Source organism: Zootermopsis nevadensis, unplaced genomic scaffold (assembly GCF_977971745.1).
Source record: "Zootermopsis nevadensis isolate Lab colony 2312 unplaced genomic scaffold, Znev_1.0 Znev_ptg000025l, whole genome shotgun sequence".
Lineage (NCBI taxonomy): Eukaryota > Metazoa > Arthropoda > Insecta > Blattodea > Termopsidae > Zootermopsis > Zootermopsis nevadensis.
Window position 1 is genome coordinate 12,527,138 of NW_028259157.1, and position 1,153,433 is coordinate 13,680,570.

General features: G+C 41.0%; 33 protein-coding genes and 3 long non-coding RNA genes across 133 annotated transcripts in view; 23 read left to right on the plus strand and 13 right to left on the minus strand.

Moving 5' to 3' along the window:
• Positions 1-2,797: 2,797 nt before the first annotated feature.
• On the minus strand, positions 2,798-10,634 carry LOC147872653 (uncharacterized). The gene is made up of 2 exons (XR_015537090.1): positions 10,190-10,634; positions 2,798-6,002 (listed from the first exon to the last, which is right to left on the minus strand). It is a non-coding gene; the product is annotated as an uncharacterized LOC147872653 (long non-coding RNA).
• Positions 10,635-43,190: 32,556 nt separating this feature from the next.
• On the minus strand, positions 43,191-56,038 carry LOC110833181 (hydroxymethylglutaryl-CoA synthase 1). 5 transcript variants are annotated; one of them, XM_087355940.1, is made up of 9 exons: positions 55,909-56,038; positions 50,756-50,982; positions 49,740-49,940; positions 49,248-49,373; positions 48,935-49,099; positions 47,311-47,476; positions 46,119-46,289; positions 45,658-45,890; positions 43,191-44,495 (listed from the first exon to the last, which is right to left on the minus strand). In XM_087355940.1, the coding sequence occupies exons 2-9, from the start codon at positions 50,973-50,975 to the stop codon at positions 44,380-44,382; spliced, it is 1,398 nt and encodes a 465-aa protein (XP_087212066.1). In that variant the 5' UTR covers positions 50,976-50,982; positions 55,909-56,038; the 3' UTR covers positions 43,191-44,379. The 5 variants fall into 5 exon arrangements, with proteins under 5 accessions (XP_087212066.1, XP_087212069.1, XP_087212070.1 ...); XM_087355943.1 differs by having other exon boundaries at positions 50,756-50,977; positions 55,909-56,022; XM_087355944.1 differs by having other exon boundaries at positions 50,756-50,977; positions 55,903-56,021.
• A 2,311-nt stretch (positions 56,039-58,349) lies between these two features.
• Positions 58,350-68,573, plus strand: Wsck (tyrosine-protein kinase Wsck). Of its 4 annotated transcripts, none has more exons than XM_022070900.2 (11): positions 58,350-59,743; positions 59,900-60,143; positions 60,970-61,121; positions 61,586-61,888; positions 62,382-62,605; positions 63,120-63,303; positions 63,774-63,949; positions 64,032-64,682; positions 64,770-64,881; positions 65,072-65,268; positions 65,460-68,573. In XM_022070900.2, the coding sequence occupies exons 2-11, from the start codon at positions 59,908-59,910 to the stop codon at positions 65,538-65,540; spliced, it is 2,316 nt and encodes a 771-aa protein (XP_021926592.1). In that variant the 5' UTR covers positions 58,350-59,743; positions 59,900-59,907; the 3' UTR covers positions 65,541-68,573. The 4 variants fall into 4 exon arrangements, with proteins under 4 accessions (XP_021926592.1, XP_021926590.1, XP_021926593.1 ...); XM_022070898.2 differs by having other exon boundaries at positions 58,350-59,213; XM_022070901.2 differs by having other exon boundaries at positions 58,350-58,919.
• A 970-nt stretch (positions 68,574-69,543) lies between these two features.
• Positions 69,544-87,989, plus strand: LOC110833190 (uncharacterized). 5 transcript variants are annotated; one of them, XM_087355952.1, is made up of 6 exons: positions 69,544-70,348; positions 72,126-72,286; positions 72,907-78,376; positions 86,178-86,311; positions 86,795-87,020; positions 87,834-87,989. In XM_087355952.1, the coding sequence occupies exons 1-3, from the start codon at positions 70,238-70,240 to the stop codon at positions 73,526-73,528; spliced, it is 894 nt and encodes a 297-aa protein (XP_087212078.1). In that variant the 5' UTR covers positions 69,544-70,237; the 3' UTR covers positions 73,529-78,376; positions 86,178-86,311; positions 86,795-87,020; positions 87,834-87,989. The 5 variants fall into 5 exon arrangements, with proteins under 5 accessions (XP_087212078.1, XP_021926624.1, XP_087212080.1 ...); XM_087355953.1 differs by adding an exon at positions 70,680-70,811 and having other exon boundaries at positions 69,546-70,348; positions 86,795-87,989; XM_022070932.2 differs by having other exon boundaries at positions 86,795-87,989.
• Positions 79,336-86,179, minus strand: LOC110833188 (uncharacterized). 3 transcript variants are annotated; one of them, XM_022070926.2, is made up of 4 exons: positions 86,038-86,179; positions 84,998-85,118; positions 83,752-83,870; positions 79,336-81,585 (listed from the first exon to the last, which is right to left on the minus strand). In XM_022070926.2, the coding sequence occupies exons 2-4, from the start codon at positions 85,064-85,066 to the stop codon at positions 80,703-80,705; spliced, it is 1,071 nt and encodes a 356-aa protein (XP_021926618.1). In that variant the 5' UTR covers positions 85,067-85,118; positions 86,038-86,179; the 3' UTR covers positions 79,336-80,702. The 3 variants fall into 3 exon arrangements, with proteins under 3 accessions (XP_021926618.1, XP_021926616.1, XP_021926617.1); XM_022070924.2 differs by having other exon boundaries at positions 85,842-86,179; XM_022070925.2 differs by having other exon boundaries at positions 85,723-86,179.
• A 74-nt stretch (positions 87,990-88,063) lies between the features above and the next one.
• Positions 88,064-115,934, minus strand: LOC110833192 (uncharacterized). Of its 7 annotated transcripts, none has more exons than XM_022070944.2 (3): positions 115,811-115,934; positions 90,421-90,456; positions 88,064-89,033 (listed from the first exon to the last, which is right to left on the minus strand). In XM_022070944.2, the coding sequence occupies exons 2-3, from the start codon at positions 90,454-90,456 to the stop codon at positions 88,395-88,397; spliced, it is 675 nt and encodes a 224-aa protein (XP_021926636.1). In that variant the 5' UTR covers positions 115,811-115,934; the 3' UTR covers positions 88,064-88,394. The 7 variants fall into 7 exon arrangements, with proteins under 7 accessions (XP_021926636.1, XP_021926629.1, XP_021926633.1 ...); XM_022070937.2 differs by lacking the exon at positions 115,811-115,934 and adding an exon at positions 91,483-91,905; XM_022070941.2 differs by lacking the exon at positions 115,811-115,934 and adding an exon at positions 91,483-91,905 and having other exon boundaries at positions 90,421-90,592.
• On the plus strand, positions 91,947-94,059 carry LOC110833191 (uncharacterized). Its single transcript, XM_087355957.1, has 2 exons — positions 91,947-92,403; positions 93,002-94,059. The coding sequence occupies exon 2, from the start codon at positions 93,036-93,038 to the stop codon at positions 93,846-93,848; it is 813 nt and encodes a 270-aa protein (XP_087212083.1). The 5' UTR covers positions 91,947-92,403; positions 93,002-93,035; the 3' UTR covers positions 93,849-94,059.
• Positions 95,596-112,911, plus strand: LOC110833183 (uncharacterized). Its single transcript, XM_087356084.1, has 10 exons — positions 95,596-95,672; positions 95,772-95,880; positions 97,264-97,415; positions 98,263-98,317; positions 99,668-99,738; positions 101,546-102,594; positions 109,250-109,291; positions 109,464-109,561; positions 110,744-110,883; positions 111,135-112,911. The coding sequence occupies exons 1-10, from the start codon at positions 95,611-95,613 to the stop codon at positions 112,003-112,005; spliced, it is 2,649 nt and encodes an 882-aa protein (XP_087212210.1). The 5' UTR covers positions 95,596-95,610; the 3' UTR covers positions 112,006-112,911.
• LOC110833189 (uncharacterized) lies at positions 110,903-116,711 on the minus strand. The gene is made up of 2 exons (XM_022070928.2): positions 116,574-116,711; positions 110,903-115,938 (listed from the first exon to the last, which is right to left on the minus strand). The coding sequence occupies exons 1-2, from the start codon at positions 116,630-116,632 to the stop codon at positions 115,068-115,070; spliced, it is 930 nt and encodes a 309-aa protein (XP_021926620.1). The 5' UTR covers positions 116,633-116,711; the 3' UTR covers positions 110,903-115,067.
• A 550-nt stretch (positions 116,712-117,261) lies between these two features.
• LOC110839771 (uncharacterized) lies at positions 117,262-138,527 on the plus strand. Of its 6 annotated transcripts, XM_087355949.1 has the most exons (5): positions 117,262-117,385; positions 117,559-117,681; positions 132,339-132,466; positions 133,091-133,249; positions 133,432-138,527. In XM_087355949.1, the coding sequence occupies exons 3-5, from the start codon at positions 132,353-132,355 to the stop codon at positions 134,416-134,418; spliced, it is 1,260 nt and encodes a 419-aa protein (XP_087212075.1). In that variant the 5' UTR covers positions 117,262-117,385; positions 117,559-117,681; positions 132,339-132,352; the 3' UTR covers positions 134,419-138,527. The 6 variants fall into 6 exon arrangements, with proteins under 6 accessions (XP_087212075.1, XP_087212073.1, XP_087212076.1 ...); XM_087355947.1 differs by lacking the exon at positions 117,262-117,385 and having other exon boundaries at positions 117,521-117,681; XM_087355950.1 differs by lacking the exons at positions 117,262-117,385; positions 117,559-117,681 and adding an exon at positions 129,326-129,459.
• LOC110833187 (uncharacterized) lies at positions 120,537-129,834 on the minus strand. 4 transcript variants are annotated; one of them, XM_087355936.1, is made up of 6 exons: positions 128,967-129,100; positions 128,371-128,559; positions 128,071-128,210; positions 123,554-123,708; positions 122,937-123,032; positions 120,537-122,029 (listed from the first exon to the last, which is right to left on the minus strand). In XM_087355936.1, the coding sequence occupies exons 3-6, from the start codon at positions 128,120-128,122 to the stop codon at positions 120,731-120,733; spliced, it is 1,602 nt and encodes a 533-aa protein (XP_087212062.1). In that variant the 5' UTR covers positions 128,123-128,210; positions 128,371-128,559; positions 128,967-129,100; the 3' UTR covers positions 120,537-120,730. The 4 variants fall into 4 exon arrangements, with proteins under 4 accessions (XP_087212062.1, XP_087212064.1, XP_087212063.1 ...); XM_087355938.1 differs by lacking the exons at positions 128,371-128,559; positions 128,967-129,100 and adding an exon at positions 129,718-129,834; XM_087355937.1 differs by lacking the exon at positions 128,371-128,559 and having other exon boundaries at positions 128,967-129,085.
• Positions 138,528-138,662: 135 nt separating the features above from the next.
• LOC110839772 (uncharacterized) lies at positions 138,663-142,855 on the plus strand. Of its 7 annotated transcripts, none has more exons than XM_022084268.2 (4): positions 138,663-139,340; positions 139,728-139,846; positions 140,446-140,535; positions 140,876-142,855. In XM_022084268.2, the coding sequence occupies exons 3-4, from the start codon at positions 140,503-140,505 to the stop codon at positions 142,130-142,132; spliced, it is 1,290 nt and encodes a 429-aa protein (XP_021939960.1). In that variant the 5' UTR covers positions 138,663-139,340; positions 139,728-139,846; positions 140,446-140,502; the 3' UTR covers positions 142,133-142,855. The 7 variants fall into 7 exon arrangements, with proteins under 7 accessions (XP_021939960.1, XP_021939958.1, XP_021939961.1 ...); XM_022084266.2 differs by having other exon boundaries at positions 138,663-139,277; XM_022084269.2 differs by having other exon boundaries at positions 138,663-139,277; positions 139,737-139,846.
• Positions 142,856-144,030: 1,175 nt separating this feature from the next.
• On the plus strand, positions 144,031-300,737 carry LOC110831763 (ligand of Numb protein X 2). Of its 5 annotated transcripts, XM_087355960.1 has the most exons (14): positions 144,031-144,135; positions 153,141-153,266; positions 187,365-187,724; positions 197,953-198,045; positions 201,844-201,968; positions 278,639-278,745; positions 294,953-295,075; positions 296,182-296,284; positions 296,507-296,721; positions 297,380-297,907; positions 298,312-298,434; positions 298,770-298,957; positions 299,859-300,017; positions 300,304-300,737. In XM_087355960.1, the coding sequence occupies exons 3-14, from the start codon at positions 187,399-187,401 to the stop codon at positions 300,437-300,439; spliced, it is 2,226 nt and encodes a 741-aa protein (XP_087212086.1). In that variant the 5' UTR covers positions 144,031-144,135; positions 153,141-153,266; positions 187,365-187,398; the 3' UTR covers positions 300,440-300,737. The 5 variants fall into 5 exon arrangements, with proteins under 5 accessions (XP_087212086.1, XP_087212088.1, XP_087212087.1 ...); XM_087355962.1 differs by lacking the exon at positions 153,141-153,266 and having other exon boundaries at positions 144,118-144,135; XM_087355961.1 differs by lacking the exons at positions 144,031-144,135; positions 153,141-153,266 and adding an exon at positions 156,750-156,928.
• Positions 300,738-305,266: 4,529 nt separating this feature from the next.
• On the minus strand, positions 305,267-435,128 carry LOC110831767 (uncharacterized). Of its 5 annotated transcripts, XM_087355872.1 has the most exons (7): positions 435,027-435,128; positions 433,304-433,433; positions 379,386-379,547; positions 323,324-323,524; positions 322,663-322,765; positions 311,623-311,768; positions 305,267-306,734 (listed from the first exon to the last, which is right to left on the minus strand). In XM_087355872.1, the coding sequence occupies exons 3-7, from the start codon at positions 379,471-379,473 to the stop codon at positions 306,118-306,120; spliced, it is 1,155 nt and encodes a 384-aa protein (XP_087211998.1). In that variant the 5' UTR covers positions 379,474-379,547; positions 433,304-433,433; positions 435,027-435,128; the 3' UTR covers positions 305,267-306,117. The 5 variants fall into 5 exon arrangements, with proteins under 5 accessions (XP_087211998.1, XP_087212000.1, XP_087211996.1 ...); XM_087355874.1 differs by lacking the exons at positions 433,304-433,433; positions 435,027-435,128 and adding an exon at positions 427,433-427,551; XM_087355870.1 differs by lacking the exons at positions 433,304-433,433; positions 435,027-435,128 and adding an exon at positions 423,826-424,411.
• Positions 435,129-435,187: 59 nt separating this feature from the next.
• On the plus strand, positions 435,188-436,212 carry LOC110836383 (uncharacterized). The gene is made up of 2 exons (XR_015537082.1): positions 435,188-435,329; positions 435,936-436,212. It is a non-coding gene; the product is annotated as an uncharacterized LOC110836383 (long non-coding RNA).
• A 642-nt stretch (positions 436,213-436,854) lies between these two features.
• Positions 436,855-572,131, minus strand: LOC110836381 (ribonucleoprotein PTB-binding 1). 4 transcript variants are annotated; one of them, XM_087355864.1, is made up of 10 exons: positions 572,009-572,131; positions 571,656-571,769; positions 494,392-494,422; positions 467,598-467,669; positions 446,193-446,484; positions 444,763-445,010; positions 443,838-444,020; positions 442,888-442,981; positions 440,615-441,153; positions 436,855-440,089 (listed from the first exon to the last, which is right to left on the minus strand). In XM_087355864.1, exons 4-10 carry the CDS (start codon positions 467,604-467,606, stop codon positions 438,905-438,907), a joined length of 2,550 nt encoding a protein of 849 aa, XP_087211990.1. In that variant the 5' UTR covers positions 467,607-467,669; positions 494,392-494,422; positions 571,656-571,769; positions 572,009-572,131; the 3' UTR covers positions 436,855-438,904. The 4 variants fall into 4 exon arrangements, with proteins under 4 accessions (XP_087211990.1, XP_087211988.1, XP_087211989.1 ...); XM_087355862.1 differs by lacking the exons at positions 494,392-494,422; positions 571,656-571,769; positions 572,009-572,131 and adding an exon at positions 528,119-528,521; XM_087355863.1 differs by lacking the exons at positions 467,598-467,669; positions 494,392-494,422; positions 571,656-571,769; positions 572,009-572,131 and adding an exon at positions 528,119-528,521.
• On the plus strand, positions 553,910-583,781 carry LOC110836377 (uncharacterized). 3 transcript variants are annotated; one of them, XM_087355869.1, is made up of 8 exons: positions 553,910-554,126; positions 567,711-567,874; positions 574,267-574,389; positions 574,742-574,975; positions 576,612-577,002; positions 577,721-577,968; positions 579,200-579,399; positions 583,258-583,781. In XM_087355869.1, the coding sequence occupies exons 1-8, from the start codon at positions 553,964-553,966 to the stop codon at positions 583,259-583,261; spliced, it is 1,527 nt and encodes a 508-aa protein (XP_087211995.1). In that variant the 5' UTR covers positions 553,910-553,963; the 3' UTR covers positions 583,262-583,781. The 3 variants fall into 3 exon arrangements, with proteins under 3 accessions (XP_087211995.1, XP_087211993.1, XP_087211994.1); XM_087355867.1 differs by lacking the exon at positions 583,258-583,781 and having other exon boundaries at positions 553,911-554,126; positions 579,200-579,808; XM_087355868.1 differs by lacking the exons at positions 567,711-567,874; positions 583,258-583,781 and adding an exon at positions 572,184-572,344 and having other exon boundaries at positions 553,911-554,126; positions 579,200-579,808.
• Positions 581,445-620,032, minus strand: LOC110836376 (solute carrier family 41 member 1). Of its 8 annotated transcripts, none has more exons than XR_015537076.1 (12): positions 619,893-620,022; positions 599,204-599,443; positions 590,640-590,750; positions 589,685-589,983; positions 588,813-588,992; positions 587,659-587,803; positions 586,669-586,815; positions 586,167-586,314; positions 585,088-585,293; positions 584,766-584,914; positions 583,197-583,448; positions 581,445-582,057 (listed from the first exon to the last, which is right to left on the minus strand). XR_015537076.1 is itself a non-coding variant. In XM_087355875.1 (11 exons), the coding sequence occupies exons 4-11, from the start codon at positions 589,979-589,981 to the stop codon at positions 583,272-583,274; spliced, it is 1,449 nt and encodes a 482-aa protein (XP_087212001.1). In that variant the 5' UTR covers positions 589,982-589,983; positions 590,640-590,750; positions 599,204-599,443; positions 605,355-605,485; the 3' UTR covers positions 581,445-583,271. The 8 variants fall into 8 exon arrangements, 1 of the variants encoding a protein (XP_087212001.1); XR_015537077.1 differs by lacking the exon at positions 619,893-620,022 and adding an exon at positions 605,435-605,562; XR_015537075.1 differs by lacking the exon at positions 619,893-620,022 and adding an exon at positions 605,355-605,482.
• On the plus strand, positions 612,270-624,330 carry LOC110836378 (lethal (3) malignant blood neoplasm). The gene is made up of 4 exons (XM_022077498.2): positions 612,270-612,352; positions 618,550-618,679; positions 619,347-619,478; positions 619,945-624,330. Exons 1-4 carry the CDS (start codon positions 612,335-612,337, stop codon positions 621,651-621,653), a joined length of 1,989 nt encoding a protein of 662 aa, XP_021933190.2. The 5' UTR covers positions 612,270-612,334; the 3' UTR covers positions 621,654-624,330.
• A 3,437-nt stretch (positions 624,331-627,767) lies between these two features.
• LOC110841156 (ankyrin repeat domain-containing protein 16) lies at positions 627,768-632,907 on the minus strand. Of its 3 annotated transcripts, none has more exons than XM_087355878.1 (5): positions 632,870-632,907; positions 630,171-630,295; positions 629,206-629,469; positions 628,204-628,593; positions 627,768-628,002 (listed from the first exon to the last, which is right to left on the minus strand). In XM_087355878.1, the coding sequence occupies exons 1-5, from the start codon at positions 632,890-632,892 to the stop codon at positions 627,917-627,919; spliced, it is 888 nt and encodes a 295-aa protein (XP_087212004.1). In that variant the 5' UTR covers positions 632,893-632,907; the 3' UTR covers positions 627,768-627,916. The 3 variants fall into 3 exon arrangements, with proteins under 3 accessions (XP_087212004.1, XP_087212002.1, XP_087212003.1); XM_087355876.1 differs by lacking the exon at positions 632,870-632,907 and adding an exon at positions 630,818-631,266; XM_087355877.1 differs by lacking the exon at positions 632,870-632,907 and adding an exon at positions 630,567-630,793.
• On the plus strand, positions 632,904-639,973 carry LOC110836387 (F-box/LRR-repeat protein 5). Of its 2 annotated transcripts, none has more exons than XM_022077517.2 (7): positions 632,904-633,105; positions 634,230-634,427; positions 634,766-634,912; positions 635,126-635,624; positions 636,444-636,666; positions 637,495-637,662; positions 638,388-639,973. In XM_022077517.2, exons 1-7 carry the CDS (start codon positions 633,019-633,021, stop codon positions 638,992-638,994), a joined length of 1,929 nt encoding a protein of 642 aa, XP_021933209.1. In that variant the 5' UTR covers positions 632,904-633,018; the 3' UTR covers positions 638,995-639,973. The 2 variants fall into 2 exon arrangements, with proteins under 2 accessions (XP_021933209.1, XP_021933210.1); XM_022077518.2 differs by lacking the exon at positions 632,904-633,105 and adding an exon at positions 633,265-633,357.
• Positions 639,974-641,029: 1,056 nt separating this feature from the next.
• LOC110836384 (uncharacterized) lies at positions 641,030-651,290 on the plus strand. Of its 4 annotated transcripts, none has more exons than XM_087356067.1 (7): positions 641,030-641,054; positions 644,031-644,220; positions 645,362-645,638; positions 646,148-646,270; positions 646,645-646,806; positions 646,894-647,033; positions 648,529-651,290. In XM_087356067.1, exons 2-7 carry the CDS (start codon positions 644,084-644,086, stop codon positions 649,733-649,735), a joined length of 2,046 nt encoding a protein of 681 aa, XP_087212193.1. In that variant the 5' UTR covers positions 641,030-641,054; positions 644,031-644,083; the 3' UTR covers positions 649,736-651,290. The 4 variants fall into 4 exon arrangements, with proteins under 4 accessions (XP_087212193.1, XP_087212192.1, XP_087212191.1 ...); XM_087356066.1 differs by lacking the exon at positions 641,030-641,054 and adding an exon at positions 641,180-641,279; XM_087356065.1 differs by lacking the exon at positions 641,030-641,054 and adding an exon at positions 641,235-641,530.
• Positions 651,291-651,640: 350 nt separating this feature from the next.
• On the plus strand, positions 651,641-665,284 carry Idh3g (Isocitrate dehydrogenase (NAD(+)) 3 non-catalytic subunit gamma). Of its 4 annotated transcripts, none has more exons than XM_087356070.1 (10): positions 651,641-651,775; positions 652,702-652,758; positions 654,312-654,415; positions 655,646-655,761; positions 657,084-657,274; positions 657,805-657,938; positions 658,163-658,394; positions 659,042-659,228; positions 660,413-660,494; positions 664,335-665,284. In XM_087356070.1, coding segments are annotated over exons 1-10 (1,212 nt in total). In that variant the 5' UTR covers positions 651,641-651,667; the 3' UTR covers positions 664,336-665,284. The 4 variants fall into 4 exon arrangements, with proteins under 4 accessions (XP_087212196.1, XP_087212195.1, XP_087212198.1 ...); XM_087356072.1 differs by lacking the exon at positions 651,641-651,775 and adding an exon at positions 651,929-651,947; XM_087356073.1 differs by lacking the exon at positions 651,641-651,775 and adding an exon at positions 652,292-652,356.
• Positions 665,285-665,430: 146 nt separating this feature from the next.
• LOC110840782 (tumor suppressor candidate 2) lies at positions 665,431-672,719 on the plus strand. 2 transcript variants are annotated; one of them, XM_087356075.1, is made up of 3 exons: positions 665,431-666,141; positions 669,458-669,575; positions 670,403-672,719. In XM_087356075.1, exons 1-3 carry the CDS (start codon positions 666,122-666,124, stop codon positions 670,466-670,468), a joined length of 204 nt encoding a protein of 67 aa, XP_087212201.1. In that variant the 5' UTR covers positions 665,431-666,121; the 3' UTR covers positions 670,469-672,719. The 2 variants fall into 2 exon arrangements, with proteins under 2 accessions (XP_087212201.1, XP_087212200.1); XM_087356074.1 differs by lacking the exon at positions 665,431-666,141 and adding an exon at positions 667,678-668,030.
• Positions 672,720-675,106: 2,387 nt separating this feature from the next.
• Positions 675,107-731,934, plus strand: HUWE1 (HECT, UBA and WWE domain containing E3 ubiquitin protein ligase 1). 6 transcript variants are annotated; one of them, XM_087355828.1, is made up of 63 exons: positions 675,107-675,252; positions 680,803-680,909; positions 681,750-681,968; positions 682,810-683,049; positions 683,771-683,833; positions 684,497-684,694; positions 684,777-685,048; positions 685,349-685,634; positions 686,831-686,932; positions 687,020-687,709; positions 687,796-688,065; positions 688,811-689,065; positions 690,081-690,257; positions 690,627-690,872; positions 691,985-692,182; positions 693,081-693,266; positions 694,418-694,581; positions 695,054-695,176; positions 696,310-696,538; positions 696,919-697,041; positions 698,267-698,563; positions 698,987-699,115; positions 699,201-699,389; positions 700,330-700,467; positions 700,850-701,065; positions 701,767-701,934; positions 702,411-702,628; positions 702,778-703,018; positions 704,137-704,296; positions 704,570-704,794; positions 705,030-705,217; positions 705,722-705,922; positions 706,088-706,240; positions 706,556-706,716; positions 708,008-708,249; positions 709,616-709,814; positions 710,360-710,501; positions 711,152-711,281; positions 711,718-711,957; positions 712,584-712,746; positions 712,836-712,977; positions 713,467-713,593; positions 714,068-714,211; positions 714,595-715,798; positions 716,087-716,254; positions 716,626-716,857; positions 717,372-717,552; positions 717,784-717,904; positions 718,011-718,161; positions 718,813-719,084; positions 719,225-719,852; positions 720,965-721,131; positions 721,211-721,401; positions 722,685-723,023; positions 723,271-723,413; positions 724,408-724,690; positions 725,260-725,535; positions 726,383-726,571; positions 726,899-727,086; positions 727,307-727,440; positions 728,216-728,381; positions 728,768-728,958; positions 729,660-731,934. In XM_087355828.1, exons 2-63 carry the CDS (start codon positions 680,865-680,867, stop codon positions 729,760-729,762), a joined length of 13,626 nt encoding a protein of 4,541 aa, XP_087211954.1. In that variant the 5' UTR covers positions 675,107-675,252; positions 680,803-680,864; the 3' UTR covers positions 729,763-731,934. The 6 variants fall into 6 exon arrangements, with proteins under 6 accessions (XP_087211954.1, XP_087211959.1, XP_087211958.1 ...); XM_087355833.1 differs by having other exon boundaries at positions 719,225-719,846; XM_087355832.1 differs by having other exon boundaries at positions 685,352-685,634.
• A 1,231-nt stretch (positions 731,935-733,165) lies between these two features.
• LOC110827213 (solute carrier family 41 member 1) lies at positions 733,166-752,627 on the plus strand. Of its 4 annotated transcripts, XM_087355840.1 has the most exons (10): positions 733,166-733,381; positions 734,998-735,213; positions 743,560-743,875; positions 744,198-744,377; positions 744,647-744,791; positions 745,156-745,302; positions 745,851-745,998; positions 746,622-746,830; positions 747,770-747,918; positions 748,424-752,627. In XM_087355840.1, exons 2-10 carry the CDS (start codon positions 735,200-735,202, stop codon positions 748,607-748,609), a joined length of 1,494 nt encoding a protein of 497 aa, XP_087211966.1. In that variant the 5' UTR covers positions 733,166-733,381; positions 734,998-735,199; the 3' UTR covers positions 748,610-752,627. The 4 variants fall into 4 exon arrangements, with proteins under 4 accessions (XP_087211966.1, XP_087211969.1, XP_087211970.1 ...); XM_087355843.1 differs by lacking the exons at positions 733,166-733,381; positions 734,998-735,213 and adding an exon at positions 741,402-741,555; XM_087355844.1 differs by lacking the exons at positions 733,166-733,381; positions 734,998-735,213 and adding an exon at positions 741,916-742,102.
• A 664-nt stretch (positions 752,628-753,291) lies between these two features.
• Positions 753,292-763,449, plus strand: Galphai (G protein alpha i subunit). 2 transcript variants are annotated; one of them, XM_022058679.2, is made up of 7 exons: positions 753,292-753,843; positions 755,177-755,361; positions 756,288-756,574; positions 756,897-756,991; positions 757,257-757,445; positions 757,558-757,752; positions 758,984-763,449. In XM_022058679.2, the coding sequence occupies exons 1-6, from the start codon at positions 753,723-753,725 to the stop codon at positions 757,746-757,748; spliced, it is 1,068 nt and encodes a 355-aa protein (XP_021914371.1). In that variant the 5' UTR covers positions 753,292-753,722; the 3' UTR covers positions 757,749-757,752; positions 758,984-763,449. The 2 variants fall into 2 exon arrangements, with proteins under 2 accessions (XP_021914371.1, XP_021914369.1); XM_022058677.2 differs by having other exon boundaries at positions 757,558-763,449.
• A 1,296-nt stretch (positions 763,450-764,745) lies between these two features.
• On the plus strand, positions 764,746-789,748 carry LOC110827218 (MAM and LDL-receptor class A domain-containing protein 1). Of its 6 annotated transcripts, none has more exons than XM_087355836.1 (21): positions 764,776-764,850; positions 767,520-767,608; positions 769,575-770,064; positions 770,375-770,524; positions 770,614-770,740; positions 770,917-771,070; positions 771,145-771,321; positions 771,960-772,110; positions 772,566-772,756; positions 773,652-773,736; positions 774,564-774,752; positions 775,397-775,505; positions 775,991-776,165; positions 777,048-777,135; positions 777,254-777,484; positions 778,106-778,471; positions 782,659-782,844; positions 784,094-784,346; positions 784,866-784,946; positions 787,375-787,562; positions 788,600-789,748. In XM_087355836.1, exons 2-17 carry the CDS (start codon positions 767,528-767,530, stop codon positions 782,730-782,732), a joined length of 2,838 nt encoding a protein of 945 aa, XP_087211962.1. In that variant the 5' UTR covers positions 764,776-764,850; positions 767,520-767,527; the 3' UTR covers positions 782,733-782,844; positions 784,094-784,346; positions 784,866-784,946; positions 787,375-787,562; positions 788,600-789,748. The 6 variants fall into 6 exon arrangements, with proteins under 6 accessions (XP_087211960.1, XP_087211961.1, XP_087211965.1 ...); XM_087355837.1 differs by lacking the exon at positions 764,776-764,850 and adding an exon at positions 766,051-766,160; XM_087355834.1 differs by lacking the exon at positions 767,520-767,608 and having other exon boundaries at positions 764,746-764,850.
• On the minus strand, positions 783,523-788,296 carry LOC110827219 (MAM and LDL-receptor class A domain-containing protein 1). The gene is made up of 10 exons (XM_022058676.2): positions 788,145-788,296; positions 787,667-787,835; positions 787,372-787,548; positions 786,690-786,846; positions 786,185-786,369; positions 785,733-785,817; positions 785,010-785,180; positions 784,822-784,930; positions 784,080-784,251; positions 783,523-783,714 (listed from the first exon to the last, which is right to left on the minus strand). Exons 1-10 carry the CDS (start codon positions 788,294-788,296, stop codon positions 783,523-783,525), a joined length of 1,569 nt encoding a protein of 522 aa, XP_021914368.2.
• On the minus strand, positions 788,658-791,369 carry LOC147872654 (uncharacterized). The gene is made up of 4 exons (XM_087355845.1): positions 790,431-791,369; positions 790,049-790,157; positions 789,574-789,604; positions 788,658-788,881 (listed from the first exon to the last, which is right to left on the minus strand). Coding segments are annotated over exons 1-4 (366 nt in total). The 5' UTR covers positions 790,433-791,369.
• Positions 791,370-793,721: 2,352 nt separating this feature from the next.
• Positions 793,722-821,296, plus strand: Art4 (arginine methyltransferase 4). Of its 7 annotated transcripts, none has more exons than XM_087356178.1 (12): positions 793,722-793,900; positions 795,271-795,396; positions 795,779-795,882; positions 796,075-796,290; positions 796,550-796,727; positions 798,119-798,209; positions 799,072-799,244; positions 799,855-800,077; positions 800,439-800,626; positions 816,054-816,143; positions 817,597-817,730; positions 818,964-821,296. In XM_087356178.1, the coding sequence occupies exons 1-12, from the start codon at positions 793,726-793,728 to the stop codon at positions 819,081-819,083; spliced, it is 1,818 nt and encodes a 605-aa protein (XP_087212304.1). In that variant the 5' UTR covers positions 793,722-793,725; the 3' UTR covers positions 819,084-821,296. The 7 variants fall into 7 exon arrangements, 3 of the variants coding, with proteins under 3 accessions (XP_087212304.1, XP_021914364.1, XP_021914365.1); XM_022058672.2 differs by having other exon boundaries at positions 793,723-793,900; positions 795,268-795,396; XR_015537133.1 differs by lacking the exons at positions 817,597-817,730; positions 818,964-821,296 and adding an exon at positions 810,672-810,840 and having other exon boundaries at positions 793,723-793,900; positions 795,268-795,396; positions 816,054-816,113.
• Positions 821,297-822,470: 1,174 nt separating this feature from the next.
• On the plus strand, positions 822,471-891,423 carry LOC110827217 (KICSTOR complex protein SZT2). Of its 3 annotated transcripts, none has more exons than XM_087355732.1 (59): positions 822,471-822,681; positions 824,468-824,602; positions 825,031-825,234; positions 826,280-826,357; positions 826,864-826,956; positions 827,445-827,582; positions 827,973-828,141; positions 828,297-828,517; positions 828,617-828,762; positions 828,994-829,117; positions 830,002-830,212; positions 831,318-831,564; positions 832,004-832,273; positions 832,473-832,587; positions 833,024-833,250; positions 834,130-834,345; positions 835,478-835,556; positions 835,678-835,826; positions 836,199-836,370; positions 849,890-850,035; positions 850,379-850,503; positions 850,983-851,219; positions 851,928-853,016; positions 853,220-853,398; positions 854,396-854,719; positions 855,557-855,686; positions 856,189-856,395; positions 857,332-857,611; positions 857,792-857,894; positions 858,184-858,369; positions 859,240-859,468; positions 859,648-859,909; positions 860,170-860,564; positions 860,988-861,135; positions 862,103-862,329; positions 863,044-863,305; positions 864,466-864,667; positions 865,111-865,294; positions 865,571-865,737; positions 866,788-866,910; positions 867,366-867,627; positions 868,073-868,354; positions 869,648-869,706; positions 870,414-870,574; positions 870,830-871,119; positions 872,073-872,179; positions 872,993-873,262; positions 877,888-878,143; positions 878,436-878,580; positions 879,112-879,220; positions 879,480-879,661; positions 880,198-880,408; positions 881,038-881,251; positions 881,780-881,940; positions 882,853-883,031; positions 884,417-884,779; positions 885,745-885,973; positions 886,610-886,885; positions 887,012-891,423. In XM_087355732.1, exons 1-59 carry the CDS (start codon positions 822,649-822,651, stop codon positions 887,156-887,158), a joined length of 12,135 nt encoding a protein of 4,044 aa, XP_087211858.1. In that variant the 5' UTR covers positions 822,471-822,648; the 3' UTR covers positions 887,159-891,423. The 3 variants fall into 3 exon arrangements, with proteins under 3 accessions (XP_087211858.1, XP_087211859.1, XP_087211860.1); XM_087355733.1 differs by having other exon boundaries at positions 878,439-878,580; XM_087355734.1 differs by lacking the exon at positions 884,417-884,779.
• Positions 843,912-848,104, plus strand: LOC147872655 (uncharacterized). 2 transcript variants are annotated; one of them, XR_015537058.1, is made up of 2 exons: positions 843,912-844,656; positions 845,380-848,104. It is a non-coding gene; the product is annotated as an uncharacterized LOC147872655 (long non-coding RNA). The 2 variants fall into 2 exon arrangements; XR_015537059.1 differs by having other exon boundaries at positions 843,912-844,625.
• A 2,952-nt stretch (positions 891,424-894,375) lies between the features above and the next one.
• LOC110827210 (E3 ubiquitin-protein ligase Rnf220) lies at positions 894,376-1,015,714 on the plus strand. Of its 8 annotated transcripts, XR_015537056.1 has the most exons (15): positions 894,376-894,552; positions 895,377-895,490; positions 895,711-896,248; positions 925,468-925,617; positions 989,336-989,571; positions 990,020-990,172; positions 990,271-990,397; positions 991,119-991,305; positions 991,959-992,199; positions 1,000,027-1,000,150; positions 1,007,236-1,007,369; positions 1,008,295-1,008,521; positions 1,008,756-1,008,849; positions 1,011,085-1,011,184; positions 1,014,033-1,015,714. XR_015537056.1 is itself a non-coding variant. In XM_022058660.2 (11 exons), exons 2-11 carry the CDS (start codon positions 895,377-895,379, stop codon positions 996,743-996,745), a joined length of 1,893 nt encoding a protein of 630 aa, XP_021914352.1. In that variant the 5' UTR covers positions 894,376-894,552; the 3' UTR covers positions 996,746-999,371. The 8 variants fall into 8 exon arrangements, 4 of the variants coding, with proteins under 4 accessions (XP_021914352.1, XP_021914354.1, XP_021914355.1 ...); XR_015537055.1 differs by having other exon boundaries at positions 1,007,236-1,008,521; XR_015537057.1 differs by having other exon boundaries at positions 1,007,236-1,008,521; positions 1,008,756-1,008,832.
• LOC110827209 (prolyl 3-hydroxylase 1) lies at positions 1,006,411-1,030,573 on the minus strand. 3 transcript variants are annotated; one of them, XM_022058658.2, is made up of 12 exons: positions 1,029,726-1,030,569; positions 1,019,231-1,019,374; positions 1,018,082-1,018,262; positions 1,017,083-1,017,208; positions 1,016,857-1,016,993; positions 1,016,214-1,016,330; positions 1,011,770-1,012,159; positions 1,011,584-1,011,679; positions 1,010,744-1,010,894; positions 1,009,718-1,009,832; positions 1,008,871-1,008,949; positions 1,006,411-1,008,419 (listed from the first exon to the last, which is right to left on the minus strand). In XM_022058658.2, the coding sequence occupies exons 1-12, from the start codon at positions 1,030,203-1,030,205 to the stop codon at positions 1,008,003-1,008,005; spliced, it is 2,433 nt and encodes an 810-aa protein (XP_021914350.2). In that variant the 5' UTR covers positions 1,030,206-1,030,569; the 3' UTR covers positions 1,006,411-1,008,002. The 3 variants fall into 3 exon arrangements, with proteins under 3 accessions (XP_021914350.2, XP_087211861.1, XP_021914351.2); XM_087355735.1 differs by lacking the exon at positions 1,029,726-1,030,569 and adding an exon at positions 1,019,698-1,019,816; XM_022058659.2 differs by lacking the exon at positions 1,017,083-1,017,208 and having other exon boundaries at positions 1,029,726-1,030,573.
• Positions 1,020,205-1,153,433, plus strand: part of Ephrin (ephrin) — a 516,038-nt gene continuing 382,809 nt past the window's right edge. Inside the window, exons 1-3 of one of the 3 annotated variants that reach the window (XM_087355747.1) lie at positions 1,020,205-1,020,321; positions 1,021,508-1,021,572; positions 1,052,909-1,053,037. Coding sequence is in view for 1 of the 3 variants with exons in the window: in XM_022058666.2 (XP_021914358.1) it covers positions 1,065,531-1,065,640 (110 nt within the window). In the remaining 2 variants the exon portion in view is untranslated. Of the gene's footprint in view, positions 1,020,322-1,021,507; positions 1,021,573-1,052,908; positions 1,053,038-1,065,329; positions 1,065,641-1,153,433 lie in introns of those variants that run through there. The other 2 variants (XM_087355748.1, XM_022058666.2) reach the window with 2 other exon arrangements.

Consider the following 1,153,433-nt stretch of genomic DNA (forward strand, 5'->3'; position numbering starts at 1 on the left):
AGTTTCCCATGCTTCTAGTGTTTCTGTTAAGCTTAATGTGCGTAAACAACAGCGAATGCTTGAAAGTAATAGTTCTTTCAGGACCCGAGACAATGGGGCATATATTTTGATTACTACATTTTCTTACTGGTATTCTAAGAATCACAAAACGTTCCCAAAAGTGGATCTGTTTTCGTCCGTAAGTGCAGGGAAAAGGAACACCTTTTCGAAGCATCGGGTGCTTTTTAGAATACCGTCATTGAAAGGTCAGTGATACTGAATTTGCGGTTTGGCGTCAGAAATCGATGGAAAGTCAATATTAAGAGTTTATTTAACAACATTAATTTTAATATATTAATCATTTATATTACGGTGCACTTGTACGCCAAGACAGTAATATTCGAAACTAAATATAATCCCTCTAAGAAGTTATTAACTAAGAATGTATGAAAATTGTTCATCCTAATTTTTCGTTGCAATGTCTTATTATTACTGAGGCAAGAACTGATGCATTTTAGTGGTTGTTAAAACATGTTTTCCGGCAGTAGCGATTAGTTCTCACGTATTTTCCTCTACATCTTCTGTTCTTCGTGTCCACTCGACTTCGAGAGCGAGCGAGCTGCTTGTAAAACTGTGCCCACGCGTGGAAGTATGTCGGTCATAAGTTATGGAATTTGGCCCATTTCTGCAACACCGCGAAATTTCACCAGCGCAAAAAAAGCTCAACTAAGAATACGTCTGAGCACGTTCTTGAAGGAACGATTTCTTCGACGAAACAGCTTTAGATTTCCACATTATAAATCGTATAAAATTGTGTTTTGTTTATCCCGCATAATTAACGATTTTTTTTCGGTATAAAATATTATTTTATTTTTATGAAAGTGTTCGGAAGAAAATATCCTTGCTTAGTTTCGTTATACGATCACGCAGGAAAAATAACAAGGTTATAGTAACCCGAACATCTCGTTTTGATTCCTGGGTTGAATAAATAATTCTGTCGCCGCATATAAAGAACCATTTTATAGCAACACGAGATTCTATTACGGCGTGTTTGTGTGTCAACACAGTCGCATTGGTATACGACCAGCGAATTAGCGTTGGAACTCTTACGTAAAAATTATATAAATTAAGATACTTGTTTAAAACGTCTTAGACCAAGCCTTAAAAAACGGACTGATTGAAGAGATAATATTTGTATGTGCGTAAATATTACAATTCCCCACGTTTACACGTGACAGTTGCCTAAGACTGGAGATCAAAAATGCCGTATTATTTGCACTCTGATGTGTTCGCTCTTGTTTCTCCAGTCCTGTTTTAAAATTTAGTGTCTGTATCAGTCTGACAATATGAGACGAGGGACTGACCTCAGAAAGGCTGCACTTTGATCCTTCTGATTTGATAAACCACAAGCAGATATCGAGAAGTCCAGACAAGGGGTTGATAATCTCCATATTATTCTCAACCAAACGTGCTCCGAGGTGTATGATAAGCCTTAAGAAAGTGATACTTGCTCAGTGTCTTAAGAAATTTGCCAATTTCATGACACTTAAAACTTCATTAACATTCATTAATAGGTTCATTCCATGACCTGCCTGTTTCATCTTGTGTTTGACAAGCTCCTCCCTCGTTTTCACAAATGTTCTCCTCAGCGAACATTTCAGACCTGACGCACGGATTTTCCACTTCCAACCGACTTAAGCACAGAAGGCAGTGAGCGTTGTATTATCGTTGGCCTGCCCCAGTGGTTCAGAAATTCTCTCGGTTTTCCCCAGTATTTCCATGTAAATCTCAGAACTTGAACAGAATGTGTCACACCTTACCATGATCTTCCTCTTTATTTATCGCAGATCAGGTTACCTGTCTGATTCCTAGTCTGCCCCCCCCCCCCCCCGGGCCACCATTTCGACGGACGGACGGACAGTACCTGAAAACGGGCATCTCGAAATGTGCTTCAGAAGCAATTCCCAGTAAAGAGCACGCTCCGCTCTTGGCTAGAACATGACCTCTGAACTTCTTACAGCTTCGTGACGTTGGAATCCACGCACAGGACCACGTGGCTTTACAACCTAGGACTCCAGTTCCTGCGTCTTCCGTTCTTACCACACCAACGCCTTCACTGTCATTCTGTCCTTATAAGGACGAACGGACAGAGCTTGGGAACCTTTTAACAAAACGATGCTCCTTCTACCCCAGAAATGATGTGTCTCGCGTCTCCTCTCGCCCCTCTGTCATCCCCCCCCTCTCTCGTCGTGCTTCTGTATCAAAGACCAAAGCAAAGTGAGGCATTCGCAATTTCTACATTCACACGACCTTCGGCGTGGACAGTGGAACGCTGTAATCAGGCGATGAAATTCTGTTATGACATAATCCATCTCATTGATTCGCGAGTACAGCAGAGAGCTGCTTCACTTTGGCGGCTCCGAAATGTCCATTGCTAGTTCATGCGATCATTTTAGATTTCTGAGAAGAATAAAATCATCGTTGCAAGACTCGCCTGCGTGGGAGGTCCGTGGATCGATGCCCGAAGCTATTTAACCTGTCTGGAATTTGTTTCGGCGGGAAATCAGCCGGACAGTAGGTACTAAGGTTAGACCAAGGTCAGTCATTCCCAGTAACACCAATTTATATTCTTTCATCACGCTGCGATGAATCAATGTCTCTGCCATATTCACAGCAAAAACAATACATCATTACGTCTCAAAGAATTTTGTGTCCTTTGTGGTGTTCCTGCATCGCAAAGAGTTCTGGGAACTTTTTTTTGCGTTTAAGACGTTCGTAAGGAGATCCATTTGCAAGCGCATAAAGAAAAAATATTAAATCAATTTATTTATTTATTTATTTATTTATTATACCAGTAGCTTAGGTTATTAACGTCGAATCATAAACGAATAACAAATTGTAAAAAAAATATGGAACGAAGCTCTCGTGACCTAAATATTGGTATTATACCGGCATTTGCCTGGAGGGACTGAGGAAAACCTCTAAACTTTGACGGAATAACCGGTTGTTGAGTAAAGATTTGAACACAGGACATGGCTAATGATAGGCAGTGATCTTCGTTCAAAATCGATAGGTTTCTTGTGAAGGTAACAGTTGCTCAGCTGGTCAAAAAATTTCCCTCGTACTCTCGAACCCTTAAGTTCATGACGAAGTTTATAAGAGCCCATTACTGAATTCTGTCCTGAACCAGTTCAACTCGGTCCTCACCCTCCAACTGTACTTCCTGAAGACCTGCTGTTATAAGGCATCTTCTTACATTTTCCAGAAGTTCCTACATTTATCGTTTCCCAAACAAAACTTTGTGCAATTCCTTGTGTGACCCATGCATTATGTTTGCTCCTCCAGTCTCGTCCTCACTGATTTGTCAAACTTAATATATTTTTACGGACTCCCTCCTCATGCATCTCTCTCCAGTGTCCTGTCACTTCGATGTAGGAGAAGTCCTGGAATGTTACGTGGAAGTTCTAAAGCGGCGGTGGGTTTCATCCTATGCGGGTCGATTATTTTGGATTTGTCTCTGTTCGATTGGTATAAGTTACATTGGATTAGGTTGGGTTAGGTTAGTTAAGGTTGTTTTGTTTTGCAATGGGTTAGATTATCCTGGAGAATTTCTAGCTTGTTCAATGGGTGGTCGTTGGGATGTCCTGGCGAAGTGCTCTAGAAGTCCTTTAGAGTTCCTAAAATATTTTTCTCAGACTCCCTGTGTTCTTCATTTGAGATTTTAGAAGAATTTTAGCTTCGGATGTTCCAAGATTTTTTTTGTGTTTTCTTGGGTGAATGACGAGATACCATAGGAAACACTCAACATTCCACGGCAGATTGCTTCAAAGTCCTTAGTAATTCATCATTTTACAGTCTATTTCTCAGTCCACTTTAAAAATGCCTGAATTTGGTATTCCTTCTGCAGCTGACCTTCCGGGTTACTTGGTTATTCGCCCTCGTGTGTGGATTAAGAATTGTCAGCAATTGGTGCATCGGGCGTGTTAGATCCATCCCCATGTAGGATTATGTATCTTGCCCGGAAGTCGTACGAATTGGTCTACAATCCGAAAATTTACCTACTGGCTCGAATTCTGTCAGGGCCATGGGCTGTTCTGGCACATTAATCCCGGGGTTAATCACCGCACAAGCCTCTGCCGTTTCCTCTCTAATCCTTGCCATGCTACCGCGTACTTAACAACTTCTACACTGACGATGTTGGTCTTTTAAGTTGTGACGCCGAGTAAACTGGGTGGGATTCGAGGAAGTGTTCTGTCTCCAAGTTCATTGCCGCAGTTCATACAGCGTCTTTAAATAAATTTCGAACCAACCTAGGCGCCCTACCATAACCATAGTCCCATGTGTGGTTCTGTGCGTTGACAAAGCTGAAACTCCAGTCTTCCTTTCTTTACCGATACGAAGTAAACATATTTTCGTAGTTAAAAGAAACGCAGATAACATCTTCATGTGCAGTTTCATTGAGAATCTCTGGCCGAATGGGACTTCAATTGTATTTGATCGGCAGGAGTAAATTTGACATTCGATAAACGTCGGGAAATGCGGCAATGCAGATCTTGTCGAAACGACGGCTTCGTGACTGCTCCGGCCAGTCCCCGCCTGTTCCGTTCTCCTCTGCTCGCCTTGGCAGCCAACGAGCGAGTGCTGCCCTCAAACTGACCTGCGTTACTGTCTAAAAGTGGAAACGGAAGCGATTTTTTGAAGAGGAGCTGCTGGCTGATGAGTTGGTTGAGCAATTCCAAGATCCGGGAGAATGCTGAAGGCCGTAGGTTAGGCGACAAAAGCTTTCACTGTCGATACCACTTGCAGCCGTAAGGACCGAGGATGTAATTATACGACCTGGGAATTCCCAGCACAGGAAACAGGGCTGTTCCGAGACGTTTTGACGTCAAAATGTTTCCACTCTGAATCAGCGGTTCTCAAACTGGATGCAGCGACTGATTGGAATAATAATAAAAACAAACGCGCCTTCTTCTCGTCTAGGTCATCTTAAGCTACGAGTGACTTCAGTTGAATTTCTCACATTCTGTGTTTTGGGTCTTTTAAAACGTTGACTTCGTGGGGACGATTTTTTTGCAGATGGCGTCTAGTAAGGCGCGTAAGTTGTCGTGCGTGGCGACCGCACCGCGACGTTGTTCGAGGTATGGACAGTGTCGGACATGGAACGTTTGAAAGATCAGCAACACTCGACGTTTCGTTCAAAATTCTTTGTCAAGAAGCACAAATTGTGTCGAGCTCGATAACATTTCTCCGGTCTGGATGAACTGAACCTACACTCGTTTGCGATATGGGATGCTGACCTCGGCGTAGTTGTCGATGCTCTGAATTTTGACTCCGCGCGGATATGTACGCAGATACCGAAACATCAGAGGAACATTCTGTCTCTTTAACCCTGAAGATGGCGAAACACTGGTATTTGCCAGCACATCCAACGCTGAAGACCAACATGAACATAAACCATCATCGAATTGCTTCTTAATCTTTTCTTGCCCGAAATTCGTGACGTGAACGCCTGAAAGTGATGGCAGTGTGTGCCCCGCCCGCCTTCTTATCCAAAGGAATTAAAAGATTTAGACTTGCATTTTATGTCGGCGGTCTGCCTCGCGTGTTCTTTGGTCCACTCCTGCACCGCATATAACAAAAGCTCGAACAGAACTTTATTGAAAAATTCTTTTCCATGTGATGCATACTCATTCTATGGAAATTGAATATCGGCGTCTGCCAATGAACTTCGTAAATTCTCGATTCTGAAGGGTTCAGTCGATTCTGCAACAAAATCTGGATTGCTGGATTTTTGAACCTTGTCCATCGCGTGGTGTTATAAAACACGACACTTCCAGAACTGCTTCTGTCCTCGTCTTAAGGTAAATCGAAGGGGCAGATGCTCTGTGGCGACCGCTAGAATGAGCTAATCCCAGCCACTGGGCCTGTGACTGAGATTAAGTTCGTAAATGCTGTAAATTATTGCCTGGGATCTCTGCTGAGGTCGCAAAGTCGCCAGTGGAAGCTTCGGGTACTCCGCTGTGCTGTAACAAACAAACAGATACTTCATCTGTGTGTGTGCGTCTTGGCGAAAATTTTGAACTGGAGATGAGTAAACAATTGGAAATATTAATCGAATCGCAGAACCAATTGAAATACGTACGGTTTCGGTACCGTTATTATAAAATACCAATGGAGAAGAGACATTGCTTTGTTTGCTGTCTTCTCCATCCTTCTGAAATTGGAACACAGAAAAATATTTTAGTAGTAACTTTATTTCAAAGTTATCACCTTTGATCAAGCTGCCTAATGGTGGCATCACTTTTAATACACCGTTCTGCCGAGGACGAAGATAATTCTCGGCTGAACGTTGGTGATCTCGCCTTTCAACCACCTGACACGGCTCGTGGCCAGAGAAGAATTGATTAAAGGTGACATCTGCACCGCCGCGGAAGTCTCAAACCGCTGGGTGTTCGAATGTATGAAGCCAATTCATGTATCGGATGTAAGCGATCTTATTAAAGACGTCTTGTTCTTCGTTGAAAAAAGGGAAAATATCGAGTGGCCTTAAAGCGTGGCGAGGTTTTGTGTGGTTCGTACTTCCGACACTGAGCTTGGCGAATGGGCTGCTGGTTCATGTCCTGCCCGATGTACTTCGATATTATCTCACCCTACTGCTCAGTGCGGAGAGTGATCTGTACCCCTACTGGATTCCAAGACTTCATGATTGGATCCTGTGTAATAGAAACGCTGGCAAGTTCGAATTTACAACAGAGCAGTTTTCCTAATGTCAACTAATGTGTGGGCAAAGGTTATGCTGTTCAACTATTTGACGAAGGGTGTGATTATGCTGTGTAGCTGACATCATCATCGTAACCAGAAATGATGTCTTCACATTGTTTATCAATGCGCCATGTATGTTACTATAAGCTTTTATGCTAAGCACAAAAAGGCTACTTGAATCTGCACAACCTTGCAACCCACAGATGAACAAATTATTTTTTTGACAAGAAAATCAAACGAATCGGAATTTGTTTTAAATTTATCTCAATTTTCCTGATTGGAAGTCGGTGAACACGAGACTCCTTGAAAAATGTTCATGTATAACTTGAGTTCAGAGTGCTATGACCTACGCTGAGTAAAATTGAATTTCTTCCAAGCAAAGATGTTATGAACGCGGTAATAAACCTTCGAGTTCCATATTTTATACGAAACTTTGCGACTAACTGTTCCGCGTTGTTTTTGGAACGTAATGAAGGGCTCAGTACAAAAAATGAGGTGCCGAAATTTAGTTTTGCGTTCATTTTAGTGTGGCGGAAGGTCGCGGAGACCGAAGCCATTGAACATGGCTCACGCCACGCTGTGGGTTAAAAAAGCAAGAATTTGTTGAGTTGAGGTGTGGAAGTCGACGCTGGTTGGTCTTATGGCCCTTCTGTATTGACGTAATACGACAAATTTCATTTTCCTGGGCCAGGACAGGTTAGGTTTTGCGCTTGTAAACACGGCAATGAACCTTAAGAGTTCCATAAGATTCAGGCATTCTTTTGACTAGCTCAGGGTGGGTCGACTGCTAACCTTTCAAGATGGAGTAAGTTTCGTTTTAACAGGCTAACTGTCTCGTTAAATTCTGAGCTCAGGTACCGATGAGACGCTCTTGAATGCGATGCCTGACAGTTCCGTGAAGCTGTCAGCCAGACCAGACGTCGCACGCGATGCGTCCTATTTCCTCGTGGTGTTTTCCGCAATGTGCTAACGGAAATATTCGTGGCGGAAGGGGGTCATCTTCATCGCCGTCGAATCCTCAGACATCACACTGTCATCTGTTCGATCTCCGATGCATTTAGTGTTTCCCCACTTTGCTCTCTATTCTCGGAGATTTTTCCCTTTTCTTCAGGGCTTTTCCTGCTCAGTACGCGGCGGCTTCCCAAGGTTAACCTGCACCGTGCTGCAAAATCCGGCGACCGACATACCGGGCGACCACGCCTACCACGACACGGATTATGTATGACGCGAACTTAATGTCATTATCGTAAAATCCCTATGCAGTGATGAACGTTGACTGCAGTCAGCTGTCTGGACAGTTGTATCTTATTGGTGTCATGGTTAAACCTCGAGAATTCTGGCAGCGCTTACGATGGCTGTGTGATCAAGTCCTGTCATATCGTAATTAAATCTCGGGCACTGTTTTGCACAAACACCCTCTTCTCAAATTATATTATTATTTAGTGTTCTGTCTGACGACAGGTCCATATGAACAGGATCCTTCCATCCTTTTATCGGACTGGGACCTGTTCATATACGTTCTTGGCAGATGATCCAGAAGTGGTTTGCCATTGCCTTCTTCTGTGTATGAATGAAGTAATTGTTGGGATGCCACGGAGGAAAACTCCGTGTTGCCTAGACCACGACCTTGCCCAACACAAGTTATAAATTCGGGCACCAAATATGTCATAATAATTACTTTGTACTGATTGAGGAACGAACCCACACGGAACAGAGTTTTCTTCAGAATCTAATAGTTGGCCTTTTGTGGAATCCGACAGGTCATTTTTGTGCTCGCAAGATACCGCCACCGGTCCGTGTCCTGAGATACACGAATCCAATCCACGCCCTCGAAACAAGTTTCCCTACGATCCCCATAATTTGAATAAACAACCATTACATACGCCAGCAATGGCACTTAGTGAATTATCGAATCTAGATTAGGTATTCAAAATGAAACCAGGTGGCTTTCTGGCACAGTTCACAGGCGGCCACCTAAGTTGTTATTTTGTACACACCTTTCTGAGGCAACCTGTATATCACGTGCGGAAATATTTCCGTTAAAGACAGGAGACGAAAGAATGCTTCTTACTGATGATGATGATGATGATGAGAAATTTGTGTGTCCAAGGCCCCTTTAACACGTACAATTTCAATCTGACGTCATTCTTTGAAACTTCATACGCCGTTATAATCTCATTACATCAAACCGGATAGAAGAGATACGACAATACAGGGTCAGAGAAATTAGGGTCATTTTATGGCAACGTCATAGCTGGGTGACGTCACCAGAGACACGTAAGGATTAAGTTGTTCCAAGACAAACATCGCGCTGCAGGTGTCATTTGTCAGGCGTGTGACGTAATAACTTCATTTGCCTCCGTCTCACAAAATGCAGGAGGAGTGTTTACGATGGAGTAAGGTGTAGGAAGGACTGTCGATCAATATTTGCATCCGAATGTTTGTCTTTGCAGCCACGCTGTTTTCAGTGAACTAAATCACGCAGAATACAAAATTTTGAAATTTCAAGTCATTTTCAGAGCCGTGAAACATTTTGACGGTCATTTTTTCAGAGACTGTTAACAGTTTATTGATTCGTAAATTATTTAGCTGCGTCGTACGAAAGGGTAAGCTGAAGTCATTTATTTTGATGATAGAAACCCGGCCTTTGTCCGTTAAAACTGAGGAAATGCAAGACGACGCCCACCGGGTATCAGAGCGTTGGTCCATCACATTTCGTTTGTTTTCCAAACATTGTTAATTGTTTATGATTGCGTCTTCTGCATGACTTGGTAAATTCTCAGTAATGATGTCAGGTGGCAGATTGTTCCGTCACAAGTGCTGTTACCATTAGGCAGCAGGTGATTGTAAACACATTTGTCAGTCTAGAAAATGTCCCCTGTGTTATCTCTTTTACAGATGTTATGCGATGTGAATGAAATTAACGCTTGTACAAGTGATCGTGTCCGTTTAGCTTGAGACCCAGATGGACAGGTGATGATGGTTAGAACGCTGGCCTTGTAATCCTGGGGTCCTGGGTTCGATTCCCGGTGGTGCCCAAATTTATAACTTGTGTTGGGCAGGTACAACAAATGTCTCTCCTGTTCCAAATAGCTCGACAATGTCCGACGCGTGACACTGAAATTCTGACTTTTCGATCACAGAGCAGTGAGACTCTTAACGTGATTGCGAAATTTATAATTAATGCGTGCGAACGACAATTGTTAAAAAAAAGCGAGTTATTGGGATGAAGTGGGAAGGTGGAGGCGTTTTCAGACCGCGGATTGTAGAAACTAATTTAATAAAAGTGTAACAAGATCTCCTTCACAAAGGAAGATTTATGCCACAGATAATCAGACGGTCAATTGTCAAACTAAACTGTGTTTTGTCAGTTTTTGTAGACTTCGCTCTTAAAATTATTTTAATTACACTGATTTCGTGTTGGGTTACTTGAAAGCGACATACGTACTTGCGGCTCCCAGTTTGTTGACAGTGACATCATTGACCTCTGGTTGGAAACGCAGAGTCTGCTGGCTTCCAATTATTTCGCTGCAGAGTCATCTCCCGGACAATAGGACCTCCGGCATCTCGACCACGCAAACCCCGCGGGTCTCCCAAGCCCTCTTGCGTCGTCTCTTTCACGCTGAACCCTCAGTGCGTTGCTATTTTATCGAGCGACGCAACAATCTTCTGGCACTTCCGGTTGTTACGTATGTACGCTCTCTACGCTTCCACGCAGAAAATTTAATTTATTCCAGACGTATAATTAGTTTGTAACCATTTACCTTACATCTTGGCCAAGTGGTTAGCATTCCCGCTACACATTCGACCGGCAATCCTGACCGAGGCCTTTCGTGGTTTTCGTCAGTCCCTCCAAGCAACTTCCGCTTCCTTTCACATTGTTTCCCCATTTATTAATCGTTGATCACCCTGTGTCATTCAACTTTGTGTAGTCCAGGTTACTGACAACTTCGTTAAATAAACAAAGTTTATTTATTTATTTAGTGTTCTGTCAGACGACAGGTCCATATGAACAGGATCCTTCCATCCTTTTCTCGGACTGGGACCTGTTCATATACGTTCTTGGCAGATGATCCAGAAGTGGTTTGCCATTGCCTTCTTCTGTGTGTGAATGGAGTAATTGTTGGGATGCCACGGAGGAAAACTCCGTGTTGCCTAGACCACGGCCTTGCCCAACACAAGTTATAAATTCGAACCCGAGACCCCAGGATTATAAGGCCAGCGTTCTAACCGCTAGACCACCTCATCTTATTATTATTTAGTGTTCTGTCAGACGACAGGTCCATATGAACAGGATCCTTCCATCCTTTTCTCGGACTGGGACCTGTTCATATACGTTCTTGGCAGATGATCCAGAAGTGGTTTGCCATTGCTTTCTTCTCTGTGTGAATGGAGTAATTGTTGGGATGCCACGGAGGAAAACTCCGTGTTGCCTAGACCACGGCCTTGCCCAACACAAGTTATAAATTCGGGCACCGCCGGGAATCGAACCCGAGACCCCAGGATTACAAGGCCAGCGTTCTGACCGCTAGACCACCTCATCTTATTATTATTTAGTGTTCTGTCAGACGACAGGTCCATATGAACAGGATCCTTCCATCCTTTTCTCGGACTGGGACCTGTTCATATACGTTCTTGGCAGATGATCCAGAAGTGGTTTGCCATTGCCTTCTTCTGTGTGTGAATGGAGTAATTGTTGGGATGCCACGGAGGAAAACTCCGTGTTGCCTAGACCACGGCCTTGCCCAACACAAGTTATAAATTCGAACCCGAGACCCCAGGATTATAAGGCCAGCGTTCTAACCGCTAGACCACCTCATCTTATTATTATTTAGTGTTCTGTCAGACGACAGGTCCATATGAACAGGATCCTTCCATCCTTTTCTCGGACTGGGACCTGTTCATATACGTTCTTGGCAGATGATCCAGAAGTGGTTTGCCATTGCCTTCTTCTGTGTGTGAATGGAGTAATTGTTGGGATGCCACGGAGGAAAACTCCGTGTTGCCTAGACCACGGCCTTGCCCAACACAAGTTATAAATTCGGGCACCGCCGGGAATCGAACCCGAGACCCCAGGATTACAAGACCAGCGTTCTAACCGCTAGTCCACCGTGGCTTCTAAACAAAGTTTACAAAACATAAATAGGTTGGGTTACGTAGGAGTTTTTCTGGAGTGGATCAGGAAAGGTTACAACTACGCGATCCGATCAAAGGACCTCCCAGGTGCCGGTACCAACATTACACGATTAAGCTACTGGATCGAAGCTTTGCTTTCGTGCATTTCATTTACAGACCTATTTAAATTTGATACACAATATGCGCAGGGAAGGTGGTGATGTTTTGGGTTTTGACACAATGTAGACTCGTGGGTACATGTCAACGTTTCGCAGAAACATACTGCTGCCATCTTCAGGACGTGACATCCCAGAAAGAGAGCCGTCTACGTCGCATTGAGTAGCTGAAATCTCGTCAAATCTTAATTGTATCTTGCGACAATATCTCAGATAAATGCAACTAAGAATTCACAGGTTTTTGGAAGTTTTAAAGTTGCTTGAAATCAAGACGACTCTTTCCCGGAGACTGAGAATGAGTGCCTCCCGCGGAAGGGTCTTCGTGTCGTGTTGCTTCCCGGGAGCCAAACGTTGCCTCACAGGTGTGTCACGGAGCGTAAAGCGTAAATGAGCGAGGTCATGCCCACAGACAGGCTGAAAGCAATCTGGGAAATCCAATACTCACTCACTGACAGCCACAGCCTCGCGACTGGCCGGATCTGAGTTAAATTGTCTGTCTGTCTGTCTGTCGCTCATTCAAGGGACGACCCGGAACACGTCGCTCCTCTTCTGTGCTTACAACGAATCAGAAATGCGACTTCGTGGTGTCTCCAAGTCCCGACACTGACTCCACGAAGTCTATCAGCGGACCTCGACAAAACACACGTAAACCGAACTCTCATCTTGACACCCAATTACCCAAATACTCCTTCTGATACGATACACCGACGCTTGGCGTCTCTTTCAGCGTCGTTACGCCGATGTATCGGGGAAACTTGCTGCCTCCATCCTCAGGGCTAAATATGTAGATAGCTTGAAGGTGGAGACAGCAGGTTTCTCCAAACTTTGGTGTCTACAAAAAAATTTACACGGAGTCGGAACCCAGAGGGACGCCATCGCCATGAGAACCTTAAATATCACTTCTTCGTCTCTCGTTTGCGAATTTCCTAACCACGCGTTGTTTTGTAACAAACGTTGCGTCTGCGTACTTTAGTTTATATTGCAACGACTAATAAGCGGGTTTCGGTTTATAAAATTTTCCTTTCTTTGGGTCACGAGAGTTTTTTCTCCCTCTGTTTCTCATATTTTAAGCCCAGTTTTCCAGCAAATTCTATTTAGCTCTCTGAAGAGAACCTCGAAGGCGTCCCAACTTTATACGTGGTCACGCGGTAGCCAGCCACTGGAGCTGCAATTCCTACAGCGTTACAAGTGCGTCAACAAGTTTGACGTAAGGAGTCCTGGATCGTCATGCAGTTAAATGTACGAAACGAATAATCATGTTTACTTTCTTATTCTATATTAAAATAATGTTAACTTGCAAGCTTCTGTGCATGAAACAATTTCTCTCCCCGAGGACATAATTGAGCTCTAATTCCCGGCGTCGGCCCTTGTAAATAAACACGGAATGTCGCTTCGTCCTTGTTTCAATGTGGATCCCGTTCTTGAAGATGAGATAACATCCATGTAGTGCAGGTTAATTCCCTGCTGGAAACTGATCGCGCATTATGGAAACATGTCGTATAGAAATTATTAATGAGGCTGAGTGACGTCGGACCTATTCTTATCGACGAGTGGGATGACGCCTTCTCCAAATGAGCATCACGCTGCCAGTTGTCACTGACATGCGCATCGACTTTGGCGGCTCGATACAACAGCGGATTTGATGCAGACGAAACAGGTAACATTCGGCCATTCTTTGCCTGTTCGCTCACAGACAAGACTGGGAAAGGAAACATCAGATATCTTAATAGAAGATTCCGTTCATGTTCTTAATTAATCAAGAGGTCCTGATAAATCCGAAAATCTTATTGCAAAGGGAAAAAAAAATGAAACGAAGTAACAATTTATCAATCGTTTCAAAATGAATAGAATAAATTAAATATGAAATCGAGATGCAAATAAAATCACTTCTTCTTAAATTTAGAAACCGTCTTCTCGCCTGATTTTCAGAACACGACGAGGTTTTCGCGTCGAAGACAAGTTTACATCTTGTTCTTCTTGGTTGCGATACAGAATCTCCTTCTCTGAGGGACGACATAAATTATAAATGCCCGAAAATAGAATGCCATCAAAATTTTCGGACCTGGCTTAATTAAATGCGGAATGGAGGGATTTTCATGGCGATAAGACAAATCTTCTTACCTTTTAAATCTCAGTCGTAAGTAGACTTACTATCTGCTTCAACAGACACCCGTGGGTTTCGTAGGATTCGCAGAATCGAAAGCCTTTTTTCCCCCCCAAACAATATTAACCTACTAATCTTTGTAACGGAGGTATTGTGATATCCTTGCAGAAGTACCCGAGTCTTCTAAATATTTTTCAGACGACCTTTAACAAAAGTACGAGCTGGCATTTTCTGGGAATCTTCAAAATCAGAATGACTTTCCTGCGTTAAACATCCCTCGTAATACTTCCACTTCAATTTCAATTTTCATTCTTCGATTTCAATTTTCATTCTTCGATTTCAAACTTGATTTTTAGTTGAAACATCATTGAGATTGGCCGGATATACGCCAGTGTTTGTCACGAGCAAATTAATTAAACACCTTCATTCCGAATATTATATTAACAAAAAACGTCGTGTCGTGCTTTTAAGTTTATATTTTCATCACCTTAAATACTTGGCGTATTGAAGATATCGATATGTTCATTTCAACCCTGAAGAAGGAGACAGTATATTTCTCCGAAACGCTGGTATCTACTCTGTACTCCACATATCGTCACAATGCAGAACATCGTCTGCTGCATTGTCGTGACAACGCCGTTGTTGAAATGCATTCTCAAAGTCGCGTTGTATTTTGCAATTGGTAATTATCATACCTAAACAAATGTTAGAGCTTCTAAAATAAAAATTTTTGATTACAGAAGTGGAATGTATCGTCTCATTAACAAACAATTATTCTGACGAAGATGCCAGTAGGAGGCTCATCAACAGATTTACAGAAGACTTTGTTTTGTAGAACTACACACGTAATTCAATATTTACAAATGTTTGTTTTCGTCACTACAAACCGTAATTAGACCCACATACAAAGATAAACATGAAACTGCTTTAACCAGCGAGTAAGAAATGGCGGTATATTAGTTCGCGTCTCTGACGTGATGTAACGCCAATTATCCTGATTAGCTCTCGATTGTCAATGCTTCCCTGGAAGTCGTTAGATGCAATTTAAAAAAAAAAATCTTTCCGTTATGGAATTCGAAAGTTGTTTGTTGTCGACGTGCGAAAGCCACGCCTCCACGATGACACTTTTCGCGACAAAAGCCGGCCTTTGGGCACGAGGCTTCGTGCTGCATGTGTCCGAGCCTCGATCCAATGATCCAAGTCCGAGGCCCTGCGTTGTTGTTCTTCTGGGTTGTTACGTCGTGTGGACTCTGAGGTATTAGATACCATCGCTTCGGAGAATAACACAGCCGCCTCCATCTTCAGCACAGAAGACAAATACGAGTTTACACGGCGGCACAGCCAGAACATCTTTTTCATAAAGATTCTGTGTTAGTAAATGTGAATAGCAAGTTAACCTTTTGTCTGCGAGAAATAATAACTACAGAATATTGCGCAAAATGGATCTATTTTTAAAAATTCATCAAAAAATTACCGAAAAATATTGCCATATTGAGCTAATTTATTAAAACAGTTCTGTTCGTGGTTCATTGTTTTAACCCTTTTCCTTACAATAATAGTCGTAATTAATATCGAAGCCGCCACACCCCCCTCCCGAATGGAAACAATTCAATGTCCAATCCGGTCAATTTAAACAAAACCTGCTTCTCTGACATCAGTTCTAATATTATCCTCGTATTTCTCCCTCGGTTTTTCAAGACCACCCGCATTTCTGTCAAACTCCGAATTCCATTTCACCAGTTTCGAGGCTGTTGGAACGAAAAAGTTTCATATCAGTCGTCTTTGATTTGGCTCGAAAGATGATTATGAGTTGCATGAACCACAGAGATTCTCGTTGCGTAATCAAACGTCATCATTTCAGTTTCGGGTGTTTTTCCGAGCATTTCCTTTTTGAAGCTGAACACGAAAATATTTTGGGAAATGCACAGCAATGGATTGCATGGAGATCTGTCTTTTGCCTTCTTCTGGTTTAGTAAGGTCGAAACTGTTTGGCTTCGAGCAAAGGGGTCATGGTCCGGGAACACAAAGCGGATGGAAACCTCAAGTTAGATTACACGAAGATCAGAGGTTAGCAATTAACATGTCATGCGTACATAACATCACATTTAGCTACTTGTTGTAGGCTTACTCATGGCCATGCTTAGTTGTTCTTTAACACAGCTAAGTAACGCACCGACAGTTTTATTCAGAACTGTGGCATGGCGACAATTCGAACATTAAAAATATTTCCTCATCTATGTGTAAATACAAACAGTTCAAAGGCGTACGTAAAATTATTTTACAGTGATCGGAGTTTTTGTGTCTGTTATGATCTTCTGGGTTGTGATGCCGTGGGTATCACACATAGGACACATAGGAGGAACGCGTTGCCTCTACCTTCTTCCTTCGAAATATCGGTAACTGTCTCACAGACTACATTATTACCTCTATCTTCCATCCTGAAGAAGGAGGCGATTTGTTCTTCAGAAACGTTTTCAACCACACGGCGTCACAGTCCAGAAGACCGACTTCGACGTCTTTACCGCCGTGAGAACATCGATCATCGGAACTTCACAACTCATTTCTATGACACAAATTTTAGGTCGCACCAACATTTGGAATGGGTTTTCTTCCCGAGCATCGGTAACGGGCTGACTGTCCTCTTGCGAAAAATGCAGTTATGTCTGCTTCGGCAGAGACTGTTTGTCCCCGCCCCCTCCCCCAAGCGCCTACACGGCGAATAGCGGCACAACTTTACTCTACTTTAATTCAACAAAACTCAGTAATGATTTTAATATACTGATTCGTTGAAGTTTTTATTAATAATTTCAAGTTTTAAGAACTGTTGTGTATTATCCTGCCATTCTTTAAGGGGAACTTCGATTAAATTCACTTTTTACGTCAGAGATGACACGCTGTTTCTCTGTCGCTAAGAGATCATCGTCGGTCATCCTGAGAATCGTATAAAACCCGTAAATGAACCAAATCTGTGGTCAAAATGAAGAGTTGTTGAATGCCAGGACAAGGACGCGTCGGGGAATGTGACGACGATCCCGGTGCAGAATTCAAGCCGTCAGTTTGGAAGATGGATGCATCTGTCACCCTGTGTTCAGTGTCGTGACGATCGTCCATATACTCATGTCTATTCTGGTATACGTTCGTGAGATCATGGCATCGGCCTCGTTATATTTTGAATTGACTTTGTAATGTAATGACCGACGGAAACGTAGGCGTGACAAAGGTTTAGGTCACCGCTTGCTTGGGTCTGGAGTACTGTGAACGTGTATTGCCCTCAGCCATCGTGCTTCACCGGGTCCACAGAACATATCCGTTCCGTTCGTCGGCCAATTAAATACACCGTCAAGAACCTGGACGTATTCCGGTCCATTACACGCCATTAGACCAAGTGGCATGTCCGCCTACCACGCTGGGTCCTTTGCCACCACCGATTTTCCTTCGGCTGTGAACAGAGAAGGCATCAGGAGAGGAATGGGAGCTGCGAATTTGTTGCAAAATCAGTCGCGGACAGCCGACAGGGGGCGATCCTTCACGTTGCAGATTTTGCGTAGGATAACAAATTTTGACCATAAAAATCCAGCGTATCACGAATTGTAGCACGGAGCCTGAAGATACCAGTAGTAATATGGTAGGATAATATTAAAATGGATCTTAGGGAAAACGAGTTTGGGGGATGTGGATGACTTGGGATAGGGATTGTGACCGACTGCTGTGAACACGATAATGAACCTTTTGGTTCCATGAAAGGCGGGTAATTTCTTGATTAACGGATTATATTCTTCTCAAAGACTCTGTTCCACGATGTTAGTCGTATATGTTACCCAGAGTTGATGTAAATTTCGTCAAAAGGCCAACGTAAGTCTCAGAAATGGTGTAAGGCATAATCATATCCCCCACCCACCGATCCAACCACAAATCCAGTGTTTGATGAGGGCAGAATTCCTGTTAAGATTTCATATGGTCTTAAATGTTAATTTCAGTTAAGCTGACAAACTGTTTGGATAGAGTTACCAACACATTTAATCATTTTAAAACAATTTAAGCATGTAATTTCAGCTAAAAATTGTATCGAAGAATAAATTACGTCCATTCAAACTGAAAAATGTTCCCAAAATTTAAATATCTGTAAATATTATTTAAATTTATCTCTATTATGAGTGTACTGTAATTGTCCTTTATCAATATATTTATCCAATATGTTGTGCATATTTCATATTGCCCTTATTTGTGTCAAATAGTACTTGCCCTGATAAAAAAAACAGTCTAATTCAGGGCCTAGTTTCGTAACGGGACACGTCTAAAATTCGTCTAAATAATATTTAATGATTCAGTCCTTACCGCAAATAAAACACAGCAATTCACCATTACAAAGATCAACTGGTTAACGCTGTGTAAGTAAAGAAATCTGCGAATCAAACGAGACACACAAATGTATTCAAAGTTATAAGCGGTGGTACATATAAAGTTGCACTTTGACTTTGAAGTGTTGGTCTCATTCAGAAACCCTTTACGTGTTCTCAACTGGTCTCCGTGTTTAAGGGCGGATTCTGTGAGCCATTCAGTTCCGTTTCACGGACAACCTTATACCATTTGTTGAATTCAACTCCTCTCTTGACGGTGTAGAGGTTTCTAACCGTGCAATGGTGTTGCGGGAATTTCACCATGATGTCATGCAATTCCTTGTTTCTGACATAAAGATGAAGATTAGTTTTGATATATAGTGCGTTCCAAGTTGGCCAATGGAGCAGGTGATCTGGGACTGATGACCAGGTCTGCTTTCATATGTTTCCTGAGTAATGTGGTCAATTGTCTGGCGAACAATTAACTACGACGCAGTTTCAGCACGGTGACCTCATGTTTGTTTATCCTTCAGAGGATACTGCGCACACGTTGAGATCAAAAATCACTTCAAAATGTCGCTTACTGTGTTTCTTGCTGAAAGAGATTCGTTTGTAAGGAAGCTCATCTAACAATTATTTATTTTAATCCGTCTTATCACAATATTTAAAATTTCTTATAATTAAGATAATAAAATATCATTGATGTTCCATATCGATTGATCGATTTACATTTTGGAACATTTACACAACATGTTTCAGTTTTTATAAAACCATCATCAGGTGTAAAATATCTAAGAACTTAAAACTCAAATATGATTCCATTTGGTGATGTTTTCATTACGTTTGTTTTTCCATTTTTGGGCGAAGGTGTTGTTTTTTCTTAAATTTTATTAGATGTACATATCGGTCAAAGATGTAGGAGTGATTGTTCCGATATGACCAGAAGTACTAGTGTCTTCGAATAGAAACATCACCAAATGGAATCATATTTGAGTTTTAAGTTCTTAGATATTTTACACCTGATGATGGTTTTATAAAAACTGAAACATGTTGTGTAAAAGTTCCAAAATGTAAATCGATCAATCGATATGGAACATCAATGATATTTTATTATCTTAATTATAAGAAATTTTAAATATTGTGATAAGACGGATTAAAATAAATAATTGTTATAATATTCACAATATGACGCAATTACACTATCTTATGAAGCTCATCTAAATAACATTTAATAATTCAGGCCGTACCGCAAAGAAAACAACTCTTCAGCTGGTTAATGGGGGAGTTGCTTACGGTTGCATCGCACAGTCGTCACTGACGTTGCTTATAATTCAGAAATCTCCAGAGTTAACTGGCGGAATGTAACCACGAATTTTAAATAATGAAGAATTTGGAAGTATCTGGCTGTTATCTGTGCTTGGGAATTCGTCTAGAGTGTTTCCATGATCGAGATTGTATCCCGGTACCTCCAGATTACAAGTCACGGGTATTACAGCTGTATTAACCTTTCCCGATCTGCAGTATGGGAAACGTTTTATTTTCAATTCTTCGCCCATTTGAATGTCTGAAAGTGTTTGTGATATTTTGTTTAATCTCTGTCTCTGAATGTAAAGTTTTTGCGGAAATAATTCCAAAACTTGGGTTTGAAATCTTTTGGTAAAACTGGGGTTTTGCCCAAACAGCGTTAACCGAATGATATTTGTAATGGAGACGCAATGAATTTTCTTATAGTCACGGGCTGAGTGAGTTCGTAAATGTTATTTATTCGGTCTTAGAGCAAATGACAAGTCTCTACCCTAATTTCGCATTCTACTTGCCTGTTACACACCCATTCCAATATTAATTTGGACATTCTGTCCTGAAGTAGCTTCCCCCATGTCAACATCAAAAATTTCGATCGAATTCGACAAAACTCTGCCCTGAAATTTCTCTCTTCGCCCTCATTTCTCCATTTCCGAACTCCGAGCAGGCGTCGAGTTGAGGCGGTGCTCCAGTGACCAAGAAGGGACGCTTGAATTTCTGAATCTCAGTTTAGCTCGCACCTTCTTTTTCGTAGAATTAGCGTCACTGCTATACGTGGTGGCTGGTGACTTCAGACTGATCACCAAGACCAAACATCACCATTTTTTTATGTTAGATCCTGTTCGCACAGCCTTCAGGTGCGTGCAGATATGTTGAAACACAAACGCTCCTCACCCCGAGGCATCACTTTTTATTCTTGAAGAACTGAATTTCTAAAGCTACGTTTTAATGGAATTATAATCGTCTAGGACTCACGAACAATGTGACTGCTACGTACTAGATAATAGTATTTCTACCCAGAAGTAGAACCTCGCGAGATATCCCTGAAAATGTCTAAATCTGAATCGAAGAGGAAGGCGATGTCTGATGTTTGAGGTTCTCTCGTTGACGTGAATGAGCGCGGGTCATTCCGCGTTTTCGATTTTTAGTTCCACCGAATTCTTTACCCCACTGAAGCACGAAAGAGAGAGAGAGAGAGAGAGAGAGAGAGAGAAGAAAGTGAGGGGGGGGGGGCAGCGATGGGCTCTACTGTTTTAACGGAGAGGAACATAAATTTTGATTTGCGGCTACTAAGGTCCCCAGGTGGTGCCCACTCGTCCTTCTGATAGAGGTTGAGAGATACAGGAAAGGAATTTGGAAGTAAAAAAAAGGTGGAACGGAAAAAGAAGTAGCAGAGAAGAAATGAGGCCGTACCGCAAAGGAAACAACACTTCACCAGGAGGCTACGCGCTGGAGCAGACCTGACCTCTCCCTCCAGCCTCCAATCTGTTGGGGCCGAGGGTTCTTTTGCTGGGGCATGAATTCGACCATCCTCCTCCAACAACCTCCGAGGTGAAGCGCGTGTGGAGCTGTACCTCCATTCCCCCCCGATATGTCTTTCGCCGCCTGGTGATTCGTCTCACCCCTGCTGATAAATATCCATGACTCATTTCTTATGGGGTGGACTGACGTCAGAGAGAGCTGTAAACATCTGTGATTTATTGCCCGTGCAGCCAGTGTTATTGACACGCAGAAAAACCACCCGGGCACCGTCGTCTCAGATTTGCGTTGGCCCTTCTGACCCCGGACGAGACCGCTCCTCCTTCCGCTGGAGGAAGGGATGCGAAAGGAGGTCGTCTGTCGCGTTTTCATTCATTTTTGTGACTGGCTGCGCAGTACCGACTGAGAAAGTGTGTGAAGAGTTTTAAGGTTAGCCATTTTTCTTGTGCATGCCGCCACCATCTTCAGAGTTAAGTTGACAAGACCACAATTTTCAGGTACGAGGCTGAATTTGTGTCGCTACATGGAGGGACTGAGGAATATGATGTGATACTTTGTCGTGATGCTCGATCCCCAGGCAGGAAGTTTTAGCGGGCAAGTTCAGATTCAGAAGGAAAACTTCGAAAATTTCACAGCTGCATTCTGTTCATCCTTCACGGACCCCAGTCATTCGCCATTTTAGTTACTATTTCCCTCTGGCGTCTTTTTTATGAAACAGAATAAACATTCCATTGGATGCGGAACAGATAACGCCAAGAGTCGCTTGAAATGCTTAACGCGGTGAATAACGAGTAGATTAATGAATGATGAATGGAAGAAGGAGAGAGGACGAACAGTGAAAGAGACACCGTATAACTTCAGGAAGCTTTCTCCTCTCTTCAACCTACCTTCACCAGAAGCTCACTGGATTAATATTTATAAATTCAGTTCTACCCTGGAAAAAAAGACACACACACAAAAACTCGTCTCCACTACAAAAATCATGTTTGTTGACGCTGCGTGGGGAAGTTATCGCCGTTTGCTTTGAGAATCATACGACAAACATAAGCACATGGTGTGGGAAAAATTCAGTTTTTTAAAAGAAAGTGGTGAATATTTTTTCCTCTGAGTTTTAAGGGATTAACTCTCATCACAGTTACAACGCGCATGTCTCGGCGAGAGCGAGTGTTTGTTCCCTGAGGTAACGTGAATGATCTGGAATGTGGCCCTTGTTCGCGATATGATCTACTTGCTAACACATGTGTCATTTTTTCCTCGATCCCCTGTGGAATGTTTAGACCCGGTCGGGGGGGGGGAGGGAGGGGGAGGAGGTGTGTCTGGTCCAGCTTTGTGCCGCTGCGCAGTTGTCTCCTGAGGCTGTGTTACGGAGTCGCTGAGGACGGGATGCTAACACCGTGCCAGTGTTGACACAGCATCCAACAACACACCTGTCTGTCTCAGAGGCATTTGAAACAAATCTGCATCATCATGAATATTCTTTGGTCTTTTTTTTTGGGGGGGGGGGAGGGCTTTTTATCCAGTTCACACACTGGTTTGTCGAGAAGTATTCATCCGCGTCCCACTGTTGACACATTGTCAAAGGCGTTTTTCTTTGAAGCGAATTAAATCCAATTTGCATAGGGCTGGTCACAGGCAATGCCTTTAACCCTTTGAAGCCGAAGATCGTCTGAATATTATTTATGAATTCAGTCCGTACCGCGAAGAAAACACTACACCTCACCATTACGAAAATCAGCTGGTTAACCCTTTGAAGCCGAAGCTCGTCTTCATAATATTTACGAATCCAGACCGTACCGCGAAGAAAACACTTCACTTAACCATTAGAAGTCGAATCAGGCGGTACCACATAAGATTTAACAAAAGAACATCCCGGTAAAAGCCTTAAGTTGTCTCTATAATATTTTAATTGACATCGTGGTTTTCGACACTGAGCGATGTTTGTCGTTTGCGTTTCTCTGTTTTCAGGATATTCAGTAAAATTAAGCGTGTGCGTGAGTCATATCGCCATTTGTTATTTTAAATTATACACAGAAATTCCTCTGTCTAGAATATAATTACATTCTGAAGAACGCTGCAGAAGTCAGTGTTTGCTGTTGCACTCTGGCGTCTGACAATGCTCAACGGCCGATCTGTTTGAATTTTAGTGGCATTAAAGTTTTTGAAGAAATGGAGCAAAAGAACATCTCATGATAAAATGACGTTCATAGCCGGTTTCATGTAAAAAGGTCAGTTGCTTCGCTGCGAGACAATGCGAAAACAAAAAAATGTGTCTGACGTGAATCCAGTAGATACCAAGTTGGTGGCTCAGACTGGGATCCGTCTCTCTCTCTACTGACGATCTTTGTGTCGCCTCTCATGAGGAGGTAAATATAATAATTATATAATAAGTCCGTATTATTCGCTCTGTCTGGTTGATCAGTCGGTCTGAAGCAGTCAGATGACAGATGCACTCAGTACTCACAGCTGCTTGGGCCTTTTCCAGAGACCCCGTTCGTTTTCTCTGATTATCAAACTCGTTTCTTCGGAGATTAAGACGTCGCAGAAGATGGGGACAATCTGCCTACGAGTCTACACGAAAATGCAGTCTGCAGGGTGTGTTTGTTTGCATCTTAGGAAAGAATGACAATATTTTATTTTCCGTCTATACACAAACTTAAAATAATGTTGTTTAAAATTACTTAAAATTATAACATTCTCAGTAGATACTGCATCTTGTTACATTTTTTGTATCGACGACATGTTTCAATGTGTATCACATCATCATCAGGTCTATCAATTTTAATATATTTTAAAAACTGTTGTACATTTTGCGTTGCGTATATTGGTTATTTTGATTTGTTTAATTTTTTTTATCTCTTCTTTTGTTTTTGGAGGTTGTACTTGGATGTTTTATATCTGTAAAATTAATTTTCAAATCGTGATTTTGGATATTGACATAGGAAATATAATAATTCAAAAATTAATACGTAATATAACGTAATAAAAATATGTCACATTGCGACATTTTTTAAAGTTATACTGACACTTACGTTCGTGTTTTGATATCAGACACCGATTTTTCACGTGTTACTTGCTACTTCGTTCTGGCTACTTCCATGTAAGTAGTTAACATGAGGACTAAGAAAGAATACGACATAAAATATACAGAATAATTATTCATCGCTAATTCGTAAAATACATTTTTTTCACTTAGAATATTCTATTTTCTTCGCCCATTTGTTTTATCCAACTCTACACACGGATCAGCAACAGTCGGGTAGCAGGAAGCTCTGTTTAAGATTTAATAGGGTTTTGCTTAGGTTACCTTCATGTAGGAGCCAATTGACCGGAATATACTGTATTTTCTTCTCAAATTCCGGTGTTTATATGTGTAATGTATTGATTTTTTTGTTATTTTATTAATTATTTGACAGTAGTGTAGTGCAATACGGAGTTTTCCTCCAGGGGGCTTCCCCGGTTTCTCCGTGGCATCCCAACAATTACTCCATTCACACACAGAAGAAGGCAATGGCAAACCACTTCTGGATCATCTGCCAAGAACGTATATGAACAGATCCCAGTCCGAGAAAAGGATGGAAGGATCCTGTTCATATGGACCTGTCCTCAGACAGAACACTAAATAATAATAAGATGAGGTGGTCTAGCGGTTAGAACGCTGGCCTTGTAATCCTGGGGTCTCGGGTTCGATTCCCGGCGGTGCCCAAATTTATAACTTGTGTTGGGCAAGGCCGTGGTCTAGGCAACACGGAGTTTTCCTCCGTGGCATCCCAACAATTACTCCATTCACACACAGAAGAAGGCAATGGCAAACCACTTCTGGATCATCTGCCAAGAACGTATATGAACAGGTCCCAGTCCGAGAAAAGGATGGAAGGATCGTGTTCATATGGACCTGTCGTCACACAGAACACTAAATAAAAAAAAGTGTAAGGAATGCATCTTCCGAAGGAGACTGACGGAAACTCTTAATTATGAGAGCTTGTCTCCTTCCGAAACTCAGCCCGGTTACGTCCTGAAGATGGAACAGATGCGAAACACTTCCGACGTTACGTTTGATTTCAAGGAGGGTGGGTAATTGAACCCACAGACATTCCATGCGGTCTCGGTGGAACGCAATTCACAGTTTTTACATGTTTCTTGGCGCTTTCAGAGAATACCGATGTAGGCCTATGTCAGTGGCGGAATTCCATGTGGAAACAAAAATGCGTCTTAACACGCGCAATGAACATATTGCCAGTTTAGTGATCATCTAGCCAAGACGTTAATAAAATCTGACACATTTAAGTTTCACGCAGCCGGCAACACTGAAATTCCCCATCGCTGGAAGTAAAAATACCCACACATTCCGAAGCTACTTCCAGTTATTCGGCATGACGCAGCAGCTGACCGCGCGCTGAAAGATCACGTGGCTTCGGATTTAACGCCTTTTATGAATCTCATAAGAGGCACGTAAAATTCCAGGCATGTGTCGTTTTCTTCAGGACCGCCTTGTTCCAGTGAAGGCGTGTCTTGGGTTCAGCTCCCTTTTATCAAGAACATTAGACGAAAATAAATCTGATTTTGTCTCATGTTAGGATACAATTTGCCCTTGATTGAACTGGTTTATTCCAGGATGAAATGTTAGGCTGTGGCACAATTTTTTATAAAAAAAATTAATGCCCAAAGCACGTGTATTCTACCACCCTGTTAGATAATTTTCTAACATCCAGACTTCTTCCAATTTTACATCATGATAATTTAAACACTTTATCCCCACCCATCGTTTGCATGTTTGAGAAACATGACCTTTTACTCTAATAGAATAATCAACACTGAAGAGAAAATACCTATGTTCATTTTGAACCTGTGAGAGAATTTAGAATGTTGACATAGACAGAATGTACAGGCTTAAGGAAACAGGAAATGTACACACTTCGGTAGTTGGGAAACCTCATGGACACTTAGCACTGAGAGGCCTATCGGAAAATAACATAAAAATTTATCTTCCACGCATTGGACTCATGCGTGTTTCGATTCCTCGAACCACCTTCTCAATTACCTCCTGCTGCCTGTACGAAGTCAGCCATCGCCATAAGAACCTGAAATCTCACCATGCTCAGGCCCGTTAATTTATTACGTCCTAACAAGCGTCCTTTTGGCGCGGGTCAACGTTCATTTTGTCGTTTTTTGTGTCGAAGTCTCTGCTGAGTTGTTCGCAAGTATTACCCCCCCCCCCCAAGGAAATCAGTAGTTGACTTATTTATTTAATGGCGTTATGTCATCATCAAAGTTACGTCGATCTGAATTAGAAATCGGAGGATTATGACGAAAGATTTGTACGGAAGTATTACGACATTGGTTTGACATTTCTCTGACGAACTCAGGAAAAACATGGAAGACCTCGGTCAAGACAGCGAATTCTCTGTCGGGGTTCGAAATTGGTGCCTCTAGGACGCGAAGGAGATTGACGTACGAAACGGAGGCATGCGACCTGTGCCCGCCTTGCACTAACGCTTCAGTCCGTCATCACAGCTTGTAGGTGGAGACGAAGCACGGGGTTCAAATGGCGAGCTCCTTCTAGTCCAGAAGCCAAGCTCATCACCGTGACATGTAACGGAACGCTATTAGAACAAGTTAACTATTAATGTAACTCATCAATACTTGTCAGCTATAATGGCCACTGAAATTCTCCAACGAAGAAGTGAGACGCACAGCTCCCACCTACTACAAGGATTATATTTTGCGTTCGTTGTTGTTAGGATACGAACCTTTGCACAAAGAGGAAAACACGTTTTGAACTCTTTTCGTCCTAGCTATTCGTTACACCTATGTCTATGCCCGTGAGACCTGAACACGTAGCGCGTCTCTGTCCGCCATGATTCTTATCCGATGCAGGATAATCTGTGATGAAAATAAAATAAAATAAAATATTGTACTGCTGAATCTCTACAGGTGCACAGATATTTCTTGTTAACTTTCACATTCTTCTTTATAAATGCGAGCGATGATAAATTTACACGGCGTTGCCTCGGGTTAAAAGGCCAAGAGGTTACTGATGCAACAGACATACGCAGTTCATCCAGGTAAAAGAAATCCGCATGGGAAAAAAGTCTGCTCCGTGGTGCAGCGTAGCTTGAGGCAAGCGGGTGTTGCGTTCTGCTGGAACACCCACACAAAAGCGAGATTGATGGTACAGGGAAGAGCGTCTTCGATGATAATTATGTCCTGTTCTCCTGTTCGTACGGAACTGCCACCCGACAAACTGCGTGTAGGAAGAACACAGTTTGTGGTAATCCTTACCGGGAAGTAAGTTTGAAGACTTTGAAGATTTCCGTCTTCTGGGTTGTTGCGCTGTGTAGTCTGGTCGATGTTAACCAACGTTTCGGAGGTCATACTGCCTACGTCATCACGGCGATGAATGACCCTGATGACGGAGGCAGTATGCCCTCTGAAACGTTGGTTAACATCGACCAGACTACACAGCGCAACAACTTAGAAGACAGAAATCTTCATACTCACCGCCCTGATGATGGAGGCAGTATGACCTCTGAAACGTTGGTTAACATCGACCAGACTACACAGCGCAACAACCCAGAAGACAGAAATCTTCATACTCACCGCCCTGATGATGGAGGCAGTATGACCTCTGAAACGTTGGTTAACATCGACCAGACTACACAGCGCAACAACCCAGAAGACAGAAATCTTCATACTCACCGCTGTGAAAACCTCAAATCTTACGTTTGAAGAATTTGTGCTTCGAGTGGGATAGCTCAGCGGTAACATGTCTCAGGACTGAAGAAGTACCCAGTTCGAATACCTCCCAGAGATTTTTGTGTTTTTTCGCAGAACTCCAATTCGAATGAAGGGACAGAAATTTAAATACATTATTCAAACGTATCGTGTTTCGATGTAACACCCCGAGGTCGCCAGAGCGGAAAAGCATCTGACTTGTATTTGGGAGGCAGCAGAAACTTCTCGTGTCCTCCTCTGGTGGAAAAAATAAGTCCCAGCCATTAAGGGACCAGAAAGTGTTTTCTGTGCTCACAAGAGCCCGCCACTGGTCCCTGTCCTGAACCACACCAATGCATCCACAACTTCCATCCCTGTTTTGATATTTTCATCCGAACAAACTCTGGGCAATCCACGTGGTCCTTTCCGCTCAGACTTATCAACAAAAATTCTGTTACCATTTATCGTTTCCAATATGTTCCGCTTGTCTCGTTATCCTTGATTTAATATTTTGAAGATTACAAATTATGGAACTCCTCGGACTACGCATATAAATAGGCCACGATTGTTTGACATGTGTTCACAGTCTGTAATCTAAATAAATAAATTATTATTAAATTCGTTCTTGGTAGGATTTCAGGCTTTCACGGCGGTGAATCTGATGAAGAGCAGTGTAGTCTGGCAGAAGTTTGCCAACGTTTTATCCGAGCGATGAGGCGGTCGTCGCCCTGAAGATGGAGGCAGCAAGGACCTCTGAAATGTCGGTAAACTTCTACCAGACTACGCGGCAGTGCAACCCAGAAGACAGCTATCGTCCTCAAATTAATTCTTCTGTCGGAAATCAGATGTGTTTTTCCAAGAACCGTTTTGTTGTTACAGATGTTCACGTCAGCTTTTCTTCATTTGTGGTACTATTGTGTAAAGACCGTAATCTCAAGTCCATAGTCAAAAAACAAAGTTTTAGCGAAAAAAATTGTTTTGAAGCAGAATGCAGTAAGTTTACAGGAAATAACATTTTCTGGAACAAATAAGGTTTTCGGACCCTTAAATTACTTTTCATTAACTTAAACACCGAAGCCTGAGGCGGGATTCGAGCCCACAGCTGGACGACCACCATGATAGTTCTAATGACCTCGGCCGGCCGGCTGGTCGCCACACCCTGGGGCCACAGGCGAGATGAGGTACGAATGTGTGTTACGGAATGCGTAGTTCTTAATCCACCCCCCAGCTTCAGTGCTGACTGACAGCTGTTTCGCCTTTGTACGCTCTTTAATGACGATGTATCGTCTGCCGTGGTTACACAGCTTCGATTGAAGACAAGAAAATTTCCCGTCGAGAATGACGGGAAAATCTTACTTAAAGCACAGTTTCATTGAAAAGCGTAACGAAGCAACATATTACATATCAAAAACTTCAGTCTGCTTATCTGTGTTTCACTGAGATGTTCAGTAACACCTCTGATCAAAATAATTAATATTTATGAAAATTAAAGTAAATCCATCCCACTACACGCCATGTAGGCGCTTGGGGGGGAGTGGAGGTATAGCTCCTACTCTTTCTTGACCTCGGCACTAGATGGGGGGTGAGTGGTCAGCATCACGCCCCGGCCGGCTTTACCCCCGGGAAAGGACCCCCGGTACCCGTTGGATAGGAGGCTGGGTGGGCGTTACTATGAGTTATAATTTCGCGAACACCGTTCCTAGAGCTGATGAAAATTATAAAAGCCCCCCCCCCCCCCCCCCCCCCGAGTATTTTTCTGGTGTGGACAGAATACGAACTATTCCGCCATCAGAGCGGTTTTGAATTGACTTGTATAAAAATTAATACAAAAATCCTTGATTTCGTAAGACAGACTTTGTTCGGTCGTCTAAAAAGGACTCAGATTTTCATTTAAAATCTTCCAGGCTCTGCTGGCCCATTTGTTCGAAGTGAAATTCAAAATTCCTCGTATCACTTACCAGGCCGCATAACGAGCAATAGATCTGAGATAACTGAACATCACTCATGACGACGTGCATAGCAATTTCGTACAATCACTTCCTGCACGCGATCCAACTAACGCTTTCATTTTCCAAGAAACACTTCCGAAAAGAGATAAGCCGGAGCGAAAATGAGAGCGACCTGCGATGTATCTCAAACTCAGCCACGCCTTGGCCGAGGCAATGCAGACGGGCCTCTCAGAAACACTACCCTGAGCATTTGGTTTTCATGGAAATGCAGTTTGTCTGCACGAGAGCGCCCTAAAGACAGTTCATTGGTCGCGTACTCCCATGTTTACTTCAATCTTTTCACAAAAGCAAATTACGCAACTTCTAGACAGAGCCTCAGATTGGATTAACGGAGGTTTCCTCGTCTGTCCTTGACACTGGCGATTTCCCTCTTGAAACTGCATCTCCTTGTCGTCCATCCGTGTTTACCTCAGAACACGCAGCGGCGCGTCGTCACGAGTACCAGATAATAAGGACGGACTGAATAACACCCCGGAGCGGAGTCCTCCTTGAGAAGCTAGTAGTCGGTAAGTTTGTCAAGAAATTCCGATCGCTTTACGGATTGATTTCCATGATCTATCGGTTCCTATCCTGACCCAAATGAATCTGACCCGTATCCTCCCTAAGATCCAGTTTAATATTATCCTTCCATCACGGCTAGGAATCCCAGGTGTTCTCTTAAAACTTTCTGGCGCGTGTTGCATGCTCAACCCATCTCATTCTCCTCGACTCAATCATCCTGAAAATTTTTGTTGAACGGCACGAACATTGAACCTAACCTAAATGACTGTGTTCTGGGTGGTTTCGCCGTTTCGTCTGGTAGAAGTTTACTGACGTTTCAGAGCTTTTTGCTACCAACATCATCATCATCATCATCAGGGCGATGAAAACCACCGAGAAAGCCTCAATTTCTGTTCACAAAAGTAGGCAAGAGTCGTTGAAGAAAAACGCCTATGTCTTTACACATCCTGCAGTCTACGTAATGTACGAACAAAATACACCCCCACCCTCCACCCCAGTGTCATGAACTGGATGTAATGCAGCAAATTCTTCTGTACCCAAGAGAGGTTAAACTGTGTTCAGAATTATTTCGATACATCGACCCCAGAACCTTGTACTCGATGTATTTTCAGGCCCTGAGTCACAAGGAATGTGGCTAACATAAAATACAACGCGACCTGCGTATTTTCCATTTAAAAATCCCAACCAGGGGTCACAGAATTTGTTATTCTCCCACGTTGTATGTTTTTTAAGTTCAACGCCCACTCTTACAACTACGGTTATCGTGGGCGACAAATGACTATCTGATTTCCCTGTCAAACACTAACCTAGCAACCACGTCAGTAATGGTTTGGTTCAGGCTTTAGCTGGCCACACCTATTATTGAGGGGTTTTCCGTGGTTTTGCTCAGATGTGCTACACCAGTTAATGTTTTCCTTACATTTGTCTGTCCGTTCAGCCCCACCGAGTGGGAGGGGTAGACCATTAACCCGATTAAAATAACCAGATCAAAGACGAGTGAATGAGATAAAATAAAATAAATTGCAGAACTGACTGCGTGTTTTTTTCCAGTCCTTAATACACACAAAAGAAACATTTGAAATATGTATTCTTTTGAAACCTGAGTCTCATTTGAATAATATTTAAAACATCATTTCTTTGTCTCAAATAAAACTGAACGCTTGTGCTGCATTACGCGCGGCACAGAGCCGGTCTTAAGCGTTTATGCACATCGGTTACCAACATTCACCATTGTGTACATGTTTCGTCCTGTATCAGGCCTATGTCAGTGTCGACTTCTTATACTTCTTCACATTTGTGTAAATAAATACAAAATTGATATTTTTAAAATAATATTATTACATTCCTTGGATCCACAAGTTGGTCAGGTGACTACAGGATGTAAAATAAGTAATAAAATACTGTATATACAACTGCAGTTAAAGTTATTATACACGTTTCACACAAAATAAGGATTTTACGTAAACTAATGAACTGTTTCTAAAGAGTCCACACACACATATAGCAAATAAATTATACCCCTATAATTTTGCCAGACTTCTAGATAGGACATATTTTAATTTGGAAGTAGTCTACGTAGGCGTTTAAGGCGCCGTATTTGATGGTAGACTTTTACATCCAAAGGTAATATTATTTTGTTGCTGCATCAAAATGGCATTTGCAATGTGAAGCTGCAAATATTGTACCGGAGGAAAACATCGTTAAAGATAAAATTTGCCTCTGGAGTACGAGGCGCGTCCCAAAAGTAAGTTTCCCTGGGGCCGTTTACAGAAACAAAACACAATTTCATGGAAATATTTATTGCAACAGATACAGCAAGTGTCCAGCTATTTTTCAACATATTCGCCACCGGAATTGAGACATTTGTCATACCGTGGGATCAACTTTTGAATACCTGTGTCATAGAAGTCTGCCGCCTGGGATTGGAACCACTGTGTGACAACCATCTCCGCCTCTCTGTCATTCTCAAAACGCTGACGCTGACCGGACAGGAATTTCTTGAGGTGTAGGAAAAGATGGAAATCACTGGGAGCGAGGTCCGGGCTGTAGGGTGGATGATTAAACACCTCCCATCTGAACTCCTGCAGGAGACTCGCTGTCCGTCGAGCCGTGTGCGGCCTAGCGTTATCACTGACCGCACTTCACAGTCGGCGGGAGCTGGAATAAGAACCTCCATCTTCAACAGCTGCAACGATGCTACTGTGAGAACGCGGGAAGTGCCGTTAGTGCATGCGCCATGCTACGTCATTGCTCTATCACGTACGCACAGTCGCTTCGCGCAATATAAGGTTTGCTAGCTGTGGGACGAGTGGGAAACTTACTTTTGGGACGCGCCTCGTATTTAAGCTCCACGCCACGGAGGTATAGCTCCACTCTTTCTTGAAACCGGCACTGGTCAGCTTTAGGCTCCGGCCGCTTTGGCTCCGGGGAAAGGGCCTGGAAGATGTGAAGGCCAAGAGAGAATCCGAGTTTCATTCTCTTCAGGTACCCATTCGAGAGTTCAAGATAGTGCATTACCTTTTTTACGAACGTTCAGCAGCAAATGTCATCTTCACGTCTGGTTGGCCATTGGAGCTAAACCTCACGCGGAGGTGACGAGATCGGAAACAAAGTTACTGCCATTCCAAAATAGCTCGCGACTCGTCCTCCCACGCACGACCGCTGGCTAGAATGTGGAATTGCTAACGAACTACGTCTTCCAAGGTCGCGTGGCAATGGCAGTTTCGGCAAGGACGTTCCTTTCTCGGAGAGCAGGCGATGCCGGACGCCAAATCATCACAGATTTCGAAGCGATCAATAAATATTCTGGACTTGTAGCGGCTTGCCTCACCATAAGCCCGCAGAGGAGGGCTCTCAGGCTAGTATGAACATGGCTGTCTTCTGGGTTACTGCGCGGGGTAGTCGACGTTTCAGAGGTGCTTACTGCCTCCTTCATCAAGGCGAGGGTGACCCAAATGATAGGGAATCTGTCCCCGGGGATAAATTGGCCAGAGAGTGAAGCTGTGTACGTGTTCCATAACCACTCGGTTGATGGAGAAGCACAGATGAAGTTTTTAACCTAAGCCCATTCGTTGTTTATCTTTAAATAGGTGACAGTGGATGATCTACGTTCACGGAGTTACGTCGATCCAAAAGGAAGGAGCTCACGTAACAATTTTTTTTCCTCTCTTTCTCAATGTGGGAACAGGCTACTCAAGTAACAGTGACGAGGACCGTAATTTCTGTAAGTCAATCTCTTTCAAAACTTGTGAAGTGAAAGGATTTTGCATCCATCGGCCTGTCCTGCTTTCTCTAGGCTTCCAGCCGATGAAAGGAACGTGAGGTTACACGTTCCTTTCGTCGACGACAAGCATTAAGATGGCTGTCATCAGGACCTGATAATGGAGGAAGTTAGCACCTCTGAAACGTCGGCCGTCATTACGCGGGAGAAATGGTCGAAAGATATTTATCTCTCCGCAGCTTCCACGAAAAACGCGTTGAAGTGTCCTAGGTCACTTTTTCACCCCACTTGTACTGAAAGCTGTCAATCTTGTTGGTCGCTGTGAAAGTCGAGGTTGTTGATCTCTGCACACCGATCATCAATTCGTTCAAAAGCGTCATAAAATTTTCAACTTCTCTTCTGTCTTCATTGAGGTGAGCCAACTAATCTCTAGATGGGAGAGCAGCTGTCTGAGCGGCGCCACCGTCTCTTCAAAATACATTAACTGTGACATTAAGACTTTAAAGCCTGGTGACAAATGAGCTATCTGCTTTAAAAATCAGCAAATCTGCATTTTGCATACAGAATGTGCTTAAGAGTTTCCTGTGAATCTCAGTCTGAGTTTTGTTCGCTTGCAAACCAACCAATGACCAACTGATTCTTGTAATATTGAAATGTTTTGTTTTGTTTGATGTACGTACTAGATGTTTACATGAGGAAAGGCTTATTATAAACTTGTGCTCGCAAGAGCCCGTCACCGGTCTAATCCACGCCCCCCCAAACCTATTTACCGAATACCCATTTTAATATTATCCGTACATCATTTACATGTTTATTTATTTCGGGCCTTGCAACCACAAATCTCGATTACAGAACTTCTCAATATCAGTTAAAGCAGTGGATGATTCTTATTACTGTGTTCTTCGCAGTTTTTGAAAGGCGCTCCATTGTTTAGCTTGAAGTAAACAGTGTTTTAGAAATTATGAAAGAAGTCCAATTGAAAAATTCATCATCGACTCCGTTCCACCCAGTAGAAAGCGAGACGAGGTTTTTTTTTCCATTTTTGACGACACGATCCCAGTATTATGAAACGCGCATGTCACAATCGCTTATGGCGAAGGGCGTACGTGAATTGTGTCTTTGGGACGTTGTAAAAAATGGCTGTTTTCTGGGTTGCAGGCCTTTCTGATGATGGGGCCAGAAAGGACCTCTGAAACGTCGGTAAACTCTTGCCACCTTCATGCACACCTTCAGGTCCTACGAAGTAAAGGACTGAAGGGAACCTGAACTCCGATTTCCAATAAACTGAGTGGAGGACGTGACTGTAGAATCCGAAATTGTCCTGCAGGGTCCAAAATTCCATCTCTGGTTCACAGGCTTCCCTCCTCTCACGCGATTTGCTGACATGTTTATGTATCCGAAGGTCAGACCAAAACTGTCGCCATGCCAAGTGGGGAACGCGGAACTTGACACCCACTGAGACAGATGTGATTGACAGCTGGACCGCGTCTCGGAACACTGTTCCGACAGGAATTCGTTCTGCAGAACAAAATTACGAAAGAAAAAAAGATTTTGCGTCATCGTATTTCATTCTCATTAAATATCCAATCCAAATGTCCTCTACCACTTCGCTTTGCGTATCGATTAAGTATGAACTGCAAAGTGGCACGGATCCGCCTCCGACCATGCACTTGGTGGTTCAGTGCCAGAAATCCGACTGAGACTGGAAGCCAGTAACCCTGACGGTCACGCGGACCAAGGTGGAAAACAACTGTTGAGAGAGATGTGGAATGCAAACAAAATTTCGATTGGGAAGCCAAGATAGGAACCGGTGGCGTGCTGTTGTGAACACGGCCATAAATATTCCGGTCTCGTAAATGGCTGGTAATTTTTGACTGACGTCAGAGCAGTCTTGGCTTCAGAAGACATCTGTTAATTTATTTAGATTTCTTGGTTGTCTTCAGTTTTGCGCGATTTGGAGTTGTACGAACATTGTACTTGGCGAAGCCACACCGGACGTCCTATTACCTTGCCCGCGGAGGCTGGGCAGGGTTTGTGTGCTGTCAGATCTGTCGAAAGCGACTTCTTTGCTCGAGCCGGTCCTGTCGGCATAACAGATGCAGTGGCAAATAAGTAAGAAAACCTCCCCCCTCCCCGACCTGTCTTTGAACACTCCATCGAGGTGAAAAACATCAGATCATTTGCACGGACAACGATCGAGTTGCTCTGTTCGAGACAGCGACACGACGTAGGCGAAAATGTCGATGTTCTTCTCGGCTGTGACACCGTGTGGACGTACCAGTGTTTCGCAGGAATATACCGTCTCCGTATTCAACCTGTGGGTGTACAACCCAGAAGACCACTGTCTGAATCAACTCCACCGCTTACGTGGAAATGTCATGTCATATATGAAGTTTAACCAAGGGAGAATCCACTTTTTGCCCGCGTTCTAAAAATTGTCGAAATTCCCTCCATGGGCATAAGCACGTCTTAAGAACGCCCAGTCTCGTTTGACGACGCGCTAACGCACGTTTTAACGATCGTGGAGACAGGGTGTTTGTTATAACATGACAACAACGTTTCAGGGATACCGAAACATTATAACCACGAACATTTCATCCTCTGTGAAAGCATGCTTCTCGTGAAACGCTGGTGTCTACCCACGAGTCCACTGGACTTCACAACCCAAAACATCGTTAAGTCTTTTGAGCGTTTATACTTAACGGACAGACGGTAGACAGGTATTACAATTTTCGTAACATGGCTAGACGGCGTTTTAACTCGAAACCGTTAACATTTTCAGAACTCATAAATCAATTTATATCTTAATTGCGTCATGTTTGTGTTATATTAATACATATATTTATTTTTCCAGTCTATACACAAAACTTGTTTTAAAATAATGTTGTTTAAAATTTTATAACATTTACAACATAAATTGCATTATGTTATATTTTATGGAGCTTTTCTGTGTCGTATAATATTACATCTATCACAGCGCTTTTGATTACGACGACATGTTTCGATGTTTACCACATCATCTTCAGGCTTATCAATTGATACATTTTAAAAACTATTGTACATTTTTGTGCATTGCATTTATTGATTTTTTAATTTTCAGTCTTCATCTTGATTTGGAGTATGCATTTAGATGTTCATTATCAGGTTGTATTGTGATGTGTCGGGCGTCTGATATCCAGAGACAATAAATTGCATACTCTAAATCAAGATGAAGACTGAAAATTAAAAAATCAATAAATGCAATGCACAAAAATGTACAATAGTTTTTAAAATGTATCAATTGATAAGCCTGAAGATGATGTGGTAAACATCGAAACATGTCGTCGAAATCAAAAGCGCTGTGATAGATGTAATATTATACGACACAGAAAAGCTCCATAAAATATAACATAATGCAATTTATGTTGTAAATGTTATAAAATTTTAAACAACATTATTTTAAAACAAGTTTTGTGTATAGACTGGAAAAATAAATATATGTATTCATAAATCAGTAATTAATTAAACAGCGAAAATCTTTAGGAACGTAGAAACAAACCGTCTCAAACCAAAAAGTGTCACTACGTTCTGTTTGATCGTGTATTTCGATGTCAGTTTGTTAACGACAGCTTCTGGCAGATTCCCTCGCGATCTCCTTTCCGTTAGGCAAACGGGATGCTTCTGCTGAAGAACATTTCTGACGAGGAAAAAATTATTTATCATTCCTATGTTCATTGATCGATTTATGGGCCGTCGCGGCATTAAACTCTTTCGTATGAAGCGCCAAGTTTGTTTTTCTCGTGTCTGTCCGTGCATCCTTGCAGAGGGCGGGTCGTTATAAAACCCAGAATGGATCAAAGTCGTGTTGCGACTGAACGTAGACCCAGCCAGCTGCTCTGTTCCTCCACTAAAGGCAATACATGACGTCATTTCGATTCAGAAACAGGTGATGAGGTCACGCTATACACACCTGGGTGCTGATTAGATTTGATGGGGAATCCCAGGGGAACTCTTGATCATATACTTAAGAAAGTGCTTCGTTAGTTATCACGTCCTGGTGAAATACATTAAATATGGGGTGTCCGCTACGTGAGTCATCCAGCTATCGTGCAAGATCATTGAGGAGTGATGTTGCCTTACGTCAGTGCATCATTATATTTGTTTCATATGTGTAATTATGTGAAATTGTTTCGTTCGGCGACCTGCATTCTTATTCGGGGTTTCGCTTCATCGCCGCGTCGTTGCTAATTATCTTAACAGCGACAACCTGAGTGATATTACATTCCAGAGCAAGGGCTTTCTGTAAGTGGCCTCAGTTGTGCTTTGAAGTTGATGCAGTTTTGCCTCTGCGTTGTAATTTCTCAAGGTAAGAGGAGGAAATGTCCATTGAAGTCTGGATTCACGCAGTTTTGATTCGCGTTAGGGAAGTTCTGGGTTCAAACTTCGTCCCCAAGACCGGCTGTCCTGACATGTTTTCATGATTGTCCTCAGTTCCTCCGGGCAAATGCCGTAGTAGTGTCTCAAACACAACTACGTCCACATTCTTTCAATTTATTAAAAATCCTGTCACTAGAGGCTGTAGGCCTATAATATCATCTACTGAAAGCGTCGTTAAATTAACCTGGAAATAAATTATAAACAATGAATGAGAAAAGTTAAATTTTCTGGACGCTAGAACAATAGTTTACCATGAAATAAATTGATAGTGTCTTGTCGATTCCTGTCCTCTGGCTTATGTGACGCCATGTGGTCGTTGTAGGCGGTTAGCATTATTTTTGAGGAACTGAATCGCGGAATAAAAGACGGCAATCGGAATTTTTACTGCCCTGAGAACCTCGTATTTTAGACGTTGAAACATTTCAATGGTACAGGAAGTCTCTTGGAAAGTGGCGGTCAGAAAGTTGTCCGCGCTTTTATGATAATCCAAGCTTCATACACGTGTTCATAAAACTTCATTTGGATGGTGTCCTTATCCAGCTGAATCCAGTTTTGTACGTGAGAACAACAACAACACCAAATCGCACTGAAATCCGCGTTTATAGGCGTGTGTGTGACTGGGTGGGGAATCCCCAACAGGCAATGACGGTGTGGGGAATCCCCAGTCAGCTTTGCTGAGCCAGTGCAAAATCGAATGGTAAAGGAACTGGGCGACGTCTCTGTGGCTTTAACAGTTGGATCGGCGCGCGTCGCAATTTCTAGTGGGCCACGACAGCAGGCCGAGCGACAGATGAAACGTCCACACGAACTCTGGCGCGAAGAGTTCGAGGGACCACACGCGTATTTGTCAATGGCGCAGTAATGAGTATTCCATGTTGTTAAGAGATGTATGGCCGGGCGCCGTGGATGGGACAGAATTGTCAGGGAGTGGACAGTTCCTGAATGAGCAGGAGGAATTCACTCAAGGTCATAATAATTGGTTATTTAGCGTTACTGTATCAATTGCCAGTATACTAATGCTGAGTGACATGCGATCGATGTGGACGTGTGTGCTGGGGATCGATCGGGAAGGAAGCTGAGTGATGCCTGTATGTAACATTGCTCAAAGAATCAGCAACGTTTTTTGCTCACAGGGTGTACTTATGGTTTCGCATTGTGTCACTGTAAACAGCGATTATTTTCCCAAACAGCGTTAGACAATTAACCTTTGTAATGGAGACGCGGTGTGTTTTCTTTGAGGTACGGACTGGATGTTTAAATATTTAGGTGATGATCTCTTCATGAATTCTAGCTAAAAGGGCAAATCAATTTGATTTATGTTCACTAAAATGTTTTAGTAACTGATTTTCTTCTGTTCGGAGGTATTAATTTCGTGGTCTAGCGGTTAGAACGCTGGCCTTGTAATCCTGGGGCCTCGGGTTCGATTCCCGGCGGTGCCCGAACTTATAACTTGTGTTGGGCAAGGCCGTGGTCTAGGCAACACGGAGTTTTCCTCCGTGGCATCCCAACAATTACTCCATTCACACACAGAAGAAGGCAATGGCAAACCACTTCTGGATCATCTGCCAAGAACGTATATGAACAGGTCCCAGTCCGAGAAAAGGATGGAAGGATCCTGTTCATATGGACCTGTCGTCAGACAGAACACTAAATAAAATAAATTGGCTAATGCTGTTTAAGAAAATTATAGCTGTTTATTCCGAGAATCACGTTTGCCTAATGTAAAATGGATTGACTGTTGTGAAAGGCGGGCATAAACCATCCATCCATGACCTGCGTGCTGGACAGTTGACCTCTGCGTCGGCTTGTATGCTCTCGAAACAGAAGCGCGGGCCGTTAAACTGCACTGTCCCCCGTCTAATTGGTGCAAATAGGCGTTTAAACTTGCATCTAAATTTACAACCGCGGCTCGGACGCTAAATGAAGTGGACCGACCGAGCGTAAGAGCCGTGCAAGCGAACACGTACAGATGAGTTTAATTCGGGAGTCGCCCCTTCCCCCTCAGCTGTCTTTAAGCTAAAATAAGCTGCCGGCGATGTATTTTTAGTACCACAGAATCAAAAACAGGATCCCTCATGTCTATTCTCACATTCCTTTGTCAGCTGACTGCTCCATCCAACAAATGATGCGTCACATTTTCTAATGAAAGAGTTCACACAAGTGGCCATTTGACTAATAGGTTAACAAATGTCGTTAACAAATGTAGCTGATTGTAAGGAATTGTAAAAAAAAATGTTGTAACGTTTCTAATTGCTCTCTGATTTACAGCTCTGGCCAACGTTCCGCCTTGTCTAAACAGAATATTCATCCAAAATAAACCAAGCTTAAAGTCAGGAATTCTTTAACAAGATAAGCAACTAGTGGAGTGATAAACCAAATATAATCGCGGGGTATTAACCAGAAAACTTGAATGAGTGGGAGGGAATTCCAGCTTACGTTCCTAACCTAACCTGTCAACGCGTGCTTTCGCCCCCCAGTGGACTTCAAAATATCGGTACTTGGACACTTCTCGCTGGTGCCCTAACGACAGCTCGTGTGTGTGCTCAGCTTTTGTGAATGAATGAAAGTTTTCATTAATTGACTGTGTTTATTAACCTGTCTGTTTGTTAAGAACACAGCGGAAGGAAGACGCGTCTGTGCGATTCGAATAAAAATCCTGTTAACTGCTCGTTCGTAGCTGTGTATTTTGAGGTAAATGAATCATTTGATTATATCTATGCCATTTCTATTTTAATGCAATAATAAAATGAAAAATTCGCTTATTTTAAGCTAGAAAACTATTATTAGCGCAAAGTTACCTTCAGATATTTGTAAGAACTTAATATATTTCAGCCGCGTTCTTTTGCACAGTTCTATCCAAGAACGATGTCGTTATGGCTCGCCGCGTGCGTCTTCTGCGTCTTCAACGCCGGAGCCTGCAAGTATTGTCAATGAAGATTCTTCTTGAAAATGTCGGCTGCTCCTATCCGAATCGCTGTGATGTCGAGTCTAATATCGCTCGTTAGCAACGTCAGATTAGCTGACACCTCAGGCACGTGTATGTAGCCTATTGGGATCCACTACGGAAGCTGCAAACGCCATGGAAGCTGATGTGGCCTCGGCTGTTGCTTGGAGGGTGTCTGGAAAGCACAGAAAATTCTAGTCAGGATGACCCGTAGCCGGGGACCTCCCAAATTCTAAACAGAAGTGCCAGTCACTCGGATGAGACGTCAGACGCACTTTCTCAGGCAGATACCGACGTTTCGGAGATGCCAGACCAGAGGACCGACATAAATTTAAATTATTCTCACCGACGTGAGAACCTTAACTTTTACATATTCATTCAAGTTACATTTTTTCCCAATAATGATGGAACAGGCATTACGTATTAATAAATACACCATTTTCATGAAAGCAGCGACATTTTATCTCGTAAGTGAAGGTGACGCTGGCCTTGTAATCCTGGGGTCTCGGGTTCGATTCCCGGCGGTGCCCGAATTTATAACTTGTGTTGGGCAAGGCCGTGGTCTAGGCAACACGGAGTTTTCCTCCGGGGGCTTCCCCGGTTTCTCCGTGGCATTCACACACAGAAGAAGGCAATGGCAAACCACTTCTGGATCATCTGCCAAGAACGTATATGAACAGGTCTCAGTCCAAGAAAAGGATTGAAGGATCCTGTTCATATGGACCTGTCGTCAGACAGAACACTAAATAATATAAAAATAAGTGAAGGTGAAGATTGGCTGCAAATGTCAGTAAATGAAACTTTGGCTTTTGTTGGAAGGAATGATGAAAACGAAAATAGCATAAAAATGACAGACGTTGCTTGGAATTTAAAATAAGACACCGAACATACCCCTCCTTGTTTATTTCGAATCAGCTATCAAAAAGAAAAATAATCCAAAAGTTAAATTAGACAGGAATTCAGTTTTTAATGTTCTTCTGCAAAGAATGTTTAAATTAAGGCACATTTCTTCGAAACCTTAGTAACGTGGGTTTGTTTTCTTTGAATGTTCATTCACTGCTCTAAGATAAAATTATATCTTGTCCATCATCGCAGTTACGAAGAATCATAACACCCCCCCCCCCCTCTTGTGGAAACATTCAGTAGCAAGTTTCTGCAGCGTAGTTGGTCGAAGTGTTAACTGGTTTACATATTAATTTCAACACAGAAGTAAAAACTGTATTTTCTGTGTACAGAACCTAGCTCAGGACATCGCATATATTATTGCATATTGCGAAATATAGATTCATATTCAGGTGCTCAGCATTTTGATTGTGAATCCATATCGCAGATGTTTCCGGTTTTTCTCCGTTTAGCCCCCCCCCCCCCGGAGTTTCTTAACCCTTCAGAGCCCACCGGTGCCTGTATATCTGCAACGTGCTAAAACTGCGTTGGGCCCGTAGGAACACCACGTGGTTTCTATGATACGTAATTAGGCATTCCAACAAATTAAAACCAAACTGCGTAAGTCAAGAGCCATCTTCTGAGAAACTGATTAACTTAGCTTCTCTGAACGGTTACGATGGCTCTGTCGATCAGCAGGAGAACAAAATGTTCTGCCGTGTCAGAGGAACTGCACATATTTCGGCTGGAAAGCCAGAAGGGAAGAGGTCACTCAGAAGACCTAGGGATAAATGGAAGAGAATGGATTCTACAGAATGTCATTGGAGGAAGTTATTGGATTAAACTGGCTCAGGTTAGAGACATGTGGTGAGGTTTTAAGAACACGTGGTTTTAAAATTATCAAGCACATCAAATTCCATCCCATGGAAATATGGACAAGACCACAAGCAGAAATATAATGATGCATATTCTTCTGGGTTATGTTGCCATGTTGACTGGTTAGACATAATGTCTTCATCTTCAGGGTTGAAGTGACAATGCTGGGTATCAGAGGAATTATATAGGATGGTTGGAAGCGAAATCTGAATGCATGGGCCAATCAGGACAGAGAGAGAGAGAGACAGGGGCTCTCCTTCCTGGTCCCTGATTCCCAGCATCATCACTCGAGCCCTGAAAATGGAGTGGGTACATTTCTCCAAATTGATGGTCAACATGGCTCCAAGGCACAGAAGATCAAATCTCACAATCAAAAGTGCATTTTGTTAATAGTTTTACTCAGGCAAATAAATTACAATATCTACAAATGTAATAAAAACAACATTTTGTGAATGCGGTTATAATGATACAGTCATAAAAATACGTGAGAACTAGAAAATATGCAGTGAGTTTAGAGACTTGACGTGTACCAAAACATGTTTTGAATGAACAAAATATTGAAGAAAACAATTTGTACACTTTGAATGACACACATGCAAATATATGTTACATAATATATAAAAATGGTAACTGCGTCTTGTGTCAAGGCCACATTATATCCAAAGCAAATGAAAGACAAGTTGATTCAGTGGAAACACCGTAATGCACCAAACGTGTTCATTTTTGGGTCTGAGAAACATCAGAACTTATTCTAACAAACAAAATTAAAAAAGAAACCATTCCATGCCCTTGCCATGATATAACGTGTTTCAGAAGATCAAATACGAAGATGGTAAAAATAATAATAATTATAATAAATGTATCTGTGCTTTGAAATTTGAGATTCTGAGAGTGAGGAAGATTTTGATTCTGTTCTGGTTTGTGATGTTGTAAATCATTTCCAACATTTTTGGAGACACATATCGCCTCCATCATTCAGCTTTTTGAGTTCAGATTCGTTAGGTCAGTGCTCCTATTTTCCAACTCCGGAATGCTTTAGCGTGCGAACACCTTTCGTTCCTCGTTGGGAACCATTACGCTCAATGAGAAGCGAGAATATCCCATTCCTACATCCGACCAAGTGCTTCAAAGGTTTAAGATGGAGTTGGTAAGAATTCGGACTAGCGTAATAATAAGTGCAGACGTCAACATAGTAACTGTCAGGATGCTTGACGTCACAGCTGTATGTGGCACCATATAAATGTTTGAAGATATCCGTCTTCTGGGTTATTGCGCTGTGTAGTCTGGTCGATGTTAACCAACGTTTCAGAGGTCATACTGCCTCCGTCATCAGGGCGATGAATATGCCAATAGGGTGTGAGGAGCTGGATTTATAGGCCGGCCGGCCTATAAATCCAGCTCCTCACACCCTATTGGCATATTCATCGCCCTGATGACGGAGGCAGTATGACCTCTGAAACGTTGGTTAACATCGACCAGACTACACAGCGCAATAACCCAGAAGACGGATATCTTCATACTCACCGCTGTGAGAACCTCAAGTCTTACATATAAATATTTGTTTGGTTAGAGAGGTTCTTGAGGAACGCGTTTGTACTCGCGTCGGTGCAATGCATCGGTGCTGTCCAGGTACCACGTCCCTGGGAACAGCACTTCCGGCGAAGCTAACGGCGTGTATGGTGCTGGAACAAAAAGGTCAACGATTAGATCTTGACTGTGATGGCATGCACAGTTGATTCTGGTGCTGATCTGGGGTCTACGGGGCAATCTCATTCACCCGAGGCACTCTGACTACTGCTGGGTTCATTGTGCACTACTTATCTTGTTAGCGCCCTTCAAAGAACCCTGATGCACTGATACAACAAAGTAAAACTGTCCGAGGGTCTTCGGCTGTAGTCATGCAGAGCTGAAGATCTCTAACCTGTACCTAGCGAACGTCGCGCGTTAACAAAGAATATGGCAGCGGGATTCCTTCTCCTATATTCGTTTCCTGCACTTGGAACTTTCAGAGACTCATCTCAATGTACATTGTCCAGTTAACAGCCCGACTGTTTCCGGTCTAAGGCCATTAGGTTCGAAGACCTTTATCAGAAGGCCCTCGAATGAACGGCTTCAACTGCCTCATGCCTGGTGTGACAGCCCAACGTTACTGAGGAATGGACTGCTCGATCCCTCCCTGGCCATTTCAACCGCATCCTCATTACACAGAATCCTACAGTAACCACGGATTCATCTAAAGTCATGGAAAAAATGAAAGTTGACTGGAATAATCAACAGTAATTACGATACGATTACTGAATGATATCATCGAAGGCCAGGTTGAAGGAAAGCGAGGACTGGGAAGAAGACGGATACAGCTAACCGACGACCTTAAACAAGGAAAGAAGATGACGTTCCAGGAGTTAAAACGAGAAGCTGAGAATAGGGACAACTGGAGAGCTCTTTTTGGGCAGAGCAATGGACCTGTCGTAAGACAGAACACTAAATAATAATAAGATGAGGTGGTCTAGCGGTTAGAACGCTGGCCTTGTAATCCTGGGGTCTCGGGTTCGAATTTATAACTTGTGTTGGGCAAGGCCGTGGTCTAGGCAACACGGAGTTTTCCTCCGTGGCATCCCAACAATTACTCCATTCACACACAGAAGAAGGCAATGGCAAACCACTTCTGGATCATCTGCCAAGAACGTATATGAACAGGTCCCAGTCCGAGAAAAGGATGGAAGGATCCTGTTCATATGGACCTGTCGTCAGACAGAACACTAAATAATAATAATTACGATATGTGAGAACTGTAACACATAAAAAGCTCTTATACTGCGATTAAAAATTCATACTCAACATTACCCTTGTGGTGATTCTGTTCTCGTATCTCCATGACGTACGAAAAATATTCCGGAGCAGCTTTGCGACGTTGATCCAGTAAAGGTTTGATGTGCGAGAGATTTGCAATGAGACGATGAAGAGAGGAGCCAGGGCCGATTTTTGATGAGATGCGCAGAGAGTACATGGTGGAGGAGAGTCCAGAACCGTAAGAAAACAAACCCACACGTTTGCCTGCAAGTTCTTGGATGTCTCTGCTGCAAATAAGATGATATAATTAATATAATTAATGCATTCAGAATTCAAGTCTTGCGCTCAGAGCGACTTCTGACAGCAACAACACCTCGATTCTTCCTTTAAATGATACAATCCAGTGGTGATCAGAATTTTCTGAGTTACCGACTGACCAATGTCTTCTAGAAAGATGTTCAATTACGTACGTACCAGAAAAGGATGAAATTTGGCTTACCCACCAGCACACTTACCTAATTAAAAGTGATACGAGACCTCCGTACAGACACGCCGTGTACATATTTCCCACTTGATTTGATAACAAGAGAGAAGGCTTTGTTTTTTCTTCGAAGATTCTTCTACTCTGTTCCATAAATGCATTCTCAATATCACGATTGAAGTACGTGTCTTCAAGCTTCACATTTCTAGAACGGAGAAAATTGAAGTTTCATTTCTGAATGAATTATTTGATTTCACAATTTACTCATAAAAAATTTTTGTGTTCTGTTGGGAGTAAATATTCCGTGGTATAATTCAGAGATGGTGAACCACAAGTCAGTGTGCCAGTTGGCGTTGGTTAGCACACCACTGATGGCTGAAAAACATCTGAAATCGACTTCCTTACAATTTTAGCAACATTATGAAAAGTATATTTATTTTGTACAGTCTATACACAAACGTTTGAAGTTTATTGGTGTTGTAAAAATTATATAATATTAAAACATTTTATTGTGTAAAATATTATATTAGCGCATGTTTTAATAAAAGCGCTAAAAATATAATGTAAAATCGTATTTACGATTAAGAGCGCTAATATAATATTTTACACAATAAAATGTTTTAATATTATATAATTTTTACAACACCAATAAACTTCAAACGTTTGTGTATAGACTGTACAAAATAAATATATTTAATCAAACACAAACATGACGCATATAAGATACAAATTATGAAAAGTGTTTGTTATGATATGAAATGATTTTTAGTTAGTACCTGTTTAAACAGAATCTGAAACAAATATTTTTTAAACATCTCTTTTTATTTTTTTAATGTGGTATGGAATCTGAAAATTGTTTGTAAAACTTGATATAGTTTCGTGATTAGCTTTTATGTGCCTCGGAGAAAAACAACAGATCTTACTCTTTTATTATAAAAGTGCAAGACAAAGTTTTTCGAAGGCATGTAATTACTAATTGTTTCTGCCATCTGTTTATTATGCCAGAAATGATTTAGCACATTAACATAAGTACGTTCATACATTTTGCACCAGTTATTTGATGATGGCTGACTGTAATTTTGCCTTGGTTCACAAACACAAAGAAACACCTCTTCATAGAGCAAGACCTCAAATACATCGCACGTCTCGTATTCAAAATTGACATTGGCAATGAAAATCTTTGAAGCGTTTCAACTTCTGGGTTCCTAGGGATCTGTTTTACGTACCTGAATTTCTCAAGTCCTGGGTATTTAAGAGGAAGGTCCTCTTCTGGCGTCCTCACAAAGTCATTGAGCGTAAGTCGAGCCACAGATTTCTGAACCAGTTTACAGTATGGAGAGTGGAACAACACTGCGTCCAAATACGTGAGATCAATTTGCTGATGTTCATGTCCTGGCAACAATAAAATTGACACTGATTGTTTATATTTATTTTATTTTATTTAGTGTTCTGTCTGACGACAGGTCCATATGAACAGGATCCTTCCATCCTTTTCTCGGACTGGGACCTGTTCATATACGTTCTTGGCAGATGATCCAGAAGTGGTTTGCCATTGCCTTCTTCTGTGTGTGAATGGAGTAATTGTTGGGATGCCACGGAGGAAAACTCCGTGTTGCCTAGACCACGGCCTTGCCCAACACAAGTTATAACCGGGAATCGAACCCGAGACCCCAGGATTACAAGGCCAGCGTTCTAACCGTTTTCAAAGTAATGTTGTCAGTTATTCACTTATTTATAGTACATCTGCTTTTTGTGTTTACGTAATATGAAATTATTTACTGGGCTGTTAAAGAATTATATTTTCAACCGATTAACCATTCACTGATGAATCAGAAAATTCTTTGATTGATAGAACTATAATAGATCATCTGAAATGACAAATAATTTGAATTTGATGTTGGTCTTCTCGGAGTTACGTAGATTCCGAAATTTCAGAGTCCACACAGTTTGCAGTCTCAAGTTGACGCCACTGTTTTCTAGTTATATAACACAAATACTAATTAACAAAGTCGTTTGAGAATAAAAAACAGAGATTTGTAATAAATCACAGTTTAAAATAAATGTAGCGCTCATGCACGAGATGTGAACAATATTTAAAGATAATTTTTAATTCTGGGATTTGAGAGTTAATGACGTCAGACTATGCATTGTGAAAAGTTAATCAACCAAGCAAGTGATTACTTAAAGTACCAATTGCTTGTTATGCGAGGCCTCTTTCTTTTCGTGTAATTTCTCTCCATTAAGTAGCAGAGCTTTTGATGTCTGGTCTAAATAGTCACAAGACCGAGGAACATTAACAAGGATCTCCTTACGCTGTTTCATCTGTGGTCCAGTTTTTTTTTTTTTTTACAAAAAAGTCAATAATCTTTTGTAAGCGTGTGTTGAATATTTTGTGGTTTGTTTAATAGCTGTACCAGGAGCTCAGACATTCTCGCGTTGAATTCTAGGGTGTTTAATGAATAAAAACTGGAAATAATATGGACAGACGTGATTGCTGCCTAATTTAAGACACTGTCCCAGAATTAGAACTCAAGAACTCTGGATGAAATGAAAACTTTAGTCACGAGAGTCAGTCTCTGGGGAAAAATATGAACCTGGGACCTTTTTTGTTTTCTGCTGGGACATTATGGCTCGCGCTGGCATTCCTTTAACATAAAAGACAAATTCACGTGCATCGTTACATATTACGCAAGTTAATTCATAAAATTTCATGTAAATAATATGAATAATGACTTGAGGACAGAAGTCAGATACGTGTTCAGAAAATGTTTCTCAGAAATTTGTTAGAATGCTCATACATAATTTTCCCAGCCGATCATAATAATAATCGGAAAATGATTTGGATCAAACCTTTTGCTTGCAATTTCTCGCTCTTGGAACAAAACAGCTGATAACAGCGATCCAATGCACCCAGATAACACTGTACAGAAAGTCTCCCATCAACTGTAGGATATTCTGACAAAAGATCTGGTTTGTAGAAGTCATAAGTATGTGCCATGTAAGTAGCACGGGCTCCTGAAACAAAAAGTAATTAGTTTCGCTTGACAAATATTTTTCTTTGAAATTTATACATAGGCTTTGTCCCGCCACTCTCACGCAAAATTTTTGTTGGCAAAATATAAATAAATTCATACGAATTCATGTGTGTTCATGGGGTTCATACCTCTGTCTATGACGAGGGGTGCATTGGGCCCCACTAACATTGCAACGGCCCCAGCTCCGCCTGTAGGACGCGCATTACCTTCTTTATACACTGCAATGTCGCCCGCCACCACAAGAGCGAGCCGACCTGAAAGACGTTTGCAGAACTGATACATAGATGGCACCACAGACACAGGCATTGGTTCCATTGTACATTGACATTACCGCTAAAAAGCCGATAACACATTCACATTGTTTATCTTATTTCAAAAATTACTCATAGTTGTGCATATTGGGCTTATGTAACACCAATGTTTACGATAAATCGTGTTGGTGCTCGTTATTACGATGGTTTTTAGGACAGCAAAGCAGGCGACTTGTTCTTACATCGAGATAAAACAGTTCCTTTCGGTGGCATTGTTGGGTGATTTAAAGAAAGCTTATTTTTAATATTTAAGAAACTTATTCCGTTTATTCTTTCTCGTGGATATGCACAAAATAAAACAATTATTACCGTCCCACGAACTGGATTCGACCCACGACAGCGCATTGAAGAGGGCAGCAGTGCCGCCATAGCACGCGTTGGTGGTATCTACGCCTTCAATGTCGCTGTTACCACTTCCTTCGAACAGCTGCATAAGAACAGTCTTCACGCTTTTGGATTTGTCTACGATGGTTTCGGTACCAACCTCCAGATGTCCGATACTGGCGTAGTCTGCAAAGACACACACACACACACACAGCCTTCTAAAAGAGACACGAGAAGCATTCTTGAAAAGAGTGTAAAATCGAGCTTGAATTCGGCTCACCCAAACCATTCGTAACGAAGTGGCGATTACATGCACTGTCTGCTCTCCTGCTCAAATTCAATATGAATTAATTATATTTATAACTTCATATTGTCTTGATGTGGAAAATATTGGCTTCCTCACCTTGACTTAAACTTCTGTAACAGGAGCTCCACGACGTGGCTCTTAGGAACAAACGTAGCTTGAAGCATGAAATACGCGAAATGTAAATACAAAAATGTGTTCGTAATTAATATTTGTCCCTAAGACGTATGAAGGATCTTCATGCTCTATTAAATTGTTCTTTTGGACTTTGTCTATCGTGTAGATGGCATTAAAAGCACAGCGTTTCGAAAGTTGGTTCTACTTCCGTCTTCAGGTGAAATATTCAGGTCTCAGAATCGATCGTTCGAAGAGACGACTTCTAGCCATCTACCCATAGATTTGTAGATAATATTAAAATTAAATTTCTTGAATTAATAGAGTGGAAAGTGTGGACTGGAAGCAACAGAGGACTCTTATTCAAGTGTTAATGATCCTTTCGGTTGCATTCCAAGCCTGAACTACAACTAACGAGAGGAGCCCAACAATGGGAGACTACGAATTGCCGCTTTCAAATCCGTGGCGCTAATGTCGTCTGGCCCGCAGCTGTGGCCATTGTTAGAGCTGATTTACACTGGATTAGAAGGGGATTACATTGATCGAGTTGAATCAAACAGTTTAGGAAAATATTCTTACTTACCAATATCATTTCTTTCCATCAGTTTGCTGACGACGGTAAGACACAGGGAGTTAATGTCCTCTCTGTCAGTACAGAAGCCCATCCTGGCCTGCCCAAGGCCCAGCGTGTATTTTCCGACTGAGACTCCGTCATAAACTTCCATTTCACTTTGTTCCACGTACTCTGATGGAAATATGAGCTCGATGGCCAGAATCCCGACACTTTCAGGCCACTGGTCCATGTCTGCACTGGAGGGAGAGGGAGGAAACCATATGTTACTACTGTCAATAAATATCGGTAATAATTGTGATGGATTATTGGCTTCGTCGTCATAGATTATGGATAAACCTGTGTAAAGTTTTTTTTAATTTCTCCGAAACGTCGGAAACTTCTTTTAACACAACATTACGTCAGTAAAGATCTAAAAGTGGAACATAAGCGTATCGAAGAAACAGCGCGCAACACACAGACAACATTTTCTACCAAAACGTTGGCATTTGCGTACAAATTCTCGGGACGCTTGAACTCCCAAGACCATCGGTCACTGCGCGTAATGCACCTGACATTTTGTTACTGTAACGATGGAAAGTAATTTGTAAATAAACGCCTTAGCACTGGGTGCACAGTAGATCGTCGGTGAGACTGTCAGTAACTGAGCATTGCTGATTCCTTTTATTGACCTCGACAGTCGCAAGTGTCGACCTTGACACATTCACATCGCTATTATTCTAACGATATGAACTGAGACCACTTACGAAGGAACACAGATCTCACTTCAGAGTCTGGGCCCAAGCGTACTTGTAGTCTACACCAGTGGTATTCAACCTGGGGTACGTGAAATTTAATAAAAATATTATTTTATGATAAACACTGAATAATCAGTAATGTAATTTATTTAATTTATTTTAGATGTAGATTATATACTATGTATAACTTGAATTATACACCAACAACTTTGGGGGTACAAAGTTGAAGAGAAATTATATCTGGGGGGTACGCGAACAAAAAACGTTGAATACCACGTTCTAAACGTGAATGAATCAATTTTTAAACGACAAAGTATATCCCGTTAATGAGGTAAATCCTTCGTCACTTAAAACGAGAGTGGTAAATGCAATCTGTACCGGAAAATACATGTCCTCATGGCGTTCTTTGCAGCGCGCATTTAGACGTATTAAATCAGCCTTTTTCGATTCTTCCCATTTCGGCCACCAGATCGGAGCACCTAAATGTCTTCCACATGATTTTCCTCATCCACCATTTTGTTATAACGACTCTTTGGATATTAAAAAGTACGGTTTAAGTAACTAATTCCTGCATTCGCGTAGAAAGAAAGAGGAAAACTATGAAATGTCTAAATCAGGATAACAGTATCAGGCTCATGTGTGCGCTGCATCGTTATTACACAAACAGGAAATGTAATGTCGTCACGAGCAGAGCTTTTTGTAGTTTGTTGCTCGCAGCTGACGAAAACTCAAGGCTTACCCAACATGCTTAAGTCAGCCCAGAGAAACGTAACTATCAGCTTCTACTTTGCCAATATTCATTTTATTAAAGCGTAATTTTCGTGTTTTGTATCAAATTGCGTTCAGTTTGAGCTGTAATACCTTAGCAGTCACTAGTAATAAATAATTCCATTTACGTATTTTATATTTTACTCTGTTTATGTACTCCCTCAGCCCAGGGGACGACAGCGGTCCTGATGAAGCCACTGTGTCCAAACGAAAGCCTAGACTGTATATTTCTCGAAATCAAATATGATATTTATATCCCTGCCCGAAGATGATTTCTTATTTTTAGCCAAAAACTTAAATTACAAGTTAAATTTAAGTTTCTCACGGCTACGAGTATGAAGATCGTTGATTTATGGAACGTTGTAGCATCGCGTAGTCTACTGATACTGACCGACATTTCGGAAGAGTTTCGTGGGATTACGGAGGCTGTACAGTCCTTTGAAACGTCGGTCAGTATCAGCAAACTACGCGACACAAGATCCCACAAGACAGCCATCGTCTGGTTACAAGTGTCTGAAAATTAAGTGCTGAATAGGACATTCAGACATTTGAAGGACTTGGGGGTCTCGTGAAAAGCGGAGGATTTTTTAACTGGACGAGTGACTGTTAGCTTCTAGAGAACTCTGCCCCTGGAATTGGATGCACTGGAATGTGCTTTCCAGGCATTTCCGTGCAACAGCTGCGGGAATCTTGAAAGTGCAGTGACGTCTTGTTGAGGAATTTGAGGTATAACACGGCGGTGAGCTCCAAGATGGCTGCCTTCTGGTTTGTTACGCCTTGAAGTTTGGTAGAAGTTTTCAAACGTTTCAGAGGTCCTCGCTGCCTGATGTTGGACGGAGGAACGTTCAGTAAACTTCTACCAGACTACACGGCGCTGCAACCCAGAAGGCAGCCATCTTCGAAACCTTCGTTTATTAAATGTTGGTCACAAAACGAAATCCTGCAAGTTTTGTGTTCCCTGTGCAGATTTTTAGACTGTGTGGCTGACGAGCTTAGATGCCCAGAAACTCACCTGACTTCATGGACAGAATATCTTTGTTTGGACGCTGACTTCCTGCACTTTCAAGTGCTCTGCCATGATCTATTGACGACTTAAGCTCACGACAGAAGAATGAGTTCCTCCACACGTCATTGTTATGTTAAAAGTTTTCGAAGGGTTCACAGAGACCTTGGCCTCTAGCCGACCGATTTGCATAACCGATCCGGATAGTGAGTGTGCGAATGGCTGTTCTGCTACGCATTTGGGCTGGATGAATGAACAAGTGCATGGTCGTGACCCCCTCAACAAAATCGGTCCGTCGACAGGCACGCGTCAGCTTCGTGTTGTTTGCGTCGTTTTTTTCCGACGCTGCATCAGCGTCGAAAAACGAATGAGTGGATCTTCATGAATTGGAAGCGAGGGGGGTGGGAGTGGGGGGGCTGGTAACAGGTCTTCGTGGTGGTCGGGATTCGACATCTCGGAGGTATCAGGATCTAATTTCGGTCGGGGCATGCTCCCTCCATTTTAGCCACAGAAATCCGGGAGGATTACCTCAACATACACTACGATCGTGTGGGGTCTGTGGTTCTCACGTTGTGACACCACTCACATCCTCAAATCTCAAAATGGTCGAAATTTTCCCTGATGATGGAGACACAGAGAGTCTCCGAATTGACGTGGCTGTCACCCGAGAGGATTATTCTCTCTGTTTGTCTCCGCGAGAGGTTCAAGTCATTTATTTTCATCAGCCATCATAATATATCATTATATTTTTTTAAATCACAGCGAAATGTTGGCAAACAGATGGTTGACAGACATAAAGCACTTCCTGAAACTGAAATGAAATGCAATTTTCTGATCATATTTCGGCACCGAGTGGTTATCACTCTTTCTTCGAGTACCGAGTTCAAACCTGGGCTCGGAGGCCGGATGTCCCGATTCAGATTTCTTGTTGTTTTCCTCAGTCCCTCCAGGCAGTAGCAGGGATACTACCTTAACTTCCAATTCATTCATTAATTATTTTGCCATTCGAATCTTTACATTGTGAGCTACTGGCAGAAAATTTTCAGGAGGAAGTGATGACGTTCGAGTGTCTTTAGACCTGACGTCACACGTAGGGCTACTTGCAAGAACGCAATGGATGATCTCACCGTGCGCATGCGTCATTAATAATTCCGAAAGTTCGGAATTTGTCCTTCTGTCGAGTCTCCGGGGATTTAACTTCAGCGACTTATTTAGCAAAGCGGAAAGAAGCAACATTTAAAACGTACGTCCATGTGTCTTACTGACAGTGACAGTGACATTGTGTGAATATGAAGGTAGGAATCGACGTACTTGTGGGTTGTGACGCCGTCTAGACTCTTAGGCAGACACCAAATGCCTCCAAATCCGAAACCTAGAAGCCCACAACGGCGTCATAAGCCAGAACAACAGCGGTGACATCTTCACCTCTACCACATCTTAAGATAGGCTCGGCAGATAACAAAGAGGTTCAGTTGTAGCACAGAAATGAATGCCATATTTTAAAAGTATTTTTAAAACGGTAACTTATCGATTGTCTCGCGAGGGAAAAAACAACTCTTCTTATAAGTTATGTGTTAATGTTATTGGTTATAAAGCGTTTATGTTCATAAGAATCTGTATGAATTACACTTGTAAGCAGCGATAATTTGTACAGTGGAATAATTAATAAATAAAAATGGCAGACATTTGAATTTAGACGTACATTAATAGAGGTAAGAGACCTTAAGAGAATTTAAAATGGTGTGTACACACGCATTTATCATACCTGTTTGCAACAGCATTCAGAATGCCAAAATGTCAAATGCAAAGAGCTGATGAGCTTAAATTCTGTGTACTCAGATGCTGATCAGGGGTGCCAACGTAGGTCTTACTGATGGCCTTATTTAGAGGCTTATTCCGCAATAAAAAAAGAAGATCGACTTTTTCGGGACAAGTTGTGCCTCAACTGTCTCACACCAGTAGCTCAAAATGTATACCGTCGAATTATCGGACGATAAAAAATAATTATTTGGAAAGTATTTGAAAGGAAGTGGTCGTCGCCTAATTTAAGGCACTCTCTCGGAATTCACCCGTGTCTGTAATCGGCCATCTGGCTGTTCATACAACGCACTAAACCAGAGAGTCGACGTAAACGGAATTTAAATGCTATCTCGTAACTTGAGCAGATGTTCGTTATGTAAGCGGCTAATTCACAGCTTTTATAGAAACAAAACTTCCGTCTCATTTTCCGAAACTTTGTTTTTCAGACAAATTTACCTTCATCTCAGTGCTGTGAAAATCTTACAATGTGTTTAGGTGGTATTTGAGGAGGTAATGGGGTGTTTCAAAATTCCAAATTAATAAACAATGTATTTATATATTTTTGTATGTGAAATATGTGGGGAAAGTATATATTCAAAGAAGAGCATTGTAAGAATAAACGTGTGCTTTTATCGCCCCGAGAAAGTGTCGTCGTGGTGAAAGCAGTTCCTGAGAAAAGGGCAAATGAATCTGACAGATTTATTATTGCCGACGCGAAAGGTACAGAGTCCCCTGAAATGAGCAAATTTTAATTACCGCCTCTGGTACTGCAGTCAGAGTGCGCAGGGCGGGCAGTTCCTCCAGAAGCTCTCGTTTGGGGCAGAGATTAAGTAAAAGTGAAGACTACGAACCGTTACCTGGTAGGAGTAGGAGTCGCGATGCGTCCTCCGGCTGGCGTGCTCGCCGACTACTGGCTTCTCAACCTGTCGCTCATTCCACTTCTCGCATTTGCGTGCCTGCAGAAGGCGAAAGCCGGTATGAGCTGTTATCGGAACTTCGGGTATGAAACCATCGGCAATGCGTACGGAGGGGAGGAGCTGGAGAAATGGTTGAAGTTGAGAGTTATGGCAAGTCATCATCCGCGGACAGGTACGACGCCACATGACAGAAACGAATCTCAGAGGCACAGAGGATTTTAAGGCGTCAATTTGATTTCACTAGCTCACGAGAGTACCGCCACGGTGGTCTAGCGGCCAGAACACTAGCCTTGTAATCCTGGGGTCTCGGGTTCGATTCCCGGCGGTGCCCGAATTTATAACTTGTGTTGGGCAAGGCCGTGGTCTAGGCAACACGGAGTTTTCCTCCGTGGCATCCCAACAATTACTCCATTCACACACAGAAGAAGGCAATGGCAAACCACTTCTGGATCATCTGCCAAGAACGTATATGAACAGGTCCCAGTCCGAGAAAAGGATGGAAGGATCCTGTTCATATGGACCTGTCGTCAGACAGAACACTAAATAAATAAATGATGGCCACGGTGGTCTAGCGGTTAGAACGCTGGCCTTGTAATCCTGGGGTCTCGGGTTCGATTCCCGGCGGTGCCCGAATTTATAACTTGTGTTGGGCAAGGCCGTGGTCTAGGCAACACGGAGTTTTCCTCCGTGGCATCCCAACAATTACTCCATTCACACACACAGAAGAAGGCAATGGCAAACCACTTCTGGATCATCTGCCAAGAACGTATATGAACAGGTCCCAGTCCGAGAAAAGGATGGAAGGATCCTGTTCATATGGACCTGTCGTCAGACAGAACACTAAATAAATAAATAAATAAAAAACTCACGGGAGGATTCGGTGGAGGGCTTATGGGTACACAGAAACTAACTTGGAGTTCTTCATCTTTAGCAGAACTACCAACTTTAAAAAAAAAATGATGTTCTCACGGCTGGGGAAATGACGACACTGATCTGTGTTGTGACGCTGTGTAGATTCACAAGTGAATAGGCTAGAAAGATTTCGGAGGAACCTACCGTCTCCATCTTCAACCCTGACGAAACGCTGGTATCCATTTACGAGTCTGCACGACGCCACAACTCAGAAGACAGCAGTCTCCGTGATGACCTCAAATCCTACAACGTGAAATTTAATTCACGTCTGGTTGACATTGCATCAGGTCTGAAGAACTGCCTCGGCTTCCAGGAATATTTCTATAAGATGTGGGTTTTCCGTATGGACGATGGATTAAAGCGGCCACTTTTTAAGCGGTAATCCTACGTCCAAGTGGACACCCTATGCCAGTTAGTGGGCTTGAAGTAAAGCTGTTGGACGGAATGCCTACGTGCAAGAAAAGAATAAGGTTTTGTGAGTGTTCAAATTAACTGTTTTTTTTTAACAAAATAGCGATAAACTTTTGATATATTTAAAATTTGCGCTTTGGCAAAGGCACGGACACTAGGTCAGTACCAGTGTATTCAAAAAGTGATTCGATCCAATGAACGAACGTTTTCTTCTGTTCACTTCACAGAAAGTATGTGCATTCTTCAGCAGAGAACTTTAAGTTCTTCAGAGTTACGTAACAGGATTAATCGGATAGGCCAATATTTACTCTGGAAACATAATGAGAAGTAGGTTAATTCCACAAGTTGCTTTTCTTTATGAACACACTCTTATGTTTTAGAAATTGGCATGGGACAACGTAAATGCATCAGCACATTTGGTGCCTGAACCTGTTTCTTATACCTGATTATATCCAGAAGTAACCTGAAAAGAATTTATTTCAGTTTCATCTCTTTTTCTTTGTGAAATATGAAGGAAATTGATAATTCACACTATCGTCATGGTCATATTCTCAGTTAAAAATAAATTTACTGCTTTAGATAACGCCATCCTACCACATTATAGGATTAACTGAGACAATATTTTATCAGCGCCCGCCATGTTGTAACTGTATGTGGTCTTTATGCTGCTAGATCGAAAGGGCCGTGTTTTGAAACCATTGTCGTAAAGCCAGTAACGTTTTTCAAGCTTTATTACAGCGAAAAGGCTCTAACATGTCGCAAGTCTACTTCTATTGCAACCTGCGTATATTTCAGTAATATTGTGGCGTAATGATGTTAAAAAAAACGTTAAGGAGACAACGTGCTTAATTATGGGAATACGATTAGGGCTGCTGTCAAAATAAAGATATCCGACAAGCGAGGCAAACGATAACATTTGTCAGACTCCAACAGAAAAATACATTTTATCAAAATATTTCACAACACGTACACTTGTAAAGGCTAGTAACTTACGAAACGTTAGTCAATGTTCACTGACAGGAAATTGGGTGAATATCTGTCGCTTAATGTTCTGCATATAAGAATCAGCAAATCTGTCAGCGATATTGGAATAGCCAGCTTTTGCGGAGTTGATTTGACGCAGAAAGTGATCATCTTGCACCGCACTCTTGTCGCAAGGCTGTACGCATGCAGGAAGTGAGTGACAGAAGAGCTCAAGTGATGTCACAAGGAAAGACAAGATAGGAAAACCAAGATAAAGATCTAGGATGCAGTGTCCGACAGAGGATCGTGGACAAGTGGCTGGATATAGACGGATAACAACCGGAAGTCGGAAGACGTCAGCAATAACAATAAACCGATCGGTTATACAAAAGTTGCACAACGAAAAGAGAAAAAAATGCTTCTGTCGTACTCATATAGAGATCGCAAAAAAGGGCCGAAAGATAATCGCTCGCTCACCTAAGAACAATGTCTGCACAGTTTCTTCATTGTTGTAACACTTCCGCAACAGTGGGAACCGAGTTCGTTGTTCAGTGGTACTGCCCGTGATTCGAACACAATGTTGCACAGAAATGACCTCAGACGGAAGATAGAACGAGACTGGAAAAAATGTGCTCTTTCGAGTATATGCTACTGACATTCCAAAGGTGTTTTTTGCGCCACCTCACATTGGTCATTGTTGCACTAAAGTTCGTCCATCTAGAAAATTGAAGATTGGAATAGGCCTATGTTATTTCTCTAGTTTGTAGGGCTGTGTAAACTCGTAGGTAGAAATCAGCTTTCCGGAAAAATGTACTGTAACCATATTCAACCATCCTATCATAAATTACCAATGCCAACAACACTTTCCTGGTGATACTGGAAATTGTTTAGCAGGCTTTGTCATTTGTTTATCCGTGTGTGTACTAGAACTAGAGCCTGAGTAATAATGAATTATTTAAGTATGCCAAAAATGTTTTGTGTGTTTTAATTGTAAAAACTATTTATGTTTCCGTTTTATCTTTTCCACTAGATTTAAAATCAGTTTAGTATGGAGCTTGTTTTGAATATGTGACGACTATGGTGGCGACACTGATAACGGCGTAAAGATATTTATACAATGGCGGTTCATGTCGTTTACGAATTTGGTTTTTTGTGCTTGCCTCAGAATCTGCAAAGTTGACTGTTTACATTTATTTCTCTTATGTGTTCATTTATACAGAATTTTTTGTGCTGAATAATGTTTTATATAATTTCAATTTGTTAGTGTTAAAGTGTCAACGTAGCATTGATCAGGTTCGTGTGTGTGTGTGTGTGTGTGTGAGGCGTGTCCCACGTTTGTTTGAATCCTTATACAAGACGAATCACATAAAACATTTTTGTTCTTTGAGTGCCTAAGAATATGCAGTACTTGCTGGTCTATTTTTGGCAAAATTAAACACATTTATGTATAACCATTGCATTGAACGGGGAAGAAAATAGCTTGAAACTTGTAAATATACAAAAGGATTTCTACCAAGAGGTTCAAAACCAAAGCCAAAGGCCATATGAAATATTTGATTGTGTACATGCACATAGTTTTTATATGTTAAATTTATGTTTCTCCAGGATTTTCATTTACAGTGATCATTATTATATATTGTTTCAGACAAAGGAATGGAATTATATTCCTCTTCTCAAGTTGAGATACTTTTATTTCTGACTTGGAGTGTTCTGTCCATATGCATTGGAGAAATTCAGATTAAGCATGAAGATATTGGTACTCCTTTGTCTGTAGTGGGTTGCTTTCAAAAAGATCATGATTACCGTGATCTTCCCTTCAATATCACAAATGCAGTAGTGCCTCTGTCAGCAGAGTCATGCAAAGCAGTTTGTAAGCAGAAATTTTTCAGGTAACTTTCGTATCAGTTTTTGTTTTCTGTGACAGAATGACTATTATCACCACATTTTCCATTAACTTTTTCTGCTTGATATATGATGAAGTCATGACAGTGCCTTGACAATATTTGTTTACTTCAAGGCAGTAAAGTTTTTTATTCCCTTCCCAGTACCTCTCCAGTACTGTTGTTAGTAGTCATTGTCACTTGAAACTCTCAGCAGTTTATTGCACATGGCTATCAGATACCGTTGGGTCTCTCAGACGTAGAAAGTCTGAGGGACCCAAATTTTAGGCAGACACGGTGTTTTTTTATAAGAAAACTGAACTTGTAAGTTATGAGATTTGATTTGCAGTAGACATCTATGCTAATAGAACATGAAATGCAGAAGGGTAGACCGTAATTTGTGTAATTATTCATTAATAAAAACAGTAGCAGATGTAACAAATTCTTCTGGGAACTTTTGTTTCAAATTAAATTTGTTTTAGAAACAGAAATTATCTCGGTTGATTGGTTATCAGTGCTGCTTATACATGGATGATACTAGATTCATATTTCAGTCCAGAGGCCTGTTAATCAGTGTTTTTTAATTGTTTGCTTAGTTCTTCCAGCTATGTGATGTCTTATAATAGGCCTAGACCACTTTTCATTCTTTCTGCTTCATGACTGTTATAAACTCTGCAGTTATAAGAACCCAACAGTTACGTCATTTGCAGAGAGATGTAAATGTGATGGATTTCTTATGCAGAGATTATTCTTCATTCTTACGTGTCTTGCTGCCAGCCTTAGAGTTGCCTGTTACTCTTCTATGATAAGTTATATAGGTTGATGTTGATTACAGATATGCATTCTTCAAGAATGCACAGGCTTGTTATTGTGACAGTTCGTATGGCAGATACCATCCTGCAGAATGCTTACAGTCATGCAATGCCAATGAAACAGGGTCCTGTGAAGGCAGTTTGTCTAATGCTGTGCTTGACACTGGATGGAGGGGTACGTATTATAGTTGTCTATCATCATAATCCCTTCACTGTAATGTCACACAAGACGTTTTCTTGTGGTGTGCAGGGGGATACAGTTGTGTTTTCATTATCCACGTATGTGTTCCTGATTCTGTATTTTAACCAATCTGGTATTTGTAGGGTCTAAAGTTTCATGGTGACCAAGTATAATGAATTGTTCTTGGGCTGCCGGCCATGTCAGGTGGTCTAAATTCGAGAATGCCGACGTTTCAAGAATTGTCCTCGTCTTCGTCCACGGGAAAATTAAGTACCTGACATGGCTGGTAGCCCAAGAAGAAAGAATTAATTAAATCTAGTATGTGTATTCTCAGGGTCTGCCTAGATGTATTTCTGCACTTTTTAACTCTCCTGATATATTAAAGAGCTGTTTGCCCCTAGAAAATTTTTGTAAGGCAATTCTACTTTTGACATTTTAGTTTGAATTTTATTGTACAGTTCCTGGCCCTCCTACATCACTGAAACTTTTTAATGCCACGGTCACCAGCGTGCAGGCGGTCTGGACCCCTCCAGCCGCTCTTAACGACGTGTTTACCGAGTACATTGTTGTGGCAGACTGCATAAATACCTATTCTACAATCACCCAGCTGGAACCGCGACAATGGGTGTTTCCGAATTCTACTTTAAAAGCTGGATTACCAGACCTTCATCCAGGCAGTCTGTACAATATATCCGTAGCTACTCACTCTGACCACGTAACTGGAGTGAAGGTGTCGGATACAATCTGGACGCAGATAGGAGGTGAGTATGGCAGATTATGTCAGAACTTGGTCATGTATTTTGTTCTTTTAACATCATAACAAACTCTAAGTACTTCCTATGTATCTATCTTTATTTCTTACCAGAACATTATATTTTATATAATTTATTGCTCCAGTTGATTAGGAAGTAGTGAATGTGGCATTTTTCAGATGGTTTGTAAATAAAGAATAATATAATGCTGGAATGTTATTAAATTGAGTACTATGCGTTTGCGAGTATGTCTTCGGAAACGTGTGAACATTTTTTGACTGTGGAAAGGCACTAATGAAACAGTGGCATAAGCCTTTCAAGGAAATTTCAGACTTTAAAGAGTCTAATGGAAAGTTTATTTGAAGTTATTTAATTTTTAAACAAAACTCTTTGGTTTTATTAGTTTCTGTATTGAGTCGGAGGTATTGATTTTCCTTCATATAATTGTGCTCTTATATTTTATGTTTTGATGTGATGTTGATGTCGGATTTGAACTTTCCAGAACCCGAAGAGCCAGAAGTACCTAGAATTTTAAGAAGGGACAAAGGTCAGATTTTGGTTCAGTTGTCACCAGTGATAAATGAAAATGGTCCAATTACAGCGTATCGTATAGTGGTGGTTTATGAGGCAGGACGTGAAGCATTCAGGAAAGATTTGCTGAAATCTTTTCATGAGGCTGAATTTGAAGGGTTGTCCTACTATATTGCTGCAGAATTAAAACCCCAGGTAAGATACGTCATGTACAGAGTGTTCAGTGATTTGATGTCAGAACTTCATGAAGTTACTCTTAGCTCTTTCACTGTTGAGAATTGGATCTGTGTTGTGGGTGATGGTGCCATGATGATGGAGGCAGCAGGGACTTCTGAAATGCTGGTAAACTTTACCAGACTACACGGTGCTACAACACAGAAGATAGCCATCTTTCGATCTGCGTTCTTATGACATTTGTGACTGGGAATATCTGCGGACGCTTTGTAGACGTCTTATAAGTTTTGACACCATATGATCTTGTAGGTGGTTACCCATATTTCAGAAGAATATATTGCTTCCATCTTCAGGGTGAATACTGGAATGTCGGAGTGAGTGACATTGCTCTGAAGATGAAATGTTGGTAACCGTCTTCAATATGACATGACATGACAGCTTGTAAGGCCACTAGAAATATCTTTGATAAGATCAATAATTATCATATTGAGAATCATGTAAATGTGGGTCCTGAAACTCTCTTCCTTTATTCCAGGATCTGAAAGATGAATTTGTTGTTGGTGATGGCCGCACATATGGAAATTATTATAACCCACCATTGCCACTGGACTATGATGTGCATGTTACCCTCGGAGTGGTGAGCAGTCTGAACAATGTCACTAAAGTGACATATGCTCATTTGGGCCACGTGGTCCTTAACATAGGAGATAACGTACCAGGTGAGATGCAGTCGATAAAAGGAAATGTTTAAACAACTCCAAACAAAGTGTTTTAAAGTTTATATCCTGAATTGTAATCTTGTGTAATCAACTGTAGAATGTGAATGTGTGAACCAAGAGTTTACTGTGAAATGCATTAATTTTACAGTTGACCAAGAAGTCTTCTTAAAAGCTTCAAAAATTTATAGAACATTTTTGCACATTTCCAAATAAGAGTGTGCTGTGTTCTGCCATTTTAAACTTCTGTTGTTCCATAAGATGTTACCAAATAAAAACAATGTTGGAAAAAGAAAGTGATGTATTGTGTCCACTCATTATGACGTTAGTGTGAAATGTTTTGTGTTTAAGCCTACAAATGTTAGAATTTAACACATTTGATTTGAAATTAGATAATCTTTGAGCAAGGTCTTTAATGCAAAAAGCTTGTTACAGGGTACGATGCGAATAATGCTTAATTGCTGTTCTTACAGTGGCAGATGTTGGAGGTTCTGGGTTGGTTATTGGACTGTCTGTAGCCATCGGTGTGTTTGGATTTATACTCCTGCTGTCAGTGGTTGCTTATTGTATGCTTCGCAGGCATCTGGGTAGGCGCAGGCTAAATTCTGATCACCAGGAACTCTCTCTGCAGGGACCTATGATTGAAGTAGTAAGTCAGTGGCATAAAAGAGTTGCATCCCAGTCTGACGAAATTTACTATTTGTAATTCTAATTACCATCCCTGTTTTCAGGAACCAAATGGTTATATTCATAATGGTTTCATACCTGAAGAAGAGGACGAAAGAGTGAATCACTACGAAAACTTGAAACGTCAAGTGTGGAACATACCTCGTAACTTTCTGGATGTAAAATCAGATGTATTAGGGCAGGGACAGTATGGCAATGTAATGAGAGGAACTGTTCAACAAAGAGGGTTTCCCATCCCTGTTGCCATTCACACAATTGCAGATGGGGATTTACCACCCGATAAGAAGAGATCAATGTTGCGAGACCTTGGTGTCTTGATACGGCTTGGCACGCACGAAAATATAGCAAGTCTTGTGGGAACATGTGAAAATCCAGACACGTTGTTTGTTGTGGTTGAACATCATCCTGCCAGCTTGAAAGATGTACTTGTAGAAAGTCGTTGCTTGGAACGTTCCATCGCGCCATACTCCGTCCAAGTGTCAGTATCAGATGTAGGTCGTTCCAAGCAACGAATATGCTCCCTCAGTGAGAGGCAGATTTTAGAAGCAGCTGTTGGCATTGCACGAGCAATGGACTACTTAACTTCCAAGAAAATTATCCACACGAAACTAGCGGCTAGGAATGTGTTAATGGTAGATGGTGTAGTGCCAAAAGTTACAGGCTGTGGAATTGCACGTTATAATAAGTGTCGAGAGGTGAGGCATCATACTCTTCTTGTTTATGTATTTCTTCAAGAGATTAATTAAACCACTTTTTACACATAATACTTACATTTCTTTCAGAAACCTGACTACACGAGATGGACGGCACAGGAAATATTCCGAGGCAGGCCACATGTGAACAAGAGTGATGTGTGGTCTTTTGCTTGCGTTCTGTGGGAGATTAGTGCACTTGGTGAGTTGTGAAAGAGTATAGTTGCTCACTCATCTTTTAAAATGGGCATAATGTGAATGCATTTTACTAGATTTTTGGATTTTATTGTATTTTATATGAGCGCACATTCACAGTTAGCTAAACTTGTGACTCTTTGTATTTTTGTTTGTTTGTGAGAATACAATTTGTATTTAGGAATATCTGCCTTTAGGTGGGACACCATATGCCGATGTTGCCACAAGTGATGTGGGCAGCAGAGTTATGCGAGGACATCGTCTTCCTCAGTTGCAGTGTGTTGATGATGATCTCTATCAGCTGATGCTGCAGTGTTGGCAGCTGGACCTGGATGAGAGGCCCACATTCCGAGAAATTACACACATATTAGAGAATATGTTGGATGATAGCATGGTAAGGGTCACTTGTAGGATGTTTTCCATAAAAGAGGTACAGTTATCAAATGGACAAAAAAAAATGATGTTCGATATTTGGCTTATCTTGCAAATTAATTGAGATAAATTGGCTCGGGTGTCTGAGACCAAAAGTTTGATAGTGATACGTTGCTTTGCCACAAAAATGTTCAATTAAGTTTCTGCTTTCAGATTCATTTGAACTTCGAAATGTATGCTGCTGGCTTCCATTATGAACAGTACATACCTGAATTAGAGCAGGTTCAAACTTAGATCAGCCGCTGCAGGCAGATCAAGGAGGTGAAGCATTGTTTATTTTTTTAAATATATGTGTATTTGTTTTGTATTTTTATGAAAAAAGATACTTATAGTTCAGCATTTCTGAACCTTTCTTAGTCTGCGTATCCCTTGGTCTCAGAGTGGGGCTTCATGTCCCCCTATGCAATGGAGACTTAATTTTTATCTCAAAGTAAGTATAATCATGTTTTATAAAATGACTTTCAAGGTCCTCTTGAAAATGTATGAAACGTATCATATGCTACTTGGGGTGCACATAGGCTTACATCTGGTTCAGAATTGCTGATTTTGTTGCGAGATATTAACACTGTATGCCTGTTCATGTTAACCGGGGTAAGAGGTGTAACAAGATTATGACATAAGGATATGCAAGAACTTAATTTCAGATCAAATGCACTTATTACCTGATATAGCACACAACTTAAGAACAAGATGCTGTACTTTTGTTTAGGCTGACAAGAAAAGTATTCTCATGCCATTTGAACATTCGTTGCCCAAAGTGTTTAACAGTATTAATATTAAAAATTACAAAATACTTTTGGTATGAGCTTTCCATTCCTCACGATAATTTACTATAAATTTATTAATACTCTTCAGACCTTTTGACAGTTGTCTTTATATTATTTTGTCTTCTAGTCTTATTATGAAACATGCACATTTCCCTTTCTGTATGTATACTTCTAGGTGATATTTTAAATTCTCAGCTGAAACTTAACTTGCATATCCTTGCAGTGCAGTATTCCTAGTCTTATAATTCAATATGGAGATTATGAAGTGCAGCATTTTATATGTTATATTCAAAGATGTTGAAGAAGATACATTAATATAGATTTAATCTAAACGTAGAATTTTCAAAACTCTGAAATGCTGAGTCTTTTGAAAAATGACTTAAAAGGACATTGTATTTTAACAAAGCAGAACTTTGAAGTAGAGCCTTTGATCATGTAAATTTCTTCTCTCTTAATTTTCTTGTATGTAATGTAAACTGCCTCTTACATTTGTATGATTTGGAGTTTTAACAGCAGCTAAGTATAATAAATCATTCTTTTTCACCTTTCAACCACCTGACATGGCTGGTAGCCCTAGAAGCGTTCATTATATATCTCTTACATTTCTTAAATAATATTTATATTTACGTAGGCCATTGTTCTATCTTAAACATCAAATTTTACTCCTGTGGAATCTCAGTTTTAATTTGAATGTTTGAGCAGTGTAAGGTTCAGTGAAATATGAACTAGCATTTGGCTACTTCCATCCACATATTTGGTTAATTTTTTCTGTCAGTCACTAGTCTACTGTATGGATTATACAGAATATGTGTAAGCATGTCTTATGTCACAACAAAGGAAATTATCAAAGAGTTGTGTAAAATATTTTGATGCATGGGGCCGTAATTACAGTACAGCCAAAGTAGTGATAGCTGAACGGAGTAAATGCCATAACATATTTCAAGTGTATTTAGAGGAAAGTGCCAGTTCTACTATGTCTAAATTTGGTTAATTTTAACTTCCTTAGTTGACCTGAAATTCATACATGTGCAGAACTTCCTTTTCTTAGCAGTTGCAGGACTGTGATGCACTATACATCACTTATTTATTTTTTGTATTATAATCCTGGGGTCTCGGGTTCGATTCCCGGCGGTGCCCGAATTTATAACTTGTGTTGGGCAAGGCCGTGGTCTAGGCAACACGGAGTTTTCCTCCGGGGGCTTCCCCGGTTTCTCCGTGGCATCCCAACAATTACTCCATTCACACACAGAAGAAGGCAATGGCAAACCACTTCTGGATCATCTGCCAAGAACGTATATGAACAGGTCCCAGTCCGAGAAAAGGATGGAAGGATCCTGTTCATATGGACCTGTCGTCAGACAGAACACAAATTAAATTATTACCTGTCAGTATCATTACTCTGCTCTTTAGTTACATCTAAATATGTATTTACAGTAACAATACCTGCTTGCCATTATCACAGTACATTTTCTTTTGACATCTGCCTTCTGAGGGCTTCATACTGGATATGCTCTTATCATCTTCTGATGTTTTCATATTATAAAACACCAAATATGTATGTGACGTAGAAAATTAATTAACATCAACACTTCCAGGGTTTCTAGATGCTGGAGCAGCTTTTGGTACCACAGTAGTAACATTACTCATTGTTATCTCGTAGTTAGACATTACATATGTATTGACAGATAATCTATAGCTTTATACTGAGGAATGTTTTTGTATTATACCATATTGTTCCCATATTTTTAAATATTTTTTTATAGTTGTAGGTATTTACATTTTTCTTTTATACTAAGCGTTCAAAAAGCTACTTGTGCTTTATACTGTTGGAAACTGATTCAAATCACACACAGTTTTTGATGTTTGATGCGCCATCCCCACAATTGTGTTTTGAATTCTTGGGATTAATTTTAATTTTATGAAATTGTACAAAATGGCAAAGTACTTAAGTACTTAGTACTTCATTATCTACACTTGCCTGGGAAAGAAAACTGTCAGCTTTCAGATTATCACATTTATATTGATTTGATAATTGAGTTGTTGAATTAAAATGACTGTTCTCATGCAAGGCAGGGAACCACTTTTGTGGGGGGAGGAGTTAGCCTTTATCATATAAAAATTGGGGATTTAAACCTCAGTACTTTACAATTGCCCGCCACTCTTTATGCGACCTGCAAGCCAGTATGTCATACTGAACTGGCTTACCAAACTTAATATTACAAGTATGCAAATCAACATAAAGTTTATGGCCCAAAATCTTAGATATGAAGAATGGCTGTCTACAAGACCTTACAATCCTACAATGCAGAAGGCAGCCATCTTCATAATCACTACCATAAGAACTTCATATCCCACTTGGCTATGGTTTGCATTTTATGAAACAGTTTGGTATGTGCACTGTGATTAGTGTGCCAAAGGTACTGTGATTTTGATGCAGTTGTGTAAGTTTCATTCATATCCTGCTTTGTGCTTAATATGAAAATAAAGTACTTGATTATAATTGTGTTATTTTGCTTATGTCGACCATTGGTCTTATTACCAACATTGCAATATGTTCCATACATTAAACCACAGCACCAAATCCTCAGTCCACCATTAAAGAAAACTTAATGTACACTTCAGAGGTGCTTACAGTCTCCATCATCTCCCATTAGCATGCATGTATGTATTTGAAATAATATGCCACATAAAGCTGCATATAGATAAATTAGAACAAAACACTGAAATCCATAACCACAACACATGCCAAATGTTGGGACCTCCATGTCCAGTTCTGTAGAATGAATGTTCTCAAGAAAGGTGTAGGAAATATAGGAATAAAACCATAAAATAAATTACCAAGTCAAATTAGGGAAGTGGAGAAAATGACATTTTAAAATGTACATTTTATTCAGTAGATGAATACATGTCATGTAAATCAGAAGAGTGTATTTGAGTAGGTGCATTCTATGAATTGTATTTGTATTGTGTGGTAGTATTGATATAACTTGTGAACCATGTATTTGAAAGATGTATCCTATGTCAATTGTTTTGACAAAGTAGGATGAATAAAATTGAATTGAATCGCCCATCACTCTGATGGTGGAGGCAGTAAGCACATCTGGAAAGCTGGTAAAATTCTACCACGGTGTAATGTCCCAGATGTCATCTTCAGTCACCCTCATTATTGAGGCAATAAGCACATCTTAAATGCAGGTGAATTTCTACCAGACTACAAGGCAAACAACCCAGATGACATCTTGATACAACCATGAGAATCTGAAATCTCAACTCACTATACTTTGCATAATAATGTAATGTGGAACAGTCCTGTGCAGAAATTTACCTGACATAATAAAATATTCTATTCCGAATAGGGGTTTTCATGGTATTCGCTTGTCCCTCCAGCCTAATGCTGGAATAGTACATCAGGCTATGGCCACTTCATTCCATATCCTTTCCAATTCATTATCCTGTCTTTATCACTGATGTCATAAAGACTGGGTCACTAACCATAAATGGGACTCCAGATATTATTCTACAGCCCTTTATCCTGCAGTATACCGAATTTGTTTAAAAACATGAAATTACGGGCACTGGGTTCACTGAAACGTGTGCAGCATATGTCCCGACATATTAATTCTTTCGTATGGAGTAATAGGTGAAGGCAATAACGATGCAAGTCTTCTAAACGCAATAAACGTATTCACAAAATTTGCACGTTACATATCCTTTGGATGGATATGTTAATTTTGGCAGGCAGTTCATTCTCAACTTCCGAGAAATGAAACGTTGATACAACTTTTTTCAAGCACAATCAGCAGGAATCAGTAAAGGTCAGCAACAGGAATTCAAACGTATCATATGTTGTACTGTGTACAAGAAACTGAAGCTGTACAAAAAAATCGCACGGTCACAGCACAACATGTCTGTACGATCTGTCTTGAAGACTTCCGTTATATATTAAACAAACTGAAGTGTCAGTCAGTATAAACAATCTCATATGTTTCAACAGGTTTATTTCAAAATGCGGTTCGTCTGTGCTGTACCGACTTTACGGTTACCAGTTAATCTGTTCGGCATTTGAAACAAAAAAATTTCATAATTAATTTTAGTGAATGGACATTTTTTTTATTTCATTGTAGGAAGTGTTAGTTATTGAGATTGAGTATTTGATATTAAATCATGTCACATGGTGAAAGTAGACAGAAGATCGTAAAAGACATTAAAGAAATTAAGGTAGGAGAAAATACTCTGGAGCCTGAAGTAATTTTGATGGAAAATGAAGACGTCAAGGTTAGTGGACAGGAGTTGCAATTAATTGGTAAGAACATGTTGTTACTGCTATAGATTGAGAATGTCAAAGTATTCTAACCTTTATTAGCAGAATAAATTACAGGTCGCAGATGAGGAACAATTGTCGGTGATCAACTGTTAATATTTAAGGATGATTTTCATAATCTTAATATGTAAAACTAATGTTACGTTTACAGTATCCATTTAGACTGATGTACAATACTGACATCGTTCTGTGCTGAGAATTCTTCCTTTATGTGTGCATAGGAATTTAGAGAAGAATTTCCATCAGAATATATTATAATTTTAAAGCAGATATTTATTTTGACAGATTTATTATTGAAGATTTCTGTCTTCTGGGTTGTTGCCCTGTATAGTCTGGTCGATTTTTACCAACGTTTCAGAGGTCATACTGCCTCCATCATCAGGGCGATGAATGTGACAAATCTTCATACTCACCACTGTAAGAACCTCATATCTTACAGATTTATTATTAGTATTATTTTGCCCTCTCCCCACAAAAATCTGCACCATACATCAGAGAATCTTCTTACCTTAAGAAGGAGCAGAGTAGAATAGAGTAGAGAAGAGCATATTATGAAATGTTACACAGGGCATAAGACTGGGATTAATTCTTTAGAGTGACCTGAACAATGGAAAGTGGACATCATTCTAGGAATTTGGAATAATGAGAGTCTGTAGGTCATGATGAGCATGAAAATTGGATAATTAAAGTTTGATTTAGTGGTAACGAAAGAGGTCAGATGGGATGAGGGTGGTACTGAATAAACAGACAGTTATAGATTTTGCTATGGAAAAAAGAATGGTAGTTATCATATAGGGATAGGCTGGTTTGTAAGCAAGGTAATCAGATACACATTTAAAGAGGGTGGAGTTTGTTAGTGATCTAATGCAATGTATTGTATTAAGATGTCATTGGTATGATATTACTATTCTGAATATGTATGCCCCAGCAGAGGATAAAATTGATTGTTTCAAAAAGCTTTCATGAGGAACTAGAGCATGCACTTGGTCAGTTCTCAAAGTACAGCATCAAAATTCTGTTACACAATTTTAATGCAAAGTAGGGAGAGGACATTACCTGATTGAAAATTGGAAGTATGAGTTGATATAATATTAATGATAATTTTTTCACATCAGAATATGTAATTCTTAAGAGTAAATTATTCCCAAGACAGTATTTATAAATACTGTTGAACTTTCTCTGATAGAAGACATATTGAGTTTGATAATGTCATAACAGGTAAAGGATCTACATAATTGATGTAATATCTTGTAGACAGAATAAGGAAGAACCGTCAGAGCAGTATAAGGAATCTATTATTACTCATATTTATGAGATAGGTGATAGGATTATTGTAATTATATGAAGATTTCTGTCTTCTGGGTTGTTGCGCTGTGTAATCTGGTATTCATATTCACCTAAAACCACAGTGTTACCAATTAGATAATAACATGAGGTTAAAATATGGTTCCTCCTTTGAATTGTTAAGTTGATAATTGGTGCAAAGATGATAATCAACAGTTGACAGATATATAAATATTGAAAAATTACAGCTACTACTTGAACCTAGGACTTTCTCAGTGTGAAACAGCTATGCCAACTACTGGACTGTGAGATTGGTGTGAGGTATAGACATAATATATTTTCAAAAATATAGGAAAACTTAAATCTCTACCTCATATTTTGTCCACCTTCTGAAACTTATCATCTTACTTTAAAAAGAAAAGTCATATTTAGTTATGATGTGTTTAGGTTGAACCAGATGAATACATGAGTTCCATTCACAGTCCACACTCCTTTGAAAGTGCTGCTGGTCAGGAAGGATTTGAGTTTGTTATGGTGAAAAATGAACCACAAGATGACTCATTCTGTGAACAGGATTTTAGTATACCAGATGGGCAAATTTCAACAAGGTAAATAGAGCGATGTGCCGCATAATATATGTAAATTGTGGTGACTAACTTGTGTGCTATATCTAATGTATAACCATTGTTTTATTAGTGTGTTTTTTGATGTATATGTATAACATACAGGACAAGTCATCTGTTTACTTAAACTATACTGAAATAAAGAAATTATTTATTTATTATAATAATCTTATGAGATCAGAAAAATTACATTTCACTGACCACTGTGTCTCTGATCATTTGAAGACTTCTTTAAGTAGGTCCTTAATATCTCGTAGACATGGATGTTTGGAAAAAGTGACTGACCGCATCTCAGAAACATTGTTAGTTAATGATGGGTGAAAAGGCTTCAGAATATAGGCATATGAAGCCTCCTCAGTGGATTTATTTTGTCCATTTCTCACAATTAAATTACTTTACTTAACTTAAAGCACTCACAAAAAAGAAAAAGTACAAATATTACAATTTATGTTATTGATTCTACTGGTGTGCCAAATGCAGTAGGATCCAGAAAATGAAAATGTTATGCATTGGTTGATTTAGCATGAATGGGCTAAATATTATATTTTTATTTTTTGCCACCACTTTCAGATTGCAAAAAACCTCACAATGAAACTGTATTTCAGCTATGAAGAATTGAATGATCTTCATGATGGCTCTGCTGCTGGTTGTAGTGGACTTTCACCAAAGAGAGGTACAAAGAATGTGGCCAATACTCAATATCCACCCGGTAGTAAACAGACTTTTCATGTGTGTGGGGAGTGTGGTAGAATTTTCAAGAAGCCCAGCAAATTGAAATCACATTTTCTGGTACATACTGGAGAAAAACCTTTCAAGTGTGAAGTATGCAACAGGGGATTTAAGTCCATCTACCACCTGAAGACGCACTGCAAAATTCATACTGGAGAGAAGCCGTATGTGTGCAATATATGTGGTAAAGAATTCTCACAACCGCGTCATTTAAAGACACACATGCTTATTCATACGAGTGAGAAACCATATTCTTGTAAAGTGTGTAATAAAGATTTTGCACAACTAGGAAATCTGAACAAACATTCATTGATCCACACTGGAGAAAAGCCACATGTATGTAATGTGTGTAATAAACAGTTTTCGCGACTCGATAATTTAAAAACTCATTCCCTTATTCACACTGGGGAAAAACCACATGTTTGTGAAGTTTGTGGAAAGATGTTTCAGCATGGTAGCAATTTTTTGAAACATAAACAGATCCACACAAGAGACTAATGTTAGATTTGTATTACAATTAAAATTAACATAAGAGAAATAACCTTAAAGATTACTGAAGTGATATGAGGAGTAGTGCAGTGAACTCCTTGAAACATATGGGTATAAAGACTGGCATGTGTTGAATTAATGTTGTAAATATGTAATCATGTACATTCTTGATGATGACTGTCTTCTGGGTTGTTGCACTGTGTAGTCTGGTAGGAGCTTATCAATATTTCAGAGATTATTCATAAGACAGTTATCTTCATACTCACTGTGAGAACCTCAAATCTCTTGTGGTATATTTTTATATGCTGTCTCAATGCAAGAATATGAAAGGTGTAGTTCAACATCTAGATTGATGATATACCATGTTTTCAAAATGTGTGTAGATAATTTTAAACTATATGTACACAAATTATAGGTCTGTAATTTTATTTTTAAATGTAATAAGATAATTTTAAACTATATAAAACACTTTATATATTTGTGATTATATTTTTAATGTGACATTTTAAACAACAATTTTCAGTGAGGGAATTAATTTCAATGTAATCTGATTTTATTTAGCCACTGTATAGCTTTACAGAGAAATGTGTGAATATATGACCCAGTACCATTCTGTACAGAGGAAAATATTTTGTATGTGTCAATTAATTTATTTGCAACAATTTACTAACAGTATTAATGCTATGGTGACAAATAATATAATGTACAGTCATTGTACTGTCAGAAAAATTTAAATATTTGCACAACACCGAGTGACATAACTTGTTTGTTATTATGTGAATGATATTTCACCCCAATTTTTACGTACATCATCTTTCAGTTTTATAAACACCTCGTTTTGGATCAGCATCAGATGCTGAGAAAACATGTTCCTATAAAAAGAAGATAAATTTAAAAGAAGTGCCTTTCATGAATGTCAAATTCATAAATTACAAGTAAATAAAATCCAAAATAATACGTACCATTTTTCATTTTCCTTTCTTGGCAGCATTACAATGTATAACGATGTGCATTTTCAAGGTCTCATCTCCGATTGTCACTCAATATGGCCTTGTAATCTGAGAAGGGCCTTTCAACATCACATGATGTCACCGGAGCATATTTGAAGAGGGTTAAATCATTGCTGTTTAGAGCTGGTTCATCTTCTCCCAGTGTGGCTTCATTTTCGCTTATTTTGCACATTGTCGCGTAACCTTCATTTTACACAGCACTGTATTGAGTTTCCATTTCACAGCATCACCTATTTTGCCTCTTGCTCGCCTTATCTCGCACTCTACACCCTTGAACTTTCATATAGATCTGTGCCAACTGCCTCTAGGCGAGAAATTGTAGTTGCTATACCTCCATAGTTAGATTTTATATAAGCCAGACTTCCTGACAAACTACTGGAAAATAGTTCTTTAACAGTTTTGATATAAAATGCCTCACTGCTGTCAAAACTGCTAACAATTTCTTCAATAACTGAATAATTTTTGCAGTAGTACTCAGCAGCATTGGGCCAGGTACCACATCAAGTGAGTTACATGTAAGAATTTTATACCCAAAATATAACCAAAATAAGCATTTAACTACAAATATGACCAAAACATTAAAATGACCTAGATATGCATTTATATGTGAAATAAATAGTCTAATTGTGATAAGAATAACCCAATTAGTGTTTAATTTCAGTTTAGAATTAAAATAGAAGCCTGAATAAAAATATGACATCAAACATCTGAACCCTACTCATTCTGTTCAGAACATTATGATAACCACTTCAAGAAAAAATATATATTGCCCCACCCACCATATTTTCTTTAGTAATTATGGTCTTTCCAATAACTGCACTCCCTGTAGACCCATCTTTCTTCTTTTCACATTCAAATATTATGAGTTATACCATGTGAGGATCATATAGATGTATAATATTTATATGTGTTTTCTGTAGTGATAATAGATGGAACATATTTGGTGAGTCTACAAATTTGATATTAAGTAACTCCTGTTCGCCAGTGCAGTGGCCACGCGGTCTGAGGCATGGCCCTCGTGCGCTTGACCGCTGCGACTGTGGGTTTGGGTCCCACTCAAGGCATGGATGTTTGTCCGCGTCTCCTCTTCCACATGGTGGGTAAAGACTGGCCATGGAAGGCAAGGTGAAACCACCGTGGAACTTTCGCAAGAAAACCTGAAAGGGGTCATGACGGTCAAGCTGACCATGAGACAAAAAACAACAACTCCTGTTCAATAATGATAACACTAGTTACTGTATGTGGTTGTTAACCAACATTGTCCAATTGATATTAACAAAATCTTAACCTTTCTGCATTCTGTAGGAGTGTATATAAGTCATATGTACTCATACCCAAGGAGAACCTTGTGATTCAGTTTAAAAGTTAGACCTTGTAGGTCAGGTGACTTTTGTTATATGTGCCTTCACTATCCAGTTTTATTTCAGTATGATGAAGATCATCAGTATCCTATCCACAGCCACAGTAGATGCTACTGCACAGACCCACTGAGTTTTGTGCACACTTTCACCAACTTCCTCCACCATTTTGATTTTGGGGACTACAAGTTAGGCATCTCATGGTGTATTATGTGTGAAAGTTTCCTTGTCTATAAGATGCATTTTTTGATAATACAGTAGAAATTATTGAACACAGTACTACAGGAAATGACAGAAAATCATGATTCATAATAGGGAATATGATAGAAGACTTCTGAGGTAAGGATGATTAAAAGTTGCTTTTATAAGGCAAGAAAGGAAGAGCATTTAATGATAAAATTATTCTTTACATTATATCTAATATCTGTGTTGTGTGTTAGAAGATATGTTTTTATTTGCTAATGTATATACCAGTTTGAATTACAATAGATGGACTTAGTATTATAATGAAGTTACAGTTGTGCAATGTGCTTCTGATAAGCTTAAAACCTATTTAAATATGTAAAGTCTTGAACTCTATAAATACCACAACTTGCCACTATAACCATCACATCTTTAATGCATAAGGAAGTGTCCATTCAGAATAGAACAATCAATGGACTTTCCTCGTATATGTAAGCGTGAACAGTGAATTTTTGAAGCACATGAAATATGTTTCTCTCCATGAGTTTCCATATGCTTGTTTAAATTTCCTTGATGTGAAAACTCTTTACCACACATTTCACATGAATGAGGTTTTTGGGCTGAATGAATGAACAAGTGTTTCTTGAGATTCCCTCTTAGGGTGAAACACCTGCCACACAATTCACATGAGTATGGCTTCTCTCCACTATGTGTAGTAGTATGTTTCTGCAAGTTTCCTTGTTGGCTGAATGCTTTCCCACAAATGTGACAGGAGTAAGGCTTCTGTCCAGTATGAATAATGATGTGTTTCTTTAGGTTGCCTTGCAATGAAAAGGATTTTCCACAGATACGGCATACATAAGGTTTCTCCCCTGTATGTGTCACAGCATGTTTGTTTAAATTACCTTGAAGCGTGAAACCTTTGTCACACACTGAACATAAGTACAGTTTCTGTGGTGATGTTACAGCACTGCACATTATGGCAAAATGTAAGCCATAAACCTGGAATGAAAAAATTGAAAATGTACTTTTGTTGAAGTTTACTGTTTTCTGGATTGTAGTGCTGTGTAGTCTGGTAGTTTAAGAATGTTTAAGGGGTCCTCGTTGCTTCATCATCACGGCAAAGAGTAAGCTGTAGGCAAAAGGCAAGTTGGGGCTTATCACAGCTTAGCCAGAAGGAGGGAGGGGGAAGAAGACATGAAAGAAAATGATAAGTTAAAGGAAACAGCCTTCTGTTATTGCCCTGATGATGGGGGTAGACAGTACTTCTGAAACATTAATGTCAGATAACCTACAAGGTGTAAGAGCTCAGAAGAAAACTTATAAATACTTCTTGCTACTGAATGCAAGCACATAATGAAATTTGTAAATCACTATGTTATGCTAATTTAAAGTCTGATTAATATGTAACAAAAAATAACACATAAAGCAAATAAGTGAATGCTGCTTTGAGTACCTATTCAACTGAAAATGTGATATTTTATAATGAAGTGGTCATAATGATAAGTTTCACAGTTCTCCTGAAAAAATTTAAACGAGACATAATATGAGGGAATAACTGGAAACTGATGAACACTAGCTTTTTCTATATTTTAAATGCTAATTTTATTATTGCCCTGCTAGTCACATTAATGTACTGTAAGTTACAAGAATGAATCGTGGCAGGGTAATGTCTCCTCAACATTCCCACATTATAAATTCCAAGCTAACAGATGTGCATAAAATATGGTATACTTTATATTTATTAAAATATTGCCAATTAAATTTTTTATCCTGGTCAAAGAAAGCTCCAAATTGTATACTTGTTAAATCGAACTTATGAAACTGTTCAGATCCGTTGTTCCAACAGAAATGGGTATAATGTTGGGAATACAATAAATGGGCATCAAAACTGCGTACAGAAATGTGAAATCTTAAGAGAACGTATTCCGAGCCGTCTTTCCACACTTGATAGACCTCAAAGTTGGTCACACATCATCTCCTGCACAGTTCTGTTAAACTTCAGTCACTGTCTAAAATAATAATTAACCTGATTTCACAAATAAAGAAACATGCTCGTGCAATATAGATGAAATGTCTGATTTCAAGAAGGCGTTAATAAATTTTATGAACCTTGTTTATTTCTCACGAAACGGAACGAGTTTTATTTCTAAATGTGTATTGCATTTAGGAAGCCGTGATATAAATATCCGAATGTGGCCGTGATTGTCTCCTGATGAGTGTGATATAGTAGGTTGTCTATGTTTTTCAGTACCGTTGAAAGTTGTGAGAGTTGTAGTGGTAATATGCAACACTTCTTTGTACAGGTTTGTTTGTGAGATTGTGGAATTTTAGTTTAAAAATATAATATTATCAGGCTTTTGATTCTCGGTATCTCCTCAGTTTTATTTTGTACGACTAGGTTGTTCTCCGTGTTTAGTTTTCAAGTGATACTGGGTTGGTGCAAAGCAAGTCCTCGAGATTATGCATATCAGTCAATCTGGTTACGAAATGGGAGCAGTTATGCATATAATTCGTTTATAAATGCACTATTTTAAAAATCGAGAGAAAGATGTACAAAAATTTGCTATCTAGCTCATCCGTAATTTGAATAATTTGATGTGGGGATGACTAGCATTTAATGTAAAACTTGAAAAGTGTCAAAGGGGCTGTAGCACAGTGAAGTGGAGAGACGTTTTGTAGAACTCATGCAAGTAACTAAGTTTATTGTGTGATCAGATTTGCAATATCATTGTCATTATTTTCAAGAACATGTGCGTTTTTGACCCAATTAGTGAATAGAACAATTAATTTACATTTCATTATCCTTCATAGCACACACCAAAGATGTGGAGCATGTCATAATATCCACACACACACACACTTAGTACAAATATAAACATAGTTTTTATAGATATTTATATGAATCTTCTTCTTCTATGACTCTTCGGTCCATGGCCTCCTCAATATTTACAATATTTAAGAATTTTCAATTAAAGCAAATTATACAGAGTAGGGGTGAGATAGAAGAAAATCTTCCAATGCTGGCTTTCTACTTTAAATGTTTAATGCTGTCTGGAAGAGTATTTCTTATCCTCACATAATAATGACCTTTCTGTTAGCTATTGAGGCGAATATTCAGAACATGGGGGTCATGGTCATGCTTTGTGCTAATACCATGTATGTCAGAACTTTTGAATGTTGCCCATGATGAACAACACAAAGGAGAATAAGAATTCACCTGCAAGGGGAGTATATTAAATTTCTTCAATAGTTTCCTGCAGGAGACTTTTTTAACACCTGTGTTTATTCCAATGATTACTTTTGGATGTTAAGATTTCTTTTTTGCTTTATGTTCTATTTTCTCAGAAGATAACTCCATGTTCATACATTTACTTGGTGAGTAGATCAACATACAAATATTGGTTATGTATAGATACATGATGATATATAAATAAACAAAGTAAACAAATTTTAAAGAATCTATTTTTGTGACTGGGAAGGAAGGAGGAAGATATGAAATGATAATATTAACTACATCATTATCCTAACAAAATAATACCAATACATAGCAATAAAATGTAACATTAGTAAGTTATCAATAGATGAAAAGGTTATAGCACTAATAACAGTGATAATGCGAGTGCTTATCATTGGGGGTACAGATATGTATCTTAAAGTATGATCTTCACAAGGTATAAAGTCTCAAGTACAATTTTGGGCACAGATCATATTTCACATTGTTCTGAGTAACTTAAAATATAAGGTAAAATTGAAGATTAACTCAACAGTGTTTTTAAATTTAAAAGTTTTGCAGTTGTATTACTGGAGGAGGTTTTTAGTTTATAATTAAAATATTAATACAAAGTCATGGTTCTGTATGCAGATTACATTACAATAAAAAAGTATATTATAGTATAGGTCTTCTTAAGAATTTAGAGATGCAGGGTATAGGTTTTCACAGCAAAAATAAATATAAGAATTGACAATCAAAATTGCTAAACTGCATAAATTACAATCAGTGTAAAACCAATTCTGAATAACTCAGACAGTTGGAGTATCCAAATTAAAATATTTATTTCCCTGAAAACAAAATGATAAAGAATGAGCTATATATACAACATTTAGGGGAATGTAACTTACTATAAATATTGGCATTTGCTATACTGTATTCCACAATACTGTCAATAAAAGACACTGGTTTTTATCTTGCAGCTTCTCTAAATCCAAAGATACAATATGTGTTGAAAACAGTGCAGTAATAATGTGACTGAAATATTGTAGACCTACTAATTTATGGAAAAATTTCTCTCATAAAGGTTAATTTATTGTATAAACTTGGACATATCTCTGTAGGTATAAACAAATGAACTGTGAAACTTCTTAGGATACAGAAGAATTACTTATGGATTCATTGAACAATCAGCATATATTTCTGCAATATGATAGAACCTAAGTGAATTGTACTGTGTGAAGGTTTTGTACTTCCTACTCCACCTTAAGTAAGAGCAAGGATATCATACTATAGTAGAGGATGATTTCTTTAGTGTGCTAAAAATGTACCTGTATCACTGCCAATTTCATAGGCCATCTGTTTTTGGAATTTCTCATTCGTTAACATTTTATGTCCAATCTTAATCAACAAAGACAGTGTTAAATTGCAACCCCTTTGTGTATTGTTCGTAAGTGTTTACCCAAATGACATTTCACTGTAAAAGCTCTGCCACAATGAGCACAACTATATGGTTTTTCTCCTGTGTGAATCCTGCTGTGTATCACTAGATCCCCTCGACGCATAAATGCCTTCTTACATGAGGGACATTTGTGTCTTTTTTCACCAATATGAATTGAAACATGCTTATTTAAAGCACTCTTGTCTTTAAATGCACTCACACATACATGGCACTTGAATGGTTTCTCACCAGTATGAATTCTCACATGAATTTTCAAGTCTTGTTGTGTTATGAAACATTTCTGACAGACAGTGCACCTGTAAGGACGTTCCCCAGTGTGACCTTTAAAGTGTCGTGTAAGATGGCTTTTCAACCTGAAGGACTTTTTGCATACAAGACAGTTATGTGGTTTCTCTCCAGTATGGGTTCTGAAATGGTCCACTAGTAGTTGATATGAGCGGAACAGCTTCTTACAAACAGTACACTGATGGCCATCTCCAGCATGTAACCGTATGTGTTTGGCAAGATCTTGCTTTCGTTTGAATTGTTTTTTGCACATGTGGCACTGTAGAGTTTCTTCTGTGTGAACTGATGTAATATGTCGTTTGAGATACACTTTCTTTTCAAAATGTTTTCTACACTGCACACACTGATGAGGCCGGTCCATGTCATGCTCCTTTGTGTGTCGGTTTAAAGAATCTTTATCCATGAATGTTTTGCTACAAATGAAGCAAATGTAGTGGTTGATTAAGCCATTATTGATACCTACATATTGCTCTGTATCTTCCTGAGGCATGTTACTTCTAATGTATCGTGAAGGTATTTCAAAAGATTGTGTAGAAGACCCACCTTTCTCTTGTACACTGTAATAAATAAAGTTAAAGTAAGTTCCTTTTTTTATATATTAAACATGATGCACAGGAAGTTACTGTATTGAAATCAGACATTTATGCATCCAAGAAAGTACCAATAATATGTATGCATATCCTTTTCTTAAGAACAGACATATAGTATTGATATTTTTTATAAATTAATATGGATTTTTATATTTCCAAAATCTGCATAATTACATAATTAGCATTCAACACTTGACACATTCCTTTTCACATACCATCAAATGTTTACAAATGCAAACACATACTTTCAGTACAACTGGACAATATATCAGGTCACAACTCAAGAGAAACTGGATTAGATTGCTTCGTGAATAAAAGGCATAAGTATGCTTATTATGTAGTGGTAATGTTCATGTTGAAATCTCTGAGAGGTCACTCTGCATAACTATTCTTAAAGGTTAATGTTTTACACATGTAAAGTACCTGAAGACACAAACACACTACTGAAGAAGGTAAAATACATATAGAGTGGTGTCCAGAATCTTCTGAACTCCCTTTGGCGTTACAAAAGGAATTATGGTGATTATGCATACTTCCGTGAGCAGGATGGTGCTAATCTCATCTGCTTTACTTCAGTGTGAACTTATGTGCATTAAGAGTGAGAATGTGTTGAGTGTCATTTACAAATTCTGATTTTTAATGGGCTAACAATTGTGAAAAGATCATGAGTTTGTGTCTGAATGACCTGACCTTCCTTTTAAGCAGGAAAATCCTTCATCTCCATGCCTGAAATGGCCAAGCAGGATCACTTGGATGTCATGAGCATACTGATCATATTTTCTGATACCAACAGAATTGTTCACCATGGATTTGTCCTACAGGGTTAAACTGTGAAGAAGCACCTCCTAGAAAGGTGTTCTAGTGAACCTATGGCATGTGGTGTTAACAACAATTAATGAGTTTTATGCCATATGAAAGGAGTTGCCTACCATGAAAAGACTATGTGAAGTCCTTGGGTTTTATGTGGAAAAAGACAGAAGATCCTAACTTAAAATTCTTATTGAAAAAATAACACAAGCTAGGAAGGAAAAGGATACAGTATTCAGTCAGATGTTATTATGAAAAACAGATCTTTTATGTCTGAGACATATAACCAAGAAGTCATAGAGCAATGAATCTAAAGAATGACTTCATGTTCCCATAGTTAGTCTCCCTCCTCAATCAGTGGTTATGGACATTCACCATATCACAACAAGAAAGTTGGCAGGAAGTAAAGAAGAAAAAAAGTTTTGAATAACTAGGTGCAGATCCATGGTATTCCTTTCTTTTCAAATATATTTAAGCCACAATTATATAGAACAAGTTTAACATAATGCACCAAGTGCTTTTACTTCCATCGTACCATCCAGATTTAAAGAAATGGAAATGATATGATCAATAGTAAAAGAGCTGCCCCAAGTAATGGAAATTTGTAAGGATAAAATTACTGATGTCACAAGGTGAAACTAATGAAAAGGAAATGCATGCAAACATAGTGCATATCAGATAATATGACATAGATTTCATCATTTCATTGGAGAGTGACAGCGATAGTAAAAGTGACAGTGACTCCTAACGATTTGAATACCCTGCTTTTTACTTTGGTTATCATATTTAGTTTTGTTTATTTTATATTCATAAATGGTGTTTTATAGTGTCCTGTGTGTAGTATTCCATTATAAATTTACTTAATACAGATTATCAGTTTAATATCTATAACTGTTATTAGAACAGTGATAAGAATACAGTCTTTAATAATACACAGCTTGGTCCAATAATACTAACTTAAAGGTTACCAGCTTTATTTTTTCTTTCCTTTTTTATTTATTGCTTTGTACCTACAAATTGTTGGGAGGGGTTCTGCATAGACTGCTTTGCCCTGGATCCTGCACCATCTACGTACAGTTCCGGGTATAACCGAGAGCTCAGTGAGCTCCAAGATAACCTTTTGGTTCATGCCGATTACTATAACTCTCAACTCTTAGTTTCTTACTGTAACTGGGAATCTCACTGACAGAACCTTTTACAGCCCCATATAACCTTTTAAAATTTTATTTCAGCAATTTGATTCATGATTACATCTGATTTTACCATGTTTGCATTGTACAATGTCAGTTGCATATCTACACATCCAAGTAAATGACATTTATTTACCTTCTGAATTCACCATTATTTGTTTCACCATCAGTGCTGCATTCTTTGTGTGTAGTTATAAACTCACACTTTTCTCCACTCAGAAAATGATCATCATATTCTGTATCGGTGGCATCAACCTATGGAAATCACATATTTAAATAATCAACGTAATACTTTATTTTTTATGACATTCCCAAACCAAGCTTCTGCATAGGTTTCTAAAAAGATATAATACAGTTATTAATAAATTAATCTGTTATTGAAACACGATGAACATTATGAATATAATTCATAGCAATTAGACCTGCAGGCAACTGCCCTTCAAGAGTAATGTTATTTACTATAATGACTAATACATAGCATACACTCAATCGTGAACATTCTGCAATTAGTGGAACAATTATTCTTGGATAGTGACAGACTGAGAGCTATTGTTTTTGTGGGATTGACCCCTTCATTGGGCGTGGCAGTCATGGGTGATGTTCTCCACATGTAATCATCCTTTCATTGACATCAACAGTGATACACAGTGATTATGACATTAGTAAGAGGGAAAGGAAATATTTGTAACTCTTTGATGCCAAAGCCCATGTAGATAATATATAAGAATTCAGTCTGTACCTGAAAGAAAACAATGTTTCTCCATTACAAAGACCAGTTTCCACTGCGCATGAAATTCATAAGTACAAAATGCAGAGTTACCACGAGGTCTTCAAATGTTAATAGTAACAAAAGATCTCAGAAGAACATACGAAGCCTATTTTCCCTCAAGTACTTCCAGTTGTATTAAGAGGCCAAGAGGACGTTTGGCATTTAACAAATATTCAACAATTTTTATCATAGATACTTTCAGGATCCCACACTTAATGACATTTATGTTGCTTCCACCTGCAACACTCAGTGCCATCATTATGGTACTACTGATAATAGGATATATAAAACTATGAAGGTAAAGATCCCATGAAGAGAATGACATTCATTCCAAGTATCATCAAACTCAATTATTTTATCCATATTCTCAATACCACACAATGAAGGCATTACATGACATGGAAGACAAACATCACATTTGTAATCTTGATGTTGGAGTGAAGTAACGAACATACTTCACCCTCAGGTTGGTTTGCCAGGAAACAAAACCCAGAAACCATAAGATGGTAGCTGAGTGGGAGGACCCAGAACCATTATAGTAATGTCAAAAAATGTTTCCACATAAATTGAAACACACTTTACATGCAGCAAAATGTTATTTTTAATTACATACCTGCTCTTGTTTCACTGTTAGAATGACAACAGGTTCTAGAAGATGTTCATGTTCTTCAGAATCCTCCATTATTCATACTTCAGGCATTACAGCACTTGTTTTAGTGTCAATAAATTTATTCCTGATAAAAAAGATGAATTACTTAAGAATAGAAAGCACTGATCACTTAAAATAGTGGCCCTTGAATTGCAGTACTGTAAAGGCTAACTGGGTAAATTACTTTGTTAGAGAAACTCATTCAACAATAAATACACTGAGTGACAAGAGACCAAACTGGATGTTAAGTTTATAAAGGGAATTCATTCACATTTTACAAAAAGTATGTGTATTAATATATGTCTTGAACATCATTCCATGATGATGGAGACAGACGGAGGCTCTGAAACAGACTTCTGTTCTCCGTTCACAGAGCTGGTCACCCAAGATGATTTTATCATGTGCATCAAGTCTGCTAGATCTCTCTGTTGTAACAAACCACTCTGGGGCCTTTTGGAATCATAGACAGATGATTAAATGTGAAATTAAAATCAAGAAGTTTATCAACATGGAAGGCATAACAACTAAGTTACATGCACGATCTAAATTGTATTGAAACACTATTTTCCATTCTGTACAAGGAAAAACAGGCTATGATGTAAACAAATATTCAGGAAGTATGGTAAATTATAGATTCATTACTCCAGCAAAGTCATGTTTTGTTACAAATTTAATTATACGTAATTTACCCGTTATACTCTCCAAGGAATGCTAACCGAAACATATTGTGAAGGATAAGAGGGGGAACCTATTAAAGCAGAGCGAGAAATTGACTGTAACTCAGACATAAACAATTCCATTTTATAACCTTTTTTGAGTTAACAGAATCTTTCACTTTCTGCACGACCGATTGTTCTTTAATGTACATATATATTTTATATTACACTTCACTGTAAAAATCTGTCTAAGTTTGTTTCAACTGTAATTCATTCATTAACAAATGTTTCTAACCGAACATGTATTACATGTATAGGGTCAAGTTTAAAGATCTATCAGAACATAACCTCTGCCGGCTCGAAAGTCGCGAATTTTAGCCCGTGTTCTACGATCGAAGAGGCGTAGTACAATATAGGATAGAATGGTTGCAGTGTAGTCTGGAAAGTAATAATTAATGCTGTATAATAAAACGATTTCAATGTTACAGTTGTTCCGGGTGTCTTCTGGCGAATCAGGATGCTGCACACCCCCAGATCAAAATTAATTTGGGCAAAACTGATTGTATTATGTAGAAGATTGTCTAGTTCCCACTATTCTTGTGGTGCATGGAGATTCACGTGGGTATGTCTGTTCACATTCCATTGAATGGCTTATTCAACTGCAGCGCTCCTGCGTAAGTTGGAAAGACGCGTGTTTTATGCTTTATCATATTGTGGTACTTCATGGAAAGTGATTATTTTTCACTTATGCGATAGTTGAATTTTGTAATTGTTGGTTGTTGTGTTACCGATGGTTTAGTTTATTTATTGACTGGAACCTCAGCCTGACGGTTCTTCACGTCACACAAGTCGGAGGCAAGGAAGAATTACAGTGTTATACAGAGTTGTGTGGTGGGAACTGATATTTTAATGGTTTATCCTGTATTGAAAAGGTTGCATATTCAGTGTAGTTTTTTTACTGCTGTATTAAAATGAATGATTAATTTGTCTTTCCATTTAAAACAATTAAAAAGGTGGATTCTTTAATGGATTATTTTAAGATTATAGTTTTGTTGAAGACCCTTTCTTAGCCTCTAAACTATGGACTGAATTCTCTTTACTCTAGATGAGCCAAGTTTCTGCCAGGGATTGTCCACAACTTAGAACCTAGGGTATGAAAATGTGGTTGGCTCAGGACTCTTGGACGTATTACAGTGCAGTGAAGTGATTGATGATTGTGGAGCAGTGACAAAATGATTAGCAGGAATAAATTGAACAATACAAAGAGAAACTCGCTTTAGTTTCACTTCATCCAGCACAAGTCACTTGAAGTCTCCTTTGGTTAAATCCAGGTGAGAAGATAACATCTAGTCACTTAAGCTGTGGCATGGCCTATATTAGGTGGTAAAGGGAGAGTCTCCACATATTTTCTCATGATGCTCTGAAAATATCCTTTTCCATATAACAGGCTGAACCTAATCCACGTCTTCACTTGTAAGATTTGAGGTTCTTATTGTAGAGAGGGTGATGTTCCTGTGGGCTTTGATGCTGTGTACACTTGCAGGTAGATACTGGTGTATTGGAGTAACATACTATTTCCATCTTCAGCTATAAACATGGAGACTGTGTGTTTCTATGAAATATTAGCATCTACCTATGAGTCTACACTCTGTCAAAACTTGGAACAGTACTCTTGCTACTACTCCAGTAGTTTTGAGTGTACTTTATCTGAATTATTGGTTCCTTATGTCTGTTTTATGTTTTTGCAGTTTCTTTAACAGCACTGTCAGTTGGCATTGAATGATGTGATAAATAGTGAATAGTTAACTAGGAAATATGTGAAAAGAGTGGGCATTGTCTAATTTAGGTGGTATCTTAGCATTTGCTTGCTTGGAGACTGAGCAGACTTACAAAAACTGCCATGATAGCCATTCTCTGAGCTAAGATTCGAAGCTGCAACCAATCAAATATGAAGCTGGAATGTAAACCATTTCACTGTCTGGTCCTTAAATAATTTTGCACTAAATTATTTACATTTAAACATAAATGGAATTTTGTGCTATTGTATACTTTGAAAAGAAAGTAATGCAATTTATAAATGTTAGTGCAGTTGTGTTTGCAAGCAACAATTAGATTAGCAAGTTTTTAAATCTTCTATTTTACAGTATTTAACTGATGCAGTTGTGAAGGTGTCAGAAAATATATAATGCAGGTCTGAAGATATATCTAAATAGAAGGTATATATAACACCATTTTGACTACTACAGTCATCTGTCATGTGAAATGCCTTAGTATATAATAAAGCATTTCTGAAAGTTTGATTTGATATATTTTCATAGTTATGGATCTAAAGGAATGAATTTTGAATTTTCACATACAATAAAATGAACTGAAATGACATGTGAAAATGAGATTTTAATGTGACTTTGATCGGACATACATTGTTATGAACTGATACAACAGTGGGATGCTTTTTATTTGCTTTCAGTATCAGTTGCAAAAGTGCTGTAACTGTAGTCAGTACCCACTGCACTTTCCATAAAGAGAATCACAATGACAGCAAATTAAGTGTGGTCTAGTATACCATGTAGATATTAGCTTATATCAGACATTATACACTTATAATCAGTAGAATTAACTTGAGTCATATTTATATAGCAAAATTCAACATTCTCATGAAACAAATCCAAATATAATCAGTTCATTTACTATGAAAAATTGGTGGCTTAATTACTTCGCTGCACTGGTCGTGGTTTGCAAGCATCACACTCATAAAACTTAACTCCTTTGTGCACCTGAAGGTGTCGCTTCAGGTTTCCTTTCCTTGAGAAGGCCATATTGCATACAGGACACTGGAAAGGCTTTTCTCCTGTGTGCATTGAGGCATGAGTCTTAAGGTGTGCCTTTTGTGTGAATGCTTTATTGCACACAGAGCACGTGTAACGTTTCTCTCCAGAGTGCACAACTACGTGCCTATTAAGGGAACTCATGTATCGGAATGCCTTGCCACAAGTTGTGCATTTACATGGCTTGTTGGAAACCACAGAGACATCTTGGGACTCTAGAAAATGAGGCATGTTAAATTTCTTCATGCAGTCAGAGCAATGACGTGGCACCTCTGTTGCTGGGATTCCGTGGTTTAAAAATATCTTGTCACACATGAGGCACTTGGAAAGTCGTTGCGGTGATGAAGATACAGATGCACAATTTTTCTCATCACTGTTAGAAGAGAGATGTATGCCTCGTGATGGTAACATATTGCTTGATTCTTGTATTACATGGCCTGCATTCACATCTAAAGTGTAAGTCTGGGGTGATGAAGAATCACCAGTAAGGGTCACATCTTTGTCCTTTATTAAAAACAGCTGTAAAAGCAGAAGCATCTTCAGTGGATTATTACATGTGCTTATAAGTCAGAGACCTTGTAGGTGCTCATCCATAGCATAAATCACAGCAATGAAAATCCTATTCTGTCCTGTTGAAATCTAACAATTCATATTTAAGGATTACAAGGGGAGGAAACAGAACGTTGGTAACCACCTACTAGATCCCATGATATCACAACCCAGAAGACCACAATTTTTAATTTTATCTCATTTACAAAACCTTTGGGTGCCACATAATTTTAAGAAACCAGCTTATTCCCAGAGGATTACATTTGTGTTGCTCTACATTAAACCAACGTGGCAATTCCACGATACCTGAACTATATGAACATTAATTTAATTTGATGCAGTTATTTAAAAGTATATTCTGTTCTAACTAGATGAACAAACATTAATTTCTCAAGAAGGGCTCTGCTCAGTGGAATATCTGTTGCGGACATTTAATATAATAATAAATTATTTTGCTTGTATACCTTGTGACATTTTATAATAGTATGAACTGTGTTACAATATGTGGATTGATTTGAAAACTTGATAATACCAGGTAACTGTTTAAACGTATGTGTATTTTTCTCCTTCATATGATAGCATGTGTAGTAATTACAAATAATTACTTTTTTTCTGTTGTTTATTGTTAATTATTGTACTTCATGAGGGTTCTGACCCATAATTTTAAAATGTTAATTTGGAAGCAGTAAACTGTGAAATAATGTCAGTGTTATCTCCAACATATGAAATAAAGGAGAATCTTATTTGAAATTTCCAGGGCAATACTGATGAAGTTTAACTTCACATAACTGCTATAGAGAAAATGGTGCAATATTCATAATACATTTTGGAATTCTCTTCTAATACAGTAGCATTTTATGACTGGCACAAACATTTTTATCAGGTTTTTATAACATCTATCATTGTTAAATATTTAGTCTGTATGAAGGACCACAGTATGGCAATTCTCTCGTGCTGAAATATAGCAACTTGGAAAACACTCTCTACATGATATAACCAGTCATATTTATATCTTTTGTTACATGTTTAAACTTGTTCTGTGTAAATCTTTATGGCTTTATACCATAGCTTGTGATACACTCAGAAGATATATAATTTTACCTTATGAAAGTAGATCTTTATATGATAAAAATATGCCTCTATTCACAAATTTGTAATTCTAGATATGGACTAACTGCAGTATGTAAATTATCCTGAAAACTTTGTGCATACCAAAACTATAAATTGCTAGATCATTGTTTCCAAGTTCATTCTCAGTCTCTGTTTATAACAGCTGTCACAAATTTAGATCAGATCCTGCCTCAGCAAAAATAATTGTATCATCATAGAACTGAAAATAACAAATAATTATACATACCTGTATGAATTTAATTTCTTGGAAATTAACAGCCATCTGTAAATCACAGCATCATTAGTTCATAATAATAACAAAAAACAACTGTCCCCTTCATGTACTGTCCATTCTTACTCACTCTTCTAGCAAACATCACTGTTTTCACCTTCATAGTATTATAACATGCAATTTCTTCCTGTAATAAATAATAAATATATATATGTATAATGAGACTGAACTCTTTATGGTATCTGTTGTACCACTGCAACTATATATATGACTTTATGCTATCTTTGTTTGATATTTTCTTTCCTTAACATGCTGTTGTATTGGATAGTTTGGTAGTTTCCTATATTTTTAGGTTATGAAAGTCAAACTACTTTCAAATATAAATTCAATACATTTGTATTTGCCTTTTTAAATTATTTCAGGAGATGATGCAAATATACCTATCAGAAATATTCCAAAAGTGCCATTCACTTTGAAAGCAGAGCAAAACTAATCTAACCATCAACTCAAATTTAGGTTAAATGAAGAGAGGTTGTGACAGCCTTAATATAATTATGTAAATACCAGAGTTGCATTTAGAAATCGTGTTTTGCTAGCAGTCTTACATGTTAGTACACAATTTCATACAGAAAGACATGGTACTATCCATAATGAGACCACAAACTCCATCAATTTATTATTTACAAAGCCATATTCATGCTTTCAAATCCATTTCATATTTATTTTTGTAATGAAAGCTGAATTATTGTTTGACACGACTAAGAGATACCTACAAATGTCAAAAGCCTTCGTTTTCCTGCGAGTATCAAAGCAGCAAGCTCTCGCCTAAAGACGACTGCTTGTACAATTATCCGATTCCGTGATTCCCACATGGTCAACCAATCATGTGTGGATTTTGACAGGCTGTGCCACCGGTGTGTATAGAAAACTAATGAAGTATAATGTACAATAAACATGATTGAAACGTGTTGTACGTACACGAATTTTGGACAGAAATTCGACCTCAGTTTACACCGATATTCGTCATGGCGTATATTGAGCTAATTCCTGGATCCTACAACATTTTACATTGCACACCTTCATGGTTACAAACACTGATTCAGGTCATCTGTTCATGCTTCTTTTCTAGCATCAACAATGTACCCTGAGTCATTACGCCATCCAATTCTTCTTCTGAAAATCGAACACGTTAATAGAAAATGTAGTTTCAGTCATTAAAACACACAGCATTTTAAGGTATCAAGTATCATTTAAAGTAATGAAAATTTGCCATGCGTCTATTCTTAAAACCGGCTTAACGCGTTATTGTAATACTACACTGAGGTATCGTGAGCTATAGACATGCGCCAGTCTGAGCAGTTTAGGTATCACGGATGTTTGGCATAAAAAACTATGAATAGGTCTGTGCTATTTTACTGTTCGTCTTTATTTGCAGTAATTTCTTTCGCTGTGAAAGAATAAGTATTTATGTAAGATTTGAGGTTTTCACAGCGGTGAGTATGAAGATTTCTGTCTTCAGGGTTGTTGCGCTATGTAGTCTGGTCGATGTTAACGAACGTTTCAGAGGTCATACTGCCTCCGTCATCAGGGCGATGAATATTCAATAATTAATTAGTTTGAAGCTATTGGTGGTACTAATTAAATATACCATTACTTTAACTTTGGGTCTCAATATATTGTCAGAAATCGTATGCAATGTTAATGGGTGGGTGATCAAAGTGTGGTAAGGCATCAAATAAGGCATTTCTAAGATGCATGAGTCGTTCTGAATACCGAATACCTGCTGAATGTAATTTTCAATAGTTTTTAGACAGAAGTTAAATACTTGATATCATGTACAGAGTAAAAGGTTGTGTAATTTGAGGGATACTGTACTGAATGAAGATGGATAAAAATGTATTTCTTTACTGAATTCATCACACTCTTTTATAGAAGTGACTTACAAAAATTGGAAAATGGGCAAATAATTGCAAATGATTGAACGTCTACTGGCCGAAGGTATGTGTGATAATTATAACTTACATGTTATTTACTTGCAGATGGTGGAGTCACTGACCTGTTTCTCATGATGTATGTTGTGACTGTCTTAGTGAACTAATATTATTAGTATCATTTGCAAAAAGTATGACTTTAGATTGAGAATTGATGGTGGGTGGTAAATTGTCAGTAGAAATGAGGAAAAGCAGAGGACCAAGTATTAAACTTTGACAAACTTCGTTTTATAATGCCCCAGTTTGAATATGTGCTGGTGATTTTATTTCTACCTCTTTAACAAATCTCCCTTCCACAGATCATTTGGTCTGATTTAAAAACCATCTAGTTATCTCTGATACAACCATAAGCCAGAATGTGCCCTATTATTTTGACATGCTTTATTCTTCCTCCTCAGCTTTTTATTTGTCCTGAAATCATACTGCTTTTACTTTTTTATGTACTATTCTTTTCATTTGTTGTAACCATCATTCATTATTCTGGTGTCTTCTTCCTTTGGTATGTTATCATTAAACTGTTTGTCTTTTGGTCCAAAGTAGAAAATTATGACATCAAGCTTGAGGTATTAATAGAAAAGAAATAACTGTGTTTCTTTTTTCCCCAGTTTACAAGAAGTTTCATCTGTCAGCCAGACAGATATGTTTTCCTCACCAGGCTCATCAATTAAATCACCTAATTTCCAGAGTTTTCAGTTTCAGTTATCTGGTAGATACAAATTCTCTCCGATTCTGTGTAGAACTATACCTGTCTGTCAGTCACCAGGGACAGTTGCTGTGAAAGAGAAACCATATAGCTGTGGTATATGTCACAAAATGTTTGTGCAGCTTAGTAGCTTGAAATCACATTTACTGAATCACAAAGGACAGAAGCAACATGTGTGTGCTGTGTGTGGGAAATGCTTTGCAGTGCTGGGAAATCTGAAGACACATTCATTGATTCATACTGGTGAGAAGCCACATAAATGTGGTGTGTGCAATAAAGGATTTACTGTTCGCAGCAATTTGAAAGCACATGAACTTATTCATACTGGACAAAAACCACATGTGTGTAGGGATTGTGGTAAAGCTTTCTGTGCCCTCAGTAATCTTAAGACTCATGAGCGAATACATACAGGTGAGAAACCATATGTATGCGGTACATGTGGCAAAGGATTTACTGCACACAGCAATTTAAAAACGCATGAGTACATTCATACTGGAGAAAAGCCGCATGTTTGTCACGTATGTGGCAAGGCCTTTGCAGTGTATGGAAATTTGAAGATCCATAAACACCTACATACAGATCATAAACCGTTTGAATGTGGATTTTGTGGTAAAGGATTCACCCGCCGGGATATCCTCAACCAACATGCGCTGGTGCATAATGATAAAAGGGCTGAAAGTGAAGCTTTAGCTTTAGCACTTGTCTCAACAAAGCCAGTACTTATTACTAGCAATGCTGGGCAAAGTTAATTGTAAGAAATATTTATATTACTATATATTCTGTATCATTGTTCATTTTAAGTGACATTTCAGGACATGCTAGGAAATTCTTGGAATTGTCTTCTTTATATATCTGGATAATACTTTGTAGCCACCTCAGACTTCATATCTGATGGAGATCATTCATTTGATGTATCAAAGTAAATATGTAAGTTAATTAAACATAGTTATGGTAAACAAAGACTTGAATTCTGTTAACCAAGTTATGAAAAAATGAGGTACCTGCGGCAAAGGATTTACAGCTGTATGCTGATGTGAAGGCAGGGTCTGTGGTAAGTTGGATACTGGCTAAGAAAATAAAATTTTACATATAGTGGGACAGCTTTGCTTTTTAGGTAGCAGGCACATGTCTAATCACAAGTGAAGCTCCGTGTTTATATTGATGGTCAAAAACTATAAATAATATATAGAATGATTGTATGTGGAATTTGTTACGTTTTCGATATTATTTATAATGTGTTAAAGGTAAAGTAAAGCTGTCCCTCTGCGCCATGTAGGCGCTTGGGGGGAGAGGAATTATAGCTCCTACTCATTCTTAACCTTAGCACTAGATAGGGGTGAGTGGTCATCATCACGTCCCAGCCGCGCTTTGCCCCGGGAAAGGTACCCGGTACTCAATGGATAGAAGGCTGGGTGGGTTTCACAGCCGGTCTGGACGCAGAGTCTAGAGGAAAAATCCTCTGCCCCTGTCTGGGATCGAACCCTGGTCGTCCGGTCTGTAGCCAGTCACTATACTGAGCTACGCCATTATAATGTGTCTAATTATCTAAACATAGTGCACTCTAATCTATAGAACCGTGATTGCGGTCCTGTGGTTTAAAAAACGTTTGCACAGCCCTGATGCAGAATATCCCCGTTTGAAGTGCTCGTGTTTATATTTATTTCGTTTGATTTATTGTCCCACTTTGTAACTAGGCGTTGCAGGGCCTAACGGGAACTGTATAAAAACATTACTGTTCTATTTTAAGATCCTCCGATATCCTTCATGTCTGGTGATAAACAGTAACTAAGAAGTCAAGAGACCCAACTGCACAGAGACTGCTACTGCATAGAAGATACAAATCGCCATTTTTCATGTGTACGCACTGTTCGATATGTTCAAGTGCAGTATGGAGTACCGGAACACGTTTGAGTATTTATCGATTCGGAATTTGAAAAGGATGTAAAATGTCGCGGAAACAGATTTATGTTTACTTACTTAACTAGTTTGAAAATAAATATAACTTCGCGAAAGAAGTAAACTGAAGCAACATTGCCTGACTCAAGGATCCTGCCACCACATATCTTCTAATAACGCCTGTAGGACTGGTGATTATTACAAATTTGTGGTTACAAAGTTATTGCACACGCCATATCGAGTATTCTGAACTGATTATATGTTCAAGCAGCAAGAAACACTTTTACAGTTTCAGTGAAGACTGATATTTTGAATTGTTCTTTCTTCATCTGCATCGGAATTTTAATCATCGAAAGATGTTTAATTCATATCGGTAGGTTATAACGTACATTTACGCCCATAATGTTGTATTACGTATCACCTCACCTACTAAGTGATTTAGTGATGTATGATACACTACCATGCATGGAATTTGGAGGATACATATTACGAATTTGACATGTAACTATCACTAGAAATTATGCATTGAGTTTAGAACAAAGACGTTTATTAAATTCTGTTTCCCTATTCTGTTTTAAGAATCATGTGCCCATAATATTATACCAAGGTAATCTAATGGACATACCGTCAACATACTTGCAGCAACAAAAGTCTAGAATTATTTGGTTTCTGTTTACGTAAGTTTTCACATCCCAGGATTATTTCTGAAATTTAATGTATCACATATTGTATTCTTAACATATCTTGTTTGAAATGGACCTGTCTTTTCTCTACAGAAGTTGTGTGATGCCTTATGAAGAAGAAATTATTAAGGCAGACGAGTTGGGGAAAGATGATTGTATACTGGAACCAGAAGTAATTGTGACAGTCAAAGAAGAGGTTAAAGTGAGTGGTGAACATCCTGAATTTATCCCACATGTTATATAAATAATTACTAATGAAAGCATATGAATGTTTATCATTTTTGAATTTATTTATTTTAGTTCAATTGATAGCTAGATTGATACAGTGCAGTAAATGAATCTAAAACCCAAGTATGTATGGAGATTCTAGTTCTGCTCCTCACTTTGGGAATAATATATAACCCCCCTCTGCTAAGCCACATATCCTCTCTTCTGTTGGTTGTTACTTTTCAGTAATAATTGTAAATTTAATGCAGTTGACAGAGGACAGTATATTAACATGTCAAGCAAAGCTGTTCACATATTTTGTTCATTGTTTCACGCTAGTGTGTGTCTGTGGTACAACAATGAAACTAAATTGAAAATATTGATCATCAAAAAGTTCATATCAGTATTGCAGGTATCACAGGATTTTAGTTGTACCTGGAACTACAAATTGCAAAAATATGCATATTAGTTTCACCACGTCTGTTCATCTGTCTGTCCACTGGTAACTTGAAAACTACTGAACAAATTTTCTTGAAATTTTGTACTGAGGAACACATTGCAGTTATGGGTAAAATCAGACAACAGTATTGGTCACTTTGCACGAAAACTGACTAGCATGTATGATGACTGACTTCAATCTCGTTCCCAGGGTTATTGGTCATTATATGCAGTTTCAATATCACTAGTCCCATGTTTCTCATTGGTCTTTGGTCCAAGATAATTGTTCCTGATCTCAAGGTCATGTTTTAGGTCCATGCTTATTGGCTGTAGACTGTAGGCAGTTAATTCGAGAAGATTTGTCATTGGCCATAGATGCAAATGCCATCAGTCGAAGGTCATTTGACCTGGGCCCAAATTCATCAGTCTATCATTGGTCTGAAGTCATTGGAATGAGGTACATACTCTCATTGGCCCCAGAGATGTGGTGGTCTTCCCAGGTCCTTATTCATTGTACCAAAATAAAATAAGATGAGTTTTATTTGATTTTGGAGTGTTTCTGTTCTGTTAAGCTTGAGAATAGTAAAATAATATTAATATGAGTATAAGTCTAGGTAGCATTTATATTTTTTGACCTAAGGAAGAAGTAGTTGGGGACCAGGGCATGTCGCATAAAGACGAATGTTGTAATTTTTGAATTACATATTTGCTCAAAAGACATAACATAGTTAGAAGTTTATATCTTAAACCTCACCATTATTTCTGTCTGTTATTGAAAGGACACAATACTACAAGCCACATGTTAAAATCCTAAATGACTGTAGGTTCTTTGTTGCATGTAGACAAGTAAACTCACAATCCAAACCATTCCAGAAAGCTGTTTAAAAACATTCAAGACAGTTTATGTGAAACCATAATTATATGTTGGATATTTTTACAGGATGGGGAAGACAGTGGTAATTCTGTCATTGCAGCCCAACACGACTGTGCCATATCTTCTAATGAGAACTTCGAGTTTGTGGTGGTGAAAGATGAACCACAGGATGTTTCTTGTGGGGAGGATGATGGTCTCAGCATTGAAGTAACAGAGAGGTAGGTTTAAATTTTCTTTGTACTTCATGTATGTGGATAGCCTGCTTGATGAATGTCTTCCTCATATTTGGTGATGTAAATTGTCAGAAGACTTCTCCATCCTCGTCTTATTACAGTATAAAATTTAACAGACCAAAAGGACATATAAAGTACTGAGGATAAATGAAGATATGTTTTTAGTCTCTTGGCCTCAACTTCAATTTCCATATCATGTATCCTGCTTCGTATGTGGGAGGTCCCAGGTTTAAATCTTGGCCCTGAGACCGGCTATCGTCACTGGGGTGTTCCTCATTCCTTCCAAGCAAATGCCTGGATAGTGCCCTAAATTAGGACATGACTGCTTCCATCTACATCATTTCCAATTCACTGTCTCTCATTTGACTATATAGCCAGAGCTACAGATGGATGAATAAATTTAACCATTACTGTCTGTGCATTGCAACTTACATGTACCATGCATTGAACTATCAATTTAAACTTGATCATATTTCAGATTGGTCATAGATATAAGTTCCTATTAAGGACTGAGAAGTTTGTAATTGGCTGTTTATTTAGACGTACTGAGTGAAACTGAAGTGCATGGATTAAATTACAGGTTTTGCTGATGATACATGGAAATATCTTGAGTGATATTTAGAAGATGACTGTCATCTGAGATATTGTGCTGTGTAGTCTCGTATAAATTAACTGACGTTTCAGAAGTGCATACTGCATCCATCATCACCTGCAAAATGTGGTTAACTTTTGTGTTACTACATTTTTCAGAATTCCAGAACGCTGCCATCTTCATATTCATTACCATCAGAAACTGAAATCTTACTAAGTAATGTTTAATTTATTTTTACAGGAATGCATTTGGTGTTTCAGAACATGGTTTACTGCAAGGAAAGGCAAGGAATCAGGTAAGCTGAAAGTGATCAGGAACATTTTAATAGTACATCTAGATTACACACTAATTCTTATTATTTACCCAAGTAGGAACCTAGTATTGATGTTCCAAACATGATTTCATTAAGCCGTTGTTCCACACTGAGTTCAGTTTCACTGATCTTACCAATCATGATTGCTCATCCTCAAGTGTTTATTACTAACGTAGGTATATAGTACAAGTAACGAGGTACTATATAACACATATCTGTGGGTGAGGTGTTGATCACCAAAGTCAGATGTGTTTGTTTTATCCAAAGAGAAGAGAACAGTTCAGTTGTATAAGGATATAAGGACTGTCGTTTAAGATGACATGATGGTGCTAAATGTGTTCAAGAAGCATTGCAGACACTGGAGGAAGAAGAAATTTTTATATAGTTTTATTATTTGGCATCTGTTGTCTTCTTTCATTCCTACAACTGTGAAATTCATGTGTAAGGTAGCGGGTCATCTTCAGACAAGTGAAAAGCAAATGAGGAAGGAAAAACAATGAAGAAGTGTTGCAAATTATCCTCTGAGAAGGGATAGAGGAAAGATTCAGTATACAATTGTCTCCAATGTAATGAAAGTCGTGGACTTTGCTTGGAACCATATTTTGGAAACTTTATCAGTAAGTCAAAATTTTTCATTGTAACTGAATTTTTCAGCAGTATTTTGAAGGTAATGAAGAAATAACACGATAAATGCATATTCAACAACCATTGAATACTGTCTATTGTATTAAATTATTATTCATTAACAGTGAAAGTTTAACTCTGTAGCTTTATATAATTATGTAATATTCTGATTCTTCATTAATGATGTGCATATGCATTGATTGGCATCAAATATGAACCACTATTTATCAGTGCTGATGACATTTTGGAAGGTTGCTTTGAAGAAGGATAAAATATAATGGTATTATAACTACAGTCTGATAAATTATATCTCACGTAGATCTCTAAGCTGAGGATGGTTATGCACGTTGTTAAGGTAGTAATGAATGCTTTAAGTGAAAGAGTCAATAAAATGTCAAATTGAGTTCCTGTAGAGGTGTTAGAATTTTTTTCTCTCGAATGGCTTTGTGGTTCACCAGACTCTTTTCCAGTGTGTACAATGCCTCTTTCTCTAGAGAAGTGGTGGAGCATGAAGCTGGTCTTATATCTACATGTAATGCCAAATTTAGATGTATAGACACTGTCTGAATTATGTATGTTCATAGGTATAAATACTTAATAATATACTTTCATTACATGGACTGTGTTCACCTGTGTGCAGTGCTTAGACATAATGCATAACTCTATTATTTCCTTTAAAGGAAATATAATTTACTTTGTTCATTTCAGGGAGAAGTTAAACCTGATAAAACTCAATCTATTGGCCTAGGGGTTGGAGCTGACAAAATCCATGATAGGAGGTAATTATGTTTTACATTCTTGAAGTTGGATATGTTTAAATGTCACAGTGTAAGAAACTTGTAGTGATTCATTTTGCATCCCGCAGTTACTCTGTCACACAAAGCAGTACATCCCTCTGTTGTGCCATATAGTCTTACTGATAAATTCATGAAGGGAAAGAAGTCTCATGATTGACATGTTTGTAAATTTGAGAGTTACCTTATGTAATCAAAACTGTAGAATTATTCATGAGATTATATCTGATCTTTAGTTCTCTACAGCTGATGGCATCTGGTTACCCATGTAACATGTCATTGTACAGAATGGAACAGAGAAAACAAGCTTAATGAATTCTGTTATGAATGAAATAAGGCATTTACAAAATGGTCTGATCAATGTTATTTTGAACTACATTCAGTTTCTTTAACCTTTATTATCACAACATACCCTGGGATGGAACATGGAATGTTTTGTTAAATTGCTGTTACTGCAACATTGTGACATTCTAAAAGTTTAAAGATAAATTTCTCCAGTGCTTTCCATTAAGCTTCACACCGAAAAGCTATGTGGGGGATGGAGATATGGTCCACACAGTCTTAATTTCAGTACTAGATGGAGGTTAGTGGTCAGCTTCATGTCTCAGCTACTTTAACCCAAGAAAATGATTATACTCTGTCATACCAATCTGGGCTGCTGACTCATGGCATAAACATCATATCCCTCTTAAAACATAAACATTGTTCGGGGATGAAATGAAGGGAATCAAGGAGCTGCAGCAGTGACATATACAGAGTGAGTCAAAAGTATGTTTAGAAACTTTGCGTGCGTGTTCCTGGGTCAAAATACTTGAAATGTTTATTTTTGGCTCTTATAATACATATGTAACATGACTTACAAGACACTTTAAAGGATTACTGGTTGACTCTTGAATGTTTCAGACACCTTTGTTTAGTGACGGTATGAGATGGAACCATTCCTTTCATGTTCTGCACTTCTTGAAATTAGAGTCAATGAATTTGAACCCCACAAAACAAAAATTATGTCAGATTGTGAAAAACCACAATGATTTGTTTGCCAGATTTTTATAGTCCCATGACATGTCTGGTGGGAATTATAAATATATATTTAAAAAAAAACAAGAGTAGTCATTTTTTGCTATTTTAAATATTGAAGGCATTATGGACATGTAGTATTATTAAAGCAAAGATATAAACCAGCAGTTTGAAGGTTGCTGGATCCACCAGAGAGGACTGTAAGCTTGCCCATTGTTGTTGTCAGGTATGATAATGTTTGTGGATGCAGTGTTTATGAAACAATACTGCAAATGATAGTATAGCTAACTGGCTGCATCTTTGATGCGACTTTACAGATCAGAAAAGATGGCATCATGATTTGCAGAACAGCTAGTTCTCTTGTAATGAGAATGACAACTTGCCTAGGAAAAGGTGGTGTCCACTTGAGCAACTATTGTAATAAGTTACATAAACATTATAAAACAGTTCACAGTAAAACAGGATTTGGTTGATAGGAGTTGATTCACAATGCAGTTGATGCAGTTGAGGTCCTTCTATTTTATTTTATTTTTACAGGCATTGAATGTATTCTAGAGGTTTACTTCTGTGTGGAGAAGTATATTTTTCCACCATGATTTCCCTGCAGTTGTTTTTATCTGAAGTTCTCAATAATATCAAGTGAATATATGTCTCATTTTATGTTAATGGCCAAGAATGAATATTTCAGATCATAATGGAATCAGCACTACTAATTTTACAAAAGGAACTTAATGTTATGCTTGCATTATAATGCATATTTTAAATGCTGTTCCAGTCAGCAGATTGCACCTCCTACAGTTCAGGAACCACTGGCTGGCCCTTCAACCAGTGGAGTTGAGAAGGTCATTTCACAAAATGACATCAAGCCTATTGGAATGCAAAAGTCAAGCAGTATTAGACTTCAAAGAACAATTGGCAAATTTATATGCAAACACTGTGGAAATATATTTGAGACATTTGTAGAATTTGAACTTCATGTCAAAACACACTTCAGTGAAAAACCATTTACTTGTCCATGTGGCAGAAGTTACATGCACAAAGGACATCTCAAGGAACATATGTTGACTCACACTGACCGAAAACCACACATGTGCACACAATGTGGTAAAAGTTTTGCACATAAAGGTGACCTAACTATTCACATGAGAATTCATACTGGTGAAAAACCCTATTCGTGTACAGAGTGTGGAAAAAGTTTCGTTCAAGGCGGACAGTTGAAAATGCATATGAGAACACACACAGGTGAGAAACCATATAGTTGTTCTGTTTGTGGTAAAAGTTTCGTACAAAAGCACAATATGCTAGATCATATGTTCCTACATACGGGAGAGAAACCATATAGTTGTACATTGTGTGGTAGAAGTTTTGTTCAAGGTTGTCATTTGAAAGATCATATGAAAACTCACAGTGGGGAGAAGCCTCATTCATGTAGCTTTTGTGGAAAAAGTTTCTTGCAGAATAGTGATTTAAGAGTTCATGTTAGAGGTCATACAGGTGAGAAACCATTCAGCTGTAGTCAATGTGGGAAGAATTTTGCTCGCAGTGGAGTTCTGAAGAGACATATGTTAACTCATACTGGAGAAAAACCATACAAGTGCTCTCTCTGTGGTAAACAGTACACTCAAAGTAGCAAACTTAAGCGCCACATGATGATACTACATAATAAGGAGATTGTTCCTGAGACCACAAAAGTTCTTCTTTTGCCGAATTCTTGCAACAGAGAAGAAATACACCAAGATGATAATAATGAAGAGAGCAGAGTCCCTGATAAGAGAGAGGGTATAGGTCCTGAAAAAATAACTAAGGAATGTATATTACCTCATTGATATTTCTGTATATTCAGCAACTTGAAAAGAGAAATTTAAAGTAATTGAATGTTGATGGCCCATTTCCTAGGATGTGTGCCTTGAATCTTGTTCTCATTCCATGTGACTTCTTTGTGTCAGTATTCGGTAAAGGATGAGTGTGTGTGTATACTTTTTAAACTTTTTATACTGAAATTATATTTTCATATTTGTAAATTCATTTTTTGTGCCATGTATACATTGCCTCCAAATCTGCACCTTGGGCACTATTTAAAATAATTTAGTATTTATTTTGCCATTTTTAATTCCCTATATATAATTAAATGGACTGCTGTGGACAGCTGTAGACCATTGAATTAGGACTGGAAGTTGTGTTTGTGAGATCATTACTATTGTCAGGAGTGAATCTGCTGGAGTAAGTGTTGAACTTACTGTGTGAAATGTTTGGTGAATTCACGTTATCTGTCACCAAGCACATGGGAACATTATGACAGAACTTTGAAGGGGTGTGCCAGTATGTAGTTGACCAGTGTGCTTTCAGTAGCTTAATTTATTTTCAAGATTTCAGAAAGCCACTTCCTTTACTTATACCAATATAAGAACCTCAAATTCTGCATCATTTGATTTCATTCATAGCTTATATTGAGTGAAAAGAGAAAGAAATGTGAGCAAACTATTTTTAGTGAGTAAATTTAGCTTATGACTCAAAACTAAAGAATCTAGACTGTAGAAATGTCTATTTATTTGAAATTACCATTATGCATTGTTAACATTCATTCTTTTATTACAACCCTGAAGCTTGATTTTTTAATTAAAATGTAAAGTCAAGGCATATTATTAATATTTGGTATCAAGAGGCTCCCAGAATGTAGTTTGTGAGGTAGGGTATAACTCATGTAGGCCATTGAAATAATTAGTTAATGCAGTTCCCCTAACCCAAATTATTATATGTTATGGACGCAAATGTTTCTGTTTACAACAGGGGTGGCCAACCCGCGGCCCGCCTTGAACATTTAACTTTGATTTTAAAATAATATTCTTGCGAATATATGACAGATATTGCCTGTTTTATTCATTATTATTATATTATCTATGTTTACATGTAAGAATAATAGTAAACACAATAATAATAACTCATTATGTTTCAATTTTTCACTCCAAAAAAATGTCTATAGTGTATCTAAATCTAATATGGGGATATATAATTTTATATGTGGCCCGCGGAGTTATGATGCATTTCCAAAGTGGCCCGAAAGATCATTTGGGTTGGCCACCCCTGGTTTACAATATTTCATGCCATCACATAAGAGTTAATCAAAGCCAAAATATTTCTCGTTTAGACATCTTATCTTAGATTTTTGTTTGAAGGTCTAATTTTATATAGTACTGTCTGTTAAGCTTGTAGGATAAAAAATTCTAACCTGGTAAGCAGGTAACCATGAGTATATCTAATGGCCTTGGAAAATAAGTTTTGAGTTGCATGGCTTTCTATGCATTCTTGTGACTGTGCAATGTTCAGACAAACAGATTCATTCATGGCGACATCTCCCTTTCTTCATGTGTTCACTTGAATTCATCAAATTTAGAAAATGGCTTAGAATTGTGAAATGGTGGTGGTAAACCAATTAAGAAACCAGGAGAAGGAATGAAAGTGAAATTGATATTCGAGATGGATGACGAGTGTTACTCTTGAAGTCGCTGGTGCAAACCATTTAACATCTGGTTCAGCTGCCTGCAGTATGTACCTCAGTTTATATTCCTATGAAATGTATTTTTTTTTCATCTAAACACACTACAGAGAGGAAAATGAAGAAAAAGCTTAATATTCTAAGTAAGCTTTGATAGTACACCTTACTTTTGGAGTGTGTACAGTGCAATGATATTGCAGTGCTGCTGATTCTCCTGTGTACAAAGAAAATTGCTATGGATTTCAAGTACATGTATTTCCTGTTGCACAGTCAGTAGTGAAAACAATAAACTATAGGGTACTAAAGTGAAATAATCTGTACCATGAACTATTGGTACACATAGACATGGTAGAATTAGCTGCAGAATATTGATCTTGTTTTATGTACAAGTGACTTATGCAAGTGCGTGAGTTTCACATTTTTGTTATCATAGAATATAAAGAACAATTATTTTTGAAGTATTGAGGTGATAACATAAAGTATTTCGTGTATTACTTTTCTCTGCATCACTAACAAAATTATAATACTGTTATGAAATAATTAAATTTTAGTGTACTCTTAATACGCATTGTAAAAATATTTAGGAAATCTTGTATGATAATTATCAGACAGGATTCCCTCAGTAATTGAATGTTATGGTTTTATGTAAGCTGTTATTCTTCTTTAGCATCTATTTACAAATATTTAAATGTCTTTCGTTGATCACCTGCTGTTGATAAAATTGTGTTTTAGCACCTGCATACCTTGATTGGTAACAGTTTTAACAACATTGTCCCAAGTTTGCTAAAAACAGTAAGTTAGATCCTATTGTGGGGACATCAGAATTGAGTTTGTTTAATTCCTGTTACAAATAAAAGATTAGTAATTTACATTCTGAATGTTTGAAGTTCTACAAAATACACACCACAAAACTAAATATCTTGTATATAAACAAGCATTACATGAAAGGGAGGATTTTTGGTGTTTTATATAAACTTCAGGCACAAAATTTGTAACTGATGAATTACTGGTGATATTGCTGTTTTTGTGCCCCTTTTAAATGACTATACTGTACTGACAAATTAATAACATCACAAAATTTGTAATAGAATGACTTTTATGCTGCACATATTTGGAAACTGCACTATTGTATTCTGTGTCCCTTGTATCTTATTATTCACTTTCTACCTCGCCTCTTGGGATTAACATTGTCAGTACTCTATACATGTGCACTTCTGAATTGAATATAACATGTGTGATATGCAGCGAGTGTTCCAGACATCATGGCTGCAAAGTGAACTTAGTCATTGTAAGTTGGTCCACTCTTATTTGCCTGATGTTCATGTTGCTTTAACTCCAGATACCATAATTGATGCTGTGTAATAGTAAGTAGATGTTTATCTAATTTTGATATTTTCTCTCAAAATGTTATGTGCGAGAAATGTGCTGGAACAGTGGGTGTTAATGCATGGTATGTGAAAAGTAATTGTGAAAGAAATGCAAGGTGAGTATTTGGCAGAAATTTTGGGAGGTTACAGTTTCACACAGAAAAGTGTTAGTAAAATTATAAGTAAATTAGGACAAATAAAGTCCTTACTGGATAGAACCACCACGGTGGTCTAGCGGTTAGAACGCTGGCCTTGTAATCCTGGGGTCTCGGGTTCGATTCCCGGCGGTGCCCGAATTTATAACTTGTGTTGGGCAAGGCCGTGGTCTAGGCAACACGGAGTTTTCCTCCCGGGGCTTCCCCGGTTTCTCCGTGGCATCCCAACAATTACTCCATTCACACACAGAAGAAGGCAATGGCAAACCACTTCTGGATCATCTGCCAAGAACGTATATGAACAGGTCCCAGTCCGAGAAAAGGATGGAAGGATCCTGTTCATATGGACCTGTCGTCAGACAGAACACTAATAATAATAATAAAGTGGATAGAAAACCAAATCAAATCACCAAGTGTTCACTGAACAGAAATTGGATTGAATTGCTGCTGGGTTTGAACTTACTTCTTAGAAATTGGCCAGCACAAAGATCAGGTTTTCAGATCATGAGGACAGACTGCCACAGAACTGATGAAAGTGGAACCACATAAGACAACAGCAATCCATGAATGCAACTAAACCACACCAACAAGAAGTTTTATAATTCATTACACCAGTATACTGATGGTATAATTGACTTTCTAATTACTTGTTTTCTGATGGCTTCTTTCTATATATATATATATGAAAATGTAGTCACAAAATAGTAGTGGACAGCAAAGCTCACACGATCCAAGACAAAAACATGCAAGGTTTCATCACATGATTCCAAAATTTATGTATGGTGTGGTGTATGTAAAAGTTGAATTATTTGTCCGATTCTGAGGACATAATTTAATTTTGAAATATACATGGAGCAGTTTCTCCATTTTTTGATTAGTTGACAGATGAAATCAATATTAATTCCACCAACAAGACCGCTCATCTCATTCAGCAAGGGCTTGCATGGACACCTTGATTTGGATGTGCTAAAAGCCTGAAATTTGTGTTTGGCCTTGACAGGAGCCAACACGGTGAGGATTTACTTGCAAAAAATTTATTTTGCACTTAGTAATAGTTCTTAAGTATCTGTAAAGTTATTAATTTTGTTGTCAGGTCATGTCTAGTGTCATTATCATTTGTCTCCTGTTATCTTTTTGCTGCATGCAGAGAAACATGTCAACAACAGAAACTTGTCTGCTTGTTCTCATTTTTATGTGAACCATTAAACAACACTGTCTTAAAATTATCTGAAATATAAACATAATCTTCCACCTACTATAAAAAGTTCTCATCATAATTATTTTGCTGTAATACTGTAGTTCCAAAAATCTGTAAATAGCTGTAATATATTTATATTTGTACTAGAAACAAGAATTGTATTTGTGCTATGACCTGTTCTACATCCTTGGCTTAGGCCTATGAAGGATATATGGAATGCAAATAAATTCTATTCTATTCAAAGCAAAGCATGCCCAAAGGGACTTGTTCAGGTCTCTACCAATGTGAAGTCTGATACTGCTCCGGAGATTGTGTTTGCTTGAAGAACACGTAAAGGCAGCGTTCTATCGGCTTGTCATGGATTTTACTCTATAAATTAAAATATGATCCACATTTGATATAATGTACATTTAAAAGTAATTTATGAGTTATGATATTGTGCTGATACGGTGGTATTTGTCTGCGATTACTCGTAGAGTATCCGCCTCGCTACCGTCTTAAACGGGTTCTAAAACTTTAGCTCATACGTGTTATGGAAACCGAATCCCTACCTGCCTTTGACGAAATGTTGCATGGAGCAAGCATTGTATTCAGAATACAGTGAAGTAATCTTGTTCAGATGTCCAGGTAGGAAGGTAAATGAAGATAAGGGATAGTGAATAATAATTACTTTCGTGTCAGTTGTCATTTTCCCGAGAAATTAGGACGTATGGAGAATCTACCCGACATGAATTCAAATCTTAATGCACTGAACAGCCAAGAGAGTTTTTTTTCCTCACAACCTATACTGCAAATCTAATCGTCTATGTAGCTTGGATTTTCACAGGCAACAACATGCCTTTTATTCAGTCAAGTCTGAAATCTTTTGGTAGTAATCTGTGGATAGTATCTTCACATGTCACTGACGTATCCATTCGTAACCCAAAACTGTTAAAATTGGTTGCAACTTTAAATACATAAACGTAATTGCAATAGTTTTAAATTACATTCAGCCTTTGCAGATAATATGAAAAAATATTGGAAACCAGTGAGGTAGCAGCCACATTCACTGCCTATCGAAAACATAATACATAATCTGAAAAGTAGTGTCGTCCAAGAATGGACAAACAAGTCACAGTGATCAAAGTGAGGCTGTTGGTTAAATACAGTAATTGTTGTTTAACCTTGTATTTTGACTGTTGCTCTTCTATGTATTTATATTTTATGGTCCGACTTCATAGGAGTATGATTATAATATAAGAATTAACATACTGTGATTGCTGTAAGTCTGTTTAAGTTGCCAGAATGTAGCTGAATCTTGATTTTCTCTGTAATTTAGTAGTCCAGGCAGCATGCCATTCTAGCCAATACTGTGGTATTTTTAAATTGATGTGATGATGCTGTGTTTGAACATTGCTGACTTGCCTATCCATTCCACCTGATTTTAAAAATAAATGCATTCACAGTAACAAATGTATTTATAAAATAAATGATTGGTGATGAAAGGACCAAAATTAATGTAACAGGAGAGCCACATTATGAATCTATTTAACAAGGTGTATATTTAAATTGATACAACTCTTAAGTGATTTTAATACATGTTTGGTGGTATTGCAGGTTGAGAGACCTCTACAGACAATCAGTTGGGCACATACATCAATTTAGAATGTTGGTATGGAATTTTTTAACATTTATCACTCAAGAGTAGTGGATTTAAAACCCCATACCATGGGGCAACTAGCCAGACTTTAACTTCAGGGTTTAATGTTTAGCAATATGCTACTGTGCTGCAGAGCAAACAGGACTGCTCATACAATGTGACACACAGGCAATAAAGGTTAAAGCCAAATGAGTTGAAATGTTCCCATTTAGTAGTTACCATGATCTCCACTTTCCAATGTTGGAGCCTCAGATAATATAGAATATTCTGATACAGTTGTCAGTGAAAGATCTATGTTAATATATTCTTAAGGATAATTTTTAACTTTAGATATAAACAGCAGCGTTTGTTGTCTTATTTTCATTCATAACAATCACAGTGATTTCTATGACATGATATAAGAATTATGGTATTAATGATGTAAAGACATCTGTCGTAAGGGTAGGGTTGCTTGTCAAGGGCTACACAGATTATGTGTGTGGAATGCATATAACCAGTTCCCAAAAAGCTGAGTGGATTTGGCAGATAGATCATCCAGTGCAATGAGAATGAATATCATTGAAGGAATTCTGTCTCTTTGTTTACAGGTTCACTGTTGTGACAATGGCAGATTACTCCATACATGAGCAACTGTTGGAGCCAGAAATAATTCTCACAGTGAAGCAAGAGGTTTGTAAGCTGTGATGTTGACCAATAGATACCACAAACATATAGGTTCTTTTAGGACACCAGATGTGAATTTTGGTACATTTTTAACATGTTACCATTTCTTAGTGTATACATTTAAAATTAGTTGTTATGTCCGTGTGCATGCATGTGCACATTTGCATTTTAATTTTAGAGGAAGCAAGACCTGGCAGCTTGGCACAGGCCCAGTACCTCTGCTATGCAAGGTGTGAAAAGTTAGGAACTCTCTGTTTCCTGGTCCGTACAATGCAGGTGGGTCATGACCAAAGACACAGAATTGGAGATTAGAGGTTGAGGTATGAACAGCAGACAAGTCCTTTTTTTGTAAGACAAGGGTATGTGATAATTTTCTGCATATACTTAAATATTTACATTCTGCAGACAATGAACCTCTGCGTCCAGACCGGCTCTGGGTCCCACTCACCCTCCTATTCAATGGGTACCAGGGTCTATTCCCAGGAGTAAAGCGCATCTGGGGCGTGATGCTGACCACTCACCCCATCTGGTGCTGAGGTTAAGAATGATTCAGAGTTATACTTCTCTCCCTCCAAGTGCCTACATGGCATATAATGGGAAAGGTTTACTTTTTAAAATGCATATCAGTCCACTGAACACTTATCAGTAGATAAAGTCATTCTCTTGTTCAAGGGAAAAATAACATTCATACAGCATATCCCAAAATCATATGGTTTGGAATAAGAGCAGTGTGACAGGACAGGTGACACTTATAATGTGCATGTGTATCTTGGTATCAGTGAGAATTTGCTGATACAGACATCACAACAGCCTGTGACACAGTGGTACAGCTTGTCCAAAAAGTGGAAGTATCAGGCCATAAATTGTATACAGAAAATAATTTCTCCTTCTGTTATGATAAAATTTTTATTGTGTATGAACAGGTATATTGTGCCGGTGCTATGAGTTTTTCATATCTACACACTGGGCAGTTTATGGGACAAAAGTGTTTTGTTTCTACACTGATATTTTACGAAATTACTTTTCCTGCTCTTTCACCATTGGACATGATCCTGAGTTAGTTCTGTCCACCTCTTATCTTCACAACCTTCCCCTCTAACATTTCTTCATGTATCCTAATAAATAATTCTAAGGGACATTTAAATTGTTTATAGATACTTGTTTGACATTTACTATTCTTTAAATATTTCATGTCATTATAGGTGGGTCTTTGCCTCACATTGCAGCTCTTCAGCCATTGGCATGAGACTGGTTGAATCACCTTGAACCCCCAGAAATATATCACACTTTAGTTTTGAAAGCAAAGCAGCAAGCATAAAAATATGCAAGATCAGTTATAATGGATCTCTGGTTTCAGTCATACATCTGAATATTGCGTACTATTATCAGAATTTCAGTGTGTCATGTAGCAAACAAGAAAGTCGGTCATATTGTAACAGTTTTTCCTCTCTACTTCAGGAAGAAGTGGATCATTGTTCAAGCTCTTCAAATTTTAGTACCATTCAGAATTACAAATATACGTTGATCAAGATGGATTCTTCAGATAAGCTTTCAGCAGGTGATGTCAGCTGTGCATCACATTTTGGAAACAAATTGAGGTTAATTAAAAAAACTTGATTCAGTTCTTTGCATTTTAATGTAGTAGCAGTATTGTGTATTTTCATCTTTTATAATTTATCACTCAATATATGAACTGCGTGAGGATTGGATGTTCTTTTGTTGATTAATGGTGTAGTATATGATGAATGTTGAAAGTAAGTACTTCTTTTATTCTTGCAGTTTAGTGTCTGCTCATGCACATGTTAAACGACATGGTGGCAGTTCTAGTGACTGCAGTTTTTTATTACAGCTTTTGTGAATATGTAGTAAAGCAGTCAGGTGAGAACCCTGGTACTTCACTTTCACTACAAAATCCCAAGATGTCAACTGTGGACAGCCAACCCAGCAACAGGCCACATGTGTGTGATGTGTGTGGAAAGGACTTTCTGCTGCGAAGCAATCTCAAGCAGCACATGTTGGTGCACACAGGCATTAAACCCCATGTATGTTCAGAATGTGGAAAGGGCTTCACACAACTCAGCAATCTCAAGACACACTCCATAGTGCACACAGGGGAAAAGCCACATGTATGTGGGGTGTGTGGGAAAGCATACACTTCCCTACACAATCTTAAAGCACATGAATATATACACACAGGGGCAAAAAAGAGACACATATGTGAGACTTGTGGGCAGGGATTCTACCAGCATGGAGATTTAAAAACTCACAAATTAATACACACAGGTTATAAACCTCATGTCTGTAGTGAGTGTGGAAAGGGTTTCATCAAGAGAGGTGACTTGAATATTCACATGGTAGTACATAGTAAAGAACGACCTTTTGAATGTGAAGTTTGTGGGAAGACCTTTGCTCGCAGATGGAATCTCATTAATCATGCTGTAATCCATGCAGAGAAGAAACCATATGAGTGTGGCGAGTGTGGGAAAGGGTTTAATCAACTTGCAGGCCTAAAAATACATACAATCATTCACACTGGTGAGAAACCACATGCTTGCAGAGACTGTGGCAAGAAGTTTGGTAATATAGGTGCTTTGAACAGGCATGTCATAATACATACTGGAGAGAAACCATTTTCTTGTAATCTGTGTGGGAAAACGTTTGGTTTGAAACACCAACTAACAAGACATACTGCTAAGCATATTGTTGATAAACTTGTATGAATGTCTATACCAGGACTACTCCCTATCACAAACATGATAGATTTTCCAAAATGTAGGTACCTACCTACAAGTCTACACGCCATTACAGCCAAGAAGACCAATATTGTTACCATATTTTATGGTCCAAGCTCTAAATTTTCTTGTTAAGATGTACATTTCTAGCATTCATCCTCATACATCTCATAAAAAAACTAAAAGACTTATAGTAATTCTTCCCAACCTAGGGACAATACAAAAGCAACTTTGTATTATACCCACAGTGCCAGTCAGGACTTGGTGTTGAATAAAAAATTCCATCCTTGTTGGGAACTAAACTTGAGTGATCTAATTATTATATTAACTGAGTTGTCTTGAATCATGCAATCAGTGAGTGTGGTTGACAATTCTCTGTAAGATCAGAAATCAGTCGTACTTGATGTATAATTTCTGTCAGGTGTGTTATCAACTCAGAACAAATCCAAGTGGGCTTGTCAGTATAATGATGATGCACAAAAGTTATAAATTTGTCAGATTTTTAAATTCATTAGTGTCCACCAGTGTCGTAAATTTCATTGTCATTATTATTTTGAAAATGTCTATCCATCTAATTTTAGCATTGATATCTAAAGCAACATTTTCATTAGTTTCCTATTAATCCAGTCACATATGCATTACAATTCCTCATGGAAGCTATCTTCTTCATCATTTGTTTTTCCTATTTAATACAATTTTTATTCTTAGGCCATTTAAGTTTCACTGTTATGCTAGTATCTGTGTATTAATTAGTATAACTACATGTTTAATATTCTTTGGTTGTGTAAATCACTGTTGATATTTACAGAACAGTGGAGACAGAAATGCCCTTTTTTAATGTCCTGTAAGTTTCTTTCAACATTTCTTAAAAATAAAACAGAAATACACCAAGGGCTCAAGAAGGAATTAATCTCATGGTCAGGTTCCACTTTTCTTGTAGTGAACACGTGGTTCACAGTGGTGATAAAATTAAGAGATCCTAAATGCTGTAATAATAGGATGTTAATACTTCGGATGTAACATTAACCATAATATCCTCTAATGAACTGTTGAAGGCCAGTAGCCATGACTGCAGTGCTGACTATTGTTTGTGTACAACAACACAACATTAAACATTATAAACTGATCAATAATACTGTAAAAAGTGCCATTATCCCACTTTGAAAATAATGACTCCACATATCCATTTATGAAAAACTATAATATTCAAGTAAGTCTGCCCACAGTATGACAGAAGTGCACATATTCATACATAATATCTGAGGAGCATAGTTCTAATCTGAGTATATCCTGACTGACCAGGGATCTCTACTGGGAAACTTGAGGAACTCTGCCTTGTTGACTTGTGACAGAAGCTAAGCAGTACTATACATGCAGTCGCATTTTTGCCTTCTCTGCTCCCCACCCCCAAACTTCATCCATTGTCAATACTGAATTATTCCATATCATATGCATTGTACACATTGCAACATTTATAAACTCCTGCCTTATCAATGTGGTTATGTTTTAAATTTCAACTTGTTCACAGCTTTGAACTCTGGTGTCTTACTTTCGATATAAGACCATGTTACTGATATTGACAATTATTTATTTGTGTATATATGATTGCTGGTATCAGACACCAGTTCTGAGAAGACAGTGGAAATGTTCACAGCAAAATGAGGTGTGTGGTAATGCCACTGTACTTTGAAGAATTATCCAAACTGTCCCCAGTTCATGAGGACTTGAATGCATCATAGTATCAGACCATCATCTCTTCTAAAGACCTCATGACAGTTTTCATAGAAGTAAATTGTAGTAATTCATGTCCTTTTCAGTGCATGGTAGCAAACACTTCAAGGAAAGTACTAATGGAATATAACAGAAAATTACAAATATTGTTTTAAGCAACATTTTGCTTATTTCCTTGATGAAACAAACAGTTTGGGGGCATTTTCATAATTATGGCAAAATTACCATCTCAGATTTAAGACAGCACAGTCCCTTCACTTCCGAACATGTAAGGCATCACGAAACCATCTGATAAGGAATGAAAAAGTTGATCACAACCAATAACATAAACATCATAAACAGTAACAAAATATTACACAATTTCTTCCATGTCCCCTAAATTAAACACAGTGCAATTAAATTTAGGCTATGGGGTACATAATTCAGATGGGTAATAAGAAATGTAAATATATAAAAAACAAGGTACAAAACTCCCGAGTAAGCAGAAATAAACAGCAATATTATTTAAGAAAATTAAGCTACAGTACTGCTAGCAAATGGAAGGTAGTAGTATGTCTTTTTGTAGCTTCAAGTAGCTGTTACATAAATCAACAACAGTGAAATAGCATCTCAAAAGATTCCTCATCAGTTGAGCATATTCTGTTGTAGCAGGATTAAAAAGATGTTTTATTTCAAGCCAATGTAATGTGAATAAACTAGAGATTATTAAATTTCATACTTGACAGCTTAAGGAATAATTTTCAAAGCATTTAGATTTTTGTTCAGATGGCACAATTTTTACAAACATTTCTTATAAGATCATAAAAACTTCATGATCTTACCTATCATTTCTGAAAGAATGTCAAATAAACAGATTCTTTTTGTTGATATGGATAAACATGAAAAATTAGGTGCATCAACATTTAGTATATTAAGTAAGATTTGAGGTTTTCACAACGGTGAGTATGAAGATTTCTGTCTTCTGGGTTGTTGCGCTGTGTAGTCTGGTCGATGTTAACCAACATTTCAGAGGTCATACTGCCTCCATAATTAATGTATATTACTTTATCATTAGGATCAAAGTTGACATCATGCATAGTTCAATTTTCAGGCTGCATTTGGAGACACCTTATTTTCACCTACCAATGATGTATGGTCACATGTTCATTCTGTCACTGGAAGCAAAGGTCTTTTGGCAAATATACCTAATGCCAATTTGCTATCAAACTACATTGCAAAAAGCATGAAAATGCAGAAAATTTGCAAAGCACAAAAAAGAATGGAAGAAGCATCTTACTCTGAGCAGCCAAACAGTGACACAGCCATTATATATTAAAGTTTTAAGTTAATATCTCTATTTCAGGTTCATCTGGCTTTTGTGGCATGTGAATTAGGGTGTGATGATTGAAACCTTCTAATGAAGTGAAACCTGTACCACAAACACCACATACATGAAGTTTATCTCCACTGTGCATCAATTGATGCGTTTTTAGGTTACTTAGAGCTGTGAAAGATTTTCCACAGCTCTTACACGTGTGGGGTTTTTCTCCCGTATGAGTCAATTCATGTGTTTTTAAATTTCCACGAACATTAAAACTTTTCCCGCACACGTTACATGAATACGGTTTCTCTCCTGTGTGTATAAGTTCATGTGTCTTCAGGTTTCCAACAACTGTGAAACGTTTTCCGCATACTCCACATCCGTGTGGCTTTTCACCTGTATGAATAAGTACGTGAGTTTTCAAATTACTACGCGCTGAAAAACCTTTACCACACACACCACATATGTGTGGTTTCTCCCCAGTATGTGTCATCTCATGAGTTTTTAAGTTTCCAAGAACGGTAAAGCGTTTGCCGCATACGCCACAGACGTGCGGTTTTTCTCCACTGTGTATCAATTCATGTGTCTTAAGATTACCTTGCAAAGCAAAAATTTTTCCACACACACCACAAGGATATTGCTTTTGGCCAGTGTGATTTAATAAATGTGTCTTTAGTGTACCCAAATCTTCAAATTCTCTGCCACACTCGCCACATAAGAATGGCTTCTTCTCTTGGCTTAAATACTGATGTAGATGCAAACCTGGTATGCCTGTCAAGAAAGGTGGAAGAAATCTGTTTGCAATGGTTGAGTGTAGGTCAAAAGATCTTCTAGAAGGTCCTGGTTGAGTAAACAAGTCCACATGGCCTGGTGAACACATTTCTGGAAAACTGAAAGAAAAATTTCAATATTCCTTTTATTATAAGAATTATAATTTCATTTACAGAATTGCATATTGATCCACCACACAGCACTGCATATAAACAAACTTTCAAACAGCAAAATGAATGTGTTTGTTTAGACAATGTACTGTGCAGAAAGGTAGTCTTATTACTTCATTGTTTCTTCATAATTAAATTATTTGCATGCAATAATTCAAGTACATGGCAACCTGACAATAGGATTACACCTACCAGGCAAGGAAAAAGGAAAGGGATATATTTTCCTTCAACTCACTGATGAAAATCAAGATCAAATAATTTTTAATTACATGAATTTATTTTTAGGGAAAATTAATTTTGTACAAATGCATTGAAGATAATGCTTTTAGAATGTTTTTATGTTCTGATATTAATGAATTGCTTAATTTACTTGGGATATGTGTTTTTACAGAGGATATTTAAGCCTGGTATGTCAGATTTAAATGAAGTGAGAAACAAGAAACACAGTGGGAATGGTTTTGTATAACTGAGATGTTGAACACACTAATCTCTTCCTTGCCCACATGGTATCTCCCCCTTCACCTACTAGCAATATTTGCTGTAGCACTGCTGAACAATGGACAAAAGACAAAGTGTGATAGTACCTTGTTCCTTCCAAGCTAGTTGATTTTACTGAGCATTTCTCTTCATTTGGTTCCTCCATGTAGGTGTTCAAATATTATTTCCACAACAAAGAAATTTTATTTCTATCTGTACATTGATGAACAGATTCTTAATTCAACCTGGAAGAAACATTTATCATGAAGTGCTTCTTACCTCTAATTCTGGTTTTGTACCATGTAAAGCATATATTGTGTAGAAGTTATTAAAGGAAAAATTATGCACTGATACAGTAACAGGATATATATTCACTATGTTCAGTCAGCACCTAGTAAGGCATTAATTTCTCCTAATGTAACATACAAAGGTAAAAAACTATTCAACAAACATTGTAATTTTTGTGAACATATAACAGGTTACAAGATTTTAGTTAATAGTTACAATTAGAATGTATTTATATTCCATGGATCAATAATAATATAAGCCAAGGATGTGTAACACAGGAACATATCATTTCTTACACAGGAAAAATTTTCACTGGTATTCAATGATCTCAATTATTATCCCTGCAAATATGTTATTTCTATATTATTGTCGATACTGATGAATAAATCCAGAATTTAATGTTGTATGTGATCTGAAGCAAACACTAGAATGGGCAATGTGCTGGAATTGCCAATACCTCCACTAATGCTTAATCTCTGTGAATTCTCATTGTGTTCAGGTGTACGTCGCAAGTACGTTGAAAGTCTATAGTGACCAAATCTAACCTCTTTATTAAGAAATAAACAATGAAAAGTCACACATGCGCTTATTATCAACAAAATCTAGGAGGAATGTGCCGTAGACCTCAAAGGTACATTTATAGTTCAATAACTGGTACTTACATAAGAAAAAGTAACACAATATTAGAGTCAAGCATACAAGAATTTTTTTCGTGCGGAACAAAAGTGTTATCTTGTACTTAAATATTAGAATCTGCATGGCCGTGGTAACACTAATTGTAAACTGTTCTTTACATTTTTGCAGGATGTGTTATTAAAATTCAAAGTATTTGTGGGTTTACGAACCAATCCTAAACTACGGTGTTCTTATATAGCGTATTATCAAGGAAGAATTATGAAACAATAATTTCTTTACTATTCAAATCAGGTATTATTATTACATATTACGAAGATGCCATTTCAAGAGCACTAAACTCATACCATAATTAACACTTGGTAAATACTAATTGAATGGCACCACTTTTAATATCCTAACAGTTAGACTGCAAATTAAAATTAAATATTGCCTACATCCTTCATAGTGAAATTCTAGGTTGTGGAATATGCTATTGTATATAACTATATATTTATTACGATATAGCATTGCATAAATATTTACAACATTTGACAATTTTCAATTGAAGTAAATTCTTCTGCAATGTAGGTAAGATAATCTTTCAATGTCTGACTTAAAGACTTTTTTATATCATGGTTTAAACTATTAATGCTGTCTGGAATAGCATTGAATAATTGATTGTTGCATTGTAAGCACCTTTCTGATTTCTGGTGAGGTTAGTATTCAGTTGATGGTGATCATTTTTGTGCCTTGTATTTATGCTATGTGTTTCAGAATTTGTTTGGAACTTCAACAAAAGACATTAATGTGAATAGAAATACACTCATTTTGGTAGGTTTGGAATATAAGTATCATTAAACCGAGTCAGGATTGGAGAGATGTTGTGCCTGTAGTTTAAATAATCAGGTTTTCTTTAGCCTATACAAAAGTATTAGAAAGTAATGCTTCAAACTGCAGTAAGATTCAATGTGAGAAAGTACCTAGTACAATATAATACAAATTGTAATACTTCTCACTTCTTATTGTTCATTGGAGGACACATAGTGGAGAGAAATCATATAAATGTGGAACATGTATGAAAGCATTCAGTAACAAGTATAACCTCACAGCACACCAGTCTGTCCACTCAGGAGAGAAGCCGTATATTTGTGCCAGATGTAACCGAGCTTTTACACGTAACAGTAACTTAAAGCGACATGGCCATTCTTGTGTCAAATGAAAACTTGACATTATATACTGACACTGTAATGACTGAGCAGGTTAGCACAGAAATAGCTCATCTATCCTCATTTTGGGAGATCCCATTTGAAATCTTTGCATGGCAACTGGTTTCTGACACATCAATTGATCTTTGAAAATGAAGATCTGTAACTTACTTTCCATCAGTTTGATTTTGTTTTGAACCTATACATATAATAGTTTACAAGAGTAGCATGCAGTCCTTAGAAGTACAATATTATCAGCAATTTACAGATTTATGAATAAAACAGAACATAATTCTGTATCCTAATACTTACTTTTACTTTTTATAGTCAAGCATCAAGGTGGAATAAACACATTATATTTCACTAGCTCCAGGTTAAATTTGTCAGAGTTGTTTCACTGTGATTCTTTGCTGTTTTCTTAAGAATCTTGTCATCTATGGCTATATGTATTTTGTGAATTTTGCTGTTGAAGAGCCCTCAATTCATCAATGGAAATCATTTTAATATACCTATGTAAATAACTACATGTTAGTATCCAAGCAATGGCCATGATAGTTTATGTTGCTGGCTAGCAGTTTGAGGCCTTTCTAAAAATGTGTGTTATATTGTCATAAAGGTGACCCAGATGTTCAGAAACACAGGAGCTGTTTTTATATTTAGAACACATCTTATAACATGTCTTTTTGCAATAAAGACTTCCATCTTCCTATGTTTCTGGACTCTTTGACTTGCTCTGTACAATGGATAAATGCTTTAAATGGGAGAGAAACCAGTCAAAAAAATACTAGACTGGGAAGGGTTAAGGATTGATGGATGCTGTAAGTATAATAGCAACCTTACTGGATGAAATCATACTGGCCTTCATCTGTTGCATGTCATGTACATTTCAGAATAATCAGTACAATAATTTCATCTGCATTCACATACCATACATCAATTTCATAATCATGTAGTGGGTCCTTGTATATTAGTCTCAGTTTATCTGAGCTCAAAATATATGTATGTAATACTGGGTGCGGCAGAGGAAACGCATGTTTTTTGAGTGGCTAGTACTCGGCAAGGAGGAGGGTGGGGGATTTCCGCCCCCTGCTAGTAGACAGCTTAGATGATGCAGTTTCAGCAGCCATGGCACCATGGATCCGCGAGCATGGGGTGTTTGTCGTTGAAAATTATATCAAAGGTGGTGAATCTGTAATTGTTGTTCATCTTCTGTTTCGGTGATATCCCTTTGGCCGCCTCGCTCCCCTGACCTGTCCGTATGTGACTATTTTTTGTGGGGTTACCTCAAATCAAAGGTCTACAGAAACAAACCACGCAACATCCAGGAACTGAAAGATTCCATTTGCCAGGAAATCGCTACTGTGGGAAGAACAATGCAGAATTTTGAGGAGAGGCTGCAAGAGTGCGTACAGAAGGAAGGGCGTCACTTCACGTACGTTATTTTTCGGAAGTAATTCAAAAATGTTCAACAAAAACTGCATTGTAAAACCTTTCTCTTTGTCTAATTAAAATTTTTTAACTTGAAAATCAACTGAGTTATTGTTATTTGAAAAACACGTGTTTCCTCTGCTGCACCCGGTATAATCTGACAGAAAGTGTTAAATGGACAGTTATTTGCTTTTAAATTTACCGTCTTAGGTGGAATATTTTACGTTGTATAAATCATTTTAAATGGGATATAAATACATTACTGGACTCTTATATAAAATGAGAGAATTTTTTTCCCTTCTCACATTGGCTAATTCCCAGTTGCAATGGGCTGCATAACAAAGGCTGTAAGGAAAACGTGGCCTGCAAACAGCAGGTTGCCTACCCCTGATTTAGAATAGTAAAGGCATAAATAGAACAACTTTTAAAAACCTATTAGAATTTCATAGCCAATTTTGACATCACAACTCTTTCTATCACATTCTCTCAAAACATAAACCAGGATCATAAATGCAATGACAATTCCATGGTATATAAAATAAAAATTGAATATTTTATTTTCAGTATTACTGGACAAATGTATATGTTCATATTCAAGGTCAAAATTATAGGATGGATATACCCAATATAATTTAAAGCTCTAAGTGAACAAACATGTTCATTATTAAATAATCTCAATGTCCATCAATAATGACTGGCATCCACATAATGAAACAAGGTGAACAACTTCAGTGCCTTGCAGAGTTCCGCTTCATTCTCATCCTCAATCTGTTAAGCTCCCTACGCCTTGCAGCCTGTTCTTCAGTCTCTGAAGCTCGCAATACTCTCATTCGCAATCTGCCCCTTTCCCTCCTCCGCTCGGCTTCTTCTTCTGTTTCTGTATGCCGTTTAAGTCTCATCCTTAGTTTCCCCTTTTCTCTGCGCCTTTCAGCCTGATCAAGTATTTCAGATACAGGTATTTCTCTTATTTCAGATGGAACATCTTTTATTAATAACTTGGTCTGTTCTGTAACATCACCTTGAAATGTTAAAAAATGTGAATTACATCTTTTTTCACACTGGGATAGATCATGGACACCAACTCCCATTCTGACTGAACTTTGCCCATCAAAACTCACAACAGTTTCATTTTTTGCAACAGGGCCTAAATTTTTATGTTGTTGCCGGCTATTATTAACTGCACACGTTCCTACTTCATGACTTCCCACTACAAATCCATCACACTGCATACAGTTGACTGCATCCACCATATATTCCATCTCAGATTTTTCATTACCCTTGCCTTCACTTTCAAGAGCATGGAGTTCATTCTTGTTATAAATATTGTGCTTGCAGATATTTCTGTTTAACGGAATACACTGTATGTCATAGCACAGTGACTTAACTTTATGTACTACTCCATTAACAGATTGTTCTCTTTTTAAGAAACCTTCATATGCAACCTGCTTCTCATTTTCTTGGGATCCTAGAACATCATATGATATGTTGTGCACAGGACCTTTCTCTACATGTATCCATGGAAATTTATTTCCTTCAGCACAGATATTAATGATATCAGCCCTGAGATCTGCTTTCCAAGAGTCATCAACAGTCCCTGCCATATGCATATCCTGACAATGTTCTATACTAGGCTCTATTTTTGTCTTATTATTTGGCAAGCATTCTCCATCTAGAGAAGAATCTACATGAATAGTGCTACCTCCTACAAGTCTGTGGGTTAAATGGGATTCAGAAGAACGAAGTTCTCTCATTCGGTACTTGTTACGTTCTCTGAGGCTTTGCGCTACCTGTGAATCTGAGGCACGAAGCGTTCTCATTCTGAACTTGTTACGTTCCCTAAGTCTCAGGGCAACCTCTGAATCAGAAGCTCGTAGTGCTCTCATTCTAAACCTGTTCTGTTCTCTACGTTTTTTGATCTGCTCTTCTTTCGGAGTCATGCTCTGAAAATTATCCTCTTGCTTGCACTGTATAACTTCATTTCCTTGATGTAGGATGTTTCTAGTTTCTACTGAGACCCCACATGTTTTCTGTGCAAAGAAATTCAATACAAAAACTGTTAATGTCATAGGATGTAGTCAGTGCACAAATATTATAATGTCATGCAAGTTATTTTTAAAAGAAATTAAATTATTTTGGGAAAGAATCTGCTGAAGAAATACTAGATATAACTGAACTGATTAACCATGGCTTAAATACTATGGTTATGACTTACAGGTTCATTGATCTTCCCACTCTCATCATAGCTTTGCTGCGACTGTAATGAATTCTCCTCGGGCTACCAGCTGTCAGGTGGTTTAACAGAGAAAACACCGTTTGGAGAACCATCTTTGTCCTCGTCCTCAGAGTGCTGAAATTCCTTCGTCGGTGTTTTCGCCATTAAACCACGTGACACAGCTGGTAGCCCGAGAATTCATTATAGAATAGCTTCTGATATGTACTAGTTATTGACTACTTAATGGACCTTTATGAAAGTCTGAGAGATATGATGTGTTCACAATTTTCTGAATATAAACAAGATTGAGAAGGCGAACTCTTTGGAGTACACTATAAATCCAAAGGTGTTCTTTATGTCACATCACAGGCAATGACCTCAAGCGGACAACCATGGAAATAACAAATGAGACAAAGGTATCAAAGGCGAGTGTTATCATTGTTGCAATGTGATCCAAGGTCACTATTGTAACAATGTGATGGAAGATGTGACAGACAGACATGGACAGACTCACAAGATGTTCGCTGCTGATGCTAAAGCGTAATGACTGCCTAAAAATTAAAGGGCCTTGTGTATGCTTCATATTTGTCTCAGGTCAGGGACCACTGGAGGGCTCTTGTGAACACAGTAATGAACCTATGGTTCCATAAAAGGAGGATTCATTTATTAACTGACTGACAATCAGCTTCCCAAGAAGGACTCTACTTCATGGACTTAGTTACCTCAGACTGCGCGATATTTGAGACATCACTTTCTCTTGAAGAATTCAATGTTGCTGGTGGCTCACCATTGATGAGAGGCACTTCAACAATAATGTCCTGAAATATGAATGAAGTAAAGTATCACTTTCTTTGCATATGAAAGTGCTACTCAGTAATAAATATTAATACTAATGGAATGGAATCAGTAATGGCATTAGGATACAACCTGAGAGTAGGACAGGAAGGAATGAAGGAAGGCTTAATGAGCATATTTCATAATGGGATTCAAGTCAGAGACCTTCCAAATGAAAGTTTAATGTACAAGAACATGGGGAGGAAGGAAGAATTCACGTCGGTCCCAGGATTTTAACAAAACACACTCAAGATGTAAATTAATTGCAATCTGAAGGTCTGTACTTTACAATCTCTGATGTTAACAATTCAATTAATATGAATGTAGCAATGCTACAATGAAGTGGTGCCTCATATTCATGAGGTTCCATCTCTATACTCTAACTAACAGACAGGTCAGCTTAGTACATTACTGTACATTTATAATTCCTCATTCAATCATATATCCAAATTAAAGTGTAATGACTATTGATATACAGTAATGACATCAGCCGGAGGTGACCTACCTGATGGGGATAAGCAAGTGGAACAGGTTGTAATCCTAGATGCCCTTCCTCTACTATGTTGAGCTCATGAGTAAGCATTTCACTCTTTACAGTACTAGGTGCCATTCTTTTTAATGCATTTTCTTTCCTTTCTGTCATGATCAAACCCAGTATTCCTACAAGTGAAGAAAAAGAAGAAATCTTGAAACACTGAGCTTTACTGCACAGACTTATAATCCAATAATCTCATGATGTTTGTTATAATGATGTAAGTTTATAATCAAAAAGTGAAGTGCAGTTTATTTAATTAATAAGAGCTATGGTGCCAGTCACACAAACTGTAATAACAGAAATAGCAGTAGCATTAATAATATATTTGTTTTGGAAACAACTCTATTTTACTACCGACTCTTCTTCTTCTTCTTGGTGCTACAGTTCAAAGTTGAACTACTGACTCTACCTATATTAATTATAAAAAGGTCTTACTTTCTTTAAGACACGCAGATATTAGCACTCGATTTAAACCCATTTTCTAAAGTCCATGTTAATTTTTGGGCATTAAATAGCATAGAAACAGATATTTTTGTGCTGTTCTACAGGCAACAAACATTCCTTCCCTGCACTGAATTACCAACCACACAGTTCACACATTTGGGATAACCATTCAGAACTTGAAAATGCTGCTTGTTTATGTATGAGGGAGAAAACTCACAGCAGTGAGCAGCAGCATATTTCTTTAACATCCATTTTATGTCCATTGTTTGTTGCTTGGGTGTTTCAAAGAACCCATCCAGGTTCAGAATTCTGTGTAACATTTTGTAACATGCTGTTTTTTTATGGTAAGGAGTTATCTCCCACCTACCCCTCAGCTGGAGGATGACCCCTTGTCAGGTGTCTGTGACTGCATATTCAATATATTTGCATCCACCCTCCACATGTGAAGGCCTTTTCTATCTGCACCCTGATGACATATGTCGTGGTGATGAGGGGCCACTTAACATGGGATTTCATACCATCAATACAAGTGTCAGAGGAGAAAAGAAAGACCTGTTATAGTAGCTACTTTGTTATTTAGAACCGTTTTTTTGCCTTAATTAAAAAGCAACAGAGGACCCAGAGGACGTACATTTACTTGTGTCCTTCTCATAACCTATGTACTGTCAATGAAAGATGTTACAATATTTTGATCGTTTTGAGTGTACATGGATTGAACAAATATAAACATGATGGAGAAACATAACCGTCACATTAGGAATACTATCTTGAATATGAAAGAGAGTATGTTTCAAATATCTTCATGTTCAGCGCTTAAATTAATGAAGTATTAAACCCGATTAACTACGATCAGACCGAATGACAACTACATCCACCATCATGCGCTTTTTTCTTCAGCGTCATTAATACAGAATGTGTACGAATCCATTTGCTACTGCTACTCGGCGTTATCGTTATTGCAGTATGAAACATTTGTAAACTTCATTGTTGCGTTAGTGCTTTTCGTTGTATTTTCACGTGGAATGAAAATAACCTGCTAACATAACCCATTGACGATATTTACTGAGATATCGATTGATGACATTCGACGAATAAAGCTAAAATAAATGTCATTTAAATATTACGGAAGAACATACCTTTATGTGTTTTGTGACATACTCAAGCCTCTATTTACATAAATAATTGTGCAACAATACATGCACTGTGGAACAATATTTTTGTTATCATCTACATACTGTCAATACTAGACCACTTTAATCCGTGGAGTTCCAAGTCACTGCATACTTTGTTGTCGACAGCCTCTGCTGTGTGAATTGAATTGGGTATAGGTAGAAGCGGTCGCAGCACTTGTCTATTTGTTTTATCAACCCGAGCACTCAATACTGCGGAAAATGTTGCAATGTTATAACTGTAACCCAATTGCAGGGCAAATGAAATAGTGACTATGTTTCCATTTGTATTATTTCTCAAAATACAAGTCTCTTCTCTTAAGAAAATAAGTCTGGACACTGAACTGAAATTTGAAACAGAAGTCACCTGAATACAAGTCCATCATGCTATCAGAGAGCTACACAGTCCTTGTTATCAATGTCTAAGAGTTCAAATAATTCCATCCAAATGACCTAAGTTTGACTTCCAATTCACCTCTCATATTTCATTGGGGAATTTGAAGCCATTCTTGGTTTTGCACAGAATTCTGAGATCCTACACATTTCTCAAGTCTTTCAGTGCACTTTTAAGAGCTAATTTCAGTAATCTAATAGCATGCAAAAGAAATTTGGGAAGGTAGTTAGTTGCTCAGCTAGTCAAGAAATTCACAATCTTTTATGAAACCCAAATAATCACACAAGTGGCCTCCAATTAACGCCCATCCAATTTGTGGTAGTGCAGAACATTTGTAAGATGTTAGATTTTAAACTGAGGGATTGTTATACACTGAATTCTACATTCAAGCTCGGGGACCACTGCTTGTTGGCTGTCCAAAACTGTTCATTCAGTTTATTTTCAGTTATCCTCTGTACTTGGAGTAAGTGCCAATAGACTCCATAATTCAGCTTGGCTCTCTGTACAGTAATGCTATATGGATAAGCAATGAAGCCAAAGTGATATTTTTACGTGCATAATACATTTTAACAGGATTAAATATGAAAGTATAAAATTCTGCATAATTCAAACTGAGTACTCTTTTGTTTGGATACTCTTTGGTTTTCTGATTTCAAAACAAAATTAGATTAAACTTTTAATAAAAGTTTAGGATTTTATATGTACTTAAAACTTCCAATAACAGCCACTTGAAGTCTAAGACAAAGTCTATTTATTTACATATTTCATTCCCAATCATATGTTTGTCCATTTTGACAGACAGCTTAATTTCATAGCAATATCTGAAATTACAGCCTCTACACAAATAAGTCATATATATGACAAAACTCTCTTCATTTTTTGTTCAGCACAGGATATTGAAAAAAATAGTGTGTACTAAAATACTGCAAAGTAGACATACTAGACCATGTTCCAGTACTTGCAATTAAATACTGAAACTTGATTCAAGAAACGGATAGGAAAATATACTATTTATTGTCAAATTCAAATAAATGAATCAGAGTAAAAGATCATCGTACTTAGAACAAAATTATTTTACTCAAGCTAATGACTATTATACTTTTCACACTGACTGGTAACTATCACAAGGATGGCGGTAAGTTTTTATTATATTAGTTCGCATTTTATGAATGTTTCTTCTGTATTGCGCCTTAAACAGATTCACTGCACATCTGCATACATTTGTAAGATACGAAGGCAGGAAAGGGAAAGGTCATCACTTGGTAATGTTGTTCAGAATCCCAGCCTTTGCCACTTTTTTTGCATGTACTATTGTATGTTTCATTAATTTCCAACGTTGTGCAAATCTCTTTCCACATAATTCGCATGCATGAGGCTTCTCTCCTGTGTGTACCACCATATGAACATTTAAATCACCTCTTTTAATGAACCCTTTACCACATATGCCACACACGTGAGGCTTTTGTCCTGTATGTATAAGTTTGTGAGTTTTTAGGTCCCCATGTTGGTAGAATCCCTGTCCACAAGTCTCACATATGTGTCTCTTTTTCTCCCCAGTGTGTATATATTCATGTGCTTTAAGATTGTGTAGGGAAGTGTATGCTCTCCCACACACCCCACATACATGTGGCTTTTCTCCTGTGTGCACTATGGAGTGTGTCTTGAGATTGCTGAGTTGTGTGAAGCCCTTTCCACATTCTGAACATACATGGGGTTTAATGCCTGTGTGCACCAACATGTGCTGCTTGAGATTGCTTCGCAGCAGAAAGCCCTTCCCACATACGTCACACACATGTGGCCTGTTACTGGTCTGGCTGTCCTGGGGCTGTTGAATAGCTGAAGGACCAGGTCTGGGCAATTCATTAATCTGCTTATTTTCTTCAAACCTGATAATAAGACAATTATTCCTTACCTGAAATTGTAAGACACTGCAAATTATGGCAAACTTAACTTCTAGTTGTTCTGTATGAAACACACATAATGATTGGTCAGTGAATCCAGTCTACGGGCAGTCTTATATAAAATCTCCATTTTTGGTTTAAATTCAGTATAATTCAATAATAAATTTCCATTAGTATGCTTTAGCATCTTATCAGATATACAAATTTCTCTCATTCTAAAGGACTTGTAGTATAAAGAATGCATATTATTGTCCATGTCATTTAACATGTTATCTTAAAGGGGGGCTGGGAGGAAGGGCAGTGAACATAAGCCCTGCACAGGCTGTGATCAATACTACTGTCCAAAATAATGATTTTCCATCATAGACATGGTATGAGCAATGGTCATGTAACAGTGTAGTGAACACTGTGACACAGAATGTTACTGCTTTTGTGAATTCCTACTTATTATCCAGTTGTATAAACCAAGTCATAAGTACCTGAAATCACTACTGTACAGCAAAAACACTTAAATATTATATAGTTGAGTTCAGTGACACCCCATTTTTAGGAGAATTATGGTGAGGAATACCTACTAACTTTGGCTTTCCAGGAGTTTCACGATGTTGGCTGACACTGTGACTTGCTGCATCCACTTTCATCTCACTTTTACCATGTATAAACTTGAAATGTCTGTCCCTGTTGTTGTTTGGACTGGAAGTATCTACTCCACTTTTTCCCTACACAAATTTCATAAGAAAACACATACCTTAGAAATAAGATCTTTTACATGCACTGTTGGTTTAATGCATGTGTGCATTCCTTGCTTCACATTTTCAAACACTTCAGCTTGAGAACTCACAATTTGATGCAGTATATTGTTAGAAGAATATTACTTACTAGTAATCATTTGGTGACCATACTGTTCACTACTATGTCCTTACTTTCTACAGGCCTCATGCTTCTGAGGTTCTGTGTGCACAATTTAAATATTTCAAATGTAAAGTTGAGATCATTAATTCACATGTAAATGTCACTTTAGTTACTGTGGATATTCACTTTTATGGAAGTTTCCCCATCTGTGAAAAACTGAAAACAATATTGTTATGAAACTTCAAGAATGGGGAAATTATATATAAATGTTCTATTTTAAAGTGGAAACCAAATAGAGGTTTTGCATTGTTTAGTGAAGTTGCCAGTAAAGCTATGAGGCCAGCATCTTTCTTAGCCAGTTGTGTTGCCCTTGCTACATATTGACAACAAAATAAAGCACCTAAAATTTTATTTGATTCATAGTACTTAATATGAAATTCTGAATTCATGTAATGTCTGTTCTCTTGTTGACATAATTCTTTTTCCAATACTCTTTTCTATTTCATTTGTTCTTAAGTCAGCAATATTAGAGTGAAATTATGGTGGGTAACACTTCTCTACATGTGCAGACTACAAGTAAAAAGGCTTATATATACATGGATATTCATGAATTACAAACTCACCCTTGGATAAATACAGATTCCTATAATTAACAGAGGCATTGACCTCCATCGATATTAAAATATGATAACATTTTATTTACAACTAAAATTTCGATTTATCCAGTACACTTTGGAACAAGAATATTCACTGCCTACTGTATAATTAAACACTTGTGACGGGATAGTGCTTATAAAATGTGAGGTTTATTTTTTCTCTGGGGCACTATTGTTTTCTGTAATGTACATAATTTACAACCGTATTGTGGATGGAGTAAAAACATTCATTCGCTTTAATTAAAAATTACAAACCCCTTTTTTTCTATATAAATGCAGGGAATATCCTATGGTATACGATTATTTGAAATTCGTTTCATTATAATTTTATGTTATAGAGAGGTTATGTATTGTCCTATGAACAGCCAGATTCAGAAAGTTCACACTGAAAACCTGTGGGCTTAATGACGTAGATACACGGGCTTCTAAAGTGCCCATACAAATACAGACACATGTCCAGGTAATAAGTTAATTTAGAAAACTTGCTGAATGACTGGTCCTACTTTCTCTATCACATCAGTTCTGTTAAAGAAATGTCAGTCTATCTTTTGTACTGTCAGCAAAGCATAAGAATAGACTTGGACTCCACAGTCGTTGCTTGTGGTGGTTGTAGGGAAGAAAGTGGGTTCTATATGTGTACCATTGATTTGTTTCTTACTTGAGAACATTGCATAATAAGGAATATTCACCATTAAATAATTTAATTTAGGACCTATACCTTCTCTTCCTGCAAGTGCTTCTGAGGCATGTAGCAGGACAGTTTTACTCTTTAAAACAATAGATGGCAACTACCACTTATAGGATAGCCAGCTTCACTGATTAATGTAGAGAACGAATAGTGTGACTGTCAAGAAAAATTGTTTGAAGTTGACCTGTATGTTTAAACATATCAACAGTTAGTTACTTTAGTAGTGGTAAACAAATCCAGAACAACAGGAAAATTAATATTACAGATTAGCCATTGTTAGGAAAATATTGAAGGTGATAACATTTACTATTGTCATGTACAGATAACTGGAGAGGCAGCTTATGATGGCTTTTAATTTTACATAAGATTCAGTGTAAATATTAGTTTGAACTGACAATTGAAGAACAGTGATATGATGCTATGCCATATTATCATTTTGAAAACTATATCATTGTAATTTTGGGGGGCAAAACTGACTTTGTGCATTCTAACATGTTGCTGTCGGGTATAAAATCCTTTCTGAACTCTCAACAGTAATTAGTATGACAGGTAATTGAGACAAACTTGAATCTGTGATGTACTTTAGTTACATTAGTAGTTTTTCATTAGGTCTTTTTTAGGTTAGAAAAGATTGCATTTAATTTGTATTAGAAATAATTATTGTATTTGTGCAATGATATGTTGTATGTTCTTGGCTTAGGGCTATGAAGGATCTATGGAATAGGTTTATTCTTTTAATTTCTGTGCCTATGCTCAGATGTGATCCACATTCCTAGGGTCTGGGACGGGAATGGTGGTGTGAAACCGGTATCATGAGGTTTAGGGTGCATAAAATGCAATTGAGTGTGTTGTGTAGACATGTACTTTTCGGGATGCATGAATGTTGAGCATTATCATTCCGTAAGAATATCGGAATACTCGTCTGAAAGAATTCTTTACGCCAAATAAATAGTGAAAAAAGTTGAAGGAAGCGATGATCTTAAGACGAGTCACTGCCTGTTGTATTCTCTATTGCGTTTTAAACGAGTGTAGAAGATTTTTTGAATTAAGAGTTGTATGTAAGAGTTTCTGAAAGATATTAATAGTACTAAATGTTTGAAAGATTTAAGCAGTAAGTCGAATTGACGTTGGAAATGTTGACCCCATAGCCTGCAGTGTTCAATTTTTGTTTTTTAAGTAGCTCGGGGAATTATATATCAAATTTTATTAATTTCATACAAATGTATGGCTATTTTTTGCTGATCAATGAAAGTACATGCGTCTTGTTGATCGTAACAAACCCAGAAAATAACCTCAAAAATCGTTTAAGTACAACCCTTACGTTTTCTGAAGTGAAAGCAGTTATTACAGTAAATATGAAAAGCATATTGGAGAGACTGTGCCAAAGGGCACTTTGTTTAATGCAGTGAAATACCTCGTTCAGTGTTGTCATCAACATTCAGTCTAGTGTGGAAGTATTAGACCTTTACAATTTCAGCTGAAGTTACTATTACTTCTTGTGTGTGAATATATTATTTTAAATAAGTGTTTTGATATATCTAAGTTCAACCAGTTGAATACAGATTGCACATTCCAATTGCCTGTTACAACTGCCGTTGAAAGTCATTTATGAATTGGAAGTTTGTGCAGGAAAGGATGTGGTTCCTGTTTATTTAGTGCCTTATGTGAAAACTGCGCATTTAAGATACTGTGTGGAGAAATTTGTATGCTCCATACAATGTACATCAAGTAATGTAAGTAGAATGTTTTTACAGGTACAGAGGTTAAAATACATTCCCTTTTCTTACTTTAAAGCTTAAAATAAATTAAGATTGAAATTTTAGGTAGTATTGTTAGTAGATCATATAATTAACATCTTAATTTGATAGAATATAGAAGGTAGTGGTTGTGATGTAATTTAAAGTGCTATCCTCAGATTTACCTGAACGGACTGAGCAAAATCACTGAAAGTGTTAAGCTAGCTGGTCCTTGTGCTGAGATTTTAACCTGAGACCTCCTGATCCTCAAGTGATAACCATTCAGCCATGCTATTCAGTGTTGTCACATTTTCATCTGAACAATATGCAAATTTTTATCAGTTTTGATATGGGAAATGCTTAATATAACGTACTGATAAAATATGGATTTGTGCTGTACCAGTATGAGTGTCACTAAAATTTATTATTAAAGTTTTACTACTTGTTTTAAATTGTCCTGAATGGTGTAAAACATAAGTGACAAAGGAGTTTGCTTAATCTTGAGATACACAGTTTAAATCCTTGAAGGTTAATTTGTTCGTTTCCTCAGCCCTTCTAAGGAAATTAACATCTAATACCTTACATAGGCCATGGCCATTTCCTTCCCAGTCCTTTCAATTCATAATATGTAACACTATCATTTCATTTGAGGCCAAGTGACATCTGCAGTTGTCTCAGCATAATTAAACAGCATACAAATGAGTTTAACCTGTAATGACTTGTTTCCATTTGGAACTACCTTTCCACAGAATCATACTTAAGGATTTTAGATATAGTCATCAGATATACTTTGATAAGGTTAGGAGTAACAGATTTTCACTACTGTCAAAAATGTATGGTATTTAGGAACCTGTGAGCAGTGAATTAAGAATTTATTACCAACTCATTATGGAGCTACAGTTAGTTATGTTGTAGGTTTCTGTAAGCCAATGATGTCAAATGAAGAGCATTTATCATCTGATGTGACATGTGCTGAGGACTACAGGGCAGGTGTTGTGCACGTGAACATAAAGCAAGAACCCCACGTCGAAGACGAGTATCAGGTCTGTACACTTATTACTGTGAATTGGTATCATTATACTGTGTAGTCACATTACTGGAGTGTACTGTAGTGTTTACAGATTAAAGATTATGTAATGAACTGTAATTGTATCACTATTACTACTATTACTACTGTTGTGAAGTGATGGATGTAAGAACATTGATAATTTTTTATTGTGCTTTATGTAGAAGAATCTATTTTCAAGCAGTATGACACATTCTAGGTCTGGGGCAATATAATTTCAGACCAATTCAGAAAGATGCTACCGAGGTACTATAGTTAAATGCATTAGAAATTGTTTCAGTGTCAACACTGACACAAATACTTGTGAATCATTTTTCAAGCAGATAAATTCATTAAAGATAAGCACATGAAAATGTTGTAGTTGATTTGAATACTGTACAGTTTGAAAAAAAAGAAAGCATGTTTCAGTCGCCCCCATTCTCAAATATTCTACTCTTTGTTAAACTGCTTCTGGTCATATCCTTCATAACAGATTTTATAATATAAATATATTGTGATAATGATGTTAATGTATTTTAATGAAGGACTTTTAAAATTCAGCTTTTTCTTAGAATGGAATTATGTATTACCTTACAACAACAAACATTACATACATTTACAGCACCCACAGGCAGACCCACTTGTAACACCACAGGAAGTCCACAGAGTTGCTGCATTTGATAATATTCAACAAACATGTGATAGTATTGAAAAGCACAGTGAGGTCCATGGACACCTTCTTGAACCTGAAGTGATCATAAATGTTAAACAGGAGTCTCAGGTACAATTAATTCACAAACACTTTTCAGCTTAATAATGTTCTAATCTTAGATCAATGCAATGCTCATTAGTTGTCATTATTCAGTGAACTGTGGAAAGAAAATTGAGTCACTTTTATCCATGTTTAGTATCATTGGTCATTTTCTGAATTTGCATGTGTAGTGCAGTCAGAATTTCTTTCAGCATGTGGGTTCTGATGAATCTCTTCAGAAGACATCAAGTTTAACAGGTGAAAGCAGTGGCAACACACCTAATATTGCCACTGTACAGAAGGAGACAACAACAAAGAAAAAGAAGAAATCAAAATTACCAGTGGAGAAGAACTATATATGTACTGTATGTAACAAAGCATTTGCTCTACCATACCTCTTGAGGAAACACAGTACTATACATTCAGGAGTGAAACCTTATGAATGTGCAGTGTGCAAGAAGCATTTTCTGCAAAAAGCTCATCTTGACAGACACCAAGTTGTGCACACAGGTGAGCGACACCACTGCAGTGTGTGTAGCAAGTCGTTCTCGCAGCTCAGTACCATGCATCAGCATATGAGGTTACACACTGGTGAACAAGTTCACCAGTGTCCTGACTGTCACAAATTTTTCCCTGTTAAAGCGAAACTAGACCAACATTCGATAGTACACACAGGACAGAAAATATATCAGTGCACATTGTGCAAGAAGTTGTTTAAGTATAAGGTTGCTCTTGACCGACACATAAAAATGCACAACAGAGACGGACACCTGTGCTCCATCTGTAACAAAGTATTTGCTACACAGAGTCACTTGGAACGACATGTTAGGGTACATACTGGTGAAAAACCATTCAATTGTGAAGTTTGTGGGAGAGCCTTCAGTAGTAAGTACAATTACCAACAACATCTTGTAGTTCATAGTGGTGAAAAACCATTCATTTGTAACATATGCAACAAAGCTTATACAAAACGTAGCAAATTGAAGAATCACATTCATGTTCATCATACTGAGAAAACTTATGCATGTCCATTTTGTCAGCTGAAGTTCCCTTCACAGTTATCACTTGAGCGTCATGTGTTGATTTTACATAACTTAGGAGATCCTGCTAAATTCAGGAATTTACCACCAGATGTTGATGAAGTGGGAAGCAGCAATGTGGTAAATTATTCCTCCGGAAATGTAAGAAAATCAGTATAGTTTAAGTAGAATTCTTATTAAAGCATTGCAGAAAGTTAGTAGATAACGTATATAAAATGTCTTTAATATATTTTAAATTGAAGTTGTGAATCTGAGTACAATACAACCAAATAATTTTGTGTCCACAGTCTTACTGTCAGGTGACATTGGTCTGTATATTGTTCTGGAATTTCTTTCAGTGTATAGAATCCTTCATGTTAACATCCTGATGAAAGAAAACAAACATGCTGGTGGAAACTCTTATGGGTTCCTGTAGCATCTTTAAAACGAATACGTTCTGATATTTTAAACTGTTCTATGTTTATCATCAGGAATATAACAGTTACATCTACTTTGAGTGGTTACGCATTGATTTCCATGTTTGTTCTTGTTGTAGAATATCATTCATAACCCACAACTTTGGAACAGTTCTTCATTTAAAACTTTAAACTCCCTTCATTATCTGGGGAAATTTTGACAGATCTTACATTGTGTAACCATAATTAACCCTCTGAAGCCAAAGCTCATCTAAATAATATTTAAGAATACAGTCTGTATTGCAAAAAAAACACAATACTTCACCATTACAAAGGATCAATTTGTAATTTTTTTATTGTCTATGGTCAACTTGACCATCGTGACCCTGAAAAAAATTGACAGTGGAACCACGGTTCCGGAGAATCTGACGTAAATACGTCTCTGTATTTAAATTATATTTAAGCAATAAATACAATGAAAGGAAGGTAGCTGAATGTAATGTAAGGAAATGTAATGTAATGAAATGAAATGTAATGTCAAAATTATCTAGTCTACGACGCACTTCTACAAGTGATTCACAGCTCAGCTCTTTCCGCAATAACGAAAGCGGATTGTTGACGGCAGTAATGTAACACAACAATGCCGAGTAAACAGATGATGTTTCCTAGGTAACATAACAATGCACGCAAGCTGACCATTGTTGTCAGTCCATATTTACACGTTGTTGTATGGATATTACACGTTTTCCTAGGTAACAACAATGCCGAGTAAACACGACGTTCCATAGGTAACCATTGTTGTCGATTTGTTGATACTGATCTTACACATTTTCGTTCCACGTTTTCGTTACATGTTTTCCTTTCACTTTTTTACCGAATGACCCTTCCGTATAGACGTATTTACGTCAAAAATAGTCATTGCTCTTTACTGAAATAATCGCTGTTTGCAGTGAGAATCTTACAAATACAAAATTAAGATTTACTGATTGCTGAAGCAGGTGTTATATATACTTACCTTTAGGCTTGAATAGGTTTGAGTATAACAATTTCTTATTGAAACAAAACTACAGAAAATAATATTCATATTACAAGATCCTTAAAAACCTGATGGTGCCTTTACACTATTCTGTCCCTGTATACATGGTAGTACTTTTAAAGAGAACATCTGTATGTTCATGTTTGCAAATGAGAGTGCTTAGCATTGTTAATAATAATACATGAACTCAGAACACTGTTTTTATTAGTTGATGACATATTCTATGTGCTTGTAATTAGTTATGGGCATTAAATGTTCTATGGTTGTTATTAATTGGTAGCATAACATTTCCCTTACTTGTTGAGAGAGATAATTGGTTATATTAGCATAAATATATGTTTTACTCTACAAAACCTAATGCTATTCTTGTATGAGTGCCCACAAGTGATGATAATGGATTACTGATAATAATCTTTATTGTATGGTAGTAAGGGATTTAAACCCCTGTATATAGGGCTGGCATCTGGGCTTTAACTTAAGTTTTAATGATTTAGTAGTATCTGGGTGTGATACATGGCCAGCTGAATCACATATGTAGCACAACTTATTCAGCTGTATGGTTTTCTGTTCTTCCACAATGAGGTACGTATTTGCCATGAGGCATACACTTTCAAAGAATGATAACATTGATCTTCATAATCATTAACTGTTTTACTAACAAAGATCACAGAATGCATAATTTAGAGGTCCTGTTTCTCCACAGATATGTTTCACATTCAGAATTACTTAATTCAGGTGAAACTTGGTGCAGTAGTTTTCACACTAAAAGTTGTTAACAGAAATTTTTGTGCATACCAGTCGGTCATACGCTCTATTTTATATGAATCAAATTGAGTTTTATTAATATTTAAAAAAATTACTCACGCAAAATTAAAATACACAACTACAACCTTTATTTGAAATATTTTTCAATATTGTGAACATTTAATGAAAAGAAAGAAAAACTATTTGACTGTAATTTGTTTCCTAAGCATTCTTTAGTTTTGCAACAAGAGATCTGTATCTACAATACGTGAACATGAAGGCCAATGAGGTATGTAGAATAACAGTGCATTTGGAAAATACATGTAGTACTTTTGTGGTTTATATGTTAGAACTGACTTCATAGAAGAAGTGTGGCAGTTAGTGCAAGGAACTTCAGAAATAATCTGGACACTTCCTGGTGTGTGTGCCCATATTTTATATATAATTCACAAGAATGTGTTCAAGATACTGTCATACAGTGTGATATTGTTTTGCATTTGACAGCAGTAACAACATGAAAAGACATCAACCCAGCTAGAAAGAATCTATACTCATTTCTCATGTTCTCGAGTTATTTGTAGGATTTTGTCTCTCTCTCTGTAACTGACATTAGATGTACTTAAATATTGTTTTATATGAATCAGAGTGGTTACTATTACCATACCAAAGCAAGCATATTTATGCCATACAGCCATCTTTCACAGTTTACTCTTGATCACATGTGACATAAAGATATGAGGTATGTAAGAGAATTATATTCACACTCTTCTTTTAATAGTTTTGGAATGTATAGTTGTTACTGTCAAGTATCGATTTTGACTGACATATGTTGCCAGAGTAAACATTTAGTTTTTCAACTCATTTATGAGGTATTACATTGTGACTTTGTATTACCTTGTAATGTGAGGCTGAAACTTGAATGAACGTGGAGACTATGCATAAATTCCACGTCCTGAGTGTTATAATCCATTCCGCCTTACTTTGGAAGGAATATAAAGGCATATATCAAGTTAAGATGATTGACATCTTTACTGGAATCTTGATTAAATTTTAACCACTGTTGAAAATTAACTAACTCAGGCTTTTTTGGTTATGGTGACATAAGGAGAGGACTGAATGTGGGTGTATGTTGGTAATGTTACAATTAAAAACAAAAAATGTTAATTTTCTAGCAGACTTTTTCTATTAAGGTGTAAATAAATATCCATAATAATTTATGCATGCTTCCAGAACTAACCACATTGTAATTTTGCATTCTTACAAAGCCAAAGAAAATAAGAGATTGTCTGTCAAATGGCACTGTGAAATGTGAAAAGCTGAACTTACACTTTCGACAATCTCACTTTAAGTGCTTGTTTAATGCACTCCTAATTTACTGAAGAGGCTGATATGCTGAAAGACAAAAAATACAAATGCTTTGCATGCAATCATGGATTAAAGAACAGAAGCCTGATTGTAAAAACTGGAGCACAGACATGCAGGCCGAGTCCATGTAACGCAGAGAATGCGGGTCATGATGTTGAAATTGCTTTGGGATGGTAAATATAAACATACACTTAACATCAGCATTAAAAACATGCCTTCACTGAGAGTCATTATATTTTACCAGTTGGTGAAATTAATTCTACTTGTGGCATCTATGAGTTCACTTTTGTAAAATGTTAACTTTGCACAGAGCAATGTCACAATATAATATATTTAGTTACTTGAACAGTCTGATTTTGCTATTTGATATTTTACTGATTTTTTCCCCATAGCTAGGATTTTGTTGCATTGTTGTTTGAGATGTATGTAAAATATATTTTGAGTCATATTTACTACCAATTTCCTTCATTTAAATATCCACACATAAATTATTCTTTAATAGAAGTATGACAAACTGTACAGCTTTAGTTTATACTCTTATAATTATAGACTAAATTCATAATTTAACTACAAATGCAAATAATTCATTTCCATAAGGAATGCTAAAGTGGCCTTTACAATCACTTATAAAGAAAATGGTTCTAAATGAAGTCATATGTTATATTGTATTATACATAGTATATGACCTGTATATATTTCTATTAAATACTATTTTGATGTTGTTTAAATCACTTTTTGAATCTTTGTGAATCCACACACCTTACCATTAAGCTGATCTCATGATTTATTGCACAGGAAATTACAACATGGAGATAAGTTCCAGTGTCAACTGACAAAATTTTTGGATTGTTTCACATGTCACCAGAAAAGAGAAGAATACTAAGTTATCATTAACTTGGGATCTGGAGATAATTATACAGTTTCAAGCATTTCTTAACCCACTTTCAGTAGCATTCAATTTTTCTTACATTTTCATTAAAAATGCAATTGGTTTCCATGTTTTTCACATTTTTTATAAAAATTTTAGTTTAAATTTTTTTAACCTCTCCCAATACACAGGCTATGGAGTGTATTGCAAATTCATACATGATGTATTTTAATTTTAGTAACACCAGTAGGCCCTGTTGCGTATACATCATAATCCATATTTTTTCAGGGAGTTTTAAACCTTTAAATAGGGCGGCTTCAAACGTTTCAATTGTATCACTCTATTCACTTTCTACGCCAGTTAGATCAATGCCTGTTTATGTCATGGTGTGTAAAAGATAAATTGTATGTGGTACGGACATGCAATTGTGCTCCATTGGTAATCCATTGAAAAACATTTTTGATTTTGTGGCAGAAAGCCATTTAGCATGTTTATCAGTATAAACAAAACATGTGGGCTCGGCATGTGTTCGGAGAACGCGTTATTGCCGCTCTGTGGAAATTTCGAAAATTTACGTGATAGTATCACCGTTACTTGTGCTGTGTTAGAGGTGTGTTGTTACAATTACTGTTATGTTAAATATCCATTCCATTTAGAAGTGATGCCAATTTTTGTAAGTGTACGCACATTTGTGTATGATTACATTGGTAACCATGTGTGGCTACTGGTATGCTTCTCGTATAAAAAAATTGACAGTGGAACCAGATGACGTTTCCTAGGTAACATAACAATGCACGCAAGCTAACCATTGTTGTTGGTCCATATTTACACATTGTTGATATGGATCTTAAACGTTTTCCTAGGTAACAACAATGCCGAGTAAACACGACGTTCCATATGTCTCAATAAATTAGTGAATCTGTGGAATGCAATTTTTGTTTATTGGTTTTCAAAATAAAATTTGTGGCCATGGTACTGGTCCATACCCATATAATAAAAGGGCCATTTATCATGTATGTTTTTTTATTAATTCAATAAAATATTTTCTTGTGTCATTGAGGACCCAAAGGAGGAAGGGCCTGTAGAAGAAGCAAAGATGAAGGGTCATGAGTTTGGTGATGTAACTGTCATAAGTGCTTTGTCTTGCAATACGGTGGACATGGGAAACAAAAAAACAAGGTAGGCTGTTCATCCAAGTGTCCTTCATTCCAGGAAATGCAAATGTTAGTTATAAATATTATACATATTAAAATCATGTAAACATATAAATTGTGTATTTATATAAAATGTTCAGTGCTTTCTAAAAATGAATTACACACTTTAGATGTGGAATAGAAATAAAGATAATTAATTTTACCCTGCTTCTTGCCTATAAATTATATTTATCCATCTTTACCCAAAAAGTCAAGAGCATTTCTTTCACAAAGAATTTCAGGAACAAAAGTCATTCTTTCTAATCATGACATGCGGATTTAAAACATTTGAATAGTGTATAAATACTATAATAAGTATATTAAGCAAATGAGGGGAGCTTTTGGTATTTCATATCGTAGGTCTCTTTCCATCAGAAGCGGGCTGAACGAAATGTTGTTTACGTAACTAGATAAAGAATTGGACAAATCTTTCAGAATATGCTTAGTTTTGAATGTATGTCTATGTTTTTATTGCCATTTTGTCCAAGAATTATGTACAAACTGAAATTTAAAATTTCCTACTTCTGATATGAATCATTTTGTTAATTCATATTTTTCATGCTGATAATATATCTGTATTTGCAGAATCTGTCTGTGACAGAAAAAATAAATGATCACAGAGTTTCTGAGTCTGGAAACAAAATGACTACCGACAATTTTACAGGACTTATCAATGTAAGTGTAACATATTGCACTGTTTAGTTTTTTGTGTCTATCAGTTGTACATTACAGTTTCAGTACAGTATGCTCTTGATTATCCATGATCAGATTACACAGTTTGGATATTAACTTTGGTGCTTTTAGATATGCCAGTAATCTCAAAAAAATAATAATTGCCATAGTTTCTTTCTCATATTCTTAGTAATGTGAATGTTTGAATTGCTAGTGCCTTGGACTTATGAACAAGCCAGTAATCATACTTTTGAATATTGTACTGTAGCTAACATGTAAATATAATTGTGAATTCATACTTTAATGGATGGAAAGCATTTCTCATTACATTGTGTTTCAACAGAATGCAGCAGGATTAGATCTTAATCACAGAAAACCTGTACGCATCATAGAGGATAATCCAGCTAATATGAAACCTGATATGCAAGTTCCATCAACCTCTGCTGCTCAGAACTTTTCCGCAGGGGAAACACCTGTAATTTCATCAAGTAATAAGGGTGTGTGCCAAAATATGTACCAGTGGGGACAAGTTGGTTCAGCACAACAGTTTAATGACAGTTGTCAGTATAGTTATGGAAATGCACATATAGCATTAAGCTACTGGGACAAGCAATTTGGACAGTCTGATACCAACACAGTACCACCTGCTAACTTTCAGCACTGGATCATTTCCAGTTCAAACAACAGTAATAACAACACACTCGTCTCTCCAAATATGAAGAAATCTGTTGGCAGACCAAAAGGAGGTGCTGAGAGTGTAAAGTATTATCAATGTCCACTATGTGGAAAATCTGTTCAGAGACTCAGTCTGCACATGCGAATGCACACTGGGGATCGGCCATATCAGTGTTCTCAGTGTGGTCAGCGGTTCACACAGTTAGGAAGTCTAAAGAAACACCAGACCCTTCATTCAGAAGAAAAGCCATTTCACTGTAATGTGTGTGGTAAATGTTTTAGGTGTAAATCAGACCTATCATTGCATTTAAAACTTCATACTGGCAAAAGTTTTGACTGCCCTCATTGTAGTAAATCTTTTGTAACTCAAAAAGCTATTGATAATCATGTGAGAATACATACGGGGGAGAAGCCTTATTTGTGTCATGTGTGTGGCTTGTGTTTCAATCAGGAAGGGAACCTTTCTATGCACGTGAAAGTACATACTGGAGAGAGACCATTTCAGTGTTCTGTTTGTAACAAATACTTTGCTACAAAAACTCACTTGGAAAAACATGTGCGCACTCACACTGGGGAAAAACCATACACATGTGCGACATGTTTGAAGTCCTTCAGTGATCGAGGTTATTTCATGAGACACCTTGCGGTACATACCGGAGAAAAGTCTCATGTTTGTAATGTATGTAACAAAGCATTCACACAGAGGATAAGTCTTAAACGGCATTCAAGGATACATACTGGCGAGAAACCATTTGAGTGTATTATTTGCAAGGAAGCATTTTCCCTGAAACGTGATCTCAAGAGGCATGGTGAAAAAGTTCATAATATAGACAAAGCCATAATTCCAATACAGCACCAGCTGGAACATTTTCAACTTTTTACAGGCAGTGTAACTGAACATTCTGTGAATCACCATCAGTATTAATTGCTTTAATTTTTTCACTGTGGTATATAGCATGTATTGTTTCTTAGACACTACCTTTTTAAAATATCTGAGAGGAACACGTTTATTAAATGCATGTTGACTAAACTGAGTATAAATTATGTATCACCTGCAGTATCCTACTACAGACTAAATTTATGCTGTTTTCCCTGTGACAGTACAAGTTGACTGTGCCCCCTTTTGAAGTACTACAGTAATGTTTTGACATGTACATGTCATTCTAGTATTTACCATTTTATTGTAATGGACAGGAAATAGGATCTGAATTAAGAGTGACATTTCAAGCTTATTTGTCTGTTGAAAGACACCATCTGAATTCTTTTACAGCTGTTGTTTACGAACAAATTGTAACATTGTAAAATGAATTTTAAATTACAGGCAATTATACTACTGCAGATGGAGATCAGTAAGGCCCAGTGTTCTTGCATTAGTTGTCCCTGATATTTTGCCTTTATTATGTTGTGTCAACTTGAAACATGCACCAGTTAAAATTAATGAAGTACAAATGTAATGTTAAAAGGTATGTCAATTATAGCTAATATTTTTTTTTGTGCAGAGTTAGAACTAGTACCTGAAAACATGTCATAATAATATAAGAACTGTACTGTAATTATGAAATATATTTTAAAATCTGTTTTATAAATTACACAGTTTTTGATAGATCCTTGTTACCACATTTGACAAGAATATAGTTGTAAAAAAATACTCAGTATATTGGCTTTATTTGTAGATGTAAACACACACATACAAATGAGACATATTTGCTGGGCATGTTGAAAAGACAAAGTGCTACACTGCAAGTGTGAGTTGTAATTTTTCATGTATTCTTACCATTTTGGCCACATAAATATTATCTTAAAACCTTGCATACCGCGCAGTGCTCAATATTTATCTGAAATGTAAAATAATCCATACAAACAAAATTGTTTACACTTTGTGCCAAATGCGTTTTGACCTCACGAGGTCATCATCAGTGGCAAAAACATATTAATTCATTAGTCTGTTTATTAAAATCATACAACTCATAAAACGATGGTTTGTCATAAAGCACTAAGCATAAGAAAACAGTCACATTTTATAAAACTGTACTTCATGTAGTACCACATTGAAAGTATATATAGCACAAGAGTTGGTGTATTATCTAAATCGAGTCACTCATTATTATGTCCACTGGCCGAAGTCTTTTTGAGGTTTCCGTTGTTGGTCTACGGTGAGCCGTCGGTGTGCTGGGGTTTTCACTTTGGGGAGCTCAAATTGGTTGGAGTGTAAAAGTGACTGCTCATGCTAACACAGTTTTAAGTTTTTGGAGTTCTACCTACATACTTCTCTACATTTTCATGGACTGGTATAACATGTGGGAAAGTAGCATTACCAAGTGGAGGCAGAAGATTGAACTGAACTATGCATGGTGTCTTTGACCAACAGAAATAATTTTAATTAATTCTGTATGCATAGTTACTGAATTAGGTTAAATTACATTTTTGCAACATATTTTTCATATTTATCCATGTAAGTTATGAAGAGTTTGACTTCAAAAACATATTTATTTTCGTATGTAAAGTAGTAGTTGAAATTGTCCGATCTAAATTAAAACCACAAGAGAGGCATGTTTACGCTATTGGGATATTGTCGTAGTGGAAGACCTTGATTTTTCAAACAAGGGGCTACTGCTACTTAGGGGTTAGTTCAGAAGACTTCTTTTTCTTTGGGGGGGGGGGGGGGGCTCATACCCGAAAGCATAGTTATACGACACTCCAGCCGTGAAAACCTAGGGGCAAGAATCGATGACTTATCCGATAGTTCATTCTGCTAGGTCGATGGTCGCGTAAGTTGTTTTCTTTCTCTTGCTTTTATTTTATAGTTCCAGAAATGAACAACAGAGTACGCATGTACTTGACAATCGTGCTTGAGAAACACCTGTACAATGGTGGCTATTAATTAGTGAGTGTGATAGAAAGGTGTTATTTTAGGACTGTCCGCAACAGGTAAAATATATGGACTCTTTATCAGATTCTGTGATTTAAGTGAATTGGAATAACACTGTAACTTTTATCTGGTGTGCGGTGGCGGTAGTATAATGAACGTGTTAGAACTTGCAAATACAGTGGGGACGGCTAATAGTCTATTTTGATTGTATTGTTGTTATTCATATCACACATGCTATCAAGTTTGAGTGTTATTGAATATGAAGCGGAACAAGAGACACTTTGTACACACTTTCGAAAATTTGTCACCAAAGCGAAATTTCTAAATAATTTGTTGATAGCTTGAGACAGCTAGTACTTTCCATGATTTGGTCGCTTGGTTCCTTTCTTTCCTTATTATTTACTTGCAGCGGCAGGTTGTGCCATTGATTCTGTTGTTCCCAAAAATTAAATTTATTTATTTGAAAAATGAACACTTGACTTGAAATTTTAAATGTGGTAAATCTGACTTTGATCTTAAATGGCCTCATATTTGATGGACTGTTGTTCTTCTGATGTACTAATTTCTTTCTTGGAATGATTATTGCAAGAACTTGAAAGACACAACTTCGTTTGTTTGAAAGTATTACCTTTCAGCATGACATTTCCACAATTCTGGTGCTGGGACAGCTTTTCTATCATTTCAGTGTCTCCCTTTGTGCTCTTTATAATTACCATGTTTCTTCCTTTTCTCTGTCTCCTTCTTTCCTCTGTGATATTTATTCTCCTTTGTTTCCTCTGTTTACAGTTTATATAGCAGTTTCAGTAGAAGCAGTATTTGTTGATATTTATTAATATGCTCTTAGTGCTTTGTGATCTACTTTGCTGTTTGCACAATGAAAATGCAGACTTGTAACTGACTGATGAATTTAGGATGGTTTAGTGTTTGGAGGGAGAATAAATTTATGTATGTGCCACAGGTTTTGTTGGATGAAACATCCCAAGATTATGATGAAATAACGTAGGAAGGGGATATATTTAGAATTGCCATTATGCCAAGTGGTGTGGTGTATAGAACATTATTACAAATAAATATTCTGAGTTTGCCTTGTGAGTCTAGTGTTGCTCTGGAGGATTTCAGATTATCTTAGTATGAGCAATATGATTTGTGATGTAAGAAGACAGATGTTAAGGCTGCATGTTGTAACAGAACTTCTAGCCACACTGCTGAAGAGGATGTATGAATGTAAAACAAAAACAGAGAAATTTATGTAGTGAGGAGTTTACAGATTGTAATTGACATTAGTGGAATATGTAGCATACGCTGGGGGTGGGAGGGCCAAAATAAACACAGAATTTTGGGTGGAATTCCTTATAAGGTGAGTATGTCATTTGGGGGGATTTGCATGTAGGTAAATGGGAGGACTGTATTAAAATTGAAGTTGGAAAATTGACTGTGAAGATGAGAATTGGAATCATATGACAAAGGGTAAGGTTCAGTAACAGTCTTTTGTCAGAACCTTTGTGTTCCATATAACAGGATATCTTTCCAACATAATAATTATTTTTAACAGTGTTCATCATCATAATTATTAGTAAATATGATGTTTTGGAAATTATGTCTGATGATGGAAACATTGTGTTTGAAAAATGATGGCCAGGATAGAAATTGACAGACATTTTAGAGGTGCTTGCTGTCTCCCATTAATCTCTCCTGTATAAAGCACCTCTCAACTTAGTTCAGAGTATAATATCAATTCTATTGAGAATGTTGTGGTTGGTTAGGATAGATTAATATAAGGAGCAAATAATCAGATTGCTGTATTTCAGATGAAACTGCTAGTTATAAAATATATAATTTTTAACAGTTTAGGTGGACACTCCAGAGCATGCAGTAGGCCATAAATATACTTGAAATATGTTTGGTTGCTTCATGGACTTCTATAAGTAACCTGACTATGTTCTGAGGCACTTGAAACTAAGTTTGGAGTTCTGAGCACTTGGCAGTCGGGTACTGCAATTTGAATAAGAAGCACGTCTGTTGTGGTTTGACATGGCGGTGGACAGCAAGGAAGCCCAAAGCATTTTGGTTAATTACCTCATTCTTATCATTTTATTGGGAATTTTATGGGTCTTGTATTTTGGCGTAAGTAACACAGTGTAGTAGTATAAATTCATGTGCATGTCACTCTTAATGTAACATACACTTATATTATTAACTCACACAAGTGCAAGGTGTGGTTGAAATGCACCGATGCTGAAGCTGTATACTCACTCTCATTTACGTCTCAGAAATGTAATTAGAAAATTGCATTCTTGAGATTGTAGGTTCTCATTGCAACTTGAATGAAAATGACTGTCCGCTGTGATGTGGCAGAAATTGATCATCTTAAGGTTCTGATATTAAACCTCGCTCTTAGGTGGGTAGAGGTGAATGAAGAGAAAGGTGACAATAGTTTTCATATGTTTTTTGCAGGAATTTGTGAGTATTCATTAGCTTTGCCTTAGTCATATGTTTGTGAATAATATTTTGAATGGAAGAAAAATTTGGGACCTGACTCTTACATGGGACAATATTAAAATGGATCTTAGGCTTATAGGTGAACTTTAAAGGGGTGAACTTGTTCATTTTTATGATTTTCAAATCCAGTAAGTATTCATGTAAGTGCTGATAAATTTGTCATCATGATTGTTTCAAAAGTGGTAAGGATAGTTTAATATGAAATGTGGTTGCCCTTATTGTTTCAGTCAGATGTGTATTTTTAGAGTTTTTCTTACTTCTTCTTTCATTGTTTGATGATAAGTGGTGTGTTTATACATGATATTAAATTTCTTTTAAAAGAGCAGGAAATATTTGAATGTAATAAATATTAAAGAGAATTAGACAATCTGAAGCATGTGAGATTTCAGGTTTTCACGACAATGGTGATGATGATGCTGTTATTCTGGGTTTCGGCACCATGTAGACTCGTCAGCAGTGACCCCTACGAGTCTACACGGCGCGGATACCCAGAAGGACTGTATCATTAAACTGAAGCTTATTTAACAAATAGCTCAGTCGTGGGACAGGTTATATTTGTCTCTCTAGGATCGCATTGGCCTGATGCCAACACTGTTAATACTACTAAAGGTATGTTGAAAATCGTGCATGACCTCACATGAACGCTGCTTGTATTCTTGAAGCAGCGACAGTTTATATACGAGCTTAGAAGTTCCACCAGTGCTTCATAGATGGCGGATGAGTACATATATGTTCGCAGACCTTGTTCAGTTCATTTGTCGTGTTGCTTAAACCGAATGCATTGAAACTCGAATTCCGCAATCCTTATAGCAATCGGTCCACAGGTCTGTGTACGTGTCAGCGTAACGGGGCGAACTTCTGTGGTGAGGTGCAACGTGTGGGGACGCCAGTATGTTTAGTTATTTAACGACGTTGCATCACGTTCTGATGACTAGTTGTAAATAAATTATACAGGAAGCTCACTGATCATTTTATGAAAGCAATTTTATTTACTGCCAGTAGCTCTGAGTAACATAGTCTACATCTTCAGCCCTGAAGATGTAGATTTTGTTTCTGGGAAATGTTGGCGTCTTATATAAGACTACACGGTGTCACAATCCAGACGAGAAACATCGTTAATCTCCGCCTTGAAAACCTCACAAACTACACTGACCTTTCGCTCCGTCGGAATTTCACAAATCAACATTTTTCTCCTGGGACGTGCTAGAACGCTGTGTTCAAAAATCCCCAGTTTCTTGTCCAACTGCTCGCAATAAGTTTGTTAGTATAATGATAATCCAAAGTAGGGAGTCGCGCTTATTAGATATGTCACTTAGCGTTAGACGTATCAGTTGAACCAAAAGAAATGATGTAGATCTGGTTGCCCTGACAACAAAGGTAGATTATGTGTTGTGATTATCACCAACGACAAACGCTGACATTTTCAGACTCGTTTACGTAAATGTAAAACACATTCCTTTTTTAAGCGACATTTTCCAGATGAGTCGACAAGGTACAGGCCTCGTACATGTGTGTGTTTTGTTTGGATGCGAGCCAGCGTACGGGTATTGAGGCCATGGCACTGATTGATGGATTCGTGCCTTCCATTTAGCTGTTCTCCCTATTGTAAATCGTTGCGTATTAGTGCAGAACAGATCTGGAAACAGTCTCACAAGGACAAATATTAAATACGTAACTGACTCCTTGCAGCAAAGTCGTTCTTGTGAAGCTGATAGTTGCGTAGCTAGGCAAGAGATCTCTCGACACAAATGTCATTCGCCCCTCTCTTGAGACACTTAAATCCAACTTCTTTTGTTATCACATCTACGCTTAGATCTTCCAAGTGGCATCTTTCCTTCGGATTTTCTGCAGATTTCAAATTTACTACAATTTTGAGTGCCTTTCTATGGATTTCGATGAACATGAAGTATACAGTTTGCTGAAAGTCCTCGTGAGATTTGAGATTCTCGCGACGTTCTGGGTGGTAACGCTGTGTGGACTTCCAGATAGATATCGACGTATCTGATGAACTTGCTGCCTCCATCTTCTGGGCTGAAAATCCGCCCAATTGTAAGGTCTTATGAAACATTTCAAAGCGGTTTTTTTCTGTGTGTAGTCGTTAATGCCATCCCCGCATCCGATTTTAGGATCTCGCCTTGGCGGTCCTCGACCGCTTATTGAGAGTATTCGGAGCTACACTCTGTAAGTGGAGTCCGTCTCCTCTGTCCACAGCCAGAGAACTTGGAGGGCGAATATGCTGTTTGGATGGGTGACGGTCAGGTTGTACGAATGATCTCTGCTTCTTTGAATTAAAAGCTTTCCATTTGCTGGGTCATATGTTCTGTAATTGTCACGAAAGCTCCTGGTTAAGGATTAATGATTCTTAAATAAATTAAAAATTACGATGCTGTTCTTGTGGGTTGTGGCACCGTGTAGAATCGTAGGTAAATATCGACGTTTTGGAGATATGTAGTCTCTTATTTTAGCTCTGAGTCTACACGTCGTTCTCACTACCGCGGGAACGTAAGATTTTACGTAAACTTCTGAATTGTTGGTGTATGAGGGAGAAATGGTAGAATGCGTCTGCCTCAACTACAAAAATCTATAATATATACGGCGAGGAACCTTGAGACTGCAGGTTTTGAAATTCATACCCCACATCTAGGTTGCGGGACGATCACACACGTGTGTATAGCTCGTATTTTTGCGCTGAAGAATAGCGATGGATATTTTTCAACATTTGCGAGTCGTCCTAAAATACGTGTGATCAGTACTTTCGCTGCTAAACTTCGCCGAACAATCTGTAGACGATGCAATGGCAGTGGAAGGTTCCTTTATGGCGATCTACCACATAAACAAAACGTAGAGAGATAAATAGTGCCTGGAGCAGTTTTAATGCTCGAAAACGTGCGTGCGTACGTTCTGTCAGGAAATGGAGTTATATCTGGTTTAGATTATTCGTTGGAAAAAGCTGTTCTTGAAGTTGTAAAAAGTAAGTAAAGTAAAGTTTGCCCCACTATACGCCATGTAGGCGCTTGGGGGGGGAGTGGAGGTATAGCTCCTCTCTTCCTTGACCTCGGCACTAGATGGGGGTGAGTTGTCAGCATCACACCCCGGCCGGCTTTACCCCCGGGAAAGGACCCCCGGTATCCATTGTAGAGGAGGCTGGGTGGGCCCCAGAGCCGGTCTGGACGCAGAGGCTAGAGGAAAAATCCTCTGCCCCCGTCGGGGATCGAACCCCGGCCGTCCAGCCCGTAGCTAGTCACTATACTGACTGAGCTATCCCGGCTCATGTTCTTGAAGTTGTGAACTGTAATTTTAGGTTGTACTGGTCCTCCAGTTGTCGTGTATTGGCCGATGTGTCTTCTTAAACGATGCTTCTCTGTGGCCAGGTGCTGAAACGTGGTGAAGCCCCACCTGATTGCGTGCCAGGTGATTGGGCCTGTCGCGTACCAGAAAAGTAGTGGTGATAGATGAATGCGGAACAGAAATGATAATTGGCAGGCGAATACAGAGGTACAGGAACTGGCACTAAGCTCTTCTCTGTCGTTTATTTTTTTCCAAGGAAGGAGTCTTGAGGCCACTTGGCTCGCATTACCGTCACAAACACAAATGATTACTGTTTAGTCTTCCCTTGTCGCTGTTATGTGAGAAAATTATAAGTGTCTGGGATGGTTGTGTGACGTCATATACCACTGCTAGAATTACTCACAACTCATATTTATAGGCATAGTTCGGAATTTCTTTCGCAAAAATCCATTCTATATTATTATAATCTCATCATTCGTCGTGCAACCTCGTACTTGATTAAATAAAAATAAGCTTCGAGTAAAAGCGACGATGGTATAACTTCTGTTCTAATGAACAACAAAAATGCAATACCGAGTCTAAGATTATACCCAAGGCAGAGAAAATAGGAGCATTGAAGGAACAGATGATTGTCTACATGGCATACACCCGTACCAGCTTATACAACGTCACGTAGAACCTTTTGATGGCAAGTGGTTATTCAAATTCACGTTTATGGAGATTACTCCTTGCCATACAGGATTAGGAAACTGCAGCAGACAAACAAAAAGAGACATTTCGAAGACGTACACAGTACCCAGAAACAACAAACCGCCTTGTAGGTGAATGCTGATCATTAATTGCCATCATAATACAGCCAAGCAGCTAGCCGCGATATGAACACTGTAGAGAATTCCTTGAGAATCACAAATATTTGCCACAAGAACGTAGGAAATGACCGTATATCAGGATTTTGTTTTAATATAATAATGAAATTTGGATCAGTTTCTGCCAAACTTCGGCGCAACGTCCCAGAAGACAGACGATAATGATAAGAGAGTAGACCAGCAACAACGTGGATAGATTCCCAACAGGGACAGGGATTCTTATGGTCACCGTCAGGTCGAGACTGACTCAGGAGTACAGCGGGTACCGGGGGTTGTCTTTCAAGGGGATACTTGAGGTTCACACAGCGGTGAAGGTGATGACGATGAAGAGTTCATCTAGGCTATGTCTCCATCAGTCCGGAAGCTGGATCCAGTGCGTTTCTCCAAAACGTTTGTATCTACAAGTCTATTTGACTTCACAACCCAGAATAGCAATGCCCTTGAAAAGTGGTACATTCTCTTATAAGCCGTCGCGTACCTCAACCTCAGATGTGCCATCGGATTAACCCTTTGAAGCGCGTGGCGTATTTAAATAATATTTCGAAATATAATTAGTACCTCAAAGAAAACAATGTCTCTTACAGGTTCAGTTAGTTAATGCTGTTTGGAGGAATAGTGGCTGTTCATTCTGAGAATGACGCGAAACCCTTTGGACTACGCCACGTGGACAAAACGAAGAGTTACTGATTTTCAAAAGCAGGTGGCACGTACAGTTACTGTGGGTTTTAGATGTTTTAGTGGTAGTTTGGTTTGCTGTCGATGGCGTGCATTTTATTTTTACAGATTATTTTAATTTTTGAAGGAAAAAAAGTGTTTTTTCTCATAATCCCGTAGGATGTGTACCTCCTGTGTGGGTGTGTTGCGGTATTAGCCATTTTAAACGCGCTGGAGGCTCGGTTTGGCAATATTTTATTTGTGAAGAGTCAGCGTGAAAGCAGCCAGGCGGTGTTCCTGGCTCCTGCACCTAATTTCGAAGCAGAAGGCGTGCCAAGTCCGTCTCTGACGCAGTTCAAATTCTGATGCGAAAAGAGATATACACGCACAGAAATAAAGTGATCGCGGCAAAGGAGACGAACTATTCTGCTTATATTGTGGCACTGAAACAGGAGGCCGTGACTTAGATAATGCACGGCTACGGGTATTTAGCAGCATGGAGTCTCGTAGACACCGACCGACTTTTCTGAGACTCTGCCACTGCGCTGATGGAGGTTAATACTTCCTCTGAAACGTCTGTCAGTATTTACCCGACCGCAAGGCGCAATATCCCAAAATACAGTCGTCCTCACGTCTTTCTATGTTATTCTATCGATGACTTAGTCATCGACGCTGGCAATGGCTCAGACCTTAGTAGCGTCGAATTAACCCTTTAAAGCCGAAGATCGTCTGAATATTATTTATGAATTCAGTCCGTACCGCGAAGAAAACACTACACCTCACCATTACGAAAATCAGCTGGTTAACCCTTTAAAGACGAAGATCGTCTTCATAATATTTACGAATCCAGACCGTACCGCGAAGAAAACACTATTTACGCGTGTCATTTATATACTTCGATGCGCTTTGTAGTTTTAATTATGACCGTGCAAATTACCGACCGAAGTCATTTGCATGCGAGAATTAGATTAGAGCTGAAATACCTGATTAATTCTGTTCCAAGTAATTTTAATTTACTCTGCATGAAATTTGCATGTTATTGGCGATTTGAAACAAAATTACCATGATAAATACGACTGTAAAATACAGACCGTTTCACTAAATACTATTTTGTGGTTTTGACAGAAGACGTCCATACGTTTCTGTTTCATAGTTAATTAGCATAGACGTGTGTAAATTAAAATGAGGATAACTATCTCCTTGGACCAGAATCTCTCTTGATAAGCTCATGGTGTCTGCTCTGAATATCAGGGAATTGCCATGCGTAAGTTAACAACACAGCACTAGAATTTTTATAATTTTTTGTTTCTCGGTTTTTAATCGTAGCACCTTTTGAAATATGTTAACTTATTTTTTAACTGTAGATTGTTATAATATCGAGGTATTTTGGTATATGCCAATTTAACTCTATGTTTTGCAATGTTATACTGGGCCCTATGACTGATTTTACAATTCTGTCCTTGTGTGTTCCTGTTCGTGCCGCGTGTGATTAACACTTTGAAGTCGAAGCCCATCTAAATAATATTCGGTTCTTGCCTCACAGAAAACACAACGATCAGTTGGTTAATGCCGTTTAGTTAAATAACAATTCATAATGGGAGTCATACCAAAACCTTAGATACACGCTTTGGGCAAAATGTTGAAGTACGTGGTACCGGTGCTTAAAGGTCCTACAGGAGCTGATGCGAGATACAGTTCTGAGTCGTTGAATGGCTCGCCAGTCATCATTCATTAAAGCTGTGTGCTTTTGTTGGCAGTTGTAGCAAGCCACACGACTCGACGCCGCCCGGAGGTTGGAACGATCTTCATGTCGGTCTGTCTTCATCCGTCCGTGTCCTCTGCTTACGTCTCCCTCACGAAGAATCATCACACTCTGCCGAAAGGTATCAGCAACATGAGAATGTAGCACGCATTTGTAATGTGGCAGTTCTTCCAGTTCTCGCTTCAGATTACCGCAAATCTACTGACAACGAAGTGTGCAATTTTCTAAGCCTGTAACTCATTAATTCCATCTGCATCACGTTTTCGGTGCCTAGCCCTTAAGACAGCTGCTATATTACAAGTGTGTTCAGCTTTTATAATGTTTTTTTTTTACAAATAGGTTGGAAATCGTACGCTTAGTGAGATGTGAATTGGTTGGGTTAGGTTAGGGTATACCGACGCTCATGCGCTGTAAACAGCTGCTGACTGGTAGATTTGACTGAATTTGGTTACTTTGGGTTAAGTTGGGTTAGGTTTTGTTATGTTAGTGACGCGCATGCGCGATGTTCAGCTGCTGAGTGTACCAGGAGAGCAATCAGTGGAAGTGCTTGTTCGAGGGGCCTTCGCACTTGGCCATACCAAACCGTAACCTCGCCTTGCTGCTCCATTGTCTAAATATTAGTTTTTGCCCTGACTGGCGTTCTTCCTTTCACGAAAGTCATTGTAGAAATTGTCGAGATGCAAGCTTTATCATCACAATCGATCTCAAACATACTCGTTATAGCGGGAAGATCGGAGAATTCTTGCAGAATACTTTATACTTCATTCCTGATTTATCGTGAACAGATAACTATTGCAGATTTACTTATGAAGTACTAAAAACATTTTGAAATGTGATGTGAAAGCAACATGACGATGTTTTCCGACCTTGTTTCTTCCTTTATTCTTCGATGTTGTTCTGGGTTACGACGCCGTGTAGACTCGTAGGTAGACGTCATCGTTTCGGAGATACAAATATACTCTTTATACGAAACGTTGGTATCTACCTACGAGTCCTACGCTTTACCCCAGGGGAATGAACCTCGGTAATCATAAAGAAGGTACCGATACTTAAACTTAAGAGTGCTTCTGTTAAAAGAGGATAGTAAAATGTTGTCGCAGAAAGAATAAATCACCGTATGATTGACTTGCTCTGGGCTCTTGTTATAAGACTAGAACGACAAGAGATCAAAAGAAAATAAGAGAATATAAGCCGTGGAAAAAGATGCAAGAATTACAGAATAAAGACTGTTGTCATGACGATCAAATAGAAGACAGCGGCGTATGTAGAACACAAATTTATAAGAAAGTCGACTAAAAAGTGCCGTAGTAAATCAAGAGCTTAGGAAATTAAACCGGACAATACTGGGAAATATATTTTGCTCAACAGAAGAAGGCTTGTAACTTTTTGTGAAAATTACAGTAGTGGAGATAATTCGGGGGACATTAGCTGAATGGGAGGACTCTTAATAAGGATCCGTGGGCCGAAGGAGAGATTATAAGCTTTCCAAAATTGAACAGTGATTATATGGATTCAGTTACAGATCAAAAACTCATTTCACGTTCTGAAAACAGTTTAAAACCGAAAAGGATCCAGCTTCATGTAATTGTAATACTGAATTAATAGAGTTAACTCGGTTACACTCTTATTTCTTCAATTCCCCTTTAAAATGCGGGCACAGAAGGATTTAAAAATTATAATTATCATCTTATTACCGTACATCACTGTACGTGGCGCTAGTGTAGATTTCATGTTCCAAGTTCGCCCGCCCGCCATGTTGCCGTTTGCGATTTTTCGGAATTAAGTCCGATTTAGGGTACACATCAGTGGCATAACGACCATACCAAATTTTATCCATATCCATAGGCCGGTTCTCGAGGTGAATACGCGCTCATTTCGTGTGTGTCGTTCAAAGAACCACCGTCACGGCCTCCTGTGTGGTCTGTCGGGAGGAGCGAGCCTTCTAGCGGCTAAGACCCGTCGCCTCTGAATGCTATTTTGCTATTTTGGTTGTCCATGTCCAGGGGAAGGGGGGGGGGCGGATTGTGCCGATGCTTACAAATATTTTAGTCGTCAGTGGGTGTTATGTGGGTGTGTGTGTGTGTGCTGCTATAGCAGCTGATGACGTCAAGACTATTGATGAAGAAACCAAGTTACCTCATAACGCGATTTCAAAATCGACGTAAAACTGAACTAAAAAGTACACAAAAATATAAATACAACAGTATAATATCATGCAATGAGATACGTTTCGACATTGTGTTGTATTATAATCCTCAGGGATATTATTTATTCAAAATTGCTTTTAAATGATCATTCAGGGCACTGTGAAACGCATTTATTATCAGCATTTTTTTTGGAAAATGCTTAAGGAAATTACACTCGTTTTGAAATTAACTTTCAATCCTAGAAAAGCGAAGAATCAGTTGAGATCATAACAGATGTATGTACACAGTAATCTAAATCAGCTGTTACGTAGTGATGGTCTACAGATACAGATACTGTGATTTTGTTCTTTATCTCAGTAAGTGTCATTTAGCATTTGCTTGGTTACTCAGCCGAATGAAGACGCTGGCAGAGTACGTCGAAGTTGCGAAGTAGTCGGGGCTTATCCGGACAGCGCGTGGTCCCCCTGTTAAAACACGTTTTCTCGTAACTTAGACATCAACTTTACACTGACATGATAGTTATGCTAACTTGAGCGTAACATAAGGCAAGGCCATTAAGGAACAAGTTTATTACGTTTATAATTTCTGAACTTTTGCCTTCTTTATCGTAATACCGGCGATAGTTGTGTGTGCCCACTGCGTAGAATTGCTGTTGTACTTTGAGAGATCATATCCTTTGACCGGTGTTTAAAAATTTAAAGAAAATTAAGAATTATGGAATTTTTTTTTTCCTGGAGACTGAGTCGCGCACAGACGAAAAAACATTCTAAAACAACAGACAATACATAATGTCCTACCAGAATGTTATAACTACGCTAGTGAGTGTCTCCAACAAATGTTTTTGCTACAACGCAATGCATTGTAAGGCAGCACCATGTGTTCTTAAGTGCCATTTGCTGTAATGCATACACGCCTGGAGCCATTTTCATTTATACGAAGTATATACATTTTACTCGCCCTGTAAACTTACCATCCTGTTTACAAAAAAAAAAAAATACATCAGGAACTACAAATAGAGCGGGGGGAAAAATTCGCTACGCAGTTTCACGCCCTATTTTAAACCACAGGAATTTTAAGAAAGTGCAAAAATGTTCTCATGGGTTCTTCATTATACGAAGAACAACCCTGAAGTGAGACCAAGTCACGTTGGAAGTCTGTGGTTCTCAGTACCTGTTCTTCTCATGTCTCACTTTCCATCCGATACAAAAAAAATTTTTTGACGTGGGCGTAACGTCAGATATTGGTGGAGCCTTGACTCCACCAATAAATACTGCGTTTTAATTTCTGTCTTGGAAGCGTCCCAGTATATAAATGCCTTCTCCCACCCCCACACTTCTCCAAGTTTCCTCCTCCTTCCAGGGCTTCTCCACTCGACCGCCACTATCTTGGAATATTCAATCGTCTGATAGTTCTCAGTGCACCGCATAATTGGCCTGGCTCGTGGGCCCGTGTGTCCGTGTCTCTGAGTACTGCTGCACCCAAATTGAATGATGAGAGCTGCAGGGACTGAATCCCATGCTCTTGCAGTCAACTACATAATTCTCATTGTACTTCTCGTTGTCTTGTATCTCCTGTGGTTGTCCGTGTGACACAGAGTCTTCGCCTCGGCTCTGGCTCATGGGGAAGTGGACGGATGGTAAGTTTGTTAATAACCAATAACCACTTTGCTTTTGTGTACTTGTTGGTTGAAGGTTTTGTTAACCGCGTCCACTGCACGACAGAGCTCTATGACATCTGAGGTTCTAACAGCGATGAAGGTTTCGATATTGTGTTCCTTGTAGATTGTGACGCTGTGCGAACTTATAGGTGGATGTCATTGTTTCTGAAGATGGAGACAGCGTGTTTCTTATGTTTCTCTGAGACGTTCGTGACTGCCTACAATTCCACATGGCGTCATAATCCGGAATACCAACATCGAAAAAGGTACAAAATCACAAAAATTCATTATTGAATTTAATGTGTAATTTCCCCAAAATCCGAGGTTTTACATTGAATTATCTGGAATTGAATTTAGAGACCGTGAGTCACCCATCACGTAATTAAGGAGAGATCGTTTCTTTACCTGTATTTGGCGTATGGAATTCGAAGTATCTTGAAGTTTCATATGTAAATATAAATTGTTATTTCAAGAACAGAGTACTCTTGACAACCTGTGTTAAGAGTAGTTATTTCGCTGCTCATTCTGAGTTGGTCGAGGTCAGGAGGTCAAGCTGAATTAGAATGGAACTTTTACTGTTTCTGATGAGTTGTAAGACGGGAAAGAGGGACATTGAGACGCTCTCTGTAGCTGAGGATGTTAACAGGTGTCGTGTCTAAAGACCGGCAAGGGCTTTGATCGCGTGGCTGACAGATATGCACGCTGACATCTGCGAACTTGTAACACCATTCGGTTCTGGCCCGTTTAGTGTGTCCACGAGTTTACATTTCAGAACGAACTGGAAACTTGAACACAGTGAAAATTCTACGGAGTTAAATACGTAAAGGTTTGGAACTAGAAACTTAATAATGTATTGTATTTGCGAGTGATGGTAGCAAATAGAATAATTCCGTTCATTGAAAATGATAATCGCGGATTAAATAGGGGGAATTCATACTATCATTCAGTTTGAAATCTTCTGTCCTCTCATCTGCTAGCTGTTCGTATAGAAACGTAAATGTCAAAATGTGTAAAACTATTACGTCATCTTTCGTTTTGTGTGGGTGTGAAACTTTGTCTCTCAGATTCAGGGTGTTGAGGGCACTGTTTGGAAATAAGAGGGATGAAGTGACAAGAGACCCAAAGAAAATGCTTAATATTGAGATAACATCGTAGAAATCAGTGGTATCAGAATTTATATTGAAGGAATACGTGAATTGGGTTCATGTGACCCAAGATTGGAACGGGTTGCTGGCTCTTGTGAATCAGCCGATAACTTCAACGCAAAAAGTTAGTGGGGCTCAACAAAAGTGATTAGTAAATTTGGTCACCCTGTCGTTCCCTTTTCAGCGACTTTCACGATTCTACAGGAATCTGTCTTCAGGAAGTGCCACCGCTAATCGAATACGTCGTAAATCACTGGAAATGTGATCTCGTGATGAGTCTTCAACCAGCTCCTTGGTACAACGTATTCTTAGAGTCGAGAAGTGTTAAACTCTCGGGAATTTATTTTTTTGTTGCGAATTTTTGAGCGTCCATCGACCTTAACTCCAGCCATAATTGATTACCATCGACCTTAACTCCATTCTATTTCCTCGCAGCTTAATTCTGTCTGAATCATTTTATTTGCCTCCCGTCGAAGACTCGTTCTTCCAGAAGATTTATCTTCAGTTTTTCAAGGCTAAGCCTTGCATGCATTTATCGTATATACGTGTATATCGTACCTCAAAAACATTGATTTGAGCAGTAACTGCTTAAGATACCCAGTAGCTCCCTTAAAACGATATTTTTTAAAACATCATTAATCAAATGATTTTTGTAATCGAGACGCGTTGTGTTTTCTTTGAGGTAGGGTGCATTTAGACTGTGATCTGTTTAGATGACAGTATGACCTCGCTGTACTACTAAATCTTCCGTCTGCTTCATTGCATATTCCCTGTACGCCAGAACGTGGACATAATCTAATTCTTACCCCGTGCATGATGCGAATTTGCTGCTTTAAGTGAGGTTAAAGCCTGTCAGCTTTAAACATGTGCCTTTGTGCATGCAAATACGCACGGACCTGGTATCGTTTGCCAAACAAATTTTATGCAGATGTATTCCGACATTATTGAAGTCTTCACATTTGAACGTAGGTAGTAACCTATTATGAATAAGCTACACTGTACACTTTGAACACGCCTCTTAATTTTTTCAAACTTTATATACAGTCGAGTTTCCTCATAGAATATCATAATTTTTTTTTTGTGATTCAGTCAGTTGTGCTTTCAAGATGCTGATTAATAAACAGTTAATAGTTGCGTGAGATGAGTGTGGAACTCGGACGGAGATAAGGATGAGTCGTTCGAGGACCTTCACGTTGAAAATCCCTGAATAGTTCGATCGAATTTCGCTCGTAAAGAATGCAAAATATTTCTGACACTGCTGTTACATCCTTGTGAATTTTCGCCCACGTGACAGCTGTGAAGGGTATTGGAACATTCCATTGTATTTGTTTCTTTATTCCTATTAAATTGTTTTGTAAGTGAAACAGTCATTGCACTTTGCCTGCTCATTACCGTGCATTCACGTGGGCGTTTGAATAGTGACACTGCGCCGTTCTTGATTGCCTCTGATGAGGTTATCGCGAGGTTTTGTGCTCGGCGCGGACAGCTTGATAAAAGGCGACGGCTGTCAGACGCTTCGTCCGGGATGAGTTGAGATTCATTTGATTAAATTACATCACTCTTCAGATCTGTTCGTCGTGTAGACAGGTGAGATGTCAGGTTCTCACGGAGACGAGTACAAGAAATGGCTACTTTCTGGGATGTTACGCCGTGTGGGTGGTTAGATATTGATCGACGTTTCGGAGGAACTTGTTGCCTCCATCATCAGGTCCGTAAGTAGACAGTAAGCTCTTTTGTAACGTCTGTCAATATCAACCTGACTGCAAGGTGCAAGATTCCACAACAGCGATTTTCGTACTCGAAATATAACCTATACATGTAACGTTCGAACATGGTACGGGAGAAACCAAGCTGCATGATTAAATATGATTCAGGAAGTATCTTGTGCAAAGTGAGAAAATTCTCTGCCATACAGCACGAGTGAGTGAGATTTTTTTTTTCGCATTATGTTACCGTCTTGGACAGAAATAGTTTTTTCAGTCACCGATCTTCTATAGAATGTCTTCTCTCAAAATAGTGTCTGTAATATTTAGCAGAGAGCGTTGCCACATTTGTTCGACTTGGAAGGCTCCCTCCCGCGCTTAGCGGTTTCTGGAACCGCGTGTTCTCGGCATACTTTGCTGTTGTCTGATATGTGCGCTGGCAACGAACCCGGTACCATTATTGTTTGTTATTAAATTAAAAGACATTGTATCTGGCGCAGTGTTTAAAATTTGTTCCGGCTCGTGGAACGTACAGTGTGAAATTTATCATCGCCATCATATTGACTATAAAAGTGGAGTGTAATACTCGATAAATCCAGTTCACTCACTAAGCAATTAGTGCGCTCGTACCTCCTGTCAGCTCTGTTATCGTCGAGAAATTGCTTCTCTAAGGCAAGCTCACTTTCTTTATAGAGCAGATACGATGTCATGAAAATTTAGCTGTCATTACCAGCACGCCACCTCTCGAGAAGTATTGAGTTTCTTCCAGCATTGCTGAGATTTTATAACGCTGTTTTGTTTAAATTTATGAAATTTAAATACCATTAAGTTGTTTATCACAGAAGTCGACCATGAACATGCCATACATTGTGTACCAAATATGTTTACTACGAGAATAAGTTTGTGAAACAGGAAATTTATAGAGTTACTGTCGTTTGTCTATCGGTCATAGAAAAATCCTTGAATGTTTAAAAATGACAAACGCTTGCCGAAGTCTTGGTAATCTGCATCAGATTCAGAATTAACTGATCCGGTTATCGTTCAGTAATGTAATGAGTAAAGTTTGAGTTGGTTATGGGCACAGACTTTTCGGAGGAACATACTACATCCGTCTTCGGGGCTGAAGACGTAGGTAGTATATTCCTTTAGAATTATGGTGTCTGCGTACGACTCTTGATGTTGGTGCCCGGACGACAAAACCTCATTACTCGTAATATGATTTGAAAATGAGAATGTGATGAAGAGTTTTGTACCGTCGTCCTTAATGTTGACGATCTGTAACTTGGAAACTCCGTATCGCCGGTCTTCACCACTCGGTCGATTGTGGATTGTGGCTCATAGCCGCAGCTCAGAAAGGGATTTCAGAGGCTTTAAGCGTCTTTGTCAAGTTGGCACCTCAAATATGGTTGAATATTCGAGATGTCTAGGCACCACAAAGTGCTCGCTTAATGGGGCTGGTTTGGATCCCTTGTTTTGCCTAAAGGCCTCCAACCGCATTCTGTATAACATCATGCCCTGTTTCAAGCCAGAGTTAAGGCACTTACTAATTATATGCATTAAAAAGTCAATCGTTTGTCATTTCTGTTCGCCCCCAGCAAAGGCAGGTTCAGAGATACATAAATTGTTTGACTTAAACTCAGTACTGTGTCGCAAGTGAAAGAGATGACAGTGGGTCACCTCCTTGATGATGGCAGCAATAAGTACCTCTGAAACGCTGATCAATGTTTACCAGATTACACGGCGCAACATCCCAGAAGACGGCCATTTTCGTAGTTGTCGCCGCGAGAACTTGAAATCGCAAGCCTTGGTTTCTGCCCCTCCATATTCTTGTGTCTGTGCGTCTGATTGTGAGTCACTGGAGCTGAAATTGATCCCCCTTTTTCGAAATTTCCTTCCAACGACGCTTCTATAAACACAGTAATACCACTTCCTCACAAGCGAAGTTTTGTAACTCTGGGCAAGTGCCAGGGTTTTGGACTCGACGTGAGCTGAGCCACAATATCTTCACCAGATAAACAGCATCGTTTAATGCCCTGTAATTTATGTTCTTTCTTCATCTTTTCTGTTTGCCTTATTAATTTTATATCCCATCCTTTCTTATTCTTCCTTCTTTGTGATGATCGTCTGTTAGTTGTAATGTCTGAGTTAAAGTTCGACAGGTGATTGGCGTTCTAGCAGAAAGTCTTCGCTAATTCACTGAGTTGATCCAGATGTGGCTGAGTGCTTGGGGGGGGGGGGGTTTACTTTCCTTGACCTATACTCGCAGAGGGTGGCAACCTGAGTAGAATTTCCAAATCTGTTATTCGCACGGTGACGAAGTAAAAGTAAAAGTAAAGTTTGTCCCACTATACGCCATGTAGGCGTTTGGGGTGAGTGGAGGTATAGCTCCTCTCTTCCTTGACCTCGGCACTAGATGGGGGTGAGTGGTCAGCATCACGCCCCGGCCGGCTTTACCCCCGGGAAAGGACCCCGGTACCCATTGTAGAGGAGGCTGGGTGGGCCCCAGAGCCGGTCTGGACGCAGACGCTAGAGGAAAAATCCTCTGCCCCACGGTGACGAAGTACTCTTTGCATATATTCACAAACCTGATCGTCCAAGCTTTTCTGTAAACTGTTCTGTTGAGAGAATATGAAAATTATTATTTATTGTCATCACCATGTTTTAAATTTCGTCATTTTTATATTATTACAGAAATTATGACAACTGTGGGCCTACATTGGAAATATTTTAAGACTGATGTCTGTATAACTGGATTTGTATATTCTGATGCTTTGTAGACTTGTATTTAGGTACCATCGGTTTTCGAGAAACATAATGTCTCAGGGAATCATCCCTGAAGATGAAACAGTACGAGTCTACACGGCGTTACAACCCAGAAGGATGACTTTGTTACCCTCGCCGCTGTGACAGCCTTATACCTCAGATTCTGAGTCTTATTAAGAATTGAACGTTCTGAAATGTTGGTTCTTTATTTTCCGCGATATGGTTACATAACGCATTTCTGTTTGCATGAGTCTGCTATTAGAATATCGGGTTAAAAGAATGCTGATGTAAAGTCACGAATATCAGTGGCTTTTAATAATAACAAGGATGTGGGAGGTAAGATTTCAACGTAGTTATTTTCCAAAGATTCCAAGAAACTTGGCAAGTCTTCAGATGTCTTGGTCGCCATTTCGGAATGCTTGGGGTTTCAAGTGTAGGCCGAAACGCGAGAGGACAGCGACCTCGAAGACTAAAACGTGTTAACAGACTAGAATGCTTCATGATACACCGGGCAGTGGCCACATTTTCCTCTTGATTGTGGTCGAAGATTTTAATTTTTAATTTTTTCAATATGGTACTGATTGTATTAGAATGATGATAATATAAGTAAAACTGTGTAATCTGTCGAGAGCTTAAGACATGCAGGTATTGAGTTAGTAGGATCGTATAGAAATGTATTACCCAGCGAATGTGACTTGTATAGATACAGGAAGTCGTCATTAAACAGTTTCTTTGGTTCTCCGTTGTGGCCTCAGCAGGCCTAGTCTCTTCAGTGGCCGCCCTTGGTCTCCTGTTCCACTGCCTCATTTACTCCGCGATTCTGCCTCTGTATTCTGCTAACGTGGCGTCTCCACTTGGTTCTTTATTTAAAATTTCCCAGTTATTGCTGATTCAATCTGAAATTTATTCGAGTCTTTGCAACAAATTTTGGGCCCGTCTGTTGGATTTAATCCCAGCAGCTGTTTTTCTCTCTCTGGATCTATGTTTGGCGTCTATCATCCGGACTTAATTACAGTTTAGGAGTGTTTATAGGCCTTACTAGGCAATGTACGTTATTAATCTTACGCGTATCTGAACTTGTGAGGAAACAGTAAATTGTTTTGTTGATCTGTGCACTGTAGAAACCTTAAATATTTTTGCGTGTTTGTTATCCGCTTGGCAATTGACACGAAATTAAGGAGCTATATGCATTGCGTATTATTATACCATTACGTTTAACATTTTACATTTGAACTTCGGTTTACCAGTGAAATGACGATAATATTAATAATTAACCGCGTCATGTAGAATCTGAAAATACGCAGATTTACGGAAATTCACGAAGTGGAAATTTCTTCGTGTGTATTGCGACAGACTTGGCAAACCCCATGAATAATTTATTTGACATGTGCGTCCTCCTGATACCCACGAGCTTCAAAAGAATGCGCGCATAGAAACACGTTGTAGTTTTTTTTTCTAAAATACAAAATCCTCCATAATCCATACTTTCATTAAGCTTGTAATTCATGTGGCTTCGTTGCAAACTGTAGGTCCTCTGCACTATTAATTCTGGTGTAATTACTAGACTCGCTAACAACGGCGATAGTAGTGATGATAGGAATTTCCCTTATAACCCATGGAATTTAAAATTGTGTTTTGTGGCCAGCGGCCTTCCAGGTCTATATGACATTGGATTTCGAAAGGCGATTGCCCGTCTTACATGGTTTCCTCTTGAGACCTGTGCCTCTGCTGTGTTCATGCCCCTCAGCTATTAGCTAAATGAAGATTATGAGTTACGCTTCGGCTGATTTCCAGTCGGCGGTGTTCCTGAGCTGAAGTTTCGCTCGGTTGAACGGAGTTAAGAACGAAATGAACTCGCTCATCGAGTTGGTAGCGGGCGGTCGCTCTGGTGGGCGGGCGAAGGATTTATATTAGTGGAGGGGGGGGAAGGGGTTTGTTTTAAATTAGAAATTCTTGTTTTCTTCTTGGAGGAGGTATTTTTATATGTTAAAGATTTACTGAACACTAAAAAGTGTGTAAAATATTTATGGATATTTTATAACGATTATTATAGGCTTGAAATGTTAGTATGTACAATGTCTGTTCTGAATTAAGCTGCATACGACGTTGAACGTTACGGTGTCTTATAGGAAGTTATTTGCCACTTTGACTGGTGAGAGTCTCATCTAAATTATATTTAAAACTTAAATTCTTACCTCAGAGAAAACACAACTCGCATCCATTAGTAAGAACAGTTGGTTATTTTTTTTTTTAAATAATCGCTGTTTCATACGAAACCCATGAATACACTGGGTAGAACGCAGAGTTACTGAACGTTGAAGTGGGTGGTACATGCAAGATATCACTGTCCTTTTACACGTTGGCGAATTCACTGTAGAACTGACTGTACAAGAGGAAGTGCCATTTCAGTCTTCTGTAGAAGACCTGAATATCAGAAAATGCAGTTTTCGTCTGTCCTTAAAGAATCAGACGGAAATAATACTTCGATATTTTGTAATGTGCCAAATTTCCGGGCACGAGGTAAAGTGAGTGAATTTCGACTGTGTATGCTAGTAAGCTCTGCTCGTGATTGGCGGGATAGCTCAGTCAGTATAGTGACTAGCTATGGGTTGGACGACCGGGGTTCGAACCCCTACGGGGGCAGAGGATTTTTCCTCTAGCCTCTGCGTCCAGACCGGCTCTGGGGCCCACCCAGCCTCCTCTACGATGGGTACCGGGGTCCTTTCCCGGGGGTAAAGCCGGCCGGGGCGTGATGCTGACCACTCACCCCCATCTAGTGCCGAGGTCAAGGAAGAGAGGAGCTATACCTCCACTCACCCCAAGCGACTACATGGCGTATAGTGGGACAAACTTTACTTTACTTCACGAGCGTAAACAGCTGTTACTGTCCAAGACTTTTCTTCTTTTCTCTCTCGGAAGTATACGAGGGTCTTCCTGGTCTATTTTAATGTACTCGTACTATCCAGGAGATGTGGTTCAATAAGGTAACGATGTAATGAATGATGCAGCCTGCGTTGAAGTGGAGGTGAGAGGAAAACACAAGATGGAATGCTCCCCTGAATATCTCTTGTTGTCATGACGACCGCATCCAGTGCATAAGAAACTGACGAGTACACATGTAGAAACCAGGACACTTCCTCTGTCTGTGGCATTAGCCCAGGTGAGGGCAGGAACGTACCGACTCTTATTTGTGGCTTGAGTACATGTGTTAAGGGAAATACTCTGCTCTGTATTGTCGCCGAGACAGTTTGGTCTGTTTGTGGGGTGGCAACATATTGAACTCTGACCTAGGCAGAACGCAGTGTAGTTATGAATAACTGCGAAAGCGCTTTAAAAATGGTACGAATAGCGCGATTCATGTTTCACGGTCAAAATAGACGCTTTACCGCCTTCGTATCTTATCGAAAGTTATCAAGCAAGTTGGATCAGTGGTGACGCGTGTGAAGGTATTAGGGGTTTTTCTTGTGATTTAACGTTTTCGTGGATGTACTCAGTCTGTACGAATGCCAAAGTATTGAATGAAATTAGGTCACAAATGTTCCCTTCCATGTTTGCCTATGTTACCATTTCATTAGCATCAACACCAAAGTCGTTATCTCCTTCGGCATATTTCTTCGGCGCTGAACAAGTCTTAAGTTTGATACACACCATTAAATTCCGTAAGAATAAATAATTTGAAATAGGGGGGTACTAAAATCCCTGCATAAAAACCAACTTACGTGATTCCTTAAGCTGAAATTTAACTGGTCCATGTTGCATTATTGCTCAAACTGAGGGGGAGGGGGGTGTCTGAAAAACACAGGTGGAACTCTTGCCAAAATACACAGATATGACTGCTACTTCTCACAGGAGAAATGAGGCGTTTTTAGATCGTCGCGGTGGGATGTGGAGAGAGAGAGGGCGGTAGTTGGTTAGTTGGTGTCGTTGACGACTCTGAGGTCCACCTAGTCTGTGAGAATCTCGGCCGGAAGAAGGGATCTGTTTTGAAGTGTAGAATTATTCCCGATTTACCACCCTCCCGTCCTCGTCTTTGCCTTACCTGCATCCAGCCATGGCTGCCAGTGGAGAAACTGGTAACATTATTACCACATACGTAATCCTCATAGTTCTTCTCTTTGCCTTGTGGATACTGTATGCTGGACTATTATAAAACGTGCGTATGCACATCATGGACGGTAAGTCTTTGTAATCAGAGATAGAATATGTCATTGTGATGTTTCGTAGTGGATTCAGAATACGTTAAAACCGATGAAATTAGTGTTTTTATGCTATTTAGTTCTTCTGGGCGTTGACGCCGCATAGACTCATGGGTAGATACCAGCGTTTCGGATAAACTGTCTCCATCTTCAGGGAGTAAGATTCTCCGAAATGTTAATATCTAACTACTAGTCTACACAGCGCAATAACCCAGAAGACGGATATCTTCATACTCACCGCATGTATCTCTTATCTGAGGTTTGTAGTTTGTGCAATAACTTATTGTCACTGGCTTTGATAAAGAATTCAGTTGTAGAATCTTCTGGTTTCTGGGTTGTGGCATTTCAGACTGCATCTGTATCGGCATTGTTTGTTTTCGTCTGCCAGGATTTGAAGTTAGTCGGCATCCCCTAATAATGCCCATTGAAGATTCTTTAGTGCTTGCTGTTAATCGATCTTCTGCAGCTTCTTATCGATGAGTCGATTATTTTTTCTTGTCTCACAAAATCATAGACAACTGTACTGTCAAGTACGTGGGTTATAGAATGTTTCAATTTTTGAAAGAGGAATTATTTCAAGTTAGTTAGCTTTTAAAATTGTAAGTAGAAGTATGTAAAGAAGATATCCGTCTTCTGGGTTATTGCGCTGTGTAGTCTGGTCGATGTTTACCAACGTTTCAGAGGTCATACTGCCTCCGTCATCAGGGCGATGAGTATGAAGATTTCTGTCTTCTGGGTTGTTGCGCTGTGTAGTCTGGTCGATGTTAACCAACGTTTCAGAGGTCATACTGCCTCCGTCATCAGGGCGATCGCCCTGATGACGGAGGCAGTATGACCTCTGAAACGTTGGTTAACATCGACCAGACTACACAGCGCAATAACCCAGAAGACGGATATCTTCATACTCACCGCTGTGAGAACCTCAAGTCTTACATAGAAGTATGTACTTTAATTACTTTTTGAGATTATCGAATTAGAAGCGGTTGTTAACAAGTTAATTAATAACTTAATATAAGGATTTTAGAATGGTTTGGACTGTTACAGAATACTTTCCTTGTTCGTATTGTGGGTAGTAACGCCGTGTGAACTTGGAGGTTGATACCAGCGTTTCTCTGGGACTTACTGCCCCGATGTTAAGGGTATATTCTTACAACTCCACACGTAATCTCTTCACTACTGCGCCATGAGAACGTCAAGTCATGTTAGAAAATATTGCCGAATGCGTCATCGTGAAATATCCGATACGGAGTTGACACTTTTTTTTTTGTAGTTGATCTGAGATAAGTAAGTTATGGTTATGCAGATTGGATTCAACAGGCTAAATATTACGAACTTTCTTGTTAACGATGTTGAGTATTTGGGCTTAAGATGAAGGCTTTTATTTGTGTTGGTTGACTCACCTTTGATACCTCCTGTTCGGGAGGACTTTCAGAAGGGACAGGCACTTCTGTCCTGATTCGTATATTCGACGGTACCTGGGTTCAAATCTTTACCCGGAGACCGGCTGTCCTGACTTGTTTTCGTGTCTTTCTCGATTACTCTGGGCAAATGCCAGGTTGATACCTTAAATTAGGCCACACGTTCTCTTTCGTTATCCTACCATATAGTGTCGTTAAATAACCCCCCAAAAAAACTTTAATAACATACAATATTTTTTTCTGGTTCTGAGCGTTATGGGTGGTTTGTTTTAGAGTGTTTAAGTCATGGGCTAAATTTGACTTACACTCGGCACTCAGGAAATAGGTCACGTGGTAAGTATGCATTGTGTTCCCGTCTAAACCCGGGCCCCAGCGGTTATTTTTTAACGTGTGACGGTTGATGGATGAGTCAGAGAGCCTTCTGCACAGTTTTTGGCCTCTTATGCGACTCTGCTATGTAGCGGAAGACATAGATAATAATTATGACTTATTCGTCTATAGGATTTCTTTCACCATTCAAAGGGATAACTTCTGTAGAGATATAACCCACTCACAATGAATATTCATGAGTTTATACTGTACGGTCAGTACGAAGTTGATTTAAACAGTAAAATCGCCTATGGAATCTGTCTCAGAAACGTTACACATCGAATGCTTGAACAAAAAAAAAAAATTCTCGTCTTGGACTACCTGTGATTTTGACTGATTTTAATGAAATTGCTATAGACCATGAAGATGATCTTCTGAGATGTTGCACCGTGTAGTCTGGTAGAAACTTACCGATGTTTCAGAGATGCTTACTGATTGCTTTATCAGGGCGGTGAGCGCAGAACAAAATTGTACGAATCTGCGAACGTAATCGTAGAATCGCCTCAAGATAGTGAGATTTCAGGGAAATTGCCCTGGTGATGGAGGCACTTAGCACCTCTGAAACGTCGGCAAATTTCTACGAGACATCCCACAAGACAATAATGTTGATACTTGCCGCCTTAAGAATCTGAAATCCCGTCTATTTAATATTACTTATAATGTTGAGAATTTGTTAAATTTGCATGAAACAAAGGGAAGGTCCTCCGATTTTGTCGGGATGAGCCTTGGGTTTGCTTCCTTTATTGCGGAGAGAGAGATCCTCGACCTTTTGGCATCTGGAGCCACGTTAACCCTTGCTTATCGACTCCCAGGCCGCCCTGTTGAAATGCCAGTGTATTGAAGCTTCTTCAGGTTACATGAAACATAGGACATTTGTTCGTTTGCAGAAGGAGGACTCTCGGGAGGTAGTTACTTTCATCGATCGATGGAAATGTCGAATCACATAAAAACATCTTTCTTAGGAGAATCTGGCAATTAAGATGGCGTTTATGTGGTTTTTTTGCAAGACAAAGAGGAATTGGGACGCCTTGTCATGAATGAGTTGGCATTGGACACTATAATGTCGGAAATAGTGCTTCGAAGATGAGACGCATGTCAGATATCTATAAACAGGAATCTAGATGCCAGGCACGAAAATAGTTAAACAAATAAACTCGTGGATTGCTTTGTTCTGTCTGACAGGCGCTTATTATTATTAATGCTAGAAAGGCATACGTGCAAAACAGATTTCTTATTTCAATTCTTTTAAGCGCCACATTTTTGCTGCAGAGTGGTAAGAAATTATGTTGACTCGGCTGCAAGTGGTATGTCAGGGCAGAGGGTGCCTTATACTTCCCCTTTTATTAAATAATTGTAGTGGTGATAATGGTAATGATAACATTAATACATAAACACGTGAACGAATAAACAGGGAAATGAAATAGATTGTCAAACAGTTCGCCAGTTTTTCACATTTTGAAAATACGCAACAGTTAAGAATTTCTTCATATTAATTGTTAATCATCTTTAAGTTTTAAATTAAACTGGGGCGGGGGTCAGAAGTTCTAAATATAAATGATTCTGCTTTTTACATTATTTCCTTTATGATAGTGTTAACTTACCCAGAGACATTATGGGAAATCTCGGTGTAGCTAGCTCGACTCGGAATTTGCGAAAGGGACATCCCGGATTAGAAGCCTGCAAAGCGATCCATAGCTGCGTTATCACATGCATGCACGCTGAAGGTAGAGGCAAGGCCAACGTAAGGTTGGTTCCCTGGCACTCGTGAATTCTTGCGAAACGCACGCACGTGTAAAACAAGCAGAGATGAACAGCTAGGGGTAATCATCATTATGTCTGACGTCACACGTTTCGTTTTGTGGTATTTTGTGTTGTCACGTCGCGTTGTCTGGTAGGTGATTACCAGTGATTCAGTCAACCCGAGCTTTCACCAAACCACAGTCAAAGAACTGCATTTCCCAGTCCTCAAAATGGATCCGTTCGACTTAAAACAGTGATCGTTGCTTCTAGTCCCGGGTTAAAATCTCTGACTAGGAGTTGACTATCCTGGCTGATTTTACTCGTGATTTTCTTCAGTTCCTTCAGGCAAATACTGGGATCGAATCTTGAATTAGAACACGGCTATTACATCCAATTCAGTATTCTATCATTTGACTGTCTCTGGTCTGAGCTACTGACAACGTATTTCAATAAACCATAAATAATATACTAGTAGAACGTCCTCTTCCGTAGAATTTGCTAAGGACTTTCATAATGTCTGTGAAGCGAGTCACTAAAGATGTAAGGAGACAGGCTACTTATTAATCAAAGAATTCTAATTGTGCAGATTATGAAATAGATACGGTTTAAGAAATATTATCGCAACCAATTTATTAATTTAGAGGACGTGAACCATATTCACCTGCGTGAGATCTGAAGTTGCTTTTATATTCCTCCTTCCTCTTTGGATCTACGTGCCGTGTAGATTAAGTAGGTTAATATATTTATCCTGCGTTTGAAGACCACTTTAAAGCTCTGTTTGTTATTTTAACGTCAATGTGAAGGCATAATGGTGTTTCTTGTACTGCCCAGTAAGTTATTTCGGTACATGAATAGTATGCCAACAGTCATAATCTCGTCATAAGATGTCGAGTCTGGCTTGTGGTGATGTTCAAGGAGAGTTAGCGCTTTGAAGTAGGGATGTCGGGACAGAGTAAGACGTGAATTGTATGTGCTGAAGTCTGACGCAACAAAAATAACTTCCATCTACGTCAAGTCTCCGAAAGTTAGTAATGCCACACGCGACGCGGCGTCATAGATGTTTTCTCTACAAATGCGGTTCAAACATTTCGTCTCAACAAAAATGCTACTTTATTCTGTTTTTGTGTGTCCAGTAAGTTGTAGTATTTGCCCATTTGAAGAATCGCTTTGTGGCTCGGCAGGAACAAGCAGACGCCTGTGCCATATGTTACCACACATAGCAGCTGTAAGGTACGTGTGTTAATATACACGCTGTTTGATCTGATATATTTGCATTTTCGTTCAGGTTTCTACATTCTAAAAACGCTGCATATTCTTAGTAGAATTGACGTCGAAGGATTTTATTAGAAAACGTTTCAAAGTCTTATCGTCACTAAAGGGATGATACTACAAGGTCACTGGTTTGAATACTGACTAGTACATAGCTGTTTGTATAAGTTTTCTTTGCCGTCATATTAATGGCACGGTGACAAGCGAGTGAACCGAAACACAGGAAAAACTTCTTCAAGGTCATTTATCTTCCAGAATAAAGTGCACGTTTGAACAAGATATGCTGGCGTGCTGAAATAGGACCCTTATCTTTAAGCGTGTTTTATAAAATCAGTTGCTGAAAATGGCATGGTTTACGTTGTACTCTTGAAAAAAATACACGTGCAGAAATATTGGTAAATACCTACAAATTTTCACGGCGATCATCGACGTTTAAGTAGCTATGGCTTTAATACTGAAGAGTAAATTTGCTATTTGAGAGTTGGAAATATGTTATTTGGTCTGGATTCACAAGTCGTGCTACATGTTTATATAAAGTTAGGTCGAATTAGATGTTGACGAGCACGATTCGTGAGATACAGATGCCTTGGTAATGGACATCCCTGCATTCTCGTGTTTATTGAACAAGCAAACTGCTGTCATTCGCTCGCCTGTGTGGCCTGTTTCAAGATGGTTGTTACGGATTTGGACACGTGCCATGATATAAATAAGATATAATCAACATTGAATTCAACTAAGGAGAAAATTGCATAATAAGGCGTTCGTGGCGTGTGCTGCGATCAAGTCAAGAATGATGAGATGGACGGGACATGTAGAACGTAATGGAGAGATATTAAATGCGTGTATAATTCTACTCGGCGAATCTGAAGGAAATAGACCGCTCTGAAAACATAGGAGTGGTACCTTTGTACTGATAGTTTAAATAAATAATTTAATTCATTTAGACTGGCATAAGGAGAAAAATGTGTAGAAAATTTATTGAGTTGAATTAATATCTAATATATGTATAACCACAATTAACGATAAAATAATAATAATAATTCTAACCGAGTGTTTCTTAGGTTCCTGTGGAATCATTTCAAGGTGATTGTACATTTCGCTGACTTAGTTCGAAAACTAAATTATTGGTTCAGATCGCTGTAGGCTCCGTAGATAGTGTCCACACGTTTCTGTGTTGTCGTGTATTGTCGTCTGAACAATAACGTCGTAAGGTCACTTAATTTACCGTCTCAGTATAGGATTTATAAAGCTTCTATGTTTAGGATTTGGATTAGGATACAGCGTCACGAAGTTCCAGATTGCACTGTTCGCTCCGGCTCTTTTTAAGGCTTCGACCGGGATGTTCTTTTGTTAAATCTTATTTGGTACCGCCTGATTCGACTTCTAATGGTTAAGTGAAGTGTTTTCTTCGCGGTACGGTCTGGATTCGTAAATAATATTCAGACGAGCTTCGGCTTCAAAGGGTCAACCAGCTGATTTTCGTAATGGTGAGGTGTAGTGTTTTCTTCGCGGTACGGACTGAATTCATAAATAATATTCAGACGATCTTCGGCTTCAAAGGGTTAAAGAATGTGCAATCGTGTGTACCTATTTACAGGAAAGCGTAGGAAGTTTTAGTATAAAACGTCATTAAAATACAATACAGCCTCGTGAGGAAGGACGGAATTCCGCCTTTCCATGTGAGTGGATATGCTTTGAAGTGACTCAGTATTCGTGTTCTTTCTGTGGAGAAATTATTTGCTCGTAATTTGAAGAGCTGTTCGAATATAAAGCGTTGTGTGCGTTTTGAAATGAAAGGCGGATTTAAATGGATGAATTTGTGTGATTAACATAGTTGAGCTTGCAAAATGAAGGAGGTTGAGATGCGTGGAACTTGAAGTAGGCGTGCCCTAAGGGGGGGGGGGGGAGACATTCCTCGCAAAATTTATGGAAATGCCGCCGATATAAATCACTTGAGAGTCGTAAGTGTTGATGGAAGGAATGATAAACGTTATTTAACCAAGTTGGCTGTTAGGATGTAACGTGGATCAGACTTATTCGTGGCAGGTTAGAGTGACGTGCTTTCGTAATGACGGCGAAGCTTCGGGTCTTGCGCGAAGAGCCGAATTACCTCGTAGGTTAAGTGGTGTATCATTTCAGGGGTTGCTTATTTAGTCATCATTTAGTGAAGATATGTGATTAAGTGGATAAATGTTAATCCTTTGCGTGAAATGATAAATTCGATTGTAATGAAATTCGAAAATAAGAACAGAAATTTAAATGTACTTTACAACTTTTAGTTTTATTCCTCGAGTAAGTCTACCAAATTTCGTGGAAAGTCGTTGAACTGTGCGAATATCCAACTGGTCGATCGGATAATAGACAGGGGATTCATTTGTGCATTAGCAAACATCGCCCGAATGTCAAACATAAATTCATCCACGAAGTACGTAGTTGCTTTTCGTAACACAATGTGTTTACGATTCTTTGATATTTTATATATTCCAATTTTAAGATGCAGTTACCTTTTAAAATTCAGTATCTCTGCATTTTGCCCACAGGGTGTATTTATGGTTTAGTATGTTTGTTAAAATAAGTGGCGATCCCTTCTTTAAACACCGTTGACCGGTTGGAGTTTGTAATTTAGAAGTGTCGTATTTTCTTTGAGGCACAGTCATAATGTTTAAATATTATTTAAATGAGCTTCGTTTCGTTTCGTATTGCTGCAGATGTTTGCAGGCTGTATTCCAAGTGCGTAGGAATGATTGAAGCCTTCCTCTCGTTAACTGTAATAAGACCATAGAGCCAGGTTCAACTTTTGACGTTCATGTCAGATTGATTTGCCAAGATACTTCTGAAACTAGGTTTGTGACAAACATGTGTCAGAAGCAACCAGACATGGCGGCAGACCTGTCAGAGTTCGTCTCAACGGATGGCATTCTATCCAGTCCGATGTTCCTAATTCCATCAATCTTCCTGAGCAGATAAAATAAATGTCTTTGAATGTGCCGTGGCGCACTGGTGCACCTTCACAGAACTGTATACTGCAATTTGCGAACTGGTAGTCGGGAATCAGCGAAACATAAATTATTCGGTAGTGATTTTAACTGCAGATAAAATATGGGTCATTGTCTTCTGGGTTGTTGCACGATATAGTCTGCAAGGTCGTTCAGCGCTGAGAAAAGACACGTTTCAGTAATGAGTTATACCTTCCTCCGAAATCATGGTGTCTCTTGCCTGCATATAATGACTCGACAATCGGCAGACATGCAGGAAAAATACTAATTTTGCTAAAATGTGTCGATACATTCCAATTTTGGTTAAATTCGGAGATCAAGAACGGATCCTTTGAATGAATTGATGCATTTTCTTTCCGCGCAGAAGTGACCTGCTGGAGAATCAGCAGGTACGTGGGTTAGGTTAGGGTAGGATATGATAGGATAGGCTAGGTTGGGTTCGGTGAAAAAAATTTCTCAATAATTTTGAAAAATTACAAAAAAAAAATTCATAAAACTAAAGAAATTAAAAATTTAAAATAATTTGAAATTTGGAAAAATTAAACTAAAAATATTCGACGACTTTCAAAATTACATAGTTTTTTCAGATTTTTTGAAAAAAGAACGGAAATTTTCCAGAATTAGCAAAATGTCGCAGAAAAGTTAAAGATTTTCGACAATTGGACTAGAAATTATTTTACTTCATACTGTTGTGGCCCCCTGGATCCTGTTCGTCGCCATTGCACAGTCACTTCGTTCTTGTATTCCGCTTCTAGTAATTACTTTTCGTTACACCTGTACTAAACCTACGTTTAGCGTCCATTGGGTGTTTCTAGTGAACATTTTAAAATGATGCAAATTTTCTTTCTTCTGGAATAAAGCGGCCGGAACGTGAAGCTAACCACTTACCTTTATGAGGTGCTGAAGTTAAGAACCAACTCATGTGTTTGCAAGCGGCGGTGCTTAGTTGAACATCAGGGATTCAGGGACAGCTTTGCCTTAAACTGAAGGAGATTTCAGCATGATGTTTCCATTTGTGCAGAGGAGCCAGCAATTACGCGAACTATCGTCTGGCATGATTTCCGCCGTAAAGTTTCTCGGTTTCTCCAGAGAAAAGTTTCTACACGTTCCGATTTGTGTTTTAGTGGGCTTTGCCGGTGTTAGATAAGACAAAAGTCATTCATCTGTTTGCAGTTTCTTTTAATGAACCGTGAGTTCTGGCTATATTTCAAATTGTTTATTGCGTGCCGGTGTTAGAAAGTTTCTGACACTTCGTGTTCGTGTTGGTAATCTATTTCTCTAAATATATTTTGTGTTTTTGAGGCGCCTCTATGAAAACATTTGGATATATCTACGTCTGTTCTCCAGAGAGACTTTACAGCCAGATAGGATTAATTATTCATGAAGCATGCTCCGTGCAGTTTTTTTTTTAAGTGCCCGGCATTCTGTCTACGTGTGTATCACACGAAAGTCGAGTGAAAGTTTCAGTGCGAATTTTAAATGCTGATATCCAACCAACGATTTTCTCATATATAAATTTATGAAACACGAAGTAGAGATAACTTTTGAAAAGTTATTATTGTTTTTGTTTAGCAGTAGGCCGTGTGGAGAAGAATGGAGCCTCTGATAATTTTGTTTTCTAACTTAAGTCTTTAAAACTCAGTTGCAACTGTATGCGCCATCTTCTTTAAAAATCAGTAACCTAATTCTGAAAGTTTCCGGCAAGTATATTCGTATGATTCTCAGGATAAACAGGGATTATTTCCATACACAGCAGCTTCGTGGGGGGTCGAACCATGTTATTAGTAATCAGCGAGCAGAAACTTGTGCTGTGGAGCTATTGACTGATGTTCTTTGCGCAAACTGTGTCCATCTCCAAAGAAGATTTCGGAGAACGACACAGTTTCCTAGTGTTTGAAATCCATCTAAACGTATATGAAGTTTCGTAGTATTAGAATAGGCAGTGTTCTGATGGAAACAAAGGTAAGTAGATGGCTGTCTTGTAGGTTGTTACGCCGTGTAGTCTGGTAGAAGTTCACCTACTTTTCAGATGTGCATCCTGCACAAACCACGACGCTGAAAATCATATAACAACGTCATCGTGGAAACGTTCATAATAATTTAAGCATTCCACAAACATATTGTCATATAAAGATTTTCCTGTGATGTCAAAAGTGTCTTAACATCTTTACCATGACAAATGTAATAAATTTTACGTAACAAAAATTTATACTCGAAAACATTATTTAATAAGGTCTAAAATAATTGTTTTATCAGTGAGACTTGGAAACATCGTGTCCAGTATCATAAGCTGGTCCACAGTTTGATGTCAGTTTGAAGCATGTGTGTGTGTCGGGGGGAGGGGGTTGATTCGGTGTAGTCGCGCCTAACAATTGCATATTGTTTATGCATTGATACCCTATTGGCTAGAAACTCTAATGGACAAGTTATAACATGATTATCGATGTAATAATGACGGGGAACTGCTTTGTGGAAGCGAATTAGTCCCCTAGCTGATCTACACGGTTAATGGACGATCTGACATTCATGGCGGCACAGTGACGAGGTCAAATAATTTTCATTAACTTTATAGTTAGCCAAAGAACACTTCTTGCTCATGATTCTCGAGTATGAAACTTTTTATTCTTATTAATCTTGTCTTCCTAGTTTTTGCAGTGTTTAGAATCTACAGGGGTCCGTAGACTTGGCTCGTTCAGGACCGTATTTCTTTTAGAATAGCGACTGAAATTTGTTACAAGCAGTTGTACAGCCAGGGATTAATGAATGACGCACATTCCTCTGGCATCAGCTTCGTTAAGAAAACACTTGCGTGGAGCACCACACTGAAATTCTTCTGACTGTTTTGCTTTCGTAGTAATAATAACAGTGAATAGTGCATGATAACAAAAACATGGTATTTTTTTACCGGGAACATTGAGTCCACTGTCGCAAGGAATAAAGGGATTCTGACTCCTGTGCTAATTCGCGTTCGAGCCCAAGACTCTCCCCTGTCAGATTAATCGAATCCTATGTACGTACGTTAATATAAGTTTACGAAAATAAGTTTTGTGGCAGAAAAATCATTACAGAAAGAGAGCAGCGTTTATGAGCTCTTCCCGGAGCTCCATGTTTTTTTTAGACTGTTGTCTGGAATCGTCTGGAAGCGTGGACGATTGAAGATAAGTGAAGGCGAGGGAAAATAACCGGGCAGTCGGCACGATTTCGTACCGTTCCTCGTTGGTTACTGTCAGGGAGTGACAGACAAATTATGACATCCCTACTGCACGTCAGATCATGATGGCGGACGTGGAAGGAAGCAACCCAAGTTCGGTCGTAACAAACTGCAACTGCAAACTATTTTTACCAGATATTTAAGCTTTCCATCTCCCTCGGGACCCTGTAAAGGCGAGCACCTGAAACATGGGCAACGTCTGACTGCATGAACTTCGAACATCTGGCGTCATTATGTTCCCGTATGCCTCGATGGCGTCGCTCGTACACCCACATTCCCAGCAGTAATGAAAGAGTGCATTTCCTACTGCAAAGAAAATTCATTGCGTCTCCATAGCAACGATCTGTTCGGTGTTGCTATTTAAGGAAATAATCGCTGTTTATTCGGAGAATTATACGAACCTTATAAATCTATTGTGTTGTCATGATGCGCTGTTATTGACTGTTAAAGCAGGTGGTGCATAGCACATCGCTACTTTTTTTTAATTAGTGTTCTGTCTGACGACAGGTCCATATGAACAGGATCCTTCCATCCTTTTCTCGGATTGGGACCTGTTCATATACGTTCTTGGCAGATGATCCAGAAGTGGTTTGCCATTGCCTTCTTCTGTGTGTGAATGGAGTAATTGTTGGGATGCCACGGAGGAAAACTCCGTGTTGCCTAGACCACGGCCTTGCCCAACACAAGTTATAAATCTGAGCACCACATAGACTACATAAAACAATTTTTACCAATTCTCGTCTCATTGACGCTGAATGAACTCTGCAGGTCACACAGCGCTCTATACAGAGCTCTGACCGGAATCCAAGAAACACCCATAAAATTTTGCAAAACTCAAGCCTCACACTCACCATTAGTGTTTCATCAGACACTGCATGTCTACCACAGATCAAATTAAGATGTCGTCATATGCTGGCTGGCTGTCAGTAAGAAGCTGCTGACATAACTGAGCACGTGCTTAGTCGTAACAGAACGAGGGGCAACCAACGAACCCGCGCCCCCACAAGACAGCGACGCAATTTACATCACAAAGACTTTCGTACTTCCTGGCAATTAGAATGATGCTATTGTGTGAGATCGGTTGCTACCCGCGTCATTTATCTAAGCCCGTTTCAAAGCGATAGCATTTCCATTCAGCTTTTAACAGAGGATTGTGTATGTGAGTAAACAGTGCAGCTTTTCCTATGGGGAATAATTACTTTGTCATCCCACTGTCCTGTCTTGTATAACCCATGGGACGGTTTGAATTATAAGCCCTGTGCATGCGTTGAATCATAATGGAAGTTTCTGTGGGGGTGTGACGTGTTGGCGTATGTAAGATCATTTTATTTTGTAACATTTAAATTAATCTTATCACAGCTTTGTTTTGGTACGATATATTGCCCTACTATTAAAATATTAAGCTCTTTGTAGATGAGTTATAAACATCGCCCTGATGATGGAGGCAGCAAGAACCTTCTGAAACGTCTGTAAATTTCTACAGGATTACAAGAAAAGAGAAAATTAAGAATGCAAATTCTCATATGTAAAATAGGTCTTTATGAAATATGTCGTTGCTCCCAGCAGAAACTCGTCTGGCTGAAGGAATTCTGATCTATTAAACGTAGAGTGGTGTGTGGTACACGTGTTGTGTGTGCGCGGACTGACGGTATCGGAAATGTTCGAGAAACTAATTTTACCCCTAAAACATTAACGAGGAAAAGGCCTTCAAAATTCCTCTTCCTTGATTATGTTTTGGTGTGTAGACAGCAGATGCACCAGAGGTCAATATTGTGCTCGTCTCTTAAACCGATAAATTAATCACTTCAATGCCTACGCTTCATGAATGCTGAAACCATTACCGCCTCTTGTGGCAGAACTCTGAAGCTGTAAACAAAGGGGAATGGGTGGGGAAGGAGCTGCTGGCAGCAGAAAAAGATTGGATATTTGAGTGGTGTGGGGGAATCCTGTAAAGTTTTATTTGATCTGCAGCTCAAAGGATTTCAGAGGAAGGGGAAGGAGAGGTTGAGGCAGCTCTTCCAAATTGAGGCGTTATTTGAAAACCACTTCCACCGAGAGACTCCTTTTGATAGCTTTGTTGCATTTCTTCAGCATGTGATTAACATCATTGGGTTCAGTAAGCTTGTGTCATCAGGGCGAACTGACCCTCCTGGGACGATGACTGTCTTCTGGGATGTTGTACCGTGCAATCTGGTAGAAACTGGCCGACGTTTCAGAGGTGCTTACTGCCTATGTTATCAAGACGATGATAGAGGCGGTAAACAACTCTGAAACGTCGGTCAGTTTCTACCAGACTGCACGGTCATCGTCAAACTCGCCGCCGTTGGAACGTGAGATCTTACCTCATTCATTTTGTGTGTGTGTGCAACCGAATGTTGGAATTAAGGCCGAATTGAGCCAGAATGAATCTTCGTGGAATGATTCAACAAATTATCTTCTTGGTTATAACACCAGAAAGACTAGACCGCAACCTAAATTTTTACCGCCGTAAAAGCCTCAGAGCCACGGTTGTCTAGCGGTTAGAACGCTGGCCTTGTAATCCTGGGGTCTCGGGTTCGATTCCCGGCGGTGCCCGAATTTATAACTTGTGTTGGGCAAGGCCGTGGTCTAGGCAACACGGAGTTTTCCTCCGTGGCATCCCAACAATTACTCCATTCACACACAGAAGAAGGCAATGGCAAACCACTTCTGGATCATCTGCCAAGAACGTATATGAACAGGTCCCAGTCCGAGAAAAGGGTGGAAGGATCCTGTTCATATGGACCTGTCCTCAGACAGAACACTAAATAATAATAATAATAACTGAAATTTGTCCATTGAGTGTATTTATGGCGTTCGTATGATTTTCGTAATAAACAGACATTATTTCCTTGTGCAATAATTTTTCGTCTTTGGCAATGGGGCTGAATTTTTAAGTATTATTTTTTGATAACTTTCGTGTTTCAAAGGGTTAAATTATTTTTTTTTTGCCAGTTGATAGGAAGAGTGAAGTAATTTTCGTACTAAAGGTCTATGTACTGTGGAATTTGGGTAGTCGATTAATGATTAATTCTTAGAAACCTCGACTCCCACTTTAACAAAACACACTTCTGTTTCGCACGTCAGAGAGAAACGCATTAAACGTGTCTTTAGAAGCTTGAATACGGTTCTCACATTTCCATTAAAGCACGCAGCTAAGTGCTGAATCAACACCCAAAAGCCATACCCAGGAATCCCGGGTTCCGTTTCGCATTGTGTGTATTCACCCTCATAAATGCCCTTCAGAGCTCAATAAAAGACGGCTTCGTGAGGAAATACACTCAGGGTAATGTATAAGGTGGGATTTATGTGACTATGAAAGGACTATACAGGGTGTGTGTAACACAACATTGTTCACATCTGCTCTGGTTCTGCGCAACAGGAATGCGCAGTGGCCTAGCAACGAAGGAGAATTTGACTGAGGTGTCACGGGCGAAGTTTGTAGATTCTATTGCACGTGGGTGGACCCGGTCCAGATTCTGTTTCTAAACACTAGTGTGTGACTGATGTTCGGTTGCATTTTAAATTGTACACTATCCTCTGTCTTCCAGGTGTCATGACCTGGCCCCGTATGCTTTGGGGTTGAAATTACTCCTTAGGGTTGTTTGTTATACAAGTCTTTTATCAACTCCAATATCCGATATGTCACGTTGCGATAAAGAATCGTTGATCGTTGATTTCCAGCATTAGGAACAAGTAACCCCGAGGAAAATCCTTTTTGAAACCCCTTTCTGAGCGATGTGTATGAGATTTTGATATCGTTCTTCCACGAACAACTGTGTAATTTATCGGGATACGTGGTGTCATTAAAGTACTACTGTCTCTTCTTCTCACTCCCAAAGAAATCGAAATAAAGTGCCACCTTATCATATAAAGAGTCATTTCGCCTTCCTTTGTCTATAGCAGTCTGAACGTATAATACGAACACGCCTTCAGCTAACCAGCATTGAGATACAGTTTCGCAAAAACGTCTCGTATAATAATGCCTTTACGCGAACGCATGCAAAATACCTTACGTTAGATTTCAGGTTCTCAAAGCGAGGGATATGAAGATGACTGTCGTAACAGATGTGCTGCGTGATCTGGTAGAAATTACCGAAGTTCCATAGGTGTTTGCTGTTTCCTCATGTTGGCAGCGGGGTCCTCTGAAATTTCAGTCAGTTTCTACCAGATTACCACATTTCAACAGGCAGTCAGTGCCTTAACATATACAACACAACAGCTGACACTCTCTCGATGAACTGTCCATATGAACAGGATCCTTCCATCCTTTTCTCGGACTGGGACCTGTTCATATACGTTCTTGGCAGATGATCCAGAAGTGGTTTGCCATTGCCTTCTTCTGTGTGTGAATGGAGTAATTGTTGGGATGCCACGGAGGAAAACTCCGTGTTGCCTAGACCACGGCCTTGCCCAACACAAGTTATAAATTCGGGCACCGCCGGGAATCGAACCCGAGACCCCAGGATTACAAGGCCAGCGTTCTAATCGCTAGACCACCGTAGGTTGCTGATGCTAACAGTACGGAGGAACAATGACGAGGTCGCTAGTTGCACAGCCATTCTCTTTTATTTTGATTTAACGAACATTAATTGACATAAATGTTGCATATTAAAATATTGGAGCCATTATTACAGCAGTCGTTAGTGACGAAGGCATTATGATATATTGTGATTTATTGCGATATAATAAAGCAGGTCACATCCAAAAATATACTCATTTGGACAAAGTAGCCGATATTTAATTGTGGGTTTGTGGGAAACACGCTTTGTAACAAAGGGGGACCGGTGTATGAATCATAAATTATTAATCCGATTACGCGTGTTACGTCGTGATAAATAATGGGATCATTGCTGCCAAGTTTCAGGAAGTACATTGTTTGTTTAATGGCGTCGTTTCAAAAATTAAATTTGACGGTGTCGCAATGCGCGTAACGTTGCGGCAGGGCTTATGTTGGTTTGGTAGTGACTTCTGAGGAAACTGACGTTGCTTTGCATTCATAACGACGGCTGCTGATAGTCGTGGTTCATCTCGTCACTGTTCAGGTCACTTGTCTGAAGTCAGTAATTTATGATGGCTTGTCGTGTGGAGGAAATGTATGTCTGGTGTACTGAGCCAATATTTGTTGACGCTTCTCAAATGCTTATTTTCGGAAATCGTATCGTGGTTTTCTTCGCTGTCATTTATTGTGTCTGGTACAATTATTACAACCTGACACTCACGCGGCTTCACTTTCAAAACGTGCTCTGGATTTTGTGTGTTATTTCAGTGTCTGCGTCTTAGATGTATGTGTCGTGATAAACGCCTACAGATTAAAATTAATAAAAAAATACAGACATTATTTTATTGATTCCATGAGCCCTATTTAATACTATTGTAAGTTCTCTTATAAATCCGTTAGCGTATGCGTGGACTATACGGATTATTTGTTGCGTATTTTCCGTGAAATCCAATAGCCAGTGAAGTGTGGAACGCACCACGATTTCCGTCGTGCCTCAAGTATTAATTTGAAACAGTAACAGAGAAATAGGCTGTCCTAATGCTTGGCCCCAAGCCTTTGCAGAATAAACAAAAATTGTTCTCGCAACGATGAGGGGGACTGGGCTGTGACGCTGTGTGGCCCTGAATTTTACGAACTGTTGGTTGTCAGCCTATGAGTCCACACGGCGTCGCAACCGAGAAGAACAGCTTTGCCACGAACTGTTTCTAACTGTTCTTAATAATTTTACTACATAGGATCTTCAAAACCGACAGTGACTGATTCTTCTAATATTCCTCTCTCATTGTTATTCGTATCCCGTGATTATCCACCTACACACGTAATGTTTGCCAAGGCATTTTTTGGGTGCCCGCGTTGTTACGGAAAGAGGTTATACTGAATGATGAAGGCCGTTCAACCATGAACATTATAAAATCAAAACACATCTTTCCTTACTAATGAACATCTTGACGATTGTAAGATTTGAGGTTCTCACAGCGGTGAGTATGAAGATTTCCGTCTTCTGGGTTGTTGCGCTGTGTAGTCTGGTAGATGTTTACCAACGTTTCAGAGGTCATACTGCCTCCATCACCAGGGCGATGAGTATGAAGATTTCTGTCTTCTGGGTTGTTGCGCCGTGTAGTCTGGTCGATGTTAACCAACGTTTCAGAGGTCATACTGCCTCCGTCATCAGGGCGATGAGTATGAAGATTTTTGTCTTCTGGGTTGTTGCGCCGTGTAGTCTGGTCGATGTTAACCAACGTTTCAGAGGTCATACTGCCTCCGTCATCAGGGCGCACAGCGCAACAACCCAGAAGACGGAAATCTTCATCTTGACGATTGTTTGTGAGCAGCATCATCATCCTACAATCCCAAATTTGAAAAAACTGGCCGACGAAATGCAGCGCCAAACATCACACTAACTTCCCACTTGAGTAATAATAATTGTACTTTTTGAAAGTGCGTATTTTTGATCGCGTGGTTTCTTGTATCATTAAACGTCGTGTTGTTTTGCGTATTATTTGGTGTCCATGTCTTATTTGTCCAGAGAAAAGAAAATTTAGCTTTGTTAATTGGTTGGTGCTCGCCACGATCTCATAAACTCTCAGATGTGCCCGTGGGCACAAAAGGGTTTGGGACGACTGTGCTAGAGCATCGCTCGGAAATGATATGGCTCTGTGTTCTTGTAACATTTCCACATCCGGAACGAAGCCTTCCCCGTATCTCGTCTTTCTGACTTCAGTCAGTCCTTTTAAGGGATGCTGTGGAAGTAAGTAAAAAGCATCTGCACTTTTTACTCGGCTGTGAAAGGAAGAAAGCCACCAACTAAAGCGGAAACACGTACAAACGCGTTAAAAGAAAATTGACGTGTTTTGCAAACAGATTTCGGTGTTCGAATGTTAGTGTGCTTTCAAAAAAATGTACGTATTCGCTGCGTATCGGAAGTGGACGACAGTTCGGGGCTTTCTACCGAGAATACACACAAATGTGGAATATATAGCCCACCAGAAAGGCGGAAAAGTTTTGTGATGTGTGACGAAACAGACATTTATGAAAGGGAAATTCGATACTTTTACGCACTCAACTTCCAATGTGCGTCTCAAGATGTAGACACTTCCAGCATCCATGATGTGAAGCAATCGGAGATCCCGGGTTGGAATGTTTTTGACTTTCATTTGTGGTTTTCCTCAGTACAAACAGGACCTTTATACCAGTTATAATCATTTCGTTCTCTGTCGCTTTGCAAGATACGAACGATGCAGTTGATAAAGTGTTATTAAATAAACCAAGTTATCAGTCTATTCGTCATATTTGCCCGATGTTTTATATGCAGAACTTGGAAATGTTGCTCGTCTCGTAGAAAAAGGTTTGTCCTCCGCACTCTTTCAGATGTATTTTGTATTTATTAAACGCTTTGAACCCTTTCTCAAGGCTTCTTGGAATTGTAAAACAGCCAGAATGAGATTTTTCGGCTCTATTCAAGTGGGAGCAGATCTCGCGAAAAACGTTTCCACCCTTTCAAATAGCTCGGAAGGCAGATTAGGTTACATATAATTGGATAGTACTAATGCAGTGTCGGTGAATTTAAAACGTGTCAGCTAACTATTTGTTTTGCCTTCGTGTCTTTCACGTGAGATTCCTTCCTTTCTTCCTGAAGGAGCCAATTCACTGTTGCATGCGGTTAGAATCTGAACGAGTTACATTTGCCGAAAAAAACATTTTACTGCGTGAAAGACATAGGCATTTAGAAATACAAAATCTGGTTGATACGAATCAGAAAACGGAATGCGCTGGTTGCAAGCCGTCCTTGTCTCTGGGGTTAAAAGCTTTCTGAGAACAGGAACTACCGCACATTTCACATGACGTGAAACTGCTTTGCCAGTTGGGCGCTAACATTTCCTTGGAAGTTTATCACTTTAGCCGACTCGACGCGACGCGACCTCTGCAACATCGTTAAAACACGCAGATAAATCATGCGGTCCAACAGAGTAGCTTTGACGTCTGGGACGAATGTTTAGAAAATTCAGTAAAACTTATATTCTGCTTCACTGTATGGATTCAAAAAATCGATCTGTTCTCTCGATACAAGTAGCCAATCCTTCATCACAACTTTTTTTAATTCCTGACCAAATTTCGTCAAGAAATTGACCCTCGACCTCGAGTGATTCCCTTGCTGGATTCCGAATAATGGTTGTTTAATTTTATTTGGTGTCATGGTTTCGAAAGATAGTTGATTATTGAATAATGAATAGGAAATTGTGACGGAAGCAGCCTAATTATACTTAAGTCTGCTATCCCGACATTTTCTTTGCAGGTACTGGTACATATCGAGAAAACCATAGTAAATATCCCGTCTCCTTCCGTATACGAAGTAGGCGTACTAACTGATGGCCCGCGAAGTTTGTTTGTCATGGTTCTCGTTCGTGAAAGACTAGAAATATTTGACATTCCTATAAGTTAGATAAATGAGAGAACTGCCCTCATGTGCGTATTCGTTACCCCACGAATCCTACCCTTAGTGTCCCATCTTATCCGGCAGAGTGCAAACTAAGCTTCCATCCTTGTTTCTCATCTCCGGAGCAGGGACTCGGCAGATGAACTTCCGTGTCTGTGCTCAGGTGGGTCTGTGTTATGATGCAGGCCATAATATAATCTGAAAGAGGGCATATGTAAAGACAGTGAAGCATCGCTGTATACCCTCGTACGTAGAAGCAGACCTCACAAACCCTCGTTTCTACTGAATTATTTAGTGCCTGCGATGTTCGCTGTAGAACCCAAATGGTCCTTTGTGCTTCCGCAATTTCACTTATCTTCGTTTTAAATACGCTCTGGTAGAGGATAATCCTCACACATATGTCATGTTGCGAGGACCGCTATGATCTTCATCAGCGCCGTGGTGTGTGAAGTATTTTTTTACAAAGTTCTTGTCTCACTCAAAAATTGGACGCTCTGAAGAGATTAGTGGATTTGCTAAGAAAGTTTGCGAAATCATTTTGTTTTTACACAAGTCGTGATTGTGCTACAGTAATCAAAATAATTACAGAATTTACTTAAGTTTGTTTACAACAAAGTCATCGTAAAACCTGCGTCAATCATACGCTCACTTCGTAGAAAAGCTGCTGTGAGTCTCCAGTGATTGTTTCTCCTGATACCGTTTTGTACACCGAATCAATTTCTGTGAATATCCACCTTTTGATACTCCCCTGCGTGATATTCTTACTTCGTCATCATCTTCAGTATGGAGACGTCTTTAAGATACATAATCGATTTTGAAATATTTAGAGGTATGAAATTCTCACGACGCTAAATATATCGTGTGAACTTATAGCTAGGTACCAGAGTTTTGGAGGAACATACTCCCTCCATCTTCAGGACTTCAACCCTGAAGACGGACGCTATATGTTCCTCCAGAACGTTGATATGGCGCTACAACGCAGAAGATCAACACAGAAGTGTATTATTTTCCCGATCGCTCTTCCTGAATGTCGTGGCTGCACCTTATTCATCGCCCTTCGTATCATGATATACGACTCTTTGCCTTTCTCGGTTTATAGGTCCAATGCAGGCTAACTGGTTGTTAAATAATGTTCCTGCTTTTCGTTTGCAGGTGGGATGAGGTAGGTGTGTGAGGTGATGCCACAATGGAGAAAGGCCGACATTCTGGGACTAGAAGTGGGACTGGGGGCGGCAGCGGGGGCGGCGGAGGCGGCGCTCCTGTGTGTCGAATCTGCGGCCAAGGCCATGCCGCCCACGAGCCCCACGTTTATGACTACGCTGAGGAAGTCGATGAGGATCTCACGTGTCAGATTTGTCTGCAACCTTTCGTGACACCTTTGGATATCCCTTGCGGACACACTTTCTGCGGAGCCTGTCTCAACAACTACCTCCGCGTCCAGCAGCTGTGCCCCATCGACAGGCAACCTCTGACGGCGCAGCTGTGTTCCCCGTCCAGCATCGTTCTGCGAAAGTAAGTACTTACTGCGAAGTAACAACACAGTAATTTGTTTAGCGTTTTTCTTTCTTTATTTCTGTCTGACGACAGGTCCATATGAACAGGATCCTTCCATCCTTTTCTCGGACTGGGACCTGTTCATATACGTTCTTGGCAGATGATCCAGAAGTGGTTTGCCATTGCCTTCTTCTGTGTGTGAATGGAGTAATTGTTGGGATGCCACGGAGGAAAACTCCGTGTTGCCTAGACCACGGCCTTGCCCAACACAAGTTATAAATTCGGGCACCGCCGGGAATCGAACCCGAGACCCCAGGATTACAAGGCCAGCGTTCTAACCGCTAGACCACCTCATCTTATTATTATTTAGTGTTCTGTCTGACGACAGGTCCATATGAACAGGATCCTTCCATCCTTTTCTCGGACTGGGACCTGTTCATATACGTTCTTGGCAGATGATCCAGAAGTGGTTTGCCATTGCCTTCTTCTGTGTGTGAATGGAGTAATTGTTGGGATGCCACGGAGGAAAACTCCGTGTTGCCTAGACCACGGCCTTGCCCAACACAAGTTATAAATTCGGGCACCGCCGGCAATCGAACCCGAGACCCCAGGATTACGAGGCCAGCGTTCTAACCGCTAGACCACCGTGGCTTTCAAGCGTATTTTACGACATGTTATTAAACTTTCCGGACAGAAGTCGATATGAGTCTTTAAGGCAGAGACAGTTTGTTCCTGCAAAATGTCGATACGGATATATGAGGCTACATGCTGTCAGAACCCTAAAGATGGAGACAGTATGTTTATCCGAAATGTCTGCATCCACCGACGAGTCTACAAGGCGCCATAACCCAGAAAAGACATCGGCGTCTTCTCCACCGTGAGAACATCAGTTGTCTCAGATGACCTAGACCTAGTGAAGGCGTGTCTGCAGTATTTTTGCTGCGCTATTTGTGTCGTCGTGTGTATCTTCTGTGCCAACGCGTCTCATAAATTCGCCGATGTGTATTTTCTAGTTTACATGACAGATGCGAGGGTCGTGACCTTGTGCGCCACGGGGTCGGGTCGACAGTAAGGACGACGTACGCGTGTGGGGGCACTCACCCTTTCCTGCCCGCGCCCTGCCGTTCATTCCAGCAGTTCCCGCGTCACCTCTGACTCGGGAATACCGAAATGACACGTGTAGCCCTGTGGTACAAAATTGCTGTTCACAAATGAAAAGTCAAACAGCACTCTCCTATTGTAATGAACTGCGCCGACAAATCTAATTTCTCTTGTTTTAAGTGTAAATCCGTCTCTTCCTCGCGTTATCATATTTTCAGTTCTGTTCGTTAAAGTTGGCTCTTCGATGGCCATAAAACATTTTAGCTGTTCGTACTTTCTATTTTGTTATAACACTGTTAATGTAATTAAATGATTCTGTGATTTGTTTCAAATTTGTAACTTCCACATACGATTATGGTGCGGTCCACAGCGTTTATATTTATTCGATTGCCAACTACTGTTCGCGACTGTAATCTTGAGACTTGCGGGCTGAGGAAGTGGGGTGAAGGAGGAAAGATAGCGTCTGTCTTTAACGCTTCGGACTTCCTGCATTCCTTGCAAGTCTCAAGATTACAGTAGCGAACAATAACCTTTTAGCTGTTCTTCGCGCTATGTCGTGAGCGAAAAATACTTTTGGGGCCCGTCCGTATCTGTAAGCAACTTGCATGACCGAAGGCGTCGTTGCACACCGATGGTGGGAGAGGTCCTACTGTTAGAGCACATTTTTGAGCAAACCATTGCTGAAACATTTTGACCTCGAATCACAATGCAAGACGTCATCATTACAAATATCAAACCTTTAGTGCTATTTACAGAAATAGTCGCTGATCTTAGAATCATTGACGCTCACAATTTTATTATTGATTATTAAAGCAGGTGGTACGTATAGTTACCAATACGTTTGATAGGGTTAAATATCCTTTCTTTTATTGATTTATCAATTCCTTTATCCTCTGCATCTGATGGCCTGTCGCTTAGTGACCTTGACCTTACCCCCTGCAGCCATTTAGAGTGGTTTTTACATACCATTTCGATATTGGCTGCAGAATATTTAATAGAACGCCCTTATTGACCTTATATTTCATTACTGCTGTCTCATTTTGAATATTTCATTGTCGAATTCATACAGCGCTGTAATCCCAGCTCGCCGTCTGCTTATCTGCTCGTGCTTTTGAGTACGTTATTCACTTTTTTGAAAGCGTATTTCCGATTGTGATGACGTATCTTTTCATAAAGCGATGTACGGTGGAGTTATGAGAGTTGAATATTAGCGACTCGCCGAGTCTCCAAGGAGCTCCGTCCGCGGATGCAGACGCAAAAAGGCCTTGTGCATGATGCATATGCCAGTCGCACAAAGACGATCTCGCTGAGAGGACTGAGACCGAACGCCAGTCTCTTACGGGCAAATCTGACGTGCAGACAGAGAACGTTCCTCGAGATTCTTAGCTTCTACTAACACACTTTTTCGCCTCCTGTTCTAGTTTACACAGATATATTGGGTCTGTTATAACTTCAGCTAATGAATGCGTTTGCGTAAGAAACAGGCAGTGTCGCGTGAGATCTGAGGTTATCACAGCGGTGAGAATGATGAATGTCTTCTCACTTGTAAGGGAACAAACCTCAGTTCGTTAGGAATGTAAGAAGTTTTATGATCTTTAAAAGCGAAACCCATAAACTGTCTAAGCAACAGACAAAGTTATAAACGTGAAAGCAGGTGGTGTTTATAGTTACCACGGATTTTTTTTTTTTTTTTTGTAGTGTTCTGTCTGACGACAGGTCCATATGAACAGGATCCTTCCATCCTTTTCTCGGACTGGGACCTGTTCATATACGTTCTTGGCAGATGATCCAGAAGTGGTTTGCCATTGCCTTCTTCTGTGTGTGAATGGAGTAATTGTTGGGATGCCACGGAGAAACCGGGGAAGCCCCCGGAGGAAAACTCCGTGTTGCCTAGACCACGGCCTTGCCCAACACAAGTTACCGGAATCGAACCCGAGACCCCAGGATTACAAGGCCAGCGTTCTAACCGCTAGACCACCGTTTCGGTCACTAAGGTTTATCGTCGTGTAATTAATTGTTTCGATAAAAATGTTACGATGATTACTGACACAGACCATTCTTCGATAGTAATACGTATGTTGTAACTTTTCAGTGAAAGGATCTCTGTTTAATATGCAGCGACTGATCGCCACTGAATGTAGCACACAATGGATATATAGACCTATAAATAAGATATAACTCTGTAGTACAAATTTCATGCGTTAGTTGTTAAACCAACCTCAGGGACTCTTTTGTAAATGTTTTATTTTTGTTTGTGCATCGTTCGTCATTATTTTAATATGCTGTGCATGCAACGTTATACTTAACTCTTTGAAGTATAAGATGACCTAAATAACATATAAACATCCGGACCGTTACCGTGAAGAAAGCGTTTCTCCTTGACAACGATCAAGTCCTTAATTCTGTTTACGAAAATAGCCGCTGAATATTTCGAGTAAAGGTAACGTAAAGCCATCCCGCTACATGCACTAGATGGGGGTGAGTGGTCAGCAGAACGCCCCGGCCGGCTTTACCACCGGGAAAGGACCCCGGTACCTGTTGGATAGGGTATATTTTGAGTACCGTACGAAATCTGTATATGCACTGAGTGAGCGTTAGAGATTGTTGGACCACGTGGTACACGTGGTTACAAGTAGGATTTAAAGGCTAAAGCTTCTTATAGGCTGTCTATAATTCGCGGTTCAGTAGTTGGTACTACTGCTTCCAGTTTGAGGTGGAGTGGGGGGAAGGTCCCAGCTGGGCACATCTGTCCTGTGGTGTTTTGTTATATGTATCAGCCGCTAGAGGCAAATGCCCGGATAGTACATGAAATTGGCCACTACCCCTTCCTTTCATACTTTGAGTTACCGGCAGCATCTTAAAATAATCCATAAATAAATACAATTAGAAAGATGCATGTCCCTGACAAAAGCTGTGTTAAATTATGTATGTACTGTGCCGTACTTAGATGCACGTTTTCGAAATGTTGTTTAAATTGTTCGGAATGTCTGGTTTGTTGTTTACATAAAAGTTTGAAATTCCATTGTCTGTCTGAAAATAATTCTCGTCTGGAATCCGCACAGGAGCGTTCGAACAGAATGCACATAATAAATTCGGCCACGATGAGTGTTTGCCATGTTAGAACGGAACCCTTAAAATATATACCGTTAAATCCGGTTTAAAATAGGCACCAATTAAGTGAGAATTTTTCTTGGTGCCGTGTTTTCTGTATTCATTCATATTATAGAAACGCATTTTAGTGTATTGTAAAATTAAAACAAATTTCCAAGATACAAAAGGAGACTGTTACGAAAATATAATGCTTTATTTAGACTATGAATAAGATAGTGTAGTTGCGTCATATTGTGACTTATTAAATTAAAATTAATTATTTGGTTTTTCCGTCAAATCACAATGTATTTAAAATAAGATAATGAAAATAATTAAAATATCATTCTTTGTTCCATATCGAATAATCGAATTATCGAATGTAAACATCAAAAGCATCACTTCAAACAATAAAGTTGATCCATTATATGAAAATATCTGGACACGAACACCTCCAAAAAACCACACTACGAAAAAAAAAATTGTAAAAAATTGTAATTGAGTTTTAAATTTATTAATATAATTTTACACCTGATGATGGTTTAATAAAACCGAAACATGTTGTAAATGTTCCAATTGTAAATCGATTGTTCGATATGGAACACAGAATGATATTTTAATTATTTTAATTATCTTATTTTAAATACATTGTGATTTGACCGAAAAACCAAATAATTAATTTTAATTAGACTATGAAGATGGCTGTCTTCTGGGTTGTAGCACCGCGTAGTCTGACAGAGCTTTACCGACGTTTCGGAAGTACTTGCTTCCTCCATGATCTGGCCGATGATTCCAACCTATTTACACTAGTTTTACAGCGTTATGTAAAATACTTCGGCTATTATTTTTCAATTTAGTTTCGAATTGAAGAAGATAATTATAATACGTATCGAAAGTAATCTCTGTGTAATGATTTGTAAGGTTTTGTCTCTCTGTCCGTCACTCCTTTTTAAAATCTTTCTTTATAAACGCGAGACTTTTGAGCATTAATTCAGTTCTACTACAAAACTGCCACATCAACATCCACATATGGTTCTTTGTTTCTGACTGCTGGTAGCTTAGCGTTTTGACTAAATTATTCCTCTTTTGTGAAAATATTATCGGAAGTTGCTGTCGTATTGTGAGACTTGATATATTTGTAATATCCAGGGCTGCAAGTGAAAGTTCTCGATATCTGATATCAAGGGGACTCCTGTAAACTCCATAAAGTTAGTAAAAGCTTCTCATAGAAGGACTTCCAACAGAGGGTTCAGAAGTTGAGCGCGGTTTGCCCATAAGGCGTCGTCTGACGGCCTCGTGAAGAACACAAGAGTAATTCAGCCACTTTAATGTTGGAATTGAAGGGAATGTGAATCGTGTCCACGTATATTTTCTGTGCATATTGATGCTTTGTACTAGCAGGTATATACCGAAGTTTCGTAGTGGCATACTACACCCATCTTCAGGGCTCAAATTTAGGTCTTGGTATCTGCGTACATGTTTATACAGCGTTACTGCCTATAAGACCGACATTGATGTCTTCCGTGCCGTGATAACTTCAAATCAAATATAAATCTTGGTTAAGCATGTAGATAACCATTTACTGTAGTGGTATTCAACCTGGGGTACACGTACCCCCGGGGGTACGCGAAGACATCTTATGGGGTACATGAAATTTTAAAAAAATATTGTTTTATGATAAACACTGAATAATCAGTAATGTAATTTATTTAATTTATTTTAGATGTAGATTATATACTATGTATAACTCGAATTATACACCAACAACTTTGGGGGTACAAAGTTGAAGAGAAATTATATCTGGGGGTACGCGAAGACATCTTAGGGGGTACGTGAAATTTAAAAAAAATATATATTATTTTATGATAAACACTGAATAATCAGTAATGTAATTTATCTAATTTATTTTAGATGTAGATTATATATTATGTATAACTTGAATTATACACCAACAACTTTGGGGGTACAAAGTTGAAGAGAAATTATATCTGGGGGGTACGCGAACAAAAAAGGTTGAATACCACTGATTTACTGTACAGTGTCCTTGGATAAGGGTGTGTGTGAGTCTGCATTAGTTCACGTAAATATTCCCAAAGTATACAGATACGTTGTCGCATTTTAAGTTTAGAGGTGCAACAAAAGAAATAGTTTTTCGAGTCATGCAATCAGCACCTAATTGTTATTCATATGCTACACGTGGCAGGTAGTCTTATGCTTTTGTCAATGAAAATACTGCGACACTGGAGATCCGGGGGTAGTGCCTGGCACTTCAAACGTGAAGTGCGCTTCAGGAAATAATTCTGGTGATTGTATTCCCTGCTCTTCAAGGTAAACAAAGCGCCACGTGTGTCGCAAGTATGCTAATCCACGCCGAAGAAACAGATTACACATTGTGTATGAACACGGATATCTGATATCCATAAGATAGCTGTCGAAGCTCGTAGTACGTTCATTTTAATCGATTTTCTGGGTCAGTGTTGTTTTACTAAGTCGTCAGTGCGACAGTCTCATCCTTGTTGCTTTCACCACACTAATATTTGGCGAGGAGTAAAAATTGTGGATGTCTTCATAATGCAGTTTTCTCCAGTCTCCTCGCGAGCGCAGTGCGAATTTTGACTGTTTTCACAGCATCAAAGCGTCTGAAACTGATTTCCAGGCGTCGCCTTTGTTTCCAGCGCTCTCCTTTAAGGCGGCAGAAATGGGAACGCAGACGTGACAACTACGTGAAGCTTCGTTTTCTTTCGAAATGAGGCATGTAAATTACGTTCTACTCTACGACATTTCTGAAGACTTGGAGATTCATGCAATCAATTAAGGATGTCAGATCTGAGGTTTTCGCGGCTGAGAGTCTGAAGATTCCTGTTTCAGAGGTCATCGCCCTGATGACGGAGGCAGCATGACCTCTGAAACGTTGGTGGACATCTACCAGACTACACAGTGCAACAACCCAGAAGACAGCAATCTTCAAATTAAGGATGGCGCACGCCAAAACGCTGTCTGACTTCCAAACGTTTTATTTTCAGTTTGTTTCTATTTTTTTTAGTTTCAATGCAGTGAATTCTTCATTTTTGTTGAAATCCATAAAATATGTGCTTTTTCTCAACGTGGTTCTAGTCCATCACATTCAGTCCATTTAATTTCTACAACAGCGCCGTACCGGCTCGGCAACTACTCCGACTTTAATGTGAGGCGGGTTAGTATGCGTGTAGTGTTCAGGCGCTCTGTTGTGGGGAAGCACGATAATTAGATTACATATTTAGGTCCGGACGGCTCTGGATGGGACCTGATAGAGTATTCCTGCATTTTGCTTTATTTCAATGGCAAAGTTTTCAAATTTTAACATGATGTTAATATTTTAAGTTTTTGTAGTTAAAAAATACTCCTTATTGTTAATTCTTTTCTACTAACATCTGGTAGTGATTTAAGCATTTTGTCACTACAGAACGAACCATTCTATAATATTCTAAAGCTTTTAGAACCCTCATGTTACTGCCAAATGCTTCACGAAGAGCAGCAAACGATTTCGATGGAATTTGGTGACGGCTTCCACAGATAAATTAATGGGATTTGTTTCAATTTAGGACATAATTCTGGTCGATTTAAACATCCGTCTTCATGACTGTTTATCTAGTTATGTGTTATTAAAATTATTTAATAATTAAAAAATTGTTTTTATAAAGTCCTATTTAAATTGCGTGTTCGCAGTACACTCTTGGCCACGAACATAACACATTTAATGTAGTCGCATAGACTTTTGCATGCTTGTAGCTTTACAACAGCGGATCGCAGGATGGTGAAGACAGCTCGGAACTCGCACCGTAGCAAAGTTATCTACGCTTTAGTCTTGACTTCGAGCCTCGCGATAAACGGAGTGGATTCCTTCCGCTTTCTTCAAGCATGCATTTTTATAACGGCGACTTCAATAACTTCAATCGGTGTCCCTCTTCTTTCTAAGAATCGCATTCCGTAGCAAGAACTGATTTTGGCGACACGTGGAATATAGCGCAGAACCATGATTTAGTATACCGATTCAGAAATACAGTTCGCCGGCACGTATCTCAGCGCGTAAATTTTTCATTAATAGATTGTGGCCGCAAGACACTCGAAAGGGGAGGGGGGCGATAGAGAACCAGCACGGCTTCCAAATTTGGTCCTACGAGTAAGGAATTGAGAGACGAAAAAATGAAATCGACTCTTGACGTCAGCAGAGGAAGCAAGCACTGAACCAGGTTTTGAAACAAACCATCAATCACTGTCCAGTAGATCAGATTTGTTTAGAGTGTCCTTTCAGGTGCTTGGCAAGATTAGTTCTTTGAAAATTCTCGTTTCCTGTCGTTGCATAAGGTTTAAAATGAAATACTTGTCTTTGCTATAATTATCCGGCATTCACAGTGGTTATTGACATACAGGTAGGAAGATGTGTTTCAATTATGCCTGAGGACTTGTTCAAATGTTGGTTTTTAATATGGATTCCTTAATTGTAATGTAAGATTTGAGGCTGTCGTGGCCATGTGGGTACACGTGGCGTCTTCTGGGTTGTTGTGTGCCTTGTAGTATTTTGACTGCATGCAAACGTTTCGGGCGGAAATATTGCCTTCATCGTCATGATGAAGTTGCTTTGGTATTCATCCAAAATGCTTCTGATATAGGCAGACGTGAGGTGAGACGTACATAACGAGTGTAAGAAGTCTTTGGGCAAACTGGGTCAGGCTTCGATACGTTCTTTCTATTTAGTTTTTAAGAATACCCTAATATTTACACATTTCTGAATCATAACCATGACTTACCGTTTATTAAATTTAGCTGAGTATATATTTTCTCTGCTTCTAATTCATTTTTGAAAATACTCTTGCAAAAATAAGACTATTAAGGAATTGTTCTGAACTGGGAAGCCGTGAGACTTGTACCCCGGTACGAATGTAACGTGTTTCTCCGACGCTGCACTCTGGTATTCGCCTACGAGTGTACATGGCGTCACCTCCGTGAGAACCGCGAATCTCACACATCGAGCCTGTTAGTGTCATTATATCCGTCTCTGCGATTGTAGAATCGTTTTTACGTCTGAAGACTGGCAATGCAAATGCATATTAATATTTCATTTGAGATCGCTTTGATTTTGTACTCCTACCCTGTGTATCGCTGCCATGTGACGACATTAAAGGCAGAGGACCGGAACACAGACTCCTTTGGTATCTCTTAAACAAAAGGAACAAAATTGAGCGGCGTCGTGTCATGTCCCTCCACTTTGCTTGAGGTCTCCGTGCTCGGCGGGGGGGGGGGGGGGAGGGGTGGGCAAAGTGGTAAACGAAGAGCCTCTGACGGCCCCATGGGAAATGATTAATTAATGAGACATTGTTGGTGTTGAGCAAGCGGTTTAATTAATAGAAGCTGCACACTGATCCGCGCTTTTGGTCCCTTGTAGCAACTCGGACGTGTCTCACCTCACTGAGTCGTCACTTGGCTGCATAGATTTGTGAAGAAAATTGCCACCAGTACCGTCTGTCTTCGAGCGCCTCGCAATTACGTCTGTGGAGCACGGTTGTTTTTGAGAATCTTAATAGTTGGTAACCCAGTCTACACCTCCCCGCCTGACTAGATGATAAGATAATAATGAATTGGAAAGAACGTGGAAGGGAAAGGTCATGGCCTAATTTAAGCTGCTGTTCGGGTATTTGCCCGGAAGGACTGTGGAAAACCACGGTTACGGTCTCTGGGATTAGATTTGAACTCGGAACCTCCCGAAAAGAATTAACCACTCTGACGCAACGTTTGGTGGTTTTGTCGTGAGCCTACTTTATATTACTGTTACGTTAGTTTTCAGATTGAGGTGGAGTGCCGATCGACTGAAGTTATTGCCATTATTGATGTAATATCTGAAATTGGAACGCCGGGGCGAAGCTTATCGGAACTGGATTCGAAAACCTTTCGATGTGACCGAATGAATGAGGCAGCAGGACCTAGACTCTGTTCCAAGTGCATGTTATGTTAACTGCAGTGGGACCACGTGGCTTTGTTTCTTATAATTAATTAGTTGTTTTTTTCTATTTCTGTGTTGCAGACTCTTAGAAAAACTGTCTGTCAAATGTCCAAATCGAAATTGCTGTGATAAAATTCTACCACGCGGCGATCTTCAAGATCATTTGAGTCAGAGGTAAGTTTAGTGTAATAATTATAGTTTTATTTTATGTGTTCCATAAAAAGCCACAAGTTATTTTTGTCTTGCGAGATCTGAGGTGGTGTAGGAATTTTCTTCTGGAGCTCACAAATATAAAATCTTTAAAGTAATGTGAAATGTTGTCGAAACTATTGAGTAGTTAAATTTACCGATGTCTCTAGTATCATTTGCGGTATGAACATGACTTTTATGGGATGTGCTCTGTAGTCTTATAGAAATATATCGACGTTTCAGAGGTGCATGTTCCTCCACCACTAGGACGATGATAGAGGCAGTGAGCACATTTAAAAGTCAGACCACACGGCGCCGCGTACCACATGACAGTATTCCTCACAGTTTTCGCCGTAAGAACCTGAAATCTTTTTGTATTCAGAGATTCATGTTAGTAGTACTCTTCGGAATTGTGAACCCTGAAGATGGAGGCAGTATATTTCTCCGGAACGTCTATATCTACATACAAATGTACACGGAGTTACTACACAGCGGGGAATTGTCTACATCTGTCGTCTTCAAAACAAATAACAGTGACTGGAATTTGTAGGGAGTACTGTTAAGCTTCTGGTTTTTCACAGTCTCAACGCTAATATTCACATGCCACTTCGCGAAGAATCACGCTTCAGTGCCGCATGTGACAGACAAACAGTGCTATCCAGATATCAGTTTCTATTTGCTTTCCGTTTTAGATGTGGTCCACATTTCTATCTCTTAAACGACTGTCTTTGGCACCGTTCCCTATATTTCATCGGGAAGACGACACGTACTTTTTGAAAAGTTTTTTTGTTTATGTGAGACTCGAGTAGAATTGACAAATAACGCGATTGGCGTGTTCGTTATTGGTGCGAAGAAAATGGGAACGGATATACTCGGGAATAGGCATCGGGTGCCCTCCCTCAGACGAGCAGTTACTACCAGTTTGCGTCCAATGGTCGAACTGTTGTGACTCTGTGTATCTTGAGTGTCATCTGCATTCTGCGCACGAATGCTGAAAATGTTATGTGGCCTAGCATTATCGAGCATCCTAACGCATTGAAAGCAATATCAACAACTTTAAATTGATCGTTCATAAAATGAATTACATAATTCTTAAAAGCACCGTACCGATAAAAAGGTATGAAATGTCGTGTAATTATGCTTCCTCGCGTCTAGAAATTTAATTCCTTGTAGGAATCAAATGCTGCAGTTGACGTCTGTTGGCATGTCAGTTCACTGAACGCTTAAACCGACTTCCTTATTCACAGTGCGGTTTAGTTCTGGGTGGGAGGGTTGGAACCCTGACTGAAGATCTAGGTTGCAGTAACGTATTCCCTGGTCGGGTGTCATTAAACACTCAGTAGTGTTGGTAGATGGAGCATGACGTATTTTTATTATATGCAAGTTTAACCTTTCAATAATTTTGTAATTTTGTCTCTCACGTGCAACATTAGTTTCAAATAATTTCATAAGTAACTTTAAATCTGTAACGTTGATAGCTTTGACGAACTCTTCATGATGGCCGATTGAAGGCCGACATATATTTGGTTTCGTAGATAATTTTGTGTAATAACTATATGGATTGTTCTCTTCTTGATTGCGACGTCTTGTTGGTTACTAACATTTCGGAGGCGATGATTTCTTCCGAAACGTTGGTAACAACCTACAAGACTGCACACTGTCACAATCCACTTTTTCCACCGCCGCCGAAACATCAAAACTCATGTCAGAAATGTGTGTTCATAAAATATACTTCAAGAATAAGTTGAAGATATCCGTCTTCTGGGTTATTGCGCTGTGTAGTCTGGTCGATGTTAACCAACGTTTCAGAGGTCATACTGCCTCCGTCATCAGGGCGATCCGCCCTGATGACGGAGGCAGTATGACCTCTGAAACGTTGGTTAACATCGACCAGACTACACAGCGCAACAACCCAGAAGACAGAAATCTTCATACTCATCGCCCTGATGATGGAGGCAGTATGACCTCTGAAACGTTGGTTAACATCGACCAGACTACACAGCGCAATAACCCAGAGGACGGATATCTTCATACTCACCGCTGTGAGAACCTCAAGTCTTACAAGAATAAGTTGTTTACATTTTTCGTTTTCCTTAGAACATAATGTTATGCCTGTACAACACTGTTTCACATTAAGAGATCAAAGTGTTTCGTAATGTAGTCGTAATATTTATTTTTCGATGCAGTCCTTTATATCAGGCATCAGACGAATGAGTCGCATAGTGAAGTATCTACAGAGGTTGCAGGAGACACTCAGAACTTTCGACAAGATTAAAAGCAATTAGTTTCGTAGACCGCTCAGGGGAGGGCGTGGTCTGTATATTGTGGAAATGACGTCAGTGTCTCCTTCGTATCGGATTTGGTTTTTAGTTCCATCCTCAGTTTGCTTTGAGTACTTCAGCATGAATGAGTTGCGTGTTCTTCTTCCAAGATTCCACTAACGCCACTGTATCTTTCGTCTCGTATACTAAACTTTTAAATACTTTGAAATCGAGGCGCGTTTGTTCCGTCACATTCGCGACGTTCTTCTCGCAGTCCTCTGACGGATTTTCCGCTTACGTTGTCTGGATGTCTCTTTTTCGTATCCTGTATTACCCTCTATTCGTTTTGTGTGAATGCACATGAATGAATCTGCACGCTGTCTTATTTTCATTAATGACTGATTTAATCTCCTCGCTCCGTATCTGTAACCTCTTTTTACTCCTTCCTTATCCTCTTTGCCATTTTTTTCTCGTTACATCTCTCAAACAAGACCTGTATAATGCCTCTCGCTTGGAGCTGTAATATTAATTTTAATTCATTTACATAACATATTTATCCTGTATTCTTTTACTAACAGAAGGACCATGAATCTTCCTTCTTCGTATTTAAAAAACTCCTAGCTTTCCGTGGTATCCTCCGAACCACAAAATTATCTGTGTCTAATCCCAGGGCATGTGTAAACTGTTCTGTTGTGTGACATTTGGAGTTCCGTGTACTTCTTCTGGGTAGTAACGCCGTACGGACTTGTAGGTAGACACTAACGTCTCGGAGAAACGTACTGTCTCCGTCTTCAGGGCCGCTTGCATCTGCTTATCTGCAGTTAGCATACTGCCATAGACCATTTGTGTATGACTCGATGTTTGAAGAAGCTATTTAATACCAGTGGTTTGCATAAATGTTTATATAAACCGATGTATCTTAGCTTACAGCCACTTTCATGTCTCGCCTTTCCTCAACCTATTTCTCAAATGTCCAACTTTTTCATTTGTATCATCAGTCATATACATTTACTATTGTGTATATGGCACTTGAAGGCGTACGTCTACCTAATACTAATGACGTCTTGTTCAGATCCTTTTGGAACAGCTAAGGCCAATCAGAATGCTTTGAAAGCACGTGTACTCTGGTGCAGTCTTGTACCCCTAAACCATGTGATTTTTGTAATGGATACGCGTTGTGATTTCTTTCCTTTAGGGACTGGACTTTTAAATATTATTTACATTAATATCAAAATTCCGCCTCGAGGTACTCCCCCAGCATTCAAGGACAATGTAAAATTTCAAAATTCCGGTCTAACTCAGATTCTCTCCTTGTCACACTTCTGGACGCCTTATCTTCTATTCAAACTGACTTCACCAGGACGAGCGGGCACTGCCTGGGAAACTCCATAGACGAAGATTTATCTGTGTGTTCTCCGTTAAACGAGGCATCTGTCACCGCTGTCCCCTCCCATTCACTTGAGGTTCAAAGGGTTAAGTGGTGGAAAGGAAGCGAGGTTACTCGGGTTTCATTGTTTCTCAGATGCCCTGGAGCGACTGCAGTTGCTGTGAAGCCACACCCGAACGCTCCTGCGTCTTCTCAGCGTCCCGTCAGCACGGCTCAGTCATCACCGTCGAAGCAAGGGGACGCCACTGGTCGCAGTAAAGGTAGGATCGCAGACGTTTCGGTTAATACCTTTTGCTAACCGTTAAGTGCGAACTGTGTACTTCTTGCAAGATTTCTCGAGCTTCGTCGACTGTTGCAAATACACTTTTGGCCCAGGCAGCCGAGGTACGGGGAGGCGGTCTTGCTTTATGCCTTCATTCCCTTATAAATAATAATAATGTTGATTTACTTATGTGCTTGACAACAGCCAAACAGTAACAATTGCAGCCAAGCTCAAAGAAAATATATATATATTTTTATTTAGTGTTCTGTCTGACGACAGGTCCATATGAACAGGATCCTTCCATCCTTTTCTCGGACTGGGACCTGTTCATATACGTTCTTGGCAGATGATCCAGAAGTGGTTTGCCATTGCCTTCTTCTGTGTGTGAATGGAGTAATTGTTGGGATGCCACGGAGGAAAACTCCGTGTTTCCTAGACCACGGCCTTGCCCAACACAAGTTATAAATTCGGGCACCGCCGGGAATCGAACCCGAGGCCCCCAGGATTACAAGGCCAGCGTTCTAACCGCTAGACCACCGTGGCGGTATACTTGCTATTAAAAAGAAGTTTTGTTCATCTAAAGCCTTCGTTCTTAAGGAGATTGTAGGTGTTAAGTTGGCGTTAGGAAGACATTCCATCTTTCTATGTCAGTGACGTCATTGGTAGAGCATTGCTGTTTGTTGTGTTATGACGGAACCCGTGGAACTGGAAAAGAGGAAAGCGTTAAAGTGGTTTACCTAGAAGTGAACAAACTTTCAGGCAGAGGAGGATGTGGCGGAAAATTGGATTATAACGTTTAGAATTTTTCAAAACACGGCGCGAGGAAAGTGGTGTATTGTGCTCAGAAGACCTGTGTTCACGCTCATTTATTTATTACTCTGCTCGAATAACTCGATAATGTATAGAGTGAAGCTTTCGCGGCAACTGAAGTTGATAAAAGGCTCTCGGGTTACAAGCCGCGTCACGTGTCTGAACGGTGAACACGCCATATCTTGTAGAATTTGAGGTTTTCTCATCATCGAGTCTGAGCGAGCGCACAACAAACAGTCGGATTTGTTACCCAGCAGCCCCGAGGATGAGAACAGAGATTGGTCTCGAAACGTTGCCACCTGATGCGGCTTGAAACCCGAGAGCCTTTCATCAACTCGATAATACTTCGTATAAACTCGTTCAGCCACTCGGTCAGCTGGGATGCTGTGTTACGAGTGAGGATGATCTACTGAGCTGGTGTCCGCAATGAAGCATGACGCATTATGGCAGCTGTGGGGAAATGTGGACGTGTGGCTAGATCAGGGGTGGCCAACCCAAATGATCTTTCGGGCCACTTTGGAAATGCATCATAACTCCGCGGGCCACATATAAAATTATATATCCCCATATTAGATTTAGATACACTATAGACATTTTTTTGGAGTGAAAAATTGAAACATAATGAGTTATTATTATTGTGTTTACTATTATTCTTACATGTAACATAGATAATATAATAATAATGATACTAAGCGTACATTGTAAAGAAATCTCGCGGGCCGGAAAAATGTTCAAGGCGGGCCACATGCGGCCCGCGGGCCGCGGGTTGGCCACCCCTGGGCTAGATAATATGTATCGGTACTTAGGGCAGCCAGGACACCTTGTATAGTGACCAGGCTACGGACTTCAGACCGGGATGTTGTCTCTTTTTGGTTATAAGTATTTAAGTAGTTTAATTGAAATATTGATTTCCGATTTTGTGTAACTCGGAGGTTCATTACCGCATTCATAAGAGCCCGCCACCTTCCCTTAATCGGAGCTGTTTGATTCCAGTTCACACCTCGCCGTCTTATTATTCTCCCATAAACATCTGTACATCGTATATGGATTTATGTGCACAGACACATTGAAGGTGGCTGTCTTGTGGGATGTTGCGCGTGTGTTCTCATCACAGAAGACAGATTTTCCGTTTCGTTAACGTTGCACGTGTACATTGAAGCATTTCTGTTATTTTAAATTATTAGCATGAATGTGTGGCTTCATCATACAATGTACAATTTGTAGAATAGTTCTATCGACATTTTTGAGGACTTTTAGTACAAGACGTAATCAGTGTCATCACTTTTGGTGTCAATCTATGCGTTGATGTCGGCGGGAGTTAACTGAATTGCTCGGAAATGCTCTGAAGCCGAAAAGGACACAGTTGCGCGCGGTCACATTGGACTTCGATGAAGTGCGGCCATATCTGTGTTGACCGACTTTCGTTAATTTACACTGCACGTCCCCCCCTCCCCTCTACGCGCTACTCTCCAAATATTCTGTAGCATTTTGCAGGCTGTGCACGAACCTTCTTCTCACTTCCACTACAGCGCACTTCCTCCATGACCTCTTTTACTTCTGTTTCGTGGGATATGAGAGAGAGAGAGAGAGACGAGAGGTTTTGCTAGTTGGGAAAATAAACAGCCCCCACCCCCACCCCACGGCAGGAGCACGCAAAAATGTTGCGAAATGTGTGCCCTAGACATCCAGTTAAAATAAATACGTAGATTAGATTATTTAGCGGAGTTGTGTATGAATCCAATTTGCTTTGCTCCAGTTTTGAACAGACACATACAAAACATCCCCGCGCGCGGTACATTTGTTCGAACTAATCAGGTTTCATGCCCTTTGTAACGATCTAGGCTTGTTTTACCAAGCAATTACACGGAGTATTTTTTTTGTCGAACGCACTCAGCGCAACATTTTTTTAAAAAAAACAAGGTACGTATGTAGTCCCTGCCCCTCGCCGGTCTGTTAGAATTTGTCTTTCAGAACACATTGTCTGCTGTATTAATTGCGTAGGTCTTCTTTTTCTCTTGCTAATTACATTTGCGCTATATACTGCAACAGTTCCACTGCCTTTGTGAGCTTCGGGGGAGGTTTTGTTTCACTTTGAAGGATCTCTGTTGCGGAATATAGGCCTATGTGTTATTGGCAGTGAACGCGAGCCTTTCTCTTCGTTGTTTTAGCGAACAACATGAATCCTTTGCTGTAACGCGGGCCGTGGAAATGTCTCTGGTACTTATTCCAGTTGTCAGTGTATGCAACGTTTCTCAATCGATACATAAAGGAGCATTCTTATTCAGTGAGGGCGACATTGTTCTGAAGATATCCGTCTTCTGGGTTCTTGCGCTGTGTAGTCTGGTCGATGTCTACCAACGTTTCAGAGGTCATACTGCCTCCGTCATCAGAGTATGAAGATTTCTGTCTTCTGGGTTGTTGCGCTGTGTAGTCTGGTCGATGTTAACCAACGTTTCAGAGGTCATACTGCCTCCATCATCAGGGCGATGAGTATGAAGATTTCTGTCTTCTGGGTTGTTGCGCTGTGTAGTCTGGTCGATGTTAACCAACGTTTCAGAGGTCATACTGCCTCCATCATCAGGGCGATGAGTATGAAGATTTCTGTCTTCTGGGTTGCTGCGCTGTGTAGTCTGGTCAATGTTAACAGACGTTTCGGAGGTCATACTTCCTCCATCATCAGGGCGATGAGTATGAAGATTTCTGTCTTCTGGGTTGTTGCGCTGTGTAGTCTGGTCGATGTTAACCAGACTACACAGCGCAACAACCCAGAAGACAGAAATCTTCATACTCACCGCTGTGAGAACCTCAAGTCGGACATTGTTCTGGTTTGTGACGTACCAACGTTCTTGAGGAACGTACTGCCACGATTTCTATCCTTGAATATGGTGGCTTGTATGTTACGTATTTTCCAATAAATTAAATACGTCTGTAATTTATGAGAACTACAAACCCACCTGTTTGCGAATTATCTGTTATCTGTGTTCCTTTGTGTTTCCTTATGGCTTTTAGAATAAAAGTGTGAATTTTTGGTATTCTGAGTTGCCACACAGCCTTGTGGCTGATTACCAATGTTTCGGAGGAACGAATTCGCCCAAATCTTCGAGATAGTATAAAAATCTTTGTGTTTCCAGTTGTCCTACACCCGTCCAGTACTCGATAGGCACCGCTGTCTACATATGAAAGTGTTTTCTTCTCTAGTAATTTGTTTTTTTGTTTTGTTTTGTTTTCTCATTTTGCTCTTAACTTCTCTTTGACGACGTATTTTTATTCAAGCCCACTCGACATTCTGTTATCGTTGTACAGTTTTTTTTATAGGCGAAAGTGGCAGATAAACTAACCTATACAGACGTTCGTACCCTTCACGTGTTTCGCTAAGAATCAGCGTGTAGCCTCGCAACTGCAGCTGTGACTCCAGTGTTTTATTACCGTGAAGACTCTCACTTTATCCAAAAGGCGCCTTAAACTGATGTTAAGTCGTATATAAATTGATATATGATGTGAAGCTTTCATTAAATTATCATCATCATTATTAGTGCGCATTTATTTATTTTATCCGTGAATATATGTATACATAAGATGCAACAAAATTAATTTGTAGCTTAAGTTGCGTCATGTTTGTGTTGAAATCAAATATATATTTATTATCTCAGTCTATACATTGCATCGAAGTATATAATAGTTTTAAAATGATAAAAACGACGATATAAACCTGAAGATGATGTCATAAAACATCGAAACATGTCGTGCAATTAATAATAAGCGCCATAATAAATGTAACATTATACTACGATAAAAGCGCCATAATATAATATAATATAACTTATTGTAATATTTTATACTACAGATGTTATAGTGTTATATAAAATTTTAACAACAACATTTTAAATACGTTTGTGTATAGACTGAGATAATAAATATATATTTAACAAAATTAATGTTCGGACTAAACTGAGAAGTGGCTTATGTTTGAAGCATTTCACGAAATGGAACTGGTAGCTGGCGTTATGCAGGTTTTCTGCTTCAATCGGCTGGAACCTACAAAAGTTGTGCTGACTGAGACCGTAATATAGAACTACAATTTTACCCTTGTTTTGTATTATTGTAAAACGTGGTATTTTAGGTTTACACGGCACAGAATCCGATGATGGCTGTCGTCTGGGCTGTGGCGTCGTGTAGTCTAGTAGAAGTTTGCCAACGTTTCAGAGGTCCTTGCTGCCTCCATCATAAGGAGAACAGGGTGGTGCTAAGGATGGTTTGCTTGGTGCGTTGGTCTTGGACTGTGAACCATTCCGGTAACCAGTAAAGTGGATCCATGTCTGCATCCGTTGCGTGTAGCTTGGCGAAGTTGGAATTGTCTTCCTGCCTGGGAGGAGTCCGGGGCTGTAGCTTAAGTACAGCGGTGTCCTTATTTGTTAGGACTGATGTTCTGATGAGTGGCATGTGGCTTCAGACACTTAACAAACTTGCAAACTTCGTAGTAGCAGTGGCTGCTGAGTGGGTGAAAACCTGCTTTATGTTGACTTCAACTAAAAGCATCTAACGTTCAGAGTATAAATCCGTTAACACGTGGAACAGAACGCAGAAGATTAGGAAATAGTTTTTCCCATTCGCTGTTGTTTTATTTTCGAAATGCATTTCAGAGGAACTGGCTGGCTCGGTCTTTGTATACATCTTACACTGAAAATAAAATGGCTGCTTTCTGGCTTGTCCGTTATAGTCTGATAGATCGATTTGTTGATGAAGGCAGCAGCGACCTCTCAAAATTGCGCCGTGAGAACCCGAATTCTCACTACACCGAAAGGTTTGCCCTGACATTCGGTTGATTTCGTCCAGCCTCCGAACACTGATTTCAATTACGTTCAGAAATTTGATTTCTGTAGCCGCGTTCTGGACCCCTTCTAGTATTTCTACGTTCGAATAGTCCTCTTCGTCAATGTTTCTCAGGAAATAATGTTGCAAGCTGCCGTCAGCCCCTAAATGGACTCGTTAATGTGGCGTCACTTAGCTCAGGGGTGGCCAACTTGTTAGGTGGAATATTCAAAGAAAACTCTGATCTGCAGTTTTCCGTCGTATGTTTTTGTGAACTGCGTATTCAGGTGTAACGCAGAATCATATCAATGTGAGATCTGCGTGTTTGTTACTGTTCTGTCACGTAATTGTAACAATTTCTGATGATCCTGACGTTACCTGCTCAGAGCCGCAGGTGCGGTAGTACTTAAAACATTGTCGTCACTAATTCCACTTACAGTGTAATGCCAAGCACTGAGGAAGTAGAGATTTAACTCAATCTGTGAGCTACTTTCGATTTCCCCAGGGCCGCTCCGTCGGTTTACAGAAATAACAGTCATTTTACGGTAATATGTATAACATTGTCGCCATCTTGTTAATCGAGTTAGTGGACTGTGTCGTATTTCGAGTTTCGAGAGTGGAGATTGATGATGATTGATGACCACAACATATCACTCATCGAGAGAAACTAGGACGGACGTTGGCATCCCTCCCAGTTGACATTAAGGGACCAAGGATGACTCAGTGACTGCGTGCTTGAAACTTTACCTTAATATCCGTTCTTGAATTGGTTTCGAAACTCGGCCAAACCTAGAATCGAAGTGGTGTAGATTCATGAGCCGTGTGGAGTGACCTAAGAGTTTCTGATCCAGGCGTATTGCATGTGCTACTAGTACATTACTGTGGGAATGCCATTACTTCCGCTATTAAAGGCATTAAAATGACAACATGAACGGACAGTCCTGTTAGAAGATAAAATCTGCCAGCACTCCGTTCTGTTGAGTATTCCAGTGATCGGTAACTCTCGAAGCTTCCGACTTGATTAGAATTCCATGCGGTTTTACTTACTTTGCCAACTGTCGATCTAATTCTTCTGGCTTGTGACGCCGTGTGGACTCGTAGCTAGATAATAACGTTCCCGGGAAACATACTGCCTCAATCTGCAGAACTGATCGTTCTACGAGATGTTGCAAGTGTGCACGACTTCACGACCAAAAGTAACATCGACTCCTCATCGTCGTGAGAACCTCAGATCTCACAAAATACTATCTGAAAACACGTTTCCCTCGTCCCTCTCGAGTCCTCACTACTCATATTTTCATTAAGATAATCAGAATGTTATATACAAAGTGTGAATACCATGTTAAGATATCATAAGTAAGCCTGTATTGTAATCTGCATAAAAGTTTCTTATATTTGTGTAAACATTCCGACATATATATATAGTTTCAGGCATCGATTAATCTGTTTTCAGAAGGAAAAGAAAAATATCTGTGCAGTGACGTAACTGGAAATCAGTGGTGATCTTGTGTTTCAGTACTCGCCTCTCGTAAGGCTTTACCCTAGTACTTTGTGGCAGATTAACGTCTATTTCGAGAGGGAACTATACTCAGTACTTAAAAGTTAGCCTTTGCAAATGCAACCAATTTTTTTTTTGTCTTAACAAAGAGGGATTTTTGGCTTAATTCCATCTTCCGTCTAATCGTCTTACAAGGAATAAATTTTAGAGACTTATTTTTAATTGTAAAGTTTTCCTCCGTTCAACTTAACATTTTGCGCAGTTTTGTTATGCAACTGACGAATTTCATTGAAGAGAGTCCATTTTAAGAAGCCAACAGTAAGCTCAGCTAGTCAAGCCTGTCATGCAACCCGAAAGTTTATTACCATCTTGACGGGAGCCCGCTATCTTGAGCCAAATTAACCCAATCTGCACACTGCAGCCTTATCTTCTAAAGTTTCACGAATTTTAATATTATCGTCCCATCTACTCCTAGGTCTTTCAAGTAGTCTTCCTCCAGGCTTTTCAACAAAAATGTACCCATTTCTTATCTCCTTCATGCGCACTACATGCCCCGTCCATGTTTTCATCGTTGATTTTATTTCATTGTCCTGATATTTATTGAAGAATACAAATTTATTCAGCTCCTCAGTTCTATCCAGCCTCTCATTACTTCTCCCTCTTTGGGCTAATGGTTTTTCTCAACGCCCTGCTCCCAAACACCCCTAGTCTACGTTCTTTCCTTGACGTGAGAGATCAGGTTTTGCACCCACACAAAACAACAGATAAAGTATTGTAATGTTTTAATATTATATAATTTTAACATCATTTAATTACAACGTTTGTGTATAGACTGTGAAAATAAATATATATTTAATCAACACAAACATGACGCATTTAAGCTACAAAAAGATAAAGTATTGTTTTATTTTTTATATGTGGGCTCTTGTCAACATTGCAAAATATAACTAATTTAAAGTTTGTATTTGAGGCGGTAGTAACTGGTAATTTTATGCTAGCGAAAAGAAGAAACTTCTAATTTGCATTTTTTCAAGACCTAATAGTGAAATTCTTTGTGATCTGTTGGGATTTTGATTCTGTCTGCGTTTGAAATGCGTTCCGATTTTAAACCCTGAGCTACTGCTGATTTAGTGAGCGTAAGTTGTCTAAATTTGACGCCAGTTCCGAATACATTCTCTGTGTGTTTTAATTGGCATATTCGTTTTTGTCGCGTGGGAAATAAAACAGCCACTGACACCAGTGTCCTAGGGCATGCAATGGCGGATACACGTACCCGAAATACCACATTTATATCTCTGTGGCATTACAGCTAACAAATTTAACGCACCCTGTTTACAATTTGTCTTCTATGAAGTCTGTAATGTGACTAATCGGAAAACATAATTATAATTTATATTTATGAGAAGGCTTGAAACTCACTGAAGTAGCAGGTAGTGTGAATTGCTAATTCTGCTCCGGCCATGTGCCGTCTTTCGTCAGGAATCCCACAAATTGAATAACCCTTCTCCCACTTGCTTTTTGGTTGGCCGAACAAATCATCCCTCTTTGAATACAAAAATAAAGTTACCACACATGTTGAAAGATACGTTGACCTTTCAGAGATTGGAAAAAGATGGAGATTTGTTAGGACAGACTAAGCTGCCAGTGGTAAACATGCAAGCAGAATTTAATTGGCAAGTGTACTTGGAATAAATGCACAAAAAACCAATATATTTTAATAAAATTGTGCATTGCGTTTTTAATCGATTATCCGGCTTATTCAATTTTGTAGAAACAGTTCTCATATAGCGCAACGAATGCAATCATTTTAAGTGCTTTTAAATTCGGCTTTACGTATTTAGCTTTAAAACCTACATGTAATGCATGAGTTACTAGCGGGATCGATGTTGGAATTGTATTACTCGTTAGAAACTGTGTTTATGTTTAAGTCCCTCTTAATGCATATTGCGTTTTGAAGCTGGTTAACACAGGCTGATTACAGTTGTGTGTAGCCACTGCTTAAACATCGATTAACATTGCCATGTAACTTATTACATCTGCTTCAGGAACTCTGAGCTCAAATTAAATTAGATCGTCACGTGTTAAAGAATAAGGCGAGAGTAACCCAAGATCGTTTAGAAAGACTGACTTTTATATTAACTGTGTTGAAGGTTTGTGTTCTGTCAAGAATCTAGTCGCGCATGAAAGATCACTTTCCATCAGGACCACCCAGGCGTTTCGGAGGCTGTATTGGACCCTCCACCCTCACAACCAGCAGTACCTTGAAAACTGGAGCTTTGTCTTCATTTCTCACAGATTTGTCTTCCTCAGTGGCCACAGATGTATTTGACTTAGAGTTAAATTTCATTTGTAGTCCATTACTTAATGAAACTTCTTGTGGTACTCCTGTCCGGCGTTGAAGGTAGACCCAGTGTTGGTACCGCGACGAATGTAAAATGGACCACATCGCATTGTCGTTTGGGGGAATTTGAGACTTAACAGAAAATTTAGACCAATATTAAATTGTTCCCCAGGGAAAATTATTGCACGCTGTAGGATTTTAAAATATTAACACATGTATATTAGTATTTTTATATATGTTATATTTAACGTACTGTACTGTATTTCAATAATTTTATTGGTTTAACGGTGATAATGTCAGTGGTAGTGATATAGTGTTGGCAGCGAATTTAGTTGATAATTCCCAGTGATGTTGCCGTCATGTTCAGTGAAGTTACGCAGAAGATGGCACCAGCAGGTTCGTCCGAACCTTTGGTATCCACCTTCGACCACACACGTCTTATCTAATCTGAATTATAAGTTACGTACAGGGCTGAGTATTTATAAAGCTCCATAAGGGAGGTCGTAATTCGAAGATTCCTGCACTTACTACAGCGGTGTACGGATTGTCGTCAAAGAATAAGTTTGTTTGCATTTTTCAGTTTTTCGACTTCTAAAACAAGAATTCCAACGTGTTTAAAGTATTTTGGAATACGAACATGAAGTAGACTATCGGCTCCTATATTTGAAGATCTGTATGTACTTTTATTAGCGTTAGGAAATAATATCAAATAACTCATAATCTTCCGATGGGTTCTGCATAAATTATGTAGTGATATTTTCATTACAGGTACTTTTAAAAGTAACTTGCGTGCATTTATTTCCCGATTTCCAAAATTATTTTATCGTCCTGTTTCGCGGGGTCTTGTCTCTGTGACCGTGTGATCGGTTTTTGTTCAGTTAATCCAATAGGTTAATTGTCGTTTCGACATGTAGTGAATGTGTGGTGAATTTTGCATAGAATGATGATGAGGTCATGTCAAGGGTCCATGAAACCACATCAAAGTTAATAGGTCCATACCAATTTTTTTTTCCAAGCCTGCCGTTATGTTTGATTGTGTTCCTGTGTAAAGAGACTGGGATAATATGGCCTGAAATTGTTTTATCGCTCAGTTAAAGCGTAATGCACCACATATGTCGATGTCCACAAGGGAGTTTCTTCTACAGACGCACGTGACTTCCTTAGCCAGAATTTGTAAATGCACACAATGACTTCATTGGCATCGAACAGAAATAGGTTGAGATTAAACGGAAATGATGTTTCTGTCGACCTGCCAATATTCTTATCTTATCAACAAAGAAGAACTTGTAGTATGCTTTCATGTCGTGTGGATGTATTGTTGTTTATTTAATAAAGCTGAATGCTGTGCCAACAACATCTGTTATTTAACGTCGAATGTTATGAGGTTCGAAGATATCCGTCTTCTGGGTTATTGCGCTGTGTAGTCTGGTCGATGTTTACCAACGTTTCAGAGGTCATACTGCCTCCGTCATCAGGGCGATGATCGCCCTGATGACGGAGGCAGTATGACCTCTGAAACGTTGGTAAACATCGACCAGACTACACAGCGCAAGAACCCAGAAGATAGAAATCTTCAGACTCATCGCCCTGAAGACGGAGGCAGTATGACCTCTGAAACGTTGGTATACATCGACCAGACTACACAGCGCAAGAACCCAGAAGATAGAAATCTTCAGACTCATCGCCCTGAAGACGGAGGCAGTATGACCTCTGAAACGTTGGTATACATCGACCAGACTACACAGCGCAAGAACCCAGAAGATAGAAATCTTCAGACTCATCGCCCTGATGACGGAGGCAGTATAACCTCTGAAACCTTGGTAAACATCGACCAGACTTCACAGCGCAAGAACCCAGAAGATAGAAATCTTCAGACTCATCGCCCTGAAGACGGAGGCAGTATGACCTCTGAAACGTTGGTAAACATCGACCAGACTACACAGCGCAAGAACCCAGAAGATAGAAATCTTCAGACTCATCGCCCTGAAGACGGAGGCAGTATGACCTCTGAAACGTTGGTAAACATCGACCAGACTACACAGCGCAAGAACCCAGAAGATAGAAATCTTCAGACTCATCGCCCTGAAGACGGAGGCAGTATGACCTCTGAAACGTTGGTATACATCGACCAGACTACACAGCGCAAGAACCCAGAAGATAGAAATCTTCAGACTCATCGCCCTGAAGACGGAGGCAGTATGACCTCTGAAACGTTGGTTAACATCGACCAGACTACACAGCGCAAGAACCCAGAAGATAGAAATCTTCAGACTCATCGCCCTGAAGACGGAGGCAGTATGACCTCTGAAACGTTGGTTAACATCGACCAGACTACACAGCGCAAGAACCCAGAAGATAGAAATCTTCAGACTCATCGCCCTGAAGACGGAGGCAGTATGACCTCTGAAACGTTGGTAAACATCGACCAGACTACACAGCGCAAGAACCCAGAAGATAGAAATCTTCAGACTCATCGCCCTGAAGACGGAGGCAGTATGACCTCTGAAACGTTGGTAAACATCGACCAGACTACACAGCGCAAGAACCCAGAAGATAGAAATCTTCAGACTCATCGCCCTGAAGACGGAGGCAGTATGACCTCTGAAACGTTGGTATACATCGACCAGACTACACAGCGCAAGAACCCAGAAGATAGAAATCTTCAGACTCATCGCCCTGAAGACGGAGGCAGTATGACCTCTGAAACGTTGGTTAACATCGACCAGACTACACAGCGCAAGAACCCAGAAGATAGAAATCTTCAGACTCATCGCCCTGAAGACGGAGGCAGTATGACCTCTGAAACGTTGGTATACATCGACCAGACTACACAGCGCAAGAACCCAGAAGATAGAAATCTTCAGACTCATCGCCCTGAAGACGGAGGCAGTATGACCTCTGAAACGTTGGTATACATCGACCAGACTACACAGCGCAAGAACCCAGAAGATAGAAATCTTCAGACTCATCGCCCTGAAGACGGAGGCAGTATGACCTCTGAAACGTTGGTTAACATCGATCAGACTACACAGCGCAACAACCCAGAAGATAGAAATCTTCAGACTCATCGCCCTGAAGACGGAGGCAGTATGACCTCTGAAACGTTGGTAAACATCGACCAGACTACACAGCGCAAGAACCCAGAAGATAGAAATCTTCAGACTCATCGCCCTGAAGACGGAGGCAGTATGACCTCTGAAACGTTGGTATACATCGACCAGACTACACAGCGCAAGAACCCAGAAGATAGAAATCTTCAGACTCATCGCCCTGAAGACGGAGGCAGTATGACCTCTGAAACGTTGGTATACATCGACCAGACTACACAGCGCAAGAACCCAGAAGATAGAAATCTTCAGACTCATCGCCCTGATGACGGAGGCAGTATAACCTCTGAAACCTTGGTAAACATCGACCAGACTTCACAGCGCAAGAACCCAGAAGATAGAAATCTTCAGACTCATCGCCCTGAAGACGGAGGCAGTATGACCTCTGAAACGTTGGTAAACATCGACCAGACTACACAGCGCAAGAACCCAGAAGATAGAAATCTTCAGACTCATCGCCCTGAAGACGGAGGCAGTATGACCTCTGAAACGTTGGTTAACATCGACCAGACTACACAGCGCAAGAACCCAGAAGATAGAAATCTTCAGACTCATCGCCCTGAAGACGGAGGCAGTATGACCTCTGAAACGTTGGTTAACATCGACCAGACTACACAGCGCAAGAACCCAGAAGATAGAAATCTTCAGACTCATCGCCCTGAAGACGGAGGCAGTATGACCTCTGAAACGTTGGTAAACATCGACCAGACTACACAGCGCAAGAACCCAGAAGATAGAAATCTTCAGACTCATCGCCCTGAAGACGGAGGCAGTATGACCTCTGAAACGTTGGTAAACATCGACCAGACTACACAGCGCAAGAACCCAGAAGATAGAAATCTTCAGACTCATCGCCCTGAAGACGGAGGCAGTATGACCTCTGAAACGTTGGTAAACATCGACCAGACTACACAGCGCAAGAACCCAGAAGATAGAAATCTTCAGACTCATCGCCCTGAAGACGGAGGCAGTATGACCTCTGAAACGTTGGTTAACATCGACCAGACTACACAGCGCAAGAACCCAGAAGATAGAAATCTTCAGACTCATCGCCCTGAAGACGGAGGCAGTATGACCTCTGAAACGTTGGTTAACATCGACCAGACTACACAGCGCAAGAACCCAGAAGATAGAAATCTTCAGACTCATCGCCCTGAAGACGGAGGCAGTATGACCTCTGAAACGTTGGTAAACATCGACCAGACTACACAGCGCAAGAACCCAGAAGATAGAAATCTTCAGACTCATCGCCCTGAAGACGGAGGCAGTATGACCTCTGAAACGTTGGTATACATCGACCAGACTACACAGCGCAAGAACCCAGAAGATAGAAATCTTCAGACTCATCGCCCTGAAGACGGAGGCAGTATGACCTCTGAAACGTTGGTATACATCGACCAGACTACACAGCGCAAGAACCCAGAAGATAGAAATCTTCAGACTCATCGCCCTGAAGACGGAGGCAGTATGACCTCTGAAACGTTGGTTAACATCGACCAGACTACACAGCGCAAGAACCCAGAAGATAGAAATCTTCAGACTCATCGCCCTGAAGACGGAGGCAGTATGACCTCTGAAACGTTGGTATACATCGACCAGACTACACAGCGCAAGAACCCAGAAGATAGAAATCTTCAGACTCATCGCCCTGAAGACGGAGGCAGTATGACCTCTGAAACGTTGGTATACATCGACCAGACTACACAGCGCAACAACCCAGAAGATAGAAATCTTCAGACTCATCGCCCTGAAGACGGAGGCAGTATGACCTCTGAAACGTTGGTAAACATCGACCAGACTACACAGCGCAAGAACCCAGAAGATAGAAATCTTCAGACTCATCGCCCTGAAGACGGAGGCAGTATGACCTCTGAAACGTTGGTATACATCGACCAGACTACACAGCGCAACAACCCAGAAGATAGAAATCTTCAGACTCATCGCCCTGAAGACGGAGGCAGTATGACCTCTGAAACGTTGGTTAACATCGACCAGACTACACAGCGCAAGAACCCAGAAGATAGAAATCTTCAGACTCATCGCCCTGAAGACGGAGGCAGTATGACCTCTGAAACGTTGGTATACATCGACCAGACTACACAGCGCAAGAACCCAGAAGATAGAAATCTTCAGACTCATCGCCCTGAAGACGGAGGCAGTATGACCTCTGAAACGTTGGTATACATCGACCAGACTACACAGCGCAACAACCCAGAAGATAGAAATCTTCAGACTCATCGCCCTGAAGACGGAGGCAGTATGACCTCTGAAACGTTGGTAAACATCGACCAGACTACACAGCGCAAGAACCCAGAAGATAGAAATCTTCAGACTCATCGCCCTGAAGACGGAGGCAGTATGACCTCTGAAACGTTGGTATACATCGACCAGACTACACAGCGCAAGAACCCAGAAGATAGAAATCTTCAGACTCATCGCCCTGAAGACGGAGGCAGTATGACCTCTGAAACGTTGGTATACATCGACCAGACTACACAGCGCAACAACCCAGAAGATAGAAATCTTCAGACTCATCGCCCTGAAGACGGAGGCAGTATGACCTCTGAAACGTTGGTATACATCGACCAGACTACACAGCGCAAGAACCCAGAAGATAGAAATCTTCAGACTCATCGCCCTGAAGACGGAGGCAGTATGACCTCTGAAACGTTGGTTAACATCGACCAGACTACACAGCGCAATAACCCAGAAGACGGATATCTTCATACTCACCGCTGTGAGAACCTCAAGTCTTACATCCGTTATGAGGTTCGTTTGTATTCGGTTGACCTAAAAGGGACAGGGAAGGAAATGGTCGTGATCTGTTTGCAAAGTAGTTGCTATCTCGCCGAATATGGCAGTCTTCTGGGATGAATTTCGCTGATGATGGAGACAGGAAGCTTATCTGAAACGTCGGGAAACTTCTCCCAGACTACACGGCGCAACAACCCGGAAGACAACAACTATGTTCATTCTCGCCGCCGTGAAAGCCATGAAATCCCAAACATAATTATCTGTATACGGTATAAGTTAGCTTTTCTTGTAATGTTGCTTACCCGTTGTGCATCAAGTCCTGATGGTTTTACTAGACGCAACGCTGTCCCGACTTGTATAATACAAAGTTTCGTGCTCTGTGGATGCAAGGGGAAAGTTTTTGTTTGCTGTACATATGATGTGAATATCCATTACAGTTTCAAGCTAGCTGAAATGCCGTGCGCATGATTTCACATCGCGTTTGGAGCTTATCTGTTCATTAAAGGCTTGTCTCGTTCGTTGGGTACAGAAGGGTCTGGCACAGTAGCAAAGGATGGACCGGCGTCAAATGTAGTGACGGCAGGAACAAAGCCGGAAGACGACGGCGAATTCGAGCCTTCTATTCGGTTATCTCCCAGTGACCGCGGCTTGACGGCTTCTGCCTAATTACATGGATGACACTGTAATAATGGAGTACGAAGCACGAATCATAAAAAAGAAATGTTGAAATTATGGGGCAGGAAGTAAGGGGGAATCACTAAATATGACATTTGAACACTGTTTATTTTTTTATTTAGTGTTCTGTCTGACGACAGGGCCATATGAACAGGATCCTTCCATCCTTTTCTCGGACTGGGACCTGTTCATATACGTTCTTGGCAGATGATCCAGAAGAGGTTTGCCATTGCCTTCTTCTGTGTGTGAATGGAGTAATTGTTGGGATGCCACGGAGGAAAACTCCGTGTTGCCTAGACCACGGCCTTGCCCAACACAAGTTATAAATTCGGGCACCGCCGGGAATCGAACCCGAGACCCCCAGGATTACAAGGCCAGCGTTCTAACCGCTAGACCACCTCATCTTATTATTATTTAGTGTTCTGTCTGACGACAGGTCCATATGAACAGGATCCTTCCATCCTTTTCTCGGACTGGGACCTGTTCATATACGTTCTTGGCAGATGATCCAGAAGAGGTTTGCCATTGCCTTCTTCTGTGTGTGAATGGAGTAATTGTTGGGATGCCACGGAGGAAAACTCCGTGTTTCCTAGACCACGGCCTTGCCCAACACAAGTTATAAATTCGGGCACCGCCGGGAATCGAACCCGAGACCCCCAGGATTACAAGGCCAGCGTTCTAACCGCTAGACCACCGTGGCAGTTTTGAACACTGTATGAGGTTTTTTCACCGTTCAGAAATTTAACCTATCGTTCTACGGTACATGACCTGTATTGTTGAACAGCTTCGTTAAATAACCCAGGGATCAGTAATCAGTACTTGTTCAAGTGCGTTCCTTTTTTTTTCCTTCATTCTTCCTGTGATTGAAATACAAATGAGGAGGATGCTTGTGTGTCACCCCCTCGACCCTCCCTTCTCCCGCCCCCTCAACAAAACATCCGTTTGTCCATCGATTCCGTTTTCCAATCGATTTCGAGGACCTCGAGTTTGAAATTGTTCAGTTTGTCTCTGTTGTTTCTAATCTTCTCTCTGACGTGGGAATGTGGCAGCTGGCATTGATTTCTTCGCACGTAGCCAAAAAGTTGACACTTGAACCCACACTTTACTTGTCGAAAGTTACCAAGTACTGTTGAACCTGCGAGCCTTTGCCTGGTTTGGCTACTGCATTTCATTCGTTACTCCCTGAAACCAGCGAGGAGAGAAAAAGAGGTAATTTCTCTGGCGAAAACCTTTCGCAGTGCCCCCATTAAGCACATAAATCCAAATGGTGGATGTAGAAACCCGAGGAAGTGAGGTATTAGTTTCCTTGTCCCCTTTTCATGCCCGTAACTTTCATACACGATGCCAACTCTGGTTACGTAGTCTAACGGTCTAGCCAGCACAGACGTAAAACAGTCTTTAGAACTCAATTAAATAAAATTAAAGCCTAAGACTAAATTCCATTCCAGTTTATTCGTAAGATATGTAATCAGATTAACATGACCATTTGCTAGTACGGTGCCTCTGGCAGGTAAAGTGCCATTGCATTCCAATTAGGACACCAGCTACCCGGATTGGTTTCCCCATCCAAGAACCTAAATGAGGCATTAAAACAGGTCCTGATCACTTCCTTTTCTCTCAGCTTGTTGGACGGTATATAATCTGTGAAGGCGATGGAGCGTGTGAAATAAAGTACGAACCAGCCAGTCTAGACAAGAGGGTTTAGAACATGAAGGACTAGGCAGTCAGTGCTTTGCAGGTCCCATTTCAGAGTTGAATTTTATTACTGGCGAGATAGAAAAGCAATGTTGATTCTCTCGAAATTCACTCCTCTCTGCCACGTCTTGTCCACAGTAGATTCGGTGCTTCAGAAATTCTCGAGACCCCCGTTATCGGGGTTCAGCTCTAAAGGACCTTGAAACAAGTCCGTGTTTCAAAATCTTATTAAGCGCGTTTCAACATCTCGTGTTTTTCTTGTGGATACAGCAAATAAGTCTGTCATTCAGGTTCTGTCTGAGGTAAAGATTTCTATTCTTATTTCGTAGTTCAGCCAGAAAAGCGTGATTTTCGTTATTGCATTTTTCCGAAATCCACTATAGAACCATTATCACATACCTTTCACATTGTACCTCCTTTCATTCAACACTAAGTAACGTCCGTAAGTTATATGAAGAATTTTCGTTTTTTCTCACGTGTGTTCCTTGTTTATAACCACGTGCCAATTCTTTGCGAATAAGTGCCGATAATCGCGTGTTGTTGTCAGACAGCCTTGTTTTCCGGTTCGAGCGAAATGTTGATTTGAACGGTGTATTAGAACGTCGGTGAATTATATCTCAGTCCTCTCTTTCAATATTCTGGCTTGATCCAAAACCAGAACCTGTGTTTGACATCCCGACAGTTTATGTTAACAAAATGAGGATTAAGGAATTTTATATGAAGCTTAAAGTGTCATGAGATATTATTGTCTGAGACACCGGCCATCTTTTAATCTACGCGGCCCAACAGTCCAGTACACATTAATCTCAAATTGTGCACAGAGTCCGATTTTCGTTCAGTGCCATGCGTATAACCAAATGTAGCTGCTTATATGTACATGGGCTCGGACGGCGTACGTTTTTTTAATTAATCCCCTTTCATAATTATCTGTGGAGACATTTTGCAATAAACGAGCCGGCCCATACAGACGATGTGTACCATTATGTCGTACTCTACTGTCATTAATAAGGGAACGTCCATTAGCGACTGTGAAAGCATTCGGTCCAGTGTAACCCCGTGATGAGAATTTTATACTCAGCAGGATTAATTTTATACTAATTCTCGTTGGATCCTGCCATTTTCCATTCGGAAGTTACATACGAATTTCATTACTGTTGGAATTCTTACGAATTGTCCGAAGAATACTTCTACTTCGCCATGTTATACCTACGCCAAAGCCCAGACCTGTAGGATCACCCATTTTCGGCTCTCCACGTCTCCTTAATCACATGTTTAATTTTAAACATGTTCTTAAAAAAACGTTTGTTGATTATTAAAATTCGACGTTGCGTCGTTGGTCGAATATTTCACAATACCCCTATTTCCAGTGTCCCTCTATCTCCGCGACTTCAACCCTGAACGTGGAGACAGTGTGTTTTGCGAAATGTTGGTGTCTCTACACTGCGTCGCAACATGGAACAACGTCGTCGTCCTCACCGTCTCGAGAACCTCAGATTCCTCACACAGTTTCCGTACTCGTTGTTTCTAATTTACAATCGTCTGCACTCCCCCCCCCCCCCCCCACACACACACACTAAATTACAGTGTTTGGTTGGTTTCTAGATTGAGGAAGTTCCTCCTTTTTGTGGCCTTGCTTTTACTTAAATGACGATCTGCACGTAATCATAACGTGGGGACAGCCCACTACAGGGTTCTGTAAGCAGCAGGGAACTGAATTGCTAGTTGTGAGAGATGGCGGGTCGTGAGGTCTCCCCCGACAGAGTCAACTCCGTAACATCCTTCTGCTTCGTGCGGTCAACTTCGACCACCCGCCAACTGCTTCCTCGTTTCATCTGGGATGCAATTTACGTTGATGGGAGTTCAGAGTTGGAATTAGGACACCCGCAGGCGGACCAGTCTACCACATCTTAACTTCCGCTGATCTTTGCAGATGACGGCATCATGAAGGTTCCAGTGCGTGCGTAATGACGGTCGACTCCTTTCAGTTGCTAATCCGAATTATCTGTGACATCGCAGTGCGCCTTTGCGTGATTCCCAAAGTCCTGGTTTCCAAGAAAATTTCCATTTCATCTTACAGATTTCGTGTCGCTTCAGAGTCGTCGGGTCTTTCGTGGTTCAATTTTCAGGTTCTGACGGCAGCGATTATGAAGACGACTGTCTTTTGTGATGTTTCGTGGTGTAATGTGATATAAATTGACTGAAATCTAATTACCCTGATGATGGATTCAGTAAACACCTGTGAAATATCGTTCGGTTCCTTACAGTACACGACGAAACTTCCCAGAAGACAGCCGTCTTTATCGTATCTTTCAGTCACAAGTCCATGTGATTGAAATGTCACTCTACTCCTCACAGGCAAATGCGATGAGCAGTCTCTGGTGAGCTTGTAGAATATTGTTTGGATCTATAACTTTTAATTACATGTTCCTGAACTCGTGGATGTCTGTGAATTACGTCTTCAGCGGGCGCTTTCCAGTCATCGCCTGTGATTTGTTCGTTCCTAGTCCGTGCCAGTTTCGCGCTGTCCATTCCCGCTGGTGCAAAATGATCAGATGGTTGAGATTTCCCCAGAGATGACTCGAGTTTGTTCTTTGTGCCGGAGCGCAGGGCAGACGAAAGGAAGTAGTGTCAATGTGGCAGAAGGAGTTACGATCTGAGAAGGTGGTTATGACGTCAAGACATGCCGTCCTGCGTGGTAGTGGGGCCTATCCAATATTTTTTTCTGAAACCTCGGTGATCACCTCAGTTAAGAATACAGCTCAAATCGTTTATTCTTCATAACATCATGAAACAAGTCCCAGTTTTTTGTAATCAGAGTACGCCAACTCGAGAGTGGCTAAAGGAAAAGTTCGCATGTGTATCAGCTCGCGGGATTGAGTTGATGAGGAATTCCCGCGATGCCTTGCTTAATATGGTTACAAGGTCACCATGCCCATCTGGGGATTCCTTAGCCACCCTAGAAGTCTGACGTCATTGGCAGCATTTTGAAGGGTCAGAGGTGAAATTCTTGCGATCTCGCTAGAGTTTTACGTTCTGCGTACGTTTCCATACTTTTTATTTCGAGTTTTGTTGTCCCAATGCGTGCATTTTAGCCGTCTGAGCCCTTCGTGTACGTATCCGAAGATGTGATGTTTCCGTTCCGCTCTCTTTACAATGCAATGCGGCGATCAATATGTACTGACTGCCCTTTTATGTGCAGTATTCACATAGCGTAGTACTCGATCTGAGATTTGTGATTTTTCACGGCAGAGAAGTTGCCAGTTGTGATCTTCTGGGTTGTGACGTCGTTGAGGCTTATAGGAGGTTGTTGATGTTCGTATCCACATGCATGGCCTCATAACCCGGAAGTTCACATTCGTCAATACTCAGTTTGGTTTTGCAATTCGAGTAGGATAAGATCCGGGACCCTGACTACAGATCAAATTTCAGATTTTAGGCTCAAATTTGTATGTCAGCATAACAGTGCATTTTGAAGATGGCTGTCTTCTGGGAACTTGGGCCGTGTAGTCTGGTAGACATTGCCCGACGTTTCAGAGGAGCGTGCTGCCTCAGTCATCAGGGCGATCGCCGTGAAAACCCTAAATCTGACAGTCGAGGGTGATTCGGTCGATCACAGTGTTCTTACGCAATCCGACAGTTTATCATAACACCGGAGAGCCAGACACGGCAACTCCTTGCCCTCCTATAAAGAAGGCAAGATTGCTCTTGCAAGGACGAGTGACTGGGTTTTATGAATACGTCTGTGCACCTTCGTGATTTATATATCTTGGGCAGTTACGAAAGCTGCGACGCATTAACACGCAGACATCTGTTTCGCTTCGTATTATGGAAGTACGTGCACATAGTAGGCCTCCCTTAATAGCGTCACCATGGCAACGATATTCATATTATCTGGCCAAGTCAAAAATCTCTTAACATCAAATGATCACCATACCATGATAACAGTAATAACATAGAAAGTCATAGATATTACTACGTAAGGCCCAGAATTCCTTATATGCAGTAAACAGTAAATTATTTGCACTGCGTATAATCTTAGATGAAGTTATTTAAATTATAAAGAATTCTGTGGTACGCTTTATTGATATATCTATGTCTCTGTTATAGCTTAATAAATTACTTCAGCCGGCACCCATAATGTCGTCCTTATTATTTTCTGAAGGATGAAAACACCATTACTTTGCCAGATAATAGGGATGTTAATTCCTCCTTATGAATTTCGCTTCGTCGCTGTGTGGTGTAATTGCTTAAAACGTACGTCGTAACGAACTGCGACAGCCCTCTGCATTTATGTCGAATATAATGTCTCGGAGGTGAGTAACTAACTCTCACAGATCCTTCAAAAGCACAGACTTCTAAGCTTTTCCTAACAGTTTTACATAGTGATAAGAATTATATGTTTCTGTTTCACCCATCACGGCTACAAATCCAGACAAGTCCGTTCAGTGTCCTGCACTGCTGGGTTAGCTGTAAGTTTGAAGGTACCTGGTTTCTCCTTGTGTGCCTTTAATATCCCCCATCTCCCAATAACTATTATAGAATGCACATCCAACTTCGTCCTATATAACTCTTAAGAAGCAGGAACTATGATTTCAGAGAGATTCAGGCTTATCGCAGCTATGACGTGTCTGTGGGTCATTGATTGATGATTTGTCTCCCGTGGATGTACAGAGGTTACTAATTCCAGCAACGGATTGTTTATACAACATGTGTTCTGCAATAGAAGGCACCAATTCTAACAGTTGCTGTGGCAAACATTATGAACTTTTTAAAGACGACTGTCTCGTGTAGTTTTGTAGAAAATTACCGACGTTTCAGAGGTGCGTAAGGCCTATATCCCCCAATGACATTAGTGAAGGCAGTAAGCATCTTCGAAACGTCGATAAATTTATAGGAGACTGCACGGCGTGCCATCCAAGAATACAGTTATATTCATAGTTGCCTCGGAACCTGAAATATCAGTTAAACATTGAATTACCCAACTTTTCCAATTACCGAAAAGAAAAATAGACGATGGAAAATATCCAAGAATTTTTTAATTCAAATGTCTAAATCTATTTTTATATTATGGACTGCGTGCTGTCTAATGTATTTGCTAGAATTTGTTAGAAATTTTATTTTAAATCTGTAATATGTCTGATATCCTACTCGCATCATAATATTTAACCCTTTGAAGCTTGTTTAAAGAATATTTAACATCCAGGCCTAATCACAGAAAAGAACACTGCGTCTCTATTATGAATATCAGTTGTTTTCGTACTATTTAGGAAAAGAGTTGGTGTGTACTCTGACAGTTATACGAAACTCGAAAATGTGCTGTATTATCTGGGGGTAAATGTTGAAGTGACAGTGTCGTTCTGGGTTTAGACCCCGTGGATTCAGAGATGCATGTTTCTCCTGATCGTCATTATGTACCAACGAGTCTGCACGACGTCAAAAGTCCATAATATCTTCGTCATCCTCACCGCCGTGAATATCTCAAATCTCACAAATGCACTGATACTGAATATTGAGCAAGTAGTACGTATAATTCTCATTTTGCCAATTTTCCTTTGTAGTGTCTATTGGAGCTTCTGTGTTCTTGGTAAGCTTTGTGTTTTCTCCCACTAAATTAACATCATCAGCGTAGGTCTGTCCCTGTTGTCTTTGATCTTCGTGTTAGAGCGTATTCTTCGATATGAAAACAGCCTACAGTTAGGCTTAGATATTGAAGCTGATTACTGGACGGGAGGTTTGGAGAAGTGTTCAGCGCGCCGTCCTGATGGAGTATCAATAAATAGTGGAAGCATGACAGAGTGAGGTTGCGGATAGTGTCTCTTTGTGCGCCAAATTGGGGTGAGGAGGACAGAGTTGCTGGGCGGCGCGCATGCGTCCACCACCGTCGAGGACGGGGGTGAAAATGGGATAGAGTCGGGGGGTATTCGAAAAGTCGGCAAGCAACTCGCTGGATGTAGGAGTACAGAGCAGGGTGGATCTGCACGGGGGTGTGGGGGGGGGGGGGTTGTTCAGATGGTGAAGGCAGGAGAGGGGGGGGATCTTGTGGCTGTGCTGTGTTCAGTTGGCGTGTGCTGTTCGCTGGTATCTACTGATAAGTAGCTGCGTGTCTCGGGTCAGAGTGTCGATGCTAGGGAGCGGCAGTGCGTGAAGTCAGTGAGCCACGTGGTTGTGAGGTCAGCCACTGTGGAGTTGCGGATGTTCCTGTCGGAGGCCCCTTACTGGTCGAGGGCACCGAGACAGGGCTTCTGGACCTCGCAGCGGAGACTTGCTATCAACGTCATCAGCGACGGTAAAACCAACTAGATGCTACCTGCTTAATTGTACATGCCGCCTCCATCTTCTGTGCTGACATGGCGTTGTTTGTCTCAGCATTAGAGTCTAGGACAGGGGTGGCCAACCCAAATGATCTTAGCTTAGCTTCTGTGCAGCTCTTGTCTCTGCTAAATAAATGTGGAATGAGTGAAATATACAAACATATACTTTTACGTGCTGTTTTTCGTGGGTTTGAAACTCGGTGTCTTGCGTTGAAGAAAAACGTGGATTGGCGGTCAACGTTTTAAATTCGTTTTGATTTCATCTCACCTCAGCATTCATAATCACCTTCCATTTCTGGCAGTTACCTGTGCCACCTGCAAGTATCGCAAAGTTTACGCCGATCGTGGTGGCCTCTCCCAAAGTTTAGAAGTGTCGTTGAGACGAAATACGTTGAGATTTTTCACCGTAATATTTGCATATCACAGGATGTGTTGATGACAGTCTTTACTAGCTATAAGCTACGCACGACAGAATTTGTCTGAATAATTTTGATAATCTGTTTCGACTCCGTATTAGTCAATCGCGAGTCAATTTGTGTATTGGGTGTGTAGGTTTCGGTGCGATATGACCTGTAGCCATTTTTTTCAATATAATGCAGTTTTCTGTTTTAATAACTTCATATTCTAAACATTGTAGTGGTAGTTGCACTTTAGATTTAGTAATACGAATGGTGAATCTGAAATGTTTTTATCATTCACGTAAATGTGTTTTCCCTCATTTCCTGCATTCTTTGTGCAAATAAATATAAATATTTATCAGGAAGTCCAGGATGTTTACTCTTCCGGGTTTAGTTTGTGGTATTTATTTTGTAGACTCGTCACATATTCGATTAGGTGCCTAGAATGGACAGGCTATCGGCTCATGGGTACACATTAAGCACAATCCTGGATTAAAACCGATGTTTGATTCTCGTTTTGGTATTCTTTGCCAATAACTTTTGAATAACTTTTTGCTACAAAGTCTGAGTGTACCCGTGGTTTTCCATTTGTATCTAACTCTGCCTCCCTCAGTATTAGGTTTATATGTATCCGTGGATTTTATTTATGTACACATGGAGAAAGAAATTGTATCAAGAGATGCGCATATGATGATTCAGTACTATTGCGGTATCCAGAAATAGTCTTGTTTCAACTGACTATTGCGGTGCGTCGTTAATGTGATTCGTTGTTTTATTTTATTTTTAATTTGGTTCTAGATGTGTTATTCAGTACTCGATATTTACCTGCGAGTCTACACGGCATCACAGCCCAGAACATCGTCTCTTATATTTTGTTTAATGAAAATACAAAGAACTTAAAGAGTGTTAACATCGCAGCGGTCCGCTTGAAAATTTATAATTTTACATGCTTACCAGAAAATTTGCCTCTGTGTTTCACTAGAAATTTTTTAAATTTTTCGTGTATATTTTGTTTCCAGATATTTGGACTTTGTCATATTTTCAAGGTATTTATTAACTGCATTCATATAAAGGTAATTATATGATCTAATATGAACAGAAGATCAGATTACCTGAACGAGCCGAGATATTTATCCAAGAAGAGTCTCCGAAACGTCTTCTCTTGAAACGTAGTGGCAGTTAACCAAATGTATCTTCCGTCATGCAGGAAACGATATCTACAAAACACACGCACGCAAATTGAGTTCTAGCGAAATCCTTAAAGCATTATTTTATATTTCGCAGACTTTCAGTTCTCCAAATCTTCGTCCTAATTCAGTGGTATAAAAAATGCGTGGTGTGATGGTCATAGGATTGAATTATACTTGCCGCCGTGAGAATCTGAAGTCTCACCTAGAAGGTTTACCTCAAATGTAAAGGTTCTCACAGGCACCATCTTTGAGTTTGTTCACATTTCTTACAGGAATATTTGTATCCTATCCTCACACAAAAATTCGTAGTCTCGGTGGCTAATTAATTACCGCCGCTGTCATGCCTACAGAAAAGGCGTTTACAAATTTGCGTATTCCTCTAGCATCTGTTAGACTGTCATGCGTTATTTCAGGATCCTGTATGTAGTGCCACTTGTATTTTTCCCATCTTAACAAGTTTTCATTCCTGGTTGTGTTCAGTTACAAAGTACGAGGCTGGAATATGGTCCGTTGGCGTTACGTTTGTACTAAATTTTATGAAAACTAGTTTATCATTTTAAAAGTTGAAGGCAAGGGGACGCTCAGAAAACGTCCTAATCTCGTAAGCCTTGTTTCTTCTTTAAGAGAGGAGCGTAAGTCGGTTAAAATGCGTCTTGTGTCTTGTCTTCCGTGTAGCTGCTGGTACTCACCTTGTGCCGTTTTAAAGCTGTTGTTCTTGCCTCTTTTGTTTTTTTCTTGTTGCTGGATGTGAAGAAAATAAAACTGCTCCTTTAGAAACAACTCTTTCGAAACAAATTAGACTACAATGTGGTGGCTTTGACGACACACAATTCCCCTGCTTGTCGTGTTAACGTAGACTCTGCAGATTAGAAATTCAACCCAAACTTATCGTCAGTCATTGCATATTTTTTTGTAATACTTTTATTGGTGTGTAGTAGATGGCGTATTTTCGTTGACTTTAAATTACTCGTATGCTGAGCACTGGACTAAGTGTCTCCAGGATGCGTCCAGTAGCGAACTTCAGCATTACCATTGAGCGCAAGAGAGAGTCGGTCAGTCAGTTTGTTAATTGTGTTAGCGTGTAATACGGTGTGGTAAAGGAATGAAGATGTCACCTCCATTCTCAGTGTAGAAGTGAGATAAGGAGATGCGCTCCTCCGATATGCTGGTAACCAACCACGTGCAATACGTCACAACCCACAACTTCACAATCGATATCTTCACCACCGGGAGAACCTCGCATTTTAGAATCTTTACATATTATTTCTCGAAATATCATGCAGGCAGTTTGCTAATGTTGTACTGATAACGAAGATTGAAATTTAAAGGAGAGTTTCTTAGGGGTTTTTTACTTCATTCTCATTGGACGGAATTGGTACGTGACCTGCACGTGTCTGACCCGGGACTTGGGCGAAAGTTTGCATTACACTTCACATTCAGCAAACGCCAGAACTTTCAACTGCTCCAGGTCAGTGCTTCATCGAATTGGCAGAAATTTTTAGAGGTCTAGTTTTATCAGTAGCTTTAAAAGAATCTTGCAGTAGCAGCAATAATCCTATGATTCTTATTCGCTATTAGAATACAGTCTTTTAATACTCAAGTTACTTCGCTCAGCGTTGTTAATGTCAGTCCCCGAATTTTAAAAATATAACGAGCTCCATCCCACTTGGTATCATTGTGTTACACGTCTGTAATTGACTGAATAATTAACTTTCCCGCGAATAACAGGTCTGTGTAACTCAACGTCGATAATACGAAAGCTCATCACTAGACACGTTCTTCAGTCAAGTTTACATCGCCTTATAACCTGTTGCTTATCGTACAGCCGACATGTCACTTTTAGTGTCTTCTGAGGGTACCTTTAAAAAAGAGACCACACTTGAGGCCGTCACATGTGTAGGGGAAATCGTAACATAACCTGCTTTTGACGTGACGTCAGTGTTTTATTTCTCAGTTTTCGCACAGGTACACGCAAATGTGAATTTCGCTCCAACACATTTCTTCTTGGAGATGGCTGTCTTCTGGGTTGTTGCGCCGTGTATCCTCGCATACGTTTACGGACGTTTCAGAGGTACTTGATACCTCCATCATCAGGGAACCTTTGTGATGGAACTAGTAAGAACTTCTGAAACGTCGGTGAATTTTTACGAGAACACATCCTAGAAGACAACCAGCTGTTAGTGGATTTCTTGTCATCCTCAGTCAATACCGATTACTTCCCTGGAGAGCATTAACCAGTTGATCTTTGTAATAGAAGTGCTCTTCGTTGTCTGCATTTACACGAAATTATTGCTTCGTGTAGTTTTGAAGCTCAGGGTAGGGTCCGGTGGCGGGATTTTGTGAGCACGGTGATGAACCTTCGGGTTCAACAAAGAAAGTGGGTTATTCTTTGAAAAGCCGAGTATGCAGTCGACTTTTCAACAAATACCCTGTTCCATAGAGTGAGTAGTTTTGAAGCTTGATTTCTATAAATTTTTAACTTTATAAATTTCATTAACTTTCATGACAAGAGTTTCTCTCTTTTGCCCTCGGCGATAAGGCGTCCGTTGGCCGTATTAACGTGCCATTTTTGACTGATGGAAACTCGTTTGACCAATCGTTAAATGAGAGGAAAATTTGTTTTTGTACTACCATATTAATTAATTAGTGCACTTTGGGTATTGACTACTTTTCACAAACTGCTAATTTAAATTTGTTAAGTTGTGCGTGCGGGAGTTTTGCTGTGTGTATCTGCATTTTACAGTCAGCTGCGTAGAGTACAAAACAGAGCATTTTGTACGCGTATATTTGATTGGCTTGTCTTGATGAAAGCAACATTTGCTAATGAGGGTCGCTGGTGACGTTCTCTTTTACCACAGCCTGTACCTGGGTGACGAGTTCATTCCAGAGATACTTACACGAAGATCTATCGCGAATTGAATCGTGAACTTGACGTCCTCAGTCACGTGTCCTGCAAACTGAGCCATTCGGGGTGTAACGCATTTGTTTCCATAGTACAATGTAAATGTACGAAGGCTAATATTCATCCGCGTTGTAGAATGCATTAATTATTATTAGTGTTCTGTGTGACGACAGGTCCATATGAACAGGATCCTTCCATCCTTTTCTCAGACTGGGACCTGTTCATATACGTTCTTGGCAGATGATCCAGAAGTGGTTTGCCATTGCCTTCTTCTGTGTGTGCATGGAGTAATTGTTGGGATGCCACGGAGGAAAACTCCGTGTTGCCTAGACCACGGCCTTGCCCAACACAAGTTATAAATTCGGGCACAGCCGGGAATCTAACCCGAGACCCCAGGATTACAAGGCCAGCGTTCTAACCGCTAGACCACCTCATCTTATTATTATTTAGTGTTCTGTCTGACGACAGGTCCATATGAACAGGATCCTTCCATCCTTTTCTCGGACTGGGACCTGTTCATATACGTTCTTGGCAGATGATCCAGAAGTGGTTTGCCATTGCCTTCTTCTGTGTGTGAATTTGATGCCACGGAGGTCTTCCGAGGGGCCTGTCTTCTTCGAGATTCTGAACCCTATGCGCGCTGTGTGTTAACCGGGATAAATTTCCTGTGTGTCAAGTCCAATGGTGATCGTTAAAATCCCTTCGGAGCCTTAATTTATTCCGATTAAATGTTTTTTTTTTATACTGAGCTGACAGGGGATCGCGCATTCCAACAGGGATTAATGTCGATTAGTTTTATAACGCTTTCACATTTTGTGACGTTCACTGTAGAGCCGAGTAGGAGACTGTGTTGGCTATATGACTGGAATAATTGAATTCTCCCTGTCCATTAATTGCAATAGTGCGGAGGGATTCTAATCAAGTGTCCGTAAAAATAGACGCCGTGCAGTTCATGTTCCGCCCGCGTCAGGCGACTGCGAGGAGAAGTGGCTGTGCCGTGCGGTAATCCACTTTAACGTAGAATTAAGCCCACACGGAAAGAAATTCTGATTTTAAATATCGCTTTTTGTGACAGTTTAGTCGAACGTTGTAGCGAACTTATAGTCATCTCTGGTTCGATCTCATTCGGCTACGTTGGGATGTTTGAGGCTGTCAGAAGTTTTCGCCTTACGCCTTTGTGGAGGTTGTTTGCACGTGAGGAACGTCTATCAGTATCAAGTAGACTGCTGCAGTTTGCTAATGCATTAGCTAAGCTACTGGTAACATTAACCCTTTGAAGCCGAAGCTCGTCTTCATAATATTTACGAATCCAGACCGTACCGCGAAGAAAACACTTGATTCGCAGTTTGAAGTGCATTTAACAGGACCAACTTAATATATCCGTTTCAATGGACTGAAGATTGTACTGAGGAAAGGAGAGAGCAGTGTCATCTTTCCCACTCCTCTGACGGTCTCCTCTTCTAACAAGCGACCGTCAGTAGACCCTGAGTTTGGCATGCCTGCTGAAGGATGTGTGTTTTCCTTGAGCGTTGCGACGTGATATATGATATAGTATATATGCGATGTAACTTACATTCTTCAATTCCTGCCAGGGAGTGTTGCGAGCTCTGCTGTTTCTGATAATTTGAACACTTTCGAAGGCGGTGGAGTGTTCGGTGTTTCTTCTCTGTAAAGTTTGGTTCATCATTAATTCCATCAACCGTGCTCTTAAATCTGGTCAGACGCCGCTATGAATGACTATGACGTCATGATGGCGAGGGACAAAGGTGGTCTATAAAATTTGTGCACATTCCGTGAACCTAGCTCTCAGTAATTATCTGGTGTGACCATTCATCCAGCACTCAATTGTTTCCCGATTGCACTTTGACCCAAAAATTCGACCCTGAGATTAATTAACCGCACCGACGCCTGGACGTGAGTACGCGGACAGACAGACAGACATGCATCTCAGTGAGTCGAAGTGCGTTGAAGGTTTTTTCGGAGAATTTATCAGTTCGGTTACAATTTAGCAAAATGGTGCTTGAAGTTGGCTATCTTCTGGGATGTTGCGCTGTGTAGTCTGGTAGATATTTCTACCAAGCATAAAAATTATCGATTGCCTCCGATGGAATTTTGACAGAAAATCGTTTTGGTCGTCGAAACTGTTTGTCAACAGTTTTGCGGACAGGTCTGTTGTTTGTTTGATCATACCGACTTCTGTTCTGTGCTGTACCGACAGCATTCTAACCGTATTAATTTCTTCTGTTTTATTTCTGCACTACAGCCATAGAATTCGTCTATCTCTACCGCGATTTCTATGCTTTCGTCCTATTTCAGTGGAGCTTTGCTTTTCCTTTGTAGTTTGCTCTTTGACATGCAAGTGGACATTGGAATACCGAGTAACATGAGTGGAAGTTAAAATTTTGAACTTGAAGTCGTTTCGAATATCTGACATCTGATGGTCTATTTTTTCTTATTCTCAGCATACTTGGAATAAACATCAAGTGGAGTACCCTTTGTAATCTGTCCAGTGCGTCCTCGTTTCTGGTTACGTGTTTATTCTGAGTTCACAAAAAAGAACAGTACGTTTAGAATACTTTGCCGTTTTGAAATCTGATGTTTTCAAGGCCGCGAGTATGAAGACGAGTGTCTTCTAGGGTGCTGCGCCGTATCTAACTAACTAACTAGATGGCTTACCGAACCCGAAGGTTCATCACCGAATTAACCAAAGCCCTCCACCGGACCCTGTCCTGGGCCAACAAAATCCAGTCTCCTTCAACTCCTATCTCCCATAGATCCCGCCTGACATTATCCTCCCATCTACGTCTAGGTCTCCCCAGCGGTCTCTTCCCCTCAGGCTTCCCAACCAATACCCGGTGCACACCTCTTGTCCCATCCATGCGCGCTACATGCCCCGCCAATCTCATTCTTCTCGACTTAATCACCCTGACAATATTGGGGGAGGAGTACAGATTTTTAAGCTCATCATTATGCAGTTTTCTCCAGACCCCATCGTCTTCCCTCTTATAGTCTCGTAAAATTTGACTGACGTATAGGAGATGCGTCTTGTCCTAATAATGGAGACAACACTTTTGAAACGTCTGTTATTATCCTGAGACTATACAGCTTAACATCCCAGGTGGCAGTCATCTTCAAACGCCATGGCATTTTTCTAATTCTTCATTTACGTAACAATTTTGAACTACAATAAATACTGATGATGAGATAACATCGAAACATGTCGTCAATGTAAAAATGTAACAAGATCTAGTATCTAAGGAAAAATGTTATAATTTTAAGTAATTTTAACAACATTTTTAAGTTTGTGTAAAGACGGTAAATAAATTATTGTATTAATAAACACAAACATGACGCAATTAAGATATAAAATACAATAAATACACTGCTGTAGCTCGTAACATTCGTTGAATGTAATGAATTTCTGCAGTAATCACCTGAGGGAATTATTATGGAATGAATTTTCTGAACTGTGTACTGTGGTTAATTGCGGGAGGAGGCAGTGGTATGCTTTGAGTTACGTTTCTTCTTTGAGTAGACGCTTTGGGAAGTTGTGGCTGAGAAGTGCATTATCCTCGAGGGAAAGCGTAATTTCAGGCGGCAGACAGAAATAGTTCTTTTATGGTGGGTAAAATATTGAGGGGAAACTCCTGCTTTAAGTAGTCGCCCAACTTCAATACCGAAGGCAAAGCAGCGTGTTCATCCAAGTTTCCCAATTTGTTAAACGAGAAAGTGGAAATGAATCTTCGGAGACCGTGCATTCGAAATGTGTTCGCTCTTTGAACGACAACCCCGTCCTTTCAGACACTCACTTCCGATTCCTGATTCCGCTCCGTTTCGTATTGCCACTGATCGATTACGAGATCACTCCTCTCGCCCGATCACTGTAACTCAAGTTGCGTTTTGATTTCACAAACTCAGGGCAGGCTGCTGTAAAGTTTTCATTCTTCACGTCAAACTTCTTGTGCGTTAGTAATGAGGAATTTGACTAACGTGTAGCATATTAAAGGAAATTAGTTCACATTTTGTGTCTCCATGTTGTATCGGTAGATTTCTGTCAGGGAGTGAAAAATAATTAATCTTCTTCCACTTACATTCATTATGTGTGCAGCGAGAGAAAGCTGCAATTGTACAACCTCGAAGAATTGATAATCGGCCAATAAATCATCCCTGCGTACATGTGACTCAGATAGACGTGACAGTAATGACGGAGCTTCACGGAGACTAAATAGAATGGAGTTTTCTCGGGCAATAAACGTCTTTAATAAGGAATAATTACTCGGAACGTCTAAAATATAAATATATTTCCTCCTACAGATGCAGTTGACAGTTTGCATTAATTATAAACGAGAGATTAAACAAGTCAAAAATATGTCACGTGTCGAAAAAGGATATTGAACTTTGCGAAATATATTTAAGTATCAATCAAAATATAAAGTTAGTGTCTGAAGTACGCATGTCAGCTGTTGACTGCCGCAATGTGATTTTCATAACAAGTGATTATAATATTCTGTGTCCTTTTTTTTGCGACTAGAGTTCAGTAAATCTTCGGCTTTCGGGGTTGAGGCGCGTCGACAGTTTCTCAACGTTTCGGTAAGCATTTCTGTTGCCATCTTCACGGAAACTGCCTGTTGTGATGCTACTTCTTGGGCCCACAGATTGAATGATCGCTCTGTTTTAGGAAACTTATGTATTTCAAAATCCCATATGCCTTCATATTTTCTGATGTGAGATCTGCTAAAATAATTAATTTGGGGATAATCTTAGACAGGATTGTACCAAGTTGTTATACAAAATTACAAAAGGTATAGGACCATATTGTACTGAATTGGGCCCCAAGTAGCAGCCGTGCGATTACAAGCGACGAGACCCAGAGATCAAGTTGTTGGTTCTAAACAAACACTGTTGCTTAGACAGAGAATGCACCGGGTAGCTCAGTCACGACTGTGGGCTGGACATCCGGGGTTCGATACCGGACTTTTATTCTAGCCCCTGAGACCAGATCTGCTCCTTGGCCCACCCAGCCTCCTGTCCGAAGGATACCGGGTCCATTTCCGGGGGCGGGGGGGGGGGGGTACTGACCACTCACCTTCATACGGTGCCGAGGTCAAGGACAAGTAGGAGCGGGACAGCTTTAATTTTAGTTTCAGAAAGGAGGCTTGGATCTTTCGTTTTCAAGTTTTGCTCGTCGCTTCGGATTCTTTCGTAAGTGGTGAGGCCGTTTGTGTCCCACGTCAGCTCCTGCTCTCCGTGCGCACTCTTACAAGCGCCATATTTCCCTCAAGTGGCCTAATAATATGGATATACGATTTCTGAGTGCTGGAAAATATTCTCTTTTCACGTGCATTCAGTGGATACTAGGATAAAATGCGTGTTGCAAACTCGAGGGAATTAACACTGGCTTCTGGTAAATGATTCAGACGCAGAACTTATCTGTAGATCGGTCAGAAATGCAGGTGAATCGCGTCCGATCTTGTCGCTGGAATCACGTTTTGTGTTTGGAACGTGTGATGTATCCTCCTGTGGCCGGCTCTATGATATTTTTTTTACCCAGTTCGTTGGTGAAGGATTCTGTGAAACAGGACAGTGGAGCTGTCAGCGCAGAATAACACCCTGCACTCGTATCAAATACAATAAACACATACAGATTTGCGCGTTTAATTCCATTATTTATAATGCTTTCACGTTAGATTATGGTTCTGCAAACAATATTACTTAACAACGAAGCGGTTTCCAAAACCTCTTTCCCATCGAACTGTCATAGTATTGGCCTGTGGACCCACAGATTCTCATAAGAAATTGCTTATTTGTAAAATAAATAATGAAGAATTGTCAGCGTAGTAGACGAAATGGCTGTTTGTAAGAACGCAAATGAAACCAATTATAATATTAATCTACAAATATCACTGTTACCAATCACATAGGCCTGCAGAATTTTATCTAACGTTCTTCTGAAGACCAACCCCGTTCAGTAGATAGTATCATTGGGGTTGAACAGCGTTATGGAAGGTTTGAATTATTCATGGCGGTGAGGATGATAATGTTTGGGTTCTGGCGCCTTGTAGACTAGTAGGTAGCCCGGAAGTTGGAGAAAGTATGTTTCTCTAAAAAAAAATGTTCTCTTCATACAAGTCTTAAGTCCAGAATCCAGAATATAAATATCATAAGCGTAATCGAAGTTGGCAACTGACCACTAAATCTTTTAGATTTATGTATTGTTTTGTAACCGCCACGGTGGTCTAGCGGTCAGAACGCTGGCCTTGTAATCCTGGGGTCCCGGGTTCAATTCCCGGTGGTGCTCAAATTTATAACTTGTGTTGGGCAAGGCCGTGGTCTAGGCAACACGGAGTTTTCCTCCGTGGCATCCCAACAATTACTCCATTCACACACAGAAGAAGGCAATGGCAAACCACTTCTGGATCATCTGCCAAGAACGTATATGAACAGGTCCCAGTCCGAGAAAAGGATGGAAGGATCCTGTTCATATGGACCTGTCGTCAGACAGAACACTACAAATAAAAAAATAAATTGTTTTGTAAATGGCTAGTGATTTATTACGGACTATTCACCAAGCCCGCACCTGAAATAATTATCACATCCATCAGTTCTGTTCACTTTATCTCCTCATCTCGTTTAGTGTTGAACGTCTAAGTAGAGTTAAATAATCTATAGTCAACCTAGGCGAATGTTAGTATCGACTAAATCAGGTCATACCTGCCACATTCCAATTACGTCTTCATAAGTCGTTCATAATCGTCTTGCCATCAATATCCGGTCTAGCATTGAGAAGATAATTGTATAAATGGTTTACCGAATGTTGTTTCGCGGTTCTGGAGTGCAGTCATTGCCACGTTGAGCATATACAGGCATACCTCGTTTTATTGCGCTATTGTGGCAACCCTGCGTCGAGCAAGTCTATCGGCGCCATTTTTCCAACTTCGTGTCTCTGTGTCACATTTTGGTAATTCTCGCAATGTTTTTTTTTTTAGACTTAATGCTATTGCACACTTAATAGACTACAGTATAGTGTAAACATAACTTTTATATGTACTGGGAAACCAAAAAATTCGTGTGACTCGCTATATTGCGGTGGTCTGGAACCGAGCCCGCAATATCTCCGAGGTATGCCTGTATTAAGAATACGCTGAATGATGTTTTGTATGGGTGTGAATTTTCGTCTCAAATTGCGGAGAGAAGATTTGGGGTGTTTGATAACAAGGTGCCGAGGAGGATACTTCGACTTAAATGAGAGAAATTTTTTTCAAAATTCGTTCTCGTCAAACATTATTAGGGCAGCCTAATCAAGAATCATGAGATGAGTGCGGCATGTAGCACGTATGGAATATGTAAGAAACTAATGTAATGTTAGTCGGAAAACTTAAAGGGGAGAGACTGCTTTGGAGACCTAAGCGTAGATGATAGTGGCATTAGGGGTAGAGGATGCGATTGGCCTTGAATGGATTTATCCAAGTGGCGGTCTCTTGTGAACACAATAACGAAGCTTCGAATTCAGTGAAAGACTAGAAATTTCGTAATAATTTGAGCAAGTGATTGGCCTATCTTAAATGATTCTTCTCCGTGATTTCAAACGTACAATCTGAATGTTCCCGATATTTTGAGTTTTGCTGCACTGAAGCTTTGCTTCAAATGATTTAAGTTCTTACGCAAATGAGGTGAGTTGCATGTCTACCTCTGTCAAGAGGAGGAATTACACTGTTAATTATGCCCTGCTCTTGCTCTCGAAGCATCGAGTAAATAAATCCTACTTCACGTACCATAAGTACGTTCCTTCTTAAGCGCCTGAGAAGTCCAGGGATTTACACAGAACGAATGTTTGCAGAATAGATTGTCGGTTGGTTCCATGTTTCCATGGGAAGGCTTCTGTTGGAGCTCAAATTTATTCGGATATTTCCGAAAGACTAATTTTATTAGCAACAGTGGCCTGCTACTATGACTGCGGTCATGTCGCGTAGATATGCCAGGTTTTCCTTGTACTGTGTCCAGGGACTGAGAAGGAATTCATAGGTAAACAAGTTCGCAACCAAGCGGAGCGCCGTTCGTTTTTCTGTCTGTCGGTAGTATTAATTACAAAATTTTTAGTTTAGTTTGAAATTAGAAAATGCTACAAAAATGTCTGCCCACCTCAATTTTTATATACGAGTTTAACGTCTCTGTAAATAGCTCACTCTGACAGCGACAGGATTAGAGAAAAATGATGAATCGGAAAGGATATGAAATTAAGCGGTTGTGGCCTAATTTAAGATGGCATTTGCCTGGATAGAATGAGGACAACCACGAAATACCGTAGAATGTATTTATTTAATTTCCTCATTTCATATTCAATTATATGTAGTGAATATTCACTAGATGTGATTGTGATCTGGGATGTGACGCCATTTGTAGGTGTTTACCGACGTTTGGAATGAACACACGACGTCAGTTTTTACCTCCAATGTCATAGTTAACCGAATTAATTTCGGCTAAATTGGTAGGAACTAATCAGATTAATTAAGCATTTGTTAATGTTTTCTAGTACCCAAAGTTGGTATGCAAAATTGACCGGTACGCTCTTACCTAAACCTTTATCGGAATTTTAATGAAGTCAAGTCGCGTGTCATCGCCGATCACTACGACTGAGTATTCCATTCTTGTATCTTCTGAATGGTGGAAGAAGATGAACTTTGCCTTAACTTTATTCCTCTGTATACCTGAAGTCCTCGAGCTTCCGAACTGCTACCAAAACTGCGCAGAAGGGATGTTAACGCTTCGAAACCCGAAACGCGTCCACATAATTCATTCAGCCCGTACCTCAAAGGAAACTTAACGAGATGAAATGATTAACGCTACCGAGAGATCGCTGTTGATTGTGAAAATAATTCTAAACACGCCATTACGCTCTGTGGTCAGAATATAAAGCTAAGCAGGTGGTACATTTAGTTACCACTGTGCGTTTGAGCGTGTAACTCGACGGTAGTAACACAGTATGCATTTGGAATACCAGTCGATCTCTTGGATCATTCTGCATTAGACGTGTTTCAAGAAACAATGAATTATTATTTGATGCTAAGGAAATAGCAGATGGCTTGGCGGTGTTATTGCAGAATAAAGCTTTATGAATTATGTAGTGAACAATAAGCGGGATTAAAGCTCTGTGCTCCTTATGTAAACGTAGAGCCATGGAATCATCGCTGAAGTGCCACATATTCGTGTAGGGTTGAATCGTTTTATATTCCTGTTGTGTTAGAACCCGAAACTCTAACTCGTGCCTTTGAAACCTTAAGTGACCGCTTCGCGTTCACAGACTCTTGCCGTCCGGTAATGTGAACGGTGTTCATACATCGCCTCGTTTACGCTACTCTAGGAATTTTACTATTTTCCGGATGAGCCGAAAAGCACTGCGTCCTTTATAGACGTGTCTTTTCCCTAGTTTAGTATTTCTTATTATATTTTCTGTTTTACGCATCGTAAATTATTGTACATCGAGGTTTTCAGACATTTGTTGATTCTTTTATGTTATTTAACGACGTCATTTAAACCTTAGACTGTCGAATTAAATAAGGTAGCGCATTTGAGTGGGCAGGGATTTGAGAAGAGGCTGTTTGTGTATTTATCGAAGATACATCTCCAGATTTTGTGTGAAGAGACTGAGAAGAACCAGTGAAACCCTTGGGGGTCCCAGAAGGTCTATGGCTTTACCACTACACCAATAAGCTTGTTCCATTTCTGGTAGATGGCCACACTATTGCCTAAAAATCTTATAAATGTTCTTGCCTACAGGTTTAGAGGTGTCTGAGTGGCTTGTATTATGAATTCGGCTTTCAGATTTATTGATATTGGACGAATCTTTGTTTGAGAATCTTTCGTACGGAATGTCCACAGTTCTCGAGTCACATTATCCTATCTATCTCTCTTAAATATCTAACTCCGTGGAGCAAAAGTCCTTCCTGAGAAGCTTCTGGTCCCTCATCTCGAAGATTCAGTCCCGTGTTTGTATTAGACCTTCACCGGTCCGTGCTCTGTCTTGAAAATAGTGCAGTTGGAAGTGTCGTACCACATTAGATGCACTTCTGAAATCTGGTCTCTGTCTGCTTCTGTGTCCCATTGTGTTGCGCTTGTTCGAGAGAGAAGCTGATGTTGTTCGTTTCTAGCTTTCCCGTGATTCCGGGAACCAATTTAATTGTTTAGCTCTAACCTATTACCCGGTAGGCGTATAGACTTTTTAGTTGTTTTGTTTGAATTCGTTCCTACAGCTACGTTTCACTTTGTATGTGTTTTTCGGTAAACAGGTTTAAAACTATTTGCTCGGTGTGGCATTCCATTACATTGCAAGTGGAGACTGCTAGATGACTAGAGCTTCAGTTTGTGTGCGTAGGGAAATATCTATTTTTTTTCTGAATTGTATTCGCATTGATTTCTGGCCATTACACTCAGGGAAATCAATGGATAATGAAATGGAAACATTCCTTTTCCCGCTATTTCAGCGCCTCTGACATTAAACCTGTCACTGTGATCAATTTTTGATCTTGGGTTTTGACGCTGGTGTTGGAGACATGTTTCTCTGAAACGTCGTTATTTACCGACGAGTCTACACGACGCCAAAACCCAGAATAATAGCGTAATTTTTGTTATAAGTTCACAGTTATAAGTCCCGTGCAACAGTTGTCATTTATAAGAGGCCATAGGTTTTCATATATTGCGTATAGGGCAGGTGTAACTGCTAACGTTTTGATATAATTTGGTCCAACGAATGTGGGATAAGCATTTAGTTGAAGATTTCCGTCTTCTGGGTTGTTGCGCCGTGTAGTCTGGTAGATGTCAACCAACGTTTCAGAGGTCATACTGCCTCCGTCATCAGAGTATGAAGATTTCTGTCTTCTGGGTTGTTGCGCCGTGTAGTCTGGTCGATGTTAACCAACGTTTCAGAGGTCATACTGCCTCCGTCATCAGAGTATGAAGATTTCTGTCTTCTGGGTTGTTGCGCTGTGTAGTCTGGTCGATGTTAACCAACGTTTCAGAGGTCATACTGCCTCCGTCATCAGAGTATGAAGATTTCTGTCTTCTGGGTTGTTGCGCCGTGTAGTCTGGTCGATGTTAACCAACGTTTCAGAGGTCATACTGCCTCCGTCATCAGAGTATGAAGATTTCTGTCTTCTGGGTTGTTGCGCTGTGTAGTCTGGTCGATGTTAACCAACGTTTCAGAGGTCATACTGCCTCCGTCATCAGAGTATGAAGATTTCTGTCTTCTGGGTTGTTGCGCTGTGTAGTCTGGTCGATGTTAACCAACGTTTCAGAGGTCATACTGCCTCCGTCATCAGAGTATGAAGATTTCTGTCTTCTGGGTTGTTGCGCTGTGTAGTCTGGTCGATGTTAACCAACGTTTCAGAGGTCATACTGCCTCCGTCATCAGAGTATGAAGATTTCTGTCTTCTGGGTTGTTGCGCTGTGTAGTCTGGTCGATATTAACCAACGTTTCAGAGGTCATACTGCCTCCGTCATCAGAGTATGAAGATTTCTGTCTTCTGGGTTGTTGCGCTGTGTAGTCTGGTCGATATTAACCAACGTTTCAGAGGTCATACTGCCTCCGTCATCAGAGTATGAAGATTTCTGTCTTCTGGGTTGTTGCGCTGTGTAGTCTGGTCGATGTTAACCAACGTTTCAGAGGTCATACTGCCTCCTTCATCAGGGCGATCTTCATACTCATCGCCCTGATGATGGAGGCAGTATGACCTCTGAAACGTTGGTTGACATCTACCAGACTACACGGCGCAACAACCCAGAAGACAGAAATCTTCATACTCATCGCCCTGATGATGGAGGCAGTATGACCTCTGAAACGTTGGTAAACATCTACCAGACTACACAGCGCAATAACCCAGAAGACGGATATCTTCATACTCACCGCTGTGATAACCTCAAGTCTTACAAAGCATTTAGTTTCCTGACATAGATTTTGCCGATTTAAAAAGATTTTGTCGGTAAGTTTCATGTATGTTCACTAACCAATTTGCTGTTGTAATCACATGTTGAACAATTTGTAGCTCAGCCAACTGTGTCAGCCCTTGTAAATGTGGGATTTGCGGATTTTCCAGGGGAGCTTAAAGGAGATACGGCGGTGATCTGCCCATCAAACCTTGGGGAACAAAACAGCTCCCTAAACCTACGCTAGAACTACTGTGTTCTAATAATCATCAAAATAAGTTTGTGAAGCATTAATACATATACGAACTCTTGATTTTGTTAGGATTATTTGCACTCAGTGCATGAACTGACTGCATGGTTAGAGGCCACCTGTTTCGACTCTCAGGTTAGCTAAGGAATTTGTATTACATATGAAGCACGAGGTCTAAGGAAGTGCTTGGTTCCGATTAATTGTATGTCGTGTGTGCCTACTGTAAATTGTGTTTTGTATGAACAGGCATCACATCGCACTTTATCACACTTCACACATGAACAGGGGAATGGTCACCCGAGATGCAATGCCCGGAAACTGTGGATCAGTACCTCAGGATCTTATTTCTGAGGTGACACCCATTTGGAAATGTCGTGTGAAGACAAGTCCGATTTTTAGTGGTTACGGAGCCGTGGGTTGAAATGAAAGGTGATGTGTAGGACACGTGCGTATTTTAGTCGACACGTGACGGAGTACCTGAACGAACAGTTCACCGACCGTCGGATTGGTCGTGGATGTCCTCAGAATTTTCCTTCCGGTGACCGGATTTCACTGTTCTAGATTTACCAGGGCTGCACGAAAAAAAAATGTTTATGAACGCAAAGTAAACAGTTAAGAGAAACTACGTAATTGAATTTTCAATGCTGCAAGACAGGAACAGGACGGATGTCGTCGTTAGGCAAAGATCGTATTGAATTTAAAATATCCGTCGCTCTATAACCTTTGCGAATTTGTATTTTCGTATGACAATTTTAACTGGTAAAGATGTCAGGAATAAGTTACTGAGGTAACGAAATAAAGTTGCCGGAGACTTGTACCTTGCATTCCAAACATTTCCACTCTAATATATATTTAAGCAGATTAGAAAATATTCTCTGTTGAATATAATAATTTTAGTATCGACTGGTTTTTCAACAGTAGATATGTATCTGTATTACATTTACTTCTAAACTCTGTAACACATTATCGCGTTCGGAAATCCTTTGTGCTCCAAAATGTAGTAGGTAGTTTTTCACTGTTTGCATTTAGGTATGTATGTATGTGTGAAAGGGTAATTTTTAACCAGCGAGAAGGAAGTTGTGGAACGGAAGTTTTGATTTATTGCTATGAGTTGTGTCTGTAGGGGCTCTACAAAATACAGGTTTCAGCTGTACATGCTACCCATTACGTATAAATTTCACTATTCCCTCTGCTATGGAAGTTAACATTTTGGCCGATAACAAGGGTATGGCCATTGTGTTGGCGAGGAAGACCTCCTGCTGACCCAGATGCCTTATCGTCCAGTACTCATCCGAAATCAGTTATATCCTTTCCCTTCTGGTCTGTGGACGTGAAGTTTGACTTGAGGTTCCGAATAAAATTAATTCATGATCTCTCGTTCCATTGCAGTGAGTTTTTCCTCAGTATAAAATTGAACGTGGAAGTAGCCTTGAAAAGTAGACATAGGCCAATACAGAACGGAGCTACTGAGTGGTTTGCATATATCGGCCCTAATACCGATTACCATGACTTAAGGTATTTATGGATTTCCTCTTATATTCCAGGAAAATGCTGTGTTAGTGTGTTGATAATTAATCTGACTGAGGGTCAATAAAGCGGAAACTTGAACCCAAGACATCCCGAATACAAAGCAAAAGTGGTAACTTGCCACAATTTTTTTGTGGAATTATGGAACCCGAAGATTCAATATGGTCATCACAGAAGCACGCAGTCCAACTTTCTATTGAATTAGATATCCCACTTCAAAACTTCGGAGCTCTGTTCCTTTGTCTTCCCACGTGGTGTCTTCCAGTAAGATCTACCAACATCTGTTTTGCCTTTTCCCACAGGGCTACATGTTTCGCCTTTCTCAGTGTTCATTACCCTCGAACCCTCAATTCGTCTAAGTAATGTTTAAGAATTTTGTCCGCACCGCACAGAAAACTCAACACATGCCCATTACAAAAATCAGTGTTTAATGTTTAGGAGAATAATACCTGTTCATTCTGAGGATTATACAAAACTCATAAATGCAGAATTTTGTTTGTTTAAATTGGTGGTACATATTGTTACCACTGAGCGTCTAAGGTTTAATCAAATCCCGAATTCGAGACAAAGGAAATAAAACCTCGAGGTTCCTCGTATAACTGTATATATTTTGTGTTTTGTTATGTTTAGATATCGTGTTTGAAAATAAAGTAACTTTCATGTTCATCGTGTCCTCGAACGCACATATCAAATTTATGAGGCGTCACATAAGATGTCGCCGAGATAGCGGAGGACAAACTCGCCACGTACTTCGGCACAATTGTGTATTTCTCGATATAATCGCAGTTTGGAATTCACTCTTTCGCGTTCTCCATATCCGTGTTACGTCCTGCATTCCAGCAATGTATTAATTAACAATAACACATATACAGGGTGTGCTAAAGTTTATGACCGTGGTGATAGTAACATGTTGCTGAGTCCTTCTTGTGAAGCTGATGGTCGCTCAGGGAATGATGTTGCGAAATATTTTGTATAATTTTATTCTGTTGCACGTGATCTATTGTCTAAATGTGTTTTAAACCACAGCGATTCGGAAACTGATATTTGGGCCCCTTTATGGAGCTGACGTGAACCTCGGACCTAAAGATCCCAGGCATTTAAGGTTTTGTGGCAATACTGCGCCTTATTGTGATCCAAGGCTTTTCGTCTTGCCACGGGTCGCCTGAAGACGGAAGTAGATCGAAAATCCGAAACGTTGTTCCGAACGCTCAGAAGATGTACATAATAGAACAAAATTATTGTTCAGGGAATTTAGTACGTGCATTGAGCTGTTCAGTAAGCTCGGCTTTGCTTCAGAGCTGGACTAAATGTAAATGCCTATGTTCTGATGACGCATTATCTTCCCCTCCTGTCCTCCGTTTCCGGAGGTCACTTTGTGACGTTTTCCAACAAATGTCTCCTCCATTGATTTTTTTGTTGCTTTCACGCTACAATTCGGCCTGTCACAGTCGCCATAAGAAGTACGAGGTGCGATCGGAAAGTTTCAAGACTGTGCCAATAGAGGGCGAACCGGATGTAGTACGAGCTTCTGCCGCTAGGGGGTGCGGCCTACATTCATAGTGAATCAGCGTGCCAGCCGGCATCATCGAATTAGCATTTGTTTCTTAGTTACGGGCGTTTTGGTAGTGCATTACACCGACCCTCCTGCGATTTCGAAATGGCGTGTGCATCAAATTTTGCCAAAGTCTCGCCAAAACGGCTACGGAAACCTATGAAATGCTAAAGCAAGCATTTGGGGAGTCCGCAATGGGTCGTGCACAAACTTTTGTGTGGAATTCACGTTTTAAAAATGGCCGAACCTCTGTCGATGATGACGAGCGTTCTGGACGACCATCTTCGAGCACAACGCTCGAAAATGTTACGAAGATTCGGCAGGCCATTCACGAAGATCGACGTCGTACCTTCAACGACTTGTGCGACATTGTTGGGATAGGCTATGGGACCTGTCAGCTGATTCTAAAGGAAGAACTCCACATGCGACGCATCCTGTCTGAGGACCAGAAGCAGAATCGACTTCTCGTTTGTCAGGAGCTGAAAGATCTTGCAAGAACCGACCCCAACTTCCTTTCTAAGCTCCGTGTGACTTCTTCCTCTTCCCAAAGATGAAAATTCAGCTAAAGGGAAGGAGATTTGAGACGATAGAAGAGATTCAGGCAGAATCACAGATGGTGCTTGACAGGCTGACAAAGAAAGATTTCCAGGGATGCTTCCAGGCTTGGCAGCGGCGCTGGGATCGTTGTGTTCACTCCCAGGGTAACTACTTCGAGGGTGATGGATGAATTTAATACCTGAGATAAGTGTACGGGTTTTTATACGTGCAGTCTTGAAACTTTCCGATCGCACCTCGTATCTTGTGGTTTAGTTTAAAATGTTTCTCTCTCCACCCCACAAAATCAGGTTTCAATGTGAAATACCTGCAGTTGATGGAGTGGCATTAAAATATTGGTTGTAGTTTTTACACGTGGAAATGATATGCAACACGTGATTCACATGCATTTTTCGGATCTCTGGGACTCCGCTTGTATGATTGGATTTAGCTGGCCCCGGTCGTTTATTTTCAAGTCCCTGCTAGCCTGTCCCGCATTCAGTCCTGTGTAATTTTTGTAGCTGATTGAGTGTCGCTGAATCAATCATTTCTGTCTAGCAGGATTTCTCAAGTTCTGTCTATTTCGGACGAAAGACCATTTGCAGCCACGTCCAGACCAACCTGCTCCAATTTTTGGCACTAAGATTTTGCACGAATCGTCAAGTCCTTTTAGTTTGTGACATTCCAGATGATAAGAAGCCGCTAGAGGAATTGCCGTCCTGCGGTGTTGGTGTCAAAATAGTGGTAGACGTTGAAGTGTGTGGCCCGAGGGGAACGTGGGTTCACGACCCACCAGTTACGAAACACTTGCTGATATCAGCAATATTCTCCGTTACATGAGTCGCATTCGAAGTTGAAATGCCTTGGCAAGGAGACGCGGACCATTATTCAGGAAACACTTTCGGATCGTTGAGTTTCGAAACATTCTGAGCTAGGAACTGAACTATTCTAAAGTCTGCAAAGTATTTGATGTATGGAACTGTTCCATACATTCCAAGGCAGCTTAGGAGACTGGAAGGGGTTCTGAGACATTGAAGTTTTCCTATGCGCTGTCCCTGATTCTTATTATCGTAACTTAACGTGAATAAAGTACTTGTTCCATCATGTACTTTAGTTTGTAACACTTCAGTCTTATGTTTTTGCCTTAGAGTAAGAATTAGTCGCCAGTCAACAACCAGCTTTACAACACAAGCTCTGAAATAGAAATATTCCGTCTGCATTTCATATTTTATTTAAATTCGACATTCAAACTAACGGGATCAAACTCTAAATAAAGATAGTATTAAAAAATATTAAAATTGGCCGTCAATCACAATATAAGATAATTAAAAGATTAAAATATAATTTTACGTTCCTTATCGAGTACTCGATTTACATGTGGAACATTTACGACATGTTTGGGCTATATATAGCCGTCATCAGGTGTTATATTATAAACTTTTTAACTGAATTACTGATTTTTACTGATATTTAATGATTTTTAGTTTTCATTTTTCTTATCATGTTCTCGTCCTTCATATTGTATCTTCATCCGTTGTTGTGTCACATGTCACTAATGAAGATACAATATGAAGGACGAGAGCATGATAAGAAAAATGAAAACTAAAAATCATTAAATATCAGTAAAAATCAGTAATTTAGTTAAAAAGTTTATAATATAACACCTGATGACGGCTATATATAGCCGAAACATGTCGTAAATGTTCCACATGTAAATCGAGTACTCGATAAGGAACGTAAAATGATATTTTAATCTTTTAATTGTCTTATATTGTGATTGACGGCCAATTTTAATATTTTTTAATACTATTTAAATAAATCACAATATGACGCACCTACAATATCTTCTAAATAAAGAGGAACTGTACGTGTGGGATTTTTGGTTTTTGACGGCAGCGAGGATGAGTTATGTTCTTCCGGTTCTGGCGCCTTGTAGATTTGTAGGATCGGGGGGAAACTCACTGTTACCATTTCTGAAACTTCGATATCTGCCCATAAGACCACACGTCGCCAAAACCCAAAACAACGAACATCAACAGATATTGAATAAAAATTTTCTTGGATATTATCCATCGTCTAGTAAATATAAAACGTAAAACGACGTTTCGGAGATGGGACTCTATCTCCGTCTTCAGGTTCCTACACAGTTGGGCCCACTAGATAGAGCTAATCCCTACTGCGTCTTCTTTTATACAGAGCATAAATCAGTAGGTAGACAAAATAAATGTTTCACAAATATTGTCATCTATTTTACATGTATTGGTAGTCGGAGCCAACATTTTATCTCAATATTACCTGTTATTATAAAAATATAAATTTTTAAACTTTTATATTTTAAAATAGATGGGTTCACAATGTTAATATATTTCTAAATATAAAAGTTCTATTAACAAGTTTTGCTCTGAAGAAGAACCTGATGACGGTCTTATAACGAACATAAATGTTTATTTCTGTAATTATTATGACTATGTGAGAGTATTGGAAAACTTTCTTTCGTGCGGATCATTGTTTTCCAACTATGAAATTATTACTTCAAGGATTTTAATCTCTAACGTAATATTAGGTTACTTTATGTGTAGCATTAACCTTCCTGTTCGTTTTAGAAGTTAACTACTAGCCTCCTGTTAACAATTCGTTAATTATGTGTGTAGCTAGTGTACTGTAATTCTGACTGGAACTGGATTCTGTATGGTAAAATATTTGGTAATTTCCCGCGTGTTAATAATGAAGCAGCGTTAGTTCATAAACTAGCTGTTGCACCGAGCATAAAACATGACGAACCTGGCCGCCTCTTTGCTAGTTAATATTAATGAGGTTTCTTTCTGTTGTATTATAAGGTGTCTAACAAATAGCTGCTTGCCATTTCCTGGGTATATCCTGTCTTCATCCTGTCCTCCCTTCATGTCGCTGTATCTGCCGAATTCATCACTAGACGTTCTTGGATGTACCTACTGAATGAATGTTCAACCTTTTCATATCAGGGCATTTAGAAATGCGTGCACGTTAATTAATCTTTTGGAAAGTGGTAATTTCGTTTACGAGGAAATTAAGAGAAGAATAAGTTCCTGGAATGTTTGCTACCATGTATTTCACAATCTCCGGTCTTCCATCAAAAACCTTAGTATTACAATGCACAGAACTATAACTTTATCTGTTTTTTCGTATGGGGACGAAACCTGGTCTGCCACGTTAAAGGAAGAACACAGACTGAAGGTGTTTGCTAAAAGAGTGTTGAGGAGAACATTTTAATCGTTCAAAATACGTAATGCGAGTTAACCAACATCAAAGAACCCTTTGACCTTTGAGGAATCATGTGACGGGGAAAATTGAGGAAATTTCGTAATGAGAAGATCAGTAATTTGTAATCTTCATCAAATATTATTAGAGTGATCAAATCGAGGAGGATGAAATGGCGGGCATGTAGCGCACGTGGAGATGAAAAATGCTCACAAAATTTTTGCTGGGGAAACCTGAAGGGAATATACCATTCAGAAGACTAGGTGAGTTTGTGACCACTGTAATGAAGCTCTTGGTTACACGAAACTCGGGGTAATTTTTTTGAGAATCTGAACTTACTGCTAGTATCTGAAGAAGGTCTTTACTGCGTTGAGTTAGTGATTTTCTGAACGACAGAAATACAGACGTAACAAAATATTTGTGGTCCTGCTCATCGTGCTATCTATTTGACGGCAGAACGCATCACTAAAAGCCAGGAATCGTAGCATAAAAGTAAAGGAATTGTGATGATTTCTAGGTTAATAGCATTCGAATTTTAAACCTGATTCTCACGGACTCCGGCTTCGTGTTCAGGTCGCTGTTTCGATTATTCTGCATACTCCCCGCCGTCAAAACCTCAAACCTTGACGCACATGTTTCGTATTTTGAGGTATAGGAAATTTCCAGGTGACTTGATTCAGCATTTGCTCTGCTGTTTGTACGTAAATGAGTTTAACTAGACCGACTGTTGTAATTATAGGGGCGCTGTGAGCTATAATCACGAGACAAATATCTGCACCACATAAAAGCTGTTACCTTCGCCGAGCTTTAAACGAAATGTTTCCCGAGGTTTAATGTGTGTTATTAATTGACATGGAATACAGTCGTGTAATTAAATTTCTGTATTATGGTATTATGAATGCTTTGCGTGTGTTCTTATCTTTGTTATGATTGAAACAACCCACATTTTATACTATTAATAAATAATATATTTGTTTATTTCTGGAGTATATATTGACGCTGTCGCTAATTCAGACATCATAGCCTCCAATAATAGGATGAGTAATGACCTGTTTAATTAATTTGTGCAACGAAAGTAGCATTGAAGATGATAGCTCTGGGATGTTGAGACGTTTCGGAGATGCGTACTTCTTCCATCCTCAAGGCGATAAGAAGGTCGCGTTTATACAGTTTTCTGACGTCATAAAGACGGTCACACACGCCAGCTGTTCCTGCAACTTGTCCGTCATTTTATCGATACGCACATGGAACACGTGATGGAATTTGTCACGACGTGCTGATATAGTACCTTGAGATAGTCAGCGACCGCCTCCTGTCCTGTACCTATCATGATAATCTGTTGTATATAGCGAAAGGAGATGCCCAATTCCCCTGGGATTAACAGAAGAGTTCTTGTTAGCTTGCAAGAAGCTTCTGTTTATATCCTCCTTTCCCCATGTCGATGCTGTTTAATTCCCTCAGGACTAAAGGGAACGCGATGATTTATCTGCTGTGGACTTCTGTCAGATTAAAGATGACCGTCTTCTGGGTTTTATCGCCGTGTAGCCCTGATGATGGAACCAAATACCACAAGCAACGGTAAACTTCTACCAGACTACACTGTGTTGTAACTCAGTTGATGGCTATCTCAAAACTCGTGTCTGTTAGAACCTCAAATCCTACTTGAAAAATATATATTTTGAGTTCAAATTTGTTTATGACTGGTCGACACTATTCGTGTATCTCTGGGTACACTACTTTCTCAGTACTATAAATTAACCTATCCCCAGCCTAAGAACGTAAACTAATTTGTGTAAATAAAGTCATAACTATTCATAATCTGGTATGTTGAAAATTGGCGGTTCTAGGTCTCTCAGATTCCCGGTCACTTCAATACAATCTACGTCGCTAAAATATATTTAAATGATGGTAAGGCAGTGTTAAAATGCTCCTTAATGAAGTGTAGTGATTGGACTTAGCTGGATTCATCTTGTTCTGGATATGGGCTGGTGGGCTCTTGTGAACACGGTAATGAACATTCTGGTTCCATAAGAGACGGGATATTTCTTGATTACATGGGAAACTATTAATAGTATTAAGTATTCTGTCTTTATGCTGGAATGAGATGAAATTATGAAGAAACCACATTAATTACGAGTATTTAATTAGAAGTCTAAGGATCAAGTTATGGAAGAGATCCATCCACATAGAGATATTGAATTCTGTAGCTCATTAGAAGCGAGCCGTGAACAGGCTGTCGCGTCCGAGAGGCGCCTTGCAGGCGGGCAGTTCCCAGCCTCCTCGCATTTCGAAGAGTTAATACATGGGGTCGTTGTGACCACGAGGATTTTAGCTACCGTATTTCAGGTTATGGGGGGGGGGGGGGGGTAGTTGCTGCTACCCGTCCCCTCCTTTCGCTCCCCGCAACTTGAAGCACAGCCATACAATAGGTTCAAAAGTCGTTCTCCCTCGGATAGTGGAAATATGTGGCCCGTTTACAAACTTTTAGGGTTGTTCATCTGAGATACAAATTCAGTGTGAAATCGGTAAGTCCTTTTTTTTCATCTTTCGTTACTTTAAGCGGATAAGTTTCTCTCGGCGATGAACCTGACTCTGAGAAAGTCAATTTAAAATTATATAAAGTTTCAGTAAATGTCATGAATAAACAAACTGCTACAGCCCCCGACAGTTAGCAAATCGATGCTGCTCTGGGTTATGACGCCGTGTAGACTCGGAGATAGATATCATTAACGCTTCTGAGAAACATGCTGTCTCCAACATCAGTAGCCAAATCAAGATAGTCATGATATTCAAAGTCGTGAGAATCTCGAATCTAACAAATAATCCGCTCACGCATTTAAATTCATTTTAGTATTCGACTATCATCTCGGAAACAAGTCTACATATGCATTAAATGTGCACGGTACAAATTGTTTCTTGTATTAAAGATCAGAAACACGAGTGATCCTTGATCTGAAAGCCGGAACAATGATCATAACTTAAGGTTCTTTATAGACTACAAATTGTTCTTAAATCATCGGTATTCGTGACGATTGAATGGGTTGGATCATGAAATCAACCCCAGACCAACTATTATATTCGCTCTTTTGCCCTGGAACTTTTCTGTTATATAAAGGCCAGTGGTTTTCCGGTCTGTGAGGGCGACATGTCTGGCTAATGAACAGAATAGTGCGGTCGCATAGCAACAAGTTCTGTATAATAAATATTATACTTCTCGCCACAAAACCATTCACCTTGGTTGGTTCATAATGGAGAACTGCACAGGCATTTCATGCAGAAGCAATTTCAGTGGAATTAAAGTCATTCCGTCTGAGAATGTAGAAGCAGTAGGCGAGCTTCTGACATTTGTTCATTCTGTTACAACTCTCTGCAGTTTGCTGAACCACCAGAACAATATAATTATACAGAATGTTAGGTTCACTAGACTGATTTTTTTTAAAAAAAATCAGAAATCTACTCCTCAGAGTGCAAATTACTAATGGTAGTACTACAGGGTGGGTGGAAAGTAAGTAGGCATTCCCATTTAAAAAAATACACTTAAAAATTATTTTCATTATCTTTGCATTGGAAATATAGAGGTTATAACCATTTTTCAATGCCTACTTACTTCCCAAACACCCTGTATAACTGTTTATCTCCTTGCTGTATGCAAGGGACAGGAATTCATTCCGATGGCTATTTTTATATTGTGGTTTTTTTGGGGGGGATGTCCCGCGCCGTGTACTCTTATGGTCTTATACCAACATTACGAAGGATCAATCCACCCAACTTATATCCTGAAGATGGAAGCAGGACAAACGCTGAAGTGTAACAATAAGCCCGCATGTCGAAACAGACCCCGCCTTGAAAATGTGTGATTAGACCACAAGCAATGCAGTGCTGTCAGAGAAGTAGTCGCTCTAGCACGGGGACGAGTGAATCGTAGTTGTGTCTGAAAATATGACTAGCGTACGGAACACTTTACTGGTGAGTGTGTTCGGAAATCGTGATGATTACACTGTTTTATTTATTTTTAAAACTAACTCTCGCCGTTTGCACACAATCGAATTTCTGTGCGATTATTTCACGCAGGTGGAACGGGCCATCAGTTGATCTGACTGTTCTGTTCCAGTAACGTGGTAGCGCATTAACACGTGTCGTTTTATACCATAATGTTACCTTATATGTCCACAAGTTGGGAGTGATTCTTACAATTCATTCTACTTTTCGGTTCTAATTTCAGGCTAACTCAACGTCACTTGTCTTTTTAACAATTTGTGTTGTGAATCCTAATAACTGCAGTGGTCTGTAACACGCTTTTATCTGGACCTGTTTGTTCTCCCGGATGAGTGATATATCGGATGGAAGTGTGCGGATGTGCACGGGTAATTTTAAAAAACGCTGTAGTAATCTAGCGTTATTTTGGTACAGTCTTGAGAGCATGGACTACGTGAGTGAACAGAAAAACTCCTTACGCTTACGTACAGCACTGGCTTCTTTCCATAACCACAGCGTCTTCCATTTGACCCATTGTGTTGACGCACGATTCATTGAGCGTTCGCGCACCGCAGTGGAACATTTAACGTCAAGTTATCGGTTCTTCTGTGTTACATTACGTTAAAATCCTTCCCTTTTCCAGGACAGACGACATTTGTTGATGCCAATTTCTCGGTCTTTAATAAGTTGCGGTTTGCACCGACTGACGGACGGTGAGAGTCTCTGGTTCATCACGACGCCCGTCACTCCACGGCTTTGCAATCCAGAAGACATCCATCTTCGAACTCACCGCCGCGAAAATCTCATCCTACTTAATCACGTGGTCAGTTTCGTATCGTGCCACGTCTGCACCTGAATACGTACAGAGCGCCGTTTTGTAAGTTAAGCTCCTAAGACTGATAACAGAATTAAGATCAAGACGCGACACGAAGTGCTTTGAGATAGTGTTGTTGCAGGATACACGTTATTAGTTGGCTTAGAAGACGTCGCTTTGTCTCGCTCTGTTTCTTGTCTTGCCAGAGGAAATTAGTGGAAATTGCTTGTATTGTGAGCCTTGCTGCAGTCACCAAACCCGTGACGTCACTGATCCATAAACCCGATTGCCTTGCGACGACATAATCTGAAAATTCATGGTAATGTAATACACTGATGATTGCCATTAACTTCACCGCTAATAGTGTAACCTAATACTCGTGCGTTTACCTCATGCATATAAATGGAGGGGTGATGTGTTAATTGGTATCTGTTTCGTTCCTACTGCACGAATATGAAAATCTCCACGCGAAGGTTTCGTCTGGTGTCGCAGCTGGGAAAGTGTTTTCACTTTTCATGTACTTGTATGGGGGAGGTCTAGCTCCACGCGTTCTTCACGTGTATAGTAGATTCAAGTGAGTGATTGCCTTCACGCCCCGAAGAAATAGCTCGGGTGCCCACTGGATGGGAGACTGAGTGGGCCCCGGAACCAATTTGGACCTTGTGACGAAGGGAAGATCATGTCACACCGAAAATCGAACCACGCTCCTCCAGCCCGTAGCGTTATCATTATTCTGACTGGAAGGATGCGTATTAATTACGCATTGTTTTAATTAAACGTTTGAAATGAAACGTAATTTATATATCCTGAAGATGGAGGCGATACGTTTTACCGAAACGTTAGTAAGCACGCACAAGGCGTCACAACCCAGAAGACGGCAATCGACGAAACACGTTTTCTTTTTCGATGTAGTTAATAAGTAACGAACCGTTATTTAAGTTTATTTTTTCGGTTGGTTGTAGTGATTGGTTGATGTCGTTAAAACGCAATTTTTGGCTCGATTTTGGAAGTAATTGGCAATTAAAATGTCGGTGATTATGGAAATTCGCTGAATACAGTCAGATCTCTCGCGAAGTGAACGAACACCTCGAAACACCTGAAGGGAGGAATCACAGCTACTATTCTGGTCACCTGTTGGCCACCTAGAGGGAAGAGGCACCGCCCTTAACACTATGGACATACGATTAGTCGCTTCTTGCCACTTAGGTCTGTGTTCGCTCCCAGGTCAGTCCTTTGCTTTCCCCTGCCAGCATCATTCCACCACCGCTCCGTACTAATACCGTCCGGTGGATGACCACATAGCATAGTCGTTTCGCATGAACAAGACATTTACCACTGCCTCCTGCTCGCGTTGCAGTCTTCCACACTTCTGATAAAACGAGTGCTGTGGCGTATTGAAGTTGGACGTGGTGTCTTATGGGACGGAGTTGCTGGCTAGATTGACCCATGACATGTTACAACAATAATATCGAGTAAATTAACCATATTTTGTTGTTGTTAATTTTCATAACAACGAATACTAATGTGCACTTGTAGTCACACACTTAAGCACGTGATACACACGATCATAATAAAGTCTGTAAGACTTGAGGTTCTCACAGCGGTGAGTATGAAGATATCCGTCTTCTGGGTTGTTGCGCTGTGTAGTCTGGTCGATGTTAACCAACGTTTCAGAGGTCATACTGCCTCCATCATCAGGGCGATGAGTATGAAGATTTCTGTCTTCTGGGTTATTGCGCTGTGTAGTCTGGTCGATGTTAACCAACGTTTCAGAGGTCATACTGCCTCCGTCATCAGGGCGATGAGTATGAAGATATCCGTCTTCTGGGTTATTGCGCTGTGTAGTCTGGTCGATGTTAACCAACGTTTCAGAGGTCATACTGCCTCCATCATCAGGGCGATGAGTATGAAGATATCCGTCTTCTGGGTTATTGCGCTGTGTAGTCTGGTCGATGTTAACCAACGTTTCAGAGGTCATACTGCCTCCGTCATCAGGGCGATTCTTAGTATGAAGATTTCTGTCTTCTGGGTTGTTGCGCTGTGTAGTCTGGTCGATGTTAACCAACGTTTCAGAGGTCATACTGCCTCCGTCATCAGGGCGATGAATATCCATACAACCAAACTCACCTTTCTCTCTCTACTTTCTCTCCGTCTCCCACTCTCGCCCACGTGCTACCATTGGTCCACTCCCATACCTGCTACCATTGGCTCGGGGCAGGCTACACCTTTCACTTCCCGGCCTATAAATCCAGCTCCTCACACCCTATTGGCATACTCATCGCCGTGATGACGGAGGGAGTATGACCTCTGAAACGTTGGTTAACATCGACCAGATTACACAGCGGAATAACCCAGAAGACGGATATCTTCATAATAAAGTCTGTCGGAAATACAGATAAAAGTTTCGTAACACGCGATTGACTGCTGGCTCAGTCACTTTAAACCAACGTGATCAGTGTTCTCAACCGCTCGCTTCGACCTGTTTGATTTATGATTTTAATTTTTGCTTTATTTTAAATTTTATTCTAATATTTTTTGTGATATTATTGACTGGCTTGAGCTGACGCGTCTGCTGTGTTAGAACCTTCATAGCCGAGTGTGCGGGAGTCGAGATCTTGGCGGACCACTGCTTTCAGAATCCCCTCTCCCCATATTTCGTTGGCAAAATTAAACCAGATTCTTCATATCCGTATTTTTTTACCACTCTCCAACCGGTATGAAGTATTGATTGTTACTCATGAATGACGGGTATCAGTGGACAGAACGACCTGTTCAACGAAGTCTCTTGTTTGCAATAATTTACGACATGTAGGTGGCATTTAGTAGCGTAGCTATGTAATTACATTGCATAGTTCTGAATGGGCATTCTATTAATCCGCTGCTGTAGTCCTTCCAACAACAACGCGACCATCTGTTATTAAATTCTACACTAAGAAAAATTTACAGCGGGAACAATGCCTTTAAATGGCCAAAGAATACTTCAATGTGTGTGTAGGTCGTAGACAACGTACCGGGGATGGTTTAGTCGAAATTGAGCTTCGTCCCCGAGCTGTGGGTGAACACACTGGCTGGCAGAGAGACCTTAATATATTTAAAACATCCCATTATATATCCTTTAGGTAGGATATGTAGTTAAAATGGACTTAATGCTAATCTCTTGAAGTATTATGAGATGAGGGGTGTTTTGCTGCTTGTATATACACATCTCCATAGCAACAACGTGTCGCGTCGCCTTGCCCGAGGTAGACAAAAACTTCAAGGCAGCAGTTAGTGCCGATCATATGACCATCATCACCATCTGCTTCAGACAAGATGTCATCAAGTTCTCGTTGAATACGTGGACAAGTATTCGAAAGTGTCATCCCGGGTGGGGGGCGGGCGATTGCCCTCGGCCGGCTGAGTCTCCCCCCGAACGCGGTTTCCCTCCCAGCCATCCCCGGACACAGACATGGAAGAACGTCTTCGCGTAAGGTCCCCGTTGTCTCTGTCAGATTTCAGTCAAAGTTTTGGACGTGTCAACACATTTTATTACATTTAAGTCCTCACTGTGGCGAGTATGAAGATCGCTGTATTTTGATTTGCCACGCTGTGTAGTTTGGTGTAATTTAACCGACGTTTCAGACGTACTTGTTGCTGCCATATTAAGGCCCTTAGACGTTTCTAAATGGAGAAGGCTTTCAGTGTTTTACTCGCTAACTACTTGCTTGCAGTCTGTGTGTAGGTATATAACATTTTATTTTCATTTGTTACGTAAATTTATGGATTGTAACATCGTACTTCACATTGTGACATGTGAGGTATAAATACGCGCAGTGCTCAGAACATTAATGAGTTCAGTAAGGACTTTTCGCAATTCACGTTACAGGAGGTCAGCACTGTGTTGACTGAATAAACACAGTGTCGCCTAACGAGGCCAGCACACAAGTCTCGAACCCCTCAACTCTCATAGCATAAAAAAGCTCTCCTTCACTTCTGTTACACTTTAAATAAGGACACAACGAAGATGGCTGCCTTGTGAGCTATTGCGCCATTTGTTCCGCTCGAAATTGACGGACGTTTTAGAGGAACTTACCGCCTTCATCACAAGGGCGATGTGGTAGAAACTGATCGACGTTTCAGAGGAGTTTACTGCCTCCATCGTCATGGCGATAGCATATTCATGCTCACCACCACGAGATCTTGAAATCTTATCCAGAGAGTAAGTTGTTTGTCTCCGTCAGAAATGTGGTCAATTATACGAGAACCTAATTAGAATTTTCTGCGTTTAGAAAGCGGCAGTGCCTGCTGTTTGTTCTAACCAAGTAGACCATTTCGTTTGGAGGAAAAGCGTGAGGCCTTTCCGTCATTTTGTACGTGTTGTTTACTCATGCCACGCCTCTGGTCCCCGCCAAGCAAAACATTGCCAACCCGTCGTCAGCTCACAGTAAAGGCGAACAGCTTGTATTACTTTGAAGAGTACTCTGCATGTAGGGGCCTTATGTTCCTCTGAAACGTTGATGTAAGTCCAAAATTTCGAAGTGTGTCTACCCAGTAGACCGCTGTGGTACCTGTTACTTCGTTTTGCTTTACAAATCTCAGAGTACCTGCATTGGTGAGCAAAGTGAAATGATTTTCTGGAATTAGACATTAGAAAATGTATCCCTATTTATTATATTAGCAATTTAATTAAGTACTGTTATTAACGAATTATAACGCCACGGTGGTCTAGCGGTCAGAACGCTGGCCTTGTAATCCTGGGGGTCTCGGGTTCGATTCCCGGCGGTGCCCGAATTTATAACTTGTGTTGGGCAAGGCCGTGGTCTAGGCAACACGGAGTTCCTCCGGGGGCTTCCCCGGTTTCTCCGTGGCATCCCAACAATTACTCCATTCACACGCAGAAGAAGGCAATGGCAAACCACTTCTGGATCATCTGCCAAGAACGTATATGAACAGGTCCCAGTCCGAGAAAAGGATGGAAGGATCCTGTTCATATGGACCTGTCGTCAGACAGAACACTAAATAATAATAAGATGAGGTGGTCTAGCGGTTAGAACGCTGGCCTTGTAATCCTGGGGTCTCGGGTTCGATTCCCGGCGGTGCCCGAATTTATAACTTGTGTTGGGCAAGGCCGTGGTCTAGGCAACACGGAGTTTTCCTCCGTGGCATCCCAACAATTACTCCATTCACACACAGAAGAAGGCAATGGCAAACCACTTCTGGATCATCTGCCAAGAACGTATATGAACAGGTCCCAGTCCGAGAAAAGGATGGAAGGAACCTGTTCATATGGACCTGTCGTCAGACAGAACACTACAAATAAAAATAATTAACGAATTAGATTATTATAAATTGCTGTTTAAACATGGACATAATCTCATCTGCGACGTACCTTCTCAGTTGCAGTCTTGTTAATTAAGGTAAGGTTTGTGACCACTTTATCAAAACCACGCAGTGGTGATGTCAGAAAATAAATGAGAGTTGAAGATGTGCATTCAGCACTGAGTGAAAGTTGCGTCTAGTGGTGTCGCGTCGACAGCTGGAGGCGCATTGAGACGTGCTACATCGGACGATAAAGACTGCGGACCGGCCATGTTACGTTCACCCGACCTGAACCCAAGTGACGCCGACTCTTGGGACTGTTGGAGACGCTTAGAGTACGTAAACCCCGGTGTAGGGACGGATCTCCCAAGCGCTTGGGTGACGTACGAGGTTTTAACCCACTTCATTATTTATAAGGGCGGTCGTGGACAGATAATGCGGAGTGGAAGTAACCCCTTGCGGATTATATTTATTTCCAGTGGTTGGGCTTTCAGCGTTACTATGTTTTCACTTGTTTTCTCAGTTCTCCGGCAGGTGTCAGGTGCGTGACAATTAACTGCGTCATATTTCTGAAGTTCTGTTCCCTCTGGAGTAAATTCGACCTTAGTTTTGCCCAAACAATTTCTTCGTTATTTATATTGTGGAGAACCAGGTGTAGAAAATTGGTCTTGAGAACAAGGAAAATAATAACTTGGACCGGATTCATCTATGTCACAGTTAGACCTTGTGATGATCTCTTCTGAATACGGTAATGAAATTTCGAGTTTTAAAAAATAAAATAAAAATGTTTTAATCAGCTGAGCGACTGTTAGCTTCTGAGAGACTGTACATTATACAGTTGTATATGTGTGTATCCTCAGTGGCATTTGAACAGAAGTTATGGATTTTTGGCAACATAGTCCTGGAAGTGTATGGAGGTAGTTGTTCTATTCCCACGTGGAGAAAATTGAAGTTTCTGTAGCTGCATGACAGGTGGAGCTGCGCGCAGACGGACGGGCCCCTCCGAGAGCAGGGCTTCCGTCTGTCTGACATGAAAGAAGGTTCGTGTCTTAGTTACGCTGTCTAGTCGTTTCTTTCTCGTGAGCTCCGGTTAGGAACCTGGCTTTGTGTGAACGGGCCTACTAAAAGAACTCCGGAAAATGTTCCAATGATTAAATTACGTAAATTGCATCTTTTAATTATATTTCCTTTAAAGACATTCTGAAATTAATTACGTCCATACATTTATACTGCTTTTTAGTTTATTAAGTTTGTCAGTTCTCCATACACGGTCATTGTCTCTGGTGTTGTAGACTATGCTCAGTTCTCGTTCCTTTTCAGCGTTTGAAGTTGTTCTGGGTTTTGGCGCCGTGTAGACTCGTGGGACGTTGAGAACGTTTTGGACGAACACGCTGTCTCTGTCTTCGCGTGGAAGAGGTAATGAACCTTCGTATTTCATAGAAGGTTGTGACATTCTTGACGGTCTGAGCCATTGCTGCAGGTAGCCTGTTCAGACCAAGCTGTGCCTGATTCTGGCTTCGTATTTACCGAGTTCAGTCGTCTTTTATAGCTGTCTTGTGCGCAGTAGTGTTTTCTGCAAGGCACGTATGACGTGATGTCATATTAAATACAAAATCCTCACACAAACTAGCTTGGAACTGAGGCCATCAAAGGAGTAATAACTGTAATGTAATTACTGTGGTGAGTCCGTCAGCGCTGCTGTAACGAGCCACGTACGTACGGGCGCACTCTCCCCCTTTCAAGAGAAAGATCCCATATTTTGCTGAGAATTGCGACTTTATTCCGGCACAGTGCAGGTCTCACCCAACTACATATGCTCTTAATTTCCTTCTCCTCGTTTCGTCATAGCGACTCGTCGAAACATCTGTTAAAGGCATTTATTCGAACGTTAACAACACCTTGGAGTAGGGTATTTTCCGAGAAGCTAGTTGTACCTCCACTAGTCAAATCTCCCCGCCCATAACCCAGAAGACTACAGTTCACATTTTTATCGCCGTAAAGACATAAAATCTCATTCAGATTTGTTTTAATTTTACTCGGGAGCCCAACCCCCTCGCCGTCGCTCTGTGGTGGGCTACACGTCAGCTCAGTTGTGCTACAGATGATCGAGCAGTGTAACTGGTGTTTGAGTTCTGATTTGTGAATTCATCGGAGCGCACATTCGTATCAATCATTATGCTGTGTCACATGTTCAACAGACACGGAGCGATGTTGTAATCCCCTGTGACCTGCAGGTTGCGGATGAATACATTTGTCACGCGTTATTCCCACTATATACACCACACTAAAGTATTCATCCGTGTTAATAAACAGTTATCGATAATAGTAAGACAGGTGAGATTTCAGGCAGCCACGGCGACAAGATAAAATACTTTCTCGAACGTTGTGTCATGTAGTTTATAAGAACTTCTGTCAAACTGCTCGGCCCTGCATCCCAGAATCCAGTTACCTTCAGTCGAAAGACAGTTGAAGTTTGCGTCTTAGAACAGTAGACACTTTACGTGTAGTCTGGTACAAATTGGAGATTCTTTCTGCGTGCATTATCAGACTTAAGAGGACCAAACACGCGCCTGCGGTAGCAAGTGATTGCGATACTATATTTTAATTATGCTATATTCTACAAGGAATGTTTTAACAACTTAACCATTGTTCATGAAAATTGTGATTCAATTACAACCCGTTATGTACTAGGGCCTATATAAAATTGTTTTAGCACGGTCTGAAATAACGAGTCAAGGATTTCTAGTTTCGGTAATTTTACGACATGGTAACCGCACAGACCATGTGGCGTCAGACTGTAAGTTGCATTCTGAAAGATGAGTGATGACTTGGAAGAAGGAAATGGGCATTCTACAGTCTGAGACTCGGTTCCGAAATTCTCTTGAAGGGTCTGCATAACCTCAAGTGAACTGAGCTGACCATGCAAGGTATCTAGTCGCTCGCGTTACCCCTTTGCTAACCTGCCCTGTTCATCTTATTTTTCTGTTCGGAATTGTGACAAACCTTTCAGTAGTAAAGATATCTTCCAGCGACTGAAGGAAGTTGTATTAAGGGGACTTTTATATCGAGAGAATTCCAGATATGACGAGCTTTCTGTAAGTGAATTCCACTCAATTTATCGGCTTCCAATTTTGACAGTCAGTTTAATCTCTGCTTCGTATGGCGAGGAAAGTGTGAGGTCGCAGTACCGATGTTTCCGACCTTCTCGGTATCGTGACAGTGTATTTGTGTGTGTGTGTGTATACAGAGACAGCAACAAAACTGCACGTGCCAGTGTACTGAGCGTAATCTGCACCGAACCGCACCCAGACTAATCAGCACGTGTGAACTCCTCGGCTTAGGAACATTAATGAAATCAGAATTCCCATGCACTCGCAAGGCTGCCTAATTAAATGAGTGCCAACTTCTTCCGCGGATTTCCACGAATACGTAAACACGTCTTGAGCGAATTCATGTTTGCATCGTTAATCGTGACTAAGATAATGGAATATAGTACTAATAGTGCCCTCAACTAGTCCAGACATTCTCCGTCTTTTATGGAACCGGAATATTCATTATCGTGTTAAAAGCCCCCTTGCATCTGCACCCCTATTAGGTCCAAATATTCTTTGTACCCTTAGCCGTAGAGGGTAGGATACACGCAGTACAAGAATTTACTTTCACATTTTGCCGTCGGCACCGGGACTTTATTTCCGCCGTCCTAAAAGCAGTTTCAGATCGCTGAGTAAACGAAGGTGGGTGTTTTGCAGGCTGCCAGTTTCACAGTTTGGGGGGAGCCTTCGGTATTTCATCGGCTTTTTGGTTTATAAACTGCGTTAATCTTGTTTGTTTCGTCATCTTATGGAGAGAAGCTAGTCTGTCGTTTTTCACGAAGCTTTATCAAACGGACTTCATAAAGTAAATGAGAATCACGCCGTCGCCCCCTCCAAATTCAACTCTCGCCCAAGTGAGGCGTCGGGTAGTTGCCGAACCAATCAAATGACAGAAACGTTCGGTGTCTATGAAAGCATCTGCAGGACGGAAGCGGAGGAAATAGATTTGGAAGCTGGAAAATTCGCTGTGCAGTCTGGGGAACGAGGAACACGCTTGGGAGGAAGGCGTGGCTCGAGGAAAGAGCTTCCGTGTTTCTGTCACTGCATATTTTTGGTTCCATGACGTATTCATACGCATGAGAATCGTTAGATGTGTAAAATTAAAGGTATTCTTAATTTTCCTGAAATACGATCTCGTGAACATGGACACTCCTGAATAAAATTACGTTTTTTTTCTTCTTATAATTTCATAAATTAAAGTGACAGTGTGACTCATTAGATGCTTTGATACAAAGTCGTGCTATATTTTTAAATATTTAAAACCCCAGGAAATGAAAGTATTACCTGTGTGCTTATTACATTAGAAAAGTCATGTGTTTGTTTAAACGGTAACGGTAACCCTTTGAAGTCCAGTGGTAACAGTTTGTACCATCTACTTTAACAATCAATAACTGCGTTTGTATTTATGGGTTTCGAATAATTTCCCTGGAATTATTGCATCCAGTAATCCATAATTATTAAACGTCATCGCCGTGATGATTTTGGTTTTGTGGCTCGGTCTATGATGTACCAAGCGGGATTAAAATTCTCCGTGTATCTGTGGGAGGTGGTTGTCTTCAGCTCCCACCATTATTCCCACTCGTATGCATTTATAAACCAACGCCAGTCAAGTTCATACCCTGAACGTGTCGATCTGTTCGCCAGTCATTCATCTTTGTGACTGCCTAAGCTTTGCATTGGCTATAACCATTCTCGTTCCGTCTGCAGTACACGTACGCGAAGCTCTGTCAAATTAAAGAAGAGGCTTCCTTTTAAGTGGACACCCTGGGTCCCTGATGGTGAGAGATCCTGAGACTGCATTAAACCCTTTGAAACCGAAACTTGTTGAAATTATATTTAAGAATTCAGGCTGTACCGCAGAGATTCACAACACGTCACCATGACGAGATAAATTGGTTTTAATATTGTTCAGGGAAATAATCCCTGTTTACACTGGGAATCACACGGAACGACTTAATACAAAATGCAGTGTTACTGATTCTTAAAGCAGGTGGTGCATAGTGTTAAACCAGGGCAATGCCAATACTAGGGTTGTCTGTCATCTTAACGTAAGGGACGGTCCATTTCCTCTACAGGCTTCCAGCCTGCAGGAACAAGGCCACATGCATTCGGGGAATTAGGTGACGGACTGAATCCGTACATTTGCTGTGTCTGTCTGTGCTGTTCCCCAGGTGGCCCTGCACCTTGGCGTCTCCTGCACAGGACTTCCCGTTCAGCTATTCTTATATCACAGTGCCCGCCTTATAGTTGGCGCTGATTTGTTAAATAACAATCTGCATATTATGAACGATGTATGAAGTTCTAAGAATAAGAAGGTAACCGGACGTCGTAGCAGAGTGGTTCGCACGCCGTATTCTAGAGGTCCCGGGTTGAAGTCTCGACCTGAACACGTGCTGTCCAGACTGAGGGTTTACGCGTTTTCATTCAGGCTCTCCAGGCAAATGCCAGGGAACATCGTAAATTAGGCCGTAGTCCTTACCTTCCATGTCACTGCCAATTCGTCATTCGACATTGCAGTCTTATTCTGAGCTACGGACTGCGTCGCTAAACCGTAAAAAAGTGAAACAAATTGCTGATTGACTGTGTAGTTCTCCTGAGGTTTAGCTCCGTCTAGACTCTTAGGTAGATCACTACGTTTCAGAGAAACATACTGTCCTCAGCGTCGGGGCTGAAGATGGACTCAGTGTGTTTCTCCGAAGCGTTACGATCTACCTACGAGTCTACACTACGACAAAATCCTGAAATCCTTTTTTTATTTATTATTATTATTATTTCTGGGTAGTTCTTGTGGCTTGATTTCGTTCAGGGTTTTTGAGAAATAGGTGATATCTGTTTGTACGTTCATCACACATTAATGCAGTGTCTCGTATGCTTAGAACTGCAGGCAATATTGGATTTTTGACACAGCTGTTATAAAATATGCATATTGAATAAAAATTTTCTTGGATATTATCCATCGTCTAGTAAATATAAAACGTAAAACGACGTTTCGGAGATGGGACTCTATCTCCGTCTTCAGGTTCCTACACAGTTGGGCCCACTAGATAGAGCTAATCCCATCTCCTAAACGTCGTTTTACGTTTTATATTTACTAGACGATGGATAATATCCAAGAAAATTTTTATTCAATTGACTCTTCACCATCGTCAAGAAGTTTTAGATTTAAAAATATGCATAGTTTGTCCACTGACTTGTGCAACTTATCGTTGACTGCGCCGTCCACACACAGGCATTGTTTCCACGCGCTCACTCTGCGCCATTACTCACAACTGCTACAAATGTAAGGCGTGCACTGCCTAAGGTTAGAAAGTTACAGGGCACTCTGTAGTGTCAGTTACCCGTTCTAATGCAGAAAGAAACATGCGCTTAACCCGACGGTCTGGAAAATGTCGTTACGAGATATGATCAGACTTGAAGTGTATTTTGAAGATAGGAGCACAAATAACTTTTCCAAGACTCGTCATTCTTTGTATACGAGGCACTGGCTTACATTTCTTCGCTGACAGTAAAACTTTTTACATGGTATTGCACTAAGTTCAAGCGTCTCTGTAAACCAGTTTGCCTGTCTTTCAGTCTAGCACGGAGTCCTTGTGCGCTCTTAACTTTGACTACCCTGGCAGTCCATAAAATCTCATTCAATGATATCGCATGGAAATTCTGCACATTTAAATCTCTTTGCTATTTGTCTCTTAATGACGTCACATTAAAGCTCAGGTGCTTGTATCTTATTGGAGGTCATAAGAAAGATGGACCTCGGATGACGCTGAATCCACCGGTGCTACCTCTTTCATCAGGATCCCATCGCCCTGATGATGGAGGCAACAAGGACCTCTGAAACGTTGGTAAACTTCTACCAGAATACACAGCACTAGAACCCCAGGCTACAGCAATCTCAGTGTAACATAAATCGAGTTATAATATCTACCAAATTTGGGCCAGCCCGATGGTACTAGCCCAGGAACTTATTGCAAAAGGCCTCGGCTTGATCCCTCCCATTGATACTAATATCAGAGTAGAATGTTAAAAGCATGTCGCTCTAATGATAACTAATCGCCAGAAGACATGAACGTCGTGTGTATCGAATATTATTGTCTCAAAACTAAAGCTACAGTTCCCATTACTCGGGTAAGCCTAGTGCCACACCAGAGAGCGATTAGGGGCTTCTGAAAAAAGAACTGGCGCTCTGGTTTTAGGGAGAGGTCTTATCGCTGTAGCACAGTTTGGCCGGCGTTGGCGGTGGACGGACCCACGATTACCAGAGACCATTTGCCCATAAATCTCGTCCCTCTCGACTACTCCCCTAACCGTCCGCCAGTGCATGCAAACTGGAAAGTAGCAGAGGCTGGGATATGAGACAGATCCACAGGAGGACTCTCCGTTGGGCGATTTTAACATCTTCAAGAGAGAGTTTCTTCTCTGCACAGATTCAGAATTAGAGTCACAACTATCGCGGAATGATTTACAACTGCGCTATTTACGATGCCCTGAAGATGGATGCGGCGTTTCCTTGGGAAATATTGATATCTGTGTACGAATCTACACGGCGTCACAACCCAGAGCAACATCGTTATCTTCACCGCCGTGAGAACTTAATATCTCACAGTTCATTATTATTATTATTACGCAAATGTCTTGCGTGGAGGCCGTTGTGTGCGTTAGGCGCCTAATTCACTGTTTCCTGCAAAAGAATGCCAATTACATTGTATAAATCATTTCAGCTGACAGCCAGGCCTCTATATATATATTAGTGATAGTATGACTCATTTAAACATGTCCTTCGCGTATCAATATTTCTTGACTTAAAAGGACGAATTAAGTGCGTGGGAAAGGTTTAGGGGAATTTAAGGATTCAAACCGCTCAGAAATGTGTTTTGGTGGTCATAAAATGTTGAATTTATTATTCCTTGCATTTTGTAAATATGTTACGGAATGTTATTATTGGTGTTATTATTGTGTTCACAATAATAAAGCTTTGTGTTTTATAAGAGAAGCGAAGTTTCTTGAATGTCTCAGCTACTGTTAGCTTCTGAAGGAGAACTGTGCTCCTTGGAATATGAAGTTATTACTCATAGGCCTTGCATGAAGCAGATATTTGCGAATACTTGTCTTGAGTTCTCTATGGTAACGAGTTGTTATAAGTGTCTGCATGTTGGCAAGAAGCCGAGCGTCATTCAACACATGACGAAGTCATTTGCGTGTCACCCCTATTGAAAATAGCACTCATATCAAGAGGAAGAATAATGCTAAACATGCTTGAGAGATAAACAGTGCTAACAAAGAGTTAATGAGCATTAAGGAGAGACAAGCTTCAAAGATTAAGAAATGGATGCCGTGCGCTTGACAGAACCTGCGTTAACCTGAGATGTGCGGTGAAAATGTGGGTAATGTTCTTCTGCCGTCCGGAGATGGCTGCAGTCGACAACGTACTTCACTGCAGAGAGGCTGGAGGTTGAGGTTTTCGTTGGCTCTCCGCAGGCAAATGCGGAGATAGTACCTCAAGTTACGTCACGGCCTCTTTCTTTTTGAAATTGGTATTCATTAGTCGTCCTATAATTCGACAATATTAAATTTGAACTACTGACTGCGTCCGTAAATTAACTACAAACGCAGTATATATTATTTATACTCAAAAGTATAGATTTGATTTTAAAAATGTTCGTCAGTGCCTTGTTGCTTCTGGAAGAATTGACACTGAAAAGAAGTTGAGACGAGGTGAGATTTCAGGTTCTCACTGTAACCAGAATGAAGTTGGCTATCCTCTGGGACGTTGAGTGGCTGTCATGATGGTCCCGAGGGAAGGGTGTCTCTAAGAATTAAAACATTGCGCTGGAATAAGCTATAGGCAGCTTTTGATAATAAAAGATAATTTACATTTGGTTGGTCCTGATTTCTCCTGCTAATTACGTGCGTAAACTAGTTACTGCTCTGTGATTATATCTGCAGATGCAACCGTGTTCACATGTACAATCAGCTTGATACGCTCATCGGACATCAAACGTAGGTGTGAAGCTTATATTGGCATAACATGTGCCATTGTGTTGTTGAGGTCGCAGTAGACCTTCTGACGTCAGTAACATTTGTACATGTTCAGCACACGACCACTTGCCTGCAGCAAGAGGAACTCTTGGCCCCTGTATTGTCTTTATTTCTTAGTAGAATATAACAGGATACATGATGATAGAAGGCGTATTGCCCACAGCCGACGTTAATATTAATTTCACCTTAAACTTCTGTAATGTCTATATTTATTCTTCAGTAATACTGTGTTGACCGCCACGGTGGTCTAGCGGTTAGAACGCTGGCCTTGTAATCCTGGGGTCTCGGGTTCGATTCCCGGCGGTGCCCGAATTTATAACTTGTGTTGGGCAAGGCCGTGGTCTAGGCAACACGGAGTTTTCCTCCGTGGCATCCCAACAATTACTCCATTCACACACAGAAGAAGGCAATGGCAAACCAGTTCTGGATCATCTGCCAAGAACGTATATGAACAGGTCCCAGACCGAGAAAAGGATGGAAGGATCCTGTTCATATGGACCTGTCGTCAGACAGAACACTAAATAAATAAAATACTGTGTTAATTTTCGTTTGGTTTTACGTTATAAGCTTAGAAATGTTGAAAGGATGATAAAACTAAGTATAATTCTTGCACTGTCCATTTAGAAATTCTGCGCTGTTTTCTTTATTTCTTATTATCTAGAGATTTTATACAACTGTCAGGTAGAAATGTTATGTAACAAAAGCGTGAAATTGAATGTGTCAGGATGATTACGAATTCTTAGTAATTTCGGAGAAAGTGTGTGTGTGACCTATTCGAATTTGCTAGAGCGTCATTTTTCTGGACGGGACGGGGGAAATCGCGTCTCAGGGAGAATTCTGGGAGGCGCAAACTTTCTTGAGACTTGCGGGGTGAAGGAGGAAAGCGTCTGCCTTTAACGCTTCGGACTATCTGCATTCCTTACAAGTCCCAAGATTACAGTCGCGCACTGTAGAAGGTTATAAGGGAGTTCATAGTTCCTGTGGTTAGGAATAAAATCTGCAACCTTTATATTTAATTGAATTTCACAAACCTCAGCATCAGTGCCAGGGAAACGTCTCGTAGTTTAAATAAAATATGTGTAGTAGTTAAAGCTAACGATGTTGTTCTTGGTTGCGACGCAACCCAGGAGGACAATATCGTCACTAGGAGGACATAGAATTTCACGTAGTGGACCTTTGTGCGAAGCAGAAACGTGGTTGAACAGTTTCGAAACAACATAAAAATTATGAGCTTTCTGGAGTTGAATAATTCGTGTGTTAATTTAAATAAAGATGGCGAGTTGAAAAATATACGGATTGTGTAAAATGATGCTGTGAAATGTTGAAGGTAAGGTTGTCGGTGGTGTTTAACCGAGTACTATGGCACTTAGGGGGAACTGGAATTGTAGCTGCACAAATTCTCAACCTCGGAATTAAATGGAGGTGAGTGATAAGGCGTTGACAGGAAACTTTGTACTCCCCCGAACCCAAAGTGGACGCTCCGGCGAAGAGAAACATCATACCCTGCCGGGAATCGAACCGCGATTATCCAGTATTTAGTCTAGCCGCAATATTGGCTGAGGTCTGAAATGTGTTTCTGCAAACTCAGTTCTGTTCCATTTTTTTTTGTCGTCCTTAAAACTTTGTGCAAAAAATCTGGAATGGACCGACAGTGCGGTAAGATTGACTGCAGGAGAAGATATTATCTGCACACTGTTGTGGAGTTTCTACTGAACTCACACTCGACTGAAAATTTTGGCTCTGGCTGTGACTATGCAAAAACTAAGGCCCACTGCCTCTGACCTAGGCATTAGGACGACGTCTGTGTAAAATATTGCATTTACTTCGCAGTTCTCCGGCGTCTCTGGTAAGCTACAGGATGTAGTCTACGTGGAGAGTTAAATTCTTTAAAAAAAAAAGATCTTTATGCTGTGTCTGTGAAATCCTGGTACTATAAAGTACAGACTAGAAAGACGTGCCTTGCTTTGCCTTTAGCAGCTGCAGGCTAGACGACTGGAGTTCGATTACCGGAAGGGGCACATACTTTTCTCATCACCTGGGCGTAAAATTTACCACTTACCACCATCTAATGCCCAGGAAGTGACCTTATGTCAACCTTGGTCAGTGGCTGAAACATCTATTTCCTGTTAAATTGTCTAGTGTATGATAGAATAAATTGATTTCTAATATGTATATTGATTAACACTGTTTTTTAACGTAAACGAAGCGTGCACTGTTGGCCCGTCCATGTCTCTGTCTGTCTGTCTGTCTGTCGCGTTTTTAATCACATTGATTCATCAATGACCTTGCATCGCGTTGTTGCAACTCTAACCTTGGATACCGTTGTTTGGTTTATATTCTGTTGGCTGCCCTGAAAACGTCATTGCCCAGAATGTGGCGTAAAAACACTTTTTTTTGAATTTTAGGATACTCCGAAGAGTACTGTGACTTTCCAATCTTGTTACAGCCTAAGTCTCTCAGTAACAAGTTGTTTCTAAATTTACATTTATTTAACGTTCCTACCTTAACACACCGCTGATTTTTTTTTAAAAAACATAAAATTCACGTATTTGTGAATTTATTTTCGAAGCCTCGACGCACTGAACCAAAATAAAGGAATCTCGTGTCGTATTTAGCGTACAACGGGGGTAGTGAATACTCGGTGCTGGGACACAGACAAAGTCTCGTGCTTTCAGTGCGTCACTCGATGCCCCAAGACGAACTCTGTTCCCATGTGAATGTTGTTCTACGCACTTAACAACAGACGATGAGGTTCGGTTTTCCTTGTATCAGATTTGAGTTTTTTGCCGCGAGTAATTTGTCGACTGTGGCCTTCTGGGTTGTGACGCCGTGTAGTGGTTAACATTTCCGACATCGATAACCATCTGCAGGACTACAGAGCGTCACGACGTAGAATTCCACAATTCTTCAATTCCGTTGTCCTTTTCTCAGAATCATTGACAAATGATCCATCCTCTTTAACGTAAATTTATAGTGGAATGTATTTCTTGCAGCAATCTCATGAAACTGTGCGAAGTTAAATTTGAAGAATGTATCCGGAGACATAACAAATTGAGTCAGTTTTTCTTATGTACATGTAACTTTATAGCCGAAGTATTTGTTTCCCTAAGGGTCGCCTCGTACATTGCCCGGGAATTCTCTACTAGACTATAAACAGTACGACCGGACGTAAATCCAGTGGAACGTAACGTTCAGTTAGACGTAGCCTGCCGTATGAACTAATGAACGGAAGTTACATGCAAGTTAATTCTTGCTGTTGAAAGTGATTGGAACTGAGCTGGTCCGACATTGGGCTGGAGTATTTTCTGCTACTTTTATGAATGCATTACATAACATCTTGCTTAGTCCCTTAAGTTTAATTAAATTTTTATATTTTAAATTATATTGATCCGTAAGTACGACATACAATTTCTATTCAACGCTTCAGAGCCAGTGGTAGATTTTGTACTAGGTGTAGGCAAGGTTTTTTTTTATCAATCTCACAGTAAACGAGTCATTTTTTAAACAGCGTTAACCAACTGATCTTTGTAATGGTGAAAAGTTGTGTTTTCTTTGAGGTAGGAACTGAATTCTTAAATATTACTTATATGAGCTTCGGACTTCAAGGAGTTAGCAGGTATTGAAGTATTGTTATACCAAACTACTTGTTTTATATTAAATTTGTAAATTTTATAAGCTGACTAAAATTAAGGTGAATTTTCGACGTAGCTTTATACACAAACACCTCTTATATTTACGTAATGCTGTATGGTGATATAATTCAACGATTATTTCAAGGTCGTTTATGTGCTATTTTACAATATAGTATCAGCTGCACAACTTTCTTCGGTGTAGAATAGAAAGGTAATTTCAAGGAACTATTTCAACATTCGCTCAGGTACGCTGATAAAAATCACTAAACCTTTAGTAGAAGGAGCCGGTGGCCTGGTGGAGACACATGTGGTGCTTCCGGAATGAGGTCTACGTTACTACTGAGCTAACCTGATTGGTATCATTCCAGGAATTTGGCGCCTCTCAAATCTCCCATTTATTTTGGTACGCACAACGTCTCTCCTCTGGTGCAGTGGACGGATAGTCGAAACGCTATGCAACTGTCAGCCTCTGATACATCCTATATGCACGTGAGGTTTGGAAGCAAAATCAATATTGACACGTGATGGGGCCGCTATCTTGAGCAGAGGACAGTGCAGTGCTGCCCTGTCGCTCTGCCCAAGGTACGGGAGGTCAAACATTGACAGACACCGAGTGTAATCAGACTGACCCTATCACGCCGTTGACTGACTGGCTGTCTCCTCAGAGAACTTTCGTGTGTTTCTTGCATTCCCACACGTATTTGCTCATAGGAGCGTTGACTGTTTCCTTCCAAATCCGTTCCCCACCAGCATACATGATTTCTTTCTGTTCTCATTTTACTGGGTCACATCTGCAGACGACCGTCTTCTTGGATGTTGCGCCGTGTAGTCTCGTAGAAATTAACTGACGTTTCGGATGTGTTTTCTTCTTCTATCATCAGGGCGATGATCATGGTCAAGGCGTAAGCACCTCTGAAACGTCGGAAAACTTCTACGAGACTACAATAAAGGTGCAACAACCCAGAAGACAGTGATCTTCATACTCGGCGCAGTGGAAACTTAGATCTGAAAAAAAATTTAAAACTTATAATAGGAATCATATAACGTTATATGTAGGATTCTGTGTATTTATTAATTATTATTCTGTGATTTCCCACTACGTGTCTCTGCCATATGTCATTCGACTTTGTGTAACCTCAGTAGCTGATACAGCGTCATACGGTAACGAAACTGACAAGCATTTGTAAAAAGTCAGATTAATTTCTCTTCGCGATGTATCATGTGAATTTTTAGCGCAATAAAGGCACTTGGAACGTGTGCAGTATTACGTACGTACAAAATGGCTGCTTTAATTAAGGAAAGTAACTTTTTTTTTGGTCTCCTGGGTAATTAGTGTCGCGAATGATTTTGGGTGGTTCCTATTCATATATTAGTTACATACCGTTGCATGATAGGATGATTAATGGATGAGAAGGGATGCGGATTTATGCGGTCGTGTCCTATCCCGACATTTGCCTGAATCGAGCGACAAAAACCACGCAAAACCTGTCAGGGTGGCCGGTCGCCGGGTCGATATTTGAACCCATGACCTCTCGAACACGAAGTATGAGTGCCATCTGCACGCCCCCGATGTTCGGTGGCGTTGCGTTCTGCCAACAATTAGCGTGTATCTACAGCATGTTCATTAAAGTGGTATATAATTCGAACAAACACTTGTAATTATCCTTTATTCATGTCATGCCCTGAAGTGCTTTAATTCGCTGATGCACCGAATCTGGGCCCTGTATGCTGAGGCCGATTGGCTGGCTGCGGTGAGTTGAATAATAACGAAGCTCGTAACAATTCCGAGCTGACGTTGGCTCTTGTAGGCGTGGAGCACGGCACGTTTACAAATACGACGAAAGCCTCGTCTGCGGTTAATACTTGGTGTGTCCTCGGGCTTCGAATGGGTTTGCGTCTTAGTACAGTAGCTTTCGATTCCTTGCTTTGACATTAAAAGAATTTTCACCAAGATTTTTTTCAAAAATGACAAAACCGAATTAGATTCTTTACGTGAATTTCATTTCGATTTACTGATTCAGAATTTTGATACGATTGGAATTATTCCGTGGAATGAGTTAGATCGAAGGGACAAGGGCTGTGTTGTGATCTTTTTCGCAATCCTCCTACATATTCGGTGGTCCTCGGTCGATTCCAAGCTATACTGTTTGAGAAAGTAACGTCACAACATCCACACCTAACCTAACCTAACCTAACCTAACCTTACCTTAAACTAACCTAACCTAACCTAACCTAACCTTACCTTAAACTAACCTAACCTAACCTTTGAAGCCCGAGAAAGAGAGAGTTAAGAAGAATTCAAAGGATTAGATACAAAAAGAGAATTGTTGGGGAGAAGTGAGAGACAGTATTTGTGGGGGGGGGGGGGGTTGCGCTTTATAGTTCTAAGGTTCCCAGGCAATGCCCGCTTGCCCTCCTGGTAAGTAGACTTTAGGGCTATAATTAGTGTGAGCTTGATAACGGACACGACACAACTTTGATCTGCTTGTTAGTGAATGTTGAAACTGTAATTTGGAGAGTTAATAAAGTAATTTATCATCATTTTATTATTTCAGGCTTATGCCCCACATGTTTCTGAGCATTGCAGCCTGAATACTCGGAACGAAGCATTGCCTACAAGTGTGGGAAGTTCTGTCTAAAATTAATGTTTCCAGTCTTTCTTTGGCAACAGCCTGTATTGTGAAAAATATATATTTTAGACAGGTACAAATTACGCACCATGGCAGAACACGCTTGTCATTTCTTTTTTCCGACATGCTCTCGCATCCATCACCGTTCTGCTTTCTTCAGTAGAGCGGCAAATCTGCTCTCTATATTTGAGTACTAAGCCATGAATGCTTTCAGGGAAATAGCATGAGGCTCCATTTCAAGTTCTGAAACATAAAACAAATTATAAATTAACAAAGACCATGGCGCGCTAATGGTTTTGTATTATACGCCATTTCCCTGCTTACGTCTTCAGTATCTGTGGTTTACATGACTACCATAGTATCGAATGAACGGACAGCCAGTTGGAATGTGGAAGGAGGCGGTCCTGGCCTGACGCTGTAAGGCTGGGTAAATCCACTAGAACGTGAGTCCGGACAGCAGATCCCCGGGTCCAGATATGAACCCTGGACCTCCCGTATGCGACGATAGGGAGCTGTACACTCTACCGCGATGTTGTTGAACAGACGCAGAATCTGCGTTGTGGGTGATTTCGAACCAGAGGAAACTCGCGTGTCCTGGCTTTGGATATGCCACCATACTTCGACGTTACACCTCAAGTTTGTTGTACCTTCGGTATGAAGAAAGAACTCACATTTTGTGTTGATCTTTAAAACGTAGGCCTCTGTAAAGTGAGCGTCTTACGTTTTAGATAATAAACACCAGAAAGTCAGCTTCTGTGTTTGGTATCAGCACATTAAATTTATTTTTTTGCGTGCTCTTATTAAGATGGATGTCTTCTGGGCTGTAGCGCCGTGCACAGTGGTAGAAATTCTACCCAATTACGGCCATTTTTGTACTCACCGCCGTGGGAACCCGAAATCCTTTTTAGGTACTGCAAATCGTATACTTATTCGAAGAGTCATTCATGCCCGCCGGCATGAATTCGCGCATCCGTGCTTCCTATTCACGGTTCTGAACCTTTTTGTTGTCCTCGGTTCATATTCGGATCCTGTACTAGCTCAATTTTCCTTAGTCTCTTCTGAGAAGTTTTTAAAGTTGGCTCGTATCATAGTGCTAAGAGCTTCACAATTTGCAATTCAAATATTGTCCGTTGTGGCGCTGAATTTATGGAGTTTCTTGGACCGCGGAAGAAGCTCTTCAAACCGGGAGACTATATTTTGTTTTATTGTCATTTCATGTAAAAGAACATAACTACGATTGTGCTTTAAAAAAATTATAATATCGGTAAAATATATTTTATCCGCACGCTCATTTTAAGTAAGACGATCAGTTTTATTGCCAGTCTGTAGTTTTATTTGGATATTAAGAAAATTTTGCCACGTTCTCCAGAATGAGAGTAATATTTCTCGAACTCCCAGCGACTTTCTTGTTTTTTACATGCTTTAATATAATAGTGAGATTTGTCATTCTGAAATTTTCTGTGATTGGGCGCAGCTTTCGGAGTTATGGTTACCGTTTTAAAATGTAGAGAGTTGATTAAATGTTGGTTAAACGCTGATTTTTATCAGATGGCATTTTAGTAGCTTCAGATTTGGCTTAAATTTTAAAGTAACGTTTAAAGATTTATGGGCAAGTCACTTGTTCTTCCCCCGACCCTCCCTTTGAAATCCGGGGTGCCACAGTTATAGCATAAGTATTGTTAAACAATAATTTATTATCGATCATGAATCCACTTATTAGAATGTCGAACGTGTGTTTTCTGCATGCACGTTCTCTCAAATACTTTACTTTAAAAGTAGACCTTATTACTAAAATTCGCGAACTGACATCAAGCAGATTTGTACATCAAGCGAAGGTCTGCAGCCATCTTAAGCGCCCATGCCGTGCACTGCTTGGGAGGAAGAAAATTGGGTTTGGAGATTCGTAGTAATTGTGAAACGCAGATAAACGAAAGGAAATAAGACAAGTACAAAAGAGGAGACAGACACAAAGCGAACATTTGCTGTGATAGAGCTTAGCTTGTAGTAACATTACAAGAACTGCGACTATTCTGGAGCATTCCACGTATTTACAGGAGGGTTGAAGAAGGGTGGATTGTGCGCCCGCGGATGCCAGCACCTAGCTGCAACACAGTCCACCCCGCGGAGATTAAGATGGGTTGCGTATTTTATTAATCGTTCACAGACTGACGACTTTACAACTCAGAAGACCAACATCGACATCTTTACCGCCGTGAGAATCTCAAATCTCGTATAACAACAAACTTGGTAACAGATCCTTGTACCCATCATGGATAGTTTTTTGACAGCTGGACCTGCTAACGAGGGCTAATCCCCGCCCTTGTACAACCGGAGTTCGTAGAATAGGACCATATAAGCCAATATCAGGCTTTGTTAGCGAGAGTAAACGCTTAAATTGTACAGTAAAACTTATTACAACATCCCGTAAAACCTGCATTTCTGAAGACATAACAGTTTTTTTTTTAATTTTGTGCTTGGTATTCTTTATGCACGGCTTATTTAATAAACATTAATGCTTCATTTTGCCCGTGGAGTGTATTTTAAGTTGTTTCTTATGACTCTTAATAAAGAGTTTATTTTTGTAAATAGCGTTAACGAATTCATCGTTGCAACGGTGAAGTGTTGTGTTTCCTTTGCTGCTCAAACTGAATTATCATATGTTTTTACACGTGCTTATGCCTCAGAAAGGCTTAAGGTTATGGCATGCGCTTTGGAACGATTGGTTGAGACATGCAACAATAACAAACAGCCTGTAACTCGCTTGAAATGAAGAGAGTTGAGGCACTCGCCATCTGTATCGATTCCCTCGATGGAGTGGGCACCCTCAGGCTTCTTTGCTGAGAAAGAGTCTGAAGGGGGGGGATGCTTATTGTCATGTGACGTCCGTCGAACTGTTATCCCCTCCCATTATTCTTAAAAGAAAACACTCCCTCGAAAACTCAGAAGTTTGACACCTTCGACCCCAGTGGTTTGAATGTTTCCGGCTGAGCGATATTCATATCATTTCAACTGTGTGAAACATCACAAAAGGAACAAGGAAAGAACGAAAGATGAAAGGAAATATAAATATATCTAAGAAGCAAAGTGCTTATCTTTCATTTCACGAAACACGTGACTCGAATTTATGCATAATAGGTACGCGAGTGTTGCAGGTCGTTACCACACGGCGTCACAACCCAGAACACTACAGTGCACGTCCTTAATATTCATTTTCTTCTTGTGGAGTTCTTAAAGCTCTGTCTGCAATGAAAATTATCCTGCGGTCACTGATCTGACGTTAAGGAACAGCTGCTGAGTACTAAGGTCGTTCGATGAATTTTATAGTCATAAAAGTATCGATTGTCTATGTCTAATTTTATGGGATTTGATGTTTTCACGGCAGTGAATATATCGATGTTCAAGATGTCTTCTGAGTGTTGCACCGTGCAGTTTGATAGAAGTTTGTAGGCGTTTCAGCGGTGACTGATGCCTCCATCATTTCAGTAAGCGCCTCTGAAACGCCTAAAAATTTTCCACTATACTTCACGCCACAACATTCCAACAGACAGCCATCTTTTTCTTCCTCGTCGGAGACAGAATATGAAATCCCAAGCCATTTCTTACACCAAATCATCCGAATATCTGTCTCCGCAAGACCCAGATCAATGCTTTTTGACAACATTGTTTGTGTGTGTGTGTTCTACAGGAATCACTAGGCTGCCTGTTTTGGAAGGGGAAATCAGCCACATAGAGATCCCTCGGCTCGCCACAAACCTGGGTATCACCATCGTAGGAGGAGCTGACACCGCTCTCGTAAGTATCACAGCGACTTCGTTCATACCATCTACGTGGGTTAGAGGGACAGAATAGGGGTTGTAGTATGCATCTCGCGTTGCCTGGAGGCTCTAATTAGGTGCATAGTTAACCAACCCCCAGTCCCTCACGAGAATGTGGATACTAACTCACAATGGGTAGCGTAAATTTTCAGTTTGAAACCTAAACGTATCACTGAGAGTAAGGATTTAGTATTAAGGAGCATGTTCATTGTTTCATAATGCATCCATCCAGATACTTTTTACTGACCGAATTTTTCATCTTTAGAAGTGTGAACGTGATTATGTATTGTAAAACGTGCATGAAAATCATTTTGAAAGTGAGCGATGTCCCTTACCAAAGCATCGTTAATAAATCCTCACTCTGCACCCTAGCAATCATGTATAATGTCTCATTGCATTGTCTAAATGTCATTAGTTGTCACAAAGTTGATGCATAATATACGAACCATTAATAGACTAATTAAGTTATATAACTTCGCTGGTCACTTGTTCTCGTCCTACCCCGTGAAGGAAAATAGGTTTCTGTGTTATGAACTTCCCTTATCATATCTTCTTTACACTCAAACCTTTGTCAGTTGTAGTTTATTTATGAGAAACTGTGGTTAATCTTGTTTGTAGTGCACTCCTACTTGCAGTACAATCGCTGATAATTATACATTTCTAGAACTATGGAAATGTACATGAATCGTTTTGCAATACTTGTCCATATTTTTATATAATGTTGTCGACTTGTAATCATTGTTCGTCCTGGTGGCCGCACAATTAGATTTGCGTCGATGTTTTGTCGAACAATCATTTCGCGGTTCTGAATCTCAATAGGAGAATGGATGACGCAGCTGTTTTCCTGGTTTGTAACTTCATGTAGACTCGTAGACTCTTCCTACACAACCCGGATCGTCTTCGCCGCCATGAATCCCCAAATCTCTTATGTGTTGACGTCTTGAGTTATTTTGCTTGTTTATGCTTTGTTGTGTTGTGTTATTTTTGGCAGAGGCCCCACGACAGGCTCGTCATCCGTCGAAAAAGTCGAACCGTGTGTGGCTAGGACATTCATCTCAGATTCCATTCTGAGACGGAATAGTCGAAAAGATATTATCCTTCGTAGAGCAGAGGTAATGAGTTTTGCAGTTTCATTCCTCTGGCTCAGAATTAGAAACAGCTGGTGTTACGTATATTTTTATACAAAATACTGTGGAATACAACCACAAATAACTTAAAGGTTTGCAAATATGAGGCCTACACCTGAACTTCAGACATAAAAGCATGTTTATAAAATACGTTTATAAAATAGTTTTATTCGTGCGTTTATTTTAAAGCATTTCCCTCATGAAGCTATTATGAACATGGAATATTACTAAAAGTTGTAGCAACGACTTGTATTTTAATGTCTCTGTATTTCCATGATTTAATATTCATCCACCTGTTACGTTACAATAATATGTACGGAGATACAAACCCAAAATGTAAATTAAAGTACACGTCTCATCAAAACTCTGTAATAAAAATGCAACAAAAACAAGTATACCACACGTTGCAGCCCACTCGTTAGCACGCCTGCTTCGTATTCGGTAAGTTCTGGGTTCGAGTATCTATCTCGAAACGAGATTTCCGTGATTTTTCTCAGCTTCACCATGCATTTGACGGGATACCGCCGTAAATTAATGTCATGGTCACTTTTTATTTAAGCGTTTCATTTAATTGTTCATTAATCTTCTTAAAAATTGACGATTTGCATTCTGAGCTGATCGCGTAAGCGTATCCTCGTTAAGTACTTGCATAATTAAGTCTTGTTACGTAATTTATTGCTCAGTAAAAGTAAAGTTTGTCCCACTATACGCCATGTAGGCGCTTGGGGGGAGTGGAGGTATAGCTCCTCTCTTCCTTGACCTCGGCACTAGATGGGGGTGAGTGGTCAGCATCACGCTCCGGCCGGCTTTACCCCCGGGAAAGGACCCCGGTACCCATTGTAGAGGAGGCTGGGTGGGCCCCAGAGCCGGTCTGGAAACAGAGGCTAGAGGAAAAGTCCTCTGCCCCCGTCGGGGATCGAACCCCGGTCGTCCTAGTCACTATACTGACTGAGCTATCCCGGCTCATAATTTATTACTCAGTGTGTGCTTGAATTTACTCGGCAATTTACGAAGTTTATTCAAGAATAGTTTGTATTCAGGGAGAATGTGTAAATTTTAGCTCATCCGTCATGTTATACTGTCCCGCACACACGAATTATTGTTGGTGCATCATTAGCATATGAAAAACCGAAGTGGACAACGGGAAACTGCAACGACTTGGAATATAAATTAGATTGCAGCCTATTTCATGGTTACAGTATCACGTCGCGTTTCATAATTCTGACTAATACCTTTTTGGAAACAAATTCATGCCACTTATTATATTAGAATTGAGATTTTCGTGTTTGTGAAAATGTAGACTGTGGATTTCCAGGTTGTGGTTACCAGTGTTCATACAAAGTTCTGGTAAAATTACGCTGCGACGCAGTCCTGAAGAGCATAGTTTATTTTTTTATTGTATGTACTTGTAGGTAGATACAGATATTTTGGACGAAGACACAACCTTTAACTCTGACGGTGTAGGCAGTGTGTTCTTCCGAAACGCTGATATTTACCAACAAGTCCACAAGGTGTTATATAACTCAGAAGACTGGCATCGAAATCTAGATTGATTGTTTCAAGATCACAGTACTTTCTCCATGTTACGTGTATGACAAGTAAGGAGAAATCATATATTTACTGTATATTACGTTTCGTTGATTTTCATTTTCTACTGACGTGGAATTTACATGAAAGAAACAAATTACATAAATAATATATAAAATGAGATGGTAAAGTTGCGTCATATTGTGATATAATAAATATATATATTGTTTAAATGATGATCTAATGTAAATCGAATATTTCGATAAAGAACATCATTTAATATTTTAAATGTTAATTATTGTAATATTTTAATATTTAATAAGAATTTATTGTGATTAGACGGACAAGATTTAAACAATATATATAAATATAGAAAATATTCATTTCGTAATCTAACCCCCAGTCGTCCAGCCCGTAATTAGTCACGACACTGACTGAGTAATCCCGTCTCATTTGTTAAAAAAATTCTAATCTCGTTTAAGGGATCCTGTAACCCGTAACTCCTTAGTACGCCTTGGTCCCTAACATTAATGCTGTATGAAATGAAATTCTGTGACTTGATTCATTCTCACTTAAAAATAATAGGTTTTCTTCTTTAAAGATGGTTGACTATAATCGATTGCCGATAAATCGATTTATTGATGATTAACATTCTGGGAAATATTCCTGACGTACGTGGTATACAAACTTATGTCAGACAATGGGGAATCCCTGCTATCTGAAGTTAGCCGTAGCTGAAGGAGGTCATTTGAAGAGGTTGCCGTTCTTCAAGTGACGTAAGCCCTTCCCGTATTCCTTGAAGAAAAGAACCAGCCAGCTGTGATTTCTTCCAACTTCGAATTTAGTTTCGTGTACCAGTTTCCATTAAGATGAAGATGAGCCTCTCGAAGCAGGCATTTCAGTCCTCTTAAGTTGTATGCGCCGAGATATATTGATTACTGCCTTGTGAAAGAGGGCCAGAACCTCTTTGGAAAAAAGAACGGCCAAGTTCATTTTTCATCCGCTAGCGTAGAAGGGCAGTATGCACGGTGGTAGCTATATGTACCACTTGCTTAGACATTCGTTAAATCTGCGATTTTGCGCACGGTTTACATGTATCTGTTTGTAACGATTCTCTTAATAAACAGTGATTAGTTCCGTAAACATTATTAATTGATTGATATTTGTAATGGCGAAGTGTTGCGTTTTCTTTCTGGTACGGACTGAATTCTTGAATATTTTTTTTAGACGAGCTTCAACTTCAAAAGCTTGAATGGTCTAAATCAGTGGTATTCAACCTGGGGTACGCGAAGACATCTTAGGGGGTACGTGAAATTTTAAAAAAAAATATGATAAACACTGAATAATCAGTAATGTAATTTATTTAATTTGTTTTTGATGTAGATTATATACTATGTATAACTTGAATTATACACCAACAACTTTGGGGGTACAAAGTTGAAGAGAAATTATATCTGGGGGTACGCGAAGACATCTTAGAGGGTACGTGAAATTTTAAAAAAATATATTTTATGATAAACACTGAATAATCAGTGATGTAATTTATTTAATTTATTTTAGATGTAGATTATATACTACGTATAACTTGAATTATACACCAACAACTTTGGGGGTACAAAGTTGAAGAGAAATTATATCTGGGGGTACGCGAACAAAAGAGGTTGAATACCACCGGTCTAAATAGTTCAATCACTGTCCCAATTCGGCAAATGATACGATTTGAAATCCATATATATCATTCTTGTTAGAATCACGAACAAGGTGATATTGTGGGGAACTTATTGAAATGTGGTCACTAGACAGTGTTCTGACTTTAAACGTGTGAGAAGAGGATTGTTAACAAAAGTAAATTTCCGCATGAAATGAGGAGAGGAATGCGTTTGTGGTTATTTCTGTTTCATTTCGGTGACGTCACGTTCCCATAAGCGCTAAAACTTTAACCCGTACACGCGTTTGATTCCTGCTAATTGTTTTATGTAAACCACGAAGAATGTGGTTAAGTTATAACTTAACCAGTTATCACTCCTTTCATTTTCTGTTCTCTGGATTTTTCGGTCGAACTTTCACTCAGCAAGGAAAACTGTTTCTGTACGTCTGCGGGAACCCCCCCCCCCCCCCCCCCGCCGTTTACAAAAATCAGATTAAAATAAACCAGGGCGGCTTTCTCCGAGCAACTTTACATTCAGTGTTACATAACTTTATGTACTGATGTCTGGCTATATAAGTACTGCAAATTCTGAAGAATTAAGAACTCTGTCTGTCTGTCTGTCTGTCTGTGTACATATTTAAAAAGTACGTTTTTGAAAGAGAATCTTAAAAGGAAATTCGCTATAAATTTGATCGTACTAAACGAAACGGAGAGCGAAGAAATTAAGAGGCCACGGTCGGATCTGCGAGGAGGTAGAGTCATGTCACTCCGATGAAACAATGAGTTGTATTTAACGAAGTCGCAGTTTGTAACTGAATGTTTCAGACAGAAATAAAAAGCCCTAAGCACTGCAGTCAGAATCATTAAAAGAATAACAAAAGAATTAATTAGAAAGGAAACTTATTGGGTTCTTCCTACTTAATTTACAATGCACATGACCTATAAATAAGACACTGCTCATTTCCTTATGCACACGTAACTTTGTAAGACTTACAACCCAAAAAAGAAACCGTGATATAAAATGAAATTGCACTGCGCCCCCTCTCGAAGACACAGCTGCCGTGTCATAAACGTGATGTTGGTTCTAGAAGGAACTTAACTGTGCAGTAGACGAGCTCCGCTATAATAAACTCTGCGCTCAAGTTGAGTTGTATTTAGTAAATTTCTGCTCAATACTTACTTTGTGTTTTACTTGCAATCTTCGGGAGATTTTACTCCAGCGGGTTCAGTTGTAAAATTATGCGGATTCTTTGTGCCCAGATATTGGTTTCTGCCCAGAATGTACTGACGTATGTTATTTTTGACGTGACAGCCTTGCAGTTCCATGTGGCACTCGACGGAATTTCTTAATTAACGTGAAACACTGCCCCGTGGCTCAAGCTGTGTTTCATACCAGACATTTTCATAATGAATAGTATTAATCCTGGCTTTGTTGTTGCCGTCATCTTTGTCATTTTATGTTCAGCTTTAACCCGCACGCCCATTCAGTACTGTTATAAGCGACATTGCTTACGTCTGTGATCCATTGCTTTATGTACGCGCAGTGATTTCGCATTCCAGTGACTTAGAAACAAGCAGCTTTGTCATCACAACAGTCAAAGAGCAGAAATATTTAAGACGCTTTTCAATACCTTACACAATGCGGGACATATTACAAGTGCTATACGTAACTGCATGGAGCAGAGTCTTTGACAACTGGTAGTATGCTCAGCTAATCGAAGGAATACCCTATTTTATGGAACCCGAAGGTCCGGTCTCTACCTGAGCCAGATAATCTACTCCAAATCCTCCCAATGTAACTCCACAAGATAAATTTCAATATTATCTTCAACAGTCTTGCCAAAGCCCGGTGTAGTACCTTAACATGAGCTACGGCAGTCTCCTTCCCAGTCCTTGACATTCATCTTCACTTCAAACAGCATCGTTAAATAACTTAAACATCAACATTGTCTGTGACGTGGGGATGATTCGTGGTCGTTGAATCGTGCGGGATATGTGAGGATCCGGTCGTGGCCTATTTTAAACTCGCGCCTTCTTTGCACAGTTGAATTTATAAAAGGAAGTTTCATTCGAAATGTTCCTCGCCGGTACAGTGGCTTTGCCCCACTCACGGTAGGATCATGTTGAATGCAGTGCTCGAATTCTGTCGGATGAAACGCTGCATTGTGGGAAGTTGCTTCTAGAAATGTTGTTGGTAGGGGAATGCGCCTTCCAGGTCAGTCAACACGGTTTGCATCAGTGGACTGCGGCTTCCGGAATGTGCCGTTGAACCAATTTCAACGGTGCGCCTATTGCTTGCCCTTTGCCCTCTGTCCTCGTGGCACCTTGTTTGCTCGGTTCAAAGAACGTGAACGGGTTTTAATTAAGTTTGTTATTGCATTGATTTTGTTTATTGCTATGCTATTTTGAGCTGCTGTTGTTAACTGCGAAGGCCTTTAAGGATCGGATGAAGGGTAAAGGATTAGCCAGGAAACTCTTGCTGCCTGTTTCAAGGGCTGGGTAAACGTCAGTCAGTACGTGTGACACCTTCATTAAAATTCAATGCTAGTGCCTCACGGACACACATTAACGCATTTTATTACCGATGCATAATTTATCCGTTTTGGACATTGTGGATTCTCTGTCGATGTCGATGTTCTGGATTGTAGGTACGTGCCAGCATGTTTGAGGAGCACACCGCCTCCAGAACTCGCATAGTGAATCTCTGTGTGGATTATTGAAGGGTGGATGACGTCTAGATACTAAATGACTCATAGAAAATGTAATTCCAGATTCATCATTCACGAATTCTCATGTATTTCACCCAGAAGTCCTGAGAGCGTTGTTTAACAGACCACAAATAAATAGAAACAAGTTAGGTTGCGTGATACGCTGAGGTGTTGTCGGCGTGCTGAAGTACGAGGTACAGACCTCCTCTGTTGCACATGGAGATGCCTCATTTATCCACGACGTGCAAAGCCGTGGTGAAAACGTGTCCGGTTATGGATACGAAACTCGAACCAGCGTCAGATATCGAACGCAGTAATCGCTATCGAATCCTGTGAAGCTTCTTGTGGCTCCCCGGGAGTGAAAGAGCACTTGTCATGCTGCACGTGTGTGCAGGCGCATTATGTTGGTAATGGGATGGACATTATTTGAATGTCATGGCCTGTCATGCGACAGCTTACCACGAATGAAAGTGCCGTGCAGGTCCATTGCAGCGGGAATTAACTGCAACGGAACCAATCGGTTTTAGAAGCTGGAGGTAGTTGATGAAATTCCCTGCATTCTGAAATGCTCTCCTGTCGATAAAGACAAAATAAATGCTTTTATTTGCAAGTGAACTGAACGTATGTTTAACAGTGTTGTTCTGAGTTGTGACGCCATGTATACTAGTAGGTGGGCATCAATGTTTCGGAGAAAAATCCTGTCCAAAACGACGTCACAACCCAAAACATGATCGTCGTCAGTTTCAGTTAACAGGAACTTAATACGATTTGGGGGGAATACCGAACTTGATGGTCGAGTTGTTGGCTCTCTTAAGTCATTTTTTAAGTCCAGAGTTCAAACATTGGTCCGGTTTCCTTTAGCTTCTCCAGGAAAGCGCCACATAATTTCTAACCCATTGTGCATAAATATCCTATAAATCGGCCTTATCTGAAACATCGTTAAATAACAGAAACCAGGTGTTAAGATGGCATAAGTATTACATTGTGCAGTTTTATGATAGACCGATTCTGGGTGTGTCTGACATGTTCCTGCAAAAAGGATTAAATTGTCTTCGTCTTATGATGAAGTGATTAATATCCTGATGTGTGTTCAAAGTCTGAAACAGCTAAGAGTATTAAAACTTTTTAATTTCGCATGGTATCGTTAATTTTTAAATTTAAGAGCGCGGTATTATACTGTCGAGGGCAGAATATTTTCTTGGATTACAGACATAACAGTTGCGCTCAATTTACAAGGGAACGAGGTGACATTCAATTTATTTTTAGAATACTTCAAGTTGAGACGTGATTGGCATTTGTAATCTGTCTCCGGTTTAGTATCGGCTGAGTGGATAAGGAATGAAAAGTTTGTCGTTGATACTAGATTACTCTTGTACGTGGAATATACTTATGAAATGTGTTTTTTTAAATACTCCGCCTAAACTGAAATGACATAAAGTTCTCTCTTTTTAACAAGAAGTGTCGTATTGTATACAATAAATAGAATTGATTACAATGTAATGCAAATGTATTCTATCGTAATGCGAATTCTTCATCTCCAGAAGGATACTACTCGCGTGTCCTTTACCATGATGGCGGACTTGCTGTTCATTCGGTGTTTGAAAATAAACACATTATAGACGTCGTAGCGTCGTGCCTCGTTGGTTGTAATAGGCCAACTACCAAAAGTGCCAGTGACTTCTCAGTCATCGTCGTCGAACTAGAGGAAACTTCGTTGAAACATGTTACAGGCTATTGTTTTTTGGAAACTCCGTCATTATACAGCGCTCCAGAGATGGACCTACGGTCTCTTCACCGAGATTAGACAGTGAAAAGTAGGTTATCATCACGTTACCCCTTGTTATGCGGGTTGCATAGGATCTTTAATCCTTGGATCGCGTGACCGACGCGTGCTTAATTACAGGATTGTTCACACCGACAGTCTCGTTTCCGTAAATGGATTGCAGTGCCATTCGCCTTGTTAACGTGTTTTTACGTTGGTACTGTCGAAGGCAGGAATGGTTCTCCTGTTACCGCTTTTCCACACTGACTTCGAATCGAGTGCCGCGGTTTTATTCAGTACACGCGTAGCAGTGCATTTAATTAAAGTCTGCTCGGTTTCATAACATACTCTGTCCAAAACGGTAGTAACCTCTCTTCATTTGACACCTCCCGGTAGGCTACTCCATCATTCCACGCCTGACACGAGTCTCATTTTGTCTTTTTTTAAAACCTTTTCAGACGCCAGCTTTAACCTCTTTTAACAATCACCGATTCTGTATTTTCCCCACAGATCACGTTTATGCGTTTCGTATGATTTTTCAGAGTAAACAGCCATCATTTGCTTTCACGGCATTAACCAGTTGATCTTTGTAATGGTGAAGTGCTGTGTTTTCTTTGAGGTGAGAACTGAATTTTTTATATATTATTCAGATAAGTTTAGGCGTCAGGAAGTAATCGTTGTTTATCTTACAAAATATGTCATATTCAGATTTACTGACCTTCGTAAACTTCCACCAGACCAGACGGCGCTGCGACGCACAAGATGGCAACCATCTCCATGCAGGAGGCGTATGGGAAATAAGAAATGCGCAAGAAAGTTGTTGAACCATCTGTGAGGTTATATTGCTTACGTGTAGATATTCGTATGCAATGAAAGTAAACAGAATTCTGTCTAGCCAGACGCGTGTGAATACTCGCCCTTGGCTTTAGAAAACGTGATTCGTTCCATAGACATTTCTGCAAGCTGACGTAGGCCCGTCTCATCCCCTTGCAGCACAACCAGAGTCGGTGGATCGTCTCTTAAGAGACGCAGACTTCAGACGTTGAGACAGTTAAGTTAATCACGTTTCATCAGCTGCACTTGGATATTAACAAGAGTTAGCCCGTCGCCATGGAAACGGAGACCGGAGGAACGCCTCGTGAACGATATTGCTTCTGACAGAGATAATTTCGTAAGTCTTACTAATTTATGTAATTAGTGTGGCGCGGAGTATAGGAGAACTGTTTTCGGAGGTCGTGCAGTTCAGCCATGTGGTCGTGGCACGGACTGTCCACAAAGGAGTCTCGGTTTGCCAGTGTCAGGTCACTCGAAGTGGGAGAGATGACAGACGACGATGGGTTAACATAAGATTCCTTCTATTTCTCGACTAGTTATTTTGTGATTTCTCACGTAATGCAAACAGTGTCGCCGATTGAGTAGGATTTTATGCTCTGACGGCGGCAAGTATGGGTTCCAGCGTAGTGTAGTCTTTGTTCCAGAGGTACTTGCTGCCTCCATCGTCAAGCGTTGACGGGGGTAATTAACATCCCTGGAATGTCGGTCATTGTTTTAAACTCCTGTGTATTTCAACTTCTCGTGTCACATGTTTGAGTCCTTCATGCGTCTGGGTCATGTGTAGCTCTCCTTCTGGCATCAAGTTGACATCCCAGACTTCATAACTCATCCTTTCACCCGAGATTTGTAGCGTGGGGTTCTCTATTTTTCGCCAGTCAACGCTCTCGTCTTATCGCTGCTAAGTAACCTTAACGGACACTGCGCTGTGCCGTTCCTCAGCGCTTCTCACCGCAGAAACCCGGATGAAATCTCAGGAAGTTTTAGTTTGTACTGCGTAGCTAAATGGTTTGCACATTCATCTCGTGCTTGAGGTTGGGTCGATAAATTCCATCAGAATGTCGTACTTACTCTTGTACTGTGTAAGTCCGCCTCTCTTCCCACACAAGGAATGCGATGTTTGAGGTAGTAGGCAGGTTAGAGCGATGGAACCTCCTGAGGCTAAAGGCCGTTTTTGGCCGATGAACAAAGGATTCGCTCAGTTAAAATAGTCTGTAGAAACCCACAAGATAACAACCTAACCTAGCACAGTGTTCCGCTGTATTTTTTATATATGCAGATGTCACCCCCCTCTCCAGAGAAATTTTTTGAAATAAATATTGTTATTAAGCCATTTTAGAATAAAATTGTATATTTGATGTGTTATAATATAGCTGAATTTATGTATTATGCCAATAAAACTTGAAATAATATATTTTCTAAATACGTTTTTTTAGGATTAAACGCTTGTATACGATATATTTATTTTATACTAACTATTTGATTACGACTTTATTTCCAGTAGCCGGATAAGTTCTTGTGCTTATCTAGAGATTTGAAATAACGTGGATTTGTAGAGTAATGTCTAGGCACAGCCTTTATTAAGCATTGCCGTACGTGCAAACTCTGACGAAACATCCGCCACATTTCATCTTCCACGTAATTTCCTTCTTCTTAATTATCCACTTTTAAGAAAAATTCTTGTAAATTTATTCGCATCTCGTGTTTCTTTTATTTTTTAATTTTATTTTCCCCACAGCTTGAAATGAAGATAGAAATTAGCGCTGTGTTTAATGTCGCCCGAAGAGCAATCTTGCACATATTAAATCGAGCTGGAGACCGGAAAACAATGGGATGTAATTAAGCTTGGTTGATTTTCAGCTAGACGTATCAAGCGCCAGATCGTAGATGTGTGAGGAACTTGTATCAGTCTTACTCTGCTTACCCAGAACCTTAAGGGAATAAGAATGTCATTTTCATGCTTCCAGTTCATGGAGCCTTTTTTTGTCTAATTGTAGAACGGGTCATAACCTAACCTTTTGATAGATAATATCTCCATATTACTAGATCTCAAATACTTTTACGAAAGGAATCTTGGATCTTTACACGACAGAGTAAAAATTTTCAAGATAATTATACTTTATTTTTAATACCACGTTCTTAATTGTCATAGATGTACGGCACTGTGTGAGATCTAGGGTTTCCACGACGACGAGGATAACGGTACTACTCTTCTGGGTTTCGGCGCTGTGTAGACTCGTCGGTGGATACCAGCACTTCGGATAAACATACTGTCTCCATCTTCATAGCTGAATGGCGCCGAAACCCAGAAGAACAGTACCGTCATATACAGCAACGTTTATTTATATTCATTTATTTGTAATGTTTCATTTTTGGATATTTTATGGGCGTAGTAATAGTATAAGTTCTCCGGTATTCCTAATTTGTACTATCCTTTAATGACATGTAAATTTTTGTTTATGAAACGCGTAGAGCTTAAACCGACATGAAACAACTCAGATATATTCGAACAAGGTGGATTCATGGCGAATGGTTTTAATGCTCTCACCAACAGATTGGTCTGACAAGGTCGTCCTACTGTGTTACCCTCTCCGACAGAGAGGTGGTCGCTTTAATTAACACTAGCGATGTGTGTTGTCGTGTGGTGTGTATGAGTTACTGGCGATGCACCTGTTCATGTCACGAGGAACTAGCATGAGTGTGGAAGATTGCTCTGACTTCGGTTAAAGTTCCGCACACAACATCAACCGGAGTTTCACGTCTCTGAAGCACCAGCTGCTTCAACCGAGTCCTTTTCCTGCTTAGAGTCGAGGTTCATCGTGAATGTGGCTGTCTCCTAGGTTATTGCACCGCGTAGTCTGGTGGAAGTTTACCGACGTATTAGATGTGCTTGGGGGCACAACAACCCAGAAGCAGCTAGTCATATTAAGACTCACCGTCGTGAAAATCCTTCTAGATTCGTGAAGGACTATTGTGATAAAAGTATTTAACTATCGTATTCCAGAAAAGCAGACGATATCCTGAATGACTGAACGACTATCAGCTTCAAGTTTAAGAATCTGCTGCTTTGCAGTTAATTATCCAGAATACGTAGCAGCACCAAAGTACGTAAGAGATGTACGTATATAGAACTTTACCAGAATGAAGACACAGAATTGTTCTTTTTCTTCTTGAAACTGTAATTTGCAGTCAGTTCTTGTGGTGTTCAAGATAAGGTCGTTCCCTAACTCACTGACAACTTCTCTACGCAGTCTACAGTCCATGTTACAAACGAGTCTCTGCCGGCCGAGTCATGGCGCTGTATTATTATCTATGGTGTGGAGATGTGCCAGATTCTACGTAAGAATACTTCGAGTGATATTTCAGGTTGTCATGACGTTGAATGCGTGGATTGTGGTCGTCTGGGTCGTGACGTCGTGTAGTCTTGTAAATGATTACCAAGGAACATATCGCCTCCATATTGACTGCACGGGAGATGGATGCCTTCACCCAGAAGACAACAATCCATCCAGGACACAGTACTTAAGAAGCTTTTCATCCATCGCTTTAGTAGGCCTGTGGTGATAGTCGTGTGTCGACTTTGAACCCATTCATCAATCAGTGGATGACTTCGCTTTTCCTCACATTTTCTAAATAAATAGAAGCTCAGGATTTAAACATGAATTTGGTATTTTTATACTACACAGCATTCTCACTGCTGATTTTATTAAATGATAATAAATGTATCTTTCTCTCACACAAGATTCTCTGTATTTTCTGCAAAATGAGGCACCACTGAGCCCGTCCTACACAACGCAATCAGTTCCACAGCAGTTTACGTACAATCTGCCTTTCCCATCAGGTTCCATAATGGCAGCTTCGGCTATACGGAATAATAAGATGTTGAGACGGAGGTTATTATCCATACCCTTTACATAAAAGGGAGTTTAGGCCGAGGATTTCGAAGTAAACCCACAGTAACGGATTTTCCACTGTAGCTTCTCTGCCCTGGAGGAACGTTGTCGTAGGTTTATAATCCTCTCCAAAATGTTTCCGTGTCTGTCTTCGCCTACCTCGGCAGAATTTTATTGATAGATTATTTCTTGTGTTTTTATTTGTGTTTTCGCATAACCCCTGGGACTTATTACTTGCCTTTTATTTACTTACAACAAAAATAAATTATTTCATTTTGACTTTCCTTTTTTGGGGGGGGGGGGGGAAAGAACGTGTATCTGAAATTACGAAATCCCCGCCAAATCGTTGCCTTGACAACTCTGCCTTGAGCGCGGGGCTTGTACGTATTGAGATACGAGACCACTACCCTTCACTTTTATTTCCAGAACTTGTTCTTTTATTACCACTTTTAGTATCGCGTTATACTAGTGTTTATGTTTTTAAGCAATTAAAATATTCTTGACTAAAATCGTTGCTCTCTTCTTGGTTTGCTTTTCATTACAAATTCGCCTAAGGAACAAGTTCTAAACAGTAACCCATTCTTTACCCCTTCCTTGTCTTCTTCTCTCTGTAAGCTATGAAATATTCAGCGTTTTCTTTTGTTCCTTTCGCTTCGGGGTCGTAAAAATTAAGATCTTTTATGGTCTTTATACTTCATTGGGGGCTATGAACTCTGAACATCCATAGCTGTAAGGCCATTATATCCCTGATAGTCACTTTCTTGGCAGGTCTTGATTATAATTGAAATTATGTACTATAAAATTGAATACAATTAAGTTCCTTCTATTTTAAAGTACTATCTCGGGAATTACCTTCACCGACTGAAGATGACCACGAAATAATAATATTCGTTATAGCAAATATTCCAGTGGTGATCGAACCGGGTGCTTCCGGAACACGAGTAAGAGTGCACACCGATTTCTGTGTCCTCGTGCTAGCTTTGCAGTTGTATTCTGTTCCCAAAGTTTAATCCCAAATCTTCAAATACGAGCCACGAGATCATGAAGTTGTGCAGAGACTGCGGCCGCGGTTTGAAGTCCCCGGTGACACTGCGAGCTGTACCGTGCTCTGTAACCACTGCGGCAATCCCACAGGACATTTCACGTCCACAACATCACCCGGTACTTTGAGCCGTGGAACATTTCACTACAAACCTCTGCCGTTGCCAGACCACGTTTTTTTCTCTTAAAGTTTCTAAATTGTCTCTCCTTTTTTTTTTTAAAAGTATTTCTAGATTGTGACGCCGTTTGGACTTGTAGGTAGATATCAATGATTCGGATGAACGTACGTGCCTCCATCAGCCATGAAGCCGGAGGCAGAATGTTCCGCCGAAACGTTGGCAGTAACTACGTACGGGTCTACGAGGCGTCACAACCGAGAACAACGTCATTCTCACCACCGTAGAAACTCCAAATCCAAATATAAATCGTATAAATAAAGAACTAAAACATCAGAACTGTTTAAGAAATAAAGAAAAGCGAAAGGAGATTTACATTGATAAACGTAGGAAAACTTATTCAACAAGAACAGAACGGGAAAAAAAAGATTTGCAAGGGTGGAGTTGGACGTAGAAAGTTGACTGACCAAGAACAGTTGACCTCTGAACAGCGACGTAAAGAATTAAAATATCAGATTAGAGAAAGCGCTCCGAAAGGAGCGCGTTGCTCTATTATAACTAAAAGAGATCGCTCAGTTAGTCAAGAAATTCCTCGCCTTTTGTGGAAAATTCCAAGGTTCATTACTATATTTGCAAGGTTTTAATATTCTCCTCCCATCTACGTCTACATCTTCGGAGCGGTCTTTTCCTTTCAGACTTTGCAATCAAAATTTTGTTCGCATTTCTCATCTCTTTCATACGCGCTACATGCCCCACCCACCGCATTGTTTGGTCTATAACTGTCATACTAATTGATGCAATGACGCTTATTGGTTAGTCCTTCCACTATCTCCTTAGTTCCTTAAGCTTTAACATTCTAAATAAATTTTATAATAATTTACGTTAATGCAGACATATTGCAGTTCCATGTTGTTAAAGAATACTCAAGCGACACTATTTTCGTTTGTATTTATTTTTCGTACTTCCGACGAGCCACTCCAACGCGGCATCAATATAATTAATGAAGTGCTTTCTCAAGTCTTATAAAATTAAGTACTTTAAAACGAGAAACTGGTTATGATGAAGACAATTAAGGCGTTCTGGACTGATGGATGAGGGCTAATGTAGAAGCAGCTGAATTTGTAAGGGCCTCCTTTTTAAAAGCCGTCTCTCTACACTTAAAAGAAATGTGAAGAAAGTTTTGACAGCTTTTGATAATGTTTTGGTGTAATTATTAAGGTTGCTGCCCACCTACAAGTCCACATCACGTTTGTCTTCAACCCTGTAAATGAAGGCATTATGTTCCTCTGAAATGTTAGCACCCATCTACAGGTCGACACGGTATCAAAACATGGAACGCCGCCACGGATACAAAGCGTACAAGCAGCGATTGGGAGTTGAAATTCGAATTTGGGATTTCCCATATAAGAGACAGGAGCGCTAATCACTGCTATTACAAGAGAAAACCCTGTCTTTGTCATTAATATTTCATGCAAATGTTAGCATTAAGTTTGCGTTCTTGCATGCTTAGTTTTGTGTTTGTGTGTTTCAGCGTTGTGTTGTTGTGCAAGAAGTGTTTCCAGAGGGTTTGGTATCCCAAGACGGTCGCCTTAAGCCTGGGGACCAGCTCATAGAGATCAATGGCATTGACATGACAAATGCTTCACATCATCAGGTTAGTATAAATTCGCTCTTGAGACCAGGAGGCTTCGTGCCTCTTCTTATAACGGCATTCACTGTCGACGTCTGAAAATTAATTTATTTCCGTGCATAATACCAATTTATGAATACGTAACAAACCTTTGTATAATCAAGAATTGCTGCTCTGAGTGGGGGGAGGGTTAAATAACAAACTTTGCGTAGAAAATTATCATGTCTTTTGGTGTTTGGAAACAGAAATAAGTAATCGAGTCAGTGAAAAGGTTTTAAATGTGCAGTTTTCGTGGGCATTCTGGATGGTGGACTGAATATTCAGTTCTGACGACGAAAACAGGGCCAGTGGACTTAATTCTTCGGTTTGTCCCTTGGGTTCTATAAGAACAGAGCTCCTGACTAAACAAATCAGTGAACGCCATCTGTCACTGAGGTTACTTCTGCAAAATTGTTGTCAGTTGTCGAAACAACAACGTTAAGAAACTGACTTGAAATTTCCTCTCTGAAATAAAAATCCCTGTCGGTGCTGTTCTGGAATTAATCAAGCAAATTGTTGCTTACTGTCAACCTGTGATACTCCGGTATCGGCATTTTTCACGTCGTGATGTCTGGTGTTTCCATGGCATTGTTTAACAGTGACGATTCCATTTGTATGGATCAATGCACTGCAGTGTAGCGTTTATATTCATGGAATTCTTTAGTGAGACCTTGGCTCAGAGGCTTCTTGTCTCAGCTGAGATATTTTATGGTGTCAAATAGTGTATGTCCGTGCCAGTCCCAAGTGACTGTACCTTAAGCAAGGTACAGTCACTTTTTCCGCACCCTTTCCTGTTAATTTTCTGTAAACTATGCAGCCTCTGTCTTCAGGATATTTAGTTGAACTGTCTTTCATAAGAACACATCTACAACCCAAAAGACTCAGCAGATTGTATTATTTTGAATTTATTTTATAAAATTAACAAGAAAATAAAGAAAGAAATATTTTTCTGTAATGTTAACTGTCTTTCATTAATAGGGCTATTTTTTGTTTTTCTATTTGTCCATAAAATTTTTGCAATAAAAAAGAGCTCTGAGCTGTTTTCAGTAGGCAATTTATATTGTGTCTTCATTTAATATTATAATTTTCAGGCATGCCAAGCCTTAAGAAAAATGAGCCCAGTTTTACGTCTTGGAGTGTATCGAGAAAGGATAGAAGCATACAGCGCTCGCATATTAGCACACTACATAGAAGGTAACTAATTTCATGTAACACTTTATGTAGTCTTATAGTCCTTTAAATATTTCATGTACTGGGTCTTAATTATAATTGAATATTTAATAAATTAATAATCAGTATACAATATCTTAGGTAAATAATGTTCACTGATGAATCAAGAGTGTTGTAACAGCGCATTATATTTCATTCATGAGTGAAAAGTTTGAAATAGTAAACAGTATTTCTCATGTCACACAGAGATCCACACAGTGACCTTGGAGCGACAGAGCAACCAGCAGCTTGGTGTCCGTTTGAGTGGCTGGTGGATGGAGCAAGGCATCTTCATCCTGGAGATCATCCCAGGAAGTCCTGCTGCAAAAAGTGGTCATCTAGAACCCTATGACCGCATCCTGTCCGTTAATGGGGAGGATGTGGCGTGCTGCAGGTTGGATCACGCTTCAAGGCTCATTCAGGTGCGCTGCGTGTAATAAGTGCACTCGATAGTAATCCCTATGCTATGGCAGTATACTGTCTTTATTGTTATTTTCAAGGACACTGGCATTTTAATAAGGATCATATTTTGCTATTGGATATTGCTTGTACTCATATTGTTCTTCTGTGGCTTTTTATTGTACAATTGACTGTGGTTTTGCTTCATTTTGTTTCTTTTATTGATTATTATTTCCTGATCTGTTATGTCATTTATATTTATTATATATTTATTTTATTATTTAGTGTTCTGTCTGACGACAGGTCCATATGAACAGGATCCTTCCATCCTTTTCTCGGACTGGGACCTGTTCATATACGTTCTTGGCAGATGATCCAGGAGTGGTTTGCCATTGCCTTCTTCTGTGTGTGAATGGAGTAATTGTTGGGATGCCACGGAGAAACCGGGGAAGCCCCCGGAGGAAAACTCCGTGTGGCCTAGACCACGGCCTTGCCCAACACAAGTTATAAATTCGGGCAACTTCCTATCATTGCATTTTACACTAAATAATTCCTCAACCTAAGAGAGTAACTCAAAATAGCGTATGAATTAAAAGATCCATATTTAATCATACAGTTTTATACTATTGGGAGGAAGCCACATTGATCATTAATATCTTTCTTCCACTTCTGTTTGTTTAGAGCAACGAGAAAGTGACGTTAGTGGTGGCTCGGAAGAAGCTGAACCGTAATGCGCAAAGCAGAGATGGTCAGCCGCTTCCAGTATGTCATGGAAGAACCAAATCAGCCCCAGAGGCTCTTGGAACTAATATGCAACCATCAGCAGCACCTGTTGGTGCAAGTATGCAGACACAACAGCCAGAATCCATCAGTAATGCCAACACTGATCCAGACCTGCACTCACCACTGTTACAGTCACAGACCTGGCAGGCAAAGTTGCAGCAGATATCTCCAGATAGGAACTTGAACAATATCGTAAAAGCTCTATGCCACGAGCGAAGCCACAGCCATTCATGTGACGCACTGCAAAATGTGGAAGGAAAACCATGTCAGCAATTGTCATCACCACCTTGTGCAAGGCATGTGCCCTCTTCTATCATAAGAAGGTCGTCTAAGGAAGTGACTGTCGATGATCTGGCTATCAACATCAAACGGAACCTGCAGATAGAGGGTATCCAGTTGCTTCAGAAATGTGTAACAATTAATAAGGTACGAAAGTGAGTTCTCTCTCTTTGTTTCTGTTGGTGATAAATTGAATTCATACTTTGACGCAGCACAGTACGGAACGCTACAATTATTATTTTCTCCTGGATTTTGCGTAGGATACAGATTTTTGCATTCAGTATTCTCGGTGAAACGACAGTGATAAATGTGTGAAAAATTTGTAGCACCGTTTCTGCCGTTGTTCAATAATGTCGGTCTTCTGGGTGCTAATGCTCCGTGGACTTACAGGTAGATAATGATGTTTCAGAGACGGTATGTTCCCGTGAAATAATTTTATCTACCTACAAATCCATACAGCGTCAATAACCAGAAGTTCATAATCAACATCTTCACTTGGTTCTAAATTTGTGATATTAGAGAATGCTTTAATTAGAATTAAATGTCTGTAGGAGCCTAATGAAAGTCTGGGCATGCGAATCGGAGGTGGACTGGGCAGTAACGAAGGGGACATTCCCATCTACATTGCAAACATTCATCCACAAGGCTGTGTCGGAAAGACGCAACAAATATGGGTAAGTAATCAACGCATCTGTTCTGTTCTTTGTTCGGCAGGAACCTGCCAATATTGTTTATCGGAAAACTGACAGCCCACGCGAAAGTCTGGGTTTTGGCTCTTTGTAGACTTGTCAGATGTAGATGGAGACAATTATGTTTCTCTGAAATATCAGCATCTGCTTATGAGTCTAAATGATGCCAGAAGAGGAACAGTATTAGGAATCAGAAATTTCATTGAAAATTATTACATTTTATCAGTTTATTTAGTCATATTCATTTAACAGGTGAGAAACAGAACGTCTTCAAATTGTTTATAGAAGAGTCACTAAGAATGTTGAACGTGTGATTGCAGAAAGGTGATATTTTGCTGAATGTGAATGGAACCAGCCTGATGGGCCTAACACACACGCAGGCTGTTGCGACACTTAAAGCTACTGTCGAGAATACGCAGGTTTCACTGGGTGTTCTGGAGGGGCCAGAGACATCTCTTGGATCTCTCAACTTCATCCCTTCATGGTTATACTGGCAGAAACTACCAAGGTAAAAAGCATTTCTGTACTTCAGTGAGATGAGGTAACATGCGTTTACCTGCCAGTAATGTCTGATTTTAGGGTCCTTTTTTAGTATTATCCTCCAACCCAAGTAGTCCTGTTCTTTCAGACTTTCCAACCAGAATGCAGTGTTCATTTCTCATGTCCTACATGCATGCTTCATGCCCTGAGCATCTCATGCTCCCTTATTTGATCACCATATTAATTACATAACGTAATTCGTAAGTGTGTTTATGATCTGCTTCCACACGAAATGTTAATATGTTACATTCACTACTCAAAAAGAAACAACAACTATAAATGAGGACCTTCCTCCTCTTCCTGTCCCTCACCTCCCAAAGAAGAATTTTGAAATAGTTGTTATGAACGTAGAATTTTTTATAGCGTACTCCATTTAAAAGAGTCATACATAGAACAGGTTTTGTGAGGAACTGGAATGTAGGATTATATTTCTGGAACCGACTAGAGATCAACTTGTTGGTCCAACTTTCTGTGAGACATGATATTATTATTCCTAATAATGTTTAACGAAGTCTGAAACTTATTTCAGTCTTGTAATGGGCAGAGCATTGCAGATCGTGATGTCAGCACAGTGACTGTCTTAATAATCCAGTGACGTTATAGCCCAGAAGAAAAATTTCAGCGAAAGAAGCTGTCCTTTGTCAATATGCATTTTTGTAGTTAACGGCATGTACATTTAAAATTATAATACCCCCACATGATTAAAGACAAAGACAAGGGCCTGTCATAAACAGTATGTACGCATGTAACAGTTGCTTCAGAATTCTCTTTCAGGAAGTGTTGATTCCCAAACGGTGGCCCTCGTTCTCTTTTCAGCAGCATTACGCTTCCCCTTGTTCAGTGATCATATTAAACTTATCGTCCTACAGGTGCCTTCAGTTTCCCAAGACTGTGATCTTACATCGGAGTCCTGGGGCAAGTCTTGGCTTCAGCATCGTAGGTGGGGAGGATCCTGTCCGAGGACCAGAAGCTATTCACATCCTGTTTGTTGTGCAAGACTCACCAGCAGCTAAGCATGGAAAACTCAGGTATGGCCATGAGCATATTGACTGGTTAGGAAAAGTAACCAGTAGTTTTATATGGGTAATCCCATGCTAAATCAGACGAAACTGAATGAAGTTTGAACACCATCATTACTCTCATTAGTCGTATTGATAATTGTGTGTTGCTGTATTATTTAACATTTTGAAATTAACGAAGCGCGGGTCAGATGGAAGCATTGGACCCTGAAACCATAATTTGAGACATGTATTCTCTGGGACTAATAATCAACTGTTGTGGATGTCATTATTGATTATATTTATTTTGTGGCAGGTGTGGCGACAGATTATTGGCAGTGGATGGGCACAGTCTAGAAAATGTGAAGCATTCAGTGGCAGTAGCAATGTTGAAACAGACAGGGAGCAAAGTGACGTTAGAAGTGGTGTCATGGCTTGGGACAGAGCTGTAAACATGCGTGAGTTCATGAAACAACAAAGTTGTTGATCCTCACACTCCGAGGCAGAGGAACATTTTTTCATATCACAGTGAATTAAGGAATTAAACAAAAAGAAGGAAACATTGCGAACATTTTTTATCGTCTTCAAGAAAATAAATTTAAAGTTTTTTGCCGATGAAATTCCTCTGAGGAAAACTCCTGTGCCAATCTCCATTGTGGCAGCTTGTATGAAGTGCCATTATCTGTAAGATTATGCCTTGGTGGCCATATTGTTCTCCATGATATTCTTCAAATAAAAAGTTTGAGTGTACGTTTCGTGATATTTTTCTTCGTGCTTCTGCCGAGGCGTGTTACAGTCTCGCTACCGCTCTTCAGTGCTGTCGTCGGCATCTCTTCCAATAGTCATTTTGTACAAATCGGTATCCTGTTCATCCGTCCTTTCAACACAAATGTTCCATTGTGTTTCATATTTTTTGATAGATTCAATAGCAGAGGTATTAAAATAATCATTCGTTGTTTTTATGGTCCCAAATTAAACAGCTTGCAGCTCATCAGATATAACTCAGTTCTGATGTTAATATTTTTTAATCTGTTTCTCAAAGATCTGTGCCTTATTTTCATGTACCTAAATTTTATCTTTGATATTACTTATCAACACAAACTGTATAATCCATAATCGTTAGACTCCGTACTACTTGTTTACATTTTCTAAAACCGGAACTCAATCTGAAATAATTTACTTGTGTCAGAATCAGTTTCACTGTTTGTAATTGTAGTGAAAATTTAATTTTTAGTCTTTACATCTGTGATCAACATGAATTATCCAAGGAAACTTACAGTTTCCCAAAATGCAGTTTGGGAATCGCTGTTTCTTCACCTTTATCATATAAGAACGGGGCATTTAATCCCATATACTGCGGGATGCTGGCTCGACTTTAAGTCCAGACTCAACGGTTACCTGTGTGCTACTTCGATGCATGTCCGACTGGATCTCACGTAAGTTGCGATGTGTAACTAATAAAGTTTAATATTAGCCGCAGTAGGAAACAGCTTTCACGTAGTGTGGTTTTCTTACATGATAACTTTATTTTTTATTACAGTTACATAAAGTATAATGAATTTGTAGTGAGATTGAGTTTCTTTAAAGAAATATCTGAAGACCATGTACGTTCTCTCTCCCACCATCAGTCGCTTGCATTTTATCTTTCAGAGGCACAAAATCTACGAATGTTTCTGTGAAATGAGTACAGATTCAAAATTGATGAGTGGAACAGTAAGTATTTGATATGCTTTGTAGTTGAGTGAAGAGGAAGTTACTTGCAGATACCAAATCCTTTTTACTGTTATTGCTATATGAGTCCGTTCTATCATCACAATAAATAAGTAAGTATAAAAAAAACTAGAATGTGCATATCTCGGAAGCAAGATTGGTATTCCTGGTTTGTAGTTACGAACTTGCAGGTATGCTATATCACCTGTTGCATAGTGTGACTGACACAAACCATGAACCCTGTTGTGCTGTGCGCCAACTTGAATGCATAAGTATTGAATTACTTACAAGTTGCTATGACAACTATTAACGTAAGGATCACTGGCCTTAATCTGCTTTGGCTTATGCAGAGTCCGCCTGGCTATGTGTTGCAATATCATACGACTAAAGTGTCAGGTGGGAGCCTTTAATATGGGGGGGATTAAATCACTGTTTTCTGTTTTGTAGAGATAATACAAGTTGGGGATATCCACTCTTGTATCTCTAATAACTTTGAAGTTCATGTTGAAAAATCTGGTACAATTAACTGTATGTAATTCACATGGTTAAAATGAAATTTATGTTTGGTTTTGAATAAATATGACACTTAAATTTGGGGAGCAGATCGGCCAACTAACTACCCAGTGAACTGTCTGGAACTTGTGACATAGTAAATTATTTTCTGGCCTTCTTATTATATATATATATATATATATATGTCTTTCCAGCATTATTTTAGAAAAAAGGCCAAAAGTCATCATTTGGCATAAAAGAAAATTGATGCGGAGATAGGATGGGGTTTGTTAGGCCTATATCCTCGAATTCATTCCACCATTAATCTTCATAACAAATTTAAATCTCTAAAAAATTCATGGTGTGTGATAACACCGTAATTGTAACAGAAATAAATGTTCCTAATGTCTTTGATAAAATAAAACAAAAATCTTTATTCTATCCAAGACATCAGCAACAAAAGATGTCAATATTAAGCTGTAATGAATGTCCTAGTTATTGATAACATTTTGAGGCTACATACATTGTTTATGTAGAATGTATACACTTTATTAATTTTGCCAACCTGGAACGTCTACATTCAAATTGTAGTTGTTCTGTGAGAAGTTGTGAGTGTGATTGGGAAGGGATTTTATGTGGAATAGTACTCAACTATTTTACCGACTTCTCTGCTACTCTGTTGGTCATGTTCATAGATGGCAGTACGGACGGATTTGATGTAACGCAACGTCATAAGTTCAGCATTATTTACATCTTTGCGTTTGTGTGACCACGTGAGGTATCGTGGACGTTTCTGTTTAGGAAACCTTCCTAAATATGTTTATAAAGTGAAGCAACTTTTGAATATGAAGTGTTCTTATGACGTTGTTGCTCCGAAATGTAGTGGGAATCTCGTGAGGAGTTCACTTTTTTACAACTACACATAAGGCATTCATTTGAGGTAAGTGTGACAGTGTTTAATCATTACTTTCTTGAACAATGAACAGAATATTTTCTATTATGGTTAATATCAGGAATAAAGTTTAGCACGGAAACTTCCTGAAACTTTAGTGCTCGCACAAACACATATGAGTCAACGTGGGGACATGACAAAATTCCGTCCTGGTGCAGAAGTAAATTATATCGGAAGACATACCTCAAACGCAGTTTAAAAACAAGATTGAAGTTAATGTAATCTAACTCAACTAACTTAACCTATAGGTCTATTCAAATCTCCGGCCGTCATATTACACCAGCTCCGCGCGCCCCGTTGAACAACGGCGAGTAACTGAACTTGCGTGATGAAAGGCTGCTCAGCAGAAAAACGGCGTAACGGACAAAGTAAGTTCTATTCGAAATAAATATTCTGTGGATCGTGCTTAATTAAATTTTCGTGTTTTATCGTATTAAGATTGTTGTTAACCTTAATTATATGGCATTATCAATCGTTTTATAATATTTGTGTTTCGGTATACAACGAACAACATGTACAGTTATCGGAATCTAAAATTGTGGTTATCTTTAGTGACATACATACGAAGGAAAATTATACCTGACATGCTGGATAAACAGATCACACACTTTTTGTCAGCAAAAGCGCTGGTAAGTTCACAGATCACTATTTTAACAAGGAATTATAATATAAAATGTCCTGGCTTTGTGTTTGCCCAGTAAAATGTGCATCATTTTGTTTTCCCTGAGCTATAGCTTAGGACGAAATGCTTATTTTTATTCTTATTTGTAAATGTTATTTATATGTTATGAATGTAGAGTGAAAACATTCTGTAGATTCGTACAAGGTCCATAGATCCAGGTTTGGCAGTAAGAGTAAACTGCTTGAAGAAGTTCAAACTCTCGTGTACCTGTGATATTAACCAAGTCCAGGTCATAGGTCACTATTGTTTTGATATCATATTAGGCTTGTGACATATGATAAAAAAGAAGCTTCAGAATACTTTGAAGCATTTTTCTAAATTAGCCCATATTGATTTGCATTATGGTCTTATATTTTTCTAATGTATACTGAAATAATATGAATGGGAAAGTTCACTCTGTGTCAGACAGGAGACGTGTTGTCATCTCTCCCTATTATTTAATTACTTCACTGTTGAACATATATCAGAATATTTACAGGAGACTGCCTGAGTTTGGATGCCCATCATATACTGTAATAATTTTGTAAATATTAGTTGTTGGCGTTAGGATTGTTATAAGAGCAGTCCTGCCCATGGACCATTCATGACTTTATCCCATCATATTTAGAGGATGAATCATCCCATTAGCGTGCCAGTATGTTTCGCAGCGATTGTGTTTCCTCTCTCCCATTGCATGTTTGAATGTATTTTAGGTTTAAGTGACCATTATGCAGAACTGTATGTTGGTGGGTCTTGAAGAAATTGTGTACGAGGGTGTGGACTGCATTCATACATGCTTTCTGAGTAGGGTCCATTGGTGGACATTTGTGAAAATGGGAAATGTAACTTGAGGTTCCATAAAAATCTGAGAATTTCTTTACTTACTGAACGTGCATTGTGTTGTTTGTCAGATCGTTTTGGAATATGATTTTCACTTTCATGAAATCAGTACACAGAAAATGTTTCACAGTAATAGTCGGTGCGTCAGAACTTGTTCGAAAACTGACGTAATCCCTCTTCCAATCATTCGCTTTCATCCGCGCCGTAAAATTCACAGTGTACAAGAATTCCAGTCTTGATATTTATGTTTCTTTAAGTGCAGTTTTGGCAAAGCACAGATTGCATACTACAAGGGGATTCCATCGATGGACAGAAGTTCGCATGGCAGTTCTTTATTCCAACAAAGTAATTCTTCCGCTGCCCTCGCCCAGAAACTTATGACGTTGCTGACGTATAACATAAGTTTGATGATGCAGTAACTACCAACAAACCAATACAAGATTTTGGTTGTTTTTTAAAAATCAATCATTTCATTATGATTGCCAGCGTACATGCCATAGTCAAATAATTTATCTTACCTGATTCTGCCGCAGGTGGAAAAATGAACTGTCGGCTGGAAAGGGAAAAACGCAAGTAGTCATTTATGAAGTTTGCTGTCGGTAGGTAAATTATGTTGGCCCCAGCTGATATCAGTCTCCGTACATTTTATTGTAATTCAGTTGCTGCACAATAAACACGTCACATTTGAATAAGCTGTCCAGTGTTAAAACACAAACATAAGTTAAATGTACAAAGACTTCAGGTTGAATATTCTTCTTTTGTAAATGAAACAACAGCACGACCTTCAGTTTACCTCGTGCTCTGTGGAACGGTAACAAACATGGATTTTGGGATATGGAGTGGTGGAAGCTACAGACACTTTCGATTTTACACATGTTTTAAAGAATCCAAAATATGCATCTAATTTCATGGATATAGCATATATTGAATGGTGGAAGTTGCCGACGTTTCGGAGGGATCAGCTTATCATTTTGATACGGTGATAAATCAGGTGACTCTACAGTGAATATGGAGAGCCCTGGAAGCCATAATTCTAATCAAATGATATTTATTCAATTTCCACGCCTTATAAATATTTTCTTATTGTTATTAATCTGTGGCGTTGACATGTAAATCAGGTATTTTTTGGTGACGTTAATACGACTCGCTGGAAGTTGTTTGTTTCGTGGGAATGATTTGGAATGTTAACAAGGAAGGGAGATGTTAACATAAAAGCCCTCTCATCAGCGATGAAAGCTGAGTGAAGAACACTGCAGCGGGAAAAAAGCGTCCCGAAATTTCAATTACCTCAACACACGGTGATGGAGTCACTATTTCCCAGATGCTAATTCCCCGAAGCATTCAGCGAGGCCAAACTTTGGCAGAATAAATTTGCATGTTTCTTGCAACACAGACACAGCGTAACGTAACCGAGACCACAATAATATTCCCCTGCGTGGAAGTTATAAAACATTTGTGACCGGTTCCCAAAGCGGTTACACGATTTCAATTATTTCGTCTTCAGGCGAATGACGTCTGACCCCGCGTGCATTCGTGTGCCTAGAATTGCCTCGTATAGTCAGTTCTATCGGAGACTGTAGGCCGTCGTCAGATCGCAGCCACATTCGTAGACACTGGGTCCCTTTCTCGGCGAAATAACCTCTCACGTATTTCCTCAGGTTTGGTGATCCCATAAGCAATAAGAGGGGAAGAATGCAAGAGATTGAGAAGAACTTGAACCACACGAGGAAGAAGTCCAGCTTTCCTTCCCGGCATATTTCTTCTATGTTGCCAGCATCTTGTGCCTGCTCGTGAGGCTCAGCGGAGTTGAGTTTCGACGAGCAAATGACGACGGCCAGAACGGACGGGAGGCGACCCAGGAAAGGAAGAACACAGCTGAAGAACAGGAGGACTTGTCCGCGTCGTCCGGTCGGGATGATTCTAGACGGAAACGGGTACTCGTCCTCCTCGTGGTAGGAGTGTTTCTGAAGAAATACCAGCACGTGGCTAGATACCGTGACCAGCAGCGGCAGGAAGTAGTACAGCGGCAAGGACACGCTGATGTACGTCGTCACGTACCGCGACCCCGGGTCTAGGATGCACAGCCCACTCTCTGCAATGCAACCACACACGTCTATCAGATGTCAGAAGATTTTAAACACCGAACATTTTATTTCTGTAATAATAGAAGAAACTGGCTATACTTTTTTGTAGGTGCGGTGGGTTGAGACAGTCTCTGGAACTGAGGCCGATAACGGGGTCCACTCTCCCCTCATACACGATTGGGCGGCGGTGGTATAATACTGACGGGAAAACCAAAGGACTCGGACAGAAACTTGTTCCTGTGCCACTGTGTCAACCACAAATCCCGCATTGACTGCCCTAGACTCGAACCCCGGCCTCACTTTTCATATTTAAAATTCTGGATGTGATTTTCACAGGTGACCCCAGAGATAGCTCGGTGTTTTCGGAGTAACACCGTTCGCTGCTTTTAAGTTTTGTTAACTTCTGTGGTCTAGCGGTTAGAACGTTGGCCTTGTAATCCTGGGGTCTCGGGTTCGATTCCCGGCGGTGCCCGAATTTATAACTTGTGTTGGGCAAGGCCGTGGTCTAGGCAACACGGAGTTTTCCTCCGTGGCATCCCAACAATTACTCCATTCACACACAGAAGAAGGCAATGGCAAACCACTTCTGGATCATCTGCCAAGAACGTATATGAACAGGTCCCAGTCCGAGAAAAGGATGGAAGGATCCTGTTCATATGGACCTGTCGTCGGACAGAACACTTAAAAAAAAAAAAACTTCTGCCATACTTGGTGTGGTGTCAACAAACATCCGTTCTTCCTTAAGTCAATGAGATGAGGCTTAATCCTTTAGAAATAATAGGTAGCCTAAATGAAGTTCTTTCGACATATGTTTTAAGTTTGAAAATTCCATTAAATTTATGTTAAGTGTAATTCAAATCACTGACTGCTTAATGGAGGATTAAATATTTACGAAAATTAGTAATGCATGGTTAACACTTTCCCGCGTAAATAATTCTTCACAGAAGTTTGTGAAATGGCTATACAAGCGAAAACTTCTGTGTTGATTTGATCTGGATGTTCAAACATGTAAATCGATTGCCCACGTTTGGTCCACCGGTTTTCCATTCATTCATATCATAAGCGCTGGACGATCATGACTCTAAACAGCCTGTGTTCCATTCAGGATGAAATTACTTCATTAAGCATTAACAAATTATTCATTACAATCAATACGAAACTCCATTACTGATTCTGTTGACGGAGCATCGAACCAGAGACTTGACACGATAGCATTACGATAACTAATTCAGTCATTGCTTGGAGCAGAGTCCTTGCCCGACATTTTTATGGAACCCGAAGGATCATTACCGTGTCCCTTGCCAGATTAATCTAGCCCGCCCCACTTTCCTAACATCGATCTCTTAATAATATTCTTGCATACAAATTTCTAGTTTTTACGGTTGGGAGTTGTTGGTCCCCTGTCCAACAGCAAACTGGAGGGCCATCCCTTGTCGGCTGTTCGCTACTGCTTATGCGATATATTCGCAGCTAGCCGCCTTATCTAGAGGCCTTCTTTTCCATCCCTCATTCAGTATCGCATGACTGAATACAGAGTCACAAAATCATTTTCATTTCTCTTGGCTTCCATAAACTGAGGAATTATTTTTATACGTCGGAACATAGTCATAAGTTGGAGGCTCGCCACACCCATTTTGCCTCACAAAACAGCTTACACGTTAATGTACTTGCTAGTCTTCAGCAAGTTCACTAGGCTTGGCGCAGTTTCCTTAAAATCTCTATCTTAAATTGTTACTTGCAGTGTATTCTTCCATGTAGCCGCGCCAGTACGCCTTCTGTAATCTCAAGTATTTAAATATTTGCTTCTGCGCGTTTAATTATTTATTTTCTTGTTTAAATCTTCATCTTAGTTGCAAGCTAAATAGTTGAAGGTGGAAAGTTGCTCTGTGATTGATTTATTACTTAATATTATCTTTTATTGAATTGGGTATTTTCCTCGAACAACCATAACTTTCGTTTTTATAGCAGACATTTTAAAAGTGTAAATATTGCTTAATTTGCGTAATTCATAAATGTTTTTTTTTGCAAGTTATCTTTGTTTTATTTGGGTGTCACAATACCGTCAGCAAATATTTGCATATTAACTGCAGAATTATGTGTTAATTTAATACGTGAAATTAATTTATTTTTAGTTCTCTCAAAGTATCGTCCATGCACATGAATGTTAAGTAGCATTGGGCTCGGGCTCCAACAACCTCTCACCCGTTGATTAATAACGATTTATTATAAAAGTCAACCTTATCCTAATTCTATTTTTAATTAAGTCCAAATATTGTTTTCGATAACGTTTATTAAATGTGTAGGGTAGCCTCTTTCCTCCAAAATCTTCCAAAAGTTCTATTCTACAATTTCCGCTATCATTAGGAAACTTTTAAAAGCACTTATTTTATGAGGAACGGAAACTTTTAAATAACAGGAATGGGAAACAGAGTAAGGGATGAAAATCCCAAAGACAATTTCCCCCCCTCCTCCCCTTGAGTTCGTGCGGGGTCGTGTGAGCTTTTGATCACCGCAAATTATGACGCGCGTGTCAACTGTTCCGTTTTAGGGCGATGCTATAATGCACGCGCAGCCGAGAATGTCCGAGATGTTACGTACCATAAAGTTCAAGACCGACGCAGTAATAAAAAATAAAGAAACAAAACACGAGGAAGGAAACGTGCGATGTGTTTCGGGGCGTTGCATAGCAGTTTGCCTGTGGATTAGAGTAAAACTTCAAAAAGAATACATCAAGAGTTAGTTGGTTGCCTCTGGGGCGCACATGCTCTGCCGACTTCCTGAAGTATCGGCGAGGCAAGCTGTCAGATCAGGAGCAGAAGGAGATACTCGCTAAAGGTTGCGTCCGAAAGCGAACGAAAGATTGTGTAATATTGAAGCATTCATGTCCTATAATACGCTTGCTCAGTATATGAAAGCATTTTGAAGAGCTTTTAATCTATTCGAAGGAAGACCGGACATGGATGGAGGCAAGCTGTGTGCTATAAAGATAGTCGATGTCGTCTGAAATCTCCACTTAGATTTTTGTGAATATTTCCATATAAAATAGGCTTCAAACGTGATGACGACGACATGAAGGGCAAACGAGGGGCCCTCGCCACCGTGCTTTTCCTTGGAACAGTATTCCACTGGTGTTGGGGCGGATGTTCGATGATATTCAGGAGAAGAGAAGTTGATCAGGAAGTATGACTGTCATCATGACGTCATTGCCTCGATGTAATCGCGAGGTGTCGCCATCAGAAAAGAAAATTCTACAAAATTCTGTGTGCGATACATCTTCATTCACAGAAAAGGAAAATTGTCAAGGCTTAATACCGCAAAATAAACTTTCATGAAGATGTGCTTCTAATCTTAGGTACGAGACGTAGACTTGTGGACAGTCTGAGTCATTCTGAATATATCACAATGTTGACATTTCCGTGTGTAGTCCTTCATATTAAAATGCCAGCGATGTTGCTCACGTAGCCTTTAATATGTTTTGTTCTGTCAACTGTCAGCACGGCCTGAAGACGGTGCTTCGGAAGTTTCATAACCTAACCTGTTAGAGTGGAATCAGGAAGACGTCAAGATCAGATTAAACTGGATGAATGCTGAAGATTCTTATTTGTTACGCCGATCAGTTTTCTGCTTTATTAAAAAATTCTGGCCGGAATTTTATAATCCCCAGTTTTTGGATGCAGTAATAACAGGCGGATTCTTAAATATTTAAAATTCAGCAATAATTATAAGTCCTTTAACTAAAACGAACTCTGCTTTTTGCACACAGTGTAGGTGTCTTTATTAGTTTCACGTGGTAAACACTGATTCTTTCCTTAAACAACATTAACAGATCGATCTGTGTAATGGAGAATGTTGTGTTTTCTTTGAGGTCGGAACTCGGTGTTTAAATTTTATTCGAGCTTCGGCTTCATATGGTTAAGATAAAATACGTATCTTATTTTATTATTTGAACGAAGTAAAAGGCAGGCTTCTCTGTTTACCATCTTAACGGATTTATCTTTCTAAGTTTGTTATTTGCAAAACTGAGTGCTACAAGGTGATACGAGGCTTACTCACTCATTCCGATTCAGTTATTACGGCGCGACGTGAACTTCGTAGAACGGCGCAAAGCCAATAAAGATTCGCGTTTCTCGGAATGGAAGAGCGCGGAAAGACCGAACAGGTTTGGAGCTTTTTTTTTTAATGTATTTGCCGATATCGGGCGGATGCTGTTATAAAAGCAGGAGGCCTGAAACAAAAAGCTTGCGTAGTCTCGGTACACAATTTTACGTGATAAAGGATAATTAAATTTTATTTTACAGAAGTTGTTTCCGTGTTGTGCAGAGCGAGAAGCCTTCCGAATTGGGCGATGACAGCGTTTCCTCCCAATTCCTAATATCTTTCTTTGGCAGACTTCGACTTCGTCTCAATATTTCGTCCACACTTAGTGGGTTTTATTGAACTTAAAACTATGTACATTAAGAGTAATGTAGATGTATGTTTTACTGTTATATTATTGATGTAACGCCGTGTAGAGTTATTAGTTGATACCAAGCATTCTGAGGAACATAATGCCTCTGTCATCTGTTAAGATATGGAATAAATAGCTGAGGACAGCTTACAAGGTGTCCGATTGGTGTTTGCATGTGACGAAATGTCACACATGTTCTCGGTCTTATGGGTTAATGGAACTCCGGGTTGTATAAATGTTAGGAAATTTCTTCATTAGCTGATCGATTTATTATTTTGTCATGGACTAGTCTTAGTAAGACAGCGTATCGAGTAAGAAATTGTTCACCCTTCGTAATATTTTCGAGTTCTTTTATGACGGGTGGTTCAGCAAAAAGGTTGAACGCCCACAGAACAGGATCCACACGCGATGCAACACATTTAGCAGAATTGCTGTTTATCGGCACTCACCTGAGGAGAAGGTGTACTGGGCCCACCCGTAGACAGGTCCCGTGGCGTCTGTAATGAGCAGGAACATGACTCCTCCCTGGATGACGTTAGTGTTGAGCCACGAGAATGTGAGGTCGTGTTCCTCGGGCATCATGCACTGCAGGAACCTAGGCAGACAACGTGTTGCTTCAGTGGAGCTGCATTCAGGGATCGCAGACTCTGGCTAGACAATTATTTCGTGCCAACTGTACGAACACAGCAGCCCTGAGAGAGCATCCCTGTGTTCTCTCTTAACATGTTTCTAAAAAAAAAATACTTCATATCATTAAATGTGGTATGAATAGTTGGTAAACCCGAAGGTCGCTTTGGAGACCTAGGCGAAGATGTGACCGTAACCTTAAAATGGATCATGGCGGAAGAGATTATCGGGATGTTCGTCTGGGTTGTCCACCATTTGAACGTGTCCCGCCCACCTCATGTTTCCTGATTTGATCGAACTTTTAATATTTGGCGAAGAGTGCAACTCATTTCATTGCGTAGTGTTTTTCTGTCACCTTGTCCAGATATTCTCGTCTCTGTTCTTAAACGCCCTGAACTTGAGAGACCAGGTCTCGACTGTGTAAAATCATTAATTTTTGGTTCTAGATAGCAGGCGGGAGGATAAGGTATTTGGAACTGCACGACTGCAAATATTCCCCCGAATTTATCAACACACTCTTGCAGAGCCGAAACCACTGCTTCGTACAGCGACCTAACCGAACCAGAAGACTGATTTTCTTAACGTGTAGAGCACTTACCCAGCGTCGCCTAATCTGCTGACAACTGTGGACTTTATTGTCGTAATTTCACCGTTCCAGCGGCAGGACATTGTGGTCTGTCATCATGCGATTAAAATGAAATTGAATGCGTGGCCTTGGTTACCATGGCGACAACCCGTAAACAGCGCCACTGCCATTTGCTGAATTCTCATCAGATCGGTTACCATGACGATAGTGGACTCGTACATCATTAGCGTATTGTTACACTGGTTCTATATGCGGAGGATAATGCAGAAATAATATGTGAAAAGACTTCCTTAAGAATATTATTATATAATCACCTCTGCACGTTGTGTTTACGTAAACGAAGCCCCCAGAATGAAGAAGTCTCATTCAGCCCACCCACGTAATGCTCACGATGCTGTGTGGAATTTTCCTACAGTAATAAGGGCTTTAAACGACAGGAATCTTTCAACTGGCCGATTCCTTCCATATGAAGGCGATGCTGTGAAAAACTTTGGTATAAATAAAAAGAAAAAGTCATTTTACATTCACGCCAACTACGTCGTTCCGAGTTGACAGACGTTTCTGTCAGCACTTCGCCGCTGATGGACAGTGAAGGCAAGGGGTTGGTACTTTGCTGCTGTAGAGACTTCCAGCCGTACTCATTTTGTGTCTCAATGCCCATTTATAACCTGCCAATGAAATGCAGTTTATTTAGTTCATGAAATTGCGTGGTTGGTCATTAGGTCGAGTGCTACTGGAATCGGAAATTTTTGTGGCTCCAGTGGTCTATTAGGTATCGGTGTCATACGTTGAACCTAAAAGAAAATGGTCTCTCGGCGGCCATATTGCTTTACACTGCACAGATTATTAATAAAATTTGCACATATTTCGAGTACTTATTACCTCGTTATTTCATAGCCCCACATTAAATTGCATTAATGTTGCTCCGTAGCCACGGTGGTCTAGCGGTTAGAACGCTGGCCTTGTAATCCTGGGGTCTAGGGTTCGATTCCCGGCGGTGCCCGAATTTATAACTTGTGTTGGGCAAGGCCGTGGTCTAGGCAACACGGAGTTTTCCTCCGTGGCATCCCAACAATTACTCCATTCACACACAGAAGAAGGCAATGGCAAACCACTTCTGGATCATCTGCCAAGAACGTATATGAACAGGTCCCAGTCCGAGAAAAGGATGGAAGGATCCTGTTCATATGGATCTGTCCTCAGACAGAACACTAAATAAATAATAATAATAATGTTGCTCCCTGTCACACGTTCGTCTATCCACAAATGTTGATTAGCGTGGGAAACTAATAATTACGAGGCGATATTTTAGGTTCTCACGGTCACGGGTATGTAGATGTCTGTTTTCTGGGATGTTGCGCCGCGTAGTCTGGCAGAAATTAACCGAAGTTTGAGAGGGTGTTATTGAATTCATCATCATGACAATTGCCCTGAGGATGGAGACAATAATCACCTTTGAAATTTCTTCATTTTTTATCAGACATAGGTTTTTTCATTCATTATGCATAGTTCTTGACGCATATTATCGTCATACGTGAAAGATTATTTTTTGGGGGGGCAAAAATAGATACCTACAGACATTCAACTGGTTCCCAGTTTAATGTTATTTTAAATGAAAAGCAAAATGTCCGCGAACCCACCGGTTGAAACAAAACAGATAATGGACTGGTCTTACATCGAGACCAGCTGAAGAGCTACGTGTTGACGAGGCTGTAGGCGTAATATTTATCTTTGAAACGTGGATATTTGCTGGTTGTAGCGTGGGCGAGAGGTTAGTGCGCGATTTCATTGTACCGATGCCAACGTACATTGCGTTTTGATATCTGCAGGTAGACTACACGTACAACGGCGCAGATCGCAATAGAAACTGTTCTTTGAAGTTGATGCTCAGGTGTCCTGCGACACAGTTAACGAATGACATGTTGATGCATCTTAGAGATCCTGTAGACACGTGAAACCTCGCTGTTCTGAAGGCGCGTTGTTGTACTGAGCAAGTGTTCTATGGCGTCGACCGGGATTTATAATCATTAACCAAGCCAATGGATTACTTCAGATATGCATGTTTCCAGGTTGACGTCAAGGTTTAAAAATACTTCTAAGGGGTCCATTCTGCTGTATCGAGTATCACAATTTATATATAACCTAAGTGCATGCATAATTTATACATCATTATTACTTATTTATGTATTTATTCATGCCATTCATTTTTCGGAAAACCGCGATATTTAAAGGCAATACAGTAACTAAGGATCAAGCTAGTATGTTTTTTTTTCCCGCGAGCTTGTAACAAATTACTCTTCCTTATCCCATGCTGAAATGTTTAAATTTGTAGAAGGTTTAAGTATTCTAATAACTATCCTTGTTTAAATCTTACACATAAAAATTATTATTCTGACAAATGACACTTGAAGAGTTAGTATCCGATTGCATTCAGCTGTAGATAATCTCAAATTACTTCCTGAAAATAAGTACACCATATATATAAGTCGTTATACTTGAACACGAAGGCACCACGCCGTTGGGGCATATCATCGCAGAAACTGACGCCCGTGTGGCACTGTTTAGACTACGTGCCCAACACGGGTGCCGGAGAAGTTGCCGAAGAGACACGGCGATGTGCGTTTCCTAAGAACCTCTCAGCAGACTGTAACAGGCAGGCCGTGTAATTCTCAATTGCAGAAGCCTCCTCTTATCCCTTAAGAAATTCAGAAATGTTCGTTTTCTCAACTAATTATCTGCGGTAGCGAATTTAATTAAATACTTAATATCCAGAAAGATACGTCATTTTTACGCAAATGGCTGCCATAGAATCTCTGGCGCTGCGATTTCATTCGGAGACGGTCGAATTCCGTATTTTCTCATGATGCTCTCAATGCAGGCTTCCGGATGTTATTGAAGCAGCTTATTTTCAGGGAGCAATGGCTCTGTATTTATGTATTTTACGGTTCTAACAGCTTTGTAATATTTTAAATACATTATCCACTTATCAAATGTGAACATCAATTTCATTGCGTTAATATTTCTTACACAGTTGTACAAAACCATTCTTTGATCTCGACGAAGTATGTGCTGTTAGGTTAGGTTTATTTAGTAGGAAATATTATTCAGATTTTGCAACCCGCCGTGTTGTTTGTCTGACGAGAAAAGTGGGTGGAATGGAGTAAACTCGCAACAATTTTTGTATTATTTTTATCAATGACCGCTGTTTTTCAATGCGTCCTGCGTCTTTGCCCCTGATACAAACAAACAGTTGGAGCAAATAATGTAAATGGGTCGGCATCTAACAGGTCTGAATGCAGTTAATTTATCTCACACTTTACTGCTATTTTATTTATTTAGTGTTCTGTCTGAGGACAGGTCCATATGAACAGGATCCTTCCATCCTTTTCTCGGACTGGGACCTGTTCATATACGTTCTTGGCAGATGATCCAGAAGTGGTTTGCCATTGCCTTCTTCTGTGTGTGAATGGAGTAATTGTTGGGATGCCACGGAGGAAAACTCCGTGTTGCCTAGACCACGGCCTTGCCCAACACAAGTTATAAATTCGGGCACCGCCGGGAATCGAACCCGAGACCCCAGGATTACAAGGCCAGCGTTCTAACCGCTAGACCACCTCATCTTATTATTATTTAGTGTTCTGTCTGACGACAGGTCCATATGAACAGGATCCTTCCATCCTTTTCTCGGACTGGGACCTGTTCATATACGTTCTTGGCAGATGATCCAGAAGTGGTTTGCCATTGCCTTCTTCTGTGTGTGAATGGGATGCCACGGAGAAACCGGGGAAGCCCCCGGAGGAAAACGCCGTGTTGCCTAGACCACGGCCTTGCCCAACACAAGTTATAAATTCTGGCACCGCCGGGAATCGAACCCGAGACCCCAGGATTACAAGGCCAGCGTTCTAACCGCTAGACATTCGACACAACGCCAGGTATTTTGTTACTAAATATGAGTAAAAGTAAAATTTTATTACCTTATTATGACATAAGGTAGCATTGTAAATGCCTTGTGTTAATATCTTCCTTGTGCCCTGTGGTTCGTGTAAAATGAAACGGTTTCGTGGAAACTGTAGTACTAGCCTAAAAGTATAATTATACAGTCGCAATTAAAAGACTAATAAGGACGAGTTGCCTTGAGCAACTGCCCCCCCCCCCCACAACGGGTCAATGGCCCAGTCCTTGTAGTGGAAACGAGTGTATGACACGCGGAATTAATGTGAAAAATCCTCGTTTTTTTGTATATATTTTACCTTGCCTTTTGAAGTTTGCGTTACTGTCAAATTTATAATCACTACCAAATCATGAGCCGAATATACTGACTAGTGCTCATGAATATTCTGTAGTGTCCCCAAACAGTTATTACAAGGCCATGCCACTGTTCCACTAATGAAGTATAAAATCAATAGTTCGCATTGTGTCATTACAACCTGAGTATGAATGAGGTTAATTAGCGAATCGCCGGTCAGGTTCTGGATTGATTCGTTTCATTACGCATTATCAAAGAAGCCGAAACGAAATTTGCAAAAATAACGATGACAGGAAGAGAGGGTTTCGCGATTTACCACTTAAATTATTAGACGAGCCAATAAGTGAGAACAAAAATAAATCATCTATATTAATTACGTAATATTGAAAACGGGTCACAGTTGAATTAAAGTGATTTTAAGGTTACTAAGCGCGGGTAACATTATGAATGGTACGGGATGTCGCTAACCAGTCGAGGTCTACAGCTCATGTAAACAAAAACAGAGTGAAGTATTGGGCTTGAAGCTGCTGTTTGTTTTGCGACCGGGAACAACAGAGAATGGTCTTCTATGACCAGACGTGACGAAACTTCAAGCATAAGCAGTCAAGGGATAAAACGTCACCTGGTGGACGAAGGAGAAATTGTCTTTACTCATGGACCGCGCTGAGCCATTTCGAAGGGGCCTCAAACAAAAATAAAATAAAAGAAACCGACTCTTCTAAACATACAACACAACTCAGTCGCCGAATTTATAACTTGTGTTGGGCAAGGCCGTGGTCTAGGCAACACGGAGTTTTCGTCCGTGGCATCCCAACAATTACTCCATTCACACACAGAAGAAGGCAATGGCAAACCACTTCTGGATCATCTGCCAAGAACGTATATGAACAGGTCCCAGTCCGAGAAAAGGATGGAAGGATTCTGTTCATATGGACCTGTCGGCAGACAGAACACTAAATAAAATAAAATAAATGACAGTTAACGTAACCAGGTGCTAAATTATAATTTACAGACAATGGAACGTCGAAGCATTGAATGGAACCCGTCGAGGAATAAAGAACGACCTCAGTACAGTTTCATTATAAATGTGCTTAACAAATCTGTAGCGAATGCACTCGACTTTTGAGCACCCTGTAGAATGGTGATACGAAGCAGTAAACACGCTCACCAGTTGCTCTTAACATCCTGCACAACTCCAGTATTCAATCTACCTTTTTTATATTTGTTTCGCAATTACATTTTATCGATATCCTCTGCGTGTGGGAAAGCAAACCACACAAAGGGCCGTATTAGTGGGCCCAATATGTCAATATTTCCGACGGCAGCAGTACCCCCCCCCCCAACAATAACGTAGCTGAAGATTATTCTCAGTATCTGGCAGATAACAGTTCAAAACCCGGAATTTTGAGTTCTGTCTTGACATATGTCGTTTTAGTTTACAAGCGTCGCACGCCATCAGAAATCATGACTTTGCCTATTCGACTCTACATAAATTCATACATAATTCTAATGAAATACCTCCCTTGTGTGTACTTTAATGAAACACGAAGGATATGAAAGGGTACGGTTATAGCTTAATTCAAGACAATACCCCCGTATTTATCTTGATCGAACAAGAAAAACCACGAAAAACTCATTCAGGATACCCGGTCTCCGAGGCAAGATTTGAACCCGAGACCTCCCGAATACGAGCCAGGGGTCGCGACGTGCAGTAGCTCGCTTGTAAAAAATGGTTACTGTAGAATGAGACTCAGTAGTAATCGCGTAAAATCAGAACATCGGAGTTAAGTCTGATACAGCCGTACTGGGCCTATGTACACATGTAGAGATCATGTCTCACTAAGCAGTAGCCCTCCGCCCCCACCAAATCAAATCTCTTTCACAAAAACACCCCAAATTCTGTATTAAATGTCATTGCACATACGCGGCACAGAATTTCCATTTGCGTCTCTTTCATTTACAGAACCAGTGATGGTGATTTTCGACGTCTTGATTCCAACTTTACTTATTTGGTTGCTTAAGCGGAAAGTACGGATTCCTTCCAGTTCATATCGCTGGTGCACCATACGATCCACTCCCAACACCCGCTGATAATAAGCTTACTTTAAGCGATAACTCTTCGGGTTTCCGCTCAGTAAGTGCATTCTGTTCTAGCTGAGCTCTGTCCTTGGATAATACCTTGAAATTTCTTGCTAATTTTTTTAAGCTTCAACTTACGTGATAGTCACGTTAGACATTTTCGACTGATACAGCATCATTTCCCACCCATGCCATGGTCTCCGCTACAGTCAGGTCTCTTTTTTTAAGCGGACCTCAAGTCGACACTCAGTCCATGTGCCTGGTCTAACTAAACGATCCAGTCCGTACCGCGAAGAAAACGTGATCAGTCGGTTAACGCTGTGAGAATCTTACGAAACTTACGAGTACATTTTGTGGGTAAGATTCAGAGACGTTATTAAATATGAATTCATGTGATATGTGTAATTGTGTCTTATTTAAGAAGTAAATTGATTGTCGGGACATATTTATGATATTGTGATGGGTTGTATTCAGTCACTACAGGGGTGGTACCAGTTCTCAGTCTTTCGAGCTTTGGTTAGTTCAGACGCCTGTCTCTGCGAACAGCCAAACTGCGTCCCGGTAGGGTGTGCGGTAAGAGATATAGTGAACTTCGGAGCGCTTCTAAACGGACTTTAGTGAGGCGTTTATTCCAGTTCTCGATACTTATGCCAAGAAACAAATCCTTCTATGCACCACGCGTCTTATCCTGAACGAAGCTGATTTGTTTGTGACTGTTCCGGAGGGTCTAAGCCTACAGCGCAGCCTGATGGATACAAGTGAATGGTGGATCGTGTCTGCATGGGCGGTGGGGGGAGGAGGTGGAAAGGACTGAAGGTCCGGGTTTCGCGAGTAAATCTGACGCACTGCAAACGGGGCATCTGCTCTGTTCAAAACTCGAATGATCCGCGGACTAACTTGACCGAGGTTTATCGCGGTTTTCCTCAGGCGAATGTCGTGATAGCTTTCCCCCCCCCCACCCTTTTGAATTGATCGCAATACAAACTTCGCAGCACGTTGGCCTATATTCTGAGTTACTATGGAAACCGCCTATGAAAACGATGGTCTTTTTCCTTTGTTCTTCAGCCGTTGAATTTGGGTGAGGAGTTTTCTCTGGGACTACTTTCAACGCATTCTCACAATTCCGCCCATATATTTCAGACAGCGTATTTCCTTCCTGTATTTCGTGGGTTTTCTTGTTTATTCCCGTAAGTGCTACTGGATGACGTTTGGAATGTATTAAAATCCTCTGTATCTGTGTTTCTCTGTTTGCCTGTTAGCTCATCCATCCATCTGATATCAAAATATTGCCTCGTTCTGTTTTGATAAACCCATAATCCATGTGGTTCTTTGTCTTCAGTAGTTTTTTCTTCGCGTGGGTTTCCTATTGTTTGAACTTCGTAACTCCATCTCCTTCCTTCCTCCGCTGTTTCTTTACACACTTCCAAAACAAATTTTTGCTGGTAGCTGCAAGGTCTACGAATCAGTAAATAAGGATATTTTGTTTCATAGGAAGAACTTCGCGGCTGAGCACGTAGCAGTCCTCGAGTTCGATGCTCGGCCCATATATATCGGCTGTTGCGAGGTGTTCAGTTTTCCTCATGCTTGCAGGTAGATGGCATTTTACTGCATGAAATTTGCCACTACCACTTCCTTCCACGTTCTACTCAAGTCATAATTCGCAATCATAGACCTTCTGAGGCTTTAAGCCTACGCAGATTATCCCGTCACCAGATCCAGGGCAGTGACGATAGACCTCGCCCTAACACAGCGTTGTGTAAATACAGTGGAACATTGCCTTCCGTGATATTGACCAAGCGGAGTCGACATTCATAGTAGTTTCTTTTGCTCAGGCACTCGGACGCCCCTCTGACGTAGGCGTCGCTGAACGAGAATCTGACGAATAATTGAAAAATTATAAATGACTTAATTCGTTGTGCCTCTTAAAGCTCAGCCACTTCTAAGATACTTTATACTTTGTTTATTGTTAATCATTTTTGTACAGTCGTAAGTCGATTGCCTACACAAGCAGGTAGGCCCTGTAAGGTCCTTGACCTTGAAAACCGCAGTCGCCAAGGAAACACGCAAGTGCTTCATTAAATGTTCGTTTGTTCTTTTATGCCGGTCACTGAACCTAATTAAAAAGGACTTCAAGACAAGTTTCATCCTTCATTAATTGGTTTGCAGTTGTTCAGATACAAAACTCAGATACTATTAATTTGTTCGGTGTGAGAAAGTTGTGTGCACCCGCGTGTATATATATATATATATATATGGATCAAATTGTGTGCTGGTGTATCAAAATTTCCGTACTGTTGAAATGTTCGTCTTTTTCGTGCTTCAATATGAATTGCACATTTCAGTGCAAGTCTGGAACTCCGTTAATGCGTTCGTCTCACCGAAGTTTCCTTCGAGGAGAACCATAACGAGCTCGTTATAAGAATCCCTCGGGGTTGCCTTTGTAAAAGTGGGAAGGAAACGTGACATCCAATAGGAGAAGTGGCCTGTGCTCTGAGATGGTAACAGCACGTTAATGTCAGTGATCTTGCCTACATTTTAAGAAACCATTCAGTAAGAGGCGACTTTTCAGTATAGAAGGTAGTTCTTATAGCCCCAGTTTCTTTACAGAATACAGAATTTATACACAGTATAATTATTTTGGTTACACTTCGCACATGACTTCAATAAATGGCGTATTTTATTTTCAAAAAAAAAATTTCTACATTTATTGAAATTATTAATGTTACATGTTGTCATTATGTAGGCGTGATGGTAGCCGAAGCTCATCTGAATAATAATTAAGAATCGGTCCGTACCGCAAAGAAAACAAAGATCAGCTACTTAAAGCTGTTTAGGGAAATGATCGCTGTTTATTTTGATAATCTTAAGAAACCCACAAATACACTATGTTGGCAAAATGTAGGGTTACTTATTGTTAGCTAGATACCGGTACTACAATTTTCGACAAACGTTTCCTTCTAGTAATATAAAAATATTGTTTGTTGCGATGATAAAGGAGGGGTCATTAGACATCACAGTATTGTACAAAATTAAGGAGACAAAATGAGGATCTTAAATATAATATGCAGAAACCCCTCGACACATTATATCGAACTGCTGATTTTAACAAGGAAGCGAACAGCACAAATGGGTTGCTGTAGTTCACGGTTCCTTTGAAACTTGTAATTGCATGAAACACGACAAAGAATCTGTTCTGTTTTACTCTTTTTCCCTTGGTCTTTAACATTTCTCTCTCCAGATGAATTTAACAGACACGTGTGTGATACGGAAATAAACACTGAAAGCTGACAAATTTCATTTTAAACAGATGTCAGGGAATTATATTAACTAACACGTGGACTGAGTGGTGCGCATTAAAGTCTGATTCCAAACGTTCGACAGTTATCAGGGCAGACCCGCGTCAGTACAGTGCGACTCAAAGTTTTAATCATCTTTTCCCCATTACCATCCATTCTACTAAACCATGTTTCGGTCTCCTCGATGGTTTCACTGTAAGAGGTTTTAAATCTGAAACTTTGCAGTCAAATCTTATTTCAAGATGGCTGTCTTCTAAGTTGTTGCGCCGTGTACTCTGGTAGAAATATACCGATCAATAGCCCTGATGATGGGGGCAGCAAGGATCTTTGAAACGTCGGTAGATTTCAACCCAGAACACAGCCATCCATGGCTTTCTTTTGTGTTAAAACCAAAGTATGTCGAGCTTTTAGCACTGGTTGGAAGCAAGAGACCTCTTTTCTGCCAAAGTCTTACTTTATACAGATGATCTACTTAAAGGCAACGCTGACTACTTCACTTCACACGAACCCGTTCACACACAAACCGACGGAACCAACAGTAATATTGAATTTTTCCGGCCGTACGGTCGTCTGATATTTTTCGCTTCATCAACACGTGGCACACGTACCCTTCCTGCCATGGTTTATGCTTCAGTGAAATTAGAAGGGTCCATACCTTTCGATGCTGATTAGTGTGAGGTAGCACAGAACGAGAGGTGACAAGAAGCTGACGAGAAGACCTTGCAACTGGCAGAAACCCGGAACCACTATCATCGGACCTGAAACACAACGAAACATGTTTCACGTTTACCAAACTGGTATTTGTCACGTTCGAGTTGGTAGGAACTGAAGCCTCACGCTTCTCCTGCTAGACATGCAGATATCTATCACACGGCGATGATAGATCGACGACCTTAAGATTTTTGAGCTGCAACATGGCATCAGTCTTGAGAAGCTCTGAGCTCATGTTCTTTGCTCTACCTGTCTGGAGTACGCCCGAACAGCAAATCATTTATTGGGACCTTCAGCTAGGAATCTGTTCACTGGTATCAGTGTTCTATAAATAATTGTAAAATAATCAGCAACACCTATTAGTAAAAAGATTTCTGTCTTCAGGATTGTTGTGCCGTGCAGTCTAATAGAAATTTATTTATATCAAACTGCATGATTCTAAACCCAGAGGACAGCCATCTTCTTACTCGCCGCCGTCCGCACATGAAATCTCAACCAGTAGCAAATTTGCACTTCAACTTGTTACGTCATTAATAAATTATTCGGTTACTGACAAGTTGTTTAATAATGCCACAGTTTCGATGGAAGAGTCCAGCAGTACAAACCTAGGTGACAGATATAGCCAGCTTGACTGTTGCATGCAGAGTTGAGGACCGATGCATTTCTGGCGGTGGAGATCACCATCTGCGGACAACCCTTATCGATCTTGAGGCACTTTGGAGATAGGTGAGTCCTTTTGACTGATTTTTTACAAGATGGCCGTGGTATTCCGTCGTCTATTACACCGACCCAGAATTGACCAGTTTCTGAAAATAATAAAAATGAGCGTAAGGGAATATGTGTTCTTACCATAATCAAATTAAAAAAACATTCTAAATAAATAAATAATCATGGCTCTTTAATTAATTTCAATACCCCTTTATTTCATTCTAAACTTAATATTCTAGGTTGTTCAGACATCTACTAATTTGTCAGTGTCTGCGGGTTATTCAATAATAGGATCATTATTGCTTTCAGGTACGAAGGAAAGTCGCAAAAACCACCCATCAAGTTTTAATTTTGGGGAGAAAAAAAAATGTGAAATTTTTCAATTTTTTTTTGATTTTGTGCGCTTTTTGGATAATTTCCAGTAATTTTTGGTTTTTTGAAAATTTTGAATGCGGTCTCTGCCTGACTCGTCTCTGTATGACAAGGTTCTGACGTGCCGTGTCTGAGAAGCACAGGTGAGGCGGACCAAACGTAAGGCAGAGACCGAGACCTACACGGGCCAGTAGGTGCAGACACCGAGGCAGGCAGCAACCGGGTCAGACAGAGGGCGAGTCCGGCAGAGGCATTCACCGAGTTTGGCACGTATCTCTTGGTGAGAGTTTAGAAAATTTTCAAAATTTTCGAAAAATCAAAAAATGCTGGAAATTGTCTGAAAAGCACACAAAACCAAATTTTTTTGAAAATTTTGAAAAAAAATTGAATGTGAAATTATTCAATTTTTTGGGTTTGTGCGCTTTTAGGACGATTTCCCAGGTTTTTTGCTTTTTCGAAAATTTTCGAAAAAATTGAAATTTTTCAAAAAATGTCGAAATTTTAAAAAAGTTAAAAATGGTTGCAAATGGCGTTTTTTGATTTTTTTGAAATTACGACATTTTTTGAAATTTGTCGTTTTTGACGATTTTTTGACGTATTTTGATTTTTTAAAATGTCGAAATTTGTAGTTTTGGACGATTTCCGACGTTTTTTGATTTTTTTAAAATTTCGACATTTTTTGAAATTTCTCAAAGGGGTACCCCTTTGAGAAATTTCAAAAAATGTCGAAATTTGTTGTTTTGGACGATTTCCGACGTTTTTTTGATTTTTTAAAATTTCGACATTTTTTGAAATTTGTCGTTTTGGACGATTTCCAACGTATTTTGATTTTTTTAAAATTTCGACATTTTTTGAAATTTCTCAAAGGGGTACCCCTTTGAGAAATTTCAAAAAATGTCGATATTTGTCGTTTTGGACGATTTTTTGACGTTTTTTGATTTTTTAAAATGTCGAAATTTGTCGTCTTGGACGATTTCCGACGATTTTTGATTTTTTAAAAATTTCGACATTTTTTGAAATTTCTCAAAGGGTTACCCCTTTGAGAAATTTCAAAAATGTCGAAATTTGTCGTTTTGGACGATTTCCGACGTTTTTTTGATTTTTTTAAAATTTCGGCATTTTTTGAAATTTATCAAAGGGTTACCCCTTTGAGAAATTTCAAAAAATGTTGAAATTTGTCGTTTTGGACGATTTTTTGACGTTTTTTGATTTTTTAAAATGTCGAAATTTGTCGTTTTGGACGATTTCCGACGTTTTTTGATTTTCTTAAAATTTCGACATTTTTTCAAATTTCTCAAAGGGGTACCCCTTTGAGAAATTTCAAAAAATGTCGAAATTTGTTGTTTTGGACGATTTCCGACGTTTTTTTCATTTTTTTGAAATTTCGACATTTTTTGAAATTTCTCAAAGGGTTACCCCTTTGAGAAATTTCAAAAAATGTCGAAATTTGTCGTTTTGGACGATTTCCGACGTTTTTGGATTTTTTTAAAATTTCGACATTTTTTGAAATTTCTCAAAGGGGTACCCCTTTGAAAAATTTAAAAAAATGTCGAAATTTGTCGTTTTGGACTATTTCCGACGTTTTTGGATTTTTTTTAAAATTTCGACATTTTTTGAAATTTCTCAAAGGGGTACCCCTTCGAGAAATTTCAAAAAATGTCGAAATTTGTCGTTTTGGACGATTTCCGAGGTTTTTTTGATTTTTTAAAATTTCGACATTTTTTGAAATTTCTCAAAGGGTTACCCCTTTGAGAAATTTCAAACAATGTCAAAATTTGTCGTTTTGGACGATTTTTTCACGTTTCTTGATTTTTAAAATGTCGAAATTTGTCGTTTTGGACGATTTCCGACGTTTTTTGATTTTTTTAAAATTTCGAAATTTTTTGAAATTTCTCAAAGGGGTACCCCTTTGAGAAATTTCAAAAAATGTCGAAATCTGACGTTTTGGACGATTTCCGACGTTTTTTTGATTTTTTTAAAATTTCGACATTTTTTCAAATTTCTCAAAGGGTTACCCCTTTGAGAAATTTCCAGAAATGTCGAAATTTGTCGTTTTGGACGATTTCCGACGTTTTTTTGATTTTTTAAAAATTTCGACATTTTTTGAAATTTCTCAAAGGGTTACCCCTTTGAGAAATTTTAAAAATGTCGAAATTTGTCGTTTTGGACGATTTCCGAGGTTTTTTTGATTTTTTTAAAATTTCGGCATTTTTTTAAATTTCTCAAAGGGTTACCCCTTTGAGAAATTTCAAAAAATGTCGAAATTTGTCGTTTTGGACGTTTTTTTGACGTTTTTTGATTTTTTAAAATGTCGAAATTTGTCGTTTTGGACGATTTCCGACGTTTTTTGATTTTTTTAAAATTTCGACATTTTTTGAAATTTCTCAAAGGGGTACCCCTTTGAGAAATTTCAAAAAATGTCGAAATTTGTCGTTTTGGACGATTTCCGACGTTTTTTTGATTTTTTAAAAATTTCGACATTTCTTGAAATTTCTCAAAGGGTTACCCCTTTGAGAAATTTTAAAAATGTCGAAATTTGTCGTTTTGGACGATTTCCGACGTTTTTTTTGATTTTTTTAAAATTTCGGCATTTTTTGAAATTTGTCGTTTTGGACGATTTCCGACGTTTTTTCATTTTTTTTAAAATTTCGACATTTTTTGAAATTTTTCAAAGGGGTACCCCTTTGAGAAATTTCAAAAAATGTCGAAATTTGTCGTTTTGGTCGATATCCGAAGTTTTTTGATTTTTTTAAAAATTCGACATTTTTTGAAATTTCTCAAAGGGTTACCCCTTTGAGAAATTTCAAAAAATGTCGAAATTTGTCGTTTTGGACGATTTTTTGACGTTTTTTGATTTTTTAAAATGTCGAAATTTGGGGTTTTGGATGATTTCCGACGTTTTTGAATTTTTTTAAAATTTCGACATTTTTTGAAATTTCTCAAAGGGGTACCCCTTTGAGAAATTTCCAGAAATGTCGATATTTGTCGTTTTGGACGATTTCCGACGTTTTTTTGATTTTTTAAAAATTTCGACATTTTTTGAAATTTCTCAAAGGGTTACCCCTTTGAGAAATTTTAAAAATGTCGAAATTTGTCGTTTTGGACGATTTCCGACGTTTTTTTGATATTTTTAAAATTTCGGCATTTTTTGAAATTTCTCAAAGGGTTACCCCTTTGAGAAATTTCAAAAAATGTCGAAATTTGTCGTTTTGGACGTTTTTTTGACGTTTTTTGATTTTTTAAAATGTCGAAATTTGTCGTTTTGGACGATTTCCGACGTTTTTTGATTTTTTTAAAATTTCGACATTTTTTCAAATTTCTCAAAGAGTTACGCCTTTGAGAAATTTCCAGAAATGTCGAAATTTGTCGTTTTGGACGATTTCCGACGTTTTTTTGATTTTTTAAAAATTTCGACATTTTTTGAAATTTCTCAAAGGGTTACTCCTTTGAGAAATTTTAAAAATGTCGAAATTTGGGGTTTTGGACGATTTCCGACGTTTTTGGATTTTTTTAAAATTTCGACATTTTTTGAAATTTCTCAAAGGGGTACCCCTTTGAGAAATTTCAAAAAATGTCGAAATTTGTCGTTTTGGACGATTTCCGACGTTTTTTGATTTTTTTAAAATTTCGAAATTTTTTGAAATTTTTCAAAGGGGTACCCCTTTGAGAAATTTCAAAAAATGTCGAAATTTGTCGTTTTGGTCGATATCCGAAGTTTTTTAGATTTTTTTAAAAATTCGACATTTTTTGAAATTTCCCTTTGAGAAATTTCAAAAAATTTCGAATTTTTAAAAAAATCAAAAAACGTCGGAAATCGTCCAAAACGACAAATTTCGACATTTTAAAAAATCAAAAAACGTGAAAAAATCGTCCAAAACGACAAATTTTGACATTTTTTGAAATTTCTCAAAGGGGTAACCCTTTGAGAAATTTCAAAAAATGTCGAAATTTTAAAAAAATCAAAAAAACCTCGGAAATCGTCCAAAACGACAAATTTCGACATTTTTTGAAATTTCTCGAAGGGGTACCCCTTTGAGAAATTTCAAAAAATGTCGAAATTTTAAAAAAATCCAAAAACGTCGGAAATAGTCCAAAACGACAAATTTCGACATTTTTTGAAATTTCTCAAAGGGGTACCCCTTTGAGAAATTTCAAAAAAATGTCGAAATTTTAAAAAATCAAAAAAACGTCGGAAATCGTCCAAAACGACAAATTTCGACATTTTAAAAAACCAAAAAACGTCAAAAAAACGTCAAAAACGACAAATTTCGACATTTTTTGAAATTTCTCAAAGGGGTAACCCTTTGAGAAATTCCAAAAAATGCCGAAATTTTAAAAAAATCAAAAAAACGTCGGAAATCGTCCAAAACGACAAATTTCGACATTTTTAAAATTTCTCAAAGGGGTAACCCTTTGAGAAATTTCAAAAAATGTCGAAATTTTAAAAAATCGAAAAAACGTCGGAAATCGTCCAAAACGACAAATTTCGACATTTTTTGAAATTTCTCAAAGGGGTACCTATTTGAGAAATTTCAAAAAAATTCGAAATTTTAAAAAAATCAAAAAACGTCGGAAATCGTCCAAAACGACAAATTTCGACATTTTAAAAAATAAAAAAACGTCCAAAACGACAAATTTCGACATTTTTTGAAATTTCTCAAAGGGGTAACCCTTTGAGAAATTTCAAAAAATGCCGAAATTTTAAAAAAATCAAAAAAACGTCGGAAATCGTCCAAAACGACAAATTTCGACATTTTTAAAATTTCTCAAAGGGGTAACCCTTTGAGAAATTTCAAAAAATGTCGAAATTTTTAAAAAATCAAAAAAACGTCGAAAATCGTCCAAAACGTCAAATTTCGACATTTCTAGAAATTTCTCAAAGGGGTAACCCTTTGAGAAATTTGAAAAAATGTCGAAATTTTAAAAAAATCAAAAAACGTCGGAAATCGTCCAATACGACAAATTTCGACATTTTAAAAAATCAAAAAACGTCAAAAAAACGTCCAAAACGACAAATTTCGACATTTTTTTAAAATTTCTCAAAGGGGTAACCCTTTGAGAAATTTCAAAAAATGCCGAAATTTTAAAAATATCAAAAAAACGTCGGAAATCGTCCAAAACGACAAATTTCGACATTTTTAAAATTTCTCAAAGGGGTAACCCTTTGAGAAATTTCAAAAAATGTCGAAATTTTTAAAAAATCAAAAAAACGTCGGAAATCGTCCAAAACGACAAATATCGACATTTCTGGAAATTTCTCAAAGGGGTAACCCTTTGAGAAATTTCAAAAAATGTCGAAATTTTAAAAAATCCAAAAACGTCGGAAATAGTCCAAAACGACAAATTTCGACATTTTTTGAAATTTCTCAAAGGGGTACCCCTTTGAGAAGTTTCAAAAAATGTCGAAATTTTAAAAAAATTCAAAAACGTCGGAAATCGTCCAAAACCCCAAATTTCGACATTTTAAAAAATCAAAAAACGTCAAAAAATCGTCCAAAACGACAAATTTCGACATTTTTTGAAATTTCTCAAAGGGGTAACCCTTTGAGAAATTTCAAAAAATGTCGAATTTTTAAAAAAATCAAAAAACTTCGGATATCGACCAAAACGACAAATTTCGACATTTTTTGAAATTTCTCAAAGGGGTAACCCTTTGAGAAATTTCAAAAAATGCCGAAATTTTAAAAAAATCAAAAAAACGTCGGAAATCGTCCAAAACGACAAATTTCGACATTTTTAAAATTTCTCAAAGGGGTAACCCTTTGAGAAATTTCAAAAAATGTCGAAATTTTTAAAAAATCAAAAAAACGTCGGAAATCGTCCAAAACGACAAATTTCGACATTTCTGGAAATTTCTCAAAGGGGTAACCCTTTGAGAAATTTCAAAAAATGTCGAAATTTTAAAAAAAATCCAAAAACGGCGGAAATAGTCCAAAACGACAAATTTCGACATTTTTTGAAATTTCTCAAAGGGGTACCCCTTTGAGAAATTCCAAAAATGTCGAAATTTTAAAAAAATTCAAAAACGTCGGAAATCGTCCAAAACCCCAAATTTCGACATTTTAAAAAATCAAAAAACGTCAAAAAATCGTCCAAAACGACAAATTTCGACATTTTTTGAAATTTCTCAAAGGGGTAACCCTTTGAGAAATTTCAAAAAATGTCGAATTTTTAAAAAAATCAAAAAACGTCGGAAATCGTCCAAAACGACAAATTTCGACATTTTAAAAAATCAAAAAACGTCAAAAAAACGTCCAAAACGACAAATTTCGACATTTTTGAAATTTCTCAAAGGGGTAACCCTTTGAGAAATTTCAAAAAATGCTGAAATTTTAAAAAAATCAAAAAAACGTCGGAAATCGTCCAAAACGACAAATTTCGACATTTTTAAAATTTCTCAAAGGGGTAACCCTTTGAGAAATTTCAAAAAATGTCGAAATTTTTAAAAAATCAAAAAAACGTCGGAAATCGTCCAAAACGACAAATTTCGACATTTCTGGAAATTTCTCAAAGGGGTAACCCTTTGAGAAATTTCAAGAAATGTCGAAATTTTTAAAAAATCAAAAAAACGTCGGAAATCGTCCAAAACGACAAATTTCGACATTTTTTGAAATTTCTCAAAGGGGTACCCCTTTGAGAAATTTCAAAAAATGTCGAAATTTTAAAAAAAATCAAAAAACATCGGAAATCGTCCAAGACGACAAATTTCGACATTTTAAAAAATCAAAAAACGTCAAAAAAACGTCCAAAACGACAAATTTCGACATTTTTTTGAAATTTCTCAAAGGGGTAACCCTTTGAGAAATTTCAAAAAATGCCGAAATTTTAAAAAAATCAAAAAAACGTCGGAAATCGTCCAAAACGACAAATTTCGACATTTTTAAAATTTCTCAAAGGGGTAACCCTTTGAGAAATTTCAAAAAATGTCGAAATTTTTAAAAAATCAAAAAAACGTCGGAAATCGTCCAAAACGTCAAATTTCGACATTTCTGGAAATTTCTCAAAGGGGTAACCCTTTGAGAAATTTGAAAAAATGTCGAAATTTTAAAAAAATCAAAAAACGTCGGAAATCGTCCAAAACGACAAATTTCGACATTTTAAAAAATCAAAAAACGTCAAAAAAACGTCCAAAACGACAAATTTCGACATTTTTTGAAACTTCTCAAAGGGGTAACCCTTTGAGAAATTTCAAAAAATGCCGAAATTTTAAAAATATCAAAAAAACGTCGGAAATCGTCCAAAACGACAAATTTCGACATTTTTAAAATTTCTCAAAGGGGTAACCCTTTGAGAAATTTCAAAAAATGTCGAAATTTTTAAAAAATCAAAAAAACGTCGGAAATCGTCCAAAACGACAAATATCGACATTTCTGGAAATTTCTCAAAGGGGTAACCCTTTGAGAAATTTCAAAAAATGTCGAAATTTTAAAAAAATCCAAAAACGTCGGAAATAGTCCAAAACGACAAATTTCGACATTTTTTGAAATTTCTCAAAGGGGTACACCTTTGAGAAATTTCAAAAAATGTCGAAATTTTAAAAAAATTCAAAAACGTCGGAAATCGTCCAAAACCCCAAATTTCGACATTTTAAAAAATCAAAAAACGTCAAAAAATCTTCCAAAACGACAAATTTCGACATTTTTTGAAATTTCTCAAAGGGGTAACCCTTTGAGAAATTTCAAAAAATGTCGAATTTTTAAAAAAATCAAAAAACTTCGGATATCGACCAAAACGACAAATTTCGACATTTTTTGAAATTTCTCAAAGGGTACCCCTTTGAAAAATTTCAAAAAATGTCGAAATTTTAAAAAAAATCAAAAAACGTCGGAAATCGTCCAAAACGACAAATTTCGACATTTTTTGAAATTTCTCGAAGGGGTACCCCTTTGAGAAATTTCAAAAAATGTCGAAATTTTAAAAAAATCCAAAAACGTCGGAAATAGTCCAAAACGACAAATTTCGACATTTTTTGAAATTTCTCAAAGGGGTAACCCTTTGAGAAATTTCAAGAAATGTCGAAATTTTTAAAAAATCAAAAAAACGTCGGAAATCGTCCAAAACGACAAATTTCGACATTTTTTGAAATTTCTCAAAGGGGTACCCCTTTGAGAAATTTCAAAAAATGTCGAAATTTTAAAAAAATCCAAAAACGTCGGAAATCGTCCAAAACCCCAAATTTCGACATTTTAAAAAATCAAAAAACGTCAAAAAATCGTCCAAAACGACAAATTTCGACATTTTTTGAAATTTCTCAAAGGGGTACCCCTTTGAGAAATTTCAAAAAATGTCGAAATTTTAAAAAAATCCAAAAACGTCGGAAATCGTCCAAAACCCCAAATTTCGACATTTTAAAAAATCAAAAAACGTCAAAAAATCGTCCAAAACGACAAATTTCGACATTTTTTGAAATTTCTCAAAGGGGTAACCCTTTGAGAAATTTCAAAAAATGTCGAATTTTTAAAAAAATCAAAAAACTTCGGATATCGACCAAAACGACAAATTTCGACATTTTTTGAAATTTCTCAAAGGGGCACCCCTTTGAGAAATTTCAAAAAATGTCGAAATTTTAAAAAATCAAGAAACGTCGGAAATCGTCCAAAACGACAAATTTCGACATTTGAAAAAATCAAAAAACGTCAAAAAATCGTCAAAAACGACAAATTTCGACATTTCTGGAAATTTCTCAAAGGGGTAACCCTTTGAGAAATTTGAAAAAATGTCGAAATTTTAAAAAAATCAAAAAAACTTCGGAAATCGTCCAAAACGGCAAATTTCGACATTTTTTGAAATTTCTCAAAGGGGTACCCCTTTGAGAAATTTCAAAAAATGTCGAAGGGGTACCCCTTTGAGAAATTTCAAAAAATGTCGAAATTTGTCGTTTTGGACGATTTTTTGACGTTTTTTGATTTTTTCAAATGTCGAAATTTGTCGTTTTGGACGATTTCCGACGTTTTTTGATTTTTTTTAAAATTTCGACATTTTTTGAAATTTTTCAAAGGGGTACCCCTTTGAGAAATTTCCAAAAATGTCGAAATTTGTCGTTTTGGTCGATATCCGAAGTTTTTTGATTTTTTTAAAAATTCGACATTTTTTGAAATTTCTCAAAGGGTTACCCCTTTGAGAAATTTCAAAAAATGACGAAATTTGTCGTTTTGGACGATTTTTTGACGTTTTTTGATTTTTTAAAATGTCGAAATTTGGGGTTTTGGACGATTTCCGACGTTTTTGGATTTTTTTAAAATTTCGACATTTTTTGAAATTTCTCAAAGGGGTACCCCTTTGAGAAATTTCAAAAAATGTCGAAATTTGTCGTTTTGGACGATTTTTTTGACGTTTTTTGATTTTTTAAAATGTCGAAATTTGGGGTTTTGGACGATTTCCGACGTTTTTGGATTTTTTTAAAATTTCGACATTTTTTGAAATTTCTCAAAGGGGTAACCCTTTGAGAAATTTCAAAAAATGTCGAAATTTTAAAAAATCAAAAAAACGTCGGAAATCGTCCAAAACGACAAATTTCGACATTTTTTGAAATTTCTCAAAGGGGTACCCCTTTGAGAAATTTCAAAAAATGTCGAAATTTTAAAAAAATCAAAAAACGTTGGAAATCGTCCAAAACGACAAATTTCGACATTTTTTGAAATTTCTCAAAGGGGCACCCCTTTGAGAAATTTCAAAAAATGTCGAAATTTTAAAAAATCAAAAAACGTCGGAAATAGTCCAAAACGACAAATTTCGACATTTTTTGAAATTTCTCAAAGGGGTAACCCTTTGAGAAATTTCAAAAAATGTCGAAATTTTAAAAAATCAAAAAACGTCGGAAATCGTCCAAAACGACAAATTTCGACATTTTAAAAAATCAAAAAACGTCAAAAAAACGTCCAAAACGACAAATTTCGACATTTTTTGAAATTTCTCAAAGGGGTAACCCTTTGAGAAATTTCAAAAAATGCCGAAATTTTAAAAAAATCAAAGAAACGTCGGAAATCGTCCAAAACGACAAATTTCGACATTTTTTGAAATTTCTCAAAGGGGTACCCCTTTGAGAAATTTCAAAAAATGTCGAAATTTTAAAAAATCAAAAAACGTCGGAAATAGTCGAAAACGACAAATTTCGACATTTTTTGAAATTTCTCAAAGGGGTAACCCTTTGAGAAATTTCAAAAATGTCGAAATTTTAAAAAAATCAAAAAACGTCGGAAATCGTCCAAAACGACAAATTTCGACATTTTAAAAAATCAAAAAACGTCAAAAAACGTCCAAAACGACAAATTTCAAAAAATGCCGAAATTTTAAAAAAATCAAAAAAACGTCGGAAATCGTCCAAAACGACAAATTTCGACATTTTAAAAAATGAAAAAACGTCAAAAAAACGTCCAAAACGACAAATTTCGACATTTCTGGAAATTTCTCAAAGGGGTAACCCTTTGAGAAATTTGAAAAAATGTCGAAATTTTAAAAAAATCAAAAAACGTCGGAAATCGTCCAAAACGATAAATTTCGACATTTTAAAAAATCAAAAAACGTCAAAAAAAGTCCAAAACGACAAATTTCGACATTTTTTGAAATTTCTCAAAGGGGTAACCCTTTGAGAAATTTCAAAAAATGCCGAAATTTTAAAAAAATCAAAAAAACGTCGGAAATCGTCCAAAACGACAAATTTCGACATTTTTAAAATTTCTCAAAGGGGTAACCCTTTGAGAAATTTCAAAAAATGTCGAAATTTTTAAAAAATCAAAAAAACGTCGGAAATCGTCCAAAACGACAAATTTCGACATTTCTGGAAATTTCTCAAAGGGGTAACCCTTTGAGAAATTTCAAAAAATGTCGAAATTTTAAAAAAATCCAAAAACGGCGGAAATAGTCCAAAACGACAAATTTCGACATTTTTTGAAATTTCTCAAAAGGGTACCCCTTTGAGAAATTTCAAAAAATGTCGAAATTTTAAAAAAATTCAAAAACGTCGGAAATCGTCCAAAACCCCAAATTTCGACATTTTAAAAAATCAAAAAACGTCAAAAAATCGTCCAAAACGACAAATATCGACATTTTTTGAAATTTCTCAAAGGGGTAACCCTTTGAGAAATTTCAAAAAATGTCGAATTTTTAAAAAAATCAAAAAACGTCGGAAATCGTCCAAAACGACAAATTTCGACATTTTAAAAAATCAAAAAACGTCCAAAACGACAAATTTCGACATTTTTTGAAATTTCTCAAAGGGGTAACCCTTTGAGAAATTTCAAAAAATGCTGAAATTTTAAAAAAATCAAAAAAACGTCGGAAATCGTCCAAAACGACAAATTTCGACATTTTTAAAATTTCTCAAAGGGGTAACCCTTTGAGAAATTTCAAAAAATGTCGAAATTTTTAAAAAATCAAAAAAACGTCGGAAATCGTCCAAAACGACAAACTTCGACATTTCTGGAAATTTCTCAAAGGGGTAACCCTTTGAGAAATTTCAAGAAATGTCGAAATTTTTAAAAAATCAAAAAAACGTCGGAAATCGTCCAAAACGACAAATTTCGACATTTTTTGAAATTTCTCAAAGGGGTACCCCTTTGAGAAATTTCAAAAAATGTCGAAATTTGTCGTTTTGGACGTTTTTTTGACGTTTTTTGATTTTTTAAAATGTCGAAATTTGTCGTTTTGGACGATTTCCAACGTTTTTTGATTTTTTTAAAATTTCGACATTTTTTGAAATTTCTCAAAGGGGTACCCCTTTGAGAAATTTCAAAAAATGTCGAAATTTGTCGTTTTGGACGATTTCCGACGTTTTTTTTATTTTTTTAAAATTTCGACATTTTTTGAAATTTCTCAAAGGGTTACCCCTTTGAGAAATTTCAAAAAATGTCGAAATTTGTCGTTTTGGACGATTTTTTGACGTTTTTTGATTTTTTAAAATGTCGAAATTTGGGGTTTTGGACGATTTCCGACGTTTTTGGATTTTTTTAAAATTTCGACATTTTTTGAAATTTCTCAAAGGGGTACCCCTTTGAGAAATTTCAAAAAATGTCGAAATTTGTCGTTTTGGACGATTTTCGACGTTTTTTTGATTTTTTTAAAATTTCGACATTTTTTGAAATTTCTCAAAGGGTTACCCCTTTGAGAAATTTCCAGAAATGTCGAAATTTGTCGTTTTGGACGATTTCCGACGTTTTTTTGATTTTTTAAAAATTTCGACATTTTTTGAAATTTCTCAAAGGGTTACCCCTTTGAGAAATTTTAAAAATGTCGAAATTTGTCGTTTTGGACGATTTCCGACGTTTTTTTGATTTTTTTAAAATTTCGGCATTTTTTGAAATTTCTCAAAGGGTTACCCCTTTGAGAAATTTCAAAAAATGTCGAAATTTGTCGTTTTGGACGTTTTTTTGACGTTTTTTGATTTTTTAAAATGTCGAAATTTGTCGTTTTGGACGATTTCCGACGTTTTTTGATTTTTTAAAAATTTCGACATTTTTTCAAATTTCTCAAAGGGTTACCCCTTTGAGAAATTTCCAGAAATGTCGAAATTTGTCGTTTAGGACGATTTCCGACGTTTTTTTGATTTTTTAAAATTTCGGCATTTTTTGAAATTTCTCAAAGGGTTACCCCTTTGAGAAATTTCAAAGAATGTCGAAATTTGTCGTTTTGGACGTTTTTTTGACGTTTTTTGATTTTTTAAAATGTCGAAATTTGTCGTTTTGGACGATTTCCGACGTTTTTTGATTTTTTTAAAATTTCGAAATTTTTTGAAATTTCTCAAAGGGGTACCCCTTTGAGAAATTTTAAAAATGTCGAAATTTGTCGTTTTGGACGATTTCCGACGTTTTTTTGATTTTTTTAAAATTTCGGCATTTTTTGAAATTTCTCAAAGGGTTACCCCTTTTAGAAATTTCAAAAAATGTCGAAATTTGTCGTTTTGGACGTTTTTTTGACGTTTTTTGATTTTTTAAAATGTCGAAATTTGTCGTTTTGGACGATTTCCGAAGTTTTTTATTTTTTTTAAAATTTCGACATTTTTTGAAATTTCTCAAAGGGTTACCCCTTTGAGAAATTTCAAAAAATGTCGAAATTTGTCGTTTTGGACTATTTCCGACGTTTTTTGATTTTTTAAAATTTCGACATTTTTTGAAATTTCTCAAAGGGGTACCCCTTTGAGAAATTTCAAAAAATGTCGAAATTTGTCGTTTTGGACTATTTCCGACGTTTTTTGATTTTTTAAAATTTCGACATTTTTTGAAATTTCTCAAAGGGGTACCCCTTTGAGAAATTTCAAAAAATGTCGAAATTTGTCGTTTTGGACGATTTCCGACGTTTTTTTGATTTTTTTAAAATTTCGACATTTTTTGAAATTTCTCAAAGGGTTACCCCTTTGAGAAATTTCAAAAAATGTCGAAATTTGTCGTTTTGGACGATTTTTTGACGTTTTTTGATTTTTTAAAATGTCGAAATTTGGGGTTTTGGACGATTTCCGACGCTTTTGGATTTTTTTAAAATTTCGACATTTTTTGAAATTTCTCAAAGGGGTACCCCTTTGAGAAATTTCAAAAAATGTCGAAATTTGTCGTTTTGGACTATTTCCGACGTTTTTTGATTTTTTAAAATTTCGACATTTTTTGAAATTTCTCAAAGGGGTACCCCTTTGAGAAATTTCAAAAAATGTCGAAATTTGTCGTTTTGGACGATTTCCGACGTTTTTTTGATTTTTTTAAAATTTCGACATTTTTTGAAATTTCTCAAAGGGTTACCCCTTTGAGAAATTTCCAGAAATGTCGAAATTTGTCGTTTTGGACGATTTCCGACGTTTTTTTGATTTTTTAAAAATTTCGACATTTTTTGAAATTTCTCAAAGGGTTACCCCTTTGAGAAATTTTACAAATGTCGAAATTTGTCGTTTTGGACTATTTCCGACGTTTTTTTGATTTTTTTAAAATTTCGGCATTTTTTGAAATTTCTCAAAGGGTTACCCCTTTGAGAAATTTCAAAAAATGTCGAAATTTGTCGTTTTGGACGATTTCCAACGTTTTTTGATTTTTTTAAAATGTCGAAATTTGTCGTTTTGGACGATTTCCGACGTTTTTTTGATTTTTTAAAATTTCGACATTTTTTTAAATTTCTCAAAGGGGTACCCCTTTGAGAAATTTCAAAAAATGTCGAAATTTGTCGTTTTGGACGATTTCCAACGTTTTTTGATTTTTTTAAAATTTCGACATTTTTTGAAATTTCTCAAAGGGGTACCCCTTTGAGAAATTTCAAAAAATGTCGAAATTTGTCGTTTTGGACTATTTCCGACGTTTTTTGATTTTTTAAAATTTCGACATTTTTTGAAATTTCTCAAAGGGGTACCCCTTTGAGAAATTTCAAAAAATGTCGAAATTTGTCGTTTTGGACGATTTCCGACGTTTTTTTGATTTTTTTAAAATTTCGACATTTTTTGAAATTTCTCAAAGGGTTACCCCTTTGAGAAATTTCCAGAAATGTCGAAATTTGTCGTTTTGGACGATTTCCGACGTTTTTTTGATTTTTTAAAAATTTCGACATTTTTTGAAATTTCTCAAAGGGTTACCCCTTTGAGAAATTTTAAAAATGTCGAAATTTGTCGTTTTGGACTATTTCCGACGTTTTTTTGATTTTTTAAAATTTCGGCATTTTTTGAAATTTCTCAAAGGGTTACCCCTTTGAGAAATTTCAAAAAATGTCGAAATTTGTCGTTTTGGACGATTTCCAACGTTTTTTGATTTTTTTAAAATGTCGAAATTTGTCGTTTTGGACGATTTCCGACGTTTTTTTGATTTTTTTAAAATTTCGACATTTTTTTAAATTTCTCAAAGGGTTACCCCTTTGAGAAATTTCCAGAAATGTCGAAATTTGTCGTTTTGGACGATTTCCGACGTTTTTTTGATTTTTTAAAAATTTCGACATTTTTAAAATTTCTCAAAGGGTTACCCCTTTGAGAAATTTTAAAAATGTCGAAATTTGTCGTTTTGGACGATTTCCGACGTTTTTTTTTAAAATTTCGGCATTTTTTGAAATTTCTCAAAGGGTTACCCCTTTGAGAAATTTCAAAAAATGTCGAAATTTGTCGTTTTGGACGTTTTTTTGACGTTTTTTGATTTTTTAAAATGTCGAAATTTGTCGTTTTGGACGATTTCCGACGTTTTTTGATTTTTTTAAAATTTCGACATTTTTTGAAATTTCTCAAAGGGTTACCCCTTTGAGAAATTTCAAAAAATGTCGAAATTTGTCGTTTTGGACTATTTCCGACGTTTTTTGATTTTTTAAAATTTCGACATTTTTTGAAATTTCTCAAAGGGGTACCCCTTTGAGAAATTTCAAAAAATGTCGAAATTTGTCGTTTTGGACGATTTCCAACGTTTTTTGATTTTTTTAAAATTTCGACATTTTTTGAAATTTCTCAAAGGGGTACCCCTTTGAGAAATTTCAAAAAATGTCGAAATTTGTCGTTTTGGACGATTTCCGACGTTTTTTTGATTTTTTTAAAATTTCGACATTTTTTGAAATTTCTCAAAGGGTTACCCCTTTGAGAAATTTCAAAAAATGTCGAAATTTGTCGTTTTGGACGATTTTTTGACGTTTTTTGATTTTTTAAAATGTCGAAATTTGGGGTTTTGGACGATTTCCGACGTTTTTGGATTTTTTTAAAATTTCGACATTTTTTGAAATTTCTCAAAGGGGTACCCCTTTGAGAAATTTCAAAAAATGTCGAAATTTGTCGTTTTGGACTATTTCCGACGTTTTTTGATTTTTTAAAATTTCGACATTTTTTGAAATTTCTCAAAGGGGTACCCGTTTGAGAAATTTCAAAAAATGTCGAAATTTGTCGTTTTGGACGATTTCCAACGTTTTTTGATTTTTTTAAAATTTCGACATTTTTTGAAATTTCTCAAAGGGGTACCCCTTTGAGAAATTTCAAAAAATGTCGAAATTTGTCGTTTTGGACGATTTCCGACGTTTTTTTGATTTTTTTAAAATTTCGACATTTTTTGAAATTTCTCAAAGGGTTACCCCTTTGAGAAATTTCCAGAAATGTCGAAATTTGTCGTTTTGGACGATTTCCGACGTTTTTTTGATTTTTTAAAAATTTCGACATTTTTTGAAATTTCTCAAAGGGTTACCCCTTTGAGAAATTTTAAAAATGTCGAAATTTGTCGTTTTGGACGATTTCCGACTTTTTTTTTATTTTTTAAAAATTTCGGCATTTTTTGAAATTTCTCAAAGGGTTACCCCTTTGAGAAATTTCAAAAAATGTCGAAATTTGTCGTTTTGGACGTTTTTTTGACGTTTTTTGATTTTTTAAAATGTCGAAATTTGTCGTCTTGGACGATTTCCGACGTTTTTTGATTTTTTTAAAATTTCGACATTTTTTGAAATTACTCAAAGGGTTACCCCTTTGAGAAATTTCCAGAAATGTCGAAATTTGTCGTTTTGGACGATTTCCGACGTTTTTTTGATTTTTTTAAAATTTCGGCATTTTTTGAAATTTCTCAAAGGGTTACCCCTTTGAGAAATTTCAAAAAATGTCGAAATTTGTCGTTTTGGACGTTTTTTTGATTTTTTAAAATGTCGAAATTTGTCGTTTTGGACGATTTCCGACGTTTTTTATTTTTTTTAAAATTTCGACATTTTTTGAAATTTCTCAAAGGGTTACCCCTTTGAGAAATTTCAAAAAATGTCGAAATTTGTCGTTTTTTACTATTTCCGACGTTTTTTGATTTTTTAAAATTTCGACATTTTTTGAAATTTCTCAAAGGGGTACCCCTTTGAGAAATTTCAAAAAATGTCGAAATTTGTCGTTTTGGACGATTTCCAACGTTTTTTGATTTTTTTAAAATTTCGAAATTTTTTGAAATTTCTCAAAGGGGTACCCCTTTGAGAAATTTCAAAAAATGTCGAAATTTGTCGTTTTGGACGATTTCCGACGTTTTTTTGATTTTTTTAAAATTTCGACATTTTTTGAAATTTCTCAAAGGGTTACCCCTTAGAGAAATTTCAAAAAATGTCGAAATTTGTCGTTTTGGACGATTTTTTGACGTTTTTTGATTTTTTAAAATGTCGAAATTTGGGGTTTTGGACGATTTCCGACGTTTTTGGATTTTTTTAAAATTTCGACATTTTTTTAAATTTCTCAAAGGGGTACCCCTTTGAGAAATTTCAAAAAATGTCGAAATTTGTCGTTTTGGACGATTTTCGACGTTTTTTTGATTTTTTTAAAATTTCGACATTTTTTGAAATTTCTCAAAGGGTTACCCCTTTGAGAAATTTCCAGAAATGTCGAAATTTGTCGTTTTGGACGATTTCCGACGTTTTTTTGATTTTTTAAAAATTTCGACATTTTTTGAAATTTCTCAAAGGGTTACCCCTTTGAGAAATTTTAAAAATGTCGAAATTTGTCGTTTTGGACGATTTCCGACGTTTTTTTGATTTTTTTAAAATTTCGGCATTTTTTGAAATTTCTCAAAGGGTTACCCCTTTGAGAAATTTCAAAAAATGTCGAAATTTGTCGTTTTGGACGTTTTTTTGACGTTTTTTGATTTTTTAAAATGTCGAAATTTGTCGTTTTGGACGATTTCCGACGTTTTTTGATTTTTTAAAAATTTCGACATTTTTTCAAATTTCTCAAAGGGTTACCCCTTTGAGAAATTTCCAGAAATGTCGAAATTTGTCGTTTAGGACGATTTCCGACGTTTTTTTGATTTTTTAAAATTTCGGCATTTTTTGAAATTTCTCAAAGGGTTACCCCTTTGAGAAATTTCAAAGAATGTCGAAATTTGTCGTTTTGGACGTTTTTTTGACGTTTTTTGATTTTTTAAAATGTCGAAATTTGTCGTTTTGGACGATTTCCGACGTTTTTTGATTTTTTTAAAATTTCGAAATTTTTTGAAATTTCTCAAAGGGGTACCCCTTTGAGAAATTTTAAAAATGTCGAAATTTGTCGTTTTGGACGATTTCCGACGTTTTTTTGATTTTTTTAAAATTTCGGCATTTTTTGAAATTTCTCAAAGGGTTACCCCTTTTAGAAATTTCAAAAAATGTCGAAATTTGTCGTTTTGGACGTTTTTTTGACGTTTTTTGATTTTTTAAAATGTCGAAATTTGTCGTTTTGGACGATTTCCGAAGTTTTTTATTTTTTTTAAAATTTCGACATTTTTTGAAATTTCTCAAAGGGTTACCCCTTTGAGAAATTTCAAAAAATGTCGAAATTTGTCGTTTTGGACTATTTCCGACGTTTTTTGATTTTTTAAAATTTCGACATTTCTTGAAATTTCTCAAAGGGGTACCCCTTTGAGAAATTTCAAAAAATGTCGAAATTTGTCGTTTTGGACTATTTCCGACGTTTTTTGATTTTTTAAAATTTCGACATTTTTTGAAATTTCTCAAAGGGGTACCCCTTTGAGAAATTTCAAAAAATGTCGAAATTTGTCGTTTTGGACGATTTCCGACGTTTTTTTGATTTTTTTAAAATTTCGACATTTTTTGAAATTTCTCAAAGGGTTACCCCTTTGAGAAATTTCAAAAAATGTCGAAATTTGTCGTTTTGGACGATTTTTTGACGTTTTTTGATTTTTTAAAATGTCGAAATTTGGGGTTTTGGACGATTTCCGACGCTTTTGGATTTTTTTAAAATTTCGACATTTTTTGAAATTTCTCAAAGGGGTACCCCTTTGAGAAATTTCAAAAAATGTCGAAATTTGTCGTTTTGGACTATTTCCGACGTTTTTTGATTTTTTAAAATTTCGACATTTTTTGAAATTTCTCAAAGGGGTACCCCTTTGAGAAATTTCAAAAAATGTCGAAATTTGTCGTTTTGGACGATTTCCGACGTTTTTTTGATTTTTTTAAAATTTCGACATTTTTTGAAATTTCTCAAAGGGTTACCCCTTTGAGAAATTTCCAGAAATGTCGAAATTTGTCGTTTTGGACGATTTCCGACGTTTTTTTGATTTTTTAAAAATTTCGACATTTTTTGAAATTTCTCAAAGGGTTACCCCTTTGAGAAATTTTACAAATGTCGAAATTTGTCGTTTTGGACTATTTCCGACGTTTTTTTGATTTTTTTAAAATTTCGGCATTTTTTGAAATTTCTCAAAGGGTTACCCCTTTGAGAAATTTCAAAAAATGTAGAAATTTGTCGTTTTGGACGATTTCCAACGTTTTTTGATTTTTTTAAAATGTCGAAATTTGTCGTTTTGGACGATTTCCGACGTTTTTTTGATTTTTTAAAATTTCGACATTTTTTTAAATTTCTCAAAGGGGTACCCCTTTGAGAAATTTCAAAAAATGTCGAAATTTGTCGTTTTGGACGATTTCCAACGTTTTTTGATTTTTTTAAAATTTCGACATTTTTTGAAATTTCTCAAAGGGGTACCCCTTTGAGAAATTTCAAAAAATGTCGAAATTTGTCGTTTTGGACTATTTCCGACGTTTTTTGATTTTTTAAAATTTCGACATTTTTTGAAATTTCTCAAAGGGGTACCCCTTTGAGAAATTTCAAAAAATGTCGAAATTTGTCGTTTTGGACGATTTCCGACGTTTTTTTGATTTTTTTAAAATTTCGACATTTTTTGAAATTTCTCAAAGGGTTACCCCTTTGAGAAATTTCCAGAAATGTCGAAATTTGTCGTTTTGGACGATTTCCGACGTTTTTTTGATTTTTTAAAAATTTCGACATTTTTTGAAATTTCTCAAAGGGTTACCCCTTTGAGAAATTTTAAAAATGTCGAAATTTGTCGTTTTGGACTATTTCCGACGTTTTTTTGATTTTTTAAAATTTCGGCATTTTTTGAAATTTCTCAAAGGGTTACCCCTTTGAGAAATTTCAAAAAATGTCGAAATTTGTCGTTTTGGACGATTTCCAACGTTTTTTGATTTTTTTAAAATGTCGAAATTTGTCGTTTTGGACGATTTCCGACGTTTTTTTGATTTTTTTAAAATTTCGACATTTTTTTAAATTTCTCAAAGGGTTACCCCTTTGAGAAATTTCCAGAAATGTCGAAATTTGTCGTTTTGGACGATTTCCGACGTTTTTTTGATTTTTTAAAAATTTCGACATTTTTAAAATTTCTCAAAGGGTTACCCCTTTGAGAAATTTTAAAAATGTCGAAATTTGTCGTTTTGGACGATTTCCGACGTTTTTTTTTAAAATTTCGGCATTTTTTGAAATTTCTCAAAGGGTTACCCCTTTGAGAAATTTCAAAAAATGTCGAAATTTGTCGTTTTGGACGTTTTTTTGACGTTTTTTGATTTTTTAAAATGTCGAAATTTGTCGTTTTGGACGATTTCCGACGTTTTTTGATTTTTTTAAAATTTCGACATTTTTTGAAATTTCTCAAAGGGTTACCCCTTTGAGAAATTTCAAAAAATGTCGAAATTTGTCGTTTTGGACTATTTCCGACGTTTTTTGATTTTTTAAAATTTCGACATTTTTTGAAATTTCTCAAAGGGGTACCCCTTTGAGAAATTTCAAAAAATGTCGAAATTTGTCGTTTTGGACGATTTCCAACGTTTTTTGATTTTTTTAAAATTTCGACATTTTTTGAAATTTCTCAAAGGGGTACCCCTTTGAGAAATTTCAAAAAATGTCGAAATTTGTCGTTTTGGACGATTTCCGACGTTTTTTTGATTTTTTTAAAATTTCGACATTTTTTGAAATTTCTCAAAGGGTTACCCCTTTGAGAAATTTCAAAAAATGTCGAAATTTGTCGTTTTGGACGATTTTTTGACGTTTTTTGATTTTTTAAAATGTCGAAATTTGGGGTTTTGGACGATTTCCGACGTTTTTGGATTTTTTTAAAATTTCGACATTTTTTGAAATTTCTCAAAGGGGTACCCCTTTGAGAAATTTCAAAAAATGTCGAAATTTGTCGTTTTGGACTATTTCCGACGTTTTTTGATTTTTTAAAATTTCGACATTTTTTGAAATTTCTCAAAGGGGTACCCGTTTGAGAAATTTCAAAAAATGTCGAAATTTGTCGTTTTGGACGATTTCCAACGTTTTTTGATTTTTTTAAAATTTCGACATTTTTTGAAATTTCTCAAAGGGGTACCCCTTTGAGAAATTTCAAAAAATGTCGAAATTTGTCGTTTTGGACGATTTCCGACGTTTTTTTGATTTTTTTAAAATTTCGACATTTTTTGAAATTTCTCAAAGGGTTACCCCTTTGAGAAATTTCCAGAAATGTCGAAATTTGTCGTTTTGGACGATTTCCGACGTTTTTTTGATTTTTTAAAAATTTCGACATTTTTTGAAATTTCTCAAAGGGTTACCCCTTTGAGAAATTTTAAAAATGTCGAAATTTGTCGTTTTGGACGATTTCCGACTTTTTTTTTATTTTTTAAAAATTTCGGCATTTTTTGAAATTTCTCAAAGGGTTACCCCTTTGAGAAATTTCAAAAAATGTCGAAATTTGTCGTTTTGGACGTTTTTTTGACGTTTTTTGATTTTTTAAAATGTCGAAATTTGTCGTCTTGGACGATTTCCGACGTTTTTTGATTTTTTTAAAATTTCGACATTTTTTGAAATTACTCAAAGGGTTACCCCTTTGAGAAATTTCCAGAAATGTCGAAATTTGTCGTTTTGGACGATTTCCGACGTTTTTTTGATTTTTTTAAAATTTCGGCATTTTTTGAAATTTCTCAAAGGGTTACCCCTTTGAGAAATTTCAAAAAATGTCGAAATTTGTCGTTTTGGACGTTTTTTTGATTTTTTAAAATGTCGAAATTTGTCGTTTTGGACGATTTCCGACGTTTTTTATTTTTTTTAAAATTTCGACATTTTTTGAAATTTCTCAAAGGGTTACCCCTTTGAGAAATTTCAAAAAATGTCGAAATTTGTCGTTTTTTACTATTTCCGACGTTTTTTGATTTTTTAAAATTTCGACATTTTTTGAAATTTCTCAAAGGGGTACCCCTTTGAGAAATTTCAAAAAATGTCGAAATTTGTCGTTTTGGACGATTTCCAACGTTTTTTGATTTTTTTAAAATTTCGAAATTTTTTGAAATTTCTCAAAGGGGTACCCCTTTGAGAAATTTCAAAAAATGTCGAAATTTGTCGTTTTGGACGATTTCCGACGTTTTTTTGATTTTTTTAAAATTTCGACATTTTTTGAAATTTCTCAAAGGGTTACCCCTTAGAGAAATTTCAAAAAATGTCGAAATTTGTCGTTTTGGACGATTTTTTGACGTTTTTTGATTTTTTAAAATGTCGAAATTTGGGGTTTTGGACGATTTCCGACGTTTTTGGATTTTTTTAAAATTTCGACATTTTTTTAAATTTCTCAAAGGGGTACCCCTTTGAGAAATTTCAAAAAATGTCGAAATTTGTCGTTTTGGACTATTTCCGACGTTTTTTGATTTTTTAAAATTTCGACATTTTTTGAAATTTCTCAAAGGGGTACCCCTTTGAGAAATTTCAAAAAATGTCGAAATTTGTCGTTTTGGACGATTTCCAACGTTTTTTGATTTTTTTAAAATGTCGAAATTTGTCGTTTTGGACGATTTCCGACGTTTTTTTGATTTTTTTAAAATTTCGACATTTTTTGAAATTTCTCAAAGGGTTACCCCTTTGAGAAATTTCCAGAAATGTCGAAATTTGTCGTTTTGGACGATTTCCGACGTTTTTTTTGATTTTTTAAAAATTTCGACATTTTTAAAATTTCTCAAAGGGTTACCCCTTTGAGAAATTTTAAAAATGTCGAAATTTGTCGTTTTGGACGATTTCCGACGTTTTTTTGATTTTTTTAAAATTTCGGCATTTTTTGAAATTTCTCAAAGGGTTACCCCTTTGAGAAATTTCAAAAAATGTCGAAATTTGTCGTTTTGGACGTTTTTTTGACGTTTTATGATTTTTTAAAATGTCGAAATTTGTCGTTTTGGACGATTTCCGACGTTTTTGATTTTTTTAAAATTTCGGCATTTTTTGAAATTTCTCAAAGGGGTACCCCTTTGAGAAATTTCAAAAAATGTCGAAATTTGTCGTTTTGGACGATTTCCAACATTTTTTGATTTTTTTAAAATTTCGACATTTTTGAAATTTCTCAAAGGGGTACCCCTTTGAGAAATTTCAAAAAATGTCGAAATTTGTCGTTTTGGACGATTTCCGACGTTTTTTTGATTTTTTTAAAATTTCGACATTTTTTGAAATTTCTCAAAGGGTTACCCCCTTTGAGAAATTTCCAGAAATGTCGAAATTTGTCGTTTTGGACGATTTCCGACGTTTTTTTGATTTTTTAAAAATTTCGACATTTTTTGAAATTTCTCAAAGGGTTACCCCTTTGAGAAATTTTAAAAATGTCGAAATTTGTCGTTTTGGACGATTTCCGACGTTTTTTTGATTTTTTTAAAATTTCGGCATTTTTTGAAATTTCTCAAAGGGTTACCCCTTTGAGAAATTTCAAAAAATGTCGAAATTTGTCGTTTTGGACGTTTTTTGACGTTTTTTGATTTTTTAAAATGTCGAAATTTGTCGTCTTGGACGATTCCGACGTTTTTTGATTTTTTTAAAATTTCGACATTTTTTGAAATTTCTCAAAGGGTTACCCCTTTGAGAAATTTCCAGAAATGTCGAAATTTGTCGTTTTGGACGATTTCCGACGTTTTTTTGATTTTTTTAAAATTTCGGCATTTTTTGAAATTTCTCAAAGGGTTACCCCTTTGAGAAATTTCAAAAAATGTCGAAATTTGCCGTTTTGGACGTTTTTTTGATTTTTTAAAATGTCGAAATTTGTCGTTTTGGACGATTTCCGACGTTTTTTATTTTTTTAAAATTTCGACATTTTTTGAAATTTCTCAAAGGGTTACGCCTTTGAGAAATTTCAAAAAATGTCGAAATTTGTCGTTTTTTACTATTTCCGACGTTTTTTGATTTTTTAAAATTTCGACATTTTTTGAAATTTCTCAAAGGGGTACCCCTTTGAGAAATTTCAAAAAATGTCGAAATTTGTCGTTTTGGACGATTTCCAACGTTTTTTGATTTTTTTAAAATTTCGACATTTTTTGAAATTTCTCAAAGGGGTACCCCTTTGAGAAATTTCAAAAAATGTCGAAATTTGTCGTTTTGGACGATTTCCGACGTTTTTTTGATTTTTTTAAAATTTCGACATTTTTTGAAATTTCTCAAAGGGTTACCCCTTTGAGAAATTTCAAAAAATGTCGAAATTTGTCGTTTTGGACGATTTTTTGACGTTTTTTGATTTTTTAAAATGTCGAAATTTGGGGTTTTGGACGATTTCCGACGTTTTTGGATTTTTTTAAAATTTCGACATTTTTTTAAATTTCTCAAAGGGGTACCCCTTTGAGAAATTTCAAAAAATGTCGAAATTTGTCGTTTTGGACTATTTCCGACGTTTTTTGATTTTTTAAAATTTCGACATTTTTTGAAATTTCTCAAAGGGGTACCCCTTTGAGAAATTTCAAAAAATGTCGAAATTTGTCGTTTTGGACGATTTCCAACGTTTTTTGATTTTTTTAAAATGTCGAAATTTGTCGTTTTGGACGATTTCCGACGTTTTTTTGATTTTTTTAAAATTTCGACATTTTTTGAAATTTCTCAAAGGGTTACCCCTTTGAGAAATTTCCAGAAATGTCGAAATTTGTCGTTTTGGACGATTTCCGACGTTTTTTTTGATTTTTTAATAATTTCGACATTTTTAAAATTTCTCAAAGGGTTACCCCTTTGAGAAATTTTAAAAATGTCGAAATTTGTCGTTTTGGACGATTTCCGACGTTTTTTTGATTTTTTTAAAATTTCGGCATTTTTTGAAATTTCTCAAAGGGTTACCCCTTTGAGAAATTTCAAAAAATGTCGAAATTTGTCGTTTTGGACGTTTTTTTGACGTTTTATGATTTTTTAAAATGTCGAAATTTGTCGTTTTGGACGATTTCCGACGTTTTTGATTTTTTTAAAATTTCGACATTTTTTGAAATTTCTCAAAGGGGTACCCCTTTGAGATATTTCAAAAAATGTCGAAATTTGTCGTTTTGGACGATTTCCAACATTTTTTGATTTTTTTAAAATTTCGACATTTTTTGAAATTTCTCAAAGGGGTACCCCTTTGAGAAATTTCAAAAAATGTCGAAATTTGTCGTTTTGGACGATTTCCGACGTTTTTTTTGATTTTTTTAAAATTTCGACATTTTTTGAAATTTCTCAAAGGGTTACCCCTTTGAGAAATTTCAAAAAATGTCGAAATTTGTCGTTTTGGACGATTTTTTGACGTTTTTTGATTTTTTAAAATGTCGAAATTTGGGGTTTTTAGACGATTTCCGACGTTTTTGGTTTTTTTTAAAATTTCGACATTTTTTGAAATTTCTCAAAGGGGTACCCCTTTGAGAAATTTCAAAAAATGTCGAAATTTGTCGTTTTGGACTATTTCCGACGTTTTTTGATTTTTTAAAATTTCGACATTTTTTGAAATTTCTCAAAGGGGTACCCCTTTGAGAAATTTCAAAAAATGTCGAAATTTGTCGTTTTGGACGATTTCCAACGTTTTTTGATTTTTTTAAAATTTCGACATTTTTTGAAATTTCTCAAAGGGGTACCCCTTTGAGAAATTTCAAAAAATGTCGAAATTTGTCGTTTTGGACGATTTCCGACGTTTTTTTGATTTTTTTAAAATTTCGACATTTTTTGAAATTTCTCAAAGGGTTACCCCCTTTGAGAAATTTCCAGAAATGTCGAAATTTGTCGTTTTGGACGATTTCCGACGTTTTTTTGATTTTTTAAAAATTTCGACATTTTTTGAAATTTCTCAAAGGGTTACCCCTTTGAGAAATTTTAAAAATGTCGAAATTTGTCGTTTTGGACGATTTCCGACGTTTTTTTGATTTTTTTAAAATTTCGGCATTTTTTGAAATTTCTCAAAGGGTTACCCCTTTGAGAAATTTCAAAAAATGTCGAAATTTGTCGTTTTGGACGTTTTTTGACGTTTTTTGATTTTTTAAAATGTCGAAATTTGTCGTCTTGGACGATTCCGACGTTTTTTGATTTTTTTAAAATTTCGACATTTTTTGAAATTTCTCAAAGGGTTACCCCTTTGAGAAATTTCCAGAAATGTCGAAATTTGTCGTTTTAGACGATTTCCGACGTTTTTTTGATTTTTTTAAAATTTCGGCATTTTTTGAAATTTCTCAAAGGGTTACCCCTTTGAGAAATTTCAAAAAATGTCGAAATTTGTCGTTTTGGACGTTTTTTTGACGTTTTTTGATTTTTTAAAATGTCGAAATTTGTCGTTTTGGACGATTTCCGACGTTTTTTGATTTTTTTAAAATTTCGACATTTTTTCAAATTTCTCAAAGGGTTACCCCTTTGAGAAATTTCCAGAAATGTCGAAATTTGTCGTTTTGGACGATTTCCGACGTTTTTTTGATTTTTTAAAAATTTCGACATTTTTTGAAATTTCTCAAAGGGAAAATTTTAAAAATGTCGAAATTTGTCGTTTTGGACGATTTCCGACGTTTTTTTGATTTTTTTAAAATTTCGGCATTTTTTGAAATTTCTCAAAGGGTTACCCCTTTGAGAAATTTCAAAAAATGTCGAAATTTGTCGTTTTGGACGATTTCCGACGTTTTTTTTGATTTTTTTAAAATTTCGACATTTTTTGAAATTTCTCAAAGGGTTACCCCTTTGAGAAATTTCAAAAAATGTCGAAATTTGTCGTTTTGGACGATTTTTTGACGTTTTTTGATTTTTTAAAATGTCGAAATTTGGGGTTTTTAGACGATTTCCGACGTTTTTGGATTTTTTTAAAATTTCGACATTTTTTGAAATTTCTCAAAGGGGTACCCCTTTGAGAAATTTCAAAAAATGTCGAAATTTGTCGTTTTGGACTATTTCCGACGTTTTTTGATTTTTTAAAATTTCGACATTTTTTGAAATTTCTCAAAGGGGTACCCCTTTGAGAAATTTCAAAAAATGTCGAAATTTGTCGTTTTGGACGATTTCCAACGTTTTTTGATTTTTTTAAAATTTCGACATTTTTTGAAATTTCTCAAAGGGGTACCCCTTTGAGAAATTTCAAAAAATGTCGAAATTTGTCGTTTTGGACGATTTCCGACGTTTTTTTGATTTTTTTAAAATTTCGACATTTTTTGAAATTTCTCAAAGGGTTACCCCCTTTGAGAAATTTCCAGAAATGTCGAAATTTGTCGTTTTGGACGATTTCCGACGTTTTTTTGATTTTTTAAAAATTTCGACATTTTTTGAAATTTCTCAAAGGGTTACCCCTTTGAGAAATTTTAAAAATGTCGAAATTTGTCGTTTTGGACGATTTCCGACGTTTTTTTGATTTTTTTAAAATTTCGGCATTTTTTGAAATTTCTCAAAGGGTTACCCCTTTGAGAAATTTCAAAAAATGTCGAAATTTGTCGTTTTGGACGTTTTTTGACGTTTTTTGATTTTTTAAAATGTCGAAATTTGTCGTCTTGGACGATTCCGACGTTTTTTGATTTTTTTAAAATTTCGACATTTTTTGAAATTTCTCAAAGGGTTACCCCTTTGAGAAATTTCCAGAAATGTCGAAATTTGTCGTTTTGGACGATTTCCGACGTTTTTTTGATTTTTTTAAAATTTCGGCATTTTTTGAAATTTCTCAAAGGGTTACCCCTTTGAGAAATTTCAAAAAATGTCGAAATTTGTCGTTTTGGACGTTTTTTTGACGTTTTTTGATTTTTTAAAATGTCGAAATTTGTCGTTTTGGACGATTTCCGACGTTTTTTGATTTTTTTAAAATTTCGACATTTTTTCAAATTTCTCAAAGGGTTACCCCTTTGAGAAATTTCCAGAAATGTCGAAATTTGTCGTTTTGGACGATTTCCGACGTTTTTTTGATTTTTTAAAAATTTCGACATTTTTTGAAATTTCTCAAAGGGTTACCCCTTTGAGAAATTTTAAAAATGTCGAAATTTGTCGTTTTGGACGATTTCCGACGTTTTTTTGATTTTTTTAAAATTTCGGCATTTTTTGAAATTTCTCAAAGGGTTACCCCTTTGAGAAATTTCAAAAAATGTCGAAATTTGTCGTTTTGGACGTTTTTTTGACGTTTTTTGATTTTTTAAAATGTCGAAATTTGTCGTTTTGGACGATTTCCGACGTTTTTGATTTTTTTAAAATTTCGAAATTTTTTGAAATTTCTCAAAGGGGTACCCCTTTGAGAAATTTTAAAAATGTCGAAATTTGTCGTTTTGGACGATTTCCGACGTTTTTTTGATTTTTTTAAAATTTCGGCATTTTTTGAAATTTCTCAAAGGGGTACCCCTTTGAGAAATTTCAAAAAATGTCGAAATTTGTCGTTTTGGACTATTTCCGACGTTTTTTGATTTTTTAAAATTTCGACATTTTTTGAAATTTCTCAAAGGGGTACCCCTTTGAGAAATTTCAAAAAATGTCGAAATTTGTCGTTTTGGACGATTTCCAACGTTTTTTGATTTTTTTAAAATTTCGACATTTTTTGAAATTTCTCAAAGGGGTACCCTTTGAGAAATTTCAAAAAATGTCGAAATCTGTCGTTTTGAACGATTTCCGACGTTTTTTTGATTTTTTTAAAATTTCGACATTTTTTGAAATTTCTCAAAGGGTTACCCCTTTGAGAAATTTCCAGAAATGTCGAAATTTGTCGTTTTGGACGATTTCCGACGTTTTTTTGATTTTTTAAAAATTTCGACATTTTTTGAAATTTCTCAAAGGGTTACCCCTTTGAGAAATTTTAAAAATGTCGAAATTTGTCGTTTTGGACGATTTCCGACGTTTTTTTGATTTTTTTAAAATTTCGGCATTTTTTGAAATTTCTCAAAGGGTTACCCCTTTGAGAAATTTCAAAAAATGTCGAAATTTGTCGTTTTGGACGTTTTTTTGACGTTTTTTGATTTTTTAAAATGTCGAAATTTGTCGTCTTGGACGATTTCCGACGTTTTTTGATTTTTTTAAAATTTCGACATTTTTTGAAATTTCTCAAAGGGTTACCCCTTTGAGAAATTTCCAGAAATGTCGAAATTTGTCGTTTTGGACGATTTCCGACGTTTTTTTTATTTTTTTAAAATTTCGGCATTTTTTGAAATTTCTCAAAGGGTTACCCCTTTGAGAAATTTCAAAAAATGTCGAAATTTGTCGTTTTGGACGATTTCCGACGTTTTTTGATTTTTTTAAAATTTCGACATTTTTTCAAATTTCTCAAAGGGTTACCCCTTTGAGAAATTTCCAGAAATGTCGAAATTTGTCGTTTTGGACGATTTCCGACGTTTTTTTGATTTTTTAAAAATTTCGACATTTTTTGAAATTTCTCAAAGGGTTACCCCTTTGAGAAATTTTAAAAATGTCGAAATTTGTCGTTTTGGACGATTTCCGACGTTTTTTTGATTTTTTTAAAATTTCGGCATTTTTTGAAATTTCTCAAAGGGTTACCCCTTTGAGAAATTTCAAAAAATGTCGAAATTTGTCGTTTTGGACGTTTTTTTGACGTTTTTTGATTTTTTAAAATGTCGAAATTTGTCGTTTTGGACGATTTCCGACGTTTTTTGATTTTTTTAAAATTTCGAAATTTTTTGAAATTTCTCAAAGGGGTACCCCTTTGAGAAATTTTAAAAATGTCGAAATTTGTCGTTTTGGACGATTTCCGACGTTTTTTTGATTTTTTTAAAATTTCGGCATTTTTTGAAATTTCTCAAAGGGGTACCCCTTTGAGAAATTTCAAAAAATGTCGAAATTTGTCGTTTTGGACTATTTCCGACGTTTTTTGATTTTTTAAAATTTCGACATTTTTTGAAATTTCTCAAAGGGGTACCCCTTTGAGAAATTTCAAAAAATGTCGAAATTTGTCGTTTTGGACGATTTCCAACGTTTTTTGATTTTTTTAAAATTTCGAAATTTTTTGAAATTTCTCAAAGGGGTACCCTTTGAGAAATTTCAAAAAATGTCGAAATTTGTCGTTTTGGACGATTTCCGACGTTTTTTTGATTTTTTTAAATTTTCGACATTTTTTGAAATTTCTCAAAGGGTTACCCCTTTGAGAAATTTCCAGAAATGTCGAAATTTGTCGTTTTGGACGATTTCCGACGTTTTTTTGGTTTTTTAAAAATTTCGACATTTTTTGAAATTTCTCAAAGGGTTACCCCTTTGAGAAATTTTAAAAATGTCGAAATTTGTCGTTTTGGACGATTTCCGACGTTTTTTTGATTTTTTTAAAATTTCGGCATTTTTTGAAATTTCTCAAAGGGTTACCCCTTTGAGAAATTTCAAAAAATGTCGAAATTTGTCGTTTTGGACGTTTTTTTGACGTTTTTTGATTTTTTAAAATGTCGAAATTTGTCGTCTTGGACGATTTCCGACGTTTTTTGATTTTTTTAAAATTTCGACATTTTTTGAAATTTCTCAAAGGGTTACCCCTTTGAGAAATTTCCAGAAATGTCGAAATTTGTCGCTTTGGACGATTTCCGACGTTTTTTTGATTTTTTTAAAATTTCGGCATTTTTTGAAATTTCTCAAAGGGTTACCCCTTTGAGAAATTTCAAAAAATGTCGAAATTTGTCGTTTTGGACGTTTTTTTGACGTTTTTTGATTTTTTAAAATGTCGAAATTTGTCGTTTTGGACGATTTCCGACGTTTTTTGATTTTTTTAAAATTTCGACATCTTTGAGAAATTTCCAGAAATGTCGAAATTTGTCGTTTTGGACGATTTCCGACGTTTTTTTGATTTTTTAAAAATTTCGACATTTTTTGAAATTTCTCAAAGGGTTACCCCTTTGAGAAATTTTAAAAATGTCGAAATTTGTCGTTTTGGACGATTTCCGACGTTTTTTTGATTTTTTTAAAATTTCGGCATTTTTTGAAATTTCTCAAAGGGTTACCCCTTTGAGAAATTTCAAAAAATGTCGAAATTTGTCGTTTTGGACGTTTTTTTGACGTTTTTTGATTTTTTAAAATGTCGAAATTTGTCGTTTTGGACGATTTCCGACGTTTTTTGATTTTTTTAAAATTTCGAAATTTTTTGAAATTTCTCAAAGGGGTACCCCTTTGAGAAATTTCAAAAAATGTCGAAATTTGTCGTTTTGGACGATTTCCGACGTTTTTTTGATTTTTTAAAAATTTCGACATTTTTTGAAATTTCTCAAAGGGTTACCCCTTTGAGAAATTTTAAAAATGTCGAAATTTGTCGTTTTGGACGATTTCCGACGTTTTTTTGATTTTTTTTAAATTTCGGCATTTTTTGAAATTTCTCAAAGGGTTACCCCTTTGAGAAATTTCAAAAAATGTCGAAATTTGTTGTTTTGGACGATTTCCGACGTTTTTTTGATTTTTTTAAAATTTCTGCATTTTTTGAAATTTCTCAAAGGGTTACCCCTTTGAGAAATTTCAAAAAATGTCGAAATTTGTCGTTTTGGACGACTTTTTGACGTTTTTTGATTTTTTAAAATGTCGAAATTTGTCGTTTTGGACGATTTCCGACGTTTTTTGATTTCTTTAAAATTACGACATTTTTTGAAATTTCTCAAAGGGTTACCCCTTTGAGAAATTTGAAAAAATGTCGAAATTTGTCGTTTTGGACGATTTTTTGACGTTTTTTGATTTTTTAGAATGTCGAAATTTGGGGTTTTGGACGATTTCCGACGTTTTTGGATTTTTTTAAAATTTCGACATTTTTTGAAATTTCTCAAAGGGGTACCCCTTCGAGAAATTTCAAAAAATGTCGAAATTTGTCGTTTTGGACTATTTCCGACGTTTTTTGATTTTTTAAAATTTCGACATTTTTTGAAATTTGTCGTTTTGGACGATTTCCAACGTTTTTTGATTTTTTAAAATTTCGACATTTTTTGAAATTTCTCAAAGGGGTACCCCTTTGAGAAATTTCAAAAAATGTCGAAATTTGTCGTTTTGGACGATTTCCGACGTTTTTTTGATTTTTTTAAAATTTCGACATTTTTTGAAATTTGTCGTTTTGGACGATTTCCGACGTTTTATTGATTTTTTAAAAATTTCGACATTTTTTGAAATTTCTCAAAGGGTTACCCCTTTGAGAAATTTTAAAAATGTCGAAATTTGTCGTTTTGAACGATTTCCGACGTTTTTTTCATTTTTTAAAATTTCGGCATTTTTTGAAATTTCTGAAAGGGTTACCCCTTTGAGAAATTTCAAAAAATGTCGAAATTTGTCGTTTTGGACGATTTCCGACGTTTTTTTGATTTTTTAAAATTTCGACATTTTTTCAAATTTCTCAAAGGTTTACCCCTTTGAGAAATTTCCAGAAATGTCGAAATTTGTCGTTTTGGACGATTTCCGACGTTTTTTTGATTTTTTAAAAATGTCGACATTTTTTGAAATTTCTCAAAGGGTTACCCCTTTGAGAAATTTTAAAAATGTCGAAATTTGTCGTTTTGGACGATTTCCGAAGTTTTTTGGATTTTTTTAAAATTTCGGCATTTTTTGAAATTTCTCAAAGGGTTACCCCTTTGAGAAATTTCAAAAAATGTCTAAATTTGTCGTTTTGGACGTTTTTTGACGTTTTTTGATTTTTTAAAATGTCGAAATTTGTCGTTTTGGACGATTTCCGACGTTTTTTGATTTTTTTAAAATTTCGACATTTTTTGAAATTTCTCAAAGGGGTACCCCTTTGAGAAATTTCAAAAAATGTCGAAATTTGTCGTTTTGGACGATTTCCGACGTTTTTTTGATTTTTTAAAAATTTCGACATTTCTTGAAATTTCTCAAAGGGTTACCCCTTTGAGAAATTTTAAAAATGTCGAAATTTGTCGTTTTGGACGATTACCGACGTTTTTTTGATTTTTTTAAAATTTCGGCATTTTTTGAAATTTCTCAAAGGGTTACCCCTTTGAGAAATTTCAAAAAATGTCGAAATTTGTCGTTTTGGACGACTTTTTGACGTTTTTTGATTTTTTAAAATGTCGAAATTTGTCGTTTTGGACGATTTCCGACGTTTTTTGATTTTTTTAAAATTTCGACATTTTTTGAAATTTCTCAAAGGGTTACCCCTTTGAGAAATTTCAAAAAATGTCGAAATTTGTCGTTTTGGACGATTTTTTGACGTTTTTTGATTTTTTAAAATGTCGAAATTTGTCGTTTTGGTCGATTTCCGACGTTTTTTGATTTTTTAAAATTTCGACATTTTTTGAAATTTCTCAAAGGGGCACCCCTTTGAGAAATTTCAAAAAATGTCGAAATTTGTCGTTTTGGACGATTTCCGACGTTTTTTGATTTTTTTAAAATTTCGACATTTTTTGAAATTTTTCAAAGGGGTACCCCTTTGAGAAATTTCAAAAAATGTCGAAATTTGTCGTTTTGGTCGATATCCGAAGTTTTTTGATTTTTTTAAAAATTCGACATTTTTTGAAATTTCTCAAAGGGTTACCCCTTTGAGAAATTTCAAAAAATGTCGAAATTTGTCGTTTTGGACGATTTTTTGACGTTTTTTGATTTTTTAAAATGTCGAAATTTGGGGTTTTGGACGATTTCCGACGTTTTTGGATTTTTTTAAAATTTCGACATTTTTTGAAATTTCTCAAAGGGGTACCCCTTCGAGAAATTTCAAAAAATGTCGAAATTTGTCGTTTTGGACGATTTCCGAGGTTTTTTTGATTTTTTTAAAATTTCGACATTTTTTGAAATTTCTCAAAGGGTTACCCCTTTGAGAAATTTCAAAAAATGTCAAAATTTGTCGTTTTGGACGATTTTTTCACGTTTTTTGATTTTTTAAAATGTCGAAATTTGTCGTTTTGGACGATTTCCGACATTTTTTGATTTTTTTAAAATTTCGAAATTTTTTGAAATTTCTCAAAGGGGTACCCCTTTGAGAAATTTCAAAAAATGTCGAAATTTGTCGTTTTGGACGATTTCCGACGTTTTTTTGATTTTTTTAAAATTTCGACATTTTTTCAAATTTCTCAAAGGGGTACCCCTTTGAGAAATTTCAAAAATGTCGAAATTTGTCGTTTTGGACGATTTCCGACGTTTTTTTGATTTTTTAAAAATTTCGACATTTTTTGAAATTTCTCAAAGGGTTACCCCTTTGAGAAATTTTAAAATTGTCGAAATTTGTCGTTTTGGACGATTTCCGACGTTTTTTTGTTTTTTTAAAAATTTCGACATTTCTTGAAATTTCTCAAAGGGTTACCCCTTTGAGAAATTTTAAAAATGTCGAAATTTGTCGTTTTGGATGATTTCCGACGTTGTTTTGATTTTTTTAAAATTTCGGCATTTTTTGAAATTTCTCAAAGGGTTACCCCTTTGAGAAATTTCAAAAAATGTCGAAATTTGTTGTTTTGGACGATTTCCGACGTTTTTTTGATTTTTTTTAAAATTTCGACATTTTTTGAAATTTCTCAAAGGGTTACCCCTTTGAGAAATTTTAAAAATGTCGAAATTTGTCGTTTTGGACGATTTCCGACGTTTTTTGATTTTTTTAAAATTTCGGCATTTTTTGAAATTTCTCAAAGGGTTACCCCTTTGAGAAACTTCAAAAAATGTCGAAATTTGTCGTTTTGGACGACTTTTTGACGTTTTTTGATTTCTTAAAATGTCGAAATTTGTCGTTTTGGACGATTTCCGACGTTTTTTGATTTTTTAAAATTTCAAAAAATGTCGAAATTTGTCGTTTTGGACGATTTCCGACGTTTTTTTGATTTTTTTAAAATTTCGACATTTTTTCAAATTTCTCAAAGGGTTACCCCTTTGAGAAATTTCCAGAAATGTCGAAATTTGTCGTTTTGGACGATTTCCGACGTTTTTTTGATTTTTTAAAAATTTCGACATTTTTTGAAATTTCTCAAAGGGTTACCCCTTTGAGAAATTTTAAAAATGTCGAAATTTGTCGTTTTGGACGATTTCCGACGTTTTTTTGATTTTTTTAAAATTTCGGCATTTTTTGAAATTTGTCGTTTTGGACGTTTTTTGATTTTTTAAAATGTCGAAATTTGTCGTTTTGGACGATTTCCGACGTTTTTTGATTTTTTTAAAATTTCGACATTTTTTGAAATTTCTCAAAGGGGTACCCCTTTGAGAAATTTCAAAAAATGTCGAAATTTGTCGTTTTGGACGATTTCGGACGTTTTTTTGATTATTTAAAAATTTCGACATTTTTTGAAATTTCTCAAAGGGTTACCCCTTTGAGAAATTTTAAAAATGTCGAAATTTGTCGTTTTGGACGATTTCCGACGTTTTTTGATTTTTTAAAAATTTCGACATTTCTTGAAATTTCTCAAAGGGTTACCTCTTTGAGAAATTTTAAAAATGTCGATATTTGTCGTTTTGGACGATTTCCGACGTTTTTTTGATTTTTTTAAAATTTCGGCATTTTTTGAAATTTGTTGTTTTGGACGATTTCCGACGTTTTTTTGATTTTTTTAAAATTTCGACATTTTTTGAAATTTCTCAAAGGGTTACCCCTTTGAGAAATTTTAAAAATGTCGAAATTTGTCGTTTTGGACGATTTCCGACGTTTTTTTGATTTTTTTAAAATTTCGGCATTTTTTGAAATTTCTCAAAGGGTTACCCCTTTGAGAAATTTCAAAAAATGTCGAAATTTGTCGTTTTGGACGACTTTTTGACGTTTTTTGATTTTTTAAAATGTCGAAATTTGTCGTTTTGGACGATTTCCGACGTTTTTTGATTTTTTTAAAATTACGACATTTTTTGAAATTTCTCAAAGGGTTACCCCTTTGAGAAATTTCAAAAAATGTCGAAATGTTAAAAAAAATTAAAAATGGTTGCAAATGGCGTGAAACGCGAAGAAAACCAACAATTTTCGAAATTTTCGACAAAATTTTTGAATTCAGAATTTTTCAAAAAAATTTGGTTTTGTGCGCGTTTTGGACGATTTCCGACGTTTTTTGATTTTTTTAAAATTTCGACATTCTTTGAAAATTTTCAAAAAATGTCGAAATTTTAAAAAATTAAAAATGGCTGCAAATGGCGTGAAAATTTTTGGTTTTGTGCGCGTTTTGGACCTTTTCCTACGTTTTTCGATTTTTCGAAAATTTTTATATTTTTGTCAAAAGCTTCTCCACAATATCCAGGCCAGGACCGGTCTTTGCACGACCCGGTCACTGCCGATCCCTTTCTCTGTCGGACGCGGTGTCTAATGGACTCGCTCTCTGCAAGATACGTTCTCTGTATCACCCGACATATGGCAGGCCGTCTGTGCAAAGACCTGGTTCAACAGAGACCGGGTGAGGCACAGCCCGAAACAAGCAGAGAGAGTGAGGCGAAGACGTGGTGAGTCACAGAAAATGGGAAGCAGAGACCGGTGAGGCACAGGACGAGTGACGCAGAGACCTTGTTAACCAGAGACGGAGTCAAGCACAGACCTGGTGAATCACACATGCGATCTGTGCCTGACTCGTCTCTGCACGGAGCGGTCTCTGTATGACAAGGCTCTGACGTGCCGTCTCTGAAAAGCCCTGGTGCGGCAACACGTAAGGCAGAGACCCTGGCCGGTAGAACCACTCGAACCCTTGGTGTTATTTCAGGTCTATTAACTAATCATTGCGCACGTGTGACGCTGCTGAACTGCGTCACATTTTCTGTACAAGGAAAAAGCATAGAATGAATTTCTCAGAAATGAACTGAGTAAGTTCGATATCTTTGTTTGTTGTTCTGCCTTGCGTTCTATGAAGTTATGGACACTTTCAGCGCCGATTTTCTTCTCCAAAGTACGAGCGACGTAAGTAGGAGTGATATGAGAATAATTCGATGGAATTGCCGATTGTGGTCTTTTGAGTTGTGACGCCGTGTTAGCTCGTAGGCGGTTAACAACGTCGGAACACATATTCAACGAAATGAAACCTCAAATATCAAATCTGATGGAAACTTCCCTGAAATCAATTTATTTGCAGTCTGGACAACAAGGCACTCCCACAGGCACATACCGACACTTCTATGTTACGCTTGTTATTAAGAATATTCATACCCTATTCATTTGCATATAGGGACTGTGAGAAAATCTACGGAGCAGGAATTAGGCAGGTGAACTACCTGTAGCCGCAATGATGTTACTAAAATTAATCTTATAATGTGACTGGATTAATCGGTCTCAGAACATGAACCAGCGGCTGGCTAGTCTGAACGCATTCTATAAAAGCCGGAGAGCTTCTCCACTATTTCAACGACTATTTTTTCACATGGACGTACCTCATTTCAATAAAATTTAAATCAAAGTAGAGGAGAAAAACTCAATTTCGAAGCAGATAACACACAGATCCTTAAAAATTACAGATTACAACCTTCGTAATTGTACCGAATGGCTTCAACAAATACAAGGTCCTGTGAATATCAGCTAATGTACATAAGACAGCGAAACTTCGTCTACAACGGAAACATGTCTTTATGGAAAGTTTCATCGATCTGAAGTTCTCATGGCGGTCAAGGTATAGAAGTTCTTCCGGGTTGTGACGCCGTTGAGACTTGCAGGAACATACTAACGTTTCGGAAGACAAAAGTTGCTTCCACCTTTATTCCTAGAGATGCAGCATGTTTCTCCAAAAAAGTTACACACACCTAGAAGTCTCCAAGGCGCAACAGTTCAAACCTGCCTTTAAGTTCACAATTTTGCCTGTAGCCAACATGGTACGGCATTCATTTTACTCTCAAAATAAAGCGAAGACAATCTCCTTAGGTCATTAAAATACATTACGTATGTCACGGTAAGTGGCGAGTTATTACGGATATGAGAACCGTGATTTTAAATATTTATTTAGACAATCTTTTGCCCTTTAAAGGATTAAACCAGAATATATTCACAAAGGGAGTTTATAGACCCAGAATCACTCCAATAACCAAAGCTATCGGTCTATCTCTACATATAGTGTGTTGGAATGCCTGTGAAGGCATTGGTTACACACGTCCGCAAGTGATGTCCTCGGAAACGGAGATGCCGTAGATAATTACTCACAGGCTTCATAATCCACAGTGATTATGCCTGCGCAGTATAAATCTGATAATATACATTCATAATCCTAATACAATGAGACACTAAACTTCATAGAGCACCAGACTATTTTAATAACTAATTAACTCTCTGGTAAAAGAACGCCAAGCATTACTGGTACTGTCAAAGCCCACATTTGTATATCGTACAGGACCAGTTAATTTCAGATCAGATCCTAACCACCCGTTTCTCTTGCACTGTTTTGCTATGTCGGGCCTTCAGTAACATAAGTGAGAGGTTATTATGACGTTTCATCTACAAGATTTCTGTACGCATTTCTTGTTTCTCCGGTCTGAGCTATTTATCCGTAACATCATAACCTCGTCGACATAAATTACAGAGTACTGAGTGCGTTGTAAATTGTCCTTCGTTATTCAGACTGATTGTAAAATATATTTACAACTTTAAAATATTTCATGAAAAAGAAAGTCACGCTGAAGGAAATGCAGGCCACAACCTGAAGTTTGAGGTAACAAACTTTTCATTCAACAGGGTGGTTTTACATGTCTATATCTCTAAGACCCGTTTTAATATTATCCAACCAGGCATTCCGATTGGTAGGTTTGTGCCATACTTTACACTAGACTCATGCACGAATTTCTCTTCTCCCCCATCCGTCCTACATGCCACCGGATCTCACGGTTTGATGTCAAAATATGCATTTGTTAAATGTTATTACGTACAACAAGACTGACTAACACCTCCGCAAATTACGAGGCGTATCTACGGAAAGCACCTATCAATAAGGTTTTACCTGGCAAGTTCTTGAGTTAGTGTGTTCGACTTTTCAGAACTTTGACCTTTCTAAATATAAAGGTGGAATACACGAGGTTTCATGCTGACTAAGACAGTCCCAATGTTTAATTATTTTCGTGGCCAGACACGAGGAGCGTAGTCGTTACTTCCGAATGAAAGCTACCTCCTTCGGTTCTATATGGCAGAATTGTAACAATCTTTACAAGCCGGAAGGGTCGTCGATGTCAACTCAGAATTACGCACCGCTATCACCAGATAAATAAATCTTGATGGCCCGGCCACAGCCAATTTCTGTCAGATTTATATTAGCATCAAACTTACATCCACGTCTTAGTCTCCCAATTTGTTTCTTTCCAACTCCCGAGGACAGATCTTAAAACGCCACACATTTACTCCTCATCTAAGTCGAAGTTTGAGGACGAGCCCTCGACAGCTGTCACCGGATGCATCCTCAGGATATTTCCAGTTAACCTCCACATCTTGAGCTGTCCGTTCCACGCACAACACAAGTACTTTCGACGCCGACAAGGCAAGGGGACCACTTAACACTGAATATGACTGAACTAGACTTCGTACATCTGGCGCCAACATTTCAGTTGCGCTGCACGGTAACAGTTTTAACCCACACAGATTTCGTATGCACTATGTACTGCGTAATTAACACATGAGTGGGTAAATACCGGTGCCAATGTTTCTGAGGAACTTTCCGATTCCATCTTCACTTATGCCCTGAAGACAGACGCTATATATCCCTCCGAAACGTTGGTTACCACTTATGAAGTTCCATGCAGTGGTAATCATGACATTTCCTTTTATAATAAACAGCACAAGCAGTTGATGCAACGGTTGTTAAATAACTTCAGTCGGACTCTGAAAATTAAATGGTATCTATTTCGAATTTTTGTACTAACCCGCCGCCCACAGTCTATTTACGTATCTAATGAACTAAATGAGATGTCAGGTTCTTAAGCTGCGAGTATGATGATGGCTGTTTTCTGGGCTATTGCGCCGCGTAGTCTACACGGCGCAACAACCTAGAAGACAGCCATCTTCCTAATGAACTCCGAGTCCTTCAAAAAGCCAGGAGGTCATGAGGACCGCACGATACACCGTAGGCTACTGGTCGACTGATAATTGACATCGGAAGTAACAGGAGGAGAAAACCTTCTCAGTGCCACTGGGACTGAACCCGAGGCTCCAAATTGCAAGAACTTGCCACCGACAATTAAGATGAACGTACTTTTACTGCTCAAATTCATAATAGTTTCTATTACGCTGAGCCAAACAACTGGCAATAAAATGCGCTCACACAGCATCCTGCGAATTATCACTACTACGTTGTTAAAATTCCTATAAATCGATAGGAACGTTGTGTTAATAACACGATGGTGAGTTCAGGCAAGCGTAGAATGTGCTACGTCACGGAGTGAACAATGTAATGTAATATACCGATAACATCAATATGTAATCGAGTTACTTTCGACGGACAATTACGAGTTGGTTTTGTGAGTGGATGTGGTAATCATGACACCCGAACAAACGACTGATGTTTAGCAACTTATAAAAAAAATGTGACTTTGCGGCCAGTAATTTTATATTCCATCAATTACATCCGGGTTAACCATTTAAAGGCGAAGGCCATCTCAATTTTTTCGTCTCCGGTAATTATCGCACGGAAAACACACTACAGACATCAATTTGCTAACAAAGTTTGGGGAAACAATCGCTGTTCACACTGAGAATCACACGCTCAATAACTGGCAATCATTAGATTTAATTCACTTTGCCTCCAATTCACAAATGAAACTTTTATATAAAAACTTATTACGTCATTTGTTTGGCAGAATTAAGTGATAGGAATTCAGCTCTCCCTGGGACAGAATACTGATGACATGAATTTAAAAGATGAACCAAGATGGGGCTGCTTTATAATGCACGACTTTCATACAAAGTTTCACGAAAGTCTGTCAGTTACAGCCTATTATATAGACAGCAATTGAATCAGGGAACATAAACGGATATTGAAAATTGGCTTCACAAGAAGAAACAGTTTGTACGAAACCCTAAAAATTGATCTCAACAGGTTCTTTCTTGCAATATTCAATTACAGTTTCACACGTACTTCTACGACAATAAAAAAACAAAAGGAATATAAATATCCAAGAATTCCGAGAGTCAAAATATTACTCAATGGTAGCACGAAAGTTTCTCTTGCTGCATTTAATCACCAGTTTCTTGTACGTGTCACAATCACCGCAAGACATCAGAACCTAGTTGGATTTCAGGTACTCAAGGCAGCGAGTTTGAAGATGACAGCCTTCTGGGATATCGCTGACAGTTCAGAGGTGCTTACACCGCCACCCTGACGATGGAGTCAGTACGAACCCCTGAAATATCCTTCAACTCTACGACGCAACATCCCTGAAGGCTGTCATCTTGAACATCCATTACACTAATTTCTATTATGTTGGGCATTCTGTTGTCTGAGATCCGACTTGTGCATAAACCTTCAACTTTCCCGAATTTCGCTCACCTCCCGTCTTCGGACGAATGATAGCGAATGACACTGACAAGCAATTGAATATTTTCATGTTTTAACTGCGGTTAGCGCATTAGCGAACTGTTGAAAAAACATGACTGATCCCGGTTGCAATGAAACATGAGACGGTGAAGATGTTAATCGATGTTGTTCATCAGGGTTGTACCGCCATACATACGGGCACGTAGGCCACATATTAGACTTTCGGAGAAACATATTGTTTCCATCATCAGGGTGTACGATGGAGACAGTATGTTTCTCAGAAAAGTTGGCGCTTACATACAAACTCAGACAGCGTTTCAACTGAGATCAACATTAACACTATTTATTCAAAATGGGCTGATTTGTATCGATGTTCACTGAAGTCAGGATTATGATGTTCAGAGTCAGTACCGGTATTGTCCGACGGCCACAGAAGCCTCCTTGTCTATTTATTTATTTAGTGTTCTGTCTGACGACAGGTCCATATGAACAGGATCCTTCCATCCTTTTCTCGGACTGGGACCTGTTCATATACGTTCTTGGCAGATGATCCAGAAGTGGTTTGCCATTGCCTTCTTCTGTGTGTGAATGGAGTAATTTTTGGGATGCCACGGAGGAAAACTCCGTGTTGCCTAGACCACGGACTTGCCCAACACAAGTTGTAAATTCGGGCACCGCCGGGAATCGAACCCGAGGCCAGCGTTCTAACCGCTAGACCACCGTGGCTCTCCTCCTTGTCTATGCGCATAAAAGCGCGCACATTTTAATGTTCGCCTGTCCATGTGTGTGAATGTGAACGCAATAAGCACGCAGATTCTGTCACCAAGCGCAACACATCTCAAAATAATATACGCTAGTGACCAATTCCGCACATTCTTTAGCAGTTAACCACGAGTCCGTTATTGACAAGTCTTCCTCATTTTTTTTAAATTCATAAATGTGTGTGTTTGCGCGCGTGCGTGCGTGCGTGCGTTATCTAGCTTCTCTAGTGCAATACAGTGCAAGGGCCTCCAGCAATTGATTTGAAAGTAATTAAAGACAGAATTGAATTATTGTGTAAACTGAAACAAGTAAACAAGTAATGTTAAAACTCGACATGTTAAAACGGGGTTCAAAATACAATCACGTATTCCAGTTTTTTTTTATTCAAATAGGACTGAGGACGCCGAAACGTACATTTCAACACACTGAAAATCTCGACTGTGACCCAGTGTACTCAGGCCCACGGCTCTCGATATTTCCCACGGAGTTAAAAGAACATGACAGAAAAATCTTATCTTGTGAGTTTAATTAGGCCTGTGTGTAGGCTCAGGTTTCTTCGTTGGCAATGCAAGTTGATTGTTACTGTCATACCAACATTTCAGACATCAGGTTCATACATCGTTAAATGGGCTGACAAAACAATTCTCGTAGTTCAATGAGGTCGGAATCGCTATCGATTCATATACCTTAGCGATTAATCGATAATCTAATAACTCAGGACTTATGATTTAGAATCCAATTATTATGCCATTCCTTGCATGAGATTTTGGGTTCTTAAGGCGGTGGAGAAGTCCACAGTGGTCTTCCGCGCCGTGACGCCAAACTTCGAGTTCATCATTACACTTGTACGTGACACAACACTGTTTTAAAACAGGCCATTAATGTTTCTTCTGCGCTTAAATGTTATCCTTCTAAAGATATTCGCTTTCTGGGTTACTACGCCGTCTACATTTGCAGGTAGGTATATTTATTAAAGTTTCGGAAAAATATATTACATCCATCTAAAGGGTAGAACAGAATAACCTAGAAGACTATCGAAATTTACACGGAGGTTAAAATCTCCCATCACCCATCATCATCCCCCCCCCCTCTTTTTCACTCTCATTCTGAACAGCGAGTTTTTCATGCATTCATCCCGCGTGTCCTTCTTGGCGATGATTTGTCATGAGTTTCACAGCGATCCACTGACGATTTCGTGTTGGCGCGCGGTTACACTGAGGCATTAAAATATAAGACCATTTCAGGGACCGTAATATGGACGGGGAAAGTCATATCTGCCTGCCTTTTATGTTCTTGCAGTAGATACCCTACGAAGCCCAGTAAACCGTGACTTAGAGCAGAATGTAACTTCGTAACTAAGAGATGAGGTAAAGGAGAATATGTGTGAAAGAAAAGTCTGGCAACGCAGAGATCTTTTTTAATATATATATATATATATATATATATATATATATATGATAAAAACAACGCTCCAACATTCCCGATAAAATTATAAGACGAAGGAAAGTTTCACCAAAATTTCCAATCAAAGTAAAGGTGTGCTGTTCCGACAAGCGGAAATATTGAGTATTGCTTAATCTCTAGGATTCTAGAAATTCGAATTCTGAAAACATCACACCCACCTACTGGCGGTGAGAGACGGTCCTAGGTCTTCCGTTTGAATGATCATCGACGAATCGTTTTATCCGACTGATATTCTAACAACTGGGAAGAACAGGGAACTTGTGGACAGGCATAAATTGCAGAGAAATCGTCCATGTGAACGTACACTCAGATTAATAAAATCTTCTTGGTCAATCAGCCGCGTTAGCTGCTTACCGTAGTAAACTCTGTTCCCGAAACGTCGGTTTACTACGGTAACCAGCTAACGCGGCTGATTTCCCCAGAAGATTTTATTGATTGTACTCGCCGCGAAAGTCTCAAATCCTATACAAACAAATTCTTGCCAAAGGAATCACTAAACGAATAAATGTAAAGAATTATATTAAAACAGTTCGAGGGCAGTAATACATTTATCACATCTGAGGATCAGGTCCAGCCTATCTGATAATACACAGCCGTAGCTCGTCTCCTATTTAAAAAATCAAGTTTGCATCTGAAAGAGAACATAACTGCTCTCCATTTTAAGGATCAGTTGGTCAATCCTGTTTATGGAAATAAAAACTATTTGTGTTGTGAATCAGACGTAATTGCACTGTTCGAACAGAGCGCCGAGTTATTGATCACTAAGGCAGGCCACCACTGGGCTTAATGTGTTACTTTAAGAGCTCAAATTTGAGTATTTCCGGCTACGTAAAGAAAGCGTCCCTCTTAAGTTTCAGTTCTTTATACGGCCATACAGGCTCCACCTAGACCTCTCCTAAGTGTCGATCCAACTTACAACTTAGGGTTATGTCAATTTGTTTCATGCGTACTCATGATTACTGTTATGTTCCCTATTCAGGGCAATATTTAACAATTCGTTTCCTACGACAAGAACAGATGCCGTACTACCATCACAAAGCTCACTATTTCAAGTATCTTTACGAAATGTTTCCCTGTTTATTCTAAGAACCACGTGAAACCCATGACTGTACCGTGCGTGTCGTTAAACTAGCTGGTACATGTAACGATGCCGACTTTCTGGGTTGTGATGTCGTCTAGACTCGTAGGTACATACCGAAGTTTCGGAGAAATATTGTCTCCAACTCAGGGCTGACGATGGAGACAACATTTTTATCTACCTGCGAGTCTACACGGCGTCACAACCCAGAATAACATCATCTCCAATCTCACACAGCGGGTTGAGATTCACAGCAATACACGACTCGAAATCAAATTTGTTGTATTTTGTCAATCACTTACGAATGCCTGCTCAAATATTAGGATTTAACTGCATCCTCATAAATGTGCCTAAGATTCAAGGGGAAATCTGAATTTCAGCATATCCGAAAACTTACAAAAAAGACCAGAAAAACCTGAAGCCTGTTGTGTACAGTCTCCGTGACGACTTCGCAATTGGGCGTGTCCGAAATAAACAGAATCTAATAACAGAAGACACTCGTCTTTTGAATCAGAAGAGAGGTTCAATGATTCTGACTCAAGAGACATAAGTTCATGAGAAGGATGAGAGAGTCTGCCTCGGCTTATATAACACTTTATTTATATAACATTCGAAGGCACATACGGTCCGACGACAGAAGGAGCTTGGCACAGTTTCTAGAACCGTGAGTTTATTAGATTTCGAGAAGCACATCGCGTAATTACGTTCGAAGATGACAAACCCTCCCCATGCGTGGTCGGTGTGTGAACATCTGAACTTCGAGCGCTGCTTCATTCCGTCGTCAGACGTTCAGAGAGTAACAGTGAGCCTAGTGACAGAGCTAGTCCTGTCCAAGCCCTGTGCACGATGAAACAAGTTTGTAATCCGCCTTTCCCCATGGCATTTCGCACACAAATAACATATATTCCACAGTGGCATTGTGCCCTTAGAAACTGGGACCATGGGTTCGAATCCCACTCAAGACAGATGTTTGTCCGCGTCTTTCTGTGTTGTGCTGTCGTGCGACGGGCAGAACACTCGTCCAAGGAATCCTACCGATTGTCTAACAGATTAAATGAATACCTCTTTAAAAGAGGCCCCATACTTCCTGTACGAAAGTGTCATGAATTTGTGCGGCAGTCTCTTTCAAAGTCGGAAACCGAAAGCTGGAAATAACGAAACGTTAATCAGGGGATACGCCAAGTAATTTCAGAATGATTTTAACTACTAAGGACGTACTAATCTCCGTTTAAACCCCTACCGAAACACCTCACGCCACCGAGTTGGCTTTCAAGGAGACGAGAGCATATTGAAACATGAACAATGAGTTTGCGAATGAGGGCGGAGTGTGACGCTGTGTTTCATTTCTCAACATCTGTCGCCTAAAAGCGTTCACAAGGCTGCATCGCACATATTGACTAAACAGTGATAAAATTCTGGACAAAATGTGCGTGGGCCTAACAGGCGTACTACTGAATTATCCGGTTTTGGACTAAATATTTACAATAGACAAATCTAATAAAATAAACGGATACAAATTAAATTAATTAAACGACATCCTGAAAACAGCTTCCTTCCTTTATGAGTAGATTCTGGGTCCAGAGGAATATTCACGCGGAAATTTACAAAAGTATGCAGCAAGACAGAGAATTTGTATGTTCCCGAAACAACGGCTGTACAGCAAATCCAGCTTCGAATTGAGACCAAGAATTGACTCCTTATCTAGTCTATAAACCTCAATAATTTTCCAAAAGTGACAACAAATGATAAATCTACATATTTAAAACCTATTTCCTGAAAATCGATTTTAAAACCATCTTTAAATGTAACACAATTGCAGCGAAATTATGTGTACGTTTTAATTATCTAGTGCGTCTTAATGATTACCACAATCTCATCCATTGCACGTAATTCTGTAGTTAGTTTCAGTTCGCTTTCATTGTGAAGATGGCTGTCTTCTTGGTTTATGGCGCCGTGTAGACTACATTTCCATTGCGGGTTCTAATAACATGCTGACATTAACATAAATATACTACAAAAAAATTGTATTACTTTGTCTAGAAACCACTCGCGACGTTCTAAAAACCAACAAAGACATTTTCAGATGTCTTGAGCGAAGGAGTAAACATCATTGCAGCATCTCTGTGAGACGAAGAAAATGTCAGAAATGAACTTATTTTTATAGACAATGAAGCAAACTATTTTCCCAGTGTCTACTACTCTGTCACAAACAAGCTCACAACCTACAGATTTCTTGAGACGAGCACGCAGTGTTTCCGTGCGTGTGTAACCTCTTCATCTGATTTATTCACACGTAAAGCAGACGTAATTACCCGCAAAATTGCCGTCAAACAAACCAGGGAATTCTCCCAGTGCACAACCATTTAGAGACCCGTAGTAACTGCATGTACCATCTATTATAAGAATAAATAGCATATTTCTGTATTCTGTTCACAGAGCTTACTCACGCATTGCTTTTTTATGATTCTCAGAATATACAGCGATTACTCCCATAAACCTCCCAGCACCACGAACCTGTCGTAGAAACTTATTTTAACGGCAGCATTTTGTTATAACCTGAAGTATTAATGGCGTTGTGTCTCCCCAGGAATAATATCTAAAACCGTGAATATTAAAATACAATTTTGCCTGTTAAAGGGAACATAACACTGGGAACACATAGGCCCAGGTGAGAGTATACTATTAAAATGAATCTTAAGAAAAGTGCGTTTTCGAGCATGGACTCGAGTAATCTGGATCAGGATAGCGATCGGAGGATGGCTCCTTCGGCTTAAACAAAAATCGGGGGATTTATTTTCTAACCGAGCGTACAATCAGCTTACAGACTTCGTTCTTTCCTACGCGTGTGAACCCAGGCCACTCACATTAAGGGAAATAAACAGAGATACAGGGCGATAGACCGATAGGAGAGTGCAGGAAATGCGTGATGAAGAGTTCCATAATATTTACTATTCTCCGAATATTATTAGGATGATCAAATCAAGGTGAACAGGATTGGAGAATGATGTAACACAAATTGCGAGATGAGACATGCATATAAAATTTTGGCTAGAAGGCCGAAGGGGAAAGACCTCTCGCTAGGCTTCGGTGTAGATAAGAAGACAATAAAAACACGGATCATACTGAATTAGGGTTGGAGGGGGGTGTGGCAGGTGGCGGGCGCTCTTTTAAAATCGGGATGTTTCTTCCCTAGTCGAGCGCACTAGCTGTCAGGTCAGCAAGAAGGACTCTCGAGGAATACGCACTCAAGTCCATGTTCCTACAGATCTCGGCCTCTCAAAGCGATGATCATATTAAGAAAAACAAATTATTCGTATATAATTATTGTACCTGCTTGAAGAGTAGTGCCAGAAGGTAATACTGAAAAGTGGCTAGTAGATACAAAGCATTATATTCTAGAAATGAGGTTATATAATTACAAAATTGCCTCGTACCAAAGTGTTGCTTTCATGTGGAGTGCACTGAATTACACTGCCAATACTGTACAGCCTCAGGAAATGGATTAGGGTTAACACGCGCGCCGCAGGACATCCGGTGCATTTCCAGTTCCAATTTTAATTAATCGTTTCTATCATTTCGTTAGCATGAAGGGCCAGGCCTCGGGCTTTTTTTTAAATTTAAGTAATATGGAAACGCGTAATTTATGTGAACAGATTCACGAGATATTTAGGTGTTAAAAGTGTCATCAGGATTAAAGCACTTGTGACATTTCAGGTTCTCGTGATGGCGAGTATTAAGATGGCTGTCCTCTGGGTTGTTGCTCCGTGTAGTCTGGTAGAAGTTTACCGACGTTTCAGAGGTCCTTGCTGTCTCTATCATAGGGCTTACTCATCGCTCTAATGATGGAGGCAGCATGGGTCTCTGAAACGTCGGTAAAGTTCTACCAGTAACACGGCGCAACAACCCAGAGGACAGCCATCTTCAGTTCTTACATTAATCTTCGTAACATATACAGCCAAAATGCGTTGTTAAATAACCCGAGTATAAATCATAATTTTATGTCAGTAAGAACACTTAGGATGGAGGGAAAATATGGATTCACGAGCTGGACTTGAACCACTAGTCACTAGTTGTACATCAAGGTTCAAAAGATCAGAGAAGTTCAGTAACCGCTTCAGTCTGCTTTATTATATTTTGTCATCACCAACAAAGTGATGACAGAAAGCAAAGAATGTACAGTTTATTGAGAGCAAAATAATACGCTTTTCATTTAACTATGTCCATGCACAATAATCAACAACACAAGCCTAAATACGTAACTGAACACCGCAACAAAAACTACATTTCAGTATTTGGCTATGCAAATTAAATACGGTAGAGCCACAAATTTATCCATTAACATCAACACACATTTTCATTCCAACTAATTTTGTATAAATAACGCATTGTTCCCACCTCGTAACAATTTCGGGAAGTAACTGGGGTTGAGCAACTTCACTCCCGTATTTACGTAGTTGAATCAACAAAATGTCTACCTATACTCTGGTAGATAGCCACGGTGGTCTAGCGGTTAGAACGCTGGCCTTGTAATCCTGGGGTCTCGGGTTCGATTCCCGGCGGTGCCCGAATTTATAACTTGTGTTGGGCAAGGCCGTGGTCTAGGCAACACGGAGTTTTCCTCCGTGGCATCCCAACAATTACTCCATTCACACACAGAAGAAGGCAATGGCAAACCACTTCTGGATCATCTGCCAAGAACGTATATGAACAGGTCCCAGTCCGAGAAAAGGATGGAAGGATCCTGTTCATATGGACCTGTCCTCAGACAGAACACTAAATAAATAATAATACTCTGGTGCAACTCTTGATAAGTAATAAACTATCAGTTCTTTACAAACGCATTTATCAGCAGGATAGTTATTAAACCGCAAGAAACAGATTTTATGCATCAAATCTTATGAATAAAAGAGTAGAAATTCGGAAAGTTCTCCTGAATCGGTTGCATTTATTTTTACAAAAATTCATACAAATAAGGAATGACAGGATTCAAAATGAATTGGAAGGGGAGGTGTATCCCTACATTTTCTTGGAATGACTGAGAAAACCCAAGAACAGCGATCTCTTGGCCGAGAATCAAACTGGAGACGTCACAAGTATGAAGTCGAAATGTTTCGTCTCTAATGAATGTAAGTAGCTGTACGTTCTGTCTGATGCTATTATGATAAAAGCTTCTCAGACGACCTTTTGTTCTCTACTCCCGACACAGACTAATCTTTCGGGCACCAAAATGGGGCGAGATTATGTTCGGGACGTCTTAGCGTCCCTGTGCTTTTCAATTTAAGTAATTACTTATACTGTGAAAGGGAACATTTCAGAAATATTTGCATCACAGACAATGAGCAAATCACATCAGAATTAGCACAAAAACCAACAACAACAAAAAAACCTGATCGGGGCGAAGTTATCTGGATCATAACTCGGCCGAGTCTTTCAAGCTCACTGGAAAATTCAGGGACAGGAACGACAGACGCCAGTCTTTACGAAAGTACTTAGACGCAAGTGAACAACTCTACTTACTTAAATTTCGAACAGAAGACGATCTGACTGCATTATTTCTTGTTTATATTGGAGCTCCGAGACTAAGGAAACTGAAGTATACGTGGCCATTTTTAGTGGGAGAATAATCACGAACACGGAAAGTGAAAATGTCTTAAGCTCTCAGAAAACAAAATGACAGTTCTCCGCAGAATTCCATTTAACTGCTCATAAGCAATGGGCTGTCTAAACAATGCGATCGGCCACAGCCGAAAAGATGCTAGTATATTTCAGACACAATATCAATACGGAAGTAAAGGAACGGTATTAATAAAGAACGTACACAATGGACACGAGAAACACACATTTTATGACACCCATGAGGCGAAAAAGTAAAATTTAAGCAACATTACTCCCCATAACACTAACTTACCTTTCTACTTCAAAAGCACGTGGATTTTGGTTATAAAGACATCGATATGACATAGGTTTATAAGCATGAAGCAAGGAAGGAGCAGTGTTGACCCAAAAGGTAATTTCTAGTCTATAACTTTCTTTCGAGAGCCTATCCCATTTCTACCTAATAATGCTGGACGCAAGAAATCATTTTAAAAAAAAGTCCCAAGGGTCCATTTAAACGCCTGCTTAGCGTTCGGGATGGACCGCACTCAAGTCTCTACCTCGAGATGACTACGCTGACAGACTGTCGTGAATATGGCCGTCTTCTGGGATGTTGCACCGACGTTTCAGAGGCCCTTGGTGCCTCCATTACCTCTACGATGATCATGGAACCAGTAAGCACCCACGAAACGTCTCCCAGACTACACGACGCAACATCCCAGAAGACATGTTCATACTCGCCGTCGTGAGGACCTGAAATCTTACTGGGATGCTCCGTCTTTTCAGTAGTTCCTGCAGGGAATTTTAAGGTTTCACCAAACGTAATACAAAATAAATCAGTCTTTGTGAATTGCAGGTACTGTTATCACAACGAGTCCATGCCAGAGGCATGATGTTAAATCGTTTTACAGTTTCTTTGTAACAATACAAACAGGTAATTTAAGCGAGTATAAAGAACGAGAAAACATGTAGAAGCCGTTGCTTTGTGGTGATCAAAGTACATTGAATATCGTCGAAAATCTATTACGAACTTTGTCCTATACTTGTAAAACAAATCTTAAAGTATGACAGCAAGTTTTATCAACGACGACACTGCGTTTACCTTAAAAGTGAAAAGTTAATTTGCGTCTCTATGGACTTCTTCTCCGTAATACGAGGTGCGATCGAAAGGTTTCCAGACTGCACGTATAAAAACCCGTACACTTATCTCAGGTATTAAATTCATCCATCACCCTCGAAGTAGTTCCCCTGGGAGTGAACACAACGATCCCAGCGCCGCTGCCAAGCCTGGAAGCATCCCTGGAAATCTTTCTTTGTCAGCCTGTCAAGCACCATCTGCGATTCTGCCTGAATCTCTTCTATCGTCTCAAATCTCCTTCCCTTTAGCTGAATTTTCATCTTTGGGAAGAGGAAGAAGTCACATGGAGCTTCGAAAGGAAGTTGGGGTCGGTTCTTGCAAGATCTTTGAGCTCCTGACAAACGAGAAGTCGATTCTGCTTCTGGTCCTCAGACAGGATGCGTCGCATGTGGAGTTCTTCCTTTAGAATCAGCTGACAGGTCCCATAGCCTATCCCAACAATGTCGCACAAGTCGTTGATGGTACGACGTCGATCTTCGTGAATGGCCTGCCGAATCTTCGGAACATTTTCGGGGGTTGTGCTCGAAGATGGTCGTCCAGAACGCTCGTCATCATCGACAGAGGTTCGGCCATTTTTAAAACGTGAATGCCACACAAAAGTTTGTGCACGACCCATTGCGGACTCCCCAAATGCTTGCTTTAGCATTTCATAGGCTTCCGTAGCCGTTTTGGCGAGTCTTTGGCAAAATTTGATGCACACGCCATTCCGAAATCGCAGGAGGGTCGGTGTAATGCACTACCAAAACGCCCGTAACTAAGAAACAAATGCTAATTCGATGATGCCGGCTGGCACACTGATTCACTATGAATGTAGGCCGCACCCCCAAAAGGCAGAAGCTCGTAACTACATCCGGTTCGCCCTGTATTGACACAGTCTTGAAACTTTCCGATCGCACCTCGTATATCTTTACCTCCTAGTCTTGTAAAATGAACATGGGACTGCTACGGAGAGGTGCCCGTACGCAGTCAAATAACACTTTTGAAAGTGGCTGGAAATAAGAGAGGCCTTTGTCGCACTACAGTCCCCTTCGAATCGAAAATCCCCGCGCTCTGTGACCTGCAGTCAGCAAAAAGCATGTCAATTGATGCAGAAAACCGTTCCATTCGGAGATACTGGATGAATGTGTGATATTGCAACAGGAAAGTAACCACAGAATCAACATAAAGAACTGGTATCCGTCGTATTAAATCCAGAGAGCATTCAAAGAGAATTACTGAAGTGGGGTCTCATGTAAGGGACCTCGTTGGAATCAGATTTTCTTTTGAACCGATTTATATTTGTGGTTACTGGTACTTCTACATCTACGGAAATTCGGGTTAAAGTATTTTGGAAAGACCTTTTGGTACAAGTTTCGCTTCAGACTTACTGTACACAGAGCAATTAACCCCATTTCAATAAAATGTATTTATTCTTCTATTAACTTTTTCCTATCGTGTCTTCCGAGTACGAAGTTTTTCGTGTTTTCGTAATTAGAAACCAGAAAAAGCCAGATTGATTAATTATGTACTTAACATGGCTATATACAAAAGTAATACGTAAGAATTTTCTGAATTCAATGTGTGCGAATGGATTGCCAGTTACCAAGAGCGCAACTTCAAGTTGAAATATTGAAATATCGAAATAATGGTAATATTTTAGTAATTCGTTTTCAAATATTTTCTACGTAGCTTCAAATTACATTTAGTGTGTAGGTTACACAATGCATGTCATGTAATTGGCGCCCTACATTTTTTTACCTCGTTCCGCTTGATTTCTGCTTTTGTACGATAGCATTCACTTGCAAGTGAACAATGCACACAGAAAATCAAATAGAGCTTACAATTTCTTCTGAAAGCAGAGAAAACCCCTTGAATTCAGTACAAAAAGTTGATTAATTCTTCCTCGGTATGTGTCTACACACATATTACGTTCTATATCCCGTAATGAACTCAAACACACAACGTTCTCCTTGAGGAGGTGATACTTATTCGAAAGGTGACTGAATATGTTAACACACTCCTACGTCGAACTCTGAAGTCTCATGAACTTTTTTAACAGCTCCTGTGATATCACCTGACTCAGGGCAGCGTTCAGAAGCGACCTGCTACTGCCTTAAGCTAGATAAATTCACTGGAGCTGTGTGTTGTCATGCAACGTTAATTGCTTAAGCCCGTCATTAATTCTTGGTTGAGGAAAGTGAACCAAACCATTACGGCAGCAGCATGTGATATGTCCAGTAGTGGACTCTGTTTTGGAGTGATAAGCTTTCAAATTATTATAGTTTATTCACAGGGCCGTCATTATGAGGAACGACGTTATTCTCATCAACCATTGCTCTGTATCCCTGCTTACGGCACGTGCAGAAACCACAGAAGTTTGTACGTCTGTCCTTAAGTCCACAGTTCCGTAACCATCTCCGTTCACTCACAATTTAAATTACTCAAATCGGAGCGAAAATGCATCGCAAATCTTCACACTAATTCACATTTGGCGATAAACACGACCATCACGCAGACACGGAGGTATCGATATTCGCGGAACAGAGCAAAAGACTGTCAGCTCGTCCATGGCCTGCTATACGCCGTCAGACAACACGGAATAAACAGTCTTAACACATCGAAGCAAAACAATGGAAGAAAAAAAAGCGTAATTTCGCAATTTTCATAAAACTGTTCGAGGAACTGTTATTTTTATTGACATCACGGGAAAGTTAGCTGTCGAATGATTGGTCGAACACCCCTGAAGTGTCCTTGGTTCTCTCCAAATTCCAATAACCTCAATACAATTATCCAGAACACTACTTCAAACAACCCTGAACCGTGTTATATCGTAGTCAGGAAATACTTTACGCAAGGCAGGAACCATCAGAGACCATGTTTATTACACGAAAAACACTGAAGTATTTCCTAAAACACGTAAGAGCTACGAGACTTTGAGGCAGAAAGCAACGTCTCGCAGACAAATATTACCTCCATATTCAGCCTATTACTTAATCATCCAAGATATTCTGTGTGCATGTATTAAACACATTCTAATAAATGCATAAACCAACTTTGAATACTTTCGTTTCAATTCATTTTCACTCGAAGTGTTTCATAATCTATCATCAAGCATGTCCTTAATTTAGACATCGCGCCCACCCTGGATAACAGATCGCCCAACAAACGTCTACATAAAATACTTATCATTCTTAAGATCCTCGTATTTCGATTGAAACATTTTTTCATTCGTATTACATAATCAGTTTCTTACATCCCTCACAGGTTCCTTTATGAACCACCTGCCTTAATCTTCAACAACGCAACATTTAAGACTCTAAATTAATTTATGGGTTTATATGATTCTCAGAAAATTAATTAAGAAACGTGATTTCTTGTTACACCGGTAGAAAACGCCTCGCATTTTCTTAAAGGCAGTAACAGGACTTTTAATATTAGTAATATGATTTAAGACATAAAATTAATTAAAATTCAAATCCAGACCACCGAATTCGAAGAATTCATTTCTTTACAATTTACGTATAATTCTTAACATAATATATATTCATAATTCGTCTCAGGAATGTGCGCGTTACAGTCAGCTGCAGACATAACGAGCATGTCAACATCAGCGAGAACATTCAGTTATAAAACAAGGACAATAAAGACTTAATAACATTCTCAGCTCGAGATGGCAGAGCAGACGTACGTCTCGTCTCGTACGCGAAGTTACGACATCGGTATCATTTATCTTTATGTTCGTAACATTGATACAACGATAAAGGACAGACTTAATACATTTTTTAGGTCGACCCTTACTGGGCGGAAACTCAGCGCGATCAATGTTTGCTGTGGCCCCTTACGATTGTGTTCCGAAAAAAACTCACGAGATACACAAAATGAAACGAGACAAATTTCACTGCGAACAGCCCGGAATTTTTCTTGGCAGCGTAACCAGCAGAGATGCTTGATAACGTGGAAGATTCCTCAGTGGCCAAACGTAATAATACATTTTTCAACATTAAATTTTCCCCATTTATAATTTTATTTTCTGTTCCTTCACTCTTACCTTCTTCGTAAACGCGAGCTGAACTTTCTCGAATCGATTCCTGCCTCTACAAGTACCAGACGCGTAGTTTCCTAAATTCTCCGGAGGTCCAGTTCACAACACGTTCTCACGTGCAGTCAAGAGCTGTTTTCAATATCGTTTTCCTGCCACTTTGTGCAACAACTAATGATCAGTATTACAGTAACTTGCTTCTCAATTATGCGCACGCAACAGTACACTAGAAATTTCCAGAGAGAATCATCTTGGGGCTGTCACCTTTAACGATTGCCAACATTCGAACGGAATATTAGGATAAGGGCAGGCAAATTAACATTCAGCAGCACTCACCTAGGTTCGGCACTTGATATGGGAATCTCCCTAGGGGGATGCCAGCCAGCGTGCCGCCCTGCGTCTTGCAGGCGAGAGACGCGTCCATCCAGGTGAAGTTCGTAGCAACATTCTGGCTGTAGCACTGTCCCCTCACACCAGAAACTTCAGGGGGGCACCAATCTGCAACATCAGAGTCGTCCTTTAATTTCATTAGTTCAGACTTTCTTACAGACTTCCCTCAAGTGATATTTTAAGTTTTCACGGCCTGTGAGTCCCGAGATGGCTGTCTTCTGGGTCGTTGCGTCCTGTAGTCTGGCAGAAGTTTTACAGGAACTTACTGCCTCCATCATCAGAGACATGACTCGTCGCCCTGATTATAGAAGCAGCAAGCGACGATGATGGAGGATGCAAGGACTTCTAAAACGTCTGTAAACTTCTACCAGACTACAGGACGCAACGACCCAGAAGACACCAATTTCCAGACTTCATACAGGCTAAAAGCCAGTCAGAAAAGCGAGTACAATGAACACGTGTTTTTTTTTTTTTTTAGGGTAAAGCTGCACGCGTCTCTCGTATCAAACCCTATCTAACATTCAATTTCCTGTAGCTTGAAATTAGTTTTCATGAACACGTTTAGAGATTTATCCTGTGTAACGCCACAGAAGCGAGGTTATGCTTCTGTGTAACAACCCGTCTATCAAAACAGAGTCTTCCTGCTGCAATATCGAAGTAATCTGCTGTTCCGTGCGACTGTCATTCTAATGCCACGAACCGTGGTCAAATGTTGTAACATCTAATAGGAAATAATATGATTGGACAAGTAATAATTCGGGACAATTTAATAATCGCATTGACCTGTTGTTCTATATGAGTATATAACTTTCACTGTGAGGGAAGAGTACACATGAACTTTTGTTGAGAGTTTAGAGGAGATCCTCCTCCAAAACTGAGAGCACTTTGAAGCGCGAATGGATTAGAGAGAAAATGAAGTGGTGAGCAGTGCAGAGTCCTACGAAGTAAGTGGTATTATTTAAAGACTACTTATCTCTGCAAAACTGTTCATTTCCCGGATACAAATCAGAGTGGAAAGATGCACTCCAACTTAAAACATAATTTTTTTTCAAAAGCTTTATTCTCTCAACTCCATATAACAATGACTTTCTTCGTTTATAAATTCTATTTTTATTTTGTATTTTCAGTTCGATTTTCAAAAAGATAATATTAGAATAAACTGAATTAATGTTAAGCACAAAAGGGATTCATTTTCGTTAACATCTGCGGGTAATAAGTGCTTCTACGTTCGTGATGACGGTATATGATGAAGAGAACACATTACTAAGCTCATCATAATGCAGTTTTCCGCAGTAAATTTATAAGAGAAGGCGTAATGGATGGGATGATTACTACAGCTGAATATCTGTTACATGACAGTCACATTACTGGGCTAACGCCGAGCGAAAGAGAATCCATAGCAGGCAAGTTTTTGTAAACAACGAGCTTTAAACAAAAACAGGTAAGTAAGAACAAAATACGGGCTTTGTTCGTGCAGTGCTACCAACCCCGCACTCTGAATGACGGGCAGACTGAAAATGTTACAGTGGGGTCATTAACATACTTGAAAACGAACAGCTGTCGTCCACAATAGAGGACAGGGTGCATTTGGAATGTGAGGCAGAAATACTGAACCGAGCTTCATCCAAACAGCATTTTAAATTCAATTTTTACTCAAAGAAAATGCATCACAAAGATCAATTGGTTAACGCTGTTTAGGAAAATTGTCGCTGTTTATTCTGAGAGTCACACGGAACCCATAAATGCCCTCTGTGGATAAAAATCAAAGTTATTTCATTTTGAAGATGTCCGTCTTCTGAGTTATTGCGCTGTGTAGTCTGGTCGATGTTAACCAACGTTTCAGAGGTCATATTGCCTCCGTCATCAGGGCGATATCGCCCTGATGACGGAGGCAGTATGACCTCTGAAACGTTGGTTAACATCGACCAGACTACACAGCGCAATAACCCAGAAGACGGACATCTTCATACTCACCGCTGTGAGAACCTCAAGTCTTACTTATTTAATTTTTGTAGCATGTAATAATTATAAAAGGATTCACGACGACGTGCATTAAAAAATTAGCTGATATAACTTAATTAAAGATCAAGTTTCGTCGAACAGAACATGGGCTACCTTTACGCCATTCCAGTCACCTATTTCCAAGAACTACACGATGTTTACCCACCACCGGGAATATGATCCTAGAATTTAATATCCTGGGCATTCCTATTGTGATGTAAGAATTCTTTCCACTCGAGCACCGCTGCCTTGAAGAACACAAAAGAATAGCCTGTCCACTTCTTCGTACTGGAAGGAATTCCAAATACGTTTATATTACTGAAATCAGTAGGTACTTGTTTCCGAACGGGTGGAGACAGGAACTAATATGGCGAGTTTTAATCTAGTGAGACAAACAAACAAACAACCGCAAGTCCGACCAAAGAAACCAGCAGACACTGGAATTGCGTTGAGCTACAAAGAAGCTTCTGGTAAACTAAATTACTTTAAATATGGCTGTTATCAGCGCTGTTGAACTGAGCGGTCTGGCAGAATAATACTAGCGTTTCAAACGTGCTTACTGCCTCCATCATCAGGGTGACGAACAGCATATGGGGCAGGAGGCACCTCTGAAACGTTGGTAAACTTCCACCAGACTACACAGTGCAACATCTCAGGAGACAGAACCTGAAATCTCATTTAATAATTTTAAGTGCCCAACCTGGAATCCCTTTAAAGCATCTCATGCTTAGCAAGTAGATTACTGCTTACCTGAAGAGTGCGCAGTCAGTAATAATTTATTTAACACTTTATTAGATAATAAATGAATATGTGAGTTTGGAATCGATTCATACGATTTAACTGTTTGAAGATGGCTGTCTTCTGGGTTGTACAAGTTTAGCAACGCTTCACAGGTCCCTGCTTCCACCACTATCAGGGTGATTATGGTGGCAGCAACCGAAAAGAGAGCCATCTCTGCGTTCACCTCAAATCCGACTTAACCGATTGTCTCGATTCTCGCGATACCTAAACGTCGATATTTCATGACATGTAACTTACATTCGACGGGATAGAAACAAAGTTTCAACTCGAAATTGTTGAAGAACTGAGCGCATGCTAGGCATATACATTTTTAAAATATACCAGCTCCAGCGACAGAATTATAAATTTCCACTATCTCTGCACAGTGTGTTTTAGAGGATGTCTGAAAGCAGACACGGCTTGACCACCTGAGCGAGCTTCTCCTGAGAAATTACTCGGAAGATAAATGGCTCGGAAAATGTTAAAGGGGAACTTCCTAAGCCGCAAAGTTCAAACTTTTCAGGTAACTGAGTTTCTTTGATGTAGTTTATTTCTATTATAATTCTGAATCGTGAAATGTTAGATGATTATCATTTGTAGTATAAACTCAAAAAACTTTTCCTGTCAACTACAAAGCAGTTGTCAATGAACCTGAGAATTGTATTACCATTAATATTATTATTACAGACAACAAATTTCCTTTAAAGGGCACATCTAAACTGTGAACATTCGCTCTTATAGAACTTCATTCCGTAACAATTATTTGATGACTATTACGGACTGATTGCGCTACGAATGATAATGATTTACAATTTCCCGAGCCAGAGTCTTCTAGGTTGTAGCGCCGCGGGAACCTCAAATCCTACTCAATTCTTTGATGAAAATACTTTAGAGACGTTCCCGATCACATGAATGCGGCCAAAACTCTGGATGCATTTCTCGTATATCCCTTTATTTTATATTTTAAATTATTATATGGCATGAAGCGAACGGTGCCCAAAGGTCATGTGGTGTTATAATCTCGCAATTTGCATATTAGCGAGTAACGGAAATACACCGATGACGGATGCAGTAAGCACATCAGAAGCGTAGGCCAATTTCTACGAGACTAATCGGCGCAACATCCCATAAGACAGCTCATCTTCGTGCTGAAGTTGTCTGCTAGCAACCTCAGATGCGGCGAGTGAGCGGGTTTGGCCGGGCTTTGTTTTATTTTCCTCCCCAAAACATCACATGCATTCAACTTCTCTTTCAGTTCAACGCGTTTCCGTGCGCCTCAGCACACCCTCGATACTTCAACTCGTTTATTTAGTTAGGCCTCGCGAAAGCACGTGAAAGCACACGGATGACGTAACAAAAGTTAATTCTTCCGAACAGCACGAACACACAAACCAACTACAAATGTGTCCTCTTGTTCTCGTAATTGGAGCCTGCGTCGTGTATTGTATTGAATCTCATCTGAGACCTCCTCACAGTGTGGCCAGGCCCATGTTTCGTGCTACGGAGGACTTGAGAGCTCTCGCATTTGCGTCTGAACTAACTCCGCGGAGAAGAGCCCTTCCTGATAAGCTGATACTGGCTCATCTAGTCAAAGCCCCAGACGTTTTCAACATTTCAAGGTCTCTATTCCGAAAGAAAAATATTATTATGCCATTTTCTGTATTGGTTCGTGTATTTCATCACGGTATATTCAGGATAATGTGCCCGCGTTCCATAAATGCACTACGCGCCTTGATTTCACTGCGTAAAATCCGGCCTTGTATGCCCAATTTAAAAGAACAAAATAGAAAAGTACAAAACCGTGCGATCTTAATTGAAACTTTCCGAATATAGTTGCATATACATTTTTTTTAATATAATCTCAGGTCATTCCCTTTGAGTCTTGTGTTAACTGGCTGAAGCCGGATTTAGATTAATCGAAGCTGGTATTCCATGTTCCCTGGAAAATGAATTCGATTTAATCCGTACTACAAACGACGAATTCAAGGAGGACAGTAGCCAGCGTGAAGCGAGGATTTCAGAACCGGACAAGAATGCTAAATGGGATTTTACTGTACCCATGAATATCTGTCGTTATGAACAAGATTGAAAACGTGTAGTCTTTGGAGTACATTAACATTCCCTCATCGTTGTACTGTCATCCGAGACCACTGTTAAACAATAAAGCGTTGTAACGATGTCCTTACGTCTTTGTAGCACTAATGTGATTGCTGCAAATTAATGTGTCCGAACCACGGCTACTATATTACCTCCTAGGAAGATATGGACTGGCTTCTGGCTCACGTCGACAAACGAGACGCTCGTGAAAGTGATTACGAAGGCAAAGTCACTTAAGTGTGTGCTTCAGTAACTCCGAAAGAAACAATTCACTTTCTTCTTGCATAGACGACTCCATCTTATACAATCTTCCTTTCTTAAGGAAACAAAGTAGACTTGAGAGCTCAGCATGCTGTCTGTGTGTCCTCCATTAATTTCTGAACGCATGACCCCATTATAAAGAACTTTTTGAGAACGTTATGGCATTAGGGGTCACCAAACTCTCGTTCCTTTCTGATTTCCTACAATCGGCATTAACATCATAGCGCACACACTAACAAATTTAACGTAGACAAACGCTTTGCTTCACTAAGGTCTTCTCAGAAAGAAAATAATAAAAATGACGGACTATTCTAAAATCAATTCAAGCAATTAGGCTAATTAGTGGCACTGAGATAAAAGTAAATTTGGTTAGCTTCAACAAAATTCACACAGAGTTGTGTGAAGTAAGAGGACACGACGTGCATACCGATGCTTCGTTGTCGTGGTCACAAGACCCTGCCACCAAATCCTTCCTTGGGCCACGTGAATCTGATTTGCAGTAGCCTACGATATTTCCTTAAGATCCGTCCCATCTAGTTATCACGAATGGTCTGCACTCTTCAGGGTTCCCGACCGAAATTTTCTACGCCCCAGTCATCTTACCAACGAGCGTTACCCGACCCACCCACGCAATCCCCCATTTCATCATCTTAATAACAAAGTATGGAGTTCCCCATCGTCCGGTCAGGCCCAAATAGTCTCTTCAGCATCCTAAATCTGCGTTCTTCCTTCCACACGACAGACCAGTCTTAAAGCACCTGTTAAAATCATAGTTCTGCGTATTTTAATCTTCGATTTCCAACCTCAGTAACTCCAAAACTGTCTATTCGTCATCAAAATGGCAAAGGCGGACCACGAGTTGATTACCGTTGATTCATGCAGCATAGTCGAGCAGTGCCCAGCGTAAACAGAAGCTCCACTCAAATCAAAGCTCGGCTGTGTTCCGATAAGCGGGTTTGGACGAGAAATCATATCATGTCCGTCCAGTGCTTTGTGCGAGGATTATAGAACGCCGATCCAACATATGCTTCTACACTGCAGAAATTGAATGAGCTGAAGAGGCGGGCGATGCTGTAGGAAACTGAAAGCTTTCTACTGTTTCCTCTTCTTGTATCATCCCCTTCGCTAACAATTTCATCAATAAGATTATCGTGTATTCCACCTTGAAGAAGGCGGCAGTATCTCCGAAACGCCGGCCATACACCCCATTACCTAACATCATCACTGAACAATGGCGAAAGAATTCTTTCAGACTTAAACACTTCGACTTCGTAAATCCTAATGAATCAAATGGCCTTCACCTTCGCAACTCTGAATATGGAAATGCGGCGAGATTCAAGTGTCATTTAATTTGCGCTGTTAGTGGGCAGCAGACAAGGGATTTGTGTGACGTTTATACCGATAAACCTCTGAACGTTTTCGGCTTCAAATAGAAGATTAATTCGATACGACCAAGCCGTGTAGTCCGTATGCGGCAGAGGGGTTGGTTGGGAGATGAAAGGGAAATTGAATTTAAACAGGTGTGTCTTCGTGCGATCACATTTTCAGTTTCATTCGGTACAGAAGGTAAAGAGCCTGAGAAAGTGGTTCAGTAAAGTCGAAACAACAAGTAACACACTTATCTCCACATCCACCGCCGTGAGAACCTAAAATCTCACATTCTCGGCGTCTATTTGCTCATTAAATCTCAGAATCGTCATCTTCTCGCACGCGTTCTTTTTAAATCATTTCCCTGTACGTAATCCGTCCTCATTTTATTTTCAACCAAATTTTCCACTGTTTCCTAATTTTCTTTTGCACATCCTGTACTAATATTCGCAAAAGAAATCCAATTTATAGGTATCTGAGCATTTTCAAGTCTTGGTTTGACAAAGTTCCTCTCATTCACACAAACTCACTTTGGTGTACGGACATTTCGGGTTCTCAAGGCGGCGAATATGAAGATTGCTGTCTTCTGTTGTTGCGCCGTGTAGTCTGGTAGAAGTTTACCGACGTTTCAGAACAGGCTTTGATATACCCTGTGATCAATTCATACATCATTTTCTCAAAACTCAGTGTACGGAATGTGATAATATTCCGCCACTACACGTAACTTTAGTACCTTCATTTCAATTGAGACGTGTCTGATAAATATACCAGTTTTAAAAATGACTGGAAAACAATTAAATCTTTACGTATTGCTGAATCAGATCTGGGGATGTGAATCAGCAGCTTCTATTAACTCGTAAGACCACGAAAGTAACACATTCTTCGAAGTAACTTCAAAATACTGGTACGTTATAACGACACAGACATTTGGGACTGAAATTGAAGCTAGGCGATGCAACGGGCTGAGCACATTTCCGTGACTCAATTAGACGTAATTTTATGCTGACTAAAACAAAAACTGAATTGTGGCAGGTCACAGCAGAACGCGTCTCCTCTCAGACGAGTGTGATATTTCAGTGCCTCGAAAGTGACGTGTATACAGCGAAGCTCACTGCGGGGAGTAAGCAACATACTAAATATTAAGGACGCTATTAACTTCCACCGAAGAAAGTAGGTCAGCTTCAGAATATGTAAGAAACAGAAGATGTTACGAGAACAAGTGCATGCACATAATCAACACACAGCATCACTTTAACATCTGTAGGAATGCAGACCTATACATGAACGTGAATGAACTTCCTACTTTTAAGCGTCATAGAACATGAATTATCTCCTCCCATTTGCTACAAATGCGGCCATAAAGTTTCTATGACAAAGTTATTCTACAGTTTTATAACGATCTTTTAAGACGCACTTAATTTACAGTAAACAAGCTCTTTCATTTACCTCTATTTAAATTAGTTGGATTATATTTATTTCGGTGGACTGAGGTTTCTCAAGGCGGTGATGGTTTTGACGTCATGTAGACTCGTCAATATGCACCACTTTCTTATGGACTAACGGGTAGTAGGGCTACGAATTAAGGCAGTTTATTAAAAAGTGCAAGAACTGATTATTTTTCAGATCGTCCAATAATTTAATTTAACTTAACAAAATCATTCTTCTGTTGTTGCCAAACGCATGCACCCTTTCAAATTTTCGTGCACAAGATGTGCTTTTGAAGTCCTTTATTAAACCGGGCAGTTTCTCACAGCGACAAAACAGCCAAATTCTGACATAATCATCACAGCACGTTTTCCGATATCGGGTAAATGTTTATCGCCACAAACAGTGGCACAGCATTGCAGAAATACAACCGCGGATCGCATACGGCCCTCAGGTCATGAGTTGAGAACCACTGCGAAGTCTTGCGAAACTCGTGTCTTCTCTGCTCGTCATTCCCAACGCTGTCGGAACGTTAATGAAACCAATGACCCTTGTTCATGACGTCTGTTCAGAATTTCCAATCGAAAGGAGACAGAGGTATTGCCATTATGCGTTAGAGCCACGAGTGTCTGCGGTACGCCGTTTCCTTCAAGTTCTTTAAATCCAGAAGACTGACATTTCAAATTACTGAATCGGAAATGACAGGCCGGAGAGAACTACGTTCTTCGTGATACTTCAGGGTTCGTGAACTATGAGTCACACGCTCTAAAATCACTTAACAACCACCAGCAAAATTCAAGTGAACGATGACCACGAATATGGTTCTGATCTGAGCATCACTTCATGAGGAAAACCTGAAGACATGGATTTGAGTATAAACGGCTTCGCGCTCTTGCCGTCTTTAACCCCACTGATCAAGATAAACGAGTTATTTTTCCTAGTTTTTAATTGTTTGGAAAAATTTACACAGCATCTAAACAGAAGATGTTAAAAATATCCACCATCTTTCGGAAGAGAGACATAGAGCCTTTTTCACCCTTTGAAAAGTGTTTCTGGGTCAGTGTTGGCAACACTGTGTTTAGTATTTTTTTTACAGCTCCCCCACGCTTCGTGGGTTATTCTAGTACACCGTCAAGCAAGAACACACATGCATGTGAATACATCACGTTTATTACGTCTGTAACGGCGCAGCTTTTGCGTGGGTTGACTTAATTAACACTATTTTCATTTTTGTTCCATACTAAGGGACCGTGGTCTAGGCAACACGGAGTTTTCCTCCGTGGCATCCCAACAATTACTCCATTCACACACAGAAGAAGGCAATGGCAAACCACTTCTGGATCATCTGCCAAGAACGTATATGAACAGGTCTAAGTCCGAGAAAAGGATGGAAGGATCCTGTTCATATGGACCTGTCGTCAGACAGAACACTAAATAATAATAAGATGAGGTGGTCTACCGGTTAGAACGCTGGCCTTGTAATCCTGGGGTCTCGGGTTCGATTCCCGGCGGTGCCCGAATTTATAACTTGTGTTGGGCAAGGCCGTGGTCTAGGCAACACGGAGTTTTCCTCCGTGGCATCCCAACAATTACTCCATTCACACACAGAAGAAGGCAATGGCAAACCACTTCTGGATCATCTGCCAAGAACGTATATGAACAGGTCCCAGTCCGAGAAAAGGATGGAAGGATCCTGTTCATATGGACCTGTCGTCAGACAGAACACTAAATAATAATAAGATGAGGTGGTCTAGCGGTTAGAACGCTGGCCTTGTAATCCTGGGGTCTCGGGTTCGATTCCCGGCGGTGCCCGAATTTATAACTTGTGTTGGGCAAGGCCGTGGTCTAGGCAACACGGAGTTTTCCTCCGTGGCATCCCAACAATTACTCCATTCACACACAGAAGAAGGCAATGGCAAACCATTTCTGGATCATCTGCCAAGAACGTATATGAACAGGTCCCAGTCCGAGAAAAGGATGGAAGGATCCTGTTCATATGGACCTGTCGTCAGACAGAACACTAAATAAAATAAAATACTAAGGGACTGTTTATGGGTTGCGTTTCAAATGGTACACCCTGTATATACCACGCAAAAAAAAGAGAGTGAGAGGCAGAGAATCTGAGGACAATCCGCTCATTTCATGTCAGTAAAAACAAACACTTGAAAACGAGGGTCCACTATATTTGGAAGTACATTATTCGCCTCAGGGAAATAGCTCTGTGAATTCTAAGGCTCGATCAGGGCAGTGTAATTTGAGTCCACTACTCTGGTCACAAATTGTGACATTACCTACAACACTCATGCAACAACGTCGAGACCGGAGAGTCATAGAAATACAAGCACATGTCGATTTCTCTTCCCTCAGAGGTAATTCTTTTTTAAGAAATGCTCACTCTGTCGACAATTCTTCCTATCGCGTCCAGGTACTTAATTAATGGCGAGGGGACGAAGGCAATTTCGCCCTTAGCATCGCAGTTGGTCACGTGACATTCTCACACTCCTGGCACGGAGAATGAAAAATGGACAAAAATATTTCTCTTTTTGTGATCAAAGGCAAAATGGTTGCAAATCTATCGCTGTGTTCGGAATGGAATTATCATGAAAATGACAGCGACAGTCCAGCTAAATACAAAGTAAATGAATTACTATAAAATACTCGTGAGTTACAATAGACATTTGAATAATATGAATATGGTAAACTGAATAGTTATATAAACTGGTTTTGATGCTGTTAATCAGTCCATACATATTTAATGACTCTGTTTGAAGTGCGTACATTATGCAGATTAAAATAAGATGACAGGGTGTTCATATTTTATGAGTATAAAAGTGAAGGCTTAATTTTTGAAGTATACTGACATTTCAAATAAGTCCTTCACGCTATATCACATACGCCATTTTGGAATTATCTGATCCGAGGTGTTGTTGCGCAAAAATGTGCTACAACAATGACCTCAGGTCACCGTTGCCCTAATGCGATCGAGAAAATTTGCGCGCAATGCGTTCGAAAGATAAATCTCAGTTCCTACGCATCCTTTTAAGGGTCTGAGTAACTGAACATCAACACGTGTTCTCCCTTCCAACCTCTTCTGCAGTCTGCCAATACTGGGGCACGCTTTCATTGAACATAAACTCACTTCCGTGTTTCTTTCTCGCAGGCATGTCTATGGTAATGCTTACACATCGTTGAATGAGCAATAAACTTATTTTTGTTCAAATGGAATTCATTCATTATAAATCATAATAGTGTGATAAATATACATACTGCAGTTTCAAAGTACACAAACACGAAATTCACCAGCAAAAAATTGCAATGAATACGGCGTGAACTATCAGAGTACCGGACTTCGGTGACAATTTAAACTGCTCGTTGCGGGAATCAAACTTCGTTTCGGTCGACTTTCAATCCCCGCCATGAAAATCTGTTGTAAATATTTCACATTGAATCAAATTGATGCTCAATGCAGCTCAGACTGCCATGTGTAATCAGCTTTGGTGAACTCAGAGCAAAGGAAGAACTGACAGATGTTCTACGTACAGCAATGCGTACGCCACACATAATTTACTCTGTAATGCTATCAGAATTGCGTATGCAGAGATAAACCCATAATCTGTTCGGGGGTGTAAGTAATGTGCTTATATAGGCCCACAGTGTTTACAGCTTCACATATTGATTACAACGCAACGTATTATGATCGCAACGCAGTTATCCCAAAATGTTTCATTCTGCCCATACAAAACTTGTCAGGACATTACGATGGGCTCTTCACCAAGACTTCACTTGGCCTCCTACTACTTCGTGAGATTCGTTCTCACCGCGTCAGATGTCGATAGTGATCTCCTGGGTTGTTACACTATAACGTCTTATATGCAGTTCCTACCGCAACGTCCCCAACTTCAAATGTCTGTACCCAATTACAACACGGGACGGCGACATAACTCAGAAGACCACCGTCGACTTGGATTTTCTCCTCATTCAGTCTAAAATCCACTGACAATCCATATTCGGATCAAACCACATGCCCTTTTCGTTCCTCTGTGTACATTTTGCTTTCATCCTTTCTCTGAAGTTTCCCGGCCTCAGAGTCGTCATGGGAATTAGGGAACATTGAAGTACGCATTACATACTTTCTTCTCCTAAAGTGGCGACTCCACCCAAAATACAAAACAGGAGGCACATCCCTGAGATCTGGTAAAAACCATCATCATCCACTGCTCCGGGGTTTAGTCATTAGACATGAAAATCTCCGGCCCTAAGGTCGTATCGTCGATTCACAATCCAGTCATCAGTGTCGCCGTGGCAACCTCAATTCTCTCGCAAGCTGACGACAGTCAGTAAATTTTATACTAAAATGTTGTGCTCAAAAGGTTTGCCATCATTCACTGCATCTATGTCTGAGGATATAGCATCAATATTATAATATACTGGGGGAGCTTCATTAAGACAGCTGCATGGATGAAAGCAGGAAGGGATCGTGTTGAAGCGGATATCTGACAGCAACACAAAACAAATTGAAGGGAAGTCCCTTCTTATATACAACTAATTCGTGTATTATTTAACAGTGGCATACCAACTGCACCGGTTAAAGGACTTCGAATTAAGGAGCTGTGTCCTTTGAAAGGCAGTATTTCCGAATTAGTTTGAAGGGGTCGGTAGAAAAGAAAACCACGAAGATATTTCTCAGATAACTACTTCCAACAAATTGACACATACGCAAAGATAGATCAAGCGGACATCAGATTTTCTATCTTTCTATAGCCTATACAAAAGATCTTATGTTTTCACATCCCTTGAAAAGTTTGGACTGACCGCATCACTTATCAACTACAACCGACTTCACGTAGCAGACAGAGCCTTTCTCGAGCATTTAATAGTTCCCTCGGCGAGTCAAGAAATTGCAGTGCCCTAAGGAACCCGGAATTAAGTCGTTTCAAGGAATCCGTCGGAGGTCCCGTGTAACATTTCGGGGTACCCTTCACATCTGGAGGCCTTCTCCCTCATCCGCAACACGGAAACGAGCCATGCTGTGGTGACAAGAGACCCATTTCACACAAACTGTACGTATTGAGGAAAACAGTGCACGAATAACAAGTTACTTAGTTTGAGATAGTTTATAAATCGGTTTCATGTGGACGACAGACTGTGGATCTGTGATGTTCGCTACAGCAATCACATACTTTGGCGGATTCCGCTTTGATTCGCATTTTATCGGGTAATACGGCCGGTTAACGAATGGAACCGTCCATACCACATTCAGGATCGAAGTTTCAAAAAAACGTGTAATTATAACTCGACGCCCATACGCTTTCATAAAATTCCACGTTGTAACGGACATGAATTTAGCAATGTACGTAAAATTCAATTAACTAATTAATTTACCAGTTTTACCCCTTTTTTTTGCAAGTCACTGTGAATTTCACGCAACTTTCTTGCGTGCGAGAACGCTGAGTATAAACGGAATTGCTATGAGTGCAGATACAAGAGAGCGAAAAGCGACTGCTTCAAGTACGAGAAATGACGATAAGAGAAAGTCGTTGAAACACTCCGTCCTCTGCTTTCGAAGTTTCCAGCATCTTAACAGCTCGAACTTCACGAAGTGAGCACAGAGTGAACAGGGATTTATAAACGGGTGTGGGCAGATACGCGAACACCAAGTCAGCTCGGCCACTGTTTCTTCGTCACATGCCATCAAAGCGACGATGCTGATTGGTATTTCACAAGTCCGAATTCTTTACTTCAGTATCACACAAAACAGAGCAGTGTTGGTATCTGCATACTATAATCTGCATTGCTTTATAACCCAAGAGACCTATATCGACATCTACAGACGGTGCTTATAATTCACCGACAAGCCCAATCAGAATATTAATATCTTAATGAAGATGCCATACTTCATCACAAGGAATGTTTACGAAAAATAATCCCCTGGAAAAACCCAAACTGAGGCAATTTCAGTTAAACTTTCATACTTCAGAGGTTTGAAAGAGTATATATGGTATATGGTTCATATATGGTATGGAAGGAACTCCATTTATTCCAATTAAACACTGAAGATGGAGACGCTGTGTTCTACCTACAAATCCCACACGACGTTACAACTCAGACGATCAACCTCGACGTCCATTAATTACAATCCGCCAAATATTCCCTCTCCCACTCCTTGCCCTCTCACTGCATCTCAGATTCCCTTCATCCATCTAACTCTTGGTCTTCCTCTCCGGAGTCGTCCCTAGAAGGGTGAGGAGGAAGGGATAAAGCAGTAGCCTGCACGCGGTCCCCTCCTTAAGATTCGTTCGAGCAAAACAATAAACAATATCAATCCACTGCCGCCACAAATTTATTCCGCGTGCATTCTACAGCGTCAGCCCATCGTAGAAGTACAAGGACAGGTGAAATTTCAGGATGTCACGGCGGTGAGAAAGCCTTGACTGTCTTCCAGAATGTTGATCCGCGTGGTCTCGTACAAATTAACCAACGTTCCAGGGGAGATTACTGTAACAAGGACATCTGATTCGTCGGTAAACTTCTCCATATTCTTTTATGCACTGCTGTTAAAATAAATATTTGTAACGAATTCTGTCAATAATTTCCCGCTAGTTCCAGTATTGAAACGAAGTAATGTTTAGGCCCACATGGCTTCTAGTCAGAGAGACGACATTAATATTCACGACCCACGTAAAACACAAATGCGATTTCCTCGGAAGCGTATGCAACGTCTAGAGAGGACGCAAACACCGGTCCTCGTGTCTGCTAATTCCCGTCAAAGGAGGTCAGTCACGTGTCATTGCAGTGGACGACTCGTTATGTAACTTCAGTCGCTTATTACCCCGATGAGTTGTCGAAACAACACTCCATCTGCTTCCAAACATCAAACATCTGAAACCCCATAAATGCGTTGCGAATAACATGTACGTGCTCAATTTGTTTGCGTCCTCAAGGATTTACTTCTACGAAAACTGTGCCCGAAGCAGCCAGCTTGGCATATTCAGGCGAGGAAAGCAACTGGACTGAGGTCTGGTAAATACTGCACGATGCACGTTCAGAAATCTTTATTTATACTTCGTTTACTTAACAACACTTGATTGCTGAAAATACTCCTAGCGTCGAATTATATGACGATTAATGAATAAAAAAGTATATGAAACGAAGGTATTAAATATCTGCAAGTTCCCGAACGCTCGCTGCCTTCCACGCCCCTTCTAATTCACTATTCATTAAAAATCCCATAATTTGATGCGATATAGTACAGTCTGAGCTACTAATAGAAAGGTTAATAAAAAGTTTTCATGAGTGAAGTGAAATTTGTTATTGCGTGTGTGTGACTCGGTGCGCGCTCAAATGCCTGAGAATTCTCAAAATTGTTTGAAATATCGGTGAAAAAATCTAGGGGAAGGGGGTACGAAACGGATACAAGAAATAAGGGAATGGATTTGGGGATGAAAACGGAAAATAAATCAATCCGCGTTGATCTTCGAACAGCGTTCTCCATCCGTACGAAATATTATGAATAATTAAGTCTATTTCGTATTATATCACTTGTTTCGGAAAATTACACCGATACGAAGAACGAGCCAAACTACGAGAGGAAACTTCGTGAAATTCTACCACCTAATTAGGATTCGGTCGTTGCTTGAAGCTTGTTTCCACATAATTCTCTGAGTGGGGTGTGGGGGGGGGGAGGAGTCCCTCAGCTACGTGTAGAAAAAATAGAGGCACACTGAAAACGCGGTCTATTACGTTTAACGTTGCCAAGACAGCCACGAGGACGTAAGACGACGAATATGGCGCGGCTGGTGTCAGATCAGCGGCAGTGGACAGCCAGGACGTGAATCCCGGCATCGTCCCTTACAAGACGGTATCGAGGACATCACGGCAGATTTACTGCACAGTAAAAACTTGTTCCTATCTGCTTTGACAAACGCGCGTTCCTCGTTTAGATACGCCCACGTATATCTCTTCTGTTTGTACAGCATCGTCAGCATGATTCCCTCGACACACTGTAGGTCCTTGCTATTGCAAACAATTCACAATCAGCTTAAGAACAATGATTGCCTGGAGTATAGTGTGCCTCGATCTAGTGAGTACTTTAGTATTGTTACCTGAGCAAAGTAATTGTAATCGTTGAGGTATAGAACGTCGGCATTTTCTCTGTTAAGCAAGCCCCATATTTTTTTTCTCAGCCAATAATGAAGATAGAAAAGTGTACTTTTACATGCTTGAGATTTGATGTTTCCCGCGTTCGTGTACGGAGTTTCAAATGATTCCAACCGATAGCGGAGCTGTAGTGAACTGTTAAAATGGCGTCTGTGAACGACTCTCGTTACAAGCAACGAGCTGTAATTGAATTCCTTGTTGCTGAAAAAGAAACGGTGGTGAACATTCATAAACGTTTGTGTGCTGTGTATGGAAGCTGTGCAGTCGATAGGAGCACCGTTGGTCGCTGGGCTAAGAGAGTTAAAGCTTCAGGAAGTGAAGAAACCGAGCTCCGTGATCTGCCGCGCTCTGGGCGTCCTGCCACAGCCACCACTCCAGACATGTTGATCCGCGCGGATGCCATTATTCGTGAGGATCGGCGCATCACAACTCGACAATTGGCCCAACAGCTTTCAGTCAGCAATGGAAGTGTGATTGCAATTATCCAGGCTCTCGCATATTCGAAGGTGTGCGCAAGATGGGTTCCACGAAGTCTCACAGCAGACCACAGGATTCAAAGGAAAACGATTTCTTCTGAATTGTTGGAGCGTTTTGATGCTGAGGGAGAGGTCTTTCTGTCCCGGATCATTACAGGTGACGAAACCTGGATACACCACTTTGAGCCAGAGACAAAAAGGCAGTCAATGGAGTGGAATCATCCTCAATCACCGAGAAAGAAGAAATTCAAGACAACTCCCTCCGCCGGAAAAGTCATGATGACTGTCTTTTGGGACAGTGATGGGGTCATTCTTGTGGATGTGATGCCAAGAGGTGCGACCATCAATTCAGACGCGTACATCAGGACCCTGAAAACCCTCAAGAAGCGTTTTCGACGAGTTCGGCCTCACAAGCATCCAGCAGAAATTTTGCTCCTGCACGACAATGCACGCCCTCACACAAGTCTGAGAACCCGGGAAGAAATCACCAAATTGGGTTGGACGGTGCTACCCCATCCACCCTACAGTCCAGATCTGGCACCCTCCGACTTCCATCTCTTTGGGCCACTTAAAGATGCTATCCGCGGAACAAGATTTGAAGATGACGAGAGCGTGATTCAAGCAGTGAGGACATGGCTACGTGCACAGGACAAGAGCTGGTACCGGCAAGGCATGCATGCACTTGTTCCACGCTGGCGTAAAACCGTACAAGTTGATGGGGACTATGTGGAAAAATAGTATGTGTAAAGGAAACATTGATTTATATTGTCACTAAATTTGAGCCATCTTGAATAAATATGTTCTGAGGAAAAAAATGTGGGGCATTACTTAATGAGCGACCCTCGTAGTATTTGTGTACGATCAATGACCTGTACACCAGCCCACCTGCCACCCCAATACCTAAAGGGGCATAGACCTAACATTCGTATTATAACCCAACTAGAAACTCTGCAAAACGTAAAAAATGCATCAAAGTAATTAAAACTTGAATTTAAATGAAAAATTATTTTTTTTTGAAGCCAAACGTTTTAATTAAATTCTATTCTGTATACACGCGTGATAAGTTTGAAAACAATGCCCTAGAGGCTGTGGGCCTAGAAACCAAATTCAGTAAAATGGACCTACCAAATCACCGAAAACCATACAATTAGATAAATTATTTTATCCCCGGAGAGCACCTTGTACTCCATGCGTGACGACCAATCATACAGCACCCATGCTTGTACGTACGTTACACGTGACACATCCCGCTTAAAATTCCTTCTACGTTTTAATGAATGAAATCTGCGGTTCTCACGGAAATGAAAATGTCAATGTTGGTCTTGTGGGTTGTGATGCAGATACATACAAAGATTTATGAGGAGCATACTGCCTCCATCTTCCGGGGTGAAGTAGATGTCAGCAGATAAGTGATTCCATTTATTTTCGTAAGTGGAATTTTGAAAAAGTGCGTGTCGAAAGCAAATATGGAAGTTATTTTGTGATAAACAATCTCAACTGATTTGAACTACAGTTACGTTAAACAGAATACGAAATTTAAAAATTCGCTGTGATTAATATTACCGTAGTTCGTTGTGTGAACAGAGCTTTTATTGGCCATAATCGATTCTTTTTTCCCCCACGACAGTCCACACATTTCAAACCACGCTCCCTCCCTTTTCCACGTTTTCTATCATCCCTTGTTGATAAGTGCCCTTATATTCCATACGGCACCTTCAAATCATGTTTCGATTGTAACAGCTGTTGCATTTCAGGTAATAGAATGATGGTTACGTGTTCGACGTTTCCTCGCCGTGCCGTTCAGCCACGTAACCGAAACACCACACACCGGTTACTAAAAGGGCGGGATCATATTGTTAGAAACGCGTGTTATAGCTGCTGGTCCTGAGGTGCAAATACGCGACTCGAAAGTCTTTTGTGGCGCTGAAAGTCATTAGAATAAAATGAATTTTCCATCGGCTTAAAAAGTAGTGATACAAAGTCGACACAATAAGGAAAAAGAAGGAAAAAGTAATACGCACTAAAAATAATAACACTAATTAAAACGAACACACAAAAATAAAGGAAAACAATTAAGTAAAACGTGATAAATAAAACGAAAATGGCAGAAATGCGGCTAAAATACTTTATGCAGACCGAAAAAATGGAAATCATCTTTTACAAGAGTTCTGTCAAACTCACACAGAGCCTATACGATACAGAACACGAAATTACGTATTAGAAACGAATTATATTTCTTTTAAAATCCGTCTGATTTTTTATGTAAAGCAACTAACTTTTCCCCAGGAGTAAGACACGAAGGAAAACTCACACATTCAGAATAATTTCGTACTTTTAATTACATCACATTTCCGAAAAATTATTAGTATTTCTCAGCTGGTCTGTTGAGGCATTTTGCAGTGGCTGTGGTTCCTACGACGCGCATCGTCTTCAGAAGAACAAAAGTGCCGCTCAATTTGTAGGTTACTATAACGACGATGTATCAACTATAAAGATTACGTAGCACCGAATGAGATAGGATGATTCTGTGTAGTGGACTATCTAAAAAAAGGTTATATGTAGTAGTAGTCAATTTTAAGACACTACAATAAAATTCATTCGGAGGGACTGAGAAAACCCACATAAATCTGTGTAAGAAACGGAGGTAACCCAACTGACATTCAAGTTGCGTACTTCGTAAGTACAGCCAGTACTGAAAGTTCCGGGTAACGTAAATGTCTGGTGATAAAGTTGTTGGTTTCAATAAGATACTCGAAATATGTTAACTCTTGGTTAATTACATTTCTGTACAGGCACGTACACTGTCAAAAGCACAACACAGTTATCGAAATAACACATTTACTACGGGATTCGAGAATCGGGAATTGGTTCACACAACCTGCCAGTCGATTAATTAAGCCTACACACGAATTTCTAATCGCAATTTTCTTTTTTCATCTCCGAGGTATCGGTCGACACCCTTTTAATTGCCATAATTAGTATCAGCGAGTTAGAATTTCCGTATTCCGTGTTACAACGCAGCTTACAGCTTTAACTGAAAGGTATGAGACAGGATATTGGATAATTGGTTGACACTGGATAAATTCGAGCTTCACATAGGCGATTCTGTGCGCAGTTATTAAGGTTCAAAACACAAGAGCATTCGAATCACAATGGCCGCTCAGTCCAAGGCGCATGCCTCCAGTAAAGGGGTTAAAAATACGTGATACACTACATAACCTTCTTCTCGTTAAAAGTGCAGATTTTAATTCATTTCTACAAACACCGTTTTGATGTAGCGACAAGAATTCGACATCCGCCCATACAGAAGATTATGATACACGTATTTCATTCGGATTATCTGTGGGGGAAATCCTCAGGAAAAATCCCCGTGCCTCAGTCCAATATGAAAAGGGGCCACTGGTTAAACAACACTTTTCCTTTTGGTCCACTGAAAACGTGGAATGGGGATTTTTGCTACTCGCCACGAGACAAACAACGGCCTCTGTTATTGGAAACGGCGCTGAAGAGAAGCCTCGTGAACTCAAGTACAGTTTGTCTCAGTCGACTGCAGAAAGTTTGTACAGAGGAAACCTCGTCTGAAGTTTACTGTCACGTCGTGCTTTTTAACGTCTTTTAAAGCTTGTGTCGTTCACGAATAGAGAACAATCAACACCAACTCATATCCTGGTTGTGTTGTTCTGGGTTGTAACACTCGGCGTCACAACCCAGAAGAATAACACAGCATCCTTCATCTCAGTGAGAACATCAAGTATCTCCTGACACCAACGATTCCAAACGCGCCGATGACTGTGGCCGACGGACTCCCGTACAGTAGATACGACGTATATCAAATGAATGTCACGGATTCTATGAGGCAAGAAAAGGGGCGTAGGCCCCGCAGTCTGGTAAAGGAGAAATATATCGTTCCAATAAAATTTCAAGGAATTTATCATTTAATGCAACATTAGGACAATTGCTCGTCAATTATGCAATGGGGGGAAAGAGAGAGAGAGAGAGAGAGATCTTGACGACTCATTAGCCTAATCTAAATGTTTTATCAAATTTACTGAGGAATTTACAACCACATAATTTAATTTCAATCTCCTGACGTGCTTTGTTCCTTTGAGAGCCTTAAAAGAAGGCACGTAATATGCGAACGCGGAAAGGCGTCTTCGGTCACTTAAACCCGTAAGCATACGGCGGAGGTCGTGGAGACTGGAGAAGAATGCGTTGGGGGGAGCAATCGATAGAGCAACATGGCAGAAATTCTCTGAATTTCTGGGCAGAATGGTGATTCAGTCAAAGAGCCAAGGTACAAACAAACACGCAGACATTGTTCTACTGTCGGAATTAAGCGGAAACTATGATACAGATTTTCCGGAAGAATTTCTAACTAAATATATCAAACAACTACTTTGTCCTCATCACCCATTTGCGTTCCACACGAGTCCAACGTCTACAACAACAAAATTAACCAGCTTGCTCTGAAACTGACAACAGAACTTAATGTCACAAGCATAGCATTTTACTCTGTTCTCCTTTTTTAGCGAGAAGAATATTTTGACCTAACAGAGAGAAAGCAATTCTTCACCACCCAAGTATCTTATAAGACATTAACGAAACTTCTCGTCACACAGCCTCAATTACTACACCAGTTTCATTATTCTTGCAACTAGCATTAGTTATGTATTAGACCGAGTACGTAAATAGACGAAGAAAAATAAATAAGATATACGTAAAGTTGTACAGTCATTACGGACGTAAATTGTAGGATAATATTAAAACAGATTTTAAGGAAACATATATGGAAATTAGCTTTGTAGAACTCAGAAGTGTGTTCAGATGCGACTTGTTTACTGTCGTTAATAAATATTCATGTTGCAATATAATCAAGTTTTGGCACTTAACTTCGTTCGACAGATTAGCCCAACTATACGTTTATGTCAAAATAAATTATTCCTCCAAGTAGAACACGCATGGCATATTATCCAGAGCTGCAACACAACTCTATTCATAGAAATCTAATTTTATCGCCGGTTGTCTTCTCACTTGTGCAAAGATACCGACGTTTCTCGAGGAACACACTCAGTACTGAAGGAGGGGTAATGCGTTCAATCGAAACGTCCGTACCTTGTCACAACCCTGAGGAACAACATCGATATCTTCACCGCCGTGAGATCCTTAAAGACCGTAACTCAAAGGGCAAATACGTTCGACCCGCCAAGTTCTTGAAGGTACGTACTTAATTACACCAGAACACCAGTCACTCACCGTACGGTTTTGTCAATACTGACGCGCACTGCCTGATAACAAATCACATATACAAGGTGATTCAAACGTTTAGGGCCAAACTGAAGGAGCGTATACTTCGGAGGACATGGATTCCTATTTTAAAGTTGTTCTCTCTGAGTTCCTTATGAATCACCCTGTATAATGCAGCAGAACTGCTAAATATATACAAATATCTTGTTCAACGTCGTTATTTTGAATTTTGCTACGACCATTAGATCACATATAATATTTTAAACTTTTTTGCATACAGTCGTTTTACTGTTGAACCACGATTATATAAAATTATTTAATATGTTTTTGTGTACTAAGAATATTGATTGTTATTTCTGTAGTCTCATATCAGGAAACTTAGTGCCTCAACCGCTAGCAGTTCCTAGTATCATATCTTCAACTAGCTGTCCTGATTCATTACATCTCAACTAGCAGATTTCCCGTCAACAATTACGGGAAACTCTAAATCAATAAAAACACAGTTATAAATATTATTACATGGGCCCCAAAATCCCTTAACAGCATTACCGGTCAACGGTTATTAAAACACATTCATAAATATTTTCGCGCAAGGCCTACAATCCCTCAACAGGCAATGATTATCAATGAACAAACAAACAAACAAACAAAGCCACCAACACTTGCTTATGCAAACAGACAGACGTTTCTCCGTTCATGCAGTCGTCTCTTAACTAAATCATAGAAGGAAGGTCCTCGAATATTTCGCAGACTTTGCACCTAAAAGGTCTCAATTTTAAAGCTTGCCTTCCTCTACAGTTTTAATGCCCTAAGCCACGTCTCACCACCAAATGTTACCACTGATTTCACAGAAAACAAACGACTACATTTTAAATGAAAACCAACTTAATATGAAAAGGAATGACAGCGCTACCTAAACATGCTTAACAGCCTTTTTTTTACTATGTTTAACTTAATTAATTTCGCAAATGTAATTAAAGGCGTGCCTGGGTATTAAGATTCATTAGTATCGGAAAGTCGCGCGGGGCAATGAACGCAAAAAGCTAAAATAAGAATACAAGAACTCTTTATTCATTAGACACATAAAGGCAGAAACATCAAGAGTGGAATTACTCATTACAAATATTAAATCCGACAATTTACGATGCTTTAACATCATCACGGTTTTGACGTTCTTTAAACCAGTACAAACTGAATCTTCTCGCTTTAACTAAGCCGTTGGTTAGGTTAGGTTAGGTTAGGTTATGTTAGGTTGGGTTAGGTTAGGTTGGGTTAGGTTAGGTTGGGTTAGGTTAGGTTGGGTTAGGTTAGGTAAGGTTGGGTTAGGTTAGGTAAGGTTGGGTTAGGTTAGGTTAGGTTGGGTTAGATTAGGTTAGGTTGTGTTAGGTTAGGTTAGGTTGGGTTAGGTTGGGTTAGGTTAGGTTAGATTAGCTTGTTAACACATAGTACTTATTTATACTTTATTTAACGAAGCCTTTTCAGTATCTCAGACTATACAACGTCGAATGAGAAAATGATAGTGAATAATGAACTGAAAATGATGTGGAAGGAAGCTGTCGTTGCCTAAATTAAGGTACCATACCGGCATTTTCCTGGAGGGACTGAGCAAATACCAAGAAAACTCCAGTCGGGATAGCCGGTCTCCAGGCCGAGATTTGAACCTAGGACCCCCCGTATACGAAACAGAAGTGTAATTTTGTTTGTGGTTTCTGAGGACCAGATCGCCTCCATCTCGAAGGTACCTTGCATGTGTGGCAACGCGTGTCTGCAAATTCTGCACATCAGCGACTTTCAGTGGTAAGCAGGAACAACATAGACCGACTGTGTTTCGTTTTTTCTTTCACTGGCTTCCTATCGTGACAGCTCTGTTTCTGTCCCCCTTCTTAAGTGCGATAATGACAAAATTATCACAAACACTCACAAAGCGATGGTGGAATTTAAAACAACAGAAATGGAACACTGAGCTTTTGAGTTTTTGCATCGGCTACTTTGAACTGAAGGTAGATACACGATTTATTTCATTACTTTGAAACGAAACGAATGTTTGACTGGAGATCGTGTTCCCATAAGCGATGAAACTCTTAACCCAGCGCGGCAAACGAATAAAATTAGTACAACGCCGTTAATGTACCAAGTTATGGGCCGGACCGAAATCCTGCAGCAGCGCCGTGTAATCTGGTAGAAATTTACCAACTTTTCAGAGGTATTTGCTGCCTCCATCATCAGGACCAGACTACACGGCGCTGTCATCGGAGACAGAAGTTTTTATAACGAACGTTAGCTTGTTGTAAAATACAAGAACGTCGAGAAATCAACAAGCAGACAGACTACCGCATTTGAATCGATAAACAGCAGGAAGAATTTAATAAGGCACTGAGAAATTGAATCAGTTGCACCTTCCTATCACAAAGCGTGCGATATGGACTGCCGTGGCAACGAACTCGGTAACCCACGGTAAAAAGAAAGCTCTTTACCACGTAAATCGAGGCACGGAGATAAAATTACCCAGTCAAGGACATCTCTAATATTTTAGAAATAACTGACTTTAAATCCGTCCTTGTAAATTCACTACCACAAGACATGCAAAGGGACACACTGCAAACATACTATAAAACAGAAACAAAACATTTAATAATTACGTGTTAAGCGTTTTAACAAAATATGGCTTAACCTCCCTCAAGCCAAGTTTTTTAAATAATTTTGACGGTCAAGCTAGAACACTGCTACCTCGAGGTGCTTGAAGTTCACTAATATGAAATGTGGGACAAAGAGACAGTTAATTTGGCGGCGTTCTCCCAATTGCCTTGGGGCACAGCCCATAGGCTAAGCGCAGATGAAGTAATGTTAGAATAAAATAAATCTTCATGAAAACTCAAAGTGAGTACTGTTTCACTCTTCCCACGACACGTAGTAACCAAATGTGCAAATTCCTACAGTGAAACTAACCGCACGTCGAAATTTTCTGCGTGTTTATAAACATCGTACCAATTCCTGCGCAACGCGACAACCACTAGTCTTCATCGTGCTACGTCCAGTATTAAAAAAAAATATTACGTAAACAAATTTTAATTATATTCTCTACGGAATATTCTTGTTTAAACATAAACATTACGTCCCTGGACCACTTCTACCTGTTGCTTCGTTTGTGGGATGAAACTTCGTCTCTCACGTTAAGGGAATTGTTTGTTAACTAGCAAGTAGATGTGTTGTAACGCTGAGTAGACTTGTAGATGGAAAGCATCCTCCGAAACGCTGGTATCTACCTACAAGTCCATACGGCATTATAACCCGGAGATCAACACTGACATCTCTATTGCCGTGAAAGCCTCAGATCTCACATATTGAGGATGTTTGAATACAGGGTGTTCAGGAGAACGAGGTATGAAGTGTTGGGAGGGTGGAGGACAAAGCTGAAACTGATCTTGAGGAATCTGCGTGGGAGTGCGTCAGGGCAGTGACCGGAGGGGGGCCCTTGCGAACCCCACAACGAACCTTCGTGCCCCGAAAAAGGCAGGGAATCTGCTGACTATCTGAGCGTAATGTTAGTTTTTCAAGAAGCGCTTGGCTCCATGGACTCAGTGAAGCGGTAATTAAGAATAACAGCGCCAGTGAGTATGGAAAGCTCCGTGGCTGTGACAGTAGTTTTCTCAAGGATAAGCTGACTGCAGCTGCACTGACGCCCACCCGTCCTCAGAATGTTAGCAATTAATCCGTCTCGGCTCTGACAGGTTTCCGTATTTGGCTTTCAAAGAAACAGTATCCGACACAGGAGAAATTAATAATTAAACGGCTAATCTGATTTCAAACTTTGAAAACAGATTTTCAGCAGAAACTTTCAAAACTAATCTCACGAGAATTGCACAGATTGGATTGCTGTAAATGGAATAATGCATTAAACGATTCACTTGCGTGTGTTCCGAGAAACCCCCACCCACGTAAGCTCCTTGGGCTTAATGAAACTTGCAGAAGAGTTTTCAAAGTGTCGCCACACTTTTAAGGTACTAAGTGTGTTACAATGTAACTACGAAGAGATTGGTCAAAGAAATCCAATGTTCTTTTGGGGCCCTAATGTTCTTAACGAATAAGCCCGGCCTCTGAACTATCCTCATTCACTTCAATTCACGTAGCCTCGTCACATATAATTTATTTCGGTATAATTATCGTAAAGATGTCCTCGCACAGATGTCTCAAGAGTTTAATTACGTTGCATCTAATAAGAAGTAATGTACAATTCTGTACTGCAGACTTCCTGAAAAACAGTCAAGAAACTAACGCATTCTTAAGTGAACTACATCGTGTCATTTCTTGACAAAACCATTAGTAATGAAAGCTTGTCTCCGATTCTTAACCCTTTAAACGCGAAGCTCGGCAAATCGTATTTAAGAATCCAGTCCGTACCGCGAAGAAAACACAACACTTCACCATTACAAAGATCGACTGGTTAACGCTGTTTAAGAAAATTCAAGTTATTAATTATTTAAATGTAGTTACCACTGGGCTATAAATGTTTAATAGTCATCCATGTTTTCACGAACGAAATGAACAGGTTCCTGACTTAATAAAGAACTAACCGACGCAGACGAATGGAAGTATGGCTCCACGCGAACCCAGAAGGAAGCTTTAAAATGCGAAGGAGGTTATTTATTCAGGCCTGCCGCACTAACACGTCGTATAACGCAAGGTTACGAAAACAGGAGCCTGTGCTGGGACGCAGTGTAATCTTGTAAGTGGAAATCAATGTCTCGGAAGAAGAACATTGCTCCTTCATAATGGAAGCGATCATAATCGTCATTATCACCTCAAATCTGAGATTTAAAGATGCTGGCTGCAACGGATCTGCAAGCTCTGTAGACAATGAACACCACTACCCACTTGAGTCTTAATTATTAGTTACTTTACTTTTAAAACTGGTCTTATCTGTAATTCACTTTAGTTCATTCCACGATTAATGACAATGGACGTCGCTTCTAGATTAATTAGCATTACCAAAATCTTGTTAAAGTTTGAGAGAGAGCTTAAGACGAATAAATGTTCCTCTCCTCGTAGTAATAAGCGCTGTCCAAACTGAAGAGCTTGTCAGGTTTATGGTTGCAATAATTCATGTTCGTGTAACATGTTTCAAATAGCAAAGTTTAAATGTGCTGCTAAGTACCACCCCTTCCCTTCGCCAGCTGAATGGATTCGAATGAAGACGCAGTTGTTATCAGGGGAAAAATAAATAAACGATGTCATTTAATCAAACACGAAACGACTAATGGTTTGAACCTTTATAATGAATAATGCTGAAGGAAACCCCTCTTTTTTAACATCAGCTGTTTTCTCATCCTTATCCCTTGTAGTATGCATGGATAATGGATTAACATTTGACATTCCTCAGAGTCACAGCAGCGTGAGAAGTGTTTGCTGATTAGATTATGTTCCTTTCAAAGACGCCTTGCCGTCAGAAGCTTTCGGACTTAAGTTCGAAGTGTTGAGGACTGCCCCACACCCAAGTCGGAAATCGATCAGCAAACGTGAACAGATCGAGACCACATTTCATTCTGTAATCTGTTATTCTTCATCAGAAAGAATTTACTCGGCCGATTTACCTAGACTCGCGCATTCTGAACCATAAAGTTGGTCTCTTTTATACCACCGTGTCACACCAGATATTCAGCTACATTCTATACTACAATGCTTGAAAAGTAACGGATGAATATGGCTGTCTTCTGGGTCCCTGTAGCAAAGACCTCTGAAACGTCGGTAAACTTCTAGCAGACATGGCGCAACAAGCCATTTTCGGGCTCATCGCCATGAAAACCTCAAATCCTACAAAATACGAATATTTCATCAGTCAAACATCTACAGAGACAAAGGTCAGGGTGATTATGTAAGATCTGAGGTACTCGGTGAAGATGAATATCACGACAGACAGTACGTGTGTATTTCCGAAAAATTTGAATCTATCGACGAGTTTAAACGTCGTCACAACCCAGAGCAAAATATCGGATGAGTACGAATGGTGATATTAGGAATGACACCGGAAGAAGTAGCAACATCACCACACTTGCAAAAGTGTGAGGAGAACACGCGAGAAATCTCAGTGAGAACAGGCGATCTGCAGAGTGCACAATGTAACCAAGCTAATCTCTACAACACAGCGTTAGAAAACACGAAAAAAAATATATCGTCCTGTAAACTTCATAAGGAAACCGTTTTTTTTGCCAAATTGTAGCCTCCTTTTGACTCTAACGCACCGCAGGGCACGTAGTCCTCTAAACTCGCCGTGAGAACCTGAAATCTCACAAAATTATCGAAAACTTCTAATCCGAACTTCCAACACAGAGTAACTTAACTAAAAGTAACTTAAATATTTCCACACTGTAACATCTGTTCCTCTGGTGTCAGTGTTGAAAAAAAAACCACATAAATATGCACTGTCAGCAAACTGTGACGCTGCTGGAAGAGAGACTTTATCTCCTGATGTACGCCACAAAATACTGAAATATACTTGAGCTTAAACGAGAGCATTTAGCTGCGAACTGAACTTCCTCTGGTGTCGTCAGCAGAAGAATATATTTCACTCTGCATTCAAAAAACTACTCAGAGTAAAGGGTTTCTTTAGCTGAAGAAGTAAAGTCACTTCCTTCTGAATATATAAGAACCAACTGACGTACAGGTAAACGCAGTCAGTGCGTGTAAAACAAACGAACGTATGGTTTTTACGCATAAGACTTAAGTGGAGAGTAAGTCGTTTTTCTTCAGTTATACATCTTTCAACCTGCAAGTTTAATTCAATGGAGTTGGTTTTAAAGTCCACATTAGTCAGAGGTTTTAAATAGACTTCCCACTTAGCTCACTAAATATTCCTCTGGAATAAAAATTTTTAGTAAGTATAAAATGCACATGTTACAAAACTCGCTGATTGCGAGGAAGTCGTTAGTATAATAACACTACTTCTCATTAAGTTATCGTCATCTAAATCGATGTTTAAGCTTTTATATGTCATGAGCATTTCCTCGAACTGACGAAGATTTGGAAACAACGTAACGAACTGCTTGTGATCCGTCAATAAGTCATTTAATTCAGGGTCACGGATATAATTAGAAAAATCAAAGAGTGTGCTGTGCTTTCTCCTTGCTTTCCTCCACACAGAATACGAAATTGCTCTCACTGTCGGGTGATTGCTGACTGGCGCCACAACTCTCAACGGAGACGCGTCCTTTAACGAAATCCCCTTGTCTTCATACTACCCGCTGCACATTCTTCAAGGGCGACACTCTCCGAATAGAACTGACGGCTCACCAAATTCTTCATGGGTGTTCTAATAATTCCACATTGAAATTAAGCGTGTTTTGGCTCATTAGCTTTCTTTACAAACCTCTCCTCTTCTTAGTCAACATTAGAAAATTGATGATAGTTGATGCGAGTCAGAGGTCAAGGTATAGTCTTTTATAAGAAACGTGTATGAGAGAGTCTATAAATCTTCGTCGAAAAGCTTCAGTTACTACGCGTGCAAATCTGTCTATAAAACATCTTAAAATTAATAAACGAAAGAAATTAATTGAAATCATTCATGATGTTTCGCTGTCAGGAATAAAATAATGTTTCCAGTTAAACAGCTGTAGTCCTACTGTTTTACGGCGCCGCCCAAGAGATTAACTCTACATTGTCACCAGTTCTCATTCTGTTTCCCGGCAACCCCCCCACCCCTCTCTACGCACCAGAAGTCGCCAAAAAACATCATGACTTGTCTTAAACGTATTTTCTAAACATCTCTAATTCGACACGAAAAGTAAAACTGACATAAGAGACGACATGATGATTTTCTACAGCAACATCTCACTTATAAGAGAAGGAAAATAATTAATGTTAAGATTCATAGCCTCTTTAGTACACTTAAGTCGACAAATCGAAACGCAAAGTCAGGCGACTATCTTTTGTTAACTCTAGCCTGGAAGACAACGCGCAGCAAACAATTTCGCATTTGAATTTTAACATAGATGGAAAGATCTCAGGGAAAATGCAGAATGAGGTGAGTGTGAGCTCCGACAATCACAAGCAGAGACACGCGGAATTTTTTGACGCATAAATTCGCTCAGTGGCGGATACGAGAGCGACTGCCACACAGGCACTGGAGCCTGTCAAAATCACGCCACAAACGAAACCAAACGCACGCGTTTTGCAAACTGCAGCTGAGTGACTGAGAGTCACAGACGCCTGGCCGGTTTAGTTATTAACGCTGCAGCGAGCAGACATTCACCTCCTTCCAGGACGTCGCTCGCAGGCGGCGCCCCTGACAGCAAGAGTGCGTAGCTGCCTGCTTCGATGTCACACTCGGCGTCCCAAGTGCTTTCTTAAACGTCTACAGTTTACGATCAGTAAGCAGAATCTACCAGACTCAATTCCAGTAATGTCACTGACAACATAAACAAATAATGAATATGCTACACATATAAATTCCAACCTGAGAGTTACATACACGAAGGAGGGACGCAAGGAACTTGACAAACTCTACTCGCGTATTAGTAATTATTGATTTATCAGTAAGATATTTTACACAGTATGATAATATTTTAATATTTTCCGTCAAATCACAATTTTAATAAGATAATAATATAATATAATATTAAAATTGTGATTTGACGGAAAATATTAAAATATTAACCTAATTCACAATATGACGCAAATATACTACCTTACAGTAAGATATTTTTCCGATAAAAGAAAACTGTATTCTTCACAAGGTACGGTGGTGAGGACGAAGATGGCTGTCTTCTGGGTTGTAGCGCCTTGTAGTCTGGTCTTTGCTGAAGAGTCGTCGCCCTGATGATGGACCTTTGTTTTGTTGTCACCGCTCGTAGGATATTCAAAAGTACGATCCACATAAAATTTCATGAAAATCCGTCCAATGCTCGAGTCGAATCAACTGGACAGAAGGACGGACAAGACCAGCCCATAATTCGTTCTACGCTGTGCACTTCGTGAAAATAACACGCAATAACTAGCACTCTCCAGGGTCACCTGGAAGTTTTTCAAAACCTGATAGTTCCGGTAGTGCGTTCCCACTATCATCAGAGAGGAAACATACATCGCAGGTAAGCTCCAACTACAGTAATTGGTGGTTACGATATGAACATGAAGTCTCTGGTCTGCCACACAAGCAGGCAGGTTTATGAACACTGCACCACAGAGCTGTGTACACACAGTGAATTTAAATCCGCAAATTATTCATCTGATTGTAATCGGAACAATTGAACAGAATTATTAGCTGCTACCCCATACATATATGCACGGCAAATATTTCATATCAATGTAAAGCAAGTATGCTTTGTGTTGGCAGCACTGATATCGGATATTAATTTAGTAACGAATGTTTAACTAACGGGGCATCATATTTTAATCATTACGTTTAAACTTAAACTGAATTTCTAGGGATATGGGGTCCCAGGAGAGTGGGTGCTTGTCCGCTATTAGCATTCCACGGACTTAATTATAGCTATATAACTCCGAGAATATAAACGTGTACCACAATAAGAACAGACCACAAATGCAAATATGCAGAAAACAAAGTCGCTTTACGTTAGCCACAATGCACTGGCACTAACTTTAGAGTATCAGTACTTGAGTTTGAAATGACAATTATAAATTAGTTTATCGGCTAATAAAACAATAGCCTTATCTTGTTTCTTCTTCCTAAACTGAGGGGCGGCTACCGGAAGACATAGACTACATTTCAAATACATCGTACGTCAGCGGGATTTCAGTTGGCGAGTGAAAAGTTGGCTGTTATCTGCGATGTTACAAATTGTAGTCTGGTAGAAACAGATCCTGTGAAACGTCAGTCAATATCTACCAGAAAACATCCGTCTACGTTATACATCGTTGTTTTCCTCATTTCATCCCGGAAATAAGCTGACAAGTTTCCCCGCCACGTGCTTCCCACCTTCCAATTTACCACGTCAGACGAACAGCTGATACAATGACTCAGAACAGTACCATTTTAGTGTGATCGTACAGCGCGCATCACGAACTAGTGTACTCCTTTACCTTTTCTTTAACAGAATGCTCTGGTGGATCACTTCTTGGAAGGCCCTGACACCGCCTCAACTTCTCCCAGCATCTTCATGGGGTTGTGCTAAGGCACTCGAGAAACTCCAACTTCTTGACTTGTGAATGGGAGTAACGCATCGACATGAGGGAGAACACAAGACACGTGACCAATACCTTTATTAACAATCCGTTTCCATCTGCTGTAAACGAACACCAAGATAACGAAAAGAAATTGAGATGATGACTAACGAGTGCCCAAATTCCGTTACGTCGAAATCGAATACGCTTTCAAATCCTTGTTTGTTTTTGTTTACATTTCCCTTTAAACTAAAAAGTCAGTCCATGCACATACGATGTGGTAGGCCCCGAGGATAATTAAATCCATGAAGAGCTAAGAGCGGCTGTGATGGCAGGATGCCTGGTTTCATTGTGTTGGCTCGAAGGATGCGTGGACAGAATTGGTCCTAGGATGTCCTAAAATGTTCAGGCAAGAAATGCAACGCTCAGGGATAACGGGGTTCCGCTAATCATAGTAGAGTACACCCCCCCCAAAAAAAAAAGCCAAATAAAATTGTGAAAATTATTTCTTCACGAATACTCGTTTTAAGTTTTAAAATGAAAGAACATGATTATTTTGAAAAGACTCTCCCTGTACTGTCACCGAAGAACAAAGCGTGCTGCATTTTAATTCAAATTCTAGAACGTGTATTTCTGAAACACGTAACGCACCAAAAACATTTAGAAAACCAATTCGACTAAAGTGAATGGAAGGATACTATTAAAATGAATATCACAAACACAGATTGTGAGATGTGAAACGGTCCGACGCCAGACCTTGCATTTTGCGCTGACAAGCGAACATCTACGTACCGCCTACTTCGGAATTACCCTACGCTTGAGGATTGTAAAAGTGCAAGCTAGATAAATGCTGGAGTTTTAAATCTGTCCAGCTGCTTAATGTAGCTGATATTTCATGCACCCTAAGTAATTAGGAAACTTGGAGCTGCAAGCTGTTCTAGCCATTAAGCTACGGCAGTTATATAAAATGTTCCGTAATCTAACACCAGCGTCGCTTAACTGAATAATTACCATATCAACGTATATACGTGCTATTCTGCGGTGGGGAACGTTTTGTTCATGCATCAGGTTCTGAAGCTCGAATTTCTGCTCACTTTTACCCGTCTGACAGCTGTAAAGTGAAACCTACATTCACGTCGGTCTACAGGAGAATTCTGGGAAGATTTCTGTCTTTATATCCGTTCGTTCCCTTTATGGTGTCATAGAACAACAGTCACAGGGAGTGATGGATATTTGAGATGCCAGTGGCGAATACCTGACATTAAAACGGATGTTAAGGAAATGGGTGTTCGTGTCTCAGGACAAGAGCAGTGGTGAGATTTTGCGGTCAGCGCGATGCTGACTTAGCAATTAATTTAACAACCGGGGGGGGAGGGTCCTTTACTTAAAAGCTAGGAAGCTAAGATTCGTTTTAATTTTCAATTAATTTAAAGGCAAGAATTACAGTCAAGGTAAAATCAGAAAATAAAATATCAATAATTTTCAAAAAAGGTAAATAAAAACATGGCCGTAGCAACAATTAATCAGACCCATAAAAGGCGCATGATTTTTTTCGAACGCGTGAACGCAAGAATCTGGTAAGCAAAACTCAATGAACTAGAAGTTATATCAGAGTTACTTAAAAGTTAGTGCCTTTCCTACACGTGCTTCGCTGTGCTTTATACACCCTGAAGTTCAGTTAACTCTATTTCTGATCTACAGGACGGACATATCAGCCTACCTTCAGAAATCAGGGTCCTAACGAGACGCTTCAACTGACTTCATGCTGGTTCATCTGCGGGGCGTGACCGGAATCCTGACTGGGTGGGCGAGCCACGGTATTGTTACCAATGTAACGGGAAATCGATACTGGCAACTTTCGGGACAAAATCGCGTGTGTCCAGAAACAAAAACAAAAGACTTCCATCGTCAGAGTTGGGAAATTCACTCAGTAATAAACTCCGCACTGGTAATGGAACTTCAGTGAATATATTTTAAGTCATTCGAAACAGTGGAAAATCATAATTACTTGCCAGCAAGCAAACCAATAATTACGGTACCTCAAATAATGAAACAGTTTTAATAAAATAAGTGGTCGGAACGCGATTCTCCGAAACGTTCGTACCCACCCACACGGCCCAGAACCCAGAAGAACAAAGTGAACATGGGATAATATTATTCACTAGTTTATAAATTTAAGCGCTTGGTTTCTCGGAGAGAGGATGAAGCACATGGCAGCTAAACATACTCTATTCGTATTACACTCCACTTAGAATGTTGGAACAAAAAAATCCGTAATGTAAAAAGGACACACGTATTACGAATGGATAAAAAAACTGACGCACGAACAGCTTCTCTTGTTTAGAATTGTACAGAATCAGGCCAATTTCGAGACGTGACAGGAAACGTAAGAAATTTAATATCGGCTGTTACCCAGTAAATCCGTTTAAGTATATCTGCCCCATATACTTCAGGGATCTACCGTTCGCCCCTCATACTCTGATTATTCACACAAAGAGTGAGATGAAGCGGGCGTTGAACATTACATGGATCCAAGACCAACATATTTTCGCAGGGAGTAGTTTGGTCAATTATAAGCGGGCAGCTGGTGTCAGAGAAATTTGTCCTTCTTTTATATATCTGTAGGCTACTCACACACGAATGGTACAATCAAGTCTTATACCCTGTATTAAGGGATGTCCTGTAGTTGGTAGATTTTGGTACCCAAGGTTATGACGCCGTGTGGACCTGTCGGTACATACAAACGTTTCGGATAAACCACTGCCTCCATCTAACGGGCTGAAATTCTGAAGATTGAGGCATTAAACACCTCCGAAACACGACTTTTATAATCCAGGAGGCGAACACCGATTCGAAAACCTTCCCAATGCGATTTGAAAGATCTGAGTCGCTCAGTTTGATGGAGATGTTACACCTAGGCGTGATTTTCGGTCTACAATTTTACACAAAACCTGCTCGAAATAAGTTACGGACTCATTGCCTACTGCAGGACACGTTATCAAAATGAGGCTTCAGAACAGAAGAGAAATATAAAAGGCGTTTTAAGGTTTCGTTTTGCACAAAAAAAAAACAACATAATTACTCGTTTCATGTTAACTGCATCCAAAGCGCCTTGGCGCTGAAGGGTCGTGTTTACCCGCCTGTCTCAAAGTACAAGCGGCACCCTCCTTGAATGTATTTTAATTAAACTGTATGTCGAAAGATATTAATACATATTCATAGGCGTATTATGGTGCCATCAACTCGTATATTTTATAGTGAAGGATGTTCTACAATTAGCTTGTACATCTAATTTTACCTTCCGAATGTTCAAGCTTTGCTTGTCTTTACAAAACATCACATGGGTGTAATTTATGTTACAAGACATGGTATTTGCTAATATTCGAGGTATATGCAAACCAAGAATAATAACTTATATGTGTGTGTTGCTACGAGACGTGGAAGAAGATAGAGCAGAACGTACAGACGTCATGTATCATTCACAAAACATCAGTGTTTTAAATTTGTAAGTTGACTAAAATATGCAGTCACAAGCAATCAAAAACAAAAGAAACCCAGCTACCAATGTTGCCAACTGAGTAGCAATGGGATACAAAGCAGACAGGAACTTGTGAACTCGCCCATCATATTTTTATATCTCCAGCCATTTTCCCTTTTTTATTCCTTTCCTTTCTCCTTTTCGTAGAACCTTCCTACTTCCTCCCACACGCCTTTCTAATCCCTTTCAAATTAGAATAACAATTACAAACGGCGTATCACACAGTCACGACCTCCGAACTGTGTCTGGAGAATACACGGCCTCCTAAAGCGGGGAATGTCCTCGGGGATAAAGCGGCCGGTACGCGAAGCTACGTCCGAGGTTAAGAATGAGTGGAGTTACACCTCCACTTGCCCATACGTCAACATGGCTTGCTGCTTAGTTAAGCATCAAAGACAGTTTTACCGTAACTCTTATCAGTCGTATTAAGTACGTCGACGTTTCCGCCACGAACACTGGAGTAGCACATTTTAAACAGAACATTTCGCCACCTAGCTTCAATGGCGAGAACGCTTATTTCTCTGTGAGCGCAACCAACCATTAAACTCGACTCTATACAACCAGATTCCCTGGAAACACACGTAAAATTTTAAACGCTGAAACTGGGTTTCTCTTCATTTTCTAAGGTACGGGGGCAGTCGCTAATGGCAATGTCATAAACACACGTGGGATAAACAGCTTCACGGGTATTCTGCCGACAACTTTACCGCACCTAAGCCCTGACACTGCACAGAACTCGCAACCTGTTTGACTAATTGCCACAGTTGTGGTGCAGTGTAGGCTACTAAGCCGCGCCAGATGCAAACGCTCAGAACGTACGTAGGATCTGATGTATTCACGGCGGTGGGTCTCCCTGCCGCCTCCATCATCAGAGCTATGATGAAGGCAGCAAGAAACTCTGAGACGTCTGTAAACTTCTACCAATCTACACGACGCAATAACCCAGAAGACAGCCATCTTCGTTCAGAACGTAGTTCCACACTTGTATATCCAAAACATCGCGCGTTTGTGAGTGCTAGTATACTGAAACATTATCGTTGTATGACTGACAACACCGCTGAGGTCTAGTCATACTGTACTCAAGGTCAGAGAGTGACATGCTGCGAGTGCGGTTCACCTGTATTCCATCTGTGGCGTAAAGATGGCTGTTGCGTCGCATAAAATGTAGAAAATGAAAGCAGGACACCAAAATATTACGTACTTTCCAATCATTCTTCTATCTGAAGGAACACGGAGGCCTTTGTGTGGGCGTTGCTTTATTACTCGCCTTCACAAAGCTGCAGTTTTAACCGTTTAAATATCGCATTCATGACGAAAGCCAACGCAGTGATCTCAACGCTAGAATACGAGGTGCGATCGGAAGGTTTCCAGACTGCGCGTATAAAAACCCGTACACTTATCTCAGGTATTAAATTCATCCATCACCCTCGAAGTAGATCCCCTGGGAGTGAACACAACGATCCCAGCGCCGCTGCCAAGCCTGGAAGCATCCCTGGAAATCTTTCTTTGTCAGCCTGTCAAGCACCATCTGCGATTCTGCCTGAATCTCTTGCCAAAGACTCGCCAAAACGGCTACGGAAACCTATGAAATGCTAAAGCAAGCATTTGGGGAGTCCGCAATGGGTCGTGCACAAACTTTTGTGTGGCATTCACGTTTTAAAAATGGCCGAACCTCTGTCGATGATGACGAGCGTTCTGGACGACCATCTTCGAGCACAACGCCCGAAAATGTTACGAAGATTCGGCAGGCCATTCACGAAGATCGACGTCGTACCATCAACGACTTGTGCGACATTGTTGGGATAGGCTATGGGACCTGTCAGCTGATTCTAAAGGAAGAACTCCACATGCGACGCAGAAGCAGAATCGACTTCTCGTTTGTCAGGAGCTCAAAGATCTTGCAAGAACCGACCCCAACCTCCTTTCTAAGCTCCGTGTGACTTCTTCCTCTTCCCAAAGATGAAAATTCAGCTAAAGGGAAGGAGATTTGAGACGATAGAAGAGATTCAGGCAGAATCGCAGATGGTGCTTGACAGGCTGACAAAGAAAGATTTCCAGGGATGCTTCCAGGCTTGGCAGCGGCGCTGGGATCGTTGTGTTCACTCCCAGGGGAACTACTTCGAGGGTGATAGATGAATTTAATACCTGAGATAAGTGTACGGGTTTTTATACGCGCAGTCTGGAAACCTTTCGATCGCACCTCGTATATGAAATCGGAGTCGCGTACTTCGTAAAATACGTGAAATTCCAGTTTCTTTTTGGAATTCATACTGTTGTGTGCCTGCCCATCGCTTTGGTAATCAACTCATACAAATGTTGTTCATAGGATCGCCACACACAACTGTAAAGGTCCAGTTATTTGTAACCCTGTTTGCCTTTGACGGGTGTAATATACCACATGGAAATACGGCAGCCACTTCATATCATACTACACTCACAGATTCCATAAATACAGAGAATGTGAATGTTTGGAGAGAAATCGATATGAAAGCGTAAAAATATTTCAATATCAATTATACCGCTGGCATATCGTCTCCATAAGAGTTTCTTTCAAATATGATTCAAAAAAGTAAACGTTGGAATGCGTGACTCATATTTTCCTTCCAGTACAGTACGTACATATAAACTAAGGGCTTAGCACAGTGGCAAAGCACATGACTCGCATTAGGGAGGTACGCGGTTAAAAACCCGACCGCAGACCACGATGTTTTCCGCGGTCTTCCTTAGCCAATACTCCAATCCGTTTACCTAATAATCCTACTCTGACGACAGAAGCTTCATTCCCATGCGTCCATGCAGCACAGCCGAATAAAAAGGCTATGTGTTCAAAACGAACATATGGCAATTTCCCATAAATGTTTCCACCTATAAAAATAGGATTACCGAATTTATAAATTACATATCGAACGGATTACAAACTTAACAATACATGTAAATGTTTGTGTACAGCTGGCTACCATATTCGTAACGATTCAGAAGGCAGACACTGCGTAAATGTAAACGCATATAAATATATCTAACTTCTAGGGAGCTACAGGTTTTCGCAGTAATCACACGTATCTTCGTTTGTCAGTGCACACGTTGATAATGATTCAATACACAGTCATTTTACTAAAGGGGACATAATCCCGGTATTTCTACCCTTCATGACATTCCTACTGTTTAACCAGTTTCATCATATATCCCGCCAACCTGACCTTATAACTAGAACGCGTAATAATGAATTGTGTAACAAAAAATGTTAGCAATTTAGAACAGTGTGAATGAAAGATATATATATATATATATATATATATATATATATATATATATATAGACACATTTCCTTCCTTAACTCCGAATAACGTGATATTTACAGTTTACAAGCGGAATATATTATACATCGGTAAGTAATTTCGTGAGTCAAACGATGAGAGTTTGGGGTTACAGTATGGGTTGACGAGATGAGGAAATAACTGTTGATCCAGTAAACTGAGACTTCAGGAGTTAATTAACAAAAAATGGGTGGAGCCGGTCCCCCCCACGAAGGACAGCGCTAACTTCAAACTGACAACTATTATAAACGTCTCCATCTGCTAAATGGATATTCAGAGTTGTCTGGTGATTGAACGATCACTGGATTAAGTGGTTCAGTCGCAGAATGTGTAGTTTAAGGGTACCGTAGCGTTATAAATACATAAAATAGGCTTAAATAGCCCTGATGATGGAGTCAGTGAGCTACTCTGAAAGGACGGTCAATGCGTGTCAGACTACAAGGAACAACATTACATAAGATAGCCTTCTTAATATCTGCAGGACTTTAATAAGTGCTAGCTTAATTATGCCAAACATAAACCTCAAGTTTTGAAAATGAATCCATTACAACTTGGGTACGTGACCTTATCTTCAAGACAATAAGAAAGTATATCGCTGTCTTGTGAAAAGTTCCCTGGCCCATGTTCGCATAAATGGAATCTCAACTCTTAGTCTCGTCGAGACGCGTCGGTTTGCCAGCGTAATGTCTAGATACTTCCTAGGCTCATGTTCGCTACTGATGGCATCTTGAGTTGGCGTCACGACGCTTGGATTTGATCTGCGTGTGTCCTGTCATGTAGCGGCTCGAGTCTCCTCTTGGCTTTATTTGATACTGAAGTCGGTAAATTTGATAGAACTTTGGGTATTTTTATGTTTTCCGGACAGGATACGCCTCCCACTAGTTCTTATTATATTCTAACAATTATTTATTTTAATCCGTCTGATCACAATATTTAAAATTTCTTATAATTAAGATAATAAAATATCATTGATGTTCCATATCGATTGATCGATTTACATTTTGGAACATCCTTTACACAACATGTTTCAGTTTTATAAAACCATCATCAGGTGTTACAGACCGATATGTACATCTGATAAAATTTAAGAAAAGACAACACCTCGCCCAAAATTGAAAAACAAATGGCATGAAACATCACCAAAATGGAATCATATTTGAGTTTTAAGTTCATAAATCTTTTACACCTGATGATGGTTTTATAAAACTGAAACATGTTGTGTAAAGGATGTTCCAAAATGTAAATCGATCAATCGATATGGAACATCAATGATATTTTATTATCTTAATTATAAGAAATTTTAAATATTGTGATCAGACGGATTAAAATAAATAATTGTTAGAATATTCACAATATGACGCAATTACACTATTTTATTATATTATCAAATTGTATTTGCCCTTCTCTGCGGAAACGCGGTCCATTTTATTGTGTGCGTAACAGAAATATTAGGGATTACGCCGATTCATTTCAAATGGAGCCCAAGACTTCCTAGAAACGCGTCAACTGAAAATTGTGCAAATATTGAGTGTGTAGACCTGTTCAGGGAAATTTGTGTGTGTGTGTGGATGAACTGCAGTACTGTCAAAAAATAACACTGTAGGCTAATAATAATAATAATAATAATAAAACCGTGTACACCGTGCGGCGTATTCATATATACGAAACCCATGCATACAAAGAGAAACTGTTTACACTTTAAAAAGACACTTAGTGCCAAACGCAAATTAATTCATATTAAATCACACAATTCTTAAGACGATGGTTTGTTATAAATCATAAAAGGTCGCACTTTATAAAACCATATTTTATGTAGTACCACACTGGACGTTTAATTTCACAAGAATTGGTGTATTATCTAAATTGAATTACTTAGCTATATGTCCACTGATGATGATCTCTTGAGGTCGAAACGCGTGAACCGGCAATAGGTCTGATGCCATTAAAATGATCCGTCTGTAGCGTGAAGAGGGGGTGGCGGTTTCTGTGTCGGAGTGTTCGATTATCGATAATTCTCATTCTCTCAGTACTGCCATATTCGACGAGGAAGCCTGGTTTGCGTCGACACTTTCGCACCGCATCACCACGTTAACAGGTGTCAGGAAAAGACACTACTTCAAAACAGGGGCGAGTACAAGACAACGCCGAACAATGAACGTGCGAATTCTCCTCCGTCCGGGATCGAGAATTTGGCCGCGGTTTTTACAGATCACTTATGTGCATTAACAGGAACCTTTCGGCGGTCAAGCACCCTTAACCCTCGCAACTGTGGCAATCTGCGACTCTGTTGGTAACAACCTACAAGCCCGAAAGGCGTCACAAACCAGAAGAACATCGTCGTACACACTGCCGTGAGAACCTCCAATACCACCCAGAGAGAAAGTGTACAGTCCGTGAGATCAAACTATATTCGGAAGAAGTGCCCTGGAGCTTGAAGAGGCTTTCATGTCGCATTGCGTTCTCCACCGAAGGACTGAGGATTTTTCATACTAAATTTTAAAGCAATTACGATCAAATATTAAAGCAAAAATCAATTGTCACAAATGCAAAAAGAAATTCCTTTAACAAAATATGTAAATAATATACGAGTGCACTGTTTTCTGTTTTAACACCGAGACACGTAAATCATTTCACCCAGATCTAGTAAAGAAATTAAAAATATTTTGTCTTGTAAAACGTATGAAATTATAAATAAAATAAAACTATTATGCTACACAAATTAACCATATAAGCGCATTATCTAATACAAAATGTTTTACACAATGGACCATTCTTCACAACTGTTTCTTTTTAACTGTAAGAAGCTTATATCTGCTCTTTCGAATTTTGCATTAAATTTTTTTTATATATTTTCAGTAGGGCTCCCGAACAAAGCACTAACATTCTGAATCAACGAATGGACAGGATAGTAAGATCTACACGAAATATATTCCCAAGCATTGGATCACAGCAACACAGAGTCCGGACAGATACACCCACACCTTTCATATGTACGCACGATGTACAGAATTCAATCGCTTCCTATATAACTCGAAATGGAATTAAAGAGATTTTAAACTACATTAAATCTGGAACAATAGTCGCTAATTACGATAGCTTTTGGCTCTTGCCAAATGAAAATCCCTGATCCTTCTTGACTTTGTACAGTCTATTCAGTTCGCTCAGCTGTACGTGCATTTTAACCTTCACGTTTTGACAACATGACTTCTAGCGACCTCTGCGATCAAGAGAACTGCGTTATTACTTAAATCGCGTAACACAGTTGTAGCGATTATACTCCAGACTTGTGTCCAGGAGGTACCCGGTTCGAATATTGATAGAGTTGACCATAATCCTAAACTTTTGAATCGTTGGTTAGGCTCAAAGTTCTCAAGGCACTGAAGTTGGCGGTGTTGTACATCTGGGTTGTGACGCCGTGTAGACTCGTAGGTAGGCTGAAGATGGAGAATGCATGTTTCTCAGAAAAACCTGGCATCAACCTACATCCCTGCACGACATTACAACCCAGAAGGAGCATGAAGAGACAGATTCTTCGCGGCCGTCCGACGCCATGTACACCCTGACGTCTGCATTTAAGCAACGGTGACAATGGAAAATTATGACAGGTGGACAGATCATCCCCTAACGGGCTGTCGGAGATATCTCAGCGATGGCTCCATCGGCATTGGAGAAGTTCGCCGCTCAACCCACGGATAAATCCAAAATACTTTGTGCGTAAACGGCTGTGATTTGCGAAATTATTATTAGTTTAGGAAAAGCGAGCGAACTGTTAACTTGGGGGGTGCCGGACAGCTGCCAACTCCCGTTAACAGAGCCAGGGTAAATTATCAAAGTTTGAATAGTTACAACCACCCACCCCCACGCATCTGTCAGTTACCGAATAATCTATCATCAGTTCTTACTCTTCTGACGTTGTGTTGACTAGTTCATCACGCGGAGAGAAATGCAGGTAGAGTTCGGGACGGATACATCACAGCATATTCAGAAGCTGTTCAACGACTTACGAGATTTATCCACGGGCAGAGAATTTCAATTGGACAAGGTCGTGTATTTGTGATGTTCTAATTCCTTAACCATTTAACGGTTAGTATACGTACCACTTGTTATAACAGATTAACCAAACTCCACTCTAATGGGAGAACCCTCAGACACGAAAGTGGAATGGCATCCATTGCAATGTTATTTGTTAAAGGCTGCATTTGAGACGTTGTCGATATCACACTTGTCAATCCTAAACCTTTTTTAACCGGCTACAGAGAGACAAGCTGAACCCAGTCCCACAATCTGTGAGCAAAGCCACCGAACATCATTCTCATCTGTCGTCTGCCACAACTTTAAAGAACCGTGGCTCACGCATAGACTAGCGCGCGCTCCTGTAACACCGAGGAATTCGCACATGTGGCCACAAGGCCTCGTCGTCAGTACGCATCTTCACAAAACCTCTTATCTGCTATCACATTATTTCAATACCTCTGTCTTGTCTCCAAATTCCCATTTTTAATCATTTAAAGTCTAATGGCAAGAATATATACCATCTGCTTTAACATTCAACAACTCTGTAGTGTAGCTGTGATTCTCGGAATAATCAACGATTATTTCCCCAGAAACCATTGGCCAAATTACCTCATTACATTTTCATAGTCTCATTATATACTATTTAGGTGAGCTTCAGGCTTCAAAGAGTTAAGTCGCGTACCCACCAAAAGTAATTAATTAATTGAATTAAGCATTTTACCAGCGAAACCTACCGAGTTTCTTCCTCTACTTTTCTCAACACACAGAAAGATACTTAATTTCCATCAGCCCAGGAATACTCGATGATATAAATGCGACTGACACACAACACACACTCCGTTCCGTAAGACAGGCTATACTTTCGTAATTACCAAGTATGAGGATAAAATCTATTTGGGTCGTTAGAACTCGACTCCATCTGATCACGACAAATAAGGATCAACAAAGGCAGATGAGAAAAGAAATCGGCTCGTAAGAAGTGTCAAAGTTAAGGCAGTGGTTATCGACTCATACAACCTAAAGTTACACACCTAAAAGTTATATTTGTTTAAATCTTGTCAGTCTAATCACAATAAAATTCCTATTAAATATTAAAATATTACTATAATTAACATTTAATATATTTTAAATATTTAAATGTTAATTATAGTAATATTTTAATATTTAATAGGAATTTTATTGTGATTAGACTGACAAGATTTAAACAAATATATATTTATCACAATATGACGCAACTTTATCATCTCATTAGAAGTTAATAAAGCTTGAACATCGTCTAATTGCACACTCTTACCTTACGTCTGACACAGTGACGAGAAACTATCCTTTTCAACATAGCTTACATATTTAGAGAAAGTGTAATTACGTACAATAACACGCTGGGACTCTTGCAGCAAACAAAACACCTAGATTCATGTTCTGTCGCAGAATTAAAAAGGAATTTAAAGCTTTATATCCGTTGATTCTATAAATGACCTTCCAACTCAAGTTTCTTACAGGCGTACGTAAGCCAAACGTGAATTAAGACATAGAAATTCGAGGCACTCAGCAACAAGCTACATCGAGTTGAGTCCGTGTCCCCCACAAAACAAATGACTTACCAAATGCAAGCACGGGCAACTGAGAGGCGCCTGTCAGGACAGCAAGCAGGAATGCAGTTATCGTTGCTGCGCTAAGAAGCCGGTCCAGGACGGGTGGAGGGGCCCTTGAGAACCCGGGGACTGGAAAGGAGTTTTGTATCTGGTGCAGTGGCCACAGGCCTGTCATCACGACCAAGTTAGCTACTAGGCCGAGGAGAATGAGAAAAATCACAATTCCGAGTCGCAACAGATGCTCCATTGTTTTATCATGCCACCAGCATCTACTTTCTCGTTGAAAGAACAGTTAATGTGTGTTGCCGGGTGTATCCCTACGTTGACCGGTCATCAGAGACGAAGCAGAGTGATTCTGAACTCTTTGACATGATTACAAAGGAAAGTCTTGGTGTAATAAATTATCTCTTGGTGAGACGCGAATGAAAGAGAGGATTAAACCACGACGATCTGTAGTGGGGGCGAATTTACTCGGTCAGAGCCGCCAAAGTTCCGCTGCGCGTAATCTCGGAAGTTTTCGTCCGCGAGCTGGGAGTGGAGAGTGCACACCGGCGACGTCGAGCGGTTCAGAGCAACTGCTAGCCCACACTTGAGTTCTCGCCGCTACCGTCCTTGTCTCCGCTTGATCGACGCCTGCGCCGGTCGCTTCACCTCTCCCCCTCGTACACAGTTAAGTAAACACAAGGACGCTCCTAAGAAACAAATTCATACACACTGAAGCTCGTCCCGTTCTCCTGATAAACATTGCCGACGATAGGATGACCAAACCACGCAACAAGGACTAGCGATGAGACATCTGAGTGGGGATTAAGTCCTCAGCCTCACGCACTTCGGTAGAGAATATTGAGTTGCAACGCCGTGGTGAAATCTTCAGGCCTAAAGGTGTTTCTACGAATCGCTTGCGTCTACGCACGAGTCTACACGGCGTCACAACCCATTAGAACGACGTCGTTATATCAAATAATTCAAAATTAATGTTCAACTCATACGTATAAGCGAAGGCCTGCATCGTTTAATGCTATTTTCAGACAGCATATAAAATGCTTGTGAATATATTTCATTTCTGCGTGAGGGTAATACAGCAGCACTGTGATGCGGTCCGATACCCTGACGTCATAAAGGCGGTGTCTTTGCGCTGAAGCATGGGAGTTCTGAATGGGAATTCAAAACTGCACGTAATAAGTTTTGACTAAATAATATAATATCCTTACTAATTATCAGGACCACTTATCCTAAGTCTCACTCGACAAACAAAAAAAGAAATTTTGTATCCCACAGATTTATAAAGTATTTCTTCGTTGTGACTGTACACGGTTCAACACTTTCGTTACCAATTTATTCTGAAATAGATATACTAGCCTGTGGAAATGATTTACAACACATGATACAAGCACTTTTGAGAAAGGGGCATTCTTCGACCACCGCGTGTGAGTAGTTAACAGTCCTGCATCGTATTCGGAAGGTCCCGGTTCAAACCTCGGTCAGAGGTCGACCCATGCGTCAAACAATGTCTTCTAGCCAGCTCAGAAATCACGTAGGATCAGATTCACTGACGACTAATTCATTCATGTTTAAATGCTTACGTCAGCAGGCGGGATCACCGTGTGACGCAGCGCTGCCTCCCCTCCCCTCGTGCGCTCCATTCACTACTCGCATGTGGACCTTCTGCACAAATTTCAGTGTACACGGAAAGCGCTTCATTAACAAAATCAACGGTGGACCTGATAAACCCATCACAATTAACCAACATTGGTTTTAAGTACCGGTGAGTATATCTTGCTTTGTCGTGGCTTAAGTCTGTTGGTCTTTAAATGATACGATATTTTTCAAAACAGCAATATCCATTCGTTTTCAAATTTGGATCTGAAAAAAATTAATGCTGTTTAATTATGACTTATTTAACGACGCAGACAATAGCCAAAACTTTAATCTATGACGAGATCTGAACTTGTGACCTCCCGAATAGGAAGGAGCGTCGCGGAAGTGGTTTGATGCTCTTACTAGTTCAAAACAGTAAAATTAGATGCAGACATTAAAATACTAATGACACAAAAACTAATCAATCACACATAATACGCCGCTGTAATTGTTATTAGAGCATTTATCAATTAGTAATAAATACGTGAATTTTAGCAGTAAAATGCCACATCAACACGTGCGGCTTTATGTGTGTTTTTATTGTTCCAAATCTTCAGCACCGTTTATATAAAGCCCTTCCGAATCACCCACTGTCGCAATTATGAGGTCCCTGACATTCGTCAAACATTATTCGATAAAAGTCGATTTAACATCATAAAGCACTTCGCGGCTCAATAATCCGAGGCAATTGTTTCTTGTGTTTTCTTGGCGTAATGCCCCGAGTTCAAATTTATATTTCTTATAACTGGAAAATAACTGCATATGTATGCCAACCGTACTGACAAAACTATCCCATCGAGTTGTTGAAATTGATCTGATTTCACTGACGAAATTGTTTCACAATGAAATCATCTCTTTGTCTAACGTCGACGTTTGTTTATATCGGAACACGAAGGTTGATAAAACTATTTACGTATTAAAATTCTTCGTCTGAATATACTTCACAAAAAGTGTATAACTTCTTAAAGAGATCTTAATTAATTTTATTAGTTTCCTTTTGGGGGATGGGGGAGATTCGTGGAAAAGAAATTAGTATTTCGTAAGCACAGATAAAATAAACTTTGCGAACAGTAAACAATTTCCAGTTATACGGTTCTGTGTACAGACACGGGAACTGGGGATAAGACGACGGGTCTTAGGTTTAATTTCTCTTAACTTAACTTTAAAGAAGTTATCAGTAGCTAAATTACGTCAATCCGCATTTGTGCTCTGTGTTACCACAACATACTCAGTACACCAGACAATTCAATATAATACAACATCAAATTCCAAATATATTCACGTGCAACCATCGCCAGCTCTAAAATTCTACTGATATACACAATTGAACTTACGAATTATAAATTCCACATTTCAGGATCTTGAGCGATGACTACAAGGTTGACAGTTTACTGGGTTGCAACGCCGTGTGGCCTGGTAGATATTTCCCGATTTCGATTCTCGATATAAACCTGGGGACTTCCTCTCCGCCAAGAACTATCCGGAACATCACTCAGCACAGCTTAAACTCCTCTCCCCTGATCTTAAAACTTTTCATTCCGCGCAGTGCATTTATACATAAAACCACGCATACAAACAAAACTGTTCACACTTTGAAAACACACTTAGTGCCGAACCTCGGCTCCTGCTCTGTCGTTATATATGAATCTTTCTTCTTTCTACACGCAAGTGTCGAGGTATTCATGCATTTGTTTAATCTGTTCAGACGCGGACATACATCCATGCCTTGAGTGGGATTCGAACCCACGGTCCCAGTGTCAAAGCGCACAAGGGCCACTTTGAACGGCTAAATAAACTCAAGAATCATAAATAAATTTACGATCACTCAAATTTAATACGACCTTTAAGAACGGCGCGTTTCTTTCTTGTGAATAACGAAGACAAGCCTTGGATTGTCTCACAGGTCTGTCTCCTTCACGACGAATAAACGGCAAACATCAAACCCAGTAGTTCAAATGTCGACAAAGGGAGTACTTACGTGCACAACTTTAAAGTTTAATGTTGTTACCGCTCGTTTCTCACTTCTGAGTCTCAGTTTTTCTTATACCCTTGTCCCTTTGTTTGAATGCAACCCGGTTGCAGTCTATCTCACTGTAGTCGACTGTGTACGAGTCAGACTTCGATGTCGACGCGGATCCTGGGTTCTTGGTGAACGTAACGATCCCATGTCAAGCTTATACGTTACGTACAGTCTGTTAAATGAGAGGCGGGCTGACAGGAAACGGTCGTCTAACGCGACCCACGTATCACTTCTATTACCACCCACCCGTTGAATTAGGCGGCTACATTATTACCACCGTCAAATTCAATTAATTTGTCCATGTTCGTACGTGCTTTAACCACGCGAATGTGTTTGTGGAAGTAAGGGGTACATAACTGTTTGACGGCATTATGCTGGCAGATACCCCGATAAATAAGCATAACAAACAGTAATTATATCCTTAAATAGCATTAACCACTTTAAGTTTACAAAGGAGACGCGGCCGTGGCTTATTCCAACACACTGACAAAGTAGTCACTTGCGCGGGCTTGGGAAAAATAACAAAACTCCTGAAAAAGTCGTCAGTAGCTCTGCCCTGATTTCGAAACGGTCGTATCCCGTGATAAGTTTCCTTGTCATGATGATAGGGAAATGGTGAATGTATCGTTAGATGAAGCTCGGTAAAAAGATCACAAGTCAACACAAATCACGTCGGCCGTGCATCGTAGAGCTCAGTGCTAACAAGCAAATGAAACACGAGGCCGTCATTAAGTTTGTTACAAGTCTCACAAGCTTAAATGGGTCGTTGCAACTTTCGTCTAGACAACCGTTCAACATACGACATTCTTAAGAGATGAGTCAACATCCACACAAAATAAACAGATTAGAATACACCAGGCTGTGCAAGCAGTGGGTTCGAGCACTCTGCCTCCTCCTGCTGGGTGTTTTCTGGCATCTAAGGCCAGGAAATTAGAAGTGATAGAGTAATGTGTCTATCAACACTCGACGCCGAAACTCTCGTCACACCCAATTTCATCACTTCGATCTCTGTTCAAAATACATGCAGATCAGAAAGTTCCTCGCCGTCGTGAGAACTTCCGATCTCATACACATATGTTGACGTGGTGGTAACTTTCTAGGCTTAAATTCGCAAGGTAGCAGTTCAAATCCCTATACGGTCACAACAGCTGTCATCACCATAGTTCCTCTTGATTTTCCTCAGTCCCTCAAGTCTAAATCTGATAAACAAGTCATGACCACCTCACTCCAAATCCTCAGCTCCTACCAATCATTATCGCCCTTCCATCTAATTCGACGCTAACCTCTACAGTTGAAAAAGGGTGCGAAATCGATAATAGGTTCGGTAATTTTCTTTAATCAAATAATCATATGAAGGAAGAGATGTGATGTATCCCACTGCGTTTAAGCTGAGGTACGTCCTATAGCATGGACGTGCTGTTAAACTGCTCCTATGTACTCACAATACGCTTTAGCAAACAATGGACTGCAATTGTAACTACTAGCACAAAGCCGAGCTCTTCTGGAGCGAGAAACTTTGGTGAAAAATAGGACGTGGCAGTGTTTTTTTTTTTTCCTGGGACCTACATTCTTTTGAATGAGCATGCAATCGGTCTGAACAGAACAGAAGAGAACTTGAGAACTTCGTCGCAGCGATGATTCTCATTATCAAAAAGGAGTTTTAATAGAAACAGACGCACTGACACACACACACACGTCACGCTTCGATCATTAAACATATCGAAAACCCGTAATTCTCCTTCTCAATGAACCTTGCTGCTAAATATGGCGTAATTTGCAACAGACGGATAATTAGTTACATCAGCCGTCTCCTGACTCGAACACCGCGCCCTTTGCATCAAAAGCAGAATTCACGTCGTGTTTCAATTTCACACATCACCACCGTAACCAGAGATGTTTACAGATGGGGAGGAAATTACACAAGGAGGCAAGCTTACAAAAGAACCCTTGGAAACTTAGCTCTGAACAAGGATCACCTGTCACACAGGTTTCCTGACGAAATTCCTCAACATCGTACATTTCCGAATTGTTTAACATTACTCACATGGAGGATTATCTTACATCCCCCCGGGCACATTTTACTTTACAATTTTGAATTATCATAATCGGAATGAAATCTACAGCCGTTCAGGCTACAGACGGTGTTAGCAGAGGGTGGAGACAGAGGGATACAGGCGACCTTGACGCTTGAAACACTGGAGTGTTGTGCATTCGAAGACCCTCACTGTCTCCCGAGTAAAAGCTTAATTCTCAATCAAGAAGCTACTTTTCTTCCCAACGAAAATAGGATTCCAGATCATCACTCACTTAACACTTGTCTCTTAAGACATTTTACGTCAAGTATCAGACACAGAAATCGTGGAGCTAAACTGTACGCGTGATGCGACTGAAAGTGGCGAATCCCGAGACACGGAACACGACGGCCTTAACACAGAAAAGATGTCACAGTTTTCACTGTTACATAAATCTATTCGGAGGCAAAGATGAAGATCTGGTTCTTCCGTGCATCAGTTTCTCCCAGCTTAACTAAAAAGCAATTACTTTAGCAAGAACAATAGCCAATATTTCCGACTGACGCACGTTCTCAAAACGAACAAAATGTAATTCCTGCCTCGAAGCTATAAATTACGGACTTCAAATATTCGCATTATATTTCACCAATACTCTGTAATATTTCCGACGTAGGCCTCGCATTCAGTAGCTCATAATGTTCATGCATGCACATAATAATTAAATCGAATTGAACTCATTAGTAAAATTGTTGGCAACACGGAAGCACCGGACACAAAGCAAACACCAAATAGTGGAACAGGTGACAAGAAAAATAGCGCTGGCCCCTTGTAAAAAAAAAATATAATGTATTTTTCGACCAATGAACGCGTTTGTCGCTGAACAGTGGATATACAGAGCTCTGCCCTCGCCCAAAGACCATTCACACGGAAGGAAAAGTTTGTTCACAATTCACAAGCGGATGAAGTCATTAAATTACATTTCAAATTTCTGTGCAAATTAAGCATCTGTACTAAATACAATATTTACATCACGACATTCAACGCCCGTGGCACTGACACTTCTTTAATAGCTCGTCGAAGGTCAAGACAAAAGGGGGAGAACACAGAAGGCTCCGAGCCAGAAGTTCTCAACTCGCGGCCCGCACATGTGACACTCTGTACCGAGCATCAGAGAGCATGACTTGTCAGTCAAATATCGCTGTAAGCAACTGTTCGGCTTAAATTAAGAACGTAAAATGAAAACTTGGAGGGACTCATGGTAATGGCAGCAAACGCAGAACCCGATACTGAAAACTGTTCGAGAGAGAGCAGTCAGATACCTCACTGAAGTCTCATTTCATTAAAAGAGATTACTGAGTTGTAAACCTGTTTTCAGTGGTTTAGTAGCATTTTTAATAAGAAAGGGTGAAAGCGACTCCAGGCTCAATTTCACGTCACAAGAATTTTAAAATTCTTTATTAAAAAAATGCATCAGAAGTACGCGTAAAATTAAAGCCTGTGTTTTGAAATAGGAACTAATTTCAGCTGATAAATTTTTGTAATCCTGGGGTCTCGGGTTCGATTCCCGGCGGTGCCCGAATTTATAACTTGTGTTGGGCAAGGCCGTGGTCTAGGCAACACGGAGTTTTCCTCCGTGGCATCCCAACAATTATTCCATTCACACACAGAAGAAGGCAATGGCAAACCACTTCTGGATCATCTGCCAAGAACGTATATGAACAGGTCCCAGTCCGAGAAAAGGATGGAAGGATCATGTTCATATGGACCCGTCGTCAGACAGAACACTAAATAAAAAAAACACAATTTGATCGAAATTTTTTAAATGAGAGCAGAGTCTGGTGAAATCTGATTACGACACGGTAACTTTTCCACAAGCGTATGAACTGTTGTGTAAGGATACGCCGTATTCCTTCGATACTAACATTTTTCTACTCGTCTGCATCTAACAAAAAAATCGCATTTTTCAAAATCAATTTAAAAATGTGTTTAACACACCGATTTAAGTATTTATCAGAAGACTCGACACTCACAGCGGACTGCTGGTGTCAGGTACGTCTCAGAGAACGCGGTGCCTTGACAAAAACAGGGGTCTTCGCCACAACACATGGGGTCTCTCTGATCTAAGCTAAGCAAATGACGAGAGCGCACTGGTGAATCATGAACGAATGCAAGCGACTGGTATTCATATTAAACATTGCCAACAGAATCCACTTCTTTCACATTTACGATTAAAATGAATCGTAATATTCTTCGATGTAGGGAGCTTGCATGCTCCGACCAACACGCATCCCACCCACCAACTGATTCGTCTAAAAGCACGAGGCATCAGACAAAGGAATCTGCTCTATTGTTTAATTTTTTCTACTGAAGACGAATCTAAAAATAAATGATTCCAAAGAATCAGTAACATCAGAGCTCGTGTTCTTCATTTCCGAGAATCATCACTGTTTTCTGCCTGACAAAGGCAAATTAAAAACGGTCGGTACAGAGAAAAAAGGAATTGTCTTCAAATGGCGCCTCATAGTTTCGTGAGTGTTTGAGAGCACGTGCTCACAGCATCAGCTTGAACGAGAAATGATTACAACGAAAATTGGAGAACTGGAGCCAAACATGTAGCACGACTGGGGTACACCAGAAGACAGAGGCGCAGAGAGAGAAAATATTAAAATGTATACCAGAAGAGAACTTTCCTGAAGATGGCCGTGTTCTGGGTTGTTGCGCCATGTAGTCTGGTCATCAGTAAACTTCTACCAGACTTTGCGGCACAAGGACCCAGAAGACGACCATCTGAAAACCCCAGATCCCACATACAAAATTCCCTCATCACGCATCGAACATCATCTTTTAATAAACGCTGAAATTAAGGCGTCATATGATGTGGAAACACGCATATCCCTTAAAATGAGTAATTCCAAGAATGAATACTGTAACGACATGCGGTCAAAGGGACGATAAACCCAATTTTGTGGTCGACACTCACGAGATATGGCGGTGACCTATCAGCGAGAGCTTCCAAAGCTGTGCAGTTGCTCTGAAATGTCTCACAGATAGTGTTTCTCGTTAGAACAGCACACACACATCTGCGCTTCAAAAAAGCTCAACGGCATCCCTTTCAGTGCGGAACCAACGAACAGATAAACAAAATCTCCAACTCAAAATGTGGTTTGTCTACAATCCACAAGAATCTAAATCATATTTCCAAAGCTTCATCTACAGAGATGTTCTTTATTCAAATTTAAAATAATAAATCTTTAACTGTCACTAATTCAGACTGAAATATAATTTTTAAATGTATCTTGAAACTGTATTACATTTTCTAACATTTATTGTAAAATTTTAAATTCATGCAATCGCGCACGTGCCTCTTCACATTTATTTTGTTCACAACAGATATCGTAAAACGTGAGCAAACAAACAAACGACACTGTTTTAAACAAAATTCTACTTGGCCAACAAATTTGGCTCCAATAAGTACGGGCGACATCACATAAAAATACTGCAAATTCCCTTCCCGCTGCATTTGCAGATCCCAGATAAAAAGATTCTTTGACGTTAAAAACAGCAAAATATTTTTCGTGAAGATAATTTAGTAATGACAAGCAAATTGAAGCGAGATTCTGAAAAGCCATTAACGTCACAGATAAAAAAAGGCTCAGTGTTAATTTTTCTTTACTTTCATCTTACAGAAACTGGTAACACTGATTTCTTCAAAAGAAGTGTCGCCTTCTTCTCATTTTATCATCAATAAAAGTCCTGCATGATCTGAAGCGTGACCGTCTGCCGCGGCTTGTGACCCGAGAATGCTATCTGCCCTTACCTTGACCTCCTACTCCACTTCCTTCCCACGACGGACATCTCGTCAGCTTAAAGCACTGCGACGGATGGGAGCGGCTGAATCGCGGAGTCGCTGGGCTCTGGGACCCTCAAGCACGATGGGATCAGAATGTCTGGGAAGTGAAAATGAACTTTGTGACAGAGGTGTATTATGACAATAACAAACTTCTTAGACATTATCCATTATCATACTTTTTATCTGAAACTGGTATTTCAGAGGCTGGAATGTTTCACTGTCCTCAAGCAAAACCTACTCAATCAGGCCCAATCAATGGAGCTAGTTCCAAGGTCCAAGAAGCACGTCAGTGTACATAATGACTGTTACGGCTGTTTCTCGGCCAAAAGATTTGTTTGTTGGAAGATGATCTTGATTTCGATCATAATGGATGAATGCGACCTCATGTTCCAATGCCCGATGCAGGCTTGGAGGCAACACGAGCCTTGATAGATTTGAATGAAGCTGTTTTGGACGGCCAAACATGGAACCACAGTTCAGGCGATTGCTGGCCAACTTAACGTGCATCATGCTGGACTGTAAATACAAGCCCTCTCCAATAAAACAAATCTGTTAACCATAAGGTACAACATGTTTCATCCAGCTGCAGAAATAGTCCTTCTGATTTCCACTACGAAAAGGCTGGCAGGAAAAGGCAAGCCTCCAGAGCATACAAAATCAAACTTCAGTACAAATGTATCACTTCTGTTAAAAAATGTAAAATAATAAACAGTGCTAATCCTTGGACTGAAGCTGGAACAGACTCACAGCCTAATCTTGAATGGCAAGATAAGAAATCGCAGGGTTTATAATTGCCATGTAGAAATCATGAATGGTACCTGTAACACTGTCAGACAACTTGTATATAACATCAGCAGTTTCTATAACTTGATCATATCACTTTCACAAACCTGGACAAATGCAATGGATGACCTGACTTCCTTCTCCAGAAATTGTGGTAAGCAGAACAGCTGTAATTGTTAGGCTGACAGTACACCCACACAACAAGTCTCATGACTATAGTCTCAATATTTATTAAAATCTACTACATGTTTCGACCTTGGTCATCTTCAGGTAGTTAGTTCTCTTAAATTTGTTGAAACTAATAGATACACATAATAAATTGTATAGATATATGAGTCAGATAACATTAACATCGATCCTTATCATTACTTTACAAGTATTCATAACAGAAAACATTATTATTACCTGGAAGCATAAGACCTTTGACCCACAACAGATACATTGTTTTCAGATTTGAAAACACGTACTAAAATAGAAGGGTAAAAATAATAAGTTATTATGGTTATTTCATACAATTCAGATTAATATATTAGAATTTTCAAGTTGTCTATGAATTAGAAGACCTTCTGGGTTATTAAGTATATATACATCTTTATTACATTCCATGGATCCATGAGTTAGTCAGATGACAATAGGATGTAGTCACAATAATACAATACATGTTATACAAATACAAGTCATCCTTGGAGGAAGAATTAAAGTTTCTTGTAGTACCCTTATTGATGTTTGCTGTGAAATTTTTGGACAGTTAGTCAGTTATACAGAACATCGTTCATTACAGGTAAAAATTTTGCGATTTGAAAATAACACAGACTTTCAATACGAAATTCAGAAATTCCACAATACTCGTCTTAACACCTTAAGCTATATAACTTTCTTCAATTATTAAAATATCTAACATACATACCTTTGAGGTTAGCTTAATGACTTGTTTGAATTGCCAGTGCTACACGTCATGAAAATCAAAGATGCAACACACACACAGTTAATACCAACATACACTGTATTTCCTGATGCATCACCAAAGGACATCTAAGATAACAGATAAAGCAAGGTTGGAAAGATGCAATTCGTAACGGAATACACAGAATTTGGACGTGCGTTCTTTTCATTGTGAATGCTACTAGCTGAAATGGAAAAATAGTAGTAAACTACATATACAACGCAAGACATGTATTTCGTGTCGCTGGTTCTAGCCAGAACGTCAACAGTGAGTGAGGTTATAGCTCCTACTGTTTCTTTACCTGGGCACTAGATGGGGGTGTTCTCATTGCACTCACCCGACACAATTTACAAAACGAATTCCACAAAATCAGTCATGTCATTCTTCGCGTATAAGCCCACAAAAGTCTACTGGAAACAGCCTTCATCGACGGTGGCGTCGTTATGAATCATCAGACGGTCATAAGTGATGACGTCTGCGATATCTCAGCTCAACATTTTGAGCATGTCGAGTTTCGTACTAACTGTCGGTAATTAAAACGTATAATTATGGACTAGGATCTAATGACAAAAAAATCCTAACTTTTTTACGTGAAAATCTGCTTATCTGTATTACATCAGCCACAGTACCGGAGAGTCGACACATTTTACTTTGAACAAAGTGGAATTTCCATCACAATACAAGGCTTCCCTGCACATACCACATCCTACTCCCTAGATCTTTAGGAAGGGTTAACCTATTTAACTAGGAAGACCCTGGTCTTTTAGTCACCTGATCAGGGCCTGTCTAAACTTTGGTAGTACCCGAGTTGCCATTAGCCCCTAGTATTACATAGGCTCTTCCTGGTTTTAAGCTTCCTTCTGGCACTTCCAGACACTTGGTCCTTGCCAGATGAGCGTCTTCCCTTGGAACAGTTGTCTTCTCAGCATCCCACAATTGGCTGATAATACCAAGTCCCCAAGGAAGAATGCCAGAACTGCTGGCTCCCTGCTGAGAGGAATCAACTTTCAAATAGAAGCTCCATGTTAGACAGCTCTTTCATCAGCGTCCATAAAAGACACACTTAACTTGACAAGGTTTGTATGTCATGAAATGAAATTCATCATGGATAAACTTCTAATGTCCTTACAGAATAAATGAATTCATGTGATATCTGTTGATCAATTCCAGACAACTGAAACTGTGTACTAGACTACATTAAAACTAATTAATTTTACTCAATAACATTTGGAACTTGGATACTAAATTCATCCCAATGACAGATCCACAACATTCACATAATACGTACCTGCAGTCAGAAGACTTAACGCAGCCTCAATTAAAGTTTAATTTTGCCATTAATTTGAAATTATAAGAAGGAAACATTGAAGCACATCTAAAAGTAAGGTCTTCACTATCAGACTTTCATATTTTATACTTAAAAATTCAATAAATATTCCATGGTTTGTACTACATTACAAAGACACTTTGTGGTGCAAAGAAAAAATTATACTGGAACAGTGATTATAATAAAACATCTAAAATGCTTACAGTAGTATATGTTATGGACTTAAGTTAATCAGTGATGAAAGAAAATTTTCAGATTTTCAAAAACTATTACTAAACCTATTCACTGAAGAAACACAGAATGTGTTATTTCATCTATTGGCAATAGAGATAAAAGGAAATATTTTTAACTTAAACATATGGACTTAAAAGGTAAAGATCACTCTGTACGTTCATCACTGACGGCTTGGAGAGAAGAGCAAGTGGAATGTGGACACTGTGTGTTACATCTACAAAAACAGTGAAATGAAGTGTCATGTTTTATTGAGATTCAGCAGCGTGAAGTGACAGAAAGTGACAGGTGGAATAAGAACATCAGATACGATAATTCACAAAACACATAAGTACAATATTGAATACTGTATCCAACAAAATCATGTCTTTCCTTTACTTATAAAAAGGTTTTAATTATACTAGGTTAGTTGCATGGGCAGGCCCATAATACACCCACACATGAAACAATAAACCTTCGCTTACATCAGAAAATGGACAATGTCCAACAAAACTAATCTACGCCTGCTACTGTCCTAAGCAATAACTCAGCAACTTCTTTCTAATAGAAGAATAACATTGAAGAAATGTAAATTAATACACAATCATTTCAACCACATTATAAGTACCACGAAACATTAGTGTAAATTTCCATAATAAAAACTACAGAAGTGTTACAAAGTTTTGCAAATCTTTGCAAGTGAAGAATAAAGCAGGTACAAACAAAATCATTCAGTGTTGTTCAGCGACAAATAAGTTATACCTTACGACAACCCAAAATTTCTACTTATAACAGGTATCGTAAAGGATGAAAAATACTCGAAAGCTCATCAGCAGGTCCTCTCTCTCCTAGGCTTAAGATCTTACACAAAATATCACGGGCAGAATTCATCATGGTGTACAGACACAAAGCAAAATGGAATTTATGCATATTCCATATTAAAAATTTAATTTAATTTTTGTATAAAACTAAACTTCAGTCACTCACTTGGATCCCATGAAAACATTCAAAGCTAAATTAATCAGAATACAATAATCACAAATTCCCCATGTACATATATAGATACACAATTACATTCTGAAGTAATGAGATGATATGGTATGAAATAAGAATGAAATGCAAATCATGTAAATGACACATCATATGAAAAAAGAAATACATCTGCTGGTGACATATCAACTGTTGTAAGACTTGAGGTTCTCACAGCGGTGAGTATGAAGATGTCCGTCTTCTGGGTTATTGCGCTGTGTAGTCTGGTCGATGTTAACCAACGTTTCAGAGGTCATACTGCCTCCGTCATCACTTCCCGGCCTATAAATCCAGCTCCTCACACCCTATTGGCATATTCATCGCCCTGATGACGGAGGCAGTATGACCTCTGAAACGTTGGTTAACATCGACCAGACTACACAGCGCAATAACCCAGAAGACGGACATCTTCATATCAACTGTTCATGAAGACTTACACTAAGACCACGTTGCGTCCTGTTACAGACTGAACAAGTGTGAAAGTAAAATGCATAAAATGTCTGTATTTCAAGAAGTAACATCAGCGATTAAAAGAAGAGAGAGAGAGAGAAAAGAACAAAAAAGAAAGAGTAACATTTGTCTCAAGGTGAAGACTGTGATGTGAAGACAGTCGAACAAGATTGTTTATCTGTTGTGCTTTGTTATGTAAAAAGTACGATGGGATCGTTCGACACAATATTAGTGTCAAAATATCAAAGCATGTGGTAGCACTACAAGACATGACAGGTGTTCAAGAAGTCCCCAGATCACACAAATACACATGAACTAACCTAAAAGAAAGTGATGTGAGGACATTCCTAAATTACAGCCACACCACTATTTGGAACAAAATACACTTCCTAACAAAAATATCGCTTTTATTTTAAACATTTCATCTTCTTTTATATAACTGTTAGTCTTCAACAGTGATGAGACTTACTCTAAAATAAATAACAAAATATACCACATCACAAATGAAGGCACTTTCATTTTTAGCTGCACTACATTCAAGTTCATAAATTCACATTTTGAATTATTGGAATGAATGTTGCATGAATCAATGGGTGAAAGGTGAGGAGGGGGGCAATGAGCATGTATGATTTCTCTTTTCTGTTCCTGAACTTACTCACTCACTATATTCAATATGTTGTTGAGTGACTCAGTTCTACTGCTGTTGCGATTACATGCTATTAAATAAAAGAAACACCAATACAGAGCCAAGACCTAGAAGTCAGGCTTAAAAACTGTGCAAACACTTATACATGGCAGAATAAAATAGAGTCCAGTCAGTTCTCTTTTAATTCTTCTTCTTCCGTTTGAAGTACGAATCTGCGTAATGGCCTCCTAGCCCCTGGGAATGCTGGCCGATATAATTACCCTCGGGACTGGGTTCAGGTGACGGTAACAAGCGATTGTATTTCCTTTTCTGTCCTATTGGTGTTATGAGCCCTGCAGCAGTTGGTCCAGGAGGTGAGGCAATGAGGATGGGGCTTCCAGGATGTGACCATAAACTGGGCACCAGACTTGGACCAGAATATGTTCCGAACTGTGTAGTAGTGCCACCAGGAATTGTTGGTGAAGTAAGAAAGGTACCGGGAGCCCAACCATTTTGGAATGGTGATGGCCGGATCTGTCCTGCCTTCACATCGAGGAACCCCAGTGGCTTTGGTTGGGGAACTGCCATTGGTACCGGACTTCCCAGAATGGGACGGCCCGCAGGCACTGCGGTGCTGAGAATGGGACGTCCGCCAGCTACCGGGCTGCCTAGAATTGGCCGTGCTGCAGCCATGGTAACTATCGACTGCGGGCCAGTAGTAGTTGAAGGAGCCACAGACATTGCCCAAGGTTGCTCTGCTTGAGGCTGAGGAGGTTGAAGTGCCTGCAGCATCTGACCTGGTTGACCAATGAAAGTAAACCCAGGAGGATTGCTTAAAACTTGGCGTTGAACAGGTATCCCAGCTGAAGCTGTTCCATTGGTCTGAATGGCACTTGACAAGGACCCTAAGATCTGGTCCAAGTTTTGGGGATTGCTAAGAAAGGTACTGATCGTCTGCTGCAAGTCTCCAGCAAAAATGTCTGTGAAAAGCATACCACCACCTTGTTTGAGTGTGTGAGAATGAGGTGGCAGCTTCTTTGCAGCAGACACAACTTGCTGCTGGAAATGGGCGTTGCTGGGCTTGTCTGTGTGGAGCGGAGTCTTGTGTCCTGCCAGACCATGATCATAGAAACCATTTTTCACAACTAGGTTTGGGTCTAACTGTGGCAAATTCAGGTTCTGTTGCTGGTTCTGGATCTGACCAAGAATTCCATTCCAAAAATTTGTAGGATCCTGAATGGGAACCTGAGCAGAGAGGGGAGACATGCCCAAAATACCAGCATTTGTCGCATCTTCCAACGCTGGGCTGGGGAATGGCGGACGGGGAGCCACTTCGCCCGGAGGTGGACTCATACTGACTGTTGATGGGTTGGGCAACAATGGCACCTGCGAAGATAAAAACCCACCAACTCACTCAAAAGAAATACATGGCTATGGTGCGCGCACACAGTAATATCTCGTAAATTTTAGGACATGCTGCTGTCTTCAGTTATTTGGCAAAACTAATGACACATTTTATTCCTTGTATTTTCTGGTTGTAATGTAAATGAAACAAAATCAACTACTCATGACAGCACAAAGGTAAGGTGGGCACTGTACTACAGAAAGTGTTTGAAAATGTTACAAATTTTGAATCATGCAATGAAGAGTAACTGTGATAAATTAGATCATATTCATATTCCGTGTACCAAACTTGGTCAACTTAGTTAGGTATTTAAAATCAAAAAAGCTTCATTTTCTAGGGTCCATAACATGGCAAAAAGCCTTGGAATCAAAATGTTGATGAAATTTATAGTTCTATTACACTTAATATCCTCAATTACAAAGTAATTACAGTTCATGATACATACAAATCACAGGAATATAACTAAATACACATAGTATTAAGATACCTTAAAGATTACAACTTACTTTTTGTGGTGGATTAGGCTTCATAAAGCCATTTTTCATTCCACTACCATGCAAGGCTTTTCTGGTGTCTGGAACACTGCCATGGTTTTGAGGAAACTGGTAATGTGAGGCAGCAGGAGAAGTCATGCTAGCTGCTTGCATGGCAAGTAGACTGGGGTTTGGTGCTGAAGCAGTGGGTCCATGACCTGGACCTGGGCATTGTCCTGGAACACCCTGGTGCTGCCTGATGAGGTTCTGTAAGGTTGCTAACATCTGTGGGTTTCCAAGAAGTGACGGGTGATTGCTTCCCATCTGCGCCTGCATCTGAGCCGCTAGCAATATCACCAACGCCGCTTGGGCATTGTCTGCAGCTGGCGCTGGCGGAGTTGACGAAGTGCCAGAGGCGGGAACCATGCCGGCGGGGGCCCCTGGCATGTTACTGCCAGCAGCTTTACTCTTAACTGGTGGAACGCCATTAGCATTGCCCTTTTTGCCATTCTCACTGCCAGTTTGCAGTGCCTGAATTTGTGTCCAGATTATATTTTGCAGGCTCTGGGCAACTGGAAAAAAGTAATTAAAACTCACATTAAGTAACTGCTCCCCAACTCCCGACCATATTTTCCCTTTTGTTAAATGTGGAGACAGCTACTGGATCTCCTCACAACCAAAGTTAAATTTTGCACAAATATTCTAATTTTCCCCAGGACTGAAAGAGAAGCAGTGAAATACAACACATTTACACAAACAACACAATTTTTAAAGTGATTTACTGAATACTCTTATGAGAATTAACATTCAAGGTCAAGAGGCCTTTGCAAGGCCCTACATTCTGCTGTTACAGTTTCATCTACGTAACCTGGAACAGCACCAACATGCATGTTATCATATGAGACCTATGCAAGTGCAGTTGAAGGTGTGTGAGTAAAAATATTTATTTTAATTATTTTGCTATTGACAGTAATGAGAAAGAGTGCTACGATGGAAATATTTTCTATAGAACAGACTGTTGAAAGAGTTAAAGAAACTTACAAGAAAACAAGCAATTAATTGCTCTTGTGTACAGTTCTGTGCAAGGATTTATTTTATAAGTGGCATCATCATACTGCTTTAAGTGCCAACATTTTTACAATATTAAAAGTATTATTACATTTCAGTAGTGAATAATATGCGCAAAATTTGATTTTCAATAGAGGTGAAGGGTTACATCACCACTGTATAAACATTTATTGTAAATGTTAATATTAAATTACTCTGACCAAAGTATTTATGTTATTGTACCTTCAGCATATACTGGACACTTTTATAATCATTAGTTACAATAAAATTTAATTTTAATATGCCGAGACCCATACTTATAAAGCTTGCACATTGCCTGTGGCTTGGCCATGTTTCACAAAGTCAAAAACTTTGCAAAAACCATAATTCTGAGCCTAAGTCATATAAACACAAGTAACATACACCAAAATTGTTCAGCAGCGTCTAGGGAGCGAACTAACAGTGGGAGACACTTAAGCATTACTAACAAATATAAATACAGCTTCCAGTAAATTTGACGATGCAATTATATTTTGCTTTGCCAGTATCTTAAATTACGAAGAAAATATTTAACTTGACATTTACTTTGTTACCTTCTGTACAGTAAAATATATAGCACAAAGGAAGTACGGGAAAGAGCACAACACAAAGCATAACACACATTTTATTCCAGTGCAAAGAATAGTACAGTACAGCTTTAATGGAGGTGAAAGTTCAGTACTTTGAACATAAAGAACGTGCTCAAACTCCTTAATTTATATTCCACTGCTTATTTAGTCATCTACTTTTTCTGGCCCTGATTTGAATTTTTTCCTCATAATCACACAGTACGGGTATTATTATGTGTAAAATACCCTGGATAAATGTCAGGTTCTCTAATAGTTTACAGATAGAAAGTACAAATAAAAATTGAATAATCTATAAATTTGAGCGCACAGTCTGAAACTTCCAATGTAACTTTTCTTCAGCGAAATGTCTGCGGTCACAAACTTATGATGTGACATGGGGTTCGGCATTTGTCCTTGCATTTCATGCCACATTCATGAGACTGGTCTCACAATACAGCACCAATGAAGAACAGTTTAGGGAACGTAATACAAAGAAGTTTACAGAAATGTCAGTATTTGTAGGCATGTTCAAATTTTTGTCTCTCGGGCAAACATGGCCAGACTGCACAGCTAATCTAGTGATTTCCGACCAGACATAAGAGTGCCACTAAGGTGGGAAACACAGAAGAGAATGTGTGAACTAAAACTTACACACAGGATTCTGCTTAGCAAGGTTCTGCAGTTGCTGGAACACAGCAGGGGCTGGTGGGTCTGGCAGTAACCCCGTTGCCTTCCCCTTGTTACCCTGCGAAGTACATCACATCCATTTCCATAGCGGAACTGATCACTGATTATAAATTCACTCAGAAATGCAATGTGCTCGAGCTGGCCACCCAAGACAGCGTTACAGATGGGAGCAATTTACCGTAAATGTAGTCCTTGCAGGCAAAAGTGTCAGTTGCGCCAAACCCAAATACATTTACACATTGTAGATTTGAGGTGTGAAACAGGAAAGCTATACAGAATATCGACCTTTATCGTATGGGAACAGGAGACTTAAATCCTTGTATCATGGGACTCTGACAAGATTTAACTTCAGGGTTAATGGTTTAGCAGTCTGTCACTGCATCACACAGGCAGCTGGAACGAGCACGGGCCGCGACGACATCGACGTCCAGACGATAAAGGTCAATCACAGGCTTCAAGATTATTAACAACTGCCTAAAATGTGTATTTCAGAGTTAGTTAGACAGCAAATCCAGAAGAACAACAGAACTTCATACAAGAACACAAAAGAAACAAATGCAAATACATTTTTGTTTAAAACTGGCAATGAACGAAGCTTGCGGTGAAAAGTCATGCACTGCAAGAAGTGTTGGTTTGGAAGCCCCAAGACAACATAAAGAAATGCAGACCTAGAAGGACATGTAGAAGCAGAGGATGAAGAATGTGAAACTATGAAAAAGAAGAAGAGGAGAGGAATGAGAAGAAAAAAGCAGCTGCAAGTAATCATAAATACATGTGAAGGCCCTCACAGCAGATAGGATAAGACAGAAAGTGGGGTTTCATTCAAGCACTGAGCCCCTTCAAGAAGTAATAAAAAATACAGGAATTTATTGCAAATTACATCGGACTGGGTCATGATGAAATGCGTAACTTACTGAATCATTCAGGAGTTTGAGGTACAAGTTGATGGCCCGGACACCTGGGATATAATAGCAGATACGAATGCTTTGGCCATGAAGGGAGAAGCCGTTAAGTGTCGTCTGTGCATTTTCTGCATCTTCACTTGTACTGTACTCAACAAGACCCCAGTCTTGTGGACAGCCATTTTTCAGAGCAATCTATTTAAAACACACAAAGTAATGTCAAATTATCAATAATACAAAATAATTACGGCTGTAAAATGATCAATATTTCGAACAACTGATAGATTGCAATTAATATATGTACTTATGTATTAACTGGTAATTAAAAACTTACAGTAATTAATATATTATCAAACTAACAGCGACAATATTTAACAAGGAGCACACAGCCTGTATTTGTAGTCTTGTTGCTAAAATTAAGAGGCATATCTGCGTGCTCTATGCCAAAGGCATCATTTACACGCAAAACTGAATTTAAACAGTAATCGGACTTTGCTACTCAAACTACGATCAAATGAGAAACCACTTACTTTCCAAAAACATTCATAAGAAAAAAATTAAAGCCATTAACACCTGTGAAGTACAGAGAAGACGCTGGGCGAGGCCCTGAGATGATCTGGATATTGTGGCACAGAGAAAATTCCTGCCCTGCCAAGAATCAAAACCTGGCCAAAGCCTGGTCACTGCACTGACTAGTTTACGCACTAGACACAAAATTTCTCACTAAGGCAGCTTCTCTAATGTAAAAATTTAACAATCAAAAGCACAATAACACGTGATGAACGTAATTTATTACATGAAAGTTACTTAAAGAGAAACTATTTTCATGTAAAATTATATGCTGACCCCTCGACAAACATTACCTCAATTCATCTGAATTGGTTACCGCTCTTCAATCTTACAGCTACCCCAAACACCCGAAGCGGCGCACACGTACCTGACAATAAGGTGGGTTCACAACAGACCCAAACACTTTCCTGAATTCACCCATGTCTCGGAAATCTTTTGGTAGCTTATCTACATAGAGGCACTTGGAATGGAGGGAGTCAAATGTGATGTGACTCGAGTCCAACCAATCACAGCACAAAATCCAATTTTCCACTTGCTTCCCGTCTAACATGTTCTTCGCCTGCAGAGCTGCCTCTTTTGTCGTGTACTCCACAAAACCGTAGCCTTTGCTGTCACCTGAACATGAAGACACATCTCCGTTACTTCGATGCACGTCAGCGAACTACGACTGCGAGCTCAGTCCACCCATTGCGCACACTGGATTAGTACGGGGGATGCGTGGAGAGAGAATGGAAGCACGCACAAAGAGGGAAGATCACTGGTATATGAACTGAAGTGTACTCAAGGATGGTGGAAAATGGGGATCTGGAACAGGGGATGTGTCCTATGCGCTGGAGCCACATACTTAGACGTGAGGAAACCACAAACTGGAGGGAGGAGCCAACAGATAAAAAGATTCACGAGCAATGAGCCCAAAATAGGAATTAGAATGGTAACAAGAATTAACTGCAAAATTTTGTGTGATTGGGTGACACAGAGAAATGGAAAAGGTCACTGATGAAATGAGGGTAGTAGCATAACCCAAAAGCAGAGAATGTAAAAATGTTATAACAAATGTAAATATTTTTAGAACTGGGCATAAGAGCAAATCACGTCCAACTTCATAAACTGAACGCAACAGACAAATAAATGTCAAAGTCTTCATTGACGAACAATTCCAACTGTTTCAGCCCCTTTGTCACTTGACAGCCATGAATAATCTCAACTACTTTGCGTGAAATCCTAAGTATCCACGACATATTTAATGGTCGCTTACATAGAAAAGAAAATTAAGTAAATTTGCAACGGCGAAACAGGCACAGACGAAATTTCATATTTTGGCTTGTTACTAGATTCCTATATGAAAATGATACCCTTGCAATACATTGGCCAATTACTCCTCCCACTTTACATGAAAACCAAAATCAGAATTTATGAGTATTTTCTTTAACCATCTTCAGCGCACAACTTGTGGATGCAGAGAACGGTGGTGAGTCTGAAGATGGCTGCCTTCTGGGTTGTTGCGCCGTGTAGTCTGGCATGAGTTTACCGACGTTTCAGAGTTCACTGTTAACTCCATCATTACGGCGATGAGACCTAACCAGACTACACGGCGCCACAACCCAGGAGACAGGGATCTCCAGCCAATCTGTCAATAACGAGGCTTAAGAAAGAGTTTGCATGGACCAGCCCGTCCCACAACAGGGTGGTTTAGGCAGATGTCTGCTTCGCAAGCATTCTGATGGCATCTTTACATTTCTCCAATGAAGACATACGATCCTTGACTGGATGAAAGCAAACTCTTAGACGTCCGATTACCTGTCTTCTCACTAATCATGAGGAAACTCCGATAGATGTCGCCGTATGTTCTGACAAGAGCAGTGAACTGAGTCTCTGTGTATGTGAGAGGCAGGCGTGCAACGCAGAGCATCATCTCCGTGGGGGTTGGAGAAACGGGCACCCGCTGGCCGCGAAGATGAAACGCTCGGTCGCGGTCCCATTCTTCCAGCATCTCCGGGTCCTCCAACACGGCACGGGCCATTCCTGAGCCAGTGCCACACTGCAACTGCACCGACTGCACTGGAAAGTCTGACAGGAGCTCACGGATCTCCTGCAACAAGACGTACAAATTCAATTCTGCGTTCTGTAAAAACTGGAAACACCAAATACCATATTCAAGGACGGCCGTCTTCATACTCAGCGCCGTGAGATCATGAAATGTCATTTGAAGTTCCTAAACAGTGGCACGTGAGCTGAGTTCTCGTATTACTTAATAACTTGTTAAAATATATGGCACAATTCTGGGCGGCTGCCAATGTGACCACAGATCTTCGGGATAACGAACAAGACATGAAGATGACAGGCCAACAGCACGACGTCCATGAACAGCGTAAAGAAACACAGAGACTCTGACGTTGAAAGAAATGAGAAAACAATGAGGGGGGGAACTACATGTACAAATTACATTTCTTTATGCCCGGAGTCCCGGGTATTGAAACAGCGGCCAGATCTATTTATTATTTATCAACTGTGGCTATCTGCCAGCTCCGAGCTTGAAAACACCGCAGGTAATGTCATTCGTTCGTTTGCTGTGCACGACGTGAAGCAGATAAGAACTCCATTTTCCACTTGAGATATAAGTGAACGGTGAAAGCTCTACTGTCAAGAAAGAAGCCGTCAGCGGGCGGTTTTTCATCTCCGAACGCGAGCGTTTGTTAACCACCAGTAACCCCCAACGCAGTGGCAATACGAAACCACCCACATCATGTAGAACTGTGCTCTGTGGGTAACGGTTATCGTGCACTCTAGGTGGGGGAGGAGATTCGGGTTCATGTTCGGGCGCGACCTGAACCAGACGTTGCAAAAATGCGTCTTCCTGTCTGTCCGTCCGCGTACAACAACTCCAGAATAAACCAATAGGGTTTAGTGAGGGTAACTTCCACCAGAGTTCGTACACGTCACTTTAACGTTATCTCCAGCATCAGGCAATGAATCTTCTCGCCCGGAAGATTATCGCACCGGATATCCGACCACGAAGGACCTCCCCTACCGGCTACAAAGTAGCTATCGGAATACTTAATTCAAAGCTCCGCCGAGTGATCTGATCACAAGTTTTCTCACACATTTTACGAGGTGTCTAGCGGTTAGAACGCTGGCCTTGTAATCCTGGGGTCTCGGGTTCGATTCCCGGCGGTGCCCGAATTTGTAACTTGTGTTGGGCAAGGCCGTGGTCTAGGCAACACGGAGTTTTCCTCCGTGGCATCCCAACAATTACTCCATTCACACACAGAAGAAGGCAATGGCAAACCACTTCTGGATCATCTGCCAAGAACGTATATGAACAGGTCCCAGTCCGAAAAAAGGATGGAAGGATCCTGTTCATATGGACCTGTCCTCAGACAACAACACTAAATAATAATAACTGATGCGATATCGCCAAGTCCTTGGATCGAATCTCGGGGGCTTGTATCAAAAATAGACCTAATCATTCAAGAACTTGAATTCAAGGATTACACACCCTATAAAATCACGTAAACCCTCAGCGAGAAAAGCCAAACCCCGGCCATTGGAGTCGGGTACCTCCGGTAGACGAGCCAGATACAATACGGCTGTGCCAATCCGCTCGATGGAAAATGTGGGCAGTTCCACAATTACGCCGCTGTAGTAATAACAACCGGTAGACAACGTCAATTTCACTGAGACAAAGGAGAAAATATGAGGCAGGTCTGTAATTTTTCAACAGAAACTGTGCAACTGTCTGCCAGAAGTTTGTTAAAGTTATTATCTCTCTTTGACAGCAAGACATTGAAAGAATAAACACCCCAAAGACCGGTACCGAACCGAAAAGACAGACCATCTGGCAAGTGCAAGGAGTTCTCGACTACATTAAATCCCACGACACATAATAACAGCTTCCACTTTTGCGTATGACAGGGAGACGTCTCTCCGCACGTACGAGCCTGCAACATGAATCAAGAGTTTATGGAGCAGCCAATATACGCGGAGCATCATTATCTTTTGAAGGGTGCTCTCAAGTTAAAACGGAGCCCTTGCTACAGTTATTAGGCGCACATACGCAGTGCCAAGGAAAAATTTGTCAAAATTAGATAAATGCGTCACGAAATCCTCCTTACAGGAGGATAATGAAATGCCCGAGTTCTGTACATTATCGCACAGACGTCAGAAGCCGCCTCTGAGAAATGTCAGATGACTTAAGGCTTCGACCGGGATGTTAAATCTTATGTGGTACCGCCTGATTCGACTTCTAATGGTTAAGTGAAGTGTTTTCTTCGCGGTACGGTCTGGATTCGTAAATATTACGAAGACGAGCTTCGGCTTCAAAGGGTTAACCAGCTGATTTTCGTAATGGTGAGGTGTAGTGTTTTCTTCGCGGTACGGACTGAATTCATAAATAATATTCAGACGATCTTCGGCTTCAAAGGGTTAATTCTCTTTTCCTTTCGCAACACAGAGGCACCATGCTTTATGCGCAAAACGAAGACGACCTTTCCGGCACGCTGTGTAGACTCGCAGGCACACACCGAAGTTTCGAAAAAGTGCTGACGATGGAAACAGAATGGGCAACATCTTCATGCTCACAACCACGAAACCCTTAAAATCTCACAGTGCGTCGCTCCCTGAACAGACCAGACACTCGTTGAGCCGATCCAATTAACAGGTCAACAACTACTCCAATGAGATCCAGTTTAATATTATCGCCAGCCTTATATCAGATTCTCGTGTGGTAATTTCCCATCACGACCGCGATGGACCATTTCAGTGTAGGTGAGCAGAATAAATTTCTCCTTCGGCCCGCGTTGTATCATTACTCTTGGGTACAAGTATTCTTCTAGGCGATTGTCCTCCCAAACTTTGAATTCCAGCTCCCTCTCTCTCTCAGAGCGATACATCCACATTATAAATGAACAAAATCTCCGAGAGCTGTCGCCGTGCTTTGTCAAGCTGGAGTGGATGTGGGTAATGATCCACGCTTCTGCGCGACAACTAATGTTAGCACTTCTTCGAGTGCGGCAAACCCCCTAAAGAAATTTCATGAAGACGTATTTCCTCCGAGGCCATTAACAGTCGTTAATTACGCGGAAAATATTAACTGCCAAAGCAACGAGCATCTCTCTCTCTCTCGGTAGCCCGCTCACGTGTCTCAATAAATACAAAAATTGCTTGTGGAATTTTCGTTTTACAAATCTGTACTGACATCAGCAACTCAAACTGCAGAATGTAAATACTGGAAACGAAGTAAACAGCCATGTCGATTGTGATTTTGCAGTTAGTACCAACGTTTCGGAGGAATGTATTGTCTGCATCTTCAGGGCGAAGACAGAAAACATTACTATACTTTGGTAGGACATTATCCGTTTCCTGATATTTTAAATTTAAAATGTTCCCAGTGATGAAGACTACCTGTATCTAACGAGTCGTGCAGAGCAGGTACATCCTTACACAGACAAAGCCAGTCCCCAAAACGCAGTACATTTTTGAACTGTAATTCTTCAATTTGTAAATAAGAGACAACTGATAACGAAGTAGAACAGTGCCGTGTACCTTCGTAAAAAAAATATTGATGTTAATACGGAGGCGGCGTTTTCCTCCGAAACGTCGGTGTCTACCTACGAGCGTCACAATCCAGAAGACCAACATCGTCATATTCACCGCCGTGAAAACCTCAAAGTAGGTTAGGCAGCGAAGATATTTGCCCCGGCCTCTGGACAAGGCACGTTAACTAAGGTCTCCTGTTATGGACCGGTGGCGGGCTCCTGTAAAGACGGCAATGAACCTTCTAGGCATTTATTGGCAACTTGAGCAACTAATAGCTTCTCTAGAACGACTTTGCTCAATGGAATCACTTACGATCATGATTATCCTTTGATTTGTAATAGCAGCCTCGCTGTTGCTACAATTTAGCTACCTTTAGATGCGAGACGTACTTTTAGTTTGTTACAAACAGACAGACAGACAGACGGGCGAAAAAGCACGCTAGCGTTCTTTCACAGCGTCAAATTCTCCTACCGACAATGAGGTGACCCATAATCGCTGCCAGTTCCATACTATCGCCCGTATGCGCACGGATACTTGTCCGAAACACGCGTGGAATGTTAACTGATGCATTCTGAAGCTCTTTACTCGTCATCCCAGTCTGCATAGTAACAACGGCACTGCACCTTAGTGGCTCGTTCAGTTTCCTGCTTCATAATTGGAATTCTGCCGCCGCCCCCCCCCCCCAACTCTCAGGGTACATCAAGGGAATTGCGGAACAATTACTTAAAATAGGCCACGGCTGCTTCCTCACAAACCATTCAAAATTATCTTCCAGTTCAGTCATGAGGTTGCCGAAGATGTCAATGTTGCAGACTTGTTGACTTGCAGACAGATACCGACGTTTCGGAGTAATAAACTGCGTCCATCTTCGGCCCTGAAGACGGCAGATGTATTTTCTGACAAAGCTAAAAAAATTAATTTACCACTGTCATTAAGTAAGCACCGCGAACACGTATAGCGGACGGACGGACGTACTGGTAAAACTGAGCGCATTATTATTCTCACGAGCAGTCGGCATCATGCTCTCGCCGTCTTATCCCATGGATACGAGGCTGGGTGGGTCCCAGAAATGATCCCCGGATGTCGATTGCGTAGCTCGTGAACTATCGCACAGCAGATGGTTCACCTCATAAGTTGGAAAACACGAGTCCTCGTTCATCAGAACAGAAGCGAACGGTGGCACATACAAGTTCGATTAAAATTAGAATATGACAGCGTCCAGAAATATCAACGAGGCTCCTTCATATCCTCACTCAGACCCACATTCGCTTTGACACGCTCAATGATACTGGAGTTTCCTTATGAATTACGACACCCACTTGACAGGTTACAGACAAGGCAGAGAGAGTACCATGACGTTGTTCAGTTGCACGTGTAAGCTGCCACGTTGACGCTTGCCATCTAATTCGTTACGAACAATAATTGCATTAAACCGCACATGTAATCGCCATTAATGCACTGGATGCTACTATTATACCACTGACGTATCACTTCGTTCGCATTTTAAATTAGAGCTGAGGGTGCAATAGTTTCAGTAGCACAGGTAACTTCAAACTGGGACGTGGAAGGAAACGCCTGTTGGAAAGGCTGGATCAGTCGTGGAAAAACAACACAGGAACACATCGGTAAACATGTGTTCCTTGTACTCACGCAAATCGTCATCAAAGCGCACAGAAAGTTCGAGAAATATTCAGGTTTCCATGTTCAACACAGCCATAAACTTCGTTCGAAAATTAAGACAAATAATGTGAAGTTCCTAAGTAACTAACTAACCAACCACCTTAGTGATGACCACTCTGACAACATCATATCTCACAAACTAACGAACTGCATAAACGGTAGAAAGATTTTAACACCGATAACACCAAATATTGCAACTGGATTCAAACTTGAAACAGTTCAATCTACATAACACAATCTACCCCTTCGAGATAAATTTTAATACTTCCCCCCCTCTTCTTCAACAGGTGTAATTTATTCGTCACGCGTTTTTTTTGCGATTTTTAATGTTTCATAGGTCCAAAATCCATGTCCAGGCTGTGGGAAATGGGAAGCAGTTTCTGCAGACTGAACGTGTCGGCAAGGAAACCGACCACAGGACGCGACCATTTCAATGAAAGCGGACAACCGGAAGCTCTGCAAGTCTGCACCACGAAAATGCGCAAGCAAGCACCAACTTAAAATGGACAATCAACAATAAGCGAGCCATTCGCATACCATTTGTTTGGTTGTTTTACTACGCACTGCAGATATAATGCAGCTCAGAGATATGGAAGGATACTTATTAACGAAGAATCGGCTTATAAGAAGTAGCCGTATTAACAAGGGCCGAGGAAACACGGGAAGGGTTGGAAGAGATCGCGTTATCGCAGGATAAGGTAACATGGCAGGCTATGATTTAAGTGTTGTTACGTCACAACCCAGATGTTGACCACAGTCTACAGCCTAGACGGCCGGGATTTGATTCCCGACAGAATCTGTCCTTGCCACCACATTCAGAAAGTGTCTATGGTCTGAGTCCTGGGTAACAGACCGGAGCCTAGAGCCAAACACCAACCTCCAATGGCAGAGGCGTAGAGCGTTGTCTCCGTGTCTGATATAAATTCTCACGGCGTGTTGCTTAGGCACACCGACTTCAGCTCTACGTGTACAAATATATGACTGAAATGAACTGGCTAGTAACGGGGTAACACACGATCCGCCACTGGCACCAAGATGGCCGGAACCCAGCAGCCTGGAGCCAGCTGTGATTGAACAGGAATGCCTGCCTGCCTGTGGCAATGCCCACGCCAGACAGCCGCGTTCAGTTACTTGTCTGTTCCATGCCCAGGCACTGGTACAAACACGACAGGGAGCGAGAAACTGCAACACGTCCTCCTTTTTTCACATTTAACGTTGCGTCATTTTGTTTCGAGACGCCGTTGACAAGTTCAACGGACACATTTGGCAGGGAAACTCATCGTTTATATTAACATTATACCCAGGTTCAAACGCGCTACTTGGTTGTACGTACACTTCTTACTGACACTTCTATTACGACACGAGGACACATTAATAAACAAAGGCCCTCAAGTTACAAATACTGCCACATCGTCTGCTCTCTTCCAAAGCCAAGAATCTTATGATGAACGTAAGACAGGCGAGCACAGCCGTCCGAAAGTCAGGACGTCGCCAGCATTCTCCAGGTCATAAGCCTGCTTCATTAGGGTGCAATTGATGAATCGGCCCCGCAGGCATCAATACGCCACGTGACGTCACTTTCCTGCAATTCGCGTCGTTTTAAACCACGTCTCCCGCTTCGTTTCCAGAACAGGACAGCTCAATCCGTAACAGGTATCAGACATGTTTCTGTACAGTGTGTGGACGCCTACGACTATGAGAAACTTAATTTCTGAAGATGGAGGCGGTATGTTTCTTGGAAACGTTGGCTGGCTTCTACCTGCGAGTCTACACGGCGTAGGAACCGACAACACCACGACCGTCGTCCTAAAATCTCGTACTTATTCTTTGTTATTCGGGTAAAGAAGGGTGTAGCCAGGAAGCGACACCCGCCATTTTGGGCTGCAACACAGGACGTGACGAAGACTCTTGTCCAGAAGATGTATTCTAGGACAAAGGTGTAAAACGTTTTTCCGCTCTGCCTTCAAATCTCACTTTACAAATACGACGTTTCGCACGTCTCATGTGATTTACGTGCTCAAGCTTTACTCTCACATAAAAAAAATGGATTCAGAAGTAGCTGTAATGCGATTCAAAGCACTTGGAGCGACAGAGCCATTGCTTTTGAATTTCATTCGATGTACCGACTGACAGCTGCTGTTCCTCCTGCCAAGCCGAACGTCGCCCTTCCTGTGAGGAGAATGATATAAAAATAACCACACACCCCAGACAGGGGTTCGTTCAAACTGTACACAAACGCTGAAAATCGGTTCAGTTTGTTTACAACACCAATCAGAGCGACCTCACGGTCCCACAAAGATCTCTTTGTCACGATTTGCATCCGTCTTCTTTCTAACGACCTTCGCACAAACGCATTCACTTTGTTATTTTAAATATTTGTGTTTCGAAAGAGCTGGAGACATTTCGGCAGTCGTCTTAATTCCTTCTTATATATTATTGCAGAAACATAAGAAGACGTATTATTTAAAATTAAAACTCAAGACGTTCCGACAGACAGCTAATGCTACAAAATGGATTTGAAGCCAAGGCAATTAGCCACTGTGTTGCGCAAGTTTTGAAAAAAGCCGAATTTGATAATTTATAGCGACACAGATGTTCTCATCCACTTTCTGTACGCGAGACGCCTCTCAGACACTACTCCATAAAGTTACACTCCCTCCGAAACTATAAATATAGCAAGATACGAGTATGAAATGCGTACCGTTGAGCAGGGCGACGACTGGACTGGGAGGGTGGACGGTTCACACTGTCACCAGGTCACTGGATAACTTTACTTAACTCCGCCAAACCACATGTTACAACGGCTCTCCGGGAGGCAAAGCGGCTGCAGCCGGAACATCGACGTTCCGTCCACGTAATGTCTAGTTCAACTGTGCGCCTGTCCATTTCCTAGTCACTTAAAAGCAATGTTAAACTGTCGATCGTTGTCGCCTGGGTTGTGACGTCTTGAGGGTGGTTACGAACGTTTAGGAAGAACGTGCCTCCTCCCATTTTCAAAAGTCCAATCGATATATTCACCGTCGAATCTCAAACCTCGGAAATATTTAATCAATTACGTACGAATAAAGTTCACACTTTTCCTGACATCAAGGACATGACGAGCAAATCCTGTATCGCATTCCCAATCAGAAATAAAAACAAATGCATTTACATCTCAGAAGCATTCAGAAAAATTAATGAAATTTTAATATTTAATGTGGAAACAGAGGCAACTCAAATGTGCGATAAGACGAAAATTAGGCTGTGTACACATCCCTGGCATCTCATTTCATCTTATTGTACAGCGCCTCACAAATTCTTTCTCGAAGTTTTTCTTCTATTTTCCCCTCCAGCAAACATCTCAGAACCACCTTCCTTGTTGGAAGAATGGGATACGCGGACAAGAGAGACGGTACTGGAATGCAGGGAGATTAAAAGCTGGAAGTATGTGGGGAAAAGGGAAGTAGATATTTAATATAGAAAGTAACACTGGAAAAGAATCTGGGATAACTCAGTGTAGTTGCTAGTATAGGAACTGGGTTAGATTCCCGAAAGGTATGATTACTTTCTTGGCCACTACGCCCAGAGAGGGTCTGGGTACCACAAAGTCTTGTATCCAATGGGTACTGGGGAGTGTGAAGAATCTAGTTTCGAGGATAAGAAAGCGTGGAGCTATTCCTCCACTTCCACATGTCCGCCGCGGTGCTCAGTTAAGCATCAGGACAACTTGCCAACGCCAATGGAAACTGTGGCATACAGGAAGGCCGGAGGGCAACGTAATACGCCGTCGAACGAATGTGCGCCTCATTCAGATGAGCACACCTTCTGAGGGCTGCTGAAAGCATCTTAAAAGAACGAGTTAAGGCGTGGTAGATGTTGTCCGTCTTCTTGTTATTTACGTGTTCAGATGCCACTGGCATAATCCTGAATAGGCCACGACAGTTTCATTTTTAAGCCTTCAAATTCATAAATAAATTCCACGTTGGTAACCTGTAACTACTGAGTGTTAGCCATAAAAATTGGCAAGATTTCAGATTCTCCCCATGAAAATTTGTATCTTCTGGGATGACGCGCTGTGTAGTCGGAAGACAGTGACTCGTGTTTCAGAAGTGGAGTCATCGTCCCCTGAATTGTCGGTCAATTTCTACCGCGCGACACGTTGCAACATCCCAGAAGGCAGCCATCTTCATTTACCACTTGCTCGTACCACGAAGTAATGCTTCAGTGACGCTTGTTGCATGTCGGACTCTGCAGCTTACTGAGCTCATTGGAAAGGGTTTCGGGTTGCTGGAGGATCCTCGAGACCTGCAGTCACTGCGACAGAAGATAATACGGGAAACGCTCACTTGAGCACGGCGGACGGACAATCCAGCTACTCTTGAAAGAGGAATGGTGTTCGTTTTAAAGACACGTTAAAGCACAGCAGCAGAACGTAAGCCACTCATCCCACAGAGCAAACTTAAAACGGAAGTACCAACATGTATAAAGTTATCGAACGTCTTAACCCTTTGAAGCCGAAGATCGTCTAAATATTATTTATGAATTCAGTCCGTACCGCGAAGAAAACACTACACCTCACCATTACGAAAATCAGCTGGTTAACCCCTTTGAAGCCGAAGCTCGTCTTCATAGTATTTACGAATCCAGACCGTACCGCGAAGAAAACACTTCACTTAACCATTAGAAGTCGAATCAGGCGGTACCACATAAGATTTAACAAAAGATAGGATCAATGTTGTTGTTTTTTTTGTTTTTTTTAAGATTTTAATCATTACGTTTTTAGGCATCAGACGGGAAGATAAAAAGGCGCTGACCTGCGCAGTTGCAATCGTTCACCGAATTCAATCTGCCCTTAATTCTTTTTTTGTGTGAGCGCAATTTTGATATTCGTAAATATTCGACGATTTGTTAGTTCTCCCTATATTATGTAATATTAGTTTGTCCTGTCGCCTAGTGACGAGAAGCAGACTGTTACATTTCATCAATCGGAACGCCGCGGAGAAAATTATGACATGAAAGCGATAATATGCACTGAAAGGGGGGTTGAATAAAATCAAGACGACGGAAGATTCCATCAGTAACGGATGTTTCAGAGTTGGGCCATATTTTATCCCTCCAAGAGATTGGATAAAACCTCGTAAGGATATTTATAGTTTCCTTTCACGTATCTTAATCCCGTTCCTGAAGCACGGATTGGGTAGGGAATAAGTCACCGCCAGTCCACGGAATTAAACCCGCTTCATACGAAGGAATGTTTCATTACATTTGCAGTCCTAAGCAAACCAGCACACAATACATGACATAATAACGTATGGAAGAAGGTGGAGCTTTGCGAGCGGCGTGAATTGTAAAATCCCTACGGAAATCTGATGCAATATGAAACTAACAAAGACGAATCGCCCTAATTTACATACTTCCCCGAAAAATGCATAGTACGAGACGAGAACTGTAAGATAAGGTTCTGAAGACTGAACAATTTTTGGGTTCTGGGCTTCTGGGTCGTGACGTCTTGTACGTAGTCGCCGACTCGTAACAACTCACTGCTTCCACGTTTACTTCTAGGACAAAGAAATTTCTTCGGAAAGACTTCTCGGAGTCACGACCAAGAATATGGCAAACCACAATGGGAACTATTAACCGTTGAGTGGGACGGTGAGGATGACAGATGTTCTACTGGGTAGTAACGCCCTGTGGACCTGTGGGTATCAACGTCCTGAAGATGGACACGGACTTTTTCTCGGAAACGTTAACATCAACTACAAGTCTACACGGCGTTATAACCCTGAAACCAAAAACAGACGCTTCGTTAGCTTATCGGCATTACCAAAGACTGGACACAAGTCTGGTTCAAAAAGCAACAGATTTGTATGTAAGCCTGCTCTTCGCTGAAATTACCGGAGCCCCGAAGTTAAAACCTAAGTGCAGTAGTAGATCAAATCAAGTGTCTGCGAATCACCTCCAAACCCCACGGCACGAGAGTCTCTGCTGAAAAGCGATTCTAAATCGACTTTCCAACGTGTGCCGACCCGTAGTAATTGAATATTACACTTTCGTTCAGCGCGTAAAGTCACTTTGTGCTTTGCTGTAAGGACGTTCAGAGGATTCCGACTGCTACAGGAGGGAATGAAGACTTACATATGATAAATTTAACATTTTTCACTTTGACAACAGTCGAATGAAATTGCTCGGCGCTTCGTTGCATTTTTTATGTGACATCAGTCCGCAGTATAGTATCAAACAGTGCCACAACACTTTAGAATATTGCCACTGGCGTGATGTACGAGACTCTCGCGGTCATGAAGGTGACATAACATTGGTATCTACCTTCGAGTCCACACGGCGCCATGGCCCAGAATAGCAGCATCATTACTGAAATTGGTGCACTGTAAAGCATACTCCCATGGAGTGTTTTAAGACTGCACCACAAAATTTGTTTGGAAGGACTAAGGAAAACCACGTGTCTCATAACGTAGCAAAGCACTAAGATGGAGGATCGATATTAACTACCGCTAAGTAATTACATTAAAATATTATAAACTGTACAAATGACAGAATTTTATTCGGGAAGTCTGAAGATATTAACAAATGGAGCTCTAAGACACAGCATACGATTATCTGGACTGGATTCACCAGATTCGGGACGGAAACCACTGGTGCCATCTTGTGAAGTTGGTAATGAATCTCCTTAACGCCGGTATCTACCTACAGGTCCAAACGGTGTTGATACACAAGAAGACCAACATGGACAATTCAACGTGTTTCCCCGCAACGTCGGTGATTTAAGTGTGCGCACCTTAACAACTCCGAAGAACAGCACTGCCACCATCAGAACCCCAAATCCCACAATCTGGGGATTTTAATTTATAAAACGGAAACCTAATTGGACGTCGCAAGATAAAATCCAGTTGCGCGTTCACTGTACCGGGGCAGGCGGGGTAAGGTGTGACGGAGTTGAATAGTAGCGGAACAGAATGATAAAGGACGTCCCTTTGAACGAGAGACGCCACAGCCGAGCGAGCGAGCGAGCGAGCACCTGGCCTGCCAGACGAGAGCCCTCCTGAAAGCAAGAAGCAATGCATCGAGCTGTTCAGCTAAGGCATTCGACTTGAATGAGTTATGCTCGAGCGTCTCTCCTCTGTCCGCTATGTTTATTGCTAATAGCGGAGTATCATAAATTACTTGAGTGACTGGGATCAATGTTACTATGGCGACCACTCCCGTAAGAAACACTGTCGTCTCTCGTGTTTAACATGAAGTGGGCAATGATGACAGCTTCTTCGGTTCACGTCAATTTCGTTCATGATTTCTTCAGCAGGAAAGTACTTGAAGACCTCAAACGCAATTACGTATTCAGCTGGAGTTCAACAGACGTCAACTGCAGTCTAGGAGACGCAACACTTAATTACCCTCTGTGGGGGGAGATGCTGTTACTGAATGCTAACCTCAGGGGGTTCAACTTCTTACCACGCAAGTAAACAAATTTCACGAGAGACTGTGTTACACATCTGAATGTTCTATTATCTGTATTACCGCGAAATGACAAAATTTTGGCGACACCTCTTTCTAAACGCTCCAGCATTTGACAAAAAAAAAAGTTTGCGTGTCACAAAATGTTATTTGCGTTGCTGAAGTAAAGTTTTAACAGTTTTGTTCAACGCTGAGTCCATTTCTAAATTGATTGTTCGTACACGCGTGCTGTGCACTGAGTTCGTTTTGTAGACTGGCGTTTCAAAATTTACAATAATTAAAACCATTAATTACAGAATCACCTATTTGAACAGGTGTTGGATACGTTCGCTTCACATAAAATACATAAAACGGGCAGGGGTGCCTCATTCAGTAGAATTCCTAAGCTACGAACTAGACCCAGGTTCGAATCCGGCGCACATTTCTCCCTTCGCCACTGCGGCCCGGCCACCCTCGTTTCCAATGGTACAGGGACGCTAAACAGATCTTGCGTATCCTCTTGATGCCGAGGTTAAGTATTCATTGGGACTTCGTCCTTAATTATTCTTTCCTTTTCGACTTATAATGGAGCCAGAGAATAAGAATCAGTCTTTAGAGAAAATTGTTGGGCGAATTTTTGTATTAACTTGACAAGACAGGTTGATACGGCGCCGTGAAATAACCAACAGCAGTTGAAAGGGGCCGATAAGCTTCTTGAGCAACAGCGACACGTGTCAGGTCGAACTCCTTAGGGCCAAATGGCCTTCCCTTCAGAGTGCGGACAACTCCCAGTTGGTAATCCCGAGAGTGACAGGGCGTGGCTGTTAGCACAGCACATATATGAGTGGGTGGCTGGAACAAACCGCCTTAAATATATTTGGAGATGAGAGAGATGCGTGAATCAAAATAAACCCTAAAATAATAACCACGAAGCATCTCCGAGGTAGAGACTTCAATCTGATTCCGCAAGGTAGGCCAGCGGGTTCAAGGAATGCGAACGATTTAACCCTTTGAAGGCGAACCAATGAGAAGAGAAGGGGTAGTACGAGGGAGGGGAGAGCAGACTCAATTTTTCGGCTACAAAGGCTTCGAGGCAGTGCCTTCTCCCTTTCTGGTAAAGGTACGTCGAAGATAAAGTTTCTCATATTATTTAAAAACTCAGCTCTTACAGCAAATACAACACCAAAAGATTAAGTGATCAATATTGGTGATAAAAATAATCGTTGAAAACTCTCGTACAGAGTTGATTGTGAAGGCGGGTGGGTTTTTTAATGAATGCCCCCCCCCAATAAAAAGGGAACTGAGGTTAATTCCTCAGTACAGACAGACGAATGTATGTAGAGTTAACATCAAAAAATTAACATAGATCATTTAACTCAAATTTAAGTCAAGATTGAATAAGCCTGTTGTTTTGTATGGGCGTAAACTTCGCCCCTCACGTTAATGAAGAACAGGCCGAGGTTGTTTGAGAACAGAGTGTGTGTTGAGGGTAGTATCTGAGCCTGAAACAAGATGGAGAAAACTTCACGATAAAGAGCTTCATAATTTTCACTTTTCACCAAACATTATTACCATCATCAAATGAAGGAGGATGAGATGGGTGTGGCATGTAGCAGGCACAGGAGAGAAAAGCAATGCCTACATTTTGGTGAGGAAACCGAAAGGGGGGGGGGCAGAGATCAAGCTCCATGGAGCCGGTCATTTCCCAACGCCAGTGCTGTTGTCATATTTTGCCTGCCCTGCAAATAAGCCTGAAAAACGACTGTCAGATTAGTCAAACCCCGTCTCTGCAGAACGCCTGCCAAACTGAAGACAAACTTGAGTACAGAGGGCGGGTGACTGTCTGTACCGTCACTTAGATACACATTTTGGCAAAGGACGATCGAAATACAGGCCACGGGCGTATTTCCAACCAGGTAGTGAGTGCAGTTTATCGCCAGCTACAAATCCGATGTCGGGCACTCGCTATTCTGGGGTCCTGAAGCCAAGGAGTCGCACATGAAGTGGCTAGCTCAGCGTCAGCTCCGAGATATGCAACCTAACATACAACGTCGCCCCAAACACACGCGAGGCTTTTCAATAAAAGCTCGAACAGACCACAGGCTATATCGATCATGTGTCAACTCCGCTCAAACCAAAAAATTAATATAAACGAGATTATGGTGGCGCCTGTGGTGGGGTCTGGCGGAGTCTACGTTTTGCGGCAACCTGGAGCCTGGAGTCGGATGGTCGGCTATGTTCTGGTGAGCCTTCGGTCACCGTGAACTCTTCCCCACATGTAAATTACTTTAAAAAAAAAAGACAATTTATTTTGTACTTTCAAGCGATTTGCAAAGATAATGCTACAATGAACCGTGTTACTTTTCAATACAAAAAATGTACATTACCATCAACTTTAATGAGCCACAATACACTAATTAAAGTAATAACGTGCGTAAGCGGGAAACCGACACAAAACAGGAACGAGAAATTGCGCTCTAAACCAGTCAAGAACTGAAATTTCAGTCGCCTGTGATAACGCAGCTCGCTTAACACAGGCGTGAGTTTTTAATGTATCACAAAGATGGGAAAAGAATGACGACACTCGATATTAATAGACGGTCATTACTTACACTTCACTTTACTTCACACATCGAAGCAGACTCCCCATGGAAAACACTGCTAACAGTACATGCAGACAACGTTAAAATCCCGAGGAAAAATCTCGCAGATAATTACATGAGACTTCAGGATCTCACGATGGTAAAGATGTCGATGGGTTTTTTCCTTTGGTTTTCGAAGGTACGTACCGCCTCCATCATCAAGAATGAAGCAGGGTTTGTAATCACCAACAAAACTATATGCCACCACATCCCAGAAGACAGGAATCTGTTCTTTTAATTTATGAAGCAGACGGCAGAATTTCCCGTCAAGACAGAAACCGGCCACATAACATTTTTATTTTCCTACGCACGTTAATAAAATACTAGCCTGCCTCAGGCTGCGCGTTACAAAAACTGGAACTCGGTTTATTATTTTAGAGTATAACAGACAAATGTAGACAAGTTTTATTCAGCTTGCATTCAATTATGATTCACTACATGGACACAAATTTCGTGTAAATTGTCTTAATTGTGGTAGGAATTAAGGATACTGAAGACGTGTACCTTCACGCTTTATACCACTCTTAATACACGTTTGCGCGTTTGTAAATTATGAAAAACATAAAATTTGCATGTAAAGATTCTATGATCCGCCAGTTACAGATAAAATGTGACGTTCAGTCGCCATGTTGTTTTTCCCCAAGTACCTAAATATTGTGTAAGACTTGAGGTTCTCACAGCGGTGAGTATGAAGATATCCGTCTTCTGGGTTATTGCGCTGTGTAGTCTGGTCGATGTTAACCAACGTTTCAGAGGTCATACTGCCTCCGTCATCAGGGCGATCATCGCCCTGATGACGGAGGCAGTATGACCTCTGAAACGTTGGTTAACATCGACCAGACTACACAGCGCAATAACCCAGAAGACAGAAATCTACCTAAATATTACTTCAGTGAATGTTCTATATTATTTATGAAACTATTGCAATACAATAAATATCAAGACCCTGCTTAGAAATAACACTAGTATAGTCTGCACCTCACAAACTTGCAAGCCCGTCAAGATGGGGCTAGATTACACAACAAGCGATCGATTATAAACACATTGGCGTCCGTAACCAAGCGAACGGACAGATACGACGCTCGTTAAAATGTTTTCGGCTGGAGACGCGTATGCTCACTCAAAACGCAATACAAACTGACAGCAACCAGAGGAGGGTGAACATCGCTTTAGAAAAGTCATTCCTGCCTTCAAATTAAAGCAATTTATACGAAAAGCTACTTAATTTCTTTCTCTATCCCGTTTAATAATTCTTCTTCTTATTTTCCTCATCGCGCTAAGAATAAAGAGCCCTTCCGGTTTCAGCACAGTAACAAATGAATATCTGAAAATATGAATTCGTACCAGCCGAATCTCACAAATCAAACAAATTATAACAGTCATGAAAATACACGCAAAAACAAGAAAGAAATTGCCACGGACATCCCTGTTTAAGCGTTGTGCCCTTTCAATTTGAGTTCTTCGCAAAGGCATCCCACTGTCACTGCATAAACACCCGTTGATTACTTAATTAAAGTGTGAGTAAGACGACGTTACCAGCTCTGGTTGTAATATTAATAATGCATCATACTATTTCGGAATTTTACCCTCTCCACGTCAGGATTTCAAGAAATATTAACCTTCATTCCCTGTACACACATACGAGAGAGGCGGATAACTAGTTTCCGGAATTCGTATGTGTAGTAACTTGGTAGGATCTGAGGTTCTCAAGGCGGTGTGTCAGAAGATGGTTAAAGTCTGGGTTGTGGCGCCGTGAGGTCTGGTAGCCATGATGGTGGACGGGAGGTTTCTTAAGTTGGATGCGACGTACATCTCTCAAGCGCACCGCTGTGCCATGTACATCTACATACTCGTATGTCTGCCAGTTTACGGGACAGAGTGTAGCACAGACGTCTCGAGCAATAAACATGAACTGTAGGTATCGTAAGCATACATAAATAAGACCTCTTATAGAGATGAGTCTACATCTTAAGTCCATAAGAAATCCAACGCCAATAGGACCAGAAACTTGTCGGTAGTTCGGAGTTACACAGGAATCACCAAGGAAGAATTCGACTGCATGGAGAACGGGAACTTCTACCCCAAAACAAAGATCCTGAAACCCTAAAAATAGGCACAACATCGGCGGCCGTGTTCTACCCCACAACACGGCCCTCCAGCCGTGACGATAAAATGCAAGCTGGAGTAGCCCGCAAGTCAGTAAGTCACCAGAGACATCTCTTTCTGTAACCCGACGTACCCATATTTTTCCAGTCAAAATAAACGCTGAAACATATCGCATAAACTGTGTAATACCTATTTATAATTTCCGTCGACGTTACAGGCAGTGGATGAGAGATGTAATATGCAAATTAATCTCTCGAGAGTTTGGTGACTCGCTTTGAATACAAGTTAATAAGTAGACGTCAACATAACGTTTATTTCAAGGTCTATTTAATCTCGAACAAACATTCAGACTCGTAGACGGAAGTGTATTTTGTGCTGCATTTGCACCACGAAGCCCACAGACCACAGTTCAAAGAGATTTAATTAAAACCTCTGTAATCATTACCCAGACAATCGCTTCGTTTATGCAAACTGCCCTCATTTGTTAACCTATTTCAATTGTTTTACTAGGAAAACAAAGAATGAGACGCCATAATGTCAGTGTGCCCCACAAAATACCTTTGTATCACACGGCCAACACTCGTTTAACTACGTACGAAAGCAAAGCCATTCGAGGAAGCCAAACAGTACTCAGTCGACAATAAACAGTCGTTTCGTGGCGTCATATGAAATTCAGACGCCGGAATATAATGTCAGCGCCGCTTGGTAGGCAGAACGGTGCACCTATGAACCACGAGGAACAATATATTCGCCGAATATAAAAACAATTGGCGACAACTTCATCTATCGAAACAGAAGATCGCTGTGATGTATAATCAACCCTTAAAAGCCTAGGGGTAACTTTATGTACCACCTACTTCTATAATCAACAACTCTTTATTTTTGTAATTTACATGGTTTCGTATGATTCTCGGTGCAAACAGAAATGATTTCCTTTAACAGTATTAACCAGATGATCTTTGTAATGGTGAAGTGTTGTACCCCCGGGGGTACGCGAAGACATCTTAGGGGGTACGTGATATTTAAAATATATATATTATTTTATGATAAACACTGAATAATCAGTAATGTAATTTATTTAATTTATTTTAGATGTAGATTATATACTACGTATAACTTGAATTATACACCAACAACTTTGGGGGTACAAAGTTGAAGAGAAATTATATCTGGGGGTACGCGAACAAAAAAGGTTGAATACCACTGATCTAATAGGCAATTTGAAGCTGGGTGCCGTGTTCAAAAGAGTCCACCACTCGTCCGTATTCTGAGTCATAATTAATCTAATCCACAACCCACAACATCCATTTTCATTACCCCTCCCTTCGACACTGATGTCTCCCGTGTAGTCTCCTCACTTCAAATAATCCATGGAAAATTCTGTAAGTATTTCGCATCCAGGAGAATGTAAAAAGGCGTAGTGAATTATTTCAGATAATGTCTGGAAATAATTATTGCTGGATTCAAATCGAGTCCCTGCAGCACGTAAAATCAGGCGAATTCTATCACATAGATATCAAATTTGAATTCAGAAAACTGAAAAAGATAGTGGCATTTTATACACCAGTAATCTACCTTGTCTTTCAGAATAACGATTACTTTTAATTTTTTTTTAAAAAATGGGGGGGGGGGGCCTCGCTCCAGCCGCAATGTGTTGCAGGCCGACAGAACTCGGATCTACTCGATTTGTACGCAGCAGGCTTTAATTGCACCTCGCCGTCATGGAGAATTAAGGAATCCCCAGTTGGTTAATTTTAAAGGCCAGAACACTGGGTTCGTCCCTGGATAACAGAAGGGGTGCGGCAGTGTTCGTTTTCGAACTTACCGCGAATAACGTTAATTTACAAATATCCTATTTACATTTAAATTCGGGATATACAAATGCACGCACCATACACACATTCTTGATTAGAACTATCGGTACTCAAAATTAACGTAATCGTGGATCACAGCTACATAACAGAATACAGACCAACCAATAACATTCACACATACTTAAACACACGGGAAAGTAAAGAATTTATAGCTACTGTGAGAGAATGTACATTAAAACGACGTCTCCTCATTAGAAAATCCATTTAAATTATGGATTTTTTAATTCTAAGACACGTTTCCAGGAAACGAAAAGCAATTTGAATGCATCGCATTGGAAATCGCTGTTCTTACACAGATTATATAATGCGTCCTGGGAACTGCTGCTCTACGTATGGAGGAGAGCCTGAACACGTGGACCGCTTTAAGACACGTGCTGATGAGACTTAAATCTGGACTGACTGGGCAAGACACATGGCATACGAACACTGACTTACAGGTCTACTGATAGCTTACTAACAAACAAGCTCTAAGACACGATCCTTCATCAGCTAATAGCAGTATCCTCAGGAAGCCAAGAAATTTTCCAGCCAGCCTTTTGTGGAACCCGAAAGTTCATCACCGTGTTCACAAGAGCCAACCACCTGTCCTTATCCCGAGCCAGAAGAATTCAATCCACATGCTCCAACGCAGTGGCCCATTTGAACATCCCCTCCCACCAATCTATAATAGGCCTAATAAAATAAATTTATAGTAACGAGATTTTAAAATAATTATTTTTTCGCTAATTACCCTCCACCTGTCACCTCTCTTTATTCCTAACATTTCATCTATGCTTCGAACGTTCATGTCACCCTCCCCACGACACGTTCAAACACATTTCTCCTACCAGCCCACAACGCGAACTGGTTAATGCTATTTCGGGAAATAAACTTAAGTCTTCTTTTAGGGGGAGGGGACAGGATTTAATTTTTAAAAACCAATTGAACGAGCTTCGACTCTTAATGTTATTCATAGTGAGAAATACGGTTCTACACTAATTTGTGGCTTGTATTTATTCACGTGGACACCCGGTGTAGCAGTGTCGACCTCCCTGGTCCACGGCTTCTCCGCTCACTGAAATCGCTAGGACAACTGAAAGAGAGGACGATGTGATGAAGTGACCATTCATGTCAACGGCACAGCTGAACGGTGGTTCTGCGCGTTAATACAGGGATGTGAAGTGGGTCCCTTGTCATCACGGCCGGTGGGGGAGAAGGCGTCCAGACACAGAGGGTCGCTGCAGCGGTAGCGGACAACGGAAAAGGGGTGATCCTCCACCTCGGGGACCGAGCGAGCTACTATCAATCCCACAGCTTAAAAACACTAAAAAGTTTCAAAATGTGCTGAGCGACTATCAGCATCTCAAGTGTTTTTGGTCCCTACAGTGAGTTAGTGCATTAATACGTTTTTATTAATTTATTTCGGAAGGTCACACGTGTCAACGAGAAGAAAAAACTGACCGCCTTGTTCTTCTGGGTTGTGACGCCTTGTAGTCTCGAAGATGGGTACCAGCGTTTCGAAGAAACATCTTCAGGGCGGAAAAACTTAAAGTATGTTTCTCCGAAACGTTGGTAGCTACTTCCGAGTCTACACGGCGTCGCACCCCAGAACATCCACGCCGTCCTGTCATCTTCAGAACTCACAACAAATGCAATATTAATATAATGCTGACATATATAAATTAATTCGCACGCATTTACAATACGGACCGAGAGTTAAAACAGCAGCACGCGATATTCAGCCAATTTCGTACAGTCTGGTAGCCCGCAGTGCTTTGATAAAAAAAAAACAGAACATCCATCCGTCTTAAGATAGGGTTAAAAATAAATCCACTGCCAGCTACTACGTGTCAGTAGAAATTAGTTTCTTAATACAAGATAAACATGAGCTCATTCATCAGAATAAAACCATTTTGGAATTACTGAGTATTTTGGTAAAAGCTCTTACTGATCAATCGTACCATTCCCATACGCTGATCTGCCCGTCGCTCAATTACGGTCGACGTGGATCCGCAGGAAGTGTTGCCACTTACCTGAAACAAAGGGAACATACACATTACAAAATATGTTATTGAAAATAATAATAATTGCCACTAAGGTTATTTGAAAGATGCTGTAACAAGACCAGATAAAACTGTTCAAATTACGTAACTGTACAGACAGAGACTGTAAAACTCTGTCAACATACTGCTGATTACACGGCGACTTAACCTTGCAGACAGACGCTGTATCTTCCCCCACGGTGCAACAACACTAGGAACATTGAAAACCCGATTCATTTTTGTCGGCCTACCGTGCACAAGCCGGATAACACACATTTTACGAGAAACTGTACACACCGCATGTACAAAAAATTATTTTGATGTTTTCAGTAAACTTTTTTTTTAAAAAAAAATGTCTTCGATCGTAACTCATTAGCCGCAACGCAACTTCCAGGAGTTTTGTTTAACAACGCTTACTGAACTATGTTATACAAACTGTGGAGGGCTACTGTCATTTTTTTTTATTTGTAGTGTTCTCTGTGACGACAGGTCCATATGAACAGGATCCTTCCATCCTTTTCTCGGACTGGGACCTGTTCATATACGTTCTTGGCAGATGATCCAGAAGTGGTTTGCCATTGCCTTCTTCTGTGTGTGAATGGAGTAATTGTTGGGATGCCACGGAGGAAAACTCCGTGTTGCCTAGACCACGGCCTTGCCCAACACAAGTTATAAATTCGGGCACCGCCGGGAATCGAACCCGACACCCCAGGATTACAAGGCCAGCCTTATAGTAAATATGAAGGACTTGTGGGATGTTACGGCACGTTGTCTGGTAGAAACTGACCAACGTTACACCCTCGAGCGCCTTGCAAACGTCGTCGAATTTCTAGCAGACTACACGACGAAAGACGAAATCTGACCGATTTTGCGCTGGGACTGATAAGTTCCTACATCCGCGGTCCCACGGGTCGGTCAGTCAATCTGTGGTCTGTGTCAGGCCGACTGATGTCGTGCACTCACCGCAAAGCCAATTAATTCTGTTTTGGTTGTAATGAAGCAACTGCACAAAGCACAGCTTTCATGTGGCGTCTTTGCCGTATATATCAAAGCAGCAAAACGGCTCGTAATTACTTAACTAAGCGCCCCATGACCTTGAAAAGGCACTACTTGCACGTGACAGCCACTATTTGACGATGCTTTATCAACTTCACGGGGAATTCTGTATTGATCAGAGTGGTCTGTTCTGTAATGTGGCATTGGAGAGGAACAGAAGAAAACCAGTCCCACTTTACATTCGGCTGATCTCTAGTCCTGAGTTCTGCGCGGTAGTTAGGAAACAAAATGGCTTCCCATGCGACATATTCATGACTACAAGAATAAAAACTGTCATTTGCCTTGAGATTTGCATTTGTAGGATAAGTCGAGCGGAAAAACAACATCGCTGACGTGTCTGAATTCGACAGCTACCTCTCAGACTTGCACTGAGGCTAGCTCAACGAGGGGTCGGAAACCTCTTCCTATCGTCCTACCCGAACACTGAAGCAAAACCCGGTTTCGAAAATGTATTTTGATAATTTTATAATTCAGACGACGGACAACGTCCAAAACAAAGAGTATTACGTTTATAAACTCTTATATTATTATGTAGCAAATGTCATTATCGTGACTGAACGAGAAGTTTCTAAAATTATGAAAGAGATAAAAGTTCGTGCCGAGATAAATCACGAACACATCTACAACGGAACGAGCATTTACAATATTTCTGGTCCTGTGTCCAAGGCACAGGTAAATGACAGGGCGATGAATCCACAGAAAACAGAATGGAGAGCTGCCAACATTCCACGAAATAATCGCGTCGGCGTGGAGAAAGGTAGACGATTTACTGAATGCGAGAGAAAACAAGTATTCAATTAAAGCCAGTCACACCGGCAAGGTGTGAAATGAACACAAATCATTCAGCACTTCAAGAGCAGTCTAATGGTAAGATACTTAGCATCTCGCGTAAAAAAAAAATCGTCCAAGCGAAATATGAGGCTGCGGTGTTCCAATTCTGCGCTCAAAGACACTGACCGACGTCCTATACTGAATCACATTAATACGATTCTCAAATGCATACACTGAAACCAGCGCCTTGAAGCCGTAGCTCGACTAAACGATTTTCAAGAATTTAGTCCGTACCTCGAAGAAAACACGATCCGTTTTCGTTACGAAGATTAGTTGATTAATGTTGTTTAAGAAAAGAATCGCTGTTTATTCTAGAAATCATACGAAAACACACAAACTCGCCCTGTGGGCAAAATGTTAAGTTTAATTGTTAAAGCAGGAGGTAAATATATACTTAAAACTGATCTTCAAAGGGTTAATTAATGTTGTGACTCGCGCAGGACATAACTTTTATTGCTAAAGGCACACTTTCAGAATTCGCTAATCGGCGCGATTTCTCATTCAGACACCGAAGGTGTTCAGAGGACATTTCCGGGCGGAAGCCCCCCCCCCCCTCCACACACACGCGCATTTCAGGATCTTGTTCGGGGGACATGGAACCCCGACACCATATCCTGGCCGACGTTAAGCAGAGACCACGAGTTAAGGGCACAGCCAATAAGAAATCGCGTTTCGAAACAGAAATCTTCAATCTTATCGCCATATTCTTCAAAGCAAACTGAAGGTTTCAAAAAGCCTGTACCTTGAACAGTTTCACTCGGAATCAGAAAATTTTCTTCCGCACAGAACAAAGGACGTTGCATCTGCCACATGTCCTGATTTGTGGTCTCCACAGCTGAAAGGCCAAATACTTCCTTAACACACCATGCTCTCACCGCAAAGTGACTTGCGTGGACAACGCACAAAGTCCTCCGTCGCCACGAAACTCGGTCTGCTACATTTATTCGAGTGACTAAAACAGCTGGTGGCAACGAAACATTTTTACCGCTCAAGCGTACAGTATGCCTACCTGTTGGACCCTTCTAAATTTAAATAGAACCGCTGGTCATTTCAAATCAAAATACACTACAATTAATCACGGATTAATGAGCAAAAAATACTGTTACTTGGATTTCAAACTGTTCACGTACTTCTGAAGTAGCCTGTATACGAAACCGATTCGTTCCAACATTTCCCGCAGCTGTTCACATGTATCCAATCCTGGCATTTTAACGGTTACTACGTACGAAATTATATAAATATATTTTGAAGTCTGTGTGAGTAACGCAGCTTATGCACTGCACGTTTTTACCCATAAGCATCCAATACAGAAGACACCGTTCATTCTTTGCTCAAACCCGTCTGACATACGTAATCGTAACAAAGATATTGATCACAATCCCTGAATACTTACTAAAACGAACACACCCGAGTGTTCGTTGAATGAAGATTTGGGTCTTGGTGTTCTGGGTTGTGACGCGGTATAGACTCGCAGGTATATACCAACGTTTCGGAGAAACATACCGTCTCCATCTTCAGAGCTAAAGCTGGACACAGTGTTTCACCGAAACGCCTGTGTCTACCTAAAAGTCCACATGACGTCACAACCAGAAAAAAACATGGTCATATTAAATGCCGTGAGAATCTCATCTCTTTTATTCCTAATATGAGCTTCGGAGACGTTGTAATAAGAGGGATCGAGGAAATTAATAAGGAAGAAAGGAGGAAGGATAATGTAGGAAAGGGGCGAAGGAACGTAATAAAGAGAGTGAGGATTAATAGAACGACAACGGATACACCTGGAGTTCCGGAAGTTAGCCACACATCGAGCCACTTCATCAAACTCATGACCAGTGTTAACGCAACGTCGGCATGATCAAGACCACTACAACAAAATATTAACAAGAAAACTACAGCGTCGTGACCGAGGACTCAGAATACGTTCATTCTGAAAATGACGGCATTATTATCAACGACTTAAAGTTATTTCGTATTTGTTTCCCTAAACGTGGTTGGAGTGTCTGCTCGCACGAGGCGGCAAACGGCGCGATGCTTGAAGGAGGATCTTGGGGCCTGAACCCCCCTTAACTGCCCAGTCCGTAAAGACACGATGGATTTTTATTTTTTCGCTGAACTAAAACCTGATGTGAACTAACTTATTTACCCAAATGATATTTTAACATCTGTTTGTTCGTATGGAAATTAAACAAGCGTTAACCCTTTGAAGGCGAAGATCGTCTGAATATTATTTATGAATTCAGTCCGTACCGCGAAGAAAACACTTCACCTCACCATTACGAAAATCAGCTGGTTAACCCTTTGAAGCCGAAGCTCGTCTGAATATTATTTACGAATCCAGACCGTACCGCGAAGAAAACACTTCACTTAACCATTAGAAGTCGAATCAGGCGGTACCACATAAGATTTAACAAAAGAACATCCCGGTCAAAGCCTTAAATAAAGTCCCTCGTACTATTTTGTTGGGAAAGCTTAATAATTTATAACGATCTTGTCTTTAATTTAAATGGTTTCAAAGTTTCTTATCAACGATGTTATCTTCTCTCATTCGCATCTAAGGAAAGTTCCCTTCTGCCTTTCCCGTGTACCACAAGGCTTCTGTGTTAAAATGCAACATTTTAAATTTACCAGCAGAGTGTAATAAACTGCCCTCATTTATAACATGGCACTCAGCAAATTTATAAGAAAGAGTGACCGTCCTGATCACCACAAAGGCCTGGACAGTTAATAATGCACCAACAGACAACAAATCCTTTTAATTAAATTTACTTACAGCGGATGAATCGGTGAATCCGTGGCGAATAAAACACCCCATAACAGAGCACCGACAGGTAATCTGAACAAGCCCCCACCTCACGAAACCAAATAAACCCTGCGTTAACGGGCTGTTTACAAAGTCTATTTTAACCCCGAACAATTTCAACTTTATTGGTTAGCTCAACGGACAACAGCGCGGACGGATCTGATTAAAATTCGCATGTTCCGATAAAGACGTGCCTCGGCATCGGTCCAAAACAAAACTGTGGGTAAAATCTACCCTGAGGTTTGTCGCCTGTGCGTCCTTCGCCGCAGGGTTTTTTTTTCGGAATAAATTTCAACAAATCGTGAAGCTAAAACATACGACACGCGGAGTTCACACCTCAAAGAACACAACCCGTCTCAATTACAGATAAAAATTGGTTCATGCTGTTTGGGGAAGTAATCGCTGTTTACTCTAAGAGCCATACGACGCCCACATGTACAGTGTGTCCAATAAGCAGCTTTACTGAATGTTAGAACAGGCGACACGAACGATGTCGACGTCTGATACAGACCAAAATTGTTACAGCAAACAACCGCAATAGAAATTTATGAACTTCAACGTTAATAAAGACTAACGACAACTTATTTTAGACCACAGAGCCATCAAATACTACGTTGTGGCCCGGTCCCGTGTTCAAACCTAGGCCAGGAGACGGGACATCTCGATTGAGAATTGTCGTGGACCTCCTCAGGCCTAACTGATGACAGGATGCTGGGACAGTACCTTTCCTCGGGCCATGGTAGCTTCCTCCTGCAACCCTTCCACTTTATTATCAGCAATATCTTATTATCCGGCACTAGTCTGACTTGGTGATAGCGTCTAAAATTTAAAATTCTACGTTATCAGGACTTTTTCCAACGTCTGTTCTTTTAGAATCACGACGTTTCGGAGGCTGATTCTGATACCGAACAATTTTAAATGTAAACTACCATCGTCAAAACCCTTTAGAATTTAATTAGTGATAGACTAGAAATAAATTTTAAATAAGACGGGGGTCGCAGTAACTTTTACTATAAAACAACCTAGAAATATTTTTAAGAATGTTCAAAAGACGAGTATGTGATTCAAAACGCGTGTTTTAAAGTATCACTGAGCTGAGCTATTAAAACAAAATTACTGAAATTAGACAATGTAAAAATGCAACACGACGATCTGAATTTTTTATAGCCCTTTGTAAATAATGAAACTTGCCTTCCGGGCATGAGGAGCACGGATTATATAATTTGTTTTCCATCTATTCACAAGGCCAACTAAATGTGCAACAGTGAAACATCTCCCTACTTCAGAAAATGCAAAAAAAAAAAAAAAAATTTTGGCTGAATGTGAAGTTTTTCTTCTCCATACTAAGATCTGCCGATTGAACACAACCACAAAGACTTGACACGCGACAAAGAGTTCAAAAAGTAACAGCCGGAGAAATGATCTAGTGAAGCACAAATCCGTATTCAAGAAGCTTCCTCGCAAGTGAAATGAGTGTCCTTTGTGCCGCTCTCGAAACAAGCGCACACAAGCCGTGAACTGAAGAACTGTTTGCGCCACTGAGAGGACCGAGGGCGACTGGCGTCACCTCTTAGTGGTTCGCGTGGCTGCAGACAGCGGGTGAAGGCGTTCGCTGTCTGTACCACAGCAAATGTCGGCCGTATAGACTCGGAGATAGTTACCAACGTTTTGGAGGAACTGTCTCCAACTTAATTCCTGAAGACAGAGGCAGTAGAGTGATCTACGAGATCCCTGGTTTCTTCTGTGCCCCTCACCAGCCAATCGTAATTTTCACAGTTTAAGCGTAATTACATCTGGCGTGAGTTAACGGAACGTCGGGTCCAGTGCACTGCCTCTCGCAGTCTGAGGGTCAGTCACCGTGCCGTAAGACGGAAACGACTGCACAGAATAAGACCGGTTCTTTGAATGACATCAACACAAAGGGCACGTGTTCTACCCTAATTACGATGCACTCCACAGCTTCGGACAATTTTACCGAAAAGTTTATAAATTCTTCAGCCATAGTATCGAATCAGCACTCCACCTGCAGATGGAGATTCCGGGTTCAAATCTCAGCGCAGACTGGCCACGCACATTTTTCGTGAAGAGCCAGCCGGACAACATGAAAAAGTGGCTCTAAAATGAAGATGACCGCTGGGTTGTTGCGTCGAGTAATTCGGCAGACGTTTACCGACGCTCCATATGTTCTCGCCCTCAGACATCGCCGTGATGATGGAGGCAGAAAGACCTCGGAATCGTCTGTAAAATTCTACCAGACTATGAGAAACAGCCCAGCCCAGAAGAGCGTGACTTTCATAATCGCAGCAGCGAAAGCCTGAAATCTCTCAAAGGCTTTACTCTTTTCACCTAAATAACAAAATTTCGATGTAGCCCACCGTTCGATAACGTAGGCTCTGATTTCGACAGCTTAAAAACAAGGAACATGTAACAAGTTTAAAGAAAGAAAAATACATAACACTGGTCGTTGTATGAGCTTGAAGGTGGGAGGACAGCTATGGGCAACGGAAGGCCAGTGGCCCAACAGAGAACACAAAAAGACAAGACGGAAGGAACGTCGACCGGCCACTGAACTCTGCTCGCTCCCCTCTCCACACGAACTCACGCAGCCATCTTCCGCTGGGCGGTGTCCTGGTGTACCATTAGAACACAGTTCACATCGACGTATCAACTGAAAGAATGTATTGCATCACTATCTTCTGTCACCTCCTGTCTCACCTGCACGTTTAGAGGCACGTTTATGGATTTCAGCCCACTCAAAAACGTTTGGTTCGACGTGAGCAGTACTTAAAAAAATAATGTAATTTCGTATCCGCAAAGTTGTCCCTGGCGGCGTGATTAAGCATCACGCACGGGGTAGTGAAGACAAAGCTCCTCTGACTCTAACGTGGTTAGAGTCACGGTCCAGTCGTTTTAACTCCAAGAAGGGAACCTCGTTATCAAATGCATACGAGCCTGGATGGGCCCCGATGATAGAGGCAGGACGTTCCTCCCGGAAAGTCGGTGGTAGCCACAGGCATCTCAACCCAGAGGATTGCAATGGGCGGCGACAAGACCGTGTGCTCGGGACGTCCCCAGATCGAGTCCCAGGAGAGTGAATACCTCAATTTCCCCAGCTGATTTCCGGGATAATACAGCAATCCCTCGTAACAGCAAATTTCCAGTGTTCGCAGTTTCTGCGTCCATACACGAGATCCACTCTTTTGGAGGCTGGACTCACGACACCCGAAACCACATTCACGTTCATTCGGTTTATTACACTATTAGCAACTCTTGCTCTGAGAAGTTGTGTTAAAATATGACATTTAACCTCAGCCTGATGACTGGTGTATGACAACTCCTTAAACAAACTGATTCAGACTTCTGTATCAACCAAAATTCTGAAGTAACTCACACAGTTAAAAGCAGAAGTCATAGATAAAATTTATTACAGAAACTGAAGTTGTGAAAGCAAATAGAAGGTTACTCTGTTGTATAGTGCAGTGATGTCATCTTGTGAGTTTACACTAATGCTCTTTGTTTGTGAGGTATTATCCATACTTGTGTAACAAAGGTGACTTTTCAAATGAATTGCAGAACTCAACTCGTCAGTACGCGTCGCACTCACAATCAGCAAAATTCTTTCTTATTTAACGTGTCTCCGAGCTGCACGGCTGGATGCACTTGGCTACATTCCAACGCAGTCCCGCGTAACAAAACGAGAAGTCTTGAGTGAAAGCATGCCCAAACACTGTCTCTCCTCTGACTCTCTCATAACTATCGAACCACACACCCTTGAACTTCGAAGCCAACAGAGAACGCTCCTCTCTCCGGGTTCAGTGACTTTTCTTGTTAGTATTTACGTTCCACTGCTTCGGGGCACGGAACTTAAAACTACTGCATCAGACGGACAACTAGCAATCCTTACGTCACTGCATTATGCAAAGGCAAGCCTCAACACAGCAACCGGTTCGTGTGTCCGTGATTTACAACCGCGAGTCCGTTAAAATTCCGACTTGAATTCTCCTCTAGCGTGGCGTCTCCTCGCACAATGGACCCAAATACGCTGGCCCGAAGTTACATCCTGGGGTTGGAAAAATAATAAATGAACACTCAGAGCTCAGTGAAAAATCATCACTACCAGTTAGCCTACAGACAAAGGACGGCTGTCTCCTGGGTTGTTGCGCCGTGCAGTCTGGTAGAAGTTTACCGACGTTTCAGAGGTCCATCATCAGGGCGATGATGGCGGCTGCAAGGACCTCTAAAACGTCTGTAAACTTCTACCAGACTGCACGGCGCAACAACAAAGGAGACAGCAATCTTCAGACCCACCGCCGTGAAAACCTCAAATCGCACATGGCCTAAAGATACATCACACAATAATTTTCCTTTTTCCCTCTTCCATTTTCAGATTTGTACAATATTAAAAATAATACAAAACCCGCTACATTACGTGCACTGGCGGATGTTTTAAACAGTTTTGTATGTTAAGGGATTCGGGGATTCCCTGTTATGAGAATCCAGGTTGACGGACAGTCCCCTGATGTTAGAGACCGAAATACGCCGATCGTTTATAAAATCATGACGCCTCGTCATGCAACAGAACATGAGGTTGTGTCTGGCGGCGACTCCAGGTGCAAGTGCCCACTCGGTGGGAAATCCGCATGCCCCCTTTATGATACGATGACCGTGAAGTGATGACAGCCGACAGATGGGACTACAGATTAAGGTGGGATCCGGCATTCGTAAAGCCTACAAAGGAGATTGAAGAGAAATCATCCGCACTGGATCCGGCCAGTCTCAATCCGCATCCCTTGATCACCAGAAGCCCGCTAAATCATGCTCATGCATACTTACCAAGCAAGGGCTGGGCCATTTTACAATGCCCGGAAAGAATCCTTAGGACTACATCAGAGGCAAGTACTGATGGAAGCTCGCGGACAAAAACAATGAGGGCCGAGGCGACGACGTGCTCCTTACTAACTCCTGCGTCGCTTTTGGGAGGTTCGGAATCCTTAGTTTCCGTGGTTTTCCTGAGCGTTTATTAGCAAATGCTGGCACAGCAACTTAAAAGACTTTCCAAACTCGTAACTAGTAATAATCCTGTAACTACACGCCATAAAATGTCTGCAGTTGAGGAAACATCCTCAAATAAACAAAGAAACTCACAGGTGAAGAGTTCTCTTCCTTAACCCTTTGAAGCCGAAGATCGTCTGAATATTATTTATGAATTCAGTCCGTACCGCGAAGAAAACACTTCACCTCACCATTACGAAAATCAGCTGGTTAACCCTTTGAAGCCGAAGCTCGTCTTCATAATATTTACGAATCCAGACCGTACCGCGAAGAAAACACTTCACTTAACCATTAGAAGTCGAATCAGGCGGTACCACATAAGATTTAACAAAAGAACATCCCGGTCGAAGCCTTAAACATTTACTGGATACAGAAAACATTATGGAGATTTTAAATGTATCATCCACACGAGAAAATAAAACACTGGGCAGGTGGGAAACATAGATTATTTCAAAATTCTGTTGATAAACCCCAATGAAAGAGACGGCTTGTGATAACATAGACGGAGTGGAGAACATTAAAATGGATCGCAGATAAATCGATGTAAAGTTCTGGACTGGACTAGACTGTACAGAAAATGCTCGCAACAGGGCCCACAGCGTGTTTCTGCAATGACAATGATGAATATCAGGGTTCTGTAGGGGCAACAAATACATCTGTCTGCTAAGTAAATATCGATCGATGAAGGAAAACTGTATCGGCGTTTGTGGGAACATTTCTGCTGGAACGGGAACTTTTAAAATACAGACTCAAAGCTTATTTTACGAACAAAACATTCTACACAGAACTTACAAGCGTTCCAGTTCATGACCGCTTAGTGACAACTGTTTAACAATTACAGTGTGTAGAATTTGAAGTCTTCGCGGCAGTGAGTCCGAAGGTAGAATCTACCAGACTACACGGCGCAACAACCCAGAAGACAGCCGTCTTCTAATTAGAGGATGCGTGGTTTTAGGGGTGTGGCCATCTTACTGTCGTCCATTACACCGTACTTGAATAAAACGTTAACAGAATACTTTTCGAAAGTATGTAACCGCAGAAAGCTTGAAAGAACCATTTCACAACGTCGCTCCAGTCACAAAAACCCACATGACGTCAGTGCTGGGATTGTTACTGACGGTAAGCATGATTTACAAGCGTCAGGTGGCCTGAAATTTCATAAAATATTGAACTGCTACAAAGATTACACGGTGATTCACAAGTTCTTTTTTCATTGTGCGGATGCATTTTAAATGTCCTACTTATGTTAACCCTCGGGCAATATAATCGGGAACACGCTTGGCGTGTCTGCACGAGTCAGGCGGTTCAAATCTTCCTGACTGAACTGTTCTGAGGCCTTCCACACGTTCCCTGGCTAATACTTGGGGAGTATCTTGAAAAGTAAAGTCAGTCATTCTCCAGTTGCTGACATGGAACCAAAACAATTTCGTGCTGTTTAAATATTTACCACCATACGAAACTTGAAGAGAGCGAAAGTGTGCGTCTATCTCAATGGTTCTGTAGACTGTCATATCGGCTTTGTAAATAAAAGTGGGAAAGTGGATAACCCTACAAGGGCGATATGTTCGCATCATTTCGTACGATTCTTGGTTCATTTAACTACACACCTTTAATTTCATAATTTATGTTGAGATGTTTCGTGGACTAGAAAATAAGAGGGCATTTCACAGTATTTTCCTACAGGATCTTGAAAAAAACAACATAAAATACCCCACGACAGTCGATTTCCAGGACGAGATTTGAATCGAAAGTTTCCTGGATATGAAACTCGACCACGACGTCCACTCTCGTTGCAGACGTGTAACTTTAAAATGGCTGTCGTCAGGGACGTTTCGCCGTGCAGTCTGAGCAGTGATGACGGACGCAGTAAGCATATCTGAAACGTCGGTGTATTTCTACCAAACTACACGGCGCATCAACCCAGAAGGCAGCCATCCTCTAGCACAGTGGTATTCAACCTGGGGTACGCGAAGACATCTTAGGGGGTACATGAAATTTAAAAAAAATATTGTTTAATGATAAACACTGAATAATCAGTAATGTAATGTATTTAATTTGTTTTTGATGTAGATTATATACTATGTATAACTTGAATTATACACCAACAACTTTCGGGGTACAAAGTTTAAGAGAAATTATATCTGGGGGTATGCGAACAAAAAAGGTTGAATACCACTGCTCTAGCAGTTTGGACGCTAGACCAGAGGTTCTCAAAGTGGGGGGGGGGGCCCCCCCCGCGAATATGAAAAACTTTTTTTAACGAAATATGGAGAAACATTTTTAATATCATTCGCTTGGTTGAGGCATTTCAGCAGTGGCAGCCATCAAGACAAAGTATCGTTCTACGATGAACCTCGAAAAACGACCTCAGAGCGGCCATTTCAAAATTCCAACCTCGGTATGATAAGTTATGTTCACAGACGCAACCACATCCATCCCACTAATCCAGGTATGAAGCGTATATTTTATTACAGTTTTTTAAATTAAATGCATTGAATAATATATACTAAATTATAAAAAAATGTATACGCATAGCTAAAGTTTATGTCAAATCTGTTTGCTTGCATTTGTTCTGGAAATTTATGAAATGTTTTAAGGGGGGCGCAAGGTATAAAAGTTTGGGAACCTCTGCGCTAGACGAAAGACTGAAATAGATTACATGCAGATTATATTTCTTCTGCAAGTTTTCCTTTTCTCCTGTTAAAAGAACTTATTTCACAGCGCAGAACTATTGCAGTATCCAATCCTGTGACTTATATAGCGCCGGATTGGTGACAAATGTCATCCAAGCCCGAGGCTGAAACAGCAATCCTAGGTCCATTAAGTGCAGTGCTCGCTCCAACTGCACAATTTCCGTAGATACAATTCTTTATCCACCAGTTCAGACCCTCGCTCTGTCTACACCGCCTATTACACACCTGCGAGCTAGAGAAAATGAACTGTGCAGTGTCTTGCAGTTAAATCACGCCGAACAGGACTCATCTCTTTTAACAATAAACTATTCTGTAAGGTTCTTAGTTCCTACACGAAATGAATTTTATTTAAAGTTACCGATATTCTGTGCGCTGACATGGCGTAGACTTGCACGTGGTTTCAAACGTTCCTAAGAAAGAAGAATTTGATGTTTACAAGACGGTGAGTCTGGGTTGCAGCGACGCATAGCCTAGTAGTAGTTTACCAACGTTTCAGAGGTCCCTGCTGCCTTCATGATGGAGATAGAGAAGACAAATATCTTCGTGCCAGGGAAAAGTCCTTTCTCCGAAAAAGTAAAAATAAAGTTTCTGCCTGCTTAATCGCAGAAAATAGTTATGAGACTTCCTACAGGCTCTATGAAGTAGGCCTATAAGAGTGTCACGAAACGTGAGTGGTCAGAAATTGTAATTTGTAGGCGATGTAAAAGTGATTGTACTTTGGGGGGGGGGGGGGGAGAGAGTTTCGAATGGTTGCCCTACTGGCTGGACGACCGGGGTTCGATTCCCGACGGGGGCAGAGGATTTTTCTTCTAGCCTCTGGGCCCCACCCAGCCTCCTCTACAATGGGTACCGGGGTCCTTTCCCGGGGGTAAAGCCGGCCGGGGCGTGATGCTGACCACTCACCCCCATCTAGTGCCGAGGTCAAGGAAGAGAGGAGCTATACCTCCACTCCCCCCCAAGCGCCTACATGACGTATAGTGGGACAAACTTTACGTTACTTTGCCCTTAAAGCATTGCTGTTAAAGCGGGAGTGAGGGGAGGATAAGTTCAGTAAATATGGTCTTCTACCATCGACACGAAAGACATACTCCGCAATTTTCCTTCGTTCGTGGTAGATAAAAGACTTGCATGACTTATTCCGTCAGTAAGTGCTCTCTTAATCACACGAACAAACTCAAAACTGTTGAAGCAAAGTCTCGTACAGTTTCAATTAAGTACAGAGAAGTCTGTTGAAGCGGTACCAAACACAAATATCGAGAGCCTTACAAGCAAACCTAACTCGATGTTTGTCGCGGTTTTCCTTAGTCTCTCCAAGAAATGGCCTCCTACAAAATAAGCGCAATATTGTCCACATTCACTCCTAATTTGGCGCTGTAAATGCTAATGGGTTGAAACAGCGTCGTTGCATAGCTGATTAATAAGCAGTGAGCACTGTGTAATGCTACTGCAACTAGAAACACACAACCACCACTGAAATCAAAAGGTCAATGACGACAGTACCAGTAACCCTTTCAGTAAAGAACACTTAAAGCAGCTGTGAGGTTATCACGCTGGTTTTATCGATTACATTCTGCGTTAACGACGGCCCTAATCATGCACAGTTTAATTAAAATGTAGTAAAAGTGAAATTGATGTTAACCAAGAGACAGCTGTGTTAATAAACAATTCCTGTCGCGCGAATAATCAGATAGAGTCCCCCTGAAAAGTGCAAGCAGGCTGCGTGTTCTAACACAGATAGTGAGATGCACCGAGATAACATTTGTATCTGTGGGAACTTCGTTTGACTTTTGAGCACACGAGTAGATTTTCAAGTGCCAGCGCTACACGAGAAATGAGCGCCAAAGACGTTGAAGAAATAGTTTAAAAGCGAACCACTGACGCCGTCTAGAAATTTGAAACTGTATGTACCAATTGCCCTAACATCCAGTTAACTATGCTTTTAGCTTAGTGTTTTTTTTGTTTTGTTTCGTATGATTCTCATAATAAAGACATTAATAATAAAACTAAAACAAAGAGGCTTGCAAACTGCAATTTGGGTGCCAATTTAGCATTTTCCATACGACTGAAAACAACCCCGCAAACCTTTATTGCACTGGCTGGTCGCAGGACCTTCCAGCCAGAAACCCAACATTTAAATACGAGCCCTGAGGGGAGTCCCCATCTGTGCTGTTCCTTCATGTCAGTCCGCATATACATGGCTTGACATCCAACACCATCTTATACATAAAAACCCAGTTCTTACCGCAAAGAAAACACGTGTTTCGATTAAAATAAGAAATTAATAAATGCAGTTTAGGGCAATAACCGCTATTTATTTATTATGAGATCGTACAAAACATAATAAATTAGGTGGTGCATATTATTAACATTGTGTTTTATAGGTTTAAAATTAGTCGGAAGTTCTTTGCGAAACTTCGTGTTATGTCCCCACAGATCTGGAATTAAACAAGCCCATATGAAACTACAAAATCAATTACCCATCCTCTGGGAATTAAAACCCTGGACAGCGTAGCTCGGGTTGTCAGCGGCCGTGTGAAATGTGTTGCACCACTGCACGCCGGGTTCTGTAGTCGATGACCGGTGCATTTAGATGAGTAGGAACACCTGCGGCTTCGCAAAAGGTCGCCACAACTCAACATCCGAACACACAATTCAGCTCTGAAGCATGAAGTAACGGCAAACACGTCTCCCTCACTTGTTCGTGGCAGATGTCAGTCCGATGTCCGGTCAGAACAAGGACGCGTGTCCACCAGGTACTGTTGCGAAGAACAAATGAAGGAGGATGGCGTGGGCGGCGCACGAAGTGACGGATGAGAAATACGTACATTTACGATGGAAAACGTTTGTCTCGAAGACAACCACTCTTTTCCAACGAAGGTGACAGATACAAAATCGCACTAATATAAACTGAGTTATGACTTCACACACATTTATTGCTCTGACACGACTTTAAAATTTCATATCATAACGCGATACGTGACACATAACTTACTAATGATACACGTTGCATCAAGCAGTTCACCGGCTCGCATCGCTCCGAAATACAAAACGCACGTGACCCCTAGCCGACAATAAACGCTTTAATTCCCTCCGAACGTCTTTATATCGACCGGGGGCATCCCGCGTCTGCACAGCATCACAAAAGTGTTCCGTACTCATCACCACACTAATTAAATTCGTAGTTCAGAAGATACGAGGTTCTCACCGCGATGGAAATGAGTGTTCTTCCGGGTTGTGGCGCCATGTAGACTCGCCGTCTTGGACAGAGATCTTCAGGCTAGTCCACACGACGTCACAACCCAGAATAATGATATCGTAGTAATTCAAAAGGCCGGAATACGATTCTCGGGAATGGGATACAATATCCTGAAGTTTCCTTCAGTTTATCCAACAAATATCAGGATAAATGCAAAGAGAAAAAAGCCAGACAGCTTCCTTTCGTACCATCTCCAACCCATTATTCAAAATTATAATATTTGATACTACACACAGTTTCAGGAATTGAAAGAGCATAATCGAATCTTCAAGAAAATTAAGTAGAGTGGAACGTGTTTCTTTCGAAAGGAAGCAATATGGCTACGAAGCGAAAATCACAAGTAATTCTGTCGATATAAATGGAATCCTATCTTTACTAGAAGGGTCCTGTCCGGTCTGTTTTCAATGCGAGGCCTGAGACACGAAGTAAGTAGCTTTTCATAAGGCAATGACCCTGTCCGATGTTAGTCCGACCAGAGAACGACTGCAAAAAGGGACTAAACTCCATTACGTAATCTCTCGTATCCGATTTCATCAATGGAAATGCCGTTCGAACCCGGGACCTCCCAAATACGAATGAGTGGAAAACCACTCGTCCACGCCATGTTTGATATTGGCAAGAAAGATATAAAGATTATTATTCGACGACGCAAACTTTAACAACGTCACGTAACAGACGGCAGTGCTGTCATGAACAGGCCTAGTGATTTCTTTGCCTGGACTGACCAACAAAAATAATAAGACAATGAATTCTTCTCGGGCTGCCAGCCGTGTAGGCGGTTTAATGACGAAAACACCAACGTTTCGAGAAGCACATTCGTCCTCGTCCTCAGGGACAACTTCAGTACCCTGAGGACAAAAATGATTCTCGAAACGTTGGTGGTTTCTCCATTAAACCACCTACATGGCTGGTAGCCCGAGAAGAATTCATTACACTTAGTCGTCGTGGAAAATTCAGATCATACAAAACTAATAAAACTTTGGGGCCACCGAGCCTGTCAGGCAGTAATCGAACCACGGTTCCTCCAAAGACGAAGCGCAAACTCCCGAAGAAAATCCCAGGTGAAGGCTAACCTCAAAGTTGCGTGTTCATTTCGAAACATACTAATATTTATGAGATGGTAAAGTTGCGTCATATTGTGATATAATAAATATATATTAAATCTTGTCCGTCTAATCACAATAAATTCTTATTAAATATTAAAATATTACAATAATTAACATTTTAAAATATTTAAAATATATCAAATGATGTTCTTTATCGAAATATTCGATTTACATTAGACCATCATTTTTCACGACATGTTTCAGTTCCTAAACGAACTATCTTCAGGTGTATATAATTATATAAAGATTCAAATCAATAATAACTTAAATACAATTTCTATATATTATTTTAGCGTAGATTTTTATCAGATGTTTATCAGATATCAAACGATGTTATTTTGCAATTTTATTCCATTTTAATAACATACTCGATGTTGTTCTGTACATGTACATCATGCTCAATATGACTTTAGTGTATAATATATATATACTAATATATAAAATATATATATATATATATACTAATATTTGTTGGATGGTTAAAGAACAAATGGGAAATGACGTGAATGACATGATAACACAAATCTTCAAAAGGCAGGGTAAACTGTAATGCGGTGGTGATTCTTATATTTGGATAACATAGCACATTTTGTAATATGGGATGGCATTAATTATTTTGCCTGTGGAAGGTCACACTAGATGATAAACATCTGTTTCATCCTGTATACAGAATCTTTGTTAAACTGAAACAAATTAACTGACACAGACCCACATACATGCAAAGCGGTAATATTTATGTTCTATCTATAGGATTGCGCATACTGCTGGGAAAAGAAACCACGCCATCTGCATGTTAACAGATTCACTAAGCAGATAGAGCGAAAACGCACGCCTCGTTCACCTGGCACTACAAGGGGAAAAAAGTCTGACATAACATATAGTACATAAATCAATTACGTTTGCAGTATCGAGATTTTAATTACGCAGCTCTAGGCTCTAATTTTGCGCGCACAAACCAAAAGCCAGGCTTTTGCATGACGGGAAAGTTCGGCCTACTCACTCAGTGGCTACCGGAGGCTCACTCCTCAGGAGTACAGCGGAAGAAGCTAGAAGCTGCCCATTCACCGAGCCAGGTGCAAAGGTTAAGAATGAACGGAGCCATGTCTCCACACACTACGTGCGTGGAGCCAACAACTCCTCAGAAGTCCCACTGAACGGGAACAAGTCCGCTGTTGATGCACTCAAAAAAGTGCAATGGTGTGTTATTTTTAGTCTGACCGATCGCTACTCCAAGAAACGCTGAGGCCAAGAGATGAGGAGATACGCTTTTCATCAAAACAAAACAAGAAAAAACTACCCAGCCTCTTTCTTAATGTCCGGTTGTTGGCTTCAACCCAAAAATTGTATGAGGTTATAAACGTCAGAATAAATAAATGCAGAAAATACGATTCTCTGTTCTTCCTGAAAGCACGCTGAGCGGCGACAGGCCGTAGACCGGTTATTACTACGGGCCCCAGGCGTCTTTGAAGCCGTGCTGCATTTAAACGAGGGAAACAGACGAACCTTTGCGTTTCGAGGTTCCCAGGCGGTGCCTACTCGTCTTCTCGTAAAAGTACACTGAACAGAGGGTAATGCGTCCTAAAATGGAGAAGTCAGAGGGGTGGAGCGATGAGAGAAGTTTTACAGGGCCATACAAATTTTGATATTAACCTTGGAAGGGAAACATTCAACGCTGTCATGGGGAGCTACTTCAGGACGAAATTTTGATAATATTGGGAGGGCTGAATGCAAAACGGAATGTGTGTACCAACACAGCATTTGATCTACGACCGGGGAAAACCACGGAAAACCTTGACAGCGCTGGCCTTCAGGATTTCTACCCAGCAGTCCGGCACATGTGCGAGCCCCAACGTAGTCCCCACCAATGATGATGCTTTATTTTGAGACCGGTGATGTATCTAGAAAGCAGTTAAAATTCAGTTCTGGCGTCAAGGAATATACTCCACCATTACGAACATAAGTTGTTTGATGTTGTTTAAAAAAATAATCACTGTTTATTCTGAGAGTTATACGAAGCCCCTAAATACAAAGTGAGGGCAATGTGCAGCGTCACTGATGTCAAAGTGGGTATACTTGTAGGCCCAGCCACCACCGGGCTTCGGAAGGCTAGAAGCGGTAGATTGGTAAGACTCAGTGTATTCCTAAAGACTGCACGGAGTAGTAGCTAGTTTATTGTTTTAGAGCTACGCTGTACTTGAAAATGGGAAATGTTTCACGACTTCCTAAACATTTAACCATGTTTATAAATGGAATATAACAACAAATTATTCACTGGATGTTCAGGAAACTGCGAATACCAACAGAAATTAAAACACAAATATTTGGCTTCGTTGATTACTACCGATATTGCGGATTCTCGTACGACCATTTCAACAATCCCGTTTCAATATTCCACATCTCTGGAGTGATGTGAAACAATACAGTCCTATTACAACGTTAACATAACACGTTTACACTTAATGCGGTGGGCTATAAACACCGCCATTGTCAATACGTTATCACGAGCAACCAGCAACCGCTAAAACAATACGTTTTAATTCACATCCAATGTCACAAGAGCACGTTCGTAGCATCGAAACACGAGAATGTGGTAACGATCCTGAATTTCAATTCAAGCTATGCCGAACCCTTGCGTCTGCAGACTCGTGGACTTTGAAGTGCCCCAAACTGTGTTCAACGTGGCCCTGAAGTTCAGCAAATTTCATTAGTTACCAGCCTAATACCAACATTGTACAGTGCAATAAGGCTAAGTATATTAGCGAAGTTCCAGGGCGAGTTGCTCTGATGATGGAGGCAGCAGGTACCTCCGAAACGTCGGTAAACTTCTACCAGTAGCACGGCGCAACAACCCAGAAGTCAGTCATCTTCTTCTCGCATTCCATAGACTATTTAAACACAACAGTTGTTTATTTTACATCGATGTATCAGCTGCGTCTACTAAGATATTGTAGAGTTACTTTAGATAATTTATAGAAAGGGGTGAGGAAGCTGCTGTAGACTATTTTAAATACATTACACCAGGATTTTATAAGAAGAAACATAAAAATGCCTCGGTCTCTCGCATCAACCGCAACGTCGAGGAAGATCCTGATAACGAAAGGATCATCTAACGTCCATATGAAATAGGAAATATTTTTCTATCACCGAGTGCACGGACCTCAGCTTCCGCTGAGGAACACCGGATGCGGAATATTGCATTTCAGCATCCGGTTTACTATAAACTGACAGAACATGTTTGCATTCTCTCTGGAAATCTCGTGTTTAACATTTAGGGTTGTGGTGTAATCTTGGAGATGGTAACCGACGTTTCCTGTTGGCCGGCTCCAAATGGCCAGTAGACCTTGCTTGTGTCATCCCACTTTTCATTTCTACCCACCGAAACGTCGGAAATCACCCACAACATTATACGGTGTTACAGCAAAGAAGGCCACAACGCTCGTTTTGAATCTGTTGGACGAGGAAGGGCTTAGATCTTCTATGAAGCAATGCGAAAGTCCCGCAGCGAAACGCAAAATACGTAATTGAAAAAGCATTACACAGTGCGCCAACTTCAATTTCGTCTTCTTGCGTTTACGTTCAACTTCAGAAGTAGCCAACGCTGTTTCTTAAAGACACGATATTTAGTTAACTTACTGCGTCTGAGAATTTCAGAAGAATGTTAAAAGAAAACTTTTCTCTGTAAGATTTGAGGTCTTCACGGCGGTGATGATGGTCGACTCCTCCGAAACACTGATATCTACCAACAAGTCCACACGGCGTTAAAACCCGGAACAACATCACCAGTGGGTAACTGTGATTGGCTGCAGATGTCATCGGTTAACAGATGTAACAGACTCCAATTTTCATGGAAATAATGACGCGGAAAACCGAATTCATATAGTCTGAAATATCTAGTTAGACGGAAATTTATTACAGGCGAAAACACAGCTACATGAGCCTAAATACAGGTTTAATCCTAGCAAAACCACTTCAATGGACTTCAATATAAAAGTCCAATTTAATTTGTTTGTTTACATTTGACACTTAAACATCAAATTCATACTGACGCATATGGGACGCGGTTTAGAACATCAAAACAACAAACTAACACCATAAAGCCATGCATATGCAAAATAAATATTATTTTACATTCATTTGCAACCGAAAGCAACTTTCCTCGTCCATAAATTCCCGTATTAAGCACGATCTGTGCATTGAAACACGTGATTCACTGCATGTGTGTGTGTGTGTGTGTGGGGTGGGGGCTTCATTTACTCCGAGACCATCCCAGCACCGGTCAGAGATGAAGCCCCAACCTTAGGATGATAAGTGCCACTGCATATCTCGTGGGGTGATAACAGATGGCAAACGCAAGAACTCCGAAAAAACCAGCTCCAGTGCCACTTCGTCCCTGAAGTCACCCGCGACTGAACCCGAATTTCTGGAGTTGAATAAACAATTATTATTTATTTCCGTAAAGAGCATTACGGAGATGCGTTGAGATTACTTTGAGGCAAGAACAGAATGTTAAATAATATTTAAAGGAGCTTGGGGCTTCAAAGGAATACTATCATGAGTTAACAGGCAGTGTTCTGTCAATGCCTGCGGTAGCATCGCATCTTTGCGTGTTTTGATTACAGACACTTCCCTTCTGACTGTCAATTGACCGCGAGAATCCATTTCCCATTCTGACCGCACAAGAAACTAATCCACAGTGTTCTGCCGCCTAAAAACGGATTTTATCAGCCACGATAGAAAAGGAAATGAGCGAAATCGATTAAAAAAATCGATACTAAACATCTAGCAAGGCAGACGAAACCGCCGGAAACAAATGAAAACAAAAGCAGCTCAGTTCCTGGCGACTAAGAAGACGCAAAACCGAATTCATTGCACATGAGAATTTCTCAGCCTTTGTTCTGAGGTTTCTTAAACTGCTAGAGTAACCTCGAAGATTTTATTCAGACGATTAATGAAACAGCAACTAGCAAATTCGCGATACAGACGGCTTACTGTAGGAAAAAGGCGCAGGTCAGCCTATACAGGAGAAATCTCAACATGCAGTTCTGATTGAGATACTTACTAAAATATCCCCATCGGAAGGAAAGTTACAAAAGATTTACCTTCATGCTGTGAAACTTGGAAACTTACTGGCTCCATCCACTGTCTTGGACGTCTTGACCCTTTTGCGGTACAGTGGTAACTATATGTACCACGTGCTTTAGCATTTGGTAATTCTGAATTTTACCTGCAGATGTTATTTAAGAGTTCCGTGTGATTTCTGAAAATAAACAGCGATTTATTTAACCTAAACAGCATTAAGAAGACGATGTTTTTAATGGAGAAGTGGCATGTCTTCTTTGCGGTACGAACTGTTTCCTTAACCCTTTGAAGCCGAAGATCGTCTGAATATTATTTATGAATTCAGTCCGTACCGCGAAGAAAACACTACACCTCACCATTACGAAAATCAGCTGGTTAACCCTTTGAAGACGAAGCTCGTCTTCATAATATTTACGAATCCAGACCGTACCGCGAAGAAAACACTTCACTTAACCACTAGAAGTCGAATCAGGCGGTACCACATAAGATTTAACATCCCGGTCAAAGCCTTAAACAATATTTGCTCTAACGGGTTCAAACGCGACGTTTCAGAATTGTTCCAACATCTGTTTCCAGGCACGGAGGAATTTAATCCGAAGTGTCCATTTGAATGAGCAAATCCGAATCGCTGGGCCACACGGCCCCATCGAACATAATCTGTCGCTGTTCTCGAATCCGTTGTGTAGACGCGGGAGCCATACAAGTTTCGTTTTATTTCCGCGTTAAAAAAAAGTAACGCGTACAGTACGCGTTCCCCGCTACGATTCAAAGAAAGCAATCAAGGTACATAGTTCTGGCACACCTCCGCCTCTCGATTCACAATCGATTCTATCGCATCGTAACGGTTACTTCGCATTCTGCAAGTAAGAAACTTGAATACCAAACTCCACTGCTACCAGCATCTTTACAACAAACCTGCCAAAGACAGTGCAAAGCCTGGACGCAGCCATTTCCCTCTAATTAAATACATCGATCAGGTTTGCACAGCGGTTTAGAGTCTGTTTCGTCTTCGGAGATCCACAACGCAAATGCAGCTCGGAGATAGATTAGGTATCCTCGATTCGATAGGATCCTTCGAATAAAATGGCATTAAGGCTTTGACCGGGATGTTCTTTTGTTAAATCTTATGTGGTACCGCCTGATTCGACTTCTAATGGTTAAGTGAAGTGTTTTCTTCGCGGTACGGTCTGGATTCGTAAATAATATTCAGACGAGCTTCGGCTTCAAAGGGTTAACCAGCTGATTTTCGTAATGGTGAGGTGTAGTGTTTTCTTCGCGGTACGGTCTGGATTCGTAAATAATATTCAGACGATCTTCGGCTTCAAAGGGTTAACAGGAATTTGAAATAGACCAACGAAAACTTAACAGAACTCGTCAGACCTCTTCTATTACGAAATTCAGCAACACGTAAATTGCTGGACAGTACCTACGTCTGAAGACATCACAAGAAATGCTACGCATACAACTGCCAATTCAATGTTAATAATCATCTTAACATGAGACGTCACGTAACCAACGCAGCTGAAAAATTGTTCGGACGAGATAGCGCCGTGAGAACCTCGAAATCTCACTTAACCTAACCAAATCGACCTTCCACTGTTTCAGTGCCAACCTCTGCAGACTAATTTTTGCTCACGCTTTCCTCGATCCGCCCGCAAAACTTTTAAGTCGTCGGCGTACGTGCCGACAACACCAATCACCGTCTGTGGTACAGACACCAGAATCCTGCTGCTTCGAAAAATAATCGCCTGTGACGAGAATCGCACGAAACCTGCTAATAAACTGTGTGGGGAAAAATTCAAGAGTTTGCTGATTGTTAGAATATATGGTACACATAATTACCACCGGGCTTTAAAGGGGGTTAACAGCGGGACACTGATATTGAAAATACAAACGAAATCAGAACATCTGTTATCAAGCTCAGATTATTTCTACTGTCCTCTTATCACTGTATGCAAATATACGGTTTGGTGACTCTTCTGACGCTTGTAATCTGTGAGATTACCGACTGTAGGTTAACCGTACTGTATGTGCGCAATTACCCCTAGGCCACGTGCACGCCTCGGCTCGTCTAATTCGATACTGTGGCGCGTCGACTGACGAGCAGTGAATTCAATTACAGTCCGCGTTGCAAATCCTCCAGCCGAGTTTCTTCGACAGTTCATCGCGCAACATACGGTAGCAGCCACGGATTCAGCCATCCGCTGGACAGGCACCCGATGGAAAAGTTTTCCACAATTCTGTAGCGCCGTGCGATCTGTTAAAAGTAAACGTTTCGAAGGCTCTTAGTACCTTCTTCATCAGGGCGATCCAACTCCCCAGAAGACGGCCAACTACGCGTTAATGTTTGTTTGTCGATTTATATAATAATACTGTGTCAAATGCTTCGGTTATTTAGTGTCGAATTAGACATGGCAGAATGCTTCTGATGACAATAAGGTAACAGAAAAAATTGCTGAGACATATTTGACGAAAGCCGACAATAAAATGTCATTCTTCCGTAAAAGCCACTAGTTTTCACACACGTCATACCATCAGCGCTACTCCACGACACTAAAAATGAATTAGAAACAAATGAGGGAAGCCCCGCGCTGTTTATATCTCCACCTCCTACAGTGCTGCCAACATTTTACCTTCGGACATATTACTTGCTGATATCGATACGTGTGAATAACGAACCGGATCACACAGACTGTTTTCATGTACCAATTCAAACACTATTAGCACTCCCCACCTTTTACGACCACTTCCTGTTACTACGCCAACACGCCATAAACTCGCCCTGCACTACGATACGCTTTTATTACTTCGACGACACGAGGCACGACAAAGTTTTATTCTACGCCGTGACGTAGCGGCGCCAGTTGGCAGACGCCATCTTAGCTGGGCAAAGTCTTCCAAATTTCCGAAATATCGGGGTGTAAGAAAACCCAGGGTACCCGATACGTCGAACGGTGTTCCGTACCAAATGTCGTTCTTGAGCGCAAGCTCGATATTGAGGCCAATAAGAACACGGGAGGTAGCGGGTAAGATTGTGTTTTAATGTTTCCTATTTTAACATAGCATATGGCAAGACGTGGTGCCACGGTGGTCTAGCGGTTAGAACGCTGGCCTTGTAATCCTGGGGTCTCGGGTTCGATTCCCGGCGGTGCCCGAATTTATAACTTGTGTTGGGCAAGGCCGTGGTCTAGGCAACACGGAGTTTTCCTCCGTGGCATCCCAACAATTACTCCATTCACACACAGAAGAAGGCAATGGCAAACCACTTCTGGATCATCTGCCAAGAACGTATATGAACAGGTCCCAGTCCGAGAAAAGGATGGAAGGATCCTGTTCATATGGACCTGTCGTCAGACAGAACACTAAATAAATAAATGGCAAGACACCATGACTCTCACAACAGCATGGGAGCAAACGAAACTTCGATCTGCTACTCTCGACAATTAATTCATCTATTAATCTTATTTAACGCCTGCGAAAGTAGTCATAAGGAAGAGCTAAAGATAGTGAGAACAAGAGACACACGGAGCACTCGCCCTTACAGGTGAGCGACAGGGCGCGGTGACTTCGCTGACTCGTGTTACTTCCGACAGACACCTGCAGTAAGCAACCTTCACTGATAGTAACACAGCTTCGCGGTTAATGTAGCAGGGCTTAGTTTTCCATTAGCTGAATCTTCGGAAACAGGAAAGGAATACGGCGAAAAGGAGGAAGGGTGCATAGACCTAACGAAAAAAGGTGCTGAGACACGGAAAGTAATCATTCCCGTTGAATGTCAACGGGCTTTTACACCAATTGCTGCGTATTTATTCATACACTTTCCAACATTCGCCTGAAGCGAATGCTTGTCACAGTGCGCCTTTTGCGTGTTAGCAGACGGACTAATATATTTCCCTGCTTTTCAGAGACAGAGGGACTCAGACGGAAGAATTTAAACGGGCGGCATTGCCATGGAAGTTGCTCATGCTCAACGGAGAATGAGCGAGAAAAGATAAATAATCAGCGTGGGATAATCAGTAACCGGGAACTAAGTAACTCTCTCAAATCGACATTCCAACTGTATTAATTCCTTCCGGAGACGAGCTTCCTGGCTTTATAAAATTTAATCAAGGCGTGTATTGCCTTACAAAACGGATTCCTTATATACAGCACGGAAGCGGATTTCAGCCGAAATGTTTCTCCTGCTAACAGCATCTTTGAAGCATCAAAACGACCAAGCCCATGCACTAAAGAACAAAGGAGTGTCTTGTGAAATATAATATATAAGACTATTACACACAAAGCGCGGAGAAGGTGTTTGCATTTATAACAAGCTGACATTTGTTTTTCATAAGATCTAGTATAGAAAAATCTTTAATCGTCTTGCATTTGAACGAAGTCTGCCACACAATTTCGTCATTTTTCATGAAGAAACAGCTGGTTTCTTCATCCCAAATCTACAACGCGTAATAATCTTGCAGGGTCTCCTTTTAATATGAATATAGCTTTGGAGTTTGGAAAGCTATTGAACTCCCTATACAATTAGGCTGTGATCTGGGTTTAGTTCCCGAAACGACATGCGGAAAACTCGTCTTTTAGTCATGGAATAAAGTAACATGTACGTCGTGTCTGAATCAGAATGGCCCAAGGCTGCGCGTAAAGACACCTTTGTACATGAACAAGGCCATCTCCTTCCTAAATTAAGAGCAAGACAAGGGCAGTCCGTATTATCCTCGGGAAGAAAATGTTAAATTACATGCTGACGCGAAACATGGAAAAATTATGTCAAATATTCTAAAGTTGACGTAAAACAGCCAACTGAACCCTAACAAATACATTACTACTTGAAAATTCTACTTACAAAGTGAAGTGTTGTTGAGCTGCAAGCTTACCTGAAACAGAACAAGCAACATGATTCAGTCAACGCAAATAAGCAAAGGATTTTGTATAATTACGTTTACCCTGCACTTAAAACAAAAATAAATCAGCGGTGTTTCTCTGAAAGATGAAAGTCTTTCATCCGTGCAATGCATCAAACTAATGTCCAGTCCCAAAGATGGAGGCAGTATGTCCCTCCGAAACGCTGAAGTCTACGTGCAAGTCGACACGGCGTCACGACCCAGAACAATAGCACCGACGTCTTCAGCACCTGCAATTCGTGTTTCTGGAGAAGGCATCAGCTTCTACCGGACAACCTTGGGTGTCACTTTCACCCGCCAGCGCCGAGATCAACACCCATGTCCTTTACCTTCGCTGAAATGCTTCGGCTTACGTAATGTCATTATGCACACACCAAGATCAAGGTGAGGCGAAAGCTGCAGTTCGCTGACTTCCACCTGCTTCCAGTAGCTCCAGAACAAAGGCTACGATGATTTACTCTGTGAAGAACGGCAGACAACTTCGCGTGAAGCCTTTAAGCAATTTAAAATATTTTTGAAAAGAGTCCTTTTAGTTTGCATATCAGATGTATCTGCACCTCAATTATCTCTGGAATTTGTCTTGCTCTCGGACAACGCTAGGTTGGATCTCTTTTGGGGTTTGAAACCCACTTATAAGCACAGGACAGATTTTAGTGAAGTCCCGGCTCTTCCAAGCGAATGCTGCGATAGTACATCGCAACAGACCTCTATTGAAGATGGATGTTTTCTGGGTTGTTTACCGACGTTTCAGAGATCCTTGCTGCCTCAATCATCGGCAGGCCGCTATCGCTTCGTGCCTAGCAGCCCTACAGAGTCATCCCTCTGCCTTACAGGTGGCTGTCACGAGGACAGCTGGGCCGTGTTGTCAGCTGACTGCATGCAAACGTTTCGGAGTAAAAATTACCTTCAACTTCAGGCCTCCATCTTCATCCCTGAAGACAGAGGTGTATGTTCCTCCGAAACGTTAACAAATGTGTTTTTTTTAGCCACATCACGAAAAACAACGTCAGCATCAAAGTTAACGATGGTATTCACAGTCCCTTTCGACGATGAGGTCAAAGGTCTCTGTTGCAACTATCTGACGGAAGACGCTACAGATAGACAAAACCGGACGGACGAGTCCCGACGCTACAGCGGAAACAACTACAAATTACGGGGAAACTAAGACTGATGCTTTGCGTTCTGTTTCATAGACGCCTACAGTCACTTCGGCACGAAATTCCGGTACAATTTTAATGAAATTCGTACAAACAATAAACATTCCGAAAATATATTTTCGTTTCCAAAAACCTTCACGGACTTGCACTTCTCTGTTCACTAAGCCGCCTCTCCAGTTGATATAACGTCGTTAAACGATCTTCTAGCTACCCATCATCATTATCCTCACTTCCAGCAGGTGTCTCGTTCGAGACACCCATACTAAAAGTTCGTGGGGTCAACGTCTTCTCGTGTCCGGTAAAGCGAATGAGCCAGTGAGCACATGCATTAAGTGTCCAACGTTCCTTGGCATGATCGGCGACCCACATGGTTCCACGAAGCTCATGGCCCCGTGGCATGAATTGCACTTTTAAACCGCGTTACAACAATTTTCAATATCATGACCATAATCTCCAAACTTTCCCATTCCTCAGCCACGGTTTCGTCTTTCACCCTTAACACATCTATTATCTGACAAATGGGACTCACTATTTTCAGTGTCTGATACTGCAGTATTTCAACAGTTCCACAAAGGATAACCTATAGACATCTTACACATGTATCACGCATGAGTGGTTTAAGAAATGCTAAAACGGTAATGATCGGAAGAATAGATATAAATAAGCGTGGACGGGAAGATAATATTAAAATATATCTCAAGGAAATAGGGTAGAGAGAAGACAGAGAAATGTTTGACTATATGAGTGACTATCAGCGTCTCCGGACGGGCTATGCTCCACAGAGTTAGTATACTGTAAGCGACGATCACTATGGGAAAAATCATCAATCATTCTTCATTAAGCTTTCTTATGGTTTCACAAACGTATTCGTCACATAGTTTGCCATGGGCGTCCCACGGGCCATTCTTCACATACAACTCTCATTCCAATGTCTTATATATATCCGTGCGCATCGGCATTTCTGAAATGTACTACACTGCCAATGTGGTTTCGCCCCTTTCAACCTGCTGACCGTTTCGTGAAGACATATTCTGTTGATAAATACCAAAAGGTGAGTTAATAAATCACCAGAGTACTGAGGCGAAACAATTTTCAGTGCCATGTATCCAAGCGAATTCCCAAACAGCAAACGATCACGTCGCACTCAGTATCATATACGAACTATAAGGTTAACAAATGTCCACCATGCAGAAGCGAGAAGCAAAAGTGTGTGAATCCATCGTCATCCTACGACTTCTTAACTTAACATTACTTCCTGTACTCGACGTGAATCTTCTTGCCCGTAAAATCTCTGCCCTTGCTGAGCTCCAAGGCGAATTTCATCCCAAAATTCTCCCCACTGAATCGTGTCCCAGTCTCTTTAAATTCAGCACACATTCCTGCAAATTATTCTCCAAAGATCTATTACGACTCCTGATAATATACTTGTTATCGCTGACTCATCTGTCAATAATATCGATCACCTTTGCATCCTTAAAATGTCGGGTTTTCTTTTTCTCAAATCCGCCTGAGCACAGGCTGACCAGTTCTCGTGGTTTTATTTTACTACAACATGCTTATGCTAGGATACAGCCTTCAAAACGGCCACAATATATTCCCATCGTCTTCGAATCCAGGATCAATTTTAATATTATCTTCTCAAGTAAACATGGTTCTTTTTCTAATTAAATTCTCAAGGCAAAATTTAACTGCGAGTCCCGATCTCTGGTCATCTCCTCCTGCAGTCGGTCGTGCAACTGACAAGATGAGCTAGTTAACCCCGAAGTCGTAGATCTCACACCCCACACGCTACGGTGAAGCTGAGAGACGTGAATAATTGGGCGACCAACCCGTCCGGTCCCTCACAGTCACGACGGTAGGGCGTTGGCCTCTGACCCTGAGTCAGAGAGAGTCCTGCCCCATCACTCGCTATTCCCAGCAACGGACATCTCGCCCTGCTTATGAGGAAAATCCTTTTGCGAATGCTGCGGTTGGTTCCTTCGTCTTCCTGGGTAAATTTCTCCCTGGCGATTACTTTGTGCGCTGTGAATTAGTGTTCGACAACCTTGTTTCAAGCATTTCCAAATTTTAATTTCTGCCTACTCGCTAATGAGCGAACTCTGAAGTTGGAGGTGACGCATTACACCGAAACGCGGGTAACCACCTACAAAACCAATACAGACGACCATAAATCACATTTTCAACGCAGTGAAACCTTCAAATGTCACAGTTCCAACACCGGTCTGCCGGGGGGGGGGGGGGGGGGGGGGGGGCTGAGAAGAATACCCTGTCAGGATATCCGGTGTATGGAACAAGATTCGAACACGTCACCCCCTGAATACAAATCGGAGGCCACGATGTCTGGCTTGCACGTGACGCGGAAGATGTGCACGTTCGGCCGGCGCCATAACAGAATATTCCTCTCATTTGCATCAGAATGCGTCGTTATGAAGACTTCCTTTCTCTTCGACACCCGAACCGGTTTTAAAGCAAACAATAACATAACGGAAAACAGTATAACCATTCTAATTCCTGCGTTCTGTCTGTTGTCCAACTATTCGGCTGTATGCCTACATATGCAACGGTGTCCCTCCCTGCCCACCCCACAAATCCACCTGCCATGTATGTATTTATCTATGTGTGAGCGCGCGTCAGTCTGTCAACCGGCGATACCGTCTTCCTATTCACGTTTCTCTACTAAATCAAACTACCACTCTCTTTATCTACCAGTCCTCCCATTAGCTAAATGCACACTAATGTACCATGCCATCCCCCTGGTCACAATACCGAAGAGCACTCTGTCCACAACAAACCCCATACCGCAGCCAGCACCACAATTTCTTATACTATCGCAGACATTTCGAAAAGTGTCCGAACCTGTACACCCCGCTCTGAATGCGACAGAATCAACATCGGTATGTTAGGATTCGCACTTTATTTCAAAACATATGTAACACACATTAAACCGTTTAAATTATAAATAATTAAAATATAATGCCTTATGTGGGTGCAAATATTTTCTAGTGGTTGGCTCTTTTTTGAGATTGTAATGAAATAACTTTACTTAGTTACTTAGTAGAGCCACGGTGGTCTAGCGGTTAGAACGCTGGCCTTGTAATCCTGGGGTCTCGGGTTCGATTCCCGGCGGCGCCCGAATTTATAACTTGTGTTGGGTAAGGCCGTGGTCTAGGCAACACGGAGTTTTCCTCCGGGGGCTTCCCCGGTTTCTCCGTGGCATCCCATTCACACACAGAAGAAGGCAATGGCAAACCACTTCTGGATCATCTGCCAAGAACGTATATGAACAGGTCCCAGTCCGAGAAAAGGACGGAAGGATCCTGTTCATATGTACCTGTCGTCAGACAGAACACTAAATAATAATAATAATAGTTACTTAGTAAATTAACAAGCACCCGACTGGATACAGCTCAAAAATTCGTGGGCCTGTACCCACACTTTTATGGCGTGGTGTTTACGCAATTCCATAATTTCGCGTAATGAAGGCATAAATATTCATTCAGACACCGCGGCTGGCTTCGTTCGTCCTGAAACAAAAGCTCTTACGAGATGTGTTTCGTATGTTAATGTACAAAAGTGACTCACTGGCCGTTTCTACCGCTGAGCTACCCTTTCGGGTTAGTTCTGAGCACGACGGGATTACAAACACACGACGCGCCCACGCCGTACAGAGGCTACACCTCTGACTTTGTGCATTGGAATTCGAGGAACGCAGAACAAGCTCTCAACCTCAACGAGAAAAACACGTTTCATTTTTTCCTAAATGGCCCACGTAACACGCACAAAACGCACAGAATATCAAATTTTTCATGCAATATGTCTATCAATTTTAGTAAAATCCCGCATTGTGACGTCTCATGAAAATTTGGTCACCGGTTCTCGAGTTCGTCCACACGCTCAGACGAGGCAAAGTATTTCTGCGACACTTTTACAGGATGTCTTAAGACGCGATCATTAGCCGGTTCACGCCCAAACAATTCACTTTCTTAACAACCGGTTCAATACACTCTGAGACTCGGGCATGCAGACGCAGAAACACGCCGTTTTACCGGCACTCAACATCTACTACAAACGACAGCTTATTACTTCGAGGAAGTTGTTACTGATCCAACACAACACAAATGAATGGATTTGACTTCCTGTAGACGATAGTTTTCTGACTAGATGTCTTCATCACTTCCACATCCATTTTAATGCCGGCGTCTGTTGTTTATACAAGCACTGACAATAAAGAGCCCTCTAGAGTGGCAGGTTAATATACTCACTCGTCGTAACTCTCTGGCAATCACCCCTAGCATCCATTTTAATTACGTCACATCTCCTGTGCAAACGCCATGTTACGAGCCTCTCTTGCTGCATTCGACGAGCGTTTTCGGATAGAAATCTGAGAACACTCTGTTTCAAACAGCTGATGGCTTCGGGTGGCTTGCCACGAAGTGTGTGTCCACAGACCAGGATGCCGACTGATGCCAATTAGGGTTTGTCGGTTTTTAAAAACCGGGTTTTTTTTGGATAAATTTGTAAAATTCGAAAACCGGTTTTATATACTAGAATTAATAAGTAAACATTAATTAATTAATTAATAAAGTTAACATTTTGACTTGGAATCAATCAAATCCGAAGACAATGAAGGCCGAATTTTCAGTATTTGAGGCAAAAAATAAAAGAACAAAGAATTTAAATTTATTATTTGATGCCCTGAAAACGATAAAACCAAGTTCAGTAGCCAGTGAGAGAGTATTTTCTATTTCAGGCATTTTTGTATCTAGAATAAGAACAAGTTTAAATAATCGTTCAGCGGACATTTAATGTTTTTTGAAAACATATTTCCTGAAGAAAAATACTAAATGAAATAAAAATTTATAATTTATATTTTGTACGGATCTTAGTTATTTTAGTTTTTTATTTGGTTTTGTATGTAGTATATTTTATTTTTGTTCTATTTTTGTAGTTCCATAAATATTATGTAAACTGAAATTTTTTAAAATAAGTATAAATATTTTTTACTATTTTAATTATTTTTTTGTAAAAATTCGAAAACCGGTTCAACCTTTTTTATTTTTATTTTTTTATATATACTAGAATTCGAAAACCGGTTTTTTCAAAAGTCGGTTTTTGTATAAACCCTAATGCCAATCAAATGGACCGAAAGTCGCAGTCGAGACATTAGGACTCCGCTGAGATGCTGCAATACGCGTATAGGTTAAAGTTCAGTGACGCGCACACACGCTGTCCACAAATCAGAAGAAGATTTTAAAACAACAACTTATGTATGACTCCCGTGACCACACGCGAAAAAACTTTGATGTTGTGTGACTGTTTTGTAGTACATAAGCTTTTCACATGTGCTATAAATAAATAATTACGCGCCTTTCAAATCGTCAGTGAGCGCACAGAACCTGTCAGGTTATTTGTCAGATCTCGTACACACACAAAACTGCACTCACTAGGTTTCAAGCCCTTACAATAGTCCTCGTTCAATCGCTCCCGTATTAAATTCAAGCAATCTAAATGCATTTGACGCAGGAATCTCCAAACCCAAAATGAATTCGTACAACAGCAAGGAACAAGTACTCAGACAGCTTTCCATTAGTTCGTGTTCTCCCTTTGTTTGCGCGTTAAATAGAACCACTAAATTGCAAGTAATTTCATACTAGTGTTCGCTATTACTCCGGACGGGGTTGTTTTCCGGTCTTAGACGTCTCTCGCTGTGCAGAATCGCATCTATCAGACAGTCCACAATAACAAACTTCTCGGACATTATCCAGCGTCCTGATATGAATTAAAAACGACGTTTCGAGGACTGGAATCTGTCTGCGTCCTCAGGTAAAATCTACTTTGTTTTGCCCAATCGATACACCTAGTCCACGTCTCCGGACGTTTGACCTGACACATATTTCAGTCTCCGAAACGTCGGTTTTAATTAAAATGACGATCGATTATATTCAAGAGCTTCGTTATTGTAATGAAAGACAACGTCGTAACCTTCATAAGAAACAATAATCAAAGGAACGTATCTCACACACGTATCAGTGCTTACTAAGCGCATTTAGCAAAACATCTACGTTCCATAACAAGTATTAGCACCGCCAAGTCTGCAGAAACGTCGATCATGACGAATTCATTTTATAGAAACAAGACTCCGCGAATTCCTGCTGAAATATGAGAAACAACTCTGAAAGGATAGAGCTGATATCCCAGCCAATTTACAGGAATGCGAAGCAGCTGTACCAATGCCTCGAACACCACGTCCAGAACACTAAACCACTGCAAGGGCGTGTTCCAATAATTACTGATGCAACCCCGTTTCATGAGATCTGAAGTTCTCACGGAGACGAGTATGAAGATAGCTAGATGCCTTCTGGGTTGTAATCTCATAGACTTTTAGCGACGTTTCCGAGGTTCTTGCTGCCTGCGATAGTACACGGCGCAACAACCCAGAAGACAGTCATGTTCAGTTTCGTTCACAATAAAATGCCAGGTTTGAGGGGGGTAATATAACCCACATTATGCACGTTCCTAACTTGGCATATCACTTTAAAATATGGCCAACATGTTCTCTGGGCTTCTACAAAGACGTGCAGAACATTAACATAGACGATGCAAATGAATACAACCCGCCCCTGCAAAGAAAACGAGCATATCCATTTACAGAGAATGTATTATCCTTGGAAAAATGAGGATATGTAGATGGGTGACATTCAGCATCATATTTCCCATCCACTTTGACAATAGCATCGCGGCGCTCCACAAACAGCGACGCAGAAATGACACATTTAATGCAAAATATCTCATGTCGTCAAGCGTTCTTTACCAACTAAATACGCGGCACATTAATCTTCTGCGTGATTTTCAGGAAACGATGCATAATTATGCACAGCAAAGATTCAAGACCAAAAATAAGTCAGAAGACGTCACAACGAATCTGTCCCTTCGATTCCCGTTACGATTATAGGCTGGAGGCTCTGAGGCGGAGCAAATGAACTACTGGATTTACAGATACAGTTACTATGGCGACTAGAACGTTGGTACGCCTGTAACAGACTTCACGGGGCTAGAACCCTGAAGACAGCCGTTTTCGTGCTCACAGTAGTCACAACCTTAAATCCTACTTAGTCTTCCGGGGCGTTGCGTCGACTTGTCTCGTAAAAGAGGACCGAAGTTTCGGAGGTGTTTGATGCCTCCATTATCAGGGAGAGCCCTGCGCGGCCCCCCGCAGAGGAAAAGAGTGCTTTCGGTTTCTCAATCGTAATGTTGACCGCGTGCTACATGCATAGAAAATCACACTTCCTGATTAGATCGCCTTACCAACAGCTTGTTGATCAGTTCAAGTAACGGAGCTTTCGTTTACAAATCCGCTTGTTATTCCGTCTCCGTTACGTCAATGCCGTCTCCGTTACGTCGATGCCGTTCTTCAGGTAGGATTTGAGGCTCTCACATTACTTCCACGCCCTGAGACTTCAAAGGGCAGCGGGAGCCGATAAACCACGTACCTTAACAACTGGTAACTGTACTTGGCCACATTTGTGGGTTTACTGTGAATCTCGGCGATAATAAACAGCCATTACTTCCCTAAACAACATTAATCTACAGAGGTTTCTAACGGAGACGTGTTGTGCTTTCTTCGCGGTACGGACTTAATGTTTAAATATTACTACGACCAGCTTCTGCTGAAGTTTAAGTGGCCGAGAAACCGTTAAGGTCTGCGAGCCGTGGCGGTGCAATATATGGAGTGAGCGTACGTGACGAGCGTAGGTAAGCGGGCAAATATTTCTTACTCGACGAAAAGTGTCTTCTGAGGGCAGGCGATTCACAATAAATGCGCGGCCATCACCTCAGCCTGCCGACCCTTCCATTACTTTCCATTACCGCGATAATGGAAGGCTTTTCCTCTCGGTGAACAGAGATTAACCGCTAACCGCACTCCTCCTCTGTTTTCGGGTGATCTCCAGTTACATTTCCGGTCGGACGACCTCTGAGGATTTACTCGGTTACCCTCAGTCTCTCCAGACACGTTTTTTGGGAGGTTCTTCGTTAAAATATCGGCACTGTCGTCCTCTTCACACGTGTACCGGTTTGGTGCCTTCAAACAGGCCACGAGTGCCTTGCGTGGTCACCAACCTTGGTATTCTACCTGTTTCATGACGCTATATGCACCATGAAGTTAAAACAGCAACACAAGAATGGCATATATTCAACGTTGCATACATCTGACTCAGAACAGAGACAAGTGGTGGGTTTCTGTGAACAGGATTCTGCTCAATGAAGTTACATAGTCGGGCGCTGTGCGCATCAGCGAGTGCAATTAGCGGATAAATCCGTCACAGGTGCCAAAACGCGACACGCCAAGATGACTACTTTGAGTTCTCCTTACATTCGCCGTACCACAAAATTTAGAAAGGACAATTAATAAGGCAATGATGAAACAAACTTTGACGCGAACTGGAAAAAGTGCCAATGAGTGGTGTGGAAATGGATTAATTCATACGCCCATGAAGTGTAGCAACGCATCTGAGGTCACAAATGGTTACTTTACGCTGAAGCACCTACTCTACAATTTTTTTTGTAATCCACTGAATCGCCAATGACTCCGTTGCTTCTGTTCCGGAGTCACGGGTTTCAGTTCCTTAAACCCCAACAGTTTTTTGCGGGTGAAACATTTGGTCCCTCACATTACGTAAAGGACGCAAGTTAGGCGTCTTTGAAAATATGATGCTGAGGACAGTATCTGGACCTTAGAGGGGCGAAGTGACGGGGGGGGGGGGGGGGGGGAGAGGAAATCCACATTTCGCGAAGTGTACAAATTACGAGCTCCTAGCCACGCATTTCCCGCCACTTCGTCCCTCTCCAAAACGCACTGTTCCCGATCTGTGTTGTTCCCTTAACCTCAGAGACGTACTAAAGAATCTAAACCTACGCAACAACTCATAAAGTGTTTTGAAGGCACTGACGATCTCTTAACTTTTTCACATCACTAACTCGTCGCGGGTCAGAGCAAGTTCTGGTGAAACCGAAATAAAGAATCCTTTTATTACTTTACGTCCAATGCGTCGTGTCATCTCCGGTGAAGCAATTCAAAACCAACCGCAATTACTTTGCGAACTTTTAGAGATTCAGCGACACCCTCGCGTTTATCACACAAGAGCGGAGCGAATTCACATGAAGTCGGGGGAGACGAACATCGGGTGCGTAAAAGTGTTCCGTCAGCTGTCCACAACAAAATGAAAACTTTAAAGATTCAGATTCGCTGTCTGTGTACGGTAGAATTGCGTTCTTCATAAACTAGCGAACTTTTCAGGTCGCGTCATGTGGGGTCTCAAAGACGTCATTTCCCTTAAATCCTTCATGATGAGAATTTCTGCAGACTAGAGGAGCCACCTGCCCTATCACGTCAACGGCCAGCGGAGACTGGGGGGTGATAAAAGGGTGAAGTGACGGGAGGGTACAGAAAATTGCATCGGCGCCCTCACGACCGGGTGGACCCGAAACTTCAGAGAGCGGCAGCCTGTTGTTTACAAAGACGAGGCATTTGGACCCATGCATGAAGACATCGTGTCCCACAAACATTCCTCTCATCACTCACACTCGTCTCCAGGTTCGCAAGATTTCGCTGAGCAGCATTTTGCGACGCTGTGAGCATTCGGGTTCCATGTAAAAGCTGTCCCACTATACACCACGTACGTGCTTGCGGGGAGAGATAGTACAGATCCTACTCAATCTTAATCTCGGCACTACATGGGGTGAGTGGTTAGCGTCAGGCCCCGACCGACCTTTACCCACCGGAAAGGACTGGATAGGAGGCTGAGTGGGGTCTCAGAGCCGGTCTTGAAGCAGAGACCCCGTCGGGGTTCAAACCCCGGAACGTAAATAAATTCACTGGACAGCATTGTAACTATCAGCTTATCAATAATGACTCTGCCCCACCAGTCTGTTTTTAGAATTCGCAAAATGTTCATAATCGTGAAGCGTGTTTCATAAAAGGTAGGAAATTTTGACTAGATATGCGACTATCAGCTCCTCAAGGAAGACTTCTCGATGCTTCTCTCTATTCTTATTTATTCTCTTCCATGTTTCGTTTGTCCGTTCTTACTACCCGTCCATCTACGTGTACTCGTACCAACTACTGAACTCCATTTATTCGGAACATGTGACTTAAACAATAACGTCTTGGCTGATGGCAACGACAAAATTTTGTAAGGTTCAAAAACAAATTTGTTTCAAGTAAATTAATTTATGATGCCCGTTGGCCAATTAGCAAGCCACAATATATCTCAGGGCTCACACCTGAAAATGTATAGTCACGTGACAGGCCACAGACACTGTACAATGTTTCTCAGCGTTTCTGGTAAACGGAAAATTACCTCACGCATTTTCATTTCAAGACAGACTTTGTCGTGCTTTTACTCGAGTCTGCAATTAAGAAGAAAGGTGGAAAAAAAACTTAATCTTGTAGCAATATAAGATCATAAAAACAAAAGAGTAGACCGTATTCAACTCGAGGACCACTTCGCCCAAACCAGAAGCTCCATAAACACCGAGTTACAACGCGTCCGACCTACTGTGCAGTGGAATCAGTCATTATTCCCTCGCCAATACCAGCACCAAAAGCACCCCATAAAGTTATTAAGTTACAGCACAACGCTATCAGTCTTCACAGTTTTCCACTGGGAAACGAACCTCTACATCGAGGCACGCCTGTAACGCCACCACACACACAGCAAGACGCTCCGCTTAAAAAAGGAGAGAGAATCCTGATGTTCGCAGTCTCAGTACAGTCCTACGATGCTGTGGTGATGATGATGGTGGAGGCAGTAAGCACCACCTGTAAAGCGTCGGAAAACTCCTGCCAATCAACGCGGCTCAACAACCCAGAAAACAGTCATCTTCTAACAACAAATGCGTCGATATATTTTAGCAGAATTCCCAAGTGAAAAATTTCATAGAACACCGTTCAGCTGTTCTCGACTTCTTACTTGCAAACAGACGGTCAGACAGGCGCCATTTCGCAAACTTTTCCTTTATAACGAGATTAAAAATGACAAGTGACAAATTAGCGATGTTTAACGAGGTCGCGTTCATTAAAAATCTGAAGAAGATAAACTAAAGCTGACTGTACATGTGGAATAAAGCTTATGAAAGCGTCCATCTGTGACGAGCGGAATGGCGTAACTAATGACCAACACCCAAGGCAGACGTCACATAATGTCTACATGGCATCCCTTCGACGGGAAAGCGACGACGGTGTAATTCCTATTATAATTTCCCTATGATGAGTCATGGACCGTAAAAACTGCCAACATTTTATACGATACTGCATGCGAAATCGATAGGTCCCACTTCATGAAAAAGTGGGATAAATGGGAGTCCATAAAAAGCACATTTTCTTATTTCCAGCGAGTACTGTACCGCGTTCCTTCCTCGAGATCAAACATGAGGTTCACTGAAATATATGTCCATAAAGTATCAATGCTTTATATATGATTGTACTGACGTTTAAAAACACCTAGTTGCAGACTTTTAGACTCGTGAGCAACTTACACGAACATAAGATCCACAAGATAGTGTAGTTGCGTCATATTGTGATTTATTTATTTATTATTTTATTTATTTATTTAGTGTTCTGTCTGACGACAGGTCCATATGAACAGGATCCTTCCATCCTTTTCTCGGACTGGGACCTGTTCATATACGTTCTTGGCAGACGATCCAGAAGTGGTTTGCCATTGCCTTCTTCTGTGTGTGAATGGGATGCCACGGAGGAAAACCCCGTGTTGCCTAGACCACGGCCTTGCCCAACACAAGTTATAAATTCGGGCACCGCCGGGAATCGAACCCGAGACCCCAGGATTACAAGGCCAGCGTTCTAACCGCTAGACCACCTCATCTTATTATTATTTAGTGTTCTGTCTGACGACAGGTCCATATGAACAGGATCCTTCCATCCTTTTCTCGGACTGGGACCTGTTCATATACGTTCTTGGCAGATGATCCAGAAGTGGTTTGCCATTGCCTTCTTCTGTGTGTGAATGGAGTAATTGTTGGGAAGCCACGGAGGAAAACTCCGTGTTGCCTAGACCACGGCCTTGCCCAACACAAGTTAAAATTAAAATTAAATTATTTGGTTATTCCGTCAAATCACAATGTATTTAAAATAAGATAATTAAAATAATTAAAATATCATTCTGTGTTCCATATTCAGTAATAAACCTTCATCGGATACGGTAATACTTCTGGATCACCTCCAGACACAACTGTGTTGTCTACTATTTCATCTCTGACCGATGTAAACATCAAAAGCATCACTTCAAACAATAAAGTTGATCCATTATATGAAAATATCTGGACACGACCTCCAAAAAACTACACTACGAAAAATTGTACAAAATTGTAATAGAGTTTTAAATTTAATATAATTTAACACCTGATGATGGTTTAATAAAACCGAAACATGTTGTAACTGTTCCAATTGTAAATCGATTATTCGATATGGAACACAGAATGATATTTTAATTATTTTAATTATCTTATTTTAAATACATTGTGATTTGACGGAATAACCAAATAACTTAATTTTAATAAGATCCAAAATTATGCATGTTATATGTAAATTGTTCGTAGGAACTTAAACTTAGCCAAAAGCCAAGAGATTCGGAAAGAGTGGCATCGAATGCTAAAAATATCATCTGCTTACCGAGTATTAATAACATCTATGCATTCGTTCAGACGTAATGAGAAAAGAAATAGAATAAAGCATATCTCTGTAAGAGAAATTTTTCTTTAGAAAATCAACCCTAAAACCCACGAAAACAACTCCGACTTGCAATGATATTCAAGGCTCTTTCAACATACTTTCCTCATTTAATAAAAAGTATAAGAATCACGGCTACTTTATTTTGATGGTTGTCTACCTGGTAATAACTTTTGATCAAAATGGCTGCTTAACATTAAACTTTTAATGAATATCATGCCAATAGAGTCCATTGAAACTTTGCACTTAACATGGCGGCATAGCGAACGTCAGACCAGCGCCGCCTACCGTAAAGCTTAAAAGTAAATACAATCTGTAAAGGGCTGTCTTTGAGTACTCCATCTTTGGGGGGGGGGGGGTGTCTTTAACAGTAGAGTGTCAGCGTATTACCAGATGTCAAAGCCTTTCGGTTAAAGTGGATCGCTAAGAAGCTGAATTTAAGTGTGCGATTTGAGGTTCTCACGGCGCTGAAGATGGCGATGTAGTTTTTCTGGGTTGCCACACCGTGCATTTCGAAGAAGCATATTATATCTTAGGCCCTGGAGACTGATAATGTTTCTCCGAAATGCAGGTCCACACCTACGAGTGTGCACGACGTCAGTACCCAGAACAAGAACTTAATAAATTTAAGTGATTCAGGACAGCGTTAAGTAAGTGATAGATTCTTCTGAACACAGTAAAACAGGCATTTGGGTTCCATAAAAGTGGATACTTTAGTAATTATCACATAGACTATAGGTTTCTCGATGTACTACACCACGAAATTAGTGTTTGCACAATGTAAAGTAAAGTAAAGTTTGTCCCACTATACGCCATGTAGGCGTTTGGGGTGAGAGGAGGTATAGCTCCTCTCTTCCTTGACCTCGGCACTAGATGGGGGTGAGTGGTCAGCATCACGCCCCGGCCGGCTTTACCCCCGGGAAAGGACCCCGGTACCCATTGTAGAGGAGGCTGGGTGGGCCCCAGAGCCGGTCTGGACGCAGAGGCTAGAGGAAAAATCCTGCCCCCATCGGGGATCGAACCCCGGTCGTCCAGCCCGTAGCTAGTCACTATACTGACTGAGCTATCCCGGCTCTACAATGTAAAACATGTAACATGGAGGTTGCGCGAAACCTGAATTTAGTTTTCACTTAGACGGCTGAAAGCAGGAACGTGAATTTTCCGCTGAGATTCTGTATAAAACATTTATGTCAACTACAAACATGACGACAATTCAAAATTGATAATTTATCTTACAAATTTAATTACGAATTTGTGGTTTTTTCTGGCCTAAATACTTTCACAGGCTTATGCAAAAAAAAGGTATAATGCAAGCCATGGAGAGTTCTTTGAGGAAATTATTATTCTGACATTCGACGTAACTTATTACCAATCTTCTACGGCCCACGTGATGTTTATACGTGGACGGACGGAGACACAACGCATGTTGTAATTCTAAGAGTAGGTAACGAAATACAGAAATTTCTTTCAAACATTCCCAAGGGAGATAGCAGGAAATTTGATATCGATCTGGCACACCGATGAGCCATTCGGTTGTAAGATGTACAGCTGCACAGGAAGGCCTCGAAACGTGTAATTACGCCCTTCACCCCCAAGACAGAACCCTCCTTTCAGCGCGGCAGTGTTCCCTGGTTACAGTCTGCTCTCCTTACGGAGAAACGAGCGAAGAATCACGGCCGTGGACTCGGACCTGAAGGTGGAGGCGTTATGTTTGTACGAAACGTCTGTGTCTACCTACAATTCGACAAGGAGATGCAACTAAGAGAGAGAAAAAAATATTTATACTAGAAACTGAAAGTTTTAATTCTCTTCAGGTTACAGATGTAGGTTATATGAAACACTATGTTTGATGAAGCAGTGTTCACAATCCTAAGAACAGAGCGACTAGCGAGTGAAAATAAGGGAATTCAAAACAGAAAAGAATCGACGTAGTCATAAAAGAACATTCGAAGCTGTTCTGATTCTTCTCACAGTGGAAACAAATCTCTCCCACATCAGGTCTACAGAAATTAACTTTTACTTTTTTCACGAACAATCAAAAGCCAACACGCAATACAACGGGCTACGGAGCACAGAAAACACAATTCAGCTCCCCCAAATTCATCCCTCTTCCCCCATATTTAATTAAGTAGGATTCTGTATGAATCCGCGGATCAATTTCATTATACTTCACTGGATGCAATTTTAATTTAACTATGGGCTACATCTGACGGTTGTAAATATTTTCACAACGAACGTAAATACAAAAGGAAAGCAGAGAATACAATATCGAAGCATTGCTTCCTCGAACAGAAAGACGCCAAAATGTTGTAACAGATAAAGTTTAGAGACGCTGTGGCAGAGAGCCATAAAAAAACGCCTCACGACAAGAAATTCTCAATCTGCATAATTCCTTTTAAAATTGGTCAGCAACAAATACCTCGTTATGCACAGCCAGACACAGAGAAGCAATTGTCACTGCGTTCACGGAGAGGAACTTGCATTATGATTTCATAAAATACATTGATGAAGATTCTCGGGGTGAAGACGGTTGTCTGGTGCACCGTTAACTTTTATCATATTATTTAGGGCAGCAAACAAATCAGAAGGCAGCCATACTCGAGGCAGTGAGAACCTCAAATTTAACATGATTCTCGAGGTATTTACGATGTTAAATCTACATAGCTAAGGGAACATCAAAGATTATAAGGTCACATCACCCACAGTAAATGGGTAAGAATTTCGAAAGCCATTAATCTGCCCAAGAGGCAGGGACCTGTGAAACGTTGGTAAACTTCTACCAGACTACACGGCGCTACGACCCAGAAGACATCTTCACATTCACAGTTGTCAGTGTGTAAGTTCGCTGTTAAGTAAGTGCACGGTCGGAATTTTCATCCGGCCGCAACTGGAGGCTGTCAAGGTATCTCAAGTGATTGAATGAGTGGTTGGCCCGCAGTGGTCACCGAATGCCAATACGTAGACATCGCTGCAACTCCAGAATGTGGTTCGGGATATTCTGTTTGTGAGACACATTAGTAGAATTTGGTCAGTCAATAAAGAGATGAACTGCATACTAGACGGTCGGAGTTCGATTTCCGATATACGCGCTCGCCATCACACACCCAGAACGGAACTGGGGCTGGATCCCCTGGGAGTAAAGGCGTACAGGCGGTGGAGCTTGAAACTGACTGACCGCCTCCATGTAGAGGGAGGTTAAGAATGAACGAGAGTTCATCCAAAAGCCACCTCCCCTCCCGTTCCCTTTCGTGGCTTTGTGTAATAACACACCAAATTCATACGAGCAGGCCATGCGATGGTATTCGGCAGACGCCGATGGTTGTTTCGCCACAGATCACACTTTCATTATGCCTGATGTGAGTCCCTCAAAGCACGCCTCTATCTCTGGAACACGCATGTATCAGGGCTTGTTGTAATGGTGAAACAGAATCATTACATGCGTAATAACGACTTATGAATCACTGCCACGTTCCACGCGTCCCCACACCCCGTGCAGTACAGAATATGAGAATTCACTCAAAAATACCAGCGAAATAGAATTAACATCTCCTGGGATGTAGAGTCGTGTAGTGTGACTGGTTTTCAGAGGAATTCAAACTAGTGTTTCCATCACTAAGGTCGAAGTTGGAGGCAGCTAAGTCCTCTGAAACATCAGTCGATTACCTACAAGACTAAACAGATACCATTCGAGGCAACTCCAGTTAATTGTAAGTCCACTGCAACGTATGTCAGGGGGCGTATAATGACACCAAATCATTACTATTTATAAGTATGGTCAATATAATAATGCATTAGTTTTTCCCTATTTGGACACAGTTACCCAACTGCAGTAACTAATCGACGAAACATTCTTTGCGAATTTCATTTTTATCGTCCGCCGATCACATGGCCAAAGCCTTTTCAATGGCCGCTTAAGCAGTTAACTTCCGTTTAAACGTAATGCGTGAAATACTGACGAGACATAAAACTGGTTACAGCAGCACGCGCAAACTGAGGTTTCCAGACACATAATTTTAATAAGCCGATACAAATTTACGCAACGTGTGAATATCCGACAGTTACAATTCAGCCAAAACTCTACTGCGTAAGCGACTAACAATTTATATCCGATAATTTCAATGCTGTGTGAATTTTAATGATACAACTTTTAATGAGTGATTTTGTATATTTCAGAACAAAATGCTCCTGAAACGATTTAAAACACCTGCTGCGTTAGATTCCTGCCAACCATGCATGGATCCCCGGTCCCTAAGGACCCTATACACCCCACTGACGTCATAAAGGTCTCTTATCAAATGTTATTACGCTCGTCGCCGCACAATTATATTTTGTTCTTATTGCAAGTATATTAAGGGTAAGAATCAAAACATCTACGATTTCATTTCTGCACCAATTAACAATATCGGAGTTTAATTTCGTGCTCTCGTGCTAATCTAAATGTCAATCTCTCCGTCGCAGAACCCACCTGCCTATATTATGTCAGAAAAAAGCACGTTACTTCTCGCGGGAACACAGGTAGTATTAAACGCTCGAATTCCCACTAAATGCGAATAATCGGATATCTAGGAACAATGAACACGACGTTTCAGGAGTTGGCTCTAACCCCCCCTGGCACTCATTATACTGATATCGGTGGCAAGTGTTGTGATCGAACCAGGGACGTTCTGAGTACTACGAATCCCATTTTTCCGCCAGGTTCTTATCAATAAACTAGGAAAATAAAAGAATACAGGATTGTGATGGCCACTAAGGCATAACGTTCATACTAATTTTGGTGAAAATCGGGATCCACTGTTTCAAATGTTCAAAGTTGGAGACAGAGAGACAGAGAGAGAGAGAGAGAGAGAGAGAGAGAGAGCATGGTATACATACTATATTTCCTAAACAAAGGAAAGTGTGATAAATAATGATTCAGCTACAGTTCTGTACGTACAGAATCCCGTGTACCGAAGGCCAAGAAACAATACAATCACGTAACCTCCTCTTCACCAAAGTTCAACTACTGTTAAGTATCGATAATTTACAGCCTAGTAAGTCGTCGTGACGAAATGACGCCACGGCGAGCATCGTATTTACAATTCAAATGCCCCCTTGATTCAGTAGGGCCACATGACGAGGCGAGCGGCCACAGACGACCTGAGAACATGGCACAGAGAAAACGGCTCTAATCGAGTTTCTACCGTTTGAGACTTGAGGTTCTCAGAGCGGCGAAGATGATGTTCTGTACGTACAGTATATTCAGAATTAAAAACATGTCCTCCATGATTTGACCCTCGCGCATGTTGTGATGTTTCAAAATTGCAACCTGGCAACGCTGGAATATCTCACAACAGACATTCCGAAGCTCCAGCTGGCTGCATTGTCCTGTCTGCCATCCAGCACTACAGGTAGTCGAAACGAAACACTTCATTCAATGTCTCCGGTGGGTGCAAGAATGGCCGACTGTGTTGTGAGAAATAGAAATTAGTGCAAGGATGAACCTAACGAAACGTCGCTCTGGGGCACTGCTCAACTGTTCTCACTCGAATATACTTCTAGTTCGATAACTGAAGACCCATGAAATGATGGAAAGGCACACTGAAGATGGTTGTTGCACCGTTGTCTGGTAGAATCTTATCGACGTTTCAGAGGTCCTTGCTGCCTCCAAGGGCAGGGTGATCATTGCCCTGATGACCCAGCAGACAACCATCTTCATTTTGCTGCCGCGAGAACCAGAAATATTTCGCTCACATTATTCGTCGTAAGCCAATTACGCCTGCATTTTGTATCACAGCCATACAAAAAACTTAAAACAAATGGGCATTTTAGAAACGAATAGTATGTTGGACGACATGTGATGAGGTACAGAGAAGTTATTAAAACGGCTATTCTGAAAATTCAACTACCATTAGAGCATGACAGAAGGTTTTCCTGAGTTGGTTACGGAATCCTGAGGTACACTACCGTGCTTACAGGAGTCTCTCCTGTGCCATACCAGCCCAATTCACACAATGTATACCAATTTCCCTAATATCAATTTTAATATTATTCTCCAATCTACACAGTGGTCTTCCGTCCGGTCTCTTCCTTTCAGGGTTTTCAGACAAAATTATAAACGCACTTCTATACGCCTCCACGCCCTTCTCACGTTCCTTGAACTGACCATCCTAATAATATCTGGTAAAAAGGATGGAGCTCCTCATTACGCAGTTGTCTCCACCCAGTTACCACCCCACCCCTCCTAGCTCCAACAAACAATACCTCCGGTACATGACAGAACAGGGCTGAACAAGTTCTCACTCGTGTAACCACGCACTGAACTGTCGCTAAAATGTGTATAAACGCATCTGAATTCAATACGCATCGGCGCACGAGATGAGAAACAGTGTTAGCCAGACGACGGCAATGCGCCTTGAACCGTGATCCTACGGAGGCACCAAACTATCACCCACAAACGATCATATCCGTTCCTTAATTCAATTACTGCCGGTGATATTACAGAAATAAGCTGAACTTCGGTTTGAACAGCACACTACCGCGGGTATCCGCATATAAACGCGAATATTGCAAGAGGACAAGTTTCTGGCGTCCAGAAATCAGGGCCATCGGACGTCTTGTGAGGCAAAACATCGGAAAACAAAATGTAAGTTTGAATAAGGCGTATTCTCGGGAAAATTGTCACCACTGGTGACAAAAGGATCTCGGGCGTACGTCAGTACTGAAATGCCGTCACATGCCACGCACTAACGACACGCAACCTCAAAAGGTTTTGTCCCTTGAAATAAAAACAAAGAAAGTTTGGACTAGTTTATATTTAAGTTCAGATTGTGATATTTGCTACATGCAAATCAAAGGCTTGGGGGGGGTGTCCCCCCCCCCCCTGCTAGTGATGTGGACGAGACACGCAACAGAACATTACGGAGACTCACTCACAGCTTTTGATCCAGGCCACCAGCAATACAATGGGATCGGCCCAGAGCTAGGGAGTCCACCTACGACCTCATTCTTTCAGAACCAAGTCGTAAAACGGATTCCGTTCAAAAATACACAACTTCTAGAACAAATTTCGGACGAAGATACGAGACTTCATTTCTTGGTAATAATCAACAGACCTGTGGACGGATTCTTCATGCCCTTACTTCGTACATAAGAACTGCTGTTTTCACGTAAATCACGGGATAAATACCCACCCATCCATGTATACGCCATCTAATATGCAAAACAGTGAAAGAGTTACTCGACTATTAAAGAGGCTCCCTGTTGCGTCGCATGAACTTCGGGGATAATCACGAAGGTCCTCCTACAAGTCCACATGGCGTTGACCCTAGAAGACCGACATCAACATCTTCAGCGTCGCAGAGAACCCGAAATGTAATCATAAAAACTTAATCTTTTTACACCGTTTTTTCGACATATCGATTTCGAATCTATGCCCGAAAATCGAGTAGCCGAGATGATTTAATAGACACATCTCCTCACTCCCTTCAATCAAATGTGATAAGTCGTGTTTCAGAAACCAAGAATGTTATGTGAATTTTGAGGTTTTCAGGGCGTTGATAAAGATGAAGTTCTTCTGGGTTTGGGCGCCGGTTAGACTCGGCACGTCATCTTCCGAGAGATTACAGACTCTTCAATCTTCAGTGACACTTGCCTGTATCATTTCATGCACGGGGTGGACGCTAAAAACAATAACTATTTCCATAATCACCTTCAAGATGTGTGAGTCTTACGAGACTTAACACGTACAGTGTGTGAGTCGGCGACTAACAAATTCGGAGCGGTTCATTTCCCCCGTCACGGTCCCACGGCGAAGCGTGACGAAGATTGTGGTAGCCTGTGATGCCAGACAACCGATTCTGCCACACTCCTTTGTTCCTTTGACAGCAGGAGTCTTGAACTCATCTGCCCTCTACATGGCAACGTTTTGTATAACCAACTCACTCTGCAAGGCCCATTTAGTACCGGGAGGAGATCTGTGGATTCAAATACTCCTTACACTGCTGCGACAACGTGCAAGCCGTGTTTGCAACAGACAGCCACCAGTCCATATCGCGCAAGGTCAATTTGAACTTGGTGGAACCTTCTTTCGCGAACACGCGGTGCGACCTGGCGCAACAGCGACAACCCACAGCTAAGATCACCGGCTCAGTCAGTAATAAGCAACCTCTGACACACGCTCTGCCTATGACGAAGAATAGACACAAATCTGGACCAGCAGTCTCGAGAAACACAACAGAAAGAAACATCGTCAGAGAGGTGGAATGGATACGAAGCTCAGTCACTAAATTGCGAATTCCATCTCAGTTTGAGGCCACGGAGAGGTCATGTCAAGATAAACACGATAGGAGTCTGAGTGTAGTCACCCTTTGTCATGCGTAGTCACTATGTAACGCTTCGACACGCTCACGTTAAGGTACGTATGTTTCGGTTAATTTAGGCTACTTCTCAATAAGTTAGAGTAAGTTAGTAAAGGTTAAGTTAGGTTAGTTGGGGGTTAAAGTTTCAAATGACCCTAAAGACACAGTCAACAATTTTCTCCGAAACGTCGGTACCTACCTTCCGAGTCTCATGGTTATCACAACCTAGGAGAATGGTATCGACATCTTCACCACTGCGACAACCTCAAATCTCAAACAACGCCCAATTGCTTTCTTTGATAATTTATATTTCTCTGTGATTTTGAAGTTTCTTTGATGCAGACGTAAAACAAATTATTTTATTTTTCCGGCCTGCCCCTGACTACTCTCGTTGGGTCATTTCGCAGTCTGGATGAATGCATCAGTACAACATTGACAACGCTGATAAGGAACAGGCTACAAGAGTGTTCGTCCAATGCAGACAACGCAACCGTGAAGCAACCATATCTCATTTGCATAATCTTCTGCCACCGCACTTACCAGTCTGACAAGCGGTCATTTCTTCTGTCGAAAGGCCACGTGTGAGACACAAACTGGTATAAGTGTTCATGTGTGAAACCTACGTGGAATATTCCTCTGCGAGAGGAGGAAACAGCACCACATATTTTCACCAAATGCCGCCCTCTCAAGCTTAATACGAAAGTTCAAAATTCTTAACCAAATGCGGTAATGCCCTGTTCACCTCTGCATCCTCTATACCTTATCCACTTCCGAAAGCCACATCAATTCCTTAGCCTTCCTCTTCCGGAATGACTAGCGGACACCGCCTGGGATCCTCCGTAGCAAAAGAATCTGTTTCTCATTGTCTCTCGAGATCATGAACATTCGACTTCGAAAGTTCCATCCAGACGGGGTCGGTACTGGTAAAACGAGACGAAAAAGCTGGCTGCTCACGGAATCGGTTGATATCATTCAATGAACTCCTGGGAAATCTCCCAGACGCCCTACATCGAAGACCGGAGCTTCTGCAGTGTCAGGAACTCGTGCAACTGAAGCCATTTCAAAGACAACAGCAGAACACGAACTGCAGCAGTGAAGTTTTATAACTGGATCCTTCAGCAGTCCGGTCATAATGAAATCCACCTCTCCTCCTCCCGCCCGCCAGGACGAGGTTTTGGTTTCATTTACACAGGAAGGTAAGTTCACACGAACAGCAGAACGGTGCAGTGCGAGGTCAGGCAGGAATCGGACCTCCTCTTCCAAGGACACGAGCTTGAAACATACGTGGAACTGAAGCCCGCTCTTCGAGCTGGAAGACAACGCCGGTTATTATATTTTCTTGCGATCAGCCTTGGCTCAAACACTCTTCCGATAACAGGCCCTGAATTACACTACATTTTCAATTTAAAATGCATGTTAAATAAGCTGTCCGCGTCCTACTGTTTTATACTCCAATCAAGTAGGTCTGTTTACGCGCAAATTTCTACACTTTCGCGCGAGGATACACAGATGGAAAGATTTAAAAATAGAGAACATATAAATCTGGCGTTGCCATAATAATGGAGTTGTTTGGTTTCAGAATGCGACACCAGGTCCATTTGTTTACAGTCGGGTAACGACCACTGTAGACCTCATAATTTTATCTGTTAACAAAATTCAATTCTGATACATGCAGTTTATTCTGATTACCAATTGCATTCTTCAGGGTAGACTTATACGAAACTACCCCTCTGTAAGACAGAAGATGGTAGAAAGCTGCTTATTTGCGGGCGGAACTCTTAATAAAAGTACAGGAATTACTAAGAAGAACACAGTTTTTTTTAAAAGCGACTCATTGAAGTTTAAACAGGCTATTGTATGAAGCAAAGAAAATGTTTCTCTATTCTCCAGACGAGTGGCAGAGATATAAAATTGTTTGCATTTCTGAAAAGAAAGTAAGATACTTTCACAAACAGCAGTTATTATGTAAAAACATAATTGTCAAAAATTCTTGTTACAAACAACGCTTTGAATTCTAACTTTCGAAGAAATAAACTACATAAAAAAAGTGTTCCGTCCCAAGACACTGAGAAAAACATTGATACTAAAACGAAGAACAGGTCATTCCCAGTTCACTTGCAACAACCCTTCAAAAACTCCGACTACATTTTCAAGCAGTGCGAAATACGAACCTTGCTTGCGAATCCACTGTCCTCACGATCTGTTTAAGTTTATCGTAAGGAACGGGCTGGGGGGGGGGGGGGGGGCATGAATATTAAGAGCAAGGCTGTGCGATAAATATGTTGTTCTTCTGGGTTGTGACGCCGTGTAGACTTGCAGGTAGATAGCAACGTTTCGTAGGAGTACACTGTCTTCAGACCTAAAGAAACGCTGGCATCTACCTACGAGTCTACACGGCGTCACAGCCTCAAATCTCACAGCCTTATGAATAAGAAATCGAACAAGGCTAGCGATCACGAAACCTTTTGATTGACAGAGATTATGTAACAACGTTGATTCGGATGCTGTAAGTTACACCTATTGAAATGCAGAGTTGAAGGTCGGGGAGTAGTTAAGGATTTAGAAGGAGCGGTTCTTGTCTATTTGAAGGAAGGAACCAGCATTATTAAACGCGCGGACGGAGGGAGAACCAATGACGTCAACCGGAGTTCTCACATTGCGGAGAAACACAAAAACTGAATCAATCTTAAGGATTTCCTTCTTTTTTATTCATATTAGGCGTTTTAATAATGAAGTCAGAGATCAAGTGGAGATAATCCTGCAAGATTAACACCGGAGGATGTTTTCTCTGTTCGCTCCTCCGAGCGACGTCTCACGATATCCGGCTGAGCAGACGCCAGGATCGATCTATCAATCAGTACCGGGAATCGAACCCCGACTATTCGTGATCAAGAACTATGACTATTCTCCTAAACTACCAAACATTTGAGATGGCTTCCCCTTTAACGGCGCTGAGATAGCGTTTATAAGACAAATCATATTGCAAACCAGCCACACAAGAATGTATTTTAACCGGAAATAACGTTAACACATTGCCGGCTACGCTCGGCATGGCCATATGAGATTCATGGCTGCCTGGATGTGCTCCGACGCTGCGCAGACAGAAGATATTCTAAATAGTATTTTTAAATTCAGTTCCTACATGAAGGTAAATTAACGCGTATCGATTAAATAATCTCTCTATAATCTAATGCTCATATTAAACCCATAAATATGCAGAATTGTTGAATATTAAGGAAGGTGGTATATACCGTAATCAATGAGAACTGAAAAGTCAATGGGCAATTAACACCATCCGCGTCCACTAAATTGTGGGAGTCATGACACCGAAGCAACCTTACGGCTTGCCCCAGGTGAACGCTTAATGACTTTCATAGGTTGCTTAAAACATAAACAAGTTATTCGCATAAATAATTTGTTTCTATACAGCAAACCAGGCTAAATAAATCATTCGTGAGTCATGACTATCTTACAAGGTTCTTCGACACACGTGTCAATAAGACAAAGAAATTGTCATTATCAACATCACATAACCCTCTCAGCGCTCATTATACAACTTTTACGAAGAACGCATTACCACACGTGAAAAACAACATTTTTGGAACAACAGGAAATGTTAAAACTGCGGTGAGTACGATGAAGACGGTCTTCTGCGATGTCGCGCCTTAATTTATTTTATATAAAAGTTGGTCCTTTCGTAAGGATATCCTCCCTTCCCAAACCAAATTCTGACCAAAAGCCACACTGCATTGCCATTCAAAGTGCAATCATTCTAAATAAACCCATTTTAATGCTTAATAGATTTAATATGGGTCAAAGGTGACGTGTGCAAAACACGGCAAGCCACACCCTCACGACCTCTCACTTCTAGTTCCACAAAATTTAAAATCGTAGAAACACTTCAAAGAACATTCCGAAAAGCTAAGATCGAATTTCGTATTCAAGGGAATTAAGAACAAACAATGTTTCAATGCAACTTAGCAATGATGTCGGATAGATTAATGGAGGGTTGAAAGAGCATCCTTTAAAATGGCCGAGTATCTTCTGTAAAACTGACAGCAGCCCTAATATTATTATTATTATTATTTAGTGTTCTGTCTGACGACAGGTCCATATGAACAGGATCCTTCCATCCTTTTCTCGGACTGGGACCTGTTCATATACGTTCTTGGCAGATGATCCAGAAGTGGTTTGCCATTGCCTTCTTCTGTGTGTGAATGGAGTAATTGTTGGGATGCCACGGAGGAAAACTCCGTGTTGCCTAGACCACGGCCTTGCCCAACACAAGTTATAAATTCGGGCACCGCCGGGAATCGAACCCGAGACCCCAGGATTACAAGGCCAGCGTTCTAACCGCTGGACCACCTCATCTTATTATTATTTACTGTTCTGTCTGACGACAGGTCCATATGAACAGGATCCTTCCATCCTTTTCTCGGACTGGAACCTGTTCATATACGTTCTTGGCAGATGATCCAGAAGTGGTTTGCCATTGCCTTCTTCTGTGTGTGAATGGAGTAATTGTTGGGATGCCACGGAGGAAATCTCCGTGTTGCCTAGACCACGGCCTTGCCCAACACAAGTTATAAATTCGGGCACCGCCGGGAATCGAACTCGAGACCCCAGGATTACAAGGCCAGCGTTCTAACAGCTAGACCACCTCATCTTATTATTATTTAGTGTTCTGTCTGACGACAGGTCCATATGAACAGGATCCTTCCATCCTTTTCTCGGACTGGGACCTGTTCATATACGTTCTTGGCAGATGATCCAGAAGTGGTTTGCCATTGCCTTCTTCTGTGTGTGAATGGAGTAATTGTTGGGATGCCACGGAGGAAAACTCCGTGTTGCCTAGACCAAGGCCTTGCCCAACACAAGTTATAAATTCGAACCCGAGACCCCAGGATTACAAGGCCAGCGTTCTAACCGCTAGACCACCGTGGCTATAATCCTCATGTACAGTACAATATTTACGATACGATTTCGAAAAGGTTGTAAAAACTATGATTTCAGGTTCTCACGGCGTCAATTATAAAGACGTCTGTCTTCTGGGTTGTTGCGTCACGTAGTCTGGTGCGACGTTTCGGAGGTGCTTGCCCATATAATGAAGGCAGCAAACACCACTGAAACGTCGGTGGGAAATAGGATGGGAGGGTGTGGACGTGATTCATGTGACCTTGAAGCTTTAAACACAAACGATAACTATATGAATCTAATAATTCGATTTTTTATTATTCGATAATAATAATAATAATAATAATAATAAATAACTGCTGCACTACGTACCTCAGGGGCAAGGTTTGTTTCAGGCACAAATAAGTAAATCCCGTATAAAGTGGCAAATAGATTTAAAACATTCTCTGCATTTTTCCCCCACGAATCAGACAATTCTCAGAATGAAGAGCGATCACTCCCTAAACAGCGTGAACTAGTCGATCTCTTGTAAGTGGAAAGCGTAGTGTTTCCTTTGAGGTACGGAACGAACACTTAAATATTTATACGAGCTTCGGCTTCAAAGAGCTAAGAGATCACTGGCGGGCTCTTATAAACATGGTACTGCGACTTCAAATTTCATTAAAGGCGGATAATTCCTTGATAAGATGAGCCACACAAAGTTCCCTGGTCCCTCACGGCAGTACACCATTACCACACGCATCTGGGCTGCCCTGCCCCTCTCCTTTGTCACGAGCCGATCCCTGTCTTATTGTGTCGAAATCCCTTTTTACCACGATCCAAACCAATTAATCACGTTCGTTACTCTGAAGCTCGGCGATACAAGGCACGGGGTTAGCTTCGCCTCCGTTAACACAGCCCTCGCGGAACACTGCCAGGCAAACCACGCACCCCTTTCTTTGCCTACAATATGGAACAACACCACCGTACAGTCCGGAAACATCTTGGACTCGGGGCCTGTGGGCTACGATAATCGACAATTTCACTCATGACTTTTCGTTGGTCTTTCTCAGTCACAGAAACATTCCGAAATCACTGTCTGTCCTCAGTAAGTGCAGGTCGGACATTCTGTAGGAATTCACAATTCTGCCTCGGTCTTCTGAACCCGAACAGCAAACGTCTGTGTCTACCTACGAGTCTACAAGGCGTCACAACCCAGAACATCGACAGCTCCTGGCGCCGCAGATCCTCAGGATACAAACATTAACTCCAGTCGTGAGATTTCAGATGCTCATGGAGAGTATAAAGATGACAGAATTCTGGGATGCTGTAATTATCGCCCTAATGATGCCGGCAGTAAGCACCTCTGAAACGTCAGAAAACGTCTATCCCATAAGGCTGTCACTTTTCTTATTCTGCGACAACTGGACATGTAGACATGCGGCTCTTTGGTAATCTGAAGTTGGGTTTTCCGTTTGTGTGGCCTGTGGAGACGGGGGCTGGTTGTGTCACTGTAATGAACTGAAAGCAGGCCGTCGGTGTACACCCCTGGAGGGGAGGAGGAAGGGAGCAGAGAGGGGGAAATGAAAAAAAAAAACAGCAGTCACAACACCCGTTTGAGGGTTGAGGGACCTCTGGAATAAGGGGAAGATAAGGCTAGAGCAGAGTCTGTTTCTTTGAAATACGGAACCCTCTACGAAGCCAAGCTTCTCTCTCCACTCATGCATCTACCCATCTACCAATCCTCTGTATCCTACAGACAGATGCTACTCTTGTGTTCGGTTGAAAACCTACAGCAAAGTTTGTAAGGTAAACATCTGTCTGATGTATCTACTTTTCAGGATGGTTTAAGACAAGGACATGTTCGGAAAATTTTGCTTTAAAATACGTCATTACGAAGGTCCAAAGGAAAGAAAGAGAGGTCGGACCTGAACCGCACACATCAGCTTCTCGTCTGCTCATGTATTCGATGTTGTATAGAAAAGCACAGAAGCTCTATTAGGCGCTAGTAAGACGGCTTGATCGAGAAAATAAACACTCGGGAAGAAAGTACAGGTCCTCTTCACCAAATGCAGGACAAAATTACAACATCAAGATTACGAATGCTTAGAAAATGTGACAACGTCAAGATATTTGAATGACAGAAACAAATTAAAAGCACATTAAGCTGGGGACAGTTCAGAAATTCGTACATTAAAGTACAAGAGACTATCCTTCAGAAGGTTCGAGAAGAAAAACGATGCCCTCAGAAAAAAATATACTACGGCGATTAAGTCAAGGGGAGAGAGAATCAGCCCAGCATCAGGTGCAACTGCGATGACGGCAATAAACCTTCGAGTTTGGGAAAATGTGGGCAATTACATAAGCAACAATCAGCTGCTCAAAAAGGAATGTTCCCTACGCTGAAACACAAAATTAAAACTTGGTTCTTGACTCACACTGCCTCCGAAATCAAAAAATTGCAAGTTCTAATATGGCTACATTCTTTGTGACGCATCAGGCATGCAGAGTTGTACGCGAAGCCCACACTCGATTCTCATTCAACGAGAAACGTATTTTTTTTTTCTTTTTGAACGGCAATCGCCTGACCCTGAGCCCATCAGCCTTCAACTGATTTGTCTATTGGCACACATCAAAGTCTTCACGAACTGCGATATATCACCGTGGCTTTTATTCGTGTTATTGGGACAGCCGACTACTGGTTACACAGCACGAACAAACGAGTGTTTATTTTCGCTGTCATTATGTCTTCCGCCAACCTTCAGACTACTAAACCAAACCATATTTAAACTTCGCGAAGAATATCAATCCACAAAAACTACCTGTTTAGGAAGAACATACTGTCTCCATCTTCAGCCACAGACTCTACACGGCGCCAAAAACTGATATCAACATTACAATGTTTACAAAGGCCTGCAACGGACTTCGTAGATGAGTTACGGGCACACATTGACACCCTAAAATGCACTCAACTGCAGTTCTTGGACCGAGAACTTATCAAAGAGTAATACTGAACTATATTAAATTAATAATCTATTATCACCTAAGATGGTGTCAGTCATAAACTGCATGAAATGTCAGAAATAAGAAACGAGAGCACAAAACTGGCCTGCACCTGACATATTCTCAAAAGTGTCCCCCGAAACTTAATTTGCTAAGCTTACTGAACAAAAAAACAGCTGTCACCGGGAACAAAATCTCTTAGTTCAATAGTTCCAGTTATGGGAACCTCTCAGGAATCACAAACTATTAAAATTAGTCAATTCGCAAGGGAACACTAGACTAAATTACTCACGTTCAATGAAAGCCCTTACATGCAGCGTGAACCGAAACGTCCATTAACCGTAACTAAGCCATGAATAAATCGCGGCGCACAAACTGGCAACATAGTTACTGCTTGGTTTTAGTAAAGTTTCCGGTTCAACATTTTTAATACGCATCACGGTTTTGATTTACGAAACACGTGCGTCTGTCTACATAAAGGGAGTCTGCCTGTGAGAGATACAAAAGCTCCTTCATCGAAACTTCTTCAGCTCACAAAGCCGATCGTGTACGTCTGTGTATTTTACAGCCACCCCCTTTTTGACAGAAGACACGGGAACAGACGCGTATGTGGAAATTTATGTTATGCGTCTGGAGACACTAAGACTTTCTTAACCCACACAATACGAACAGTTGCTTCTGGTAAAACTCAAGAAATAAGTTCTGAAATATTGACCAGTATTAAAATGAACGCGCACAGCATAAATCATATAAATAATCATAAAACGCGCAACCTAAATGAAGGAAAGAATCTAACAGAGGAAGGCGAGAAGGAGATATTTCAGGTTCTCACGGCGACTATGTAGATGGCAGTCTTGTGGGTTGCTGTCTGGTAGACGTTTACCGACGTTTAGAGGTGCTTGCTACCTCCAACAACTTCTACCAGACCACACGACGCACAAACCAGAAGACAGCCATCTTTGTAATATTTTCTCTTCAAAGAACAAGAATGAGACGCGCAGCGGGGCCTTTGGTTGAATAACCCGGAGGGAGAAACGAAGGGTAACACTAGACCGGATTTACGAAAACCGGTTGTGGCCGAACGGGGTGCGAGGGAGGAGCCAAAAATACGGACGCAGCCTCGTAACTCCAGTCCACAACTTCCCACCATATCAGTGACATTTCGTGTTAAACACGACTGACAATTTCTCCGCATTTAGAATATCTTATGCTACCCAATATTATTCGTGCCTCGGACACAAACATGACACACTGCCATACTGCACTTTGGAAGAAAGGTTCTACAAACACACAAGACAGACAATCCATTTAGCAGGCTCCGGTCAATAATTCGCATCGACTCCGGGGTAGGTTTCCCTCTCAAACAACTTTACTCCGGTATTAACGCAAGTGCGGCTGTGAGGGATAGTGTAATGATACCTAATTAGAGGCACAATTTCATTACAAGACTGCACTTCATTTTCGTATCAGACGCGCTGACAGCTTTCCACTTATGTTCATTTTCCTTACCTCACAACCGACGCTCAGACAGAACGACACACGATCTCAAAATGCCTCATTCAACAACGAATATTTCTCTTCATGCGCTGATTTCTTAGATCAAAACGCAGGGCTGAAGTGAAAAAATGAATAGTTCAAACAAGTTGAGACTGTCGCCAATGTCTGAAGAGAGGGCGAGGCTTTCTTTCGAGCCCGCTGGCAACAAACTACAACACTGCACGGCGTCACAGCCCAGAAGTTCGCGATCGACACCCTAACCGCCTTGAGAACCTCCTCAGATCTCCACAGTCACAAGAAATTCACGAGGTAACATCTGATCACCTCCAACTGTTCACTTGAAGTCGCCAACAACCCCTGAACTGTAGAGCTCATTTGAACAGGAAAAACGATAAATAAATAGGCCACGATATTTTAGCCACTGAGAATAAAACTGTTTTACGCTGGACAACAGACACAACATCCATTTGGACTAGCCCGTCGTCCACAGATAACATCCACGAGCGAAACCCGCTAACTTTTCTTTTGAAAAACTGTACCACCCTGTAGAGATATAAACAGTTACTAATCTCACCAATGACTGAGTTTATTGAAGAAAATGAGTTTACAACTGGAAATAAAAATCACTTTTTAAAGAACTGCATCAAAGTTGTAATAAACTGTTCTCGTGTATAACTTTGTAGCCCGCGAGCCAATAAGAAGTGGTAATTGCGGCCCCAAGTTTGCAAGAGGTTTAGAAAACCTGGCCTAAACTCTATGCAGCCAAAATTTCGTAATAGATTTAAAGCATTTATTTTGGAGTTACTTTAATTTATTGATATGGGTACTCTAAATAGACTAGATTAGATTAGTACGCAGCCAAGTACGGTGCTCTACCAGTATTACCAGCAGGGGACTGACTGACGAAAACCAATCTACTGAGAAACAGTCAAACGCGGGACACCCGGGTCCGGTTGCAGAGGCGACGTGGTGCTTACCTATCGTGAAAGACGACTACACTTCATCAAAGTAAAAGTTTGTGTCGACTGTCCCAGCGTATATTTAAAACTAACGCGAACTGAAAAATATTCATGTAGTTCACAACTCCGTCAAAATCCAATTAAGCAATTGTCGTGATGACGGGAGTTTTGAAACACGACAACGTTACGAAAATTTGGTATCAAACAAATATTCAAAGTCTTTCACGATATACTTTACACACAAACCAATGGCCCATGCGCGCATGCGTAGAAATGGGAGTGGTTTTAATTACATAAGAACATACCCGGCTCCTCTGAAATGGAGTCGCAAACAGTTATTGCATCTCGCTCGTACAAAGAACGACATTCATTTGACTTTGTCACTAGACCATTGTATTTCAGGCCTCGCCGTCCAAACAATGCGATGTTCTTAACATTACAAAATGTATTAGACGAAGCTGGTACATAAACCAAACTGAAACAGTGATGCCACATCATTTTTACTAGGCCTCGAATTGCGCGTACATTCCCGGTCTAGGCATTGTTACGTGAATTATAAACGACGCTAACTGCGAACTCTAAATTTACACCAGGCTTTTTCTTAATTTAACGCCGAATGTCACGGACTATGAAAAATCCTTGTTTCCAGTTCAACTTGTTAACAAAGCAAAGTGCTGTATCGAGTTACACAAGTCTGTTAACCCCTAGCCACGTGTACCAACATATGAGTCATTAACCGTCGTCATTATCCTGGTAATCATTCTGTCAGGGTAAACCGCAATACGAAATGGTTCAATGTCAAGTTCGTGAATGGTTTCCCGTCCAACAAAATTCAAAATATCAACGTCCCGTGCACTCTCACATTGTAGCCACGCCTGTGAGCATTCGAAACGAAGGTCAACGTACGAACTCGTTGCAGGAAACCTGAGTTGATTCGTAACGTAGGACTGCCCTCAAGGTCACTTACAACAGCGAAAAGAGACATAAATTGCACGCGTTTTCATGGCCGACTTCAAACTTTCATTCGTCCACACATGATCAGGCCGTTAACACTTCCAGCAACAAATATGAACACTTACCTCTTCCGTTACGTCACGCGGCAAGTGTTTGATTTGAAGTTGCCGGCCACTGTGGAATTTTCGCTTCAATTCGTTCACCTTTTTCTTCGCAACTTCTTCTGGATCGTCATCCCAAAAACTGCCGGTTGATGCTGTGGCCAATACCTCTGCTGTCCAGAATTTACCTTGCTTCAGTAAGCTGGCATTGAAACAATCCAATGCTTGAGATGCTGAAGCAAACGTTTCGGTTGATCCCGCGGCCATTTTGAATTTTGAAAAGCCCGCTGGTATTTTCTAACAGCGCCTTATACAAGACTCACTTTCTAGAAAAACAAAAGAGGATGTATTACTGAAGACCCGTGCCGCTCCGAAGCAAAGTCTACCTACACGAACGAAGCGAGGCTATACACTGAGGATTCAGAGCGAGGGACGCGGGAAATGGCATGGCACGCCGGGTTGTGGCATGGCTACGGGTGGAGGGGGAAGGGGTGTCGAGCTGGAGGCAACCGAGGGCGATACGAGTACAGAGGAAATGCTGGCACAGCGCACAAACACACGACAGTTCCGAATTGTAACGAAAATACACGAATGCTCACGCGTGCGTACCCGAAGAGTACTTTCCTGTAAAATTAACACTTGCTTCAACAATTACAATGTTGCAGCATCGGCATTGCTGGGTTGAAAATCTTGGCAATGAAACTGTTCTGAATTGTGGCGCGCTATAGACTCTGAAGATGGAGACAAAATGTTCCTACGAAACTTGGGAGATGTGGGAAACGTAAGACGAAACCAGCGTGTCACGTGATCCCTTTAAAACAGTAACGCGAGTGACGAGGCATCACTTTAATGAAAACAAAGTTTTCAATAACTACAGAGGAGTGTCATGTCGACTGATAAACTGGGACGATGAACAGCTGTTAATAGGCAGTATGGGGGGGGACCCGCAGTTTAAACCAATTAATTTATCTGAAGAAACAGAAGAAAACTGTGTAAGAGCAACCATCATTACAACCTCAGCATAGTCAGAGGAGTTGCAACATCGTGTATCATTCACTCCTGGAGTAACGGGACCTGATACTGTGTTGTTGTCACTCTCACACACTTAAGGAGGGCGTTCATAGCAAACGGCTCGACATCTTAAGGTGGCTGTACCGTAAAAGAGAATAAAATCAGGACAATAACATGAGAAAAACCTCCATTGCTGGTGACGACAGTACCAATGACCACATGTTTATTCATTTGTAATGCCCTAGGAATTTTATGATTAGCGACTCTGTGGTAATAACTCCTCAGAGGAAACTGGAATATGAAATGATCGATCGAGTTTCCCGTGTCCTTGGACGTGCCAGAGACTTCTTAAGTTTCCTCCGTCACCGGTGTACAAAGGTTCAAACAAATTGTTCTTCCAAATATTGGTGTTTTGGCCATTAGTAAATGCACGAGTTCAAGCGAACTGTGTACGTGCTATCAACTTTCTGATGCCTTCAAGGCCGTGGAAACGAAGTGCATTCTTGCGCTACGCATACGGATCGAATTTTCAGAAGCGTTTTTATCTTAATGCAATGGTATTAGCTTAATTAAGATTATAGATTCACACCTGCACACAGCTACAAACACTGTGTGCCGTTCAAAACAACCTCAGAGGTTGTAGACGAGGCTGTTCTGGACTGTAACGTTTGGATGGAACATGCTGTCTCTACGTTCAGAGCTCAAGTCCTGAATTTACAGGCTGAGTTTTCAACTGGTCTTGAGTCTTCCGTCACCAAAACACTGTAATAGAGTAGCTTACTGTCAGGTGCAGTTTGTTTGGCTAAGCCAAGCCCGTACTCGATATCAGCACGTGATAGACTCCAGTCTCCATGTGCAGTATCAACAATTTTATCCACAGAATTCAGATAATATATTCTCCCCTTTCCATGCGCTTCTATTGGAGGCCATTATTAAAAATTAAAGATTAAAAATATAGGACCTATTCCAAATACATGTGATAGAAAGATGGATGTGAAAGGCATTTTCAATGTTATGAATAAAAATCATAACAAGTGTCTGCAATTCTGTAAGATGGCAGTACGTGAACATTCGACGATGTTACTGATCTGGGTTCTGACGCCGTGTAGACTCGCAGGTAGACACTAGCATTTCGGATAAACATGCCGTCTCTATCTTCAGGGCCGACGTCTACATTTTTTAAACGTTCGTAGGATCCAATTTTTAAATTAACAGCAAAGGAGACCGCTTCATGTGTAGCCTTGAAAAGAAAAGTTTGCTCACGAGACACATTTCATGGGAAAACGCAGGGTTACTGGTTATTAAACCAGATGATGCGTACAGTTACCACCAGGCTTTGAAGGATTAACCAGTTTTAAGAAAAGAAGAACGGGGCCATTCATTTTCAACTGCAATCCAACGCATGTTCGTACGATTCAACACTTAAAAACTCGCGCAGAATGTTTAAAAGCCAGCAAACCCTCGCTACAGAGGCATGTACCAGTAATTGGAATATTGGTATCGCAATACGAGGTACCAGGAAATGCTTGGACAATTATTGTAACACGCACGGATCACAGACCAACTGGTAATGGCGGCCTGTTTGTGAAAATTGGTATGGAATCATGAGGAAATTGCTTGTAAATCGATTACAGGGATCAAAATGAGGGGAAATTTAACACTAACGCCAGCGTGGAACGCTTTAATTAGTGCTTAATATGCAAACGTACTAGTCTGCATTGCGATTCGAAACGCAGAGGTTTCCGAAACAAGACACAAACTTCTTTCGCAAATGGCACGAAATTCAAAGTTGTTTGCAAGGAAAGTTAACAGAGGCGTCAGAGAGGCGATCTCAAAGCTTTGTGACGTCACTAAATGTCCCACTGTATGAATATATTCAACTGGAAATCAAGACAAATTTTTGTAATTTATCAGCGAAAGAAACTTCACGAAAAAGATATGACTGCTCTGATGAGTGCACTCCTAGACAAAACGACTACATACTTTTCGTTGACTCAGATTTTTAAGATACGGCCTACAAAACCGCTTAGGGTAATAAAACATTTGTTACCGGAGCAAACGTCATTAAATCAGCAAGATCTGTAAATGTTATTCAGAATTTATTAGAGCAGACGCTCAGACACAGTGACAGCCATTAATTTCATAGGTTGTTCCTTCTTTCGGGAACCAGACCAAAACATCCCGAACAGAAATAAATTTCATTCCCGGTTTATTCTGCAACCATTCTAACAGTCTGCGTTATGTATCGTTTAATGATGCAATGACTACTGAATAATTAATTGAAGAGAATGCGGACGGAAGCAACCGCCGGACTAATCCGGTGTTCCCCCATTAAACGTCGTCTCTCTCTCACCACTGTCTCCCGCTTTCTCGTCGTCTTCGTCTTCTAACGGTTAATGGAACTGCATCTAAAACGGACACCGGTTACGGTTGATAATCAGCTGGGACGCCACTGAAAGGCGCACCAGATGAGCCAGCAAGCGACTCGGAGAGGGGAATAATAATATGCACTTAGAAGTCTGTAGAAATAATCTGTGCTGATGGTATCAAAATGGCGATAAAGTTTTCTGAATCGAGTAGTGACCGGAAATGACACCTGGATCCATCTCTGCGAATAAGATTTTTTTAAAATAAGGAGGCAATGCATTGGGAAAAAACATACTCCCTCTTCCCCAAAAATTTTCATGTTAAACATTCAGCAGTTAACTGTTTCGTGTGACTGCACCGGTCCTACAATGGTTTAATTTCAAGACAGAAGAACAATATTTAGCAGTGTTCGACACAACGAAGACTGAAGCCTGAAATTCGGTCGAAACGCAGGGAACAGTTCCGCCATTGTCCCACGAAAATCTGAGTTCGCTGTAGTGGGGTGTAATTTTGACAGTTGCACTGAGACTGTGAAACATGGAACACGGGTACCAACCCAGCATATACTCTAGGACTGGGGAAAACCACGGAAAATCTGTACCTTACGAATGCATTCTACACAACATTTACAAATTCAGTTCTTATCTCATATAAAACATCGCGTCTCCTTACCACGCCAATTGTTAATGCTGTTTAGGAAAATAACCGCTGATTATTCCGATAATTACACGGACCCATAAACAAGCTACATTCTGTGAGAAAAATTCAGAGTTACTGATTGCCAAAGTAGGCGGTACATATAATTACCATTTACATTCAAGGAACTATTAAAGTTCAAATTTTAATCAGGTCCTACTGATACGCGCTACGGCAATGCCGTGCTACGTCGGCAACTTCTCCGACAACTTCGTAAAGCGGGCCAGCATATGCAGACACTTAAGGCGTTTGTATGAAAAACCGAAGTCGCCATATTCTGATACTCAATACTCTCACACACTGCGAGGACCGCAAACGGCGTTGTTTGCAAAAATTGTCAAAACAGGTATCTCTACAGTCACGTGAACAGCCCTTTACAAGGGCGGGATGATGCTACAGTGAACAGGGCCGCGAAACTCGTTACCATTTTGTTCAATTTCCGATACAATAAAATGTTATTGGATCATAAATAATATATCTATTTTTAGCATTCAACTTAAAAATTTGACTTTGCATTTACTCAGCTGTCACCGACAAGTTGTTGGCCCAAGCCATTCAGCTGTACGCAGACCCCATAAATAAAGGTGCAAGGCTCGTGACGTCATTACGAGTAATAGCAACCGTAGCCACCTCAAGCCAATCCTTGCGCGCCCTCGAAATCGAATTCCAAACAGCCATCTTATTAATGCCCTCCGATTTACAATTTCGTCTACAAAGTAGGCTCTGTCCATCACTTTTCCAAACCAGCGTTATAACATCGTCTCCATGTTTCCCCTGGCCAGAGCTGTCAGTCCAGGTGAGTGAAGATGCGTGATTTAACCTCCTGATGTATTTTTCTCCGTCACTCCTCGAAGCATCTGCTTTAAGCACAACATTATCTCAGATCGTCCTTTAGAACGCTTTCAACCTCTGTTTTTGTCTTCAGAAATATCATGTTTCTCAAACGTTGGCGTACAACTCAGGAGGTCGAATTGCAATGAAGTCTTCTAGGGCCAGTGAGAGTGGATTTAGTATCCAAAGTGTCGGAGACTGTCTCTGCAATCAATCACGAAGACGACTTCCTTGTATTCAGTCGCCGTGGAATCTACACCTCTACACGAAGGTTAGGTTATTAAATACAATGACTCGAGTGGACGAAGCCGTCCAATAATCTCAAATAAATAAGAACATTTATTTCCTAAGCTTATCCGCCTCCATCGTCATCATTCTCGGAGATGGTTTACGAAACGTCGGACAACTGTCCACACCTGACGCGGCTTATTGCCCGAGAAAATTTTATCGAGCGATTATTTTCTTAAGTTGCATTAACCAATTAATCTTTGTAGTTGAGATAAGTATGTTTAATCTTACCAAGAACTGGCTGTTTAAATATTATTTAGATAAGATTCGGGCTTCAAAGGGATAACACTGGTGACGTAGAGAGCCAACACACAACAGTGCGTGTTGTGTGAACGTCTGTTTCATTCTTACCTCCATTCGATTCATTCCTAGATTAGACCACTGTCTTGTACGTCGACAGCCGATGATTTATTTTGCATGTTACCGCACATATACGTCCTCTCCAGGTTAATTCATTTACAAATTATCTTCGGTTCCCATTCGGTGTGCGAACATGCTTTTTTTTTTCTTCAGTAATCAGGCACCTCACGAAGTAGCCAAGGTATTAGATGGACGTAATCCTTTGCTGTGATAGTCATCGTAACTTGAGTTAGTCTGCAAATAATACGAACGCCCGACAGTTACTTTCGGTCATAAACGCTGAGCAAGCGCCTGAGAAATATTACACCCGCCACACGGGCTTCCGTGTTGCATAATTAAAGGCAATTGATGCCCATCTGAAACTGTGAACAATGCTACAAATAGACTCCACTGGTCTGGTGGGTCCTCGGTGAATCCAAAGGCTACGTAAATTGTTTGAAGGACGCCGTTGAACAGACGCAGTTAAGAAGGATAATAAAAGAAAAGAAACAAGGAGAAAATTATAGGGAAGAAGTGAAATACGTTTTATTTCTAGAGTCAGCGAAGCCGAAACTCGTCGGAATAATATTTAAAGTTCCAGTCCTAACTCGAATAAAAATGCAACGCTTCAGCATTTCAAGATCATTCGGTTAATGACGTTTAAGGAAATAATCGCTGCTTGTTGTAAAAAAAAAATCACATGCAAATCACAAACACTCTGTTGGCAAAATTCGCCACAAGCGGAACGTTACCACAATTGACGGATCAATTGCATACCGACAGACTAAGATATTAAATTTCATATTATATTCATATCTTCACAGAAAATAGCAATCTTTTTCCTTCCATTGTGTAAATGCAATCGCCTCCAACGAAACATCATTCTTCTGCCGTTATAATTTTAGACTTTACAGTACGCGGCAAGGCAAAACGTCTACAACCGATTGCTTTAGTCCTCACTACACGAATGACATGTTTGTCCTTAATTGTGTAGTTTTCCTTTCATGTCTGAGCGAAATAAACAATTTGTTTTGTAAAACCTGACACACAATGCAGGCTTTATTCACGTACTCAACACCAATTAAACATACAGACCTGGTTCGTTCATTCCTTCGCGCGACCAATTTAAATAACACAATTTATTTATTTTTTAATAAAATGAGATCATCCAAGCCGAATTCAGACACATGAGGATACGTGGGTTATAGCTCCATGTAGTGTGGTAGTCGTTTACCAAGTGATAAGTGACTCACCCGCCGCCCTGATGATGGAGTTAGCAAGGACCTCTGAAACGTTTTTAAACTTCAGCCAGACTACGGGGCGCTACAACCCAGAAGATAGCAACTTTCGGACTCACCTCCGTAAAAACCTTAAATCCTACTAACATGTCATAATGTGTGAGAGCTGAGATTTTCACTACGGTGAAGATGTGGGTTGTGTTGTTCTGGGTTGCGACGCAGTGTAGTTTTGTAGTTATCAACATTTAGGAGGAAGAAGGCAGGAGTGGCGTTGTATTCACCAATGAAACTACAAGCTGTCGAAGACAAGTCCTCAGTCTTAGCATTTTCTAACGTTCGTTAGTGGCCTGCTCTTTCTTACTCGGAAGACAGTGATTCAAACTTCGACCAAGACACGTTATCTTGTGCGAAACAGTAAATTTATAACTTACTCTAAGCAGAGACAAAGTCTGTTAAAGCGTACACTTTTGCGTCCTATCAGATCCTACCGATTTCAGAATTTTATAAATTTTGTTTTCGACTGAAATTTGATATATGTGCTGCCCTGTCATTGGGGTAAAGGCTCCTCAGAAGACTGTCAGAGTGAAACGACTTCCAAGTACAGCTACACAGACAAGCAGCTAGCATGATACCTCCTACACCACTCAATTTATCGAGTCCCGAACCTCTATAAAGTTAATTGCTCTCCATCAATTACGCGCCGATAATGTTCACAGTTCGGATAACGCATGTCACAGCAGCTGCATTGTTCCTGAACCAACATTCAATGGAAGACAGAGACCGGCATTACAATTTTTGCGTCGTCGCAACGCACGTCGACACGAGTAACTAACAGACCTGTCATTCAAACACGCATCCTTAGGGTGAGGAAATATTGTATTACTGTGTCTTTGTTTAGACAGAATTGACAGAATTCCTGTAAACCCGTGGATACTTGAGCGCATCGAAATGACACACAGGCCTATACGTTCTTATAAAACAAGGAAAGAAATTCGCTAAAACACGAATTATTTCTTAAAAATGACTGTTTTCTGGATGTGGCGCCGTTTAGCATGGTAGACGAAATGCTAACTTCTGTGTCAATTTGATCACCAAATTTTTGTTCTTCATTAACAGTTCTTCTTAGTCACATCTTACATAATCAAAATACGCGTATTGAGTTCAGCCTAAGACTTGTTTCAGGGTTTAAAGAGGAATTCGGAAACCACTGCTCGTGACTACTGGCCCGTCTCGAGTGAAATGAAAGTGTAGGCTAGCTAAGCGTCTCCACGTTCATTCAATAGAGAACGAAGGCTTATGCTCTACAAAGAACTGAACTTGGTTATTTATCTGGACGACTCACGTCGGTTCGGGGTCTAGAACAATTTCTCTTAATCTTTCTTGGTCGTGATTAATGGAATATAATTTAGTTTGCAGGGTAATGGAGCTCTAGATTTAACTGTAATCTACTAAACTTCAACTCGTCTACAATTACAGAACTTAATGTTCCTGACTCGATCTCTTCACGGTCGTTTAAGTAAATATCTCCTTACAATATTTAAACACTCAGTACATACCTTAAACGAAACAAAGGTCATCTCCATTATAAACAACAGATTAAAGTTGTTTACACTGAGAATGATACGATGTCTATAAATACGCTTTGGGTAAAATGCAGAGACATTTAATGTTAAAGCAACTGGTATATATAATTACCATTGGGCTTTAAAATGTGTGTGTAAATGTAATAAGCAGAGATATGGCGATCTGCGATAATAGGCCTGCATACGTCTGTAAGCAATGGCATGCATGTATTTATTTAAATTAAATATAATTAGCTTGAGGTTAGCACTAGTAATTAAAACAAACCTAGATTATAAAGGAACAAAAGAGACAAAGTGGCGATGTTCTCTAATTTCCAACGCCGCCGTCTGTTCTGGGGCGTTGAAATGAATAGTCGCATTGCCGTCTTCCATTTTAGCAAAAATTCCATTACGTATTATTAGAAGAGAATATTGATTTTTTTTTCAAGTGATTCTAAACGAATATTTGTTTGTAGGACGTGCAGTTAGCGCTGCGTAGCGTAAATATTCTCAAACATTTTACACCCCACATTCACTCGGTACTGAATAAAATATCAACGAGCTTACAAAAAGTGCATATTAAGCGTTCAACGTTCGGGACTCTGACAAGAGGCGTCCTCTCGGTGTATGTAAAAGCCCCGAACACGACGTTTATTTCATATTCTTACGTTTCTTCCTTCCAATAATTCATTCATCCTGAAAATTGAAAACTAATTTCGAGGCAGAGCAGTACCTCTCGGCTCTCATAATTATGCAGCACTGAATTGTAACGCAATCAGGAAGCACTCTCGCTCCATCACAAGATTTAATTAAAGCAACTAGGAAGGAAGTCGGAGTCACAGGAGCAACTACCCTCAAAACACGCGCTTCGTTTTAACTCGACTCCTACATGAAGACACACGCTGAAACGGATCAGGACGTTGAATGCGAGCTAAGTTCCATCCAGGGATTCGCCTTGCAGTCACTGAGGACAACCACGACATATAGGAGAGCCGGCAATCTTAGAAATTCGAGTTACATGCGATGTGGCGGTGCCACCTCAGCAACGGGAACATTTTCCTGCGGGCGAACTCCAAGTAAGCACCTTCAAGTATCCTTGTTTCCTTCGCGGCTATGAAAAACCAATTAGCTTGATATAACGACGTTAAATAAGATACGGACCAAGTTTTGGCCTCGTGTGACCTTTTACATTCAGACCTAGTTTACTAGAAGTAAAACACGTTGCCTGGTGTGCGTGGATTATAAATATCTCCATCCAGCACTGAGAGGCTAGCAACGAAGTGGCAGACGGCTGTTCAGATAATGAAATCAAACAGCCATTACCAGGAGGTAGAGGAAAGCGTCATTAATCTTCCAGCGCTTGGACAAAATTTTCGAAGCTGGAGCTGTAAATGTAGGATTCCGGGGGAATAAGGTAACACAAAAATTACTCCTCCCACGCCGGGGACAAGTCGACATAGCCGCTAAATTCGCCTTTTATTTATTTATTTTGGGATGAATAACCGTCGATTTTTATTACTTCTGATAGTTCGAACTTAAAGAGCTTTTCCGAGTTGGCTGAATTTGTTGGCACAGGAAACCGACTTCTGTTGTTGGCTTCGGAATAATCTATGGGTGTGCCCGAGACATCCTCCCGCACTCTACAAGAAAACTAGGGTAACCAAACCATGCCACACTTTACCGCACGCGATGAGGTTTTACGTTCAAAGCCAAAAACGATTTCTCCTGAAACATTAATTTATTTTCCTGCAACGGGAAATTGGAAAAATGCGTGTTAAGGAACTTGGGGTGACATAAGAATACACGTGAGATTTGTAATGAAATGGTAATGCAGTGGTTCAGAAGATGTTAATATGGTATGGTTTCTTGGCGACGGTCATAAAATTTCGGCTCAGTTAAGACTCTGCGCCTTCCAGATCACCAGTTGACAGAAATGACGCATACAGAATTTTGGCAAGAAAATCTTTTAAAACAGCAACTCTTAAGGCAAAAAGGTGAATCCTAGGAAAATAATCCGTAAAGATGGGATTGAACTGGCTCAGAGTCGCGTGCCGAGGCACTGACATTAACGGTGGTAAACCATCGAGTTACATCTATTGGATGTTAGCAATGTAACAGAAGAGAAGCTACATGAATCTGCCAGTTACAAGCGTCTCAATAATTGTTATCAGGTGTTGAACGTTAAACAATAATCGGCATTTAGGTATAATTCACTTCACTGGTCCTTCTGAACTGTTTAGATGCCAACGTACTACACACATTGTGAAGAAGTCCATGTTCTTGGATGTTGCGCCGTGTAGACTGCAGATATTACCGACGTTTTAGAAGTACTTTCTGCCTCCAAGAGATGGTTAGGGCAAGCACCTCTGAAACGTCCGTAAACGTCTACCAGGCTACACGGCTTAACATCCCAGAAGCCACCCAGCTTCATAAACGCCACCGTGAGAAACTAAAATCTCATGTACCATATTGCGGTCAAAATTCAAGACTGGTTTTCGAATCTGTTTCAGTGTTCTAAACACAAAAGACAAGAGATACAAAGTAAGCAAATCTGTAGGAGCCAACCTTATTCAATAATTCAATATTCTTCATTCTGTTAGAGAGGGGGGAGGAGGGGGGGGGGATACTCTTGTGCGTGCGTGCGTGCGTCTGTAAGCTGTGATGATTCCGCATATCAACCGGAATGTAGAAATTGAAAGCCATTTCTTATAACAGCCCACAATATTCGGCGAAATATTCTACTCCTATAATTTCCTTATAAATATTTGTGCCTCTGTGTAAAAGGCGCACGCAGCCAGAAGATCGTAAAGTTTGCCATTTCGCCTGCTATAAACCGACGTCTAGCCCCACATTTAGTTCGAAGCGTAAGTTCGTCCTTGAAAATGCAGATACAACACGCCTCTCTCTCTCTCTCTCTCTCTCTCTCTCTCTCTTCACTAGCATAAATTCCCGCACATCACAGATATGAAGGAAGATTGCCACTTATACATTTAAATGTCACGTTATTTAACGACGCTGCATTGCATGCAAAGGTTATGGCATGCAATGAGAAATGACATATTTGAAGGTCAAAAAAAGTATTTCAGTATTTTGGAATGTTAATTCCGACGTTTCTTTGCCTTCAATAAATTAGTGAAAGAATTGAAAGGAAACACATTCCTAGGTCGATAATTAAACCACGGACCTGTGGGACAACATTCCAGAATCCTAAAACTCTTTCGAGTCACAATGATACATTCAGCATAAATTCATCACATTCGCGATTCACTTGTGCATGTAACCTGGTTCGCACCTTCACAGAGGCTTGTCGTGGATTTGTTCAGTCTGTCAGGCAAATCTCGACACGAAAACAGATGAAGAAATAAGCAAATGGATCCATTATGCTGGCAAAGGTGCAGTTTGTGACATGAATTTCTTCATAAATATTTATGGGGAGACATGCTAAATACGACAGTTTTTTGGATAACCAATTCCAGACTAATGCCATTACATTTGCATAAGCCAGGGGTTGCGTGACGCAGAGGAGTGAGGATGTCTGAAAACTGAGTGGCTGAGGCACGTCCATTTTGTCGTTAGTCTATTTTTATCTTTGCACAAGAACTTAGCCGTGTCACTTCGCATGTCCTAAAGAAAGGCATTATATTTCGCCGATAACAGCACGGCCCTGCCCTAGTGGAACATTGCCTCATGCCTCATGCCTTCTGACAGACTTGAAAGCAGTGGCGGGATGTAGGCTAATATTTGCCTCCATACAAATTGCAGGGCTCTTTCTGAACAGCTGATATTCTGTACCGCCGAGTAGAAAATAGCACAGGAGTAATAGATATGAAGATTTTTGGATGGAATTGCTAGAAGCGTTGTCTAAGTTAGCAAGAAGTCTGGCATCTGTGTGGAACAAACGAGGGCAAATCTTTCAGGCCCAAACCTTATAAAAATATAATATTATATAAAAATACTATAAAAATACACACTCCATCATTTATTACGAATAATATGGTGGAAATAAGCAGATACAGTGACAACTTTTACTGCCATCTTCTAAATAGTCTTAAATTACAAAGTTTTGAAAATCATTGCTTGACCTGAAGAAAACGGGTTTATGAAAACATTTTTCCTCAATGAAATTTCTATCGCGAAATGAGTACAGTGCTTGTGGAATTGCAATTGCAATATCTTTCTTTTACAAACGTCGCTGTCATTTGTATAGCCAACAAGACAGGTGTGCAGGGAACACCTGAAGCAGGTTACACCCGATCTGTGTCAAGCAAGCTTCTGATTCATTCAATACCTCAGACCATTTTGCACAGGATCTCATTGGTTACATTTTGCCCCAGTCAATTACGAAAAAATGTTCGAGTGACAGATACGATATTAAAGAGAGCGCTATTCCGAGTTAAAACATCAGCTCCTTTACTGCTTAGTTATTCATGTAAAACTTGAATAAAATTAATAATGAAACAATTTTGTGGCTTGTTTAAGTATTCTACTTACATATTCAGTTAAGTATATTAATTTCAGTATAGAAACGTTAACACCAATAATTCTAATAGAGCTTAAGGGCGTTTCTTTTCCTCCCCTGAAAGGAAATGAAACCGGTCGCTCATTTAACCATCGGGATTACGACAAACATCAAAGCTTTCTTTTAACTGCACATTACAAAGTTGCGTTAAGACGAATTTACACTCATTTTAAACCTTTTAAACAGAAGAAGAAGAAGAAGAAATAGACTAGACGGAGCAGCGAAACACTCCGGCTATGAAGGTTCCCAGGCAGTGCCCGCCCGTCCTACTAATAACATCATACTGACGAGAATATAAGGTTTTCGGAAGTACAGCAGACTGAGAAAAGTTGAAAACCACGTACATGTTATTTAAGAACCCAGTCCCCACCTAACGATGACAAAAAACGTCACCAGTACAAAGATAAATTAGTCGATATCGTTTAGGGAAATAATCGGTTTATTATCAGAATTATACTAAACCCATAAACACACTCTGTGGGCAAAATGTAGTTACTGAATTTTACAGCAGATGGTACTTATAGTTGTTCTTAGTGTTAACTACATTCTACTCGACACGTTGTGATAATGTCCGTAATCTTTAACACCGAAACATTTTCTTCAGCGACCAATATTGTCCTCTTCCAACTTAAAAATCCTATGCGAAATTACATATAAAAATTATTTAGGTACGAAGCACAAAATGTGAGGCCTGTGGCGGTTCAGAAGATGGAATACGAGGTAAGTATGCTAACCACTCAATCGCGAACACGTATTTCTAGCGTACTTCACAGTTTCTGTGGTGTCTGTCCGTAGGTGACGATATTTCAGTGTTCCTTTATCGCAAACACTGAAGGGTCTATCTGTTGCTACGGAAAGACTTCTCTATTCACCTGCTGTACCCAACAGACTTGAATTGCACTCAGATTCCTCCTCTAGAGGCATCTCGCGACATCCTCCAACCATCACGTCAAGTGCCTACCTATCACCGAGACACGGACTCAGCTCGTACATTTAGTAGTGAATTTGCTTGTATTTTCAACGTGATTAGTTGGCCTTGTGTCTCTGACAGTCTGTTAATGTTGCTACATGTTGGGCGAATAATAGCTTTGCAATTGGCTCAACTACAAGAGACAATGTTCCCAACCTTGAATTCAACAAATAATCAACTTTATAACCAACTACCTCCATTAATCACAGCCTTACTTCAAAAGCTAACAAATAGTACGCTCAGTCACTCAAGAAATGAACACCGTTTTCTCACTGCATAACACGGAAACAGCAATAGATTTATGCAACCCATGTTTGTCTTCCGTCATAAACAGGTCGTTCATTAATGCTCTAACACGCCGTTCGTGGAATTCGGTTCATAACAGTCTGTATTTCGATCGCCAATGTATAACAAAGATTAACCTGAAATATGCAAAACTTCATATTGCATTTTAAATTTCTGGGTCATACACAAATTGGTCGTCAATGTGAATCAGAATGCCACTCGGTGTAATGAAACATAAATTATAGCAATGATGACAATTTATCCTTTAGCATTTAACCAGACTTATGCAGCATGTGAAATCCAAGCTTAGAAGGTCTAGTCAAGAAATTCTTCGCCCGAACGTTCACCAACAAAATCACCAGTCGCTGTCCTCAGTCAGATTAATCCAGTCAACAAGATTAAAATATCACAGTGAGGACGTCTAGGACTTCAGTATTTAATTTCATTAACATTTTTTGTCCATGCTAACATGGATCAATCTGAATTTCATACAAATTCTATCGTTATAAGTATTTTTTTTGCTACGAGAATTCCATTCGTTTGATCACGGGCTCGAAGTGGTCGTCGGACCGGCGGCTTGGAACCTCTATTGCGCACAAGCAACCGTGCGTCTGTCTGCCTTCCAGTTAACAACGAATTCTATAAATGCAGAACAGTGTGCAAGCGCTCTAGGTAATTGAATCTTCTCGGTCGCTCTTAATGCAGCCTAGCTCCTCAACGTACGGTAGAAGTGACCATAAAACGTAGCCAGGCGCTCGTCCTAATCGGAATGCCTTTCGTTATCCTCCTTTCTGATTCAATCCGAGTATCGAGTGATTTAACTCCAAAACGAGGTTCGGATGAGCTACTGCAAACAGAGCAGAGTACACAGTATTTTTTTCTTTTGTTAATTTATTTAACGGCACGAAATTTGCAAAATATCAAAATGACTGCAAATTTATATTTTATGTCCTCACGGCGGTGAATATGATGACATTGCTCTTCATAATATCAAAACACGTTAATTTATAATGTGTTATATTTTGCAACTCATTACAGAGTAATGAGGAAAGTCGACCACAAACATTAACCATCTAACATCTGAGGTTATGAGATGGCAGTGAAGTTTTCCTAGCCAAAATTTTATAAGCATCTCCCATGTCTCCAATTTTCTTTCACTTGGTCAATCGAAAAATATCTGAGAACAGTAAAAACTGCGGAGCTCCCAATTACGTAGTGTACTCCAGCCTCGCCACTTCCTCCCTTCTTAGGTCCCGACGCGCCCCTCAGAACATCAAACACCCTCAATATATTTTCTTCTGTTCTTGTCTCAATGCAAGAGATCAAATTTTTTTGTTTGTATAATCTCTGCGCCTTTAAACAGGTCCATCTGTTGGGACCTCTGGTAAGATGGCAACATCCTCAGACTCGTTCAGGTTTTGTCGTCAATTGCTGGCCACGAATTCCCGTGAGCGATTTCAGTTCACCACGGGTTCACATATTGATGTTCTACCTGGATTGACGTCTGACAGACTCATCCCATAAAATCTTGAATCGTGGGAAAACAGAAACGCCTGCACGTATCACTCCCGCTTTAAATAAATGACGAAGCAGACGCCTAACTGACAGGCGGAGCTCTCCGCAACAGAGGTGAGGTTATCCACAAATACCTACAAAAAATAGTCATCCCTAAACGTGAACAGATTAATACAAAAACTGTGATATTTGAGGTTATAACGACGGTGAAATATCGATGTTAACACTGTGTGGACTAGTAGATAGATGTCATCGATTCAGAGCAATATACTCCCTGAATATGAGGCGGCATGTTCCTCCGAAACGTCAGCATCTACTTACAAGTCCACACAGCGTTATAACCCAGGAGACCAATATCGATAGAATTCTCTGTACCTCGCACTTCGCCCTACTGAAACGGACTGTACTCATTTAGTCGTCGTATCTGAAGGACATGATAAACAGCAGGAAGAAATCACCAATTGTGAGCAAATTAACTAAACATCAAAGCGTCTGACCCGGACGCCCGTCCCTTTGATTCTTGCTAACCCCGAATATGGCCAGGTTAAGCGAATAACCGACTAAGGCCCGAAAGGATCGCTCCGGTGCCTGGACACACGACGAGCTCCAACGTCAACGTCGCCGTTGTCTGTGCTGACATTAATATCAAGCAAACGGACGACGAAAAATCCAGGAAGCCTCGCGGAAGAGGTTGGCAAAGCGGCGAGCCTCACAAAAGATGGCCGTCTTCTGGGTTACTTCGCCGTGGAAAATGGTAAAAGTTAACCGACGTTTCAAAGGTCCCTGCTGCCTTCATCAACAGGGCGACGAGTGAACACCAACATCGACGTCTTCACCATCGTGAAAACGGCCGCGAGAACCTCAAATCCAGACGCACGGGTGCTCATTTGCGTCAAAGAAGCATTTTGCTCTTACTAATTTTCAAACAATCATCATGTCGCACCCGCAACTCAAGTCCTAGATACGCCACTGATCGCCACAGTTCTACTACCACCACCGCTGCACGGCAACATCAGAGCACTTCTTTGCATGGAACCGAGTATATTGCTCGTGTTATAAATGGACAGTGGTGCTGGAAAATAAACACCGCCTTTTATTAGAGCATTCGTCTGCCTCGAGGAAGTCAAGAGGAGCAAGTCGCTTCCGCTCCATGTGCCAGCAAAGCTGATGAAGAAGCCAGCAGCTCATAACTACAAAATACTCCTCGGCGTAATTTTAAAACACCACCGTAAGCATCCTCCATCATTTTGCGACCCTCAGTTTATCCAGCTGAGGACAGATTAAACGAAATATAAACTAACTACCACTTACATTAGCGCAGGTTTGGAAACTGACCACAAAAATACCTAAAACTGCGCTTTAATAAAATAGTTGCACGGTTTTTCTCTTCGGAATTTCCACTAAAAATGCAGGTAAAATCATATTTGAGAAACTTGAGGGGAACACGACTCGAAAGCCATAAGAATGGATGAGGGTTAATGCTTAAATGGATCTTAAGGCACTGAGGCCGGTGGCAGGACATTGCGAACGCCGTAATCAATCTAGGGTTCCATAAGACATCACTCTATGAGCAACTATCAGTTTCTCAAGTTAGCACAGTCAGCTATAGTTGGTAGGAGAGACTCAAGAAAACCAAGAAACACTTCGACAGGGACACGAGAGGATTCAAATGTGTGCATTTGTACTATGTGCTGAGAAAATATGATATATCTTGAAGATTTCCGTCTTCTGGGTTGTTGCGCTGTGTAGTCTGGTCGATGTTTACCAACGTTTCAGAGGTCATACTGCCTCCATCATCAGGGCGATGAGTATGAAGATTTCCGTCTTCTGGGTTGTTGCGCTGTGTAGTCTGGTCGATGTTTACCAACGTTTCAGAGGTCATACTGCCTCCATCATCAGGGCGATGAGTATGAAGATTTCTGTCTTCTGGGTTGTTGCGCTGTGTAGTCTGGTCGATGTTTACCAACGTTTCAGAGGTCATACTGCCTCCATCATCAGGGCGATGAGTATGAAGATTTCTGTCTTCTGGGTTGTTGCGCTGTGTAGTCTGGTCGATGTTTACCAACGTTTCAGAGGTCATACTGCCTCCGTCATCAGGGCGATGAGTATGAAGATTTCTGTCTTCTGGGTTGTTGCGCTGTGTAGTCTGGTCGATGTTAACCAACGTTTCAGAGGTCATACTGCCTCCGTCATCAGGGCGATGAGTATGAAGATTTCTGTCTTCTGGGTTGTTGCGCTGTGTAGTCTGGTCGATGTTTAACAACGTTTCGGAGGTCATACTGCCTCCGTCATCAGAGTATGAAGATTTCTATCTTCTGGGATGTTGCGCTGTGTAGTCTGGTCGATGTTAACCAACGTTTCAGAGGTCATACTGCCTCCATCATCAGGGCGATGAGTATGAAGATTTCTGTCTTCTGGGTTGTTGCGCTGTGAAGTCCGGTCGATGTTTAACAACGTTTCGGAGGTCATACTGCCTCCGTCATCAGAGTATGAAGATTTCCGTCTTCTGGGTTGTTGCGCTGTGTAGTCTGGTCGATGTTAACCAACGTTTCGGAGGTCATACTGCCTCCGTCATCAGGGCGATGAATACTCACCGCTGTGAGAACCTCAAGTCTTACATGATATATCTTCTTTCCCAAGAATCGTAACTCTACGAGACTTTGGACTTGTTCCAGTTTCCTCCACTTTTGGTCTCAGTTGTGCACTTCCTTTCCGGACGAGGAAGACAAGAGATTCATCGTCGAACGTTCACAGGAAACGACGTTCTGTCTACTGGTTCATTCAAACGCTTCGTTATTAATAACTAGCATTTTTCATGTTGTACGTGCACCTTATCACATGTTCGTTAGGAAAACGAAAGTCTGGAATTTTTTGTTCTCACGGCGTGAAGATTTCGACGTTGTTGGTCCGGGAATTAAGGACGTGTAGACTTGCATATAGACAGAAACGCTTCGGGGAACATGCTGCCTCCATTTTCAACTCTGTGCAAGTCCACATAGTGTTACTGTCCGAGAATCAAATCAGTTTCCACATTACATTGAAAGACCAAATTATAAGAAATGCAATTGGCATATATCCTACCGCTCAGTAATACTGTTTACAGACAACGAGTGCTTCAAGACTCATATCCGTTCATACTGCGTGTCCAAGCACTGAGACGACTGTGTAAATGAATAGACTGAGTACCGAATCATCTCCGTGGAAATCGATAACAAGAAGTCTCTGAGAGGCTGTATAATGGGCAATTACTGGGATAAATTAATTTCCATGTAAGGTCCTCATGACTTGGCATCAAAGCAAATTTCCACCACTGCACAGCTAATGGGAAAGTTACCCGGTGCGCCAGTTCAGCGAGGTTTTTATGACGAGTGGCAATGAAGAAGCTGTAACAAACCTTCAAAAGCTCAAAACAACATACGAAGTCTTTCGAGTCCACGGAAAACCAATTAAAGTAAGAAATTACATAAGTCTCAATTTTTTACGTGACCAGAAAGTTCATTCCCAACACAATCACATATGAGGCAGTTAAGTCCGATTCCTATAACATACTTTAAAACGATTCATTGGATAAGTTGCTCAATAACTTTCTCAGTACATTATTCCACCTGTCTTGGGTTTAAAGTATTTTAAATACCATCTAAAATTTCTTCTTTCACAAAAAATCAATCTCACAGCCATTTATTTTAAATTCGTACACTATTTTTGTAACGAAAAGAAATGTGAAAAATCTTCTAACTGCGTCACAGATGTATTTTTTGTTCTCGTAATACTAAGAACCTTGTCTTACCGCAGTTACTTCATACAAGCCACTCGCAGTGGCTGCGCTAAGACGTAGATTCAAATCCCACTCGAGGCATGGACGTGTGTCGGCATCTCTCCGAGTAAAGTCGAAAGTTAACGTTAAACAATCCATTAATTCTATCGTCGAAATGTGCAGTGCATCTACGATTCCAAATTTAATTGGTGTAGTTTGAGGTATTTACTTTTCAGTCTGCAGTAAGCGTATGAAAACATCAATTTATATTGGACAATCCACTCGGAATGGTTTAGACTAATTTAACGATTAGGCATTAATCAACAGAGCCGCAGTAATTATCCTTGTTATGGGTCAGAAAATGATTGACAAATTGATCGGATGAATAGAGGAGTAAACTGGAAGACTCGGTGATGATTCTACATTCTGCCCACACAGTGTATCAATGGGTTTCGTGTGATTCTCACAATAAACAACTGTGTTCTCCCCCAAATAGCATAAACGCACTACCTTCAGTGCCAAGAATTAACTCGTTCAAATTCTGTAAAGGTCTGATTTTAGACATTGGTATGACACAGAACAATTAACGATATAATACCTTTCGGATTATCAGATCAAAAATAGCATAAAACGGGCAGGGAATGTAGAATGCATGGGGACGGTGAGAAAAGCGTTTTAATTTTTGATTAGGATGACTGAATGGAAGAATTACTCGGAAGGCCTGCCATAATACTAAAATTAATGTTAGGGAAATAAGGTTTTGGAAGGTCTGAAAAGGATTAAACTGGCTCAAGATACGGACAGACAGCAGGCTCTTACGAACACGGTAATAAAACTTCGGATTCCATAAAAGATGGGAATTTAGTCGATTAGGTTCCCGACTATAAGCCTCTGAAGGACTGTGCTTCATGGGGTTATTTAGTAAGGTATTTATTTATATATTTAGTGTTCTGTCTGACGACAGGTCCATATGAACAGGATCCTTCATACGTTCTTGGCAGATGATCCAGAAGTGGTTTGCCATTGCCTTCTTCTGTGTGTGAATGGAGTAATTGTTGGGATGCCACGGAGGAAAACTCCGTGTTGCCTAGACCACGGCCTTGCCCAACACAAGTTATAAATTCGGGCACCGCCGGGAATCGAACCCGAGACCACAGGAAAACTACGTATTCAAATTCTTAAGCTGTATTGTGTTCCGCGCCAGTTTCATTTATAATGCTTCTTCCTGTATTACTTAGTTGAGACTTTAGCTAAAACGTCGAAGGTAATCGTTGTTTCCGATGCAGCATAATGAACACGAACTCCGGACTGCGTGTAACTTTGCTTCCAAGAAGATGCTATCGCATTTTGCATGCGGTTTCCAGGTTCTTTATTGCTTGAACCTCGGGTTCAAAAGTTATCTTCAGTCTGTTGGAAATGGAATTGGTTTGACGTTGCATTAGCCGGCGTGATTTAATTATGCGCTATTGAACTTCAAACAGCAAAGCCTGACATGCCCTCGTCTGGTAATGGACACCATGACCGCAGGTCACAAACGTAGCAAGGATGACATTACAGACAGAGATAACAAGATGGTAAGAATTTGACTCTAAAAGGTGCAAGTATCTAGCGTAAACACTCTGAAACAAAATCACATCAGATTTCCTCTAAATCGGCCAATCCTAAAGAAAATGTACATGACAAATTGTTTTTCATTCGTATCTGCATTTTGTTTTTGTTGAACTTTATATTTGGTTGGCTATGAAAGTAAAGTTTCGTATCTCCGTCGATATAAATGATAACCACACTTTAAAACCGCGTTTCAGATCAGACACTTCACACAACATTCAATACATAATAGACAAGGCGTCAGGAGCGACATTTGAAGTTTCGTGAAAAAAAATGTTTCAATTACGGAGATCATAACACGCCAGAAGAGACTGGAATGTGATTATGAAAGATCACTAGCCGAAGCTCGTGTAACTAGCAACTGAGAAGGAAAAGAATAATACTTCTCGTGAGACGTTCACAACCAATAACAACCTCGTCAGATTGTTAATGTAGGTGGTACACATCCTTACCACTGGGCTTTAAACCGTGGTCAAAGCCAACTGAACAATCCTCTGGTGAGAGGGGGGGGATTAGGAGGGGGTGTTCCGGGTGCAGTGTTCGAACCGAATACTAACGGATGGAAGTCAGAAGCCTTATCGCATGTGCAAAGGGCGACTGATTATGGAGTTACAGGCCTAAACGCCCTAATGACGTCATATCAACTGAGGTGTTATGTGGAGGGCGAAAACTGCAGACGAGTTAGAGAAAGACGCTGAGCAGGTAGAGAGTTCAAGTCTCAAATCGATGCTGACGGGTGGCGAAAGCTGAATTCAGTGCGTGATTACTGAATAACAAGTCAATTGCACATACGCATGCGCCATGGCCCGCTTGAAAAAGTCTACAACTCTCTGGAACTCAGTCTTGGAATCTACTTCCTGCGTGTAGATCTTTAGCTCAAAGGCGTCTGACATGCTGTAAACTCACTGCCTTGGAAAGACGTCGCCGACAAGCTTCCCGCGAATTCCTTAGTCACTTCACAAAATCGGAGAATTAAGCTGCCCACTGTCTGATGTACACGGCATACCCAACTTTTCAGGAGTTGGTTGTACTCCCAATGTCATGAAAATTGTTCTCATTACACTGACTAATTTTGCCCAAATGCTTTCTTGTCAAACTAAATCAATCTGGTTTTCTCATCAACGAAAACTCAAATGTCATGCACATACAGAAGTCATAGATTCACGTTTCGCTCTTTAGCAGCGACGAACCACGGGAACAAGGCATTTGAGCAAGAACAAACCACGGTACATTTTAAAGTTAACACACTGCACCCACAAAAGAGTTTTAAGATACAATGATAAGGTCACTTGAATGTCAGCAGTTCACATCGCTTTCGGTCCCGTTATTAAACCAGGGTTTACTGTCCATAAACTGTCTGATGAAGCAATGATTCTTCAGGGCGCCTGGCACTTTTATGGTGGCAACCTGCTGGGAAGTTACGTCAGAAAAGTTGCCTAACTGCCAGGTAAGTCACACTATTACTGCTGCCAACACCAGCAGCTAGCGACTGGCAACGGCAGAGACACGCAGTATTAGCAGTCAAGCAAAAACTTCTTGGAATAAATGAAAACTACACAGAAGGCAAACAGCATTTCACATGTAAAGAGGTTTGTTCAAATTTAATGCTGCTCAAATAATACTTTGTAGGATTTGAGGTTTTCATGGAGGTGAGTATGAAAATGGCCGTCTTCTGGGTTGTTGCGCCGTGTTTCAGAGGTATTTGCTGCTTCCATCATCAGGGCGATCCAGAAGGCAACCATCCTCAACTACTATGTTTATATTGAGGCAATTTATGTAAGCGTGATGAGCTATATAAAATGCACTGAAATCGACCGTAAATAAGATAATCGTGCTCTATTTTAGCGCATTCTCCTGGCACTTTTCTGAAGCAGATGAGACTCTTAGAGACCAAAGATCGAAGCGGGTGTCAATCGAATAAAAATTTCAATGACTGTCTTTCCCCATCTTTGACTATTAAATAAGGGCAATAAGTTGAGGTCGAAAACATGACAAGCCCAGTGCACGCACGCAGCTAGCACTGAAGCATCTGGCGAAATTTCACTGCATCTGCGGGACTATCAGGTTTCCGGTACGACCGGTGGCTGTCGACGATATTCGGGTTCCCGCGCCCTCGACTGCTTCTTGAAAGACGGCTCAGTGTATTTCCCTTTCATGCAGGGAGGCTTATTAAGTCAGTCAAGGTTGCTATGAGGGTTGCGTGCAAGGAACACCCGACGACGCGGACCCTACGTGACGTTTCGCACGCCAAGCCGTCCCTCGCGCAAACTTCACCTGCCAGATCGTTTCGATCATGGGGAAGCCACGACATACTGCAATGCCTCCACCCACGTCCTTCCGAACAGTTCATTTAACACGGTGTACTGCACCGTTTCACGATAGAGTGAGTCAAACACCGCGTGCTCATCCCGCGCCTTTTATGGGACCACAACGTTCATCACCGTGTTCGCAAAAGCCCCCCCCCCGGTCCCTGCCTGGCCAAAATTCAACAAACTCGCACCCCCACCTTTCAAATGGACTCTTGTTTTCAGGTTTTCCGATAAAAATTGTTATCGTATTTCTTGTTGTCCCCATGCGTGCTACAAGCCCCACTCATCTCTTTTTCCTTGATGTGATCAGCCTAATAATATTTGACAAACAGCAGAAATGATAAAGCTCCTTTTCATGAAGACCAAGTTTTGTACCAATACAAAAGAAAGGTTAAATTATAGTTCTGATTTACAATTAAGATTTGTACTTCTGTACGTTTTAATTACTCTGTTTCTTGGCTGGAGAGAGGAAGATAAATAATTTTGAACGGCACGGTAGCAAATACTTCCCGAATTATATCTCTTATTTTTTTCGTGAATGCAATTTGCAAACACAAAATGGCATTATTTTATTGGAATTTGGCATAGCTGTAAATCAAAACTTAATTATGTATTGTGTTCCGTATCTCATATTACGTCACCCTTCATAGCGCCACAAGCAGCGTACAGCACCTGACGACCCGTGGGATGTTTCCAATATGACAGAGGTCTGTGACCCATCTCACGTTCGCGGGTCTGTAAGTCATTCCCAAATTAACTCGTGGTGGTTCGGATAACTTGGCGCTGGGAACACAACATCGGTGTGTGTACCAGTTAAATATATAGCCCGAGGCCGCCCAGTCCACGAGAGTGTCCGTGGGGTAAGACAGGCCATGTCGAATCATCGCCAAGGAGAGTATCCTAGCAATTTCCTCTGTCTGAGTACGAGACAATTGCTTTCTGCGTTCTAAAGTTCTCAGCCGACGACGATTAAGATGGCAAACTGAGTGACGTTTCAGGGGACCAGAGACTCATAACCCTGATGATGCAGGACGTGCCCTCCTCTGAAACGTCGGATAATGTCTACTAGACTGAATGTTTCCATTTTGCAAAAACAGACAATCCTGATAACAAAAAACTACATCAACACAAAATCCCGTAACTCGGAAAGCGTCGCGAATCTGAGAAAGAAAATCTGTTGCATTGTCTGCTCCAAATGATCTGCCCAGCAACCTCCATAAATACTGTACTAGAGCTTTGAATCAATCTGTTTATACAGACCAGTGCGTGTAAAGTTTATTTTCCGAAAGGTACAGTATGGTGTACGAACTGAACGAAATCCTGGGGTCTCGGGTTCGATTCCCGGCGGTGCCCGAATTTATAACTTGTGTTGGGCAAGGCCGTGGTCTAGGCAACACCGAGTTTTCCTCCGTGGCATCCCAACAATTACTCCATTCACACACAGAAGAAGGCAATGGCAAACCACTTCTGGATCATCTGCCAAGAACGTATATGAACAGGTCCCAGTCCGAGAAAAGGATGGAAGGATCCTGTTCATATGGACCTGTCGTCAGACAGAACATTAAAAAAAAGTCTAATCTGCGTACGCATTCTTCGTTCACTACCCAGTTTCAGTTGTACCTGTCTTCCACCTCCTCTCTTCTATCTCTCCTTTTTCTTTCTTTCTTTCTGTGTATCACTTCTCTCTCCCACTTTGTGCCTTTACTCATAAAACGGCGAGCAGCCAACCCCGTTCAGGCCCGTAAGCAATATGACACAACGAAAACGTCTGCGCGTTTCATACGAATTTCACGACATGAACATAAAATGCGAAAGATAGTAGGGCTGTCCGTCCACAAGTTTAATCTCCAAAATTACTGAAAGAAACTATATTAAACTTGGCATCTGTCACAAAATGCATCCCTATATAATTTTGGTTCGCATCTCTTAAAAACGGAACTATTATTTTGGAAAACGTTTATTGTTAATGGTGCAAAACGCAGGCTTAGATCTCAGTCTGGTTTAAAAATGTTAATAAAACATTTTCGATAGAGAATATTTAACGAAACACAAGGAAACAACTTCTGATTATGTGCAGTGTGACATGTGTAGTACAATTAGCTTTCCAACAAGACACTTTATCCGAAATCAAGCCCAATCAAGATCGGTAAAATAAGAAAATACACGTATGAGAAGGACCAGCATGCGTATTTTTTTTTGGATATTCTCTTTTATTACGTAATATTTGCTAAAATTATATAACGGGCAGCCCCATAATTTGCACCGTTCACCAGGGACGACAAAATCAAGATATGGTATGGACGAGGCATGTAGTTCACACGGGAATGACGCAGCGTAGCTTGATACCAACGTTTCGGAGGAACACACTGTCTCCATCTTCAGTCCTGAGACAACCGAAAACAACAACATCGTCGCAGGAAGTTTGGCGTGCCCTGGGTGCGTGACCGCTGTTCTAACCGCACGCTTCCATTAGCGAAAATGCTTGTCGACTAAGAATAACCGTTCCGGCCCTACGCGGCATCGCCCCGATCGGCTCATAGTCACAAGCCTGCATCTGCAGCCTTAACATCGTGGAAAATGCCTCTCCGCCATCAACCTCCGACGCTGCGAAGAGCTACGATGACAGTCATAGCGAACCACTTCGAACGCCTGTGCTATGACTGCCCGTCCAGGCAGCAAATGATATCGATGGTCGACTCGGAAGACTATCTTCAGTTCGAGGGCCCGTTTGTCCACATGCGTAAGTACAGTTTCCTGCTCCGCTGAGACTTTTACGCATACGAAACACACAATTTCGTATCAAGTATTTATTTGCCTGTGTTTTGCTGTGAATTCAATCAGAACCTTCAATCTGACCTTCGTCCACAATTTTAAAAAAATGTTAAGCTTAGTAATGACTTTGCTATCAGTCACGTGGCTCCAGTTCAATTTTACGTGTGAAGGACAAATTGGGATTGGATCAGGTTTTTTTATCCAATCACTTCGGTTTTCCACTGTTAATCAATAATACTGTGACGCTGAACAGCCATTTGTCAACGCTCGTTAGGCGCGCGAGACGTGACCAGTCAGGACTTTATCTCAACTTTAGCCCTTAACTGGAAATGCACGTCAGGAGGCAAAATAAAGACCTTACTCAGATGTCTTAATTTTAAACAGACTTCAGCACTCACAAAAGACAAGGCAGAAAGGACAGATGTACAAAAGGACGATAGTCACAATGTCTTTTGAAACAGTACGGAATATAGGATACGATAGGGCAAAAGCCCTTGAAATCCAGGAAATCATTTTCAGACACTAAACACCATGGCAGCAGAGGCGTCATAATCATGACTGAACACAGCCCACCAAAACACACGAAAGAAAAATTAAAAGACCAGAAAATGCATAAACATTTTTTTCGCATTTACAGACCGAATTTTGATTTTTTTATTTTAGTGTTCTGTCTGACGACAGGTCCATATGAACAGGATCCTTCCATCCTTTTCTCGGACTGGGACCTGTTCATATACGTTCTTGGCAGATGATCCAGAAGTGGTTTGCCATTGCCTTCTTCTGTGTGTGAATGGAGTAATTGTTGGGATGCCACGGAGGAAAACTCCGTGTTGCCTAGACCACGGCCTTGCCCAACACAAGTTATAAATTCGGGCACCGCCGGGAATGGAACCCGAGACCCCAGGATTACAAGGCCAGCGTTCTAACCGCTAGACCACCTCATCTTATTATTTATTTAGTGTTCTGTCTGACGACAGGTCCATATGAACAGGATCCTTCCACCCTTTTCTCGGACTGGGACCTGTTCATATACGTTCTTGGCAGATGATCCAGAAGTGGTTTGCCATTGCCTTCTTCTGTGTGTGAATGGGATGCCACGGAGAAACCGGGGAAGCCCCCGGAGGAAAACTCCGTGCACTTGCATGGAAGTACAAATGCATTCAGAAGCCCGAATCAGACACCAGTCTAGAGAAGAAACTTATAGAAAGACTTCAATAAAATTGTAACAGGTGATAATGAAAAGTTCATAACGTACCACAGCAGTGTGGGGTATAAATCTGAAAAGCTGTTGGTGGAACCACTGGATCAGAAAGCCCTTGCTCAAAAAGCCAACAGTACGCTCAGCTAGTCAGAGGTCCCCGACTTTCATGGAAAAAGGAGGTGGTTGCTATAAGCCTGCCACAGAATGTTGTAAATTAACTCTTAAAGCTAATGTTGCAAAATGTGTCCAGACCGGTCTTCGAACATCCTGTAGCATTTCACATTTCTACTTGCGAAAATATGAGAGACAGAATTTTACTGTTTTCCGTCCTCGTTAAGAGTCTTGCCCATGTCGTGACGTGGAAATTATAAAATTGCCTTCGATACCATTCAAATTATGGCACCCTTTCTAACGACACGAACAAAATGGCTTTAAATTGAAGCCCCAATCTCGCTTCGGGGGTCAGTCGCAACAGAGAACATGAAGCCGCCTGTAACTGCCCAAGCGGCACTTTCGTCTTCGCTAAATATTTTAAGCCGATTTCATTACGAACTTGTACATTAAACTTTCACCCAAAACTTTTCCTCCGCAGGAAAATGTGCTGACACGAAAAGATCAATGTTAAAAAATATAACCACAAACAAACATCAATAACACGAGGTACTTGACTTGACGCAAACCCAAACAAAAGTTCTATTGCGGTGGTTTTCAACCAGTGTGCCGCGAATTCAGTCCAGATGACACGCGATACTATTAATTTAATCTTGTACTCAGCCGCTAAGATTTCTTGCTGCAGATCTAGAGGCGACCGAAACTTAATCACAACATTGATTTAACGAACAGACTTATCAAATGCACTTTGCCCACAATTTTGAACGTCTATTCCAGATATGTCGAATTACGGGTCTACTGGTATATTGCGCCTTATGGGAAATCACCGTCTAATGAACACATCAACATGTGCGTGATTCCTTTTCTCTTCGAGGCCACTTTGAAGGGACGTTTCAACAACCATGAGAAACAAATTTTTAAAAAAATGTCACTTTGCTCTTGAGATGATGTTACATAGGATTTGTCGTTGTTTATTCGGGTGCTGTGCGGCAGTGAATCTATTTCAGGGATTATTTATCACAAATGAAAAAAATCTATTGTGATTACGAATAATGAATCGTGGTCAGAAGTGGCCGTGGCCTATAATAATGTCCCGTCTCACCACTTGAGTGAACGTGCTGAAGAAAACAAAGGAGTCGTTGCCCACTCACGACCACTTCCTGGACGCGGGTCACCATGTGTGATTCCTTTACGTCAGCCGAGAGACAAGACGAGACCACGCAGGCCGAGTCTCAAATTTCCTTCGTTTCGTAAAATCCGTTCATGTCTACCGCCCATTTCCCCTGATTCTTTCCTTTACTGCATGCCGTTAGATGATAAACTTGTCGATGTTCATTACAACCCTGTTATTCCCATGCAAGAGATTTCAATAACCGTTTTAATTTGATCCGTAATCATCTCCATCGCAGTCAATTCACGATTACCTGAAACAGTCATTAACTGGTTTATGTCCGTTTCGGTGAATCGACATTGTTCTCTATCAAATGAGCCCTGGGTTCAATGCATGTGTCATGTCGTCCAGACCCGGTGATGTCAAACCCATCATCGTCATTTGGCAGTGGTCCCCATACCGGGCGTCTCACAACGTGGAATAAAGTTAAGTCCCTGGAGAGCAGCCCCAGTGGTACCAAACCAGCATTTTATATGAATTCAGTTATTCACTCAACTCGGTTCGAGGGTCTCTTTCGTGTTACGTGAACGTGAAGGCTTTGCTTAAACGGGCTTATCCCACTACCAGGAAATCCCCGGGCAGACATCAGAGTAAGTGGCTGAACGATCTGGTTCGATTCTCGGCTGAGGAACGCATTTTTCTGTCACCACGTGAAATCGACCTTGGCATCCATCCAGCTTCCTACCCAGTGGCTGCTGATGGTCAAGGGGCTTCAGATTGAGGCTGTCCGTCTACTACCGAGGTTAAACACGCACTCAAGTTCCTCGTAGCTTTAATGCTGTACTGCGCTATTCGAATTACTCAGAGAAACCCACTTTCGACTTCTTTGCCTATATGCATGTTTGAAAGCGCTCACAGAGGCCGTGAAGATACGGTATAATAACGACATATGTCAAAATGTTCGATGAGAGTTCACTGACTGGCTATTATGAACACATTACTCCCTACCTTTGGGATCCATAAAGAGCTTGCAGATTCTGAACCATAAAGTAACAGCGATGTTTTGACGACCAAATGCAATAGTTTGGATAAGCAAAATATAGACGACCTAAGCTCGGATTAAAGAAGACAAGTGTTCGCGTAGTAAAAGCGGCCGGTCAGTCAGCACTGTGCCATGACGACCTTCGAGTTTGTGAAGTTTTATTGCTACACGAAGATGGCACACAACAGAAAGTTGTCCGGTCGTGCAGTCTGACAGTCGTATCATACAGCCTATCAGTCAGTGTCCGATGATAATCCGTCATACTCCTGTCACGTCCAGTGTGCCACAGCTTCGGCCTCATATCCTGCAGTCTCGACTGCGCTGTGTTCATTGACCCACTTACAGTTACCGCACACTCTTAAGGCGAATTCCTGGGTGCTATGGCCACGACCACTTCCACTTACGATCCATTATACGTCACGTAACATCAGTCTACTCCGGGGGGAAACTACGAAAGAATAATTATTTTTTTAGTACTGCCATCTATTATTTAAAATTAAACTGTTCTTTTGGTTTCTAGCCCGAAGATACATGTCAGTATGTGCCAATGTTTCGGAGGAACATACTGTCCCCAAGCAGAATTTGATGTTTTCACGGCGGTGAGTCCGAAGATGTCTTCTGGGTTGAAGCGCCGTGTAGTATGATACGAGTTTACCAACGAAGAATCTCATCGCCCTGATGATGGGGGAAGAAAAGTCCTCCGAAACGCTGGCATATGCCGATGAGTCTATTTGGCGCCAAAACCCATATCATCATCAGACTCACCGCCGTGAGAACCTCAGACCGAACTTATCAGATTCAGGCGCATGGACGATCAGAATATTTTGTTCTTAAATATACTCGCGATTGTCGTAATTTGCACTACAGCTGCTCCATACATCACATTACTAAAAGTTATCCATGGAATTTAACCGAGCACTACGCCGTGTACACGTGTGGCTGAGTGGATTTACAGCTCCGAACCTGGGCACCAGACGAAGTTAATTAAATACCACGATGCATTTGTTCATACAGTTCCGGCAGTAATTTTTAGCAGATTCAGTTGTAACCATTAGAAATGTATTATGGGACGCTGCTTTGCGTCTGAACGTATTCATTTATTACTCCAGTTTGTTATTCAGTCCACATGACGATCAATCGGACGGGAATACAGAACCCCAGTTTTCATTCTGCGAGTCAATTTTTAATTAATTTTAAACTTGTCATCCAACACTGAAGGTGTAGTTGTATTTATAAACATCGATTTAATCTGCGCAGAATACAACCACATGTCTAGTACACCATTATGCTATGTTATTAACAAGCTTTCCATAACAGAAAACACGCACCATTATGCCACTTAATAAAACAATAGCACGACACTAATTAATTTCTGGTAAATTCTGCTTGTGTTAGCTTCCAATGAATTACGAGCACGGGTACAGAGAATTTTACTTCCAATCAGAAGCACAGGTCGTCGCCCACTTCAAGGCACTGTGATAGGCGGTCTTCAAATTGATAACATAAGAACCAGACGTAATTAAAGCGTTAGAAAATATTCAAAATTAATTACGTAGGGTAGTTAGTAACCTGAAAGCCCACGCAGAAGACCGAAAACCGACATTATCACTGCCGTAGAAAACCTCGTATCTCGTGTATAAGATAGTTGTGACTGTCGCATATTTTGTCAGTCTCAGAAACCCAGGTAATTTCTTTACTTACGACTGTGGAACTCTGTGACAACGTAGCCAAAATAGTTCAACACACCTAATATCAGAGCCCGCCTCTCAGACATGCCACGAGCTACATCAGTCCAGGTCGCATCTCCATAACCTATTTTCCAAGATCGATATTAAATTGTAATGCAAGTAAAATGCACGAAGTTAGACTGTTCATGAAACACGCTGTTTATTCAGTTGTAATTCCCTAAGGTCTCCTCAGCCAAAACCCAGTTATCTCTTGACTGCACGTCAGGCGCACTGGGAATGTAATAAAGTCTCGTTGGAACTGAATTGGCCTCAGAACACAGGCGAGGCTGTAATGATGCTGTGTGATTCGGCGTTGATAATTTAATTTTGCTGAAAATAGGAAAAGTCGACAAAAGTATCAGTTACTTTTCAGTTTGGATCGCACATCTCGGAAATAATTCTGAAATGTAATTACTTTTAACATTGGCACGAAGTAAGTATCAGGCCGTCATGACAAAGTTGTTACTTCGCTCATAATGGGAGAGACAAAGAGGCAGAATGACAAAGCTACGACAGGAGAAACATTTAATGTGGCACATATTTGCAACTGCTCTCTTCTATTTCATTGCAGTTTCGAAGCGAATTAATCTTGTTGCAAAAATAACACTGAAGCCAGTTACTAATTATAATTATAATTATAGCATAATTCGTCTTCCTTGTGCTTTCTTGAGGAATACAAAGCCCCATAACATTTAGTAAAACGTGTAAATTATTAAGTTCCTCATTATAAGCTTTATCCAGTCTCCTGTCACTGCACCCCCACTGAGGTCCAAATATTCTCTTAAGCACTCTGCTGTCAGAAACCCTGATTTAGTGTTGTTCCCCTAATGTGAAAAACCAGGTTCCACACCCAGGTACAATTACAGTTTTGCGCATTTTAACCTTCGCGTTTCTAAACAACAGAGAGCAAGGCGGATAATTCTGAACTGCATGGTGACAAGAACTCACCTAATTTAATTTCTTCGCGAAATCTAATTTGATTACGACCCGAATGACAGGCCCCTTTATAGCTCGGCACATTTGGTAACTTTAGGGTTGCAGGGTTTCATATTAATTAAGAGAAGTTCCAGGCTAGTTAACTGACTATTAGCTTCTGAAGAAGCACTCTGTCCCACGCACTTGGCAGCTCAACAAAGTACCCTTTACGGTTCCACTACTCAACCGAGCGACCAAACCACCGTCCGGACCCCCATTCTCAGTTGAATCGTTCCATTTTTTAACTGTTAACTTGTTTTTACAAGAGACGACCTTCAGTTACCTCAATCTCGATATTTTTAAACGTGTAGGAAGTGTCAGATCACGAACAGACAAACAAAACCATCATTTGTCCACGCACCGAAAGAAGCTGCTACGCGGCCTCGGTTCCCTGAGCTGCGGGTTCGAACTCCGCCCAGGTCTAACCCACAGGAAATTATCACTCAGTCTGCCCCCCTAACCCCCGAACTCAGAAAATTATTACTATGGACTGCGGTCTTCTGGACTATGACGTCGTGTAGTCTTGTACGCGGTTGTCAATTTTTCGGAGGAACTTACCGCCTCCATCTGAAGTCCAGATTCTGATGGCTCTAAATACTGATTGGAAATCCAGAAGCAGGGAACTTCCCGAAGTGTCGAACTGCCAAAGAAGTGCTTCCTAATTATTTGCCGATATTCCTAAATCACAGAAGGCAGATGCTTACTGTGAGGTTTCGTGATGGACGTTTTGAAAACGCTGTTTCCGTCTCCAGGGGAAAACGGTATCAAAATAAAGGGTCGACGTTTCAGTAGCGACAGTTCCGTTTCATTCGTCGAGTGACAGCCTAAATAACTCAAAACATTACTCCTTACTGTCCGATTGAATGGACTGTAATCATTCATACGCTAGTTTGTAACTTCATAATTCCGTACGGGCCCACAGTACCGTAGATAAAGCATGCCCTCAAACTGAATTCAGTTCCTGCATCAGAAATCACATTTAATTATAACCGCAAAATCTACACAACAAAGCAGCAAAACCAATAACTTAAGGTTTTCAGAAACGAGGCACTTCAGGCGAAACACAATCCATTCCTACAAAGACAACAAAAGAAAATACGTAACACGAACTCAATGTGCATAAAATCAATTGCTGATGAAGACCGTACGTTCCATAAACAAATCCTCAAGCGCAGACTGCGAGCCAAACGCGACGTGACGTAGCGATATTTCGGAGGAACACACAACCTTCATCTTCAGCACTTCAGCCCTGAAGACGGAGGCAGTATATTCCTCCGAAACGTTGGTATTTACCTACTAGCGCATACGGTGTTACAAAGCAAAAGACAAACAATGACACGGGGATACATAATTTTTCATAGGCAACTATGATTTCGTGTAAGTACATATAAGTACAAGGTAACATAAATTAAAGTTACGCCAAATATTAACTTGCTTCTGAATTGTTTCGTTGATACCAAAATAACATTTTTAACCCAAAGACGAAAAGAATGTATTTTGAAAGTAAGTACACTTCATGGAAGTTGCTGGGAAACGTCGGACAGAACGAGGAAAATCACGCACTCCGCACCCGTGGAGATTATTATTTATTTAGTGTTGTGTCTGACGACAGGTCCATATGAACAGGATCCTTCCATCCTTTTCTCGGACTGGGACCTGTTCATATACGTTCTTGGCAGATGATCCAGAAGTGGTTTGCCATTGCCTTCTTCTGTGTGTGAATGGAGTAATTGTTGGGATGCCACGGAGGAAAACTCCGTGTTGCCTAGACCACGGCCTTGCCCAACACAAGTTATAAATTCGGGCACCGCCGGGAATCGAACCCGAGACCCCCAGGATTACAAGGCCAGCGTTCTAACCGCTAGACCACCTCATCTTATTATTATTTAGTGTTCTGTCTGACGACGGGTCCATATGAACAGGATCCTTCCATCCTTTTCTCGGACTGAAACCTGTTCATATACGTTCTTGGCAGATGATCCAGAAGTGGTTTGCCATTGCCTTCTTCTGTGAAAAGTGGAAAGTGGAAAGCAGAGACGTGTTTTAACACTTCAATAAGCCATGTTGCGTGCTGAACTTCAGTGTTAATTTGTTTATGATTGGTTTGTCCACCACTGAAGACTCTTTACGACGCACGGACCTCGAATTACACTAGGCTGTACCGGACTGATGACAAGCCATACATCACTGTCAACGTGATCTCTGATCGACGGAGTAATGGAACTTGCAGAACCAGGGCAGACGATGTCGCTCCACGAGATGATTTTGTGTCACATGGAGAAAGAAAGAATGATATTGATAGGCCTACACCAGAACCAATAACAATCTGGTATTCAAGACGATGCTATCTGATGCGCTTTGCATGAATTACATGTTAGCCGAGGGCAGTTTAACGACGCTGTCCGCAGCTCAGAGCACAGTGAATGAAGAATGTATTGAAGACGATTTGGGAGGGAGCGGTCGTAGATTAAAGCATGGTATTACTCCGTCATTAGCTTGTAGGGACTGATTAAAATCATGAAAACCTCTGACATCGTCATCCTCGCCGCCGTGGGAACATGAAATGCCTTTCAAAAGTTTCATTTAGGTATTAATTGAAAAGTAGAACAGTCCCGAGCGCCCGGTCGATGAAAGGCGAATAGGAATCCGATCCACATCCCCAACGCCTATTCCCCTGAGCTGCATTATAACATCATCCCACCTACGATTCGGTCTTCTGAGTGACCTCATCAGAATTTCCAACAAAAATATTTTACGCATCTCTCAATTACCCCATGCGCGCTACATGCTGCGCTCATCTCGTGCTACTTAATTTCATCGCCCTAATAATATTTGGTAAAGAGTACAAAGGAAGGAGTTCAATTATTGCACATAATTTGGAGAAAAAACTTGTAATGAGTAGCTTCGGTAATATATTGTTTTTATAGTTTCAAGAAAATCTCGCCATAAATTTCTTCAGCGTAATGGTTACTATCAAATTATTTTTTTGTTTTATTTTTACAAAGCAAATTCGTTTTCTTCTAGTGGCTGGCGGTAGAACTCACAAACTGAGAACCCGAGTTACTTACAGAGCTCGAGAAGTTTAAAAGCACAAAACTTCGGAATAAAGGGAAATGATAAAAAGGAAGACGGAAACCGTGTAAAGTCAAAGAGCATTCACTCTACTTAAAGAAGTAACTAGTTAAAACTTCTGTCACATTCCAACTCCCAAAGCTCGGCGAAGTTACGCTTTTAATATCGAAAGCTACTCTGAAGTATGGAACGCGATTTCACAAAACAAAGGCAGGAACGTCTTAAGACTGGAAGAACGCAAACACAAGTTCACGGCAGTCGGTGACCCTCAAATGATTTCTTCACGGGTCTGCATCTGGCATTAATCTTGCAGTTCATCCATTACAAATGCATGTCCGTTCAAGGCCGATCCAATCAGTGGGAGTCACAAATTTTACCAACAGCGAAACTGCTCAAGACTATAGACACTGAAATACAAAGGAATACGAATATTTCGACCGCATTTGTACCCTTGTCCACTTTGAAATTTTCACCAGGTGGTCGACCGTTCTCGATGACAGGACTTTTCAGCAAACGGTAGGTGCTGATCTTCTGGGTTGTGCGCCGTGTATATTTAAATAGTTACTGACGTTTCGACGCAAAATGCTACGTCCATCTTCAGGTCTTTATCCGAAACGTTGGTATCTGCCTATAAGTCCACACGACGTTACACCCCAAAAGACCAGCACTGGTATCTTCATAGCGGCGAATGCCTCAAATCTCAGATATCGTTTTTAACGAAAGTCGACAATGCAGCAAAACGAGGCGTCGAGTATTAGTGGTCTCAAGGCGCTGAGAATCGAAAGCTTGGAGCGCAGTCACAAGCAACAGCGAGTAGATTAATGTGTTTCAGGCCTCCATCTTAGTTCCCCTTTGATTACCCGGTAATGTGCTTAGCCCGCGTCTTCACGCACTGCCGCACTCGCTCGTCAAATTGGATCATCTCCGCCCCTTGCCGCCGTGTAAAACAAGCGAACAACGACCTTATCAACCGCTTGTTTCCTACACCATTTATGAACTGAGAAATACGGATCAGCTCCTGCAACGGGAAAGTATTCCAAGTTTGACTCCCGTAAGAGTCCGTATCGTCCTACATCTTCAAGCGAATTCTGGAATACTTTAAAATAAGCCGCGTCCACTTCCCAGCCCTTTCTGTCCCACCTCATTCAATAGAAAATAAACATGTAGCTGATAAAGTGTCGTTACATGACCCAAAAATCAACCAGCCGTGAAGATGGAGACAATAAGTTTTCCGAAACACTGGCATCTACCGATGAGTCTAAACGACGTCCGCCAAGTAGCTTCTGCAGTTGAGACAGCGATATTGCATAACCTCTTAATACACCCATTACTACGCTTATCCGGAGTAAGGGAACAAAAACTGCTAGCAAATTTGCAAAGTTTCATTCTGTACTTCTGCCTTGCGATTACACTCTCAAAGATTAAAAATTAGTTCTCACATTAATACTTCGTCCTGTATTATGACACGAGTAGTTCTCAATATATCGCAATACGTGTCACTTTGGGGCGAATAAGATTTGCCGCGTGTTTCGAAGTCTACGTCGACAAAGTCTTCCAGCAACAAGTGAAATCTTATCGCAAAATTTGCTTTCAGTCACTGCGAGAGAGTGGATCACGTCTCCCCACCGAACAAACTAATGAACCACATCGCGCGCACTTCGCATTAATCCTCATCACGACAAACTCACCCCACCGTCGAGTCTGTCACATCCGACTCGAAAACATCGCGAAATGACTTCACTGTGTTACTCAAACACCAGACACCGACGACTTGGCGTCCAACACAGAATCTGCAGTCGTCAGACGGTAATTACAGTCAGAGATCTGTGTCGTTAATAAAAAAACTTTCTGAGAACAGCCAAGCGCCGGTCAGAGACGAAGCCCCGAACTTAGTACAGAGAGTGTGAGACCCTGATGCTTGTTCAGGGTATCCTGGGACGATGATAGACGAGCATAGATAAAACAACTCTTAAACCTGAGATGTTCACGGCGGTGAAAATGTACACTATGATCTGCGTTGGACGCCTAAGATCGTCTGAATAATATTTAAATACAAAGAAAGCAAGAATGATCGCTGTTTATTCTGAGAGTCATATTAAACTCAAAAATACGACGTGTGGACAAAATGTTACTGAATACTGAAGCAGATGGTACACATATTTACCATTGTACTTCAAAGGATTAACCACCTACAATGCTACATAGCAATCAACTGGACACTCAGATGCTTTTGTATAGCAAATATGCACGAAATAAACACTACAAGATCGTGGTTAAACAAATGAATTTGCATGGTTTTCCTACCACTGAATCATAAAATGTTCTAGAGTAACATTTACATCGTACAGTAATGAATATTAACATTTGGCTTACTTTATGTTGGAAGCAGGAACAATCAACATTTATGGCATGGAATATTCTGTGTAGCTCCGCTAATCATAATTCCCAATTCCGCAGCCCTAAATTAATATATCCCATTAGTTGGCTACCTCCCGCCCCACACCGCTCCCAAGTGGACAGGATAAGAATTCCTTGGACATGATTTCCAGAACAGCAATCTGGGAAAATTTGTGAAAATTTGGTCCGAGATGAAAATTAAAATCTCTGAAGATGGTTCATTGAAAACCGAAACATGTCGTGAAAAATATGATGCTCTAATTGTAAATCGAACATTTCGATAGAAAGAGCATCATTTTAATATATTTTAAATACTAAATGTTAATTGTAATAATAATATTTTAATATTTAATAAAATATTTTATTGTGATTAGACGGTTAAAATTAAACAAAAACTCTTCAAGAAAATAAAATACAACTTCAACAACAGATGGAAATAAATATTCGCAGAAATTGACAGCCTTCGACATTGCTTCGTAAAAATATGGCGTTTCAACAGGTTTGCATGTTTTTATCCGAAGCAGCGTTTTGACTGCCAAAAAATTAGCTACAGACCATAGTGGATCGATAAACGACAGGAAGATACAGAGGACGTACAACAACAGATAGAAAATCATAAGGCACCTACACGAGTCCGTTTTAATCCCTAAATACCAGGAATCAACTGCAGATTTGCATCGAAAACGCCAATTTGTACTTGGAACAGTCATAAAAATTGCAAGCCAACAATTCCATGGCGTTAGCATTCCCTAGGGTCTACAACTGCGCATAGACGTCACGTGCAGCGTAATCACCTTTCACCGTGGATAAAACGCGTTTCATTAAACTGAATAATGCAGAGATTTACGAGAAGTTAACCCACTACATGCGTCAGAATTGGCGATTAGTGAACTTACTGCGGTGTCATCTGTTATATGCGTAGAGGTTGCCCTCGTAAACACGGAGCCCGAATTATACGAATTATTATGCACATTCATCAATTAGAAACATTTTCTTTAAAATACATAAAACATTTTTCATAAATTCCTGGAGGATTATCTCTACATGTGACAGCGTATTAGAGTCCCTAATTAAAGTAACAGAAAAACTTTGAAAACATTTTGTAAAGGAGAAATCGATTATCAATCACTTCAATCGCTAAAATCGGCCACAGTAAATAAATTTTCAAGATAAACAAAAGTATCAACGCAATGAAAAGTTTTTTTCACTAAAGATAATGGCTTTGGTATGGGTTTAGAGACGCGACATTTAAAGGGGAAAAGAACGTCCTCGATGGAGGCGGCACGTTCCTCCGAAACGTCTTATTTTTATTTAGTGTTCTGTGTGACGACAGGTCCATATGAACAGGATCCTTCCATCCTTTTCTCTTCTCGGACTGGGACCTGTTCATATACGTTCTTGGCAGATGATCCAGAAGTGGTTTGCCATTGCCTTCTTCTGTGTGTGAATGGAGTAATTGTTGGGATGCCACGGAGGAAAACTCAGTGTTGCCTAGACCACGGCCTTGCCCAACACAAGCTATAAATTCGGGCACCGCCGGGAATCGAACCCGAGACCCCAGGCTTACAAGGCCAGCGTTCTAACCGCTAGACCACCGTGGCTACGTCTATGACCACTAAACACTTCGTGGCATCACAACCCAAAAGACCACAATCCACAATCGCACCACCGTTTCAGCCTCAAATCTCAGAATGTGAGAGCAACGTGATACCTCGAAAAAGTGCGTCGTTGTTCGAGATCTTGTAAACTGTGAAACCACAATCGAAGACTCGAATGTTCAAGCTCCGAAATACGGCATATGTTTCAGGGAAAAGAAAAACGAGTACAGTACGTTCGGACGTCTCGTGGTTCTCTTAGAAAGTGTTAATGCCGCCACCAGGTGGTGCACTGTGTGTGTGTGTGTGTGTCTCTTATAGCAAACTCCGTGCTGGAGGAAATGCTGGAAGTGATCAGCGAGTACCGCGCCCTCCACCGGAAGCACCTCCATGTACTCTTGCAAAAGCAGATCCAGAACCTCAACCTCTCATTCGGAATGGGAGACTCTTATCATGGATTTGAATTTATGAAGCAACGTTGCAAGGTAACGGACATTAAACCAGCGATCACGTATCGGATTGCGAGAAAGTTCATTCCAAATTTTAAATTTTAAACCCAGGTAAATTACAAAACTATTACGGTATTATGTTGGTGTGCTATGCAAATGATGTACATCCGAGACACGAATTAATTTCGAGACGTATTGCATAAAATTGTGTGTCAAAACAGCAACATACACCACGGTTTCCTGTATGCTTCAAAACTATTCAGTGCTCCTTAAAAACAAGCTAAAGCTGATTGGTTGTTCTTAGCTTGAAGGCCTCGTTTCACGTGTAAAGAAACTTTAGAGACATATATGAGATTGGGATGTACCGCCTCAATCTTCTACACCCATTATGGGGGTAATACGTTAATCCGAAACGTTGATAAGCACACACGAGGCTACCGGGCGTCGCAGAAAGTCAAGAACTGTTTATAAAATTGGTCTAGACTTTTAACAGAAAACACTTGTGATGTTAAAATTAAACCAGAGCTCGGGGGTAAAAAAGTTTGTGTAATGCACTCAACTGACTCAGGGTAACTGGTTATTTTGGTGTTAGAAACCTTAGGATTCCACAACAGTGAAATTCTTATTCAGTACAACTAAGACTGGAGTCTACAACATGGCGGAGATATTACTGAGGCCAACAAATGACTCTTGGTAGCAGAAAGTCACAGTCCTGTACATACACATTTCAGTCTTCCTGTCCTTCTGACAGCATCGACAAAATCCTCTATTCAGATTCTACTTTATCACCATTCTGTACGACACAGCCTAGCGAATGGACCGCCTTTCATTAAGGAAAGTAACACATTAGTCACACTAACAAATACTAACATACAAGCCATTCGTCAGACACTGGAGAGAAAACTGAAATACATTGGGACAGAACATCAGCTATTTACGGATTTAAATAAAGCCTAGGGTTCAGTCAGGAGGGAATTCAATTCGGAATATTCATGGTCTACTTAGACTAATTAAGCTGTATTTAAAAGAAGCCTATAGTGAACACGGCGCAGGTAAACAATCTGTCTGAAGCAGTTCCTCTTTAGAATGTTCTAAAACCGTTGCTTTTCAACTTTAGAATACGCCATATTCCCACAAATATTAATGTCATTAACCTTAAAAAAAGGGCGAAGGCATAAGATTTGTTCAATAAAAATTTACTAGCTCAATAATACCATTAAATGATACGCACTGCGCCAACATAATACCAGAACTTTCATAGTTTCTGAAACGAAGATTGACTTTCTTGTAGTTTTGTACGTGATAATTCATAATCAGTATGATTTACTGAATGCCGCCCAGCACTACTAACCGGTTGTATTCAAAACTCTTATTATCCGCATCAGTTTACTTGGCGTCTGCGCAGTAGAAATTTTGGCTCTGATCGTAACGGCTTGGTTTACGCAACGGGACGGCAAAGAAGGTTCTCGCCTATCACACGACGTTATGAGCGGTGCGGTGTTCGTTCCATTGTTACAAGGCTCATACGTCATGGCACTGAGCAAAGCGCATCATCATTCTTTCCCCCTTCCTTCTCGGACGCCAAGATAAATTGTGTGCATTGTACCTGCTACACAAACTGAAAACATCACCGTCTCTCTGTTATGAAATGTTTATATAACTATTGTTTCTTTAATAGACGACTCTTAGGATTTAACTTGTGGTGTTTGCTAGTAAACAAGCTCGTAATTACAAATGTATGAGAAACCCAAACAATGAAAATTTCGATACTGTAATCTCAAGTACGAAATTTCTGTACATCCTACTGACAGAATGATTTTCTACGTATTTTTAACAGAAACCTCATAATAATTTCAACCTCAAGCAAAGAACTCTTTGTAGCTTAAAGCTTATAGGCTCACACATGTATTTCCAGACAGCTTTTTTTTTTTTAATTTTCACACCAAATACTGACTTTTCCCAACGGCGAAGATAAAATAAGTTTCTACTAAACCTCCAAGAGGCACGTTCGGTAAATCTTTGCACATATGGTAATAAACTTAATAATACTATCCAAAAATATTGATATACACATTAATTAACGACTGTCTTTTAAAATCAAATAATAAGAGGATGCAATTATATCTGACGAATCTAAATGGGCGAAGCAGTAAACTGTCGTTCCACAGACAGTCATGAGGAAGTACTGATGTCCCTGTGCCTTCCTCTGCTGAGGGGGGGAAATCGGAACAACTTCCGCCATGCCATCAGGTTTATAAAATATGCAGGCCTTGCCGCTTTTTCAGCCACAACTTAGGCTACTAACGCATTTAATGCAATTCCCGTTAACCACTGCCTGTATTAACGCACTTGATTGCAAGTTCTGAATCATGTTCAAGGAAAGGAAGAACCTATAAAAAGCCAGAGCCATCTTAAGCAAAAACTTTAGTATCTGCTCTCTATTTCCTGTGTAAAGCATAGTAACGGATTTTCAGGTTAAGTCGCTTAAAAAATAATAGCTTTTCGGATTGCGTAATTCATTTTCGCTGCAAACAGAATTCGCCAATACATTTGCACTGTTACCAACCCTGCCAATCGCCGCCTTTGCACTCTGCTCTGTGTCGCCATAACAACTCACGCCTCCAACAGCTACTACGTTCAGTCATCCCATGTTTTACTTCTGTGCGTTAGCAGGTAAGTAGAGACGCCGAGACAATTTTACTCCCAGGATCCAATGAAATAATCACACAGGAGTCAGACATTTTATTTTCAGTGCATTTCGTGCAAGCGTACACAACATTCTTCTGGCAAAGGTCCACTGAAAATCTATTTCCGGGAAACTTCTGCCTACTCAACCGATTTCGACGACTAAAACGCCATACAAAAAACTTCTGGCCCCTTGATTTATGCGCAGTAAGAGTAAAAATATGCTAAATCATAAAAAACACGACGTTTCATAAACTCCGTCTTCGACGAAGTCAGACTTACTGTTCTTAAGCAACAGAATGAACGTTCACAGCCACACGACATTTAAAAGTATCTGCATGATAATGCTTATGGTTTAGAAATAGCACCTTTTGAGACGAAGTTCTCACGGCGAAGACTTCAGGGTGTCTTCTCGGTCATGTGGACTTACAGGTAGATACCAACTTTTCAATTAAGCACACAGTCTCCAACTTCAGGGCTTAAGGTGGAGACGGTACGTTCCTCCAAGAAGCTGGAATCCACCTACAAGCTAAACACGGCGCCACAATCTAGTAGACAACCATAAACATGTTTCGTATTTGCTTCGTAAAAATCACTTGCATTACACATCAAGTATTTTCTGAGGGATAGGTCGGGAATTCTTGTCTGTGTCGCCCTGTGGCACTGCAGCCTCATATAAATGGTTTGATTTGACTGTCACACAAAGTCACCTACCACCCGGCCGGCCCTGATTTCCCCAGAGATCACTTGTCTTTCGACTCGACCCCTCGACCCGCTGTGGCTTCGTAGGCCAGCACACAACAGAGCACTGGTCACTCACTACTTCCTTTTCATTTCAGCCATTTCTTGAAGCTTACGGGACTTCGTCTCAAACACTCTTTAACCACGACATTTCAAAATAAAAGCGCACTTTTCCCCCTTCCCTCTGGTTCTCTCATTTCAAGACCTGAATACCAACTGCGACCCATTTCTATGCATATTTGCTACTAGCAGGGGCTGTGGAGTCGGCGACTTAGGCTCTCCGTATTTGCAAAGAACACGACTACATCCAATGGAAAGAACGTTCCTGCAGAAACACATTCTTATAACCACCATTGAAGAACAAGTATGTTAAAAATATGTTTTAACTCACGGTATCTGAAGACAGAGCAGCATCACGGCAGAGTTATCTTCCTCCTCCTAGCAGATCGCCTGACTCACATTATCAAAGCCTCGTCCCCATTCAGCGTTCACTTACCGCCGATGTCTGAAAGTTCGAACAACGTGCTGAAGTCTCCAGTAAAACTATTAGCTACAACATCAAGGAAACTTGGCTTAACGTAATGGATGTCATCTGGGATGTTGCGCCGTGTGGTCCGGTAGAAGTTTACAGACTTTTCAGTGGTGCTTACTGCGTCCATCTCAGGGGGCGAACGCCCAGACATGGCGCAATATCCCAGAAGACAGCCATCTTCATACTCGCCGCTGTGAAAACCTGAGTCTCACCTAGCTTCTAAATTATTTGAGAAGTTTTGTTTTGAACAAACAGGTGACCTGCTGACATCATGACTCGCAGACGTTAGCTATGACCTCTGGGCCGTTTTCGAACATGGCCCATGTGCCGAATCCTGTCTGTCTGGAGTTTGCTTGTCTTTTTTTCCGTGATGGGGCCGTGCCACAGCTTCGCAGCTTCTGGAGGACATGTTGGAGGAAGTGAAACACGTGACACACCTACGTCGCCATCACCTGCACATCCTTCTCACCCCTCTCCTCACAAACTGGTCCTCGCACGGCATTGGAGATCTCCTCACCGCCTTCAGACTCTTAGCTGCGCGCTGCAAGGTAAATATATGCATACTGTACATAACTGGTGCTACTTTCTGATTGCTTTCAACTTCTAAAGCTTTCCGAATATACAGCGGCTCTAACCCATTCGCTTAGAGTGTTTTATTTTATAAGCAATGCTGTTTACAAGAACGAGGGCATTTTGAAACACAACCGTTGATTTTAACCTTACTTAGCAGCACGCCCGCTAACCATCAAAATCAGTGAATTTATTTACGTGCCATCAACAGGCCCAACATCTGGATTTGCATATAGATTAAGACTCGAGATTACAGATCCCTAAAGTCACTGTGGCAAAATCCAGAAAATCGTATTAGTTCAGAGGAGGGTTTGCTGTGGTAATCGCTGGAAATTTGCATCGATTTCCAACTTCCCCCACACCTGTAACCAACTGTACCACATCAATAAAGTACTTTAAAGTGCACGAGTTTATGCCCACAAGAATGCAAATTTCTTTCTCCCAAGAGACGGAGAAATGGCCTAAAACTTGTAATTTAGCAGAAGATTAGGAAGAAAGATTCGCGAATTTATTTCGGAACGGAAAAAAACCCTCTAGTTGTCAAAAATGTTTCTGAAAAACTGCAGGACAAGACGACCTTCAGTGCCTGAACTTCATCTTGGCCCAACTCCTTCAGAATCTCAAAAGGATGCTGATACTTCCACACAGCCCGTATATTGTGTGTTTACATTTCAAATTTGACTGGCAGTCGACAGAAGCCACTTGTATATTCCTGTGGAAATTGACTGACATGACATGAAGACACTGGGTGCGAAACAGCACGCCCTCTCATGACATCACATTCATTACATTACGAGTAAACAAACATACACAGTCAAACTGTAGAACCAACAACAGATATTCTGAAAGTGGAACAAATATAAAACGGTATTAACCAATCGATCGTTGTAATGAAGAAGCCTTATGTTTACTTCGCGGTACGGACTGAATTTGTATTAGACAGACTTCGGTTTTCAGGACAGCGCATGCATTTAGGAAGTCTCATTCTGAGATCAAGGGCAGTGTTGTTCCTTCACTTCAGTCGCCTGCAACCTGACATTCTCTCCAGTTAGACTCCAGAGTCTTATCCAATGGAGATTCCAGGCTTCGTTATGTTGTCTGTTAGCGACAGCTATTCATTTTCTGGCAATTAAACTTGGAAATGAACACGTCAGCAACAAACTACGTGATTTCGTTTGCCCCTTCCGCCCCGTAATTTTAGCTGCGTTTCCTTTCGGGGTCACAGAAAAGGGTATTTGTAATTGCAATCGCAGTTGGAGGCCGACACATGAAACACACTCCGCCACTGATCCGAGGGATAAATCCGTACGCTACGATGCGTAATGAAACAGCGTACCGGTAATGGCAAGGCACTCACTCGGCGGAGCAGCAGCCACTCTCTGGTGGCCTGCGCCCCATGGATACAGAAAATGAAGATAAAAAAATGTTACGTAAAATAATGGGCGAAACGATGACTGTGTTCTGGGATGTTGGGCCGCGTGTACCCTGGTAGAAATTGACCGATGTTTCGGAGGCGCTTACTGTCTCCATCATCAGGGCAATGAGTAAGCCGAGGGCGAAAATGTTTGGTTAGGCATGGGAAAGTGGGGGGGGGGGGTACACAGCCCAGCCAAAGAGACGGGAGACACAGAGAGAGAGAGAGAGACAGAACCTTACAGCAGGCAGGGGATACAATGTGGAATGAGGACAAAACAACATTATGTAATAAATAAAATAAATAGAGATATATCAGGAGAGTCCGGATACAGGTCCAACCAAAAACAAGGATTACAGAGAACGAACGAAATGAGGGCGCTGTGGAGAAACTGAGGTAGTTTTAAAGAAAATGTCCAGTTATCGTAATAATTCTGATTTCGACTGAGAAGATGTAGACACCAATTTTCTTTTCTTTTCTTTTCAGAGCCTCAAACAGTTGAATATCTCGTACCTGAGGCACATGAACCCCAGTGTCCTGATGGGACTCGTGCCTTGCTTCTCGAACTTGGTGAGCCTCAACCTCAGGATGACACTCACCGTAGACCAGGTACATTAGATCAAACACAATGTTAGAAATCGCCCGATGAACATGTGACTTACAACTGAATGCTCCAATTTACTCGCAGGGGGGGTTCACAAATAAATGTCACCAAACGCAGAAACTCTTGAGTTGTTTCTATTACTGGCAATGGGAGCATTCCTCTTGCTAAAGCAGGAAAAATAACTTGTTTTATAGTGGGGTGTACAAGGCACTATTTAAGCCAGTTCCGTCTCAATTCCCGATGTTATCGCATCAAGAGCTAACCTCGCTTAAATCTGACCCACCGACAAGTTCCCGTGCTAATGGCAGGCGGAGGAACGCTCAGAATGAGGCAGAAGATATGCTTCACGTGTTACAGCTGCTACGTCAGATAGGACGGGCGTGTCCTGACCTCCGCGAGCTTAATCTTGCCTCCACCCCGATCACGGACAGAGGACTGGTGCAACTGTGCGTCGCCGACGACGGCCATCGCCTGTGCCAGAACCTTCTTCGACTCTTCGTCGCAGACACTGCAGTATCGACTGGCGGCGCGACAGTGGTCCTCCAGTCCCTGCCCAACCTCCGAGAATTCGATTACGATCAGATATTCGACGTAAGTCAAGCGTGCTTAAGTGCACGCCATAAACACGGATGGATGACGGTGTTCTTCTGCGTTGTGACGTCGTGTACACTCTTAGGCGGCTACCACGATATCTTTAAGGCTGAAGATGGAGACAGCATGTTTCTCCGAAACGCAGGAATCCACGTAAGAGTCTACACGGCTTCACAACCCAGAACAACACCACCACCAGTACATACTACTTCACAGCGTAGTGTTTTAGTACCTACTTCTAATTTGCTAAGCTGGAGATTCTCAGTTCGAATAGTAACTGGGAGACCGAAGGTCAAAGATTTTTCGTAATTTTCTTACTTCAACCCGGCAGATTCAGGATAAACCTTAAAACATACCGCGACATGAACCTGCCATATTATCAACTCAAAATTCATAAACCTTTCCACCTCTGGCTTGACGCTTCATATAAATCTTCGTTTTTTTTTTTAAAAAATAAAATAAAAGTTTTTTCCATACATATTACAAGAGAGTCGTAAAACATCTCTCAGACTTTCGCGTGTACGCCGAAACTCTACCCAACATGACCAGCGACCTCGTACACTGGGACATAAATCGAATTTTAAACCAATCAGAAGTGATCTGTTGTGCATCGACCGACAGAACTGGACTATTCAAGGAATAATAATCAAATTTCAACACGCTGTTATATCTGTCTGTTGGAGCTCTCTAGGTCGCTTCATCTCACTCGCTGAATCAATGTACTCTGCCCTCTACAAAACTCCTGTCACACTTGAATTTATCGGGTCCGAATTGCTCTACTGTGGTTGAAGCTTCAATCTAATTGCAATACAACCGGTTCAACTGTAGGGTCCTGGCAAGAACAGAGTATTCAGGAGTGTCACAGGAAGTCAACCCCCCCCCTAAAGGAAGTGCTATCAAGTCACAAATCCACCGCCATTCACTGCTGGATTTACGTTCTTCGTTTTCCCCGATAATACCAAACGCGTCGTAGAATTTATTTCTTTAAGCTCATGACGAACGCTCTGGCTTAGGGCTGACTGGATTTTCTACCAAGGCACTTTGTTGAAATAATCAGATGATTTACCGCAAACTTTTATTCTCGATTCAACACGCAAAGCATTATATTTCAGACGCCGATTAGTTTCTGAGCGCCAATCCCGCCTAATTCATATTCCTGACTATGTCAATTAGCGTAAAGTCAGATATGGTAAAACGATTATAAAATACGTATCGGTCGTGACCAGCCAGGAAGGGCTCCAGAAAACCTTGAACGTTTGTTGGAATATCCGGTTCCCCCGAGCGAGTAACGAACACCGCACCTCCGAAACACGACCAAGGCGGGTTACCGCTGAGTCGGCGTCTGTTCCGAGGAACTGAGGGATTGCAGATCTCAAAAACGATTCCCAGTGGACTTTTGTGTCGAAAATGTTCTCTGGCAAATTTAGGTAGTAACTTTCAGTAATCAGCTACTTGCCGCATCTCAGCCATGGCAACAAGGGACCCATTAGCATCGGCTGTTACTAAAGGCAATACATAACTCATCATTCTTCTGCACTCACATCACAATAATATTAGATAAACCCTGGAGGACGGCAGCACTGAACGGGTCTCTATCTGCTACATGATCTGTGAATAAATGATGATTCTTGTGCAGGTTCTGGAGTTGGTGGAAAACTGGGATCAGGGGCTGGAATCACGGCTGCTGATGGGAGCAGGAGTTCGACTGAGCGCCGAGCCAACGTTGCCCCCTTCACATATCCGCCTCACAACGCTCATCTCAGTAGCCGAGCACGTCTGCGTCCAAGGCCTCGAAGCTGCTGCTCGTCTGTGCCCTGAAACTCGCTCTGTTACACTGTCCAACGCTTGGCTCCCCAGTGAGGCCCTCTACAAATTAATGGTGATGGAACACCTCACGTCAATCTCTCTAACAAACTCCGAAGGACTCACTTTAGACTTCCATGAAGGTGTTTTGCCTCTGCTGGCTGTATGCGGACACAGACTTCAAAATCTTATCCTTACCAATTTTACATCTGTTGACATTACAGGTGAGCTGCAAACAATGTCAAATTATATGTGAATTTGAGGTCCTCACAGTCTCCATAAACCATCAACTACTCAAAACTATCCAAAAGTCTGCATGCACTTCTTGCCCGCCCTCTCAGAGTGGTACGTCCAGCCCGCCGACACCTCAATCAGTGGACTATTGCAAAATTCTTCCCGCCTAAAGAAACAACTTTGGTCTTGATACGATTCATGGAACGCGCTTTTTCTCCTGAGCTGCAGAAACCACACTGAAAGGAAACACGCCCATAATCTTTTTTTTTCAGTTCTGACAGATCTAAAAATTTATACGATTTCCAGAAACTGTAAAATGTGGAAGAACTGGACAACCCGAAAAATTCTCAACTAACTCTCTCATCCAGAAACCTGAGCACTCCCAGAAAATACAGAGTTTTGCCACACAAACCTAAACATTCTTTACTTCAGCCATGGGCACGTTCAAAAGCAAACTAAATATAGAGACTTAGATAATAATGTACTGGTTGATCAGGCCTAATGCACTTCTCAGAGGCAGTGACAGATGAATATGGAGCACTGTTAAACGACTGTAGAAAAATGCCGAAGTAACCAGCGGTACTGCAGTCTGTCACAATTCCACGTTAAATACCTGAAATAAATCTCAACTGACACAGAGAGGAATCTGATCAGTGGCACTGCTGCCTATTTTAACAGAATCTAATAATAATGAGATTTACCTTCTAGGCATAGGAAGAGCGTGTCCGGACCTGCAGAACCTAGCCGTCTCAAGCATAGCCCAATATGAACCCGTATGCCAACTGTCTAGCGACTGGTTCAAACAGCTCCGTGCTGTTGAAATATGGTCAGATCCTCAAGCTGATCTTAATCCCAACATGATCCGGCAACTTCTACTTTTCAGCAAAAACATGACAAATATGCTGTTCAAAGGATGCGAGGTACTATCGGACAAACTGATGGCAGAAATATGGGAGGTACGTATTAATGTCCTTCTACCACAGCACGCTTGACGTAAAAAACAACTTAAGACATACATAAAAATCCTCATTAAGCCTACAGACCAAAGTTTTATAAGAATTATTTAAATTTCTGTAAAGACAATTCAAAATTCTGAAGTTGGCCATCTTCTGGGTTGTTGCGCCGTGTAGTCTGGTAGAAGTTTAAAAGGTCCTTGCTGTCTCTATCATCAGGGCGCCCTGTTAATGGAGGCAGCAAGGACCTTTTAAACGTCTATAAACTTCTACCAGACTACACGGCGCAACAACCCAGAAGACGGCCAACTTCAGACTCACCGCTGTGAGAAACTAAAATCCTACATAATTCAAAATTCATCTTCATTCATCCGGTGCAGTGTTGTTCAAAGCTGGAATTTAGAGAATGTGAATTGTTGTGCTAAATGTATCTGCACACAAAGAATGAAGTACTCATGAATACTGCACATTAATTTGTGAACTTGGCTGTACAAATCCACACAAGGAACAGGTGCAAAAAGTGAGTTCAGCTGCCAATGCATCTGAACAGATCATCTCTTGCCGCAAATCAGCAGACCTTCTTTGCCAATTCTAGCGAAAAACACTAAAAATCATTGCAGCACTAGTTATTTATATTTCTCTCCCATCTTCAGGTCTCCTTTCTAAAACTGCTTTGTTACAAAACTTCGCTTGTCTTGCACAGATTAACACATAATAGTTCAGTGTCCCGTGTTAATTTAGATAATACGTCGATTACGGCAATTTATGTTTCAAAAGAGACGCAGCCATCAACATGTCTATTTTTACTTGCAATACATGCAGAAGGAGTCCAAAATATGTTACATATTATATAATAAGAAAATGTTCAATACTTGAATACTTCAATATTTGAAACTGTCCAGACCCACTAAATTTTTACGATAATAGCGTCTCAACCTTGCAAGGCCTGTGGCAACATTCACTATTTATCAGTGCGCAGGTTTATTAAACGAGGTAAACTAATTGAAACTTCATGTCAGTTCATTAAATATGCTACTATCGATTATGACTGGAGTAGAACAGTTAAGAGTTTCGGATGAAATCCCTGGAAGTTGAAAGCTAAAACTTTCTCTAAGGTAGTAGAAACAAGAAATGGGATGTGAAACTGGAAATAGGAAGATCTAGTACGAAGACAGGGTTTGAGCGAATCTGCTCAGTGGCATAATGAAGTTACATATGCATATTTTGATTTTAGGTGAATCCTATGCCCAAGCTCTCCCATTTGACACTGGACAACTGCCACACAATCACAGGACAGAGCCTGCAACATGTGCTTGATGCTGATAACGAGCTGGCTGTATTGAGAGTCTGGAGTTGTCTTAACATCACCAAACTTCTCCACATCGAGTTGGTACATCGCATTAAGAATGAGAACCTGGATGTGTATTTTGAATGGTACGAATACAATGAATAGAATTATGTTGATGTTGGCATTCTGAGCAGTAATGCAATGTGGATTTATATGCAGATACCAATGTTTCAACCCTTAAAGATGGAGACAGTATGTTCCTCAAAAAGGTCGATCTGCGTACAGATGCACGTGGTATTACTGCCTGGAAAACAAAGACTAATATCTTCGCCAGTATGAGAACCTCAAATTTAATTTCTTATTTATATTCAGAGAATTTTGACTGAACTGGAATTGTGTTCTCATTTTGTGCAACAAAGCATCAGATGTACAATTTAATAGTGTTTTTAATAGTGTAATAAGACTGATTTTACAGCTTACGCACAGCCTGTATTCCAAAATGAAGTCGCACTTTTGTACAAATGTGTAAAATACGACTGCAAAGCAAGTTATTAACTCAAGGAGTTTTGTTAAGAATACCTAAAGCCTACATTCCTGCCGCACAGATTCCCAGTCCTACACGGCGAACTCGGAGAAACGATCCAATGCGCGTTCTATCTACGCCAGTGCAAAGCGTACAAATTAATATACTGTGGCAAGCAGGACAGAGGACTACACAGCCCAAGCTCTAGCTTAAAGCAGGGCACCCAATTCCTATAAAATTCAGATCCAGTAACGGAGGCCTTGGTAACAAAGTCCAAAATGAAACAGAAACATAGAACTCCAGCTCAAAATCCAAGAACTGCATGGCCTATTCAGAATATTAAGGAAAATGATCCAGGCAAAAGAAAGATCTAAGCAAATCCAGTCCTCAAGGCCCCCAATGATATTAGCACCACCAGTGCAAGGCTCTTCAGTCCAGAGCTACTACAGCCTAGTGGATTTATTACCACATTAAGAACGTGTACCAACGTCAAACTGAACAGAATAAAACCACAGATAGACCTCACGTGTCATAAGTGTCCAGTTAGACACTTTTAGACAATCGTACAGTTGATGGCCATCTTCTGGGTTGCAGCAGTGCTGTGCAATCTGTGGAATACTGTAACCTCCACCCCACAGACCAACCACTGACAAACATTTCTTACGTTTGTCACGAAGGGAGTTCCATTAGAATTATCCAATCATTGACGAGAAATCACGGTGACAATTTCTCTAGCTCAAAGGTTGATGGGAAATGATTGGGACAGACGCAATAACAAGTTACGAAGGACGTGAAAGCAATCCTGGCCAAATTTCATGGCATCCTACTACCCCAGAATTTGACAGGAACAACTGAGCAAAACCACGAAAGCCCGGAGAAATAACCATTCATCTACGCCGTTCCCCGTAATGTTATTCTTTAAACCCATTACAATGCTGTATATTTTGAATAGCAAAATGTTTTAAGCTAAGAGTCATCTACAAATTGGTTCTAGTGTATAATGTTTCTATGCAGCTAACGAATCCCTCTGCTTTATATCTTACTAACTGTCCCACTCGCTTCAACAGCAAACTAGCAGTAATTAAAAAGTATTATTATTGTTATTATGAACAAACTACTTACTCATTTTAATACTACAGTCAGAAACTATTATAAATGTTTAGAATTAATTCAAATATTCAAGCAAATTTTTTTTAAATATGTCACCCATTGCAAAGGCCATCTTAACCCTGTGTCCCGGTTTACAATGCACAGAGATGATTTTTAAGACTTCAGAAAGGTCAATGAATCAGCATCAAGAAGCAAAATTTGCCCCTTTACTGTGCCTCAACATCAATGAGAGAGAATGTTACAATGGGATTACTGCAGTAGCCAAGATGTCCTCTTAAGCAAGGCTACATGTTACCAAATCTCATTTCCATAAATCTTATATTCTTATCTTCAAAGCATACCTTACTGTGTTTCCTCATGTCGGTACTGGCAACAATGCACATTTTCCACGCGAGGCAGGAAGGAACCACAAGGTTGGGAAGGAATGAATTCAACACTGGTTTCATTGGGTCGGTGATTTTCCTCCTCTGATTCCGATTACCTAATCGGGAAGGAAATCAACCAGGATTAATTTATTCTACAGCTGAGATGTGTTCTAATAATCTAAAGTGCTATAAATTTGGTTGTATGTATTTATTTTCACTTCGCTATATGGCATAAACACCTGGCATGCGTAAAATATCACTCACTTGGCTGACAGACGTATGATTTTCTTCTCTGTACCATTTTAATGGCATGCTGAATGTATATGAATAACACGCTCAATACAAAGTTTAACACAATAAAATTCAATGAATCACAGTAGAAATTTGCACCACTGGGGTAAAATACAGAGAAGATACTGGTGCCTGGTGCAGAAGCTATACTTAAGACACAGAGAAACATGTGTTAAACACATCTGGATGCAGTCGTTACTTTATTGTAGGCACCTTATCTGGTGAAGATAAAATTCAACTCTTTTTACAAATCATGCACACAAATTAAAGTTAATATTCAACACCATTGTACATTTTATACTTATTTTTAACTTTTCTGACATCATTTTTACTATCAGACAGAAAAATCTCTTTCAGTTTTCCTTTTTTTCAATCAATAAATTCAATTTTCATAACAAGGAAGTTTAGAATCCCACGTTTTCAGAAAATCACACTGTTGCAAGCTGGAGCCCTTGGGGGTGATACTGTCTGCCTTGTTCTCTGTTTATAAAAGTGGCAAATGTATGAAACAGCTTCTGCAAAATTAAATAATGCAAGCACTGTTATATGCAGTCTTAAAATACAAACATTTATTGTACTGAAAAACTTAAGAGCAATACTAAGAAGAAATATACTGCAAAATTGTTCAACAAAAATGTTTTACGTATTTTGCAGGGTGTTAAGCACCGCCGTAACACCCAAATTTTGTGTATTAAGCAGAGTACAAGCAAAATATAATGAAGTCTTTCATGTTTTGTCATAGTCTGCCTGAAAGAGTACAAGGTGGAGACAAAACTGGTTTCAAAATTCTGAGTGGGAAGGAGCAGAACAATACTACAAATGACGTTCATAAATTTAAAAATGCTTGTGCCTGGAAGCATTCATCCACCTATAAACAGAACAAGTGTTAATTCAGCCAGTGACAGCACATAACAGTATTTAAATAAACGTTTGTTTATTATCGATGTTTTTATTTTTTAATTATACGCCACCAGCGGCAATAAAAGCTAAACATTATCCTGGCTGTTATTTACAGAGTGCACAGGCCACTTGAATCCTAAAAATTATCTAGAGCTTGACCTGAAAGGCTGATAATCGTGATGAAAACCATTTCAACACGATCTGCTTCAATAACTCCAGCACAAGGGAGTGCTCATGTTTCTGTAGTACTCAAAACTTTTCTCCAGCTATAAAAAGAACGATGCAGACACTTGTCTTTATTCGACAAGGTTTATGCCATATTATCACTGAGCTGAGCGTAACTTGTTTACTGTGCACTGAACCAATGCCATTACTTAACGTTATGAAGGATCGTACTCCACTTGCAGGTGCTAGAGGAGAGAGGACAGAGTAATGGGTGAAAACTGTGTACTTGGGGAAGACGAGATGATGATGATAAAGTTATAAGTAAGAAATATTAAAACTCATGATACAGACAAAATGGCAACAGAAATCAGACCTCCAATGGCAAGAGTAATAACAATAGTTATTAAACAATTGGTGGCAATTATAAAAACATTCATTAATGTTGTCAATATTAAAATAAGGGACTTGCCCCTTACCACAGAGAGAATACCGTCATCCAAGTACACTTTCTTCTCAAAATCGTTGGCATACCTTTCATATCTTAAACATGGAAAAGCAATATCTTAAACCACACTCTGCCTCATCCTACCTTGCCGGATGGAGACCGCAGGCTGTAAAATATCAGCATTTGGATTTTGTCTTCACTTCAGGTAGTTCCTGATGTCTAACCACTGTATGGAAGGTGAAGAGTGTCAAGGATAATGAATGCTAATGCTAGCAGACTGGACCCCAGCACGTCGCCGAGGGACGTGAGAAACGGGATGGCCGAGTTGTCTGGGTCCACCCGCCATTTCCACATCAGGTGAATGAGGAGATGGGCAATGTACAGGAGAATCATCACCTACGAACAGACACACATCACATGAACACAGACACTCAACTGACATGTCTGATCTCTGACAAATAATAAGGAAGTCAATCATCATTTTTGTGTCTATTTATAGATCATCATAGAAGTGAGAAGTTTACATAATGATCTCACTTGGAGACTATTCAAGAAACAGTAAACATGTTTTTGTGAATTTATATATGTCAAACTGTTATTCTGAAGTCAGGATCAAAAAATATTTTAAATATGGGAGGGGAGAGCTTTGTCCTGTATTAACATGGGCAGATATACATCAGATTTGTGCGACACAGTTTTATTTAACAGTAAAGACGACTTAACACAGTATTTTTGTGTGTGTGGAGACGCTGTCTTTCGTAATGATGTCCACCATCTGATAATAACTACAATCCAGACAAGTGGTGATTACAACTGGCAGCTATGAGACTACAATGCCACTGGGAATGCAATGTGGGTGCACAAAGTACTGCTGTTTCCTTTGCCGGGAAAAACACCGTCATATGATATTGTCATATACACACCACAGGCAGGCTTAAGTTCGAATACAAAAAAGTTACTGGTCAACCTCTTGTTAATTCAAAAATACAAAACTCTACTTACTGTCTCACCTGAAATTTGACTTGATGAAAAACATTTTTTAAGGGCACAGAAATGATTTTCAGTACATGAAAGAAAACTCCCTTGCATCACTGAAGCAAATAATAGAAGGGGTCATTTTTTGGTACTTAAATCAAGGAGATCCTTTAAATACATTTCTTCTAAATAATTCAGAAACGACAGCAAGATCATTATGAACCTCGCTTGATAAGCAGTGTTCCTCTTCACTGCTGACTGTCCACAGGGTAAAATAAAATGTGATAGAAAATATTCAAAACAACCATCAGTCATTCAAGTATCCTGAACAGTTGAGTTTCAAGAGGTATGCAAAGAAGTGGGACGTAACATGTCTTGCACACATACTTAAACATTGCATTCTTGGGGAGGCGCATCACAAATAAGGGGAAAGTGATGCCATGAAGACAGTACTAGGGCATATAGAACGTAAATACACTTCCGGACAATTGCTGGAAACTTACAGAAATGCCAACAGCATCACAATGGTGCATATAAAATATTTATGTAAAACAGATTTCATGTTTTGCTTTCCCGTATTTTGTGAAAAAATACAGCTGCAAATTTCTCAACACCATAGGTAGTAGAAAATTCGACACTCCACTTATTAACTCACCATTAAAATCAATTAAATAAACCAAACAAAATAGGGGAAGCCAAATCACAGTTTAAAAGTGTAATTATTAATTATGCACTCACCTGCAACAAACTGACTGTTAGATAAGATAAGGCGAATGCAGCAGTCACAGTCGACCGTCCCCAGTGGATATAGTCAGCAACAAAGAGGAACAGAAGTTGTCCGACAAGGTTCATAGTGATCAGAATTCTTGCAGTTCCTGCATGTGGCACTGCAACAGAGAACATGAACTCTAATACTGCGTCTGGCCTCGTATCATTTCACGAAATTTCTGCGATGGTTACTACCACCAGTTTATGATCTGATGAGGGGACCTACAGCCACCCAGAAGCCTGAGATTCCTCTGTGAGTATAATCTTTGGGCCTCGCTCGCAGTGCACTTACATCCTTTAAACAGAGCTGCCCACGGCGTAGCGCACAGCCTGGAGTGGGGTGGAATGATGCCTCGTAAAGAGGACTGGTGTAACATGGTGGAGATGCGACTGGCCTGGACGGACACCAAGTTCCCTCCGATCCCGTTGATAATTGGTTGGAACACGACAAATGAACTGTACAAGTCAACTACAGAGTCTAGCACCAGACCACCCAGTCTGCAACAAAACAAAGTCAGTAAGCACTGACATTACTGTCAACAACATTTATTGAGTGCACTGGAAATAAATACACTCTTGTTGAAGGAGTTTAACTTTATCATACGTGCATCAGGACTTACGCATGGTCCAGCTGACCATAAATCACAGTAACTTACAGCTAAAACATCCCTGGCGGAGTTACATTTATTTTTCCCTAAAGAAAAGAAGGGAAGGGAATGGAATAGGTCACTGTTAACTGATACAGATTGCCTAAGCTTAAGCAATGTTTTAGAAATCACTTTGATATCTGGAGAGCGATGAAAGAAACAAAACCTTTTTGATTTTATGTGACTTCGAATCTGCCCGTTATACTCTTTTCTAAATAAACACATGAAACCAGGGATGTCAGTGAAGTAACACTCAAACATAAGATTTGTTTCAGTTTATAACACAAAATCTGATTATAGTAACAAATTCATAGTTATTTGTGTACAAGTCATAACACTGAAATTCCAGCCACGTGCTGTAACATTTGTATAAAAACAGATCAATTCTGAGTAGTAGACACCAAAGACTGCCACGGTGGTCTAGCGGTTAGAACGCTGGCCTTGTAATCCTGGGGTCTCGGGTTCGATTCCCGGCGGTGCCCGAATTTATAACTTGTGTTGGGCAAGGCCGTGGTCTAGGCAACACGGAGTTTTCCTCCGTGGCATCCCAACAATTACTCCATTCACACACAGAAGAAGGCAATGGCAAACCACTTCTGGATCATCTGCCAAGAACGTATATGAACAGGTCCCAGTCCGAGAAAAGGATGGAAGGATCCTGTTCATATGGACCTGTCCTCAGACAGAACACTAAATAAATAAAATAGACACCAAAGCAACTTACCCACTTATGAACAATGCAGACAGGACAGGAACCCACCCTGATGTTAGAACTGGTCGCGTGTACTCATTGTGCAGAACCACGTAAATCCAAAATGGCAAAAATAGAAGGTAGACCACGATTACTATTAGCAAGATCCAGTACGAAGTATCTGCAAGACAATTTAGTTACTCACTAACTTGCACAGCGTAAAGCAAAACAGACTCATGCACTTTTCAAGACTCTTGTCTAGGAGACGGACTTTGAGATTTCTCTCGATCCTTCCGCAACCCAGAGTCTGGGATAAGACTTTAGAGTGTCCTTACAAATTTTCAACCAATTTTTCAACGTGTCCTTCGTAATTTGACACTATAATAACTAATGCAACTGGCACAGCTCTTACTCAGAGCATGGTTGCCATGTTTTCTGTATGCTAATTTCTATTCATTTACAACAAACAAAATGAAGAACCACAAGAATGGCTCGAGATTACACCAGAATGAAGCAAAGCTAATATTCGACTCACCGTGAACAGTGAAGAAAGCTGCGGCAATGTAAGCAAGCAGATTGATAGAAACTACATCACCGATGCTGGCAGCGAGAGGAGTCGCCAAGTTATCAGGGTTCATGCGAAAACGGTGCGATGCCACAATCACACCGATCATCACCAAGTCTGGGTAAATGCAAGTGTGAGATGCAAATGTTAACCAGAAACATAGAAAACAGGCATTTAATAATATAACGCAAACTTCTGACGTTACTCGGTGCTGAATAGATATGTCACACGAATAAAAATTTCCTTGGATATTATCCATCGTCTAGTAAATATAAAACGTAAAACGACGTTTCGGAGGTAATCCCTATCTCCGGAGATAGGGATTAGCTCTATCTAGTGGGCCCAACAGTGTAGGAACCTGAAGACGGAGATAAAGTCCCATCTCCGAAACATCGTTTTATGTTTTATATTTACTAGACGATGGATAATATCCAAGGAAATTTTTATTCAAATGACTCTTCACCATCGTCAAGAAGTTGTAGATTTGATAGATATGTCACAGTTTCATTAACTCGTGCCTTATTTTAAAGTAGTTGTAAAATGAAGGAACTGAGGAAGCTCTGAAATTCTAAAACAGGATAGGCGAGCCGATTTGTAATTTTAAAGTAACAGAAAATGTAAGTTCTGCAGAAAAACAAATCAACAGATTCGCGTATTTGTTTTAAGGTGCGTTATATATGAACTGAACATACTGTGGGCAAAGTTTATAACTTGCCATACTTCAATATTATAATTTAACAATCATCACAGTTAATATTAGACACACCAAAGCACTGCAGCACGAAATGAACTGAGCATTCTAGTTTGATCTTTAAACATCACGAACATGATTTCTTTCGTAGGACATAGCTCCCTCCACAATTAACCTTTTCATGTTTCTAACAAACGTAAACATTTGTGCTAACCTTTCAGCGATAAAGATGGAAAACGAACTAAAGTGATTTTAAGAGAATAACATACCAAGCACGAAACAGGAACTAGTCGCAGTAGTAATACTGGCAGCACTGAGAAGCAAAGCATGGTTCAGGTTGAACCAGCCTTCTATAATGGCATTCATGGAAACTGCGAACAGTGATACCAGAAGTGCAGCCACAATGGCTTGAATCTAAGACAAAAAATTAAAACTTGAATTCAAAATCTACAGTACGTCAACTTCTTCAGTCACCGTCACAAATAACTCACTATGTGCATTACAGGATTTCAGTGCAGTTTTCATCCAATTACACTGACACACACAATTTATTTTCCCCCACGTACGAAACACGATCCAAGTCTTTTATTGCCGATAACAAATTTTAAAAAAATAATTTTACGAACACCCGCAGATTTTTAAAAATTAAAAATTGTCAATCTTAATATGGCTGGCTTCTGGGTTGTTGTATCGAGTAGTTTGGTACACCGCGAAAACCCAGAAAACAGCCACCTTCAGATTCACCACCATGAAAACCTCAGATCCTGTCAATCTTATTTTAATTTTATTTAAACTCAATTATATTGATAAATGAAACATAGAACTTTGAAGTTTTATATGTTCTATCTGCAAGTCAGAGCTTGTTCCTGCTGCGAAAGAATACAAATACTTTCATCTCTCATTACCGGCTCAGACAGCATTCGGAGATGTCTTCAGCAATTTCTTGAGAAACGATAAAGCTGACAACTACCAGAAAATCGTGGAAAGATTCCGCCAGTCACATGAAGCAATGGGGTGCAACATGTCACTGAAGATTCGCTCACATCTGGATTTCTTCCCGCAAAATCTTGGTGCAGTTAGTGACAAACATGGAGAGAATTTTCACCAAGACATTGCCGTCATAATAAAACAGTACCGAGGGAAGCGGAGCATTGACACGCCGACAAATTTCTGCCGGACTTTTTCCAGCTTCAAAATTTTAAAAATAAGTACATAATTGGATTCACACATGAATAAAAATTGTTTTTTAATTAAGAATATCTTTTTAATCAAGGATGATAGAAATATTCTGAAGAAATATAAATACAATTGAGGACGGTGTGTCATACATAGGGGAAAATAAAATAAACTGTATATCAGCGTTATTGACGGACTGTAATTCCCAAGTTACTTAACATAACGTGAGTGACATGCCACCCGTTACCTGCACCACCGCAACATTGCCAACAATCATCTTCCACATTTCGCCCCAAGAATCCATTTTGCCCATATTGGCTTGGGTCGAGAGGCGTGATGCGAGGCACATGTCCAAGTTCCCTTTCAACCCTAGCAGTGGCGGCACCAGTATGAGCAGAGCAGAGACATCCTTGAACACAGCCCACTCCTGAAACCCAACAGCACTAAATCTTCTTTTGATGGAGAAATGTTTATCAGCGCGGAGACATTTAACACGCATGGTCCATGCTCACGGGTACAAATTTGGAATTTTGATCTTCTGGGCTCTGACAAGATGCAGTCTTGCAGGTAATGACATTTCAGAGGAAAATATCGCAGCAGTAAAGACGAAGGTGACGAGTGTCATAACCCATTACCAAAGACCATGATTTTACTAAACTGTCTGATGATGGGTGATCATTTCATAGGCTGTTATCATTAATGCATAAACTCCAAAGAATAATTAACATTGGATGAGACAAGAGGATGTGGGAAGTGACAGTGGCCTATTTCAAGACACTCTTCCAGAATTCGCCCAGAGATTAAGAGTACCCCCCCGGGGGGGGGGGGAGATTAGAACCGGCGTTAACATGTCTGGAAAAAATTCAACTTCCACCTCGATGCATACAAGTGTGACAAGACAAGTCTGTGGCCGATCTTAAGCCCAAATCTAAAGCAGATCTGATCAGGCCGGATACCCATCTGAGCGACGGTACTACTTCGTACTACTCTTTGCTGTTTCACGAAGCTTTCTAATGCGAAACTCCGATACCACAATCAACGCAGGCGTACGCGACATTTTTATACACGCAGCCCAAACTATTTCCCGTCGGTATGCGGTTCCAAGTAGCCTGTACTTGCCTGAACGTAACCCAGGGTGAGTCCGGCGCCTATCGTGCCGACGCCGGCCAGGAAGAACGGCACAGCCACCTGGAGCGTCGTACTCCACCAGCGTTCGGGCGTCACGGCACCGTTCTCCAGCGAGGTAAGGGTCGCTATGCTGGCGAGGCTGTGTAGGGAACCTGCCCCGGCACTCGACGGCGTCAGTCCACCGCACTCTTCATCCCGGCTCGCGTCCTGCGGCATTATGATAGCGGCACTCGCCACGGAGATCGTAGACATCACCCCCTCTTTCACCGAGCCCGGAGAACCGTCCATGTCTGTGGGCATCAGTAAGGACGGATACACTAAGGAAAACGCGGTAGCTACCGGACGGCATGGCCCGACAACTGGGCCGATTCTGAACTTTAGTCTACACGACTTCTGTAATATCTTCGAGGCACGAGGTTGTGCAAGGCTACAGATATGAACGGTAGCTGTCGAGGACAGCTGACACAGGGTGGTCCTGTAGCTTCAGAATTGCCTCAGACCTACACGAAACCTCGAAATTGGATTCCTTGGACTGTGTAACTTGGAATGTCGGGAGTCTCTACAGGCAATGCCATTAATTCACATATATGTTCATGTCTCGCTACAAACAAACAGAGAAAAAAAATAATACGCTTTAAGGGAACCAACGAGTCTTTCAAAAAAAAAGTTACAAATAAAAACTGCAAGACCAAAGAAAATCGAAGGAAATATAATTCAAGGGCTACCTCTCGAAACTGATTCAGAACACGTTGTCCCCTACCCCCACCACAGAACGTAAAGACAGATTACACAATCATCATCATCATCATCACTACAAAACCCATAAAATTAGACGTTGGAAACCCCGAAGGAAAGAGACCTTTTGGATAACCCAGGATTATGAACTGGACTCATTTGGCAAAGGGTAGGGACCAGTGGGGAACTGTCAGCTTATCAGGGGGCTCACCTCGTTTTCTGGCAGACCAGCTTGATGTGTGAATCCGCCTGACAGCTCAAGACGAGGGCAGAAGAGGGACCTCTACACCCGCGACTCGTCCACAGCACCGGTCCTTTCCTTCTGCGGGCACAAACACAACTTTATTCTACGACTCTCTGCCATACGCAGAGATCAGTCACGGACTGACGACAAACAACACAATTAGGCCTATTATGGTGAGGGCGGGAATAAGTCGCGTGTATTTCCAGCAAGAACCGGACGAGTTTAGGAGGGCGAACTTTTCAGAGCGTGTGCTACGTTCTTAAGCAAGGACCTGCCACCTACTGAGGCTATTAGCATCATAGTTATTGGTGATAAAGTATTACCTCCATCCAGTGCCGACATTAAGAATGCGTGGAGTTATACGTCCAATTCTCCACGCGTTTTCATGGCAAGGTGTGTAAATAAGCACCAGGGGAAACTTTCATCTCCGTCTGAGTAACAGTAAAAGTTGTCGGACTAATTTAACTCTTACTGTACATGAAAATGAAACAAAATTGTTCAATCCCCTGCCCACCGGCTGTATTACCAGAACATGACACAGATAGCAATCTCACAAACATCTGCGGCTTCTTTTCCAGGCAAAGCGTAGACTGAATTACGTATCTACACATCTTTACCACTCATGAACAACGCAGTGATGTTTGTACTTGCACGTAAACGTCAGGATTGATAGGAAATATCGCACGAAAAGAAAGTATCCTTCCGACTGTGAAAGATAGAACACCAAGTTCTGCACGATTATCCGAACGATAATCGACAACGCAAACACATTAAAATATCACTCACTTCCTTACAGTTATGTCCATGTGCCCGTCTTGCTTACAAATGTTGCGCCAGTTTTTCACTTGCGTCATGAATTAATTTCAATTTTCAATGGTTTCTTGGACCGGGAGAGTAATCAGTGTAAAGTAGCATGGTACAACGCCAGAGGCCAGAGTCCGACACGCGTCACTTACTAACTCGTGCGCATAATTAACGCGCAAGGCCTTCGAAATTCCTCACAGGCAAAGTCAAGACGAAGCCGACGACACAGACGTGAGTCAGATCCGTCGCTCGCACGGGCGTCTTCTCACTCGACAAGAAACTTACGCCTTTTCAAAAGAGCCACGTTCAGACAACACACTCAGTCTTGGTGCCCTTGTCAGAGCGACTCAATTAACCCTCTTTCTCCGCCTCAGAATCACGTGGTTCATCAATCTCCGGACAGCGAGATAACATCTTGACCGCCGAGGCTGAGCAACGTCTCAGGGTTCTCTCTCGAAAGACCTCGGGGTGTCCGCCGATACCTCTGCACCTCGTTATAGGGCCACAACCATTCCCGTCCAAAGGTTCTGTAGAGTCGTCAATTGAGTTTCCTCCGCCGTATTCTCCTTGTCACCGGAGGACTTCTCCGCTTTGGAACCGCCGTATGACTCACCAGGCTGCAGGTTGCTGTAAAGGTGGGTGCAGAGGGAGAATACCACGGACGCAGGGCGGAGCGCCTCGCCCTACCAACGAACTCTGAGGACGTGACGTCTTTATCCCGTCGTATTTTTGGCTGGCTTCATGAAGTCGATGGGACTTTGAGCCGGTTCTTGTGGTCCACATCGACAAACAAATGCTCAAGCACACGACCACTAACCAGACAAACGCGGGGCTTCCCAAGACTGCGTGACCACGAAGAACCATCTTCATGCTGAACTGAGCACGTCCCAATATTTAGTGCAGGCAACTGCAGAAAATTGCCATACAACTGAAACCTGTAATGACGGGCAATTACGATTCGTTAGTCGTAACAGGCCTCATGCTACAAAGGATACATTTCCACACACTTAAATTGCTGCACCAAGTGCTAAGGCTATTCGGCCTGCTGCAGTATGCCCAAGGAGATGGCAATTCTTTGTTACAGAGGCCAGAAAAAACATTTCCCACTGAAAACGGCCACTCTGAATAACACAGGTGACGCAGAAGACGACTGTAAAGAACGTCAGAAGTCTATAACAGTCTGAGATTATTATTATTATTCCATCTATTCACCACTTTATAGGGGATTTTAATACGTGTTACATGTATTATATAGTTTTATTGTAAGGGATGACTACATATTTTACGACGGCGTCTTTCGAATTACGTATGAAGATCCTAAAATCGCGGTTTTCTGAAGTTCCCTGATGTCGTGTTCGCCCCGGAATGTTGGCCAAATATTTCCTGAGCGACCTGGAGACAGTTGTTGTTGCTCCTATAATTATTGGGATTACTTCTGCTTTCAATTTCCACATCCTCTGTATTTCTATGAGAAGGTCCTTCTATTTCAAGATCTTCTCTGCTTCATTCTTAATAACGTTCCTGTCAGTTGGTATTGCTATATCATTAAGTGACGAGTTCCATTTTTGTTTCGGATTATATCTGGTTTGTTATTTTGAATGTTTCTATCTGTTTTGACTTGTTGGTTCCACAAAATAGTTATTTGGCCATCCTGACTTGTCTCCACTGTCTTCGGGATGCTTCTTTTCTAGCTTTACCCCAGCGTTCCTGCATATGTTAAAATCCAAATAAGTACAGACACGATCATGTCGTTGTATATATTATTATTATCTGAATCAGCTTCCAGGGTCAATATGTCATTTGTTTAGAACTCAGAAGTGCTTCCTCATAAACCTAGGGCTTTTGGTCATGCAAACTCGTTTTGTAGTTACCTGACCAACAGACAATGTCAGGTACTTTCATCGCCTGGCGAGGCACCACAAACCATAAAACCACAACAGGTAGGTGTGTGTGAGAGTGACGGCCTCTTCAGCTGAGAATTGAAATTCAGAAATTCGAAAAATTAAATTAAAACAGGGGTAAGTTTAACGACGAACTTCGAGTTCTCAGCCCTCATTCTTTACATTTAACAATAATCACGTTTTTAGCAAACGCCTATTAAAAGAAATTACACTCTGATCTGAACTTTTATCATGGCTGTCTGTCTGAAACACGCTAAGCTCGTCAAAGAGGAACCAAATCAGTGGTCGCCTTGTACTCTACATTCATCGTCCCGATAAACGTCTTATATCCTGCACTACTTCGATCTGATTACCTTTATTTCAGCCCAATTCCTCGATATGCACTTTCAAACGCTGTTTAACAAAGTTCAAGGTTCTAATGAGCTCGACAGTTCAACAAAACCTGCCACTATCTCAAGTTTAAGCCCGTTCTTCCACCTACCTTTACGTCAATGTTTCATATATTTCAACATTTTGCGCACGTATTATTATGTTTGCTCTGAGGGTTCATTATATTAATTTCATAAATTATTAACTGGCATTTGCATTTCGCCTGTCTCGGGCAATTTGTCATGCAGCTCCATTGATCTGCCTCGCAGTAATTCTCATCACGCGGCTCACACCGTCCGACGATAACGCATCTCCATCTCCGCGATAAGTCACAGTCTTCAAAACAGATGACTCAAAGATATGCGACTTTCACGTCCGAAAGAACTCATCCTAAGAGCCTTCCACTTCTAGTGCGATGATATTTTGGGTTCAACTACTAATTTATTGCGCGAAACCGCACACATCACAAAGAAAACACATAAGTTCTAATACATACGAGTACGGAAGAACGCAGAGAAAACTACATGTTCGTGCCTCGTCAAAATCTTTAAAGAGATAGCAAAAATTGTTTTAACAATGCAGGATTTTAGGTTTTTCATGACGGCGAGTCTGAAGATGGCTGTCTTTTCGGTTGTTGGTAAACGTTTACCGACGTTTCGGAGGTCCTTGCTGCCTCCATCATCAGGGCGATAAGTCGGTTCGCTCCCACCAGACTACACGTTGCAACAACCCAGAAGACAGGCATATTCCTTTTAACAGTGGTTAAGTATTTGAGAATAAGTTTAACAAATAAAAAGCACAGCCGAGAGGAAATTAAGATTAAACTAATTTCGGTGAATGCTTCCTACTGTCAGGTTTAGAATCTTTTGTTTTCCAGCCAGCTATCTGAAAAAGTACAGATTTAAGTATACAAAACTACAACTTTTCGCGATGTTAACTTGGTCTCTCTCGTCGAAGGAAGAACGCCGATTAGGTGTGTTTGAAAACAGGATGCTGAGCAGAGTATCTGGACCACAGATCGACGAAGCGACAGACGTGTACTTCCCTAATCCGAGTCACAAGCAGATCAGCGGAATTAATATTTTTATTGGTCCAGTCGAGAATGTGAATCAGACGGTAATAACGTCATGTTCAGTTACAAACATTAATAATAAAGAAAATAAGCCCCATTTGACTTCAATTTTTACCCACACCAATTAACCAGTAAGTCGTACCTTTATAAATATTTACGAATGTCTGTACATTTAAATTTTTGTAAGAAACAGCGATCTGCCACGGTGGTCTAGCGGTTAGAACGCTGGCCTTGTAATCCTGGAGTCTCGGGTTCGAATTTATAACTTGTGTTGGGCAAGGCCGTGGTCTAGGCAACACGGAGTTTTCCTCCGTGGCATCCCAACAATTACTCCACTCACACACAGAAGAAGGCAATGGCAAACCACTTCTGGATCATCTGCCAAGAACGTATATGAACAGGTCCCAGTCCGAGAAAAGGATGGAAGGATCCTGTTCATATGGACCTGTCGTCAGACAGAACACTAAATAATATAATAATAAAGAAACAACGGAACAAGATGAAACCTCAGACGAAAATTCTGCGAAATATAAAGCATTTAAATAAGAAGAATATTTTACGTCTATGGAAATACACATGTAACAGTTGCCGATCTTGTAAGTTGATGGCGTGGTGGAGCGGCGAGTGGCGAAGGATGCAGCCTCTCTCTCTCTCTCTCTCTCTCTCTCTCTCTCTCTCTCGAGTTACTCACGACGAAGTTATACATGAAAATGCCATGTGACGGCCCAAAGCGGCAAAACTCGAAATAACCTACAACTGACAAGGAAACCGAAGACTGAAATCACACCGAAGAGAACTGCCAGTGAACCGAGTTCAAATGTCGGTCCAGATACCGGCTATCCTCACGTTCTTCCTCAGTCCCGGCATAGAAATACCACAACAGCTGCCTTTTACATCCTTTCCCATTAATTAGGCATTAGTCAACCAGTCTTCGACATAATCTCTTTGGTGCTCGCTTACAAAAACTCACGCCGAAAACAATTTGCATTTGCTTAGGCTCTTATTAGCAAGAACTGAAGATGTGGACTCGGTAACTAAAAGCGTCGTTAAATAAACAGGAAATAAGTACTGAACATCAACACTTTCAAAAATTAACAAGTTGATGATGAAGTGAGACGCAGGCACCAGCAGAGGCCAAGACATCGCATTGCTCTGACAAAAATGGGCGCTTTTCAGACGCCGAAGGACGATAAGGCTGCAGGCGCGAGAAATATTTCGAAACAAATGTTTTATAGATAAACGGTGCTGACAAGATAGCAGGTCTATTTTAAAGTAGGCCAACCAGCCCACCTCCGCGACCTTCCACGTCTCATTCGGCCCCGCTGAGCCCATATTCTACACGCGGCACTGACGGACGTCTTTGAAAAGTCTCAAGTCAGTCCCCGCACCCGACGGCTGACCTTTCCTAAGACAGCAACGCTGTCTTTAATATTATCCTCCTATCCAGGCCTAGGCATCACACGTGACTTACTCCCTTGAGGCTTCACGCATTTCACATTTTCCCAGGGCGTACTTCGTGAACCACGGAAGCTGTCCTTCTTGCGACAATTCAAGAGTTAATGCCAGTGGACCAATCGGCGTTCTCAAACACATGGACAGTAAATTGTACAGCGCAAATTGTTACGTACGAAGTAGAAATTGCTGTTATCATGGCGACGAGTACGAAGATGACTTGTCTTCTGGGTTGAAGCAGTCTTGTAGACGTTTGTCGACGTTCCAGATGTAGGGCCCCCTGACGATGGAGGCAGCAAGTACAACCCTAAAGACGTATTCTTGCACTCTTTGAAAGAAAACCGTCCATACGCAGTACGGGACCAGAGTTAAAAGGCAAACACTTTCGCGGGCCATCTCGGCTGTTAGTTGGTCAGGACGGACCCCATAAGCGCGAACTGTTTTGTGTCGCGCCTGGTACCAGTCACTTCCGCGGTGTTTGTCTAGTGACGGTGAGTGAATGATAAATTCTTTCGAAACATTAATTTCCACTTGTTGCTACACACGCGTTTTGTATTTTGCGCTAGGGATCGAGCGGGTTAGCATGGCTAAACACGACCTTGAGCAGACAACCAATGAGCAGTAGGTGAAACAGCGACGTTGAATAACCTACCAGCCAACTTGACATCGCTATTTTGTGGCTTCACTCAGTACATCTCCTTTGATCCGTCGTTCAGTCTGGTTTGCTTATTGAAAGACGCTTTCTCAGCGGAATGGGCTAACGGAGTCGAATCCGGCAACACTTCGTCACACGATACACCGTCGTTAAATAAAGTAAGTAAAAGGCACGGAATCTTTGCAACTTTATAATACATGACATACGAGATGTCTCATAAGTATGCTTACGAAGACTGGAATCACAAGAGTCCTACACGAGACAATGGAACGGAGGAGAAATTTCGCAGAGAAAATGCTGGAAACATTGGTGACCAGAGCTGCAATGCATTTGGCATTGAAGCGACAGTGAACGCTGGTCGATCTCTGGCGAGCAGACCTTGCGTACTGGTCCGGTAAACAAGCAAATATTTATTTTGTTTCACTGCCGAGTCACGACGACAATTCAATCACTTGCGTGTATTCAGACTGCCGTCTGATCTTTTCTCATTAAGCGGGGAAGTTGTAATTAGTGGACGGAACTGAAGTCGTCGCCCGCGACTGAGCGCACGAACTGCGGGCGTCTGTGTAAAAAAAAAAACCCCAGCTGCTCACGACGCCACGAAAAACACACAGACGACGTGAAGCACCATAATTTTGGAACCGAGAACCCAATGAAGCCCCTGTGGGACCCTGTTCAAAATGGAGTCAAGGTCATACAGATCTGTATATACATATTAGAGGCAGATTGTGGTAATCTCAGTGTTGTTTGAGAGTCTCGAAATGCAGATTCCACAGGTGACATAACACTGTAAGGTTGAGAAACATCACGCAACATTTAAATAAAAATGCGCATGCAGAATACCTGTCGGCCGTGGTACTCGCAGGTACAAAACCCTAGTTCGCCCTGTCTCACACACTTTCTAGTGTGGTGTGTTCTTGCCAACTTTCAAACACGAGAAATTGAGCACGATATCGCCAAGTCCCTCAAGTTGGCAAGACCGATTTCAGATCCAGATTATCAGAGCTTAATTCAAGCGACGACTGGAGCGAGCTGCAAGTTGCTAAAAGCCCGTTCTGGGTTAAATGACGGCAGAGGCCTCTTGGAAGACGCCTTACTGACTCAGGAACCAGAATTTCATTTCGAGTCGAAGACAGTCTGAAGAGCGGACCTCCTAAGATTCACCTGGACGGATCGCTACCGGGAGTCGACGGAGAGACATTCATGACTGCAATATAACTTATCACAAACTGTTTCGATGCTCGTTCTGATGTTAAAGGTCGCACACATTCTCTCAGCATCAACATTACCAGAAGGTAAACGGTCGATCTCACCACCACGAACACACCCTCAGCCAGATGTTTGTGTTGACGAATCTCAAGCTTCGGTTTCAACTTCGTGATCCCCGTCGGGTTTCCGACGTGTGCGTTCGAGCCTAGCACCAATTTAAACAAAATTATTCATCTTCAGTGAGCTCTCGGTGTTTCGTTTCGGGCTTTTGCCCAGTAAGAACCCCGTCTTAATTTTATGAACAACTCTGCAAATAGTTCTTCCGTGTGAAAACGAAACTTCTCGAACTCTAGACCAGAATCTTCTCTTCTTCTTCTTCTTCTTCTCGGAAAACAAGTTTTCGCGCCACTTTTGATCATAAACACTCGCTGTTCCAGTGCGGTATTTCTGTGCGCACTGACGTCTCTTCACGGTTGCGCTGACTAAAAATCACTGTACCTTCAATTACAGACGAAATAAGGACATGCTGATTCTCTGTTCCGAATAATTGTTCTTAGCATCCACAGCAAAACGTTATTTAACCCTTTGAAGCCGAAGCTCGTCTTCATAATATTTACGAATCCAGACCGTACCGCGAAGAAAACACTTCACCTCACCATTACGAAAATCAGCTGGTTAACCCTTTGAAGCCGAAGCTCGTCTTCATAATATTTACGAATCCAGACCGTACCGCGAAGAAAACACTTCACCTCACCATTACGAAAATCAGCTGGTTAACCCTTTGAAGCCGAAGCTCGTCTTCATAATATTTACGAATCCAGACCGTACCGCGAAGAAAACACTTCACTTAACCATTAGAAGTCGAATCAGGCGGTACCACATAAGATTTAACAAAAGAACATCCCGGTCAAAGCCTTAATTTCTGAAACGGGTTTGGGATCCAGTTGACCGCACGGAAACTAAGCTATATTTAAGTAATTAAAAACTGTTCCAACATTCGAATGAGCAATGTGCCACGCGTAGAGATGTTTAATGCCAGGGCACTGTTACGGTAATAGTAGTTACTAACCTCAGCTGATAGAGACGAATGCACATGAACTTGAGAGATGGGTCCAGCAGGAGAGTGAGCACGTCGCTGAGAATCGGCCGGTGTCTCAGCTGCCACTGTCGGCTGATGGTAGGCGCTTCGAGGGAAACGAGCGATTGCGGGAGGGGACGACCCTGTGTAGCAGTTAGCACTGCTTGTTTATCCTGAACAAGGTGTTCTGCGGGTTTCCTCAGTCTCTCCAGGCAATGCTGAAATGGCGCCCTAGAACATTCACACAGTTCCCAGTCACAACGACGCGCCCTGGACTGAGAAACTCGGCGGTGGCCAAATGTTTAGACTGATAGAACTCGTCTAAATGTTTCCAACGAAGAAGCGTCATTAAACTGGTGCGTGTTCCTGGACAACTTTCCTTCGTCTACGTTTAAAAAATACGTTTCGGAAGCTGGCTTCGCTTTTGACAGCGTGAATGACGAATATTTATTGAAAAAGTAAATGATTGGTTGGTTGGGTTTTCTTGGAATACGCACCAGCTGTCATAGTTGTTTTGAATCCATTGAGATTATTACGTACGGCCGCTCGAGGTCTGCGTTACATTATCGGCGTTTGCGCAGTCGTCGAAATGAGATGAGAGAAGATGCCTGTGGCCTATTCGGCGGCAACGTAAGATTGAATTGCAGGAAAATGGACGTACTATTTATTAGATAAGGACACGGATAGATTCTATGAATTATGCAGGCCTAATTCAATTTCGCAAGAAAAATATTTGAGTTCTTGACGAACCCGTAAGTACTTGTCGTCCGAATAGCGAAAAGACAAGCAATGCCACGGTGGTTCTGATAGTAATATCCGGAAGTAAGGCCACTTGGGCATTCAAGGCCAAGTGGGAACATACATTTTCACAAAGAAACGTAAACCTGTCTAATGACCGATGCCAACAACTGATTTCATTACGAAGCTTTTGAAACTCAAGCGAAGACTTGTCAGACCGAGGCGAATTTCTTCCAGAAACTTCTATATCCTGTAGATTATATCAGCGATACAGCCTGCAGATTTACAACGGCGGAGACAGAGCATTCAACGACGCTGAATTGGCTACAAAAGTTTTACTGCACAGGTGGGATGTGGAGTATCCAATTCTTGCTGTAAGGTAAACGCCAAGCCGTTGTTCCTGGTGTGCTCTCAGAGTTAGGAAATGCGTGGCAACATATCAGAAGCTCTAATCTCTAATCAAATTCCATTCCCTCCGACTCCTTAGAGCTTCCTCACGGCGTAATCTAAAGTAAAGTTGAGACGCAATGACAAATGTTTACATATTCGGACCTTACTACAGGTTTCTTTGAAAAACGTTCCAACAGCCAAAAATAATCGAGTGATAACGTCGTGTGTAAGAATAATCCGACCGGGATCAGGCTTTCCTCGCGTCTGTAAACAGCTGAAGTACCGTCTCACAGCAGCTGGAGACTGCACAATATCTGATCGTTGACCGAAATCTACTTTGACGATACCCAATAAATATCATACACGAATGTACTTAACCTTAATACGATAACATGTACCTGATAAAAATTATATTCTCTGATAATCACTGCAGTCACCTTTATCTACCTTCTTGCAGACAGGCACAACGCTGCCGCGGCAACTCTTCCTTAATCCAAGAAAGACAACTGCATCTCCTCCTCGGGCTTGGAATTCGATCTGTGCGCGGAGATTTGTTCCCAACCAGCTTTTCAAAAGCGACCTCCGCGCTTAGACGACGACGACAGAGCCCATGTATTTAAGTCGTCCGCTCAGCGCTGTTGACCTCATGGCTTCCGAAGAGGTGGTAACTAAATACGTCAGGGGAGTAGAACTTGGAACCTCGTACTAAGGGAATAACACGGACTGTGTGTTTAAGAACAAGGTGCTGAGAAGAATGTCGATACATAAGACGGAGGCTGAGGAAAACTGCTTAATGAAAAGCAAATTAATAACTTGTGCTCTTCGACAAGCATTATTAGGATGATCACATAAAGAGCGCTGGACTCTGGTTGGAAATTCAGAAGGGAAGAGACCGCTTGAAGATTCAGGCGTCGTTGGGAGAACAATTTGACGAAAATGGGTTTCAGGGAACACGGCGGGAGGGTGCGGAATGGATTCATCTGGCTCAAAATAAGAAATGGTGGCGAGCACTTGTGAACACTCTTGGAACTTCTGGTTCCATACAAGGCGGAAAATTTCGTTATCAGCTGAACGACTATCAGCTTACCACGAAGGATTTTGCTCCATTGGTATTGGTTTCTATTTCACAACTTCCAGGCGGCACGCTCCAGGCCTGAACATTGCGTTCACTTACGAGGTGCGATCGGAAATTTTCCAGACTGCGCGTATAAAAACCCGTACACTTATCTCAGGTATTAAATTCATCCATCAGAATCGCAGATGGTGCTTGACAGGCTGACAAAGAAAGATTTCCAGGGATGCTTCCAGGCTTAGCAGCGGCGCTGGGATCGTTGTGTTCACTCCCAGGGGAACTACTTCGAGGGTGATGGATGAATTTAATACCTGAGATAAGTGTACGGGTTTTTATACGCGCAGTCTGGAAACCTTCCGATCGCACCTCGTATATGTACAGAAAATATTTCATTACACCTGAAAGTAGTAAGAGTTTCGCTTGTGGGTTTGTCCTGTGCAAACAAACGGCGGTGGCAGGAACCGTCAAATTAGCGGCCAATGCCATTCGGCTGAATACGACACAAAACGAAACATTATCAGGCAAAACGCGACTCATCCACTGAGCCGCTAACCCTCAAGCGTCACGTGTTCAGACTTTCCCGTAATCTCTCCGAATATCTCAAGACTGTACGACTGACCTTTCGTTCCAGGACACGGTAAGTTTACAACAATTATGTCATGGTTTTGCGAAAAATGAAGTCAGGAAGAAATTTTTTTCCAATTTACAGCACAAAAATTGTGTTTTGCTGTCATTTATATAACTTAAAACGTCTGTATTTACTGATTAAGCTTGTACGTTCGATTCGCACATCTGGCGCTGACATATCATTGAAACATCTGACAAAACACACTACAAGCAGGTAAACATGTTTCTTGCTTGAAGATGACTTCTCATTGGCTCAATAACAGCACGTCGTACACTGGGTCTAAAATTGGCGATCCAGTTCGGTCAAACTCTAAATTTCTTCGACATCCGTTGACTGAGGCAGATATTATTAAACGTGACGCTTGCATCCGGAGCAAATGAAAGAGACACTGAAATGATTTAATCGGAGTTTGAATCACGGGGGTTGATTCAGTGTTGTGCGTGGGGGTGCGGGGGCATCGATCCTCCCGAGAACAGAGGACATTTTGCGCCTCAACGCTTCGACCTCGCCGCAGTGGGTTCGCCGCCATTCGTTCCACAAAACTCACTGTCGTCCATTCATACTGCGCCGTGTAACCTTGGAATTTGATCAGAGTCGTTAAATAACCAAACCATTAATTACGGAGTGCGCCGTGGCAACGACACAGCACCGACCTGCAAGCGGATGTTGAAACAGTGCAATTCTTTAATGCTTGAGGACGTCTCTAACGACGAAGACTGCGATGTCGTTCAACTCTGTTGTTATGCCGTGTGGATGCATTTGTGGGTAGATACCGACGTTTCGGCAAAACACGATACCTCCATCTTAGTCTTAACCTAAAAGAAATCTCATATTTGAAATGTATGTTTTTGTTAAATAATTCTAGATTCCTCTCTTCGGTTTTGTTTCAGGAACAAACACAAATTGTCATTCTTCCGTGTTGCAACTGTGCTCTGAATCCCGTTTCCGGTAACCTTCTAATAAAAAGCAAAAAGTAATCGTATTATCTCAATAAAATTTACATTTAAATTTTTTTTCAGCACACAATGTATAACTTTCATCAGACTGTCAGGGAAACGCATGTAGAAAAACGCATCGTGAGTTTTGAAAATTGTAGAACTTCCGAAGTGCTGTGACATTGTTCGACGAACCGCCTTAATCGTTTGTCCTGGGAAATTAAGTATTGCATAAAAACGTCAGTTACACGCGTGTCAATGCAGACGCGTCGTGCTAAATGGAATCAAAACTGAACTGGTTCAATTCATCGTCCGATCACTACTTTTAAATATTATCTATCTTGTCTTCCACACTGCAAGGGCCTCTAAACCCACTACCAACTTCTAGATAACGATTTTCCTCACTTCCGATACAACAGGCCACGACCACTTTTCCCACATGCCACACATTTTGTAATTCAAAGCCATCCTCATGACCTATTTCTACGACAACTACAAAGCGTCCTAGAAAATAGTCAACTAAAAATACACGGGTGTCCTTCACAAAAACTACCTGCGATGTTAGACCTTCTGACGAGGAGTGGTCATGGAAACGCGGTTTGGGGTGACACAAAAGCGTCGTTAACAGCAAACAGCCTGCGCTGGAGAATAATCTTTCCTGTTGGAGCGTGTTGGATAGTCTGCAAATGTCTGAGACTCGGTTGAAGGATGACAGCAGGGACAGAGCCATTAATCCACTGCACACTTTGATGAAGTTCCCGGGCGTCCTGGGAAGCATTTGCGCCCTCAGTTCAATAACGCTGGAGTAATCGACCATCTCAAAGCCGAGACATTTACCTTACAACGACATTATCGCGGAATAACCTTCCCGACCGCCTGCAAATGAAGGCAGAATTTCGAGCACGGTTTCCTGAATAAGAGGCTCCATAAGGGTCTTGTGTAATGTTATCACTGACAGAAATGTATGAAAACATTCGTTTTACTTGTGTGCAAAAACGTCAAGGCCTGAAATCGTTCACACACATGCTTTCTCATGTAAAGTTAATAATACAAGCTTACGTTCTACGATCGTATTCACGTTTTACACGAGCGGGGCCTCAGAGAGTTGCGTATTTTTTTTCAACCTCGGAATATGGACAGTCGCCCTGCGCCCGGAGTCTCTTGCAATGACGTGACGTTGATATCGAAGTATGTCGCCGCTGAAGCGGAGGGAACGTTGGTCCTACGCACTCCTGATATCGGAAACATGGCACGTGCAGAGATCGCCGGTATGAAGTTCAGCGCGAATGAAAAAAGGCCTTCTGACGAAGCAGTCACAAAGCAGTCCTCTTACTTTCCGCCGATATAAGATTACTTTTAATGCAACTAATCCCAGAACTGAGCGCTATCTTCTCTCGGTACAGCAGTGCGGGGTTGGCGGAGGACGGGGCTAATAAATCATCACTTTGGCATTTAAGCCCCGTTTGAAAAGATACCGCACAGTGTACTCTCTATGAAAGGGCATTCCAACAACTGCGCGTCCGAAGATAAACATTTTGGAAATGCTTCTAAAGGTATTGTTCGTATGAATATAATTTATTTCCGCTCTTGCATATAGAATGTCCCGAGTTGACGTGAGTCTTGCAAAATTTGTAGTAACTTTCAAAATACTGCATAAACACTTCAAATTTTACGACCTTCATTCAGGCTTGTGAGCTAAATACGTTAAAATATCCACAATGCGGTAACTGATAAAGTTGAAGGCAACTGTCGCTCCATAAAAATATCAAAATAAAGTTACCGGGAACCGGCAGGTGTCAGACGTGTTCAAGTTTATCAGCGAACGCACTGTACTCTGGAGTTTAAAGGCAGATCCCCTTATCGTATTATTATTGATGCACGTAAAAAGTAATAAAATGTTTGTTGGCCTAAAGACTGAAATAAATGTTATCTGTAAGACGAAGAATATCAACAAGTCGTCTTTTTCATTCCTGAAACTTTAATGGAATAGTTTATCGTAAATTACTGTTAATTTCTTTCTAAACAAATTCATAATCCAAACTAATTTCGTGCCTATTTTCCGTTCGGCTACTTCAGATGGTGTTCGCTCTCATGTAGTCAGGCACTGTGAAAGAAAATCAAATCACACTGCACATCTCCTTGATGAATACAGAAGGGACTGCAAAACGTGCTAACAGAATCAAAAGTTTAAGATCAGAGAAAATTAATTTTAACCAGGAAGAACCGCATCCTGTCTGTCCGGTGGTTCACGGAGCAGAGTTACAGATATTTCTGCTGAATGAAAATATGTTCGAGCAACTACCCTACCTGCCAAGAGAACAGCGTGTCTGCGTGTTGTGTGTGTATATAAAAACACTAATAAAACAGCAAAGTACGTACGTATCTTAGCCAGTCTACCGTCGTCCAGTGCCACATTCTACAGCAACGGCAACCGTTGCGACAACGAGGAGATGTCCTACCTGACTGAAGGCGAGCCTCAACCGAGCAACAGCACCGACGTACATCTGCCTCTCTCTACGTCAGCCCGACGAACTCCAAACACGTAACCGAAACACGCCGCCGTGCGTAGTTTGAATCTCACGTAGGCTGTGCGACGGAGTCGAGGGCATTCTGGGTGGCTCTTCTAATTGCGTTAACCCCGCCTATTCCAGGTGCCTCACCAGCCCTATTGTCCTTACGTCTGACGGAGAAATCTTTCACGAAATACCGCGGAGCATAAAGAACGTTTTCGGTTCACTGCACGTTCTTGGGCAATCCGCGTAAAATGAAAGCACTGGTTCTTATCCTGTCTGCTTGTATGTTTCAACTCGAGGACCGCTGGACCGACCGTAAAACCTCGGACTGACCACAGACCATTAGACCGATAGTCACGCTTAGACACACTTTTCAAATCGTCGTCGTATTTTAACACTTAAGATGACCTCTCATCACGCCTTTATAGCAGGTCACGCCTAGTCACGCTTTGGAAATCTTCGTCACGTTTCGACACATATGGTGATCCCTTGTCACGAGGTGTAAAGCAGGTTACGCTTTGTGATGCTTGGGCACGCGTGGTTACTGATTCACGCTTACGTTATATTACGTAAGGCTCGGTTAATTTTGGCTACTTTGCAATAAGTTAGATGAAGTTACGAGAGGTTAGTTTAGGATAGGTTAGGTTTGGTTAGGTTACTTTGTTGTATTAAGTAACGTTTTGAAAATATTCGTCACCTTTCGGCACTTATGACCAAATCTCGTCACGCCTTTGCAGTATATCACGCTTTTAAAATCTTGGTGATGTTTTAACACTTAAGGTGTCCTCTGTTCGCGCTAACGCCTAATTACGCTTTGTCACTAATATTTATAATTGAAGATAATGGAGTGTACAGCAACAGCAGTTGTGATGAATCGAGTGATGTGTCAGAAAGCGATGGTGTGTGAGGAGTGGAAGAGGACCGAAGAGTTGTGAAGAAGATAAAATCAACTGTTTCTGCAGTGTTCATTTTCTAGTGATGTGTAGTGTAGTGAAATCGACTTTCCTGTGTTACATACCGCGGTGATATTTTATTTGGAGTGTACTGTACGCGGCCTGCTGCCATCCCTTCCAGCAAACTTCTGGTAAGTGACTCGCTCCGAGGTTCCAATTCACAAAGTTCAGCGGCCAAAAACGCTGGAACGCGGTATACGTATGTATGTATGGTGGACACATTCGTAATCGGGTCAATGCTCGATGGAGCGCAGGATAAACAGAGATAAGCTTTAACGGGCCACGCGATCGGAACGTGACCGATCACACTCGCAGGATGCCGCGAGATAGGCCGATCCATAGATCATAGATCGGGCGGGGGAATGGTTCAAAAGCCGACGTTTTGATGTGCAAAGTGTCAGTCCCTTCGACACAAAATCCTTACCGAACCAACTGGAAACATGTGTCATCCCGGCAGCCATTTCGGGCGGGATTTGAATCGTTAAAGTCGAGAGAGATTATGGCAGGGCTGTGGAGTCGGTAAAAATGTACCGACTCCGACCTCGACATAAAATCTTAAGAAGAACACTTTCGCTACCGTGTGGGCCGCTGGTGGCGGGAGATTCAACGACGCGTTGAGCCACATGGAGTGGGATGCCTTGTAACTTTGGCTCCAGTACCTTAAGAACACAAACTGTCTACAAATCAACAGATTTCTGCAATAACCATTAGACATATATTTAAATACTGGGAACGACCCGTTCTTCAAGTGCCTGAGCACTGCGGGTCCCAACTTTTCGCTGGCTTGATCTACAGACATTCGGTAGGACTCCTTGGACGAGGGATCGGCCCGTCGCAAGGCCTCTACCTGTACACAGAAAAACGCGGACAGACATCCATGGCTTGAGTGGGATTCGAACCCACGGTCCCTCCAACCAAGCGGCACAAGGCCCACGCCTCACACCGCGCGCGGCCACTGCGGACCCCGTATATCTAAATATAGGTTATAAGTCTAAAAAAGTAGCCTGATGATTAACGTGGTGGTGATGAAATCGCTTGTGGTACTAATTACCATTTTAGTAGGTTTACCATTATTAATACATATTGAGCTTTCATGAAGGCGTCGGAGTCGGAAATTTTAGTACCGACTCCACAGCAGGCGGACAAACTGCTGAGTAAACGTTTGGACGTTCTGTTATCGGAGGGGCCATGTCTGCCTTAAGCCTGCAGGAGATTATGAAACGAGCGCCCATTTCTTGCACCAGAATGCAGGTCAAGACCGTAAGACCGCATGAAGACACAGCAAGTCTTCGAGCACGTGTTTGGGCGGTCGCTGCTTAAGAAAATGAATGAATGACTTGGCCTTAAACACCTTTTGTTTCGTCCACACAATTCAGCAAAAACACTCATTCTGACGAAGCGATAACAAATTATACATGTCTTTCGTAAACATGCGCAAGGGATGGCACATGCAAACACGTCGTTTTCTTTGTTTTAAAGACTGACAATAAATAAATGCCTCGATGTCAACAAAATTATCTGTAAAACTCGAAAGCTAAGGGACTTTTTCCTGATATCTACACTTTCAGCCTTGTAATTTGTGTTGGTTAACAGCGTTTGTTAACGATCCGAAACAGGAAACTACAGACAAAAAACTTGGTCTGACGAAGTACGTCTCTCCGGTTGCGTGGCTGAGATAACAGAACGCTAAATATTAAAAAGAGTTACAGATCGGCGAATACAGACTGTTTATTCTAAGGATTACGGCACCTGCAGCTTTTAAGGGACGCCTGACGTCTGAGACTATAATTATATTGCAGAATATATAACGCACTATAAGGAACAGACAACCTGCTGTTTCAATAATAAATTTTTCACTCCCGAAAATATTCCTTTTTTCCTTCTAATCGTTCCTTATTACTCGTATAACCCTTTGCTAGTATTAAAGTCTGACCTGCGACACACATGGAACAAGTTCATGGTGGATGCAACATATCAATTCCTACGATGATTCTCTTAATAACTGCCCACGTGTCAGTGGCGACTGGGACTATAAGACTTGACAGCATCAGCAGAGACATCTTCGGTAACTACAAATTCATTTCCTGAGCAACAGCTTTTTCGGGAACGGACGATGTTTCATAGCCACTCTTCACCTCCGTGAAGGCCTGAAGGTGACGCAGCGGTCGCCAATCCACGTGTTCTTCGGTACCAACACGAATTATATACCAGCGAGCAGACGCAAACTTCTCAAGCCCGCTGGCTGGACAAGAACGTACACTCACGCGCCATCTATGTTCTAACAAGAAATACAAATCGACGAGAACGTAGTTTAGTCGGTACGAAGGTTAACTACTACTCAAAACACAGAGACAAGCAGCGCCGAGGAACTTATTCCAGTGTCAAACAAAAATAAATTTCCACCTTATTCTTGCATTTTAATATTATGATAGTTCTTCTGAAATCAGAATTGGTCGCGTTTCTTTTCCGACGGAACACCGCCACCACCCCTTCTCGGACGTCTTTCTGCGGGAGGAAAATAAATAGGAGAAGTTTTGCAAAATTCGACCAAAAGCCGGGGACAGCCTGAATGCAGGCACGCAGTGAATGCTAAAGGACGTGAAAGCCGTGGCCTACTGGAAAGTGACTATCCAAGTATCAAACTGGTTGAGTATACAGCAAACAAAACTAAGATTAAGTTCCGTTACTCCTCGACGTCTGAATGCAGAGGCTGGCGGAATTGAGTTTCCGCGCTAATGCCAACGACTCAGAGTCGTCGCCCGCGCAAACTTCAAGTGGTTTCACGTTACACGGAATAGCAGCCACGGTGTAACGAGAGATTCCTCGCGGTTTCCGCAAACACTCAACACGTGACCATGGCACGAACGCCCTCAGTAAGCTGACCCTTCTTCGTATTTTGCTCTCCACGCCGTGTTGTGTTTATCATTGACACTCAATGACAGCAATTTCTTACGCAGAAGAACGATATTTACACTTAATGTAATTCCATAAGTGCGCAATATTTGTACAGCACTGACAACACATTCAGTTACTCGCGAGCCAGATCAAATCTCTGAAATCTTCCACTCTGACTCCGAGTTTAATATTATCTTTCGATCGCACCATTCCTGTTCACCCTCGATTCAATTAGCAGTCCTTCGAAAACTTGGGAGAGGACCTCGTTACGTGACGTCGCCTCCACGCATTTGTGTTACCTTTCCGTCGACAGTTATTTCATCCTCGTCCCTAACAGCAGACGCCGAGCCTCGGTGCTATAAAAGACATTGGTATAATACAAACTTCTTCGCGGGAATAAAGCGATGGACTGGGAAGGAAGAGGAATGACCAGCGTTTCCACGGACGTAACACAGGAATTTCAGTCAAGAGAATCGAACTCGGCATGTTCCGAATACGCATCGGTTGCACCGGAGACACTGAAGAGACCTGAGGCCGAACTTCAACGCGAAGTTCCAATTTAATAATTAACAGCCGTGTCGTTCATGCAGACGGCAGGTACATTCTGTGCCTCAGGAGAAACAATAGACCACTGACTTGTATCTGTCTACTAAAGAACAAATTAAGAACAGCAATCAATGTTTCCAATGTAAATTTTACCCCACAACGACGGCATGAATAGTTTATTTCCCTGAAATCCGCTGAATTCTCATTCACTGTATAATAATTACTGTTCGAGAAATCCGAACCCCCTCTGCCGTGTTAGGGCAAACTGACAAGTCAAAAGTTTCTCAACTGGACAATCTGCGAGACCTTCTGATCGTCTTCGTTTCAGAGGCCACTCGCAAAACCATGTACGGCGCGCGGCCAGCGATCTGTGGACGACTGCATTCTCCAGTCGCACGATTTCCGCGGGCGACTGAGCCTTCACACACTAGCGGCAGACAAACTAACTAACTAACTAACTAGATGGCTTACCGAACCCGAAGGTTCATCACCGAATTAACCAAAGCCCTCCACCGGACCCTGTCCTGGGCCAACAAAATCCAGTTTCCTTCAACTCCTATCTCCCATAGATCCCGCCTGAGATTATCCTCCCATCTACGTCTAGGTCTCCCCAGCGGTCTCTTCCCCTCAGGCTCTCCAACCAGTACCCGGTGCACACCTCTTGTCCCATCCATGCGCGCTACATGTCCCGCCCATCTAACTCTTCTCGACTTAATCACCCTCACAATACTGGGGGAGCAGTACAGATTTTTAAGCTCGTCATTGTGCAGTTTTCTCCACGCCCCATCGTCTTCCCTCTTAGGCCCAAATATCCTCCTCAACACCCGATTCTCAAACACCTGCAATCTGTGTTCCTCCCTCTGAGTGAGAGACCATGTTTCGCACCCATACAAAACAACAGGCAAGATTATTGTTTTGTATACTTTAATTTTCAGGTTCTTAGAAATCAGACGGGAAGACAAAATATTTTGGACTGAGAAGTAGCAAGCAAGCGGCAGACAAAACAAATGAAAAATAATTGTTGCGTATCCAGGGGAGGACATGAACGCTCCGCCTCTGTAAATTTCTGCAGTTGCCACTAACATCCAAAATTTTGCAATACAACAAACTCTACTGGGGGTAATTACAGTGTCATCTTTCACAGTTTCCAGTCATTTGACCAAGAAACGCAATGCCTAATCGCCGGAGACGAAGCGTAGTGTTTCGCCACATCGGCGTACCAGATGACTGGCACGACCACGAGTCACGGTCCTGCCGACTGGCGTCGAAAGGCCAAGAGTCACTGCTCACGAGGCATCGCGTTCAATTTCGCCACGAGAGGGCTCCTTCCTTACGTTTTGAAAGTGGCTACAATAATTTATCCACCGCAATGTAATTATAAGCAGTCACACCAGAACGTGTTACCACATATCGCTTCGCCTTTCTCGCAACAGCGTACAAAATGTGAAAACACCAAGAAAATCACGCTAAACATCATAAACAATTCTTCCCAATAACTTCGTGACTTGGAGGACCAGTACGAACAACCTCATGATTGGGCAAGCACCACGGCCTTCATTCGATTTCCATTATTAAATACAGCGAATTAACAAGCAAATAGCACTGATATTTAATACGAGCGAATCGCTGAAACATACGTTTGTCTTTAGAATAATCTTTGTCTGGTTAGGTTAGGTTACTCTAAAACGTTCCGACATACCATTCATGCATTCACGTACATTTACATACAGACCGACCACTTGCACTGATCTGCTGTTTAAACAGAAACTGCATCGCAGTCTATCCTCTCGATCCATTCAAAAATAGATCATTATGTTTCGGGAGCTGAATCTGCTCCCGTCTTCAGGCAAAAAGGTACCTATTAAGTTGGGTCTAAACTGGTCTAATAAGAACGTTATTGAAGGTCCTTCGTGCTGTTTAACAGAACCATTTAACGTGTTTCTATATCAACGACTGTGACTTTATAGTGATCAGAAAACACGTCACACCCAAAGTAGCCCCAATGAAAATTACACATCTGTTCTCGAATCTGATTACCCGGTACAATTTTTTTAAGTGACTGGATTCTCTCCCACGAACACATGTTTCGGTTTTTGATGTTCTTGCGGGTTGTAACGCCGTGTGGAGTTGTAGGTACACACCAACCTTCCGGAGGAACAGACTGCCTCCTCCTTCAGGGCTGACGCACAAGTGCACACGCGTCACAACCCGGATGACCACCAGCGACATCTTGACCGCCCATCAGGCTCAAGTCCTACTATAAGTTTATATAAATTGACACAAATTTATCGTCACTGACCGTCGGCCACTTCGGAAAACAGTGGCAACGAGCACTGCTCATTTCGCAGACGAGTGAACGTGTAGCTGGTGGGGGGATGTTTAAAAGATGAGCACGTGCACGTCTCTGGCAGTTAGTGAGCGTGTGTGTGTGCAGTTGCTATCAGCGGTCACCATGGGCTGGCTGACACAGGTCAGTAAAACCGTTCTCGACTCTCTCCGTTCATTCGTCATTGAGACACGGTTTCGCGTTAAGCGAAGTAGCGTGGACAGGCAATTAGTCGCTTACTGATCCCCAGGAGTTTCGTAATTTCACGGAAACCCCTTCGACATGCAGGAGGTCGTAATGTGCACAATAACTTAAAGAATCCTGACATTTAACTTCAGTGGTCAGAAGCAGAGGTGAGTCTTCCCTAAGAATTAAGAGTTTCAGAGAGAAATTATTCGGAGCTGACAAATCAAACGGGCGGTCATTTTTGCTGAGATGAAATTCGAGTCGGTCGTACGGTCACAAGAAAGACAAACCCCGTAGGCCGGAGCCTCCCAAAGTGTGGTACGCGTAGCGAAAAAGTTCCAAGACCCAAGCGACAACAAAGATATTTCCAGAAGTGTTGACCCAGAGCATCCCGTCAGACTCCAACAAAGAAAACTGAACAAATTCCGTAATACTTTTAAGATTCATAAGCTCCTGTTCATTTTTTAGCTTACCTCATGTGCCTTTTTCTTTAGTTCAGATTAAGCTTGATCACAACGTGATTCGATCGCACGCAGCTCAGCTGATTCTGACTTAATGGGGAGCGAAGGACGCCGCCGATAGGACCGAAATCCCAAACGGTACAAAGAGATGGTTACTAAGTTTTGCAAAACATTGTTACGTATGTTTAAAGGTACTCCGACCACGTATCCAGGAGATTGGAGCACATTTTGTAAAACCACTTCGCTGAGATGTACTTAAATGTGAAGCCCTTGATTTAAAGCGACAAATGTCCGACCAGTTTGTGAAGGTTATCGTAATTTGCTTCTTTCGGACATTCAATTACCAAGCTTTAATAAATGCAAGCAGCCTCCCTCTTTTAAATATTTCTGCTAAGAACAAGATAAAAGGCTCTCGGCGTATAATAAAAGCGACGAATAGGTACACTTTCAGCCCGAGAGACTCGCGTGTAGTTGTAATTTCTTGCACACACAAAAAAAATGGCGACACACTAGGTCCGTCCGCACATGTTAATTTCGAATTTCTCAACAAGTCGCAAACATGCTTGCGGTCTGCACCGTAAGACGCTGGTCGAACGCCATTCCCGTTCGAATTGGAAAAAGGGCCTGCTATTCAAACAGGAGCCACGGTGGTCTAGCGGTTAGAACGCTGGCCTTGTAATCCTGGGGTCTCGGGTTCGATTCCCGGCGGTGCCCGAATTTATAACTTGTGTTGGGCAAGGCCGGGGTCTAGGCAACACAGAGTTTTCCTCCGTGGCATCCCAACAATTACTCCATTCACACACAGAAGAAGGCAATGGCAAACCACTTCTGGATCATCTGCCAACAACGTATATGAACAGGTCCCAGTCCGAGAGAAGGATGGAAGGATCCTGTTCATATGGACCTGTCGTCGGACAGAACACTAAATAAAAAAAATAAATTCAAACAGAGCTGTTGAAGGGAAAGGACAAGGCTCGTCTTACGAAACTTTTATGCCTGGTATGAAAGAGGCCTACAGATCGGCCACGATTTGAAGCAAAAATGCAGGGAAGATTAATTTTCATAAGTTTGCGCACGTGCTGGCTTTGTAACAACACATGAGCTAAGTGAACATTCAGATATTACGGCTTGATGCTCCTCCCGGCTTTATCGGAAAAAGGGACTTGTGCATCGAGAGAGAGAGAGAGTTACACCGTTCTGACACTTTGTCTCGGGTACAGTCGCGATACATTTGCACTGCAGAACAACGCATGCAGCGATAATGACCTCATATGCCGACATTCGTTTTGAAAATTCGACGAGTGGGCCAAAAATAAGTCGTGAATGATCTCCAAAATCAGCAGAGAAGATGTAGCCGCGATATCAATGAGACGACCGGTTTGCAATGCCCGGGTATATTCGTGTTAAAGCAGGCAGAACGTCTTCCACATTACTGCAGCTCGTGGACGTCTTCATAAATCCGACGGGCGAAGTTTCTCAAGACTCCGACAGCGCCACAACCAAGAGATTAACGACTGCGATAACCTCTCTGGATACTTGTGCACGTGTCGGTGGGGTCAGCATGAGAGCAGAAGCCGCTTCGGAAACGCATAGTCGCCTGTACGTCCTGACTAACATTACAGTAGACGAAATCGCGAAAATTCTCGTGTTTTTGGGCCTAAAGTTGTCACTTTCCTGCTTACTTGTGAACTCTCAGTTCCGAATAACTTAAATCGATTAAAGTTTCACAGCAGCCGAACAAGTCCGTTCATCGACGGGTCGTAATCGTCTTGGTTGCGACGCCAAGCATTCTTGTAGGAATCCGTCTACGCTTCGGAGGGTTCTACTCCGAAGATGGGGGCGATACCTTCTTCTGTGACAACTACCAAAAGATTAAACAACCCACAAGGCAGCAGTACACAGTTTCACCGCACACACGCACACTGAGTACGCATGTAGGACAGATTAATAGCGGATAAAAGTCAAAGGAGCGACCTTTCTCTTCGCATTCATAAGAATCTTGTTTACATAACACGTGATGGATAATAAGGGGCGATATAAGGACTTTTATTCAATCGTCATAATGTTCTAGCCCGAAGGTTCAAAACCGGAGCCTCGACTGGTGAAAGGCATCGCGGGGGCGGGTCCCTTGTCAACGACTTTGATTCAGAGTCAGGAGTTCTCAACCCGCGGCCCGTCTATATACGTTCCCCACATTAGCCAGGAGGTAGAAGGAAACGTCCCTTCATCCCACTTGGGTTCCAACGTCTACTCGTCGCGAAGTAAGCTGCTGTCTTCTGGTATTAACCTGTGTCCCTTTACCTAACAAATCATGAACGATTTCATCAACGTGGAGGCGGAAGTGATACTCGAAGGCCGACTACAGGTCTTCAATTACCTTCCTCGACCTTGATTGCTTCTTTCATTCCTTCACGATCACAAGCGATATTCTTTTGTTTCTTGTTCAAAAGATTCTCAAGCAACTGAACACAATGCGGGCGTTACGAAATCTGTTGGTTGACAGGAGACGTTTCGTGTTCAAAAAGTTTTAATCGTTCGCGGTTACTGGGCGACAAACCGCGTGAGTATGGAGTTACATACAACCCAACATTTCGGAGACTGTATGTCTCCACTGTCAGGTTAGACCCAAACTCATACGGCTAATCGTCCGTAAAGACTTCGCTTATTTACAAAACTTGCCTCCAGATAGTCATTTTCAGCAAAATACTTCGTTACTGCGTCTGTAAGTATGCTAAGTTGCAGAGCCCAGTCTATTTGAATGCGGTTTATACGCGACGTATCGACGTATGGTCCCGTGTTCTTACGGCGTGACATAAGATCGCTGAGTCCACTGAAATCTCTGCCTCGCCTGCAGTTTGAAGTAAAGTTTTTCAAATATTAAAGTAAAAAAGCTAAACGAGATGACAATGGACATCAGGAAGGAAGGAAGGAAGGAAGGAAGTACTTAATCTAAAAACAATAACGAACTAAATCGGAGGTCTACGTTGGTTCAATAAAAGTTAAAATAAACACAAAAATGACGTTCCAAAGCAACAGATGTTAAATCCGTACGACTGTAAGATGGCTTTTACGGCTTATCTTACGAACACTGAAGGTGTTAAGATCTTACTGACAACAAGGAAGTGATAGTAATGAATTATTTAAGTCTGTTTAATCTCTCTTAAAACAAATGTTAAAGTACCAAATTACAAGACAAACAGAACTTCGTGCGTTAATACCTAAGCTTAGCCTGTTCCTCAATAATAATAATAATAATTGTAACGGCGTTAATTTGAAAGAGAAATCTGCCCGCGACATACAAAGAAACGCCTATGACAAAAGAGAAGTTTCAACCTTGTCTCGGAGACGCTTAAAATGGCGTGTTGGTCACAGTACGCCCTTAGTTCGACGTAAGATGCCCACTGTCCAAATTACATAATTCAGCTTTCGAATGCGTCTGAACTTTAAACGCACAGGTCTGACTGCGATTCAGTCTTCCGGTGCGGACTCTTCGCGTTAGGATGGTAAGACACGTTCGCGGCCAGACAGGTCGAGCAAAGCGGAATCTGAATGTTCGATTCAGTAGGCCAACAGGTTTACGTGTACACAAGAGACTGCAAAGAATATTTGTAACCTTCATTACCAAACAGCCTTCTTGATTTATGTGCCTAGTCGTGGGTTACAAGGTGGACTGCATTTTCCAAGTGAATGCCACGTTGAAGGTCGGCAACTCTTTAATTACTCCATTGGGCACAAATACAGCGCCACCCTGCATCATCCCCTGCTTTCATTTGCGAGTTAAATGAGGCAAGTCCTAGTGGGAGATTAGGCAAAAACTTCTTTGATGATTTTCAACTGAAGATACTGAGTAAAACCACGAAATACTCCGATCAAAATACTAATCGGGTACCTCCCGAATACCTCGCGCCTTACAGCTTCTGCAAACCCGCACTGACTACTTCAATGGAAAAAAAAAAACTTCTCACGTGCCTGTAAGAAGGGCTTAAGTCAACACAAACTGCGTTGGGCTTGGAACATTCACTCAGTCGATGTTGTTCTTCTGCGTTGTGACGTTAAACAGCAGCCGACCGACGTTTCGGAGAAACGTGCAGTACACCCACCGAAAGAGACTTTCCAGACATGAAGTTGGGATGCGAAAATCCTCTGCTTCGACGTTTCGTCAAAGGAAATTGTTTCTGTATAATTTTGTATGAGGAGAAATTTTCAAACTTCCTGGATGCTTGACAAGTGTAATTTTACTGCAGTTCGGTTGGACGAGATGGGCTGGGTCCTTGGCTCCACAAAGAGGAGTTCGTGAACTTTTGGCACAGAACAATAACGTAATGATCAACCTAGTATTTAAAACTTCGTCATTTAGAACCTTACAGGGCCAAACGTTAAACGCATCGCCCTCCACATCCGTGTCAGAGTGACCGGCAGTCCTTGCTACACCCATCGCCAGATGACACCATAATTCATGGTGCACAGAAGGTCGCCTCTGTGTGGACTCAGCTGGCAGCGGTTCGCTGCGTCGATCATAAAAGAGGGTCCTGTGGCAGGCTTTGGTAACACGACAGAACTGTATCGACCGTGGGGATGGACGAGCCAGTTCCTGGCGACAGTTTCGTTAAACAAGCCACACACAAATTTTTGAACAAATTAGTAAATGTAACCATAATACACTAATTTGCAAATATCGTGTTTTCAATTTAAAAACGACGATCAGCAACAACCTTAAACATTTCTTGCGAAATACAGAATCAGCAGACACAAACCTGCCATGTCCGAAGTGTGCGCACACCCATGCAAAGTGAGGGTCCGGTCGGACCGCGCGGCAATCGAATATACCTTGCGACGATTTTCAAAACACACGTCGATGCGTGGGCGGCAACACCCCCCCAAAAAGTGAAACGACAATAAACTGGTTCCTCGTACGTACAGACAACGCGACATAGAAACATTTCCCAACACCAGCTTCATACAAATGACTCGGAGAGTCTGCCGGCGAGCGACACAATTTCAAACTGCGAATGGCTGGGGTATTTATTACTCGTTGAGTAAGAGTGACATATTGGTCAGGCAACAGCAGGCATATCACGTTTAGCCCACAAACGTTTTGTTGGCATAACTTACGTCATCTGTTGCGCAAGTGACCTCTCATTTCTAGCACATCATCTGTTAAAACCCCGCGTGGCATTACCGGCAGGTGTCAGGGCTTGATAGTCGGTCCTACAACCAGGAAGCCCCTGACACCCACGGGTTCGAGGGACAACGTGGTCCTGTGAGAACTGCAACTCACCCTTTCTGCTTTCTTCACGAGACTGTACATTGAAGTGAGCTGCCTTTGAACCACGGTGCATGCTATTTTAATCTCGGCTTCACTACTTTCCACTCGAAACCTTTGTTTTGTTCACAGTAATATGCGTGCAAGGACAATGATTCTATTGACTACGGCAGAATAAAGTACAGTTTTCACGAGTTTTCAAGCGCAGACTCTTCTAACGTCGAGAAAACATCAACCCGTCGTTAGAACACCTGCCGATACCCTACGTTATGTTCTGTCGACGTTGTCCTCTGGGTAATAACGACGTGTGGACGTGTAGATAGCGGCGTTCGAGGTATCATACGTTCACCACATTCAGGGCTGAAGAGAGATGTCAATCCATTCAGCCGTTTCCACCAGCCTTGCAGTAACCATCATGTTCTGTCCTTCAGGTGGTTCTACTGATGATCGGCGTAGCAGCAGTCAACGGCCAGAAGGGCAGTGACGGGTTCACGGACGACGAACGACCTTACGAGTTCGGATTCAACATAGAGGGATATCAACACCGCCACGAGAAGAAAGGTTTTATTTATTTATTTATTATTAACTGCAAATGGGTTTATAACCGGTACGCCGCCCCAGGTTTGTCGCAAGTCTGTAACAGTCTCAGCGAAACGACCTTCCACCTACCTCACTCTGACGTTCAAACACGTACATTACCTCCCTGACTAACCGCAATTGACGACGTCATTTCACTTCGTGTTTCATGAAATTTACACCAAATCGAAAACTAATGTTTGTAGGTCCTCATGAGGCCTACAAGATACTTTCTATGGGATAAGCTAACATCTGAGATTAACGTAGAGAAGGGCGTCATACTGGACCAATACAGACCAGAATTAAATTATCCGACTACTTCCAGTGCGCGTCTGTCACTGAAATCCACCGAGTGGGTTCGGAGATGAAACACGATATTCCGCTGCAGTTTGTGCGAGGAGCGCGCAGTCAAACGAGAGAATTCATCCACTAAAGACACGAAGTCTCCTCCAGAAGACAGGCAGCAATGCTTACCACAACATTCACGAGCTACAATCATCTGTCAGTGGAGATAATTCTGATGACATACAGAAAATCCAAACCAACTGTTTGACGTAACACACGAAAAATATGCAAAAACAATAAAATGTACATCTGTAAGCTGTCTTCTTGTTAAGTAATGCACATAACAGCCTTTTGTTGTTACTTGCAGATAAGAATGGCATTATTATGGGGGAGTTCGGCTTCATCACAGCAGATGGCATCTACCACGTGACTGTGTACGCTACAGATGAAAATGGTGACTTCAGGATCCTGAAGATGAAAAACATCAAAGTCGGGTTCCGTAAGTTCATAGTGCTTAAGGAGGGCGAGAGAAGGCGTGAGCCTAGCAAATCCATCAGACGAGTTTGAACTAACTAACGCCTTGCGGTGGCTGCTGATTCACTGCAGCCATACGTAACCTGATAAGCACATGAATTCATTTTACAGCAACGTAATTATGTGTAGACCCACGCCTGCGCATCGGGGAGATGAGAAATTCACATAAATGCTGCATGAAACATCCTAAATTCCTCGCCTTTTACACAACCCGAAGGTTCGTTACACTGCTCACGACAAAAAATGCCAGTATTTTTCGAGAGCACCGTGTTATTTTGCTACGTGATCCAACTTCGTGATCATCCCAGCAAAATTAACGCTTTAAACATATTTGAAAATCGACCTGCTGCCTGCACATTCGTGATGCCATGAACCTTACCTTCGTCAACTCTCTGGCAGAACTGAACATCTGTATCTGATTCTTTCCACAGCTCCGGGAAGCGCAGTGAATTCCACGACTCCTAAAGCAGCATCCCCGATACCACAGCCCACTCCAAAGCCAGTAAGTGGACCTGGAGCGATCAGCCACAGCCCTGAAACTGAAGCAAAACATTTTACCAACACCCCCAAACCTACGAGTGGGGCCGCGACTACCATCAGCACGACACTTCCAACCACCACGAAGGCCAAATTCAACGATGGGTGCGGTTCTTGCAAAGTCCCTGTACCGACCACGAAAGCACCGATCCCACCTGCGTCAGGTCAACTGCGACCCCATCCACCAGCAAAAGGAATTTTGGGCACAACGGGTGCATTTGGATCGCCTTCCCCACCCGGAAGTGGCCAGCCTCCAGCAGCTGGAATCTTTGCCACGCCACGTCCTTCTTCTGGAGGAGCACCTTTATTTGGAGGCACACAGCCTCCAGCAGGTGGAATCTTTGCCACGCCACGTCCTTCTTCTGGAGGAGCACCTTTATCTGGAGGCACACAGCCTCCAGCAGGTGGAATCTTTGCCACGCCACGTCCTTCTTCAGGAGGAGCACCTTTATTTGGAGGCACACAGCCTCCAGCAGCTGGAATCTTTGCCACGCCACGTCCTTCTTCTGGAGGAGCACCTTTATTTGGAGGCACACAGCCTCCAGCAGGTGGAATCTTTGCCACGCCACGTCCTTCTTCTGGAGGAGCACCTTTATCTGGAGGCACACAGCCTCCAGCAGGTGGAATCTTTGCCACGCCACGTCCTTCTTCTGGAGGAGCACCTTTATTCGGAGGCACACAGCCTCCAGCAGCTGGAATCTTTGCCACGCCACGCCCTGTTTCTGGAGGAGCACCTTTATTTGGAGGCACACAGCCTCCAGCAGGTGGAATCTTTGCCACGCCACGTCCTTCTTCTGGAGGAGCACCTTTATCTGGAGGCACACTGCCTCCAGCAGGTGGAATCTTTGCCACGCCACGTCCTTCTTCTGGAGGAGCACCTTTATCTGGAGGCACACAGCCTCCAGCAGCTGGAATCTTTGCCACGCCACGCCCTGTTTCTGGAGGAGCACCTTTATCTGGAGGCACACAGCCTCCAGCAGGTGGAATCTTTGCGACGCCACGTCCTTCTGCTGGAGGAGCACCTTTATCTGGAGGCACACAGCCTCCAGCAGGTGGAATCTTTGTCACACCAACTCCTCCTTTTAGAGGCGAACCCTCACCTGGAGGAACATCACCTCCACCTCGTCCTCTTTTTGGTTCTACTGGAGGAATACATTCTCCACCTGCAGGCCAACAATCTCTCACAGGTGGCACACAGACTCCACCTGGAGGTAACACCGAAAAACTTGCTCCAATAGGAGTTAATTTCGGTGGAACGCCTCCTGCAAGCAGCGAAGTTCCACTGGGAGTCGAGAGACCCGGTCTACCGAATGGAATCACAGAAGATGATGTCATGAAGCTGCTGTACAGGTTCAACTACACTGTGGGTTTCCATGGGCACAACGAAGATGGGTACAGGAACGGAGACAAAGTTGGAGGATACTTCGTTAATGGAAGAAACGGAATTAGTACACAGGTGAAATATGTCGCAAATGAGTTTGGGTACCAACCAAATGTGACGTTCATACCTCTCGGGCCAGACTCGCCTGATACACCCAAAGAGGACAGCGAGAAGAACTATGGGCTGAAGGGATATGCTTTCGAATGGTTCTACAGAAGATGAGACCACGATCTACAAAGTGGGTTCCCCATAATTTCTACGTGTTCATTTACGGTACAATAAACAGTGCATCCCCTGAGATTATTCATGTTTACAAGAATAGAAATTATAAATAAAATATTTCATTAAGCTAAAATACATGCCATGGTATTAGCGAAATCCTGAAAACATCACATCGTATGAAGCTTGGCAGCCGCTCGATTTGTTCCAACTACAAAATGAAGCATGGCACAGATAATTCTTACACTACAAGTACGTCCTTTGTAACTGTCAATAATATGACCTCAACTTAAACCACGTCCACTGACAGCCAAGTTATAGAATGATATTTCATGAAACGGGCGTAGGAAGGACACAAAGTCCTCGGCAGTGTATCTACTCCTGATGATGGAGGAGTATGGACAATTTGTGGGATTATGACAGGCAAGGGAAACAGCTGCTCAGAGAAAGCCTTGCCTACACCTTCAGTCCACTGCAAAGAGGAATAAGACTTATCTTGATCTGGCAAAAACGCCTGTGACTCTATCCACGACTGTTCCAGTTACCTCCTACCATAATATGTCTTACGTCAGTTGGCTCTTTTAATAACGCGTGTCAGTAGCTCCTAAGTTACAATGACATTATACAAAGTGGGTACTAACTTCAAATAACCGTTCCTTCCTAATATATTGTCTAAATGCTCGTCAATTAGAAGCTCCAGATCAAATTCGAACTCTTAACGCCATACGCACATTCACGGCCTGTATTAATTTAACTGCGTTAGAATTTTCATTAAAGCATCTTTATGTAGGAAGTAAAACAAACACAGTGTGCCTGAGTAAGTTCTGTGTGGAACTGGAAAATCATGGCAATTATGCACCGTGGAGTACAGGAGGCAGTCGAGGCTATGTCAAACAACTCTTCTGGAAATCGCCTGGAGTGACAAAGGAAAACCTCGTGCAGGAAAACCTATGCCATGCCAAAGACTCAAATACAAAGTGCTAGTCTGCCCATAATCTTCTATTATAAAAACTGTACAAGTTGAAGAACTGCACATAACAGCTCCATAGTTTGAAAAAGTTTAGTAGCAAAATATCTACAGAAATTACTTTGGCATCAACAGAGTAAGGGAAAGAATCAGAGTTATTGTGTACGATATTAAGAAGCTTATTTATTGAACTATTTAACGACTCTTTTAAAAACTCAGGTGTTACATGGTCCAGAATCAGATAAGATGATTCAGAGGAATGTTGATGGAAGAAGTAATGATCCATTTTACTGCATTATCCCAGAACTTGACTAGTAGGGCTGAGGAAGACCACGAAAGGCTTATGCAGGGTAGTCAGTGTGTCCCAGTTAAGTTTTGGACAGAGCTCCACTCAAAAATGAAATAAGCCCTACTGCACAGCCTCCTTTTGACCTCCATTCTAGCATCGCTGCCCATTCCTTGGTTTCCTAGCAAGCCTGTCTTCTGAACTGACAAGTTTCGATGTTGCATTTCAAACTCATGCCACTATTCTAGCACCAAGAAAAAACTTCAACAGTGTGACAACAGAACTACGAATAAATCTGATCAACTTTCCAAAGTCTATAAATAAAAATACTGCCAAGAAAATGGCATAAAATTATGCATACTAAGAACTTTACTTATACCTTAAGTTCCTTGAGTACAACACAATCAGTATACGTAACAATCACACTAGTAAGCAATTTGATTTGCTTCTCAAGTTACACCAATATAAATCATTTCAAGAAAATGACAATAAGACAAGCTACATCTCCAATTTCTGGAATAAGAAGATTTCAAAAGAATTATGATGAAAGTAAGAAGACACTCTTCATTAATCCCTCAGTAACAGCACCATTTTAAATGTGGCAAGAGGTGCACGTAGGATAAATACAAAAGTGAGGCGCAGACACAATTAGAGAAATTAATAACAGGAAAAAGTTTCCAGCACATGCTGTGCTCCACAGATAAATTTAAAGATACATATCATACTAAAATGCATGGAAGTATACATTAGAAGTAGAATAATGGCAGGCACCAAAGAGAGAGCCTCATGTAGAAAATTGTTAAAGGAATATAATATTCTTCCACTAGCAGAAAATTCTTGCTCTTGTTATCATCATTTGTAGTGGACAACATACAAAAATTTAAAATTTTCAAACAAACTCAGATATCCACAATATGAGTACAAGATACAGAAACAACCTTCATGTGCCAAACACAAACCACAGTAAATATCAAAAAGAAGTTTACTATATTGGAATTAAGCTATTGAATAAACTCCCCCCCCCCCCTCCCCCTGTCTAAGAATTCTGAATGATACAAATAAATTTAAGCCATCACTAAAAGAGTATCTCCTATCTCACTCCTGGTCCATACCAGACCCCAACCAAAATACATGCAAGTAATAGTGGGTATGATTTATTTTGTGATTACTTTTGCAGTAATATTGTAGTTGGCAGTAAATAAATGTCATAACTATGTAGTTCATATCGGTATTAGAAACAAGTCCTATGACATGTTCTACGTCCTTGGCTCAGGCCTAAGAGAGAGCTATGGGATGTGAATAAACTCTAATTTATACTATTATTGATTATATCTTTAGTTTTGATATATATATATATGTGTGCAGCAGCTCACTCACCTTCTGTCTTGACACAAAACAGAGAGAATAATAAATTTGCTTGCTATTACTGTTTCTGTTTATTTATCATACATGGTTGAAAAACTATAAACTCAATATTTTCTTAATCATACAAAAATCAATTAAAACGAGCTGTAACTACAGATAAATACTTACAGAATAATTTATCATATCTGACAGAACTACTGCCAAACAATGGCCATGTAGTAACACAATGTTCTTAACTAAAGGAAGATAAATTGAAAAAAAAACTTACTGAATGACTGACTGACTACTTTTAGCTCACTCCTTCTTGAGAAGCTAACAGCTGCTTAGTTAGTCAAGACATTCATCACATTTCATGGAACCCATAAGTTCATAAACAAAAGCCTGCCACTGGTTGCTATCTCCATTCCACCTGATTTACTTAGGGTGCATTTTAATATTCGCCCCAATCTATGCCTATCCCTTTACCGTGAGGCACCAAATTTCAGTTTACTTCATTCTGGTGACGAGACAAACATATACCTGTTTGTTTCTGCATTTACTTCTAGACCAGTTTTTTGTAGTAGCAACCAACAGAGCTTGTATGTTCCTGTAACATATTTCTCCCCAGTAAATTAATAGCACCATTACACACCAAAAGCTGATGTATCAAATTATAATATAAATAAATTTAAAACAACCTAATAGTAGGCCTACCTTTTGCTGATGGCGTTGAGGGTATTCCATCATAATTTATAACTCCACAGGTTCCATGCCAACAATCACTGTCCACCAGAAAGACCTTCATTCCAACACTTAGCAAATGAAAGTTGCTCACATCATTCCACGTAGAATTTACTTCACTTCTGGCAATTAATTTTCAATTCACACGAATTAAAAACAAAACATATATCAAACCTATCACATTACTTTCTGCACCATAACCATACAGTTTATGCTTCTCTGTTATTATGGGTAATATTGATATCTGAGCGCCAAGAATCATGTTGCGTCGTCCTGCCAGGTATGCAACAAAATTCTTCGATTGGATTTTACACAGTTTTGTATATCATAATGTTCGAGAAACATCACAGTAAACGTAGACTATTTCAATCTCGACTTCAACAAGAAACGGTAGCAATCTTTACAGAGCTTCTGCAACATGTTCTTCTCGTGCTACAGACCTTTTTACGAGTTTCGAAATATAGGCCTATCAGAAGTTTAGAATTATTAATGTACGCCTGATACCACCCTATACGACCGACTAGATGATTCTTCTGTTACTTTACAACGCTATATAACTACGAAAAGCCCAGTGGAAACGGTAACGTTGTAGAGTGAATAATTGTGGCCTAATCCAAGATGCTAACCCAGCAACTGATGGTTAGTTTCTTGAACAATTTTTAAAAGTGCTGTATCACCTAAAGGCGTTAGATTTTATCTACTCTGGTTACGAAAGGCGTGTCGTTATGTTTGTAGAAGACGTGGATAATGTTGAGTTTATACCTGGCCATTCTACTCGCTCACAATTAGGAACCTATTATGATCTGTCAATTTCTTTTGGCGGTAGGCCTAATTGAATTTTGCACATGTGATAGAGTTTTTAAGTAGCCCAATAATTAGTCAACCTTCAAGTACAAGTTACCTTAGAGCTCAGGTAACCTGCTACACCAGATCTCTGCTTATTTCATATCCAAAAGAAAAAACAAGCCGCTTCGGAAAGAAAACACGATCTTCATGCGTACGCACATTTGTGGTTGTCCATGAGTTCTTGTCTTCTTTGTTACTTTTGAACTAAGTGACCAGATTTCATAAAGCAGGCAGGTAACAACATGTCATATGAGTCTCTAATTATAGGAAAAATTAAGCTTTATAACATAATGCAGTAGTAATTTTAACAAGAAAATACAAAATTAATTTATTAAAATTTGTTCATAAATATAAATATGTATAAAAAGAATATATCTAGGCAGCAGGAAAGTATAAGCCATACAGGGAACAGCTCCTTACATTATGCATCTTAGTGGGCTGTTACTTCCACCTGTAAAAAGTATAAAAAAGTGGTGTCCCATTCAAAAGGTTCTGCTGCTGGGATGGGGGAACAGCACTGCAGAGGAGGTGTGTCACAATACAGCTCACATGGCAACAGAAAAGACCAAGACATTGGAAATGCCTTGAAGCCTGTCATGTGAAAATGTAATGTTGAATGTAACATGCAATAATCCAATCTTTTTTTTCCCCCTTTTCTGAATTTAGTATTCCTAAACTAATTCTTTTATATTTTCTTGATATACTTTCATTTTACAGCAATTTCAGTATAAAATTGCATGTTTTGGTTTTAATATTTAAATGTATTCCTACTCTGTCTATATGCATAAAAGAAGGCTTCTATTAAACATCCTATGTCATCATTTAGAGCAAATGATATAAAAGCACTTCCTGTTCATAGTGCTAATTTTTCTTACCAGTCTTCCTCTTTTTAGTATCCCTACCCACAGATCCATCTGTCACTTCAGTTTTGAGGTTGGCTCTACCACAAATACTCTCTTCATTCCTGATTTGTTCTTTTCTTAATTCTGAGATGGTAAGTGATGTGAAATGGCATTCAGGTACTAGTCAGTAGGTCTTGGCTGCATAGCCCTAAGACCCATGATCTCTGTCTTCTCACTTTATCATAAACTGGGAGTCTGGATGGAGGCTGCTGAGATGGTGGACACAACTGTTCAGTTCACGTGGCCCATGCATTTTAGAGCACAGAGTGCAGCTGTGCCCTTACTGCAGTTTGCCATGAAATGAAAGAGAGGTGAGCCCATACCTACCCCATATATCTGTTGATGTGAGCACCAGGTAAAAGAAACTTATGTCCTTGTTGAAATGTCAGACTAGTAGAGTAATGTATCCTTGAGGATAACTCGGGTAAAACATCAAATAAGATTTTCATGTCCCCTAGACTACTGAATGCCAGTGTTAGGATGATCTGTATGAAATCTCTGGAATCTTTTGACATGGTGTGGAGTGTTCCCAATCACTGGTGAAAGACGTTTGGTGAGGTGCTTGGCCAGTCAACAAGAGGGTGGGCCCCGAACATACGTCCATCTTTGCATTCTGGGTAACCACATAATATCAGGAGCAGGGGGCAATTACCACACCTGCAAAGCCGCTCTTTCTACGAGCTGTACAGCATGATGTCAACCTTTGGTGTGATGTCCAGTTGATGGGGCTTGTAGGGTATTCTTACAACTGTACCGCTGCTCTTATTTGCTCTTATGCTCACAAGTCAGCAGTGTGCAATATCTACAAGTTGAATGTGATGACATCTCAATCATCAGACAAAAACCCCTGAAGTTTCTTCTGTGACAGTCTCATGGAAAAAACATGTGTATCAGCCCCCCTGCTAGCTAAAGTGCCGTGCAGTTTGTGGATGATGTTACCCTATTGAAAGTGTGACAGAAACCTCATTAGTGACTGGAAGTGTGTCAAGCCACACATGTCAATCGCAATGATAATCTCTAAACTGCAGTAATTATAGAGAGACTTTAATTTATTTTCATTATCTCAGCACAGTATAATTCATATCAATAATATGCAGTGACATTTTGAATGTGTGAAGTAGTATGAAACATTACAAGATCCCCTGTATATTATTTCTTAGAAACGGCATAGCAGAACAAATTACGCCTCATTCTTATGCAGTTCGCTCTTACGAAGAAGAATCAGGATGTCCTGCCTTTTAGGTCCAGGACACAACACCTCTTGGGCTGAAAAAGAAGGCAAATATCTATTTTTGCTGTCTTGTTTTCAATACTACTACACCTCCAAAGATAAGTGATTTATAATTGATCAGAATATTTTTTTAACAAATCTGAACCATTTCATCACACCATATTAAATGAAGGCTTGAAGCAAACAACTTTGTACGTACTGCACAATGTGAACAGAAAACTTTCAAATGTACGTACCTTGACGTCCATGAGTATCCTTCAGCGTGGGATCTGAACCATTCAGTAACAGCATCCTTACTGCATCAAGTTGTCCTGAACTGGCCGCACAATGAAGTGGCGTGAATTTTGATTTCTTAGTTGCCAAATTTACATCCATGTTTAGGTCTTCAATGAGCAGTTGCATCACCTTACAACTTCCAGCCTGAGCTGCGACATGCAGACATGTCAGTCCCATGTTATCAGATTCACTGACAGAAGCACCACTCTTCAACAGCAGCATTACAACAGCATCATGGTTTCCTCGACAAGAATCGATCAGAGGAGTGACTCCACACCAGTCACAAACTGACACAACAGAGCTGTTGTACTTGAGCAGAAGACTGACAATACTACAGTGACCATGAAGTGCTGAAACGAGATACATATCTGTACATTTTTCTCCCATTTGACTATGAGAATTTGTACATCCTCTTCAGATGCAAAATATGAACCAAATTAATTTTAATCTTAAAAAAAAAATCCGAGGCTTAACAGCTCCAGAGAGCCAAAGCCGACTAGCTTGACTGCTGGCCTCATGTTCACATGCCTAAGCAGAGGTGAACGATGATCCAACGAGATACAGGGTGACGTGCGGCCAGCACGACGAACCCCCAGCCATTGCTAGCTTTCCTGACCGGATTACGTTACTTATTGTAGCTCCCCAATTTCCTCACGATGCTGGGTTGGCACCGGTCCCATACACTGGTCGAAAGCTCATGAGAAAATTTCTTCTCCCCCCGAGACTCGAACCAGCGCGCATTCTGTATCGCCGGTCCGAAGCATGATGCCTCAGACAGCTTGGGACAATTTTAATCTTAAGGAAATAATAATTATGGACATGGGATGTTGGTTGGTACCAAGGCCCACAAAAAACCCAGTAACTGGTCCAATGCTTATTAGCAATAACACGCATGTGCACTGTAAACAACACTTTCATTATAAAACTGAAGAAATGGGTAAAATGAACTGTGCAGCACTTACATGCAGTGTGAATGGGATATCGACCATTGTTGGAGCGCATGTTGGCCATGTTTGGAAAACGTTCAAGCAAGAGTGTTACAATACCACAGTGGCCAATTTTACAAGCAATATGGAGTGCAGTCCAACCATCCTTATTCATAATATATGGGTTTGCTTCATGATTAAGTAATACATGAACAGTCTTCAGTGCAATGGACCCTAATTTGGTGCTAGCAAGCATCAAAGGCGTCCAGTCACTTCTCTTCATCTGATTTATATCTGCTCCTAGCAATACAGAATATGAAAATACAATTATCAGAAAGTCTAGTATCAAATCTTGAATGTACATCCATGTGTTAATCCTAAGAATATTAACCATAAATGAACACAGGTAGTAAGTATTTTTAAACTCATTCTCAGACATTTAATAAATTCTTCAATAATTGTCACTGATAACCTTAGTTTAATATGAACAACTAATCAGTATGCTAGTCAGGCACACTCTGAGAGCTGTTACTGTAAATTTAAGCCTCTGCCGGACTACACGGCGCAGCAACCTGGAAGACAGCCATCATCAAAACCTCAAACTCAAAAAGCTCATGTTCTGCTAAGTTTCACACATGTTTTAGTAAAAAATCACATAGTACAGCAGTTCCCAAACTTTATTTATTCACAGGCTATTTAATGATGTTGACTCAACTGCAGATGTTATAGAGTATGCAATAATATGAGAAAACAAATTATTAGAAGCAGTGAAGTGCAAATGATAAGACATGTAATGGTCATGATCCATGTTATGGATTCTTCCTCAAAGGACTAGGTAAAACCACAACCAGAACATGACCCTTGTTGACATGTTACCACTCAACTAACCAGCTCACTCTTACTGTAATATATATGAATAAAATTTAGAATTAAGATAAAGTCACTCACTGCTGGAAAGAACAACTGAGACTTGAGGTTTGTGTTCTGAAAGTCAGACCTACCATGCTGTAACAGGTATTGTACTGTTCCATGAAAGCAGTTCTGTGCTGCTTCATGAAGGGCCGTCTTCCCAAGGTTATTGCACACATTTATGAAACACTGTCCTTCACATCTCTCAATCAAGTACCTGAAAAACACAGCATAGAACATTATGGTAAAAGTATAAATATCCTAAGGGTTTCATGTAATTCATAGTCAATTATAAAGTATGATTTCTCATATTAAATTGATTATCACAACAGCTTTCCAAGCTGAATGGCTTACTGTCACATATAAACTTATTCCACACTTATCCAATGAAGTTAGGAAAAGCTAAACCTAAGTCTGAATCTCAGTTTGGCTACTTAAATATTTCTCTCTCGAAGATGTCATTATGAATATTTTCAGAAAGTCTGTACCTCCAGTACTTCACCTGTAAAATACCGTCACAAAACTCTAATAATGCCATCTGACTAACTTATGGATCCATGGAATGTAATAAAGATGTATGTATTTCACAGTTACTTCTATTCACTGAAAACATTCTTAAATGGCTTTGTATCATCAGATATTGGATATTACAACAACAAAAGCGTAGTATAATGGAACAGTAATTTATTTTAAACCTAAATTCGTCAATAACTGTACATTTACAAAACAAGAATTTCACCTCACAATTTCTAGGTTACCATGGCGAGCTGCGACATGAAGTGGTGTATCTCCCAGTTTCGATGTACAGTCTATCCAATGGTTCTCTTTAATCAAATCATTGTGTATCGCATTCCGCAGCCCGATCACGTCTCCATTCAGACTATATGCAAATATTTTATCGGCAAGACATTTATTTTCTGGCATTACAAAACTCGTGTACACTAACTGAACTAACCTCAACGCCTATCGTATTTATCTAACGGTTCGTACCACAAATATAAATAATGCAAAACCCGTTAGCTATCTACATTATACTACTCTACCATCTGTCATAGATATAAATTTGACGTCGACGAAGATTGAGCGGTAGTTCAATTGGCTAAAGAAACATACAAGAATTTACCGATTTGTCCTGAAAGGGACAGAGATGGTCCCTGAAGCGTCGGTTTCGTCTTTCAATGATTTGACGCGGCTGATCGCCCGAGATTTCGTTGAATATACAAGATTGTTCCACCTACCACAGCTGATTCTGGACTTTTCTCAAAACACGTTAGAAATCATTATTAATTTTCTTTGTGAACCCACAACAGAATCTATTTGTGGCAACATTAATATCAATTATCTTGCTGGAAATTACCACAAACAATGTCTAAACTCTCTATCAGCATCTTTCAATCTCCCATCAACAGTTCATTTCCCCATATGAATTCAAAATTACTCCAGTATCGCCACTGAAAATTTTTTTGTAGACAGTTCCAGAAAAGAACATATTTCTATTAAATTCACAATGCATTTCTGTTATAAAAATAATATAGAATTTATCTCCAATTATCATAACTACAGGTAATGAATCAGGCTCATAAATGATGAGACTTAAAGAATTTATAATAAAATAATTATAAAATGCATGTTAGTAGAATATCTTGTAATATTTCTAAAGCATTTGCTTTTGTTAATCATGAATTATTACAGATGTAAACATGATCTCTATGTGCCAAATGCTAACCTTACTAAATATGAAAAAGGAGTGTACTATATAGGTATCAAGTTATTTAATAATCTTCCACCAACAATTAAAAGTCTAAATTATGATATAAAGGTATTCAAACCTGCATTGAAAGATCACCTCTTCACTCACTCTTTCTATTCTGTAGATGATTTCATCTCTGCTGAAAATTTTTAAACTTTATGTATACCTATAATCTCTATATATACTAAGTTTTGTATTTCTATTTAAAATTCTGAGGTTTATGTATAGTAATCTGTAAAATTATTTTTCATTCGTGTATTGCAGAATCTGAAGTTTATGTACATTGATATGTGAAATACGTTCTTGTACTTGTGTCAAAAGTTATGAAGTTCTTAAGTTTATGTATAATGTACAAAATGACATGTTCTACATCCTGTGGTTTAGTCCTAAGATGGATCTATGGAATTTAAATAAACTCTACTCTACTGTAAATTACTGCCATAACTATGTAATTTATATTTATATTAGAAACAAGTATTGTATTTGTGCTGACATGTTCTACATCCTTTGCTAGGCTCAACAAGCTAGACCAGTGGTCAGGTTTGTGAATGTCAGAAAGACACTAGTATTTATAACATCATCCCCATTATAGATGTGTACCTAGGTGAGATATAATGTTGACTTCTGGTTGGGCAATAATATGCTGTGTATAGCATGTATACATATGCAAATAGAAACCATACAATATTTTGGACAGCAAGCAGTTACAAGATGACTTCCAGTCTTTGTATCAAAGACCAGCTTGCTATATGATATAAACACACATCCAAGTCAATTCTTTCTTATGGAGATTGTAATGTGAATTGGGACCATGTGTGACTGAAGGGTACATTATGTTTGATTCATGATGGGTCCTTGTCTTCATGAAATAGCATAACAACAGGATATCTCTACATTCATGTTTTTATATAGTTGTAATATACCATTATTTGATGTATTAATGTTGGCTATTGTCCATTTATTAAAAAACTTGTTACTCGAATTCAAAGCGTGTAGGTGTCACTAGAAGTCGTGATCATCAGAGAGTAACACCTAACTTACGTTTTGGATATTATTTTTCTCATAGCGTTTCTTCTCTGATACGCCTACCTGAGACACCTATATGCTTTGAATCTCTCGAACTATTGAAAACAAATACAAATCGACAACCGAAACATAAGTAATGGTTTGAAGTTCTGGACCCTGTAAAAATGGCGAAAGTGATCCCAGAGGAAGTAAATGTCTTTTACATACCACATTTACGTATGAAACAACTTGTTAAACGGTATTCAGAAGAGGTAAATTTTGGCAGGATGTCTTCTCTAACTGTTTCTCTTGTAAAGTCATGGCATTTCCTCTGAAACAAATAGGAATACGATATATATACTGAAGTCATTGGAGTGTCTCAGAATTTACAAGTATTTTCTTTACATGCTTATATTAATGTACAATACAATTTTAAGTACGTCTGCTGCGACGTCGTGCTGTGGAGTACAATTTAATGTTCATTATTACCGTCTTTACACAGCAAACTATGTCGTCATGCCGTGGTATGTGATTCAATACGTTTTCTGGTTCATAGTCCCATCTTCAGGTCTTCGTTTATTCACGTTCACATAACACTATGTTGAGTACCTTGGACAGAGTTTAGTCTAAAAAAAATTGTTATTGATTATAGTAATATAAAAAAACTATAATTGCAGTGTTTCATTATTTCAAAATGATAAATATTAAGACTATGTACGGTAATAAAATTATTCCTATTGGGTGTTTATAACTAAAAGTAGTTGTGTATGGCCACAGCAAAAGTCTATATGAAGATAAGAACAATTCAGAGCCATTACAATTACCAGTACACAGTACACAGTTAGGAATTAAAATGCACCATAAACTGTTTTGTTATACCACAGTCAGCATTTCCCTGGAGTAACTGAGGAAAACCACAAAGAACCTCAGTCAGGATAGCCAGTATCCAGACCCAAAATTTAAGCCTGTACCTGCAAAATATGAATTACTAATTACTTGGCTGTGTCATTTGGTAATACTTTATCTTCCTTCTTCTCTGAAATGATAACATATGTACTGAAAGCATTTGAACATATATCCACATGAATAATTTAATGGATGAACTTACTGGATATTTGCAAAATGTTTATGTAATGGAATAGTTTATCTTGATGTCCTTTTAGTCACATCATTGAAGTCAGGTTTGGCTAGGCATGAAGCACATGTGAAGAAACTTATAAGAACATGCACAGTTGTGGTGGGAAATCCTCATGATAAGACCAGATTACAGATGTGAGGATGATATTGACATTTATTTTAGGACTGTATAATGTTTTGTGGATTGAAGTGTGTAGGCCAAGCTTCCAGTACTTTAGTGACTACAAATAAAATGGAAATAAACATATTGTTATTTCAGATACAAAGGACTGATTTCACAAGCAGTGTAGCCCTCCAGTCATTACTTCGACACCTACACGATACATTTGTTGAGGTTAAGTGTCATGAAGATATTGAAGACAACATCATACTGGAAAAACTACAAAAACGGCTGAAGTCACATCGCGTGGATAATGTGACTGTTTGTGATTGTCATTCAAACAGCCAAATTGGTCAGGTAAGTTGAACTGTTCTGATGTGTGTGTGTGTGTGTGTGCCCTTTCAGAAGATGATTCATGTGTTTATATCATTACATGTCATTAAATGTCTGCCATGGTGATGTAATACTTGTACTTGTGTCTGCACAGATCAAAAATGAAGTTTTACTATTAATGAACTTGGTATAAAGAAGTCAGAGGTTTAGTTACCAAATGTGATAGTTTTATTACTTGAATCTGTAAACAGTATCTGTATTAAGACATGAAACTTTAACATTTATGTACATTTGGCCATGTAAGTATTTTCATTATCATGTTTCTCACCGGCTATATTGACTCTGGTTATGTCATCACTTAGATGATGGCTCTGATTGATGATGGAATAGCTGTGAGAAGCAGGTCTTCAGAGGATTCCATGGCTTTCGGTATGAGATTACAGCAGGCGCTAAATGACTTCACTTCTACCTTTTTGCCACATATGGAACAAGAAGAGGAGATTTTTCAGGTAGTTCAACTCATATAAATGATGCTGTTGTAATTCTGATTCCTTTATCACAAAAATTCTTTATTTCTAGCGAGAGCTACTCAGAGATTACCATTTCATTCAGTGCTTTCATTATCCTTAAAGCAAAGCATAGTACTTTTACTGCTGTCCTTTAAATCATATAGGAAGACCTTGTACAGCGGAGTTTGTTGCATATTTATTTCTTTGTTGCAGCCTCTCTTGGTAAAACACTTTGAATACAGTGAACTGCAGAGTATTCAGCAGCTTGTGATAGTGAAGCATTGTGCACTTACTAATAATGTAATCTATGAGACATTACATACAGGCTTGTATTCAGAAGATGATGAGCTGTGGGTGATGGAAAAGCAGTCAGGAGACGGTAAAAGAATGGCGTATTATGAGTGCATCAGGAATGAATTGAACAGTGCAGTAAGCCAGCATGCTGTTTTTGAACACTTGCAGTCTTTTATGGGTAATAGCATTTACACAGGACATGGCAGTCCAGATGAAGAGACTGCTAGTGTAGTGATGACCCAGGACTGCACAGGGGGGCCCACATTCATGGACATACCTGACCTAGCAGTAACAAAAATTTTCTCATACCTGGACCCTCCTGATCTTGGACGTTGCGCTCAGGTGTGCTGGGAATGGAACAATCTAGTATACCAGCCTTGCCTGTGGAGGAGGGTGTGCCCCACTCAGTGGGCTGTGGGTGAGTCTTGTAGCATCAAACCCTGCATCTGCTTACTTCATGGTGAAAACTTATGGCTGACAAGAAACCATCCCTCATCTACTGATCCTTACATGTGACCACTTTGTGAAATACTTCCTTAAAAATTCTGCAATTATTTCTTGTTTCCTTGTCTGAACTGCATATGAAGCCTCTTCATGAAACTACACTGTCAACTCGATATGAGCTGAATAACTGTAACTTTAATTGTGTAGCATTCTTCATTCCTTGCATAATTTATCCTGGGTACAGAAATAAAAGCTGGTCACAGTGGCTGTATGGTCTGAGGCATGGGCCTTGTGCCTTTGGACACTGGAACTGTGGGAGGTAACCATCTAAAAGTGTTCCAGTCTGGAAGACCACAGTCAGCACCTTCAGTGCTGTGAGAACCTCAGATCTCTGATAAGGATATGTTCATGTCTTATCATTAAGATACACATAATTAATAAATCTGTTAAATACTTTAATTTTTTACAGATTTATTAATTGCATTTATGAAAAGATTAAAAGCAGATTAAATTTTAGATATGCAAGTAGATAATATTAATAATACTTGGATATAACAGAATAGTTAAGTCTCCGTGACAAAAGGTCTCTAAATTATAAACATTTCAATGTTTATGAGCCTTCCATATAACGGAATACTGTCACCTTGAGTGTTCTTGTTGGGTTTCATCTGCAACAAATACTGTTTGTGTTGGCCTACTACAACTTGTGCAAGTGTGAACATGATTATTATGATAGTTTCTGACAGGGTTTCCAAATCCGCCTGAATGATCTGAGTTGGTGTCATATCTACAGGTCTGTGGCGGTATGAGAAGAACTGGAATGCTGAGCAACACAGGATTTCAGTACTACATGGTCGCAGACAAAATGACTATTCAGTGCAAGGAATTATCCTGCATGATTTGCCATATTTTGGTTTGGGAATTGTAGAGCCAGACGATTCAGTGTTGTTAGATATTCCACATGCATATACAGACCTGGTTAATAGGTTCCAGTCTGAATTCAGGATAATTTCTGGGTGCGTGAGTAACTCTTGTAGTTGTTTTTCCATAGGTGTGATATAAAACAATTGCTTCTAATCCATTATTAATATTTGAAAAATTAAGGTTAGGTTTATAGAATATGAGAGAAGAGAATGGCAACTGCATTAAATCTGTATTTAGCCTTTGGCTTGACAGAAATTAGCAATGAAAAGACTTTCTTTTGTATGTCTGTATCATACTACTAGCATGATAACTGATGAGTTAGATTGTAGTTTATTAACTTGATGTATGCACAGTTTTGTGAGGTGAGAACAACACTAGTGCCTGTTATAGGATCCTGAAATTATGTTTGGTAATAGATTATTTAACTTTAAATTTGGCATTGATATTTAATGGACCATCTGAGCTAGTAATATGAAGTTTTGCATGAATGTAGATTATTTCAAATTATGTATGAGATTTTGTCTATAAATGAAGCACAACAATGCTGCTAAACTCTGAGGTTATGTTAGAGAATTTCAGGTGGGTAGAATTTGTACTTAAGTAATAAGTTCACCCCACCCCCCAAAAGGAACAATAACACTCAGATTGCAAGCAATAAGGAAATTCTGACCCAAGCAGAATTCAGTCTTGTGTCCCTTTATGTATAATCCCAGCACAATGAACCATGAACTTAATTGTACTTAAATATTTATTATATGATAACAGGGTATTTAAACCCCTGTACTGCGGAGTTGCCAGTCTGGGGTTAATGATTTAGAGGTATGCTCATGTTATGAAAATTTTAATGAACATTATTGTTGTAACTTTTATTTTATTCATTATTTTCTGTTTGTTTGTTTTTTGTTGTTTTTTCTTTCCAGGTTATTGAGGTTTGTCCTTTGGCGTGTGGGGTCAGGTGTCAAAGAGCTCAACCTTGGTGCATCTTGTGTTTTAAACGATATGATTCTGAATCTGTTTATGCTCCAGTGTCCGAATATTGTTTGTCTGGATGTTAGCTACACAGCACTCTCCTTCAAGGCATTCCATGGGTAAGAATTGTAAAGTACTAGGCTTTAACATATTTGAATGCATGAAAAATGCTCTGAAATTATTCTTTCACTACACATATATTTTCTAGTGTGTGTAAACAATGGAGTTTCCTTTATTAATGCAGTATGTGGAATCCATTACAGATGAACTCTCTTCAGTAAGTGTTGTACCCTAAAAATACGCACAAATAATATTGCTCTTATAACCTGTCTGTAAACTTTATGGTCTTTTCCCCAAATAATTCTGTCCTGAGCTCTAAGTCATTTGTATTTTAGAATGAGGTAAGTATTTCTCTGGAGTTATGTATATCAAATATGGTTCCTATATGTATTGTTAATAATATTAATTTATCACTAATTTTAATTGGCCATTCTTCTTATTTCTTGAAGGCCAATGTAATATTTAGATGTCTTCTGTTCATTTAGTATTTATTATCAAATGCAAATTCATGTATAAGAAATTGGAACCTCTGTGTTAAAGAGCTCTTTTATTGATGGCCATAATCAAGGCCTCCATGCAGGTCCGAGGTATCACAGAATTATTGTTAACCTCTTTAATTAGGGTACTGCCGTTAGACTTGGGCCTTTTAGTCACCCAGGTCTGGGCTGTCCTAGACTTAGGTTACTACCAAACCAGTTCAGTAGTGATGTAGATGGTTTTTCATTTTCTGTTTGGTTCACTATTCTCATTGGTTTATGATTTGATGCCGTGTTGTTTTTCGTAGCCTGAAGGGGAATGGTAGCTGCAGGCTCCTGACCACAGTAAGCTTCTCAGGATGTGAGAATTTGGAAGACTCAGCAATCATATCCCTAACAAAATGCTGGGAAAATGAGCCAGAGGAATTTAATGATGAATTAATAGACAGAGACATGCAAAGAAACTTGTCTTCTGTTTTAGTCTTGTCAACACTCTTGACTGAGAAGGAACTTTTGAAGTCACTAATTGGCATTTCTGATAGAAGAATGCAGTCAGGCACTGGAAGAGATGATGAAATGCTTGTGTCTATACCGTACATTGAGTGCAGAAAAAAGGCCAGGGTGTCAGGGCTGCATTCCTTGATTCTTTCAGGCTGCCACAAGCTTACTGATAAGAGTCTCGAAGAATTAATTAAATCAAGTACGTTCACACAAAAGCTCAGATTACTGGACATGAGCGGCTGTTTCCGATTCACAGCACGCATGCTAAATAACCTAGTAAATAAATGTCCTATCCTCAGCCCCGAATATCTCTTTTATTGTGACCATATAACAGGTGGTCCCTACAGCAATGAAGCAAATGGTTGCAACAATCTTCAGAGTGCAAAACGAGCATGCTGCATACCACCTGAGTGAGTGGTTACCAATATGGCAGAGGAACCTTCCAGATCCATCTTTAGGGTTTATGTTACTGGGAATTACAGTATTAATCCAATGAAGTATTTAAACTGTTACACTGAAAACACACTGCAGTTAATCCAGAATAAAATTAAAAATAAATATATATTATTCTTCTAAATTTGCTTCCAATAAAGGAAACTGCTGCTGCTAAAATAATGCTATAATGATGATAATGATATAAAAACAGTAACAAAAGTAATGTGATTTAAAAGAGCATAACTGAAGGTAAAATTATGAAACGGGGATTTATGTTGTGTCCCCAAAATCCTTTCGGGTTACTTGAATTTGAAAATCGCTGTGTAAAACTGAATACTGAATCAAACTTATTGTGGGAAACAATATGGCTGTGACATTTGAGTGTGAAAGAGAAGTGGGAGATATTCTTATGTAACATGCATTTGAATATATAGCTTAGTTTAAAAAATTTAAAGATAAGGAAAGAACATTTTATTTTAGGTAGCTGATATGTGCTTTATATGAATAAAATGACTAGGATGGTCAGTTTAAAGTTGCTACTATGAAATAAAGAGAATATATTTAAAGGAGCTACAATTACAGAGATTCATTTATTAAAATTTGTATTCTGTTGGCTAAGTGGAATATATTGTTTTAATGTGAGACTGCAACTGCTTGTGGTGTAAGACTGATTTAATGCTCATTATCTTATGCATTTGTGGAGACAAAATGTTCAACAGTCAAAGTAAAATTCCTTGTAAAGGGAAGTAGATGATACATTCTGAGAAATTTAAGTTTTGTGTGTACAAATTACACGTTTCATTCTTAAATTTTTGAGAGCTGAAGTAAAAGTAAGATGTAATTTAATCTTAACCATGTTCAAACAGACAAGATTTTTAAAAAGTTGTGCAGTTCCCTTGAATGTTCTCTGTTAAAAAATGGGAGTTTTAATTTTAATAATAAAATCTTTAGAAAGTTATGTTTCAACAATTTCACCCATCCAACAGCTTCAGTGCTTACATGAGGGCATGGTGTCAAAACATTGTGTCTACTACTACTACTATCCTACTGTCCTTGTCACATGAATTACCAAGAACATAGAATTGCTATAGGATTGTGCTGTTTTATTCATTCCTTTTGAGATGTGATCACAGGTGCTGTTCTCTTATAACAGAAGACACTGAAATTAAAATTTAATATACTCATGGTGGGTCTTCATGAGTGAGGTCTGTATAGTTCTTGAGTCACTCATTCATTAATTAAGTTCTAAAGGATTCTGACAATGGTGAATCACACCTAAAATTATTTTCTATCTGGACTGTTCAGTCATCTTTGTTTAAAGGAAGAACCACAACATTTTGGAAACTGGCTCTGTTTCTGTCTTCAGGTGAATGGAAGATACCTACTCAGTTGGGTCCATCACAAAGGGCTAATATTTATCACTGACCAGTGATAGGAGTTAAGATCTTTCTTTTAAACAAAGATGATGAAAAAAGTTCAGATAGCAAATAATTTTAAGTATGTATTAATTAATGTCAGATTAGTACAGTTTCTGACAACTGAGGACAAGCATTTCCACATGCACGAGGATTAGTGGTTTGAGTCAGTGTACTTATTGGTGGTATATGTGTTATTGCTGCTGCCATGACTTGACACATAATAGTAGAAAATGTGAATATGATTAGTGAGTAATAGATTGGAGAGGAGATGATACTCACTCCTCCAAACATTAGAATTTTTTCTACAGGTTTTAGCTCCAGCATAGAGGTGTTTATCTTTTTATTTATGAAATAATTAGTTCTCTGAAACCTTTAAGAGAACCTCATGACCATAAGTAACTAGCAGGTATGTGTGAAGGTATTTTTCATTGCATTATAAAAGTGGAAGAATTTCAGTCACAAATAACAATCACATTTTGTCAGTTGGTGTATTTAAATTTATCAAATATGTTGGAAAATGAGTTCAGTAAGGAAGATGGCTTATAGGTGGAGATACAAGAATGAGCCGCGCGCGGCTTGCTCATCACCCTGATGACTGAGGCGGCAGAGGCCACTGAGAAGGTAAAATTCTATTAAATTAGAGGTTAGGTTCCAGTTGTGGATCTGTATTGTTTTTAGAGTTAAGTACCGAGAATTCGAAGCGGATAGATGTCTCTGTAGGGTGTAAGGTATAGGGAGTATGAGAGAAATATTACTACTTGTAGACTCCTTACGATTTCCTACGGTCTGTGATTAAAATGAAGTGGCACGTTCATTTATCCGTGACATGTTGGCTGGAAGCATAAGGTTGCATAACGATTAGTGTAGTTGGTTTATGTAAACACTATTTATTTGTCAAGTTCTTAACATTTTGCGCGTCTTTAATTCCACACAGGCTTTTCGGCAGCTTTGTTTTTCTAAAACGTATATTCTGAGTTTGTTCACTCCGTTATAGCTTAAGATTTACAGAATTTTTGTAATATACCTAGCGCATAACCTCTAAATTTTAATATCACAGTGGATAATTTACATTTCTTTAGCTGTGTATAGGAATTCGGGTAAACTTTCTTTTTAATTACTCATTTTAATATACTTTAATGCATGTTGAAGAACTATGAATTAGAGTAAAGATTGTGATATTTTCACATACCCATATATTCTATTGTAATTGGTGTATTGCAGTGTTTTTAGGGGTCTCCAAAAATTAGTATTCTACATCATTTCACTATAACGTTCTGTAGATGCTTCATTGGTCTAAGCCAAGGCTGTAGCATAGATACAAGATTTGTTTCTGGTACAGTTATAAATTACACAGTAACAGTAATTTACAGTCAATAAAGAATAATCACCATTGCGTACATGTATTCATAATAACAGAATATTGAGTTAAATTCTGTGGAATGGAAGGAGTGAGATAGAAGATCCTCTTTTAGTGCTAGCTGAAACTTGTTTTTATTGTGATTCATACTTTTTGTAGTGGGGGAGATGATTATTGAATAGCTTAATTTTAAGAACTTCATTTTGATATTTAATGAGTTATTGTTTGGCACATGAAGGTTAAATCTTTGTTTTGTACTTATATTGTGGATGTCTGAGTTTGTTTGTAATTGTTGTGTGTTGTCCACTACAAATGATAATGAGAGGAAGAACATGCTGGCTAGTGGAAGAATATTATTTTTTTTAAATAATTTCCTACGTGAGGTTCTCCGTAGGTTAACGCAATTTTTGTTGGTAGTAAACAATTTCATGAAATTTGTTTTTGTACAAATTTAATGAGAGTTTATTGTCTAGAATACATTTATTCAAACTAGCAAAGACATAATTTATGCAAATTTGGAAACAGTAAATTTCTGAATGTGAAGTAATAGAATAGAATTTATTTATTTATTTACATTCCACAGATCTTTCATAGGCCTAAGCGAAGGATGTAGAACAGGTCATAGCACAAATGCATTACTTGTTTCTAGTACAAATATAAATACATAGTTATAACAGCTATTTAGAGATTTTTGGAACTACAGTATTACAGCAAAATAATTATTGTGAGAAACTATCACCATTGTTACTTACATGTATTTATAAATTCTTCTACTGAGTAGAAGGAGTGAGATAGGAGATACTCTTTTAATGTTGGCTTAAACCTTTTTATATTGTGGTTTGAAGTTTTGATAGTAGGTATAAGATTATTGAATAACTTAATTCCAGTATAGTAAACTCCTTTTTGATAATATTATTATCATCTGCAAAAGTATGGGCTTGGATTGAAAGGTAATAGTTGGCAGTAAATCATTGATATGTATTAGGATATACACTGTGATAAGTTGCTCATGTTAAGTGTCTCAAAATATTCATATTCTTGAGCAGTTGTGAATTATCAACTACATCATTGCATAATTTTCACTTTATCTCTGTATAATAGATCACACAGTGTATGATGCTATAAATATTTAAGTATGCTTTTGAAGTGTCACTTAATGATGAATATAAGACATTTTAATTCTTTATAAAGGAAGTAGAAGAGTAGAATAGAAATAAAAGGTATAGGCATGTCACTTGTTTATTGCTAATGTATGAAATATGTACTTGACTCCCCATTATTTTATTTCATAGAAGGGTAATAGCAAAAGTTATGAATTGATTCAGGTAAGGTAAGTCAAGTGAAGGTGATAGTAAACTGTGTGCAGTATTGTGTACTGTTTACTATATGTACAGTGAAATATCTCCAAGATTTATCTTTGCTTCTGTTTGTGTATGGTTTTATAGCCAGTAGTGATACCAAGTAATGGATAAAATATATTATTTAATAATGCAACTTGAATTCTCATTGGATTGGTGACATGTTATGTTATTTTGTACTGTAAGAGACTTGGAAATATTTCAGAACTGTAGAGAGAAAATGAGAGGTGATGAATGCTGAGCAGGGAAAGATATGGAAATGGGTGATCATGTTTGCATTTAAGGTGGAATTATGGAACATTTATGCTGCTTCGATATGATTTTCTATGTCATTAATATGGTCTTCATGTTTGAGGGATTTGTGAATTAAGGAAGTGTTTATGTGAAACAATGGTAGTTCAAGGTGGGTTGGTGGGGGTGGTGGTGGTGGTAATGATCTTGGGTATGCAGTAACCAGATGATAATAAACATTAAATTTGAGTTTTCAGCTTTGCTGATAAGTCAGCATTACTAACGCCAACATGAAATTATTTGCCTACAGACATTTTTATTCTATAATTGAAAATAATATAGACACAGATGAGAAGTCAAGGCTATTGTACATGTAGTGAAAAACTTTCAGCAGCCCAGTACTACACTGCAGCAGCTCTCACAAAGTACATAATTCTAATCTCTGTAAAGAATATGGCTGTCCTGACTATGGGCTTCCTAATAGTTCACCTAATACCAGGACAGTATCTTAAAACACCTCAATCATACTACTGTTGCAATATACGTCAGATACAAGTACATTAAGCAACACAGTTACAGTTCTTAGGCACTGATGAAGTTAGGCTGTCGTGATGTTCATGGACTGTGAGATGTGTCTGTTTGTACACATAGGTTTAAGAGTGGAATACAGATACACTGAGCAAGGGCAGTTTGGAGCTGACAACATGATTGACATTGCTCATGAAGATGATGTCCCAAGGTTTATGTTGGAGGCTGTGCCAAATCTCCCATTGCTACCAGATGATGTTCTCCTCTACATCATGAAATATTTGGGACCAGTTGAACTTCATAACTTGGGCAAGTATGTAAGCTTCTGCATTATAGATGAAAGAAATCCAGATTGTTTGATGCATTAAGAATGTTTTGGAGCAATCTATGTTTTATTGTGTCCTTCTGCTTTATGTAACAGGGTTCAGACTGCCTTTGTGATTTTTATCAAGCTTGATGTGGTGGACCTATACTAAATTTTGCCAAGCCATTTTTTTAAAACTGTTTTAAAGACTTAGTTGTGATTTGAGTCAATAATTTTTTAAAAAAACTTCATATGTAACACATAATACATGGTCAGTGTTACTGTGTATAATTCTTATTCATTTTCAGTACCGCTTTACTGAAGAGCATAATTGAACCTTTAGACATGTCTTCAATCTTTGATGTACTTCAGTAAATATTTATGACATCCGTATTCTACAAGTACTGTAATGCGTAGTTTCATTTATTTGTGGTTCATTTGAAGACTCACTTTACTTCAGAATTGAAATACATTTTGTATGTATCTTACCTGACAGAAAAGGTATGGCACAACACTGCAATACCTGAAGAAAACAATCTGAGGAAATGTTCTTGTTTGCTCACAGAGAAAGTTATTGTTTTCTGTGACAGCGCCTGCCTCCACATTAAAAACGTAACTGGTGCAATTGCACTGGAATGTCTTTACCTATCTTCCATTTGGAACAGACCTTGCATGTTGATAATTATGTGGAGAAATAGAGATTTTTGACTATTATTTTATGTTCTGTTGAACATCTTATTTTGAAGTCATCCCCAGATGTTACTAATGAAACAAACCTTGAACAATGTAGCTGATTTAAAAAAAGTTGCTGTTAATAGTAAAAGTTATGATATTGCAACACTCAGCTGTTTAGATTGCAAAAGTGTAATTGGAATATTACAACATATGTCAAAGATTAATGGTTTTGTTTCATTACGTATCCACAGAACTGGGAGAAGAAAAGTACTGAAGGAAAGTTGTTGAATTCAAATAGATAAATATTCATTAATACACTTCTTACATCATAAACAGTTTTAGGAATCCAGTAGAGGGTAAACACATGTAACTTGTTAACAGTCATTCCGTTTATAGTAAGAAGTTGTTTTGAAATCCAGATTTCTTTTTTTGTATTAAATGTGAGCCTAATGCCACGATCTTATTCACTGTACAGGGTAACAGATCGTTTGGGGCACCTTACAGCTGATAAGAACTTGTGGAAGATGGTTGACTTCAGACCTCACAAACTCACGAGCAGTGAACTGTTGAAATACGTGAATTATTTTAAGAAGTCTACAAAGTACCTAGCAATGAGAGGATTTAGATCTGAAGCCCCAGACCCTCAGTGGATGGAAGAGGTTCTTACACCAGAATTGATGAAAGAGATTTGTACAAGGTGCCCTGAGTTGGAGACATTGATACTACATGAACATTTTGGAGTAGCATTTAAGGTTGGTTTCTTCTGTAAACATGAGAATGGAGTACATAATTACAGTATAACTGAATGTGACATACTTCTTCTTGTAGTCCATCTGTCTTGTCTTCTTGGCCAGAATACTGGAATTCTGCACCTGTATCTGATGACCCAGGTTGATGGTATGTTCTGCCACCGCAGATTTCTTGGAATGGCACAGACGGATGTGTCAGTGATGCTGTTTAACCTTTGTCTCAATAATGTCACCACTTACGAAAGGTGCTGCATAAAAATGATTATTACAGGTGCATATTACAAGTAGCCAGTTTTGTACATCGCACAATATTCTTTTGAACATCAGCTCCACTGAGACATATTGACAGTAGAGATTCAACTTATAGTTAAGAATTACAATATTACAAAAGTAATTTTTAAGTTTAGTTTTTCTGTTTAGTGTGTAACTGTATGACACGGTGGCCATTTTGGTAATTGTATCCACATTCATTATAACATGTTTACTTAAGAAAGCACTTATATCTTTTACAGTTGGGACTCGAACTGTTCCCAGAGACCATTCGTTATTTGTCTATGAGAGATTGTGTGATAACGGATGTGAATCTTCATCAGTCATATTTCCATAAGATGCACATGACTTTGCCTTATATAAAGGTAATTAATATACTTGAGCAATTAACCTTTGTTTGTAATGTTCCTAACATAAAATGAAATAAATCCCATGATTAGGAATCTGTTCAGAGGGTTTTGTGAAGGATAGTATTCACTGAACATATCCAAGTTCCTCCAGACTTTCATGCATGAAAAGATATGCGGAATATTCAAAATATTTGTGAGCAATAAAATATATGTAAAAGTGTCGTAATAGATCATTACAGGAATTCTGTTTAAAATACAGATGATTTATTTAATTAAAGTTGACACTTATGTAATTTCTAAAATCCATCTAAACAAGGCTCTTAGAAGTTGGCAATGGGGATAGCCCTATGAATGTATGATATTATAATGAAAATGGCTGTGTATTGCAGGTCCTGATATTGAGTAACTGCCTTTGGGTTTCACCTCATGATTTCATGGCCATTAGTAAGTGTTACCATTTGGAAGAGTTGCGATTGGATGGCTGCCCACAACTGGGAGAATGTGTGCAATACACAAGCCTTGCTGCAAGATTTGGTTTCCATTCCTTGAAGGTATGATGTAACATCTGTTCTTTCAGTAGATATGTGAGGTATGACCAGAACAATTGTGGACTTATACAATTTTTGTTCTGTCTATAGATTTTAGATTTGCGAAATACAAGAATGGGCGACAGTGATGTGGGCTGCTTCAACCGGTCCTGCAATCTGACTCATCTCTATCTACAGTGCCCATCATCTGATGTTGATAACTTGTGTTGTCATCCAGCATGTTTGCCAGAGTATGTTTCTGATCATGTAATTAATGTTTTACTATTTTACCAACTTAACTTCTCCTTAAGTGTGAAACTTGGTCTTTCACGTTGAGGGAATAACACATACAGATAGATAGGTAGTTTCTGTTACTCCTAAGTGGGGCATAGGGCCTCCTTTCAGAGGTTTCATAGTCTTTAAAGCATGCATTTAAGAGTAGTGAGTGACTAGTCCACTGACTCTTCACAAATTCTACTCACTCCTGATTTGACTGCCAGAGCCATCTAGCAGTGAAGCAGTGAATCAGGAGAGACTTGGGTGAGAAATGGCCGCTGAATTTTGCTTACGAAACATCTTGTATCATGCTCGCAAGGTTCTTTTACATGCCGTAAATCTACGACATGGAGCCGCCGGCTTTACTTCCCGACCGAAGGAAGTTGTGCTATGGATTTTTATCATCCTTAAAAATCCATCGACCTCAGCCGGGATTGAACCCGCGAACCTTGGGTCCAGTGGCGAGCACGCTAGCCACTAGTCCACCGAGGGCGACAGTAACACATATAGCTAATAGTAAAACATTCACTTCATTATAGGATTTGAGGTGCTCACAGTGGTGAGTATGAAGATAGCTGTCTTCTTTTTTGTCACTAATGGTGACATGTTTTGGTACAAAAGTATCATCAGGCCAACTTAGGAACATAAATTGCCAAAATACCACATACGAGTCTACAGAAGACAAACTTCATATAAATTTTGCAGTGAAAATATTCTGTAAGAATCCACTAAAGAAATTATTAAAAATAATTTTTAACAGTATGGATTGTTAAAATACAGTAATGTATACAAATTTGTTAATAAATTGCACAATTTTGTGTAACAGGTCTATTTTCAATACAAGTAGAGGCTTCAAACCTAATTTTAAGAAAGGTGGCCTGATTATATTTTTATATTGAAACATGTCACCATTAATGAAGTGAATGTTTTATGGTTTTACTGTTGGTTATGTCTGATATTGTTCATAGAACACACCTGGAATGCGTTCTTCTAAGATCGCAGAATTAAGTCAAAGAATAAAGCTTTACTATAAATTTTACAGTTTTGAAACTCTATGTGGTCCTGTACTCATTAGTATAGAATTGACTGAATTAAAACACACACAGTTTAGCAGTCCGTACAGCAAAGATGTGGTTGCTTGTTTAGAGACAGAGCATCATGTATCAAGCACAAGTATTACTGTTTTATGTATGATCAGTGAGCCGTCTAGAGTTTTCAGCTGATCCCTTTGTGGTTATCTGAATACAGAAACTGCATTGTACACTTTTTTGACTTTGTCTGTTACTTTTTCATTACATAAAAGGAGCCTCCTTAATCCAAAGAAGAAAGAAAAAAGTTTTGCTTTTGTTATGCAAGTTAACTGGCATGGTTTCATTTCTTTAGAATGTTCACTTTCTCTACCCCATACATTCTGTAAGATGATTCTCATGTTGAAGTCATGCTGAAATATGCAAATGATGTCTATTACAGTATATTCCTGGACTCCAGTGATGATGATGAAACTTCTCCATTCATGACAAAGAATCGTCTTCCTGTTTGTGTATCACAGTCACTGCCAGCTCTTCCAGCCAGGCATTTAAAGAAATCACATCAGTTTGGTTCTACATCCTTGTTTGAACTCAGAACTGACCCATACAGAGCTGCTCCATCTACTTCACATCCAGAGGGAGATGAGAATGGAGATCCTAACTTGCCACAGGCTTCAACATCATACACTGTTTCATACCCAAGAACACCATTTTTAACTTCAAGAAAACTAGAGTCATGTAAGAAACATTCATCAGGTGATTCAGATTCAAGTAGTGATGAAAATGTGTATTCATCAGTCTCTTGTCCTGTATCAGGCAATGAATTACATGAACAGACATGGACATTTGAAGAAGGCACACTTTTACCAACCAATCAAGTCTCATGTACTGGAACTAGTGTATCTGAGGCTGGCAGCAGGGGCAGGAAACGTCGACACTCTTCTGGTGACCACAATTCAGTTCCTAATGAACCATGTGCATCTACACATTCATTTGTTACATCTGAATCAGATAATTCTTTGAAAGTGAGGAACTTTGTGTCTGTTAGTTCAAACACTTGCTCTATGACTGACAAAAGTAGTAAACTGCAAGGAGATTCATTGTGTCAAAAATTGAAAACAATTTCTGGTTCTTCATCAGCTAATTTGAAAGTAAATTGTTTTCAGGAGAGTGACGTTTCCAAAGAAAATGACACTGAGCGTGGAAGAAGTTCAAAAGCTGATCTTTCTGTCTATGCACCATTTTATATGAAACCTAGCTGGTGTAAGCTTCATAGGGTGCCTCGATGTAACAAGTACATGGGTCTACGTCTGTTTCATCACCCTCACCTCGAACCGTCTAATAACTCAACGATTTCAGACATGTGCATCATGTCGTTTGTCTTGAAAGACGGTGAAACAGATGGAGCAGGGTATGTAAGGATCATATCACCACAAGTGGCAAGTACCAAACCTCCAGAACTCCACACACTGGTTGTAAAGAATTACAAAATGATTACTGATGCAAGTCTGACATACTTGCTGAAGCTAAAAAGCTTACGTTACTTGGACATATCAGGGACATCAGTAACTGAGGTTGGTGTTTTGCAGTTCAGGTTGAAACGACCTGATGTTGAGGTAATATCAGATTACAGAGGCCTCCCTATTTAACCAAGTTTAGTGTATTTGGATGGAAAACCTATTTAAGCCTAATTTCTGCGTTTCAAGATCCATTTACTTTATTTCATGTTGTCAATAGTGTTCAAATCACCCCTCATCTGCTCTCCCGAACAACATTAAATAGGGATTATGCTGTTATGTTTGTACTGTTGGCTCGTGGAAGAAGTGCTTCATTTATGTACCTTGCTGAGACACAATTAAACAGTTTTTTTATTCAAAATCATCCACATCAAAATAATAATAATAATAATGTAGTCAACTTCAGTTAGAATATGATATCTTACTTGTCCCATGTTGCAGCTAAAATTTTGCATTCCTGAAGGAAGCTGTAAATGAGTGTGTCTGTTGATTGATCCAGTTATGATACTTCACATTTCTTTAAATTATCATATATGATATGATGTATGAGACTGGTTTGCTTTCAGGATAGATCAGTGAGAAATTCTGAGTGGAAACGTCTATGTGATGCTCCATTCCATCATGTAGTGCAAAGATTATGTTTTGCTATAGTACCACCGTCCCTTAGGCACAAGGCACCGATCAGAACTCAGTATTTTGATTGCTGTTCAAGTCTGTGTGCAAACCAAATATTTTTCACCCCAGTAGTCAGTCATTGTGTAAATATTTAATAAAGTCATGGCTGACATGGCATTATTACTACTAAATTACTTTCTGACACAGTCTTCTGTATAAGGAATGCATCTCAGTAGTTAACATGAATAAACTTTCTTGGTAACCCAGTAGTAATTCCCACTAATATATTTCTTGGTCATTATTTATTCAATAAGTTGTTGTATAGGTACAGCCATAAATGTAATGTATTGTGCAAGAAATTAAATATTTTTGCTTTATTATTATATATTGTAGTTATGTATATAAAATAATGTATGTTGAAGTGAAGAAATTTGCATTCATAAAAAAATTCTGTTTTATTTTAATAGCAACAAATGTCCACAACACATTGTAATATAAAATTTGGAAATTGTGATGCACGTATTAGGAGGTTGCTAGATACTGATAGCATATTAAAATACATCTTAGAAAAATAGGTAGTGTATGAACTTCCTTAAGTCACAGTCTATGCAGTAATAGTCATGAACCATCAGGTTCTACTAGCAGAGATTTACTTCATTGTGAAGTACAATTTTGAGGTTCTCACAGCATTAAGAATGAAGTTGGCTGTTTTATGGGTTGTAGTGCTGTGTAGTTTACAGATGTTTCAGAGGTATGTGCTGCCTCCAACATCATGGTTGTGCCCTGATGACAAAGGCAGTATGACCTCTGAAAAGGTGAAAATCTACCAGACTACATGGCGCAATAACCCAGAAGACAGCAATCTTCAGACTCACCGCTGTGAAATCCTCAAATCCTATACAGTATGTATACCCCTTTGGTTACTCAATCAAATAACAGAAGATGGTGGCTGCCTTCTGGGTTGTGCTGTGTAATCTTGCATAGACCTGAAGACAACAATCATACTTGCCAGACAGGAACTTCATATGACATCATACAATGGAAATAATTGGAATAAACTGATTTAAAAGTATGAATTTGGGTTTTCATGGTGGTAAGTCTGAAGGTAGCTGCCTTCTGTGTTGTTGCATCCTGTAGTCTGGTGGAAGTTTACCAATGTTTCAGAGATCTTTGCTACCACTATCCTCAGGGAGATACAACCCAGAAGAGAGCCATATTCAATTTAAAAGCATATTTTCATGAGGGATGTGGTTGACCTAATGGCAAAGCATTTGGAACTTAGTTTGGATATAATAATGCAATTTTTATTTTTGCATGTTATCAGTTTAAAGTCGATTTCAGTTAGTAAGAAAGATGTACATACTATGAAATTGCCAATATCCCTGTTAATCTTTCTATATGTTGGTAATTCGTAGCTATTTATGATCCGTGCCCTCAGTGATCTAGTCCATGTTAGTATCTATGGTTGCAGTCATGGCAGCCGGAAGGTGTTCTAATGTACAGCCCCTTATAAAGTTTTCAAAATTTTTGTCAGAGTTTGGCATAATTTCCCGCAAGGTATGTAAATTAATTGCAACAATATTTTTAGTGCATCTCAGTAAGTATGCACGTTTGCTGCATTTTACCAACCACAGAGAAAATGCCAATTTCAATTGATAATGGCGTCGGTTTGTAGTATTCGTATCGTAGTAAAATTTTATTGCATGATAACCCAATAATCAGTGACAAAGTAAGTGTTTTGTGATTCGTTATTATTTTACATGAAGGGAGTGTACAACGTAACTTTTCTTAAGAAGGTTTAAGTCAGACTTCTTGTTAATGCTTTACTGTTAAGTTAAAATAACGTCTAGGTTTGTGGGAAGACTTATTCCAAAAGAATACAGAATTTTTACCGACGAAGAGAAAATGTTTGTGGGAGGTTTTATTCATTACTTACAATTATTGATGAATGTTATTAAATTCAATAACACGATATTTAAATTATATTTCCCGAACATATTCTCCATATATACTGTAGTGATCGCTAATCTCTTTTTTTTCCGGGAAGGATTAAAATTCCCGGGAGTTTAGCTTCGGCTGCCTTACTGCTGTATGGGCTCCCCCTCGTGAGCTCCAGGTTCTCCCTTTGTCTTTGGACAGTAAGTGTAATTCAGTGTACCCTACTGAAAGAGTATTCCTATTCCTTCACTTTTGTGAGAGAGTATATAATGTCAGCAACACAATGAATATATTGTACATAAACCATTTTCAGCTTGCTATGTTATGAGGAGTCACATCACTCCAAACTTTTACCAGTATTAGGTTGGACATTGTCTGCTGTGCAGTCTGTGATATTTATGTGATATACACAGCTTCTTAGGGTTGGCTGTACTCTTTTCTGTGTCAAGTAGTGGACAGCGGACAGTATCAAACGTACTGGTATTCAATTAATGTCACTGTCATTTATAAAAATACAAGACTAATAATTACTCTTTTATTTCTAGGCAGCAACACTGTCTGATTTTGATATCCAACATAAAACTCCGGTGGGGAGACGTGTAGTGAGTATGAGTGAGTTTGAAGAGTGAGAAATATGTGTCGGTGATGGTCATATACATATATATTTTTTATTCTTCTTTTTCCAAGTTTTGACATTGTAGTAAAATTGTGTGTGACAAATAAAATATGCAAACAATTCCAATGCATAGTAATGTTTGAGTATGAACACACCTTCTGCCCCTGAGTAAACCATGTTTGCTCGTACACAGCTTTTGCAGCACTGTTGTGAACAGCAGCCTAGCAACAAGGTTGACCTATATATGAGTGACATGGGAAAGGTTGGGAGAGTGGGTGTTGGGTTATATTTTTAAATGGTAACATTCTGTGTGTGTAGTATTACTATAGCAGTCACCAAATTGCATGTGTCAAGGCCTTGGAAGTACTGTGCTGCTCTAAGTCAACAGCATGGCATTGCTAGCTTTGCTGCAGCACGAATTTTGAGCTGTCTTCACTCGCCTGGGCTCTGCTGTTCATTTTGCAACAGCGTACCTGTGACCTTCTAATATGCTATTTGGTGATGGTTGCTGTAGTGATAGAAAGTTGTCTGTCGATTTTGAGTTGCAGTGTTTACCATTCTGCATGTCCTTGCATGTTTAACCTGCAAATTATGCTCGTATATGAATTAGGTTTGCAGAATCACTGCCAGTGTTAACACGAGTTGCAGTAGAATTTTGTAACTTGAATTCTAAATGGAAATTGTTACTTTTAATTTCAAAAATGATAATTGAAGAGTTGATTTTTATTCTGATTCTGAAGTAGAGTGTATCTTGAGTGTGTCTGATATGGAATGTGCATATGACTTATCTGAATACAGTAATGACATTGCAACAAATATAGCATGGCATTATAGAAAGTGCAAAAACAGGGATCCAGTAGGTGAGATTTCAGGTTCTGACAGCAGCAAGTATGAAGATGTCTGTCTTCTGTGATGTTGCACCATGAAGTCTGGTAGAAATTTATGGATATTTGAAAGGCACTTGCCATTTCTGTCATCAGGCTCTGATAGTGGAGACAGCAAATAATCTCAAACATCAATAAACTTCTACCAGACTACAGAGCTCAGCGTCTGAGAATACGACTGCAGATTTCAAATGGAAAAAGACACCAGCTAACAAGAAGAGTGGGGGCATTGTACATGGGTTTTTCATTAGCTGTTTCTGTATCTACATGACCAAGAAATAAGTTTTTGATGACACTGAAATAATTTGAAGTTGGTACCAAAAAATTTGAATGAAGTGGATGTGTTGATAATATCAAAATCACAGGCATGAGTTTTCTGATTCTCAGCACTGTAGCCAAACCATTGCTTATAAGGGTAACACAATATAATGAGCCAACCATTATGTAACGTGCATGACTTACTGTGTTTGTTCTGAGTCTTATTCCTGAGCAGAAGACTACATAATCCATTCTATGTAAATCACACTTTTTCATTTATTCCTTGTTATTGTGGTATCTCAGCACAAATAAGGTGGTTAGTAACATTTTTTTGTCTTTAGAAGACAGCAGTTGATATTACATGTCTGTTGATTGCAAGTCGTGTGTGTTCATGTAGGCCGCGATTCCAAAAGCACAGTATGGCGGTCGACATACCGTCACCATGCTGCCTGGAAGTGGTATTGGCCCGGAACTTATGAACTACGTCAAGGAGGTGTTCAGGTACGGGATTGAGCAGAAATCTTACATAACATCAGAAAATTCTTGGACTGATTTCTAGTAGAGTCTACCCTGAAGATGGGTGTAGTAAGTTTCTCAAGAAGATTGTAATGCAGCTGTAGTACAAGGGCATGTTTACTAGCAAGTGGCACCTCGTGGACTCGGATCATGCATGGGCAGTACCTGGTTAAAATCAGACGTTGAAGCACACCATTGCAAATGCTGGAATACTGGAACAGACCTTAAAATGGGTCGTGATGTTTTGTTCATAATCATATTGCTACACAGTCTTAGCATATGATACAGCATTGAATTGAACAACTTTTCCCTTGATACTGCAGTCATTATAGCCACGGTGGTCTAGCGATTAGAACGCTGGCCTTGTAATCCTGGGGTCTCGGGTTCGATTCCCGGCGGTGCCCGAATTTATAATTTGTGTTGGGCAAGGCCGTGGTCTAGGCAACACGGAGTTTTCCTCCGGGGGCTTCCCCGGTTTCTCCGTGGCATCCCAACAATTACTCCATTCACACACAGAAGAAGGCAATGGCAAACCACTTCTGGATCATCTGCCAAGAATGTATATGAACAGGTCCCAGTCCGAGAAAAGGATGGAAGGATCCTGTTCATATGGACCTGTCGTCAGACAGAACACTAAATAATAAATAATAATAACTGCAGTCATTGTAATGATCACATTGCCAGTCATATATTAATCATTACTTGAGTGTCTCCTGTCATTTAAGCTACAAACAGCCAGACTAGTGTAATCCAGATACTGTTCTGATAGATATATATATATATATTACTTGATACATTTTCATGAGAATTATTATTTAGCTATTGCAAGAATAACAGAAAAGAAAGATGAGGAGGATCCTGAGTTTGAACTCGAGACCCTGTGCTGCAGTCAGTCCTTAACCTGTGTGTGTGTCAAGACTTTATTGTTTCAGTTCTAAAAATGTGCTGAAAATAAAAGCGAATAAGTTGACTGTGTTCATGGACTGTTGATCCCATGATTTTGCATCTTAACAGTAAATTCGTGGAACAGATATTGTTTTTGATAGCCTTCGAGTTTAATAGTGTACATCTCCATTCTGTTACTCACTGCGACACAATATGTTAGGCATTGCCAAAGTCTAGTTTTTATAAAGTTCTGCTTCATCTGGCCTCACACTGATAATTTCCGGTTATCTGTCATGTAGCTTGTTGTAGCTCGGTTTTGTTGCTTGGTAGATATGCTGGTGTTCCAGTTGACTTTGAAGTAGTTCAGATGGATCCTAAAAGTGAAAGCAATGAAGATCTGGAATATGCAATCACATCAATCAGGAGGAATGGAGTTGCTATTAAAGGTAACCTGAAACAAGCCATTTGCAGGCTATCCTGTAATGTCCTTCAGGTAGAATGCAGAGGTGGTACCTCGGGTAGCCATCCCACATCCCTACTAATGTATTGTTCACTTTAACTGTGTTGTATCTTGTGTGAATTGTATAAAATGGATATGGTGCTAGAAGAAGCTGGTACAGTATCATAAAGTAATCAACTAACTTGTTTATTTACATTTAGCTTGTTCTGATCATTTCCAAGTGAATGCCAAAACGTCGTAAGTTAAACTTTGCTTTTCACTCCAAACTTTCCATTTTATCCATGAGCCTGAGAAAATGTACTCTCTTCACAAAACTTAAAATGAGTTGTGCTTAATATTACAGTAATTAAACCACACTAATTTGGACTAACAAGGTAAGGTGGAGTCTGAATTAGTGAAAAGCCTGAAATATAGAACAATTATATATAAATATTTTCAAGCAATAGTTTATAAAAACAAGAAAATTTGTTTACAATCCAGAACATTAGTTAACTTAGATAATAGAAAATACATAATTTCTGTTGGATGTGTACTTTATTAAAGCAGATAATTTTGTTTCATTCATAAAAATAGATACTGTGTATTTATCTAATCTGATATGAAGTGGGAAATTCTTCTTTAGGAATGATCTCTGAAACAAAGTAGGTACTTAAAAAATTTAGGGTCTGAACTAATGGGGTTTACTGCACTGCCATCAGAGGAAAGAGAAGGTCTTAGAAAGTAATTTTAGTTAGGTGTTGGTGGCCATTTTTAAGAAGTGTGGCACAATGTTTGTCTTATTTAGTTCTATTAATAGAAATGTGTTACATACTTTACGGAAAATAAGTTACATATATTTTATTTAATGAAGTACGGTTATGTGCGTAAGAGATTCAGTTTTGGCTATCATGCAAAATAGTCTAATGTGTCTAGGATGGATCAGTATCAGATACCATGAAAATTTGTTCATCCCCAATGCACTGTCTTTATTTCTACAGAGTAACCTTTGTTTGAATTTTAAATCTGCATAAAATACAATGTTCATTAATGCTTTCATTAATTTGCACAGTATAAAATTACTGCACGTCCTTCACACGTCTGTGGGATAAGACTATAAATGGAGCATACTCGCATGTACGTTTGTTGCTGGCTACGAAATCTGAATAGAGACATAGAAAAATGTAAATAGATGTTTCTGCTGCACCCCAGTATTTTTGGTTTCCATGTCAGTATGGACAGTTTTACAGTGGTAATGTACAACATGGTTTTGTATGTCACATGATTTTTGCTAAACGTTAGAAAGTTCCATGACCTATTCTTTCTTGGCAGGGAACATAGAGACAGGAAGCATGAGTCGAGGGGTGTTTTCGAGAAATGTCGCACTACGTAATGAGTTAGATCTGTACATGAATGTCCTTCACTGCAAGTCATACCCTGGTGTGGCTGCCAGGCATAAGGGCATTGACATCATCATTGCGCGACAGAATACTGAGGGCGAGTACGCCATGTTGGAGCACGAAGTGAGTGCTCTGTTTTCATCATTGTAGAAAGTAGGCTACATGATTTATACCTTCTTATTTCCATCAAGATTTGAATATTTGAGATATTGCATGATTAATATAATTTTGAGTTAAAGAAGGAAGTTTTGGTTTTAAGTAAGTGAAACAAACAAATTATAATTTAAGTTTTTTTTAAAAAAAAGGAACATTCAGTTTTGTGAAACACAATTTCCTATCAACCTGGATATATAATTAAGTTTGTTTCAATAAATTTTGCATGGGATAGGGCTGAGTAGGATACAAAGGAGTGTAAGGTTATCAAACTGGATATAAAGATTTAGGTGATAGTTTACTAGATAGCCCGGCCATTTCTCTTTCTCATGTGCCTCTCTCTTCACTGCACACATATGCCATCTTCCAATGTGTATTACTGTAAGATGGCTTAATTCTTTATAGATGCATTTGTTTCCTGTCTTAAAAACTGAAACAGTGTTAGTATTTGTTGTTAGAAGATTACGTTCTAGTAATCTGTTGTTTATCATACATTTCAGAGTGTCAGTGGTGTTGTGGAAAGCATGAAGGTTGTCACATCGGAAAACTCTGAACGTGTTGCTCGTTATGCTTTTGAGTATGCTAAGAAGAATGGCCGTAAGAAGGTGACAACTATCCACAAGGCAAACATTATGTAAGATTCTTAGATTATCAGTTCTGTGATCTTCCATATAACATGATTTTTTCTTTAGCACTAAGTAGAAACCAGTCATGGAGTAGCAGAATAACGAGTCAAATCTCGGTGTGTAAAGACTTCATTGATGGCAGAAAATGAGGATTTTCATTTCTGAAATTTGTACTATTCCCCCCCCCTATTACTGCAGTTTCAAAATTTTCGAAGTTTGTGTTTAATTTCAGGAAGCTCTCTGATGGTCTGTTTCTTGAGACATCCCGCAAGATAGCAAGTGAATACCCAGATATTGAACACAATGACATGATCATTGACAACTGCTGCATGCAGCTGGTCTCGAAGCCACATCAGTTTGATGTAATGCTCATGACAAACCTGTATGGCACAATTGTGTCTAATGTGGTGTGTGGTCTTGTGGGTGGTGCAGGACTTCTCTCTGGCAAGAATTACGGCGATCATGTGAGTTGAAAATGAAATGTTGACTTGCCAAGAACAATACTTGTATCAGCCAGTTTTTATAAGATTGCCGAAGACTGAATCCAAGATGATCCAAGGAAAAGTGCATGTCAGTCTGGGACTGTAACCAAAACATGATAGGAGTTTATCTGAAAGATCAGCTTCCTCATATATTGCTCTTTGAAAGAAAGATAATGACCAAGTGGTACATCAGACTGTTTCAGAGATTCAAAACGCCACAATTCTAAATTCTGTGATAATCTTGCTGGTCAAATTTACCAGGCATCAAAATTGACCACTTTGAAATACAGGGTGGTTGTAGTGCAGGCTCCTTATTATTCATTAGTTATTTTGAGGGCAGTTGTGCCCTTCTAAGTAAAATGATGCAATTGAAATTTCAAATTGAAATCCCCAGCAGAAAATCCTTCTACAGCACAGTATAGACTGGGAACTTTATTGCCCTGCTTTGAAGGGTTAAAGGCATTATTTTTGGTGGAAATTATGCAACAATAGCATTTAATCTTTCAGTGTTCAGTTTGTATTGGTTCCATTTGTTTCCGCATTAAGTTTCCTCTATTTAAGGTTTTTCTCAATGTAAAATTAAAAATTTGGTGTTTCCCAGAGGTACAACAGTTTGTTTGTTTCTACAGTATGCCATCTTTGAGCCAGGGACACGCAACACTGGAACAGCCATTGCAGGAAAAAACATTGCGAACCCTATTGCCATGCTGAATGCATCAGCTGACATGTTGGAACACCTTGGGCACCACTACCATGCAAACATGATTCATAAAGCAGTTGACAGGACTGTCAATGAGGATCATATTCACACGCCAGGTATGGAATGTACACTTGCAAAATTAATTTGGAAGTATGAATCATGCTTGCTAAAGATATGCAGACATAACTAACAAATTAATGCTAATAAAGTTGTCAGACCAAATGCATTGAACTTGGTTACATAACCAGGAGAATACACTAGGAAATATGGATTCATGTTTTACAGAACTAAGAAAGTTCATTATTATAATGGACAATCCTGAAGGGAAATGTGCTAATGAGATGTAAATAAAATTATGTTAATTGGGAAAAATGGCATTATGTCTGCTGTCACACGTGCAGATCGAGACTCCAGTGTCGTGATCCCACACACAGTCATGTAACAATTGTAAAAACATATCACTGTAACATTTGTCAACTAACGTTGCATTATGTGGAAGTAAAACGAGTGGTTCTGCCTGAAGTGTACACATTCTTGGCAGTCATGTGGTAGTGAAACTATAGTTGTAGCTCATAGTACAGCTCGGAGGATGACGTATTTGAGGATATGCAGTAGATCAGTATTGATTATGATGCAAGGGCAGCCCATTCTATTTCAGTTATAATTTAAATTAGCTTGAGGAAGAACAAGTGCAGTTCCACCAACCTCTGCACTATAATGATGGTGTAAGTGCCAAGATGAAATACACCATGAGGCAGAGAAAATTCTGTTTCAAAACCTTCATTAGCCTCTGGGTCTTGTTGGGTTAGAACACATCATCATTTCTATCACGGGTAGTTGCACTGTCACTACTTCCGAATTCAAACTTAGCAAAGTTTCTTTCTGTGGATCTTCAAAGTTCAGTACAACCATCAGTTTGTGTCATATCACTTTAAAGATAGTTACACATAAAATGTTCTTATAAGATTGTGTTTGGCTATTGGTTTAACTAGCAGCCACCTGGTCAGTGTAACATTTTGCTTGGATATTTGACAGCAGTGCCTCAGTATCAGTACCTAAGCCAGGGATATCATAGTGCACATAGGTTATTACATAGATTGTGTAAAAAAAACAGAACTCATGCGTCACTGTCCTCGGCAGCATACTGTTACTGAAGACATGTAGTGTTGTAGAATGTGGCTAAATGAGATGTGCTGGCACTGGAAGTGTCAATAGATGTATTACGTACCTCAGTTATGGAATTTGTCACGTTTCTAGTAGAGTATCATACACATCAAAAATTTATTAATCGTGTTAACAGATTTGGGAGGCCAAGCAACAAGCATTGATGTGGTGCAGAATATCATCAAATACCTTCAAGAGACTACAAAAACTTCCAACTGGTAATTCAACAGCACTTTGCTAGAACACATGTTAATTTCGTTGCTTTGCTTTTTCATGTTGAGAAGATTTATCTCATGTTATTGAATCATCTTGTGTTTCAAATTAAGTTGTTGATATTGATTAGTATGCATGTGTAAATAAGGTTACCAAGTTATATAAATGAATTATAGTTACTACTTCTCAGAATGAAAGTAAACATCCTGTGCAAAAATTATGTTATTTGATAGCATTGTCTGCTTGTATGCTGTCTACAATTGGTTGTAGGTTTATTTTGTGTTTACCTGTGTTTTAAGTCCCGCGCCGTAGCCGCGCGGTCTGAGGCATCATGCTTCGGACCGGCGATACGGAATGCGAGCTGGTTCGAGTCTCGGGGGAGAAGAAATTTTCTCATGAGCTTTCGACCGGTGTATGGGACCGGTGCCAACCCAGCATCGTGAGGAAATTGGGGAGCTACAATGAGTAGCGTAATCCGGTCAGGAAAGCTAGCAGTGGCTGGGGGTTTGTCATGCTGACCACACATCACCCTATATCTGGTTGGATGATCGTTCACCTCTGCTTAGGCATGTGAACGTGAGGCCAGCAGTCAAAGTCGGCTTTGGCTCTCTGGAGCTGTTATGCCACGGATTTAATTTTAATTAATTTTTTACCTGTGTTTAAGGGTAGGTATTTTTCCAACTTTAGTACCTGAGGATCATCTTAAATTATTACTGATAAAATGCTTCCATTAGGGTTAACATTTTTATATCACCAGTCAAGTTTTGCAAGCAGTGTATTTTTCCATTTAGTGTAGTAATTAATTACATCAGCTGAAGCATAGGCGAGAGTGAACATGTAGGATTTGAGGTTTTGAGTCTGAAGATGGCCGTCTTCTGGGTTGTTGCACCATGTAGTCTGGTAGAAGTTTACCAACGTTTCAGAGGTGCTTGCCGCCTCCATCATCGCTCTGAGTGAACATTCTTACGGAGAAATGCATATTCTGTGTGAGGAGGTAGTGAGGGAATTAAATTAAGTCCCCAACACATCTTTTACATTCTCAGGAAAGGGGAGTGTGAACATATGTTTTAGCATGCTGCTGAAGTCATATGTAAATTATTCTGTTGTGCGAAGACATATTACTAAGGCACATAACACAGGATTCTTAATTTGACAAAGTCATTTTTTCTCTTCTCGTGTTAGAACTCCTGATTTTAGAGGGTTATCTTAGTCTCAAGCTGGGAGAGATTTGTCAGGAAGCAGTCATAGCCACTTGACCACCCCCACCCCCTCCCCGGTGACATTTTGAAGAATGGTTGATGAATGTTCCATGAATGAACTTCTGTAAATGTGAACCAAGTGATTTTGGATAGGAAGTCAGTCATTTATATTACTGCCGAGTTTAATCTACTCTAGGACATCACATTGAATGGGATAACCTTCATATATTATGTTAAAATTAGTTTTACATTATTATAGATATGATTAGTACTTTCTCACCTGATGATGTGTTTCATTTATATAATTTTGGTAACCTTGTTTGTATTGAGACCTGGCATGTACAAATTGAAGTTGCTTTTATGCATGTTCTTAATTATTCCTATCACAGCTATATTGTTACTTTGTGTTAGTCTGTAATATTAGTATTATTTTGCAATGTTGTTAACTACAATGAACTGATAATTGGAATGAGCATATTTGCTACAAATGCAGAGTCCAAATGTCTAGTTAACAGGCTACAGACTGGACATCTGGGATTTGATTGTTTGCAGCAGTGTTCATTCTGGAGTGTGTACAGCCTGAGTCATTTCCCTAGTGATGTATTCACTCAGAGCCTAATAACTCCTCGATCTGTTGCCAGAGAAACACATGAAAGTACTTTGTAGCTAGAGCAGTATTATTGTGTTTATGTATGTATTATTAGTGGGTCAGAAACTTCATTGTGATTGTTTTAGATTTTATTATAAGAATACTGTGTTGGACATTGTTCTGAAAAAGAACTCCGAAGATGTTGTAGATATGCTTTCCATCAGATGCTGTCATCCATGTTTACAGAAGGTAAAACGTAATGACAGCCTTCTAAGGTATTGCACTATGTAGTCCTGTAGACATTTCAGAGTTGTCTATTGCTTCAGTCATCAGAGTAATTGCTCTGATAATGAAAATAGTACACACGTCTGAAACATTAATTAAATCATAAAGACTACATGGCATGATATCTCAGAAGGCTGTCACCTCCATACACACTGCCATGAGAACCTTCAATCTCACAATAATTACACAGTTCAATTATATGTATTCAAAGCTTCATTGACACTTACAAGCTTTTAGATATAAGATAAAGGTTTTGTGCTGTTTTGGCTTTCAATAAAAAGTTTGTAGTTTTAAGTGATGCATCCTGTTGCATGTTGATTGTTAGTTTGACAGTCCATATACGCAACAATTTGTTATAGCCTCGATATTTGTTAAGACCGCTACATGTTTTGGCCTTAATTGTTCATGTTCAAGTGGTTCTCTTTAAGTGCTCAGAACCAGTTGATATGACTGATAAATTCTGTGCACATTTGAAGTGGGTAACGTTCACAATTATAATTATTTGTTCAAAATAATTGTAAAGAAGTTGTACTGATCCAGTTATATGTAATGTAATTAGAACAACGATTTGTATGAAGCCACATCTGATATGGAGACCTGTTTCAGAACCTTCCACCAAGCACTGTAATATATGGTATTTTTTGGATATCGATTTGATTTCATTGTGTGTGTTCAGTTTATGTTATTGCAGAAGTTGTCTAACTTTCATGCGATATGTAATTTTACATGACCTAACCGGCATTGTGTGAGGTTTGTACTGTGTTGGCATGGTTTTGCTTCTTCAATACAAATAAGGCAATATGGTGAGTGCAGAAAACAGACCGTTTAATATTATAACTCATTCATTTATGTATAATAGTTTAGGCATGTTTTGGAATGACATTTATGGTTGTTTCATGTACTCATAGTGATGTTTCATCAAGTGCAAGAATTTCTTAAAATTGAACATCTCAGTGTGATGATTATTAAAGAGAAGGATTATGGGGAAGTACCATCCCATCATTAACGTAGAAGAATTCAGGAAAGCAGCAGAAACATCTGTTGACACAACCAGTGCACTGACCAGCATTTGCGCTTGGTACTTTCTATGTACATGTCAGTTTTAATGCCGCTTAAGCTAATGCTACTTACCATTGCCTTGCTGCTCACTTGTATGTATGAACAAAATTATTGTTAGCATTATTCATTACTGAAATCAAAGTTTCAGTATACAATTTGTTATTAAAGTATAATCAAGGAGGATTATCTGATGAGGAAGGAGAAAAAGTAAACATGAAATACTGTTGATCAGAATATTTCTACAGCAAGGATATAAAATTATCATAAACTTCAGTTAGTTAATAATGAATGAACAAGAATGCAGGTTTGTGGTGTTACTGTTAAATATCTGGCCTGAAGAATTACCTACATTTCCAAAATTCATGTTATTTGGATTTTTGACTTCATTCCTCAGAATTCACTGGAATATCATTCCACATCATTATGTAGGAAATTGTTCCTTCACTGAACCTTGAGATATTTTAACCTTTTGTTATAGACAGTATGGTATTTCACATGACCCTTTCTTAAAATCACCGAATGGTTGAGCCTTGTTATGTGAAATGTTCATTTTACTCAAAGAGTTTCAGTTCAACAGTACTTTTTGTGTTCTTATTAAAACTTAGAACTTTGGAATTTCAAAAATTGCAAGACATTCATATAATATATTTAGAAATTAATTTTTTTTCTAGCTTTTGCTGCCCCCTTTCTTACGCTGTTTCTTCTCTTTTCAGATTTACAACATTATGTATTATCTGTTCAAAAGCTGCTGTGGTCTCACAGCCCCATGTAGACATATGAACTGTACTATAGTAGTGCTGGTGGTGGTGGTTCTATTTCTTTCCTCTTAGGAGATAAAGCCGAGTTTTTGCCAATCACATATATACAACAGTAACTGTTTACAATATACCAGCTTTTCATGCTTTGTTCACGTCATGTACTTTTGTATGTTATGCGGAAAAAGAGTTGCATGACTGCATGAATTTGTAATTTTCTTCAGATGGGTTCTGAAATATAATTTTCAATATCCTGTTGTATTATAAAATAGCCATGTGTTTTTGTAGGTTAGTATGGGACTGTAAGCTTGGTACATAATAACATACATGTATTTTTACTGTTACTATTATTGTTGTTACAATGTAACCTTTAGAATGGCATTTCCAGTCATCTGTGCATGAAGAGATAACTTCATAATAATCATGGAGTGCCAAGACAGTGAAATTCGACAGTTGGAATAACAGGAAAGCGAATTTTCTCCTCCACTGATAGTAATTTTCTTTACTTTTTCCTGGCCTTTCGGTTTGCATGTAAGTGGTCTTCCGGGACGCATTGGTATCTACAGTTCCATGTGGCATCACACCCCAGAAGACCAGCACTGGGAAAACCTGTTTTGGCACATCCAGTGCTTTAGTTGTCTATGAAGCTGCTATGATGTTCTGAAAGTGCATAATGTTTTGGATATATATTGTATTTAATGGTAATGGTTTATAATTTCACACATAAGAAAACCATTTGTGAAATGAGCTGTAATTTATGTATTTGCAAGATTGTTACAGAAAGCAAATGTTTATGTGGTGGAGAGAGGATGATGTCATGGAATGTTTAAAAAAAAAGATAAAATATTCCATCTGTGAGTGCTACTGTTTACACTGTCCCTGTAGTAAACGCAGATATCATAACATTATGGATTGTGTGTCATATCCCCGTGTTGTCTTTTTTCTCCATATGAGGCCAGATTACTATCTTTAGCCTCCCTGCTGTTTTTTAGGCATGTTTCCAACCCAGCTGACTTATTACAATTGCTCAGTCAAACTGTTTGGTCATCCATTTGTTTGTCCATGTATATGGAATAACAATGGATAAACCAATTTTTATTAAATTTTATAATGAGAAATTGTCCAGGCAAATCGATATTCTTGTAGAACATCCAGGTTTAATGACTAATTTACATACAAGCATTTGATCTCGATATAATTTTGTGATGCTAGGTCATTCATTTTGCATTAAACCAAACGCTTCAATTTTGGCAGAAGACTGCAATAAAGAACGAAAGAAAATCATTATTTAGTGAGTCCTTGATAATGATTCTTTTTTTTGTGTGTGTAATGTTATAAATCTGAAGATAGGTTTGCACATATGCAATCAGTCGTATAGTTCTATCATTTCTCGGTATGTTGGCAACCCTGTGAGCTTATATTAAAGTTGTTCCATATGTCTGTCCATCAGTACACAAGAAGCAACTCAGTTTTGATCAGCTTCAGTATGGAAGAACTTTAGAAAAAATCATTGAACCATTTTAATTTAAAATGGACAGTTTTAACAACAACTTTACATTAGATTCATAAATAGTTTTTGAGCTTGTCTGCCTAATGCACTTACTGAGTGTACGCTATATAATTTTACAATATTGTTTGGTTTTATACAGAGAGTAGGATATTTATGAGTAGTTTCATAGGGGAAATTAAGTATTTTGGAAATAAAATGAATACAGTTTTTAGGCCAGTACCTCAACATTTCCCAGATGCTGTCTAGTACATTTCTGTAAGTCATTTACTATTCCATTAGATTAAGATGAAAGGTTTAAAGAATGGTGACGTGAAAGCTTATATGCATATACTCATCAATGGACCTTGATATTCGTTTTCTAATTCTTTATTTGTTGTATTACACAAGATTCATTGGATTAATGTATCGGCTAAGTGTTAGGACACAGACTGAGCTCTGGCCAGTGGATACACACCACATCATTTCAAATTCTTCATGATGTTTAGTTTTCTGTTGCAACAGTTGAAATGTTGCACAAATGTGGATGGGAACCCCATGAAGAGCATAAGGATTATAGAAGAAGAAAATTTTAGGTCATGTAAGGTACCCAAAGTGAATGTAGGTAATTTTTTGAGTGCCATGTTTTTATGACTATTTTTCTGTAGGCCTGGCTCCAGGCTTTGACAACAGTCTTGGAGGTAAGGACATTCTGCTGTGAGATGATGCTAAAGAACAAGAAGGTAAAGAATAATGCAATTGTGAAGTCTGGAATTTGTAAGTGCAATCATTTTACTTTTTTCCAAAGGTCCCATGCCATTTCCTGATAGTTGAGATGCTGGTTGCATATTCTTTGATGAAAAAGTTAGTAGGTAGAGAAAGGACAAACAATTTATATTAAGTGTGAGTTTTTACTTGATAGTGTTTATTAGGCTCTAAAGGGGTGGACTTTGTGTAATATATATTTGGGCAGGGGGCTCACACACAAATTGCATCTGCATTTTGCCTGTGGGTTTTATATCATTCTCAGAATAAAAAGCAGTTATTTTACTTAGCATTGGTCAAATGCTGTGATTTTGTAGTAGGAATTGAACCTCTGAATGTTTAGTTGAATTTCAGTTTCAAAGGGTTAATTTAAGTATGTTATATTCATGAAAGTGCTGTTGTCCACACTTGATGCTCTGGTTTGACTGCAAATAGTTCTGAGGACTGCTGAAAAATGTGTGAAATTTTTTTCTTCTGCCATTCAAGGTTAGGCAAGAAACATGTCCAACATTTTTGAGGACAACCATTATTAGGCAACGTACAGTTACAAGATAGAATGTGTTGAAAGAGTTTTATCTTCTATTGCTTTGTATGGGTATGATGCATGTTATCTCAAATGATGGGAGGAACGATGAAGGAATAAGCCTATGTACATGGCACTGAGAGAAATATATGGTCCTGAGGAATTAAGTTACAGGAAGCTGCAGAAAACTGCATTATGAAAAGCCTAATAATTTGTACAACTTCGACCATCTGTGTTTCAACTCCCAAAGGAAATACGTACTATTAAAAATTGCCATATCATATGCAAATGTCACATTTGATGACCTTTGCTTTTGCACTTTGCTTCATAGTGCAATCATTGAGATGTAAGAAATGGAAGGTATTTTAAACGTACGAGTTTTAAGTATTAGGAATTATATTATGCTATAATTATGTCAGCTACAGTTATTTAGGGTGTAGTTAAACTACGTACAGTTATTGTTAAAATTCTGTAATAGTTCGCAATTTATTTATAGATAAAATATTACGCGATTGGTATTGTTTTTGTTTCAGGAGATAACTTGTAACCTCTTTGGCATGTATTTCAACAACCAGCTGTTTTAGTAGTTGGTGGTTCCGGTACGACGGTGGTTGGATTAATTGTGATTTTACCAAGTTATGAAGCCGGACTCAGTTTTTCCGGGATAGAGGATTAAAATGTACTTCACATATGGCGTTTTAAACTTCGTAAAAATGTAGCTGGTTTATTATTTATTAACATTTAACGAGAGCCCAATGGGAAACAACGGTTCGAAATTCGTTAAAAAAATCGTGTCCCCTTTCAGCAACACAAATAGTAGCGACGATACTCGGAGTATTGTGAAATCAAATAGCCCAATCATTGTAATTTCAAGAAAAGGGTTAGTTTATTTGAGATATTGTTAAATGAATTTTAATTAAGGTTTTACTATGTTTAATACTTAATGTGGTAAATTGCTGTTTGTATGACTTCCTGAACACATTTTCTGTTGTATTTTACAAACTGTACTTTCTTATTTGTGATCACAGTGACAGTCTTTCTGGTCTCTTTACAATAGACTTGCCTGTAGAAGTAGAACTAAAGTATCATCATCACATTACTGGGCTTACTTTTGTTTTCCCCATTCTGTTTGGTAGTAATGACACCTGACTGCGACTTGGATGCAAAGCCACATCTATTTAAATGGGTTATGTGATTGGGAAGCTGATATTGGTGATCCTTTGTGGAACTCGAAGTATAGCTGGTCAGTGGTTTAAAGTGTACCATCATGGCAGTAGAAATAAAATCACCATATTCAAATAACAGCACCAATTCAAATTGGGGCATTATAAAACATGGAGTTGCTCAAGGTTCAATACATGGTCCTCTACTTTTCCTCATCTATATCAATGATTCTGCCAACCAAGTCTAAACCCTTGCTGCTTGCAGATGATGCTAATATTATTATTATTTCACATCCAGAAATTGATGGTTTTCTAATTTGAATGACTTGTGTATTTGCTAGCTTGAATAAACTAACTAAAGCCAATAAAAACCCACATTGAGTTTTGATATAACAAATTTTACGAAACTTTGAGCTACCAACAAAAATTGTGTTAATCCAAAGTATACAGTATAAGGATAAAATAATAGCAACTAAATTATTTAGACTACAAAGTGACTATATCTTAAAATGGAAAACACATATTCAATACATTATCTCTAAATTAAGCTCAGCATGCTTTGCTATGACAATTGACACATCACTCATGAAAACAAACTTTTAAAGTCAGTCAGATTTGCTTACTTCCATTTGATCATGTCATATGGAATTATTTTCTGGGGAAACTCAGCAGATAGCAAACAAGTATTTCACATTCAAGAGAAAATCATTATAATAATGGCACACACTAAAAGGAGAGCCTCGTGTGGGGAATTGTTTAAGAAATGTAATATTGTTCTACTAGGCTTTGAATTCTTGAACTCATTATCATAATTTGTGATGGACAACATAGAAACATTTCAAACAAAGTAAAATATCCATAATACAAGTTCGCGATACTGATATAACCTTCATAAGTTTCATTGAACATTTGCTTATTTATTTAGTATGCTCAGCTTTTTCTTCTATCCTTTGTAGCTATTGGCCAAAGAAAAGGAAATGTATTGTGTTGCATACTATGATACTGGTTTTGAACTAGTTGTATAATACCATTGGATTGTTCAGTACTTCTACTGCGATATGATTCTGGCCAGCAAGCAGAATGCATAAGTGGACTAAATTTCAAATTAGAAGGATTAGAAGTGATTGTGTTGCATTTTTTTTAGATCAATGTTCTTTGATGAAGATGGAGACTTGGCACATGAATTTTATATTGAAGTACCACCAACAAGAAAAGGATGCAAAGCAACAATGAAGAAAGTTCTCCATAATCTTATTCCACAGGTAAGAAGAATGTCGAATGCTCAGTTAACACTTGTCAGGTCCTGAAATGTTCTATAGTCTTTAAAGAACACGCAGTATCTTTGTTAAAGTGTCGATGTAGTAGAAACGAAAATAGCATGGCGTCCACATCACATCTGTATGCTGTCAGTGCTTCCAGTATTCATGAAGTGCAAGTTTAAAATTTATATATACTGGGTCTACAATTTATGAGGCTGCGGTCGTGCTTGCATTGCGTGGTCGGCTGGCGCTCTGTTGATGTGGGCGGGAGTTGCGCGCGTTCTTCCGGTGGGTGACCGGCGAATCAGTTTCAGTGCCGCTAGTAACAGCAAACTATGAATATTTCTTGTCACTAATACATGTTATTACATTAATTGTTCTTACCTTAAATTACAAAAGATGTTCAAGGTGACTTTCTTGTGCCTCATAAATTGTAGACCCGGTATGTATGTGTATATATATATATATATATATATATATATATATATATATGCAGTATGCATTTTGGTAACTGCTCTGTATCCAGTACATACGGTGTGCAGATTTGACCTATTTATGTAAGTCTTCCAGATGCAAAATTCATTTTATCTCCACTTTCTTCCATCCCTCCAAAAATGGGAAAGTCATCTAACTTAACTCCAGGGACCCACAAATTCATCGCTGGTTTCTTAGATGCTTCTCATTTTGACCCTGCCTGTCACTTTGGAGGTCATTAGTTGAACCCTAGTGACCATGAGCAGATTACTGCAATTTATTCAAGGTATGGGATTGGTGCAGGGGCAGTTGGATGCCAGTCCTTTTATATTTTATATTATTTTATGTTCTTTCAGGGAGAAGTTGCCCATCAGTACCCTCGCTTGCATGTAGACTTCCCCATCATTCTTCATCATGTCTGAGGTTTGGATTCGATCGCCTGTGACGTGTGCTGTAATGTCTGGAGCATATCACCCTTGCTGTACATTGCAAATATACATAGAACTGCAGGACCTCACATTACAACCATTTGTTTGAAGCATAGATCTTTATATTTGGCTTTACTTACACTGTATATTCATCCACTGCTTACGAAACACGTGTCGTGAAGTGTTCTGTTAAATATGAGAGTGTTAATGTATGGAATTACCTATTTAAATATAACAGTAGGAGGTAATATGATGATGGAATAGTGTTTACTTTTATTGGAGTTTAACATTTGTTAAATATGTCTATATGTTAATAATTGTGGCTCATTTTCAACATATTATAGTATCACACTTTTTGTTGTTATGAAAGAAAAGCACACAGTGGAATATAAATTTGTGCTGGCTTGACTTTCACAAACATTTAAGTAAATACAGTTCAGATGACTCAATGAGATTAAATTTCAGATTTGAACATTAAACTGATATAATACTGTATTAAAGATGTTTTTGAATAATGTGGAGATACAATGAGCAACACGATTAAAAGCAGGAAAAAAAAGTTTAATTTATTATACAAAGGCTGTTCAGTAACATAAAGAAGTGTGTTACACTTGTATTTATTGTAGTGGCATGTCCAACAGAAGAGCTGATGGCATATTTTTCCACTTAAGCAACAGAGCAATGAGTCAGTATTTTTCATTGATACACATCCTAATTGATTCCCATGAAGAAGAAATCAGCTGAGTGCTTGTTCATAGCAAAAGTGATCCTTCTCCAGGGTAATGCCCATCCCAATACATCCTGTGTTCCAGTGAATCCTCTGAAGCAGTTTTGCCGGTAATGTTTGAGCCCTGTCTCCTGTCCGTGGGAATGAAACAGTTAATGTATCACTGGGACAACTGTCTCGGTGGAAAATGGACTGTGTCTTTTACTGCCTGTTCTGGATATGTCAGAGTAATAAATCTGAGTGTATCACACCCACCCCAAGATGTTATTTTGTAATATACGTTATGATTCCATGTATGTTTTAGTGTGCACCACTAGTTGTTATTGCAACACTTATTGTAATCAAACCTCGTTACAGTTAGGATACTGTAATATGGAAAACAAAATTCTTTTTGGGCCTGCAAAATTAGTTATCTGCTTTAAGTAAGAAGAAGGAATATTGGAGGATGTGTAATTCTTCTTGGCACTACAGTTCAATGTTGAACACTGGCCTCTTCAATCTTTTGCCTCCATTCCGAGGCTTAACTTGAAGTTTTGGCCGGTCCCAATTTGAAAGCGTCAGGAACTTGCTTGTTTGCCCTTGCAAGACTTAGCTGTAAAAACGTTGCCTGGGAGTCATGACTTGGACATGCATGCATTGGACTTGGTAGGAATGAATGGCATTTCCAGAGTTTTTAATGATACATATCTGCCAGCAGGATATGTACTGTCGAGACCACATGGAGGACACGTAATTACAACAACAAAATTAGAGTAAGATATATTTTTCTATTATATTTGTGTCATTTTGTCAGGGAGTGTTATTCAAACTGGAATGCTGTTGGTATCAGAGAACACTAGGCAACATTTTGAGTCATTTCATTCTGAAGCTATCAAGATATTGGCACGTTAGACAATTTTCTGAACTTCGAGGAATATCATCAGAATGGTAAATTTAACAGGAGTTGTGAATTTTATTTAAATAATACAGTTTTCTATTAGGTAATCCTGATGTGGGAGTCAGTGGCTTCATACATTTCCCATTTGATGCAAATTTAAATAACATGCCAATAAAAATTATGAATGGTACAATGGGGAAAACACACAGCTTTTATGCTGTAAGTTGTGTAGTAATTTGTATTAAAAGATACAAAAATAAGTTTGCCTGTTTGTAACTCTGGGCTGATGCTTCTAACCCACCAAGTCCCTTGTTAAATGGTATCTAACATAGTCCTGTGCAAGATATGAACTCAGAACTACACAGATTTTTGTAATTGACTTGTAGGCACTGTTTATGATTTCAGATACACTACTTATTTTTTCTGAATAATTGTACAAAAGTCCATTTGATGTCTGTTTATGCAGTTCTATACTACAACACCCAAAAGACCAGTAAAGTGCTTGATAAACATAATAATTAATTCTTGTGATAAACCCATGTTTGTTCATTAGAAGGGATTTGCTGTTAAATCCGAGGCTAGTGCTACACAGGCTATGTAAGAGACCTCTGTGTCAAGAATAATAGAATATTTTTCATGGTTGTGCTGTCTTTTAATTTGTGAATTTAATAGGATATAAAACCAGTACCTAAGCGCTGGCCAAATCTTGACATAGTGACTCAGCCAGAAACTGCCTTGTCAGTAGTTGGTTTACTGGAAGGGAAGTGGTTAATTCTGTGGCATCCAAAGTAGTCTGCTGAGGTAGTGTTTACTTACTGTTTTCTGCCTAGCTAACTACTGGTCTAGATAAATTCAGAATTGTTCAGTCCCTTTTATATGAAAGTTCTGTCTCAAAGTGAATTCATATCATTCAGTAAGAATTTAGGTAATATCAAAACCAAATGTTTTTGCTTTATATTTGGTAATATTCCCCATGACTAACTCTTACATGCTTTGTGATTGTGGAAGGTTAGATTTCTTGTGGTAATGAAAGTCTAGAGAATAATTCTGGATGCTGTCATAGTATTGTCTGCAGGAACTGAGGAAAATATTGCTATTTGGCTTTACTGTGTTAAAAGCTGTTAGAATTCAATGCTTCTTCCACTTGATGATTGAGAGTAAGTATGCTTCCCAATTTCAATTGCCACTGTGCTTCCTCAAACCACTACATTTTGTTAAGTGGCTCTTCCCCCATGTCCTCAGGTGAACCTACAAAGTTGGGCCCAGTAGAAGGAGCCCATCTTGATCTGGGCTGTTTTTTCTGGGTTGTTGCGCTGTGAAGTCTGGCAGAAGTATACCTACATTTCTGAGGTACTTGCTACTCTGGTGACAGAGGTAGCAACTGGTAAAACGTTAGCAGACTATATGGCCCTACAACCCAGAACACAGCCATCTTCAACTGAAGTTTTTGAATTAGACTAAATATCATCAGACTTTTTAGATTCTTGTTGCAGAAATATACAGTTCTTTAAAGAATCAAGGACTAGGCCATAAAAGTACTGAAGATGATTTCTAGGATGTTGCGCCATGCAGTATACAGGTAGGACTCAGTTTAAGCCGGAGTTAGGTTTGTGAGATTTCCGACGTAAAATGAAGCGGCGTAAATTGAAGCAAAAATATAATGGGAACATATGTAAATACATTTGGCCCCGTTCCAAGATTTTCAGTAATCAACACAAAATACATGAAAAATTTTGACGTAAATACGTCTATACGGAAGGGTCATTCGGCAAAATATCACAAGTACTTATCTTATATAAGAATTATTACATTACAGAGACGTATTTACGTCAGATTCAACGAAACTTTTTTATTTTATGAAATTTATGTATTGAAAATTGTATAATGTTTAAGAAGAAGAAGAAATCTACTGCTTTAAAAACGACAGAATAGATGTCTGTTTGGTTTTCTTCTTTTCTGATAATAAGTTATTGTATAGCTGTAGAACTGTAACAATTCCTCTCTTAACGGTTAAGCTCCGCTCCCAGTTGGGGTCGTTGTTACATAAGATCTCACATCCCTTATTAATAAGACCAATAGTCTCTTGCATTGATTTCACTGTTAGTGTCCTAATCGGCACTGCAGAGTCAGCTTCTCTTTCCTCTGTGTCTTTGGACAGTTGTTCAGCTAGCTATGTCACCAACTTCTACATCATCAAGTCCTATTTCCTTTGCTATCTCTGTCACATTGTCTGTTATTGACGCAAGAGTAGTGTCGTGCTCTTGCGAATCCGAAACGCAGTCAGGACAAAGCTTACGCCAGACGCCATTCATACATGATTTTGACACTTCACTCCATGTCGCTGAAATGTTGGAGATCCCTTTCATGATGTCGTATTACTTCCAGTAATGTCTCAACGTTACATTATCGGACACTTGAATAGCCTCAGAAATTCCTTTGAGTGTTGTCCGTAAGTAATAAGCCTTGAAGGTGAATATTGCTCCTTGATCCATGGGTTGTAAAAGTGAGGTTATGTTTGGTGGAAGGAAGACAATCTTGACCTCTAGGCCTTTGGTATTCAAATCACTCAAATCTGGAGGGTGGCCAGGGGCATTGTCCAGCAGCAGCAAAACCTTGTGAGGAAATCTATTTTTCGTACAGAACTCATCACCCCCTCCAATCGTGATCTATGAGAGGCGCAAAAGTGAAGCGGCGTAATTCGAGTCCTGCCTGTACTATAATTTTAATATGCTGTATTTTCTCTCTTGTTATCAATAGCTGTTGACCTACCGACCTTTTAGAGGTGCTACCTGCCTTGGTTATATTTGGTGAGCTATGAAGCGAATTGCCGATTTAGAATAATGTATTGAAGAAAAGTATAATCGAACCCGATCAACTGCGAAAATAAGTACTATAACGAATTATAATATTCCATATATATTTCTGTAATTACATTTGTTTTTCGAGAATTTGATAGTGCCATCTAATGCCTACTATAATAACTATCCTTTTCGATGCTTTGTGGTCTCTGTGGCTTAGCCACTCTAAAAGTGCACTAAGGTTGTCTAAGCTCCGAAACGCTATAAATTCCATGACTTTGTCGGTAGGAGAAGTGTGAGGTAGATGTACAGTTTGCTCGTGGATAAAGCTTTAAAAAAATGTTACGGATATTTGAAGAAACTTAACGCATAGCAGGTAACAGTTGTATGATAGAATAACAAAGATTTTACGTATTTGATCTAACTACGTCTTAAAGTTTACCGTTAACAGTAAGGCTTATGACTTCTGGCGCTGACTTGTCCTGTGCCTTTTGTTTGAGTTTCAGGCAATATGGCGCCTGACCGTTTCGTTGTGGTAAGAATTTTTAAATTGGTTCTAGTGTGACTTCCGTAAAAAAGTCGCGAGTTGTTTCACTATAATACACTGTTTTGGAGTAACGCTTTCCATTTTTAAATCAGGTTCAATGAAATATGTTCCAACGTTCAGGTGGGTGATAATGTAAAATCATCGTATAGGAGTCGTCCACTATAATTTTTGTCTGCGTGTAATTCCGAGACGTTCTTCACGTGTAATATTGATTAAAGCTGCATTTTTGAGGGTGTGGAGTGCAGAGGTTTCGTATCAAATGTTTCAAGTCAGTTGGAATTCAGATTTAGTCTTTGTGACACGACAGGCGACAGTGTTTTGACTCTTACAAATTGAGACCTTTGTCGGGAATTGAACCCACAAGTGCTGACTTCTCAGTGGTCATCAGCTGTTTTTCATAGTTAGCACGTTTGCATACTCAAATGTGCAGGAATTTGCTCAGAAAAAGTATAGGAAACATGAAGTTTGATATGCTTCTGAAGTGTGGGTAGAAATTGAATAGAATAGAATCTGTTTACATTTCATTGATCCTTCTTAGGCCCAAGCCAATGATGTAGAACAGGTCATAGCACAAATACAATGCTTGTTTCTTATACAAATGTGAAGTACATAGTAATGACATTAATTTCCAACCAATCTTTGGTCCAGGTAAAATCTTCAGTGGAATAGGAATGAGACATGAGATACTATTTTGGTGTTAGCTAAAACTTCTCCTCATCGTGATTCAGAATTTTAATAGTGGGGAAGATTACTGACTAGCTTATTTCCAATATAGTAAACTCCTTTTCAATATTTACTGAGTTTCGTGTTTCGCTTATAAAGGTTATATCTGTATCTTGTACCGGGTCTACAATTTATGCTGTAACGGCCTTGCTTGCATTGCGTGCTCGGCCGAGTGCACTGTTGGTGTGGGATAGAGATAGCGTGTTCTTCCCGTGAGTCACAGGCGAATCAGTTTCAGTGCCGCTAGTAACAGCGAACTACGAATATTTCTCGTCACTAACACATGTTATTACATTAATTTTCTTACCTTAAATCACAAAAGATGTTCAAAGTGACTTCCTTGTGCTTGCAGGCAAGCTTCACATCTCGTTAACATGTTTCGAAATACTTGACGAAGCTCTTCTTGGGAAATTGCCGAAATGAATTGTGGTTTCCTGTTCTTCTTTTTATCCAAAACTGATCCCGTACTACAAAATTTTTTTATTAATCTCTCTATCGTGGGCCTGCTAGGAACACTTTCACCGGGAAAATGTCTGCGATATTTACGGCGGCATCTTCCGTAGGATGAATATTTGGCATATGTTTCGACTAAGAACACACGTTGCTTAATACTGTACACCATATTATCAACGTCAATCCGCGACGAGAGACGCAATGAAACTGATTCGCCTGTGACTCACGGGAATAACACGCTATCTCTATCCCACACCAACAGTGCACTCGGCCGAGCACGCAATGCAAGCAAGGCCGTTACAGCATAAATTGTAGACCCGGTACTTGTATTATGGATATCTTACTTTGTTTGAAATGTTTCTATGTTGTCCATCACAAATTATGATAATGAGTTCAAGAATTCAATGCCTAGTAGAACAATATTACATTTCTTAAACAATTCCCCACACGAGGCTCTCCTTTTAGTGTGTGCCATTATTATAATGATTTTCTCTTGAATGAGAAATACTTGTTTGCTATCTGCTGAGTTTTCCCAGAAAATAATTCCATATGACATGATCAAATGGAAGTAAGCAAATCTGACTGACTTTAAAAGTTTGTTTTCATGAGTGATGTGTCAATTGTCATAGCAAAGCATGCTGAGCTTAATTTAGAGATAATGTATTGAATATGTGTTTTCCATTTTAAGATATAGTCACTTTGTAGTCTAAATAATTTAGTTGCTATTATTTTATCCTTATACTGTATACTTTGGATTAACACAATTTTTGTTGGTAGCTCAAAGTTTCGTAAAATTTGTTATATCAAAACTCAATGTGGGTTTTTATTGGCTTTAGTTAGTTTATTCAAGCTAGCAAATACACAAGTCATTCAAATTAGAAAACCATCAATTTCTGGATGAGAAATAATAATATTAGCATCATCTGCAAGCAGCAAGAGTTTAGACTTGGTTGGCAGAATCATTGATATAGATGAGGAAAAGTAGAGGACCATGTATTGAACCTTGAGCAACTCCATGTTTTATAATGCCCCAATTTGAATAGGTGCTGTTATTTGAATATGTTTTTTTTATTTCTTCTTATTGCCTTCTGTTATGAAGGTATGATTTACATACCACTGAGAAAATCTTTTATCAGTTATGAGAATTTCAGAAATCCAAATAGTTGACTTGTGGAGACATTGTTTTAGTTTAAGAGGTCACATACTCTCTTGTACATGACTTCCTCTGATATTTTTGAGAAAGCTGTTAGTAATGAAATTGGTAAGTACAATTTTTCAGTTCTATTATGTGGAAGTTTAACTTTTGACTGTTTAAATCATTCTGTAAAAAAATTCTTTTCATATACAATAAGGATTAAAGAATACAGCATATTTATGTCATTATGACTACTGAAGTTTGTACATAATTTAAGTGATTATAGGATGAATATGTAGAAACTGAAGCTTCAGTTGAAAGTGAACTGAAATAATTACATGAGCTTGTTGGATTTTGCAGGCTGAAGTAGGATGAACATGTCACAGTGCTCAAGCTAATTGTTCTTCTTATTTTTTTTATGATTCTCATTCATATTCTGATTGTTACAATAACAATATCAATTACAATAAAAATAATATCAATAATGATGAGCATAATGATAGGAATCTACTATAAAAATTTGTGATTCCTCGTTGTCGTCAAAAATGACGTCATCAACAATGTCAACGGATATTTGCTTACTCTGCATTGTTGTGTTCCACAACAATGCCTAGTACAACACAACAATGCCGAGTAAACAAGTAACGCTTCACAACAAAGGAATCAAAAACTATCAAGCCAGTCGCATTATCACTGCTCCAGATGCAGCATATCGCATTCTTGAATATTGACTTACAGTTGGCCTAAAAAATCAGAAAAGTGAAAGAAGACATTATCAAGTATTTGAAGTACCAACTCTAACAACTCCAACAAGGTAAACTGATACTCATTCGATATATTACGATTACGAAAACAATTATGAAAACTGACTTTATGATCGATTTTAAGACGAAGATTTGCAAGTGAGGGGTTCGTTGCGTTTTAAACACTTGACCCCCGAGGAACTCCGAAAGGAGCGCTCTGCTCTAGGAAGAATAAAAGCAGGAAGAAGAATAAGAGGAATAATAATATATGTATTAATACAAATGGGAAAGCATTAAAAATAATGCAGGATTAACAATAACAATGAGAGTGCCATTACAAATAAAAACATTGGGAAGAACAATGTCTTTCTTGCCTACTGATGTTGGAAAACAGGGCAGACACATGGTGCTCCTTGCTCACCCTACAGCATGAAGAAAAATTAAAGAGAGCATGGAAAGCTTATTAGGCATTGATTCAAATACATTTTAGGAATGAACACCGATCCGAACTGTTTGATTAGCTTCTTGAGGCTTATATGGAATTGGCATGTAATGCTGATTCCATGTCAATTCGTATGAGGTCTGTGGTTGAAATACAAAGATTTGGGATGTCTTGTTTAAAAAACATCCCTTATGGGGTAACATGGAAAGTGATATTTTTTTATAAGTCATTAGTATGTTTCTGATGTATTTGGTTTTGGAAATAAAGTCATTTGTCTGTAGTCAGGTTTTAACACAAAACATTTGAATCAGAATGGCACAGACAAATGAAAGAAGTACCTGCTTCCCTTGCGTTTCTAACCTTGATAATGTGAATGATAATAAATACTGATGGTTGCTTTTTGCTTGTTAACATATAGCTACTGGACTGTGTGCTTTTCTGATGCTCAACAGATATTCTTTTTCACATTCCGCGATCTGCATATTTCAGTATACATTTGCAGTTCCTCTTGGCTTGAGCTCCACGCAGAAGCTTTGAATCTTATATAGTTTCAGTATATAACAAGTGTACAATTTTAATGAGTAGGTCTATTTGTGCAAATACAACACACACATTATAAAAATATATTTAGACATTGCTGTACTCAATCTTTCAAACTTGATCTTCCCGTTAACATCAGTCCCACACCATACTGACTTGTTTATGAGGTAACGTGCGCAAGCAACCGAACTATAGCTTTCAGCTCCATTCTGATGTCAGAGGGTTTGAAAAGTCATTAACATTTATTCGTGTTTTTCTTCAAATTAGGCAGACATATCGGTGTCTTTGTGTAATAGACGTCTGTATATGTAATTGTAATTAATGGAAGGTAGAGGAAAGCTATTTATGGATAAATACAAGGTGGCTGTGAATGACTGGAATTTTGATGCCAACTGTACACGTGCATCACTTCCAGTTTGGGTTAGACGCTTGATTTTTATTGTACAGAGTGTACAAAGATAGGAAATAAAACTCTTGTAGGCTGCATTGAACTTTGGCACAAAGAAAAATAAATTGTTCAGAATGTATTGTAAATGAATTATATCATTCTTTCTATTAATGAATTCAGAATGAGGGCGTTAAAACTTGGAATGCCTAGTTGAAAAAGGTTGCTAAGAGAGTATGTTCTCACGTTTGTGGGGTTGAACAAAGGTGATCAGTGAACCTGTCAGACCACCATTTGTTGTGTGGTGGTATATATTAATAAAATATTGCTACATACTTTTTCACATATGTTGGGTTCTTGCATTTGCTGATGACAGTGCAGTAACTTTCCCTCCTCATTGATCAGTGCATGTCAGTTATTACTCTGGATTGGAGAAAAGCCAGGTGTTACTTCCAAATTAAGGTACCTTGATGTCTTCTTATTCGTGTTACGTAATTTGTACTGATGTGAACATTCAAAAATTTTATGTTTGTAAGAAAAATAGAAGGGCCACGGTGGTCTAGCGGTTAGAACGCTGGCCTTGTAATCCTGGGGTCTCGGGTTCGATTCCCGGCGGTGCCCGAATTTATAACTTGTGTTGGGCAAGGCCGTGGTCTAGGCAACACGGAGGTTTCCTCCGTGGCATCCCAACAATTACTCCATTCACACACAGAAGAAGGCAATGGCAAACCACTTCTGGATCATCTGCCAAGAACGTATATGAACAGGTCCCAGTCCGAGAAAAGGATGGAAGGATCCTGTTCATATGGACCTGTCGTCAGACAGAACACTAAATAAAATATAAGAAAAATAGGCTGATATTAATGTTAATGGTGGGGTGAATGTTGTGCATTGTGCAAGGAGCCAAATGCCACTTTACCTGATCAAATGCAGTCCTATATACATTTTTTTCTTACAGACAATTCAGACACCGAAGAAGTGAAGTAAGGCTGTTGTGAATTGCATGATTATTCCTGCACAATGAAGATTGACAGGAGCCGTTTAAAGAAGAGCACTTCTGAAGTGGTAAGTTTTCTTACATTATGATTGTGGTAGACTCCAAAAACCATTCAGTATTGTTCTCCAAAAGTACTGGATATAACACATTCGTGCCTGTCAAACCCTCGTGTTCTTTTGTATGCACACCCATGTATAATGTTATTAAGGAGGAAGATTATTACTGCATACTGCAGTTTGTAGTTGAGATTTCGTGTTTGGGAGACCCTGATTTGTGGTCTACAGTGTAGTGATTTCTATTAGTCTCATTATGCAGAGAGTGTACCTTAAAGTAACCCACAAGTACTTCAGCTTAATCTCCACTCTGTGATTTATAATCGTCAAGATGCTGTCAGACATATGCAGTTGTTAAATTATTTAAATTATTATTTAAGAATTATCAGCAAGATTATGGTAAGTCTGCATATACATGCATGTTTAATTTATAATTACAGATGTTGCATCAAAGTCTGTGTCTTGGTGTTGAAGAAAGTTATATAACGTAATTAATTTGTCAGTTCACTAATATTAAGTTGATATATGCACTGCGTTGTGTAATGATACATGAATGGATCATGGTGTGTAGTTGTAGTTGATAACCTTGTATTATATACCCGAAGCATCTGAGATTATTTTTGTTTTATGAAGGAACTGAAATATTTGGTTGGATGTTACCCTTCATTAAACTTTGCTTCACTGGTTATGTGCTATATTTAGGTTTGATTCTTTGTGGGTTAGTATACGAGTTTAATCAGTTACATGGAGAATACGCTGTTTCCAAATCTCCACCAGGTAGTGTGCAGCCGTAGAAAAAATGTTTTATCTTTCGCCGGAAAAATAATTGAACAAAACTTACATATTCATTTTCAGCCAGTGGAGTGCCAAGTGCTTATAGATAAACTTAGATCCTGCTCTCATAAAGAACTTTTAGAAGTATTAAAGGTAATAGACACATGGACGTTTGGAAAGTGTGAGCTTTACCACTGGATTGATATTCTGGATATGAGCGATGCTATTCTGGAAGAGGCTGCCACCCGGGTCGAGCCCTCCAGTTGGACTCTTGCTTGTGATCTACCTCAGAATAGTGAGGTAAGTACAAATAATGTTTATCTGTAAGGTCAACCTTCCTTGGCTGGTGAGATTTTAGGTTGTTGTGGCAATGGGTATGAACATGGCTTTCTTCTGGGATGTTGGTTAATAATGATCGATGTACAGTGAGAGGAGCTCAGTGCTTCTATAATAAGGGGGATATCACCCTGATCAGTTAGTGTTTACTGGACTAGTGGTCTAGCGGTTAGAACGCTGGCCTTGTAATCCTGGGGTCTCGGGTTCGATTCCCGGCGGTGCCCGAATTTATAACTTGTGTTGGGCAAGGCCGTGGTCTAGGCAACACGGAGTTTTCCTCCGTGGCATCCCAACAATTACTCCATTCACACACAGAAGAAGGCAATGGCAAACCACTTCTGGATCATCTGCCAAGAACGTATATGAACAGGTCCCAGTCCGAGAAAAGGATGGAAGGATCCTGTTCATATGGACCTGTCGTCAGACAGAACACTGAAGAAGAAGACAGCGCTGCATCCTCTAAGACAAACATCTTCTGCCTCAGCTGCTTCTGCAACTTATACTCCCAATTATTTTTCAGCCTGGAAAAGCAGGATTTGCAAATTTAATTTATTTTGAAATTCTAGTATCTTGAGATATCATATAAACCAGTAATTTGATACATGAAAATGTTAGCTACTTTTCATGTCCTGTTTTAATGTCATCATGGAGGGGGATACAACACACTAGACAAACATCAAAATTTTCATCACTGTAATTCTCATTTTATATAATTGAAAATCTTGTTTTACTACTCTGTGGAATTTTAAATGTTTTCTGCATTCATCTGAGTGTTTTGAGAACAACTTTGTATTTGTGTTTTCAGGATAAGGAACTGTTGCTTTGGGTTCTCCATTTTACAACGCTTTTGATAGAGCATTCATTCTCTAGACATTTGTACAACTCTATGGAGCACCTGATCACACTGCTGTCATCTTGTGACATGAATGTAGTGCTGGGTGTTCTGAACTTGCTGTACATGTTCAGCAAGCGGAGCAACTTTATAACAAGGCTCAACAATGACAAAAGACAGGCCTTGCTAAGTAGACTGACACATCTGGCAGAGGTAAGATTCTGCCCCATTTCTTATACTACAAAATTAATACTGTGTACTTTTGGCTGTACATCCTTATTGGTAGCATTTTACATAAAAATATGCTGTAGAAGAAAAACCCTCTCTCCTCATTAGGGATCGAATCCCGGTTGTCCAGTCCACAGCCAGTCACTATACTGACTGAGCTATCCCAGCTGTTTCTTGTACATAGCCGAGCCAACTCTTTTCAGCCATCCATTTTCTTTACATGGTGAAGTCTTTGTTGCTCTGAATTCTTTTAACAAATTTTGGATTCCGTCTTTAAAAATTCAATTTTCGTCTCCGATTGTTTCCCCCCCAAAACTAAAAAATGTCATATCCATTGTTTGAATTTTTTTTCTTTGTAAGAGTTTATGTTTTTGCATTAAATATTAGAATTTGTTTAAAATATACCAACAACATATTGGTATTATATACAATTTGCTATGACTAAATCTCTACCCTCTTAATTGCTGATCTGATTTAATTATATTTGAAAATTTCTGCACTTAAATGATAATTGGCATTCCTTTTCCGTAGGAAAATGTATAACTGGTTCTTCAGTGCTGCCACCCTTGACCTGTACCCCCACTAAATCTGAGATATATGTGCCAATTCTTTTGCTAGCTGTCACACTGGTGACAGGAACTTTCTTTATAAAGTGTTAAAATGAGTATCGGCTTATGATCTGGACATATTTATTTTTCCATTCTAGAGTTGGGGCGGCAAGGAAAATGGATTTGGTTTAGCAGACTGCTGCAAGGACGTGTCTGTTGCGGTGAGTTTAAGAAGCAGTGAATGGTCTTATGTTTCTTAATATCAATGTTGCTTGCTGCATGGTTATTAATTTCAGTGGTGTATGTTCACAATTAGTGAAATGTGCATTTCATAAGAAATAATATTCTTGAAGCATAGAATTTTTTTATTGTCTGTGGTTAAGAACAAAAAAAGAAAGAAAGGTGTGACCTATACACCATGTAGGCACTTGGGGGGAGCGGAGGTATAGCTGCTCCTCTTCCTTAACCTCAGCACTAGAAGGGGTAAGTGGCCAGTGTCTTGCCTCATCCACGCTTTACCCCCAGGAAAGGAACCTGGTACCCATTTGATAGGAGGCTAATTTAAGGTACTGTCCTCACATTTGTCTGGAGGGACTAAGGAGAATTAGAAAAAAATTCAGTCAGGATAGCTGGTCTCTAGGCCGAGATTTGAACCTGAAACTTTCTGAATATGAAACAGGAATGTTAATCACTCAACTACGATGTTAAAATTATGGATTTGTACCTGTAGTAAATGGGGTATCATCGCCAATGAAATGTTCAAAATCGCAATGATCACATTTGGAAAACCGTATGTGTTCAATCTCGTTTCGTACCGAATTGTTTTGGCCTTTGTTAGGTAGAACGGTTTTGTGAAACAGTAATTTTTCTATTTGTGTTTGTAGCATTTTCCACCAAGTTCAACTACATTGCATTTTGAGTATTACTCAGAAGTACCAGAAAGTATGTCAGTTTCTGGTAAAGGAAAGTACTCGAATCTGATAACTAGCATCCACATAGAGAATGTGGACAAGATGAACAAAACCCCTGCAGCTATCATGAATGAACTACTTGAGCAGTACAATGTTCCTGCTGACAAACAGGTAAGGTGCACTTCTGCTATATGTATTCATAACATTATTATTCTTTATATCACATTGAATATTGTTACCATATTTGTTTCAGATGCAACTTTTTACACACATACGATTGGCTCACTGTTTCTCAAACCGTCGACTTCGCCTTCTGTGTGTTCAGGCAAGGCTTCAAGCCTTGTCTGTGCTCGTGTATTCAAATGCTCTGGCAGAGAATGCCCATGCACTTCTCTATTCAGGCATTCTGGAGGAATTGGTAGAACTGTTGGAAATGCCCATTCCTAATCTAGTGGAAATTCGAGCAGCTGCTCTACGTACTCTGACGTCAATAATTCATCTAGACCGGAATCCACACTTACCTAAGTATGTGTATCAGTGTAGTGGTTCTCATAATTTTTTGCTGAAATCCTAAATTGATCAGCAGTGGTACATCTAAGAGATACAGGTTTAATTTTTGGACACACTTCAACAAGGAAATAGAATAAAAATGTTTTCATTGTGACCGTATTGAGTATCCCACCTCCCCTGATTTGGGTCATGAAACAGTTTTAGTTTTCATGTAGAAACAGGATGATGCATACATGAATTATTAAATCGTACGACTAACTATGTGACTGCGTTTTAAGCATTTTAGTAATACATGTTTTTTTAATGCTTTTGAAGCAGGAAGCCTGGTTCAAGACTGAACATGATAATTGATGTAACAGGAGCTGGATCATACCATGGTTTCCTTCCTGCGTTAGTCCGCACTTGTATCATGACATTGACGTCTTCATACTCGGACACATGCAGCGTTCAGTTTCCCTTACCCCTTGCTACTGCCCTATTCAGTTTCCTTTATCATCTGGCCAGTTATGAAGCTGGTGGGGAAGCGCTTGTCAGCTGTGGTATGATGGAGAGTCTGCTACGAGTTATCAACTGGCCTGGGACAGAGCTGGAACACATCACAGTGAGTACTGACAGTTTATTTTCCTAGGAGCATATCTGTTCGCTGTGGAATATGTGGAAATAACATGGAGGTTGTATATGAGTGAAACTAGCAAATTACATAAAGTAGACCTGCATTGTTTATGCACTGCAGTTGTGCTAAAAAATTAAATCCGTGGCGTAACAGCTCCAGAGAGCCAAAGCCGACTAGCTGGCCTCACGTTCACATGCCTAAGCAGAGGTGAACGATCATCCAACCAGATATAGGGTGACGTGTGGTCAGCATGACGAACCTCCAGCCATTGCTAGCCTTCTTGACCGGATTACGCTACCCATTGTAGCTCCCCAATTTCCTCACGATGCTGGGTTGGCACCGGTCCCATACACTGGTCGAAAATCTCATGAGAAAATTTCTTCTCGCCCGAGACTCGAACCAGCACGCATTCCGTATCCGCGGTTCGAAGCATGATGCCTCAGACTGTGCGTCATGTCGTACGTCCTCTGCTGTTTAGCTGTCTCTCTTGCATAGGCACAGAGTGATACACAGTAACCTGTCTGTTTCAGTAGCTATGTAGGTATGATGCTATACCGATATACTTTTCATAATTTTGTTGCCTTGTGGTCAGTAACTCTGGTAGCTTCCAGTCAGGAATGCTGTCATTATCCCAGTGAACACCAAGATTGTGGTTTTATATATAATTTTTTTAATTTCTGATTGCGAAGTTCCGGTCATGTTCAAAGTCTCTGTGCCTAATAAAAAACAGAAACTAAAGTGAAACATTGCTCGACATGCAGTTTTTGGCAAAATAGAGTTTGAACGAGTTAATAATGTACTGGCTGAGCTACCCTGTTTGCTATCCAAAGTGCGGTATTTCACATAAATGTTTGTGGGTATGAAGTACAGTCATGGATTGAGAGACTACCTGTTCCCCAGAATCTGCTACCCAAGTCCTTGCATTTTATAACCTGCTGACCCATATTAAGATAAAGTTGCATTTTTATGCAGGTTGGATTCCAACATCCCATTGAGTAAACTGCAAACCCATAGTACTGCTGTTGGTTGAATCCTCACCGTCTAGTTATGTATCTGTTAAATTACATATTAGTAATCACTGTACATTACTGATACGGGTTACTGGATGTGTGACGATTGGATATAATTTGTTTCCCACTTCAACAATTTTATTTTTTGTTTACCACCTTTATGTAATGTTGCAGTTTGTGACGCGAGCTGTGAGAGTAATTGATCTCATAACAAATATTGACATGCAAGCATTCCAAATGCATGGTGGATTGACAAGTTTTATCAGTCGTCTGGAGGTGAGTTTGAAGTATGAAGTACTTCTCTTTTATGTTATTGTTTATATGATCTGTATTATTAGAGAGTAACATGTTAATATTGTGCAGGTTGAAGTGACCGTATGCCGGAAGGAACAGCCATTTGAGATAACATTCTCAAATTCTCATCCAGAAATCCAGGATCCTCATGGACAAGGTTTTGTGGCACAGGGTCTGAGCTCATCCAACAGTTCGCATAATATGGTCGTGCCTTCGGAGGAAAATGTACCAAGTGGTAGTGAACAGAGTACAGATAGTCTAAATTCAGGCACAGTGATGTCACCAATGGAAGTGATACTTACCCCTTCCCAAGAATCATCTAATTGTCGCTTAACAAGTACTCCGATGCAAGTGCCTCGGGCTTCAACATCATTCACCTATGTGTCCAATGAGAGTGCTTTGACATCACAGGTGGCAAATTGTTTGAAGTCCAGTGGTTCCCTGCCTGATTACAGTGCTGCCAGGACAGGAAAGACATGTCTGCCACAAAGGGCAGCTTTGCTCAAGTCAATGTTGAACTTCTTAAAAAAAGCCATTCAGGATCCGGCATTTTCAGACAGCATTCGTCATGTGATGGAAGGTTCACTTCCATCCTCTCTGAAACACATTATTAGTAATGCTGAATACTATGGACCTTCTTTGTTCCTGCTTGCCACAGATGTGGTAACTGTGTATGTATTCCAAGAGCCGTCCTTACTTTCTTCACTACAGGATAGTGGCCTCACTGATGTGGTCCTACAGGCTCTTCTTGTGAAGGATGTAAGTAAAGTTCATGTATGTAAGATAGTTTTTTGAGAATACTGTTTCTTTTGCGGGAAATATTCACAGAGTTGCTTTATCATCAGGTACCAGCAACACGAGAAGTATTGGGATCGCTGCCAAATGTGTTCAGTGCCCTTTGCCTGAATGCACGTGGTCTTGACTCTTTCGTGCAGTGTAGTCCATTTAACAGACTGTTCAAAGTCCTCCTGTCACCCGTGTACCTGGCTGCGATGAGGCGTCGGCGAAGCTCTGACCCGATGGGTGACACGGCTTCTAACCTTGGCAATGCAATGGATGAATTGATGAGACATCAGCCAAGCCTGAAAGTGGATGCAATGTATGCAATAATAAAGGTGTGTATTGTGAATGCCCTACTTGTTATTAATCATTTTCCACCATTAATTGTGGACCCACACCATACAGTGCATAATTATTTCCTGTAAGTACCATTGAGTAACGGATTAATCCCAGCTTATTAGCAACAGAAACTCATAAGATATCCGTCTTCTGGGTTATTGCGCTGTGTAGTCTGGTCGATGTTAACCAACGTTTCAGAGGTCATACTGCCTCTGTCATCAGGGCGATCGCCCTGATGACGGAGGCAGTATGACCTCTGAAACGTTGGTTAACATCGACCAGACTACACAGCGCAATAACCCAGAAGACGGATATCTTGATTTATGTTGTTGCAGCTGTACCACATAATTTATGAAGACTTGAACCTGAAAGTTGTTGCATTTTGACAAGGTCTTGAAGCTGAAACATTTGTGCTGACGACATCTTGCCATGTCTAAGGTTCTGTATGCATTAAAGTTTGTGAATTTTTTTTTAATAAATTTAGATTCTGTGTAATGTTTAAACGGGGAAATACTTCATGCAGCATCCAGTACTGTGTTGAAGTAGGCCAGAAGTGCTTCATCACCATTCCTTTCCAGCTCAGTGACAGTCATCTTGTTTTTTGCCAGTTGTGCAGAGCACACACACAAAATACAACCTGTTTTTACTGCATTGGATCCAAACGTGCCCCTTGTGGTCTGTATCTACAATTTTGAAGTCTGCGTACAACTGCTATGTTGAAAGGTAATTTTTTTATTTCAGTTGCTGGAAGAATTGTGTGTTCTTGGCCGTGACCCAAAGTATATTTGTTGGAGAGCACAAAATAAGATGGATGTAACTCCTGCCCCTGCTCCACGCCCTAGTGGAAACAATGAAGGCGGCAGCAGTGATGAAGAAGACGAGGATGAGGAAGAAGCTTCTACTTCTTCACACCCGCAGCGGGAGGATGCTGCTTCAGATTCGTCTGCTTTGCATGAGAAGACACCCATTGCTCTGATAGACTATATTTTGAATGTGGTAAGTTTCCTATTTTGTATGGGTGCATGTGCTGTTCTGAACAAATATACTTGGGTTAATTTGCAAGTTCGTGGCATAAAATTTGGTATTTCTAATTCTCTTGTTTTGACACATTTTCATTAATTTAAAAACTTCTGGTACCGTAAAAATTTAGTTCTGTTATTTGCACAAATCGCATGATAAGAATGCAATATTGGCTGGTCGTGTTTGCCCAGCTGACTGAGTTTTGTTGGCTCAGGCTAGGTTGGGTTATGCTAGTACAGGTTAGGTGAGATAGTATTTGTTAATGTTAATTTGGGTTCAGTTACGTTGTCAGGTTACTTTATGTTATTTTGTGACAGGTTTGGGTGTTTTAGTTTCAGGTAAGAAATGTTAGGTTAAGATAAATGGTGATTTGAAATTTGAATCTTGGAATTTTAAATATGGAAATTGTGAATTTTATTTTAGGAATTTGAAATTGCAAAAACCTTTGAGACCTTTAAAATGTTGAAAAATTTCAAATTGTGAAAGGCTGTGGAGTTTTAAATGTTAGTTTGTTTGGAATTTTGTGTATTTTTTATTCTTGCATTTTGAAATGTTTCCCCTCCCCTCTTGTGGGTTTTACTTCCACACCTACAAATCTCTTCTCTGCTGCTCTGCAGAGGCTATTTCTACTGTTAATTTTTATTAAAATGCTTTAACATTGGTATAAGAATTACAATAATTCCAATAAATTTTAATCCTCTTCTTAGTGTTTAATGCATTTGTGTTGTTACTACACAACATATAAAGTAGTGTGTTAACAGTATTGTGCTTGTACTGAATGCAAACTGCAGAAGGTTAAATGACACGTACTGGCGCATGTATTTCTATTGAATTCTTACAGTGGATTAGATGTTTTTGTGGATAATTTTTATACCCATACTATTGTTTAAACCGTAAAAAGTGAAATGGGTTATAGTATGATAAATTTTCTGAGAATAAATTATGTTATTCTTTAATGAATGAAAACCATGAAATGTTTTCTTCCTTTCAGATGAAATTTGTGGATGCAATCCTGAGTAATAATTCAACAGATGACCATTGTCGGGAATTTGTTGCTCAAAATGGACTGGTTCCACTGTTGTCTATTCTTGGACTACCAAATCTGCCTGTTGATTATCCTGTCGCAACTGCTGCGCAAGCTGTTGCATCTGTTTGCAAGTCAATTCTGGTGAGATGAGGCTTAGTGCTGATATGCAAATTCACGGATACGTAAATGTGGTATTTCTTTTGTTTACTGGAAAATAGTGTTACAGTGACATTAAATGAACTAAATGAGAACAGGTTGTTGACCTGTTGTGTCTACTGTAATAGCACAAGTAATTTTATGGTGCTAACAAATTGTAAGGTGCGTATTGGCGCTGTCTTATCTTTGGTTTACTTGTGCTAACGACGTTGATACCCTGAGGTATCTCATAGTTACAACTAAGGAGGATATTGATCTCTGAAATTGTAATATTAGATATTTTATAATTTAAAGTTATCTCTGTTGCCTTTCCACTGAAGAAGAAGCTGATTTGTTCTGTGCTGTGCGTTTCAGAACCTTGCACACGAGCCTCGGGTATTGAGGGAAGGACTTCATCAACTGAGCAAAGTACTTGAGCAGCTACAGCCTCTTCACAGCCCTGTAAAGGCTCCTGGCAGCTCAGTCTTGTTACATGAACTAGCATCTGCTCCTAATCTTGATTCAGCATTCACATCGGCTGCTGCTACTCCCCTCCTCCATGCAATGGGTGCAGCTCATGGCTACGTTATTATGTTCGTCCATGTATGTCGTACAGGGCAGGTTAGTTCGCCTTTGTTGAAGTGAAATTATTATACCAGTATTAATGAAGGTAAAATAAAGTTCTTTCCATCATACTTAAAATTCAAAAGTGTTTCCATTCCATGGTTTTATGTGAACAGATGTAATCTTGTCTACACAGATCTAGGACTTGACTTTAGAAGAAGGAAAGGTAAGCAAAGTTGCAATTATAAACCACATGAAATTTAAATGAATTTTTCCTCGTGTACCAGTCAGATTTTAAAGACTTCATTGTGCCACTTATGATGCTCACGCTGCACATACTTTCACTATTCGTTTGCTGGTCTAGCAAAAGTGCAGTTTTGAGTATAGTATTTTCGTGATGTCTGTGGGTGACCACTGTTAAAATGAGAGAGAAAACAGGCTTAAGAAGAGAGACCTCAAACTTCCTGGTATTATTCATCAGAATAGGATTGTTTTATGTGACAAACAGATTTATCATACAGGAATATGGGGTTTAAATCTCCATTCTGCAAGCTGGACTTCAACTTTGGGGTTAATGGTGTGGTGACAAGCTAGTGCAAAGCGTGCCCAACCGAACTGCGCATAAGCCGTATGGCATGGCCAATAAATGGAACTGCTCATGTTCATTAGCCTGAGGATAATGTTTTCAGAATGCAGTGTACATTTCTCTAATTTCTTAGATGATCAAGTCAGAGTATTGGTTTGTGTTATAGTAAATTATGCAGGGAAACTTGTGTGCACATTGCACGAAAGAGGTACTGTTGAGTGATCTGAAGCTTTCATGGCTGCCATCTTCACCATGATCCTCAGGTCACTGAATTTCATTACCTTGAGGGTGGAGATTGTTCTCGAAACATTGGTGTTTTCTCCATTAAACCACCTGACACGGCTGGTAGCCCAAGAACGATTTATTGTAGGTACTGTTTAGGCTTTGTACAAAATTATAATTATGTGAGAATAAAATGCGTTAAATTTATTTGCAATTCTTTATCCAAAAATCTGCCATATCAAGGATTTTTTTTTGAATTTGGGTAGATATTACCTTAAGCTGCAAAGTGGCTGGATGTTATTAAATGTGTTATCCTATGATGCTTGTTTAAAGAGTGAAATACTTTGGGGGTTAATTTCAGAGTGATATTCGCTCACTGTCCATAACACACTGGGGCTCAGAGTTGGGGCTCAGTGTGCTTAATGGTTTGGCTGAGTTGTATACATCATTAGTCTGGGAGAGCACCCTCCTGCTGGCGCTCTGCAGTGATGATATCATTCCTCCGGGCTGCAAGTTTGGCAGAGAGGATATGGAAAAACTCTTCCCATCAGAAATTAGGGTGAGATTTTTATCTGTAGGAGGTTCTTTATGCTTTTTATTTTGAACCTCATTTGAAGAGAATAATGATGTAATGTAATTTAGTGGTAATAAAATTGTGTGGTCTTCGAGAAAATTTTGCCTGGGCCCTGAAGGGATTGTTTCCAAAATATTGAAGATAAATGTTAAATACAGGTAAACCTTGATTTACACCGGGGATGCATTCCTGGATGAACCGGCGTAAATGGAATCGGCGTAAATTGAAACTCTTTTTATAATGTAAATCAATGGGAAGTCAATGACATGCATTCCCGGCACCCAAACGTTGATGACTTAAGTTCCTCAAAAATTGACTTCGCCTTATCCGTGGTAGCAATTTCAGTCAAGGAAATGTTTTTTCGATTCATGTCATCCACCAACAGCAACAGTAATTTATTCATTCTTTCTAAAAGTTTACTTCTGCTATAACTCACTTGTGTTGCACTTACTCTCGTAGCCTGTTGCATTGACTGTTTTATTTTATACGAATTTTTCATTGTGGTAGTCACAGTGGAAGGAGGCAACTTCATACTTCTGCACACATTACGACGGGTATCACCACCTTCTATTCTATGAATTGCGTCCAACTTCTAACGCAATAGACCTACGCAACTTTTTAGCAACACATTCACTTCTCTTACCAGACATGGTGGCTCTTCTACAATTTATAAATATAAAACAGTTGCTACTTCAGAATAGTGGTCGAACAACACAAACAGCATATTCAATGTAATAGTAAAATATTTTTTTTCTCTTTTTGACTCGCTGGTTTCCAAAGCGGCGTTATTCTGAATCGGCGCAAATCGAAGTTTCTGTACCATGTTAGTTGTTTCCAGTACGATTGTTTCCTTCACTAAGTTTAATGAACTTCTGTGATACAGGGAGACTCACATCCATCATACAGTGCCATGGATGCCTCAAGTTCAGAGACCGCAATGGAGGTGGACTCTGAGGCCAGTAATCGCACTCTTCCTACAGCTTTGCAGTTGAAGTATATCAAGCCTTTATTGGGAGCCTCGTCAAGGCTGGGACGGGCCTTGGCAGAATTATTTGGGTTGCTAGTTAAGGTGAGATAACATGCAGTGTCCTCATCTGCCACCTCCAGTCCTGGTATTTGTCCTAGTTAGACTGTTTACGGGTGTTAAAAACAGAATCTCCATCTGTTCTAAGTTAATATTTAGTTTTTAATATATTCTTTTATGTTTATCTTTTAAGTGACATGCATATGAGAAACTTCACCTGTTGCTTTAAGCATTATACCTATCATATAAAATATGTTGTGGATAAAATATATAATTATTATTTAATTTCAGCTTATAATCTTCTGTTATCAGGCCTTAAAATCATATTCATTTGATAATACAGGTCTGCATTGCTAGAAATTGTCTGTAGCCAGGGAGTAATGATTGTTCGAAAATTTTGCTTAATGATGTATATGATTTTGGCATACTTTATAGTTTTTATATTGGCACCTTTTTCTTCCTTACAACGTAGATTTTGTTATAGGTACTGAAAGTATAAACTCATTTCACTCTTTTGTTATTAATGGTAAGGTTCTAGGAACTGGATCATGGTGGTACTGAATTTTTTTTTGTGGCACATTTTATTTTCTGCGTTCTAGACTTTTTTATGATCCATGTTTGAAAAGTTGTGAAGTCTGTAAACTGCACTTCCAGTTCTGCTGTTTATATCACAGAAAAGTGTGTAATATGCATACCTTTTTTTACTTGAATATAAGACAACCTTTTAAAATTTTTAGAAAAACATTTATTTGGAATGTTGTGAGGAGAATTGTTGAAATTGTAAACCAAATATTGTAATGTTTGATCTTGATTCTGAGTGACTTCGTTTGTAATGACACGTATCAGTGGTAATATGCCTTTGAGATTTGTATATATACAGGTGATTTATTATTTTGTATTTTGTTCATAATTAATTGCTTAGTTAAGGAACAAATTATATGATGGAAGCTGAATAATGTGGTTTAACCCTTTGAGAAGTGACATTTAAATGACTAGGAACTGGTCAAGTGAATTCTTTTCCTGTCATAATAAAATCCAGTTAAGTAATTTCACTTTTGGAAATATAACAAAGAGAGGTACAGACTGAGAACTCTGTGTAAAGTAAGTGAAGCTGTCCCACTGTATGCCATGTGCATTGATGCATGTCTGCTTTTCGTACTGAAATGTGTTTCTGGTATGGGCGGCTTTGCTTGTAGCTTTGTGTTGGGTCACCAATCCGAGCACGAAGAGGTCAGCAAGTACCGAATCCTCCAGCCCTTCCAACACCAGCGGCACGGGCAGTAGCCACTGCTCTGAACGTCTTGTTAGCTAATGGCCTTAACTGGACCAGGCTGCCCCACACAACAATTCCAAAGTTCAAGTAAGTGTGTCCTGGATGTACATGGAAGTTACTCTTAAGTTATCACACTTGGAAATTTGATTGCATGTATTAAGGAAGCTGTGCTATTAAATATTGTATGAGTATGTGTTCTGAAAATGTGGGATGGCAATTGGAATAATCCTACATTTCTTTTGACTGTGAATTGGCAAGTTTGTTACGAAGTTTGAGTAATGCAGGTGAATGCGCTGCGTCATACACATTCCACAGCGGGCCACATGAACTCCATATTGGCACCAGGAGATTTGTAGTTGCAAAAAGTAGGATAAAGAAAATTATGATTTCCATCTCTCGTAGCGTACCAAACACTTACAGATAATCTTAAAAATTAGTCTGCAGTGCAGTGAAGTAGATGGACATGCAACCAGATATTTTGGTATGTTTGAGTGGTTGAGATGGATTGTGTGATTTGGCGGAATATTTCCTTTACATCGGCTACCTTTGTTTATCACAGGTTAACATTCCTGATTTGCTCTGTTGGATTTACATCTCCCATGCTGTTTGATGAGAAGAAGTATCCATATCATTTAATGTTGCAGAAGTTTGTTCATTTAAGAGGTCAGCATGCCTTTTTTGAGTAAGTATTATGAAGTGGTTGGGTAGTATGATTGTTTTTGTTGTTCGCTCTGCTCTGTTTTGTTGGGTATTCTTTGAAGTACACAATAACTTATGTAATAAATTATTCCCACAAAATAAAATATCACTAGTACCGGTAACCGTAAAGACAGTTTAAATTTCCGATAAGAAAATGTACAAGCCCAGCATCCTAACTTATAAGCTGTGTTGCGTTTTATTGGTGGATTGTAAGTATCTTTCCCAAACATAACGTAAATATAAGTTTAAGGTTTAAATGCGTCATGTTTGTGTTTTATAATTAAAATATATAATAAAATTCAGGTCAATACACAAACTTTATTTAGATGTTAAAATTTAAAATTTGCGCCATTCATCGCTACAACGATGTTACAATAGAGCGCTTTCTTCACTTCGCATCGAAACATGTAGTGAAGAAAGCGCTCTATTGTAACATCGTTGTAGCGATGAATGGCGCAAATTTTAAATTTTAACATCTAAATAAAGTTTGTGTATTGACCTGAATTTTATTATATATTTTAAATATTTTAATAACTTAAATAGTATTTTTAGAATTTTAAGTGTGGGCATTAATGTAATGTTAATTAAATAAATGGTGTGGGCATCGAAGTGACCTTTGCACTACAACCACTAGCTGATCTTTTGTGCTTCCCCGTTCTTCTGATCTGCCAGTAACCCTGCCTGCAACAGACCACAGTATCCTACTTCATGAGATCTCATGATAATTGCCCGGCTTTAGGAAATGCCTTAACAAATGGTGAAATAATGAAAAGTTCTAATATCCGCGGTAAGAAAGAAGGCTTGTTGAATTCTGCCTGCTGTTCCATGTTTTTTAAGCTTTTAAACAGGAATGTATGCAGACAAGAATGTGTTAAAATTACGAGACATAACATCAATGTACCGCCATCCTTTTTCCTAAAAAAATATTACATTGGAAGATGAATGTATTTGAAACAGTATTGTCAGGGAAACATTTGGTTCTGAGAGGTATAAAGAAAGAGCCATTCAGAATAATGCATTGCAAGGAATGTCATGATTTATCATTGAGGTTAGGATGTGCTTGGTTTGGGGAGATGAAGAATTTTGGTGAAAAACCCTTGGTTTCTTTGATACCAGTACATTCCATTGGGCTCTGTCAAATGGTTTGACCCTGAATGTTGAGGAGGGTCTTGAACATCCAGACTTGATTGATGGTACTGGTGAATTCCTTGATGCTTGGTTGATGCTCCTTGAAAAGATGGTCAATCCAAAGGCGATCCTTGACTCACCGCACACTATCACAATGAAGCATGGTGCGATCAACAAGCCTTTCGATCCACTGAAGTACCTCATGACAATTCATAAAGTAAGTACATTATACATTTATTATTTTTTATTTAGTGTTCTGTCTGACGACAGGTCCATATGAACAGGATCCTTCCATCCTTTTCTCGGACTGGGACCTGTTCATATACGTTCTTGGCAGATGATCAGAAGTGGTTTGCCATTGCCTTCTTCTGTGTGTGAGTGGAGTAATTGTTGGGATGGCACGGAGAAACCGGGGAGGCCCCCGGAGGAAAACTCCACGGCCTTACCCAACACATTATCACTCCCAGTTAATGTAGGAATTTCATAGACTTACATTTATAAGTTGCCATTTTTGTGTTTAAGTCATGATTCCTTTGTAAATAGTATGGAGAAAAAAGAACACCAAACAAAGAACTGGAAAATTATGTTCATTTTCAGCTTGCCTTTGATGCAGTGATGTTGATATGGGGCAGGAAGCCATTGAAATCATATGGAGCACGTATGTCAGAGTCAATGCTGGCCATCTTGCGGCACATTCTTCGTGGGGAGAAAGTCATAGCTGTGAGTGAATATCTTTTGTTCTACATGTGCTTGAGGTAATGACGTGGGCCATGTTTCTCTTGTGCTTTCTATGAGCAAATCCAGATGTTCACAGTATAGAGACCATGGACCAGATATCCACTGACATATGGTGTAGTCAGTGTCAGATTATTTTAAATTGCAAAACTTTACTTAGGCGTAGAATTCCGATTGAGAAGGATTGTCAAATATAACATTTTGTTGTTATGAATTTTCTCCTATATTTGTGTGTTGATGGGACCATTACTTTGTATTTAATTTTTTGCTACATACAGTGGACATATTACCTCTCTTGGAGTAGGAGTGACATTTTAAGATACAGTGGTGTTCAATGAAATGACAGCTTCCGAGTCTAAAGAGAACAAAAGATGACTCTTACATGAGATGCCAGGTGCTTAAAGAGCACCATTATTGCTGTTGTATCAGATTTGAGGTTTTTACTGCATTATTAGTTCAGATTGTTGTCCTGTGGGTTGTTATACTGTGCAGTCCTGTAGGCAGATACCAGAATTTTGTAGGAAGGTGGAGACAGCTTGTCCTTCAGACTGTTGGTGTCTGTCTACGATATTACGCAGTGTAACTGCGCATAAGACCATAGACTGAATTATTTTAATCTTGAAGATTGCTCTCTTCTGGATTGTTGTACCCTGTGGTCTGGTTGATGTCCACTATCATCAGGGTGCCCTGATGACGGAGGCAGCATGGACCTATGAAACGTTAGTAGACATCAACCAGACTACAAGGCAAAACATCCAGAAGACAGCAAGAAATCTTCAGACTCACCGCTATGAAAACCTCAAATCCTGCATATTTTATTCTTCAGTGTGTTGAACATGATTAGTTTTTTATTCAGAAGTAGAGAGATGATGTTGTGATTAAAGGTATGTTATCAGTGCAGCAGAAAATAATAACTGTTTGTTATCACTAATGCAACTTGTATTGCAGTATTAATTTAACTTCACTTTTATATTTTGATATGGTTATATGGTATATTTGTAATTATAAATGCTTGGTTGTAGTTTTTGTTTGCAGATGTTTTTGTTTTTTAATATTATTTAGTGCTGCTGATGCAACTTTTTTTTTATTTACCCCTGTTCACAATATTCTGTTCTTTCCCTCTCGCTATGCATATTTTAACTTTGTCATTGGTAATAAGTTTTGTGACTTAAATCACATGCAGAATTTTTGCAAGATTATCGATTTACAGGAACGACTTGGCAAAGAGAAAGAGATTGCTCTTATGGTTCATGGAGGAGCGGAAGGCAGCAGCAACAGTTCCAATAACAGCAGCTCATGCGCTGGCCCTACCACCGTCACACCTGCCCAGCGTCGGCCACGCAGTGACAGTTCTGAACCCGATGTGAATGGGGAGTGGCTCCTGCAGCTCATGGACATGGGTTTCAGTAGAGAGCACTGTGTGGAGGCTCTGCTCCATACACCTAATGTTGAGCAAGCCACTGACTATTTGTTGAGCAATCCATCACCTTTTGTTTGTACAACACAGGTACTTGTGACACCATGTTTGTTTTAGTTGTATCACAATAGTTATGGCCCTGTGGGATCAATCGTTACCTTCAGAATTATGTTTTATGGGTTTATTTGCTTATTGTGAAATTTTAAAATTTCAGGTTTACTGTTTTCATAGAGATAACACCTGATTGCATAGTCATTTGGTTTTATCAGTGGTGCTCAGACGGAAAGAGTAAAGTGAGATTTCAGGTTGTCATGATGATCGGTATTTCCACGGCTGTCTTCTGGGTTGTTGCACCGTGTGGTCTCATAGATATTAACCAACATTTCAAAGGAACTTGCTTCTTCATGTCATTGATGACAGAGACAATAAACTCTTTAGAAACATACATAGGGCATAGATAAAAGCAGTTTGTGTACAGTGATATCAAAATCTCTGTACTCCACTCATTTGCAGACTGTGTCCATGGAACTTGACTTAACTGAGGAGGACCAAATGCTACGAGCCATAGCTATGTCTTTGGGAGAGAAAATAATGGCTGACTGTGACCGCAAGGATGCCACAAAGCACAAGCAAGTGAAAGAGGTGTGTTCTGCGGTGTTGTGTTTCAGCATTGTCCGTCATATATATGTGTGAAAATTTTAACATTGTCTGTAACTCTCTGCCTTAGGAATTTGAAACACAGGTTCTCAGCAAGGAGGCCATTGACAAATTCACCATGACTGCTTTAGCAGCTTGCCTAAACCTTATTGACACCCTGCCGGACACAGTGTATCGAGTGTGTGACCTGCTCATCGCTATCACAAAACGCAACGGCGAGGTGTGGCGTGATGAAATGTTGGATACCCTAGTAGCAGATGTAAGTTGCTTTTCATTTAATGTAGGATATTATCGAATCAAAATTGGACTTTAGTTTTTTTGCTTTAATTGCATGCAGTTTTGGAGAGAGTGAATTTGAATGTTAGCACGAGTAATGTTGAGACGATATCAGGGTACAGGATTTAATTCAATTTCTGATGGAAATTCATTACTGCGCCTGTGTTTTGAAATACTGTTCGAGTTTTGTTGATGTATTGTTAGTTTTTCTACCGTCTTCCACACCAGAGGTGCACCCCTTGTTGGCTGCCTGCAACTGTGTATTGAGTCTGCTTGCACTATCTGGAGTCCATCTCTATCCACAACATAACATATTTGGGGTTGAGAGTAACAAATGTAAATTACTTTTACATTTAAGTTAAAAGTAGATCAGACTTAGTGATTACCTGCTGCCGTTCAGCTTGGATTCTTGCCTCTTCCCATCCGCTAAAAATGTGAAGATTGAAATATAAAAAACTGTTATTTTACATGGTGGTTTGTATGGTCTTGAAACTTCATTTCTTACAGTAAAGGAAGAAAGTTTAGGGGTGTCTGGGGAGCTGAGGAGAATATTTGAACTTAAGAGGTCAGAAGTAACAGGAGGCTAGGGAAAATTTCATATCAAGGAAGTTCTTAATTTGCCAGATGTTACGAAGATCAGATCGAGGCAAATGAGATGGGCAGGCAGCGCAAATTAGGAAATGAGAAATACATACTAGGTATCTGCAGGGTCTTTAGTTACTGAACAATATTAACTAATGTGTGGATCAAGATGATATGTGGAAACTGATTGTCTGTCAGGTTATGTCGAACATTTGGCAAATAGGAAAGAATGAACAAGTTGATGACTGGTCTAGGTTTTAAAATTGTCAACTAATGTTTAGGCATTACAGTAATTATTGAAAGTTCTTTATTTAATTATCAGTGTATATAATATATTTCAGATTTCTGACAAAGCCAAATACCTGTTGGAAATTATGCGGACAGGAGAGAGCCCCAGCCAGATCGTGTCTGAGTTGATGAATTCAAATGCTGCTCTGAAAATTACAGGGCGAATTCATCTGTTCACTTTGCTGTTTGAGGTAGGGAAGAAGCACTTTGCTCCTGGTTCAGGGTTCTCTATGAATGCATCATACCTGACCATTTACATTTGTATATTATGATTGTAGAAACTTTCGAGACAAGGTTACTTCAATGTGATTCATGAGTTTGTACAATTTGTGTATTATTCTTTGAGTACCATTGGTATTCTTCTTTTCCACATGCTTTCTTTGCACGTTGTGCGTGAGATGAATACATACATGAAAGTGATTTACTGACCCTTACTGTGGATAAGTTTTCATCTACCAAATTTTGAGCCACATTTTCTGTCAACTGATTTTTTCTGTTGTTGAAATAATTTTCAGAATGCTTTGCCATATGCGTGCTGTACTTTGTAAATATGGACTTTTGTTCTGGACCCAGGGTCCTGTCTTTCAGGAGATGCGTGTGCCTTGTGCTCAAGTCGTGCAAAGGTCCCATATTCTGCCGTCACTTGTCCAGCTCTTGGTACAGGGCCAGGAAGCCCTCACAGCTTGTGGTGAGGTTGTGACACCCAAGTGGCTTGCACCCCTCTTGCTACTCATCGACTTGCTTGAGAAAGTGGCGATGTGCACGCAAAGGCGAGACAGAATGTACAAGGTGAGTGTTTTAAAATTACTTACATAAGAGTGTTTATTCTACCAGAAAGTCCCTAGAATTGGACATATCTTTCTCTTAACCTTTTGTGGGACACTGGCATATTGACATTTTAACATACTTAAAAATATGGCAACTTTAGCAGATTACCCGAGTCTCATTGGGTATTGTTCGGAGAAGAGAAAGCCATTGTATATTGAAGAATGGGCTACTGATTCCAGTGATGGTATAGTTTCAAGCCAGCCACACTAATAAATGTGAAGAGAGGAGGAAGGATTAGCTGGAACATGGCACAACATCTCTATGTTTCAGTAATGCCAGAAGCAAATAGGAGTTTTAAATTGTATTTCTCTTTGATACCACAGAACTTGGCAGATATATTTCAGTTGCAGCAACTTTTGCTTGCTTTGTGTTAGGTTGTGAAAACTCCTGTTCTTTCCTTGTAATTGTCATCGGAGAATTAAACAGTTTTGTTCCTATTATTTATATATTGCCAGTAGTAAGATTAATCCTAGAAGTCTGTGATCATGATTAATATTTTAGTAAAGTGAAACTTTTAATGTACTTATAAAAGAAATTAAATTCATTATTTCTTATTCGTGTATATTCTTCCAGTAATAATACCATTAAATACTCTTTATGTAAAATAATTTATATTTTACTTTAAATAAGCTGGATTAGTAATTAATAATATCGATTCACAGGTTACAAATCGCATCTGGAGGTGGTTTGATTTGACATCTGGCAAGTGGACCACTTACTCATCTAGCAACAACAAGCTAATCAATGATGCGTACTGGAATGGTGACAGCATGGTGCGGGTCACCTGTGGCCGCAGGAGATACATGATTCAATTTGGAGCCATGAGCCAGGTATCGGTGATTTCTCTGAGTGATGCACAAGTTTCATGCATTTAAACACCCTGGTTTAATATATAAGTATCGCTGTGCTTACATTTTGAATCTGCACCTGTAACTGTTTCATGTGAATTGGTGAGGTCACAGCAGAGCTTGCTTTATTGAATATTGGGTGCTTGGATCTTTCAAAAATGCAACTTTTCTTAATGTAATTTTTGTGAAGAAATGGAATCACATGCCAGTCATGCAAAATGACTTGGTAGTCATGAATGATTTTGGTACTGATAGAGTTTACATTAAAACTACCAGCTTGTTGCGTAAATGCTTTCTAACTTTTTTTGGAAATACTTTTCTGTAAAACTATTGTAGCTGGGGTATGCTGAGAGGTTGTCTCCAAATTTTGTGGAGTGTTGGGCTTATTTTATGAAAGGAAGTTGAAAAAATTTACTGGGTTAGGTGACATGCAGTCAGTCTCAATGTCTTACTTGTAGGTGAATGAGGAGACTGCAAACCGCCGACCTGTTACAATGTCGTTACTAGAACGAGAGAGAGCAGAAGGTAGGGATCATGCCCCTAAAGATAAGAACTATGAAAAGGAAAAGGTTGAGAAGATGGAAGTTGAAGATCCAAGTGGGTCAGAAGAAAGAGAGAGAAAGAGGAATGTTGTAGTTCAAGGACTGGAAAGGTGTGACACATCAGTTATTGTCAGGTAAGTGCTTAATTTGGCTCTTCTCTGAGTGACACCGTACAATAAGACTTTTATGATTTAAAATTGTTGTTCTAATGAATACGTTCGTGTTTAAGATTAAGTGTACTGCAGCTTGTTTTAAGTTGCTTTCTCTTCCCCCACTCCCTCAGAGCTTGTGTGGGACTGTTGGCCATTCCTGTGGATCGAGACACACTTCATGCAGTAATGAGGGTTTGTCTTCGGTTGACGCGCAACTTTGAAAATGCAATGATATTTGGTGGATTGGGTGGTGTGCGGCTGCTTCTGAACTTGACTCAGGCCTCGTCATTCACCGGGTTCCTCAGTCTCTCCACACTGTTGATTCGTCATGTAATGGAAGAGCCACGCACTCTGCGTCATGCGATGGAGAAGGTTAGTTTCTTTGTATTGTGTGTAATGTAAGACTTGTTTTAAGTGGGTATGAGGAATTGGGGTGGTGCTTGATTTATGGATGCAGTGTGTACCATGGTTGCAAATCGTACGTCAGGAGCAAAAATTGTTTCTCAGTTTTCATTCTTTTTCACATCAAGTTGACTGGCAAAGTCAATATGAAAATGACCCATTAGTAGCTATGCATTTTAATGTGTATTGTTCATGTAAACCAGAATCACTGTATATACTGTATCTTGTCGGATCTTAACAGATTTGTAAGATTGTCTGAACACCGTGATTAATGTAGCTGCAGAGTAAGTATGACCTAAAAATGTGCTGAATGAGAGTTTTCTTCCAGCGCATGTCATAATAAGTGATTTGTAACTAGCCATCGCTTCTGACATCAGCTTTACTTGCCCTTTTTGCTTCCAAAACTGTTCATAGTGAGTGGTCCTCAAGTATACTGTTCACCTGTCCTCTAAGCCTGTCTAGGAATAGAAAATGTGCATTCCAGAATCTTACTGTTGAGTAACTCCAAATCTTATGCAGTGAGAAATGTTTATCACACTGTGTCCTCTTCCACAACACAGAAATCAGTTTTCATTTTCTTTCACCGAGCTACATTTTGTTTGGAAGATTTACATATTTTGAACTGATACTGCTGTTTGGCATGGTGCCAGTAACTGAAATGTGAATGATACAAAAGTAGTACTCGTGTCTTCTTCTATGGAATGTGTGACAAACTGTGATTTGGGATAGTTCCAAACTACAGTATTGTCATGATGTGAAATGTGAAAACATAACCGTCATCTTCCGTTAATCTGTGTGTTTAAATGATCTGCTCAGGCTGGTAGCTGAACCCAAAGTGCTCATCATTAGTGTGGATGCTCATTGCACCATTAGCCTCATGCAATCTTTTCCCGAGAGTGTGATTTACGTCAAAGATGTACTTGCAGATTATGTATTCGAAACGTTTTGGAGAAACAAGTACACATGAGAAAGGGCATTTCTCCAAATTTTATAAGTTATCATTATATGAAAATTAAACTTTACATTCTTGGAAATGAGACTAGCTATCTGTGGCTGGTACTTACTATATCTTACATCCATGTTCTTAGGTGCTGAGGACAAGAACACTGCCCAACATTCCCCCTCCTTACAAGGAACTTCTGTACTTGCTTCGAAACTCTCCTCCTATTGTCACCAGAGATCCTGAGACTTTCCTGGAGGTGGCTCGCTCTGTTCTTCGTGTAGACCTGAACATTCTTTCAAAAAGAAGTAAGTTTTGTAGGATGAGTGAATATTTATAGTCTGTAAGTATCTCTTCAGCATCACTGTATGACTTTTCTCAAGTTGAAATGTTTTGTAACGTCCTGATGATGGAGGCAGTATGACCTCTGAAACGTTGGTGGACATCTACCAGACTACACGGCGCAACAACCCAGAAGACAGCAATCTTTCACTGCTGTGAAAACCTCAAATCCTACGTACTGTGAATGCTCCAAGTGATACCACAATTTGGTACTTACACTAGTGTCTTTTATTTGCTAGACGAGGAAGAGGACACTCGGCTACTATTGAAGACGCTTCCAACAAAGCACACACCGGCGCTGCCTATGCAGGAGGAGGTGTCCACTACTGTAGTTTATGACTTACTGAATTGTCTGATTAGACCAACACCTAGTGAGGATTCATCTGTAGCTTCCTCTGTTGGTCTGAATACTGTGTTGCCAGGACCCTCAACAGATTCAGGGAGTGACTTATCAGGCAGAACAAGTAAGGGGTTCTTCACCTGTTGAAGGTCAATTAAGACCGGAAAGTCTACTAATAACAGAACATAGATTTATGTAATTGTCTTTTAAGTGATTACAGGTGTTCAATACAACACCATTATTTTGAAAATGTAAAACATATTTTCCAATCAGTGTGATATAAAATGTATCATAAATTGTATGTGTCTGTGTACACGTGAGTGTAATGATATCAGGGACCCTAAATTTTGTGTTTTCAGGTCTGGTGGTTGGTAGCACTGCATCTGGTTCAGCATCGTGCTCTAGCATGGCCATCAGTGACAGTAGTTCCCTTCAGCTTGTAGGGCATGCCCAGAGAGCTTCAACTGCTGTGCAGCAAAGCTTGCGGCAGGAACTGCTTCGCAATTCCAGTTCCAGTGACCTTCTGCATCATGAAGTGGATGACAGGGTAAATATAACAAAAAGGCAACCAGTTGTACTGTTGCTGTAGTACTTCCCCAGCTGATCCTCACATAATTCAGGGCTTTGAATAGATCATAATTTTCTTGTTGTAATGTTATAGTAGTTGCCTGGGCCCATGATTGTTATAAATAACATCGTCAGTCATTCATGGACCACACGTGAGCCAGTTTTCTCCAGCTGCAAATAGTATCATTGATTGTCGCTACACTTTATCCTTGATAGCCTCCCTCTTGTGTTCTGTGGGGGTCCTTGAATGAAACACTTGACATGTTATGTTTCTGCCCAATAGTGCAATTTCATATTTGAGGGTTTTCGATTCATGGTGTCCATTTCAGACCCTCCTTTTGTCATTCAACTTGCAGTTTTATTGTTCTGTTGTACTTTTTGAAATGACAGTAATTACTTTTACCCTAAGATGTCGTTGCCATTTTGAGAATGACGAGTTTATTTTAATCGCATTTGAGGTACTATGTTCTGTTTTTGTTTTCAGACACAGGAGCTGGATATGAAGAAAGTAAAGGAGGATTTGGTGACTTACGCAAAAGTGAACGAGGAAGAGAAGAAAAGACCTTTACTACCAAAGAGTGCAATACTTAAGATTCTTGCAGAAGCCGTAAGATCGTACTCTGGTTGTGCGAAACTCATAACTGATCATTCGTACTGTGCAGGTCAAAGTGAGATGGTAACTGAGGTAAGGTGCAACTTGAGATGATTTGCACTTAGCTGAATGCATTTGGATGATGTTTATTTGTTACTTACTGAAGTTTATAAAATCTCACGTGTGGCAGTTTCATCCTGAAATTTGGACTTTGTTCTAACTTCGTTCAAGTGATAACAAAGGTGGTTTCTATTACAGGATTGCTCTGCACTTGCTTTCATGTTGGATAAACTGTTGCCAGTGAATGACAACCCTGCGGATCGGGAGTGTTCATCGATGGCGAGAATGCTTATTGCAGCTTTGGCCTCGTGCAATCATTCCCCAGATGCCCAGACTGTCCTAGTTACAGAGGTGATGATTAGTTTGACTAGGCATCATAATTTAATATCAGTCTGCATTTACTGTATGGAATATTTCAGTTTAGTCTTTCTTAGGTTGCCCCTTCCATTTCTTGAAAATTTGTTGATATTCGTAGATGTGTGGGACTGAACTGTTGCATGCAGTTTGCTTTCCAGAACTGTTCTTAACAGCTTGCCGTTGCATATAGGTGACACACAAATTTTTTGGTAGAAATTTTGTACTTCCACTTTCTTTAAAAATATCCACTATATTTGTATCAGCTTGTTCATTGTCTTTCATATCCAAATTGTTTTGACTGGTTTGCAGGTTAAGGGTGCGTTGCTTCGGACATTAGCGCTCCCTGAGTCAGCTGACAAACATACTCAGATTCAGCTGTTAGCAGGTCTTATCTCAACAATGATAGATAACTGCCCATCAACACCTAACAACACCCCTCTTAGTGCATCTTTGAAGCTTCATCAGTACAGGTAAGCTATAAATAGATGTAGTTGATTTATTTTAAAAAATAAAATGGGTACCTAAATTCTGCAGTACCGCCTGTTGCTTTAAAAATTCTTATTACATGTCTATGAACACTTTTGTTTAAAATGGTCCCTGCACAGTTTATGTCAAATTTATTGAAAGTATTTAAATTGTAATGTTTTAATTAATATGTTTTAGAATATGATGCAAAACCGTAGTTGTGTCATCAGCTAACAGGCAGTGGCAGAGGTAATGCCTATGAAAAACATTTTTCCTTGCTTAGATTTGCAAGTATGCAAGTATAGCCTGAACCATCCTGCCATATTTACCAGTAGGAAGTTGCTCATTAAATCTTAGTCCACATTCACATTTACACCGAAAATTTTCAGTAATGTTCAGTACAGCAGTATAAAACCTCATTCATTTGAACTGCTTAGGGCTAAATATAAAACGTTCAAATTACATTTTTGCAGTGAAATTTCCTGCTGGATATTTGGTTGAAGTAACGGGGTAACAATGCAATCAAAACACTGATTTTTTTTGGTACAATCTGTGAAGCCAACTTTTATTAAAAGAACTTAAATTTAATATCCTCTTCTTTTCTTTATTTCCTATCGCTCTTTTCCAGAGCATAGGGCCTCTTTTTCGGAGGTTTCCTGGTCTTTGATATGTGATTTTGTAAGTATGAGTGACCAGCCCACTGACTGTGGACATTTCTACTCAATCCTGATTTTGACTACCAGAGCCATCTAATAGTGAATCAGGAGAGATTTGGTTGAAAAATGTCCGCAGAATTTTGCTTACAAAACATCACGTATCATGCTCATAAGGTTCTTTTACATGCCGTAAATCTACTTCATGGGACCGCCAGCTTCACTTCCCCTCTGAAGGAAGTTGTGCTACGGACTTTTATCACCCTAAAAAATCCATCTTCCTTCGTCGGGTTTGAACCCGCGAACCTTGGGGTCCAGTGGCAAGCACGCTAACCACTAGTCCACCAAGGGCAACAACATTTAATATAATGAAAACAAATAATAATATGCATGAACAACAGATAACACATTCAGAACTTATCACTGTTAGACCTCTTTCTGAAAACATGAGCCAGATTATGTTTTCTTCAAAGAGTTCATGTATAACTTTAACATTTATTGCTTTCACAATTTTGTCATTGACATCAGTGGAAGAGCTTTTTAATGAGTAGGGCGTCATGGAAGTGACTGCTGTTTCTGCTCATTTACCATGTGCTTGCAGTAAGGGAAATGAAGACTGTATTATATTACTGAATTATTGCAGTAGTCACATGAACAACATAGTGCGGATCATGCTCAGGAGAGGGATCCTCACTGACTTGGCACGAGTTTCACACTATTTAGACCTGTCAAGTCCGAACATGCCAGCATCTGTCAACGCCGCTTTGAAGCCGCTGGAGACATTATCTCGAATAGTGAACCAGCCAAGTACGACGAGTAACAACAAGGTCGGCAAACAGAAAGCTCAAGGAAGTGTATCCGAGGAACCAGCTGGTGATCATACAGGTCTAGTATATGAAATCATAATTCTTCCTTGCATCTGTTTCGACAGTTTTATATCAATGTTGATAGTTCATTGTATTTAAATGCTGTGTTTATTCATTAGAGATGCAAGGGCTTACGTAGAAATTCTTGTCACTTTGACATGTTCTGCCACCGTCACCTCCACCACCACCAGCCATCCAATAACTAATTCCAGGTGCCTGCCTGAGAATTTGCTTGAAATAGAGGGTGGAAAATGGAATGGGAAATGAGTAAAGTGTAGCAGTGCCTTTGCAAGATGGTTTCACGGTACATTTTATTTTCAAGAATTTTTATTAAAGATAACCTACATGAACAGTAGTTAAATGCCTCCCTATAGATATAGGAGCCTTTGTACCCACTGTGATGCCATCTGTTGTACGTGAAGTGTGAAGGTATGTTTTGTCTGTGTACTGTCATTTTACTGTTCGTGTAGGTCTGTGTATGAAAGATGCTACATAAATGAAGAGCTAACTTTTGTAATGGCTGGAATGAGACTAAGACAGACAAAGCATGCCCAGCTTTTCTCCTTCCCATGTGACACTGTTTATCACTGTGCACACTGTGTATGTGCAGTTCCAAACGTCTGTCACTACCATGATTTCATCTTCCATGCTGCGTTGCTCTAATTTCATGTGTTACCAAAATAATTGTCTGTTGTTTTCTTCTGCCTAAAGAAATTTTCAAACAGACATTTAACATAGAAATTAGTATAGAAGGATTACAGTAATGATAAATTAGGTATTATGCAATGTATATATAGAGTAGAACTTAGTATTTATGTATCCCTGTAATTTCAGCTTTTTTCAGTCCCATTAATTTTCCTACCATTTCAGTGGTTTTTGTTGCTTCAAAATATGTCACATTTTATTGAATATTTTTGTAACTGGTTGGTTGCCATGAATATTTATGCTTTGTAAGTGATCTTACATCCATGTTTGCAGCACTATCCTTGCTGGCTTCTGATAACATACTTTATGATGTAGCCAGTCGCAAAATGAAATGTAAACCACCTGTAATTATGTAGATGTGAAAACCAATTGGTATAAGTGTTTGACTTTTGTACATCGACTGATATAAAAACAAACAATACTAGAAGAAGAAAGATACGTATTTGATCTGTCAGATTGCCCAACAGAAAATGGTTCAAACTAGGAAGTAGCCGTCTGATCAAATTTGTGAGGGAAAGGATCAGATTGCAGATACAAATTTATTTCACTTCAAAATGAATAGAATGTAAATTCAGTTCCAGCCCTCTTGTTTTCACGGTTTTTCAAATAACAGATTTTATTTGGACAGCGTTACTGCTTGTCAAATTATTGTAGGCCTGTATTATGTTATGTGTGTGCAGGTCGGGATATACTGACGGGCACGACTACGTCAGAAGCCACTCATGCACAAGGGGAGGAGACAGTGGAAGATGCAGAAAACACAGAGCATGACATATCAGCTGCAGCTGAGAGCCTGGAACCAACATCTGATTGTCAGGTTCAGGAGGGAGCTGATGATGTAGCTGGTTTGGAAGACATTATGCAGCAGTTACTGGACCGGTATGCCTTCCACTCTTCACTTTTACTCATTTAAATCTTCAGTGTATAAACAACCTCTACAACTTGTAACTTTAAAATATGCTTTGTACATGAATTTCATTGCTAATGATGGAACGAGTTCTCTGATTTTATATTACAAATTATGTAGCTCCTCATGCGCTTTTCACCAGCCTCTTGTTATTCGTGTTCAGCTCTGTTTCATCTTCAAAAGCAATTTGCATCACTTCTTAATTTTATTATCTTTCCATTTTCACTAGAAAGTTTAATGCACATGCATTATTCTGTATTTGTGGACATTTTTAAGTTGATATGTGGCAAAAACACACTGATTTTAAAAAAAAAATCCTCTTTAGCGTCATTTACCCAAGATGTGAATTTAGTCTTGACACTTTTTTTGTCAGACTTGGTAAGAACTGATGGCCTCAGTTAAGTCTTAGATAGGTTAAGTACTTTTACTTGTAAAGAGGGGATTTGGAATATATGTTCGCTTGAATAAACAAACATTAATAAATTAAATAAACTTACTCAGATTGATTCTATTGCAGGGAAGGTGGCTCCAGTGACGACAATATATTGGATTCTACTTTCAATTTGGAGCGTGAGGGTCCACCTGCTCAAGTTGAAAATGAATGTCCTGTAAGAAGTCAGAGCAACCCGGCATTTGAGCATGAGGAGGATGACACGCAGGTACTGCTGCAAGTTAATGTGAACCTCCTTTTGAGGGAAAGTATGTTTCTTGAATGCCAGTTTCATTTCAGATTTACTGTAGAATGATAAAAACATTGAGTGCTTTGTGTGTATGTTTTCAAGTTTATTTACTGCAGTCAATGAAAACATTTGTAACTAGTGAAATTTCCTAGCAAGCATACAAGATTATACTAAAAAAAATTTTTATTTTGTGTTAATGGGAAACCTCATTTTATATGACATTAAAACGATTTGACTTTCACAGTCTTACCTTTTAAGAGTTCATATATAAATGCATCCCTTCTGAAACTCAGGATGATTATTATTAAAATTAAAATGTATTTTTAATGTATCGTAGACATAACTTGGCACAAGGTATTTTGCAGTGCCAGTGTTTATGACCCTTACTGCAGAGGCCTTACATTAGACCCTATCGTGGTTACATCAGTGTTATATAAGACCTATTTTACTATTATCTTCTCAGTGCATGGGTCTCCTTGATGATATTTCAGCCGATATTCTGTATGCAGTTCTTTGTTACTCTTGTCCTGCTCGTCCCATCCTAAAACACTCGGTTGAAGATTGCGAACAGTTTTAATTATAGCTTATTCGCATCGTGAGCAGAAAGAGCATTACTTTACTCATTTCAGGATGCAGATGGTGCTGAAAGCAGCGAGTCAGATTCTGACACAAATCCGTCTGAAGAAATACCAAACGTGGAGGATGATGATGATGACGACGACGATGACGATGATGACGAAGATGACGACGACGATGATGGTACGCTTTGGATTTAATTCTTGATTGTTTTCTTACACTAAAGTAAGTGAGCTGAAGTAGGGAGTTACTTAATCTGCATACAAGTTGCTGTGAAATTAATTAAACATACTGAGATACTCCACTTTGCTAGGAATTGAAATTTACACCAAATTAAGATAAAAATTGCTGTGAATATTTAAAAAAATTGCAGGTTACTTCAAAGTATGACAGTGCTATTAGGACATGAATTGTTGGTTGTGAAGTAAAAATGCTTTTGGGTTAATCAGTCTTGACCTTTATAATGCTGCTGTTATTTATTTTAATAAAGTCTTCAGTAATATGGCATAATTTCTGTTAATGGCATTTTGTTGTTTGTTGATGTCTGTAAAAGTTGTTTGATGTACTGTAGTTATTTCCAGGTGAACTTGGCATTGAAATAATATTTACGTGTTTGCAGGTGACAATGAGGATGACGAGGAAGGGGGTTCAGGATATGATGAGGATGGGCTTGAATTCTTTGAATCAGATGAGGGATTGTTTCGTATTCCTGGTTTGGACAGAAACGAAGATATTCTAATGATTCAGTATTCTGATCCTGATCCGTCTGGATCTGGGCCTCTTGTTCCGTGGAACACCAATACATTCCCACTGCCATTTGGAATTTTTGAGGAGCCTATGAATGGAAATGAAAACACAGGTAGGGTTCCCTTGCTTGATAGATGTAATGTGGTTTTAATTATTACATTGATTGCTGGATAACATTTTCTTTTCTTAATAATGATCGTGCTTGGTAGGTTATATTGTGGACATGGTGTATGAGTGATCTACAAGAATCCTTGAGTAAATTTATGTCTGGTGTGTTTTGCGTTTTGCAACTGTTGCTTTGAAATTTGTGTATGGGGTCATTATTATTTGTTCTCTGGGGATATTTTTGGGTGATTTTCGTAGAACATAATGACAATGTTTTAGAATTTTATGATTGCTCATTTGTATATGTGGAACAAGACAATTGTTAATTTGACTGTAAGTGCATTGAATTTTGCATGAACACTTGTGTAGTTTGACATAAGTCACGGATGCAGGACATGTTACGAAATTCCTTCAGATAGCACCCGTCATAAATTGCATTCAGTAGATCCCCTCCTTATATGGTAATTGTGTTTCTGGCTAACCAATTTATCCTTGTCTTATTGTGATAATATGCTATATAGCATTTTTTCTCAAGAATGTATTTATTAAACTTTTGGCGATCTTGCATAATTGGGACTATTTTGTATCATTTATATTCTTCATTGGGTTAGTGGTTTTATGGTATATTTTCAGCTTTGCATCCGATCACTCCAAGTCATCCGTTATTGATGGCACGTCACAATCTAGAAGTAGGAAGTATCACAAGTTCACGGGCCCAGCGTGCCAATCGGCAGCGGCGATACCACTTTTTCCAACCGAGCCCTCAGAACCCAAACCCACCTGTGATACTTCAGAGGTATATTATGATGCTGTTTGGTTTGGAAGTTAATGCTTATAATGGTTTTATCTGCGGCAGAACAGTGAATTTACCTTGTTCTTATGCAGGCTGTTGGGGCCAGCGGCTCATGACCTCCCTGCTTCAGCAAGCCAGGCACTTGCTTCAACCTTCCGTGATACGAGGGTGGTAGTCATGGATAATGGATTGGGGATCTTAACCAACTCAGAAGAAGAACAAATAGATTTTGTGGTATGCTCTGTTTTGCAAACCCATCTATAAGTTTTTCTCTATTGAACCAACAAATTGAACACTGTGTAGAGAAGGTGTATGAATATCATGCACTCCTGATTGAACTTTTTGGCAAGGAAAGGAAGCAGTGTTTCTTAGTGTTAAAGATCCAATTACATAATATGTAATTAATTGACCCATAACAAATTTCAGCTCATTTAATTATTTATATAATTTACATAATCCAGACAGCAATATATACAGGAGAGGAACTCCAAAGTTGGCAGATAATAATTTTTGTCTTTCACTTTAATTGTTTTCATAAGAATTATGATAAATAAATCCTGTAGCTTTGTGTATGTTTATGTATTAAAAAATAGCCTGTGTTTTGTTCCATTGTTTTCTGACAGGTTTGGAGGACTGTTTTAAATTGCTGTTTTCTTAATGCACATTTGCATAAGTGGTAAATTTTACACTTGTTCTATTTTTTAATTTATTTGTTTTGTTTAGGACCAGTCCGGTTATCTGTTTGGCCCGAGCTTGGCTGCCACATTAAACAACATACCCACTGCCCTGCACTGGTGGACAGAGGAGTGCAAGCTTTTGGATGGGGATTCTAGCGCTGATTGTGTGACCGGTGCGTGTTGCGTGTGCCTCGTCACGACAAGTTTGTCATCATGCTCCACTTGAAGCATATGCACAACTAAATCATTGGCTTTCTTGAAATTGCTAATAGCACTGTACAGATTGATCATTTGTGGTGATATCAGGAATTTAATGTGTGAACAAAATGATGCTGTGAAACAAAAACCAGAAATATGGGTGTTGGTGATGGTATTCTGGGTTATTGCACTATGTGGCATTTTGACTGGATACCAACTTTTTGCCTCTGTATTGTTTCATTATGTGGGTGATATATATATTTTTTATATAAAGTCAGGGACGCACCACACATTTATAAAAATATGCCATAATGATGGCTGCTTGGTGATAAGCTGATTTTTAGTTATAGTAAAAGGTTATTTGAAGGAAAAAGTCTTGCAATAAAAATGTATATAGAAAATAGTCACAAATCAGGAATGGATAATTGTTATCATTTTCATGTTTCCAGGTGTGGTGCATGAGTTGGTGGCCCATCTAGAAAAGTTGCGTGATGAGGAGCTTGCTGAAAGGAGAGAGAAGCGTAAGAAACAGCAAGAAGAGGAAGAGACTAAGAAAAAGAAAACAGAAGAAGGTGGAAGGAATGAAAGTGGGGGTATGTATGTCCATTTCATTGGATATTAAAAAAACAATTATTCTGTGCTGTAACAAAATTTATAAGTGATTAACCGGAATCTGCCTATTCAAGCCGTTAATTTGGTTTTATTGTACTGCAGTATAAGGTATCTGTTATGCCCTCTCATTACATGTCCCATTTTTGATGTGCTTGTTCTGCCGTCAAAGTACATGTTTCACAATGAAAATGTATTGAATTTCTTGTGCCTTTTAATAGCTTGAGGCACAAAGTTTGTGATAATTTGTAATTATTTGTAACTGAAAATCTTTGTTGTAATTGACTATTTATGTGCTTTCATTTGATTGATAGTTCTCCCCTGTATGGGATCCAAGTAAGGGTAATGTTTTCTTTTGTTTCTGAAGAAGTTGCGATGGAGGTCGCCTTTGGCAACGATCAAGCCGCGCAGTTGGGCGTCGTGGACAGTCACACAAGTTGTTCAGGCACTGGTATTGCTGCAGCTGCGGCAGATCTTGCTTCAGCTACGGGGAACTTAGCCGAATCCATCGTGGACTCTGTTCTGCGGCCTGCCATGAGCCTTAGTGGCATTTCTCCTGCCACAGCATCATCATCTGTCACCATTGAAGGTGATGCTCAACAGAATCTGAGTCAGCAGCATACAAGTGAAGACCAAGAGATGGAGCATGGGCCCGTAGAGGTTCGAGCTGGTGTTAGTGAAGCCCCAGACTTTTCAGAACTTACTACAGGACTCCTGAGTTCTCTATCAGAAATTCTTCCATCTGTCACAGCAACACAGATGGCACTGAGTGGTATAAGTCAAGAGACTGAATCTGAATCTTGCCCTGAGGCATCGTACGAGTCTTCCTATCCAAACAGTGCTAGCAGCCTTGACTCAACTCAGCTAGGCTCAATGCTGGCACAGAGCTGCAACACTGTAACACCTGCTCCTATCTCCTCGTATAGTAGGGATGCTGGGGAGGATGGTGATGAAGCAAGGAGCCCCCCACAAGGGACTGTGTCTGTTCATAGTGGACGTGCAGAGGCAGATTATGACTCGGATAACTCAAATCTGAATTCTGTTTCTGGACCTCCACCGTTGATTCCACTTGAAGAGGTTGTCAACATGGAAATAACTGAGGCTGCAGATGAGGAGGAGGAGGATGATGATGATGAAGAGGAGGAGGAAGAAGATGACGAGGTGCCAGTTGCCTATCCGCATCAGAGTGCCTCTCACACGCTTCTTGAAAGCATTCGTAGGGCGGGACGTGCCCCACGAAATCTTCAGGAAGCTGTGGACATGGTTTCTTTTGAATCCACTGACAGGCTGCTGAATGAAATGGAAGACGCAGAAGCAGACATATCAAGACTGGAAATGGTCAGAGAGTTGGAAGACATCCAGAGTGCAGTCTCTAATGGAGTTCACAATCCAGTGAATGGATCAGAGTCATTGGACCTTGAAGCAGCTGCATCCTGGCTGAGGTCTCATGTTGAAGCACGGGTGTCCCAGCAGCAGAGAGAAGGTGACATACCAGAGCAGTCTTCCTGTCTCCCATCCCAGCCACAGTATGACTCCGGGAGCCACGGAATTGTACCGGAATTTGAAAACAGGTACATTTTCCCTTTTGAATGTAAATGTTTGTGTAGTGTGATCAGATGTCGTAATTTCTATGTTTCAAAAAGTGTCCACATTTTGTAGATTGTTCTTTAATGGATTGTGATACCATGTCATGTAATCATGTAGGTAGAATGAACTGCCTGCATCTTCAGGATTGAACTCTTAAGATGTAGAGGTGGTGTGTTCCTGAAAAACATTGATAGCAACCATATAATCCAGAACATCTTTGTTACCAGGAGAACCTCAGACCTCAGATTTCTTTACTTTAATCACAATTTCAGTGTGAACACCAGAGGCAGTGAAACACCTCCATTACCTGGGAGCAGTAGTGGAGAGCCAGTATCTGCAAACAGTGATTTGGTTCCAGAGATTCCAGAGGGCGTTGATCCCTCATTCCTTGCTGCTTTGCCAGATGAAATGCGGGAGGAAGTGATCGCAGAGCAGCTGAGGTACAGAACCCTCTGTGCTATGGAATTTCCATTTAAGGGTTTAAGTCATGATTTTCTGGACCATTTGAAGATTGTAGTTTGAATAACTTACTCAGTCCGCTAGACTTTGATCTGTTCCCAAAATTGAAGGAATCCATTGAGGACATGTCTGCTTGTGACACAAACTATCAAAGTATGCAAGATTTATGAATGGAATTCAGTTACAATACAGAGTAGTGATTGCATTGTTGGCCTTCAATTATTTTTTTAAGAAATTAGTTTTTCTGGAATAAAAATTAAAGTTTTTAACTGTTCATTTATTATATGTGTGTGTATATATATAAGTGGAGTTATGATTAAGCTGTTACTGGATGAATTGTTTTCTTTTTTAGGCTGCAACGTTTGCGACAGAGAGCACAGCAGCAGTCAACTGAAGCTGCTCCCCCAAGTGTGACAGAAGTGAACCCTGAGTTCTTGGCTGCTTTGCCACCAGCAATCCAGGAAGAAGTGTTGGCCCAGCAGCGACTAGAGCAGCAAAGGCAAGCTGCCGCTGCGGCGAATCCAAATGATCCGGTAGATGCAGCAGCATTTTTCCATAACCTTCAGCCTTCATTGAGGCAGGCAGTAAGTGAGCAGATATTAGGTCTTAACAGATGATTTTCCACTGTATGTGATTGACAGCATGGTGCGGTCTTCTTATTGGCCTTTGTATTTTTAGTTGCTTAAGTTGGTGTCATCTGTGACTTTTTAACTTCCAACTTTTACACATGAAGAGTTCCTGCCACTGTTTGTACATAAGTGCAAACTTTTTCTCTTATCAGAACTTTGGTATACAAAAGACAAAGATTCCCTGCATGCAGTTAAGTGACTATACTTCGGAAAGATGAAAGATTTGAAATATCGAATTAAAAACATCTTTCTTAAAAAATTACAAAAATATTTACATGATTCTCTGAGATAAAGAAGTGGAAAATATGTTGATGGGGGAGAGTTGGAGATTAATTAATTAATTTCAACACTGCGGGGAAGGATGAGCAGAGCCAATCAGACTGCTCAGCATCTTTCACCATATCGTAGGTTATAATTGAGAATTTGTCCTAATGGATAGTACATGGGAGTTGGTCTTTTCCCTCTTTAGATCCTGACTGACATGGAGGATTCGCAGATATCTGTTCTTCCACCTGACCTAGCTCAAGAGGCGCAGAATCTCCGCCGTGAGTGGGAGACTCGTAACCGACAGTTGATGCAAGAACGCTTATTTGGTCATGTCAGCCACAGTAGCAGTGCTTTGTCGTCAATCCTTCGAAGCTCGGGCACTGGTAAGACGCAGTTATAATAGGTTGTACAGTTTGTCATCTGAGACTCTTTATGATGTTCACTCTAGCAGTAATGAAGTCTATTTTGGAATGCGTTCTGCAGAAGCTTCTGAAGTTGCATATGGGTCTTTGGAAGTGAGGAAACATCACTGACTGATGTGCCCTGGTTACAGATGTTACCAAAATATATGTGAAGGTTGGTCTTCATTTACTATATACCACTCTGGGTTGCAGGTCGTGTTGGCACAACAAGATATGCCATTCACACTGTACCACAGCGAGCCCAATGGGGGGCGTGGAACTCGCGTCAAGAGGCCCATCCAGGCCTTAGTGCACTCTCATCAGGAAATTTGAGGTAAGGAAAGATTGTGGTGGTTTCATGTGTGTGTTTTCAGCCTTCGTCTCACTGACAAATCAAACGCCTCAAACAAATAACAATACAACACACTGTTTTTCCGTAGGTTGCGAGGCAGGCAACTCTTGGATTATGAAGCAATGTCATGTCTCTTGGTTCTGCTGTTTGTGGATGAGCCAAAACTCAATACAGGGCGACTCCATCGAGTGTTACGCAATTTGTGTTACCATGCTGCCACAAGGGAGTGGGTCATAAAGGTAATTTATAATTATGTGTAAAAACATATTGTGTAATATATTATTCTTTCCATACTAATTCCTCACAAATAAAACCATGTTTAAAATGCTTCTGGTTTCTTTATGCACAATTATTTTCCACTGAAGGTGGTTTCAATTTTGCAAATGGATGTAGGCATTAAATAATTTTTACTTTGATGATTGACTCTCGGGTTACGAGGCACGTCTGGGGCTAAAATTGTTGTATGTAGCTTGTACACATGGTGCAATCTATATACCTCTAATTCACTCATCCCTTTCATTGTCCTATGAGTTTCGTAAATCCAGCTACATATAAGCTCTTGTTCATGCTAAATGTTTTGTGACCTACCTGGCAGACTTGTTTCTGAACAAAGGGTGCTCATGAATGATTATTTTCATATACATCCATGAAATATCTCAATTTGGTTGCATGCATTCATGTGTCGTCGAGTGTTTTTGGCAGGATTTTGAAGACCAAACTTCTAATGTGGAGAAAACCCCAGGAAACACTATTGTATGTTCCTCAGAAATGTTGGCAGCACACCAGATTCCACACATTGCCAGCACCTAAGATCAGAACAGAGGTCTTACTGGTTAAATGTGTGGCATGATTCTCAATGTAGCAAAAATAAAATATATATTGTGTTATAGGCTTTGTTGTCTATTATGGAGAAGTGCAATGACTGCAGAATTACTGAGAGCTTGGTCCTGCCCAAGCCGAGACGGATGTCAACCCGATCACAGCCTCACCCTGAAACGGCTGTTCGGAATACGCAGCCCTCATGGCTGAACATAAGCCTTGATGCTGCACTTGGCTGCAGGGCCAGTGTGTTTACTATTGTGAAGCAGCCTGGAAAACGTGGCAAGAGCCAAGATGCAGCGAATGTTACAATTCACCCACAGGCAGCTCCCATCGTGTTCAGGTATGCTATTTACTTATCACCTTTGCCAAGTGTTTTATGGTAGAAATATTATTAGTAGCTTTTTCATTATCATAAAGTAGTAAGACTTGTCAAAATTATGAAATTATTGTTTTATTGATTTTCATATATTTAATTTTCAGGCATACTCTCGAAGTGTTAATATCTTTAGCGAAGAGCTTTCCAGGTTATTTCTTGCCTCTGAAAAGTAAAGATGAGTGCAAATACAAAGATACTTCACCACCGAGAGAAGTGAGGTTAAAGTTGTCTCCAGGATCATCAGGTAGTGGGGTGTCTAGAGCTAGTCGTACAGATGGGACCAGTTTTTGGGACATGTTGCTCAAGTTGGACTCTGTTACTTCTACAAAGAAGGGGAAGAGTGTGGCTCGTGCACACAGTGCTTCGGCTCTGTCATCAGAGTCTGATGGACAAGCTCCAACATTTGAGACCTCAGCATTTGGACAACTTTTGGCGATGCTAGCATCTCCTGTTGTGAAGCGCAGCTGCCTCTTGACAGACAAGTTACTTCGATTGCTATCCCTCATCTCTATCGGACTGCCTGAAGTTAACCCGTACGTTCGAAGACGCGACGGAAGTAATGCGAAGAAACCTGAGGAAAAGAATGAAAGTGTACCAGTTTCTGAACAACACCTAAAACTTGCCATAGATGTCCTCACTTCAAAGAGCTGTTCAGAAGAGGGTCTGGAGGATGCAACGGCACTCCTCCTCAACATGGCCAATTGTCCTGACCCTACAAAGGACACGGTAAATGTAAATGTTTCAGTTGATATTGCTGTTGTATTTACGTTAAGAGAAGAACGTAATTGACAGTTTAGGGTTCTCAGGAAATTATTTAGAAGTGACAATAGGCTAGAGAAGGTTGCATGGTTAAGAGTTTCTTAATTTGAACTATATACCAAATATGAAGGTGGTAGAATGTTGGGGTGGGTAGAGACAATGGTCGCCCTAGGTGGACTCGTGGTTAGCGTGCTTGCCACTGGTCCCAAGGTTCACGGGTTCAATCCCGGCCGAGGTCGATGGATTTTTAAGGGTGATAAAAATCTGTAGCTTGTGTGTATATGAAGATAGACTTTGACTTTTTTACTGATGGAATATAATGGTTACAGTAGAGATAAATGCAACTTTACTAACTAAAATGTGTAATAGGTTTGGCTTGTGACTTTGAATCATATTATCACTTAGTTTTACTTGATTTCTGTCTTCTGGGTTGTTGCGCTGTGTAGTCTGGGTGATGTTAACCAATGTTTCAGAGGTCATACTGCCTCTGTCTTCAGGGCGAAGTGTCTTACAGAAACAGCTCATTGCATTGAAAAGATGTGTGTTATTTAGATTAGCAATAGGGAATTCATGATATTTTTGGTCTTTTATTGACGGTATTTCAGCAGTTGCCTTCCTGTAATAAAGAATTTATTTTTCAGTAAGTGATAACCACAAGATAATGTTTCTTCGTCGCTAGTTACCATAAGCTTCAGCTGCTCAAATGCTGATAGTATTGTTTTGCTTTAGAAATCTTGGGTTCACGGGCAAAGTGTCTGAAAACACAGGAACTTGAGACTGTAAAAGACAAGAAGGTGTTATATTTATAGTAATGGTTGCTTACTGCTGTTGCTAAATTGGTGTTGTCAGCATAAGTGTCAGAAACCAGGTTGTCCTTGTAGTCATCAAAACTGAAATTTCACAATTTTAAAGTTTTTCATCTTTAGATCTGCAGAAATTATGGGACTTATTTTGTGCACATAGTTCCAGTTCAAAAATTTTATTCTGAAGGTACTGATCACCATGTTAGATTTTTAGTGCTTATCAATTAATTTAAGGAGTGTTAACTTGAAGAGAATACTAACATTCCGAATTTGTATCAACAGATTTTGCTTCTGTTATTGAATGGAGCAATGGAACTTGCAAACATGGTGAATGACCACATTGCTGCACTTTTGCAAGAACTGAAATTAATGAATAGGCATCTAAGGAAAGATGACTGTGATGAGACATACATGATGGATCGCCCTCCTAAGGGAGTGGTACATGACAGGTAAGCACATGCTTCCCTTATTCCTGAATGTGCTTGTGGCACACGCTGCTTCTAATTGTCATGTTGCATGTGGTTCCAGGTTCACAAAGGACAGTGTCATTGTGACAGCACCTTCCAAAGTTAAGTCTGGATGTGACCTGCAGTTGCCATCCATGGCCACACTCACAAGCAAGACCTCGAGTCAGGCTTTCTTCCTGAGAATTCTGAAAGTAATTGTTCAGATTCGAGAATCAGTGCGACTTGCACACAGAAGAAACAGGGAGAATAGTGGTAAGTGTCCTTTTGATTTTAAGCTGGAACTCAAATACCAAAATGTTTGATGAAGTCTAATTTGTTGTTTTATTTACTAAATTTTCCTTGCCATTTCAGCTACACTGCATTCTGTTTATCCATTTATATATTTTTAAGCCATTTAGATTCATGGCTAGTTGCCCTGCTTTAGTAAAAGAGTAAAGCATTCCTGTTAGGTTGCTTGAGGGGTGAGGGGGTATAGCTCCTCATTCTTGACCTCAGGACTAGATGGGGGTGAGTGGTCAGCATGATGCCCCAGCTGTGCCTTACCCCCAGGAGAGGACCCCAGTACCCATTGGGTAGGAGGCTCGGTGGGCTTCAGAGCCGGTCTGAACGCAGAGGCTAGAGGAAAAATCCTTTGCCCCAGTTGGGGATCGAACCCCAGTTGTACAGCCCGTAGCTAGTTACTATAACTTACCATTTTCTTAGTAAGATTTGAATTTTTCATGGCAGTGAGTATGAAGATGACTGTCTTCTGGGTTGTAACAACATGTGGTTTGGCAGAAGTTTACCAGTGTTTTAGAGGTGCTTACAGCCTCTATCATGATGATGGAGGCAACAGGGACCTCTGAAATGTTCGTAAACTTCTACCAGACTACACAGGGCTACAAGACAGAAGACAGCCATCTTCTTATCAGTTTCATATTTTACAAAACCATTGGTTATTTTGAGTTAAAATTTCTTACTTGTTACATTTAATTACTTTCGTGGTGAAATTTCTCCGAATGGAGTGATTATTGGTTCTATATCTACTTCTGAAGCAGCATGTTTACACGTGGCCGAACAGTTTCTTTGATAAAAAGTAAAATGATTTATGATTTTCCGCGTGTGGTAATAACATTGATAAATTCCTTTTTTGATTCATAAAATCATATTGTTAATTCTGTAATCTATGACTCTTCTTCACAAGAGTGTTGGAACAATTTGCCATCAGTATTTTGAACAGGTCATATGGATATTAAATATAGATTATTATAAGACTGTGTGTTTGTGGTTTATGGAAGTCATGACAAAGTGAACTAAAATTCTGGCTGTAGAGCTGTTTCTTTATGATTAGAGTTTGACCTTTATCCATGATGAGCATTACCTGGTTAGACTGCCGTGGGGTGGCTTCAGCATTGCTGTGTGCTTTGAACAAGTCTGCAGCTGATGTATATTTCTCCAAGGAGTTTGTGCTGAAAGACAAAAGGGACTTGTAGTGAACTTTAAGCAGTTTAATCTCCCTTTGTGTAACATTAACTTGTTGCATCGTCCACCTGCAGAGTCACTTGACTACTTCCAACAAGGCGACAGCTCGGCCGATGAGGGAGGCGCAGCCACTGAAGAGGCGATGCCGGGTTCAGCCTCAGCCATGGATACTAGCAGTCCTAGCACAGTCACAAACCACATCCAACATGCCTCATCTAATCCAGAAAACCTACCTGTTGAACCTTCGGCATCAAGTCAGGCTGCGGTTCAAAGACAGGATTTTCAGGCACAAGATCTTGAGCCTGATCGTGCAGTAACCATGGGAGGTGTCTTGGCACCTGGGACCGTTTCTGCAGTGCCCCCAACCTTAGCTGCCTCGTCAGCTAGCACACTTGATGTCAACCCTGACACTGGTGAGAAAATAAGAAGTGTTTTGTATGTTTTATTGTTATTAATGTGCTTGCACAATATGGCAAGGTTTCTAAACATAACTGCTGACAAGATATTGTCATGCATATGCATGCAACCACATAATGTAAGGCAGTGTGATTAGGTTTTTATGTGTAACTATTTATTTTGATAACTGAATTTTATGATTGTTTCTTCACCTTCAGAAATATTTGCTAGAAGTGTGGTATATTAATGGTACATTGTCATTAGACACTCGTCAGCAGAAAGAAGAAGAGGTGGTGTTGCCGACACTCAGTGAGCAGCTGACCCTCGACAGACTGTGGGACACCTTAAGTTCTTGCTTACTAGAGCTTGCAGACACTCCAGACCACCATGCTGTCCTTGTGCTGCAGGTGTGTGATTAAGAACATGCTCAGGCTGAAAATTTACTGTTCAATTTCAAGTCTTTCCATCTGCTGGTTGAACACGTAAAGATTAAAGAATATGACTTCATAATTTTACTTGGTATTTTCTACGGGTGTGAAACTTTGTTTCTTACGCTTGGAAGAGAATATTGATTAGCAGAATATTTGAAGCTGAGAGGGAGGAAGTGACAGGAGGCTGGAGGAAATTTCAAAATTTCATAATGATGAGCTTCATACGTCGTTTTCTTCGCTATAACGATGATGAAATTAAGGAGGATGAGGTGGATGGGCATGCAGTACACATAGGATGAATGAGAAATACATACAAAATTTTGTTCAGAAAGCCTTAAAGAAAGAGACCAGTTTGGTAGGAAAATGTTAAAATTGACTTTAAATGGTTATCATCTTCATTTATCTGGCTCACAATAAGGTCCAGTGGGAGGCTGTTGTGAACTCTGATATGAAACTTCAGGTTACTTAAATGGCAGAGAATTTCTTGACTGGTTAAATAGTTATCAGCTTCTGAAGAAGGACTCTGCTGTATGAATTTTGTTATTTTGGTAAACCTGTTAATTTCATTGGAAGTCAGATAATTTAAAATCATAACTACTGAAAATGGCTATGAAATCTGTCTTGAGTATTAAAGGTACTTATTTCATATTTTTATTGTTTTCAAAACTTAATCACAGTCACCGTATTGTGAACATTTAGACACTCCTACTCATTTCTGTTTAACATAAAAATATACAAAATCTGTTATGGCCCATTTAAGCTGGATCATTACATTGGCTGACAGCGCAGAGAGATTAGTATTACAGCATTCTGTACCCATGTGGATCTATTCCATCCGTAATGTACAGTGTACATTTCTGCATAGGTGAAATGTTCTAGCCATAGCAGTGAAGAGGTTAAGCTCTCGGTAGCTCTCACTGCCGTTGTCTTCGGCAAATGATCGCAGGAGCAGTGTGTTTGTCATTTACAGCCAGCTGTAGAATCATTCTTCCTAGTTCATGCAACAGCTGCTGAAGAACATCGATTAGCAGCGTATGATGGACGTGATGGTCGGAGTGTACGTGAGCAGCGCACACGTGAAAATCCTGCCCCACCAGAGGTGGCAGTCATCCAGCCAGATGTGGCACCTGTGTCTGACTCAGATGGGAACTCCACTACACAACCCTCCCCTGTATACCTCAACTTTAACTGGGAAGTCACACCGTCTCCTGTGACACTTCCTCATGATCAACAGAAGTTCCTCAAGTTTGCAGGTCGGTTCAGTTATAAAAATAACTTCCTGTGTTTACCATGTATTTATGTCACTTCTTTTGAAAAACAATTTATGTAGCAGTATCTTTTCATTTGCATTTGTTTAGGAGCATTTTTATCCTCTTTCCTTTCTGAAAGAATAAGCATAGACTATGAAATCACACATGTGCATGTGGATGCATGAACAGGTTGTCACAAAATGCCATTGGAGGCCATCACAGCCTCTTACTACTGTTTATGAACTCGTAAACTGGAGTTACCATTTGATGTGATGTGGTAACAGGTCTTCAGAAAGAATATACAGGTAGTATTTTTGTAGAGTGTGAGAACTGAATTTATCATTCATTTCTAGAAATGCGACGTGTTCTCACGTCAACCCTGAAGCCTGAAGTGTCATGTCCCTCCAAAATGTTGATACACGAGCAGAACACTTCACAGCACATGAACCAAGAAAATCTCTGTCTGAATAGATTAATGGTGTTTGAGATTAGGTTGCTGAGAAGAATATTTGGATCTAGGACACTTGTAAAAATTTCATAATGATTCAATTAATGCTAAGCATTCTTTGTAGAGACTCATCGGACAGTATTGAATCAGATTCTTCGCCAGTCTACAACACATCTAGCTGATGGTCCGTTTGCTGTTCTGGTTGACCACACTAGAGTGTTAGACTTTGATGTAAAGCGGCGATACTTCAGATCAGAATTGGAGAGAATGGATGAAGGTATCAGACGCGAAGAATTGGCAGTCCATGTCCGTAGAAGTCACGTATTTGAAGACTCGTTCCGGGAACTTCACAGGCGAAGTGCTGATGAATGGAAGAATAGGTTTTACATTGTGTTTGAAGGTACTGAATGCACTTTATATGTTGTTCCAAACTAAAAACGTATTATGAAGTAGCCGCAGTTTTCTCAACTTTCTTGTGTGTTTAAACCCTTGTAGTTGCAGCTAATCTAAATATTTAAAAATCATATTTTTACTAAAAGGAAGCGCAATCTGTCTCGATTACACAGATCAAATTGGTTAATGGTGTTAAAGGAAATAATCACTATTTAGTCAGAGAATTATATGAAGACCATAAGTACACTGGGAGAAATGTAAAGTTACTGATTTTTGAAGCAGGTAGTGCATGCGATCAGTACTGTGTTCTTAACAGTTGAAGTAATATTCAAGACCTGCAAGTAGAAAAATTGTTATAATTCAGAGTTATTTCATGTACATAGAGGTTGCATGATTTGCAGATAAGTGAAGTATGGCGTCTTGTAAATACTATGTACATTCTTTCCTGGAACATGCCTGAATTATGTAAATCAGCTAGCGTTTGATGTCTAGATAACCCACCCGGAATGTGATGTTGAAAGGGAGTTTGTTCATGCCGCTGTGTGTGCATTTTTATCCCAAAGCACTTTGAATTAAGGATTTACTATGGTATCAGTATTTGAAAGTGAATAGCAATTTTTATAAGAATTTTCTGTGCTAAAATAAAATTGCTCCTGTTTGTTTAATTCTCATTAAGTTGCTGTAGGAAGATGCTAATGGTAGTTGCTGAATACTGAATGGCACTTCAGTGACCTCTCACATGCTCTGTTTTCCAAAAAGCCATATTAATGTCTTTCCCAGATGCACTATTTTCATGAGATTGTAACAAGGCATACAAATTATGCGAGCATATTTTCACTGTATTCATTCCACAGGTGAAGAGGGCCAAGATGCAGGTGGTCTGCTACGGGAGTGGTATGTGATAATATCACGAGAAATATTCAACCCGATGTACGCTCTGTTCACGACGTCGCCCGGAGATCGTGTGACGTATATGATTAACTCCTCATCACACTGCAACCCAAATCACCTGTGCTATTTCAAGTTTGTTGGCAGAGTCATTGGTTAGTATTATTTGTTGCCATGTCAAACTTCGGTGGGTCAATTGTGATAAATGGATAGTCACGAAGTTTTCATGTGCTGCCTTGTTCATTTGTCGTACTGTTTCGTCCTAGGTAAATCTGTGCTAGTAGGGTTGCATCCCATTGAGCATTCTCTGGTGAACAGCACTAGCGTAACTCTTTTAAGTGTTCAGTGCGGCACATTCTGTAGTGTAAAGAATCTAGTGTGTAGATTTTATAGAGAGAAAATTACATAATTTTATTTATTGAACCAGAGTAATAGAAACTTCAAAATGTGTGAGGTTCTCTTTTCTTTTCTCTTCACCCCAGCAAAGGCAATTTATGACAACAAGCTTCTTGAGTGCTACTTCACACGGTCATTCTACAAGCACATCTTGGGAATCCTTGTCAAGTACACTGACATGGAAAGTGAGGACTACAGCTTCTATCAGGGTCTTGTGTACCTGATGGAGCATTATGTGAGCGACTTGGGATACGACCTTACGTTCAGTGCAGAAGTGAGTGGTTCATTATTTTGTATGCTGTGTTCATAAGTTCTGAACTGTTGTGAACATGTTAACGACTCTCTTTATATAAAAAATGGGGAATTTCTTACCTGGCTGTAGGATTGCTAGCTTCTCAGGGAGAACTGTGCTCAACGGAGTTAATTAGTACGTTAGTTCTTTTCTTTTTAAAATCGTTGTGACATCATAATCTTGTGTATCTTCTAAAATACAGGTTCAGGAATTCGGGGTAACAGAAGTCCGTGATCTGATTCCAAATGGGCGCAACATTCAAGTATGTGAGCAGAATAAGATGGACTACATCCGTTTGGTGTGCCAGATGAAGATGACTGGAGCCATTCGTAAACAGTGAGTCTCTTGTAACTAAACACGTATACAAGTTTCATATGTTTACTTGTAAGTGACGTTTGTAGCTTGGTTCTTGGTTTCCTTATTGTGTGATATAGTCTTTGCACAGTCATCTTGCCCCTCCAACAAGTGTTGGACCAGTTGACAGATTTTTATGAAACTTGGTGCTGACATTGCGACACTACATTTGCAAGTGATTCTTGTTTCAAAGCCGCGTCCTAGATTTCACTATCCTCGCTGTGCTAGGTGACCTCTATAATTCATGTAGCTCCTCGTTATGTAATCTTCTAAAATCCCTACTTATTTCATCCTTCCTAGGTCCAGATATCTTCCTGAGTGCATTGTTTTCAAAAACACTTTAGTGTTTTGGATAGCAAACATGATGGTAATGGTTTCTGAACTGAATTTCAACAAGCGCGTCCTGAATGTAATTTAATCACGGGCCTCATTTTTCTTTGTTATTATTATTTCCAGATACTTATATTTTAAAACATCTCCAAATGATGCGTTACTTATAATTATGTTCTGCCCTTGTTGATTTTGTATCACGCCCATGTATTTACTTTCGTCTGCATTTACTTCTGGGCCCGTCTCTTTGCTAGCCTGTAGGAGAGTTTCTGCATTCTTGGTTATGCTACCCACACCATCCCCCAGCAAATTAACATCAACAGCATAAGCAAGCACTTGGTGCAGACCATTCAATTCGAGCCCTTCCTGATGCTGTGTGTTTAATAGACGGGATTGGTAATGATTAAAGATATCTCGTGGTTTACAGGATCAACGCCTTTTTGGAAGGCTTCTATGACATCATCCCAAAGCGGCTCATATCGATCTTCAATGAGCAGGAGTTGGAATTGTTGATCTCAGGGTTGCCCAATGTGGATATTGAAGATTTGAAGGCTAACACAGAGTACCACAAATATCAACCCACATCCCTCCAGGTGAGAGAGAGAGAGAGAGAGAGAGAGCATGCACGCAGATTGAAGAGAATAGAGACATTGTCACATAACATTCCCTCTGAAAGCTCCTCCTGTTCACTTTTCCTTCTGGTGTGTTGAATGTCGCAGTGCAGTGATTAGGACTCCTGCCTTTTATTCAGGAGGTACTGTTCCAGCTAAATGATGGAAAAAATCCTTAAAATCCCATCTGCTTCTGCGCAGTTTCCCTCGTTTATTACAGGCACCTTAATTTTAAGAACGAATAATTTTGAAAAAACAAGACTGTGTTTTATGCATGAGTAAGGACAATAATTTTATTATGGTTTTACATTTTCTCTTGTTTATTCCTCCTTTGGATTTTATGTAATCTTGTCAAATGTGTTTTACAGATTCAGTGGTTCTGGCGAGCGCTGCGCTCGTTTGACCAGGCTGCCCGTGCCAAGTTCCTGCAGTTCGTGACTGGAACTTCTAAAGTGCCACTCCAAGGTTTTGCAGCCCTGGAGGGCATGAATGGGGTTCAAAAATTTCAAATCCACCGTGATGATCGTTCAACAGATCGTTTGCCTTCTGCGCACACATGGTATGTGTCTGTCGTCTGTCTGAACCCTTGACCCGATTGTAGTTTCTACTCCAAACATTGACACTTATTTTCATAGCTCAAGACCGAATAAGTGTAATTTAATCATTAATAATTCAATTTAATTTTATAATGTGATGATGGTTTCAAACGTAGTAGAATCAATAATACTCGCAGTGTTTTGTTTGTAAAGACTTGGAGCAGTGGCAAACAGAAAGTGAAACTTTGTCGTCGTCGTCACTGTCACTACTAATATCATCCCCAATATTGTGAGGGTGATTAAGTCAAGAAGAAGGATTATCAGGATTGTACAAACTTGTTAGAATGTATGAACTGAACTGAACTGCTTTCAATAGAAAATAATACTTGTTCTTTTAAATTATTTTTGCATATCTGCACGCATAATCACCATCACTTCGAATTTTATATCGAAGACAGGACATGCAGAAGGACATTACTGTTTACCGTTACACTGATTTCCCATTATGCCATAATTTGCCTTTCTTGTTCAGTTGATCTGCCGCAGTTCTCCCAGACTTAACACTGTCACTGTTTCACAAACGCACAATTGTTTATATAATGAAAACATGTAAATATTTGTTAGTGGCTTGTGCGTTTTTTCATGTGCTCTTCATTGTACATCATAATTGTTTCTTACAATTTGGTAGATACGTGTTACGGCATTTGTTCATCTCTGATTGCAGTTTCAATCAACTAGATCTTCCTGTGTATGAGACGTACGACAAGTTGCGCACTTACCTCCTCAAGGCCATCCATGAGTGCTCTGAAGGATTTGGATTTGCCTGAAGAAAAAGACAACTTTGAATTAATTTGGAGACTGAGTAACTGTAGTGGATTGAGTCACGAAGCTTGTTTAATTCTTACATATTGTTCTAGATAGGATATTTATATATTTCATGTAAGTACCAATAGCCTAGTTCTGTTTTGCAGGTTTGCATGTTCTTTTAACTTTTCATTTCTCCTCCCCGTTGTTGTAATATACTGATTTATGGTCCAATCCATGGAGAAGAAATGATCTACATCCAGCAGAACATGTTGAATTTAATAAAGTATAATTCAACGTTTAAAATGTTTAAGAATCGGCTTTAATATTTGAAATATAATATACTGTAATGCTACATCAAAGTTATTGAGCAGAATGTAATATTCATAATTGAAATAAAAATTACAGAAACAATCAGAATTTTATTAACATAATGAATAATGCTTGTGCTTTCACAGTGTAAAATGCATCTTTTCTAAATGATGATGATGATGATGATAATGGTGAGTCATCTGTAAAAAGTAGTATTTTGGACTTTGTCCATGATCTGTATTTCAATAAATGTTCAAGGTGCAAAGAACAGACATCTTTGTTAGCTTTGATGTAGTCAGCCTGTTTTATCACTGTCCCCATAAATGAGCTTTGCAAGTCATTTCGAACAAACTTGGTGATGATAATACTCTTCCTGAGCAGTCGTCCCTGCAAATTGAAGAAATGGAGCTGTTTGAGGTCTGTAGGAACCACGTACTTCCAGGTGGAAGATAAATTCTGTCAATGAAAGAGCCAAATGGCAATGGGAATTTCTGCTTCTTCAGATATTGGTAACATCTTTCTGGAACATTTTGAACAAATAGCCCTGGACTCAGTGTCCCACAAACTTGCCTTGTCACAGATACTTGAATGACACATTTGTCGGGTGGCCACGTGGTATGGAGAAACTAAAAGAATTTCTTTCTCATATGAACAGCGTTAGATCTGAAGTTTTCTGTCTTCTGGGTTGTTGCGCTGTGTAGTCTGGTCGATGTTAACCAACGTTTCAGAGGTCATGCTGCCTCTGTCATCAGCGCCCTGATGACAGAGGCAGTATGACCTCTGAAACGTTGGTTAACATCGACCAGACTACACAGCGCAACAACCCAGAAGACAGAAATCTTCATACTCATCTACCATACAGTTCACCTTGGAAATATAAACTGAAAACTTACTTCCATTCCTTGATGTTCTGATGTAGAGAAATGGAACAGCCGCGCTAACTCAAGTTTACAGGAAACCCATACACACACACTGGCCGTTATCTTCATTTCAGTTCGAACTATCCTCCTCACTTCAAGAGAGGAGTGATGCATAGATAGCATCATCAAGAGAGCAATGACCATGTGCACAGAATGGCAAGAGTATACCAAAGAAGTGGCACTTAATCGACTCCATTTTTAAAAAAAATCTGACGAGAAACAGCTGAGACATGCCTGAGCAGTGCAGTAATCCCATATATCAAAGGCATTGCAGAGAAATTTAGACTTATTGGAGAGTAGGTTATCTAAGCATTCCTGTGATGGGCATCACATACAGTGGAAGGAGGCCAAGGCCATACAAATGGAAATTAAAACGCATGCAGAAAGTATAAGGAAGTGGCTGACACGCAGCATTTAGCCAATTAGTCAGCCGAGCTCAGAAATATCAATTCTAAAGGGTTTCGATGATGGTGGATTACACTTAAAATTCTTCATTGTCAGGACTTTTTCCATCGTCTATTCTTTAAAACCCACGATGTGGATTCCACTGATTTGTGAGGAAGTCGGCAGGCTACAAAGCAGCTCATTGTAAAATCCTGGTCTTTTTAGTAAAGTTTTATGTTGTGGATTGGTACTGGCCACATCAAATTTTATAGATTTTTCTTATTCTTATCAGTCTGTCATCACATGTCTCTGTTTGTTGTTGTAATTGTTTTCTTATGTTGTATTTGTATTCTGTATAACCAACAGCAGAATTTAGTTTTCATTTTCACTTATATTTACAATTGTGTAATTATTTTGGCTGTAATACTTTAGTAGACTATGTAATTTATATTTATATTAGAAATGAGTATTGTATTTATGCTGTGACATATTTTATATTCTGAATTTAGTTAGGCCTATGCAGGATCTATGGAATGTAAATAAATTATATTCTATTCTATTAAAGGTTTTACAGCGCTATTCTGTTGATGGATACAACAAGAATAAACACCTCCACCCTATAAATAACCTCTATCATGACATATCTGCGAGACACACTATGCAACGAACTTTCAATTTCTCAGTAATTAATAACCTACATGCAACATACTGCATACTTATAGTAATGAGGTCTGATAAAATCTTTCAGACCACTGTACAGCTCGCAGGTACAAGAATAAACACCTCGGCCAAATGAACTTGAAAACAGCCAGCGGCGATTTAAAGTAAGTGTGGTGCGACATCACTGGCGATCTTATCATTGGGCCATACTTTATTGAAGGATTAACAGGATGCAGGTATGCAGTTCTTCCATCAGAGACACTGCATGACCTCCTGAAATATTAACCATTGCAAACTTGTCTGGCACTGTGGTTCCAACGTGATGGTCGCCCCACACATTTTGCACATGTAGCTGAAAGAATGCTTCATGGACAGTTTCCTGTTGATGGATCAGGCATGTCAGACCTGTGGGTGGGCACCACATTCACCGAATTGACCCTGATATTTTTCATTCTTTGGAGAACAATAAAGGATAAAGTTTTGTCAACCACAGCAGGAAAAAAGGGACAATGTATTATTGTAGCATTTGCTTCTGTATCATTTCAAAATTTGCTGTCTGTGAATTTCTACTCAATTTAGTGTGTCCAGAAGTGTATCTGTGCAAGTGGTTACCATTGTGAACAGTTATTACAGTAACTTTTGTATGAACATTACAATTATCAGTGTAAATATGCGTTGTTGCATTTGTCTCTCATACTTGGAGTGGTGACAATGTGGTATTGGTTCATTAAAAATGAATGCATTGTGTGAATTGGAATCTAACTGTAATCCTAGCTTAAAGAATAAAAAGGGTTCCAGTGAGAAAAAGAAAGTAACCTTGATAACTTATTAATAATATCCCATAATATTTTATCACTCATTGTATTAGATACTGTGTAAATTTTATTTGAAAAAAAATTAATATATAATATATTTTTAATGAGAAAATTGTGTTAGGCCACAGAGTTAGGTGGGATACACTGTATAGCAGAACATATCAGAAATACTGTATATTATGTTATTCTCTAACTTTGTTCTGAACATTACTAAAGTGGTGAACATTTATGGATGTCATTACAAATAAGGAAGTTCTGTTTTGTGGAATGGCAACACTGATTGGTTGCATTCTGTATTTGTTTTGTTCTTACATCAAGTGTGTTGCTGATAGTTTATGGAGGGAAATGTTCTGCATGCTTTACTCAGTAAAGGAAGTTTACGTTGTTGTTCCAATAATTAATCATCATTTTGTTGTCTTTAATTTCTTAAACATGTAGTTTATTGCATTTTGTGCTGGATGAGGAATAACGTTTATAACAGGAAGTGCAATTGTGCAGGACATCATCGTCTTTATCGTAGTTGACTGGTTAACGAAACATCGGTTTTTGAGGTATGTCCCTTTGTATTCTTTATAGATATTTACGCAAATGTTTTTATAAACCTGAGGATATTCCGAAACTAAGCAATAATGTGTCTGTAGTTAGCATATAGATAATGCCGTAGCATAGGCCATTCACAGTGCAATGTGGAGGATTTATGGCAGTTTGGTTGGCTCCAGGTCCCACAGTTCTGCACTGGCAGTGTTCGGCTTTGGGACTGATTAAAATTATAGCAATTATTAAAAGCATTTATGGCCTATATTTTTTTTGCACTAGGAAAGCTATTTGTAGTCAAGCTCGTGTTTTGCTCATTGCATTACGTTGCAGTATTGTTTGCTTCGGGATGTACGCTAAACAATTGCCGACGTTCAAATGAACATACTACAATCTCCGAGGTTCTGGGGGGGGGGGGGGGTTAGCATCGTGTAGGTTGGTAGAACTGGATCCACTGATCATGACCGCTGACTTGTAGGGACTGCCCAGTATGCGGACCACTCAATGAGGTAAGGAAGGAAGGAGTTTCCGTCGGTCAGTGCGACAGGTTAGGTTAAGTTAGGTTAGGTCAGGTTTGGTTAAGTTTGTTTAGTGGATTTTGTTAGGTTACGTAACGTTTCGCAAATTTTTGTGACGTTTTGACACTTATGCCCACAATTCGTCAAGCCGTTACACGCTTGGTCACGCTTTGTAAATATTCGTCACGTTTCGACACATGTTGATCCCTTGTCACGATTTCAATGCTGGTCACGCTTTGTCACTGTTCGGCACGCGTGGACACTTCGGCACGCTTACGTTGCTGTGGCTTTCAGTGAAGGATGAGAGCACTGCCCCAGACCACTCTGCGTACAATTTGTTTTCCAGCTGTGGTCCATTTTACACGTTTGTTCTAGTGGTGTCTGTGTGAAAGAGAATTACTTGCAAAAAGGGCATTAAGGTATTGAACGCAGTAAATGTTTTAAATTAAGATGAAACCTTCCGCACTTTGCTAAGGTTGAAATCTGAAACAATTATTGCTGTACATCATGTGAGTATAGGCTACAATTCAGAAGTGTTTTATATGAATTACAGAGTGGGGATGTGTGACAGCAAGGTGTGGGCGTGCTGTAGATCCATGCCAGATGATGTGTAGGACAAAGAATGAAGCTGTACCAGTAAATCCAGTTGATTAATATTCAGAGTGTGTTTCGGTACCAGGAGTGTGGGCATTCCAAAGGCAATAAATAAATCATTCTTGACATTATGAACTATCCAGTTCCTTTTTTTTCATATTTATAATAATGATTTAGTATATGACTGAATCTCTTATAAGTCATTATACTATTTTAATGCCGGATGCTGACACAAATGAAACAATTGAAGGAGGCATCATGGTAGCCCAAAATTACCTTGTGTTGCATTTTTATTTCGCCTGGCAGACTGACGCACGGGAATTTCGTCCTTCTTCTGTAGCGTATAAATAGATGGCATTTCATTTCGTAAAACGTTCTTGACGTACAGGGAACTTTGTCAAGATCTCCACGAATAGGCGCCCGATTGAAATTTCAACACTTGCACGATCGTCAGAGTTGAAAAGGAAGGGTCGAGCGTAGTTGTCACAGAGTGTATTCGTGTTCCGTGCCATATTGTTCAGGGATCGCGCCGCTGTCTGTGTTCTGACTGCTGCTGCATTGAAGTGAGGGCGACCCCGCAACTTTCCTGCGCGTCGGCTCCAACCTCATCCATCTTCATGAGCTGATAACTGCCGCTCGCTCGCAGAATGATCGTAGCAGCGCCATGACAGTACGGCCGTTCTGTTCTGCAATGGAGACGTCCCGGTGGCCCAGGATAAGCAGATGACGAGTCAACGGTAAGGCAACGGCTGTTTCTCTGTCTGATTAGACCGTAGCCAGCCAGCTCTGTGTATCCGTTCCGGTAACTTAGCGGCACCGGAAAATTCCGTCATGTCATAACTTGAGTCTGTTGCGTTGAAGAAAACGCGTGAACAATTAATATGAAATCCGATGCTTACGTAAGAATTACCGAAATTTTAGTAGCGTTTAGAGGGAAATTGTAATACGTGTTGTGACGTCAACAGAATTCCGGGTATGCTGACGTAATACGTAGGAATATCGAGCGGTTTCAGGAGGGAACGGATCGAAGGAAATGAAAACAATTTTCGTCTCGTAGGCAATTTGACGGATTGCTGGTGGCATGATCGCGATATCATGTTTTCGCTAAGAGTTGTTAGCAGGTACGAAGCGGTCATGGAAACTGAACGCTTAGTAAATGCGAAGGTAAGTGCTGAACATATTCCTTGTTCCTACAGTAGTTTGGCCGCTTGTAATCGACTTCCTTCCTATCAAATCTTACGGTAATCTGCTTGTCAGTCTGAATGTTGCATCCCGACTCCTGTCACACACAAATCATTGACGCTGATAAGCGCTGGCCACGTTTCATTCCGCACAGCGGCCTGGTGTTGCGAGCCAAGAAGGAAGATGTTCGGGAACAAGGTAATAAGGAGGTTAGTTGTGCGTGGTCCATAAAGTGAACTTAATGGCTTAATGATATCTGTGCAGCGTTCCGGAATTGGTTTGATCCATCGTCGCCAGATTGGTTCGTATCAGATGATAAAGAACTGTATAAGATGTGAACAAGATTCGAATGGTTTCTCTCGGGAGTACGTCGACATTCTAGTTGCATAAAACAACGCCACAGAACAGTATAAAGTTTTTACAAAAGTAAAAAGTTACACGGTTCCGGAGAATTTGACGTAAATACGTCTCTGTATTTAAATTATATTTACGTCTTGTTACGAAAGCGGATTGTTGACGGCAGTAATGTAACACAACAATGCCGAGTAAACATGACGATTCCTAGGTAACATAACAATGCACGCAAGCTGACCATTGTTGTCGGTCCATATTTACACATTGTTGATAGGGATCTTACACATTTTTCGTAACAGTTTTTTGCGGAATAACACTGACCCTTCCATATAGACGTATTTACGTAAAAAATTGGCAGGTTATTACCTTTACAGGACCCATGAAATTTCTTTCGCGAGTCGATAAATGACGCAGATATCTGTAATTTTTTTTCTGGAGAAAGCGGAATTTGTTGGGAACAAAATGTAAACAGTGGTCTTGAATTCGTAACAGAGGGCAGAACTTTTGAGATATTTGTAGTGATTTGTTATAATGACGGCTTTTGTACTCGTAGCCTAAATCATTGGACGTGTTTCACAAACTCTCCGTGTCCGGGGGTCTTTGTTGTCGCATTTGTTACGACAACTGCTGCATATTGAAATACGTATCCGCCTCTCAGCTTTCTTTATGCATGGATAAAAATTGGCCAGCCAGCACACGAGAGACATAACAGCACCATCTGCTTCTCGGTGGAATATTATTGGATAATGGTAGTGGTTTCTGACGTCACAGTTTCTGTAGTTGAGTCTGCTGGCGCATTCATTACTTTGACGCAGCGCGAAGTGGCAGCACAGTAGAATTCATTTCCTCCAGGTACGGTTGATTGCGGACATGACCAATTAGAAGCTGTCTTGTGAGGGCGCGAGGTCACTGCCAATTTAGTAAACTGTGGATAGCCTCGCTCATTTCCGCTCCAGTGAGGACGATTTCTTGCTCGGATACTTCGACGTGATGGGCACTCAAATGTATTCAGTATTTCTAGTGGGGGTCACTCAACCTGAGTAAATCGAATGAACGACCGCTCGAAAATGAATTTGATGGCAATGACAGTAATTAGTGCGAAGCACGACTCTTCAAAATTGAATTCTTCCTCCGTCGCCCTATATTATTCAATTTGCCGAACGAAATCACGCGAGTTGTGACCTTCGTATGACCTTGAACCACGTCACTGATTCTGTGCTCTACTTCACATGGCGTTGTGTCTTGCGACTTGAGACCGATCAATTTTATCATCATCGGTCTTCCACGTGAACTACTCTCTTTGGGGTCTTACAACCAAAATGTTGTACAAGTCGTCCGCGTTGGCTCTAAAGCTGCATCCCGTACGACCAAAGCTCCGTTAAAATGTTCGGTCTTAATGACGCAGTTTTAGAGGCAAATTAGCTGATTAATTAGTAAGATTAATTTTTGTTGTTAAAATATGATTTTGGAGGTGGACTGTTCTCGACATGCAAGTAAAAGCTTTCGGACAATAAAAGATTGTTGGACTCGCCCTTGAGCTGAACCACGCGAGATTTACTGGACAGAAAGTGCGTTCGTCACCCTAATGACGTACGAACGGCAGGATTGTTGGAGCTTCTGATGGTGGGCGGTTTCTTCAAGGAAATGGGATTGTATATAATAGAGTCATTTGCAAACTCGCGTAGTTTCTTCAAGGGAATGGGATTGTACATAATAGAGTCATTTGCAAACTTGCGTAGTTTCTTCAAGGGAATGGGATTGTACATAATAGAGTCATTTGCAAACTTACGTAGTTTCTTCAAGGGAATGGGATTGTACATAATAGAGTCATTTGCAAACTTACGTAGTTTCTTCAAGGGAATGGGATTGTACATAATAGAGTCATTTGCAAACTTACGTAGTTTCTTCAAGGGAATGGGATTGTACATAATAGAGTCATTTGCAAACTTACGTAGTTTCTTCAAGGGAATGGGATTGTACATAATAGAGTCATTTGCAAACTTACGTAGTTTCTTCAAGGGAATGGGATTGTACATAATAGAGTCATTTGCAAACTTACGTAGTTTCTTCAAGGGAATGGGATTGTACATAATAGAGTCATTTGCAAACTTACGTAGTTTCTTCAAGGGAATGGGATTGTACATAATAGAGTCATTTGCAAACTTGCGTAGTTTCTTCAAGGGAATGGGATTGTACATAATAGAGTCATTTGCAAACTTGCGTAGTTTCTTCAAGGGAATGGGATTGTACATAATAGAGTCATTTGCAAACTTACGTAGTTTCTTCAAGGGAATGGGATTGTATATAATAGAGTCATTTGCAAACTTGCGTAGTTTCTTCAAGGGAATGGGATTGTATATAATAGAGTCATTTGCAAACTTGCGTAGTTTCTTCAAGGGAATGGGATTGTATATAATAGAGTCATTTGCAAACTTGCGTAGTTTCTTCAAGGGAATGGGATTGTATATAATAGAGTCATTTGCAAACTTGCGTAGTTTCTTCAAGGGAATGGGATTGTACATAATAGAGTCATTTGCAAACTTACGTAGTTTCTTCAAGGGAATGGGATTGTATATAATAGAGTCATTTGCAAACTTGCGTAGTTTCTTCAAGGGAATGGGATTGTATATAATAGAGTCATTTGCAAACTTGCGTAGTTTCTTCAAGGGAATGGGATTGTATATAATAGAGTCATTTGCAAACTTGCGTAGTTTCTTCAAGGGAATGGGATTGTATATAATAGAGTCATTTGCAAACTTACGTAGTTTCTTCAAGGGAATGGGATTGTATATAATAGAGTCATTTGCAAACTTGCGTAGTTTCTTCAAGGGAATGGGATTGTATATAATAGAGTCATTTGCAAACTTGCGTAGTTTCTTCAAGGGAATGGGATTGTACATAATAGAGTCATTTGCAAACTTACGTAGTTTCTTCAAGGGAATGGGATTGTACATAATAGAGTCATTTGCAAACTTGCGTAGTTTCTTCAAGGGAATGGGATTGTACATAATAGAGTCATTTGCAAACTTGCGTAGTTTCTTCAAGGGAATGGGATTGTACATAATAGAGTCATTTGCAAACTTACGTAGTTTCTTCAAGGGAATGGGATTGTATATAATAGAGTCATTTGCAAACTTGCGTAGTTTCTTCAAGGGAATGGGATTGTATATAATAGAGTCATTTGCAAACTTGCGTAGTTTCTTCAAGGGAATGGGATTGTATATAATAGAGTCATTTGCAAACTTGCGTAGTTTCTTCAAGGGAATGGGATTGTATATAATAGAGTCATTTGCAAACTTGCGTAGTTTCTTCAAGGGAATGGGATTGTACATAATAGAGTCATTTGCAAACTTACGTAGTTTCTTCAAGGGAATGGGATTGTATATAATAGAGTCATTTGCAAACTTGCGTAGTTTCTTCAAGGGAATGGGATTGTATATAATAGAGTCATTTGCAAACTTGCGTAGTTTCTTCAAGGGAATGGGATTGTATATAATAGAGTCATTTGCAAACTTGCGTAGTTTCTTCAAGGGAATGGGATTGTATATAATAGAGTCATTTGCAAACTTACGTAGTTTCTTCAAGGGAATGGGATTGTATATAATAGAGTCATTTGCAAACTTGCGTAGTTTCTTCAAGGGAATGGGATTGTATATAATAGAGTCATTTGCAAACTTGCGTAGTTTCTTCAAGGGAATGGGATTGTATATAATAGAGTCATTTGCAAACTTGCGTAGTTTCTTCAAGGGAATGGGATTGTATATAATAGAGTCATTTGCAAACTTGCGTAGTTTCTTCAAGGGAATGGGATTGTATATAATAGAGTCATTTGCAAACTTACGTAGTTTCTTCAAGGGAATGGGATTGTACATAATAGAGTCATTTGCAAACTTACGTAGTTTCTTCAAGGGAATGGGATTGTATATAATAGAGTCATTTGCAAACTTGCGTAGTTTCTTCAAGGGAATGGGATTGTATATAATAGAGTCATTTGCAAACTTGCGTAGTTTCTTCAAGGGAATGGGATTGTACATAATAGAGTCATTTGCAAACTTACGTAGTTTCTTCAAGGGAATGGGATTGTATATAATAGAGTCATTTGCAAACTTGCGTAGTTTCTTCAAGGGAATGGGATTGTATATAATAGAGTCATTTGCAAACTTGCGTAGTTTCTTCAAGGGAATGGGATTGTATATAATAGAGTCATTTGCAAACTTGCGTAGTTTCTTCAAGGGAATGGGATTGTACATAATAGAGTCATTTGCAAACTTGCGTAGTTCTGAAGAAACGTAAATTTTTGGGCATAGGCGCCATTTCTCGGCCAGGTTTTGCTCGAAGTAAGCTGTTCTGAAATGTTTCCAAGGTCCTTTTAATCACTGATAAACTCCGTACAGACCGTGATTTTGATTGTCAGTTAACCACTGGCACTTCAGTCTTTATCATAACACCTTATACAGGCAGTGATTGATAACACGACTTAGGCCGTGAAACAAAGAAAAATAGTGACGTCACTCAGTTAAGGAATTCGTGAGATTCGTCACCGTCGTAACAAAATCGTGACCCAGTTCAGTCTAGTTAATCTGTTCCTTTGCAAGTATCTGTTCTATTTTTATCAAACGCCGTAGTCTTTGAGAGCGTGGACGATTCTTAAGGACCTACTGTTGTTGGAAGGAAAGAGTTGCCTGCGTAGAAAGGAATTAAATATGCACTTGAAGATGGCTATCTTCTGGGTTGTAGCTCCGTGCAGTCTGGTAAACCTTTACGCCATCGAGAAGGCCTAAGGAATCAGAGGAATTGTAACCGAATGTGACACATCAGCTTCTGATCTACGTTGGTAGATTTGTTAATTTACTGGGAAAAACAGCTGTATTAAAACCTAGCAGGGAGGTTGGTTCAAATGGGAACCGGAGAATATTTGGCTAGAATGGAGAACACGATCATAATATTAGAAACCATTCGGTAAAGTCAGTATATTTTTATACGGCATTAACAAGAAATTTAATAAATTAGATTTGGGGAATGCTCGCTATCCAGAGGATATTTAGAGCGGGGGGAAGTGGGATGGTTTCAACTGGCTCTGTATAGGACCCAAAGCGGATTGTTTTAACGCGGTAATTATCCGGTCACATTGAAGGCGGAGAATTTATGGCGTACCTGAGCAGGTAAAAGTTTCTGAAGAACACTTGGCGATGGAACTGGTTTTCTAGGCTACATTGTACTTAAAGAAACAAGCATCTTATTTTTTTTTTATTTTACTATAAAAATTTGTGATTCCTCGTTGTCATCAATAAATTACGTCATCAACAATGTCAACTTATGTTTGTTTATACTCGGCATTGTTGTGGAACACAACAATGCCGAGTACAACACAACAATGCCGAGAAAACAAATAACGCTTAGTACCAAGCCAGTCGCATTATCAATGCTCTACAAGCAGCACGTCGCATTCTTGAATATTGACTGACAGTTGGCCTAAAACACCAGGAAAGTGAAAGAAGACGTTATCAAGTATTTGAGGTACCAACTGCAACAACTTCAACAAGGTAAAGTGATACCCATTCGAAATATTACGATTACGAAAGTATTATGAAAACTGACTTTTGATCGATATTAAGACGAAGATTTGCTAGGGTGGGGCTGGACGTAATAAGTTGACTGAACAAGAACTGTTGGCCTCTAAACAGCGACGTAAAGAACTACAACATCAGACCTACTTAACAAATAAAGAAAAGCGAAGGGGGAATTACTTGCAAGGTTGGGGTTGGACGTAGAAAGTTGACTAACCAAGAACTGTTGGCCTCTGTTCAGCGACGTAAAGAAGTAAAATATCAGATTACAAGAAGCGCTCCGAAAGGATTAGTCGTCGTTTTCGTCAAAAAATGACGTCATCAACACTATCACCTTATATTTGTTTATACACGGAATTGTTGTGGAACAACAATGCCGTGTACACAACAATGCAGAGTAAAGAAATAACGCTTAGTACCAAGCCAGTCGCATTATCACTGCTCTATATCGTCTCCGAACAGCGGCATTAGACTATTTAAGAAATGAAGAAAAGTGAAAGAAGACGTTACCAACACCAAAAAGGTAATCTGATAATAATAATGTTATTCATCCAAGTCATACTGTTCTTCAAGGGTTAAAACACTTGAATAAGACACTAAATTAACACCCCGAAGGGGGTTAGTTTAGTGTCTTACTCAAGATTTTAAAACGCAACCAACCCCCCGAATGGGGAGTTAGTCAAGTGTTTTAAACCCCCATTTGTGAGTGAGGGTTAATTTAGTTTCTTACTCAAGGGTTGAAACACTTGAATGAGACATAAACTAACCCTTCCGAAGGGGGGTTAGTTTAGTGTCTTACTCAAGAATTTAAAACACGCAACCAACCCCCCCGAATGGGGAGTTAGTCAAGTGTTTTAAACCCCCATTCGGGGGTGAGGGTTAGTTTAGTTTCTTACTCAAGGGTTGAAACACTTGAATGAGACATAAACTAACCCTTCCGAAGGGGGGTTAGTTTAGTCTCTTACTCAAGAATTTAAAACGCAACCAACCCCCCTGGAGGGAGGTTCGTCAAGTATTTTAACCACCATTTGGGGGGGGGGGAGTTAGTTTAGTTTCTTACTCAAGTGATAAAACACTTGAATGAGACACTTAGCTAACCCCCCGAAGGGCAGTTAGTTTAGCATGTTACTTAAGATTTCAAAACGCAACCAACCCCCTATTGTTTTAACCGTCAATTCGAGGCGGTTAGTTTAGTTTCTTACACAAGGTTGGTTGCGTGTTACAAACTTGACCAACCCCCCCGTAGGAGCTCCGAAAGGAGCGCCCTGCTCTAGTATATTTTAAAATTCTCGCCGTTTCTGCCGTGTTCGATTAGTCGGGAATTGATTGCGTGGGTTCATCGATTATCTCGACTATCGATGTGTTGCGTAAACAATCGAAATATCTCGCGGCTGCATTGCTACAGCAGCTGACGGCGTGGTGTGAAATGTGATCGACAGAAGGAATAGCGTGCCGTAGGCAACGCTACAAATTAGTGGTGTGATTAGTCTTTTAAGCATTTATGTTGTACATTTGCCGAAAACACTGTGATTCATTGTTCTGCTGCCAAGTATTTTATTGGGGTGGTAGTTCTTATGTAACTGTTTCGCAACTTGTGGTTCGTGGTCTGAAGAGGGGAAATACATTTTATCGTCACTGTTTTATAATTCTGTTATAACATTGCTTCGCAGTTTGTGATTTAGCAAGTGAAATACATTTTATTAGCAGCGTATTCTCAGATTATTAGGCTTCTGGTCTGTTAAATTGGGTGGGGGAATTGTAGTTTATGTACTATTATTCAGATAGTTCGTGTTGGTATATGTACCCCTAGGTTATAAATTAAATCCATGTGTGTAAACCTTCATGTGCTTTATTGTATATAGGGTTTAAATCCAATTTAGTCCCATTTTTGTGGTGTGCTTTATACAATAACCATTAGTTGATGGATGGAATACTGCTCTTGATATAGTAATTTTACTTCAGTTATGTGCTTTTGTTCAGGGTGTGCGCTGGCAGTGGGAATGTGTTGCCGCTACCCGCTCCCACTCTGAAGTGCCACCACTACACACACCTCAGCATGTTGACACTCGAAGATGGAGCTGGGGCAATGCTGCCGCAAGGAGGGGCAGAGCTCACGCTGGCAGAGGATGTAGAGAAAGGTCACCTTCCAGACGTAGTAGTTGAGACCAAAATACTGGCTTCTGCTGGTAGGCTCCACTCTGAGACTTACTTATCAATAGCAATCCAGGTCTTCATCCCCTTCCTAATTGCTGGCTTTGGTATGGTGGGAGCCGGACTAGTACTAGATGTAGTTCAGGTGAGTGTCACCAGTAATGCACATTAAATTGGAAGGTGTTCGACATTGGAACATACTACCTGCCTGTTTTACATCTGTGTGTGAAGGCACATTTATCAGTGAATGAGCAGTTTCTTATTAAAATCTTTTTAGCTTCAGTGCCTATCGATAGTGTTAGATCAGCTGCCGAAATTGGTCCTCCAACATTTCGAGAGAGATCACAATGATATGGCTGTCCCTTGATTTCATAAATGACAATGTGAGAACACAGTGTGTGTGGAAATAAGGACGTTTGAGTATGAAAATTCTCAAAATTGCTCTGTTGTCTTTTCTGCATTTCCAGCACTGGATAGTGTTTGAGCAGATTACAGAGATAGTGATTTTGGTTCCCGCTCTCCTTGGACTAAAGGGAAATCTTGAAATGACCCTCGCATCCCGCCTGTCGACTCAAGCCAACCTTGGACACATGGACACTCCAAAACAGCAGTGGAGCATGATTGTGGGAAATCTTACTTTAATACAGGTAACTTCTGATTTTGTCATAATTATTATTAACTGCCAGAGCCGCTGAACGAAAGCTCTTTACTTTTAAGACGAATATATTGTCTCGGTGCTGAACTATAACTTGAGCTGCTGCGAAACACAGTTTTCCTTAAACAACATAAGGTACAGTGCAGCAGATGAAAATGCTGAAGCTAATGGCACCGTTCAAGAAGGGAAAGGGTCAAGGTAAGGTCGATGCACGAGAATAATGGTTGCGCTACATGTTCGGCTCATTACTTGTTTTTTCAGTGCCAAGCTATTGTTGTGGGGTTCCTTGGCTCACTTGTGGCGATTGTGATGGGAGGAATTAAGACCAATAAGTTTGAGCTGGACCATGCTTTCCTGCTGTGTGCGAGCAGTCTCGTCACTGCCTCCCTTGCAAGCTTTGTTCTTGGTAAGCAAAATAAAGTCGATGGCTTTTGTAGAAAATCTCTAACAAATGTGTTACAGTATATATTACATTGTGTCAGTCCATGTAAAAATTAGCTCTGGTTATAATTTGTTAAATATATTCTAAATTTAAGAAATACTTGGGCGCACGTGTGAGAAAAAGATATTAACGAGCCAGTGTTTGTTGAGGTAAAGCTATACGACTTAATACTTGCAATGAAAGTGGTTTTAGAATTGAGAAGACATCACTTCATCCTTCAAAGCATTATGATAGTTCACGATAAGCCACCTATATTTTATTTTGAAGTGACTGAGCAAATTTATTCTTCTCATGCCGTGACTGGTGCCAAGATGATATCTTATTGCAGGTCTCATTACTGCGGCGGTGATCGTGTTCTCCCGGCACTGTAGCATCAACCCAGACAATGTGGCGACACCAATTGCCGCTAGTCTGGGAGACATTACTTCCCTTGCTCTCCTCTCCTGGATTTCTACGGTACTTTACGATGCCATTGGTAAATCAGCAGCAATAATAGTCGATTTACGGCGCGAAAGTTAATTCGCTGACTAATGATTGTAATGTTATCGTCTTACTTGTCCCGTAATATAATTGCAGTATTATATGCAAAAATTTCTTTTGAGACTGAGTGTTAAACAAGAAATATTTTCTATGTAGAACGTAATGACACCGTTACGGAGAATTTTCAGTGCAGTGAAAATTTCTTCTTCCAGTACTAGAAATTAATTAATATATCTGAGCCCTCTTATTTTTAACCTGAGTACATGTTACCATCACGTACCAGATTAGTAAATGTTCGGGTGTTCCATGGCATTTATTTAAATGCCTATTTTGGCAACAGTGTTGTATGCTCGTCATTTATCATACAGTTTTGTAACCGTCGTGGATTGCTCTTTGCAATTAGTCGTGAGAAAGTGGGGATTGTTTATTTTGACCACAAAGCTGTTCTGTTGAATTATAACATTGAAGGGGTTCATTTTTATCTGTAGTATCTTTGGGAAATTTTAAATGTGGTATGAACGCTGTCGCTGTTGGCCATCACAGGAAAGCAAGATTGGCTTGCTCCGCTGATCATCTCTGGTTACATCCTTGTAACTCCGCTGTGGGTGTGGATCGCTAAGAAGAACAAGCATACTCACGAGGTGCTGTACACTGGCTGGACACCTGTCATGGCTGCAATGTTAATCAGCAGGTGAATATCAGATTTACTTTTGTAAAACTGCGGCGTAAACGAGAGACGTGAGAAATGTTTCAGGTAATTTAAAAAAAAGAAAAGGCTTCTTTAATCAAGACAGAAAATTGCAAGCGAAGGTAGTGAATGCAGTGACTTCATGTACTAAATGACCAATGGCTGTAAAACCCTTGGGAGGGGTCAGAATGTTCTTGTAGCTTCGTTGGTATCTCTTTTAAGTAAGTGATGGTGTTGCTAAGGTAAGCCGAGTTGCCAGACTATGTTGACGTTTGATCTTATGGTGGTTTTACTGTGCACTGCAAAATGATGCTGTTACTCAATAGGCACTGTTCATTTTCCCGCTGCGAATAAGTTTGTCAGTCTTCTACATCACTGGGCCACCGATGCTAAGTTCAGGCAGCGGAAGGTGGAGTGGCTCAACTCCTGGTTCTCATATTTTCCAGGCTTTTACATCTGTTGGTGTGTATTTTCAGTATTTATTCTTCTTTTTTTATATAGATAAATAATTTGTTTTATTCCAGATGATCAGAATAATGTAACATGACGGTAGCTTTACACAGTGATCTTTATACCGTCAGAAATTATTTTTATTATTTGGCTAGTTTATGTGATGCCTTTTACAGTGTGGGAGGTTTGATCCTTGACTTCATGGTCGTCCGGTTTGAAGGAATTGCAGTGTTCCAGCCTGTGATAAATGGTGTTGGGGGTAATCTGGTAGCAGTCCAAGCCAGTCGCATATCCACAGCTTTGCACCGCGACGCCCAACTTGGCACATTAGCCGACGAGGACGCCGTTATCTTCATCACTCCAGCAGCAGGTTTCTTTGGGAAAGGTAGGCGACGCACGTTATCGGTACAGGGACCGGTTATTTTGATTGACTGCTTTAGAAATTTCTATTATGTGCTGTGCTTCTTAGATCTTAAGAATAAATTATTGCTTTTACTTGAATATAAGGAAACATAAAATCTTAAGGTAACAACTTCTCACCATAAAAGTAAGCATGTTATGAAATATTACGTAGGACCTTGGCTTGGAGCCTGTGGAATATGTTCTTTGAAAATAGTATGAAAAGAATCAGCATAATGTAAGTTAGATTTAGTGGGATAAAAGCAGCGCTGAACCAGCATACATTATATATTTTCAAGTCTCTTAGTGATACGCTGTCTGCTGTATGTAATTCTAAGATGTTGCCTGTTTGATGATGCTGGTCTGAGTATGTGTGCTGAAAATAAAAGTTTTTTGTGGGAAAATATAGCATGTATTTGGTCAGTTGAACATGTCGATAGAAAATTTCGGTACAAAAGTATGTAGAGAAGATATTTTCAGGTCAACATTTCGGATTGAGAATTCGAGTAATGACATTGGGGTTATAGTAGCAAACTTTGGCATAACGTTCTCAAATACACTTGGATGCTTTATCCCCAATACTTTTTAAATTTTCTCTTGAACATCCTATCAGGAAGGAAAGAGAGAACTAGGAAGGGCTCGAATTGAATGGTCTGCACCAAGTGCTTGCTTATGCTGTTGATGTTAATTTGCTGGGGGATGGTGTGGGTAGCATAACCAAGAATGCAGAAACTCTCCTACAGGCTAGCAAAGAGACGGGCCCAGAAGTAAATGCAGACGAAAGTAAATACATGGGTGTGATACAAAATCAACGAGGGCAGAACATAATTATAAGTAACGCATCATTTGGAGATGTTTTAAAATATAAGTATCTGGGAACAATAATAACAGAAATGTTGAAGAGACGTCACTGCACGTGTTTCAGGTGTCCATTCTCGAACATCGCGCGTTCTCATGCTCATGGTGATTCCAGGCCATATTATCTTCATTTATACGATCAGGTGTATGAAATCTGGGAACACATCCTTAACACCACTGTTCGTGATGGTGTATCTTGTTGCTGCTGTAGTTCAGGTATCATACTGTGTTTTTGAACTTATTGTCGTTTGAAGCATGTTCCATATGCTCAGTGTTGAAGGAGTTGGCTCTGCTCCTATGTTCAGGGAACTGTTTATCATCGTGCTGATAAATTTATTATTTTTTATGTTATTGGTGATGGTTTGGGATTGAACCTGGGACTTTTTAATTACTATGCTAGTGTGGTAACTATGTCGATTAGATGTACCTTAGGCAATCTATAATATCTAACATAATGAGTCCAGAATTTCCATAAACTTTTATAGAGGTCAGTAGAGTAAGGTGTTGTTGAACAATATCCGATTGTATAATTAGGAGCTTCATATGATATTGATAGTGACTATTACATCAGGATGGATGGGATGAGCAGGATGTGTGCTATGAAGGGAGAAACTGTTCTGGTTGGGGAAACCTCAAGTGAAGTATGAAGACAGGAAAATTTGAGGATTGTATTAAAATGGATAGTAGATGAATAAGTTGTGTTGTCGGATTTCTCTTTCAGGTGGCCACTCTGCTGTACATTGCATACATGATGATACATTGGATGTGGAAACACAAGATTGATCCGGACAACTCTGCGATCCCGTACCTAACGTCCCTTGGAGACTTGCTGGGAATCAGCTTATTGGCCATTGCATTTCATTTTCTGTATTTAGTTGGAGACAGAGATGCAGATGTGGGTGACTAAACTACGTCATTGAGTTGTCTTACCAAATGTATGTAGTGTCAGCCTCAATGAACACGATATTTACTCTTAGAACAATTGTGTTCATACGTAAACCATTAAGGAACGTTAAAAATAATTATAAGGTGGCTTAAGAGCACCTCCATTCAGTCTCTTTGCAGTTTTGGTTAAGGCAGTTTGTCAGAGTTTTAATACTTATTAAAAAAATTTAAATCTGTCTCTCATTTTAATTCTGCCGGCTTACACTCAGTAGAGAGCGTTTGTGCGACACAGTCTGCAGAACAGTATAGCACGCGAATAGCTCCATAAGACTGCAGATGCAGCGCATGGTGCATAAGTCTTCCAGTTGGACATGTTACTAGTGCATCGGTAAGTACAATGTTGGGAAGCCGTAGGCTTATACAGTAGGTATACGAATTGCCATAGTCTTTCACTGTTAGATTTTACTTTTGGGTGTTTATTTTCTTGTTTTTGAGGTTACATTTGTGAGCAAGGTGCAATGCAAGTGGTAGACCCAACATCATAACTGTGTGTACAAAAACCATCCTGAAATTTTAGTTCAAGAAGAATTGCTATGATTTCTTTCTTTATGTAGTGAACCCTGCTGATACTGAAATAATTTACTGTTAAATGCCAAGTCTATAATTTTTATGTACTTTTTCCTTCTGGGTTTGATATTAATGCAGGAAATGCTATTACATCAGACCGTCAAGTAAGTTCTCTAAAACACCAATCTGCATCTAAACATCTGTCCGTACTCTGATCTCCGATCACATTCAGTTTTAATTCTTAAAATAATCAACATATGCTGTGATGATCTTGTTCTTCTGTGATGTGGTTCTGTCTGGGTTTATATGTAGATACCAGCGTTATCTACCAGAAATCCACACAGCATCCCAACACAGAGGAACATCGTCATTATCTCTACTGCAGTCAGAACCTCAAATATGTGATGTAACACAAGATAGTTGAAAGACGCTCAACTTTTTTTCTAATATTAGTAAAAACTTACATCAGATAGTTAATGTCTGAACTTTGCAGTGACGTATTCCTAGAGTTTCATACCTGCGACTGATCCTTTCATTTCGGACAGTGCAGCTGTTCTTTTGCATTAGAGTTGCCTTATCGACTACATTTCTGCTTCCATCGCACTGCTGAGAAGGCTTCAGAATTTTGTACAATATTATCTAGTGTTATTATTTCATAAATATTTCCTGCACATGATACTACAAACTGTGACGCCTGATAACTTCAGATTACGGCTTTCTCACGTGGGTAGATGTTACCTCCTGTACTTGAAGACGCTCTTCAATAAATTTTTCATCAGAACACAATTTCAGAATTTTTATCATGAATTCACAAATGATACAGCTTGCATTCACTGCAAACTTTTAAACTGTTTGCAGTTTTCATTAATAATGTTTTTCCATCAGTTCAAACACTGTACCTTCTATTGACAGCCTATGCAATTTGTCATGCTTGTAATAGTCTTCATGTAGTAATTTAACCCAAGAACAAAATAAGACAATCAGGATTACTAAGCTTTTGGACTTTGTTCATCGTATGGTATTTTAAAAATCACACAAGTTAGGGGGAGAATTTTGAAAAGATATTGTATATGAACTGTGGTTATTTATAAAGAAGGAAGAATTACTGTGTGCAAGCCTGCCTTACCGTCAGTGTTCCCACACTACACTTCGTAACGCTCCTCAGTTCAGGCCAGAAGATGGAAGTAATATGTTCCTCTACATTGTTTGCATATAACCAAAATACTACGTGGGTAACTACCCAGAAGAACATGTTTATTTTATTATGTAGCTTAGATTGTAATTTTAACCTGGAGTACAATTCTTGTGCTTTTTTATTTTGACGAACAGTTCATTTGGATGTCAAGACCCACGCCATTTTGAAAGAATGCCGGACAGAGAGAAACATAAATGACGATACTTGCTCACTTTGAAGTGGATGTTTATTTTATTGGTTAGACATATTTGTATTTGTGTTATTTATTGTAAATTTTCTGAAATGTCACTGAATATTACTTGCTTGTGGCTTCCATTAGACACTCTGATCTTAATGAACTCGGAGTGGATCTAGTCAGAATATTTGGGTCTCTCGTCCGCTGCAGCTAATTACCCTATATTGTTAAAGGCCATTTGTCTTAGTGCCTTGGAATTCGGTGCTCTATGAGTTATGTGACTTGTACAAATGGAAATCATATAGTATGTTGATAAAACAATTCTAAATTTATTCAGGAATAAAGAGATGGCTGAAAATGGAAGGAGAAACTTGCTTGTTTGTAATTTATCACGAATAAACGATCATGTTGTCATCTGCATACAATATTAATTCATGTTTGATATAATTTATACTGGAAGTGAAATCTGCATGGATATTGTGTTTGATAGTGGCAAAATATGTAATAAAATTCACGCAGCTCATGAACTGGTGTGAACTGCACGAGTCTGCGTCATGTGTAAACACAGCAGATCTTCAACTTCCAAATCATGTCAGTATTTCACTACTGTTCCAGGAATAAAATATAATAATGTTAAGATTATTAAGTTGCATTCCACATTACTTTTTCCTCCATAATCAGAAACGTTTTACATGTTTATTCCTAATTATATTATAGTGTCAGTTAATTCCTGTTTCTGTGTACAGTCTGTCAGAACATTATAGTGTTTATTATTAGCCTAGTTATGTAACTTTAATTTATGGAGAAAACATTCTAGTAAATTGTTTTGGAAGTATTATTAGGAATGCAAATTGATAATGGAAAAATTGATTTTATTTTAAATACTTCTCATTTTACTGTGGCAAGTCTTGTGTGTTTTTATTTTTAGTAACTTTGAAAACATGGTACAGGAATGTAATATGGGATGCATTATGTTTAGGTAGTTCTTACATACCAGAAATCTTAATTTTCTATCATGAATAAAGTCTTTCTTCAGAATATCAGATGGATTGAAATTCTGTACTTGTCATGTGTTCACTGAATGATGTTTTCTTCAGTAGTGTCAAATTAATGTATTTGGTTTTAAAGCTTCAAACGTTCAAAAACGTTTGAACTTCAATTACCCCTGAGTTTTTAGTTTCTCTGTACAAAGAACTGGCTTTCAAGGTATGGTTTTTATGTCTTTTGTACCACAAATGCTTTCATTCTTAAAATTTTCGCTTGCCACAATTGGTTGGTACAATGTATGTAGTGGATGTACCAAGTTTCTGTGACATACTTCTTATATGTACAATGCCATAAAGGTTTGGCAAATTCTTGAATGTTCCTAACTTTGTCTTCAGATGTATTTTATATGTAAATGATTATTATTTATAATTATTATTGTTAATTTTTTGGGGTGCCATGGATGTACCACTTAGCTTCTGAATCAGTGTGCCATGATGTGAACAGGTATGTCATGTGTTTGTGTTTGACACGCTAATTTATTTCTTTCGCAAAATATTTGTAGTGTCATGTTTTGTTCGAATATTTTGTGGGGCGCCTATCTTTCAGGGTATAAATAGTCTCTGAAGTTTTTCAGATCTGCTAAGTGAGAGATTTCACACATTCCAGTTACCCTGCTTTAGAAATATAATGTGCCATTTAAAACATTGTAAAATGAGTGCCAACTTTATGAGAAACTGATAAATTACCATTTTCTTATATGACAAGGTTTCTTAAAGACGCCTCAACTGTAATATGATGTTTTTGTTAAATATTTTTTGTTTATTCTCTGCTACCATCTATTTAGAAACAGGATGTTCAGACAGTTTTTATATTGAACTGTACAACACTTTTTTTTGTAATTCTTTCATGACTGTAGTTGTACACAAATGTGAATGGTAACGTGTGTATTGTACAAACTGCATTTCATGTACCTTTTGTTTTGAAATGAAATTGATTACCTTATGTTTGATGTATGTAACTTGTTTTTAAAAGAAAACCTGTTACAAACATGTGCCAAATGGAGGTCAGATTGAAATTGTGTTATAAAACTGAAATAAAATTTATGAAGACAGCTAATTCTGGTTTTACACTGTAGGTACCTCCTTCAGTCACTGCAATGAATACTGGATTAATATTCCTAAATAGACCACCACCATTGCTTCCAATTACTGCTCATATCATTTGGTACTGTCTAAGTTAAAACTGTTGTTACTTAAGTTGGTTCAAAATTATGTAAGTTAAAAAAATTTTGTACCACCGATATGGCTGCACCCTCCAGGACATCAATAGAGATACCATGGTTACATCTGAAAACAAAAATATTTTGAAGCAAATTAGGAGAACTACATCCAGGATACAACACTGCATCTCCAGGTGTTACATACAGATGCAATTATGAATATGGAAGTGATGCAGTCATCCGAAACTTGGTAACGACGTACACCATGCGATCTCAACCCAGCTCACCATCCAGTGTATATATCGGAGAACAGAGTGTATACATTCAAGCTCTATGATCTTAAAAAGTTAAACAAAAGAATATAAAGCGGATGCATTAATCATATTGAAGTATTTATTTATATAAGAACCATTAATAATTGCTTTTATAATCGTATGCATTTTCTCTATGTGAAAAAGCACGTTATCGACTCCTCAAACAGTAAGAAATTAAGAGAATTTATTTATGCCAATGTTGGTCATAGTAATCAAATATGGCCAACGTATGTAGGAATTTAGAGGTCATTAGTGAGCTTATGGGTAACATGTAACTGCTCAAGTTTAGGCAAAAACTATTATAATATTCAATACCACTTAATATAATAACTGGTAGTATTAAACTTGCCTGTTCCTTTATTTGATAGTTTAGAAATTGTAATATTTTTTTTTATTAATATTTGTCATACTAGTTTGGTAAACATGTTGTGACGAAACTGAACGTGCGTCTGATGTGTTTGCTAAACGAAAAGAAATTATTTATACATGACAAGATATTGAAAGAACGTTCGTATTACAGAGTAGTCGATGAAGACATTAAGGATTGTTTTAAAAATAAGTATATGCACTGTGAGTTGAACAAATAGCCATTTTTAAAGTAAAATATCCGGTGCGTACTCTTTCTTTGCTGATTGAAAACCGGGTGGAGTCTATCAATCTACAAGTGCGAACTTCGAAATGGGGTGTGCTGTCAGTACAGCTGTAGAGAAGGAAGCTGCCGAAAGGTCTAAGAAGATAGATAAAGATCTGCGAGCAGATGGAGAAAGAGCTGCAAGAGAAGTTAAACTTTTGTTACTAGGTAATTATCAAGTGAGAATGTTAAATCATGGCCATGACACGTTATCTTTTATGATACAGAGCAACATCTATAGTATCTGCAGAAAAGTAGGTGTATATTACTTAGCACTTTAAAATATAAAACATTTTTTTAGTCATAGAGGAAAGACTACCAAAGTTATGCAATACTTACAGTTCCAGATGCAGTGCTACCTCTGCAGTTGATACAGAATTATAAAAAGTTGCCAGATATCTGTGGGTTATTTCTCATAGAATTTTTTTCTTGGTATTTTAATAAAAACATACGCAATTAAAAAAATAAGAGGCAGAGGATTTCTCCTCTAGCCTTTGCATCCAGACTGGCTCTGGGTCCCATGGGCACTGGGGTCCTTTCCTGGGGGTAAAGTGTGGCTGGGGCGTGATGCTGACCACTCGCCCCCATCTAGTGCTGAGTTCAAGAATGAGTAGGAGTTATATCTTCTCTTTCCTCAAGTCACCTACATGATGTGTGGTGGGAGTGCTTTACTCATACATTGTATAGTGAAATTTTATTGATTTTGTATTAAATGAAAATTTTGAAATGAGTTCATGTTGTGTCAGGTATGAAGTTGCCATGAGGTGGTATACATCTTTCTCTAGTTATATATATTTTAGGGTGACATTTGTTTTAACTTGTAATGAATGACAGTCTCTGCTACTGCACATCCTATACTCATTCACCTTATGTGTTTCAGATTATGGTTATTCAGTTGCGTAATATAATTTTGTAGAATATTGTCATTGAACAGTAGTTTTTACATTCAGATACACTTGTTGTGTCATGCCATATTAAAAATATTGGGTGACAGTGGGGTATATACACTGTCCTGTGTACTGGCTTTGGGAGGGACTGCATCTCTGTCTTATTCAGTCAGTTCTGAAATATAATTTGTCACAAACCAGTTTTCATGTTGTATTATCAGCAGCTGATCATAGGGTGGGGATCATTTTCATCTGAACATGAATTTGCTTACTCATTGTACTCTTATCAATAAAGTAAAAAAATTGTGTTTTATGTTGTATTTCAACATAAATACAGGTTGAATTCTCCAACACATGATTGAAAAGTTCTATTAATCTGTTATAAAATGCAAATGATGCTAGAGGACTAGGTTAAAAATTGTAGTATTTGAGGTTATCATGGCAGCAGTTATGATGATGGCTGTCTTCTGGGTTGTAACACCGTGTAGTCTGGTAGAAGTTTACTGACTTTTCAGAGGGTTAGGAATAAAAATAAATAGCCATGTTGCTGAATACAGAGAACTTGGCACATTATCAAACAAGTGTTTGATAATTGCTTTCCTTTATTCTAACAGGAGCTGGAGAATCTGGAAAGAGTACAATAGTGAAGCAGATGAAAATCATTCATGAGACTGGTTACTCCAAAGAAGAATGTGAGCAGTACCGGCCAGTGGTCTACAGTAACACTATTCAGAGTCTCATGGCCATCATCAGGGCAATGGGGCAGTTGAGGATTGATTTTGCTGAACCCGGCAGAGCAGTAAGTTATCTTGCTGCCAGGACCTTTTTGAAATCCTTATTTAGATTGAGAGGTGGAGGGGGGAACCTGGTGGCCTTGGGATGAGACACAAGACACTCATTCAGAGGGTCCTGGGTTTGATCTGCAGTTTTGTGTGTGTATATTTTTCTGCTCATAAATTGAAGCCTTTAAATTTGAGAATGTGTATAAGAATACCAGCCTCTGCATGTGAAGCTGTGGGTTTCAATTCACAACCATCATTCTCATCATCACTCAGTCATTGGGAGAAGTGGAATCCGCCCTATAGGTGATCTCACCTCATTGTCATCACCGTTATCTTCACCATCTTCAGGAATTATACTTATTAGTCTGTTCTGATGCCAACAACAGTCTCCTGGAACTGGTCTCTCCTGCTTTTGCTTTCAACTCCGATTACACGTACGTCCATAAATTGTAGTTTCTTAGTAAATTATTCTAAACATTTGTTGTCTTCAAATGTATTGTACATAGAAAACAAATCCCGTGTCGTGTGGTACTTTGGGGAAATGTGACATGCTCCAGAAGTGTATTTTGGTTTATTTAATGGGTAGAAGAAATAGAATCTGTTATTTACGGATGGTGCACATAATGTTGGAATATGCCTGTGTAGATTGTACTGAACATTTAAACGTTGTAAAACTCCCATTTATAACATTTTTCTGGTTATAGTTTTGTTTTTCATGGTCTCATGTGGTATTTATTTAACAAAGTACAATAAAGTAATGTCTACTATTGTTTAGCTGTGTCAAGTGGATGTCAAGGTCAGATCTTGAAACGCTGTTTGCTCGTAGCTGGAGCAGAAAACATTGTCTGCTGCATGCAGAGTGGTTTCATGGATACTCAACTTTCCGCATTTTAAATGAGAACATAGCTTAATTTTAATTTGTTCATTCTTGGATTTGTGCTAGGACCATGCCCGCCAATTCTTCACATTAGCGAGTGCAGCGGAGGAAGGAGAGCTAACTCCTGAGTTGGTGATGTTAATGAAAAGGCTGTGGCAAGATGCTGGAGTGCAGCTGTGTTTTGCTCGTTCCAGAGAGTATCAGTTGAATGATTCAGCTGCATATTACCTGAATGCACTGGACAGAATCTCCCTACCTAGCTATGTTCCCACACAACAGGATGTTCTCAGAACAAGAGTGAAGACCACAGGCATAGTTGAGACCCACTTCAGCTTTAAGGGGTTACACTTCAAGTAAGTGTCTTGAATGTGCATTTACCATGTTGCTTCGGTACTTTTCTTTTCCATTCTTGCCCACTTTTCTAAAAGCTGTGCATCTGTGCGACATGCTTTTGTGGATGATTATGTGCGTGTGGGCCTCTTCAGTTTTATTGGCATGTTTTTGAGTACTGGGTATTGCACAGCTGTTTGTCTGCCGCGAAAGAGTTGGATTACTTATGAACGTTAATTTTAGTGCAGAGAGCATCAGAATCATTCATATATGACTTGGAAATTCTAACTGGGGAAGAAGGTCTCTATTTGACTTCAATTGGTCCATTAAATGTCTTTGTAACAGGATGTTTGATGTTGGAGGTCAGAGGTCAGAAAGGAAGAAATGGATTCACTGTTTTGAAGGTGTGACAGCAATCATATTCTGTGTGGCACTGTCAGGTGAGTTTTCGTTTTGCGCACTGTTGTGCCGTATTTATGAGGTGCCTGTAACGTGGGCTGAGGGAAACTACCGCAGCCACAAGCCAGTGAAATGTATACATCAGCTTCACGTAACTGGCAGTGGCAATTATTTGTGAGTAACTTTATCAAATCGCTGTTATTGATATATCACGTAGCTCTATTGCGCAGTATAATCTGAGTATAGACAACCAATTTTCGCATCCAATCAAAAGTTATCGCGCTACTTAACAATGTTTCTCCGCAGGTTACGACTTAGTTTTAGCTGAAGACGAGGAAATGAATCGGATGATTGAATCTATGAAGCTGTTTGATTCTATCTGTAACAGCAAGTGGTTTGTTGAAACATCAATAATCCTGTTTCTGAATAAAAAGGATCTTTTTGAGGAGAAAATAGCAAAGAGTCCTTTGACTATTTGCTTTCCGGAATATACAGGTAAAGCAGACCTAAGACTCGTGCCGAGAATTATACGAGTGTTTAAAACTTTTTTTACTCTTGAAAGTAAGGCTACAGTAAATTTTAATGAAAGCAAAATGTGTTTTTTAAGGTTCAAATACGTATGAAGAAGCTGCAGCGTACATCCAGTTGAAATTTGAGAATCTCAACAAACGGAAAGATCAGAAAGAGATCTACACTCACTTCACGTGTGCTACGGACACCAACAACATCCAGTTTGTCTTTGATGCTGTCACAGATGTCATCATCAAGAACAACCTCAAGGACTGCGGTCTGTTCTGATGAAGTATGTGTGCATGTCGCTGATTCTGATGAGTATATCGCAAAAAAAACATTTCCTGGCAATGAGGTTTCGTCTCACTTTTTTGGAAGCGCTGTGCCTGCTCTATCTTTATGGTGTATTTACAACTTTGCTGCGATGCGAAATCTGATGTGGCTGAAAACATCGTTGCTTTCAAATATCAAGCTTTACTGGTGCGACCTTTCTGTATTGTGCAGAACTTGGGGTCAGTGCCTTGACGAGGAAAGAGGAGTCATACCCCAAATTTGAGGGAGTGTTGGCAAGGCACGTCCTTCCTTCCTTTGCAGAATAGCATTTTAGGCGGCGTCTTCTTTTTATTATTATTATTTTTTAAAATTTTAATTTTATTTATTTATTTTATTACTCTTTGTGTATTGTGATGGCATTCCAGTGAAAAATGTCTTGCTATGGTCTAATCTTGAATTGTGATGATATTCATTGTTTTGTTTGCATCTGTGACGCTTTATATTGATGGAGTATTAAATATTTAATTTGCAACAGCTCCGTAAGTGGATATGACGGTCTTTTTGCCTTCTAAATTCTTGGAATGTAATTAAGATGTGATGAGACATCAGTTTGCTTGTAGACTGAATGCACATGTTTTCATAGTAAAGTTGCTTGTAAGTTGTCAGTAGTGTTGACCCTCTGTACTCATCAGAGTCACTGCGCAGCGACAGAAGGGAGCAAACACGACAGAATGGCACTCATCGTAATACCTACCGCACACATTTGGGAATAATATATATTTTGTACAACTATGTTTTCTATTATGAATAATTTATACTAATGCTTGTAGAGAACCATCCTGAATTGCCTATACCATTTGGTAAGTTTAATGTATATTGTTTTATATTAGCAGAAAATATTATATTACTTAGGTTAACATATTTTGACCTATCGGACCAAGAATTCACAAGACATATCCATGACAGTGGAGACTATAAATAGTTTTAACTTCTTTTCCATCTCACGGTTAACTGTTTCTTTATATGAGACCTTTACATTTTTTGCAAAGAAATTTGACTAAATTAATTTTTATAAAACATAAATTGTGCATTCTACTTTTGAGATCTGTGACAAAAATTCACTTTATATGTAAAGTGAACGTATTTTCTTCTGCAGAATGCTTAAAAGATGAATAAGGGTAATTCTCGTACTCACTTAAAATTTACTTAATATTTCAGTTACAGTGAAATCCTTATTTCATGTTTTGTAGGGAAGAACAGATGTGAAACTCCAGTGCTGAAATGGTTGTACTGCAAGAACTGAATAAGGTTAGTCCTGCGCATGTTGAGAGAATTAAATGTTCGCTTCTAAACTAAAAGAGTCTCTTTAACTTTGACTCACGTGAAGAACAGTTGAAGCTGTTGGTTAAGGTGATATGGTAGGAAACATGAAAGTGTTGTACTAGTGCGACTGAAATTTTGCCTTGAGAGCAGTGAGATATTGTTCATGATAACACAGACAATGTGATATTTTTGTAACCATGAACCTCTTAAATTAAGTGTGTTACATTATGGATTGGCGCGCACAACCATTTCCTGCACCAATTCTGTAACCTTAGATGTCATTTTACAGTGCGGAGAAATAATGAACGTTACTTCAGCAAATCATAGATAACTTCTAAACTATGTAATGTAGTTTAATGAGAATTTCAGCACCTGACTGAAATGCCTCGGAACGTGCATGGTCACAATTCTGTCTTTTGTATTATTCATTCAGTTCTCTGCTTACCTTTTTTATGCTGCTGGAAGGAGCGTTCTTTGTATAGAGTGAAGTCACAGCTCTTGCATTTGGAAGATTTGTGAACGTAATAATTGCTTTTATAAATCTGTTAATATTATTCTTTTTTTTTTTTTTTTACAACTTCAAAGTTTAATGGAAATGTAGGCTATTATAAGAATGGGTAAAACAGGAGAAAATTTGTCTGACATCTTGACATGTCAAACTTGTAGTGTTGCATTGTTTTGTAGTAGGACTGGCGCAGTTTCTGCTACTGGGCTTGTATTTGTTCCATCTTGCTTTGCATCACAAAGTCTCATTTATTGGAGTTTGCAGTGCTGCCACTGCAAGTATTACATATAGAAAGGTGCCAAACGAAAGACCATTTTACTCTTCAAAATAAATTTTCAGTAGTGAATTTTTTTTTGAGCTTGAAACATGAACATTGACGGACACTGCATCACTCTTTTTGTGATGGTAAACAGATCTTGAGATTTCGCATGTAGCAGGACCAACAAGCCCTCATTGTAAAGGTCTGTCATACTGCAAACTGTTATACAAGGCCATGGGCGTGGACAGATCCATGGAGTTATCATAAAAAGCGGTGGAAAAATAATAAAAAATGAATATTGGGATTTTTACAGAAATTAACACAGCATCTGAACTGAAATTCATGAGAACAGTGGAGTATACTTGGATGGACTGTAAACGAAACTAAGAATAGAATGTATGTAAAAATTATATGCATTTGGAACAAAATTTTGAAATATAAAACTAGTTGGATTCAAGAAGTTCACAGAATGGAAACTTTAAAAAAACTCAAACCACATGGATTAAGAAATTGAGGGCAGCCTTTAAAGAGACTTTTGGACAAATGAGCCTGAAATGTTCCAAGAAGTGGCCTAACACTTTGACTGCTAGATGGTGGTGGTGGTAACGATAACTGAATATGACAAGGCAAAGAAAGTGGGGCCTACTCCAAATTTGATGTAATATGTGTCTTAATGCCCAGGTAACACCAATCACAGTTTTAATATAGCCTGCCTGAATTAATTATTAATAATTCATTTCTTACGTATTTTGTATGTCTGTAATGCGAGTAACTAATCGGTACTTAATTTTGGAACTTTAGAATATATATTATGAGTCTCTGTGACATATGGTCACTTTGAAATAGATTCATCCAGTTCCCAAATAAAAAAAAGTATTATCCTCTGATGTGTGGGGAACTTGTGGTCTCTGGGTAAGACAATGGACTCTTATTCAGAGGGTCCTGGCATCAACACCTGGTCATATCTGTGTGCAGATTCGTCTACTCACACTTCTGTTAGTGATAAAACAGGGATGTGAAATATATCTGGCCCCCACAACAATTCAGAGCCCATATTAGACTATAGCCCCTCTGACAGTGATCGTCCTCATGAACACCGTCATTAGGAGTAATGGGATCTGCCCTACAGGTATTTCCACCTCAGAAATGGATTCTAGATGTATCTGAGGTTGACAGAGGCCAGAAAATGTATAACAGACCATCCCCCGAGGCATTACAAACCTACCCATCTTCTGATCTTAGTCAAGTTGGCAGTAAAATGGTGAAAGAACGGTGTGCTATTGTCAGAAGAAATCATGTGAACTTACGCTGCTCTTTGTCACTACTCTGTTTCTAGAAAGATGACTGAATGTATTAACATTTATGTTTTTTTAAGTAGGCCCAGTGTTAGAAATAAAGTGTTTCTGCTTTTAGAATGTATACAGTTGGCAGCGTGGTCCATAATTTTGATAACACAACTGCCTGTATTATATTTTTTTAAGCATGTTTATGTTTTCAAAATTATGCTGTCTTTACAGTGCTGTAATATGGAATCATGTTACTTACTCCTGCCACATATATATATTTTTTTTTTCAAGTGGGGGGAAATCGTGCTAAAATAAACATGAGAATACTGAATATATTTCTTTGGATATTTGGATGAACTATGTAGAGGTACGACTGGAAATTGTTTCCATCACTTGAAAAAGAGTAAATTCTTCTGAGACCTTGTTCATGTATGTCAAATACATACTCCATACAAGTGTAGCACAGAAACTTCATTGCTCCCTTTTAAATTATTCACTGCATACAAAGTATGTTTACTTTCACTGCTGCTGTATAAGTGAAAGGTGAACTTATCCATAGCAGTCATCTGTGTATACATTTAGCATTATAATCTGGAAACATTCCAGAGATTTTTTTAAAATGAATAGCTATTTTATTGGAATACTTTAAACTTTGTATTAAATATAGGTTAAGGAGCATTCATAAATTGCCCAGTGTGTATTATTTGTGATGCCATGATGCGCATGTGCTGACATTAACTAATCAGAAACCTCTTGGCTCGAATCCATGTATTCTTCTCACTGCTGGCATTAGATTGGCACATTTTTGCATTTAACAGTGAATCTCTTGGATATTACATGACATTCCAGGCAAGATGTGCATTGAAAATTACTTGTCTGTCCTTATTACATTGGGTTTAATTTCTGAGGAGACATTCTCACATGTTTTCAGACATTTAACATTCTCATATGCAGGTTCTTTTGAATAACTGTGAGTTACGTGTCTTAAAATGTGGATTGTTAAAGGGAATTTCATATTTGTTACATTGATTCATGTTTGCTGCACAATGTATTGGGATAGGAAATTTAAATTTGGTTTACTAGAACTTGGGTGTCAATATATTCCCGTTGATTCCTGTCATAACAAAGGTCATTCTGAACTATTTTTGATATATCTGTTTTTCATGTTTTGTATAACTGAACTGCTTCCATCCAAATTGGTCCAAATGATGGTCTTCCATTTTTTAGTGCAGGAGGCCATAACAAGCAACGTGTTAGGTCGCCTTATTTTTCACATTCTGAATTTCTGTTTCCTTTACGTTATCTTTTGTTGTACTTGCACAAGAATAACATGTTTTGTCAATCTGTCTGTTCCCTAATATTAAACGTAGCTTGTAATATAACCATGTAAAATATTTGTGTAGAAGAAGTTGACAACATGTCATGTTTTAATCACAAACTGACTATTTTCAGCTTCGTGCAGGTGTTAACGTGTTTAACGAAGGCCAATGTTTCCTGGGATGAACATTATTTTCTATTAAAAGATTTTAATTTGTGAGAATTTGCACAAATAAAATTGCTCAATTAATGAAGAAATTTGTGTTACAACTGCATTTAAAGTTATGCTGGAGGAAACTGGAGCACAGAAGGCTAAGTTAATAAGGATCTTGAACATGAGATGCTTCTTTCTATAAGGATGCTTACTTCTGATTAAGAACAGGCAGTAAGTCATATCTGATGAAGTTAAGATCTTTAATAACCATCTTTAACTCAAGTTATGTTCCTTTACATTTGGCAATCAGTAACTTCCTTCGTTGTCCAGCAATTGATCCATTACGTGTGCAGGTCAGCGAGTCGCTGTATTTCCAGACAGATGTATCCGAATGTTGTCAACTTTTTTAATTTGAGGTCTTGCAATCTTAATACAGTTTGGCCGTAGGCATTTATAGGCATAAAAGTGAAAGAAACTGGAGTTTTAATATGCCCAGGAAATTCTGACTGACACATATGCACATGGTGTGCTTTTGATAAGTATATGCTTGCGACAGTTTTATGTCTCATGATGCAAACATTCAGGGCATATTTGCTTGAAACGTGTTGCTCTGACATTGTAGTGCCATATCTTCCATCTTGAGCTTTAAGTTATATTTCCAAGGAGTTGCCACTTTGTGAAGTTGGTTGCTCTCTTATCTACAGTGTAATTCTATCTTGTCTAATGAGCTTATGAAAGCTTTTGCTACTATTATACAGTGCGTTCAGATCGTACATGTCGCAATATGTGGTTACATCTTGAGCAGCCTACAGTATAAAATTATCTGTGTTATATAAGATTAGTTAATTTTTGTGAATACAATTTTAAGTAAACATGTGGTTTCCATATTTATTGCATTCTCAAGTCCTTACACCTTGTCCATTTCATCACTAGGCAGATCATACAGAAAGGAGACCAGTTACGTGAAATCTGTTTAATAAAACTGGAAACTGTGACTTGTATGAAATGATTGTTGTGCAGCTGTTTCAGGTGAATGACCTTGAGTTTGAAACCGAGGCATTCTTATAACACTTATCCAGTTTTATGATACAGATTTCATGGAATTGGTTTAGGCTCCAAATGGATGAGAGTGGCAGTTCATTTCTTGTCTCGTTTTTGGGTGATGGCACCATGCGGACGTCCTGTCTCCATCTCTGATGTCAAGTAACAACTAACTGGTACTGGGCACATTGCGGCACATGTAACCATGGTATCTAGCCTCATGACTCCGACCAGATTGTGATGAATTCTCAGATGACCTACATTTAGTGAAGAAAGTAATGTTAGCAGTGTCAGTGGTTTGTGTTAAGTACCCAGAATCCTGTGGTGAATTATAACCTCACATTGTTTAACCCTTCAAAGTTGAAGCATGCCCTAATAATATTTGCTTCCTACCCAAAATGAAACATTGCAGTTTGTTCTGAGAATAATATGAAACTCATGAATATTCTCTGTAGGCAAAATGCTGAGTTATTAATTATTGTAAACGGTTATGACTAGTAAGTGTTTAGTATGCTCCTGTGAGGCAGTGACAAATTGAGCCAAATAAGTTTTTATTAGTGTAGCCATTTGGATGGGCTACGTATTTCCAGCAGTTACAGGAAAGAAAATAAATTTGAAATTGGAGAAAAAATTATCGAGTGAAAACTGAATGACTATAAATCGATTTCGGATTAATCGAAATATATCACAATAGTACATCGATCGTTGAATCGAGCGGTCTGTGTGAACAGTTCATTGTAACAGAAAGGTTGCTTTCCAGCTTCTGAGACAAGAAGGAAACGCTACATTCCTGGTGATATTAGGAACTCAAGTGCTCAACAAAGAAAAATAACATTTTTATTTTTTCGGTAAGTGTATATTGTGATTTCATAAGTGATGTAAATATTGTAATTTGCCAAATTTGGTGACAGTATTATAAAACGCCATGTATGCAATTCTGCCAATATGCCAAAGTTCAAAAATGAGGGTATAGAAGGAAGCAAGTATGGTATTTTCTATGGTATCCTTCCGCCAAACTTCAAAATAGCCGAACCTCCCAAATTATCTTAAGATCTCAATCGATTTCAGATAATCTCCGCACAGGACATACTGTAATTCAGAAACAGAAATAACAAACGATAAAAGTATGAGTCGATTTGTGAATGAGTTCTGTGATTGGAGTGGCGCGCTTGTTGCTAGAGGTCAGTAGCTCCTGGCACCAGCCAACGTGCAGCAGCTCGTACGTCGTCAAAGTAAGTAAGAGTGGTTAATAAGAGATTAGAAAAGTGCTGTTCAGTCGGTATCGAAATACACGTTTTAATTTACTTCTTCCGGAGGATTTTCTTAAACAGTGTTTGGAGAGCCTGAGTGGAAGAGACCGCTGGGGAAACCTAGACGTAGATGGGAGGATAATATCAGGCGGGATCTATGGGAGATAGGAGTTGAAGGAGACTGGATTTTGTTGGCCCAGGACAGGGTCCGGTGGAGGGCTTTGGTTAATACGGTGATGAACCTTCGGCTTCGGTAAGCCATCTAGTTAGTTAGTGTCTTACACACAATAGCCATATTTATTTAGAGGTGACATTATCTTAAATTAATATCGATATCGTCTGTTTCGACCGTTCGAGGTTGAACCTTTTCGACTGTGTTCTGTCTGTTTCTACGATCTAGTTCCAACGGGAATCAATTTTAAAATTCGGCTCCGTCCCACGTTCCGAGACAACACGCTAGCTTCCTTTTAAAACAAATCAAACAGACTTATTTCTTATTTCAAATTATATGGTATCAGTCTATTCACTGTCGTTAACTGGCTGATAATCTACATTTGATATAATAGTTGTTTGAAAAAACAGTGGAATGTTTTTGAATGCAGTGGTTGATTTCTGGAAGAAATTGTGGTCTCAGCTTGAAGTACTACGTCGTGAGTCAAGAAATATTATGCACGGACACGTAAAGGTCGGTTTTATCCAGTTTTGGTGTGGGTGCGACAGTTAATGCCGCGTTTGGAACGTAACACTTTTATGTGGGAACATGAGAAATTTTAATAACTGTTCATATTGTGTCGATATATCCTGTCTGGAAAGCTCTTACACACGTATCGCGGGTTTACACACGCACATCAAATTGTTTTGTTTCCGTTTCCTGGCCAACGGCGTGAGGTTTATTAAACACGACAACTGAATTCGCAAGAGAATGAATTGTTGTGCGGTGATTCTCACTACAGCCACAAGATAGTACAGTGTTATACGCCTTAACCATTAATTAAACATATTTGTTTAAATCTTGTCAGTCACAATCACAATAAAATTCCTATTAAATATATAAAATATTTAAAATTTAAAAATTAAATATTTTATAATATTTTAATATTTAATAGGAATTTTATTGTGATTGTGACTGACAAGATTTAAACAAATATATATTTATCACAATATGACGCAACTTTATCATCTCATTAATTAAACTATTACAAATATGAATTTATAGTATTGCTTTATTGTTGGTGCGACACAGTTCGATTTCACCCGTAATCTCTTATGTTGAAGAGTTATCTAGACAACCGGTAAGTTTCAGCAGAAATTAAGCCATCGTGAGGTCTGTAACTTCAGACCGAAACACAGAAAAAAAACTCCGAAACGTCTTTCTAAGTCTTAAGACGGATTTGCGCCCAAGATACCATTAACAGAGCTTCCAGTCACCGTCTTTTGCTGAGCCCGAAGGTTCATTATCTACAATAGCCTGCGAGATCGAAATATTTCGTTAAATATATTTTAAAACAATAAAAATTGTAGTTAAAATTAGGCCCGTGTTCAAAGTAAGTAATTTAGCTGGCGCCATTTTGTTTTGACCTAAACAGTACGTCATGTGTAAACAGTAATTGCGTAAGCAATTAACGCGAATCGTTCGTGGTTCACCTGTGACTGTTTTTAACTGCCGAATTGGGACGTAGAGACGTCGTTTCACGTCGCTTGATCAGTTCATCTACAGACGATGCGTTATTGTCGAGGCCACAGAGTCACAATGTTATTGATCAGTCAGGTGTGTTGCGGGTGGACGACCCTTCACAAACCGACGGGCCTCCTTCGGTAAGACTGACTTTCTGGCGTCAGGTGCAGTATATTTCGTCCTGACTGTACACAACTCTGACCCAATTTTACCCATTGTTTTCTACGAACGTGGAAGGCAAAGGGGTGAAGTTTTTTTATAAATAATTGGATGGGCTGAGCGTGTAGCACTCACGGCGAAAGAAAAATGTACAGAATTTTATTCGGAATATGTGAAGAAAAGATATTATTAAAAGTGACCTCAGTAAATATACCGAGGTGGACTGGAATCAGCTGGCTGAAAAGTTTTATAAGAATTTTCCCAAGTAGGATTCGAGGTTTTCACGGGGGCGAGTACGAAGATGGCTGTCTTCTGTGTCGTGGCATCGTGTAGTCTGGTAGAAGTTAACCAATGTTTTAAAAGTCCTTGCTGTCTCCAACTTCAGGGCTATGAGTGAAGGTTGGTAAACTTCTACCGCGGCGGTACAACCCGGAAGATAGGGATCAAGGACTTTCGTGGCTCGAGTAGAAACTATCAGATTTTTAAGGAGGTCTTTCCGTGGAGTGCAGTGTCAATAAAACCGGCTGACGCACTGACACAGCAATTGACGAACAATTAGTTCACGTTCGTACCGGGGGAGACAGGCCATGCGAGTTATCGAACTGTGTTCGAGGGGAGAACCACCCACCGCCTGTTTCATCGCTGGTGCTGCTTTGTGGGTCGAGTAGAAACCTGCGTTGACCGACACATGTGACGGAGAACCGATTGTGGTGACTGCAAGCGAGCTACAGGGCGACACTGCAAGCTCTCCAGCCGATACAGCGCCGTTGAATAAACAACTCTGCATCCATCGTGAATGTCTTGTAACGTTTTCTAGGGGCACCAATGGGCGGGATCCTGGTGCTGCTGGGAGCTCTGCTGTGGACACGGGGCGCCTCGCCCGCGGGGGCTCAGCTGTCTCGAATCGTAAGTAGCCAAGGTACACCGATACTGGCCCTTGGGTGAAAGCGTCGTGTCGATTTGTATAGATACACAAACATGTCAGAGGAGCACTACTTCAGGACTGAAGGTGGAGGCAGTGTGTTCCTCACAAACGTTGGTGTCTACCTGCGTATCCTCACGGCTGTAAGCCTGTTACGCAAAGGGGCCTGGATCGGTGTTTCACAAGAAAGTTATTCTTGGTTCTCGGAAAGCTAAGTAGATTTTGAGTTTCGCGGAGCGACGAAAATGAAGACAGCGGTGGCATTTGTTATCGGGGAGTTTCTCGTCGTGAATATCTTTCTCCGGCTTTCTAAATATTCGGAATTCGACTGAATGACACAGACTACGCGTATTTTTACATTAGCCTACAGCTGGGAGCAAAATGGGTTTTGGTCAACAGATAAAAACAATGCGATGTGGTAGAATTAATTAATGCAGCACGCATCAGTAACTTATTTTATACAGATCGAGGTCGGTTGATGGTATCGGCGTACGAGGTCCTTCGGGACAAAGTTATTTCCATACAGACTCACGAACGAATGAACTTATTACCATAAAACCTAATGCCGCTTATCTAGTAGCATCTTGCCAGTGCTGCCAACTTTGTGCAGCATGCTACTGTCACTTAACCTACGGCAACAATGGCAACGATTGTGGGCGGAACGATATTATGAAAGGTAATTGTTGCTGCTGCTGTCATTTGTGTACTTTTCTTAGTTTCGCGCTTGTAATTGCTTTTTGCTGACTAGTGGACCTGGGCCTCGCTAATTGTACGCGGTATTCGTATGTTACGCGTATAAATCTTCAGTTGCAGCTGCGTTTATTGTGAGTGGCTTTCGCAAGTGAATGCACGTGGTTACATTTATCTGTACACGTTCTGTGCCTTTATTGGTGTCCTAGAGACGAATCCAGTTGAGATAAAGATGATTGGTGCCACTCGTTTTGAATTTATTCCGCTAAACGGCTGTTAATTCTTCATTATTTCGTTGCACTGTTTTGAATATTGAGTCTTTTTGGTATTGAGATGTCAATTATGTGTGCAGCTGTCCATGGTTCTGTCGGTTATCATATCCTTGCTCGCTGATACTATTTCAGGGACATGTTGGCTGCACTGTTTGTTGTAGTTCTTCTTCTTATTAATATTACACATGAGTAGGCCAGTCTTTACAGTGACTGGCTGTGGGCTGGATCCCGGGTTTCATTACCGGCAGGTGTTTTGTCTTCGCTACTGAGAGGAAGTCCATGTTGGTTCTGGGACCCACCTAACCTAATCTATCCAGTGTGCACGGAATTCTGGTAGCCAGGAAGTACAGCAACCCAAGCTTGAAGCTAATCACTGACCTTCGTCATGAGTACTAAAACAAATGAAACCGCACAATCACGCCAGTCTGCGACCGTTGTGTGATGATATGCGCTGTTTAAAGACAAATTTGAAGTCAGTATTTTTAAAAATCCGACCTTTTGTTGCAAATTTAACCCCACGACAGGCGCAGTGCTAGGGGCATACGTGATATGAACGTCTCTTAGTCAGAATAAGTTAGCTGACGAAATGTGTGGTCGAATATTTGTCCGACTAATCGATCACGCGACAAAATTGGAGCACTGCATTGGTATTGATAACAAGGCCATCCAGCGCTGGTGACCCCATTGCACATCCCGGAACACACCTCTTGTATCTCACTTCCGAACCTGAGCCTACACGCCGAAAACCCGGCTAACGCTTTTGAAAACACGCCTCGGGATTTGGTTAACAATTTTGAAAAATCCGCTAGGTCTAGTAATACTCGAATGTTTAGGATTTGTCTGTGCTTTGCGTATTCAGAATCGTCTGAAACAAAGAGATGATAACATTATCGGGCGTCCTTTTGGCATGATTCAAGTTCCCACATGTTCGGAACTACACGTTCAGTGGTGCTATGATTATAGTGACCCTCTGTCCGATGACTTTCAGGCGGTGCAGGCCCCACTCGTGAAGTACAACTTCATCCTCGAGCGCCAAGAGGGGATCGCCCCATCCAGCGGAACAGAGGCGACACTCACCACCCTCCAGATCGTCGACTACGAGGAAGAGGACGATGAACGCGAAGAACCTGATGACAGGAGGAATGATGATAGAGGAGGAACTACTGATGGTAACCCAGGGGAAGAGGACACTGCCCAACTACCCCATACAGAACCTGCCACCACCACTTCCACACTCTCAACAACTACCCCTTCAACCACCACGCCTTCGACTACCACGCCCTCGACTACCACGCCCTCGACCACTACGCCTTCGACTACCACGCCCTCGACCACTACTCCCTCGACTACCACGCCCTCGACCACTACGCCTTCGACCACCACGCCCTCGACTACCACACCCAAGCCTCGTTCTACCACACAGATACCCAAGATAACGACAGTGATTCCAAGGGATTCAGGCTCAGAAGAAGTGGGCAGTACGTAATTTTATTGTGAATGTTATCTTCTAACTTTCCAATTTTTATTCTCAAGTCTGGCCTCTTAACATGTGAGAATACGCAGACATGGGTACATACTCAGTCGTCATGCGCTAGGAACCTGTAAAGGCAGTTGGTAATTTTTTTCGACACTTGCCCCTGACAGCCTCATATTGATCTAGGGCGAGTCCAATGTTTAAGATCCAGGAGATCTTCCCTGGTTTTAAAGGTCGTTGGAACGTGAAACTGAAAACTCATTTTTAATAGACCCCAAGATTCACTGCCGCCATGCCCCATGCATTATTTCCAGCGCCTTGCACTTTCGGGACGTACCCAAACATGAACACCTGCGGATGGACGAACAGCGAAGACGCAGCCCTGGTCTGGCAGACAGGAAGTGGACAGACAAGCAACTGGCTGGGTGGCCCCACCAACGACTTCAGCTCTGATGACTCGAGCGGTGAGCGACCCCAAGTCAGGGCTAGTCTGCTGCAAACTGTCGGTTGACTGTATTGCCGATCGGATTATTGTCACACGAACATGTTCCAGGAGGCTACATTTTTGTGGAGACGTCAGAGGTGACGCTGCCTGGGGAGAGAAACTTGCATCCAGGGGCCATTCTGCAGAGCGTTCCCCTTCGTGGCACTGGTCCAGAGGGATCCTGCGTAACATTTGCGTGAGTTACAGCATAAGCCAGATAAATATGCCACGATCTGTGTGTGGGCTTTGAGATTCAAGAGGCAGGATGCAGGGAAATGAAACAAACGGGGGTGGACATGACTACTGCATTTGCCAGCCACATAGTTAGTCTGTCTCTAGTCTCCAGGTTTTCTTTGTTCAATGCGCTTACAGGTACGTGATGGATGGGCTGAGCTCCGCAGAGCTGCGTGCCCTTCTCAAATCGGAGGCTTCGAGTGGCCACACTGTCGTGTGGCAGGCGGAGTATCACACGCAGGGGGTGTGGGTTGCCACACAGTTCCTTTACACATGTGAGGTGCCTCACAAGGCAAGTTCGTTTCGTACAACTCTTAAGAAGGTGAAAGACAAGATCATCGTGGTGATTGCACGTATCTGTTTCAGATCATGTTTGAGGGCATTCCAGTGGACGTGAGTGACCCCTCTCGTCTGTACCGAGGGTTCATTGCCGTCGACAACATCCAACAGAGCCCTGGAAGCTACTGCAGAGGTTTCTGCACATTTTCTGCAGGGTTCTGTGACTGGGGTAATGGGCAGGGAGATGACTTTGACTGGGCTCTCGTAAGTGAATTGGTTGCTGCGTGTTTAGAAAGTCTGAGTCTCGGCCTTACTGCGCCCCAGTGAGCCCCTGCAGGTCCCAATCCCGTGTCTTTCTTCAGCCAGGTTTAAGCACCTCGGATACCATATTGGAAAATAGGCTTGCTCCTCACGCACTTTCCATCTTAGCTTCAGAATTCTGTCATTTCACTTGATGTTACAATGTCTTCGCAGTTGATGCAGCATTAGCAAATACGCTACTAACCAGGTGAGGTGAGGGAATCAGTCACTTGTTATTCTGTCAATTAAGTTTAAGTTTTATGTACACTCATCAAAATGAGAAGCTAATGGTTGCCTAGCTCATCAGTGTATGGAACCCAAAGGTTCCTCGCTATATTCACCGGAGCCTGCCGCTGGATTACCTGGTCTATACTCTGACTCCCTATTCTTATCAGATCAATTTTAATACATTTTTCCCATCTATGCCTTGGTCTCCCAAGTGGTCTCTTTCATTCTAATTTTCTGACTTCAAATGAAATGCATTTCTTATTTTCGTACGCTGTTTGGTGAAATTCAGAATTGCAGTTACTCTGCTCCTCACTGGTCTGTTGAAAAGAGACATTTCAGAGCTTTGTCATGCGTCCGCATCGCTGGTGTTGCAGAGTCGTGGAAGTCGAAACCCGATGACTGGTCCAGCCTCAGACAGTTCTCTGCACAAAAGTGGCGGAGGGGGCTACGCCTTTATCGACTCCAGCTTTCCCAGAAGGCCGGGAGACATTGCACTTCTGAGCAGCCCAGTGTTCTCCCCAACGGGTAAGACAAGGGAGACTGAGAACGCTGCAGAGGAGAATAGTTGGTAGGATTTGAGGTTCTGAAGGTGGGGATGGATCATTTGGAATACAGTGTATTTGGGTTTGATTGTGAATAATCTAATGTATTATATCATAACATTTGGTATAACTGGGAAGATAATATTAAAATGGGTGTAAATTCATTTGGAGGATGCTTTTTTTAAGCTAGGGTGTGGTGGAAGTATTTGTATGAACATGGCAATGAACAACTGAGTTCCATAGAAGACAACTTTTAGCTTCCCAAGAAGAACTCTGCCCCGTGGAGTTTAGCTTGGAATGTTGGAAAGGTACAGTAGGTTGCACAGATTTTTGGGGGTTCTGATTAACCACCAAACACAATTTATTTTCTAAAAAAACTTCTAAATCTCTCACAGATTGTGTGAGAGGTGGAGAAATGACAGGTTCTGATGGTTCTAGGGCTGAATGCACCACGGTGTATGAGGTTCTGGTTCCACATGTTTGGACCAGTGGTTGGGACCCTGCGTGTCCTGCTGATGGCCCACAATTTAAATGCTCCATCCCTGCGCGAGGCCTGGAGCCTGTCTGGTAGCGCAGGCAATGCCTGGTTCATGGCCCAGCTCACTATTTCATCAGTATATGACTTCCAGGTGAGGCATTATTCATCACTCTGACAGTACTCGACAAATTAACTAAAGGTATGAACATTTGACGGCAGAGTTTGATTGCTGATCTGTATGTAACGAGAAACTGATGGTCAGATTGCTCAAAATTCTGAGCATTTGTGCATGCCTGAAGCAAGTTTGTACACAGTGAGCAGCAAGCAGTCTCCAGCAGAGAAAACATGCTGCATGTGGGGATGTTCTTTCTAAACACATCTTGAACCGTTAAGACATATATCAAAAATTAAATTCACAGCCAAACCTCTTCAGGATCACACGTCTCACGAGCTGTTGTGTGATTTTCTCTCTAACAGGCTGCATAATCATCAGTTACAGTACTGACATAGGATTCTCTCACCAAGAATCACACCCGACGCTCTTTCCTCCCTCCCACCTCATCTTCCTGGATTTTGCTGTAGACGTGCGAGTATTGTCGTAATAGTTGGCCGTAAAGTTGAAGATCCACAGATAGTTTCTAAGTTTATGTAATGATGATGCATCAGTTTCAGAGGATATGTAGCACTGAATGACATCATCTCAGTCCTTTCCTTCGCTTGTTTAATGATGCAATGGATGAATTGTGAGTTCAAAATACTGTTGATCATTGTTTGCCCGTACGGCAGGTAATTTATCCGTAAGTGGAGATTGAAGTGGTAAAGCCAACATTGCTGTGTTTATTACAAACTCTCGTGTATCAGTTCAAAACCCATATTTATTGATGCCCCTTTAGTTTTATCATTTTTAACTTGCATTCCAGTACAGGTTAATTATGAAAAATAATTTCTTAAGAAAACTCAAATTTCTGTTGTTGTGTAAGTGTAAAAGGAAAACAAAATCAACAGCTGTCTGTCAGCCAATATCCTTGTGTTCCTCTTTAATGCAGGTTGTTCTAGAAGCTTCTGTAGGCAACATGGGCATGAGTGACATTGCAGTGGATGACGTGACATTCGCACAGGGTCCTTGTCCAGGTATGTTAATTGTCAGATATCTAAATTCTTCAGTCCGTTTCAAGCCTAAGCCTCCTCAAATCAAAGCTGTCTGTTTAGACAGAACAGTCGACCTTATTAAATGGTGAATCAATTCAGCACATAAAATCAAAATACATGTCCAAAGTGGCATTTGAAACAAATTTCCCAAATACAGATTATGCATTAGTAAGCAATTTATAAATTTATAATACAAAGCAGAATTTTAGATTTAAATCAGAAACTTTGGCCTGCATGCTTTATTTAATGTGCGTTGAGAGAGAAAAAGTTTAAATTAATAAAATTTTAACGGTGCTAGGTAGACTAAAGGAAATTCAGAACAGTAGCGCATTGGCCATGAGGAAAAAGCCGTGTTCCTAGCAAAGACCTAAACCATTAAGCATTATTTATCATGTGCCTGTTCACTCACTGAAAAACATGAAATTGGATAACTTTGCGAAGGCTTCACAATGACATGCGAACAGCAGACACATATTTAAAAAATATATATGTTTTTTTTTTGTATTGCGTTAATGATGTCAGGTTACCCCACACACTCGCGCACAGACACACACAGTTTGAAACATTTACTTATATTAGAAAGGCAATTACATTACGCTGATTCTCCTATAAATTTATCCTTTACATTGGCTTTAATAAATGATACAGTATCTCCAAATCTTTCAGCATGTACATTAAAAATCTAATTTATAGTTTCTTTGCCCATGCGATGTAAGTCAACTTAGTAGACCAATAACATTCATAAAAGTGTTCAAAGCACCAGAAGTTTCAAACTCACTCTTCTAAACCATGAGTGTCATTTGTTTCAGTTGCCCCACAGGTAGCAGCACCTACAGCTGGGGACTGCACATTTGAAGTCGATGAGTGTGGCTGGGTTAACAGTCAGGTGGTGAAGGGCCTTGACAAAATACATTGGCAGAGAACACCCATTAGAACACAGAACACTCGCTTCCAGCGTAGGCCCTCTGGGAGTATCCAAACTGGCGGCAATCAAAATGGTAACATAAAACTGTAGTTCTGCACCCAGCGACTTTTGAATCAGTGCAGGAAAAATGTTCGTACTTTGGGGGTTATTTCAGTTACATGGGCTTGCTGCGTTCGATGAATCAATTGGGAAGACGGTGGAATATCTTATTTACGGGAGTGGGATTCTAGGATTTTAACTTTGTAGACAATAAACCTTGGCACCTGTTGTGATTCAGCATATTGCAGGCAACGTGCAAACCCAAAAGAGATTTGATGCTGCAGTGTAACAGATGGAACCTGGTCCAGGGATGATGGGGTACACAGGTCATATAGCACTCATAGGAAAGATGATAAATGGATACAAAATATTAATTCCAAAACCTAAAGGTAAGAGACCACTTGGGATTAGATGGAAGGACAGTCTTAAAGTCACGGTCTATGAGAATGTTGAGACTAGTATCACTCTGTTTCCATGCACAGGGCAAGTGTTCTTCGTACTCTGTAGGTGAATGCCAACGTAGTAGACGACACCATGAAACAGGCAACACTTATTCACGCTCATTTGATGCTTAACAATTCCTGCTAAATAACCAGTTTTGGTTATGTCTGTACAATATATACATCCAGCATCACAAACTTACAGTTTTGTGTAAGGGTTCAAACTTGTGTCTTGCAGAATACTACCTGAATCTTGGAAAGAAGTTGTTGCAGCCAACTGGGAGTGCCGCTCGGCTGATATCTCTGGAATTCCCAGGATCTGAGGAGCCACAGTGTCTCTGTTTTTGGTGAGCACAGGCCTATATAGTTTCATTTATAATATGTCAACTAATTTTTAATACATTTTCCATACAGTAAATATGGGTGGTTCTCTATATTACAAAAGTGAATTGGAATAAACCACAACTTTGATAAATTTTTCCACCCCTTCTTAGGGTTTGGCACAATAGGATCATTGTGTAGTGACAAGAATTTGAAATTACTCGCACTATTATTTGAGCATTAGTCTGTGTGGGTATAACAATTTCTCAGTGATCTGTGAAAACCGTGTAAAAAATAAGATGTTGTCATGTGGTACAGACAGATGTTAGCTACTAATCAGCATGAGTTTCATGTATTTCTTCAGCCTCTTCTAAACTCACAAGTCACAGTTCTCTTTTGATACTATCTGAATTCTCACTCGCTCTCTCGTTACTTAATGTTAATTCAGATTACGAGGCCAGGGTGCATGGAATTTGTGCGATCTTAAATGGAATGATGTGGCATTCTGCAGGTACTTCATGCATGAGCCCTTCATAGACTTAGGCGGACCGAGCCTTGGAGTTCTTCGCATCCTGTTGCTGGTTGGAAAGGGCCACACGTCTGTACCCATCTGGCAGCTCACAAATAACCAGGGCCCTACTTGGAACTATGGCCAGGTTCCTATCAAAGAAAACAGTAGCTACAAGGTGAGAGAGATTACAGGTTACAGACCCATGGTTGGAATCGGCTCACCACAGCCACAAAATAAATAAATGAGTAAACAAATAAAGAGGCAGGCCCCAGAGTCAGTCTGGGATTTGTGTGATGAGAAGAATGATGCCCCCGCTAGAAATTTAACCTTGGTTGTCTGGCCTGTAGCATAATCACTAAGCTTAGTGTGCTACACCAACATAATTAACCGTCTGGTAATGGACGTATATCTGCATTTTTTGTTGTGCTGTTCTGTGTAGACAAACATTAGTGATTGGCCGATCCCTCCATGTAAGGAGACCCACGAAATGTTACACTAATTCTGAACTGGAACAGGCCACAAGGCACAATCTATAAAATGTTGAAGATGAAGTAAATAACTCTGTTAGTGGACCACAGAGGTATGGCATGACACTAGCTGTCACCTCGCAACATAGCCTGAGTTACCTGAGCTACGTCTTCGTGTTACATGTCCAGACAATTGTAGCATGCAACTCTAGATATTCTGGGTGGCCTGTGCAAAATGACAACTTCCTCATTATGAGCTGTCCAAAACATTGAATTTCTCTCTTTATATTTTGGAAAACTGATGGTATAACAACATTTTCCGACGAGAATAATGATCATTTCTGGAGTGTTTCTCTCCTAGTATCATCTTGAAACTCATTTCCCTGTGGTATTGCTTGACACTGATAACTTTTAGAATTATACATTGTATAAAATTGTGATATCATAACTTTTTTACACATGCCTGCTAATATATTTACTGTTATTTCAGTAACTCACTAAATTAGTTAGTGGAAAATAAATAAGCAGGGTATAAAACAAAAATTAAGAAGTGAACATTTGCAGTAATTATGCATGTCTCTTGATTTCAGGTGGTATTTGAGGGGATGTGGGGCCCAAACAGAGCCAATGGTGCCATTTCTATTGATGATATTTCCTTTCATGAGGGACACTGCAACAGTAAGTGTTATTTTTGTTGGAAGAGGTTGCTTTTGAGTCTAATCATGGACATATTAACATAACATTGAAATAATTGTCATGGAAACAGTTTTGATAATATACATTGTGTTCTGTTTAGTGAGACCCCACCATGCAACAGTACGCCCAGAGGACTGCTCCTTTGAGCGTGGAATCTGTGGCTGGCGCAATGCGACACTGTCAGACTCTGGCGAGCAACTCATGTCGTGGCAGGTCGCCTTCGACATGCACCGCCCAGCAGAGCTCCCCGATAAAACTTTTGGTACATCAGGTGAGGTTACTGGTGCGGAGGTAGGTCCTCTCTGCGTGCCACAGCCTTGCCTCAGAGCTGGTGGGTCTTTAGTTCTAAGAAGTTTGGACGAATACTATTTAGCAAAGAGGCAACCACGAGTTTTAAAAGTACAAGCTTATGTATTTCCTTAAGGTCCTTCAGAATTTCACTCTAGAAAGAAATATAATTTTCCTCCTTTCATGCCCTTGTGAGGATGGCTGTCAGGATCCTCTAGAACATGTCCCTGGACTGTATAATCCAGCAGGGACTGGGTAGAGAATAAAATTATTAAATGTTACTACTGACTGCCCCTGTACTTGGGAACATTATCTTGGACAAACATGCAGTGTGTGGTTTGTGATGCTGTTTTGGTGAAAGTTACTGATGACATGTACATGTGTTTGATGATTGTTAACTTTGACGTAACCAGATGTGCAAAACATATGTTCATTACATGAAGTGATAGCCTGCAGTTTATAAAAATGTATGTGATTTGTACGAAACATTGGCAGGCCATCAGTTGAGGTCGACAGGTCCAACACATTGCAGCCACTTTGTGGCTTCCTTCTGATTACCATTTATTCTTACTCTGAAGTTATTATATTTTTTTTTTTAGAAAATTAATGGCTTTTTTACTAATCTGCTAGTTTATTTTTCATCAAATGAATTTTTGGTGTGCAGAGGGCTACATCTTCTTTGACATCTTCACAACCAACCAGCAGCAGAGAGAAGTCAGGATGTTGTCCCCGGTCATGGATGGCGAGGGCTATGACGATTTGTGCTTCACTTTTTGGTATGCTGCCTTTGGGGCCGGTGACACCACACGGCTTCACGTGTTCAAGGCGGACCCTGGCAGTTCGGCAGGCCAGATGGTAACCTTATTGTGGAAGATGACAGCAGATGGGTATGATTCATCACATCCAACCTGGACACCTGCCCAGTTTACTGTAGATGCAAGATCACCATTTGTAATCATGTTGAAAGGTCGGGCAAGCAATGGAGGATTTGCTGTTGATGATATTAAGACATTCCCTGGGACTTGTAAAAGTAAGTAGTCTGAGTGAAAGGTGATGACTTGGTCCATTTAACTGCGTTGTCATGGATATGATATAAAAAAAACCTCTTAATGATTCACACTGGTTGAAATTCAAATTGATATTGATCCATATTTATGATATCAATAAAAGAAGCAGCGTACAAGAGACTGAAATAACTTAATGGATTTGTGGGTAGACACAACTGAGGGACTGTACGATAGACTGTATATAAATACTAGGATGGAGGAGCAGGTTACCTGAAAGTTAATTTGTAGATCAAGATGGGGATATGAGGATAATATTAAAGTGGATCTTAAGAACAAAGACTTGGTTGAAGTGGTTCAGGTAAGGTTTGATAAGAGAGTGTTACTGGTACAAAACCATCCAGTTACACCACCAGGTGGTTACTAGTCACATTGAGTTGGCTGTCTGCAACTTTTACCCAATATTCATGATTTGTGGTATAAATTCTGACCCTTGGACAGGTATTGTGTTCAGAACATCTAGCTCGGATCTCTGGTGAAACCAATTACTTTGGAGAGTTGCGGCGTGATTCAGTACAGCGAGTATGCAGTAAGCCACTACTGCTTCATCCTCTCAATATATCCATGTCTAAGTTATTAAATAGTGTCATTTATTATCAGATTAAGTTGTAGACCTGTGACTGTCTTTGTGTTTGTCAAATCGCAGATTCAGAACTACGTATTAATAGCCATGATTTTTCTTTTAGCTCGACCTGCACAAGCTGAACCTGTGGAATAAAACTGGACTGAAGATGAATTTGCTATTTATGCATTTCTTAATTTATTCCTCGATGTATTGTAAACAAATCTGTGCAGCGTTAACGTAAGCCTATATATATATATATTTTTTTTTTTTTTTGCAGAATGCCAACTCATGAGTAGGCCAATATCTCAATAACCCTTTATTATTCTTAAAATTTAAGTCTTCCCTTGTTGCCCTAAAATACAGTTTTGACTCCTTAAATACTACAAGAGAAATTTATTGTACTTAACAAAGAAACACACACAGCCTTATATGTTTCATAAATATTTACCTGAATTATCAAAAGCACAGTAACTTTACAGCCCACTGTAATCTAAATGTTGTGTGCATGAAATTTCTGGTTGAATGAACTGGATATTGGGAGTTATGTTATAGTACCTGTAATATTCATCATAAAATAAATTCAGAGGAATGGAGCGTGTCAACCATAAAACCATCTTGCATTACAGGACTTTTATATTATAAAAGGTAAAACGAAATGATGATGCTTTCTTTATTTTGATTAAGTCAAATCACTTCAATTGATTAAATTGATACAAATCCTTCCAAACTATTTATGTTGCACTGGACGATACAGAGGTTTGAAGTTGTGTACATCTACTCTTTGACTTATGAAATAGCTGAGGTAATGCCTTCTTTGTTGATAATAATTTTCACTGAACATTCTTGTTTCACTGTTAGAATTTAATACATCTTACATCAGTGAGACTCTAATAAGTAGTAGCATAATGTCTCTAGTCATTTATACCATTTTTATCTGGAACAGTTTAATGTTTGGTATGAATTTAAGTATAATTACATATAGTGACATAATTGGTGATTACACAGTGGGTTCTTAACACAAGCATTACACACTATTATGAGTACAACTGATTATTTACTGAATTAATTCCTGATTCTCCACATATCACAGTCCCAATTATCTGTATGTGGTGCTTTCTTCTGCACTGTTCTTAGCCCTGGTTCTACCTTTTCACACTCCTTGGTCATTCTGTGTCACTTCAATTAAAAACTTGGGTGGCTGTTTGCCTGAACCCATAATTTATAGTACTTGCAAGTCCTCTAGATGTCTATGGTTGTTTCCATAAACCTCTCAAATGTTTGATCAACTTCAGGAGTTATAGTGAGGCATCAAAGAGTAGCACTGTTTCTCACTGCAGAAAGCTAAGATCCTTTGAGACTGCAGCATTCTGGTGCCAGTGTAGGGTGGTGGCCAGGTACTTCACCTCAGCTCATAAGTCCACTACAGTGTGTGTGTGTGTGTGTATATATGCTGATTTTCTTGGATTAAGTCCTCAGACATGTTGGAATTCAGAATTTATTCTGATACTGTGGTAGAATATGGTAAATGTAATTGAATATGTTTTGGAAGAGAGTTTGCTTGTGACAGGGAGGACAAGAGAAGGGAGTTGGATGGTCCTTGGCAACATGTGGGCTCAAAGGTAGATACCAACATTTCAGAGAAAAATGTATGTACCTGCAAGTCCACATTGTGCCACAACCCAGAAAAACAGCACTGATGTCTTCACCACTGAAAACCCCAAATCTCCCTTTTACCCTCTTTTCTGAAAACATTGCACAAGATCCTGTGGGATAACCCTTAGTAGTATAGCCAGGAAGTGGGTGATGTGGTACGTTATCTGTTGCAAAATATAAGGCTTTTAGTTTTATGTGCATTTTGTGAGTCCACCCACTGTTGGTCACACGAATCTCAATCAAAATTAAAGGAAGCAATGTTAATAGCAGCTTTGAAGCTATATTGGAAGCCAATGGCCTCTTTCATCATCTTTCACATTCCTAAAAGGATTCAATCACTCCTGTGGTGAACAGAAGGAAATTTCTCTTCTGTGAGTTTCTAGATATTGTTCATTAGGAGGTAATTTAATTTTCAAGCATTTCTAACAATACAGCCATTCATTTGACATTCATTTAGTATATTGGTTCAGCAAAAGACACTGTTAGCGTGTCAGATCAAGAAGAAAGAGATGAGTAGGTATGCATTATGGTTTATCCATACGCTGCCAGTTATGGCTCAGCTACATGACTTAGTCTTGTTACTGCAACTCTTGGCTTTTCACAGCAGCATTTCCAGGTCGAGCTGAAAGGGAACACAGGGTTGTTAATTACAACTACGAATTAGAAGTTGCATCAGCATTACACCTGAAGAGTGAACTCACTTGAACAGGAGCCTGGAGAGAACATGAGGTCATCCACTGCGAAGCCGCCGTTCGTAGCCTGACCTTCCAGCAGGAGGCGGAAGTCAGTCTGAGAATCCACTGCTACCTGCGCTGGAAACCAAGTTGGACGGCTGGTGTCCATAAGTTTAGCATCCAGGACCCATACCTGCTTGTAACAGTTTTCGCAGAAATATAATTGTGTGACATCATTGTCGGTTACACTCTGTGTTAACCAGAGGTGAAGTCGTATCTTTTATGGTGGAATTTGGTGGAAACATGGAAAAAACTGTGTATAAACATAAAATAAAGGAACTTTGTTGATGAATGAAAGGCCCAGTACAGACCTACAAGTAGGCTAGTTTTGGGTGCAGAAAACACTTGTAGACTGGATGCTTCAGACATGCTGACTGACTGTTTCCAAGAGAACTGCGACAGAGAAAATTAAAACGGGGACAGAAACCTTGCCTTTAGACATCATTCATCATCATCATCCTACCACATCTAATTCAACACCACAGATAAGCACATAACCTTTCTACGTGGTCATAGGGAGTAAACATGACAGCGTATCAGTGAAACTGTTCTGGTTCACTTAATTTCAGCTAAAGTGGACACAGGATTGTAGAACAGCAGAATACAAACAAGAGTTGGAAATGGGTGCCATTGCAAACAGTAAAGTCATGTTGACGCCTCTAAGGAATACCATTATTCAAGAGCTAGGAGACCAGAAATTCATAGAATGCAGATTTCTCAAGAAGTGCTCTGCTTCATGGAGTTAGTTAATTGAAGAAGGAAAAGAAAAGTAAGATTATAATTTTTGTGCCTTTTCTTGTGGAGGTGCCTCGCCATTGTCACTGGAGCTGTTCTCCTGTCGTATGACTCTCAGCTCAGCAGACTCGCCTGCTCCAAACACAGCAAACCAGAATGTGAAGCAGAGGGTCTGCTCCTCCATGGCAGTGATCATGGGGGAGATGAGGCGTACCAGATTACTGCCCACATTCTGGTTGAACAGGTCGAAGTAAATGTATCCCTCTGCCAAAATAGATAAATTATATTTATAGGCAACTATCAAACATAGTACAATAAGTAAGAGTTCAGACTTCGTTATCTGTGACAGTATGCGTATTTGTCGCCATGTGGCAACACTGAACAGCAGCTACTGGAATTGGTATAAGTAAGAATTACACATTAAAAGTATTGAATTGGTTTAAGTCCTGTGCCCTCTTCACTACAGCTATTACCTGGAGCTCCAAATGTCTTGTCAGGAAGGTTGGCAGGTCTCCTGGAGACAGTGGCCATGCGCCATGACACGCTCGACTTCTCTTGCGTTGTGTCGTTGTACCAGTCGCACGTGTCTCTCTCAAACCGACACTGCCCTACCCGAACATACGCTCCTGATGGCATGGCTGGAATGTTAGAGGTATGCTGTATCACAAGGTGGTTTTATATTATTGTAAAATAATATTTTATTATAACTTACTCTTACAGAGTTCAGAATACATATACAATATATAAAATGTATAAAATATGACAGCAGTTAAAAGACCATGTATGTCCTGTTCAGACCCTTGACAGTGACAATTTGTGATATATCAATCACTTCCACCACCAATCATTCCATATCTGAATTTCGCTGCTATTTAAGTACCTATTTATATTTAATTTCATAACTAGACCTGACTAAATTCAGTAGCTGCAGTAAGCAGCTAAGAAACTGGTAATTAGACCCAGAGGTGATTTGAATCACTCCCTGGTGACTGATAAATTGATAGACAATGAAATGGAAGGCATTCTTGTCTCACCTAAGTTCATTGCTTAATTAAGCCCCATACTTAACTCACAGTATGGTGAAGTGACCAATGGGAAGTCAGAAGTGCGAGTGTAGTAAGCAGGTCGATCACTATAAAAAAATCTGAAATCTTGGGTTAATGTAGCTTATATAACCAACTAATTGTTAGACCAGAGTCTTTCTTGAGATAACTGTGTGCTTGGATTGTATATTTGTGCGGTTTAATAGTGACAACACTCTTGCAAATCAAAATATTTAAAATTCAGGTTCTGAAATTTTCTGTGCACTTGTTATAAACAGTTTTGGGGCTCAGATTTGTGTCTGTAGGATGAAGCGGGGGTTAGCATTGACAATAATTTGGGTTCTGTTATCAGAAAGTGACTGAGTTAGCAAATCAAGAACAAACTTACTAGAACAAGCTCCTCCGAAGAAAGTTATGTCATCAAAGCCAATAAAGCCATTAGCTCTGCTGGAACCCCAGGTTCCTTCGAATACAATTTGCTGAAATCACAAAACACACAGATTTAAGTTTTAAAGACTTAACCTTTGTGGCAAGAATATATAAAAAAAAATTTAATTGAAAACTGCCTATGGAACATTGTCCTGCTTCAGAGATTAATAGTTACTCAGCTATTTTCTCACCTGAAATAAAAAGTGTTTAAATTTTGTAAAATAATTTCTTGTTTGATTTTAAAAAGACTTTTAAGACTATTTTTTTTATTTGTACATGAACATGTAAATAGAAACACATAGTAGGGGACCCAGTGTTACCAACCTTTTTACTGTTGGGAGGAATAATTCTTTATCAAAGCTGTTTTAATATTTTTGTTTCTCACTTTGTTAACACTGAATTTAAAGCACCATACCATATGCTCTGTAGTTTCAGGAATCATAGCTTGTGCATATCTCCACTCTGGCCCCTGGTGGTTATACAGCCTCCATATTGGGGTCATTACAGATTTTGCATTCTTCGTGTACACCGTGAGGGATCCAAGGCTGGGACCAGTGTTATCAATGAATGGCTCATTCAGCACAAACCTGTGAAGCGTTTGGTTACATATCAGCCAAAATTATCACACCATGAAGGCATAAAAGCAAAGCTCTGCACAATTTAACTTCAGTACTTGATAGAGGTAAGTAGTGGTCAGTTTTCCTTGCCCATTTTTCCCCCTAACAATACATACTGGGTAGGAGGCTGTGTGGACCCCAGAAGTTGGACATCGTGGGCAAGAAATTGATTCCAGTGGTTTTACTGGGAGTTAAAATCTGAACTTCCTGACTAGAGACATTGACTGAACTACAATATGTTATGGGCTACATAATGAACTTAAAATTTCAGTTTATTGTGAATTATGATATTTAATTTGATCTCTCATTATATAATTTATTTATGAAACAGAACCTTACACCTGTCTTTTGTCATTAAATGTGAAGATTCTTAAAGAACAAAAATTGTAATTGGTGGGGTTCGGTGAATGTGTCAATGTGGCTTGTGTGTAGCGCAGTCTCAGACATGTTCTAGGTCTTCATAGGTCTACAACAGAAATTCTAAGATACCTCACCCAATTCAGATAGCTTTACACACAAAGAGATTAATGTGGTTTATACCAAAATGACATGCATCGTGGCATTGTAGTCTGTTTCATTTCCAGAGATGCGAACCAAGCCCGGCTTCCTGGTCGCTGGACGTTATTCCTTGCCAAGGCCATGAGGAATCCTGAAAAATAAAAAAGGTATAGCAAAACCAACTGAAGTCTGAGCACTGTAAACAAATGTGGCTAATGCAGGCTGCTTACCTTTCTCAGATCCAAGCGTATGATCATATGTAGAGGTCCGGGTAGCCTGCCCAGACACACGGTCCCAGTCGATGTCATCCACTCGATCTCTTACCCCAACATTAGCCCATCCACACTCATCCACTTCAAATGTGCAGTCCCCTGATATTGGTGCTGCAATCTGAGGGGCAGCTGCAAATTTATCATTCGCTGTATTTTTCTTCTGATGACCACATTATCAACAAGTGTTAAGGTGAGGAACTGAGCGAGAGTATTTTCAACACTGCAGCTTCAAAGGACACTGTCTCACAACCACAAGGCATTCTTTTCTCAGAACTTAATAGGTCTACATTGTTTTGTACAGATGCAAAGATAGATCTGTCAATACCTTGGATGAAAAGAGATTAAGCGCATTTAGGAACTGGATATTTTAGTCAATAGATGGGCCTGTGGAAAATTATAATATTAAATTCTGACTTTTATTTTGTAGACTAATATACGGATGGAAAGATAATATCAAATAGGTACTCTAGGTTAAAACAGAACCTATTTTATAACAATGATGAATTTAAGATTAAGGTTTGAGGTCCTCATGGCAGTGAAGATTAAATTGTTATTCTTCTGTTAAAGAAGAAATGTAAAATAATATTTTCTTACCCTGGCATCACACTGCTTAGGGATTAATAGTAATATTGTGCAGTCTCTGTAGCACTGAGCATCAACCGAAGGAAGACATATACTCACTTGGACAGCTTCCTTGAGTGAATGATAGATCATCAAGGGCAATGTCTCCTAGGTTGTTCTTTCCAACTTTGCCAGATATGATGATCTGAAACACAGATGGATATTATTGTGTCTTACGTATGAGGGAAGAGGTATTTGTTAAAATATCCCATTAAAATAACATTGAATATAATAAAGTTCTATTAGGTAATTTATTGTTATTTAAATTATTGATATATTATTACCTCTGGCAGGTCTATTAGCCTATACATGTATTATTTTTTAGACTGTAAATGAATTATGTTTAGCACATAACATAAAAGTGACATCATCATTAAAATATGTTGTCATTGTGGTACAATATTACATTTCCACATGATCTAACATCTATATAAGGATTTGCCACTGAATGTAGACTCCGTTGTAAGAACTCGGAACTAGGAGACTAGCTTTCATCAGACTTCAGTACTAACCATGAATGGGTTAGGGGAAGAGATGGGGAGTTCTGCCTGATACCATGCATTGCCTGCCTCTCCAGATAGGCTCCAGACCTCCCATTCCTTGGCCTCTGCGGTGTCACTCAGGAGAATACTCAGGGCTCCAATCCCATTTCCGTACATGTGCGTCCAGAACCTGAGACACAGGGGGCTGTCTGGACCTGAAAGGAGCATCCATCAGTGGACCTCATACATATTTATTGTAGATACAATTGTCTGTTTAAAAAGTTTATGCAATCATGGCTTTCAAACTGTAGCATATTATGATTCTCCTCAGTCCCTCTATGTATAACCTTAAGACAGACTACCATCTTTTGTAACTCTCCATTCATGATTGCATTACCATATGCCATTTCATGTGCTTCGCTGCTTACATTTAACAATTAAATTAAATCATAGACCTCCATCGGCCAGTAAGAACATGTTTCCAAAATTGAATGTTCTTTCCTGAAAGAAGAAGTGATTTCCAGAGTTTCAGCACCTGTGGCTTCAAATTCCATACTGGACAGTCTTGCAAAGTCGCCTGGACGTCGGGGGTACGACGAATCTATGTATGCATATCCTCCTTCCATCCCTCCATGCATAAAACTAGTGCGGTCTGTTGAAGGTCCAGTGGATGGATTATGACTGCCACGCCCCTATGAACAATAACTCGGGTTTTACAATTCCTTCAATTCCAATGCTGTTATTGCGATATGGTTGCGGACCTTAGTGACCACTGTAATAAATCTTCACCTTTTATGATAGGAATTCTTGGGTAAGTAATTACCTATTAATTTTTAAAGGAAATCCCTGTTAAATGTATTCATTATAGACCAAATAAGATGTGCGTTACATGGATCCTCATTAATTAGGATCTGAAACCCCAGTGTACAAACACGAGCAATATGCTAGCCATACTTAATGAGTTACATACAACATAAATGCTTAAGATACATTTCCTACGAACAGTGAAGGAGCAAAGACAATAAAAAAAAGAATACTCGAGATAAATTATAAATTTAATTTTGATATAAGCGTAAATAGGTTCCTATAACTGTTCCACAGCAAGTGAGATTTGTGTTCTGGGTTTTGTGCCATGTAGACTTGCAGGTAGATACATGCTGTTTTGTGTTGTAACTACACAACGCATTTCTATAACTTGTTTCTGAACTTCATCTTACCAGGAACCAGTCAAAGTCGTCGTCCTCATCATTGGTCCAGCCGCAGAATCCTCCTTCAAAAGTGCAGTGGCCTCTGCATCCCATCCCTGTTTTGAGGGCCACGTTGTCAACCGCCACAAAGCCGCGGTACCTGCGGTACGCATCTGAAGACTCCTTTGCCACTCCCTCGAAAACAATCTATCCACAACCAGGTCAGAACAGGAAAAAAATGAATATTTTTACAAATATTAGTTCTGGAAAGAAAATATTTGAATGAGCACGAAACAAAAGGGAAATTGAATGTGAACAGACTCGCCTGGTGGTTAGTGTTGAATGTGTAAAGGACCTCTGCCTCAAGCCACTTCTGATTAGTTGGGTCCTTGGTACTCCATAGGACCCTGTCAAAGCCACCTTGAAGACCCTCCTCATTGAACGGATGGAGTAAAACACGCATTCCTGCCGCGCTCAGACCATCAACGTAGTAACTGGGGATTTAACGAAACAACCTTGCTATCACATGCAATACCGGCTGGTCAGCGCTCTGAAGAATCACTTCCTTCCCTCTTTGACTTCTGTGCAGATTTATTTTTACTACAGAATTCATAGTTTATATAAGTGTTTGTATTTTTGTGTCATCATTCAGTAGTACCTTCGCATCTATGGTTTTAAGCCTATAGATAATGCTAGCAACATAAATCATGTTGTGTGTTTAGGTTATGTATAATATATTAGGAGCTTTACTAATAGTGCATATATATGCTACTTAGTGATCTCATTCATTATTGAATCAGCACCTGAAAGATAAGCACTTGCCCTCAGGGCCAGTGGTGTCCATGACAGTGCTGTCGAGGAAAGCATTCTGAGTGACTCTCATGTCTGGCGTTGCCCCCAGCAGAGAAGTCTCGAAGAACGCATAACCACCTAGAAATTGTAAAATGTTTATCATGTCTTATTTATGGTTGAAGCTCCCAGTCGTTACGTATGTGATAGTAGATTGTGGTTATAAGATTTTCTAAATCCATGGTCGCTTATAAATATTTTGCATATCGGATATAAACCACAATGTGTGTACCAGTCCTCTTCCTTTACTTCAAAAAATCCGGGTACATCACAAGTAGAATATCATCGATATTTGAATAAAGACTTAAAAGAAAATAATGAAATTCACTTTTGTGGTAAACAAGTCATAAGAAGTCACATTTCTGAAAAAATAAGATATACACAAATTCTGTATTGAAATTATTTCCAGGTAAGACAAGTGAAGACAGATGCTACAGCCAGTGGAGTGCACGCGGAATTCTGTTAGCTCATCGGCTGACAGAAGTCTGGATCGCTCGCTTGTCAGGGCACACGCGTGGTGGATGGTGAACAATACCTTTGAGAGCGTCGTCACCTGCACCAGCATCCCTGCTGGGACCTCCCAACCAGTTTGATAAGGACCCTGAGCCGGTCTGCCATTGCAGCGTCGATCCGTTGCGATTCGTCCAGTCGCAGATGCTCAGATCATCGTCAGAGCCGAAGTCGCAGATCTCTGAAAGAGAAGTCTAATTTGTTCGCAGGCAGGCAGATGTGGCTTTTGTTCTTCAGCAGATAATAGACCAAGTCAATGTATGAGAGCTCTATTTGGAAAGCTAATAGTCGCTCAACTAGTCAATACATGAGCCCCGTCTTTACGGAACTGAAATTTTGTTATTGTGTTCGCAAGAACTGACTTATGTGAGATATGAGATCCTAACACCAGTAAAGATGGCGTTCTTACAGTCCGCAATCCCATGCGGACTTTTAGGTAGATGCCATTGTTTCTGAGGAACGCACTACCTGGTTCATCCATGATCAAATGAAGGAGGATAAGATTCGCGGTTCATGTAGCATGCGTAGAGGTGGGAAGTGCGTACAGAGTTGTGGTTGGAAAGTCAGAAGAGTTGAGGTTTAGATGGGAGGATGATATTAAAATCAGTGTTAAGGGAATAAGGATGGGACTGGATTCATCTTCCGCAGCTTTCGTTAACATAGTATTTCTGCGATGGTTCATGTCGTCGACATCGGCGAAGCATAAAATCTGTCGTCTTTGGTAATAAATTTTGTGAAATATTTCAAAAGGTCATTCAACCTGTATTTAGAATTTCCGCTCCATCCTGTTGCCACAGAGGCGTCCGGAGACGTGACTCACAATGCCGAATACGATTATTCTGATTCGAATTAAAACAGTGCAGGACAACTTACCTCCAGACGTCCCTTGCCTCCGGACTCGATCCTGCGAAAAAAACAAAACAAATGTAAACCGGAACAATTTTAAAACTTCAGTCACGGAAATGGGCAGTATATATAGTATATATGCAGCAACAACATGCTTTGTTTCTGGCGATAAATAAACCTCTAAGTTAACTAGCTTCTTCCATGTTATTGTTTTAATGTGATTTCCTTTTAATTGTTGTTCTTTAGTCGTCTCCTTTCAAACTTGAATATGTTACAATTGGCGCAGTTTTTGTAATAAAAATGATAAAGCCACTAGACTTGGAATAATGAAAGAAAACCGACATACTGTCCGGATTCAAGCAAAATTTTCACAATTAACATGGCATTGTAATGTGGAAACCGTAATCGAAGGAGGTTGAAGTCGTGTTTTGTTGGACACAAATTTTTTTTAAAGAGTTTTCTTTGTAGGCACATATTCATTCGCCTCCGCATTCATACCAACCAAAGCGTTCGCGTGACGCGAAGCAGTGGACATTGGAGAAGCACCAGACGATGAAGAAAGAAGACAGAACACGATCAGCGTCACGTTCCGTCCGGCAGGCCCCATTTTCCTGCAAAGAATACATTTCCTGGAGATGGTTGGCTTCTGGGATGTAGTATTTGACCGACGTTCCATCGCCCTGATGGAACGTCGATAAACTTCTAGCGGACAAGTCACAACGACTCAGAAGGCAAAACACGTTCGTACTCGCCACAGGGAGGACGTCAGGTCTCACTTAGTGATTAATAGATTTTAGACGAAGTTGGTGCCAACGTAAATTGCATGTATTTTCATATTTTTAATAGCCATTAACAATGCGGAACTGGCGCGCATGCGTACATACATGCGAAGGAATTTCTGCTGTTTTAGTTATCGTACATATTTTTATGGCGAAGACGTATTGGAAGTTGCTTCCTCCTCGCCTCCCCCCACACCACTTCCTCCCATTCCTGAGCGCAATCACAAAAAAAAAAAAAAAAAAACAAGTGACGATGCATAAACAAAGAAACTGTCTGCAGTAAAACTATTGATCCTACAGCTTGAACTGCTTGACTCCGCTCTATTGACGTAAATTGACCCACGGCAATGGGAATGACCCCTGTGGGTCACGCGTTACCGGGACAGGAAGCACATTCTTGCAGCGGTTCCGAAGGATCGTGTGAAATGAATGCATGTCAGTATTAAAATCTGCCCACACTCCGTCTCGTCTGTTGGCAGCAAATGATGAATCACTGTAATAAGACGCTTGTAATTGAAGAACTATTGAAACTTCTATGTGACGTAATTCTTCAGAAACCTGAACTGCACCCACGCTAACGGCGAGTTCTTATCAAATTTGAAATTTAACATCCGGGCTGTCAAGATACGGCTCTCTGTTGCTAGGAATCTTTTTGCTCGTTATAGTTTCTCTGAGTTCTGAGCTTCATCCTGTCACTGGTACTCGTAATAAAATCCGACACGGCCATTATTAGGGCTGTCGGCCGGTGTATTTTTCTGTGCTGTGCGAGTCAGGTTGAAGTTCCTCCTGCTTCGTATTTGGGAGTAGTTCCTGGGTTCAAATCTCTGTACGGAGATCGCCTATCCTGCCTGAGGGTTTTCGTGTGGTTTTCCTCAGCCGTTCAGAAGAGTGTCTTAAATTGCGTCACGTTAGCTTCCACCCTGATCTTCTACAACTCTTTGTTCACGAATCATGCTGTACAGACAGTTGAATGCACCACAAATAAATACAATGTTCAAACTTTTGTCATGAAGTCATCGTTTTATCTCCCTTTCATAACTTCCGCGCTCGGAGAGGGTAAACGTACCGTGTCCCGGTCAGGCCGGCGATGTGTGACTGAGCTCGGTTACCGTGAATTTGTAGATCCGGACACAGATCTGCTGATATAATACCGCAGCGTTTGGCGTTCGGCTGCCTCGAAATTTATTTACACTAACATTTGTTTCAATCGATTACCTTTCGTTTATAAAACACGAAACGATATGGAAGTTTGGATCTTTCGAAGTCACAGATTGCAATTAGTACGCTAAATCATGTCGTAGCCCATTTCTAGGTAGTTACGGTCATTGATTGTCGCGGACAAACACTAAGCAACGCTGTGACCCATTCCTGTCCTTCGTGCAGAGGGATGCAACTCTAACCAAACCGAAGATAAATTTGAAATGGTTTAGAGGAATTACTGACGTCGGAACAATTAAACTCATAGTTATATGCTGTTCGATGCACAAAAGTTATACGGAGCGGTGTGGCAGTCGACGTAGATCGGCCTGCATGGTGCACCTCGTCCGCGGAGCGCGAGACGCGAAATAGCGGTGCTCTGATTTCTTGAACAATCGACGTTGTTTCTCCTAGGACTACATTTGTCCGAATGGGAAGATCACATAGCAGTGATAAAGAAAGAGGTTGTGAGGAAATGGACTGGATAAATCTCGTTCAGGGTAGGGTCTAGTGGCGCATTCTTGTGAGCACGGGGCGATCCATAAAAACAGTAACGAACCGAGTGGCCGTTAAGCTTCTCAAGGAGACCTGTGCTATAATGTTGCTATTACAAGATGCAGTAAACCCATATACAAGTAACACAACAAATGAAACAAAATATTTTTGGTATAAACACGCACGCAGAACATGCAAGATTCTGAAGTCGGCCCCAAAAGGTGAAGAAATACTCTATTTCATATGTTACATTCAATTATAACTGCAGCTGAGTAACAATTTTTCGTCTTTTAGCAAGGAGTTAAATTCGATAGTCCAGTTTTGTGCAAACCTTTTTCACCTCCCTGATTTGTCAAAGACACACGACTGTATGCCACAATATTTAGCACAAGGAAACACATAACACATTCAACAATACGATAGATAATGAACCAGTGCGTGTTAAGAATTCTAATTACGAAAGATGAGATACTACCTTTATCTAACTATAAAGTGCGAATATGCAATATAAAAATGTGCAAACACTGATTTAGGTTGTACATGTTCAAATATAAACTGCACTAAAATGTGAATTTGTTGTATGAGCACGGCAGCGCGGAACTTACTTGTGCCAGGAGGTACCCTGTTCCTTCCGATAAGCCTGAGGGGGAAAATACCACTGCCCAGTGAACCGTACGTAGGTTAGGTGTTTGTTGTTTGTATCCTGGTCGGCATGACAACAGAAGAGAGGCCACCTACTGTGTGCGTCGACACGCCCCAGCCACAAACTGCAGCGTGATGCTCGCTCTGACCTGTTTGCAGGGCAATCTTCATCCGCGCGAAGACAGCCACACTTGCTGAAGGTAGGGGGGCCAACATTTTTTTTATGAAATTTGGCTTTAATTACAAAATAGAGTCCTCGGCTCCCTTGACCCCCAACCAACCGTGGTAATTTTTAGGATACGCAAGGGACTGAAGTACCGGAAGTAGTTTTATGTTGGTAATATGAAACAAGTCTTCCCACCAAAACAGAAAGAAATGGTATTTGATAATAATTAATGGATAACCAATGGCTTAAACATATTTTGTAAACATAAACGAAGTCTTTCTTTATTTCTTTCCAATACGCCATGTGCCAAAAGCTAACCTCAGCAAATATCAGAAAGAAGTTTGTAGGATTTGAGGTTTTCACAGAGGTGATGACGGAGGCAGCATGACCTCTGAAACGTTGGTGGAAAACTACCAGATTACGCGGCGCAATAACCCAGAAGACAGCAACCTTCAGAAAGAAGTTTACTACAAAGAAATTAAATTATTAAAAATATTCCTATAGTAATTTTTTTAAATATTGGCAAAAGTATCTCTGATCACACTCGTTGGTTTTCTGTCGTAATACCGTGTGGCAAGTACCAACGTTTCGGAGGCATACACTACTTCCATCTCCAGAATTGTTTTTCGTCATGGAATGACAAGTGTAAGATGGAACAGAACTCGTAACGCCATGTTAGCGACAAATGAAATTTTTATCTGTGCAGCTGTACAGCAATTTGTACTCGCCGCTATGGCGTCATGTGTCCCAAATAATAATAATAGCAACGCGCTTGTAGTAGTCATGCCCGACGTAAAGATGTCGGCAGTGGCGTTTTCAAGTATCGTTGCCAAGTTGTTTATAGCCTTTGGTAATGCCACAGTAGACCAAATGTCAACATCAATAATGAATTTATTATAAATGTCCTCTGTGGAACTGATACTCTTCGATTTAGCGTTTAAAATGGCGACAGTGTTTCGCATTGTAACCGTTTCATATGCTGAAAGATCGGGTGATATACGACCTAAGTTTGATTTTCCAGTAAATCTTGTGGTGGATTATGATCCACAAGGTATAAGTGTCAAATTGAAACAAGGTAAACACTTCTTACAAGTGTATCGTTAGAGTTATGTAGCTTTGTGTTTTAGCTGAGTCTCGTTTTGCTATCGGTATTGAATGACGTTTTATGAAAAACGAATAGGGATTAATGATTTGTATAAAATATAAATTATGCACTTCTTATTAGTAGGTATTTGTAGTAAGTTTTGTTGGTTGATTTGTGCTTGCTTGTACTTTGGCTTTCATAGAACTCTTTCGGTGTGACTATAGAGCCTTTGTTTGCCGTAAACACACGTTTCGTCCCATTGCTTTATGTTTCAAGTAAATTAACTTCTAGAAAACTGTCGCGTATTTTACCCAGCATTTAGCTCGTAATATTATGTGCGGTTAAATGTATATTTAAACATTGCGTTTTTTGAGTTCGTGTGTTAAGAGTAAAGTCAAGGTTTTCATAATTTTTATTAGTCGATAGTTTTATACACCGTATATATTACGTAAAATTAAAACAATTCAGACTTGTGGTATGTATGACAAAATTACAATGTGTTTGCCCCTAACCTCACAGGGATTAAAATATAACCAATATTGGACCGAAAATAAAATAAGCATGTAATTAAATTTACAAAAATACGGTAACAGTTAAGAAAATCGTATACAATGATTTATTTGGGTTTTTTAATAACACAACCACAGAGGAGTAGCAGAGTTTGTTTGGGTTTGTTTGTTTTTGTGTCCACTTCAAAGAATTTGTTTGAGAGCAGTTTGTAGGACAGTGCTCTTTCATGACAGTTTTACAAAAACTCATCAGTGTACTAACCATCCTCAGTCACTTTGAGTGGAATTTCAGGAAACTGATCAGCTGCTTTACTACAGATTCACGTTCAGGGTTAAAGTGATGTACCCCTGTCAAACCTCCCTCTGCAAATCACTGTTAAGAAGCTTTAAATATCTTATCTCCATAAAGTAGCTTGGCCTTTCAGAATTACCTCATTTACAGGCACTTCTTCACTAGGTTTTTGTAGGTGCCACTTATACAAGACGTTCTCTGTTCTGCATCTCTGTTTTCATAAGGTCTAGCTTTCTTTCTCTTCAGTCCTACTTTGTTTTCTACAGAATTTACAAATGAATGTAATTTTTCTTCTTTCATCCAACTGTGTATTTTTCCTTTTGTGATTCAGTACTGATGACATAAACTGGCTTTTTATTTTCTGTTTTAACTCTATAAATGCATGTTGCATGTTGTGTTAAGTAAAATATTTGAGAAAGTTAGTCTCCTCATGATGTTCCTTTTTTTATGATGATCAAGTGAACTGTGTAGATGAAGTTTTGATGTTTCCTACTGGCTGTCTCTCTACCTTAAGAACTCTGGCTTATTCCACCATAAATGCTGTGTACTGGTTTCAGAAGGGAGTGAAGATGAACTAGTAGAATTTCCAATATACCGCTCAACAGAATGTGCCCGTGTTGGCTCACAAATATATGTTATCACCGTAGAAACAGAGACGTTGTTTTTGAAATTCAAAGATGAACAAGGTTAGTATTACTCTGCACTGAAAAACTGCCTAGCAATCATGATGAGAGTCGTGACACACGTACCTGAGGCTCACTTTACATGCCAGTCTCTTTCTAGAGTCTTGTCCAATTTAAGCATATTGATGCTAATAAGCAGTTTGTGTGTATGCACCTCAGGTTTGTGACATGGCTTCATATTGAATGCTATGATTTTATTTGAATTTGTCTGTTTAGAAATTAATTCATGACAACACTGCATATGTGACTTTGGTTCTTGCAGAATAAGAAGCATACTAAACATTAGACTGTGATGTTTGGTTTGTGTCTACTGCATAATACATTGAGCACATTCTGTTTGTAAAATATTTTGTGATTTTTTTTTTAAACTCTTTCTCTGTTTCAGATTCAAGAAACTTTCACACAGCTGTAACCAAAGTAAAGTCAGGTAAAGGTACATCAGTATTCACGGAACGTACTGATGACTCTTCGGCCATGCAGTATTTCCAGGTATTGTACATTATTGAAATCAATTCAGCTTGCAGCCATAGTTTATATGCATTTTAACTAATATATGAGTTAAACAGTTTAATTAATGTCAGTCTGCTTTTATTTTTCTCAGTACTGCGATATTTCATGAAGTGTGACACAATTTTTCTCCTGTATTGTCATATCTCCAAATTGATTTTGTTTTGTTTCCAGTTCTACGGCTACCTATCTCAGCAACAAAATATGATGCAGGATTATATTCGGACCAGCACGTACCAAAGGGCCATCCTTGCTAACTTGCCGGACTTTAAGGATAAGGTTGTGCTGGACGTGGGTGCAGGATCAGGAATCTTGTCTTTCTTTGCTATTCAGGCCGGTGCACGAAAAGTGTACGCTGTTGAAGCTAGTACAATGGCGCAACATGCTGAGGTGAGCTTGCATTGCGTTGTGGCATGACATTCACTTAATTTATCTGTACATTTATGTTCATTTTTAGAAAAGGAAATTCAGTCCATGATTACATCCTTTCTAGTTCATTATTCACTATCATCACTGAACAGAAATATTTTGGTTCTTTATAATAGCCCATGGGGTAGTTGGGTAACTTTCCTGCAAGAAAAATCTTGTGCAGTGGAAAATTCTTGAACTTCGTTTTGAAAATGTTGACTTTGTATTTGTGTGTTTACAGACGCTGGTCAATGCTAATAACTTAAAAGGAAAGATAGTAGTAATTCCAGGGAAAATAGAAGAAATAACATTACCAGAGTTGGTAGATGTCGTAATCTCGGAACCGATGGGCTATATGTTGTACAATGAACGGATGCTCGAAACCTACCTCCATGCCAAGAAGTGGCTTTTACCAAATGGTATGAATCATTGAGTAAAGTATTTTTTTACAAGGTCAGCGTAACCTTGTATTAGTCAAGTTGGCCTACGTAGCAGAAACAAGAAATTATTTTGTATGTGTCTGTGTGGCTTTGTTATTGACATATTTGATGTGAGTCGGAGTGAAGCTGAATTTGCAATCAGGACATTGTAGTTGTAAAATTTGATTTCTTAGAATCGAGATGCTTTTTCTTTCCTTTGCTGGTTAAACGTTGAATGAATGTCTTATTCAGTTTCTGATAGATGTGTCATGGTAGATGAACTGCTCTTCTTCTTCTTCTTCTCTGAGCTGTTGATGAATGCGCTGATTATAATGAAAGAGTTACATATTTTCTGTCAGAAATGCAGTTGAATCAGGGCAATGGACGTGAAGATGAGGTACCTGAATATATAGGAACTTCTTTCCTGGTATTATTTGCACTGTGGGGTTCATGACTGAGTGGTTGAGATTAGCTCATTCTAACGGGCCCCACAGAGTAGGTGCCCTTCCCCATCACCACACCTCAAGATGAGTACAGATCGAGTTCTCGAAACATGCAATTGTGATATTTTGAGTGAGGTAAATGCTTTTGGTTCTGTTGATAGTGTGGCAGTTAGGAAATGGAAGAAGAGACATTGGGTGCTGCAAGGGCAAAGACCCCTAGATTGGGAAAACAGTGGGATTGGCAACAGAAAAATGTTGACAATCTTACATGCCTACTAAAATTCACTTTAAAAAAGGTGGTCTCTTATTACATGTCAGAAGTTCTCAGACTATATTTTTCTGCTTTAATTATAGATGCGGTAGTTACCGAAGCAAATTTGTATGCTACAAAATTTTGATATACACAGGAATTAAGTAAAATGATGACCCTGTGTTCTCAACAGGAAAGACGGCAGATGACTTTCATTAACTTAATGTGGTTTTTGCTATCCAGATGCTATGGGGGAATACATCAAATGCCTGATACTACACCAAAGACAATTTCTAACCCCAAAAAAGTAAGATATATAAATAATTATACCACACTAAATTTCAGAGTCATCCTAGCATTGCCTGAAAACTTCAGATTCTAAAATGCATAAAATGAATATTTTTATGTGATAGTACTTTTCCAGGTATTTTTAAATACCGCTAGTGGTTTAAATATTGGCTTGAAGGGTTAGTCAGATCTCTGGTTCCATAAGACAGGGGTAGAAAGTTTCCAGAGTCTTTTTCTCTTCCTTTGAACAGGTTTTGTTTGAACTTTCAGATATAATTTTAATCCATATTAAGAGAACGAAGAAAACTGGAACATGTCAGTTCCGTGCCGCGTTGGCTGGGTACAAGAAAAAGAAAATTATCAGTGTGAAGAAATTTAATTTCTTTTCTTACTGTTTCTCTGTTGTCTAGGTCGAATGTTCCCAACACGCGGCGATCTCCACATAGCTCCGTTTACGGATGATAGTCTGTACATGGAGCAATTCAATAAGGCAAACTTCTGGTAAGTTTGTCATATTTGTTCGCATGTAAAACATTGAGCCCAGATACAAACTAATACTTTAGTGAGCCTACTGTAAGTGCTGTTTATACATCTGCAATGTCACGACCATTGGCATGTTTTGCAGCAGCAAATCATCAACACCGTTCACGATGCCGCTGGATATTTTGAGAGGTGAGAAAGATCTCAGAGTTTGGAAATGTTTTTATATGATTAACAGAATAATAAATGTATGTCGTCCCATTCATCTGTCTGTCCAGCAATCCACACACCCACATTACATTGCATGTCCAGCTGTGAATTGTAAGTGCAGTGGGATGTTGCATTTTATGTTTATTTATTTAGGGTTTCTATTGTTCAAGTATGATTTTTTTATCTTTCTTTGTTGTTACAATTTTTAGTGTATGGGTCAAATTGTAGGATATTCAGTGAGTAATGAACTGGAAAGTGAGCCAGCGTAACTCAGTCAGTATAGTGACTGGCTACGGACTGGGCAACCGGGGTTCGATCCCCGACGGAGGCAGAGGATTTTTCCTCTAGCCTCTGTGTTCAGACCGGCTCTGGGGCCCACCCAGCATCCTATCCAATGGGTACCGGGGTTCTTTCCCGGGGGTAAAGCAAGGCCGGGGCGTGACGCTGACCACTTAACCCCATCTAGTGCTCAAATCCTTTGTCTCCCAGAGAAACTAGAAATAATATGGATTATTGTCTAACAGTCATTGAGTTAGGACACACGTTGACCCATTCTGGCATCATAATATGTGAATTGTTGTTACGGATAAATATGTTATTCTTGTGGTATCATATTATTTTCCTTTTAGTACTTTACTTTCCCAACTCCAGTTGAGTGTTCCATATGCTGCAGGTACCAGCAGTGCTTTCATGGTGTTGATCTCAGTAGTCTGCGCCAGGCAGCTATGAAAGAATATTTTCGACAGCCAATTGTTGACACTTTTGACATGAGAGTGTGTATGTCAAAATCAGTGCGGCATGTAGTTGATTTTCAAGAGGCAGAAGAGTCAGATCTGCATCGAATTGGTGAGTAGAATTTGTACACTTTGTTTCCTGTTTCAAGCAGTGCCATAAATGATAAGGTACGGGGCATTGTCTGCAGATAGGGCAGTTTCTATTTGGATTCTTAGTGTGCAGAGTGAAAAATCTGCTTTGTTGAGAGATGTTTATTTTATTTTGAGATGTGATCAGCCCTGTACCCACTGCTTTGTGGCCACTTGTTCTTTGATGATTGCTATACTCAAACTTGTTCTATTAAATATGATAAAACTATTCAATTCAAAAGTTTTACGTATCCAAAACTGCCTACAGGTGTATGAAGCACTTAATTTGTTCATTGTTTTGATGATTGTAGCACATGGTTTCTTACCTTGCGGGAAGGAGGTGTTAGAAAAACATTCAGACCCAAAGTCATGAACACATTTATACATTTATTGAAACAAATGTACATGAAAGAATGCAGTTACTGTCTCTAGTACTTGGACGTGTCCTGACATTTTTCAACAAAATCTCCAGTTTGATCCAGACATGTCTGCCAGCATTGCATGAGCTTACAGATTCTGCTTAAGTAGAAATCCATTCTAGCACCTCACAGCCAGGTGTGATGAAAGGTCGAACATTTGTGATTGTTTTACAGAAGTGCCACTGGATTTCCATCTCTTAGAATCTGGCACAGTGCATGGCCTTGCTTTCTGGTTTGATGTTGCTTTCATCGGATCAGTGCAAACAATATGGCTGTCTACGGCACCGACAGAACCACTGACACATTGGTACCAGGTCCGATGCCTCCTAGAAACGCCCATCTTTGTGAAAGCCGGCCAGCTTTTGACTGGTCGTGCGTTGCTTATTGCAAATCAGAGGTAGGTACATTCCACAGAAACAGTGCTGTTTGAGCAGTCTCGTTTGCTCTCAACCAAAAGCTGAAGTTGTACTCAGAAATTGTTCACACAATGCATTTGGACTTATAGCTCGAAATAGAAGTTTCGTGAATGAAAGAAATGGCATATGTCTTGGAACACAGGTGTGCAAACTGTGACCCTTAATTGAATTGTCCTACATACAGGAATTTTATGAGTTCGGTTCCTAAATCATAGGCAAGGTGTAACAGAACTGTGCTTATGCTTGCGTAAATAGCCTTAATATTTATTGCCAGTCCCTGGTAGTAAATTGGCTTGTAATTACAGGAGAAATTTCAAGTAATGATGTTTGCGTTGTTCTCAGGCAAAGTTACGATGTGACAATAGAGCTCTGTGTGGAAGGCACAGGCACACGTTCAGCCAACACACTGGATCTGAAAAATCCTTACTTCCGGTACACAGGCCAAGCTGCCCAGCCTCCACCTGGAGTGAACCATTCATCACCCAGCGAGACATACTGGGGACAGCTTGATGCTCAAGGGGCACGGCAGGGTGAGTGTGTTGACTTCACAGTATTTTATGCAAGATATTACTGATGGCTTGTTATGCATTAAGTCATTAGCAGATGCTGTAAATGCCAGAAGCATAATCATAATTCCCTAACCTCAACATTCTTCATCCCAGGTACCTCTCTGGACTTTATATTTCTGTTCGAGACTCCCCATGCCTTATGCATTTGTTATGAACCACTACCGTTAACCTGCAGTCTGTTTCTAGTCAGTATAAAAGTTTGGGGCTGAGAAATTTTAAATATGTATGTGAATTATTTTAAATTATCCAGTTGCTTGAAGTAATTAGTATTGAATCGTGGTTTCCAGCGGAGCTTCTATCAGATACGCATATTTTAAGAAGTGAAATAAGGATCTGCATGACTGCGTATGCAGTTCACTTTCAAACTATTTTTTACAGGACATGATGTATAGCAAAATGAGAATAAAAACTGCCATTCTGTCCATCACACGACTGGCACTGACCTATTATAGCACTTGGCCACTCGTTAAAACAGGAGTAAGCCAGAGAAGAACATGCTTGAATTGTTACTATGGCAGGTGCAGTGGGTACTGCTGCGTTATATATTGTATGCATGATGGTTTGGTTTCTAAGGCTGACTATCCTCATCAAGATTTATTACACTTGCTAAGGTTGCTGTAGGAAAAAGCTGGGTTATCATCTTATCTGAACTACGTCACAGACTGTGTTTGTTCTTCCACTTTGATTCATATATATTTCTAAAGCAGTAGATTAGTGATGTTGATGAGGAACTAAGGTATTGGAGAGGTAATAAATGTATAAATGTAAATATTGTGTTGGGAGAAGTGCCTGTGATGATGACTGTGGAACTAGTTGGAGTTTAGCTGCTTATGAGCTCACAAATATTCTTAATATAAATGTAATAATGGAGAAAGCTTTGCAGGTTATTATAATTTGGTAATTATAACATACCGTGTTCTCATAGTACACATGACTTTCTTCTGTGTGGAGGAGGCCCACAATAAGGCATTACTTATATCTTGACTGACTTCTTCTCTTGTCATTGGTTTTTGATATTAGGTGTTTACCAGTATTGTCCAATGGGGAGCATTGTCCTCCTCCCTAGTTTGTAATTCACTGGTCTCTAGGTTACAGCATCATTCAGCATCAGCAAGTAATTTGGGATAAGGTCTGTACTGCAGATTAGTCAAAATCTATTTATGTAGTGGAACATGTTTCTGTACGCTGTGGCTCCAGCATTATCTTGTTTAGCTCACTGTTTGTATGAATCACTGTTGTTTAAATTAAGAGATGTGTTATTTATACACATGTAAGTCTGGTAAGTTAAAAAGGGGCATAGTTTATAGTACTGAAAGAAACACTGACACGCTGACAAACCTGATAACTTTGCTAGCACTGTGTAAAATGGAATGTTGCTTTCAATGATTTGCAGTTTTAAACCAGCTTTGAACAGCTGTACTCACTGTAAGCTAGCATACTTTTAAATGTGCAACGTGTGTTGTGTGAAACTGTTGGTTTGCCACACATTTATCCTTCTGTCTTCCATCATTCTACATCGCTTGTCATTATGACAGTTTACAGTGTCTTTTTTCATATGTTACTTGTAAGTCTTTCAGCCCACGCTGTGGTAAGAGTTGTTTGTGTAAGTGACGAGTCGAGTCTGATAGTGACAAATACCAGAAACACTGAATAGGTGTTACGTACAGATTGCCCGTCATATTTAATATTTTCAGGAACCAGTAACCTCCAGTTTGTTCAGTATGTTGAACAGACGTTGTGGTGTTTATTTTGAACCTTTGCAAACTTTGGTGATGTCCGCCATTCTGTATTTTCTACATATTTGGGTGTGCTTGAAGTAGGTAAAGTGGTGTGGTATTTGAGACTGAGCGGCACTTTCGTGATGTGTTTTTATGTTTAATGTAAACATTTAATGTAGTATACATGACAGCTATATATGAAAGCTAATGGACTTTGTATAACTCTTGCATGTTGTGTAATGTTTTTCTTTTGATCCACCCATGATTTTACCATAGTTAATGGGTAAATTCGTCATTGTTTGAGTAGTATAGCTTTATTAACCAGTTCTTGTATTTCAACTAACATGTCTGGTACTGTTGGGTCTCTCTATAAATAGAGACTTTTTTTATTTCTAGATATTGTGACCAATTTAAAATGGAAATGATGATAGTGGAAGATTATGTACCAGTTTGTAGGTAAATATACTTGATGTTTGTGAGGCAGCATTTTAGTAATATCCAGCGAAAGAGATGGCTGAATAAGCAGCATGTTGCTGTTGCACTACGATAATAACATGGCTTTCAGATTTTATTGCTGTCCATATTGTATTAGATGCCACTTTCTGGAATCATAATTATTTTATTAAACATGAACAGATCCCAACAGTAGGATGCAACAAACAGGGTTGTTATATACCCGTAGAATTATTTAAGTTTTTGTGTGAAAGGGTGTGTGATATATGTATATAAGAAGTTTCAGCAAGAACTCTTTGTGATAGAAATAGGCTGAGGTGTTGAGTGCAGTGATCTGTGAAAGTGTAGCGTGGATGTCAGCAATAACTGAAATGGTGCCTCTCAAGTACACCCTTATTTAGTACTCACGTGAATCCAGCTTGGGGAAACTGGTATGTACTTGGGAATTTGAATGCTGCTGATCCAGTTGTTATTGTGTTGATGTTACTGTAAGGTATTGTTTTATAATATGAGCATAAGAAAGGGGTGGTTATATCTGAAACATTGATGAAAAGAATATAATGTACTGTAAACACATTGTTTTAAATGTTGGCTTATGGATAATGCACCTTGAAACAAAAATACCTCTCTGTGTTTTAAGTTACACCTGATTTGTTCCATGGTTTAATTAGCAGCAAGTTGAAGATTGCAGTGAAAGTAATATGTTATTTATTAGCAGTCCTTTCAGAGTGATTGCCGTTGCATGGTACATTTTTTGAGTGCAATTGTTTGAAGTGCAGGTTCTTCCCACAGACACAAAATAAAACCTATTTGTAGTGAATGTGTTGGTAGCCATGCACATGCAATAGAGCTGAGTTCTGCAGCTAGCTTTAAATTAAAGTTGTGGCTAAAATTTGTCACCAGTATAACTTCGAGATGAGCGATCCAGCCATTTGTTAATAGCTACTAATAGTACTGTTCGGTCAAACAGGGGAGTGGGCTGCTCCATTAAATTCCCTCCTACTGCCTACCCTTTGTGAGGCTTCCAGAACTCACCCTGGCAGTTGCATTGTTTTCCAAACTGTTGGTTGACACTCGATGTTTGATGTCGCTCACACCAAAATACCTAAGTTTTACGTTTATCTCCAATTGTATAAACCCGAGGACAAGAATTACTTGTAGGTAACAGTGTTTTCAAGCAGTGACTGTAATCATTAGTTCTAGGAACTTCAAATTTGCAAGAAATAAGATAGGAGATGAAAGAACTGAGGGCAAAAGAGAATGCCTCCCATTCTCTGTTTGTAAATCTAATATTTATGGCAGGTACCTGTATTTCAAATAACTCCAGTAAATAATCGTTTGAAACTTATTTACTTGCTAGTGAAATGTAACAGTGAAAAACAGTGACTCCAATAGCAAACCTCCATGAGGCAGTTAAGTTGAGAGCTCCCATGATCAAAATAAGACTGGTGGGAAATGTAACTGTAACCCAGATCATGAATGGCTTTGTCACATTTAAGTTGAGAGTTTCTATGATGTAACGCCAGCAGGTAACTGGTTATAGTAGCTGTTTCCAAATGCCTTTGTGACAATGTGCATTAGAAGGCGGAGCATCAGTTTGTAGTGTAGGTGGCAGGCAGGCTGTGGTCACCAGACAAACTTAGTTGGTCGTACAGTACATGCATTATTGTGACAGTCATATCAGGCTCAGTTAGTGGCATGAGCAGGTCATTTAAACTCATGCTTTGTTAGAAGAGTTATATTTGTTTCTTCTTTGACATGACATCACCAGAGTCTGGAAATGTATCAGTCTGTCATACAGACCGCAGCAGAAGCCATAAAGACGTTGCACCTGCTATATTATTTTCATCATTGCAGAGAGAATAATGATAAATCAACAACATTATAACTCCAGAATCTTGCTGTGTGGTTAATATTGCCTACTGCCACTGCTAGTCGTGTGACAGTAGACCACTCACTATGCTGGATGGACATTGTCCCTTGTCTGAGGTATATTTTGTATACATGATGTTTTGACAGTTGGCTCTGTTCATGTATTCAGGTGATTGGTTGTCATTATACTGACATTTCTTTTTTCTTCTGTATTGTCAGTGACCGGTTGAAATCGGACCTGGGACCCTTAGATTATCAGGCTAGAATGCTGACCCCTAGACCATTGTGGTGGTCTTGCAGCTTGGAGAATCACTACAAATTGTCTTGTATAGTAATTAGTTCAGCTGTCATCTTCAAAGATCATTTCTTAACACTATGATGGTGATGTGAACGGTGTGTCTTCAAGAAGTATTATTGAAACAGGAATGACTTCATCACCCATGAAACTGTGATCGAAAGATAGCGGGCAATCTGTTCATCAGTGAAAGGGATGATTATTTGTTTGGTGGTAATGATATTAGTTATGACAGTGGTATTATTTATACTCTCCTACACACTCTGTTGCTTGTGTATGTGTACTTCTTTTTTCAGTAAACTTGTGCTGTATTTCCCCTTCCCACAATTTTATTAGTCGATATTGTATAAAGTACTTTTAATCTTTCTTTTTCAGTAAACATGTTTTACGAGCGATGGTGAATTTTATTTTTCATTTTTGCTTTAAATGTTATCAGTCTTACTTACATGTGTCTTTATCTTCTTCATGTGTCAGTATGTCTGTGGATGGGCACATAGCATGCATGGAGTATAAGAAGTGGTACAAAATTATGGTTGGAAAGCCAGTAGAGATCACTTGGAAGACCTAGATGTGAATGGGAGGATTATGTTAAGTAGGATTTGAGGTTTTCATGGCGGTGAGTCTGAAGGTGGCTGCCTTCTGGGTTGTTGTGCCATCTACTCATCGCCCTGATAATGGAGGCAGCAACGACCTCTGAAATGTTGGTAAACTTCTACCAGGTTACATGGCCCAACAACCCAGAAGACAGCCATCTTCAAGATTATATTAAAATTATTCTTAAGAAAATAGGGTTGGAGGGAGTGGACTGGGGGTAGGGACTGCTGGTGGACTGTTTTGAATGCAGTAATAGTCCTTTGGGTTCCATAAAATTTGGAGAAGGATTTGAGGTTGTGGTGGTTAGTACAAAGATGGCTGTCTTCTGGATTGTAGCACCATGCAATTTGGTAAGTTACCAGACTACACGGAAGACAGCCATCTTTGGAGAATAGTTTGGTTAGCTGAGCAACTGTTTATCTTCTCAGGAGGGACTCCACAACATGGAGTTAGTCTATATCTGACTAGGTAGTGATAAATATTAGCAGTGTTTTAAACAAAGTGTAACTAATGAAACATGCTATACAGTCTTTTCTCCTTAGATTCATTGGAGGATTATATTACATTCAACTTTCCCTAAGACTTTTGTTCCAGTTAATTCAGGATGCCCCATTTAAAAGAACCCTAACTAGTACACATAAGCCAATTTACATGCAAAACAATGAAATCAATGGCAATATTGAATTCTTTCAGCCGTACCTGTTGTAGCAGCGAATGCACTGCTTGAAATCACTGCAGCCATTTTGTCAGTTGATAAGCACTTGTCGCAGACAGATGTTTCCTGTTTCTTGAAATTTTATTACCAGTCGGTGTGCTGTTATATTATTCAGTAATTCCTTGTCAGGATACACATTGCGAAATGCTTCATGAACAGCAGCAGATGATAACAATACAAAGTAATTTTTGAGATTAAATATACATTCTGCTTGTGACTACACCATGTTCACACCTGCACAGCTGGCATTAGCAGCTGCCTTCTTGAGTGACGTGGGGAGGTTGTGAGAGTCAATTATGTGCAGGTGTACCTGCTTCTGATTTCATTTTTGTGCCGTAGTATATGAGTATTTTTGGGTTGTATTTTACGTTGTATACTCTTTGTAAGTATGAAACCATGTGAGAGGCAGCATTTTATCATATCTCCAAGTGGAGGTACGGGATCTAATAAGTATTGTTCATGGGGAGGTAAATTTTTAGGAGTTCTAGAATTAAAAGCACGTTTATAAATACATATAATGTTTAATATGTAACAAAGCTTGACAGGATTGTGCGTGTACTAACAAGATTTGTAGCAAACTTGAATGAATTTGAACTACAAATGTTCGTGGGCAAGCAGCAGAAGAGAAATTAGGAGCTTGTGGTGGGGTTGGCTGATCACATCGCTGGATGGCACTGCAAGGTAATTGCATATATTGTTCACAGACTATTGTGATTTGGTGAATCGGTGTGGCTGTATGAACAGATAATATTGTATGTTTGGAAATTGCATTTTAGGGCTCATGAGAGGGTTAATTGTTCCTGTTTGCTTTAGTATTGTGTTTTCTTGAAATTTGTGTAATTGATAATTGCAAATTCAAGTGGCCATCTTAGTGATTGAAAGTTTACAGCTTCATGCATTTTGAATTACCATAAAGGATTTTTAATCTAACGCCTGTAGCTCAGTGTGGAATATTTTTTGGTGATGGGGAGTCTCATGCATTTTTGTGTGTAAGATGGCCTTGTTTCTGAATGTAAAATATTTTGCATGTTATTAAACAGGAATTTAATTTTTGCATTTAACACAACAAGGTTTTATAATGGGGAATGTTATTAAGAACTCCCGAATTTTATAGATCTATGCACCTTAAAATGTGTAATGTTCAGTTCTTCTGTATTTCTTTACATAAGTAACTTTACTTATGTGATAAATGTAGTCTTCTATGTATTGGAGCCTTTGTGCTTAGTTGTGTCTGGGAACTTTTCTTTCAGTTTGCATGTGTCATTCTTCTTTGTGTAAGTTCCTTCTAATTGTTACTGGATTGTGAAAGTTTGTGCTGTTTATAAATCCTTCATTCTGACTACTCTGATATGTTTGTTTCTTCTGTTCTTACTCTTGATTATCATTAGTTTTTAAACTATAATCGTTTGTCCAACACCAATATTGGTCTTAAAGCAGGGGTAGTGGTAAATTGAAAGTGGTTTTGTTTATTGGATGTATATAACTCGGAATAATTTCAACACAGCGCCAATTGATGTATGATTTGAAGTTTTTGCAGCGACTAAACTCAATTAAATCTTAGGAAATGAGCTGCGTCACTCATCAGGGTTCTGATGTCATCATGACACTGTGATATGAGAACCCTGATGGTGGGGACGGAGCTGATTCCCGAAATGTTGGTCGCTTCTTGTGACCACTTGACACGGCTGATTGCACGAGAAGATTTTATTGACCAGTCGATGCGTTTACTCCATAAAGAGACAAGTAATTGGTAATGTTTTGCTTACTTGAATGGGGTTATTGTTCTTTGCAGACGTGTCTTTTCCCCCCCCTCTAACACTTTACACTGCCCTTTTCCCTGTGTCAGTCATTGTTGGTGACTTATTGTGATTGCACATGCAGTATGTACCTGTATGTGTGTAGTACTTTCTTACTGTGGCCAGCCTGGTGATTGCGTTCAAAGTAAGTACATTTGCATACTGTATGTAAGTTACTCAAAATGTACAGAAAATGGTTTTATTGTGGAAGATTCTGCTACGTTGTGAAACGGCAGAAAACGGGTGGATCTGCAACTGTTTTACCAGAATTCTTGGAATATAACCTGTTACTGTACGCAGCTTCTCCTTGTTTCCACATTCAAATCACTGTCCCTTCCAGCAGCAGGTTTGTTCACTGTAACCGCCTGGATTTGGAATGGTGCCATCTACACCACTGACCATAAGTAACAATCTTTATCTTTTCCAAGTCACTATAGTTGGTTCCTTAACCTGAGTATGTTCTTTTTATTAATACAGAATTGTTGGTTTACAGTATATGTACAATAAAGCTGAATATTGTTTGTATTTCCGTTGAAAACAAAATGGCATTGCCCTGTATTAGACATCATTTAACAGTACATTTTTATTGTCACAGACATTGACATACAGTGTCTAGTAGGGGTGGTATTTTACCAGGGGATTCACTTTGAAAGTATATAAGGAATTTCTGTTCTGAGGCTTTTGAGGGTGCAGTGTGAGGGTAGAGGGGCAATATATCAGGGATTGACTATTCCTAATTCTTGTCAGTATATATTCATCATCCTTAAACCTAGTAGCAGAAGTGAGGGGCAGATTAGTTTGGCAACAGGGCATGCATCTTTGTGATCTGTTAGTTACTGTTTGTAAAAGAAGCATGGTGATATGAATACATTTAAGGCTTATTCTGAAAATTAAACAGAAAATAGCTGGCATGCTTTGTGTAATGAAGATCTTCAAGTATGATATATTTCAATCAGTAGGATGCTAATTGGCCTTGGTGTATATTAATTCTGATTAGTGACTTCATATAGTACAATGCAGCATGTTGTAACTGAAATATCTCTTCTACTTATCGGAGTTCTAATTTGCTGTTAGATGTGAGTCCACCTATTTTTAAGATTGCAAAAGTGTTTGAATGTATAGGAGCAGGAAAAACAAACATACATTACATAATGTATCTTTGTCCTGGGTTACAACAGTGCATAGTCACTGAAGAACATTTTTTTCTGTTACAAATTCTGCCAATTAATGTTTGCTTTGGTACAAATGAGTTTAATTAATTCACTATGTAAATGTGACTTTGAATATAGATTCACATTATAAGGCTCTTTCTTCATAAAACATTCCTGGTCATATATGATTAGCAGATATATAAATACTGACAACTTGTTCATTTTCCTCATTCAGTTAATGTCATGTATACATTTTGTTTAACAGTTGTTGAACAATAGGAAGAACTGCCCATTATTCAGTCTTGTATATTTTTATTTAGTCTGATTTATTTTGTCCCATTCCCTTCCCCTCCCTTCAAACTTTATGGCCAAAATTTTGTATGCACTGCATACCCTACCCATCTCACCCTCCTTGACGTGATCATCCTAAATAATATTTGGTGGAAATTTCATATTATGGAGCTCCTCATTATGCACTTTGCTCCAGCCTCCTGTCATTGGTCTAAAACATTTTGTAACATGATAGTTTTTACAATGGGGAGTTGTTAACATCCCGCTCAACTCCCAAGCTGGGGGACCATTCCATGCTGGATGGTCACGAATAGTTATTCAGTAAGACTTGCAGGTACCCTTCTTATCTGGAGGTCATCTACAATCTGAAAGTGTTCCAGTCCCATAGTGTGCATGGGACCCACTTAACATTGCTGCTACTACTAACATTATGTAAAATGTAATATAATACAAGTACATTTTGATACTTGGTTGTAACTGACAAAAATCTTTGCATTTTAACGTACTGGTAAGGTGTCATACTTAATAGAAGATAGAGTGGTAAGATTTTCAGTTGTGTTGGAGCCAGATGATGGGATTCAGTCGCTGTGTAACTTATTGATCGTATGGCTGTTATATGCTAGACTGATTAACATGCGTGTGGAAGGATATTAATAAAATGAATGCTGGAGTAGGTTTTGAAGATGTGAACTGGCTCATGATAGGGTTCAGGTGGACTTTTTTGATGAATGTGTCAAATCTTTTGTAACAGCATGGACTCTCTTGATTGGTTGAATAAGTCTTGTATGTCAGTGGAGGATTGTGTACCATGAAGTTACATTATGGTACATCAGATGTTTGGTCCACGTTTTTCCAAGTTCACTCAGTTCAGGGAATCATTTCCTTGATTTCTTAGCTATGTTCTTCTGCACATGGGGCTGGCCCCTGGCAGAACTTGCAAACTGGGGATATAGGGATTAGGATAATAAGCTGACCATTTGTGCCATAATTTGAACATATGTGTGGAAATACAGCACGTCCCAGTAAGCTTTTGAACTGTATCGCATTATGATAGACTTTCTGTTTCTCTATGTATATTATCTTGTGATCTCGATTCATAATATGTTCCTCTGTTGTTGCAGGCTTGTCAGGCAAACACAGACACAAGAAGAAAGGCAGTCATGTGGAGGTGCATGAACTTCCAGGTTACAGTTTAAGATGCAGTCCTTCATCCTCTGCCACATGAAGCTTCAAATCAGCTTGGAGATATAACTGCAGTACCAGCAGGAGAAATGTCACAGGCCATCTGGGGTCAGAGGAAGATGTTTATTATTAGAGATCTTGGTCTAGATCAGTTTGCCATGACAAGCTTTCAGGCATGCCATGAATTTTTATGAGATCCACACATTATAGTTGGAAAGGCAATATCTTAACTTTTTGTAATTAGAATTTGTAATACACACTCCTCAGACATTGGTTCATCATCAATAGTTTTATCCAGCAGATGTAATGTTTTGTTTTTCTATGCCTACATTCTTATAGGCAAGTATTTATATGTAAATACATCTTTTTGGCCATATATATAGTTTTGTACTCCCCTTTTGTGTGGCGAAACTTTGTGGTGTGCCATTAAGCATATTTGGGAAATTAGGGTTTGCTGAAGATGAGGAAAGTTTGTGGAACACTGATCTAGATTATACACCTCTCAGTATGGAATGCTCTCCGAACTCTTACACTGTGCTGGAATAGGGGATTTATCCCCAGTAATGCAGAATTGGCAGCCATACTTTAACTCAGGTGATGTAACTAGGTATGATAGTGTTCTGTCCGAATTTGGTATAGATTCTGTCATGTAGCAAAGTGGTTCAAATAGTATTTATCTCCAGACTCCTGAAATGTTAGATGTGAAAGGAAATTATAGCTTGATTTTTCATAAATTTGCATGATTTATAAAAATTTGCTTTGTACAAATTTAACCATCAAATTACAACTAAGAAACAAAGAAGTGCCCCTGAAGATGACCCTGTGGAGGTTAATACATATCAGGCTATTGACGAACGTAACACTGCTAGTCATGATTGCATTGTCACGTTTGAATAATGGTTGCAGCTTGTTGGCTACAGCTTCATCACTTGACAGAATGTTCAGTATGAATTGTAGTCCTGACTGTACAGACCTACAATCGCCATGGACAGTTGTGTTGTGGAAGGAGCTTTACGTGGAAGTCATGTACATCAAAGAAAGGAAACTCTAGGAAGAAGTCAGACCTCACAAATGTATAGGATGTGTATCTGAAAGGTACATTGTGTCACGTCCTTGAGACCATGATCAATATTTTCAGTGTGTGTGGTTTCATTTCATGCATATGGCATGATGTGTGTTGCATGATACTCGTTACATTGCCACCGGGTTAAGTGAATGGTATAATGAATCTTCAGGAGACAAGATCATTGCATCAGCATCTTTCAGATGTATGAATTGATGTGAGCTCTGAAGATCCACTAGTATATCTGCACAATGGGAGAATATAAATAAAAACTCCTGTTGATGGAGTTCAAGCCTTGCAGCTTCGACTGTGCCTCATTGCCCTTTGCAAGGGTTTACTGTTGAACTATACAGGCCATTTCATGACAGCAAATTAATTTTCCCTGTGTCAATGCTGGTCTTCTGGGTTGTAATGCCATGTGGACTTGTAGATGGCTATCAGCATTTCAGAGGAACATAGTGCTTCCATTTTATGGCTGATAAAGGAGATTAAGTTAGTATGTACCTACAATTCTGCATGGTGTTACAACTGAAAAGATGTGTCAACATCCTCGCCACTGTGAGAACCTAAATATCATAAATGTTCCTCATTTCTCATCTTGTGTGAGGGCCTGTACAGTTAACAGATGAATATCATATTTACTTCATTATAACTCACATTGACATATGCAAGACATGTATAGAACAAAACACATACCATGCAGTTGGGGTTGAAGGCTTTTAAATTGCTTTATTATGTTGATTTGTCAAGGAATCAGATGTCCCTTCAGTCATACAAATGCTTGATGACAGGAATAGAAGGAAGATGGCATGAGAGAGCAAACAATTTGCTTGCCACATATTTTTAATGACATAGGTTGAAGATACCTATTAAGGAGTCAAAGCAGTTTGTGAGAAGATTGCATTTACTGGGAAGTGTATGGTGTTTGGCTGTGCAAACTTGTAGATTGGTGGGTGCCAAATGACACAGAAAAAGCCAACAAGTGAGCATTTGCATTAACATGGAGTTCTGCATAGGTAGTTCATAATTACATGACTTTATTACTTGTTCTCCCTGATTTTAATTTGTCTTTCTTATCAATTTTATTTTATTGTTCTGGTATTTTGCATTACATTGCAAGAAAAAAATTGTAGAAAGACGTAACTGCTAAAAGAAAGTGCATTTGTTTCATTCTAATGTGACAATAAGACATAACTACATAATTTACAAGGATTTTTGCGTCTTTTCACAAATATCATTGACCAGAATTTTTACTGGAAGACAGTGAAGGTGTTGATTGTGGTCATTTGGGTCATGACAGCATTTAATCTTGTAGGTAGTTACAAGTGAGGAATGTATTGCATCCATCTTCAGGGTACAAATACACTTACCACCAGAAGACCACAGTTGGCATTTTTCTGGATGTTTGCCACAACATGCAATGTTTTGTTGTTTGGCAGCAGCATATTTGTACTTGCCAATGTACACTAAACATTGACACAAATTTTAGTATTCGTTTTACTTTAAATTTTATGTGTGTTTTGTACTCACTGTGATAGAATAGGTGATTCCACATCTATAATAACTGGCTGTGAATGACATGATTGCTTACATTTGACTTGTATGGTTTATGCAGTAGGTTAAAGGTCAGTTTGTGATATTCAACATGTCTGATTATGTAAGACTAGGTTTCCATGGTGATGTGACTGTCAGTGATATTCTGGGTTATTGCGCTGTGTCGTATTTTGGTTGCGCTAATGTTTAGCGGATTCCACTGCCTCCATTATCAGGTTTAAAGTGGAGGATCACTAATGGTTTAATTTTTGTTATGTGCAACTTTAACACAATTTTTTTCTTCTGTTGAGGCACAATAATATTTAATTTACAAGAAGGTGAGCTGTGGCTCATGCCCCCTACTGTTTGAGCTACGGGTCAGTTTGCTCTCTCCAGTTTGAATTTGTGTGATGAGTAGAACATCTGTAAACATTATTGAATAAATGCCAGCAGTTATCCAGGCATTATGTCTGCACTGATTTGATCAACCTAATACTGTCTAGTGAGTATTGCAAATTATGGATCCATTATGTTTTAATCTTTAAATTTGTAGGTAACAGACGGGAAGACAAAATATTCTCAGTTAAATGTTAACGAGAACTTTCTTCATTGAATCTGTTTTCTAATGCAATTTGATTTGTTACTGTTCCTAAATATTTGAACTGTTTATCATGTTTTAAAAATGTGTTCACCATGTTTGTGTTATAATTCTGGGGACGAGACATGCAGATACGCTTCGTTTCCTCTGCTTTGCTTCTGTATCGGCTTCATTTCTGGAGCTTGATAAAACTTCTGTGCTTTCATTTATAGGTCTTTGGGTTGGTTGACAGCAGCATAAGGCAGTATTTTGTGTGTCCCTTTCAGTTACATACCTTGCTGATATTCGTGGACCTTTCTGATGGCACGTTTTAAAACAGGTTTGAAGGAAAATTCTTCTCAGAACTCCTGGCATGTTTCCAAATCATTATAAGTAGCAATGAGAGGCCACACAGAGGAGCATGATTCTAGTCACCAATTGGATGCCATACTTCTGGACCACGCTGGGATTCAAACACTGCTCAGGGTCATTGTTGTATGTCTTACTTTTTCTGTGTGTAGCTGGTGGTCTTGCGTTGGACCAGAGCCTGTGTTATGTCTTATATGTAGAATGGAGCAGAAATCTCTACGCTGTGTACTAGATTGGAAGAGGTTTAATGGAAAGAACAGTAAAGTGAGTTATTTTATGATGAAGTTTGTTGTGCTGAGTGAAGATAGCAATTCAGATTGCTGTGTCATGTTGCTTCTACTTTTTTCTTTCAGAAGTTAGAAAGTATTTTATCATAAAATAAATGTTGTAATTATACAATAACCTTTATCTGGTAGCTCATACATTTCTATATTACTGACAGCTCAAATATATTTACCTGTACTCTTCTTCTTCATTGTCACTGATTCCTGTTCCATTAAACTACCCCCACAAATGTGTTTTGTCTACAGATACGTCATCTGGATACATTTTATAAGTAACTAAATGTAGTAGTGTATTAGTCATAACTCTTTCTGCATCCATGTCTGGACCAACTGTCGTGACAGCTTATTTGATATTTTCCATAATCCTTGAGAACACTACAATGTCTTTAAGTTATCAGTTGTGGTCTTCTGGGTTGTGTGACACTGTGTGATGTAGTAGGTAGATTGTGTGAATCTCAGATCAGAATCAGAATCAGTGATTGCTTACACATTCCTCTGAATTCTTAATTTACAATCATCGTACCATTTGGCATTGTTATATTAGTTAATTACAGTGTATTTGTTTGGAAAAGCATTTTTAAGTACACCAACAAAGTATATGTGTATTTATTTCTTAAAGTAAGTCATTTGTATGAGGCAAATTTTTATATTTTTATATTTTATTTTTGAGAATTAATTTCTTAGACTATTACCTACATATAAATATTCCCCAAGCCTAAATTAAAAAGTTTCTGCAATTTCTTTTTTAGTATATAATTAGTTTTGTAACAGAATGGTGTGTATTAAGAGTGCCTTAGCTTCTCTGTGCCTTAAGGTTATATCAGTGCCTGCAAGTGTTTCCGTTTATGGTTGTCTTTCCAAAATTTAGTACAGCATGTGAAATTTGAGGTAATATTTTATGCTGTTGTAATGTCCGCATATTATAGTCATGTTTTGCTTTTGTGTTTTTAGGTTAGAAATCTTTACAGGTTTCGGTATTTGTTATATGTCTTGTTCTTCCATTTCAGAAAATAACTGCTATAAGCTGCAACAGCTATTTCACATTGGTAGATTATGATTCTCCTGAATTCAGCCAAAGAAACTGCAATGTAAATAATGTTATGTTCAGATGTATTAAAACGCTTAAGACCCAGGAAATAAGTTGTTAACTATACTGTATTATGTGTAACTTGAATATGACCAGTAATCACATTTTGATTTGGTGATATTTAATGTACATTGGTTGCCATGTAACATTTCAGATTGTTCTATGTAAGTTAAATGAAAGACTGTGTTAATACATACAAATTTCCACTGTAAATAGCAAATTATTTGCAGAATAAAAGGACTTGAAATTGGAAATATTAATTTTTATTTCTACATAACTTCCCTTATGTGTGAACCAAACATGTGAAAATTGTATTTCTGTATTCAGGAGAATTGCTCCATTCAGAGGAAGTTGAGAATCATACTTTCCAGCACTTGTTTTACAGAACACGGCACTTTGTTGTTACAGCCGTCAGCATGGTGAATGGAATATCTGTCAATGGCCTAGGGGAAGTGGCTATGGATGCTTCACAGACAGCTTCAAACCTCATTGGACTGGGTAAGCAACTCATTCTTTGAAGGAACACGCCATTTTAAATATTTTATGCACTTATGGTGACAGTATAAATTCTCATATGTTGTATACATATTATTATCATAACATGCTTTTTGTGTGTTCTCTTGAAATTTGTTATTCCATGTCAGAAATATCATGGATGAGCAATACAGCTGAATTCTTGAAGGATGCTTGATTTTGAGGAGCAATTATCTCATGATTTTGTATGAGAATCTTTTCTGCAATAGCATTAGACACATCTGTCTCATTATATAAAGGTAACTAATTAATCTTCTGAAAATGTGGCAGAGTTAAAATATTGAGGGACCATAAATCAAAACTGGATTTACAAGGAAATTTAAGAGAGGCTAAATTTGGGAATGCTTGCTACCTTGCAGTCTTTGTAACTGCTATGTAAAAATGTAAAGATTAAAATATACGAAACTATAATTTTACCTCTTGTTTAGCATGGGTATGAAACTGGTCTGTCAGATTAAGGGAAGAACACTGGTTGAGGATGATTCAGAACAGTGTTTGACAGAATATTTGGACCAAGGAGAGAAAATTGCTCAATTATTTGTAGTCTTTGCCAAATTATTAGGATGATAAAATTAAGGACAATGAGATGGGTAGGGAATGTAGCACATATGAGGGAGATGTGAAATGTATGCAGAATGTTGGTTGGAAACCTGAAAGTAAGAAACCACTCAGAAGATCCAGGCAAAAATGGGTTTGTTATCAGAACACAGATGCACAGTTACAACATTGTGAACTGTTGTCATTGGGCCACATTGTTACCTTTGTTATTTCTTTTTGAGTAAAAGGGATTCAGGTCTGCAATTATTTTAGCCACAGTTGTCGGTGAAGTTACCTGCGTTGTGGCATGAAGAACACGTTCGGAATTTTATTGTACTTCAAAGAGTACATCTTTCCAATCTTGTTTGAGTGACTGGAAAGTAATGTGTGCCAGAAGTTAATTGGTCTTCAAACTCAGAAGCTAATACTGAATTTGGAACCTCACTTTGCAGATTGTCCAGTGTATTTTATAAATGCATAGTCTTTGTTTTATAAGCTTATATTGTAACGTTCCGTCTGTTAACATTTATAAATAATGAATGTCAGATCTTTTTGAATAACTAAAATGAGACATTTAATTCTGAAAAAAATTAAATTTTATCGGAGTGGTCTGAATGTGCAGTAGACTTATGTTGTTCATGTTTTATACAGAAACAGTTAGAAATCATGTCAGCACCGGCTGTACAGAATCAACAATAATTTTGAAACATATTTTTAATTACATTATGCAGTTTTTGGAATTTTAAAGTCATTTAAGTGTGTTGTCTTGATTTCTGGGTAGCACACAGTACAATTGATTACTTTTTGTGCGTGGGGGCAGCATGGTTTTTGGAAAGGTTTGGTGGTGAATCACCCATAGCTTGTTATCATGATGAAACAGGAAATCAGCCCAACATCCACCCTGGCTCCATCACGAGCACGGGACGCCAGAGAGTGGGTCCTGGTACGGCGACATCGACACAGGCAGCCCAGTTGATAGGAGGGGGAATCTCACCAACGCTGTTTACCTCGCCTGTAAGTATGTGAACATTGAATGAGGGAAGAATGAAATATAAATATATGTGGGTTATACCAACATGCATTGAGGTCAAACACAGCACATGCTTGGTATATAGATCTGGACACCCTGTTCTTTTTCACCCTCGCCTAAATCCGTGCTCAGTGGTTTGGTTGGTCAGTGCTGGTTGATGTCTGATCCCTCCACAATGCCCTGTTCATTTTAAGGTTAAAGCTTCAATAAATCTTTACCTTGCTTTCAAGCCATGCAGGTTATACTGCTGATCACTTTTACAGTCCATTTGTTTTGGATTGGATTACTGCTATGACCATTTCTGAAGACCAGAAAATATACTGTGGAACCTTTGTATAATGCAGGTGTTGGTGGAATAGTTACAGTACCTATGGTGTATCCAAATCTAGTGTTAGTGGGTGCATTATATTGAGGTTTCACTGTATTTTGCCCAGGATGTTTCTGTTTTTATTCTAGTTCATCAAAAAAAACACAGGTTTAATTATTTTAGTCTTTGAGGCAAGTGAAGTAATTTCATATTTTGTAAATTTTTTCTAGTCATATATAAAAACTATTTCAGTGTTGGCTAGTTCTTGACAGTTTACCATGAGAAGCCTGTGTGACCAAAAAAATTACACTTCAAAACTTTTTAAGAGGATTGCTAGACAAAAAACACTGATATGGTATTTACAAAAGTTGTAGACATTTTGTAATATTGCAACATCACAGTTATTAATGTGTTTAGTATAGTAAAGTTTACAGGGAAAGGTTGGGAACTTGTGATCTAAGAATGCAGACTTTATGGTGGTGTGTGCCATCAAATACCATGTTCTCTTGCACAGGCATAAATCAAAACAACGAATTAGATTGCAACAAAACACTACGTTGTTTTAGAGTGATGTGTCTTGTCCCTGGCTTGTAATAAATCAGTAGGATTCTGTCCAGATATCTTTTTGGACAGCATAACAGAAAGGCTCAAAGTACATTTGTAACTTAGAAACTGAAAGGCAGAAAACTGTCCCATTTTTGTCTACAACATTTTTTCACACAGACTGAAACCCAGCAGCTTTCAACAAATAAAAAATCAGTACATTTAGGAACATACTGATTAATTAATTAGTAATATTTCATCCATGCTTCCATTTTTTTTATTTCTTCGTGTTGGGGCATTATGATGTTTTTGGTTGAATGTACATTGATTACAGTTTGTTTAAAATGCTCTAATTGTTGTTTTCCAGCAGACCCATCAGCTTGTTTTGGGGAACACTTCTCATTACCCAGTGAACAACAGCTTGATGATTGGGGATTACGTGACCCCGGGCAGTGCTATGCTAGGTGCGCAGACCTACCGACAGTGAATTGTGTTCAGACGTTGCACATGAGGCACAGCAACAGTGGCAGCAGCTTCCTTCATTCGCTCCATTTATAAACCATGTCGCAAACTTACTGGATCATCCAAGTGGAACTAGGCTTGTCGGCCATATTGACATGATAAGACTGAGTAGTTAACTAGTTTGTATTCTTGATGGTTTGTGTGTACATGCATGAATGAGCATGTGTGCGTGCTATGCGTGCATGAGTGACATCTGTTGAGAGAACATTGATAGGAAAACTTGAGTTGAGCTATGAAGATTTGTGAGGTTAAGTGTTTACCAAGAACCATTGTAATAAGCATGTCCTGCCATTTGTCTCAGCTCTCCCAAACATAATTCTTCCCCATACTTCTCATGTCGATGCTTCTGAGTTTCAAGTAACAAGGTAGGTTTACTAAGGTGCAACAAGTAATTTATTTGTCAGTATTGATCTTGTGCGTGTTTATATTTTGATCTAAATTTGATTAAAATTTGGTGTATTTTGCTTGCCTGACCTACCTTCTGGAACATGTTGGTTAGTATGAAATTATAATTGCATTCAGTATGTTTTACAATTTTCTGTGGTGATTAGATTCAAGACAGATTCACAAACCTGGAATGTGAATAATGTCTTACCATTTTTTATAAGGGAAAGTTCTTTCCAAGAAGTGGTAACAATAATGGATGAGATGTGTCCTTTTTATCAGAGCTGAGTGAATGTGTCCTGTTTTATTTTCCAAAACTACGATTGTGGTTGCTTAACTTTAAAAGTCTTTGTTATTTTTATTTTCTGATTTGATTTGTAAACAGGTTAAGTTTTGATATTTATGTAAGAAAATTCCTGTTTTGGATACACTGCTTAACTTCCATTGTACATGTGATTTGTTGGGAAAGCTCTTCGACCCAAAGCATTCATGGCAGAGACAGTGAATGTTACACAGCAGCAGTTGGACAGCTTCAGGTCTCTCCTGTTCACATTTTCTTAAAAAAAAATGCAATTTGTTCTACTAATTATATCCAACCAACTTTACATCCATGGGACAGTCTTGTTGCAAATGGATTTAATGTCAGTGTTATAAAAAGATGGAGACGCATCTAGTTTTGAGGTTAGAGTATGAAATATTGTGACTTGATGGGACGTGTACATGTGGCAGTGATCAATAGATCACACGCTCCCTCCTGTACCTCCTGCTAATGGGGAGAGAGAGAGATAGGTGACTAGGTGTTTTGTGCTGTAGTGTATTAAATGTGCAGTGAATTTTGCACAGGCAAATGGTAAAGTACCTCATTTAAAGAAACTTGCCAGAAAGTTTTATCGTGTGTCTTATAATTTTAATTTAACCTGACTTGGCAGTTTTACATTACTTAATGTTGGTTTTCAGTTATGTTTAGATTATAATTTGGTTTCATTTTTCTCTGTATAGAGTTATATTTTGGGCCTATTATTGATGACAAAGTTTTTGGCACTTTGAATTTTATTTCATAATAGAGTTTTAACGTCCAAACAGTGATCTGAATGTTGACCATAAAGTGGTGTGGTGTATGTGTACTATTGCGTATTAAGTCAGGCATGTGCGCACATCAGTGGCACTCCTTATCTTATGTAAGGAATTTATTTTTATAACATCAGCACCTTCATTTGACCAGTAAAATGGTTCTGAACTCTGGACATGAAGTTGGAACTCCGCAACAGTTTTGGTTCCGTGTTACTCATTTATAAAGACTGCTTACACCTTTTATTTTGAAAGGGAAGACATTTTAATGCCCATATAAGTGCAGTTTGTTGTGTCTATTGAGATGGAACAGTTAGACAATAAGATTGACATTTCTGTACTTCACGTGTTCTGTGTGAGTTTGTTCAATTCAGTGAATGCTTAAAAGTACTACAGCTCTCTTACTGAAGTGTAGTTTCCTTCCTGTTGGTGCTGCTTCTCACAGCCTATCTTTATCATTGTCTTGTTTTGTACATCAGTGTGAATGGTAAAGGAAAAGTGAATTGCATATATCTGGTATATTTCCATTGACACCTACCATCTAGACAATATCCTGCATTGGAGTATTTGAATTTTGCTCTTTACAATGTGGGGCTGATTAAAATGAATTACTCATTAGTGCAATTACTGTTATCTGTGGCTCTAAATCTGTAATGATGTGTGGTGCTCGCATAGAACATTACTGGACCATTGTCTTTGTAATTAATGAGTTTTATGTGGCATATATTTGTACATGCTTTTTTTTTGGATGTGCAAGTTGCTGTATGAATTTGAGTATGTGAACACAAGTACTTCAGTATGAAGATGGCTGTCTTCTGGGTTGTAGTGCCATGTCCTTTAGAAATTTACAATCGTTCCAGAGGTCCTAGCTACAACCCAGAAGGTAGCCATCTTTGTACTCACCACCATGAGAACCTCAGATTCTACAAATTACTTTGAAGTGAATGTTCTTGACTCTGTAAAAGAGTGTCTTAGATTATGCCTTGAGGAAACACTGAAGATGGTGTGTGATTGTTAATCTTCTTCTGAAACCAGTGCCCAATATCCCAGTATCCTCTGCCTTCCATATAATGTAGAACATACTTGAAGGACTGGAAGGAGTTTTAATGTGTAAAATATCTGTGGCAGCAAGCTTCGTGAAATTGTAACGACTTAGAAACAGGGAAAGTGCTTTCTGGGTTTGTTTGCAGCTAAACATCACAATGATCATTGCCCTGTCTGTACATAACAGCTTGAGAACAACTGAATTGATTCTCATGATATTTAATATGGGAGACTTCGCTAAAATTTGTAAGCACATTCTGGTGATGGTTGAAATCAAACAGTAACAGCCTCCCTGCATGAGATTGAGGGGGGAGGGGGGGTCCTAAGTGAGGACTTCCCTGGGAAGCTGTGATATGGCAGCACTCTACCAGACACTGGTCACACAAAGGTCAATGAACTGCAGACAACTCTGACATTGCTGGTGCTGTTCATTAAGGTAAACTTCTGGTAAATGCACCAGAATTTGTATACTCTTCACACTTCTTTTTCTTTTGCAGTTTTAAGGTAAGTGACTGCAGTTCAGTTCCTACTGCCTGCATGCTGGGGATGGATAATGAACTGAAACTGTATTTTTTTTCTTATTATAATTGCGTAAATCCAAGAACTATAGGCTAAATATATATTGTCACAAGTAATGACAGCCTAAATTCAAATGACATATTAAATACATTTGAGAACACACTAGAAATCGATGGCTCCATGATATTTTCAATAATATTAGTATGTCAGACAGTGTTAATATGTAGTTACGTTTGCCTTTAAATCTCGTTTAAAGTGCGCGCAGATATTAATTTTAAGAAAACGTCATACGCACTTTAGTTCAATTTTTGTCAACTTTGGCGACACCTTACATTCTCCCACCACCGATCCGTGGTCGTATTTCAATATGGTAGTGCGTAATTTCTAGTGCGACGAAGGGAACAAAACGTTGGTTTTTGAAATGGGTATCAGATTCTGTAATGTACAGAAGTGACCGCAGAAAGATGAGCACACGTTCAAATCATTTATTATAACGTGTCATGTATTGAAACATTATGGCGGTAAATGAAACGGAGGCAGCTGAGAATGTACGTTTTTTATGTACTGAGAACACGTGAAGGGGTGTTTACCTTTAGCATACAAGTTGAATGACACATTTTAGTCCTGTGTTCCTTTTATTGGCATGGCAATCTCTGTAATTACGTGGCCAGATGCACTAGAAGAAGTGATATGATTATTTAAACCGTAAGATTTTTCAGGTTAAGAGGTTAAAGTGGTATCAGCAGCCCATCAACAAGTTACATAAATTGCATTAAAATTTGAAAAATAAATTTGTATTTATTTATATTTTATTAAAGACGCTGTAAGTAGCTCAGACTGTACGGTAGAATGATAGTATGATTAATACATTTTAAAGGATATTTAAGGAAGTGGTTATTGCTTAATTTGAGGTGCTGCCTTACAGGGTTTTTTTTGAGGGACAGAGGAAAACCACGAAATATCCGAGTATTGCTGGTCTATGTGTTGGGATTTGAACCTAGGATCTTCCTGATATGAAGTGTAAATGTTAACCAATAGGCTGTGATGTTTGGTACGCACATTTTTGTGGTGGCGTCTTCTCAATAGATATAGATACATACTAGAGATTATAATAATTAGGATGTAGAACAAGTTACAACTGAAGTAATACATGGCTTGCAGTGTTTAATGTGCTGTTGGAAAATAATTGTTAAAAGTATTAACAATTTAAATAAATATCTCCTGTCACTGTTTTTAATGTTTAGTACTTGCCTCAAATACTTTCTGAGTTAACTCTAGTGACACTGTTGTCAGATTCATTGTAGTCTCACTCTTCACCAAAGTGCTGGTCATCAGACTTTGCCTTCATACCCTGACCTCTTAGTGTTTCTGATTCAGTTGCCAGTTCTACGTATAGATGTAGTGGCTACAGACTTAGTGCTATAATCTGAAATTGCCAAATTCTTATTGGAGGGCTTTGAGGAAAGAGCATTCAGTGAAGCAACATACAAGCCTTGCTGCTGCTTCCAGTATGTTGATGACACATTTTTGATCTGGCCCCATCCAGCAGAGAAACTTGGCATCTTCATGGACTATCCTAACAGCACTCAAAGCAATGTCCAACCCAGCATGGAGACAGAAAGATGGTTGAAGATTTCCGTCTTCTGGGTCGTTGCACTGTGTAGTCTGGTCGACAACAACCCAGAAGACGGAAATCTTCATACTCACCGCTGTGAAAACCTCAAATCTTACACAGAAAGATGGTTATTCCCTCTTCTGGATAATGATATCATCAGGGGAACTATCAACCCCCTGAGTCAGATTTTCAAGGTGGCTGCTCACACAAACTATTTTAATGCTGTGTCATACCACCATTCTGCCAGCAGTTGTTGTGTTTCATCAACCTTAACAACGGATCCAGGTCTGTCTATGATCAGGGGAGCTGTCATGCTCAATTGATTTTCTGCAGTGTACCTTCAGACAAAATTACTACATGGACCATCTTGGCCTTTGTTGATATCACCTAAAATTGCATAAGTGGGGTGCTATTACAAAAGCACATCAAGGCTGTAGGCATCCAGCTAAGGAAAATCTCCTCTGGCTTGTCAGGGATGACCTAGCTCTGGAAACATCACTTATTCTCTGCAGATTTGTGAAGGAATACAGTCACCATGTCCAGCCAGATAAGTTAGCCGTGGCAGAACATACCATCAGCATCAACCTTTTAACCTCTTGTCAATCATATTTCATTTTATTTCAAAAAACTAATTGGTGTCATTAATATATCTGATATGCATGTATTGATATATAATTTCCTCTTAATAATGTTGCTGTGTCTCCTTTTTATTGTTAAAGAGCATGGAGATCCTTGAAGCAAGGTTTATACATTTGCTTATGAAAAAGGAATATCGCATATCGCGTAGCATTCGCATGCAGTGGTTCCTGGAACATCTGAACAAAACGATTACTGTCCCACACTTAGTGGATCTGGTAAGATGTTCAGCATTTAGTATAGTGATTTCTTTAGCTAGGTATCCTATGACATATATTTAAGAATTTTGGTGAACTTGCATTTAATTTTATTTTTTGGGGCTGTTTGCTAAGATGGCTGCTCCTGTGTCTAGCATAGTAAAATAGAGTGGTTTAAACTATGTTTAATGTCATTTTTATAGCATTAGAATATAGTGCGGTTAAGTGACGTACCATTTATGGTAGTCACTCCAGGGAAATGCTGAAGTATTGTGTTAAAATATATTGCTTCAGCATCCCTCCACATATTCCATTGCACTATAATTGCCATAAGAACTGTTGTATTTTCAAAACACTGGAAGATTTGTATATGGAAGATGTTTTGATGTTTATAATCAGATTTTCTTTCTCTGTGGTGGTAGTCCTGCATGTTTGTTTTCTCTCCACAGAGTGCAGCAAGTGGAACACAGGATGAATTGGAGCCTGAATTGAAAGTACTTTCTGTGATTCCTCATGAACAGCCACCAGAATGGAAACCCGAATCTAGTCACATGTACAAATATCTTGTCACCGCTCATTCCACTATAATCTTCTTGACACACAATTATTGCATTGTCTATTGTCTGGACATGAGTCCTTCCCTGTCAGCTGTGGTAAGTGCTGTCAAATGTAAATTTATGTTACAGCGTCTTATGCTGTTATAGCCGTAGGTCACGAAGTTCATTTTTCATTGTATGTCTGATCTTTGTAAGAGGTTTTCATACTTCTCTAGTAATGATGTCAAAGCATGGGGTCTTATGGCAGAATTGTCCATACCTGACAGTAAATTCATGTAACTATTTGAATTTTGTTTCTGTGAAGTTAAAATGTCAGCATATTGGATATATTGGGAGATAACATTATATAATATACCCATAGTGCATCTTCCTATGGAACTGAAACAAATTTTTCATTGAGAGTGGGCGTACTGAACATTTTTCTTGTTGTCGTGTTGCACAGAATGGCGGTAGTAATTTTTTTTTCTCTTTTTTTATTTTCCCATATAACATTATTTACATATGAATTTTATACATTCAAATAACAATAAATTGGCAAGCATGGATTAAATGGGATCCTTAAAATCTCGGTACAAATGAAGACTGGTAGTTACAGGATTCCCCTTTTAAAATGTACATACAATTTTTTTTACCGTCTGACACACGCTGCTGATGAGAAATAGTAGTACTGTTAGTATCAGTAAAAAAAATTAAAATTTTGAGATGACCTGCAGTCCAATTTTTAGTGTCTTACACAAATATTTCTTGTTGTGATGAAATCAGTTCACTTTAGATAATTGGGCAGGCAAATTTTTTGGACTGCAATATTTGCAAGAAGTTCATATTAAAATAATTCTGTGATTATCTTGATACATACTTGTGACGCAAGGTATATGGGACGTACGTTTCTTCAAAACTTTACCAACCGTGTGTGAAAGTATATGTCATCATAACCTCAAACCTCACAAAATAATTCCATCTGGCAGAAGTTGATATTCTTTATTTTGTGTACAAAACAGTCCTTTGATCTTTGAGAGATGCTGTTTAAACCTCAGTTGCATTTGTATGCTTAATATTTAAAAGTCTGATTATCAGGGGCTCTGAAGGTTAAACATATCCTTTGGATGCTGTTATTTGTCTGGTTTCATGTTCTTTGTTGTAGGATATACAGCATGGACAAGTAATGATTGATGGTATTTTTGCATCTTTAAAAAGAAGTCTTGATGGACTGACAAAACCAGTAAGTTTGTACACATTTAAATTATTGACTAAATAATATTTTTGTGCTGGAACCAACCAAATGTTTGTGTGGCTGTCTTGTGGTTTTTATGTTAGATACAAAAGTTTTTATATTTTGAGTGTTTTGTGGGAGAAATAGAAAATTTCTTCTCAGTGCAGTGGTTATGACCTTTTTATTTATGGAGACATACATTACATTACTATGTGCTAAAAATAAACACACCCTAGCCTAGAATGTGAATTGCATTTTTTACAAATTTTTCACATTATCAATATATTTTTATTGTATTGTAATGCATAGAAAGTATGCAGATAAAAGTATATATATAATTATACGTACACATTCCACATTTTATGTATTGAACTAAATGTTGCCCACATACAGACCAAATTTGCCAAAGTTGCTCACACAACAAAAAAGGTTGGGCAGGCCTGGGTTAGAACAACAGTTAGTCTGCTCTGTATTATCCTTAATGATTTTGACTTACGTAAAGAATTTTGTTTCAGTTTATTATCCCGGGTTCAAACTTTGTTTTTGAACCAGAGATCTGTGTCACTGTGATCGCTCATACACCATTCTTCACAACTCCTGCACAGCAGGTATTTTTCATATATTTATTTCACTGAGGAGATGCAGTTATTGAGTACTTAATCTCCATTTAACAGTCTTATTAAATTAATTAGACCAAAAATAATACATTTTATTAAGAGCCACGGTGGTCTAGCGGTTAGAACGCTGGCCTTGTAATCCTGGGGTCTCGGGTTCGATTCCTGGCGGTGCCCGAATTTATAACTTGTGTTGGGCAAGGCCGTGGTCTGGGCAACACGGAGTTTTCCTCCGTGGCATCCCAACAATTACTCCATTCACACACAGAAGAAGGCAATGGCAAACCACTTCTGGATCATCTGCCAAGAACGTATATGAACAGGTCCCAGTCCGAGAAAAGGATGGAAGGATCCTGTTCATATGGACCTGTCGTCAGACAGAACACTAAATAAATAAATAATAAATACAGCCATACCGATGTGTGAGCACAAATAAGTATATTGGTGATACCGATTAAATATCTGTAGCTGTGTCCTTCTAGGTTTTGGTACAAGGATGGCACGTCACACAAGATAATTTGGGCACTTTCCTCAAATCGGTTCACCAGCAGTTGGAGAGACTTGAGAACACCGTGGCTAATGTTGCCGGCATTGCGTATGATCAGCTGGAAGCTCTCAGGGTAAGTGAATTGACGTAGAGACACAACTCTGTCTGTTGGGATGATTAAAACCTTTGACAGTGATATTTGAGGTTCTGATGGTGGTCAGTATGAAGATGGCTATCTTCTCGATTGTGCCATGGAGTCTTGTAGAAGTCTACTGATGTTAATGAAGAAAGATAAGGGAGCAACTGAAAACCATTTACTACGTGGTGGTTTTGTCAGTTGTAATAAGCATTCTTCTTTATATTTTTGTTGGTCTGATTTCTGTTGAATTCAGGTGGGATGGTGTATTTCATTCAGGTCGGTGTGCCTGGCTGATTGTGGGTAATGATAATAGTAGAATGTATCACTGATCGGAAACATGGGTATTATGTTGAATCTTTATAGCTACGTGAGTGTTAATTTCAGGCCGAATCTGAAAAGTTAGTGGGTGGACTCTTTGAGGAAAGCAGCGATGGAGAGATGGTACCACCCCCAGCAGCTCGAGTACCGATGGTGGCGCCCGATGCTGGATTTGTGAACATGCTCAGATATGGCATGCTGGCCCTGCGTCTCTTACCTGAGAGCAGCTGTAAAAGTGAGTGCTGTGTTATTGTACCCATGTCTGCACACTTGGTTTTACAATTTTATATATTTCTGATGATAAAATGTTAGTTCTCTCTTGTAAGCCTTGGTTCTTGTGCATCTTCTTGCTGTGTTTTATTAATGTTTTGTCACTTTGTTTCTTTGCAGGTATGATAGTTGTGACAGATGGGGTCGTAGCCAGCCCAGACGTAAATGTGCTCGATTCAGTATTGGCACAACTTCGTAGTGGTACGGTGTCCTGTTCCTTTCTTCATGTGGGCTCACCCTTCCATCCACACTGTTGTTCTGGTCTTGTTCCTTATGTGGATCTTATGCAGTTTGTGGCAGATGCAACTTGTGGAGCTTATCTCAATATGATTCCAGAAGTTGTAAGTACTTGGAGCACTGACATTATATGATGTGAGTTCTGTAGATTCCAAAATTAATATTTAATTTTATTGTAATTAATGTTTTGGTAACATTTGCAGGACTCTGATTCAAAAGGGACCATGAATGTTTATCATGATAAATTTCTGATGTGGAGGTTCCAGAAAGTTAACTGCGGATCTATGTCATTGATGTCGAATTGTTCCCCTACTCTGTCATCACAACAAGCAGGCGAGTGGCGTGTAAGGTAAGATGGCTGTCCGGCTGTATTAAATATAAAAGTAATAAGGTTTTTGAAGATAATTTATAAAGTACAAATTTTAGCATGGAATGCAACATTTTATTTCATGGTTGTCCTGATTAATAGAGAGGGCAAATAGGATGAAGTAAAGATAAATGTTTAAGACTAGTTAAGTGACCATCTAAACATACATAAAGTTGAGGAAATGTAGATTAATTTATTTATTTTTTCTGTCAGCAATGCCTGTTTCTACGGGAGTCGTGAACCTCTTCTACTTAGAAAGAAACAAGAAAAAGATAACTTGGCAACAACATTGCTCAGTGTTCTGTGTTGCCGATTACGAGAAGGATATACTATCAAGGTACTGGATGGCAGCATTCACTTATCACCTCTGGCCTCAATCGCTCTTACATAATCTCTGTAGTTGATACAGTGCCATTACATTTCATACAGATGAAGTAAAATAAAAAGGCATCAGCATAAAAAAGAAAATTCTGTACTGTATGATAAAATGGTCAAGACTTGACATTTTTATGGTTATGAATAGGGTTCGGATGTTCACGACCTAAAAAACCGAGAAATATGCATGCAAATATGCCCCAAAAAATAGCTAAATATGACCCCAAAAAAAGGCAAAATATGACCTAATTTGTTACGAAAAAATTTGCTAAAATTAAAAAAAAAGCATTTTGTATTTTAATCATGTTATTTATTTATATATGCATGTACAACTATTACATTACTTGATTTTCTAGCAATCTTAATCAAAACCTCAGTTGCTCTAAGTTGTAAATACCTCGTTTTGGATCAGAATCAGATGTTGAGAATACGTGCTGCTATAAAAAGAAAATAAATTTAAAAGAGACTTTTATGCATATCAAATTCATTAATTACATATATAAAAAAAAAATCAAAATATTACATACATTTCTTCATTTTTCTTTCTTGGCAGCATTAAAACACACGAGTAACTTATTTGATCACAAAACAGATAGGTTATCTTTTCATATTAATTTCTTGCATAAATCAGATACAACAAATTCTCAAATAGTAATTAAGCTGTTTGTGGTTGGAAATGGGTGAAAGTAAAGCTCTAGGAAAAATGTAAACTGTGAAACTGTAAGTGTGGGTTCTGCAATATTTGTTTGTATAGATCCACAGATCATATTTCTCAAAATTATGATCAGTGCGGAGTAAAATATTTCAGTATTCTCTTTCTCTTTAGTGAAAAGCCTCTTATTTCAGAATATTAATGTTCGCGAAAACCATGTGGAGGTGAGCCTTGTGTTGCCCTGGAAGAACCACATCTATATTGAATATACAGTCAGCTGTCAGTGGCCACCGTCATCATCTGATAGTGTGCGTCCCAGTTCCAGCCCACTGTCTGCGCCTGGTGGCTCTAGTCCATGGGTGTATTCTGGGTGTGGTGTCGTACACTATTCCATTTCCATTGATGGTGAGTTCACTTCTGGCTTTATTAACAAATACAGTAATACACTGAAACATTAACCTTTGCTTTAGCATCTATAATTTAAATTTTTGTGGTACGTTATTGGCCATAGGATAGTAAATGTTTTTTGTGAATACAGTACAGCCTTGATATCAGTTTTTATAACTTTCTTACACATTTTCATAAATACACTGACTGTTAGAATACGTAACTCAGATGTCGCAGCGCTCATATGAGATTCGTTGGTTTAATTTTGTGTCACATCTGTACTTAAACAGGCACATTAATAACTGTAATGCCACATTTTTTAAATTTAAAATATTGTTAGACTGTAATTTTGGAAATACAAGTAAGCACTGAGTGTTTAATGTATTTTATTGAAGGAAACTTATCTTTGTGTTAGTACATTGAATAATTTGTATTGCTGCTATGCATGAAACACCAAATTGGACTCTGGGTATGGCCTGTGTGGATTAAATTAAACATTTGGACTGCTTTGTAACATTCAAGCTAAGAAGTTGGTACTGAAATATAAGGGACAGTTCTGACTGCCATTTTGCACAATGTTCCAAATTTTAATGCTGATAAAAACACGCATAATCTCGATTGATGCCAGCCAATTAAGGACGCCACTTGAAGACTAGAATTTAATTTTTTTGGATTGTATATCAGTGAATATTCATTTGAAAATGTTTCAGACCCAATCTGTGGAATGTGTGAGATAAAGGTTTTATTATGCAAAAGATTTTTCTGCAGTGAAATTGCTTTTGTGAGGCTTAGTTTTGAAAAATAAGTTAAAAAGTTTGAAGTTCAAAACTATATTAAAGGCAATGTTTGCTTTGGTTCCTCTGTTTGAGTGTTACAGAATCCCAAACTAAACTGAGTTATTGAATAATTTCATCATTGTAATATTTTCCACTTACAGTCGATTTATGTCCGTGACCTTGTGGAAATGTTATTAATGAAATTCATTCATTGTAAAGCTGTTAATTGTAATTGAGTTACAGATGTAGGATTTTATACTGTGTGCTGTAAATTTAAATAATTTCCAAATTAAGTGCATAGTATTTGTTTGTGAATTATTCAGTTAGTAAACATTACTTTTTTTCAGCGCCATATGAATTTCTTCATGACATCACATGCCCGTTGAAGAAGCAATTTAAGTCTCAGTACCGACAGGCTGTGGTGTCTCGCTTCTGGACCACTCTGAAAAATCTGAGTAGATCAGATCAGTTGCTAGTGCATCTGAATTCTTTTCCTAGCAACCCTGCGACGTACACCATTCCTGAGAGCATACGTAGTGGGATGCCAGTATTCTACCTGCTTGCAAACTCCTCGATTCCAGTACTGTCTGCAAGGTAATAAGTAAGCTGTTCTTTTATCTCTTGCAGACGAAATCAGACAGTATGGTGTTTTGGCTGTATTCATTTTTGTTATATTTCCCTCTGGACATTGCAGTTCAGAAGGATAGCTGCTGTGTATATCCTTGAGCGTGATGATTGGTTACAGATAGGGGTGTGATGCTCTTTCGAGTAGGGAAAACAATCGAGCTTGCTTCGTGAAAATAGTGAGAGAGCACTTATGCAACATTGGCAGATTTATGTTTAAGGGATTATGGAAAGTAAAAGGACAGTGCAGAATAAAAATTAAAAACTGAAATTGTCATTATGCCACTTCAGCAGCCTGGCTTTTTAAGTGTCTTCATTAGAAGAAATAAGTTTTTACATATTATCCTTTCTTTGATGGAATAACATAATGAGAATGACTCCAGTAATTGTTAATATTGTTTTGTTTTAGTGATATGACTTGCCCACAGTTTGCCCAGTTTTGGAAGTCCATATGTCTCTTGGAACCTTCTGTGTGGAAAAAGTGGCTTCATACGCATCGTATAGGACTCGTCCTCCAGCATGACCGGCCTCTACCCCGATACTTACACTTGGCTTATTCTAGTGGCCGTTTTCAAGTCGTGCAGTGTCGCCAGGCAGCTGCAGCGCTGTATTCTTTACTGAAAGACTGGAGTACCTTCGTACTCATAGAGAATCACTCATATGTAAAACTGATTTATAGGTACATGGTGAAATATTTTTTTTAATCATAATAATTCTTGTTGAGTGACTTGCATTTTACATTAACTTTACTTTTATCTGTCACTTTCAATATGACATGATACTTCAAACTGCAATACAATAATAAATTGATAAATGACTAAAATTTCTCTGCTTTATTGTTTGTGGATCTCTACAGAAATATATTGTTTTGTTTTCAGGGATGCTGAGAAACCTCCAACTTCCTTCTACATTATTCGAGTTACATCGAAACTTCCCTGTGTTGTCATACATGTTGCTTTCCTAAATGGTACTCCAGGATATCTGCGTTATAAGGTGATTCATCAGTCTAAACTACGCTTTTGAAAACCAAAAGCTTCTGAAACATACTACCAACTTCTTAGCATTTTCAGATAGGACATGAAGATGGCATGACAATTTTTTTTTCTTTTTGCATTGATTTTTATTTTGAAACAGTTTCAGTACAACTTTTCACTGGAGGTTCAGTGCAATGTACAAGGAACAAAAATTCATACTAGAAATTTCATGTCTAAAACTTGGCATATTTTAATTAGTGCATGATCTTTTGGTTTTAGATTCATTATTGAAACTCATTATCATTGCAAGCTATCACAATTTGTATTCATACGAGCATCAGAGCAGTGCATATATTTTTATATATGTGTGCGCGCGCACACTGCAGTATGTGTTCATCCAGTAATTGTAATTGCATAAATTGTGTTGGTGATTTTTTTCCATTCCTTGTTGCCAGACAGTTCAGCAGCTGAAGGACCGTATCGCCCAATTGACTTTCCCACAGCGACCATCAGTAAAGGAACCAACCGTGAGGAAAGTTACACGGTCCGCAGCCGCTTATGCATCGGCACGCCAGTTACAAGAACAGGCACAGCAGCCGTCTCCAACACAACAGCGACCAAGAAAGTGGTCAGACGTCAGTTGTGTTCTTCTTCAGAAGCCCGTAGAGAAGATTCTCATTAGGTATTTATTTTATAGAACATTAGCAAAAACATATCCACGTGGCCTATTGTTAAGAAAACTGAGGATAGTCACATATTTCCAAGTTTTAATCAATTATAGACAGATTCTTTAGACATTTAACATATATAGGGAAGTAATAAATGCATATAAAATTTTGGTTAAAAATTGTGTGGGATAATGGCACTTAGAGACCAGGTCATAGATGGGAGGATAATATTAAAATTGATCTTTAAGAAATATGGTGAGAATGAGTAGGCTGGATACAAAAATTTTTTTCAGAAACCCGGCATCATAAAGTTGTGAAAATTTTAGCTGTTGAAGACAAGTATGTGTGAGCTGAAACATCGTGCTTGTCGCCTGAGCAGAAAACATGTTTCTTGAGGCCTTAAATCCTACTACAGGTGTGCACTGTTCATCACACCACTGGCTTTTGGTACTTGGCATCAGAACATCAACTCTGAAGTTGCTCAGGAATAGAAGTTCTGGTAAGGGTTTTTGGGCTCACGTTCTTGTACATCAGACTGAAAGGATATTCAGGATCTTTTATGGTATCATGCCACTTTCTTGGAGGGACTGAGGAATACCAAGAAAGAACGTGAACTCTGGATCTATGAAACAAATTATACTTTGTTAGTCATGAATTGAGAGATTTATCAGTAACTAACTATAACTCCATGGAGTAAGGCCATTCTAGAGAAGCTAAAGAAGGGCTTTTAAGAATTCCAAAGGTTAATTGCCATGTTCACAATAGCCTGCCACCGATCCATATCCTTAGCCAGTTTAATCCAGTCCACACACACTCCTATCCTTTTTTTCTGGAGATCTACTTTAATATTAACTTCCAATCTGTGCAGTAAAGCAGTGGTTTGTGCGTTTCAGGTATGAGCGGATGCCATCTGATTTTGGGACTGTTATATTTCCGGATGGGACAATGCCGTTAGCACCTGCAAGTCAAACCAAGTCACGAACTGCAGGCGGAGGTCTCCTTACGACATTGTCACGTTACTTGCATCACCGGCGCTGGGTTTGGGCAGCTCAGAGTGGAGCCGACGCAGAAGAAGAAGCTATTGCTCGTGTGCTAGCCACAATCACAAAGTGAGTTCAATGAGAAGAAGCATGCAGTGCGGTGTTTACTTAAAAATAAACTCCTGGGGTCTATATCCGTTACAGATAGATATAATTGAAGCATCCAGATGATTTTGTTTAAAATGTGGTTTTTGACCATTGAACCAAAGATGCTACAGTTTACATATAATTTATATTTAGCATATATAGGACTGGAGAATAAGATCGAATCGAGAATTGAAAGAGATCCTCAGTAGAGGAGACATTGTGAGATGTGTGAAGTCTCGGAAGCTGGCTTGGCTAGGCCACGTGGAGCGGATGGATGGGGAAAGGTTGCCGAGGAAGTTGCTTCATGGGAGAATGGAGGGAAGGAGGAGACGTGGAAGGCCAAGGAAGAGATGGATGCAGGACTTGGAGGAGTAACTGAGGACCATGCGGGTTGGAAGGTGGTGGGAGAAGCTGTGGAGTAGGGAAGAATGGGTGCTCATTGTGAGGGAGGCCAAAGCCCACCCCAGGCTGTAGTGCCGAGGAAGGAAGGAGAAGAAGAAGATATATAGGACAGTAGTATTCTTCCTACATAATATAAATGGGGAATATTTCATGACTTTGGGCATAGTTGTTGTATTTAGTAGAATTGCTACATATGTTATCCCTTCCATTGTCCTGCTGATGTCGAGTGCCAGCGATGTGTAAAGAATACCTTTGGAATTTTAGTATAGGGTATACCTTAACAAAAAAGCCACGGTGGTCTAGCGGTTAGGACACTGGCCTTGTAATCCTGGGGTCTCGGGTTCGATTCCCGGCGGTGCCCGAATTTATAACTTGTGTTGGGCAAGGCCGTGGTCTAGGCAACACGGAGTTTTCCTCCGTGGCATCCCAACAATTACTCCATTCACACACAGAAGAAGGCAATGGCAAACCACTTCTGGATCATCTGCCAAGAACGTATATGAACAGGTCCCAGTCTGAGAAAAGGATGGAAGGATCCTGTTCATATGGACCTGTCCTCAGACAGAACACTAAATAAATAATAATAATACCTTAACAGTCTCGCTAGTTATATCAGACTAGTGATGCTATATAAATGTTTTGTAGAACTGAAATTATGTTCTGCAATTTATGGGTTGAGTTGACCCAGTATTTGCTTTATTCCCTGTTTCAGAATGCGTCTCCAAGAGGGATTTAGCTTTGCTCATTCTACTGCTGGAATCATCAACATGGTTTTAGAAGTGCAGATGAAGGTATGTGCGCGCGCTACTGTGTTCCATTATTTTGTGTAAAACGTGTATAAAGAGGCATCTATATTTCAAACTGTGGCGTAGCTATATGAGTCTTGATATGATGGTGTTGTGTTCCTCTCAGGGTGAGGCATGCTGTGGAGCCAGTCATTTGGAGGACATTGGGAATGGAAACCGCAATGAAGACGAGAAGTGGAAGGACAGTCTGCGGCCGTGTGTCATACAGTATGTGATGTTTCCACCTCACACCACTTCCAGTAACAGCAAGGAAAGGTTGGTACAATAATTCATACCATGTTCATTGCCAGATTATTCTGCCTTTCGTTGATTACGCAGTATAGCCATCTTGTTAATTTTAAGATGAAAGTCTGATGTTTTTGTTTCTGTCTTTGTATTTATTTCCTTTAATGTAACTGCTAATAGAATTTCTGCTTTGGGTAGCTTCTATGTGTAATTGTTTTGAGCGGGGCATGGCTGTTCTGACAGGTGTTTTGTAGTTTTTCTCAGTCATTTCAAGCAGATGCTGGAACTATGAATTTTTTTTTGTATTTTATGGGTCTTTGTTTTAGGGAGGTTGAGGGAGATAACAACAACACATAAAGAAGCAAGGCATTGAAATTACCAACATTGTGGCCATTGTTTCAGTGGCTCAGAGGATGATGGAACAGATGAAGTGGAAGTTCTGGAAGCAGAAAGTGATGGGGAGTTACAGATTATAACGGAATGTTGGATAGAACCACAGCATGGTCTGGTGGTGAACTGCCCGCCAGAGAGGGACTACATGGAGCACCTGCCATACCACAAGCTAGCTGATGTGGTAAGTAGAACTCGCAGTATCTTTATTTTATCGAAGGAATATTTGACGCAGTCCTCATAGGTCACCAGATATTACATATTTTGATTTATTTTTTGGAGGGTACGTAAAAGATGTCATATACTGAACACAGGTGAGTGATGTGCATTGGAAAACAGTCACTGCTTGTGAATCCATCACATCAGGGATGCTACAAGGCACGTGGCAAGAGCTGGAGTTTCGGCTTGTCGCCTGTGCCGCGAGGTTCGGTGAAAGACGGTAGAAGTTGATGAGATCTGCATCTGTGAATGAAAACTCCATGCTTCTGTCTCTGTTATATGAGATTATGCGTTCATAGTAGTGGAGATGTCCGTATTGGTCTTCTGGGTTTTAACACCATGTCAGGTTGATTATACAGGCAGTAAACACAATCTAAATTTGAACCGTGTCCTGTATTTAAAAAGGCTGTCACATTTTGTAAAAAGAACACAGTAATAGTTCTAGATTTGATTCATAGATGTCAATATGACATTGTAATTTTGGATTGTGGTATGTCTTCTTCAACGGATCACTTAAGATCTGATTTTTTCATTACTTTCATGAAGCATGTTAATGCCTGCATGAACTTTTATAAGTAGAGTGTTGGGGGGGGGGGGGGGTCAAGTCTCTCTTGGTTGAGGTCTTTTATGGTATCCTCAGTCTCTCCAGGTGGGCAATGCCTTCAAGTAAGATATACAGGCATACCTCGGAGATATTGCGGGTTTGGTTCCAGACCACCGCAATAAAGCGAGTCACACAAATTTTTTGGTTTCCCAGTGCATGTAAAAGTTATGTTTACACTATACTGTAGTCTATTAAGTGTGCAATAGCATTAAGTCTCAAAAAACATTGCGAGAATTACCAAAATGTGACGCAGAGACACGAAGTGAGCGCATGCTGTTGGAAAAATGGCGTCGATAGACTTGCTCGACGCAGGGTTGCCACAAACCTTCGGTTTATAAAAAAGCGCAATAAAACGAGGTATGCCTGTAACTGATTCCCCTGTTGTTGCATAATCATTCTCTGATCTCACTGGATGTTAAGTAACTTCTGTATTCAATACAGCATTTTTAAATCTATTAACTGTGTCTTTGTGACTTTCCTTAATCTTTGAATTAATTGTTAAGGTTGTTGATAATTTCTTAAAATTAGCCATGACTCATTTCTCCATTTACTTTTCTTGATAGTACGCCATATCAGCCACTTTTTACATTAGCCATTTAATGAGATGGAATCAGGCAGAGAACCATATAGGAACTGAAAAAACAAGATAGCGTGCGTGAGATAAGAGATATGTGTGTCATAGATAACAGTCCCTGTTGTTTTAAACTTGACTAATGTGAGATCTCTGTAGTGTCTTCTGCTTCCCTAGTGTGCTTAAGTATCTCAGCATTTATTTTATGACTTACAGAAATAATGTTTGCTCTTAGGGTTAAAAGCTTGATAAGCACAGGTCTTTAGCAGTTCGTCTCTGGATGAATGAAGTATGAACCTGTTTGCAGTCACATCGACATTAGTGACATGAGAAACGTTCTGGAAAATATTCCTTGGCAGTTAAGAAAAGTACAGCCCAGCTGCACTTGTACCCAGGATTTCGTTAGACATACCATTGCAGACTCTGGCTTGTGTATTTCAGAATTTGCACTTCAGGGCTTCTGTTAGACTTGGTTTGTTATTGTGGGTATCATGTTGTTCAACGTTAGGCTGAGTTCGACAGTTTCAAAATTATGAAATTAAAATTGCAGTTTACCCAGTGATTTGTCTTAGTACCTCGCATTGTTAAATCAGGCCTCGTGGGTATTATATATCGAAATGATTAATTTCTGTCGGTATAGTTATTAATTTTCTTTGTCTCATTAGGAAGCCAGCATCTTTATTTTCCTCAGTCCCTTTCAAATGCTTGGGCAAATCCCTGCAACCATCTTCTCGTCTCATTCATAATAAGTCCTTTCTCAGTTGATGTATAAAGTGTGCGTTTGATGTAGCAGTGTTAAATAGTCCAGCAGTGTCACCTGTGACTTGTAGTTGCTAGGTTTCTAGTCACATTCTGACTGTGTGTGTGTGTGTATTCCCCCAGTCCCTGCCAGACTAGCAGTTCCTTCACACATTTCATGACTAAATAGTTTTTGTTTACTGTTTCACCTTCTCTTGCATTTCTCTACACTGCCATCACGTAACTTACATAGTAACCAGTCTGTTCAGTAAAACTGTCACATTCACATATTTGTTACATAAAAGAAGTTTTATGCTTCAGATATGTGGAAAGAAGAATATTTTCAGTTCTTTTCACATCTGAAAGAATTGCCTGTGAATGTCTGTTCAGCTGTAAAGTTATTTTTCAGTAGATGAGCTTATTTATTCACCGTTTATAAATGCAGTAACAAAAGCAATCCGCCAACTACATCGCCCGCAACAGCATAAATTTTCCAATTTTATTTTTTGATATTCACCTGGTAGTGAGTCATGTTCATATAGCCATCTGATAGCTGGTGGTCTGTGTATCTAAACTGTGTCACATGTTTGGGATGTGATTGCCACACCTGTGGCATGTTTAGTGTGTACCAATATTTAAGTTTACCATTGGGTATTGATCAGAATTGGATAAAGGAAAGAAAAAAATATTGGGTGCTTTGTATTTCTAAGACAGAGGTTCGGTGGTCTCTCTGTCTATGCGTGTTTCCCTCTGCATGTTACGTGTGACAGAAATAAACTCTTGCAATTCATTAAACATTCCTTTTTTGTGAGATTCAGTACAAAGCAATTAATATTGAAAATTAAAGAGGTAATCTTGAGGTGATTCCAGGCATTGTTAACTCTCAGATAACCAAAAATTATTTTGTTACGCGGGTCCCGCGCCGTAGCCGCGTGGTCTGAGGCATCATGTTTCGGACCGGCGATACAGAATGCGCGCTGGTTCGAGTCTCGGGGAAAGAAATTTCTCATGAGATTTTTGACCGGTGTATGGGACCGGTGCCAACCCAGCATCATGAGGAAATTGGGGAGCTACAATGGGTAGCGTAATCCGGTCAAGAAGGCTAGCAATGGCTGGGGGTTTGTCGTGCTAACCACACGTCACCCTATATCTGGTTGGATGATCGTTTACCTCTGCTTAGGCATGTGAACGTGAGGCCAGCAGTCAAGTTAGTCGGCTTTGGCTCTCTGGAGCTGTTACGCCACGGATTTAATTTAATTAATTTTGTTACATGGAATATGAAAATAGGGCTTTACTTAGAAGTTTAACGGTGTTTCGGAGGTCCTTGCTGCCTTGATGATTGAGGCAACAAGGAACACTGAAACACTGGCAAACTTCTACGAGACTTCATGGTGCTACAACTCAGAAGACAGTCATTTTTGTCAGAACCTCGGCACCTACTATCCCCCATGCAATGTTTGTTTTCCTCTGGAAGGATCATGTGATGTAGAATTACATGAGCACTCTTCAACAAAATCAGCAGAACTTATTCAGACAGGAATATTCTGAGATTCATAAATTTATTAATTTTATTTTAAATGAGCAGGAATTTCCAGAGCAGTTGAAGGAATCTACTATTGTACCTGTTGATGTTGGTCTTCTGGGTAGAATCACTGTGTGAACTTGTAGGCAGATACCAGTGTTTTGGAGGGAAGTACTGCCTCCATCTTCAAGCTTGAAGATTTCTGAAATGTAGGCATAGATTGGAGGGTAATGTTAAATTAGATTTAAAATAAATGGGGTGTGAAAATTTGGACTGGATTCAACTGCTCAGGGTAAGGTCCAGTGTTAGTCTTACGTGAATGTAGTAATAAACCTTCAAGTTACACGAAGCAGAGAATTTACTAACAAACTTTTTCAAGTATGGCTCGGCACAGTGGAGTTGGTTAAGTTAATAACTTTTTTTTAAAAAAAAAGCCCGTGATGAATGAGAAATGTTAAATTTAGGCAAAAATGTTATCATGTATTGCGTCCTCCTTCATATTTTGGAGATTATAGGTTCAAATCTCAAGCCAGAGACTGGCTGTAGTGTGATTTTCCTCAGTCCCTCTGGGCAAATGCCAAAGAAGTACCTCAAATTAGGCCATGACTGCTTCCTCTCATTTCACATCCAATTTGTTAGTCATGAGTCGTCTTACCATTCAATGCTATGTATTCTGAGCTATTCACAGTGTCATTAAGTAAACCTAAAATGATTAAGGGCTTAAATTTTGAGAACTTTCGTACGCACACTTTTTTTATCATATCAGAGCTTACCTTACCTGTTACTGTTTACATTGAATGCTCTTGTCTCTTGTTCTGTGATAAGATATTGCAGAAATATTTGAATCTCTTGATTCTGTGTAAACATTACAGAATACTTGCATTTGATATTTGTTTTATAATGATAGCTTATCTTAAGACCATAGCTGCTTTAAGAACTAGACATATCTGTCTAAATTGTTTATCTTTATCGAGTATTTTCCATCAGGTTTGAAAGGCTGGATAGCAATGTGCCAATACCATGATGTTACAGAATACAATGTCATTTGAAGATCAAGTGTGATTTGCAAAAAAATTGCAAGTTATTTCTGAAATGTGACTACGTCAGATTCCTCTTGTAGTTTCTGTGATGGAAGAGGGTGTTTTAATTAACTGCATTCAGTTGAACACGATCATTTGCGGCAGACTGATGGCTTTTTGTCGAAATGAGTGAAAAGTAGGCTTATAGAGGAATTCAAGCATTCCATATTATTTACGTTCATGGTTTTAACCAGTCTCTTCAAAAGTGAATAGTTCCTTATCACAGGTTGCAATCATTATTATTATTTTGTATAGTTGGGATGTTTGTTTTAATAAGCTGCTAAATATTTATGGAATCATTGAATTTAAAAAGATCAGAACACATGCTGCTCTGCCACTGACCTAGTCTTGGTTTAAAATTTCATTGAAATTGTTGTTTAAATGCCTTACAGAAACATTATTCTTCAGTCAGCTCCTCTCTGCTGTTGGTTCTTTCATTGGTGGTGCTTTCCCTAGTAGTACGATTAAAATCTGTCACCTGTAACAGGCATTTCACCTGAAGGTCACTTCCATGTGTTTCTGCACGTGGAAGTGACCTTGAAAGCACTGAGAATCGACAGGCAGCAGACATGAACCTGCCATTGTATCCACACTGGGTAAACCTCAGTAATGATGAAGATGACTGTCTTCTGGGTTGTTGCGCCACTTAGTCTGGTAGAAGTTTGCTGATGAGTCGATGAGTCAGCAGGGACCTCTGAAACGTCGGTAAACTTCTACCAGACTACGTGGCACAACTCAGAATGATGTCATCACCCAACTAGACACACCTCCCACACAAAGACCATTGACCCCAGACAACTCTGACATCACTGACACAGTTCACAATCCCAAAGTCATTTGGTGATCAGTGACCTTGCACCCAGGCCTTGCCTCTTCTAAGCAGTTCATATGAGACTGAAAAGAATTGTATGTTGTGGTTCTCCTCAGTGCCTCCTATATGCAGAGACTGTAACAAAGCGTACGTTGTACAGAGTAGGAGATGCGGTTAATGCGACCCTCTGTATCGGTAGTTGAAAAAAGTACAGGAGCGTTCTCATTGTATTTGAAATGGAATTTGTGAATAGGTTTTGTGTAAAAGTACGTGCTAATTCTTGTGTGCTGTGAGGGGCTGGGCTGCATAAACTTGTGTGGCACGGGATTGGTGGTGTTGACACATCCAGTTGATAACACTGGGCAAACAGGAAACATCAGTACTGTACTCAAGGTCAATAAACTGGTGGCACACTTTACGTGTCTTTCATGACGTTATAAGAAATTCAGCAATGAGAGGATTTAATCACTTTAAAATACAGTGGATTCCAGTTAATTGGGACACATCGGGACTAGAACGCTTTGGTCCAGTTAACCGGCTGCCCCAAATATGTGAAGTTCCACGTAAAGAGTTAAAAAGGTTTGTTCTTTAATATTTGTCCTAAATAAATGGCAGCCCCGATCGACCGACGGCCCAATTAACCGGAATCTACCGTACTTTGAAAGTTATTTGCACTTATGTTCTGTTGCGTACTGTAAGAATGTCTTTCCGCAAAGTACCAAAGTTTGATCTTCTGTGTTTCAGCGTGATTTCTGAAAATACTTTGATGTGGTTCTTGATGTCTTCTTAACCTTACTGCATTGTTCATTTTGAGCATAAAAAATTATGTGTTGTGAGATTTGGATTTTCACAGTGGTTGGGATCATGTGTTGTTTGTCAGAGTTTTGGCACCATGTACTCTTATTGATTGGTGTTTCGGAGAAATGTACTGTCTCCGTCTTCAGGGCAGAAGATGAAGATTGGGTCTTCACAAAAATGTTGGCATCTACCTGTTCGTATACACCGTACCAAAGCCCAGAAGGAGAACATCATCAAAATTATATGTTTTTTGGGTTAAAAAAGCCTCCCCATTTCTGCCATCTTTTTTTTTGTAATGTGGTAGCTTTAATTAATGTTTGTTTGACTGATATTAGGATTTGAATATTGACAAGTTATTGGTTTTCTTCTATAATTTATTGACTTAAAAATAATAATTGGGAAAACCATTTAGTAGCATTCATAAACTGAGGTCTGAGGTTTCCATGGTGATGAGGATGAAGATGGTCATGTGGGTTTTGACTCTTTATAAGTGTGGGTAGATACTGGTGTTTGGGATAAACATTCTGTCTCCATCTTCAGGGCACAGATAAATTTTCAAGAAAGACCAGATAACAATTACAAGTGTAAAATGGCATCTGAAGTGGGTGGATGCTGGCACGTCTCAGCAGGGTCGTCGTTATTGTGTGGTCAGTCCGCTGTGCCACCAACAGCAAGCCTCTTGATTTACAGAGGAACATCGAAGTAATTGTAGTCCCTGGGCTGTGACACTAGGTGATCACCGGCGTTTGAGAGGAATGTGTTGTCTCCATCATCAGGGTACCTCTCAGGACCTTCAGCACTGCAAGGTGCCACAGTCCAATAGACCTCAGTCCATATTTTTCATGCCATGAAACCCTCAGGTCTCGTATATTGTGTTGTTTTGGAAGGATTTGGCTGTGTTACCTCAAGCGCTGTTGACATTTAGTGGTGCGGTTTTTAAGGTTCTAAATAGACTCAAGGAATCGATGTATCATTTTTTTTACTGCAGCGTAACTAATCAGTAGAAGAAATAAAAATTGGCCATATCTTGTTAAGTGATGGTAAAGCAGATTAATTTATTATTCTTTAAATATTTTAAAAAAAAACTTATGGCTTAAGAAGTCACTTGGGTCAGTGAATGGTTCAGTTGAATTTCGATTTGTATTAATTACTTCAGTGCCTGCAGATTAAACTGTTCCAATATTTGCATTTTGTGCGTGTTGATAGCACGGACTGTGGAAATAATTTCAGATACGCGTTTTGGAACGAAGAAAGGTCGCTTTTGCATCAAACGTTACTAATGTCGTTTACAAATTAGATAAGTTTCTGGAGTACTGCGAACTTAACATTTTCGTCCGCACCTTTTGAACGTCGTTTCGGAGTGACATTTTCGTTCTCGGGGTCCGTGAAGACCGTGGGAAGACATCGGCGTTTCGGAGGAAGTCTGTGGACACAGTACGTTTCTCCGAAACATCGGCATCTCGTTTAAAATATGTTAAAATGGCGTGGAAAGCCTCTGACAATTTGTGTACTCCGAAATGGATCGGCGGAGGTTTGACGGAAGAGCGAGAGGTTTCGAACGCTCCTGCCAAAGAACCACTTCGTGTTTTTTTTTTGGTAGGAAATCCGAATATTCTCGTCTGCGCGTGAGATATTTAAGTTATAGCGGAGTCCCAAGACGAAATGAGCCCACAAAGTTCAACTGATACACCTGTCATTTCGTTTGCTTTGGAAGAAGTAGATCACTCGTAGTTTACCTCTGGTCCGATGCCTATTATTGGCTAATTGTGGGGAGACGTTTACGTAACCGACAGATAGTCGACGACACGCCAATCAGTTGGCTTTTCGACGAGACTGGCTATTGGATGCTGTTATCGCATGCTCTTTGGACAGGCGCGTGATGAAAAATTAAGGGTTGGGCCCGTATAAATCACCTGCGTGATCGGCGATGTGTGAGTAAAGGAACATGTTGACGTCGCTTGAACGGAGTTCACAGTTTTCCAAAAGAAGCTATAGACTGGAAAGGAGTCGCCGTGGTATTTTACGTCGTGGACGCAGAAATAATTGCAATAACAGTCTGACGGCCGCGTAGCTCTGTTCAAGTGGATCGATTGTCAGGTGCGCTGGACTTCTGCAGTAATGACTACCAGTTAAGTTTCTTTCTTTCTCATTTTCGTTACAACCTAACCTAACTTTAATATCAGCCAAACACTTCCATCACTCGTCACTGTCACAATCTTGCAGTTCATATTCATGTCTGAACCATCATCCATTCATGTTTGTTGGCACCATTCTTCATTGGTCTTTCTGTTCGAACTACTCGCCATGCTATTTGTCCTGCAAGAAAACCAGCGTTATTGTTTTGTTTGACACGTGACCTCTTATTCACCACTCAATTGTTCTCTGCAACTGCCACTTCTGTTGGCATCCCTGCCTCAGCTGTGTTCTGGGTTTTGACGCCGTGTAGACTCGTGGGTAGATACCGAAGGTTCTGGAGTGATGTAGACTGTGCGTTTCTCTGAAACGTTCGTATCTTCTTACGAGTCTACACGGCGTCAAAACCCAGAAGATCGTTATCTTCACCGCTGTAGATCTCTCATCTGAGTTTGCGCACTGTTACTTCTTCCAACAACTGAAACTTATCATTATTGCTCTTATCATGATCTGAAGTGTTTTCATTTTAATTTTTGCCTTTGCAGAAGTGTTTACATATAATTTCTTCTGTCGTCTGCCTTCATAATTTTTCATGCATGTGGACTCCGTACAAATCATTTCCATCAGCTATGCGCTGACTCACAGTCGGCGCAGATCTCGTCTTTGCCTTTCTTTGTTGTTGTTGTTGTTGTTGAAAGTATTTTGTGGACATTTGCAGATTAACATGGGATTTTAATACACATTATCGGGTGGCTGTAAGTTGGAAGTGGGGATCTCGGCACAGAATTGCGTAGAATAAAGATGCAACTTTCAAGCAGTGCCAGATCTATCTCTTCCAGCTCATTGCCACCTCGAACTTCTCGTCACTTCCGTCTGCACTGCGCGTCCGGATCGGTGGTACTCTTGCTCGCTGCAACACATGGTCTGGGTGCGTTCTAGAATGTTAGGTGAGACATAAACCATCGGAAATTTAATCAAGTGTCAACTTAAGAAGTATTCTTGTGTAATACAAATGTCTCTTTTAAGGGACTGCATCATTTTGACAGTATTTGCTCACGAATAGACCAAAGGTACAGCGAAATGTTCGCTTAGAATATTAACAGCGTTATTGATTATATTTCATGTGGTTATCTGAATGCTGTGGTTTTATCAGTGCCAGATTATAGGGTGCCTTTTATTTGTGTTTCCTCCAGTTGATAAAGTTGCTTGGGCTCGTGCCATATGGTGGCCTCACTCATACTGATTCTCAATTATTCCTGAAATTGAGAAGCGAAATTTAAACTGTGTAGAAAAATCAGAAGAGATATATTTTTTTATAAGACATTAAATCGTCGGTAATTTCATAAGAAACTGTTTTGTGTTAAATTTTAGGAATTTCTAGAAGTAATCAGTCGGCTTGATGTATTTATTTGCTATTTTTATCATGTGTTGAGCCGTGATTGTAGTTTCATTTTATAAATTTATTTAAATGTTACGTAATGAATATCTGTATTCAGATACGAAGTGGTTAATGGACTAAGTGGAGAAGTGGTCTCTTCACTTTGATTTGAAGTGAGATTCAACTCCTCCAACTTATTTCAGCCACTGAATACATCCGTCCTCAAGGAATTGTTCACCAATAATTGTGAAAGTCTGCTGTGTGTGTTGTTTGTACGGGGATACTGACTAACAGTTTTCTTAGGATGTAGTGCGTATGCAGAAATCAATGTTTCTCACGACCTACTCTTCAGCTTGGCAAGCAGGTCTGCTCAGACCGCTGGTTGGACGTTCGGATCACCAGATTAAGAACTCGCAGGCGTTTCCTCGAAATTTACAGTCAATCAGCTTGCAAGAAACGGACATTATGGTGAGTTTTGACGTGGTTTCGCTGTTCAGAAAAATCTCGGAGGATACACTGCAGCTGCCGTCACGATATCCTCACAAAAAAAAAAAAACTGTTGATCTCGCAAGACACATTTTCACGTCCAGTTGCTTCCTCTTCGATGGTTCCTTTTACGACCAAGAAGACGGGGTCGCCGTGGGATCTCCGCTAGCTCCCGCCGTTGCCAACCTCTTCTGCATGGAGCGTTTTGAATTCTAGCTCTCCTGAGATCGGATGGGTCACTGGGAAGACATCAGGACTGTTAATGTTTGGCGAAGGAGTATACGTCGGCCAGACTTGGAGGGAGGTTCGTCGAGGTTAGATTCGGAGAGCATGCGAGACATAGACTGCGGTTGCTGAGCACGGCATAAACGCGGGGCATCGCATTGACTTCAGCAGCCCCGTCGTGTTAGACAAAGCAGCATTTTCATTGTAAGCACCGCCTCGTGAAGGAAGCAACTGAACTCCTGGGAACTTCAACAGAGCCACGCCCGGCCCAATGTAACGAACATGTTTTCCAGTCATTCTGCGCGCCAACGCCTATTGGCGAACGTGCAGCTTTGCCCACCCTTTCTGGGGTCAAATCCAACAAACCGAAATCCTTTTCACAAAGGACAAGTTTGCCTGACGGGATAACCTCCCATCAGCATCAACAGACCCCGGTTTGAATAGTCGAGGCTTCCGCCACGACAAACCTCCCGTTTTCATCATTTCCAGTCATTGTATTCTGGGTTGTGATGACTTGCAGTGTTGTAAGTGGTTACCAGCATTTCAGAGGAACATGTACACTGAAGATGGAGGCAACATATTCCTCCAAAATATTGGTAACCACTACAAGGCCGTATGGTGTCCCAACCCAGAAGTCCACAATTCAAATCTAGAATTATATTCACAAATAAATTATGAACAAAAAATTAAATTTGGAGAATGTTCTCCTTTTGGGAGTAATCCAGAAATATTTGTGTGTAGACTCCTACCCCAGAAGAGAGAGGGCGAAGAATGCACAAAAGCCATGTGCTTCCACCGTTGCTTATAATTGGAAAATGAATATGTCTTCTAATCACTTTGTAGCAGAAGAGAAGAAGACTGTTTTTGGTTGGAACAGAGTACAGAAAATAGTGGAGTACCTGTCAGTTGATGTTAAAATAACTTTGCAGTAGGTGACATGTTTCTCTGACTGCTGTTTCGTTTATAATTCCTGTATTTTAATAAATGAAAAAACTGAATGTCTAAGGGTTCTATTAAACTTATGTACTGATTATCCCAGTTTCTGTGGGACCATTAATACCTGTTTTTGTGTATTATGTGTTGTAATTATTATGTATTAAAATTCCAAAAACTTTCTCACACTTGTTTCTCTGTCATTCAGATGGCTCTGCTTCAGGTATGAACGTTGAATTGGTCAGAATGCGTAGTGTAAACATTTACGTGTTATCTTTCGACACCAAAGATTAATTTAAAATATATTCACGTGTTAGGTAGAGATGTATCGTGTATCGATTTTGTGAATGTGACAGACCAGAAAGAAAAGTTGGTTGTACTCTACGCATTAATAAATAAAAAGGCCTTTAAACAATTGTCATCCGTCGCATGTGTTCACTCCTCGTCTTACACGTAATATCCTGTCATTACTTATCACCACTCCTACCTGGATGAAAAGGCACAGAAGTATATAACTTCATGTAATTCTCTTCAAGTGTAATTGTCATCCGCCCAGGCGAATCATAGTCATGCCAAATACTGATATTTCATTATTTTAGTGCAGCTTATTTTTAAAACATTAACAAGTGATTTTATATTTCTCTAATCTGACAGGCAACACAATAAACATAATACAAAAGAACAACAGATATACACCTCAAAAATTTGCAGTCAATCTCTGTAGTTAATCACGGTACTGCGGAAAATGATAAAAGCTGGTGTATGTTTGAAATTTGGAATTGACTTTTTCCTCACCCCTTTTTCTTACTTCTATCCTGCAGATGGAGGTGATATGTTCCTATGAAATGTTGGTAACCATATACAAGCCACAACACTACAGTCAACGTGTTAATACTCTCATCGTGCAGCAAACTATTTTTAGACGTGTATATGGTCTCGTTCCCTATCTGGTTTCATATTTGTAGCTGCAATGATTTGTTGGCTATCATAATTTTGGAAACTTGATGCGTGCATTTGCCATAATGCCATTTATGGTTTTGGGTGCAGATACTCTGAAGAAATATGCACATTTTTGAAAGTTATATTGCCATATAAAATATCACACACTTTCACTGAAGGATTTTGGTCTTAGTGCTATCTCAAAGGTGTTTTAGTGTTCTTGAAGACTTTAATGCACATTGAATTGTAGTTACGAATAGTGGTTTAGACTTTGTTAGGGGGGGACAGCATGACAGCTTGTGATTTTTTTTATATATCTCCCTTACATTATGTGACATTGATGTATCAACAGCTTTATTTATGTGCTGTTGAGTAAAATATTTGAGGGCAGAGGTGAATGTTTAGTTGGAAAGTAAGAGAAGAATTAGTGGCATTTTTCAGGCATGATGCCACAAATTATTAACGTACAACAGTTGATCACCATCCGACATTTTGAACCCGAGAACAATGAGATCTCTGGGGACGGTGCGTTTATGTACTAACCTAAGTGTAAGTTTAAATGGAGGTAATGCAACACTGACATAAAGAGGCTGGGTCAATTAAAATCATACTCTACATGAGTTAGAATTCGTAAGTATTAAATGGAGTTGCCACTGTACCATATAAAATGACGCAGAGATTGTGGCATGGTGTCACAGTATTCAGCAGAGCAGTGCAGATCTTGTATTTCACATTTTTGGAAGCATCTTTGGTTTTCCTCAGCCCTACGTACAAATCGTATAGATGCCAATTATGGTATCTTGGAACCTTTACCCTTTCATAGACGATATTCTTCATTATCCTACTGAACTCATGTGATGCTTCATAATCCGAGCAGTTGATATGGCACTGTGAGTGGCAGAAGATTCAGTAGAGTGTCTCTCGTTTTAGGACCATGAATGTAGTTCATGATGTGATGGTATTGATGATTGATGTACGTATGAGAATTCTTGACTTAAATTTTGTAAGTGGTAACAGATGTCATTGATTTGATTAATTTGTCCCTTCTGAGCCATGGGTCCAGGTCACAAGAATCCCATGAAAAACATGAAATTGCTGAATATTTATGCATTCATTTAAGTTAAGTATTCTCAGTGCCTCAGCCAGTATAATACAATTTATTCAAATTAATAGTATATTTAAATGTGATGTATTTCTTTGTTGTGAATATTTACTTGAATCTTCAAAAATTATACGTACTAATGAGGCCTCTTTCTTTGCTTTGCAGATTTGCCGAGTTGATGCTGAATGTATTTCATCTCTTCTTACTTTTCAACATCTTAGCCTGATGTGTCGCAATGCCAGAGTCCGATCCCCAATTGGAATTTCACCTCTGAATGGGGTAGCAAGAAGTTCTCCACTTGATCCAATTGGGTAATTTGAATTGGATACAAAAAGCCTGTTACTTTGTTTTTTCTTTAAGACTGCAGGGCAGTTCTGATGTGTTTGTCACAACATGCAGCTAGTGGGGACAGAGACACAACCAAATCGGGTTGAGTGATGGAGTAGTGTGTGGCACTGTCTTGAAGCTGACGGCTCACTCTGTCTGCTTCACAGATCTTGAACACACACGAATTCTAGCACCATGCCCCTGTCCACGTTCACAGACATACAGAGGCCTTGCACCTGATTATTCTTGATTATTGTGCATGTTACGGTACTGATATAACTTTTGCTCTTGTATTTATTTATTTATTTTCATTTTTTGTAAATATAGGTACAGCCCAAATGTGGTCACCTTGGCAGAACAAAGGATTCACTATATACCATTCGCCTTCAATCTTATGAATATTCTTCCAAAATGCCAACAAGCTGAACTGCTGTTCTCTATGTTTATTCAAGGTAATTTTATGTGTTATTACTCTGAACCGTATATTAACATTAGGAAATAATGAACTCCATTAAGCAGAGTCCTTCTTGAGAAGCTGATTGATGCTCACCTAGTCCAGAAATCCCCACCTTTTATTCACCCTGAAAGCAACAGCCCGCCACTGATCCCTATCCTGAGCTAGATGAATTGAATCTATACCCTCCAACCATGTTTTTGTAAGATCCATTTTAATATTATTTTCCTGTCAGCACCTAGATCTGTATCTATTTCTCATCTCCGCATGCATGCTGCATGCATTAACCTTCTCATCATCTTTGATTTAATCATCCTTATAATATTTGGTAAAGAGGACAAATTATGGAGCTCCTCTTGCAATTGCCTCACCTAATCCCCTTTATGATCAAATATTATTCTGAGCTCCCCATTCTCGTATACTTTTAATGTTTGCTCTTCCCTTCCCTTAGCAAATCCCTTTTTTCTGTGTTTACAGATTTTAGTTTCATTGGCAGCTCAGACTCGCTTGCGGCAACAGCAGATGCTCCCAACAAGCTACTCAGTGAACTGCTCTTTGAGCAGCTAAAGCAGATTCATGACAAGGAGCTGCATCTGACGCTGGATGATTCTGTGTGGTTTCTGCAGCTGCTACAGACAAGACAGCGCGATGGGGCTGCTTACTCGCTTCCTATCCCCCTACCTCAGTCTCGTCATCCAGCGAGGAAGATTGAAGGTTAGTGCTCTTTATGTATCTTAACGTTATATTTAGTTACTCTCATGTGAGAGCATGTATCAATGAAGCGAATAAATATGAACCATATTGCAGGTGTGAAATTTTTGTTTTTATGGTGGTAATCGTGAGTACTGAGTAACAAATTGTTTCTACTTACCTGATTCTTTCAGTATAGGTTACTGCTCAAACTCTGCTGACAGGAAGTGTTGAGTATCTGTTACCATCTTTGAGTGTGTTTCTCTTAAATGAGCTATGAGACGTGTTCCATGATAGCCCGAGTTGACAGTCACTTAACGCTACAGCCATATTATCACATGAAAGGCTCCTAAGTGATAGACATTTGTGAGAGGAAAAAATTGAGAATAGATTGTTTCTACATTCTGTCCATGTTGAGAGTGTTAATGCAGTGAACTTTGTTTGTTGTTTAGAGAACTAGGAACTGTGTCACATTGTTCTTTTATTACGGTATAATCTACAATACCATGGAAATGCATTTTAAAAAGATGCTGTACTTTTATAGTTCTCTATATCTCTGGAGCCTGTAATTTGTAACCTGTAAAGCTTCAGGACAAAATGCTACCTGATGTGTTATTAAAATATGTAACCAAGTACATTCCAGATTATACACTCCTGAGATCATAAAATATAGAACTATAAAAATACAGAATCTTTCAGAAGGCAAATCTTTGTGTAACTTGTTTGTTGCAGATACAGATCACCAGAATCATTCCTGTGGAAACAGTGTAGCCTCAGAGGCCACAGTGTGTGACAAAATTGGTAAGGTTCCGTTGCTGGTACCCAAGTGGCGATGTTTCCTGAAAGGCGTCAGCTCAACTCACATTGTTTTGACCTTTGTGCCTGCCAGCTACAGTGACCTCAAACTGCTCATGTTGCCTGAACAGTCACTGGATGAAGCACATTCGAATGCTTTGAAGCTGATAGTGTTGCCTCCAGGGCAGAATGGAACAGAAGTAATGAGTGCTGCTAAGACTGATGTGTGGGCTGACACCAGTTCTGTTTTGCCAATAAAGAATACTCCGATTCTTCCCTCAGTAGATCACAATACTTCATTTCTCTCTCGAAGCTCTTCATGTGACACTTCATACATCTTTAGCAAACTTCCATTTGCCAATCATCTTAGGTCTGATTCGTGCTCCCCTCTCTCATTTGATCAGCCTGAGGTTACAAACAATCCTCCATTTCGAATGAGGGCCAGTTCCTGGGACACTGTCACAAAACATGCTCGTGAAAGCTGGGATCGCATCCGCACAGGATCCATAGACTCAAAAATTAAAATGAAGCAGCCTTTCATTGGACCATCTCTGAGGTTACGTGATGTAGCGACAGACGTGGAAGAAAACAAGAGCTGTCATGGAAAATGCCCTTTCTCTTTGTCACAAAATGTTACCTCTGCTCCTCCTAATCCATCTCCGGATTTGAACTCGGAGCATGGACTCTTACACGTTCCAAAATATGGTGCCATTACACTGCCAGTATATGTGTATGACTGTCCCTTGGCCAAGTTGATGGATGTTCTGGTGTACAGAGACACAGATGCTGAATGTGATAATAAAGTTAGCCAAGACATATACCAAGATAGAACTTTCAAAGTGCCTGTTGTTACAAATCCTATGCAAAACCAGACTCGAGGTGATGTTGAATTGAGAACAGGTGCAGGGACAGTTGATGGGGGAGAAACAGAATCGCATCGAATAGCGATGGATGAAGTGGTAACTCACGCAGCTGCAAAGCATACGAGTCCTGAGCCAAAGTCAGAAGATTCTGATGGAGTACCAGGTGAGTAGCTCAAGTGTTTCTTCTGATTTTACCTTTGTAAAATCATTACAGTCATGAAACTTCATTTGAGAGTCAAAAGAATGTTAAATCTGTTGGTACCTGTAATTAGCACTAGGTTTTAAGGAGTTTTTAATGACTGTTTCATGTATTTCATTCGCGTTGTTCCCTCCATGCCGGGAGTCTCAAATCTTGATTTGTTTTAGATATTCCAAGTCTCAGTCAGCACTGCAGGGTCATTAGCCTTGCATATTACAAGGTTTTTGTTTCTTCCCTCTTCAAGTCACTTCATTTGAATAACACAGTCCATGCTCTGGATGTCCAGGCGGCTGTGGGTGAGTGTGAAGAAGCTCTCATAGAGATTGACATCACCAATTTCATACAGGTGAACTTTGTCATTAGTTGTAAGCTTTATTATGAGTGTTTGAATTATCTAAAATCTCATCTTCTTATTTTTTGGAAATAGTAATGTTATTGTAATATATATTCAGTGAATATAGTTTAAATTTGTCCCAAATTCCTAGCAGAGCATGATACTACAACTGCTTCTACTCTTCATAAATCTGCGAGCGGTTCTAAGTAATATCACCATATTCAGATTGTGTGAAAAACCTGCGACTAATGTCAGCTAGATGTTTTATGTTTTCATGCTTAATAAAATATATAAATATTTAAAATAACCGTCAATCACAATAAAATTTAAAGATTAAAAGATTTAAAATATATATAAAATATCTAAAATATATAATATATATAATATATAAAATATATATATATATATTTTAATCTTTAAATTTTATTGTGATTGACGGTTATTTTAAATATTTATATATTTTAATACTATTCACAATATGACGCATCTACAATACCTTATGCTTAATAAAGTACATTATTTCTTGTAGGATTTCTTCATTCTAATTGAAAAAAGGCTAATTATATTATCTGGTGTAATTTCCTTACAGTGTTTATTAAATATTTTGTCTTTTGTAATTTGTTAATATCAATGAAGTATTCATTTCTGATGTTCAACCCTTTTGCTGTTATCTAAAATGGTCATATGGCTTTGTATTGGTCTGTATTCAACCACTTGTCAGAACTTGGTTGTCTGTGCAGTATTTTGTTTGTAAGATTAATAATTTAGGTAGAACACTAAGTTTTAACTTAATTATTCATTTGTTTATTTTGGCAGTTTATATTGAAGAAAAAAAATATTACGTTGGTGTGTATGCATGTTTATACTTTGTAACACGTGGCACGCATTCTTCAGTGGAACCTTTTGGTCCTTTACAAAAGGGTTTACTTCCAGTAATACAAATGCAAGTTTTGTTGATATTCATAATGGTAGTGTGGAAGCCTTCAGAAAATGTTTGTGTTTGGCGCAGACTGTCTGTGGACACCTGAAGGATTTTTGTATGAAGGCAAGAGTGGACGGAATGAAGCACAAGAGCAATGACAACAGTCCGCAGCATGAACTGAAGCCTGCACACGTAAGTGGAGAGTCGGGACAGAATGCTGCGGCAGAGGCAGATGTGGAACCCAAGTTTCCTCTGCTGTTACTGCAGACTCATGCTCCATGCCAGCAACTTGAACTCCTGCACAAACAGATCAAGGCCAAATTTATGCAGATCCTCACCGTCATGTTCAGGCCGGTTCCTTGTCACCCAGAGTTCTACTTCTGTACTTCAAATTGTGAAAAGAATCAGTTGGTAAGTTATTTTTATTGCTAGTTGTTCTTTATCAACTCTTCACCATTAAAAGGACAACAGGTAAATGTTGTTTAAGGAAATATCCTTGTTCAAGTTGAGAATCATTTAAAACCCATGTATGCAAAATTAAAAATTACTTATTGTTAAAGCAAGCGGTACATCTCTAAAGGGTTATTTTTTACCCATTTCAGATTCATTTAAATGTTGTTTGCCCTCACTTTTAAGTGATTACAAAGTTGATGAAAATTTCTTACCTGTTAAAAAAGTATGAATTTTAAAACTAAGCCATCAGCCAACATAGAACGTCTTAGGTAATGATCACCAGCCTGTTTTCTTGTCATTTACTGTAAAAATTATTTCAGATATAAGAATTGTATATTACACATCTATATCCCAAACTGTCTTCAAAAATATTAAATAGTAATGTTTAAATTTGATGTACTTTAACTTAAAAGAAAGTAAATACAGCTAATAAAAGTCTACATTTCTCCTGGTATTAGAACTAGTGTTAATGTATGTTAATGGTCCAGTACGATGCTGACATCACTGGTGTAAACCGCTATCATCAGGCAGGTAAATCAGCGGTGAAAAATGCATAATTCAATTTTGTTTAATAAAAAGTTTGCATTTTTTTCAAGCACTGCAAACAAATGATGATTTACTGTATTGTATTTATTATTTACTGGTACAAATAATATCTAGAAGAAAGTGTAGAAGCTGATGACGTAAACAAATGCCCTGTATTTTGCTTTCTGTCATCACATGTTCAAAGTTTTTATGTTTGCGTGTGTTTGGTAAATAGGTGGTTTTTATTGTATGAAAAAGTTATTGTTACAGGGAGATCAGGTTGAACTGAATGAAGATGATGGTCAAGCTCAGAAACCATCAGAATTAGATTACGAACTGGACAATGTGACTTTCCATTCGGAAATTGCGGAGTTCAGATCAGAACATGGTAGTGTCATAGGTAAGTAACTGACAATCTGGAGTTGGAACTGAAGGTTCTGCAGTTTACACGTATTTCGGTTGGATATATGCGGAAGGCGGGACTGTTACGTCTCTGGTGTATCGGCTTATAACATGCAGTGCGCATAACCGACAAAAGCCAATTTCAGCCGATCTCGTGTGTATGGTTTGTTGTCTCTGGAATAAAATTCTTTGAGCAAATCAAAAATGTATGTAATTAAAAACAATGAACCACTTTGTAGAAATAAGGATTAAAACATCCCTTAAAACTAAAACAGGATTATTTGTTGCTGCTAATGAGCACTAAAAGTGGTGTTATATATTTTTTTTACTGTTGTTGTTATTATTATTATTATGCAGTCAGTAAATAGTTATGTCTCACAGTTACTTCTGTGTGAGATTGGATGTCAGTCACAAGGTTAGAAGGAGGTGTCATGAGGAACAGAATCATGTGCTGTTTTGCACACAGTGATTGTTGTTGTTGTTGTTTCTGGGAATTGCAGGAATGTGGGGAGGCCAGGGCAGACTAGTGACCCCAGACGATGCCCGCACGTCACTGCTGTCTAACATGGACTCGGACAGTGTGAGTGACTTGCATGATGAAGAAACCTCAGAAGAAGTTTCACCTCTTTTCCTTCATCTGACATGTTCAGTTCGTTCAAAGGGGACGCTCAGTCGTTGTTCAGTTCATGTATTACCAACTTGTCTTGGTTAGTATAAGTAGATCTTATGATCAGAAGTAAAAAATAATTGCTTCCTATTAGCAGTTTATAAATGCTATTATTTAGTATTAGCACCCCCTTGATGCATTTGTGGTTGATAATACAGTAGACTGCAGATTGACTTCTGTTTCTTTCATCATGTTTACTTGGTTACTCCCATTTCAGTACTAGTTTTTATGCTGCTGCTAAAGTTCTTTTGTGTAATATTTAGTCTGTTGAATGCTATTTATTGTCAGAAGGCATCTGTTCAAAATAATTAATATTGACATTAAAATATATAATAGAATTCAGGTCAATACACAAACTTTATTTACAGATGTTAAAATTTAAAATTTAAAATTTGCGCCATTCATCGCTACAACGATGTTACAATACAGCGCTTTCATTCACTACATGTTTCGATGCGAAGCATCATCTTCAGGTGTTATCCTTTAACCTTAAACTTAATATTGACATATATATTGAAGTTTTTGTTTATAAACTGCACTATCCACATGCACAGGTATTGGAAAATGTTGATTGTGACACTGCTCGGTCTTGTAGGTGGTCACAGGTGGCCCTCCAAAACTTTATGATGGAATGTTGGTAACCACCTATAAGACACAGTGCCACAACCCAGAAGACATTAGTTGACATCTTAACTACAGTGACAACCACAAATCTTAGATGATCTTTGAAAAATGTTTTGGTATACATCCTGCCAGTAATGACATCAGTACATTATTTGATTCTTTGATACGCTAGTTAATTACAGAATTATAATTTTTGAGCAGGTTTCACTCTATTAAAATTTAAATTTCTGTGATAATTTTTTTGCTGTGTCCATATTCTTTCTCTTTTAGCGGTGTGGCTCATGTATTTATTTTTCATACGGAGTAATAAAAAAATGGCAGTTACAGTATATTGCTACTGTTTTCTTACCAGGTGAACTGGTTCAGTCCCGGGATTCGGATGAGACCGAGCTAGACCTGAAAGAACTGAGAGTGGCCCTTGACATTGTGTGCCTCACACTTCCAGTTGAAATGGAAACAGAAGTTGTGGATGAAGATAACTTAAAGCATCTCAGCAAAGCCTCTCCTGTTTTCCCCCCATCTCTGCCTCGTGGGGAGGAATGTGATGGGCTTGAAACAGATGAATGTGAAGCACCAAATTGTCTGGGTGGCAGTGTTAGTTCAGGAGACTGTTCAGCGTCCCCTGATCCACAGTAAGTTCTGTCATGCAACCTGTAATAACATGAAGATGTATATGTGTTTTGATGAAATGTGAAAGGCAATGAATTTTGGTTATTCATGTAGCTTTACTGAGCCATTACCCTGACTTACTGAGATTTTACCTTTCCATGAGTGTAGAAACATTGAAACTTAAAAAAGAATGATTTACAAAGACTTCCAGGTGAACGAGAAGGGGCTTCTCACCTTAACATGCTCCACCAATTGAAACATCTGCCTGAATATCAACTTAAAGCTGTTATAGCCTCAGTGGAAAAGGTGAGGCTTGTTATTATTCTCTCTCTCTCTCTCTCTGAAATTACTTATAGTTTGTAGTATTGATCTTTGATCTTTGGTAGTAAAGATCTTAGAGAATTGTTTTGTGAATTTTTCATCACATATATCTTTTTGAAAGATTTATTCTTTCATGTTTCACGTCATTCATTGAACGATTAGCACAGAAACATGTTGTGATGGTAATTTCATTATTCAAGAGAGTTTTCAGGTATTAAACTTTGTTTTAGCATATTATAAGTTATAATGAAAGAAAGAAATTTCATTTTTATAGATTGAGTGGTTGATGCGTGATGAGATTGCTGCCTTCCTGCTAGACACATTTCCTTTGGACAAGAATACGTTGGCCTTTGTTGCTAACCATGTTGCTAGTTCACCAGATCAGCCAAGTTGTTTAATGGAACGTGTTCCATTGTATTTTGTTTTTGAACCAGAACAGAGCCTTGAACGCTTCCTGCAGGTTAGAATCAACTACTTGTATGTTATGAATTTTGAGTGTCCTGCGCTGCTGTGTAAATGAAGGCTGTACATAAATTGGTGTGCAAGTTCTCCACGGGGTTAATTATTAGGAAACGCAGAATGATGTGTGTCATATCATACCTTTTAGAAATTGTTTGCTTTCAAATATGATAAGAACGCAAAGATATGACTATACAGGGATAATATAAATCCACCGTGCAGGAGAAAATAGTGAAGCGTGTTAATGTTGAAATTACAGCACTGCAAGTTATCATTCAAACATTTACAGAAGATGCTGAAAGCAAGCATTATTCATTTTGACGCTGGTGGCACTTTATTGCAAGAAATATCTACTATACACATTGCAATGTGCGTGCATCAACCATTGTAATTATAGTGTGTGGTTTTGCCGTGAAATCCTTAAGAGTCTTGGGAAGGCACTGCATTCACATTCAAATTATGGTAGTTGTGAAGGTCTAATAGATTGTAATCAGGAGCGGTTAAATGTCACATCCCATACCTAGTCCGCCTTTCTGAGACTACTGTGTCCAACTACTGAAAGGTAATGAGGGGGTTCTGACTTTGTCATTCACAGAATTGAATAGATATATGAGGATAAGCTGAGAGCAGCGCTTTTGTACAGGAATGAGTTTATTATTTTCCTGTGAATTTGGCTGCGGATAATTATGCGGGTCAGCCGTAATGGCCTTGCAACTTCAGGTTCTTGTCCTGCAGAGTTAAATGTGATGGTTCAAATATTTGTAATATGGCACCACTGAGGTTTGTTTAAACTTTTGTAGACCTTACCTTTACATTTTTGTACTATCTCTGAACATTGAATGTTGAGTAAACATTGGCGTTTGATATGTAGGATTTCCAGAACTTAAGCTTGAATGGATACCATTTGTGTGAAGAAGATCAGCTGTACTACCTTGTTCGCGACAAGCGTTCAACTTCAGAAGCTATCACTGGAGTGGTGGCCTGCAAGAGAAGTGGCTCTATGTTGCTTCCTGCAGCAGGCATAAAGCTACATCAAGGACACGTGGCACAGCATACAAAATTATGGACTGATATTGGATGCCCGCCAACAGCTGGTTCAAGTGAGTCCATGCAGTAATCTGTATTAAACATTGCCACATTAAATTCAGGATGTTCTTTACTTTAGTGCGCAATTTATGATACTGACATCTCATTGACCAGTGCACTGAAATCACATTAATAAGTAGCAGTCTTGATTTATAGCCATATAAATAATTTAGCCTGTGTATTGCTGTTGTAGGTGATGAGAATGTTCTTGTCAGTGACAACTTTCTTCAGACTTTAGAATCAAATGTCCCAGCATCAGGTTGTAGCAGGGAACGAGATGACAGTGACACCGATGAAGAATCAAGGCCACAGGCCCAACCGAGGCCTCGACCAAAGTCTAAACAGTTGGGTGCTACTGGTGTGAAGCCAGAGAGTACTGAAGGAGACTGGCAGGCGTTACAGGTTCACGCTTCCCCGGTTCCTTGTGTGACTTCACAGTTGGGAAATAATATAAGGTAACATCATCTGACTGAGCTGTGTAATTCTTTTTAAATTAATATTTACCTGTTACTGTTTGATTCAAATGTTAAATTAAGATTTTAAGCCTGTCACAGTGACAGTGGAGTCTAAGGCAGACTTTTTGGATGAATTTTGATGTGGCTGTGTGACAGCTGGGTCCCACAGTTATGGAACAACCCATCGGTCCGTAGCTCTCTGCTTTCGTGTCTTTTCGAACCTGATGAAAGGAATGAATGATTCTGTTTTTGTTTGTCAGGAATACATCAGACAGTGATGAAAAGCCTGGGCCAGATCAGAGACCATTTGAGGCTGTCAACCAAACAGATGGCCCTAGTCCACATGATGATCAAAGCCTTCATAAGATCTCTGTTCTGCCTGACGGCCCTCACGAAAATGAAGTTCTTAGTCCTGGGGACAGTGTTGTTGGAATGATGAAACTTGTCCAGAGCTGTGGTTTTTGTGATACATCTTCAAGAAATGGTGATGTAGGAGGAGAAGGTGACAAGATTGCGACACGAGAGGTGTCTCCAACTCGGTGGTGCGCAGTAACGGCCTGGCAGAGGAGACAGCAACAGCAGCAGCAGCAGGGAACTCCAGGCCACAGGAGTGAGGTGTCGAGCATCGTGGAGAGTGCCGTGGACACCGAGGATGGTGAGTTATGCAGCGTGATTACACATTTATATGACATTTGATAGTTCTGAATTTAATTGTAGTTAACATCAATGGATCTTGAGAGAAATTTAATGTACACATGTTTTTATAGGTATATTGGTGAATACAGTCAGTTATGTGTTAGTTTTGAACTTCATGATTGGAACACACATGAACTTTAGATATTTACCATTGTTTCAGAGGAACTTACTGTCTCCACATTTATAACTCCAAAAGAATTAAGGAACAGAGGGTTTATGTGCAGTGTAATTTTGTTACATGAAGATGGGCCTGACAGTTTCCTTCCCTTTTCCCTCTCTCACATGACTGATTTCCTATGTATTTTAGAGCAAATTATTTGCTGCATGCTACTGTTTGTGCAGTTTCTTTCTCTCCATATGAATAAGAATATTCTTTTGACAGGATATGAAGGATATGCTGGTGATAGTAGTGATTCAGCTGATGAATGTGATTGGCTACAGGACCTAGACATGCGGCGACCATCTTTACCAAAGTTCTGGCTGATCATGAAGGTGAACCAAGGTGCAGTGACAACGTACTTCCACTGCAGGTGCGATGATGTATAGTTGTAACTCTGTTGAACTCTTCACTATGCTTATGGATAATCAGTTTTATCCTTGCTGATGTCAGGCAGATTATTTTTTTTGCACTTTGCAGTTATATTGAATGAAGGATACGTACTCGGTATTTTTCTAGTCCTACTAACATTACAGTGAAGTCGGTTTTGCAGCAGCGCACCAGGTAATACACCACCTTAAATCTGAAGTGCCACTGAATCATGTAGCAGCGTTGAGAATCCTGAAGTTCTTTTATTGTTGGTTTGCTGTCCTGCAAGCAAATGCTTTTGTAATATCGTCCTATGTGAAAAGAGACAGTGACTTGTTATTTTGAAAATCCCTCTCCACTTATGTGTGTAGGTTGGGAATCCATCTCACATAATGTGTCAAGGTTTGACATCACTTGTTAGTGACCCATCAACACCAGAGGATTGAAGTCAGTTTAAATAACATGAGGACAAAAGTGATAAGCTTTAAATTAAAACAAATGCATGCTTACACTGTAGGATCTGTCAGAAATATTAATCAGATTTTGTAAATAGTCAGTGTAACATCTGCAAATATGAGGATGTGATTTACATTTCCTAAGCAGTTCATCTTGAGATGGTAATTCTCATGAAACTCAAAACAGGGTTCATTCCCATCCCCATTAACACATACTGAATGTCATACACTGTCTCCTGTAACAAGGGCTGTATTGAAGGTCTTGGTTTGAACTCGCATTGTCTGAATTTTTATTTTATATATTTCAAAATGTTGTTTGTGACTTTGCTACACTCAGCAGCCCAAATCCACTCTTTTCCTCTTTAAGATCATAGACAATGCACGGTGCTCACACGTGCAAAGAAAATTTTAGTGTCATCTATTGATTATAGAAATTACTATATCTCAGCTACAGTTGGTAAAACAATGTACTGTGGGCTACAGAGGTATTGCAAGAGATGGTGTGTATTACTGTAGGTGCTCTGGAGGGGAAGAGCAGTCTCCATACAGAAATGTTCAGCGTAACACAGTGGCTAGCATCAAGCGACTGTGCAAGGTGGTTAACCAGACAATGCTGCTGCAGAAATTGCATGACACCAGGATTTGTGATCAGTTGCTTGAACAAGACACTACTGAGGGCAGCTGGAAGCCCGGACAGGGTTCTGGGTCTGATGCTGTACTATCGCGTGCCAAGTCCGTGGAAGGTATGTCTGCATGGAAAATGTGGGTCTTCATTCTTTCTCCATTTTTCACTCCTAGATGCAGCAGCTTATGAAAGGAAGCATATTTGATGATCCCATTTATTGTATACAGCACGATTTGTGTAAAGATTTCGAAGATGTACTGCACAGCATATCACTTCATGCTGACCGAAAGACTCAAAATGTGCTTTCAGTATCTTGAGTTTCACATTGAGCATACCACATAATTTCTGTTGTACAGTGTAAATGTGATTAATTGCAGTAATAAAATCTTCACTGGTGCTTTATGTTTTGAGGTGACTTACAGTGAGCTATACTGTACCTTTAGTATTACATATTATTAGTAATAGTATAAGCAACAAATTATATTACAGACACACGAACAAGGAATGTCACACGTGTCTGTCTGATATCAGTTCATAAGCTCGGAATTAATATAATATTTCATCTGAACAAACAGTCATCATTTATAACAAGAATTCACAAAGTGTATTACAGTTTTGTTTAAGGTTAAGATATTATTTACCCTCTAATCTCTATATTCCACTCGTAATTGTTGTTTGAGACAGGAAATAATTAATTAATTCCTAAAAATCAGAGGTGTGTATAAATTTAAATGCAAATAGCAGTACATTTTGCAGTTTCAGACAGATCACACGCAATAGGACCCTGAATTAAGAATATTACTGTGTTTTCATGTTTGTACATGATTTGCAGAAAGTCAGCGGCCAGATACTCGAAATGAAGCGCAAGGGAGCTGCCCGGATCCAAGTCTGAAGTTCGCTCCGGGCTGGTTCTCCTGCAGTGTGGTGTGGGAGGCACATTTCACCTTGCACCCGCGTCTGAAAACGGGGCCAAGCAAACCTGGCTTTTCGCGTGGCATACAGGCCTTGCATGCTGTTCTAAACCGTTTCTCTGTTAACAACCGTAAAAATATGTTTGTATATCAGGACAATTCTGGAAAAGTTTTCTACCTCAGGTGAGTTATTTTCAAATTTTTGAATAAGGTTCTTTAGGAGTAAGAATTTTTAATCTTGTGTTGGTGTTAACAGTGAAGGGACAGAATTATTATCTCATGACTTACAAATTCCTTTAAAAAATTGACATGTTAATGAAAATTTAAAATCTTTGACAGCAAAGTGCGTTATTTTTATATTTTAGAAAATATTAAGAACTTTTGAGTTTTCATTTTGCTACTTATTACCATATAAAATCTGTACACCATGGACTCAAAATTGCTTTTTTAAGTACTCTGTATGACTGTTGTTATACGCAGACCAAAATTTATTTGGAATATCTTTGTATATAATTTAATAATGAAGTCATGGATACATTCTGAAATAAATTTTCAGCTCAACTTTGCACCTTATAAGTAATCTGGTGCTTAGAATACAATATCAGTTTTACCACCTTATATGCATTATTATGTTGATGTGTATAAATATATTCTACAGTCAGAGTTTTGTCCTGTACGTTATGTAGTTCAAGCACCAGTCATTGGCTTTACTTAATCTGAAACTCACATAATGGGTTATAATCTGCACCTCAGTTTCAAAAATAAACTGTGGACTTAGCAGATAATCCATTAATATGCCTCCTCTGAGTAAGGTGCATATCACCACATGTTGTTTGTTGAGATGTGGTATAGGTAGAATTCTACCATCTGCTCTGCATATGTGCACATGAATGGCAGTAGTCTGATTCTTTTTAGGGGAACTATCCATTGTTTTTTTCACATATCAAAACCACAGTTTTGAAAATGTGTTTTATTTTTTGGGCTGCTTTCTAGAGTAAGTCACAGCCCTGGACTGAGGGGCCAAACATAATGTAGATTTATTCTTATCCAGTCACCTGAAGTCAGAAGTAGAACCCATTTTGAAACTTTGTTGCTTTTTATGCATGATAAATTAAAAATTAAAAATAGTCATGCATACTGTGTCACATATTGTCAGAATAATTTAAACTTTGCAAACATAAGTTTGTTCCCTCAGCTTCAAATTAATGAGGTTTTACTGTATGTGCTATATGAACTCTGGTGTATACATTTGGCGAAATATTAGGCATTGACCACCATCAGTGCTGGTATAGTAGTGTGTGATGATGCATCATTTGATACAGCAGCCTTCTCGTTGTTTACAGGCTGCATGAAAATGTTCGCAGTCACAGCAAGTCCACCCCTCCAGGAGGTATTGGCCGCTCTGACACAGAGGATAATCTGCCTGCCCCAGTGTCTCGAAGCTCTTCCATTGCCTCCCTGAATGCACGTAAACAAGTAGGTAGTGCAGCGGGAATTCCAGTAACAAGTGAAGGTGTTCCTGAAGAAGGTGTAAGTCAGGCACAGGTAATAACTTTAGTTATGTGATGAAACAGCAGATTTATACAAACCCATTTCTGTTTGTGAAATCTTTTGTCTATCCAGGTTCAACTGTGCATGAATGGTTTTAGCCATTATAAATGTCACCGGATTTGTTACTACATTTTACTGTAAAAAAGTAGTCCTTATTTGTTTCTATGCATATAACTGAGCTAAATTGTAATGAGTTAATTATAAACTGGTTGCAGGCTTCTGGTACACATTAACATATATTCAGTGCGTACTGAGCTGAATGCTGTTAGGGTGATATGCTTAACTGAAGTGAAAAACAAGTTCCATGACCAATACCCTATCTGACTTTCAGCTAGGTTCTGCAAATTATTGTTTTATGAATTACCATTTCACTGTATTCCATCAAAATTAGTTCAGAAAGAAAGTGGTTATTTGATGGTGATATTGATGTTTAACAGGGAGGTGGACGGTCACGTGTTCAGTCCTTTGGCGAGAAGGAGCTTTACGTGCAGACTTCATCAACAGGCCTGAGCTCTAGTGACGGTATCGCTACAACCCCAACACCTTGCGTTACTCCACAGCCGATGTTGCCTCGTTCTGAAGACGCCGTTGTCCTGAAGGTGCATGGTATTTCAGAAGCAGGTAGAGTATTCATGGCAAATGTAAAGCACCCGAAGTGTACAGTATGAAACACATGGTCAGTGTTGCTGCTGCTACCATCACTTTTATAGGAGGTTTAATGAGGGGCTGGCTATTCGGACTCCTGTATGTTGTGGTTATCCTCAGTCCGAGCCAGAAAATGTCATGGTAATCTCTTAAAATGGGTCATATCTACTGCCTCATCGCTTGCAACTTACCAGTCACAGTTATTTTTATCTCCCATATGACTGGTGATTACTTTGCTTAATTGTTTCATAGGTCCTGAGATTAAGGAAGAGCTAGTACAAGTTCTTCAAAACAGACTGGATGATGCAGTTTTGGAGGTTTTGTCTGTTATGCTGGCAAGGAATCCTATGTGCAAGCTTACACCTGATGATGTCCATTTCATACAAAAACCTTTAAAGGCTCCTGAATCTGTGATTCAAGTAGGTATATGGGCTCAAAAACTTCACCTCTCTAATATAAAAGATCACATATGATCAACTCTCACCAATCTGAGTTTGTTCATTTTGTTCATGGGAACATGGAGCTACTGCTGTGCAAAAAACATATACTGATTGTAATTATAGTTCACCCTCAGTGGACTAGTGGTTAGCGTGCTCGCCACTAGACCCAAGGTTCGCGGGTTCAAACCCGGCCGAGGTCAATAGATTTTAAAAGGTGATAGAAATCCGTAGCACAACTTCCTTCGGAGGGGAAGTAAAACCGACGGTCCCATGTCGTATATTTGCGGCATGTAAAAGCACCTTAAGAGCATGAACGAGATGTTTCGTAAGCAAAATTTAGCAGCCATTTCAGACCCAAGTCTCTCCTGATTTTCTACTAGATGGATCTAGCAGACAAATCAGGATTGAGTAGAAATTGTGCGGAGGCAGTGGGCTTGTCACTCACTATTCACAAACGCACACTACAAAGACAAGGAAACCTCCCACATGGAAGGAGGCCAAGGCCTGAACTTGGGCTGTAGCGCCGTTGGATGGGTGAATTGTAATTATAAACTGTATTTAGCTGCTGTCTGTACCTGTAGCTGGTCAATTGTGATAAAACAGTCATACACCGAGCATGAAAATAATGAGTTTCAGTCTTATAAAACACTTTTAATTTGTCCAACTGACTTGTTACAGATGTGGCAATTCATTTCACTTCATGAAATTTACTTTACAAAAATTAAACTAAACAAATATAAACTAGAGATCCCATGATGGGCATTTGTGATCAGTTTAACGCGTATCTAATTTTTGAAGAGCGTGAAGCATTGATCATTCTTGTTCAAGTTTCATGATTTCCAACACTGTAAGGATTATTGAATGGTACTTAATTTTTATCAGTGTTTTCTTAATCAGTCCAAATTAGAATGGAACTACATGCATAGTTTGTTTGCCTGAACTCTTTGCACACGTAACTGTGATATTTTACAATCCTTGGATATATTTCTGTGATGTGTTTGATGCTCGCAATATGTGCTTCTGTTGCAGTTCTCAGTCCAGTCCCACGCTCTTCCCCATCTTCAGGCTCTCGCATTTTATTTACGTCAGAACCTGTTGCAGTTTCTGTACATTCCAAAATACACTGATTCACGGCCAGAGTGCCATTTCCAGGTGAATATTTGGTTTTTGTATGCGTAATTGCTTTAAGCTGGTTATGTTGGTAGGCTTGAAGGTGAACTTCTCTTCAGTGGCATGTAGGATGTGATCTCTGACACATGCTACATTTATGAATTCTGTATAAGGTGAGCATTACAAGTTATATTGTATTCAATTTAACATTTGCTCCGGCCCAAACACTTACAGAGCTGAGAGGGTGCCACAGCTGCAGCAACTCCATAGCTTGGTCTGCACATTCCTGTTCTGACCAATCCCCAGCGACATGAGGTTTGACTGCCACATCCCACGCTGCTTGTTTGAATCCTCTTTCTTATCCCCAAAAGAGCCATTTCATTTCTCTCCCTCCCACTCTTCCTTTCTGTCTGTGATGTTAATGTGTTATTTCCTAGGTTACTAATTTCATGTATTACATTGGAATTTTTTCTAAACTATGATTGATTATAATTCAGGATTATTCAGAGCCAGAAACATCTGCAAAGCGTGTCACGGAGGGAGATCTGTTCCTGTACAACCAGAGCCCTGTATCAGGCAGCAAAGGCATAGCTTGCATTGCTGTGGCAGTTGTGGATGGTGAGGGAAATGTGGCACAGCACCAGCACTACCCTAAACCTCGTTCTTCCGCCAGCCTCGAACCACCGAACTGCAGTGAATTTCTGTCACTGATCCTGACTGAAATGTATGAACGTGGGATAAGCCACAACTGTACTCCAGGTGTGCACCTGTTGGTAACACTCAAATAGGAGTTGTCATGCTTGAAAATCATGTGGCTTCAAAAATTAGGAAATTTCTTTTGATGAAATGTACTTTTCTTTTGTAGAGAAATGTAATAAAAGTAAAGTAAAGCTCTCCCACTATACACCATTCAGGCACTTGGGGGGAGAGAAGGTATAGCTCCTACTCATTCTTAACCTCAGCACTAGATGGGTGTGAGTGGTCAGCATCTCGCTCCAGCCGCGCTTTACCCCTGGGGAAGGACCCCAGTACCCATTGGATAGGAGGCTGGGTGGGCCTCGGATCCGGTCTGGGCGCAGAGTAATGGTGTTTCTAAAATTTGCATCAGTTTGGATGAAAGCTTTTTGTTAATGTTTGATCATATCCAACAGAAAGTGGAATCTAAGAGCTTTAACAACAGTATTTAAATATCTCCTGTTGCTAGGACCAGTAGCTCTGCTTGAGTTCCGAATCTGGAAACAGGGCAAAGTGAACAATGAATCACTAACACAGAAGTTACAAGCCTCAATTCGACATGCCACGTGGGATCTGCTCATGGAATTTCGCCTACTGACTGCTCCATTAGGGGTATCATGTACTTCTGGAGGACTTACATCACCGTCTGTTGCCCTCTCCCCGTCTGTGTCTGTTTACGCATCTCCGCCATCCACATCTGCAACCACATGTCAGCCTGTGGCCAGCCCAGAGCTGTCTACGCCTAGCAAAGGTTAGAATTTAGTTGTCTGCTTGTTGTCAATTATCTTTAATTTGAAATGTAGCTTGACATATTTTGACGACCATTTCTATGTTTTAGGTATGATATTGGAGATGGAATGATGAGCTTCTCGCTGTATAGGGGCTAGCAGGAAGTGTAAATTAATATCTCAATTGATTTTTGTACAAGGTTTACTCTATAACTTGTTCAGTTTTGAGATTAGATTGTAGTAGCTGATGGGATGTTAAAATATTCCTAGATTATTGTTGTCCTGCACTTAAGGATTGTAGGGGTTCCTCATAGAGTAGGACCAGTGAACTCCAGCGGCTTTTGAAGAGGTTGATTTCTTGTATTATTGTGGAATGAAGTCTGTGTTGCTACAGAATAACTGATGCTGGTTTTGTAAAGAGGACAACTGGGCAAGTACTCAGAAGCAAAGGAACAACAGATTATTTTGAATACATTTTATCATGTTAAAAGTAAAAATTCTGAGTGTAAGTTGGGTTAAAATAACAAAAAACAGTAGAGAAGTGGCAGAACTTCGCAGGTGTAAAGGATGTGGGCTATCATTTATTAGTAGATGCTTGTACTGAAAACAAAATTCGTATTTCTGTTTAAAAATAACAGTGGTGATTCCCACAGTAAAATGGATGGCAACTGCAGTGAAAAGTAGTCTGTTGAGCAATTTCTCAATAACCTCCCACTTGAATTGGTTTACGGTGTGAATAATTCATCTTAACGAAGGGAAACTTGGCTTCCTAAGTTGTTTCTTCAGACTACAGGCCTTGTCATGTATCTCTGTATTACCACAGCTATGCATACTCCTCGTTTTGTTCCCATCTTGGTCTCAGTCCCCATCTTTTGTGTAGATCCTTCTTTGTGATTCCCTTATCATTCATTCTTAAAACATTCTTGTACAGTCATGTTCTGTTATTTGTTAATTTGCTTTTGAAGTTGTTTATCTATAAATTTTCCCTAATTTTCTTTTTTTCGAATTCTGTTGCTTTTGGCGTTTCCTTCTATACTTCTTCAAAAGCTCATTTCACCTTCTCTGAATCTACTAGTACCTTCTTCCATGTCCAAGTTTCTGCTTTGTATTTTACAATGTTTATGTATGAAAATGAATAAACACTACTATAGATTTACTAAATTTTTTCAGGAAGTTGAGTTGTTTTCTTACAGCGACTTTTTAAGCTCTGATATTTATCTTGTTTCCAACACATCACGGAGACAATTAGCGTCTTTACTGAGTGTGACCACAGTGAAGTTCAATTACGCTTGAGATCTTATTGGCTTTGATTGCAGCTAAGAAGACGGTGGGACCAGGTGACTCGAACAGCATTCTTGAAAGGAATGATGGTCAGGTTGGTTGAATATTTTGTAATTTTAATTACTGTTATGTATGCTTTAAACCAGAAGTGTAGCAAAACATGTCTTCATTTTGTCATGTTTGTAATGTCCCTGGCAGTGGTCTGTGATGGCCATTCCTGGCCTTTGCTAGCCCTAGGCAGTCATAAAGCCGTGTTACATCCTAATGAGAATTGGCAGAGGGGATTAAACATATTACAACAGTGTCTAAAGCCCGAACATATTCTCAGTGATTCAGATATGTTTCTAACCGTAAATCTTGCTTTCCTTTACCTGTCATACAAATTACGATCATACATTTTAAGTAATGACAACCTCACATTGATTGAAGTCATTTGCATGTCATTGAATTATTTTGTTTCAAGTTTCATTGTTCTGTGTTGGTAATCCTAAGTACAAAATTTGGTTCAGTTCTTGGGATATTATTTAATGAGACTATTATGTGCATAACTCATTTAGCATATAATGAGCTTATGTTGTCAGCTTGAAACAATGGATGAGAAAGCAGTAGTGTTGTCCTGACAATAGCCTTGGAATGACAGAAAAATTATAAAATGCACTGTCTGCCCCAGGGAAGACTCAAAAATTGGGCACATCTTTAACACAACTAAGGCTTGTAAATTCTGAACCTGCTTGCTCAGTCTGATCGCAACGGAACTGAATGTTGTGGAAGATATAAATGTTGGACACTGCTCTTGTGCAGACTGGCTCCTGTACAAAAGGGAGCAAGCTGGATCCACTGGAGAGCGGGGCGGCTGGTGTCTTGCACGAGATGTACCGTGCCACTATGATGCCATGGTTTGAATTCGGTATTGAGCTGGGGGTTCCAGCTGTCCGCAAACATTCCGTTACTCTTACAGTGCGGTGAGTGTGTTAAGTGATGATGTGTAAGATTGGGCATGAAATGTTAATGGATTTTTTGTAATTTAGATGTATTGATTAGACTGCTTTTTATGATTAAGTGTTGTATCTCCAAAATTATTATTATTACTTTGGTTCTTTTTAAATTGATATTTCACTTTGCTTCAGGCAGTAGGTAAAGGTCATTACATAAACCTAGAACAAATTAAAAACAACAGATTTTTGCTACAAAATTAATGGTTACGGTATTAATTTCAGGCATTCTCTGGCTGTGATGGTACGAGAAATGCAGAACCTGGTGAATTTGAATGCTAGTGATACAACCCCATTAGTATTCTGGGGGCATCCATTTTCAGAGGAAGGAGGAGATATGGCATATATTCCAGGTCCTTTCATGGGGCCACATTTTAATGCTGGCACCTGCCACACAATTGGGATGAGGAGAGAAAGTTCAACATGTCTGCTCCTAGGAAGAAATTTGATACAGTGGAAGGCATGTGTGGCAGAAGATGCTGTGTTTGATCCAGATGTTCTTGATCCAAGAAATGGTATCTCTTCATACTCATTTTATGATAGTTGTTGAATGAGGATCATTGTATTTCTATCTGTATAATCCTTAGAAATACATTTGCTGATTTATTTCTTTGAGCATGATCAGGCCTTCTCAACAAATAATCTACTCTTACAGTTTCAGTGTGCCATTTAACCACTAAAGTGGCATATTTCCAGGCCATTATCTCTCCTGCACTGGGTTTTAGAAGTCCAATGAAATTTAAATTTGTTATGGTAGCTGTTTAATTTTAGACTTTGTACATTCCTCTTTAAAATTTATTGTTTTAGCCATTTTTTATTTTAAAATTATGAAATGAAAAAATGTAAAACAATTATCAGATTTTAGTTCATGTAAAGTCATCACAGACATTTCTGACTCGTGTGCTCGTACTGCGTATTATGTACTTCCGATCAGGGCCTGGCATTTTAAACAAAACACAGTGGCAAGTTTCAAAGCATCAGACTTATTAGGAAACATAGTGAGCACAGGAACTTGTAGAAGGTTATGTGTAGTGCAGTAATAGTGCCATACACCAGCAGGAAACTTCGATGTACTTGAATATATTGACTCTACACATGACACAGATTGAATGACTTTCAGTGCAGTTAAAGTGTATTTATAGAGAATGAGTTGTAACAGAAAATTTGCCATGAAAGAGTATAAAGGCACGTGTAAGATGGAATAGGATTGAAGTTCTTACTTACAAATAGTCTTAGTTATAACAGAATATGATCTGTAGGATTTGAGGTTTTCATGGCGGCGAGTCCGAAGATTTCTGTCTTCTGGGTTGTTACTTCTACCAGACTACATGGCACAACAACCCAAAAGAGAGGTCTTTAGAATATGATCTGTTGTGTGTGAATGAAAATCCTTGTATCCGCCTTGTAAGGGTGGTACTTGTTCATTTTTTGTAATCTGTACATTTTTAATAAACGTGCATGTTCACAGCACAAGAAGCATTCCAGAAGTTTTCACCTTTGTTGCTACCATCAGAACAGCCACCTTGCTTTGTGCCTCGTCAACGTCTCCTACTAGCAACTCTCACCAGTCAGAAAGTACGTCTAGTTTAAGCGTCACGTAATTTATTCAGATATGACTCCGTTGTCGTTAAAATGCTTTCCTGTGTGTTTAAAGAGGACAACTGTGTGGTGGAGATTTGCCCCCATGCGTCATAGGCGCAAGGGCAGTACAGCTTCACCTAAAAATCTTGCTTTTGGGCTCTAAACTCCAGCACCATTTGACTTAAAGAAGATGGCCACAGGAATAGTGTGAGACTGGCAATAGTTGGTTTGACAGAAATGAATGGACTAATTGTTACATCATAAATAATCAGACTTGTGAAATTCATTTAATTTTGCCTGTGGTTCTACACCTGAAATTGTAAGAAATAAATTTAATCTTGTGTGTGTGTGTACACACAACAGAGGGAAGTAACTGATGTAAGCAGTTCCTTGATTACAGAATTGTATGATTAGAATACTGTGAATCAGATAGACAAGCAAGTTTATTCCATTCAGAATGCAGATTATATATCTTTAAAAAAAATAGTTGTCACAATTGATTATCAGTCAAATCCTTTTTTCATTTAATTTGTTAATTTTCATGGTTTTTCATCATAAATATTTTAAATTTAGAATCTTTTTTGTTGTTTATGCAACATGCTCTGAGTAGCTTGGCCAATAAGGGATCAAATGATGGGATAGTTAATGAACAAGGAATTGGTCATGGTCTCTGGGCTGAGATTTTAATCAGAAACCTCCTAAAGTGTAATTGCAGCTATACTCCAATAGTAATAGTGAAGCCATAATGACAGTATTCTTTGTAATCCCTTCTAATTTGTTCATGTGTGTGCTGGGTTTGTATTTCAGGTTGTTATATATACATACAACTGGTCAAAAGAACGAGTGGAGAACCTTCATCAGCAAGCAACACAGCTAGGATACTGGCTCAGTGCACGGTCGAGCCTCGTCACAAGTATTGTCACCCAGAAGACGGGGCTGTTCCACAACCAGGAGCTGATTCGCAAACAACGTACAAGTAGTACCAGAGTCAACACCACCACCACCACCACCACCACCTCAGTTGTTGATAACGGTGCTCTTACACAGACTGCAGTGGCAAAATCTGTGGGACGCAAGGTACTATAGCAGTTATCATTGTATGTTAAGAAGAGACTTATAGGCATTGCACTTGGTATGTTTTGGGTTTCTTAACTTGAAACTTAGGGCTCACATGATAATGTGTTATACCACTGTTAAAGCACCTGGGGCCTCAGCATTTATTTTATCAAAATAACGCATCATTTTTAGTATCGGGTGTAGTGACGTGAACAAGCAAAAGTGGTGTTCTAAACTGTGTGAAAGAAACATGATGAAAACTGAAATATTGGTAGAAGAAACTTGTATCATGCCCAAGGAAGTGGAGGCATATTTTATAAAACTTATTTATGTTTTCTGTTAATCACGCTACACAGGAAAACTGAAGTACAGGAATACTTTAATATATTTATTTGCAAAACTCAAGTGTCCAGAAATGTAGGGTTATTTTTTTATGTCTCGCTGTCGGTGTTGTTATTTATCAACACCCACAAACATTTGCTTCGCTCCCACTTGATGTAGTTGAAGTACTGTGCTTGCATTCTCTGGTGCCAGACAGTTTTTACATTGTACGATATTTACGCAAATACTGTGCTCCTTCATATTAAGACATGCACCCCAGTTTTATTATGTTTTGTTAAAGAAAGTGAAAATTAAATGTAAAAATTCCTTTTTTTATATTTGAATCAAACTAATGCTAAAATATAAACATTTAAGTTACATTAATGTGATGTTCCAACTTTAGAAAACTGCGTAAGTATGCAGTGTGGCTGATAAAACTGCAAAGGCGTGAAATATTAAAAACTCTACTTAACTGTTGCTTTGATGTCGTCACCAGTGTCCCAAGCTAAATCATCCGTACATTTGTCTGAAATGTTGGAAAGTGCACAGTATTTAAAATATATAACGACATGACAATTGGTATCCAAGATCCAGCTTGCATGAACATTGCTATTACATTTTGTATATTCACGCACTTGTCACTTTTTGTCTCAGTATCAAAACTTTGTATATGGCGTGTACCAGTTTCTTGGTGCAGAAGTATTGGTAAAAATATGCGCATGGTATTTTGATAAGTATGGTCGGACCATGTAAACATGTAACTTCTTATTATACTTGCAATTGCTATGTGCTGTAATGATAATTTTAACCATATTAAGATAAATTTAATTATTATTCCTAAATGTGAACTGAAGTTACATTCTCTCTCTCATAGATGACTTACTTTAGAATGCTTAAAATTTCGGTTTCAGGACACGTCGGTCATTTTTACTTTTTCGTATATAAAAATAATTGCAAATGTGAGAAATATCAGTATCAGTGTTTTAATTTTAAGTTTTGATCTTGCGACTGGGCTTAATAGAAAGATCTGTGGAACTACCATTTGTATGTACGCTGCTCCAACACCTGATATTCATATAATTTCCACACAGGTCCCCTGTGCAGTAAACGTTCATGTTGGGTGCTTATTGAAAGGTGAAATGGAAAATGCTTAAGGTCACCGATACCCTTCGCTGAATATTAGTTATTTGTTAAGAATATTGTCTGAGGAAACTGCATGTGTATAAGTTTGTGCAGTTTTTGTTTTGCTTTATTTATTGCTCTGTTTCATTATGAAAGAACAAATATTTCAGTTCTTTGCTTTGGAATCGTAGTTTCACGCGTTTAAAAAGGAATAGTTTTTTTTTAAATGTCCATTTATCTCTATAAATTCCTCTGGGCACAGTTCTTGTCTCATGTTGCTTTCCTTGTCATCCAAAAATAATTTAAGAAAATGTAGTAAACGCATTTCTTCCCATAAAAATTGCATAGCAGATACTTTTTTAACAACATCAGTATGAGAAGTGTTTGAAGGAAAATACTTCAGAGGCCTCTAGATTCTGAAACTGTCGGCTTTCATATTGGTGTATATGTGTAAGGGAACTATTGACTGGTTTAAAAAAATGTTATGCCGCGCTTTCTCAATGGAATACCAAAAATGCAACTTACAGCTTGATGTCACTACCACTTGTGGGAGATTTGAGGTTTTTGTGATGGTTAAAATGTGGGTTGTTGTATTTTAGGTTGTGACACTGTGTTTTGTAGTTTTATAGTTGTCTGCCCTGAAGTTGGAGGCAGTATGTTACGTTAAAACATCAGTAACTGATAACAGGACTACACAGCATAACCCTGAATGCCACAATCTACACTGTCTTTGAAGTTGCAATTACAAATAAGTAATTAGTATTTGCTGCTGCAAGAATTGTTAAATCCTCTTATAGAATTTTCTTGTAAATCCTAATTCAAACATATGTAAGCATCGTACCTGTTATTTCTGTAATCCTCCCCTTGTAAGGAGACTCATGTTGGAGTCGTGTATGCTAGTCTGATTTCATAAAAATCATATACCAAAGTCAGATGCAGTCTAGACAGTTTTCCTTCACTGCACTGTATGTGGAATTTAATCAAGAAATATGTAATTTTGTTATAAGAAATCTTTTCTCAAGTATGTCTCAATACTTTTTCATATGTGTATTACCAATTTGTTCTCTAATTTAATTGTACTGATAAAGTTTAAAAGTAATAGTAATATAACACAGCTTGGGTGAAATCTGAAATATGTTATTTCCAGAGTCTTATGGCTAAATCATTTTAGGCATTTGTTTTATCATCATCACGGGTTCTACAGCCTATTACAGGCCTTGACCGCCCCAACATTGCACTTCCATTGGTCCTTATGTATGGCTCTCCTTTTCCATCCCTGGACTCCGAGAGCTTGAAGATCTTGTTAGGCATTTGTTTCTCTCTTTTTAAGTCGTTCCAGGAAAACTGATAAATTGTGTTTTCTGAGTTCATATTCCAAGACAGTTTTCATTTGCTTACGATCCTTGAAATTTTCTGACATTTGTTATATTCTGTTCTTATGTGAAGTTCTTCGATGTAGATTTGTGTCTTCATCATGTTCCACATGCGAGGTGGCTCCCAGAAGTGAAGAGAATGCTTTTGTAATGATGTCACTGACATTTTCCAGCTAGTACTTTGCCTCATGTGTATCATTCTGTGCTTTGTCAGTCACATAATGAAGATGTATACATGTTTTACAGTTTTTTAAATGACCAAAGAGTTTGGTAAAACATGTCGTAAGCAGCTTGTGGATACAGACACCATATATAAAGAAGGCCAGACAGGCTGAGTCAAATTTCAAGAGAATATTTCTATTATTCTGTTCAATTACAGTAGAGTTGTGCATCACAAATTTGTCCTCACACATCAGACTGTCAATTAACAGTATTACACGTTCTATGGAAAAATCTCTTCATTTCCACATATTTTCTGCGTCACATATTCCAATCTTTGTCTCCCCCTACAATTTTTCCCTTCAACTTCTCACATATAAAATTAAAGCATGTTTGTTTATGAAACTTGTATTTTTAAAAAATGCATTCATTATTTGCTTTGTTTTTTCTGAAGTCTGATTTTCCAAAGTGCAGTTTGCATTTGCTGACAGTTTCTGTTACATCACAGTATTCAGTATGTGAATGGTCGTTGATACTACTAAGGTATACTGTGTTATTTTCCTGGGAAAAGTTGCTGGTAAGTTTAAAGTCACATATATAGAATTGTTTCCATCAGTGATTGCCCTTTCTTTCTACCTAGTTGGTACGCAACCATTTTCATAGTGCAGAAAGTGACCACCCAATACTGCTTTGTTGCCTTACATTCATATTTTGATGTCTCGTGATATAATTGGTTTGGTGGGTTAGTTAGTGTAAGTAACGTTGTATACCTGAATGTGTAGAGGTAATGAAAGTTTTACCAAATATGTTTAAGGTGGTGTCGGTTTAAATCCAAATGTGCAAAGGGCATTAATCACTGGAACTACAAAATCATAAAATGGACCTTTTAAACAATTTCATTACTTCAGTAGAATTATAATAATAATAATAATAATCAATTGCATAACAGCCCTCTGAGAGCCAAAGCCGACTAGCTGGCTGCTGGCCTCACGTTCACATGCCTAAGCAGAGGTGAACGATCATCCAACCAGATATAGGGTGACGTGTGGTCAGCACGACGAACCCCCAGCCATTGCTAGTTTTCATGACCGGATTACGCTACCCATTGTAGATCCCCAATTTCCTCATGATGTTGGATTGGCACCGGTCCCATACACCGGTCAAAAATCTCATGAGAAATTTCTTTCCCCGAGACTCAAACCAGCGTGCATTCCATATCACCGGTCCGAAGCATGATGCATCAGGCCGCGCAGCTACGGCGCAGGATTCTGTAGAATTAGTGAAGTGAATAATGTACACTTTCACTAGTATAGTATAAATGTGCTTTTATCAACTGAGTTTTAATGGTAACCATTCACAGAGGAAATTCCAGATGATTTTGACTGGTATTGTGTGTGTCTGTACTGACTAAAATCCTTTGATATTATTCCTCCTTTAGGTTTACCACACAATGAGGACTCTCTTTGCCTTCTGCAATTTGTGTAGCTGTTATTAAATTCTTTACGAGAGACTTGTAAACCCAAACTTGATTTCTGCAGTCCCTCTTACTATAAGTCAAAATCGGTACCAACACATAGTAATTTGTAAGACTGCAGATAGTAACACACTCTTATTAGCAGATATTTATTATATCAGAATATTACAAATTTCTGTGCATGGGATTCTGTTCAGGTTTCAAATCCATACTTGACCAATCTTGGCGATGTAGAACAGCTTGTTAAGTTCCCCATTGGTGTTGGTGCTGCTCATAAAGATTCAACAAGTCGGAGAGTTGGTTTCTCAACGACCTTGGGTTCTGCAATGGCATGGTGCGATGCTTTCCGTGATAGCAAGCCCAGGCGACCCGTTTCTAAGACTCCGACCAATACTGATCCTGTTGTTTGTCATGTCCAGCAGATGTTGGAAACACGACAGTTTGATAAGAAAGGTATTCGTCATCAGTGTTCACTACTTGTGGCAAAGTTTAAATCTTTGTTGTTATTTGATTTTTAGTTTGATCGGAAGTATGCAGTAAATTAGCGTATGATTATTTGCATTTCTTTTCCAGCTGCAATGTTCCCATTTGTATTAATTTTATATAATAATTGCTTGTTAATACTGAAAATGTATATACTAGTATTGATACCATTAAATGGTGTGTGGATTTTAAATTCTGTTTAGTGTCAAGGACAGTCTTAAAATGTATTTTGGGTGTAATGCTGTTCTGTCCTTTTAATTAGCAGAGGAGCAGAAGAAGTTGTATGTGATGTGGCAGACACGAGGCGCTACTCCCAACATCCCACTGGCCGAAGATATAATCCACCTGTTCAAACAGAATTCTCGGGTTATTCATTATTGTCTAACACCGCTCCTCTTTCTACCTAGGTAACTTAGCTCAGACTATATTAGTAATAGTTTATTAGCTTGGTGTTTTTATACTTATTGTAAACAGCCATTCGGGTCTTGATGATTGACATAATTTAAAATCTTGACCTATTTATTTGTATTGCAATGACGAGCAAAAACTAGTCTGACTTCCCTGAATATAAATGAGTTCTTCAAATATAAAATATTGAGAGTTGTACTTGTACTAAGTTTTAGACCAATTTTGGAATCATGTAGTGGAATCTCCTACTGTTCAGTGAAATTACCTCTCTGTGTTACTGAAATTGACTCTTGTCAGAGAAGAGGAGTCGGTAAGGGTTGATTTCACCATTATGAACAGATTGACGGATCCAGTTTCGTAACTGTGTCGTAGCTGGATCAGAAGGCTTCAGTTACTGCACCGCTGTTGTGTTCAGCAGTTTCAGACATTCTTCTTATCGAGCTCTTACTGTTGTTGCAATTTATTGTTTTTGTGTTTTGATGTTATTAACGTTCCATTAAGAATGCAATTTATGATGGAAAATTGTTCAGGTGGCGAGTACAATCTGCGGCAACACGAGATCATGCACTCAGCAGTATGACTTCAGCACCAGCACAGGCAGCTGCTCCCAGTCCAGCTTCAAAGGCTCAGCACTCCCATGTAAGATTAACGTGTCAAACGTTGCACATTTCTAGAAGCTCTGTTACCCTGTATAATTCCAGGAGCCCATGTTAAGTGCTTGGTGTAATGACCAGTTTGTGGACTGGATGGCCATGGTTTGATTTCTAAAGGACAAAACATTTTGATCACGCAGCCTCTCAGTGGGTACCTGGGGATCTTAAGGCAGCCAGAATGTGATAATTTTTTTTTTCCCCTTAAGAAAGTAGGCCAAAAAGCTTGTCATAATTCTGGATTTCAGCACTCTCACCATTCCGTGCCACGATCAGTGCATGCTGGCACACCATCACCTACACTGCACAGACAGTCTGATGACAAATGGCACAGTGACCTTTGTGCCAACTTTGTGCAAGAATACAAGCAGTATCTTCAGACGCTGGGTTTCATCCCGATCCAGACTGAGCCAGCATCACCAAGAAAAGGGTTGGTCCAGACTGGTTGTTCTTTTATCAGTATGTGATCATTGTGCCATAAGTAAATCTTGTCTTTCATATAATTTTACAGATTAGCGGGCATTTAATTTGTTGACTAAATTGAATTGGGTGGGTAAAATATAAGTCAACAGATGTGTATGCTTAGTATGTCAGTTCTCATTGGTAGGGATACATTGAACACAAAGTTTTCAGATTGAAAACAGTTAAACTTTGCTGTATATTTTGCTTCAGATCTGAAACTTTAAGTGTTTTGTAATGAAGTGGGACAAATACAGTATGCCCTTAACCTCGTCACTAATCACTGCAGTGTTCAGAATTAGGAGGTCATATTTATATACTCGTGTGACGCTATTTTGTAGCACATAATGCGGTGTGTCTTAACACAAGCAACAGTGTGTTGCACCATAACGTCTGAGAAACGCAGTATTATGCTGCAGATACTTGCACTGAAATGTGTTATAAGAATAAGTTGTGTAAGGAAGCTCCTGACCAATGGAAGGTTAACACGTGGTTTACGTGATGCAGGTTGAAGGGAGGTGCTAACAACTTGAAGGCTTCTGGGAGGGATGGAGAAGACAGAAGAAAGGAGAACAATGTGTGCTACCTTCAGAAGTCTCTGCTTGGAGGCATTCTTCTCCTTGAGATCTTACTTTGTGAACCTTTCTTCCATGCAAAACTCCATGCATTAGAATGCTCAAGGCTCCAGTCAAAATCATCCAGTGGCCTTATCTCCCAGGTATGAGAAATGGCATTGCCATCTTGTAAATTCTCTTTATAATCATATTGGTCCATGAACTGTTGCTGTGAAGATTGCTGTCTTCTGGATTGTTGCGCCATGTAGTCTGGTAGATGTTCACCAATGTTTCAGAGGTCACGCTGCCTCCGACATTAGGGTGATGATGGGCCAGCATGACGTCTGAAACGCTGGTGGATATCTACCAGATTACACGGCGCAACAACCCAGAAGACAGCAATTTTCAGACTCAACGCCGTGAAACCTCAAATCGTACATGTTGCTGTGAAATCTGTTATTCATGTTTTGAAGCATCATATAACCTAAAATTTGCATCTTACAAAAATTTATTAGTTGTCTTTTCTTATTTTTAGCATCTGAAAACCCAAGTGTTGTCTTGTATTTGCATAATAATAAATCCCTGCACTTGTAAATGTTTTTGTGTTACTGGCAGTATTCTGCCCACAGCATTTGGAACCAAATAGTGCAGTTGTGAAAGCTGCTTCAATGTGTACTGTATGTATTTAAATAAGACGTGCAGATGCCGAACTTATAACTGAAACTCCATTTTGAACTTTGAAACAACGGAATGAACTCATACTATATAGATTGTGACTTTCCTGTGTTTGCAGTTTACATTGAGTTTCCTGGATGAATGTGACAAGATTAAAATCCTCATGCATCTGCACTCCTTCACGTATGATTATCACCTCCGCAGTATCTACAGTTACGTGTCCAGACACCAGGCTGTGCTGAAGCAAGGCTATCACATCACTCATTTCCTTGATGACTTTATGAAATATTACTCAAAGGCACCAAACTTTGCCAGAAACCTTGTTCATGCAGGTAATATTTTTAATAGTTATGTTCAAGCCGTGTTTTAAAGTTTCGGTGTTGGTCTTCGGCATTGTGATGCCATCTGGGCATGCAGGGAGATACCAGCATTTCGGTGGAACATATTACCTCGCTGTCGAAGAAGACAAATTGAATGAGTCTTATCAGCAGAACTGCGTACAGTATAGCTGTCTTAACTCTGAGTCAAACAGCCAACTAGAAATTTTCTTATTTGCTCACATTCTCCAGTTTCTGTTGTTAATCTCAAAGCTGATGCAGGGGCTGAGATGCCACACACGTGAAGATTCTACACCATTTTAAGATATGTACTGCCATCTTTGCCGTGCAATTCTCTCCCAGTGTTTATGTATTATTCAGTGATAGAACACGCTCTGGCGTGTGAAGTCCACTGTCAGTCCCTGGTGTTCTTTTGTTCAGACTCTTAGGTCCTTGATTGATTCGTTGTAAGAAGTAATAATACATGCTGGCGAGAATTTTACAAACTGTGTAACTGGATGTGTGCTGATGATTTGTTTATAGATGTTTTGACGGTGCATAATGTGACGACGCCTGCCCGCCAGCTGTTCAGCTATCTGCTTAGCAATGAAAAGGCCTATAACATGGAGGTCTTTTGCATGGTTCCTGTCCGTGTTGCAACATTGCATGATTCCGACTGTGGAGAACATGATTCTGATTCTAATGCAAGTGTTAAATGCTTTCATGTATTTTGTATTTATTTTCAACCTCAAATCTGACATCATGTATATTAATTCTGAGTTTGGAAGAACTGGAGGGTAAGTTTTTGTTGCTTATTTTGAAGTATTATCAGGACATTTACCTACATAGAGGAAACCACAAGGGCGATCAGTTGAGGTGGACATTTTGCCAACTAGTATTTGAACCAGTTGCATGTCATACGTGAATCAGGAGTCCTACCCCATTTTCCAACATCATGACACCTGGTAAACTTTTATAATAAAACATGATGTGCGAAAGAAATACCATTTAGTAAATGATCACTTCACAAATAGTTTAATTTATAAATCTAAGACTGCGTAGTTGTTAACATGCTTGCCTTGCTTTTGTAGATGCAGTTTTAATACTGGACATAAAACTAACTAACCTAACAGGATTTTGCAGACAGAAGTCACAGTAATATTTTAAAACAGTCCAGTTCACTGTGTATGGTGAATATTTCGAAAGTTATGAATACATATAATGCAGAACAGACGACTAGATGCCATAATATTCACGGTATTATTTTCTCCAAGCAATGCATATCATTAATTTTTTTAAGTTATGTGGATGATGGAAACTTAAAAATCAACATAGTTCACTAAGTAGTGTTGCACGTCGTGTGCCAGCAAAGAAATCTCAGGTTATCGCTGTTTCGTGTTCTGTTTAAAATTTTGCTGATACGTTTGTAACAGTTTCTCTTGAATAACTGTTTAACATTTAGCAAATTTTAATTTTTAAAAATGACTTGTAAAAGCGTATGATCAGCCTTGTATATAACAACTTACTCTGTATCTTATAAAGTTGATTCCACAGTATCAGAGAAGATATATCCAGCAGTCTAATGAAGAAACTTTTGCCACTTTTCACTTTTTTAGGACAATGAGTATGTACTTGTGCAGCTAGAGAGCACACGACATGTCACTTACAGAGATGTACATGACATGAAGCATACAGACGACTTTGACGCAACTCTGATTGTAGCGCACGATCGAGATGATGAGTCAGAGCAGGGCAACCTTCATATCAAGTATTACATCATACTGACAAGCAGGAGGTGAGCAATGCACACTCTGCTCATTTTTCCAGGTTTGATCCCCCCCGCCCCCCCTTCAATTTACAGTGTGAAGCTGTTCCCTACTAATTTTGACCTGTTTGGTGCATATTCTACGTACCCTATATAATAGTACACTGCATTGATCACTTATTTTGTAGTGGTATGCGTAACAGTAACTTCAAGACCTGTGAGCTGCATCATTTCAAAGCCTGAAATAATTTTCTTTTTTGTTCTGCATGTAAGTATTTCTTTCCGTTGGATGGTTTTAGGGTTTGGATTTTGGTTTACGTAGTGCAGTCGTATCTTCCCATAGCCCTGCTACGCTGTGTATTTCACTTTTGCTGATGTTGCTTCCCCGTGTTTGCTGCGATGAAAAAAAATATAGGTCCTTCATCACTTATACACTTTTAACATTCTAGAACTTCTCTGATAATAGCTGTTGCCGAAGTCGCTATTGTATATGACCCTAAATATCTTTTGCATAATAGAAGGAGTATATATATATATATATGATTATGAGGATTGGTGTAATCTTAAAATATAAAATTGTCATCTCTGTAATGACTTACAGTTGTAAAAAATCTATGGAATGGGACTCATTACTCGTTAAAATTCAAGTTACACTTTCACTTCAAACATGCATTTTATATTCAGCTGTTCACAATTTTAACCTCTTATTTGACTGGAATTTAGAGTTTTCCAGGGCATAAATTATGAATAGTGGGAACAATTGCATAAGACCGTCTTCTTTTCTGCGATACTGTGATTGATTATATGAGATAGGTAGCAGAGTCTTGCATAATGAGGTTTGCGGTATTGCCCTCAACGGACATAGTGTTACTCGTCTGATACTTGGTGCATGGCACATACAGTTTACTTGTTGGTGTAAAAATTTAAATAAACTAGCATAAAATGCAAAGAAAATGTGGACAGATATTTATCAGTACTATTATTGATTTTAATTTGCAGATTTCTCAGTGATACATATAAGACGAGCAGCTCACGTAAAATAAAACTGGATTACAGAAGTTGTGATACAGTTTTAGTTCTTTAAATTCTGCACACGTGAAAGTAAGAATCTGACATCCTCTGGCTTTTGTACAGCTGCTCTTAACCAAGCACAGAACACCACTACTTCACGGCTTAAGCAAGCAAATGCTGTATTCACAAAGGTGGCCGTCTTCTGAATTTTAGCACCACGTAGTTTGATAGAAATTTGCCAGCGTCCTTGCTGCCTCCATTATCAGAAACATTGGTAGACTTCTACGAGACCACTTGGTGCTAAAATTCAGGAGACGGCTGTCTTCGTACTCACTGACATGAGAGCCTCAAATCCCAGAAAAGCTTCATTCACTTTGACTGAGTGTTTATCTTGCCCTCTGTAGAGAACTTTACCCCAAACTTGAGATGGAGCCCAAGCTAGGGAAATTCTGCACTGTGTCAACGAGTTCTGTAACAACGCCACTGCAACTGGGGCATGCGGGATGCACTGGGGAGCTAGATAATGCTGGTGTTGGGTCAGGAACCAGAGAGTGGTGCAGTAGCCAGGTTGCAGATAGTGACAAGGATTCACTTCACACCGCGACCAGCGTCGAGCCCGTATCTGAGGCCGTGTCAGAACCGGATTGTGAGTCCAGTCATGAGGCTGATCATGACACAAACTCCAGCTCAGAAAGTGTAGACAGCTCAGACCCTAACCCCGAAAGGTTGGCATCGGTGCCTACACCTACACACCACATCGAAATCAGGTACCAGCTCATGTTGAAGAATTCAAAGATGATTGCAAACATCTTAGATATATTTATGCAGTTAAAAGAAGATTTTTGGCTGTATCATAAATGAGCATAGAAGGGAAAGTCAAGTATAAGTGTGTGTGTGTGTGTGTTTTTTTTAAGGCCATGTTTATGTTGCTTTTTCTTTGAAAGTACAGTGCTTGTATGTGATAGAGTACAAACTTTTGACATATATGATGAGTGCTGAAGAGTTGAGTCTCCTTACTTCTTTGTTTTGGATAAGTTGATTTCTTTTCTGAGTATTCACTGGTTACACAGAACGCTACAAGTAGACTTCTTGATCCTGTACACATTTTCACATAGGCTTGGCTGTTCTTCCAGTCCCCCCGCTACTTCTCCACAGCGTATATTCTAAACTAAAGTTTGCTTAGTTGTGTGTTGCTTTCTTCAGCATGCGTGATTGCTGATAGTATTATCACTTCTTTCTGTTCGTAGCCACTAGTAATCACATTCATTACAATGTCTTCCAGTTATGATCATATTTAAGACGTAATTCATAGTAAAATTCTGTTCTCAGGAAGAGAAATGGAAGCCATTGAGGTAAGTATAGGAAAATATAAATATGCACTGTGTTTATTTTTGGTCATATTTTGTAAAATTAACTTTGAACCTTTTCAACAATGTTGAATGCTTTCATTGCTATTAAAAGTTTATGCATTTAAGAAACAGTGGTGTGTATTAACACACATGGAATGTATCATCAAGTGTCACTTATTATATTAAAAAAAACTCTTTGAAGATGACTTGTCTTCTAGGACGTAGCACCATGTGGTCTGATAGATATTGACTGACATTTTGGAGGAGCTTACTGCCTTCATCATGAGGGTGATAAATAAGTCATGCAAGGAAAGGTTATTTCTACATCTACCACATCTTAATGAGCTTGTGAAGTATACTTGAATGTGTGGTTTTCCTTGCAGGCAAGAAGCTGTTAATTACCTGGGGTACTACTCGTCTCATGAGCAGCTCATGCAGCAGTTGATTCTGGAACAAGCAGACAGTGCAGTGCAGAGGATATATTCAATGGTGTCCCAGGGAATGGTGCATTGTCGCACACACCTGCTGTGGAACAAGCTGCAGTGCTCTGCTGCTCGTGACTCGGAGCGTCGTCGAGACAGAGAGCGGGACGAGGCGCCGCCCAGAGATCTGGTACATTTAACGTCTGTGTCTTTTACAACAGTTTCTTCTGATTTAGTCAGTTGTCTGCTGCAGAAATTAAGGAAATAGATTTTCTTTAAACTTAATTTTACTTCTGGGATGAACTTTTGCAGTATATTTAAGACTTGAGGCTTTCACGGTGACTAAATGCAATAAAATTTTCTTGGGCGATAAGCCACATTAAAATGGAATCATAGTCTAACACCGTTACAAAGGACGAAGTTAAGTGACATGGAGACAGGTGAAAAAAGGTGGAGGAGTACCGTCATTCAAGATGACGGCAGTTGATCGACCAGACCTAGACACATCAAGTTCCAGGTACTGCATGTCCGTACAAATGGTACGAAGATGGGTGCATTGCGTTCCATATTTGTCAAAGGCCATACGTGAAAGGGCACCATTTTTTTGTAGATATAAAGAGCAAACTGCAGTCACTCATCACATTCCTTGATGATGGAGGCAGAGAGTGTCTTTGAAACATTGGACTAAAATTCCATTTTGACATGGCTTGTTGCTTGAGAAGATTTTATTGCATGTTGCAGTAGACCTTTCTATACAAGCAGGTTTTCGGTCAAGCGTTTAACGTATATTGCACGTGCTTCATGTCGTGCTGGTTTGTTTTATTAGTTGACAGGACATGGATTGACATACAGTGAGTTTTGCGAGCTGCGAAATCTTGCTGTTGTGGAGCCGTTGAGTCAGTTGGATCCACGCCTTTCGCCACTGCTCTGTCAGCCCCTTTCCTGGTATCAAGGATTGGCCAAAGTGCTGACAACAAAATACATGGATCAGTGCCGAATGTTCGTAGCTCCAGATGGCAACATTCAACACATCGTTTTTCTGCACTCTCGCTACGTAGAAGCCTTCATGATGCTGTCTGTCGACTTGCACACGTCACGTGGGGTGAGTTATTCCATCCACATGTTCAAATGAATCTCATTTCATTGGGAAAGTGTAATGCGTTCTCTTGCCGAAAGGAACGGGCGTGATGGCACAGTCTTGCAGTAATTTGGTTTGTATTGTTTGCAGGACCTTGCTGTCGTGTATAAGAAAGCTGTGCCGAACAGAGAATGTGACACTTCAGATTGCCTTGAATTTTGTTTAGCAGAAATTCAGGCTCTGGTGGAAAAGTTTGTCAATGCCTGTTGTTTCCACTTGTGGGTCGGCCTACTGTAATGCAACAGTGCAGCAAACATTTTTTAAACAGAATTTACTAGAAGGACCAGGAGCTCGGATGAAGAGAATGATTTTTTTTCAAATGCCGGTAATGACGTAGGTGTATTCTTTGGGGTGACCGTTTATTCATTCCAGAGTAGTTTTCACAATTATGTGACGTAATATTGTATTTATCCATATAGTGCGTGCACGGAGCTGTTGGAAATTCATTTGCAGTCTGTGAGACACTGAAGATTTTAAAAGAAGGAAAACAAATGGGGAATTGTACCGTGACCAAAAAGCGTGAAAAGAATGGTCTGTCTGCGCAAAGTAGTGGTTATCAGCAGGCCTTTTGTGGGCGAAATAACAGTTTTATTAATATTTAAATAAGAGGCGGCACTTTAGCATCAAGCAGAAAGCACCAGGCGAAGGCGCGAGAAACTCTGAAAGAGATTTTATCTCTCAAGGATCCTGGGTTCATTTCAGAAGTTCCTTAAATTAAATTAAATTATTTTATGTGTAAAACAGAGAACACGAGGTTCCAAAATGCGTACAAAGAATAAAATGTTAACATTTCTAACGTAGTTACTGGTATGAGAAAATCGCTCTTACATCTGTTCACACATCAGAAATGGCATTAGACGCGGTAATGAATGAGAAATGTAAGAAAATATTTACGATCTGAAAGGATGGCTCCTGGGGACCACCCACTGAGCCCCGCAGGAAAAATAAAGCAACAGAAATTGCAACTACTGGGTGAACGGAGCAGGCGCACCTGGGGCTGGATACCAGTGATCATGTTATTAGAGATTGTAAACGGTTTAGGTGAGTGTGCTGAAGATTTACTTTGGTACATGACTGCAGCCTCAGTGGGAATGAAGCATAATAGTAATTATTTCTAATTTTATTTCATGCTCTTTTCGTTTTGTCAGCGATTGTGTGTACGTTCGTACATTCGTAGAGTGGGACTGTTCACCCTGATCTAATTTATCATCAGTTTTGCTCGATTTCAACTTTTATCATTTGATAGCAGGGAATTTAAACCTTTGTACTGCAGGGCCGCTGTTTGGGGTTAGTGGTTTAGCAGAATGCTAGTGCGATCTGCAGCCTGTGAGACGGCACGGATAGTGAAGGTCGATATTAATTTAATTCAGTTCAGGGATTTGTATGTTCTGTTTCCAGTTTTTCTTGGCAGAATATAAATTTGGGGTGCGCAGATTTTTTGCAGACTCGTGGTGTATGGATAAATATGGTATTGGCAAACAGTGTTCCATGTTGTCACCGTGATTTGATGATATATTTCGCATAACGTATTTCTTAATTCTTTAGTAGTTCACAACTATGTTTTTAAATATTAGAAGTGGAATAGAATGTTTCAGGATTTTTTAATACTTGGAGAATGAAAAGGAGTTTCGGACGTTGTGAGGTCATTTTCTTGATAGAGCCGTGAGGCTCTCAGTTGGATGTGTTACATACTTTGTAAATAGATATTGATGTATGTGAGATGTTGCTGCCATTATTTTAGTACGTAGTGGCGATGTTCATATGTTTTTAAGGAAATTAATTACACTCCTGTGATAAATTCAATGCAGCGGTTCCCTCACATTTTTGTTCACTGGAAGTCGAAGAAAAGATTCATGTCTGTGTATATGATTGTACTGTATTTATTTACTATATCCAGAGTCAGCAGACGGAATTTGTTGTTGATGTACCTAATTAATTAAGTGTACATATGTAAAATATATGCGACATACAATAGCACCTTCGGCATCAACGTTCCACGGTCGCGAAGATAAATTTGTCTTCTGAGTGAAAAATTTCGCTGTGTGATGAAGTAATTGGTGAGTTGTTTGAGCTGCGTTTTAACCTTGGCTCCATGAACTACCTGTGATGTAATGAATTGAACTGAGATGCCCGTGGTAGGATACTGTGCTGAAATACTAATAACAGGAAACCAAGGTAGGGTCGGTACCTTGCCAGTTTCTTTTGGATAATCTGAAATATTGAAATGTAAAGGGGCAATGTTCCAAGACCCTCGTTGCATTTAAGAATGACAACTGAAACTAAATGCATGCGCAACAGTTTCCTTAAAAGAGAAATGTAGCGTACTTGTGGTTATTTGGGGAGGGGGTCCTGTTTTTCTTTAATTGAATGTTGCGCGTAGCGTTAGTAGTTGGACTGTCATGTTACTTAAGTTATTTCTGTGTCAGTGCAGTATATGAAGAAGATTTGTTGTCATCCAGTGTGGATCGTAGTCCTGTGGATTGTGACACCAACATTTCAGAGGGACATTGGTGACCTCCTGTGGGGCTGAGCCGTGTCACAGCCCAGAAGACTGCGATCCCAATTTTGACCGCCACGAGTACCTCAGATCTCACTACACTTGAATCAGAACTGAACTAGGGAAAATTCAGTGAATTTTTGTTGCAGTGAACGAAGGAATGCTAATCAGACTGCCGTAATTATGCCATTCTAACCTTAATGACGGTGAAAAATTGTTTCACTCTGAGGAAATGTCGTGTGAAGGAGGAATGTTTTTCAAGAATGTGGCTCACTAATTGTAAGCATAAGCTCACGAGAATCTGCCATTCAGTCAGAAAGAACGCTGTTCTTGCTTTACATATTTCGTCTTAAAGAGGGTTCATCTGAATTTGACCGTCGGAGAAATCCATCCACAGAACGCTGCTTCTGAATCACTGCTGCAGAATAATGACTGATGGTGGTTCTGCATTTATTATATTTAAAAGAGAGTCAGAGATAAAAATTTGGTGGGATTTTATATTTTCCCTGGTTCATTTCCTTACCATTATTCTCAAATAAACTCTATTTGATATATCTTTTTATCTTCATATAAATATATGTAATCTATCACATGGTTTACTTTCTCTTCAGAATTTTGGGTATTTTGTGTATTTTGTTCTAGACTTGTTAATATAAATGTACATGTGTACTATATAATTTAGTTTGTAGCTGTTACGTGTCTGTAGAAATGATGTGCTTAAGTAATTGGTTAAAAATTGTAATTTTATTAAAATGTGTACAGAGCATCAGCAGCCTTTATGAGTGAGCCAGTCGCGACGAAAGCACGAAGAAAATGTGCACAAGACACTGCGCGGAGGAGCAGGACTGAATGAGGTGAGATTGCTTTTATTTCGCGTGTTCGTCGGCTCTGATGATTTTTCCGCGCGGACGGTCCCCAGATGCAAAAGCATTCAAAAAACATTGTGGACTTGCAGTCATGCAGACACGTGAATTTCTGGAAGCTTCTAGTACCTTCATATTTTGAGAGTCTTCTTCTGTACAATTGAAATCAACTAAATTTGAAGATATAACAACTCCTCGTTACTTGGCTACAGACGTTAAAACTAGAGGATAGAAATATTGTAGAGGTTTCTTAAATAATTGAATAACCATTTTCTGCTAATGCTCAATCATGTACTAGATTAAAATCGTGAGTTTCTTTTTGTTTCAAATTAAATGGACGAGGCATTTCTACATGTACCTGCAGTGATTTTTTTAAAATCTTGAAGTTACGTGTCGCTCGTCAGTTTCACCTCTAGCTCTAGGGCCACTGTGTACATTACCGCAAAGTTTTATCCCAGAATTTTAAGTGTCAGAGGTATTTATGTATTTTTTAAATGCCAAATATTTTATTTTAGAATACTAACTATGTTTAATGTACAGTAACCTATCTTATATTTTATCGTCCTGTCACGGAGTTATTCGGGAGCACGTAACAGATTGGATTTACTACGATCGGCACGCTTTCTATCAAATATAATTTAGATGAACGTGAAGATTGTCAAATGAACCAAAACCGTAGGAGACATTTGAAATATGAGGCGGTTTCTAGGATAACTATGAATTTCGTATTTTATCAGTGATTTAACCTAGTTATTGGATAACTGCAAAAGCGTGCTGGCCCGATGACCTATTATCTTGCATGTGTCCTCTGCCAACTGTTTCTCCTGTTTTTGAACAGATTAAACAGTCGTCAGGTTCATTTAAATTGTATTTGACAGGCGCCTGAAGATGACCACATGATCTTCAACATGTTATTGCATGTCATGTTGAAGATAATGTTCTAACTGTGTGTTAATAATAAATCCGCTTTCCTGTGCGGCAGAAGTGTTCCTATATTAACCCGCTGCAATTTAACTGAGCAACACTTCAAGTTGTGTATTTTGCTTTGTTTTCATTTGGGCTGTGTTTCAATCAGAATATTTGGTTAATTAATGCTACGAATTAATATTACCTTGTAATTAAACAATATTTCAAAACATAAACATTTCTTTCTTGTATGCCTAATAAATATGTGTGCGCCTATTGTTTTCCTTAAGACGCTAAAAGACAACTCTGTAGTGTTTCTGACAGGCTTAATCCTTTAAAACTGAGTGGTAATTGTATTTACCACCTGTAACAACATTCAACATGCATTTTGCCCATACAGTACTCGAACAGCGAGTGTTCCCCTAAGTAAGTACCCTTAACGAATGCATGTTTGTAATGGAGACGTTTGCTTTGAGGTTAGAATCGAATTTTAAACATTATTTAGACGAGCATTCGGCTTGAAAGGGTTCTTGATGCATTTTGGCCTAATTGTAGATCTGTGTACTCAAAGCTTTCATTTCAATGGCAACGACTCTGACCATCTGAGTAGAGTATTCTTCTGCTCCAGTTTCGTGGTCAACTGGTTACTGGATGGTTTTGACGCAAAGAACGTCCATGGCTGTCTGGGTTTTGCTAGGTGGTAGCTAACTCTCATGGTTTTACCAAGGGCGTACAGAATCCCAAGGATCAACATTCAGGGGTCTCTCCCCAAGCCTTTTCTGGCCTGCCTTACTTTGGGGATGGAAACCCCTGGGCCACATCGGGTTAGATAGTAATTCTTCCGATGGGCTACACCCCTGTTCACGCGAAGAACGTCAGTGTACCTTTGTGACCTTGTTAATTTAGAGATACGTTGATATTTTCGCGGTAAAGCAGGTGTCTTTTAACAATCGATTGGAGGGAAATGTGCGGTTGCTCCGTTCGGAACATCTGTGTTTTGTGGAAATATTCTACTGGAATTCTGACTTCCATCGACCAGACACTTACAGATCCGTAACCCACAATACTGTGGTTTGCTTGCCTTAAAAATCTCTCCCCAGCACTGCAATGAGTTATGTGAACTTAAGCCGACTGCTGCTTGTGGGAGATTTGGTTGTTGCTACGGGCTTAACGCCTTCGCCGATTGTCACCGGACGAGGTAGCAAGGCTGTGTAGTCGTTGGCCAATCCCCAAGTTTTACACAATCCATACTAAATCCTCCCCAAGTACCCAACTCTGATCTGATTTGAATAGTGAGCATAGGCATTGCTCGGTCTACTTAATTAAGCTTGTTTGTTGCTCTGAATACGTTAGCGTTTGCAGTTGATCTTTTCGCTGCCGATAAAGTATTAAATGTAGCACACTCCAGGCTTACTTCAGTAGTAAATGTTCAGTACACCTATGTGGGCCATGGTCTAGATTATAGTGACTTTGTTGTAAGCCCATCGTGTGATTCAGCTTCAAGAATATGGGGGAAAAATTATAAGGAGCGAATCTTTCCAAACGGAATTATGGCGCATGGCGTTACGAAGAATAATGATGTAATCTTTATTAACTGCGGTTGGAGGTGGTTAACAATGACATTTGCGAAAGTGGTCCAGTACGTTTGATCAAGAACTGTACTTCAGAAACGTAATGTAAACCGTACATACCGCTCGTATATGGGAAGTTTTGGATGAGATTTTCGTTTTTCACGTCGACACAGATTACTGTCTTTTGGGTTGGTAGTCACTTCAAGCGCTGATAGTCATCTGTCAGACAGGACGGTGCTGCAACCTACAAAAACAGAATCTAGTCTTATACGTCTCGCTGCTGTACTTCGATTCCTCAGCGCTCAAGATTATGGATGACGATGTGAATTAGTAGCGTAGAAACTGACGTTTCGAAGTAATATTCCTGTCTCAATCGTCTCTGCTCGTGATGGAGGATAATGTTTATTCGGAATGTTGGTATATACCACACTGCGACTCAGCCCAGAACAAATTATGATATCGAAACTAAAAGTAACATGAGCGTGTTTTATTATTACTGTTAATGGAGCTAATGCCAGGCGTAATAGCTCGCTCGTAGTAACAGAATCGAATGTGTTTGCAAAAACGAGATGAAGAATATTCTTTAATTTCCGTCCTAGTATCGTCTCATTAAATGAGTCTTCTTGCACGAGATCAACGCTTGTACAACAATGGAACTGCATTTGTTATCTTTGCTTTATTCGGTGTCTGTGGTGCACTTCCTGTTATAACGGAACAATAGGAACGGAAATTAAATACACAGGAGAATGTTTATAATTGTGCCGGGCTTCTTAAAAGCGAGTTTAAGTTTCTGCATCTGCGTGATCTTAATTCATTGAACTTTTGTTTGTCAGCATTTAAGCTGCAAACTGATGATCAAAGTTATGTTTCAGCTTCTAAGTAGTTGTGGTTAACTTTGTAATCGTACCTACTACACACAGTGACGAGTGAAAGCTGATACTTGCAATTGTTTATACGCCTAGTTCCGTTGGCTCAGCTTATTTAGGTTAGGTTAACCTAGAATGTTTGCATTCAGCATTTCACGTACCATTAAATGTTACCCAGTTTTGTAATCGTTAATTAACGGAATAAACAAAGAAATAATTAATGGAAATCGTAATTAAATCGGACACATTGTCCTTGCAGAATTCTCTCGCGATCGTGCAAATGACCTGAATGTCGTCTAGTCTTGTAAGTGGTTATAAGTTTCGGCGGAACGTCGGCAACCATCTACAAAACTACACGACCTGGCGTCGTAATCTGGAAGACCTCAAATGTAATGTGTTATTAACATACTGTTTCTTTGAACAAGAATGTGTGTGTGTTTCGGCAAATCTGTATATATTAAGTTAATACAACATTAGTTACATTGAAGCCGACATTACAACGTATTTTCTTATACACCAACTTAAAAACGTGTGTGGTTTAGCGAGGTCGTTGCTAGGAATAATTTTTACAACGGCACAGCCAGAAAATTTGCTTACAAACTTGTTTTAAGCCGTTTAAGAATATTTTTGCGGATCGTTCGAGAGTTGTGGGTCTTTGTATTAAAATCTATTGAAAAATAATTTTAAATGTTGGTATTAGTATTAAATGTATTTTCAATTTTGATTTTTTCAGAAATCTAGCGGGGGGGATCAGATGCCTGGTTACCCTCTTCTTCTGGCGTCCGTATGTATCAGAATAATCAATATTAAGTTCATCGGTCCCGCTACCATCACGCAGCTCTCCATATTCGTTTTCTCCCGCCGTACGAAATGCGATCGTGTTTTGTCGATTTCCCAACATGCACCTCGGGACAACATGAGTGTGTAGGTAAGTGTTTATGGAGCTCAGTTGGCGCTTGGTGGATTCGGGAGCAGCAATTGGAAGCTACTCGGTCCAACCAACGTGCACTTTAGAAAGTTTAAACACATTTTATAATATTAATACATTATTCATCACATGGTACTGTCAGTTTGAGTCGATTCAAGGTAAACAAAAATCAGAAGTCAATGTAGGGTTATGATGCAACTTGATATTCAAGTGTTTCATAAATGTATTTAAGTGCAGGTGAAAATTAAAGATGTGCTAATGGTTAATGAGAGATAATGTTGGGATGTCAACACAAGTTGCCGTCGTGTGTGATGCGGGAGTGCTTTCTGTGTTACGATGTGCTTAACATGTTTGTGATTACAACATTTGTTGTAGTTTTATGGCGTCTTGTATTCAAGCCCGTCGCATTTGTTTATATTTCTCTGATAATTTCTGTAGGTTACGAAGATAACTGACGTCCTGTTCAATGTACGAGACAATTGCCTTCGATTCAAGGCTCATGCTATTATAATATGTGAAGTTAGTGAATTTTGTGCTGTTTTTCTGAGCACAAGCATGGCACTGTAACATGGTGTCAAAATGCTTATGAGGATTTGTAATAGTTGCCTGTTGTTAAGAAAGCATTTTTTTAAATTTAGATAATTTAAAAGTTTTAATCAAAAAAAAAAACAACTGGTAAATAGTGGCTATTTTGTTTTGTTTTTTTGTAAGTGTGGTTTAGTCATGGTACATTTGCTTACATTTTCAAGTTCTTACTAGATTGATTATGTTAGTAATTTAAAGAATTCATAGATGAATTTTTAGTGTCTTTAATCTTCTTACAGATGGAAAATTCTGCATATGTTCCTAACCCTCTACCACCCCCAGCTTTGGTAGTGTTTTCTCAAGCAGGAGGGCTGCCTGAGGCCCTTAGAATGCAGAGGCCCTTCAATCCACAGGTATGTATGCCATTAATCTTACAATGAAAATAAAGCAGGAAAATAAATTTATTAAATGTGCCTCATAAAAACCTGTAGATGTGATGTACCAGAAGATTCAACCTCATGCAGGCCAGTAGTTATTTTGATATTTAAGATTTCTGAAGTTGAATGTCCTGAAGGTTAACTTATCCTGTTCCAAGTGCATTTGTCAATGTTCTTCTGCTTATTTTTCACCCAGGCACCAGAAGCTAAGGATTTGCACGTGCCGTTCACCGCTGCTGGGTTTGGCCTCCGGCACATGGAAAGCTATCCCGGCCTGCCGGCCCACCTGCTGCACCATCTCCAGCCTCAGTTCTTGCACCCGGCTCTTGACCCGCGAGTCCCTTTCGGATCTGGCGCTTTCAGACCTCTCGGTACACCCGCAGCTCCCGAGGTCAAAGGTTTCCCTTCTGCTTTTGCCCCACCTTCCAAGTGTCTGAAGATCGAGACAGGCAGCAGCAATCACCACGAAGCGTCGACCCCCACGAACCACCTGTCCACCCTCTTCTCTCCCGGCATCGCCGCCGAAGAGCGAGGGTATCTGAACGGCCAGACCCAACAGCAGAGAGCCGATTCAAGTTCTCCTGCCAGCGCGTCCGTCTCGCCTCCTCTTCTGGCTCCTGTGGTGAAGGAAGAGAGTTCAGACGCCCCCATGTCTGAAGACCGCGAGGGCACGGCCACCCCGGGCTCAGAGGGCACCGAGCGCTCGACTCCCGAGGAGGGACGAGGATTTAGACGTGAGTGTCGCAGTTTATCTTTTCTTGTTGTGGCCTTTCAGTTGGGACACTTGCAACACGATGCAGGTGTCAATGCCCCCTTGTTGAATTAAATTTGGAGAATTTGGCACCTCCCGGCACAAACAGGAGTCAGGCGCAGACATTACAGTTTCAGTCGGTAGCAATGTCCGCTCCTCAAGTTGAATTCAGTAAATAGCGATTTTGAAATGTTGTGGCAGCGTTGGCTTCACAAAGAGTCTTTGAGTCTCTTCCGTGGAGCGGAATCGTTTCTCAGCCAGAAGCTGATCTGCGGAGTGTCGAGAGCGGGGCGAATTACTGCGCAGGATTTTTATTCCTCTCTGCTCTCACATGCTTTTGAATTTTCAGTGTTTATTTTATTTGTTTTCTTGGAGTCTCTTCCCCATTGGTTTCTGTGTCCACCTGTCAGTTCCAGTGAAACGGAGTTTGATTTGCTTTGACCTCAACATAATCTTTATTCAGAGCAGTGGAGTTCACTGCAATCGCGACGCCTCGAAAGAGTCTGTGCCAGAAATTGTCTTATGGGGGCAAATACAAGAGAAAATGAAGCGAATTCGCTTTGATGCTGTTGATCAAAACTCGTGGTTTTTGTGCCCTTGTTGCTGTAATGCATCTGGCTTATGTTATCAGGGCATGAGATTGTTCACTGAGTACGAAGGAGCATGAATTCCAGAAAAAATGTACAACCTTGAACGAACATCGTACACCGCACTGATCAACACTTTCAAGGAAGGAGAAACATTTGTTTTGTTGAGTTGCGATGTCATTTTCGGATTGAAGGCGGCGTCAGATGCATCCAAGGTCATTTCGTGTAGTGAGACGGGAGTGTCTGAAGAAGGACGGGGCAATCGGAGTCTCCGTAGCTTCAGGTCCTTTGTTTTGCGATGCGTTTGCTCAATGGCGGGGAAGTGGGACTCCCTCGTGCGAGCTACGGTCGGTGTTGCCGCCGAGCGAGAGTGGACCGCTGGCCCAGGACGTGCTGCCGTGGTCGCTCGGAAGAATTCACATCTTTTTCCATATTTGTGTTTTGTTTCACTGCGCTATATCAACTGCGCGCCGACAAATGAAATGACTTGTTTTGTTATGTGCCCTGATCCTGAGTTTTCGTGTTCAAGTCTTCACATTATTCCCGCGTGCTGTTCGGGCTTCAACGCCGATAAATATGGCCGTGTGGCCTCCGACGTAGGAACGTGTTTCCGTGATGTTTTGTAGTCGTTGGGCGTAGGCTTGTGCAACAATTGAGGTTCGGTGTTGGAATATTATCATCTAAACGTACTCGATTATTAATTGCGGTAATGGCATTGTTGTTGTTAGAATGTTCGATCGGTGTTCACGTATAACACAATTTCGAATTTGTATTTGCGTTTTAAAGTCTAAAATATTTCCTGTAAATAACAATGGTTCTTAATTCGTGATGAACTGCAAACTGTTGTTGTTGCGAGACGATTTTATCCCCAGTGCTCGTACCGTCCCGAGTCCACTCGAACACTTGGGTCACGCGTTCGAGTCCTTTGTTGATAGCGGCCGACGGTGCTGACATTTAGGGCATCCGTGCGGCGGAAAAGGAAAGTAAATCGAGATTCTTGATTTAATGACCCGGTGATTGTATTTCGCGTGGAATAGTTTGGTTTTAGACGTTGACAGAGTCTGGAGGTTTTTTTAAAACTACGTCCAGTTATTTTTGTTGGTGGTTTAAGAAGAATTCTCTCGTATTGATGGAAAGACGGCGACTCCAGTGGAGAGCCTAGGAGTGACCGTGTTTGAAGAGTGGAACGTACCACGGCTTTGTTAAGTCGTCCCTCAGGGCTTTGGTTTCCGGTCCCATCTGAAAGCAGTGGCGTGTGTTGTCACGAGCGTTTATCTACGTTCGTCCGAGCGTAGGAACGCGGTGGTTTGTTCGTCGTAGTTATTTGCCGCTGAGGTTTTATTTTCGTACGACGAGCCCTCTCTTGAGAGGTGCGGAGACGGGCTGTCGACGTCCCAGTGGCACGCCACTGCGCCTCGTGTGCCAGCTGCGAGTCGTCTCCGAGGCAGCGCGCCCTCTCCGTCGGCCGACCGGCCGAGTCCGAAACCGGCGCCACAGGAATTCGGTAACAGAAACAATTAAAGTCTGTAAGAATAGGCGTCGAACAACCAAAACATATGGCACATTTTGGCTGAGAGGCCACACTGACAGTTTGGCTATTTTTAGGGCCGCGGTGAGATGTTTCGTATATTTAGATTTCTTCGCGAGATTCATGAGATCACTTGACGATTCTGAGACGGAATGAAAATCCATTTCCAAACCCCGGGTACGCACCAAGATGAAGTACGATGGACCTTTCTCAGATACGTAATTCCTTTTAAGGCTTTGACCGGGATGTTCTTTTGTTAAATCTTATGTGGTACCGCCTGATTCGACTTCTAATGGTTAAGTGAAGTGTTTTCTTCGCGGTACGGTCTGGATTCGTAAATATTATGAAGACGAGCTTCGGCTTCAAAGGGTTAACCAGCTGATTTTCGTAATGGTGAGGTGTAGTGTTTTCTTCGCGGTACGGTCTGGATTCGTAAATAATATTCAGACGATCTTCGGCTTCAAAGGGTTAATATGTCGCGTTTTACGGCGCGTTTGTGATCGGTAATTCCGCGTCTGGCTATTTCCTTCCCGGATCTGTAGGTTTTCCGTGCCGATGTTGAAACAGATCACTTAGACTTGTTTCGTTTGCTCAGTTTCGGATGTTTTCCAGGTTGCCGCAGGTTAGGCGTATTCACGCTTTCCCTCAGGCGAGGGTTTTAAGAAAACTACGATGTGGCTTCCGACCGCGCCCTTCGCATTTTGTACCAAATATCCCGCCCTTAATAGACAGACATTGTGAATTTAAACTCTAATCCGTCGAAGGCGGTTCCGCCAACGTGCAACATTCCGCTTGAAAATTGTGCATTAACATCGATAAAGTGGGCCGAACATGTAGCGTGCATACTTTTAGCGGGGAAACCTCGAGGGGAAAGTTGGGAGAATTACATTAAAGTGACGCTGGGATTGGATTGAGCTGGCCAGGGATATAATTGAGAGGCGGGCTATTCTGAAGACCCATAATAGCTAGCTGAACCACGTTTCAAGAGTTGATGACTTGTTACTGTTTGTTGATTTTTATGTCTTGTGCGTTCCCCCTGGGCTGATACATCGATTGTTTCATAATTGCGTCTTCTCGACTCCTTCCTGATTCCTCTTGTCTGAAATTACATAAGATTTGCGAAAGTCGGACAAAGCGCGGTATTTGTTAAGTTAAATTTTTGAGTTAGAAGCTGTGGGCTGGATCGGCCACGGCCACAGCCCTGCTTCGTGCATTCGAATAAAATAATCACACATCCGGCCGATGGCTCAATACTTCGACGCCCGTCTGTGTGTTTCGCCTCCGAAAGTGTTTGACGGACGGCCAAGAAAACTGAACCTGGGCGCGGCACATTTCCCACGAAAAGTTCTTTGGGGCATCAGACGAACATAAACGATTCGTATTTAATTTTGGAAATGTTTAAATTTTGTGCTAACGAAATGTAGGAAGCAGCTGATAGTCGCCCAACTTGTTGTTGTCCGATAACCCACATGAAGGCCAAACCCGAAGAGAGTGTCGACGTACGCCATATTCCTAACTTTTCATTGCTTACTCGGAATAAAAGAGAAAATATCCTAAGCCTAGTTAATTTTATCTTATCATCTGTCTAGAAATCTTGCAGCACGTTGATTACGAGAAAGCTGGGTTGTAGCGCCCTTTAGGCTGGCAGAAGTGTGCCGACGTTTCGGAGACCCTATCCCCGTTATCAGAAACGTCGATAAACTTCTACCAGCCTAAAGGGCGCCTTAATCCAGACCGCGAGAACTTAAAATTCTACTGAAGCCGAATTATTTCTTGCGAAGTTTCGATATTTATGGCAGCGACTCATCTGTGCGAAGAATCTTGCGTCTTCATGAGTTTCCTCAGAATCAGCTGTTCATTTGTTTAGTACAGTCATTAACAGTGAGACGTCTTTAGTAAACAACTTCGTCTTTGCCGCGAAGAAGTGTTTCCTAATTTTCATAAATTTGCGTAAGTCGGACGAAACGGAATCATCAGTCAGTGAAGAGATGATGGATGATGGACCCGCGATGTTCATGGAGCGGGCTGTCCGCGCCCATTGGTTACATACGCCGACTAATCCGAAATGTTTTCATCGGCTGCAGTGTTTAATGCAGTCTTAAGATTGGTAAAAACCTCGATTTTAAATGTCGAGAACCATTTGATCCTAAAACATGTGTTCCGAAATGCCTTCGTCAGCTGATGGTTCATTGTCCGCCCATCAGATTCAGTCCGGTGCCTCGGAGCGGTAGTTTCAGTTTGAATGTAGGGCGCTTATGAACGTTTTATTCAACTTTTTGGTTGTATAAAAAGTGTGTGTGTGTGGGGGGGGGGGGGGGCAATTAGGCTGCGTACATTTTAATGCCTCAGGTTAACTGCACCCGTGACATGCGTTATGAACAAACAACTGTCTCTCCTTAGGCTCGTGAGAAAACACATTCAATGATCGATCTTCCTATTCTGATACGACTTCACGTCGAAGTTACTTCGGGACGCGAATTGAACGGTGGACTTTTTGAGTATTGACTCTGGGTCTGTGTTTTCGAACTTCAGAAGGACCTTCCTGGGTCCTGTGTACGAAACATCGACACAGGTCAACATTTTAATTAATTTTTTTACGAAATTTAATTTTTGTAATTTTAATTTCGGGTCCTGTTTTAAATACGAAATCGTGATGGATATCTTGCGTTAGTGTTGCATATTGGTGGGATTTAATTACAGCTTTAAATACGACAAAAATTCTTTCTATTGCTTGCTGGAGATGTTACCACAGCAAGTAGAATGTTACTGCGATTGTGTGTCATGTCCGCGTAATGTATCTGATTAACACTGCGTTCGGTGGACGTTACGCGCATTCGTGAAATTTTATGACAAATTGCTTGTGGTCTCTGCATGTGTGCCCCGCCCAGTCTCTTAGTTTTCTTCCCGCAACACCCAGAATTTTGTAGGACAGTGAAACGAATTATCTGCACTCCAAAATCGTGAGGTCAGAATGCAAACGTCTTAGAACAACAGTCTTCGATGTCGGCGCCTGTGTCCGCAGACGACGTGAAACGAGTCTGGACGCTCAGACTTGGCTTCCGTTTTCCGGAGGGGCTTGAACTACCAGATTTGTCTTCAGCTAATAGTTTCTATTGAGGTTTAGAATGTTTAACTGATGGTTTACCTCTGTGCTAATGAGCGTTTGGGCCTTGAAGCGAAGTGGGTGTTGGTTGTTTGAGACGTCTGCGGATCGGTTGCGCGCTTACGTAGAATCAAAGTTTATTTCGAGCCAAGCGCCCGCCATGTGCTGAAGATGATGATAAGGTTGGTACAGGCTTTGTTTCAAAACGTCTGCTACGTACCTGCCACTCGGCACGCAGCTGGAGCGGTCGGTCGGTCGGTATCCTGGCGACGGGAACACGTTCTGTAGCTGATCAGATTTCCGTTCTCGTTTGCTGTGCAGGTAGCCGATCGTAGAACAAGTGGTAGTGGGGGAGGGGTCGTCGAGAATTCGCAGACAATTTCCTTGATTTATCGACACGGCGTAATCTCGTTTTAAAGGTATAAATCAGTGTCAGGCTGGATGTGCCAACATTTGTTTTCCGCTGGTAGGCGGCGATCCGCAGAATCTTTCTGGAATACTTTGTCAAAATAGCTGGGAGTCGCGACAGGTTTTACTTCGCCATGTGTTTCGTTGATTGATAACGAGTAGCGTTTGATGGATAGAATTTTTAGACAAGAGGTTAATAGAAAGGTTAACTGATCAATGCCGATCATATCTGCAGTGCTGCCAGCTGGCGGACGGCAAGCCGGCTCACAAAGACGCTCGCTCACGAGGACCTCTGAACTGTGCTAAGGATACTGTCAACGACTGGCGTGCCCTGTGATTGCTACCCGCTTAAAACAGAGCTTCCTTTCCGAATCTTTGCAAGAAAATGTCCAGTCTGCCTTGAATCGTCTTGCCTCGCTATTCACCGGTCGATGTTAAATATTGAAGTTAAGTAACTGACGTCTATTCCTTGGCTCATTTCGGTGTAAGGTCTGAACAAAGGAGCCCAGAGTCCGGTCATTTTAAGTGTTTGTCGCGTAATGAAGATGTCTTTTGCTTCTCCCTAAATTTTTACATTTTAGTCTTGGGAAGAAACGCTTCTGTTGTCTTGTAAGGGGAAAGTCTGGTTCTTGAAATGCGTGAAGCCCCCCCCCCCCACCAGACACCTGCACGAAAGTGAAATACGACTGTGTTGTGCTTTATAACAGAACGGAGCGAGACGCTTTACGACCAAGCAGTCACACTGTCTGTCGTAAGAATAATTTTGGATTGCCCAAGCATTTGAAAGCGTCGTTAAACAACGCAGGGTCAGACGCGGTTGCACAGGCATTCGTGTTGGATTTGAGGTTTGCCCATCGCCTTGATGATGGAGGCAGCAAGGACCTCTGAAACCTATCGCAGTCTCCACCGCGCTAGAACGCAGCCACCGAAGGCGTCTTTCTCCGTTCACCGCCACGCTCGGGTTTGCCCTGGGACGCCGATGTCCGTCAGCTTGATACTACTCGGTGTGTTTTGTTGCGATTTATTCCACAGTCAGCTGATTCGGGCTTCGAATCAACCCGTGCAGTTTGTGTAGGCAAGGCAATTGCTTGTAGCGAGGGTTATGTAAAGACGCGGCTTTCGGAATCTCGTCCTCCTCCCTCTTAGTAGCCGCAGATTCGCTCCGACCGTAAGCAAGCTTTGGGCGGGAGGCAGCATCGCACAACACAGAGCTACACACGCACTCAGTTGTTGCGGTCACCGGCTAATTAATCCTTGTACGGAGCGCAGTTAACCGCAAAACGCTTTGTGCAATTACGTTGTATACGGCGGGTGGAACTGGTTGGATTTTTAAAGACTTGACTTCGCTGGCTTTTCCTCCCTTAATTTCTACACAGGCTTCTTCTCTCCCCCCCCTCCCTCCCCGTACCCCTCACCCTTTAATATAGGCTTCCTGCCAGTGCGCTACACACACACACACACACACAGTTTCCAGCCGTTGGTGTACAAATTTCGGGAAACCGACGTTTCAGATTTACCTGTCGATAGATTCCTCAGCCTCGCAAGTTAAATTCTTGGTAGCGCCACAAAGCAGGCCGTTTGTAACCATTCTGTAGGTCCGTAACGGATTGGTTTGGGTCAGCACAGTTAAGACATGCTTCGTAATTAAACACTGGGGACATGCGATCGCTTTACCGCAAGAAAAGAGACGCCGATGCCCACTGCGTGTTGTGGTCTGTTGTCCTGCCTAGAATTTGCATCCAGGGACTGGAGGTCTCCCCGGGCGGACGGAAGCCTTGCACCCTGGACTCGTTTCTCTGTGCCAATCGCTGCCCGCCCACCGTCTCTAATTAGATCTTAAAATTGCCATATCTTTTTTTTAATCCAGTTATTGACGGGTGCAGATCGACTTTTCGTTTTAATTGAGGTTCCAAATAACACAAAAACAAATCTTCTAACTCTTATGCGTTGAGCCATTTTTAAATTTAATTATGCAATTTATAAGCAGTATTATAGATTCAGTAAAACCAGGCTATGAGTGGCTTTGCAATGAAGGGCTGAGAAATGAATCCGATGTTGTCCTTAAATGGACGCCCTTAGGAAGTGCCGATACGTGGGGTGATGACTTGTCTAGCGGCGAGGCTGTCAGGTCTTATTCTTAGGTCGTTCCTGCGACGTGTTTCGGTCTAAAACCGAATCGTGGTACGTTCCCCATAAACACGAAGCAGGATTGCGTACGATACCAGGCGAATTTATCGCATCATGGCATCCACGTTTGTCTTTCTGAACTGGTAGGCCTGCCTATGTGCAAAGACACCCCTGAAACGGTTTAAAAGAACATACATATATTTTTTACGGGTAAGAGAGTAACCTTGGTTCACAGTTTGTATTGCAGACTTCAGGAGATCGTAATTAATTAACTTGCAGCTGGGTCAGTGACTTAACTTTTAAGTGCGTGGTACACTTTGACGTCGGAGGGGCTTAGGATCGTCTCAGAACCGTCGTTGGTGTCCCAGTCTTGGACATTTTTCTGGACGGTAGATGTTCGCGGAAAGACTTAATCGCAGTCCACTCTGAGAACCGTACAAAACCCACAAAATGCAGGTGGTGCTCATAATTACCACCGAGTTTTGTAGGGTGTTACTAGATGAATTTTCTTGAGGCCCGCGTTAAAGTATTGCAGGTCCATTACGTAATAATTTACAGAGCGAAATTGCTGTTCAGTTCAATGGAAATTATGCACTTGTTGTATAAAGCGGAAACCTCAGACTTGTGTCTGGTATTGATTGTGTTTTTGCAATTACGAAATACATTTTATTGTTCCCGTGGATAAGAAGGGCCAATTTGTGGTTGGCATTTGTGGAATGCGCTGCGGTGTGAGTGACGTGCTGTGGTTCACAGGGGAGGCGTTGGGTTAAAAAATGAGGTTGTGGGCGCCAGGTGCCCCGGTGACGTTTGACAAACAAGGGGGAGGTGTCACAGCAGCAAACTAGTGTTGGGATTGGAACAACAAGCTCCAAGCAGGGGGTCGAGGGTTGAAGGGAGGATGGCGACAAAATCCACAAAGCCTGCTGGAATCTGCCGCGTGTCATTTAGAGACAGCGTTCAAATTTGACATGATACTTTAAAATGCTGTGATATATTTCAGTTGAAATTATTTAAATATTGGGTGTGTGAGTGGCGCGAAGCAACTCCCTCGCCGCCGCCCGTCAGGCGGTTATCTTCTCAACCCGGAGCCTGCTCCGGTGGGAAGAAAGACGCATCTCCTGTATTGCACAGTCACGAATACAAGTTTCTGTTCTGACGTCTAGGTTGAATTGCAATCTTACCCACGGGCCTGTCACTGAATATCCCAGCGAATGCGAAGGGCGAAGCATTTTCCTTCTTTCTAGCTTTGGTCTCATGTTTACACATTTCTGATAAATATCTCTTGAAGATCGTTCCAGATTCTTAGTTAACTTGGACTTAACATTAAGTGATTGGATGTAGTCGTAAGAACTCCACGGAGAGAAACGTTCCTCGAGAACCTAGTAGTCGCTCAGCTGGTCAAATTCTCAGCCTTTTATGGAATTCAGAGGTTTCCGTGTCTACAAGAGTCCGGCATTGATCCCAATTCTGAGCCAGGTGAATCCGGTCCACATTTTTGTCAGATCCGATTTCTGGAGATCAGTTATGCGCCAGTCTGCGCTTAAGTCTTCCAAGTGGCGTACTTCTCTCATTTGCAACCTGGCCTACACGCCCCGCCTCGCCTCCGCAGTCCTTGATTCGAGCACCCTGGTGCTCGGCGAATGTTCGTGCATCTTTCCTTTGTACATCAAATTATTCGTAGTCTTGTTATAATTTCTCCAAATGGGCTCATTTAGTACATTATTAGTAATTGGTTCGCATGATCCCTTATTAAGCATTTTATCAGTTTGTGTCTACACTAAAAGTATTATTGTAATTTAAAATTGAATCTAATCAAAGTTAATTAAAAATATCGTGCTTTCGCCGTTGGTCGTTGTGAATCCATACTTCAAATTCTGCGTTTGTTTATTATTTTTAACCAATTTGTGACGTTGCTGCGTTGTTATGTTGCTAAAATGCCTCGCATTGTGTGTGTCTGTATCTGCCACCGCCCAAGTTCGGAATGTCTCATTCAGATACGAACGTCTTTTTTAATAATATCTGACTATTGGCTTACCAGAAAATTCTGGCATGATGGAACGATAGAACTTCCACGCGTAAGTTTAATATAATTGCATTCCTTTCCAGGTCAAATATTATTGCGGTCAAAGTCTAAATATTTAATATTAATTACGAACGGGCATGATTTTGTGCGTGTTTGTTCAGGAAGGTGATGTTATGATGTTGGCTGCACTGCTTTAGCTGCGACGATGAGGGTCTGACGAAGTGTGGATTTTTATTTAAGGAGACTCGACTAAACGTTACAAAAAGAATATAATTTATCTCTTTCTAAACATTGTGATGGTAAACAATTTACATCGTGTCACGAGTTTACTCGAAAGTTACACGTCGGTTTAAACATTCTGTGCCCGCTGTGAGATATACAGATTTTCACTTGTCTTAAATTTTGTTTAATTGCGGGAATAAATTTTCAGGAGTGTTGATCGAATGGACTCCTTACGTAGAGGATACGGGCCATCGATGACTGTTTTCAGTTTTACAAATTAAAAATTACCTTCAACCAGGGAACTGGGCTTGGGTATTCGAAGATTGAATTTTATTAATTTATTTATTTTTAATTCGCTGTTTACTGCATGTAAAGTTCGTCCAAGCAAATCAAAACACGTATAAAAAGAATTCTGAGCTTGTAATTTTATAAAGGTTTCGTCAGATTTTGCCGTGTTCTTTCAAATTCTGTTGCGCACATGAACTTAAAACGTAACTTGGTTGTCATTTCTTTTGTAGGAGTTTGTGTGTGTCGGAAATTATTCCATGTCGACCGTGTAGGGCCTCGCTCTATTGACCTTAACATTTAAATGCCGTATCCAATGGCAACATATTAAGTTAGACCACTGCGTAAACTTACAGAGTGGCCAATCGGACGTAAATTCAGATACTTTTAACTAAGGGAGCGCATACGGGTCGGTCAGTGCACGGTGAAAGATGGCGAAGCGAGTTTCCGCTTCGTTTGCATTCGTGAAAAAGATAAATAGCAGGCGCCCCTTTTTCGACAGAATTCAAACGTTTAATTTTGAGAAATCTTATCAGTAATTAATGTAATATATTTTGACTAGGGTTTAAAAACCACATGTAAATTCTGGCCCGCTTAGCTGCGTGCAGCTTGTTCTATATTGGCCGTAATCCGCACCGCCACGTCGCGGGAAGGACCCCCCCCCCCCCCCCCCCTCCCCATCAGAAGCTTCCGCAAAGAGCCGCGCTCGTTCAGATTCGAATTGTAAAATCGCGACTGTAAGTGGGCGAACGTTTTAGGAATCGTGCCTTGCATACTCCAGGCTCCGGGCATTCAATTTAACGAGCGGCAGGATAGATTTAATTTGATTTACTTTAGTTTCCCGTTAACCATAACTTTCGCAACCCTCGAGTCTTCCGCCCGTCCCTCGTCACTGCACCCCTCGCTCGCACTCATGTCCGTTTCGTGTCCCAATTACGAACCCGACGTAAGTCACCGCCCGGTGCCGAGCGAAGAAAGCGGAATTAATGTTTTACGACGATCTTTTCTGCAGCGGACGCGGCAAATATTTCTATTCGTTGGGCTTTAAATTTACATAACGGGGAAAAAAAAATTATAAATTTGGCCGCTAAACAGACAAAAGTTACAGTGGAATGAACACGCATCGCCTTTATTAAGTCATTTAACATGAGCAGTTGTGTACGATTCACAAAGAACAGTAGGTAATCGGGTGGTGTAATATTTAGCATATTCATGTGGTGTGCGTTTGTACAGTGTGAAATGAATAAATATATTGTGCTGGGAGAAATAAAAAAAGACTTGTCATGCATTCATGATTTGTGGTTTATAAAACATGTGCAACTAACTGATACATTTCACGGCTTGGATTGGCTCTCCGATGTCCCGCCAGAACTCGACCCATTTAACGTCTCGCATGCCCACACAAACAAATGGACTGTGCAGCATCGATAATCATTTTCAAGTTTCATATTCTTCTTAGTGGGTTTCTGGAACGTGTGAGCTTTATTATAGTCCCGCGGGTTATGAATCTCGCAAATACGAAACAGTTCCCGATCTCCATACATTTCCCCAGTACTAAGTGAAATGAAGATTTGCCAATTTATGTGTTTGCACAGCGGGGCGAGGTTTTTTTTTATTTTATTTTCCCCAGTGGCACTGCTTATTTCCATAGTTGTTCCTCTGACATATATCAACTGTGTTTTCGGACGAATGGAGTGGCCTCTCCCCCCCCCCCCCCCCCCCCCCCCGCTCACCGGAACCGAATGTGTCGTAAGTGATCTATTTTCACAACATGAACTGATTTTACGAATCGGAAATCGCATAAACGAAGGTCTGCTAATTTTTTTTTTATTCGCCCGCTGTCCACGAAAGTTTAATCTACGGATAAGTGCAGTTGCTGTGGGGCAGACGCGTTTATATATTACCGTCGCTCTGCCACTTTGTCCATTTGCTGATTTGTCCCCCCCCCCCCGGCGTTATTACACCAGTTCAGACGCCGTGTAGACTCCTAGGTAGCGATACCGACGTTTCGGAGAAACGTCTCCATTTTCACCTCCGTCGTAGCATCCTGACACATCCAAATCTGTTTTAGTAACCTCGTCTCACGTTTTCGACTGCCCTATAACGCTCAGTTTCCGTGACACACAATGTCTAGAGCAGGCTGCCTAAGGTCATTGTACGCCTCACAGCCTCATTTGATCTTAAGCGGATAGATTGCAGCTTCTAACTCATGCGTATTTTATTATTAATGAAGACGTGCGCTGTCCCAGTGGAGCCGTTTGTGTTCCAAGAAAATGTTGAATATTCTTGTACGATTTAATGCGTGAACGCGGTTTCCATGGCATTCTGTGCTCGTGTATCACGCGTCAGTAGCTTTAAAATTCCCTTTTGTATTTGTGGCCACTTCGTCGATTAGGTGCGTGTGAGGGCATGACATTTTAGACCAAGAGACTGAAGGCAGCTGCTCCAATTCTCAAGAAATAAAGAATTATTTCGCTTTTGTCGGTACGGGCGTCTGTTTCTGTTGTTTCACGCCTCGCGCTTGGAGCCCAAGTTGGTCTGAATAAAATCTTAGAAACAGCGCGTCTCCACTACAAAAGGGGAGTCGCTAAGCGGCGTTTAGAAATTCTGGTTTTGCCTAAAAAGAACATCTTATTACAGTTCTAAGCGTTTTGTTCGTAGGTTTGAATCGAACCCGAAAATTTCCTCCGAGATCAGCGTGCAGCGATACAAACGTAAAGACCGCGATGGTATTCATAGACACCACTGACTTCTAAATGATCGAGTTTCATGCTAATGTTTACCTCTTTGCTCCTTTGCGTGACAGAGACACATTGGCATTTGAGGTTCTCACGGCTGTGAGGACGACGTCCTACTGGCGTGTGATGCCGTGTAGATTTGTAGGTGGATACCGACGTTTCGGAGAAACATGCTGTGTCCATCTCTAGCCCTGTAGATGAGACAGTGTTTATTTTTTCTGAAAGATTGGTACCTACCTGCCTACGAGTGTACAAGACCCGGAACAACATCGCCATTTGAGATCCCTTCATGTGCTGATTATACGAAGTTCGAAAATCCAGGTCATTTATGTTATTTTTTTAAAGAACTTTGCCATTTGTGACATTTTATTTTTATTGGTAACTATGAATCACATCTCAGATTTTATGTAGTATGTTAACCTAGTTGTAGCCTGTTGTTTTAACAGGGTGGAAAATTTCCTTGGTCGTAAGAGAACACTGTTTTATCTACAAGAATTGTCTTCCCAATTCTGGTGAATACGAGGTGGAGCGAGTGTTGTGTGTAATATCCACTCCGTTATACGCGGAGCCGTGAAATGCTAGCCCATAACATGAAAACGCGTCCTCGCGCTGGTCCCTCGTCTTGTGTGTGAATAAGTCAGCAGGCCTCCTCGTGTGTCTGGCTCTATAATCCTTGATTCATTGCTGTTGCATGCCCGCGGTCGTCGGTGTACGGGCATAATTTCAATAATGCTCTTCTTTGAACCTCTGGCGCGCAATATGGCGTGGCACAAATCTTCGAGGTACGTTCTCTGAATGCCGACGCCGGTGCTAACTGCCAGGCCTTCGTCCCACCTGCTGTGTCGCCTGAATCTTTGCATATTGCTCTCAGAGCGTGTTTATTATGCGGTTTTCGTTCGCTTCTCGGAATGGAGAACAAACATCTTCCTAAAGATAATCAAAGTACGTTTGTCGTGCGTTTCTGGGCGGGGAGAGCGTCTTGAGATTTGACGTCGTTCTCCCTGCGGTGAGGTAGTTCTTGTGGGTCGTGGACGTGGGCACCTGATCTTCCCATGGCTAAGTCCGATCTCGGCCTTCTCTTTACTAGGGGTGTGGCAGCGATCACGTCGACGGGGGTAATTGGGCAGGGGACCCTTGCTCATCCGAGGAGGCTGGCTCGACGACCCGCGTCTATCCACAGGGTATGATCGCCTTTCTGCTGGGACCTATTACCCCAGTCCCATCGTAACACTTCATAAGGGGAGTGGGGGTGGAAGCTGGTCTGGTTTGCGGGACAGCGAAGTGATAACAGTGAAGTTATAATAAACGCTAGCCCTTGGCTCGAGTCACTTTCCACGATCTTCAGCATGGTTCGGAAACTTACCTGCTCGTGTCTTCACATACTCGAAGTAACTTGTATTTCGAAGTTGCTGTTACATCTGGAAGTTCCACAAGATTACGATCTGGGAGTTACATGTGGAACACTTTTTTATTTTTTTGGTTAATGATGACGGCGAAAGGAGGGAGACCCCAGTTCAGCAACCGGGTCTCGAACCGCAGTCTCTCCAGCCTTGATGATTTTTAGTTCGGGTCAGGAGAGTAGAGCCACTGGGAATCTTGGAAGAGTTCTGTAGCACGACAGAGTGAGACTCGTCGCTTCGCTGCTCTCTTGCCTCGTGTTGCAAAGAACTGTCATTAATGATATAATGTTAGGACTGACTAATTAATTGTTCTTTGTGCGACTGATTGACATGTGTCCACATCCGTAAAAACTCGGCGCTCTGTGTTTGTATGCATGGGATACATGTATGGTATGGGTGTATCGTGTTCGCATTGCGTGAACTTACAGTCCTATGGTTTCACGTTTTTTACTCCCGCGAGCCCGCTTTGACATGAGGCAGCCGAGCTGTCACCGGCCATGTATATGGCCAATTCGTGGTTGTAACCAGAATGGAAATTGAAATGTCATAGTGTCATTTTCAGGAATATAGCGAGTAGTCCTAGTTAGCGCCATTTTGCGGTGCAAGTCACTAAATGTCATGATGCTGGCCGGGCAGGGAGAGAGAGGGGGGCTTGGCAAAGCGTAGCATGCATGCCCCATGCTTGTCCATGCTTGTGACGTATAAAAACAGACTGACCCGTCACAGAAATCTAAAAGCCGGCTACCGCCTGCTAGCCATTCCACACTGGAATATTAAACACGTACCACAATAGAAATTAGCTGGGTAATGCTATAATGGTTAGCGAGGGATTTGTGTGATGTAGGTTTTGGGGAGGGGACGGACGGGTTTCGTCCCCCGTGTTAACACATGTTACAATTCTAAGCAGAGCCTGATTGCCTGGTTTCGACTTATGAATGAGACGCCCCGCGCGGAGAGGATTATTTCTTGGCTTGTGTCGTGTAACCGACGCTTGCGATAGTTTTCATAGTTTGTCGCTGACTGCAGCCCAAATGCGCTGTTAATTATGTGAAAGAGACGCTTCTGTGTGCGTTGTTCCAATTGCTTGCAAGTGATGGACCGAAGGTTTCCCAGGAAAAGCATTTAAGGCAGTAGAAAGGATGATAATATTAAACGGATTAGAATTAGGGTGCGGGGCGACGGTTGGATTCATCTGGCTCAGGGCAGAGACCCTAGGCTATTGTTAACCTTTTGGTTTCATGACAAGTTGAGCGACCACTAGCTTGTGACAACCATTCTGATCGACGGAGTTCGTTAAAGCGTTTGAGAATAGGCGGACAGCCGACAAGGGGTGGGTTTCGTTGCTGGTCGTCAGACCTGGGACTAGAGATAATTGACTGTAGGCCTCTGGACGCCTCTTCGTGAACTTGGTCGAAGCAGATTTTGTTGTGACGGCCGTGCGGTTTCATTTCGCTGGTTTGTTGGGTGTGCGAGTGGCGGAACGTGAACTTGTTAAAGGGACCCTCAGATTCGTGGTTTAAACTGTCGCACTCCGAAAAGTGCGTGTATCCGGCTGACCCACTGATCCTCCTCCACACATGTGCAGAGTTTCAGCGGTCCCCCTCCCAGTTCCGGGTGTATGTTCCGTGGGTGGGGTGACATGGGTGTTAGTTTGCGGAACAATGATGCGATGCAGTGTTATCTCTGGCATTAAAGCGGTTCAGTTTCTTATGTTTGGGGATCTGACGGCAGGGGGCAGGCCGTGTCTGCCTGCTATGTTCGTAGAGGGACAGATGCGTTAACAGGGATTTGCATCTTTGGCCAAAACGAAATTTTGCCCCCCCCCCCCCCCCCCCGTAAACGATTAAAAATGCGTTTTGAAACACAGACGTTTTGATCGTGAGGTGTCGTGAGTGAGGAGTGCTGTGTATCGCCGGGGGCTACGCCCTAACAGTTCAGGAAACCGGGGGGGAAAAAAGAACTTTTTCGGGGTGTTTCTACAAATCATTACAATTGATTTTCGATAAACATTATAGACGTATGATTTCACACGTTACACATGGACTTAAGGCTGAAATTACAGGCAATGTGAAATGTAGGCTGTAATTTTTTAACTTAACTCGCGGCCGGAGTGGCGAAGTCGCTGAGGCCCGCACGTAGAATTAACTGTTGGCGTGTTGTCTCGACGACGCAGATGATTGGCTGACTGACGGACTGGCGTTTGTGGAAAGGAAAGGAGAAATGTTAACAGGATGAGGACGGCCGTCGTCGGGTAACTCTTCTGCAGGCCTTCCAGCACCAAGTTTCATCGATTTGAAGCTCTGAGGAGCTTCGCAGTAAATTTCGCACGAATGTGGAGGCTTTAGTTTAGTTAGAATACCAAAATATTCTACAAGTCTCATCCATCCTATTGTGTTTGTTTGTGCAGGTAATTTAGAGGGAATTTCGCATTTCCGATGGCTACTGGAACTCATAAAATCTAAATTTTCTTACTTTTGACAGGAATGCTGACTTGTAATTTAAGGCGCTGAGATCTGTTTTCGGTTTCACGGCTAATTAAAATGCACGTTTTACTTGGCAGCGATTATTTCGCGTGGAATGTGCTGAATCCTGGGCAACTATAATGAGGCTAATTAGACAGTTGAAAGCGGGACTTAATTTTTCATACAGAGAATCTGTACGTGGAACAGCCAATGCTCTCATTGCATGTTAACGTCCTCCTACGCTGTCGAGTCGTCGGTCTGCGATCCTAGACGGTTTCCCAGAGCTGGTCAGTTACAACAACAACAAAAAAATGTTCGTATCACAAAATAATGCGATCTGTATTACGGCAAGTCACATAGAGGGAGAGGGGATCGGTCGCTCTTTTCGCGTGTCACACCGAACCTCTTCGCCACAGACTCAGAATTGCTATTCCCCGGGGTTAAAACGCCCTGGTGTTTTGTGTTCCTGTTAGGGCGATAATTGTGAGCGCTGCGGGGTCGATCCGAGACTCGTGTGGTTGGTTGCTGGACGATTATTCTCTTGTGTTTGTGTTTGTCATGCGAGAGGAGTGGCTGGCGGATTGCTACAAGTTTCGTGCGGATTCGGGCGTCGCATTGCCTGTCATTTGGATAGAAGAAACAAACATTTGCAAAAAAGTTTGCCATTTGCTGGCGGGTGTGACCCTCTTAAAGGATCGAATGGGCCAATTCTTACGGAAATTCGGTCAAAGCGTGTCGTAAAATTCACGGCGTTCATACGAGGATCACCCTCCTTTTGCATAGCAATAGCGTCTCCATATTCTGTAGAGCTGATGTGTCGTAAAAATGGGGAGACCAGAATTGTGGATGCAGTCTGGGGGGGGGGGGTGGACTGACGGCTGTCGTGGACATGTCCCTCGGAGCTTGCTCTCCCTCGCCTGCCGTCTCTGTGCACTTAGGAACGTATCAAACGTCGCTGAAAATGACCTTTCAGTGTCATGTCAGGTTTATGGGAAAATCGGAATGTACTTTCCTTTGTTTTATTATATTTCAGACAATTCCTTGATGGCACTTTAAAATATTACGTTCTTTTGTTTCATTCTGCTTAGGCAAAGCTGAGTGTGCCCCACGGCGTGCGCTAACGCCCGCTGTTTATAATCGTGTGTGTATGTAATGTCTGTCCGCGAATGACATTGCAATCCGACATTTTTTTTTGTAACGCTGTGTGGGCAGATACCAGCGTTTCGGAAAAACATGCTTCCTCCATCTTCGGGGTTGAATTCGGAGGGAGGCGGTTATATTATTATTATTATTTATTATTGACTGCAAATGGGTTTATACCCGGTGGCAGTGTCCTACAATAACATACAAAACAATGAGACAGAACAGAACAATGAGATACATCAACACAATGAGACAGAACAAAACAATAAACAAAAGGACACAACAAAAACAATAAGACACAATAAACAATGAGATACATCAACACAGAGACAGAACAAAACAATAAACAAAAGGACACAACAAAAACAATATGACACCCAAACAATGGGATACATCAACACAATGAGACACAACAAAACAATAAACAAAGGACACAACAAAAACAATAAGACACAATAAACAATGAGATACATCAACACAGAGACAGAACAAAACAATAAACAAAAGGACACAACAAAAACAATATGACACACAAACAATGGGATACATCAACACAATGAGACACAACAAAACAATAAACAAAGGACACAACAAAAACCATAAGACACAACATACAATGAGATACATCAACACAGAGACAGAACAAAACAATAAAAAAGGACACAACAAAAACAACACATCCCACTCAAAATCAACCAACTCATAAATTACAAAACCATCCAACCTCAAGTACTTAACTTAAAAAAAAGAACTTAATACCACCTAGACATAAGACAATAACTGTAATGTATTACAAACGTCATGAACTGATGCACTCACACAACAATACAATGAGACACAACAATACAACATACCACACTCAAAATAAAACATCTGACACAATAAAAAAACACACATCCACTAATTAATCACAATACTTAAGAGTGGAATATAAAGTCCGCTCTCAGTACATGAAAATTTTATCCCAAAGAACTACAGCCCTTCATCACTTGGAGACTAAGACACTTCACTTCACTTATCACCATTTATTCCCAACTTAATAACCCTTAGCTTGTAACTACTTTTCTGACCCTCTTTCTAAAGGTGCCTAATTTACAGGGGAAAGACTCTAGCACGCCTGGAGGTAATTGGTTCCAGCTTCTTATGGTCCTATTTACAAAGGAATATTTGCCTACAAGGAATATTTTCTCCGAAAGGTCGGTACCTGTAAACCTGCAGGTCCACACGGCGTCACAACCCAGAAGAACATCGTCATCTTCACCGCATGTCTCAGATACTATAATCCTGTTCGCAGAAAACGTGTGTTTATGTCGCGCTGTCCCGTGCTACGCCCACCCGCGTTTCTCGCGTTTATTAAATGTTGTGTAGCGCCGGAACTGGGATGTCTCAGTCCGCCCGCACGTTGGACGACAAGGGTTCCATACCCGGCTCGGCAGAGACTTTGGGGCCCGCCCGGCCCCGTGTACGACGGCCACTGGGGCCTCTTTTATCGAAGTGTGGCTAATGCCTCCACTCCCCCCCCCGCCCACACTTCGTGGAGTATTGCTTAATTAAGCGTTGCATCTCCTGACAGTGCGGTAGGAGTCTCTTAAACGGAATGACTATGATGAATGTTAGGCGTTTTCCTCATTATACGTATTTAAATCCTTCACGGGAGTCGATCAACGAAGAGGAAATCGTCGATGTCTTCGCGTGGCGGTCATCCCGTGCTGGCTTGTTCCCCCCCGCACGTCTTAATGACCTGATTATGGCTTACGCGTGTTTTTTGCAAGTCGGATTCTCCCCCGAATATTTCTACTTCGTTTTAATTTGATTCTGTTGGAAAGTTTTGCCACGTTGATTTCCAGGAGTTTTTACGCGAATTTGTGAAGTGTGGTCTCGGCGTAAAATGTTTCTTAATTGTGCCGAGCGGTTTCGCCGTGAGGTTTGGCGAGCGCAGACTTGGTAGCAGATCTGGGTGGGGTGGGGGAGGTTTTTCGGTTGGGGTTGACGCATTTGTAACGTGCGAGACTGAAAATGTGAATTGTTCCGAGAATGTCTTTCGGCCCTCTCGAGCTGTCGTCTCGATTACTTTTGCTTGGAATCCAAGCAGCGTGCAAGGTACTGACTGAGTGTGACAGCTGAGTAGAGAAGTCGCACATTCGAACTTCCGACGTGTCAGGAACCCGAAACCTTCACAGTTTGCGACGGTTTGCACTTGGTCTCTCGACACCCGAAGAGGTGAACCGCGGCGTTACTTAACAGCTAACGTCGTGACAACAGAATCGCCTCGGATGTCGAAGTCCCGCCTCTGCAAGTTGAAGCGTGAATCTGGTTGGAATGTCGTTTTTACTTGCAGCGTTGAATTTTAGGTTTTGTTTATTAACACACAAACACACACTTCGCCGCCCACTGGCCACATCCAGAAGGTTCCATAATTAATCACCAGACGGCGCTTTGCTAATTTTGAGCCGATGCTGGTGACTTATGGCAACGGGAACGAAGATTTGAGCTCATTTTATGCGAGAGTGTGAGTTAAAGAATGACGGACTCCGTGGAACATGGCCGTTCTTCAGAAGATAAACATCTTTATGCCCTTCTTGCGCCGATCTCATCATTATCGTGATATTCGGCGAATGAAAACGAACTACGTTATTTTCGACTTTTCAGTGTGGGCTCGGCGGAGACAGGACTGACAACGCCGAGACGTTCACATTAACAATTCAGATTCACACTGATTTCGCAGAAAGGGTAGAGAAAGGGACGCTGAAGGGTGAGTGATGGCACAACTTCGTGCGAACTGATCTCGCGGTTTTGAGTGCGCGGTTGAACAGCGACCCCCCCCCCCCCCATCCCTTTATCTCTCCGTTATGTGCGGCCACTGCAGTTTGTTAATTGTGATCCGGCGACTGAGGAATGTCCTTTGATGTCGTCTTCCAAGTTCCTGTTCACCGCCGTTTTGTCGTCGCCTCTCTGTATCGTCTCTCAGGTGCTGGTGAAGGCAGCTTAACCCGTTCCTCCTCGATCGCCCCCGCTCTGTAGCCTTGGGCTGTTCTCTCGTAACATTGATACTCTGCGCCTTGCTCGCGCTCCTGTTGGCCCACGACGAAATGTTTGTCCGTCACCCTGACTTTTTCCCAGGGTACGTCCACGTTGTGAGTTTAATTTCCTCCAAAGAATGAGCATCAAAACATTTCCTCCGCAACTCTAAAATAATATTACTCGCGGAATTTCTAAATGATGTCTATATGACTTAGGTCTTTAAAGGGTTAAACCAGCGGCTGTGAGTACGAAGATGGCGGCTTGCCTTCTGGGTTGTAGCGCCGTGCGTGTAGTGTGGTAGAAGTTTAACGACGCTTCAGAGGTCGTTGCTGCCTCCATCATCAGGGAGATGGGTAAACTTTTACCAGACTACTCGCACGGCGCTACGGTCCAGACGACAGCCGTCTTCGTGGTTATGTTTCACTCCAGAAGACTCGCTTGCCCGTGAACTGCCCCATCATCACCTGTTCGCTGTTCGATTGCACCGCCCCCAGGAACCGCGAGCCGAAGTTGAAAGGAATCTGTTGCGTACGAGTCGTGTCTTTCCTCCGTTGCATTTACGATCGGGAACTCTTATTATTGTATCGTTTTGAGGTGATATTGCTTCGCCATTTTGTCCCATAAATCTGCCGCCCATAAAAATGTACCATTACTTGAGAACAAATGGGGGAAGTGGAGGCTGTGGCGACCGAAATCCAAAGGCCTTAATCCGGCTCGTAATAACATTGCTCTTATCACGCCGTCCGTCATGACTTGTTGGGGGGGGGGAGGGGGGGAGACCAAGAAGAGGGGCCGAGGCAAAGCGATCCGCGGGCTGACTCTGCGATCATGAATTATGCAGTAGACGAATGTCCACAGTTTACAGAACGAGGATAACAGAAGCTGTGGAAAGAGACACCTGCTGGTGGCGATGTTTGTTGTGCGATCCGCGGCTCTCCAGTACCGGGACATCCGGGGTCCGCCATGGACCTCAAAAAGCTGCTCTCAACTCCTTTGACCGGGGGAGGGGGGGGGGCGGCTCTGCGCCTTTGACATGAAATCGTTTGTGAAACCAGCCCATAGGCTCTTACAGGCTCGCACGTTGTATTTTATTTCCGAGAATTCGAAGAGTCTTTACGGATGGCTTAATGCACATTGCATTTTCTGTTTTTGATTTTGGTTTCAAATGCTTAGATTACGCCCCCAGGCCTGTGACATCGGATTGTAGGATAATAAATAATTTGTTACAATAATGTTGTATCCTATTTTAAGGCAGGCTGCCGTCTCGGTACTTCCGTGGAGTGACTGAGTGAACCCACGGAGAGCTTCAGCCAGGATAGACTGTATCCAGTGGGACTTCCGGAACAGGAAGCAGGAGCCCGTTGCTTTCTCTCGTGTCGTGTCAGAAGCCATTAGCGTGCCGCACAGTGCCCCGTGAATGAGCTTCTCCTTTTGAGGAAGGACAAAAAGAATTTATTTGGTTTGAGGGTCAATTTTGATGCACGCTGGGCAGATCATGGGACAGAAAAAAATGATCCTCCGACCGCGGCACGTTCTTGTTTCTCGTCTTGCCTGTGCACTTTGATCCGTTGGACAAATCGTTTATAGCAATTCGTCCGTGCCATAAATTGTTGTCGAGAAATTGATCGTAATGACTCCATTGAACGGTGGAAGGTTAGGTTAGGTAGCAGGATACAGGATCGTATGACATCGGACTGTAAAGCAGTCTGCAAGTTGAAAGAATTGTCTTCTGCGGGAACGGAATGTTTGTTTGCTATGGACTTTTTCCAGCGTTGTATTGTGTGTAAATGTACGTGTCGTTAAATATCGAGGCGAAATGGTCTGCTCTAGCGGTGTATCAGCTCTGGTGATCTTGTTCGAGCCCATTTGCATAATATATGTATTTAAATTGCCGAGGGAACAGCGGTTCTCGTGTCTCTGCTTTGTATGGGAGCCTCGCGGACGTCCTGCCCCGTAACGGGAGGTTCGCCTTCGCCTTCGCCTTAGAACTTGCGTTCTTGTAATTACGAAGATTGCGTCTAGCTTTGATTTTTCGATTGCCTCCTGAATGCGTGAGCCTCTGTATTAATGTCGCATGAACAAACTTTATTACTGCATTTCGATTGAGGTTGTACCCGCCCGCATAAACAATACCTGAAGGCTGAATAACGTTACGAGTCCATAAAATTCCGTGTTGGTTTGCGTCAGATAAGTGTATTTGCATTTGCTGGACAACGTTCAGTAATATTCTTCTCTTGAAAGGGGGTGATGTTTAAACATGGCGTTTCTTTTATCTTGTTAACTGCGGGATCTTACACAAGTTCCGCGTTCACGTTTCATACGCAATCCAGGCGGTTCAGAGAGTCAAATGAATGCCGGTAATTATCCGCAAACGGTTGACTACAGTCACAAAGTTTCGTGTCTTTCACTGTAGTTTGCCTGTTCTCGCCGATAATAAAAGAAGAAGTTTTTTCCTGAACTGTCACAGCAGTTGTTTGCAGATGCGTCCTAGTGCGCTCTTAACATTCAGCTCGTGTTTAATGCGACTGACTGCCTTCCACGTCTGTCATTGGGCGTACCGGATTTTTTCATCTCAGCTTCTCACTGCGGTCGAGACGACGATGCTGCTCCTTCGGGTTGCGACGCCGTGTAGACTCGAAGGTGGATGCCAGACGTCGGAATCTACTTACCACGAGTCTGCACGGAGCTACAACCTAGACGACAGCCACCTTCGTACTCACCTCCGTGAGAACTCCAAATCCTACATACATGTAATGAATGTGTTTGAGATATCACAAAGTTTATTTCAGAGAACGTTTTACTCTGGTGTGTAACCTCAAATTATTCATTGTGGTTGAAACCATGTTGAAAGGATTAACCCCTACTTGTTGTGTCTGCGGGTGAGACGTTAGCTCTTTTAAGTAGCCGTCCTGCGTGGGGCTGGTAAAATATTTTAATAAGGATCTTGTTATTTTTCGAACGTGTGTGCAAGATTTTTAAAGCAGTTGGCGCTGTGGTAGGGGTAGCAGCGGGGTGACGTGGTGGTGATTCCACCAAGCGCTACTCGTCACCCTCTTCCACGTCAGTCTCTTTCAATTGGCCCTGTAATATATTTTTTTTGTTCCCACTGATCGTAGCACGGCCCTTTGTCCTTGTTAATTAATTGCGTCTCTGCTTTAAGAGGCAGCTCGACCGAGGGGTGAGGTGGGGGCGTCGCTGGGGCTACATACGATCTCCCTAGTTTAAGAATTCTGTGCGGGGTCGGTCTTATCGCCGTGGCGCCGTAGTAAAAGAAAATTATCGCGGATTCCTTTAAGCCGTTGGATATAATGAGCTTTGGCGCGTCTTCTCAAGTTTTCAATCGAGAGGACCAGGCGTGGGAGGGGGGGGGGGCTCTGTGTTACTTTCACGTGTATTTGCGACGTCGGCCCGTTACTGCTTCTGGTAAGAGGAATTTTCTGATTTTTCCTTTTCTTCTTGGGACATGTGTCGTTAGTTCTACGAACAGCTGTCGTCTGGGTTGTGGCGCCGTGTAGTCTGGTAGAAGTTTACCGACGTTTCAGAGGTGCTTGGTATCTCCTTCATCAGGGCGAGGTAATTTATTTGTGTTTTGATTTCTTAAGTAGGCGACTGGTCTTAGGGCAGTTGGATTCGTGTTGATTCGCGTTGTCGTGGCGCGACCCGTGCCCCAGTTCCTCGCACTTCCCGTTAAACCGGTTTAAGATTTTAAACATGCAGAGACGAAAGCGATTTGAAACCCCACCCCCAACTCTTCATCTTAATTAAATGCGACAAATTGTTTTTCCTTCCCCCTGTGTATTAGGCAGTGCGCACACATTGTTTTACACACACAGAGTTAACGACGGAGCCTTGGCTCTAATAAATGATGCGCCATTTGTTATTGCTAATAACAATTAGCAGCGCGAACAATAAGCAACTCCTTTTGTCTCTCTTGCCCTGAGCCTAAATGCCAGAATGCCGGTCTACGCAAATGTTCCCGTGAAGAGGCATTCGGCGTTACGGTTGTGTCAGGTGAATACCGCTCTCCGCTTTGCTCAACTTCCAGTGCTGTTAAATGGAAGAGAGTCGGGGCGGAGGGGCGTTTGGACATTACTGGTCCGGAGACTCCGGCAGTAGCAAAAGGGATGATGAAACGACTATGCTGTTCGTAGACCTGAGGAGATTAAATTAACACTTTAACTAACGTCTTTTAGTTTTAACATGAAAACTAACACCTGGAAGTAGTTGTAAGGCGCCTCCTTGGTGGCAATTTTTCTTACGTTTTGCCCCGTAAACACATCATCAGTTTAGTCAGACACGAGAGAGACGGGGTTGGTAATTTTCGTTTAATTACAATTGTTTTGAACGCGTATCTTCGCGTTCATTTGTAGGAATTTGTTATTCTAGTGTGTGCAGGGAGCCTGGTACTAAAACTGTACCGAAATACTAAGTGGTAGCTGCTGTATTCGTAAAGTGCGCGGACAGATGCTGCGATAGTACCTTAAAATAGGCCACGATCTCCTTCCTCCACGTCCTTTGTAGTTCATTAATAATCCTGCTATTCCATTATGCATTTATCCGAAAACATTGTCATTAAATTACCCGGTAATCTCTGATTGCCTTTTTGTGCAGTACTTAAGCGCGCTGTCAGTAGCTCAGACTGCGCAGCGTGGAATGATCGTATTTTTCTTTTATAAATTGCAAAGAATATGGAAGGAGGAGGTCCCGGTCTGATGTAAGAGTCTGCATCCCAGCATTCGCCTTGAGGGACTGGCAAAAACTATGAACCACTTCCGTCAGGAATAGCTGGTATCTGGGGCGAGGTTTGAATCCAGGATCTCCCGATTACGTTACAGGAATGCTAAAGCGCAGTTCTTGGTTGCCACTGTCTGGCCCTGTTAGGTGCCAGTGCAGTTAATCTGCGCGAGCTTTTATTTTGTTGTGACGTGCCGGAAGATAAACCCGCTCCGGAGTACTGGAAGAACAAAGAATAGTTTAAGACGTACGCAAGTTCTAATTACGTCTGTTGTGTTCGTCCTTGAGAACCTCAGTGCTACTCTCGTTCTTCGCTTTTTCAAGTGGGATCGACCTGCCGTGGTGCTGGCCTCCACTTCTGTCGATCGTAAACCGCATTTACGATTTTGGAACTAGTCAAATTTAATTTCTGGTCAGTTGAAAGCAGCTACTTGGAGATTCTTGTCTGTTTTCAGTTTGTGTCTCTCTTGAAATGCGTTCGGAGGTCCGGAGAGACAGACGAAGAACTAACGTTTGTTGTGAACACGGGAGGGAAACTGCGTCCGGTCGACCTCTGATAATGCAACAGAGAGCGAAACGTTTGATCTCATGTACAGTGATTAGAGGTTTCTCCGCATTTTTCCCAGGGTGCTGTCGGTTTGAAGGTGGCTCCTGCTTCGGAGGTACCTGTCGCCTCTGTGTACAGGGTAGACGACCCTAACAATTCCACCACCTCTTAGATACGGTGTCGCAACCCAGTAGACAGAATATCAGTTTTTACTGCGTTGGTAGGGCGTTCTTTGGGGATTTTGCAGATCCAGCACTGCTCGCTACGCTTTGTACCACGAAGCTGGTTGATTGGCTCTGTGTCCGGTTGGTTGGCCTTTCCCAAGACAAGGTGTTGTTAGCCTTCTAAGCCTCTATCTAGCCTGCACTTAAACCCTTGATCAGACCGACTTTTATTACACACACTCTGTCCTGCCGCATGGTTGTCGCTTGTACTCTTGGCCTGAATGGCTCTATAAAAGGTTATGAAGATGCAGACTTTCTTGAGGCAGGGGTGGGGTGGGGGGGGGGGTGAAGGCAAAAGAATCATCCTAGGAGGAGAATGCTACATACAGTCGGGTTAAAAACTTGTTGTCTCTTGGTAGTGCCTCTGGCAGGTTGAGGTCCCTTAACACCGCTGGGAATTTACATCGTCTGTGCTGTGTTGTGTAGCAGGAGGGCCTTTGAGAATGTCTTGTTTCAGGCAGTGTTGCCGCTGTGATATTCGCTGTCCGTAATCAGCTTTCATATTGAATGAAGACTCTTAATACTGTCTTTACACGTTCATAATCGTACGAGCCTTACTATGTGTTCGGACGTTTCTGGAGAACATTTCCACCAAGTTCTCTTCGTATAATTTCTGTCCACGTGATGGCGTACAGCGTCTTGCGGGCGATGTGTTCAGTTTTGTGCTTGCTGTATATGCCGGTAGAGAGTTCGCCTCGCAACGCGTTTCCTTTCTCTTCGTCACTACGTCTATTCCAGCGGCCAGGACGTGAGGCTGACCAACCACTCTCACCCCAGCCCGCCCGTTGCAAGATAAGACGCGGTGTGCTTTAATTACCAAGGACGCATTTATTTATTCAGAACGTCTATTCAGCACACTTGGGCGATGTTCTGAAAACCGGGTAACTCGGCCCCTCGATCCACATGTGGCCTAGGCCTGCCCTTGTGACACACATTTGAAATCCGTGGATCGGCATTGCCTATTGCGGGATGTGGCAACGTCGAGGATTGACCTGACGTCAGACCGGACAGCAGAGGATAAGGGATCCTTTCTTGACAAGAAAGCTAGTCAATAAAATCATTAAGGCGATGGTGGAGGGTCCTTCCGCTTATGAAAGAGCTGTTTTCTGTGTTCATGTATGACTTGGCATACCCAGGTGTCGTGCCTGTCTTTCAGCAGACGGAGATTAAGGTTGGGGACTTATGAGGGGAGGGGCAGGTCTTTAGAAAACAACTTTCAATGGAGTGGGAACGCCAACTAACTGGACTCCACCCGCAGCCACACAGAGGCCCCCTGCACGGTCTTTATAGCTTCTGAAATCGCCACCCTTCTTTGGAGAGAGAAGTCGGTGGCGGCTTAAATCTTTTCCTCTGTGGCGATGAAGGACGAAACTTGCAGGTGTCTCAATTACAGTCGAACTTACCGCCTGCCCCTGTCTTCGGTGACACAGAATAAGCCCACAGCACTGTTAGGAGCCGAAGATAGGCGCAATGCATCAGTTAAGTGGGATTACTGGTACATGGACGACTGTTGTAAGAGGGCTATCCGGTCTGAGGTATTTTGTGATTTTCCTCAGTCCCCCGCGAACAGTACCGCGACGATGTGTGGATAGGCGGTGCAGTTTCTCGTGGAATGTTCCTCGAGAGGCATTGTCTTTTCCGTTGCATTTGCAATTGCTACTGGGTTTTAAGGGGTTGAACAGTTTTAGTCATGGATTGATTCCTGTACAATAATTTGTGTTGCTGTTTGCAGTAACGCTGTACGAGCTGAGAATTTTTTTTTTTTTAAAAAAAAGGATTTCATTTGTTCTGGTCGTCTCACGCGGATGACTGATGATGACTTTGAACGTGCGGTGTCTGCCCGCACAGTCTCGTTGTTTAGATCGCAACTTGGCGACATTGCCGGTCATTCATTGTCTTTCACGTTGTTTTAAGTGCTGCAACGTGAAGATCACAGAGTTTCCTCGAGTTCTAGACTGCGTCCTTTACCGCAGTTTGCCATTAAATCCTCCAGGTCACCCGGCAAGCACTTGACTGAGTTCTGCCCCTCGGTCCGGTCTGCTTCACTGCGCCAACTACACAAAGGAAGTCGTCGTTCAGTCGTTGTGTCGTGTAACCTGACGGACTGCAATTCACAGATACTCGGATCGATGTGAAGGAGGGATTCTGCTGTAACTTTCCTTTATTGATTGTCAGTGCCTGCATTATGCAGTGCATCGTGGCAGTCAAATAGTAGCCTGCATTGCCCACTTGATGTTGATGTCTTTTGTAGGGGTTGGGAACCCCGAACCCCTCTTCCTCCTCATGAGTGGTTGTCTGGAAGTGAGGGTGGGACTGTTGCACCCTTCCCTCGTCCTCTCCTGTGTTTCGGCGATGAAATAAGATGATGTAGCTTACAAGCAAGTCCTTGTGCTGGCGTCTGTAGGCAGCGAACACTGCGATGCTTGTTCAGTCCACACAGATCAGTGCGTCGCGATAAGACGAGCTTCAGCGAGCCGCGTTGAGGAAAAATGTAGTTAGATTATTTTATAAGAGTTGTGAGGAGGAAGAAGGCTTTCAGCTGCGTAGTGTTGAACAAGAGGTAGAAGAAGTGTTTCTTGTTCTTTCGCTCTCTCTCTCTCTCTCTCCGTCCCTCTCTTTCTCACTCTAGTAGCAGTTTGTTTTCTTTTAGTCGGGCCACTTTTCGGTCCCGGTGCTGGTCGCTGTGGTTCCGAAGCTCTTGGCCTTGGTTTCGGGCTTGGCCTTGGTTTCGGGCCGGCGTACCGCTTCGCTGCTGCCAACCCTGGGCTCTCCAAGGGCCGTTGCCTCCTATTCGAACAAGGTAGGCCCACAAACCTAACTCTTTCTGTTCTGCACAGCTTCCGTGTCAGTCACATTCTGTTCTCTCTCATTAACCTGATTTCTTTTCTTTTCACTCTACATCTTGTTGGCTGTTTGGGTAAATTTCGAATTCTTACTCTCTCTCTCTCTGTGCACGTTTATTTATTAAGTATTGATGTTAATAACTTACCATTGATCTAATAGATTATCTTCTGAGTCGCTTGTCTACGAACTGTCTATTTTATTAACCTTTCGCGCTTTTTAATCGGCCTGTGTGATCACGTGTACAGTACATTCAAGATTAAAGTAAGCTTAAGTTTAAGTTACCCGGTCGCAGTCCGCCGAGTCGGTTTGCCTCTGACGGCAAAGCAAACGAGTTCGTTTTCGTCTTCTGGAGAAAACATTGATCCGATAAATATGGTTACGTGGCGGGCGGGGGGCGGCGTATTTGTGTAAGCTCTGTGCTTAATCCGTCCTCCCCGTCCCCAGGCTTGTGAGTACCCTCCTCCCGGCCCTCCCGACCTCAGTTGGCTTTGGCAGGCAGTTGTCGCGGATTACGGTGCGAACAGGAAGAATTGCAATGAGCTTGATCTGCATACTATAACGAGACTGGCGGACATCTGCTGCACAGACTCTGCTCAGTAGCCTCACTGGACTTTTGCACGAACGCACGTACATACACACTCTCTAAACGTATGGAGAGTGTTAGCTGAGAGATCTGTAAGAGGAGGTGGCCGTGTGGGGAGCGTGGTGAAGGAGATGGACCATGTGCCCCAGTAACACGCAACTGCAGAAGTGTTGGGCGTTGTGACAGAATCTCTCTTCGTGTGCTTAAGTGGGTCTGCTGCATTATGCAAGGGGAATCGGAAATCGAGCCGTCACACCGCATGTTTTAGCTTCGGTTGGATAATATCGTGCCGATTCGGACAGGCGAGAGGAGGGCCTAATTACACGAGTCCTCATGAGGACAAACTTCGTTCTGCAGTCGTGCTTGGCTAGTCGCCTACAACGCGCTGCTATTTATACGTGGAAGCTACTCAAGACGTCCGCTGTATTTTGTTTTACTCGAAGGTTCATCACAAGAGCCTGAGCCAGATTAGTCCACTCTCCGCACCCATATTAATCTCGTCACAGTTTTTTTGCGTGGAAGCTTCTCGGCTGTAACGGAGTATCGTCTCGCCTTCTGCGGGTCCAGTATATGCAGGCGCACGAAGCAGTCAGCCTTGTCTGTGACTGCTGATTCGGTTGAAGTTGACGCTGGCTTCTCATCCGTCACATAGCGCTCTACATGCCTCGCCCATCTCATCGTCTGCTTGATTTAATCACGTTGATAACTTTCGGCGTAGAGTACGAAACATATTTAGATTCTCTGGTAGAAAATGTTGTCGGAACGAAGTTTGGACGCAGCTTGCAGGTGAAATTCTCGGCTTTGGCGACAGGCCTCGTGGCCGTGGTCCGCCTCATGTTTTTCGCGTGTGTTCTCAGGGGCTTCGTTTTATTTTATATTTCTCGTCAGGGCAGGGGCAGTTCCCGAAACGGAGCGTTGCCGCCCCGCACTCGTCTTCATTTGTACGTTTCATTGGGGGTGTTTGGGAACAAGTAGCTTCTGCACATTCAGCCGAGCGTCGTTCATATCCTCCCAGCATCGTGCGTGCTGTCAGCCTAGATGGGCCAGATTGACAAAAAAATGTAATACATTTTCACAGGGGGTGGGGATCGCTGGGGGTGCTTGCCGTATTGAAGAGCTTGGCTTTATCAGTGTTGAGTCGTTATTACGAAGTTTTCTGTGTAACAAACGGAGAAGAGGTAGCCCCTTTTATCTGAAACTAACATAATTAAAGAACAAGCACTGTAATTTCACTTAATTAAATTCCCTTCTTTCGGGGACGATATGAACTTTTTTCCACCCAATGAACATTAAAACTCGGCGTTTAATTTCATCAGGATCTAAGAGAGATTTGACCATAAAAAGAAGGGGAGAACAGAGGGCGAGAGGAAAAAACGTACAGGAAAGACGAGGAGGCAGAAGTGAGGGAAGAGCATAGAAAAAGAAGTAAGGAGGAAATAAGGCATTGAGAAAACTTCTCGGCGTGAGAAAGTGGCAAAGCGCTGGCTGAATTCGTGAAGCATGTCGAAGAGCATCTTTCGTCTGCCGGGCTGGCTGGCTTACTTTCCTCCGGTCGGCCGTCTTCGTTCCCGGAATCCGCGGGGGCAGACGCTCCTTCCGACCCGCTTTATTTACATTTGCCCAGTTCGTCACCCTGAGGTCAATTGGTCACTGGTGGTGCTGGTAGTCTACCTTCATTTTGGCCCGACTCGCTGAATATTAAGTCAACGCGCGGAATTGGCGCGTAGTAAATTGAAAAATAGAGTCCCCGAAGGAACGGTTGACTAGAAGAAAAAAACATGCGATTTTTGGCGTGAAAAATTTTGGTCTTCAAAATCTACTTGTGACGTTTGCTTCATTCATAATCACGTTGGGTTCACAGACATATAAAACGTTCCCTCATCACTTACACCTCCGAAGATTAGTTTCTGAGACTTTGCAGAGCAGTTTTTTCCCCTCCAAGTTCTTGTGTGTGCGGGGTTGGGGGGAGGGTGGCCATGTAGAACCACAATTTTACGGTGGAAGACGCAAACAAACAGCCGTGCCATACGCGGGTCTTCAAACCGCGACCGTCCATTCTTACTTCAACGGTCAGCGGATCTCGGAAGGCCGTTGTAACATTCGTCGGCCTGATGCAAAGTGCGCGCTTGAGATGTCTGGATCCTCGTAGCGTGTTTAATTTGAGAACCCCGTCCGCCTGCCTGTCAGCACTTGTCAGCAATAAGAAGTAGTCTCCGAGCGAGCATCCGAAACGCTTGGCGTGTGGAGTTATTTGATTAGGTAGGAGGATTAGGCCTACCTGATTACTGACAGCATCAAGAATGAATGACGACTCTCGTACAAAGTTCCAGGCACTTTTTGTCGTGTCTCCGAGACCAATCTCTTAACAGTTGAGCTCAGAAGTCATTCGCTGTTACAGAAACGCTATAACACTAAAGCTCTTGCTTCTCACCACGGAGGGTTGTGTTCGATTCCTGGGGAGTCTAAGCAGTACTTGTGGTGGAACTTGTGCTGTTTTTCCTCCGGGTTGGATGCTTCGATTTTCCTCTGTCATCGCTGCACCACTAAACCCATATTTATGTATCACCACAGGCAAAATACCTTACCCCTCGTATCTCACCCGAAAATTGTCATACAACTTTCATAGCTAGGCCTGTAGTAAGGTAATGTTTCTGCATAGATCGTGTGATTTCATGATCGTTTATGTTTTATTTATTTAATGTCATTCTGCGTCAGACTTTATTAGTGCGAATGGCGGTCATCACGTGATTCAAGATTCTGTACCGGTGTGAGCCTGGAAGGAGTGAGTGAAACCAGGAAGAACCTCGGGATAGGCAATGTCTCCGTGCGGGTGTTTGAACGTTAATACCTTCCGAATACAAACCACGTGTGACGACGCTTGTTTCGTCCTTGAAATTCTTGCTTTAGGCTTTGTGAACTTCTCGGTCAGAACTTCCTGCCGCAGATGAATTTGTCGGCCCCTGAACTTTCTTGCTGTACGTGCACGCACATACTAGTTTGAGTCTCCTCGTTCTCGCAGTCGCTAATCTGACATAACGACGCCGTGCCCCCATGATGCGGGTCCTTCCTATCTCCACATCTCCGTCTCTTTCGTAATTTACTGATATCAGTGCCGGGAGGAAGGCCCGATGCCAGACGGCAGATCGTGAACACGGCCCCGCTTTAGGCATAACCTGGTCTGGAGCTGTTTCTGAGTTCATTCGACTTTTCTTGCCTGCGTTTCCAACGAAAATTTGCAAGCATGGTCATGCCTGTTCGTCTATCCGCATGTAACAAATCGAGAACGGATTTTCATGAAATTTGCTTTTGGGAAGCTTTGCTAGAGTTTGTCGTGTAACTCCCATTTTGGTTAAAATCGGCCATCACCAGCTTCCACTTCGCACGATGCTCGGGGAAGTGGCTGGCGGAGGATTCCTCAGGTTGCACCGCCTCTTCACTTGCTGTCAGGAGTGTTCGGTATTGCATTTGTAAGCTGTGAGCTCGCTGTCAGACGGCGCTTTCTCAGCGTGGAGTCCCCGGTTAATCCAGGGTGATCTATGCGTTAAAAGTGACACTGGACCGGGTTTTCCCTCACGTGCGTCTGTTATACCTTAATTCAGTCCACAGAGCACCGCTGGCCTCTGTCCTCAGTCCGATGAATCCAGTCCTCGCCTTCCAGCCTGAAGTATCTTGGACCAGTTTTAATATTATCCTCCCAGTTACGCCACGCAGTTCGCATGTCTTCCACACGCACTGTATGCCCTGCCGACCTCACGACGTCCTTGATTTGATCATCCTAAAGTATTTGGTGATTATGGAACGCCTCGTCGTGAAGTCTTTTCCGTATTCCGTGTTGGTCTGCTACCTGTAGGATCCACACTTAAACCGAGTTGAATACCCAGCAGATGCGCACGCAATGCGTTCCTGTTTGATGCGTAGGCCTGCGTTTTGTCGTGTCGTTTGTAGTAGTTTGAATCGTGGCGTAAACTAACTTATCTGCTTGGATCGTGGTCTTGTAGGTGGTTCCAGCGTTTCGGAGCAAGGTATCGCTTCCATTTTCAGGGTTTGAATAATTCTCTTCGAAAGCTTGGTAGTCACTCACCTACAACCGAGAATACGCGGAACAAATTGTTATGTTTCTTGTCACTGTTGTTGCGTGGCGCCACGATCTCTTACTAAGAAAAGTTATTTCCAAATTTGCAGATGGGCCCGCCGCCCTCGGCCCCGGGCCCTGCCCCGGGCGCGGTCACTTCTCAGCCTCACCAGGGGCCGCGAAGACGTGGGCGTGGCAGTGTCCCGCGCAAGCCGGGATAAGCCTGAGCCTGGGCCTGGGACTGGGACTGGGACTGGCAGCCTCCGCCGGGCCGTTCCCCATTTTCCCGCACTCCCGTCTCGCCACATGTTAGTGTCTCTAGATTCCGCCGCTGTCTCCCGTCTTGTACGCGTCCCTTGCCCTGAATATTGTTTCCTAGGAGCGGGAATAGCTCAGTCGGCGTAGTGACTAGGCTGTTGCGACCGGGGTTCGATTCCCCCCAAGAGCAGATGTTTCCTGTTCGCCAGCGCCGTCTGCGATCCCGCTGTCCGGTCCTCCTCCGCCCTTCCCGCCGAGGCGTGTGGCTGGCAACTCACAAAGAATGCGTGGAGTGTGCCTCCAGTGCTCTATCGTCCTCTTTCCTTCGCTTGTTCCCACGTGAAATACCTCACCCCAGAGGACAGCGTGCAGCCTTGGTGTTCACTTTGTTCGTACAATACTAATTTATTTTTAAGCCTCTCAAATGAACTTGCATAGTAATGTTGTTGAGTAATAAAGCTTTGTGAGCTTTGAACAAGTAGCTACAAGTTGCTGGCAGACGTAATCTTAATTTGATGCCTGAATTGTTCTGTGTGGCGTAAGCGAGGCGTCCAGCGTCAGCTGCAGTGTTTTTGTGGTCGGCCAAGTGGCGCGACCATCAGCTTCGCTGGCAACTGATCAGCCAGACTGTTTGAACTTCATTGACAGTATTTTGAATAATCGTATGACGTTGATGAGATAATTTAGAGGTCTGGATTTCCAGGAATACTTTGACTGATAGCGTCACAATAGATATGATGACGTGGGACAGTACTGAGGAAAATATGATGCCATAATGGCAGGGGCTGTGGATCACAGAATCGTGGAAGGACACGTTTTTAGAAGGGCAGCCAGGCCCAGTGATTATTTATTAAGGCGTTTTAAGTAGCTTCACACACCGTGGTTCTCTCGTACCCATCAGCGCGGGGTGTAATGTTGTTCTTCACGGGCCGAGACTTTGTGTAAGTAACATTGAAGGACACGACCACAGACGCGGTATGATTTGAGGGTCGAACCCATAGTCGGTCGCTATACTGACTGAGCTGCCCCGGCCCACACATTTTGCTTTGAATTACTGTTTAAAATTCTGTGACCTGTCCAGTTATTATTCCAACAGAAATTAAAAATCGCTTTGTCGCCTTCGATTAAAGGAGGAAGCAGTTTCTTAAATCTTGCAGTAGACTTTAAGATTTTCTGCCGACGCCTCGACGTTTTCGAATGCCTTGCTCTCAGATACACCGTTGTGGGGGGGGGGGGGGGGGTTCATACCGCGTGTCACAGCAGTGAATCAGACGAGGGCAGCTAGGTGGTTGGCCGCTGTTGCTACCAGATTCAGGCGCTTTGCACTTGTTGCGATGATGCACGATAAATGCCGTTACGTGCAAGGGAAACCACATTTACATCTGGAACAAGTGGAAATTGATCTTCCACGCTGTCTCTTATTTGCGTCATGATTTGCACAGCTATTTTATTTTCCCCCCTCTCTCCTCGTGCTCTGTCGTGTGATATTCCATTTTCGCTGTCTCCTCAGATCTGCACTTTATTCTGCTCTCCCTCCAGCTCCATCTTTTTCGTGTTCAAGGCCACAAAAATGAAAGAAACTGAGCCCACAGCTCGCGGTTATATTAGGCCAGCCGTGAGTTATCACTGCAATCCCGACCCCCCCCCCCCCCCGGCCCTCCTCCCCTTCCCGTGGTTTCAAATCCCAGTCCCGCAGGAATTTCGATGATAAATACCTCGCCGCCGCAATATCCCTTTCTTTCCGTACACGGAAATAAAAGGCCTTTACAAATGTTATCACTGCCATGTATTTACGAGTCCCCGCCATCTTTTCCAGCATCACACTCATTCTTCTAATATTCCATAAATTTATGTGCTGCAAATATTAGGTCGAGTTTTGCGGGGGATGTGGCCGTGTGGCGGGGGTTTGGGGGGCTGCGCGGAGAGCAGTCAGTGTATGGCGGTTAGGTTAGGTTGCTTGGTTGTCTGCGTGTTATTAAAATCTTGCCGTGATGGATGGAGCCTCCCCTCCCCTCCCCTCCCCCGCTCTAGCCCATTGTGCTCGCTATTGATACACTGATATTACCGGGCGATGATGGAGTGGAGATGACCACTGATGTCACCGCGACGTCTTCATGAAATATGAGTTTACGTTTCTGAGGGCGACGTCCAAAAGATACGCGTAGGCGGAGATGCATCGAGGACTTTGATTATCAGCTGAAGATCGAGCGGCGTACTTGTCAGCCCGAACTGATAACCGAACGTCGCCCTTGATTTATTTATATTTCGTAAGCTTCCAGTCCACCGCCCCCTTCCCCCACGATCCTATTGTTTCTTTTTTAATTTAATTGTGCAGAACTTCACAAATGTCAACGAGGGGGGGGGGGCGAGCGAACGACGAGGCCGAGTACTTCGTCGCACTCCTGCGCGGAATGGCCCGTTGGGGGTACCGGGTTCAAGTCTTGGTATCCATTCGACGGTTTTCCCTGCCACTCCTCTCTCCCTCCAGGCAAGTTCCGTGAAAATGGGTCCACCTTAAATTTGGCCACGATCGCTAACTTAAGTATCAGTTGTAATTCATTAATCACACCGTTTTCCGACGTGTAATCTGAGCTGCTGTTGCTAATAATTGGGAAGCAAAGCGGCCGTGGCTGATTTTAAGCTACTTCCCAATACGACGGATGCGCTGACCGAGATCTGAACCCAATTGGCCAACGCAGTTGCATTGTTCTGTGGGCCTAGCACCAGAGTCTATCCTTGATCCGATCCTGAGCCGGTTTAATCAGTTCCGACTCCACGGTATCAGCCAAACTAATTGACGTGTCCCGCGCCACACACTGAGAACTGGGGCCCTTTCGCGGGGAGTAAGGCGGCCGGGGCGTGAAACTGGCCACTCGCCTCCACCTAGTGTCGAAGTAAAGAATGCATGGAGCTGTACCTCCACTTTCCAATACGTCTTCATGGTACGATTCTTGAGTTCACTTCACACTGTTCAGGATTAATGTTTGATTTCCGCACTGCGCGACTTCTGGACCAGGATTTGCCGCACCGGCACGACCTTGAACGCCGTGCACTAGAACTTAACTTCCGTTCTTTTCTCGTTTATGTAACCGATTTCTGTAAGACTTTTTTTTGTCCCGAGGTCTAATTCTGCGTCTCTTTATTTCTTTATTCCGTCGTGGTTTCCAGGTCAACATTTTGTGTGCCTTTCTTCTTTCTCGAACTGCAGTGCATGTCCCACCCACAGCCCTCTGCGAATGCCCCTGGTTTGTGACAAATGCCACACGGAAGACGGCGATGCCCTAAGAACCTGTTGCGTGTTTCCCTGCGTCCTGGTGTGGGTGTGACGCCTGGCTTTATCTCGGCGGCGTCCTGTGGCGGCGCGAGCTTGTTGTACCGTCATCTCGTGTGCCTTGCCGTAATGTCGTCGGGCGTGTAGGTGACGGATTTCGATTTTCCCCCCGCCCCTCCCATCACGTGCGACCAACTAATAGAGAGATGATAGATTACCAATTACGGAAAACGCTTATATTAGATACCGTAATTATAAAACTGCGTTCTAATCGGATTAGTGGGTGGTGTGGCTAGTCAGTCAGCCAGGCACATGACCGTCTGATGGCAGCAACAGCCCGCGCTGTGCCTGAGATGGGTGGAAGGAAGGAAACTGTTGCTTTCAGTGCGAATTAACCCAGAAGATAACTGCAGTGTTTGCCGAAACGTCGATAAACTGTAATTCTGTTCCCAAAGTCGAAGCTGTACTTTAAATTCGGACGAACATCGGAAGATTGTCGGTTGTCCCTCTGGGGATGAGGCGGTCCTGAGTCAACGTCGCTCGCTGTGCCTGTGTCTGGAACCGGGGCCACAAAGCAGGGCTGTAGCTTATGCGGCTTCATGGTACGACGGGGATAGCCTTACGGGTGAAATGAGAAGGGTTTGGAAGAGTAAGAGTGGATGCCCCGGATGTGGTCGGACGGTGAGCTTGGTCACAGCCATGGACCGTCGTGTTCCGGAACAACGCGGCCGTGGGAGGGGGGGTGGGTCTGAGAACAGGATGTTTGAGGCGGGAGGCTGGAGAGAATTCCTTCCATACGATCAACGAAGATCACACGAAGGTATATGAGAGGAGCGGGGCGTAGAGAAATGCAAGCGAGAATCCTACACGAAGACCTTGACGGAATTATCGCAGTTGTCTAGAAGGCTGTTATATAATTGGAACTGCGAAACTGCTCTGTGTCTCGACCCGTCAGTTGCTCATGAAGGTCTCTCGCGTACGAAGGACTGAAGGGTCGAGGAATCTTTTCGTGTGATATGACACGTTCACCGCCAGACCTTGAAGGTGGGATGCCCTCCGTGTGTCTCAGCTTCCCCGACGACGACGACTCGGTTAGGTGGATAAGGTAACCGAAACCTCGGTAGCTTTAAACCCGCGGTGCTGGCGGCTTTGGGGGTTAGGTCATGAGGTCAGTGAGGTGTGACCGCAGTGTCCGGTCTTGTTAGTGCTCTCGGCTGGTTGCGGTCAGCTCGGCTCGGCACGGCAGAGCACAGTGGTCCCAGCTGCAGGTAAATAATCCCTGCAACAACGCTTCTCTCGCGTGATGCTTTGAAGGGTGGTGGTAACTATGCCTACCAAGTACATTACAGTCAGTAACAGACTGTTCGTCTACAAGCTGCAGTGGTAGTTGTAGCAGGAAAAACATGTTACGTAGTTAAAAACTTTTCCCGTTCGCGTTTTACGTTATTAATGATGGTCTCCCTTCCGGGAGACGGAAGGGCTCAAGAAGCCCGGCTGACCTTCGCGGCGACAGCAACGAACTGCAGGCGCACCTTCTGCTGTGCGCCTGTTTCTTATTACTCGGCCCATCGCTCGTGATGTCCCAAACTTCTGGTTCTCTTAGGACAAAGATAGCAAGAAAGTAATATAAGACATTTCTTTTATTATAGTCGGTTCTTTAAGTAGCTTTCTCTTCTTTGAAACCATGGTCATTACTCACACCAGTGTGAAGCTGAAGTTGGTCTTTCTCCGCTAGGGGTGGGCGTCCGGCTGGCTTTGATTCTCGTGTGTGTGCGTTTCCTTTTTCATTAGTCTCACAAGCGATCGCTTGCTGATGGACACAACTGCAGTTTCATTCGCTACTGTACATCGATTGTAGAGGAAACGCAAGGATTGCTTTAAATAATATACGTATGTATAACCTGAATTAGGAGGCGTCTTCCGCACCGCTTGCAACCTGAAGATGGAAGCGGCGTGTTTATCAGAAACATCAACCACCTGCAAGGCCGCGCGGCGTCACGATCCGGGCAGAAGACCGCTGTCCGCTGGTCCAGTCCTTTCTCCGTCGCTGGTTCCTCGGTTTTTCCAAACGTACTTCTTGTTTCTGCGGCTCGTGCCCCGTGCCCCGTGCCCCCTGTTGATTTAATGGGACCTTTTTAACCCCCCCCTCCCCCACCAGGCACCTTGCTCCTCCCCCGTCCCCACACTCTCGCTCATTAACATTTTGTCGTCAACAGTCATTCTCCGACGATGTTCTGCGTCTCGTAGGTAGACGCCAAGGTTTCGGAGAGACACGCCGTCTACATCGTCAGTCATACCCGGCGCCAAAACCCAGAACAGCATCATCATCGTCCGCGTCCTAAAACTACGTGCCAAAGTACGAACACCCTTTTTAGTTTTAATCTGTGTAGTAACACTGTTTACGATACATTACGAAATGCTTATTGTGTCATTTCGCTGTCTGCGCTTAACCCCACATCCCATCCTCAACAAATCCCATTTTGTGTCCCGCGTACGGCGGAGTAGCTGCGTGTTGGGCAGAATACCGCGTCGTTTGCGGACGGATCTGTGCCGCGGGGGATATGGAGCGGTCGGAGTTGAGTCAGAGTGAAGACGTTTTGGAATTGGTCTCGAATCTTTGCTGGAGCCCGGAAGGCACTCTGTACACGGGATGGGCGGCAGGGGCACTGACCTTAATCTTCGCCACCGCCGAGACCAGGCCGGTTCTCCCCCGCCTCCTGTCCGATATGTGACTGGGGTTTATTACACGGGATTATTAAACGGCCGGAGCTTGAAGCTGATCATTCAGCTCCAACTAAAACCGAGATTAAGACTGCATGGAGCTTTAATCCAACTCCCCGCATACGTCTTCATGTCCTGGTGTATAATTAGCACGGGCCGAACTTTACGTGAAGGTGTGTACTGACTGACGCACTATGTGTTTGTCTGTGTTGTGGTGTAATTATGAAGTATTTTGTGTGACCGTGCCAGCCCCATATTCGGGACGGACCTGGTTCGTATCTTGACCGGGGCGTTGAATATTTAGACGTGTGTAATTTCTCGCTCTTCCAGGAAATTACGGCGTGCCTAATTAACTAATTAACACAGAAGCTGGTAGTACGCTTGGGCGATCAAGGAATTCTCCGCCATTTTAAAAACCTTCAGGTTTGTTGCCGTATTGACAAGAGTATACGCCGGCGGGCCGTATCATCAGGCATTTGAATCTAACCCACACCTTCGAGCCCTCTTTCCTTAAGATTTACACTAACATCATCCGTTTATCCCCCCCCCCCCCAATTTACCGTAAATAATGTTCCTTGTCCCCCACAGCAACGCCTTTTTTCGAGTGCCTAGGTTGAGGATGCGTGGAGCTTTGCCTCCGTTCATGGCGGGGTATTGCGAACTTCGCAGAGGGACGCGTCCTTACTTCTCCCCGAAGACGCGTGCCACTCCGCCAGCGTGTTCTTGGCTGCCATACATCGGAGATGTCAATCCCGCTAATGATGCCTGCGCTACGCGGCGGCCACTGCAAATTACCCTGCTAGCTGCTGCTGCTGCTGCTGCTGGAGGGTGGTGGAGCCAGATGCTTCGGATGAGAGTTAGTTTTCCCCTGTTGTAATATTCGTAATGATAGCTGGGCCGCCCGCCCGCCCGCAGTCGTGCCTAGCTTGTGGCCCCAGTATTCACACATGGGGTGGATGGATGGCAATTGGAACTTGAACATCCGACATCCACGCCGTTTGCCTGCCTGCCTGCCTATCCACTGCCGATTTCTATCTCTGGTTTCCATCCCACTCTTCATCTTTCCTGCGTCTATTGTCTTTACTACAAGCGATATGATACAGTGAATGGTTCATACTCTTCGCCCCTCTGACATAAAGGACTTCCTCCATGGTCAGCATTCCTCTTAATCTTTTCCCAATTTAGCTTGAATTGTATCGTTCGGTACCTGAACTGTGGTATATAATGCGAGATCTGAGGTTTTTCACGGCGGCGAGGAAGACGATGTTCGTCCGGGTCTTTGCCCCGTATATACTCGTAAGTAGAGACCAACGTTTAGGCAAAACATACTGTCCCCAGCCCTGAAGATGGAGACAGTATGCCCGAAATGTTGCCTGCAGTATTGGCGAGTGATGAGATTTCGTCTTCTTAAGAAATGTTCTTCGTCAGATTGAACGTGACCGGTACATCGCTTTTGTTTTGTCGTGGAACGCGGCTTACTTGTTGGGGGCATTTCAACAACCGCGGATCATTGGGGGGGGGGCTAGATCCTTGTCGCCTTGTAAGTGGTAATCAATCGATGTGTGTGGCCAGGTGGGCGTCCCGACGGTCGTAACATAGAGGAGCCTAGTCCGTGCTTTGGGGGCTGCTTCTCTCCCCCCCTCTTCCAAGACCAGCCAAGTGCTGGTCAGAGATGAAGGCCCTAACTTACGATCGGTGGTGTGATGATGTGATACTTGGTCAGGGCTGTCGCACACCTCCTGGGGCGGCGGTGATAGATGAGCGTGGAGGAGTAATAGTGAAATGATGATTAGCGGCGTGTGGGGGGTGCAGAAGAAACCTGCACTCCACTACAAGCCTCGATTGAAGTCAACCGGCTTGAATTCGATCGAGTCTCCGCTTTGAAAAGCCAGTGCTGGTTGCCCGAGGGCAGGCAGCGAGTACGTGGTAAACGTTAGGTCTGTCATTGCAGGACATAAACATGTAGGATTTGAGGTTCTCACGGCTGTCCTCTGGGTTTTGTAGCGCCTTGAGTGTAGTCTGGTAGGAGTTTACCAACGTTTCACAGGTCCTTGCTGCCTCCATCATCAGGGCGATGAACAAACTTCTACCAGGCGCTACAACCCAGACGATCCAACCAATCTTGGATTTGTTTGCTCTAAGGCTACGCGACATCGAATTTTCGTACATTCTTCGAATATTTGTTACAAAGACATCTTCACCGCTTCGTTATGTCTTGATTTCGGTTTATCCCGTGACTGTTTCTGATCTGCTCGTCTCAGTTGCTTGTGCTGAAGCGGTGGATCGTGTCTCTTCCAGTTAAGTGTGACAAGTGTTCCCCATACTTCGTAAGGGCTGTGGAATGATGGAAGGAAGAAAGGGTTTTGTAAGGGGGTGATTTAGTTAGTTAGTGTTGCTAGCTTAGTAGTTATAGCTGGAGGGGGTGGGTTTCCAGACAAGTGTTTCTTGGTTGCGGCAGCTGGAAGGAAAGTGCGAGGGGTGGGGGGGGGGGGGGAGATGCTGACAGCATCTTGAACTGAAAGCAGGAGAAGGAGAATAGGTCAGACTAAAGTTGGCGATCAAACTTCTTGTCAAGTGTTTTCCCTGCAGGGTAACATGTTTTGCAATGTTTGTGGCTCGTCTACTGCGTATCGTCACTGGGGTTAAATGTTGAACTTAGAACTTTATTGGAATTTTAAAGGAAATCGTGTGGAAAGCTGCGTCTTTCGGAATGTGGTCCAGTGAACCTCCGGCTTCTTAACTGGCTGAGCGACTGTCAGGTTGTCAAGACGGACTGTGATCCGTGTAGAGTCCCCCCTCCTCCTCCTCCTCCTCCTCTGAGGAGGAGGCTGGAAGGAGTTGAGGTGTCCGTGTTTTATGAATTGCGAAATGAGATTTAATTAATGCCTTTGCCATAGGGCGCATCTTTCTGTTCGGGGAACGAGGGTTCGTAAGGAGTTGAGTGTTAATGGCGGTGCGGCCAGTTGTAATTAAAGCTTTATTGCAGACTGAGAGGAAACGTGTACTGGTTTTTGTTTGGGCTGTAAGCCAAAGTCCTCCTCGCATCTAATGACCGCCATCAGTCTTATTTCTTAACCACGTCACACGCCGGACATGTGACACGACAGGAAATTCCTGTTTCCAGTCTGAAACTGGGCTTGGGGGCGCAGTGACGTGTTCTCTTTGTGTTAAAACTCGCGTTCATACAGAATTCCATAGAATATGAGGTTGGGGTGCCCGGTCTTGTGAAACGCATGCTAGCTGTTTTTATTTAGAGCGATAAAAAGAGAACTTTGGGGTTGGGGGGGGGGGGTTGTTGAAACCGCTTTATCAGCTCGAAGGTCATGAAGATCGAACAGAGATGGGAGAATGATATTGTATCGTTGATTTATTTAACGATGTATTTCAGTTACTTGTAATGCCAGCAGGATTAACGAATAATTGATTGGTTGAGACCTTATCGAGTTTGAATTCTGACCGGATACGTCTGTCTCAGGTTACAGAACCATACTTGCATGAAGCTGAATCCTGACACATTGCAAGAGGATCGGCTGGTTGCAAAGCTTCGCTTTATGCGTGTAGAATGTAGTTCCGTCGTATCATCTGGCCAATGTGTGGCGAGCAGAACGCGTACGCTAGGAATGTCGAGTTCTTGCTGGAATGGGTTCCACTGACGCCGTTCTTCTGAGGCTAAAGTGGGTCCACGTAGGAGAACTCAGTGTCGGAGCATTGCTGACTGCTTCCTGGCGACACACGTCACTTCGACATCGCTTTACTTTCCCACGTATGTTAATTGTGAATGCATTTCCTTTGCCTCTGTAACTCCACGCATCTCTTGAGTACACAATGTCTGACAAATGTTGACCCCGATCAAGACGAAGCTCCTGTTAACGATACTTGAACATTCAGTCCGTACCGCGAAGAAAACACATCACTTCACCATTGAAAAGACCAGCTGGTTGATCCTGTTGACGGAAGTAATCATTCTAAACCCATAAATACGCTCTGTGTGCAGAACGAAGAATTGCAAATTGTTAAAGCAAGAGGGGCATATAGTTACCGCTGTGTTTTAAAGGGTTAATCGATACATTTGTGCGTTCGGTTTAGTCCACTGTTCATCATACCACCCCCATCCCCCTTTTAATTTGTTGTTCGTCTGATGTGGCATTTTGTAACTTGGTGTTGCGTAAGAGACCGTGAAAATTGCGATCAGTGTTCTCGGCACACCGGATCTTTTACGTCGCTAGCTAACACGTTCACGTCTTTCTTGCTGCTCGTCTCGAAGAATGCCGTTGGCTCACCACCGTATTAATTAGACGCGAGTCTTTTGAAGGTGCCGTTTTAATTTGTAAGGCTCCACGTCGTCGTCCCCGGAAAATGTAGGGCTGCAAGATGGGACATGCGGAATTATTCTTTTATGAGAGTATTTTTGAATTATCTTTACCGTGGAAAAATGTATTTTCAGTTTTTTTCTCTGAGAATGTAAGAACGGAGACCAAATTATGTGTTGCGTTGTGGCTGCAGAGTTATCGATCATTATAATTGTGATGCGTTTCACCAATGTTCAAGGCGTAGTCAGACATTGCAGTTAGCAGCTTCTCGTCAAACGATTCGATACCCTGCAGATAGCCCAGCCGTGTTCTAATCCCTCCCGGACACTGTCCACGCAGACAGATCTTCTGGCGTTGTGCTCAGCTGTCCTAAGCGGAGACCGGCGTGGCGTGACAACACACGCGTGCTACATGCTCTCCTCATCTCAAGGCCCGGATGCCTCATGTTTTACCGGTTCAAGTTTACGGATTGCGTTTCAAGTGGTGTCACTCTTTGAGGTCTTACAAATCTTCCCTCGGGCTTGTTCAACAGCCACAGCGAGGAGTCCCGGCTGGCTGCACGAGGCGAATGCATTCATACATACGCTGCTGTTTCAGTCAGAGGGCACTTGTGGCGTCTGCTCTGAAAGCGTTCCTTCGTTTTACTTGCATTTCTGGACTGTATCTGTATTACATCTTGTAATTCGAAATGGTACTCAGTAGATCAGGTCGTACAGCGAATATGAACTGCAAAAGATAAGGGTGTACATTTACCGAGAGGGATTGAGGAAAACCTGGACATTTGACTCTCCGGCTGAGATTCGGACAGCCCCCGCCTCAGAAGGAGTGCGAACCTTGCGGTATTTTCTGTCTTCAGTTACTAGGGTCTGCAGATATCATTAATATGAGCGTGCACGTTATGTAGATTAATCTATAGATTGCAAAATAATAATGAGTAGCGAGAGGTTGAACGTTTGGGCTGGATTGCTAGTGTGCGTGTCCTCTTTGTTAACTGGCTAACCAGGTCAGCACTAATATTATCCGATTTGTGCTGTTATTTATTCGTTTACTTGAATCAAACGGTGTTGTTAATTATGTTTCAGTGACGTTTCACAAGTTTGCTCTTATGAGCCCGCAGCGCGCTCTGACCCACTCCATTTGTGACTGAACCATAATTTGTTACTTTAGTGAAGCATTAGTAAAAATGAGCCCATAATTGAATGAGCCTACTGGACATTAGTTACAACGGATGGAGCGCGGTGAATTGAACACAGATGGCTTTGCTTTTTGAGCACGTGATTGTTATTGCAACGTTCATTTAGCGTGAAATTGTAATTGTCGTCTCCAGTTCGATGAACTTACGAACTTACGTGGTCGAAATGACATCTGCCGTTTATTTATTTCGTATTTTGTTTAACTGTTTCAGTAGGTCTATATCGTGAATAATGTTTTTTTCAAAGAAACTGGTTGATGGTTTTACTCTTGTGGAAACCACTTAAAATGCAATTGTAATAAGACCTCGAGGTTTTACTCTGGCGCTTACACCACACCCCTTATAGACCATAGGATACAGCGTGATTTTCTCGTTTATGAAGCCAAGACGGACATCCGAGCTTAATATTAAAATGAGCAACTGAAACAGATTTACCCGCCTTCTGCCTCGGCAGTTAATGAGAGGTCATTTTTCTGCACGTCTGAGCAGGGCTACCACTTTACAGCTGCGTTTCTATTCAGTGAAGCGTGTGTCGGAGTGTAGGAATAGTTCCACGTATTCTTAACCTCGTCACTAGGTGGGGGGTGAGTGGTCACTTTCCCGCCCCGACCGCCGGTACGCTGACCGTGGCCTAGCCTGTAAGCGTGACTATGCTGTATTGCCCATTAAATATTTACGAGTATCAGAATGAGTGATAAACAAGTTTTTTTTTTCAGGCGATGATTAAGCCTCCTTCAGAATTTAATAAGCGCGACAGACATCCATCATTTATGCACCGAATTCTTACTTGGCTTGTATCTTCTTGAGCGCTGAGTTCGTTAGCATACTGCTCCAAGGGCATCATCATCGGTTATGAAAATTCATCGCTCCTCCGTCAAACGGAACTTATCGTGCTGATTAATTCATGCAGTGCAAACGGAAGATGGCACTGACTGTGAGGGAGGGAGGGCCGAAGTAAGTCCAAGCGAGCGATCGTGGACGTCTCTGTACGTCGAGCGAAGAGGCAGGAGGAAGATGAACACGACAGCCCCTTTGAGCATTTTCTTTTGACAAGAAGAGAGGAAGGAAGGAAAAGAACCTCTACTCATCCTCCTCCTCCTCTCCTCCGGCTTGTAATCCACTCAGTTTTGCATATGCCACTTGAGCCCCTGAAAGTCAAACATTTGGTTGGCGTTTAAACAGAGCTGAGGATCAAACGTCAATCTATTCAACTTCTTATGAATACGTTTAAGATCTTTCGTTACTGTGTGCTTTTTTAAGCGGAAAAAGAACTTTTTTTTTCAATTGCAGAAGAGAAGAGGGAATTAAGGGAAGCATGATAGCAGAGGAGAAAGGGAATCTTTGTGTGTGTGTGTGTATATATATACCTTGGCACAGGATATTAGAAAATATATATATATATATTCCTTCCTTTCCGAAAGCGGGGGCCCTTTTTATTTGGCGAGTTTTCCGCATGATAAACCCCGTTGACTCGGTATCCGACAAGACCTACCAGACGAAGTAAGAACAAGGAACGTCTGTAGGCAGCGAAAGGTTGGGAGATCTACGGTTTGTTGCTGCAAACGTCGCTTTTCCCTTCATTTGCATCGACGAACAGTGCCGGAGCAGCAGAGTGTGAAAATATTGTCTGGATGTGTCTATTGATCCCCGATGCGTGTAAGACAACCCGTTCCTCCCCACTTCGCCGTGTTTTGCAAGTCATATTTTTGTCTCCTGGAAGGATGACTTTATCTTAATAGATTTATGGAGCAGAGAAGAGTTCGGTGTATGAAATGCTAAGTTGGCTAAGCCTGGCACAAATCAGATCTAGAATCTTAATTTTTCGTGCCTAGCGAACGGCACCGCGAATATTTTTGACTCTTTTGGTTCAACGTTTGTTTGTTTGTTTGTTAGCTGTCATTTGAGTTCAGGGTCTTTTGGACTGGGCGTAGACTGAAGGAGGATGCTATTGGAGCAGATACTGAGGAATTAGTGCTTGAGGGATGAGGGAGAGGACTGATTGAGGGCGGTGGCGGGCTCTTGTGAACGTGGTAATGGAAGCTTCGGGTTGCACATCCACGGTGCATTTGAGTACCTGGCGAGCGGCTGCCGCGTGGAGTTGGGCTGTTAACGACGTTGCTTCAGGTGCAGAGGATGAGGTGCGAAGTTGGCCAGAACGTATAGGCAACAAGCGGTCGCCCGAGGACACTGACAACGAGTATAATAACTACGAGAACCCGGCCTAATAAAAGCGTGCAGCGTTGCCACTTGTCAGGGCGGCTGGTTGCGACGTCGTGAAATTGTGTCTGCAGTGACGTCATGTTTACTGGGACGCCTTCGATGGTTTCAGATGAGTTTCTTGATTTAAGTTTGTAATTATGGACGGGAGTAAGTGCATTGTCCTGTGCCGTGCATGAGGTTACTTGCACCCTGACAGTAGTTTGGTGTAGGCGATCCGAAAGACGGATGAAAGGGCAAGCGAATGCGCGAGGACCCTAGAGATGTTCAAGACAGTAGTTCCCTCTTAATGGCTCAGATTCACTTGCAGTTCCTTAGAGAACAAAGCCAGCTCTTGCGATGAGCGTACGCGACTTAATCGCCCCGTTTGGTAGACCCCATCAATCCGCTTAATTAGGAGCTATTGAATTCCTCGCTGAACGTAGGTGCGGGCATTGGCCCTGACGAGCCGCTGGGCGGACTCTGCCTGCAACTCGACGTTGTTTCCAGCCTGTCTGTTTTCCGCTCAATTACTCCAGCAGTTCTACTGACTAGCGAGGAATTAGCTTGTTAGACCGTGAGAGGTGACCATCGAGCATAAAACGCATAATCTATGAGAAGATTCAGAGTTAAGTACCACGACAGACATAGTTAAGATGCAGAATGGGAGGAAATTCCGACGAGGCAACGCGGAATGTTAATGGTTGTTTATGTATGTTCCTTTTGTGAGGCTGGTTACTACTGCTAGAAAATATTGCTTGCCTCGGAAGTGGTCGAGGAAGACATCAGCTGACACGCGGCCTGAAATAAGGCGCTTTTGTGATGGCAGTGGATGGAGCAACAGATCGGCGAAGTTCCTGCACTGTGGACGCGACAGACTGTAGGCTACTTCAAGCGCGCAGCAAGCCCTTGGCATCACGACACATGCAAGTGCCGTGTTTAACGACGCACGCCCCGTAATCCACCACTGCATGCAGATTCCCAGTGCAGTCGTAATTCTTCAGACAGATCAGATATTACTAGACATAAATTCGCTGACTGACAATCGAGAGACACCCGTTCGAATAGTAGCCCGCGTGGGCTGCCCTGGACGATGGGCCGTTACGCCGTGTGGCCTGGAACATCGCCCTGATTATGGAGGCAGCAGGCACCTGTTCACCGTCGGTAAGCGCATGCTAGACTTCGCGGCGCTACAGCCCAAGAAGACAGCTCTTTTCACAGACAAAAATGTATTCATGCATTCATTTCCGCTTTGGAAACAAAGTTTACGCCGTTGTCTGCTTAGTTTGAAGGGGGTTTCCGTATCGGCGGTGTATAATTGCTTAGGACAGAGATGGCAAACGTAGCGGGCGGACGGGTTCATGAATGTAGCAACCCATGGCATTGCGGTAACTCGCGAAAGATAGCAGGTAGGAAAACAGTCCCCAAAACGACATAAATTTGTCATTTTCCTCCTCGCCTCTTCTGGTGCCCATTAGGATTAGCAGAATTTGTGAGGACGCAGGAATTTGAATCGCGTTCCTTCCAAGGGACGGTCGTTTCTGCCCCCCCCCCCAATTCCTGATTCTGTTCACAGTTTCAGAACAATTGGCCACAATGAAGCAATCCGCGCGCTAGCCCCCACCCGCACCTTGGTTGGCTAAACTCTGTTGTAACAGTTCCCATTCGCGCTGCCATGCAGGCTGACTGCCCTTTTGACCCCCGTCTAAACAGGGCTGAAAAGCTGCCCCTCCGGACGAGGACAGCAGCAGAGCCAAGTTCCCCTCTTGCTCCTAACGTGCGCCGAACTGAGTTACCGTGAAGGAATTTCCTGATAAAGTGAGAATTCTTTGAAGATGAAGAAGTTTTCTTACTTACGTGGAAAAAATTTCAATCTTGGCGTGAAGTCGAGCTTGAAAATTGAAATATGTACTTGATCCTTTGATATCATTTAGCTTGTCATCTGCCACGAAATCATTTAATTTCGTGTAAAGTGAGGGTGGAAAAGCAGTAGGTTGCGGAATCCTCCGCGTGACGATGTGGCAGCACGCGTGACGCCGTGCGTCCTTTATCGTGTCCCGTGGAATCATAGCTTACGGGGGGGGGGGGGGGGGGGTCGCTACTTGCTTGAGCTCTGGGAAAAAAAATGTAATAACACAGAAATTTAATTTGGCAAATAAAAACGCGGCCAGGACCCACATAGCTGCCCCCTCTCACACCTCCGCTGTCTTCACCCTACTTTTTTTTATTACAACAAGCTTGTGACATCGACCAAATCCTCACCAAGTCGGATTGTTCGCGTCAGCTTCGCTGTGGAATAAAATGCGTTGTAGTATGAATATAAGAACCTTTTGGGAAGGGGGGGGGGGATATTCGCGCCTCTGGAGTCGGGGAAATGGCTATGATAACCGGATTTGGGCTTTCATTTTTCTGGCAGGCTGCTCTGATCATCGCCCGCCAGTCCCTTGCTTTCCTCGGGATCCGCGCTGATGCCAGTTAGCCTCGCAAAGCGAGCAATATTGAACACACCCAGAGATCGCGCTTCCTGCAAAGAAAGCAGCCACCGAGGAAATTTGAATGTCAGTCCGGATAAAGCGCCTTCTCCTCGTAGACACTGTTGCTTAACTCAGTTTGCGAGGGGCGAGAAGAGAGACGCGTTTCTTTTGAAGCCTTATCCCCTTCGTCGAGGCTGAAACTGATCAAGATTAAACGGATTTAAGTTCAGAAGTGACGAACCAGTGGAACTTTGCCGTAGAAATGCAATATCAATTTTTTGAGGGCTGGGGTGCATGGCCGTTCTGTGTTCCTAGGGCAACAGGCAGCGGCTTCCTTCATGCCGAACGTTGCGGCCGAGTATTCGGGAGGTTCTGGGTCCTGAGCCCTGCTGTCGTAAATGCAATTGTTTCGTGATTTTCCTCAGTCCTTCCAGGAAAATACCGGAATAATCTAGTACATGCCTTAAACTAGACAACTATTCGCTAGTTTTTCTGTCATTCGATGGTGTATAATCTGAACTGCTGATAGCGTCATTGAATAAATGATGTATCGATATTAGACGTTGGTCTGTAGGCCAACGAAGACACTAATTGCACAGGCTTCTTTTCTCTCCGTCTCAACCCTTTAAAACTCAGTGGTAACTATACATACCACCTGCAACAAGGATAACAGCTGTCAGGATTGTGTTGCAAGTGTTTCTGTCATCTCTCTGTTAAAATAATGTGGATCTTACACACGGGATCAGATCATGACCACAGAGGAGTGGAGCTACACATTTGAGCGACAAGTTCTAAGAAAAACAAACGTCCTGTTCGAATCATGACGTCATCGCGTTTGTTATGTCAGGCATTTGTGTGCATGTGAGTGAGTGTTGTTGTTTGTTCAAAAAATGGCACTTACTCATGAATTGTTTTGTTTTCAGGTGAGTACTTGCTGGTTACACTTTCTGCGCTTACTTTGGCGATGTTGTTATGGATGCTCCTCTCTGGTACGCCGGCAGATTCATCTGTAAGTTATTTTAGAGTATTCTAACCACGAGACAAGGATTCATGGCGCATGCGTCGAGCCAGAACAATTTCTCAGAACCCAATGCTCCAGGGTGACGTCTACTTTTCAACTGATTTCGCCCTCAGACGTGTTTTTTGGTCTTGATTCGTTCCACGATCCAGCCCATCGCGACCTGTTCTTGGTGATGTCGGACTCCAAGTTGCATCTTTATTCAATTCTCGTCTACGACTAACTCCATGACAAGCTTGTAGTCGCTGATGTAGTCAAGAAATTCCCCGCCACTCGTGCAAACCGAGGGTTCATTACCGCGTTCCCTATGCTGAGCCAGATGAATCCAGTCCTCACCTTAATACACTCTCCATTAAGATGCGTGTTAATATTATTTGGCATTATCAGTGTCCAGTGGAGTCCGCCCTTGTCCTCAAGGCGCGTTAACTTTTCCGTATCTGGGCTGAGCACCGAAGTTCGTTCATCCGTACTTCCTTCATTCTGGTTATTTTCTATCTTTTTAACTGTTTTCGATCTCAGGACGCTGAGTTTTTCCGTGCTTTTGTACATTCCGACCGTCTTTAACTGTAAATTGTCGGGACGGGGCCGGCTGTCTCTTGTTCCGTTTGAAGTAGCCGTCTACTTCGCTCCGCGATCGGTGGTCGTATGACCGTAAATCCGGTTACGTTCTCATCGCTGGGCGGAAATTTGCGCTACTGTACAAGAAACATATTAAAGTGTGTATCTCCGACAGACAGACAGACAGACAGACAGACAGCCTGTCTGCCCCCCCCTTATTTCGGACACTCCGGCGAGAGAGAGGACGTGCGTCAGATCGTGTCGTGCCATGCCAAGTGTGATACTGCTGCAACCCGCAAAGCTCTGTAAATGCGGATCATGGATCGTGAATAGTGCTGCTGGCCGTGTGGGCTTGAGCGTGGGGTGACGGCGGTGGACTGGACGTCTTCAGTAATCCGACTGCAATGGGCAAGCGTCTTCATACCCGCACGAGAAGCTCCCTCGTCTGCGAGTGTGACGAGGAAGGAATCGAAAAAAAGAGAGCATTTTGTATTCGTCGTGCGGTCTCCGTGTGAAGGGATCAGCCACGCCGTATCAATATGACAAACTGCCCGCCGTAATCCCCGACGATAGTAAGTATCAGGGACACGAGCGGGGGTAAGCGGGGTGCTGTAATTGGTTCAGCTGGTGTCGACACGTTCAACTCATCAATAGCTCATCAGAGTGCGCGGCCAACCTGCCCTCAACCCCAACCCCCCCCCCCCCCCAACCACACAGCCCATCGAAACCCACCCCCTCTGGTTCAACCCCCGGGATGCTAAATCCCCGACTCGGATTTGCTAGCAGGAAAGTCTGCAGTGAGGGTCGAAGCCACCCACAAGATTTGTAAACTTCGGCTTGTTATTGGCGTTCTGAAACAAAAGGTGGGACTGGTCAGAGTCGGATATTTACAAGTCCCCCCCTTCCCCCAACATAAGTTGTGGTCTTCGGAACTTTAGCAAATGATGCGGAATTTATTTCTATGTTTCCCCGGGTTTTTCTCTCTTTTTACGAAAAGTAGTTCCTTGCAGGCCGCAAATACGTCATCTTGTGAGATTTCTGGTTTTCACGGCGCCGTGTGCTTTGGTATGTCGTCGCCCGGGTGATGGAGACAGTAATTACCTCCGAAACGTCGATAATTTTTTAGGCAGGTTACAGTACGGCACAACATCACAGAAGATGGTTATCTAGAACACGTCTTGTTTTATGGCTACATTTCCTCCCGAATTGGCAAGTTAGGAGAAGTTCGGCATTGCCCGTAGCGTTGAGTAGTCTGTAGCGTACGAATAAATTTTAATCGACGTTTTGCTCTGATCGATTCTGTAATCCGACAGACACGTGGATCGGCTGAGAAAAGGAAAGCATCGCTGCTTGAGGAACGGCCTACGCCCCCACGGACAAAGCGAACTTAACAAATCGTACCCTCACCGGTTAGCTCGGCGGTCAGATTAGATACCAGGCCGTTGCCACCACGGACGTTTATCTCCGGACGGACAGATGACGATGAACAGCGACCGAAGTTCGGGCACCTCGACACTTCCAGCTGTTTGTTTGTTGTTTGGTGAAAAGAAGGAGGTATTTATTTTCCTTCTTCGCTGTAACAGATTAACTTTCAGCTGAATGTATTATTCTGGACGTTTGTTATAGAACAGATATGTAGCATGTCCCAGAAATATGAAGTCATAATACGAAATATTAACCTTGTGTGTACACGTATTTTAGGACACCTAAATGTTTTGTTACAAAACTCAACTTTGTAGTAAACGTGTAATGTATAATTATTTTTATTTTATCAAATCTTTTGAAATTGTGTTAGCTCTGTCAGGTCTCAAGTATCTGGTGGCGTTTTCACACCTCGGATTTCATTCGAGTTAGATATTTGTGATGTAAATCCTCAGGGGCACGAATTGCGTAATTTCATTTTTGGTTCTTGGAGCACGCGCGGCATGTTACGTGCGGGTTGCCGACTTACAGGAGGGCTCGTCGTTAGTCGGTCTCGTTCGTCAGCGGTCGCCGTTTCAAAATCGACTCGCTCTTGTGAATAATCCCGAGCAGATGAGAGGAACGATGACTGTTGGAAGCTTGAATTCGCAGTTTGTACTTCGGTGCAATTTGCCGTCTCAGACGCCGCTTAAATGAATGCAGTTGGGGCTGCGCAGCGTACGTAGAGCGGATCGGGAAACCAAAAAGTTTCTTTCCTCAGAATGTTCGAAATCCCTCATAGCAGACGGAGAATATGTGGCGATGAAGAGGGCTCTAGGCGAGGCGAAAGACCCAACGGCGGGATTTTGTGTTGGATGTAATGAACTTTCATGTCTCCTCAGAAAATGAGGAATGTCTTGAACTGACGGACTGCTGCAAGAACTGTGGGGCGTTCAGTGGCGACAGCTGCCTTTGCGAGGTGCTTGAAAGGGCGACAGTGATGTGTTTCTTATCGCTCGTTCAAACACAGCAGCGAATCGCAGATTAGCTTCTGTAGTCAATCTTGTACGCGATATTCACTGTCCGCGAGGGACAAGTTGGCTGCAGCGTGCGAGCAGAGATAAGCAGAGTCTGCAGCTGTGCCTGAAGGCTGCTTGCTACCTGCCGGTCGCCATATGTGCGCACAGGTCATGTTGGGCGATCGTAATTAGTAACACTTCGTCCGGGTAGGCTATCAGATTCTAGTTAAGCAGATAAAGCAGTTTGTTCACAGATACAGTGCTGCATATATCGTATGTCCCTGTCGCCGCGTGTATAACCTCTTGTGGCCTACTGGTAACTGTGTGTACCACCTGCTTTAACGTTTATTTTCTCAGAATAAACACACAGCTTTTGCTAAACGTCGTTAAAAAAGATCGATGTGTTTTCGTGGAGGTACGGAAGTATTAATTATTATGAGTTATTTTCCTGATGTTCACAAAATGAGCAAATGTCTGTCCGCGTATTTCAGTTTGACACCAGTGGGATGGAATTTTATGAGAGTATTATGCCATTCGAGCGAAACCCAAACTCGTAATTTATAAATTTGTGCGGTTGGTTACAGTAACACGCTGAACGCACGAACTTCCGAGGTGGGAGAGACACTAGCGCCACATAATATACTGTTGCGTGGTAACGGAACTGTTTAAAGTATTCAGCTCCTGTTGAGACGTTCTCTGTGCCGTGTAAAACAGCAGGGCGACCTGCCAGATCTTTCCAGCATCCGCCTTCGGCTTTGTTTGTTTGTCCGGCATAGAACACGCTTGAGGCCGAAACTTTCCTTCCGCCGCATTTGTAAGAAAGTTGTGGAGACACATTGTAGCGCTCAGTGGAAGGAGACCCGACACATTTCGAAATGCCTTAGTGCTTGAAAGCAGTTTACTTTCAAATGTAAAAACAATTAAATATTTGTGTAACCATCAGGTTCATTAACGCTTGTACGCGAAACGTTGTGAAACACTTATGCTTTGAATCCTCAGCAATGAAAAAGTGTTCTTTGCTGGTGTTTCCTCAGTATCATCTTTGTCGTTATTCTAATATCGAAAATCCGACAAAGACATAATTGGAGCTGCCGTTCAGGCGGTCGAACACTGAACGTCGTGAGATGGACACGTGTGGGCCACACAGAGGCAAAATTATTGGAGAGCAATCACTGGGAAGACTTAGTCTTTAAAGCTGCCGTTGCTAACCTGTGAAATGGCACAGGTGCGTCTGTTGTCCTGATTTACGTCCAGATTTGGCGCAATAAAACAATTTGCGTCATACTGCCCTGGGTCGTAGCTTAATTCGTGCAGTTGGTATGTCGTCGTGGCGAGGGGAAGCAAACCCACGGCTCCGTAAGGCTCACATGTTTACTTTGTGCTTTTATATATATATTTTTTTTTGTATAAGCAGAGTTAATTGGAAAATTATAGAACCTTAAAAAGTCATTACGCTTGGAGAACAACATTTATGAGTTATTTTTTACACAAACAGTCAGCAGCACTCGAGGGGCGTTTATATTTGCTACCCTGCAACAGGGAAAAAAAATACAAAAAGAGAACTGGGAGATTAACTTTGAACAGAGCAGAATGCAACGCGAGAGAGTGGGGCGCGGCCCCGAGCAGAACATGGCTCGCGGTGTCCATGCGAAGGACACATACATACAGAACAATGCACAGTTCACTGCTGGTGATAATGATGATGATGATTCATCCGGGCCGCGGCTTTAACTGTCCATATGTGCCTGCAGTCGTCAATTAGGGGCGCAGTACACTGAAAGTCAAACAGAACTCGAGGTAATTCACACGTCGCTCTCAATAAGCGCAGAAGAAGGAGATAAATTATAGAATGAGAAGCTCCATAATTGGTGCTGGGACAAGACATGACAGAAATCTGTGACATTTGCAACTTAAGATTATAGAGAAGCTGTGACTGTAGTTGGATTCGATCCCAGGGCGCTGACCCGTAAATTCAATCGCATTTTATTGGTGCATGGAAACTTATAAATGAAAGTCACAAGATACCCCACCAGAGACTGACGCCTGTGCGATCGAGTTCTGTCGGGATTTTCGTGTTTCAGCGACTGGGTCAGTCAGTTTCTGCGTTCGGTTTGGTGCGTAAGCTGCGTGAGTGGGTCACTGGGGCCGGAACGTCGAGTGTTCCCCTCATCATCACAGGAGCGATCTCAAGGGACGCCATTAAAAGTAAATGCGAGTATTGTGAACTTCGTACTAGAACTGTATGCCATCTGCAAGGCGGATTTTTAACGTCCGAAATTTATGGCTCACGACGATGGGCGCCTTCCTGTTTTTTCACAAGGCACGCGTTTGGGACGATGGTCGGTCGATGCTGCTTGTTCGTGAATTGTGCATAAGACACGAAATAAACCAGTGACAGTACCGCTACATAAGAATTGCCACAGAGGGAGTGACTGACAAAAATAGTGGAGATTATCATTGTCTGTTTGGAGATTTCGTGGTTCTGACTCAGCTGCAGTTCTGTACTGCGACGTTCTTCCCAGAAATATGAGGTTTTGTACTCGGGGTCTGCACAGATTTACGTATTCATCCCCTTAAGTGGCTTAAATGAAGTCAAAACAAATACACTTTTATGTATACTCGCGGAAGAACGTTGTCATGACAACTGTTGTGGACGGTTCCCTTTTAGATTCTGAGCACGGGGTCCCGTGATTGCGTTTCGACCCTCCGTGCGCCTCGGTTGCTGTAAGGCGTCCCGACGCTGCTGCGGCGCGAAGCGTTCGTGTCTGCCCGTGGCGTCGCCCGCCGTCGGGTCCCCGCAGCGTGGTGGTCCACTGCAACAGGTGCAGGGAGTTGCATCACCCGCGGGCGACACCTCATTTCCACGGGAGATTTAGTCGTTCTGGGCTCGAAAATGTTTTTTTCCGTCTGTGCTACACCCAGTCTGGTTTCCTCATTTTCCTAAGGAAACGCATGCTCGTGGTGTTGTCTCCGCTTATAAGCTACGGACCAGTCGTCGGATTTTCTTGAAAACTCGTGTAACCATTTTGTTACTAGAAGCCTCCCCGCGTTCCTGATCGATTCTTAAGTTCCCGCCCAAATTGTGAGTTCTGGCGCCGTGTGGACTGGTCTGTAGATGCCAACGTTTCGGATAGATGTAAGCCTCCATCTTCAGGGCTTCTGCGAAACTTCATCATACGATGACAGTTAATGGAGTATCCTGAACGTTGGTGTGGTGGCGGGTTTCGGAACGTGCAATTTTTAGTAGAAGGTAAGACAACAGCATGGCTCTCGATTTGATGAGGACTGCAGTCGGAGCTAACTCTTCTCGGTGTTTAACAAGACTGAATCCTGTCGGATGGATACATTCTAGGAAAGAGAATACCGAATATTCCGACATTGACAGGTCGCTCGTCACCTTATGTTGCAAGCTCCCTTTAGTACAGGTTTCATATATTAATTCAGCTTATAATGCTTCGTGAAAAATGCGGAACAGACGGACGTTTCCGTGTGAGTTGTTTTGGATCAAGGAAGTGCGGGGCCGTAGCTACGGCTGGCTCATCGCAGGACCACGGAACGCCGTGAAATGATACATAAAACGGCAAGGCCTGCGTCATCCGGATTGTTATGGCTGGACGGACGTTTTTGCTCTGCGCCCATCCTTCACGGAGCGGTTAAAAAATGTGCGGGCGGGGGTGGAGAGGCGTAAACACATTTCGTGTGGTGCAATGATCTGCACTCCATTGCCCCTCGAAGCGACGCCAAAATCCACGCTGGCGGAAACAATTCTTGAATGTGAAAAGTTGTGAAACGCTTACCATGCCACGATGCTCGCATGACAGTGGATCCCCATTTGTTCTTCGTGTGTGCTTGCGTGTGAAGGGGGAGGGCCTGTGCGTTTTTCTTTTCCTCGCAACTTGCCCGTGCCTTCAGGCTCTGAACATACGCACAAGAAAGTGGACGGACGTCCGCCCGTGGCACCGGCGTTGTCATCAGACTTCCTTCTGCCGAGACTGTTTTAACCGTTTGAGACGCGGTGGTAACTGCTTTAACAGTCACGTAACTCGGCGGGTTTTTACCCACGCGGTGAATTCGTTTTTGCTGGGACTTTTGTGAACTCGGTGGTGGGATAATATTAAATAGATGTCAGTGAAACTGCTTCTGAGCATGTGGAATAGAACGAGGTGTCATTGGTGTTGAACGCTGTAAGGTTCTGTTTCCACGTACCCTACTGAAGTCTCTTCTCCCGCTCTGCGTACCCCCCCCCCCATCCCTGTCTTCCCCTTTATTCTTTACCCTGATGATAGAGGTAGCAGGATCGTCTGAAACGTCGGCCGATACCTACCGGAGTGTACCGCGTTACATCAGGAAAAAAACAGTTATTCGAAGAACCAAATAAAAGTCACAAACAAGGTGGTACGTATAGTTACCATTACCTTCCAGTGGGCGTGGAGTCCGCCGCATTTCCGTTGCCAAAAGTGTGTCATTTCGGTGTTGCGTGAATCGTTAATGTTTGGGTTAGAGCATCAGACACGCGGTTCTCACTAATTAAAATCGCCTGAGTGCGACGCGGCACGTCCAGGTTGACAGTGGCAACAGTTCACCGTAAAAGCAGGTATAAAATTCGAAACAGTCTTCACACGTAACGAGATTTAACGGGTTAAGTTCCGGATCAAGATTCAGCTCACCGCAATTATTTATTTCTCGAACGCCGAGCGGAATAAAGGACCTTCTGTTCACCCCCGATCACGAATTGCCGTGAAATGTTGGGTCGCCTGCAATTCTTGTCGTAATCTCATACGCGATGGGCCTTCCAGGGTTTAAACTTAACCCCTCGCCGTGCAGTTTTTCTGCCTGTGTTCCCATCGTCAGGCAAGGCCCGAGAGGTGTTTTGCGGTGGTTCCGTGCGATCGTCCACACGAGTTCTCCCTCGTTCATCCGGCCTGTCCTTTTTTCTTATTTCCATTAGCTCGGCTCTTTTCTGCGTCGTGTTTGGTTCCCCCTTGAAGCCGGCCACCGTGCAGGGGCGCAAGGGGCCTGTCAGCCGGACGAACTATTTCTTTCTCCTAGACAGGCCCAAATCTCAGTATCGAATCGTTTCAGAAGCTGTCACTCACATGTCGAGCCCGTACCCAGCCGGAACGAACGTCTGAAAAAGCTCCATTGCGACTCCCCTTGCCTCTTATTTCGTTCTCCACCATTCGGTATCAAACATTTTTATTTTCCCCCCCTGCAAATGATATGGTTGCTGTTTTCTGCCCACCTTCTGTCACTCAGAAGTGGCGAGTGAAGTCAAGTCCATCATTAATCATGATACTTCTACCATTAGTAGAGGGACGAAACCACACGCTGGCACCTGGTAAACGGCCGAATCCGACTAATTGAGATTTCGGCAGTGTTCACAGCTCCCCCCTTCGTTTCCTTACGACCAAAATTGATCTTGAAGCGGTTTCGTCGATCCCCGTGCAAGTGGCCATGTTTCAAGATCGCTCCTTGCGCGCTTCTGTCTCTGATCGCCAGTTTTGAGGAAGGCGTCTGTAGCTGGTTGAGCACGTTCGGGCGTCGCTTTGGCGATGGTTCACATTTTGGCGCGTGTTTTCTCGTGGAATGCCAGCCCCTGTGTCTGACCAGTCCACCCCTCGTCGTAATCGTTGCTGTGGGCCAGTAGGCTCTCTGGACGCGTCGACTTCTAAAATGCAGTGATCCGACGTACAGAATTCTTAGGTGATCTAGGGGGCGGGGTTTCTTTTCCGATAAAACATCTTCAGGTTACACAACAAATTAAATAGAAGACGTTAGTCTGAAGACCTGAGGGGAACCGACCGCTTCAAAGATCTTGGGGCATAGAATATGAGAGTATGGATTGAATTCAGCTGGCTCATGACAGGGACCGATGGCTCTTTCTTAAGAATACGATGGTATTCCATAAAAGGGGCTGAATTTCTGAACCAGATCAACGACTGTTAGCTTATCAGGAAGGAATCTGGCCCGTGGATATTGTAAGCCTGAATTATTTAAGCACTTTCTATGTTAAATGAACATTTGTGCGAATTCTGTACCACAATGCAGCGCCCTCGGTTGTGCCTCTGTAAACCCCCGCAAACTGTGGTCACGTGGTGTAGTTGGACGTTTGAGAAAACGTAAAAGTGGGGGTTGTCCTCGCAAATTTCCATGGAAATTAACGAGTATTTCTTTTAAAAGGGTATGAAGTGTGTCGTTTTTGGCATGTCTCATCTAATATTTACAAATACGATAATCCGTTTGCTCAGTAAATGACATGTGAAGTTGATGGATTGTGTTTGTCCGTATTTCCCCACACGGCATTGTATGTTCGTTCTGTTTCATTGCACGCGAGAACTGAGTCGCTTGTTTAACGACTTCAGGAGCGAACGACCTAATTGACTTTGGCTCTGACGGATTTTTAGACAATGAGAGAATGCTCTTAGCGTCTCATATAAATACCGCCTTTTTAAAGAAGCCCCTCTGAACTAGGTTAGTGCGTAACGAGCTGCTCTTACTTGACGGAACGAGTAGTGGCAGTGACGATCTTGTATCTTTCCCGAAACGCCAGTGTCTGCTTGTGAGTCAGCACGGCGCCAGAACCACGGCAGATAATCATCATTTTAAAGGATGTGACCTATAGTTTGCGATCAAGAATAGCTAATTCTGACGAGTAAAATTAGAAAACATTTACAACAATTTTAAACATTCGGGGTCTGTCCTTTTAGAATGCTGAAATTCACCGCGCGAAGTTCTAAAAATTAAACGTTTCTTTGACATCTGATTTTGTGCGTTTTCCCGTGAATTCGTACTGGCAGACAGATGGACCCGCAGTTATTGATGGTCTTTCGTTTGCAAGGGATTAAAAGCCCCCCCCCCCACCTCCACCCCTCGCCACAGGCTACCCGAGTAGTAACTAAATCCAGTTAACCTAGTTAGTGCCGAGCTGCGGTCAATTTATTGTACGGAAGCATCGGCACTGTCCCGAGCCGGCAGAGTGTCGCAACCCGCAAACAAGCTGCTCCGAACGCATCACGTAACAAGCAGACCTCGGAATAAAGGACGGATTATTGAAATCCTGAGAGGACCATAAGCGTAGCGCGTAGTGCCCTCGCTGATTTTCTGTTTTAGGAGCGTAATTGCACCCGCGAGCAAGTTCTGTCGTGTGCATTTATGCGTACGCGACTTGTTACGAGCCACAGCGTTACCTGTAGCCTGCAGATTGAGATAAATGATGGAAGTCGCGTACTATGGCGGCGCGTAGTAGCGGAGTGGATGGCGAGGTAGGGTTTGTAGAAATGGGGTAAGCTACGTGGAGACGCGGGCGTATGGGGGAATGGAGATGTAACATTATTAACTCACCACTAAGTGGAGGTGGTTGATCTGCTTCGCGTCCTGGCCGTCTTACCCCCGTACGCGCGAACGTCGGCGCCCTTTGCCTGAGGGGCCCACACAGTCTCCTACGCAATGCGTGCCGGGCGTTCTTTCCCGGGGTTAAAGCCGGTGTAGTGTCGAGGTGAAGAACGCGTGGAGTCACACCTCCACTTCTCTCCGCGTCTTGAGTGTGCGACTGCATCCATTCTAGAAGTCGGTGATGATATCAGATCATTAGCTGAAGTGATGTGCCGTGTTTTAAGGACGCCGCGCGCTCAGTGACGGCGCTCGGCACCTCCGTTCGTACGCACGGGTCTGCATCCCCGGTGGATTCCTTGCTGGCCTCCCCGTCAGAGCCCGTGTCTCGGGCTAAGCTTCTTAAACCCTCGCCTGATTTACAGTCTGGCTACAGGGCAATTAACAAGTTCTGCCCGGTTTATGCTCGTAATCCTATGAATGATGCTAGAGATGAGTTTATGGGGGGTAATATGATTTTCCGCTAGGCTCCTTCGCTCTGTGTATTTGATTTCCTCAGGCGGAGCGCTCGCTTCTTCTCCCCGTTTCCTGCTGACAGGTTGCTCGCTGCACGTATAAAGCCAGGTGCTGACAGGATATTTATGTATCAGGGCATATTTCTACCCGGGCATGATCCATTTGAGCCTGAAATGTATTGCTGTTTGTCATTTTAATGGCTCGCCTTACCGCGCGGGGGGCTGCGGGGTGGGGGGGACTTGCCCCAGAAGAGAAAACCTCTTGAAACGAAGGAGCCGGTCGGGAGAAAACTTCAAGAGTGAATGAGAGAATGGAAAACCTTTCTTTAAACAAGGATTCTGTGTAAAGCATTTGCTGGCTGGGGAGGCGGCTGTTAAAAATTCCGAAAGATTTGTCTGTGAATTCGAAACGCGGATGGAACGCTTGTGGAACAGACCGCGAGTCTTCCGTAGAACGTGTGCAATTATTTTGCGGAGGCTGTAACAGCTACTACGCTCGCCAGAGTCAGAGACACCCGTCCAGTTTATGCTAATGTGATGGCCGTTGACCACAAAACGCGGCAGGTTTGCAGCGGGTATAAACGAGGTTCGAAGTAGACTAGTTGACGGGAGGCTTAGTTGTCACTAAAGCAATCAATGCCGGTAATTATGAATAACGATCACAGGGTGTCATGTTCCCGCCAGCGCGGGCAGGGTGACCACTCGCTGTTAGCAAAGTGGCGGGGTCAGTCCACCAGGCCTCTTCGTTACATGGGGATAGGTGTCGTTGGGGAGTGGAGGTATAACTCCATATATTCTTACTTTCGGCATTAGTGTTACCGCGCGGTCAGCTTCACGCTCCGGCCGCTGTACGTTTCGGAAAGGAGAGAAGTCGGGACCGTTCTCCGCCGGCAATCGAACCCCGGTCATTCAGCCCGTCAGCCAGTCAGTGCACTGACCGAGGTGTGACGGCTGCACGGCTACGGTTGATGGTTGATGCGAAGTGCACCGGGTCTCTGCTTCTGAGATAGTCATAGTTCCCACAGAGAATGTGTGACGGCGATTATACACGTAGCCTTCCCCTCCGAATTGGTCGTATTTCATGCTGTGCAGACGAGTCAAACATTGACTGATGCGGTAGTGCGTGGATGAACGAGCCGATGCGGACTCAGAACACGATATTACAGTGTTCTGCTATTTTATTACTTCAGTCAGTTTGAGTCGTAAATGCCACGTGTTCGTTCCAAGGGTACTCATAAACGTCAGTGCGTACTGAACGCTTCACGCACTGATCTGAAACACGCGTTGCGCTGTTGTTCACTTCGTTGTTAAGCTTCGTTTACGCGGAACGCGTATAATGGAAATTTTGTCTTTCCTTCTGTCTGTCGGGATTTATCCAAGCAGAACTTCGCACCTCTGAAACGTCGGTCAACTTATACGAGATGAAAATTCGCTGTTGAGAGCCTAGAATCCCGTTACATGAAGATGTCGTCGTCGGCAGTGCATTTGGACGTTTCAGCTGCTCACGTGATCCAGTCCGATGTGAATCAGGCGAAGACTATTAATATGACAACCAGTAGCGCCTTATTTTATGCTAACCCGCGTGTGGTGCTTTCGTAATGTAGTAATTAAGGCCAGGATTGAGTAATGAGTACTCGGACGCTGGTTGTGTGTCCGAGGTGTAAGTGAGATAAATAGTTGTGTTGGGACTCTTGTAGCGTGTAACAAATGTGAAACCCGTTTGAAAGTTGTATTAGGTTTCTTTTTATTGTGGTTTGTTGATACATTAACAAATCATGTAGCCATTTAATAGCCCATCGGAATGTCGGAATATTTTATAGCAAACAAGATTTCTAACCATTTCCAGTTTCTTTGAAACTTGGTGCACAATAACGTTAAAATATATTCTTGAATCTCGCCATGCTATTTGCATGTGGTTTGAAGATGGCTGTCTTCTGGGTTGTTGCGCCGTGTAGTTTAACGACGTTCTCCGCGATGTCTTCTCGAACCGGTTGTCGAAAACAGTTCGGAAATCTGGCAGAAAATTATGCAGAAAGACGGAGCCTCGTTGTGGGCTGACACGTGCGTGGTAGGAATAAGAACGCTGTCAGTTGCTCAGACATCGAATAATGAATTGGTAAGGGGGAGCTGTGGAGATCTATTTAAAACTACTATCCCAACATTCTCCTTGAGGGGGCTGACGTCAGACCGCGAAAGTCGGTCTCAGGGACCGAGATTTAAACCCGGAACCTACCGAATACGAAGTACTAATGCCATCTACCCGACCTCGTGTCAGGCATTGAAGTAAGCATTTCCATGTGTTGGGTTTGGTGTGGGCTGGCCACTGTAATTATAAGTCGCAGCAGTTTTGAGATGAGCTCTGCGCAAATGATGGCAGTTTAATTGCAAACATGTATGCACCCTCTCCCCTTCGCCGTTTTACCGCTGCTAAGCCTCGCAATCAACTGGAATAAAAATGAATCAGCGAAACAGGCCGGGCCTAAAAGCTCGTAGGCACGGGATTTTGGACGACCTAATTGACGCCGAAAGCGCGGAATTGGTTATGGACGTCGCGGGCCGACAGTTAAAGCGTAATCTCTGAATTACGTTCGCCCGTGCGAGCAAGTCCCAGGTGGCTGGCAGTCCTTGCAGTTTAAGCGCGCTATTACAATTTCTCACAAGTGTGTACACTTTTCTTAACTAACGGCAGAGCCGTCCGTGCTCTTCTGTTAAAGTGTATTATGATTATTCGCCATCTGTGTTAATTCCGTAATCTGTACTTTACGCCAGAGTGTACAGCACTCCCAAGAGTCCTCGAACTTCAGTCTTGACTGAAATTGAAACTCTGAACTGAAGTTTTATACAACAAATTGACATCGATGTCTAACCTTGGCGCCGAATGCACATCTTCATCTGTTTTCTGACGGATGACGACTCCAGTGCCATCTGGAGGGGATGCCCGTTGTTTTGTCAGAGCCGTTTCGAACCCGGCACTCGAAGAACATTTCTGATGTTCTAACCGTGACGCTCAGACGTCGTCAGTTGGCTGATCTGTGGATCTGTTGAAGACTACGTGTTGTCGCTCGTTGGGATCATTGCTCACTGTCGTGACTGGCGAAGACCGGGCTGCGGGAAAGGGTCTCTCGTGGCGCGGTGCTTAATTAAGCACCAGGTACGATTTTAATTCGACCTTTGGGAACGTCCGGTCAGGTTCTGCGTCATTCATTTTGCATCAGCTGCTGCAGCTTTGATGACTGTTAACTCGCAATTACTCGCGTCATCAGCTGACTTTCCGAAGTGAATTTCCAAACCCGAAACACACGTGTTTGTGGCCTCCGACGTGGGATTTAGTTGTCTGCTTAGTTTCACTGCTGACTTCTTGCGCTCACAAAGCGGCGTGTTCGTGCCGAACGTCGGTAACCTAACCCGCAAGATTCTACGGCGTCGCCACAGCAGTACCACCCGAAATTAACGTAAGCTCCAAGTAGCTAGTTCCACCAGTTGCTTTGTCTAAAACCGTGTGTTTGTTTGTTTGTTTGTTTGTTTGTTCAACCCTCGCTGCTAGTGGCTGGGTTCCTATACGCGCTCTAATTTGTTACAATAACACGCTTCCTTTACGGAAATGCTGACAAAGACGTTTCTTCTTTTTAAGTCGGATTCTTCACGCCCTGGTGATGCGCATTCTTGGAGCGCTTGAGCACTTCGCTGCAGTAAACGAGCGGTCTTTTGTTCCGCCTGACGTCGAGGGCTAATTCGAACGTTCAACAACAGCCCGAGCAAGCCGTGGGGAGGGGAGGGGGGGGGCTCGTTTTACACTCTTAAATTAAGCAATTAATTAGAAAGCTACGAGGAGGCCGGCTATCTTGTAATGCTCCCTGGACGGAGCTAATTACACTCGGAAAGTGACAAGTGTCTCTGGCCGGACCGCTCGCTCGCTCGCTCGTGCGCCCGTGAGATCGACTCGGGTTCTCTCTTCTCGATGAGCAGTAAAAATGCAACGCTATAATAGCTGGATAATAACATGCGTATAACGAACCTTTTATGGGGACTTAAATTGCTTTGCAGTGGGAGAAGGTGGGCGGTGGCTCCCGCCTCTCGCGTTTGGGGCGCTCTTGTCATACAAGGACGTTAAAGCGAATCTGCAAATTGAAATGGGCTGTTTGGAACAGCGTGACACCAAATGGTTTTATAGTCGTGATTTCAACCAACATTCCACTGGTGACCAGTGGCGGCTCGCCAGAAATGTTTGCAGAAATCTTAACGTACTTAGGGATGCTACAGTTTTAAATTCATGACTGTGCTTGGATTGAATGTGTACAGGGTGACTGACAACGCAAGTACAGTGCCTGACGAGGTTGTTGGGGAGAGATCATTTGAATAACTTTTCAGATTCGCCACCATTTCCGACTTTCCGAATGTCTTCCTGGATGTCGTGTTTGCCGATTTTTACGAAGTGGAAACAATTTTATCATGTCACTTCATTTCGTTGTTAGCAGCAGAAGGAAGCTATAATAAAATCTTGCTCGTTGTAGCATTTTTCACGCGCCACTTCGGAGCACTTTTTGTGTGTGTGTGTGTGTGTGTAAATTTACTGTTCGTGTGATGGGGAGTTGTCAGAATTGTTACTGGTGCATCTGTCCAAGTCTGCGGCCTGTCCCTTCCACGAACTATCCACGCGAAGCCCCCGTCAAACGATCGCAAAATGCAAAGCGACATCTTCCTAAAAACGTCGTCACTCGGAAACAGTGGATAATATGATAAGAAATACGCTATTCGCACTTTCTGCTCCAAATGATCTGTCCGACAACATCCTTACGTGTTGTATCAGAGCTTCGAGTCAGTCTCTAGACGGACGTGTTTCTAATTAAATATATCCCGATGCCCGAAAAATCTAGAAAGAAGGCGCTTTCAGTTTCAGCCTTGTCGTTATGCTATCCCGCCAATTAAGTGCCCCGGTCTGAGGTGAATTCGCCGGAGCAGCGGTGTTTAGGGAAAGGGCCGTCGCCCTTCGGACCCTGCCTACCTGCCCCACGAGGAAGATGTCAGATCGGCGGACAGAAGCTAACGTTCACCCACTCAGTTAAGTATGCATGCAACACCGTTTGTAGGAGGAAGTCCATTACGTGCCACTCTTCGTCTTGAACTGAAACTTCGCTTCAATTTTAAACGCGTTTTGATAAAAATGTTTAGAGAAATATGTTCGTTGTTACGCGTTATTAAAATTGTACCAGTTCTTAGTTGTAATGCCAGTAACATCTCTGGTGATTGCAGCAGCCCGTTTGAAGGCCCCACCCAGTCTCCTCTTCTGTGGGTACTGGGGTTCGTTTCTCTGGGATATACGAGGGACAATCCTAAAAAAATTCCCCAGGCCCCAGGTGACCGGTTGAGGAACCTTTCGGTTTGTGGAAGTACGAAGAACACTTTGCTGGTGCAGACGTTCTTAATCGAGCCAGAAGTTGCGGTCGCTGTTTGTTGATGGGCTGTGCATTGTGCGTTTGAAGATCTGGATGGACAGGCGTCGGTTTCAGAATGCCAGCAATGACATGAGTATTGTTTTAAAACAATAGCTGAATGTACTGTGTGTTCGGAAACAGCTTCTGTTCACGTATATAAACTTGTTGTGAGTGGAGAAACTTCAGAGTGAATTTAATGTCAGCTTAGCGATTTTTTTCGTAATATGTAGCCTCCGTTGTCGGAGGAAAACCCTCGCCTAGCGTCGCACACGAATTGAAAGTGTTGGTACCAAATACCTTACGGTCCTTGTCAACGTTGCGCGCGTGTTTGTGTAGTAGACGAGACGACGGTGTTGAACGGGTTGAGGTCCAGACATCTAATCCGCATAGCAGATGGACAATATCTGGCATGTTTCCCCATCGCGATACGGGCATCATTGCAGTGTGTCTTGAGTTGCAAACCGAAGAATTTGGATTGTCCCTGAGCACGCTAATCCTCGAAGGTGGCTGGCAGTCCTCTGGAACGTTGCGCCGTGTAGTCTGATAGAAGTATACCGACGTTTCAGAGGCGTTTAGAAGCCCCGTAACCAGGACGATAACGTCTGCCAGACTACACGTTGCAACCTGAAATCTTCCCACGTGAATACTCGGCTGCTCAAACGATTTCCCATGGTTATGGACCCCGATGGTTCACCGCCGTCATCAGAGAAGCTGTCCAGTGGACCTTATCCTGAACAAGGCCATGTTGTAAAGTAGAACGCTTTTAAGTTACGTTCCTGCAGGGACATGGCGGACGGTGGAGCTGCAGCCATATTTGGTAGCCTGTCGACTGTCACGTGCGATTGATGGCTGCTCCGTGAAGTAACAAGTATTTAAGCTGTTAGCATCTGAAATACGGATTATAGTTCCTTATATGACAAGATCATCATTCAGTGCTAACCTGCGAGTGTACGTAAAATGTCCTGTGGGCAGGTCTGCATATTGCAGGATGTGAATCGAATGTTAAGTAATTGATTCCTTTAGGACCAGATGCGTACGCCGATTAACCATTAAACAAACGAAGCTGATAAAATATAACTGGGAATTTTGGGGATTTGGCTCAGTAAAGTCGCAACATATTTTATGGTAAATACTGTAAGTTAGTGCCGTGTGATGCCGATAAAATGATGGACTCCGCGTCTATCGGCGGTGTCTTAGAGCGTCTTATGACTCACTACAAGTAGACAGACAGACGGATAGTCAGTGTACGTAATGCAGTAGCAAATGACTTGGACAGATAGGCATTTTGAAGACTTTAACATTCTCGAATACCCTAGTAGGAACGGAGAACTGTTACGCGAAGTTAGACCAACAAATTCTAACCCTGTTTTCTGGATTTGTTCTCCAGCGTAGATAATTTCCACGTTTTTGTTTTGGTGCTGCGAGGCTTGTATCTTTCTTCAGAGGGCATTTTCTCAATGAGGATTTTTTCTTTTTGTCTAGGTTTCCTTTATTTTTTTTTTTAAATTTAATGTTCACCAGTTCTTGCCTGTCTAATGGATCATCATCAAGGCAGTGCAGTGGCGTGGTCCCCCTTATCGACGTTTCGTTGGTGATGCTGGTCTGGGCGGACGGGTGCGTGTCTAGATATTACCTTTGGCATTTACCATAATTTTCAGATCCCCCCCCCCCTCCGCCGATTCTGGGGCGGGGGGGGGGTTCTTGAAACAAGCGCAGTGTAACGGCAGATTAACACGTTATTTGAAAAAGGGAGAGAGGAAGGAATTTCGCTGGGTTCGCATTGCGCGGAGCCGATGAACCGTTCACGAGAATTCGGCCCTGTCTGCTCTACTAGAAAAGTCGTGATCACTGACTTGTACAATCCGCTCTGGAACTCTGCAGTAATCCGTCGCTTTCATTTGCCTAGAGCGCGCGTGATTTTTGATGCCGCGAGAGGGAGACGCAAATGATTGTGCCATTACAGGCTAATTTCTGCCCCGCAATCTGTTGCTGTGGCCACGTGCCTTGCCTGCCTATTGCGCCATTAAGCCGCGTAATGAATTGTTTCGGAGGCGACACCGCATCCGCGTTGTTTTAACTACGCGATTGCTGTGCCGTGAAACAGAACCGACTTCGCGTTATTTATTGCGAGTGTCAGCGAAGCATCTGCAAACTAGAAGTGGACTCCTCTGCAGTTTGGAAAGCACTTTCGTTGCGTAGGATTTCAGGCTCTCTTCTGGGCTGCAGCGCCGCGTAAAATGGAAGAAGTTTACCGCGTTTCGGAAGACCACACTGACTCCATTATCAGGACGAGACATCTTCATTGCTCACTCCCAACAGAGGCTTTCGTCCACGTTCCACGACTCTGTCACCGCGGCTGAATCCTTTCCGAATATATTACTGAATTGACAGCCGATAATGGGCTACTCATTGCGCCCCAGAAATTGAAGTCAAGGTAAGGTGTCACTGGTCTGTCTGTGTCCAAACGCGTTTGCAGTCGAATAGCAGTAGAATCAACGAACCTGACAGGATATTCTTCGTTCCTCACGAGGTGACATCCGTACAGCAGTTGACTCCAGGTCCGTCTAGACCCTCACGAGTGGGAAACTACATTTATGAAAAGGCGTGTCTTCCGAAACCTTTCGTAGGAACTGCCATTCGGAACAACTCATAAAACCGTCTCAACATTAAAACGAAAGGAATATCGAGAGTTAACGAGTAGCGCAGTGCAGGCTCTTACTTGCGTCAACGTTCTCTCGCTTTACATTCGACGAAATGACGCAGTATTGTGCGTAAACAAATGACGCAAACACAGGAAGAGTTCGGTTGTCCGCGGTAACCACAGGTTGTGGCTGGATTTAAAGACCGTTCGGGAGGTTTTCGATAAACTCACAATTCTGAGGAACTCTTGCGTTTTGCACTTAACTGTTTCATTTGATTAACTTCGATATTGGATAATTTTTGCCGAACGCTACGGAACTATTTTAATTGCGATCGGAGAGTTTTGACGACCGTTTAGTGATCAGATATGACGTGTTGACCGAAATTAAAAGCGACGCCAAAAGTGTGTCATTTAGTGCAGAGTACGTCACTGGATGATGGCCGCCACATCACCGTTGGAGTGCAGACGGTGGTAAATCTGTTCATGTGGAAAAGTTGACATCTGTATGAACAGCAATCTGGGACAGGGGACTGGAGCTGTTTGCGTTTGGTCTCATAACACCGATAAACTGCTCCTCCCCCCGCTCTCCGCCTCTGCTCCCTTGTCCGGACAGTTCGGTAACACAGATGTCAGTAGCAGGGCGGGGGGTGGGGGGAGTCCTTGCTTTCCATCAATTAGTCGTCCCTGAGTCGGTTTGAGAAACCGGGGTCGGGTGTGGGCAAAGCCTCCCTTCAATCGCCTTGTGTACAACTTCAGGCCGACCTATTCAATCTGCACTAATGTACTGACTCCGGGCCTTCTGTTCGGGGGCATCTTAGCGGAAGAACGAGTACCGCCGAACCGAGTTCGCAGCGACCTTCCCTGCCCCTGCAGCCAGCCAAATGCGCAGTTGACGTTGCTGCTCGTCGTATTACCTTTCAGGTTCGAATGGCTGGAAAGAGGTGTTGGGGATTTGCAAGCCGTACCGCCGGGGACTGACTGCAACTGCATTCATGTGTCGTTATAATGACGATTCAGCAGCAGTCACTAGGGAGTGTGACAAAACACAGTCTGTTGGCTCAGGTCGAGCTGAGGAAGAATCTTTCTCCCTTCCACGTATTCACTTCCAGGCTGACTGTGCCCTGGATTCCTTACCTCATAAAAAGCTGCAGGTTCTAACCTAGCAAAGTGGTTCTGTTTTACGATCTCCGCGGCGGACCGGCCGAGTTGAGTCTCCAGCCGCTGTGGTGCTCTTAGGAAAGATGTCCTCGTTGTCCAAGAATCTTGTAAAGTAGGATACAGTAGGACGCTATGACGATGGTCTTCCAGCATTCCGCTTGTTGTGCTGCTTCCCGGAGCAGCTCCGTACCGCCTCCGGCAGGCGATGTGATACGGCTGTCGAGAGGAGTGTCTGGCTGTAAACGGAATGCAAGGCATGCTGCTGGTTCTCTGGCATTTAGCTTCGCTCGATTGTACTTCGACGTCATCTTTCACATGGAGATTGCTTGCAACACGCTTTCAGTTTAAACAACTCCTCTTCTTCGTTTAGCTTTCTCTCTCTCTCTGTCTGTCTGTCTTTTGTATAAGCTACAATGCAAAGACACGGCCCATCTGTCATCCTGTAGAACAGTCGTACTATTATAGAAGATTCTTGAAGCAGCGGCTTGGCTTGTCCTGTTGACTAGTCAGGTTGTGAAACATAAAATTGCTGTAGACTGGGCCGGCGAAACACGACTTCGAGCTAAGAAAGACATCTTCGCTTCCTACAAGCAGAACATACAATTTATTCAGCCATTTGCCGAGTTAAGAATGCCAGTACTTAACAGAGCGAAAATATTTTTATCCTACGTGCTGTATTCAGCAGTTGATCTCCGTCGTTACTTATTTCTGGACGCCGGGCGAACGAGCTCTGACTTCCGGAACGAGCGTTTCTTCAAAGAACGATCAAACGGACGGCTCTTGATGTCCGAATATTCAAGGACTGTCTGTCGGGCTGCGTGCTGCTCGTTAATTGGTGGGAGTTAACCATCGCCGGACGCGTAGAGAAATTTAATTTTAAATGGGTGTAAACGTGTCATTTGAAAACCCGAATCTCGAAGACTGTTTGACGGAGTTCTTTGTGAAGCAAAACGGAAACGGATGTGCGGACTTGCCGCTGCTAGAAACATACCACGGAGTACAGTGATAGCAAACAAGTTAGGAAACGTGCGCACAACATAACGGTCCCAACGCGTTCGCTCTTTTATTGCCTCTGTAGAGTCAAGGCCGCGGTTTCTGGATGTTGACTAGTGTGACGGACAAGGGCGTCCGATACAAGACTTTGATGCAATTCGTCCACCTCTTTTGCTTAATTCCCTCGGAAATGGCAAAAGTTGTCACGCGTGGTGTTTGATCTGTCCCCCAGATTTTTTTTTCATACATTTTTAGAGGAGTTTCGTCTCTTCCGCTGCTATTATATCTGCGGTGCAGCTGTTCGGTATTTCGTGTAGGAGGACTCTTTGTTCCAAAGTCCAGTCTGTCCGTCCGTCCACGTGCTTCATCGAAACGCCCGCGAGCACCAACACCAGGTCTCTTTCCATTAGTCCGTTATACGACGTTTCGAAAGTGGCTATACTACAAACTGTGTATCACCACGTAATCTGGTGCAAAAGACAGTTGTCCACATGTCCTCGCCGTGGTGATTCGGGTTCCCTAGTCCTTCGTCAGTGATCGAGTCATGTCGCTTGCACGATGAAGTCATTGCTGTCTGTTGACACGAAAGTCGGTCGGCTGACCAGCTAGGCGGGGGGTTCACAGAGCCCTCCGTACAGTTGTAACGCCGACCTGATTTTGAGTTTCGTGTTCCGGGCGTCCAGGCGCGCGAGTGGTATTGGAGACGACTCTGTTTCTGTAGTGGTACAGTCAGCGGTGCTTGTGGTGGTGAACTTGACTGGAAACGAGTCGCCCAGTCCCTGGCTGTAGCAAAGAGAGATGGACGGAACTGCTGGCTAATTGCGTTAATTAATGTTGGCAGTCGGCATCATGCTTCCTGCCGCCTCGCCGATTCTTGTAACTCCAGCGCCGCTCTCTCTCTCTCTCTGTGTGCGTTTGGTGCGGGGGTGGGGTGGATGCACCGCTGTTATAGTAATTATTATAGTGTTATGGTATGTATGGTGGAAACAAAATGTAGGCTGGGCGGAGATATAGGTCGTTTTCACTAAAAATAACTCTTTGATGTCGGTTGTAGTGTGGGACTAATAATATACAGACTGATTTTTATTAAATTGTTTACTTACCCCTTTTTAAAATGGTGCATTCGGAATTACATTGCATGCTACACATATTTCGCATTCCGGTTATGCAAAAACAGCTAGTGGTTGATCCGGGGAAAAAAAGAAAAATGTATGTGGGATTTATGTCCGAGTACTGCAGGGACGGAAATCGAGCTTAGTAGTGGATAATGCAATGTAATTTGTTAGGAGCAACTGCATCGCTTCAGTCCTTAACATCCTACAGACAGTAATAACATCAGGGAAGACGTACGAACGAAAGCGACCGATACTGGCACGTGGAAATAATTCAGGTCTTAGATAAATAAACACCGGTTTTTGAAACGTAAAACGAGAATGTGGCGACCGTGCGGAAATGTTCGTTTAATATTTCATTTCGACAGCAGAGATTAATAAACGTTTGGACACAGGAATGCGTTATGAACATCAGAACGTGTTTACAGTTTAAATCAGTGATAATTTCGACGGTACGCCTTGTGCGTTGTGCCCGTAACTCTTTGTTTCGTGAATAATTTGAACTCTTTTGGCTCCCGTGACGTAGCAACAAGCAGTGTAACCATTTTCGGGCCTGTCGCTTACCCTATGTAAAGGCAATCTTCCGGTCGTGTCGATGGCTTTGTCGTCTCCGCCCACTTCTTTTCGACTGTGCGTGTGTGGAAGTTCAAAGTTCTCTCGCATTTACAGCGCATTCATTGTCTTGCCTTCTGGATCGGTAGAATCTTTGCCACAAAGGTTTCCGTTTCGAGAATCTGGGGCGATGCTGATCAGTGCCTTGCCGTCTGAATACGTGGAAGAACGAGCAAAGTTTGGGGTCGTGTTGAACTGGGGCACCAGAAATCGGCAACTGGGATACGTGTTGCAGCCGAATCAGTCAGTAGTAAAGTTGCAAAAAGCCTTCGATTGTGTTTGTCACAAAGTTTCCCTTGGTTCGTTCACCCACCCGCATTCTGAGCGTATTGTTTATACGGTACGTACTGGGGGCAGGCAGTCGCATTGGCTGGAGCTGGATCCAGACTGCTGGAAGATTCGTGGAAACAGACTGGAGTCAGCATCTCTGTGACGGGATTTTTTTTTTCGTTTTCAGAATAAGACGGACAGATGGCTCAGGTCCTGTTTCGTTATTGAATGTTACAACTATTTAACGTGCCGAGCGACTGGAGTTTTCGATTCCTCCCACAGTAAGAATTTTCGTTTCTTTCCTGGAGGCATTTATATCCAAGTTTTCTTTTTATCCAACATTAATTAGTTAAGGATAGAAAGTAGACTTCATTGATAACATAACCTAAGCTGCGTAGTTCTGTTTCTGTGACCCCATTGGAATTAGGTATTGCAATTTGATGCTGAAATAGGCTAAATTATCCACGAAATTTTCTTTGTGAACCACGAATGCAAACATGGCTACTGTGCTCAATTTTGTGGCTGTGTCGGATAAATTTAACGTAGACAGGATTTCTGCTTGAGGGAAAGGATCATCCCAGACATTATGATGATTAAACTTGCCTGTGTTTCGACTGGGATTCGATCACGTGACCATCCACGTGCGAGCCCACCTTGGTAACCGATGAGCCAAATTATATTTTACTATCGGGTTAGTGAATTTTAAACACCGGTACTTAAATGTGTTTGTTGTGTATGCGTGTCTGTGCCAACCTATTAACTGTTTAATCAGTGATTCATTAGCCATTAAGTGCTTAAATTGGCCAGATCGGTTAACAGGTGCACTGTTTCATCGGCGCTTTGGAGCCGGAGCTCGTTTGAATGACATTTAAGGATAAAGTCCGTACCGCGAAGAAAACACAGCATTTCTCGATGACAAGTGGTTAACGCTGTTTAAGTAAATAATCGCTGTTTACGGCGAGAATAACAAAACGTAATGCACCGTTACTGGATGTAAAGGAGGGTGGTACATATAGTTACCACTGGGCTTCGAAGGGTTAAATAAGCCCTTAATAACACAGTTATTAATGAATACAGGAACATCAATTTCAGTATCTCATCCGTAAAGAAATGTGTAGCTACATCGCGGTCAGTCGGTTGATCCACCGGGCCTAGTCCGTTATCTCTGTCCGATTGGTCTGGCTGGATCCCGTCCCGCAATTAACAGTGGTTTATAGGGGTTGACAAGGTGGATGACTGTTCATCCCCTCAACCCCCACCCCGGCTGCACCGACACAGATTAGCATCGCGTTTGCTCTCCCCCGCCCCTCGTGATCCCCACCGCAGTGCGATGTCTGAATTTCTGAAAGTTCTGTGAGCGATATAATACGTTCATGGCCTGAAACGCACAGACTTCGTATATCGCCATGCGTAGTTTAAGCCTCTCTTGATTGTTGTTCAGGCAATTGGAACAGAACCCTTGCAGTTCGCCGTAAAGAATACGGGTAGGTCTCGCTTTACGACGCTTCAGCTAACGACCCTGAGGAGGTGGAACGTAACCCCGGCGTAAATCGGGGCCTACGTGTACTTCATTTGGAAAGGCTTCAGTAGGCCCGACCTGTTTGCACCTGAACTCAGCGGAACTTCCTTTGGTTAAAGTCGAAGTTTAGAAGCAATGATTGTGGTGAGAATTTAGATTTCACTTTTTTTAATCTTTATAATTCCATACGACCGTGCCACGGTGGTCTAGCGGTTAGAACGCTGGCCTTGTAATCATGGGGTCTCGTGTTCGATTCCCGGCGGTGCCCGAATTTATAACTTGTGTTGGGCAAGGCCGTGGTCTAGGCAACACGGAGTTTTCCTCCGTGGCATGCCAACAATTACTCCATTCACACACAGAAGAAGGCAATGGCAAACCACTTCTGGATCATCTGCCAAGAACGTATATGAACAGGTCCCAGTCCGAGAAAAGGATGGAAGGATCCTGTTCATATGGACCTGTCGTCAGACAGAACACTAAATAATAATAATAAGATGAGGTGGTCTACCGGTTAGAACGCTGGCCTTGTAATCCTGGTGTCTCGGGTTCGAATTTATAACTTGTGTTGGGCAAGGCCGTGGTCTAGGCAACACGGAGTTTTCCTCCGTGGCATCCCAACAATTACTCCATTCACACACAGAAGAAGGCAATGGCAAACCACTTCTGGATCATCTGCCAAGAACGTATATGAACAGGTCCCAGTCCGAGAAAAGGATGGAAGGATCCTGTTCATATGGACCTGTCGTCAGACAGAACACTAAATAAATAAAATAGATAAATATATTTGAACGTATATCGTAGCTGTGAGTGAAGACAAATGTTTAGCGTCAGTTCTCGGCCATTGTCACACTTCTGCCTGGAAATGTCGTCGCATTTTTCCACCCCACGAGATTCGTTTTTATCTGCACGGAAGATGGAGAACGCATGTCTGCGTGGATTAGCCGAAGGGCGCGCAATTGAGAAGTGATCCTACATGAAACATGGCGGTTCTTTTAGTGCAGACAATTTGTTGAGGGAAACAGCACAAATTTTTTATTGTATTACCCACTCCAGCCTTTTTTAAACACGTGCATGAGAGGGAGTGAACAAATGGCGCTGCTCCGCGACGAGGCACGTGTTTGTTCGGGCGAAGACGTTTCGGAGATCAGTGGAGTTTGGAAGTGATAGGACTGCGCAGTTTTAATTATATCCTAATATGTTCTCGTGTTAAAAGAAGAACCCTGCCCTCCTCTTAAACACCGAGATGCTGAGGCGCCACGCATTAAGTCCGGCCTTGTCCGTTACCGACAAGCGTTCAGTTTATTTCCTGAGTTATCACGGCACTTTGTGAAGGAGGTAACTGGTGACGATTTATGTGGTGTTTGAAGAATGAACACGAAATGCGAAGCGTTGACGGCTACGCCGGTGACGAAAATGTTATTGGGTTACGATGTGCTCTGTGTTTGGTAGACGACGCTTCTGCCCTGTCGTACCGCCTGAAAAATCGGCCACGACCGCGTCACAACCACCCGGCCGTTCCTAAACCCTATAGCTGATTCCACTCAACACCCGTGTTTAGAAAGCGACGTTGTCCAGGGTGAATCAGCGGGAAGCGGGAAGCAGGTAGCAGGTCCAGTGCCGTGTGAAAATGATCCCGTCATGATGCCCCCAGGAATTTGTGACGCAGTGATAAACCGTAGTTTTGACTCCAAAATCCAGCTCCAACTGTTTTAATCGGGTTACGAAATGTCAGTTTCAATGAGGCTGTTATCGCAAAGCCATTCGGCCAGTGAATTTGTCAATGGACTGTACCGCGACATGCATGTAGTAGCCATGCAGAGTTATTTTTTTAGTCGCCGAGTTCCATTACAACAACTGGACCTGCCCTCGGTGCTTCGCGTGGATCATCATTTATAATCGTCGGACCAGAACACTGAAATTTGTACTTGTCATAGTAGGTACATACACCCAGGGAAACATATCCGTTTGCTCGTCTTTCCCCCCCCCTCATATTACTGGCGTGCTTTTCTGTTTGATTTTTGGGAATGAAACATGTTTGGTGGGGGAGGGGGAGGGGGGGCAGATGAAACTCTTTCACCAGCTGTTGGAATAAACTGCGCCTCTCGTTCACTGTCGCGGCTTCAGGACTAGGGCCTCCTCGGTGCTCCAAGGCTGAGTCTCCGGGCCGATAAAGACAAAGGATTGTTCGGGTGACCGGGTTATGCGTCGTTAATGGAATCGCAGTCATTTCTGTGCCAGACAGTGATGAGCCATGTCACTGCCTTTACCATTTACTTCTAGGTCTCCAATTGACAGACGTTTCCCACGTAAATACACGTGCGTTTCCTGATTCTCTCTCACGTGTCGTTCATCTGCTCAGCAGAAACACGAAGTTGTCAAACTCTCGTTTGTCCCCGTCTGTGTGATTTCCACTTCCGTTTTAATTAATCTCTCGTAGCTGTCGGACGTGTCCAGTCTTCCTAATTTTTTTTTTCTTGGAGTGAGAGGACAGGTTCCTCGGTCACATAAAAAGATTACCACCGTTGCAGTCGTATGTGTAGAATGCCCGTGTTTTTATGAGATAATTTTGTTGTGCTGGGCAGACATTTTCTGTATAAAGGTTGTTGATTTCTTTCTTCCCAGCTTGAACTACGTCGCTTATGAAGTTCTCCGTTGAAGCAGAAATGTGGGGTCTTGTTTGATGTCCAAGACGGGGAAAGTCCCCGCTTAATAGCTTCGGGCTAGCCGACCGCCACTTTGTGTGGTGAGAGCAGGAGGTAGATACGTGAACGAACAGATTAGGGTGGACCGACCGCAGAAGGCGACTGATGGAGACGTAGCCGCTGCTCTGATCCCGCGGTGTCTGCGTCGCGGACGAACACAATCCTAACAAGATCTTTGTTTTGTTATGCAGATCGATTTTACAGGTTTCGAGCGCGTCTGAAGAAGGACGTGGTACGTACTGCGGTAGCTGCTGCCCTCGCGTGCCTTTGTGTGTCCGTCCGTTGCAACAACTGGACTGTTATCTCCATAAAAATTAAGCATACCGTTGAATCACTGGTCCTTTCATCTGGCGCGTAACTAATTACATTATTAATTCATGAATGCTGTTGCATATTGGTATGTCCGCCATTCCCCATGCAGACCTGCGGCATGTTTCTCTCGTCATAACGAGCACAGACAGACTCGCGTCTTGCTATAGTTTGCACTGAAGGAGCGCGCACCATACTCGTTCATCCGTAGGTGTGGACGGTTTTACGAGCACCAGCCCGAGCGTCGCGATAAACTTGAGCCCTGGGCCCAAGGCGCTCTCGTGGACGTCACTAGATGTGTCGAGTGTTCCTCCTGCCGTCCCCTAGGCTAACGTTATTTTATTTAAAGGATGCATTAGGCTATATTTTAATTTATTTTCGAGTTGGTGTAAATCTATTTTATTCAGTTCTCGGTTTGTAATGTCTCTTGACAGAGGATTTCACTGTATGTGTAGTATTTAGCCTGCAGGTCGGATCGCGTTGTTACGAAACTAACATTTTGAAACTTTGAAGACACATTGCTGCGAGGATCAGTTGCGTTGCACGAAGCATTCGCCAATCCCAGGCATGTAAGGGAGCTTTTCCTGCATCCAAAATGTTTCCTGAATTTTACAGCAGATCGAGAAACTCTATAATTGTACGTCATTTATTGCGTGTTGCTGTTCTGTGTGTGGGAGTGATCGGTCCTAGTAAGTTCTTGACTGCGGTTCGTTGGCTGTCTGACACAGTGTTTCGTAATGGGCAGACCTGTCGGACATTCAGAGAACATTACACACAATTCGTACGTCAGTCAGTGTGAGTTCTCGTGCTTTGCTACTAACAATGTGATGAAATACGATGATAGGCTCAATTAGCGGGTGCTGCTGTACGCGTTCCGAGCATTCGTCCCGCCGAGAGAAGAAACTGGGTCTCGGGAAACAAACACCGCTTGCTTTATGCGTTGTGAATAAGCCTGCCATCTGAACTGGTTGTATCAGTGCGTCGGTAGTTAACAGATTCAGCACCATCGCCGCAAATGCGAACCGAGGGGGTTTGAATCTCAGTCGAGTTGTCCTTCCCGAGGATTGTCGTTGGTCTTGAACTCTTCCTCGGTGTACGTCGTTATATTGGCGACTCTTTCGAATCGATCACTCACTTCCCTCCTCCTGTTTGATGGCATTCGAAGCCACGTAACCCCAGCAGTCAATATAGCGTCGTGAAATGACGACAACGTAGAATATCCAGAGGAGGAACATCCGGTCGCTTTGTGTTGTCTGTTCTCCCTTGCTTCGCCTGTGTTACTTCCATCTGCCGGCGGCTCGTGGACAAGGCTGTGAGTGAGTGGCGTAATCGCGAGTTGTCGAAGGTGTCGCCACATACGGTTTGTGAGAGCGTGTAATCTGAATTCCATTACACCTTGCGCCTTGTTCACTGCAGGCAGCTTTTTGCTGGGAAAGATTTGACGAGTCTCGCCGTAACGGGAGGTTAATGTGTTGGGCTTGACCTGGCTCGGAGCTGTAAGAACGCCTTTATGGGGTGGATTAACACTCATACCTCGCATCATCATCAGGCAGTTTAGCTTAAGTGTACCGTGCTTCGTGATCTGTGTTCGAGCCTCAGGGAGGCGGCACCCAGAGTCGTGGTTCGCACCCCTGCTTCATATTCGGGAGGTCCCGTGTTCACGACCCGACCCGGGAAACGACTATCCCGTCAGATGTTTTCCGTGGGTTTTTTTCAGTCCCTCCAGAGGCATGATGGATCTGTCCACAGAGTTGCCAATTCATTCTCCATTAATCCTGCGGTCATTGGACGCTGTGAGGTCTGAGCTGGTGATGAAGTCGTGAAGTAGGCCACGAATAAGCTGTGTGTTTTCCAGTCGTCAGTTCGCTTCGTAGCCCACGCAGAGAGCAGAGCAACAGCTCCTTTCTTACTGCTGATATGTGTTTCGTCCGAATATCGCGTTTGCTGCTCTCTGCTGTGGGCTGGTATGGGTTTCGATTTTCATTCGCCGGCCGTGAATCACGAGAGGAATGCTGAAATTACATAGCTGTGCCCACCAGGACAATAAAATCCCGCGGGGCGAAAAGTCATAATGAATGAGCACCTCTATCAGTGCTACAAAGGGCCGAGCGCTTCGCCTGGTCTGTCTGTACGTAGCACCACTGTCATGTTTTGTCGGGCGAAACAAAACGGTGCGCCAGGACCAAACCACACAAAGCGACTGATATTAATCCTTATACTGTTCCATTGCTGTTGGTTCCACACGTTCACATTAGGCCTCACAGTCCACTGACCGTCAAATCGGCAACAACCCGAGCCCCGCCTGCAAACAAATACGTTCGTTATCAAGGGAACAGAGCGGCAGAGAGCGCGGAAAATGAATGGCGCGTTTTCGTAGCAGAAAGGACTTCTTAATGTAAATGTATAATTTCAAGAAACATTTCTTGGTGAAATGTACGTTGTCCGTTTACCGGGAATAAGCGTAAATAATGTGGGATTTGAGGCTTTCGTGGCGGTGAGAATGTTGATGTTCTGGGTATTTGGTGCCGTGCAGACACGTCGGCAGGAGCCATTGGTTTCAGAGCTGAACCTGGAGGCAGAATGCTTCTCCGACGAGTTTACACGGCGCCAAGACCCGGAGTTAAAAGTATCGTCAGTTACTACAAATCATTTTTAAGTGCGGCTTAGCAACTGGAATTGTTGCTCGATACATAAATATATGGGCAGTTATTTGTCTCCTTGCAGCTTCAACTGACCTTGCCCTGTTTCGTGAGTGGTTTTGGTACATCGTTGCACCGGCTTTTTTAGATTTCAAAGAATTTGGAAATCTGTAACGGAATTTTTAGCTCTATACCTCGGTCCCCCCCCCTCCCACCAAAATTGTATTCTCTCTTTTTTTTTGTGGTGAATGGTGTTAATTTTATGGGATTGCACGCACTCGTCGCGTGTGTGCAAGGGATTCCTTTCACTATTCAAAATTTACGACCATCTAGATTGCCGAGAGGTTTTCAGCCACGTTGTGGAGACAAATAAGTTTCATTGCTACAGTGAGTGGGTTGCCTCTCCTGTAAGAGTGGCCGATTTTACTGTACTCGTATTACCTCGACATTATTTAATACTTTCAGCCCCGCCCTAAGCCTCGGCATATCACACACATTTGCCGCCATTTGATAATTCGGAATGCGTTTGGCAGGTACAGGAAAGGCACTTATATAATTCCAAAATGTATAGTTTATTATTCGCTAAGCATCCTATCAATGGATGCTGTGTAATCTGGGGCTATTGAAGGCGTCTATGAAATGAGAACAGCTAAATAGACCGAGGTGCCTCAGCATTTTGGAAATGAAGGAACCCCAAAGGTGAATTAAGGCTTCGACCGGGATGTTCTTTTGTTAAATCTTATGTGGTACCGCCTGATTCGACTTCTAATGGTTAAGTGAAGTGTTTTCTTCGCGGTACGGTCTGGATTCGTAAATATTATGAAGACGAGCTTCGGTTTCAAAGGGTTAACCAGCTGATTTTCGTAATGGTGAGGTGTAGTGTTTTCTTCGCGGTACGGTCTGGATTCGTAAATATTATGAAGACGAGCTTCGGCTTCAAAGGGTTAACCAGCTGATTTTCGTAATGGTGAGGTGTAGTGTTTTCTTCGCGGTACGGACTGAATTCATAAATAATATTCAGACGATCTTCGGCTTCAAAGGGTTAAAGCACTAGGATGTGTTCACACCGAAAGCCGCGATTCCCTCGTCCTCTCTCGCCGTGTGCCGGAGGAAGATGGTTAGACCATCTGAAATATGAGATGTGTTATTTCATCACGTGAACTGAGTAAGGGAGCGGCTATTACCATAAATATGTCGACATTAAGAATTTGTTTATAAATCTCCGTGGCGTGAACACGGCTCGTTTCAAGTGCAGCGGCGGGTTTCTTGGATTCTGGGCGTGGTAGCAAGGACTCGTTCACAACTCGCAGTTTCTGGCCTAATAATCGCTGACGGAAACGTCAGGTCGATGTCTTTCGTTCTGTGTCTGCTCTTGAAGATTTTGCGAAGTCTGCAGGTCCGTGTTTAGCTGACGGAAACGCCAGGATTGTGTGTTGTAACATTTGTGAGATCCGAAGTTCTGATGGCTGTGAGGACGCAGTGGGTATATTTCGTTTTGTAGAAACATTCTGTCTCCATCTTCAGCCCTGATGATAGAGACGGTGTCTTCCTCCGAAACGCTGGAATCCACATACGAGTCTACACGTTTGTTCATCCTCAGATTTTACTTATTTTGTTTCCTTGTGATTTTCTTTAGATAATTTTCTGATGTCTGCGAAGTTCCTCTGCAAATTAGACGATGGGACCTCCGATTAGGAGTCGCACGGGGGAGGAGGGTTGCGGTGTTATGATTTGGCATTTGTTGGATGGCTGACTCGTCAACTGAGATGGGGAAATGAAATGCGGTTCTTTATGATGTGGTAGTCAATGCAATGATAAGAGGCGTTTTTGTTTACTTGTACTTTATTAAACGACGCTTTTTCAGTTGCTCAAGTCTATTTAGCGCCGAGCCTTTCTGTCGGGTGCGACATATTCATTTTTTAGTTCAGATGTTTGTAATCGTTGCAGTAATATGGGCCCGTGTGTGACCATTCGCGCTCTTCTGTTCTGTAATTCCCTGTAAGTATAAGTAGGTTGAGTTATCGGGACTTGTTTTTGGATTTTGTCCGTGAGCTGGCATAAATCTTATTTATAACAAGCACTTCATATGCTCAAAAATTCATCCAGTTGTTTCATAGTCATTTCCCGAGCATTTGTAAATTGCGATGTTAATTATGATATTGTTTTAAATTGAATGGAGGAGAGGAACAAGCTTTGGAGAGATAAAAGTTGTTGTTTTTTTCATTTCTTTTCCTTCCAGTTGCATGTGGCGAACGTGTGGAACAGAGACTGGTTTTGTAAGTCCTTTTAATTTCAGAAAACAGCTTCATCGCGAAGTCTTTGTCTCTCTTGCCGTGTTATGGATAGGCAGTGTGACGTGTTAATTCTGGTGCTCAGCCAGCGGGCTGCTATTAAGCGGGGACGGCCCGTCGCGCTTACAAGTGCCGTATGAGGCTCGAGGTTAGTGCGTGACGTCAGATGGTCACTGACTGAGTGACGGACGACCTTACCTTGTAGAATGAACATCGCCTGGCGTCGTGGAACAACACAGAATTCTCGCCCGGATCGTGACGTCTAATGTGCAGGGTCGTCTGGGGACAGGGGATGTCATCCACTGGGGGTTTTTCCCCGGTTGCAAATACTAGCGTCGCATATTTCTGATGCGATTATGTGAGGTGCTGAGATGCGCGGTGCATGCAGCACGCATTGTGGCACCGAGGCGTGCTTTTGGTTGGACCGTTGGCAAGGCTGAAAGGACGACCACTCGGAAGACCTAGGCATAAATGGAAGGCTTGGACCGGGTTAATCTGGCTCAGGGTAGGGCCCCTGTGAACACGGTAATGAACTGTCGACGAAAGACTGAGAATTTCTTGACTAGCTGAGCGTATTTTCATCTTGTCACGGGCTCTACTTCATAGAGATAGTTTAGTTGGTTTGTTAGTTCGTGGCCACAGTTATTGACCTCTGTGATGAAGAACTATTTTCTTTTTTTCAAAGTCCACCGGCCTTCTTCCTCCAGACGAGCAACATAGAAACTTTTCTAATTGAATTTGAATACATGCTGCTTCGAAGCGCAGGTGGTCGGTTTGTAGTTTCTTTCAGTCTCTTCCTGCGGAATATTGGTGGGTTTCCAAAACCGTTCATAACCTGCGAAGCCCCGCCGTTTTCACGCGTGAGCGGAGGAAACCCTCATAAAGACATTCCACGCGAGTCTCTTGCCTCGTCTCGCCCCGAAATTGCCGTCGGTCGGCGTCCGCGAGGTGTTGGGGAGCCAGCCGGCAGTTCGGCCGCTGACTCACCGGCACGGAATAACGCACGACGACGGAACCAGTCCTCTGCCTGCCTGCCCGCCCGCCGGCCGGCCGACGTTCCTCGGCGCGCGTCTGCGTGTTTGTAGCTGGGAACAGGAGACAGTCATCACCCTGCAGCCTTTGTGTTTCTGATCCGACGTTCATTATCGCCTGATGGGATTCACAGACGTGATCGGAGTTCAGCATCTGCGTGTCTGTGGTTGTCCAACATTTCCGGACACAATTATAATCTGGGGCATGTTCAAACGTAGATGCAGCCCTGAAATTTCGATGTCGTCCTCGTGTGTTATGACGTCGTGTAGACTGGTGAGAAACATACTGTCTTCAGGGCCGAATATTAGTCTATGTGCTAGTCTGCACGGCGTCGCAGCGGACAAGAATAACGTAACAATTTTACTTCTAGCCTTTAGCCGCCCATTTCCTTTCGGCACGTTCAGTTACAAAGTGGGCGTGGGTTCGTTGTCAACTTTCTTGATTCTAGAAGAATTTCATGGTGCATTCAGTTATTAACTCCATTTTAATAACCAAAATTATCACCCTTGTGAAGATGGCTTTCTGAACGCAGTTAGCGGTGCCCTTCCAAGTCTGTAGACGATGCAACATCGGGTGAGGAAGACTGTGACATTTTAATTTGGAAATTGTGTGGAAGGAAGCGGTTTTGGCATGTTTTCAGGGACTGTTCAGGCACTTGCTTGCCGGGATAGGGGGCGAAAACTTCGAATACCAAAGGTGGCTTGCTGGTCTGGGCTCTGACACTCGGACCTTCCCGAATGTGAGGTGGACTCTGCCCACTTGCGGCGATGGACCTTCGGATTCCACTTAAACGTGTCTGTTTTAAGTGCCTGCAGCTTAGCCGTGCCACTGAATTTGCCTGTCTGCAGTGTATGTTCATCAAACTGGCCCCACTACCTGCAAATGTTCGCGGACTTCCGAGGCACTAGTCGCTGTGTCAGTTCTGAGGTGTGAAGCCGGGATGCTGTAATCTTCTGGGCTTGGCAGTGGTCGTATCTTAATTTCTGTACAATTCCCTGATTACACGGCCGAGCCAACGCTAGTCGGCCAAGTATGCTACGTTCCAGCCAAGCTTCGAACTACGTGACATTCCAAAAGCTACTCAAACCGCGATCGTAATTCTTGGGTCGGCACTACATGTAACAAAATGCGACTGCGATCAAGGCAGTAGTTTACAGGGAGAATGCGAGATGCCTGTCCTCGCTCACTGGTGGATTATTTTTCGTTCCTTCAAGTGAAATCTTGGCATTCAGTGTTTCAAAGCTTCGGTTGTTTTCAGTCAGTTCGTATGAACAAGCGCATGAGTTATGTCCCTGCAGTGTAAGTACCTGGCAACCACTTAAAACAACCGACCTGTCCATGCGTCCTCGAGAAGATCTTGCAGCTGGCGACAGTTATACACAAACCGCCTCTTTCGTACACTCGCACTAAACAGAGGTTATGTTGCAGCATTCTGAGTACATGAGCTGTAGATTTTCTCACTCTCGTGAGTTCCCATTACTGACCGCGTGTGTGTATTTCGATAAGTCTGGCATTGGCAAGGGTCGAAGGTACTTCACCTTGGTTTGCGCACTATAGCCTAGGAAGAAAAAATATTGTTTTTGGTCGGAGTTCGTACGCCGTGGAGACGCAGCTCCTTCGCTGGTTGGAGGTCGGTGGTCAGCGTCACCTCCCGGCCGCTTTACCCCGGTTAAGGGTCCCCCCCCCAGTGCCCATCACATACGCTGGGTGGACTCGGAGGCTAAGAGACGAGTCTTACGCCTGTGATGGGAGTCGAACCCGGTCGTGCAGTCTGTAGCCGGGCACTATTACACCTGGTTTCGTATTTTGCGACACAGGAGTAACATCTGGCGACCTCCTGATATTACAAGTTCATTCTCTGTTCGCCCCGGTAAGGGCCTGCTGCCTCGGTGTGTTGCTGGACCCATAGTCAGGACGGGTCGTCGTTTGCATACCATAATCCGCGTTCTTAGCGGCGGCATTTGGCCGGACAAGAGCGTGGAAGAGGGATTTTTTGCGTTTCATTTCTCGCTATTTGAAACGCAGAAGAGATCTTTTTGTCACGTTTCTTGGAATTAACATGAAAATCCAGACCTCGGGGATGATGAATCTGACTGCGGACAAAGGACTGTAATGACTGGATTTATCTGTGGTGCACTTTGTTAGACAACACGAAATAAATATGGGCAGGTGAACATTTTGCTCGCTGGCAGATTTTCTGTGTTTATTGCCGTGCTGTGTTGCAGCAGAACGGGAACCAGATAATAAAATAAATTTGTTGCGCATTGACAAGCCATAAACTAACACTGCTTCGGCTGTTTCCCAGAACAACATTTCAATTCAGCACCAGAACTGCCATTTGTTCTGTCTGTGCGTTCCCTGCAGAAAATACCGCCTCGTGTCCGAGGTGCGCGCACTGCGAACATCGGTTGCGCAAATGGCACTTTTGTATTAAAATTGAACACGAGTTACCTTCGGTAATGTAACGCTTACGTTTAGGTTGCAAGTCTGTGGTGTCTAATTGAAAACGGAAAGGTGATTACGAACCATGTTAGATGACGTATCCGCGGACGCCCTGAAGATGCGCGTAGTATCCATGCAAAACCTGGAAGGACAGAGGAAAACCACGACAGATCTCATTGAAGAGATGCCGGTTTCCCTACTTGTTTTGAAACTTGGAACCGGTTAGCAGGAGTTTCTAACCGCAGTTTCGCCATGTTTGCCGCTGTCAGGCCTTTGAAAAAAAAACCCTGGTAATTATATGTGTCACCTCCTCTGACATTCGGCAACTCTGCGTTTCGCCCACAGATGAAATTTATGAGTTTCACGCGGTCCTCACAATGGCACAGCCACTGTTTCCGTAAGCTCCATTAACCGATAACGAAATCTCGTTTTTCTCAATTTATTAAAAGTTATTTAGACTGGCTGTGTGGTCAGAGGGCTGATCCTTTAAAGTGTATCTGCTGCCTGGTTTTTCAGTGTTAACCAAGTGATATTTGTAATGGTAATGTGTTGTGTTTTCTTTGCGGTGTGAACCGAATGAATATGTATTAGACGACCTTCGGGCTTCCATTCCGTTGAATGTTTAAATTCGTTACAGTCGCGTCGCCGAAGTCGAACACCGAGAGTGACGGGCGCGTGGAGACAGACCATGGCCGTTCAGGCGACTTTTTGTTATCGAAGGGGGTGATTTGATATTCTGTATGACACGGCGTATCACTGCTGCTATTACGAGAGGTTCTTAGGCTGACACCTTGAATGTTGATTACATGTTTCTTTATGAGAATCAGAGAATCAAGACCCTGGTTGCCCGCAAATCCTCGTTTATGGCCCTCTCGAGGGGATTGCATGCTCGGAAAGGGGGTGATGGTGGATCAGCTGACGGCGGTTAATTTTTCAATTCCTTTCATGAATAGTAAGTGATGTGTAGAAAGATGCTGGCTTCTCGGAAGATTCGACGTGTAATCCCCTCGCTGATAGGCCCATCCGCGCGCGTCGGTCGCTTGTTCTCATGAGCTTTACTGCTAGTCATTCTATTACGCGAAATGGCCCTTCTGATAACAAGCGAGAAACAAAAGGATGCGGGATGGGGTGAAGGGGGGGGTGTGTGCGATTTTCATAATTCTCGCCGCAGTATGGAAGACCTGTCACCGCGCACTATCGCCACAAAATTGGAAAACTATCGTTGCGAAGAAAAAGAGCGCTGTTGCTGCTGTACCCTCGGTTGGACGAGCTTCGTTTTAAATGGAGATTTCTGAGGCGATTGCCGAGGGCTTCGCGAGAAACAGGGACGCGATAGGAGGCTGGATTTATGGCAGGCTGCTCGTTGGTTCACTTTGCAGTGTAGACCCGATGCCATTTGTCAGCGGAACTGGGTGACAGCTCAGCGCTGGGTTTGTTTTTACGTGTCGCTCGCCGCCCGATGTGGCCCGTCCCTACCTCGAGCCAGGAGGACTCTGCGATGTGCAAGATTCTGTGCTTTGCTCCTTCGTAATGATTGATGATCGGATTCAATTGGACATTACAGTCCAAATATTGCAGAGTTGTTGGGTTTCTTATTGTTGGTGTGGTATTATATTATTCAGCGTATCGTCCTCGTACGAGTACTTATGTAGGTTTTTCCGCTGTAGTGGCAGGCCTGCCTAACAATCTACAGTAACTTCACTGTTCTGTAGAACTTCGCATGACTGGAGTACTCACGTTAAGTTGTTGCCACATTTTGAAGTCTCAGAGAAGAAACCTGCAGAGAGCTATTGGAAACCTAACCTAACTTCATAGGTCGATTAAGGGACGTAACTTCTTCCTGCGTGTTTTTCTCAAGATCCTTTCGAGTTCGCTTTGATGCAAGATATAATGGACCACAGATGCTGCTTGCGTGATTTGAGGTTGTTCTGCGTCGAGAATGTGGACCGTGGTACGTTGTGTCCTAACGCCATGTAGTTTGTAGGCGGCTACCCGCCTTTCGGAGGATCGTATCGTCTCCGTCTTCACGGTAGACCACAGAAATCTATTCCGTTGATGTTACATCATTTTGGCAGACTCGGAAACTTAATTCGTTCTTACTGTTATTGTCGTTAAATTGTGTGATCTTAATGCATAAGGGGCAGAAGCTGTGCACCCCACTTTGAACACGTGTGGCTGGCAATAATATGGCAATCTGCGTTCGGTCCACGGGGCCCGCAAAACCCCCCCCCCCCAATTCCCCCTCAAGATCATCTCTACCGTTCTGCCTCCTGCTTGCAAACTGCCACCGTTTACCTACTTAATCGTTCATTCTTAATGACGGAACAATCTGTTGAAGCGTTCCTTTGATGGAAGTAGCTTCAGACTCAAATTTTCTAACCCTGCAACTCTTAAGATATCTCCAGTTTTGAGCGCTGGCCATCGTGTCAGTGAAATGAAAGGGAGGATGGAGCAAATGGTATTCGATTCTACTGCTCTCTGACGGTGAGTCCGTTCATTTAGGTTATTTTACAGCGAGGGCAAATATGGACGCCACCGCTGTGAACACTCACTGACAATGAGTGGTAGGGCCTTGTGGATGTCTGTCCGTGTTCCGTCTTGATTCGGATGGAAAATTTGAATTCTTGCTCGGGCAGTGCACGTGTTATTAGTGTTTTCGAACGAAGGTGCAGACGGGCCTTACGATGTGCCAGCCCCCCCCCCCCCCCCCCCCCCGACCTAACGTGTGTGAATGTGTGAATCGAACGTGGAAAACTGAGAAGTGAACAAGGCTCGAACCCGGTTGCATTGCCAAGACGAAGAGTGAAGTGCATTATTAAGAAAGTCGAACGTCGTTGACAGTTCGTCAAATTTGCAATAAAACTTGTGTCGTTTATATTCATAGCCCCTTGTGGACAGTGTGCCTGTCCTCTGTAGGATTTGCTGAAAGGAAGCGCGCTCCCCCCCTCCGCCCCCGGGGCCTGTGTTCGTCAGATTTCGGCCGAATAAGTTTCGTCGGAAACTTTACTCCAGAAGTACAGCGGTTTGAGGTGAGCAGTCTTGGGTGGAGCTCTGTGTTCGAGTTCCCAGCATCAAACAGACGGGACTCCTGTACTCGTGGCGGTGCCCCCCCCCCCCGCCCTAGACAGAATGGAATAAATTGGGCAGCAACAAACAGCAGGGCTCCTACAGATGTGTCGGCCTGCAGTAGCCGCGCCCGGTGGTTTCTTTTTTTCCCCTTCTCAGCTAATAAATTTGGTGCCGTCTGAAGCCTAATAGACGGAAAATGGAAATGAGCTCGTCTCTGTTCCGCCTTTAAAAGAATTTAATATGACCAATGCTTCGCGGTATTGATTGAAAACAAAGCCGATGTTGTTAGGCTGCTGTTGAAACACTGCAGATGCTTGCACCGGGGTAAATATGAACACGTGAATGTGGGAAACAGGATTTACGTATAAAACATTTGTAACCCATTCGAGTTCTTTGCATGAAAAGAAACCTGAAGATGGCTTTTCTGTTGACTCGAAACACGTACTTTCATCGTATTGTTTGACAGTAAAAAAGCTTAATTTGTCTGTTTGTGTGGACTGTCACTGCGTAATACTTTTGTAATAACGTGATTTATATACGTGCGTTTGTGTCGCTCTGATGTATATATATAGGACGTTTGTCTTAAAATTACCTCATCATTGCTAAATAGTTTACTGACCACATAATTCATCGCTGCCCGATTATTAACGCAGTAGCTAACTACTTTCTCAGGAGCCTGTTGTCAAGAAACTGTCAGTAGCCACTTCGGTCTTTATGGTTCAGACACGGGCCTGCTGTAGTCGTGCGTCGATGATTTATCTTCTCTGAAAGTTGTCTACATCCCGTGATAACAGTAATAAAATTAACAAATGATTTGCGTCTCGCGGACGAGGCTTTGCCGTGCTGCCATAACAGTTATTGGTTAGGTTGGCAGATCCAAATGCTCAGCGCAGTAAATTAGTCGCTGTCTAGTCACTGTTTAAGCGCCATGATTTTTTTTTTTTAAAAAAAGATGACTGTTGCTTGAGATTTTGATCCTGCACATTTCTACGTTTCCCCGGCTTTTTCGTCCGACATTCGCGACGGCCGGAGGTTTGTGACCTCTCCCGAGGCAGTACAACAAAACTGAATGATCCATTTTTTCCACGCTGGACTGGTTCTTGCACACGCCACGTTAGATTGCTTGTTGGTTCTGGGCTTTGTTTCTTTCTGGATTTCGGTTTTAAAGTCTCGGTGAGGTTGAAGAAGCTGTTAGGTCAAATAAACACGAGGGCCCTCAAGGCACGAAGTGAGAGGAGAGAGTAGTTCGCGCAAGGCAGCTGGGAGCCAGGTTACTCCTGCGACCGAACACGTTTGTTTATTTGGCGGAGACAAAGCGAGCATTTCCGGAAATCATTTGAGCATCCCCCCCCCCCTCCTCCTCGCTGTACACTGAGCCAGGAGCGTGAAGTGTCCCATTTGGCGGTCCAGCCGGACCGGAGCCGCTGCGCTGAAGTCGCTGTAGCAATAACAACACAACGACTTAACTGCAGTCCCAGAAGGCAGGCAGCTCGCCATAAAACACGAGGAAAAGCCCGCCATGTTCCCCGTATCCCGAGTGTCATTCCAAGTTGATTAACTGTCAACATTACCGAGAGAAGCGCTGTTTGCTTACACAACCGGAGATTTATTTAGGCGTTCGGATACTTAAAATTACTGGGAATTAAAATAAACCATGCATCAGGGACTCAATTTACATGTATACAGAAAGGAGGTGCACTTCTAGCGAAGTCTGTCGCCGATGTGAGTAACGCAAAGAATGTGTCTGCGCTTTGCCGTAGCACGAGACAGTGAATCCGCGTTTGGAATAAGATAACGTTCTTTGTGTCCATGCACCGGATAATTGCTCGCTTCCTGCTCAAAGGCACGTGTCCCAGTCCTTCGTACATTGAGACTATGACCATCCGTAGTCTGTGTAGCATTTACACTAGGACTTGTGTGATTATGGCACGTTTTCGGCTCATTTGTGAAGATGTTTCGAATTCCTTGAGTGGTCAGTTTTTAAACTCCAGACCCGTTGACTTCCAATCTCGGTCGGTAACCATATCATATGAAGGGCGTTTCTTATCGTCTTACATCACTCCTTCCAGGCAAGTGCATCTGTAGTGTTAGCTTAGACGATGACGTATCTGCCGGACTTATATTCAGGCGGTATCCTGTTTGACCCTCGGTTGGTACACAGACTGTCCTCAGTCCCCCTAAGCGAATGCCAGGGCGTTGTCTTCAGTCATTCCCAATTTATAGTATGCAGCTGTCATCTCTGAGTAAGTTGGGAGCCGTCGACAACCATCCACCTCTTCAATTGATACAGGGGGCTCTCGCCCCGGGGGTAAGGCGGCCGGGGAGTGAAGGTAACCACTCGCCTCCATCTTCTGCAGATGTGGAGGAGTACAGTACATACAGAACCAGTCCGCATTGTGCTTAATAAAATACAGGGGCATCTGCCCCCGTAAACCTTTGACATAAACTCTGCAGTGGGAGTACACACAGAGCTCCGTCACGAGACGGGAACCAGCGAACTCTAATTCTGACTGGAGCTCGCTTTTGTAATTTCCAGGGAAGAAGAAGTTCCAGTCGGACCCGTCCTGCTGTCCCGTGTGTGGAGTGACGATGAGGCCTGGTGAACTGGAGACACATTTTGTCCAGGAAGTAGAGAGGCTGTACAAGCTGAGTTCCAGCAGTCGGGTCCGCAGATTGTCCCTGGAGAATTCGCGACCGCCACTGCCATCCGGCCCCACCACCTCCTCGGGCCCCAGGCGGGAGGGCGACGGGACTCCGGAGGGTCGATGGGATGTGAGTACCTCGGACGGCGTTTTAGGACAAGTTGCCGTACTTGGGCAGGCCCGCTCTGCTGAACGTCACAGCTTCCGGTTTCGGCCTAGCGACCGGCTGTCCTGACCGAAGGTTTTGGTGTGTCGTTCACTTCCTCCACGACCACTTCCTTCCACATAAATATTTACAAGGATTGTGTCATGAGGCACTTTGTAGTCTGACTTATCGACAGCGTCATTACATAAACACACAAACAAGTAGATCTGCGTCCCTTTTCCAAGGGCCGCTTCAGCAACTGGGTCATTGTCTCTGAGTTAAGCGAATTCGACGTCTAGATTCGTCGGCATTTGTTTAGGTCATCGGCGATAAAGAGAAAGCCTCTTCCCAGCTGGTGAGATGGGCCTGCCCTGAGCTACGCCCCGGATGCAAATAGCTCGAAGCAAACGCGATTTGTTTCTGTTTCCCGCAGACTTACCAAAGGGTCAAAGCGAACCGGCAGGGACGACTGCGAATCAAGAACAGGAAACGGAAAGCGGACGAAGCGACTTGTCCGGTCTGCAACGAGCGGGTCCAGGGGAGCGCAGAAGAGTTGAATAGCCACGTCGAGATGTGCTTGAGGAAGGTAAGCAAGCCGACCTGACCTGCTGGCAGAATGCAGACGCGACGCGTTCGGCATTGGGCGTGGGTACCAAGCATTGGCTCTGTGTCTGTGTGTTCCAGCACGGGGCGACGGTCGACGAGGACGAGAACGTGGACGTCGAAGGCGACAGCGAAATGTACGAGGAATACGAATGGGCGGGGCAGCGGCGGATTCGAGCCACCACGTTGCTCGTCGGCGGATTCGCAGGTGAGTGTCTGGGTCCCGCGGACAACAAAGCTCTCCGTGCCTTTCCTCAGCATACCCCGCGAGAAATGTAATAAGCCTACCGCTGCTTCGTGCTCAGGCGGTCCCTGGTTCAAATCTCTGATGGGGGACCGCCTATTCGGACTGAGGTTTCTCAGTGTCAGCGTAATATCTTAAATTAGGTCATGACCGCTTCTTTCCAATCCATGATTGATTGACAATCCTGTCATTTGACGTTGTATAGTTGTGTTTCAAAGTGTTTTTGGCGCGTCGAAGTTGGCGTTGGTTATAAGTTGTTGGGCCTCGCCCCTCCGTAATTTTTCTCTTATAATGCGTTTGAAGAAAACCATGACGACGGAATGTCAGGTAATTCCGACTCCACTTTGTTCTTCCGTGTTTCTTAAGCGCGTTCCCAACCTAATGAAATATCTTCGTCTCATAATAAGACCTTTATCTCATTCTTTGCACTAGGAAAACGTGAAGTTGTGTTATGGAAGTTATAAACTCGAGGATTTGAATACGATCGCATACTTTCTGGTTACGCACGTGAAAATGTTTTCAGCCCTAGGCTTCAGAAGAATAGTGTGCCTCGGGCGTTTTAGAGGAATTAGGAATGTTGTGGGCGCGTAATAAGTGAGAGGCCGCTGTGTTTCCCCCCCACGTGTCTGTTACGTGTTTTAATGGACCAGACACCTGAAGGCGACTTTTTAATTCTGACTCGCAGCTGCGGGAATGTCAACATCGAGCAGTCGTCGGAGTCCGATCGACGAGGAAGCGGACCTCGTGGTGGACGGCGATGATTCTGCGACGTACGGACCGCCACAGTACTCGGAAGCTGACGTCGTAATCACTAGTGCAGATGGGCCAAGAGAAGAGATGGAGAGAGAGGCCCTGCGTGAAGCGATCATAAGGTTAGGTTAGGTTTCGTGTTACTCCTCAAGGCAAATTCCAGTCTTGCTTAAGGACTTACAGCTTTGTGGGCGCATTCACCCGACACACACATCCTGCAGGATTATCTGAAAGGATTCTAGTCAATTGCAGTTCCATTAATTCTCTATTTATGTCCTTAGTAATCTGAAGTTATCTTTTCTGCTTTTCGGCAAGCCCATAACAGAGGGGAGGAGAGGATTTGTTTTATTTCGTATTTAATGCAATGGAAAGGTGAGGCGACATGAGCATTCCAAATTCCGTTGTTTCCCTACGAAGTATGACTGGCGATAATGTAATCCTGAATTAGTAATTTATTTATTTATTGGTGTCAGACGAGAGTTAAAACGAAAGCCTTGCGTTCGAAACTGGTCTGGGTCTGCATTTATTCCTCCTTCAGAGCATAGCAGGAAGATAAACCTGATGTTAGAGCCAGCATTGACCTCTGAAACGTCGATAAACTTCTACTAGGCTACACCCAAGGCGCTGCAACCCAGAAGACATCCGTCATCAGACTCACCCCATGTTCTTGTGTTCATATTCGAAGCCTCCTCCGGGTGTCGTGCTTCGCCCCGGTTTCTCGTCTTCTTGTAGTTGTTGTTCTTCTTCCCCATTTGTTTTCGTGTTGTGGTTGCAGTCCGGAGGGCGGTAAATCGGCGTCGCAGGGCAAAGGCAGCGGGTCAGAGGTCGAGGTCAAGGAGGAGCCGATGTGCAGTGGCCAGCAGCACGCCGATGTGACGGAGGCGTCGTCGGACGACGCTGGAAACGACTCTCAGACGCGCAACCAAGTGCTGGAAGCGTTGAAGATGAGGATCCGCGAGTTGGAAACGCAAACCCGAGCCATTGGGGACGAGAAGTTCAAGTGTCTGATCTGCATGGTGAGTACCCGCCCTCGTTTGAAGTGTCGTAGGTTGCTAGCCGCGTGCATGCTATTTCAACGTCTCCTACTTATAATTGGCGTAGGCGTGTACGAGAGAGCTCAGATAATTGACTGGCTTTAGTCACTTAATAATTTCTTGTTCGATTGACAGGTGAGGGAGTGAGACATCGGCCAATTATCTTGAGAGCGCAGTAACCACTTTGCTATAAACAATTTTCTTCCTTGTGGAATTAATTAAATATTATTACGGTTTTAACAAGTCTGGTTTCTTATATTATAGAATTAAAAATGTCAGCAGTAAAGAGTGGCCTTTTGCCTTGTCTCCTGGACGGGCTTTGTGCTCGTCGTTTCGTCTTCCGATGTCAAGATGTGCGAGGCAGAGACGCAGGTTCACTGGAAGTGTTCATTTAAAGAATTGCCTAGGGTTACATGTCCCCCGCAGATGGGCCTCGTATGTCGTTCGGCAAACTCTAATAACTGCATGTCACGTGACATCGATTTTCGTTACAGTTTTAACATCAAATGTTTGTAATCCTATAATTTATCACGCGATACGTCGTGGTTTTATAATCGTGAGTGATGCTGTTTGCTCAGGTACACATTTTGAAACAGTTGTTTGATGAGAACTGTACTTTTTATGTAACTATTATATTCACCTCTGAATATAATGGACCATTTGTGTCTCCAGTCCCGTCACGTTGCCTCGTAAATCACAGTTCCCTAATGTAAATGAGCCCCCACCCACCCCCGAAAGAAAGCAAAACAATGGGCCGTGGACGATCATGAACACAAAACATGAGGACCGCCGTAGGCCTTCCGAAGTAATCGGGGATTATGCATTCGAGACATGTTGTTTCGTCGACTTGGAGACATACAGGACGCTAAAGAAAAAGTTGCTTCTCCTTTCCTTTGGTCATCATTTAGGCTTCAGTTCACGTTGTCAGTACGCACACAATGGACGATGTTGCAAAGTGTGAAATAGATTCGTCGCAAAATATTGCCCGCTCCCCATGTAGAAGGTAAATCAGCTGATTTTGTTTTTGTGTGTGCTCTGGCTCCCATTTGGACGTGTGTGTCTGTTGTCGTGTGTGCAGGAGCGCTACAAGAAGCCGGTGATCTCCGTCTGCTGCTGGCATGTCCACTGCGAGGAGTGCTGGTTGCATACGCTGGTATGGTAATTAATGTTTACGCAATTAACTTGCTGTGTCAGATACGAGTAGATCTCACGCCTAAGCTGAGTGACGTTTTGGGTGGCGGCGAGCGACGACGAACTTGTCTAGCGAACATGCGTTTCAGGCTTGAAGGCGATCCGCGCGTTCCTCTCGTTTCGTGAAACGTCCTCGAGGGCCTTGAGGACTGGACGAAAGCAAACTCATTCATCAGATGATTGAGCTGGCTACCGCGTTCTTTTAATCGAGCTCCGGGATGGAAGGCCCTGTCTTCGTCCCTGATACCCGTTGTTTCCCTGTTCTTCATGCCGGCCCTGAAGAGCCCCGTTACCATTTATCGTTGTTGCGTTTTTATCTTGGCCTCTTTCTTAGAATTTTAAAACGTCAGCGTCAGTGCTTGGTCGCTTTGCCATTAAATACCACTCGCATGACGTGGAATTAATCAGAGATAAATTATGCAGTCGCCAACATAACTTTTCGAGTGACAACGAGGTACTGCGTTCTGGACCAAGTTGAGAAAATGTATCATCGAAGCTCAGTCTCATTTGTGTTTGTGATTTCGTTAACGAGAGCCCCCCCCCCCCCCCCCCGAGCTGTCTCGGACATGATTACTTCCTCCGGAACATGTGTCGGTTACTTAGCAGCTGTGCCGTTGTTTTATCGCCCCACACAAAACGCTTTGGTTGCTCGTACGTAAGTGATCCTGGCGTGGATATTTGTACTTTTCTGCGCAGGATTATCGAACGAGTTTGATTAGGATTGTCAGCCAAGTAGGGAGAGAGACCTGAGACAGAATGATTTACATGTTTATTTTAAGACTGGAGCGCATATGTCATATTGAGCGGGGATTACGCCCCGGCCATAAAATTCATTCGCAAGGCTCGACCGTCGTTCATAAGCCAACAAATGCGGGGCCATTTGACCACATCGTATTTATTGAACACTTATATCTGTTGCAATTACAGGAAAAATATAATTGCGTAATCCGAATTGTCATGAAAATAAATTACGGCGGCCAACACAAGCGAATTGCGATAATTGCTGTTAAAGCCCTCGCGAAGAGGACGTGATCTGTTATTTGTAAGGAAAGTAAACAAAGGCAAAATTAAATTGATAGAACAGCAGAAGGGCGTGCAATCAGCGCGGATCATATCTGAAATCGCCGCGATTTCGCACCAGAGTGGTTCAGATGTGTTTTGTTTTGTATGAATTATGCGTCCCAGCAGTTCGGAGCAACGAGTAACAGCCTCGAGGAAGGAAAGAAATGCATTTGCTCGCAGTTATGAACCATTTCGGTGGACCGCTGTTATCAAATGCACGTTGGCCTCTTCAAATTACGTTAAAGGCAGACCCCGTCCCGAAACGTCGTGTTTTAGGATCAGTTAATGCCCGTTGTTTTAAAACCAACTATGATTAACGTTTGTCAAAGACACTCAGTAATCAATTTGAATAATTCTGGTTCATCTAAGGATTTGAGGTTCTCACGGCGGTAAGTATGAAGATTGCCGTCTTCTGGGTCGTAGCTCCGTTCAGTCTGAAAGAATAAGTGTGCCGACGTTTCAGAGGCCCTCTGCCTCCATCATCAGGGCGAGTGTTTTAAATGGTTTTTATTCGGACCACCGCGTAGCGCCGTTTTTCGTCCGATGTGGTCCACGTATAATCACGATTGAGAGAGCAACTGGTAATATGTAGTAAGAAATGTCGTGAAACATCGAGCATGGGACATGTGACGTGAAATGTGGGCACAGAATTGGTAAACAGTGTTCCCAAAATGTGTTTCTTCGCGTTGAAGAGGCGATGGGTACTTTACTCCTGGAGGAAGTTGTCATGCGATGCAGCGGAAATCGAGTAGAAGCCACAGGGAAAATGTAAACGTCACAGTGAACAGAGCTTGTGGCAGGTGTCGCCTCCGTTTTCCAGCTCAGAACACTGTAAATAACACAAATTGTGAGATTTGAGGTTTTCTCCGGCGGTGAAGATGACGAGGTTCTGGGTTTCTGTACGTTTCGCTGAAACCCTGGTTTCTACAGACGATTGTACATGGCGCCCAAAAAGAGGGAACAGTAGGCTCACTTCGCACTGCCAGTGGTAGAAGTTCCCTTCGTTTACACGGGAACTACGATAGTCACCTGTTTTTGCTGGAACTAATTGGGAGTTTAGTGGAGGACTGTGCCATAACTCAGCGCCAGGTTACACTCACACAGAACGTGCATGGTGAATGTAACGCCCGGTTATCCTGAGAGCGACTTCGTGTTCTTAAAAAGATGTAGGAGCTTCCAACCGATTCCGCATACGACCCAGTGCATTTTGCACGCACACAAAGCGTATTGGCACTTGCTATGACGCGGGCCCCTCGTAGATCTGAAGCAAGTTCAAGCAACGGACCGCCGGACATTGTCGTTTTGACCATCGCCGCGGATGGACGGAAACAGCAGAGGGCTCGAGTTCAAGGTCGTTCTGCGACATGTTCGCTGGACAAGGAACACGCCCCTTCCACCGTCACCACCCAAAACGATAATTATTGCTTATTCTTATATGTTATGCCTAACTTAATGAAACTTAAACCCTTTGACAAAAATATTATCTAAAAACCCAGTTCTTACCGCAAAGAAAACAGAACGTCTCCTTTAGAAAGGTTAGGTTAGGTTAGGTTAATGCTGTTTTGAGAAATAACGCTTTGAATTCTGAGAATCATGTGAGTACAGTCTGAGGGGGAAGTGAATGTTGAAGCAGGTGGTACATATGCATGAGAATCTTTGTTTTGTGTCCTTTAAGTGCGGAACGTTCTGAAACTGTGAGGTCTCATTCACTAAAGTGATTGCTATTTCACGAAAAGGAATATCCATCTTGTGATATCTGCCCCTGCACAAGTGACAACTGCTCTGAGGTTTGCCTCATTTTATTGTGTTCACTTACTCAAAAACGTAGAGACGTACAACATTTCAAGACCTGGCCCTGTAAATGTTCCCGATTTTATTTTTTTTTTATTTTTCGAATTTTGTAATCGTGTGAATCCTATTGATTTAAATTGCTCACAAATTTTCCGTCTCTGTAATAAGTGCTTATTTTATGATCCCGGAAATCGTGAGAGCAGTTGCTAATGTTAAATCGGGCGTCCCGCTGCTCAGTTTTAGTCTAAAATCCCTGGCTCCTTCTTGTCTTGGTAACACGGGGCAGTCGCTTGTTTCGTCGGGAGTAATTCGCCTTTCTAATCGGCGTCTGGGCCTTAAGAACATGCAGAGAGGACCAGCGGCTGTGTAGCGGTGATGCATACCACCGACAAACTTCCGGTTCTGTTTGCAGGGAGCAAAGAAGCTCTGTCCACAGTGCAACATGATAACATCCCCTTCCGATCTGCGGAGGATTTTTATGTGACGCCAAGAAGAAATGGGTTGACCAGTCGAAGTACCTCATCGCTGCCTGCTGTAACACGCGACCCTGACTTGGCCCCCCCTCTAAGTGTCAGTGCAGTTGACGTGAGTCGGACAAGCGCGTTGTCAGCTGACGGTGTCACCACGGAGTAGTTGTATCTCAGTTACTTTGTTCAGATGTTTTAATTTTAAGGCTCGGACAGCGCGGCCGCTCCCTCGCGGAAACAGTGACGACGAGCGAGCGAGCGAGCGAGCTTTTGTGATATCTGAAGACCTGGTCCCATTTTCCATTCGAACTAATCATTCACGTTCTCAGAAATATCAGCGATGGATTAATGTGCTCCTGGAACACGAGTGGAGTGACTTATGGTTGAACCGCGCGTTTGTGAGTGTTCCCCCAGCGACAGCGCGTACTTACAATTGCACTGAAACGTATAATCATGACGTAACATCACGATACATTTGCGCTGATGAAGGACCTCTAGTCATGACGCTCAGTGGATGATGGTGTCTCCTCCTCCCGGATTTTGTCTGTGTAAATCCACTGTTTGCATTTCGATTCGCGTAAGTCGCGTGGTTTCTGTGTCAAAATATGCGGAATCTGTGAAGTGACTCTTAAAACGGCTTCAAGGAACGTGAACTCGTGGCACGTCTTCGCTACGGACGTCTCTGTGTCGTATTTTTGTTAAAGATGAAGGAGACTGCTCTGTTCCGTGTGGGACGCATGTTTGTAGATCACGCACTCTAAATTAATGACAGCAATTAGGCACAGTAATAACGAGCCGACAACTTTCTGGCATCTTAACAGAGTTCTCGACGCTGATACTTGTTTCGCAACAAAGTTTCTGGACGTGCAGGTTATCTTGGAAGCCAAATGAGGGACGAGAGGCGAGGGAGGTCAGAACAGACGACGGTTTCTGTGCGAGCCTTGTAGCAAATATTTGGTCCGCTCCCGTCCTTCGAGCATCTGCTGTGGTCTTGCTTGCCGTGGCGCACGTCCTCCGCGGCCAACACAAAGTCATTCACAGTTCGTAAGGACAGGGAGAGCGAGAGAGAGGTCGTTCGTGTGAACTTTATACCCAACCGATGTTTCCTTAAAGTCAACGAACAGACCGAGTGAGCAGCTAGGAAGGCGAATCTCAAGACAACTTGCCCGTTTTGATCTTGAATCTGGGATCGGACTACTTTTTGTATCAACGTAACAAATCTCACACATATCCCTTCACGAGAATACGAGAGTCTGTCGCAGGGCCTGATTTAAGGGGGTCCAGGTAGTCATTGCCAGAACCATGTTACGTGATACTTATATGAAATTGTTTGTTTGTTTGTAAGTAATTTCAATTTTACCTGAATGTGTTGTTGCTCATAGGGGCGCCCCCCACGACTAAATCCGGCCGTCGTCTGTTGCCTGTCACTTCCCTTCCCAGATTTTTTTTTTGTTATTTTCCGCTTAAATTGTCTTAAGAGGTTAAGTTGCGGCAGTAGGGTCTGCATGACGTCACTGGTGAACGAACTCCGTGTCCAGCAGTCTTCATTTCAGCGTCGGGGTCCACGGAATTCGCCAGAATTCCTCGGAAGTATCCTTCTTGCGAATCTGTCACGTCGGGGAAGAGGCGGGTGACGCTGTGTGTCGTGGTCTTGTGGGGTTTGACGCCGTGTACAGTCGTAAGGAGGAGGTACCAGCGTTTCGGAGAAACATTCTGCCTCCATCTTCAGCACTGGATATCTGGCCGAGGAGTCTAAACGGCGTCACAACCCAGAAGACCATCGTTGGCCTCGCTGCCGAGAGGAATTAGACGTCGTGTTTATTTCATCTTAAGTTTGCCTTTGTGCCAGAGGAGCGCAGTAGTTTTTATGCTCTTTTCTTTTCAAACAGCTCGGCACGTGCCCAATAGTTCGTATCGGTACGAAGGCCTTCAGAGTAACTACGTGTTTCGTTGTTTTTAAGCCTTACTGTCCTTGTGTTCTCTGCAGTATTTTGGTTCCCCGTCAAAATGACTGTCCTTAATTCGGTACGCGTTGTGAGTTGATCTCTCTACTGTGCCCACTTAAGTATGTTCCATTTAAGACGGATCGTCGTCACGTTCCTGGTGCTAAGTCATGCAGACGGTTCTACTTGCCCTCCCTTTGTCAGCTCTTTTCCTTGACGTGATTTCAAGATGCCTTAATATACATTTGACTTATAATTGATTGACAGCCATTGACTGAAGAGTTTTGATCATACCGAGGACATTATTACCAAAATCTAATTAAATTTGCCTTAAAGTCTATGTGGAAACGCGAATGAAATAAGCTTGAGATATATTTGCCACTGTAAAACTTAACTCGCACTATTTGTTCGGCCCTTATTTTCCTTCACAGTCTGTCCAAACATTTTGGAGAACGTGTTATCCTAATGTAAAGAGTACTGTGAACATTTTGTCCGAGGTAAGAGTTCTTATTATTGTATATAAGTCTTTAGAAGAATGTTTTGTTTGTAAGTAAATGTTTTGCAAATGGAGTACGACGTTTCGTTCCAGGGCCAGTTTTCAAGTTCTCTCGGCTTGCCATGTAACTGTGTATTTTGAAACTTCACTCTAGCGCAGTGTTTTCGTTCCTGTACTCGAAATAAAGGCCGCTAAAACACCTAAGTATTTGTTGTTAGTGTTTCTTTGTTTAACTCCGTCCCTCACACTTTTACGAACCCAATTTCAGCTTCAGCGTTAATCCAGCAAACCTGAAGTGGAGATTATTTTCATATTTCTTACAGGTAAACAATACACCCGCCGATTGCCAAAATTAGGAACGATACAAGAGCTGATGAGGTGAATTGGATAAGAGTTCTAATGCTGAATGATAGTTCTGCTGGCATCGCTCGCACGTCTTTTGTGTGAAAGAATTGCGCGTCTCTACGTGGCAATGGTTTTAAAAATTGCCGAACAAACGACAGGCGACGGTGTTCTGTTTTCTTGGCAACGTTTGATTTTCTTCAGTCACCTACACGGGTACGTGAGTAGTTTGGTAGATACTTACCGACGTTTCAGAGGAGTTTACTGCCTACTTCGTAAGGGCACAGAATACTGATGATTGAGGCAGCAATCACCCCCAGAAACGTCGGTAAAGTCTGCCAGATTACACGACCCAATAGACAGCCGTGTTTGTATGAATCACGTTTTCAAGTTACCGTCTGCTCGGATTTATCAGCGACCACGAAGTGGACATTAAAATGCCTTCGACATTGCTACGTACTTATGCTCTTTTTCTGTGTTACATGTTTAAATCTAATGAAATTGCGTTTCATTTCAGAAATGAATTCGAAACAGTGGGAGTGCGATCCTGAAGAAACTGATGTTTCCTGGTTGTTTCGAAAGTTCCCAGCCCCCTTCCTAACCCCACACCTGGCCAGCCACAGGAGTGCGTCAGACAACAGGTACGCCATTTGTCGTGGTATCCTCTCTCGCCTCGCATCGCATGGCGTAAAAGTGGATGCGTCCTTTAGATTGTGACGTCCATGTTGTTCTGAGTTGTTGCGCCGTGTGGATACCAGCGTTTCGTAGGAACACCCTGCCTCCATTTTCAGGGCCCTTCGCCACGGCTCAGGCAGGTAACAAGTCTTCGGATATCAAGAGACAAATTAGCCAGTCTCTTAAGGCGCATTCTTGTTCTAATGGAGCATGAGGCAAGAAAACCTGCTTTTGTGTCGCCCTGTCCGATCAAACCTTCAGATATGAAGTCGAGATCTCATCTCGTTTGAAGCATTATTTAGTGGCAGACTTGTTATATTTTGTGGAGAATTCTTGGCCGTGACGTGGAACTTAATAATATGAAGTCAACACTGTCTGAGGCGAAAAATAAGAAGACGAAGAAGTCGCTCTGAATAAGTTGTCTCAACCCCGTCACTTGACTGCCTTGTACGAGTAGGCATCCACCGCGCGCGAGGCCTCCGCCCCGCAGTGGTCGTCGTTCAGCCCGTCACTTATCGGCGCGCGTACGCGAGTTGTCCTTCGGCTGACCGCGGTGTTGTGTTGTCAGTCAGTAATTCGAGCAGGCGCCCGCTACCGGCCCCAGCATCCGCGTCTTCGTTGGTTCAATCCATGCGAATTGCGGCAATATTTCAGTGTTTGTAACACTGCAGTTCTCCTACTCCATCAAACATAGGCCTAATTCTGCGCTATCTTTCTGGGACAAATAAAAGAGCGCAGTTGATACGACGTCGTCATCTAACCTGGAAGCCCACTGAGCAAGCGCAGTGGATGGCCGGGCTGGGGGCACTTACCTCCAGGGGCGTTGCAAGACAGAGCAGACGTTTCTTTAAGTTATGTGTCGGTCCTCCTGGCTGTAACTTGTCTTCCCGTGAGGTCCTTTTGAACCGCTGAAACGTTAATGGTTCTGTGTTTTCGTATCGGCAGACGTTAGCCCCGACAGAACTCTGCTTGCGTCTTTAAAATTTGTCTGCGTGCCTTTGTGTTTTAATAAATACTTATTCCGGAAATTTGTATCTGGATCACGAAAGGGGACCCAAAATGAGGCTACGTTTATGTGTGCGTTTTTGTGGATTCGGTCGACTGTCAGACAGATGCTTTGTTTTGCTACGCGTTCCATTTCTCTGTCTTGACATGCGGATGACGTAAGAGCCGCTGTCCTCCGCCCATTGTCTGCCGCGACAAATGGACACTGTGCTTGTGGATTCCTCGGCCTTGTCGGAAGATCGGGTCCAGGAACCGACAGGAAGCAGTTTGAGGATTGCCGATGCCGCTTGGACGCAAGAATGCCGTGCTTCTGAGCAGCTCGCCAGGATTTTCGGGATAGAGAAGGCCGCCCGAACAGTGGGGTGGCGAGTTCGAACCCCGTTCGAGGCACCGACATCAGCGCTTTCCTGTGTTACGCACTGCGTCGTTGATTTCACCTTTTTCGAGGAGTTCTGCCGTCTGTTTCAAGACGATTTAAGCGAACCTCTGCAGAGGTTGAGTCTTGAGTCGTAGTGCAGTTTCTAGTAGGAAAAGTTCGACTTCGTCAGGGCGAGATGTGACGCCGACCAGCGTTTCGGAGGAACACGTCGCTTTCATTTCCGGGGTAAAAGATAGGGACTGTGTGTTTCTTCGAAACTTTGGTAACGTGGCTGCCTGTTGCAGACGATACGGGGATAGAGAGAGAGTCAACGCCGACGATGCAGAAACGAAATTGAAACGTTTAAATGAGAGAATTAGAGGATGAGTACGACGACGCTTAGGTTGCCCCGTCTACATCGACTCTCGGCACGACTTCGCGCGGGTCACCCGAGAGCCCTTCGCTGTTTATAACTCGTGTCGCGATGAAATTGGGAAGATCGTAGCTTTGAAAATGTCGTTTGCACTAAATGGTTCCAGTTTTACGAGACGAATCTCGTAATGCCGCTGTGTTCGTTGGAGGGTTGAAGTGTTGCGATGCATCACCATTACCAACAAACAGAAGCTTCTCCTGAAGTGGGGGGTGGGGGGGACGATGGTGTTGAAGGATGTTCGAACACGGAACGGGGGAGAGTAGCAGGGGACGATGGGAAGGGTGGTGCGGGGTTGATGTAATAGCAGAGACTTTGTCAACCCCCCTCAGCCGCAAACCTAGTTTGATCCCGTCCAAATACGCGCCTTTTTATCTTCTCCGCAAATGAAAGGAACAGAAACAGGCCATTTCCTCGGCTTTGTTGTTCCGGGAAGTCATCAGCGGCAAATAGGAAGCTGGGCACTCACTCAATGAAGCGGTCCACATATGGACAGGACGCCGTGGCGTGCAGTCTCTTGTGTCGTACGAATTACGGCTCGTGAGGGCCGGGCGTTACATTGCAGTCCCGGGTTCAGACGATCCGTTTTAGTATTATCCGCATTTCCTCAGCACCGTTGCAAAACAACGCGTACGATCGAAGCTTTCGCGTTCGCCTGCCTGTTTTATTTTAATCGCGCGGGTAGAAAGAAGGTTTTTCAGTTGCGTTGACCTGCTCGTAATTTCTCGGTGAACGTAATTGTCTGTTTTTGTCGTAGTTCGCGACATTTTTATTGGGTTTGCCTTTTTTGTGGGCTTAAATCAAATGGCGAAGTTACTCCTGCTCATAAAGCACAAGGCTGTGGAGATTTGGGTGGGGGGGGGGGGGGGTTGAGGCACACTCATTTTTAATCTCACAGGGTGGTGAGGTTCACGTCCCGGCCGCTTCATCCCCGTGAAAATGGCCCCGGTACGCATCAGATAGGAGGCTGCGTGGAGTCTGGGCTCCAGCAGGTGATCGAAGCTCGTCAAGCTATCTGTGCCCTCTTTTAATTGTCTCATATTCCAGCGTTTATTATCATCAGGAGCAGTGAATTTGACGTATTTACGCTTCTAGAACTCCAACATTTATGACCAATTCCTATTAAGTATGAGCGATGGAGCTGGCAGGATGTTGCCTCGAGCACCGCTGTTTTGTCCATGTCTCGGTGCGAGCGTCGGGGGCGGGTGGGGGGCGGCAGATAAGGAACCAAGGCATTTCAACCTCAAGTCTCTCTGGTTGTAAAGATCGTGTTTTAAAAGCGCGGCGCCGGTCATTTCCCGTTCGCGGGAACGGGGCTGTTCGGCTCGGAGATAACGACGCCGTACCTTTTTGTGCAATTAAAACTTTAATTGGGTGTAACCGTGCGCTTTGCGCCGTGTGGCTAGGCCACCCCGAGCGCCTTATCTCCAGAGAAAATTCTATTATAATAAATTAGCAATAATGGGACTCGCGATGTCTTGTTCTGCCAGGAGAGCCCCGCACGACAATTATTAAAACTCGGGGGGAGAGAGGTTATAATCTTTCCATTCTACCTTGCTCCCTCCTCGGCGGAGCGTTGATTACCGCGGGTCGTATAATATTGCGCGGAGCGGCGTAAAAGGATCCATTTTATATGAAAGAAAGCGTTTGCCTCTTTAACGAAGAAGCCAGCCTTCTTATTGTGCAAAAGAAAAACGAGCTCTGAAGAGTCTGTATCGCCGAGGGGGTACGGATGTTACCGAGAAGGGCACTTGTGCTGAAGACGCTCCAATTAAAGCCCACTCAGGGTAAATCAATACCCTGCCACACACTCGACCTGGGCCGATCTGGGAGGGGTTGCAAGCGCCAAGACGTAACCCTTTCCCCGCCCCCACGTGCCGCGTCTTACGGTGGTGCCGGCCCCCAAACGCCTCCTCTGCCCCCCCGCGAGGCGAGAGGTTTGCATCGAGCATGTGTGACCAGCCCGGGCCAGCCTCCTTGTGGGTGAACCTCCGCTACCGTCAGCCAACCCTGAGCGGCCAAACCACGCCCGCGAGCTCCCGGGCTCTCGCGTGTCTCCAAGAAAAATACATTATTCTTCCCGGCGCTTATGCGCTCTCCGCCCACCGGGACGTGTGTTCTTGCAATTACTGCCCGTGTTATGGCCGCATTTTCGTTTCTGTCTCGCCCACGCCCGCCATCAGTCACAGCGTGGACGAGGAATGTCCCCTTCGCCCGTCTTTTTAAGTCCCGTGCAGAAACGCAGACGATTTACGTACATGAGCGTCGCCCCAGTGAAATCTCACGTGGCACTGTAAGCCAGCTTCGGGTGATTTAGTACCGCAGTCATAAATTCTTCGTTTTTACACGTAAACTGCGCGTTCAGACACAATACGAGTGGTTATAGATGGATCTGATTCGACTCCTGAGGAAAACGCCGGAAATGATGTGGTCGAAACGTCTTTGGGGATCGCACAGAAACGCGCCTTTTTCAAGATGAGGTCCATTGCTTGATGCGATTTCACGTCAGCGGCGCTGCATTCACGAATTCGAGGAATGCAGCTCAGACCAAGGGCCTAGCAATTATTTCGATCGTAAGACCCGCGTAATTTTCTAGGCCCATCCATTTTTCGCCCCGATAAGCGGCCTGTTCGCGAGTTAACGCTGGACGTGTGTGGCCGAGACACGCTCTCTGTTTCGACTTTTCATTTTTGCATTCAACGCTACTTGCAGTGACGTCGATTGTCAGTTTCTGCGTTGTGTCGGGAACGATTTTGAGCGACCTGAAGGCGCTGACGATGGAAGCAGTAATCGTCTCCGAAGCGTCGTTCGGTTTCTGCCAGACTACACGTTCACTCTCGCCGGTGGCGATAGACTTACCCCCTACTTCCGTTGCAGTCGTTCACGCGGGTTTCTAATAAGCACGGTTGATATTAATTTCTGGGTGGGGTGGCAGCTTCATGAATTAAATTCGCCGACTAAAAATGTCGGGCAAAGACTTTTGAAACCGTTGTCATGTTATAAATGAGAAGTGGAGGGTGGCGAGGCTCTCCCACGCGTCTCCGAAGGGCTCTGAAAACTGGAAGAGGGCTTTAATAACGGCACAATAAGACTTCAGATTGACAGCTGTCTCGCTGTGGAGACGAGGTCTTGACTGATTAAGTACGAACACGTGTACGGATCCAGGTCCTAACAGAAACGGCTGTGATGATGTTAAAAAGGTGCTTTTTATGACGAAATTATGTCAAGAAGATGATTTCTGTGTTACCAACAGTTAGGGGGCCTCAGAGGCTGGAGAGAAACATTTTATAACTTCAAGAATTCTGTTTAAATGTCTATATAATTGACTGTTGTGACTGAGTCCTCAGTCATTCCATGTGTACACAGGAATGTAGTCTTAAAGCAGGCCGCAGCCACTTCTGAAAACGTATTCGGTGACCGGGGGTTTTCGTGGTTTTACTCAGTCCTTCCAGGAAATTTCTGGGATAGTACATTAAAGTAGGCCACTACCGCTTCCCTCCACATCCTTTCCAATTCAGTATCCTCCTCTCATTCGACGCTACATAGTAAATATTAGGGCGCTTCTCTCTGTGTGTTGGTCCTTCCTTCCTTCCCTTGTAACCACGAGAGCAGTTATCTCCGTCTGCACAACATTCCACTGCCGTCAAACCTGTTAAATTGCGTGAACGTTCGGCGGGAGTTGCGAATGAATTGTGCTCACACGCTCAGCGCATTGCCATCGGCAGTCCTCTGAACGTGACTGCAGCGTTTGTTGTTTGATCAGCTGTCAACGAGATGTACTTCCTTTTCCTGGTCACGTGTGCACAGATTGCGGAATATGCAGCAAAGTGTATCTTCTCTGACTTTCTAGCGCCAGAAGTTTCGTTCCTTCAGTGATCGGATCAGTCTTGTTCTCTGCCAGGTAGAAACTCACAAGTCGTTGTCGTGTTATTATATGTGTTAATTGTTCTGATATTTAGTCCATCCGCTGCAAATGGCATAAACCCAAATTTTGTGTCTTACTAGAAACTTTTCAGATGTTGGTATTGCAAACTGGTGTTGTGGAGAACCTGCTTGTTATGGTCGTTTGGCGGCACAGATTGGCGGAGAATAATACACAGCCGGCTCTATTCGGGTACGTATTTGTACGTTCTTCCAGTTTCAAGTAACTGTTTACAAAGGCAGCTTATTATAATTTTCTTCCAGACTGCTTAAAGCTTCATTTAAGTCACGAGTGTATGTGTTTTGATCATGTTCTATATAGAACTTTGGGGTAGAGATAAAATATACACTAGGTTTTAAATATCAAATGTGAACTTTTCTGATTCAATATCACAGTTTGCCTACAAAGGTGGGATATTCTGACTGGGATCTAGGGTCTGGGACCATGTTCTTGTCAAACACCCCCAACTTTGATGATCTGTATTTGCCCACTTTCAATAAAGAGAACATGACAAGGTTGAATTTTTATTCACAGTAACAATGAGTATACACAGACATCTGTAATTAAGGCAGTCTGTATGTTGGGTGGTTGAAGCCGGCTATAAGCCAGAGCAAATACAATCTCTTTTAACCTCTCCATATCTCTGAGCACCAGCTATGTTCCTGATTATTTTGTTAATGAAAATGTGTCCAGTACCTTGGTTTATGTGACTTCTAATTTAACCAATTGCCAATTTTGAGACCAGGACTTTGGTAGTTTAGCTTCCGGTGGAGATTGAGCACAAGAACACACGTCCATGTAGTGAAATAACAGTAAACACAGAAGGTGATACGTTGAGATCCAACACAAGTAAAATATTTCCTGTAGCTGCCGCTAATTAAAGTGACTAGGAAGATGTTTTCATTATAATATTTACACAGTATCAAACCTCATAATGAAGTCTACCACCTCACAGTCACGCTCGATCAAAAAGAAAGCAACAGACGACAGTAAGTTACATATATTTAACGTCATGAGGAGTTTAAATTCTGAAAGTTGGGCAAATGTTTATGAGGTATTGATTGATGTCTTATGCAAGTCTACTGGAAAGAAAGTTTGTGTCCTTTTACACTTTCATCAGACTTTCACACCGGCCTGCGAGCTTGCAATAATATAGTGCCTCTGCTTTTTTACGTATTAGTTCTGATAAAATTTTGTGTTATAGAACGCCAATACGTTCCTTTACATAAAGACCAAATTCCATACAACAGATCAAAGGGCACTTCGGCATGCGAGTGTGAGAGTCTGAGAATGCGTGTGTACAAGCGTAATGTTTATATACCCTGAGTGTTTGCAGGCGCACAGTCTTCAACCAGTGGGATAAATACTGTGGCAGAATGAGGAACCGCGCATACAGCAAGCGTACGTGAGGCCTCGTGGTGCGCACGTGGGGAAAATGAAATGCAGGACTGTAAGGACTGGTGTAAAAAAGTAAGTATAAGAACAAAATAAATAACACAGCGAAGTACGCTGCATATCCATGAATCTGATTTGAAAAACTAAACATCCGCTGGCCTAGGACGTAGCTGCGTCTTAACCCGTTGCCGTGATTAACACAGTCAAACAAAATTGTGCATCCTCTACTAAAATTTAGAAGATTTAAACCAACATTTCTTGGGGCTGCTGGCCAGACTTTTACTGTGGGGCATCGATTCTACTTGATGCCCATCGCCGGTCGTTGTAAACATAATTTGGAGATTCATTTATCCCAAAAAATCTTCCCCTCCTCCCAGTTTTATAATTTATCTGATGATATCCTTGCTGTGGGTTAGATTTTAGATGTTTCAAGCTGTGCACCAATTAAATACAATGTTTCCTGGTTATATCATACTTTTTGAAAATTACACTACGTCTTATTACGTTAAGCATTGACGCAGGTTTCGATGTGTCGTGTCGTATCGCATCAGACGATGATGTTAATGAGATGCTGATCATTTTTCCCTGTTTTCTGTAATACTGGATGAAATATCTGTTTCCTTTTATCAGTGTATTAGGTACAATTTCCTGTTTTGGTCACAATGTGTGTAGCGTAATGGTTTACATAACCTAATAATCCTCACACACCTAATTTTCATGTGGCATATATAGATCGCACATATTTTCATTCTTGTGCCTTTCAATTTGAATTTTATGAGACTTCCTGCTTGCAAGTGTCTCACCAAACTTCTGTTGAGGACTTGAATTCTCCTTAGCGTGTCTGTCCTTGCGTTGTAGCAGCTCTTCGGTTCTAGAAGTACCGGATCCCGCGGGTACGTGTTTCTCGAGTTCATGAAGTAGCTGATCTGTGATGCTGCCCCCCCGTCGTACCTCGAGCAATACTTGCTTCGCTAAGACTCGTTCTATCTCTTCATAAAAGGGACTGAAAGTAAACCAGAGCCCCAGGGCACAGCGACGGCCTCTCAGCACGCCGCGTACCCCGTGCAAGTTCTCGCTCCCGGCCGAAAAGCCGACCAGTCTGCCGCAGCGTGGCTTCACCAGACTCTGCAAAGTAAGAGCACGTCTGTCCATCACCGCTCGTCTGGATTCTTAAAGCGTCCGAATGATGTGGGGCTGAAAACCTCGCAACGCTCGTCGAAAAGTGAAGTAAGTGCCAAGATATTTTCAGTTCAAAAAGGATTAATGGCCTCCTACGTGCTTGTGCTGCCCTTGTTACGTCTAGGGGCCATAAACTGTGAAATGTATTAAAAGTTAACATGTACTTCTCTACTCAGAATTCTGAGGGCATCGGTCGAGCACAACAGAACCTCTGTTATGAAGCCTGGATTAGGCAGAAAGATTGTGGTTCTCTGTACATATAATCCTTTTTTTTTCTTTCAGGAAACTGAACAAAAATGGCTGGAAAGTGTCGCGTGATAAAGACGTAGTGTCGGCGAGCATGCAGTGGAAGCTGGCAAGTAAGATGAGAATCTGTGTGAGTTATCATTTTACATACCTGAACATTTTTTGCAGTTAAGTCTGTGACGAATATGAATTCTCCTCCCTCAAAATCCTCGTTCAAATACAGAATGGCGCTGCAAGTACACGAAAGTACAATTTGTATTAGTTCTCCAGACAGTGATACACCCTCGCTCATGTTTTGCTAAATCAGCGTCGCTGACGAGTAGCTGCCTTACATTTTGATCACAGCACAGATTAAAGAGTTCTTTTTTAAAATAATAATAATGACATCTCGGGACAGGCTCTGGTCTTACTTTTCAGTTTGGTTACCCCCATAATTTGACATACATGCGCTTAATTTGGCATCATTAAATAACCAATCAGTTTGTGATCTATATTTGTGTGTCACCTCATTCTGTGATCACCACTGACGACACAAATTTTAGAATTCTTAAATAACAGCAAAATACCTGTGCGTATAATTTACTTTCTTTATTTCTGTGGAATTTCTCAAAAACGAAATCCACGTCTGTACGTTAGTGAAAGAATTAATGTAATTTTTTTTTTCATTTGGTCAATATTTGGTGTGGTAATTATGAACAATATTTGAAATCAAATGCCAGGATTCATAAAAGTGTCTCTTTGTACAAACGCTGTTACGCAGCAACGTTTTTACATCAGTAATATCAAGTAATTTTGCTAGCAACATTCTCGAGTAAAGAAAACTTTGACGACCGATCCCGGTGTGGTGACGGTACCAAAATTCATGGCTGTTACGAAGTTCTGGTGATCTGTATCTGATGGAGGATTTAGGAATTGATTCAGCTTGCAATGTTATTTCTATTTGGTTTTGTGCAAGGGTCGCAATAACATGTTATCAGGAATCTACATGTGAAATGTACCTGAAGTCTCTCCATGTGTATGCAGGCGGAACCTTGAGACATTCTCCACTCTCGAGAAGCTTGCAGTTGTCAGCGTGCACGGCGTGACTCATATCAGATCTGTTTCTCAGAGATTCTAGTCGTGCCAAAACAGAAGGGAAGAACATGTTAGGCGACAGTTTGTAACCATGTCACTGACAATGGACGGAAGTTTCCACCTTTCAAAGTTTGATGCATTTTTAAAATCTACATATTCTGGGGGTGATCTTTTGGGTTGTTTGGTCTTGTAGCTGGTTACCAACATTTTTTTTAATAATTATTGTTTGCTACACCAGAAGTTCAGTTCACATCGGCCAACTTTTCTACACCTGTGCTTTGACGAAGTAATTATGAGTTGATAAGGATGTGAAAGGAAGTGGTAATGGCCTATTTTATGTCGTCGTTTGCCCGGAGGGACTGGGGAAAGCGATGAGAAACATCGTCGGTCTCTTGGCTGAGATTTAAGCCAAAGTTCTCCCAAGTAAAGTGTGCACACAGAATCTGCAGGGGTGAACCGTCATCACTTCAGTGGGTGGGGAAGCATAAAGTTCGTCACTCTCCGCGTGCATTCTGAAACCATTTTCCTAGGCTTAACAAACATGAGGAACAGTCACGTGAGCTAATATCATTGTAATGAGACAGAGCAGACGCTGCTAGAGGCCTCGTCTCTTCCTTTCGGCTCTCTCTCGTTTTGACGACTGCCACCCGCACAAATTCTGTGATCACTGCAAAGCAGCAGGAACGCCAAGTACTTCGCTAAAACATTCAGTACTTGGGATTCTTGATTCAGCAGTGTGACACGTAGTCTCTGACATTCTGATGCAGTCACTCCTGACACATTTTCATAGAAATGGGGAGATATTACGGAGATCGTTTGAAACGGCGGACTCTTAGTGGTTCCTCTCATGCCCTTACAACATTCAAGTGTGTTACGACATGAGATATCAAACCAAAATCCAGTTTGCTACAAATATTTTTCAGGAGCATCTCGATTCCTCTGTTACGTACCATTCAGTGCTGTTCTGCATACAAGATGTGTGTATGTGAAGTACAGCTCAGATTTTAGGTTGAAATATCTCTCTAAATAGTCTCGGCCCATTTCGCTTAAGTTTAGGTACAAGTCCAATATGTCCGCTTCTATCAAACCTAAATAAACAAGCTGAAAACATAGTTACAATAATTAGTCTTTTATGTTAAGGTCATACCAGTTTTGTCTTTGTTTTAAATAACACTTGGCTGAATATAGCAGTGCTGACGCTCGGAATGTGTTGCGCTCATTTTAGCACGATCATTGAATCTTAAATGCAAAGAAGAAAGAGTTGAATTTAATACACATCCCTTATTTACAGTTGCTGTCCCTTATAATCTACTAACCCCCAACTTAACAGAATAAGTATCAAAGCAAACTGCACGTGGGAGGAGTCGGACAAAGCTTCAAAGACGTTACAGGCAAGTCATGTTTTGAACAATAAAATCTTTTATATAACAGAACCTGGTTAAACGGACATTTTCTTTCAGTGAAAAATTGCAAGGCCGTCGTTTCCCGTTTGTGATGCTGACACACAGACGTTGAAAAACCATTTTATTTACGCAAAGTATAGTGTGAGGCACTTGTTCCTTCTTCACGACTAGTGCGGACATGTATGTGGCAGCGATCCTTTCTAAAGTCGGCTTGAGAGGTTTCTTAACATGGAATAAATAAGAGTTTGGCAAAGGGGAAGTTAGACTGACCCCTGGAGACGCTGTGTTGCCATTTATTTGCAAATTGCAGGATGTGGCATGAACAAAAACAGATTGTGTTATCAGGAAATTTCAAGTATTTGGTATCCGACACTGGTTCATTCTTACCAAAGCAGTTCTTCCTAACGAAACTCCTTCAAACCTCTCAAAATTTGTATGTGGCGACTTGTTGCCGCTGTATCCATCACCTTGCACGGCCGCCACCTGAAATGCGTTAGATCACGTTGTTCATGAAAGTGTACCGTGCGCACAAGTCTCATATGAAATTCGTAACAGACCACAAGAAAGTATTACCTGTGCCAGCTCCATCATTTTATTGCATTCACTTTCGTTAGCAAATCCTTCAGCCACAAATCTGTATTTTCCTCGGAGTTCCCTTTCCCCCATCACGGCTCGTACGTTCCTGACCGCGGCGTTCCGCAGCTGTCCCACGGCCCGCTCTTTCCGCCTCCTCATCTCGCCCCGCGCCAGTTCTTCGTCCGAAGTTCTAACACTGCTCTTATGCTCAAGTTTTTCTTTGATCATGTTCCCTCTATATTTTCTAATATATTCTTCCGTGTTAGGTTTAATATTAACTTCATATTTGGGCCACTCAAACTTGATAATAGGTGGTGGGAAAAGTTTTAATTTTGAAATAGCAGCCATAATAATACTGTCCTTCGCTCTGGATACGCAGGATTTATTCTGAAATTAGAGAAATACTCTCTGAATCATACCCACCTCTCAGGTATGCGCATTGCTGTTTCCAAAAACTGAATTTGGGCAATATATTTTAGTAATAAGTGGAGGAAAAAGTTGTCCCTGTGCCCGGGTACAGCCCCATGAAGATGTGGGACAGCAGGAAGAAGGCTCAGTAACCGCTATCAAGCCCTTGTTTTCCTCATTCGTAACACCTAGCTGGTTTTGTGCTGTGTGTTTGATGGCCCTTTCTTTGTCGATTATTATTTATATTTCTGTTCTTTGTCTGATGTTCCAAAATTTTGCGTGTTCCATAAAAGCCATCGACATTAAATTATAAACTTTGCCTGTGGCGTCTTTCAGGTATGAAATGAACACTTGCACTTGATAAGTAGCAGTTTCATTCAGAACTCGTGGTAAGTGCAAGGAAGTTCTGTATCATAATTTTTGATTCCTCTGGCTCCGGATAGGGACTGGTGGGAGGTTCTTGCGCATGTGGTAATGGAGGCAGGGAATTTCTTGACTAGTGAAGCATGCTATTAGCTTCTCATCTCCTGTACGTGGTGTTGGTTATGTGCGGGATACATGACATTTGAGAATTACAATCGGGATCAGCCTAAATTCATTGTCTTGTTTCCTGGTATTTTGAATAAAAGTTGCATCTTATACTGAGTTACATAAGTTATTTATTCTCAATTTCTGGTTCAAAATACATATCACATTTTTTCTGTTGCTTAAGAGGTACACCCACGTTACTAGAAAACTTACTTTGATAATTATTTTATTTTCATAGTTTCTGTATCTTTGTTTCGCTTTATCACTGTGAGACAGGCAAATATGAAAAGGTCTTTTATTTTATAATATGCAAATTTCAGTGGTACACCGACATTGCAGTGTGGAATATTATTTCAGTCTGATATGAACTCGACTCTAAAGAAAAGTTTTCGCCTAAATTCAAGAATAAAATTGTGTGGGTGTTACAGATTTCTGGGTCTTTTAGGGCAGTTATCAAGTTTTTAGTGAAATGGGAGCAGGATGTTCGTGATATTCCGTGATCCGTGCATTACGATGAGCTACAAACAGCTGTTGCTGTCGTACAGTGACAAAACAAATTGTTCCCCAACATTCGGATAGTAATTTCCAAACTGTGCTCTTTGGAACCTTGAATTTCTGTGGATACATTTATTAAGTTTTATCGTGTTCATTCTCCAAAACAGGGATAGCCCATTCCAAATACAATATTATGTACATGGAGAATGTAATGAGAAAGTATTGTTTTCTACATTTCATCTTGTTAGTATTGACGTGTCGTTAGACCAAGCCAAGAAATGTTAACTGGAGGAAGCATGGAAGTTTTATTATGCCAGTTTTGCTCATGGCACAGGTAAAGAGATTTTAACAAACAAAAAAAAAAAAAAACAAGTGTGAAACTAAATACAGGCATACTTCTGTGGTGTAAATAAACAAGTTAAATGTGTAAAGGCTGTGCCAAGGCCATGTGGTGACAGAAGAAATATTCTCACAATCGTGGGCAGGGCGTCATCCTTCATCCTCCGTGTTCTGTCAGAATACGTTTATTTATATCTGACAATTTGGGATCAGACAGTACGACTCACTGTAAGACCAGTATAAAGCGGGCAAAGCAGATTCACAGCATCTATATTCCTAAGGCATTATGTAGTTAAGAGTACACTTTAAAATGTTTCTCAATACTTAACCAAATATAATGGCATAACTAAATGTGTTTTCTGATTCAGTGTCATTATTAGCGTTGAATTCACATTTAGAATATACTTTTTGTGATTTTTGTATTCTTGATATATGAATACTAATTTTCTTAGCTGAAGTACAATTTTGAAAAGTTTATTGTTTCTTGCAGCACCACACGTCAGGCCGAGCTTGGACAACTTCCCAAAAAGAGTGACAAGCCTACATTTTCCTGAGTATGGTGAACCTGAATAGTCAGGAAGACTCATCCTGCAATCAAACAGGGAAATCTACATCAGTCAAAAAACTGGGAGCACCATGTTCCCATTTCCTTTATGTTTAAATTATAATAATTACTGCAGTTGCAGACGGTACTCAGAAATATTTTGAAACCATATAATATTGTATCATTATACCTATCATCACCAAATTGCAAGCTTCAAGGACATGAAGGCCTCCAGCTCTGAGTTAGCGGTACAACTTTGCTACACTACCTGTAGAACCGCTGGGCCGTGAAGTCTTATTTATTAATTTTAACAAGTTCGCAGTATCTTGTTTCGTACGTTAAACTGGTGTGTGCGATGTGGAACATCGCCCTGAAACATCCTCTGCCGTTACAGCTGGACAGATTTAGAGAATCTGCCATTAGAAGTCGGAATAAGAGGATTTTTTTAAAACATTTCAGTAACATAAATGTCCACGTTAAACAGCTAAAAGAGAAAAAAGAAGGTTTCAAATGAACTAATACTTGGTTGTATTATGTGATGTGATCCCAGTTGTTGGTGCAATATCACCAAGCACTGAAACTAAGATTGATTGCCGTGCGGTTTTTGAAAACACAGTTTGAAACTTCACCTGCATTTCGTAAGTGAGGATGCACAGAACATAAATTGTAGCAGGGTATATTTTTACCTCTGTGGTAAAGAGCCATTTTTCTCAGAAGGAATTATGAGATAATGAAGTACGCAGTGAGAAGAACAGTTCGCCTGAGCCGCACTGTTCACATCGCAAAGTTGCGCGATTTTTCTGTGACCTTGAAGCTTGTATTGTGGTGACACTGGGTGTAGCAAACTGATGGGAAGAAACAGAAGTGGACTTCTAGACAGCCATTTTACATTTGCTTATCTTCTTCATCAGGAGGACGCGCGATACTCGTGCGACACGAGAACATTTTGAAGCAGCGAAGCAATTAAACTCCAAAGAAAAAGTGGCAGCAATGAACTTGTGCGTCGTTAAAGTTATTAAAACCGCACTGGGGTTAGGGCAACTACGGAAAATCCACCTCTGTTACCTCCTGTGCTCATGTCAGGTCAGAATTGCGTAGTTCACGGAAATTTGTGCCGAGTCTACTATTAAATGTAAGAAAAAGTGAAACGTGGGAACAGGGTTAATCAGGTTAGACGATGCTGTTATTAGTTTAAAGTTTTCTTATTGTGTTGAAACAGATATATATTTTTGGGAGGACTGAAAGGTATACTCAGTGCTGGATACACTATACTTCGGCCAAACATTTGTGTAATTTAGTAACTTCAACGAGGCGGCCCTTATTCAACATTAAATACTCTGGCCCTGAAAACTTTACACCGAAGTACCACGCCATTTCATTTGTGTATTTTGAGAATTATGTAGACTTACATTACCACTAAAGAGGATAAAGGAGCCAGTGACTAATATAGTCTGCGCATATGATAAGTACGACATGGTAAACAAAAACAAAAAAACATATGAAGAAAGCAGTTGCTATAGAATTCATTTCAAACACAGAATTTCTATGTAGAAAAATAAATTGATCACAAAAGTTGCACGTTAAAACACATTAAAAGAGAAAGTAACTCTCAGAATTAAATATCAGCATATGGAAGAGAATGTTAACTCGACTACATTTAAAATATGGGATCAGTCATTACTAATTGCCTTTTATCAGAAATCACAACTCCCAAGCATCATCAAATCCATCGCACTACTGCCGGCCCTTCCAAAAAATGACCATCACTCGTCTCAAAGACGGCAACTGCAGTGTTTGCCAAAATGTTGGACAATTCTGAAAGTTACACATATCATAGCTGGCTACATTCCGTATTATGTATGGAATTACGCACTAGAAAATACAATAACGGCCAATGAGAACTCTTAGTAATCACGTTGATGCAAGAGCTTCAAACCTCTGTTATGTATTATTTAATTTTATTACTTTTTCTGCGTTTACTGTGATGTTATACAGTTTCTGAAAAGAAAATGCTGTCGTTAGAAATTAATTCCAGTCCATACTGAATCATAGAACTTTTCCAATGGACCCACAGTGAGAACTGGTCGTATAACTAAACAAATCATTGAGATAAACAAAAATCTTTACCTCTGTTGCATTGCCATCAGTTCTATTTTCACTGCCATCTTGGAAAACAAATTCTGTTTCGATGAAATCGAGGAGCTTGACTTCATATTCCTGCCTTTTCACATACCTGATCGCCTCCTGAAGAAGAAATATTGGTTTCTGTAGAGAAGTGCAAAAGTACTTGAAACATTCTCATAAAATTATACCAAAAACAACAGCGAATTCAACTGAGATCAGGTCAACACGTGTTTCTGTTGGAAGTCTGCGTGACTAAATATATTCGACATCCACGTGAATGTCTGCGGCGGAAGAAACAAATTCAAGATTAAAACTTTGGGAAAAAGTGTTTTCTGCTTCACCAATTAAAGAACAAAACATTGTTTGCAGGACATACTTCTGTTAAAAGATGTTTTTGTGTTCTTTATAGCACATGTATTAATCTGCCATTTTCTGTTGCATGTGTGTTTCAGGCAATAGAATTTTTTATTTCTAATTCTTAATGGCCCATTTTTTGGTGGTTCAGGAAGGTAAGCCCCGATTATAACGCCGCACTTCTGGGAAACAGCGAGTCGCTTTATGAACCGTCTCCAAGAAAACAACAACTTGTAAGCATGGGGACTGCCTCGACCTAATTCTGATGTTCACGCGCGCGCCTCGATATTACCTCTCTCGGCGCGAAGAAATCCTTTTCAACCTGTGGCAGTTTCGTGTAGTACTGCTTGTTATTCAGCATGGTTTCATCGGCAGGGTAGAAGATCAGGTAACTTGCAACAGCTTCACATGCTTTTTTCACATTTCCAACTTTGAAAACAGAGAATTGAATAAGATTAAATAAATTTAACAAACATACAATCTAATTTAACAGTTCTTAGTATAGCCACAAACCTAACCTTTGTAATATGCGAACTGCAGAAAGTGATAGTGGCTTGCTAGGAGGTCTTCGTGCTTTTCTCCATTTAGAGAATTCAACTTGTCAGGACATCTTCGCTTGCACTTGAGGCTGTAGGTAAAATGATCTGCAAGGACGTACATTAAATATGTGAGAAGAATGTTGTGTATTAATACTTTCTCTCTCATAGTTCATTTACACGTTTTGTGAAAAATTCCCTTTGTTAAGAAAGTTTGCCACTGTGATAACCAGGCCTGCCACTGGCCCTTATACTGAGCCAGTTCAATCCATTACAACCTAATTCTCTTAATACTCAGTGCAAACTCTCACAATTCTTCCGTGGGGCTTTCAACTATTAAATGATAATTTATATCACAGGTACTGCATATTCTACCGTGTCAGTCATCTGTTTATTTAATCTCCTTAACATTACCAGATAAATAATGAAAACTATGAAGCTCCTAAGTGCAAAAATTTCTCCACTTCCACATCAGTTTGTATTTTCCTTGGTATTCCTGAGAAGCTGCGCTAGTGTCATGGTAATTTGGCATGATTCAGATTTTGAGCTAGTATGTTCTTAACACAGCTTGACCTGTTACTTTGTTTTCTGATTTAATGAGTTGGAAGTGATACAGAAGGAAGTGGTCGTAGCCTGATTTAAGGTTATGTATGTCCTGTCATCTGCCTGGAAGAAGGAAGTGGTCGTAGCTTGATTTAAGGTTATGTATGTCCTGTCATCTGCCTGGAAGAAGGAAATGGTCGTAGCCTGATTTAAGGTTATGTATGTCCTGTCATCTGCCTGGAAGAAGGAAGTGGTCATAGCCTGATTTAAGGTTATGTCCTGTCATCTGCCTGGAAGAAGGAAGTGGTCATAGCCTGATTTAAGGTTATGTATGTCCTGTCATCTGCCTGGAAGAAATAAGGAATATCAAAATAACCCTCAGTCAGGATGTTTGGCCTGTAAGCCAAGATTTTAACTTGCAGTATATGTTTTTCTTACTAGCAATAGATGAAACAAAATCTGGGAACCACCCTTGATCAAATGGTCCCTCACAGTAGGCTCTGCATTCCTCTTCCCCTCTGAGATAATCCTGAAGAGATTCCTCAATGTAGTTAATAACAGACTTGTAATCTTCATGCTGATAAGCTTCTGAACCATGGATGTACAGGGAAACATAATTCTGTGAACATGATGCATATATTTTTAAAGGCTTAACAATAAACCAATTGGTACACCCATTTAAATTTCAACGGCAGAATTGTCTGTGCATACACTTCATGGCTGTCTTATGTTAAACTGTACCACTGTTTGTCTACCTTAATTATAAATAAGTTATTTGTATAACTGAACTTTGTTCATAACAATGCTAACTGGACTCAGTGTCACAATGAAATGTGTACACTGATAAATACATTAATGTGTTACGATATTTAAGCATAACAGAAACTGGATTGTGGTGATGATATTGCATGGTCTTGTAGGATCATAACCACAAAGACTACATCACGTTCTAAGGCAGATCACCACTGTGGAGACCTAAAACATGATAAGAGAAATTTCTTTTGCAATTCAGATGGTGAAAAAATCTTTGCAAATTATACAGAAGGGCATGTTCAACTAATCAGTGGGTTGGTCACTCACTATTTCACGCGCGACCAAGACCAAGAAACCTTCGAAAAGGAGGTGGCGAAAACCTGCAACAGGGTTGTAGTGCCGAGAAACGACGACAACATGTTTGACTAAATATGATAGTTTTAAAATTAGCATTGCATTTCTCATAAGAACATGAAATTGGGTCCTTCATAAAATAAGTCAAAACTCTCTGAATTTGAGCCAATATATATATTGTATACATTAGGACACAATGTTGCATGTGAGATGACATTTCATGTTCTTATAGTGAAAAAGTTGATCTTCTAGGTTGTTCCGTTGTGCGGACTTGTAGGTAAATACCAACATTTCAGAGAAACTTAACCGTGAAGATGGAGACAATCTGTTTCTCCGAAATGTTGGTGTCTACCCACAATTCCATGAGATATTACCACTGAGAAGACTGACATACACGGGCACTGTCTTGTCTCTTGTTTCACATATTTTGTAGATCCATATTATGATTTAATAATACGTAACACTGACATGAGTCCTTACCTTGGCTTCAAAATTAACCACTTGATTTATATCCACCTCTGGCAGATTGGAATAGAATTTCAGATTTTCCTGCATAACCACACTCTCTGGGTTGGTCACAAGGTAGGTAAAAACAGCAGATGCTGCTTTCTGTAGCAAATTTTTCTGAAATGAAGTGGAAGTAACTGAATTATGTCTGTCAGTTTATATAATTGTGATTTCAAGGCAGTTGTTCTACAAGTCAAGCAATACTTGGTAATAAGTCATACGATGATTATTGTGGTGTTGCTGGTGTCTCGCAGTTTGGTTAAGGAGGACGAAGGCGGATGTGGGAGAATGTATGCCAGGGATGCTTTCCTGATTCCCTTGACTATGAACCCCAGTGGTTCAATTTCCTTTAGGTCCCTCACAAATACGGCCAACTTTGCACTTTCGAGGCATTCCCTGCCCGCCCATAATTTATGTATATCAGTTTCGTACTTCATTACCTTGAAGATGGAAGCACCAAGGTCATCCGAATCGTCGGTAAATTTATAAAGTTTTGTCTCAAGAGGATGTTATACTGACACGTGTAGTTTTGCTAACCTAGTTTTCAGCATAAGAATTTCATTACAAACCCAGAAACGAAACTAGTATGGAAATTTGAAAGTCAGAGAAAACATGGTCCGGCAACTTTCGAGTCTCGCAACAGGTCCTAGGCAAAACGAAACTAAGAATTAGTTTTTATATTAATAAAGGAAAATGCTGTAAAACAAACAAATGACAAAATAATAAAAGTCCCAAACATTTATTGCTAACATAAAAAATATCTACATTGCAATGGGTGTATTTTTTCACGCTACCACTAGCGCCATATCGATAGTTTCGGTTTGCAGAATTAGAGAACGGCTGTGTGGTGGACGTGACTTTGCTACGCGTGGGTTCATTTTTGTGTTTGCTTAGTGAATTTTTGTTAATTAATTAATTAATGTTCTTTGTTATACTGTGTGGTAAACTACTGTAGTGATCTATTGTAACGAAATTCATTAAATCATTTTATAAGTGATACGTATTGAATGTGAATGACAAGGTGTGAGTGGCACGTGTCGCAACATAAACATGCCGAGATTCAAGTAAGCCACAACTTCATCTTCTGATGTGCATCTAATATTAAGTTGTTTGGTACTGTTAATATTCAATTAAATTTTTTAACTTTGTAGGATTTGAGGTTTTCACGGCGGTGAATCTGTAGTTGGCTGTCTTCTGTTATAACTTTGCAACTATTGGGTATTTTTATCTTAGTTTTGAGGTCTTTGCATGAGTATTGCCAAATATTGAATTTATCTCGATTATTTAAAAGGATATGTTACATATGGACCTATGCGAACTTTTATGTGTATTTATGTAGGTAGTTTGACAGATTTTGTTGAAACTCAATGCATGCTTACGGAATGTATTTTACAGGGATATTACCAACCACGAATTTCACTGTAATTAGTTTTAAGTCCCATATAATTCAATGTAGTCTGTGGTTGCGTCCTGGCAAGTTTTAACCTCTGATAGGTTGGCTTTACTGATAAGTGACGTTCAGAAATCTCGTCCCAGGTTGAAGTGACCGACACAAAGAGGGAGGGTGGCGCAGATATTACACACACAAGCTTCAAGCTTGATGCAACAGAAATTGTCATACACGTATTCTCTGAAGATGATTGGCTCGTGAGGGTACGTGGCAGTAGATGCTATGAAGCGTCCAAAGACTCGGCCGCCATTGTTAGCGTCGGAAACTTTAATAGAGGAAGTCATGTTACTAGTGTGCAATTTGTCGAAGTATATCCACATACTGTGCTTTAACAGTTTTCACAAACTTTGTGGTTCAGGTGACAGATATCTGCGCCTTGAGACTGTTTTGGTATTATCGGTGTGTGCTTCAACGTGGACCTTTGCAGTATTTTATACCAGAAGTTCCCAAAGTGTGGGGCGCGCGAGTGGTTTTCTGAGGGAGGGAGGGGGGGCCTTGTTGTTTGTATGAAAAACTTTTTTTAACGAAATGTGGAGAAACATTTTTAACATCCTTTGCTTGGTTGAGGCAGTTTAGTAGTCTTACTCATAGCTAGATTTTATGTCAAATCTGTTAGCTTGCACTTGTTCTGGAAGGGGGGGGGGGGGCAAGGTATTAAAGTTTGGGAACCTGTTTTATACCAAACCATTTGTAGTTGAGAGTGGATCTGAAGAAAGTCACAAAGAAACCAAATAATTGTACCGAGCAAGAAAGTGTTAGTGCTGTCTTAGCCTAAAACATTCTTTATCGTGTTCATACAGGAACGTACTACGTTGGATATCGATAAACACTGACGTGCACACCAAAGATTTCCATCGAAAAATTGGTAAGTACAGATTATTATTATTATTATTCCATCTATTCGCCATTTTACAGGGTGTTTACTTCTGTGTACCCGAGACAAACCTTGCCCCTGAGGTACATAATGCATTTAACAGATTCCGCGTGAGGCATTATTATATATTTTATATGAGCGTGTTTCGAATGACGTACGATGTTCCTAGAATGGCGGTTTTCTAAAGTGCCCTGATGTCGTTTTCGCCCGGGATGTTGGCCAAATTTTATTATTTCGCACAAGATGGCAGTGTTTTTTTTAATAGAAATTTATACGAAATGTTTTGTCTTAATTTCAATACTGTACTTCCACATTCGTTGCTGTAAGAAAAGTCGAAGGTGCGTCACGTGATGATAGTAATTAGCGGTCCCATTGGGGGGGAAAAGCAAAGTGAAACCCGCTATTAGTGAAGTAGATGGAACTGAAAACGGACGAGGTATTAAATGTAACTACGCAGGTGAGGATCCAGACTTTAATGCGTAACTGAGCAACAAATTTGAGGCTTTGACTGTTCTCTCAATCCTGGGGGATGAATACATGGTTACAAAAGCAATACCTGAAAGACATTAACATCAATGCAAATAAGCAAAATAACCCCATTACTGCCACTGACAATGTTACACGGCGCTACAACCCAGAAGATGGGGGTGGTCGAGGGGTTTCGTCGCGGTAAACTAGAATGAGAGAGAAACTTTGCTATCGAAATAAGTGCTGTTGAAACACAGCAAATAAAATGGAATCAGGTAATGGAAATTGTAAATGTGGTATTCGGACAACTTTGTTATGCAAACAGAATTAAACTTTGCACTCCTGCCCCGTACGATGTTGGCTTATGGAATTGAAGAGTTTACGCTACGCGGACAGGGAAAATGGATGAATTGTTGGGAAACAGTCAAGACGAATGTAATTCATTTCATCGTGGAACACGGTTTAAGGCAGCCATTTATGTGGTAGTGTTTACTTTGTAGGAAGACTGCCGTCTCCATCATCGGGGCATCTTTCCGCGAGGGGGGGGGGGGGGTAAAACTGTTTCCTGCTCGTTCACCCAAGGTACGAGGTTAGGTTCCGCGTGCTGTAACGAAGTCTTTCACCTGCCCTCAGAAATTCAGCTGTCGTCTGTCTTACGCCAGCGAAGGGAGAGACGGACATTTTGTAATCGTCGCACCCAACTGAGTTCTTCTACATTAAGTTTAATGTTCAATTTCCTTAAAAGCCTACAACGGGAATTTTCCGAGAGGAGGCGAAGCTAAATGTGAGAGGTTCTGCGAGGGAACTGAGGAAAAACTCGGCTTATACTTCCCCTCACTGTCCGAGGTTTGTTTTCTTTTGCATCAGTAACCAGGACGCTGTCCTTTATCTGCCGGCCGGCAGTTCGCATTACGTCATCATATGATGCCATGAATCACGCCATTTCGTTCGCTTCAGCGGAATAAAGACAGAGACGTTTCGAGTTGTGGTCTTCTTGGCGGAAGTGTGCTGTGGCGCGTAACAAGGGGAACACACTTCCCGCATTGCAACTGTGAAGCTTATTCTAAGATGGGATGTTGGATGTTTGAGGGGCGGGGAGGAGGCACGAAGCAAGGACTTGGAAGTCTGCAAATGAAACGTGAGGATTTAGAGGTTCTTAGGGTCGAAAGTGGCTCAGGATCGGGTCAGATTGACAAATGATATTCCATTTCTAAGAATTCGAAACATTTTTACGATGCATGTCAGACATTTCGCAAATTCTTTTGTAGATTTGTTTTGAACACGTTATTTACTTGGTATGGGTTTTAATTATAGGTCTAACTGAATCACGTTACTTATCGAACGTAGAATCATTACGCACTCAGAGTACGTTCCTGTCGTAATGGAAATTAAACGAGTTCCACTGTACACAATACGAGTTTGAAATAACGGCCACGATAATCGACCGTGCCTTTCGTGAATTAATGATGTATGAAAATATTATATTTGGCTGCGGACTGAAGGGGAGGCGCGGTACGAAACCGAACCTGTTTGTCCGTTTGTTTCGTTCGCGGGATTTCTCTTCCTGGCATGAAAATTAAATTCTGAAACTGCAAACGGAAATTAACAGATCTCCCCTCATCCGTCAGGACTCTTTCCATTCACTGTGTCCTATTGTAACGCTGCGGGCTTCTGAGGTCCGGGTGGAACACGTGACTCGTTTAATTACGTACTGTTATCATACTGCAGGACGTGTTAAGTGGGTCACTTGCCTCAGGTTGCGGATGGATGGAACAGACGGCTGAGGATACGTAGAAGAAACAGTCACAGACCGCACGTGACGGGAGGTCCTCCAGCTTGGGGTTTGGGGCTAACATCTACCCACATCAAGACCTTTGGACGACGTGATAGACGACATAACAGACAGACAGACATGGACGGGCCCACAGAGCGTTAAGGACAAGGAATAGATAACAGAAACACGGAAAAAGTGTTCGTGAAACGTAAGCCATTGTCGTAGTTTGCTTGCGTATGCTCCAGAGTCGAGGTGGATGGACTCAGAATGGCAAACAGTTCGACAATTATCGAGATCACACAGACTCAGCGTCATCTGTGGTTGATTTTAAAACAGACCGCGGGTGTTTGAAAAAAGGCTTACTGTCCTTCTTAATGTGTGCGAAGGTGTGCTTGTTGCGTTGTTTGAGGCGCAGAGGAAAAATTAGTTCATGGCTCCCTTAACGGGAAAATGTGCTGCGGTCTCGGTATGAGAGGAAAACGTTGATCCGTCCCTGCGGTGAGGTGACGTCGTCTATGTTCGGAGGATCGCAAGACGACGGCCAATGCGAGCGAGCGCCTTTAAATGCGTCAGATGTGATGACATGACCCCGGACGCTCCGTCATCGTGTCAGTATTTCGGACGAAATATAGCAGTCATCTGGCGTGAGAAGCTATAGCTTTCGCTAAATACGACGCAAATTAAATACGTCCGCTAAATATCTGCTCTTCGTGTCTGCATGTCAGTCAAACAGTGAAGGAGATAACACACACACACAGAAAAAATAGGGCAGATTTTATTCCAAAGCCCATCGGTGACTTTCAAATTCATTTGGATGAACACAGCGTGCCCACGCCAAGCTGGCCCATTTCCTGTAGACTCAGAGATCAGTTTAATATTGTCTGTTGTACATCAGAGATGATACATTAACGCGTTAGCGAATCTCAGGCGGGATGTTACACTCATAAGCAGTTACGGGGGGGGGGGGGGGGACACCGCACAGACACGCGTATACCGGAAGCGCCCGGAAGACGAATAACCCCAAGTCCTGACGTTCCACGCGTTGCCAGTGAGACGGGTTATGTTAAACTTATGAAATTCTAACATACGAAAGTAATTCCCGCTAAACCATTAACATTATCGCAGCACATGCCTGGATGAAATCTATTTTCTACAAGCAAATGTCAGAGGGGGCGGAGTTTTGAACGGCTGCAGCAAGGCATGCGTTCCTGCAAGACGTCAGCTATCTGATCCTAAAAAAAATATAATTTAGGTCTAAACGTTCTGTAAGCACGCATATACGGATATGGAGGTGCGAAATTCGTGCTGATGTAGTCGGCCCGCTGGCTTACCAGCAGCGTTATGTGGCACCAGACCACGAGAGAGACGGCGTTAATCTTCTCTCTCTGCTGCACGCTGTAATTATATTACACATGTAGTTAAGATTATCATGAAATATGTTCTCTGCTGCAGTAAATAAATGGTTCGCTTACACCTTGAGAGTCGACAATGAAGATCGATTTCTTTGTAGACTACATGTTTTAGTTGGTTTTAGGATTTTTCTTCGTCTATAAACACGCGCTCACTTAAGAACCTGAAAACACGCCAAGTTTGTCACAGCGGCATCTCATTCACCAGTCATCATGAATCGAAAGGCATTCACGGGGACGGTGAGGTTGGGATTTCATGTCTTGCTGTGAATATTGTTGCACCGTTTGGTGACTGTCTTGATGCAGTGTCAGCAAACATATGGGACCTGCCTAGTTGCAGATTACGTCGATACTTGAGGTGTTCTGCCCCTGTGATCAGGCAAGCAACACGCCATGAAGACGTATGAAGCAGTGGAGGTTGCAGTTCCTCGCATTAACGTCGGCATCTGACCTTTAAGCTCCAGCCCCTTTGTCCCGGTATCCATGAGCCAAGAGCAGAGTGGAAAAAGATGATCTGACAGTCACACCCCGGTGATTGTGTCTCGGCGAATTTAAAATGATGTTTGTAACAAAAAAAAAATACCACGACTACTCGCTTGTCCTTTCCAAATCGACCTTCGTAGATGCCAGACCAATCGACGTTACATGACCAATACGTTTGTCGAGTCGTCACTGGCATTACTTTGGGTGTAACACCTGGGTGTTCTCTCAGACGTGGCCTCCCGCGAGTGAGACACTGACACGCCATGTTTTGGATAGGAAATTCATCGCAGTCCACGGCTGTGTATTAAATATGCGAATAACGTTCAATATCAAAATATTCTGTGTGGGTCTGGACTTTTTCATGCTTCGTACGTATTCTGCTTGGGCAACAATTCCAAGCCGCTCGCTCACTCGCTCGCTGCTAGCTTCAGTGGTCTTCAGGGCGCCCCAGACACTTCGCTCCCGCGGTTCATTCACATCTCTTCGACGTCCTTGACTTCGCAACGTTTGGTTTTGTTGGTCCACGCCGTGTTCTTTGACAGCGGTGAGCAGTTCTTCTTGCCAGCTACAGGCCACGCAGCAGACGTCTGTCGCCCTTGAAGCAGAGCGATCATCCCCCCCCCCCCCTCTAACCCTCATCGCTCTCATTCATAGTAACCTAGATTCGCAATCACTGTGCGTGTCTGAACTCAAGCCTCATTTGTCTGCTGCAAATGTTAATCGCCATTAGTCAGCAGGTGACCACGTGACTAGAGCAAAGGCATCCGACCGTCTCTGGTGTTGTCTTGTTGGTGGTTACCACCGTTACGGAGGAACTTTACGCGTACATCTTCAGGGTTGAACCCCTCTCTTCAAAAATGAACACTGCAGTGAGTCGAAAGAAAGGAAAATCACGCAAATGGTTAATTGGACGTGATATTAACAGGACATAACGAACAGAACACAAGACCACTTTAAACTAAAAGCAGGATTTTAGGTTTTTCTGCGGTGACTCCGACACGTGCTGTGAGTTCAGTCGGCCCAGAACGTGGTCTGTCGCCCGTGTAACACCAGACGTTCCCCAGAAGCTCCGAGAGTCGATTGAGGACTAAGAATTGTTTTAAAATCTTCTGGTGGACCGAGAGCTTGGGGAGGGGGGGGGGCGCTGACGTCTCACGTCTATAAACAACATAAGAGACCATAAAGATAAAAAAAGAGAATGACCCGCGGTTGTTGTTCTGTTTTAACTGCTCGTAAACGAACTGCGCGTTTATCAGCAAGACCTTGGCACAACACTGAGTCGAACGAACGCCTTGCAGTAGGCTTCTCCCCCCTCTGCTTTTCCGATGACTCCGGTGGATAATTGAAGTGTCAGAACATAACAACAGTAATATCTTAATATTCCGGAAACTTTGATTGTCAGGATACGCGGGATGGCATAACTTTCAATGACGTCAGTGCACTAGATTAAAGCAGAGGGTTTGGATGCTCCAGACTGGGACACATCATGAGCAAGAAGAACTCTCTCTCCAAACACACGCATTGAAGCGCAACATTTATTTCGTTTTTTACGTCAGCACGCTGTGAGTAGCTCCGACGGTACAGGAAGGTTCATGAGTAATGAATGAACTGTAAGGACTTAGTTTAAGATGCCTTATCTAGTGACGAAAGCTACGAAACTCATCCGTCACGGCCGTCGGTCTCCGAGTCGAGATTTGACCCTCGACCTTCCTAATAAGAAGCGGGGTGCGAACCACTCGGCGCGAGTCCGTCGGAAGTCTGCCATTACGGAGCGTTAATTTGTGAGGAACACATCGAGACGTAGAAATACGTTGGGAGGGTGAGGATTGGATTTATCTAGCGCAGGAGAAGGACCGGTGGCGGGATTTTGTGAACACGGTAATGAAACCATAAAAGGCGGGGTATTTCTTGACTACATGAGCGACGGTCGGCGTCTCAAGGATGACTGCTCCATGGGGCAGCCGATGCACTGAGTTCTAAATTACGTTTTCCCGCTTTATATGCCTTCAGTAAGTTCATCTTCTCTGTCGGCCTCAGCGCACTGACACCGCCACGTGGATATTTTTACACGTGATAGGAGCGGGACTTGGGATGCCACCCACACGCAGATTTTACAGTGCAAAGAGCAGAGAATGTTGCGATAAACAGACCACGGTGGCGCAACATCTGGATTTCCGGTTTGCACCCACACGTGCGTCCCGTGTTTTCTGGCCAGCTGCGCCAACGCCAACCAACCCGGTTTGAGCCATCTGAAGCCAAACTCCTTCGAAACAACAGTATTTAAGAATTCAGTCCGTACCGCAACTCTTCGCCATTACAGAGATCAACTGGTTAACGCTGTTTCAAGGAAATAATCGCTGTTTACAGCGAGAATCGTGCGAAACCCGTGTTTAAAAATGACTGTTGGAGCACTGGGCACTGAACGCTTAAGGCAGCCCCAACGCTGGGAATGTCGTTTGTCCTATCTTGGTTCTGTACGCAGCTGTCATTGAACATTGCGTACTTCTGAGCTGGGAACGAAAGTAGCTCTTGCCTTCGGATACTCGTAGTTCTGAAACTTTCGAAACTTGCAAATTCATGATTATGTTAAAGTAATATGAACAGCCTATATCAGGTCAGTGAGAACCCAGTGGTAACCGTATGTACCACCTGCTTCAACAGTGGGGAACTCTTCATTTTGCATTTAGGGCTTCATACAATCCTCACTGTAAACAGCGACCGTTTCCTTAAACCGCGTTAACGAGTTGATCTTTGCTATGGTGAAGAGTTGTGTTTTCTTCGCGGTACGGACTGAATTCTTAATTATTATTATTGTTTAGACTAACTTCGGCTTCAGAATGTGATCTGATTTATTGTGGATTATTAAGCGGGAAGAATCTCGGCATTCCAACTGTTTATTTCAGTAACCGTCTCTAAGGTGTACGTAATTGGATTCGTGTTCATTTATTCTTGGTTCCTTTGCTACTTTCAAATGCTCGGTCCGGCGATGGGATGGAACCTAACCTAACCCCACGATTAAGAAGCAGGAGTGAGATGTTCGGTTTGTAGATGTTTCCGTAATGTGTTTTTAAATAACAAGAGAAAGAGAAGTTCAATCCTTCCCTACCAAAATTGTGCAAGTTGACGAAAACTTGTTTTAACGCGTTTTTAGTGAACAGACTTTGAACTATGGACCACACCGTTGATGAGGTCTGGTTGTCAGAAACCCGGGAAGTCGTCACAGCTGTCAGCATCAGGTTCTAACCCCCATCTCTGACACCTGAGAGGTGCACGTACAATTATGAAACGATCTCAAAAGAAAACTTTGGAACTCGCAGACAGACAGCCTACCTAAAATGCGTATGAGATTTTAATTCTTGGTGTAAACAGAAAAGTTTCACAAACAAGAAAAAAGACAGAGCCGTACAATTCCATTTCCTGACATCTCGAGTTTTCGATTCCAAGTCGAAGATAAAATCTTCCCATTACAAACCGGTCATGTCGCATTCAGAATCCAGTATAATGAAAAAGACAACGGGAAATGAGTTTGGATGGGAGGTGGAGGGGTATTCTATTTCGCTAGCCTACTTCGTAAACTGCCTCTGACTACCGTCGCAAATTTGTGAGCTGACTGCCCGTGGCCGATAATCGTGTACATGAACAGCTTTAAAAGCATGGCATTCGGCTGAGGTCCTCGCTGCATTAGAAGAGAATCGATCAACCGCACGCAGGACAGCAACGCTAATTAACCCTCTGAAGGCGAAATTAATATATTTAAGAATTCGGTCCGTACCGCAAAGAAAACATATCACTTCACCGTTACAGAGATCAAATGGTTCACGACGTTTAAGGAAATAATCGCTGTTTATTAAGAGAATCATACGGGCAGGTCGCCAGAGATCGTCTTTTCTCGAACCCCACCAATTTAGAGATTCCGAGCGTACGACATTTTCGGCCGAACACAGCCACAGTGAAATTACAAACTGAATGAAGTCTGGTTCAATACTTTGAGAAGGCTTTTTTTTACTCACCTGGTAATAACATAGCTGCAGATACTCGTACGGCTTCAAGACTTCGAATTCTTTTTGAACGTCTTTCGGTAATCCGTTCAGTCCGCCTTTGGGATTATGTCTGCCGCACTTCAATAAACACAACGTTTGCCTGACCGTCTTCTCAAAAAACTGAAGATCGTCGATGTTTTTCTGGGCGATGAGTGTCCGCGATTCATCTCCCTCTTCGTGACACTTGATTCTGCAGTTCACGGTCGCCTGTTTCAGCGTGCGGTAGACTGACAACGCACGTTCAAAATTGTCAATACAATCTTGCCACCTTTCCTCCAAATATGCTTCGACGCCATCACGGTACAGTGCGTCACAAGGCCTGTCTGTTCCTGAAACTACCGTTTCAGACGAAACACGTCTCTGTACCAACACGCACACGCATAGAATCACGTACACACGCATCTTCTCCGACCGCACGCATGCTCTCGGCTCTACTGACGCTGTAACCATGGTTGCTAGTGATTAGTTCCCTGGTCTAACAGCTGGGGGCGTCAGAGGCTGTTGGCGGCCGCTTTTACAGTCCTCAGACTCCGCAGATGACCTCGCTGGTCTGCGTTGTTGTCGCTTCTCTGTTCTTCGCTGCTTTTGTTAACGTGAAACGGAAGTATAAGGAAACGTCGCGCACAATGTTTGTTGTTGTTGCGCGGCCCTGTCTGGAGTCAAGAGCAAACGTTTTCAAAATTCCAAGTGAAATACTCAGTGAGATCGGTGTGTTGTTTCCCAGCACTATACATTTGCTCCCCGCGCTCTGCAAAGGAGAGTTTAAACACTTCTGACTCCACCATCCATCGCCCCAACTCGCCTGCCTTCCAAGAATGATGCTGATGTCACAGTTCTGTTGATTTCATCGTAGAACTGGATCCACCGATTATGGCCGCTGACCTTGTAGGAAGTGCCCAGTATGCGGACCGCTCAGTGTAGGAAGGAAGGAGTTTCCGTCTGTCAGTGCAGAAGTGTAGAAGCCTGATAATTGTCGTCTTGTGACTGAGCTGTGTTAACAAGATGCCACCTGTTCGATGCAATCTCCTTTCTGGTCGTTGATAACGCCTCTTATCAAAACACTCAGACAGACAAACCACCGACGTCTTACTCAAAGAAGGACGAAATGAGAGCCTGGCTTTTGGAAATAAACATCCCGTTTTGTGACGTGTTGAAAGATCAATTGTACGATTTAATCAAATTAAATTAGTCAAAGAACAAATATCATGTGATTGATCAGATTTTAGCAGACAAAGAACGTACTGTGCTGAGACTTCCGCCGTACCATCCCGATTTAAAGCCCATTGAACTTATTTGGGCAGATTTAAAACAATGGGTTGCAAGCAAGGACACAACATTTAAAATTAAGGACGTCGAGCGTCTGTGTATCCAGAGATTCGAAGAAATTGGACAAGAGGAATGGGAGAATGCATGCAGCAAGAAGGCGTAATCGAAGACGCTATTGAACGCATTATAATTGCAGATAATGGAGTGGACAGCAGCAGCGGAAGCGGTGAATAATACGACAGGTTAGGTTAGGGGCAGGTTTAGTTAAGTTTGTTTAGTGGATTTTGTTTGGTTACGTAACGTTTTGAAAATCTTTGTGACTTTGGACACTTATGGCCACAATTCGTTACGCCGTTGCAGTACGTCACATCTAGTCACGCTTTGTCACGCTTAGATACAGATTTGAAAATCATCTTCGTATTTACCACTTATGTTGACCTCTCGTCTCGCCTTTATAGCAGGTCACGCCTAGTCGCGCGTTATCTCTCTTGACCATGTTAATGCGTAGGTAGACCAGCGTTTCGGATACACAAGCTGTTTCCTTTTTCAGTATGGAAGACTGTAATCGACATCTTCACCGCCGTGGGAATCTCATGTCTCGGGTGATGATGATGAATTATTTTTCTACATGAAGTCTTCTGCGTATTAGAACATTTTTATCTGCACTTGGCACTGAATTAGATCGTGGCGTAATTTCCTGTGTCCCCTGCAATGTACTGTTCAGTTATTGTGGAGGAAGTTGCACGTTGTAGTTGTAAGGGGAAGAGGAGGTGACGAGCAGCTTCATAATAAGGACACTTCACGAAATATTGTGATGATCAAATCAAGTGGTTGAAAACATGGGTGGGACACGGAGCTCGCATCTGTGAAAAGAAAAATGCACACCGAATTTTGATTCAGAAGCCTCAAGGGAAGAGATCACTAAACATGCATTTTATGAAAGTTGGTGTTAATGGTGTTGATGATTCACCATCTGCAGGCTGATCAACGTTCACTTGTCGATAGTGGACAGATTGTGTTGTTCCGTGTTGCAGTTATTCTACTTAGTTGTAAGGACCGAGTACAGGTTTGGGCGGGGTCCGGCCATATTTGTACAGCCGCATTGCTGACGTCACAAAGTGGGGCCGAAGGAAGACCGGACTGAGACACTTTCTTCAATGTCTGGAGTGATGTGCTAACATGGCGTAGTCTGTACTAACAAACAGATGTTTACGTCCAGTGAACTGTGTGAGACTTCTTCATTGACGCTACCTGAAAAAAACTGTTGTTCTGACAGAGGCTTTTCATGTGTTTTAAGGGGTTAATAAATAATTAAGCATTCTTGCTGTTGTTTCACAGTCATGACGTCTTTAAGAATCAAGTTTCTGGTGTTTGGAAACATACCATAATTCTTGTAAAAGCAAGGACAGAATATCTGCTTGATCACACAAAGTTTCTTTAGAGCACTGCTCGACTGTATTGGACTTTTCTTTAACGAATCAGTAATTAAATGCTCAACGAGTTCATGACAGTGTAACTTTGTTAGTTGTTACATTTCTTTAATGAGTTGTTTCAGACTCGTTGAATGAAATCCTCCTTCCTCGTTCCATCGCCTGCGAAATAGACCGTTTTATCACAGGAGGTGTCTGGAGCTCATTTATTTTAACTTTTTTCGAAATGTCTTGTCCACATTTAAACTTAATTATCAATTACGGGATTCATTTGCTAGAACGCCCATCTGGACTTTCTTCAAGTTTTGCGCCCTTATTTACAGAAAGACTGGAAAGACAGTTTAATTTACATTTTACTGGAGTTGTAAATTCACTTAAGTTTTTTGTAAGATTGAAAGAAATTCGTTTGCTGCATCACAGATAGGCCTTCGGCTTGTCAGCCCATATTACAAGGGCTCCTGAAACACGTGATGCACGTAATATGAGACGAAAGTGGGCAGAAAACGTCCCGTTTCTAGACCATCACCTGCCCTCGGAATTTTCATTCCAGAGGATACTTCGCCGCGTTGCTCAGTCAGTGAGTCACTTTTGCAGAACATCTGAGCGACATTATTCGGCGGTATAACATGGCGAACCATAATTGATATCTAGCAAATTAATACAGCTAGAATTTGTGTTCGGAAGGTTAAAAAATTCTGCCAACTTCGGTCACTTTGGGGAGTTTTATGGGTTTTTTTAATGTCTTCATGCGTCGATCCCTTTAACCCAAAGAGAGCCCCCAGTACCACTGGATATGATAACCGGGGGGGGGGGGGGGGGGCAAAGAGACAAATCCCTGCCGGGAATCAAACCGCGCTCATCCAGCTCCCAGCCTCTGTCCCCACACTTACCGAGAGGCACCAGCTGTTCCGCTGTGTCTGTAGTGAAGCTGTAAAGAGATAATTTTGTTTTGTGACGTAAGCCACTTTTACTCCGGTGATGTCGTTACCAAGCCGACAGAGCGAGTGATCGCTTGCAGGCTGTAATATACAGAGTGATGGAAAAGTCACGTAACCCATTCCTGCCACAAGTTCTATTTGTCAAAAAGTAAATTACTTCGAAATCAGAAAGCAAGAAATAATTTTCTATTAAGTGCTGGAAATCTCCCCGTGTCTGATGCGACCCGGTGAAGACTTTCTCGTTCGGAACACACATCTCGAATTGTATTGGGGTGTAACCACGAATAAATATTTTGATATGGGTTGCTTGAATTTTCGATCGTCCTATATCTGCTTACATTCGAGTCGCTCATTTCAATGCAGTTCTCGAGAAATCCCATAAAACAATTAACTGGAATCACGAGGAGCGTGGAACGAAACCAAAAATCGATTCAAGACGGTGCCTACATACTAGTATCATCACCACCGCTGTTGTGAGACTAACCCAGGCAGCATTTTATAAGCTTCACGTGACCGTCGAATTCCATGCTTCCATGTTGGAACAGAAAATGACACGTGACGAAATTGCTTCTAATTTTATACGGCGCCGAGTAATTGGGTTAGCTCTACCTGCGTTTAACTCGTGTTAATTTTGATACGACCGTCCAAAACCCACAGAAGATGCAGCGACGTCGACAACTTCGAATTTAATTCGTTTACCGACCGGACGTCTGACTTCTGTTAATGTGGTCTGCGAGCCTCATATACGTTCAGGCAGGGTCTGTATTTCAATGTAGTTATAGGTCGCGGAATATTATCGGGGATGACCATACAAAGAAGGATGAGATCTGTGGGTCACGTAGCCTGCATTCGAGAAATGCATACAAAGTTCTGGCCAAGAACTCGAAAGGAAAATGTTGTACGTGATTTTGAAAGAAACAGGCTTAGATTGTTTTCGGCTGGAATCTTCAGTTGCCTCAGGAACCAGTGGCGGGCTCTGTGGAGTCGACCATGAGCCTTCGGATTACATGGAATTTTTCGAGTAGCTGAATCGGAAAATTTTGTCGTGTTCTCGTAGCTGGGACAATTGACACGTTAAAGAGAAGCCCAGGACTCTGAAGGGAGAGCAATTGTGCCCTGTACCTGTGTGCTCCGTGTTGCGGGTCTGCAGGCGTGCTTTCTGGTGGGGTGGGACGGCTCGCGGAGTCGTGGAAAATGGTTTGAGAAAATGAGACTTGTAAGAAACCTTAGATGTGCTGGGAAGAGGTGTGCCTGCCGTTGCCATGGCGATGACAATCCATTGGTAAAAAGGAGTGGAGGTAGCAGGTGGGATGAGGAATGGAGTAGACAAGGAAAGTAAATCATTGAGAAAATGGGGAAACACGAACTCCAGCACAAATCTCAGCTTCGTCTTCCCTCCACTTTCTGTTCGATTTTTATTTGTTTTCTCTCCATCAGCTGTAGTGGTACCACAAGCACCTCGTTCTAATCTCTTGCCTCTTCCTGGAACCACTTCATGGCTGAAGCACCCGGCGTTAGACTTCGGTCCGTTGTAGCCAGCAGCCATTATATTGCGCTGATTGAAACCCGAGGCCTCTGACTTTCACTCAAGTCTGTCTGTCGGTAGTAACGACGCCTTTCCTTGGTTTCGTTGTCAGGGACAAAGCTCGATAAGAGCTGCTTCTCCTTTGTTTGTGTGGCCTTCGACACTGTTCACGTTATTTTCATTTACATCCATCAACCCCGCAATTCTCGCAACAGACACGATGCTTGAAATCTTCGCAGTCTGCTTCATTAAGATTCATTTAGCGGACGATCCCTTTCCGTGAGGTTTTTCAGTCAAACGCTGTTGTCCAGTTGCCAGTGAGTTCTTCGTCCTTTCAGAAGTAATAAGGGCGGTATCGCACTAGGATGCCAACGGGAGGCCATGGCGCAGCTGCCAGCATCTCGGCCAAACTTAATGCATTAATTTAGTAGTCATATACCGCTTCCAACTTGGCATCGCTGCCAACCAAGATGCCAAGTTCAAATGCTACTGGCATCGCTGCCACGGCCAAGGCCAAATCAACATCACATGACAGTCTGGCCAGTCCATTGACGTCTGTGCGTGAATGTGCTTGTGTGTATTTCTGTTTCTTCCAAACATGGATAATTTCGACACCGAAACATTGATAATTGAAATTCAGTCCCGACTATGGGATTCATCTGCTATTGAATACGCAAACCGGGACTTGAAAAAAAGAAACTGGGTAGAACTTGTGGAAATATTTGGAGGAGGAGATTTATTTACAGTAGAAAAGAAAGAATTAGCTAAGAAGTGTTTCTATGGCTTTATTTGTGGGGCCGCTTTCCAATATGGCAACTTGATTTATAAGTTTTTTGTTTAGCAATCTATATATCTATCTACATATCACAAATAATGTGAATTAAGAAGAAACCTGCTTTTATAACGTTTTATTAAATAAAGTTTGTTCATGTAATATTACATGTGATTTGCAAGAACGGAAATATTTCAAATTCAGTAATGGTATGGACGTGCAAAGTGTGTGTATGGAAAATTTTTCTTACTTATTTCTTTGTTACAGAATTGAAATTCACTCCAGGTATGTAGTTTTGATAAAGGTAAATCTCATTTTCTCAAAAGTGATAAAAGTGGACATTTCTCCTTGCTAATAGCCCTTCATTTCGTGATATCATAATGTTGATCCATCTGTTCGCTCGACTGGCGTCGAAAGCTGGCAGCTGGACGCCATGGCATCGCTGTTGGTTTCGCTGCCATGGCATCCTAGTGCGATACCGCCCTAAGAGTTTCAGCTGTGATGTGGTCGTGTCTGCATCCCGTGCTCTGTAGGCGGCAGTTACCGTTCCTCTGAGGGCCAATGCCGAGATGGTAACCGTTCGGACACTTGAACAGAATGGCGACTCGGCAACCAGCGTTCTGGAGACGTCGTAACTCATGAAGCAGGAAGAAGCTTCCGTGCCTCGCTATGGCAACGCAGATACATCTATTTCAAAAGTTATGACTTTATGAGGTGTTAAAGTCTTGTGTGTTTCGTGGCAGTGAACTATCTTGAACGCCGCTGTTTTATGGGCTTATTGCTTGTGGCTGAATTGCATAACATTTTTAGTGCTTCGTGGAATTTTGGATCGACTGATATTCTGGCAGAGTCTAATAATATCAACTGTTCAAAACAACAACAACTGCCCTTTGTGAGGTTAGTTACAGCCAGATGCTTCGGGCATTCAACGAAAAAATTCAGCCTGGTTTTTTTTCAATACCGTGATAACAATTTGAAATCTCTAACTGCAGCACGCAAATTCGCTCTTCACTAAAAGATAGATTATTTAACCAAATAATCTTGCGTTTGTAAGAAAATTTTGCCCAAAATTCGTACTTTTATGTCGCTTGAGACACTTCAGGTCAAGTACGACCTCCTACGCCCCCCCCCCCGCGCTTTATTTCAATTCCGTTTGAATACCATCGGAGGGGTGGGGGAAACAATAGAAACAACAAATGCGAGAGGAAATTTGACATTGGGACCAGTTGACGTCCCGATGTTTGGATTCCTCGGAACTTAACGTGCTTTGTTTAAACAACGACATTGATAGGTTGTTCATTACCGACGTTTCGGTTGGCAGTGTTGTCATTTAACAAAAGTAGAAATTTTATAGCCGGTGCGAAATCGGTTGTGGGGTCACGTGAGGTGTTGTCCATTTATGGAACTGGATTCGAATCCGGGCGTGAACGAAAACTCTGGTCGGAACAAAGACACTTATCAACCGTGAAAGTTGAGCGGATGGGATGTTGATTGGGATGAGGCGACGGCAGCTCCTCCGGTGTCCGCCTGAGAGAGAAAAATACACGGAACACATCGGCGGGGGTGGCTTGTACTCTAGCACTGGGATTCAAATATGAGATGAGATCGAGTGTGATGTCTCGCAGAAAAGATGAGCATCGCGACGCCCCCACCGTCTCCGAGGACTTCCCTCTTTAAGGGTGATGTTAACACCCGAGGCGGGATGGATGGATCGGGTTCAGAATTATCTCCTTCCCGACAGAAAGGGAAAAGCTCCGTTGTCATCTGACGAGCAGGTACGGAGCATTTCCGCTCCGGCTGCGACACGCCAGCGTATTTATTCATTTCATTTGTCTCGAGGTGTCTTTCTTAATGGGTAAAATCGGCCATGTTGGCAATGCGACGTGGCGTCTCGTTATCTGGAGTACGCCCTCTCGTATCTCGGTAGAGCTCCGAAAATTGTGACAGTTTCTTCTTCGTCATTTTTAGTATTCTTGCAGGCGAATGTGTAGGCAATTATTCCGTCGTCCCTCCCACTTTTTCTGTTTCATAGATCATTACCTTCTCAGATAATTATAAAGCAATTAACCTCTATAGTCATTAAACACTATTGAATAAGTGTAATCTGTCTGTATAACAAAACAGGATTTGATTGGTTGCCGCTGTAATGACGTTAAGGTATTCTGGGCCTTGTGTGATTGTGCCACGACTGTCTGTCTTCTACTGTAGATTTCCACGTAATTATTGAGAGGTAATTTAGGCCTATACGTGACACGGATCTGTCCAGAGAATTCTGGTGTGTTACTTTTTATCTGCTATGACCACCATCTCTTCTCTTCACCATTCATTATCATTTTGAAATTCTCCTTTGACTTCACTTACCTTCATCAACAGATGCAGCGTCTTTAAACAAATCGAAGCTAAGAATTATGCCCAGCTACCATTCCTGTTAATAAGAAATTGTGTTTTTCTTTTTGAAACAGCCTGTGGGGGATACGAAACTGAATCTGCGTGTATCGATTTTCTTATTTTAAGACACGACGTCCGGGATTTGGGGGATTGCTTATTTATGTCTGTCCCATTACACGGAGGAGCTGCCCTGCACCGGGGACGAAATGAGAAATTGTCCTGCAAAGTCGAGGCTTGAACGCGTTCTGTACAGTGCACGAAGGGGCGCCAGGTAAAGAGAGATTAATTCGTCTTGTTGAGGTGGAAGTGCTGTTAATTGACTTAATCAACATCGGCGATGTACAAAGTGCTAATGAAAGATTTCTTTCATTAACAAGAATCAGAAGAACGAGTGAGATTTGCTCCTGTGACCGGACGTTCAGAATTTTCCGCTGGATTCACGTTTGTATTGGGATTTAATATTGCTAAAAGTTTTCTCTCTGATATATCAGGTTCTCAAGGCGAACGTGTCTTCTGGGATGTTGCAGCGTGTGATCTGGTGGCAGTTACCGGTATTTCTTAGCTGCTTGCTGCGCTGAGCACCTCGGAAACGTCAGTAAACTGCTACCAGGCTGCACGGCACACAATCCCAGAAGACATTTATTTTCAAAAGTGTAGTTCTTACCTCCAACAAAAGACAACAATTCCCCATTACAAATATGATGTAGTTGATGCTGTTTAAGGAGATAAACCACTGTTTGCTGAGAGGAACATACGAAACCCGCAAATACACTTTGTGGGAGAAATAAGGAGTGGGAGGAAGATGGTACATATAGTTACCACTGGGCACTGAAGATATACAACGGCGGCGTTGATGAACAAATTGTCTTGTGTTCATTTGCTGTAATCGGAGGCGCGTATCAAACATGGCGAAAGTGCGCTGTGTGTGCATCGAACGGTAGGCAGCTAAGTGGCGGGCCGAACATACTTTTCCCCCAATCGATTCCCATTCACTGCTTCTGTTCCCTTGGGAGTTTTCCATTTACTGTCGCCAGCTGCCGCCATGATAGTTCCCTTTCATAGGTCTCTGCCCCCTCCCTCCCACCCTCCCTGCACGTATGCTCCCCGCAAGATCAGCACACACACACACACACACACCAGCCATTTTCCCTAAGAACGTCCAAACAAATTCACTCTTTCCCTTGGTTTTCGCAGTTGAAAGGTAAAAGACATTACGTGGCTTGGGGCGATCAGTGACGGCTTGTCATATTTGTACCTTTTCGTTTGGGTGGCAGGCCTGTGTATTGCTTGTACCTGTCACTTTATCATTCCACACGGCACAAAATTCGATCGCGCTCAAAGTATTCTATTAATTTTGCTATTGAAATTTCGGTTCCTCTTATGTAATAACAGCATTGCCCGTTGAAGACAAATTTTTTTTTAAAAAAATAGTCAAATTCGAATAATTTCTTTGTATGGTTGGTAACACCGCCGACCGCGGCTCGAAGTCGGACAGATCCTTGCTACGCCAAAGACGGAACGTGTGTTCAAAACTTCCTCAACGTTTGTCCTTCAGTGTACGTGCCAACCTGCATTGCCCTCGGTGTTAAAAAGTCTCGTCCGACCCGCCAGCCTCAAAACCAGAAGATCGTTACGTCACCGATTTCGTCATAATTTTCGACCTTTCAAGTGCAGATCCTGGTTGCCCAATTAACTGGTAATGAATTTTGGTGGTACACAGCGCAGACCTGGCCATTCACTTGTGTGTGAATGATGTGTTCTGTGCGTCGAGTGCGACCGTCGCGTACTGCAGAACCGGCAGTGCAGAAATTTTGCAGTTCTGCCGCAAGGATTAAAGTAGACCAAAAGCAACAGACGTTTCGGCAACATTTCGCCCACACAGAAGTTGGATTCTATCTACGGTCATGCCCTCGTATCCTGCGGGATGCGGATATTAATGGAGTTCCTGCAAGTGGACCACGAATCTGTACGTGCCACAGTTTACTGTAAGCCCGTGGAGAAGCTGGTGGTTGCACATTTTGTCGAGAAATACCCCTGCTTTAACGGAAGAGCTCGTCAGCACTCTGCCCAGACCCAAGCTGTAGGAACACCCCTTATCACCCGTCCGCGACTGCTTGTTCAGCATATTCGCACCTGCCCTCCGTATCTGGAGACCGTCTCCTTTATCCCCAGACCGAGGAAGCGCCGCCCGTGGTGACAGGTGACTCGCTGTGATTTTCATTTCTCGTTTCGTTCCTCGTGCGATAATAGAATTTATATAATCCGCCTTGACGTCACTGTGCGTTCAAAAACCAATTACCTGATCTTCTGTCTCCCTCCCTCCCTCTCTCTTACCAAAAGACTTGTTTCGCTTCGTTGTCAGTCAGTTCCAGAACAACGTAATATTTTCAAAGCTCCTGCATGTCTCTGTAATGAAATGTTCTAAATTGTAATTGGATTTTTGCTGATTAAAATTGTAAGGAATGTGTCGAAATAACTACTTCGAGGAATTTCAAGTGAAATGTAGAAACTGGAAAAAACATAATTTAAAGATTCTTCAAATTTCACTTAACTGATTCTCCACTGGGATTTCAGATTCTTACGGCGAGGAGTCCGAAGATGGCTGTCTTATGTCTCTTTGCGCCATATAGTTTGGTAGACGTTTACCGACGTTTCAGAGGTGCTTGCGTTATCCTGATCTACAGGATAATGAATCAATTTGTTGCATTGATTAACTGCGACTTGCAGCAACGCAGGATTGGTTTTTTGCGCTGTACAATCGTGTGGGTGAATACCGACGTTCCTGGAGGAACGTGTCGTCTTCATCTTCGGGATACTAAAATGTCACCAACAACATGGGTTAAAATTAAAGACTGTGTAATATAGTACTACAGTATTAATTCCTCACTTAACAGTCGAGAAATCGTTTAAAGCTTCTAAGGGACTAAATTGTTTTATTTCCTGACGGGTAAGGCGTTGCAAGCGTCGCGGCGTGACCGCGAAACGTCGTTCTTCAGCTGTTTTCCTGTTCCCTTTTCGGGGGCTGGGCAGCGTCGCTGACTCTCAGTCAATTGTCTCGACTGTTTTCGAAATTTTCCTCAGCGCCATTAATTAATTTGTAATATAGTTACTTAAAATGACAACTTATGTAGTTGAGTGAGCGTCGTTTAATGAGTAATTAACGTAGCCTGAGTCAAACAAAAAAATGTTGCTGGGTGTCGCAGTCATTGAAAAACCACAGTCGAACTTTCAAAAAAGCAGAATGGGTTTCTGCGTTATGAAAAATGTTTGCTTTCTGATGTACGGCACATAGCGCTGGCTGTGTATAAAGTTGACTATAAACATGGTAACAGTGGGTGATTAATTACCACAAAACTTCGTCATCCCCCTCACCCCTCCAGCGGTCCTTTGCCGGTTTGGCATCCAGCGCCACTGTAGAGAGCTGAAGCCAGTAAAAAGTCCGCCAGATCTGAGGGTTACTGCGGGGGGGGGGGGGGGGGGGGTGCCGCCTTGCAATCATTTCAGGGGTTGACCGCCCCTTAAGACTTTGATCGATATAATGACACCCGGGGGTGGCTGTGCTACTTGCTCTGACGTCATTTGCAGGCCGCTCACCATTCATTTCCGAGCATTATCATTCACATGTTTCCATATTTTCCAAAGTGACGGTGCAAATTAAACGACATTCATTACAGAGAAGTGTCACTGGTACAAGAGAGTGTTACACACCGCTCAGTTGCTTCGTTGTTAGTCTGTCCGTCCTTGCGTTTTCAATTAACGGCGCACGGCTTTGTGCTCACCGAACCTCCCGTTTTGATAGGAGTTCTCCTCAGACGCAGGAGCACGACTCACGTCCGGCCCGAGCACGTCTTTACCTGCGATGCTACGTCGACGAATTGCATTTCCGAAAGCATTCGTGTCCCGTATAGCAAATGGAAGCCATTTCTGCATTAAAAAGGGAAACATTCATTGGGCAAACGAATATTTCTCCAGCCAGCATCCGGTCGTTATAAGTGGTTACCAACGGTCTAGAGGGACGTACTGCTTCCATCTTCGGGTTGCAAATCAGAAGACCAGATTCCATATAGAGACCTCCGTGACCTCATAAGGCGAAGAGGGAGGAGGGAGTGGGGTGTGGGGAGGTCGAGGAGGTACAGGCTATAGATCGCCTACTTCTTGCAAGCAAGGTTATTGTCTTCGCGAATGAATTGTCTTCAGGCGGAGGAACTTGGAAGAAGGACCATCCAACCGATCAGCTTTTAGAGGAGTTATTATTTCGGTTTTCCTCAGTTACTGCATCGTGTCGACCTCCAAAGCTGCTGCCTGATTCTTTCTGACTCATCATTGGCAGACTCCGTCACCATCGTCACTTTGAGTGGCTTTTGGTTTAGTGTGGATGACTGCTCTCGAAACCTTTTCTCCGTCTCTTAGACGTCTTTTTATCTGAGATTTCAACATTTCCTTTTCATTCTCTTCCTTTGGTCCTGCAGTTCCCAGTCATCTTCAGAATAAAGTCGGTTTTCTTGGTTATTCCTGTAGCCCTTTGTGAAGCCTGCTGTCCGTTTCGTTAGAAGCGTTCCAGCTGACGTTAATCTTTTGCCTCTGCTCTGACGAAAGGAGCTGAAAGTTACGCGTGTCTCGTAGTCTCTGTCTTCTGTACATTCAGATTCAACGCCGCCCACTTCTTGAGTTGCCCGTCTTTGCAATAACATCTGGATTGATACTAAGTCTGTTGAAGGGTCCTAATATGCGTCCCTTCATCTTATCTTCCGCTTAAATAACCGAAAATCAATTCCTCTGCTCTTTCATTCCTTTAAGGACACTTAACTTGTGTTTTAATCCGCGTATAAACTGGGCTTAATGTGGCGAAGAGTCACTAGAATGTCCAGAACTGGTTTTTGATAGCTACGCTGACAAATATAATTGACCGAAAACGTATAATTTTTTACCAGCTGAATCTTATCTTAGCCATCCTATACTTAAATCACCTTTATTCCTGTCATCCGAAACGTTTCGAGGGTAATAGCTTTTGACACGTGACGACGTCTCTTGCAAAACACACGCCTGCAATAATCTATGAAGGAAACATGAAACAGTAGCAAGACGATTAGCGGAATATGATTTGGTTTTAGTGGGTTTCGCAACTTCTTCTGCGGAAATGGGAATGCTGATCGACATTTAGGGAAGAAATATTCCGTATTAAAGGGATAGAGACCTGCAGCCGACGGCTAACTAGGACAAGACTCAGGGGAACTCGGGATGCGTTAAGTTATTGTCATGATTGTTTGTGTCGCAACTGAGGATGGAAGTGGAGCGTCTGAGTGTTGTTGGACTCAGACTCGGACGCTCAGACCCTAGAAGCAGATGGGAGAGATGGAGCTTGCAGAAATGTAACGTGAAGGTGTGGGTTGAGTTCATCTGGTACAGCATGAAGTCCAACCGCGGGCGTCTGAAGAGCAGAGACCTTGTTTTCGTGCCGAGGCAGTCTGCATCTTCCCGCAGAATCTCTCATCAAACAGACAATAACTGATGCTCCCCTTCTCAAGATATCCGCTGTAAGCGTTAGCAAATAGAGGCTTCTTTATCGTCACATTTTATTAATATTTCGTCTGAAGCATCTTCGGCAATGAACCGCGTTATTAGTTGAGCAGTCGCACTGATTGAAATTTGTCCTTCACTTCTGCATTTAAGAGTTTGCGTCTCTCAGAAGAAGTTCAGGTGACGCGTGCAACTTCCAACACCCGCTTCACATCATTTTCTGTCATATCTAAGCTCACTGATATCACGCGTGTGAAGTCACGTGACAGGACATTAAGTAGTGTCTCTAGCGTGTCCTAACCTGGGAACGAATCAGGCTACTTTAGGTTTAAGACTTGTGTCCAGGAGGCTCACGGATGAAACCTCAGCTCGGCTGCCGGCTGTCCTGAGGATTTTAAAGTTCTTTTTCAGTCTCTTCCGGTTAGTAACACGCGAGTAGGCAGACCCGCCTCATTTCTGCCAAAATGCAATACTTCCTCTAAAAAACGCGGATTGAAAAGTCAGACTAGTGTAAATTTCCCCAGTGTGCAAGGACGTCAGTGATTAAGACGTGCAAACACGTGACAGCTGTTATATGGCCTTCGTGCGGTAGAAACTTCGTGTGTGTGTGTGTTCTTTGCCATAAACTGATGCATTACCCTCTTATAGTCAAGTTCGATGTTCCGTGACCAGACAGAAGTTTTAAGAGATATCAGCACGTAAGAAATGACACAGAATTGCGTGTCTCGGTTAGAATTGGGGGGGGGGGGGGAGTGCCTTCGCCTCATCAGGTTTGAGCATCATCGTTCTTCATGGCCGGAGAAGGCAGGAAAAGAGAGAAAAAAGCGGAAGGCAGTGTAGGCGGGGGTCGTTGATAGGTTTTTATGTTTGGGATAGCTAAATAAAAAGGAGGCTGTGATATGGGTCTAATCCATCACACGCTGTTGGCAGGATATCATCAATATCATCATCACCACACCCTTCGCCCTATCTTTCCTCCCGTCGTCAGCTTTCCGTGGACCCAGAGCGCCTTGACGTTCGAAATCTGTGCTCACAAATTTTGCTCAGTGTGCTTCGTTTGAGTGCCAGTTGCAGCAATTCCTTTGTTTGTTTGTTTGTTTGTTTGTAGATAAATGAACGATGCTTTCGGTAGTTAGAGGGTGACTAATGTGAATTGGGAAGGACATGGAAGGAAGCTGCTGTAGCCTAATTTAAGACACTGTCTGGCCCTTTGTCTGGAGGGACTGAGGAAAATCCAGAATAATCTGACGAAGAAGTGAGATGAAGCAAATGATAAATTGTGATCAAATACGCAGGTCTCACCGCTCTTCGTATCGTGCGATGCTACACGTCCTTAGTTTGGTTCCTTAATGCATTTATTCGACTTTCTAATTTTTGCAATTTCATTTGTAGATTCCGTCTGTGTCCTAGGATAAGGAATCCGAAACACATCCTGGATCTTGTTCATTTCTTCCTGCCATAATTCAGTATAATTGCCATACATTCCCATGTAGACGTATTTAGTTAATACATACTTTATACTCTGATTTAACTGCACGTAGTGGCGTACCGTACGGTCGTCTGTAACTGGTTTCCGTCATTAAAGTATTGGTGAAATGCCTCTTTTCCAAACGCGTGCTTCATGTCCACCCAACCTCATTCTTCATTAATGACCATAGCAGCTCTGGTAGAAGGCTACATAGAGTGAATCTCGAGACCGTTTCCCAGTTAAATGTTTTTTCCTGTGTTCCTGTCGCTCAAGTCGAAATTCTTGGTTCTGATACACGTCTGCGCGTGCGCATTAGAATCTGTCCACTGACGTGAACATTTATTCGGAGAACATCTGACATTTCACTTACGAATTGCTTCATTGTCCTGTAGGGCTTCGTGCGTCTTAATTCCGCAAAAACTGCAGATCTTGAAGACGTATTTGTCTGTCTGAGACAACCGTCAGCTTTGTCATACGATTGTAAACCCTAAAGCTTGAAGCCAAAGCGTTATTTCATGTTACGAAACTGAGCCGACATCAAATGAATACAATGGACCCTAAGCTAGACATTAGGTTATAGGAGTCAGGACATGAGATTGCATTTCGCATGAAAATATTTCAGAAAGTTTTCTTTCTGCGTATCCAACATGATGACAGAGTCCTTCTACATTGTCTCGTCTCCCAGGCAGGCAGAGAACGTGAACTGAAATCTCACTGATACGAAATGCGGGCGGGGTTGGTACTGCATGTGTGTTGGCAGAACTGTGTCTGGCGGGAAACCTTCTGTGCCTGCCAGTTTTATAGCCGAGCGTCGTCCTGCTGGAATGTTCCAGGTATGCGGTAACACTGCTTTGTCCTAATGACACACGTGTCATTTTACGACTCACATTAATGTCCAGCGGTACGAACCGATAGCATAAATCATAAACACATGCTTTCTAAGTCTGTATTATTATACGGACATTAGATCATGTGTCGTAAACATAAAACCAATGTTGGGTGTATTGATAAATGAAGGTGCGTGTCTGACGTGCTGGCCAAAATTTATGGGAAAAATAGTATAAAATATTTTAGATATTTATTTAAGTCACCTCACGAATTCAGACTTACGTAATGTGACCAGCGCCACCCATCAGACTTGATTACATTTGTGAAATTTGTTCTTAAGGCGAATTAAACGTGAAAACATTTTCACGACGGTTGAAGCTTGACTTCTGCCAGACGGAGGCTTCGCCATTAACCTCCATAGCCTCGTGTAAATTTCTTGTTATCAGTGTCGCCGCCGTCAGAACTGCAATTTTTTTTCCCCCATCTCACGAACGGCGCACGCGCAGGTACGCAGTCAAGTGTGCTCTGTGATCCCAGAGACTAAATCTGTGCGATTTATAAACAAAGATCTGTTTCGTCTTCTTGTGTTCTTCACGGCGCCTTCAGTAATGTCGCCTTGAAAATGGCATCGATCTTGTCTTTATCTCAGTGTGTGAAGTTCCTCTGCTAGAGCATTTGACGCTGCTTAACTTTGTGCTTAAAAAGATTTGTTGTGTTGCTTAGTGCCTACAGCACATCATTTGAGAGAAGACTTCTCAGTCTTGTACTTTACGTGTTGCGAGTGTGGTCTACGCAGTGTACGCTGGTACCGCCGTAAGTTGTAGGCAACTTATCTTACTTTCCTGCTGCACAACTAATCTATACGTGAGTTGCAGGCGTTGCTCCTCTCATATGGACCATAATACTTGGTGCTAGGGGTGTGAAAGGAAGCCCATCACACGATTAGGCAGCTGTACGTCCAACGGAAGGTCACATAATGCTGCCTAATCGTACAGAATCATCATTTATGTGATGAGTATCAGTGTCTGTGGAACTTAGTGGATAAGTAGTTTTAAAATGAAGAGAAATTACTTTCTTTTGTCACAGTTTCATTTCACTGCTGTCTTAGAAAACCAAGATAAAAACGGCGTCAACATTTTTCACCTGGTTCAGTTCGTACGTCAGGAATTTTCGTATAAATTTAAGACGAGATTAAAACGGATTAGGAACGGATGCAAACCAGCGAAATCTGACATCTGAATTATTTCCTCACGAAGTCGCCGATCAACGGACGAGTTCCAGTTGTGACCGTGTGACGCCACTGATTCGTACTTCCGGTTCGTTCGTGTTACTAAACTGAGATCATTGCAAAAGTCAGGCGCCAGATGCCCGAATGCAGAGCAGGAAGCCGCGCGTCTTGGAGTAACACGTGTTCATTTATCTGGGTTTGTAGAACGGAATTCTTGAACCTGTCGCCTCTGTTTTCAGGGTATCGGCCTGTATATCGGCTAACCTGACTGGCGGATTGGTAACATACATTAGTCCCTTATTCTTTCCAGATCATTAATCGTCGTGCGATCCGATGCTAATAGTCTGAGCGATTGACAGCGTCTTTAAATGAACCTCGAGGACGGTAAATCCATCTTGAAGGTATTAAATAATTGTATGGTGAGCGTAATTTTTCAATTGAGCTCATCAGCATCGTTCTTTTCGTCTGTCATGTTTCGCTTACGCTGTACTTGGATGGAGGAGGAAATGAAAATTAGGATGTTCTGATGGCTCTGTGGCAGCGGCAGTTCGCCGACTCGCCCGTGTTTCTGCCTGCGACCGCAATAATTCAAACCCTTGGACCGACAGGGCGCAGTCGGTTAACCCCAAACTTTCTGGATCTGACAAACGATCAATAACAGTTGCTGTTTTTTGGGGGGGGTCTGTCTCTGTGAGTGTGTGTGTGTGAATTTTTTTTTTATATTTCACCTAACCCTCAAATTGATACTCCCCTCCGACCCTTTATTCTATTTAAATTAGGTATTGAGTAAAAAAAACCCTTCCCGGTCGTAAATTAGCGGTACAGATGCTTTGAAACGCTGCTTGATAATTACACGCATTCGTACGTCCAAATCCCCACAGAACACAAATTCGTGCAGAGCTGTAGTTCACATCCGAGTGTTCGTCTTTGAAATGTGAATCAACGGGCTATGACGATGTCAAATCTAAATAGCATCTCAAATAATACATAATTTTATAGCATCAAATGAAAGCTTTTATCTTTCCAGGTCACTACTGGTTCGATTTCCCTTTATTTGTGTGTGCGGTTCCGGTAAACACTCGCCGGAGGAAAGCACTTTTTGAATCTTTGAGAGTCGTGTTCTGATGACGTAAAGTGGAGGGAAGTGGCAGTATTTGTGGGTGTCTGTCTGTTCTACATGACAACAGGAAATTTCCCTGTGTTCGTGGTGTAAACACAGGAAGTATGAAACTGTTCTGATCAGATTATGTTCTTAAGAGAAGGCTAGCGAAATGTTATTCAGACTGATAATCCATTCACGGCAGATCTTCAATCCACCCGTGAGATTTGAGGTTCTCAAGACGGCGAATATGCCGATGTTTCTATTCCGGGTACTGATACTGTGTGGACTTGAAGGTAGATAGCATTGTTTCGTAAGGACATATTGTTTCCATCTTCAGGGCTGATATCCCAGCAAAGGTTACAAAATCTTGTTTATTAAACACCCTGCTTCAAGGATTGGAAATGCCGAGTTGTTCCCTCTTGTGTCTGCTGAGTTTACTAAGTAATTTTCCTACGGACTGTTCTTATCGAGACTCGATGTGGGGTGGATGAGCAATGCGGTCTTCAGACTGCCCGTAGAGTCAGCAATTCCCTTCCAGTTTGCACGTTCGCCCTCGTACGTTCGCGGACAAACGTCTAAGAAAATCTGACGTCTTTTCCAAATGACCAAATTTGAACAAGATTACGGTCCGTGATAGTCAGCGTCGCCGAGGTCGATTTCTGTCTTTCAAGCCGTTTGCTGATGTAATGACTTGATATCGGCTGGAGGGGGGAACCCGAGTAGAAGTCTCCGCTTATCCAACCGTGTAGATGTTTCAGCCATTCACACGGAGATCTGGCGTGTCACACGTTCCTAATTTCCCGATAGCAGATCCGCAAAGCGAACCGAGAAGAGGGAAAATGTTTCGAAGCGGCTGTCCTTGAAATTGACTCTTTGTCAGTGGCTGGAACGTGGAAGATCTCGAGTCCTTTCGAAGTATCGGTCGCAGAGACCGCTTCATCTTTTCGTCTGCGTATCTGATTTGTACTCTACCGACTGTTGACGTTATGTTGCACTGTTTCGTGCTGTTGTTCATGTGTTAGTAATGATAAGGTACAGGGTGTTTAAAAAGTTGTATAAATTTTAATAACTATTTCAGATAGTGAAGAAGGCTTATGTATTGCAGAAATGCGAAATAAATAGTACCAGGTGGAATGTATGCCGTGATAAATATAACAATATAATTACGTGCATTAGCTCTTGAAAGAAGATTAGTCAATTTTTTTTAAATTGGTGACGCGTTGTGTTTTCTTCGAGGTAGGAACTGAGTTCGTAAATGATAATTATGTTCGTGAACAATGCACCTCTTCCGGTCCATTTTCACTTCTTTGCGCTTCAAAGGGTCGTTTCCTGTGAGTCAAAGACTTCTGCAGCGTCCGTGGTGCCCTGTGCATTCTTCGTGATTCACTGTCACGGGGGCTAGTCTGTTTAACTGAACGGCGGGGGGGGGGGGCATTTGGCAGTGTTCCGAAAGCTCTTACCGTTGGGTAGTGGCCAGACTATTTCGTGCGGGTTTACGCGTTCGACTAGCAGGGCGAGTTGGCCCAACACTGTGCGGGGTGTGACCCCCCCCCAGTGGCGGTACACACATTGCCCAAGACCCTTTTAGTGTTATACTCTAGTCCAGATGACGGGGCGGATTTTGTCTGATTTTTCTCTTCAGCACGCTCAATTTTATTGTAATCTGAAGAAGCTTCAGAGTGACCTTCAAGATGATTCATCACCCTGATGATGGAGGCAGTAAATATATCTGAAACGTCTGTCAGTATATACCACACAATATGGTGCAACATCCCAGGAAGGAGCTTTTTGTGAATGATACGGATTTGGGCTGTACTTTTTTGTTTTCTTTCATTCCTCCGCACGTTCTGAAACGCACTCCTTGCCACTTGGGATACTTGCTACATTGACTGATCTCTGCACCGTCCTCCTGCCCTGTCTTTCTCTGCCATTCTTGGTTGCTGCTAATTAAGGGTTTTAATTAACTCAACAATTTCATCGGCAGCTCGCGGAGTAGAACTTATTCAGACTCTTCGTCCGTCCCTGTCTTCCAGAACATTCTTGAGTGATGTTTTGTGCGCGCGCCAGCCACCAAGGAGGACCCCAACACTTGACCATTTCGTGTTTCTGATTCCTGAGCCTAAACGCGTAGACATGAAACCTATTTTATATGATTTCGTGTTTTCGAAAACTGTCTGATTGTTCTGAACCGAATGACAATGATTTTACCAACGCAACGAAGGTCTGTCGGTTTAATTTTCGAGTATTTTATTTGTGTATCATTTTGCAATTTCTTTAATAACGATTTTATCCAGTGTTGAAGTTTGGAAATAGACGACTAAATAAGGAACGTTCAAAACGGCAGTTCTGAAAGTTCGGTGCTTAGTAATAACTGCACGTACAAGCGCCACTCGAGGGCTCCCGTATCCCGCGCGTCTGGACGTAGAGGCTCCCAGACGTGCGCCTGCTTTAAAGCACTGAGTCCATTATTATCGTTGCTTCCAGCCCCGTGGAGATGTACAATGCCCGAACAGGCGAGACGTAGCAGTTTAATGGAGGACGACTTAATTTAATTAAATCATCTCATCCATGAAAGAATCCATCTTTTCCATACAGTGATTTATAGATTTAACAAGTTTCTTTGTCTTTCCAAACACTTTTGTGAGCTGTTTTGTTTTATTCTTTTGTAGGAATTTGCAATTAATTTGTTTGGAGCGAATTAGAATGGAGGTCGCGAGTTGAAAATAATCTTCATTTCTTTTTGAGGATCAATTTACTGCTTATAAAATGTTTTCTTCTGAAACTGAAATGGGATTTAGATTGAGAGAAACCAAGTAATGTGAACGACGTTCAACTTTCTTAGCCAACTGAATCTGAAAGGCTAGGTCTTAAGTTTCGAAAATGAAAATGCTAACCCCCACCCCCCCCCCTTTTTAAGTCTCCTGCATTCAATACAATTTTGACATAAGTGATTGGGATTCTGTTTAATGACGCTGTATTGAATCGTCAAATTTGTTGCGAACAGGGATGAATGAGGAAGGAGACGGTCATGCTTTTCTAAAGTTATGTTTCAGTACTGTGTTAACACAGCGTAGGAAACAGCTGAAGTAGGATTTGAGGTTTTAACGAAGGTGAGTCTGAAGCTGGCTGTCTTCTGGGTTTTAGCGCCGTGTAGACTGGTAGAAGTTTACCGACGTTTCAGAGATCCTTGCTGCCTCCATCATCAGAACGCCTTCCCAGCGAAGATTCGAATCGGACACTTTTTGTATAAAAGGTAAGCGTGTTAGCGGTTAGAAAAAAGCCGATTCGCCGCGGAGTAGGTGAGCGACTGTCAGATCCTCAAGAAGGTCTCTACCGCACTTGGTCAATGTCGTACTTCGCTTATCTTTATTAAAGTGAGTTATAAATAGATAAGAGAATTGGGTTTGAGATTACGTTATGTTTTTGGAAATCTTTGTGTTTCCATTTTGCGCAGATGTTTCGTGTGCGGGGTTTGGGAGGTGTGGGATGGGCCGTGTGTGACGTGGGACGTCCAGGTCCAAGGATAAAATGGGATACCTAAGACGACTTGTCGGATCAGAAGTGCAGAAATGGAGTTGGGATTGACTGCGGTACTACGATAAAACAGTACGATGATAGGGCGTGGAGGGAGGGGTGAGGCATGAAAGTCGGTCTTTCGGTCACGTTGAAACTGGCTGTTATTTTAAAAGCTGCGGAAATTCCGTTCCGTGTCCGTTCGCTTCGGCTCCGGTAGCTCGGTCCATTCTCTCGAATGCCAGAAGAGAGGTAGAGGGACAGACGGACAAACATAAGCACGAACTACACGAGGGATTTACGAGTGCTGCTTCGCAGACGGTGATTTGTGTGGGAGGGGAAGGAAGGATGCCTTCGCAGTGCGACGGGATCTGCCGGTTTTCCACTCGTAATTCAAAGCCTGGTTTCTTAGCCTACCATACGCGACATCTACAGACGGAAACAGGTGTTTTAGCCAGTCTGTAATTAAGACATTTTAAAACAATCGTGCATCTTACAGATCAATATTCTAAAAGCGTGTTTGAACAGTTTGGACTGAAGGCTCACTGCAGAAACACGAATGCCAATCATTAATTTCTTTTCGAATGTATTTTGCAGTTCTCTTCCTGGGAGTTACAGGAACGAAAATACGTTTTCTTATGCACTTTAAAACATAGTTCCTGGGACTTCGTTCAGCCTCGAACGCTAATTTGTTACGTGACAGTCTTTCCCCTCGTTACGACGTCGCTTGGATTTGCATGACAGTGTTTCGCTTTAGCGTACGATGCCGACTGAGAACATATGATCCGCTTTAGTTATTCAGTTGTTATTGTAATTATCCTGACTCGCAGCAACGTGCTGATAGTTATCGCCTTGTCAATCTTGCTCTGCTAACGTTCTGCGCGATTTACAGTGTTAAGATAAACACGTGTTAGAAGGATTACGTGTAGCGACGCTAAGACCTTGTTCAATGTTTCTGAAGCTGGTGGTCGGTCGGTGGGGTGCATATAAATGTCTCACTGAGATATTTTGGCGTGTGCTCCGGGGTGCAGTTGAGCAGGGGTACGGCCCCCGAATTTTTCACAGCAGACTCCTTCGTGGTAAAGGCGATTTCATTTATTTCTGTCGTCGACGGCAAAATATCTCAGGTTCTCTCCCTTCTGTTCTCCGAAGTTCTTAATCACGTGTTTGTCATGCAGGTAGCTGTGTGGCCGACGGCTCTACTGTACCGGCCTAGTGGCTGGGCACTGTTGCTTCATGTTCGAGGCGTCGCAGGTTCAAATCTCGGCCTCGACACCGGATGTCCCGAGGTTTCATGGCGAATACTGGTGAGTTTGGCCACGACGGCTTCCTTCCTCGCCCGTTCTCGTTCATTAATCATCTTATCATTCCACGCCATGCATGCAGCAAGCACCTCTGAAACGTCAGTAAACTTCTACCAGACTAGATGGCGCAGGATCCCAGAAGACAATCATCTTAATTCTTCTTAGCTTTGTTGTTTGTTCAATCTGTCAGCGATGTTGATGCTGTGTTTCGTGGCAGGAGCTTTCGTTCTGCGAATTTTATTAACCACTGCCGACGTGCGCGCTTTTTGAAAGCACCCCTCAAATATTCGCGTTGTATGGCCGATGTCAACATGTCTGACAGAATCCCACTCAATAACACGAAGCTGGAAGATTGATTGCCTGCAATTTAGAAAGGCATGAATTACCCGGCGTTCCATAGATTGAAGCATAATAAGAGGCGATGCCAGGCCGCGTGTTGTTATCCGAGCGCTGGAATCCGAAAGCGCTGAAATGCGGAAACTCGCGGGCCTACCGTCAATAATTCTGCCTGCTTGCCTGGTAGGTGAAAGAACGTGTTCCTCGTGGCTTCGTTTGCTTACGTTTGTGGAGAATAAAATAACAAGATTTATCACGTCAGCAATAATAATATTAATTTACAATTTTGGTGGTAAAAATAAGTGGGCGAGAACTTTTTTCTTCGTATGGAACACAGTGACACGCTAGGGGAGTAGGCGTGGGGGACAGTTGTGGCCCGCAGGAACAAAGACAATTTGAATAATTCGAGTCGTGTTCAGAGAACAAACGAAAGCTTTTGACCGCTCTGTAGGCTGGACGTAGACTCGTGGCAGCGTGATTTAGGTTTGTAAGGCAAAACTGTCTTGCACTCATCAACATTGAGGCCTGCTGGGGAGCTGGTGACATTGATGACAGAAATGATACTAATAGTAATTTTGTTGATAATTGGCATTTGTGATAGCTTCTGGACAACACTACATAATCGGGAGGTCCATAATGTTTACTTTTCACCAAATATTATTAATAATATCAAATCAAGGACGCTGTGAAGGGCGGGGGATTTGGGTACAAAGTTTTCTTCGAAAAACATGAATTCAAGGTTTCACATGTGAGGTTTATATTACAAGGGATCTTCATAAAGTAGGCTTGGAGATTTTGGCCAGATTCGTCTGGCCCAGGATCGAGACTGGTGAAAACGGTGATGAACCTTTGGGTTCGTAAGATGTGAGGATTTTTCTGACTAGCCGAGCCTTCTGGTAGCGTCGCCAGAGGGACTTCTGGGCACTTATTAATGCTGCTGCTGATAATAATATGAATAAAACTGAACTTCCTTCAGCCCCAGACCACCCAAGTGCCGGTCAGAGATGCTGCCCCTAGCCTACGATCGAGGGTGTGATAATGTGATACTTGGCCAGGGCCATCACACACCCCCTGGGGCGGTGATGGATGAGCGTGGTGGATTTTCGCGGCGTGAAGCCATTGCCTAGCCGCCTGAGCTAACAATAATAATAATAATAATAATATAGTTCTCCCGTATCATAAAGACGTGTTACTTAATTTCAAATACTAGTCTTATTTAAAATTATTTGTTGTCAGGACTTTTTCCATCGTCTGTTTTTAAAATTTACGACGTTTCGGAGGCTGGTTCTGTCTCCGTCTTCATCTGAGAGGTACCTAGAGAGGTGAATTTTAAAAACAGACGATGGAAAAAGTCCTGAAAACGAATAATTTTAAGTGTGAACTACCGTCGTCAAAACCCTTTAGAATTGAATTAGTCTTATTGAGCCTGCGACTGAAATGTCGCGGTCGGTGTTACGTTGGATCCAGACACGTCTAGATTTGCTCACCCAAGTTGAGGCCTCCTGATTACGCGTCTGTCTCGGACGTCTTTCATTAATTCTGTACTTCCACCTTGAAGTCTTCATCACTCGTGGTTCAGTGGAAGAGAGACAGAGGCATACAAGAACACGTCTGGTTTCGGGGAAGAGTTATTGATTTCAGGGCAATCAGCCCCAGCTGACGAAGGCGTCATTTAAAAAGCGGTATTTTCCTTTCTGAGTAAACTGAAGGGCTGCCAGCGTCGATTCATTATTTTTCCGAACAAACAACTTCCGACGTACTGAAATTCGAGCGTTTCTGCGGGAGATTTCTCGTGACCGCACTCAAACGCCACAAACAGAAAGGCCTACTGACCCTACTTCGCTGGTACGCGTCGGTCCTGCTTGATGCGAGGCGCAGTGAGTGGAGATCTTGACGTTTTGAAGCCTATGAATAATATTTAATGATTCAGTCCGTACCGCGAAGAAAACACCACACTTCACCATTACAAAGATCAATTGAGAAACGCTGTTTAATAAAATAATCGCTGTTTACAGCGAGATTCGTGCGAAACACATAATTACATTTTGTGGGCTAAATTTAGAGTTGCGTAGCGTTGGACTGCAGAACGAAGCTAAGCTCTTGGTCGCTTGGGATATTCGAAGTCATTCGCTGCTGGTCACTGTTTCATTCAGCTCCCTCTTCTAAAGGACCGAATCGATGACGGCCATCTTTATACTAACAGCCGTGTGACCTAAAATCTCACTGATGGATGCATTGAATCTCGGCACTGCGCTGTCTTAGTGTAGGATATTTCAGTCCTCTTAAGAGCAAGGAGGCGCTGAGGGAGGAATCTGTCAGAACGCGTCGCCGTGCATCACGGCACAGCCCGAGAGTGACGAAGCAGGCAGGCAGACGACCTGTCGCTCAGTGTTACATAAAGCAGCTTTAAGGAACGACAGGAACCACCAAGCATTTGACACTTCCCTACAACGCTGGTTCATTCCGTCTCAATGCAAGTACAAGAGATGAGGGCGTCTTCAGATATTTTATGTTGCACACAAAAAGGAACGCCAGAAATCGAACATGGGTTCCGGGTTTATGGTCTAAACACTTCCCAGAAGGGTTATGAAAACTCTGCCCGTGTTTCTAGTTCGTTGCCACACGCTGTGTCTCAAAATTAAAAGCGGACGCTACTTTGTGGCGTGTATACCCCACTGGAGTAATGCATATTTACCATTTTTTTTGCTATTTTGTCTAACTTATCGCCCTGATGATGGAGGCAGTAAAAATCTGTGAAACGTCAATGAACATTTATCAGACTGCACGGCACAAGGCGTGGAGAAAGCCGTCTTCTACCTCATTGTCCTTGATTTGTATTTGTTACTGGCGAATCTGATCGAGCTACGGAGAATAACGCAGTTGGTTCTGAACTGGTGGCAGGAAGTTCCATATCCCAGAAGGGCCCGAACACCGGCTGTCAAGCCTGCAGTCAGTCTCTTTACCGACGTAGCTGTCTGCAATTTTACTTTGCTTTGGCGGTCAAAAACAGTTCTTTGCCCGGAGCTGGTGGCTCGAGAGATTCGTCTGAAAGGAGTCTCGTGTAGAACCTTCCCCGTCTCACGCCGTGGCGCATTCCTTTCTTTAAGTCGTCATGCGCACAAAACTTTGCGAGATTTGAGAACTTTATAAGGAGATCTGAGGAGAAGCGAATGAACAATGGCTTAGAGATCGCTGGCTTGTAGGAGCAGGAGCACAATAGGGATGGAGACCAGGACACGGGAAACCAATTAGACGCAAGAAATGACCGAATCCAGTTGGCCTCAATTAGCAGCCAAGTCTGTAGACACAGCCTACGAGAACACACCAATTAATTACCATGACTCAGCTCGAGCGCTTTTACTAACTTTGTTAGCCACGAAACGAGCATCGCTGCCTTTCAGCGTGTAAATCTATACGCAGAGGCTACGCACACGCACGTCCGAACGTCACACTCTTCCACAATGGGAACAGTTCGCTTGCTTGGTAACAGGCCTGTTGTGTTCACGAAGAGGCTGTTTAGTTCCGAGGGACTGAGGAAGAGCAGATACTGGTCCCCTTTAAGAATCATTGCGATTGTGCCACTTCATCCTGGTCTATGTGACAGTCTCCTGTTTTGGGAAATGTCCGGAGATCAGTTATGTTCAGGCATCTTGTGGTTTCCCTCCCCCACTCAAATGCCTTAAATTAGGCCACGACCGCTTCCTTACACGACCCTTCCAGTTCATTTTTAACTTACTATCCGATCACCGTAGCAATTGGAAACGTCGTTCATTGACCGAGAACAAAATAAGCCGTGAGACACGTGACGCTCTGAAGAATCGAAGGTTGATATAACCTTTTTGGAGAAACGTGCTGTCTCCATCTTCAGGGCGTCTCCGAACCTTACATTTTACACGGCGTCACAACCCAGAAGAAGCTCATATTTCAGGTGTGACGAAATATGCACACAACGTAATATTTTGTGGAGTGTTCGTCGTGTAAACTGGAAATCCCCGAGTGTGGAATTTTCCACCCATCCACTCACTTGAAAGCGCTGGAAGGCACTCATGTCTTAAAGTAAAGCATCTTGGCAAAAGTCCCCAGTAGGGCATGCGAAATTTAATGAAAATCCGTTCACTCCTTTTTGAGTTGTTTCATATGTGAGCTATAGACAGATGGAAATTCTCCGAATGCGCCTATAAAGGTGATAGACTATTTCATGTAAAACAAATTGCAGAAGCCGCTGCGGGGGATTATGAGATTTCCATTAAACATTCTCAAGCCAGGAATCGGCTGATCGCGTGATGAGTCATTTCGAGGCACTGCTGGTCTAAGAACAAGAAGCAGCCCGAATGGCGAGAGGCCCCGCCCTGATCTGCATGATGTACCTACTACAACCGAGCTCTACCTTAACAAGAGGGGAAATAAATTCATTATTTCGGCTTGTTCCCGCATTCACTGTCATTATTATTAGTGAGTGAGTGAGTGAGTGGATGGGTCCTTTGTCAAGGTATGACGTGTTTTCTGGCTGCGGTTCGAGACGACGGTCTCCAAATAAAGACGGCAGCAGCAGTCCGTGATGGGCGACAAGCGGTGCACCCCACTTTTGGAGTCGATTGGGTGACTGACTGCTAGCAAGTTACGAAACGTCGTCTTGGACGGAATCACGCAGTTTTGAATCGTGTATCTTCTCGTCTCGAGCCGTACAAAGTCGAGACCAATTGTGGCCGTGCGAAGGCAGTTCAGACATCACGTCTCTTTGTCACTGAAACTCATGATGAAATTATTATCTTGTAGTCTTTAGTGCTTTGAAAGGAAACATGACTTATTTTTTTTGCAGAGAAGATTTACAATTATTCCTCGAGTTTAAGTTTTTACATACGCGGCATGCTGTTAGGAGGAGCCCCTGCTTCTCACGAACACGTCGAAACTACTCACAGAAAGGATACAGGTCCTTTCTGTGCGTAGTTTTACGGAGTTTTGTTTCCTTTATTTTCCCATCCGATCAGGTCTCTTGTCCGGCCTGCATCCAATCAATCTTCCCCCTCCCACCCCCTTCCCCGTGTTATAAAAGCAGAACAGAAAAGCTAGTCCTGAGTCGAGAACTCGCTCTAGAAAACAATAATTGCGTATCTGAGAGAATGAGAGGATCTTGTAAACATCTTTCTATCGCCCGTTGCGCACTTGACATTGTTTGCTTCCTTGCTAACAAAGAAGTAGAAAAAGGGTAGAAAACAAAAGTAGATTTCTCTCTTCTCTGTTTTCAGTATTTCTTATTTTCTTAAAGCATTTCTTATTAAGAATCGCTTGTTTTAAGCTGTGATACACGATCGGGGGTACTTTGACATTCTTCGGTTTAGTAATTACATGTGGGGGGATTCCAGCTGCAAATAACACACTGGATAAAGCAAAATTGTTTCCCAGGTTGGCATTTTAGGAATACAGAAATCCGAATGTCTGCCGATACAATACGTGGAACTTTATATAATCAGAGTGTAATCCCTTTTCCAGCTGATAGATAAGTTCAATGTGAAAGCTTGAGTTTATTATTTATTGCGGGTACGTGTCTTAGAATAATTGCAGAAAGTGGGGGAAACGTTTCTATTTACCCACAAGTCCACGCGGCGTTACAACACAGAAGAACAAGAGCTTCATATTCACAGCAGCGAGAACTTCTGATCGCTTATCATTATCAAAAATTACTTGGAGCTTAAGACCTAGGTTTGATAGTAATGTTAAAATTTGTGTGGCAGGAATATGTTCTGGGGATGAAAAGTTGATTGTCTTGGGTCCGGCAGTGGTGGCGACACCAAGCATTTTGATCGGAAAAGCAACGGACAATTTCAAATAGCTCAGACTGCTCAAGGAATTACGTGAAGCTTGGAGATGTTATTGCCATAGGTCACTTGCACTCACAATAATTAGGCTATCTGAAGATTAGGACCAGAAAATTATTCAGAGAACTCCCTGGATGAGGGCGGACCATTTACTAGAAAGTCCAACCCACGTGCCCAGCTTTATTCAAGTCGGCGTCCTAGGCGTATGCTTGGCTGAGTTTGTATGCGGTGGAGACGCAGGAGCGACTGATGTTCTGACTCCTTACAAATCCCTTCCTGGTTTACAAATGCAGGCCACTCACTGTCTTTGAAACTCCGTTCGTCTTTCACAAGGTTCTGGCAGTTGGAAGTTGCACGGATCTTCTTCGTGGTCTTAGAGAGGCGCTCGCTACTTGCGCGGGGCAGAGTTGGGAGCGACACTGAAGTTCAATTTGAGACCCCGTTCATAGTTGGCTGGCTTCCGCGGTTTTCGTGGCAGCTTCAAGTGTTCCCGAAGTGCTCCGCAAACACAGATATGGGTCACGAATATGAAGGGGAGGGGACGTCTGGAATACCGTCCGCTGTTCCGGCTTTATATTTTATAGATATTTCCACTTTCGGTTTACCAATAATATTTTTCTTCGAAGCAGGACAAAGCCCCAACCGGAGTGATTGATTTTTGTTACGTGCCTGTCAGGCCGCGTTTGCCCGTTTTCTCGAGGAGATGCCGGACTTGGGCGATGTACCGAATAATGCCCCCCGAACGACATTCAACAGCTGCGTGTGACGTCCCCATGTATCAGCAAAACCCTAATGACAACGACACGTTTCTACTTGTCTGAGTTGTTCTCAGGATATTTCAACTTAAGGCAGAATGCCTCTCGAAGCAAAGCGGTTGTGGTCACGAGCCGAATTCTCCATTTATGCGGACACACCCCACGCATTCTTCGCTTACTCGTAACGTAACTCAGAGACTCACTACGATCCTGAGACTTTCCTGTTGTCGGCAACATGACCGTCTTCTGGTACGTTGCGCTGTTCAGTTCGGTAGATACTGACCGACATTTCGGAGGAGCTTATCTCCCTGACGATGGAGGCAGGAAGTTCGCTATGCGCACCAGGCCTCCTGAACCCAGCATCAGTTAACGAGGTTGCAGTTACCTGACTACCCCTTCATTCATGTCTTAGCTTCCAACATGTCTGCGCACCTGCAGCGCCTTGATTTGGCTCGCGATTTTGTGTGTCCGATATTAAAAATAATGACTGCTTAAAGTTCGGTCGTGGTAGTTTCTGGGCAACGGGCTGCTTAGATGAAGAATGCCTGGAGCTACTTCTCCATCTCCCCCCCCACCCCCCCCCCCCCTACGTGTTTCATGGCGTGGTGCTTAATTAAGCACCGAGATAAGTTCAGCTTGTACGTCCTCATGTTATTTCTGTAAACTTTGATGAGTAATTTTACGGTATCCAATGTTCAAATCGTAATTTGCTTGCGTCGTGTAATGGACTATTAGCCCAGATACACGTGGAGAGGCTGCGAGGACAGGAGCCCATTAGCTGTATCGTTGGTTGCAGACAACAGGCGTAATTCTTCTCTTCCAGCGAACAGACAGGTAGCAGGGTGCTTCGTTTAACTGAAGCGAAACGACCGAGGAGTTCACTTTAGGTGCCGTCTTCCTCGTCTCTGCCTCCCCCCCCCTAACCCCCTGCCTCTCTCCCGAAGCACCGCCTTGTTGTTGTGGTAATTCTATTAAAGAAGCCCATTTCCGGGCGATCCATCAACGTGGCCAACAGCGGCACTACCAGAGGTTTGTGACGTTGCAGCGAAATCACCAACTGTCTCTTGAAAGAACCCGGTTTGTCTAACTATTAATAGGAAACGCATTTCTTATCTCAAAGATTTGAGTGTCCTTAATTACCATAGGGCGTTTATTCCTGGTTTGCAAGAATCACATGAAACTAGTGCGAACGTAAACTTAGATGGTATACATAGTTACCACTCGCCTAGAGGAATGTCGGGTGTAATGGAAATTGCTGAAGAGTGCAGAACACGTTTATTGACGCGAGATTTTAAAATTACCTCGGATGTTTCTTATGTCTCTTACTAACCAGTAAACTGCGAGTGGGGGGGGGGGGCCCTTGAGAAGCTGATGGTCGATTAGCTAGTCAAGAGGCGACAAATGCAGCGACTTTGTGTGATATTTTGTTGAACTAATGTTCCCGAAAATCTGAACTGAAGAATGTGCAGACTGTGACGTACAAGTCATTTGCCGTTTTGCATCGAACTGAAAACAACAACAGCCACAGATTTCCGTAGGTCGTCGTGTCTTTACGATTACGAGAATGATTTTATGACGCACTGTCATTAAGCCATTTGCAGATTCGTGGCTTAATGCGTAACCGAGGGTTGAGGATCTGATTTACAGCGACAGAAAACAAACTGCCCATTCCGTTTTGTGACTCCTGAATGAAATAGTTGAGCCGCGGCCCCTGATGAGACGCCTCGTTGCTCGAAACGGATGACGAAATTTCGACAAATTTTGTGCCGGAACTGAGGCGCCCATCACACTGCTTGAGATCTGGCAGGTCTAACGCGATGCGTGGACGATCCGCTCACACGTCCGGTGAATGAGTAGGTCGGACAGCGGGTTGGAAGGAACTGGCGTGAACAGAGATGGCCAGGGAACTGAACCAGGTCGGAGAAGACGCGAGAAAGATTCAGATTGTTGTTGAGTCTTGCGGGAGATGTGATGCAGAAATTCATTGAGTGCCTGAGAAGGTTTGGTTTTTGCACTGATTCAAATCAACTTATTACTGGTTTAATTTTTGTAAAATCAAAGGCACTAGGAAAGCATCCAAAGCCGTCGTTAGCCATTGATGTGAACTGACCCCCACGGTGTCATAACCTAGAAAACCACAGTCAGCGTTTTCTCCTCTGAGTAGTTCTTTAACTTAAAACGTGTTTTTATTTATTTTTAAATCCCTTTTTCTGGCACAAATAAAAACACGTAAGCTGCTTTTACGCCACAAAACTTCATTTGAAATTTAACCTAAATTGCGTAAAACCGCATTGAAAATTAATTAAAACGACACATATGATATTCTGTATATTTACACATCCCCAGGACACTGAAACGTCAAGACGCACCTGATTTCGCTGCGTGTTGTATGCAGCTGTGTCCAGTCCGTCCGTCCGTCCGTCCGTCCGTCAGTTGGTATAAACATTTAGTCCTGACTGCTGTCAACGTGACCGAATCGCCGTGTGTTCATTACGGGGGACACAGTTTTGAGTGCTCCAAAAATACATTTATGTGAGTCATATGAATGTGAAAGCCACTGGGTCTGACGTGCACATACGTGGCAACTGTTTTATTTTGTATCGATTTCCGCGAGTTTAAACTACGTCCTGTGTTTGGAGCTGAAGCTGGTTTAAACGTGAGCAGTTGGCGCTGTGGGTTGGGGGGGGGGTGAGATGAGGCTGTCGTACGTAATTTTAAAAGTACTTTACTGAATATACACTGTGAAATAAATGAAAGTATACACTGAAAGAATTAGTACAATCGTTCACGTCAGAATATCTGTCACTTTGCCATCTTAAAAGTTGAGGATCGCTGTCTTCTGGGTTGTTGCGCCGTGTAGTCTGGTAGAAATACACCGACGTTTCAGAGGTCATCAGGACGACGAGTGCTCCTACTAGAACACACGGCGCTACAAACCAGAAGGCAGCCATCTTTGTATTCTCCGCTGTGAGGACATCAGATCCTGCTTCGAAACCCAAACGTTTGCTTTTATGTGTGTAATTTGCTTCAGGATTGAGTCGTGAGGTCATTGTTTGTTGGGCTTCCAACTCTGAAGACTTCTCGCACGGCCCAAGGACGTCACGCCGCTCGAATCGATTGTAACTCCGCAACAGAAAGGAGTCTGCTGACAGGATTAACATATTTGAACGCGAATGTCTGTTTAAACATCTCTTGGAGCTTCAGAAAGTTTCAAGTGCTTCTTCCACACTAGCGAACTCACAGGCTTTTGTTCTGAAAGATATTTTGTACGTGTCTCTGTTGTTATTCTGGGCAATTTTGCCGCTTGGAGTTGTAGGTACATAAACGCGGCCCCCGTCCCTTCGGGGCTGTCTGCATCTTCAGCCCTTGAAGATGGACCAAGTATGTATTCCGAAACGTCCGTATCTACACGCGAGTCTACACGGCGTCAAAGCCCAGTAGAACAATATCGTAATCCTCACCACCGTGAGGTACTTCAAACCTGAAATATAAAATATAAATTCCTTAAAGAAATGGACCTTTGAATTCCTGGAACTCCTGGAAATTTCTTGCATAGCTGGCTGAGCTACGATCAGCGTTCCCAGTCTTTCATGTCCATCAGATCTGTGCTGAGAGAGTTCAGTTTTTAAGTTTTGCGAGTGTAACAAGTAACTGAAGTGGCAGGTCCTGTGACGTCACCAGCTGCGCCATTGATCTGAGGCGCTCATCTTTAAGCTGTTCGGGTCTACTGAAACCCCCTGACGGACCTAGATGAGGTCGTTCCATGTGAATTATTGAGGAATTCTTACACCTGCTACGGCAACGCGTACGTACCTCTGTCCACATTTAAATGATTTTCAACTGAGGCCTTCGGACAAGATCGAGTGCAACGGACAGACGGACGCGTGGAGGCTGTCAGCAGCGTCGAGCGGTAGGATGACCACTGAGTAGTGAATTTTAAAATACATGGAAAGAATCAGTCGTGGCCAACTTCAAGGTATTATCCAGTTATTTACATATTCCGGGACTGACGAAAGCCACAAGAATCCTCTCCGGACCCGAGATTAATATTTACGAATCCAAGTGATGGATGGAACCCTGGACTATACATATATTGCTCTTAATTACCGCGCAATGCATTTTAACACAGTTTCTTAATTTTCCTAAGAATCATTTGAATTATTATCTCTCTCCCCATCTGCTATGCCACCATTTTTTTTCCTGTGTATAATTAAACCGCTTTTGTATCGGCGTGTTTTAATAATCAGACACGAAGTCCCTTTTCAGTGCACGTGCTGTTCGGGTCAGGCACAGAGGATGTATTTTGAACCGCCCGAATGGAATGCTTCCAATATGTTCCAAGCAATTAGGCACAGTAATCTGTTTCCGCAATATTTCGCAGTTTGCCGATAAACATAAACTGCGTTTGTATAGAGCATTACGCAAAATATCTCTCGTATTGGAGCTAATGAGTGTAATTAAAATGAAAACTACACCAAATATTGATAAAGGGTTAGGCTGCACGATCAATTGCATTTGCGTTGTCCCGAAATTCTCCTGTCAGCTGACATCGGCTGCTCCATGTTAATCAGGTTAACGTACTGTGCCTGACTTATTCTGGTGGTGCTCAGTTCAAATTCTGGGCAGATACCAGCTGTCTTAAGACATTCCTAGGTTTATTAGGTCCTTCAGGCCGAGTAACGAGACAGAAATTATATTTGTCTTTTATTTTTTTCGTAATAAAACTTAATTTCCCACGGTGGTCTAGCGGTCAGAACGCTGGCCTTGTAATCCTGGGGTCTCGGGTTCGATTCCCGGCGGTGCCCGAATTTATAACTTGTGTTGGGCAAGGCCGTGGTCTAGGCAACACGGAGTTTTCCTCCGTGGCATCCCAACAATTACTCCACTCACACACAGAAGAAGGCAATGGCAAACCACTTCTGGATCATCTGCCAAGAACGTATATGAACAGGTCCCAGTCCGAGAAAAGGATGGAAGGATCCTGTTCATATGGACCTGTCGTCAGACAGAACACTAATAATAATAATAAATAATAATAAAACTTAATATATACGCGACTGTTTATAACTACACCAGTTGACACGACTTTGAAAAGTGACAGATTAAGGCTAGAAGAGCTGCAGTCTGTTCTAAGTGAACGCAATGTTAATTTGAATCTAATTTTTTTGCGGGATTAGCATCCGGAGTGCAGTCTGTCATAACACACGTCGAACCATCTGTTTTGTATGAACGCCTTCGCTCGGCATGCGGAGGTTGGTTAGATGGGGCACCTCGTTCTTTGCCCTCCGTCCCGTGGCGCTACTGGAGGGGCTGCCAGCACGCAGGCTCGGGTGAGATCGCTCGTCAACAGTCGCCACGAGTCGGCTGCGTGGCGTGCAGTGTGTACTATTCCCCCACTGACGCTCCCACTGAACGCATTCGCTGGGGTCATTGCAGTCGACATAAGTCCAGAAATCCGAGGTTTATACCCTTGGAACGCGACGCAGCATTGCGAAACGCTTCTGTTCTTCTGAGTGTCAAGTGTCAAGGATCTTCCAGTGTTACCGAGAATCGGTGGTGCGCTAGGGAGTTTTATCTTGTTCGTGAAATATGCCTTGGTTCGTTCTGTTTCTGCTATTACTCGCTGTGATGGAGGCCTTTCCGAGGGAAGCTACGTGCATGAGACTGCCTGATATATTTTGGAACTCCACCAATCCAATGTAAGTACCTCGTGGGTCGGTGGCCAGTGTTTAGACGTAAGATCTGTGTGTGTGTGTCTGGCTGCAGCGGTTAAGCACGGCAACATCGGAGACTTTTCTTAAACGTGAGCCATCCTGACTGGCAACCAAGACCCAGGTGAAAATCCAATATGGCTACTGCTACCGGTCATTTGCCAGAGGCTGTACAAAACTTGCTGTGTGTGGAAACTGGTTTCTAGTGCCGTGAAGTACGAAGCCATGGTTAGGGGTACGGGGGGTGTGGGTGTGTGTCGCTCGTTGCCCTGCTCGGCCGTTGTCAGATCACGTGCTGTACAATGGGGTATGGAACGGACTGGAAACTTTAATCGCGTATTTGGAAGTAGCTGGCCGTCTTCCTTCGTACAGATTCAGATTCCACAGTTGTGATCGTACTCGTCGAAAGTTGGAAGCAATCGACGTTGCAATATAGGAGGAACCCCGCGTTTCGCCCAAGTTACGAGACAGGTGTCGCCATTTCAGTCGTGAATGTAGGAGTGAAACACGCCATAGAGGAATGACATCTTCGTAACAAGTTCACAAACGCTGTGTGGTGTGTTTCAGAGACGTAAAACTTCAATTACTCCGAGTCATTGCACAAGAACGAGATGTTGAAACGCCGGTTTGAATTATTGGATTACAATTATAGGCTGTGTCCAGTTGAACGCGGCTGTTTCTGAAGTAATACTTCATGATTCTCTGTGTATTTTACTGAAAGTTACATAACTTTGCGTAACGTTGAGTATTCTGTGAGCCATTGGTATCGATTTACTCCGTAGAGAGAAGCTTTTGAGAATCTGTTAGTCGCTCACCTAGTGAAGTGTTTACACGAACCTTGTCAGTGGTATCGATTGTAGTCGTGAAACAATTATATTAGCATATTTTTATGTCGATGAACACGTTACGTGTCTTATATGTTTGTTGGGCTGGCTAATTGATTTCAAAACTGGTTTAACGTTGCGTATTTTGAGACCGTGTGATTTGACGTTCCATCCAATGAACTCCTTAAGACCCACTAGTAACGAAATATACCACCAGCTTTGAAAATCAGTGATGCAGTGATTTGTATTCATTGGTTTTCTTTGATTCTCGCAGAAAGCAGGGATTTTGTTTTATAAAAAAGCATTAACCAATTGATCTCTCTGATGTTAAAGTGTTGTGTTTTCTTTGCGGTACCGACTGAATTCCGAAATATAAATAAATATATATATATGTAAATGTGCCTCAGAGCAATCGCCCTGACGGTCGAGACGGTAAGTGCGTCTGAAGCGTCAAGTCAGTTTCTGCCACACTGCGGCGTAGTTTCTCGGATGATAGCGTCGGGACGGATCTGTCTGCGTCGTTGGAAGATCGTGTTTCGCTTTAAAACCTGCCCTCGCTTAAGAGAACTCGCACTACAAATGTTACAGATCGGACGAGTTTGTTGCAGATTGTGTGGGGATGTGACACAGCTACTCGAATTGTTAGTCCGCTGACCGTGTCCTATCGTGGCAAGCACGTGGATGGGTTGGGGTGGGGGGGAGGGAGAGAGATCTGTGATCATGACGTCATTGATTCGTTCGTCCAATCTGAGTGTCACCCGCTGTAGGATTTTTGATCATTTGAAGGAAAATAACTGAGACGAGGGGCCCACTTGCTTCCTTGTTTATCTGAATGGGCCCATCTGGGGACTGACGTGGGTGTGGGAGGGGGGGGCAGGTGTAAGTGTCGTCTTGGAGGGGCAGCGGAGTTTCGATTTTGCCTTCGGTTCAGTTTCTGGGATGCAGTGGTAATGGTTTCCGTGAGGAGTCGAGCGCCAGGAAGAAGGGGCCCGCGAAGTAAGAGCAAGACGGGGGGGGGGGGGGGGGTGCAGCGCCGGTCAACCGGAACAGAGTCGAGCTAATGAACCAAATAATCAAGCGACTAATCAAGTGACCACCGAATAACCCGTGCACAGTCGATCCGCTCGATGAAGCCGAACGGAAGGACGGCGGAGGACCGACGCCTAAAACAATTGGACGCCGCTGCGTTTCTTGTCTGCTGGCGTCCGGTCCTTTTCCCTGAAATAGCCTCTCGCCGCGCCATCGTTCAGATAAATGCGCGTCGGTGAACACAATCGCATCATCAGAAGACACCTCCGAAACGTCGGTAAACTTCTACCAGACTACACGGCGCTAAAACCCAGAAGATAGAATTCTTCGCACCCGCCGCCGTGAGAACCCGAAATCTCGCGGTCGAATTCCTCTGTATCGAGTGTTTTATCAATTTATGAAAACAGCGGAGTCTGTTTCTGATACGGGCCTTTGACAAATGACGTCGCGCTCCGCTCTGCAGCGCTATCTGCTGCCTTTGAAGCCATCAGCAAGTGCGTGATTCGTAATACGTGGCCCGGATTGTTTCAGATAGCATCAGCTGTTGTAACTCAACCTCAACAGGAGAAAAGTATTCTTTGAAATTTTAATGGCATTTGTAATAATTCATATGTCAGCAGCCTTCTTTAAGCTCATTAAATATTCAGCACGAAATACAACGAATCACAGAAGAAGGAGAAGAAGGAGAAGACTGAGGTGCATTAGCAAAAGAAAGTTTGGTTTTTGCGGTCGTCAAAATGTGAATTCTGGTCTTCTGGCTTAAGACGTTGGCAACCGCCTACTGGTGGTTAGCAACATTTCGATGGAACATACCTCCTCCATCTTCAGGGTATGGGTGTTGCTCTCAAAAGGCGTTTCTTTTTATCGCAATCATTTTTAATATACGTGAACGAATAAATATGAGGAAACAGAAAGATTCAGGCTGACTGGATCATACCACACCATTACCTGAAATACACAAGGTCTAATGAATTAATTGATCCGGTGTAATTGTGTGGCGCTGGTGTTTCCAGTCTTGTGTACTCGTGCGAAATATTGAGTTAAATTACGAACCTTGATACCAAGCCACGTGGATTCTGAGAATGTTAACAAGTTTCGTATGAACAACTGCGTTGAATTTTGAAAGGGCATTAGGCTATTATGAGATGGTAATGAAAATTCAAACACGCGATTTGATGATGCCTTTGGAATGATGACTGGAACTTGGTGATTGCGGTCGTGATACGTAGGGGCTGTGTTCGAGGTGTGAAAGTCTGCAGAAGACAATTAATTAGGCCTACGCGTGAGAAACAGAATTCATTTAAAAGAATGTGCTTTTTCCAACTCGTGTCTCATGCTTACTATCAATTAACTATTCTTCGACGTACGTCGTAGTTCGTGCTTGTGTAGTTGATAAAATGTTGCAGGTCTTTGAACGAACAAGTTCGGCTCCCGAAGGAGTGCCGAATTTTCCTGGCCACAAGCCCTCATAAATTATGTGTTTCGTTTGCACCGCGTAATCTGAAAGTAAGATGGCTACAGGGGCTGTTCGCTGTGTAAAACGAGCAGGGACTTGGAGTGGCTTACAAGAAGATCACGTGGTGACTGTCTGGTACAAAGAGGTTTTCATATGGAAATGTCTACCATTTGGGGATCGGCCGGAATGGGGGTAACTCCGCTTCCTGCGGGAGGGGGTGGGTTTTGGCTTGTTGGGGTTCATTTGGAAACTAGATTGTTGCATTCGTCTGTTTAAAGCGACTGTGGGTAGTCACGTGATGTGCGAGTTCTTTTGACCATTTTGGGGAGCATTTCGTTCAAGTTCATAACCAATAATTAATTAGCTCTCTTCTGTCAGTCTGTCTGTCCTTCATTACTTAAATTTTAGAGCTCGAATTTAGTGCGATATCCACATTTACAATCGTTGCTGAAATTACTAGTAAGAAACTAAACTGATCTAAGCAAGTGCCCAACTCGGTGAGCAGAATCCTTCTTGAATAGCTAGACAGGAATCACGAGAGAAAAATATTTCTCATCACTCGGTCGGCTAAACGTTGTCCATCGCCTGTTTCCCTGGACCCGACTGCTGCCTTATTCCTTCAGTCACCGCCTCCTGCCTGATTTATCGCCCATAATACTTTATGAAGATGGCAACTGCAGTTTTTGCCGAAACGCTGGAAAACTTTCGACCAAGGCCGATTTTATGCGTTACTCTACAGGAGAGATTGTTTTAGACACTCCCTCCATGCTTCAGGTCGTCCAGCGAAAATTCTACATGCCCATCCCATCCTGCCTCCTTGAACGACGCGCAGTTGTGCATGAAGGCCTCTGGAGAGAAGAATTATCGAACGCTCGTGTTCCGAGTCTCTGTAAATGCAGGCGACTTTTCGACAAATCGATGTGCACAATTTGCCGTGTTCGTTTTATGATATTTTAAATGTTAACCGCCGATTTGATTATTGCTATTTAGTTGGATTTTTCGCTCCTTACATTTCCGCTGTATCGTGCGCACGTAATTAACGTTCTGTTATCAGATTTATCTGTTTTTTTACTGCGTAACTTTTATCTGCTCGTATATTGAATTCTCTTTCTCTCGTGCTTAATTGCTTACATTTGCTGTCATTTCGTGGAAATGTTTCATTTCATCGGCTTGTTTTAACTTCGGCTGTGCTGTGTTTAACTGACTCCTGACTTGGGGTGAGCACCCCCTATTCTGCATCATGACAACGGTACATCGATTGGCTGGCAGGGTGGAGGCGATCAGGGAGTTGGGGTGTGTGTGTGTGTGTTGAAGCCTCTTCATGATGCATCATGGCCGACTCGTCATATGTTTATGCTGGTGCATGACCGCAGACACTCTCTACTCCACTCGCTCTGCGTAGGGCCACTGTTCTGCTGGTTCGCTATCGGCGCTGGCACTTGGGCAAACTAGATGCAGGTTCTCTGGGTTGGGGAGGGACACGCGGTCGTCATGAGTTACCTTCTCCTCGTGGTCCCTGGCTTGTGTGACAGACAGACGGACATTCTTGTAATGCTCACCGGATTTGCAGGTTTTGTAGAAATGGTTTGGTGGTGGCTTCATACCGCACTTGCAGGGGTGTGACGGCGTCCGACAGACACTTGTCGAGGTCGTAGGGTTGCTGGTAAACGGAAGGTGTGTTGTCGGAACTTGACGTCGAGCCGAATGCACAAGAACAAGTTTGCAGACTCACATCCGACGTAAATTTTCTTGCTTTTAGGTTACGTAGCATTGGGAGTAAAATTGTATAATGAGTTTGAAGGGATTGTGACCTATTTTAAGGTGCAAGCCATATTTTTTAAACATAAAAAAAGCCAATAGAACCAGTAACTACCAGTCAGTATAACCTTTTTCGGACAGGAGATCCCGAGTGGGGTGGGGCCGGACGTGGTGCGTCGTTCGTTGACTGCTTTGATTGCACAAATGAAACGAGCCGAGCCTGATTTATCCCTAAATCCTTTTGGTTGAGCGTGCAGGATAAACAAGTCGTAGATAACAGACATACGGTCACGAAACGAAGAAAAAAGGGAGATCTTTGTCAACATTGCTGAGACGATGCACCTTATGGCAGAACAGTGGAATAATCTTTAAAAATAACACTTTGAAGCGTAAGTCAAAGTTTGTTTCTGTATGGCGCTTGGACACTTCACACATGATCCCACAGTCTTTGTGTTTTGTTCAGAAACACAAGAGGACGGCTCTTCAAAGGCCATCTGCCGTTGAATCTTTCACTATTACAGTGTTAATTTGTTTCGTGACTGGTGTAAAACATCGCGCGCTTGTTACACAAAGCATGTAACATAGCTAATAAATTATGGGAAATGTTAATTTTCGAAAACATAACAGACTGTTTTGGTAAATGCTAGACTTTATGAAGATTCCGTCGTCATAGGGTTACAAGTAGCTGTCACTGGACGACAAATTTTGGAAGTACCCCCCGAAAACAAGTTCTTCTTCTGTTAGGGTATGGGCGCATTTTCATAGTCACACAGCGTTCTAGAGTTTTAGTAACAGCGCAGGTTCACAGATTTTAATCTGACCTGGCTTTATTCTTCCATTAATTTTGTCGTGAACCTCTATATTTATTTGTTATTCTTGGTCCTTCTGGCGCAATTTCAGATGATTTACTGTTGCTGTGACAATAATTCGTGCCATCTCCCATCACCATTTCGGAAAACAGGGGTGTTTGTTGTTCATCAAGAAGATCCTAGGTTAATCTGTCGAAACGTAACCTGCATTTCATGTACCCGTTCCCATTTGTCTTCATTCGACAAGTCACTGAATCTGGTGCTTTGAAATATGTACAAACGCAACGTGACGTAATGTGAATTTGAATTTCAGTACACGAGCAAGCGAAGTGAACAAGTGTTAGCATTTGGCGTGGCGCACTCTAAGGTTACAAAGGTTCATAGTTGATTAAAACGCCTACGTCCATCGCCTTCATTGATAGCCGACTTGAACTCGTGAAAGAACAATCTAGAAGCAAAATTGAAATGCAGGCCTGTCATAAATTGCTGATAGGCAATTGTTTCGCCGTCCTCACTCGGTTCTCAAGGCCTCGTTTCAGCACCACTCGTGTGGCATGGACAGGCAGGGTCGTTCCAGTGCCCAGTGCCGCTTGCATCTTCGCTGCTATGCTCGAGATTAATCGAGTTCTAAGAGGAAGGGTCCAGTTCTTGCCTCGCAGACGCCGTTTTAAGGCTACGTCAGCGTGCGTTTGTGGGCTGACACGCGCGTGGCTAACGCGATGCAATTTTTTGTTTCACACGAACCATTTCTGCATTGATTTGCACCTGAGGGAGTGGGTCAGAGTGCCTCGCATTTTTCTACAGACTTCGTTGCTTGAGATTTAATAGTGGAGACGGTAGTTCGTGGTGATTTCCTTTTCAGCCACTTTTATGGGTGTGGTCTTTATCTGCAGAATTGCCTTTCGTTGTGTCACTGACACCAGGGTTGTTGTTCAGTACGGCCTTATGTCCCTGGGGACTAGCTGGCGTGAAATGTCAATGGAACGCGTCTATTCCCCAAGCTCCGGCCCTTTGGAAAAGTCTTGTCGACTCTGCAACCCTCACTTTTGCTTCGTCCTTCTGCAAATTCCTCCTCCCTGCCCCTCACCGCTTATTAGCAGGTTTCGTCCCGAACTGGTTTTGTTTACAGGGCTGCTTGTGATATTCTGTTACTCTTATAGAGCAAATCACATTCGACAGAGTCTTGAAAATGCTGGTAATAATCAAATTCAGTGCGTGAAGTTGCGTTTTGACGATGGCAGTGACAGGAAGAATCCTCCGGTGCGTGGTCATTATGGTGACGTATTTTAAAAGCACGTGATCTTCAGGGCCCTTGATAGGAGTCGAACCCGCATACCCAACGTTTCATTGTCTGTTAACTGCCCCGCCAGCATCCGCAATTGATCTGCTTCGAAGTCCTTTTGATCTGCAGTGCCAGGAACAGAACTGTCGCTTCACCATCTCCCCTCGGTCGTCGTAACGAACACAGGACACGACCTTTGAGCACTCGGGTGGAAAACTGCGTTCAGAGTGCCGACTCGATTTGTGGACGTTACTACGTACTTTTTTTTGAGTGACATCCGTAATTTCTTTTAATTAAAGGATTTTTGACGTGCGTTTTGCAGGCTGTAATTATGTTTTGTCCTGTGTCCCGCGTTGGGCGCGCGGTCTGGTTTCATGTAACGGGGTTGTGCGGAGTTCTCGTCCGGCGCGAAGGGGCTCGTTTTTGGTTTGGCCCATTCCAAGCAACACAGCGGTAGGCACTGCGTTCACGTAGGGGGACGGAGCGGAGGGGTCGCGAAGTTACAAACTACGAGTGGTTTGACGACGTTGTTCTTGGTTACGGCACAGTGCGGACGCCAGTGTTTCTGAGAAATTAATTCTCTCCAGTTTGTGGGCCCGAGCGCGCCATGACTCAGGACTAGACCGCGGTCTTCACCATCACGACGCGCCGTGAGAACCTCAGGAATCACCTTCAGAGTTGTCCGTTCTGGCCTCTTCAGAAGATTCCGCCCAGTGTCGATGGATTTCCACATTCAGTGACGATACGGAATCGGTGTAGATCTTAAATGCTTAGCCGTTTATTTTTATTTATATTTTTCAAGAGGTAGTTCGGTACATCGATATTAGTTAATAATGTCGATTCTGCATTTGCGTCAACAGCCGATGCTAGATTATTGGCAGTAATTACGTTCAGGAATGGTGTTAATCGTACCAAAAGAATATTAAGTAGTATTTTGTATGAATGTCCAAAATATACATTCTTCAGAAGATTAATAAGTGATTATTAATATTAAAAAAAATTGTGTGTTAGGTAAATTTGTACCAGTTTATATTTTTTCAGCTAATCCGACTGGTTCTTATGCCTTTTATAAACAAATAAAAAACGGAGAATCGCAAATATTCACGATTCCTTTCAGGCTACGTATATTAATGAATTTCGCTTTAGAATTTGATGGCGAATAGGCGACTCTGAGTAACAAAGAATTCTGACAGCGTTCAGTTCCATTTGTTTGTCCTCTCCGCGTGTCTCGTTTCTCTTTCAGCCGAGTGAGTAGTAAAACATGATTTATCAAGCCGTTCGTGGAAACATAGGCCTAGTCCGTCGATCTTAGTGTTTTAAGAACGCTGCATCAACTACAGAGGCTGCATAACGTTGAATCAGAATCATAAACTGAGGGCGGTTTATAATTAGAACGTTTCAGGACGCTTAGAAAAATCATCGAGGGGTATTTTAAAGAAGCCGGTCTGCGGATGTTACCCGCTTGTTAATCACGCGAAATGCCTCCACTGAGTGTAGTGTTTCGGCCTACTAGTCTGTTTGAGGCGCGGTTTTGACGTCCCGAGATAAATGGAGTCGAGAAATGAACCCATAGTACCCGGAGTCGGTCGTCTTACGCACGTTCTTCACGTCAGAATGCGTCGTGTGACCTGCGTCGTGTCAAAGTTCACTGTGTGACCGAATGTGGAATAAAATCGGTTCGAACATAAAGCAGCCGGATGTAGTTCAGAAGTTGCGTGAGCGTTGCCTAGCGCTTTGCTCTTGAGAGTAATGTTATGAGTTTGTCAACGATTCTGTACCCAGCTTTACTCCGCTCGTAAGTTGTCTTTCTAGAAATGTAAATACTGGGGATCTCTCTCCACACATTGACACTTACTCAAGGGAACGGAACAAGGCTGGGAAATATTGCCAGCCTCTTCAAAGTATTTGGACATGGAGGGCCTACGTCGTCTAATCCTTAATTCATTAGCATAATATACGCGCTAGCTGGTACTCATAACGCATATTCGCTACTCGACTCTGAATATCAGTAACCGTCCTATTTACAACACATGTACGTTAAAGAACCACTACGAAGTTTACATAGGTATGTTGACAGTATGTCCTGTGGGTCACACGACCTTTTGTGTGATGCATCTGGCGGCTTCGACCACAAGCAGCAGTAGTTACCACATAACTTTGGCGAGTCCACCCCCCCCCCCCCCCCCGGGCTTCCTATTTCTCCTGTATGCTGGTATAATGACGAGCCTTTCTCAACTGGGAATTATGCTAACCATCTATCAGCTGCTTTAACAATCAATACTCCTTTATAGGGGGCCGTATTTATGGGCTTGGCGTGATCCTCAGTGTAAACCCAGGTTATTTCCTTAAACAGCGTTAACCGGTTGGCCTTTGTAATGGGGAAGGGCTGTGTTTACTTCGCGGTACGGACTGGATTTTAAAACCAGTATCTCGTCGAGCTTTGCCGCCAGGTCTCAGAGCAACTTCTGAGACGGGACCAAAATTCCGCGTTTTTACCAAATCCGACCCTCATCGCTTCGCTTTCACTTCAGCCTAACTTTACCAGAAGGACGAGCGGGCACTGCTTGGGAACCTGCATATCAGAAAAAAAATTCCTCTTTAAATGTAGCCTCTCTCACGAGTTCTCTCCCCCCACCTTTTATTTTCTCTGTAAGAGTTAAACAGATGTGGCAACACTTGAAATTTTCATGATTCCACACCGGTATCCAGCTCAAGCCAAGCTGTGACCTCGGGTGACACGGTCTTTATGACAAATTTAAGGAAAATTGTGTTTCGTTCGGACGTTAAGCAGGGAAACACACACACACGGAGTTCATAAAAGTTTGACCCTTATCGGGAAATCGTTAAATATGAGTCAGAATGTCTTCTTTTTTTCGACTCTTTTACTCTGATCATCATTCAGTTGCAGAGCTAATGGCGTAATAAATTGGAGGCCGAACCACGCAGATCCAGTGCCATATGTTCCTGTTTTTAGAATTCTGAATCGCAGATGAATGTTAACGCGTGCATCCAAGTAGTTTTATGCAAAAGTTTCACGGCTTACGATCACGTTACATTACTGGGTGCATCCATTAGCCTATGTACGATAGTTGTGCCGTAGTAATGCACTTATAAAGTGGAGGACACTTTCCGCAGCACGAAAATGCCCTCTAGACCCCACCCGTAGGGTACACGGAAAGGGCGGCGTACTGACCACCCACAGACATCCTCTGTCACGTGACTTCGCCGAAGGACAATGCGTCGTTCTTCTGCGAGAAGAAACAGAAGTTCCTTGTCAGCTGCATCGGAGGTGCTACATCGCGTTTGCGAACCTGACAAAAGAGCGGACGAACTGAATGGTAGAAATCAAAATGATGCAAAAGTGTATTTCTTTTCTACTCTACATAGTTAACTTCATTAGTTGTAAGCATTTGTAAGTCCCCCCCCCAACCCCTTATTCTGCGTGCGAACGTCGTTAAAGCGAGAGGGGGGGATGGAATATTCGTTCGTTTTGGTCGGAAAGAGCAAAACGGAGGTCCAAGGTTTAGGTGGAAGGAGGATAATATTAAAATGTATATTATCCGAGGAATTTGTTGAGCGGCTGTTAGCTTCTGAAGCAGGTCTTTCCTTCGTCGTGTCGTCACTTTTCCTCTCTTGAACGACATTTAGAGCGTGACGTACGTGACCTCAGTGTGTTCGTTATACGTCATCCGAAATCACAGTCGGGTTAGCTCTGCTTTCGACTTTTCCTACTACGGCGCTGTTAAAACTGTCACGTGACTGTACTTGTAGGGACGAGTGATTATTGACGAGTGTGTGTTCCACTGGAAATGCCCGAAATCCGTTTGAACTGGTCTGTCCCAGGCAAAACCAAAACCCCAAGTGCAGCCTAACTCAATGAAACTCGTAAAAGCGACAGAACTTCATAGTTTTGTCTAAAACAAGCTGATCTAGGCGGATATCGGAAATTCCTGGTGACGTATTCACTGAGCTAGCGGTTAGTAACCTGCAGGGACAAAGCAGAAGTCTTCGTGGCTGAAGTGAGTTTTTAAGCCAGTTGTGACGGCAGAGCCAAAAGCGAGCTGTAACGGGTAATTTTGAATGATTATCTAAGTTCAATCGACTTGCTTTGTGGGCTGTGGATTGCACGGCAGGGGCCACGATCTTTAAATTTAATATTTTTTCATTGCGAGATTTCATGTGTTAGAACTCGGTAACACGAGGACATTTCTGATTCAGTACGGTAGTTCACAGAACATGTGTTGCGTGCTTTTAACAATCTGCAGAAAATCAAAAATATTCTACCCATAACACAATATAATTTGCATTTCGGAGTATAAAATATGTTTATCCCACTAGACCTTTGGTGTCGGGTGGGATAGGTTGATAGAATGAATCCTAGCCGAATATAAATGTTCTGACAGATAACAACAACGTTTGCTCTGACATTTTAAAATCCAGCCACTTTAGTACAATTTTGGTAATTTGGACCAGTAAAAATCTCCTCTGTATTCAAGTAATAACCGTCAGCGGATGATTTGCGTGACAGAGAAATCAGTTGTCCTCTTAAGGAAAACGTACGTTCGAACTGAAAGTTTTAGAAGGCACTGTACTTAGATGGCCAGGATAATTACGTAAGATGAATTCATCTTCATAATTTATACGCTAGTAATGTTCTCACTCACTCAGTCGATATGACTTCGTCAAAACACCTGTGTTCGTTGTAACGGAGATGGAGTGGAACTGATCTCATTTTACGTCCTTGCACTGTAAAGCGAAGTTACGCTGCATTTTGGAAGACCATCGGTCCACCAAGGAACAGACGAAAATTAAAACCTCGAAAGTTTGTATTTTAGCTCCCAGTATATTTAATTATGTTAATCGCGCGCTTTTAAAAGTATTCGATATTGAAGGTTAAATTTTATAATGAACTGTAAGAAAAAAACAAAACAATGTATGATATTAAAATGACGTCCAGAAGTACTCTGTTGTTCTATGATGAAGCGTCATTGCTAAGTGTCCAGAAACACAGCCTGTTCCAACGTAAAGTAACCGGTGTCAAATAGTCGCGTGACAGCTTTTTTTCGAGGCTCGTATTCTTATGGACGCAGCGTTCGAAGATCGTTGAGGGAGTGTGTGTCGTGTGTCCAGGACCGCATACCTCAGTTCCTTTCAGCGTCTCGTCCGCCTCGCATAAAAAAATAAAAGGCATAATTCTCGTGTTCCTTTTGTCCACACGTATCGAGGTATTTGGTACAACGTAAGGGCACAAGAAGTGATTGATTGATTGATTGATTGATTGATTGATTGATTGAGAACGACCATCGTACACAGCGGCAATTGAGACGTAACCAGATGTCTCGTGGCTGGCAGAAGCTTTATTATTATTATTATTATTAATTATCATCATCCCATCTATTCACCACTTTATGGGGTATGTACTTCCATGTACCCGAGACAGACCTTGTCCCTGAGGTACATAGGGGCAGCAGCTATTTCCGGGATACATTTTGTTTTTAATATGTATTACATGTATCATATAATTTTATTTTACGACAGCGTCTTTCGAATGATGTATGAAGTTCCCAAAATGGCAGTTTTCTGAAGTTCCCTGACGTCGTGTTCGCCCGGAATGTTGGCCAAATATTTCCTGAGCGACCTGGAGACAGTTGTTGTTGCTCCTATAACGATTGGAATTATTTTTGCTTGAATATTATAATTATTATTATTATTATTCTGAACCGTTTCTGTCCTTGTTTCAAAAGGTCGCCTAATGAGACGTACGTATCATTGCATAGTAATTTAGTGACCACTGATTGTAGGGAGGTAGAATTGCCCTTGTGCCTAAATAAGCATTACGCACGCCGTGAAGTCACGTGGGAGTGGATGAACAGCTCCAGGCATTTTTCCCGTAGTGTCGTTCTGCGATAATTTTCAAAGTAATGATTGGAAACGAGGCTCGAATGCTACGAGGTTTTCGAAACTTAATACTTTAGTTCGAATTTGGTTAATGGGGTGAAAAGTTGTGCCGTCAGCCCTTCCTCACTACGTTCCAGCCAGGAACACATGTCTGTCGACTCCATTTCGACGTGCGTTGCCCAGAGTTTTTACACCTGCCCACTGCAGTCTTTGGAGTTTCATTCTCAAAGTTTTTCAATTATTACTTCTGGTTTGAGATCGATATTCCTGTCTATCCATTGAGATTTTGCTGAATCACAGCCTCCGTTCGGTTGCCAGGACTACAGCAGCCCGCTCCCTCCCTCCCTCCGATCCCCACACATGGCAACTTCTTCTGCAGGAACATTGCCTCGAAACCAAAGTCGCCCTCCATGCCCGTAGATCTTGGGGTCTTCTGGCCCCAACCTTAGACGCGTGGCCGCCGTGGCGGTTGTCAAAACCCAGTCACATATTTGTGATAGTATCGTGTCTTGTGCGACTGCGCAGTTGCGTTCACTTTGGATTTTTTTAATACTTCCATTTACATTCTGCGAGTTAAAGTATCTTCACTTCCGATCTCTCCTCTAATTGTCTCCTGTCGTGAGATCTCGGTGTCGACGTCTGTGCTAGCAGGACGTGACAGTCAGTGGCTTCCGTTCTCTGACCGTCTGCGCTTATGGCCGTCGCCCAGCTGAGCTCCTACAAGTTGCAGGGGTGCAGTGCTGTCGAGGCCGACAACATTTCTTTGTGAATTTGCTGCGTAATATTCTGCTGCTGTGTGTTTAGAATCTGACATAGCCCAAATGCGCTGAAGTCTGTTGAGACAGATCGAGGGCGTTTGCAGACGGCGACGATGAAGACTGGAGAACTGCCTGGCGTTGTGCCCGGATTTGGCCGACTCGAATGTTCAATTAGAACCAGGCAATGCAAGGCGGGTGGGCGGGCATGGATAAAACATACGGCCTCGTTCCGAATACCAGAGCCCCTAAATAACGACGTTTTGGCTTAATTAGAATTTTAAATGACGTCTGTGCAGGGTGGAATGAGTTAAGGCACACGGGGTCAGCACGACGACTTCCCTCGTAATGAATGAATCGGGCTCGATCCGCGCGCCCCACGTTGCGTTTTAAGATAGATCCTTGCGGGGTGGCTGTGGTTTGAAAACTCGCGATGTCACACGCAGTCTCTTACGAACTGAGATAAGTGACGTAGTTATTTGAGGTCTCCATGGTGATTGTGTGAGAGCAGATTCTGCCCTTGTTGTGCCGTTGTACAGTATTCTGGCAAACTATTTCCCAGCGTTTCGGTGGAATATCCTGTCTCTATCTTCAGGGCCAAACCATACACAGGGCAACAATCTAGAATACCACAGTTTTAAGTATCTGACTCCATGGAGTACAGCCTTTCTTATGAAACCAACAGCCGCTTTTTATGGAACTCGATGTCTCGTTACTTTATTCACAGAAGCCCCACCCGCACCCCGCGGTCAGTGGTCCCTGTCTTGAGCGAGACGAATCCTGTTTACACCTTTGAAGTTTTGAACTGAAGGAAAGTTGATTCTGTTCAACTCCACACAATATTTTAATTGTGGAGATTAAATTTGTTCGGTTTATGTGCAGTGAACTGTATGGGACTGGGAAGGGAATGATATTTGCCTGTTTTTAAATGTCGCCACAGTTTCATGGAGAGACTGAGGAGAATCCCGTCAGGATTTGCTGGTACCTTGAGCGAGACATGTCTTGAACACGTGTTTGAAGTCTCCTTTATTCGTGGTGTATCGCATTTTTTCACATTGGTACATCAGCTGATTTCTTCAGAACTATTCGCAAATGGCTTAGAGCCATCGGGCAGGCTTCTTTACTGTTTATTCACTTTGTATTTTCCTTCTATGTTTATCTTAGTTTTCGTTGCATTGGGTTTAGACGAGACTGTGACATGGCCCCTTCTTGAACGTGGAGCTGCGCCCGCGGTCCGCCTTCTATTTCGACTTTAAGCTAAGAACGTACGAGCGACATTTCTGCAATGCACATGGGGACCGTTAGCCAATTATTAGCCAATTATTCTCTCTGGGAACTAATTTAGAGCTGCAAATCTAACAGTCCTTTGAAGTTCCTCCTCTCTTCCCAAAGTTCATGGCAGGGTGACAGTCCCCGCTCGCCCCCGCCCCCCACAATTCCTGCGGTTCTCTCGTTCTTCTCGTTCGTCCGCCCTGTACTCATTTCTCTTCCTTGCCATTCGCCCATTCATTGCAATCGGCGCCCTCTCCCATTTCACTGAAGCTCAATTCATTATTTCCCGCTTTGTTTTGAAGATGCAGAACCACGGTAAGAACTTCTCGCCACAAATTGGGGGGGGGGGCGCTAAGGTTTGAACCCCCCTCACTCACCAACCCCTTCCACTCCTTTGTTGAAACACGGGGCCGGCCGTTACCTGTTCGTGGAGCGACTATCTAAACACGAACGTGCTACAGGTTTCTTGAAGAAAAGAGTGTGAAATTTGGTACCACTGAGAGCAAAACTTGAAGGCTCTTACTAGACGAACGAATAATAGAGAAAAAATGCACGAAATAAGGATTCGTGGTTTGTCAGAATTTCCGTAGCAAGGTATTAAAGGACACGCCGTAACCCGGAGATGTGAACCTGGAAACACGCACAGAATTTTAGCGAAGATACTTATTGAAAACCGGATATCGGAAAACCAAAAATAAGGTTAACTTTCTTACTGCGGGATCAGGTTTGTTTTTGGTAGGATCTGAGGTTCTCACGGCGGTGAGTACGGAGTTGAATGTCTTTTGGGTTTCAGAGGTCCTTGTTGACTCCATCGTCAGGGCTTCATCAATCATCGCTACCAGTCCACGTTCTGAGCGGGGCGAATTTCAATTAAGAAACATGTGATAGTTTAGGTCTGTGCAACTGAATATCATGAAAGTAAACTTTTTGTGTAATTAATTACACAGTTTGGTCATTTATAATTGAAGCACAGAGCGAGACGCATTGTTATAATAAATCTTGTCCAAAGTTCTCAACCGCCCTGGAGATGTTTTTCAGATCAATTGCACCCCCGGGCGCAAATGCAGTAGAGATTGTGGTGAGGGGCTTTCGAAGGGGGGGGGGGGTGCTTTCACGGATCAGCAGAGTTAATTTTCTGAATAGTCGTTGTTCCTCATCTCGCGACCTCGCGTGAACCCTGATTTGAGGTCGTCGAAAGTGGTTGCGTGTCTACCCGGATGCAGACTTTGTCGCCGGACCAGTTGTGTGCCGAAGTCAGAAATCCGGAGGCTTCATCGGCGGTTTTGTCGTGGGTTATAAAATTTGAGGCCTGTGATTCACACTAAGACATGATACACAAATGCATGTTTGATTTGACTGGATTTCTGTCAGTTTGGACTGCGTTTGTCTTAGCATTTCGTTCTTCCTGGCAAATGGTGTCTTAGGGAGTCGTATTGCCGCCGTCGTCTTATGCCTCCAGCGAGAGTTCCATGCGACTTTCGTAAAGAAGTGGAAGGAAACGGCATTGAAGCACTTCGCACCTTCATGATGTACTAAATTCTTAACTTTTTGGCAAAAGAAAATCAGTCGCTAAACTTGCAAGATATTGTGGAAGGTTGAAGGAAAAACAGTGTGAGAGATGACTTTGTATTTTATCCGGGAGAAGGAATGGGTTTTGTTTATAATGCTGTCAGAATTCTAAGCTTCTCGGAGGTGAAGGATATTATCTTTTTGTGTGATGAATAAATTGTTATACTATGTCTTATGCGTTCTGTCGAGACGCGTGTTTCGGGCCGTTTGACATTAAGATATTTATGGCCGTGTGTCGACACAAAACCATTCAGAAGCATTGTGATGCTGCCGAGCGTTGCAGAATATTGGCTGTCAGCGCCCAGGACTTTCGCTCGATTCCCGTAAGCTTCATTCTGTCTGACTGTCTGTCTTCTGGGATATATCACCGTGTAATCTGGTGAATGGTGGAGTGAGACCAGAAAGCGAGCAGAGTACGGAGTGGTTTATTTTTTAATTGGAAGAGTTGTCTGCTGTATTAAAGTCATTAAGAAGGATCTGCCACGAACATCTTTTATTCTTGAGGGGCTCTGAAGTAACGATTTAGCTAGGAGTGTGTCTCAAGTAACCTGTTAACTCCTTTGCTTAGGGTCTTCGAAGTAATTTCTGAGTTTAGGGTCGTACCACGGTAACTTCAGAGGGCCTGTCGTGTAATCCCTTCGTTAGGATACTAGAAGATTACATAATGAGAAGCTCCATAATTCGTAATCTTTACGAGATGTTTGGGTGATCAAATTAAAGGGGATGAGGTGGGTACAGCGTGTAGCACGTATGGGGGAACGAAGAAATGCGTAAACAATTTTGGTTGGAAAACCTGAATAGAAAAGATCGCTCGGAAGACGTGTGCGTAAATGGGAGGATGATATTAAAATGGGTTTTAAAACAGAATGTAGACGGGATTCATGTGTCTGAGGATAGGGACCGGTGGCGGGCTCTTGGGAACACTGTAATGGACCTCCCGGTTCCATAAAAGGCGTTGAATTTCTGGAGTAGCTGAGCGCGCTGTCAGCCTCTCAAGAAAGACTCTTGGAGCGAATTGGACAGAGAGATCACAGTTGCAGTCAGATACCCAAGATATGTTTCCTCCATATTTGTTTAACCCCTTGAAGCACGAAAAGTGAGAGATAGGAAGGCAGAGGAAGATGGAATTAGAGTGGGCGGCGACAGCGAGAAGCTTCAGACAGACACACGACATTTCGATTTTCTGATTGATGTGTGTTGAAATGATTTGGAAGATAGATTTAAGTGGCTAATTTTGATGAATTTAAATCGGGAGGCCTGCATGACAAGCTTGCAGTAGCAACTTGTAACTTGTGGCGATGATCATCAAAGTACAGTTTAAAAATTCAGTTTGTGCCTCAGAGAAGACGCAACGCGTTTTCATGACACGTCTGGGAGCCACCAAAACCCATCGTAAGCATAAGCAGCTTACGCTGACTGGGGCTCTGTGGCCAAGACGCAGTTCTCCTGAACGGCCAGGCAGGCAATGGCTTATGCAGGCTGTGGTTTTAACTCTGCTCTAATATGGTCGCTGCTTTATGTTCTCTGTCTGTGCTTGCTTCATTCCGCAGTTTATTCTATAAATCCTCGGGTACTAAAAGTGCAGCTTCCCAGTTCGGTGGGGTGGGGTGGGGGGGGGGGCGCAATTAATGTTCGTTCGAACGCAAAGTACGGAACTGTTTGTAGGCGCTCCATATGATCTTTGTTTTTGTGTCAGTAACGAGCAACTCGCCAGCTAATGAAATGTAGTGGAGAGTCTGCAGCCAGAGAAAGAAACACACAACACGAGATGAGATTCGAGGAATTGACGCTGGTGAAATTATAGATTGTGGTATTTCGGTTTGTGGAACGCCAGCCGCTGTTGCATCCATCTTAACGTATATAGCAATATAGCAGTATACTTTTTTTTACAAAACCGTCACATAACGACGCATCACATCGATAATCTAAAACTAGAAACCTGAATATCAGCCGTGCCTTGTAGTCTCCCTGATGATGGAGGCAGTAACCACCTGTGAAACGTCATGCCATCTTCATACCCGCCGCTGTGAGAACGTGAAGTCTCACTGATTTCGGATGCCGTTTCAGCCCTGAGCTCAGCGAACGTGCAGTTCCCGATGCTGAAACATCTTAAACAGGACACAAGAACAAATACAATTTGTGTTGGACAACAAAAGGATAACCGCGGATGCTGGGAATTGTGGTTGGCGACGGATTTCTGTTCTTTATGCCTACAGGATTGTCTGTCTGTCTGTATTCGTGCAAGGGAGGAGTTTGACTGCGTAGTTATTGATTTACCTGCTGCTACAGAGGTTCTGCCCGTCGAATGTGTACATAATTTTTATCTTTGGTTACCAATTTCCCTTTATGGTCGACACCTGCCATTATGATCGTAACACGCCGGGTATATTGACGTGAAATTATTGGTAGGAGGAAGTGCGCTTTCTGATGCTAAAACATTTGTTTTGACATCGAAGTGTAAATGGTCGTGACGCACGAGGACCACGCCCTGCCTGACATTGGTATCCGACAACCCTTCTTTCTGCTTCGTGAACATCCGACAAGTTGCAACTGCCTTGGGCCTCCACAGAACAGCTCTGATCACTACAGAGCTTGATCACAAGTCGAAACGTCGCTTCGGTTACGTTGTTTATTTTGCGACGCTGTTCCTACTGCGTAATGTCTAATGAGGTAACGACAGTTGTGTACTGCCCACGTTTTAATCTAGAGGAATTGGCGAAAACAACGAAGAACCTGATGACAATCCATGGGTGGACAGTCGTCGTCATACAGCGACTGCTAGATACGCCCGTGTGGTTTTGTGACCGCCAGCATCATGTCCTACCAAGTTTCTTAAAAATCGGCTAGATGTGAGAACCAACACGAAGCTCAGAAGCTCGAATGCTTTGCCTTGCCTTGGAAGGCTGCCTTTTTCACCCAGTAGCCAACGTAAAACATTGATTATCCAATTACGCACGTGATAGGTTTATTCGAGTTTCGAACAAAAGTTACGATCATATGACACCTGCTAAAATCTACTTCGTTTCCTTATCTTCTTCTTTAATCCTTACTTATGGTTCATTCAACGACGCTGTCAGTAGCGTCGAATGATGGGATGACTAATGAATAATGACTTAGAAAGAAAGGGGTAATTTGAATAGCCTGCTGTCCTGGAATTTGCCTGGAGGGTCTGAGAAGAACCATGAGACACCTTAGACACGAAGCAGCGACGACGTTTGTTCGTCTTGGATCGAAGGGTGGAACAAGCGAGCAGCTTTGTGCGCGTTTTGTTACTGCGTCAGTCCATGTTTGATCTTAGCGTGTCAGTAAGTCGTGTTTCATGTCATGCACTCTTCTCCTGCCCCATTTTCTAGAAGATAGTATCTTTTTTGGGGGAAGGGGTGGTTGGGGTTTGCAGCCAATGGAGACTTGGAGAGGCCGTGAAATTTCCAGTTCAGGTTTGAACCGCTGTCGTATATACGTAATTACTTACGAGAATGTATGATAAATGTTGATACATTGAACTGCAACGCTAAATTTCTTGAAACTTCTCTCTTTCTCTTATCTTCAACAGCTCTGAATGCATTTACTGTGTTGATTTTAAATTTATTATTTCATAAAAAAATACAGCTCATTAGTTGTGGGCAAGACGAGACACAAACTAGACTTGATTTTAGATTCTCACGGCTCCGAGGCTGAAAGCGGCTGTCTTCAGGAGCCTTGCAATTCCACAGACGATTCAGAGGTACTTGCTGTCTCCATCAGTAGATCGGTGATGATGGAGAGAGCAAGGACCTCTGAAACGTCGATAACTTGTAAAAGACTACACGTCTCAGACGGCCATCTCCATAATTGGCGTTTCTGAAACTTCTCTCCAGCTCCTTCCGTGCTAACGATTTGTACTTGGCTCACCTTAATGTTATTGGATTTGGATCTGCTAATAGCAGGATATTGAAGTCTGTTCTGTTTGTTTCAGGTAAGTGCCCCCGTGTGCAGTTTATTTTGAATTCAATAAGGGGTAAGTGATTACACGCCGCATGCAATGCTTTCGTCACGAATCAGTCCCCTCGCTTTTGTGGTTGGACGGGAGGACTATTTAAGTGATTTCGCTGTTGTCTGATTAAGCGGCGGCTGTGACGCAGAAACGTTGCCATCGCCGGAGGATTGCTGCGGGCGCCATCTTGTCGCGTTTAGTTGGATATTTGAAGTGCTGTCCTGAGAGCGAACACCGTTTTTGTGTGGGCCCGCAACTTTGGTTTGGTGTCTCTTGAGAACAGCTTGTTTACTGACTGCACCGAGACTGAGAAATGAATGTTTGGTTTGCTGACGGTCTGCTAGGTTCGTTGGTTTAGGAGCTGTGGGTTCAGACGCAGGAAATCCGTTAACTATTTGAGGATGAGCGTAGTCGAGGGGCGGGGGCGAGTGTTTGCGGGTAGCCGTTGTGGTTGTCAAACGGGAAGACAAGGAAGAACGGGCTTTGGGGTGTAGGTCAGGCGACGAGCGCTGTCAATCACCTGCTCGCCCCCAGTTACATTCTGTTGATGCTGTGGGCAGGGGCTGAGAAACAAGACGCAGATGAATTGTTTTGATGGCAGTCCGGTGGTATCCCCCTGGCACGTCCCCCGCTTGTGCTCCTGAGGAGTGTACTAAGTGCAGTACGCAACTTACCCTCCGATGTCTAAAACGTAAATGTACGTTTGTGGTCTATTTAACGACGCTGCCAACGGCTCTAACTGTGCAGCGTCTAATGACAGGACGACCAGGGAACAATGAGTTGGAAATGATGCGAAGTGAAGCGATCGTGGCCTGATTTATGATATCATCTTAGCTTCTTCCTGGAGGGACAGAGGAAAAACACGAAACGATAGTTGTCATAGCCGGTCTCCGGGCTGAGATTTGGAACCAGAAATCCTCCTTGGACCCCAGTCGTGAAGAACTTGGTTTCTGCGTCTTGGAAACCGAGCACGACAGAACAGCAGCACCGAGAATTTCCTCGCAGGAGACAAATGGCGAGTGGCGGAAGACTGGAGCCTCGGCCTCTTTAACAGGCCCAGATGTCACCCGGGTGAACATGGATCAGCGGTGGAATAAATCTGACAGGGACAAGCCGAAGCATATCTCACGCGGACTGCCCTGGGATCGAACTCGGGGCTTCCGTGGTGACAGCTTTGGGGGTTAGCGCGAGAGATCGGGAGACGACGCGCTATTAAAATGCAAACATTTCTTGAGCAGGTCTGTGTCGTCTGCCACGCCTCTCCTGCGTGGAATTTGCTAACCATATCTTGTTGTTATGTCCTCATTCCTGCGTGGAGGGGTTGGTAGGACTGCCTGAGCTTAAGAAGAAGGAAAGAGGCTTCTAGTGCCATGAAATGAGGCGGAAACGCAGCGCGGAGAGGAGAGAGACGTTACAACGATCCTCGTGTTGCGTGGACGGATGAGACGGGGGAAGGACGGCCATCATCAGGCACTGGCGCCCCCAGTCGTCACGTCGCAGCGGATGGGCTGTCTGTCTGTCTGTCTTGGAGCCGGGCTGGCCGAATCATTTGTTAGCCGTTAACACTGGCGATGACTACACCCTCCCGCTACGGAGTGCCTGTTTTTACCGCTGAAGCTCTGGCTGATGAGGGCATGATGGACCGCGGCGAAACACACAGCCTGATGATGTATGGTCATGAGTTCCATTCTGTATTACAGCAACAACCATTAAAAAAAACAGCGAGCATTCTAGTAGATGGCGTTGTCGCTTCTTCAGATCTTGAACCGTAATTGATTTCGTCACGTAAACATCGAAATGACGTCGCTGTGCTGAAGTACGATCACCGACTGCAATAAGAAATGCTCAGCGCCGGGTACTCACTCAGTCAGTGACAGACTCACTTGTAAATGGCGTATCGTTCGTGTGGAAATGCCGAAATCCGGGGCTCGTGTTTCTGCAGCTTCGGAGGTAGAAATAAGACCGACCGAAACGACTAGTTCTGACGCTTCTGGAACAGTTCCTGAGCTGCTTCATTATTAAACACGAAGCACAAATGTTCCGTTTTGCCGCTCAGGATGGAAATCGCATTTCAGAAACGAGTTTCTTAATCTAACGACTGTTTTATTTATTTAGAACGTTTGCTTTTTGAAGTCGGTGACTTTAAATATGAAGCAGACTTATTCAACATAAAGAATACATTCCTAAAATTAAGTACGAATTATTATTTTTGAGGCAGCAGTTACGTACAGTCATGGACACGGTGACAATATTTGAGGTTCTGTGAGGTAAATATTGCTCAGTAGGAATCTTTACGTATGTAGTAAGTTGTTTCCAAAATGGGTGGGTGACGTTCTGTAACAATCGTACGTTTAGGAGCTATAGAAGAAATTCTAGCTGCGGTAACATTCCGTCATTCTGCCATCGGTTCACGAGGTCAAAACACTGACCCGCCAGTTAAATTTCCTATCATTTTTTGCTATGAACGTAAATTATATTACCCGAGTTGTCATGAACATGTAAGGATTCATATGACCGGAAGCCTTTTCAGTAGTGGTCTTCATTTGTCGCACACCGTCTTTCCTGAAATACATGAGCTGCTGACATCAGTGTTTTTGAGCTGTGAGTTTGCGCCCAAACACACTTTTGACAGCTTTTCTCCCACACCGTACGTTAAACTAAGCAAGTCTGAGTAACCGCTCTACATTTCGGAGAACTGTCGTAGGCCATAAGTAACTGAAAAAGTATCTGTCGGCGTTTAGATTCTGAGGATGCGATGAGCATCGTTTGTTACTAACAGATCGACAGAGGATTCTGTTAATGTGATTTCCAGCATAACACAGATTTGTTGCGTCGTGTAATGAGAGCCAGTTCATTCGGGCACACACACTCAGTGTCGTATGTTATAGCGTGTCGTTAAGAGGCCAGTGTCAGTGGAAGGGCTGTAGGCGTGCTTCGAATGTTCGCGGAACTCACCCTGCCCTGCGGGGAGTCCCACGCCAACTCGTCGGACGCGCTGTGAATGTTGGACATGAGATGAAATCCGAATTACGCGCGCGTACCAAACTACTCCACCTCTGGTGTTCACGTAAAATTTTATCGCTGGAATAAAGATTTTGTGACCCTCAGTCAGTGCTTGTTTCATTGGCTGAGCTCAGTTTATTCGAAATAATTCATTGCCTTGTGGAGTGCCATCAGGTGGGGTACGCCGGTAGTAAAAACAGCCTCGAAACTGGCAAAGACGGACGGAAGTCGCGTAGAGACGAGAGTGTAAGGACAAAATCAGGTTTCCGGTCTCGACTGAGAACACGTGAAGAAATGTTTCCTCCGAATCCTGATTAGACCCCTTCACGAAGTTCGGCATCATTGAGAAAGTTATGTGAGTTGCGTAATATGTAATCCACAATGTATACTTATTTGAAACAGGCGTGCACACACTCAGACATCTACACGTGCGTAATATTCACACGCTCGTGTAGGCCCATACGTGAGTGCGTACGCAGATCGAAAAAAATCGGCATTTTTTTTTAAGTATGTCCTGTTAAACTCTTGTACATTTTCTTTCCAAAGCTCTCAACGTTTTGTAAGTACGAGTCTTCAAGATTTTAGTGCGGCGTAAAATATTGTGACAAGACGTGTGGACTTTTTTCAGGACGCCAATAATATTGGCCACAAAACGCGCCGGTTTCCGTAAATAAATCGGACAGCATTGAAGAGCCTCGCGTGGGTGCAAGTTCCGTCAGTCTGCGCTACAAATTGTCGGATAGATGCGATCGCCCTTTCGTGCTAAGGTCGCCGTCGTTACTGATAAATAATAGCGGCCGTTGTGGGCAGGAGTGAATCGGCGATTATCTTCCATATTTCAGTCAGCATGTCCGTAAAGGCCATCATTACTGGGTACTTAAAGTTACGTCCTATTAGACCTGACAGGTTAGCTGAACGTACTTTTCTTGTCTGTGAACAGTAATTACGATATTTCTTGTTTACATTTGGTTTGTGATCCATTATCAGAATTGAAACTCCGCCTTTTCACGAAGTCTGCGCATTTCCACGACGCCTGAATTTACTTTAGTTGGTTAAGTGTACTTTCATGTGATAATAAATGCTTCCAGCGAAGGAACTAGGGACTTCGGCCGGTCTTAACTCTCGCGTCTGTCTTAAGAGACCACAAGGGGGAACGCAGATGTGAACTTGACGGGAGACGAAGGGAACTTGTTGCCACGATTTTCACGCGTGAGTGACGCTTGCAGTTTCTGAAACCGCCGCTAAGACGCAGTGAAGTTCCCTTCGGCGAAGTCGCGGAATCGCTGTCGTCCGTCTCTCTTCATTTCTGGTAGACCGATTCTTCCTATTCTTAAACGTGCGGTAGAAGTAAGGCGAAGGAAAAGAAAGGAGGCGAAGAAAATGAGACACTTAAGTTGAAAGCCCCCCCCCCCCCCTCCACTTGAATAGCGCTCATAAAAGGGATTCCTCCATTAGAAGAACAGTGTCGACTCCTCGACAAAGCATACAAGACACGGATATAGAACGTTCAGCAAAGTTTGTCCTCGTGTTGTTCTCGCCTTCCCGGAGTCTGGAGAAATATTGGTTTTTCCTGATCGTCGGAAAGCGATTTACGGACTCAGATCGTTTTTGCTTCGTAATACGTGTTCATATATTGTAGATGTCTGTCAGTTGTACTCGGCGATAAATTCATGAAGTTTCTTTCGCAGAGTTGATAAGCGTCTAACATACGACCGAAGTTCTAGGGCTGTAACTCAGGTTGTGAGAACAGCGACAAATTTTCAAGTTGTGTTAGTTTCTGAATTCGGGGCTCAAGGTTTCCTTTTGTGACTTCGAGTTTCGTTTAAGAACATTATTTTTTTTTGGTTTTTGTTGGTAAGCTAAACAATTCCGACTGATGGAAATGTTGGTTCCCCGCCGTCAGTTCTTAGCTATATTTTATTCACTCCCGCAGGCTACATTTGAAAATTGGTAAAGTCTTCAGCCAAAAGTATAATACCTTCCCCGCTCAAAAACCATGAATATAAAACTACATTTCTTTGATACGTCATGTTTTAAGAACCAATCTGAAAACGTGTTTCTTCTTGTTCGTATTTTCAAAGATCTTCGGCACATTTGCCCCATTAATAATATATCCTAAATCGTTCTCTTGTTTTACAATCCTCTCGTCGGAGTGGCGAGAGGTGGAAGGGGGGGGGTTTCAGGTTCCAGCCCCTACTATGAAGAAACGCTTTTGTTTTGCGTGGTTATGGCACGTGGGTCCTGGACGCTTCAGTTCTGTGACGTCAAGAATACGATGTGTCCTCATCAGAGTTCAGCTTTTCAACGGGGATATTTCGCGAGGAATCTAGTCAAAACCACACAAAGACCGAATGTGTTCACGAAATATCTCGTCCAGATACACGAAGAAGGTGGGGGCGTCTAGAATGTCTTCGGAAACCGTTAAAGCACCTTTATGGTGTTCAATGACGTATTCTTGCACTTATGATTTGACAAGGAATTTTTTCGGGTTGAATTTTGTAGTCCCGATTTGAAATGACTGTTGGCTTGGAGCGTAACACGGGACTGCACTTCTGTGTGGCGGTGTTCGCCAATAGGAGGAGGACGTGTTGACACTTGTCAAATGGTTGTCACAAGGACAAAGAGAAATACGCAATTAAATATGAAAATGGAAACGTTCGTTATTTCATATTAAGCTTGTCGTCGTTGTCAACCCAATAATTACATTTAAATCAAACCGAGCGCCAAGGGATGGTTAACTCCATATTTTTGCTAGCATGTCAACGCAATATTGAAAATGCCTGCGGTCAGCCCGCCACATGAACGCGTCTGGAAAGCCAGCGTCGGTCGAGTTCCACACAGCACTCTCTTTGTGATGAACTGTTCTCTGAAATTGCGTTTTTATACACAATTTCACTCTTAAATACTCGTCTAGGTTTGACCCTTTCCCACCCCTCTTGTGTATGTTGTGTGCTGTTCAACCAGCGTGGGTTTTCGAATTGCCTGGACCCACTTTTCCCTCCACCGCTGCTCATTCTGTGACCCTGAGCTGTTCTGCAGCCAAGTGAGCACTGGTCAGCTGAAGGTCACACCCTCTTTCACGTAACCATAAAACAGAGTACTTTATAACATCCCATGGGCAAGGAGGACCCAGTGAACGTCGCTTAGGCGTGGTGGCCTACCCCCGTCGGAAATCGAACCTCCGTCATCCGGCCCTGTCGACTCATTCCTCGTCGGTATTTTTCAAGAATTTTGTGCTCGACTGTCAGTCAACGTAGCTGCGGTTTCCTTGTAGTTCTCTCACCCGATGCAACGAGCAAGCGACTTCGTCGGCGCACGCGCGCGAAGCGTTACACAAGACCCGGTTTGGTAATACCTTGAAATAGGACACGACCGCTTCCTTCCTCATCCTTCCCATCCCTTCATTCAGCGACCATCCTTTCATTCGACGATGTATCGTCGTCAAATAGACCACGAATTCTCCTGCTGTGCAGACCGGCTGGTTCTGCAGATTAGCAGGTGACACTGGCCGCTGTTCCTCGACGTAATTGCGTCCGATTATGTCCCAGTGAATGACCAAATGAGAAACGAGCGTAGATGCGTCGCGTGGTCCCTTGGCGTGGCCGGGGGAGGGGGTGGGTTGGTCGGCCTGCCTCGCTGAGATGCATGGTCGCGGAGCATGCGAGAACACCACCTCAGCGGGAGAACGCTGATTACAATGCAGATAATAAGCCGAGTGCAGTCCTCGCAGCGATGCTATAAGTCCATGCAGAGCTGCAGGCAAGGTGGAATTGCTGATAGAGGAAAGCGCCCCCTGAAAGGGCTCTAGAAAAGCTGCCATGTAATCGCGAAGGCATTAACATCTCTAAGTGAGGGGAACAAGCGGTGCGCTCAGGAACAGTAGGAGTTGCGAGGTGGCGCTGCTTTGCAGGGGACCGAACCCGTAGGCCGAAGGGATGATTTGTGAAATCAGCCCCCTTTTCCTGGTTCTTCCAAGCGTCTGTAAATGCGTGAAGGGAGACATGCACGTTAGGCCACCCTTCTCGCATTTTATCAGCAAAAAAAAAAAAAAATGTTTTTTTATATCGTAGAATCGTCAACGTAGTTTTGGCTGATGCTCTGATGTTTCGTTGAGCAGTGTTGGGTCATTCCATGCATTACGACAGTCATAATAGGTCGTCGTAAACTCCTGCTTTAGTTTATGTCATGACGTTCAAACGCGAACGCTTGAATGATTTTGGCGTTTCAAAGCGGGCGTTAAGTGGAGTTCTGTATGGCCTTTGCTTGGGACGGGGTTGGGAAGGAGTAGACTAAAGTCCTTTCGTTCTCTTCTTTGTGCCATTCTCGTTAGACACGCAACGAATTCTTTTATCTCTTGTTTTATTCCTCTCTTCCTTTTGAGTGCGGAGGCTAAGATTTGGATACGTGTTCTCTGAACAACAGAGCCCATACAAAGCTCGTAGCTGTTCTTTATGAAAGTCTCCAAGACTCAGTAATATCTTGGATTTACTCAGCTTCTGTTGATAAAACGTCCGCTTTCTGAATTGTCAACACAATGACGTGAAGAATGATAATTTGTGTTCTGTGCTTGCCTGCGATGGCTTCAGAACAAGCGGTTTTATGCAGACTCGACAACTCACGAGTTGAAGATTGTTATCATGCATTAGCTTACGCGGGCCTAATATTCTTCTGGTTTTCAAAGTCACGTGTGAACACGAAAATCTCACAGAGGACGTCGTATTAACCTTTGTGCAGGTATAACGGCGTTCATTTGATTTTTTTAAGTGTTAAGTTTTGCGACTTCGTTGGAAGGGAGCTCCGTATTACGAAGCAGGCGTGCTAATCACTCGCATGAACGTCGTTTCTACCACAAGACATTTAGTAAGAAGTATCACAAATGCACATTTGTCCTGACCCCAGGTTCATATTGCGTGGTTGCAGGCGTTCTTTGTTCACTGACCCAATTAAAGGACCATTAATGTAATGTAATGTAATAACTTCTGTAACATAGAATTGCAATGAACCAGTTATGTATTAAGAAGAAGGAGAAACGAAATTACGGTTTCTCATGTTGCCTTTTTGCGCGTGTTCAGATTTGCTTATGTAATCGGTGCCGTGCATGCATGTTGGACACCCCTGTTATAAAACATTTATGTGCCGTGTTGACACCTCTGTTTTATACGTAGACTGCCCATTCCAGTACATCATGAAACACGCTGTTTCGTGGTTTACATTTTCGGTCATGAGTTTGACTTTGAGTCTGCGTTTGTAGGAAGCTGCCCTTCGGAACCCCAGCACAGCAGCGAGAAGGTTTTTTTTACTGCGATACGGAAGGACACTGAATAATTCATATAAGTCGCAGAAAAAGGAAAATACTCTGTTGTTCAAAGTAATAAGAATTGGGAATTTGCTCAAGTAACTTACGTTCCCTTAGAATTATAAGGCCAAATGTAAATCTAGCGAGATTTCAGGTTCTCATGGCGACGAGTACGAAGACTGCCGTCTTCTGGGTGGTTAAGCCGTGTAGTCTGGTAGAAGTTTACCGACGTCTACAGCCCAGATGACAGCCATTTCCATAGTGGAAATATTTCTCGTGCTAATTTGACAATGTCCACCTGTTTCAGCCTGTCACTCACTCACTCACTCACTCAGAAGTTACGAGACCATGCCATGTGCTTCTTTAAATTGTTTCCTACTCACTGCTTTTCAAAATAATACGTTGTCACGCGATGAGGAACTGCCCAGTGATTGATCGCTACATTATATATATATATATATATATATATATATATATATATATATATATATATGCGTGCGGTACTTCGTTACGGAGATTGTAATTAGCTCACCGAAATATGTGGAATTATGCGATTCTCGACAAAGCATATCGCCAGTCTGTCAGGAACGTAATTTTCCCGTCAGTTGCAATGCGCGCAAATAGAGACCTCCCGGCCGATACTGTTTGTTGTCAAAGCTTCAGGTCTGATCACTGGGTGCAGAGCGCGGGCCGACACGTTTCACGTATCCGGCGAGAAAATACGGTATTTTGCCCTCTTCAAAATGAATTAAAATAAAATGTGTTCTGCTGATGGGAGAATGAGGCAGGCTCAAAGAAAATGGACCTCCAGGATCGTCGAGCATAGAGTTCCACGACTTGAAGTGCCATATTCCGTCTCATGATTAAGGACGGAGCAGCCAATGGGATTCATTTGCACAGCGAAATGAAAGGGGGCTGTCTGTCTGTTCTGCACGTGCTAATTACAAGTGCACTGACTGTTCCATCGAGCCAGTGTGATGATCACTCTGCATCATGCCCACGTGACGTCACGCCAGTGCAAAAGAAACGCTGGCTTTAGCCTCCGCATTCGTTCTCCGTCTCTGTCGCAGCTTCGAATAGATTGGGATTTCAGCTCGTCTTATTTGACGTATTTTTATTTCTTATAAAATTCGTGTCTCCCCTCGTGCAAAAGCGCAATTCTGACAATTCTTAATAAAAGCGGTGTAATTAATCTTTGGGCAGTTGACCACGTGTTTTTTTTTATTAATTGAAGTCGAGGCGTCGTCTCTAGGCAACTGGTAAGAGGACGAAAGTCTGTTCACCAGAGTCTTAGAATGAAGCACGCTTGTGTGTAAATATTAATAAATTATGCATGTCGTCCACAAAACAATAAATGCTATCATTACAGTGTACTGGCACAGTGCCCGCAGTGTTACCGACTGTAAAATCGGTCACGATTTCCCTCCCTGAGGCCTGTCACAGGCCTTGTGACCCGTCGTTAAATATCACAGAATGGATATGTAATCTCGAAACCCAGCGTTTACAGTAATTGGAACTCAGTCCCCTTTTTTTTTCGGGATTTTCGCTCTTGTTCCTGCAACGAAGCCTTCTTGGGCGATCAGACGTGTGATCCTAGCCCTGATGATGGCGTCAGAAACAGTCTCCGAAGTGTTGGATCACAGTTGTTGCAGTCGTAACGTCGTTGTTTCTGAAAGCGCGGACAGTGGCAAAGTGGAACGAAGGGCGAGTCCCTTTTCCTGTCGTAATGTGTAACAATTTTGTCTTCATTTTGTCGCGTTGTCTCACGACACGGCTCAGTAAGTCACAGCAATTTGCGGAACTGCGGTCGGCTTTTGTCTTCGCGTGACAGACAGTTCGCCCGGAGCAACGTCGTCTTAGGGCCAGGACGCATGTCCTCGCCCCCCCCCCCCCCGGGCCCCTGGTAGATAGACTCCAGCAGCTTCCAAGTTCTAATCAAGAAGTGAGCAGCATTTTAACAAATAGGGTTCTGTTTCGGCGGGAAATCGTCTTAGAATCCTTTCTTCTGTCCTTAATAGACTAACGCATAAAAATGTTTTACACGAGTGTAACATCTCCTCGTCTTCCGTCAAGACACGATGAACTGTTGACAGGTTTTTTATTTATTTAGTGTTCTGTCTGACGACAGGTCCATATGAACAGGATCCTTCCATCCTTTTCTCGGACTGGGACCTGTTCATATACGTTCTTGGCAGATGATCCAGAAGTGGTTTGCCATTGCCTTCTTCTGTGTGTGTGAATGGAGTAATTGTTGGGATGCCACGGAGGAAAACTCCGTGTTGCCTAGACCACGGCCTTGCCCAACACAAGTTATAAATTCGGGCACCGCCGGCGAGTCTGTGTGACTCAGTTACAAAAACTTTTGTTCCTAAATTGTATCGAAGGCAGTGGCTCGTAAGTTGTGATGGAAACTGCACGCGGTTTCTAACTGAAACGAAACTTTACGTCAGATCCACTGCATCGAAGTGCGTCCATGTCAACTGTCATTCCCTAGTACAAAATCTGAATGTTTTCAGTGTTTACTCCGCCACTTTTTCTGTTGGTAAAAAATAAATAACAAGAGCAGGAACGTTCTTCGTCTGTTTTAAAAAGTAGGGGCGGAGGTGGACGTGATGGGACTTGTGATTGTAGTGGCAGATAGTGCCAAGATAAATGGGACTTGCTGCGTGGAAACTGCAAGCAGATTTAAGCAACGAAACAGGAACACGACGTCTCCTCTGCCAGCACCGCCATGTTCCTTTTATCATCCTTGTTTAGCCAACCTTATTGGTGGTCCCTGTATCACAGACATAACTCATAACTAACAGTCCGGTCTTTTACGTGACTCTTTGCGAGAATTCTCTCTCTCTACCCCCCCCCCCCCCCCATATTTAATTTCACGGAGCAAGAAACTTCGACAAGTATTCGTTTTAAGAGGCTTATAATATTTGGACGAATTTGTTTTCGGTCACTGGAAGTTTCTGGCACCGTGTTGTGACATTATGAGTTTTCAGGTTCTCACTACATGGAATGTTCGTCCGTGTAGTCCGGGATTGGTTTTCAGGCGTTTCAGAGTTGATTGCTGCTTCCATTATCAGGGCGACGAGAGACTGTGTGTGTGATTTTTCCTAGCTTTTTTTTTTTTTTTTTGGAAGAAATTACGTTTGTAAAGTCACTATATTATTCACGCGTAAGTGTCCTACAAATTTGTTAATCATTTGACTGTTCTTTACGGAACGTGGTATTGTAACTCGCCTCACCCTCCCACATTTAATTTTCTGTAATAAATAATATAAATATGGCGGATGTACAAACTAATGAGGTGGTGTCAAAACTTGATATAACAAATGCTCGAAAGACTGGTTTAAGTAAACAAAAACTAAAGAGAAACCGTGAAGCTCTACAGCCGAACTCGAGCCAACTTGACAAAAAAAAAAAAAAAAGTATCTGAATAATTTCTGCGGATACATACGCAGGTCCTTTTATAACTTGTGAAATTTGGCTTTCAACAAACTTTTACTTAGAAGTGGGGGAACCAAAATTTGTTTCTTCGCTTTGCCCTTGCGCTTAGCAAAATGCAGCCTCCAGCTGGAAAGAAAACGCAGACAGGTAACAAGAATATGGAGTTGCGGTAGTTCTACCGCTGGTGCGCTCTAGCCCTTAAAGGAGCATCACTTAGTAGTCGGGGCACCCGGGGACCAAAGCGGCCCGCTCTCGTAGCGCCGTGAAACTTCGCTCTCTCCTTATTGGATAACAGAACGAGTCCTCGGCATCAGCTGCTGCCCCCGACTGCGGCAATCACAGGAGATGGGGAAGTGGCTGTTGATATTCCAGCCACAGTCGGCCGGGTCTCCTTCCAGGGCAGATTCCACAAGAACCAGTGTTGTGTGGGGCTTATGTCAAGGCACCGTGGGGCCCTCGGGGAAAGCCTCGGACGCCCCCTCAGACGTGGCGCGCGTTTTACAAGTGTAACGATGTAGGAGCAGCTGCTCGAGTGAACGTGTTAGTAAGTAATTGACTGGCTGACGAATTAGCAACAGGTCTGGGTGTAAATCAGTGGGATATTTTCAGGGAAACGCGCCGACCTTTAAATTAAGGGCGTCCTTCAGTCCGCACCAAAACTTCCCGCTTTCAGTTATTTCTGAGTCTCAGCCGAGAGAAAAAACTTTTGTCTGTTCCCACAAACTTCAGCCCTGAGGATGCACAATTTGACAAGTTTCTTTAATCCTGTTTTGTTGACAGCTTATCTGTTGTAGGTTTGTAGGATCTGAGGTTTTCACGGCGGTGAGTCTGAAAATGGCTGTCTTCTGGGTTGTTACGATGCCCTCTGAAACGTCTGTAAACTTCTACCGGACTACACGGCGCAACAACCCAGAAGGCAGTCATCTTCTGGGTGGAGGTTTGTCTTTTCTTATAACAGCTTACTGGTGTGTGTTGAGGTTGAAATATGGGTTAAGCCACGAACTTCCTTCCTTCCTTTCGAACAGGGGTTACGTACAATTTCCTTCCTGGAAACATTCTCGCTTGTAATCTCAAAGGAGCACTAGCGAAATTTTAACTGTTGGTTGGAGAGTCCCTCGCCTCTCTCTCGCCTTCGATATTAATGTGGTTAGTTAGTTTTGCTGCCGCGTTATGTGTGTAACTTATGCTAGTGTACCTGTAATCACCGGCGTGTGTGATCATTCACCAAAGCAGACCCGGAAATGCGTGAAATGTTTGCCACCGAATGTGTTCCACTGTGCTAAATCCATAAGTGCGGCTGAACACTTCGTGATACGGACATCCTACCTGTACATCAATTAAGAAGGAAAATGTTCTAAGGCAGATTAAACTGAAGTTGATTACGCTCGTTTCACTGGGTTAAGCTATAATACTGTGGAAGTATACATATACAGCTAATGATTCTGCGATCAATTTATTTGGAGGTTGAAGGTACGTACAAAATATTTACAACTAACTCATAACTTTACTTTCCTGTAGACTTTCAGCTTCTAATTTCAACGATAACAGGATTTTTATTTGGTTCTGTAGTTCGTATATAGTTCAGATTTCCCGCGTTATAAAACGACATTTTATAAATGTCGTTGTCCCGCGTTCTACTTGTGGTTTCCGCCATTAGAATTCCAATTTTCATTGGTAATCTTTTGATATGGTCTAGTGTAATGCCATGCTGTGACTTCAATACACTCAGGGTTACCATGTTGATGAATTCTTGAATAACGTTGTTTTGTCAAAATCCTTAATCACATGGCTGTAAAAGGCGAGTGGTTTTTGTCATATTTTCAAGGTAAGGTTAGTTAATCCATTGGATCGTGTGAAACGGCATGTCGCTCTGCGACTGTAAGGACGCGCCCTTGTCGACTTGCATGTGTGTGTGTGTGTGTGGGCAGATCGTTTGTTTCGCCATTTATTTCAGTTGGCCCGTTTCTGTCAGGGAAAGTTAGACAGATGCACCCAAGGGTCACACTCACTCCCCCTTCCCCCCCAATACTATATCAACTTAAAGGAGAGGGCCCATCGGAGGGGGCCCGTGGACCACTGCATCACTTCTTTCTACGTCTCACCGAAAGTCCATAGGAATCCCACAGTGCAGCGCAAATGTCAAGTCCAGTCCTTGTAGTTCATTCACATGCCCTAACGAAAATATCTGGCAAATAATATTAAGACGCGTGTTTCATACCTCCAAGAAAACACACTACAGCACCGGTAGAATCGTAAGAAAATATGCAATTTTTATTCGGAGAGCCAATCAAAACCTATAATTCGACTTTGCGAGCGGCGTTGTGAACGTTAAAGCGTGTGGCATACGTAGTTACCAGGGATCTGTAAACGGCTAAATATTATACGTGTCGCTATTGAGAAGCTGACGGTTGTCGAGCTAGGCAAGAAAGGCTCTGCCGTGTAGGAAACCCGACGTTCGACGTGAATCCACTCCACAGTGTCACAAACTCTTTCCTTAAAATGCACGTTAATATCTACGCCCCAGACCTTTCCGAATAAAATTTCTCAAAGACACTTATGAAATGTTCTTTTCTCGACGTAACACCGGGTTTCAAACCACTCGCAGTACATTCGAATGCGTCTCTTTACTTTTGGTACAGTTGGAGGACTGCAATGGAAATCCAGCATACAGCACAAAGGAGTGAGCTATTCGCTTTGTTCAGTGCGTAACAACGGACGAACTGTACGCAGATTTGCTCTGAGACCCTGCCAATTGTTCGCTCCAAGACATTACAGAAGAAAAAAATAAGCACGCTTTCTGTTCCCCGATTATGAACCTGCGTTTGACGTCAGACGAAAGCTCAGAAGTGTGAGAAATCTTAAAATGTAAACAACTGAAGGTCTTCTTCACGTACTGAGCCTTGATACCAGTTTAAATTTGCATTAAGATACTAAGTGCAACTGCGTGGACGGGGGATCCGCCCACACAGACTTGCTTCAATGCCCAGAGCGAGGCTAGAACCCGCGATGCGACATCGGCTCCTTCAGATTCCTTTGTCACAAGTTCAGCCTTAGTACTGACCGGGAATCGAATCTGGAGTGCTGGGGTTCGCGGGCCGTTGGTTTCACATCCCTGCTCTATCCAACCAGTCAGCTGATGAGAATCGAAACGATTACTGTAGTAAGCGACCTTCTCCCGTGGGACATCAAATATTGAAACAGTGGCGGATTTTGTTTCCATTGTGTTAGTGCCTCAGTAATTATGTATACAATTCGTTACAGTGTCTATTCATAATAGAGACTGCTTTATGAAAACATTGGATGCTGGAGAGATTTCAGCAACTCGGTGGATTATTTATGAATTATTCGGGAGTGTTTGCCGCGCGACCCGCCCGACTCTGGCTCGCGTAAGCCCTTCGGCTTTGCTATTTGACGAACGACAGATTCGTGGCTGAATTTGCCGATCGACTGCAGACAGAAGGCTGTAAAAATTGCGACTGGCCTAATTTTTAAGCCTTCGTCATGCTGAGTTCTCACGAAGCTAAATGCGGCTTTGATCTTGAAGTTTCCATGACAGTTCGTTTCTCCTGCCGCTGAAAACCCTCTCATATTCAGTTCTTATAAATTCAGACGACGTGCGTCTTTAATTTCTTTGGCACTTGAAAAGAAATCAACTGAAGAAAAGGGGTCTTTTTTTTAGTTTATAATTTGGTTAAGAGGATATGAAATTTTCCATGTTCTATGCCAGATACGTGGTCCTTAGTAACTGGTTGTCCGCACACAAAAAATCGTTCTGTTTACTCCTAGTAGGGGAAAAAAATTCTCCTTCAGCTGAATCAGCGCGTGACGGGAACGTGGACAGGAACTTGTTTGATGGAGCACGTCTCCTGCAGTCAGTTTCGAAATCACTGACGCAGTCAGCAGTGTACCCCCCCCCCCCCTCTGCAACAGTTCCTTTAGGACAGGACATTTCAATTAAATGGATTTATTTACAGAAACATTATTACAGCTTTTCTGTCGAAATGATCCCTAGTTATAAAAGTAAAACGCATTAATATATTGCTTATTGCATTGCATCCATTTTATAATTGTACGGGCCTATATAGTCGTTAATGCTGGTTACGGAACTGAAGAGGAACCAGGCAGATGGCGAACTGAAGCACGGTGTTTTTTTTTAAGTGTTCCATGCTGGAAGGATGCTGTGTTTTGGCAACGGACGTTGTCGTAAAAGTTTCTTCTCGCTGATGTTTATGGGTGGTAATTATTTGGGTTAACGAGACGGAACGCGGTGCTAAGCGGTTCTGTTTGGTCACCCCTTCACTGCGCCTCTCTGCCGGAGTGCCTTGTCCGCCATTTCCAGTTCCCCTGTCATTCCGTCTGTGTGGCATCTTTCTGGCGCTTATCCAAAATAACATTGCGTGACCAGGATTGGTCCATTCGATTTCGACCAAACGCTTCTGGTGAAATGGCAGTCCATGTTGCCTGTGAGCAGCAGAGAGCAAACGGAATTTCTGTGAAGACCAACAGAATCATATCGCATTCCCGGGCGCACGGGAGACAAGCCGCAGAACACAACATAGAGTTCGGCCCTATTTTTATCTTCCTTCCCCATGGGTAGAATCTGGCTTTGTGGTTGTTGTCTGCACCGCTGGCTAATTTGTGCACAATGTACGCAAAGATTGAAATTAGGCCAAGTGCTTGAAGGCTTTAGCGCAAGAAATTGACCATGTGGACTGTATCAATTGCTAAGTCGCTGAATGTCCGAAACCATCAAACTCAGTGCGATACTATTAAAATGTAAAGATAGTCGTAGTCAGAATATATCTAATTATTTCCCAGAGAACTGTAAGTCGACCACGGCGTACATTGAATACTGCCTGATACTTACGTAGAACGTTAAAATCCATCAGTTCTAAAATTCGTTATAGGCTGCTGGCTTGAGATGAAATGTTGATGCAGGCCTCTACCACTTCCTTAAAGTCGTTTCCTGACCATCGTACATGACTTCACGCCCGTCTGCTGCTGGATGATCCATAAGACAAATTATTCTCATCTTTTTGCGCGTTGTCAGTGGTTGGGTGGTAGATGTCTCCAGTGTCTTAAAGTAAATGTTAAGCCTTCCAAAGAGCATTATCGACTGGCTTTGTTGTTGTCAACAAAAGTTGCTTCCACGATAATGGAAAAGCGAAATGTAAGAATGATGCTGAAATCTGAGAACCCATGACACGTGACATCTTACTGTGACAGACTTCAGCGTCGTCCGGATACGTGGGCCAACAACGTTTTATTCTGAGTATCGAAAACCAGAACTCGTGCGTCAGCTGAAATGGAAACGTTTTTCCAAAGGCGAAGTGTATTTACTACATTCAGTGGGAGGCGGTATCGTTCCCGAAACGTCTGTGTCACAGTAGTTTATTCGTTATACTCATATTAATTTCGACATTGCCCACGATCTGAGGTGTATTTGATAGACACGTTTCGGATGTTAGCTCAACTTCCGTCTTCAGGCGATTGGTTATCGTTAAACTCCCAGATAGAATCCAGAATCTGTCAGATTAGTAGGTCTGCTGGACCACAGAGGTCATACTAGCGTAGTCTAGCAGTTAAAAGATCCCAGGCATTTGTCACTAATGCTAAAATAATAAGAAAGCTAATGACGTATCCACTGAGAACGTAATCTTCTGGGTTGCTGCACCGTGTGTGATTCCGGTTTTTGTAAATTTACGAAAGAACACGCTGCCTTCATGTCCAGTGTTGAACCACGTTTCTTCACAAGGCGCGGACGGCCACATTACAACCCGTGTCTTCCACATTTGTTGGTTCGGCGTGCGTGCGTGCGTGCTTACGGAAGTTGGCTTTGCCTGCTACGCGCGAAACCTCTGAGCGCTTTCATATTCTGCTCAGGTTCCGGGAGGAGTTCAAGGATGCTGTGGGATGTTTTGATGCAGTGTCATCCCTGCCTGACGAAACGAAACCCGCTGGTATGGCGGGCGGGGGAGAAAGCACGGAGCGCTGGCAAGGGGGAGAACAAACACGCGTTGCGTGCGATATATTGATTTTCGATCATCCTGCAAATGGATTCGATTTTCTTTTCTTGCCCTCTTCGTTTGCAGTCCATCTTGTGCTTTGTGGAGGTTTCTTGTATGCTTACAAGTTTACACGGCATTTAGACCTGAAGATGGAGTCAGTTTGTTCCGCCGAAGCGATGGTATGAACCTGCAAGTCACATCGCGGAAGTCCAAGGGCAGAGTAATTCAATGTCTTTGTGATCGTTTCGTTAATCAGTGATTCTGTCGGGCTACTCAACTTTGCTGTTAAGGGATTTTGAGCCCCATGTCTTCTGTATGTGTATTGGTCGGCGGTCAGTAGGTCGGAGGATAATTTTAAAGTGGATCTTCAGAAAATCATGGATTCATGCGTCTAAGGATAGGGGTTAGTGCCGAAATTTTTTATTTGTTGTGATTGTTTGTGGAAGCGTTTTCTCGAAGAATTTGTCCGTTTGTGTCTTGGTTTGCGTGCTCGAGTAACGTCTGTTCAAGTCTCGCAGTTGTATTTATATTGATGATATGACAGTCGTCATTCATTCTTCATATAATGTGAAGATCTGCTGCGATTGATTGATGTATATTTGATGACGTCGGGCTCCACCCTGGTTCTATTCTCCCTTATCATGACGCGCCCACCCCTCACCTCCCCCTCCCACCCCCGCCGTCCTAAGAACACTCGATTTTCGTTTTCTTTTTGCGGACACGTGACATCGTGAAAAGGAAAATGTCAGAACCGTGTTCATCGATTTGATCTGCTCCGCTACGAATTTTGTGGGCACAGTTTTCCATAAATAGGTCGGCTGTTCGTACCAGCACGTGTAATGGCGTGTGCTTCGCCGCGGCTTTATCTCCCCGTCGTATGTGAATGTTGCAGAAAGTTTCAGACGCTGCCAGCATCTTATTGTTTCTCAGTAACGACACCAGGGCCCGCGTAAGCCGAAGATTTTATACGCGGGGGGGTGGGGGGTGGATTGTTCGAGGAACATGGGTTGCTAGAGTCTGAAAACGAACCCCCAAGGAAGAGGGAAATCAAGTACACGATGAAGGATATTTTGTGCGTGCGTGAAGACACTTAGTACTTTATACACTTCTGTGAGGTTTTATAGGACGAGAAGTTGTAAAGAAATTTGGTAGCTTACGTGATTGATAACGAGAGAAGATGAAAGTTAGTTTAATCCTTCGAAGCCCCGAAGCTGGTGTTAATAATTCAGAGAAAACATGGCGCGTCTCGTTGGCAACGATCAGTTGGTCAGACAATTCGGATGACCAACTTCGTGCATCAGTTGCAACTTTGGTACAGGCGTGTTTGAAATAGAGTACCGGAGGAAAGAAATGGAGACGTGGAAGGCGAGGATGTCATCAGGAACTGATGTCCTTCAGCCGGGTGGTGTCTCATTTCCGGAATTTCACCCACGAATACCGACCGCAAGGGGAGAACACACACTGGCCACTCTGCCTTGGCCGACGGACCCTCCGCTGCTGCCCGGAAATTAACGACAGTTGCTTAGAAATGGCTTGGGATGGGGCCCAGGGAGGCGGGCCGAGGCGATTGGCTCTTGACTCTTCCCCGTCCAAGTGTCAGCCATGGCGCACAGCCTGTCGTTCCGAAGTTCAATTTCCTTTTGCTCTAATTGTTTACTGTTTCTGTAATATTTTCCCTTGCAACATGAGACAAGACGGAGCGTTTGTTGTAGCCCGTGTGCGAGATGCATCCAGGTAGAGTCTCGCGCGAGGCAACATCAGTGCATCTCTCGGAAGCATTTCCGTTTCGGACCGCCCGCTTCGCCGCACCGAAGTGAGTTTGCGTCACTCCACTGCTGCTGTTACCCTTGTTCGCCTCTCATTTGTCTTGGTCACGTGGTTGGATCTGTCGCCTCCTACGTGGGGATACCAGGATTCGATCCTCGCTCCACGGACCAGCTATCCTGATTGAAGTTTTTCGTGGGATTACTCAGTATTCCTAAGAAAATGCTGGAGTGGTGAATTTAATTATGCCATTCCCTGCGAACACATTTGTTACCACTCACCAGCAAATCAGCATCTCCTTTAACCTGCGTAATTGAGAGCACGTCCTTAAAATACCAGCTAACTAAAGGTTAGGATTGTTTATATGTGTGTGTGTTGGGGGGGATGCAGAGTTACTGGATGTTAAGTGAGTGGTACGTATAGTTACCACTGGGCTTTAGAGGGTTGAGCAGGATTTGCGGAAAATTCACATAAAATTGTCAAATTGTGGTAGTTGTTACTTTCACAAATCGACTTTTTACGTTATCGATATACGCTAAATAACTTGTTTCTTCTTTTCAGGTAAGTTGCTCTTGGTCAGATGTTCTGATTGCGGACAGTGGATTCTTAACAGATAAGTTAAACCTGTCGTGTTATTTGATGCTCTAAGTTTCTGTGACTTTGAATGTATTCAATAGTGACCTTCGGGGTCTTCAAGGACAACTTTAATGAGCCATAATTTAGATTTTTTGTCCGTGAGCAGTTCTGTCAGAATTGAGAACGCTTGTTGCCTGAGTCCAGTTAAATATTTGCGTTTAATGAAGAGTACCGTAAGATCCAGGAATCCGTTCACCGATCCGAATTTCAGATTTATTTTCGCCGAATAACGATGCAAAAGACGCGAATCTCTGTCGACCGAACCTAATTTTAAACCCATCATTAGCGAATACTTTTGTAAGAATCAGGAGTTTCTGTTGACCGACCATCTGGCCCTGTTAATACGGCTCAGGACACACATCATCAAAAGGCGTTTTTTTTTTCGCATTTTCCTCGCTCGAGAGATGAGATTCCGATTGTACTATCGATGTATTTTATCGCGAATCAAACAGAAGGAAACTGGCATGGCCGCGGCGGGGAGTCCGATTTGCATTTTCTGGTGGATGTGCCCGGTTCGAATTCCGTTCTGCCTTTTCGCCTGACAATTGCCGTCATTTCTCTCGGCCCCTCCACCCAGCGGCTGAAAGGCGAGATTCTTATAACCACTTTACTTTTCGTGATGGTGCTGCCCTCTCATTCGACGCTAGGTGACCGTGGCGGTGAAATTGAGAACTAACCGACATGAAATGTCTCGTGTCTCGATACGACACTTTGTATACACAGTTTCAGGGTTCGACGGGAAACATAAATACAGGCGAAGCGACAGCGCTTCGAAAGCTGAACAGTAGCAACGGCAGTGTTTGTTTGGAGAGACGTCGTCAGCTGTCATGTAGACACAGTCTGCCATCTTGCAACTCCTTATCGAGACATTTGACCGGGTGAGGGGGGAGGGTAGAGCTTCCTTCGAACGTCAAGATTCTTGTGATGTTTTGCTTCTGTGTGCTTTTATTGAGAAGTAAACCCGTACCTGGTGTTCGTCTCGACTGGAACTCTGTGTTCTGTTCCAAGCAAATGTCAACAAAACTTCTGAAGAGTATATTTCAAAGCTCTGAGTTTTGTAGCCGTAGTTTAACGTGGACTCAGTTCCATTCCACCCAGCAGCAGAGGAAACATTGGTGTTGTTTTTAACTCACGTTTTCCCTGTCTGTGCTGCGGCCAGTTGGACAAATGCGATGAACGAGGTCGCTCATTTGACAGGTCTGATTGAATGTAATATCACTGCGGTGAATATGGACATATCAGAAACCTACCACTTTGCAGTAAAAACTCTGACACATGATTTTTCCCGTGTACTAATGCGCCACATCGACTATAAATGCTGGATTGCGTCATAGCTCCTACGCCACGTGTGTGTGGTTTTTCACTTAAGGGACACCGACTTGTTCGGGATCTATGCCGATGTGTGTGTAGTACTTTTGTTGATAGTGCTGTGCCTCTGTGTTTCGGCGCCGTGTTGACTCTTCGGTAGATGATGACGTTTCGGAGAAACATGCTGTCTCCATCTTCAGTATGCTTATCTGAATCGTTCGCATCTACCGACGAGTCTGCGTGGCGCCGAAACACATCATCATCACCTTGAAGACCTCAAATCTCAAACAGTCTTTGTTCCGCTATCGTCGGTACAGTACAGAAACGTCGTGGCCCACTGGCCAGTAGTCCTGCCTCGTATTCGGCAGACCCTGGTTTTAAATCTGAGCGCGCTGCTGGACACCCCTACGTTAGGCCCATAATCTTTTGAGACGAATGCTGAGATAGCTGCGTTTGCGTCTTTCCAGATGTTTAATTACTCATCTTCGAGACTCATTCGACGCTGTGTTATTAAATAACACACGAATGAACCCACATATCTCAAAGGTTCGCTGTCTGTGTCCCGAGTGTGCGCTGTTCTGAGCGACGACCTCTTGTCAATTCTGTTGCTCGTATGGCAAGCTTTATTGATCACTGTTCTGTGTGTGGCTTCTCATTCAGTATTAATAAATATCGAAAGTTGAAAGTCGTGCACAAGGAACTTGCTGTGTTCTTAGTTCTCACGCAACGAAGTTCTTTAATAATGCACTTCCATAACTTCTAATTGGCTTCGTTTAATTGCTGTCTACGTAACCATGGCAACAGTTCAGGGTTGTGTTCTCATTGTCTTCATCTTGTAAGGGGCCTCGATCGATGCTTGTAACACCGTGGGGTTTGATAAGGCGGATTTACGTTGCAGTAATTTAGTCGACAACTGGGATAATTCGATTCAGAGCACTTGGACTATTTTATGTCTGTGTCAGGTTGTGGCAGGTTTTGGGGTCTGCGGATGGCTGTGTCTGGATTAAGTAGTGTTTGCAAATGTTCCCATAAACACCTCTGAAGGGAAACGTGGCCTGTCCCCGCATTATGTACGACGTTTGTGCTGTCAGTTTCTTCACTTTCATCTGGCATGTTGCTCCTTGAACGATTATCGGTGTTACAGAGGTACTTACTGCCTCCGTCATCAGGGCGATTAGAGGGGCCATAATCTACGAGACTTTACGGCGAGAACCAAAAATCCCATATAGTGTTAACATAACTTTGCACAAATTGCAAATAATCCTGCTCATTAGTCAGGAGCCGCGTAAGGAAAAATCTACTCTTTTTGTGTTAAGACCTTTCATCTGACCAGAAGAACTTCCCACAGAAATTGCAGACAGCGGATGGACTGGCAGTGGTTACGATGATTATTGTTAAATCGATGCATCAGGTGCCAGGTTTAACAGCAGGCTGGCCCATTCCAGACCTGTGCAGTTTGAGGAAATCGAGTGATGGGCTGCGATGAGAGACGTGTCAGGGCCTCGAACTCTGAACCGGGCGAGTCGGGACTGCACGCTCCGCGCTTTGGCGTCGGCACTCAAATTGATTCCTGCAAACGTTTGGGGTACGAAGACTGGATAAAAGAGAGTCAGTCTGCAGAAGGGCCGTCAAAGGTCCCCGTATTGGCAGAGCCAGCGTAATTGTCCTCAGTTACTGTTTCGTGGTGTAATCGATACATCGATGCATGCTAACGCCGTTGTCGGCCGCGTTCACAAAGGCGGGCGAGGACTTGCTGCTTTCATCTTTGCTCGGGGATGGAGATCTCGTGGAAGGACGAAGGACTGCGATGTGCCTGTAAAATGGAAATGCTTCGATCCGCCCACTTGAACAGTTCTCTCGTAGTATTTTATATTCGTTGACAGAGTAGGCAGAACGGAGTTCGTATTCGGCTTTGCAGTGCTGCATCTCTAGGATTCCTGAAACATGTGCCAGATGGAGTGGCCGGCAGGAGTACATGACAGGATAATATTAAAATGGGCATGGTATGAGGATCCAGGCTGTAGTCGTCTGTCTGAAGGCCCATGTTGACACGGTAATGGAGCTTTGTTTCCCATAGAAGATTAACTAGCTGAGCTGTCACTAGTTTATGAACTTGAAAGTATATAAAAATACTAATTTAAGACTTTAACCCGGAAGGACAGAGAATAACCACGAAAAGTCTCAGGGCCTAGTTTCTAAATTTGGAGCATGTCGACGAGGGAATAAATTCTACCAAACTGCGTTCCAGCGTTCAGCTGGACTCAGCGATTTCACCCGCTGATTTTCTTGTGTGTATATTCGGTAGAACTTTGTATAATATCCGGAAATTCAGTCCTAAACTTGACATCAGTTTTGTGATAAGCTGCGTGTTATGTTGCCGGTTAGGCGACACTTGTTACTAGCTGCAAAGCGACTGTCATCCGACTGTGTAACCGCGTGTCAGCAACAGAAACAGATTGGCGACAGACGAACACAACCGTGTTAACAGCTGCGGAGTCAGTGCCAGGGCGCACCGCGTGTCTTACGTGACGCGACCGTGTAAGTCAGCTGATTTATGGTACGCACGCCTCGTTTGTTTTGTTTTATGTCGCACGGCAATCACCACCGCGCAGAAAAATGCTTCATCAGAGTGAAAATCGGGTTATTCGTATTTTGCCGTTTTAAGATGTGAAGGAAAATGTTTTGTTTTTTGTGTAGTGACTCTCGTAAAATGTCATGATATTTTCAGCAGACATGCAAAATTCTCTCTAGCGTCTAGACATTCAAGGCAAGTCGTAATGCGCCACACAGAGAGCTTACAACTTGCGAAGACGACGATATTGGTGCGTCTGATTCCGACGCGGAGGCTTCCTGTTCGTGGCTGTCTTATGGGTAGAAGTTTACATACGTTTCAGAGGTTCCTGCTGCCTCCATCATCAGGGCTCGCCTAGAAGACAGCAATCATCTTAAAGCTGAAACACGTTTCACATAAAATTCTCTAACGCAGTTCCGTTATTTCTTGCGTAATATTAACATTTTTTTGTGCGTTGGTTCGTTTGTAAGAAAATACCAAAATTTACCCAAATGCCTCAGATCGAATTGGCTACTAATCATACAGACATCGATGCCATTAAGTATTAACCATTGCCGTGATGTTGAACTTGTTCAAAATCTAAAGCTAAAACGATTCGGCACTACAAATACGCGTCGTATGGATTAATGCACTACGTACAAATTCTTTATCATAATAATCCATCCACTTTGGCAGCATTTTGGAATAAGTTAATAAAGTTTCAACCGGTTGTTGTTGTTGTTGTTAAGCTGACGCTAAATTCATGTTCCAGCTGTGCGTTTCAAATAGAAGCAAACGTGCCAGTTCACATTGACGCGTATTTTTATTTATTTAGTGTTCTGTCTGAGGACAGGTCCATATGAACAGGATCCTTCGATCCTTTTCTCGGACTGGGACCTGTTCATATACGTTCTTGGCAGATGATCCAGAAGTGGTTTGCCATTGCCTTCTTCTGTGTGTGAATGGAGTAATTGTTGGGATGCCACGGAGGAAAACTCCGTGTTGCCTAGACCACGGCCTTGCCCAACACAAGTTATAAATTCGGGCACCGCCGGGAATCGAACCCGAGACCCCAGGATTACAAGGCCAGCGTTCTAACCGCTAGACCACCTCATCTTATTATTATTTAGTGTTCTGTCTGACGACAGGTCCATATGAACAGGATCCTTCCATCCTTTTCTCGGACTGGGACCTGTTCATATACGTTCTTGGCAGATGATCCAGAAGTGGTTTGCCATTGCCTTCTTCTGTGTGTGAATGGAGTAATTGTTGGGATGCCACGGAGGAAAACTCCGTGTTGCTTAGACCACGGCCTTGCCCAACACAAGTTATAAATTCGGGAATCGAATTCGAGACCCCAGGATTACAAGGCCAGCGTTCTAACCGCTAGACCACCTCATCTTATTATTATTTAGTGTTCTGTGTGACGACAGGTCCATATGAACAGGATCCTTCCATTCTTTTCTCGGACTGGGACCTGTTCATATACGTTCTTGGCAGATGATCCAGAAGTGGTTTGCCATTGCCTTCTTCTGTGTGTGTGAATGGAGTAATTGTTGGGATGCCACGGAGGAAAACTCCGTGTTGCCTAGACCACGGTCTTGCCCAAAACAAGTTATAAATTCGGGCACATAAACATAAAACCCGCTCTCGTTTCTAGCATGATTTTAAATGTCAGGAAATTAATCGTTTGAGCGTGCATTTCTCGTAGCTCTGAAAACAATGGAATCAAGCCTTGACCTATGTGTGGCGCGGTGGAAATGACCTACTGGTCTCACGTCGTGGGTCATTGCGATGAAATGTCAGCTGGCAGTTTCAGAACGCGTAAGGCGCTTAACCAAAAGGAATGGAATTTCAAAGGTTACAAGAACGTGTCGCTGGTGTTTGCAAGAACACTGCGTCCACCGTCACGCTGAAGAAATGCGGATTGCACATCGAGAAATCCTGGGCTGCGTGGTTTTATTCTGAAGAAGCAAACGGAATCTTTCTCTGGCTGATACGACGTCCGTGTCTGTCTATATTCTTGTATCTCGTCGACCTGGTGACCTGACCGTTCGCTCTCTGCGGTCAAATGCGATCTCTGTTTTGGTGTGGCGTCTCTCGACCGTTGTCTCGTGGCGGCAGACAGGCTCGAAATTCTCGTTCTTTCTGAGGTTATAATTCGCGAAGTCGCTTCTCAGCAGTGCCGAGATCTGGCTGAGTGCGAGTGAGCCTCTTCGTTTTCTCCGTGACGATGTATCGGCCTATTTTCGTTCTTTGTTTCCGCGACGGCCGAACGGGGCCGTTCCGCTTCTGATTGTATTCTCGGGTTTCCGAGTTATTTCGACCGGAACATCGATTAGCCTCACGTTTCATGGTCGTTTTCAATCCCCTCCGGGGAAATTCCGGAAATAACCTTGAAATAGACCACATCCACTTCCTTCCGAATCTATTGGATCTGTCCATGGACAGGCAAGGTTTGTGGCCTGTCTGTATAATGGCGGTATTCTTTTATGAATAAAAATAAATTAAAAGTAATTTAATTGTTCGTGGACTAATTATGTTTATTAATGCAGTGTTCTGTTGCTGAAATGTCTGCCCTTCCGTCAAAAAAGGTGATCGGTAGTTCCTGGTTTATCATTACATGTGTTGCAATTATCAGACTGTTACTGGATCCTTAATTATGCGTTCAGTTTAATTGCGGACTCCGTTTGCTTCTCCTGTTTCATCCAAACTGCCCGTTTCCAGCCTCACATTTCAACCCCGGAGACCGCGAAGTTGGTTGCCGTGCTCCCTTGTTGTTATCTGCAACCACGGAGGATGTCGGACGAACATTTCTTGTCTCCATGCACAGTGCTTCCTCCGACGCTAGTCTCCTGGGTTTGTGACTTCTGCCTCCATCTTCAGGACATACGTAGAGCACTTCCGGTGATGCCAGGGTCGTACGCCTTCAATAACTTCGATGAAACGTAGTTTTGCCGTTGATCGCAGTGGGACAGACGTCGTCATATTTGTCCCCTCGAACCTCGCAGGGTCACGCACGGCAATTTGCAGGTCGAGTGATGTGTCCACTCTACCTGGTGCATGTTTCGCCGGTGTCTGAGCGTGCCCTATCGTCTAATCTTTGAACTACCTTTTTCATAGGTTTCACTGACCGGATTTTTCCATTGTTTTCGTGAGGGAGCGGCGAAAATTTACTGTACCGTAAATGTGGTTTAATCTGTTATCGTTTCGCCTAATTCGACGATATTATGTCACAAGCGGTGTTCGTCACGATAAAACCCGTGAGTGGCAGGCAGACCGCCTTGCTTCAGAATTGGCGTGTATGTCATGCTAGACTGCCGAATCACACAGGATTTCTTCCATATAATTTATATTATTATTCTTCGTTAGTGGAAGATTTCAGTTCTCGTGCATGGAGGAAATTCGGAGATGAAGCCGTTTTTGTTCATAAAAAGCGCACTGATTCGTGTGTGTAGTCGCTGTACGACGTTTCCAGGCTTATTTACAAACAATATACACTGCGTCTTTCTCATTGGGGTGTTTCGTTCTCTTTGGGCACGTATCAGAACTCCGTTTTCTACTGCGACGTATCGAAATTCGCAAAACTCGGCGCCCAGCGACGTTCAGACATTTATCCGGACGTTATTTTTAATAATACGAGGATACGCCCGGAGCTGCCGCCTGTTTGCTCGTGGATTCCGACGAAAGGCGTCGAAGGCCGTGCAAGCTTAATCCACTCAATATCCATTAACCAATCATCAGACCAGTCGATGTGAACAGGCGTTTTTTACGAGATACTTTCGCCGTGTGAAAGTAAGGTTCGTACATTTCACGGGAGACGACGGGCTGTGATATTCGCTATAAGTTTTCGCCCGCCCACGTGTCGCTCCCACTATCAGCTGACCGGAACGCCTCGCACCCACAAAACGAAGGAACTAATTAAAAGCTGCGATGCAGTGGCTTCTTGTCTGGAGGCCCTGGTTTCGAAACTGTCTGGACCTTCGTATGCAACTGCCTGAAAACGAGGCCTTCAAAGCATCTGGGTGCTTGCATTGCATTTTCTGCCTGGTAAAGGGAAAGGTACGATAAGTTGTGAGGTTTGATAACGGAAGTGATGCGGGGTGCAGCTTCCCGGGAGCTGTGGCGTGTTCGCGCGTTTCGCCTCAGCAGGACGAGCTCAACTCTCAGGGAGGGATGAAGGAAACGCACAGAGCTCATTTAAACGCGTGTTATCTGCTACTTCACGGGCGTTAAGCTTCATCCCCTGTTCTGACATCGCTCGGTTCCACCACAAACTCATATTTCAGATTAAACCCATAAGTGCAGGCCTATGAGGCGAGAAGCCAACTGAATGGTCTCAAAGTTATGTGTAAACAGTGATTGCTTTTTGTTTTTATTCATAAAGCGACTTCCTTTGATGTTGCTGGTTCAAACCCAGTGCTCCGGATTGAAGCAGTCGTTTTTACGCGTGTTATTTAAAGATGGGTGTTTTCGTGTTATTTGTGTTGTTACCCTGTAAATATTTGACTTTCTGAAGGGTTTAATAACGGAGTAATGCGCTCGTCCTTCAACAGCCTTTGTTTTGTTGCATCAACTGGCAATGATTGAAGTCGTTTTCTGTTCCATCACGTGGCCTGATAATATCTCGTGATACGCGGCTCGAGCCATTTCTTATGCTGATGAACAGGGTTTTGGAAGACGCTAACCGCTCCCGGTTTCTTCCCGTCTGGAGCTAATAAATAACATATCCCGTCAAGTTTCAGCTTGCGAATGTCTTAAACTCAGCATCTGGAAACGTTATTTCCCGAAAAGTTTCGCTTTTGTTTCAATCACACGCCTGTGTTTATTCGTCGTTTTATCTGTTGCAAAATCTTGTTTAAACGCTAAGTGGGACTTCAAACTTTATATTGTGGCTCCCGATAAGTTGTGATGGCATTCTTGCTTATCATTATTAATTTATTCCTTAACAAATAATCGTGAGATGTAATTATCATCTTCACAGTCTGACTCGTGTGAACTGTTGTTCCAACTTACACTTGAAATTCCCTGTCGGCCTTATTTATTTATCTATCTCAAAAGTGAGTCCCATTGTGTTCTGTGCACTCACCTGCTTCAAGCGTCACGCCCCTGGCGTGCATTCTAGTCACCACCGCTGTTTTGCATATCTCCGTGACGTTGATGTTCATTTGTTTCTGTTCCTGGGAAGCTTGTTGTACAACACGCAGTACTCTCTCTCTCTCTCTCTCCACCATGGGGCCGAGTCCTTCCTGAGAAGCCAACAGTCGCTCAGACACTCAAGTTCCCCGTCTTTTATGGAACCAGAATGTTCGTCGCCGTCCTCACAAAAGCCCGCCACACTGGTCCCTGTCCTGAGCCAGATGAATCCAGTTCCCCATCCTCTTTCTCTAACATCGATCTTGCACTGCACATAGCGAAGTCAGAAATTATTTTTCCGTGCATTTTATCAAATGTGAGACCAAGTTTTAGAATGACGAGCAGTTTGAATAAATAATTGAATTTCAGCCTGGTGTAATGTAGGGGCAAAATTGTGCAGATGCCAGTTAAAATGTTGATTGACTTGTCCGGCAATTTTTGGTTTAGAATCGTAATACCAAATTTAGCCGAAATCTGTGTAGTAGTCTCGGAGGTAAAACATGCGAACGGGCGGAGAGAGAAATGTAGAAGCAGGTAGGATTCGTGACAGACTTGAACCCCGTTATTATGCGCTCATTTAACGCACTTCGTGTAAACAACGCATAATAAAGTTTGTAATGTTATTAAATGTTAAAAAAAAAATCCATGAAATATTTAGGTAGTAGGCGTGTGTTCCGTGTTGCGTGTTCTTCGTCCGCCAGTGCTGGTGCACTCGCCAAGTGGGTGGGCACAATTGTGGTTGGATAGTGCAGGAACAGTTTCACTTAAAACTTACTTAGTGTTTCTTGTTGAGATAATGTGAACATAAACTTGGTGCGTGGTTTTTGTAAATCCTTCTGTATTATAAGCCAGGTGGCTGTGGAGGTCACGCGACCCGAACGTAGCCCTTGGCTCTTGCTGGGATGTCTTCCTGAAGGGCACGAGTGTTATTAAAAGCGACGCGAATTCTAATTTTGACAAACATAAATTTACAGGTCGAATGTACTTCACAAACCAACGAAATAAACCACCTCTGACTTTACCAGGCCACTAAAGAGAATTGCATTTTGAGCTGTTCTAAAAAAAAGACATATAAAATATTTTTGGCCCCTTCAGCAACGGATTTGAGTTTTTCATTCTGTTTATTTGGTATTTAATTAGTATCTTCTCGGAGCAACTGAGGATTCCTGGATCTACCGAACGGGAGGCTGCGTCCTCATTGCAAAGTTTAGTTTCGGTTAATCGAGTAAAGGAACTGTCTGTTTCTAGCACTTCGTGCCTAGGTACGCCCTGATCACACAAGACTGATGACAGCGGAAATGTTTTTCGTGGTGAGGGGCGCCGTGGTGGCAACTGTCGGATCGTAAAGGAAACAAAGGGATGACGGAACTGAAATATTTTACGCCTAACTTGGTTTATAGAGCGATTCGGAAGACACTGGGAAGATCAGGTTGATAGAGTGGCTTGGAACGAACTGTGTTGCCTCGTTGCGGGCAAGGTACGACGCGCCCTCTCTTAGGGCCGTCGAACCTTTGTGTTCTGGCGTTTATGGAAGTAGTTCATAGGTTGTGATTGTGGGTTGAAGTAATCTCATGTCTGCCGTAATTCAATTTGAAACGATAGTCAATAAAATAAGAGTGCTGGCTGTTCTTACCCGAGTGTTTTGTTCCGAAAATTTCGAGGTAATTTAAAGGTTCCCATATCCTGTAAATAAACGAACTGAACATTTACATTCTGGCGTAATCGTTTGTGCTGAAACCGCGTTCGAATTACACCACACAATTTTGTGTAATTACGTTGAGAGCGCCGCTCCACATCTCACATTTCACAGGCCGAACACTTGACCTCACTTGATTTGACGATACATTCCCTGGCATTCTGGTAATGCAGACTGGAGTGTGGAGCGCTACGCGACAAGGCACACAGCTTCAAAGAACTTGAGAGAAGTTGTTGGCTTCAATATCACTTTCCTTTGACATCCTTGTCAAAGAGCTCCACAAAGGCATCTGTTGTTTCAGTAGTTTAGTAAACTGGTATGATTTCGCAGCAAAGAACGTAAAACGCCGGCAGATAAGCGTTCGAGCTTGACCATCGAGTATTAAAGCTGGACGTTCGCAACGGGCCCGAGGCAAATTACCGAGCGTTACATGTGCGTCGCCGGCTAGACCAGAGAGCAGTGTTAGCGTGTTCCGCGTTTGAATGTGGAATAGAGTTTGTTTTCGAAATTTCTTATTCCAGCGTTGTCTGTCTGGCAGAAAAAGTGATCGGAAGTGTTTGAAAATTTACTGTGAAGGGCAGCACAGATAAAATAGGAGCGCGAAATGAAGCTCCACGGAAGAGATTACGCACTTCACGAAGTTACGGAAGTTTCCTTTGTTGCCCGTGGAAGAAACAGTTAATGCACACAGATATTTTGTATCGAAATTCCTAGCGATAGACCGGAGACAAGAAATCGAATTACCGTTGAGGTCCCCTGACGGACGAGTGTAAAATGTGAAGCTTCTCATGATGTGGTCTACTCAGTTCTGTCGTTGCTCCATCGCTCTTAAATCCACACGCTTTCTGCTTCATTTTGATATTAATCTTCCTGAACGCAAGGTCACAGCGACAGTGAAGACAGAAATTGAGCACCCGTAAAAGACAACGGGTAATTGTAGCTTTGCATGCCTCGAAAGACGAGATGCGATATTGCAGACTGAATGACGGGTCGTTATATGAACCGCAGGTACTAAAAATTAATAATGCTGGTGGTGTACGGTGTTTGAACTCTTAACAGTTGAGTGTGTCGGGTGTTATCTTCGATGCGTTGTCAGTGACGTATTCATATTCAGTTCGCTTCGCCACTGTCGCCTGATCTAACTCAGCTGCAGCCACCCACACCCGCTCACCCGCGAGAGCTCGACGCTTGCGTGCAACGACCGAGTTTTCACTTAACAGTCACGCACTCCCGGGGAAATAATAGTTCGGTGTCACGACGTGAATCCCTTATTGTGGCTCCCTCCCCTGTCCGCCTGGCCAGACGCCCGGCTGGCTCATTCCATCATACTGTCTGTCTTCCTGGAGGCGTCGTCGTCCTTCGATGTCTGTCTTGTACGAGGTCACCACCGCATTCAAGTAGCATGTCTCGTGTGCATCTCCACGCGAGCTCCCACCCTGAAGATGGAGGCAAGAAGTAATTTCGAAACGTTCGCACTACGCGGTTTCATGACAATTTTCTGCATTTAAACCCTGAAGTCTCATGCGATGATGAAGGCGAGTTTCGAGCTGATATTTCTGTTGCAGTGATACCAGCGAGCCGAAGTTTTTAATTTAGTTGGCACTTAGGGGGCACAGTGGGGGTGGGGGGGGTTCCACGCATGCGCAGTGCCACCGGACTTATCTGCCTTTTCCAAACGGAAATTGAGTTGCTGGAGGTTATCTGTACTTCATGGTTGATTTAGTCTGTTTATTTCTGAAAAGTTGCGATTCGAGCGCGCAGCAGAGGTGGGGGGGGGGGGGGGGGGGTTAACCGACGACTGAACACGTGGAAGAGTCGCAGGAGCGGCGACTAGTGCGTCGTGCTGTTTGTCAGTCGTATTTCTGCGGGCTCTCAGATTCCGCGACATCTGCGGATGAAGCCCTGTTCAGTCAGCGGTTCGCCGCCCAACACCTCCTAACTCCTTCACGTGACACGACGTTCATTCTACAAATTCATTGTTTCGGACTTCGTCACGAAGCGACTCTTTAACTGCGTGAATTATTTTCGCAAATGGGCGTGAGATAAAAAATTATTAAATTCTGGTGTTCTGTATTGAGGCACCACGAGACTGCAGCATCTCGGAAGAACCTTCTGCGTCAGTCTTCGGGGTAAAGGTTAATTAATGGAGCTGGGGTGTGGTTGTAGGAGAAATGTGAAACGGATTTGTACTTGTTCACATTTTCGAAACGAGTTCTTTCTTTCTGCTGTAAGATTCACTTCGACCGGGGGCAGAGAAGCTGACGTCATATTTACACAAAAATTCTTGGTAGTAATTTGCTTGTATCGCGTGTCCAGCGCACTGGCAACTATCAGCATCAGCAGTTCTGAAACTGCTGCTGTATTTTTCTGTCGTCAGTGTTCAGTGCGTTTCATAATGCAGAGGCTGTAATTCAGAACAACTCGATGGATGGATACGCTAGAGCAGTCCTTCGGCAGACGGACTGGAGGCTGCTGTTACACTTTGACGTGAGTGGCCCTCGAGAATTGTGTGGGTTTAATATACAGGCAGTTCCTAAATTATCTTCCCCGTTGACGAATTATTGTTCCTTCGTAATTATGATTTGTTGTAGCAGGTGTTAAACCTTGCCGATACTCAACCACGTCCGATCACGTTTGTGACAATGAGCAGTTTTACGTGCTTGTTAGTTTTCGCCATGGTTTTCCAGAGCCTTTCTAAATTAATACCAAGATAGTGCCTTAAAATAGGCCACGGACGCTTCACGCAAGATACCTCCAGGTTTATTACGCCTACTCTTGAATTCTGTTATATCTTATTAGGCCGAGTGTAACCTCGGAAGTTGATACGACCTCTGGAAACAGCCGCCAGTTTAGTGGCTCTGGTGCAGAGAATCTGTAGGCCAAACAGACGAAGAGGCCCCTTCGAGAGGGACCTGTACAGTTGTTATTTGGATCCAACTCCAATTTCCTGGTAAATCTCTTTCCATTGTATGATCTCACTGATCTACTTCCTGTCTGCGCTCACTCCATCAGCTTTAGCTCGTGAGTGTACGCTTCAGAAAATGTATGATTGTAATGCCTTGATATAGGCTGTTCAGTGTTTTGTTCGCCATCCAGAATGATACGATTTGTAGAGTATAAGAGCAGTCTAATTTCCATGAAATTTTGAACAAATTACAATGCTCGCTAATGATCTGTGTCGTTTCACAAAGGACAGAACGTGGGGAAAAGGTAAAGTGGTCGTAATGAGTGAACCATTCACAATAGCAGAATAAAGAGAAATTTCTTCTCCGATCTGCTTCAAATTAATTTCAGATTTAATACAATTAGTTAGTTCTTAGAACCTCGGTCCACTGCGGAGTTCAAATCGATTGTGTTTTGTTCAGTTGACCGAATGCTTGGTAATTAGTGGTATTTTCGCTTTATTCTTCAGATTACGAGGAGCGTTTCCCTGCGACTTCGAAGTTTCACGGCGTAAGAGCTCGCAGGAAAACAGAAATCATGCAGTTTCGTTAAGCGATCGACGGATTTCTTTTAAAAAATGATTCGCAGGAACAGGGCAGTTAATCGTGAGGTCTCTTCAATGTCTATGCATCTATGCGCGCTCTGGTTTGGTCTGTGTCCCCGCTAGCTCGCCCGCGGCTAGAATCGGTTGTCAGCGCCAGGTGATTGAACATTGGCCGGAAATTACTCACCTGATTTACTTTAAAGGCTATTAAACTGTCACTGTCTCATCCAAAGCAGAAAGAGACTCAGGTTAATGGACGATGGACAGCGATTTTTAAGTCACATAAGTTCTTAAGCGAGTTCTGGGTTTGGATATTGTCATTAATTGTTTTCGTATGTTTTCTAAGGGGAAATTCTGAGTCGTTACCTTAATCTTAGCCTTTTTAAGCGGAACCAAGCTCTATACAGAGTAATTCAAGAAAAGCTTTTATCAAAAGGAAACCTGCCTGTCAGTGTTAGGACTTCGAACCTTGGACGTTTCTCGTCATGTGGCATATTTACTGTAACATTTCAGGTACTCTGAAGTAGTCGTGGACACTTTGTCTAAGGAGACATTCTGAATTTTCTAATAAGACGTTTTTACCCTTATTTATAGTTCCTTTATAAAAGCTTGGTAATATATATACACACACACACACTGTAATAACGTTGACTACAATTAACTTGGCTTCTGATTATTTCGGAGAAATAAACTGGAGAATCCAGGTGATATTTAGTGTTCGTGAAACAAATTCACCAAAGATTTCAATTAATAGGACCTTTATTTTTTGTTTTTTTTTTGGATCGAGAATATTTACACACGAAAATCGAAGTGTTCGTTCCAGATACGTGGGACAAACTACTGCTTCGACAACAAACGTAACTTGTTTTGAAGAGAAAAACGGAGTGGGGAAAAGAATGCTGCGAAAGGCGAATCCACTCGAGTCTCCACGACTTTTAATTAGTACGACAGTTCTTTCGTGACGACACCTAGAGTAACGAGAAATCCTTACGACTTCCTGTATAAATCGCACAGCTGAACCGCGACCCCCTACAGCGTAGGCGCACGGGGTCTTTCTCTGGAGAAGAATTCGTGTGATTTATTATTCCAGCACTTTTTCCTTATTCCCGAAGAACTGAACGTCCAGAGTTTATTTAATTCTGGAGCGTGCTGTGTCGTTAATGGAATGAATTAGTACCAAGGCATTAAAAAGGAGAGAAGAAGGCTTGGCCGAATGGGAAACACGGAAAGACGAGAAAGGAAGTTACTCAGAAATACATTTTGAAAGTGTTTTCAAAATAATCCCCCGCTTTCTTTCTTGCTTTCGTAACAAACACACAGACTGCTCACTGGCCGTTCTTTGTTCTTCACAGAAACAAGTGACCCGTGTAGGGCCCGACCTAACGGGCTCGCAGAACGCAAAGTGAGCTCGTGATGGATCAACGAGTAGTGTCACTTGTTTGAAGGCACCAATTATGATTATGGAAAGACTAGCCCCTTGACAGATGAAGGAATTTAATTTTGTTCGATGCCGTTCTGCATTTGCACGAAGGAGTGCGAAACGAAGGCGTGAATAATCTTCGTTGCCGTGTGTTGTTTTCTCAGACACTCCCGTAGAACCTGTACCTGTTCTTCCAAGGAATTTGTTCTGAAACAGTTGACGGTGGCGTGAACGATTACGGACACCCAGCGCCTTCCCCAGAAATGTGCATCACATGCCGAGGAGCGCGCCGTTTTTATTTTCAGTGTTCACAAAGTTTATAACTCGCAGGTACTTGGAGCCAAATACAGCGTTTAACGAAGCTGGAGAACCGAATACATTTAAAATCCTTGGTCAGCGAGGGACTGCATTTGTTTTCGGTCTACGAAGCCGATGAGCGGTAACAGAATTGACGACATTGCTAATCCTTTAAAGCCCGGCATTAACTTAATGCAACTCTGCATTTTGCGCGCAGGATATATTTGTGCGTTTTGCCTAATGCTGAGGGATTCTTTCCTTACAAAGCATTAAAGCGTTGACCAGTTGGTCTTTGTCCTGGAGACGCCTTAGGTTTAAATGTTATTTAGACGAACTTGGGGCTTCAGAGTGGTAATGGAAGTATTTTCAGTGCGTTAGGTCCATGTTAATAGGCCGAATATTTAGCAGAGGAATGTATTACATATCTGCAATGATGAACAGAATGCGTGGCATGCATTTCGTGGCTGGTATGCCCGTTTGATCAGTCTGCGTCTTTTTCGAACTTCCCAGCACTGCACTTGGGTTTCACGGAAATGCGCGCAGACATATCTCGACTGAAATATATTCAACAATTTAGAACAGCCTTTAGTATGTTTAGACGTTATGACCCCGTGTTCACTAGCCGCTAATTTGTCAGCGCCATTTCTGGAAATGCTGGAAACGGAGAGCTTAAGAAACTAGTGGCTCTTGTAATGTGTCTCCGTCAGTGAGCGTTGCCGTCGGTGTCTCTCGTTTCGCGTGCGCGTCTCTGCGGTAGCTCAGCGTCTGATTGCATTACGCCGCGGCGTCCTTCAGAAGCTCACGAAACAAGATTTGTGGCCTCGTACAAGTGACCCGGGTTTCGTTCTGCGGAAATTTAATTTCTGATCCAGCAGCTGTGACGTGCCCAAATCAACTGCGCGCGCTTTGTTCTGGAGTCGTATGGCGACTGTTTGCCTCGGCGTTATCGGTAGTCGCAGTGACTGGCTGCGGTCCGGACGACGGTTGTTCGATTCCCGGGAAGGGCTTACGACGTCCAGCGGGTACAGCTCCGGACTCACCGAGGTTAATAATGTCCGGAGCTGTACCTCCACTCCCCCATACATCTTCGTGTAAGTCAGAGGCTCCCTCAAGCTCTTATTTAAAAATAGTGCGTGGGTCGATTATACAATGTCTTAGATATCGCAAAGTTAAAAGTTTTTCTGATTGGTTGGACATTCGCGTATTTGTCGACGCTGTATCAGTTGCTGCCGTATGACGTGTTTTTGGATTTATTGAACGGTAAAAGTGGAGGAAAATGGTCGTGGCCTACTTTAAAATGCTGTTCTGACATTCGTCTTGAAAAAACTGTGGACAACCGCGAGGCATCTCGGTAGGGATACAAACCAGGCCTCTTGGATGCTGGCCAGATGCGTTGCTACTGGAGCAGGCAGCAGGTGTGTGATTAAGATGTTGATGTTGTGGTGGCTGAAGGTAAACATCGCCAGACGTATTTCTGTGCGATCGAGGCAGAAATCTAGTGTCGGGTGTTTTTTTAGAGTATTCGGGGAAACAATAAAATTCACAAAGTTTGTAGACACCTGAGCGAGGAGGTAGTGAAAGGAATTGAATGTGTATAAAAGTGGATTGTTCAGCATTTAAAATTGTGTGACTTTAATGTTAGCTTCGTTAAGGTACATTTACCTCGAATAATCTGACGTAAAAGTAGTTTGTTGTTATTCGAATGGTGAAAAATACAGAACAAACATTGAAGCTGTAACGCGGGCGTCGATTCGTTAGTAACGAGCGTGTCACTAACTGCTCTGTGACAGGGCGTGGAAATTCGATAATAATCCTCATTACTTGTCAAATGGGATATTGAACTTCGGCGATGGACTATTTATCCGATTATTCTGTTTTACTCCGAGGGGCAAACGGTTCAGTATATGTGCAAACATGGATGACTAATACAATAATTATCTAACCAAACTAATCAAGCTGAACAAATACCTGATCTTTTGTTGGTCGCATAAAGCAGATGAAATCGGTTCCCGCGTGCCAGCTGTGGGAACTTGCGGACACACACACACACAGAGTATTAACTGCGCTATTTTCAGCCCCAAATGGTGCACGGTCCATTATTTTATCTGTCTGTCCGTCTGTTCACTCACTGCACGCGACTTCGCGTCTTAAGTCCGGATTTATTTCCTTCTGTGAGGTCAGCACGTCGTGACATTCATGTATTAGCGCATTGAAGAGTTACATCGATTGATACAAAAACACTAAGAATTTGTGGTGTATACGTGGGTATTTCGAGGTCTCAAAGGGTTTAATGAGGCCCATAGAATAAATTGAAGTCATGCGAGATAACAGCGTACGCCTGTAAGTGCCGGAGGTACAATTTTTGTCAAGGGATGTCGAGAGAAGTTAGAACGGCCCTTCGAATGCTCCAACCTGAACGGAAGTTAAATGTCTGCACAAAACGTGGTGCGTATAGTTACCACTGGGCTGAAATGTCCTCCATTGTGCTCTGTACAACGAGTTGTGTACATAATCAATTTGCTCACAGCACCTGCATTTCCCTGCCTGTGACTCTGTCCGCTGATAACTGCGTATGTCAGTTGCATAAACACAGGAGCAAGGCTTTTTTGTCGAGCTGTCGCCGGTGCAACAGGCGTCCTTCCAGAGGGTGAGGTCTAGCCACTGCATCTTCATTGGTATGCACCACCGACCGATCCCAGTCCGCCGTGTGCAGTGATGTGAGCGCTCTGTCAGCCGTCAGCCGTCAGCTTCGTTTCTGGGCCTGCATTGTGAGTGCTGAACCTGGCCAAGTGTTTTAATGGGGACCTAAGTATACAGCTTTGCCGCCAGTCTGAGACTGGCTTTAGTTTAAATGCGAACTTTCTAAACGTAATGGCACATGTATCTTCAGCGGGTGATAGATTTTTTGCGTACCAGAAGTTTCTTTATATTTTATTAGCCTTGATTTATCGATGATTTCAGGATATAATTAGTTGGAAATGTTGAAGAAAGTTTTTAATGTTCTGTCGACTGATACGCGACAAAGCAAGGGAAGTCTTAGGCGATGTTTATCGTATTTGACACTGGAAAGTAACCGCACGCGGACTGTACGAATTATTTTGAAACAAACGACGACCACTGGCATCGTTGAACCTCAGAAGGTGGCATTTGAAATGGTGGGGGGGTGGGAGTGGTTACGGACGCATCAGATGTTTGTTGTCCGTCGAAGAATGGCGACTGAACAAACTCCTGAGGTCGTCGAAACAAAAGAGTTATGTTTCCTTCCTTTGTTTTTCATGCTGGCAGATTCTGTAATGCTGAATTCTGCTGTGGCGCCGGGTCGTCTTCAAAAGTCGACTTGCAACTTCATTGCTGGGTTGAATGTCTTGGGCAGCGTGACGCAACCCGCCACACGTTTCGGTGCTCGTCAGCATGTTTGACATAACCACCCCCCACCCTCGCCGTATTATTGATCTCGAAGTCTGTTCTGTAGATATTCATGACCTCACCCCCTTCTACCCCTGTTTGCATTTCTATGAGCCTGAAGGGCACAGAAGGGCCACGCTTGTGGCTGTCTGCCACATCGACCGCGCGGGACCGCTGACAGCGAGTAGGAAGTCTGCTCCCACAATCTCGACTTTTCAGTAGCGAAGGACCGGCTTAAAGATGGGAGGAAGTCAGACCTGCATGTTTGGTTTTAAAATGCGCGCAATAACATTTTTATAGATTTCAAGAAGTTTACTTTTAAGGCGCGGGAACGTGACGATCAGCTGTGTTTGCAGACTGACGACGACGAGTGGGAAGGGAACTGCATAGGAGCACGACACGAGGCTCTGCTTGTCGTGTGATAAGGATCGCCACAACGGGTTTCCGTGTAAATTGAAAAGTGTCGGAGTGTTTTCTTATTTTTAGTCGAGCCAGACACGCCACTGTGACTGAATTATACATTATGGGCCGCGCGCACACACACACAGAGTGCGACGACTGCGACCGCCGAGGCGACTGGAGCTTTGCCGCCTATTCTTTCAATTTCGTGATTCATCTAATTCAATTTGGTCGCCCCTCCACGCCCCACCCCCACCTCTTTTGCCCATTAAAAGTTTGCTTTTGCACTGTCGTGCTACTGTGCCTGGAAGTGGCGTTATGTTTCCGATTATGAACTCTCAGCATTTTCGTGTATTCTTTAACCTCGTACGTCGGGGGCAGGTCAGTCGGTATAATGAGTAGATCACGACCTGGACGACCGGGGTTCGATTCACGGCGGGGTAGAGCTTTTGTCTTCTCTACAACGTACGGAACTACTCTGGGACTCACTCAGCCTCCGACCAGTGCCTCCATATACTGTCAAGAGTGAGTCTGTGGAGCTGTGCCTCCACTCCACCATACGTCTTCGATGTCTGGAGTTTACCTTCTACGTGCTTTGTGCAGATCATGTGGTAGATGTTTGTCGTTTTGATTTATTTCCTGGTCGAAACATAATGCTTCAGAAAGTGAACACCACCTGTCTTCATGGAGTACTTAATAGCAGCTCTGTGAGCAAAATTAACTTAAAAATTGTTATAGTTCTTTTGTTACCCGTTGAAGAACCGTAAACAATAATTGCATTGTAATTATATGCTGCTGTTAATAACCACGCGATCTAATTGGAACAAGTTAGGAAACGCACGGAAACGCATGCAAAGTGTCCGTTGTTTCTTTGCACGTGTCAACATATTTGAACAAAATTCACCAGTGTAAGAGTTTTACGAAAATCCGTTCAGCTGTTCTCGAATTGTTATATGCGTACGGCTAATAGGCCAATTTTAACAAGTTTTAAATGAAAAATCATGATATAAATTTAGCTTGTAGCGGGCGTATGTTCGCTTTCGAAGATGCAGATCGCTTCGGGCTGTAAGAACGCCTTTGGGTGTCCAGTCTCGGCCTCACCTCAGTTTTACGCAGCAAATCCGCCTCCCCTCACTATTCCTACATGAATGATGCAGGCCCGTGAGGGTTTCTACCAACGCATTAAAAGTGTAATTACAATATTAGTAATACACATCCACTTTGCGTGAGTAGCGACAATTTCAGTCGTGTGTGTGTTCATTCCTCCACCTTGTCGTATATGACAGCAACACCGGCGTTGAACTTGCCGTGAAATTATAGCGGCAATTCATTATTAGCCGCACGTTCATTTTAAGCGTATTTCATATTCATAAGACCAAAAGCCTTCCAGGGGATTACGGCCCCTTCATTCTCTTTGCTGTCCGTCTTCTGCGCCGTATAAAAACGTAAACATCGCGTTTCGAAAGGATTTGGGGTTTTGCGTTGGGGCAGCTTTCAGTGTCTCAGACCACAAAGCGTCGTGTGAGAGGTCGAAGGGATGTGAAAGAAGGCGGTCGTGGCCTAATTTAAGGTGCTATCCCAGCATTTACCTATAAGGACTGAGGTAAATAAGGAAGCACCTCACCGACTGAGCCATCGTTGCTCGCGCGCGGGATCTATTGAAGGTCCAGGGAAGAATAATGTGTCGGGATCTAACCCGGTACCGGCTAAGGTGTCCACTCAGCGCGAAGTTCAGTGTGCCCATTTTCTGTTGGTAAGGGGGGGTCGTCATCTGAATGCGAGTGCCGGCAGACGGAATGCGCCCTCCTGTCTCTCGCTTGGTTGTCTGACAGGCCAGAGCGTGCAAGGCGGAGAAGTCTCGTATAACCCTGTTCGCCCCCGCCACTAAGCTCCCCCCCTCTGTTTTAACAAAGTCGTCTAGTTGGAAAGTGAATTGCTCCATTTTGTTCCCACTCCACCCAATCTCTCCAGCATCCCACCTGACTCCAGCGTGGAACGAAGAAATTATGTACTGTCGCTTAGAAAGATGCGAGCTTCTAGTGGATGCTGGGTACAGCTGGAGTCTTATAATCGCTACAGAGATGAGCTGAGCTGAGCTCCCTTGAAACAGATACAAGTGTGGGCAAAATATCTTGGAATAGCTGCTGTTTCAACAAGTAGCAGGTATCCCTGCCTTCGAATGAGCCCTTGTGGAGGCCAGTTCATTGAGGAAAGAAATCAAATCTAAGATCAAAAATTCTGAATTGTGGTCTAAAAAATCGTGTTTCATGATTTCGTTCGCTTTCCCGTATGCAACAATCCATGCACTTGATTTAATGCAGTTTTTAGCATTTTGTGTGTTCGTCCGAGCCACGTGCCCCAGCCCTCCCTGGCAACAGTTGCGTCTTCTCGAAAATCTGTGTACGACCGGACGAAGACATTCAGTCACCTCCATACTAGCCGCCGTGAGAACCTGATAGTGCACAGCTTATATTTTGCTTCAAGCTGAGAATGCACTCGGTAATATCAATATAAAGGCAATATCGGCATCCAGAAGATTTATCATATGTAATGTATCTTCCTAAAGGATCCTCCGTGCATATGGCTTGTAGTCGGGCTGGTATGTTTGTGTGTTTGTTTGTTTGTTTGTTACCAATAAACAATTATTGAGAGAGGCTGATGATTGCCTTGTTTGGTGTTTGCTGACCGACGTACCTCGGGGTGGGGGGTGGGGGCTTGAACACCGACTCCTGACTCCTCTGTGTGGTCAGAGCCGTGATTACTTGGCCGCAGTCCCCAGCGACTGGCTGTGCCTCTCTTAATTATGACTACTTTGACGGGACAAGTCGATAGCTTACCTGTAATTATGTAGGGCATCGTTAGAGCTAATTCTCGCCGTTCCGTGCGCAATTGTAGTGGCTAATCCGTGCTCAGTACAGAGCTACCGACTTACTGACTGCAGACTCGCGGCTTAGAAATTCTGCAAAAGTTTGTCTGTCCGTCTCACACTCTTCAATTTCGTAAACCAAGGGCGTAAAGTTTAGCTGGAGCATCAGAGAAAGTCGCCTTACGACCAAGTATATTACAGGATCTGTTGGTTGCAAACAATGCAAGGACGTGGGGAGACGACCCCGATTGAAGATCAGGTTCGCGTTTAGAATTGAATTCGTCGGAGTACCTGAAAGGAACACAAAAAGGGGCCTGATGTTCTCCGAAATGTCGGTACAAATAATAATCTTGAGTAGTACGGAAAGCTGCGACGATAATATTAAAATAGATCTTAGAGTGGCAGATCTAGAAGATGAAGTGGCGTGATGTTATCCATTACGTTTAGATGGACCTAGTGGACCGAAGACAGAATTATTCTGTGACGTAGAAGCTGCCTTCGTGCCATGTGACCTTTTCAGTTGCTCCATCGTCTCCGAATAAGCTGAGAAGCTGCTGACAGAGTGACTGTCTCATGCCTTTAGTACAACGATTAAGACAATTGAAGGATACGTCGAAGGCGATGTGTGAGGTTTAGACCAGCATCGCCGTCAGTGCTCGTCCCCGAGTAAGATACTGCACTTGAAATATTGTAACGTCCAATCTGGAACGAGAATTTGTCGAGTCAGTGTAACAGGAGAGAGAAGTAGCTGATTGCTTGTCATTTGAAGATAAAACTGGTCTTTTGTGTGGCTGGTCGTAAAACTGCGAGTAGTCCTACCGAGAAGTTATGAAAAAAATGCGTCTCTTTATTATTATTATTATTCTTTCTGAAAGAGAAAAGTTTACGAGGGGGCGAATCAAAACGGCGAAATCAAGAAGAATGTTAGTGGGCAGTGAGAGATTGCTGAAATCTGAACTTCCAGGTCAACGGAAATGCTTGAATAACTGTTTCTGCTTCTTTCCATCATTTGCGCCTTCATCTCTTCTCATAAAGCAGGTGGAAGTGACGACTTTGTACCTTCTTGCAACGATCTTAATATTTGCCCTTTTCTCGCTGTTGTTCTTTGACATAAATGCAGAAGTTCATATTAAAATTCAGAACGGGGACTTTTGAGGGAACAGGCGACTTTGGGGGGGGCGGGGGCTGTGTTTAATGGGCCCATTTTGAGAATCGGTTCGGCGGACTTCCGTGAACGATGTGACGACGTATCGCAGGGTTGCGTAGAAGCGGGAGTTCGCTCGACCGGTCGAGTGCAGTGCGTACAAACAAACAAATTGAGACTGCCATTCGCTCCTTTATGATTTTCAATTATTATGCGAGAGTTACACACACACACACACACACATAAATAGACCGAAACGGAAATTAATTCCACCCCACAATCTCTGAAGCGGCGTGTAAAATATATGGGATGGGCGCCTGGATATTTTCAGTCGTGCTTAGGCACTCCAGTAGGACGTCGATCCACTCCCGCTTTAACACCTCTTCTCCTCCTGCGGGCATTTTTAACCTGTCGTTGATAAACCAGGCAAGTAAAATGCCCTTCATTTCTTTTGTGCGCTCCTTAAGAAACGGTTTCCTCATATTCTTTCGTTTTCTCTTTTCCCAGCAGAAGGGAGCGAAAGGCTCATTTAATACGTCGAGACCTCTTTATTATGTAAAAGTGAGTTATTTGTACAAAGTGCATCTTCGACCGTCAGAATGTATTCAGAAATTTTCCGTTTTGGGACTTGGCGTTGTCCTTGGAAGATCCTCCGAAGTCGGAGACCGCGTGCTTCTCCGAAACGTCAGCAACGTCGCCGAGAGGACCTCAGATCTCGCACGGTTCATCGTCATCACAAAGTCCGCTGTTAAACAGCCCTCATTCGACTTTCGTTCCTGACACTTGTTTCAGTATTTTCCTTCCTCTTATGCGCGTGGTTTCCCTTGAGATCTTGCGGCCAAAGTTTCGTCGTATTCGCCATTTATCGCGTTGCGTGTACCCACACTTTGTATGTGAGTGCCCTCTCACTGTTGGCCTATTGCGTTATTTAATTAGAGCCCTGAATCAATTCTTTTACGCGGTTCACTTGTTTTAATGCATAATGTCTTTAATTTCATGTTAAGTTGCTTCTCCTCGCTAGACCTTCTGACCTCGCCCGTTTTTGTGAGTAGTGTACATCACGTGTGAATCATGATCAGAACTAAAGTATCTCATAATTAACAGACAATTTAATTCGTCTCTTACAGTAGCTAAGGAACATGTGTTTTCCCTACATTACAAAATTTTTCTTTCCTTGGAGCTCAGAATAGCGTTTTCATTATTTAGACGAGTTTTATCTTTGTAAGGTTAGTGCAAAAGTGAACTAGCTTATCGCGCCCAAGTTCCGCTGCCCGGCCAGCGCGTGCAGATCCTGCGTGTTCTGCCGTGTAGACTAATTTCGGCTTATATGAGCTGGGCGTGATTAAAAGATGCGTTGAATGAAGACTTCTGAATTATTCATGGTTGCATTTTCCTCTGTACGCTGTTAAAAAGTAATGCGAAGGTTAGGTTTGAGGGAACAATTTGCTACTGCTGATGCTCCGCTGTGTTAATTAGTGCTTTTTAGAGTCGCGTCTGATTTTCTAAACGTAAAAAATATGAATATGAGGAATGAGGGTGAGCAGTAAGCTGCCTCGCGCGTTTAAATAAGCACCAAGCCGTGAAGACGTATGGCGGAGTGGAGGAGCATAGCCCACGCATTCTTAACCTATGATGAAGGTGACCGGCCACTTTCGTGCTCCGGCGGCTTTAACCTCAGGTAAATAACCCCGGTATCAACTGGTAAAGATCCTTATTTCTCCATGTAGCAGTTTCATTCGTGAGAAGTTAGTAGTGTCGTAGGTTGTTGAGAGATTTCCGACGTCTCATTACCGTGTTCACAAGACCACGCCACCAGTTCAATCCAGTCCACACCCGTTCTCTTTGAGGTCCGGTTGGCTTTGTTTTATTAATCGCGTTATTTGTACTCTGTAAATGCGGTACCTTTTAACCGTAGGTCAGGTTTTACGTTCCGAGATACCACCGATTGTCCCCTTAAACCGCGCTCAAGCATCAGTGGAAACTGCCGAGGGCAGTCCTCTGAGACACCCTGGCAGTTTATTAAAGACGCTTCTACGACGCTGTTGTAAGCAGGGCCACGTAATGACCTCTACAATTGCGGCCTGCGCCAAACAGATTCGTATAGAACTCATTTAAGAAACTAGAAATCTGGTCTCTTCCTTTTGAATTCATAATTTCATTGATCGTAAATAACCCAGAACCTTTTCAGCCAATTTGAAGTGTAAGCAGAGTTAACACAAGGAGTAAGAACCATGTACATAGACCACTTGCTAGCCATTCAGGTCTCCAGGAAGACGCTGACTGTGTCGGCATCAAAATCTTCAACATTTCACCATCTAGTGTAAAAAGTATTTTGGGAAAAAAGGAGGCTTTTAAAGTCGCTCACAAAAGATACCTGAACACACACAAGTTTTATTCTCCTGATGAATTTCTGAATTTTAAAGAGGACTTGTGATCCTTTCGGGGGTTATTGAACTTCCATAGTCTGCAGCGTTGCAGTGGATTTAGCGTAACATTTTAATTTTCCCTTTGCTAAACCCTTTTCGTTGTGAAACTTAATTAATATTTTAAATTGTACTCATCTGAATGTTCTCTGCGTAATGGCTTAATCCTCCACACATCCTACAGCCAGTCAGACTAACTTTTTTATCCGTGGAATGTGTGTGTATGTTTGCATGAAATTCATTCAATAGTGAAATCTCTCGCGCTGTATTTGCATCAGCGATCCTTCAGTGTCGGGTTCGTTTTCCTGCTGTGGCTCGTCACACTCGTTCCAGCAAACGTTTATCAGCAGGACGCGCCGTAGTCCCTGATTTTCAGTACTTCATTAAGCTCATCACAGCGATAATTACTGCCATGCGCTGGCGACGTTCACTTTGTGATATCACACGGCTTCTTATCATTGAGAGGAACACGAATCTACAAAAAATATTCTGGCCGGGGGGGGGGGGGGGGTCCAGAATCCAGCAATACAACACACGTATTTCCAGATGTGGGCACTTTTAATAGTGTGGCGTCTGAAGTTTTCGCTGCGGTAGAGTTGCGGATTGTGATCTGTTGCGCTGAAGGTGGAGGTGGCACGTTCTGCCGCAACGTCGGTAATCACACATCGTCACAGCCCAGAAGATCGCAGTCCGCATTTCTACATCGGGCTGCTAAGTCTCCAAAACTGGAAGCAATTAATCCAGAGTCGTGTGGCTGAAACGGAATATCTGTTCCTCTTTGTGTAGACTGTCACGCCCTGAAAATTCTTCGCTATTTAAAGGCGAAGTGAACGGGTAATCGCACGCACTCTCCAATTCCTCACCCACAGAATTCTGCTTGAGGCAACGAAAGGTAAATGAATGGTTTTAGTGGCAGATTCTGCTCTGATGCTAACACGGGACACCGTTTGTAGCAAGTGAAGGTTGACCGAGATGTTTGATACGACGTCCAATTTTAAACGAATTAGTTAATTAATACCACGTAACTATCAGGTGGAGTACATAGGTAAATGAAAAATTAATGGCTTCTTGCCGTTCTGCACGTAATGTTCACTCACCCGCTTGTGACGTCACTGGCTGACACGTGGAGTTGCATTTCATTGGATGTTCTTCGCTCTAAATGTTCACTTACTTTCCTGAGTGCCGGTTTTTTCAACCCGGATGTTACGCTGCATCAACTGAAGAATAATACGCAGCGCCTAATGAATGGCTAGAGGTGCTTTGGGAAGTGGCCTGGGTAGAAAAGTACAGAAATCCCTCACAGAGGATAGCCAGTACTCTGTCAGGCATTGAAGTTGGGATCTTCCGGACAAGCAGACGCTCGAGCTCGTCACGTCATTGCATGAACCTGAGTCACAGACCTGGACGTAGAAGTATCGGCGAGAATTCAATTACTGTTTTGAGATGTTTTTGTAGAAAAAAAATTATCTCGAAAATCTTAATATGATTTTTTCTTTTTTCCGCGCGGTGACAGATGTCTGGCGTCTAAAGAGTGGAAGTTGTCGGTGGACCTGGGTTTTGTGTTCTGTGCCAGTTTAAAACAGACAGGCAAGAAATGTGCCTTGGAAATAAGAGCCCTGCTTGTCGCTTGCTGAAATACGCGCAATCTTTTTTCATTTCCTGAGCTCTATTCATAACAGGCTCATGAATGCGCGCACCGTCAGCTCCTTTCAAACTCACACAGGCTCGAAGGCGGGAGCTGCCTGACGTAGCCGTCAAAGGAAGGCAGGCAGGCAGGCGAGTTCGCATTGATGAAACACTGGGACGGCAGTATCAAACGCTGCTCTGCTCATTCGTTTAACGACATTTTATTCAGTTGCACCTGATGTAACGTCGAATGAGAAGTCAATGTTAAGAGGTCGTGGCGTACGAGCATTATGCCGAAGAGCAGGTCTTAATCAGGGCGGACTGAGGCGGAAATGTTCTCTCTGCTTCGCTTGCGGGTCCAGGACGATACAGATCTGTGATTTTAACGTTGTCGGACATTTTATTACTGGCATTCAAAGACGTCACGTCATCGCAGTTGTGAGTTCCTGCCGCCACGCGCGCAACCATCCTCTGGTTCAACCATAATCACCGTCGTGGTAACGTCGGCCACTGTACCACAACCACATGCCCCGCCATCGAAACCGCCTACACTTTAACCACACACACAAACACAACCATCACTGCCACTATAACAAACAGTATTACCAACACTGCTGCCACCACCTCGGACACCTTGCAGCCTCCATCATGACCGCACGTACCACCGCCGATTTGGAGGCGCTGTTTCCCTCTACAACGAACAAGAAACTCGAGTGTACGTGCGTCTGAAGGTGGTTTTGAATCAGTTTGCTGAAGGGGGTGCTTTCCAAGTATTATTTATTCACCCTCGTGCAAGTAACAGTGATATAAAACCTTGAACTGACGTCTTCAGCGTAGGCCTTGCAACGCGTACTGACCGGCTTTGCACCCGCAAGAAGGCGAAGTTATAAGCACCACGCCCGAGGGGGGAACGGCGACGTACTTTTGAGCATTCGTAACCTCTGGAAAATATACAACACTAACGGGAACTATATGTTCAGGCTACGTCTCAGAAAGTGATGATCACTTCGTTAAAAAAAAAATCGCATTTAAGGCTGAAATATTTCGCGATTGAGCTGCAGGTCATTTGAATTACATCGGCGCATATTTTACCCATTAAAATGCAAATGGTGAAGTGCTGTGTTTTCTTTGCGGTACAGACTTGAGTTATTTAATATTACTTAGACGAGCTTTGGCTTCAGAGGGTTCAGGACAGTAACGCGGAGTGACTTACAAGTTTGTGGAATCTGACGAGAAATTCAGGCTCAGGTTACGCTGAACGCCGAAGTCTGTCAAGGTTTAAGTTTCTCGCTCTCAGGCCAGAGACCAGGAGCTGACATGCGTGTCCTGGGCTACTGGATGTAAGCTGACACTGCATCAATGGCAGCGCACGAACTGCGCCCTCGAGGTGAAGTGTCCGAAGAGGCAGTTTTAAAGGTACGTCGCTTTGGACTGTAAGTCGGTCAAGCCTTTGTAAACTTGTCTTGGGGACAGGTCGAAAGTGGGAGCAGTTCACACATTGTGAGCAACCTTCCTCCTTCTCAAACCTGAAGGAGTGTGTCGCCATGACAGTTGAATTATAACAATACACAGTAATAAGTACAGTTTTTTTGACGTAAATACGTCTATATTTTAGGGTCAGTGTTATTCGGCAAAAATGTGTTACGAAAAAGTGTAACTTCATTGTTATGTTACTTAGGAAACCTCATCTGTTTACTCAGCATTGTTGTTACCTAGGAAACAATATATGAACTTCCTTTCCGTATAGACGTATTTACGTCAAATTCTCCGGAACCGTGGTTCCACTATCACTTTTTCCAAATGTCAGTGTTGAGTGTTGCGGTCCGGAATAGTACGGCGAGGAATTAAGAATGTTTAACGTCCTATTTTACTGCAGTGAGTGGGGTATGAAACGAGTTATTGATTCTGTATTGCCAGTGGAATGAGTTCGCAGAGCAGCCATGTTGATGTGTCCGAGCTGATCCTATTATTGGCATTTGATAAGCTCGCTCGTATGTTATAGGCAGACCAGAACTATCTAAACTTTGCATCTCTGTTCCTGTAGTCCAGCAGGCCCAGTGTTATAAATCTATATGAGCCGTGTGCACGTTGAACATTGTATGGGCTTTATATGTATCGTATCAAATTTGTACGCGTCATGGAACATTTTCAGTGGTGCTGTTGGGTGTTTATTTACCGAGTCCCTGCGTCGGCTGTTGGCAGTGGATGCCCTCGGACACCGTCTCTTAATTTCGAGTCATTGCAAGTTCGTAGCGGGCGAATCGCAGTGTCGAGATCGCGGCCCTGCCATGCGTGCGTGCAGTCGGCGTGGCCTTCGACCACCGAATGGACCGCAGGCACAAGCAGATTCGACGCTGACGGATTTCGCCTGTTCAAAATCACTGTGTGTGGCCAGGAGCTTATCAGAATCTGCAGTGCTTTCGCGGTTTTCAAATTTCTATCTGTGAGCTATTTGTGGCGCTTAAATATGGACAATATGAAGTCTTTGGAGCCACTGAACGTAAAATATTGATCGGAGGGGGCGGGGGGGGGATGAAAAATTTCAGCTGCGGATTAAACGGTTATAGAAATGACAACAGCGCATTCATGATTATGCGGTTCCGTCAATTTGTGGAAGGGGCACGGGCACTGGAATGACCGACGTTGACCTTTTAAAGCTTAGTGGTAACTATATTTACCATATGCTTCAAGGGTCAGCAACGCTGCACTTTTTATTTATGGGTTCCGCACGATTTTCAGTGTAAATAATTTAATGTTATGGTTAGAATGTATGAGCCGGGATAACTCAGTCAGTATAGTGACTAGCTACGGGTTGGACGACCGGGGTTCGATCCCCGACAGGGGCAGAGGATTTTCCTCTAGTCTCTGCGTCCAGACCGGCTCTGGGGCCAACCCAGCCTCCTCTACAATGGGTACCGGGGTCCTTTCCCGGGGGTAAAGCCGGCCGGGGCGTAATGCTGACCACTCACCCCCATCTAGTGCCGAGGTCAAGGAAGAGAGGAGCTATATCACCTCTCACCCCAAACGCCTACATGGCGTATAGTGGGACAAACTTTACTTTTTTATGGTTAGAATGTGCGATTGGGAGGACATTATTTTTGAATTAAGACTTTTGGAGTTTTGGTATCACTGTTTCTTGGGTTTGCTTTAGAACTGCACAATCGCAGACGTTTCAAATCCCTACAAATAAGACTTGTATAAAACTGGATAAGGAAAATGTTTAATCTGTTCATGTTCCGGAACAGCGCAGAACATCAAATATCTAGCATATGAAATTTCTCTCACGAATGTGAAAGCTCTTGTTTTCGTAGCGTTTCGAGCTTTATTGAACTTGCTGAATGAAATGTTTTGCTTGCGATATTGCATCTCAATGTATTTGCTGTAATTCTCGGAATAATAAACAAAACGCGTGAGTATTCTCAGTGAAATCGTGCTGTTAGACGGCGTATAGCTAATATCATCATGTCCCTCTCTCTCTCTGTCACTGTTTACGTAGTTACTGCGATCGTAAATGTTTCACGTGTTTCATTTACCATTCCCATTAAATTTGTCAGCTCGTGTTTCCACCTCGCCGTAACATAGGTCATGTCGCCGTCAATGCAACGAGGAACCTGAAGCCACGGCGACTTTCGGTCTTACCGAAACGAAATCTCGGTCGGGTTTCAGCTGTCCGGACTGAGAGTCTTCGTACTTCTCTCTTATTTCTTTCTTTCAGTTTCTAAGGAGAATGTTGCGATAGTAACTTTGAATAGGCCATTACAGTTTCCTTTCCCATCCCTTCCAGACCACTGAACTAAATCATCGTGCGATGTGATTGGCATTAAATGTGCCCTCTGAACATCCACCTTTCAGGCGATACACGATCGTTCATATTCCTTTAACACGTACTAAGTGACCCAATCGATATACCAGAGGCCATCTTGAGAAGCCAATAGTCTCTCCGAAAGCCAAGAAATTCTCCGCCCTTTTGAAACCCGAAGGTTCATTACCGTGTTAACAAAAGCCCGTCGCCGTTTCCTGTTCTGAGACAAATTACTACAATGCACACACGTCCACCGAATTTTACGATATTCAGTTTGAGCACTATCCTCCATCTGTGCCTAGGTCTTCCAGATTGTCTCTTTCTTTCCTGTTTTCCGACCAAAACTCATGCGTTTTCTCTCTCACCCCCCCCCCCCCCCCCCGCTTCCGAATGCGTCGCTCGTACCAACCTTGGCCTCTCAATCCTAGTAACGGCTTCGTTTGTACAAATTATGTCTTCATTATTCAGGTTTCTGAGCTTCGTGTCTCGTCCACGTGGTCTCCCCGGCGCTTTGTTTCCGAACTAACTCGTGTTTTTAACTGGCTTCAGGCTCCAAGGCTGCCCTGTCCAAGTCTTCTCAGTTACAAACTGAATGCACGAATTTTCTCGTTTGTGCTGGCAGCACGCTTATTTAATTCCACTTTCGATTTATATTTCTCTCGAAAACTAACAGAGCCTTATAGAATTGCGTTTTAAACCCATAAAAATTCAGAATTATATTTCAATATTATTTTCATTTCATAGTAAAGAGAAAACATGAGAGATTCAGTAAGCTGGAGGAGTGTTCCGTCCACTGTCCGACCGACTGCAAGGATGGCGACTCGGCTGATGGTTAGATTGCCTTCACACGGCGCGAGCCAAGACGTGGATACGCAGAAGGGAACCTAGATTACACTCACTGCTTGGAAAGTTGACCTGATTTTTGGATTGTGGTCCTCTAACCTGATTTCGTAGGGGATGCGCTCCTCCGAAACGTCGCTAACCTAACCCACTAAGTCTGCACGGCGCCAGACGCCAGAAGGCCTCGATCGGCGACACTGCTGCTGTTTCGCAACTGTCGCTCGAAGACCAGCAAATTCATTCGCTCTCCGCGTCTGATGATTGAATGATCATTGGATTTCCGTTGCAAAATGGCGAAACCGTTTCTCTTGTTGGGAAGTTGAGCAACTCAATTTTCTGTGTTCTGCATACAGCGGCTTAATGCTGCCAGTGAATGACGCCGTGGCCCTGTTGCTTGGGGGAGGGGAGTCGAGACACGGATACTGTTGAATTGTTTCCCTCTGAGCTGGGACGGGAACTCGTTGTGGGATCGCTGAAGCAGAATGTAGGTAAAGGCTTTGTGCCCCGCGTTGGTCGTCGAGTTTATTTGAACTTTTAATAAAACGCGATTGGTGTGTGTGGAGTGTTTTATGCTCTAAGGCACTGTCGTTATGTGCTTTGCATAATTATGTCATCACATCATCCTTATTAAAATATTTTGGACAAAAAAAAGCCAGGAAAGCATTAACACGTGACATTGAGTTAGGAATTTGAAACGCAATGCTTGGTTATTAATTACGAAAATAGATTTGTCAGATCAGTGGAACTTCAGTGACAGAGTATCAGGGGTAGAAATATGAAATGGGCGTTCTAATAAACTTGGTGGCTTTTTGGTCGGTGGGGGTGTGAGGATGCTTGCAGAATTCCGACTAAAACGCGAACATTTCCTTCACGTATCCATGATCATCCATGCAGCAATATAACATCCCTGGAGATCGTTATTCCAGGGTGATGAACACACTTCTTTCGTTTTTATCCGCAAATCTTTGGAGCGTTACAAATCCGTTTATTCCTCTCTCAGTTGTAAACAAATTACCATCGAAGTGAGGGTAACCACAGCCATTGGCAACACTGACGTCGTGTTCTGTCGCCTTGACGGTTGCCATCACAACCATTGTCTGCAATTCGACATTGCCTTCACTTCCAGGAACTGATTTAAGCGACGTCCATGTTTAGAAATCGAGACGTCTGTTTTTGTGAACTTACTTCAAGAAGATTCCTGCACCCGCCTTTAAATCGCCCTCAAGAGATTTTTATTCAGCCTGTGTCCTGGGGTCTAAGGTTCAGGAACCGGCGACTGGAACCTGCCGATGTTTTTCTTCTGGGTTTTGAAGCCGTGTGGATTCCGTTTTCAAGAAACATGCCGCCTCCATCTTCGGGTCACTTCAGTCGAAACGTTGGTATCTGCCGACAAGACATAGGCGTTACAACCCGTGAGGACCTCAACTCAGTCGGAAGCTGACAACATTTTAATTGAAAATGAAATGTGATGTTATGGTTGCGCTGAGAGTTTAGGCGTGGTCTTCTGTAATCCTGTACATGGTTGCCAACGTTTGAAGCAACACAGTGCGTGTAATCCCGAATGTAGAGGCCAGACAACACGTGCGAGAATGTTGAGGACCAAAATCTGGAAACGTTTATTCCACTCATTACGAGAGTTGAGTTTAAATATCAAATTTTTTTATTCCTTAGTCCGATTAATCCAGTCAACACGCTCGAACTCATTTTAATATTATCCTTCCTTATACGCTTCGGTGTTCTGAGTGGCCCATTCCGTCCAGAGTTTTTGACCGAAACAGTCCACGTATTTTTTATTGTCTTGTTATTATTATTGCTGTTTTTTGTTCATAATGCTTGATTTTTGGTGCTGACTGTGCAGGTGGCCCCTGTAGCTGTTGAAAAAAAATCGAATTGTTAAACCTATCTACTTTCACATTTATGGCTGTTTCTGTCTGACACGATGTTTGTTATGTATGAGTTTATGTTACCATAAAACGTGATTTAATTATTATGTGTTTGTTAAAATGGCCCATTTCCTCCTCACATTGCAATTACGTGTAAAATGATTACTTTAAAGCAGAATAATGCAATGAGGCGCCGAACTGGCAGCTCCTCCGTCAGCTGCAAAGCCGAGCTGTAAACAGTGAGCGCGGCGCATTGGAGGCAAGCGACGTTTCAAATTAATGTAGCGATCATTAGCTTATCTCGTGCAGTGTAACTGAATCTAAGCGTCGCGAAATGCTATTAGTGTGTTGGCAAACTGGCTGTGTAAATACGGCGCTCGTTTGGTGACACTGGGACAAGTTTGCTTGCAGCTGGAATGTAAATCTTGTGCTGGAGCAGATGATTACTCGGAAATATTCCGACAACAACTGTGTGCATGCCAGTGGAGTGACGCAAATCAACCCAGAAAGATTCTGGTGGTTGCAAGGGTGCAAGAAGGATTCTACGGTCCAGTAGAAGACGCTGTTTCATCTTGGTACTCTTCGACAGGTGCTTTGCTTATGTGGCACTGGATGAAATGTGCTTCGCGTTCATCTGGGAGGAAGCACGTTTGCCCGACTGCCTCAGTCTTTGTCCTCTGAGTAATTGCACACGGCCGAGTGCTGATGGATGAGGTTGCACGGAGGAACTATTCTGTTACCGCAAGTTTTCGGCTCTGTGTGTAAGCGCATGAATATCAGTGCAAACAGCGATAATTTCCTCAAACATCATTAACCAGCTGATCTTTGTATTGATGAAATATCACGTTTCCTTTGAGGTACGGACTGAATCAAATATTAAGTCAATCTTGCTTCTGCTTCAGAGCTTATATTTCTGCCAGAGTTTGAGGATTCTGAAAATGTAATGACGACTGACATTATCGATCTGCTGCCACTTTGCATTAGTCATTTCCCGTCATAAATGCGACCTGTCATTACCGTAATGTGTGAGCGCCTTCGCAGTGCCCCTCATGTTTAAAGGCGACTCCAGTCCCCGTGTTTGTAACCGAACATCGATTCTCGCGCGCCCTTGCAGCCCCCGTTTCTCAAGTGCCTTGCATGTTACACGGTCGTAAGAAACGCTGTGAGGGGTTCGTGGGGGCAGTGACCACGGGTTTGGTCCTGACAGACGCTCAGTCACACCCGCCGTCGTATATAAGAGAGGGTTGTTTTCTCTGGGGGAGGAGCAGAGGTTGAGCCCCGTGGTGGTCGGTCGTGGATCGCCCACACTCTGGTGTCGCCGGTTCGAACCGACACCTTGGAATTTTCCGGTGTGACCTGACCGCTAAAATCAGACGGTCGACGTCAGTGCACGAAAAGTGATTGGTTAATGGGCTCTTTCTCACGTGATCATTCGATTTACGGCCAATGAAACAGTCATCATGATAGAAATTATTACGCACATCGCAGAAGAAAGTTGTAATTAGTTCTGGGCACCGTAGAAACACTTGAAGCCACTGCTGATACGTTCTTGGATGGAGGTTATGCTGACAAAATTTTGCATTTCCATTAAGTGAGTCCTGCAACGTAGAGATGTGGACATTTTGCATCTTGAAAGACTAGCCGAAAAATTTGTAATAAATGAAATTGGTAAAAGAGACTAATGTTCCTCTTTTCTTGGTAGCGCGTAATGGAAAACCGTATATTATTCTTGTGGCCGCAGTGTTAATTATACAATGTCTCCGGAAACCTCTGGTGCCTCCTTGGAGGGCACAAGTAACTACTCTTTGAGGCTGCATTTGCGTTGTTTGTTTTCCATTAGGTCGCGCCTCGACAAAATGTCAGTGAGTGGAAAAGTATACTGTGTCAATATTACCTTCATAACTCAGCTTTTTTCGTGATGAAACGGTTATCCGAATTTATAAGAATACTTTATTCTTCCTTTTTGAAGTGTGTTGAAGTAATTGGACGCAATGTTCGTTTGCTTTTTTTTTGTCATATAATTTGTTTGCCTTACGTTTCCGCTCTGTCGACAAGTACAAGAGCACTTTGCCTCTGAGGAGAGAGAGGTTATGGATGTCGTAACATGAACATAATCGTACTCCTGCTGCCTCTTCAGGCAAATCATTCAACGCCCCAATGTTCTTTATAATGTAGACAAAGTGCCGTGTTATTACCCCCCCCCCCCCCCCCCCATGAACCAAAATATTCGCTGCATTAACACAGTAGTTGGCGGGGTTTCGGTTCTGAAGCTGGTTTTATTTTTATGGTGCGGGTAATTTTAACTGGAGCGATAAAATAGCTCTGTATTTGAATTTATATTTGAATAAGCTTGCCTGTGTAATTTTGAAGCCGGAGAATTTAATGTATATTTGCACCACTTATATGATGTTGTTATATTATAAGTTCTGTTCTCGCGTTTTCCCACGTCCTGGTTCTCTCTCAGTCACCTGTGTCTGACGCAGTCACGGGGTCTCGAAGCTGGTCACTTGCGATAACACAGAGCGTCGTCATAGTTCACCTCGACACTGGAGATGACCGTCGTCTCGCCGCCGTCAGAACCGAAAAAATTTCCCGGAGTCTCTTACGTCACGTCAGTATTATCGATACTGACAGACTGTAACGCTGTTCTAGACTACTCGTTCATTCAGACACTTCAACTGTGCGTCGGAACAGATCTCTGTGGCTGTCACTTCGCATTGAAGCCTCATTCATGCGAGAAAGACTTAACAACATTAGCAACAAATAGAAGATTTGTTTCATGTATTAGCAACAGGTGTTTGGAACAGTCGGCTAACAGATTTTTTATCTTGTCACGTGTTTTTATTAAATTAAAATTAAGTATTTAAAACACAATGACAAGCGTTTCTGTGATTGGTGAGTTCGGTGATGAACCTTCGGGTTCTGTAAGCCACGTGGTTAGTTAGTCAGTTCATTTCTGTGTTCCGTTTGTCTCGCAATAAAACAGCGATTATTCTCCTAAACAACGTCAGCTGATTGACGTTTATGGTGAAGTTTTGTGTTTTCTTTGCGGTAAGGACCGAATCTGTATATATTTTCTAGATAAAATTGCTGCGTGGGAACCGTCTCCCCCCCCCCCTTTTTTGCCCTTAAATGGAGCGCGTCTCGCTACTCTGCCTCCATTTTATATTTCTCTGTCTCTCTTTCTGCTTCAGGGGGGAGTAAAATATTATCGAAAACCGTCGGTTTTGTTCGGGAGCAGATTTCTGGAAAAGACCGGCGGAGGGATTTGAACGTAACTCGGCTCTGAGCGTCGCCGTCCACAGCATGAATCGAGTAAGTTGCGGGTTCTGAAGGAAGGAGCCAGGGAGGAAACAGTAAATACTTGCTAAAATGTTGGTTCAAAATTGACGTTGGGGGAAACAGCAAGCCGGTAGGAGCGGATGGAAGGTCGCTGTCAGAACGGGGTGTGAGGTTGTACATAAAGTGGATCGAGGTCAGCCATGACGGTCGCTGTCCTATTGTGGAACTGTCCGTTCTACAACAAGAGACTATTTCTTGATTAGCGGAATAGACCTGTCTATTATCGGCTGAAGGACGGTCCCTGTCGGGGGTTCGTTCGTTCAGCCACATGGAACGAGCCATTGAGCCATTGTCGAATATTATTAATATTTTTGGTTTGTTGAAGCGAAAACTGTGACGCCCACGAATTAAGTGTGTATTAATTATAAGCAATTCAATTTGCACGAAATCCATTCGCGTCAGGTTTGGGGTTATCATTTGCTCTTAAGGGCTTTTGGGCGTTTTGGAATAATATTTATTGCTATGTGATCATTCATCCATGCCCCACTGTGTGTACATGCGGCAAAACAGATGCCTTCGCAATTAGGCAGATATAATTGGTTGGTTTAGTTTGTATTTTCGGGTTCGTTGCACTTTTCAGTAAGTGTGTTTTAAAGTAACAATTACCCGTCATTCCTGATGAGGAAATTTTCCAGTAATTCACATGTTTTTTTAAAAAAAATATGGTGATGTGTTTATTATCAGTTTAACACTAGTCTTCGGAAACATGAAATTTGACAGACGGTGGCGAGTATTTCAGATCTTGTTGGCGTTCTGTAGGTCTGTGGCCCCGTCGAATGGAGGAGGCCGTCTTGCCCCGTTCACAGGATAACGCGAATTTGTGTAAGCCCGTAGTTTGTGTTGTGGTCTGGGGTGTGTGTAAAGAACCTTGTTAAACTGGTGAGAGCCAAAATTGTATATAAGTTTAAGTAACTTAGCAACTTGCATTTCCTCAGCTAAGCGGATTCTGAAACTTCATTTCAAGACAAAGGGAGTTAACTTCTATTCCCCGGAGGGGGTTGGTAATAAGGTAATGAGCGGAAACGAGCACCCATAGAAACGCTCCGGCCTGTGGCGTGCGTCGCGGCCAGCCAATCAATAATAACCCCCCCCCCCCCCCCCCGGACTTCCGAGGTACCGCACAATTCTGCAGCTCGATTTATCGAAGTCGTCAATTGTTTGTTACTCGTGGCTTAAACGTTTAAGGGCGAGTCACCCCTTCTCACTGATTGCAAGCCCTCTGGCTCGCTGGCTCGCTTATGCTTTAGACCTATCTTGTTTAAAGCTGATGTTACTTAAGTCAATTCTTTACCAGCATCGCCACTTCAACCCTGAAGACAGAGGCAGCAGACTTTAACTGTAATGATCCCACAGAAAAGCAGCGAAATTGTTCGTGTTCTCAGAGAGAGAGAGAGCAACTTAAAATGGGTATTAAATATGAACAAGAAGACGAATTAAAGATGGGTAAGTTGTGAGCATCGGACATGTCGTCTGAAAGCGCCAAGGGGTACCCTCATTCCTCTTCTTCGACGTAAATAAACCATCAGTTTGACCCACACATTCGCTTCTAGAGTCTCAGCAGCACACAGCTCACTCACAGTAAAGGACATTCTGAAATATTTAAAGTCCATAAGTGGTTCTCCGTGTTAGTCGCTCGCAGCCTGCCAACTGCCGGTGCGGACACGAGCTAATTCGGCGCACAAATAGCAAAATAGTAGAAGATCTTAGCGGGTCTGTTGGCGCTGACGAAGGCGGACGTCGTGACAGGTGGTCTGAGGGTGCATGCTCTGTCGAAATCAAATGAACCATCGAGAGTCACTTGCTAGGCGCACCAGCAAATTTACAAAGATTTAATGAAAATCTGTCGCTGCTTTCAGTTTATAGTTTGCTGTAACGTAAATCCGTGGGTACGGGCGACCCCAGGACGAAGAGTGAAGTGGGGGGGGGGGGATCCCTCCCGCCCCCGCCCCAGAAGTTGGTCACTAATGAATGAAAGTTGAGAAGCACATGCCATGAAGAAGTTGCCATTTTCGTCATTTTAAAATAATTTATTATTCAGGGATATAGAGTTGAAGACTTGCGGCAGTGAAATGGAACTCCGTGTTTACGCTGAAGGCATAATAAACAGATATATAAAAGTATTTCCAGCCGTGGATTTAAAAAAATACGGAATTTTGGAAGCGTTAAGTTTATTTTATTCCTGTATTAAAATCAATTACAGCGCTGACGTACTTAGTAGAGTGGACGCAGTCGTGTGTCCATTACAAAATTGCGTCTCAAAGTAATCGTCAAAGGTTCCGTGTTCAATCCCAACCCCCGCCTCTAAACTTTGAAGCAAAAATATATTTTTACTTTTATGACAGTCGGTCGCTGCAAGGGGTGTACATCTCCCCACAGACTCCGGGCAGTGTCCGGCACAGTGAACCGCACGGGTTAGGCAGACCAATTTTCCATCTGCAAGTCCACGGGGAGAGGAAATTAAGACGTGTTCTTGTACTTTGTGTGAGGGCGCATGGGCGGAATGAGAAGTCAGCGTTGCCACCGATTACATTACTTACAGAAGTAATGTACCCGCGTTTACCAACTTCTGCTCAACGGCTAATGAAACAGAATGAAAATTCTTCTGGTGTATGCGCGCATTCCGAAAATGTTTAATTTGTGAGGTCTCAATATTTGTTGGAGAGGCTTAAAGGCAAACTTTGTGAAGTATTTAATGTGCGTCTGTTTCCATTAGTAGCTTATGCATATTAGGTGATTAAATATATATATTTTTTTAAATTCGTAATTATCTTCTGTTATTATCGACCGTCAGAGCACAGCGCTGTTTAAAACTTTCGCGTTTTGTGGTACACGGCCCCGGAGCTCCGTCTCTTTGTAAGGTTCCCTAATTTGAATTTCATCCTGCGAAAGGCCATTAGGATTGTGAGTCCTTGAGCTCAAAATTAAAATTTGCATTTACATGTGAAATAAAGTGAGAGTCTAAGAATCACTTGCAGGTCGCCGAATGTCATAAATCCAACTCAGCTGCTCCAACTCGCTCGATACTGGAGATGGGCTTTTGTTTGATGGCGGCTGTCTTCTGGGGTGTAGCTCCGTGTAGCCTGGCACAAGACTGGCGACGTTTGAGAGATCTTCCTGCTTCCATCATCAGGGCGCGACATCCCGGGAGGGCCGTATTTATATTGCCGTCGTGAGAACCTCAAATCAAAGAGATTTTTGTTTGTTCATATTTGCAAAGCGAACTAAGTGTTCATCATTTCTGCCTCAGGTTTTCTGTTGAGGTGGACGAGGGTAAACGAACAGTGACATTTCACGGCGGTTTAATTGCGTCCTGCTTACTTCTGGCATCATTTTGCTGAACGAACTGGGTGTACGGTTTTGTGAACGTATATACTTTTTGTTTTCCCGAACGTGTGCAAAAGTTCACACCCCCTCTCCCCCGGACCCCTGAATATTTCTGTCACGTGACTCTGAACGTGTTCCCCGCAAGTAGGCTTATCTGCATAATCGTCTGTGGAGGCCCATCATACGCGCGCTGTGTGTGTGGCGCAAATTGTAGATGGTGAAACGGTCAGTAAAACCTTTTACGACTGTCCTCAGCCCGCACCTCGAAATAAAATGTGCAGTGAAACTCTTCAGTATATTATCTTCTTCAAACGCGCAAACATACATAGCCTTTTTAATGACGACGTTTAGGAAAGCGTTGCCTTGTAAGATGGTTTCGTTATTGCTACTATTCAGTATTTAATGTGTCATTTATGGTTCGCAGTGGTACCAAAATTATTCATGGCGGCTTTGAAGCGAACTCTCAGCTTCTACACTGTTCCCTTAACAAGATTTTTTTGCTGTTCTGTGTGGCAATACTGTCACTGTTACCACGTAAACAAAGGTCTGGGAAATATTTATACGTCATTGAGTTGCTATGGCAACCGGTGAGTTTACGTAGAGTCAGGGCTGAATAATTTGAGGAGACTCACACTATTCGACTGTGCCCTACGAAGTTTCGTTGAATTTTATTCGCATTTACGTTCCATGGAAATTGAAAGCGTGAGTTTGTGCGTATTTTAATTGAAAATGAAATGACCTGTGGGGTGGAATTCTTGGAAGTTTGTTGGGGTGTGCCGTGTAGGCCTGACCGCTCGTAGGAAAAGTGATTCAGTTATTATCCTACGTTGTCACTGTTTTGCGACGTTGAGGACTGGACGTGGTGGTGGAGGTCTGCTTCGTATATGGAAGGCCACCGGTTGTGATTTCGGAAGGTGAGCGATCCGTCACCGGCCACGACAGTGAACGAAAACGGTCTGACGCTCTGTTGCCGATTTAACTGGAGCAGCGTCGTTAAATATAGGAATATATAAGCGGACAATCGACAGTCTCAGTAAGCTAGCTGTGCTGTTGTGATGGCGCGCAGCTGCTCTGTAATCCGGGGAGACAACTAAGCCAACCGATAACGCTGACGATTTCGGAGGCAGTGTCCCTAGTCTCACGCTGTTCAGGTGCAAATTAGGTGCAGCAAGGTTCGATTAAATCTCTCGTGGGCACACTCTTGGGACGTTTGTTGTTGTTGTTCTTAGGTTTTATTCATCGAACAAGAATGAACATAATTTTAAAGTGGATCTTGGACTTTTCACTTGTGGTAGAAACGGCTGTGATGAAACGTGTCCCTTGCTAAACCTTCGGGTCTCAGTTCTAGAGGGTCGGGTCAAAGTTCAACGTCTTGTTCCTGGCTCTTATTTAATTGCAAATATTTGGTCGTTGTTTTTGGCATGTAATCACGTGTTCACTTGTCTGGAGGCTTTGATGTTTTAAAACACTTCACGTCCGGTTCATCGCTCCCTATCTGTAAGTGTCTTCTGTTTGTTTGTGTATCGGTTTGTGCTTTCAACCGCATTTGATTAACGGTCACATTTCGAGGCGATTAACACCCATTTCATTGATTAATTCGTAAACCATCTGAAAAAGAGTCAACTGTATTGACAGATTTGTTCAGCGAGATTTTTGTTATTCGTGCATTGAATCCGCCATAGCACAGAAACGTCTGTGCACGAGGCAAATACACTACGTAAATTATGCACGTAGGTTTCATGCTTATTGCTTAGAACAAAATGTTACCTGAGAAGATACCCGTTTTTCATGGAAATGCCGTCTGCCTTAATCTGGCCTAACCGAAAGAAAATATAATCTGAATTCGTGAAGGCGCACGAGGGAGTGAGGCGCGTTTCCTACGCCCTGCGTAACGTGCGTTACGTGCTCGTGATGGATAGAGATGCCTCTCCGGCGTATGTCATATCGTGTTTAGTCGGAAACTGAAACACACGAGTTTCACAGCCGCTTTCGAAATGCCAGGACATTTGGGACTGTAATATTGCAAGAAACGTGACGCTCGCGGCCAAGCGCTGCTGTTTGCTGTTCTGTAACCTCGTCTTTCAGCTGCTAAAATACAATTCGTGATGTCTAGCAAAGCGACAAGATTTTCTGAATGGCGTGAAAAGAAACAGCCCTGGCTCGTCTCCAGAACTTGACCTATAACCTTCGCAAATGGTGCCAGTGAGGTCGGGGATTCCCCAGGTGACTGCAGTAACCTTGGTAACGCTACCAAGTGCCGGTTTTAACCAAAGTTGGAAAGTGTCGCCTTATTGTAATGTTTCACAAGAGTCTGTTCGTGCGTTTTCGAGTTGTTTCATTCGGGCGGACAGACCGAAACCTAACCGCCGTCTTGGTCCTGTTACGACGTATTTCAGTCTCGTCTGGTTTAGTGAGTGGTTTCGTATTGCGTACTTTTCAACACATCAAGAAGGAAGAGATTCACGGGCAAGGTTATTCCATTCCGCCTGATGCTGACACACCCCGTTCAACAACACTTCTGTGTCTTTCCATTTGTTCCGTGTTTTTTCAGGCTCGAGCCTGGCGTAGGAAAAATGTGGAGATGTTTAGCAGAACTATCCTGATTCCATGGAGATTATGGAGATGCTGATACTTGCTCGTACAGTTAAGAAATTCACAGTCTTTTATGGGGCCCGAAGGCTCAGTGCCACCCGCAAGTAGGCCCCACCCTGAGCCACGTGAATCCACTTCACCCCTTCCCGCCCTGTTCCTGATCTTCCATCTTCAGAGCGTCTTCTTTCTCTCGGGATTCCTGAGCAAACCAGAACTGAGTGCGTATTGTTCGTGTACCCCATGACCCTCGGCCTGACCGTCCTAACAGAGTACCTGCGTATTGAGTGGATTCTCGTCGGGACACACGAAAGCGGTTGTAGCAGCTCCGTTGCGCGTTTGCATTACTGTGCGTCTGTTCTACATAGAACTCAGAATAAAGTAAGAGTGGAACGATATTTGCATAGATTAAGTTAATTTCTCCTTTGGTTTAAACATTCTTCAAAGTCGCAGCCGGAGGGGAATGGATGGATGTGGGAGGCGAGAAGCAAAGCGTTTGTGAGGTTGCTGTCTGTTTTTTTCTCTTTTCATTTTTATCCTCTCATCTAGGAGAGGGGGTGGGGTGGGGCATGTTTCTCCGGTATAAATAAAATAAAATAAAAACCTCTCTTCGGTTTGCATTGGGTTTGCTGCTACAGAGTTTTCGTGTTCCCAGCAACTAAGCCATGGGTTCCGTCGGTCTGCGCTGTGTTGAGTAGCGTGCTGGATCTCTTGGTATAGACGTTGCGTGCTTAGGCTTTTCTGCGGCCTACTGGAGCGAATACTGTTCGCCCCGGGCGCGGCGGGGGGGTAACTGCGAACGGTTACCAGGGGTCGCAAGACTGCAGCGAAACGCAGTCATATGAGGACAAGTCGTCACAGAATTACAATCGTCGCCTTGATGATGGTGGCAGCGAGCACCCCTCAAACGTCGGTCATTTCCCGTCAGACTTCACGGCGCAGAACCCCGGAAGATAGCCATCTCCAGTCCTCATCGCGGAGATGGCCTTCTCTCTGCAGCCTTCCGCGTCGCCGGCCAAAAGCGTGCTCTTCCTTTGGGTAATGCAGCGTCCGTCACCCTCCACCTTGACTGGTTCCTCACCTCTTCCGCCTCACCACTTTCCTTCCATTCGTATTCACTTGTCAACTCCTCAGACACATCACTCCGTCTCTTGACGACTTCGCGTGGGCGCCAAGTCCGCCCAGCGGCATCGTCGTCAACGCGGAAGCAGTGTCTTGGCTAAACTCATGTTAACGGCGTACATGCGCCGGCATTGCAGTTCTCTGTTCTACCGGACGAACTTCACAGTTAAGTGGAAATTAGATGAAACATGTGTGGAATGAAGGCAGACTTTGATCTCCGGTTGTCTTCTCTCCTCATCTCCACCCAGGCCGAATCTCCTCCGGGTTCTGTAAAAGGCGGGAAGCTTCTTGTTGACCAGCTGAGCGTAGCATCGTCTTCCTCTCAAGATGGACTGCAGTCTGAGATAGCCTCGCCGTTGGCTGTACGACCTAGTGGAGCGGGTGGTTCGGCCAGCGGCCAGGAGACTGGCTTTATTGCATCCTTTCCCCTCAGTCATTTTGCTTCCGAAACGGATGAAAACAGCTTCTTCCTAAAAGAAATCTGCCGTTAAAACTCACTTTTTATTTTTTTTACTTCCTGCAGAATGGAAATTGTGTCCAAGTACGTTTCCTGTATTCTGGGTTCGCGTGCACTTGTGATATGACCGCATGGTGTTTTTTTTTTCGTTATTACTGACATCCTCCATCTGATCTAGCTTTTATATTTCTCTGTATTTCAAGTTTCATTCATCACCTCTCCGGCGGTGCGTTTTTGTTATGTCAGCATGTCTTGGTTTCCGAATGTAAAAAACCGGGCAACCTTTGACCTTAAGGACGTGGATTATGAAGACATTAAATTGTACAGATGTGCCTAAAGTCGCTGAAACCGCGCGAGAGACGTGTGGCGTGAACTAAAATGAATGTGAAGGAAACTGTCGTTGCGTAATTTAAGGTACGAACCCATCTGAGATTTTGCCTCCCAAGCGATGTCATGGACCTACGAGTCACAACATGTCAGCTTCAAACGTGGACATTCGTCAATCACACTCTAGGCTGTTTAGTGCAGAAAGACGGGCGTCCGTGTATTGAAGGCATAAAACAATTTCCCTTTGCTCAGAAATTCTGTTCTGCGATCTCTTCGCTCTGAATTCTGGCTGTGGCATTTGTAACATTTCGAGTTGACTATAAACATTACATTCGGTAAAACTGCACGTGCGTTTGGCGTTCGCTTATTAAGACTCCTTCCTGATACCTACTCCGCTCGGTTCTTATACAATGGGACGCCTTAAAATACCCTTCTTGTCCAATTAATTTGCAGTGTTACAAGCAAGGGACAGGGATTTTGAGTTATTAGTTCCTAATTATCTTTGTTTTGATAGAAAATGGGGTTTGGGACGTCGTAATAGGAGCGGGGGGGGGGGGGACAGCACAAAGGACCGAAGAATGAGAACGCATCACAAAAGAATCTTTAGTTCCCAATCTCTGGGAATCCCATTACAGGATAGCGAAGGATGTTGAGGAAAACGAGCCTACTTTTCTATTCATTCTTCTTAGTCTTATTCTTCAGGACTCGTAACGTTTAATTATTCCCGGAGTTTCTGCTTCGATTGTGACGGACGAAGAGGGAGAAGAATGCGTCGGATTTAAAATGGCCGATTGAGCTGTACTTACTTCCCTAATACAATTAAAAGACGGCATGAACCTTCGGTTTCCATAGCAACAAGACGTTTTCCACGGATCAAGGAGGAAACTATAGGATGGAGTTCGTGGCTTATTTCGCATGAAAATCCATTTCGCAGTTTGCATTCCGTGCGACGCAGAATTATGTATCCTGATCGATAAGGCGTCATTATAGAGTCTGCGGTAAAGAAATACAACTCTCATGAACCTGGCAGGATTGAAAATAAATTTCCATTGCCAGCTTTACAAAATATTGCGCGTAAATGCGATTTGAGAGAACACAAAATCCCGACTATAATTTGCGCTTTTATGACGTAGTACAGGCTCAAAGTCTGAGGGATTCCAGTGAGATTTCACGTTCTCACGGCGACGGGGTTGAATTTTGGTACGTTCATTAGACCACGACCACTTCCTTCAGCATCCCTTCCAAGTCATCATTCAGTGTCTTGTAATTCTACGATGTATTGTAGTGTAAGCAGGTGAAAGCAGCAGCTCCTTGGGTAGAGTGGGTTAGCTACTGCAAGCTTCGCGCATCACCGCGTGTAGGCTGTGATTGCCCCAGTCTCAAAAATGGCGTCGCCATAATAATATTCACTGAGCTCGAACTCGCGTCTCTCAAGAGGCAGAGAGAACAATTTCTCTCATAACTGCACGGATATAGCACAGTAATGCTTCAGAAGCTAATAGTCGTTCATCCGGTCAATAAATTCCCCCGTCTTTTATGGAGCCGAAAGTTCTTTACCGTGGTC

Coding starts and splice junctions, on each gene's coding strand:
- LOC110833181 (XM_087355940.1), bottom strand. CDS start 50,975: ATGGACCAGTGGCCTGAAAGTGTCGGGATTCTGGCCATCGAGCTCATA. Junction 49,941..50,755: donor GATGGAAAGAAATGATATTG/GTAAGTAAGAAT, acceptor GTGTCTTTGCAG/ACTACGCCAGTATCGGACAT. Junction 44,496..45,657: donor AGAACAGAATCACCACAAGG/GTAATGTTGAGT, acceptor TTTTTGTTCCAG/CACCATACACGCCGTTAGCT.
- Wsck (XM_022070898.2), top strand. Junction 61,122..61,585: donor GCTTGACACTGGATGGAGGG/GTACGTATTATA, acceptor TTTATTGTACAG/TTCCTGGCCCTCCTACATCA. Junction 64,683..64,769: donor GTTATAATAAGTGTCGAGAG/GTGAGGCATCAT, acceptor CATTTCTTTCAG/AAACCTGACTACACGAGATG.
- LOC110833190 (XM_022070932.2), top strand. CDS start 70,238: ATGTCACATGGTGAAAGTAGACAGAAGATCGTAAAAGACATTAAAGAA. Junction 70,349..72,125: donor TGGAAAATGAAGACGTCAAG/GTTAGTGGACAG, acceptor TGATGTGTTTAG/GTTGAACCAGATGAATACAT. Junction 72,287..72,906: donor GATGGGCAAATTTCAACAAG/GTAAATAGAGCG, acceptor ACTGTATTTCAG/CTATGAAGAATTGAATGATC.
- LOC110833188 (XM_022070926.2), bottom strand. CDS start 85,066: ATGGAGGATTCTGAAGAACATGAACATCTTCTAGAACCTGTTGTCATT. Junction 83,871..84,997: donor TAACAGTGAAACAAGAGCAG/GTATGTAATTAA, acceptor TGATTTCCATAG/GTTGATGCCACCGATACAGA. Junction 81,586..83,751: donor AATAATGGTGAATTCAGAAG/GTAAATAAATGT, acceptor TATTTATTACAG/TGTACAAGAGAAAGGTGGGT.
- LOC110833192 (XM_087355955.1), bottom strand. CDS start 91,361: ATGTTTATTGTACATTATACTTCATTAGTTTTCTATACACACCGGTGG. Junction 90,457..91,178: donor AACGAAGGCTTTTGACATTT/GTAGGTATCTCT, acceptor TGTGATTTACAG/ATGGCTGTTAATTTCCAAGA. Junction 89,034..90,420: donor AAGAAATTAAATTCATACAG/GTATGTATAATT, acceptor CTGCTTTTACAG/CTGTTTTTAATAAAGGACAA.
- LOC110833191 (XM_087355957.1), top strand. CDS start 93,036: ATGTTTTCCTCACCAGGCTCATCAATTAAATCACCTAATTTCCAGAGT.
- LOC110833183 (XM_087356084.1), top strand. CDS start 95,611: ATGGACATACCGTCAACATACTTGCAGCAACAAAAGTCTAGAATTATT. Junction 95,673..95,771: donor ATTATTTGGTTTCTGTTTAC/GTAAGTTTTCAC, acceptor TTTTCTCTACAG/AAGTTGTGTGATGCCTTATG. Junction 110,884..111,134: donor CATTTTGGAAACAAATTGAG/GTTAATTAAAAA, acceptor TTTTTATTACAG/CTTTTGTGAATATGTAGTAA.
- LOC110833189 (XM_022070928.2), bottom strand. CDS start 116,632: ATGGAGGAACCAAATGAAGAGAAATGCTCAGTAAAATCAACTAGCTTG. Junction 115,939..116,573: donor ACTAGCTTGGAAGGAACAAG/GTACTATCACAC, acceptor TTTTTCTTTCAG/TTTTCCAGAAATGTGTTCAC.
- LOC110833187 (XM_087355938.1), bottom strand. CDS start 128,122: ATGCAGCAAGTCACAGTGTCAGCCAACATCGTGAAACTCCTGGAAAGC. Junction 123,709..128,070: donor GAAACTCCTGGAAAGCCAAA/GTTAGTAGGTAT, acceptor CTTCACTTGTAG/GAATACTGGGTTTGATCATG. Junction 123,033..123,553: donor CACTTGCTTATCCCCATCAG/GTAGGTCACCTC, acceptor TTCATATTTCAG/GACATTATTGTTGAAGTGCC.
- LOC110839771 (XM_087355945.1), top strand. Junction 132,467..133,090: donor ACGTCGAAGACGAGTATCAG/GTCTGTACACTT, acceptor ATACATTTACAG/CACCCACAGGCAGACCCACT. Junction 133,250..133,431: donor ATGTTAAACAGGAGTCTCAG/GTACAATTAATT, acceptor AATTTCTTTCAG/CATGTGGGTTCTGATGAATC.
- LOC110839772 (XM_022084268.2), top strand. CDS start 140,503: ATGACTACCGACAATTTTACAGGACTTATCAAT. Junction 140,536..140,875: donor ATTTTACAGGACTTATCAAT/GTAAGTGTAACA, acceptor GTGTTTCAACAG/AATGCAGCAGGATTAGATCT.
- LOC110831763 (XM_087355960.1), top strand. CDS start 187,399: ATGGAGAAAGGCCGACATTCTGGGACTAGAAGTGGGACTGGGGGCGGC. Junction 201,969..278,638: donor CGCCACTGGTCGCAGTAAAG/GTAGGATCGCAG, acceptor TGTGTTCTACAG/GAATCACTAGGCTGCCTGTT. Junction 298,435..298,769: donor GAAAGACGCAACAAATATGG/GTAAGTAATCAA, acceptor GTGTGATTGCAG/AAAGGTGATATTTTGCTGAA.
- LOC110831767 (XM_087355870.1), bottom strand. CDS start 424,063: ATGGAGCATCTGTTGCGACTCGGAATTGTGATTTTTCTCATTCTCCTC. Junction 323,525..379,385: donor ATATCAAGTGCCGAACCTAG/GTGAGTGCTGCT, acceptor TATTATTTTCAG/AAACTGGTCAATTCTGGGTC. Junction 311,769..322,662: donor ACACTAATCAGCATCGAAAG/GTATGGACCCTT, acceptor TTGTCTGCCTAG/GTTCCTGCAGTGCATGATGC.
- LOC110836381 (XM_087355862.1), bottom strand. CDS start 528,361: ATGGCCGCGGGATCAACCGAAACGTTTGCTTCAGCATCTCAAGCATTG. Junction 445,011..446,192: donor CATGATTAGTGAGAAGACAG/GTAATCGGACGT, acceptor CTTCATGTTCAG/GTGACAGCAAAGGCTACGGT. Junction 442,982..443,837: donor TCAAACTCCTGAATGATTCA/GTAAGTTACGCA, acceptor TGTACTTCGCAG/GGTAACAAGGGGAAGGCAAC.
- LOC110836377 (XM_087355867.1), top strand. CDS start 553,964: ATGCCTCTCCGCCATCAACCTCCGACGCTGCGAAGAGCTACGATGACA. Junction 574,390..574,741: donor TGACACTCACCGTAGACCAG/GTACATTAGATC, acceptor CACGTGTTACAG/CTGCTACGTCAGATAGGACG. Junction 574,976..576,611: donor ATTACGATCAGATATTCGAC/GTAAGTCAAGCG, acceptor ATTCTTGTGCAG/GTTCTGGAGTTGGTGGAAAA.
- LOC110836376 (XM_087355875.1), bottom strand. CDS start 589,981: ATGGACGGTTCTCCGGGCTCGGTGAAAGAGGGGGTGATGTCTACGATC. Junction 588,993..589,684: donor TCACCCTGGGTTACGTTCAG/GCAAGTACAGGC, acceptor GTTGGGTTTCAG/GAGTGGGCTGTGTTCAAGGA. Junction 585,294..586,166: donor TCTGCATTGTTCATAAGTGG/GTAAGTTGCTTT, acceptor GTTTTGTTGCAG/ACTGGGTGGTCTGGTGCTAG.
- LOC110836378 (XM_022077498.2), top strand. Junction 618,680..619,346: donor ACACCGCCACGAGAAGAAAG/GTTTTATTTATT, acceptor TGTTACTTGCAG/ATAAGAATGGCATTATTATG. Junction 619,479..619,944: donor AAACATCAAAGTCGGGTTCC/GTAAGTTCATAG, acceptor TTCTTTCCACAG/CTCCGGGAAGCGCAGTGAAT.
- LOC110841156 (XM_087355876.1), bottom strand. CDS start 631,002: ATGCCAGAAAATAAATGTCTTGCCGATAAAATATTTGCATATAGTCTG. Junction 630,296..630,817: donor GGTAACCTAGAAATTGTGAG/GTGAAATTCTTG, acceptor TGTGTTTTTCAG/GTACTTGATTGAGAGATGTG. Junction 628,003..628,203: donor GGATACTCATGGACGTCAAG/GTACGTACATTT, acceptor CTTCTTTTTCAG/CCCAAGAGGTGTTGTGTCCT.
- LOC110836387 (XM_022077517.2), top strand. CDS start 633,019: ATGGCGAAAGTGATCCCAGAGGAAGTAAATGTCTTTTACATACCACAT. Junction 633,106..634,229: donor TTAAACGGTATTCAGAAGAG/GTAAATTTTGGC, acceptor TTGTTATTTCAG/ATACAAAGGACTGATTTCAC. Junction 635,625..636,443: donor CCCCACTCAGTGGGCTGTGG/GTGAGTCTTGTA, acceptor TCATATCTACAG/GTCTGTGGCGGTATGAGAAG.
- LOC110836384 (XM_087356067.1), top strand. CDS start 644,084: ATGATTGACATTGCTCATGAAGATGATGTCCCAAGGTTTATGTTGGAG. Junction 644,221..645,361: donor GAACTTCATAACTTGGGCAA/GTATGTAAGCTT, acceptor TTCACTGTACAG/GGTAACAGATCGTTTGGGGC. Junction 647,034..648,528: donor CATCCAGCATGTTTGCCAGA/GTATGTTTCTGA, acceptor TGTCTATTACAG/TATATTCCTGGACTCCAGTG.
- Idh3g (XM_087356069.1), top strand. CDS start 651,668: ATGTTAGTATCTATGGTTGCAGTCATGGCAGCCGGAAGGTGTTCTAAT. Junction 651,776..652,701: donor TTGGCATAATTTCCCGCAAG/GTATGTAAATTA, acceptor TTTTATTTCTAG/GCAGCAACACTGTCTGATTT. Junction 659,229..660,412: donor GGATCATATTCACACGCCAG/GTATGGAATGTA, acceptor TCGTGTTAACAG/ATTTGGGAGGCCAAGCAACA.
- LOC110840782 (XM_087356074.1), top strand. CDS start 667,906: ATGGGAAACAACGGTTCGAAATTCGTTAAAAAAATCGTGTCCCCTTTC. Junction 668,031..669,457: donor ATTGTAATTTCAAGAAAAGG/GTTAGTTTATTT, acceptor CATTTTTTTTAG/ATCAATGTTCTTTGATGAAG. Junction 669,576..670,402: donor TCCATAATCTTATTCCACAG/GTAAGAAGAATG, acceptor ATGTTCTTTCAG/GGAGAAGTTGCCCATCAGTA.
- HUWE1 (XM_087355828.1), top strand. CDS start 680,865: ATGAAGATTGACAGGAGCCGTTTAAAGAAGAGCACTTCTGAAGTG. Junction 688,066..688,810: donor CAATGTATGCAATAATAAAG/GTGTGTATTGTG, acceptor TTTTTATTTCAG/TTGCTGGAAGAATTGTGTGT. Junction 717,905..718,010: donor CTCTCATCAGGAAATTTGAG/GTAAGGAAAGAT, acceptor GTTTTTCCGTAG/GTTGCGAGGCAGGCAACTCT.
- LOC110827213 (XM_087355840.1), top strand. Junction 743,876..744,197: donor TAGTACTAGATGTAGTTCAG/GTGAGTGTCACC, acceptor CTGCATTTCCAG/CACTGGATAGTGTTTGAGCA. Junction 745,999..746,621: donor GCTGCAATGTTAATCAGCAG/GTGAATATCAGA, acceptor TGCCTTTTACAG/TGTGGGAGGTTTGATCCTTG.
- Galphai (XM_022058677.2), top strand. CDS start 753,723: ATGGGGTGTGCTGTCAGTACAGCTGTAGAGAAGGAAGCTGCCGAAAGG. Junction 753,844..755,176: donor AGTTAAACTTTTGTTACTAG/GTAATTATCAAG, acceptor TTATTCTAACAG/GAGCTGGAGAATCTGGAAAG. Junction 756,992..757,256: donor ATTCTGTGTGGCACTGTCAG/GTGAGTTTTCGT, acceptor GTTTCTCCGCAG/GTTACGACTTAGTTTTAGCT.
- LOC110827218 (XM_087355834.1), top strand. CDS start 764,761: ATGAGTTCTGTGATTGGAGTGGCGCGCTTGTTGCTAGAGGTCAGTAGC. Junction 764,851..769,574: donor GCAGCTCGTACGTCGTCAAA/GTAAGTAAGAGT, acceptor GATGACTTTCAG/GCGGTGCAGGCCCCACTCGT. Junction 777,485..778,105: donor ACAGCCTTGCCTCAGAGCTG/GTGGGTCTTTAG, acceptor TTTGGTGTGCAG/AGGGCTACATCTTCTTTGAC.
- LOC110827219 (XM_022058676.2), bottom strand. CDS start 788,296: ATGATAAACATTTTACAATTTCTAGGTGGTTATGCGTTCTTCGAGACT. Junction 786,370..786,689: donor TATGGAATTTGAAGCCACAG/GTGCTGAAACTC, acceptor TGCTCCTTTCAG/GTCCAGACAGCCCCCTGTGT. Junction 785,818..786,184: donor CTTCCCCTAACCCATTCATG/GTTAGTACTGAA, acceptor TCTGTGTTTCAG/ATCATCATATCTGGCAAAGT.
- LOC147872654 (XM_087355845.1), bottom strand. Junction 789,605..790,048: donor CGCGTCACGCGAACGCTTTG/GTTGGTATGAAT, acceptor TTTTTTTCGCAG/GATCGAGTCCGGAGGCAAGG. Junction 788,882..789,573: donor GAGGCAAGGGACGTCTGGAG/GTAAGTTGTCCT, acceptor CTTCTCTTTCAG/AGATCTGCGACTTCGGCTCT.
- Art4 (XM_022058672.2), top strand. CDS start 793,726: ATGTCCTCTGTGGAACTGATACTCTTCGATTTAGCGTTTAAAATGGCG. Junction 793,901..795,267: donor AAGTGTCAAATTGAAACAAG/GTAAACACTTCT, acceptor TACTGGTTTCAG/AAGGGAGTGAAGATGAACTA. Junction 796,291..796,549: donor CAATGGCGCAACATGCTGAG/GTGAGCTTGCAT, acceptor GTGTGTTTACAG/ACGCTGGTCAATGCTAATAA.
- LOC110827217 (XM_087355732.1), top strand. CDS start 822,649: ATGGCGGTAAATGAAACGGAGGCAGCTGAGAAT. Junction 861,136..862,102: donor ACAACGTACTTCCACTGCAG/GTGCGATGATGT, acceptor GTATTACTGTAG/GTGCTCTGGAGGGGAAGAGC. Junction 865,295..865,570: donor GCATGGTATTTCAGAAGCAG/GTAGAGTATTCA, acceptor ATTGTTTCATAG/GTCCTGAGATTAAGGAAGAG.
- LOC110827210 (XM_022058660.2), top strand. CDS start 895,377: ATGGAAAATTCTGCATATGTTCCTAACCCTCTACCACCCCCAGCTTTG. Junction 989,572..990,019: donor CTCCGGAGGGTCGATGGGAT/GTGAGTACCTCG, acceptor TGTTTCCCGCAG/ACTTACCAAAGGGTCAAAGC. Junction 990,173..990,270: donor TCGAGATGTGCTTGAGGAAG/GTAAGCAAGCCG, acceptor TGTGTGTTCCAG/CACGGGGCGACGGTCGACGA.
- LOC110827209 (XM_022058658.2), bottom strand. CDS start 1,030,205: ATGGTTACAGCGTCAGTAGAGCCGAGAGCATGCGTGCGGTCGGAGAAG. Junction 1,016,994..1,017,082: donor GCAGTTCGCATATTACAAAG/GTTAGGTTTGTG, acceptor CTGTTTTCAAAG/TTGGAAATGTGAAAAAAGCA. Junction 1,012,160..1,016,213: donor CTGATGGCAATGCAACAGAG/GTAAAGATTTTT, acceptor CTCTAATTTCAG/AATAAATCCTGCGTATCCAG.